General features: G+C 37.3%; 5 protein-coding genes and 4 long non-coding RNA genes across 17 annotated transcripts; 7 read left to right on the top strand and 2 right to left on the bottom strand.

The window, feature by feature from the left end:
- Window positions 1-3,147: 3,147 nt before the first annotated feature.
- On the top strand, window positions 3,148-19,242 carry SAMD8 (sterile alpha motif domain containing 8). Of its 3 annotated transcripts, none has more exons than XM_031602991.2 (6): window positions 3,148-3,294; window positions 9,047-9,651; window positions 11,154-11,249; window positions 11,904-12,021; window positions 12,831-12,981; window positions 13,921-19,242. In XM_031602991.2, the coding sequence occupies exons 2-6, from the start codon at window positions 9,074-9,076 to the stop codon at window positions 14,223-14,225; spliced, it is 1,248 nt and encodes a 415-aa protein (XP_031458851.1). In that variant the 5' UTR covers window positions 3,148-3,294; window positions 9,047-9,073; the 3' UTR covers window positions 14,226-19,242. The 3 variants fall into 3 exon arrangements, with proteins under 3 accessions (XP_031458851.1, XP_090001120.1, XP_090001121.1); XM_090144994.1 differs by lacking the exon at window positions 3,148-3,294 and adding an exon at window positions 3,530-6,307; XM_090144995.1 differs by lacking the exon at window positions 3,148-3,294 and adding an exon at window positions 7,221-7,751.
- Window positions 19,243-33,087: 13,845 nt separating this feature from the next.
- On the top strand, window positions 33,088-43,284 carry VDAC2 (voltage dependent anion channel 2). 3 transcript variants are annotated; one of them, XM_031602988.2, is made up of 10 exons: window positions 33,088-33,286; window positions 33,674-33,728; window positions 36,870-36,941; window positions 38,003-38,052; window positions 39,204-39,356; window positions 39,440-39,492; window positions 39,939-40,166; window positions 41,045-41,195; window positions 42,045-42,102; window positions 42,748-43,284. In XM_031602988.2, exons 2-10 carry the CDS (start codon window positions 33,695-33,697, stop codon window positions 42,837-42,839), a joined length of 891 nt encoding a protein of 296 aa, XP_031458848.1. In that variant the 5' UTR covers window positions 33,088-33,286; window positions 33,674-33,694; the 3' UTR covers window positions 42,840-43,284. The 3 variants fall into 3 exon arrangements, with proteins under 3 accessions (XP_031458848.1, XP_031458849.1, XP_031458850.1); XM_031602989.2 differs by lacking the exon at window positions 33,674-33,728 and having other exon boundaries at window positions 33,147-33,286; XM_031602990.2 differs by lacking the exons at window positions 33,088-33,286; window positions 33,674-33,728 and adding an exon at window positions 33,797-33,815.
- Window positions 43,285-57,390: 14,106 nt separating this feature from the next.
- COMTD1 (catechol-O-methyltransferase domain containing 1) lies at window positions 57,391-63,656 on the bottom strand. The gene is made up of 7 exons (XM_031602986.2): window positions 63,484-63,656; window positions 62,477-62,610; window positions 61,425-61,530; window positions 60,463-60,581; window positions 60,133-60,187; window positions 58,527-58,660; window positions 57,391-57,806 (listed from the first exon to the last, which is right to left on the bottom strand). The coding sequence occupies exons 1-7, from the start codon at window positions 63,563-63,565 to the stop codon at window positions 57,654-57,656; spliced, it is 783 nt and encodes a 260-aa protein (XP_031458846.1). The 5' UTR covers window positions 63,566-63,656; the 3' UTR covers window positions 57,391-57,653.
- Window positions 63,657-67,302: 3,646 nt separating this feature from the next.
- Window positions 67,303-206,896, top strand: LOC149917030 (uncharacterized). 4 transcript variants are annotated; one of them, XR_016468545.1, is made up of 6 exons: window positions 67,303-67,675; window positions 160,143-160,388; window positions 171,677-171,765; window positions 187,570-187,682; window positions 205,016-205,139; window positions 205,449-206,896. It is a non-coding gene; the product is annotated as an uncharacterized LOC149917030 (long non-coding RNA). The 4 variants fall into 4 exon arrangements; XR_016468542.1 differs by lacking the exons at window positions 187,570-187,682; window positions 205,016-205,139; window positions 205,449-206,896 and adding an exon at window positions 171,950-172,219; XR_016468543.1 differs by lacking the exons at window positions 67,303-67,675; window positions 187,570-187,682; window positions 205,016-205,139; window positions 205,449-206,896 and adding exons at window positions 144,243-144,340; window positions 171,950-172,219.
- A 540-nt stretch (window positions 206,897-207,436) lies between these two features.
- On the top strand, window positions 207,437-221,671 carry LOC149917029 (uncharacterized). Its single transcript, XR_016468541.1, has 4 exons — window positions 207,437-207,522; window positions 215,559-215,614; window positions 220,802-220,859; window positions 221,580-221,671. It is a non-coding gene; the product is annotated as an uncharacterized LOC149917029 (long non-coding RNA).
- Window positions 221,672-240,313: 18,642 nt separating this feature from the next.
- Window positions 240,314-243,290, top strand: LOC149917028 (uncharacterized). The gene is made up of 3 exons (XR_016468540.1): window positions 240,314-240,695; window positions 242,649-242,906; window positions 243,207-243,290. It is a non-coding gene; the product is annotated as an uncharacterized LOC149917028 (long non-coding RNA).
- A 73,835-nt stretch (window positions 243,291-317,125) lies between these two features.
- On the bottom strand, window positions 317,126-320,533 carry ZNF503 (zinc finger protein 503). The gene is made up of 2 exons (XM_031602985.2): window positions 320,060-320,533; window positions 317,126-318,959 (listed from the first exon to the last, which is right to left on the bottom strand). Exons 1-2 carry the CDS (start codon window positions 320,366-320,368, stop codon window positions 317,439-317,441), a joined length of 1,830 nt encoding a protein of 609 aa, XP_031458845.1. The 5' UTR covers window positions 320,369-320,533; the 3' UTR covers window positions 317,126-317,438.
- A 7,577-nt stretch (window positions 320,534-328,110) lies between these two features.
- LOC149917027 (uncharacterized) lies at window positions 328,111-337,917 on the top strand. 2 transcript variants are annotated; one of them, XR_016468539.1, is made up of 3 exons: window positions 328,111-328,196; window positions 328,620-328,761; window positions 337,263-337,917. It is a non-coding gene; the product is annotated as an uncharacterized LOC149917027 (long non-coding RNA). The 2 variants fall into 2 exon arrangements; XR_016468538.1 differs by having other exon boundaries at window positions 336,738-337,917.
- A 6,631-nt stretch (window positions 337,918-344,548) lies between these two features.
- On the top strand, window positions 344,549-988,125 carry LRMDA (leucine rich melanocyte differentiation associated). Its single transcript, XM_031602984.2, has 7 exons — window positions 344,549-344,756; window positions 348,567-348,667; window positions 692,420-692,546; window positions 702,335-702,474; window positions 713,255-713,381; window positions 880,231-880,315; window positions 985,699-988,125. The coding sequence occupies exons 1-7, from the start codon at window positions 344,727-344,729 to the stop codon at window positions 985,776-985,778; spliced, it is 690 nt and encodes a 229-aa protein (XP_031458844.2). The 5' UTR covers window positions 344,549-344,726; the 3' UTR covers window positions 985,779-988,125.
- Window positions 988,126-1,104,352: the final 116,227 nt, after the last annotated feature.

Genomic DNA, 1,104,352 nt, shown 5'->3' with positions numbered 1-1,104,352 from the left:
GTTAACTGTTGAAGAAGAATTCAACTAATTGAGTTCTGGTACATTTAGTTCAATTCTAAGCGAGACAGGATTTTCTGGCGTTCTACAACACTAATGTGCTCATAATCCATGGCACGATTTTGTCTGCTTTAGCACAGTGTTGGCTTTCTTGGCTTTTGCTCTGACAAATTCATCTTCTGCTTTAAAAAATAAGTTGATTAGTACTTAGCAATTCAGTCCATTTTTCTTCCATGGTGTGAATGAGAAAGTGAAAGAGAAAACAGATGCTTGAAAGTTCACACAACTGATTTGATGTGTTTCAACACACATACTGAGATCAGAAACATGATATGGCAAGACTAGGTCTGTAGAGAGAAGAGATCTCCAAAAAGAAAAAAAAAAAAGTGATGTAGATCAAGTAGCACTTCTAGCTAAAGGTCCTTCCTTACCATGCTGTATTCTTTGCTGGAGGAGAATTTTCATAAGCAGTTCATTCTCTCTTCATTTGAGGCCTTCATTTCCTGCGTATGGTCTTGACATTTATTGGAGATCGATTATTTCAAATTATTGAACGTGAACACTATTATTTAATGACAAAGACTGTTTAAAAAGAAAAACAGCATTACATTCACACATCTTTTTCCTTTCCTCATAATAAATTGCAAATGGAACTGGTTGGGAAATTTCAATAAAAATTTCCTTTCTTTTTGTGATTAAATATCATCCTGAATATTGGATCAATGTAACTGTGTAAATTGAATAAATAATTTTCAATCTGAAGATGAGCCCAGTGTAATCAAATATTCTAAAGATTTTATCTTGGCAGGAGTTCTAAAAATTTCAATAGCATGTCGTTTGTCATAAATTCTCAGACTGACATGTAGGCATTGGCACTGCCTGTCAAACTGAGATCAACATAGCATAGGGTGACATAACTCACAGTGATAGAATGAGGTTTAGTGGAAATTTCTGCTAAATAAAGCACATATCTAGATAGTTCACTCTTTAAAAAGCATCAAGCGCTAGCAAAGAAAAGTAATTATCAGTTTTGAAGTACAGTGGCTCAACAGCTATTACATATCCACTTCTGAGTCCTAAATTGTGCTCTTATCACTTTTGTGTGTAAGCTAATTTGGTCATTTTGGAAATATCTGTTAGGCAAGGAAACTCAGTGGAAGAAAAATGGCACTGGCAGTGACTATTTCAGATAGATGTGCAGGGCTCTCTCCTTTGCTGCAGATGCCACAGGGCTGATGCAGACCAGGCCAGCAGCCAAGCACAGGGTAATCCCTGCAAGGCAGGGCCAGGCTGCATACATCTCTCTCTTCAACTTTTATGGCTGACACAGCACACTTGACCAGGGACTTACTGCACGAACATCTGTTGCTGATATAACATACCTTGGGTCCCGTGTACTTAATATATATGTACACACAGAGATCATTTTCCGACTTTCAAACCTGGAGTCTGAATTCAGGGAGTTGCATGACTGTAGGTTCATGCTGGTCTTGCAATCAACAGTGTAGGGAACTGGGATAAGAAGCTTTTGGCTTCTAATTTTTCATTTCTTATTGTAAATGAGCTGGGTATGGAGTAAGCAAAATTGCTTATTAACAGATTATCTTCAGGTCTACTGCATTTTTGCTTATTTCTCAGATCATACCTTTATGCAGTACAGTTTGTCACTGGCATGTTTTGACTTGTCAGTTTTTCATCTGGTGCATGTGAAGGAAAAAAGGGGACCATTGTGAGGATTGAAACAGCCTTCATTCCTGTTGCTGCCTGCAGAGGCAATCAGATCTTGGCAAAGAAAGCGTGAGGTCACCTCTAACTCCAGCACTTATTTGGGAAGCTATGCTTTGTATGGTGTAAAATATAAAAGCTGGATGGAACAGACTGCTCAGATAGGCACCTTCAAACCAGCATTGGGGCACTGAATAATGAGCAGGATGGTTTCTATTCTGCCTGTCCAGTGTTTCATCTATGTAGAACAGATACATTCCGTTACAACTGAGTGTACAGTCCTGTACAGCTGCACCAAGCTGCCCACTGACTCGTCAACTTGATGTAGCTGTGAAGCATTTTGAAATGCAGCATTTCCTTTGTTTCACTGTAGTTGCACGTGCATCAGGATTGTGAAAGATCCCTTTTTCCTCTGAAGAAAGAGAACAAGACTAAATTCTCTGAAAGGCTTAGCTCATTAGCTTAATGGAGTGACACTGGCGCCGGTGTTTTTTATTTCAAAGGAAGCAACAATTCAGGAGACTTCTATGGGACTTCACTGTAATTACATCAATACAGAAATTTCTGAATGTTCTTCAGACTGCATGATGATGCTGCAAAAGGCTGAAAGCTAAATGTCAGCTGATAGACAAAATAAATGTATTTCTGCAGTCATTTGGGTCTAATTTGTCTGCCCCCTACGATCCCCTCCATTTGTATTATTTATAGGCTGTGGAGCACTGGAGTTGCCTGAAGGTTCATCAGTCACTTGTCCTGCTCGCCTCTGTGCTTGGGATCACCTTGGAGCTTGGGATGACTGAGTGCTATCAGCCTGCTGCTGGCATTCAGATTTGTTTCATTTTCTACAGCCATCAAAAAGAATAATGGCGCAACTGAAGAATGTTTTGTAATGCTTTGACATAGAAACATAGCTTTATAAGAGCCCTGTTGTTTTTTTTTCTACATGTATGCCTTTGAATGAGGGGCAGGGGTATCGTCATGGCAGTGCATGTTTTTGTTGTCGGTGGGTTTTTAAGTGATGTATGGTTAACTCTATGTCCATGAGTTTAATAATAAAATTAGAGACAATTCTGTTCAGCGTAGTGAGAAACTCCCTTCCCCCATCCAGGTCGTACCAAGGTACTCCAAATGATGGCCACGTAGCCTGTACTGGGAAAAACAAACGACGCTGTATTTCTATAGAGCACGCTGTGCCCCCACCACAGCTCAGACAGGCTCTGCTGTCATCTCCATGAGCAACAACCCCTGCTTCTCTGCGGCTGTTCTCTGATGGGGCTGTGAGGCGTCACCTGCGGCCCCTAGGAAACACACCACCAACCGCCCACGGTGGCCGACTCCGCACCTCGCCGGACTTAGGAACGGCCACTCGGAACCCCAACCCGACAGGATCAGCACGGAGAGCGCGAACGCGCAGCCCTCCGCCCCGCCCCTTCCGCCGCCTCGCGCGCCGCTTCCTGCCGGGGATGGGGTGGCTGCGGGGGCCGCCGCCGCCGCCGGAGGGAGGCAGGGCGGACAGGAGCCGCTGCCGCCCCGGCGCTGGGTGCTGCGGCACGGCCGCTCGGCGCTGCTGAGGTGAGGCGGGGCGGAGCGGAGCGGAGCGGAGTGCGGTGCGGTGCGGCAGTGGTGGTGGGGCCGCGGGAGAAGGGGGCTCCGCTGCGGTCTTCGCATCGCCTGCCCCGGGGCTCGCGTCGTCCGTGGGTGCCGGAGCCCGTCCGGCCGCGGGGGCGCGTCCCCGGCACCGGGCTGCCGGTGCGGCCCTGGGAGGCGGCGGGCAGCGCTCGCGGGCTGCGCGGCGGGCGGGCTGCTCCCGGCGGAGGCCTGCGGTACGGGGCTCCGAGGACGCGGGGCTCGGGAAGGTGTTGTGCTGGTGGAGCCCCTCGCGGAGTGGTGGGCGGCGGCGCTGGGAGGATTTTGGAGGGGTTAAGGCCGTGAGCTGAGAAAGTTGCGGCTGTGGTACCGTCATCCTTCCCGGGGAGCGCGTTGGGTGGCTGTCGCTGTTGAGGGAGGTATGCTGGGGCTGCTCATCTTTAAAAATCCAGTAAGCTTGGGACGCGAGAGCAGTGCTTACACGTGAAGAAGATGATCTGTAGGCTTGGAAGAAGCAAAAATGTGAAATCGCCTCAAAAATGTGAAACGTTTTACGTGGTGGTCTTTTTGCTGCGTGTTCCCCAGCAGCGCAGTTAGAAGCACAGCACGGCCTGGAGCTGCCGTCCCTCGGGCTCCGTACCGCCGCTGCTCCTCGCGCACAGCTCGGTGATGCACCCACCAGCGGCTGAGGGCTGTGAGCTGTGCTGCCTTATGCGTGACACTCACAGCTTCCCAAAGCTTCTGATCTCTTGCGTGTTTTAATGCATTTAAAGTGAGGAAGACTCCGATCTTCGTTGGACTAGGGAGATGAGTTTGTCAGTGGTTGTTGAGAGTAAGAGCAAACATGGCTCCATACAGATACTGTTCTGATGTTAATGCAGATGGCAGGGTTGTTTCTGTATTCCACTGTTTTCACACAAAAATGAGGTGTGAAAAGAAAATAAAAAGAAGTTAAAAAGGGGAAAGCAGCAAATCTGAATTGTTGTTCTCTGCGGAGCTGGATGCAGGATTTTTTGAAGTTGGTGAAAAAGATCCTTGATATCTGACATTTAGCATGTGAAATGTTCAAGGTCTTGTACAAATATCAACGAAATACTGTGCGTTACATTCTAAGATAATGAAGCGGGGGAGCATTCAGTCAGTTGCTTGAAAGTCACTTGTGTGTGCCATGAATGATTGTGGTAGGATACAAAACGTTTTGTGAGCTGGTTAGCAGATTAGGAGTGGAGATGCTCTCAGTGTTCGCTTGAGTGTAGTACAGCCCATTTGGTTTAATGAGGTGCGGCACTCGAGGAGCTGTTTGTATTCTATTCAGCTGCTGAGCTGTGTAATCGCACTTAGTGGTTCTCAAGACAAATGAATTTAGCTTCCAGGATTGTGTGTAATAGCTGCTGTCAGTTTTGCATGGAGGCATTCCATCAGAAGGGCTCTTTAAGCATATGGAGCTAATCTTTGCTTTTACTGTGTCAGTTCTTTATTTTCCACCATGCAGCGCTTTCACTGAACCATTCTTGAAAAGCAAATCTTCCTTGGTGATCTAAGGCTTACAGTAAGCCGGACAGGTGTTACTTTGTGAGACTTTGTGTCTTACCTTTGTAAGTTGCACTGAGACCTGTCAGAACAGTTGCAATGCTGACCATAAGGTCGCTTAGTAGAAATATTTATGGAGCATCTCTGACAGTGACATCACTCAGTAAAACTGAAAGCAGGATTTACGGGAGCATTTCTGCATGTGAAGTTACTGTCGGCTCACTTCAGGAAGTCTGTCCCATTTCTCAACCTCAGAGTGCTCAGGCTTTTCAAAAAGAGCCAGGGATGAGCAGCGGCCGCAGAGTGTGAGTGCTATTTATTGTGTGACAAGGGAGTGGTTCTTTTTCCAGCACAGCAGTCCTGAGTGAGTGTACAGGGCAGCAGGCTCACCATGCAGGCTGGCTCAGCACTCTCTATTGTGCATGGCTTTTCTGTGCAGCAGCAGAGTCCATGTCATGCCTGCATTGCATACCAGCAGACGTTGCATGGAAATCTTTTCTCCCAGAATGTGAGATGTGGTGCTCCTCAGCCAGCTGAGTCAGTGAGGGGGGCTGAGCTGGGATTACCTACATTCAAACTTCAGCTTGAAAACTATTGCAAAGAAATGTAGGTTATATCCCTTGAGAGCTGATTGTTCTTCAGTCACCTTTCTAGAATTCTTCTCAAGGATGGCAAGAATTGAAACTAGCTGGGGATAACAATCAAGAAATGCGACAGCAAGGGGTCACAGGCAGGGCAGCACAGTGATGGTGGCTTTGCACAGTGAACATTCAGCACCCTGCTGAGCCTGCTGTGGGCACTGCCAGCTTCTCACTTAGCCCTTCTGCTATAAAGCTGGTGTATGTGATCTCCATATCAGGTCTGTTGCCTCATGTTAGTGTAATGATACTGCTACTGTCTCTCAACTGTAGCAGGAACTTTCCACCTTTGTACCTCAATACAGTGACTCAGTGTCACAGTGTGCTGGAGAAGTTATGGGCTGGGTGGTTGACTAAAGGTAATTTAGTGAAGGACGACATGCTAGAACTGTGGGTAATAATTCTGAGAGGGATGAATTTTCTGTATCTGAATGTGCATCTATTGCTCCTACAGTAGTTCGCATTCAGTTGTGTTCATGCTGTTAAAGGCTGGAGAAGGAAAAGGAGAAATAGAACACATGATATGTGCTGCTGATGAGCTGACTAAATATAAAGTCAACAGTAACAGGAAAGTAATCAACCAGCTCACTGCAGACATTGCTGATGTCAGGAGAAAAGTATATTTTGCCCTCTGACACTTAAGTCTGCGCTTGCTTAATGTTATTCATGTGTTCCTTTATTTGTCTTTGGAGATAAAAACCAGTAATGTAGGAGGCTCTTGGTGTTGCTTTCTTCCAAAAGGTACATAAAGTCATCTGGGTGACTCTTCTGTTATGTTAGTTGGTCACACAGCCTGGGCTGCTGGTGTTGGACTTCAGTGCAGACTCCATGTATGTATGCTTCATAATATTTCCAAGTTAATAGTGGGATAAAAGAAACCACATAAAAGTTATAGGAAAAAAAATAAGGTTTTAAATTTTTTGTGTATATAGAATGTTTCTGCTTCTGTCTTTTAAGCTAGCATTTTTCTTAAGCCTAGTAAATGAACGTTTTGGCATAGAGATCTGTGCTGTGTTCCGAGTGCTAAGATTATTAGGAAAATGTGCTTTTTACTGTGTAAAATATGAAAGTGGCACTGAATGCATAGTTCAAAGGAGAGTACAGCTTCTAAGTTTAAGGAAAATATCTTGTCATCAAAAGTGGACTTAATTGCTGCTGTTCCGATGAAGTTAGCCATGAGTTGTGTGGGATGGTTAACTTGGTGTTTTAGTGCTATCTTTGTCTTTTCCAGCTGGCTAAATATCTTCTCTTTGGCAGCATTTGGAAACAGGAGCAAGTGCTATCAGGTGCATCATAAGTTGATGCAGACTTTCTCCCTGGTCTGTCCAGTCAGTAATGACCTTTGATGCTTTGGGGTATGCTTACTTAGTGTTGTGAGGTCACGTTTCTTGCATGCCGTGCAAGGACTGATTTCTATTAATTTATTTATTCATTCCTTTATTTAAATTTCTGAAATGCTATATGAAGAAATGCTGAGTGGGTGTTGAGATTCTTTTACCAAAGGAACAAAATTCTTGCTGGGGTGAAGAGAGCTTCCTGCACTTGCCCTCAGAAAGTACTTTGATTAGAAGACAGGTCAATAAGTTGTGTGTGTTTTTGGTGAGTCTAAATTCACCACTTTTGGAAAATGTGTGATGATTACAGTCTTGTAAAAGCACAGATTAACATGTGGGCGTACTTTATCTGTACTTCTGAATAAAGGAAGCTGGAAATTCCAATGAATTACTCTTTTTTTTAAGTATATAAAAAGATCAATTAACCATTCATTAATTACAGATTGTTACTTGTTTTATAATGGCTATGTTGATACAGCTGCTTTGAGCAAGATCTTCAATAGGTAACAAATGATCAACTCTACTCTTACATGGAGAAGGAAGATCACAGTAGATGTGGAGAAGAGTAATGGTTTGTGGATATTTTGGCAACTGTTTAAATCAAGATGTTAAAGGTTATATACGTATTGACTGTATGTGGCCTTCTGAGAAATAAAATCTGTGTGTAACGTGCTGTTCATACACCATCAACTCCACGGGGAGTATTTTAAGGAGTACCACTCCCTTGGGCCTTTAAAAGGGCAATGTTGAATTGTGCTCCCGTTTTTCAGCTGAACTACTTCTTTTGCACTACTGAGAAATGTTGATGGACAAATGGAGTCTTTTCTGCTACAGAAGAAAGTAGTGCACGATGCTGTTAGATTTGCAGTGGAAGAAATTGTGCTCAGTCATTACAGGCGCTGCTTCTGTGACAGGCATGGTGCCTTTTTAAAAAGAAAAGGTGAAGTAAAGCTTGTGTGTGTGGAAGAGCTGAAAACTCTGGAATGTCTGTGTTGAGTTCAGCGTCTATTTACTGTGTGCAGAAGCTTAATAATAGAAATGTTTTGTACTGTTATGTGTTTTCTGAGATTTGGTCGATGTGATTGAAGCATTCTTGTTAATTACACTGCTTTTTCTCACAGGAAAGGGCTGTGAAACCATATCTGTTTCTTAGACAGTAGCTGTACAAAAGCTACCGAGTATAAATTATGCACCAATCCATTCTGTACTGCTCTGGGTCTTAAATATTGAATAAGCTTTTTAATTCTTTTAAATCATTGGTAACATTATTTTTTTCATATATTCCACATAACATATTGGGATTATTATTATTATTATTATTAGTTTTTAACTGCACTAAATTATTTGTAGAGCAGTGAACTAACCCCCATAGTTTGAAGCTGTTATGGTATCTTGTTAGCCCTACATGAATAAAGTTGCTGCATTGAATTCCCTTCTTAAACAATATTCTAGAGTTAAGAAAAGGATTATTGAGAAATTTTAAGAAGAGAATACGTTTTTTTGATTTTTTGATATGATCTCTATCTATCATTACCACTTCTAAAGGTATTTTGAAATAAAAAATAGTGTTTGGTTTCCAATGCTTTTATTGTAAGAGCATAAAATCCTAAATTATTTGCAAGCATCTGTATTAATTACTTAGCTCATACATACATATCTAAGCTGGACAAGTGTACCATTAACATATAGCTGAGGTGGGCCGGGTCAGTATGACTGTAGATACCAAGCATTAGGTTTACTGGGTGGGAGCTCATGCTATCTAAGCTGTCATGTGTATTTTAAAGCAGTGGAGTATCTTGGACCTGTGATATACTATTTTAGCTATATTTCAGTTTTACATGGTTGCTGGTCTTACTTCCCTCCTTAGTTTTTGAAGTTCAAACAGTAGACAATAATAATGATTAAGCTACTATTTAAACAGGGTAGTCTTTATTTCTTGTTGCCTAGTATAATTCACAAACTCAGATTTTCATTTGTAATGAATAAAAGGCAAGTTAGATCTAGGAAATATTCTCATTCTGGGTGGCTTTACATTTCTCAAGTTAAACTTAATTTTACCGGACTGAAATTGTTTCAAAATATTTACTTACCTAATAAATTAAGCCTGGTTTTTGGCTGGCACTTACATAAAACATCTTTGGCTAATTAAGCATCTAAGAATGCATGAAAGACAGTGATGTTCCAATAATCTTCAGTAAACATTGAGATCTTGTCCCTTTCTCCAATGTAAAACAGGTCAGTTTTATTGGCGGAGAGAGGACGATGGCAGGCAATAACCAGCTTTGCATTCGACGTTGGACTACCAAGAATGTGGCCAAGTGGCTGAAGGAAGAAGGCTTCTGTGAATACGTGGATATTTTGTGCAATAGACACAGACTAGATGGAATTACGTTGCTGACACTCACGGAGTATGATTTACGATCTCCTCCATTGGAAATCAAAATCCTGGGGGATATCAAAAGGCTGATGCTGTCCATACGGAAGCTACAGAAGCAACATATTGATGTCCTAGAAGAGCTGGGATACAACAGTGATAGTCACATTGGCGCTGTGTGCGCTGCTGTTGGCTCGCTGCAGGGTGCAGATTGGTTTTGCAATGGTGAAGTTCCTCGGGACTATGATGGACCGGTTACTGACTTGAATGGTGATCAATATCAATATGCAAATGGAAAAAACAAACATTCGACAAGAAGACTGGACCCAGAGTACTGGAAGACAGTTTTAAGTTGTGTTTATGTTTTCATAGTGTTTGGCTTTACGTCATTTGTTATGGTTATAGTACATGAGCGAGTACCTGACATGCAGACATATCCACCTCTACCAGACATATTTCTAGATAGGTAAGAAATTTTCTTTTAAAACAAAGCAATAAGTTGATGTTTAAAGTGTGGGCTGCCTTTTTTTCCCTTCATTTTCAAAGTTTTGTGTGTTCTTGAAGATGGTTCTGCAAAATGTTGATGAGTGTAGTACATTCTCTCCAAACACTGAAATGTGCTTCTGTTAGATGTAGGGATTTGGTCATCACAGGGGAAAACAAATTGAACAGTTATTCTACCCTGTTTATATTTAATTCTGTGTCTTTAATTGCAACATGGGAATTAATTATTCGATCTTTTCATCTTAGTAAAAAGGATGATGGTCAGCTGTCATAGATAAGCAGCTGTTTGCTTATCCTGAAATCTGGATGCTGCTATGAAGCTTAATATGTCTTGCTATATGAAAACTTTTGATGAAGGAATGTTCTGGTCTTAATTTTCAAGTTCTTTCTCAGTTGTGGCAGCCCACTGATGGCTGACTTTCTGGAGAAGATATATGCTTTTTGCTTTGGGGTTGGTAAATGAAGACTGGAGATTTTCAAAAGACAAGTCAAACTTCCTAAAAGTCATGTCTTTGTGGCTTTATTCCTTCTAATGTCCATTTTCATTATCGGATTCAGTGAAGTCACTAGGGATCTCGTCCTGTGAGGCAGTTTACAGAATCTCCATGAATTATATATAACTTGGCCAGGATGGTCCTCATCAAACAAAGTGAAAAGAAATGAGAGCAGTGGCATTGCTGGATTTTGTTCCCAGGGCAAATTCCAAAGTATTCAGTGAGTGAGAGGATGGAGGAGGTCAGAAAGTAGCAGCTCACTGAACAAAAAGAGGATCACTGGATCACTACAAATCTAAGCATTTGAGCAGTGCTTTGCTACCTTTTTGTACCAAAGGGAACACATAGCTGAAAACTGGTAGTCTCTGTTTTGGTGAGGATGTGGAGTGGAAATCGTTGCTAGTGCAACATGTATGCAAGAATTGAATCTTTTGGTCAGCAAGGCTAGATGGTTTGCATACAGTGATTATCACTGAAATCTACCTTTGAAAGGAATTTATACTTTTCCTAATGCTTTCCCTTGTAGTTCTGTTTCATTACAAGTACTTACGGTTTTAAGCTCTGCAGGATTTCCTTAGTTGTGTTGACGTGGCATTTTACAAGCATAAGCAGCATAATTGGTGTGGTGCAAGTTTGTGTCAGAATGGTTTGTAGAGAAACGAAGGAACACATCCTGTTAATAAATCATGTAAACTAAATGAGTACAGTTGAGATTTTCTTTCATTTGGTGAATTCCATGTAAATGTTTCCTGAAAATGCAGGACTAGAAAGGGGACAATTGAATTACAAAATAATTGAAATTATATTTCACTCACTCTAACAATAATTTTGATTGTTGTTTATTGTGAGAGTAATGCAAGTTAGTTTTTTAGTTAGAACCTTACATGGTTTGTTGTTTTGTTTTAATACTGAGACTAGAAAGGTTTAATACAAAGCCTTAATTTTTCTTTCTTGCTTTGTCTCTTTTTAGTGTTCCAAGGATACCATGGGCGTTTGCTATGACTGAAGTATGTGGTGTAATTCTTTGCTACATTTGGCTGTTGGTTCTTCTGCTTCACAAACACAGGTACAGTGTATATATTCAAGGCAAGTAACTGGTAATGTGATGTAGAGGAAGGAGTGTTACTAGAATTTGAGGACTGTTTAAGACTTTACAATTAATAATACGTTGTTAGAATAGAGTGGATTTAATCAAGAATGTTGAGTTGTGAAAATTATGGAGCAATCTGAATTTATTTTTCTATCAGACTTGCAGATAATTTCCTGCAGAGCATGCATATTTCAGGGACTCACCATTATATATTCTCATGCTGTAACAGTGCTGTTCATTCTGAGAATGATATTCCACAGGATGACTGAGCCAGTCTAGCGGTTTGCTGTCACAGAAGGGTAGAAAACCCATTTGTGTGTGTGCCTATTATAAGTTAACTTTTCACTGTTTTGTTCATTTTTATCAGTTCATCAACAGAAGACATGAGTGCCAAAGCTAGTACAAGTGCAGCTAACATAAATGCAGAGGAGTGGGGCTGCAGGGCTTTTGTTGGCTTGCTCCACTGTCTCACACCGTCATGTGGAGTATTACCTTTATAGTACTGCTTACAAGTAAAATCCAGTGATTTGGAGCTTTGTGAGAATTAAGCTGAGGTGGGAGAAAATGTTACCAGCATAAAAATACAATACATTGGGATTCTTACTGTCAGTTTCTGTGTATTGTTCCCAGGTCTATACTTCTGCGAAGGCTTTGCAGCCTTATGGGGACAGTATTCTTACTACGTTGTGTTACAATGTTTGTTACCTCACTCTCTGTGCCAGGCCAGCACTTGCAGTGTACTGGAAAGGTAAAAGCATGAAATGCTTCAAGTTTTCTCCTGTTTACTTTTTAAAAAGGTTTTGAAAAAATATTATTTGAGTTATGATAAAGATGATAGTGGCTATCATGTTAGGTGTATATTGGTAAGATCAGCAGGTTTCTTTTCCTCTCTGCCCCTGTTCATTCGTTGCCATTCTGCAGGTATTGCACATGTAGGAGTCTTTAAAACTCTTGCTGTTTTGGAGGGAGGAGAGCCACTTCGTAAAGGGAGAAGGGGAACTTTTAAGAATATTTCACAACATAAACTGGAGAGAATCTTTCAGAGAAATATGCACTTAAGGCACTGACTTAGAAAAACTAGAAGGTGGAGTAATCACTACCTCATATTGTTGGGTGCATGGTTTGGAACAAAATATTAGCGTTCTAAGAAGAAATATTCTTTTTAATTTGGGATTTCATATTTTTATCCTAGTTTCTAGTTAGAAATTTGAGCTGAATGGTAGAAGATTGACAGTGATACAGTATGAGGTAGAATGTGCTCAGGGAAAAAAACAACATACACTTGGTATGTAACTGACTTGCAACAAAATACTTGCTCTACATGCTAGGATTAATCAGAGGCAGTAATTGACATTACTAATGGAGCTCATCACCACAATAAAAGACAGTGATGTGCTAACATGTACTTTAATAACAGACCCCAAAGAATCAATTCTACTAATCACACATAGTACTAGAGAGCTAACTTCTAGTTATCTGTGGTATAACTTGAAGGATGTATTGTTAGTGCGGGATAGGAAGTTACTAAAGGTTAATGTTATTGTCTTTTACATGTAGTTGTATGGCAATGTTTGGGCAAAACTCCAGCGGGCATTTGCAATATGGAGTGGCTTTGGAATGACTCTTACTGGAGTACATACATGTGGAGATTATATGTTCAGTGGCCACACTGTTGTCCTGACCATGCTTAACTTCTTTGTCACCGAATGTAAGTACACAGTGTCAATATTTAAATGTGCTGAAGTGTTAAGGATTTGTACTGCTTGCTGTCAACCAAAGGTGCACAAATGTAAATACTTAAATGTCCTTAAGTGTTCTTTGCTGCTTGTCCTCAGCCGAAGGCATGGAGAGTAACATTAAAATTAACGAATTCAGATCTCTGCTTTTTCTCTGGTTTGTGGTGGTTCAGTTGCAGACAGAAAAGAAACAGAACCACATCAATTTATGGAAGGATAAATAGGATATATCTGAAAAAAACAAGCAAGCCAAGAAATTATAGAAAGGTTTTGTAGCTTGCTGATGGGAGAATACTAGGGAAGTTATTAATGATTTTCTGTTCCTTATATACTTCCCTTGATATCTGTCAGCAACCTATCAGTAAAATCTTAGGCTAGGTGTACCTTTGGTATAGTCCACAAATATGAAATACAAAAGCTCACATAAGTAAGAATATATGAAAGAGTACTGTCTTGTAAATATGAACTGTGATTTAATGCAGTATATAGCAATCTAAGATAATTAGTCTGAGTTCATGTTTGAAGGAATGACTGGAATAACAGAAAAATCTATACTTCATGATATTTTTCTCCCTAATGCACAGAAGAGGCATTTTCGTTAACAGAAGCTGTTTGGACTAAGTTCTGCTTTATGCGATCCTAAAGCATTTTAGGATACTTGGTTAACTCAGAGAAGAATGACAGCTGTATTTGTAAAGAGTTAATGAAATGGTTGACATGTATAACATGTTCTCATTGAATTTATTTGACTTGTGAAACATAAACAAGATTTCTAGATGAAGACAATTTCTTTTTTAGATGAAAAAAAAAACAAAAAACCACCACATATAAACTTACTGGATCTAGGCCTGGATTGAATAGTGACCCAGGGTTTTGAGACACTTAAGGTCAGTTACTCTGTTTTCTCCTAGATACGCCAAGGAGCTGGAACTTCTTGCACACCTTGTCTTGGGTCCTCAACCTCTTTGGAATCTTCTTCATTTTGGCTGCACATGAACATTATTCTATAGATGTCTTCATTGCCTTTTACATCACTACAAGACTCTTTTTGTATTACCACACATTGGCTAATACTAGAGCATATCAACAGAGTAGAAGAGCAAGGATCTGGTTTCCAATGTTTTCTTTTTTTGAGTGCAACGTTAATGGTACTGTTCCCAATGAGTACTGCTGGCCATTTTCAAAACCTACAATAATGAAAAGACTGATTGGCTGAAGAGTGCAAGGGTCAATTCAGATTTTTATAAAGTGTTATGACTAAGACCCTACAAGACTAACTGGAGGGGTTATAAAGCAATGTTTTTTTCATTCCGTGGCCAACACCTCCTTGTCTTGTTTCTTAGATTCTTAGCCATAGAATGGGATTGCCACAATTCACAGGAATGTGTTTTGTTGTTGCTTTAAGAAAAAACAATGCAGGGTCTGGTAGAGAGGCAGTCAGCGAATCATGAATATGAACCAGAATACTGTTACCCTTAGTAAGGTTCTGTGTGAATGTTTAAGTAACTTTAACCTCAAATGTGTGCTTGTGCTGAATATGATAAACCCTTTACAGACTCGGTTAATCTCCATTCTCTGACATGCCATCCTTCCTGTATACTGACTAAAAATTTAGAACTTTATGATGACTTTCTTTTAAAACAGTCATAAATTTAATTATTAAAACAAACTGTGTATGCTTAAAGATTGAGGAGTACTGTGTCATAATGAGGAAAGCAATATAGTTCATGCTTAAAAGGGTCTCTTAACTGTTGTTATTTAATAACACGTCGTAAGGTGTAACTGACAATATAAATGGTCTCGTACAGATTGCCAAAAATGAAAGTCTACCTTGTGGCTATGCAGTGATGATGTCTGGTTTGGTTTTGTTTTTTTAATGAGAGCTTACTTAGTCTAGTCATCGGTCATCTGTATGGTTGTTCTAGCACAGGGAAATCTTCCCTTTTGTTTTAAATAAATGAGTGAAAGTGAATGCTACAGCCATTGAAAGCAAAGTTAATTTAGCTTTAGCACATTTAAAGCCACGCATAACTTTTCTGTGTGGTTTTAATTGCTTTTTATACTCAGACCAGTGCATGCTTTTTAGGAGCAGCTCTTTAACATTGGAAGAACAGAATAGTTTCACATATCTTATTGTCCCATAAATGGATGGGGAAAATGCATGTAGTAACTGTTTCAAGAGGAGTAATAATAGTGAGTTTAGGAAGTAGTGCTCATATTGATGTGCATTGTAGCATTCTGGTGTCAACAACATGATGAATATCTCTGAATATACAAACACCATACATTTTTTATATATACATATATATAAAGACATACACTTATATGTTCTCCTAACAAATATGAAAGAGACTAGTTGTTAATTAAGTTGCTCATTTGCTACTCTGAAAGATAAAAGTACCATAAGCAGTTGACTTTGGGTTGTTAAAAATAGCACACTCCATAGTGCAAAAGCAAGGATTACATAGTGATCTCTTATACAGTGGTTTTTGAGTGGACAACTCTAACACTGACTGTAGAAGCTTGAAACACATTTATTCTCAATGAAAACTGATAGGTAGAAGATGCAAGCCATAAAAATGATGGAGCCATTTTAATCTGTTGTTGCAATTTCAGAATAGGTGGCATGTCATGGCTTAAGTCAGACTTGGAAAGTAGCATGAATTAGTTCTGGCTTAGTTCAAGCTGTCTTGATGACCATTATGTCTGCATAGAGAAGAATCCTTTTGAAATTTTGCACTTCTCTGCAGTGCATTTCTTTCCCAAACCTGGATTACACCATCTTGACCATCATGCACTCTTTGTGATGTATTACTTTTGTAAATTAATTTAGTTCCTATTTCACAGAGAAATTGTGCATCTTGAAGTATCTCTGCCACCTGTAGTGAGTACACATACATCATACTATTTTGCAGACTTTATATTTGTAACATTCAGATTTTTAGTAAAATTTCAAGAATTCTGTGTTGTTCGGTTTGCCGTAGCCTAGTGGCTCTTGCCATCCAGATTGGTGAAAGATGCTTACACTTCAGGGGAAAAAAAAACAAAACTCTGAAAGACTATTCACTTGCTGTCCTTATCTTTCTGATTTCAGAAAGGCAGTTTGAACATTCCTCTTGAGACTTTATAATCAAAGAGCTCTGTTTGCTAACTTAAATTTATCTTTGCAATACACGTGCAGTTATGAATGCTGTTTTTTAAACTCTAGGAAAGGATCTGTTCTCAGGATGTGCAGGGTTGTATTCTGAATTCTGACGTGTGGTGGTGTATGCTATTAAACTTGCAAAGCCATTGATTCTGACAAGAAACATGTGCTAGCTGGCACAGCTGTGTCTAGACTGAAAAAAATATTTTGCAATTTAGGCATACAGGAGAATTTTCAAGTGCAGCCCCGTGTAACAATGTTTACATAAAGTAGAGCTATCATTTCAACGTTTTTTAAAATGAAGTTTGGATTCTTTGAAACGTAAGGCTTCTCTTTTTGTTCTAATTTAATTTTTCAAATTCTTTTAAGTAAATTTATGTTTTAAATCAACGTTGCCTATCAGTGTTCCTTAAAGGAAGTTGGTTCTTCTGTTCAAGCTGTTTTGCTTGCTGCTAATTATCTGAGATAAATAATAAACAGAGTGTAGTTTGGTGAGAACTGAAGCACAGTAAAACACTGCCAGGGTAACTGTGCTCTTCTGTCTTGGAAGTTAATTTTGTCTATCTGTAAACACAGAAGAGGAAAGCTTGAAATTGATAGAAGACAGAAATTCTGATTTAATGTACTAAAAGATCACAGTCAGTCTGAAGAGCTGGTGATGAAAGATTTATTGTTAATGAGGTGGAAACAAGTTGCAAATGACGGACAGGCTTAAAATTCTGTACCTCTTTTCTGCAGTCAGTGTGTTAGAAGCATTTTGCTGCTACTCTGCTGCTGACAAGCCTTTTTGAGGAAATGCAGTAAGAGCATCATTGAGACTTGGATTTAATGCTACGTATGTTGAGGGCTGTCTGTCCTCCCTTGCATTGGTGCACCAGTCTCTGCTCTCTTTCAGCTTGCTGCATCCCTTATGTGCCAAGTCATCTTCTGTTGTCTGTGAGTGTACCCCCTCGCTGCTTTTTTCTAGCAACTTTGGAAATCTAGTAATACTTGGAATTTGAAAATAGTCTTAAGATCTTCCTTGTTACCACTTTGGTGTTGTATGTGTAGGGTATGTCTGAAAATAAGTATATGTGTGCACAGACCTGAAGGTGATAGGCACGGCCACTCACGTAACTCATCTTCCATGTACCTCATGATATAGCTTCTTAGATTGGCCTTCTGGACTTCAGCTGTTCTTGAATAATGATATTAAAAACTTCCATATGTGTTAATTATTTTTACGTCCTTTAGCAAACAAGATAACACTAATGCAGAGCTTTGGTATGGAAATGTAGGTAGGCCTGAAGTTTTCAAATGCTCAAGACTAACAAGAATTGGATCCTGTAAGTATACTGCTCGTGGTGAAGCAAATGATAAGATTAAATGTGTAAGCAAGTCATAAAATATTCAGATTTTAGTGAGGGTTATCATTTTAGTTTAAGCATTTCCTTGGATTAGGCCAAGTGCATCCTGTGTATGATAGAGTAATGGGAGTAGGTAATGTCACTTTCTTTTTTGTTTTTCCTCTTTTCCCCCTTATCTGCTATCAAAGAAAACATTCCAGTAGAATTTCCAATAAATTTGTATCTAATTGTCTTGAGAGATCAACATTTAAAAAAAAAAAATTAAAAAAAAAAAATTCAGAACAGAAAAACATGTTAAATGTTATGAAGAAATACTTGAAATCCTCCAACAAGCGCTGAAGTGCAGGTTCCTATGATCTCATTTTCTGTATGAGGACACTTCATGTAGTTTCTCATGTAGTAGCAAAGAAAATATTTAAAGAAAAGATGGAAGGGCAGAACTCAGACATCAAAAGAAGTATTTTCAACAGTCAGTATCTCCTTGGTGGTGTTTTTTTGTTTGTTTGATTTTGTTTTTTTAGCAACACTTGCACATTTAGGTGCTCCACTTGTCCATTACCATTTAGCTAGGTTTTTTGGTTTACTAAAGTCCACAGAGGTTTTCAAGCATCAAAACTATTGTGGAGCTGAAATGTAATTACTAAGCATCCAATTGAAGAAATAGAAGGAAAAAAAAAATAGTAGTTTTTTTGGATGAGAAGCAAAAAAGTAGTAGTCTATAATAAGTGTCAAATAGTATTTCATCTGTCCAGTCCATGTAGTTTATCCTGTAAAGTTGGTGAGTTTGTTGGAATTTGCAGGTAGTATTACTTCTGTGGCTTTTTATTTTACTTTTTTAATAATCTAGGATTCTTTATAAAAACTTGACCTGTAACTATAGAAAACAGCAGAATCTTTAAGTAGGAAGTCAATTCAGCAGAACTCCTAGCAGTGAGCCAGCTTGTCCTCTGAATTATTTTGTGCATATAGGCTATGAAACAAGGATTGCTAGACCAGTGATGATTAATAGACTTCACTCTTTCTGATGCATCTTTGATGTTGCCACTTTTTAAATTGAAACTGTGTTTCTTGGGGGGGAGGGTGAGAGGGGTGGAAAAAAGGCCTTTGAAGTGATTGTGCAGATGTCTTGCTTGTTGTATTGAGAAAAGCATCCAAAAAAACCCTCACAGCCCTTTGAGCACTATGCTGTTGTGAACTCTGAACTTTGCTCATAGCAGTTTCCTGAATACTTACTGTTTGTATCTTGAGAAAGGTGCAGTGAGCATTATGTACATAATTCAGTAACGTGCATGTTCTTAAAGCCAGTTTGTAATAGGTGTAAGAACTTCAGATGATGAATGTGGAGGACCTGACATGTTAGCCCAGTGATTATGTAGTTGAAGATGTGTAAATTGGTATTGCTGTCTCTTTGAATCTGGTTTTGTCAAATATGAAAAACTTGTCACATGTGAGTAAGCACAAACTGCATCGTATATGTTCCATAACATAATAGGGATATAGGAAAATGAGTTTTCACACTGAGCAGTTACTTCAATTTGTCTGACGAAGAAAATAGTGTTATGTAATGGCTAGAAGGTATGCCAGTGAAGTTTGAAGCAAGTACTGTAAATAAGTAAATATTGTTTGATTATAAACTCAGATTGAATTAATATATTGTTTTATATCTTTGTTGTATTAAAACATATTTAAAAGTACTAAAATAAAATATTTGAAAGATGGCAAATGTTTGTTTTTACTTCGTGTGTAAAATGGTGGATCTGTTATCTCTGTGCTGTGACCATAGAAGTATACCTGAGCAGTCTGGGGTGTAGGGTTGCTTTTTCCCACAGCTAAATTTTACTGGTATAAAAACAGGTGGTGTATCGGTTTGCCTAAGATTTTTGCTTTGGCAAATCACTTCAATATTTTTGCTAATAACAAGTTAGAAAATGTCTTGTCAAGAACTCAGCTAGGTATGACAGGACAGCTTTCAACACCTTGTTTTTGTATACTGACTTGATTTACTGCATCGCTGCTCACTGCCACACCTGGAGACATTCAGTCATCTTCAGCTGAAAGGGTGAAATGAACTTCTGAAATTTGTACATGTGTTTTTGTGCGCTCAACCTGTTACTGCTTTCAGTTACTGATTTCAGCCACCTAATACTTGAAAGGATGTACAGGAAACTCATTCCTAAGGGGATATTTAAGGAGTATACCAGGTATGCTGCTGCCTTGGAATTGTATGATTATACTTGTAAATGGCAACTATAAAGTCTCTCTTGTGACCTTAACTCAGCTGAGACACTTCCATTAGTGTTGAGCCAGATGCACTTTTAGGTGTATTTAACTGCTTCTTTGTTTACCTCCTTCAAAATTATATAATCTCAATCAACCTGGTAATTTAGAAAGTCCTTAATAAGAAGCCCTTTGTCACTGTATTATTATGATAAGTTGTTCAATAGAAGATTCAAAAAGAGAAGTGGATGTGGCAGTACAGCTTTCTGGAAAAAAAAGCAAAACATTCATGGAGAAAGGGGAACTGGAGACAGTAAGGCCCAGTATACCGGTGGCAGTGCACTTACGGCACCTGTTGGCCTAACATTCTGAGAACCCATAAATTGTGTTTTGGAAGCCTTAAACAAGTGTATGCTTTGTGTGGTGTAAACACGGATTGGGAAAGCTTCCAGAGAACATGACTGCCTGCTTCCCAGAATGTTACAAGACTACTTAGAGATGTGAACTTGGAATAAAAATCTATTCCCTCCACCATAGCTTGCATTTCTCTGTGCAACTACTGAAAACAGAGCCAGAAAGGAAAAACAGATGTTGTAATGAGAAGAAATAAAACAGTTTATGCAGATGGGCTTTAGCCTGCTGTTAAAAATCAGATGAAACACTTCTTGCTGGTTTATGCTCTCATTAGAGAGAATTTGGAATCACCAGCTTCAGACTGTCCTTCTGAGATCATGATTATTTTTTGTTCAGGTTTACTTTCAAAATGCTTTCAAGGACACCTGATACAGAACAGAAACTACTCCCACAGTAAATTAAGCAAGGGACATTAAAATATCTCCAGTATCTGCAAACTGTTTACTACGTCATTGCATCCTGACTCTGTCTCTGGTGAGCTTCTTGTCTACTCCAAGGTAGCAGTTTATCTTTACCTGTTAAATGTGATGGACTGCTCATCATTTGAGATGTATATTGAATGGTTAATCTCCGACTTCCCTAGAGCTGTCAAAGTATTTCACAACAACTTTGCATGAAGAAAAAAGTTTTGGACTGTTTGAAATTGATTTCTTAAAGCACACATGTGAAAGAAAGATTGGTGTTATGAGCTTTTCCTCCAATAAGGAAAGAAGTAATGTTAACAAAAGGTAGTTGGTACACAGAACGTGAATTCAGTATAATAGTGTGCATACACTTCAAACTCTTTTGGGAGATGTAACTGCTCTGGGTGATATAATAATTAAAGATTACAGCTGCTGTCTCGTGTCTGTGGCTACATAGAATGGTGGTTGAATTTTGTTTTTGTGTTTTGTAGTTTGTAATTTTTCTTTTTTCTCTCATCTATATTCAAATATGACTGGTTCCACCTGGATTTCTAAGCAGCTGCCAAATACTAAAATAATTCAAATAATTTCTGTTTCTCTCAAACTGGAGTTTGATGCTGTGATAGGAAATTAGTGGACTCTTCACCGCAGTCACTTGACAAGCATAAAATTGTTGACCAGCCACCTAGATGAGTTTTTTCCCTGAATGTCATTAGTTTCTCAAATGGGTTTCTTCAAGCTCTAGAATGCCATGGCAAAGAAGATCCATTTTGGAAGGAGGTGTGTTTACTGGAAATGTTTGTTTTCAAAGAAGTGTTGATCAGTTTAAATATAAAAAGTGATTAGCTTTTTTTCTCCCATTCCTTTGCTCAGTGAACTCCCCAAAGCTCAATCTGCGTCTGCATTGCTGGCTGTAATTAGAGGCAATAACCCTGAAGAGAGGCAGAGCGGATGAGCAGCAGACAAGGTTGCTGTCTGTACTGTAGCCCTGAGAAGGGATTCTCAGTAAATGAAGGGGAAAGCAGTTTAGTTCACCAGTACTCTGAAGGAGAGTGGAGGATGAAGCTCGAGGGAATTACCACTAAGTGTTCAGAGATGCCTGAGCTGGCAGAGGCCCCTTTGGTGTGAGGCTGGAGGCAGTGGGGAGCCAGGAAGTTAACAGCACTGATGCCACTGTGTGAAGCTTCATCACAAGCCTTGTCCCAAAGATTCCTCTGGAGCTTAAGTAAAAGTTAAGAATTCTGTATCCTTATGGCACCTTTCAAAAGATTCCAGATATTAAGTGTGGAAAAAAAAAAGTGTAATTAAAATTTTTTTTAATGAGGAAAAGAGAATGCTTGCAAGCCTATTTTCATTAGGAGGGAATACCAGCATATCCTGAACAAGGTGGGGGGGGGGGGGGAAGTGTGATTTTTTTTTTTTCTCTTCATGCTTGTTTCCTAATTGTGTGTTACAATCTAAAGGGCTCTGCAAGTGTCACCACCACTGTGCTTCTGCAGGCATGAGATGAACTGTGTCCTCCCCCATCCTGCTGTGCTCCAAGATAAGCACCAGGACCATGAAGGGAGGTGGCTCCTGCTGAGGAGCGAGGCTGTGCTGGCTTTGCTCTAGGAGATATGCCTGAAGTGCCTGGCACCTTGACCTGCCAACAAGAGCAGAAGTTGGGGAGAGAAGGCAATATACACATATGCAAAGTATTATCACTTGATTTCTGCAAAACAATAACTGTTTTTCTGTACTAGATTACATTCAGGCCAAGCTAAAATGTATATGGTGTTCAAATTATGCTTAGGCAAGCTTCTTTTCTTTCTCAGCAATTTTCAGTGCATCTTAGCAAACTCCACTTTTCTTTTGAAAACATCATCTTGTGCTGTAGGGCTGTCCCATTGGTGAACATTGCACTGAAAGCCTCATGGATGGCATGGTGCTGTAGCCTGTGACACGTGGAATGGCTGCCTGGTACAAGTGCTTCTGAGGAGAGGAGCAAACACTTTGTGAGCCAAGTGCTTTAGCGAGGGTGCCAAAAAGTGACTCAATCGTGAATAACAGAAGTTGGAGTATGTGCACTGCCTCTCTATTACTTGCCTGCCTGCTAAGAATAGCCCCGGCTAAAGCAGCAGGGCACACTCCTTCTGCATGTGACAGTCGCAAGCCGTCAGTCATGTGGCTGGAAATACCTACACAAGGTTTTGCTCTGCTGCAGGTTGTACTGAACATGCAGAAGGCAGCAGAGAAGAAAAAACTGTAACAGACTCTGCTGAATGGTGACCAGGCAGAAGGTCTCTTAGATGTTTTTCTCGCAAAGGTGGTCTGGTGACTCTGGTTTGCTCTTCATGAAGCTGCTTGTGCAAGATCTGTGTCACCATAACTGAAACCATAGCTTCCATGGGAGGCTGGGCAGTGCGGAGATGTGGAGCTGCCACCTCTCTCGCAGCACTCAGATAGGCCTGGCTTTGCCTGGGGCACCAGGCTGCCCTGATGGTAGAGCCCAACTACTGCAACGTGCTGCTGGCAGCAGGTGTGTGCTGACTGAGAACAAACTGAAGGTCATGTGCCAGAATTAATGCATTTTCTTCAAGCAGTAGTACCTACACAGCAGAGGTAAGCCGGTAGCTAAATTCACATCGGGGTCCCATGTAAGCATCACTGTCACATCCAAAAACATGAGCTGAAGTCAAAGCTCTGCTAGCTGTTATGTATGGTTTGCAACTCCTGTCATTTTCATTGGGGCTTTTCAGTGAGGATGCAGACTATATCATTTGATTGCTATTGATTTGCCCTTGTTTTTCCACATACTATTTATGTGCACAAATCCCTCCAGTGCTTCCTCTGAGGCAAGGAACCACAGCTTGGCCCAGTTATCTGTAGTGCAGAGCAGCTCACAGCATCTCCCCTAGCAGCAGGTGCAGTGGTGAGTGCCTCAGCCATGAGATTACAGCGGTCTGAACCCACAGACAGCTGCTTACTGTGGACATTCACATCCAGCCTGGGGTTGTCCTGACCAATGCCGATTAATACAGCTCTGAGAGGTGCTATCACAACAGCTGCATTAAGGAACCTTAAGTAAACCAGCTCAGCTTGCTGAGTTAACCTTAAGAAATCTCCCAGATAAAACCAAATCATATATTCATTTCACAGAAGCGTAAGGTTGAAAAAGACCACTAAGATATCTAGTCTGACTATCAACCCATCCTCACTATGGGTTAATAGTCACTCACTAAAACACGTCCCTCAATGCCAGGGATGGTGATTCCACCACCTCCTCGGGAAACCTGTTCCAGTGCACTGCCACTCTTTCTGAGAAGAGACTTTTCTTAATACCCAACTCAAACCTCCTCTGGTGCAATTTAAGGCCATTACCTCTTGTCCTATTTCTGTTATTTCAGAAAAGGGACAGATCCCTTGTTCTTAGTTCAAGCTCTCAAGACGGAGCAGAGGTTTCAGCTTCCAAACGTGGAAGATGTGGAAAACCATCTGGACCTGGGACAGTGGGCTGGAGACCCCTGCTATCTCAAAGTGCAGTTCCACAGCAGAGCTGTTTCTTCTGGGGCAGCCAAAAAGGGTGCTGGCTTAGAAAGGCTTCCTTACCCCTTTTAAGAAGAGCACTGTGTTACCTCACTGGGGTTCCTAAGGGCACTTATCAGAAGCAGAATAAAGGTAATTTGGATTCCTTAATTGACTGTGCTTAAACATTTAATCTAAATTCTGAATAAAATCTAGTGTTCTTGAAACGTTCTCCTTTTTAGGTCACTAAGATAAATTTAGTTTTGTCTAAGAGTTTCTGCATATTAATATGTCCCAAAGTAGGGACTGAAGAGCAAGAAGGAAGAGATGAAGATAACTTGGGTTCACACCCATCTTTTCTGGATTCCTTTTTCTTCTTTCCCCTCAACCGCAGATGTTTTAAAAAGCTTGTTCCGTGTTATCCCTTTTAGTCATCACCCTGTGATTTTGTCTTGCCAGCTCTGCTAGGCAGGAACAAACTTGTCAGCTTAGTGCAAATGCAGGCAGGGTCACTGAGCACCAATGCCCTGTTTAGGAGGGGCTATGGCATGGGGGCTCATGGCAAGAAGATCAGGTTGGGCTGAAGATCCCTTTTGGCATAAGCTCTACGTGCTGCAACATCCTTTTGCTGCTCAAGTACAGGCCAAGGGTGAAAGACCTTCTGAAGGCCTTTTTTTTTTTCTTTTTTTTTTCTGTCAGAAGTTATTAAAAGGGAGCAGCTGGGCAGCAGCTCAGAACAGCAGCTGGAGTGCCAGTACCCAGCCAGGAGTGTGTTGAAATCACTGCGCACTGCATTTGTCTCCTGGATGTCTCTATCCTCCCCTGAAGATTTCAAAGCACATTCATCCTCCTGTGAAAATGAAAGCAAAGAAGTAGTCCTAGGCATGGCAAAGACTGCAATGGATTAATCAGCAGATATATAGCATCTGGCTTCTCAGACAGCTTACTTAAAACAGTTTCAATATCCTCAGATCATAAGTGCTGACATATAAATTCCCTGAGCTGCAAGAATTCAGTGCTGCAGTCAAAGAAATGAATGTGCTCCTGCTAAAACTGCATGCTTGTGCCTGCAATGAAAAGCTGAGTAAAACTACAGAAAAAAAAAAAAAAAAAAAAAAAGCAACATATACTCAATTGTTCTTGGTCTCACACACTCAGCAAGCTCACAAAAATCTTTAGAGCTGCTGGTAGTGGTAGTCATAGATGTATGGAGAAGGGAGGTTGTGTGCTGACTGGTGCAAGATGCGCAGAGTCCTGTGTGTCACTGACTCAGTTGGTCTGAATATACAGGCTGAAACTGCAGTTCTGTCAATTTTTAAGGTTTCTATTTTATGTAGGTGATTTGCTTCACTGCTTCTCGGTGAGCTTTCCGTGATGGCATAGCCCTGGGTGATGGTGTCATTGGGCTGAGGTGGGTCGTGCTGGATGCTGGATTTGAGCCCAGCAGAACAGAGCTCTCTGCACGTAAGCAGTTTACAAAAGTCGTCTTTGTGATCCTTTAAGTTCTTTTATAGTGTAGCATATAATACGTCTTTTATTATTATCTTCTGGTCTCATTTCAGCTTTCTCCTACCAACGTCTCATCTTGGTGGATGAATTCAATGTATGGAAATATATTTTTTAGGTACCAGAAACACGGGGCTGCAAGCACCAACCCCACATGGTTATGTCCCTGCTACTGCTATTAATTGTGACTTTGTACAGCATAATCTCTTTTTTTTTTTTTTTCATCTCTGGAGGAATTTGTATACCCCACTTGTAGGCATATATCTAAGTTATTCTAACTATTTCATTCATAAAAAGCTTTGCATATTATCCTATCGCCAGGGGAAATACAGACAGGCTGTAACTGTAGTTATACTGAGTTGGCTGAATCTCCAAGCCTACTTGCAAGAAAAATGAAAGTGTTGAGGTAAAACATGAGAAATTTTATTTAGCCTTTCTTAATAAATCTGGAGTGGGATAACTTAAAGCAGTTTGGCATTAATTTAATATGACATTTTTTTACAAAATTGTTTATAAACAAGGCTTTCACAATGCCATAAAAATGTGAAAACAAGAACACAAAATAAATAAGAACATTAAACCTTATCTATGGGACTAATTGTTAAACAGCAAAACTTCCTGTTCTTGTGATTTGCACAGGCAATTCTGAAACTCCTTGATTTCCTAAAATACATAATAATAATAGAAATAAAATATCACCTGTATATTCCATTAGGAATGGAAAAACTGTAAAAATTCATTCTGGTTCTAATGATGATTTATGCAAGAGGCATTGGTCTACAATGGGAACTTCTTCTGAATCCAGAGACTTCAGGGATGTCATGTTTATATCCTCATCCTCCGGTTTAAGAGAGGTGGAAGGAAGGAACAGAAAGAATTCATTTGTTATGGGTGAAGCAGTACTTCAGCCAGTTCCTTCAGCTACACACACTGCATATTGGGAGAGAGACATTTGACACCGTATAATTAGACACTGTTAAGTAGATTTAACTAACCATGCACTTCTACCTAATAGATTTCTTACTTCTAAACAGTATTAACCAAACATCTTTCCAAAGACATACTATCTTTGGAGTTTAATATTTATCTTAAAGTAAATACTAAATGATTAGTATCAGCCAAACATGCTCTATTTTGTTGTTCTTAATTATATTCTGTTTCCTAAAGCTCTATTTTCTCCCTGAATCATGTGAGTTATGTGGAAGCCTGGAGAATTAACCCATCCTTCTAGAAAACCTATTTCTATGTGATAAAAAGGAGCAATGGATCACTTCTTCTTTCTCTGAAAAGGGTATTTCCTTATGATCACTCCTCATGAGCACCGAACCACGTATTATTTCTCTGCATGTGTCCTAATTTAATGCTCAGGTCATGCAGACAATAACTCTGTGATCATTAAAACAGTTCTTGATATTTCCTTAGCTAGATGCATACAGCCTGGGCTAGTTTTGGAATTTATACACAGACACCCATGTCTCTTCCTGCTCCTCCATCATTTGCAAACAATGTCAAACTTTTTCTCTCCGAACCACAGCATGGGAGAAAATCTTGAAATGCCTGAACTGTAAGATTATGGTGACTGTTCTCAGAGTATGAAATAGGTAAGCTGAGACACATTTTCTTTCCAGACAGAAAGGGAACAGCTGAGAAGCTGCTCAGTTTCATTTCAAATAGTACATGATTTTTCCTGGTGATTTGGCTGCATTTATCATTTCTATCCTGCCACCTCTGAATGTGGAGGATTTCTGTCTGTATGGATTTTTGAGCAATATCTTGTCTGTCTTTATATTACATGCTCTGTTAGTTAGCCCAGGTGTGGAAGTGTTTCAATGTGACATTGAAAAACTTGCAGTTATGTAATGGCTGTAAAGAAAGACATATTTTTTTTCAACCTTCACCTTCTGTTGGGTTTTACAAAAGAGGTCAATACCATTATTCAAATTAAGGGAATTAATTGCTGCATGTAAATCTGCAATAACCCCAGATTTCTTCATTCCCAGCAGACACCTTTGCCTTTGTTCCTGTCACGCTTTGTGTTAGCCCTCCCTCATCCTTCTGGCTTCCTGCATTCCGTTTTCTTCTGATCTCTGTTCCTGTGTGTAAAAAACTGGGATTTGTTTGCTGGTTCCCTGTAGAGACTTCCTGTTCTGTTCAGAACTACAGTCAGGTGTAGCATCTCAGAGCTGCAGTCACATCAGAAATCTCATCCCACTTCTTCAGCGTTGGAATGAAGTATGCACAGTTGCTCCTGGGAGATGGTTTAGACCAACTACATTCACCTCAGAGACGGAGTGCTGTGTTGCACTGCCACTGGCACTGAGCAACCAGCAACTAGCCAGGGTGTGACCATACACACCCACAGTCACATTTCTGTAAAAGACAAAAATTCTACCATGGACAGAGAGTAGGAGCAGGTTGATGTTATTATTCTAATATCTTCTAACCAGGTGAAAACATGAACCCCACAGGACTGAAGGAAAACTGAGGTCCCACAGCAGGACCTACCCCACGCCCACCTGCCTTGCCAAAGCAGAGAGAACAGTGGCACTTATCTTCTGGGAGCACGTCAGGTCTGTGGCTGCTGCTTCCTTGAAGCCCAGAGTCTCAGGGCAGCAGCTCAGGTTGCAGCAGCTGTGCAACATTGCTCTGTGTCACCTGCTGTGCTTGTCCTTGGCTCCCGACAGGGCCCTGGAAAGAGAGGTGACCTGAGGAGAAGGTATATGTTTGGGGAGAAAAGTGTTGAAGTGCAGGCTGCCCTGGCAGCAGGTACTGAAAAAGAAAACTTGGTCCCTCAAAAATCAAACATAATTGCTAATGCTGTAGAGATGCCTTCAGGTTTGAGGCTGCACACTGGGAGTGGTTTATGGCCAATACTATTGCAGTACTTTGAACATAAAAAGCACAACCTGTAAATAATGTAACAGTATGATTGCAGGGAAGTACACCTTCCTTCTGAGGGAAGGGCTTGCCTGGGGGCACGCTGCTGCCACCCCCCTCCTAAGCACAGCATATGGCTGCACTGCTCTGCACACATCCGGCTGCACCTCGTTTTCTGCCCTCAGGATGGAATTTATAGCATCCAGGCTTCCCCTTGGCATGGCTGCAGTGAGAGACAAGGACTTTCAGGGAACACTACTCAGAAAATCCACCATTCAGCCTCCTGCACTCCCCTGCCTCTTGCTGGGACAAGGCTTGCACAGAGACAAGCCAGCTGTTGCATGCAGGCAAATAGATCTGTTTCACCTACACAAGGAAAATTTTGGAGGCCCGTTAACCTGTAGTGTAATTTCTTTGGTGCACTGAATTTTCTGAGGCATGTGATCTTCATTCAACTGCTTATGAAAAACTTGAGATGACTGAAAAAATGGTGACCTCTAAATCCCAGAACATGCCTCTGCCTGTTGCAGTAATTGTCCTGTTTTGCACCATGAATGCAGTGCTGGACTTCTGTGACATCTCCCCTTCTACTCATTGGGGACTTACAGAGATATAATCTGCTTCCAGATGCAAGTCTTTACTTGGCAGGTACAGGAATTGAAGGAATCATGTATACATAAGGGTGTGTGTGTGTTTGCAGGACTGGAGAATAAGATAGGAAAGATTACCTATTATTAGTTAAATATCTGCTGTTATACTTATGATCTGCTATAGGCTCCAAAGTGTATTTGTTAACTTAGTCTTTAATTCATGGCAATGTAAGAAAACAAATGAGATCACTTATGAATAACCATTATCTTGGATTAGCTTAAATTTCAGTGCTTTACAACACCTGCTGATACTGAAGCTCTTGCAGATATTTACCAAGGTTGCGGGAGTAATTTTGGTGTAATTTTTCTCACATGAGCATTGTCATGCCATAAATATTTTTCACATCAAAAATAGCCTACCTAGCCTTTCAAAAAGATACTTCTGTCAAATATCCCCCTTCCCTCCAACCCCCCCCTTTTTTTAATTAGGGGCACTTTCCAGTGTATAAATCAAACCTTGACCAAAATTCATCTGCAAATTCAGCCCTGTCTAACTGCTAATACAGGTAATAGAATATAGGCCTACAAAAAGTAAGATTCTTCCATAAAATGCAGATGATTTGAATGGCTAAGTGTAATAGCATGAGGGATATGGTCTAAATACAAGACTGATAACCAAAAAACTCCATGCTTTTGTCATTTTTGTGATTCCAGTCTTATCTGCAGTTATAAAATAGAGAAAAACACCTGAATGAAACACAAGGTCAGGGAATAGAAGCCTTGAGCAGAAATGAAAAGGAGAAACATCATTAACACAGCTGAAATGATCAGTCACTCTCCTGTTTACAGCAGGTGGGAACTATTGCACCAATCACTGAAATGTACTGCCTTACATAACTCATGTAGAAGCACTAGGCTGATCTCTTTGAGTTTCTCAGTGTGTTTTGCCTGCACGTTGCCATTTGATTATTTAATTGTCTCTCCCTTTTGGAAGGTGTTTCCTCCAGGAGAGAAATCCATTAGTTTATTTATTTTTTAAAGTTCTTTATGCCTTATTAGAGTTGAAAAAGAAAAAAAGTCCAGAGGGAATAGAAACTACAACAGAGGGAAAAAAAAGATGGAAAGGAGTTTATGATCAACCAAAGGAAAACCCAGAAAATGGAACAAGTGCAAGTTCTGTATGTTTTGTTTTTCATTTCAATTCCTCTTTGCACTTTACTAGTACCTCTTCACCATCCCTTTTACTGATTGTTTGGGGTTGGGTCAGCATAGCACTGCTCATTTGTTAGAAGAGTGTGTGGTTATCTCCGTAAGCTGTAACAAGGACTGGGTTCAAGTTTGCTTTGGGTGTAGGGCTGTGGGGATCCAGCTTTGGTTACCTAGGTAACTGCAAGGGGTTCTGTGTCTCTGTCAGCCTCGCTAGGGCCTGCAAACATTTGCTTCCTTATTGGTTTTCCTAAATTTGCCTTTGGTTTACCCTCTCATCTCTACAGTCACTGGCTTTTTGCTGTTCACTGGCACTTCCTTGAGGTTATCTGGATATCCATCTATATCAGCTTATTTAAATATGCTGGCTTCTGCGTGGGCCCATTGTTTTATGTGTATCCTAGAAGCTGATGTAAGTTACATTTTTTCCTAGCTGTTCAAGCCAAGTTATGGGAAGAACAACAACAACACTGCATAAAACTGCTGGAGGATGGAAATTAGAAGGTACTGACTTTAGCAATCTAAAGGATTCTAGCAGTATGGGCCTCAGCTGGTTGCCCTCTTAAATGCTAGGGTTTTTCAGGGACCTGGTTTGCATAAGGACGGTAGTGTATTAATAAACAAAAGGTACAACTAGCCAAATATTCCTGCCTCTCAGACAATAAATTAAGCAACTATTTAGGCAAGGAATGCCTTAAAAACAAACAAAAAACAACAAAAAACAAGGTGAGCTTAAACAGTGCCTCGAAATGTAGGCTGGGTATTTTCTGACTCTAAGAGGTCGTATAGCTATATGTAGGATTGATAATTAGTAATCCTCACCAGATTTGTCTTCCACAAACCTGTCTAATTTGCCTTAGAGCACATCAAAACCTTTAATGTCTTATGGTAAGGAATTTCACTGCGGTGGAAAAGACAAACCCTACTTTGCTGGTTCTGAACACAGTTCCTGCTAACTTCAACTATTTCCCACCTATTTTCTGCTGGTTATAATTTCATCATCTGTGCTGCATCCTATTGGTTAATTCCTTTTCAGGATGAGTCCTTGTGTAGGTAGTTAATTATTGTTAGGCTTTCCTTAAGGTTTCTTTTCCAATGTATTTTTAATCCTTGAAGGCTTGAATTTAGAGGGAAGGGCAGACAATGACTATGGGTTTGACCTAGAAGTGAATATAAACCTTTGATGGAAACTGATGAGCACTATAGCTCTCTTTTTATTGATCATATACATGTCTTATTCAAGTAATTGTGATTATAATGTATGAATAGATGGCAGGATTTGTATTGAAATAGTATGTTCTCATAGTAAACTTAGGAAACGTATTGTGTTTTTTTTTTTCCAAGTAATACAGTGAAGCACATGATTCACTGATGTTAGTCATGCATATGCATGGCTGTCTCGATGGAAAGCAGAGAGTTAAATGGCACTGCTGAGGAGTATGTAGGAGAGTGCTGGTCAGCTTGGAGCAGAAACCCACTTATTTAGAGTACACACCTGAGTGTGTGCTGGGTGCTGAGGGCATGGTGCAGGCCCAAGGAACAGCTCCAAGATAATGTTGATGAATCGCTGTGGCAGGCCCGAGGGCATTCCTTTTGTAGCGTGCTGGGGTTCTGCAGCTATGCTGTGGGGTACAAGGGAGGATTGTAGGAGAGTGTGGGAAATGGAGACAGGCTCTAACTGCAGAAGCCTGCAGCATTCACTGTAGAGTTTGTGTACTGCGGTCTCAGACAAAATTGTTTCATAAGGCAAGTGATTCAGAACTTCTTCCTTCAGGGTGGGGCAGTAAGTACTTCACTGGATTGCTTAAAATGATAAAGCCAAACCATGACTAATATAAAAAGAACTTCACTCTACCATTCTGATGTAAGTAACTGAAATTCTATTCAGAATGGACTTAAATTATGAACAACATATGCCATAGTCTATTTTTAGTTAACCAGACCTCTGTTGTTAACTATTGTTCCGTGTGTTTTTTCATCGAAACGTATCCCTCTGCAGACTGCCAGACTTTCTGCTTTAGAAATATCAAAATGAAATGCATTAACCTAGTGGGTCTTCAGACGGGAAAGCACTGGACTTAGACAAAAAACACCTGACTGCTCACCAGCTGATGGAACTAGGCACCGATGGGTGTTGTTGGGCCCTACTGCCAGGCTGCCTGTTGTATTAACACGGAAAACTGCTGTTGTACTCTGTGCTATGGGAAACCAGTAGTGCTTGTTAACGTGTTCTTCATGATTCAAACGTAATCTGCAGCTGGAAATCGCTTTCACTTTTCTGACGGGCTCTGACCACGACTAACACAAGCGAGTACTTGCATAGAGTGCCCGCGCTGCAGCGGCTGGGCCTGTTACGGCTTGGGCTGTGGCTGGGGAGCCCTGCCCGGGCTGCCGCAAGGCGATCGCTGCGCTCCTGGCGAGCGGAGTCGCAGCTTGCGGAGCCGTAAGGGTCACTGCTCGCCCACCGCGCGGGGCCCTCCCGTCAGCGGAGGCAGAGCGGCAGCGTCGCGGGGCGGAAGCGTCTCGGGCCTGCGAGCGGTGCGCGGGGCTCCCCACGCGAGCGCCGCTCGACTGGCCGAGATTCCCGCGGCGGCTCCGCCCGTCCCGCACCCTGCGGGGCCGCACCCGCTCCGCGCGGGGGGAGCGGCGGACGCGTCGCGAGTGCCGGGCGCGGCCGTTGCCGCCCTCCTCCGCGGGCCCCGCCCACCCGCGAGGACCCCTCTCCGCCGTCGGGCTGCCCGAATCGGCGCCTGCCGGCCCGCGCCTCCCCCGCCCGGCTCCGCGCCGAGGGCGCGGCGTTCCGCACTGCCGGCGCCGCGCGTTCCCCGTACTGGGGTCGCTCGGCGCGGGCGGACGGGCGCTCGAGGCGCCCCGTGGGGACGGGCACTTCGCGGGACGGCCCGGGCCGTCTGGGGTCCTACGAGGCGGCGGCGGGCGGGCGGATCGGTGTCTCCTTCACTTCGCCCTCCAGTGCCAGCGGCCGCAGCAGCGCGGCCTCCTCACGGCGAGACCCGCCCGCGCCCCCGGCCCCGCTCCGCCCGGCCCCGCCGCCCTCCCGCGCTAGCCAGGTGCCGGCCCGGGCTTCGGCTCGTCCCGCGGGGGAGGCGGGCGGGGCGCGGGCGAAGGGCGGCGAGCGGGGCCGGGGGCGCCTTCCCCGGCGTCAGGCTGGGGGCGGCCGGGAGGGACGGGGCGGCGGGGGGGCTGGGCGGGGGTCGGGGCGCTCCGCCGTCCGCGAGGGCCTCGGCCGCGCCCGGGCCGCGGTTACATAAGGGGCGGCGGCGGCGGGGGTCAGGCGCGAGGCCCAAGATGGCCGCGCGGAGCGTTCACCTTGCGGCGGCAGCGGGCGCCGCGCGGCCTGGGGCCCGGCCCGCTGCGAGAGGGGCCTCCGCGCTGCTTCGGCTTTCCGAGCACGTAGCGAACCTGCGGCTGTTTGACTCTCTCTCCCTTCTCCGTAGAGTCTGTGCGTTGGCCTAGCTATGGCTGTGTCGCTCGCGTGCCAGGCGCCGAGGAGTAAGTAGGGAGGCAGTTACAGCAAGGGTAGTGAGTAGCTCTCGGTTAGTAGCGCTGTGAGCGTAAAGGAGGGCAGCGTTAGAGCGGGTGTGTATTTAACGATATTTTCTGTATCTATTTATTGCTGTTTTCGATGATGGGATATAATTCCACTGTAGTTACTGCCGCTTAAAAAGTATATGTGAGCGCTTATGTATTTTCTTCCTAATTCTGTGCCCTCTAGGCTGATCCTCAATGTCCCGAGGTCTGGAAATGGTTATTGAAGTTCTTGGTGTACCTTAATTACTGGGTGTGGGGTTCCTTCCAAGTATTGCCTCGAAAGACAGCTGTGATGTAATAATTGTGACGGCCTTCACGCATCATCGTGGCATTTTTTTTCTTTTTACTTTGGAAGGAAGCATATTCAAATAGCAGATTTTCTTTTTTCTTTTCTTTTTAAGACTATATAGAAATGAAAAATCAGGGTAGGATGCCTACCTGATATAAGTACCTTCTGTGCTCCTTGAATGGGGATTATTTGATACCTGCTGTCACAACCAGCCTGTTGTCATTAAGTGGCTTTATTTTAGCTGCTTCTAATTAGTAGTTTAGATGAAAGACACTTCAAAACATGCTCGAAGAAAATGACTTCTAATTATAAGGATTTGCAGATCTAGTGAATTTATCAACACTGGAGGAAACAGGAATGATATTTTTTGGCCTTTCATGAGCTTTCTGATGATGACACCAGCTTACCGGGTGTTTTATGTACCCTCAAATAACTTGTGCTTTTTCCTCTCATGTCCCTGTCAGCATATGAATTATAATAGCAGTGTGAAGGTCATAAGCTGTTTTAACTTCTTATCAGGAAACCTGGGCCTGTGGGCTGGAGTGGCTGACAAGGATTAGTCAGTTTCCTGCAGCAGGGAGGATGCTTAACTTGGCTAGATAAAAACAGCAGTATCCTTTTACTGCAGTAATTCTATTAATTTAGGTATAGACACTTTAAAAATACTATTTTTTAAACTTTAGGGCCTTAGCATGAATCTCTTGTTTGTAATGAATGTCTAGTCAGCTTGGGAACATTAAAGATGAAAGAGAAGTTTGTTTATACAGTCGTTTATATTTATGTATAGTAGCCTTTAGCCCAGACATGCTTTTTGACACTTCTAAACTACTAATAATTATTCTTCTGGAGATGGTAGTTGGCCTTACTCAGAGGAAGAGTATATAGCTAAAACTTCCCAAAGCCCTTCTACGCTATTAATGAATTGAAACATGTCTCACTACTGGGACTCCTATCTATTTCTGCTATTGAATCTTCTTTTCCTTAGACTTACATTATTAATTATTTTCTTAAGAATTTACTCCATGCAGGAACGGATTTGTTTTATACTCTCTAGCACGTGCTGGATAGATTCCTTTACTGACCTGTATGTAGAGCTTAGCATTTCTTGCTGAAGAGGTTTTTGGTTTTTCTTTCAAACTAGGCTTAACATGGATGATTTGGCTACCATGTGGTTGAAGTTATCCTCTTGGGGTTTAGGAAGATGGAGAGAGGCATCTGGGAAAACTGCAGTAGATTGTAGAAGAATAATGTTAAGGCACAAGACTTTTTTGTACGATAAATGTTTTAAGAATAGTGGTTGTTCATACAATTAGGCTGTATGTGGCAGTTATAATCAGTGTATATTTTTTGTGGATGCTATAGTTAAACAGTCTGTTTTACTGGAATGATGCCCTATGGGAAATAATTCTGGGTCAGGTGTTTTCAGGCAAGTTTTCTTGTTTTGTAGGTAAGACCAGAAAAGACAGACTTCTAATTTAAAAATATGGGGGAGTATTGAGAGGGAAGAGCCTGCTTTGATCCCATGTGACTAATATACTTGTAGATATCTGCAGGAGGTGAACAATTCTATAGTCAGATGATGATAATTGAAATCTGGTTAAAAGTGCTTTATAAGAATAGAAAGTTTACAGTTGAAAATGAATATGTGAGATTATAGTGTTCATTATTTGTTTTAGATTCTGAAGATGTTTTTCTGTTTGAAACAAAATCCACACTGGAATGAGATAGACAGTGAATTATGTTCATCTGACTTCCAGAAAAACACGTGACCAATTAATTTTAAAATCAGACTTTTAATATTTTCTTCAGACAATTTTAAAAGGGAAGGCTTTTTATGATGCGTATCTAGCTAGTGTTAGTGTTTTCCCCTTTGTTCCTGTGACCCTGTTAGGGAAATTACCAAGTCTGTGAAATACATTCTGTTTTCTCTATTTTAAAACTCCAGAATAGGCTGCCTCTAGTAGTGGCCTTTTACTATTGAAATAGAAGGATAATAGTCACCAAGGGAAGGTAGAGATGGAGAGTATCCTCTCAGGGAGGAGGAGCATTGTGCAGACCTGTGTGGGACCTTAGACTGGCATCCAGCAGGCCAGGGAAGCTTGATCAGATCTGGACTTGAACGACAGGTTCTTTAACAGTGAGTTTGCTAGAAGCTCCCTGTCTGAGAAGAATTCTCCTTACAAGTCCATTTCCTTTTCTCACCTGTATGACTTGTTCCTTTTAACCTAACAAGGAGCTCACCCTTCCCACCCTTGCCCCTAGACTTAAACTCTTGCCCTGTGTAGGAGGAAAGATCTTCATCTGAATAATTGCTAGTTAACAGCCTTTGAAGATCCTTTCCAAATCTTGTCTTTACCATTTTAAATATTGGGCAAGTGATGTTGCAAAACAAATATGCACTTTCACATATTGAAAATGAAACATTCTGGGTCTTCACAGATAACTTCCATAAGCATCTGACTTTGTAAAACTTAAGGAAATATCTACCAACATTGTGGCTTTCCATGTTTCTCACTCTCTGGTTTTCAGTGAGCTTTCAGTTGGTTTGTAATAATTAAAGACGTAAGCAATAAATCAACTTGAAAAGTAAATATTTCTCTGGTGACCTCTTGACAGTAAGTGGTCTACCTGTGCTAAGAAAATATTCAGTGTTTGCGGTGAACATCAGAAAATCGGTAGATTTTTCACAAAATAGTTTGAACCATCTGTCAACTGGAATCTACCTTAAAGAAAGCATCATTAACCGTTGTGCTAGCTTTTTTGTATGAGTACATAGTAGAAGATTGAATTGTAATTATGCCATTACTTTTCAGCTCCAATGGCGATTCCTCCATCATATGCAGACCTTGGCAAATCTGCCAGAGATATCTTCAACAAAGGATATGGTGAGTCAATATAGTGTATTGAGTGTGCTGCAGGATTGAATTGACTGGTTTAGCATGTATGTGGATTTCAGTGGACGCTCAAATGCCTGTGCTTCTGGGGAATGTTTCATTTAAAGTGTTTCTATCAGCTAATGTGCCAGTGGAAGATTTTTTTGTGAGCTATTTTGATATGAGGTCTGCTAAACCTTACTGCATTAACCACATTAATGTTAAGCAAAGAGGTGTTGCAGCATGCAAGGCTAGAAGCATCCACTGTTGCACAGCTTAGGAGTACCTTTGCTCTTCCTTTACAGATCTTTGTGCCAAAGCATTTGTTGGTATATAAAGGCATATATACCACTGTAACATTTTGTTGTTGGGGATTTTTTTGTTTGTTTTTTGTTGTTTTTTTTTTTTGAAACAGCAAGGGGAAAGAGTGATCTGAAAGACAGTATCTGACATGAAGTAGACAGTTGCATGGTTTAAAAAAAGAAGTGTTTAGTTGCAGTGCTGTTTATTTCAGGTCTTTGGGAATTCATACAGGAGCTCATTCTCCAAGGTTAACTCTCAAGTTTGAGAAGTAAGAAGATAAAATTATTCTCCCATAGTCCTTCTTATGTTCTGGTGGCTGTGTATTTCCTAGTGACTCCCCATTCAGACTTTTTCTTTGAGATCTTTTTTCTTAGTGCTGGGGTGACGATTTAATGCAATAGGGTTACTCTTTAAATGGCATTGAGTACAGAGTAGATACCATTCAGGGAACAAGAGAATGTATTCTGTCTGTCAGTAAGTTTACTCTTGGAAGCCATCTTTTGTTAGTAATAAGTACAGTATTCAACAGAGAGCTATTCCTTGCTAATTCTTTAGTGATGACAGACCGAACTCCTAGTTTGTTCTTGACCTCCTCTACTGCCATAGCATCTGAAATTTGAGTGTAACAGAAGTCAGCCTATGCTGGATTTCTTGTGCATGCTTATATGTGTGTATATATACACGCAAATGTTGGAAAACCAACGTCGTGGAAAATCTGCATAGTCTTTAGTTAAAGCTTAACTTTTTAACTGTAACTTCTGTTTATTAAGGGTTTGGGCTGGTGAAACTGGATGTGAAGACAAAATCTGCAAGTGGAGTGGTGAGTTTAAATACTTACTCATTGTATTTCTATGGGCTGAATGTTTGGATGCTTATTTAATTATATATGAGCACTTTCCAGATGCCATTATGTAGCTTGTAGGTTATATTAATGTTATTAATGATAATTTCAGAAGCACCTAACGCTCTGACTTTATTCTGAATATAACGCTACTATTGCAGATATCACAAAAAACAATTAAAAAGCTGTCTTAATCTTTGTGAAATAAAAAGGTTTCTTAGCTGTCCCTCGTGTTAAGTCTAAACAAATATTTGACACATTTTTTGCTGTTTAGCATACAACTTTGTTTTGGTAAATTTTTTGACATCTTAATCCACGTGTGAAGTAGTTGGCAGTGAAACAGCACTGTGAATTCCCTTTAGAAGGTATTTAAGTGCTGCTGTTATGTTCCATGCTAGGTGTCTTGGTCATGGAAACAGTACCTCCTGCAACTTCCATCTGTTTCTAGAGCAGACATTGCAAGATATAAAGGTAGATTTTCCCTCCACCAAGAACAGGAAGTTTTAACTGTGTAACTGGCTTTTTAAAAACAAGGTGTGTGGGTTATGTGCTGTTTTTTTTTTGTAGAGGCCTGCATTCAAACAGGAACACTGTTTGCAAAGGCCCTGTTACAGGTGTAGTGCTGCTTCCATTTGTTTCTATCAAGGTCTAGTGGTTATCCTGCTAAAACTTGCTGCAAAATTCAAGCTCTCGTGTGAATCCCATTTCAGTTACAACACCTCCTTCCCAGGAGGAGAATGTGCATAAGCATATGTTGAGGACTCCTGGTTTGGTTTGATTTTTCTTTTATCCTTTCCCTCAATAGTACCAGACTTAGCCTTATTTCAGGAAGTTTTTTTTCTTCTTTTCTGATGGTAACAACTGTTTTCCTTTTGAGTTGCATTATAAACCTCTATTTTGTAATAGCGGTGCACGCTGCATTTGAGATGGAGGGTGAGAAGGGAGAAGTCTGTAATGTGAATGTGAGTCATCTAGTTCGTCTAGTCCATGGTATGTTGCTGTCCCCCACGTTATCTGATGTTATATAGAGCAAGATCTCCAGTGAAGAAAGGACTTTTCTCTTTTGTCGCTTTGTCAGGCTTTCGGGGTCACGTGTTTATTCAGTATAACATGGACACTGTCCTTTTTAGGAATTCACAACATCTGGTTCATCGAACACAGACACTGGAAAAGTGAATGGAAGCTTGGAGACCAAATACAAGTGGGCTGAGTATGGGCTGACTTTCACAGAAAAATGGAACACAGATAACACTCTGGGAACAGAAATTGCAATTGAAGATCAGGTAATAGACTAGCTGAGTATTCATGTCTTTTACTTAACTAGTGGAACTAAATTTATAGCTTTATTTTCTCATCCTTCAATTAGATTGCCAAAGGCTTGAAGTTGACGTTTGATACAACTTTCTCACCAAATACAGGGTATGTTTTTTTTGCCTTTTTACCTTGTGTATCATGCTACCAACATGTGGTTGGTAAATGTTTCATCTGCTGTGTCAAATCAGTAGATGTTTGTTATTGATCCAAATTAGCAAACCCCAATGCTAAAGGCTTCTGCTTTTCCGCATTGCATCTTATTCTAGTGGCTTAGTACTGGATACTTCACAACTATCTATTTCTCTTAATTTATGAGATAGAAATATTTAGTTGGACTATTACAGGAAGCAAGAAGGTGTTTCTACCTTCATCACAATGCATGTTTTTGTGATTTTTGTTTAGTTTCTTGATTAGTTACCTGTGCTTTAGGCCAGTCTGTTGGATGTATGTGCATGGCATTTAGGTGCGTTCTGTTGAGGCATATGGCTCAGATTTGTCTGCTCACTGAGAATGATCAAACTGTCTTAAGATTAATTGTTTCTCTGTTTCAGAAAGAAAAGTGGTAAAATTAAGTCAGCATATAAACGTGAATGCCTAAACCTAGGATGTGATGTTGACTTTGATTTTGCTGGGCCTGCAATCCATGGTTCAGCTGTCTTTGGTTATGAAGGATGGCTAGCGGGCTATCAAATGACTTTTGATAGTGCCAAATCAAAATTGACAAGGAATAACTTCTCTGTGGGTTACAAGACTGGAGACTTCCAGCTTCACACCAACGTGTAAGTACTGGAAATTGTGTCCTGTTCTACAGAAGCAGGCTTTTTTCTGCCTTCCTGCTATATGCGTACTTAAACTACTAAGATGTGCTTGAAAGGCACTTAAGCAGCGTGCGTTTTTTTAATATCAAACTTCGTAAATAAATAGTACTTCATCTCTTTTTCAAAATGCTAAATACACTAAGTAATGACTCGTTAACATTTATAGTATGATACATGCTATAGTTTACCAAATACTTGGAAGCGTGATAGGCTTGTTATGCAGAGCTGGTTGAAAGACTTTATCCAGCTTTCCCCGTGTGTTGAGCTGTATTTGCCTGTAATTCAGGAGGTAATCCATTTGTTAGAGGTAGCAATTAGTATTGCACTACCTATGTAGGCCAGAAGCAGTTTCTGGAGCAAAAATACTTTTCCTTATGGATGTTTCAAGTAGGTATATCTTCCTGTATTGATGGGATGAGTGCATAAAATGCTTAGAGTGCAACTAAAGCGTGAGGCATCTTTATTCTGAACTTTCTTCAAATTGCTGTAGTTTAAGACTCTGGGTGTTCTCCAGAGCAAGCTGACTAAAATCTCCCAAAGCTTCACTGTAATCTAATACATTGTTTTAGTATGTTTATTTAGGGCATAACTTGATTTTTTAGATGAACTTTCTTTTGAATGGGGACTGTTCTTTCTGGTTCCGTGGAAGGTGAGGTAGGGGAAGCTACAAAGCATGTTAGTCACAGTATAAGAATCCTATTTTATTTTGAAGCTTTTTTCCTCTCCTCTTATCCAGTGGGAAGCAAACTTTCTAAGTTCTTATTTAAATAGAAATTTGAACTGTTTCTTTTAAAAAAAGATGATATAGATATAAGAAGCTGACTTTGTCATCTATGCAGCAATGACGGTTCGGAATTTGGCGGTTCAATTTACCAGAAAGTGAGTGACAATCTTGAAACTGCCGTAAACCTGGCATGGACAGCTGGTAGCAACAGCACTCGCTTTGGAATTGCAGCTAAATACAAGTTGGATTCCACCGCTTCTATCTCTGTAAGTATGGTTCTAACGGAAAGGGTTATACTAAACTGAGAAGCTTTTTAGTTTCTGAGCATGTGTGTTAGCGCAAAAGAAGATGACTAATCAAAAAGTCTTGCAAGAGCTAGTCTTGGAATCCAAGTAATTATGAATAAAACAAGTAGTATTGAAATGTTGCCTACAGTGAAGTCTATTTTATAATCTGGCTCAAATGTTGTATTATGTACAGAACTATACATACTTGTATAATAAAAACAAAAACTCCTTCATATCTGGTTTTCTAAGCTTACAGATTGAAAAACTCATTTTTTTGGAAACATTTTAGTTCTCTTAGTAAGAACTGTAAGAGGTGCTGGTTGAATTCCGTGTTGCAGGAAAGTTTCCTTTGTTGTAAAGTTAGAATTGAACTTGAACTATTGGAATAATTTTACAGAGAAAGTGAGGCAAAGTGGAGAGAAAAGAATTTTGCTTGTTATGTTATGTTGGTTCTCTGAAATGTCTGCTACTTGTTTGGTTGGATATGCAAAGTATGAATTATTTTCTAATAATATGAATGTGGAGGATTTTTTCCAAAGCAGTTTGTTTTGGTGAGTTGCTCTTCTCAAAAGAGTGTGGACAAGTTCACCAGCCAAACTGCTTTCCAGTAACAATTAGTTCTTCCTGCCTCTGCAGTCCTGTCTGCGTTTAAATGGATTTATATTCTTTAGCATAGGTTGTGGGGCAAAGGCATAGCTAGGGAGACAATCTGGTAAGCACAGCGATAACAAAAGAACATGTAGCACGTTGCTAAATCCTGAATAATAACAAAGAACTCTTCAGTTAAAGCATTTCAATTGCTTCTGTGTTTTTACTTATTTTCTCCAGGCAAAAGTGAACAACTCTAGTCTAGTTGGAGTGGGTTACACCCAGACCCTGAGGCCAGGTAAGGGCTTTCACATCCATCTCTTTCATGCATGACACAAACACCTGAGTTCTATGTACCTATATGCAATTATTTTGAGTTTTCAGAATAATTTTGTCTTGAAGGCAAAGTAGATGTTTGACAGCAAGTTCTGTTGCACATAAAAACTTTACATAAGACAAATTAAGCTGTGTCTAATGGTATTTCTGCATCGTATTCCTCATTGATTTGCTTAACAGCTCTCACGTTGATAGCTTAGCTTTAAACTTGTTCTATTTAAACATGAAAACACCTGTTGATGCTACATCACTATTGGTTAGTTCTCTATCTGAAAAAACATTAAAAGTCATAGTTGCATTCCTTTACAAATCTGTCTTTCTGTGCATAGTTTTCCTTCCTAATGCACATCTTAAGGTAGAAGAATTCTTTGATGTATTTATCAAATGAAGTCTTCGGATATCCAGTTTGTAAAACGGTATTTTAAAGAAGAATCTAGTTTATTGGGTTCACATAACTAGCTTTCAGTAGATTTCATATGTAAATGAATGTAGATAACTTCGGAGCGAAGTAATAAGAAATACAACTGAGACTTGTAATGACAGAGGTTGAGTTGCATGAAGGCTACTCTGCTTACATGTTGTAAACATAATCTTTAAAATTTTACAGGTGTGAAGCTTACTTTGTCTGCCCTGATAGATGGAAAGAGCATCAATGCTGGTGGCCATAAACTTGGTCTTGGCCTGGAATTGGAGGCTTAAAAAGGTGAAGAAACTGCTGCAGAGAAGGGATATCAGAAGAATTTGGCCTTAAAACGTATTTCCAATGTGACCAGCAGGCTTTTTCCCAAAAAGAGTACAAGAGCTGTATTTGTATTTAGACAGTTACTTGTTAGCTGGTTTCTAGTTAAATTGGTTACCCGTCTAGTTACGAGTCTGCACTAGCGCAGTCACTTAAACATTATTTAAATGTATTTAACTGTTCAATGCGCTACCCACAAATAATGAAATAGACATCTGAGAAAACTGTACAATTGTGTGCATGTTTGTTTTATGTTCCTTTTAACATTCAATATTGCTGTTGAATGGAAAATCAATCAATGGATATCTTGAAATGAGGTCAACAGTTCTGTCAAATCACCTTAAGTAGAAATACATTTGGTATCCCAAGATGACTCAAATTATGAATAAAACAAGTACACACATACTTATGCCTCAGATATTTTAAGAGTTAAGATAATAGGGTAGTGCTCAGTTAAGTTTTAACTAATGCTAACTCAAGATGTAGTGCTCTGTATCTTTGTGCAATTAAGGACTCACCCCACCCATGAAAATGCTGAATATAGCTGGTTTTCACCGAACAGTTAGATTCCTCAAGCAAGTCATGTATTTGGTTTTGGTTTGTTTTGTTTTTGTTCAGGTAAGGTAAGATTTGTCATGTCACGATGGCTTAAGTCCTTTTTGTTTCGTGGGCAAGATTTACTGCATTACTAGTTGGCCTGCTCATGTAAAGAGTGCAGAGTGATTTCTATGCCATGTTAAGGCATTTAAAAACTGCTCCTTGATGCTTTTACACGAGGGAAGGGGGGGAGGGGGTGGGAGGGAAAGAAATCCCACAAACACTTATTTGCTTATATTTGTATGAAGTGAGACTTAACAACTGCAACTGAATGTAATGGTACAACAGCCTGCTTAGCCCAAATACTGTGAGAGGTTTCTGCTTAAACTGAATGAAATAAAGGCTTAATTTTAAGTGGAAATGGAGGAAAATATATCCAATTTTGCTTTCTCATTGACAGATAAATATTGGCAAATTTGTTAAGAAATGTGAAATAATAGAACAACTCAAATTTTCTGGAATTTCTAGAATTATGTGAGGGACAAATCTCTTAAGATTGCACTCCTAAGACCAAGCATAGCTAGCTGTGAATGTTTTTAATGTGGAATATTTTACATTCATGCACCTCTTCTTAGAAGAGGGACTTACTGTTTTCAGTGGGGTGCCTTGGGTCTGGTTCTTAGTATCTCATAGCTGACATAGGTGTGTGTCTCTCAACTTGATCTTGCGGCCTTTAGTTCACAGCAACTTCCTTTGTTGGGAAGGAGGCTACCTTATCAGGAAATTCTGTCTATAGCTTGCAGAATGGTTCATGTAGACTTAACTCATCTAAAAGTCTTCACAATTTACTTGAGATCTTGGCCCTTTCTGCATTATTGCTCTCACTAAGTTCTTAAGTGCAACAGTAAACTGCTTGTATTCAGCCTTCAGCTATGGAATTGTTAAGCCATCTTCTTGGTGTAAGCTCTTTTCTACCTTCTGAGAAGACTGTCTGCTCAGCCTTTTGAGCAGGCTTCGTGCAGTGTCTGACCAGTTCTGTTACCTGAAGAAAAGAAAGTTCAGCTGTGTGGGTCATTTTGGAATAGCTTGGGTGCCCAGTCAAAAGACGCTTTTAGGAGCACTTCCGCCATGTAGTGATGCAAGAAGCAGCACTTAAGATGCAATTTGTTACTCTGTTGCATGCACGCATTTGTAAACTGGTAGTTCGAAGTGTTCATATATGCTAGCACTTTTAAAACTAGAGACTGTGTGGCCAGACAATTGCACTTCAGTCCAGATTCTCTTCAGTGTTGCACAGTGTATCCAGGCTAGTCCTGGAAAAAAATAATGCTGTGTGCCTGCATGTACTTGGGCAGATAAAGGGCTGTGTTTTGCTCATGAGCCAAGCCTTGTTCATGTCCTTAAGCAGCATGGCTACAGCACTGAAGCTGCTCTCTGCAGTGTTTTGATAGGGCTCTTCGTGGTCTTGGCACCTGGTCTTGCACGAGCCAACTACCTTAGCCCTTTTCTTTACCATCTGTTTACCTCTAGTTGTCTTTCTCAAGGTTGTATAATAGGCAAGTGAAATAAAAGCAGGTACTTCATAGTTTCTCTTTGGCTCATCTACAAATCAGTGATGGGAAGCTTGAACCTATTATTTTATTCCATTGTCAGGTAATATGCTGAACAAGTCCTTGGCCTTTAAACCTTAAGCAGTTCTCTGTTATAATATCAATAGGCTGTAGGTAAAATACAAGTGAGTAACACAGTAGTTAATTGAAAATGTCATAAACCACTGCCTTGAGTAAGCAGAAGTAGTTCAGTGTCTTATCTCTTGACATCTCTCAAGTAGGGCTTATGGAAGGCTTTCAAACTTTCTTTCCAGGTGTGCTGCAGAAGCTAGTGGTGTGTCTAGAGTTCTGTGGTGAGGAATGTTAGTAGTGTTGATAAGCTCTATTTTGTTAGAAAATGTTAAAAGCCTTAATGATAAATTTTAGCACTACCCAGCCTTTCCTCAGTGATCATTCTGAACAAAATAAAGATGCTTGGGCTACTTAGTGATCTGAATGTGGTTGTGCATACATGGTGACGGAACTGTAGCACTACGTTCCTGCCTGGTGTAGCTGAGCAGGGGTTGTCTGTGTGCATACTGCAAGGAGGCTTAATCATACTTCCGTAAGTAAAACTTTGTATATGATGCTGATCCCCTCCCTTTATCTTGCAAGCTACTGGGTGACTCAAACATGTATTGTTCTTAGGCTGTAGAAATTCTCCAGATCTCATGAACTGACTCATAGTTCAGCATGATGTGCTATATTCTTAAATCTGCCTTTTGTGAACTGCTGTCTTAAGAAACCAGGAAACTTGTCTGGAGCTATTTTGGGCGTGGAAGCCTTTCACACCCAGCACTGGGGCTCGGGTTTGTAACTTTCCCTTGGGCGTTGCTGGGATACAGCCAGGTAGCACTGGAGTGTACGTGCTGCCCTCTGCCGTCCTGTTCTTGTGCTTGGCTTGCTGCTCTCTAGTGGGCACAGAGCTACTGCATTTGAATCTTTGGCAAAAGGTGTTTCTACAAAAAGCAAAACTGAGCAGATACTACAGTGCAAATGTGCAAATGATTTAGCCCTGTTGGTGTCAGAGATCCTTACTTCCTTAGAAGTGAAAGCACGAAGAACTCTGCAAGGTAAGCCACTAACTAACATAACAGCAGGCATAAATGTTTCCTGTGTCCTGCCAAAAAGGAAAACCCAAAGAAGAGTCAGGCTGGGTTCGTACATTACATGGAAGGGCTGTGTTTGTTGCAAGCTAAACTGATGTGCTGCTCAGCCTCTCTTTGTCACAGGACACTTCTATTCCTTATCTGTAATAGGAAAAATAACACATATCAGTTCCTGCAGTGTGTACATTGTGTTTTAGTGACACTTCTCATTACAAAGCTCCTGGGCCCGATTTGTGATTGTCAGTCTTTCCATGTGCTGTGGGGCCAAATAGAAAGCAATTTTTATTTATTTAGCTTAATGATGCAACTAGTTCTTGCTTCAGCTATGAGTATAATACTAATGCTCATGTAAAGAGAAGCAAAATGGACGTGCACAGCAATTTCTGAACAAAATAATGCATAATAAAAATCTAGAAATGCTGTTAGGAGGTGGGGTGTTACAGTGATTTGGTTCCAATCCACACTTCATCGTACACATGTTTAACTACTAGTGTTGGGAAAAGTGCTGACAATGTTAAAGGTGGCAAGCAAGAGTTTTGTGCAGTGCCAAATATTTGACCTTTACTATAGCACATGTTTCTACATGAGAGTTTTCTGCTGAATGCAGTGCCATGCAGGTACTTGCAGTAAGTTCCTGCTGGTTATCAGTAGCACACACACCAGAAATCTTTCAAGGCTCTGTGGGTGCTGTCGGGATATGCTTTGTCCTGGGCCCACGGGGGGAGGCCCTGATGTGATATTGCATATTGAACTCCATGTTTTTAGCGACTGTGAATCTTCTGTGTTTACTTATGCTCCTAGGAGGATTAAAACATGAATGGGTACTACCAAATCTTACTAATCTTGTTTGCTGTGCTCACTGGTGTGCCTTTGGGTGTGCTGTATGAGTCACAGCTACCCGTGCTCTATAACCACAGCCCATATTGGGTAGGAGAGCACAGGGAGCAGCTTACAAGGAAATAGTGAACTTTGGCCCTCGATATTTTAATTTATCCACGATTATGTTATTTAAAACACACCTTAACCAAATCTTTATAAGACATGCTTAGTTTCTTCATTTAGGATATCGAAAATCACGTTGTGTGAAAATCGGTGTTATCACCAAGGTGAGGATGTTGGGGAGAGGTATTTTTTTTCCTGCAGGGATGAGACGGGGATGTTTTCTCCCGCGGCTGCTGAAGCAGCGTTGTTACAGCCGCAGTGACCCAGCGGTACGAGCGGAGGCAGGACCTGCGATGTGCCGCAGCTCCGCTGCCCAGCGCGGCCCGTGGGTCTGCTCTGCCACCTGGCGGCCGCTGCCTGCCTCGTTCGTCTCTCTTGGGGAGCTAATAGAACCAGGCGGAGGTATCCTTTCTTTGCTGTTTCTTATGTACAGTGGGGAGCCCCGGGGGGTGGCGGGGATGAGGCGCCTGCTCGCGGTCCCTAGGTAAAGGCCGGTAGGTGTGTCAGCTGGTCAGCTGCCTCAGAGGACGTTTGGAGGACAGCAGCAAAACCTGCCTGTTCTAGCTCAGGATAAGCTGTTTTAGCATGACTGTGATTTCTAAGTTTTGTGATGCTATTGTGAAGACCAAAGTGACAGGTGTTCTTACCATTCCACAGTTACAGCCGATCATGAGGGTCACCTGGTGCTGTTATCGCTTCTCTAATTGATAGCAAGTGCTTCTGGGATGGAGAGGTTGGATGTGGGCTGTTGATTGCTGCACCTGTGTGTTCCTTTAGCGGGACTGGCTCTGTCTGGTGCCCTCATAGAGGAGTGGAGGGGTTCTTTCTGCCAGAAGACAGCACCAGGTGGGTGTGTGGTAACACCTGGTGTTTTGGAAATCTGTGTTTTATGAAAGGTACTGAAGTAAACTGCAGTTCATAAGCAACTAATTTGGATGCTGCTGCTTATCCTGGCTGCAAGCTTCTATTGCAGTCTTTGTAGCATAAGGTTGATTTCCCTCTCCCAGTGTTTGATAAATGTTTTATTTTTGTTTTGCTTTCTTGAAGTTTGTTGTGAGATGTGGTACAATGTTTAGTCTGACACAAAAGCCCTCCCTCTGTCCGGAATACTTAAGTACGTCATTGGAACTGTTTGCATTGCTCCTTCATGCTTCTTCCCTGCTGGGGACTGTCTAAACACTGACTCAAAATCCTTGTTTCCTACCCTTTCTTCTTTCTGCATTACACTTTTACATCCCTTTTGCTTCATGGCTTTTGAACTCCTTGGAGGAAAGGCAATAGGAGTCAGTCAAAATGATTTTGTGCTGCTGTAGCTGTTGTGGTGCAATTCCCTTGTATGGAGATGAAGCCAAACACAAGGTGGAAAGAAAGGATACTTAAACATAGAAAAGTGCTTGCAGCTTCTGCTGGTGAGCTTGACTCCCTAGTTTCCTCCATTTCTATTGGAGAACCAGGACCACAGCATGAGGCAGGCTGGGGATGTAGCCAACAGTTATCCAGAGCTGCCTAAAGTGACCTGTTTCCTTGTTTGGAGGTTCTCCACTCTTGAAGAAAAGAAGGTGAGCTCTAATTAGGTCAGGAAAAAGCAAGTCAGAGGTATAGTATGGAAACGCTTGATCATAAGATCAATATGTATATAATGCACAATTGTAATTGAGGTGGTGAAAATTAAGATTGCTTATGCACATTTAATTAGTCTTTTGTAAACTTCCAATGCTTAGTTTTACAGCCTTAACCATGTGTGTTTAATGCAGTTTGTGGGGCAGCCATGAAACTCTGTGAGCTCAGTGAACAGGCTCTGGCTGCATGTGCTTCGTTCTCATTAAGGGTGTATTATAGTCTGAATCTGGAGGTTTAAATTAACCCTTGGAGTTACGCTTGTGGTAAAGGGCACGATAGCATAGCTGGCATGTGAGTGACTGTGCTGTAAAGTAAGGAAGGAAATCACGGTGGTAGCCATACAAGTAACCATAGCTTGGGGAGAAAGAGAGGAGAGAGAAGTTCTTAATGGTACCTGGGCTACTTTCACTTTACACAGGGTTAAGTGGGGGCCCCAGATCTGTGTTTTGATTAAATGCACCTGTACTTTTGCCTCTGTCAAGTTTGTCTTCGTCAACAAGTCAAATTTGTGTCTTGGTGAAGTCCACTTCAACGAAGGCTGGATGGAGATTTTTTTCTAGCAATTGAGTCTGTCAGATAAGGCTTGGTGCTACACGACCCTCAAAGGGGTTGGGAAATATCAGATTTGGAATTGCAGCCTGGGCTCTCAGCAGGGCACTGCTCTGGCCTGTGTGTCCCTGAGATGAGGAACGGCTCTGCCTGGTGCATCGCTGGCTGCAAGCAGGCCCAGTGGCACAGCAAAGATGGCTCTGTGTGTTTGTAAAATCATAGAATTGTTAAGGCTGGAAAGACCACTGGAGTCACCTGGGCCAGACATCAGCCTCTACCTGTGACCTCTTTATGCTGTGTTCCTCGGTGTCATATCTGCCCTTTTCTTGAACACCTCTAGGGACAGTGACTCCACCACCTCCATGGGCAGCCCACTCCATGGGCAGTGCCTGACCACTCTTTCAAGAGAATTTTTTTCCTGATATCCAACCTGAACTCCCCTGGTGCAACTTGAGGCCATTCCCCTCTGTCCCACTGCTGTTAGCTGGAAGAAGAGGCCAACCCCACAACCTCTCAGATAGTTGTAGAGAGCGATAAGTTGTCCCCTGAGCCTCCTCCTCTGCAGACTGAATGATTCCAGTTCCCTCAGCCACTCTTCATAAATCTTGTGCTCCAGACTCTTCACAGCTTTGTTGCCCTTCTCTGGACACGCTCCAGGGTTTTGATGTCTTTCTTGTAGTGAGGGACTGGGGGGAAAACCTGCTGGTTTTTGTTCATGAACCATCTTGTCGAGGGTTTGATCTAGTGAGCATGGTTCTATCATTGCACTCTGATAGAGAATTAATGCTGTCCTGTGCTGGGGATGTTTTGGAGGCTCACTGGAAGCCTGTCTACCTCAGCTATTCAAAGGAAACAGAAGAAGGCCCTGTGATTTCTTTCAGGCTATATTAATCTCTTTGATATAATACATATGACAGCACAGTAGTTGCACAATTAACTGTGTCTTTCTGCTTTGGAACGACCCCACTAATTACTCTTCATTGAGAAGATGGATTAAGTAGCTTGGGAGAGTGTTTTATAGCAGCTGGCATTTAGGTGGCTGGAGGATGTGGAAGGTGACTGTGGGCAGAGATGGCACACCTGCTGACAGGAGGCTGAGGGACTGTGGGTGGAGGCCCCTTGCCCATCTCTGCACATGGGGCTGGAGGCAGATGCAGTCCCTGTGCGGGGTGGTGGGGAAATGCTGCTGCTGCCTTTGTACAGCTGTTGTGGCCTTGTGTGGAGTCTGCTCCAGAGTAAGCAATAATGGTCTTTAAAAAATCACCAGTTTGGATTGGTCTACCTATATATTCTTTTAAGTGATTCCTCTTTTAACTCTAAGCTACTCCAAGGAGAGATATTTTTTGCTGACCTTTAAAAGTAAACTCCTGATGTTTGCTTCCTAAAAAAAAAGAAGCATTTCAAATTGTAAACTTACATCATGAACAAGTGTGAGGTACCTTATGCACATCTCCAAATAAGTCTTTTGGCTTACATTTGTAAGAATGTAGTTTTGCAGGTTTCTCTTCACCTGTTCTTCAAGAAATCTGTCTGGTTTTGCTCTTAGTTGTTTGTGGGTTTTTTTTTCTCCATGCTCTCTGCTGGAGGTTTTTGCTGTCTCTTCGGTTTCTGCTACAAGCCAGAAATCCCTGAGGCCACATATGAAGTTCTGTGTCCAGTTCTGGGCTCCCCAGCTCAAGAAAGATTGGGATCTTGTAGAGAGAGTCCAGCAAAGGGTTACAAAGACGATCGGGGCCTGGAGCGTTTCCCGTGGAAGGAAAGGCTGAGAGACCTGGGACTGTTTAGCTTGAAGAAGACTGAGATCTTATCAGCACTTATAAAGAAAAGCCCTACAGAGGGATCTGTACAGACTGGAATGATGGGCTAAGACCAATGGTTTGAGCTTCGGCAAGACCAGATGCAGTGTCTGTTGTGACCTGCACTTTGGTCCCAACAACCTCATGCAGTGCTACAGGTTTGGGGCAGAGCGGCTGGAAAGCTGCATGATGAAAACTGATCTGGTGCTGCTATTCATTGTTTTGCTGAATATGAGTCAGTGGTGCAGCCAAGAGGGCCAGTAGCACCATGCCTCGTATTAGAAATAGTGCAGTCAACAGGACAAAGGCGATGGTCGTCCCTCTGTACTTGGCTCTGGTGAGGCTGCACCTTGAGTACTGTGTTCAGTTTTGGGCCCATAGCTACAAGAAAGACATCAAGACCTGTGGACGTGTCCAGAGACAGGCAACAAAGCTGTGAAGGATCTGAAACACAAGTCTTATAGGGAGCAGCTGAGGGAACTGGGATTATTTAGTCTGGAGGAAGCTCAGGGGAGACCCTATCACACCCTACAATTCACTGAAAGAAGGTTGTAGTGAAGTGGATGTCAGTCTCTTTTCCCAGGTAACAGTAATAGAACAAGAAGTAATGGCCTCAAATTGTGCCAGAGGATTATGTTGGATATTAGAAAAAACTTATTCTCTGAAAGAGTGGTCAAGCACTGGAACAGGCTGCCCGGGGAGGTGGTGGAGTCACTGTCCCTGTAGGTGTTCTAGAAAAATGGAGATGTGGCACCTGGCTTTATTGTGATGTGTTGATGTTGGACAAGGTGGTCCTAGTTTCCAACCTTAATGATTCTATGATTCTAAATATCTGAAGAGAGAGTGTCAAGAGGATGAAGTCAGGCTTTTACAGTGGTGTTCAGTGATGTGACAGTGGCAACAAACAGGAACGGAGAAAGTTCCATCTGAACATGAGGACAAACTCCTTTACTTTGAGGACTGTTCCAGAGCACTGAGAGTAGCTGCTTGGAGAGGTTGTGGGCTCTCCCTTCCTGAAAGCAGTCAAAACCTGCCAAGTTACCTTTCCTGTGCAACCTAGTGCTTTAGCAGAGGAGTTGGACTAGATGTCTCTGGGTGGCCTTTCTGATCCCTTCGATTCTGTGATTCTTTATATCAGTGACTCCTATGGCAGTGCTGTGCAGACACTGGGTGTTTTGTAAGCCCCTTCTCCCCTGGAAAGCAAACTCTTCTGTCAGTGTTTTAGATCTGGGGGGATTTGAATTCGGGGTATTTTGAATGTACAACTTGGTTTCATCCCATGTGCTCTACATGCATGCAGTAGCTGGGCATTGTATTTACTCGTGACAGTAGTAATAACACTCATTAACTCATTTGCAAATGTAATTTCACAGTGTCAGAAAGTTACTGCTTTCAGCTTACCAACAAACCCCATGTCCCTACCCCAGCATAATTCAAAAGGTTGCTGTAAAAATGCACAATCCCTTGTTTTTCAGTAGGCTGAATACTAGGATAAAATTATGAGCCTTTAAACTAAATAATATTTTTTTCCTTGTAGCTTGAGATCTGTTCAATCAATAATCTTTCTGCTAACTCTGGGGAGAATTTTAGTTGCCTCCATAAAATGTTTTAATTATTTAAAATCATAAAATATAAGTAGGCACAATTTGCTTGGAACTCATTAGGGAAATATATGAATAAGAAGAAAAGATAATGTTTGCTTCTGCATTAATTTAAACCAGTCTCTAAAATATGAAATCTAATCCTGGAAAGCGGTGACTTATCAGCAATGTTTACTTTTCCTATAATAGGAATAAATATTAAAGCAGCTAGTTATGTGCTTATCCCTACAGTATTGCACAGAGGCAGAAAGGATGACAAATAACTTGTCTGAAATCCCACATTAATTTCCCTCTTTTAAAGGTTTTATGTTTGTTCATTTCCTTTTCCAAAACATTGCCTTTAAAATTATTATTATAAACCAGGTGACTTAGAAGCTATGAGTAGTTGCAAATGCATGAGACCAATTTGTGCGTGATTAGATTTAGGCAGGGGTAATGCTTTATCCTGAGCATTGAACCTGGAGCAAACATGGGGCAGAACCTGCAGCAGTGGGCTTGATTGCTCCCTGCCCAGTACTTCTTGCTTTGTATCTGGTCAGAAATCTCTGCCTGGGAGGCCTCTCTGGTTATGGCTTTTCACATGTTGATTCTGGGAAGCATAAGAAAGTGGTGCTGCTGAAGTGAAAATGAAAGGAGCAGTAAAATAGAAACTGATGGGAAACACCTGGTAATCAGTCCAAAACCCACGTGTGGGGAGCTCAGAGGCTCCTTAAATGAGATGGCACATCCCTCATGTTGAAGAACATCTGGAGCTGTTCAGCATGGCCACACTGCAGCTGCAAGGTTCATCAACCACTGCTGTGCTGAGCATCAGCAAGGGTGCAGGGCCTGAGATGTGGTACGTGCCAGGTCCTTGCTTCTGAGCGGCTGGGGAGCTGCTCATGTATCAAAGGAGGGGACTTGGGTGAAGCTTAGTCATGTTCCTTTCCATATATCTTAAGGGCTTTATCACAAGAAGCACACCAATTGTCTTCAAGAAGCAGTTCACAGGAATTGCTGATCATGTGTAATGTGGTTAAACTCAAACTAAAAGCACTTCAACAGCTCAGTCCTGAGTGCTTCCCAAGCTGCAGGTAACTCCAGGATCCTGCCATCTTCCCTCTGGGTATAGTGGAAACAGCCAGCAGTGCTGCCATGCACTGCTTTATGCTGAGTGAATGTTGGCTGCTTATTAAATGAGTTACTAAAAGATTCTAATTCTGCTTTGCAAGTCTTTCATTTGGAAAATGATGAGCCTATACTGTGTGAGCAACAGGTGTGATGCTGGGAGTCAGGTTCAGGCCCGTAAGCTTCCATACATGATCTCGCCATTAGAGAGAGACAAAGACTCATGCTGTGTTGTCGTGTGGTCTGTTCTCACCACCTAATGAAAGCCTAAATTCCCGTGGTCCCCGCAGATTCCCCAAAGCTGATTCACCACTTGAATTAAACCATAATTATATATTATCAGCAGTCACTTTACAGTAAGGTTGAAGGATTAAATGCAGTTAGTAGTGATGAATTCCAGACGCATAGGGCAGGAGCTTGAAGAGAAGGCCAGCTTCTGAGTAACTACAAGATAAAGTGTAATGTATTCTAAATATTTGATTCAATTAAGCTTCCTTCTGCTCTTTGTTTCAGCTTACAGATGGCTCATCAATCTATAGTTTAGGGACACATTGCTATTCTTTCTAATGGTAATTACATGATCAGGATGGAGACAGGTCTGATTAAATGCTTGCAGTACACTCTGCATATTTGAAATGGAGCTGAGTCCATAGCAGAGGCGACGTGCTAGCCCTGCTGCATGCAGATTCAGACTCTGGCACTTAACAGTGCCATGTGAACAAAATCGGAGTCTTCTGCGAGACTTGGTGATGGGGGCTTGGACGGTTCCCACCATTCAAGGAGTGTTCATCAAGTCAAAAACTGGTTTTGAGTTTTGCTGAACTGTTACTTGACCATTTCTTCTCAAAAACTTTCTGGTGCTTGCTAACTTTTTAGATCAGCTTTACTGAGAAGGTAACTTGGATTTTGCTATTAACATAACTACAGAGACTGTGATAGTCATCCACTAACTTTTGCAAGTTTAGGAAAGGCCAGAACTTTTAGATCAGGGCATGTATTCTTACCAGCTTGTAGCTACCTTTGCAGCAGATCCACACTACAGTAGATGCAAAGAATAAATTCATAAGATTTGAAATCACACTTCACTTTCTGTCTCATCCTCCTTCTTAGAATAATCTAGCAGTAACAAAACCTGTTCTCCTATACAAGAAACCAGTATGTTTAACTGCTCTGTGCTCACTTTTATTGTGCAGTTGTTTGTGTCTGACTTCCACGAAGCAGCATCCAAAAATGATGAAAGTGACAAGCTGCTTGGTGTCTTAGCTTTACTCACTGAACTTTGTAAGCTCTAGCTCATTTCAGCTTGCCTTCATACTGAGTAAAATGGAATTGTCTGTTGAATGTTCTTTTATGGCAAATATATTATTAGGTGCATCTGCCTTTTCAGTAGATTGTCAGTGAAACTTGCCTGCACATCCCTGGCTTTGTGAAACACTTAATGTTGGTGTCTGTGAAGAACAGAATCCTTCTTTTCAGCAGAGATAATCTATTAAAACCTGCTTTTGATAGAGCTCAGATCTAAGTCCTTCAGGGACCTTTATCTATTTCATCTCTTGTCTATTATCTCTGCCTTCCCTATTAAACCAGGTACCACTTTTCTTTCCCACTCCCTGCCTTATATGGTGAGCTCACCAGATGTGTTCAGCCAGCTTGGTTTTAGTCTCCTGATACTGCAGAGGTTACAAACAATGCTATGATTTCTAGCAGGAGTTAAATACAGTCTTGGACACTGCTGAGGATAAGGTATGAGTGGATTTGTTTGTTTCCATCCTATTTGCTGGGGCAGAGCCTTCACTCTTACAGAACTTCAAAGAAATCAGAGGGACTTTGTGCCATTGCAGAGCTGGAGTTTGGCAGCTGTTAGCTTGGTTTGGAAGCTCAGTCAGGAAGGTACACAGCCCTTTGGGACCAAAACATGAAGAGTATGTACCCAGTTCAAGTATTGTTTGTAACCCTTACCTTTTTTGTTATCCACTTAAGTAAGATTGTAAGGTGGAACACAACCAGAAGCTTTGCATGAAAATATGATGACCTTGTATATTTCTTTAGCCACTCCATCTGAAAGCTGTTACAGTCATTAAGAGTTCAGTAAGGTGTTATTTCTTTCATATAGATAAGAATACTGAGGCACAAAGAGGTTGGCAGCTCTAAGGGTAAAACTATACCCTGAGAAATAAATTGGGCAAGTTTTTTATGCCCTACTTAAAATCTCATGTAAGGGCCATACAAACCTTGTCCTGGCCTCCTCCCATGGATTTTACATCACAGCAGCTAGTCCTCATTTCAGTAAAGTACTTAAGTACATCCTGACGTGCTGTGCTGAATCAGGGTTTTAACTGGAAGAGACAGAAATAGAACAGAGATCTCCTCGCTCTGACACCAGCAGGCACTTCTTTTCCTCACAACTTTCTCACTGCATTATTCTGCTATTAAGAGCAAGGTTCCTGAGTTCAACTACCATTGCCTGCTGTCCGGTGGTGCAGAAAACTCAGTCTCCAAGTGCTGTGAATGTCAGCTACATATGCCATTTTTTCTGCCTTAAAAAAAAAAAAAAAAGACTTCAGTTACCCATTTATCTTGAAGGAATAAAGGCCATGGTTCTTGGTGCTTCGTATCACCTAGCAAATATCTTAATAACAAGAGAATCTAGTCTTCTCCAGAGGGCGTGTAATTTTACTTAGTCTTATCACATTAAAAATGAGTCACCAAATTAAATTCTCATTTGGACTTTTTCAATTAAATAGTGTCCTCTAGAGATTTCATGGACAATGACCCCTTAACCTTCTGTTTATTTACACTGTCATTAAAAAATCAAAGTGTCTAAGCCAGTGACGGTAAATGGGGGGAAAAAAAAGGCATTTTATTGGCCCAGTTTTGTTAGAAACATGCAGGATGTGTGAAGTCCCAGTGAAACTGGCAGATTCACTCTTTTAGTTTGAGACAGATGTTCCCAACAGATGGGAACCCACAGAAACAGTATGATGAACATTTACCTGCATGGATTCTTAGCATGTAAAGTACTAAATAGCTCAAGTTTGATGCTGCTTTTAGAGACGAATGGCATGTGAGTTCCAAGTTCACTCTGTGGTATTTGCCCACCTCTCCAGTCCTTAAAACTGTGTCAGCAAAACATGTACCTTAGCTGCTTCTTTATCCATCTTGCTATGACTTCCACAGAAATAACAAAATGAACAGCAATAAGGCAACCAGAAAACAGATTTTTTTTTTCCAGCTGAACTCTGATCTCCTAGTAAAAGATTTTTTGCTTTATCCTTCTTAGTTATTAAAAAGTGTGACCCTTTTGCTCTTAATGCAAATTTGTGCTGAGTTGCATCAGCATTTTTTGTTTTCTTTCAACTTAACTAGTGCTTTATCTAGCTGCTACTTAAACCTTTCTTCCTGTCCAAATTCAGGACTTACCCCTCATCAGTGGAAGGTGCAATTAATGTCCCTTCTAATCAGTGAAAACATAGGGGAAGAATATTCTAGTGGTTAACATTTGTTTCAGAGCGTGATTTCGGTCTTCTCCATGGTCTTGCCCCAATTACTTAATATTTCCGTGTTTTAATTCCTTGTGTCCTTACCCTCCTTTTGTCTCAGACTCAGTACCCTCTTTCAGGACAGAGAATCTCCTTGTTGTACTGACACAGTTGGAAGTCAGTCATTCTACAAAAATTTATTATTTTTTTTCAATCACTGTTTTAAAAAGGCAATTTTCTAATATGTTTCTTTCATTATAATTAAATTGCCAAGCAAATCTCTCTCTTAGCTGCCCTTAGAGTCTTGCTGATTCTGAAGTCTACTTTCCCAGGCTGCGCTATGCTGTGGAGGTGTGGGTTAAATAATCATCTTTGACAGCATTCTGGCTACATTTTTCCTGGTGATCTGATGCTTGTGGTTTCCCATGTGCTGGGACTCCTCCATTTACAACTTGAACACTAATGTTACTCCATCCCCCATTGGGATCATGCTGATGTTGACTCGTGCATCTCTGACAAGCTTCTCATTGAGGTGGTGGATGCTCTGTGTTGCCAAGTCATCCTTTCTTGGTTTTAGCACCATTCCACACCGAAGAACCTATTGAAAAAAGCAATGTTATGCATCTCATTTGTTCTAGTAAGTTCCCTGGACTTACCAGAAGTTCTAGACAAAAATTATGTGCATTTTCTTGGAATTGATATCTTATTTCAGATTGCTAATGGTTTCCATCATAGAGTTGTTATAATGAAGTGGGACTGGGAGTTGGCAGAATTGCGTAACCATACTTCTACTGCAGATCAGAAGCCAAAACAAACAAAAAGTACAACAAATGTATTTCTAAAAACCCCTAAACGGCTGACAGCATAAGCCTGAAGGTCTCTGAAGTTTACCATTGTTCTTTTTTACTAGTAGAAGTCCTTAATTTATAACTTATAAGCAGTTACTGATTACAAATAGTACCTTTCTTCTTGTGTAAATAGTAGAAAACACTACAAGACAAAACAAACGAATACAGAGCATTATCTGTAATGAATAAACCTTTCATCTCAGGCTGTTTATGTACTGACATAAATTTAACAACTACTTATTTATGTAGGCAAGAAGTTCTAAATATAGTGTTGCGTAAAGCTTACTGTAATAGTTCTTGTTGAATTTTAAAGCCTCCTTTGTATAATATGGAACAAAGATGTTGCAACTCTCAATAGAGATGCAGGTGAGAAATCAAGTCATTAGAATCCCACTGTGACTTTATTTTCTCTTCTCAGAGGGGAAAGCATTAACTCCCTATGCTAGTACCACTACAACCACAGTACTTACATTATCAATAGCTATTATTCCCCCCTTCTTTATGAGGCGCAAACATTTTTCATAGTACTCATTGTAGGTTTCTTTATCCGCATCAATGAAAGCGAAGTCAAAGGTTTCTGCTTCTCCACCAGCCAACAGCTCATCTAGATGGGCAACAAAGTGAGTCGTTATGGCCTGGTTAATGCTGCGTAAAGGGAGGAAGTAATCAATTTCTGTCAACATTCTCATTAAATAATGTTTTTGGTGCTTTGACCAGGCAGCCTATTCCTCCACAGCTAATTACCAGTAAAGCTTAACACATAGAAACCAATCTGGATAAGATGTATATCATAATACACTGGGTCACTGAATGCTGCCAATGTGGAATAAGTTCAAGGAGCAGTTATGAAAACCCACACAATACAGCCGGGGCTGCTGAATGGTGCAGTAAAAGTAAGGAAAGCAGTCTGAAACTGGATGCGTTCTACACTTCTAGCTATGTTTTGAGCTGATAAAGAACTGTGTTCTGAAGTGGATTACTGTTTTTCTCTCATTTAGGAGCAGGTCCTATATGATAATTTCTAGTTGATGAATGCAGGTCATGAACAAACCCTGCCAAAAATCATCAGCACAGTGAAAGAGAGCTATAAGTAATTCCTCTCTGGGCCAGGGCAAGTGAAACTTAGATTTAAGTTCTTATAAATTGTCTTCTTGAAAATTCCAAAACTGCTGTTTCATAGGGGCTGATGCTCTCTTCCTAAGATTTGCTGCCTTTCTGTTCTCCCACCCTCATCCTCTGTCATAAGAATTTTTTTTCTGAAGCATTGCCTAGACAAAGCTGTCCATCAGACTTCAAGGACTGTGCATGCTGGCAGATTGCTAGTATTTTCCTCTTTAGAAAAGCAGGATGAATTTGGAAGTAATACAGAGTGATGGATGGGTCTATGGATCATCACAGAACCCTGCTGGAATCCTTCTATATTCTTCTAATACCTCTTGCATTCCTAACAAGTTTATTGCATTTCATAATATTTATTATTCCCTCTGCTCTACATCTTCTTTTCTTGACTGAGAAAAGCCACTGCTACTCTAATGGCCTTGCATGGTTTTACTGCACCCTAAGTCTCAACTTCTCTGAACCCAAGCCAACTACTACACCTTAAGTTTTATCTTGGCTTCTGTATTTTCTTTTTTTCTCACACTTCAGCTCTTTCAGAAGACCCTTCCTCTCTACAACAAAGTTATACTTACTTAGAATGGACACTGGATAAGAAAAATTGGGCTTTGTCTAATTAATCTGTTTTAATCAGCTTTTCCAGAAGCAGCTGACAACAGTACTTCATAGATTAAACAAGGCAATGGACAGGACAGCTGAGTGACCAGCGTAGCTTGCTACACAGGATAAGCATTTTCACCGCCCTGCTAACACATACAAAAACTGTAAACTTGTAAAGCTGTGCTTTTTTTGTTTGTTTGTTTGTTTGTTTTTAATTTTTAAGGAATTCTTTAGGTAAGAATATCTATTTCACTATTAGCAAAGTTATCAGATCCAATATTGTATTTCCTGGATTTCATCAGCATTATATTTGTCTTTGGTTTTTAAGGAAGGAAAGAAAGTATATTTCAGGTTACTTACCAAGTGTTTGAGTAGCTGGCTTAATCCGTAGGTCAATTTTATGATCTACTCCTGCCTAGGGTGAAAAAGAACATAGAGATTATGAAAGTGGTCAAGAAATAACCTCTTAATATCTTGCAGTGAGGGAGTGATTGGTGTTCAGATATCTTTTCCTATTATTTCTAGGATTTCTAGAAAGAAAGTGATTATTTGTCGTCTCAAAATAAGCTGTAGCAACTCCTGTTATAACAATACGAATGCTTGTGTGTGAATGTACAAGTCTAAGATACCAAAATTCCTGGTCATACAAAACAGATGTCCCAGACATGTAATAGTAAAGGTGCTACTTACTTCTTTCCACAGTGGCTTTCCAATTTTGGCATAATCTTCGTTTATGTCACAAGCAATAACTCTGCCATTATCTGGCAGGGCAAGTGCCATACTCAAGGCATTATATCCTGTGAGAACTCCTGGGAAAATCACAAAAGTCATCAACAATTACAATATTCTGCAAAACTGATAAATAGTGAAATAGAATGCTCCTTTCAGGGATAATAAGAATTAAAAAACAAAGAAAACACAACAACATTAGAATCAAGGATGGCAATTTGCTACTGGACTCAAGAGGCTTTCCACTCAATTTTAACATTATGGGAGTTGGGAAGATTATTTTAATCCATCTAGTAGCAAACATTTGTGTTGTGCCTCTTTATTTCTTCCCCCTAAGGGTTTCCTGGAACTGCTAGGCAAAGTTAGTTCTATATCTAAGGATTACCCACTTATTTAAAAGTGGAGCTCAATCCTGAGCCAAAGGGACTGGATCGACCCAGGAACAAAATGTCAGGGCTTCATAAGAGATGACAGGGGTAGAGGTGGTGGGACCTGTGCCTGGCTGCTCAGCAGCTTTGGGAGATCCTTCTAACATGGGTGTGTTAAGGGAAATGAATTGGATGTTGGGCCTGTGCAGCAAACCAATTCCTTCCAGCAAGACATTGATATGGAAAAGGAGAAATACACCATGTCCTGGAATTGCTGGCCAGCACTGCAGACCCATGTGACCTGTTAGCCTCATATTTCAGGTTGCCTCTGACTTGTTGAGACATACATGCCAATGCCATAAATATGGAATGCAAGTGGCAAGTATGTGCAAATCAGATGCTGCTTTTCACACTGTAGCTTGTCCACCTTAAAGCTGACACAAAGATGCAGTACCTTACTTGTATTTGAAAACCTTATCTTAAGTAAACATGTTTGGATTTGGACAGGCACAGCCAGGAGATTTTACTACAGAGAAGACAAAGTGACACCCTTACCTACTTCAATAACTTTCTTGGCTTTAATGAGTTTGATTAAATTTGCCATCAGCTGAGCCTGGTCACAGGACACCATCATTTTGCCCCAGGGATATTCTGCAGTGAGCTAAAAAGCGGAAAGAAAAAATACATCAAACAAACAAACAAAAAGAACCCAAACCAATATCCTCAAAGGGAGGGGGGAGGGAAAAAAAACAAACAAAAAAAACCAGCACCTCCAAACCAGAGAAAATATATACTCTTATTTTTCTCATTTTAGATGGTATTGTGCTTCATTTATGAGATAGAAATTGTTTTGAATTTAACAGTAACTAAGGTGGATGGGGGGAGGTCGTAAGCACTGGCTGGTTATTCAAAGCAGAGATATGCCCCAAAGTTACCCCATGGCTGTAGCAAACTCAGAAATGTAAATGATGAAGAACCTTAGCGGAATATTGACTGTAAATGTCCTTTATACATATACACAAGTGGGTATTTTTTATTTATTTTCTTAATAACAACCTTTGCTGCTCTTAAACCTCCAAGAAATGTAGGATGTGGATTTTGTGTTGGTTTTGTTCTTTTTGGTTGGTTGGTTCTTCCACTTTTAAACTATCAGGTCTAAGCCTGTATCTGAAGGTTGGTCTGTGTAGCTCTGGCTGCACAGCACAGAGCTGGAGAAGTCAGTGCAGGAGAGACCCAAGCATTGTGGAAGGGACAGCAGGAGAGCAGAGCTATGCCATAGCAGTTCAGTGGAAAGGAATTTCAATTTCCTTTCCTACAATTTCCTTTCTTCTCAAATGAGTCCCATTTGAACCAACTAGCCCCAGTATATAACATTTAGTTGCTCTTGTATGGGAGCATTACATCTGATTTGGTCAGACCAAGCTGTGAAGCAGGCTGGGGGCTATCACCTCTCTCAGATACAATTTCCTTATATGTCAACTAAAATTAACTTCTACAAGTCACGTGTTAAAGTCAACTGAGGTCCAAACACATGGATAAGATGGCATGTTGAAAATGTAAAGCAATACTATCAAATGAAAAACTATGCTGGGAGACAAAATACCGACCAGGCGCAGCTTCTTGAGAATCGGATGTTCCCTCAAGGAATGATCCAGTATATACTGCCACAGAGGGCTGCTCTTCCCAATAATACTCTTGTGTGGTTTGGATGTCCCAAACAATAGGGATGGATATCTTTTACCTACAATAAAATAAAATAGTAATAACAATTAAAAAAAAAGATAACTTGGAGCTCCACTAATGATGTTTTGCAACTGTCTGCTATAGGCTGCTTAAAGAAAGAAAGAACCGAAGTTAGAGTGCTTTGCTCTGAAAACTGGTGTGAATAATGGAGATGCAAAGCAGCTGGACAGCTCAGTGGACTTCATATGTATATATATATATATAGAAATATATATGTATACACTTTTAAACTGTGCAGCCCAAGGCTGCAAAGACTGAAAGGAAAAGGATTGGGCACGAGATGGTTAGATGTTCAGCAGCTGGAGGTGAAGGGCCCCGGGCAGCCTGACCTTACAGGACACGTACTTTCATGGGGCTACAAGGGGCAAGTGTTGCAAGTCCTGAGGCAAGCGTAGGGAGAGAAGCGTGACCGGGGCGTGACACATCGGATGGCCTTGGCACGGCAGCGCCGGTGCCGTTTCCTTAGCCTGGGGCCCTCGTTCTGCAGATGACAGCCGTCGGGCTCTGGGGCTGTCAGCTGATGCCTCTCCCCGGACTCCGCGCTGCGATCGAACCCAACTTCAGCCCTCCCGCCTCCTGCTGGCGGAACGCCGCTAAGGAGCGCTTTCGCCCCACGGCTTCCGCCGCCCGTCGCGGTCTGTGTCACGCGGGACGCGGCTGTTCGGCTCCGCGACCCACCCGAGAACGGGAGCGGCTGCCGCCCCGCAGCGCAGCGCACGGCGCTCCTGCCCGGCCGGGTCGCGGGGCCGGTAGCGGGCCGCTTCGGAGAGGACTTCGGCTCCGATCTCTCCAGCCGGGCTGCAGGGCGCGGCTCGGGCTCCGGCTCCGTTTGTCGCCGCGGCCCAGGAGGAAGAGAGAGCGCGCCGCTTACCTGCCAGCAGCCCCGTGGCGAAGGCGACCCCCAGCATGGCCGTGCCGACGGCCACCTCCTTGGGCACGCTGAAGAGCGGCATCTCGGGGCGCGGAGAGGCGGCTGCGAGCGGCGCGGCGCGGCCACGGCGGAGCGAAGTGGGGCGGAGCTGTCCGCCGCCTGATGCGGGGCGGCCCGGGCCCGCCTCCTCCGTGCTTACTGTATCACAGTCGTGCCACGTGCGGCGCGAGAGCGGGACCTTGAGGGATGCTGTGTCTTCCCTCGAGGGAAACGTGTGTCTGCTGGAGTACCTGTGGAGAAAGGGCTGCGGCCTGCTTTTTGTGAGCGTCGCATCTTACTGCTGCTTCTTCGTTTCACAGCGTGTCCTGGCGGTGTGTAGGCTGGCAGCACTGCGGCGGAGGAGCTCCTGGCAGAACTGTCCTCCCTCCGCCAGTGCTGGAGGTGCGCCTTCTCTTTCCTCAGCACCCATAGTGAGGTGCCAGCAGGCTCCTCGTCACAAAGTGCATCAGACTGTGCCCGAAAGCTGTGGGTTTCTGGGTGCAAGGAATCAAGCCAAGGATGGGGAACAGGTCCTCTGCTCTCATGTCAGCCCCTTCTAGTTGGTTAGAGGTCTCCCTCATCGCAAAATGCATGGATAAGTGCTGAAAAGACGGTGCAGTCCCATTTGCAGGGACCAAACCCTGGGGTTTGGTTGTCATTTTGTGAAGTATTGGCAATGCCAGGCAAAGCCCTTGCAAGATGCAGAGATCCATCTTTCTCTGGGGAAATGAAATTATCAATCCTGCATGCAGACCGGGACTGCAGGCATTGAATGGGCTGCATGTTGGCCTTGAGAGATGTAAGATGAAAGCAGGTAACGCTTCCCTTTTGGCACATAGCCTGTAGAAAGCCTGATGAACTATGCAGCAGTAGGTTAGGATGGTAACTTTTCAGCTATGTCCCTAAGCTAGCAAAGCTGTCCAGTGTCAGTGCAGTTAGCAGAAAAAGATTATCTTGTAAGTCGTCTTTAGTGCAGGATTAAGTATTTCACCCAAGGCAGAAGCTGTACTTATTTTTATGGGACACAGATTTGCCCATCACACATTTTTTCCTGTGTTAGGCCTTATTTATAAGGACTAGGGCTCAGAGCTCGTGTATTTCTCTTGCAGCAGCTCAGCTAATCATGTCAGGTGCTAAGGATTCTGCTGTGCTTTCTGACTTGCAGAACAAAGCAAGAAATCTGATCTATCTTGGCAGATAAAATATCTCTCAGTTTGCTTTTAAAATTTATTTGATTTTGAAGGCTGTGAATGTTGTTGGTTTCTTTTTTTTTTTTTCCCCTTCAGTATCTCATCAATTTCTCTGTGTACATTTTGCTTTTGTAAATGAAAGCATTTCATCCCCATCCCTCAGAAGATGAGTGAACAGGAAGCGCTGGGATCAGTTTAGGCCGAATAGAACTGTGCGAGGCAACAAACTCTTCTAGCGGCCATAAATCAGATTTGTGACTCTGTAGCTCCATCTAGTGATCATTTTCTATAACTGCAGCAGGAGGAAGGAGAGATCAGCTGTGGGATTCTCCGCCTTTTTTTTTTTTTTTTTTTTTTTTTTAATAAAACGCTCTCAGCTTCTGCTCTTTGTGCTCTGAGGACTGCGAGCCGTATTGACCTCCCGACTGACAACTGAACGAGATGCCTTGCTTGTACTCTCCAGGATCTTCAAGGTTTCTGAAATCACCCAGAGAACTAGTGAATAGAATTGCTAGCATCCAAAGCAAGATAAAACAGTTATTCTTTTGGTCTCAAAGTGGCAAAATAATCCAAGTTCTCCAACAAAATCAAAATGAGCTGGCTGCTTTTCTTTGAGCCATCACAGTTTTCATTTTCCATAGCTCTGTGATATATTACTAGAGAGTAAACTTTGGCTGTCACATTAATTCAGACACATGCTTGCAGCGTGTTGTGGCTACTTGAGCAGTGAAAGACTTCCTGAGCTGGGTAGGTGAAAGCTCCCTAGATATAGAAAGTGTGTGTGAAGTGGTTTGGGATATAAGCTCCACTGTCCCCTATTATCTGTAAGGTCAGTTCAGCTGCATAAATTTCACACAATATCGGAATCACAGAATTGTAGGGGTTGGAAGGGACCTCTGGAGGTCATCGTGGAAGGCTACCAGGCTGACCAAGTGTGATTTTCCCTTGGTGAATCTGTGTTGACTATTCCCAGTAACCTATTTCTACTTGCTCAGAAATGATGTTCCGAATAAGTTGTTCCATCACCTTCCCAGGGATGAAGGTGAGGCTGACTGGCCTGTAGTTTTCAGGGTCCTCCTTCTTATCCTTTCAGAGTACCGGAGTGACATTGGCCATCCTCTAGTCTTTAGGTACCTCTCTTGTTCTCCATGACCTTTCAAAGATTATGTGGAATGGTATGGCTGTTACTTCTGCCAGCTACTTCAGCACTCATGAGTGCATCCTATTGAGGCCCATGGATTTGTGCATGTTGAGTTTGCCTAGATAATCTCTAGCCTCATCTTTCTCTAAGAAGAGGAAGTCTTCCTTTCCTCAGACACTCTCTCCTACTTCCTGGATCTCAGATTCCTGAGGAGCAGTAAAGGCTGAAGAAAGAAGGCATTAAGTAAGTCTGTTTTTTCCATGTTCTCTGTTACCAGGGCATCTCTCTCATTCATCAGCAGACCCACATTTTCTCTAGTCTCCCTTTTGTTACTTACATACTTAAAGAATCCTTTCTTGTTGCCCTTGACCTCCCTCACCAGATTTAATTAGAATGGTCCTTAGCCTTCCTCACTGCATCCCTGCATGCCCTGATGACATTCTTGTATTCCTTCTAAGTGGCCAGAATTGGGAGAAATTTGGGATTTGGAACTGAGATTGTTTCCAGTGTTCTACTTGGCCAGCACATTTACTGTGCCAGGAAGCGCCTCCTACCTGCAACTGCATCCTGAAAGAGTGAGACTTTGACAGCTTCTTCACACTGGAGCCAGAACATGATCACTTTTGTGAAATGTAAGGAGTCAGATAGATAGGATTCAGACTGGCTAGTCAGCAGTTGACTTCAGGGTGTGCAAATCCTCATTTTATTCATACTGATAACCTGTCCCACAGCTTCTCTGTCACTGGGTGATTGATGTCTGCACTACCTTTTTTTTCAACCTGATACTGTCCTTCAAAGGGTGGGCTTTTTCTTGTTTTGTTTGTTTTGTACGTGGGAATGTGGTACACCATCCACTTTACTATCATCTGCTGTATATGCTGCTGGTGTAAGTAGGACTAGGGAAATATTAGCCTACTTATAAGGCTGTAATCTCACTTCTGGATTTCCACCTTTCATTTATAGTTATTGCTCAACCTCATTTTTCAGAAAGACCAGTAGTACTGAGCATAACGAGGTGGGAGTGGAAATGCTAAATGAATTGAGGTGACTTTAATGAGTTATTCCTTTCCACTGTCGTTATTTTTGTATATTTATTTGTGCGTGTGTTTCTTTCCCTCTTCACACTCCTGTGTATCAGCTACTGGAACTCAGCTTTGTGCCTTCTGATACATGGGTGTTGTTCTGTAGTCTGCTCTACAGTCTTGTTGAAGACCAAAATGTAATCATCTTAATTGTCTTCTTGATGAACTGTAGAGAAGTAAAATCTGATGGTGGCTGACCATGGGATTGCTCACACAGTGACTGACTACCTACCTGCAACACGTGCTCTAAGCCACATTTGCTACTGATTTGGTTTTACCAGACCTTTTGGCAACACAAGTCCTAAACCATCATGCTGCTAATATGACTCTACTAGATGAGGGTGGGTACAGATGACTCTTCTAAGAATGATATTTGCCCTGTGGTGGAAAATCACTGTATGCCACAAACAATCTGAGGGAAGTGTGCATAGACCTCTTGAACAGCAGAACTCAGTAGAAATAACGCCGGTACGCATGCTGAAGTTATACTGGCCTACGACGCTGTATGGTAACTGTTGGGTCATGGCCTGAACCACTGACTGAGCACCTGTGGAAAGGACCGGCTCAGCCCTGGGAGCACAGCTGAAGGCAATTCAGCTGTGAGACCAGCAGGTGTAGAGCCTGACTGCACCTCTCTAAGACCTCATTTAAGAGCTGATTGCCACTCTGGAAGGTTCTTTGGTTGGTGATCCCTTCTGTGTGGAGTTTCCCTTGTGAGCCTAGTTCTTCAGAGGCAGGTGGTGAGCACTTTTCCTTTGTAATGCTTTTCTATTGCGCTGGTTCCCTTGTCGTTACATTTCCTGTAACACCATTCCATTGTGTTGGAATGGTGTTTCTGTTAGTTACAGATGTTAAAAATAATATTGTGGAGCTATGTGTCGTGTCTGCTGGTGTGGCTTCTAGCATAATTTAAATAGTGCTTACCTCAAACCTGCATTACCCACACCTTTTTTTTCCCTGCATTCATGATGAAGATAACAGTCACACAGTTTTCTGAAATGCAGCAGCACTCATGTAAAATACATTCACTTTAGTGAGTAAAGTAGAGATGTGGTCAGAGCTTCTGTACAGAGAAAAAAAGTGAAGGCATGTGGTCTTTGCTCCCCTGTTGTTTAGAATGTGAATGTAACAAAAATGGTAACAGGAAGGGAGAGCATGGAGCTAAGAGTGTAGTGGTCAGATTGCTTGGCATGTTTCTCAAGAGAAATCAGAGCAAAGAAGCTGTAAGGAGAGTTCAGGAAGGAGAATGAGGTTTGAAGCTGGTTAGGAGGAGTTAACGTGAGTGTAGGAGTACAAGTCTCAACATAAAATAATTGCTGAAAGTGCTCTTTGAAGATGGCATTTTGGATGGATGGGACTTGAATGGGATTAAATCTGTGGAAAGAATTTACAGTAATCAAGATGATGAGAACTTGGACGTAAGTTTTTAGTTGTGATGGTGAACATAAATAAATCATCTTGGAAGTGTGTCAAAATCTTTCTGATTATTTTTGTACGGTTTGAATGTGAAGGTCTAGGGGGAAATCAGAGCTGAAAATGAAGTATTATGAGTTAAGTGATAGGCAAAATGTCACTTTCATCTGTATTGATGTAGGAGAAATATCGGAGAGCTGAGGCTGAGTTGATTTTAGACATCCTCAGAGAAGTGAGGGAAGTAGATTAGGATTTTAATCTGGTTGCAAGGAGATAGAAGGGAAGAGGGAGATCTGCAAGTTGTCAGCATTAACACGGCAGATGAATATGTGTATAGATAGGGACAGTTATCAGAAAAAATGTGCAGCTGTGACTTCACATGCCTTTTACAATATCCACAGAGAAACAAACCGGTAAATGTTCTATTATATGTATTTATTATTATTATTGTTTTGTGGGTTTTCTTAATCTCGTTGGTTAATACTGAAGGATAACTTTATTTTCTCGATTTTTGTGTTCTTTCACCTGTCATAGGTGTTGTAGATAAAAGCACATACATATGTTATAATTTTACACTCCACAGAGAGTATTCCCTTGGAAAACCTAGGTAAATCAATTTGTGGTGGCATATTTTAGAGAATGATATATGGAATTATTATTATTATTTTTATTTACAGTTGAGATTTCTTTTTTCTTCCAGTGGGATTTGCTTTTGTCTTGGTCTGTTCCATCCTAGTTAATTCTCTGATACACTAAGCATTTCATTTTACAGTTCTGTAATGCAGCATTTGCTATTTACTGGCAAAACCCCCTTGATCTTAGAGATACTCAAACTACATGTATCTTTTTGTAGCAATTTTTTGCTATGGCTGTTCATATGTCTTCTCAACTGAAAATCTTAAAGTAGTAAGAATAGTACAAAGCTGTTTTTTTAAAAAAATCTGTGATAAATGGAATTGCTCTCCAAAATTTTCTTCCAATAGTTGAATTCAGTAATTTGAAACAAGACTAATAGTTTCCCAAATACTCATCATTGCTTCTCAAGTCATCTGGATTTTTTATCAGACAAACTGTAAGTATCAAATCTCCGTTTAATATGATTCATCGTCCAACTGGAGGGTAATCTCTAGAATGGAACACAGACATGAACAATGACTTTAACTAAGTTGGTTTGGTTATTTTCATCTTGCTGAGCTACTTCTATTGCACTCAGTCTTCTGCGGAAGCTTTTAAAGTATGTCTTTCGATAACAGCTTGTAAAGGCTGTGGTACCTTCACATCTATTTCAAGGCTAAGGTATCAACATTTCAAATGCTGCTGCTGTGAAAGCTGGTGATTCATGAGCCCATAAGCCTTACGCCATTAAACTTGCAAACAGCGAATGGTTTAGAAACGGTTTTCAGCTAGAAGCATTTTGACATATTGGTAAATATTTTCAGGTCTTGCCGGCTCACAGGCCAACATTTTGAATATATATGACTACTTTTTGCCATCTCATTACAAGAGTAGGTTCAGCTTTGGACGTGCAGGTATCGTGAGGAGAGATAGCTCCTGCCAAGTGGCGTAATTCCCAGTGCAAAGTAAGTTAATGGCTTCTATGAAAATATCCCACAAGTATCAAGGACTGGGGGAGACCCAGTAAAATAGCTCGTTCAGTGGCTCAGCTTGACAGATCCAATGATAGAAGCAGTTCTTCTGACAAAGAGAGTTTGTCATTGAAGAATGTCATTCAGAGGCGCTTTGAATTTCTCAAAATAGGTGCCGGGCTGTTCTGAATGGTGTTCTAGGTCATGGCCCAGCCTCACCGTTGGAATGGTTGTGAGGACAGTGGTGCAATGGATGCTTGCTACTGAGGAATAAAATTTGTTAATTTTCTCCTGCAAATGATCCCCATGTAACTGAAATAGGTACAACTTTAGTTGTACTGCTTTACTCGTAAAATGTGCCGTAAGTCTCAGGATGCTATGACATGTAAGACTTAAGCTGTATAGTGCATAAACAAAATGTGAGAATTTTTGCTCCTTATCACCCTGCTGCATGTGATAAAATGTAACACGCAGTGAACAAATCAACCATAGCCATAACACCTCATCAACCGGGCTCTACTACAAATATATATTTGATATCTAAAGAAATTGTTGTCACAGGCTAGCTGACTGTGGTTTTTTTAAGCAATGTATGTGAATGGATGCTAAAGATAAAGGCTCATTTTAGAGGCCTGGTGTTTTTTTTCCTTCCCGTGAGGGCATTACCCCTGAAGTCTTCAGTGCACAAAAGCAACAGCATGACAACAGGAGAGGTGCAGGATTAGGGGTGTTCTTGTTATGATTTATACATTTATGCTCTTTACTGTTGATGTTCTTTAAATTTTCTTTACTGTTCTATTTATTTGACTTTCAGTGTTAGCAAAGGACTATTTTTTATTCTGTTCTGGCCTGATTTTATTAGAAATTTTAGTTTTAAAAAAAATCCCATATATATAAGCAATTGGAATGCTTTTGTTAAATCTAATAATTTTTTTTTAGCAGAATCCCAACTGAACTTTAATTTTTTTTCAGTGACCGTCATCCCTTTGATAAGAACAAGGCTTTCTCAGTACTGCATTTTGAAGTTATGTATTTTAGTGCTTTGAAGATCAGAAGACCCTTCTGCATTAATATACTGCTATGTAATAGTATGTTATAATATACTAATATATTACGTTTTCACTTTTTAGTCAAACTAAGTATCCATTTTGGAAGTCTTTCTTTTCATTCATGTGTATGGCCTGGGCTTGACTTCATAAGAATCTCTTACTGAACTATAAACTACCTTTATAAATATCCTTTTTCCTTGAAAGCTATATCTTACTGCAATGACCAAAGTTTTGTCATGTGTTAGATTAAGATGTCTGCCTAAAATCAATAATGCTGAGGTAACAACATTGGTTTCTGCTAGGCTCTCAATTACTTTCTCAGTTGTTTGTCATAGGAAGAATATATGATCAGTTGTTTTCCCTGCAGGCTATAAAACCAGCCTGTTCTCCTTTGATCACTTCTGCATACTTCACTTTTACTCTCCTAAGTGTAACACAGATTTTTAGAGCTTTGGACCCCTGAAGTAGCAAAATGATTCTTCTGTAGTCCATTCCAAGGGATAATAGCCTCTGTATGAAGCACCATAAATATCCCTGGACAACTCTTGGCTCTTTTGGGTTGCATTGCACAATCAGTAAGGAATCTTTTCCTGAATTTGCCAAGCTCTTTGAAGAAATTTCTGGGAGAGATTTACTTCAGTTTTTCCACTGCACCTTGCATTCCCTGATGCCATTTTGCTTTTGAAGTTGTTGCTGTTTGCCACAGAGGGGAAATGCAGTCATACTACATTCTTTCCAGGGAGCTTTGCTTTTGTTCTCTTTATCTCCTTTATCTGAAATAATTAGACTGTATCTTCACAATGTCAGCAAAGGCTCTCCTAAGCAAAGGAATGCTTGAAACAGTACAGTGTCTTATGAAAATGAGAGAAGCTGTAATAGGCTATTGAGTCAGCAACTGCTTATTATTGTAAGTATTTCTTCCTCAGAAAGAGGCAAGAGTATTTCTGAATGAGGCTTCAGAGGTAGCAGGCCACTTGGAAAAGCTAAAGCTTTGGTCCCATCGTACTGCTGAGGAGAAGCTGCCCTTTCTGCCTCTGGATTTTCACATACCCTGTTTTCTATAGGAAGAAGATAGTGCAGAGAATTGAACATACTATTCTGGTTAAAACAAAACAAAACCAAATAAGCAGCTGCCCTAATTCAGAAAGCAAGAAATTGTGTAGCAGTAACTTTTCATCCACATAGTATATGCAAGAGGTTGATAGGACTTGGTGATGTGAACATTTGGATTTCAGGGACACGCAAAATATGTGACAGCGCTGTATCCTGGCAAAGCCCTGCTGAAATAGTTCACAGTGTAGAGCAGCTTTATAGTCAGAGAACTGTTATGTTTCCTAACAGGGTATTTGTAGCATGTTGTAAACAGTAACTGTTGTAACTGAATCCTAGTCTGCAGTCCTTAAAACCCATAGCACTACCCAACTGGCAGGAACCTTGATGCGATTTGCCTTTGTCTTCTAATTCATGTAGGCAACAGTGGAAAATGCCAGAATGTTTGGGAGCTAGGCCAGGAGGAGGATAGGTATGCAGCTGGTCGTCTGTCTCGCTGCTTTTGAGAACATAGGTAATTACTGCATGCCATATACCTTCCTGATGAAATGCCTTTTGGAAAATCAAAGCTGTTTGGTTCCAAGGTAGAGGCAGTTTCTCTGACCAAATGGGATTTAGTAACTCTTCCAGCCTAGCTGCAGTGTCATTCATGAACTGTTTAGCTTCTTGATTTTTATGTACCCACAGAGTAGTTGTATGCTCAAAATAAGCTGTGAAGTGTGGACTTGGTGCTTATTGTGCATTCAGCTTGGAGTTAAAAAGGGCAAGCGGCATAATGGACTGAATGTGTATGTCCCATAATCACAGGAAATATGACTGCTCCTTCCCAATTCTGTGCCTTTTTCATGGGTTTCTTAATGTGTAGGTGCAATACAATAAGAGAAAACAAAAAGCAATTTAGACACTTAGAAGGTTTATGTTTTGTTCTGAGGACATGCATGTAGAGAGCTTTAAGGAGAATGCTATAAGGCCACGATGTGTGCGAGCATTGGAGAGCTGCTCTCTTTGTCACTGTGTGAAACCTGATGGTGTGTGGGGATCTAGGAGTTCCTGGAGGTTTGTTGAAGCCTTAGGAAATTTGGTTCCATGTGAAGGATGCTGAGAGCTCCTGTTAGGCATGAATACACTTAAAACACAGCTGACCTTACACATGTTGGATGTTCCTGAACCCTTGGCAAAACATACTGCTTCCTGATGTTGCAGACTAATGCCATACATTTTTTTCTACTTTTGTTCTCTAAAGTACATCAAACTTGAGCAAAGCTGCTCCTTTTCCTTTCTAGTGTTCAGTAGAATTACAGCCAGTCAGCCTTTGCTTCTGTTCTCTGAAGTGTAACCGAGATTATTTTTTTTTTTTAGAGCCTTGATTCCATGAAGTAACAAAATCATTCTCTGGGAGTGTGTTCTAAAGGACAGTAATTTCTCTGAGTGAAGTACTACATATATTCCCAGCACAAACCAGAACCCAAACAAAATGAGTACTAATAGTAGGAAGACAGTAGCAAGAAATGTTTCCCTTGGATATTTTCCTCCATTATAAAGGAATTTCATCATCTCTTAAGTCAGTGCACAGCATCAGCATAGTTTAGTTCCTCCTAGATGTTTATAAAATCAAAATGTTCACTTAAATAAGGATTTATGACTATCTACATATGATCTGTTGATTGTAGGGCTTACCTCTCTCTCCCTCATCTTCCCCTCACCCCCTTCCTTCTGAAGCTAAAAAAAAAAACCATTTAGAACATGGAGCTAAGATCCTTTTTCTCTATTCAAACATATTGAATAATATGTTCAATAACATGTTGAGTGATGGCTTACATCTCTGCCTTCCTAGGTTCATGTGGAATCTAATAGTTGCTGCAATTAACTCCCTCTTTTTACTGTTTTATGGTATGCTAGGATTGGTAAGATATTTTAATATTGTGTAAAGCAAGAAAGGCACTTTTTTGTCCTGTCTTCAATGGGGAATCTCATTTGAGAGAAGAACTGTTATGTACAGCTGCTTCCTTTGCCTGTTGGTGTCTAATTTCTCTGCAGCACTAATTCTAGTCAAGACATGAAGAGGCTGGTGGGTAGTGAGACTCATTCTTTCCTGCCTTCTCATTCAGTTATGCATGGTCACAGTGCTTTTCCTCCACACTTCATAGCTGAGTGGAACAACCTTTCCAGCTACCTAAGTACTTAGTATTAACCACTGAGTGTAAAGAACATGCATGCAGGTTTGGGTACCCAATTTTGCATGTTAGAGCTTCAATAGACATTGAGCAAGCAGGGTATTTGTAAGAGTGATTTGAGAAATTTCATCTAGGTTCATAGTACTGTGATGTCTCATTTTGATGTGTTCAGTGTTTCCATATGCTTTCAGTACAAGTCCTTCCCATTGCTATTAATTACTGTCTGTGTTCGATATGAATATCTTCAGTTCCATGGATTTTCTTACATGAATGATAAATATTAAGGGAGTGAAATGGAGTGAAATTTTTTTTGAGAAATTTCTGGTAGAAGAACACTATGTGAAAGTAGTGCCAAAAAGCGGAACTTATTTAAGAACAAACAAAAACTACAAAACCCTCCATCTTTGCTGATATCTGTTATTGCCTTCCCTGGAGCTGATTTTGCTGTCCTTGAGGAGGTCAGAGAAGGAAAAGGATGCCCATTGCACATCTGCTGCACTGACAAGCAACCAAATGTACCTTTTGGCTTGTGGCTGACGTTCTGGCAGCAGAAAGCTTCCAACTCCCACCCTTCTACAATCAGATGGGATGAGCAGCAGAGCTGTACTATATTGCATGTTGGCATACAGGTTAAGTACATATGAGTCTATTCGTCTGAAGTTATCCTTTCAGATCACTGCCCAGTTCTTGGCACATGTATCTCCTTTTATTTTGGCATGTCTTTTTTTTATTTTTCCCTAGCAATTTCCTGGTATGCAGTAGTCATCCTAGCAGTGGCGCTGCTATTGGAAAATGAATGGGCATATTGCAGTCTGGGGGAAATGTCGTGCCCTTCTGGTGTGGGTTCTGAGTAATACAAGCTGTGGAAGGGTGTGTGTAGTGGGCATGCAATAAATTAAACATTGCCTTTGCTGCAGGCGTGAATAGGAAGAGAGACACTCCCTCCTTCATTCTTTCTTTCTCATTCTTTTTAGACATCAGAGAATGGAACAAGCTGGTCATAAAAAGCAGGGCCAGGTCAGAGTAGATAAGTACCTTCACCTGTTGTAAAATTCAGAAGAGCATTTAAATCCCTGCCTCCTGTAACACTCCTCTAGAGAGTCACTTTATCACTTGTAATAGCTTGCTTGAAAATGCATTGGAACAGCTGAACTTGCCTGGATTAGGATAGCTTTATGCTATGTTCCTGCCCTCTTCTGGACCAAAAAAGCCCTTCAAACCTTGATTCATGGTTTCACTCTTTATGATGCATTGGTTGTAGGCAGCTAAGCTCTGTGCTCAAAAAAAAACCAAACAAAAAAAACCAAAAAACAAAACAAAAAAACAAAAACAGGAGGCAAGTAGAAACAGTCAGTGAAAGCACCTGTTCATGTAATAGGTTTTTCATTTTCTTATCCTGTACTGTGTATTAGTTTCACCCCTCTCATTACTTCTTGTTTTAAATTGTCTGTTTTTGGGTGCAGGAGCTGTTTCTTATTGTGCATGTGTGCTACATTTGGCATTGTGGAATCCTTTTCTGGTTGGAGCCATTACCACAGTAATACAAACACACATCTGCTCAGAGGGCAGGGTAAATGCATCCTTTAAAGCAGAGAGGTCTGAGAAGTTGTGTGACTTTGGCAGTGTCTTGGAATACAGGAATACATAATTGGTGCCAGTGGAATCGTCAGGAGGCTTATAGCTTCCCACAGTTCTTTACCTTGAATCATCCAGGAGTGGAAATTAAGCAGTCAGGAGAAAAGCAAAACAAAAACACTACAACTTGGGATCTGGGATCTTCTGGATGGCTTTCTACTGCTTGCTTAGGAAAGTGAAGAAGTTCAGAAGAAGGACAGCAGCCTCTGAGGCAGGGAATTGGAAAATCAAGGATAGTTTAAGAAGTTAAATAAAAATGTGTTCCCTTGGCAGTCAAACTGCTATCAAGGGAAATGTGAAAGTTAGACAACTACAGTGTTGAGGCTTGTTCCTCCTATTTTGCTCTCAGAGGGTTCCTTCTGTGATGCTGGTGCTGCTGGCCCCTTATTCCCTTGTTTGATGCTGATTAATGTCATGGAAGAGGAGGTAGAAATGCTTGTTTACTTTTTGTGGGCTTAGTTGTGTCATATGGTCACTTAATTCACTGAAGTTAGAAATAACAACTCACCTTCCTGACTCCTCCATTGAGTCTTAAGTACCCTGAGTCTATACCTTTGTCTGTATAGGTGCTATATCTGTAGCAGGGCTAATCAAAGCCTTCTGTAATACAAATAACAGAGTCTAAAGCATGTTGTCCAAACTTCTGGCTTGCTTGGGCTGCATGTAAAAAATATCATATATTTGCTGAATATAAACAACAAAACTTCTGTTATTTTTAATAATTTTTATTAAAACAAAGAATGAAAGAGGGCAAAAACCCCATAATACTATCAGGTTGGACACACATGGTCTAAAGTGTTTCAGTCTTCTCCCACTGCTTTGCTCACTTTTTTTTTTTTAACCAAAGGCTAAATCTGCTGTGGCAGATGCTGCTTCAGCTACAGGCTTTTCCATTTTGTCTTGTAGGCTGACACGCATGTGGTGAAGTTGCTCATCTGTTGAGATGTGAGTGGGTGAGAGAGCAGGGTGATTTTTCAGCAAATGGTGGGACTGACAGCTCTGATGTGTTTCCCTTTGGGAAGAGTTCTGCTCTGAAGGATGAAAGCCTGGTTTCTTTGGGATTTGGTGCAAGCAGTGCAACTCAAGGGTATACAAATGAGCGCAAGGAAACAACAGAGGGGCATTTTCCATGGATTATCTTGTTCTTAAAGCAGCTGAAATGTGAATGTGGTATGTAATGTAATAACCTGCATATTTCTCATTGGTGGAGATAGGAAGAAGGTGCTCTTAGTACAGAAGTATCCAATCTGATAGCTATTGCATATAAAAGCCTTGCCTCCAGTTGCCTTCTGTTGTGGAGGCGCTCCTAATCTGTTGACCCAGACAGATGTGGCTGTTAGCAAGTGGTGTTACTCCTCATTGCTGCATGTAGCTGGTGTTGTCTTCCATACCTGGCTGTTTTCCAGCCATGTTTATTATAGACTGTTTCCTATCTTTATAGTTTCCTTCAAAGTTAATTTTTTTTTTCTGTTTAAATATCTTCCATGTTTTGTTCCAGAGGGGGCTGCGTTTCAGTGGTGAAGGAAATAGTTCTTGTACAGTTTGTCCTCAAATGGAAGTTGTTCCATCCCTTGGATCATCTTTGTGTCCCTTCTCTGGACATGCTCTGACAGGTCTCTGTCTCTCCTGTGCTGAGGACTTCACATTTGGATGGAGGACTCCAGTTGAGATCTCACAAGTGCAGAGCAGAGGGGCAGGATCACCTGCCTCGACCTGCTGGCCATGCTTCTTTTGATGCAGCCCAGGGTATGGTTGGCTTTCTGGGTGCATTGCTGGCTGAAGTGAGAGTCCTCACTTTTTTTTTTTTTAAACATGAGAAAGATTAGAAAAGCTGAGAGTTGTTTTGCATAGCATGCTTGTGGCAAGATACGCCTTTTCTGAGGACAGATTTGTGGGTTTTAGCAAGTGAAAGAGCTGTTAGCTTATTCCAACAGCTTGTTCTGACTCATCTGACACCTCTTTTAATGTGGTACTACTTAATGCAGTTTAAGAAACATTGTGATCCATAGTTTAACAGAGGACCTGTACACTGGATTTCAACAAGAGTTATTCTGCTGACTTGGTTGAAAGCAGACTTTGGTCAATGTTCAGTGCTTTGGAAATCTTACCCAGCTAACTGCACTCTCCAAATGACTGGTGAAGCAGAGCTAACATTAGTCACTGCAGACTACACTACAGTGTGTTTAATATTGATCTACACGCACCTGCAGAACCAATATCTCAAGCCTGTGCTGACAAAGCATTTCAAGGGAAGGAGTGGAAAGATGGATGCAACACAGAGTCCACGGCTGATTTATACATGCTGATTTATTGAGTTACATGCATACTAGAAATTTGTAAAGTACAAAACACAATGTGTACATTACTGAAAGAGAAGCTAGCCTGAATATGAAAAAAGTCTCCAGTGTATAGTGTTTTAAATACTGTATATTTATATGATTAAATCACATGTCAGCCAAATGTTGTTGATCTCAATATGAGGGGTGAGGCTACAAGTTACTTGGCTTTAAATTTTATAACCAGGCATCCTAGCTACTCTGGAGCTTTACATTTGTAGGACTGTCACCTTGCAAGGACTGACTGACTGATGAAGTGTTATAGAAGCTGAAACAATCTAAGAGTGACTCACCATCGTCCTGTAGACCCTGCAGCGGATCTAACAGGACATGGAGAGGTGCCAGGTGTAGAGGACTTTTCTACTGCAATATTAAATATCACAAGTAATAGATGTCCTTAAAGATCATATGGCAAAGCTTAGTTATATGATCATAGAATGGTTTAAGTTGGAAGGAACCTTAAAGACTATGCATTTCCAACCCGTGCCCATGGTAGGGACACCTCCTTCCAAATCAGCTTGCCTAGAGTCCCATCCAGCCTGGCCTTGAACACCTCCAGGACATCCACAACTTCTCCAAGCAGCCTGATCGAGTGCCTCACTACTCTCTGAGTAGAGTTTGTTCCTGATGTTTAATCTAAATCTACCCTCTTTTAGTTTAAAGCCACTTGTCCTATTGCTATTCTCTCTGATAAAGAGCTTATCTCCAGTTATCTTGTGGGCCCCTTTAAGTGTGAAAAGGAGCCTTCTCTTTTCAAGATTGATCAACTACAACACTTAGCCCCTCTTCACAGGAAGGGTGCTCCTGCCCTCTTATTATCCCTGTGGTCCTCCTCCAGGCTTACTCTAACGGGTCCATGTTCTTATCCTGGGGGCCCCAGAGCTGAATGCAGTGTTCTAGGCGGGATCTCATGAGAGCAGAGGAGCAGGTTCCTTATTCCTTGCTTTACATTTTGAAATACTCTATCTTGGTAGAAAGAAAAGGACTGTGATGCTGTGACTTGTCTTCATACTTTGATTCTGTATCAGCAGTTCTGAGAGTTGTATAAGCCCTGACAGATTTTATTTCTTGTGTCACGTGAACATGAGTCATTACTGATGCTTTGATTCCAGGATCTCTAGTCTTTCTAGGCAGCACAGTTGTTACATTACAAATTCAATAGAAAACCCAAAGAGGGTTTTTTTCTGGGTAATCTGGGGTATCTATTCTATAATAAAGATCTCTGAAAGTAGAACAAGCCACTACTGTAGCTCTTTCTCCCTGCAAAGCACTGGAATGCTGGATGTTACCTCCTTTCTATTGCCCTCATCTATATCCCAAGTAATTAAACTTGGTGAAAAGCCATGTGCAAAGCAATTGTTGTTGGGCAACTCTTGTTATTCCTGATTGGAGTAAAAATATTCATTTAGCAGAAATGACTTAACAAGCTATGTAGTCTCCTGAAGCTTAGTCAGGCTTTGTCCATAATGTAGTTAAAGCCTTTCTCCTGTAGGACACTAGCAGATGACTACTTATTGCAGGGTGTAAAAATTGTAGTACAGGAACAGTGTTTGAATATCTCAGTATTAAACCTAAGGAAAGCTTTAAGCAAATAATAAGACTTGCTTATGCATAATCTCAGCGAGGGCTTTTTCTTTCATGTGTAAAATTTGGATGAGCTAGTGAGAAGAAAGTGAGTGTTCTTTAGGTAGAAAGCAACAGTCACTCAAATCCCAGGTGCAGAAAGGATGCTCAACCCTTGCCAGAAATACTGTGGTCTCTAATTGCGAAGCAGCTAGTCTGCAGCCAAGCTGGCTCTGGAGGAAAGATGGAAGTATTTGATCTCAGCTGTGTTACCACCTGTATCACGCCAGGGAAGTTAAATGGATTGAAAGAGCTCTGCCTACCATTGATTTTATTTCTTCCAAATGAAGAATATGTTGATAAATGGCTGATGAAATGAGGTAGCAGTGGGTAAATGGGCACCCTACCATAATCCTTTTTTTTGTGTGTGTGTCTGGAGCCACTAACCCTGGCACAATTAAAAGAGCTGCTACTTTACAGTAATGGCAATGCTATGAAGGTAAATGGTGGGCCAGTTCCTGCCATTTGAGATAATTTGATGAGAATCTGAAATATAATAAAATCATTTAAAACCGGGAGGAAAAATGCATTGCTTTGAGAGCTTCAGGCCTTGCTGTTATGGTCCTTCCCTGCCCTTGCTGGTGTTTGTTTCTAAGAGACCTCCTTAAAATAAAGTGGCATAGAACCACAGATATGGTTGTGTTGCATAGGCACAGTTGTAAAGGCATGAAGAAGCTTTCTATGCACACACCGCAGTGACAGGAGTATGTGTGGTGCCTCTAGGCTTCAAAGAGTGTCTTAAAAAAAAAAAAAAAACCATCAAAACTCCGAAAGATAGAGACAGGCAGAACTCTTCTTTGTCTGAATCTGCTGTCGCTGAACATAGCAACAACTTCCTGATGTGTCACTTTGCATCCTGGCATGCCAGTTATCCACTAGGATGGAGTCTTGGGAATGTCTTGCACTGGAGCTGTTTTCACTGAAGCTGCAGGGCCTCTATTCAAGAAGCGATTAAGTGGAGCCTTCTTTAACTGAGAAACTCAGGTTTATTGCAGATTTGCTGCTCTTGAGTTAATTCCCAGAAGTCTTTGACTATGAATATAGTATAGAGTTACCTGATCCATGAAAGAGGGCTAAAAAGGAAGAGACAGAAAACCAGCTAACTTAAGCTGGCAATTAAGAGTTCAAAGTAAGGAATGAGTGGCGTTAAATTAAATGGAGTTAATCAGATTGGGCTGTTCATTGGGATATTAAAATCTACAAGAATCAATAACTTCACAACTGTCACGTATCAGCTGAGATGATCTATGCTGACTGACCAGTTCATGTAATCTTTCATTGTTGAGGATGGTTGGCACCAAGATAAAAGGAAGTAACCAGAATGTTAAATGTGAGGAATAATATATCCAAATATTAAGCTGCAAAGTGAAACGTACATGGTAACAACTTGATTATGGCTAAGTTATGTGAACTGGCCTAGCAGGGTCTCTGTGGAAGACAGCACGCACAGATGGTTAAAGTGGCTTCTCTGGGTGATTTGGGAGCACTGGTAAAAGCCTGGAAACAGGCTGGCTACAAATGTCACGTCAGAGCAATGCTGCATCAGAAAATGGGCTTTTCAATTAAATGTAATTCTTCATTAAAAATGTAACTGTGAAATAATATACAATTCAGGAGAAAACCCTCAGGTAATCAGAGAGGAAACCAACAAGGCTGTATCTCTTTACAGGGATCTTTGAAGATATTTGAGTTATTTTTGTAATGTTGTCCTGGAGAGGTTAAGTACAAAAGTTATTATCTTGCTTGAATAATTCTAAAGTGACTATGTTTAATTTTTACCATAGTTTTAGTTCTGGTCGAATTGGTTTGAAGGGAGTGATGAACGATGCCCTGTCTAGTAGAGGCACCTTCCTGTGCACAATAGTGTTTTGTTTTACACATCTATCAAAGAAATAACTGAGGTGTTGGAAATGACACATGGATTTCTGTCTGGCAATAAAGGACCTGACTGGCTGTGTTACATTATAGTGATGGTTGCAATATAACAATCTTGATGGATAAAACAGTATCTAACCTTTGGGCTGGGCTGTTTAGGTCACCAGTTTAAGATTGGAGACCATCCGTATGAGTTTACATTTCCATCCTTATTGTCTGATGCTCTGCTTTTGTTCTGTATAGCTGCTGCCTGAATTTTCACATGCTATAGAAGTTTTGTTGTCTATTTACTCTACAAATGGCATTGTACTTTGTCTGATTTGCCACGCTTGCTTTGTACTTTTACTTGTAGTCATCTTCTCTTCCGAGAGTCCATATTTAATATTCTTAACTGCAGAGCAGATCAAATCCATCTCTGTGAAGATGAGCTTTTGAACTTGATGGTGAATGAATGATTGACAAGGTGCAAGAATTTTTCTGTCAAGGCTGTGACATGTCATTTGTTGAAAAAGCTATTCAGCTGAATGTTGTACTCATCTGAAAGCTAGGAGAGTGAGGAATATGCCAGATTATCAAAAGGATGCTGCTTGATGTCTAGTGGCACCATTAGTGACATTTTGATGCTAATGAACAAGGGAGCACTTTCTGCTTGGAAAATTATGCTTTTTAAGGTTAGAAGAGGATGCTTTATGAAGTCTGTGCTACACTTTTGCAACCCATATAAATGTCCGGTTTTGCAGCAAATAATGAAGTTATAGCTTGTGGATTGCCATAGTCTATAGAGTGTTTGCTGATCAGATGGTGTTAAAAACTGTGTGAAAGACAGCTGAAACAGCTTAAATGCTTTCCTGCTGATGCTTCTCTGTGTAAGCAATTGCTCTAGGTGCCATATGGATGTTAGAGGTGTGTTAATGGGAGAAGGGGAAAATGCTGGGGAGATGGTCTCTATTAAATTGTTCTCCAGTGTGAAAGAAGGCTTAAGAATTGCGGAGTTGGCTTGACAGAAGATAATGCTCTATTCCAAAGTGTTGATACCTAAAATCTAGCAAATATTGAGTGCAGTCACACAGCTGTCAGAAATATTATTAATTAGTAGCTGTTTCCTTGTTTTGTGACAACAGGCTGCAAATGAATAAGGGCTATTCAAAGAGCTGCATGGATGTGAACTTACTAGTTCAATGGCATAGCTTCTCTGTTGCAAGGAACTTGTCTTGGATTTTACTTCTGAATGAATTGGCTAGGTCAACTGACCCTTTACTGTAGTGTTATTGTTTGAGGAAATTAGTAGAAGCAAGAGATATAAAATACTTCCTACTTGCAGAATCTGCAGCTTCCCAACCTCAGCCTTCCAAATCTAGTATGGGCTTAATTATTGTTAAAAGGATCTCTTGCCTATGTTCTCTAGATATCTTTGGATTTGTTTGCTAATGTTGTATGGGAGTGACCACAGAAGTCCTAAGCAGCTTCTAAGAAAATCTTGATGTCCTTTAATTCATTCTGCTAGGACTAGGGTCATTTCTCCATAGGATTTTCTTTTTCTTTAACATTCTTATAAAAAATAATGAATTTTTAGTGGGTATAGAAGAGGTACAAAGGTTCTCTGGACACCAATCATTCCTAGCAGTGGAGGTGAGCTTCCCTGTGGCACTGATTATAGATTTCATTGTATGTCTTACAGATATTGTTGCCATATCTCTCCCTCTTCCATATTCTAGAGCCACAAGTGGTCTATCTAATGACAGCAGCACAGCCTAAAAGACCACAGTGTTGAGCGTGTACTGACCTGGCTATTGTTTCCTTTTGATAGAGGCACCATATGCTGGTTGCTTTGCTTTGAGGTTTTTTGTTTTTTTTTTTTTGAGAACAAAATTCATTAAAATCTCTTCACTGCTTTTTTTTTTTTTTCCTGAGACAAGGCTGGGTAGGGAGGTAGAGGAACACCCTCCTGCTATACCATCTCCCTGAAATTGTGGCCACAGATGCTGTCTTGGCTGCTGGTAACAACATTAGAATGGCAGCAGCCTTCTGCAAAAGTGGCTTAAAAATAGACCCTATTTGGTTATGCTTGTTCCCTTAAAGGGACACTGTCAGTTTGATTTAGTCCCAGCATTCTAGCTTGCTTAATCTCAGCTGTGCCATCTCTTCCAAGTTGCCAGCCAATTTGGCCAGCTTTGCAATGGGATTGATATTGTTTTACATACCGGCAAATATGCTTTGAATATAGTGAAATAAAGTTTTACTAAACCCAGTAAATTAACACTTATTTTTTTGTTGGTGTTGCCTGGATCTGTTACCATCAGTATGAGGCACATCTGGCATACTCAGGTATTGTCACGCTTGCAGTTCAGGTCCTTGTGCTGTCAGGTTACTGGCATTAAGTACAGTTAAATACATGCTTTGAAAATACATCTCTGTTCTTCACAATGCTGCCTCACTGCTCATTTTCTGAGTTGGAAATCACGTTCCTCACTTTCTCCCTTTCCTGCTGAAATTAATTTGGGTAATGTAGTGGGGTAAGATGGGGAACACTCAGTCACCATGTCCCAAGTACTTTCTATCCCCTTAAGGCCCAGAGTAGCTTGTGAGAGTGGTTTCTTAGAATTACTAAGCCTCTTGAGATTTTTGCCTTTTGTGACCTCCCTTCTTCAGAACAACGCAGTGCTGCTAAGTGTGTCAGCAGGCAAATAACAAGCTTGGCCTGCAGCACCTCAGACGAGACCTCTGTCATCTACCATTTTGGGAGAGTTGTCACATCCAAATGTCTTGACTCTGCCTAAAGTCAACACAGTTTGTATTATATTGTTTTGTAGCCCTGGGGGAGCAGGGCAGCCAGTTTCATGACTGTTGTGAACAGTAAGCAGACCCTGGGTTCAATCCTGAAGGTTTCTTACTTCATTTTCTCATTGCCTACATTTGTTCTCCTCTGTGCAGTGGTATGGAGATTGATAGTGCTTAGAAAAGACTGTGAAAGCTGATTGGAGCAGGCTGAGAGGGGATTGTAGAAATGTGATTTCATGCAACTACACCTGGCTTTGCAATGGTATTGTCAATTTAATTTCCTCCTCCTCCACTGTCTTCTCCATGTTAACTGCTTCTTTCCCTCCTGGTGCCTCACTGTCCTTCTGCAATGCCTCATTCTTTGACATGTCCCAATCTCTTATGTCATCTTATCACTTCCATCTAGGCCCTCTAGCCTCTTAGCCTGATTTCCACTTGTCTATTCTTTTTTCATTAGGAGTTAGATGTTTGCTGACACTTCTATACTTGTCTATTTCCTGACTTTGAGAGTTCAGCATTGATTTCAATCAGAATCTGCCTGGGAGAACTGAATGTGCAGGTGTTTCCTATCATGGTAATAAGTCTTTGTTACCACCCTCACAAATGTATTGGGTTGTGGTGGACTCTTGTGGTTACTCTAATTTGCCATCTGGGACCAAACTACTTAAACTGTGGCAGTGTTCTGTGGTCTTCTCTCTGTTCCTGTGGCATGGATGGGTCAGTGGACAACTGTGGAGGGGTTTTCTCAGGTGTCTTGCAACTCTAGCCTTCTTCACAGGGTGATTTAAGTCCTTAGAGGTGTGCTATATTGAAGTACATGCTAGCCAGTGTTTTTGACTCTTCTCTTGTTGCTTCTCAGGATTTGGTCCTGATTTAGTTGTGCTTAGGGGAGATGATTGAGGCATGTCTTTTGCTTGGTAAAATGGTGCTGGAGGCAGTTTGTCCCATACATGCATAAGTGGTTTGTTCAACACTGGCATGTCTGTCTCTTGGGGTCACTAATGCTTGTTCCTGGATCTATGGAGGATGTCCAGAAACCTGGAAGGAACTTAATTGTGTCAGTATATAAAAGGGGTAAATAAAGCAAACTCAGTAATTATAGCCCTGTCAACTTGACATTGATCCTGAGCAAAATAATGAAATGGCTGATAAGTGATTTGAATAGCAAAGAGTTAAAGAGAATAATGTAATTAATGTCACTCAAAATGAGTTTATGGAAAATAGATCTTGTCAAATTAATTTGATATCTCTTTTATGATAAACTTAATTGATAACAGAAAATACTATAGATATCTTTTAAAGCAGTTGACTTGCTACTCCAGGACATTTTGGGGAAAAAAAACCCAATACAGAATTAGCATGGCACACACTAATGGCATTGCTCACTGGCTGGTTGTGACAAGTTTCTAAATGAGATATTAAACTGGTAAACAAGGAATCAGTGTTTTCTGTAAGGTCCTACAGCAAAGGTTCATATCTCTGTTGTCTAATTTTTTTTAAATAGATGAATGTCAAGGAAAATAACAGATTGTTGGTGATTAAAGCCTGCAGATATGCTGTCCTCTAGTCTTGTGTCAACTGGGGGGAATGACATTTTGCAATACTGGATTTCCAAGCCAGAAGTACCATCTAGGAGAATGTAATAGGCAAGTGTGGAGCCTCTAATAGACCCAAATGTTAAATATGATATCTGGAAGCTAAAGAGGTCACTCTTGTAGAGTGGAAGACCCTCTGGGGAAGGGGAGAGCACTGAGAGGTACTTGAGATGCCTGCTTAATAATTTCTCAGGTTACTAGGAGGATTAGTGAGGTCTTTCAGTGTAAAAATGAAGAATTGTTAAGTGAGAGTCAGGAGGTAATTCTTTAGTCACTGGTGTAATTTCTTTTGTGATACTGTACCTCAGTCTTGTTTCAGCAGTGCTAGAAGGGTACTGACAAATTGGCGAAGTATCAGAGGCAATCTGTCAGAATGATTAAAAGGTCTGAAAAACATGTCCTTCAGTGACATGCTCTGAGAGCACAATCTTCTTAGTTTATTGAATTGAGGTTTAGAGGTGGCTTGACCAGTCTGTAAGTACCTATATTAGGACCAGAAGCATTCTTCCATTTAGCTGACAAGTGATTGTTGCTTGCTGCAAGCTGAAGCTACACAAATTTGGACTAGACGAAACAGCCCTATTTCAAAATAATGAGGGTAATTAACCACTGGAGTGTTTTCACAAGGGTGGTTGTGGATTTGTTATCGTTAGCAATCTCACTCTCTTGACAGTGTGCTCTGGTTGAAACAGGGAATTCATTTAGGGGCTGGTATGATCTGTGTTTTATAGGAGGTCAGACAGGATGATTGCTTTCGTGTCTTTGAGCTGTAGGATCTCTGAGCACATTACTCCAATGCTTGTCAGTACTGGCCTGTCCAGGATTGCTCCCAAATGTTAATACTTCAAGAGGAAATTCTCTCTTGTTTTAACTTGTGTAAAATGAATGCAATTTAACAAAATTAGACATTAGTTCACGTAATGAATAACCTTGATTTTATCAATTTGCAGCTCTATTTTCTGCAATTTGACAAGTTTAAATGGCATTCAAGTAGCTTTTCATATGAGGTGTCACTCTGTTTCCTTACTAATGCCTGAGCAAGTACCTTGCCTATTGTCAGGTTGTTAATTCTCTGTTATTAAGTACTCAGGTGCTTCTTCACTGAAAGGACTGTCAGCTGCCAATGTGGAATAGTTTAGATTAAGAATCCAGCCTGCTAAAGGCTCCTCTGCTTTATCTAGAACAGAATCTTACAGCATGTGTCTTCTTTCCAGTAAATTCTTCTCCCTTCCCTCTAGAAAAATTTCAATTACTAAAGAGAAATCCATGTCCCACATGTATGTATAACATAGATGTATGCGTGCAGTCTTTCCTTCTTCATTTAGTAAGAGACAGGTGATTTCCTGCTTCTGCATTAGCAGGATTCAGTTGCTTACCTGACTTTACCTCACAGTTGAGAGGCACTGCTTCAGGACCTGGGAGACCTGACATGATTTTTTTAAGCTGTCAAAGGACTCTGGTGTGATTCTAAATCTCAGTTTCCTGTACTCAGGAAAAATCTGAATAATGTCAGTGTTTTCCCTTTAGCTTTTGTCTTGCCTTGATAATGCTTAGAGACACTGGGTTACTAAAAGCTTCCTTGGCTTTTCCTGAGGGCCTGTCTGTGCAATACAGTGGACAGATCTGAGAATCTTGCCATTCTTTCTGTTTCTCAGTTCATAGAGCATATTGTAATTGCTCATCAACAAATCTTGATGCTTTTAGAGCTGCCTAGAAGCCAGGTAGAATGTACAGTGTCTGGGTAATGGATGCACATAACACAAAAGAGCTTTCTAGAGCCTGGTTGCCTTGCCCCATCTCTTGTCTCCCTAGCAGCATAGGTTGGACTCTGCCTGTACTGTGGTCATGTAACAGGATGGCCTGGGTTACATCAGAGGATATGGTAGATACACACGGAAGTGCAGTTGTGTACAAGACTTTTTCAGCTGTTTGCATCTTCATTATGGTGTGGGTATCTTTTTTTTTAAAAAAAAAAAAAAATTAGATGCCGAACAGGAACTGTGCTCCCTGTGTAACTTAGTGGTAGCCGAAACAAAAGAAAGTATTTGTGAAGGAGGCTCCTGTACTACGACAGTTGAGTGGTGTTAGAATAGAACCTGTGTTAGCACAAGTGGAGCTGTATCTCACTGCTTGGTTTTCATGAAGCATTCTTCTGAAACAGCCATGTGTTAAGCTGGGCCATGCTTACCTCTGACTTTATTGTGGTCACAGTATGATCAAACGTAATACCCTTCACTTCTGCTTCTTGCCTTACAATGCTTCTGCTGGTGGAAACTGCATGCCTTCAGTCTGAAGTGACACACATCCTTTAGCAGCTGAGAGAAATTTAGACATTTTAATTTCTTTACTGTTCATTTCCCTACTGTCATCTGGGAGCACGTTCCTTATGCTCTGTTTGGTTCCGTCTTTTGTCATCAGCAAGACTGTCTTTGTAAAGAGAGAACCCTCTGTCTGAATATGGAACAAGGAGGCAGGTGGGGAATCTATTGTTAATTATGCACTGTAGTGTCATTCAGCTGCTTGCATAGTGCCTAATTAAAGTGGTAATATTCTATTGTCTCTCAAGCTCTTTAATTGAGAAGTTAATCTCGTAAAAATGAGCTGCAGCTTTGAATCCCTGGCTGTTTGGCTTCATTCTTCACTTTTTGACCAGAAACTTCAAAAAAAAAAGTTGTTGTTAAAATGATTGTATATAAATAGTTTACCCAGTGGCTAATGAGAGGCTCCTATGCTTGTATCTTCAGAGTAATTTGAATGAGAAGTTGAACTTGATTGACAAACTCTTGATGTTTAACTGTGTGGCTAACTTTGGAGGTTAACTTCCTTGTGTTGTTGTTTAACTGTACTTGTTCACAGTCAGGGAAGTTCCCAGTGATTAGAAAAGTGGTGGTGAAACTATGTGGTCTTTTAAAGGTCTCTTTGAACCCAAGTCATTCCAGGATTTAAAACGGCAAGAAATAGAATTGTTGTTTGGGAGAACTGTAGCATTTAAGTCTATTCCCTAATCCTGCTATGAGATCTTAATTGGAACCTTTTTGCCCCGCATCAACTGTAGTTATTTTTTTAATGTAGAATGTGTATAAGCATAAGCTGCAAACTTCTGTCTTGGAAATTAATTGGCTAATATTCAGCACCAAATCTATATTTGGCCTTTGAAGTATATCGCTTTATCTGATTTGCTGAGGAAAGCTGGGCACAAAAGAATAGCTTGCACAGTTATGTAGAGCAGGGAAGACTTTGAGGTTACAGAGGTGTTGACAGGAAAATAATAAAAGTGGGAGAAAATAAGAAATTTATTTTGTTTTTTTCCCCAAAGTAGAAGGGAACTGATTGCAAAACCTGTATCAAATCTCTCTCAACTTAGGGAAGTCTGGATCTGAATGTAATGTTGATGTCTTAATTCTATTGATGATAAGCTTGTTTTCAGTCCAGTTACTTGATGAAATACTGATCTGTTCTCTGTGGTAACCAATGTGAATGTCCTCAGTAAGCAGCAGATAGGCAGGGCAGCTACTAGAATTTCGCACTGCAGCCTATTCTTTTTCAAGCATTTTATGTTGGAGGGTGTTGTCATTAAAAATGTAGTTTAATCGCAACTTACAGAAGAGAAGTATTACCCTGCCACAGAACTCATGTTCTATCTTGCTCTTCCCCCTCAAGTAGAAAATTGATCTTTCAGATGTAAAGCAGAGATCTGGAGAAAAATAAATAGAGAATATTTTGAGCTTCTCATTTTAGTGCAGGCAAGGGAAGGAGGTGGGGGGAAGAATGAAAGTTGGTTTATTCAGTTGAGTGAGGTCATTTGTAGGTGGTGTGTGGTTGGCATCTTTTTTTTTTTTTCATCTTGATGCAGTATTCAGGAAATGGTTGTCTTATGGCAGATCTTGTGTTGAACAGGATTTCTAATCCTTAAGTATGGATAATGTTTTAAAATACTGATTCTTGATTTACCTGGATCATTTAAAAATGAAAAGATAAAACTTTATTCTTGGGAATTCTGTTGGGTATTAATTGGGCTTCTGTAAAGCAGAAGCAAATAATGTATCTAAAGAAAATGCAAAGTAACCTGTAAGTGTGCTAAATATGAGAAGGCTGGTATATGTATGACAAGATATGTCAGTTCAAAATGGTGCTGGGAGAGCTGGATGTTCATGGTTCCAGGAACCTCGAAGTATGTTTTTCTTTCCCTCATTTAATTTTGGAGCAAATTGGTGTAGGATGTAGCTTTCAAACTTGCAAATCCCAATTACTCCAGTGATTTTGGAGCTATGAAAATACTACATGCTGCTGTTTTAAGTCCTTAATTTGTATTGAAGGAAACTAATTGACAGAGTAGATGTAACATGCAGAATGCTGAGTGGAATGGTTTGGACTCAGAAAAGACAGAATTGAATTCTTAAAGTTGATCATGGGACAGTCTAGAAATACCATATCCTAATGGTGGTCAGTAACTTCTAGAGGTCTTAAAAGGCTGACTCCATTGCCAGTGAAGTTATTCTGTGGGGAAGATGGCTCGGATGCTGTTTTTGGATGTTTCATGTGGTCAAGAGATTAGAGAAGACTTGCTGTCCTTGTTGTCTGTCTTTGATACTACTCCTGGTTTGCCAGGTAGCTGGGGGAAGCTGTTACTGTTTCTCATACCCAAGTGAGGTTTGTGTCTGGGGTTGAGGATTCTGGTTTCCTTTAAGATCCAAGGGAAACATCAGTATGTAAAGCCTTCTCAAGGAGCATTTGAGTGTGTGTAAAGTCAGATTAAAGCCTGTTACTTCAAATGCAGTAGAGCCTAGAAGATGGACTTTGCCTGTTAAACAGATAATTGTTTGTAGGAAAAAAAAAAAACAAACAAAAAAACACGGGGAATCTTTTGCATCATTTTATTTCTAAAACCAAGTTTCTGATTCTGAGGTCTTTTAGATTGGTCATCAACTAGTCATTTTTGTGGTTGTACAATCCTTTCCTTTTTTTTTGTTGTTGCACATGCTTAAGAGAAGCTGTGACTTGGAAAATGGTACAGGAAATATTTATGGAGGTGTTCAGGCAAAGATTTCCTGAAGCTACTTAATTTATCTTACGTGCTTATTCTTTTTGTAAACTTTGCTCTAATATGTGGAATACCAGCAGGTGGCAATCATGAATGTCCTGGCTGGTGCCTCTGAATTTTTTAGGACCATGTGGCTTCATGTGTATTACTGAGGATCAGCTCTTAAAAGGTGTGAAAAACTGGAATGTCTGGAATTAATGGAGACTTGTGCAAAGGTTGGCTTCAGCCTCTCTGCTTAGTCTGCAATTAATAGTATTTGCTTTCCCCAGGGAACAGATATAGGTTAGCTGTTCATAAAGTCCTTGAAGGTGTAGTACTTAGAATTAAAGCTACAAGCTTGTTCCAACTAACCTTTCCCCTTTTTGAGTTACTGAGAACAGTTCAAACGTGTAGTACAAGTCAGAGCAACCAGTGTGCATTGCAGGGGAGCTGTGCTCCCAGGCCTGCTCCATCTGATGAGGGGAGAAAGTATCTGTGCAGAGTGACATAAGGAGCCTGCATCAGTGCAGGCAGAAAAGAAATTGTATGTGACTTCAGAAGCATTATTGCTTGCAGAGCTTGTGCTGACATCAGAGGTCTCAAAAACTTCATTTTCAAAGCCATTCCAGTGCAGTAACCAGTGAAGTCACTCCAGGTGCATTAAATGTCATGAATTGAAAGCAACTATCCTGTTACTGAAATAAGGCAGGGATGTGATTTTTCTGACTTCCTTCCCCCTCTGTGGGATAGGAAAAAATTACTGTTCGCTAACAAAGGTAATGGTGGATAATTTGCTGGTAATTGGATGAGCAGGCTTATTTTTGGTGCAGTGGGGAAATCTTATTGCTATACTTAAAATTACCAATGAAACAGTTTGTAAAATCAAATTGCAACTGACAGTACAGCGTTTGCCTCTAACGTTTACCAGCGTAGCAAATGACTTTTTCCCACATCTGCCCTCAGCTTGATCTTTCTTTATGATAGGAAACTGTAATGAAAGGAAATGGAGAAAGGTGCAAGGATTCCTCTTTTTGGAGGCCTTTTTCTCTGCAATGAAATGGCAGTGGCATGAGGTCATTTGAAACACTGATTGCTTTGTACTGGTATTGTTAAAGCACTGTGACCCATATTGCTTGAGCACTGATCTGATCCAATTAATGGATCTTTGAGCGCTGATTAATTGTAAACCTGACAGCCACTTCTAGATGTAGTGGGTACTAGTGACCTCCAATCTGAAGAGGAAGATGCTGGCTTTCTTTGTGTGTCTGAGATAATCCAGCATGTATGAGTGATGCTCTGTAGAAATCATCCTTTTTAAGTAACAAATCCCATGTGTACAGTTTGAATTATTTTTAATTTTAGTTTCTCGGTACACTGGAAATCTGTAATGCCAAATTATTTTTGTCTCTGAAATTTGCCTCTAGTCCTGTGTTTTGCTCTATTTCAGGAGCATGCATCCATGTAATCATGCGGTGATGCTAATCTGTCAGTAACTTCATTGGTGAACCTTTCCTACAGTGACATTTTCATCTTAGTCATAAGAGCTATGACAAGAGTAACTCAGATTTTCTAGGCTGTAGCTGCTTACAGAGAAGAGAAGTTGGACCTTGCTCTTATTACAGCCAAATTTTTGTTGCTGACATTTCCTTAGGTATTATATCAAATAGTGGGCTGAGTGAGGTACTTAGTACACATCTCCCTTCATCAATTGCTTGGGACAGTTTAGTGAGTGATGAGACTGTCTTGTACAAGATGATAAACATACAATAAGAGTTTCTGCCCCCAAATGTTTGAACTTGTGCAGAGAAATAGGAGAGAGACCAACTGGTATACTGCTCTTCTGAATAGCAGATGTGCCTTCTGAGTGTACCTGGCCAGTATCCACCAAGCCAGTGCTCCTTTAGATTTTTGTTTCTTGACCTTCCTATGCTGCTTGGAAGTAGTCCTTTGTCCCCTGTTTTGTGTCCAGTGTGCTGTACCTCTGGCACATCATCTTTATCCACTTCCATCCTTGTACTTGTGCTCAGTTTTGGGAAACATTAACTTATATATATATTTGTGTGTATGTTTTCACTTCTGTTCAGGAGATAGTTTGACAGATACTGTAACATGCAGACGTGACTTGTCTGCAGGCCTTTGGATCGCTTGCTGCCTGTTGTTCAAAATGGCCATGAAATTTTCCCATTCTGGGGCTGTGTTGATGTTGCCAACAAGCTGACCTGAAGTATTCTCTGCCAGTTAAAATGCAGGGATTTGTTCATAGTTCCTAAGACTCCAATTGTTTTTTGGTTCTGTGCTATGAAATAACCAGTTGCATATGTGTTTATACATTCTAACCCTTAAGTTGTGATGCTGTCATTCAGTCTAGCCTTCGCATGTACTGAGTGTTTGTCTTCAGCAGAGCTCCCTAAGAGGGCTCAGATATTCCTGATAAGGCACAGATCTGAAGGAGCACATCACCTAGTCACCACAGAGGAGATGAGTATCATGCTCTCCTTATTTTTATTCTGTTCTCCCTTTGTCCTGCACATAAAAAGAATGGCTGTGGTGCTAAAAGTGAGCAGAGCTTGTCCTAACAGCCTCTGTAAAGGATATGACAGTTTTCATGCAGTGGAAATAAAGGATATTCTTTGAGTATTGTATCCCCCTTTGTGTGGGGGCAAAGAGCAGAGGCTGCTCTGTACCAGACAAAAATAATGTTTCTGGTTCCAATGTGGCCTCTTCTTGATTACGCTAATCGTCACAGATCTCCTTTGAATTTTTTGCTTTCTTCTCTGCCTTTCCAGGGGCAAGACTGAGCATAAGTATTGCAGATGACAATTTGATTCAGATGTCTATTTGAACATTGATTGTGTCTAAGTTTTGTTTAAAGGAGCCAAGAAAGAACTAAGTAATATGCTTTGGTAATTTCTGGATGAGAAGAGGACAGGAAACATTACTTTGATTTTTCAGGTTGATTCCTCTGCCATCGTTCTTCTGAGAGGCCTCATCAGCATACATGAGAAGTTAAGATTGTTTTGACAGTGTGCATTAGCTTAAATTCATATAAATCAAACTTCATCTGCCAGCATCTTGCCTAGCAGGTTTCAAACAACTGGAGAGTCTAGGGCTTCACAGCTCTCATCAGTTGAAACAACTGACTCTTGAAACTTTGCCTGCTCTGTCTACCTCTCTTCTGTGTTACACAAAGACCCAGGAAAAAATGGGGACTCAAAATCTGTCTCCAGCTTTCCCGAAGACCCAGGCAGCCATGGGAGAGGAATAGAACAAGAACATAACATTAATGGCATTTTACTGTGGGATGTTTCTGTATGGGGAAGGAATGTTCATACTGACATGTTCCCTTTTGACAGCTGGTCTTTAATATTTCATGAAACCAAACTAGTTCAGAAACATAAAGAAGCCTTTTACTAAAGTGATTTTTCTAGAACAGAGTTGGCATAATACACATAGGCCAGGTCCAGCCAGAAAACTGTCAAGCCTTTTCCTCTGTTTTCACTTCTTTAATAAGCTAAGACAAATCGCTTTTATGCTTCAAGGCAACCCAGGAAGCTGGAGATCCCATGTTTCTGAATTGGTATAACTACAGACATTTTCCCTAAGATTTATCTACTGAGTCATTCAACTGGTCTAGAAAAATTCCTGTGCTTCAGTGCACAGAAAGGAAATTGTCCAAAGCTGTTTAGAAATATCTATGTACTAGAACACTTTATTTGAATATTTGGATTAGCCTGAAATTGCACAATGGTCTGGTATAGAGCATAAGCACACTGCAGGCAATTTCTATTTCCCCTAGCAGGTAACTTCAGCCACTTTCTGTAGAACATGCCTGTTATATCTTTCTTACAAGACAATTTCTCTAAGTTCCTATATGTGCTGGGCACAAATATTCTTTCTGAGTTATAAGTGGGGAATTTTTAGGTGTATGCTAAAGATCTCGTGCATTTTCTTTGACATCTTCACTGTTTTTTTGGCCTTCCTGTAATCCAGATGATGCTATTTTCCTTGTGCTTATATTAGAGACTGCTGAGATCATGCTTCATCTGGAAAGCTTTTGTCCCATTCTTTACGTGCTGCTGAGCTAGACCGTACCTAAGGTTGAGCATGTCAGTAGCTTAAAACTGGGGGTGAAAACCTTATCCTCTTATATATGGGCTTCTGAATGGCTATGTTCAAATGAACATTCAAAGGTTCATGGATTCAGATGAAGCAGAAAGCTTGGATCAGTTGGTCTGTTTGCCTGAACGTATTGAACAAACACATCCAAGTATCTCATTTTTGATGCTGTTCCCTGACACATTTCGTATCAGTGTGTGTTACAATTTTTTAAACAGTGTACAACATCACCTGTTACAAGAAACCATCTGCAGCTTTCCACTGTGGGTAGGGGTAATCATAAATGATAATTATAGCACTATTAAAACAACCTGAAAAGTTCTGTTAAAGAGAACTGGTGACACAGAGCAAATTAGTAAAAGGAAGACATAGGCATTTAATGTTTTCTTTAAATTGACTGCCTTCTTTCCCAAATGTTATCAAGGACTGAATGTGGTATATGTGGCTGAAGAGTCAGTTAATATCCACAATGGCTATCGTAACGTGAAGGAAGCTGGTTGGCTTTGCACAGATGATTCTGCTTGTTTTACTACGTGAGGATTTTCCACTGATTCTCTATAGAACCGTGAACAAGATTTTCTTTTGTATCCTGTAAAAATGTCAATAGTACAGCAGGAACTGGTTGAAAGGAAACATATCCAGTCATATTACTTTGGATATGCTGTCACATTTGGATGTCTACCCGGTGTCTTTCCCTTGGGAGAAAACTTTGCCTTTTTCAGTTCCACGTCTGGCCTTCATTTAGACAGCCTTAGCCCTCTGTTTTTAGGATGAACTGCTTGAGTACTCTCTTTCCTTCTGGCAGGAGTATTCACCTCCTGCAGGTAGTGTTAGTTTTGACCCTTTTTTATAGCTCCCAGACTGGATACCGTGATTCAGGTTTTCAAAAATACAGCAGCAGATTCAAAAGTACATGGTTTTACTTATCCCAGAGAAATAAAATGAGTAGAGAGAAGTAGATTAAAAATAACAAAGCTTTATGTGCGTATGAACTGGCCTCACTTCTGGATTTCCTTGTTGGCTAAACAAGTTTTTCTTAACTAACAACTCTGAGCACTTCTGACTGTTGACACAAGCTGACCCAGCAACCCCACTTCCAATTATGCCATCCCTGTGCTGCATAGGCTGCTTTTAAAATTCTTCTCAGGTACTCAGAAGTTAATTTGACTTTCAGTCCTGCACTGGGGCAGGATATCTAGGGGAGGAACTTTCAGATGGTGGGCTCAGATGTTGCTCCTTCAAGGACTGGGCTGTTGAAGAAAAGATGCTTTCTGTGTTCTTCTTAAAGTGAAGAACTCAAACTGGATTTAACTTTTGGATTTCCTAGAACCAGCTGCTAGATAATCCCTAAATTCCTGAGTATGTATGCTATTGATAACAGCTACATTCTTCACTCCATCTCTAAAAGTAATTGCTTCTTCCCAGGAGTATAAAATTGCCTCTGATTCTCCAGGCTCTTTGCAGCAGGCGTACAGTTAGTGTTACTACTATTATCTGAGACTTGCTTTGCAACTTAAAAGAACCTATACAAGATTCTCTTTTCTTCCCCTTAAACTAGTGATGGACCAGAGCCTATACTCTTAGATGCAAACATATATGCCTTTTTTTAACATTTTAGTTTATTGTGGTATGTGGTGATGTGGCTGCTTTGCAAAGCTTACATTTGCAGGTGGCAGTGAAAGATGGTTACCTGAGAATTGTCTTTGCTGAAGGCGGTTCCCCAAGCAGTTTCAGATAGCTCTAACACAGAACATACAGTAACTGATGATGCATCCTCTGCTCTATCTTCTCTGGTGTTTCTGTAGCTTAGGAGATACCTCTTAACTAATTAGCTGTCTGTAATTAGGACAAGTCAACCAAGCTCTTGGTGACAGCACACTCAGTAAGGAAGCAAGCAGTGAAAGAGTGAGAGGTGTTCAATTCTTCTGCTTTCAGCAGTAGTGGAGGTCTGCATGAGAAGTTGTGGAACAGCTCTATTTGGAAAGCAGAGATGCTTCTGTGATGGAATGTGTTATGGTACCCCACTGCAGTCACCCTGGAGACTTGTAAGAACATTGCACGTTGTCCATTTTATAGTAAAACTCAACTAGATTTTTTCTCATTTAAACTACAAGGTTTTTGATAATGATCGTGATGATCTGAGGATCTCTTGGTTCTTCAGCTGCAAATTAGACACCAAGACTGTAAGGAGAGTTTCTCAGACCCCCACTCATCTTTTCTTGATGGGATGTCAAGAAGTGATTGATCTTGTTGGTTATTTATTATAGACATCATGTAAAACACTAGTTTTACCTTATATTACCTTGTTTACTTTATAGGCAATACTGTAGCCATTAAGATGACATGCTGCAGACTGTTCATGTCAGATGCAATGTACTGTGTAAAAATCTGGAGTACTCTTCTAAAACAGTGTTTCAGAAAAAATTGCTTGAGCAGTGAGTCAGAGCAAACTATTTTTAGTATTTCTGGACTGACAGAGGTCAGCAAGTCCAAATTTAGCTGCAGCCAGAATCTCTTCTTAGCTGCTGCTTAAGGGAGTAGTGGTCTTGTGAAGCATTTTAGTGTTGAAATTAATGCAAGGGGCTAAAAAGCTGCTTCTTTCAATGTTAGTCAGGGAGTAATGATGTTACACAGCACTTTCTTGTAAGAACTGGGAAAGTTCACTGTAAACAAGAGGAGGATGAATCTAGAAAAACTGTCAAAAACTTCCAGAAGTATCCAACTCTTCATTATATGATGGAAATCTCTGAACCGTTTACCCATGACTTATTCATAAGTAAAAGTTAAACAGTGATACTAGAATTGTATGACATGACATAGTTTCTGAAACAAGGCTGCTTTGGGTCTTTATGTAATTGTTAGGAAATTTTAGCTAAATAGATCTTGATCAAAATGTGCTGTAAAGGAAGTATAGAAGGGGGACCCCATGCTCCTATATTGTCTTTGTGTGGGCTTCTTGCTTTTTGTGATGTAGAATTTTGCTATGATTTCAGATGTTTTTGTCTTGGTGGCAGAAAGTGAGCCCTAAACAGACATGTCTCAGACACGTCTTGGTGTTTGTTACTAACCATGAACTTCATCAATAATTCACTAAAGTTAATGAGAAGACTCCTTGTCTCAGTGATCTTAAAAACAGTTTCTGTGAAAGGATATTTCTCCTATTTGTTAGGCCTGAGAATAAGGGAGTGAGTAATTCCTCCACTCAAAGAATGATCAAGTATTATATTTTTACACTGCAATAGATATTAAGTCAGGGCTATATGACTTGTATGTGATGTTCTGCTCCTATTATATGTGCATTTCTCCTCTGTAGGAAACATTATGTCCTAATCTATAGATGTGTCAATCATTCAGGAAGTCTTGATGGACACGATTCTTGACAGAAAGGAGCAACAGTAGGTGAGGTGAGTGAGGAGACCACAAGGACAAATCTTATTTTGAGCAACTTCATTTAGGGCTCTACTGGTAGACAATGGTCAGAGATGGATTTCTTGAAAAAGATCATTAAGGAATTGCTTAGTTAAACTTAGCTGTGGATTGTGAAATAAAAACTCGCATCATTTCAGCTGAAATGCACAGAAAACTATTTCAAATCTGGACAAAGTTGTGTTTTATGTGTATATTAAAAAAAAAAACAAGCAACAATTAAACCCATGAAAAATAATTTCAGATCATTTTGTGTTCTACTATTCATGAACACTTAAGTTTTCATGTAAAATTATAAGCTTTGTATCTAGCCATTTAGTTAAAAGAATACATGAATGATTCATGGTAGTCCTATACATAATGCATAATTAAATCATAGACTGATGGAGTGGAATTTATTAATTGTGAAGACACATGTGTTACCATGATACTAATTTATTTCTTTCAATTTTATTGGCATATTGCTCACTCATCTGTGATTGCCTGCTTTGTTGCATTACCCAAGAACAGTAACATGTTGTTAAAACAAATTATCTGGACGTTTGGGTAGGCTGTTTGTTCACTGATGGGAACAATATGTATTTAGCAAAAAGATTTAATGTAAATTATTATACATGGGGTATTATCTTAGTGCAGAACCATCACACTAAATCTGTTCTGATGAGCTGTTACTTTGTATGAAAAATACAAAAAAAAAAAAAAATCAGAAAAACCTGAAGGATTTCTTGCACAAGAGAAGGCAAAAGTTCACAGAAAATGATGCTTGGATAATTACATCATAACACAAACATTTTAAAGAATCATTGCAATATTAGACTGTAAAGCTCAAGATGTATTTTAGATCGTTCCGAGAATTTGTGCATCTGCCTAAGACTGATTTCTGTCACTTCTTGGAGGGAGCTTTGAGAAGAAATTATGAGTTGCATTAATACATTGCAGATCGTGCTTTTGCTAAAGAGAATTTTCATGTCTTAAGTGTGGAACATTCTCTGGAAGTGATCCTTAACTTTTGATTTCTGTTGTGTTTACTTACAGAGTAGCATTCGTTTGAAGGCTAGTACTTGAATGAAAATCAGGAAGTTCTCAGGAGTGGTTAGGCAACTGTCTCCTCTTGTCTTTTATGCTTGCCACATGTATATGAAAGTTACAGTCATAGCATTCAGAATGTGACTGAATGTTTATAGATTTGGGAAAGGACACAAATGTCATGTTTGGGCAATCGAATCAAGCTGCTTTGTCAGAAAATAGTCTGCAAGAAGCCATGGTGACTACTGAGTCTGCTGTGTAGTGAGAGCAGTGTCTTTAGAGAATCCTGTGTATTTCTGTAGCCAGAGGCTGCTACTACATTAAATATGGTTAACCAATTTTGTTTGTGAACTGAGTTGGGGTGAAGGGTCAGAAGGTAAGAGGGGCCTAAGTGACCCTCCTGCATATCACTGTTAAACTGCACTCTGTTATTCTGTATAGGATCTAGTAAATAGTGTTGACTAAAGTGTAATTTGCAGTTTTGCCAGGGAAGGGTATAAATATGTGGAGGATCTTCTACCTCTGGCATACTTTGATCACCCTTTGGGCTTTTGCATCTGCAGTGTTGGAGTTAGGAAGAAGGTGCTGCTTTTGTGCAAAAGGCATAGGAAGGTGATCTTCTAAAATCCCTTAAGATGGATGGGCCTGAGTTTGCTTAAGCACTGAAGTTATTCTGGCACTTGACTCTTCTGGCGTGTGGGTGTTGCCTCTGTTCTTTTCAGTGGGAGGTGGGATGGTGTTCCATGTTCGATGTGAGGCCTTCCCTTTGTGTTGTTGTACCATTTGCTGTGTTCCACTGCTTAACAGTTGTCCTAAAAGATACTAGAACAAAACAGGGGCTGGAAAAAAATGAATATATAACACAGTTGTATTTTTTTCCATAGTAGTGTTCTGTTTATTTATTAAGTTGTTATTGCTTTCTTTTCATTTGTGTACGTTTTTTTTTTTTTTGGACTGAGGTTGGTGTGGATTTATTTATTAAATTGTTATTACCTGCCTACTCAGGGCAATAAAATGCCAGGTGTTGTATGGACATATGTTGAGAATCGGTCCTTGCTCTACAGGTTTGCCATCTGGTTAGGCACGCAAAAGCAAGGCGTGGTGGGTACTACCACTGCTCTTTAGAGATGAGGAAATTGATTTGACAGATACAGAAGTAACAGAGCCTGACTCAAAAATGGTTAAATGACTGGCAAGGCCCCCCAGGACTTAATAAGTCTAGGTTCTAGCTTAGGATCTTGGATATCAAACTGCTCTTTTGAACAAGAAAATACATGAACTGAAGATGCAAGAACTGCAAAAACTCATTTTTGAGTACTGCTACTATCCTGGAAATCTAAAATTTTATGTACAGAGGCAGCTGAAGAAAAGTATATAAGGCAGCTGAACTTTCTTGACATGTCAAAATTATTGTTCTAATTCTGACTCTGACTTGTATAACATGAAACCAGACTCTGTAAGTATACTATTAAAATTTCAGTTTATCACAAAGTAGTTTATGCATAACATTTCTATATGTAGTTACTTAAGAGCTTTTCTTTTGTGTTTTGAGCAAGCTGATTTCGGATTTTCTTGGACTTTAGGACAAGATCATCTCCAGGCTTATCAACGTGCACCTCTTAATAATGCTACAAGGAGTAGATTTCACTGTATTGAGTCTGTATCCATCAGATAAAATATACTATCTCCAGTATATTAGTCATCCTGGACAATATGGGAAAAGCAACTTTTGCAGAACTATCAGAAGATTAATATTTTTTTCTTGTGAAATTAATCAGATAAGTTTCCCTCATGCTGTATCTTTTTTCCAATTAGGTAGGACAGTGGGGCTCCAGCACGTCAGGCCCAGAAGGAGCATTAACTCCATTGTGAGGTTGTGTGATTAATGGTGTATTCTGAATGACACTTAAGAATGTTTGTCTGTTAGCTTCTGAATCGGATGTTTTGTTTATTGTAACAATCTTGTTAAGAAATGGTGATGTAGTTAACAGTAATACTTTGGTAACTAAAATTAAACAAAATGTCTTTTCAGTTGCTGAATGTAATAATTCCTATAACTGCAGGAAGGACCTTGCTGTATCTGCAGTGATCTTTAAAACCAAACTTCTAAATTTAAGATACTAGCCTTTGAGGCCAGTAATTGGGATTCTGTAATCAAGATCTAACTGTATTTGTTCTGATTTTTACCTCTGGTTTTAGATACAAGATTGGACTGAGATCTATGTCCAAAGATCTATGAACCGCAGGCAGAGTTGCTTTGAAGCCATACTTCTTCAAACTCCGTATTTCTAGCTGATACTTCTAAATAATTGCAGATGGTCAGATGAAATAATCTAAGCTCAAGTTTCTCTCTGTGACCTGTTCTTTTGAGACAGGAGTTAAAAATCAGAATGGACCTCATCCAAACTGGTTGACTCTAGTTTATTTTTTTGTGCAGCTAGCCACAGCAGCTTCCTGAGGTATCTGAATGCAACTCATTTCTAATGAATGAGGAAGGTACTTGCTTTGACTACTAGTGCTAGAGATGGGTTTGCCTGAGGCAAACCTACAGGCTACAGATATTTCAGCTGGCAGAGTACAGGTCCAGAGCTGACTTGAAGCCATGCAAGATGATAGATCTTGGTCTCTAAATAGATATTTGCAAATGGTGCTGAAGTGAGTGTTAAAAAGAAAGGAGGCCGACAATGCATTATATTGATAATAATAGTTGAAAGGGTCACTGAGGGGAGTGGGAAAGGATGTTGTCCACTGAATCTTTTGCATACATAGTCTATATGAGGCAAGATGCTTCTTCAGACTACTTAATTTCATAGATACTGAACATACATGAGAATCAATCTCAGATTACATAGCAAAAGAAATCGTTACAAGAAAATAGTGCGATAGGAGATGGATCAAATTGTGTGATAATTAAAGCAGACGATGCAGGCTAGATGTGTGTGGATCCCGTTGAAGGCAAATCTTGCAGTGATTGAGGAGGACTGATAGCAGCAGTTTTTAGCCTTGCCCAAAGAAATCAATGCTGGGCAGGATTCCTGGTGGGATTATTTCCTGGAACTGAAGAGGATTTATTGGACAAGAGATTGGGAAGAGGGAATAACTAATTATACTTTCAAAGCAAATAAGAAAGGGAAAGCAAAAAGAAAAAACTAGCAGCTCAGAATACCTTTTGGTTTTCTTTTCCCTTCTTGCAGTGTGCAGACAGGATTGACTTTGGCTTTTGTTTGTTCTTGCTTTTCTTTTTCCATACCTTATAATACCAGTTGGAAGAAGATGAAAATGCTCCGACCTCTTTTAATAGAGATCTGTCTGATGAAGCTGCAGGAGAAGCTAGAGTGTTCTAATGGACAAAGCCTGGTTAGAGAAAGCCAAAATCATCAATTAAACCTCTCCACTGGGGCAGAATATTGGGATGCCTCTTCAAAATTCCGCCCTAGCAATTTCATTTTTAATTTATTATTTCATTATTATTTTTAAATGTTTGTTTTATGTTGACAGATATAAACATTGGCACTGGAAGATGAGGCTTTGGTCAGTGTTGTTTTGACCTTAGCTGTACTAGGTTGACAAGCTGCTGTCTCATGGTGGTTCTTGTCATGGAGATCTTCTCTCTGGTCAACTGAGATAACTGCTCATGTAATATGACATGGTTAAAATTGGTTAGTGTAGAAAGAATGTGTAAGCCAGACAAATCACTTTTTTGAAGTGGCTTAGGAAATGATTTCAGAAGCTATTATGCCAGTATGTCTGAGAGAAGGTGTCTGTGTGGGTGAGGATATATTGGTGACAGGCACCTGGGATGGGCTAAAAATGGTGACCTCAGAACAGGACACTTGACTCTTGGAAGGCTTGAGCAGAGGGAGCAATGATAAAAGTGCTTTATGGAAATCAAAACGTAAAGTTTGTAGGGAAGCTTTCTGGAGTGTGAGAAACTATCACCCATTTAAAATTCAGGATCCAATCAGTTGCATCTCTGAGCAATATTGATTTTTTTTTTCCAAGTGGAATGTGTCTTCCTTTGGGATTTCTTCACCAATTTAGGCTTCAATTGGTGTAATCTCAGAAAAAAAGTCTTGCTTCCCCTTATAAACTGTTCCCCCTGAATATCTTGTAAATCTTTTCTCTTTATTCTTTTGAAATGACTGGGCTTTGACCTTAGCTTTCTTAATGTTATTTAGCCTGCATGGAATATCTATAAAAAAAAAAAAAGAGCTACAAACTCTATTAAGAAAAGCACATATGACCTCCGCTTGTAATAACAGAATGCAATTAATGTCAGGCCCTTTTTGATGATAAATTGGGGGTAACAAATAGATTTTGCTTTTTCAAACAAACCAATATGAAGGGAAAAAGGAAAATGAGCTTTCAACTACTTATAAAGATTTTAAAAGATCTTCTCTACCCCCAACCTGAAAAGTAATCAATAAAGCTGAGGCTTTTACCAGATTTACAGATTCTTGAAAAAAAAAAACACCTAAGAAAAGCAAATAACAACAACAACAACAAAAACCAAACCAAAAAACCCTTCTACGGGCAAATTAAATGCAGGAGTGTAATTGAAGATAGGGATGTTTCTGTGTTGCAAAAAAAAAAAAAAAAAAAGGTGGGGGAAGGGGAAAAGTTCCATGTTTGAAGCCCCTTAGTAATTGTTTATAGGAGCTGTCACAGCAGTTGCCAGGGGATGGTTTTAAGGTCTTATTGGTCCAATGTCTTCAGGGGTGCCTAGAAAACCACTTTTGCTCCTTCAAGCATTTTGCTACATTGATGCATATAGCATTGTACCCTCACCTGGTGCTGTGTAGATGTTATGGCTTGTCTGTGTTTATATACAAAAGTGCTGGCAGCCACCAGCTAAAGAAGTCTTGCTATAGCTCCAGCTGTAAGATGTGTGTGTTTGAAGACAGTGAAGAGAGTTTTATTTCAGCTGTGCTGTTGCTCAAGGCAGCAACTTGTGTTATTAGTTAATAAAGTGTTTCAGAGAATCTAGGTGACGTAATCTGAAAAGCACAGACCAAGTTTGGTCCATAGGAGATGAAACGTGTCCAAAGAAAGATGAAGTGCAAGGGACACAGATAAAGAAGTATCAGTTGCCCAGGCAAGTCTGACCTCGCTTAAGTGCCTGCTTTCTAGATCTCTCTACTCCTTATTCTCATGGTTCAGGCCTGTAGGAAAGATTTAGTTTTGCAAGTCAAATTACATTGAGTCAGGTGGAGAGCTGTTTGTGGCGGGGCTTTGGAGCCAATAGCCAAATATCAATAATTCCCTGCTCTAACAACCTGTTGTCTCCTCCTTGCCCTGTCTCACTCACAATGAGAAGACTATAAGCTTTAGCACTCTGGTGTAAGTCTCAGGGCTGCTTTGTACAAGGGCCTTGTATTTTCTCATCCAAAGTGTGGGTGGAGATGGGCACTGCCATGTGTTTCTAGTGTGTGAGCTGCCTATGGCAGAGCAGTGCTTAGCAACTCTGCGTGTGCAAGTGACTGTGGTGTGAATGGTGCTCATTTCTTGGCTTGCTTAGGGCAGTGAGTTCCTGAGACTCAGATAAAGAAGCAAGGAGGGTGATCCATTTCCATGTTTGATGTAGTGACTTTGAGAATGTCTGGTGAAGCGAAGAGGGGAGCCACAATGAGAGATGCAGACTGCTGTTTGAGCATACAATAATTTAAGTGAGGAGAGACTCTGAGGTGCTACTGTAGTCTATGGAAGCGGTATGTATCTTGGAAGGAAGGCAGAGCACTGTTACAGCTATCACTGAAATGTTTTGTTAATGTATCAGAGTTAGGTTTTATATTTTGTTTCTTGACAAGAATCCCTGCACGAGGCAGGAATTTGCTCTAGGGATGAAGATGTGGCCTGTAAAATTGTTCATGAGGGAGTTGGCATCAAAGGCCATGTGATGGCATAGCTCAGTGTCAATCTCATTCCTCTTGCCAGAATGCTAGTCGGCTGAATATTGTATAGTGACATTTTTCCGTATTCCTAACTTCTATGAAGTTTGACAGAGCCGTACATTGGGTACAGTGGATTGTGAAGTTATTTCTTTCTCACAGAGACTACAGTTCAGCATAGTTCAGTATCTATGTCAACCTTTCCAAAACAGGAAGCTTTGATTTTTCTTTGAACCTGTTTCCATTCCTATAATGCAACTCAAAATCATAAAGAATAAATCAGTAAGATACGAACTTAATCATTTAAAAGATTGAAAACCTCCTGTATTTTAGTTTGAGAAGGGAAGGTTTCTCTTTCTGTTGCTGAATGAAGAATTTGAAGGTGTGAATCCTGATGTTTTGGAACATGGAGTTGCATTGCGTTTTAGACCACTGCTGCCACCAAGTGGAATGGTTTCCTCTCTTCTTGGAGTCTTAGAGAAGCTTGTGCTTGCCTTCACACCACCTGCTAATGAAGTGAAATGGCAGTAGCTATGATTTTTTTAAAATTATCAACTAATAAAATGGGCTGTTGGCTTAAGGTAATGTCATTGATGCCTAGAAGATTCCTGCATAGTGCCAAGTGGATTTGGGGAAGATATTTCCTTTGTGTGTGTTAAAATCTGGGGCAAAAGGAATTTCATGCAGTCTATCTGTAGTGACACATGAGGTTCAGGAGAAGCAGAAGCAATTGGCTAATTTTACTACAAGAACCTTGAAAATACAAAATAATGTACTTTGACTTGAGACAGTTGATTCAATTGCCCATAGTGTATGTTTTCATTTGCTTCTCTTTGACTTGTTATTGTAGGTGATGTTTATCCTTTGCATTTTTGTAAAGACACTTGTGCCAAGAAAGTGGCTGCTTTTCCCGGTCAGTAACACCTGAAGTTTTCTTGTGAAGTTGGGGTCTGCTAAATGAAGGTGTGTATTAATCAAAGGTAGCATCAGCATTCACATAAAGATGTGTGGTGTGGATTTCTTGAGAAATGATTTGTTTATCCCTTGACAGCTTGGTTTGTTATCTGACTGATCATGAATATAAGGGAGTTTCTTCAGTAGACAGTGATGGTCTTACTGTCTCCCGCAGCCTGTGCCACTGTGTCCCCAGGAAGGTGATTCACAGTCTTGTGGATCAGGAGAAGTATCATCAATGCCATCAATATTCTGCAGCTGACAGCATCGAAATTGAATTTCTATTTTCATAAAGCGCACATTAGCTGGCAACTGGACAGTGCATTTTCCTTTCCCAAGAGTTGTCTGCAACTGTATCTGAATACACATTTCTTAAGCAAGAGCCTCTCAATAAGTTTTGATGAAAGCTTATTTTCACTTGACTTTGAAAATGAACAAGCCAGAGATATTCAGTCACCTGAAATAGTCATTTATCTGCCTCCTCACAAGAATGTGTTAGTTGAGCTCTCAGTTTCTTAGAAGTCTTGGCTTCAAAAGGCTATGAAATAATAGTGAGGCTGAGAATTTTTTTCCTGGTGATTCCTAACTTCATCTGCTTGACAAATGGTAGTCACCATATGCACCTCTACACCTCATTCAAATGTGTTTTTGAGCTGTGCTTTTGAGCCTTAATGGTAAATCTGTGTTACTGTGTCAAAGACCGTCTTTGCTGAGGGTTGGAAGTTGTACACTGGCCAATGGCTTCGACAGAAGCACGGTGAAGATCTTTAATTTCCTCAGTTGACAAAATTATAACTGCTGCTTTGAATGTGTTGGCTCTCAGCATGTTTTGTCTGCAAAGGCCATTTCTTCCCTTATGCTCTTTAGAGCAGAGTTTGCTGTTGGAGAAAGTTGCTAAAGGCAAAAATCCTCTTTAGTCACAGAACACATCCTAAGTGACCCAGATAAATCATAATACTTCAGATTGGAAAGAAGTAGAATGTCACTTCATTTTCAGGTCCCTGATTCAGGAATTTGTGACTAGGGCATTGGGTATGTGGTATGCTTTCTGTCTGTGTTGTTGTTTTGTGGATGCCTCTTTATCAGGAGGTATCAAGCTAATACAGTCAATTGCTCTTTGTGAATATATGTAGTTGAGAAATGTATTTGCTGTCCTTGTGGGAAGATGTGATGTTTTGAATTTTTTCTTCATCTTTCCTCATTGGTTATGAAATTAAACGCAGCATAAGTCAGAAATACTTCATTTTGAAGATGTCAGAATGCTTTTATCTTGGAACATTCCAGTATTGCATAACATTATATATGCCAATATTATAATAAAAATGCAATACAAAATTAAAAGTCAGAATGAAATACAGCCAGAGAGCCAAAATCAAGCAAGTTAAATTAAATATTCCATTTAAACATTTCATCATTGAATTCAATATTTCAAAAGGTTGCAGTGTTGGCGAAATTATATTTGCCACCTGAAAATATTTTTTTCTCCTTGGTTGAAGTCTTTTTATACTTGGGTCTAATTCTGAATTCTTTAGTCAAGAGAGTGAACACATTTCAAGAAAAGCCACTTGACGAATCTTCATTGGTAATATACTGAACTGGATTTGAAATTCTGATTTGGAAGATTTTTTTTGTACCTTGTGTCACGTTTCTAACTTAAATCTGCTCTGGCTGAAGTTGTATTCTTCACTAGGACAAGGAAGTATAAATATCCTCAGGCTATAGTTGAGAATAGAATCGTTTCTATTTTTCTAATTAATTTTCTATACTTCTGTACACTTGCTAATTAGTGAAAGAAGCAGTGTCTTCTTCTTGGAAGACAAGAAACAAAACAAAATGACAGCCATGAGGCTGAGGTCTGCCACGCTGTGTCTTTGGGCAAGCTTGTCTCTGAGTTGAGCTCTTGTTTGTACTTTGCTCCTTGTGCACAATTGGTAGGGCTTCTTTACAATTGTGTAACTGTTCAGTAGGCCCGATTTGTAGAAACTTAGGCTTCTTTTGCTCTTGATTAAAAACCGCACTGCATCAATTCCTTTACGTAGTGAATTCGCTACGTTTTTCTTAAGTACTTAACTCACACAATTCAAATTCCAAATTGCTTCGCAAACTCTAAACAAACAAAGATTTTGGTGAAGATTGAGTACTGTTAAGAGCAGACATGGCTGTGTGGTTTGCATAGTGACCAGTTTGTTGTATGTGTGTGTGAAGGGGAGGTAATGTTAAAACAGTACCAGTTTCTGCTAATGGCATTTCAAAATATTTTGATGAACAGAATTACTTGGGAATTTGGCAGCTTGGAAAACATCCATTCCCTGTTGACAAATGAAAAAGATCTTGACTTCTTTGTTAGAGTTTAGCTATATTTTACTGAAGTTGTCAAATCAGTATTACTTTTTTTTTTTTCCCACTAACTCTGATCATGAGCTCCTGAGTTTCTCTGGCAGTAATGTGTGTCATGTTTGGAGTCCTTTCCAGTTAATTTTTTTTCTTCAGGGATAATGTTTCAAAGACAGTAAAGGGGACTGAATATCTAACTTCCAACTGCCTTTGTACTTTGGAAATCCTCCTTTAAACGTTCTTTGAAATTTTCCTTTGTTTTCTTGCTAGTTCCTTTCACTGTAATACTGTATGTTTCTTCCCGCAGTCTTTACTTAAGCCCATTTTCCACTGGAGTCAAATAGACCATTCAGTAGCTGAATATTTCATTCCCTGTGTGAGGGTTTTTAGTAGCTGTTGCAAAAATAATGGTAGTGACACTTAGCAGAACTTCTTGCCTATATGTGAGGTGAGGCATGTTACTCTAGGTCACAGAAACCACTACCAGTGTTCCAGTCATTATGGTGTAACTGATTATTTTCATACTTTTCAGTTCAGTGGATAGTGCGAGACATCTTTCTTTCAACTAGTTTTTGGTTAATTTGGTTGGAACTCCCCATGACTGCATGGCTTTTAACCAAAAGTAATGTTTTTTCTGGGTCTCAGTTCTGAATCCAATCCATTTAGATGACTGGTCTCATTAGAATCTTCCAATGCAAACAGTAGTTTTGGGTTTCATTCAAATAGTAATGTCCTGAAGTTGAATTTATTATAGGACCAGCATTTTGTACAAAGTCAGTCCTGAGAATAAAAATATTTATTCTTGGCAAAATTACCAAAACTTGTTTGCTTTACCTTGTCTTGTAGTGTTAGGTCAGTCACCATCTATTTTACAGCTTTGCACCAGCATACATTGTTTAATGAAAGAAAAACATTAACCTCTCAGGAACATTCAGCAATACTGGCTTCTTGCCTAAATAAAATGAATGAGGACCCATTATTAATGAACGTTTTACTAAACTGTCTAGTATAATGATACACAACTGTCTGCACATTTAAAATACTATCTTAGATGCTTTTGTAGGACCTACGTTAGCATCTGTGAAAGAACGACTAGTTCTATTGTTAAATTTCCCTATCAGCTCCTGCTGCAGTGAAATTCATAGTCTGCTTGGATGTCAGCTTGTCTGGGATAATTAGTCCTGAGAATCTGTGCTTAGCTGTATTTCACTTCCAAATATTTTGGGTGAGAACCAGTAATGTTTGTCTGCTGGGAAGTATTTATACTCATGAGATAAGAAAGCCACCTTTTAGGTTTTTATTTGAAGTTTCTCATTGATGTTTCTAACTGCATCTCTGCTGTGTCATTCATGTAGGCACAAATTATAGTATATGCCTCATTGCTCAAGTGTTCATGTTTACATCATGCAAGTAAAGACTTCAGTCTTCTGTATGTTTGAAAGTATTGCATTCCCTCACCACTGTTACTTGTAAGATACTACTCAGGAGCTAGAATGTGGATCTAATCAGCTACAAACAAGGTCCACTCTCCGTTCATATACATGAATTGCCATACTGAGGAGGATTGTGAAATTCCAGGCTGAAAGAAAAATTCTAAGTAGCTTTTGATCCATGAAAATTATTTCTCGCTACTGATAAGTTCCATGTCCTATAAGCTATGTACTTTTATATTCCTTTTCTATACTTCTACCTTTCTGCTGCTATTTATATTGACAGCATTTTGCAAATGTAATTAGTTATGTTTTAATATGTTAAATCTGAATTGCTAAATTTAATTTTTTTTGACTTTTTGACTTTTTGAATTTAATTTTAATTTTTGTTGACTTCACAGTACAAGAGATTTTTGTCACAGGAAGATGCAATAGAACTGTGTCAAACTAAGCTATCACTTGCAGTTCTCTCATCTGTAAATTTACTAAAACAGTCTTCTCTACTTGGTTCCAGCACTATCAAGGTATACCAGAAATCACATTGGGTAGTTAGTCTGGTTTTCTGCTCAAACTGGCCAGTGGAGCAGTTGTCTGGCAGTGACATACATTAAGGGATTTTGAACTATAAGCTAATGGGGTGTGAGGAGAGATGGTAACTCAGCTGGGTTGCTTGTGTACACTCAGAACAGGTTAGTGTCCCTGTTGTGGTTCTTTTCATCTGTGTCATCCAAGGGAGGACAATGCAAATATGCTGGAGCTTTACTGAGAGACATGGCTCACTCTGTGAGACCATTCTTAGTGAGCAAGAGGACTGGATGAGGGATGGGGGAAAGACTGAGTCAATTTGGGCTAAGTTTAGAGAGCTGGTGGCTAGGAAAAATTATTTTTCTTGTCTCTGTAAACTCATTACATATAATCTAATGTTACTGAAAGAGTTTACTTATGGAACTTCAGTAACATTGCAGAGCAGGCCCATGTGGCAAATTGTTAAAAGAAGCAGTGTTGTTCATATCCTATATAGAGCTTTAAAAATACACCAGTGGTAATAAATGGTTTCCTGAAGATAAATATTTTTCTGTTTAGATGGATTTATGGCTAAACAGCCAATATACTGAAGGGTGAATTCTAATCTAAGCTACACTAATGTAAATCCAGAGTAACACTTGAAATTGTGGGATTTCCTTCTGATGGCTCCTACATCTTTATCTGACTTTTAAATCATGTCTTTATGTTGTCTTGGTCATTTTTGAAGAAGAATTTAATGACTTTGCTATTTACTCTGTTTTCACCATGTGTATTGAATTGATTCGGACAAGTTTAATTTGTAGTCTTTGTTTGATGGATCAATTTCTTCCATAGCCTTCTGCTGTAAGTGGGGTTTTAGGTGGAAGGAAAATGCTTAAGTTATTATTTATGTTTTTTAAAAAAATAACTTGTTTAAATGTAGCTGCTACTCCTATGTGATACGCTCTACTCTAGTGACCTGGCAGGGCTGCTGAAATGAGAATTAACAACAAATGATCCATTAAAAATCCCATTAGCTTGACATTTTAATTTACTGCCCTACTGCAGCCTGTCTTTTCTTTTTTCCTCAATTTCTATTGTTTGGAACATCTCTCTCATGTGTGTATGCGTTGTGGTGGTGGTGTTTTCTTCTTTGTTTTTTGTTGGCTCCATGTGATAAACTCTTATTAAATCTGTGGATTTCTGTATATCCCAGTAGCATATTTCTCACCTAAAGCTGTTGGCATCTTTACCTGTGATTGTGAAGAAAAGTTAATTTGGGAGGCTTAGTAGAATTCATTTGTTTTGCTAATTTCTTCATGGCTATCTATGTTTGCAATGGTTTCACTATTTATCATGGTAAGCTATTTTATGTAAAGCTGATATGCCTTGTATCAGTTTTCTGTTTACAGTTTCTACTTCAGATAGAGTGGGTAGCTGGGCAAATGGAGGAGTAAGAAATATTAATTGTGCTCATTCACAAATACCTCCTACGCTCAGATTATTTTAGAGCCCCTCGGAGACACAGGGACTATTGGGGAACTGAATTTTTCAAGTCAAACTTAGAGTTCATCTTTTCAAGACAAGGGAAGAATTGCTATAAATGAAATCAATATCCCTTTGACAAATGTGACTCATAGGCATATTTGGTTCTCTGCATGCTGGAAGTGAGACCCTTTGAACAGCTGATGACACTTTCTAGAAAAACTTTGCTTTTGCGTTAGACAACAGCACAGTATAGTTCAGAATGGTTCTCTTTATTGCTAAGATGGCAGCTGTGTTAATATACAATTTTGTTTATTTTTTAATATTTATCTTGAATCTCTTTTATGCATTTGTATAATGGATCAAGATTCTTTTTTTCCTAAATCTTCTAATGGGCAGATATTCTTTGAATTTTGAAGTTCTGCACTAAATTCCTCTTTTACACCAAACTGAGAAGAGTCAAATGTTACTGCAGCCTCTTCCTGCATCCTGAATCCTCTCATCAGTGTCTGTCTTCTATGCTGAATCCTTTGAGTACCTCTTAGGAAGTTGCCATCACCTTTCAAATGTGGTGAGAGTAACAGTGAATGAAATCCAAATCCTTTGAGTGAGATCAATCATCGTGTTTGGCTCTGATGTCCAGAAACTTGATTTGGTACAACATTTATGTTTAGCCATCTTACTCATCATCTAATGCTTTCTTGGGAAATAGGAAAATCAATTGACTTGACTGGGATCATTCATCTAGGGTTATGTCAACTCGAAAGCAGCTTGCTACTTATTTTTCTTTGCTACAGTAAAAATCCAAGAGGTTTCTGACAGGATTAAGGATGACAACTCTATTAAATATAATGCAATTTGAATACTCAAAGCTTCAGATAAAATATTACACAATTCTTACTTTGAATGCGAATAATATTTCTGAGGTAGCTCAAAGGGAACAGCCGAACTGTCCAATAGATACCCTAGATAGCAGCACTGATGCTCTGGAGAGCCTATGTAGTGATAATGATGTCTTTCCTTGCCAGTCTCTCTCAGGCTGGAAGAGATGAATCCCTATTTCTCTTGATGTTGTAAAACCTGACTCTTAAGGGAAAACATGATCCTCTGTAAGAGGAACTTTAATACAGTCAGAAATGTTTTCCAGGACCTGATTTTCTGTTAATATTTTCTTCCCTCTAGGTTTCTCATTTGTCTATTCTATATTTTATATACCATCCTATGAGTGAAGCATTTCTCCCCAACATCTAATCTAAATCTCCCCTCTTTTGGTTTGAAACAATTCCTCCTTGTCCTGTCACTATCAGAGCGTGTAAAAAGTTGGTCTCCTGTTTATATGCTCCTTTCAAGTATTGGAAGGCTGTAATGAGGTCTTCCCAGAGCCTCCTCTTCTCCAAGCTGGGCAAGCACAACTCACTAAGCCATTTTTTATAGGAGAGATGCCCTCGGAGCATCTTTGTGGCCCTCTTCTGTGGACCTGCTCCAACATGGTTGTACTAATTCCAGGAGCCAATTTAAACTGAAAGCTATATAGAGAATCTGTGTTGTTTTGCAATATAAACATGACCTATTTGCTGATGAAAAAGCTAAATATGTGTTGATGGAAACAACAGGTGTGGTATATGTGCTATCAGTGCTTACCTTGACATGTATTAAGAGGAAGAAACCTGAATGGATGATGTCCTGAAAAATCTGAGCCCTGAAAAGTAATGGTGTTGCAAAGTAGGCACTTGAAATAAGATTTTCAAAAATTGTGCATTAATTAGAACTAGTAGGATTTGTGATGGCAAACAAATTTTATTAATGAGAAAGTGATAACATGTATTTATTTGTATTAAGGAGTGCATACGTATTAGAAGAATGGTTTGTGCACCAGTATACAATCTTTACAGCTGCCTGTCATTTTTTTCTAGCATTGATTATTCTCAACTCATCAGTTACTCTTCACCTTTTATATTACTTGTCATAAATTGAGAATGGAGACATTTCAGTGAAACAAGAAGAGATTTTTACAAATGGATTGTGAGATTTACTGATCTACAATGTGAAAAACTGCTCCAGTCTGATCTTTTAATAAATCTGACCAGATTTATATGTATGTATATGTATGTGCATATAATGTTAAATACTAAATTATGTGTTTTTAATAATTTAGGTATTTTCTAAGAGACTTAAACTATTTAAGGTCACTTTCAGTACTTGTTGCTTTTTAATTTTTTTGTGATTCACCTACTTCTGTCACTTCCTTATAGCCTGACATTTTTTTTCCTTCCACTCTGATCTTCATTTTTCTTTATCAGGCTTCTGTGGTTATCTAGTATGAATATTTTTATTTTTGTTAATCTTTGTTTCTTGCTTCTCAGGATCATTGCAGGAAAAAAGTTATGAATGAATTTAGCTATTAGTAACCAGTCTGGAGTTCAGGTTATAATTTTTATGCTGCTTCATACTACTGCTAAAGCTTTTTTTGAAAGCCTTATTGCTGTGGTTGGAGTCAGTAGGATTCCCCACAGGGCTCAGGCACTCAGTGTACAGTGGATGGCAGTTCAGATGATAACGCCTGATCAGTGCCTTTAATAGTCTCTATCTGTCTGCTGTTAATCCTGTGCAACTGGGAAGTTGCAGCCCGCTTTCTTTAGTGAATTCTGAAGTCAGTTGGATGCTAGTGTAACAAAATCAATTCACATAACAAAGGAATATGATGGTACTCAACTTCGTCAGTACAGAGTGTGGTGGGGTTGTGGGCTTTTCGTAGCAGGACTGCTATATGCCTCTCTAGTTGCACTGAGTCATGTGTCTTTAGAGTCTGTATCAGCTTGCTGTGAGTCCTGTCACAGAGGATTAGGAAAAAACCTTTCCAGGAGGGATTACATGCATTCCTGAGCCACTGCGCAGAGGAGTTAATTAGAGATGGGGGAAGAAAGGCGGGAATGAGACAAAGGCTGTATTAGCCATCTAATTTGGAAGAAAACTGTTCTATCAAATCATGATTATTGCAATCATTGCACCCTTGATGGACCTTCAGTAAGAGCCAAGTATTCATCACAGACTGCATGAATTAGAGAAACGAAAAAAAAAAAACCCTGTGAGGTCATCTAATCTGTCCCCTGGGGCCAGTCCCCTGTAGTACAGTTTCTAATGCTTGTCCAATCTATTTCTAAACACCTCACATGATGGGGCTTGTTTCTCCTTGGGTAGCTAGCTGCGAATAACGTGGGAGTGACTGGGAGAATAAGGCACTGTAGCACTGTTATAAAAGTGGCTGTGTGTGCTGTGAAGTGCTTGAGTTTGCCTCTTTATAAACCTGAGCAGACTGAGGAAAGTGCTGTACATCCACGTACAGCATGGAGCCTTCTCTGATTCCAGCTTCCTTGTTGCTCTGCGGGTTGCAGCTACCAGTCTTCCACGTGAGGCTGTGCTGCAGCCTGTTTCTTGCTCTGGAAACTTGTCCAAATGTTTATGTGAAGTGTTCTTCTGGTTTCTTCTCATTACTCTGTTACACTCCCTATTACTGGATTAAATAGTTATTCCGCCTTCCTGATTTTAACATCCATCCAGTATTTGTAGACCTTGATGGTGTGCCCACTGCCCCTGTTCCCTGCTTAATCTTCAGTAAACTAGGTTATTTATATTGGATTCTTTTAATCTTTACATATAAATTAGTCCACCCTGTCTCTTAGTCATTCCTGTGGCTCATACCTGATTTCTGTCCAATACATCAGTATTATTGCCTTAATGAGGAAATCCAAAGGTAACACAGATGCACGGATGTGCTGTAGTTGCAACAGAGTCATAAATTATCTTAGTGACCATCATTCAAAAGGATTCATGGAAGGAATGGAGAAAGATGAAAATGGCTAACTTAATTTGGATCCATCTCACTGTATTTGTGGTCTACATCCATGTCTTTGCAGATTTCTCATCATTTATTTGCTGTTCAAATTTATTTGCTTTAATAACACATTTAATTTCTGAATCAGGAATGAGTTATTGATTAGAGGCACATAAAGCTTGTGATCTCATATGGATTGTACTGAAATAAACTTCTGTTGCCAGTTACGAAGAAGTTTTCTCTCACCATATCTGCCAGTAGAACTCCATGGTGCAATTACTGGCAATTGATAAGAGCAAATGGAAACTGGTGAATTTGCTTCTAGTTTTAAGTACAACTGGGGAAGAATTGGTGGAAGTATTGGCAGATTTTAAAAAATATATATTGTCTCATGTTTAGAAACTTCATTCTAAGAATAAGCAGACTATCACAAGTGGGAGAGAAGATAAACTTGAGGGACAAGTATGTTCAGAAAGGTGGAAATTGGGGTTTAGCTGTCAGTGTTATGGTCTGTGAGATTTAGAAAAGATACAGTCATTTGATCCAATGAATGTACTGTTGAAACTTAGTTCATCAGATGTTTATTCCTCCAGATTGATGTCTGTGATTCAAACTCATGTGTGAACTTGTCTGTGGTGCAACAAACATCATTTGTTAATCTTTGCTTAATGGAGAGAATACATATAGTGTACAATATTTCTTATGCCAGAAGTGCAACTCTCTTAAAGCTTGCTGTTAATTTTGTATAATTTTTAATCAAACTTTTAGGTTTGTGAAATCCCATTCCTTGGCATTTTATTTTTTGCATTTTTTTCTTGATTTAGTGAGTTTACAGCTCCTGTATGTCCTATATTTAATTTGTTTTTATTTGTCTGATATATAGTGATCTCTCCCCCTTGATATGTTCTGATTATCTTAAATTATACTGACATAGCCAAATCTTCTCTTTTAACTAACTACATACATGTCACTGTATCCATAAAATCTCTCATTTGTCTATTTGCTGTTCGAGAATGCTATGCTTCAAGAGACATTTAAGGTTCTAAAAGTGTTGAAGACGTGAATTTCAGCTCCGTACAAAGAAAATCTTGTTCCTGTTTTATTACTGCTGAAGGCTAAATATTCTGTCAGCTGATCTTGAAACACAGGTGAATTTCACATGAGTAGGAGTGTTTTGATGGCTATAATTTTGCTCTTAGCTTTAATAGTAAAGTTGAGGCAATCTTAATGTTTTGGCTTGCTTGAAAAAGCAGGCTCATCAATGCGAGAAGACTGAGAAACTCTGCTTGTCTTCCTCATTTATACCTCTTTGTATTTTAAATCATTTAAATTCACTCCTTTGAATGCTACGCTGCCCTTTAGGAAATGTGCATGTTGTGGCTGGAACGCTGAATCATTGTGCTGTGTCATGTGAAACCAATGTGACATCTGCTGCAGCCCTAGCAGGTATAGCATCAGGTAATGCTGCGCAGAAATGATGGGCAGCTCATCCAGGGCTGCTGAGTTGAAACCTTCTCTAACAATTGGAGCCAAAAGAATAAGGCTATGAAACATACAAGGGATTATTATTATTTTTGTCAGACATGGCATGAATGCCTAAATAATGAAAAGCAGGCAGAGGATTTGCTGTTTCTGGGCATAAAATAATGAAATGATACAAATCCTTTAAATACACATCTTCACAGCTAAACCGAAGAATCACCTGTGCAGAAGACTAGGGCCAAGAGTTTTCTCACTGCCCACGTGATTGTCAGTTCTTCACAGTGAGGAATGCTTTATCACTGGCAATTCTATGCTTGCAATACTATTGCAGAGATTGCTGTAACTCAGCAACTTTCTTGTAGGGTGTTTCACATCAAGCTTAAGAAGTGGTGGGGCTGGAGAACAGCAGCCAAGGTGTCTGGAGGATCTGTCAGCATTTCAGACTGAAGACTTACTGGCAACTAAGAAAAGAGTCAAAGGACAAGAAATCATTCATAAGTTTTCTGTTAAATCATCAGGTCTTCTGGCTCACACAACCACATCTTTTTCATAAATGATACTTTTACTGCTCTTTTTTTTATACCAGAAGCCATTCAGCATAAGGTCCCGTGTTACATTTTTGGCTTTCTTTCTCTGTGCCATCTGTTATTATGGTGTATTGTTGAAAGGTTGGTGTTGCTATTGCACATGTGAGAGTAAAACAGGGCATACCGTGTCAATTCATGTTGCCAAAACATGGGCTGCGTTTTAAATTAATTTTCAGGAGGTTGAAGCTAATGGTCTTTATAAGGTTTCCAGATTTGAGCAGGCTGACAAAATGACATGTAATGACTGCCTTGCTGAGCAGAGCTGGCTTCTGAATGTCGTTCAGGAACTGGAGCAGCCTCTCACTTTTCATTTTCCCTCCATCCCTAGCTCCATCTTGCCTTTCTGAGGAGGCTGAAATTGCCTATCTCATGTTCTCATTCAGTGTCTTTAGTTGGTCTCTTCTCACCCTGCCTTTGTCCTATTTTTTTCTCTATGCTCGTGTAGTTTTGAGGTTCCTTGGTTCTGGATGTCCAACATTGGCTTGTAGAACATAAGCACTGCGGGAGGTTCAGACTTATATAGTGTATTCCTATATAGCATATGTAGTTGACCTTTCTTCGTAATTCATGAGTTGAGTTTCTTTAAGTTGTTTTTTCTTCTGTTTCTTTCTATCCAAGTAGTTTTGGTTGCTCTTCACCTTTCCTCTTAACCCACCTAATGAAGTTTTACTTAAAACCTGCTTAGTTTTTGTTCTTGCCTGTTCGACTTGCCTGCAGAAAGAATTAATGATGGCATACCGAATGAGTGAGGCCATACATAATAAAAGCATACACATTTGTTATATAAAAATTAATACTTGTACAGGAGGTGCTACATGTATGTAGAGGTATGCTGAGAATGGCTTGCTGTTTTGATGCAGCAGGATGCCTATCTAGAATGTTGTGCAATTTTACAATTTCCAGATACCTGAATGTCGATGGAAAGATGGTATTTAATGCATATTGCTAATAGACTAGAGGCTGAAGTATAGATCTTAATACTCCAAAAGATGCTGAGGAAAGATAGTTTGTTGTCTGCATTTAATACTGTGCAACTGTGAGAGCAGAGGATTGATGTATTGGATGTATAATTTTTGAAAAGAAACTGAGGTTTGTCTTGAAGGTTCTGGCTATCTTTTATTTCTCCTCCATGTTTTTCCCTCTCTTTCCCTTCCTTCCCAACACACGTGTATTGTTGTTCAATTCACCTTCATCTTTTCACTTGACTGCTGATTATGCCATTTTTCTTCATAAACTCCGAAACTCTTTTCAGAGTCAACCCACATAACTGTTACTGCTAACCTCTTCTCACCCATGTAAGAGAAAAAGCAGTCCTCTTTGGTAATCTAGAGGCCAAGTCCCTTACCTGCAGGAATTGGTGGTTTCAGTGAATCTAGCAGTGGGACACGTGCATTCCTCCCTGCTGTCTTTTTTATGGGGTATCAGGTATGTGTGGCTGGACAGGCTGAATTCTGGGGGGAATGGCCTCTGACCTGAAGGCAGATTACTGCTGCTTCACTGGGCCTCTTGCCTGTCTCTGCTTATACACAAAGAATGTGTCCTGCATATACAGCATCTGAACTGTCTTTAAACTCTATATTAGAATAAAATAGGTTTTCGGGAAGATGGGGGAAACACCTGAGGCTATAATTCAGAGGAGTCTTCATTCTAGTTTCATTGCCTAGCTCTGTCAATGGCTCTGCATGAGATGGGACAGTTGCTTTGGTGATATACAGGCAAAAGGAGAATGAAATATGAGATTGGAGTACTCATGTTGAATCCTAATTTGAAGTAACTTCAGTTAGTTATAAATATGGTAAGTCAACAGACTTTCCTGCAAGGATCTTCTGTTATCTTTTTGCTGTCCTTTGTCTTTCTTTTTGCCAGTATGTGGTAAAGACTTCAGAACAGAGATTAGGATTCATGGCCAGGAACTGCATTGGATATCATTATGCAAATAGTAATCCTTCTGATATATGTATGTGTGCGCATGTGTGTATATATATCATGTATAGTGATGTATATCATATATACTGAGACTTATTCAGAGAAATACAAACCAATTGAGATTGGAAGGGATCTCTCTGCTCAAACCAGGGACTGCTAAGGCAGATTTAATCATCTTCCTTGATATGCTCGTAGTTGTCCTCTGAATGCAGCCTGGGGTGCTCTTGACCTTACTTCCTGCAACCATATGTTTCTGGCTCATGGTCAGCTTGCTAACTGGACAATCTAGGGATTGTTCTCTAGAAAGCCGCTTTTTATCCAGCTCGACTCCCAGCCTGTGCTGGTGCATGGAGTTATTCTGAGATTCAGAACTTCCTATTTTCCATTGCTGAACGTGGTGGAATTCCCACTGACCAATTTTTTCAGCCTGTAAATGTTCCCCTGAATGGGACACAGTGAGCTCATGTGTCGACTACTCTTTTCATTCTGTTAACATCTACAAGAAATGCCAAGGATACATTCTGTGTTGTCACCAGACCATTAATGAGGATGTTACAGTCTGGCACAAGTACCAACCTCTAGGGTACACCAGTTGTGACTCGTTGCCGGCTGGGTTTCATATGCTGATCACAGCTCTTTGAACCTACCAATTCAGCCTGATTTCAGTTTACCTCGCTGTCCATCAGTTGCAGTGTCAAAAGTCTGGTGAAAGTCAAGAAACAACATTCTGTGACCTTTCCTCATCCTCCAAGTCAATCATCTTGTTGGAAAAAGTTACTGGGCTGGTCAAGCATTTCAAGACCTTTTTATCTAATCAACTTCTCATAATATCTTGATATATACATTTTCTTACACTTGATTTTAGCATCTTATTGCGAAAATACACGTTATTTTTAAAGACTATTGTAAACAAAAATAACTAACACCAGGAATGTGTTTTACAACACAAGACTGGTTGTCCAGACTTCTAAGCTCATGGCTGTTTTCTGATGTAACAGATGGCTCAGGGTACCATCTGTGTGTGTGTGTACATGTGTGTGTATGTTCATAGTAAATCTTATGAACACAGCAACTTTTAAACACTTTGTTTTATTTTCAGCTGAAGAAAATGCAAGTTAAGTGCAAAGTATTTTCTCTCCTTACAGGTTTTTCTTGTTAAAGCATAGGAACTACATGAGAAGACATTGTATGTTTAATGTCCATTGTGAGCTGTAGATATTTGCTGTCTGTCTCTTTATTATTGCTAATCAGAGCCGCATGGTTAATTTCCTCAAGTCACAATGAATATTTACCCTGGAATGTGTCATTGTCCTAAGTGAATTTAAGGCTGCTGTCTCTTGCCAACAGGACATGTTTCAAGAGCCATCTGTTTATCCTCAGAGTCTGGACAGTGGAAAAGAGAGTCCAAAGAAACTGTCCTGTGCTTATCCATTCTCATGCTGTATGCAAGCCTTAAGTTTTTACTACAGCCAGCTGCTTTTTTTTTTTTTTTTTTTTGCTACAACCAGTTCTTCAGGTTTTATTTTCTTTAAGGCTAGGTATCTCGGCTGTATAAGTGCCTGACTTCTAGTGCTGCCATTAATAGAGCTGCGCAGTGTGAGACAGTGATCAAAGCTGTCGGAGTGTACTATGGACAAAGTTTCACTGTCTTGTCAGAGCTGGACAAATATGTGAAAACATTCTTGTCTTTCTATTCTTAATTTTTTTAATTTATTTTTATTGTGGGTCATATTCATAATAATTCTGTACATACTTTGTATTCAAAAAGCAAAACAGTATTTGGAAGCATTTAAATTCTGACAGAATTGAGGTTTTAATGTCATTTCAATTCTTATGTTTATCTAGTTATGATTGAAAAGTAAATGGAATGATTGGGACAATCTATTTTACTCTGAACTCTCAGCACTTGTGATAGGCAACTTGCAATGATCATCTACAAATAATTTTGAGTCATTAACACTTAAGGAAATACATGTGCTCATAACACTTTATGAACAGAGTAGTCTTCTAATGCATTTAATTTAAGCTAGTTTTCCTGGCTCTACTTTCACCTCTTGCTTGATGAGGCTGCAGTTAGGATGGGACAGTGTGAATTAATTCTCCCTGACTGGTTCAGTATGCAGTGTCTCCCACGAGACAGCATAAAGGTGGTATAGGTGAGCACTATACTACTCAGGAAACTTCACCTGCCTGAACTCCACCTCAGATTTCTGTTGTGCAGTGCTCTTCTCTTGCTGGTCAGAGTTGTTGAAGACTAGCATCTTGTAATGAGAAATGGGTGCTGCATTCAACTATTTTAATGAGTATATTATCGCTACATCTGGCTTTCAGAGTCAGGAAACTGCACCTTGGGACCCCTTCAGATGAGAGGAATTCCATATGGACAATTATGATGACAGAATATGGCTATCTCACATTGAAACTACTAAATTGCATTTGGCTTCTAAAGATCAAGAAACAATACAGATCTACTCAGTGTGGAGATGTAGGGAGAGATTCTTGCCACAGTAATGCTGATAGATGATGATCTCAGGGGAGTTAAGTTTGTGCCCTCCATTGTCTTCTGGATATGAGTATGCTTTTTGCATGCATATGACTGATACATTCATAGGAAATGGGTGTTAGATAAACTAACTGCGGAAGGCAGAGTTCTGCTGTCATAGTAATTGAAAAGAAAACTGGTGCCTAGAAAGTGATGAATGCTTATTGCAGGAAGTTTTTCCTGTCCTTCCCAGCTTGGAATATTTTTCCTAAATGGAGCAACTATTTCTTTTAACCTGCAAAGCCTGTCTTACAGTATTAGGTTTTGCCTAGTTGCTCCCTCTCTTTCTTTCATCTACCCTCACACCAACATATTATTTATCCGTTTGAAGCATCCATGAAAAGAATACATCCATGCCCATTTATCCTGCCTCGCAGGAAAAAGCAATGAATGCATAAATGATGTTACTCTACATGCAAGCTCCATGAAGAATTGAAAAATGGCTTTTCAAGTGAATGCGCTGGGATTTGATTTAAAAATCTGTAAACTGAAAATGGAATTAACAAAAGTCTAATTCAAACCTGAGCTTAGACTTTTTAATGATAATTTAAAATGTCTTTCTTGGGATGCATGCCTGCGGGATTGGAACCTCAAACAGCACGATGGATGTGCTCAGGATGAACAGAGTGACAATGATTTCATCCATGTGGTGGCAAGTTTTGAGTTAGTAGGCCTTAATTGTATTGCTGTTGCTTTCAAGTTTGTTTAAAGACTTCTCATAAAGTGTGGGAGTTTAGTAATAATTTAAAAAGTACCACGCATCATGTGATAGAAAATGTAGAAGTGGTCTTTCAAAGTTTTTTTTTACACAAAGGATAAAAAGTAGGCAAGTAGGAGAAAGGGAGCAGATTACTATTTTTTCATTCACTATAAAGTTTTCTGTAATTACCTACAGTGCAAATTCAAGAAAATTATGGAATTTCAGTAGAATTAGAGAGTAAAGCTGAGCAAATTAAGAGGGAAAGATTTATCTAAAAAAATAAAAAGCGATGTCAAATAGTTTTTGTGTATCACTACAACTCTGTGGGTGAACACTTATTCTAGGTAACAGGTAGCCAGAAAACATCCCATTCCTGGGTTTTCAATTCACATGTAGCAATCTGTAGTGTGCTTTTCAAGATGGCCACCAGGAAGAGTGGGGAAGCATGCACCACAAGAAGAATAATACTGAGGGATGTTATAGATGTTGAAAGTGTAAAACAAGAACTTGTTGAACTCTTACGGCTTTACTGCATACAAAACATGGAAACTGGAAGACAACATTTGCAGATCACTTGAAATAATAATAATAAAAGAAAATACCAAAAGTGAAAGAGAATTTCTGTGCACAAGGACAGGGAACACAGTTTCAAAGCCTAATGTTATATCCTGAAGAGTAGACTGTCATTTCAGACAGCCTTGTAAAGCTTGTTTGGGGGCCTTGTATTTTGTCTTAATTCTAGCATGTGAAGTCTTTTTCTTAAACAGTATCTGGGATGTGAACTTTGAACATGTTTTTCTTGATTACTGTAGGACAGGTGTACAGATAAGGTTGAATAAATGCCGTGAAAATGTTGTAGTCACAAAACGGCTATAGATGTCCTAATTCCAGACACTCAGCATTATATATTAGACAGCAGCTCTGCTCAAACAGTAAAAGAACACGTCACTATATATCCCCGTCAGATTAAAAAACTAATTTGAAAAGATTAATGTATTCCATTCCTGTTAGCCTGAATCAGATACCGCTGTGCCTACAGCAGCACTGCCTCCTGATTATTGAATTTTTATGGCCTTGTAATTAATTGCAGATTCCCTGTTTTGTTCTATTTCTTTTTCTCTGACATTTTAATTTCAACAAAAAGCAGCGGTCTCCATGCAGCCTCTCTCAGGAGATCCTAATGGCCTATAAAACAAAATGACTTATAGATATGGCACCCACTTCAGTTGGCTAGCGATTGTTCGAAACCTTGCTGATCATGCGGAATTTAATTTTTTCCCTTCCTCTACTGTACTTATTTCTTGTCTATTAAATTGCAGCTCCAGTGTCCTGACTAACAAATGGATGTAACAGAGTGCCACCCTTCTGTAATACATTACTGTTGCCACATGCAAATTTTTTTCTTAAAAAATTGCAGTTCATTTTATCTAATTATAAATGAATAAATGACTCCTGCATATGAATAGAATATTGTCCTTGACTCTGCATGTGAGAATTTTATGTTCTGGTAAATCACTTGGATTTATTATAAATTTAAAGAATCAAATGTGTTTTAGATTCATTTTGCATTTCCTCCCTCCTTCTCCATCTCCCCAAAATACTGGAATGTGCAAAAGTGATTTATTTCTGTGCTGTGGAAAGGCATGTTAGCATGACTCACCATCTCCCAGTGAAACTCCTGGAGCTACTGAAGGCAAGTAGTAGTGAATTATTGTTATTTATATTACAGCAGTGTCTTGAGATCAGAACCCCATTTTTCTAGGCACTGTACCAACACATAATAAAAGATCATCTTTGCCTGAAAGAGTTTATAATCAGATGAAAGCATCAAAGAGAGGGCAGAATGTGGATTGTGTCTCGGAAGGGTGGAAAGGATGGTGAAGAGCAGCAGTGTTGGGGTGTAGGAAGACCATGGGTGAGGCTGAGACTGGGCTGGGGTTGTTCTGGCCTTGGGCAGGGGCAGGTTGTGTGGGAAGCAGGGATGGCAGGAACTCAGGATTGCCAGAAACCCAGGATTGCCAGAATGCATTCCACAAATAGTGCCACAGGCTGCTGCGTTTTCTGTAGTCTGCTCTGTCTGCATCTTGCCTGGGTGGAGCTGGGTCAGTAGGTCTTGGTCTTCTATTTTCTGGGTTATCATAGCTGTCCAGGAACACACCAATGAGAAAACATCTTCTCTGCAGAGAAGTGGCTGTCAAAATGGGGGGGGAGGAGGCTGAGATGGCTGCTGCAGTGTGAGGGCTAAGAGCTGTTGATGAAGAGATAGTTGCATTTGCTGGCTGAAGCACTGGTTGTTGAACCACAGCAACACCAACCTTGACACTGCATGTGAAATCAGCATGCAAATCACACTACAGTAGCCCTGCACTGCTAAAAGCAAGTCTGATTTTAGATCAGTTTAACTCTGTATTTCTGCAGACACACCTGCATTGTGACTACACCCAAGGGTTGCAATGGGGCAGCAATCTCTGAGATTGCTGCTTTGGGGGTAAAGGGCTGATGTATCCAGGCAGATGTATAGCACCTTCCTAGGCTTGGAAGCCAAAGGCAAGACCATGGAGGGCGACAAGAAGAGTGATGAGAAATCACTGATACAATTCAGTGTGCATTGTCTTACGTGCTTAACTAAATGGTAGCTCTTGGGATGTTGGTTGATGTTGGCTGTGCACTCCTGGTTCTCTTCCCACACTAGAAACACCTACAGGATACAATAATAAAAATGAATAGGTTTGGAGTCCTATTTGTTCTTTCTTTGAGCTTCCTACCTGTAAAATGCAGGCAGTAATTCTCTCATAGCTATTCTAAAGCTACGAAGAGCATTATTGGCAAGGCTGGAAGTTTTATGTATTTCTAAGAGCAACCAGGTGTTTTCAGCCATGTTTTCTTTCTTACAGTGTAAGAATAAACATCCCCAACCAAGAAGTCCCCAACTTTTAAAATGGACAATCAAGACAAAACAGTCTTTGCAAACAGTATAGTGATCTTTGCACTACTGCTGTGATTGCTCTTCACAATTGGCATGAGATACCTGAGTTGCAGGTACCATTCATTTTGCCAAGAAGAAATGCTGGTTCCATCTTTCTCTTATCCTGACCACACCTGCCTGCCCAGGTGTCCTTTATCTGGTGTGTCTCACCTGGGTTGCACAGATGCTGAGCAGTGTCAGGAGCTTTGCTGTTTGAGATGTCCCCCATTAGGGTGTGCATTAGAAAAATATATTCAAGAGATTGCCTGATCTGCCTCAGCAAGAACCCGAAGAAGCAGTTCTGTTTTGAATTTCATTGTGACCTAGGGTAATATCTTGTCCAGATAAGTGTTTTCTTTCTTGAGGGGTAGGGAGATGGAAGCTACTTTCATGGTATGCTTAAATGGATTCTAACCAGGGAACTGGAAAATGTGCTTGTACCAGCTGGAATATCCTTACTGTGTGCTGGCAGTCACTTGCCAGTGGGGACAGCACTCGCGGAGGGGGAGTCAGGCAGCTTTTGTTTTCAGGCTGGTATAGTGAAAAGTTAAAATCTGCTCCAATGACGTCAGTGGGGATAGTTTTTCAATGCAAGTTTTGTCCTTTTCTCCTTATGACTGATTGATTACAGAGGTTTTAGTGTCTGAAACTCCCAATAGAGCTTCATAGCATGGTATGGCCTCGAAGTAGCCTGGACTGCAGGGGACATCCTGGCAGTATTTTTGTCTTATACTGAGGGTGGAACGGTGTTCCAGGAGACTGAACTGATTCCACTCTGTTACTTATATCCTTTTTAGCTTTGTATTTCATTTTATCAATCTCTGTGGTATTGTAGTTTTTGTCTGTGTCATGTCTATCTTACTTCATCTTTCTTTTCCCAGGCCCCAAACTTCTGATTTTCTGTGAGTAGTCAGCTGAGCCTTTAGGGCAGAGTGAAGGCATCACCAGTGTCTGTGCGCATGCGACTCTGTGCGTTTACCCACTGAAGTTGTTTACAGAGCTGGATCTGGAGCAGTTGTGTTAAGAGGCTCCCAGTCTATGAGGGGAGGCAGCACCACGTGACACGAGTCACCAGTTGGGCTGTGTCAAATGCATGGCATCTGAGCCTTGGTATTTTCTACTTAATTTTTAGCACAAAGGCTACACGTAAAGTACTTGTTTTGAGTTTGTAGTTCTTTTTCTGTATTGAAAAGATTACCCTTAGAAGTCAGTTTGCTCAGACCTGGACACCAAGCTCAACTGAGTAGTTTAAATGAGATACTTCTCTATTTATGTATTGTCTCAAAGCCAGAGGCATAGAAATACTGTAGTTATGTTTGCTCCTGGCTGTTTGGATTTTAAGAAATGCTTTATCTTCTGTTGTCATTTTATCAGGCTTTGGTTTTGCTGTTTGGTACTAAGCGTGTGCAGAGTAGATTATAGCATCTGCAGAAAAGGAAAGATAGAAGGGCAGGCTGGTGGACTGGGAGCTCCCTGGCTGTGGCTGTGTGAGATGTTGCCAGAAGGCCTAAAGTAGGAATGTGCTGCAGAACAGCAGATGAAAAATGTTTCTGGATCTATAAAGCTTTCATCCCAGGGTGCACTTAAACATCAGTTATTTATCTGTGCGGTTCACAGTAGAAGTTTTAGCATACTGAGCTGTTTTAACCAGACCAGAATGGATACCTAAAGGATTGCATTGCATGGAAGACAACATGACCACTGATTATACTTGTGACTAGTGAAATCTAGGTTCTAGTGTTGACTCCTTCACTTTTTTTTTCTATTGAAAATAGGATTTTTTTCCAGTTGTTTTGATATTTCCTTCTCACGCTCTTTGCTTTTCAAGCAAGTTCAACAGCTATCATAAGAATCATAGTTAGGAGGTACTTCGGTGTCTGTTGATTTGTCTCTTGTTTTACCAAGAGTAATTGCTCCTCCTTTACTTTTCTCTTTAAAAATAAATACATTTTAAACCCATCATTTTAGTTCAAGATTTGGTATATTTTTAATCAGTTTTAGATAACTCAGCTAATCTTTGTTTATGAAAGCAAGAAATCCCAGTGCTGTTTCTGCAGTAAAGGTAATGGTGCAATTAAGTTCAGGAGAAAAGTGAGGCTAAAAAAGTGTTAGAAGAGAGCAATTTGGGGAAAATGAGGCATAACTTTGCTTAGCTGTTAATATCTGGACCAAATGCTCGGTGACTCTGAATTTAGGCGTTCTGAGAACACGTGTTTTGTTGTTTTTTGTCGTGGTATCCTACAGCATGTGCAGAATGCTTTTGCTTGCCGGAAAACTGACAGATGTGAAAGCCTTTAGAAGATGTTTCAATATGAACTTAGTGAGAGCAGAGTATTTCAAACACAGCAGACCGGCTGAAAGTGAAGTAGCTGTAGGATAAGTTTTCATGTGGGTTCTCAGCTGCTCTAAGAGCTGTAGCCCTACCTGACTCTTTAAAGTTGTGGATCTGCTCTGAACATGAAGCAGAGAACACAATATGTGACACACTATGAAAGATTAGACTGTCTAAGAAAGAATAGGGTGGTGGGAAGAACCCCTAAGGGAAGGACACAGGAATCAAAACTTCTGCCTTCAGATTTATTGCCTAAATGAAAAATTGAAATATATCTAAATTAAGGGTGGGAAAGCTTTTGAAACATTTCCTCCTAAATGCTGTAACTGAAAAGTGTACCGTTCTAAGTAGCTGATTTTGCACTTACTGGTAACAAACAAGTGTGTTGTGTAAGTTCCTTCCAAGTGGACACATGCTGGAGATAAGCTACAGAATTAGAAACAGTATTACAGTGAGTATGTCCTAAAGTTCACAGATTCCTAATGCCTGAGCAGGTGTTTCCTTTCTTGCAGCATGTTATGCTGTTGTTTAGATCCACGCAGATCTAGAACAGTAACTTCCAGGTCATGGCTGTTAACCTGGTATAAGCAAAAGCAAAGCTGGGTACTCCCTGTGAGAGCAGTTCTTAGTTCAAGCTAACCAGACTTGCCTTTGCATTGTTTTCTAGATGTGGAGAGTTTAAACTTCGGAAGTTGTTTTTAGCTTATGGTGGGGGTTAATGATGCTGAAAAAGACTGACTTTATTTAATTTGAGAATGTTACCTTAACACTTCATATAGAGCCTTTCATCTGACTAATTTTATTTCTGTATAAATTCTGGATGGTGCTATTTTTCGTAGTGTAAAGGGTATGCAAGTAAATTTTAAAAGATAAATGAGCCTTTGTACTCCAATATAATTTCTCTACAATCCTATGTCTTATTTATAAGTCTGGAAAATAGACAAAATGGTGATGTTTTGGCTCGCAGAGACTTCAGAGTGTATAAATAACATATATTATTGCATATAAATTATTTTGGAGTGCAGATGCTCATTCATCTTCTGAAATTTATCTGCATAGTTTAGTGTTTTCATCCACAAATGCCTGAAACCAATCTGGCACCCAGAAGAAATGCTATGTCTCCGTGCCATGCAAATGGCTCTAAGGGAAATGCCCCTTTGGGAGTTGACTAGAACATACGCTGTTAGCCACCACACCCACAAATGTGAATTTGTTCTGTCAAGAGACTGAGTGTAGGTTCTCTTGATATTTACTAATCTCTGCCTTACCTACCTGCCTTCCATTCATCAGAATCTCTTTAGACAGAAGATGCAAGCATCCTTTGGTGCTCCCTGATGGGTGAAAGGTGCAAGTTTGTGAACTATTCTGCTACTACTTTGCTGCTTGGGTTTGTTGCTCTCCTCTCCAGATAAGAGTTGGAGACTTGCAAAAAGCAGATTGAAGTCTCATAGTAGCTTTGCTGTGCCAAAATGTAGAAAGAGTGTGAATGCTTAGCACAGGGGTGGTACTGGAAGGTCCAGTAGGAAAAATGAAGATGGATGCAAGAAGCATAGACAGTGAGCGATATCTCTCCCTTCTGTTGACGGTTAGGAGCCCCTGATATGCATAAACTGTTGGAAAGACCAGTTCTGGCCTTATCAATACAGGTGGAGCATAGATATTGGGAAATCCCTCCAGGTAACAGGAACAGGACCAAAGTAATGTCTCATGTGGAAGATGGGAAAACTTAGAGCTGATGAGAGCAGTGGGTTCCTATATCCTTCTCTCCACCTAAATACTCCCATCCCTACTCACCCTACACAAGTTGCCTAAGAATCATGTTCTGCACTCTCTCATGGAGTTTGAGGGTGAGGCTCTTTCAAGAATCCCACAAGGTACTGTCTTTAGGCCCTTCTCTTTTCTTAAAAGTCTGGCTTAAAGTGACTTTCCAAGATCACATAGCTTATAAATAATGAGGATGGAACTTGAGGTCTTTGCTTTCAGCCTTAGTGTTTTCCAGCACATAGAAAACACTGCCTTGTGATTTCTGCTGTTTTTGCTATTGTATTCCATCAATACCAGTGATCCAAAACCTCCACATGAGGCAGAACAATGTAATTGCTCAGGAAATGCATCTCCCCAAGTAAACCCTGTGGACTATATATGCTCTATCTTGTTTTTAAATACTATAAGTGCAGATGTGAGAGAGTTTTATTGATTCTTATGCACTCCCCAGTACACAGCTCTATTAATAACAAATGCAGCAGTATGTTATAAATACTCAGAACACCAATGCGTTAGCATAAAAACAGCAATAAATTCTCATCCTTCGTAAAAAAAAAAAAAAAAAAAAAAGAAAAATCCCTAATAGCACATTCTGCAATTTGCCCACACAGAGAGCAATCAAGAACCATACCTAATATAAAGGTGCTACTGCGAATAGCCAGAACATACAGGATAATTTCAATTTGCTTTTTGAGGAACTGATCTTTGAAGAGGTCCCTAATGAGATTCTGCTTGGCTCAGAGAAACCTAAAAAACTGCAACAGCTTAGCGCTGCACTTCACCTGTACTGTTAGTGTACCAAGTAGGAACCAGTGGTTAGGGCTGTTTTAATAGGTTTATCCTGTTCTCCTTTTATGTTAAGATCTGGAAGTTATCCTGTAGGCACATAATAAGATGTCTATTAAAAAAAGAGAGACTTTTGCCTGAACATGAAATGCACAGTTTAACGCTAATTTCTGTAAGGGTCTGGTTTCAGACAATTGCATGTGGAAACATGAAATATATTTTAATGTAATGACAAAGTGACAAACAGGCTGGGAGTTTTGCACACTTTTGTCTGTCTATCCGTCTCATCACGTGCTTAATGTTTTCCAGTCTGAAATGCCAAAGCTTTCCCTGTGTCTCTTTGTGTGTCTAGGCATGACGCTGCTCTCGCTCAGGCCTGAAGTACAGCATTTTGGCTTTGATATGTACAGATTAATCCAGGTAAAGCAATCTAAGAGCTGAACCAAGCACATCTGCTGTGTGTCTCAGGATAATGTTCGCTGGGATGCTTGCTGGCAGAGTGGACACCGTGCGATGACTACAGCATCTGACTGATTCTCCTGGTGTTTCTGGAGTACTCCTTTCCATACCCGTTCTTCTGAAGGTGTGTGTTAACTTTGAAGTGCTCACTTGGATGCTATATGGTTTTCTTTGTGTACCCTGGCTTGTGATTGAGACTCTGGGGAATGGCCATTACACAATTAAAAAAACAGTTACATGTAGTTATTTGGACTTGGACTTAGTTCCTTTGAAATTGGTGACATGGAGATGACAGCAGCGTTAGGGATGCTGGTGTGATATATATTTTCTGTGTACTCTGAATTTAGCTTTCTCAGTGCCATACGCATATATTCTCCATCAAGATATGGTCTCACCAAGAAGAGATTTTGAGGTCTTTGGTATTCTTTATTGATTTATTAAACCCTTTTTCTATTTGTTAGATTAATTTCTTTATAGGGGAAAAAAAGCTGTTTATTAGAAGCTGTGTAACTGGATGGTAACACTATACCTTCACACTATGTCATGCCACTGTACCTAAAAATGCTGGAGATGCACAGCCAATTTCTGCAGTTACACGTCAAGGTGCAGGTACTAATGGAGCAGTTTTAATAAAAAACTGGGAACAGGCCCTGTCTGAGGTCCTCTGAATAAGCATTTAGATCAAAGAAGCAGGGAGGCAATTTTCTCCATTTTCTGGGTTTACTAAACAAGTGGAACAGATAGACTTGTGAGCTGTTCTTTAACCAATGGGAAGTTGCACCAAATGAGTCAAGGAAGGGGCTTTATTACTACTTTGCTGGCAATAGCACTCTATGTACTTAAAGTTATGTGAGTGGAAACCTAATTCCCACAGGGAAGTAATGTACTCTAAACTATAGTGTGTACTTGAATTGCCATTGTATAAAAATGTTGCACTAGGGTTACAGGAGCTGAGGTTCCCTTGTGCCATGAATGAAACCCAAGAGGAAATACATAAATACAAATAATTCCACCTGCAAGCATACTATTTAAATGGAAATCTGGGCTTAGTTTTATTTTGCGTCTTACTGACCACAATTACTACTACGGTAGTTTCTACAGCTCAAACAGTTGCATTTCTGGTACAACACACATTAGTCCTTAGTATGAAGTTCTTAAAGGGGCATAACGTTTTCTTTTTTAATAAGTATTTTAATGTAGAAATAGATTGATCAATATTTGTGTTAAGCCAATTTCTTTAGCACAGGTGTTAGCTTAAATTAGCATTTGACTTATACTATATCTGATGACATTCTGTGACATAAAAAGCACTCTGCTCAGGTTGAAACGACTACTTGGTAGTTTTTGGCAGATACCGTGGTGGAGACTGTAGATGTAAACAGGCAGTGTTGTGGAGGCATTTCTGGACATGCTTAATGTACACCAGCAGTTTAGTATGGTACCATGCAGAGTTGTCCATGGATACTTTAGTTTCAAGAGTTTATGTCCTGCTTCTTATAAGCCCACATTCCAAATTAATCAAAGTTTTCAAAAGAGACTTGTAAATAAAGGGTGTTAGAACTCAGCTAGGGATATCGTAAAGCACAGTCCTTTATTGCGTGTGGTAAAAGACTTTTAAAAACAGCTCTCGATTCACTGTTGTATTTCTAAGAAATTTTGCATGTTTCAAAAACCAGAGTACGTGAGACTAAAATTCACCAGTGACACAAATTGTGGGATTTTTCTGGATGTGTTACCAACCATGTAATATGGATGATAGCTAGGGGCAAGTCTCACATCCCTATTTCTACATATCAGTTGCATTTGTAAGTTTGACAGTGGATAGAGAAGGGGAAACCAGGTGTGAAATGACTAAAGGCATTGATTCACATTTGTAAAATATTGGCTACCCATAAGTAATTTCTGCATATGTGAATGCAAAATAAAAGATTTTGCAGAAGAGGTAAAAAGGTTTTTGACTGTAGCTGAAAAACATCTTTGCCTTTCCCTTTGTCTTCTCAGACCTTTCTGAGATTTTCGTAGAGACATTTTTACCACCCACTATCCAGCCTTTTATCAAGCAGAATTCAACAACTGTGCGGGTACCTAACTTGCTGCATTTTGTTGATGGTGCTTTGCTGTCTTGCTACAGTTAGGTGAACGTTTTCCATGGAGCTACTTGAATGTGGTTACAGATAGCAATCTTAAGTACAGCAGTTCGTTCATATAAAGCAAGCTTTATAAATGGCTTTATCAAGAGAAGACTGTACACAGACTGGTCTAGCTGGCCCATTGTACTCAAATGGGGTGGGAGGAGAAGTTGGTCTTACTTTTACTTATTTTTCAGCTTGTGTGTGTTGGAAGTTGTTGCCTAGTAGGGCTTTACTGAAAAAAGTCATCATGTAATTAATAACAGCATGTGAGAGAAGGTTGGATCACTTGGGTATCCGTGGAGATAGGGGAAATTATTCTGAGCTGGATCTCCACATGCCATTCATGGGATTGTACTGCACTGCTGTCACTAGTAAGTTTGTCATCTTTGTTTTTTCTCTTTACCTCCCAGTTTTTGTCATCTTTATTTGATAACATGAGTCTTTTATACATCTTGATAGAGGAAATCTTTATTCTTTGTATTTTCAACAGTAGAAGAGAAAGTGGCTTGCTGGCACATTGACTGTGCAGTCTCTCACCTCCTGGTTTATAACATACCTTTTGTCAGTTCGCTAGTCTTTGATTCTGCATCTGGGCAGAATCAGCATTCATTTTGCACTTCTGAATGAGGTGAGATGGTCTTTTTGGGTATGGCAGTGCTGTCAAAGGATCTGTAGCAAAGGGCCTTGGATTATCAGTCTTTAATTTGTTCTTATCAACCTGCTAGTGTGTCTTAGTGATAGTTATCGATGATTTTGACAAGCTAGCATCCATGACTCTTCAGGCTGCTTTTTAGGCGCTGTTGAAAAGCAATGAAATGTATATTTTTACCTTCCCTAGTCTAATTCAAATATCACTGCAAAATGTATATTGCAGCAAACTTTAGGCTATCAGACAGTCATTGCAGTGTTTAAGCCCTCTGGGTGAGTAAAAGAAATAGCAACAAAAGAGATTGAAACTCAGCAATAATATGTGACAATTGTTATGATGACTTTGCAATACAAATACTTTCCTCTTTTAAGGAGCTATAAACTGTATCAAGATAATGACTGTGTTGTCTCCTTACTCATCGTCTTGCACAGCTCAGATTAAAGGCCACACAAAAAAGCAGCACAGGATTAAAGCCAAAATACTGTTTTTAAAAAATAATCCTTCTCAAGTTTGCCTGAGTCTATATTCTATTAATTTAACAGTCCTAAAATGTTTTGTGGTATGCGCCATGCTTCTAAACCGTGTAAAGGGAGATGCTCCCCCAGGCTTTCATGGAAATTATGTTTATAGTACACGCTCCTGTTTTCTTCCCATTCCCTTAAGCAGAAAGGTCCGCACTGGTACATTTTCACTGGCAAAAATGTATACATCATTTAAGTCATTACAGGTCGACTGCTCATTTGTTACAATAAACTATATCATCCTCACTAGGAGGCCAAAGAGAGCCTGTAGCCATGAATATACATCTTCCGAGGGTAACTCAATTCAAAGCAGCAGCGTGCCATGGTAAAGTATTACTTAATTTATACTGCTAATGTTTAACATTGATTCTGTGTGGGAAAATAAAGCCCAACGCATTTTGAGAACCTACATCATTAAGGTTTAATAATTTAGACCTAGTTCGTGTGATAATGAATTTACTGACAACTAAAGTGCAGTTTCAGTACTTACATTTCTAGAAATACTGACTCCAAGACTAGGTTCTCTAGGCAGGAATTGTATATTATAGAATTGTTTGTATAATTTACCAGTCCTCACTCTCTTAAACCACCGTGAAAAATATATCCTTAAATATGTTTACTAACTGGCACAATGTGATGCTGCTTTTACTCCATACATCTGGTAAGCTATATGCTTTTAATACAATCTGACAGGGTGTTTGTATTTCAAAAAGCTTATTAATTGATGGAAGCTGCTTAGTATTTTTAAATTGCAGCAAAAAGCAAGACCATGTTGTGGTCCCAAGCACTGCACTCGGCTGCCATGAGCTCAGCAGCAGTGAGCTGGGAGGAGCCAGCTGTTAAGCGTCTGCTCCCTCTCCTGCCACCCCATCCTGCTCAGGGCTGCTATACAACTATTGTGTCTGCTGATATCACCGCAGAAACTATTTGACAAATGGCATGTAGGTCATTTCCGAAGCTCTGGGAGGGGGAGGGGTTATTTATTTTTTAAATCTGACATAGCGCAGTCCCTCTGCCTCCCTCTGACCTTCCTGTGTCACTGCTCAGGCTGCAGCCATCTTCTACTGCCCCTGTGGGTGCCTTATATCAATCAGGCTTCCTTTCAAATGGCTAAAATAATGGGTGTCCTCCACACGTCCGAATGTGTCAAGGCTCCTGCAGTATAACTTGAGGCAGGAGTCAGGGGCATGCTGCACCTTGTGGGAGGTACTTACTCAGCAGCTTGCTGGATTTGGCCTCGTTGCAGGATGTTTCTGAATATCCTTTGTGTAGTCCCCTTAATTGCTTTGTATGGTGCTGTTGTTTGAGAAATGAAGGGGACCTGGCTGTTCTGTAGCAGAGCTTTCCTAAACTTCCCTCTATTCTGGGTGTGCATGTCTGGGGGTGTGCGAGGGGATTGCTGCTGTTTCAAGCTTCAGTAAGGCTTGTATCTGTGGTAGTCCATCACCTCCTTGGAAGTTTATAGCTCAAAACCCATTATAGCCTGCAACCGTGAACTGGTGGCTATTGCCTGACAGTGTTTGGAATCAGATTGGAGAGAGAGTGCTGACATTGGGTTCCACAGAGAGGCAGTTATAATCTTCCATACTATTCAGAGAATTCAGCATCCAATGCCTAAGAATTTCCAGATGCTTAAAGAAGTTAGCGTTCATGTTTTCTGAGAGGTATAAATGTGACACTGAGTTAATGAAATACCTGACTGTTCCGGTGCTGTCCAGGAGAGGGCAGTTTGCAATTATACAGAATGGACAATTATCCTCAGTTCCTTAAGTTATCTCTATTAATATCAGCTAGCTGATCCATATTAGGAAAAATTCAGGTAATTTCATTGCACAGTTCTGCATTTCTTCAGAGATATTTCTGCTTAGGAGTAGAAGGTAGTGCAGGCATGTAGGTTTGTAGGCTGTAGAATTGTTTCTCTGCTTCTTCCTTTCATCTGGGCCCAGAACAAGTTAATTCATCTCCTAATGCATAAATTTCATCAGTATTCTTTTTATTTCTTGTGTAATTGCAATATTAAAGTTTTCAGCTCTTGGCTAGAGCACCGTCCCAGCATGTGTTTAGCTTGATGGGGTTTGAGCCATGGTTCTAACAGCAATATAAATTATTAAAATAAGAGTTTAAAAGAGCATCTCACAGTCTTGCAAAAAAAAAAAAAAAAAAAAAAAAAAAAGCCTGTTCACAGGAAACTTCTGTTCTTTATTTGTGGGTTGATCAATTCTTGATTCAGTTCTTGATCAGTCAAGAATTTAGAGACAAATGTTACCAAAGGTGAAATGCTCCCCTCCATGGCTTGCATGCCATTCATGCTAAAATGCCAGTTAACTGTATTTGAGCATTACTGCCCATACTTTGCCCATTAGAAAATGAAATGCTGTTATGGGAAACATATTTTTAATGCTAATAGATGCCCACAAATGAATTACTGTATCTATTGTTGTTTACTGAATTCTGTTTTTTTTAGCAGACAATATGGTCATTGCTGTTTAAGGTGAAGCAGTGATGTTCTGGTAGCCTGGAAAAAAGACATTTTTCTAGCCAAACACCATATGCTTTTCTCTGCTCTCCATGTGATGCAAGGAGTCAGTTATGCGCTGTTGTCCTGATCATTCAGGTTCTCTCTCTCTTTCTAAAAACAGGTTTTGTGCAACCTCTCTTCTCACCTCTCTTCTCACCTTGTGGAATTTTCTTTTCTTTTAAATTTCATTGAAATTCCCTTCTTCACTCCCATGCTATTACAAATTGTATTTTCTACTTAAATCTAAACTCTCTTAGAGCTTTTGTATCATTTTCTTGACTTGCCTGTTCCCATTCCCTTTGTAATGCAGTTTCTTAAGTCTAATATGTGCCTAGCATCAACGTAATGAAGAGTAGGTACCCTTGTGACTTTAGCTGCCTGCAGTGCCATGGCTGTACTTCCACTGCTAGGAGCTAGTGATTCAGGTAAGTCTTTTGTCCATATTAGCTTGCACAATAGTCATATGAATTTTCTGACTTCCGCCACTAAATATTGTTAGGTAAGTGATTAATATCTACTTTGTTTCATTTCCTAACATAAACTTGGCAATTCCAGTGTATCAGCTGTCTAGAAGAAGCATATTTCTTTCTGTGAACCCAAAAGATGAAATGACCTTGGAGCTGACTAGGAGCTGTGGTTGGATGAATGTTGCTGAATTTCCTTGGAATGCTTAAAAAGATTACTCTTTCCACAGTACGTAAGCCCTTAAATGCAATGGGCTTTCCAAGTGTCTGGGCCTCAGCTGCTGTCACTCATGGTTTGGTCCTTGCTGTAGAACATCAGGCTATCAACACTGTTGGGTGAAAAAGTAACAATGCATTTGCTTCTCCCATTTGGACTGCTCTGGGAAGGGCAATGCTCCCTGCTGCTACTTAGGTCACTGATATGCTTAGTCTGGTTCTGAAGGCACAGACAATATTAATGTCTCATTTTTAGTCAGTGTGTACTGGAATGTACTGGAAGCTGGTCCTCTGAATGTTAAGATAATTCATCTTTGGAGAAAGGTAGTGTGGGAGATGTGAGCTGTTAGGTTTCTCAGTGACTACCAGTGATTGTACCAGATGTTGCTGATGTGGGGATGAATGTTTTACCTTTCTTGCAGCATTTGCTTCCTGATACTGTTGGCAGCTGCTTTGTGACTAGTTAACAAGTGAGCCCTAGACATCTTGTTAGAAGTGATCAAGTATCATTACTAAGTACAGTATTTCAAAAGAGAAAAATCACACATTTATTTCAGCTAATCTTATACATGAAATGAATGTGCTTTCATAATGTTACACAATGTAACCATAATAACACAGCCAAGATGGTAAATTCATTTTAATTCCACAAAATTCATAATTGGTGACATCGCCAGTGGGAGCAATTGATCTCTGCTTTCCATTTGTTCTTGACTGTTTCCACTTCAGTGAATTAAAAGAATTGGGCTGTAGGGACCCCACCCTCTTCATGTTCATACAGCATATTATGCAAGAGCATCGCCTTCAGAAAATTGCTTGTAATAGACAATGCCTGCATTAAATAAAAAAGGCAATAGTCCCTGGCCTGACTCGATATTTTAATCCTTTTCATGTTTTTATTATACCTTATGCCTTTCTGTTCTGTGTTGGAGCTAAGGAACAGGTGTAATTCAGGGCAGCTAAATTGCATTATTTGAAATTAATGAGTTCTGTGTTTATTCTCGTAAATTAATACAGTTCCTAATAAATCAAAAGTGAATGTGCACTTCTGTGTGTTTGCCTGCGTATTGCCTCAGTGGGGATAATTAACATCTTGTGACAGTGAAGTCATATGTCAGATCTGAGATCTCATTGCCAGCCTAGCGCAAATGATGTTGCTAGTGACCTATATCGTGACTTTATTGATGCAGTACGAGTTCATTCATTCAAGATATTCAAATAACAGTCTCGACACTTGACAAAAAAACCTCAGAGGTAGTTAATAGCTTAGAATGTAACATAATGTGTTTTGGAGTATGTATGGCTACTGTCTACTTATTTTTCTTAATGTTGTCATTTTCCATTAAAAACAAACAAGTACCCAAACATTTCCTTTTTCTCATCCTCACTTTGGTGCTTGGACTTGGACTTTCTGTTCATATTGAACACAGACTTCTGTTCACTACTGAACTTTAAGTTTTCTTGATTAGGAATACTTGATATGGCATACCTGAAATCCATTTCTCTGGCTGTATACTTCTGCTTGCAAAAACTGTCACTTAAAAAATCTTCAAATATAATTTTATGCAGCTTAATGGCAGCAGGTTCTGACCAGCTTCTGGTCTCAGTTAGGCCAGATGAAATCAAGAGCAGTTTTGAAACCTATGAAGTTGAGCTTCCTCTACAGTTGTTCACCTGAATCTGAATGCTTTTAATGTAATACAGTGATATTTCTATCATAGTGATTTCTTAGGCATCTGCAGTCAGTCTCTCCTGTTTGTGGATGGAAACTGTATTTTCATTTTAAATTAGCTCATTCATTTTCTTCTTTCCCTTTCTGGAGTCTTTTTATGAGTAGTGTTGCTGCACTCATTACTGTGGACATCCATTGGCTTCTTTGCTTCCAAAGGCTTAATTTGTTTCTTCAAGTAAAATGAATAAAATCTGTTGGGTATCATCAGCTGTGCCCATGCACCAGGCTACAATTAGATCATGATCAAATATCCTAAAGCAGGTGGACTGTGGCTGGGATCCTTAGAAGTGGAAGTCTGCCAGCTTTTATCTTTCAGGTCTCTTTCCAGCTATTTGGGGGATGCAGAAATAATTGGTAATGCTCTTTGCTAGCTCTTTCCTTTTTAGAGAACTTTCCTCTTTAGAGAAAATAACCGCAAATAACTTTTGACAAAACCTAAGTTCCACGGTAACTCTTTGAATGATGTCCTGGCATGCAGACATTGTTGCCTTTGTAGTTCTAGTGCCAGAACAAAGTGCTGTTCTTTACTGGGAAAGTGTATAGCAGTGTGAACTTGGTTTCCTTTGGAAATCAGAAATAAGGATTCCTGCTGTTGGACTTGAGTAGTTTGATCTGGAAATAGTGTATTTTTTTGTTGCATCTCCATATGGTATATGTGAACCATCAGATTTATGGTAGTTTCTTGGACTGCGAAATCTGGCACTCAGATGATTGAGGTTGCCATGTGGAAGTCCTGCTGATGTGAAGCATGTCCTTCAGCGGCCTCATAGGGGTTTTCTCTCTTGAATCAGGACCTAATATTTTATTCAAAGCCAGAGACCATCATTGTCCAAGCATAAGACGGAACTGAAGTTCTGTGGCTCCTAATTGTCCTCTTCATTTTTTAAGCTGAACAAAACTGTTAGGTGTAATTCCTCTTCACTTCATAATGATTAATCCCTTCTAGGTTTCTAGTTTCACTCTATGGAAAATAATGTGGCAGGAGAAATCCCCACTCTTTCTTTTTCTCCCCTCTCCTTGCGGCCTTGGCAGCATTTTCTCCTTTCCAACCTGTGAAAATGAAGTGCCTGATGATTTCACATGAGGCTTTTTTGATGTTTATTCCTTCTAGGCCTTTCAGCTAGTATACTCTTTGCAAATGCTACCTGCTTCCAGGCTGTATCAGTTTAAGAAAGAAGAATTAGCACTTCCTAGCTGAAAAAGACAACTTTTGTAGTTTCAATTAAAGGAATTACGGGGATTAGGAAGACAAAGGCCCACTTTTGAAATCAGCTTTAGCAGTATTTATGAGGATCAAGTGATCACTTCAAGTTTCTCATTCTTTTCTAGCTGGCTGCCTCTCATGCTCTGAAAATGTGCTGTTTGTACTGAGACTGAAAAGTTACATTCAGGCTATAGAAGGTTGATGAAATGAATCTGATTGTACAGTTTGGGAAATGTATATGTGCCTGTTGTCCTTTGCAGCTGCCTCCAGTGGTGTTCTCAGAGTTTTGTATGGATTTTAAATGAACCATTATTATTTTTAAATGAAATGTAATGTGAGCGAATAACTTTGTAGAGCCAAGGCAACTTTTTCAGTGCCTGCATCCTTTGCTATAACAGCTCTCTTTACTTGCATTAGCAGTGTCAGCATCTGGTAGATGCGAAGTTAAAGAAAACAGTCTGGTTAGTGCATGGAACTGGGAAAATCCATTTCTCAGGCTAAAAGCTGGTTCCTGTAAGATGGGCGCACACCCTTCACGTGTTAAGAAGCTCCAGGGTAGACCTGCATCTTGCTTGTCTCTTCTGCACCATTTTATCTAATCCTCCAAGGAACAGGCTAAGTAGATATGACTTAAGAGTAGGTCTGTTCAGGCTTGCAACCCTGAAGAGGCTCATCTTGCATTTAAAAAGGTAGCGGAATCAACAAACACCCTCCTCCCTCCCTGCCAAGCTTCCTTCAGCCTGCCGTTGGTCACAGCTGGAAGACCCGATGTCAAGAAAGCAGTCTGACAGACTGATTCCTGGCTCTTCTTTGCTACGGTTTAAGGTGATGCTACCTCTGCCTACATGAGGGCTCATGGGCCCCCACAGCAGTTTTGGCAGGCTGTCATGTCTACTTGTGTTAGCGGTTTCATTTCACAGATAGTATTGCTAAACTCAAACACTACAGTGTGGTTTGGGCTGAGAGAATAGAAGGTAATGGGTTTGGCTGAGATGTGGACATGCTCCCCTCTGCTGACTTTTCCTCAGTGTCATAGAAGCTTGGGCAGCTGCCTGTGAACCTGGAGAAGTCAGTGCTGGGAGCAGCGGCTGGAGTCAGGTGTGACTGTATAGCCCTAACCTGGGATAAGGCAGCGGCATCTCCTCGGTGATGTGCCCATTCCTCTAGCCTCCTCAGGGAACATGGTCATCCTCAGATGGTCAGAGTGAATACACTAGTGTGGTGCTCAGAGTTACTAGTGCTCTGATTCAGTACTTAGCACTTTGCTGTCTTATTAAGGATCAGACTATATACAGTACGTGTTGCTGCTGCTTTCCTTCCAAAGGAAGTGCGTGTATGTTTTCTGTATACTTACATGCCTTGAAAATTTTTCTCTTTCCTGACAGAAAATAGTGAACACAGAATCTTTGCTTTTTTCTTTTAAGATTTTTTACTCTCTCACAGTTTCTACTGTAACGCATAACCATGAGCAACACTACTGCAAACAGAATTCCTGACTGTCCCAGTAAGCTGGCATTAAGTTATTAAGACTCATTGCTTGCACGACTAATCTAAGGTACTTCTTAATGGAGCATTTTTAAAAGGAGGGAAAGACAGGAATCATTAGTAGCCAGGAAATGCTAAAGCTTTCAAAAAAGAGCATGTGTATGTGCTCCCTGTGCACGTATTAAATGTTTTTCATACTGGAGGTGTCCTCATTTTTATATTAATATTTCTAAATGCCATTACAGAAAGAAAGTGCAAGGGTAAAATACCTCTGTTTTTCAAAATGATTTGCAACCTTAGGACCTCTTAAGCTGCAGGCTGATGGATCTTAACTTTGTGACACTTAACATGGCACTCCCAGGGAAATGTGTTGTGTAATGCTTCAATCATTAATTACCCTCGTTCATCATGCAGCCCTCCTTTTAATGTCCATTAGCATCATGTGCCACTCATGAATGCCTGTAAATGTATAAATGTGCTGGTAATCCCACTGAGTAGGTTTACATTAACTGTAAATTATCTTCTTGACCAGTTGGTTGGCCTTCCTGGCTGACGGAGTTGTCTTATTTTGTAGCACTAGCAATGAGTTTGGGAAATGAGATATGTAGAAAATATATGCAGGTCTGTCTTAAAAGCTAGGACTGGCTGGTGCCTGGGGATACGTTGTGAAGTGTTAGCTCAGTTGTGCCAGCAGGCATCAACATCTTTTTGAGACAAAAACCTGCAGTCTGTGATCCACATGGCAGCGATCTTGTAGAGATCGCCTAACACTTACCAGCTCTGCATACTTCAAGTCCATTTAACATCCCACAACTGTTTAAAAAAAGATCCAAACAAATCTAGACAAGCTGTTAGAAGAGAGGGGGGGAAAAAAAAAAGGAAAACAAATGAAAATAGTTAAATGCAAACAAGTAAAAAGGATCTTTGCCCACAGCAGCTTCTGAAAGCCAAGAGTATGCATGTGCCCGTTCTTTAGCTATGTGCTTCTCCTAGAGTGAGCATAATGTGGGCTCAATTTCTAGGAACTTAAAGTGGCTTTGGTGGGAACAACATTATGTTCTGTATTGTTGCATTAATGATTCATGTGAAACATGCAAATCAAAATATAACACTTGACTACATTCCATTAGGGAGCAGTTGAAAAACTCGGGGCAGAAACAAATACAGAAGCATCAGTGAATGTTTTATATGCAACATAAAATGTGAAACATTGGTCACTTCATACTGACAATCATTCTCTTACATTAGTGCAGTGAGTTTATCTGCTATACGGTTCAAAACTGAACAGCCTTAAAGTTCATCTCCCAACACGTACAGAAGTACTTTCATGTTGGGGAAGTCATGCAAGACACATTTTGCTGGTTGGAACTGGATTTGACAGCTCACCAAGCAGGGAGATGTTTTTGGTACAGTCCTTGCTGGCTGTCTTTGCTGGTTAGATGGAGTTTGGTCTCTCCAGGATGCACTGTGGGATGTAGTTGGTCACAAAAGTATAGATCTTGATTACTCATACAAACGTGAAAGGAATTTACAGGGCATTTTAAATTATTTTATTGACCGTGTTTACACGAGTGATGTTTCTGCGTTCTCTTTGTTTTCATCAGGAGTACTTGGTTTTGTTGATGGCCTTTAGGTGTGAGGCTGATCTACTGTGCAGCAGCAATTTTCTGTTGACATAGTTCCATTTTGGTATTTTGCTTGTTCAGCATGGGATTTCATGTGAAGATCCACTAACAGGCTGTCTCTTGGGAATCATCAAATCTGTTCCTGCTGAAGATGTTCACGAGACCTCTGATCAGTTAGAAGAACTGGGTAAGAGCTCTACTGAATGAGATATGGGTTTACTTAAAAACATTTGTTGCATTGGTTAGGTCTTCCATTCTTAGCAAGGTTCTTGCTAGTGGAGTCAATTTTTCTACATGGATAACACGAGAAGCAGGTTTCTTCACATGCAGCTTGGGGCACCAGTACTATAGAAGGAATCTGTTTGCTCAGGTGAGTTCCTAGGAGATTTGAAGTCCAAGCTCCACCATTATTTCTGTCCTTTTTGACAATCCCATTAGTGTGGCTGAGTGCTGGGGAAGGGAGAGAATTACTCTTTCATCAGGTACAGAAGGAAAGTTGTGCAAAATGACCTCTGCAAGAGCAGAAAGCTTAAATCTCCTGCTTCATTGATGTGGCAACTGTTACTATCATTAAGTTCACTCACAGGAGGGGAATGCACAGTTTTTATCTGGGCTGCAGAACAGCAACTGCTCTATTCACAGAAGGCAGCAATTTTCCTTTGAGATAGAACTGCTGAATTTGTTGTTTTCAGCACATGTGGGACACAGATGCACTCTTCCCTATCAGCTTTGTTAATGCTGAGATTTCTGTCACCTGTCGTGGTACATCCCTGCAGATGTATCCCATCCAGAACACAGAATCTGGAGCAGTAGCTGAAGTGGCCATGGCAAAACTGATGCTTGCTTATTTTTTTTCTCTGCAAGAACTGTGCAGTCTGGTGAACTAACGATCTTCCCACCCATGACATATGGTACAAATCCACTGTCTGCCTTGTGTCTAGTAGGCATGCTACAAGGGAATCACTTTTCTTGGTACAGATTAGAGACTTCAGTTCAAACCTGCACTGCCAAGAAGTGCAAACAATTTCCCAAGTGTCATGTTAGTAATCTAACCTAGGGATAGAAAGATCCAACAGTGAATTATGATGCTACCCAAATTATGGTTTTCCAGTTGAAAGCATAAGTAGGACCATGGGATTGGGTCAACAATTACCTTAAGAAAGGAAAAATACCTGGAGTGTTCAACAGATGTCCTGACTATCCCCTTCTGGGAAAGAGCAATCCTTCCGCTTCTCTTTAACAGACTCTGGCTATTTGTTCATGCTTCTCTGGGGGCTTATTTAGTAGTTCTGGAAATATTTTAAAAGACATTTAAAGGGAATTGACAAATGCTTGACCTGTTTGAGTGTCCATGAGCTGAGTTAAATTATGGTGGTATCCTTTACATGCAACCCAGAGGCCTGCATTTTAAAGCCAGGGAGGACTGTAGGAATGTTAAACCCCTTTGTGTTGGAGTCCAACACATGTTCTGTTTGCATGAAGCATAAGGGTGAGAGAGCAGTGGAGTTATGTAGAAGTTTTGGATAAACCCTTTTTGATGGAGAAGCTCAGGTACGAGCAAAGATTTGCAATAAATATAGTGTAGCCTGCCACTGGGTTCCTGCTGTTCGAGATGTCACCTTCCTTGCCACCTGAATGTGTCTGCTTGGAGAGGTTGCTGAAGGCAAGAGGGGCACTGCCTGTGCTTACATAGGAAAAACAGCGTTACTGTATTCTATACTGTTACTGATTAGGTTGAGGTATTTGGACTGTGTTTGTCTCCCTGCTCCTAGATCATATTTGACCCTATGTTATGCTGGCTTCTTCACATTTCTTTAGCTTATTTATTAAATATCCACTCTTCCTCCTTTATCTGCACGTATGTATCCTTGTGTATCTAAGAAGCTATCCTTTCTTCAGTGTTCTGTTTGCTCTACTATTGCCTTCTCTAGTTACAACAGCTCCTGAGCCTCTGTCTATTATTTCTTTGCTATTCCCATTCATTCTTCAGTTATCAGTATCAGTATCACCCCTTGTCAAGCTCTGGAGACATCTTAACTCTTTCTGGGCAGCAGGTCTCATTGCATTGGTGGACTTCCACGGGAGAGTTACAGCAGTATTTTCACATGGTTTCCATTTCTGTCCATTTCTGTAGCTTCTCTTTTTACTGTAGTTCATGGGAAAACCTAACTTACTGTAAAAACTAAACCTGACTTTGCCTGATAGCAGTCCTTTTCATCTTAGTTGAGCTATTTCTTCTGCATAAGTGGAAGAACAAACCTTGTGTTAGTTAGAGACTGGTGCATACTGCAGCCACTCCCTTAGAAGCGCAAGTTAAACTTGTCCAAGTGTGATTACCTGCAGTTAATGTGATAAGTTTAAACTCAAGGATCAAAGTTTCCTGATTTTTTTTTTTTTAGAAGATTTGAGCAATCCAAAGTGAATGGGAACTGTTCATCTCAGGAGATCAGGACACTTCCACTCATTTCTCCATGTAAGAACTGAAGCATTTACATTTCTAGGTTCTGTAAATGTTGACTGTTGTGTACAGTGCTCTGTCTCGGTTGATAACAACTGGAAAAAAAAAAAAAACCAACAAGATTCCCTCTCACCCCCATCCTCTTCTCTCCTGAAAACAAAAATCTCAAGTAACATTTCCCATGTCTGAACTGACTCAGCAGGAAGGGAAGAAGTTCAGCAATGCAAACAATGAGAGCCATGACTCTATCTCGTGATTTCACTCCATTAACTTCTGTGGTAGGCTACTTTAATTGATCAGTCACTAAGGTTCATACTGTTCAAGAGAGAGTATCATAGGATTATTATCTCAGACTGACCTAAGCTGTAAACTTCTCAGATATGCCCTCAGAATTTCAGTTCCTTTTCCTTCTTGAAGGCATTGAGCAGTACCTTTTATGAGATGTGCTCTTTTCCTCCTTAATACTTGACCCGAAGCTTTCTAATGTGAAAAATATTTGTCTTTTTTTTTCCTGCTACTTCAGCTGTAACAACACTGGATGTTTGCTTGGCTTGGGTGGGAAGGTGGAAAATTCTTCCAAAATTTAGAAACAGAGAGCTTTCTGATGTGTGCAGTAATCTTAAGGCAGTAAATTCTTTTTATTTGATTTTAAATGCATAATTTAGTATACAATATAAAAATGTATCCAAGGGGGAAATGAATTTTTTTTAATAACATGCTTCCCAAGGCGAGTGGCAAAACGTGCGTGTTGATGGGAAAGGGAGGGGAAAAATTTATATCCTCAAGGCATGACTTGTGGTTTTGAATAAAATTGAGATTGGTGCTGCTGTTGGCTTAGTTTATGCTAGGCAGAGATGGGTTATACTGTTCACTGGGAATTCAAACACAGGCAAATTAGGTTCACTTATAAGACTTGGATGGTGCATGTGTTTAGCCGTCAGCTCACACTGCAGGAGTTATTGACTTCTCTGCAGCCCAGAAAACATCTGTGTTTTGATGATAACTTTTTGCTTCTTCTGGAAATTGTGGGATCCTGTTCCTGCCTTTTACATTGTAAACCATCCTTCTAGCTCCAGTGAGGTTCCTTGTGTAATCTGGGTGTCATATAATAAGGGTGATAATTTCTCTATTTGAAAGTGTTTGCTAGACATATTAAAGCTCTCAGACATAGATCCAAATGGCAGTGATAAAGAATCACTTGTCTCTAACATCAAACGGATTTACTGAAAATAAATAATTAGTTTAAACCTGTGCTTGTACATCTTTTTTGAGGAGGAATCGATTTATGTTCTGTCCTGTCTAGTGTCTGCAAAAGAAAAAGTGAGTTTTACTGCACCAGGGTTCAATTCCCACTGATGTTTGTTTTTTTTTAATAGAGGCATTTTTAAACTCATCTGATGCAAACTCAGGTAATCAACTTGATTTCAGTTTGAGTTGTATTCATTTAATCTGAGTCAGTAAATAGAATATTATTTTGAAAGAGTGTTTGCAAGACATTTGTCCTGTAAAAAGTTGCACAAGAGTCTGCATTGTCTGAACTTCAGAAACTTGAAATCTGGATATGTCTAGAACTTGTGCGTTTCCATCAAGCAGCATCTATCTGTTGTCTAATGCTCCTCTAAAGATTGCTATAGTATATAGACCACAGAATAAAAAGAGTCTTAAACTTCCTGTTCATAGAACAAAAAAGGAGTTCAATTGCATTCTCTCTTGGAAACTGATGAGTATGGGGATGTTACAACGCCTGATTTCTGCAGTGCAACCTGTCTTAAATCTACAGTATTTTGGAGTTCCGTGAGGGCTGGAAATGTGTAGCTCATCTTCTGGTGCCTTCTCCATCTTGCACCACAGTTGGGGAAAATTGCAGCCTTTATGAACTTAAGAAGGAATTGTGTTGTGGGATGGTTCTTACCTAAACAAGTTAAAATGCAAAAGCCTATGATGTTATTGATCCTGTGTCTGAATGCAGGATTTCAAAATAAAAAGAACGAATGGTGAAAATCAGGGTTCCAGTCAAGGCCTGGGAGGTGTTGGGTCTGAAGAGCCAGTGAAACTGTGTCTGGTGTAAGGGTGATTTCTCCAGAGATTATAGCCCATACATAGATATGGGAAGAATGAAATGCAAGTGAGTCATACTGCCTTTTTGCTGCTCTTGACTGCTAAATGGTCTCACAGGACATCACAGTGGCTCTTCACGTTGCCTGGAGCTGCTCTGGTTTCTCTAGGGCCTCAATTGGTGCTGTGCTTGGAGTGAGGGACGGTGTAGGTGGCAGCCACCTCCTCCTGATCCACTGCCCACAGCAGGGCCCAGCTCATCCCAGCAGCAAAGCCCCTACAGCTAGCCCTGCCCCTCCACCCTGTGTCATGGGGTGCAAATGCCTGCTGCTCTTAATAGGAAGTGAATTAACCCATGGGCAAACGTTCTGTAATATTTAGGGTAATACTGATTTGCTTGCGAAATGTGGCTAAGGTAATAGTTTCAGTTTCTTCCCTGTTGCGTTATTGGACTTTCTTACAGGTTTTCTATATTGCTGCAGAGGTATTACAGGCCATATGCCAGATATGTAGCTTCAATCTGCAGTGCTGGGTAGCCCGATATTGCAAATACCACCTTCTAGGAATTACTTGAAGTAAGGATTGAATTCTCTGTTGTTTTCATTGGTTTGTGAAATGGCCCTTTTCCAAACAATTCCTCTTTTTAAAATAACTTACATTTACGTGAAGATTTGAAAACAAAAGGCAATTTGGGTTTAATCCTGGCTACATAGGATATTCAGAGCTTTCACAGGCTGCTGTAGTGAGTAAGGGGCATGCAAGACCAGATGCCTGGGTTATTTTATTTACCACACGTTGAATGTACATTTGCCATTTTGTTCCATCAGGTCAGTTGATCAGTTAATATTGAGATGTAATAAAATCTTGCAGGCTAAATGCTTTAAATTGTACATCAGATGATGTGCTTCAATCAAATAAAGCACCACCAGTCTTGCTTCTGCTCTGGTGCATTGTGGGAATTTCTGAGGATGCTGCCATACAAAATTCTTCTCACTGTGCCCAGCAGAGGGTGATATTGTACAGTAGGCTGTAAATCTATGAGGTATTGTACCTCAGACAATTATCTGCAGCCATTCCTTACTTTTTCTCATTTTAATCCACCCTTTAGAGCTATTACTTAAATGACATAGGCATGGGTGGTGTAATTAGAATGTGCTGTATCTGCCATTAATTTATAACATATGATAGGCTTATAGATGTCATAAAAATGTATATTGAGAATGCTGTGAACTCTGTTTAACCCTAATGTTTCAGAAAAGTTTGGCTTTTATGGCCAAACTGTTTCAACATGGCATCAAGATTCTTTTGTCTAGAAAAGATGCTTAAAGTGAAAAGAAGCATTTCTTCTCTGGTTTAGGCATTCACTTACTGCACTGGGATTAGTACATTGGAGAAAAAAAAAAAAAAAGTCATATTGTTTCAGTCCTGGCTTGGAGCTAAATTTCACTAGATCCAGGAACCCCTGAAATTTAATGCTTGGGATATTCATTTAAAAGATGGAACCCAAATTTGTGCCTTTTGACTGTTTTCCACAAAGTCTTTCTCCTGGTGAAATCTGAATGTAGTGTAAAATCCTTCGGTGTCTTTGTCTCCCTCTTGTGGCTGAATAGATTTTTCAGATCTGGTATTCAGAAACATCTGGTCTCACTCTAGGCTGAGGCTGTCGAAGCACTTGTTTCTATTCTCAGATGCTTCTTGTAGATAGTTTTTCTCATGTGATTTTAGTTGATGTGTGCAGCAGGCTGTGAGGTCTTAGCATCTGTTTTGCTGTATTCAGCCAAGATATTTTCATTCTCTAAAACAGTAATTGGACATTGCTGTTTCCACAAGAGCTGTGCTTCCTTCTAGAACTTTCCCTTGACTCAGGGATCACTCCCATGTACCCAGTAACTAAGAGTTTCTAATGTTATGATTCTGTGCCTACCCTGAAACGACAGCATGTGTCTGAAATTTCCCGAAGAGCTTTATCTCATGGATAATCTGGTGCAGGAAAAGGAGTGGGTGTAGTCTAAGTTTAGTGTTACGTGATGCCCTAAAACGCTGCCTACTGAAACATGAGCTGAAGGTACTATTGTATGTTTTTTGGGAGCAAGGAGTGCTGAGTTTCAGAAATATCAGGAATTTGAGGGGATGCACTGTGGTCCGAGGATGGCTGCAGTGGTATGGCATGCTTAAACAACTGGTTGGTGGATAAATTTAAAACAAAACAAAACAACCACAGTGCATGAATTGGCAGTCTATGAACCTGCGGGATGTATGTGTGTGGACTTCCTTCAGAGACTCTAGCCACTGAAAAGCTGCAGTCCCTGTAAAAATGGAAATAGTTCTAAATCTTCTGGGTGCCACCTGTGATGACTTGAAGACCTGATACTAACTCTAGGAGTTCTATAATTCTATACATTGAATAAAGAACTCTTTATGCTACAGAAGCCATTTCTGGCTTCCACCTTGAAATTAGTATGTTTGTCTTAAAAGAAGTCAAGAGGACTTGGTGCACCCACAGGACTGTCAGTGCAGTGGTAAGCCCCAGCCTAGACATGTGAGCACACCTTGCCGAGCACACATACGAGGTGTCCTTACACACCCTCACTCTTGTCAGTTGGCTGTGCTGCCTGTGGTTTCACCATGTGCACAGTCAGGTACCCACATGCACTGAGGTTAGACTCAAATCCTCAGTTTTGTAGGGAAAATTGGATCTGCTTCAGCTGCAGCTGGCTCTTGTGTAAATAAGGAATCATACCGAACCCCAGACAGCCGAGTGCCTCCGTGCTTCACACTGGTAAATTCCTGGCAGAGAAGTTCCTATTTCATTCAGTGAAATAGCTCATATCACTGCAGTTACTATGCCCTGCTGCTAATCTACTCTGGTTTTCCCTTCTACTCCGCAGCTCCTTTTAAACTACCTTATTACTCAAACTCTACAACAGGAGACAAGGCATCTAACAACAAATCTGTTTTTATTTGTCCTCCTCTATAATCCCCCTAAATCAGAGTGTGATCAGATGTGGAGTGGAAGTACCCCAACCTTTTACAGCACTCGCCCTGTGAGATAGGGAGGAGGTGAGCTCTGGCTCTAAATCTTCCTGGTGCCACCCTTAATGACAGGGAGAGCAGGGTGCCAAAGTCTATTATGTGCTGAAAGGCCCCTAAGTGTTATTGTAAAGGGCTTCTGCAGACCCACCATACATTTTCATCTGAAGGTTTTTAGGCTTCCACTGCATGGGAAGAAGCTGGTGGAGTATTTGTGGTGTGTGCCTGCCATATTTTATAGTAAAGAGCCCTTTCTGAACAGCTCTCCTTTTTAATTATACCTTAAAATGGTATTAAATGTTGGCTCTGTTCATGCCAATTGCTGTTTGGTTGTAATCACTGCAAGAGCTCTCGCTCGTTGGGACATCAATTTTCTTTTCATCGATGCTTTGCTTTTATGTTTGGAAGGGAATTTGAAAGCACATAGGAAGGAAATATTGCTGAGGTGCACAGAATGATAAATTTCCCTTCTGATACAGGAGAGTCCAAGGAGGAATATATGTTTTGTTCCTTTTTAAAAGTTTTCCTTGCTTAGACGATGCTTTGAGGAAGGTAGGGGGAGGACAAATTTGTACTTTATGAGGCAGGGGAGGGTGTGTGTGTGGGTTTGTTTTTTCTGCCTCTTAAAGTCTACCTTAAAGTGGATATTTTATTGCCTGCTTCTCTTGACTTACGTATATTGGTAATTGAAGGAGAGTGCTGAACTGCTGGCCTAGTGCATTATTTGTGTTTTCTGAGGCTCCAGGATCTTGAAGGAGGTGATTATCCCGACAGCTGCCTCTTGGGAAACGCGAGGGGAGAGGGGAAATTGCCTAGTTGGGTAGATGGGCTCACCTCTGAAAGGTCACAAGGAGAACAAAATGCTGATGTATTGATACCTTGTGCACCCTCTCTTTCCAGCTTGACACAAAAGGTAGCTTTAAATCCAGAGAAGGCTGTGCCATTGCGGGAAATAGTTCACATGTATTTCTGCTCTTCTCTCCAGCCAACCAGCGTTCTCCTCCATAAATCACCTCCTCCCTTTTCTGGTGTGGTTTTTCATCTTCTCCTACCATTGTTGAAGAGGAAAAGCCATTTACAGTAATCAGCTTATCGTGCTTAGCCTTTAAGAGTGTTAATTTTGCAATATTACATCTGAATATTTTACAAGGAGAACTCTTGCGGGTGACCTTTTGCCTTCTTGACTAACAAAGGCACTACAGAAACTGCAGCCCTGTAGCACGGGGACGCTGGCTTCCCATGGGGATTACGCACAAGCTAATGCACTTCTTGAGCTTTCTGGGGGAGAATCCTTCACAACACGTGATTTGCTGCCTAGTCTTACTTTCTGTCTTTCAGCTTGAATTATGTGATCATATTTTCCATGATAGAAAAGCCTCAGATCCTTAAAAAAAAAAAAAATATATATATATATATATTCATTTTCATTTTTCCTTTTTTTTCAGGTTTAGGCGGTCATGTATGTACTGAATTTCAGCAGACTTGGTAGATACTTGGTAACAAATTGTCCATCAGGATTTAGGTCTTTTATTTGTGAGGTTTCACAAATAAAGGTCTTTTATTTGCAGGGGTCCAATAGTATTAGATACGGAGGTGATGACCCTGCCTGCAGCAGTGGGATTGGAGCTTGATGATCCTTGAGGTCCCTTCCAACCCAAGCCATTCTGTGATACTATGATTATAATTTCGGTCAGTTCTGAAACTTACAGTCGTGCTTCACGCTCTCCTGTCACACTTGTGTGCCCTGGATACTGGTCTATAACACTATAACCTGCCTTAGTGTTTTTGTCATCTCCTGTATGCTAGGCTACACAGCAGCCCAGTGTCTGTAGGATGCGTGAACCTACTTAGGGCACTTCAGCAGCCTGGTGAGCAGAGCAGTGTCCCAGGGGTGTGATGTGTTCAAATTCTGGTTGCTAACTTCCTCAGTGAGTGCTTTAGCTGCCAGGCTATTCTATACATACTATTACGTGAGATTTTCCTGCATTTTCAAATTGTATCTCTAACCTTTGCTGAATTGATTGAGAAAACAGTGCCAGTCTTACATTGAGCAAAGTCCACATTCTTGCTTCAAAGTGGGTGAAGTTTTGATTCAAATAATTGACCCTGCACTGCTGGCTGGAGTTCAAATACAGCCCTGTGTGCTCAGTGCTTCCTCTTTGGTGCTTTTGGTCAGGGTGGAAGAAAAGCAGTGCCTAAGAACTTTAGAGATGAGAAGATTTGTTCTCTCTGAGACCCACTTCTCTTAAAGCTTGTTTCTGGACTGCGTACTCCAGTGCAATGCAGTTGCTGATATCTTAATTCAGTGTGTATGTGAGTGTTTTGTCTTGTGGTTTCCTCCTTGAGGTTTTGTTCCTCGAAGTCAGATGACAGTTTGCCTTCACAAAACCGAAGGCTAAAATAACTGAGTAAAAATGACTGGGGGAGGGAGGCAGAGAAAAGTCCTTTAAAAAGCCATGATATTTCTCTTTAATCAGGCAGAGGCAGGAGACATGTAGGCAAGCTGTAGAGAACACGATCTCTGTTAAAGTAGCACGGCCAGGGGCGGTCTCTAAAACCGCGTGTTCAGGAATAATTACAAAGTTCAATGTCAGCTGGAGGGAAAACTTGTTTTGACAAGCTGTGCATTCAAACCAATATAGATCAAACTTTTTTCCCCCCTCATGTATATTCTATTAGCAAAGAAATTTTAGAAAAGGGGAGCAAGGATGTGTGAAGTATGGTGAACCATAAAGTATCCTGGGATTCCAGTAATTTATGATGTAAACAGATGTGATGGATGGAGCTATGTGTCAACTGTAAGCAAGACCCTAAAGCCCCTACTGTAATTTGCTTGGAGACAGCCAGCTACAATGCACCTTGATCACATCTTGATAGCATGTGACCAAGAGTGAAGAAAACAGAAGGCTTCTTTTTTTCTTTTAAACAGCTCCCATTTACTCACAAATTTGTGCCTGAAACTCCTTTCATGTAAATCATTTCACTATTTATTTCTGTTCAGGTTGGTTAATAAGTTTACTTTTTACTGATTCAAAGAGCACAATTGACATTTTAGCTGCAAAAATATGAGAAGCATGTTAAGTGCTGGTTGCTTGTTTCCATTAGCCCTCAGGAATGATGTAGGGACCCTGATGGTTTTAGTGAGGTCAGTGTTTAGAGTGGACCACTTCCAGGAGATTAAATGCTGAGAAACTCTATAGGACAAGTTATTCTGCTGATGTATACCCATTTAATTCTAATAAAACCAGTGGAGGTCTATAGATTTCAGGTCGTTGAGGATTTGTCTGACATGCTACCAGCGGTCATGTCTACCTATCTGCCAGAAAAACAGATTAAACACTTCCTAGGGTCCAGTAGATTTCTGTCAAGCAGTGGAGTGGCAAAGATGCTTCAAGGAAAAAGGAATCCACTTTTCTCCCTTCAGCACCTCCAAATCAAATGAATAAATTTTCCTTCTCCATAAATGAAAACAAGTACTGCTGACTGTTATTACTTCAGCTGCTACAGGTTTTCAGTTTGTGGTATAACTTAGAACTTTCCAGTTCTCCTCTCCAGTTTCTGATGCACTGAGCTTAATGTCACCAAGAATTAGTGTTACCTACATAGTGCCTTTTGTGTTGTCATATACTTTTGTGAATAGGTTTTATTATGAGTGGTAATAAGTTCAAGGAAACACTGTGAGAACAGAGAAACTTCAAAAGTCTTCTGGACGTGCGAGACTTTAAGGTATCTTTTATGTCAATTTTTGCAGCCAACAGTTGAAATCTGTGAGGAAAGGAAGTTAATGAGGTAGAGAAGTGCTTTCCCCACTCCCCCACCCATGTGAATAATTTGCAAATTGTCATCCCCTGTCTTGTAGCAGTGAACTTCAGGTGGATTCGGGTGAGAACTGTGGGGTGCTTGCACTTGACCACTGAGGAGCCCTGGGGCAGCAGCAGGAGCTGCATGGGGATAAAGCTTTCTTTATCTTAATCCTCACCTTTTGTATGTTAAGGTATTATAATGTCCTTATGATTACCAGACTTTTCTTTCCCCTGATAAGACCTTTGCTTTGTATAATGTGTAGAGGTCAGCACACAACACGGGAGATTTCAATTTGCTGAAGTAACTGTGGAAGTGGTATCTCCTTGCCTCCAAGAGCTGATGTAGAAACTTAGGTAATGATTTCACATTCCTTACTCTGGGTTTTGTTTTTATTTTAATATTGTATAAAGGGTTCAGTTATAAATCAGAAAGAACTATAGAAGGCAGAAGTACTATGTTGATTTACATTGAGAACTGAGGTCCCAGGGCAAACCAGAGAGTAAATAGGCTATCGGCACCTCCCAGCAAATTCTGACAAGTGTGATAAGCAGTTTCCAAGGTGCAAGCATTGCAGCTTTTCCACTATACACTCCAAATTAGAATATACACAGGAGAGATTATTCATTTCACTCTAAAATAATTTACTAAATAGTTGAGGGTCTTTTCATTGACGTACAGCTCATAGAGAAATTGATTGTGAGTGCTTCAGGGTAAGGCTGCAAATACAGAGAGCCTTATAATTGTTCTCTCTTCATTACTTGCCTTTTTCCCTTTAAAATTCTCTCCTTGTGTGGGTTTGGGATTCCAGTTTTTCTGAGATGGTATTGAACTTACTCTGAGACTTTGCATATGGTATCATGTTTGGATTTGACAAAGGGTAAATTAAAGGCTTGACAAATTTGAGGGTGAGATGAGAGGCTGAGAAACTAGACAGACTTATCATAGATTGGATGCTTAGACTGGCTTTTCTGTGTGTAATATGACAAACTGTGAGATGGAACATTTTCTGCAGGTGTGTAATGGCTTTGACATAAAATGTGGTAAAGCTGAAGTATTATCTAATGCTAGGTTTTTACACACACGTTTATTTGCTGTAATCTTTCTAGATTTTATTCTTTCTGAAATTACATGAAGTTGGTTTTGACTTTCTTAGTCTTACTCTGTGGCTTCATATGCTTTCATTTTTCTTTGTTGTTTTTTTTATTTAAAAATTTGCAATGACTTTTACTCATCATAAATAACAGATAACATCCTTGTTCTCCTTCCATCCAGAAGTATTCTTTTCTAGAAAGCATTTACTAGAAACCAAGAAAGATTGATTATGATGACGGTTGAGCATAACTGCCAGAGGCTCTGGGTCTGATGATTTCAAACTGATGTTTAGGGAATACCAGCAGACCAGCAGATGTGGATCTAAATAAGTGACTTGGAGCATAAGGCAGCACAATGTCGGAAAAATATGGAGGGCCATGACTATTAATGGGCTCTCAATTTATGGGTATTTCAGACAAACCTTTTGTTATTATTATGTGCTTACCTGGATTTAGCTGATTACAGTCTTAGTTATTCCTGCAAGGTCACACCTTTCAAAGATGAAACTAAAGATATTTATCTTTTAGACTAATAAATGGCAAAATTCTGTCTGGGCTATGGCTCTGAAACCTGAGTGCACAGCTGTGGGGTACTGAGCCCCCAGACTTTCAACAAGCCAGGGCAGCCCTTCCTCTGCAAACAAGGCAGCTGTTTGAGAAGTGGCAGTAAGGACCAGCCTTATGAACTGCTTCTTGGCAGTCCCCCTCACTTAGGTGACTCTCCAGGCTTGCTATTGCAAGCCCATGCTGCTGGCTCACCTGAAGAAAGGGACAGGGGTCTTTCCATGGCCGCCCATCAGCAGGAGGAAGCTAAAGAGCTCTTTGTTTCTGCCTTTCAGCCTGGTGCTATGCAGCTCGTTCTCCTGCTATCCACAAAGTGTTTAAGTGGAAACTGTAGCTCTGTGGTAAAATGCAAAGTCTTTCATAGAGCTCAATCAATTAGGGATACTCTCATAGATAACCAGAGTGGCAGGGTCAGACCTGGTTTTAGAAGTAGATTTTGACAGCCAGATGATCTGGGCTCAAAAATTTGCAGTTCATTTGTGTGAAAAATAGCTATGCGGGGTAGAAAACATGTCTAGATTGTATAACGCCATACAATAATGGCCATACTGAACACTCAAATAAATAAAGTAGAGTGGGACTAAGTAAAAAATGGTCATACTTGGGTAGTTTTAAATTAGCATTTTAAATTAGGAAAAGCACCAAACTTTCTGTTCTGCTTCTGTGAGGACAGGTCTAAATTTCTGTCACTGCCACCCATAAATCAGTCTCTTTCCTGTGGAGGAAGCTTGCCCTTAGATATCTCATGTTTAAAGGCACACTAATATAATTCAGCATGGGCTTCTATCAGTTTAGCTATGGCACCATGTCTTTCTTGACCACAGCTGGTGGGCTGTGTCCTCTCTAGCTGGTTATCATCTGAATTTCCTAAATCTATACAAAAGTGAAAACACTGAAGTTCATGTCCCTGGGGTGTAGAACAGTGTAGTAGATCTTGCTGCAGAAGGTCTGGCCTTCTTTTTCTGTCTCATATCTGTGCCTGTATCTAGTCACAACACAGTATGCTTTATAGTATTATTTATTCACATATTGTGTTTTCAATATAAATATTTCTGCATTTCCTATTCAACTCTACTGTTGTTTGTGGTTTACTGTCCTTTGTGATGCCACTCAGCTGAAAAAGTTTTGTTCACTATATAATTTAATGTGGAACAGATCAATGGACCACATCTAGAACAAGTCAGCTGGTGTCTTTGTGGGACCTCTAATGTAAAGAAAGGGATTATGCAATAACTGGAAGTAGAAGAAACTGCAGTGAGGTTCTGTCTCCAGCATGGATGGTATTTAGCTTCCTGCTAAGTTAATAATCTGTCTGTGTACGAGACTTCAGCCATTCCTTTTTGTCCCATTGTTTTATCCCTTCTGTGTCATTTATTTTCCTCTCATTAAGTCACCGAGTTAAATTAAGGATTGGCTATCAAAGCCATTCATATTTCCCTTCCAGAGTCCGTTCTGTTAGCATGTCCTATGCCCTACAAATATAATCTAATGCTTCTTGGTGTGTACTTGCATACACACTCTGCAACTTCAATCATTTGTCCTTCTTGTGTCTACAACAGTTGCTTTATCAGAGATATCTGTCCTCAGCATGCTCCTTTGCCTCTTCCAAGGAAGAAGTATAGAGGCAATGCTTATGGGCCCTTGATGGTAATACGCTCATAGCATTGACCTCATCTTTCTTTTTAAATTCTACCTTGTGGAGTTTTGTGAGCGCCAAATATGGATTTTATTTTGGCAGCATTTGGCACTCTTTCTAATATGTCTCTTATGGATTCCTTTTTTTCTTCAAGTTTAATTCTGATCCTGTGCAATTATGGTAGGTAAATACTACATCTGTGGCATTTGGCTTTCCCTGTGCTATTCTTTACTCCGCTCCCTCTTGGTTTCACTCTGCATCGCTCTCCTGACTCCTACTCATCTCTCTATCCCTCTGGTTTTCATTTGTATTCCTGAGTTACCAAAGACAGGAGAAAACTATTTAGAGAGGTTAATGGAGCTATAAAAGGAAGGAGATCCTGTTGCATGGAAGGAAAGAAAGGGATTAAAACTGCCCTCCTGTAGGAAAGGCAGCTGGTGTAAGATGATGCACACTGTATTTCTTCTAAGTCCTCTGAGATTCTGTAGACTTCAGCTTGTATTTGAGCCCAGCTCTGCACCTTTCCTTTTCAAGCATCTTACTGTCATTGTCTGAATAAACTGCAAAGACCAAACAGTAGGTATCAGCCCTGCAGCCCTCCTAAAACCCTGTTCAGTTTTTCATACGCAGCATCTCCATAAGATTTCTGGGATTTTGGCATTGAAGCGATGTTTCATGAGTCCTCTCGTTCCAGATGGATCTGCTGAAGGAAGCTGCTTCTCGTGACTAAAGATTATTGCTCTTGAATATCAGGTGCTGCTTGAATCTGCACAAAAAGGATTGCTCTTTCTTTTTTTTCTCATTTACACATACTTCATTCTGGACTAGGTTACTTTATACGACATTAAAACTACTCAGTGGAAGAGATGTGCAGATTTCAACCATCTGTGTCTCTGACAGCAGCACACTGCTGTATCTTCCACTGGATTGACGGTGTCCTGAGGGCAGGAGAAATGGATGTTTATGATATAAGCTACACTATAGCCTTTGAAGTGATGTTTCAGAAAGCACTGCAGGAAAAAGAAGGTGGAAAGGGGAAGAGGACCCAAATGTAATACATAAAAAGAATTTGGGACTTTCAGAAAGTCCAGTTGCTTCCCTGCCACTCTTGCTCACTAATAATTAAAGTGTTTTGTCAGGTAGCTTCCCCTAAATGCTTTCAAATTTGAGCCTAAGGAAATCTCTACCTCTGATCTTCACCTGTAGTGCTCATTTTGGAGGATACATAAATCATAAAACAAACTTGAGAAAGAGAATCATGAAGGGATTGGCATCAAGCACCAGCTACATCTGATGGCTCAATCCTTTTTAAGGGAAAGCTTAAGTATTTTTTGTCCTTCTGTATTGCTAGGTGCACCTAATAAGCAACAGATGTGTTAATTATTTCTGGTTGGATGCTGTGCGTGGAACATAAGGAGTTTGCACCAGGCCCCATATGTACGGCAAGTACCAACACATCCCATTGGGAAACATGGAATTGTATGTGTGTGCAGCAATCTCTAAGGAAAGTGGTTTCAGCTTCCAGCAGAGTCATCATAGCTGCATGCTGCCTTATCAAAGGACAAGAAAAGATAAAGTGGATTTGGTTGATAATTGGGTAAGTTTTTTTCTTTCAAATATGATGTCTCTTCCTCTTCTCTCCCCAGTTCCTCTTTTCTTTCAGGAGAACAAAGTCCATCAGACCAGTTCCTCTGTTATAGAATTATAGAATTGCTCAGGTTGGAAAAGACCTTAAAGATCATCAAGTCCAAACGCAACCTAACCATACTACCCTAACTCTAACAACCCTCTGCTTAATCATGTCCCTGAGTACCACATCCGAATGGATTTTAAACACATGCAGGGATGGTGACCCAACCACCTTCCTGGGGAGCCTATTCCAGTGCTTAACAACCCTTTCTGTAAAGAAGCTTTTTCCTGATATCCAACCTAAACCTCTCTGGCACAACTTGAGGCCATTTCACCTTTGGCCTGCCACCAGTGAGAAGAGACCAACCCTAGTCTTGCTGTAAGCACCTTTCAGGTACTGGAAGAGGGCAGTAAGGTCTCCCCTCAGCCGCCTCTTCCCCAGATTAAACAGCCCCAGGTCCTTCAGTTGCTTATGAATTTTTAAAGTTATGTATGCCTTAGTATGTCCATATCTGTTGCTCTTTCATTCTGGGAGAGACTTGTTCTATTTGGAAACTAGGACTTGTTGCTTGCTTTCTACTTTTATTCCACCATACTGTTACTGTTCTCTCTTTGAATGCTTTCATTTAGCAACTCTTTCCAATAATGGCTTCTTTCTGATGCCTAATGACAGCTCTCACCTTTGTCCATGATCTCTAAATCATATTTTACAAGTAGATGAAAAAAACAAAACATATTACCAGGAAAATGCTGTTTAATTGCTTTTTGCTAGAGATGATGCAGTTCTGCTCTTTTCTCTGGGGAATTAAAGCACTTTCCAGCTCCTTACTGTCACCTCAAAACTATCAGGGACTCCTTTGCAGTCTGGCCTCACTTGCAGATCAGATATGGTTGTGCCTATGAGAGAGGCTGAGCCATTTTCATTACCTTTGGATTGGTCTAAGGTGAAAATTTCATCTCCATAAGAAAGCAAAAATACTATTTTCACTCAGAATATACTTTTTCCTTTTTTTTTTTTAGCCTTGATTTCTTTGAAGTTCCCTGCCAGTTTCTGTAAAAACCTGTTGCCCTCTAGAACAGATATTACTCCTATTTATGAGCTTAATTAAATTTCCTGGTGGTAGAGAAAATGATCAGAGGTTTACAGCCTTTTGTGTACCTGTGAATATTCTCTTTCTGCAACAAGGACAACAAAAGGATAACAAAATGTCCCAAGGAATTAATTCCTACTGGTAAAGGAGCAGTACAAGGCTGCAGATGAAAGCACACACTTGTCTAGTGGTACAGAAGGCAGTCAAAGAGAAAGGACAAGTCAGGTCAATTGTATGTTAAGAAACAAATGAGAAATTCTGAGACTAAAAGACCCATCTTGTATCCCAATTTCTTAGCAAGTCCTGGTCTGGAATTCAAATTCATCAAACTTTTGAAATACCTTATAAGACATTACACAAAAATGTGATGTTCTTGTGATGGAGGATGGTGTCACCTGATATTGCCTTGCAAGAGACTGCTCCACCTGTTAGGTATGCTGTAAACAATTTTTTCTTCAGAATGTATGTATTTCTCCGTATGGTGAAACTTATTGTCCCAAAGATCAGAGCTAAATGTACTAGGGCTGTGCCTTATGTGCATGCTTCTTTAGGCCTTGAGACAGCAGCACAATGCATCTCCCTCCTCTGATTTTAGTTGACTTTTCTTCTTAAGGCAAAAGATGCATTTTTCATCAATATTTGATTTCTCACAGTGGTGTCACCATAATTTTCTTCAACAGCAGTGTATGGATGCAGATTTATGTCTTGGTTTGTTGCTGTATGTGTGGAGATGTTTCCCAGTGTTATTCCATCTTTAATCCCCCAATCCTGATGAGAAAACATCACATTCATTTTATCTGTCAGAAATTTTCTACTCCAAAAATCTCCTGGGTTTCAATTTTAGAAGTAAAAGTATGAAGCAAAAACAAAGTGGGGTGGTAATCCAAGCCCTTTCTGGCTAGAGATTATCAGCTACCCAGTCAAGCCTTTGATAAAGTGATGTGTCTTTCATTGGTGGGATGGCTTTGCCAAAGCCTTTGATGCCAGAACAATTTATTTAGGTGCCAGAAGGATGAAACAATTCTTCCCCCCCCCCCCAAAATGACGCTCTGCCTCTAGTTATCCTGGCCTCTGATTTGCTTTTCAGATGCATTGTTGTGCTTTTGCAGCCACTTGACAGCATGAAAGCATTCCTCAGGAATGGTGAGCACTTCATTCGTAAGTGAAAGCACTCCAGCGCTTTCAAGAGTATTTGTAAACACCTGAAAATGTGAGCAGCTTAATTTTTATTCCTTTGACACTGTTGGAAGAGTAAACATTAAAAGAAATGGTAGCGTTGGGTCTTATTTTCTGCCAAACTGATAGAATATTGTAATAAATTGTCGGTGGATAGTAACACCAAGCAATTTCTAAATACCTTCAGTAGGATTCTTTTTCATCTTGGAAAGGTAGTATCAGCAACTAGATCCTGGGATCACTTCAGCTGATTGTTACAGTTGTTGGGTGAGATGCCTGCTCTTAAGGTGATGTACCTCCCTTAGCCAGCAAAGCTTCTCCTCTAACTCCACCCTTTTAAACACTAGTGCTTTATTTTGTTTTGCTCAAGTTTGGTGGAAATTTTTCTGGAAGAGGGAGATTGAACAAGTCAGATTCATACTTAGTTTCTTATGGTTTGCACTTTTAGCCTTCTGACCTGCTTACCATACAGAATTAAACATTTTGCTCAACTAATCGCCAGTGCTCTCATAAGTAATCCTTAGGGCTAAATGGTTCTCTAGAGACGGTGGGGATTGCATGTTTATAATTGGAAGCAGAATCAGATAATTGACTTCCTACAAGCAGTTGCAGTGACTGCATCAGCAGCATAGTCTTCCCGTAGTGATCCAGGAAAGGGACCTTTGTATTGTCCTACAAGTATAAGTCACATTTGATGTAGTCTTGTACAGTTATGTGAATAAAAAACAAAAATGTGGCTTAGGTTCTAGAGGGCAACAGTCAGTGATCTATTTTGAATCTGTATGATCCTGCCTTACATTTGACGTTTGTTACTGCTGGGATAAGAATACTCTGTTCAGGGCAAGCCCATAACTCAGGACCACTGCTCGTGCCATTGGGTTAGGTGCTGCCTGGGTGCTGAGCTCCTCTTCTAGAAAGCTGAGCATCCTTTGCTCTAACCAGCGCCTGCAGAACCTGAGGTCACTCAGCTCGTCTCTGGTCTTGCACACCACTGTGTGTAGTACTAGAAGACTAGAAGTTTCGTATGATAAATATGTACCTCATCTTCAAACTCCTCTCTTGTTTCCCAGTCTCATTTCTTTAAAATTAATTCCTCTTTTTAAGTGAGGAAATGAGAAATAAAAGCAGCAGCAGCAATTTTCTCTGTTGTAGCCTCCATCCTCAGCACTCAGCTTGGGCTTATAAGTTTGAAAGAACAAATAGATTTGGTGTTGAAGCAGGCTTGGAAGAATTTAGGCACGTGCTTTTCTGAATATGGCTATCCTGTATTGAATTCTCATTGTTCTTTGGAATTGTATCCCACTCCCAACTGCTAAGGAGTTTTGGATCCAGATACAGTTTTAAAACAGTTGATGTGGAAATTATTGTACAGAGCAACAGAAATGTGACATTTTTTGTTCTGCGATTAGGTGATATTTTTCAGGATGTTGGTCCTGTTTTCTTTCAAGATGTCATCTGGGGAACAAATTCTGTACCACATATACAGTAACAAAGTAATAAATATACCTTCTATGATGATTAAAATTGAATATGCTGTTTTACGGTCAAGAGCTTAACTTTGTTTACACTGTGAATGTTTTTGTATGTGAGAATAAATCGAGTTTAGTTCATATTCAATTATAACTTCATCTTCTTTCTGGTACTGATTTTTTTCTGTAGTTCCCAGGTTGGTGTATCCTCAGCCCCTCAGGCTTTCTTTATACCTGTTGAGCACCGTAGGTTTTTTTGCAAGGTATATATTCTTGAACCTGTCTGGAAATTCGTATCAGAGATACACTAGCTTTGCTTTGTTTGCTACTCAGTAATCATTAATTTTAAATCATTCTGAAGCCTTTACGCACACTAATAAGCTAAGCCTCATGACACATGATATAAATCAGGGTTTATAAAGTCATTCTGCAGAAATGGCCCTCGTACATTCTTGAGGTATAGAAATAGAAATTCCACTTTATTCTTTGCTGTGGATTCTTTGCTGATATCACTTGATTTGACTCCAAATAGCACTTTGTGATTGTGAAGTTTAACCAGGTCCTTTCACAACAGCTCCCTCACTGAAAACTGTTAGGAATCCTATTTTACTGTCTGAAAACATAAATAATTAAAGAAAAATCCAAAAGCTAATAGCAGTGAATCAAGTCTTATCAGTAATGGCAACGATTCAGTATCATTATAGATGCTACTATCTATGATTCTGGGTATTTTCTGGAACCTCAAGATCCTCTCACAGATAATTTTTGGGAGCATTCCTTTCACACTAAAACTTTCTACAGTTTTGCACTTAAAAAAGCATTTGGCTGAATATATAATGATGCTTAATAATTGTACAATTAATCCTCTTCTGTATGTTGAGATGACACCTCTATATAGAAGAGAATGTTGAAAAGTATAGTGATCATTCTTTTTAGTCAATTTCCTTTATCTTCAGTGTCATTTTCTTGGGACTCCAGAAATGGTACTATATAGTCAATACCCTGCTTAGACTACATAATTATGCTTGCAGAGACCTATTCAGAGTGGCTGTCTTTACATTACTGAGTCTGCACCAAAACAGGAATGCATCTGCACATAATTGTTCAGTTAAACAATAGCAAAGTAATACTGGGGAGTATTTAAATCAAATGTAGCAATCTTTATAGTGCATCAAAGCTTGATTTAGAGTAAAAGTTATTGTTGAAGCCTTTTGAAAGTAGTTAATACAAATTTACGTAAGTTTCATCAATTCCAGGACCTGTCTTTGTGGGAAAAGGCAATGGGAGTCATTCAGGGATAATCAGAGCTAGCTAAAAATTCAAGTATTTACAGTATTCCATCTTCCTTGTTCCTCTGCAAGTACAAGAGAAAATAGCAATACAACAATAAAATGTTGAAATAACAATAACATTAGAATCCTGGGAGTTACATTTCCAGCTGGGAACACTACCATGAATGCCACTGCAAGAGCACTGGAAGGAGAAAGAAAGAAATAACAAGAAAAACAGTGCCTGCTGGCTCCCAGTTGGCAGGACAGTTTGAAGAGCCCCCAGTCCTTGGCCTTTCCCAGAGGAGCAGGGTCTGCCTGACTGCAGAAACCTCTGTAGACCTGCAGACAGGCAAGCTTTCCCTCCTGAAGGATTCCTTTCTAAAGATTAGATGAAATGAATTCATGTGAAAAAGGCTGGGTTAATGTGTTAATTTGTTCTGGGTACCCCAATAACTGGCTGTTAGGACTTTGAGTCTGCTTGTCTGTATCAGTTTGTTGTCCTCTGAGTTGATCTCCTCTCTGGTTTGTCAGTTCTGTTGGATTTTGATGAACAAAGGCAAAAGAGTGAAATCAGCTAAGCCCAGAGCCTGAGTGTGATAAATGCAGAGGTATCTTTCCCTGTCCTGAAATTATTTGAAATATTCTTGCACATAATCAGTGGCCTCCTTACAGCTTTTTGCCCAAATCAGGAAGGTGCTTTAATATCTAATAACAGTTTGTCTGCTTTGAGACCCTTAGATGATAACCTTTCTGGTACCTGGTGGCTATCAGGAGTCCTGATGCTGACTGTGTCCTGATAATTGTATTATCAAAAATCTAACAATTTATTGTCTGAGTTTTGCATTCTGAGTATTTTGAATGAAGCAACCAAGTGCAAGCTTAGAAACTCACAACTATTTATATTTTTGACCGAACACGCAGAAGCAGAATCATACATAAGGCCAGGATTATGAATCAAGTTTTTGAATAAAAACGCAATGAGTGTTACATTGCCTTGGATGGCTGTTTTGGTTGATTCCCCTCTGCCTGATCCAGAATGGTTACTGAGAACCATCTGGATGGAGTTTGTGGTAGGAGAGTGGAATCAGGACACTTAATGTTTAGGACTCTTTGAGCTTCCCTGCTTAGTAAAAGAATAGCAATGTTGTTGGATCTACATTAAAAACTATTTCACAAAGTAGATTTTCTACATTTAAAGATTCAAATGTCTTCCCTAGCAAACAGGCTCTTTGCTAAAACCTGCGAAAACTGGAAAAAAAAAAAATCAATCTGCAGAAGTCCCGCAGCAGGATTTGAACTGTGTAGGGGATTTAGAGCCATTCCATTTCTGCTCATGACCTATTTGTGCTGATTGCTGACAGCTGTAATGCATTTCAGAAAGAGTAGCGGAAGAGCTGAAAATTGCTGAAAAAGTGGTTGAGTTTGTTGAGTTTACATTCACTCTGGGAATGAAATAGAAGTAACATAAACTCTGAACTCAAGAGTAAAATGTTTTGAAGGCAGAAAAATTAGCAGCAGCTTAAAAGTGTAAGCAAAAGTGCATCTTATAGACACTTTTGTACTTGGTTTCAATGAGAGAAGTCAATGGGGATGTGTGAAGTTTCTGTTGCTTTTGTGTAGTTTGCTGGTCTTTCTGGGCTGTGAATTGTGATTGCTTGTTGGCGGAATCATAAATTTCTGATAACTGGCTGTGAAAGAAATGGTGGGGTGAACTGATGTGGAGACAAGTGGAAATAAATTAATTGAAAAGAGCTCAGCAGTGACTGCCGTGCCTGTGGATGAGGGGAGTGGACAGGGGTATTTAGGCAGAGCTGAAGTGAAAATGTGCTTCTGATGCCATCTCTGATGTGTGCAAAACTACACTCAGTGTATCCCAGCTCCTAGCTCCTTCCTTTCACCCCTGCTACCATTACCCTGTATAACCCAGCATTGTCTTAACAGTTAAGGAAAAGTTACCTTTGACTTAGAGAGCTCTTCATACATCAGAGCTGGTTGGTATTGCTCAATTTTTGTTGTTTCTACCATGTTCTAGAGACCAGAGGTCACTCCAGTGCAAGTCTGGTGTCTTGGACAGTATTCAGGTGTCCCCTAGCAATACCCTCTATGTGATCCCTTGGCTTCTTCTACCTGTGTCTGAGAAGTTTCTTTGATTATCCAAGGCACAAGTTCTTAGTGGATGGAAGCTTTTTAGCTCTTGCTGACTGGGAACTTTACAACAAGGCAAAACATCAGTTTTACCAAGGCAGAATAGAAAGCTTATTACACTTCCAGCATTTGACAGCGTATGATTCCCTTCTTAGATATTCAACCCCTTTCTGAACTTGTGCTACCAAATCAGCAGTGTCAGTGAACGTAGTTTTTCCAAATTCAGCAGGCATGTAGCACATGTTTGGACAACCAGATGGAGAGTCTCAGCACAAATTAGGCCCTCTGCAGTTTCAGAAAATGTTATGACCAACTGAAAGAGAGAAGTTCATAGAAATGACAGGATTATTCCCTCTAAAGAAACTTAGTCTACATTTCAATTATTAGAGTAGCTTCTTATTTCTGCTCTAGTTTAAGCAAAATATTGCTTAAATTGATAGGTGTTTCTTCTTCACCTTGTTGATTCATGGCTATTTCTCCCCTTATTGGGTATGTTCTTAATAACAGGAATAAGCAGTAACAAATGTCAAAGAGAAAGTAAAAGCTAGCCAACTAACAAAGGTCCTTGTCTTTTTTGCATACAGGCTTCTCTGTTTTGCTGAAGTGTGATCTTGTTGGCATCATATCTGCAAAACCAAATTTCTGAAACAAAACCACTTATTTACAAATAAATTATGCTACTCATAAACCCTAACTTGCAGACTAAACACCCCCAAATAAATGTGTTGGTTGCATATGTGTGTCAGATTTCGGTCAATACTGAACTCTGGGATGATGCATCATCATCTTTATCTCAAGCTTTTCCACAGTGGTACTATTTTCTGACAGGAATTTCCCTTACATCTTGGCCAGCTGAAGATGGTTAGTAACATCTGTGCTATTACAAGGCAAAGGTTTTTTTAATCAACTTAAAGAAATACTATAGAACCTAGAGGATTTGATGCTTTAATTTGATAAAAAACGATAACTTACCTTTTCTTTGTTTACATCTTTTAATAACGGCATCCTTTAACTGTTGTAATTATTGTGAGAGAAAATCTTCATGTATGAGAAGCTCTGGGTTTTTGTTGTGCCTGTTCTTGCCAGGCATAAATGGGTATATTGTAATAGGAAATCTCATACAATTTTTCTGGTGTATGTTTTTCTGCACTTGAGGCATTTCACCTGTGCTGCACGCACTGCTGACTCACTTGAAGGTTGCGATCGTGATCTCTCATCAATCATTAGAACAAACAAGATTATGTATTTTTTTTTTAAGTTGGCAAAAACTTCTTCAGCAATCTCTTAATTTCAGAGATTGTGCTGTTTTGAGATAATGCATGCAAAGAATGCAGGGCAATTTCTAAAATTTAGAAATTATATCCTAGTTCAGGGTGCTGAATGAGCAGCGAAGGTGAAATGCAACTAGAAAAGGGAGCTCTGTAGGTGTGTAGCCATCAAGTGGATGCAGGTGTATGTGCATTCAGCTCTGTATCATTCTGTGGGCTGTCCTGGGGTGCTGTTACCCATGAGCAGTGCCACTCAGCTGAGCAGCGCTGTGCTGTGTTCTGGTTGGGGCTGCCCCAGCTCCTGTCTCTGCCTTCATTTCCTGTCTTCATTTAAAGTGGGGCTGCATCTGTTCCAGAAGTGACTAAAATAGTTCAGCAACCTTTTCTTTTCAAAACTCTGTAGATCTGAATCAATTGCCATGTAATTAAAGATTCAACAAATGAGAGCTGCAGCCCAGGGATGGAAACGTGTATGCTGCTAACTGCAGTGTATCTTCCACGCACTGCTCTCATTACTGTACAGAACAAATTGCAATAGAGATAGACTGAGTGTTGTGCTTGGCCATGGGAGAACAGGCTGAGAGCTGTGGATGTAGGCAGTAGCTGACCCCCTTTCCCTGTCATTGGGCACATATTGTAGTTGCAAAGCTCCAACTTGGAGAAATTCCCACTTGATATGCATGCCTGATCAATGTGTGACTGAGATTTAAATCTAGTTCTCTCATTCTTTGTAACAAGCAAATGTTATATACTATTAAACTTGGATGGAAGGCCTGGATCCTGACTCTTGAAATCATCTGATGAGAGGGAACTGATGTCAGTGTCAGGAAGAGCCCCTTTACACTTGACAGGGGCTAAGGTAGGCTGACAAGCATCCCCTTGCCATGACGTTGCTGGGTGGTGGCTGGAAGCATTTTGCTGCATCCACTGATGGTCAGGCCACCTCTGGTGGCTGAGAACACACTGAGCTTTTTCATCATTGCCTCAGATGTGCCTGTCCCTCACATTTTCCACATCTCACCCGCTCGTATCTCCTGCCCTGTCCTTCTACCTTTCCGTTTATTTCCTCCCAATTAGCATTCCCTTATTCAAACTGCAATTTCACACAAGAAAACCTTGAAGCTATTGTGAAATTTGAGGGCAGTTTAGTGCTTGATGTCACAGAAACTTCCTAAAGAGCTTCCTCCTGTATACTTTTTTATCTGTATTGTAAGTAGCTGGTGGAACCTGCTGCAAGGGTAGTAAGAAATAGCTTCCATTCTTCAATGCAAATGATTAGACTTTTGGCCTGTAAATAATGGAGTTGCATCAATTATTTCCAGATATGTTATGAAGGTGTGTTTTAATGAATTAGCATGTTGCAGTGGTTTTATTTGGGAGAATTACATTTATTTCAAAATAGTTACCTTTGTTTTCCTGATGTGTTCTCTGGAAAACAGTTTTTAAGCACCAGGCTTAGCTATTCCATAATAAGTATAACCTTAGATGTAAGCTGAAATCAGAAAGATTGAAATTCAAATTTGAGACGTGCTTGTTATCCAAAACTGCATGGTATTTTGTTTGCTACCCTGAGTCAGTTCTTCAAGAAATGCTTCATCTTCTGTAACTGGATTCCAGTTCCAGTCTTTCACTGAGAATGTGTATAAAAGCGTATGTTGGCCTGTTTGTCTGTAAATGGAGAGTCAAGATGCAAAACTGTAAACTGGAAGAATGCTACATATCTGCAAAGGTCTGCTTAATGTTTCATTATGTGAAGGCATTTCTTACTTTTTCATTTTTTTGAAATCTTTTGGTTCCATTCCAAAAAGCTTTTTTCTCTTCCACTCTGTGTGTATATGTAACACATAACATTGCAACCCGAAGTTTAGCCGCTTTGTTTCTTTTTACTTCATAACCTTTTATAAGGCTTTGCAAATTAAATTCAGTAATTGAAACAGACAAGTTTCTTTAACACAAATTATAGCCTATCTTAGAATGCATGATCTGTTTCATAGCCATTACGGTGACTAAGTGGGTTGTGTGGCAGGAGACTCAAGACTCTAGCTTAATAAATCATTGCCCGCTTGGTCAGTTTTCGGCATGAAAGAACAAAAGCATAATATAATTTCTGGTTCAAGTAGAGGATTATCAAGAAAGATTTGTGAGTTGTGTGCAACCCCCTAACCTTCTGGGAAAGAAGGCATTCTAAGACTCACTTATCTTCCCATGAATAAATAATACAGTCTTGCCAATTAAAAAATCCTTTATTGATGACATGCAGATTTATTTTGTGCCATACTGAGAATGCGCGTATCACAAGACAAAGTTTAATTCAATTGTGTAGATATCCCTGTGGGAAGGAAAAACCTTTTAAAAGAGCCCCTGCTTGCCTTGAGAATGTGGGGCAGAAGGAACTGCGCACAACTTCAGGCTAACCATGCTACGGACTGCAAAGCCATCTCATGGAGAAAACAAATGCCTGACTTACACAAATTACAATAGAAGTCCAGCTTAGTGATTTAGAGTTTCAAAAATACAAAAGGTATGGTAATATCAAATGGGAAGCTGTTTGGAGCTTAGCATCTTGAATGCATGCAGATGAATGAGGATGTTTTAATTGTAGATCGAATGAAGTTTAACTTATTCAAATGGTCCTCTATGTCTTCACTTCTAATTGTACCATATGGCATCACCTAATAAGAGCCAAGTGCAGATGCCAGCTATATCACAGTATGATATATTATAAAGCAATCAAATTTGAAGTGAAGATTTATGATGGAACTCTTCTTTGTTAAAATCGAGCAAACAAAAAAGCCATCTGATCTATTACAGGCACTGAACAGACCTCTATTTACAGCTCCTGTTCCAAGAACTTGTCCTTCAGCAAATGTCCTGCATCCCTACAAGTCTCAAAGGAGGTTAGGAACTGAGAGAAGGATGCTAGAGGTGAGACTTACCTTTATTTTGTTGCCAGCATACTTTGCTCAGTAAGGGTGAAGTGGCTGAGGGGCTACTCCCTGCTAGTGTGCAGCTGATTGAGCTGAATGCCTGTTTCCTCTTGTACACCTTAAGTGCATTTGGGAATCCCATTTTGGGTGGATCTCCAATTCTTTTTCCTCTCCCCTGACAGCCGTAGCTACACATTAAGGAGATGGAAGAGAACATTAGTTTTTATCCCTGCATAACCCATGCTACATCATTCTGTTGGTGTTGCTGGCACTAGGCTCGATCACATGTGACTGGGAATAGCTTTAAGGAGACAATCCCAAAGACTCGAAGTGCTGAAGGATCCTCTGAATTCATTCATTTTCCTATGGGTAAAAGCATATGGTTCTGGGAAACTAGAATAACTTGAACATTAAATTGGGTGCCGTGTGTTTATATCATCATTAAAAATGAATAAATCAATCAATAAGGCAGTATATTTTCTACACTGCCTTCTCATTATTTGCATCCAGAGTTCACATCAACTTCTCAGGAGCTGCAAAGCTGTCATTCATTTCCATGCTTTGTTACGGGGTGGTGAAATTCAGGTTGTTTACTTTTGCTTTTTTATGGAGCAAAAAATCAGCATATCTCTCTGTTTACTTCTTTTTTTAAGGCTCTCCAAATGATTTCTGATACCTTTAGGAATACCACAAATAACAGTGAGGAATTTGCTGTTGTTTCAGTGGTTAGAGAGGAAGGCATTGTAATTAATGCTGATTCGTTCAAGTTTGCCTAAAATTTAAAGTAGCTTGATAGCAGTCTTGAATTAAGGAAAGCTACTTGGAAATATTTGATTTTTTCCAATGAGTAAGTTGGAGTTTGAGTAATCTATTCTGTACCTATAAGAATACCTCTATAGAAAAGTTACTATTATATTATTAGAAACAAAATCTAATTTAATGTTGAAGCAAAAAGCAGAGGCTGAGCTATATCCCCCTGGGACACCAGGAGGACATCAGCATCCATCTGCAAACAGAAGGATTCAAACAGTGATTTCTGCCGTTGCCAGTTAGAGAAGTTTTAGAAAAACAGTCACCAGGAATAATCTGCAGGTGAAGAAATTGCAACACATGTGCATTCTGACTGTCATTTGACCTATGTACAAGCATGTAAATCTCCCATTATTCCCAAACTGAGTAATCCGTAGATAAAACCGAAGCCATCAAGCGGAAATAATAGTCAGAACTATGTAGCACTGACAGTATGCAGAGCTCGCTGCTCTCTTCTGGCCTTTGTTGCGCTGCTTGCTGAGCGAGGGCTGAAATAAAACAGTTGCACGAGAGTGTGTGAATCTTCAAGTACAACAGAATGATCTGTCCAGACTAAAAATACAAGAAAAGATGAAACAGGAGGAAGATTAGGGTTGATGTACAAGGCCTGAGACAAAGCAGTGACAACACGGAGATCTCCTCCTGCTGAAGAGGAGGTATGGGTTTGATCAGATGGGTCAGGCTCTGAGCTGAAGGAATCCTAGTTCTTCCTTGCATCTGCCTTCTGAGACCAGCATATTCGCAGAGCTATTTTGTTACAAAAGTGAAGAAGTGCCCTGGCAAACTTATGCCATACGTGACAAGAAGCAGATCCTCCCAAGTGGAGCAGAGCATGCGTTTTCCTTTCAGATTTACCCAAAAAGAATTTTCATTGTTCTTAATAATTTAATCCAGGTTTCTGCCTCTTTGTATATGTTATGTACTGAGAAGTTCAATGTATAAACTCATTTGTCTACTTTCTTTTGCTGTTAAGAGTTTGAAGGAAATAGCTGAAGATGGTTAACCATAATTAATGCTTTTTGGTCTGCCTTCTGCAACTGCCCTCTTGAGGCAAATTGTCATGATGATACCCCTGACACTTCAAAAGATTCCCTTTGGAGGAGAGTGTCTACTGTGACACTTCAGTTGCCTGATCTCTCCAGGCTTTTTATACAGTCAGTGAAGAGAAAGATGTTTTTCCTGAGAGTCTAAGCAATTCAGAGCATCTAAATGAGCCTCTCCTTTAAATCAACCTCTCAGGCAATTGATCTCTTTCAATGACTATAGGCAGCATATTAAACTTGTAATGAGAATAAAAACAAAACAAAACAAAACATAAACCCAGCACTGCTTCCCCCATGAAATTTTTGCAGATTCAATGCAACTTTTAGATTTGTTCCTATGTAAGTTGATTTAGCTGCATCTTTCTAGCTCTAGATGAGGAATATCTCTGGGAAGAAGAGTAAGTAGTCCCAAAAACACCCCAGGAAGTTCTGGTTGAAGGACAGTTGCATCAGACCTGAGCTGTATTTAGCAGTCCTGTTGAAGGCGCTAGCTCACCAAGAGTAAAAGCCTCAGGATTTGTCCTTAAGTAAGTGGAGAGCACTATTAGTTTTGTTATTTTTAACAGGAAGGGAGCTGCCAGATTCATGTTAGCAGATTCTGGTTAAATATCTCAGAGCTGATTTTCAAGGCAACTGGAGCAGACGTCCAAGTGTCACTGCAATCATGCAGCCTCCCAGACTATAACCAGTGCACAGTAGGCTGAGCTGTGGTTTGTGGTTCTTTCACCAGACTCCTGGATGTGCAGCTGGAGGGGGTTCAGGCAACTTGTGGCTATTGTGGGACTCTGGCTCCCTATGCAGCCTCCTATACTGTATATGTTTCAGCTGTCTGAATGCTGAATCCAGCCAGGAAAACAGTCCCCATGTCTGCAAAACCTGTCTAACGAGCATTGTTCTGACAGACTTTCTTCTCCTTTCCAGTTGATTTCCAGCATCTCTGGTAAAGTCATTTTCTTCTCATCACCCTTATGCTGTCACTTACACCCACAACCTAATTGGAGCAGCTTCCTATCATCCACCACATCACCCTTAGCACTGGAGTGATCTTCCATCTCTGCTCTCAGCCCTTTCCAGCCAGACTTTTCCCCATGCTTTGCTCTGTCCTCTCTCGCTGAATCTCCTGTCTGCATTCGTAGCTTAAAAATTTCTGCTGTTCTGCCACGGAACTTGAAACAGCCTCATGCAACTCTTTAAGATCCACTCAATAAATTCTGAAAGAGGAGAGGCTATTTAGACTTCGTAGGGAAGAAAATGCGAGATACGATCTCTGTGTTTTGGGTTAGTTTGGGAAGTTTTTACTGACAATGCTGAATGTTTCAGCTGACACTCATTCATGAACATCTCATTGTACTCAAAACTCAAGTTTTTGCCTATGTCTCCTATTTTGCTGCCATTTACAACCAGCAGGGAAGCACTGAAATCAACAGTGCTTGATTTTGCAGAGGAAAGTTTGTATCCAAATTTAAAGTGGCATTTTATACAAACTTTGTTCTCACACTAAGAGAACAAGGCAATGGCATTTAAAAAGTATCTTTCCTCCTAATAGATCTGCAGTAGGATTTTTGCTTAAATACTTCCTATTTCTCTTCAAATGCCTTTTCTTTCACACTTGCTCACCAATCCTCTCTCTACATACCACAGATCTAGAATGTGTAAATTAACTGTGGCATTTTCACTGGTGAAACAGAAAAGGTGATGAGATCTGTCTTTGAATTAATGTAAATTGTTCGAGAACTCTTCAAGAGATTTTTAAGGTTTTTTTAAGGAAACTTTCCCACTCTCTGGTCTGGTTTTGGTCAGTATTTTAGACATGGGTAAGTTTGTTTTATCTTCTTTAAACAGATGTTTTATCTGTCACATATAATGCCAATCAGGTTAGGTAATTCCAGGTGATCTGGTCAGTTTGTTCTGTGTAAGTCTTTACAGGACAGGCAACCCTTACTGAAACAGTTCAGGAAATTCATTTGTCTTCTGTTCGTTGTCATACTTTGCTGCCACAGAAAATCATTTCTCACAATACCATATGTGCTAGAAACTTTATTCTGCTCTATACTATATCGAATTTATTTTATGGTGACTTATGCTTGGTTTTCATGTTTTAGATCAAGAGGAGCACTTCTGTAATGAGTTCTGACAGTGTTTAGCAAATCTACAGCTCTTGCCATGCTGCATCCCACAGAAATGAAAGTAAATGCTGTCGGTGTGCAGGCTGAGGCCAGGCATCACCATTTTATACAGGTCTTGCAACAGTAGCTTGTTCATTTTTAGAAAAAAAGAATGTCTGTAAAGTGTGAAAGAAGTTGATCATCTGTATCTATTACGCAGGATAAGCTAAATTCTTCCGTTAAGAGAGAGATTGTCTGTAGTTTTCATTGACTTGAACTGCACATAGATGTCTAAGGACAGGACTTGACACACTTCCTATAGGAATGACAGGACGATTCTTAATATTACCTTTCATAGTGCATCAAATGCAAGTTTTTAAGTCCTAGAAAGTGGCATTCAGCCAGTGCAGTCTCTTTACACAGGCCTTAATGTGATGGGGTGACTTCTATGTGAATAATGCTTACAGATTACATGATTCAGTGTTAAAAGCTGTAGAACCAGAGCTTAAGGAGAGAAATGTTTTCAGCTGATACTTCAAATAGCGTAGTTGTCTCTATATCTTGTGTCAGTTCATCACTAAATCATTTCATCACCTTGAAATCAAACTTTTAAGAAAACCTCGATTCCTGAGAACTGTACAGGGCACAGGACATGGATAATAGCTAGGGCCACTACTTCAATTTTGCTATTGCAACAATAATTAAAAATAATTACTATGAAAAAAAAAATCTAAGTTTTAGTGTACTTTCTATTCCTGATTTTTAATGCTCACACTGGATGAGTTCTGTGCACTTGAGAGGAGCATGTTTTGCTTTGGTGTGTCTCTGTGGCAGCACCTGAGCAGGACAGCAGGGTCAGCACCATTGTGCCTCCTGCTACATCTGCTTTCCACAAGCTTTCATGTCCTCTCATCCCATTCTGTCCTTCGAGTCCCTTTGCACCCTCATCTGCCAGGTGCCGCAGGAACAGCTGATTTATAAATGCTCTGCAGGAATGAACTCCTGCGGAGTAGCAGTCAGGCAGATGGGTTTTGATGGGTTTTGATGATTTTGCAGCCCCTGTACTGGGCAGCAGCCTGCCCTGTTTCTTCCTCGCTTCTCAGGCTGTTACTTCCTGTGGCATCTGTCCCCACATGGCTGAAAGAGAAATTCATGTGAAGTGACCTGCAGATATGTGCTAGAGCAAGCTAAGTATGCTTAGCAAGGGCTCCTATGACTTAAGAAATCCTTTGAAACATAGTGTACTACGAGTTGGGTGAATATACAGTGGCTTACAGATTTATATTTGTGTGTGTGTACCTGCATGCCCATGCTTCTCTGGTGATTCTGCTCTTTCTCAGCCATAAGCAGTTGTCTCTTGTCAAAGAATTGCCTTGTGAGCTCAGCCAGGCCCTGGCTTGATGGCGCAACCATTCTCCTGTCTTCGTGTCTTATAGTAAGGGCTGTGATCAGGCTATCCTCTGAGCATTTCTCAGAGGAGGAACAAAGAGAAAGGGATCAAGTTCTGTGGCAAAACCTATTGAGACCCTGGTGTTTAACAGATCTGTTCTTGGGTTGTTTTTTTTTGTTTTGTTTTGTTTCACTGGCTCAGTGTCCTGTCAGCATGTAAGCTTGCAGAGGTAATCTGGGTATTCTTGAGTGGCTCAGGAAGCCATATTTCTTGCTCTTTTCCCCAGACGTGACCCATTTCTGTCTAGGATGATCATTCAATTCTGAATCTGAGCATAGGCTTTTGGCTGAGGTATATGTCAAACAGAACTGATTCCTTAAAGCCAAGAATAAATCCAAGAATTTATAAATATGCAAGGAGCCTTTCTGCCTGGTCTGCTCAGCCCTAGCAATTTGATTACCTTTTCAAGCCTCTCTTTGCAAGAAAAAAGATTGTTTTTTCTTTTCCACTCCTCCTTCAAAAGTAATATTCTTTATAGCATGAAAAGCTGTCATGTATAACGAAGGGCCCGTTTACATGCTATCAATACTGGGTGGACTTCTGCCAGGGAGAAGATGATATTGAGACCTGTTGCAGACAAAGGACCTGAACTTTTTTTTCTTTTAAGAGGAAGGATTCAAACAATTTACATTTAAAGACCTTGCCATCCATACTGGTGAAACAGAAATTTTATTCCACAGCATGGGAGTACAAGTATCATGTTAGCAAACTGACCACATCTCTAGTAAAATAGCAAGTGGTACAGATTACTGGAGATCTTGTGACTGGGTATTGCTTGGCAACGATACATGTTTAGGTCACAGACTTGGTAACATAACTCATGCTAGGTCACAGACTTGGTGACATGATTCCTGCTGGGATGAATAGGTAACATCTGACTGGGTAACACACAGTGTTCAAAACAACTAACCCTTTCACTGCTCTCTGGCAACACCTGTTGTAAAGAGAGGAACACAGAAAAATAAAGCAATATTGAAAGTGAGAAATCTACCTTTTTGGAATTTGGAGAATGGTAAATATTGTTCTACAAAAACTTCTCCAGATAGAATTTCTGCTCTTGTTTATCTGGCTAAAAATACTTGCCTCATTTTTTTCACATCCTAAATATATATATGTCTCAGTAAAGAGTTAGCATTGTGTCAAAACACTGACTTTTTCCTAATTCTTTTTGTTTGTGATTTAATCTTGTATTTTGCGTTACAATATGTAAATGTGGATGTTTTGATGTTATAGAAAAAAAATTAGATTTTTGTGTGGTGGTCTTACTGCTGCTAGCACTTTGAGTTCCTTTTCAAGTTAACAGGCCAGGTCTGCTCATGTTGCTCTTATATCACAAGATCATACCTTTGCAAGAGGAAGACATGCTTGTGGCAGATGTTTTCATACAATGCTTTTTTTTTCCTTTGGTCTGAAAATTGTTTTTCAGAATGTGTTAGTTTTTCAACTTCAAATAAGCATGTATTACATTACTTTATTATGCAGAAATCCTATGGAAGTTAACAAAGAATGTGCTGAGTGCATCTTTGGATGCTAATATAAGGATCTAATCGCATGCCAAGAAAGGCAAGTTGTGCAAGTCTGCAGTGAGTTCTGGAAGTGAATGCGGTCAAAGCGCTGTTTGAGTCCGCCTCTGACATAGGGCAGATGTGTATGTGTTTGTTCTTGAGAAAATAAGCAAGTAATGCAAAATAGGCTTGACCTCTGCACTGGTTTGGGTTTGCTCTTTTAAAGAAAGAACTTTTGAGGTAGCTCTTGCCAGAGAAGTAACAATATGTTTTTCAAACAAAATTGTACATTTTTTTTTCCAGATGAAGTGTGAGGTTACGAGGTTCATCATCTCTTTTAATATTTATAATGTAAATGTATAGGACATGTGACAGGCATCTTTGTTATCCTCTGCTTTGGAGGGTTTTGCAGGGCTGAGGTACTTCTGTGGGATGTTTGGGATTTTCTCATACAGTGGTTTCACTCATTACTCAGGAATAGGCCCGATATGTCTGTCATGACAGAAAAAAAAAATTGTGCGTTGTGGAACAGCTGATCTTAGCTGGAGACTGAGTACTCTTCCTCTTCCCTCTCTTTGCTGGGCAGCTGCTAAAAAGTGCATTTGGTTGACTGAAATGTTATTAAGAAGTTCTCAACTAGTCACAGGGCATAGCCCTCGCTTACCTATGAAATTGCAGCCATGATTTTGAAATGGCAAACTGGCCATTTTTTTGCTTCACACAGGTCAAAAACGACCACTGGGAGGTTTCAGGCTTTGTAAATCAGAAAATGGAAAGGGCAAACCCAATAATAACGTGTGCTATATAAAATCACAGAAGTCACACTTCATACCTGAAATCTGCAATTTTATTTCTAACTTTTAACTGCAGCAGCTAACAATTGTCTTTCCAGTTTGTATAGTGCATGAAGTATTAACTGTACTAGCTGTTCACATTTGTGTATATGTGAGTGAGCACTGTGGAAAATTAAAGATCTGTGGCCTGTTTGCTGTGTCCATTAGCTGTGCCCGTTGGCTGTGGCCAAACTCCAGCGTATCTCAACTCAGACTAGTATGTTGATGCCATTCCTAAGTCTAATCAACATGGCGGATCTCTGACAAAACAAGCTCAAAATATCTTGCTTATGAGAAGAAATTGCGTGTGTGAGGGAGAGAGAAACACATCCAAAGTTTGGATTATCTGCAACAATGGGGAGAGCGATACCTTGCTCTTTGTCCATCATTTCAGGATATTAATGTCTTCCCAAGTGGTGCAGTCTCAATCATCCTGTGACACCACTGGGGAAATAAAGAGAGAATGAAGGTCATTTATTCTGTGTCCTCTAGGAAATACACAGTAAAGCTAGAATGAAAACCTTCCTCTTGCTGAGTCCTGCTGCTTTGTCCTGATCAAGAGCTTGCTCTATCTCTCCATAGATGTCCAATGCATGTTTCGGCCAACCCTCCCTTTTGTGCGACAGCCTTTGTTTCTGATCTAAATTTAACTCTATTTCACATGTATCTTGGCTTTTCTTGTTGCTGTTATCATAAACTACAAATCCTGAAGGCTGATTCATCCAGTGGTAAAAACTGTTACTGTTACAGCTTGGGAACATGATTCTGTTTCAGAAACTGTGACTTGGTTTGTTTTAGTTCTGGAGAGCCTTAAACATTTTCCTCTGTGATAAATCCCAGCAGCTCTTGACCTGAATGGTTTTGTGTAACTGGACGAGTAACTACTACTAACCTGGCTTGCTGTCTAGAGGTTATAGAGTTTGGGTCATTTGAAATATTATATACAGATGTATCTCAAGATTTTGTCTCATTAGCATGAAAATATACATATGTACATAATGAACATATAATGTGTATATATATTTATATCTATGAAAATATATGTATGTACATATATTCATTTCAGAGGCGAGAAAGTAGATTATTAAGGGGTAGGAGCAGAAACCCACACCCAACAGTATAGATGGGGTTTGATGCTGGCCTAGATGCAAACTGAACAAGCAGACAATAGAACTTGTTTTTTGCTAGCCAGCAAGAGAGGCTTGGCATCCTCCCAAGGGTTTGAGCCTGCATAGCACCACTGGACAGCACAGAAATGGCTTTGTCAGAAGAGGGAGAAATCATCTGTGGAATGGATTTTCAGAAGCAGAGCTCCCATTTGTAACACCCACCGCAGTTCACAATCAGCAAGTGGCTCCAGGGGCCATGTGGCAGCTCTCAGTCCTCATTCAATCCCCGATTCCTTTCAGCATGCAAGCTGCATTTAGTTCAAAATGTGATTGGCTTAAGGGTTGCCATTTACCTGTTGGCCATCAAATCTCAGCTGTAGGAGCTGTTTTTAACTCAAAGGGAGCAAATAACATCAGATCTGATGCTGCTTCTTTCCATCATGAGGAATCTGTAGCCTTTAGAAGAGAGTCTTCCAGGACTCCAAAGGAGGATTTATAGCGCAGCCCCTGGAATGGGCTCCTTCAGCGCTTCTCTTGTTGTGGATGTTCTGGGGAGGAGTAAATAGAGGAAATTTTTTCCCTCATGTGGGCTTGCTGATGTTTTTCTGTTGGAAGAATGTTGATGCTGCTTGGTAGATCTCCTTGAAAATGTTGGACTGAACACCCTTAGCACCTGGGCCAATTTTAGAGTGCAGACTGGACTTCTGTGATATTCCATCAAGGTGTTTGGTAAGTCTAGTATTTAATCTCCGTTTCCTACTTTGTGCTGATTTCTTTATTTGATCTTGCTTTTGCAGGAAAAAAACTATTTATGTGACTAAAATAGTATTATGTCTCTAAAAGATGCCTATTGTTATTGCTATGTGCAGACATTCCAGACACTGGTATCATCCCTAATATAGAATGCTAGCAGAGAACTTCAAATAGTCCAGTGTTTGGATTGGTAAGAAATGGAGGGGGTTATCGTGTGACTTGATGTAAAACAAAGCATCATTGGGAAGCTAACAGAATGGATTGTGCTGGAGTCTGATACCTAGACCTCTCAGCCTCTTGGCTGATGACTATATGTCCCCAGTTTAGAGGTCTATTCTCTAGATATCTTCCATCTTCTCACGCTAGTAGCAATACACGTGAATTTAACTTAATCCTTTCCAGAAAACTTTCTTGAAAAGCCAGTTCACTTCTAGAAAGGGAATCAGCCAGAGACATTTTTGAAATTACACATTTGATCTGAACTCCCACCTAATGGAAAGGTCAGATGTAGACTGCATCTATTTCAAAATCTCCTGTTCTAACCTTGATCTGTCTTCACGTACAATTGCAGGGGAAATACCAAGTTAGGTTCAAATATGAAATTGTCATCCAAACTTCTAACACTGAGAAAGTTTGAATCCCATTTTACTGTTTCACTTAATTTCTAAAATCATGTTAGTTTCTCTGAGGCTGACAGCAGTGAAGTGCAGCATTTCCAGGGACAGCCCTTGCAGCGCAAGGGAACGTTTTCACATTTCTCCAATGTTCATCTTCATAAGGACATCAAAATCTTTTCCCAGCATCTCAATTGATGCCCACAAGTTTGGGATAGCTTGCTGTGTGACTTAAAAATCCAAAATCTGATGAAGCAGTCATCGTGACTTACCAGGAGGCACACTCTTCTAACTGCACCTCGTTTGCAACAACAACGGTAGAAAATGGAAGGAAGTGAAAGAAAGGTTCATTCAGTAAACTTCAGCTTGTCCAGCTGTTGTGTCAGAAATCAGTTTCAATTTAATTTAATCATTGGAGGAGGGATACATTGCCCTGTGAATTCAAAGTCTATTAGCAGTGGGGAAGCTGACTACTTCTGTTGCTCATATTCTGACTGCTATAAATAGCAGGAGTCAAAGTGATGGTTCAGGTGTGACAAGGTGTGACAAGGAGCAGGAAAAACAAAATGGTGAATCTGTGCGCCTTCTACTAAGGAGAATGTGAAGCATGTAGCTAGTACTGATGCCAATTGAGCTCAGAGCTTCAAAATACCTACAGTGCAGCAAACAAAAAATGATTGCACAAAAAAGTAATGGAAGGAAGCATAGAGAGGATGGTAGTACCTGAAGCTTGTTGGAGAAGATTAAATAACAAAGCAATTGCAATAAGTGACAAACAATTCAGATTCTCAAGAAAAAAACAAAACAAAACATAAAAAACATTTGTCTGCATTCCAGCCCTGACAACACATACAATTTATTTATATTAATGTTTTCAAAACTGAAAGTACCAAAAGTGCTGGTTGGCATTTACTTTATTGACCAGTTCTGGGGTTGCTTGTGTCTAAACTCACCCAAACTTGCAGGTTATGTGTTCATCTACCTATTCACTGTATTAATAATAATAGGCTTTCTCAGAACACAGATTCAAGATGGGACCTAAAACCTAGACTGTTGGGTTAGAAGGGAAAAGAGTATGTAGTTTTTCTAGAATGCACTGGAAAAGTTTGCAGCTCTTCTTTGTTTCTTAAAAATGGGATTCCAAGTCCAAGTTTCATGTTAAAGGCTGTGAGATTCAAACAGAAACTAGTGAAGTCAAGGGCTGGGAAGATAGCTTTTCTGAATTGCGGAGAAGAGTTGGACAGCAGAAGACATTCTCCTCTTCAGGGTGCTGATTGTAAGCATCCATTTTTTTGCCTATCTCTGTTTCAGTCCACATAACTATGAGCAGACATTGCAGCAAATGTTAGAATGCAAGATTTCTGCAAGGCAAGGTCTATCCTGCTGAGTGCTTTTGTGCTTGTCTTTCTTTCCAGCATAAACAGGGGGAACTCTACTCTTTTCAGCCGTGACTTTTCCTCTTAACACCATTAGCTCAATAGAATGCAAGTGATCTGGATATAAATGACAATCAGAATTGTTCTGTGCATGCAGAGGGTTTCTACCATCAGATGAATACAGAGATAAACATGTAGTTACTGTTTTAATTATTCACACTCTGGGAGCTTTGCCTATTGCATTCCCAAGATGAGAAGTGCACAAGCTGTAGCACTCTAAAGAAATTCCATCAAGTGACCTCTTACCAAAAGCATGGTTGAGGGAAAATTCTAATTTCCTTACTCGAATCACATGTCAGCACTTTGCCAGTTACATTCTTGAATGCTCTTCAGGCCTTTTTTGCCCACAGATGCTACACATAAACCTACCTATGGGGTGGCTCACAGCATTAGTCCGTGTCAAGCCTTTTTCTGAAAAGGCCGTACTGAAGTCATTTGATGATGTTTGCTAGTGCTCTGAAAGCCTGCGGGCAATCCTCAAGTCAGCTGGGTTTGTGCTGCCAAGGATAAGTGAGCTGGCACTTGGGCTGCATGCCAGTACAGCTGTGACTTCAGTCATAAAGTCATATCCCAATTTCTAAGGAAATTATACTTTGCTCACCAAATTTACGAAGCAGATCATGTTGTGGTCAGTATATCGCGGGTATCCCACGGCCAAATTTTGTTGTGCCTAGTTCAGAAGTTCCCTTTCACTTTGGTTCATCCTTGTTGGGATATTTACAAAAAGGAGTGTTTGCATTCATTTGGCAATTTACTTTGTTACAAATAGGCAAAAATACTAATTATTTCCAGGACTAGTTATCACCTAAGGGAAGAACTCTCATCTGTTTTCCTTTTTTTCCTCCTTCTTGTCCTCAACCCCTGGATTTCTGCCTTGTGCAGGAAGGTTCCTCAAAGAGATAAGGAAGTAGAAAAAACTAAGAGGTTCAGGGAAGAAACAGTTTCTGGACAGTGCATCCAGAGATGTTGGTTCTCAAAGCATTTATGTCTGTGTTAAAGCCTGAACTTTGCAGAGTGAGATTGTTTGCTTTTTCACCTACAGCTCCCTTTCTACTGTTGTTGATCATTGCTTCAAAGAAGCTCTGAACTTCAGAATCCAACTGTGGAGATAAGAGTTTGGGGTCCAAAGAGTGGATTCCCAGTAAGAATGTTAAAAGAAGTAGAGAGAGATCTGAACAAGTTTATTTGTGTAGGTTCTTTTAATCTCATGTCTGAAGGGATTAGCTCTGAAGGGATTGGTATTGCTTCTGTTTTCTGAGAAAGCTGCAGTGCTTTACATGTTCTAGTTGGCCATCCACATTCCAGAGGACTGTGGGATAGGTCTCAACAGTAGGAAACAGAATAAAATATTCCAGGGGAGCATGCTTGGCCATTCTCACTGTGATGGAAGGTGAAATTATTGCTATCTAGATTCTGTCCTACTTATGGATGCTAAGCATTCTCTGATAATTTCATGAAACTCAAGGTTAAAAAATTAATACTTACATGGATTCTGGCTAAAGAACATATTTAAACCATGATTCGTCATCTTTTTTTTTTTTTTTTTTTTTTTTTTAATCACAAAAACCTTGATATTCACTTTTTTTTTTTTTTTCCAGAGTGTTAGAAGTTTCATTAGAGAGTTAGGGCAGATACTTCCAGAGATGCTATTTAGGAGTGCATCTGAGGGGAGGTGGGACTTCTAGAACCCATAAATTTGAGCTCAGCAAGTGGCTTTTACTTAAGAAAGATTAAAATCTTCTCTGTGAAGGAGAAAAAGGAAAATATTTAACCTTTTTTTTTTTTTTTTTTCCTCTCAGTTCCTGTTTACAGTTGAGGGAGAGTAAAGACTGATCACTAGAATATATTTGTATATATGCAGAACTGGAAACAATTTAATAACTGTTCTCTATTGCCTGGTGGCCATACCAGCATCCATAGTGGCCTTTGTCATGTATATTTTAGTGCCATTTCATTTGTGCAATCCAGTCATCTTGTATGGATATTAGGCTGCAATGTCTGTTCTTTACGCTTTTCAGATGAAAAGAAAAATATTGTAGGAATGGAAGAGGAGCAGACAGCAAGAGCTCACCTTCCAGCCAGGAATCTACTCAGAATTGGAGTGAAATGGAACTGGGAAATATGGGAGGACACTGAAGGACATGGGAATGGTAGGAAGAGGGTAAAATTGCAACTGACATTGCTCAGCTGGAATAGCTACCACCTGCTTGAAAACCTGGTCATTCTTCTGAAGCCACATTAGGTCACTGCATGTAACGTCAGTAAAGGCAGTACAACCGAGTCAGTTAAATCCTCCATCAGATTAGGTTTCTATGCATTTCCCTTGGTGACATTGAAAGAATCCAAAGAGAGAGCTGACAGACCTATTATTGTACTGGCACAAGATATGGTTATAATCTTTCTGTGCTTCCAAAGTAAGCCTCATCTCTGAAACTGAGTTACTGCATATGTCATGACAAAAGGGCACATCTGTGAGCACCCAAAGTCCTGTGCAAGATGTATAGAATAAAAAAGCCATCAGAAGTCTCCCTTTTTCAGCTAGGGAGACTTAGTTCTGTTGGGAACCAGAACCCTACAATCTGTATAGGAAGAGAAGTCCCAGTTACTGAACCATTTTGAAAATGGTACAGTTACTAAGTGAGGCTTTGAGAGTGCCTGTGTCAAGTACATAAGGTTCCTGTGGTACATTTGGATCTGATATATTATGAGACATTTTGCTTTTTGTCTGTTTTCCTTATGCTTTTTAAAATGAGGCTGTTTCTGAGGTCATCAGAATTGGAAATCAGGATTTTCCAATAAAATATCTGTTTTATAAGCACGGACACAATTCACATGTGTCAGTGTCCTTGTGTCCATTCACAGACACATTTTGCACCTTGTATTTTCCTGTTTAAAAATACCTAAGTGCAAGCCATCAATGGTGCACAAGGAAGCTCTGCTATGCAGCTAACCAGCTAGCTTGGCACAGCATTAAGGTGCAGGAGAGAAGTGAATGTGGCTTGTTGTGGCTGATTGAAAGGGGCAAGGAAGGAGCATGAGGAACAATGAGTGCATGCTGTGTAGAGTGTGCTTACTCCTGAGAAGTAAGAGAGTGAAATGCTGCTGAAATATTGATAGGGAGGATAGGCTCTGGAATGATTGACAACATGTGTGTGTGTCTTGGCAAGTTTAATTGGATTTATTGGGGTAGAGGGTGGAAGAATGTGGTGCATTTCCTTTTATGGGTTTCTTTCTTTCAGACTTTTCTCTCCTGCAGAATTGTTGTTTGATGCATATCTTTTTCATTGTCTAAAGAGAAAACCTGGTGTCTGTTTCTCTCAATTTTAAGGTTAAGGAAGCTGCATAGAGGATGAAAAGAGATGTAAAACAAGTTTCATTACATTTTATTTACTACTTGTCTTCACTTTCACTAGGTGTGAATACTTACCGAAGAGTGGTAATTTGGAGGGGAAAAAGAATATATAATTGAATAGTGGCTAAGTGAATCTCAGTGTTATGATGCCAATCATAGTGGGAAATTTGCCTTGAAGGCTTATTGTCTTATACTGTACTCTAGAATTGATATGCTTCTCTTTTTGGCTTTTCCTTAGTAACCAGATTCCTTTCATCTTGCCATACAATTTGAACCTGGGTCACGTAAAAATGTTACAGTTTGCCAAAGTGGTGAAGTTCAGATCCTCCAAAATACTAACAAATTCAACACCTGTTAAGTCTCCTAACATTGAAATAAATTGATTTCTATGTGGAACTTCCTCAGTGTCTCTGCACCTGAATTCCTAGCCGTGGTGTGCATGTGTTTTTTTTTCAGTGACAGTGTTTCAGTCTTTCCCTTCTGCCTGTCCCTAGTGTGAGTGCCATGTGTTTTTAAGCAGAAGTACTGACTTGTCTATTCTGACCCCAAGACTGGTTTCTGCTCATTCTGGTGTAAATTAGGAGTTCCCTGATATCAAGGCCAGCAAGCAACTTTTTGTTTTTATTTGTTTTTGATAAAGCAAACTAGTTTTATCAGCTATTTGTTTGATGCTTGCATTGAATTTACTGTTAATGAAAAGTCCAGTGTAGAGACTACATGGACGGCATCTGCAAAAGGCTTTACTTGCTCTGCTGAACCTAAGTGGTGGACCTTTTTTTGGTTTTTGTTCAGGTTTCATCATTCAAGAACTGATTCTGAGGATGACAGCTTCTAAGATGTCTCAAAAAGAGACTACCAAACTCTGTTCTTGGGCCTACTGGGAGAAAATTCTGACCTCTGCAGAGGTGAGTAAAGAAAAACAGAGAATTGGGAAGAACTTTCTGTGGGGAAGATTGTGAACTGTTGATAGAGGACACTGTGCTTCATCAAAGTGTAAAAATTTTTATTTGTTCGTGCTCTGAGTTCAGCATGAATCACTAGCCAAAGACCTGGTTATCCTTCTCAAACATGCAAGCTTTCCAGGTCCTCAGGCACATAAATTAGAGCTGTTGGTGTTTCATCTCTTGCCTCTTCCCATCTTTTCACTTTACACTGCCCCACAATCAAACTTAAGTCTGTGAAAACCAATGGGAAGGTAGGTATAGAGACAGCTTTAATTAGGTGTTCAGTCATCTCTGCAGAGATGAAGCCAAACACGTCTCTGGTAGCAGAATATTTCTGAAACAGTTTGTCTGTTTTCAAATAACAAGCTTAATGTAATAATGTTTTTATGCAACACTAAACTTAAGGATGTGTTTTCACTGATGCACAATGGAATCTAAGCTATCAGCAAGATACTTCAATTTCATTTAAGCAACAGCCGGTTTCATTGGCAGAAGTATTTCTGAATTTACTGCTCTTTCTTACTTTAGGTTGGTTTTGGCATGAGACAAATGTATCCTCTTAAGACTGATTAAAAGAATTCTGGGGTTAAAAAAAAGGCATAGTATAGGAGAGCACTAGTTGTCGTCTTATTTGTTTGATATAGTTTGTTTTTAGAAATGTGTGCTAAATCTAATTTTTGAGAAAAAGTTATTGATGCAAGAAACCAAGGGTCATTTTTTCTGCTGTGGTGTTGTGCCTCCTTTCTTATGAAAAGCCTGAATTGAAAAAAAAAGTGACATAGCATTAAGGAAAAATCAAATGATGCCTTTGTAGTGTGACTAATGAACCAACTTCCATTTGCTATTTGCTGCAACACCAATGTTCATAAATCCATGGGACAATGGGATGCATCCATGGGTGCTGTTGGAGCTGGTGGAGGTGATTGCTGAACCGCTCTCTGTCATCTTTGAGAGGCCTTGGAGAATGGGGGAGGTGCCTAAAGACTAGAGGATAGCTAGTATCACTCCGGTCTTCAAAAAGGGCAAGAAGGAAGATTCAGGTAATTACAGGCCGGTCAGCCTCACCCGTGTCCCTGGAAAGGTGATGGAACAGCTTGTGCTGGAAGCCATTTCCAGACAACTGGAAGAAAAGGAGGTTATCAGGAGTAGTTAGCATGTGTTCACCAGGGGGAGGTCATGCTTGACCAACCTGATAGCCTTCTATGATGTTGTTACTGGCTGAGTGGATGGGGGGAGAGCAGTGGATGTAGTCTACCTTGATTTCAGCAAGGCATTTGATACTGTTTCCCACTACATCCTTATAACAAAGCTGAGGAAGTGTGGGATAGATGAGTGGACAGTGAGGTGGGTTGAGAACTGGCTGACTGGCAGAGCGCAGAGGGTCGTTGTTGGCAGTGCAGAGTCCAGTTGGAGACCTGTAACTAGCCGTGTTCCTCAGGGGTCGGTGCGGGGTCTGGTCTTGTTCAACATCTTCATCAATGACCTTGATGAGGTGGCCACCCTCAGCAAGCTTGCTGATGATACGAAGTTGGGAGGATTGACTGACACACCTGAAGGCTGTGCTGCCATTCAGCGAGACCTGGACAGGCTGGAGAGCTGGGCAGTAAGAAACCAGATGAGGTTTAACAAAAGCAAGTGTAGAGTCTTGCATCTAGGGAGGAATAATTGCATGCACCAGTACAGGTTGGGGGATGACCTGCTGGAGAGGAGCTCTGCAGAGAGGGACCTGGGTGTCCTGGTGGACGACAGGTTGGCCATGAGCCAGCAGTGTGCCCTTGTGGCCAAAAAGGCCAATGGCATTCTGGGGTACATTAAAAAGAGCGTGGCCAACAGGTCGAGGGAGGTGATCCTCCCCCTCTACTCTGCCCTGGTAAGGCCTCATCTGGAGTACTGTGTCCAATTCTGGGCTCCTCAGTACAAAAAAGACAGGGATCTCTTGGAAAGAGTCCAGCGGAGGGCCACAAAGATGGTGAAGGGCCTGGAGCTTCACCCCTATGAAGAAAGGCTGAGTGAACTGGGTCTGTTTAGCCTTGAGAAAAGAAGACTGAGAGGGGACCTGATCCAGGTCTATAAATATCTAAGATGTGGGGGGCAGACTGGCGAGGTCGGACTGTTTTCAACAGTGTGTGGAGACAGGACAAGGGGAAATGGCCAGAAACTGCAGCATAGGAAGTTCCACACGAATGTGCGCAAGAACTTCTTTACGGTGAGGGTGACAGAGCACTGGAACAGGCTGCCCAGGGGGGTTGTGGAGTCTCCTTCTCTGGAGATATTCAAGACCCGCCTGGACGCCTACTTGTGTGACCTGGTGTAGGGAACCTGCTTTGGCAGGGGGGTTGGACTCGATGATCTCTGGAGGTCCCTTCCAATCCCTATGATTCTGTGATTCTGTGAATCTGCTCCCTTTGCCCCAGATCTTAACTCTATGGTCAGTTCTCTTTAATCTTAGCACCCTCTGCTGTGGACATCTATAATAACATCTTATTTAATTAATCTCTATTTACAAGTTGTGTATCTGTATTTCTACCAAAGAATCTACAAATGTAACTCAGCTTGTGCCAATGGAGCTGCATCTAGTCTGAAAAATGTGTTCTATTCCCTGTCTCATTCCTGAAGATAGCCTTTTCCAAGTGCTTACTAAAGAAAAAATGTGCAGAATACAAATAAAGATGTTTTAAAATATGCTGTGTAAGAAAGAAGCCTAAATCAAAATCTAGTCTTTGCAGAAGAGGACTGTAAGTATGCAAATGTGCTTGAGTCCAGGGATAATTTTGAGTTTTGCACCAGGTAGTAATTTTTTTTTTTTCCAGTTTTTGTTTGCCACATTTAGTTCCTCTGGAACATGTACTGATCAAAGTACTACTGTCTCTGGTGTCAGATTTTCTATGTGAATAGGAATATGTGTCTTAAAGTCAATTTTGTTAGCTCACCTTTATCCTGAGTGTTCTTCTTGCAAGCACAGTCCATAGCTAGTTTTTCAGGTCAAGTTCTTATTTGTGTCGATAGGTCAGGGCCAGCATGTGACTCAGTATTTCAATAAAAATGTATATGTTAAAAAAACATACCACTTTGAAAGTGTCTATGAACACATCTGTCAATAAAGAATATTCTGCAGAAATTGTTCTTTAAAGTCAAACTTTGTTATCACATCTTCCCAGTAGCTAGTTCCATTTTTTAGTCCCTCAAAGACAGGAGAGGATTTGCATTTCATTAGAGATACAGCCTGTAAGACAAAGGAAGAAACCATTCTCACTTAGTGAGCTATGGTCAATTCCTCCATGCTTGTTTACTAACAGAAAAATCTCCTTTTCCCTCTTAGTGAAGGTACTGACATTCTTACCAAAGGTCCAGATGGGAACTCCATTTCCAGTGATCCTTTCTTCTCTAACTAATTTTCATCTCACATTTGGACCTTTTCTCCAATGCCTGTCAGACTTGAAGTCTAACACAAGTGGCTGCACTTCCAGAGATACTTTTAAAAACAACAGTAATGTCAGATACAACATGTTGTTCACTGTGTGCTTTCAGTATCTTCCTTTAAATGATTAAGTAATTTTTATTAACCTTCTCTTCATGTTTTCTGTTTTGTCTTTGAGACAGCAGGATGTGTAATAGCAATAACCATATGAATCAGTCATTTTCCTTTTCACTCCTCCAACTCCATCTGCTGATCGCTCATATGAGAGCTCTAACAGCAAAGCTGCTTCTGAGGATCACTGAAGATGTGGAACAGTGAGAGCCGCCTTGTCAAGCATCCAAGAACAAATAGCAGCAGCAATGAGATTTTGAATACATTAGTAATAATACTGTATTGATCTCAAAACACTTTACAAACATGAACTAATTAAGCTTCAAAACACTGAAGTAAGTTTGCAATGATAAAACCGATTTAGCAGATGAAGAAGTGGAGGTAAACAAAGGGCAAGCAAAGTGATCAGAGTCAAGTGGTAAGCGAGGATCAGAGGAAGATGTTCTGCTTTCTAATTGTTCTGATGTTCATGTGATCTCACTGAGAAAATTTTTGCAGGGAAACTTGCAGCCATTTCAAATTAATTATGCTGAAGCATTTTCTAACTAATCTGAGCACTTCTTACAAGAAACAAGATTGTACAAAATCTCACAAAACTAATAAATTCTTTTAGCCTTTCAGGTCCAGCTTTGATTGACAAGTCACTATTTTGGAAAGCAGAGGGGACAGCTATTGCCATGTTCTGAGCCTTTGTGTTCTCACCGTGTTTCCCTGGTAGTACTACTTGACTAGAAAACTGCCTTGACCTGCAAAATGGGAATTCATGTAGCCTTGACACTGATGTCATGCATCTATCCCACCCTTCCAATGGAGAAATAAAGCCTTCTCAAGGGATTGGTCTGGTCCAGCAGTCCTAGCCAGTCTGTGGAGTCTGAGAGGCTGCTATAGAGTGGAATGGTTTTAAGTCAGTAGAACAGCCCTGGCTTAAAACCAGCATAACAAGGTGGAGCATCAGGCACACAGTAAGTGAATCATGCAGAGCAGTGTTGACCCAAACGGAGGATGACGGCTTAGAACAGGTTCCTCAGAGACATTAAGTTATCCTTGGAAAGACAGGTCTCAAAGCCAAGGTTTATACTTTCTTAATGGGTTTCATTAGGAAGAAAGGAAAGGAACTGGAAAAAAACGTGGAGCTTAAAAGGGAACGACTTCATTGCAGTCAAAAATTTGTTCCATTTTTCATTAAAAGAAGCCAATCCTGCCTTGAAATTCGTGTCCCTTCAAAGTTCAAGGAGGCCTATATTGTTGGCCTGCTCAGTCAGAACGCTCCAGCCACTTATTGTATGTGGATTGCACTCCAGGGACTGCCTGAAAAAATATGATTTAGTGAAAGCTTGTACCCAAAACACATCATTGGCCTCTGATCTCTGAACATTTAAATATTTCAAGCTTACAAGCGGACGCTGTCACGAGGACAGACCCTGATCCCTAGCTGATTCTAGAACATCTGTTGAGGCATTTACCAAGTTAATAGATTAGCTATGAGAATCAGGCAGGTGTTTTTCACCAAAGCCAGAAAACATCAAAATCAGATTGCCCTCCAAGTCTTTCAGCACAGGCAATCGAGTTAGAATGACTCATAGAGTCTAACAGATAATAAAACACACATAACATTTGCTTTAAGGTACAGGTGGGGATATTTTGTACTGTGCTTAGGAGAAAGAAAAACTAACTCTATTTGGGAATAGAGTAATTGAATACAGATGGGAGGAGGCAAATGAAAGAATTTAGCAAATATCTCAGTGGAATAGCTAATGGGAACGAGACAGAATAGGAAATTAAAAATTATTCGAAGCAGATGGACCATTCTTTGAGTTTTTTAAAATTTATTAGGGCTGCGAAAAAAATGTGTCTGTTTATTTTCCACGGCCATGAAATTAATGACTTGGTGAGTTGTGCTTGTGCAATTTTATGACTGCCATGTCATTTGTCATAATTTGGGTGCTGTTTGATATGGATTTATGAATATTTCCTCCCCCCAACATGATTTATGGGTGTTGGTCATACGTGAATTAGACTGTCACCTTTAGTATGAAAAAGTACAAATGACAGATTATATATATATATATATATGTGTGTGTGTGTATATATATGTATAAAAGCAACAGTGCTCAAGTCTGTAGTGCAGGAAAGCAGAGTTCACAATCCTCTCCTCTGTTTCTTCATTGGAAGCTTTTGTTTAGAGATGACAATTAAATGTTTGAACTTGAGTCAAGCATATGGGAATATCGAGAGGGCTTGAATGTATCTGAACTCATCTGAACTTCACCTGTGAAACTCAGTTTGAGTCATCCTTTCCTTGTACTGTGCATTGAAAAATCGGTATATACGCTATTTGCCAAAGGACCAACTGATTTACTGTATAGGAGCAAGCTGGCCTAGCAGATTTGCTATCTTGCTTCCAGTAGTGGCTAACTGTGAGTGAAGCTTCCATGGAAAGTGAAAATAATTTCACATGATCTGTCCAGTTGTGCAGCATTGTATAGCTATAGGAGTGAAGTTAAAAGACACACCAAACCATCCGGATTTCTGCAATAATAATAGTATCCCAGCTTTAGGTCCAACTTACTTTTATACTGTTATCACTTCCACCGAAACATAAGTATATGCCATTTCTTTATAAGATGCAGCTATGGGATGAACCAGTTTAGGTTCACTACAGTTGCTCCTGGATTCCAGCAACCTGATTGTAAGCACATAACTGAGGCACCTGATACCTAATTGCCCAAGGCTCTGCTGTTGATGCTGGAAAGTGATATGCACCTCCAACATGCAGGTCAGCTCATGTGTCCCTATCTGTTGCTTGTGGGATCAGTCTAAACCAGTACCCCTTCCTCAGCTCCCCACCTTGCATGACACCAAAGCATTGCTGGTCATCTTTCATGCTTGCTAGCAGATGTTTCCTTTACAGGGGATGTGATTAGTTCAATCTACAGTTTGTAGACAACCACGTACTGTAGCTCATCTGCTGAGGTCCAGACAACACTAGTGGGAGGCTGATAGTTCTTAGCAAATATCTCTGCGCTTGTGAGGAAAGGATGGATTGCTTTCAGTCACAGCGAGCTGCCAGTGCAGTCTTTGCTGTTCTGGGTAGCACCTATTACTGCCAAGGATAATCGATCTCTTCTATAGGTGATCAAGCCAGAACCTGAGTTAGCAAACCAGAGTCAAACCTGCTTTGTGATGGCAGCTAAATTCTTTATGGTAGTGATTTGTGGCTTCACAGAACTGAAGTTTCTTGCAAAAATAAGCCAGGATCACCTATACTTAATTCAGGAGTGAGGTCCAGTGATCTCAGCTGAATCATCAAAAAACTTTTACAGCTACTGGAGAAAATTCCACTCGTCAACTGTGGTATGTTGATATATCTTAAATATTTCTTGGGGCAATGAGACTTTCTTCTAAATCTGGCAGCATGTCTAAGCAATCGATTCCCAGGCTCCCGAGTTACTTCTGTTATGCGAAAGTAGATGATTGTTATCTGTCAGTTCTAATAATAAATATGTATATATAACAATAATTTTGGGTTGATCTGCAGTTGACCTGAATTTTTTTTTTTTTCAGAATTCAGAAAATGGAACAAAATTCTGTTTCAGTTAAATAAAACTTTTCTCTTTAATGAAAACATAATGTTCTTCCTATAATGTGCATAAAGATTTTTTACTTCAAAAATATTTCCCAATAAGCTTCTTTTGAATTTTTTAGAAATCTTTTTTTTTTTTTTAATTACTAAACATGAATCATTTTAGTCATTTTCCAAGCATTTTAGATTTTGTTCCTTTTGGGAAATAAGTGATTGAAAATTAATTGAATTTACAGTACCTTTTTGTTTCACTAGATCTGCATTCATCCCCATAATCTTCTTGGTCAAAATATTGAGCACGGATTAGGTCTCCTAGTTACTTCTTCCAGCTACTTTTTCACATACTGGATGGACTAACTTGCAAGTCTTGCTTTGTGTTTTTTCATATTTTTTAATTGGTTAATCAAATGTGAGAGCCTTTTCTGTAAAAACAATTATACTAAATGTAGGGGTGGAGAAAGGGAAAAATACCTGCTGTTGGATAAGAGTTGTATTCTCACTGAGCTTACATCAAAGCTGTTTGACTGTATATGGCATTTAAAAGGCCAGCCTGCTCATACCCTGTTACCATAAAGAAATTTGCCAGGAAGGCAGGTGTCTAACTATACAGGCAATCAGATTACAGAGCAAAGTAATCATGATTTCCAATTGTGAGCGTAGCTTGCCACATTAGCAAGTGTACTTTGGAAGAGAAGGACAAGTAATCAGAGAAAGATAAGGACAAGGGTGGGGATCATTTGAGACTCTACCATTCCAACAAGCTAGTAAATTTTACGTGGATTTTATTAAAGGATTTCATTTCCTTTACATAAAAAAAAAAAAAAAAAAGAGAGAGAAGAAGTAAAAGATATCTGAAAATGAGAAAATCCTTGAATTTGCTCTCATTTGTTTTTAAGAGTTACTGAAACATAACAATCTGTTTCTTGGGAGTCACCGTTTGCACATACGTGTCTACAGCTCTGAGCAAGTCACAGCTGCAGAGTTTCTTTAAGGCATGCATGCTTGGCTTTGACATGCTGAGATTTATGGTGAGATTTAACTTCTTGTACCAATGGTGATGTTTCCTGAATGGTTTTCATCCAGATGGTCTCTGAGAGGATAAGGTTTAACAAGATTTATTCACTGAGAATGGGCAATGTGAATTAAAATTACAAGGAGTACTGTATATATACCACTTCTTTCCCATTCATTGCCTCATGAAATGTAGAAAATACTCCCTCTGCATTCCCTCCAAAAATGTTAAATGCAGTTTCTTCTTTCAGTGTATAGTTCCACTCTGACGAGATCAGGGCTCTGGCAAACAAATGCTATTGATTTTTGTTGAGTTGGAGGAAAGGGTACCCTCCATCCATCCCACTTTACCAGAGGTTTCCACCCTATTAGCAGAGGCAGGATGTGCGGACAAGTGCCAGTTTATCAACTCTCACAGTTTGTTGGCCATTTTCAGTTAAATTAATGTACTGGCTGTGAGCTGCGTGATGAGGGTTGGGCCATACTGTTTTCCAGTGGCTCTGTTTCAGCTGGTGAGGGACAGCTGCAGACAGCTGGGAAAGGTAACTCCTTAAACTGGTTCCACTAAATCCAGCATGACCTTTTTGATTCAGCTCCAAGTCATCAGTCTTTGAAAGCTTAGGACTAACAGCAATGTTTAGGGTCCCAAGGCTGTGACTTCAATGAGTTGTGGGCTCTGTTACAGTCAGTTGAGGACCAGTGGTTTCTGCAGGCTGAGAATCTAAGCTTCGTAATCCTTGTTGTGATTGTTGAACTTAGATTTTCTGGAAAATGAGAGTTGTTATCCAAATCAAAAGACTGATGTATAAGTTACCTTGTAGGTTTTTTATAAGGTTGTTCATACTCGGTGAAGCAATTAAGCTTACGCAGGACTGCTACAAGTGAGCATCATCAAAGAAAACTTTAAGGCATTGCTCCCATGCTTAAAGTTAAATGCTTTGTAAGCATTTTGATGGTCTGAGTCAGAAGATTTGTCATTTTTAGGAGTGGTCTTCTAAAACTATGATTAATTAAGTCACTATGCCATTTCTGTCACTACAGACTTTTTCAAGTGCTGCTTGCAAAATAAGTTAGTTAGTATTAAAAGATCAATGTCTTTACCCATTTATTGTCTACCTCACTTGCAGGCTGGGTGTTGTTTTGTTGTTTTTTTTTCCAGATCTCTGAAGAATCAAATGTGTCTCAGCTATTAATAACTTGGCTACTTCAGTAGCTTCAATACATTTTGGTGTGAATGGCTTTGAATCAGACTAAAACTCCAGTGAAAGAAGGCAAAAAGTTTGTCCTAGAGGAGCATCTAAAAAAATACACCGCCACGAGCGTCTTGCTTTTAGGAATTTAAGCGATGTTCAAGGTGTTTTTTGGTTTTTGTTCTATCTCGTACTATTTAGAAAAATAGCTCTCATGCATTGGCTGCTGCTAGTTGAACTCTAACAAAAGATTTTAATAATCAGTGACTAGTTTTGGGTCTTTCTGTTTCTGAATTGCTAACTTGTAATCTTTTTATTTTCAAAATGTGGCTACTCAGCATTTCATAATATCATCTGCACTTTATATTGTCAAAGTTTAATTAGCCTTAAGCATAGGTACTGAAAATCACTAATTGCGTTTGAAAACTTAGGCTGGGTGATCAACGCCTTCTTAAGACAATGAAAACCAACAAGTGAAAAGACTTTCTGATTGTTCTTCATGGTTAAGAATGGACAGTCTGAGTAAGATGTACAAGGGTTAATTATAGTAATGAAATAGGCCTCGTTGTGTTGTTGCAAGTTAAAAATATGTCTCTTGCTGCAGGGCTTGCATTAATAATGTTTGAGAGGAGTAGCATCAACATACTGTAATAGACTTTTATTAATAGACTAGTGCAGTCATCAGTCTCTGGGTCGGTGTGATGACTGAGTACAGTGAACGTGAGCATCTTGACAAGCAAGTATCAAAATCTATGTATCAATTTCAGCATGAAGATGCTGTGATAATTATGTTTACAGCAGTAATAAAATATGGGTAAATAAAGTGTTGAAATCCATGGAAATGTTAGGGTCCACAGTGAATATCCTAGGAAAAATATAAAGAGGATCTTCATGAATTTATCTAGTTGCAGGGACTGAAATAATTATTTTCTTGAACCATCTTGCTATTTTTAGAAAAAAAAAAAATCATGTGTTTTTTATCTAACATTTTTCAGTGGTCAAGTCACTTCAAGGCTAAGGGCCTAGGTTGCACTCCTTGCTTGCTGTAACCATATATATGGATATCTGGTGGCATTCCTGTTGATAGTGCTGATCGCCTCAGAACAGCAGCACAGTGGCATTTTACGATTTCAGTGCTAACAGTACCAGTCACATTTTCATTCCAGTATTGGCCTTACAAAGAATAGGGCATGTTCTGCTCTCTTTTAAGCTTTTCTGTGTGGGTGGTTGACTCCATTTATTTCAGTGGAATTACTCTAAGCTTATGGTAAAAGGAAAAACAAACTTCCTGGTCTAGTGGCTTGTGGTGTCAGTGAGTCAAAGTATCCTAGCCTGAGAAATGATCTGTCATGTGATTGCTGGAAAGAAAAAAGCTCTGATTTTTTTCTGTCCTAGGGCCATGGCCTTGGCAGGACAAAGAAGCCTTATGTAGTGGGAATATATTGCATTTACATCAAGTTTCAATCTCTTTACAATGGCAGGTTAATCTACACTTTCACGTAAGGAAGAATGTAGTCTGTTCCGAGTCACCAATCTATACCATGCAACGCAACATCTAAATCATTATTTTTATATTTTTTTCCCCTGGAAAATTAGTAACTTAACTTCCTGAAAAAGGTGTTAGTTTGACAGTCCATGATACTGATGTCTTTGTGCTAATCCATGGCACAACCCAGTTTAGGCAGCAGCAGAGAAGGCCTCTCCTGCCAACGTGCCTCCACCCTGGCCGGCAGTGGAGGAGAGGTAACTCTGCTTCTCATGCTTCATTTAATTCTTGGCTCTGTCTGCTGAGAATGGCAACGGAGTTGCCAGTTGTGGCATGCACATTTATTGCTGGGAACTGAGCCAGAACCACCAATCCATTTTGCATAGACACTGAGCAGCAATGGTAAATACTTCTTGTTCATTACTAACCCAAGCCGGATTTGAACTGAAGGCTTGGAGGTGAAAGACTCTGTCTCCCATTCCTTAATCCCCTTAACATTTCAGTCTGCCTCATAAAATTTTTAAAAACAAATGTAAACCTTGTATATAAATGAAAACCAGGAGAGAAAAGAAAATCTAGAGTGAAGTCTAAGTCTGTTTTCTTCTTCAGCAAGCCTCTTTGTAGTAGTGGCCCTGGAAAATTGTTCTCTGATTATTCTCTTGAGAGATTACTCTAATTTTTTTGCTGCTGTAGATGACTATATGATCAATTGTCATCAGTCAGTGCTTGATGATGGGTCATTACTTACTAGTGCATACTTAGGGGAAAAACACATGCGACTTCCATTAGGAGGCAGAGTGCACCTACATCAAATATGAAGTGTACAGTAAGTTCTCATAAATAACATTTCAGGACTGCTCTCCTAAAGTTCCTAGCACAGAAGCTGCCTTTACAGTGGAAGAATTGAAACTAAGAAAGATTTGCTGCGGAGAGTCAAGAAAATGAGTTTCACCATAAGTAAAATTTCAATTTTTACTAGTGCATTTCAGGAACAGAAATTATATTCAGAAAGCAAACTCATTCTATTCTGTCTCTTGCTTCAGCACCCCCTAGCTTCAGATAGCTTTTGCATTTTAATTCATTTAATTAAGTTTATTTTCAGCAAGCATAATTGTTCCCTTGTTGGTCCATTTCAAAGTTAAAAATGAATGTATAGCACCACAGAAAATGGTGCTTATCATGGATAATGTAGTGATCAGGAAGTCTGGATGTCTTCAAGAATGCGGAGAATTATTTTAGTGAAATTTTTAATTTTATTTTTTAAACATCTTAGCAGAAATTCGAATCAAACAGATGTTCAACTGAATAAACTACTGAGAATTGAAGAATGTAAAGCAAGCACAGTCCTATGTTGAATGGTTTCCTGAATGAATTCTGCTAGGATAGCCTCTTCCCAATAAAGGTGAAGATCATTTCTGTCTAAATGGCATGGATTTGTGTTTGAGCTTTCAAAATGTAATCTGGAAGACCAAAAGGAATAAGGTTAGAAAGAGATGAAACTGAACAATGCAATCCCTCTCACTGTAAGTGAAGATCAAGTTCGCGACCATTTGAAGAATCTGAACATCCAGAATTCTATGGGACCTTATGAGATGCATCCCAGAGTCTAGAGGGCATTGGCTGATGTAGTCACCAAGCCACTCTTGATGAAATTTGAAAAGTCCCAGCAGAAGTCCCTGGAGGCTGGAAAAAAAGCAATGTTGCACCCATTTTTAAGAAGACTGAAAAAAATGATCCAGGGACCTGTCAGCCTCACCTCAGTACTGGGGAAGATCATGGAGCAGATCCTCCTGGAAGCTATGGTAAGTCATGTGGAAGAGAAGGTGATATGAGACAACCAGCATGGCTTCATTAATGGCAAGTCCTGCCTGACTTAGTCCATGCCTAGTCCAACCTAGTGGACTTCTATGATGGTATAACTCCATCAATGGACAAAGGAAGAGCCACTGATGACATCTGGACTTTGGTAAGGCCTTTGACACAGTCTCCTACAATACCCTCCTTAAATTTGAAAGGTATGGATTTGATGGGTGGACTGTCCAATGGACAAGGAACTATCTGCAAGAACTATCTGCCTAGAGATTGGCAGTCGATGGATCAGTGTCTGGACGGAGATCCTTGACAAGTAGTGTCCCTCAAGGGTCATTAATAGGACTGATGCTCTTTAACATTTTCATCGACACTGGGATTGAGTGCCCCCTCAGCAAGTTTGCAGATGACACCAAACTTTGTGGTGCAGTCAACACATCTGAGGAATGGGATGCCATCCTGAGAGACCTAGACAAGCTTGAGAACTTCATGAGGTTCAACAAAGGCAAGTACAAGGTCTTGCACCTGGGTCATCAATACAAGATGGGAGATGAAGGGATAAAACATACCTTGCCAAAAAGGACTTGGGGGTACTGATGGATGGCAAGCTGGACATTAGCTAGCAAGGTGCCCTCATAGCCAAGAAAGCCAACCATATTCTGGCCAGATCAAAAGAAGCATGGCTAGCAGGGTAAGGGAGGTGATCCTGCCCCTCTACTCTGCAGTGGTGAGACCTCACTTGAGTACTGTGTCCAGATGTGGTGTCCTCAGTACAGAAGAGACATAGACCTGTGGGAGTGCATCCAGAGGAGGCCACAAAAGTAATCCAAGGGATGGAACGCCTCCCCTACAGGACAGACTGAGAGAGCTGGGCTGAGAGCCTGGAAAAGGCTCTGGGGAGACCTGATAGCTGCCTTTCAGTATCTAAATGGGGCTATAAGAAAGGAGAGGACAGACTCTTTAGAGGGATCTGTTGTGATAGAACAAGGGGAAATGTTTTCAAACTAAAAGAAGGGAGAGTTAGATCGGATAGAAGAAAAATGTTTTTTATTATAAGGGTGGTGAGGCACTGGAACAAGTTGCCCAAAGTGGCGGTGGTGCGTGGTGTTGAAGTAGTTATAGCAGGGAGCAATTAGCTGAGCCCTTCAGTTGTCATGTATGCAGGCAGGACCAAGCTTCATTGCAGAGAGAAGGCTGCTGTTCACAAGCTTTAATCTATCTATCCTTGACATGTTATTAAGTTGTGACAATCTAAGTCCTCACCCAAAATTCTGTAGGCAGTAGTGCTCTCAGTATGTGAGCTAGCTCATCTAAACTGCATGGAGTACCTTTCCACCTCTGGATTACAGTGGAAGTTATTGCAGTGAATCACAACTCCAAACAGTTTGCTTGGAGCATTTATCAGCTAAGCCTTGGCCTGCTTCCTGATCACAAATTGGCCTTGGATGGTTACTCATAATAAACTACAACACTGGAATGTACTCTCTGGACACATTTTGGAAAGGATCTCTTTGGGACAGATCATGGTCTCTACACCTTCCAGCTTAACATACTATGCTCACTCATCTATTTTTCTTAAGCTGTATGGTTATAGGGGAATTCTGTAGAAGATGATTGAGCCACAATCTAATTGAAGTGCAGGAAGAGCTCAGTACCTTTATGTTTATTATAAAATGGTAGGTAAAAGCCCTTTACAAATTGTTCAGTTTGAAGTTGTTTAAGGCTAAGTGGATGACAAATGGGGTTAGCAAGGATTCCTAAGATGGTTGGAGAGCTGACGTTCACTGAAAGTCAATAGGATTGACACTCTTTTTTGTTCTAGTCACTACATTGATTCTTTAAACAGTGAAGTATGTTTGTAAATTTCACTTCTAGTATTCGTGAAAATCTAGCTGGTGTGTCTCCACTATTTACCAACATAACCACCCCATTGCCCAATTATGACTAAAGCAACACTGAAGTGTTACCAATGCGTATACTCCTCCATCACCATCTCGTGACTCCAGAACCAGGTTTCCAACCATTGCTCTCTTCCCATTGGAAAACAAGATGTTTTCCTTTGGCAATAGCTTAAAATTCAGTTCAGTGTAGATATAGCTCTCATGAAATGAACTCACCTTAGAGCCATATTACAAAGCCTTTTAGGAGAAAGCTTTGTAATATGGCTCTTGTACTAACAGTTTAGATTTGTAATTCGAGGTGCAAAACTGCCAAAGCACATAAAAAATAATGTGAAGATCTTGTTATAGATATTTTGTTACAGTAAGGATCAAGCCTAGTTATGTGTGTCTGTGTCTGTTCTAAGACTGTCAGAGTCTTTGAGCATCTTTTCTAGTCCTAATAAAATAGCTGAGAATGAAATGAGCATACTTAAATTATAGAATGATTCAGGGCATCATGTTGTTAATAATGTAGAGACATGAGATATAAAAGCTTTTACTCAAGCATACCCTAAAGCAAATTTAAGTAGAGCACACAGCTATGATGCTGATTGTTTTCACAGGTGTTGGCACCATATGAATTAAATGAAGAAAAAAAATGGTGAAACATTTATGACTCATTAGAATTATGTGGTTTTCTATCCTGTCCTAACAACTGAAAAAAGGTGTAATTTACATTTGCAGCCAAATGGCGTGAAGTAACATTATACTTTACCGACATGAAAAGAAGAGACTTCCAGATGACTACTATTCTGAACTTCTTTAGTTTTTAAATCCTGGATTTTCAGTTTTTCATGTGGACTTTTGAGAGCTAAAATTATTGCCTCATATAAAAAGGAAAAAAAAAAAAAAACCCACAATAAAAAATTGAAAGAAAAAGGAATATGGTAACTTTGAATCTATTGAACATGTGGTTTCAAGGAGCTAAGTACTGCTCACTACATATAGCACCTTTACAATCAGAGTATTTCTCTTTTTCAACGAAGAATACACTTAATAGATCCAAAGAGAGACACATCTGTGTTTTTTTAATAGAAAAACTCTGCATCCTCCTTTTCTTGTCTCCTTTTCAGAGTTTTTTTTGGTTGGTTTTTTTTTTTTTTCCTATCCGAATTGTTTTGTTGTAGATTTTAAATATTTACATAAAGGAGGTATCCTGACAGGCTGATCTATAGCAGGAAAGCAACAAATAAACAAACCATGTCTACAGTATTTTAGATTCTGGTTTCCTGAGCTGCTAAGTGTTTATTTTTCCTATTGTTAAAACCTGCATTGAAATACATTCAAAATGGAGTTCACATGGCAGCTTTCATACAACGTCTAATGTTTTAGCAAAGCCATAATACAAGCCTAAGCTTCCCATACGCTGCATAGTTGGCTAAGAAAGAAAGCAGTTATTTATCAGAGTCTCTGTGCTGTAGATGAGTCTTCAGAAAAAGAACATGTCATACTTTGCAACTGAGACTTCTTTGCAAACACCTAATAAACCAGGAAAAGAAAGTTTTACTGGGCTTCGTGAGCACATTTTTCTCCTCTCACTAGAGCACCAAACCCAGTTTGTAATCCTACATTCATTTATTTCATCCTCCCCTGAAATTTCTCATAGCACAAACTCAGTCAGTTCTGGCTGGCTCATTTGCATCTCATGGCCTGCAGTATCTCTTTAGGAGGTGAACTATTAAAAATACATTAGCCTGGTGTGGATGGTAATGGGCCAAATGCTGCTGGTTTTGAAGGCAATCTGGGAAGCCTCATGCTCTCTCTGACTTGATAGCTGAGCAAGTAAGTTGTTTGTTTTCACTGTCCTTGGACTTTAAAAGTTTTAGCAGCAGATGTAGGTGAGATGATCGTTCTTCCTAAAATCTGGATTGAGAAAAGCACTTTTCTTCCTTTCCAAGCTTGCACTAATCTTTAATGTTACCCTTATTTCTGTTTTGCCAGAACTATGTCCTGTTAGCATCCAAAAATGTTACATATAACTTTGGCTTGCTTACAGAAGATGATCCAACCACTAACATTTGCCTTCTGTAGCTGAATGCTGAAAGAAAAAATAATCCACATTTGAAATGTGAGACTTTGCTGCTGTCAGTTTCTGGAGCTGATTATTAGGGCTGTGATTTTTATCTACTCACTTGTACAGTAATTAAAAGCAATTCCCTCATCAGTTATCATTCTACGAAGCCAGCTTTTAAGTAATGCTTGATGTACGGTTTATTAACCTAAGCCCACGTTGAAGGAAAGGTGACATAGTTTAAAAAGTAAGAACGAACACATCTGCTCGGAATCAAAGAACTGAATGCAAAATAGATACTTACTGTTAAACTAGCAAAATGACAATGTGAATTGGCAGAGTTGGAGTAATCACCTGGCTTGGGCTGGGTATGCACCTTCATTCTGTCTGCTCCCATCTGTGTCTTTTGTACATGGATTATTTTCTGTGGATGTATCCCATCATGATGGGTAGTTGGTTAAAGACTTAAGCAGAAAATCAGGGAATCGATTACTGTAGCATGCTGAAGAAGAAGAGCTGTTCAGCTGCCTGACAGCCTTTGCCGCACCTTTTAGCAGGTATCGATGAGCACAAAGGCCTACCAGTGTCGGCTCTGAAACCGGGATATTTAATGTTACCTGAGTACTGGGCCTCTAGCCACTAATGCTGTAACTGGGGACCTCTATATCGTGGGAAAGAGATGTCAAATGATAGGTAATTAAAGGTCATGATGTTTATCTGTGATGATTCTTCTAGGTGAGTGCTGGAGTTTTACCATGAGGCTGAATGGAGACAAACTGCAAGTCAGCCAAACTATGAATCTGTCATACTGGACATTTCTTGATCACTGAAAACGGTGTGGAAATGCACTGGAGCCAAGGTATGGGTAGGATGTTCAGTACTTTTTAATACATTACATATGTACAGGACTGGCAAAGTCCTGTAAGGAAATACTGCTGAGATGTGATCTTGTGAAAATGCTCAAAGGTGAGAAAAACGGGCATTTTGAGAAGAAGGTGGTCTGTGGAGCAGGCATTACAGGTCTGCAAAGAATCTGAAGCACTTATGCGATGGTGCTGGAGAAAGGGGACAAACATCTCTGGTGCAAATATGCAGACTGGAGCATTCACTGATGTATGAAGAACAGGGAGATGCAGGCTGAAAGTTATGACCAACTTTTCTCTTTCAGATAGAGCTATTTAAGGATGTCCAACAGAACAGCGTGGTGTGTGGCAGACAGTAGAGCAATTTGCAACTGATGTCCTTTCACAGAGTGAGGAGCAAGCACCACAGAAGCTTGTGCCCTCTCCCAGCCCCTCTAGGAAGTGAGCGAAGAACTGCATGGATTTTGTTTTAAATGGAACTGAATGATAATCCCAGGAGATTTAAGAGCTGAGATCATGCAGTGGATACATATTTCACACCTGGGGATAGAGACATGCCTGAGATGAGCCAGGAAATGTATCTGCAGGCCAGGCAAGAACACCCAGTTGCAGTCATACATGGAACAGTGCAAGCTGTGCAAAGAATATAGTGATTGACAAGAAATGCCTCATGAAATCCCAGTCCAGCTCTGGGAAAAGGTCAGAACAGAGTGGTTCATTTCTAATGAAAGAAACCTTATGGCCACAGCAGATTACTAATCCAGTTTCTGGAAGATGCACAGGCGAGAACAGTGATCAGAAAACTGAAGGCACAGGCTTCACTCACCGGGACCAAGTGAGAAGGTCCTCATACCCCTCATTTAGGAATTTGAATATTTTAGGGCAATTAAAAACTCAAGCCCAAGATTTATGTCCTTGAAAATACAGAGCATAGGCAGATGGCATTGGTATTAAAGGCAGCTGAAAAAACTGTGATAGTGTTAGACAGATAAGAAGGGGAGTTGGCCTGGTTATTTTGAACCTCATAAATGCTAAATACCCCCGTGCTTTAGACAGTGACATACACTTGGATACATGTCTTGGAGTCTAGGACAGCATGTCTGCTGATGTCTGGAGCAAATATTATTGATATCTTTTCTTTACAGGTATTAGGAAATGAAGCAAGCACCAACAGCCTGAGCCCCAGAGGCTACTGTAGATACCATAATAACCATAAAGTTATTAGGAGAGGTAACAGCACAGAAGTCATTGAGTGTAGGACATGAGTAGAACAAGCAGGAGCAGTGAAACTTAAGGCACCGTGCAGTGAATGGAATCCAATGTAGCAGCAGGCAATTATAGTCTGTTAGACTACTGCAGCCAAGACAAGAAGGATGTAAAGTGTGTGATCAACATAGAGGATCAACACAAGTGATCCTCTGAAGGGCCCTCAATAATAAAGGAAAACAGGGAAGTTAAACAGTGTGGGGAGAAGTTGTTTGCCTCATCACTGGTATCCAAAGTTGTTTTTTTCTAGGACAGCGAAGCCTGCCTGGCATCTGTTTGCCACCCTGGTGAAGTGTCAGTCTGCCTTAGGTCCTGCGTCATACCTGCTATTTCCATGCAGATGTTTTGGATACCTTAGGGCCTCTCAAATGGCACTGGGCGTCGAGCATGGGCAGAGGAATCTTATCCTTTGCTTCTGTAATATTGCTCTTGAAGGGCTACAACAGCATGGTAATGGCTGCAGCCAAGTGTGGCAGCAGTGAGCAAGTTGGAGAAATACTGAAATGGGTAAGCCTGTGTTACAATTATCTTCAGCTTGGGCTTTTTAAGGCCAGCTGTGGGCCCAGCCCTACAGCTTCCTGCTTTGGCCAAGAATGAATTGCTTGTGGAGAGCTGTAATTCCCAGAGCAGATGGGAGCTGTCAGGTTCACAGTCAGAGATGATGGAAAGGGATACAATGTGTAACAGCTCCCTCTGGGCAGGAGAGATTGGGGGGAGACAGGTGGGTCTCTCCAGCCCAGGAGAGGATATCACAGATAAAGATGCTTTAGGAAGATGCTTTAACAGGCAATCAGGTGTCTATGTAAAATACCCAGAGGAGAAAGCAATTAAAAGAACTGTAGTTGATTCAAAAAAAAAAAAAAAAAAAAGACTTGAAGAAGACTGAGTCTGAGAATGAACTTAATCACCAAGGTGCCCTTGAAGTTTATCAGACCACCTAGAGGTGTAATATCCTAGACAAGCAAGAAGTTCTAAGAAATACCCTTCATCTAATCTTTTTTTTATTATTTTCCCCTACATTAGAAAGATTGAAGTGTTTTGGTTTAGTTGGAGAACTGAACTAGTTTGCCAGAGGGAAAGTGGAGGAAACTAGAACATTTTCCCAAAGAGAAGGTAAGGCCCCACCACACCTTGCAACATCAAATCTTTAATCATGTACCTGCCTGTATAACAGCAGCAATATTCAGTGTTTCTGTAACATTATTCATGCAAGAATTTCAAAGCACTTCATAAGCACTAATTAATCAAACCTCACAAACACTCAGCAAGCAGCAACTTTGCCCACCAATGAAGTGTAATCACTTCTAAAATGGAACATGATGGCAGTTTGATATCGCATAACATGACGCAACAGGTCAAGGCAAGTAGAGCAGGAGCAACTGAGGGCACCTGGGAAGTACCCATTCTTAAAAAGTTTTGCAGATACAGTACCTCTGTTACCTTAGATATACTTTGTTGGAGCTATTAGGTAAAACTGTTCTTGTGAAAAAGCAGTTTTCGTGCTACACCCACTAGAACAATTTGAAATATTTATTAAAAATTCCTAGTGGAGTTCCTAATGCTAAAGGCAAATATCTGCACTTTGTAGGGACAATCCATCAGAATGCTTTCACTGCAGGCCCTGGTGTTTCCATCTCACTAGTCAGTGGCACCTGCAGTACTAGCCATCATGAAATAAAATATTCTTGCGTGGCTCTTGACCTCCAGGCTCCACCAGCTGAGGTTCCTTGGACAAAGAAGAAAGCTTTGTCGGCTATTGCAGGCCCTAGCTTCAGTTCTGCTAAATTTTGAGAGACCTACTGGCCCTGTTGCTTTTAGCTCTTTACCTCCTGAATGTGTTTCATAATACTGTGATCCCCAGCCACAAACCCTGGTCCAGTGCAGATGTCATAAGGTGTAAATTAAGGACTTCTCTAGGCTCAGTTAAAGCCATCAAGCATTCCAGTTGACTCCAATGAGAGAAAGACTGGGCCAACCTACTTTCTTTATAATTCCACCAATCCAATCTCGAGGGGTGGATTAATTCAGATGTGTATCTGTTGCTAACACGCTGAGCATATATCTTCCCAATTAAACATATTCTGATCAGCCTTGTGCTTTCCCTGTCTATAGGTAAAATATCCCTGTAGTTTAGGTCTCCTGTCCCATCACTACTTATCTCCTTTGGAAGTAAATGGGACGTGATTTTATTTGTTGACGTCTCACAATAAAACTATATTCTCCTTGTGTAAAACAATGTGCAAACCATTAAGTAGAATAATGAAATGCTGGAAGTTAAAACAATAAGCTTGGATGATTTAAACCTTGCTACATTTTAAAAGTGCAATATGTTTGCAAGAATGAATTGGTCTTTGGGGCTGAATAAATAGTACAGTTATCCAACCCCCTTTGGAAAGAGCTAGTAATACCTAGGAACATAATTTAAACCAGTGTTGTAATTAGCTGGTCATTTCACATTACTAGAGTTTTGGTCTTGTTTTTCAGCTTTATAAATGATCCATATAGTCATCTTCTAATTATACATGATATGTTTAAAAAAAAAAAAAAAAACACGCAAGAAACTGGATGAGAATCTTTTTTTTTGCAGAACAGTTAAGAGTAAATTATTTAGATGGATTATGTGGTACATTGTCCATTAATGCAAACTTATTTAAAACCTAAGAGGTTCTTAAACCATATCTTCAGGATATCATAATTCTCCCCGACTTTACTCCCTGAACATGAAACAAACACTGTATTTTAAGTTCCAAATTCATTTCACTGTACATCTAATTGATAAATAATGGGCATTACTGTGAAAGCAAAAAGGTGCTTTGTTCCTGCTTATGGTAGAAACTGTAGAAGTAGAAACTCTATAATAGCAATTCAAATTCTTGCAGGACTTCACTCAGAAGCTAGGAAGACTAGAGCTTTCCTTGGGAATTTTCTTGTCTGTAGCTTAGGGTATGAAAATTGTCCTGATTTTCATGCTGGGCCAACCTCATAACAGGCCAATATTGAGAAGGAAATTTGAGCTGTCTTAAGGCTGCTCCTGGTTGTCACTACCTTCTTAAAGTGCCCAGAAAATCATTTCCATTTCCAGGGATCAGGGAGAATTGTTCCCAACAACAGTTCTCTTAGAAGTTTGCAGGTAGTGGTTTAGTAAGCAATATATTGCAAAGGAAGGCATTGTAAAGTTGCAACATAGTTTTTGTTTGTTGGTTTGTTTTTGCTATTTTTTTCCAAATCCAGCATTCTCCTCACAGAGCATGAAGGTACAGTTACTTGGTTAGGATGACTTTTTGCCCATTTCATTCTAGCTGATTACAGTAAAGTAGTCGCAGTAGGAGGCCAGCATCTGGACCAGAATTTGACCTGCATGCAATAGAGAGGATTCCTTAGTTTTGATATTAATTAATATCATAATTAATATTAGCATGTCTTCAAATACAACAGCTGACTGAAATCACTTTTAGGAATGTTCTAGACTGAATTATGATAGTGTATTGTGAAATTTTGGCTAAAGTTGCTGTTGTATGAGAGGCTTTCTGAATGCATAGATTTTGGCTCTCTAATGAGCCTCTTTTTACCAACCTAAAAATTAAGACAGTACTTTTTCGTATATGGAATTATTCTTTATTCTTCCAGCTTTACATCTTCAATCAAAATCAACACTAATCATAGATTTGCTGTAATAATAATAATAAAAACTACAAACCTATTGTCTGTATTCACACACGTGCACTAAACATTAGAAGTTGGGGGTGAAGATTGAAAAATACAATCTTACATGTTGAGGAAGAGTCAGACCTGCTGTCTCCCCTTGAAGTCACCTAGGTGAGGCTTTTTGACATAATGGAAGCATCAATGAACTACTCTTGATTAAATGCTTGACAGGTTGACACTATCCCCATGAACAGGAAGACTGGGGTTGAAAGAAAATTTTAATACAAACAGAATTTCATTAATACCACAGTTTGCTGTAATGGCGGTCTTTTTTCCCCCTACTGTTATTTTTGCTTAGATGGTGTCATTACCTTTTAAAGGGGAAAGACGCTATGGTTAGGCTTTGTCTCAGAAAAAATGTCATAGTAATGGAGGGGGAGCTTTCAAGTAGAATCTGAAACAAGCATGGAGCAGTTCTGATTCTTCAGGCACAAACTAAACTAGTTTCAATAGGATGGTTTCTTTAAATGCAGGCTCTATTTATTGAGCCAATATTTATTTTGCAGAGAGAGTACTGAAATTCATTAAACAGTATAAAATAATCAATATAAACAGTATTGGAATGGTCTTACATCTCCCCAGCTCCAAAAATACAGCCTCACTTCACTTTATTTACCTTCTGAGAGCTCTTTTTTCTAATGTGGTAACTGTTAGACTCTATCTGCTCTGCTCAGTGTTAGAGCTGTCATGATGAAAGCGCATAAACAATATAAATAATAGTTGTTGGCACATGAAAGGAACTCGCAGTGGATTGTTCTTTTGGAATCTAACTGTCAGGGCTTTTGTTTGACTTTCTGGATTTTTTTTTTCTATTTTTCATGTTTAGTCCAAAAATTGTTATAATCTTAAATTGATTATTTGAAAAGCCATCATCTTTTAATATTTACATTGGAATTTAATATTTATAGCTTGATGCCAGGCAATTCTTATACAATTTAGTAAATATTTATTAAATCAGACTTGTTTTTTAAGACTTACAGTTTTGTAACTACTCTCTAGTGCTAATACTCTTTGAAGCACAATGTCAGCCTGCACAAGTCAGTTTCTATGTTGTCTTTCCATTCCTCATCTGCAGTGATCCTTTTGGACTTCTTTTCACTGATAAATAGCTAAATAGTCTCATCTGGATCCTTGATATTATCAGATTATATAACCTCCCATTCCATTTCTACCCATCACCTCTGAAATATCTGCATGTGGATTTTTAACTTGTCATTTGCGATTTGCCTTTAAAAAGTTGCTTGAACCCACAGTATCTCTCCTTGTGATGCATTTTTTAATTCTTCATTTGCAAGCAAGTAAATTGACTCACCATAAGTTTATAGTAAATATTTTCCTGATACCGTTTAATTGTGAATGTTCAATGCACAGCTTGAGATGTTTACCACCTTACTTGCAGACTCATTCTAACGCTTTTTTGAAGAGGATAAGTGCTGAAGTACTGACTCATGTACATCTTCTCAATTTGGAAATCTAAAACTGAGCCATCTAAATCAATGAACATGATACAATGCTATAAACAGCTTATCCAGTCACCAGCAGAGTCAGTAATAGAACTTGGGCATCTGCTTCACATTTTCTTGTTCTCCTGTTATGCCATTCCTCCCTCCTTAAAGCACCACTGACAAATAAAGTACAAGTAGATATTTGAAGGGCATGGGGAAGAGAATGTAGAAAACAAGGCAATTCAGAGGGTTTTATCCTTTCTATCCAAGTCAATGGCAGGTGTTCTACAACCTATTACAGCCCTGATAGTGCATTATGTTGCCTCATTCCAGCTCACTTGCTTTCAGACTAGATGACTAAATGTCAGTTCACATAGCAGATATCCAGTCCAAATGATCTGCAGTTGGATGGCAGCAGGTGAACAGAGGACTGACCTGTACAGGAGCTTACCCTACCACTCCATATATCAAGGGCTGCAGATATTCCAGGTCTTGGTAATGGGAAGAAGCAGATGTAAGCTAGGAAATATTTTCCTGTGATTTTACAGCTCTTTCATGATTGATTATGGGTCTATACATGATGGAGAAGAGAGCTTTTCAGAATAAATAAGAACAGTTCTGATTATCCATCTTCCCACTTATTGACACAAATGGGCAATAGACAACGTGCTATAAGCAAAAAACGTTTCACTACATTAGGAGCCATTTCTTTGCTAAAACACCCATGAAATCAGCCTCTTGACATATTCCCCAGCAAGTTAATCTGATTGTGATTGGCTCTGAGTGAAATGGAAATGAGAAAATTCCAATAAGCATGTGAACATACAAACTGATTTTCAACCCATTTTAAACACAGGTCGGCTGAAGACATTACTTGTATGGACGAGTAAGTGAAAGGATGAAGTGCATCTGAATGTAAAAGCCAAAATCAATTTGATTTTAAATGATTTTCAACTGATTTTAAAAAGCAATGGTGTGGAACTTATGTGTAAGGTTAACAGGCTTCAATTTTATTCCCTTCAGACTAAAGCAAGCTTATTTTTTTTCCTTTATTCAATTTGTTATTTTTTTATTCCACCACTGTTTTCAAGAGCCTGTATAGCACTTTACCAGTTTTAGTCAAAATTACTGGACCAACAATGCGAAGTATTTTTATACACAGAACTGAACACCAGATGGGACTCCATGAATATTATATTATTCATGGCCATTGAGTTAGAGACGCCCTAAAACCAAAATATCTAGTTTGCTGTGGTAGTGCCTCAGTGACAACCTTTTTTCTAGCTGCAGGTTTCTTTTAAATAAATTCTTTGAAAAACACAGTAGACTGATCAAAATCTGTGAAAATAGCAGGAGTTCTTCCTGCTGAACTCCAAAGCCTGCTGGCAGGCTGTGGTTGCTATTTACTGAGCAAAATCATTTTGTGATACAGGTTCCATAACGAATCTGAAGAAATCTGGTATCATTTTTTGTCCTTATTTTCCCTGGTCTTGGCAATCTTGGGCAAAACACTTGTTTCCTAAACTACAAAGTGAGATACGTAGATAGATAGATACCTTTTTTTTTTTTTTTTTTTTTTTTTTTTTAACCTGTCAACTCATACTTTACTGTTTTGGGCTAGATTTCTTTTTATTGCATGTGGATGTAGCAGCAGCCTCTGCTGTCCAATTTGAAAAGCAAGTTGTGCTTCCTACAGGACTTGGAATATTGTGGTGCTAACTAACCTGGAATTCCAGAAATATTTTAATGAGTGATGATGGAATGCAAAGTGTTACATTTCTTCAGACTGGATGGACAAACACTGACCAGAAAATTCAAATTGTTCTAAGATGTGCTGGCTATGCTTTAGAAGGTGCTTCTCAATGTGGGTATGATAATGACCCTGAATTGCAGTCAGACAGGCTTGAATTCTGTGGAGGTTTAAATTCCCCAGCAGAGCTGCTCAGGATTTAAAGAAAATTTAAATCAGAGCAACATAGAGCTTGCTGAAATCTTTGCACAAATATCTGTGATTAAGGATGGTGACAAATGTGTCTCTGCTATTAATTGTAGAATCCCAAGTCATAAAGGATTCAAAAACTATAATCCATTTGTCTGGCAGTATTTTAAATGAGGGGTAAACAAGCTAATTTCTGAGCTCCTTTACATCACTGTAAATTGAAGTACAATTTTCTGTAGAAATTAGACTGTGTAAATGCCATGAGATCATTTGTATCTTCTCTCTGCATTCCAGTCCTTATGGCTTCCCACCACGATTGTATTTATAAAATGGGTTTGTTGCTGATGTTTTCACACAGTGTAATTAAATAGCAGCTTCCTTACTTAATGTAAGAACTCTGAGTCAATTCCCAATATTTGATACAACCCTCATAAAACATAATTATAAGCCAAATATATAAAAAGAGTTTAAGGATAAGGCCTTCAAAAAGGAGACGCATTTAAATGTTAGACATATTTCCATATTTATATATTATTTTAGTGGAAGTGCTGAAGCAATTTGAACTGGCCTAGGTACTTGAGGGTCCAAAATCTCAGTCGATGCATTTATCCCTTCACTTCCATTTAAACATATTTTTTTTTGGTGCCATCTGCAAATTTACTTTCTGTGTCTCTATTAGTGTTGCTTCGAACTACTCATTTTTCAAAGCTTCTGTCTGTGCAACAGTAAAAACTTACTGATGTAAATAGGCAGCGTAAACTGTGGAACTCATTGCCACAGGATGACACACAAACCAAGATATAATTAGATTTTAAAAGCAATTATCAAGACTTTTGAAGGGTAAGCGTGTCCTTGTAACTGCAAAACAGAAACCTTACAATTCAAAACAAAGGTCTTGATACAGCCTCAGCTCAGGAAGTCTCAAATATCTGAGTTATAGGATACAAAGCAAAGAAAGGAGCCCTCTGTTTTATATAATGTTGAAGCACTGCTTTTGCAGAAGTTTTTGGGTTTGTGTTTTGTATTTCACAATGAAATTTCATGGAATGTAGAAAAATCTACAGCAGTGTAATGCTATCACAATTACTTTTACTAATTTAAACCTACCACATAGACACACTGCACCCTCAAATATAGCTTCTTTCATTTCCAGGAATGTTGATAATATACTCACTCTGGCATACAGCAGCAATTTTGTTTCTTGTTCACATTTTGTACACCAGAGAGTACCCTGCATATTCTGTAAAATAACTGTGGATAGTATAACACATACTAAAAGAAATGGATCTGTTCACCGGGGCAAATGAGGAAGATTTTGAACTTGACTCCCAGTAGTACATGCATGCCCCTACATGCAAATGTGAAATAAAGCAAGAATCCCTAACCTGAGGCCTCCAGACTCACTCCCAAAATACCAGAGTTCAGCCCTGGACAGTATTCATCTCAATAAAGGATTGAAATCTATGGGAAGACTTAACATCCCAGAATTCTACTCATCCATCTTAAGTTGAGAAGCGTGTTGAGACCAGTGATGATTTTTTCCCCCAAGAGCTAATCTGGTCTATAAAGGATGAGAACATTAAACTTTTTCTGCTTTTTATTGCAAAGTAGTAACTTTTTCAGCAGGACAGGAGTTGAGTCACTTTCAGAAGGATTGTGCTACCAACATATTTTGCGTGTTGCTATGTGGTATTGTTTCAAGAAAGCAGAGACTACTGTTATCCATTACTTTCTCTTCTCATGGAGCTGGTCTGGATGAGCCCAACAAGTGACAAGCCTCTTAGCATTGTGCATGCTACTGGCAGAAATTGTCCTTGCTAACAACTCACCTTGACAGACATAGCTGTGTATTTTTTGTGAAGTAGTTCTCATATTGGAAAGAGTTTAACTCTTCATTCTTTGAAAGTATTGACTGAGACCGTGGTTAGATGGTTTTGCAGCATGTTGCTTGTTATTTCAAGAAGGGTGGAGAACTTGGTTTCTTTTATTAATATCTATGCAAAATTTGTATTATCAGAACCAGTATGTGCTTCATGAACCAAAGACTTCCATTGTTCCAGGTAGCTGTGAGAGGAGTTGCTGCATGACAGAGAACGTGAATGATGCCATTCAATTGGTAAGTTCTCATACTGGATCTTCAAAATTAAAAAAAAAATCCTCAGCCTTTTCAGGCTGACTTCCCCTTCTCCAAGCCAGGGATCGCAACCACTGCAGTTAGCTCTACCACTCTACTGATAGAGTGCTTTCTACTAGCAATAGCAGCAATAATACATGAGCTGTCTTTGAGCTCGCATAACTTTATGGAGAGGATTGCTCGCACTGTAGAAGGTGAGCACCAGGCTGCCTTCTTGCTTCACCTCCGAGTGCCACTTTCCAGTAGGTGAGCACCTGTGGAGGCCAACGCCAGCTGCAAGTTTCTGGGCAGCCAGCTGTGGTGAGTTCAGGGGCTCTGAAAGGTGGGGGGCAGGGAAAGTTTGGGTGCATAAATAAGCTGAAAAAATCCTCACTGTCAAATGAAATGTTCCTCTGCTTTATCACCATTATTTTTAGTGAGATTTTGCATTATGGTACCTTGAGTTTTAAATTAAATGTCAAATATAATTTGGCACTACAAAGAATGAATTATGTGACTGCCCTCAGAGAAAATCAGAAGGCTTAGCTCTGTGAGTTAAATTGGTATCTGCCTTATACTGAGCTGATGTGGGCTAATTGATTGGGATCTGACAGGATACCATATTGCAAATTCAGCACAATCTCTCCCATTAAAAAAGAATAGATCTAAGGTACCGTTAGGGAAAAGCAAAAAATTTTCTGAGAAACAGTATGAGAGAGGAAAAGAGTATCTTCAAGGACTGTCTTTTGCACTGATGGTTTAGATTCCCCAGAAGCCCACATTTCTTAAGGGCACAGTACGGACGATAATGTGCCCCAGGTCACTTTGAAAACAGATTTGCAATCAGGTTTCAGATTCTCCTGGCCTAGTTTTAAAGAAGAGCAAAATATTTTCTCAGATAGCTGACTAAATCTATCTCCATGAGAACTCAAATGACAAAGTGCCACTTTAGATCATTAAAGGAGGGTAATATATTTTAATCAGCAATTATATGAGGAAGGACAAACCAAATGCTATAGCAAGCGGGTCATTTTATAAATTCAGTACTTGTGGCCCTCTCCCTTTCAGAACACATGATGCTATTTCTTGGAAACATTAGTCTTAAAAAACTATTGTCAAGTAAATAAGCCTTGTGTTTCTCACAGCCTTCATGTCTGTGTAGTCTGGGTTTAATTTTCTGTTAAGTACGGGCAGTGTTGGGGGGGAGGACTAAGTTTGAAGTTCTAATGTAGTCAGGCTGGAATCTGTCACTCAGCTTATTGCATGTTGATGACTCAGTGCAGTTTCAGCTGTAAGCAGACCATGATTTATGGACACCAAGTGAACTCCTGCGGCAAAAACCAGCCATGAGATCAGAGCAGCAATAGGGCCCTTTTTTGGCAGGAGACAGCGCCTGCATTTTTCTCATTCATGCCAAACTGCTTTGCACGGCAATTAGCTCTGTCCTCATTTAGTCTCCAGTCCCAAAGGGTAATGAAAGTCATATATCATCTTCAAGGCTGCTAATTATCCAGCTCAGTTACAGGTAGGCTTTGTAACTGTGAGAAGGGCCTGTCTGCTTGATATTTATTGCTCTTCCAATAAGCAAGCAAAGGAGAAGGGGGGAAAAACTTTCTTGAAAGCTTGCCCATACCCCTTGCCTCAGATCCTTGACATACCTTTTGCAAGTGTGCTAGTCAAAGGGGAAATGTCTTCATTCCACATATCCATTTTTCATGCTGTAACTAAACATTCAGCAAGAACAGAGAGCAAGTGCTTGAAACATGAGAGAACATACATTTGGGGTGAGCTTGTCTCCAGTTGTTTGCTTGTGGAAAGGCAATCCGCTGAGTATGCAGTCATGAAAACAGGAAGAGCCGTAAGAAAGAATGAAAAAATCTGTTCTTCTCCTCCTCGTCTTTTTCTTCCCAGCCCTTCAGTACACACCAGAGCTACACGTTTAGAAAGCAGTAGGGTTAGAGATCTGTGATAGTTCTCCTGAAGATGTGTTAGCAGAAGCCTAGAACTCCTTGTCTGAACCCTCTCACTGTTAGTCCTGACATAAAATTGATCTTTTTAACCAGAATTTGGGACCTGCCTAACTTTCTGTAACAGGCGGGCAATTTGAGCCACCTTTTGCTGTTATTAATATATTGGCTAAACCAATTGTCCAGGTGCCTGAGACCCTGTATTGCTGAGAAATGAGCTTCTTGGATGTCATGTAGAAAGGCAGCCACCACGGTAAGCATGTGGAAAGTGGGAGCTGGGGCAGAAGCAGTCAGCAAAGCTCAGCAAACAGAACTTCAGCTGGCACCTGCACCTGGAGGCACTGTGGGCAGGAGGCATGGAGCTGCTACTTGCATGTGTGCACTGGGAGCAGTATGGGACTGCTGGTAGAAGATACACAGACATGCTGAGCAGAGAGAATGCTGCCGGGCGCACAGCTTTCAGGTTGGGAGCTGCAGTGCAGCGTGGTGGGAGTTCTCCCATCCTCACAGCTTTGAACTGCAGTGTGGCATTGGGAGGGGCCCAGTGCTGCTCTAGTGCCTCTAGGCATCTGCTGGGTGCATCCAGGCCTCATCTTCACTTCTATCAGCGCTCAGAGGGCAGGGGTGTGAAAGAAGGAAGAAGTTCCTTATTCTTACAATTTCTTTTCCTGTGTGAAAATGGAGGATCAGTTTTCATGATCAGATGGGATTTTATTTTTCTTCATGGTGCAGATGGCTGAGTGCTTGCTGGCACTGCTTTCACATTCTCCTTGGCCTGGAGGAAGCACTAGAAAGCTGGTGGAGATCCAGGTTTCAGAGTACTGCAAAGAAGAAGGAGCTTACCTGTTTTGTATTGGCAAGTTCCCTTAGCTGAGTGCAGATTCACACAGGTCCAGGAGCTGCCATGTAAACCTTGGGTTATTTGCAGCGTCTTTCCTAAATTTCCAAACTTGCTAACTTAAACTTCCTGTAACTACATTTCAAGAGCTCTCACCTCAACCTTCTTGGAAATACATATCCATGCAGCTCCTGACAGTGGTGGGCACTGCCTCTGTACATTCTATTGCAGAACAGCACTGGTGCCTGCCTCCCACTTTTCTGCAGGGCCGAGAGTTCCTTGCTGGAGCTCTGATTGGGTAGGGCAGTGAGTTAGATAGAAGTTGCCATCCTGGACCAGAGTGGTGATCTATCTCATCTGATATCTTGGCACTTATAATGGATAGTGCTAACTGCTATAGAGGAAGCTGTCCCTTTTCCTCCTATAATTTAATTATTTCTTGAAAAAAGGTTTTAATTAGTCTTTTCTCTCAATAATAAGTATTTCGGTTTCTAAAAAAAGTTAGTTTAACACTTTCAATTCTGCAGTTCCATAGATTTTTCTTTTTACACTTAGTGTTTTTCTGCAGTCTTCCCTCTGGAATTAGCAGAATGAGAGATGCAAAGCAGGAACAAACAAATGTTAAAGTCTTAATCCAAATCCTGCTGAAGCCACTAGCGTATTGCTTGTTTCACCATTTGGTTTAGATCTGTCTCCTAAGCCAGCTTTTCATGTAGTACTAATTAGCATGACACCAAAATTAAATATTGTTTTGGAAGTAGTATTCTCTGAGAAGATGAGAAAGTAATGAAAAATGAATGTTCAAGCCTTACAGTTCTCTGTCTGCAAAACCTGCTCTTCAAATTTATTTCATTTAATTCTCCCATTTATTGTCTCATCTCTTGAAAAAAACATTTGTCTGACTTTTATCTGTTGCCATTTGTACTAACAAGGACCACATTATCACTAAGGTAGGTACCCCAAATACCCATTATCAGTAATATAATTTGTTGTTCTGCAGCAAATAACATGGAAACCTATTGGCTTTTTGCTTCTTTTTATGGCCAAAAATGGGTGATACCTGAGGGACAGTTTTGTATCAGCTAGACTATTTTTCTACACCAGTGAAAGGTGCTGAAATGGTAAGTGTCTGTACCCTGTCCTTGCTCTATGTCAGCAGCAGCAGCACCATCCAGCTGTGCAAGGAGCTGCACAGGGAAAGAATGTGGCACACAGCTGAAGTGTGGAGCCATGCATATTGCCACAAAGTGAGGAGGAGAGGCAGAGGAGGTGGAGGAAGGGTAGAAAAGATAGGAATCTGTCCATTCCAGTAGCTTTTCACAGTTCAACTAGATGAAGCTGACCATCAAAGACTATCCTTACTGTACATCCATATTCTTTTTGTTTAGGCCTCAGTTTGTTAAGTGGCTTCTTCAGCAGTTGAAATTATATCTATAGGCATGCATGGAAGTAATTAGCATTAAAAAAGGCACCTTTTTTTAACCCATCCAATTGAACAGTTACTTCTTCTGTGCAAATACCGCTGCTCTTTTACATTCCCAATGAGCCTGACTGATGCCGCTGCAAACAGAAACTGAGTCTGTCATTGGCATTGTGTGCTTTTGATCCAGTGTATATAGGGATGTTATGAAAAGGTATGCTGAAGGAGTATTTCTAAACAAGTTTCATTAGGAAATAGGTGTGGCTGAGAGGCAACATCAGCAGAGTCTGAGAAAGATACGAATATCAAAGTCTTAGATCAAGTTCTACCTCAAAGCCCTTAGCTTTGCTGCATGGATGCTACTCAAGATTCAGCTGCTACCTAATTAATGCAAAAAAAAAACACCAAAACAACCTAACTCACTGGAAAATACCCAAATGTTTTGAAAATCTTTAAATGCTGTCACTTATGAGATAGTTTTCTCTTTCAAATAAAGCTGAAAAAGAAGAAGATAGGGAAAAGTCCACTTGTTGCTGTTGAATTAGGGATCTTCAAAACAATTCAAGGATGTGAGTAGGTTAAAGTGTCTCAGGAACGTTGTTCTGCTCATTCTCTGTGGGAAGCAAGCCTATGTGAGCCACAGTTCATGTTACCTCCTTGCTGTAAGCCTCTGGTGGACTGCAGGGCAAACCCAAAGAGCTCCCAGGAAATTGCTTGATGTTGTATGAAAATTTGCTCAGGTCTTAAAAGCACTTAAAGTAAAAATTTTGTGTATAAAGTGGTCAGAAAGGTTACATTGTGATAAGGAAAAATCAAGACAGTAAGGGTCTTATGTGTGAAGTACAAGAAGGAGGAGGACATGATGGAATTCCTTCCTTCTTCTGACCAAGAGGATTTTTTTTCTTTCTGAACTTATATTTCTGTGCTCCCAATAAGCATATTGTTTCTCTTCCCTTTTGTAACAGAGAATCATTATGAATTTGGCCAGCTCCATCAGGAAAGTCATCAAACAGGTCTTGTCTGGTAAGTGTTATTATCATTGTCAGGAATCACCAAATCTTTGGCATACGTATGTGGGGAAGGGGTGAGGAGGGATGTTTTATTCAGTCTCTTCTTATATATATTCTGCTCTGTATATGTTCTTATAGCGGTCATTTTTCTAATTAATCATCTGCATGTCATTCTGTTTTATGCCAGAGCAAGCAAGGTCAAAGAGATTCACTATGTGCATAGAGCAAAAGCTGCTAAGATTTGCAGTGTTATTTAGCTCTTTAGGTTGTTTGTTCTTCATTTCATAATGAAGTCTTGAAAAGCATCTCGTACAGATAAACTGTAGCCTCATGACAGGCAGCATTGGAACAGAGGGCTGTAACTAATGATTGCTATTTTCATCTTCCCTCTATATGTAAGAAGTCTTGAAAAAGAAAAAACATTTAACTCAAGCTAAATTTTTTTCAAAAAGTCGTTGTAGGTAACACACAGGTAGATTGCTGACAGTGCTCCTGAGGAAACAGTCATGCCCTTTTGTGGAAAAAGCTAGCTGCTCTGCAAACTTCCATGAGACTCCAAGGAGCAATACACAGTAGCTGGCTAGAATCAGTGAATTAAACATGATTTCTTTAATGCTGATTCCACATTAGTGAGTCTTTAAGTCAATAATGGAAGACTTCTCCTTAAAATAATATTGTGCATCTCAGACGGGCTATGGTATCTGTTGTTTTGATTCTCTTTGTCCAAAAAAAGTCAGAATTGCCACCCCTGGACTCCTCAACTAGAACATATAGAACGTGCTGGTGCCTCTGTGTCTTTCCTGCTTTGGGAGTGCTGACAGACTCATGATGGTGAGTAAAGGCCAAATGTGTTTGAGTGTTTGAGAAAGCTTCCTGAGTATGAAAGATGTAGGTGGTTGTTTAACATGATTACTGTTCTGCTCAGACTGTTTGAGGCTATTCCTGTCAAGAGTCATACTGATTCTGTAGTTGGTAACACCAAGAAAGTAAGTGTGGCCATATGTAATTCTTACCTAATTGTGTCTGTAGGATATATTTCTACATGATTAATTAACCTGCTTATTGAGCAAGAAGTGTTTCATTTACTAATACAGTAAACAAATTGCTGACTTACCTGTGTTTAATGAAACATCAGTTATAGTGTTTGTTTTTAGATTCAAAAATTAATTATCACATTGAGTAAGTATATTCTATCTTGCTTCAAATATCTGGTCTCATATTTATATGGTTTTCAGTCTCCAAGCCAAGGCAACTATCCAGTTGTTCTCACTTGAAACAGAACACTATTTTATTATAACAAGTCCTAAGCTTATGCTTAATCTAGACTATTTCAGTATCTTGTTAAGAAACATAAAAGCAATGGAACACCTCTAGTTAATTCTTCAAGCAGTGCCATAATATTATATCATAGCTTTGGCCTGTCTATTAGGACCAGATATTGAAGAATTCACTTGTCCCTATGTATCTGCAGTAGAGAAATTATCACCTGAGTTGGGGTATGGCTTGCAGTAGGTGATTGTCCAAAAAGACTGAGAATCTTAGGAGCTCTTTGTTTCACTTGCACGACTTCTTCCGTGCACTCCTACCACAACGATTTCTGCTTTTTCTTCTCTAGACAACTCATGTGTCTGTACTGCAATTGAGACTCTTTGCAGAGGAATGCAATCAGAGATTGCCTTCAGCTTTCCACGTGCTTCCTGGAGGCCTCCGTGCCTTGCAGGCAAAATACCTTTTGTGCTTATTGCTGATACAGATATTTTCAGCCCATTTATGAGTATATCAACACTGTAAGTACTGAGACACCCAAGCTGGCTCAGCATGAATGGTCTGGAACTAGGAATGGTGAGAAAGACAGCAGACTTATCCACGCTCATTTTGCAGAATACTGCTCAGTCTGAGAAACAGCATGTTGTGCAAACACAGCAATATGACCTTTAGATCTGAGCTCTTATTTCTGCACATCATCACATGGTCCAGTCAACTATCCAGTATGCAATCTGGAGTCAGATCCTCAAGTGCTCAGTGAGGTAAATTCTCACTGAAGTCTGGCAGAAGGAGAGTGTAATTCTGTTCAAAGACTCTGAATATGCAGTAGCAGTTGTGGATTGTTAAATCCAGCATAGGATTATACCCCACATCATATGCTTCAGCACTTTTATACAGACTATGTCTAAGTTAATTTTTAATTAGCTCATTATACAGATAGAAGATCTGCTCATCTTAGGTTTCATGACCACAACTTTGCCTACAGGTCTCTTTATCAGACAGTTGGATGATGCCAGCACCAAACTGGAGATGGAAGTGCTCAGACCCTGCAGCAATGAGACTAATATTAAAAGCCCTGATAGTATCAGACACCACCCTCCATTATATCACAATTTCATTTCCATCTTCATGCTCAACTTTGTTATAATAAAGAGCTTGTGGAGGTTCCTGACTGCTGGAAAACCTAGATGCCAAAGAGAGCTGAAGCTATTCAGCTATGCATAATGGTACATAATACCCATAACCTCCTCACAGGTTTTGATGACTGAATGCAAATTCAGCCCACCCAAAGTGATTCTTAATGAATTGCTGGTCAAGAGGTTGCTAAACACAGATATTCTTCATCTTCTGGTTGAAGATTTTGTAGACATGCACGTATAATGAGACGTGACAGTGCTGGTTGCCTGTAATGGTATTACCTGCCCTGGAAATCCCTTCTCTCCTCTCTTAAAAATCTGTCTGCTGTTGTGAGACGCACTGCCTACATATGTAACTTGGAGCATGAATAGATAGGACTGAGGAATTAGTAGCTTTACAGACCTGGAATTAAGGTATATGCAAAATGATTTCTTTGGGTTTGTGCAGGACATGCGTGGCACAGTTAGGAACAGACCAACTCACTTAAGGTCTTAATCAGAGCCCATCCTTACCCGCATGTTACCTATATGTTAGTAGTCTTTGTAAGATCCTTTCAGTCCCATTGAGAAATTCTCCCTGGAGCTTCCAGTCCTCTCTAGTGTGACAAACTAATAACAGCTACAATTAGATTATTTAGAAACTTGGTTTTTTCCTTTCTGTTTCCTTCCATTTGCTCTCTGAAATATCAGAAAATTAATTTCCATGAGGTATGAATAGCTCTGGAAGTTTCGTATGTGTCAGTAGAACTTTTTAAGAATAGCTGCACCACAGGAGGCTAGTTGCTTCGGTCTGATCACATGGAATAACAGGCTGTCAACTTAGCTTGACACAAACTTGACTCAAAAATTCTTGTGAAAAAGTGTGTGGTTTGTTGTTTAAGGTACAGCAAATCTTTTTGGAGAGATACTCAATCCCAGTGTAATTGCTGTTAAATCCTGCTCTTGGCCTCTGTGCAACCATACCACAGCCTCAGTGACAGGAGGTAATCCAACTGAAAAGACTCCTTAAGTGATTGTCCAGCCGTTCGCACCTCTGGAATTTCATAATAAATTGAATCAACTGAGCATGGTGGGGAGGTGGAGGCTGGACAATGAACAGATCTGAATGAGTGGTGAAACCAATGACTCATCTCAGTGTCTCATTTCATTTCTGTTCAGATTGTTTATCTAGGAAGAAAAGGGTAGGGAATGTGTAAGGATATATGTGTTGTTTATTTAAATCTGTAGTTGGAAGCTAATTCTTAGGTTTTGCTGTGAAGCAGTGGAAGAGACTGATTTTCTGTAGGAACATTGTTTATTTTAATGATGTTTCTTGGTTTTTGTGTAACAGAGGAAAATAGTGACTTTTTTGAAGTCATCTGTCTGAAATCTTTCATTGCTATTGATTTCCATTCGACCCTTTCCAGCTTCTCAATGTGTTGATGGCATTCAAGGGCCAAAGCTTTGTGATATATTTGCTGTGGTTTCATCAGTGCTTCACCTCTTCTCTAGTTCCCCATTGCGATGAGCCTGAGGATGAAATAAAGCTGCACTGAAGCATTTCAATATCCTATTTTGCTACAGACTCACATTAAATTTGCTATTCTCTTTGAAATCAGCAGAAAAACCCTGACTGACATCAACTGAGAATCTGGTTCTGTGTTTCTGACAACATTACTCCTTTTCTGGTATACCGGTCCCTGCGGCCGCTAAAAGTGAAGAGAAGCTTTCTCTGAGGCAGTTTCTCTGAGGTCGTGAATGCTAAGAGCGCTGATAATTCACCCTCTCACCAGCCTGGTGTCCCCATCCCCTGCTCTTGTTGACTTGTTCTAGCCCGCTAGTGCCAATGCCACCATGTCACTGCAAAGCTAGTCTGTGCTGAATTGTCAGTAAGCATAAGAGCAGGCAGATAAAGGTAACTGTTGGGTGTGAAAAGGGAAGTAAGGAAATATTTTGCTTCCCAAGAATGCGAATGTTCTCTGAATGGATCTGGCTATTCCCTGAATATAGATGTTGCAGAAGATTTTCTGTAAGAGACAGGCCTCCTGTTCAGCATCCTGCCTCCAAAAATAACTTGTGCCTGATCTTTCAAAAACCTCTGTAGCCTACCTTGCCAGTTATACGTTGCTGAGTAGGAGGGTTGAGAGGATTATTTCAGCTGTGGCAATCAGTTTACACCTTGAACCACAAGATCGGATTACTTTTGGTATTTAATTTTGAAATATTTCCCCCAGATGCACTGTACCTTTGCATGTTTCCTGGATGAATTTCATTTATTTCCTGCTCTTATTTCTAAGCTTTCCTAGGTCCTCTGTATTATTTCTCTGTCTTCAGTTATGTTTGCAACACGTCCTAATTTCATATACTCTGCAAATTTAATTATTGTCTCAGCTCTTCATATTACCTGATCAGTGGTTTTAAAATATTACTGAAATATAAAAAATACCTGAGTTTCACACACAAATTTCCCAAGGAACGGTACCCTCAAAGCATATACTATAGGGCTGTTGGAGAAGTGTTATATGTTTAGTTTCTATGACACTATGGATGTGTGTAAGACCATTTGGGGAAAATGGGTGACATCAATTAATGCTTTCTTTGCTTTGAAAAACTTTCTCAGCGGAGCCATGGTTGTACAACTGAACATCTGAGTCTTTGTGGAAAGCCTCTAGCAAACGTGAATTCAAAGCTGTCATAAACATACTTTGTGACATAGGTGAAAAATAAAGACTACAGTAGGAAAACTCAGTCTAAACAAGCCTGATATTTCTTTTAAGGAGTGGCACTAGTGAAAGAAGTAATAAAGAAAGAGGTCCAAGGGCAGTGTTTCGCAGTGCTGTAAAATGGTGTTTTGAACTTGATTTATAATAATTGGAAATCAAGGAGCTGAGAAGGAAGAGTGTGGAAAGAGAAAAATATTTGAAATGGCCATTGAAACAAAGGGAGTAAGAAAGATGTGAGACAAAAAAAAAAGATAAGTCGATACAGCTGAGGCAGCAGATGACTAATGTATGAACTCTGAGAAACAGAATAAAGGAAAGGCTGAATTTTTAAAGTTTTTTAGACCCAGTTTTCCAGTCGCATCTAAATAAACATAGTTAAATATTTCAGATGACTTTTCATTAAATGATTTACTAACATGTAAATATCGTACATAAATTCAATTTTTATAAATTTATCCTCACAGTTTAGTAAGAAAATATATATTTTTTTTTCTTGGAAGTTCCTTATGCAACCTGTTACTGCTTCTTGTAAGCTCATAGTCTGTGAAGGTTTTTTCATTCTCTCCTTGACTTTGGTGGGGACTCATAACTCGGCTGACATGTCTATATGATTTTCTTGCTCTTTGTTATGCCTCTGATTGCCTATGTTGTTATTATGTATGAAAGAACAGGATTATATATTTTTCTTACTGTTTGTTGGGTTGTTGGTTTTTTTTTTTTTGTTTTGTTTCTTTGTTTGTTTTTACACTATACAAGCTGTATCTTGCATTCAGAGAGGAATTTTTGTTCTGTGGATTTTAGATTGTTTTTTCCAATAATGCAAAAGCTATATCCCCAGGATCATATTTTTCAATTACTTTTGCTTCATATTCTGGGTACTTTATTGGGCCTAATTATGAACCAGGTGCAGAGCACTGAGCAAGCATGAAGCTGTACTTAGGAATCAGGTTTATTGGAGGGGGAACAGAAGGGAAAGGAGGTCGGCTTACAGTTCACAAGGAAAGTGTGTGTGTTGGAGAAGGACAGAACAGGACCCCATCTGTAAATGAATGCCGTGCCCTCACTAGGCTACAGTCCAGTGAAAAAGAAATGGCTCAATGCAGTTGTCTGGGAACTTCACTTATTAGGCAATTTTAATATCGCTGTAACAAGCTCCCTTTAAGCCAGACCTTGGGTAAGGCCTTAGAAATGCTCAGCTGTGCCATGTGGCTTGTAACAAATATCACAAAGTATTGATTTATTCCATAACCACTCCCTGCCATGTGTTATGTAAATAACAGGGTTTGATAGAGTGTGTGGTTCTTCGTGCTGTAATGCATAGGTCCTGGGGAGGTCTCCAGCAAAAGATGAAAGGCCAAGTGCCTCCAGTTGTCCTCAGGATGTGTGCATGACACTGCAGCTGCACACCCGTTCACCAAGCCCTTCCCTTTTGAGTGCATTTTATGATGATGATTTTAATATTTTATCTTGTTCTGATCTGGGCGGGTAAAATCTTCTAATTACATAACTTTCAATTTTCTCAAGTCAAATTCGTGTTTAACTGCGTTAGTAAATTCTCCACTGGAAAAACTAAATTCACAGTGCTTTCATTGCATATGCTCATATCTCTGCAGATTTAACCTACAAAAATACACACAGTCTGAAAACACAACTAATTGTACTTCAGCTTGTAGGTTATGGAGCAGCCTTGTTCTGTTTTCCCACAGCCAGGAGAAGGCCTCAAGGCCAAAATGTCACCTCAGATTTCTTTTGATCTCAACTTATATTTTATTAACCCTTTTAACTTCATGGAGGGTATGCAAGGAAACATGTATATTCTCTTTCACATGAAACTAGCATTGTCCTTACATCTTGTGTGCAAATGTATGGACGGTTTTTCATACAAAGGATTATTTAGATGTAATCTATATGCCTTGTGAGTTACAGATAAGAAGGGGTAGGCAGCATTTATACTGTAGTGTTTATGATTTATTCCCCTTTTATTTTCTCTCTTTAACTCCATCCAAAATATTTCTGAGTCTTAGTGAAATATAATACTACAAGCCTTTAATGGCACTTTTTCATCTCACAATTGCAAAGTGCTTTTCAGGGCTTAATTAAATTTTACAGCACACCTCTCAGGTGAGCAGAATTTGAATGCATCCATTCCTGTCTGTGAGGAAACTGAGGCAGGGAGTGGTGATTAACTTGAGGCTATACACCAAATAAAATGTCAGAGTGAGAATTATGGGGTCCAGGAGATCTGATTAGTATCATATAAATCCAGTGTAAATTGGCTCTTAAAGATTTTACCAACAGACAATACAAATGATGGCTTCCTGATCTAACAGAGGAGCCAAATACTTTCTCTAGGTTCTTCCTTTCCACAGCCTTTGTGATAACTAACTGGTTTATGCCTCAGTCTGCTTTTAGGACTGCTCAGATCTTTGAGTATGCCAGTGTTTGTGCAGTCATTCCACATGATCATAAGAAAGCAAGATGGTTGCATTCTAATGCAGTCTTTTTCTCAGTATGGCATAAGTAATCTGTTCTGCCCACTGACAGTCTTGTTGGGATGGGATCTGAATGCATCCATCGACTCCTAAAGCCATAGTATCCCACAATATAAACTCTATAATAGTAGCTGCAAAAAACAAGGACTCCTTGCCTAGTTAAGGAGGCAGAGGAGGATGTTTTCATCCTTCTCTTCATTAAGAGGTATTGAAAGCAGCCTGTCCTCTTCTGAAGAAATGTGGGAGAAAGCTGCTGGGAGGTCTGAAGGCATGTATTCCCAAGATGCTTTATAGATTCAGTACCCAGCACACAGTAACCAAACACAGTTACTGGTGATGCTATAGGAGGCCATAAAGCATCATTCTGGAATGGGGTGGGAAAGTAGAAAGATACTTGCTGAACCTTCAGTGATCATGGTTGAAAATCATACCCACTTTCACAAGAGCCTGACTGTGACAAGACTGTAGCTCTGTAAGTGTCACATGGATTCTAACTCCCAAGTTTGTACTCCTGTCTGTGGGAGGGACAGCTGAGAGTGCCCTTGCGTTTGTGCTGGCCACTGTGGTGAGAAAAGATCTCTGGCTGCAAGACAGACTCACAATAAGCAAAGCAGTATTTTTAATGAGTTGGGGAATGCAACTTAGGGATATCATCGATGTGAATTAACTTAGGGTTCTCTCAGCAAAGAAACCAGAGTTTGAGTGATATCCCTCTGTAGCAAGAAACTGGCCTTAGACCGGAGGAGAGAACGAGAAGACTCCTGCTGATGAATGCAGTCCTTCTCTGTCTGGCTCTGCTGGATCCTCAGCTCACACCAAGCAAGCATGACTGTGTTTGAGCTTTCCAGAGCCTTAGCAGGATTTAGTAGTCACAGTGTCTGACTCCAGTCCCTCCAGGTAGCCTACACAATGTGTTAACACACAATACTATCGGTGTGCTGTAAGAAAGTCAGTCAGTAGCCACTAGGCAAGTAAACAGGGGCAAAGAGAAATTTTCTTTTATGGCACTGCCAAACTGGTCTCTTAAAAAGAACTTGTTTGAAAGTGAAATGGCTCCTCACAGTCCTGCAGAGACTGATCTTCTGCTGCTATTTTTATGAAACTGGCACTGCATTGTTTAACTCTTCATCAGAATAACATAATCAGAGTGCAAATGAGGCCATGCAATTGCTGAACAGTGTTTTCTACTTGCTGTTGATCATCTTTCTAATACCTTTCTTTTCTCCTTCACACTGACCTAACGGTGAATTCAGCAGCTGTGGCCACGTGCACAGGACATAGTTTGACAGCAGCAGGAGTCAGCTGACAGATTCTGGAATGCATTATTCCAGCACTGTTGTCTGGGTCTGTAGCTGGCTCTCCTATCACTGCATTGAAGGCCTAGGTTCTGTCAACTTTTCACTGTCTTTTCCCTATAGTAACACTGCAGAGGGACCTTAAAGTATGTGTAGAAAAATCAGTCTTGAGAACAGGCTTTACCTCAGGGTTAGAAACCCAGCTTTTTTTAATTTACAAGTGCTTGGTTGTGTGTAAATCTGTTTTGCTGCCCTAACTTCACATCAAAGCGTTTGAGCTGTGCTGTGCTTGAGAACAAGAGTGCATATTTGTCATTGCATAAGTAAAGCAGATCTACCTTAGGGAATATGGAGACAAAGACCTGAACATGGCACACCTCAAACAATTTGCTACTAATTTCAATGACAGAAGGTCTTTTCAGATTATTAGCATTCCTCCAGATTAAACCACTGCAATAAATACCATTTGCAAACTCACTTATGTCTGAGGCTATTTCACAAGGATGCTCACGCTCCTTTGAGTCTTCTGTGTGTGGCTCCAAGTAATGGCTTGGGAGACTCAAACCCAGAAGGAAGGAGAACAGAAAGTGCCCAGGAGCCTAATTCACCTCTTATGGAAAACAGACAATGCCTATTGACCCAACTCCATAAAGCCCTCAGCCATCAGGAGAGCCGTGGCAAGGAGCCGTGTACTGGGATAAATTCTTGCCAATTCCAGGCTGAACAGCAAGCAAGGGGAAGTGCCCATGAGTGGAGAGAGCATCCTCAAGATTAGAATGTATTGCCACACTGCTGTGAGAATTATTCCAGAGGGGTGTTTAGTTTTCAGGAGGATTAGCTGCACCTTTCATTTGTCCTTTTAAGGTTATTTTTGCCCCGTAAAAGAATTTAAGAAATGGCAAACCAAGGCACAGGAACATGCTAAAAGAAGAAAGCAGAAGGTTATAGAAAGAAAAGAGATTCTATCTGTTTTATTGAATGATCCTAGAATACTATAACAAGGGGATGGTCTCATGCTTAATCATCTCACTCTTACAAGTGAAAAAGATTCTTGACAACAGAATGCACTGATATGAATATGAGTTGGGGAAGGAAAAACCTAAGGAACAAAATAAGCATAAAACGTAAACAGAATTCTACTAAGAGTATTTGTAGTGACAGATGCTTTTGTAGATAGGGCAAAAAATATATTCCTTTCTCCTAAAGGGAAATAGGTGGAAGTCCATCAAATAAACTTTGTCCTGGCATATTTTATTTTTGCATGGAGGAAAAGGAAAAGATCTTTTTTTGATGTAGGTGGTTGGTTTTGTTTTTTGTTTCCCTTTTTTTCTGTATTTTTGCCTCCCATACACTTTTTTTTTTTTTTTTCCTTTCTGCTAAGCCAGAAAGAAAGACCATGGAAGATTAGCCAGGCAAAAGAAGGGGAAAAAAAAAAAAAGAAGAAGAAGAGGGGGGTGGGAAGGGTGGGGAAAAAAAAAAAAAGGTTACTCTGAGTATCAGAGAGGGGGCTAATTGTCAAGGTTATATCTCCAAAGATGATTGATGTGAGGCTTGGTTTTTCTGTCAGCCTGTCACAAAGCAGGAATGTTTAATGTTCTCATTATTGGTTACGCTGTTGTGTATATTTCTCTGTCAGCACTGCGGACCCATCTGAACTGCCAAGGCACTTCAAAGCCCTGCAGGTCATTTATCATCCTCCTGACGCTGCGAATGTTCAGCCTCAGCTGAGTGCCAGGGATTTGTTATGACTTGAGAGCCAGCTGACAGACAGGTCTGCTGCAAAAAGGATTCCTTTTTGTCACACTGCGAAAACATCAATGTTCCTATAATGGCCTACAACTGTCAAAGGGGACTGCCACCTGACAGTTGTGTGGTCTCACTAATTTGCAGCCCGGTGACTTGTTTCCTTGAGTTTAGATTCAGTTACGGTGTCACATGCAAACAGGTCACCATCTGTCGTCCTGTGCCAGGGGGCACATGGTAGGGGGTGGAGAGAGAGGAGGGAGGGAGAGATGAGGAAAAGATGAAGTGGCAAACTGGGGGGAGGGAGATGCAAGGGAAAAATAAAAATGGCTATGCAAATCAAAGCCACGTCTTTATTTCAGATTCCCGTTTCCTGAACATTTCTAGCCTAACGCAATGTGAATCTCTGAAAGTTGTGATGAAAATCAAGGCAGGGAAAGAAAAGACCTTGCAAACAGCCAGAGCTAGTGAGAGAGAGGGGGAGAGAGAGAAATATCAGGGCTTTGTTTCCTTTCCCAGGCCATGACATGATTAATCGTTTTCTTCTGATCTAATTTTGGAACATGAAAAACAGCACATTTGTCTTGAAGAAAAATGATGTGCCGTACTGCGCAGATGGAAATTTCGAGCAATGAAAAAGATTAAAGTGAAATTCCACTCCTTAGACCTAATCATGAGTTGTAGATTATTCTGTCGTTCTAACCAGATGGTAGGCTTGATTCCACAACCCCCTTCTTATATTAATGAATACTAGACTGTTATATTTGACTTAGGTAAGTGAAATGTCTATCAAGCCTAATGGACTGCCAGCCAGCATAACACATGTTGTACCACTGAGGGTCCTTGCTGCATTTTTCATGTTTTATACTAATGTAGAACATTTTGTTTCCTACTGTTTTTCATCATTGTCACTGTTTGCTAAATATTTTCACATGTAGGGGGAAAAAAGTAAAAAACTTGTGTCCAGAGCTAATTTCCTCACGTTGGTCGCAGCTATAATTCTACAAGTAAAACAGTCACCCGAAGCAATGCATACAAGAACTCAATAGTAACTTGATTAAGTTCCCAGTCAACAAGACTGCACTAGGCTGTATGTTAACAAACCTAATTATAGGCAGCATGGTGATAAATTGTGCAGGGTGCGTGTAGCACATCTCTGAGGTCATGTCTCGAAAAGAAGTTTTGCCCCAGGGGACAGGGATGGGGTGTCATTTCTAAATAAAGTAAACACAGGTTCACTGATGTTTCCCATTGGGTTACCTTCCGCTTTCTGACAAATGTTATTCTCACAGGGGTGTCCCAGGAGATCCTCACGGGAACATAAGAATGAAGGAACAGAGGAGTGAGAGGCTGGGGGATTCTCATTAACCTTTCCAACTGTGTAGTCCTGTGACTGTCATGGCATTTCTACCAAGTCTGGGCTTGCCAGAGTCATGGGTGTGGATAATCATACACTAGGATGGATGCCACCACTTGTGCTCAGAAACCCTGTTATCATTTTAAGCATTTAGCTGAACAAAGTAATACTTGTCATGTGTGCTGAATGTGAGAGCGGCCTGGGATTTCTTCCCTGAACATAAAGTACAAGGTAAAAATCTCCTTCAAAAAAGCGACAGCTGGGAGGTTGTTGCATCCAGCATGTGTGTGAGTGCTTGCAGCCTGTTCCGTCAGGGAGAGCACCGACAGGTAGAGGAAGTGTATGTGCACAGACCAAATTTTAGACATTGAAAGAATCAACAGGATGTGTGGATCAAGTTACTCTTTGCCTAGGAAAAAGTAAGTCCAGAAACTTGAGTAAGCAGGCAAGAGTTGTCCAAATCTGGACTTACTAAACGTTGTAAGTGTGACACCTAGTTAGGCTGAAGAAATCCCAAAGAAGAAAAGTAAAGCACCAAAATGCACCCCTGAATCAGTAACTAGGATATTTAAGTTTGAAGAGAAATATCTCTTTGATAATGAAATGAATTTAAAGCTTTACATCACTGCTTTAATGACTTTGTTCTCAATTTATTAAAATTGTTTCTTCAGGTTTAAGTCCTGAACTCCCTGAGGCAGTCCCTCCTCAGCAAAACTACAATTGATGTTGCTGCTGAATAAGGACTTCAGGATTGCATCATAGAATAAACTCCAAATAGCCCTCCAGCATGAGTACCTTGCAGTTTGAATCCTCACTGTTGACAATTTTCCCTTATTTTCATACGCATAAAGTGTTCTGAAAGGATAAGATGAGGATGTTCTGAACAGAATGCCTGTTTTTCTTATTATGTATACTGCCTATGCTGACACCAAACAAACTGGAAGGTTCAAATTAAGATGGCTCAAAGCATTTTTATTTGTAATTAATGTTAATTACAAAAAGTATTTTTTGTATTTGTACTAATCAGATCTGACCAAGAATACAAGCTGAACTACCAAGGCTCTTTCACCACATTTCTGATATGGGCTCTGTTTTAATAATTCTTTAATCTGCTCCCCAGGGGTTCAAATTTTTCATCAGTGAGAGTTGCTACGCAAAAAAATAGTTGCATGACAAATTTTTCCAGTTCATTTAGGAATAAACTCCCTCTTTCTCTTTATTTACTTCCAGCAGTGTAGAGTACTGTTACCCTTTTATATTATCAGTGCAGATTACCAGTCTATGTAGCTCATATCCTCTGGGGAAAACTGGCTTCTTGCAGCGTTGCTTCTCCACTATACAGGGCATGTGGAGCTGAGCTGGCATTGAAGGGAAAATAATTTGTTCCTGACAAGGGCCAGTAGCAGACTATTTCTTCACTGGAAGAAAGTGACAATCAAGCAGGAAATTGTGACTGCAGTTCCTTATTTGAACTGATCCTTCTTAGGAGCTGGTAGACATAACTTAGCCGTTAGCTTGTTTTCTTCAGTCTCACGGTTTTGCTTTCTGTGAAAATGTCAAGGACCTTGAATTCCTGCAGTGTTTAAGTTTAGTTTGGCCTATGGAATTCATGGTCTGCTCTCAGAGTGTCACAACTTTACACTTTTATCATGAAAGTAACATGGGAAAGATTGACTTTGCTCTTTCTTGGTAGGATTTCCTGAGGATGACCGCTGCATTGAGAGAGGACTTTGACCCAGTGGGGAAGAGAGTCAAACATCTGAAAGGGAGAGCAAACTGCCTTTTGTTGTTGAATCTTTACTATTCCAACTTGTTTCCATACACAGGGATGGATGGATGACTGCTGTAGCTATCCCCAACCCTCGTAAAGAACTTGTCTTCCTGGAATAGTGTATTACAGCCTTTCTGATCTGTGATGGAACAGCTACTCTGCTGTAACTTTGACCGATGGCAAGTGATGTGGCTGGGAAATTAAAGCCTGCTGTCTGCACTCAGTAACACTACCCAGGAGGGCAGGACATTGACCACAGGGAACCTCCACTCAGGTTTGGAAAATGGTGACCTACAGCAGACTCAGCAAGATGTTTATCAGTTTGCACACATCCAAGTGCCACATGAGTGCTCAGAACTGGGGTACTTACGCTCATGTTTCAAATCAGTATTCCCAGGTTGCTGGGAATACAGCCTGATGTTTACTTTCTAAAAACAAGAATCTGTAGTTTCCAGCATTTTTAATGATTGCCTTACCTGTGTGATGGATTCCCTTTAAAGTCCTAGGCCATCTGTAGAAGGCTCTTGCAGACTAGCTTCATGCACTCTTCTTGGTTGACCACCACGACCTGGGGCTCTTTTCTTTGGGCACCAGAGCCATCCCTAGCTGGGCAAAGTGACTGCTCCTGGTGAGGCTGGGAGCGAGAAAGGAAGGAAGGAGCACATATTTATCTGAACTACAGAACCATCTCTTAGAATAGTTTTCATGAGAAGGATGACAAGTTTCTTTTTTCAAAATGTTTATTTATATTTTACACATACTCCCAACTTCCCATCCTCCATATGCTTTTCTCGCTTTTGTACCTTGTAACTTTCATCAGTTTGTTTCTTTCCTCTCAGATGTGCTCAAGGCGCAGCAAGAGTTGATACAATCTAATACAAACTTCCCTGTTTGCTGTATCATAAAATGTAGTGCCTGGTGTGTTCATTCCCCTCCTGTCATCAAGTGCCAGCTTCAGCAGTGCTTAGTACCTCCAGGTTCTTCCTGCTGTCATTTTCACTTCCCCCCAAGGACTAAACATTTAAAAACCAAGAAATCCTAACTGAGATCCTAAGTAACACTTGAACCACGCTGATCTTAGGTAAACAGTTCCCAGAGTGTTACCATTCCTGATGTTGAAAGAGCAGACCAGTGAAAGAAAAGAATGTGCATACAAATGCTCAGTAATCAGGCAGCCAGCTAATTTCTCAATATTGAAAGATTCCTTCAGGAGCCATTAATTTTGTTTACATTTAAACTGACACAAAAGCTAACAAGCCTACCATTTACTCATGAAAAGCTTTTACCTAATTTTTAATAGAAATTAACAGTTTAAGCCTTAATTCGGTGAAAGTGACAAAAAGAATGTAAAACTGGGATATTTTTTGTTGTTGTTCATTTTGCACATATATTTACATATTTAAAACTTACTTCCTAAGACTGCTTTTTTTTTTTTTTTTTTTTTTTTTTTTTTTTTTTTTCAGTTTAACCAGTAGACAAGTAAGAGGAGAAGCTACCCCACATCTCCTGAGCAAAACTACTTTTGCCCCAACATGTGCCTGTGTGGAAAGGAATGCCAGATACTGAATATCTGATCTCCTTTTGGCAGGAAGCTAACCAGTGTAAGAGTGGGTGAATATTTTTATTCAAAGGTAAAACACGGGTCTTCAGTAATCCCCACCATCTCTTGCATAAATAGGGCTTCAGACTCTAATTTTCTTTCAAGGTATGGGTTAGGTTATGTCAGGACCCTGAGTGGCCTTAATGACCCACAGAATCACAGAATTGCCAGGGTTGGAAGGGACCTCAAGGATCATGAATCTCCAACCCCCCTGCCATACGCAGGGCCACCAACCATCCCACCTAATGCTAGACCAGACTGCCCAGGGCCCCATCCAATCTGACCCTGAAGAGGCTCACTTGGGACCACCACCTTGCCCGCAGGTCCAGGAGTCTCATTTCAGCTAAGTCTCAGGAATCAACTGGTCTCTAAATCAAGTTACTGGTGCCATCTTCTCGCTGTCCTGGCTTGCTGACTGCTTTTTTGGGTGGATTGCACATCTCCCCTTCAAGATAACTTTGCCTTCTGCCCTGTGTCCTGAATGGACCTTGGGCTTGTGTCACATCTTCTACCCTTTCTCCTGGTAGGGTTCTTGGGTGGATCCTATGCTTGACTACATGTACCCTTGTCTGAGACTTATCAATGGAACCCTCACAACAACCAGTCCAAATCCATTCAGATGATGTAGGGCTGCACATGGCTTACTCTCATTTCCTGGCTTCTTCTCCCTTTGGAGAAGCCTTGCTCTTACTGCACCCCTGAGGAGTCCCTTTTTCAGGATTCAACATCACTGAGCAAGCTGTGCAGCTTCCAGCCAGCCTTCCTTTTGTCAGAATCTGGCCTCTTGCGGCCTTCTTACAAGTTCCTTGCTCAAGAGAAACGGGATCTGCTTGAACTTCTCATTGTTTGTAGTCAGCGCTACCACAAGTGCTATACAACTCTGCTCAGGGCTCTTGCAGCAAAGTTGATAATTTCCTCTCAGGCATATGAGCATGGGCTAGCAAGTGACTGGGGATAAGTCCCATGATGATTCTGTTTGTTTTTTGCACCTGTGTAAGCAGTGGCTGCTTCAACATGGAATCTTTTTTAAAAAATTTATTTAGGTACAGAACTCATTTCACCTGCTCTGTGAATTTGTGCTGATCAAAATGGCCTCCCTGTCCCCATTTGTTAGTGGAAGGGGTAGAGTTTCCCTGGTACACTGCCAAATTTATTCAGAACTTGAAATTTCCTTCAGTATGAGACGCTGTGTTCTGTAATTCTCAAGGAAAGCCTAATTACTTTGGGGATATATAAATACCCTGACATCTGAGAAAACAGTACTTCTAAATGAAACAGTTAGTCATTTAGCTTGTATCTCAGATTCTGTTGTTGTTATTGATTTTCAGAAGCATATATTTGTGGTAAAAAAATCCAAAATCTCCTAAAATTTGACAGATGGGGACTTGAAGATAGAGTTCAGTACTACTAGTAACTAGCTAATATAAGCTGACAATAGGAGATGACAGTGGTGAAATATTGGCATTTCCTTAGTCCTGCCCCTTCCTCTTTCTGGGGTGTTGGGTTTGAGAACACCTATTAGCGAATGATTTTACCATGTTGCTAAATTTAATCTCCATATTGATGTAAAATTAATCACAGAATTCTACTTTTAACAAAAATAATAGCCACCGGAAATAGGGAAACCATATATGCCTCTATCCTGTGACATGAACGTTAATAAAAGACTAACTCAGAATGGTGTCAAGGGCAAGGAAAAATAGGTCAGAACTGTGATTTATATGATCAACTACTGGATTTAAACACCAACTTCCTGTTAATCTCAATGACAATTATTTAGCTAAATCCCTGTATCCTTTCAAAAAAAAATGCTAGTGTTTTACTACTCATTTTACTAATTTTTTCATGTTCATACACTGTAACAGATTTTGTAGTACTTCTTTCATAAATGAACAAAGCCCAGTCGTATCATACTGGTGAATGCCAGCAAAAAGTTAGAAGACAACCTGATTAGAATTCCTGTAGTAGAAGTATATTATCAAGCAAAATATGGTTTTTGAAATGCAACACCCCAAAAGAAATACAGTAGGCTGAAAATTCCCATAATGAGAAATCCATGAGCCTAAATATTTAGCGTTTCTGATTTGCTCACTTCCTCAGGTTAATGTTTCTTCAACATGTTTCCAATTCTGTTTTTCAGTTGAATTGGTAGTTGTACTTTCAAAGGTGATGATTTGCAAATGATGATTTCCAGCCTACTGTATTCTGTGTAAGACAAAATGTCCATCAAGATGCCTGTAGGTGACATTAGTAGTGCAATCATTCAAAATGCAGCCTGACAGCATTTCAATCAATTCACTTTTCAACACTAGACATCAAATATACATTGCAAACCCAGCACCTGCTCTACTTGTAGTGTGACATCAAATAAGTTAGCCCCAGGTCCTAAGACAGAGGCTGTCTCTCTTGCACTGCTGGATTAAGAAGTGACTTTGGCAACCATACCGTCGGAGATTAACACTCTACCAAGCCTGGCTCTGAACCTACAATACAATCTAATCCTTTTACTCCTTATGTGTTTCTCTCTCAGCACAGACCACAGGAGCACTGTGTCTAGTGGATGAGTCAGCCAAAATCCAGATCTTAGCCTCATACTGCAGAGATTCACATTTGCAGCAAAGGTGTGAGCAGAATGGCAGATTTACATCTCTAAAAATTTGCCCCTGGTCTGAGCTGCTTGGGAACAGCTTCCTCCCTTTCGTGACAGCTGCATTGCAGAACCTTGAGAAGCACCTTGAGAGGCAGATTTTGCAACTGCTCATGCTGCCTGGGTGAGGGTGTCAAGACCTGCCTTTTTAAAACAGCGGGTGAAGCTCTAGGCTAGCATCGAGCTCCTGTCACACTTGAGGTGAAGAGTTCCAGCTCTTGCCAACTCCATGTGTCTCCATGCCATCCCACAAGGCAAGGTAGCAGTACCTAGACTACCATAACACACAGCAAGACTGTTCAAGGGTTCTCTCACATACGTAGGAATGCCACTGCCACACAAGGGACACTACAGCCTGCCTGAAGGAAGGATACTTCTCAGTAACACAGGGAAATAAAGAATGAGACTTTCTACTTGGAAAGATCTTTATTGTGGGTTTACTAGAGCCCACATCCCTCCTGCTTTAAAAAGTGATAGTTTCAAGGACTAAGAGGAAGCCATGGATACTGCTAAGGGTTGAGGGTTGAAGGTTTTTGCTTGGAAACTGCTGAGTTCATGGAGTCTAGAACTTGCAGACATATGGCTGAGAAAGACCTTTGATGGTATTTCTGAGCATAACTTCCCTAGAGCCTAGTCCTACAAGTTAAGATCTTAAAAGCTTGAAGCACACGCTAGGCTATAACAGATCATTCAAGGATACAAGGGAGGACTTTGGTGCTCCATTTCAGTTTTTGATTTTTCCTTTTTGGAGGATGATTGTCTTGTGATGTTCTGTCCCAGTGAGACAGCTGAGTTCTGAAATCCAGGCTCCATCTGGAGACAAGCCAAGGTGATGAGAGCAAGAGTGCCTATAGGGCAGTTCCTGACTGCCTAAGGCCAAACACTGACAAAGGAGTAAAAGTGGTTCTAGAAGTTTCTGTGTAAGGCTGTGACTAGACACCACTATGAGCAGAAGACACGGAAGTGCTTGAGAAGGCAGGTACTGGGTATACTAGGATTTCATGTTCAGAGGAACAAAAAGAACATGTCAGCATTCAAAAGCCTTAGAAGGACAGTGTGAATCCCCCTCCTGTTTGCTTTAAGGCTTTAGCGCTGATAATGTAAGTCAGGAGGATTAGAAGCTGGGAGGTGAAACAGGTAAAAGTACCAGCCAGGAAATGTGAACTGGTCATAATGGTGGTGAAACAAAGAGCATCCAGTCCACTGTGCAGTACAGGTGTGGTCTGGGCCTTCAGAGGAGACCATATGAGCAGTGCGTGGGGTGCAGGTTGGAGCAGGTTTATAAGGAGAAAACATCAATATGGTCTGTTTACCACATGCCTCACCATCACCTATGGTAGTGCTGTAAAAGATGTGATTTCCCATGACTACAACACCAAGTTCAATTCTGATTCAGCCCCAAGCACTAGGCGGAATGGTGGTAATCACATTAGCGCACCGAACCTACAATCAGGGGTTGCAAGTTTCTTATACGGGGCGGTCTTCCACGCAACATAGTAAGTGGAAAGGGAAACATCTGGTCTTGTCATTAGCTTTGGGCCAATTGTTACCTCACCCTGCAGGAGCCACTTGCCATGGATTTCCCCCTGCTCTGTTGAGGGCACTACCACAGTTATTGCCTCTACTCTTGCCAAGACTCTCCAAAGCATGACTGGGAGTTACACTTCCTGTGTGGCATGATGGAGGTTAATGCAGGCTTCAAACCTTCATGCATGAATCAAACAGCTGAGCAGAAAAAGCTGACATAAATATTTGCAGTCCTAGCAGAGTTTGTGTGGGAAGAGGAATGTGTACAAGATGATGCAGTAGAAACAATATATGGACAAAGACTTCAAGGAAGGTAAGAAACCGTATGGGGGTGGAGAAGTTATTCAGAGCTGCTTAACTTGGTATTTCAGGGCTAGGGAGAGGCTCTTCTCTCTGAGGAGTGACTGAATCTCTTCCTCATAGACATGTTGGGCTCTAGAGAGAGACAGGCTGAATGCCAGTAAACCCCAGGTGGGGGTAAGGTCCCGCTTGCCTGCTCAGTCTGCTCTTTGGGATGTTAATCTGGCAGGTGCACTGTCAGCAGGCAGGCTCACAGATGGTAAAAGGACTCACAAGCCAGGCCTGAATGCTTGCTGTGGACACAGATGTGCTGTGAAGATTGCTTTGGTATTTATGTGAAACAACTGCTTTTTATTAAGAAGTGTTGAAACTAATATAAATATTTATAAATGACTTTAGCATATTAAATTGTTGACATAACACAAATACAAATATTTCATAGAAAAGTGAATAAAAATAAAGCTACACTACTTTGTAAATGAATTAATTAGTATTTATTATGGGAAATTACAATCAATTATTAAGCATTATGATGACTTGCTTGCAGAATGGTATATTATTTTCACTATAATTAATAAATTCAATTATCAACTTTAAGTACTGGTGATTTCCCCTCACATCCCAAGGTACTAATTTTTATAAAGCATCTAAAATACACTAAGTGTTTTTGTTCTGGGAAGCTTTGTAGTACAAAATAAACAATTGAAATCAAGTTAATTTCCTAATTGCTAAGTGGAGAGAGAAGCTCTGGTTGTCTTTTGACCGGTTATGACCTAGCTTGGGACAGCTGGTTTGTATTGTGCAATAAAAATGTATTTCTCCAGTGTTTTCTGCATCACAACCAAAAAGCCAAGAAGCCAGGTTTCACCCTGCTACTGTTGTTTATGTTATTTTTGTCATCAAACAAGAGTTCGTATGCTCTAAACTCTCCCTTCCTTTCCTGTCCCCTTACACCTACTGTATTAAATTGGTCTAAAAACCAATATTGCCTCACAGTTGTCTATAGGTTATGATGGTGTCACTGTTGCTAATCTGATGCTAACCTGTTCATCTCTACTACTACTTTGTGGATATCCAGTGATAACAACTACTACACAATACGCAGACAATCTGTTCTTAGTATTTTCATTTGTCAAACAGATGTATATCCCAAATGTACTCTTTTGGCCTGTTGCCATAGATCTTCAGTTCCCCAAGTCTGTACTCTACTTCCCTTCCTTCATTTGCCTCCTGTAGCACCTGTGAGCCCTGGGATCTCTTGGGTTACTGTTTCTGACATCTTACCACCTGTCTGCTGTGCTTAAGACACAGAGTCTCTTGTGCAGAGATAAGCATTTTCACTTTTCCTTTGCCAAAATTAACTTTGCACCCAATACATTAGTAGAAATGGGAATACTGGGCCGAACTGTACCTCTAAGCAATCCTTATCCTCTCCTATGGAATCACAGCTGTCCTTAAAGTATCCTATAGGTACTTGCTGATAGGAGTAATGACAGCTGCAAGCTGTTGCTACCCCTCCCATGCCCTAACAATCAGCATCCAGTTCATGGCCAAAGTAGATGATGGAGCTAATGAGAACATCTGCATTCATTTGGTGATGATTGTCAGCTGTCACAGGCAGGCCAATCACAAACTATGAAGTGGATTAGCAAAGCATTTTTCTTAACACTGAGAAGCAAAGACATTGTCTATGGATGGTAGGGTGCTTTATGGTTTCTCACAAAGTGCTTTGTGCTAGAACAAAATATAGTTATTCTGCTTTTACTAGAAGTGGGATTTAAAAATACGTGTAAACAAACTTTTACATTTTCTGTGAATTCCTAAATAACTTTTGTACTAATGAATGAGTAGGCTGTGCCTGTTGTGAGTAGGTTTGGCTACTTGGGATGGGAAGAGGAGCATTATTAAGAGCTCTTTTTAGATTTTTTTTTAACTTTTTCAATTAATTTCTTTATTTTCTTTACAGAAAACAACAAGTACTTTGTTGAAGTTGCTGGATGGATATTCCTTTTTATCTTCACAAGTGCTGGAGGAACAGCAGTGGATTCCCAGCCTTACTTCATCTCCTAGTCTGGTCTATTATGTCTATCTTATGTATTAGAAGCAGCTCTGTTTCATCGCTACCATCCTTTTCTTTTGAAATTCTACAACATTAGGAGTGTTTAGCCATCGAGTGGGATGTACAGCTGGTTGATACAGATTTGAGAACACTGATCAGGTGTTAGTAAGTCATATTACCAATAACTGTTCAACTTTAATAATTACCTAATTATTTTGTATCAAAATATTTTCAAAGTAGTAACTTAAATCAAGTTGCCTCGAATGTGCTATAGAAGATTATGTGATGATTATGCCTTGACTCAGCAAAACAGTTATTTTACAAAATCAGCTATTGTCATGCCTTTAGTTTTGCATGTCGATGCAGTTACAATAATGTTTTCCCTCTTGGAGAAAGTGATTAAAATGGAGTCCTTAGCAATAATTAAATATTTATTTTGATTTTTTTTTTCTATTTCTTGAACAGTATCTACTTGCTGCAAAGCACTTGAATATGCTATGAAGACATAGAAAAATCCTGCTGTGAGACTGGAGTGAAAACTACAAAAATGTAAGTGGTAATACAAATTTAGAAATAATTTCACTGAAGCTGGATTTCTGCTGTTGTTGCTCACTGCAGTGGTGTTTGAAAGTCTTACAAGTTGGAAATCTGTTGTGCTGTTGAAACTGGATGGAAAGGTAGCTGCTGCCTTCAAGTGTGTGTTTAAGTAACCAGGTTGGAGGTTCCATTTGTTTGCTTGCTTTAGTGCTTTCCTTGCTTTTTTTCTTGTTTCTTGAGTGGTGATTTAAACTTATGTTGAAAGCACATATTGTATTACTCATCTAGAATACACTTAGATGTTGTTATTTGAGCCCTCATTCACTGAAGCTATGGAAAATTCTTCCTTTCTCTGCTCTGTTATGAAGCAAGTTCTCTGTTCTTTGACCATCTTCCTTCCTGTTCTTAAGCATATTCAAAAACCATGGTAAATCCAAGTGAGGGCTAGCACCATCGACCAATGACTAGAGGAAGTCATATTTAAGAGATGTAGCCTTACCTCCAAAACAGAATGGCAGAATGTGCCTTCTCAAAAAAACATTAAAAAAAAAAATTGTGGCTGTTTCACTGTAAGTGCTTAGTTTGTGCATGTAATTGCTCTGTCACATTAGAAGCAAAAATAGAAAACCAGGGTTATTAGTGGTATTCCAGAAGTGACTGAGCCTACTGTACTTGTACTGTTCAGCTTCACTAAAATACTTTATTCCCAGGATTCATCTGCTAGACATTGTCTGAAGGTCATTTAAGTTCTGGGTCTGATAGAAGTTTTTTTTTATCTGCCTTGGAGCAGAACTGGGTTTTAAATGATCGAAGGCCTTCCTTTCTGCAGTATGGGGCCTTAGTTCCTTGCCCAAATACTTTGTGTGGATTATATTTAAACTCTGTAGCCAGCTAATAAATTATAAAAAGTTTCATTAGCTTTTCATAGCAACATTACTTTAGCCAAGGCCTGTGAGAAAGGGGGATGTGTGATTGTGTGTCATTACATACATGTACGGTGTGGGAATGTGTACAGATACTGGTAAAACTTGTAATTTGGACTGCTCTTGCTATTAATTTTTTATCAATGTATCGATACTAATATAAATAACTCCACAGGATTTTTTCATAATGCATAGATGAGGGAAAAGCTTGTTTGCAGACATGTTTTATGCAGTGAAAAAGTTAAACTATTTAGAACTTCAGAAATTGTTTTTTCTATTTCTTCAGAATCTGAATGGCAAAGGTCAAAGGCATTAAAGCTGTATGCTTTTGTTTATCTCATTACAACTCTAAATACTGTCAAAATAACCAAGCGAATTATTGTATTTAAGTATACACTCAGCACTAATTATTCTGTGTTGTAGTTCAGTGAATTCAGGAAATGATTTTCATTGAACAGATCTCTACTGGTAAAAGGTTTCTGTTTCATCAGGTGATGCTGTACGTCCTTTATAATGTGAAAATTACCCAGGGTTAGTTGATGTTTCATTCTCCCAATAAGTATTTTTTTACTGGCTTATCTACATGTTTCTTTCCCCCCTCCCCCCCCATTAAAGCAATAAAGATTTTATCTACTCTGTTGGTAACATATAGGTACATCTAGATGGTCATGAAAGCTTCTGGTGTTTTGTAATTAAAATGGTTTGGGTTTAGTGTCTTGAAAGTAGTTGTAGCAATCCTAAGCATGTGAAGAAGGCACAGAAAATGAAGCACTAGGATGGTAGGGGGAATTCAATAATCTAACGAATTAGAGAAAAAAGGCAAGGAAAATTAATATTAGTAGTGTCAGTTGTATTACAGTTACTATGTATAGTTCACTTTAGTTGGTACAATATCTGATACAATCAGGGTCACATCTGTGCGTGGAGTCACAGACGCAAAACTGTGTGTGCTGTAACCTGAGGAATTTGCGCTACAACGCTGACAGTAAGGAAAGGAAAAGGAGATAATGCTGCTTATGATCTACTTCTCTCTTAATCACATATGCATCTGTGAGAGCAGCTTTGAAAAATACTGAGAATTAGCAGAGGAGGCTTAAAGGTGCCTACAGACTAGGAAGAAGATGCAACAGCTGTGACTTACACTTGCATAAAAATTAGTACTATCCATGTGTAATACAAAAGGGCCAAATTAAGGCAGAAGGGCAGTTCCATGGGTAAGCTAGCACAGCTTGTTGATTTCAGTGAAACTGAGTTGCTTGCCACCAGTTAAGGCCCCACATGCCACTCAAGTATTAGGACAATGTGTTTTATGTGTCCTTTGATTAAGTCTGAGTGTGTGAGTCATTATTCAGAGTACAGATGAAATTTGTTGTAGTTTCAAAAATCGCTTCCCCGTGAAAGTTCATTGAAACACTTGCCCTAAGAGATCTTAAATTAAGAAACAAGAAGCCACAAACATCCTCCTGAAGAAACTTAGAAGAGGTCAGAGGGAACTGATACACAAGACTGACCATATTCATGATGTTAGAATCAATCCTGCTCACTTTGTCTTAGCTCAAGCTATGTTTCCATCTGCTGCTTTTTATGCCTAAGAATTCCTTCAAACCAACTAAGTATAAACCAAATAAAATGGCAAGCAGTATTTCAGCCTTGTAGAGTTGGGGATACTTGCTCTACTTATTAATTTTGTGCTTTAGGTTACTTCATACAGATGGTGATATAGAGCAAAAAGATTTATGTTTAGATTTATTGGGGGATCTATTTTTTCCCCTCCTGGCTGACATCAATAGGGCTGTGTGTTGCATTCACTCTAACCCAAAGCGTGTCCTGAGAAAGTATGGAAAGAGCCCCAATTGCAGCCCTTCATTCTAACAGGTCACAACTGTATTGTTCCTGAACAATAAAGGTTTTATAAACAAAGTCTGACTAGAAAGACGATGAATTGTTGTACTAAAAAAGAGCTTTGCTGAAAGCAAAACAAGGCAAGAGAAACAGTGTACAGCCTAGAAAATGCTTATAAACATAAAGTTAAATACCAGGTCTTGAGCAAGACATTGATCAATTGATGTCAGAGGAACTGTGCCGCTTTACAGCAATGCTAAATTTGTACTATTAGTGTTTATACCACATAGTGTATAAGCTTTATAGTTAAAGCGAAAAATAAACCTACAGACACAGAAGGAACTTAAAAACCTGATTACTACTGACTTCAAAGGGATTGCTCGAATGCTTCAAGATAGGCATATACTTAGGCTTCTTGTTGAGGACTTGACAGAGGCTGTGAATGATGTCCTTCTGCTTGCATTGCCTATCATAGTCATCTCACGTTTCCTTAAGTTACTATTTCCAATGACCATCTGTTGCCATTCATCATAAATTTAGCACCGTTCCTGGAAACTTCCCCTGGCAAGGCCTACTTCAGATATTCGAGTATTAATCTGTATAGAAATGTTTTAGCAAATACTGGAACTTGTTCTTTTGAAGCGTGACCATCTTTTCATTACATGACACGCAGTATTTAGTGCAATGGATGCCCAGGTGCCATGTGGGTTTAAAGGAGTACGAGTGAGTAATGAGTGCCACTGCTGATTGAGGGATACAAAGGGATGGTTCTCTGGGAAATGCAGAGCATGACAGGAAGCCTCTTAAATTGTGACGGCTGACACTTTGGAGTTGTTCAGACACGTATATGTAATAGAAATTAAAAACAATGCCACCAAAGTAATCCTGCTAGTTTATCCTTTGTACACAGATTTTTATATGATCTCTTTATCTGTGTAGATACTAATCAGTAGGGGGAAAAGTGTTTCTGTTTGTCCATTCCCTCTTCAGAAGTGTTCTACAAACGTATGTTGTTTTCCTCTCTTTTGCAGCTATAGGTCTCTGAAAAAGAAGGCTCATATTACTGTATTACATTGTTATATGAGCTGCTAAAGTTTTTAATTTTGGTTGCTGGTGCCCAGAGGATAAGTAATCAGTTATTAAGCTAATCAGCCTTATGCTGTAGTGCATCAGTTTGATAAAGTTAGTGTTAAAAATCTGGTGCAAGTATATTTGCAGCCTTCCCATGCTAGCAGAATGTAATGCTTTTCCATGAGAAGATCAGTTTAACAAGGAGATTTAATCTGATGCTGGGCGGGGGATGGTCAAGAAGGAGGGCAGAAGGGAGTGAAACTTTTCATGCTCACCTCTGCCTCTGAATAGCTACAGCAAGAAGCTGTTACCAAACAAAAGTTTCAGTAAAGCAGGTGGTCAAAAGTCTGTAACAATGGAGAAATTACCGCTTTTTTTTTGTGTGTGTGTATTTATTCTTTTTGAAGCATTATGAAGCACACCTAAGAAGACTGTGAACAATTATTTAGAAATACTATAATTAACTGCCTCTCATTAACATATGGATAACAGAAGATTAAAAGTACCCACAAGCTATTTTGTTTTGGTTTTAGACTAAACCTTGGATGGAGCCTGAAAAAGAGTTGTTAGTGTGTCAAGTCAGTTTTAGTCAAAAACTGGGAAACTTGGATAGGTCTGAAAAATAATTATTGCACTGTATAGCTCAAGCTTGTAGTTTGGTGAAGCTGAAGTCCAGAATCGCTTGAGATTATGTTAGTTCCTACTGACAGTGTTTGGTGTATTTCTCAAGAAACAAGATGCCAGAGTTTCTGCATCAGGATTGCTTGGGGTGGAGACTGGTGCCATCCAGGTTTATCAAGTTGAATTTTGCATTCTGCGGCCTTAATCAGTCTGAAGCTAATTGGCAGCTTCTACACAATAACGCCACAAGTCATTAATCATAGCAGATGAGAGCAGTGAACCCCCATCCTCAACATTTCAAGAAAAGTTTACTTACTTTTTTTTACTTTGCGTGTTTGTGCGTGTGTGTGTGTTGGGCTTCAGAAGTCGCAAGATTGCTTTTTGTGGTCAGTAGTGTGTGAAGTATAAGCCGTGTCTTGACGTGACAGACAAGGGACCACTGTTCAAGGACCCATTGGACTTTTTTTTTTTTTGAATGCTGTCCTCTAACAGAATGGAGTCAAGTGATGACTTTATTTGCTTTGAGTTGAAGCATAGTTCAGCTGGGAATAAAAAAAAAAAAAAAAAAAAAAAAGTTTAACAAGTATGATTTCTGTTAAAGGGAAGTTTGAGTTTTTTACAAAGCTGCTTAGTTCTTTTAAAAAGTTACAATCCTTTCTTATGCACAGCTAATGAGGAATGAAAGTCCTTTCACATGCCTAATACAGTTTAGTACACTGTGTCTTGAAATCTAATGCTAACAGCCACAGGCTAAGCACTGGGAAACCATTGCAGAGAAAAAATAAAATTTCTTCAGGCTATTGACCGAACTTCTTCCAAGCAATTTGGAGTAGTACATCTAAGTAACAAGCTTGTTCTCGTAAATAGCAATGTGAATTATACATAATATTTCATTCTGTTTTGTCTGTGCATAGATATGTGTTACTACCACAGTAAAAGGGAAGCATCTCAAGTAGCTAGATGTTCATGGAAACATTTTCTATGAAGGAAATACTGCTTCTTGTGTCTTTCTTACTCTGATTGTCTTTTTTTGTGTGTGTGGTGTGACTGATACCCATATGCTTGAAGCACATTTATGGCAGGTCCATCATCCACAGCATGTCCCTACACCAGTGGATAGCATCACTGTTTTAGACTGAGAAAATTATTAGCCTTACAGCCATTTAGAGCTGCTGGCTGGGAGAGTGAGAGAGAAAAGTGATTTTATAAGATGCTTATACAGACTCCTTTTATTAATCAATGAATTTTCAGTGTAAGCAAAACTATTTCTTTGTAGCACAGGTTTAAGATGTCTTGAAGGCATAAGTGTGTCTCCCTAGATACATACTGGCCTGTATGGACCTTGTTATGTATTACAGCAACACTCAGAACACCTTAATGGTCTTTCTCTACTCAGTTGAAGTCCAAGAGCAACTTGTTCAAGCAAGTACAGTACCAAACTCTACACCCATCCCTATGCCTGGAGTCACCCACTGCACACGAGTGATTGCTTTTAGCAGGTGTTAGCTAGAGCAGCAGAGCTATGTGGTGAGAGAGCACTGCACAGCACTAGCAGCAGCCTAGACACACAGTGATCTATTGCTCCTCCATAAACAGCTCCAGTTTGCCTATTTCTCGTTTGGAGAGACAACTCATGTTGAAAGCCTGTTTGGTCTGGGGTGAGAGGGAGGGGATTAATTAATTAATTTTCCCTCCTCCTGTAATCAGTCTTTGAGATAAAGATGGTGAAAGTGAAGAAAGAACGATTTTAATTAGGAGCTAAAACAAATGAAAGCAGCGCTCTGTCTCTAGAAGCTCAGCAGGCAGCCATCTATATCTGTAATGTGTATGTATGTTGTATGTGTAGGTCTGCATCACTGATGGATTTTGTCTTTGGACCATTGTTCTAATTAATTAGGAATACTGTCTAAAAGCTGTTTAACATCTTCCACTTATTCTAGGATTTAGGAGAAAGGGATCATGAGATAATCGCTTTGGATCACTGCAGGGTGGAGATTATCCTTATCATAAAAGTGTGGTTGAAACGATATTTATAGATATGACTTCAGGGTGAGAAAGCCTGGAGTTTGGTGCCCGAGTGGTATGCCTTTGTTCTGATGCATTTTTTTACTGCTTGAGAAAGGCTGGGAAGCAGTGCTAAATACCTTTATGGTGTGTCCCCACCTTACACACACTTATAGTCACTCCCTGCTTTCGAGTTCTTAGTTCTTGGAATGTGCACCCAGCAACCCTCCTGTTTGACCTTTCTGTATTGGCCTGGATGAGCCTGGCAATTAGGCACAAAGTACTCGTATATCCTTAACAAAAAATCTCCCCATGCGGAAACTTCAGCAAAACATCCTTAGGAGCACTGACAGTGCTGTTACAGTCCTCCTGTCTTATCAGGCAATAGTACATATTTTATAAAGTTCCTCCCGTATATCTTTAAACCACAGCGCTGGTAATGATTGATTTTATTAACTCATAATTCCAATGAGGAAGTATTTTCTTTCTTTTCCTCTCTTTGTACTACAAGGTGGAAAAATACGACGTGCATCCATACAAAAACAACAACAACAAAAACAACTTGTAATGAAATGATATCAAGAGTTTGACTGAGCCCACACAAACAGATAGTTAGGACTAATATTCTGTCATTACCTCAGCTCATTACATCTTTTCTGTTTGTAACTTGTACAGCCCTTAAGATCACCCTTCTGTCTGGACAATCCTTTACTACCTTGAAACAAAGGAAAATGTTATGCTGTAGCTTCATCTCTGAAATTTCCCTGCTTTGCCAACTTTTCTTAGTGTTACCATAAAGCAGTTTTTGGTGGCTTATATGTATTAATGGCATTAATTAAACTATCAGCACAGCTGAATGGGAGAAAATGTGTCTTCTGAACTTGTTTCTTGAATAGGAGAAAATGCCTCATTAATCTTAAGCATCAACCCAAGAACACTGTGTTTGTTAGATAGAATAATAAATGACTTTACAGGAAATACACAATAGCAGATGCTGGAATGCATCCATTCATTAGTCACTGTGCATAAATATCCCCTTATTTCCATGAAGAGACATTTAGTGGAGGGCCAGCCTGACAAACATGCAAGCTTTCATTCACTCACTGAGAAAACGAAAGGGAGAAAATGTCATACAAATTTGTCTGCTGAACGCAAAGCATCACATACCTTATCATATGTGCCTTTTCTGCTTCTTGACTTTCCTTCATCAGATTGAAATGTAGCAGAGAGAAAACTGTTGGACAGGTTTCAGAAGCCTATAAAGCATTCTAGTTATTTCTGCCTCTTGGTTACAAAGTCTGTTTCATTAGTATGTCATCCTGGAGACAGTCACTGATTTCACTCGTATTAACAGAGCCTCAAAGCCCAGTTCAGTGCCTGGTAAAAGTCAAATGAAAGCTATTTGCTGAAAAACATTACAGAAAAATAGTGTTGGTTGGTTTTGTCTGTTTGCTTAAAATCAGCACTTCTCAGGCCAGTAAGAAATGAGCATGTTTCAGTGAAGAGAAATGATAAAATAAATAAATAAAACGTTGTTCCCCACCCTCCCATTCCTGTTTTCTGACAACTTTTGCAAACTTGCATTTATTCTCTGGTGTAATGTGACAAAGCCAGTGAAATATCTCTGGCAAATGGGTACGATCTACAATTGTTTTAAAAAGGTAAAACCCATATAATAATTGTGCAGAGGGAAAAGCAAGACAGTTTGTCAGAAGTCCTGTTTGTCCTCTGTTGATTCAACATACAAGAATGTTAGATCTGTTACAGGGGTACCTAAATAATTTTCTTAGTAAGCTCCCTCGTTTTGCAATCCATGCCTTAATGAAACTTGACAAAAGTTGTGTTTTAGCATAATAGTTCTTAGAAAATGTTTACCGAGTGTTTATATGTCCTTTTGTGTTGGAAGTCTATCTAGTTTCTGTGGCTAAATTGATCAGAAAGACAAGGAAACCTTGATTTATGAAACAAATTTTTAAGCTGGCTATTACAGTGTGTAGCAAAGGTATCTGTGTGCTGTAATAGCACCCATCCCACTTGAGAACACAAACATCTTCCATCTAAGCATGCAGGTGCCTTTTGTCCCTGTGCTCTTGCTGGTGTTGTGTTTCAACCTACATTGCTAACCAGGGTGCCTGGCTTTTAGCCTGCATAGGCTCAGCTACGTAATATAAGAGAGCACGAAGTTTAATTTCCTATAGTTGAACTTACTGAGTGAGAGCACACTGGAAAAACTGTTAAGTGGCCTCACCAGTCACAGGGATGTCAGGAGGTATGTGGGGACTTGGCGTATGATTTGGTGACTCTTCTCATCTGAACGGAGAGCTTGTCAACTTTCTGTGGCATTGTCAAAACAAGAATGGAGGGTAAAAAAATCAAGCTGAGTACTCTGGTAACTTGCTAGACGGCACTTTCCTTTTCTGCTGGCCTAAAGCTGCAGCCCTACTTGCATGAACAAGCATTAGTTTGCTTACAGCATTAGAGCAATAGGTCAGCAGTTAGTGATTAACAAAGTCAAGGGAGGGAAAGTTTTGTTTCAAAGGTGATACGTAGTCATGATAGCAGCCTAAGTTTTCGCAAGAGAACAGTGATATTTTTATGATTACTTAAAAATACCAGACTCCCTGTTAGGACAGGTCACCTTTTTTCTGCATTATGTTTCTGGTATGGATCTGTGTGTGCAGACAAACCAGTGCTGCGTTTTCAGCATTCTGTGAGAAGCTGTCTAGGTAGCTGTCATTCTTCAAAATCTGTCCTATTTGTGCTTTTCTGCCCCAGAAGCAATTGCATTCCTGTAACTATCTGACACTCTTTAGATAAATATAACTTTAGACATTAGACAAACACAGAATCTTAGCACTGACTATTGCTCCTTTCTCCAAAGGGATCAGGCTGCACAATGCAGTGGGTCACTTCCACTATTGGTCCCAACAGTTGTAGTTAGAGATAGAAAATTACTTCTGGAAGAGAAGGGCAGAGTCATTCTTTAGAACTTGAATGCCGGGTGGGAATCCTCTGGACTCCATCTGGAACAGCTTTGACCAAACAAAGGCCCCCAATCTGCTTGCACTACAGTTGGTGGGAATAGTGCCACAGAATTCCTTGGGAGCAACATTAGGCTTCGATTATGGTCACAGCAAGAGAGTAGTACGTGTACAACTGCCAAAATAATATTAACAAATAATTCTAGAAATATTTGTCTCCTCTCTCCTTTCTCTATATTTTTTTCCTTAAGGAAACTAGCAGAAAAAGTTTTTGCCTGTTGGGAATGAGGTGTATAAAACTTAAAATCAAAATGTAAGACCCAGATTCCCCCTGCTTCCCAGAACAGACAGGTCAAGAAAGGTATGGCTTGCCAAGCATGCTGAGCCATGCTCCCCTTGCAGAGGCAGGGCTGTGAGGGGAGCCGTGATAGACGTGGTGCAGCCTAGCCCTCTCTGGAAGCACAGTGTTGTGTAGTGCTGCCTGCTTTGGCCTTTCCCCCTCCTGGCATGAGGTTCTTCATGGAGGCTGCTCAGGTTCATTTCTTTTATGGCCAGGTATACTGCTGGAGTCAGCTCAGCAAAATAGCTTGTAAGATGTAAATGGCAGGAGCCGGAGAGCTGTGGCACCTCTCAGCTGGCCCTTTCTCATCAAGTGCATCTCATCAAGTACTTGATGCATCTGCTCCCCATTCTGTGCCTTAGCTCTGCCTGTGCCTTTTGCTATGAGGATTTCACAGCATGTGTGTTCAGAACGGCTTTCTTAAGCTATGATCTTAAAGCACTGGCTGTTTAAATTGGAATACCCTTAACAACAGGGAGAAGAGTATAAAGCAGAGTTGGCGGGTGCTGAAGACTTCACTGCTTGAAACAATTAAATGTTTGGGTGGAGCCTAGACCTTTTGGATGCTAATTGGAATAGAAATTGAACAATATATAGTACAGCAGGGAGAGCTAACTGCAGAAAACTTTCCTGAAAACACAGTGTGGACAGATTTAATTCCATGAGATTAATTCAAAAGGAAAAATTGCATCAACTATATTGTATAACTTCCTTCAATTTTATGTTGGTTACAAATGTGAAGTGTTATGCTCCTGAGGTCAGCAGGATTTTTACCATTCACTTCAACGCAAGTACAATAGGACTTTTAAAATACTTTGTCAAGAGACCTCTATAATTATTCCTTTCCTGTGAGGCCCTTTCAGAAAAGGACTATAACATAGATTTTTCTTGTTTCATAAGAATTAATTCAAGACAGTCAAAGATGCTTCTTTCTTTGTAAGTTTTGTAGCTGTGTAATCCAGCCTTTAATGCTGACCACAGTGTGAGAGCTGGTCTCAAGTCTAGAGTGCTTTGTATTTTGCCCCATAGTGTTTCTTCCATAAACTACAAAGGAAAGGCTTTTCCCAAGGTGAAAAACTTCAAGTGGGGTCCTCCTTGTCCAAAGGCAGGTCAAACAATCAATAAGGTGGGAGAAGAAAAAAGCCAAAAGCCAAAATGAATGCCATCTCTTCTTATTTTGACAGAAAACATTTTACGTAAGCATGCATATAAATAGCTGTTGATGCTGGGGAGTTCTTTGGAACTCAATTACATTGCTTTCTTTTCTATTTCTATAGTGACCATTCAGACTAATGTAGAAATTAGTGAATAATTCTTGAATGCTCAGTATCTTTGCATCACCTCAGCCCAGGGAAAGTGAATGTAAAACCAAATCATTTTTACTTACTGGAATTTAGTTTCATTTTGTCTTCAATTTGCTGTTGCAAAAAGTGGCAGGAGCTTCAGAGCAAATCAGAAGATAGTTACAGCTCCCTTAGAACCAAGATCACAGTCCAGCGACTAAAAGTTAGCAATAGATTGCTTTGGATGTATAAACTAATGATTTTTTTTGTTTATTTTGGAAATATACTCTTCCCCACTTTGCGGGGTTTGAAAGGTATGTTTACTCATTCATTCCTCCTGTGCTTATAGAGGCTGTTTCTTAAATTATCAATTGTCTTTGTAAATTTAGGGTGCTATGTAGCACAGTACTGCAGGTATATGCTTGTGGGATAATGGAGATCTGCAGCCAAGCTCTTAGTCTAGCCTAGGTGCTGTAGAATATAAGGACTGTCTATGGTTTCTGAGGACATCAAAGTGAACACAGATATGCAATCCTATTTGTTCAGCTTTGTATCAAGTAGATGAGAGAGATTTGTGTGTGTGTGCTTATTTGGATGCACTTGCAGAGGACTCCTACTTTTCACTCATGATCCTTCTCTGACTCATTATGTGACTCAAAAATTGTATTACGCTATTTTTTATCTTGCATATATGCAAATGTGCATTCCATTTGCAAATCTGTTTTACCTAGGCAATTGGCAAGCTATTTTAGCTGTTGTATGCACTCACAGACAGAGAATTTCTGCAGGTGTGCATCGTATGATATCAGTTTCAGGCACTACCTGTACGCCTGCATGCAGTGTTGAGACTCTCTTTCTCAGTGCACCATGAGCACACATCTGCTTCTAACTACATGCCTGTTGATCCTGTTAGAATCTTATTCCTTATGCTTGCTCCTCAGGACTGAATCCTCCTGTGCTTTTTCTAGGAATTAAAGGACTGACACAAAGTGTATTCCTGATGCACAGTCACGAAAGATGATGTGCTTTGGTTCAGTACCTTTTTTTTCCTGCTAGAGCAGACGCACAGCGAAGCCTGTGACTATAAGTGTCATTTCAACTTGAATTCAGCGAAGTGCTCATTCAGGCTTAATCTTAAGCATATGGATTTTCCATTGCTATTGAGCAACTTAAATACACCGTCTTTAGGGGGACTAAGTATGTGCTTGGATGCTGAAATAAAATCAGTTTTTTCTTTCCCCAAATAAATTCATGCTTAGCTGTAAGCACAAACAAATGCTAGCATACATGGTTAATGACGCTTTAGCCAGAATTGCTCATCCTTGCAGCTGTACATCAGAGGGTAATTTTAATTAGAGTTTAATTATCTTTTCATTTATTTTCTTCAGCAAGTAAATTTATACCTTGCTGTAAGTTTTCCTGTGAGTATAAATTAAAGCAGCATTAATAACATTATATTTGTCCTAATTTGTGTATCTGCACTTATTTATCTGTTTTTTATTAGTCATAATTAAGTATGTTGGAGAAATCAGGCAACTAATCTATGTATAGAAGAAAATAATGCTAAGCAATATCATTATAATAATAATAATAAGAGAATGTTTCTGATTTACTGAATAGGAATAAAAATATCATAAATTGATGAAGAGATTTCTTAAAATATTGAAAATATTAATTTGAGGAAAAAGCTATCTGTCTAATAAGGACTTAAATAGGAAAAAAAACCTTAAAAACGTTATTGGAGAATGGAAATGAAATTGTTCAAAAATGAACTTGAGAATATTTTTTTGTTCAAAAGTCACCCAGTATTGTAACTTTGAGCCGACTTAATTTACAAATATTTAATACTTAATTATGAAAACTCATCTCTTCTGAAAAATACTTGTAGAAAAAAGGTTTGATTTGAGCATTTTTACCAACTTCTCTAAGTTCAAATACTCCAGTTTTCTGTTGGATTATTTCTTAGACATGTTGCCACATACTAATTAATTGAAGAATTTGTGATTCTGCTGACACGTCTCCTTCAATCCAGATGACTTAAAATCATTCATTGATATATCAGAAGAGTAGAATAATATTATGAACCTTGTTAAGTATACAGGAAATCTCAGGCATAGGAAAAACAAGGTACAGTGAGTTTAAATAAATTGACCAATAACTTGAATGATCAATTTTTCATAAGCTTTACATAAAATGTCTTAAGAAGTAGCTTATCTGCACTGGACATGTATAAACTGCTTCTTTTGTCTTTCTACGGTCTGTGGATCATTTCAAAGCATTGCTTAGCCAGCATCCAGATTAGGGATGGGCGGCTCTATTGTGTTACTTCTGTTCTGTAGTTCTGAGTTACTTCTCTCTGCATGCCTGAGTCAGCTGGCCTCACTTCTCTGAGGCGTCAAAAAGTTCACAAGACATTTTCTTCTTTTGTTCTTTTCTTCAAACTTCATAGATTTTGGATGGCTGCTAATGTAGGAGGGCTGAGAGTCTTCTCAGATGCACATCACTGAGAGAATGATAAGTATAACTGTTCTCCATCAACATATACACCCTTTGGTTTCCATATTATGAAAAATAATCACTGATTGTACCCTTCCCCCTTTAATTCTAGCCTCTCTCAGGTAGCGAGATGTGCTGTGGAGCTAGCAATCTTATTTCCCATACAGGAAATTGCCTTAGACTGGGATGCAATATTTAGTTACAGATTTCCTCTGCAGAAGGCATAAGGTTGCTGTTTTGGACTTTTGGTTTGTAGGTGTCTGGAGGACAGGGAAGGAACTGGGTGGATGGAGGGACTGAGTGGTGCCAGAGACTGAGGGTAATTGTTACAGCTGGGTTTCTGAGGCTGTTCAGAGACTACAGGATGTCAGTGAGTAATGTGGCTAGGAATTGTGAAGATATTTTTTTATAAAGTTTAAAACCAGCCCAGTAAAATGCACAGCTGATATTTACAGGGATTATGTTGTCTGTTCTGCATGGCCAGAAAGCAATAGTAGGATGGGTGATAAAGCTCTGCCTTGTAACTTTAGAGCTGTAACAGAGTGCCTCTTTTACTGAATTCCACATTATGTTTCTCCAGACAGTCATGAAGTTGACTATGAAATAAATATATTGCAATGATAACCCTAGAGTTAACAACAGCCTGTGTCTCTTATAAGTGACAGGGTATGCTTTCTATTTCCCAATTTGATGGAGCTATTAAGCTTTGAGTTTCTTCAGAGCAGCGTAACACAGCAGAAACTGGGCAAACCAGGTTTACAGAACTTTTGCAAATGTTTTAAACATTTTCCTTTCTAAGCCACACAAGTCTTGCCTGAGGCACCGTTCCTAAAATAAAATTAAGCTTCTGAAAGATTTATTGGCTGCTTTTGGAATTCAGTGCAGTCGTCTTTTTGCTCATTCACATAATGAGGCAGTTGTGAAACCCTGACTCAGGGGTGAACTAGCCCTCTTCAAAATGGGGACAAATGGGAATGTGTGGTCACACACATGCTCCTTCATCATAGAACTGAGGCTCTGTATGCAGCACAGACTGTACTAGAGAAGGGCTTCACAAAGCACCATAGCTCCCTGCTGTACCCTCTCCTGCTAGATACACTGTGAGGGCTGCTGTAGTCCACAGGTATTCTTGAAACAACTGATGCTATGTACGGAATGAGGAGCCGCAAAGGCATGTGAAAGCAGATCTGTGTGGTCCCTGGTGACTACCCTGTCTCCTAACACAGCTTGTTCTTGCCTATAGTGACATTCTGATCTTTCTCATTTAATTGCCTCTGTGTTGGCTCTGGCTCGAGGTAGGGGGTGATTAGAGAACCATGTTCCCCTGCTGTGTTAAATAGTCATGTCTTAAGTGAAGTGTACCAAGTGCATTACATTTAGTGTTGTGTACTTCACATAGGAAAAGAGTGCAACAGCATTTGAAGTTGTTACAGTTGATTGGAGCTAAAAGACCAGAACTTCCTGCTGCTGCTGCTGCCACTCCCAACCCCATGCCATTTCAATGGCCTGTTTTGCTGAAATCAGCCCCCCTCCAGGTTGTTTACTCATCAAAACTGGTTTTGCAATAGATAAGATACCTAATGCTTTACAAAACATGGAATAATTTTCAAACCACATCCAGCAAAGGGTGTGTATTTGCACACACAGTTTTTATACATAAGATGCATTTCCATCAAAATTTTTCAATACATGCTCTGAAAAGTGGGGGGAGGGGAGAGGGAGTTGTGTTTTTTTCTCAGCATGGCCTACCATAAGATTGATTAGATTCAGGTGACTTAAAGGAAGTAAAACTGTTCCTACTCTGCACCTAATTCTTTCCCTTTTGTCTTCCTGTTCAAATACAAATAACTAATGCAGACAAACAGTAAATTGCAGTGAACAGTGGAAGTGCTAAATGGTAGCAACACTTAAAACATTGCTGAAATTCAAAAGAGCAGCTGTTAGACATTTAAACCTATCATTCTCTTCTGAACATACATCAAATTTACTTCATAGCACTGTCATAAAAATGTATGAGAATGTAAATGCTTGAGTGACCCATTAATCTTTTGAGTAGTAAACATAAAATCTTCTTAACCCCAGTGATGATATAACCATACTTTATTTTGAATGAAGGCTTTATCATAGAAGTGAAGATGTTCTCTGTCTTTCCATGGTGTATAAATAAGAACAAATTAATATTAAAGCATGATGTCTATGAAAAGTGTACCATTATATTGATTGCAATATGAAGATATATGTAGTGAACAAAGCTACTCTCAACTTCTGATGAGCACAGAAATCTAATAATAAATACACAAAGAGCATTAGCTCATTATTTATTGACAGCAATCACCAGTCTGATGTTATACTTATTATTTACTAACTAACTCAATAATTAGTGTTTGCTCTTACAGAATTGTCCATAAAACAATCTTTTTAGTGTGTAAAATGATAAACTTGCCCTTTTAAGCTGTGGTTTGTTTTTTTTTTTTTTTTGGTGAAAAGGCACCTTTAAATATTCAGATTGTTGATTGTTCAATCAACATGTTCAACTCTATACATAGGCCACATTCAGCTTGTTTCTTGCCAGGAAAAACTCACATTTATATAAAAATTAAGTTTGCTTCTTTAAATATTAGAATATAGAAAACAATATCCTTGGGCTCCAGTTTTATTTGTGTCTTTGAACATTGCTTTTCTTTTCTTTTTTCCTGGCTCCTCTCCTTTTGTGTAACTTGCAGTGTATGTGAAGACTTGTTTGAAAGACATCATGACATCTTGACTAGGCTTTAAAGGTGAAGGGCATTGCTCGTGAGCAACCGCCTACTTTCTTTTTTTTTGTAGAGCTAGATTTAGCCTTGATAAATAGGAGAAATTCCATTAAACATCTAAAGTTGTCCAGTTCAAAGCATTGTGCCCACAGGGTAAAGAACTGGGAAGGTTTCATCCTCCCATCCAAGAAAGATTTTTTCCAGCAGTACTCTGAGATTTCTTAAGCAATAGGACTTGATGTGTGAGGAATTTAATTTATTCATTAAACACTTAAACATGGAAAAATTACATCGATCATTTTGGAGGCGATTTCAATAAACAAAACAAAAAGAAAGTTGTTAAAAATTATAATCCAAATAGTCCACCAGGCTGAGGTGAACTGCGTTAGTTTAGCTCTAGATGTAAACTAGCAATCTGACTACATACTCCATGATAGATCAAAAACATAAAATAAAATCCCATTTGACATTTTTGCTCTCTTTCCACTGTTCCTTGAAACTGTCTTTGAAATATAACATCATGTTATACTAACTCACCTGTAAGGAAGTGTGCCAGAGTGAACAACAAACTACAAGGTGTAAAGGTGTTGATGATAAGTCAAGATGACTGAATCTGAATAGTTTACCTTACCTTGAAAGGCAGGTTGCAAAAATCAAGCCGTGGAACAGAAACAAAACATGAAAGAAGAATCAGTCCAGACTTCCACATGATTCAAGTATTCCCTCTGTAAATGGCATGGAAGTCAAGCCAAAGTATCATTGACATGATGAGTACAAGGTAGTTTGTTTGTTTATTTATTTATTATATTTGTATTGATAGTACCCTGTTAATGCTGCATACCTTTGGAACCAAGAGCTAACTTTCGCCAGTATCCTAAAATGAAGGGAAATCTTTGAGGAGAGTTGATGTTGAGGGCTATAGGCTGGAAGATCCCCTTCAGCAGAGAGACCAGAGTCCAAGTTATCCCTACGTGCACTTGTATACTGTAGCATAAAGCCCTAGAAAATCAAGTTCTAGCAAATTAATTTAGGTGATGAGGGTAAAAGGTGGTTTAGGGAAGTAGTGGAAGGGAAAGGGAAGGGAGCAAGGTAGTTTTTTTGGGCTATGATCCTTAGTTCTTCCTGCATCCTAGTTTTCTATTTACATTTCACAGTCTAAGAGGAAGGGGAAAAAAATCTTCCTCCAAAACCCACTGCACTCTTGCTGCAGCATGGAGTGTGTTACTCCCAGCAAGGAGATCCTTGTCTGTGGGCAGAATAGTCATTTTTGCCAACAGAACTGTAGTAAAAATTTCATTCTTCAATATTATATTTAGTATTTTCATAAAGTTTGTGTTAAGATATTTTTGAGTTTACTCACTCTTTTCCAAGTGGCCATCCTCTTATCCGACTGCTTTGTCACCACGTGATCAGTCTGGAAAAGAAATGAAGGTCCAAACAGTAATATGTTGTGCTGAGTGTACATATAAAAGTATGTGGAGTGTTGGACAAATGGCATTGATGTAGATGTATTTAAAAACAAACAGAAACAACAACAACACACAACTATTCATTTTTACTTTCTCTTTCCAAAGATTTCCAAGTGTTTTTGATAGCATTGCAGTGTTCATAGTGAATCTGCCTACATTCTGCATTCCTGGGGAAATTCCCACAGACTTTTAACTTTTTGAATAAGTTCATATGACTCATAACACCTGCAGGTTACGGGTGAGAGATGTTAGGATGCCTGCCAGTGAGGTTAGTGACAGTTTGAACATACTTGATGAGGTCTTATGAGGTCTAAACCAGAATTCTGAATAGAACATCCCTGAGATAAGAACCTTTCGGTACACAAAGAAAATGCCTCGTAATGGGGTCTGGAGGTAGCAACATTGATTTATCTGGCTGAAAGCCCTTTTGCAGTCCTTGAGAGCATACTGGAAACATACTCATGAGTTCAACAGAATGCACGTAAAGCAAAAGTAAAGAACTGCAGATAATAAAATAGATCTGAGTCACCAAGCCTTTACTGAGAACATATTAATAAATGACACAGCTGTTGAATTTTGATATCAATCTTTCACACACACTGTAATTAAGACTGAGGTTTTGTATCCAATGTATTCATGAGCCTTCGCCAGAGCATGTCAGAGCTTGCATGATCTTTCATGCAGACCTCTGTGATACGTATATATTGAAGGCATGCACATCTCTTGTTGCCCATCTAAACAAGAACTCTTAATTTAAAAATGAGAAACTGCAACTCTACAGATAAATGCATTTAGTAGACGATTGTGTCATGCTGTAGAGTGCCCTCTCAGCAGTACTGCACAGGAGTGTAGAGATGTATGCGTGATGCTTATAGCTGGAGCCAGGCTGATGTCATTGCACATTAGTTCCTCAAGCAGTGCCTGGCAAATGGCTCCATGGCTTTCTCTTCAGCCCACTGCATGAAGAAAAACTTCCCTTCAAGAGCTAAAAATTGCCTCCTTTTTACTTTGTAAAATTAAACAGTTCTCCCACATTTAGGAATATGTGAATGCTGCATCAGCTAAAGTGTTCTGCAGTTAGAATACATATCTACATGTGTATGTATGAGTGTATATATATATATATATATATATATATATATATATATATATATGCAGAAGTGATGTTCCCCAGGGATCTGTGTTAGCGCCTGTCCTGTTTAATATCTTTATTGATGATCTGGATGAGGGAATTGAGTGCACAATCAGTACATTTGTAGATGACACCAAGATGGGAGGAAGTGTGGATCTCCATGAGGTAGAAAGGCCCTTTAGAAGGATCTGGATAGACGCATTGTTGGGCTGAGGCCAGTGGGATGAAGTTCAACAAGACCAAGTGCCTGGTCTCAACAACCCCAGGCAGCACTACAGGCTGAGGGCAGAGTGACTGGAAAGCTGCGTGGAGGAAAAGGACCTGGACTGATGGTCAGCTGAACATGAGCCAGCAATGTGTCCAAGTGGCCAAGAAGGCCAATGGCATCCTGGCTTGTATAAGAAATAGTGTTGCCAGCAGGAGAAGGGAAGTGATCATCCCCTTGTAATCAGCTCTTACAAGGTCGTGTGTTGAGTGTTGTGTTCAGCTTTGGGCTGTCAAACAGCATTGCAATTTTGCAAAAGGCTATCCTTCTCATCTCAGAGACTTTACTCAGGATGCCACCGGTTGAGAAGATAGATTTATGGTACCCTGTTTCTTGCAGAATCTTCAGAGTTAGCATTCCAAAGATGAGCCTAGTGCAAAGTCCATATCTAAAATTGTCACTGTAGTCATCCTGCCTCACATCTTAGTGAATAGGGAAAGTGAGTATGACAGAGCTTTTCACAGAATCATGGAATAGCTTGGACTGGATTTCATCAAAATTAAGTTTATATTAGTCCTCAAAATGCTTGACCTCCTTCACATGAACATACCGCCTTTTACTTTCTTGTATCTGTGGAAGTTCTAGTCTTTCTCTTAGTTCTGTGTTTCCAGTGTAATTCTGATATTTTTGTATTTATTGGATTACCCCAGGTGGGCCATATCAGTGCAAAAAAACCCTGAATGATCCTTAATAGTGGAAAGAAGAATATAAAAGCAAACATTCTATCCACTTGTACATACATTTTTTCACTCAAATATAGAAGAATGGACTAGACTTTTTTTGTCCTTATTTTTTTACTAGCTAATGTAGTAAGCTATTGAATGCATTGACTCAAGCCTGTCTTGAAGCTTTGATAAATGCTACTTCACTGCGTACTTAAAGGCTGCGTGATTCACAGCTGAGTATCAATTTCATTTTTTTTTTTAGACAGTTCAGTTTGCTTGTGGTTTTTTATTGCTACTTTTCTAGTTATCTTCTAGACTTGCTCAAGGCAGTGCACTTTCTAGTGAGAGTTTTTAGGAGCAGAGTATTTTAATCTGACGTTGGAAGTGTTCCTTGAAAGTAAAGAAGAAATCAGTACATGAGAAAATTTAGATCAGAAAGCTGAATCTTAAGAGTTACTTTCGAGTAAGGGGACAAAAGCTTAACTAATGCCCAGTCAAAATTGTCCAAACCCAACTTTTGTCTTTTACCATGGAATACTTTGCAACAAACTATCTAAGTCCAATAACTTTTTGCAGAAAGTACTTAGTTGGAAAATATGAATTACGAGTAAATTAAAGAAAATCACTATCTGCTGGTGTGCAATTTGCTAGAATAAAAAAGAGAGGAAATATATTGAATGTGTTACTTGTTATGAATTATTTGCCCATTACAAATTGATGCCCTGCTCTTCTCGTGGATTTGAGCCATATAGTATTTCTCATTTTCTCTTCATGTGCAGTTTATTAATATTCATTTTTTTCCAGTTTCTCCTTACTTGTAAATCTTTCTTTTGCAAATGAAACAACATCTGCAGCTAGCTATATATTTATCACTTGAGAACAGTCATGACATAAAGACATCTGAGATGTGAGATTGGAGGACAGTTGGTGACTGTGGGTCACTGATAATGCAAAATTTAGAAATGCTAAATCTAAAGTGTAAATTTATAAGAATCTGTAATGTAAAGCCAAAATAATAAAGTTTCTCAGACCTACTACACACCTGAAGAAATAAAATCATGCTTATGAGTGGGTACACATTTTTAAATTCACCTTTCCTCTCATTGTGTGTGAGCAATGTTACCTATACATGCTACAGTAGACTATTTCCATCTTGGCAATTCCTGTTTTCTCTGTAGGAGAAAATACTTTTGTGTGGACTACAAAATATTTTCAGAGCAAATATGCTCAGAAACAAATCAATTCTATAGGTTTAGTCTTATCAAGAAATGGCTATAAAGAAGGATAGTGACCTTCACCCAAATGTATCCTGCAGGATTCAGGTTTAAGAAATCTTTCAAATGTTGTCTTTAAAATGAGCAGATATAGTTAATTTGATCAGCCAATCCAAACAGAAACTTGCTGCAAATAAAGAATGGCAACAAATATACACTGGAGAGTGGAAAAAATGAGTGCTACCCACATTTATCTAACCACACAGCCTTTCTTTGCAGAGCAATTGCATTGGTGTTACAGCTTGTTAGGTTCATTTCCAGATTCTCCTAGAGGATGCTGATGCACCAATTTCCATGGTAATTGCATGCTAGTATTAAGCAGTTTTTGTGCTAGTAAAGAATCCTCGGTCTTTTTTACCCCCTATGGTTATTAATGGAAAGCAGATGTTGGAATCAGTCTGTAAAACAAAGATGTACTGACAGCATTTTCAAACCATGAGGACTCGTTTTTCATTGTTGTCCTCTGAGTGCTTAGATACCCTTTTCCTGTAAAGCCACTGCGCAATCTCAATGAATTCAGGGAAAATGAGGCAAGTTTTAAAGGCCTATTTCATCTGTTGTATACCCAGCATGTGGAAATACTGGAAAATCATTTGCAAGGTAGGACCTGAGCCATCAGCTGACTTCACTTAGATAATACTTCTTTATTTTGTGATGTATGCACAGATTAAAGTCCTGCCATGAACAGTTGTTTCCAGGGGTAAGAGCGTATGAGTGAATCATTTCTTGCAGTTATGACAAAATGCAGCTCCTAGTGAGCCAGTTAGCCTTTAAATGCTCACTGTATGAAGTGTCATTTTTTTTTCAACTGAAATTTGAAGTGGAGTTTAGGGTACATGCAGTGTAGTTCCTCAGACTGGAATTTGCTCCGAACTTCTTGCAGAAGCACAATGGAATTTGCAGTGCTCACATTTATCAGAATGTCAGCCATACAAGACAGCATCTCTCTAACAGGTAGTAGTTAATTTAGTAGGCACATTTATTGCTTTTTTATTCGTGGTTCAGAAGGGAAAAATCATGCTGAATTAATCGCTTTAATCTCTTCTTGCTATAGCATGCACTTTCCTTAGAAACTCCCCAGTCAAACAGTTTAACTCAATTCCCACTAGGTGTAACTTCTCAGTTCCCAGGGAAATACCTCAGAGAGCATTATTTTTTGAGATTTGGCTAATGATTGAGGTTTGACTTGTATTTGTCAGGGCAGTGCCTCAGTGTACCATAGCTAGAAATGAACGAATATAAATATTTGGGTACCCCAAAGAAGCTTGCCTATGATGCTGGTTATTTGAAGAAACGTATATAACAAGGAGATGTGTACAGGGTGATAGAATCATAGAATGACTGATAGAATTTCTCTCTTGTCTGTGGTCAAGCCACAGCCTTCCAATTATTTAAAGTATTGAAAACTTTGAAAACTACTCGCTGAAAGCGCTGAAAGCACAGAATTCTTCTGGAGGTAATGGCAACAGAAATGAGGGTTTGCCTAATTTGATTTGGTTCTTTGTTTTTATGTTGTTGTCTTGGCTTGTTTTTTGTTTTTCCCGCCCACCAATACTGCATGAGGATCTTTGAGATTCAAGTGCTTGGGACTAGTAATCCAGAACATATTCAGAAACATCACAAAGTTGTCAAACTAATGGGATTCACACCTTGTGATCTGGTGACTTACGCTCTCAGTCAAGTTAATGAGTAAATATAGGTTTACTAGGACTGCTAGAACATCTCAGATAGCATTTGTAACCAAATGGTGACCTGTCAAGAACTTTCTCTTTTTTTTTGCCCATCCTTATCATATTGTTGACAACTTCATTGATGATTTACTGTAATCACGGACTTGTATGGTACATCAGGAAACTGATGCTATAGATAACAAAATCATCCTATGCTCTCCTGCATTCCCTTTTCCCTTGTCTCTTTTTTGTATCTCTGCTAAATATCTAAGTCTGATCATTCAGTTGTTGCTTAAATGTGGAAGGGCAGCTCTTTCCTGGGATGGTACAGAGAAATGAATTGGCTTGAAAAATAGATCTTAACCTTCTTACTTTCAGTGGTATAAGTGAAAGGTGAGCTACCACTGTCCACATCAGGCTATTCTACCAGACAGATTTTAAACTGTAACTGTAATTTCTGGTTTAGTCTTTTCGTGAATAGATGACTATGATGATAAAAAAAAAAAAAATTAAGAAAAAATCCCAAGGCTGTAAGCAAGTCTGTAAAAAATGTTCCTAACCAGCCAAGAGAAAAATGGAGAGAAATCTGGCAAAATGAAAGCATTTAAAATGTTTGGAACCACTTGAATTTCTCTATCGTCTATACAGAATCACAGAATGTGCTGAATCACTCCCTGTCCCTTAATACCCTACTGTAGCCCAGACTCAGAGGTGTCTTCATTTTACAGCAAGCAATTAGCTGAAGGGAAAACTCTAAAGCATGTCATTCCCATTCCACCTTTGTGTGTTTCTGTATATTCAGCTTGATAGAAAGAACCTGACTCAGAACAATTCATTAGTATTTTAAGCATATTCATACTGTTAACAAATGAAGAAATCAATGCATAAAGTAATTCTAAACCGTAGTTCTTTTTTTTATATAGTTCTTTGCCATAATGTTTTTTCTTCTAAGATCCTAACCCCAATAAATTCTGCCATGTTACACTACTTCACTGTGAATGCAAATTAATTCACTTTCTTCAATAAACCAGTAAAAATAACATCTCCACCCTACTGATTTTCCATTAGTAACAGTGTCCTTCCTTAGTGTGGTGCAATTTCACTGTTCTGGCTTAACGTTACCACCTCAACAACTGTGCTGGCTGTCCTGTGCTGGGAGGAGTGGGGAAAGTGGAAGTGGTACAACAAACACATGGAAAAACACTGTTGATCGTTATTGCCTCTAGTTTCAGCAGCTATATACAATATGAGAAAATGCTACTATCCTAATAAACTGTGGATTGTTTGTGGTGGCAAATGAGAGAAGGATTTGGCTAAGCTTATATCTCTGTTTCTAAATGAACAGGGGGAGGGAGGCTTGTACCAGAGAGCCTTATTCCAAACTACAGCAGCAAAAGGATGTTACTATTTATTTCACTGGAAACTGGTTCAAAATTTTAGGGAGTTGCTCTGATTTTAATAATTAATTAATGATTCTGGTTGGCTAACTGGAGACATCTTGGAACAGAAACTGCTGAACTGCTTTTCTTTCTCCCAAGCTCATAGCTGATTTTTCAGATCTTACCTACGCCTTGGGGTAGCACAAATGTGTGCATTTAGACTTCTTTATAAACTATTGCTGTGAGTGTGTAAGATGTGTGTTGTAGGTTATTCATGAGTACCTTGCTCTTTTTCCAAGATCCATACTACCAGTAAAAATGATCTAAAGTCAAACTGGAAATGTTTGCAGTAACAGCGTACAGAAGTTAATTAACCTTTATAGGTTTCAAGTGTAAAATGGAATAAACTTCTTGTCGTCTGGAGAAATGCATAAACTTCTGTACATTTTCATTTTACCTCTTAAGCTCTTTAATATCTGCTTAAGAATTAAATATTAACTTTAAAAAAGTTCACTTTAATTATTCATAAGGAAATAGAAAATGAAAGATCTCTCATCCCTAGAATAAAAGGGGGAGGGTGATCCAACAAGTGAACTACATTTCAGTCTTAACACTTAGAAAACTGCACGTTTAGCATGTCACTTAGCAGAGGTTAATGCTAGCTGTCATTGGAACAAGCTGATGAAGTAATGATTAATGTAGTCAATGTCTGCTAGTGAAATAACCTGGCAAAATACAAATAAACTAAAGGACTTCTTGAGGTGATTGCATTTGAATTTCTTAGTAAAACCCAGGAAAAGTTGGGAGGAGAGTTCTTAATTTTTTTTTTTTCTAGTATTGCCCAAACTTTCACTTTTTTTTCCTTTTGTTACAAATAAAAACCCTGAGGCAATAGAGATTGTTTCAATCTGCTTCACATTTTTAAGTGAAACACTCTATTCGAAAGAAATAAAAATGGACTTCTTTCACTGATAGACCAGTGAGATTCTACCACTCCATTAATTTATATGGTAAACAAGTATATAACAGCTAGGTTAGCATTGAATTTTACAACTATTTTTAAAAGTCTTACAAAAGTCTTACAAAAATCAACAGTAAATTTAAGCAATTTCTAGCATCTGTCTTCAAAGGCCAACATCCTGCATCAGATGTTCAGTAACAAAGTTCCTTTGTTGTGATACATTGTGCTGAAGACTATTTTAATTGTTCAATTTGAATATTTATTTTACGTTATTCTTTATTATAGCTTTTATGCTTTATTATGGAATTTTCTAGCCAAAATTCAGCTTACTGATGCTCATGAAATACGTCTAAGTCTTGTTCCTTCGGTCCTGTTCTCAGGAAAAGTAAAGCCAAAGTTGCTGCTCAGTTACATAAAGTAGAGCATCTATACTAGCATTTGTAGTTTTGGAATATTAAGCAATTACTCTGCATAATTTTGTGACTAAAGTAGAAAGTAGAATCAAAATCCTGCCAAGTCATAGAGATCATTGCAGACAGAAATGTTTGGTAGCCCCTGATGCTCAGTGAAAGCTCTGTGAAGCAATCCTGTAAGAACCACCGCATTGCTTCGAACCCCAGCCCACACAAGCCCTGTAGGAGCAGTGAGCAGGCTGTGCTTCCTAGCAGTCAGGTACTGCAGGTAATCTCCTAGCTTACTGGCCCTGAGATTTGATCTCGGAGATAAGACCCAAACATAATTTAAGAGGGTTTCTATGTTTACTAAACTCATAAAGAAACATTAAAGTAATACTGAGTTGGTTCAGTGGCTGCTATCATGGTTGGCAACTAGTAGGTCTAGTATATTTTATCTTTGTGAAAAGAAATATATTCTTTCTTTCCTGCACTTCCCAGAGTTAAGTACAACTACTCTTTCTGGGGCATATTTATCACAATTAAGTAAGAGATATGTACTATAGTGCATGCCTTTTCTTCCTCATTTTGGCTTCCTTCTCTACTGGAAAGTAATAAGTCTGAATGCCTAGTGTGCTAAAAGAGTCATATTTCAGCAACACCCCAGGCTGTGTGTCTGAACAGCAGGTTTTTCCTCTGTTGTTCTATTGAAATTAAGTGCAATGGTTTGCTTTGTTCAGAATATTTTCTGTCTGGTTTTGCCTGTCTTTGTTTTCATCACTCCACACTCGAACTTCTGGGCCATAAAGCCTAAATAAGAGCACTACCACCTCTGTGAGATCCCGTCACCCACAGCAGGAACCACAGTGCAGCAGCTAATTGTGCTTTCTCAATTAGAACTAGTGTTACTCAAGGATCCCTTTAAACTGATGTTCTCTTTCTTCCCCTTTGGCAGAAGACGTTTCCCCTCACCTGGAAATACTCAGTCACCACAAAAGCAGCTCTTGCATGCCCTAGCCATTAGGAGTACTGAAATGTAAAGTGACTGCTTCCAGACACTGAGACTCCCAGATGCCAGGTTTAGCTATGGGTAGCTCCAGTGAATTTGGGAATGAACTTGTCCTGGTGACTTATTCTCTTCTAAACTTATTCTCAAGGATAGAAAGCGCGACCAGAGACACATTAAATACTGTGTTTCCATAAAAGACCTAATACAAAGACCAGCAGGATCGGTGGGAATCTCTCCAATCTATTCTGTATGCTTTGGATCAGACTATAAATGTTTTCAGTTAGGAATGTGACTCAGAAGCAGGTCCCGCAAATATTGTGCCCAAGGTCAGTGAGACAGCTTGCTCCAGTGAAAAATGATGTGAGGGGCTAGAATACTTTGATGTCCTTGTCGTTAACTTTTATGCTGCATAGACAAAGCTTTCGCCTTATGAATGGAATGAGAAAGATGTGGCCTTGGGGAATAAAGTTTGAGAGAGGAGAATTCGAGTGGTTTTGCTTTCCTGTGATAGGTTATTGCACTGTAGTGGCTGCGTGTGATGCAGACAGACCATGGTGTCCAGCAGTCACTGAGAAACTCTCTCTGTCCATTCTCCTTAGTTAGTTATGAGCGTTTCTATAGTCTTTGAACTTACTTATCAGTCCTGAGTGTGTACCTGGGCTATGGTCTGTAATACAATTTACTCTCTCGGTTACTGTATTTCTATCTGAGAAACACAGCAATGAATGAACATTAAACTGTCTATTAGGTGGGATCAAAAGCACTGTGCGTTATCAGGAAATAAGGTAAGAATGAAATGAAAACATTTCTTAGGGGCAGATAAAATGGCTTACAGAGGTTTCACACACTAATCCAGTCAGCCAGCACTATGATTACAGGAGCCTTTACAGTGGAGTTTGACAGGTTAAAGTAGCAAGAACACTGACATGTATTTATATAATTATTTAGGTTACTTAAACTGCAGTACCTGAGGAATAATTCCTAATCTATCAGATTCTGAATACAGTGTAAGAAAGCATAACTTAAGTTCTGCTGGGAAAACGTCTTTCCTGATACCTATTAAAATCTCACATATTAATATTCTCATGTATTTCAAAGGCAAATATAAGCAAAATAATCCATTAGTATTCAAAGAGGGAAATGTAATTAGAAATAAAAATGTAAGATAACCACATCCACCTTCCCAAAAAGAGATTTACATTAAAGGATAAGATGAAAGTGTTTGCTCTTAAAACTATTTTACTGGTTAATTTCTAAGAGAATAGACTTCTTATTACTCTTGTTTCACATGGCTGTCCCAAATCAAGTCAGGGTTATTCTCATCTTCAATTCTCAATCTCTGAACTTGTGCTGTTTTTCAGCAGCTCTCCTTAGATAAAATACATCATCATTTACTCTATTAGAAAATAAATGTATGGATGTATTATGGAATTTGCATTCCATTACCTTGGTTTGCATGCCATAAAACATTTATTACACCCTTGGGCTACAGTCTTAATAATGACTGGGTGAAATGCACTAATGTGGTCTTGGCCTTGCTATAGAACAAAAGATTAATGCTCTTTGATGTCACCCAGCTAATAGTTGTGCTCACCAATTTGTCCCTTCAAAAGAAATTACAGTCACACAGACAACCCCTGTAAGAATAAAGTGAATGAAAAATATTTAAACCAAACCACAAGCTGAAGCCCAGTTAACCAAATAAGCATTACATTAGATTTTCATCTCTAAAAATAGAGGTATGTAAGTTCCCTTCAGTGAGGGAAGAAAGATTTTCCACGCTTTATTCTCTTCTCTCCTTTTCTGATTATAGCCCACTGACATCAAGCTTAAAAAAAGCCATCAATATTTTCTTATGCTTTATGGCAGATACAAAATAACATTTTACTTAAGCTCCTGGAAGACATATATCAATAGAGTCTACAATCCCAAGCCTCTCAGGTCCTTCTCATATAATAAATTTCACTTGCCTCTGATAAAGCTATTGAATTTTTCTTATCTACTTTTTTTTTTTTTTTTTTTTTTTTTTTGAGAGGAAGGAGTTGTCCCTTTATTCTTAAGAGACAACTTTGAATTTTGTAAACTTCTGTGGAAAATGTATAGTTAATGTTGCTGGAGCTTATAAAAAATGTAATGTGATTAAACCATCCTGTCATACCAGCAAAAGTTGCAATCCTGTCAGACTTCATTGCCTGAGCAGTGATCAATATTTGGATGACAGACATCAGGGAAGAAATCTGAGGAGGAGCCTTGTGGTGCAGGAGGATGGCATCTCCTGGAGCCAGCATCCCAGAAATGTAAAAGGGGATGTCTGTACTGTTGGATGTGCCAACTTTCTAATGATCCTAAATTGAGGCAGAAGGCCCAGTTCATCGTGTGATGTAAATCAGCATTGCTATTTTGAAAATAGTGGAGTGACGGTGACTTACACCAGCTGAGTATTTTGACAAGACCGTGCTATTTGTCACACTGTGCTGAGTTCCAGTTTGGCGATATGGCATTAAGCCCATTTGAATTTACCAAGTAGTTTCAACAGAGTATTTTCCTGCTGCTGCTGCAATTTCATATTTTGACCAAAACGGTTTTGCAATGTCCTTTCAAATTGAAAACCAGCTGCTGGTATTTCCAGCTAGCGGTGGCTCTTCTGGGATGAAGGAAGTCTGTATCTGTTTGAAGAGAAGCTGTTTGTAATTACGTAATGGAAAGCACCAGATATATAATCAGCACGTACAAGATTAAAATAGTTTCAAAGTGCCAGTGCATTTTCTGACAGACTATCCAAAAGCTCACTTATATAGCATATAGAAATTCATAAAACTTTCAAAAATACTAACGTCCTGGTCATAAGGCAATGCTTTGCAAACAGCTTAATTAACACAGCAGATGGGCCAAAGTGAAAATCTTTTTTTTTTCCTTTTTTTCCTCCCATATCACAAGAGAAAGCACAGTTTGTTTAAAAGTCCCACTGACAGAGAAAATGGAAACACAGAAGGGAAACCACGGTTTTCTGATATCTTTTGATAACGAGATTATAAAAATGAGTGAGAAATGAATGTTGAATAGCAGATTTAAATTGTCTTTTTATAAGTAAAGCACAGCCCCTCAAAAGTAGCAAATACAGTGCACCTAACACTGACCTGAAAATGAGATGACAGAGAGATAATCCAGACCGTGTTCTTTTTTCCAGTATTTCCTTTGATGTAAATGTTTTTAACACTTCTCTAACAACATAGCAGTGCTTATGTTGCTGTTTGCATGCATTACATGCATCAGACATCTGATGTGGGGAACACCAACATTAACAGTAAGGATAGATACCAGTAGATTTATTTAGATTAGTATTTTTAAAGGGAAGTCTTTACAAACTTCCAAAAGCCTGTGTAAAATGTTAATCTTTACACTACTATAAGAACATTTACATTATTAACATACATGTCCTACATTACAAAAACTGTATTTTTGCTGAAAACTCCAAAACTTGAAGTAAAATGTAATAGGACCAGGCATGCATATTTGGGTACCTGGTATGGAAAATACAAGAATGTTTAATTAATCAGAAGGGATATTAACCATCTAAATGCCAGAGCTTTTTGATGGGTGGTATAGAATCACCTTTGTTAGTCTTTTTCAAAGTGCCAGATTATCTCTAATGATCATAATGGGACTGCAACCTTACAAACCTCTATTAACTCTGGTATATTGAGCAGTGTGAATCTGCACAGTGCTTTATGGCATTTTGTATAAAAACCTATTTAAAATGAATTGCAAATACCCCTTCTTCTGCCTGGTCAGATTTGTGACTTAGGTCTCATACAAGCTGTAGCTAAGCCTGCCTCTCCACAACTTGAGTTTTGGTGAATGCAGAGTGTGGTGTCTTTGTGCTTGGAAGCTGCTGAAGTGTCTCTGTCTGCCAGACAGCTGTTGTAGGGGAAGAATAAAGATCTTCAGTTTCCATCTGTAAAGTAGGCCAATTTCTTCCTATTTCTCCTCCCATATGAGTAGCACATCTCTATTGGCAAGAGAATTCATGCCGGCTTCTACCTGTGTTCCTATTTTCTCATCTTCTGGTTTGCAGTTATGCCAGCAATACCTGATGGCAGAGCTCTGAAGAGAGCCTAGACCTGTTCTACTCCTCCCCACAAATCCTTCCTAGCATGGCAGCCAGGTGCAGCTACTGCATGTGTGAGTTTGCTATAACCCCTTGAGAGTGACAAAATATCTGCCCCACAAAAAGCTGATTACTGTTTCTGTTCCAGAGTTTGGTGGGTTACGCACCTTAATCACACTGATTGGTTGGGAGCTCTGACCTCCTGAACACTTCTGTGTGCTTCCCTCTAGAGGTGTTCTCCCTAGGCTTTGTTTTTCTAACTCTGCTGCTTATCGGGCAACCTGAGCAACCTAAAATGCTCCTCTTTACTTCCTCAACAACCTAAAACTATTTATTAAGTCCTTAATGTGATCCCATGTTATTTCCATCAGGTTCCCGCCTCACTCAGTTAGAAAGACATTTGTTTACCTCTCTAACTTTGTGTTCAGCGTATGGTGACAGACTTGGTTTCAGAAATTGCACTAAATCATCATTTTCACCCTTCTCATCTGCTTTCTTGTTTTACATACGCACGGTTCTTGCACAGATAAAAAGAAAGCCAGAATTGTATGAGGTGTCTATGTTGAGACATCTACAGGTTTGATTTCCCTCAGTATTTTGCTTCTTACAAAAATGATATTAAGTTCAAAGTGAGGTTCCAGTCAATACCAAGTATGGTGTGAACTGGCCGTTGCATCTGCCTCAGTGTTTGTAGATTGCTTGACGCTTAAGGAATACATAGCTAGGGACTCCTTTTAAATCCTTGAAGTGGTTTGTTCAGCATCATATAAAATTCTTGGGAAGAATGAAGAAAGATAAGCTCAAATTCTTTTCACTTCCTTTAACCATATCTGCTTCTTTCATGTGTTTTAGTTAGTGGAGCAGATATGCAATCCTCCATGTACCGGCTTCATTGACTGCACTGTCCTGGGCACATGCAGAGCAGCACCCAAAGTGTAGCCTGAATAAGACAGTAGTTTTATGGAACAAATAGAATGCTTTGGTGCTGTATGTGCAAAGGAACCAAAATAAGGTTATGTGGTCAGTTTCATTCTCATCCCTTAAATCTTGATTGGCAGACTTGGAAAGACTAAAAAGATGACTCTTTCTGTTGTTCCACATTTAAAACAAACATTGCTTATAGCATAACTGCTAGTTTGTCCTCAACACATTTTAGATTATTAGATCAAAGCACAGACTTCTAGCACTTAAATTAATGAGTAAGTAGCTGGTGAAGAAGAGCTGTTATTCTCTGCATATATTAGTCTTCAGAAAGAAGTTAGACACAAACAGAGTTTCACAGGAAAAGAGATGAAATCCAGAACTAGGCTCAATTTCCAAGACATGAACCACAGCTATAACCTTCTCCGCCCCAGTGAAACTAGCTTCTTGGCTAGATTTTAAACCTGTGTTCCTCCCATAGTCCCATCTCCTCGATCTCATCTTCCACCTGTCCTCCTGAGCAGAGAAAACTGGTCAGCTCTTCTGGCAAAGAAGGCATAAAAGGGATATCCCAGTGGGGAAAAAAATATGTTTCTTGTAAGAGGGCTTCTGTTAGACCACTGTAGGATCTAATAAGATGTGCAAAATGGCACAGTAAAGTTTTCAGATTTAAACTATTACCCATGACTTTGTATAGAGCCTACTTCTATTTCCCAGCCAGCTTGGAATTTCCTAGTCTTAAAATTCTCTCCTCTCCCACTTCCTCACTCATGTGCTGTCACCAAACTTTAGTGTTTTAAGTCTCTTCCTTCGGCCTTACTAACTGTAATGACTTTGGTAAGTAATGATGTTTAAAATCCTGCATTAAATGAAAAAGCATTTTGCTTCACATACTGCCATGACTAGTAGTCTCAAACAATTGTTGTGCTGTTGATATTGTGTTACCTTCCTTTTCTGCCATGTGTTATAATGCCTTTCAGGTTAACAATATAAATGAGTTATTCAAACTTAAAGAAATCATATTCCTGTTATAGGATTTATTGTATCCTAAAACAGAATCTTTCTTCATGCGAGAAAACATCTGTCTAACACACATTCATAGCTTGAAAACAGGAAATTCTAAAAGAAGGATGGCTTACTGAACTTTTTCTGCTTAGGCTATCCACAGAAAGTACTTCAGTGCTTACGGCATAGCTCCATCTAAGAATAGTAATCTACTATCTATTCATAGCCAGTAAAGATCATCTGTTAGCACAGATGATAAACCTTGCTTTTCTGTACAATGAGTGCTGACTTGGCCACAGCCCAGTATGTTAATAGTAGCATCACTGTTAAACTGGGGAAAAAAAATCTGTTCATGGAGTGTCTGTGTTTGAGACAGCCTTTGGTTTAGTAACCATTAAGTTCATGGAGCTCCTGCATGTTGAAAAAGTTGGGAAGCGGTAAATAAAACCACTTGCTACATGGCTGCCTTCTACTAATAAGTTCCTGGATACTGGAATCACTGCTGGTAGGTCAGTGAGCAGCTTGCTTGCAGACATGTAGACAGTCCGCTTTTCCATGTGGTACATAATTTTCAATGTACTTCACAGATTTTCAGATTTAACAGGCAGATTTTGAAAAAGTAGGACTGTTTATAGAGGAGGCATTTGTCGTCAGTGGTGGTTTTTTTATTTTATTTTCTTCTTAAACATGAAATTTGGAGATACCTCTCAATTAGTTTGTTCTGTAGACAGAAAGTTGCTTGCTCAGTGGTTCACTGTCTGAGTTTCCAGCATTTTCTGTAGACAGATAAGGCATTGGTTACCTCTAGTATGTCATCGGAACTTGTTTCAAAAATCCATCTCTTGCAGTGAGTAACATCTTGTCCTAACCCTGACAGAGATCAAACTTGGAAACCAGGGAAGAAGGGCTTTGCCTGCAAGACTTAAGTGCATACAGTTCATTTAATTATTTCAGGAAGTTATGTATACTTTGTTCTGTTCAGACCTAAATGCATACGGGTTGTATCTTTCAATTAATTTTTGTACAACTAATTGCAAGATGTTTTTGGCTGGTCTGGGTTTCTGGTAAAAATGATATAGTTGATCTTTGCTGAATCAGTTATTTTCTTTTCTATATATCTTAAAGAATGTTACAGGATGATACTTTTAGTAGACTCTTTGTTATGGGAAACTCTACAGGATGCCATTCTGGCCAAACCTTTTATTTGATATGTATATGAGGACATTTGAGACCGTAAGTGGACTTCTTAATGTGCAGATGGCACTCAGCTGTCTCTCTCCTGTCATTCCAAAAGGTTTAATCTCTTTGCTTTCATAGAATTAGATCACTTGGGAAACTAATAGGCAAGTTGGACCAACATCAATTCAGATAAAATGGAATTTGGACGGGTTGGGGAGAAGTTCCTGGAGATGGTTGCTGAATGGGTGAATGTTCTCTGCGTTCTAATGAAGTATGACTACATTTTTATTTTTCTCCAGCAAAACCAGTATGGTGCTGTGACTTTCTGTACCTTTTTCAGAACTACTAACTTCCCTGTCCTATCTATTGAAAGAAAAACAGAATACTGCTGCCTCAGATTGAAAGATGCAGTGACCAATAGACAACTGGAATAAATGCCATATCCCCAGATTCTCATTTCTATTCTAAATTATGTGCAGAGGAGAGCATCCAGAGAAATGCAGAAGTTGTCACAGTGGCCATGACTTTCTTAACATGTCCTAAAGTGCCAGCAACTAAGGCAAAAGTGAAGTAACTGAACATAAAAGATGTTAGTAAATGGCGTTTGTATTGCAATGAAAAAGACTGAAAACTGCAGGAAGCATGGCATTGTTGCAGGAAGCATTGAAGCATTGTTAAACATACCTCAGTTCTCAAACTGAGATGACTCTCATTTGGGATATCTAATCAATCTGGAAAAAGAAAAACTTTGACTTAATCTTCAGCTATATGAATCACCATTTTAGTCTGTGAAGGGTCGGTGATTTAGAAGAGGTAGTGTACCTCTCTGCTTTTACAGATGCAAACATACCAACAGCCAATAAGAAATACATTTATATGTATATTAATAATCCAGAAAGGAATAAACAGAGTTCAAAGAAAAGCATGATAGAGCAGATCTTTCTGGCCCATTCCTCCATTGCAGGTAAACAGTTGATAATATGTGCAATGAAGAAAGAATCACTGCATGAAAAACTGCAGCCTCCCACAGTTATTGCTTTCCTCACGCTTCCTCCCAGAACAAGGGAATAGAAGGCTTTCAATTTGAAGTTGACATTATTTCCTTGAATGGTTTTGTTAAAGTGCTGAACGTACAGTTTGTTTGCTAGCTACCTTTGGATTTACGAGTTGCCAGTCCTGGAGACATTACTGTTTGTCATGCATTTTCCTCCTGATTTCCCTTCTTTATCCTCCTGCCTTCAAACCTTTTTAAGGTCTTTCCATTACTGATATGTGCTCTGATGCTAACTGGTAGTAATAGAAAGCTGTGCAGCTGTGGTGCTATAGCTTCCCTCTGGATAATGCTGACCACAGACTCAGCAGTGTGTGCCAGCTCAGCACATCTTGATAACTCATAATCCCTACCATAGGTTTTTATAGTTTGTCTGGTCTACTGTAAATCTCTTACCCACTGTCATCGACAGAACTCTTGACCTGATTCATAGGCACCAGGAATTAAGCTCCTGTCACGCTCCACTAAAAGACAATGCCATTTATGGTGTGATATTTTACAAACAAAAATAGATGCTCCTGAATATAGTGAATGATAGAACAGCATCAAAGATCATGTTATTATTTTGAATCTTGGTAATTAAGTCAAGTAACTAAAAAGAAGGAAAAACACACACAAAACACACCATGCACTAGTCCGCACTTAGAAATATGGGCAAGTTATCTTATCTTTGCTACTAACACATTTGTTATTTTTGGGCAATCTACTGTGTAATAAGAAAAGCATGTATATTACAAAGAAGAAATAGTTCAGCAGGTTTTTTTCCCCCTCCATGTCTTGCTGTGAATGTGTTTGTTATGTTCTATCAACAGATAGATCTCAGTCTTATTGCAGTTTGCATTTGTTCTCAGCTATGGATGATTCTATCCCTGTAAGGAAAAAAAAGGACCTTGAACATATTAAAAGAAAGAAAATAAATCATTGTTCATGTTTTGATGAGGCAGAAAGTAGATAGGTTGTGCTGTAAGAAAGAACTTCTTCCAAATCTCTCTAATTTCTCATTAAACATCAACTTGTCCGGTAGTGAGGAGCCTGGATTAGTGTATCAAGACGTCAGAATTTTATTTGAAACCAAACCCTGACTTTTCTTGGGCTTTCTGTCCTGTGGCTTCATTTCGCTGTGCTTTTATTTTTCACTATATTGTTTGCTAGTCCTGCCCAATCCAAACTTAAGATCCCAGGAGTCTGCAGCTGTCCTGGTGAAAGCTCTGATTGCAGGTGGAGAAGCAAGATGCTGTAATAAAACAAACTTGATCTTCGGGGGCCCTGACATAAGACAGAAACATTGAGCTTCTTTGACTAAATCATATTTTATAAATGTATGAGCTAACTTTATTCAATCATTCCAAACATTTTGCCTTTGTTACATGAACAAATATAGACGTTTTCAATTAAGATGGTAACGTGTTTTAGATAGATTAGTTGATCTTTATGGAAGTCTTTCTATTTTTAGCTATTGTTTTGCCAGCATAAAATCGTAAAATAATTAGTAGATTTCTTGAATTTCTAAGACTAATGAAACATTCCCATTATAAAAACATGACTGAGTAACAGAGTTTTTGTTTGACGGAGGGCAAGTTTCTTTTTGAGAATTACACAGGTTCCTATTTTGCACTGTTTGATTAATGGAACTATAACTTGCATTCTCCTGAAAAATATACCTTGACTGACCCACCTATGTTTGTGCTTAGAAAAGTACTGTTTCTATTTCAGGTGGTTCCTAGTCCGTCTAACTCTGTTATCTTCATTATTAAATTCCCAAACTGTAAAAATCTGGCAAGTAAAAATACGTGAAATTGCTAATCATAGAGATGGAATAACATGGTGTTTGTAAGAGAGAACTGTACCCAGGGACCAAATTGCACAACTTCTCTGCTGTATGTAACTGGTTTGACTGTATCAGTAGCTATCATCTGAAAAATGTTTTGTGAAGCAAGTTATATTTGTCTTGGTTCATGTGCAGAGGAACTGACAGATAAGGAGATGAGAGTACCTCTCAATACCACCTGATCTTATTCTGGCAAATTCAGTTCAATTAGTAAGAACTAAATGGACACACACCATCTCCTCAGAAAATCTTTTCCCATTTGGCTATGATGGAAGCACAGTGGCAAACAGAATACTTAGTGTTCTGTCTTCTCCAGTCTATTGTGTTGTCAGTCCAGGATTTGAGTTTCTGCAGATGGTGATTTAGCTTCTTTCATTTGCATTAAGTTCATTTGAGAACATTTGTTTTGCACTATGAATTGCAAGAGGTGTATCTTGTCATAAAAATAACTTTATTGAAAATTTGGCCCCATTTAACCTCATAGACATATTTTGTCTCTAGGTGTCAAGATTAGATGATGTAGCATTTTAATTTGTCATAGATATGGCCTGACAATATCTACAAAATCGAAACACTTAACGGCATAATTCAGTATTCTAAATTCAGTGACCTATCGCTGGTATGATACATTTGATATATAGCACTTCTGTCTGTATCTGTAAGGCACGCTGCTGCCAATTGATCCTAGCAAAGGACACACTGAGGGAAAGGCAGCCATTCTCTGGTATGTATTTCTTCTAGCCTTAGGATACGGCAAACCTCTGTGTGAACTCTTGAGTGCTCTGACTTCATGGATTGGAAAGAAGATCCAGAAGTTCCTCACCTCAAGCTTTGCTAAATAGGTAAAGTTTACCCACCTAAGGGCAGGCAGGGATAGGGCAACTGCTGCAAGGCTAGTATTGCCTGGGGGCTTGAGTGGTCATAGGTAGTTTCATGTCTTGGTAGCAAAATCCCTCCATTTGGATGCATTTAGCACCAACAAAGGCAGGATTTCCAACGTGCCTTCACAGGAGGGTAAATCTTGGGTTCTTTTGAACTCTGCTGATAAGGACTGTCTTTCAACATTTGAGCCTCCTGCAGGAATAACCATCCCACTGGGACAAAAATGTAGATAATTAGTAGCCTGTTACATTGTCTCCAGAACCCTTATTTTAGCCATAACAGAACAACCATTAGAACAGATAGATATTAATCTCTTCAACAGAAAAAGGCTATGGACTACTTTTAGCCTGATGTGTGTCAGCTGGTTGAGTGCTGAAGTTCTGTCACTGCCTTGGAAGCATCATTGCGTGTCTTATCTTTATGATAAAAAAAAAATTAAAAAAAAAATACGGAATTAAGGCAGGTAATATTCAGATCTGTTTCTCTTCTGTATGAGAGAAGCTATCTAACAATGATCATTTCTAAATTCCAGTGTGTTTTTCTGTGATTTCTGATTTGATATTTCAGTGTGCTGTCACTTGAAATTAATTGCAACTAATTAAAAATGATCCAGTTAGGACAATTGGACAATAGAGCTTTGGAGATTGCTTCATTCCCAGAGGTTTTAGTGGCTTGCTGCTGCACTGGTTCAAATCTTCAGAAGGGTGCTATACATCATAATGTCATTTTACATTGTTATTTTTCTGAAAGCAGCAATTTAAAAGTCTCCACTGAACCTTGAGCAACTTTGCACTAAAAAGAAAAATGTTACTGTTCGAGATCTGTAAAATATAAAATATAGATTCAAAGAAATCACTTGACATGAACAGTAGCATTAAATTTGTGCCATTATTTGCATGTAATATGTAATGTTGTAGTAAAAGGCTAACAAAGCATTTAGGCTGCTCTGCAGCTCATTGGTTTTCTGCACCTTTGTTGAAACTAGGTCAAAAACAACATTGGTCTTATTTTATCACATACGTTTTTCTCATGTTTGAGACTTATGTCTTAAAGTGGTCTAGCATAGTTAGAGCCCGCAGCATATTGTGGGTCTATTACACCTATTTAGAGAGAAACAATTGGCTCATTTTGTTTTAAATTACCCTAACCAAGCAGCTGGCTAATGTGAACTAAACTTCAGAATATACAGAGAGCACATTTTTTTGTAACTTGGGTGAACTGAGGGCTTAATGGAATAAGGTTTGCTTTCATGTTAGGGTGAAGGCCAGTCATTTAAAGAATTATGAAAATGAACCTTGTAACCAGTGCAAACATGTGGCTCTAGCACCACTAAACAGCTCATTTGATACTCTGCCTCACCACTATAAGCAGGAACATAGAGCCTTCTAAAATTAGATTTTGTCCCAAGTCCCAAAGCAACAAATCTTACTCGCTGTGCAACCCATACTTAGCAAACTTTATTCTGTGAAGAAATAGAGATGTAGAATTGAAGATCAGCATATTTCTCAAAGAGGATAAACACAATCTTGAGGCTATTTTTAGACAGTGGTGAGGCTTTTAAGCAAATCATATATAGTCCTGACATTTCACATCATTTCTCCACTGAGAAACATGTGTTTTATCACTGGAACCAGCTTATTTGTTATACTGTGTGATCCTTCCTCCCACTACAGCACAGCTGGAACATCACCTCCTCTCAGTGTATTTTGCTTTCCTTAATTCATCTGATTTCTGAACAGGACCATCAGTCAGTCTTTGAATAGGTTTGTTTCAGCGCTGTGTTATTTCATTTTTACACTGCTGTAATAGCATGAAAATCAATGAAGTTGCACTGACATACAAATGGAGAAACACATTGGCAGATCAGACCCATCAAGTCTATTTTGCTCAGAAGACCATTAATAATGGTTTTTAAAAAACTTCAGCAGTGACATAAGCCATACTTTTGTGCATATAATCCATCCTGTGTTTTAATGCATGTGCTCGTATTAATGGAGAATGAGTGGATTTTTTACTGTCTTGTCAGGAAACTTTTGGGGAAAGTTATATTAAGAAATGTGTTTATTACTTTGTATAGCACTAATCTCCATGTCTCTTACATGGACAGAGAACTGATCGCATACAGAAGTGCTACCATTAGCAAATTAAAAAAAAAAAGAGAGAGACAGACAAAATGCTACTTTCACCAAAGCCGTTCACAGTTTTATCTCTGACTTTGCTGGCATTAGAAATTTATTGTAGGGATCTCCTTTCTCTATTTACCCCAACTCAGCCACCCTAAGCAATGCACACAAATATATGCTTCCACATATGCATGGCATTATCATATTCTGCATTAGCTCAACACACATTTCTCAGCATTTTTCTAGGACTATCCCAATATCCTTTTGCTAAACGCAAAGTGAGATTAAGCAGACTTTACTTCCAGTGTGTTCTGTGCACGCAGAAATTCAGGCTTTGGCAGGGTTCAAGAGGGAGAGAGAGATTTCCAGAGAAAGTCAGTAGGAATGTTTTGTCCATCAAGATGTTTGAACCAGACAATAAAAGCACTCCAGGCAGTTGTAAGTTATAACCACTAGAAGATACAGAGAAAAAGACAGCCTCAGAGATAACTGAATCCTAGGCAATGTACTTTGGTTGGAAGATAACTCATGTCAGCGCTGCTGCAGTTGGTTTTTAAAAAGTAATCTTTTTCTATTCAAGGCAGAGAAGAAAATCACTAAAACAAATAAATGACTGGGTGAAACTTAAAGAAGCCTCACATGCATTAGCCTTTATATTGTTGGTAGACAGATATGTTTTGCTCAGAGGGCTGGTAACAGATCATGGAGGGAAATAGTATTCTCTCCCCTCTCTGTTTGTTTCTCCCCCTCTCCCTTTTCTCTCTCCTCTCCCTCGCCCACCCCATCCCATCCCTCCCTCCACACACCTTCTTTATCTCTTTCCACCCCCCACCTCTCTGCCAGTTTTGAACCTGATGCAGGCTGCAGTCTGACATTCACTGCAGAAATTGCTTTACTAGTTTAAGACAAAACTCCTGCTGTTTTCACCTCTTCCACTGCCAAAGGTTATTGCCCCCACAGCAGTGCAAAGTTAAGTGGATTACTTCAAACAGTCTTCTATGCTAGGTTATGCAGCCTTGGCTGACTTTGTAATGAAGTGGGTGAGGATCACTCATCTGACCCGTTCTGCTGGCTCTGCAGGGTGCTTTGGAAAGCAGCACAAACAGCTGGTGACCCAGCCACCACTGCAGTGAATGTGCAAAAACAATCTCAATATGGTCCATAAGTACCAGTTCACATCCTTACGTATCATTTGTGCTAGGTCCTTTTTACTAAGCTTTTTCTGTGGCACTGAAGCTGTGTACTTTCACGCCCATTTTAAAAAAATAGCTCAGGATTTCCATGTCTTTAACCCACCATATTAGCCACCTCTGATGGAAGAGGTTGCTGGGGGGAGTCTTGACAGAGTAGATCTCTTGGATCTGACTGCTGTTTACTGAACTTAATGGAAGTTCAGTTAAATGAAGATAGCATTGTTTCATTTCTACTGAAATACCATACAACAGTACTGTTGTATGGTATTTCACAATCACTAGTATCAGTTAAATAATTTGACATAATTATATATACTGTAGGCTCTCCCACAGAAGCAGAAACACAGAGACTGGATAGACACTGTCACGTGTAGTGCTGTTACTTTAATTAATAAAAATGATAGGAAAATAGTAGCACAGAGTTCCATTGCTTTAACTTTTCATTTTAAATCCTCTGGCTTTGTATTCTAGCAAACTAGTAAACAGAAATCTGGTTTTTGCAAACACTTTAAGGGCTCTACTCGATGGTCTACAACACCTGGTGTATCTCAGCTCTTGGCTTAATTTAAACAAACAGGCCATGTAACACATCTCTCTCTCAGTCAAATAAAGCAGACTTGGTGTTCTGCCAATTCTGCTCTCATTTATTTGCTAACCCTGGCTTTTATTTATTCCCTGAATCATCAAACACATTGCAGAGAGTGACAGGAGCAGACAATATTACATCTAATCATTATAGAATAACGTAAATAAAATATGGTAAATCATCAGGTACAGAATGTGTGTGTTTTTAACTATCCCACTTCATTCTGTGTACTTGAACTGAAAGTTTAGCAAATTAAAAAGCTTTTTGCACAGAGCAGAGTCAGAATATACCCATTGGATACTGTCATCTACATTAACTGAAAAATACCTTTTACATATAAATACACCTGGATATAATACAAAATCTGCTGCGTGGGCCTCATCCTGTGCTCAATGGAGTCTGTGATGAAGTCTTTTCTGACTTCAATGACTGGGGCATCAGCCCAGTGTTGTCCAACTGAGGACTACAGTACTGTAAACAATAACTGATGTGAGGATCTGTTGAACACTGAAATGCTTTCCGGTGTTGAATAAGAGTTACTGAGAGAATTCTTATGATCAGAGAGAGCGTGGAATTAAGAAAAAAAGAAGGGAAAAAAGGAATGTTTTGAAGTTAAGTGCAAAGGGATTGGTCTCAGTTCTCGCAGGGGAGAAGAGTTCATGGTCAACAGTCCATTGTATGGATAAGATAGACAGAACAAATGTGTAGGTGACAGTGAAGCCTTACGTTTGCTCAAGGTTTGTGCTTTGATGAGATTTGTCTAGCTACAGTCTAGCTTAACTTTACAGCAGATTGCTTTCCACTAGAGAGCCCTCACCAGATGAAGGACTGAAGCTGACAAGTCAGTTACATGGCACTTCTAACTTTAACTATTGAAGAAATTCTAATTCTTATATCTGCAGTATTGCTATTGAAATATGTTTCTGAAAGCTGACTCTGTGAAGATCCTTCAAGAATAGCACGCAAATAATGAGGGGAAATTGACTGCCTGAAGACTTTTGTGTACAGTTTCTGACTATAATATTCACCAAACACTTACTTTCTTCTGTTTATTAGTTGGCTATTCCTGCTAAGTTAATATGGGAAGAGAAGGCTCTGCAGTACTTGGGGTTGTGCCTTGACCACGTAATTGGAAAAGTAAATGGTTTCCCTATGATCAGAGATGGAATCTGTGCCAAAATGACTGAGCTCCATTCAAAAACCCCTTCTCGTGAGTCATTTTGTGGCAATGCATGCTAAAAGAGATGGCAAAACACCAGGAGTAAAATAATCAGCACACCTCAGGCTGCTAACAATAACAAAATAAGCTTTTCCTACTGTGAAGCAGCCTCCTCTGTAAAGTCTTCAGACTTGCATGAGCTTCCTGTGTAAGAGTCTGTCTGAATCAGGCCCCTACTTTATTCTTCTTTATAACCATACCTCAAGAGCCCACTTCATCTCCTGCCCTAAAATGTAAAGAAGCAGTACTTAAATTTCCCGTTGTTAGCTAGTCGCAGTGTCTTTTAGCAAGCGTCCCTTACGGAAGGAATGTCTGCAGTAGTTTGCATCTGACAAAAAATTGAATGACAATGCACGGCTGCAGAGGCTGGAATTCAAGAATCATTGGCTTCACTACTGAAAGCTGTAAATCACTGATTTGACTGTTCCAGGTCCAGCTCTGGACCCCTCTGTCCTCTAAACCCATCACAATATATTAATTTGTACTGAAGCTACTCATGCATTGTGCAATACATTCATTTCTGCTCTCTTCTACTCATGCATTGTGCTCAAAAGTCACGGCTGATTTTTTTCTTGCTTTTCTAAAAAGCAGCAGAGAGCTGCGAGCCCTCAGAGATATTAATGGAGTACATGCTAAAGAAAACAACTATTTCTCAACTTCAGCTTATCAGTTAGTCTCCAAGATTTCAATAGCCACACTGAGAAGTAGAGCATACCCCTTTATTTTGAGGATTTAGTTCCTTCCTCTATTATGTGGGCTGGGCAAAGAGCAAGGCCCTAAGTATTCTTCATGTGATTTATTCTACATTGACAACCACTTAAGTAGAGGCAGAGTTAGACCCAAAAGGCACAAAGTGATGAAAGCTGGAACTGAAAAATAGCATGACAGTCAAAATTGCTGAGTTTCACACAGCCCCTGCTCTGACAGTGTTAGAAAACTCTTGGTCTAAAAGAATCCCAAAGAGCCCTCTGGAAACCCAATCCCATGACTCATATGCTATCCTTGAAGGCTTTTTTCTTTCTCTCTACCAAATGACACTGAAAACAGCCTTGTGGACTTCACTATATGTTTTAGACAACATATTTTCCTTTTATGAGAGAAAGACTCTGTATGACAGCCCAAGATAAATGTACTTTCATCTGCAAGTCAAACCAGACTTCTGGTTGGGCCGTAGGCTGGATGGTCCCATATGCTGTGCCTCCTTGGTGGGGATGGGAAGAGAAGCAGAGGCCTTGTGCTATTGCAGGAACTTCAGGAAGATTAAAGCCCATGAAAAGTAAAGCCCAGTGGCTTAGGCACTGATTCCCAAGGATTCCTAAGAGCTCAGTTGTTGCTGACTGAATTAACACTTTTGTGTTTACCTACTTGCTAGATTGGTTGAAAGATTGACAAGCCCTCACTACTGTGTTAACTGCTGCAGGAGAAGTTAGGAGGAAGTGATTATGGTCTCTAGGTAGCTTATGATTATTCCCATGCAAAAGTAAATGGGAACAAAGCACTACCCTTCCCTTCGCAGCACCCACACTGTGTTGATTCATAAAGGGCAGATGCTATCTGATCTTACCACTGGAATTCAGTTAAGAATGCAGTCACAATCTCAGAGGCTGAATACTCAAGCTCCCTCTGAGTATTATATTAACTGAAAGTGAACTGAGCTACTGAAAGGAGCGTGCATTACACACATAAATATAGCGTATTTGAGGACAAAGCTGTTGCTTTGATGATTGCTTTTCAGAGTAGAACTTCACATTAAAATGAAGACCTTGGGAATTTCCTATCTGAACACTGAAAAGTTTTTAAGACAGCTGTGGCTCATCCATTGAAGCCTTCTAAGTTAAATGTGTTCCTTTATAATCCAAACTGTATTAAAAGTGTTTCTAGTGTTTCCAACTCCACCCTCAACAGCTAAGAAATGGTCTATCATGCATGTGCTTTGGTCTTCTTCTGTATATTTGCAGCTGTAACAGTGAGCTGATTTTTCTACTCTGTCTTCAGAAATGACATTTGAAAGGAAGAGGGAAAAAAAAGAAGGAACCAAAGAGCATAGGTAGGCCTGTAATTTTTTTTCTAGAATAAAATTTCAAAAAAATCAAAATTCCCTGTGCTTGCATGGTGGATTTCCTGCTACTTTGTAGGACAGTGGAAACTCTTTCAAGCCGAGAGTGCAATAACAAACTTTTGTGTGGTTGAACATGTTGTTATAATATATGTTTATCAGAGGGTGTTCAGTCAATTTTCTGTTCAGTCTGGATTTCCCTCTTTTGCAACATAAAAAAAAAAAAAAAAGCTGGAAGACTATATATGGAAATTTGTGTTTATGCCGCTGTTAAGTTTGTAGATGAGAAAATGGGAGAGGCTAATTTTGCTCACTGACAATTAATGTATATTTTGTGCATTTAGGAGATCCTCTGTGTTTTCTCATTTTCTTAGACGCGAGTTTGCAGATCTGTTACTCCTCCCTTCACTACTGTGCATAATAATTTTTGTTTCTCTAAATTAGAGGCTATGTAGTCAGCTGAAATACAAACAAAGGTTGAAGAAGCTGCAACATTAAGTTTTTCTTCTAGGCGATTCAAACAGTGGCAATGTAAAATATTCCTCGGGTAAAGCTGATGTGAAGAAGTGATGTAAATCACAAAGCAAGCACCAGTTTCTCCCTGCACAGGTACAAAAACCTGCTATACTTTACATGCCAAATGGCAAAAAGTAAAATCAGTTACCAGTTTTTAGCTATGTTAAGAAGGCCTCTGCTGCATTGGTGCCTTTACTGAACTCACTTCATATATATGTTTGAGGCACATTTCATTGCTTCCTTTTCAGTGTTACAGAATGAACTCCACATATCTTATGTTAATTCCCGTCACTTCTGAGTGCTTTTTGGTAGTAACATAAACTCTTTGTGTAGTCTAATTATTGCTTCCCCCTATATCTTTTAGGTTGACTTTTAAAGGCATTCTGGATTTCAAATACAACCTTACAGCTACAAAGGAATAACCAACAACTTCTTCCACACTAGCAAATATAATAATTTTTTTCAATAGTCATTACAAATTTGAGCCAAATTCAGTCTGACAACATACAGGTGAGAAACACAGGGCCTGAATTTCCAGCACTGCATATTCCACCAGTGTTTCACGAGCGTACAGTGCTGGCAAAATAATAAAATGACTCTACTGTATGTTGTTTTGAATATCCTTTGGTATAAATTCACATGCAGGAGAACCCAGCCTTGTAAGTATGAAAAAAGGTTGAGCGAACTGGGCTTGTTTAGCTTGGAAAAGAGAAGGCTCTGGGGAGACCTCATTGTGACCCTCCAATACTTGAAGGGAGCATATAAACAGGAGGGGAAATGGCTGTTTAGAAGGGCAGATGGTGATAGGACAAGGGGTAATGGTTTTAAAATGAAACAGGAGAGGTTTAGGTTAGATATTAGAAGGAAGTTTTTCACACAGAAGGTGGTGACACACTGGAACAGGTTGTCTGAGGAGGTTGTGGATGCCCCATCCCTAGAGGCGTTCAAGGCCAGGCTGGTGGTGGTTGGTGACTGCACATAGCAGGGGGGTTGAAACTCGATGATCACTGTGATCCTTTTCAACCCAGGCCATATTGTTATTGTTAGCAGCCTGAGGTGTGCTGATTCGATGGTACCAGTGCTGGATGTCCTCATCTGCTAGTTGCCTTTATTGTTCTGTTATGTAACAGTCATTTCCTCAGTAATCACTTGTACATTCCTTCAGATCAATTACTAAAATGTAACTAGCAATGTTACTAGCATTAAAACTTTGTTTTGCAGTATCTTGCTTAGTAGATTGATATATAAAGTTGCAGTGAATATAAAATAGCAAAAAGCATATAAAAATTAAGATACTTTCTATTATTAAACATTTTTACAGGTTTTCAAAGGAGGTTTTCAGCTTTTCTCTTTTCAAGTAGCTTCTAAATAATATAGTTTATTTTGGATGATTGATTGTAGGAATCGTCTGCATGGAAGTAGAATGCAGTATTTTAAGTCATGTCGTCTTTTCATTTTTAAGGAATGAGATGATCTTTATATCTTGACACATTTTATCATTTTGAGAACAAACCAGTTATCTGTATGAGTTCAACTGATAGAATATTATCATGACTTATTAAAAACAAACAGGGCTTCCTATTACAGCTGTATGTCAAAAGGGGAACAAATAGAATAACTAGTTCTCTGTCATGTTATCGTTAGCTAATTGTATTTATAATAGGTCTTCAGCTAAAATAAATTACAGATGATGTGGTATTTTAGTACAATAATGGCTTCTCTGTGAGTCCCGCTGCCACAGACCTTATGCAAAAATTCAGAGAGGTTTTTTACCATTTATTGATTAAAACCTGTGCTCTGGAAGGAACAAATAATAATAATAATAATGTGTCATTTTACTCTTAAGTATCAGTTAGTCCCCTGGGATGGTCTTTATCCTTTTTAGCCTCTTCTTCTCCTAACCCATTTACGTACAGCAGGCATAAGAGACAAAGTGAGCTATTAGAGTTATTTCTTCTATGTCTTTTTTTTCCTGCTATATGATATTTAACCTACCACTTTTGATATTTTTAGTCATCTCAATGAAAGGAAAAATATATTTCCGTGTAATTTCCCTTTGAAAAGTACATGTGGATGACAATATTTGTAGTACTATGTGCTACTGAAGCAAGGCCCTGAGACAGCTGACCAGCAGCCTGGGTGTGCTGCCTGGTAAGACCTAGGGACTGTTCTGAAGTACCTAAGCCATATAATGTCCAAAAGGTAACTTAGGTGAGCAGTAAAATAGCACTTAATTATCTGTAAGCCCATGGATAAGTATCTGTCTTGATATGTGACCATATCCTCAGTGAGGTTGTGATTTCCATAAAATTTTCTCTAACAATTCATACAAAAAGTAATATTTAGATGTTAAAAAGGTATTGGGTGTTAACTATTATCAAATTTTTAAATTGTGTTCTAGTAAACTGATACATTGTCTTTCCTCAGATTTCTCATGTGTGTTTGGACAGATAATAGTATGGTTTTGTTTACTTGTTTCTTTGCAGATAAAAGGTGAGACAAACCATCCTTTACCTTTTTTACCTTTTTTTTTTTTTAATTTTAATTATTTTTTGCCTAAGTTCTATTTCTTACTCATCCTACACAGAGAAATTTTGGTGGCACAACTATATGAGAGATCATTAGTTTCCTCTACCCAGTTTCAACACACCTATGCTTACAGTACTGACACATATATTGGTTTTGCCAGTTCCACTTGTTTAGCTTGAGAACCTTTTGCCTTGTTCCTTTTGCCTTCTTAAAGCATACCCTTTATTGGACATATTGCTTTCTTTGTCAGTAAGCCTCTGTAAAAACAGATACATTTAGGAGGCACTAGGACATGGATTTGGAGGAGGTGTCACTCAATGACACCATGACCTCACTAAGACATTATGCAACAGCACAAAATTCTAAGAGAAAGATGATTTTTTGTTGTTGTTGTTCCTCATCAGTGACTTTTGTAGCCCTCTAATGACCATCCCTGATTAGCTCCATAGAAGCCTTCAACCTATCGACAGTTAAGAAGCCTGTTATAGAGAGCTTCAAGTATTGTAGTATTGAGAGTAAAAAGGACATGGACAGAACAGGCAAAGTCTACACAACCCCAAGGTCACAAATGCAGCGTAGATAAAAACAGCAGATTCTTAAAGTTTCTTGGTAAGTAATGTGGCAATCCAAGTCATAAAATCTTTAAAAGCTCTTCAAAGGTCAGTGGATTCCAGTAAATTTGACATTAGTACTTTGAGGTTTTGAATTTAATGCACTTACTGAAACATTTCATTAACATTTTTTACTCTAGTCAATAGATGTGATTTTACAAAAAGTCGATCTTTGTGGTCTACTTCTTCAAGCTGCCATTATGTCAATCAAAAATAGGTCCAGCTGATAAATTATTTTGGCAAATAAATGAAATGTTTTTGTGGTTAGTTTAGTGTTTTTCTAAAGTCCCAGCACAGGCCAGGAAGCACTTCTGCCTTCTCTCTTTCCAGACTTACTGATTGCCATGTGTCAGGCACAGGCACTCTAATACTGTTTTTTCCTTGCCCTTATTATCTTACTGAGATGCATCTTAACCCACGCTGGCTTTAAAAAAATGCAAGAGGCGGTGGTTACTTTTAAAATTATTACCCCAAACATTTCCCTGGTGAAATATAAACACATATTAAATAACATGACACTAATAATTGCATAAAAGGAATGTTAAAAAAACAGTTTCAGAAGAGAGAATAAACCATTAATGAATTACTACATTAGTGAAGTAGTTTGGATAATAGTTGAGATGTTTGTACTAAGTTGATAAATGCTGCGCTAGTAAATCACTTGCATATATCTTCTTTTCTAGCCTTACTTCAGGCTCCTTTAGATCTACAAAGGTTGTAGATAATTTTTGCACCCACTCAGTCAATGACTGGCAATGCTGCATGTAGCCGCAGTCATTCATTCTGTCAGTCAGCAGCCCTTGATAATGTGCCTGTCAATATAATTCAGTGCCTGTTCAAGGAAAGTGACACTTTGAATAGTGGACACTTTTCAAAAGCATTCATACAGGGTCAGCCTCATGATAAATAAATATATTTTGTGTTTGGAACGAATAGGCAATACACAGGAGCTAGAGTCTGAGCAGAAAACACGACCATTCTGCAGGACACAATAAACTGCAATGAAGAGTGAAAATCATAAATGCACCTTGTTTTTCATGTTGTATTAATTACGAGATAATGGATAATGAAGTCTTTGAGGTCCTGCTTGGCTCAGTGGAGCCCTGATCCATGACCAGGGGCACAATGCACTACTGCACTACAAATGAGATACTAGAATAATACTATCAATAGTTCTTTAAACCTTACAAAAAAAGGACGTATATTTTCATTGCTGAATGAAAAACACAGGCAGAAATCTTTAATTACCACTAACAACATGCTAAAGAAAGCATTTATATGGCATACAGCGTGTAGTTTCTAGTTTCTATTAATACAGGCTGAGAACAGGGGGAAGAAATATGTGATAGTGACAGGATTTTTAATAGTACCTCACCTTAAATGCATTTTAAAATATGTAAATCAATAAAAAAATTATTTGTAATAGCAGACTAAGAGTGCTGGTTAGCCTTACTGCTGAATGAAATGTATGCTACAAGCCCTATTACCATACATCGTGGGAGCTGTAGTTAGGATTAATCTGTCAAAAGGGATGGTTTAGTGTTGATGAATATGACATGTGACCATTAATGATGTTGATTTTATCTCCTGAGATTAGCATGATTTACTTCAGATGGATAATAATGTCATTTGCTTGATGCAGTAGATCTGTTTACGAGCTGATTAAATTGTAAGGCCTTGCTTCATTTCATGCTATTTGGTTTACAGCTTCATTACTGCAATCACAAAAGCTGTGGAAATGTCCCACATCCCATGTCACAATAAATCATTGTTTAAGATTGCAGCTATGTATTTTAGCATTTCAGTTTTGCATGGACCATGCATTCCTTAACAAATATGTGATTGGGAATACATTAACAAGATATTCTAGAACATACTGCTGCAGAAATGTAGAAAATCAGCCTGAATCTTTTAATTGAGATTAAGGAAGCACTTGAGTAATTAGCTGTAACAAATTACCTTATTATTTAGACAGTGAAGTAAACGTTTTTGTTGCAAAAATGATTATCATAAATCTGCAGAAAAGTGACAGCCGAACAACCATAAAGGAAACTTGTAAGCAAACTACATTTTCTGCTTATTACTTTTCACATTTAAATAAAATTTATCAGGGGCATACTCTAAAAAGAATGCATTTGTTCTTTCGGGATAGTAAGTGTGTTACAAGACATACCATCTGTAACGGCTGCGCCGGGAAGAGTATATGTATGTAAATCACAAAGGAAAAAAAAAAAAAGAATCTGTTAATTATAATGGCAAATGCTAATGTTGTCATAGTTAAGGCTGTGTCAACGTTTTCATTATAGACCCAGTTAAAAAGGAAGGAGAGAAGGAGGGTGGTAATCAGCCATCCGAGATTGCCGTCTGCTAAAATTTTGTATACAAAAGGGCACACTGAGCTCTCTCACCGTGCAAATTAGAGGTAGCTGTGAAACCATACTTGCAGTCTCAGTGAGAGAAGGACTGGGGCCAAGCTTTCGGCCTAGGAGGAAGGGTGACTTTTTGTTATTGTTCAGTGATTTTTTTTTAACATTTTGCATAAATTGTTATTACTACTTTTATTGTAGAAATTAAACAAAAAAAAAAATAAATTGCACTTATCAGTTAAATGGGGCTTTTCGGAGCTTGTGGCTTGCCACTGTCTGAATCTGATAACTACAGCTGATTAGGTCTTGGTTCACATACTTAATTTTAATGAAAATATTTATAAGTTCCAAGAGCATGCTTAAATAATTAACTTAAGATGCAAATATTACAGGGTGGAATTTCTTTTACTACTTTTACTTCTAATATCCCCAAGTTGGTTCCCAATGGACTTAGAGGAAAAATCTCAACTTACTGTATATGTGAGTTCAGCTGGATTAGAGTATGTTCAAATGTGGACTAGTTTATATTGTATCCATGATTTTTTTTTCTTCTTTTTTTGTCCTTAGCTTTTACCTACTGAAACTCAACTCTCCATCTCAGAACTTTTCCAGTTGATGAAACTGGTAATCCCAAGAGGAACCACACGTGCATAGTTGTATACATGCACTGTAATCCTAGAATCCTAGGACAATCCTAGAATTTTCCAGCTTTTCCAAATGTCTCGCAGCAGTGACCACAGTTACGATTTTATGGATGATTCATGAGTTGGCTGTTCTGGGCATTCAATCTGAGACATTTTGAAAAGCCTGGTTTTTTGCTTGCTTGCTTGTTTATTTTTAATGGCTGATTGCATTATGCATTCTGGAAAGCAGATTCTTTCAGAAGTGTTCTTGCCGAGGATTTGGAAAGAGGGGATAACTGTAATGCTTGCAATTCAGCTCTATCTGGTGCTTTGGGGACAGATTTACTGAGATGATTTAGTTTTCCAATATACTGGGGCTCCTGGGCATAGATCTCCCACCTTTGACTTTTTGCAGAGCCAGTCCCTGCTAACTTTAATGAAGCTAATGAAAATATTTACATGTTGAAATATTGATATTTCTAGCCACATTTCAACTGACTAAAAGAAAACAGTGATAAACATTTTCTCTGGCTTTCCAAACAGTTCTAGGCCTAAATTAAGGAAAAAATATCCTTGAAAGTAACAGGATGAGTAGGTTTCTTCTTATTGCCTTTTCTTTTTTGGAATATAGATATATATACACACACACATACACACACATAAGGGGAAAACCTCTCTCCATCTCTCCCTCTTTCTATGTATATAGAAAACAGCTGGAGCAGAAAGAAAAGGCAATAAGAAGAAACCACACTTTGAGTCTTCATTACTTTGAGAAACATTTAGTAATATATTGCAACTCTGCTTAAGTTGGATGAAATGCTATTACCACAGTTTGATGTTTTATAACTTAGAAATTTAACAAAACAAAGGCTTCCTTTCTTGATGAGCAGCACCTTTTGACAGCAATTTGGTTTTTGGCCAAAAAGAAAATGCAGACTTATCAGAGTGCACATTCTTTCAGTGATGTTCCTATTGAAACTAAATAAGAATGCCCTCGAAAATCCCAACTGCTGGCTTCCCTATAAATATATATTTTCATCACCCACCTGCCAGTGATGGTTAATTTAATGCAATTTATGCATAGAAGAAAATCCCTTCCTAGAACTATGAGGTGGAGAGGCTATTAGCCAGGTTGATAGAGAAATGGTAGTTTTGTGAAGTGACCTTTAGCCTGATAGCTGAAGTCATCTCCACAAACTTGATTAACCCCTATTCTCATTAACAGGAAGAAGACAACTAACAATATATAATTTCTTAGTTCACTTACAAGCAATCACCTCTCTATTCTCTACCGTTCCTAAGACACAATGAGGTTTAGGGAATCTATGTGAATACAGCTAATTAATTTTGGCTGATGTTTTGAAGTTGCTTTTTTGAAAATGGTGGCAGTGTGTGATGCCCATGTCTACCTTACTGATAAAGCTACTATCAGGATATAAGTGAATTGATTATTGAGCCCTAAGTGAACAATTTATGCATTCAAGAAGTTGACAGTTGCTGGGAGATGCTTCATCAGTCTTCGGTGCAGGTGCCTTCCGGCAGAAACAGGACGGAAAGACTGGAGTAACAAAGATGGGTTTAAAATTATCTGTTGTAATTAATGGACAGAATTTGAAATTCTGAGCAGAGTATGGGAAAATATACCCAAGTTTTTTCAACAGGAGAATTGACGTAGCTGTAGGTCTGTTCACTGGTGAAGGAAGAAAGCTAGTCTGAAGAAAAAAAATGAAAAAAGGAAGAAGTTGTGGTCTAGAGTGGAAGCATTCTGGACAGCTTTAGACCAAAGAATTTTCCAGTCTGGTTTTGAAAGACAGACAGGAGAATATATTTCTTGTACGGCTTTCGATTTTTGTGCTTCTAAATAGATATTGTTTAAATCTGAGGCAAGATCTGCAGATGTTACAACCACTGCATGCACCTGAAGATCTAAGTTATATGTCCTAGGTGTATTTCTTACATGCAGTTATGTGCAAAGCTGTGGTATTGTGGAAGACAGCGCTGCTTATGCCTATTGATGAAAGCTGGATTGCAGATTTCCAGACAGAAAGCTGAGTTCAGCAACGTAGTAGCACAGTTTTCTTTTTGAAAACTAATCCCGAATAGGAGTGTTCTCACAAATCTAGGGCACAGGAGAAAGCACTAGATTTGCCTCCAGCAACCAATTTTATGTTCTTCCCAAAGCTTGTGGATGTCAGCAGAGTTGGGTAAGCATGTACTGGAGCAAGATTTCTTTAAGAGATTCTCAAGTAGTCGGTCGATTCTAAGTCTTTGACTGTTCTAGAAGTGAATCCACATGGCTGTTGAGGAGGGTGAAAATTGTAAGCAAAGAGAATCTGTAAGACATCATGTGCATATGTTGAAATTATGTCCAATGGGAACCTCGTTACAATATATAAAGGCTGCTTGATGGCACTTACAGCAGTGAAATCTGTGCAGCTTTAGGAATCACATTCATATGTCTTTGGAAGAAAGAAAGATTCCCAAAATTGGGAATTGTGTTTTGGGATAAGAAAAATCTCTATGGTATTACAGTCCAATTTTCTGTATTACCATGGCCACAGAATTTCATTGAAGAGCTTCTGCATTAAGTGCAGCTATGTTTGATTGAGTTAGCTAAAGAATATGAAGAGAAATTGGGGCAGACAATTTGTTATTTTCTGCCTTCATAGAGTTCAAAATAGGATTTGCAAAAAGCAATTGTGCCTCCTTCAATTACTGCATTACCTCTAGCACAGAGACTGCTGTAGACAAGCCTTTTAATGAACGATTTTTGTAGAATTTAGGGTCTCTGAAGTGCAAAGCCACAACAGAGTGTGGCTCTTAATGTGGCATATGAGCATTATGTTGCTTGCTTTTTCTGTCAAAGCTGGCATGTATCAGGATGCAATAAAAGAAAAACTATTTCATTCAAAATTAAATGAAGACTTTCAATTAAAGAAAAGACTCAAGTCTGAAACCGTAAAATCTATTGAAACTTTCTGTTTTAGAGGAAATGTACCAATTGCTAATGGAAGAGTTACTCTAAACAGCTGGCTACTAGTTAACTATTATGTATTCTAGTAGGATTTGTGGTTGGATTTTTTTTTTTTTTTTTTTTTTTTTGTCATTCCTTCTCCTCAGAAGATCTGGAGAAAAGAACAGAAAACTATTGAAAAGATTTGCCTTTTATCTTTTGAATCAGTGTCATACTAACAAAAAGATGTTTTGAAGCCTTAAACCATTAATTGACAAACTGGTTTTCTTTTGACATGAAACTTGTCAAGGCCTTGATTGTTGTGAAGCCCTCGTGATAGATTCTGGCTGGCTGCCTAAGTACAAGGTCTCCAAAAACTAGGATAACACTTTCTGAAACAATTTGGCCTTATCCTCCATAATGTCATTTAAACAAACTTAATTGACTAAAACATTTTTCTATATTCTGTATGTGATATTTATTTGGGAGAAGAGGCTTTTTAGGAACGGAACCTAAATGGTAAAATCTGACCTCTACTCAGCCTTAGATTTCTCAACTCTTGTTTATTTACACAAAATAAGCCAATATTAACTGTATTAAAAATCACCGTAAGCAGAAAACCCGTTTTATGCTCCCATTTTCCTTTAGTGAAGAACCTTTAGAATAGGTCCAAACAAAGACTCTCTGAATAGCAAAAAATCCACACACTTCTGCAGTAAGAGTAATCATTATCTTGAGGTAATTGCCCATGCATGTCAGTCAATAAACTTGTTCCATACAAAAAGAAAAAAAAGTTTTAGATTGAAACTTGATGGTTTTTTTGTTGCAGTGAAACTACACTGCAGATGATTTTCTTAAACTGATAATTCTGGGCATACTCAAAGTTACACATCTACAGAATAACAATTTACATTTTCTGTTTCTCATTAATGGTAAGCAGCCTTGGTTTTGAGTAGATGTGGTGTGTCAAATTAAAAAACGCATATATGAAAGTGACGAAACTGTTCTCTAGCACTTTTTCCAATGAATATGACAACTCTGGAATGACAGTTTCATCTCTAGAAAGTCTTTGTACATCAGATGGTAAAAAGGTTCTTAACACCTAATGAGTTTTGAATGGCCCACAGGACATGAGTTAGTGATAGTACCTCTGTTTTGGTGTCAGTTTGAAGCGGAAGGCCCTTGGGGCTCTGACAGGCTTTAATGGCCCTGACCTTCACCTGCCTCTCTCCCTCTCCCAGTCCTTGCCAAGAGACCCAGATGATCTGCTTTTCCATTGTCTCCATCAGTAGCACTTATGCAGATAGTACCTAAGTATTATTTCATTATTATGCAGCACTTATTTGACGCTCAGTAGGAATGTGCAGGCTACATTTTTACTTTTTTGGATAGGATGCTGACTAAGAGTGTGTCTTGTCATTCCATTGTGCTGCAGAATCAAAACTATGGAGAGCTCATGGCAAAGAGAAGTAAGAGAAAGCTTCTATGAAGGAAAAATGGTGCTGCCAGTGATGCTGTTAGGATGCTGAAGTACCTGGTGATTTTTATGTTCTTTTGATGTGCTTCATCTATATAAATAAATTAGAAGCAGAGGGAAAATTACCACTGAGAAAAGGCTCAAGGCTTAGTACCAACAGGAAGAAAGCATCTGCCATCACTGAGAAAAGGGATATACAATCTTTTTAGGGCTGTTCTAGCTATAATGGCAGAACAGAGTGTGATGGTTTTGTGTACCGTTTATTTAGTGATTCTTTTTTCCTAATATTATTAAATGGTTTAAACATTATGAAAGGTTTCTGATATAACCCCTCCTTTTTACCCAAGAATTTTAATATATTTTATAATTAAATCTATTTTTTAACAAATTTTAAAAGCATTCAAATACCAAATACACTAATGAAAAACGTTACAGAAATTCTTGCTGCCAATAGTAAACAACAATATTGAAACGGTCCGTGTTAAAAGAATATTAATGTCTGGTAAGATAGTCACAGTGGTAGTGAAAAGCTCGGTTGTATGGGAATTAGTGAAAGCCAGGAATAGCTGCTCACTGCACAAGCTCATGGTCTTGTTCCTCATCTGCCAGTCACTGCAGGGTTGTGAGAGTGAAGGACGATCTGCTGGTACTCATGTATGTTAAAGTAGGTGTCAGCAATGTAGTCAGTAGGACAGTATGGTAATTCTCTGGCTGTCCTCAGTTCTGATCCTTCATTTCTGGCTGCAAATCAGAATGAAAGGACTATATTTCTATCCCTGTTTTCTCACTGCTTCCCTCTCTTTTACCCTTTCCATTTCCTCCAAGATTAAGAGGTGCTGGTTTAATCTATATTATAGGTCTTTATGCATCTCAAGTCATCCAAGAAAAAAGTTTTATGTTGGATCGCCATCAGCTCTACAGCAATTTGGATGTTTGTAGACATATCTAAGGGAGAAGGTCCTACCACAGCAAGGAAAGAACTAATATTTTTTATCTCCTAGAAAGACAAAAATAAAAAACACTTTCCTTCTACACCAAGCACCTTGCAATGCGAGAAGTTGAAAATTGTATATAATTTATATGCCTTTATTTTATCTCTACTCATTTATAAGCTGTTTAAAACCATTTTACTAACTTACGGACAGGCTAGTAATTATAGATTTAATACACCCATAAACAAAAATTGTCAGACCTGACTGTGGCGCAAGGGGATCAGACTAAAAGGCTGACACATTGCTACTTTTTCAGATTAGGGAAGCCTGGATACAGGTTTCCTTCCATCATTCCTAAAATGATGCTAATCCCTATTTTGAACAGACCTAAGGTTTTGCAATTCTGTTGCAGGACAGCACCTATACTAAACGGATTTTCCATTCCTGCTCTCTGCTTAGCAGATTAGTTATAGGAGAGCACTCTATAGAACAGTCCATGCTTGACCTCCACAGAATCTTCAGCTGTCTTGAGTTTTTCCAGTAAAGAAATTTCTCAAACATTAACGACTAGCAGCGGAGAAAAATTAAAGCCATGCCTGTGTTTTACTAACCATGTGTTCATTTCTCCCTTCTGAAAAGGGAGATACGAGTGGCCCAATACAGTTGTGACAAAGGAACGTCTTAATGTAACCCTTAGTTTAATCCACTGTGATGCAGAATGAAAATGACATAAAACTAGTAATAGTAAACTATATTTAAAGGTATAGCAGTAATATGGAGTTGCTATATAGTGAAAGAGCATCAAGATGTCTCCTGGAATATTAACTTTGATTTTTTTTTTCCTTTATTTAGTAATCAGTCCAGCAAGAAATCATTAGCTAACTTTAAAAACATTTACCTCACTTTAAAGCCATCCTGGCTCACTTTAACTTGGTGAGCTAGAGATTATGATGGAAGAAGAGCAGTGCTGAGGAAGTACCATGCCTTTTCCCCTCAGAGAGTTTAAGATATTTCATGGTGTGGTACGTTATCCATAAACAATGACTCTGTGAGTCATGCACTGGAAAACCTTCCCATGTATAGTGCATTTGGCCTAGGATAATTGTAAATATGACAGCTTCTCACCAACTATAAGCCTTCCGTGGCTTCTCTACCTCTTGCCTGAGCAGACCCTTGGTATCGAGTCTAAAACCATTTTCTTAATATTGAGTTCTATGATACCATCTTACTGAGTCCTATGATGTCATCAGGTTTTTTTTCTCCGTTTGCAACATAAGATACCCTAGTTCTTCCTCTTACCATACTTCTTACATCTTAAAACTCACATTGTGATGTTTTAAAGACTTTCCTTGTGAGACTGTAATCTCTGTGCTGAGTCATGGATGAAGAAGGAAAAGGTAGGACATTCTTAGTCCTTTCAAGAGAGGAAGGAAGTAGATCATTTTTAGAACCGCTTTAGCCTCTTTATTATGCAGGATTTAATACTGAAATTTTTTGGTTTTCTCAAGGTAAAGGCTGATCATTTGCTCTATCACCTGTGCGCAGCTTTTTGGACAAGCTTTTGCACAGAGCCCAGTTTTGGATGTTCTTGCCAAAATTGCACTTTTTTTTTAATTTATACCAGAGGATGATCAGAACTCACATGTGATCTTCCATCTGACAATCAGTTTATAGGGACATATGACCAGAGACTTGGTACACAGCCAGCTGGAAGAAGTAGTATCTTACACAGTGTAGGAATGTGGGAATAAATAAACGGAAGGGCCAAAAAATCCTCACCCTGGGGAACTGTGGAACTGGCACTGCGAGACTGCTGAGTTAATACATCCTCAGAATGAAAGGACGTGGGCTCAAGCCACACGTAAATACAGATTGAGATCAGCTAAGAGTTTTGATTGCATTAAATCTACTAAGCAATGTCCATGAAAGCTGCTGTAATTTCATATATTTAAAAATCTGTTCTCAGTCAAACTAAGAAAATTAATTTCAATAGAGATGCATATATATGTATATACACACGTATATAATTCCTTGAAGGAATTCCCACAATTTTGAATGATTTTTAAAATCCCTATTTAAGATATTGCTGTACTGGAAAATTATTTCTGTTTGCGACAGGGTGGGAATTTAGTGGTAACAGCATTACATAAATATTCTACATATATAAGCTTATCATATAACATGATTACCTTACTCTAGTTTGTATTCTAGAACAAGCATGTCTGCACAAGAAGTTATTCGGTAAGAATGCTGCTTTATTCTTCAAAAATTCCATGCTCAGTCAAGCCTTCAGTCAAATCAGTGCAACTCTGTGTGTAGATAAATTGTCAGTCTATTCCTGCTTACATTTACAGGAAGTCTATGTGTTCCCAAATGCAGCTGATAGATCTGAAAAAGGTCACCTTTGTTTGTAGAATAAGCATGGGTCTTACAATTCCCTCACCATATGAACCTATTATTTTCTGTTTCCTTTGAAGGCCTTATGAACTGCATATCCTTCATATTTTGTGTTCAGTGTTGTTAGCAAATTAATAAGTATGATGCAGAGATGGAAAACCTTTTTCTTTCCTTGTTTGCTGAATAGCCAAGAGGGAGAGTTTGAGTCTGACAATGTTCCATCAACTTGAAATAAAAGTTCATGAGAGAAAAACAAACCTGTTTTTCTTTTGGAAAAAAAAATAAATAGATCTTTGCACTAGTTCATTTTTCCTCGTTTAAAAGAGTGTTAGCCCTTCTAAATATAAAGCTTTTCATTTCTTCACGTGGTCTAAGTATTTTCATTTGTCACTTGTATTTTTCCTTTCATGACTGCTGCCTTTAAAAAAACAATAATGTCCAAGCTCCAGAACTTCCACTGTTAATTTCTATCATTTATCTCCATTACCAATTTAGCTGTGGTTATTTTTAAAAAAGTAAATAGCAATTTTTGCATTTAAAGTGAGACGTAAGACTAATTGAGTGTGTGTAACTAAGACCTACTGCCCGTCATTTAAAATATCATTAGTAGTTCATATGTAGTTAAATTTATTCCTTTTCTACTTTGTGTAGTTTTTGTACCCCCCACTTTAATATTCCTCTCCAATATCAAGTTTAGCACTTCAAGAACAGACCGGGTGGTCTGATTAGCATTTTTCTCTGAACAAACAAGTATATCTTTTTATTCAGTTAATTCAATTGAGCCTAAAAGTTGCCACCACCAAATGGCTACTTTCTTGTCCTAGGAAATTATGCGGTGCTGGTGGTTCTGGCATGTTTAACATGAACTTGCCCTGGCAAGTTGTCAGAGAGCAATTCTCGGAGAGTCTGTGAAGACTGATCTGCCTGTTTTCCTGCTGTAGTTACACCCCTAGCACCAGTGCTTTCCCAAACAAGGTTGAACAAAGAGGTCAGTAATATTATCACTCTGACTGTTGTCATGCTGTGGGTATGAGTCCACATCACTACTCGAAGTCACAACAGACTATAGGTATCAGGCATTTTGCAAGTATTCAATGATAAAGTTTTTCAAAAATGTGCAAGCACCAGACCAATTGGTTTTCTTGCCTGGGAAGTCATGCCAGATTTACAAAAGAGGATTGATGAATAACGTAATTCATACATTTCAGATACGTGCTCTTTCTTTAAGCATGTATCATCAGCCTTACCAATCATTGGTTGTTCTGATCTATGACATGATAAAAATAAAGATATATTTAGGAATGAAACAGTCTGTAATTGTGTCACTCTGCCTGCCCAAGCTCAGTATAAATTTTGCAGAGCATCAGCTCCATGGCATTCAAGGCAGAAGCTGCCTAAGAAAAGATCATTCCTAAGGCCTGACTGTCTCTCCTTTGCAGATGTGGGATGTTCAGAACCAGCACAGTCCAAAGCACCTCACCCTAGTAAGCACACCATCTCTCAGAAGACTGTAGCAACGGGGCAAGACAGCAAATGATACGCTAAGATCTAGAGATTTCCTCAGGGCTGTCATGCTGGCAGCACCTTGACTCAGAATATAAAATACCCATTCCTTTCTTCCTCTAGTGTCCCTTTTTAAAATCTATAAAGCTAAAGAAAATTCTTTCACAAATCACCATCTATCTGAGTCTTGTTTGGTTCAAATGTTATTCCCTTTGCTTTTGAGTTTTCTTTACAAAGAGTTGTTTTCCTTTAAATCAGCAGATTTTATGTTTGATATCAAAATAGCCATTTTGGTTGTTCACTGTGCATGTACATTGCAGCATGGTGTTTCATTTTAAGGAGGAATTATCTTTGGCAGGCTTCTTCTCTTCAGAAATATAAAAGTTGATTTGTTTTACTTAAGATTCTGTGGGTTTTGCTAATAATTCATTTTCCAAAGGAAAAAAAAGTAATGGTTTGTTGGGATGGCCTTTCTCGTCAAAAGGAAGTTTTTACTTGTGATGTGGTTGGCTTATACTGGTTGTTTTGTGATTTACCTCTAGTTTAAAAAAAACAATTTTGGGATTTTAAAGAGTTGGAAGGAAAAATGCATACTTTTTTTGTCTAATGTTTGTCTAACTATTAATGCCAATCACATTCCTTCTGTTACAATGCTGTTACTTATGCTGCATTTTGGCCCTGTCTACCAACTCCCCCATTTCAAGGCTTTTCAATGGGATGGTGCTAGTTGGGTTACCGGCTCCTTCCCATCACAGCTATTGGGATGTGTAGCTCACTTCTGAAATATATTGTCCTCCATCTTAAGAACAGTTGTGTTATATTCCCGTTGTTCCCAGAGGGGCAGAATTTGATTACTTTACAGCACTGCTGGTGAGTCCTTTGCCATTGGCAGTGACTTGAGACAGAGTGAAAAACAATGAACTACCACTATACACTTTAAAACAAGCAAACAAACAAAAGACTTTCACCTGCCATCAGAAAAGCTCATCAGTAGTGCTCCGTTACAAACCTTCTTCTGATTTTGCTCTTAGTTTATTCATAGCCAGCTATAATCCATCTACTCTTGTGCTAAAATTCTTTTAATTTAAATAGTCCTTCTTTTTCTCCTCCTAGCTTTTTAAGTAACACAGTTAGACAGCAATCCTATCCTCTAAGCTTTTGTTATAGTAGACTAAACAAATCAAGCTTGTTTAATCTCATTTCATAAAATAAGCTTTCCATTGCACTGATCTTCCTAGTAGTCCTAATGCTCTACTTACTCTACTTCCAGTTAATCTCTCCTGAATGCAGGTAAGTAGACTGTGTGTGGTATTTCAGGTGAGCTCTTCCCTGCACTTTCCACAGTGCTGTTAATTTTCCATGTCTCTATTGGAGGTTACTCCAGTTGCCTGACACCTGCGATCTATAATCATATCGAATTTCAGAAGAGCCTTATTAATACTGAGAAATAATACTTCTGCTGCCATGTTAGCTTAGAATATTAGCTATGTTTTTATCAAGGTCTTTTAGTGTAGTATGATCTACCTTGAATAATCCCAGACCGTGTCTTAAAAATATCCTTTGAATTCACCTTGAATAACTCCTTACTGAATTTTAAAATATTTTGCTCTACTGTCCCTTCTTGCTTCCAACTAGTTGTTGCAAAATGTTGGCTATTACTGGGATCAGAATGATGAGCATAAAAATCTCAGATTTTCTACCACCCCCCCCCTTAGAGTAGTTTGTTCATTCTTTTTGTGGCAGTCTTGTTCTGGTTAAATTTGGTAGATACTCCTTGATACTGACACTGATATGATCTCTCGTATTCCGGAATTCTGAGCTGTGGTGAAGATTAACTAGTCTCCCATAATTCAGAGCTATAACAGATGTAATTTTCTTTCTACTTCACTTGATTTTCATTTTCTAACATCATTCCTGTTAGCTACGTACCTTTCACCCCATACTCTGTATTTAAATTAATGCAACATATCAGTTTGAGGTTGGGAACATGCCTGCGTTATCCTTAATCTGTGCTACATTCCTTTCTTTCTTTGATTTTATGTATGTAACTGAAAAATATTTTCATCCATTTTAATATCTTTTGCAGAGCCTAACACAGTTTCTCTTCTGGCAGTTCTTGCTTCACCTCCACGCTTCTTAGATAAGGACTGATTAGCAAAGAAAAGGGATTTTTCACACATTATTTTTGTTTTTATGTAATCTGTTTATTGAGGTGATAGGACATCCAGTTATGTCTGTGTTATATTTCAGGTTTCTTTTTCTTTCCATTTCTTCTCTGTGTTTGGAATAAAGATTCTTGGCCATCTTAACACGCTTGGCTTTAAGTAACAAGTCTCCATACTCAATATATTAGGTCCTCAGTTTAGCTGACCTGGCCACACCAGTTTGCCCTTCTGAAATTGAAACTTTTAGTTAAAGACTTATTTCTGTTTGACGTAAATCAGTTTTGTCTGACTTGAGCTAACTTTTGTCTAACCAGACAAATGGCGTATTTCTAATATTCTCATTACATATTAGCAATAGAATATAAAACATCTTATTGTCTCTTTTTGTTTCAGTGAGGATTTGATGAAGTGCATTTAACATTGCATCCAAAATTAATGGGATGTTGCTGTTAAGAGTAAGATCTGTGGTCCAATCTAGGTCTAGATTTGCAGCTATAAGCAAATGCCCTTCGCCACTACTCCAGGGGAAAAAAAATAGCCATGTCATGTTGCACACAATGGGCCCTGCCACAAAGAATGTCAGAATCTAAGGTATTTTCCATGCTTTCCTATACTGTAGTGAGCGCTGATAATACTACCACTAGAGTTAAGCTGAGCTTTAAATAAATAAATAAATAATAAGAGAGAGAGAGGAATAGCACCTGCAGTTCAGCTCCTCTGAAAATCATTTTCTTAGGCTATAAAATGGATTAGTCTCTAGCCAATCTTTAACTTGCTTTTGAGTAGGTATGTATATATAGCCCACTGTTCACTCTGCTCTGCCTCCCATTCCATGTCTACATCTGGCCAACAGCGGATATGAGTATGCTACAGCTGCTAGCTATAGTATTTAACTTGAGGTGTAAAGGTTTGTGATTTAGCCCTGGAGGTCCAGGTAATGAGCAAGATGATGATTATTACACTTCCAGAATTGTATGTACTCACATTCCTAAGGAGAGCTTGTGATGGGGGTGTGGAGAGCATAGTTTCCTTTTATCTGTTCTAAAGCACACAATTAATTTCTTTCCAGAATTGAACTATTACAAAATACATCAAAAGAGACTTCACAGAAATATGTCTGTCCACACTTTAGTGTTTGCAACAAAAAGACTGGGGTAATGTTGCACAAATGAGTTTAACATTTAATAGATGATGAAATAACATGGTTATGCAATGATTGTTTTCAAGATGAAGATATAAAACTCACCACTTGGTTCTGCTACTTCTCAAGTCAGTGTGTAAATGAGTCACTGTGTAAACGAGTCACTGTATCCATCCATACACAAACTGGGCTAAATACTAACCTAAAGCTGTTATTTGTTTCAGCCAGGTTGATTAGCTATCAGAACAGATGTAGGTGTTTTTCAAGGTGCTCTGTACTAAAATAATAATAATAATAATGCTGTTCTTTACATATAAAGTCCTCTTTTTTTCTCTCTCTCTCTTTATTACTTGCTCCCTAATTTAAAGGATTTTTAATTCTCGTTGTTGTAGTTTATTTTTAGAATTATTATTCCATTATTTTCTTGGAAGAGTGCCTGGTCAAGTCTTCTCAGTATAAATTATACATACAAGCTAAAAATGCACACATTTCACCCATCACTTGAATGCAGCAATCTTTTAGCTAAAACATTGAAAGAGGTCTGATGGGGCAGATGTGACCATTAAATTCCCTGCATTCTTACTACCTTGGGAGATATCAGCTCAGAGTTGACTGCACCTGTGTTACAATGGCCAAAACCCACTTGTGTGTTCTCCTTTCCATCTAAAAGCATGTGTGTTTGTGTCTCTGTGTGTGTGTGTGTGTGTTCGAGGTCATTTTTTTTACCTGTTTACTTCTGATCCACCTTGGATGATCTCTTCAGATTTTTGGAACCTTCTTGTCACAGCTGGAAAAGCAAAATTCCCACAACTTCCTCCATGGAAATCCCAAGTTCCTTCACAGATTGTCATGAAAAATAGAACTGTGTGGGGCATACTTAATTCTCATTAATATGGAACTTGAATTTGTAAGATTTAGGACTTTCTTTTATTGTTATTACTATTATTATTATTATTATTATTATTATTATTATTATTATTATTATTATTATTATTATTATCTTTTTGTTCCAGGAGAATTGTTAGAAAACTTTTTCTGATGTCAGGTTGACCAGAATTTCACACCAGGTTTTGAATTTAGCATATGTGTATGTTTAACAGCTTAAAAGGATAAATGTGAAGTGACACGATCCCATTAAACAGCAAGCACAATTAACCATGTGGAACATCATGTTTATACAAGTCTAACTGTTTTTGTTAGAAGAGTAAATATTTTCTTCTGTAGAGAATTATTTTTTTATTCCCTTATCTGTGATCTGGTACATAGGCAGCTATAATGATACACAGGTATCTTCTCTAATAGGGATAAGCTATAATGGTAACATTTGTCACTAATGGTATTTAGCATTATTCTTGTGTACTTTGAGAATATCTACATATAGGGAACTGTACCCTTCTAACTCAGCCTGTAAATAGTGTAAAAAAATGTGCTGTCAATTGAGGAGGTAAGACGTGCTCTAACGCTTCCACAACTCATTTAACTCTAGAACAAGATGGTGACACTCCTGGTAGTCAGTTTGTTCAAAATTTGTCAGTACCTGATTTGTAGATACATCAACAACTATTTGTTTCTCCACCTAATGATACAGTTAATAAACTTTTCTTTCATTTTCTCCATCTGGTCTAAATTCCATTCTCAGTCTTTTTATAAACCCATTGATGTAAGTAGGATATCTGCTTTTGATCAAGAATAGCTTTTTACCCTAACTCTGTAAAGTCAGTATGAAGACGTAATTAAAAATGTGATTAGTTCTCTTCATAAAATCTCTTTGACACCTCTACTGGAATGCATTTAGCAGCTGATCCTTCTGAAAAAGAACTTATTTCTGCTCATCTGTTTTATCTGGAACACATTCCCCCAGCCTGCTGGTGCAATATATATTTAAGGAAATCATAATCTTGCAAAGGGAGGGGAATTAGGAGGGTAGGGAGAAGGATATAAAAAAAAAAAAAAAAGAATCTGAACATTTTGAGTCATAGGCTGAAGTATTTTGTTGTGGCAAATAGCTGTATTATTATGGTTTTTTGTTTGTTTTTAATGGAGTATCAGAAAAAAAAAAAAATCAGAAAAATGCCAGTTGGGACAACTAACATTTTTGACTGCCTTTGCCTCTGTCTGTTGGTGGCTTCTTGTGGAGTGTGACATTGGTGGGGTGAGCAGCAGAAGGATGGGATGGTCTCTCGTTCTTCCATATGGAGTGAAGCAAAGTGACAAATACCAAAAAGGAGAACTGCATTACCATGCAATGCCAACTCTTCTACAAGAACCTCATTACCCCTTTTTATTTGCTGTAATCAATGCAGGCGGTGTGAAAATTTTTGTCAGGCCTTGCTAGGCAAAGGTTGCTGTCCCCTAACATGCAGTGGTGGCTTGGACTTGCTTTAAAAAGGGATTACTGGAAGGTCTCTGTTATTTATCTAAGAAGTTAGTGGATACAGATCAGTGTTGCACCGCTGTTTTACCTGAATAGGTGAGTATCCAATTCTGTAATTATCATCTAGGATGCAAAGGGGTAGTTGAAAGTGTTACCTCTTTTTCGTGTAGAACGTTTTTCTCTTGGATGAAGGAAGACTTGGTGGGAACCTGATTAAATCTCCTTCTGAGCGCTGACTGGGAAACCAGAGCTCCAGGCTTTGGCAAGCTCCGTAACCAGTAGACTTAATAGTCTCGTTCCTTCCTTCTCCTTCCCCCGGCCTAGTGCATTTTTATGCAAAGTGAAATGCCTTCAAAGGAGGGGTGGGGATTTTTCCCACATGAGAATAGCCCAGTGATTGAGAATAGCCCTAATAAGCGAGAACTGTGGGCTTAAGACTTCCAGATCTGGGAACTGATGTGTTCTGCGTTGAGATGAGCACTTAAGGCATGGAGAAAAAGCAGCAGGTGATGTTGGCAGTTCATCCTTGCTGGTAGGAGAGAACGTCTCCTCCAGAAAGGATTAAGGACTTTGAGCTGCGCAAGACGGGAGATGGGTTTCCTGCAAATGTCAGCTGGATCGCGGTTTGAGAATCTGGTCCTAAGATTACTGACCTGAGTGAAACCACATTATACTGCAGCTGCAAGTGTGTGTCTTGTGATGGCTGGAAGGGTGTCAGGAATGGGATCACTTCCACAGTGTGTTCCAATCCCAGCTCAATGGATCCCTCTAAAGCTGTGATAGTGGGATATACTGTACCAGAGGCCTTTCCCAGCCAAGGGGGCTTTGCCTTGGAAAGAGCTGAGCAGTTGGGAATCCCTGGTTCTGCTGGGCTTGCCAAAAACGGCAAGGAGTGACTTCTCCCCAGGGCCGGGCCACCCCAGTCAGTGCTCCCTCCCCGGGAAGGGGGGGGAGTGCAGATGTGCCCCGACAAGCGGTGTGGGCTGGGCTGGGAACCTCGGGGCTGGGCTGCAGCCTGGTAACCGATTGCTACTTCTGCTCAGCGTCTCGGTCAGTGGGTAGCAGCGAGTGTGAGAGGGAAGGAAGGCTGGACAGGCAAGGGTGGGGCACGAACGCCGAACCTGCAATGGGAAGGGTAGGTTCGATTTTAGCGGCAGGTCTGCTGTCCTACCTGAAACCTGCACGTGTCTTCGGTCACCTCCAGTAGTTATCCCCATCCATTTAACAAGGCTCTCGCATCACCCCCGTGCCTTCAAGTACATCTGTGTGGGGCGGACGGAGCCCGGCTGGGTCCGGCCCGTGGGCAGCGCCGGAGCCGCGGGGCTGGAGCTGCCCGGTGCGAGGTGCGGGGCGGCTTCGGCTCGGGGCGGGGTGCAGCCGGAGAGCACAGGGCGATCTCTGGTATTAAGGTCCGCCGGGTGAAGGCTGGTTGGGTGCAGTACTCCTAAGGAGACTAAGAGGGAATGGGAGAAGGGTTTGTGAAACCTGGAGCATGTGTACTTCTAAGGAGAATTAAACTTGCAGTTATACATCGAAAATCCTTTCCTAAAAATAACTGCTGTCCGTCCAGTAGCGGTAATGACTCACTCCATAAGCGTTCTTCGGTCTGTTTGATCTCGGTCGCTCAGTAGCGTTTTACCCCTCCGCCCCACCCCCGGTTTAGAAACAATGGGGAAACGCGTTGCTGGGATTCGTGGTAATTTCTCACCGGCGATACAGGGGCTGTGTTCTGTAACAGCGCGGATTATTAGAAACTTGTAATTTGCAGTTCGCATTTGCCATCAAGATCACAGCAGGGAAAAAAAGGAGACTCGAGGCTGTGGTGGCTTCAGTAATTCCCCTTCCTCGCTTTCATGCGACGATGGAAAGAGCAACGCTTTCAGAGCAAACTTGCTTGAGCGTAATATACAGTGACTTCAGAAAGTGCAATAAAATCAATTAATGTTGCAAAAGCATTGGCCAAAAAGAAGGCGGCGAGAGAATTTATGGAAATGGAATGGATTTACAAGCATTTATCCTGCGACTTGATAAACAGCAGTGGGAAGCTGAGATGGGGAGAATAATTAGTCCCCAGCCTCGGTGAATTTTGGCAATTTATTGTTATAATTTTATTCTTTCGGCGGTTATTCAAATTTATATTTTAATTTTGTGATGTGAAGCGCGGGGGGATTAATCTGAACTTTGGTCTCGGCTTCCTCGGGAGCTGCGTTCCTCTGACATTTTCTGCGCTCGCGAAGTGAAGCGTGATCTGTCACTTGCCAGGGCTGCTCCACACAGAGAGCTCATTCTTCGCCGCTCTGCGTGTCTTTTAAGGGCCGTGATCATTGGCCTTGGTAAATAACGTCGCCGACGGGGGCAGGATCAGCTGTTCGCCTCCCTGGGCGCCAGCAGTTTCTCTCCCTTTGATTTCCGAGGGTGTTTTCAGCAAAACTTTGGGAGAGCGCTGGCGGCGCGGTGGCCGCAGGATGTGGGGCTGCTGAGTTGCGCCAGCGCCGAAACTTTTCTGCTCGCTCGCAGAAGTTTGCAGCGCTGTTATTACAGCAGAAACGAGACAACATCTACGGTGGAGCAAAGATTACAATTTCCAGAAGTCAGAATTTATTACAGTTAAACTGTGATAAGATCCCATCTGTTATGAACACATGTAGCGCCAATTGTTTTTCATACAACTGCAATTTATTTACCCTTCAGACTGAATGAGATTACAAGAGTGATTTAAAAAAAAAAATCACCAATGCCACATTCCCCCCACTCTTTCCCCCCTCCCCCCTTAGTCCGGCCTATCTGCTTCCATCTCGCTAAATCCATTTACGCTGCGATTCTTCCCTTCGGATGGGCCCCGCGATCCCTGCCGCCCCCGCACGCGCAATCTCGCTGGGGCCGGGCCGCCGCCGCTCTGCCCGGGGCCGCGGGGCTCGGCCTGGCCGTGGGGAGCCGCGCCCGGCGCCCTGAGCGGAGCGAAGCGGAGAGGGCGCGCTCATCCGCAGCGCCCCGCGGGGGCGGGCCCGGCAGCGCCGCCTGGCGGGCGGGACCCCACGGCCGTCCCGCTGCCGACACGGCCCCGCCGGGCCGCAGACAAAGGGAGCCGCCTCCTGCCCGCCGCCGCACCGGGGGGCTCGGGGCCCTCACCTCGGGGAAGCGGCCGCTGGGCGAAGCGAGAGCCCGAGGGCACGGAGGGGGAGGGCGGCGCGTTCGCGTTCCCATTTGGTCGTAGTAGTTGGGGAACAGGAGGTGCGGCCGCCCGTCCTCCTGCCCCTTCCCGCAGAGGTGGTGAGGACCGAGGAGCGCGCGCCTCGCAGAGTAGAGGGGGAAATGTGAGGCTGTTGCTTAAATATAAATCGTTGTTTGACGTTTTCACCGCGATGGCCTAAGAACAGCGATCTAATTTTGTTCTTTCGAACTGTTCTGAGGAGTATATATATATGCGTGTGTATGTATGCGTATATATATCCTCCAGGTTTCAGTAGGCGTCCTTCTGCTGCTCTGTTATCATTACTGCTTGCCTTGATGTGACGTTGAAGACAGATGACAGCATTGTCAGGTTGTCTTTAATTCATCTGAAGACTTAAAAAAAATAAAAAATAATAAAACACACACGAGGCTTCTTACAATATCCAAAGCCTGAACGGCTTCGCTTTGTTCCACGCAGGGGACAGACGGGATGGCTGCGAGGGGAGCGGGGATGGATTTCAGACATGAGGGCAGGAGGGACCCCGCGCAGCGCTGAGCGGGCGCTTCCCGGCCCGCGGCCAGAGGGGTCCGCACCGCAGCACCTGGCGGGCCCGGCTGGGAGCGCCGGCACCGGGACGGCCTCTCCGTGTTTATGCACAACCCGAGTGCGCAACGCGCTCAAATTTCAGCCCCGTCTCTGCTGCCTAAGCAGCGTACCTCCGGAGAGGTGAGAGCTTTCGGTGCTAGGGTCCGTCTTTTTTTTTCTTTTGACGCCTTTATACTTCTTCGCAACATTTTATTTTTATTTGAATGTTTTAATGTGAAAAGGGAATCTGCCCCCAGCTGCCACGCAGCGAGTTGTGGGAGAGCCCCAGTGGGGATCCACCATCTCCGCCCGGGGCTGTGCGACCGTCGGGCAGTGTGTGAGCTCGGGGCTGGAAGTGAACGGGGCAATTCTCGTGGCCCGGATGGAAAGGAGAGCTGGTGATGCCGCCTCCAGATCTTTTCCAACTTCAGATTCGCTCTTTTTAGGAAGGAAAAAAAAAAACAACAAAACAACAACACCAAAAGGCGTCCTACCGAAAGCCTGCAGTGAAAGCCAATAATATAAAAGAAAGGCAGTATTTCTCTCTGTCTTTTCTAAATGTTAAAGAGTGCAGTTTGGTCTGTATTTCAGAGAACAGGAATGCACGTGTGCCCCTTTTCGGACCAGCCTGGGCCTTTCCAGGCTGTGCTTGCCTGGGCCATCTCGCTCGCAGCCCGCACGGCTCAGCAAAGCCCCGGCGCAGGGAAGCGGGGCCGCAGCGTTCAGGGCGGATTTGGAGGTGGTGGGGAACGACTTTCCCATCCCACAAAACGGGGCCTCCTACCGCCGAATAAATGCCCCCGTCGCAGAGGCATCCCCGTGCTCAGCTCCGCCGTCCGCTCGGAAATCAGGAAGGCAAACATGTATGTGTGTGTTTGGTATCGACCTGCGCGCACAAGCCAAGATACATATGCCCATATAGGCCGAGATATACTGCAGGAACTCCTTTGCTGTCTGTGGAGTCTGTGTTTTATTGTTTCATAAAACCAGCTTAATTACATTTCCCCATAGATAAGATAAACAGAACCCTTCTTTTCTAAGCGTCGCTTATCAGAAGTATTTTGTCGAAGCGGCACCCAGAGCGAGCCTCGCACAGCGCCGGGAAAGTCATTAATTTTTATTTTGGTTCTTCGGTTGCACTTAGCATCTGACAGGAGTTGATTTAAATATTACATGAGTTTATCTTTAGTGTTCAAAAAAGATTTGTGAGGAAGATGAAACTGTTTAATTCAAACTAATGTATGCCTGACTCCGGTCAGATCGATCTGAGTTTGGGGTTGTGATGGGTTTTGCCCTTCTGTTGCTTGTCCTCCCGAGCTGGTTTTTCACTGTGAAATTACTTTAGTTCGGTGGCATGGACCAGCGGCTGCTGTCAGCTCCTCGAGCCATCCAGCTAGTCGGAACGGGAGAACGAAATAACAAACGCGGCCCTTTTACCTAAAAACATTAATGTCCATAAGTCAATCTCCATTAGAAAAAATAGCGAATTTCCTAGATTAATATCAAAATCCTCCGTGACACTTGCCAGGTCAAATATTTAACAAGCCGGGGAGAGAGCCCTCCTTAGCACCGCTCTCCATATAAAATAAGCCGTTTCCATTTGTCATTAATGTCGCTGACAGTATCTGAGCAGAACGGCAATAATAACGTTAAGCGCTCATTTTATCACTCGCATCAGAACCCCTCGCGCACAACTTTCAGAGCTGGGAGCCGCAGCGCTGCAATTAAGGCTCCGGCGCACGGAACTCCCCCGCTCTCCCTCCGACAGACCCGAACACCTGGCTGCTGACGGATTGCAGCGAGCGGAGTCGGAGGTGCAGCTGTTAGAAATCTCTAATTGTGGAGTACGTGCGGAGAAGCGGCGGTGCTTTTTGATCGCCGTAACGGCACCGGGCTCGCACGCCCCGCTGGAGCCGCAGTGGCCCTTTCCCCGACTCGCGGGTGGCGGAGGGCCCGGGCCGGGCTGCGGCTGGGCTGTGGCTGTGGCTGGGTTGGGGCCGCGCCGCTCGGCTGCCCGCCGACTCCTGCCGCCTCCCGGCCCCGCTCGCGGCCGATGCGTTTTATCAGTGAAGTTTGCTCGGTGCGGTTAACGGCGCTGCCCTTCTCTCCTTTCCCCGAACTCATCAGTTCACAACGAGAGCTCGTTTTACATTCCCCAAACCGGCGCTACGCGCTGCTCCTTTTCCCATTTAAGGGGGGGGAGGGAACCACCGCTTGGTGAAAGCGCCGAGCCGCTCCGTGCCGATGGCGGAGCAGTGTCCCCAAAGAGCCGCTCAGCACCCGCCGAGCCCGGTGCGGCCCCGCTCCGAGCCGGGCCGAGAGAACGCCGGCCCTTCGTTAGCCGCCCGCTCCTCTCCGCTCTGCACGTTAACGCTAACTCGCACCAATTATCTGGAGTAAATGTATTAGACTAATTAGCATCTGGGCACCGCGGGAAACTTTGAACAGTAATTGTATCGCGGGGATGCGGGAGGAGGGAGGCAGGCCAACTCCTCGCCGAGCCCGGCCGCCGCTCGCCTTGCGCCGGGCCGGCAGCGGGCAGGGCGCGGAGCCGCTCTTCCCATCGGCGCGGTGCAACGCGGTGTCGGCGGCTGCTCCTGGCCGCGGCGGGGCTGTGCCGGGCGGGCAGCAACGCGGCCGGGGCGGCCCTCGGCATCGCTGCCGGCTGCGGGCGGTTTGCTGGGATCCTTCGTCCCCGGCCCTTCCCTTCTTCTTAAAAGAAAAGCAGCTCCCAGAGCAGTCCGATTTTTTTATTATTATTATTATTATGTTTCTTTTTTTTTGTTTTTGGTTTTGGTTTTTTTTTGCACTGCGGTACGAACTGAAGAAAGAAAGAAATTGAAAATAACCGGGTGAGATCAAATAGCGCTTCCCAATTACTTCGGAACTTCTCACTTAGAAAAGGAGATGAATGGTTACGCGTTACACTGTAAAAAGCTTTCGGATAATCTTCTTACTCTTTTACCAACAGTGCTGCCTTCCCCGCGTCTCTTCCTAAAGAAAGAACGCCGCCAGTTAATTGAAGCTCGCATCGAAAAGAAAACGGTTTTCACAGTAAAATGCTCTTTTGAGGAAAAAGAAAAAAAAAAAAAAAGAAAAGTTCATTTTCCTCGGGAAAGGGGCAGAGACGGGAGCGAACCTCATCCTGCCCGCTCCGTGCCCACCAACTCTACTGAAGGGGGGGGGGTGAAGATTTAAAAAAAAAAAAAATCCTTTTCGTCTTTTTTTTTTTTTTTTTTTTTTTTTAAGAGAGCCCTGGGGTAGCAATAATAATAATAAAAAAACTCTATTTTTCTTTCTTTCTTTCTTTCTTTTTTTAAAATTTTTAATTAAAATTGAATAAACGCTGAAGGAGAAAGTAGCAACCGCCTTCATCCAAGACCTACTCAGGTTTATAACAGAATCCAAGCGTATGAAAAAAAAAAAAAAAAAAAAAAAAAAAAAGTAAAACCTTTTAATACATCAAATATACGGAATTTTAATCTTTAAAGCGATACATTGTCTATTTTAGTACATGACGTAAACCTTACTTAACCCTCGTTACAGGGTGGACTTAAAAATTAAAAATAGTTAAGTGTTCCTTTTAAAGAACAAAATAAGGCAAATGAGGTTTTTGGAATAGAATTGTTTTTGTTTTTCTTCCAGAATACATACAAAAAAATACCAATTCTCTTTCAAGGGTATACACCTTAAAAATAATTGCAATTTGAAATTATAACTGACAAATTGCGAGTTGTTTTTTTAGTAACAAACATGCATGTAAATTTTTTTTTGTTGTTTCAATGAGACATTAAATAAGAACGTACGATACAATCATAGCAATTTTAAAGTAACATTAAAGAGAAGACCTCTATCTTTTTATTTATATTCTACAATGGGTGTTCCACTTTTACCTATTGAGCTCAGTTAAGTAATGCACTTTATGATTCGTTGTCCCGCTTGAAGCTAACATAAATAAATACAGTGCTCACGGATCCAGTCCTCAGATGAACACTATCGTATAAAAAGTCCCATTTCTGTTTTGTGGGGGGGGGGATGTTTGTTGTCGTTTTTTTTGTTTTTTCCTTGCCGACTTCCACCGAATTCGGAGGGCTCCATCCCTCCCCTCCCTCCCTCCCCCTCCCGCCCGCGCCGCTCACTGGTAGCCCAGCGCCGAGGCTGTGGTGAGTCTCTGCCCGTACAGTGCGTAAGGGGAGTAGTAGGGTCCCGTGGCGGCGGGCACGGGCACGGGCGCGCCGGGGGTGGGCAGCGGGCTCTTGGAGTACGGGTGGTAGCGGCTGCCGAGTCCCAGAGCGTGGTGCGGGCTGCGCAGCGCCAGCGTGCCCGGACTGCCCGGGGCGCCCGTGGTGGGGATGTGCATGTGGCACGCCATGGCCGCGGCCGCCGCGCTGGCCAGCGACGAGGAGCTGGGGTAGCTGGAGAGGAGTTTATCGGTGCCCGGGAAGGCAGTATGGGTCCGCAAGTGGCTAAGCAGCTCCTCCGAGGTGGCGAAGCGCTTGTCGCAGGGTCCGTTGGCCGACACCCAGTTGCAGATGTGCGGCTGGGGGTCGTTGGGGAGCATGAAGCCGTAGGGGTACAGGGGGTGGCCAGCCAGCGAGGGCGGCGTGGCGCCGGTCAGCGAGGAGTGCACGCCGTGCAGGGGGTGCGTGGGGTACACCAGGGGGTATCCGGACTTGAGGGCCTGGTCGTGGGCGCAGGAGGCGCCGGCGGCGCCGGCCAGGTGGCTGGCGCAGTGATAACTCAGGCAGTACGGGTCTCGGCACAGGCTGGCCGTCATCACCGACGGCGGCGACGCGCCCGCCAGCGGGCTGGAGCCGGCCGGCTTGCTGCAGCCCAGGCTGCCCGCGGCCGCCAGCTGGGCCCCCACCAGGCTGGAGGATTTGGTGGGGTCGAGCGCCACGCCGTGCGGCAGGAACTGCGGCGGGTAGCCCGCGTACGCCCCGGCCAGCGTCCCCGGGTAGCTCATGCCCGCCGGAGGCAGCGGGAAGACGGTCTGGCCCGGCTTGTAGGGGGAGACGGGGGCCACGAGGCCGGAGCCCAGCACGGAGGCGGAGGAGGTGGCGGTGGTGCTGCTGCAGGAGGAGGCGGAGTCCGAAGCGATGGGCTTGGAGCCCGGCGCGCTCTCCTGGTGCTGGTTGACCTCCACGTTAATCCCGGCGCAGCTCACACTAATCCGGCCGTGGCCGATGCCGGCGGAGCCCGGGCCGCCCTCCGTGCCGGAGCCGCCGCTCTTGCCGCAGCTCTCCGAGTCCTTCTTGTCCTCCCCGCCTTTGCCCTCGGCCGGCAGCAGCCCGGGCGAGCAGGCGGAGGCGCTGGAGTTGGGGCTGCCTGTCCTTGGGGTGAACGGCTGGCAGGTGGCGCTCGGCACCCGGAATCCCGACTTCTCTCCGGCCGCGACCCCCGCCGCGGGGGTGCCCGCGCAGCCCGCCGCCCCCGGCTCCTTCTTCTCCGCGCCCGGTTTGGAGTAGGGCTTGAAGCTCGACTTGTCCTCCACGCCGATGTCGCTGAGCTTCAGGGGGCCCGACTTGGAGTCCTTGTCGCCTCCGGAGCCATTGGAGGTGACCGAGGAGAGTTTGGAGGAAGGGGACGGGTCCGGCTTTCCTATCTGCGAGCAAGTTTGTGCCAAAAGGGCCAGGGGGCTTTTCTTCGCATCCAGCTGCAGGAATTAGACACACAACGACAGAGGTTTAATGGGGGAGTCCGCTCAAAGAAAAAAAAAAATAAAATGAAAAAAAGAAAAAACAAGAAGCCCGGAGCGTACCTAGTAGGTCTCTTGTCCCGCACGTTTTTGCAGGGGCCAGCCTGGAAGCGATGAACGATTTCGTGCACATTCATCACCCTGACAGCCCCCTCCCCTGCATGCACCATTTTCCACAAAGCCTTTAAAGAGGGCTAGGGCTCGCTGGAGCCGTGCGAGCACCCCCTCGGCCGCCCAGCGCCCACCGGGCAGCGCCCACCCCGCGCCGACCCCCGCCTCTGGCGTGAGGGAGCCCTCGGGCCGCGTCGGCTGCCGCATTTCTGCGCCCTGACCGCGGCCGCTATTTATAATCAGAGCCCGGACGATCCGGGCTCCAGGGGGGAGCCGCGCTTCGCTCCGCAGAGACCTCAGTGAAATCATTCATTCCCACGGACACACCCTTCCCACCACCCTCTCCATTTCGAGGTTCGCTTCCTAAAACAGCGAGGGGCCCCGACAGCGTGGAGAAAGGGAGAGCGGGGCCCCGAAGCCCCCAAAAGACGGCGAAGGCGGAGGGCCGAGCGCCGCCATAACCGCCCCGCGCCGCGCCGAGCCCGTGTTCGAGCACCCCCCGCAACGCCCGGCAGCTGCGAGAGCGGCGTGGCCGGATCGTGACCCCGGAGCGGGGCGCTTCCTTCCACCCACCGCTCCTCTCTCTCTCTCTCTCTCTCTCAAAAAAAAAAAAAAAAGAAAAAAAAAAAAGTATATATATATATATATATATATATATATATATATATATATATATATATATATATATAAAATACACAACACATATATATAATAAAACATTTAAAAAATCAAAAGGAGTAAAAAAAAGATCAAAAGAGCAAAAATGAAAGTTTATTCAAAAAGGAATCGCCAGGCAGCCGAGTAAACACGGAAACGACGACCACGCGCAGCTCCTCGCACTAAGATCAAAGGCGCCCGTCCCCGGTGCGACCGCGACCCGCAGCGGAACGGGCGCGGGGCAGCCGCCATGCGGGGCGGCCAGGGCACGGAGGGGCCGGGCTGCTTACCTCGATGGGGCTGACGGGCGTGGAGGGGAGAGGCTGCAGGTACTCGGGGTGTAGGATGTGGCCGGTCCGCGCCGTGAGCATTTTCAGCACCTTGATGGGCAGGCGGTTGGCTTGGCGCAGCGGGTCCGAGGGGGGGACGGCGTGGAAGCAGGGCTTGGCGGCGGCGCTGCCGGGGCTCCCAGCGTGCCCGGTCGGCCCGGCACTGAGGTCGGCGGCGCTGCGGCTGCGGCGGGGGCTGCCTCCGGGCTCGCTCAGGCTGCTGCTGCGCTTACTACTTCTGAGAGCAGAAAGCGAGGGCGATGTGATCATGACCCAAAACCTCGCATGAAAACTGGGGCAAGTCGCGCCGCTCGCACTCGGAAACGCTCACTCGCTTTCTGCGGGCGAGAAGGGAAAAAATCCACACGCCCCCCGAGGAGGAAAACAAACATAAAATGTCCCGCGGCTCTCGCTGGCGGGGAGGGCGTGGGTGGGGAGGGGGGGGGGGAAGGGGGAGCCGGCCGGAGAGAAAGAGGAGGAAAAAAAGCCGAGTAATCCGTGCGCTGCGAGGGGCGGGGGGCGCGGGCGGCTGCGCCGTGCCCGGCCGCTCTCGGCTCCCGGCTGCGGCGCGGCGCGGGGCGGGCGGGCGGAGCGCTCGGCTCCGCGCTCAGTTGTGCTGCGAGCCGCTGCCCATCCAGCCCGGGGTCTGGCGGAGAAACTCACTTCAAAAGCAGCTGAATTAGTCTGAGATTAAAGCCTTTGCCGCCTTCCAATCAAATGGGACCCCGAGGTGATTGGAGGGTCAAGGGGATGTGACGTTCCCTTTTCTGGGGCTTTTTTTCTCTGTTTTTAATGGGCTCTCGCTCTTTTTTTTTTTTCCCTTTCTCGTCCGCCTCCCCTCTCCCCTCCCCTCCTTCCTTGTTTGCGCTCCCAGGACGGGCTGGGCGTTAATTCTGTGTTTCACATCACGCGCCGCGAACGTTTTTCTTCCTCCGCGGCCAGCGCGGCTCCCCGGGCGGCGGCGGAGGCGGCCGCGGGCCGACGGGCGCCGGCCGGGAAGGAGGCTGCCGCGGGGCCTCTCCGACCCTGAGAACCGCCCCGACGCGGCAGCCACCCGATCGCGGCCCTCCGCCGTCCATTCGCGCCGCGCTGCGCCCGGGCCCGGCCTTCGCCCCACTCCCCACCGCGGCGCGGCTCCGCCGCCCCCGCCGGGCCCCGGGGAAGGGCGCGGGCCGCTCTCCGCCCCTCCCGGCCGACGGCGCGGGGACGGGCGCGGACGAGAACCTGCAGAGTGGCGGCCCTGCCCGCAGGAGCCGGGGGATGCGGCGCGGCCTGCGGCGGCGCGGAAAACGCGGCGGCGGCGGCGGCGTCGCGCGCTGTCACGCAGCGCCCGGCGCGCCGCGCCGCGCGGGTCCCCGCCCCGCCGTCAGCTGTCAGCGCTCCCCGCCGCCATCCGTCAGTGGCTTGTCAGCCCTGCCAATCCGCCCTGATTTATGTCAGCTTTTGTTGCTGATTACAAGCCTGGTGTGACTCCAGGGGGAGAGAGAGGGAGGAAGGAAAACAGAGAGGGAGCGAGCGGCTCTGCGGCGTAGAGCCGGAACTCGTCTTTCTGCGGGAACGGGCGGCGGGGCCGCTCTCCCCTTCCCACCTCCGCAGCGGCCGTTTCGGCCCCGACGCCGCACCCGGGAGCGGGCGGCTCCGCGCCCCGACCTCGCTGGGGGCCGCCTGCGCCGTTCCGGGGGCGCAGCGTGAGGCTGCCCGCGGCCCTTCTGCCGCTCCCCGCGCCGCCCGCTGCTCTCCCCTTTGTACTTCCCGTCCCGCTCTTCCCCACCTCCTCATCCCGTAACATTTTTTTTTTTTTTTCCACAGGCAAAACGTGTTAATCAATCTTTTACTTTTGTTTCCGGATCTGACATGGTGGCCCACACAATCTACAACATTAACAAAAAGGTCACTTAGAGATAAAACACGTTTGACAAGTGAAGAACAAGGCAAGTGCTTCAGGGGTCGCGGCCAATTCCTGACCTGGACTCCAACCAGAACAGGCGCCGCTCGGGGAGGGGTGGGCGTGGGGAAGGACTTTCCCTGCTCGCTCTCGGCCCCGCCGAGCACCGTCCTTCGCCTTTGCCTTCGTCTTCTCCTTCCCCGCACCGCCACCCCGTGCCGGGCAGCCCCCAGCGGCCCTCTCCCTACGGGCCGCCTTTCTCCGACGCCCTCCCTGCCCCCAGAGCGGTGCTCCGTCGGTCCCTCAGCCGGGTCAGCATCTCGGGTGGCTTTTACTGAACCGCTGCGCTCTTTGGCACGTTGAATAGAACGGGGCGATACGCGGAACTGCCCTCGCCTCCTAGAAAGATGATTTTAACAAACTTTTTAATTTCTGTGTGTTCTCTGGAATCGTGGAGCGTGTCGCCGGAACGTGTCGGTGCAAGGCAGAGCCGGGCTTCCATGTCACCGTGCCCGCTGTGTTCTTCTGAGGCCGTGACAGTTAAAGGATCGGGGGGCAGAGGGAGAAGCATCGCACAAAAGCTGCTGCTGCTGCAGCGGGACTGACAGCCCGCACCGTGCCCGTAAGGAACTCCCCCTTCCTTCATACAGAGTGGAAGTGACTTGAATCTGCCCCAGGTTTTCCCCCCGTTCTTTCTTTTGTTGTCAAGTCCAATTGATAAATGGAGTGCAGTAAAACTCTGGAAGAAAAAAAAAAAAAAAAAGGAAGAAAAAAAAAAAAAGCTGAAACCTTCATTTGTGTTCATTTGCATTAAAGTGCTTGGAACAGCTGTTTTCCTTACAGGACCAGAGAGACTCCTATCTGTTTTCTCGTTGTATTTATCCTGCCTCCCAGGGTGAAAGCCTAAAGATTAATTGTCCTAAGGCAGAGTCAGCTGCGGGCAGCCCCCCTCCCCTCTCCCTTCCCTCCCGGCCCGGCGGAGGTGCGGGGACTTCGGAGGGCCCTCGGACTCGAGGCGATCGCTGTGCCCGCTCCGTGCGCACGGCACCGCGCACCGAGGGGAGCAGGGACGGGCGGGGAGCAGCGCGAACCCGAAGCTCTCTGGCTGAGGTAGAAGCATCGGAGGGTACTTTCATTAGTAACTTCAGAGAACAGCTTTTCTTTTTTCTCTCTCTTTTTTTTTTTTTTTTTTTCCGCCGAGCCTTTGAAATGAGGATTAAATCACACTCAGCACTGTAAACTTTTTATGTAGACGGTTGTAAAAAAATATATAATAATAATAAACCTAACAAATGCCAAGCCATCCCCTCCCCTCCCAAAAGCCTTTCTTAGCCGCGGCAGCTCTGCCCGTTCCCAAGGCGCGCAGTGCGCGGCTAGAAGCGGAGTCCCGCCGCCGGGCTGCCCCGCGGAGCGCTGCGGAGCAGTGCGGGGCTGGCGGCTCTCTCCGCTCCCGACTGAGGAAGACGGACTCCGTCCTGCTCGTTACCTTGCGAGGGATCCTCGTTTAATGAATCCGCGCAGCCGGGTTGCTGCTTGGTGCTTACTTGTGTAGTCTTGTTGAAGTTTGGGTGGCGGTAGCTTTTATTCTTCTTTTAAAAAATAAAAAATAAAAATAAACAACAACAACAACAACAACAAAACCTGAGGGTTGAAACCCGTCTTCCTGCTCTTACAAAGGAAAATTGTAACTAAAAAAAAAAAAAAAAAAAAAAAAAGAGAGAGCAAAGGAGGAATTAATTAACAAGTGCCAGTCCACACTTTCCTTTACCTACCAGCTATTGGCAAGCATGTCAAGTCGATTTTATTTGCACACAATGGAAATGATTTATTTTCTCTTAAAAAGGAGTGGGCTGGCAGATATTTGAGGAGGAGAAGAGAGCGAGACCGAGAGAGGAAAAAAAGTTTGAAAATGCCTTGAACTATTCACTGTCGAGATGGCTAATCAGTATTGAGGCTCGAGGGCACTCGGGCAGCTTTTCAATGCGGTTTTCCTTTCATCTCAAGCTGGATGGAGGCGCTCAATTAAAAGCCTATCAGTTTGTAAGTAAATCAACGCCTATCAAAGTTGTCACATCAAACAAAACGATTATTATTGCAGCCCGCCTCCCCTATTAATCTCCCTCTAAAATAATCCGCTTGACAGGTCAGGCTGGCGAGCTGCAAAGCCTGGTCGGGATCACCCAAAAACCCGGAGCGAGCCTTCCCCCGGGAGAGGGAACTGCAGCAGCTCGGCACCAGCCCTGCTGGCTCTCTCCCTTGCCATTTCAGCGTCAGGTTCTGTACATCACGCTGGGAAAGGGCGTTCGGTCTTCTAAACTAAACAGCGACTGCCCTACAGGCCCTTGAGATTTTTTTGTCTTCCTTTCCACCCCCTTCTCCTTTCTATCGCTTATGAACAAGGTTCAACTTTCAATTAACAGAAACCCGGTTGCTGAGTTGTCCTTGTGCTGTATTTCTGTGCACAGCACAGCTACCTGTCTGTCCTGGGCGGCAGTTTCCTTTGCTGTGGCAGCGCTGGCGTATCACCACCCGCCCCACGGCTCCTACAGAGGTACCATACATTGCAGTGGCTTTTTGTGAACGATGCGTCTCCTTCCATTATTTTTTTTCCCCTTTCAAAAATGATAATACTTCTGATAAGGAACATTCTGGTGTATTGGAAATACCGCACCACGAATTCACACATTTGGGAAGGACAGCTTGTTTTTCTTCTTATTTTTTCTTTCATTTTTTTTTTCCTCCCCAGGTGAGCGTGGGGGCACCCAGATAACAACTGACACATCAGCCCAGGTACCCGGCCGAGGCGCGGGGCATTTCTTGTTGTCAAAGCGCTGCCCTGAATGCCTGCCAACAGAAAAGAGGATTTCCAAACCTCTCCTCTGTTTGCATAGCGCTTGAAAATATTTACCCTTATGATTGTAATTACTTTCCTAATATATATGAGGAAGATATATTTTGCTCTGCATGACATGTAGGTAATCGTCTTATAAGCGGGGATAAATTTGGAGCCATCTTCAAAATAACAGTCACGTTTAAGTGCTCAAGACTTCCTCCCCCCTGTCCCCCAATGATATTTTTGCAAAACGAGCAGAAAATCGCTTTTCTGTTTGTTTGTTTGCTTCTTCCTTCCGGAAGCGGACCTTTTCTTAAATGCTTTCAAAGGAATGCGCCCGGTTTTCTTCCCTTTGTCACGTCAAGAGAGAAGGAAGCGACGAACACACCCAATAAAGCCCCTTTCCTTTTAAGCCATTTGATAGATTCCTTTATTGACGTTGGGAGTTTCGTGTATGAGTGTGAAGGTTTTAATCCCCGTGCTGAAGCCCTTTCGCCAAGGGTGTTTTGCAGAAGTGCCCTCTGTTATGTTCCAGGTGTTGTCTGGGCGAACAGCTCTCGTTTCAAACCCGCCCTGAGGGAACTTTCTGGAGGGAGCGGGCGAAAGCAGAGCCAGGCGGCTCCGGCGGCGCGGCACGGGCAGGGCACGGCTCCTGCCAGGCGCATCGACATCCTCGGTTGCATTTCACGTTGTGCAATGTGCTGCGATTTAAACCAGCAGCCGAAAGCGAGCGATCACGTTCCCTAATCCGTGCACGTGTAGTTGAGCTGGCGCTCGCTGCCTGGCTTGTGGGAGCGAAGCTTTAGCTTCTGCGGCACCTTGCTCTGACCCTTCAGTCCCACACCTCGTCCGCACGCCTTTGTGCTCATCCACGCCAAGGCTCCGGGAAAGGCTGACCCGAGCAGCGCCCGGCGCCGGTTGGCGCAGCGCCGCAGAGCGCAGCGCGCAGTGGAGGCGATCCCGAGCTTCCTCCCCCAGGCTCCCAGACGTGCGGAGTGTTTATTGACAACTTTGTTATGGAAACTGTGCAGATCGGCCAGATGCGGCGGCGTTAGGAGCAGCGCCTTTTTCTGCGCGCCGCGAAGTTGGAGGGCTGTGGCTGGAAAAGGCACGGGCACCCCAATAATTAACCTCATCCGACAGCCCGAGTGACAAATGAACGATAATCCTCGAAGTAATTCCGAGATGGGCACGGCCGGGCGGGGGAGGGGGGAAGCGAGCGAGCGGTGCGTCTTTGCCACCTTCTTGAAACTGCCGAGGTCCCCGATCCGAAAAGGTTAAAATAATCTCAATTTTAATAGCTGTTAGCTTGTTTTCGGTCATCCCTAATGATGCATTTAGGGCTCTTCTAATCCCAACCGCTTTCATCTTTAGCTTTTTACACCTGAAAATTAATTCCACCTAAAGTACATTTTTCATTTGGTACTGTACTAGCGACGTGCAAATAATTTACATCAGCGTTCATCAGGACTGTCCCGGAGTGATGGATCATTTTGTTGAGTTGCAGTAAAAGTGCAGAATGATCTATAATGATGTAATATATACATTAAAAGGGTGTCTGGATGATCAGAGTTTTGCTAAAAATGTAAAAGGGCTTTTTGATTGATAACAGGGTTGCTGTTTTTCTGCAAAGGCTGTCACGGGCTGACACAATGCTTGAGTTATTAGGGCAGAGAAGGGCAACCATAAATTTCCAACGTCAGGCAAAAACTCTCTTTATTGTCTATATGATGGATGGGCCTCCGTACTAGACACCAAATACTTCGTATCACCCTTAAATGGGAACACATTTTTCGTGGCCATAATTCATGTTTTTTAAATAGAAAGTTTGAAATGCCTGCCTATATTTCACAACCCTGACATATTTATGAATCACTCCCTGCATGCAAATATAATTATTTAAAGCACCGAGGTGACATATGGGTTAGAAATGTACCGAATGCTGTTAGCGGAGTGATTTTTTTTAATTCCCTAAATTGAACACCATAGAAAACTCTGCCTGTCTGCTCGGATCAATAAAGTCGAAGGTGAAGTTTTACTGATTTTGTCAGTGCCACATACAGATTCTCGCTTTTGATTAGGTGCGGCAGGCAAAAAGAGAGTCTTTCGGCAATTACTGCTAGGTTAATGAAAGAAACACTCGTCTTCGGCTGGCACCCCGCGCAGACGCACGCATTTCCCCCCATCCACCCCCCACTTCGGGTGCGGAGCTACCCACGGGTGCACCCCCCGAGTGTTATGTGCAGGACGCATTTCCCGGCCGGCAGCGCTCAGTCTTGCGGGAGCGGAGCTCCCCGAGCGTCTGCCGAGGCTGCCGGGGGCCCCGGAGGTGCCGGACCCGGGGAGCCTCCTCCGGCAGCACGGAGAAGGGACGCGGCGTTGATCCGTCGCCCCGAGCCTCCGGGCAGCCCCGCGGCCGCCGCCACTTCCGCCGGGGCGGGCGGAGCCCCGGCCTCATCCCGCGCCCCGCCCGCCGCCTGCCCCCGCCCCCAGCCGGGCCGGCAGCCGTGGGGAGCAGCGCCTGGCAGCGGGAGGCGCCTCCACGGGTCCCCGTCTCCGTGCGAGCGCTGCCGCAGCCGCTCCGCTGCGCTCTGCCCGGGGCTCCTTCGGCTTCAGCCGCGTCCGCCCTCCGGAGCCCGCAGCTCAGCCTGAGCGCTCGTCCCGGGGCGTGCAGCACCTCTGCATGTGCTTCATTGGGACCTCTGTTGTTTTCGACGGAGCTCAAGCGAAGCGGGCATCAACATCACTTAGTAGCTTGAATATTTTCTCCCGTGGACTCGCGTGTAAACGTGTAAAATGTTCGCGGCAGTCCAAACTTACTATAGCAGGCTGACTCTTTGCCCATAAAATGTTAAATCAACCATGACCAGACTCATTTTCCCATGTCAGCCGAGAGGACTCCGTAAATCAACACATTAGGGCTTCGCAGGGCAGGAGCTGCGTGTGCCTCATGCAAAGCGGCCCTGACAGCCGCTCTCCCGGTGTCGGGGCTGTCAGCCCGCGTGCTGCATTGCGTTGGGAGAGGGCCCAGGAACGGGTGCTCCGGGGGGGGGGGGGGAGCGGCTCCGGGTGATTCGCCTTCCGACGTGGTTGCGCTTCTGTCTTACAGGTGTTCTGCAAAGCCCATCCCAGCAGCTTGAAGAGCTTTGATGAGCCCATGCCTGCGCTGAAGGCCAGGTGTAGGCGCTTCTCGGCACCTCCAGGAGGAGCCCAGTTGGAGGCTGTTATAGATAGCTCGTGCTGGGGATGCGGAGGGCTGCGATAGCCTTACTTGGAAGGAAGTGAGCGCTCTGGGCAAATAAAGCTGGGAAAGAATAGCCTTGTCTGTAGGATGCTGCCCAGGAGCACCTAGGATAGCCCTCTCTTTGTTCAAGAAACAAGCAAGTATTTTAGAGTTGTTGTTGTTGGTGGTGTGTGTGGCTTTCTTTCCTCCTTTATCTCTAAGTAATGTGTTATGTTCAGTAAAAAGCCCCAGCCAACCAGTCCTTATCTAACCCACTATCTCTGGGTAAGAGTTCAGATATTGGAAAGCTCGTATCTGGATGTGAGTAGGTTTGAAGGAAAAGGAGACATAGCACAGCATATAGCGAAATGATATAACCCCTTACTGGTCCTGATAGTTACACACATTGAATCAGATTAGATTCAGATATCGAGGTAGAGCCTTGTGCTATATTTCATGAAATGGGCCTCAGCATAGAGAAATCATTATCCTGTGCTCCTTGCTGGATTGCCTCCCACTTGAAGAGGTGACCCAGCTGTGACCCAGACTCTGAACAGTTGTGTGTAAATTTAATTTTCAGCATTACATCATTCTAACTGGAATCTCACCTCCTTGCTTGCTGTTGTCTGCGTGGCTTACCTGTGTGGTGGGGAGAGAAAAGGAAAGGGAGAAAAACAATGCTGCATGTTAGGAAACATGAGACAAAACGATTTAGCCAGAAGGTGAGTTTAAAAGCCTACAAAATGTCTGAAGGATGAGGACTTTCATGATGTTACTAAATCTGCTTACGAAGTTTCCCACGTTTAAAAAAAAAAAAAAACAAAGGTCACGAGACAGCAGTCAAGTGTCTGTAGCAGCTTTTATTTTTGGTCAGAGCTCTCACTGCCCAAGGAAGGGCTGCACTGTGACAAATTGTTCTTTGAAGTTCCATGTATTTGTGTGGTTTTTGCATACGCTGTGTTTTCTCTGGCAGGTTTTTGGAATATGAGAGAGCGAGTGAACTTTGCATTGTAAAAGGGGACTAGAAGTAGCCCTCTTTGTGAAGGCTGCTTGTTTCCCCAAAAGTTAAAAGATTTGAAGGAGATTAAGAGGAAAAAGCACAAAGGCCACAGCCAGCTTCATCTAATTGCTTTTTTGTTTTTCTTTAGCTGATCAGAGGGTTACCCTTCAAGTCATTTATTTCCCATCTGAAATGTATTTTTTTTTTCTTTTTTTCCTTGTTTCTTTTTCATTCATGGAAAGTTCAAATGCTCAATGGATGACAAAGCAAGGTTGAAGTATGGGAGTGTGAAGAGTTTGTTTCCTGACCAGCTTCATTCAGGTACTCCCAGCTCTGATAAATGTACCTTTAGTGTCAGGAGCAGAGATTAAAGGCAACAGGAGCCTGGCCAAGGTCACAAGTCCTTACAGTAAATAAGTGGTCTGTTCAAGTAAACTTATTAAATTGTGGCCACGGAAGAACAGAGACCAGACAGAGTTAGCAACTCTTACATTCCAATTCTAGGCTTACCATTAAGTGTGCAGCTTTATTGTGTGGCTTTTTGTTTAATCTGAAAAGTGGAGTCCTGCTATTTAGTTATCAATCACTATGAGTTTTAATGAGGATAAAATAGTAAATGCTTTAACATATTACCACGGCATAACAAAGCTTAGAGCTTAACTTCATATTCCCTATGGAAATACTGCAACGTAATGTGCCATGTCTTGCTGCGTAACAGAGTGGTCGAATCAAGGGGATCATTTAGAGTGCCGTGCTCTCTTGTCAGAATTAAATAATGGTATTTCATGTAAGGCTAGCAGCAGCACTGCCATGTTTTGTGCTACTCACTGACCAGGAAAAAACCTCCTCCCAGGTTTCTCAGTCCTTCATCAATTTTTCAAATTCATGGAATGATGTAATATAACCAACATATGCATGTGATGATGGTGTGTCTTTGGTCCTTTGAGTGCTAAATGCCCCACATTTCTATAATATTTGAGTTCTTGTGGTTTTCTGTTAGATTTATGTGTTGATGTTTTTTTTTTTTTTAACCTGTGACCTTGAAATCATGAACAATCCCCATGTTAGTACGACAGAGGTACAAATGGCATTATTATATAGCTTTGGTGGTCTTGTTTGAATGTTATTAATATACAAGGGTAAAATCAATTAGTGAAACACCATTTTTGAAATGTAATTTATTAACACTGTGTAAGAGTATTCTTCGGTTGACTAGCTTTAAGACAGAGATAATATAATAGCATTGTGGCTACTTCAGTTAGGGCTTGCTTCTTCTCTCCTTGGACTAAAAGGCAACATTTTCTCATTAACTACTACATGAACAGAATTGGACTGTGGTAAGCAGCTGTTTTGGTTCAGTAATCTCCCATTGTTTCATTCCCACGTTTTTATCACCATCTCAGTGGGAAGACCAAATTTAAGTAGGATGCTTTTATAGGTAGTTTAGGTTTTTAATATCAAAGTACGTTAATGAGAAAGAAGAGTGGCTGGACCCAAATTATGGCATCTAAGGAGTACAGTAAACGCTATGGCCCAATTTAAAATATCACAGAGACGATTCAGTTTTCCTGGTCTATTAGCATCTATTTGTGTCTGTTATCATTAATAATGAATTGTATTACTAACCCAGAGGAGAAAAAAAATAAGAATCCAAGCCTGTTTTTCCTTCATCATGAAAGCTAGCAGGAGTAGATGGGATTTTTTTAAAGACTATATTAATAACTACAGCATTCATATAAACAACTGTGGATCTCTGACAGGCTCTTTACAGTGGAAGTAGAAGCTATTCTTGGCCAGAACTATCTGCTTCTTTCAAGGTACCACTTAAAATTGCTTGTGGAACAAGAATGATGAAAAATGGTTGGCTTGAGGCTCAGCTGTGGTTATGAAAATTAGCTGACCTTGATTTTTTTTTTTTTGGTCCAATATTTTAAATTTTTGTGATTCAGATGGTGTGAAAAATCCCAGTTACTTGCGGTAGTAAAGGACAAGATTAGTTCAGGTGGCTTCTGGGTGTGCAATCTAGTGTAACCAAGGAGAAGAGTGCTGAAAGGAAATATGGTTCTCTCCTGTGGCAATATTGTAGTTTTATTTATATATTTATGCTGGTGTAATGAAAGCAATAACATTTTTACTGTGAACAGTAACTTGGGATGCCAAGATATCCTAACCTGGGTTGGTTATATTTATGTTTATAATATATAGACTGAAAAAAAAGAAAGTTTAAAAAAAAAAAAAAAAAAAAGTATTACCTTTTGGAATAATGTTTGGCTTATAGGTGGTTTGGTATCTTTTACACAATCTTGCCTGCGTGTCTCTCCAGACAGATCAAATGTTTATCTCTAATACTCCTACATCTTCCTAGAAGGCCTAGGTACTCTTTCTTGTGGAATATAATGGGGGAGAAAAAAAGGATAAGGCAGTCTCCACAGATTCATCCAACTATCTGTCCTCAGCATAAGCACTAAGATATCAACATGGATCTGTTGCACTGGGACCTTTTTCAGACCTTGTAAGGCAGGGTGAATTTCATCCTTGCAAGATTAAGAACCGAAACAGACTCCTGAGGTAGTGAAAATTAATTTAATGGTTATAAAGACGTCAGACTGATGACACCAGAGAATGAAGTGCAGAATGTCCTCCCCTGCCTTGCCAGAATAATTAGAGAACAGTTCATTCACATCCTCTCTGTTGATTCTGCAGAAATACCAGTTGTGTGACTGGATTTCCGTAACAGAGACGCCCACTAATTCTTCACGCAGGTTACCTGAAAGCCAGTGTGTGGTAACACTGTCAATACAGGTTTGTTTGACATCCAGCCAAAGAAGATACTAGCTACCTGCTGCATGTTTCATTTCCTAAATAGGAAGTGCTAGGAAATTTTTATGCCTGCTTTCTTTTTTTTTGCTGCTTTTGATTCTTTGCCCTTTGCTGCTAAAGATTTTTAGTTCACCTTTAGTGACAAGTTCAGATATGAATGTCTTGACTTTTATCAGTTTAGGTCAAATCATGAGCAGATTTTTTTTTTTGATTAAAAATGTTTAGTTTTCCATCCTTCCACTCCGCATAAATAAAATTGCCTGAAGATATCTACCACAATCTAATCTATGATATTCTGATAGCTATGGTATGTGCTATCAGCTTTAACATTTCTAAACCTTAAATGAATGTCTGCTATCACTGTTTAGTACAAATAGTTCTGAATTATTATAAAAATATTTAATGCATAATGCATATCACTCAGGTATTTCTGTCAGTAATGGATGGGAAACAACGTTTGGATAATTTATAAAAGTAGACAAAAACATTTTTCAGTAGGTATTGTTTTCAAAGCGTTGGTTTCTAATAATAACATTTTGGTCATAATACCTTTTTAATATAATTTAATCTACTTTACTTATGCAAATTGGTGAACTAACTTAAGTGCTTTTATTCTACCTGAAATGCTGAAAGTATCTTATGTTACAGAAATGTGCATAAAAACAGTTTAACTCTTTTGCATGCTTCAAGTTAAGCAGCCTGGTGTGGGAGCTTTGTTTTGGGCAGGTGAAGGTCTTCATGAACTTAGGAACCTGTAGCAGGTAGAGAGAATGCAGGGGTAAAAGTCTGATGCTACAGACCTCCTCTATGCCAAACCAGTTTTCCATCTTGAAGAAGCTGGAACTACCAGACACCACCATGGTTTATGATCATCCTCTAAGTGTCCTCTAGTGGGCTGCTGGAACATGGGGATCTGCCACTAAGCAATTAACTGATTACGTTGGGTACACACTGCTTTTACAGCGTGTAAGGCTTTCGCCTCGCTAGGCATGAAGCATTGGTTAACTGATTATGGCATATATGCAGAGCACTAGGGTATCCTCTGGCTGGAGATAGGAAAGGATGGTTTTGGAGACAGTCTGGAGATCAGCCCATCTGACATACACATAGGACTTGCAGCTAGGGTTTTCTCCCTGGTAGAAGGGCGTTATAGATGTACTCAAAGTATCTGGCTCAGAACCTCAATGACAATTATAGTGACTGTAAATGAAAAGAACATTAAGCATGCTAAGTCAGGCATGGAAAAATGAGGAAGTGCCAGAACAGAGGTTGCCTCTGCAATCTTGATTCACTCTGTTTAGCGCATAGACGTGGTGACAGTCTTGATGATGATAGAACATCAAGATCAAACAGTATCACCTCTGTGTGATCCCTGTCTCATTTGGTGCAAAGTCTGCAACAGAGAGAATGCCAAAGGACAGTGATTTGTCACTGAGCACTCTGAGAGGAGTGGCAGTACAAAACCAAGCACAGTATAACAAAGCAGAACGTTTCTCCTTCATGTGTAAAAAACACATGTAGTCTGATAAAAACTAAGAATCCTGTAGTGTGTATTTTTTAAAAAATCAAATTGAAGAATTCAAAGAAATAAAGGATTATAATTCAAGGTAAAAATAAAAATGCACGTTTAAACAAGCCAATTTTGAATTCATTGTCTTAGTCTTGAAAACATATAGGAAAGTTACCTAGTAGTGATTACTAGTATATTTGGGACATGAACCTGGAAATACATCGGTTTTATTTTTTAATCAGTGACAGTCTACAATAATTCAGAAACAGGGTAAGCAGGATGATTTTTCTCCAACTTTCATATTAAATCTAGCATAGAAAATTGAAAAAAAAAAAAATTCTAGTAGCAATGGACCAACAGGTTTGCCAGAATCAACATGACATGGTACTGTACAGCTACGTCATTGAATAGCTTCATTTTTAGTACTTAAGCAAGCATAAGGTGGCCTCAGCGTGTTCTGAGGTAGCCAGCTGAAGAAACTTCTCCAAAACTGAAGTTCGCTTGATCTTTCTTGGATGGTGAGGTGGGTACAGAGTACATTTCTATACAACTACTTTTCCCTTGGTCTAGGGGAGTACAGCCTGGGGAACTTCTCATAGGAACCTCTCAAACGTATACGTATTCTTATATCTTCAACAGGTTTGTAACAAAATATTTTGTTTAACAAGAAGAGGTAAAAATTCTGTAAAAGCTTGAACTTCTCTCTATTAATTTTGCCTTTCCCACTCTTCAAGAGGGAAAAGGCATTTCACTTTTTATTATACGTGGAACAGCAATTGCAATTCCTAGGTTTTATCCCCCTTCTTGAGTATTAGCAAGACAGCTAACCTTTTGAGCTATTTTCAGTGTAACTAGCTGTAAAATTGGAATATTCATGCCTAGCTGAGATAGGTATAGTAAGGCTTAATTGATTAATAGATGTAAAATGTCGTGAAATTTTCAGGCAAATGACACTTCAGAAATGTTAGGTATGACTTCCTTTATACTTTAAAATAACCAATATAAATAACACTAAGAACCAATCATTATGAACAATTTCTACAAACACATTTACTTATAATCTTTCCACTGAAAGACAAATTATGATACTGAATAGTGAATACTTTGAATTTTCAGAATTCAAAACAGGCAGTAAAAGAAGAAGGAAATTAATGTGCATTTCCATTCACAAGAAGCAAAAGATGAACACCAATAAAATTTCCCTCTAGATTAAACTTTGAAAATGTTATTTTCAGTGTGTGAGTTTATGGGCCTGTATGAAGAAAATGTGTATATTCCTGTACGCTTAAAATTGAATCTCTAAAATCTTTCAGTAGACTTGTCAAAGTCTTCTTACTGTTCACTTACTTATTTAGTTCTCAGTGAATGTTTTGCTGTTTGCTTCTCTGCTTAAACAAAACTATTTTTAATAAGCACTATATAACGGATAACCTCGAACTTCTCAGTAACAAAATATTTTCCAATGTGTGATTCTCTTATAATCCGAACTTCTTTCAGTTTGTGACAGTATGGACAGTTCTGTAGTTTCGTTAACATTTCGCATTTTTTCAAAGCGAAAAATTAAGGAAGAACTGAACTTAAGCTTTTATTAACTTTTAAATTCAATTTAACATACGGAATAATGCCATATTGCTGCACCCATTAAGTAAGTTATTTCATTAGCGGTATTTTTTTTTTCTTCACTTCATGAGGAGTTCAATGTGATTTTTTTTTTTTTTTTCCAACCCAATATCTAAGTTAGGTTTAAGTAGAAGATCAAGGAAAAAGGAGAAAAGGATCCAGGTTAGCCATTAGATCCCAGATAGTCAGGATTTTGCACAAGAGGTCCACTTCCTGTGTCCTGGCTACTCTACCTAAAGGGCAAGTGAGACTGCAAGTGAGTTTACGTGGCTGCAGTGGCATGCCTGTTGTGCCAGAGAGCCATCAGGCTGGGGGAAACCTCTACCCACTGGATATTGCCAGTAGCATGTGGGCCAGAGGGTATGTACTTGAGGAAAGGAAATTAAAATAGGTTAAAACTGAGGTTTTAATTCCTAAAATGGTTGGTAAATTATCCATATATATTTTAATAGGTGGTTAATGAATTGACATAAGGTTAAGCAAGCCATTAGGCACAACTTATGGCTATCCATGATTGCTACTGCTTAACTTCATCTTTAGCACGTGGTTCTCAAGCCTGTGAAATTTTGTAGATTCTGTAACTCACTGGTTAGTGGTTTGAAAAATATTTATAAATAGTCATCTTCAAGTAGAAGGTATAAAGTTACAGTCTAATAGCTGTTTTTCTGTTTTGGTAGGGAATTCTAAGGCAGATGACAAACTGGGAAAAAATGCCAGAAACTTGGCTGGTGACTCTGTATGTTTTTATCCCTTCATCGTAAGAATTAGCTGCGCATATTTCTCAAGAGTTTTGAACTGAGAATAAAGTGGTTTTTGTTGGTTAGCGCCAGTTCTCTAACAGCTCATTCTTTTGCAAGCTGTTTTATTCCTCTGTCCTGCGGTTCTGATCCATGACGATATTCATGACAGCTTCCCTTTTCCTGGGTTCAGTCACATAAATCGAGCGACTCCACCAAAAACAAACAAATTTTTCATTTGTTTTTCTTGGGGGGGTTGGCAGGGAAGGGGGAAGCAATTAATTTACAAAAGTTTTGTGGATAATAATATTTTAACTTGAAATATTTTGTTTGACTCGGTATTAAGATTTTTGTAGTATTACTGTGACCAAATATTTAAGATGGCGTCATCCACGACTAGATCCCTTTTAGCCTTCACTTTTTCTAACAGAATTCACTCAGTGTTGTCCTAACAAGGTACAGAATCTTTAGTAAGTGAGCCAAAAGTAGCACAGTAATTTAACTCACTGGATAATCACATGAGCTATTATGTCACCCAGATGCACTAGAAAAACCTTTATTAAAATGAACAACCACAAAACAGAACCATATGCTGTTTTTTTTTTTTTTCTGTTGTAAGTTCATGGTATTAAAATATTTAATTATCAACTTTGAAACTGAAGCCCTTGTAGTATAACTTTCTCCAGATCAAGGTCTGATCTGGAGAAAAAGCCTGAGAGAATTTCAAGCGGTTTTACTCTTTATGACCATAAAATCAACTATGTAAATTCTGCTATATGTTTCTATGCGGATTTTGTTATATGGACATCTCTCTGCTGGGACTGAAATACTTTGTTCCTAATTAGTATTATGCTATCCAAAATCATCAGCTGATTGTAACTTTTAAGCTTTACTCATCTGATTGGGATTCCAGCAAGAAACCTAAGCAAGAAAAGCTTTTTATTATATTATTAACAGTCCACCAAAAGCAATAGTAATTTGCAGCTCTATGTTCTCCTCTTGTGATTGCAGGGAGGATGCCAGCACTGTGACCAAATATCAACGTGTTTTCAGATACTTTTGTAAGAATGGAGTCCAAGTTATAATCTGACTGGTCTCTGTTGTACTTCTACTAGCTTATACATGACTTTCTGGTTCTAGAGGGACTGAATATTGTTAGATTGAATTGTGCTAGACACAGGACCAGAGAACTTGGGACAAAAATATTCTGGAGAACCAGACAGAATCCACAGGCTACAGTTAAGTTATCTTTCTACTTCGTATCTCCTAGGAAAAGGGATTATGCATGTTATGGGATTTGAAGAATGACTGTGTTAGTGTATTTGCATGCAGCGTGTAGAAGAAGAGAGTAAAAGACACCAGCAAGAAGGTTCAAGAAGAGGCAATTAAACTAAACCGTCCAAATTTCCCTTGCATTTTCTTTTATTTCCAAGAGATAAAAAGCCTGCTTTCTTGCCAGATTTATAAGTATCTCTCTATATTATTTGACAGTATACTGCTTGTGGAAAACATGCTTCTGTAATTTTCAATTTTCAGCTCCTCCATCTTGCATCATGCATCAGCATGTTCTCTTCCCTGTGACGTCTCCAGATGATGCAGAATTAACGTTAACTGAGCTGTACTTAACCCTCCTCACCCAGAAGGAAGGGTGGATGAAAGTAATGAGTAATGGGAAAAGTTGCTGCTTAACAAACTGCAGAAGATATTGTTGATGACTTTTGTGTTGTTTGATGACTGCCTTTTGTGTGAGTTCTGTTCTTTTGTAGTCATCCACATTGTTAGCAACTTCCATACATTTCTTTGGAAATATCTTGTACTCAAGATATAAAGAACAATAGCAACTGGTTTCGGAATTGGACAAAATAGAGGTAAAACCTTTGTTCTTTCATATATAGAAGCTATTCCATACTGATCTGTTCTGTGTTGACTTCTGATTGGACAACATACCTGCTTTGTGGTCTCTTTTCAGTAGTAGAATCACACATCTGTTATCTATGTGGAAAGCTGTGGTTTCCACACAGTGAATTGTTAGAAAAAGTGAAGGGTAAAAGAGTTCTAGTCATTAGCTTTGTCAATATAACCAGCTCAAAAATGTGTTTAAAAAAATAATAATAAACAGAGACATGTACATAGATGCAAAGCGGGAAAGAAGCCTGCTTCCTAACATTGGGAACTTTCACACCTTGGCTCAAGATCCTTCCTGGCCACACAACATTTTTTTTTTTTTTTTTTTTTTTCCAGGGTAAAACAGGCATAGAACCTCTTCCAACATGTCTTTTGAATAGTAGATGCCCTTTTATATCCAGGTTTCTCTTATTATATAGTGATGTTGGCAAAATAAGTTGAGATCTTGTCTCTGTAGGATCAGATGAAAAATAATAACAAAAGCAAAAATCCCAGCTCTCCTGAAGGCTTGGTATGTCAGCTCCACAGTGAACTACCAGGACCCTAGAACAAGAGAGGTCATCCCAGCTCCAACCTCCTCCAGCCTCTACAACCACTTCCTTTGTTCTTTAATTTTTGTCTACAAGCATTTCTGGAAATAATTTTGTCTTTGTACGGCAGGCAGTCTCTGCCCCAGATATTGTGTTGAAGGTCTGGAACACAAAGACACCTCAAGTAACTTTTAAAACTTCAAATCTGTGATTTATAATGCGACTGCAATGTACAGTGGCCTCAAGTTAGTCTTTATCATAGCTTTAGTCCTCTTTCTTGCTCATCTCTGATTGTTGCTTTCTTATAAGCAAGCAAAAACTGATGTACAAGTATGGACAATTGCTTCTGTATTACAGTTTGCTTCCCCATCACAGCGTAGCCAGAGATTCTGAATTCATGTGCACATAATAGACTGTAGTGAAGAACAGCACTTCGTGTTTGCTGGGAGTCAATCATCTTGAGCTTTGAAAAATTCACCTCTGTGTGTGTGTGCAACATACAATTACAGGAGAAGCAGTAGCAATAACTTCCAAATGAACATTACCAAATAATTCCAGTAGGAAAATGCTTATGATCTTTTGTGAAGTGTTCTGTGCCTCCATAGCTAACAGCAGGCCTTTGAAACTTGACAGGAAGATAATCCTGGCACCCCTTTGTTGGCTTTATGAAACCAAAAGAAAAAAACCAAAACCAAACATTCAGACTGTATGAATTACAAGCCATTAAAAAACCTTATTTCTTGTCTTTGGTTCTCATATGTATCTAGTTTTGGCAATATATCAAAATCCTGCAATAATCCACAGAGCTTGTCGTTGTCCCTTGTCAGCGTTTGCTCTTGGTGTGCTATATACTCCAGGTGGGACACATAGAGAATAACTACCCTTCAACCTGGAATGTCCTTTTGCTTGCAAGTACTGTCCACTGGGAGCAACAGAATGATGGTGCTACACTTCTTTTCCTGTCCAGGAATAATATTTTTTATCTTATAATAGCACTGTACCTTTACACTGAACAGGCCAAACCGAGACAGGGTATTGTATACAGCTGGGGCATCAACCTCCATCTTTGGACATGTAAATCAAGTTCTAGCTGACCACAGATAACACAGATTCTTATACAAATAAATCAGCCTTTCTTTGCCTTGTTCTCCTTGTTCCTTTCCTTTCTTTCTGTAGGATAGAAAGAAGGGAGAATTGTGCAATTAATTGTTGCTTTGTTTTAGTTGTTCAACATGTACTTATTGGATGAAATTCTAGCCTAAAAACTACACTGTGATATATAATGTGACATAATGGATTTTAATTATATTTGGGCTGTACCATGGCAGACGAAACTGCTATTATCCTCATTGGAAACCAGATTAATAGGTAAAAATTTTCATGAATGTTTTTTTTTTCCATCTGTGTTCAAAGCTTTTAGGTTGTTCTGTGTTTTGAAAATTCTTACCTTATAGTATAGTGAATTATAATGCCTACATGCAAATTTACCTTTCAAGAATACTAATTAGGTTACAAAGTGAAGCTCTCTAAAGAAGTCAGGAGATGCCGAACTTCAAGGTATCTTTGCAATAAAATAGTGAGCAAACTCCTGTCAGAGCTGTGTTTGTTCACGGTCACTGTTTCCTCACTGTGCTCATACCACACTGCTGCTGTAAGATAGCACATGTCTGAAACTCCTATGGATATTCACTTCTGAGAGAGAGAAGAAAAAAAAAAAACCACACACTCTTATTTCTCTATCATCATCATTTTAATTCAGTGACAGAGGAAAAAAAAAAAAAAAAGAATGTGGATGTACTTATCTTTGAGTTTTATGGAACTGCGTCATACTGTTATACTAATATAGTTCAAGCTAAGTTGCATGCATGTATTGAGTGTATGTGCACGTGTAACTTTCTCTTCAAATCCTTTTAAGTTATCATTACCTGTTAAATGGCTTTAAGTGTGAATATAAGAATAGGCTGGAGATAGGAAAAGAAAAACCTAATTTCCAGCACTTCAGAATAGAAGTAGAAAATGAAGTCATCACTACTGTTTTTCTTCTTGTCTCTGTCAATGAGATTAATCTATGTTCTTTGTCATGTTTTGTCTTTGTTCCATCATGTTCATTTTTTCCTTGTTTGTTTCATAGCAGTGTGTGCTAATAATGCTCTTTCCTGGGTGACATCTCAATCTATTAGTTTGAACATTAAACATCCCCTTTAACTATTTGGCATTAAAAACAGTTCTAAGTAAAGATATGTGTGAATAAAACGTTCCCCTTCCTTTGGTAACATGGATAAAAATGTCTGCAGTACAGTTAATCTCTTCAAGTTAAATTGATCCATTTTGTATTAAGCATTGTATTCCTTTGGAAACATACTAACAAGTTTTTTTGAGCCAACATTTTCTTTGCAAATGTCAACAAATGAGTTATATGGGCAAAGACCGAGTCAAGATTTCTGATGGTCAGAGGGGGAGAATTCTGTGAGTTGGCTAAGTTGTTGTTGTTGTTGTTGTTGAAATGAAAAAGCAACAAGAAAATGTAGAATGTTCACAGTGTGCCATATTGTTTGGTGAAATTCTAGGCTGTTTTAGAAGACAGTGGGTTGTTGACTTTGAAATACAAGATGACTGTGTACATGGATATGCAGGCATACATAATGTGCTGTAAGATAGAAAACAGTTCTGCTGGGTTAGCTTGATCTGAAAAGCTTTAGGAACTTTTAGGCTCATAAAGCCTTTGACATACTTTTTTAGATGAAAAACTTTTATGTGTAGGCTTTATATAAAAATAGTATGATTTGTTTGATTCTGGGTGCAATGCTAAATTTACTGGTATATATTAGCTAATTATTTTAACCAAATGAAATTTCAAAACCATTCCTTATATGCAGTTTAGGTTCACAACTGCTAAAATTTAAGTTCTGTCACTGTGTGAAGAACATAGAAAAGCATCTGTTAGGTATGTACCATGCTGCCAATACACTGTTTCCCAGTTGTTTAGGGGCTAGATTTTATAATATTGGCATGATTTTATTCTTTTATTTTATCCAGTGCTCTTTTGTCAAGGAATAGGTCTGCTCAAAGTTTAATTTACATATGTGAAATTATATATAGAAGAAAAATGACATTAAAAAAAAGAGATAATATTATTTTTTTTTTCCTGTATTAACTCATGTTGAGCGCTACTGAAGTTTTAGGCAATACATTTCTGAAAAAGTAGGCAAACCATATTTGAACAGCCCATACATAACTGCCTGTTTCTGCTTCTAACTGTGTGGTGAAACCCTGATAGTTTAAATAAAAAGTGATTTTTTAAAAATATTTTGTGTATATATAAACTGCAAAAAAAAAAAAAAAAAAAAAAAAAATCAAAGGTCAGCAAAGCTCCACTGCTATAAATTATTTCAATCTGAACAAAGATTCCACACAAAACTTTCAGCTTCTAAGCAACCACCAATAAAAATATATTCTCTAAGTGTAAATTTAGTCCTTTAAAGCCTTACTCATGTAGGCAGCTCTATCAAAGCTAAAGAAAACATTCCGATGACTCAGGTTGTACAGGGCCTGGACTGATGAAGTTAGCTTTCTGTGATGCTCAAACGAATAAATACAGATTGTATGGTGAAAAAATACACTGTAAAATGAGAGGCAGCTTCTTAATGATCTGGAATCTTTGATGTAAAATGACGTTGATGATCAGCATTTGATCCATCAGCATTGTGACTGATATAGTGGAGAGTTGTGTGGAATCCACACAATGCCAGGAATGAACTGGAAAGATAATGAAAGAGACTGATGGTGGATAAGTGGCTAGCCTACTTTGACTATATAAGACTATATGTCTATTTTCCTCTCTGTGGGCCTGTATCTCAGCTGTGGAGAAACTGGTTCAGTGGTTTGAAGAAAAAGAAACTGGTTCAATGGCTCCTCCACCTGTAAAAACCAGTATTTCATCCATTAGAGGTGTGTGTTCCTCTGCTCAAGAGAGGATACAGTGAGTACACACCATGTATCACACTGTGGTTTTACCTGCATGACCATGGAGAGGTTATGAGGAACTGGGATAGAGAAATCACCTTGGCCCAATAGGCATTCTAAAACCAGAGGCCATTTCTTAGTGATCCAGAATCCATGCTAAAAAATGAGGCTGATGATCAGCAGGCTCAGCAACTAAAAATACCCACTGTGTTTATGTAACAGTGTAATGTATTTTAGATTCATAATAACATGAGGCAGCAACTAATAAGCACATTGACTGCTGTACTTGAAACCTAAGATGATGTTATAACTTAGTTGCAATTTCAGATTATATGTTACAAAGTACTTCTCCAGTGGTAGACAGCTGCAGCTGCGAGTTTTCCTTCTGAAAATGAGGTGCTGGTGGTAGAAATTACAGAACACAACTACGATCTCCAAACAAACTAACAAACAAACAAACAGAGAAATTTGCCCGTTGTCATTTAGGAAGTTGGCAGCAGAGTTAGCACGTTCGAGACGTAAGTTTTCAAAGTCTAGGGTCACAACAAGGCAGTAATCTGCCTCCTCTGCTGTACAGTTTGTATTTTTCCCTTCCTGTACAGTAGAAGAGGCTAGTAGCACCCCTTGTTTGTTACACACCATAGGATCTGAATATGTTATTTTATCCATAACAGATAATAATCTAGGCCATGTCTATACAAGAAAATGTTTAACTGGTTTTAAAAAGAATGATTATAAGCCAGGTGCACTTAAAACAGTTTGCCACCTCCTTAAATTGTTTTTGTAATTTACAAAATTCAGCTAAACTGATTGAAAAGATGATAAAGTCAATTTAAGTCACCTAGTTTAGGGAGCGGGACCTGCAACTTCTCCCTGTAGACAAGGTCTTGCCTAGTAAGTAGGAGGATCAATGGCAGGTTAATGCAATTGGCAATGTAAGAAGGTGGAAAAAACAGACTTATTATTTGTCTGTGCTATGCAGTAAACTACTCAGGCAGGGTTTTTTTCTTCAGAGATCTCTCTACAGTGACAGCTAGCACTCTACTAAAATTAATACTAATAATATGGATAATGATGTGCTAAATTGTTTTCAGTATAGTTATTCCAATTTTACAGGAGTGTGGTATTGAACTGAATTTACTCCATTAAGACAAATACAGCTGCCTATAGCAGGAGGCCACTTTGTGCTTTGAGTTATGTGGGATTCTGATGGGAATCACATGCTTGTAACTAAAGAAGAGATAAAAAGAGGTAGATAGAGAAGAAGAGTAGACTGTATTGCTTTGTTTAAATTTACAGTTCACATAGCACTTGTTTTCCTTGGCATGTGTTATTTGCTACATGATCTAATAAATAAACACAGGCATTGATTGTTTGAAGCATGCTGAGTGATGACCTGAACTAGTAAGTATGCCTTGATGGAAAACTCTTACATAGAGAAACAGAACTTTTATTCATCAGTGTACTATCTGATTATTTGCTGTGGATGAAGGGTTTGATTCTTCCGTTTCTTGGACTATTTAAGGAAAATTAGATTTATACAAAGTAATGGAGTGGTTTGTTCACTGATTGTGTTTTGATTTTCTGCATGTTGGCCCATTTCTCATTTTAATGTATGCATTAAAATAACAGAGTGTGCAATGTCTTTTTTTTTTGTTTGTTTGTTTGTTTGTTTTTTTCCTTCCCCTGGGGTCTTTGCTCATTGTTTTCTGTCCAATGGTCAGTGCAAAGGGGGAAATGGCTTTAGGAAAAGGGTGATGCCACAGTTGTAGCAGGAATGTATTCTGTTGATATGATGAGGCAGAGCAGCAAGTACAGTATTAGTTTCTGCTGTGTTGGTGAATAAACCGTAGAAAGTGGTTTGCAGTGTAGAATACATATCCTCCTGCAACTTATTTCCCCTCTCAGCATGCTTCTACTTTTCAGCAAGAGTGAGTTATACTCTATTAGCAATAAAGAGCCAGATTTTTAAAGGTGCTTAGGCAGCTAAAGAGGTAGGTAGGTGACTAATAGGATTTGGGAGCCAAGCTTGAGAAAACTAAGTGTCTTCAGAAGTCTAAGAATTCTTACAGAAAGCCTTGGATTTCCCCATTCTACCCAATCAACCGCAGCCTGCCATCGTTTCTCTATTTTATTGAGCAAACTCTCATGCCTTGGGAGAACCTCTTTGATGCGTATTCCTGGTAATTCCAGAGGCAGTTCTGTTCTCCACGCAAATTTCCCTGTGTTCTGTGGGCATAAAGACAGCACCGTGGACGTGTCTGCATGCACATGCTTTACCAGCAGCACACATCTCTTCCAAGGCGAGTTCGTGCTCCAAATTAACGCGTTGCTCTGCATGCGGAAAGCAAGTCCAGGTCGTCAAAGGGAAGGGAATCCAAAGTGTCGCTGCAGACGGTAGCTCTTTACAGAGACGGTGCTCAGGGCAAGGCGGAGGGGCCTCAGGTGGCGGCGGGAGCCGGCTCGGCCACCGCCCCCTCCCGCGGCCCGGTCGCGCTTCCGCCCGCGTCAGCTGACTGCCGCGAGGAAGCGGCGGCGAGAAGCCCCAGCCCAGCCCCGACCCGCCGCCGTCTGCGGAGCACCGTCCCGACCCCCCTCCGCCATGGCAGGGCTAGTAGTGAGCGGAGCCCAAGTAAGTGTCCGCGTCCCGCCGCGCACCGCACCACCTGCAGCCGGCGCTTCTCCGCCCCGCCCCTCCATCTCTGCGGGGGGTCGGCTGCTGCCGCTGGGAGCCCCGCGGAGGCATCGCCGCCTCCCGTCCGCCCGTGCGGGAGTTCGGAGCGCCGAGCGCTGCGCGTGGAGCCCGGCGCGATCGTGCTGCTGCCCCTCGGCCCGGCACAGGGCGCTGTGTGCCTCCGCACCGGGCGCTTGGGTGCAGGGGGTTCTCGTTCTGTCCCTGTTGCAGCTCCTGCAGGCCCGCCAGGTGCAAAGAGCTCGTTCCTGAAGCTTTGCTGGGGAGCACCGCTGTTTGCATAGCGATCTCCAGTCCGAGTTCTGCATCTGGCGGTCGGGCCGGGCGTGGGGTCTGCTGGCCTAGCGGTGACCCAAAAGCACCCCGGTTGCTCCAGCGCTCAGCCAGCCTGTGGACCCTGTGGGTTGTGGAAAGAAAGGAATGAAGCTTTGGTTCTTGCAGAAAATGGTATGCCATTGACTGGAGTGCTGCCCCTCGGGTTGTTCCTTTACTCTGGTTTCTGTTTCGGTGTGGAATTCCTGTAAGCATACATGTGATAGGGAGGCAAGTGGCTAATTGCGCAGCTGCCGCAGGAAATGGTTCCTGTGGTCTCTGCAGTGCACTGTGGCCCTGAGGAGCGTTGTGTGTTCCCTTGGGCCTGGAGCAAATCCCTCCAAGTGAAACGTAGCTTTCATTTGGCTTTGTGCCTAACATCATCCCACCTGCTAGCAGGTTATGGTGTTGTACCGTGCCCATCTGACTGGAAATGTTCTTCAGATGTAATGCCCTTCAGTGGAAGGTGATATGTTTTTGAAAAGAATCCAAAAGAGAGCCACAAATATGGTCAGAGGGCTGGAGCACATCAGCTGCCAAGACAGTCTGAGGGAGCTGGGCTTCCTCTTAGCCTCTGAATGTAAAGCCAAAATGAGGTGTGACTACTATTGACTGATGTTAATTTGTTATGTTTTAAATATTTTGTAAAAGTGTGTTTTTTTCCTGAATTGTGTACAGTGTATTGAAGAGTCTGCAAGAAGTTCTGAGCTGCCCACAGCCAATCTGATGCTGGGATCCGAGCATTTCTTTGGGATCCTGAGCTGGGTACCAGTAATAAAGAGTGTTTGATGATGACCACCTGCATTCAGTTTCAGGTGGAGAATTAGGGAATAGAGACATCTATATCTAGTTCTCATCCCATGGGGTGTTCTGTGCTGGGTATAGAGAATCAGAGAAACCAGCTGTTGCTAGTGTGCCCTGTACCAAAGGAGTCGAATGTCTTGGGAAAGGTGTATTTGCTCTCATCTCTCAGTGATGACATTTCTAGATATGCACTTGAAAGCTCATATTTTTTTTTAAGGATATTTGAGATGGATGCAAAAGGAAGAATACCGGATTGTATATATTTGATTGTTTTCCTGAGCAAACTATTTTGAACTGAATGGCTAAAAATGAAGAAACATTGTTTTTTGCTTGTCCAGACTATTGAAGACTTGCTTCATATCAGCACTGTTCGAGCAGCAGAAGAGTGAACAAATAATGCTCTCCAAAACTTATTGAAGAAGTCTTATTGTGTATTGCATAGCTGGTGATCTGACAGCTGCTGCTGTCGTTACAGTCAAGAGGGCTCTTGAGTATCCAAGCAAGTTTATATAAAAGGGGTAGAGATCTGAAGTGAGTGTACTTTGTAGGAAAATAAATCTGTTGGCTTTAATTCAAAAAGGTGCTTGTAACAGTGAATGAGCTGAAGTGGACTTTGTGAAATACCTTTCACAAGGCCTCAGTATAATAACTGTATGCCATCTACAAATACAACTGTGTCTAATCTGTTTGTACCGCTTGTGCAAGTGTATTTGTACAGTACAGCAGTTCAAAGGCTGAAGCTTTACAACATGTTATGTATTTTGCCTCTTGCATACTTCAAAAACTGTTTAAATGAACTTTTTTTCTTCAACTCCTGTTCTTGTGGAACTAGAACAGCTGAGGGTAGGTAAGTTTCTGGAGCAGTGGGAATGCAGGTTGGAATTGCTTGCTCTATCTCCACCCCTGTGGGGGGGAGATGGTGGTTGGTGCTCTTGCTATGGCTGTACTTGCACAAGATTGTCTTACACTCCTAATGTTCGTGGACATCAAATTTTAGTTGCATCCATTACATGTTACACTGATTTACTGCTTCGTCCAAAATATTCTGCTGCTAAAATGGTGTCTCTCCAAGGGTTTGCAAGCATCTATTTATTGTAATCTATCTTTCTGTGAAGAATGAAGTGATTCTTGTTTGTGTACTTCATGTATACTGTAAAATGTGTTGTGGTTTTCTCGGATGAAAACTGAAGGGAAAATAAATAAATATACATACATGTTTAATTCAATGGAATGTGGAAAATCGTGTCTGTTATGTCCAAACTATTAGGATGTAAACTAGCCAAAACTTTTCCTGGGCCCTCTGCAGTGAGGTTTGTTTGCTTAAGGTATGGAACAAAGTAAATTAAATTGAATGTGATACTATATGATCAGATTGCAGACATTGTTAGTGTGTAAGAAATGGGGATGATTTGCACAAGTACATGCCATCAGTCTGATCTGCACTGGAGTCTCTATTTACCAAAAAGTGAAGTTCTATTAAAGCAAAATTAGACCTTTTTGCATATTTTTCATCTAACATCCTGTAGGCCAGTGGGACATGATCTTGAAATTGTATCAGATATCTAGATAACAGCTTATCTTATAGAGAGTGATCTAACACAGTGATGAAATCCACTTAAATAGCAAGTTGCCATTTAAAGGCAACTAACATTTATTTAGCAAAATATTTGAAATGTCAATTTTGGATGAGTCAATACAGACATGAAGAGTTCATGACAATATGTTTGGCAGACTTTGTGGGGATTCTCTGAAGAAATCAAAGCAGACCTCCAAGACAACAGAGCTGACAGAATACATGAAGTGTAGTCATTTTACTGTTGGTGCTTTTCTGGAAATATCATCACTTAATTCATCATGGCTAAAGAGAAATAAAAATAGACTATTTTTACTGCCATTAATTCTTCCTTTGTTTGTTGAAGGTGGTTTAGATAGGTAGGTATTGAAAGAAAGAAAAGCATACATAAGTATTTAGGGTACAAAGGGGAATGAAACAGCAGTTGTGTTGAAGCCAAACCTCCTTAAGACTTAAATCACTGCGTAAACAAACCTGTGTTTTTGGTTTCTCTTATCTTGAGTGACCTTCTTGCTCTGTCTCTAGCATATCACTGGAAATAATAATCTCCCCAAAGAAGGGGTATGAGAATGGTTTGACTTTGTACTGACTTTGTTTTGTCCAAAGATTTTGTAATGCTTCTGCACTGAATGATTTCTGCACTGAAAAGCAAACTAGAAAGTCCTTTGAAAGACTTCCAATCCTACAAAATATTTTCCTTTGGAGTATTCAGAAGGGTAATCTGAAGTAATGCTAAATTCAAGTATTAACAGTGGAACAGAATATAATATACTACTAAAAGAAATAAATGCAATGTGTTTGATCAAATTATTGTTACCTGAAATGAGAAAAATATGCTACATTGTAAATAGGACCAAGCATGTGTTAAGAATTAAGCTGATTGCATTGATAGAAAAATGAGATTGTGATAGATTCTGCAGCAGTAAAAACTGATGTAGCTTGAAGTTGTAATGAATGTTCATTATACCGTATGTTGTCATTGGATCAATGAGACAGAATCTGGACAGGAAACTGTAAATAATCTACTTATGACATGCTTCCTTTTTGCTTTCAATTCTCAGGTGTCCTACATTAGTCAAGACTGTGAAGAAATTCCTGAATTCCTGGGAAGAAAATATGGACATATGGCAAAAAGACTAGATCTTAGCTTCAACTTGTTAAGGTATGCCATAGCGTTTAGGTTTTTCAAGTGCACTATGGGACAACCCACTCCAATCCCAGAATGTTTTTTTTTTTTTCCTCTAAATAGAAACATACATATATGTGAGTTACATTCAGTTATTATTGTATGAGAGATACTGTTTTATCCATGTTTGTCTTCTCTCCTTGCACTTTTGGAACACAAGCAACCAGGTGAGTCTGTAAATATCTGGTGTAAATGTAAAAGCTGCTCAGTGTGATTAATTCTCTTCAAAATGGAAAATAAGTAATATTACCTGAAGAAGCAAAGAATGGGATGAAATGTGAATTATTCTTAACCTAAAAACAAGTAAGTGTGTACTACTCTGTTTCCTTTTTTATTTGTGAATCTCGTGTTATTGTAAATGATTTGTAATGCTCTTTTCCTAGGCTGCGTGTAAGATCAATAAGCATACAGATATCAGGCTTGTAAGATTATCACGTTAAAAAAGATAATCAGAGATAAATGGAAAGCGCTCACTGATGTTGTAAGCTCACAAGAAAATCTATGAGGAAAGATCTCCAGAGAGACATCCTTCCTAGTGGAAGTCAGCCCTTAAATGGGGTCTAGGAGAGGTGGAGGCAGGCTCCACCCCTTTCAATCACATAGATGAATTGCCTTCACTTGTGCTCCCGCAGCTGACTCAGTGCTTGCCTCAGGTGGTCAATCAGAGGTTCAGGCTGTGATCCAACAGTTCCCCTACACTGTGTATGATTTTATTTTGTGGAGTTATATAGATAAGCGTTAAAGCTAAATGCAGTTAGAATTTATAAATAAATTCTAAATTATTTTAACATACGGATTGATTAATAATTTTATAGTATTCCTATTAATCATTAAGGAAATACTAAACAATTCCCATTTTCATTTAATCGTGTGAAAAGCCTGGTGGGGTTCAGTATTGTATCTTTCAGGTTTGGAACTCTGTAGGTATGTAGGGAAAAAAAAGTGGCACATAGTTATCTATTTAAGAAAGTAAAGTTTTTTAGTGATAGAACTGAACATTCTTTTTCCTTATGTTTCACTGGAAGGTAAGCTTAGAGTCTACCTATGAGGAGTGAGTCATGTAGATGTCACATGTTAGTTCTCCTAGGGAGAGCAGTCATGGGTTTTATCTTATGTAACGCTAATAAATGTTATCTTGAGCTGCCATAAACTGAAAGACTGATTCCTGTATGCAAGAGGTAGCAGAGCAAAGGAGACACTTAATCTGTGGATTGCCATTATCTTAAACTTACCATATATCTGACTTGTGACTGTATACCTATGGAAACTAATCAGAAGAGAGATTATTGTATTCCTAGGGGGAGAAACTTTAAACTTGAAATATATCTTTAAAAAGTAGTTTGGCTATCTACAACAAATTTCTGTCAGCATATGTGTAAGTTGAATGAAGAGGACCGAGGGTTTTCATTCCTGCCATGGATAAAAATGTGATTTGCTAGCATTAATAATATGCTAATATAAGGCACTTAGCTAGTCATCCTTTAAATAGGCACATAGTGTACAGTAGCTTTTCATGTCTACCACTGGATTGCTATGGTATGGGAAGAAAGTGTATGATGATGACTGAACTGCCAGATTGTTAGGATATACTAGGTGGGAAATTGAAGCAGTTCTAAAAATTAGTGTATCAGTTCTATTGTTTGGACACAGCAAGTAAAAGCTAGGAAGAAGAGAGGAAATTGATTTGTTACTTGAGATACTTGTGATAGTATTTTAATCTTTGACTAAGCTATTTTCAATGAACTTTGCTGGATGTAACTTAATTTGAATCAGACCTGTAAGATCAGATGATCTGTAAGACATAAATATCTTCAATTCCAGCTGAAGTCAGTGGTATTCTATAGGGTCTTCCTGTGTTTGATACTTATCTTTTTGACTTGGATACTCCAATGTAGTGGAAATACTGAGTCATGGCCTGAAGCATTGATTGAGCACCTGGTGGGAAGGCAGGGCCAACCCAGGGGAGCTCAGGTGCATGCAATGTTCCTGAGTGACTGGAAGGAGTAAAGCCAGGATCCATCCGTTTCAGACCTCATTTCAGGGTTGGCCATGGAAGTGAGGGTATCTTGCTGGAGATCCCTGTCTACTTAAGGCTCATTAAAGGTAAGCACTTTTTTCCTTTATTTCTGTGCCTGTGGCTGTTGTGTTGAGCAAGTCCTCACTTGCTACAGCCTTGGATTTTGCTGTTTCACTGTTATTGCTGTGCTTTCCATTACATTCTCTAACAAATGTAATTGTTATGTTCTCTAACAAAAAGAGAAATATACAGTGCTGCACTTGTTAAAATCAGCATTGATCAACAGGATGCATGTGCTCAGTCTCTTGAGGCTCTTTCTGATGGTACATGACCCTGAGGAGTGTCTCTTATAAAACTGTGACTGCTTAGTGTTCTTTGAATTTGGACTGCAATATCTAGCTAGCAAACAAGGGGATTTATAGGTTGTTTGGGTATAGACACCAAATTCAATTCATGATTCTGCTCTACTGTTCTTGGAGAAGTAAATTAATCTGAACTGGGTAATTATAGATTGACTGAACGGAGAAGTTAGTAGTAAATAAATTAGTTTTCATTATATGATTCATACTAAATCAGCATGTGTGTGTTCCTTGAAAGAAAACAAGTATAGCGGTCACTAATTTTCTACAAGTAGTATCTAAGTCATAGAAATGCTGAAGAGTTTATTGCTTGTTCTCGATGTCAGGTAGGAAATAAGTACTTACCAACTTCTTCTGTGTTTTTTTTTTCATGTAGGATTTTTCCTATTCTCCTTAAGCAAGGGTACTACTGTATTTTAAAGGGAACCACCCTCGTGTACTAACTAGGCAATATACTGTGCTCCATAAGTATTAGTAGAAATTCTGAAAGCTTAACAAATTAATAATTGAGCATAGGAGGAAGCTTTTTTCATTTTGTGGGCACCAGTCACTTAATGTTGCTGTTATAAGTGTTGTTGCATGCGGAGTGAGAGAGAGAGAGATCCTGTGTTATAACGTGTTCACTTTCTGATCAGTTGGCAGCAGACAGTTCTTTCAAGGTGATGCTGTCCTTCCAAATCCAGAAATCCTGTGTGGTTGTTGTCTTCCAATCTTTATTGTACAGTGTACACTTAAAAGATTCTTCTCAGAAAGACAGATTTCTGCTCCACGATACATGTGCCAGAATTCTTCCTTACGCAAGAAATATGCGTAATATTAGACTTGATTAAAAAATTACTGTAGTGAATTTCACTGATGTTTACACCATGGTAATGCAGATTACTTGGTTGCAAAGGTTAGGATAGCACTAAGTAAGTAATTTTGCCATTTAAGGCTTTTCACAAAAAATGTGTGTTTTCAGAGGCTTCTCCAGGTATGCTGGTAGAAGGGTGGGAAGATCTGCTGGCACCATGTAGTAAAATGGGCAAGAATTACTCAATCACACCATTTTATGACTTGTTTTATGCTCAAAGAACTTTTGCTGAATTTGTTTCCTAATTTCGTATTTCAGTAGATAATGTTGTGTATTTCTGGAAAATATTTTCTTGCTGTTATAACAAAGCAAGGAATTTATTCTTTACTACCATGCAACTTTTTAAAGTTGTTGAGCTAATACGTATTTAGATAATGATTTTTAAGAATTTAGGGATATTGTCTAATTTGTTATTGGTTGTGATGCTCTTCTGGCTCTAGTCTTTGCTTCTGTGATTTAAGAGTAATTATATGGATTCAGTGTTCTCATTTTTGGTGGTTTTCTTACTCGGATTTCTCCTGTCTTGCTTTTATTAAATAAAAACTTGGGCCAATACAAGCACTTCATTCTTTGCATCAGATGTTATAAGTCTAACAATGTTAGATAAATACAAACAGTTGCTCTTTAAAAGAGCTCTCACTTTTTATTTTGCCTTTTTCTAAGAACTGCTCTCTATCCTACATTACCCAGTGTGTTGTGGTGATCCAACTCTTTTGGCAGCTGTATGGGAACTGCTGAATCATGGCCTGAATTTCTGATTGATCACCTGGGGTGAGCAATGAGTCAGCTATGGGAGCACAGGTGAAGGCAATTCACCTGTGCTGCTGGAAGTGGTGGAGCCTGGCTCCACCTTTGCTAGACCCATTTAAGAGCTGCCTACCAGTGGGAAAGGATCTCTTCTGGAGATCGCTCCTCTGGAGTTTTGCAGTGAGCCCAGGATGTGGGTAAGCATTCTATCTATTCTCCTTTTGTTACTATAGCCTGCTTAGCCAAACTCTCGCTTATTTCATAATTATAACATCTTTATATTTGTTGATTATGCAGCAGCCAAAGCAAAGTGACCACTGTCTCTCTTGCCCAGGAGAGGGGAGGAAAATAGGAGAGGTGAAAGGCAGAAAGGGTGGGAAAGAGGAAGAGTAGCAGCAATTTGTATCAAACAAAGGGAAAATGTGGTGTGTATTTGAAGGCATGGTGGTTGTAACTGACAAGATACAGTACAGTCCTATTCTGTCTCCTGTTTTTACCAGTGGTAGACTAAATTCCTTCAACTCCAGATCACTGTAGTCTTCTTGCCAATTATTTCTTCTCATGCTGTTTTCTTTACAAGTTTTGTTTAAACAGTTTCTAATGTGTTTTGTTGGACTACGACTGGGAGGGTTGTGAAGAAGATGAAGCTGAACTTTTGTCAGAAATGTACACCAAAAGGACTAGAGTTAGTCATTGCAGGCTGCAGCAAGGGAACTTCCAACTGTATGTAAGGAAAAACTTCACAGTGAGAAGGATTGTGTGGAAGAGGTATTCAGATAGGCTATGGAATCTTCATCCTGGGTGCTATTCAAAGTGCAACTGAACAGAGTTCCAGTCAACCTGATCTAGTCTAAAGTTGCCCTGATTTGAGCAGTGGATTAGATGGCCTCTATATGCCCCTTCCAACCTAAATTAGACTGTGATTCTGCAGCTCTGTTGGTGTGGTTATCAGTAGTAAAATGGCCAGAATTAAAGCAGTTGTTTGGAGTTGTTAGTGATTTTCGGCTATTTTAGAAATGAACTAATACTGCATATTTTAAATCAGGTATATTTCAGTTGCAGAGTTGTTTTGCTTTGGAATGCTACTTCTGAGTCTCTTGTAGCAACTGTATTCGATAGTCTTCAATGGTAATAGAGCGCTGTAAGGGCCACCATGTTGTTCTGTAATATGTGGAATGCTATTCCCCAGTTTCCATTTAATGAAAGAATGGAGCATGTGATGGAAGGTCACTGATTGCCTGTGCCGATGTTGCTGGGATGCTTTGCTGAAAATAGTTTCAACAGTGAATGTGAAACTGTTGACCATTAGAAGTTCAAGATTTCATTGGAGGAAGGTAAATAATAATTATTGGTGAAGGAAAGAAAGGAACAAATAAGCAGAAATAACTTAAGTAGGAAGGAGAGTCTTGGATAAAATAGAGTTTTTATTTTTTGTTGGATACATCTTACTGTTTTGCAAAGAGAGAGAGACTATTTGAAGGTTCTTATAAGTGTTCTAGATAGCCTTCTTTGTGCCAAAAGTCTCCTTTCCCATTAAAAGCTAAACGCACTCAAGTGCCTAAATAACAGATATCTGTGTTGTAAAAATAGGTGCTTTGCTTTTATAAACAACATCTACTTTTGGCCATCTTAGAAGTTCATCCTCTAATTTTGTGTTTTTAAATGTGAGCTATTTTTCTTTTTCTTACAGAGACTTCTTCAGGCTCTAAACTGTGAGGCGGAAGGGAGAGTGAATCTTTTATCTTAGCCAATGAGGGAGGATTAATCCAATAATTGTGCTCAGGGAGATACAGATATCTCTTCCCTCTCTCTGGGGTGCAGATTATTTCTGCTAGGAGCATGAATAATTTGCGCAGTGTGTGCTTGTGCATATTTTCCACTGTCCGATTAAGGAGGTCTGTATATGAGAACATCCCCTTGAACTTCAATCCTAGTCTGGAATGTTCCTCCACCACTTTTGTGAGGCTGAGGCTTTGCAGTATCCTCTCTGTGGACTACAGATTGTTTATTTCTATCTTCTGCCTACTGTTTCCTTGCCTGGGGAAAATAGGCAAGTGGTGGCTTGTGACTGGGCTTCAGTTTTGCAGGGTATGTTCCTCTTGGTAAGTTGAGGATGCATAGGAGAGGCTTTTTTTTTTCTTGCCACCTTCTCAGTCTGTGCAGCAATAAGAGATGCTGAGATCAGGCAGATGAACAACAAAAGGGAGATGGAAATAAAAGCCAGAATTCAAAACAAAGCATGGCATATATTTTTAAAAGCTTTTAGATTGATCTTTGTAGCATTTTAAAGTGTTGAAGAAAATGGACTATTGTTAAAACTTTTTGATGGTTTTATTTATAAGGTAGAAAAATATTTTCACCGTAATTGGATAACTCTTAATCGTAGCAATTGCATATTTATCAGTGTGAGGGGCTGTTATTAATGTAGCTGTCATGCACAAACACATTTCTGCATTAAATCCATTTAGTATGTGCATTATTCGGTCTAGAATGTCACCAGGACATCAAAGCCCCCTTAGGCATAAGAGCACAGTGCCCTGCTGTGGCTGCAGAAAGGGCTTGATCAATAAATGTAACATGTTAATGCAGAGCAAATAGAATAAAAGATTTCTTTGACAAGACATGAAAAATCACCTTGTGGCAGCTGGCATGGTGATGCCATTTCAGCGGAGACACTAGCAAAGTTGATCTGACAAGTAAAGAGGAGAGATGATGGTTATAAGGTGCTTTTGTTTCAAACTTCTTTCTTGACCTGTCAGGTTTTGAAGGAGCCTGAATGGCCCTTTTTTGTCATGTGAAAATTGTAGTCTTAAGCAGTTATGAAGCAGTTATCTCTTCTCAAATTGTGAATGCTGCTGTTTAATTGATTCACTTAGCATTTGAAACTGTCACGCATTAATAATTGCTAAATCCTGTAGATACTGCTCCAGTGTGTCATGCTTAAATGTGTAGTTATCAGAAAATTAATATCCTTAATGAACCGATGCTTTCAAACTAGCATTGCATGAAATCTCTTTTGCCCTTTCATTTGCTGAAGGTGTATTAGCCAGTTTTCAGAGCAACCCCTTCTGACAGTGGTGTGGTTTTATTTATTTATTTTTTTTGATGCCCCACAAATGCCAGCTTTGCTTTGGGTACATAGTGTGCTCAATGACAATAAATATAGTAATTATGCTGGAGTTAGTAATTAACATAATTATAGTCAATTACGACAAATACAGTGCAGAGCTAAATAAACGAGGGTGAGAAATTAGCAAGCGAATTGATTTACCTTACTTAGTGCTTTTTCTTGCAACTAGCAGTTGCCGATTTTCTGCAGATGAAAGCGTTTTGTTTACAAATAGCTGATTGTGTTTTGAAATGATTCTGTCTTATGGCTCTCGCTCCTCTTTCCTTTACAGTGAGGTGAAGAGGACTGAAGTGTGGCATTGTGTTTAGGTGGAAGGAGCTGCTCTTCCCACTGAATGCATTGTTAGAAAATACATGTACTTTATTTTAGATAATTCTTACAGTATTGAGGAGCAAAAGTAGTTATTTTTCTTCACAAACAAAATATGTTGCTGTGGATGTTTTGGGAATATATTTGAACTCAATTGTGGTGAGAATTATCTAAGAGACATCTATATATATGTTTGTTTGTTTATTTATTGACAGTGGAGAGGTCTGCATAGCACTGGATAGCTACAGAAAGAATTGAAATAGTTAAAGTAATCCAAGTGTGTTGAAACAATATGCCCTTGTTCAGCCATCACTTTCAATAATTTAGAACCGTTGGACCAGCATAGAGGCATAGTATCATAACATTTGTGCACACTATAATTGCCTGTTTTGTTTCAAGATGATTTATAGTATGTTGTCTGAAATAAGAGTATTGAAGCTATGCAGTTAATCTGTTTCACTTTCCTTGTTTTGTTGTGGTTTTTCTTTCAAGCGTGACCACAGTTTACTATAGGAAAAGAAAATTAATATGTATAAGTACTGAGGATCTTATATTTTATTTTTAAAGCTGAGCTTCTTCTCTTGCTCTAAGAATAAACGGGATATGTTTTACAAATGTGCATAAGTCCTGTATTTGAAATAGTTTACTGTTTCAAGGTAAATAGAATTGTATCTAGAGACTTAAAGAGAGCAGTTGTTGCAGATAAGCAGTCTGAAATATATACTTTCTTGATAATTTTTTCTCTTGCCGGTGTGGTAATGTATCAAAATGTAATGAGTAGATTTGTAGTTCATGAGGTGGGTGCTTAAAAGTTTACCCTTATGGGATCTCCCATGGTAAAGCGCAAGATGCTCATTGTTTTTGTTTTTTTAATAATGTTGAAATGATATGAATGTCTGATAAATAAAATGTACACTAACGCTGCTAAGAGTAGTTGCTTTTAGAATCGATCCATTTGGAAATCAATTCACTAAATGAAATATTTATATACAAGGAGTCATTTAAATTATTTAAAATTTACAGAGATAATAGTTTTCCAGATGAAATCTTAAATGTGTATTAATCATTATGGACTACATGATGTGTAATTATCTTTCTATAAAAATAATTATAAAATAGTTGTATCCCGTTAGGCTGAAGATGAGCATGATGATATCCTTCATATATGGATAACACCCTGGGAGTTGTATAAGAGAAAGTTCTGGAGGTGTATGTCTATTGAAAAAATGGAAGGCGAGTATTACCAATAACAAGAAGGATTTTTTTACTCCAAATATTCTACTTTGGAGATGGATCAAACTATAACCAAAATTAATGAAGTCCTTGCTGTTTTTTCCCCCTCCTTTACCTTCTTCCTATGCCGCCTCCTTTTGAAAAGTGATGTATCAGCAGGAACCAGATGTGATCTGAGTAATGTATAAGGAAAACTTTTATATTTTCTTTAGAAAACTTTGAATAACAATAAAAAGTACTATTAAGTGTTACTATGTCTCACGTGTAGCAGCATTGCCTATGTTTTGTTATTTTGTCAGCTTAAAATCTGCTTGTGGAATATCTGCAGTTTCAGAATATTTTCTGTGTATGTTTTTTGTTGCTTGTATGTTTTTCTACTGTCTTCCTTATAGTTGTTGCTTTATTGTTGATGTGAAGGAGACCAGGGAATGAACTAATTTTAAAAATATCAAGTCCGTGGCTTATGGTATGTATTTAAATATTGCACTTTCATCTCGTCATACTGCGCAAAGGACCAAAGTGGGTTTTTTGATGGCTAAGTTAATTTTCCAGTCTTGCTGATATGTAAAGGCACGCAGAATATAGAATAAATTGTCTTATTTCAACTTTGTACTTGTAGCTTTTATCTTCTGTAGTTCCAATAGCCTCTCTTTCTGTCCATTGATCCTTGCTTGACTTTTTATGGCCACAGTCACTAACAGACTGTGAAAACTCTGTAATATATATACCTCTGACCCCCAGTGCTAGACATTATCCATTGATTTACTGTATCTGACAGATCAGAACATAACATTGTATTCTTCTGCTTTTCTCAAGAAGACTTAACGTTGTAGAAAGAGTTGTTTTGAGAATACATCACGTGGCAAAATTGGGCAAAAACTTGTTACACTGACATGCCCTCAAAGGTTCACGTGTCTCTGCGTTTTGTAGTAGAGAATTCCTGGCAGGATTGCTGGAGCTTTTAAATTAGGTAAAAGTAAATACAGAATATGATTTGCCATTAAATAGAGTCAGTCAGTGAGCTTGAACTATTATATCCTTAAATGTAGCTAGTGAATGCTAGCATGATGTACTGAAAGTTTTCTTGGTGATATCCATCTTCATGGAACTGTTGCAATCATGAGTAAAGGTGAAATCTGTACTTCTTGACAAAGGTGAGTAATAAAGTTCCTCGGACTTGAGCAGAGATGAGATGTCACATTAGGCATCTATTGAGTCAAGGCTGTTCACTGCATTTCTCAGGGAACTGATGATCGTATCACATAATTTCCTTTGTATTTGAGTAAATGGGGAGTGAACTGCTTTTTCTTGGTCTGGTTTCCTGCATGAAATTTAAGTGGGTTTTGGAAGAGACATTGCAGGCTCAATCCATGTTTCTGTGCTTACTCGCTGGATATCTGGAGGGCTTTATTCATTGGAACAGTTGTGTCAGTTCCTCTTGCGAGACCAGTAACCACTCATAAACAACAACGAAGAAGTTGTCTGGCAGAAATCTGTATTGGATTTAGAGAAAATCAGTTATTCAGCGAATGGAAGAGTACCACAATAAGTAGGAAAAATATTGACATTTGGAGAAGTAGCTTAATGCATTTGCCTCTGCTTTCAAAGAAAGTTTGTCTATACGGTGCAGGTAATGATTTGGGGACTTCCTTTTGTATGGTTTATAATTATCTGGATTTGAGGCAAGGAACTGTGTTTTTTTTTTAAATTGCATTGGGGGTTAAATAAAGGGGCGTATGAAGAGCATGTTATAGGTATAATAATCAGATGGCCCATTCTTTCTTTCTGACTTTACTAATCTCTCTTACTCTAAAACAGTATTTCCTCATGATCGCTGTTATGAAACAAGAGTGAAGGCCTGCAGAAATAACTCTTATCTGAGGACGAGAAGCTTGACTGAAAGGAAGAACCTGCATTAACTCTGAAGCTACTGTCTCTTTTGCTCTCTGTTTTGTTGGAAGGTATCTTCTCTGTTTGACTAAGAAGGCAAGATTCTCAACACCTAACTTCATCTGTTAAGAACTTGATTATTCTTGCTTACCATCACTGAGTGAAAAGGGCTTCTGTCTTCCAGTATTCAACAAGCCTGCTGAGTGATCATGTTACAAATAGCTAGCTTGGACTTGGCATAAATCTATCAGGTGCTTCTGATCATTTATTGCTTGTTTACTATATTTTGTTTTCTGTGGCTTATGCCATTTTTGAAGTCTTACATTTTATGTAAATCAACTTTATGTTATTTGAAGATGGTTTTTTAGTTGAAAAAAGCAACCCCAAGACCCTTAGTGCAAGTGTAAAGAATGAGTATCACAGAAGTGCAAAAGGGCTGTGCATTGTACTCGGGCTAATAAGCCAGGCTGTCAAATCAGACATGTTAAACAATAATTATACTGTCTTTAAGGTCATAGCTGATGCAGTGCTGTAGCTCAGTTCCAGGCTTTTACCATGAACTGAAGCTGGCAGTCATGTGGAGTTTAGTGGTTTTGTTTTGTTTCTTATTGTCTGTCGTCTTGATCATGCTTGCGTCATGATGAGTGAGTTGCTCCCTGGAAGAGCTAGAAGATCTGCTGGCTGTCATTTTTTTTCTTTACAACTTGTTCTCCATTTTTATCTTCATTTGCCTACTGAGTGCAGTAATGGGAGCAGTGAAATATTCTTCATATAGTATAGCTATAAAAGTTTGTTTTTTTTTTTTGAAGCCATCTAGTAGCTCACATTTGTGTGAACTTTTGCTATGCTGAAAATTTATAGTAATCACTTTTAAAAGAAAAGAGACAGATTGGAGATGCAAAAATGAGTCATACTATAAGATAGCTTATAATCTATCCAAAACTCAGGGAAGCTGGTAATTCTTGCTCACTGGATGGAGTACCACTGAACTGTAGAATAGATGCTCTTCAAGTGCTAAAGTCTAATGTTTTCTCCTGCACTGTTGGTATCCAAGCTGCACTGATAATAGTATCTGAATGCATACACACCTCCAGTTCATTTCTTCATTGAAAGAATAGTGTGTGGGGAATGCTGCTCTCAGAGATAGTTTGCTGGCATCACATACATACACACATCTTAATGTCTTTATATATATAGTGTGTATATTAAATGTGTGTATTTTTTTAGTACATAAAAATTTGGGGGGTAATCTAGTATTTGGTCTACTTTGATTTAATAGTTGAAATAGGGCTTTGTCACTGATAACTTTCTTGTACTCAACATAGGAAGAAATAATGTATTACTTAAGGATTACTAACAAAAAGAACACATCAGAGATGGGTGTTGTGAGAAAGAACTGACCTGATAGATTAAAATAAAAGTGGTCTCAGAATGAAAAAATGCTGAAATAACTCAAGCAATATAAGATAATGAAAGAAGAACTCGGACAAATATCTGTCTCCCTTGCGATTGCTTTATCCAAACCTACCTACATAATTGCAAGGCTTTGTTATTTTTAAACTCCTTTCTCCACAGACTTCAGAAGTACTCTGTATTGGTCTTGGCATCGGCTGTTATTGAGGCTGATAGGTGGAAAGCTACATCAATGTGATGTTTTTACTTCAGTGGTAATTGATGCATATCTCATATTATGGACTGTTTGGCATAGGTACAACATCACTGTTTGATCTTAGTAAAAGTAAGGCTCTTTGTCAATATTGCTGTTGTGAAGACTAGAGCAAGAATATTCGGCTTATTACTTGTCAACACTTTTTTTTTCTTTTAGTAAAATTAACAAAGGAGTTAGAATAGGTGGTCGTCTTTTCTAAATCAATATGAAGCTCAAGTGCTTCATTCTCTTTTGTTTTTTGTATTATGTTGTTAGTGTACTGATATAACATGAACGTTCAGTCCTTAATTTCTGCGTTTGCATTAAGCATCTGTTTTTAGGGATTGCTTTGCTGAATGTTAAAAGATGTGGATTGTGTAGTTAAAATGCACTCAATGATATTGAAAATGTGATTCACATTTTATAAACCAACTGCTTTTGCTACTTGGCTGCTGTTAGTTCCTTGTGAATACTTGGAAAGACATTGTAGTACTTAACGTTTTTAAACTGCTTTTAGAAATTTGAGCTGCCTTTCCCTTAGAATATTAATCTATGATCAGATATGCCAACAGGGAACTCTATGAATTTTACAGAAAAGCTACGTATTACCTACGCTTCATAATTTCATGAATCGTATTTTCCAGCTGTTGGCTTGAAGATCACAGTTAGCATTTCTGTTCTTCGTAAGAGAAGCTTATACTTGTAGAGAATTACACCACTTCTTCAGTATCAACGTAGATATTTACTAATCATTAGTATGTATTTTTTCTGCATGATTTCAAAACCAGTTTTTAATCGTTTAAAGCATCCAATTGTGTATTTGGAGCAACAGAACAGCTTTTTATGACCAGGGTATGGCTAAATTGAAGTTTTATTTTGGTGACTGTGGTTTGGTCATGTGCTAAGTGCTAAAAATGTGTTTCTGCAATTGAGTGTAAAATCTCTTAAAGCACATGGAAATCATGTAGCAAAAGTGTATTCAAAACATCTTGCATATGAAGGGGCCATCATCTGATGCAGTGCCACGACTCTACAAGGCCACGTGGCTACATCAACTCTGGGTAAGGATGTTGTGTTTTAGGCTTCTGCACTTTGACCTTTTTGCTGGAGGAAAAATGAAAACTTGACCTTGTTACATAAGTGATAAAAGGTACTCATTATTATGAAGTGCTTAAAGGCAGAGGGAACAGGCATTCTAGAAGTGCCAGGGATTAGCAGTATAAATGAATGTTCAGAAAACTCTGGTTCCAACACAATTAGATCAAGATTATTTGACAGTCTAGTGTCTGGATGGTAAAATTACGGCTGCTCAAGAATCTGAATGCTTTCTTTTTCAACCGATTAACTTGCATTTAATACATTTTCTATCTTGGGCAGTGAAGTACTTTGGAATAGCAGAGAAACAGTCATGTGTGAATGTGATTAAGTTGGAGTGACTTTGGGGGGAGGAAACATGGACAAATATGGTTTTCGAAGAAATGGAAACTAGCCAGTTAAATTAGAGAGTTGTGTGTGCCTGGTTTACTTCTTTCCCTCTTGCTTTTCCTACTTTTCTTCTTCCCCACTTCAGCTCCTTTAATCAGAGGCAGGCTGCTGAAGGAGTTGTAGGCTAGCTATGTTTTATTGCTGTCTGGGAGATGTGGGTGCAGGTGCAACATGAGGTTCTCCTTTCCTTCAAGAACCTCCAAATACTCTCTTCTGTTCACTCTGTTCACTGTTTTGTTTGTACTCAAGAACCAGGCATTAAGTAGCTCAGCTGTTCCTGTACAGTGTTAGTTCCAGTTTTACCAGGTGCACAACTACTTAATTGTTTCTAGCCTAAGTGGGGGGAGTGTCAGAGGATTGTACTTTTACTGCTAATTCTTTGGCTTCCTTTAAAGAAGTCATATCAATAAATGGTCTGTTACTACTGCTGATAATAAGGCTTTTCAAATGTCGACATATCTCTAATGAGAATCTATTTCAACCCATTTAATATAGGCCTCTACTTAGTCACCAAATGAGAGACTCTGGCCACTGCAACCTCAGGTGTTTTGAAACAAGAGCTTCGCCCAAGCACTGGGAAAAGAATTTTCTTAGGTTGAGCCAGGGACTAATGTGTTACTCTGGATTTTTTTTTTTGGCCATCATTTGTCTCACTTTTTACTAATTGGTAAATGGAGGAAGAGCAGATACTTGACTGTACCAAGCTAAATGGGCAAGTATTTCTTTGCATGTTATAGTACAGCAGACAAAATAATCTTGGTTACTCTAACTCTAGTGTTTAAGGCCAAAGTGAAAGGGTGAAGTCAGCTTTAAGGTACTGTCCTGCACTTTGTTTCCATTGTGCTTTCTGTGTGGAAGCAGAAGTGCACTGGAAGCAATTAAGACTAATGTGGGAAGGAAGAGTAGAGCTAGAAACCCATCAGCATAGCTGGTGATGATTAAGTTGATACATCTAAAGCATAGCTTGTTGCTATTATTTGCCCCAGAATGAATAAATAACTCTGTATTAGATGCATGTTACTAGTAGGCAGAGTAGTGTCAGAATTATTCAGTAAGTTTAATTGTATTCACAGAAGCATCAAGTGTTTCAGGCCTATACCTTTTGTTTAATGTGGTATCAGGAATTCTGATTTCCATACAAGTCTCATTCTTAAATGATAATTCTTAGTGTGTTCTCAACCTTTTTTTTCCTAGTGAAAATGCACAAGTCTGCCAAAAAAAAAAAAAAAAAAAAGATACGTAGGTACAGATTTATGGTAAGGATTTATATGTAAATTCCTGAAAACCAAATAAAATCTGAACTTACCTGTGTAAAAGAGATTTGATTTCTTAAATTTTTTCTGCTGCTTTTTCAAGCCTTTTACTCCTTGCAGAAGAAAAAAGTTTCCTTATAGAGTTTCTATGCTGAGCTCAAGAGAAATCATTGTTGTTTGGATCTATCTAGTTGAATAGAACTAACCTTGTTCATATTATAGTCTGTTCACATTGGTGCATACATGTAGAAAGCAAGGTGTTATTCATTTCAATCCTGTGCAGGTCTGTTTTTCTGCAATGTTTATAAATCCCTTTGTGTGCTACAGAGCCTTTTATTTATTTATATTAAGGGCTTCTTGTCTCCTTAAATGATCATTGAACAGAGAAAGTAAATTGCTGTTGAAATCCTCTCACTGATGATTTCAGCTAGGCCAACCGGTAGTCTATTAAAAACAAACACCTTCCTTCCCTTTTTACTGTCTAACTGACAGAGTGTATAAGAGTGGAAAGCTTTGACCCCAGAAGGCTTTGAATGATAGACTCTTTTCAGATTCTTGTGTAAATCATGCTAAGACCCAATGTGTAGGCTTGACAGTTCTTCTCTGAGTTTGACACTGCAACTTAAAGCTTTTATGTTATTTAAATGTACTAAAATGCACCCTGAATAAAACTACAGGTGCTGCTACACTTCTATTAGAGCATAGTAATACTTGGCTTGGAAAAACTTGGATGCTGGTGAAAGAGTTAAGCAAGGCAGGCAGAAACCATTTTCAGCTTTTACTTTGCAGATACAACCTTTTAAGCATACCTACATTTACCTGCAATGGCAATCGTTTTGCATTTTAATGACAAATCAAGTACGCTAACTTGCATTTGAAACGAAAGTGCCTTAAATGTCTCTGGCTGTCAGAATGAGATGTTAGGAGCTTGATGAAAAGAGAACAAAGAAGACAAAGTATGAAGCCTAGATACAGTGCAAAATGAAATAAAACCTTGTATGGCCTGTCAGGGGTGTCAGTTGATATTCCTATCTAAAGCACATTATAGTATTACTTTGCAGCTCATAGCTTACTCATCTGTCTTTTTTAATTCATCACATTCTAGCCCACATCTTTTAAGTCCCATGTGTCAACAATGGAAGAAATCTGTTAATTGACAAATGAGTGTCACAAATGTGAATTGGTGCCTTTACATCAGAGGCAGGTAGTCTCTGTTGTTTTTTGTCGGCTCTATTATTGGCATAAGCCAGTGTAAGACATCTGTCTTTGCCAGAATGAGAGATGACAGCCAAAGAAGGGCTGTCATTGTTTTAGTGCATGTTCATTCTGCTGAGATACTGTATAAAGATAAAATGTCAGTTAAAAGAATATGAAAAACTATTGGGAGGAAGTCCTTAAATTACTTGGGAAGGGGATCCGGGAATTGGTGCCAGAAATGAAATCGAACGTTCCAGTTTGCATCTATCACATCAATTTAAAAATAATACTTTCTGAGTAACTGGGTCAGTTTATAAGGCGTTTAGGAAAACGTTAGGCTGTGTTGGCATAATTAGCTCATAAGATGGAAGGAAAAAACACACCTCCACAGGATATGAGTTTATTTATTACAAGTTCATTTTTTCAGACATCTATAGAATTGTCTCAATAAAAATACGCTCTGTAGCATCTCTGGCGTTGATTTGCATCTGTTTTGAAATACTGAAATTGCTCTTTTCCAATTGCTTTTTCTGTTATATTTCTATTTTAGATTGATGAATAACATAATGAAATAAAAAGCATAGCCAGCTGTGAGTTGATGAGACATTTAATAGGAAGAAAATTATTAACGTAGTTCTGGGGTGTCTAGAGGGTGTAAACTACACAAGTTACTCCCAAATCACTAAATTTCTTTATTGCAATAAATGATTTTTTAATACTGGATAGTAAAAAAGAGAGGAGGAGGGTATTTTAATGGAGGAGGTGAAAAAGAGGAATGGAACAAAAAATATTATGAGCGACCATCATCCTCCTTTCTATTTCATGTAAAAACAATCATAAGATACATCAGTGTTAATCTACTTTAACAAGAATATGATCCAGGTGCTGCAAGACACTGCTGCTGTGCCCCTGCTCATTCTAAAATGGCCTGTGACTTGGGCTTCAGAATGACCTACTCTCAGCTTTTGTTTTTGTGGATTGACAGAATCCAGTGGAAGACTAAATCTTGAACTGTACTGAGGTAGTACGTGTTGAAATTTCGTGATGTTACTTTTAGTGAGACCTACATAATTTATTATTTAGAAACATACTTCATTCTCATATTTATTTCCATTAACTACAGCAGATACAAATAGTACAGTAATGCTATTTGATCGAGCAAATTCTCTGCCACTCCTTTCAAGGTAGTCACCATTATTAGCTGATTCGCATGGATGAGCTGATAGACATACTCTTTATTTTGTGGTGTGGCAGCTGTGCATTGCTGTCTGGAATGTGACTTGTCTTTCATGTTGCTGTCACTACTGCTAGAATACATCACCCATTGCCTTACTGTGCTGATAGCCACTGTTTGGTCTCCATAAATGTTCAGCAAGTGTCAATGAATGTTAATAGGTGCCGTTTTTTTCTGCACGGAGGAATTCAGTGACACACCTTGGCTTCATCTGTGCTTGTGTTGAATGCCATTGTCAGTCTGCCCATCTGCTGCCATCTGTCACATGGCAACAACATGTAATGGAATATTGACGAGATGGTTCAGCCTCTACTGTCATACCACTAACATTTGCCTCTGATATTCTGGGTCAACATAATAAAATAGGATGCATTTCTTTTGGAGCAGCCTATATATTAAGTGTCTTAGTTTCAGAATTAGTTGTTCTTGCATTTTAAATAAAGCTCTTGGTGTAGTAGATTGTAGAAGATCTGAGCTTTGATGCAATGTAGGTAGAACTGTCATTCATAACTTCGTTGGATTTGTCTGTTTGTTTTTTGCTTTTTTCAACTTCCAGCAAATATTTGAGAGGTAGAAAATGTCTAATTGATGTTTTTCCCTCCCCACTGTCTAACCTTGAGTTCTCTGTTCTATTTGCTTTTGGTATAACTTATCTCTAAAGGTGCATCCTACCTGTTTTACTGCAGACTGTACTTAAATTTGACTGCAAGATCAAGAGAATAAAAGTAAAGTTAAATGATGGGTGCTAGTAATTTTGGAGGTCTTTGGTCTCTTATGGTGTAAAGCCAAGGATGAGTTGCAGACAACTTCTAGTTCTCATTTTAACTTGTTGGATTGAAATACTATGGCTTCGTAAATAGATATTCCTTTAAATGTAATGCTAAGGGAGAAGGTGGTTTATGTTGCTAAAATCTACTTTAAAAAACAAAAATCCTTCAGGTTTAAAAAGTACAATTTGTGAAACTTAAGGATTATTTCCTTCTTTATACACAAAGATTAACGTGCCTTAATTGAATAACAGTATTTTCATTAGTGGGAACTCTATTCTTCCATTTACAGCCTTGTAAGGTAGTAATCATTACACCTTCCAGCTAGGTGTTCTAATTTCCAGTCAAAAGTGGTGTTATGTAAAGTGCCAGGCATAACTTCTCAGGAATTGTTTTTAGTAATCACTTTGCAAATTTAGCTCCCTTTGAGAAATGGGGAGATATCTCAATTTTACAGAGGACACAGCTGAAAGGTGAGGAAGCCTTGCTGATTAACTGTAGAAGCCAAGGGTAGCTTTCAGCCCTTCATATCAATTTGCATAAACCATTTACACGTGTTGTCAACAATGATGGTTGGCACCTCCCACCCTCTGGCTCTGTAGTGCTCCTGAAAATACTTTGTTCTAATGTGTTATGAAGCTACATTTCATGTTACTTGATAGCAAGCACATCAACAATATTGATGATCCATCTGAGAGAATGGAAAGAAAGTAAAAAATTTGAATGTATTGCAGACATGGAAGAACACTTTTTACCTTCAAGTGGACCAGGATTTTCTCATATTTAGTCTCTGATAACATCATATTATTAAAAAAAACCCAAACAAACAAAATCTAGGTAAACTGAGCCTATTTCTTCCCTTGTTAAATTTTTATTTTTTGGTTAGGAAAGGAGTTGTTCGGTAAGAATAACTGAAGAAAAGATCTAATCTCTATAAAAAAAAAAAAGTAAATGAACTTCTTTGTGAAAATTCACATGTGGGAAAAACAATTGTAGTGCATTAATATTCTATCCTGTCACATACTTAGTGTTTACTGCAACAACTTAAAGGAAAATTTAAATATATTAAATATAAAAATGTTGTACATGTGTGCGTGTACTGTCTTGGCCATATCCCCCTCCCAACTGCCAGCTGTCATACAGAATCTGAAACAGACAAAAATTTATTGGGTAGTATTTAGAAACATGTCAGTGGTAACGACTAGATCTCTGATTTCAATTATCACCTACTAAATTTAGGCTAATGTAATGCATTTGTAGACCTGTTGAATGCACTTGACATCATGTTTAAAATATTCGAAACTGCACTGTTTTTTAATATCATATGTTGACCACTTTCTTTTTCCTACACACATCTGGTGCATGGCAGCAGGCATCCCATGTGACCCATAAAAACTTCAGTTACACTACTTTGAATGTTTCTTTTTTTTCTTCAGATAATATTTCAGCAAAGGAGAAGAAAGTAGTCTGAGGTTACAACACAAAAATTTTCTTAATGAAATACTACTCTGATATTCTGTAAAATGACTGGGTCATGTGGCAGCCATGATTTTGTACTTCCTTTGTTTTGTTACGTTAATGGAGATTAAAGTCTGAATTCAAGTTAGTTTGTGTTCTGCTTTATTTGCTCTGTAAATATTTTATATGTTATTATTTTAGTATTTAGTATTTATTAGTATATATTCATTTAGTATATATATTTAGTATTGATGGGGGATCTTTCAAAAAAATTTTTTTCCAAATATTGTAGTAATTCATAGTACTGCAAGATGTTTTTTTTTCTTTCAGTCTTTTATGCTTTCCCTGCACATCATTCTCATGCATACTTATTAACTCTATCTGCTGATGTTTGCAGCCCTGAGCGTGCCTTTCAACCATCAGGATAGTGACCTTTGAAGTTGTGTCCTTTCAAAGTTGTCTCCACACCTATGCACAAGTAATGTAAGAAACGTTGTCTTTAGCTATGTTTAGGCTACTTTAAACAAGATCATTGTCCCCATCTTGGAGCTGTATGGGGCAAGTGTGGGGAATTCTGGAGGAATAAACATCATCCTTTTTTTTTTTTTTTTTAAAAGCAAGTTCCCAGCTTGCTTATACTAATTTTGCTTTTTGTTTTTTCTTCTTAGAATCTATTTTTCGTTAATAATCTTGTCTGGTTGTTTGAATATTTTTTTTCACTTTCTACATGTTGCTTCCAGACATTCTTTAAGCGTTCAATCCTTAAAAATCTAAAAAATGTTTTTAACTGACTTTGTAAAAAAAAAAAAAAAAAAAAAAAAAAAAAGAGTGCCTTACCTATTTCTGAAATACAAGGCAGAATAGCAGAAGAATTTCAAAAGGGAATTAGAAGCATGTCTTCTGGAGAAGGAAACAAATCCTGAATATGAAATTTCAATAGCTGTATGCATTTCTTCTGAAATGGCGAAATGGTGAAATGGTTAAGGATTTAGGCTTACTGTTCATCATTTTCAGAATTGCTAGAAGTGTTTTGAATGGCAAGGTTCAGGAACAGTCTTTCCTGACCCTTATTTTCTGAAGTTTTTCTTTAGTTTTCATATGGGAAGAGTCTATGATTCCTTAGAAATCTTCCAAGTTGAGCATGGATGCAGATAGCATTCAATAATTGCAATGGATCTGCATACTAGCTTCGTGATGTACTTGAAGTTACTGCAGAAAAGCAGCAATATTTCCTGTTTAGACTTAAGATTGGCTACTACAAATCTAAAGGTCATAATTGATCGAAACAAGTCACAGAATATTTATACATAACTTTATTTTATCCATGCTGTATAGATCATCTTTTCATAGAGATTCATTTTTATGACTAGAAGATCTGTTAAAATGAGTATCTCAACTTTCCTTAGGTAAGTTTTTAACTTTCATTAGATATTTAAAAAACAAGAACTAAGGCTTCAAAATACAGATTTTGAACACAAAGAGCAAACTGAAGTTTAAGAAGTTTGCAAAACTTGCTTTGTTCTGTTTTTTTTTTTTTTCTATATATATTTGTATTTATATGTATGTTAGTTTGGGACTACTTTTAAGTGGATTCTGTTCTCACTGTTGGTTCTAGCACACTTTATTGTCTCTATCAGAATGCTGAGATTTTGAAAAAGTGCAAGATTGGTACTTAATTTGTCTGTTTTGATATGTTCTAATATTTTATGCTGACTTGCAGCTCAATAGAGAGCTCCTCTGCTGCTCCACTTTGTGAATTTTTCTGATTGCTCAGTTTTTCAGTCCTCAGACTACTCCTGTACTGCCTGACTGCCATCTTGCATGACTTTCTTTTGGACAGTTTTGCTGGCTTCCACTTTATTTCCACAAATTGTTCTGTTCTGTGTGGCTGCTAAAAATGTTCTGTCTGCTTCCAGGTGTCTTGTCTCACTTGATAGCACGGTACCTGCCAACTTCGTTTCTACAGCACCTAACTCTGCCTTTGGTTTTCCTTTAATCAAAAAGACAATTACTGCTTTCAGTACGCCTTGTGAAACATCTTCTCAAATATGCAGGTCTACTGCAAAGCCATTGTACGTGGTGCATCTGCTGTCCACTTGCTTTATTAGAAGGCGATGTTGAGGAAATGTGTATGTGTGCGTATGTATATACACACATAAAGAGTGGAGAGGGATTAAAAATTAGTATGTTGTTGTTCTCTCCTTGTTAAAGCTGTTAGATCTATTATTTAGAAAAGAAACCTGCATGCTACAGCAATGAACTCTAAAATAACAAGGCTCAACAGTTTTTATGTTGCGTAAGCAGCCAAGCGAAGTATATTTTATGTTTTTGTGGATCAGAAAAGTAAATACTATGTTATTTACCTTAGTTTCTGTGTTGATAAGCTCTATCAGTAATAAAAGACTGAAAGTTAATTAAACTTGGGCTTCATGTTTAAGATATTGTCCTATTTTTTGTTACTTCTCAAAAATGCTTCATCAACCATCATTATCCTATAAAATGTTTTCTGTGCGGTAATCAAAGAGGCTGTTGTGGGGAACTTTAATTAAATAGAAGCCCGTTTCACTTTGTGAACCAATAATAATTAGTTTTAAGAAGCAGCAAAATGCCTTACATGCTTTCATGAAAGCTAGAAAGGGACAAAAAATAGAATGCTCATCTGTGCTATTAATATATGGTTTACTTTCAGTTCATGATTTTGGACACACAGTGCTATGCTTCTGATCAGTGGTCTGAATGTCTTTCTGGAATAGATCGGATTAATCTGTTTTAAATGTGAAGAAACATGTTTGAACAAACATATTTTAAAATGGGAAAAATATATTTACTCTGCCGTAGAGGAAATGACAACTGGAGAAATTAATGCTTGGAAAGAGTAAAGAAGAGTTTTATACTGGTATTTGCTTTGCATTTTTTTAATGAATTGTGAGGCTTTGTTGCTGCAAGACTCTTATGGGAGGGTGGTGGTGCACTATGTGAAGACAAATGTCTTGGGAAAGAAAGGGCCCTTTTCTGCTAAAGCTGGAAGATGGTTCTGGCTCTTCATTTTTTCCCACCTTCAAAGAAGTCCAAGAAAACTGCTGACACTTACAGAAGTGGAAAATATGATTTATGGTGACATCATGTATTACCCAAGCAAATCTGTTTCAAGGAAGATTGTTTTTTTTTATGATATGTTGTAATAAAGGAATAGTGAATCATTCTTGAAGGAGTACTGGTTCAGATTCTTCTCCCTTCTGTTGCCTCTACCCCACCCCCACTTTTCCCTTTCTACTTTGTCAATCTTTAGGGGTTTCAGTATTGATTTGAGTTACAGAAGAAAGTTCCTAAGTTATTTTCAATTCTTCTACATAACTACTTCATGTAGAATGATGTTATGCAACAGTAACTTCTGCCATGTGGCTGGAGGCCATACCCAGCTGCTATTGAGTAACTTGGGTTCTTATTTAGTGGCCCTAACAATATTTCATTACAAACTTTTTTTTAGAGCCAGTAAGTTTCTTTTACTGAAGAACTGTAGCAGCCTTATCTGCTAATGGAAGTTGGTTGTTTTCAAACAGTACTCCTTACTTAAAGTAGTTAAACTGGCTTTTAAATGTCTTTGTGTATAAAGTGCCACGAATAGGACTGGCCTCAGTATTTGTTCAGGTGGTGATGATGTTGGTAAAAGAGTGAAAAAGCAGATAAATAGAGATGATACTCCAGCACTGAATAGGCTGAAAAGAAAGGCTGGTAAGGCTTAGTAAATGACAGTACTTTTACAAGTAATGCCAGGCAATAAGGCTAAGAAGGAGTTGAGGTTAATTAGACAAGTGACAGGAAGGATATGATGACTCAGTGCAAGTCTTAGACTGCAACTGGAGCAAAAATTCTATGACTATCAGTATCTGGGCTGTGATGCTGGGGAAGATGAGAGGCTGTTGTTGGCTGTGGGGGTACAACTGATTCCAGCAAGGGAGATGCCACAAGCCTTGTAAAAGCCTTTTTTTCTTTATAGTTATATCAGGAACTGATATTTATATCTAGTTTATGAAGTTCTTGTAGTTTTGAACTTTTTACTCCAAGGAAATATAAAATGTATAGAAGCAACTGTGGAGATATCCAAAATTGGGATACAATAAATGTAAGTGGATCTTCCATACTGAATTTTAGTTTGCCAGTCATGATTTTTCTCCTGCTCTTTTAGTAAAAAGGATGCACAGGGCATAAGTGTGGATTTCAGTAGTTGTTTACACAACAACATATATCTGTAGTTTAAAGTTAGGAATAAAAAAAATATATATATCCTTCAGTGGTACAGCCAGATTCAAGCTATTTCTAATGCTTGTACTCATACTGAGCAATACCTCTTCTGGGATTTTTTTTAATATTGTTTTTTTCTTTCTGTAGACTGGGACTTCAGTCTGAAATACCTAATCTTTGTTTCCTATTACGAACCATTCTGAATGGGCTGTGTGTACATTTATCCCTCTAAGCAATACTGCTTTAAGAGGGCAGCAGGGTTTATGCTGGGACGTGGTCCTCTCAGAAAATGGTTCTAAACATGAGAGTTCTGTGTTGTCTCTGGAAAGATGCTTTGGCTCAGTCTATTAGAAGTGTTTTACCACTGCAGAAATGCAGAAGAGGAAGGTGCAGCAGTCTTCACAAAAACTGGAGCCTCATATTGATAAGCTGAAATATTGCCTCTAAGCAAGGCAGGAGCTTCATCTCATGAATTCTGGACTTGTTTAAGTGGGGGCACTGACTCTCATCTCAACTTTTAGTCGGTTCTTTGCATGGAGCTAAGAGTTAATGTATGGTACTGTGTTTCTATACAAAGCAAGTGCTGCCACACAATTGGAAGTTCTGTTTGTCATTTCCCCTCATTTTGAGCTATGGTATGATATATCTTTGTAGTTTCTGAGAAATAAGCTTGATTGATTCTTCTTATTTGATACATGTTAGGCCTAAACCTTTCCCCAGTCTCCTTTTAACCTTGTCAGATTTTTGTCTGTCATTCCTCTCTCTTTTGAAACAAATTCTTATAATTCAAATTGATTTATACCTCGACTGTAAGTTGAGAAACTGATGCTTGCTGAAAACCTTGGGCTTTTCTTGAGGAAACCCTACAACTTATGGAAGGAACTATGAAGACTGGGTCCTTGTAGACTTTCAGTTATCCCATAACTTATTTGACAGAACAAGGACTACAGCAATACAGTAAAGTTGGTAAGAATTTTTCACTATTCATAGTACATATGTATAGACATAGCAGTAGTATAGCATGTCTGTAATATGAAGTATGTGTGTATCCTTTTTTGCATCTGAAGACAAGACTGCTTTATCTCCTGATTAAATGGTAGACATGTAGGATATACTTAATGATGATCTTAATTGTTTCGTAATACAAGAGTGGAATTAATGTCCTTATGCTCTTTGCTGAGTCAGGATCTTTGCGAATTCCTGTAGTCATGTTTCATGGTGTTAGCTCCCTACCCCTGTTCATTCTTTCTGTTAATACAGATAAAGTCACAGAGCAATTATACTCCCACAAGCTGTCCTTTAGTAACCTTTGTCATTTGTCAGAGTGCATTAGGCCCTTGCAAATTTTTACAGACAAGCTAGTGGACTTCATGAGCTAATAGAGTTCTCTGATGTGCCAGCTCATCTGACTTGCCAAATTGCTGGTGGTTCAGAGGGGAACTCACTTCAGTTAAAGAAAGATTTTACAGCTTTTTCTGTTGGAGTGAGGGATTTTCAAACAGAATTAAAATCAACAAATAATACTTATTTGAACTGTCTCTTCCTTCCTGTTCTGCAAGACTTATATTTTAAGCTTTTCCATTGCTTTTTAGATGTGAATGTAACTTACATTAAGGTAGGATATGCGTAGGGATGGTTATGTGCTAAATTGTGATGGTTTTACTACAAGCATGTGTTTGTGATGCTACACCTTTGTGAATGTTTGGGATTTCAGATGCTGGTTATACTACAAAAATATAATTTAGTGCGATGCTGTCTTCTCCAATTATTCTGTTTCTTAAATTAGTCTCTTAACTCTAAGCAGCTAGTATGTATTCCTCCTGATAATTTACTAGCATGAAATGGATATCTGGGGACTTCATGTTTTTTAAGTTGCCTGCTATGAAGGAAAAGGAAAAGTATGTGAAAATGAGAAGAAAGGAACTATTTGTAGAATCATTTAGTGTTAAGGATGTTTTTCAGGCAACATATCACATGGAATCTTAAAGAAGTGGTAATTCAATTACAGTCATGGTTCTGTAAGTGTATTTCCCTTTGCTTCTGACACTTTCAACACATAGACAGCTCTAATGCTTAACGTACCTACTGCATTTATATTTCACAGATATTGCCTTCTCCTAGGCTAGATTATGCTGAAGCCTGATGGGTCCCTATTACTTTGTAGTTGCATACATTCCAGTATTCAGTTTTGGGTACACAAGGAGACAGATTATAGAAACCAGTTAAATAGAAGTGCTTTTCTGTCTCCTGACTAGAGCTAGGATATAGTAAAAAATAATTAGACTAGTGTCTATGTATATCAATAATGAACAATATCGTTCACAAGGAATCTGTTTAAATTAGGAGGTAGACAACTTTTGCAAAGAGTTATTGACTTTGGCAGTAATCTTTTATATTGTAGTCTCCGGTATTTTCTTTGAAATAACTTTTCTTTCTTTCTTTTTAATTGTTTATCCTGCTTCATTATTTTAACAAACTGGGCAAACCCTCCAGCAGAGAAATTGAGTTGTTAGGTTGATTCTGCTTCTGTTGTGTCTTTGCTTTCTGTCTTTCCTTGTGTGCGCATACATATTTATTCTGTGGAATTCTGTTCCACCTCTGAGTTTAGTCTCAATATAACATGTATGGCTTTTATTTTTATTTTACAAATATCCAACTGGCCACTGAAGTCAAATATTTTCTTGATAGACTAGAAAGGTTCAAGGTTCTTGAAGTTTGCATATCCTGTGAAAAAGACAGGTCAATTTTTTCACTCTGGGCATCTGTCTGTCATAAGCTCATAAATTGCTCTTGAAGCCAGATAGAAAAAATACTAAAGGCAACATCATATTTAAGAGTTTAAATGTGCTGATTGGAGTGTCTGAGAGTCTAACCTCAGGCAAAAGGTCTCCAGTTCAGTCTTTTTGACTGATGTGGAGTGGTCCACTGTTAATAATTTAGTTTTGAGACCTACTAAATGAAAAATAGGAGGCTCATAGCATCAGTATCATTGTTGATCTTCCCTAGAAAATATAAACTAATTGTATTTTGATGTATGTGTCCACTCTTTATACACTTAGTTGCTCCCTACTGTAGCCACTGCATCTGATTTTTTTTTTTAAGGAGCAATGATTTTTTTTATCTACAGAGCACATAGCTTGCCCTGCAGCATCTTATGTTCATTTTTAGTGTGCTTTATTTGTGTATTAAATCAAAAATCTGCCACTGGCCATTATATATGCATCACTCCTACTATGCTTGTGAGTAGTCTGCTAAAGAGCATGTGCATTTCTACAGTTTGTAGCAAAATAGATCCTGGTATAATTTCACACATTCTACTGACCTTTTAAAGGAAACGCGGTGTTACTCTGGGAGAGCCAGCACAGTAGTCTCATTTGTCTGGCAATGCATTGCCAAAAGTGGTTTGTACTAATCACTGTGGAGGAAGAAATTGGGTAAGGATCAGTGGAGAAAGAATTTAATCACAGCAAACTTCCTCTTTCTCCAAAAATGTTTTGGATGTTTATGAATCTTTTTTTTTTTAACAAGGTTTTGATGGTTTTATAAAATTGACACATCACAGGTTTAGGTCCAGTCCTTGTTAAATGTGAGTGTGTAATATGTCAGCATCCCATTTTAGCAGTAAGAAGAGAATCATCTCTAGCTTGTCTCCTGGAATTGTAAAGCTTGAGTGTTTAGTAAAAATCTTTCATTTTGCTTTAACACGAGAATCATATTTTGCATTTTAGAACTTCAAGGGCAACTTGATACATGGAGCAGAATAGTCTGCCATGTTTCTTGTATGCCAGTGACAGTTCGAGTGGGAAGGCTTGTTTAGTTAACAAAACATGACATCAGATATGTACAGAGAGAAGTTGAAATAAGTTATTTTTCTCTGAAAACATGTGTTTTCTGAAATATTATAGAGTTTTTAGAGTTTTTACAGGTGAGTGCTAATTCTTGTGAAAGTAGATTTAATTATGTATGTTGTCATTAGCTTATTGAAGGCCTTCTTTTTAAGTGATTACAAATATAAGAAAGTTGAACAGCTGCTAAGACGTATAGATCATCCAGGGTTCTAAAGGTGCAGAAGCTGTAGAGAGAAAGCAAACTTTTCTTCCCTTGAGGTTTAAGTTATTAGTTTCTAAAACTTATCTGGGTTGGAATTCTATGTTATTTTCATACTTTGTTTCCCTCACAGTAAGCATAAAGGGAGGCCCTGGGTACAGTGTTGAGATTTTATAAATTACTTCAAATAAGATAGACTCTTTTGAAAAGAACAGTCAAAATCAAAAACTTGAAAATCTCTCTTAATACCCAACTTATAGGTAGGTTATGGATTTAGAAAAAACTCTAAAGGTGAGGTCTTAGGTTCTAGGTTCACGAGGAAAATAATGAAAGTGTTAGTGATGATCAGAACAGGTTTTAAGCTCTTACGCATTTAATATATCGTTAGAAATGGAATTAATTTTGGTAGCAGCTATTGTCTTGCTTGCAGTTCAGATAATATTCACAAAAAGAAAGGTTTATAGAACTGAGCATTTAAAAGTTGTTCTTAAGCCTTCTCAGATCATGATAGCCTAGTTCAGCTCTACTATTCTGAAACTGATGCTCAAACAGAAGAGGAGGTAAGGATAATGGTTCAGTTGTTGCATACTGTTTTTATGCTTGTTAAATGGGCTGTTTTCCCTTCTAATTGCCGCAGAAGTGTTACTGTCTGGGCTTGGCATGGGCACTTATTGATCTACTACATATATTTTAACATTTTTCTCAGAAGCACGTAAATGATGATTTTTTAAAATATTATATTTTTTCGTACTATAGCCTCTGGAAGCTCACTTCAGTCTTTTTAGGACATCTATTCAATGTGATAATACATATGTATTTTTTTTGTATGAAACTGTAAGTTACAAAACAATCCCAGGAAACTGCGTTCTTTCTATTTTAGTTGAATCATCATAGCCCTATTAGATTTTTTTGTTGCTGTCCACTCCTGTTGACTTTTTTCATCTGTAACTTGTATGCTTTCTACCTCATTAAAATGTACTTAAAAATAATTGTGATATATCTATGTAAAAACAATAAACGTTGTTTCTTTGCCACTGTATCAAGCTTTCTCATTAATGAAAAGTGTGTTTGCAGCTTGGGAGAAGGAATAAGGCTTTCTTCATGGAATAGGAAGGGAAATATATTTGTTCACAGTTGAAGATAATTAGCTTGCTTTAGTTAAGTTAGACTACTATATCAGCTGTTTAAATGTGTATCAGGAAAGTGCTGAGTGTGCTTTGCCGTTTCTTAATTTTCTTAGATGGTAACAGGGAAAAGAATGTGTGGAACAGTATTGTCTCATCTCATTTGTTACTTAAATACTTAAAATTTGAGCATGGTTACCAGGACTCCCAGTATGGGTGGTGAGAAACTAGTGGTGTTTCTTTTCTTGAATTTGGAGATTATATTTTTATGCATGGATGTGAATTTTTCTAAGGTATTTGTTTTTCAACTTTGCTATCTTGGCGTATAAAGCATGTTCTAAAACTGGAGAAATGAAATCCAGGTTTGGTTAACTGGGTTGCTTCAAAGCATTTGTGCTGCTTCTGAAGTAGCTTCTTTAGCATCTTGGCTGAAGAGAGCAATGGATTTCAGGCTGTCTTCTGCTTTTGCTTTCTATGTGGCCTTCTGGGAGAAAAATTCACGATATCTATGTAAAAACCTCATTGTAAGTGGTTTGAATATTCCTATGAATTAGGAAAAAAAAAACCAACAGCAAACTGTTTTCACAAACAGATCTATTGAAATTCAGAACTCAAATGTCTAAGGAACAACAAAATATCAATATACTTATTTTTATCTTGTTGATATCTCTGATTGTTACTTCCATGCATATCTGTTTGTATTGTGCTGATAAATTGGAAAGGCTATATCTATAGTACAAAGAATTTGTGAGCTACTTAGAACTTGTAAGCTCCATGCTCTCAAACTAAAGAACAGAACTTAATTCCTCCTTAAGAAAATGAGCTATTTATCTATATTCCCATTTTTAACTTTTTCTTTTCACTTAACAAAACCAAAAAAGTACTGGTTGCTAGAAGGAATTGTATTTGATTATATCTTAAAGTCAGATCCTGAAATCTAGTTGTGGTGTTATTTCATCTGCTTTCTTTCTCTCTTTTTTTCCTGTGTTGTTCTTCCCTAATGAGATTGGTTTGAGTATAATGTTGCTGAATGTTATGGGAAGTGGCTCTCCATCCTGTGCTGCTGAATTTATGGGTCAGCATGTCATTTTTCAGCTGTGATGGTCTTATAAAAGTCTAAGGTTGGTAGGTGTCTGTGTTTTGATGGCATTGATGTAGCATTTTATTATTGATCAAAGACAAAAACATTTCTAGTTCAGGAGTTACAAAGAAGGATATGTACTTGCTATATGGAGTTAAAAATCTCTTCCCTTATTCCCCAAGTAAATTGCAAATTAACACTAATAAATCATATTGCAGCAGTTGGTAAGAAGTGAAAGTACTTTAATAATTAAACAGTTCTTTTCAGTTCCCCTTTTTTCATGTGATGATTTTCTAGACTCAAAATCAGCATGTCTCACGCAGGCTACATATAATATATAGTTGTTTCAAATGAGCTTTACTTACTGAGCTTTTTCTAGTAATGGAACTCTGTCAGCAAAAAGCATATGCACCAGCAAATGATGAACGATGGACTTGTGTCAAATGGAAGCTTGAAAGGTGCTTCTGTTGTTAGATGGATTAGTCTGAACCAGGAGTTCAAAACTCCTTGACTGTAATTGTTTCAGAGAGAAGGTATCCCTGGATTGATACCAGAGGGTAAGCATGGAGTCAGCGGATGAACTGCTTTATCAGATGAAAGTGAGGGTTTACTAATCCACAAGGAGTAGTTTTATTATCGTGAAATGGCTTGCTTCATGTTTTTGTGATTTTTTTTTTTTCTTTCAACGTGAAATTTGTAAAGCTTTGACATACTGCTATCTTGGAACTCTTCTTACAAAAATATCAAGCTTAATTCCAATTATCTCTATTGGCACCAGTAATTTTAAAGTAATCTGCTGTATTTTTCACACACTTTCTTAAAATGTTGGTCTTTCAGTAGTCACTGTGCTAGCTATGAAACCTCTTTAATCTGCACTAGGTGTTTTGTCAATTACAGATTGATTAAGATAATGAGGGGTAAGTATTTCAAAGCAAGACATTTTTGTGCAAACTGTCTGAAAATTGTGAGTTTGTGTAAATAGTATTCTAATACTATTTCTTTGTATTTCTCTGTTAAATGCTTTTGTGCTTTCATTTTGCTGTTGTGTATGGGAAGAAAAAATTACAGGAGAAGCAATTTACATTAGGAATTAAGCTTTTGAAATAATTTTCCTGTTTTGTTTATTTATCCTCTCGGTTGTTCTTGAAATGGGTGTGCCGAAAGAGCATTCAACAAAAGAATAACTATAAGCAGGGAGGCTTTCACTGTTCCTCAGTCTTTCCGTTGTGCCAGTTTTTCCTTCTCTTTTGCTTCTTTGCAATTGTTAGCCTTCATGTGAACTGAAGGGTACTTCAAAACACTGGAAGAAAATAGTCTGAAAGCTTCATGCGTATTTGCTTCATAGTAAAGAGGAATGAAGAAGTTGAAGACTTTTTCCACTGACAGGTGTTTGTGTGTCAGAGCACTGAATGCTTTTGATGGCAAACCCACTTTTCTTCATTGTACCCTTCTTTCTAAATATAATAGGAGAAAAAGGGAAATTCTGACAACAAAAACAAAAACTCTCAAAACTGTATAATGGAAAGCTTGCTTTATTTATTTATTTTTAAAGAAGAAATTTAAATGATTTCAATGGCTATTCACTTTCTTTCTGTATGAGGAAAAAAGACGGCGTCTGAGGAATGCCTGGGAAAGGTGAAAGCATTTGTGAGTTGTATACCTCATTATGTTACAAAAATATTGTCATCTGATGATTGGTTGATGCAAAATTACATCGTGCTACAAACTGCAGATCCTCTTTCTTTAAAAAAAAATCAATGTTTGGAGCCCTATTTTAGCACAGAAATATATTCTAAATTGCTATTTGATTTTTAAAATTTTGTTAACTTTTAAATCATCTTTTGCAAGTGAATTAATATGGCGTATATCTGTCTTCTGTCTTTGCTTAGTCTGTTGCCTGACTAGACACGGTAACTGATGATTTTACAGGTGTTAAATGTTCTGGTCTTTGGTTGCTTTCATATGCTAAGCCATGCAATACAATTGCATCATATGGAATTAGAGATGCATCAATAGTAGTCAAATAGAGCAAGTGGAAGATATTAAATACAAAAGATGAGGAAAGTATGGCTTAGGAAGGATGTCTTTTGTTTCAAACATTTAAAACAAACAAAGAAAAAACCAACAAAACCCCCCTACCTCCTATTAAATGTGAGAGCAGAGAAATGCTAAAAACAAAATAAAAAGTGAAAAACCAAACCAAGCAACTAAATCCAACCAAACAAACCGAAGCAAATCTATTGCCTGGATAACTCTGGTTGTACGTAAGTTTGTTTCTTCTTTCTTAACTTTGAACAATGTGAGTGATTTCATGATGATAAAAAGGGTAACAAAACAAAGTCCAAACTCACATAGGCAAATATTTGACGTAAGTGCTCACATGTTCATCCCTTCAGGATGCAGAATCAGATGCTATGTAAACTGTGTGGCAGATGAAGCTGGTGGCATACAAGAGCCTTCTTCAGGAGTAAACAGGCAGGAAAAGTAAACGTATAATTGTAGATTATTGGGTTGATGTTCTTGTGGGTGGGAAGTGAGTAAAAAGTAGACTTAATCAAAGGCACTTGTCCTATATTATCTCAAAGCAATTTCAGTAAAAACAGTTTTTAACAATTGAGCTTTCGTGGATGATTGAAAAATGTTGTCATGTTTCTGACAAAAAAAATGAAGTGTTATTCCACAGTTTCTGGGACTTTGCTTTTCTGTACAGGATGGCTACAAGGCTATTTTGTAATACTTTTCCTTCACAGCTTGGTAAAAGCTTTCTAAAGGCCAAGACTTTTTTATATTCATCTTTTTAATTTTATTAGTTTATGTTTAAAAAATAAAATTAGTTTATTAGTTATGTGCAGTTCCCTAATACCTCTTTTGAAATAGGTAGTCAGGGGGCTACCTAGTTTGGGCTTCTGCCTCACTGCTGCGCACTTGAAAAGTGGCAAGCTTTCAGGTGGTCTCAACATGCCGCACGGTGACCGTGAGGCCCTGTGGGCACAGGGGAACTCCTGGCTTTGGGCAGGACAGCGAGCTGTCCCATCCCTCGCTGCAGTGCTGCAAGCCCACTTGCTTTGCCTACTGTCTTGGAGGTCTGAGGATAGGCTGGAAGCTGAGGGAGCGTGCAACCTCAAGAGTTTGGGAGAACGGCCTGAGAGGACTAATTAGATGTCAAGACACACAAACAGAGGGTATATTGCATGATGAGAAGGTACAGAGCAATGCCATGAGACCTGTTGTAATAAGGAAGGTGAGTTAGGGATCTCAATGGAAGGTGCTACGTTGACAGAAACAAGATTGTCCTCTTCATAGTACTGCATGATTGCTCACAATTGTAACTTTTAGAACTTTTAAAAAGTATGTGATTTTGAAGTTGTGCGTAAATGTAAATTTTGGTCTGCCTCTAGCAAGATAACGGTGTCGTTCTGACTGCTGCCTGTGTTGCGCTGTATCTGTAAGTCTGGGAGTGCTGCTGGGATGCTAAGGCAGCCAAACAGCAGGAACTGTGGTGTAAAAGTGGAACCTTTGAGAAAGGATGGCACAACAGACGTGCAGAGAGAGTACTGCAACCCTGTGTCAGCAAAGTGGAAGATTCCTGCCAGTGCTGTCTTTTCAGTGCCCTCTTTTTAAAGGACAAGTGACCTGAAGTCATGCTCCCCGTGTCTCCTGTGAAAATGTACTTTGCACTATTTCATATCTTTTTGGAAGTAGACTCTTTTCAGCCTTCCCCCTCAGCTTCCTCTTTATTTTAAAGGTATAAAAAAGTGATATGCCTGAACAGAGCTAGTCACAGATGCTCTGCCAGCATGTGACTGGTGTGCCTGAGCTTTGTCATTCCTGCTAACTGACCCTTTTACTAAAAGTTTAATAGGGGATAAATTCACATGTGAATTCATAATCCTCTCAGTTGTGCCAGAAGGATTCCTTAACAAGCAGGCAACAAAGAGAATCTTATATAGCTAGACTTTTTCATTCCTCTTCCTCTTCATTCTTTTTCCAAATTTATTGGGTAGGCAACTTCAAGGATGTGTCTTTAACTGTCATTGCGATTTTTATTTGTGCATAACCTAAACAAACAAAGGCAATGTATTCAATGTGCGTTTCAGAGCTGCTCTCTGTGTGGAATTGAATACATTTCTGAGCTTTTGAGTGTGATAGATGGAAGTATTATTTCTTAAAAATATATTTTTTAGCATCTTTACTTATTCACTATAGCTTAAAAATATGCTTTTATAACATGAATCTCTTGATACTTAACTGTGTGATTTTAGCAGAAGGGAGCTTTTTTTATTTCACAATTTCGTGCCCTGTTAGATGTTCTTACCTAGTGAAGAATCTAAAGAGATACTGCAAGTGTTTTTAGTAAGATATGTTTTTAATCAACTTTGTTACCATTATTTTGAGCTCACAAAAAGAAAACTTTGTGTTAATGTTCCAGTGAAGTGCCTCTGAAGTGATGATATCATCACTCTAATACACTGAAAAGCATCAGGATTGCAAGAGTTACTGAGCAGCGGTCACTGAAAAAATATTGTGGATGTCTTGAGAATCCGCTTTTATAAGGAGGTCATATATTTTGTGTCCTCAAAAACAATACTTTTTTTTTTTTTTAATTACATACTCTGTTTCTGGCATTGAAGACAAGGAAATTCTGAACCACTAGTAAATGAGTAATCTTTTTGCAGTACTTTTTCTTAAGCAAAATAAGCTGGGATATGCTAGCCTGAATCGAAAGTCCTTGAAAGCTCTCATTGCAGAGCCCCAGCTTGCTGTAATTGCACTGTACGTGCAACCAAGGTGTTGCAAAGATACTCTTCTTCTGGTTAAATCCTCCCTTTCCTATCAGTAGGCAACTTCTTTTGAAGAATAATTTTTTCCTGTCAGAACTGTCACATTCTAGAGGTCTCTGTAACTTTAGAACTCATCATTTTCTCAATGGAATCAGTAAAAGGCGGTTTTGTTTTCTTAAACTTTAATGGAAGTAGGATGCAGCTGACTTTGGCAGGCGGAAATTCAGTGTGAGTATAAAATCCTAACAAGACTCTGTGTGTGTGTGAGAGAGAGAGACACTGTGCACTGAAATATTTTAATGTCTTGGCAGACTTCTGACAAGCAGTGGATGCATTATCATTCAGAAAACGATCAGCTACCCTCTTTTGTCTTCTCTCTGCTGCTCCTTTTCTCTCCCTCCCCACAGCCCCCCAGGTTACGCTATTTTAAGGACTGAGGATAAACTAAAATAGTTTTCCCAGTTCCCATAGTTCTTTAGCGTTACAATGTCCTTGATCTGGAAAGAGCACTTCTGTACTTTGTGGTGACGGTTCTGAAGTCTGAAAGAAACTGTTGTTAAATTAATCAAATTTGAGCAATTAACATGAGAACTTTTTAGTGGCTACCATTAATGTCTTTGAACACTTGTAGGATCACAGGGTATGTTCTCCAGCTCCTAAGTACTTGAATTTCAAACAAGTCACTGTGCAGAAGTGACTGTGCAGCCAGCTTCTGGTTGAAGATGGTGAAAAGAATACTGAATTGAAAGGTATAACAAGGCTGGTTGTTTTATTGTTAGCTCTGCTATTACTTCTTTGTAATCATTCAGTATTTGAGATCAAGTGAGATGTTCTCAATTTGTGTTAGGAAAGAGAGAGAGCCTTGGGATAGCTTTGAATTCTCTTCCATCTCTGCTTGATTCCTTTTCTTTTTTTTGTTTAGGAAAAATCAATATCAGAAATACTACCAGAGATCTGCATGTCCCAAAATATTGCATTTTAGTTTACTGAGGAATTGCTGCTTCAGAAAAACAGCCTTAGCAAACTTGGAATTTGGACTTTCAAAGGGCAGAATTAGGCAGAAATCTTGACTGTATTGTCTTGGCAGTTGCTGCAAAAATACATAGATGTTCATGTTGCTGAATCTTAATTTAGAGTCCTGTACACTCTAAATTATTGATCCCAAAATACTTATTCAATTTTATGGTTGGTACAGAGGTATTTCATGTTGATGCTTTGGCAGCATCTTTCTTATATATAGTATTGTAATGGAAAACCCACTACGTATATCTTACTTTAAAGGTATGATTTACATGTTAAGATTTTAAATAATGTGTTTTTAGTATATGTTTTAGTATATGAAGTAAGAAGGATAGTTTGCATGGCAATTTATGAAAATGATTGTTATAATAGCAGTTTATACAGGCTTCTTAAATAATAAGCATTTCTACTTTACGTAAGACTTCAGTGCAGAATGCATAGCTGGGTCTTAAGCTGCTCAATTGAGATGATAAAATCTTCCCCCCAGAAATTAATACCACTGTATTTTCCATAGTATCTCTAAAGCTCACAGTGGTTTGTGTTGATGAGTAGGAGAACTATCAGTCCTACAAATACCACTGAAACTGTAGACTTTTGAGAAAGTTAATTATTAATTCATTTTATAAATCAAAGAAAGATTATTATATTAGGAATATGCAGTATTAGAACAAACCATGTGTGACTTTTCATATTGTAAAATTGGGTGCAGTTAATGGGTATTTTAAGTGTTCTTGGGATTGTTTGCCTGCTTGAATAAGAATGGGCCTAATGTGTTGTAATCGCACATACACTGCTGGAAGAGAATACTGGAGTATGTGAAAGAGCTTCATTTGGAAGGAAAGGTGTGGGATTCACCAAGAACAGGAGCTGTGGGGTCTGGTTTGTATCTGTAAACACGGCCTGTATGGTTTAGGTGGTAAAAAATTTCACCACATGTTGTTTTAGCAGGCCATCCTGCTGCCTCCTGTGATGTGCTGGAACTGCTATTGCTTATTGTCCCTTGGGTAGATCAGACATAACTGAGACTGTATCTGCGTTAGTGTTTCTGTTTGGATCAGAAGTGCAATTTTTAAGTGAATCTGTCAGAACTCTCCGCTTACTGAAAGCTGGCTTGTTCCACAAACTGATTTAGGGACATGCAAGCTAGATTTGGAGAAAATTAGACTAAACCAAAAGCTGTCTTTGCAGCGAACAAGCTTTAACCTCCAGTGAAGGCATTGTGATTGAGGCCTTTGGACATCTTCAGGCCAGGTGGCTAGTGAGCTTTGGGAAGGTGATATAGCTGGAGACACATCTGTCTTGACAGGTTATTGGAAACATGAGGGTAACAACAGCTTTTTGTTCTGGGCAGTGCATCCCAACTTGCAGTTCAATAATAAGTACAACTGTACATGTAAGTCGATTGTTTGGTGCATGATTTATTACAATGATGAATACAATCACAGAAAATCATGCAAGAAATTTCTGATATATACTGTGCTTTTTGCAATGAGAGCATCTTTTATTGGCCTTTTTCCAACTCTTTGCTCCTCAAGGCAAGTAAGTCATTAATTGTGAATTGCATACAGGTTACAGTTTTGGAAGTACCTTTTATGCCAGAGGATATTGAAGCTCTTTTAACAAGCAATCACTTCATCTCTATTCATTTCATCCACCTCTGAAAAGTAACAAAGCAATTTCAAATTTTACGCAACCAGTTAGAAAAGATGCCAAATTAACTTCAGAAAATTTCTCCATCAGTCATGAAATGGCTTGCAATTTTTACGAAGTTAAAAGTTTTTCAAATGTAAATCTCTGTCATTGCCATCTGTGTGTTTTAGGGTGTGTTAAAACCCCTTTCTGCACCATGTCACAGGCTTTTTATAGGCCCCTTGTTTCTCTGGGTGTATGGCACATTGCCAAAGGCTAACTATATTGCCAATAAAATAGTGCTTTACAGAACTTTTGTGGAAATTGCACTTCCTCTCTGACTCGTTTTTGTTTCTTTGGTCCATTTTATTTATGCTTTCATTGTTGTTAGTGCATACTATATACTCCGTACAACAAAAATGTAATGTAATACTCAAATCCTGATAAATGGGGGTAGAACTTATGGTATACCTTTTATTTATCAAACTGCAAAGCTTTCCAAAGGATTCTCTTTCATGTTTCTAATACCAGATTATTTTTTTAACCTATATGAAATAGGTATAGATTAATTTTTGCTTATTTCTTTTTTCTTCCATATACACTCTTTGCAATAGGAGTATGTTAGAGGTAGCTTTGTAGTTTAAAGAGTTTTGCTCTATCACATCTTTGGTACTGATCTGAAAGCATTGCCCAAATCATGCTATTCTGCACTGATGTCATTGGTTTTGATATTTAAGTTAAGTCTGTGTATTTCTTAGCATTCTGGTTCTAGCTCTGTAAATGCATTTGCAAGCGGCATGAATAGACAATAAAGTGGCTGTGAAATAGAGTCAAACCATGCAAGCATCAATGTGTATTTTACAGTCTGCATTTAGATGGTATCTGTGAAAACAGGCTATATGCTGCTAGTTAATGGTTTGTCCTCTGACATAGCTACTAGCATGCTATTCTTCATGAAAAATGTAAGCAAGTAGAAGTGATGTGGGTAGTCATATTGGTCCAGCTACACAGAGTCAGAGCAGAAGTCTTGTTTCTCTTAGTGATGCTGCTTGTTCAATCTGACCTGCTAATAATATGCTGCCTATTTGTCTTGACTTTTTCTTGTTTATCTGATTTTTCTGTGTCTGATGGTAAAACTGCAAGAAAGTGTATGCTGAGAAGATATACATATTTTGCTGTGGCAAGCGGCTGGCTTTTCTTTCTGCATTGTATTCCAAATTCTCTAATACCATTGTGCTAACCTGTAATTGTTTGGATGTCTGGTATGCATTATTTCTAGCCATTTTAATGAAATATTACAGTTATTAACTATGACTACTGGTTTATAGTGGCTGTAATCCTTGAATGTTTTCTGTTATTGTAGTTTAGGGCCACTTTGTTAGAGCATTAGCCACCTTCTGGTTTGTATCAAGGTGGCTGTCTAATGGATCATTAACTGCTAGTGAGGCCTAGATCCTTGGGGACTTGCCTGGTACAGTAGTTGTGATGTGAGAAGTGAAGCTCACAGAGCAAGCAGTCTCAACACAGTGAACCCTGTAGTGGTATAAAATAGAATGGTTTTGTGCTCTTTTTTTTTTTTTCTTGCTATGATACATTCTTGTCATAACTGTATTGTGTTTTAGATGCCCTGAATGGGCAGATGTTGAAGTAAAGGCTCCTGAAGCAAGCATGGCAGAGAGTCTTTCCTATGTCCCCCGAATAATGTGTAGAACTAGCACAATATGAAGAAAAATGGATGAACCAAACTTCTCAGGAGATAGAGTTTGTCTTTGTGTCTTACTTTCTGGGTAATCTACATTTTTCTGAGGTCTTTTGGTGTTCTTGCCCTTCTGACAGTATAGGTAGCATCTAGCGTTTCATTCCATTTGGAGATGCTCTGTGATAAGATCAGTTCCAAGCCTTTGTTCTCAGCCCAAATATGATAGAGGCAACATAGAGAATGCTCCTTAGACTCCTAATTTAGACTATCCTTGTTGGTTCATTAGGACTTCCACTGGACCATTCAGAGATTGGTGAGGGCTAGCGTCAGGGGTCAAAGAAAGTGTTTGCATCTTTGGAGATACCTAAATATTCTGTCCATCTTTGACCTTGTTGATGGGATTGTATTGGACTTGACAGTTCTGTGTGTTTTTCACTGATGATGGTTTTAGATATCTTTACCTGTATTTTAAAATTCAGCTGAGGCTTCTTCTGTGGTTCTGACCTTGCTGAAATTCTCATGCAAGCTGATATACAGTAAATGTCGCAGTTAAGGATAAAAGAGTGTTTTTTTTTTTTTACTGGGAAGTGCTGCCATGGTTTGCCAAGTATTAAATTAGCGCATTTGCTTAAGTTGGGATTTCAATTAGCTGCCTTTTAATTTCAAAATGACAGTGTGTACTGAAAAGCACTGCTTTAGCCCTTCGAAATATGAACGTATGGATTCTGAAAGAATAATTACAGAGTTAAATCTTTCTTGCAGTGATATCAAAATATTAAAGCTTTAATACCCATGCAGCAAAGATGTATCAGCGTTGAGCAAATACTCAACCTCCCAACACCTTTCTCATGTAGAGAAATACTCCTTCAAGCAATGTATATGAGATATAGATCAGTCCAGGAGGCTGTAGCTGCTATTGGGTTAATCTGTTCAAAATTGAGACGGATATGTGTGTGTTGTTTTGATTGACATAAGAAAGCATATAAACAGTTTATATACTGTGACTCTATTATTTCACTGATTCTCTTGCCTGGACATGCCAATAGCTTATTCGTAATTTAGAACTGACATATTTATCCCACATAAATTAGGAAGATAATGCAAATGTCAATATATTTGGGGGGTTGGAAGAAGAGAGGAAAGAAAAGAAACAGGAACTAAAGTGATGTTTAGAAATGTCAGATTTTTTTCAGAGGTGGAGGGCTGTGGAAAAGGGAAGTTGTATTTAATTAGCTGTAACTGCCTGCCCACATTTTCCTGAGCATATGGGAGTATGTTCCTGAACAAATCACACAGTTCTCAACTGCACCCTGTTGATGCACAGTTTTAATTGTGTCAAGATGTAGTTACCAGACTGACACACACAGCTATGCTTTAAAAATTCAGGATTTATATCTCTTTCATTATCTGCTACTATTGAATTATGAATATATTCTGTTGCTGTTAGATTTTCCTAATCTGTAAAACTGCTTCAGTGAAAAAATTGATGTTATGGTTAATGTGTTTGGATGATAATTACAAAATTGATAAAATAAGCATTTGTACTTGACTTCAAGGAGTTTATTTGGCCCTTTTGATGCAAGCCCTTGGCTCCAAAAAGCAAATTAAGCTGTTGTTGTTGGCTTTTTTTTCCTTTTTTTTTTTTTCCCACCCTCCATTAGCAGTCATTCTGTTGCACACGGTACGTGATAAATCAACCGCAGAGCTTTAGAGTTGCCATAACATGACATTACCTATCAGCTTGTCAAGTCTGTGTTGACTCTGCGCCTTTTAGGCTGTATATTTCTTCAAAGTCTAGCGCCAGTTACTTAGTCAGCTCTAACTAATTTCAGAGTGGAAGGGAAACTTTACTGGAGTGCTGTTTGGGATCTGCTTTTTAATCCTGGTCTGTTTAATGTTTGCCTCCTGACATTCTAGGCCAGACATCATTTTAATGGTATGTGTGGTGATAAAGCCAATAAACTGTCAAGATGATTGATAATCTAAGCATTATAGCAATATGACTTTCCTGTTCTCCTCTGTGCTTTAGATGATGGTTTCCAAATTGAATTCTTACAGTGTGCTGTATGCTTGTTGGAGAGTCTCTGAGCAAGCGGTTGGAAGGAAGTAGACCTTGCTAATGTAGGCTTTTAGATTTCTATTATTATTGGAAGGACTTTTAATTTGGGAAATGTTAAGTGGGAATTTAACCACTGAAATAATCTGGACCTCTAAATTTTTTGAAATTCTGTTATTTTTATGGCCACTTGGAATGAATCTTAAATTTTCATGTGGCTGATTGCTTTATCTGTAATGTCTTTCGTCTAGAGATAGCAGTGCACAGCGGAGTGTGTGCATGGCTTCCGGGTTCACTTATGCAAATTCAGCAGCTATTTTTCATCACCTTAATTGAAAGTCATTGGTCAGACTTGTTCACTTTTTATTTGGGGAAGTTGGAGGCAACTGATTTTTTTATTTTTGCACGATGCCTAAAATTAATCGTTTTCATCTTGTAGTTTTGTGCTGATTCCTGATCAGTGACCGGACAAGGACAAACAAATGACAGACATTAGTGTTTTGGAACTGTTCTGCATGTGTTTTTTTTTTTTTAGTAAATATGCTAAGTTTTCCAGTATGTCAATTTCATATTTATGTTCTCAATTTTTATTTAAACCAGAAGTCAGTACTCCTGCTCTGCCTGAAGAAATTTTACACCAGTAAACCCTCATTAATGTGCATTGATTGACAAACACAGTTCTGAGCACTTTCAGGGATCCATAGTGTAGCGAGGACAGAGCCACATCATATTTTTATTAAACAGCGCACAAGTATTTTTTTCTGAAGTTCTAGTGCGAAACACATCTGAATTATTTTTTTAAACTTTTAGCAATACCACTGTTTCTTTTTCTTTTTTTATTTTTTTTGCTGTAAGCATTTTCCATTTGGAAATTGTTATTTGTGATATATGAGTGAATATAAAGTTCTGATGCACTAGAAGAACAACCCTTTCTGCAGTAGGTTTTCACTGTAGGGCCAAACTGGATGACTGGATTAGCCTGGCTTTGGTGAGAACAACCAAATGAAGAAGTCAGGTATGCATTGCTGAGCCTTCCCTGGTGAAACGCTGCTCCCTTCTTGTGCTGAAAGATGCAGCCCCAGCCCAGTGTGAGCCATGGGAGTGCAGTCCCCAAATGCTTTTGTTCCAGTAAAACTGCTGGAGAACTGTTCTTCTAGGCATTTGGTGGGAAGCTGTGGGAAGGGCCTAGAAGCCTTCTAGAAACCTTTTAAGAGCCTTTGTTGCATCTGGAAGCTGAGTGAGTTAAATAGTCCAGTGAAAAGCTTTTTCTTTTTTTTCTGTGTGTGTGTTAATAGGAGCTAGATTAGAGCTGGTAGCTCAAGAGCTTTATTAAATCTGCAGTGAAGGTGCATCTCTTAGGGCAATCACAGCTGAGAAAACAGTTTGTGCCTGTGTTTTCCACTAGGGTAAACCCTTCTGCAGTTGAGAGCCACTTTCCAAAAGAAGTCTTTTGCTTTCAGCTTTGTCTTTGTTCCTTTACCTTCTCTCTTCTTCCTACAGCACACCCATCTTTTTTCTTCTGACAGTTCACTGGTTCAAGTTGTGCTTCTTCATGTTGCCAGGATGATCTAGTGCGTTGCTGAGTTTGTAAAATTGCACAAAAGCACTCCGTTGAATAAAGGGGATAGACCAGAAATGACTTTGGGAGGTGTTCCAGAAAATGGATTGGTAGGGCACTTGGGGCTTATTGCATTCCCTTTGGAGTGAGAAACTGCAGAATTTAATCCAAACTTAAGAACAGACCTGATGTATGGTGAATTTTTCAGCTGCCTTTGCTTATACTAAAGGAGAATTCTGTCTGGGATTTAGGGATTTTTCTCACTGTGGTGTCTTGTTCTGCTTCTCTGCTTCTTGGAGTGCTTGCTTTTTACTCAAGGAAGAACTATTATGCATCAATAGTGTTTGCTGGAACTGAAGCCTTTTGTCTTGTAGAGAACTACCAGGCTCAATCCTTGGCCAGAGTAAATTAACAATCCTATTAAAATTCAGGCTGATGGAGAATGGGCACTGACAGATACAGTGACCAGAGTAGATTTGACTGAATCTCTTTGAAATCATGTTTTTCTGAATTGCTGGGTCAAATTCTCTGTTGTGTAGCTTACCTGAAAAGACAAAAAGTAATCAAGCTAAGCTGGCTTTTTCCATCTTGTCAAACTAAAGACTTCACAAAGTAACATTAATCTGGTTCTCACCTACCGGAATGAGGCTACAAAGGCTAAAACTTAATTTGCTTCTGAAAAATCAGAGCTTGCGTTTTTGCAGAAGTACTGCTATGGTTTGCTATTACAATTTCGTTTGGTCAACTTCTTGAAGGCCCTTACATTCAATTTAACCACAGTGCTATATGAAAGAAATAACTGTTTTAGGGTCAAATTCTTTACACTTGTATGATTTCCTGTGGCCTCTTTTTTATTTTTCTTTTTTTCCTTTTCTTAAAAATGGCTATTTGAAGTAAAAATTAATAATGGCTTTTATACTGAGGCAAGATGATTATTTCTTTACCTGGACAAATTTGGGTGCTTTTGAATAGGTTTCTCTTCTTCCCAGGTATTCTGGGGTAGCTTGGATTATTATATATTTTTTCTCAAAATTATCTTTCCCCAAGAAGAGTGATCAAGGTCAACTTTAAAGTGGAGTTCTTAATAGATTTTAAAAAATGAATTAATAACGTGAGCAAAAGATCTTATACATGTGGAGGAAGATACACTAATGGAGAAAGGTACACCTCTCCTTTCCTGCATCACCTGAGGTGATATACTTGGCTTTGCGGTTTCTACACAGCTTTTGTCTTTTTTTTTTTTTTTTTAAAGCTGACTTTTTATTTTCCTGGTGTTTTATGTATTGAGGAGAAAGAAAAATTTGTAGTAATTATTTGCTGTTGTTCATCTGTTGTTTCTCTGTTGTAATTACATAGATGTGTTTACTTAGTACTTATGCACTTATATACGTACTGCAGAGAAGGATTGGTGGATGAAAAGCTGGAGGAGCCAGCAGTGTGCTATTGCTGTCCAGAAGGTCAACTGTATCCTGGCCAGCGGGGCAAGGGATGTGATTGTCCCTCGCTGCTCTGCCCTTGTGAAGCCCCTTCTGCAGTATTGCATCCTGGCCTAGGTCTTCCAGCAGGGGAGGGGTATGGAGCTGCTGGAATGGGTACAGAGGAGGGCCCCAAAGATGCTTTGAGGGCTGGAGAATCTCTTCTACAAAGAAGGGCTGAGGAAGCTGGATTTGTTCCATGTGGAGAAGGGTCTATGGAGTATCTCATTGCAGCCTTCCTGTACTTGATCAGGGCTTGCAGGAAAGAAAGGGAGTGACTTTTCACGTGGTCTAATAGTGATAGGACAAGGGGGAGTGTCATTAAACTAAAAGAGAGGAAATTTAGGTTTGATATTAGGCAGGAATTCTTTAGTCAGATAGAGGTGAGGCTACAGGCTACTGCCCAGAGAAGTTGTGAATGTCTCATCCCTGGAGGTGTTCAAGGCTGGGTTGGATAGGACTCTGGGCAGCCTGGACTGATAGGTGGCCAACCTGCCCATGGCAGGGGGTTGGGACTGGATGGGCTTTTAAGTCCCTTTCAATCCAAGTTATTCTATGATTCCGTATGCATGGGTTTAATGATTAGGAAGTACCATTATTATTTATTAGCTTTCAAATATCTAGCTCTTTGGCTGAATATGTCTGCTGTAATCAAATGGTTTCTCGAGTCAATTAATGGTATTAATTTTGCACAGTAGCTGATTTTGCATTTCCTATAATATGTGAAAAACAAGGCATCCCTTGAGATCTTGTGATGTAACTGGACGTCACTTTATATGAAAGAAAAATATAACAAATTTTAAAACGCAGCCATACATCATGTTCTTATTTTACTTGAGTACCTGTAAAGTAGGCAGTCACTTTGTAACTCTTCTTTTCTAGCAGGTAGGTTGTTAAGTATTCAACTTTGCAGCTAATGATGATTGTGCAGAACTGAACATTGCTTGTATATTCATTGCTAATAGCTCCCTCTCCTTGAGTCAATTTGTACTTTTTTTTCCCCTTCAAATGACAGGAATATGATTTGGTATATATATTATTTCAGCCGTTTTGCCCCAGGAGACACAATTACAATTAGTAATTTATAAATAAAATACACATAAAAATAAGAGAAGTCAAATGTAGTTCTTCTGCAACAAAGGCACTACTCATTTCAATACTGTGATTTGAAATTGAAACAGATTTAGTTACTGATTTATAAGCTGTTTATTTTAGAGCTAGGGAAGTCAGTTAAATCTGTGAGACTTGTGTAGAAGAAAAGTCCTGGCGTGAATAGTCTATAGTCTATAGATCTACAGAAAGAGGAGCAAGAAATATCTTGTTTTCTGCTCCTTTGGTTACATCTTCAAGAGATACTACACAGCCAGCTATTGGAGCATAGTCTTTGTGCCAAGTGTAGCTTCATATAACTGTGTGGATATGAGAGCCTGAAGAAAACTGATCAGTACTGTTTCTTTTTAACTTGGATTTTTCATAACTGTTAATCAGAAATTAGCAGTGAAGTTCTCATGCAACTCAGCCTCAACCTCAATATTTAGTTTGCCTCAAAAAGCAACAAAGCATTTCTGAATTTCTGAGAATTTAAGAATAAAACTCAGAGAGGAAGGAGGAAAGCGCTTTCCAAATTTTTTGCTTTAGAGTTTTGCCTTCGGAATGTGAGTTTTGTTTTATCACCTTCACAAAGAAATCTGTGCACCACAAATTTAATTTGAATCTATAGGCCTGGCAGAGACATGGTTGGGGACAGGCAGTATGGGGGAGTAGAGCAGAGACATTATAGACAGATCATGCCAACCCAAACCTTGTGCTGACTCTTCTGAGTAAATTAGTTAATTTCTGGATGTGACAGAGCTGTGAAGTAGATATTAAAAAATGAAAGACTGCTTTGTGGTTCTATATTTCTGCTATAGCATTCCTCCACACTCTTTAACAACAACTGTTTGAGTATTGATCTGCTGATGCCTAATAGCTTAGAAACACTGTGAATGCAATATGAGGATTAGAAAACTATGCCCCTAAACTCCAAAGCATTGAATACGTATGCATTCATCTTGGTGTGATTTAGTTCTGAATGAAATTTATGATATTGGACCTGTGTGTAAAATACAGGATGGTGACTGAGTGCTTTTTATATGCCTAGAAAAGCATATGGGACACACAATAGTGATTAAGTGAACTATGTTAAATGGCTTACATTGCAAAATTGTTCACGAGTTATTAAGATAGACTGTTTATACATAGAAAGAAAACTGGATATGGTTCAAAGTAAACAAAAATGCTTTATTTTGCCAAACTGATCAATGGAAAAGAACAAATCTATTTGGTTTTGCTTTACATTTGAAAGAAAAAAGTCTAACCACAAATTGTTGTTTTTTTGTGTGTGTCAATCAAAATAATTTTTCAACAGAGCACGAAAATGGAAGACAGAATCTGACTGGTTCTGCTTTGGAACCACACTGAAAGTTTTTTTTTTTTGTTTTATGTAAATAGAGATTGATGGAACATTTTACACAGAGTGCAGGTTTTTGACAAAAAGTATTGATGGTTGCTTTCAGTAAGTGTTACCGGAGATGACAGAACATTGCATTTTAAGATGAATTACAGTAGAAACTCCCTCTTTGGGAATGTCATACATTTTATTTCATCTGTTGTTTTGAGAAAGAGTGACTAAAGTCATAAATACCACAGACTGATCTCCCTTTCCTTAACATCTTATAGATCTTGCATTAGTTCTCTGTGCTTAGTAGAAGTTATATTAAAATGTAATTAGATGCATGTTTTTTGCTAAGATCTGCTTATTGTACTTTGTAGGTTTGTAAGTGTCAACTGTTAGGTTGACTTTAAGGTTGATGTTAATCTTAAAGGAATGGTCATTCTGATTTTTATATTGTCCTGTATTTAAACTCTTGGAAATACAGAATGCTTAGTGTGTTGCTTTTGAAGGTAAACTAAATATTGAGGATGGAACTGAGGTGGTTAAAATAGTCATAGCATAATTAAGAGATCTATTCTCTGTTTTGTTTATATTTATTATTTTCATATTCTTTGGAATTTGTCCCTCCCACACTTTCTTTCACCATTCAAGAAAAAGACAGAAGGGAAGTTTGAGAATACAATGAAAAGCAGAGGGAGCAAGAATTGAGGAAGTTTTGAGGGAGGATACAAGTTGAATGTGGACTCTTCTGCAGGTCTTATGGCTATTAATGTTGTTAAAGACAGTTTGAAAAGGAAGATTAGACTTCTCCTTGGAAGAGTGGTAGTTTTAACATGGATCAGCTCCTGGGTGTGTTTTTGAGCCTTTTAAAGAGTGCTTTTTTTTTTTAATGATAGCAATAGTGACATTTCAATGATAACTATATTTGTAAAAGGGAATGTAGCCTAAATTATATTGTCACACTAAAAATGAAAGTTTCTATGAAGGCTTATGCACTAAAAACAAACATGGAGAAAGTTACAAATAAAATAAAACCAAGTTCCTTTCAGTTTGCCAGTTTGCAGTTTCCATGTTAGCCTTCCTATACCACCTCAGAGCTTGTTGAAAATCAGGTCGGACTTGCCTACAATTGTTATCAACAGAGAAGAGTTGATCTTTTCTTAATTATTCTTAGGCTCTTGTAAATGATACCTTGAACAGGAAAGTTATTTTGGTTTATCTTTCTTATTATCCTTCTTATATCTTATTGCTGTTTCAATGCAAAATCATTATTAATTTTTTTCCTTAAATATATTCATTTTTCCTTGTCTTTCAAAATTATATTGCCCGAAATTATTCTGAAACTTAGATATGAATCTATTTCATATATTGATTATCTTCTTTCACCACTTAATGGCTTCTTTTACCAACCAGATGATAGCTTGGCTTGGATCCATGCCCTTAGCTGGGCTGAGGAATGTGTAAATGAACTCTGACTCTTCAGTGTAACGGAGGCGAAGCCCACTGCACTCAGAAATTGCACGTGATATTTCATATCTGACCAATGAAAAACAGTTGGCTAATGATTGGATGCCATTGCATGGATGTCTTTGCAACCAATCAGTGAACTGATTAATTACACGGCAGATTAGTTGTGGAATTTATTTCTTATGTTTGACTGAAGTTGTTAGTCAGTGTCTCACAGTATTCAGTAACTTATCCTCTTGTTTGGTTTATAGATCCTCAGTTGAGTTCTTGATATTCCCTGCAGGCTGCTGAACTGAGCTGGAGCGCGTGGGGAAACTGCTCCCTGGCTGCTTTGCTCAGGGGCTGTTTTTGTTGCTACTTTAGTGCCCAGCAGCTGGGCTGGAGCACATCCCTTTTCCACAGTTAGTGCAGCAGCCTGCTGGCTCTGGAGCTGAGCTGTGGCTTTCTGCAGAAGGGAACGGATTGCAGCAGCCTGCTGCTCCATAGCAGTGTGTTGCATAGCAGGCAGAGAAATAGTGTTTTTTTTTTTTTTATATAAAATCCTCAATTTATGAATGTCTGGGTAGTTATTCGTAGTTGGAGAAAATGAACTAATAATCAGCTGCTGTATGGAGAGAATTATCCTGTTTGTTTTATGCTCTTTTACAGCTATCAGGCTTGAGGAAAATATAACTTGTGGGAGAAAAAGGCTTTTTCCTACCTGTAAACGTCCTTAAAATTTCCAAGTGTGGTGTAGTCAACTCCAGGGCAAGATTTAAACAGATGCTTCAAGGGGACCTTAACCCATGAAATCATCCTGTACTGAAGCCAAAGCCCCACCTTCTAACTCCTGAATAAATAGATTCTCATGACAGAATAATTCATCTCTAGTCATGAAAGCTTCAGCTTTAAACGACAGCTTGTAGAGACCCTGTGCTTGTTAGGGCCAGATCAGCAGCCTAGATGCCTTGGATGTAAACTCATGAAGGGAAGATTAATTTATCTGTCATCCTATGCTTTGACAGTTGTTGTAAATCTGTTTTAGCTCTGAGCAGAAGTAGGGGAACCTTTGAATTTAGAAGGGTGACACTAAGAAAACCTAACCCAGACTCTTTGAGCCCTGAAGAAATTACACGAGGTCTCTACTAGTCTCTAGGCAAACAAAATAAAAATTTGGTGGTGGAACAGCATGGGCAAGGCCCTCCTTCCCCAGGCAAGGCCTGCCTTGGTGCATCCACATGGCATGCCCACTGTAAGCCTTGTTGAGGAATGGGAGCAGAAGCAAAGTGTTTTGGTTATTGATTAATGGCAGTGAGCTGCTCTGTGAGCCAAGTGTGCGTGCCTTTTGAAAATAGCGTTCTTAGAGTTTTCACTTTTCTGACATTTTGAACCCTATAACAGGTGATTAAAAAACCTGAAATCTGAAACTATCAGATGGATTTATCATGGAATGTTACTGCACGGATTTCAAATGTCTATGCAGTATGCTTATACATTCTAAATGAAAACTCTAATAGTTGTTACCTCATTGGAGATGAACTGTAGTCATATAATAGGAATATTTGCCAGTGAAAGCAACAGGTGCTTAAAGCTAGGAAAGTTTTTCTTATTAGTGCTACTCTGCCAATGTTCTGTGCACTATGAGAACTGTACAGCTGCATGTCTTATCTTCTTCCATCCCCATGCACTACAAATTAAACACGAATAATAGCCATGGAAAGGTCACTTTCATTTGTGAGTTGAAAGTGAATTTTCACTTTCACAAAATGAAATCTATTCAATTTCTATTTTCAAAGAATTGAAAATAAAATCTGTAACAAAGGGTGTAAAACAGAACCATTTTTGTTAGGGAAGAACACCTGCTTGTACTGTGGCATCTCCTGTATATATATAGAGAGAGAGAGAGAGCAAAGAAGGCTTCAGTCCTTATGGAGGTGAGTTATTGTTGATTTATGCTAAATTCAGACTATATAAAAGTTCTGGGACCTAACTTGTACCATGTTACCTTATATGCAGCTCAGGTCTCTAAATGCATGTCATTAGTGCACAGGACTAGATTGCAGGGAAGTACATAATTTTTTTTTCAGTTGAGTTGGAAACTATGCCTTTCTTTGGTGTTGAGGAGCTGACCTGCTTGCTAACTTAACCGCTTCTGTATTGGACTAGAAGTGAACCACAGTGAAAAATCACTGCCCTTTCTGGAGAGGGTAGCTCATACTCTGCTATACTCTGCTATGAGCTCCGCTCCTACTCCTTTATTTCCAGTCTGCTTCACCTGATAGTTAGGGAATTGACTTCTGATTTTCTAAAGCTAGCGGTGAGTCTGGGACCTCACCCCACAGTAAACTTTAGGTGGGTTCTGTTGTAACACCCTGCAAATTGTAGAGGCTGTTGGCTCAGATCAGAGCTGCTGAAAGGGAGCAGATCCCTGTTTTAGCATGGCCCTTTTCTTTCTGAGGAGTGTACAGCAAGCACTGCAGTGGAGAGACACCCCAAACGGCTTAAATTTGCTTGAAGAGTACAGATTTTCAGCTACAGAGTCAGAGTAACTGTTGAGAAGAATCAAACCTAGGTGGATTTTATGACAAGTTTTTTGAACTCTGGGTTCTGAATGGCTTAACATTACACTGAAGGTTCCCAAAAACTTCATTTGAAAAAATGTTTTTTTAAAATATATATTCCAATAATAATAATGAGAATAAAGCAAAGTTACTAAGTACAATGCATGAGGTTTGTAAGGTTTTATTACAACTGCTGAAATAAAGATGAGGTCAACTTAAAGTGGCCTTGTTCAACTGGAGCTAGCATCTGAGACAGAAATCTTGGGAGGTCAGTTTTTATTTGAATACTTCAGCCTGATTTGCTAAATAACTGATTTAAATTTAGGGTTAGAGTGAACTAGACTTTCAGAAAGCAAAATGGCACAATTTCAAATTCTCTTAAAATCATTTCTGCACTTAATCTGGGAGTGTGTAAAGTTGTCAGTGTTGCAGCAGGACATTGTTTTGACAGTCTCTTGTACAACTCAGAACAAAAAAAATCTGTCACTGCTGCAAAGAGTTTGCAATCTAAGTAGTAATGCTGTACATCCTTGCTAGCTCCCTAACCAAACAATACTTTAAAATCCTCTATAACTATTATGTTAAGAACTGAGACATTCACAGTAACATAGAAAAATGTTTGTTTATAACTGTAGCTCTGATTATTTGTATTTATTCTCATCTGGCCTCTCGTGAGAATAACAGCTTTCCTAAAATGAGTGTCCTTGCCTACTGCAGTCTTCACTTTTTTTTTTGGTGTTAAACTTGGTATGGAGGGATTTCAGTGTTAGCATTAGTCAGTTGTGACAACTTGTATTTGAGTATATGGTTTATTTAGGAATGTACTGGTGGTGAACTACATAACATTAAATAAGTAACCTACTTCTTGGCAGTGATCTTCTCCAAAAAAAGTTCTTCAAAGTTCTCTTACACTGTGATGTAAGCAAGGATTTGCTGAATTGTGCATAGCTATCTATGTACTACATTTGCCAGAATGTCCAGGGTGAAACTTTGTATGTGCATAGTACTTGGATAAATTGAATGTATGGTATTGTGACAGCTTGGCCCAGAGTATTCATTTTACTTAAAGCAGGCGGTCAGATTAGGCACTTTGCTCAGACAGGTATGTGGTTATGGTGTAGTGAGATCTGAACGTTTGAAGGAGAAGGATCAGTTGTGAAGGCATTTCAAAATTTTATATTCTTGTTCCATTGCAGCTAGAATCAACCATACAACCAAGATGCATATGGAGAGGCTGTGGGTTTGTGCTCCAGATCTCTTGTAGAGACTTGAGTTCTGGATGGTGTAGGATAATGTGACGCAGTTTGAAATTCACTTAATTTGCATTGGTAAAATGAATGAATTTTGGTAAAAGATGGAATCTCATTAGGGACTTCTCTAATTCAAATGTTTAATGTATCTAAATATCTAATCTCTAAGACATCCACTGGTCTCTCTCTTCTTCATCTCTTGCCTGTAAAAGTGTCTGCATTATGTCTCAGATATCACATTTCAAATGCAATGAGAAGAGCAAAGTTATTTTCAAAGTTGCTGAGGATGGTCTGGTTCACTGCTCTAGAGGTGACTGCATCAAAGAGAAGCTGTTCTGGGGACCTGAAAGAAATCGGTAGCAGGTGTTACAGCTATTGAGCACTGCTCCAGAAACCTGTAAAGAAGGGAGTTGTGTGAATTGACTGTGTGATGCATGGAACTTTTCTAAGAATTAGATCCTATAAAATCTTTGGCTCTGGTTTCTTTAACACTCTGCAGAGTTCTTTGTCACTGTACATACTAACTGAACCATGGAAATGTTTCTCCAGTTTTCACAAAAGTTTATGCTATTTATGCTATTTTTATTTTTAGCATGATTTGGATGGGTCAAGACAACACTTTCTTATGTAAGGGTAGATATTCTCTGTTCTGTGGTGCTTCAGACATTATTTCAGTGAAGTGTGGCTTCATGTGCTTAATGGTGTAGGATTTTTCAAAAGCAGATTTTTTTTTTTTAGAGGACAATATACGCTAGGCAAAATATTTACTTAAAATGCTTTTCCTTTCTGGATAATTTAAGCTATTTTAATCAGGAGATAATTAAAAAAAAAGTTTGCACCATATTTCTTTCTTTCACTTTTAAAGGCACAGTAGGGAGCCATGGGAAATGTATTTTCATCTGGGGTTGTAGGAGGAATACATATTGTTTGTTTAAGGCATCAGGTATTGAGAAATGGCAGGGTGAAAAGTTTGACCTGAACTGCCAGATCTGATCTGCAAGGGGGTAATTGAGTTGCCATGTTTTTTTTCTCCTCGGTTTAAATCAAGTTTTGCTATAGCCCATTTAGGTGTCAGACTGGTAGCAAAACTTGACAACTTCAGGGTGCAAGCTTGCTTTTGATCAGGATTTACATGCAAATCATTTTTGCCTTGAACTGTCAGCTCAGGTTTTGATGCTGGGAGGGGAGGTGCCCTCGCTTCTTGCAGTCTTTGCTTTTCAAGCCATGGGGATGGTGGTCAATGCTGTTAGTTGGCGTGTGGAAAAAAGATATTGTGGTAATATGGTGGTTAAACTTTATATCTGTTTTTTTTTTTTCTTCCACCTCCTTTCCTGTCTGTCAGCTGTTGCAGCTGGGTGTCTAATCTCCTTTTTGCTTAGGAGAAAATCTAACAATAATCCTGAGTTTGATGTCAGAGGGAAACTAGAGAACTGGGGTAGAGGGTCACCAGCGTACTGGGGAATGGGCTTAAGCTGCAAAACAGCACAAAGGGTGCTGACAGTCCACATTTTCCTGGGCTTTAAACAAAGTCTTTGGTAAGTTTAAAGAATCTTCTCCTTGCATGACTAAACCTATTGATGGTTTAGAGAAAAAGCTTAGAAGGCTTAAGACTGAACCTTTCCAATTTTGTTGAAAACCGTAAGGTGTTAGATTTTTTTTTTTGCATTGTATAACTGAAGAAAAATTATAGAGAGGACCATAAACTGTAAGTTAACTGAATGAGCAGTACGTTGTCTTTTTGATGCCGTATCTAGTGAAATTTGTATGTAATATACCTTTTAGGTTCATTTAATTTCCATTTACATTTTACATCTGGAGTTAATCTTTCAAGAGAATCCCACCCAGGAAAGTAAATTAATAAAACAGTAAATGTCATTTAATACTTGAGTTTCTAAAAATAAAATTCACTTCAGAAATAAGCCAACGAGATTTAAAATAAAATTCATAGATTTGCTATTATTCTAAACAAATTATGCAAGAAGTTACATCTCGCAAGTGATGTTGTGACTCTGTCTTCCAGTTAAACAAGTTTTTCTTTGTACTATTAGTGGAGTAGGGACATCAAACATACTGTTTCACAGAGGTGGCAGGCAGTGTCATGTTTGATAATCTCCATATGAAAGCATAACTTTAAAGTCAAGATTTTGAGACTGAATCTGCTTTATCTGTCTTGGGCCTTATTTTAGCAGACAAAAACCTGAATATGCTAACATGTGCTGTGAAATTTTAATTGAATTGTTAATGACACTTAGGAGTGACATAACATGTGAGAAACTTCCAAGAACCGATCATGGGAAGCCCTTTTTCTTACTGTTACAAAACAGAAGACACTGGGAACTTGACAAGTCCAAGTGTCTGAGGCCAGGGGAATAATTGATAGCAGGCTGCCTGTATCCAAGGTCCTTTAGCAGTAATTGCAAGCAGAATCCGACTCTCTGATCTCACCAGTGGTATTCACCATGCCAAAACGACCAGGCTTTGACAGATTGCTTTCCTACAGTAATAACTTAGGCATGTTCTCTTTCTCACATGAGGCCACACATCCCTCCCACTGGAGAAAATGAGTTGAAAATGAGTTGCTTCTTTTTTTAACTGGGCACTGTTAAAATAACTCTTCTATTATATAAGCCCAGTAGTGCCAGGGGACTAAATTTATATGGTTGTAAGTAAGAGATATTACTTTAGAATACCACAATGTAATGTTTTGCTATTTCTATAGGATTTCAAATGTTTTGAAAATTGTGATTTTTTTTTCTCTACTCCTTTCTCTTGAAAGACACACAAAATGAAACATTTTGTTTAATTGCTTTCATCTCTGTCTGATTTTTAGAAACTGAGTGCTGACTTGTACTGAAATTTATTTCTTTGATAGATCCAGGACCCTAAAGGGAGATTTAGAGCTGTTATTTATTCTGCATAGGATGAAATGATATCTATTTTATTTGAGTCTTTTAAAATTACCAGTTGGTTTTGATCTCTGTTACATTTTGAAACTTCTGTGCTCCTGTCTCTCTTTTTTAAAATTTAATTTTTTTTTCATGGAATGCAGTTTTCTGTAAGCTACATTTGGAAGATGTAATGTCCTGGATAATGTATAGCAGTTCTGGATTTACAGTCCCTTTAGTGACAGGGTTTTACTAATTCTGATATAAGGACCCCTGTGTGCTACTCTATGGTGGTCTGTGTTCTCTGGCATAGTTAAGATCCTGGCAGCTCCATGCTATAGCTGTCTAAACAAGGTTTCTCACCAGGCACTAACATCAAAAGAAATACAGTGAGCTATGGTTATGGGAAATGGTAACCACAATATTAGGTTTATTTAAAAAAAAAAAAAAAAAAAAAGAATATCTACTACTATAATGTTAGTCATTAATGCATGCAAACCTCTAATAAGATTAAGGTATTTTAACTGTGAAGGTTGGATGGTTTCATAACTTTCAAATACAAATAAAAAGTGGTAAGGATGCAAGGTTCTTAGCAATGAAAATAAATTGTGTGCACATGGTAAAATATTTGGCATCTACTTAGTTATCACGCTTTATTTTGGAACAATAAATTCTCAAGTTAGAGTCTCCTTCTTTGGGAAAGGTAAGAAAATCAGAGGAATAGAGGCTGTTGTTCATGGTTCCAAAATCTGAGAGACTACAGGCTAATTCAGGTGGTTTACTGTGGGACCAATGAAGAAGTTCTTGCACGTAGTCACGGTGATATTAGGAATCTACTTCTGTGGTCCTGTTTTTGAATCTACAGGTCTAAATTTTATTAACTAATTAATTTCATTTATTTTTTTACGTAAGCGGTGAGCTATATGCACATTTATATTTCTTTAATCCCTTTGTGTTCCTGGAGGAACCATAAAATATTGATGGTATTCCTGCATTTTCTGTAACTGTTGAGAATAACTCGAAAGTTCTTAAAGGAAAGCTTAAATCTGTGAACAGACAGTTGCATACAGCCATAGATGCTACAGAAAACTTTCTTTGCTATTTGAGGTATATAGCTCTAAAGTAAGAAGAATTGTTCACTGTATACATGATCGGGCATGTTGCTTAAGCATAAGCTTCTCTAAACGTTAGGGATCATGTGAATGCTTTTAGAGGATTTTCCTATTGCTCTGACTGTAGTAAATTTCCTATTGCTTTGATTGTAGTAAATAAATCTGTAATCGTAATAGGGTAATAAAAAACAAAACAAAACAAAAATGAAGCTGGGGAATTAAAAATGACCAATTTTGGGGGTCAACCCGATTCATTAAAATGAGAAAAGCAGAGTGTAGAGTACAGCTTGGCAGTGGTTTTACAATAATAATTTATCCACACCTTGAGCCCATCCTTTGGACAGACCTTTGTTTGAACTGCAGCTGACTTGGCTTATGTATGACCTGCTGGGAGCTGAGGTTGTAATGAAAAACAGTTATTCTTTCAAATTACTCACAAGAAGCAGTGCCTATTTTATCAAGTGCTCGTCTTAATTTGGCACATGCGAAGATTTTTAATATTTATTTTTTCCCCATTAATCACACTGTATCTTATGAGAAGTCTAAAACACAATGATGAAATACTGTATGTTTTCCTTAAAGCATTCTGCAGACAAACGCTTCTCTAGAGAGTGGCTGTCAGGAACTCTTACTGTTAATTAATGAAAATATTTGTTGAGTTTTTTGGCATCTATTGCCATGTTGCAAACTTCTCAAAATTCTTCTTGGATCAGCACTGTTTCATAGTTTTGCAGACTAGCTAGAGGTTGGTTTACAGAACAATAAAGAATAAGGAAAGATCACAGATTTAATGAAAACAGAAATGCCAATCTTGCCATCTTTCCATTGACTAAAAGAAATTTAAGAAGATAATTTACTTATGAAATGGTGACTGATCTAGAGTTATCCTGCTTTCGTTTGTTTTGGATATAAACCTTCTTCCTGTTAATGTCAACTGTATGCTCAGAAGTGTACAAGATAAACATAATTGCTGTTCTTGTCAATCTGAACAGTTGAAGATTAAATACTTGTAATACCAGTAAAACCTGAAGATGATGATAGCTTAAATGGCATCTTTGTATACCTGCTATTAAATAGCAGATGTTCAAGCAAAATGAGAGTGCTAAATTAAGATGAATTCACATATATACATTTTCTTCATTTCTATGGTTTGTGATATCCTGAGATAGTTGAAGAAAATGCTTCTGTTCCTTAGGCAGCAATAACCTGCCCTTTGAAGTCATACGCCTGCTAATCCTGCAAGATTGTAGACATAGTGCATCAGCCATCAATTCTAGTAGCAGATTGCTTGTAATCTCTAAACATTTGTGGAGTTGTTATAAGCAGAGATGTGGATTCATACAGAGCTTGCTGAAAGAGTCAGGAGTCAAGTTTTTGAGAATTTGAACAAGTATTAAAGCAGTGGTTTTTTCATGCATTACATTAACCTTGTGATGTTAGTCCTGAACTCTAAGTTAAATTCTCTGGCATTATTTCTATTTCTATTGAGCTTGCAATTGTTGTTTATAAATCTAATTAATGTATTCTCTCTTTTTCTGAGATATTTAAAAACAAACACCAAAATGACTAACAATTTAGGACTGACATACTGATAATATTTTCAGTATTTATCGAAGATAACTTTTTACAAATGTAATTTGGGCATTCTTTCATTTCAGATATTTAAAACAAGGGCAGATTAGAAGATGAGTACTGGAAATATTCTCTTCAAAGAATGAGGGAGTGGTAGAGTTTTTACAGATAGATACTTTCAGAGAGCTGGATGAGCTGTTACTTGGAAGACAAGGGAATGGATGTGTAATGAGTAACTCTTTTTCCTACTGTTATTACAGAGTAGCACTGACAATGCCATCTTCAACATCTTTCTCTAATATATTTTTGTCCTTATACAAGCGTAGCACTGGTCTATTTACTCTATCTTATCTCATGTCTTTAATCTAAAATTAAATAATTCTGTTTATAATAACCTTTTGCCACTAAATAAAGAAATGGAATCTGCTGCTGAAGAAGATGTTGGAATAGCAGGTATCATTTTTCCTTTCTGTTTTGTGTAAGCTGGAAAATTTGGCTAAGTAGGATATGAAGCTGAAATCTAATTTTATTAGATGTTGGCTAATGTTACATTTTGTCTTATACAGTAAAAACTTTGAAGACTCAGTGCTGCTGCAATCTCCTTTCTTTCCTGTGCCAACGGATGGGCTTTGGCCCCACAGCACTGATCTTGTGTCTGACTTAGTCTTGGTTGCTCAATTGGCTTTTCTAAAATATTGCACTGGAAAAATGTAGTGGTGTGTTTCTTTTAGATAAGGATAAAAATGATTGTTGGAATTGTGTCTATAGTCTCATATTTTAACCTAACTTTAAGGGTGTATGGGAGCATACTCTGTGACTTCAGGTCAGCAGTGGTGGAGAATAACCTTTCCAGTGAGAGGTGGGAGTGGAGTAGCTGGGTCAGCTGCTTCTGAGAGCTCTCACTATGGCTCTGGAGCAGATTTGGCCAAGCACGGGGACTCTGTTTAGTACTGAATTGAGTTCTATTTTATTTTCACTGTATTAAAAACATTACCTTTATGGATGTAATATGTTCTTTGATACATGGAATGTTGGCAGCGCTTGCAGGCATCATATATTTTTTGGCTTCATTTGTTGGTGTTTTTTTTTCCCTCTAAATTCTGTAATATTTCTTCAGGGTGGCTTAACTTCCTCCCTGTTTTATTTGTGTGTTAAAATTTCACAGTTGTGTTCATTTTTAAGCAAGTTATTTATATGTTAGTGTACTTTTATTGGGTTGGACTAATTACACATTTTGTGCTGTTTTATCATGTATTTCATAAGCTATCATTACACACACAATGTGCATCTCTATTAGGTATACACATCCAGGTTGTATTGCAGGTACTACAAAGCACCAAGAAGAAATCATAATAAAAAGAATTTACTGTGGGCATATGAGACAGAGAAAATTAGGCAAAACTGGTTGTAAACTAATAACCAGTTCTAAAAAGTGCTAGTCACAGCTTTATGGACTGTACTTCTCATGCTAGAAACAATTGAGCTGTTCTTTGTCCATCTTTGGGAGAAAAGATATTTTCATCTAAGGAAAGCAACAATATAACTGCAAGGTGACTTCCAAAATAGAGTTAATTGTTCTTCAGTTTGGATTCTGTAACTTTCGAATTTGATACTAAATCTCAGTATTTCCATTCCTTTCAGTGGTATACGCAGACCATCACAATTTGTTTTTAATGTCTCTGTTTGTTAGGAGGTGTTTCTAAAAAGTGTGTGTTGATCTAAATTATCTGTATGGTGATACGTTAATCAACAAATGATTTACCTTATTAGTATTTTAGTAAGGAACACTAGAAATATTAGTTGCCTTATGTCTACATAATTATTTGTTTCTCAAGATGTTTTTGAATGGTATTGACTTAACGTGCTTTAAAGTATAATTATCAGTTTCCTTTTTCTTGTGTTAGGGATGCCTCTGCAATTTTTGGCATAGATAATTTTTCAGTGTTGTTCTTTCATAATGTCCATCACACAGCACCTAATAATAAAAAAAAAAAGACATGCTTTGAGTTGGGATTTCTAGGACTATTTGTCTCCCGAATCACAATTGTAATTGAAGTAACTGGCATTACTTCAGCTTCATAGTACACTCCATTTTTCAGTTTCGGCTATCTCAGTAGAATTACCAAGGAGTTCTGAAGACTAGGTTCATTGTTTGCATTGGATATTGTTGTTTTAAGGCTTTCTCACTGCATGAATACTGCATTTGGTTTTTCTTGTATTGTCTTCTGTCTTGGTAGAATTTGTGAGAAGGTAATGCTTAGAGAATAAGCCGTATGATTTAAATACAAAGCTGCTTTTTTTGTTTGTTTTGTGTTTGTCTGTCTGAGAAGTGAGAGCAGAGCAGTATAGTCTTTCATTTGGTGAGGGTGTGATGGTTAGAGTATATTTTGCATTAATTCATGGAGGGACACTTGCCTAAATTGCTTTCTGTATCTTGTGAATGTCTTTGATCCTGGTGACAGTTTGACTGCATTAGTGAGAGTGTCTTGGTTAATCCTTTGCTTAACTTGTTCTTTTTGGCGCAGCCAGGGGCCTTTCCAAAGATAATCTGTCAGTATAGGCTAAATCCTAATCAAACAGGCCAAAAGAGGATCTGGTGATATGTAGGCTGGAGAATGCCTTATGGGACTAGATGTGTTTCGATAAGTTTTTTCTTATTATGTAGTTATGTGTTTAATCATGCATATATTCTCTATGTAGTCATAAGGGCTTTTGTATCCTCTTTAAACATGTTGGTTAAAGGGTAAATTCCAGATACTAAAATGTTGTACATCTGCTTTGCTAACAGGAGTTGGTTTTGTTAGGGATCTGGATGTTTTCAGTCTCTCTGCAGTCTTTTTGTTGAGTAACACGCAAGTTGCTATTTTCATATGGTCAAAAATTGAAGACAAAAATGTTTCAGGTGAAAAATGTAATCTCTGAAAAATGTTGTTGCATATAGATGCTGAGTTTCTAAGGCAAAAAACCTTATTTCTTGCTAAAAGTGACCAAAATCACCCAAACTAGAGATGTTTAGGTTACTTTCAATGCAGTCAAGAGCAGCTTTAAATTGCCAGTGGTAAAGCCGAGTTTCTGCACTTCACAAAAAAGTCATTTAATTACACTAGGTTTGAAATAACAATCAGTATCCTTGGCTGCCCAGCATAACATCAACAGGTGTATGTATATCTACCTTTACAAAATAAATTGGAATAATAAAAGATCAGGAGAAGTCTTTTCTTTCTTTAAAATACAAGTATATCTTGATATTATTCACGATTAACAGAGATAGAACGTTTCTTTCAGAATTTAAGTGTTTCAATTTCTTTGCAGAATGGTGCTTAAAAAGTGCTTATTAATGTACAAGTAGATGGAAACCTGAGATACATTTTCCCCCTTGTCAATTCAGCAATCAACTGTAATAAGAGCTGATGTAAAATTTTCATACACTTTAAGGCATTCTCTAATGTCTTTATGCTACTTGAAACGCTTTCCATTTTCATTTCACTTAACAAGCATATTGGGATATTCTTTATGCAGATAAAACAAGCTTAAATAAAGTTGTTAAAAGTGCCTGCAAGTAAATTGCTTGTATATTCCTTTTACCCTACTTCTCCCTCCCCCTACACTTAACATGATTAAACTGAATATTATAATATAGCTCATACTAAATGGTTCTATGATTCATATCAACCTTATTACTGTCAGCTCAGCCAAAACAATTTCACTTTCACAATCTTCTGCTGTTCAACTATGTAGTGGTATTATGGCAAACATGGGATGCCTGGATTGAGATGCAAATGATTCCTGTTTCTAAATAGCATGTCTTCCTCTGTTTCCACTCATTTTATCTCATTTTTTTTCACTTTCTTCCATGTTTTCCACGTAAATTTGGTGGGTGCTTTAGGACTGTCTTAGCAGTCTTCCATGGAAATTCACTAGAAAAATTGTAAGCTGGTAAGCTACTATTTTATCTGATTATCCTGTACGTCTAAAGTTGGGAAACAAACAAAAACCAAACTCATAACTAAATAGCTTTTGGATACTTTAACAGAGGTTATGCTGATTATCTTTGTTAAACTAATAGAAGGAGAGGGGAAAGGGATGGAGGTCACATCACTATCTGAGGTTCTGATAATGAGGGGTTTGTAGATTAGAGGTAAATTGGCACTTTGTGATTCAACGGGGGGATTTGAATCTGCCTCTGTGTGGCCATACTCTTTGTATGTATTTTGGGTTGGGAATAGCAAAAGCTATTTAGGATACTCATTTGAGAGCCTTTCCCATGGATCATATTTCAGGAAATGCTTACAATTCTATTGGCTTTCAGAGAAATTCAGAGCCAACGTCACAAATGGCAGCTGTATCTGTACTTCTCTTTACAGAGGTTTCTTGTTTTACATGTGTGCTTGAGCTGATGTGCTCTGGGTGGTAGAGATGTCCCCAACATTGTAAATCAGATGGACATGAAGTGTCCTTTTGCAAAGTGCATGACAGAATTGGGTAAGATCAGATCACAGAGGTGCAGTTATGTAGACATAGATGCTTTCTTCTTTTAAAACAAACAAACAAAAAAACACAAAAAAAACCACAAAAAAAAAAACAACAAAAAACCAACCAAACAAACTTGAGCATAGCTTCTAAAGCCAGCTTTGAATCTCAGCACTAGTTGAGAAATGTAATACCTCCCTTCTTTCGCAAAAACCACATCTCAAGTCTGTTTTATGGATTTTTATATCTGTGTATTTATGAGAAGTGCAGTATATGGTTTGGAGAAAAAGAGTTTCTATTTCTTGTGAATAGATGAAAATAATGACTGACTTGTTTTTTTTGAATGCTTGTTTTGGATTGCTTCATCCCCCACCCTGCCACTTTATTTTCCGAGGGTGGGGAGAAAATTTTGGTCTCCAAGGTTTAGTTTTTGTATTTCCAAGTCTTTAGGACAGTAGCTGTAGGGCCTTTGGATGATTCTCTTTGGAGTTCATAGAACTCTGTATGGATTTTGTTGGGTGGCAGCAGAAGGATACTCTGTATTTTCTGTCCTGGTTGTAACCTGGTGAGTGACCTGTGCATGATCTACTGAACAGATGTTAAACACTTGAATTTGAAAACTATAGTATATAAACAATCCTAAAGAGACAGGAATATGTTTGACAGGTGTAGTTTTCTATTTTGGCATGCTGCTTTGATTGTTCCTCCCACTTATTTTATTTGTATTTTTTTCTTTAATTTTTCTTGCATTATGCTGTTTAGTGTTTATCTTCTTTTTCACAAATTGGAACTAATCTAATTAACTGGAAGTTCACATATTGGCCTGTTTCTAAGGTTTGAGAAATAATTAGAAGTTTAAAATCCACCTGTCTGAGAGAAGTTTTGGATAATATTGAATATCTGTCTCTGTTAGCACATAGTGAGAGAATAGTTTTGGGATACATAAGTTCTGAGCTAGATTTGTGGTGTGTATCATTGAGTAAATTATGCCTACTATTTGAAGCAGGAATAAATATGCAGTGTTCAGTTTAAACAGTCACTGGCAGTTCTCTTCCTGGGCATACGAATTCTCTAGGGGTTTTTGTATGGTGGCAGTTATTTCCGTGCCTGTGTTAGCATGACTGTGAAGTAAGCCAGGTAATAAATTAGGAAGATGGAACTCAAGACTTAGAGACTCAGCCTAGCTAAGCTGCTTCAAATCATGCAATCATATCTGTGATGCTATACTGGAAGGTAAATAATTGTTTCTATAATGTGATGCTAGTCAATATAGCATGAGGTGACACTTGGGTTAGCTTCCGTTTTAACAGGTATGAAGAATAAACATGTTGGGAGAGCACATGGCAGGATCCTGATTGACTGCAGCAGCAGGCGATTAATGGGCAACAACACTCTGACAGGAACTGCTGACAAGGCGATAATGAGATTAGCACCTTCTGATTCTTTTATTAACAAGTAGCCAAAGAATCATTTGGGCATGTCAGTAGATAATGATGGGAATTAAGGGACAGTCTGGAACCTTTGGGAAGCATATCATACACCTAATGCTCTGAAGGATAACTTGCAGATTAGCTGAATCATCTTTTCTTGCATGTGTAATCACAGAATATGATAGTGTTAATTAAAGATAAGAGTGGATGCGTTATTGCATTTATTTATGAAAGTTAAGTGATTCAGGCATATTGCACTGCAGCAGTTCATTTTATATTTAAGCATTTCCTCAGCTGGAAAAAGTATGTTCATCAGTAGTTGTATCAATATTAAGAGTTTCTTTTTTTCATGGAACTTTATGCTAGGATTGATTTTGTGTTATTGCTTCTCAGTTAGCATCTATTCCTTATGTCATTACTTTTCTTCATATCTGTGACTGAAAACAGATGCTTTGGGCCTAAAAGAGTGGGAATGAGCATGAATGAAAGGTGTATGAGGGCTGCAGAGAGGCCTGGGAATGAGAATGGAGGAGGCTAGAGGTAACTTCAGTATGTGGTTCTGGGAGAACTAGAGAAAGGCAAAAATAAAAGACTTGTAAGGCTCAGTTGTGAAGGTGAAAATCATACTAAAGAGTTTACTTTGGGATGGGGAGAAAGAGCATTTATTTGAGCAGTACCTCAATGACAAAGACACCTGTTATAGCAGAGAGCCCAGTATGTGTGATTCTGGTAGAAAAGTAAGAGAGAGAAGACCTAAAGAGAACAAAAATGGAGGAAGGAAGGGGATAAATGTGATTAAAGAGTCTGTTTTGCTTTGTCTTGGGGAGGATTTTTTTTCCTTATTTCATAGTTGCTCTGGCAAAGATTACTGCATAGAAGTCTAATTTTCTTAATGGTATTTTGAAGTGTAGGTGGGAGAAGGAAATGAGGTTTTATTTTCAATAGTTTTCAAATATTAATAGCTACAAAGATACTTTATGAATGCATTTAATTGACTGTTTCATTGATATTAATCCCATTTGACAAGGAAACCTGATGAGAATGTTGCCATGATCTTGCATTTGACCAAGTTAAAGCATCTTAGTATTTATCGTTATGCTCTAAATTGGCTTGGAGCCTTTTTTCTAGGGGCTTACATTGATGCAATGACTCTGGCTGTATGAATGCAGAATCATTGCTGAACAGAAGAATGGATGTGCAGATTGGCATGATTTAACCCTCCTTTAGATCAAAATAATTTTAGATATAAATGATAGGAGTGCTTTTAATGCCTCCTTACAGCTAGGATAGCTGTTCTCTACAGAACGCAGGTATTACGTTTTAGGTTCTCAGGTCAAGAAAGTAGCTATGAAAAAACAAAAACAAACTTCTGTGGAATCAGAAATGGTTCTATAAGTTTGGAACCCTCATACCCTGAGGTAGCAGAAGTGCTCCAAGTGCTGGGACCCAGAATTTCTTTCTTGTTCTTTGGATGCAACATGGGCTTTAAATGGCTTCCTGTGCTTGCTAAAGATCAGCGGCAAAGGCCACAATCAGCCTCTTAAGATCCTTTTCTGTGTGTGTGGCTTTGTGTTTCACAGTCCTCTGCTCAAACTTATAATAGTCTTGAAATCTCCATTATTTGGCTGTTGCTGTTTTCTTGAGGAGCTGATAGCTCAGTGCTAGAAGGAAATGAGCTGTGCCAGCATAGCAGGGAGAACACTGTCTGCTTACCTTTATGTTAATATACCTCTAATCATTAAGAAAATGAAAAGAGGAAAAAAAGGGAGCCAATCTGAAGTCAGGAATAATGGCTTGCTTTACAGCAGTGTTTTCTTGACATGGCAGAGCTTGCTCATTTGTGTCTCAGACTTTCCTGTTATTCAACCAAGTAAAATGGTTGTCAATCTGTTTTAAGCAAAGAAAATTGAACTGGGTTTTTCAGGAGTATTGGTTGGCTTAGTTATGCCAAGCTGTTTCTTTGGATGGTAATAACAGATTTGAGCTTCAGCAGTATCTCTGACACGGTTGAGTAGATTTTAAGTTTGCTTTCCCTCTCTCCCACCCCCTCCTCCTCTGGAAAGCAAGTTGCCACCTGTACCTGGAATGCAAAGATGCAATACAATTGTTCCTCTTGAAAAAACAGTTTTTAGAGAGAACATATCTGATTTGGAAGAGTTGATTTATGTTCCGTTTCTGTCTTTCTTTCCTAATTTTTCTCTTGGAGGCATATTAGAGTAGTTTGAAATATTTTATCTGTAACAATATGTTAACAGGGAAAATGATCAACCTGGGGCACTGGTACTCATAATTCCTTTTTAGATCACTTTTTTTTTTTTAAACCAGTTTTTACAAACCAAATGTTAATGCATATGCTTGATTGCTAACCACCTCTGGGCATCAAACCTGTTTTTTCTTGAGTGCAGTGATTATCCAACTCATGCTGCTCAGAAAAAGAGGTTTTGTTTTAATAAGCAGTTTGCAGTTTGGCACACAATGCTGAGGAAAGCAACATTATCTCCAGCAGTAAACTCTGCAGTCATTGCAAAGCTTGACAAGAAAATGATTGAGTCTGTTTGTTATACCTTTGTGGGGCTGCCACTGCTGCTGATGGAAATGTTGCTGTTTATTCAGCAATGCAATAACACTTTCTGTAATTTATGGATGCACATTCCCCAGATTACTAAAGGTAATATTGTTGACTAAAGGAAAGTATACGAATGGATAGTTTCAGTTGTTCCTGTCCTTATAAAAGTGATTGACTGTTCACTTTGCACTGGGAAGAATTTGCACAGGCTCTTTCCCTCTTAACAATTACAAATTTCCCTTCCACTGACAGTTACAAATAACGCAGAGGATCCTAAGTGCAAAAATGTACTGACTTCCACGAGTCCAAGGAACAAGGTCCTAGGAATGCTAGAACTTGCTCCTCACGGGTTGTATCTGTAGCATGTAGTAGCCCTTTTCTGCCAGTAATGAGTTGTGTCCCTGTATGCAAGAGAATTGAGACCTCTGTTTTGTTGTTTGCTACGTGTAGAAAAGATTGATATGTTGAGGACAGCGTATGTATATCTGTTTCTCGCCTCCTCTCTATCCCAACTCATTTTCTGAGAAATAAGGCCCCCAGGAGAATCCTTATTATGGTGACCACCTATTTTAAGCAAGGCCTGTGTATGCTGTTAAGTCAGCTTTGGAAAAAATAAATGTTGTAGTAATGGTCGCCAAAGCTGGGAAGCATGCAACTCCAGCAATACTAAACTCCAAGCTGTTGCTCTTGCATTGTAAGAAGCTGGCGGTCTGCCTCCTACACACAAGTTCTGTTTTATTTCTTCCTCAGTGGTAGCTCAGCTGTTGCCGAGTTGTGTTTTAGTTGATTTAAAAATAGAAAAAGGAGGGTGGAATCCCTCTCCCGGTGGTTGTCAGTTTATGAGAAGTTTTCTAAGCCCGCTTACTATTTGTATTATTTCATATTCTAGTATAAAGGTGAGGTTGTCTCCCACTTAAAAATGTTAGGAGTAAAGATTTATAGATAGGAAGACAGAAAAAAGATTCCCATGATTGGAAAAGGAGAATACCCATATATTGCTGCAAGATATCCAGCTAAGATGGTTGAAGAAGAATACTAAATTTTTGTCTGTAACATGCAGTTGGTCATCTTCAGATAACTGCATTAGTCCTTTGGCATGAAAGGTAATGGTTGCTAAGGGAGCTATGGAAGTGGCTTGCCTTTTCCTTCTTCATAAGTCTAGGCATTTTGGTGAACAGGTCAGTGCAAGTAGTCCTGAGAGGTACATGCTTTGCTGTAAGCAGTTTGTCTTGGCTGATGTTTTCAAGAAACAACGTAGGTAGTCTTGTTACCTGTTTTGAAGATCCTGTGCTATGTGATAATTTATCTTATAGATTATTATTATATTATAAATTTTATATAGTTTGCTCCTGTGCCTAAATGGGATGTCTTTAGCAATCTGCTTACGCTTTAATTCTTAACACTTCACACTACTGAGGCAGTTGAGAGAAACAGCAACATGAGTTATAACTCTGCTGGAAAGATAAATGAAGATAGGTTCTTAGGGTTTGCTTGGAAAGTTTCCTGTTAGAAAATATTTGTGTAAAATATTAGTTTTTGGTGCAAATCCTTTCTGTGCAACTATGAATTTCTCATGTGACTGTTGTGTATTCGTTTTATCTATTTGTAAGCTGATGCTTGCTTTTCTTTCTTTCCTTCTCTGAAGAAAAGCTAATGCAACTCTTAAATGTCTGCGAGTGGTGAGAGAACATAGGGGTGTGCAGATGTAGTTTCCATGCTACCCTTTTTTTGTTGTTAGAAAAATTTTGTGTAATAATGTTCCTACATTCTGCACAGAATCATCACAGGAAGGAAGCCAGGGGACATGTCAGGGAAGTATGGGAAATGCTCTCATTTTCAATATCTTAGATTATGTAGTGAATGTAGAAAGCACATGTGACTCCTACAAATGTGAAGTTGCAGTTAACCTGCGCTGTTATAATCTGTCAGCTTGCTGTATCATGCAAGTGATGTAAACAATTAAAATTTCTAGTAATACCTGAGTTAAATGAAAATGATTTTTTTTGAGTCTTGTGGACTGATTTTGTAATTTATATAAATTCTACATGTATTATTAATTGCTTTTATTATCTAGCAGCTTAGTAAAAAGCTGTTCTTTTGCATCTTTATGAACTATGACTGCTGAACACTTTTTTCTTTTTAAAAAAAACACCACAAATAACTTTTTGTGTTCCTAATGACAGGTATTGTTTAATTAACACGATTTTTTTCAGGTTAAAGGAAAGCTAACTTTGGTACTTCCTATGGCATTTTGTGTGGACTTGGAAGGTAGTCTCACAGGGAGTTCTTCAAATTTTACAACGTTATCATTTTAAACATTGTATGTGTTTCATTGCCTTTGGGGTCCTATGGCAGGAATTCAAAACTTAGTATAAAATCCTTCCAGAAAGACCTTTTCAGAATTATGTTGTTGCCTTTATAAAGGAATACCTTTGTAAGGCCCAGCATTAAATGCTTTCCTTTTTCTCTTGAATACTATTACCCACAAAAGTATCAAACTCTTAGGATTTCAACTAATGTCTGCAAGGATTTCCACCAGAGCTGGACAGCAAAATGTACCTTGAAAAACCTTACTCGTATCTGAAATTGCAGTTTTGCTTTTTTAACAGCTTGTCAAGAATAAAACCAAAACAACCCTTGGCAAGAATAAAACCCTAACAACCTCCCAAAGTGAAAAACTCTTGAACTTCTATCGGGGGAAGAGTGGCATTGACTAACAGCTCCAGTGTAATGGATTCATAACAGCATTGCAATCTGGGATATTGTTTAAATACCGTAAAAAGTCTTGCTCATTTACTCTGTCTGAGCACTGTAGAGAAAAATGGTGTGGTAATCCTGCCATAGCAGGTGGTACTACTTTCATATCAGTATAAAATGAAATTCTCTGGATGGCTTTTTTTTTCTTGTTCACTCTTTTTAATCTTTAAATAAGACGATTGGTAGCCTGTTGGCAAGAAAATGGGCCCTGAATTTTTATTCAAAGTTATACAAGGATGATAGTTGGAATTTTTGGCAGGAGGCAAGCCATTGCTTTTCAGAAAATGCTGTCAGGGGAAGCTTTTTCTGAGTTACCTGCTGGGTCCAAGCTCTTTTATGTTGTTGTTGTGACAGGTAGATTTATAAGGCTTGAAATTTGTACAAATCAGTTGTCATTCAGTGCAAGCTGTCAATGTGTCAAGCTGTCATGCCTGCTGTGAGGGGATGCCTGAGGGGGTGTACAAGGGGGCAACCATGGAGAAAGGAAATGAGTTCAAACAGACCTGAAATGGAGCTCACTTCTCTGGGTTTTCTGCCCCTGTAGAGCTGGCATTGATTTTTCTTGATGTTGAGCAACAGCAAACCTTAAATGACATGTTGTTAGCAATCTAAAGTTGCTGTTTATTGTCTTTTAAATGGCAGCAAATCATGCAGAAGAGAATATAGTGTGTTTTTGAATTGTAGATGTTTAGCAGCATCCTGTTCATGTCACTTTCCTGGCTTGGCTGGTTTCAACTGGGAGAATGGCTGCTGTTGAACTGCTGAACATAACTTTATCCATTATTTTGCACACATGATGGAAAAAGAAACTTTGCAGTCTTCTTTCTCAGGATTGAAGGTCATTAATGAACAGGCAGTTAAAATGAGAGAGAAGCAGAGATGTTTAAGCAGAAAAAATGGGTGTTTGACACATTTCTATGTATTATAAATTACAATTTGTTAGGTTTATCAGTCACATTCTCTGGTTCTTCGACCCAATAAGAAGATGCTCGGTATTGCTTCATAGGCAGAAACAATTGTTAAATTAAAACCAGCCTATTCTACTCGATGACTGCTGAGCAGTACTGATTTGTTCTTAATGTCAGCTACAAATCATTGCCAGAGTAAAATGGCATAAAATCTGAGTTTCTTAATAATTTGATAATATCTGTGTAGCTCCTACATATGAAATGTTTTCATTTGATCAGGATGGCTGGCTTGCTCTGCTGTAGGCTGTGAACGTGAAGCCTTACAAAAATTAACTCCTGTTCTGTCACCTCATTGTTCAGGGAGACAATATCAGCATATGTTAGCTCCAGCCTAGTAAATGTCATTAAGAGCTCCTTCTCTCGAACAATCAAGCATTTCATGTGTGTGACCTGGCCCCTCTCCAGTCTCTGTTCTCTTCACATCTGGGCCAGCTATATTGGCTTTAATTAGTCATAAGATTTTTGGCCCATTCAGTTGATTCTTCATCCATCAAGCTGTATGGGGAGGGAGAAAAATACTGGCTAGGGATGGAAGCTGGGAAGGTGACATTTGAGCAACAGTCAGCGTCTAGAGGTAAAAAAATTAATCAAAGATTTCCATATAGCCGTTACCAGCTGGCATTCATGGCCTCTGAGCCGTTGAGCTAAAAAGTCTACAGAGAGGTGCATGGCGCAGCTGAGTTTGTCTTGCAAAAGCGCAGCTGTCCAAAACATGACAGCTACAGCATTAGCAGAGCCATTAAGAGGTGTAGAACATTTCCAGGGAAATGATTTGAAAAATGACAATGCTGGCTCCTGTGTGATATTAATTATACCCTGTGCTCGTGGCAAATAAGCTAAAATAGTTGGCAAGAAAGACAAAATGAGGTGTCTTGTTTCTGATAGTCATTTTGATCAGTCATAGTACAAACTGGTATAGGTTTTTAAAGAAACAATAGCTGTAATGGACAAGGAACATTTCTAGATTACTTCTTTTTTGAGCTCTTCAAAATAAAAAGGCAAAGCTGCAGTCTGTAGGAAAAGGGGATATATGATCTCTACATGCCAAAATAATGACAACATTAACTTAGCTCTGGATCACGTGTTAGAGAATGCTTCCTGCACAGCTCATAAAAAGTTACTGAGAAATGGCGTAAGGCCCACAGTGAGAGACAGTCATAACAGGAAGTTTTGATAACTCATGGATTATATCTTGAGCTGTCTTACAGTGGAGAACAAAAGATATTGTGGCAGCAGGTGAATAGCGCTAAGATGAAAAACTGCTTTGTGCGAATATGGACTGAGATCCACCTATAAGCAAGATGTATTTATAATGGTCCTATGGGAGACAATATTATTTTTCTTCCTGGTAAAATGTATTTATTTACATCCTCTGCCCATGTACTTGTGGGTAGAAAAAGTAAGATAACATAAAACATAAGTTAATTAGTCAAGTCTTCGTATTATACATGATCTTAGTATGTACTTTTAAAATTAATTCCTTTGAAGGCATACATCCTTCTTGTAGAAGAAGACATACATCTCCGACTGCCTTGATTTAATCTGGAAATCATTTTCAAGGTTTTATTTCTGTATGAGTAGTACATGTCTGCTAGTGGTTTTTTATGATATTAGGCTCATATGAGTGACCAAACATGATGCCAAGTCCATGACCGTCAAACAGTTCAACTTTCTCTGCTTCCTTTAGTACCTGTTCTGCTTCCTGTTCTGGAAGAGGTTAGGGGCAGGTTATTAGAGAGGAACATTCTCTTATAGAGTTCTTATAGAGGAGTGTGTCTGTGGAGAAGGATGGAAGAGAAGCATTGTGATCTGAAGTGTGTACAGGCTGCGTTGATCCAGTTCTTCTGCTTGCACTTTTGTGAAGGGTCAGTACTGTGGTATGGGAGAACCTAACTAAAGAGAATGCTGTAACTGAAAGCTGTTTCTATTTGTTTATTAGCAGTTTTAGTTTCCTGCTGGATCATTTACCCTATACTAGTTTTCCATGCTGTGTGCTGGGCAGAAGCTTCAGCAAGTGTGTGTGTGTGTGTGTTCTAGCAGTGTTTACAGTGAAGCTTGGTGCCTTGCTTGGCTGGTGCTCTGAGGTCAGACAGCTTTCCTTTATCCACAGTTTGCTGATGTGTCAAGCTTTTAAACTTTTTACTGGAACTGGATAATGCTATCCACTGTTAGTTCCAAGGAAAGATGAACCCAATGTGGAAGTGACCATCTCTTAATGCAAAATGCAATGTTCAGCACAGTTATTCAGCTGGGGCAATAGGAGAGCCAAGCTGCTTGGATTCACCAGCTTTACTACTAAGCTTACTTGGTAGAAGAAATAAGTATTTTAACTCATTCCTCTGTCTATGCTATCAGTGTCTGCATTTAGAATTGGAATCCTATTGCTATTGGATGAATCTGAAACAGATGAGACGTCACATAGGAGCATCTAATGATAATGGTAGGAAATCTTTGTATTTTTAGACTTTCTTGAACTGTTAAAGCTAAGTTTAAATTCTAAATCTGTGTGAGGGTTTAAAACAATATCTTCTGAGAGAGTTCACTGTGCTGTCTTATTGTGCTTTTTCACTGCTGTGAAACTAGCTGCTGCCAGTCAACGTGTAAACTTTAGGTGGTCCTCAGGTCTGACTGATCCTGTTAAATTAATCTCATAAACAGGTCCATAATAAATTACAGTTTGCAAGTAGCCTGTCATAAATGAAAACACAACTGTAATGATGATAAACTAAGAATAGTTGGTCATTCTAAATTCTTTGTATTAGAAGAGATTTCCTCCTGTGTAGCAAATTCTATTGAATAATGTTGAATTTATGTAAATAAGCACTCCCTTTTTCCCCCAGTATAATGGAACTCTAAAACTTCAGAATTGCAGCAGGCCAGTGCTTTAACACCCTGTGGAGACAGAGACCCAAGATCATTCTTGAATTCATTTTTTTCTATGCCTATACATGAAAAGAACCCCAATTTGCTGGCTTGCCCCAGGAAAACTATTCAATAGGCTTTTCTCTAGCACTGGTGAGCAGTGCTTTTTTTTCTTGGTCTGTGGATCAAATACATCACACTGCTCCCTGCACTGATCCTGTAGTTAAATTATCCTATATAAACAACTCTTTGTTATTCCTGCCTGTGAAAAATGTTGTGTTCTTTTGGTAAAGAAGAAAATAGACCTGGAAATAGGAGGTCACAGGCAGGTCAAAGTGTTTAGCTGAAAGGCTGGCAGAGTTTCAAGCAGAGAAGTTTTGAGCTCTAAGATTGAGATTTAGTTGAGATGGAGGTTAAGTTTTGGTTTTTTTTTTAAGTGTCTGGCCACAAGATTAAGGCAGAAAAATCTACTAAGGTCAACCTAGACTATCTGAAGAGATGTTTAAATGTTTTGGCTCTGTTATCTGTTAATCCTTCCATAAATGCGTTGAACATGAGAAATAATACATAGTGTTAAACCACCAAGTGCAGAGAAAATGTCTTAAAATTACAGTGTAGCAAATTAGAGACTACTTGCTCTTTCCTTTTTTTCTGAGCCGAGGCAGACTGTTTGTCTTTTACCTTGTTTACCTTGAAAACATGCTTTAATGCCTGTGGTGTTTCTGTTAACCTCCTTGAACTCTTGTGATTTCATTCATGTGATTTGTTATTGAATGACCTTTCCAGGATTTTACAAAACATGACCTTTTCTTGTCAAACATTCAAAGGTTTGTAAAGAAAGGCTGTCATAAGGACAATACTTATTTTGCTAATTATAACTAATGTTTCCAAACATCCTTGAAAATGCAAATTCATATTTCTGAAGCCATTTATTGTAGCTTTTTTTAAATAGTAATGACTATTTAAAAGAACTAATACATGCTATTTCTGACTTGGAACTTTTGTTTGAGTACAGAGTACAATTATTAAATTTTTCACATGTCTGATGCTGGGATGAGAAATGATGTTACTACAGAGAAGTATAGTATAGCACCTTTTCAATTATAAAAAGTATTTTTCTGAGTAAATCGCCAACCCAACCTGTTCTAGAAATAACTGATAACCATTGTACTTTGATTACAGACATGGTCAAGTGGGGGTAAATGTAATGAAGATAATACTACAGCTTTGAACCCTTACACCTGCTTTTGAATAAGTTGGAGTTGTTTTTATCAAATTTCTCAATTCGTGAATGCTGGCATTCTGGGGCTGACTCTGTACAGCAGTTTTTCCCCTCAAGTAACACGCTTAGTTATGGTGTAGGAAAGTCATCTCTTGTCTAATAGTAATTGAAAAGCATAAGAACTCTTAAAATTATTTCCACTGTGAATGTAGGTAAAAGTATTTAAGCACTGGATGCAAATTGCTTTATAACACTTGAAAAGCAATTTGTGTTGATACATTTAAAGCATATTAGTAAAATTAATGCAATTAATGCAAAAAAAAAAAAAAGTGTTAATACATATTAATGGAATTAAAACTGTAGATTTTTATTTATAAAAGAAGGATTTTTCTTTTAATGAAGACATGATGTGATTGGAAAGATTACAAAAGAGAAAAGTGAGAGGGAGATCTGCAGATATTTTGCTGTTGGATGTGTAAATATTTCACCAATGGAATGCATGGTGTTTTTATGATTCTATTGATTATAATACTGCAAGCATGTATTTTGTCAGATGTCAACCTACTGTTGTAATGACCTGATGTCAGAGTTTAAGTCTGAAGATAAAGCCTTTATAAATTTATCTTTGTAAAAATGAATGCAACACACCCTGAGGGAAAAAAGTAGGATAACCCGTAAATGAAAAGTGGATTTGTTTGTATTTTGTTGAGGAACATGCACTGTTTTGTTATAACATCGAAGGGAAACATCCGTCAGCTGCCATCTACAAATTTCTTCAGTTTGTTGAGTGTATAATTCAATCTAATTTTATGTTTTCTGAGGATTTCACCAGTAGAAGAGAAGCCACTCCTTTTCTATGAAAAAGGTTTGCTGTTCGTTCTTTTTTTTCTACTTACCTTGCCCTACTGGAGAAATTTGAGGTGTTGTTGTTGTTGTTTTGTTCTCTTCAGACATTAGGAACAACATTGCTCAGGATTACCAGTATTCAAAATGAGGTGCAGTGTCAATGACACACAATTAAGACTGTTGTGTAGCCCTGATATTTAGTGCTTATTTTGTTCTGGGTTGTTTGGTCTGTGAAAAGCAGGAAATGGTCAGCAAATAACACAGCAAGCAGGAAAGCAAGCATAAAACCCACTCCTACAGGAGCTTCTAATGAAGCCTTTTTTTCAGACTTGCTGACTTGCCTTTAACAGAGATACATATGCACCCATGCAGTTCAATTTTATTGAAATTGTCATAAATGTGTCTTTCTAGTGGTATATATTCTGCACCTTCCTAGTCCAAGGAAGTTTAAGAATTCCCTAAGCTGAGGGAAGGATGTGACTCCAATAGAAATTCATTTCTGTATCACTTATGCAAGGAGTTATAGTAAAAAAAAAAAAAAAAAAAAAAAAATAGGGCTGTGATCTTAATGGTTCCTGCATTGTGACTTGCAGCTTTAAAAAAAATCTGAACTTGTGTCTTACTGGTTTTGTCTTGCCCAATGCTTTAGGGACCTGAAGATATATGTTGCTCTACTTATATGACAGAAGAGTATGTTAGGGTTCGGCCTCTAGAAAAAAACCATGGAAATCTAGATTGATGCCTTTGGATCTCTTAGTGTTGTTTTATTTTTTTCCCCTGTTGCACATTGCAAGAGACTATTTCTCCTCCTGCCCCATCCTTCTTTTCTTTACAAGAAGTCAAGTAAGAGAGAGGAGAGAGAAAAGATCAATCCCAGCAAACTTTCCTGTGAAATATAGGGAAGTTGATGGCATAGTTCCCATCTGAGAAGCTGGAAAGTGGAACAAGTTGTAGCTAAAGGCAATACAAATGTTTGTGGAATCTATTAGCAAATATACTAAGGAAGAACAGGGCAAAAAATTTGAATCCTGTGAATAACAATATTTACCTCTTCGGGTTTTAGTGGTTGTGTATTCTGATAGCTGAAAATCAGAAATATGTCTGAAGTCCCTGACATTTGCAATCGGGTCATTCTTGATGGTTAGTTTCAGTTTGTCATATTGATTTCAAGAACAATTGATACTATAGCTTATTTCTGAGGTGTTGCAGCCAATTCTTTGAAGAGAGTTCTGCTCTTTCACTTTGTTTTAACTTGATTAAATTATTATTTATTAATTGATAATTAATTGATAAATTATTAATTATAACTTGAATTTTCTGAAACAATGTTGCACTGTCCCTTTCTGCCAGCCTCTCTCAGTGGCCTCTTTTCCACTTTTTGGTGTTGTATGGTCTTCAATTTGGGATATTTTAAGTTAAATCTCATGTATGCTACCACAAGCAAATGTTAGATGGAGTGTTTTTGTAGGATCCAATGCAGCACAACATTCTACCTCAGCTGAGAGGAAGAAGGGTTTTTGTGATCTTGCTGTCTATGCATCAGTCTATTTTCCTGTATTTTTCCAGGCTCCTGCGTAAGGCAACTTATCCTAAAGAGACCACTGGCTCATCTGCCTCACACTCTGTTGTTTTTCAAGAAACAAAACTCTTTCCCAAGTAGTGTGGAACTAGTAATGACTCTGCACTGTCTTCCACAGTACAGTGACTTGGTCACAGAGACTCAGAGAAGCTATATTTTCACTTTGTATTGGGCAAAAGACTTTTTGTAAGCATCGCAGATGTCGTCTTTGTAAGTTCTTTCTCTCTCTCATCATACATACCACGAGAGAGAGAGATTCGTTTCTTCTTCAATGTTTCTTGGTACAAAGATTTTTCTTCGGTATTAGTTCTTGTGATGCATGCATTTTCCTTTGAATTGAATTGTGGAACCAAAGGAGATAAAACTGTTCCTCTTTCTTTTTCTTCTCCTTTTATGCTGCTCGTCCCAGAATGCAACCTTGTCAGTGGTCTGAGCTGTGCTGGGAAGTGCATTGCCACAGGTCAACAGCAGAAAGCTCTCTGAAGGCCTTCCCGGCCAACAGACCACCACAATGATGTAATAGTGGTAGTGATGAAAGTTGTCACTAGTTTTAAAGGTTAAGCATGGACCTCCTTTATTCTGGCTAGCTGCCTTTTCTTTGTGTAATTGAAATTCTGTTAAACATAGAAGGTAATTGATAACGACAAAAGCAACTTTATTTCACTTCCCAGAGGTCACTACAGTTTTGCCTGTATAACATCCAGGATTTTAGTCTTTTATAGAACTGACTCCATCTGGAAAGTTTACTTATTGGAAATTTTTTTGTTTATCTGAACGATCAAAATCGAAGGAAAATGTCTCTTTCAAATAATTATCTTCTATTTGTTCCTATGCTGTCATTGACTACTTCGTATAAATATATGTATGAGATAAACTTAGGCCAGTACTGCTCTTAAAATTCTAGAAGTGTTTGATTTTCAAGTTTCAAAAGTGTTTACAACTTAAAAAAAAAAAAAAAAAAAAAGTGTGTGTGTATATCTAGAAGGCTTGGGATAGAAAAGTGCTTTCTGCCCTTTTTATGGGACTGTTCTTGAGAGCCAGGCAATTTGTTGTAAAAAAACAAAAAACAAACAAACAAACAAAAAAAACCAAACAAAAAAAAACCAAACCCAAAAAACAAACAAACAAAAAACCCCCCAAAACCCCAAACCAAAACATAAGAAATATTGAGAATGAGGAAAGTTATTCATTTCATAAAACATGTACCTCTTAATACTTACCCACTACAGCCTTTGATCTTTCATAAATCAGCCTGACATGTCAATGTGTGAACAACGTTGTCCACTAGGCTATTTCAAACATTTTGAAGGTGTTTATGATGGGTAGTTGGATTTCAACTATATAGTAGTCTAGCTTTATATGGAAGAGAATTGTATGTCATAGAGCTTAGCAGCAAGTTTATGTAGCCAAAGTTTGTACAATTCCTGATGTGCTCAAACTGACCTTCGGAATCCTTCAAAAAGACATTTTAAATCAAATATTTTTTTCCATTCTTAATTAAAATTATTATAGCTATTGAAGAAGTTCTAAAGATATGTTTTGCCATGTGTTGCTATTGATTTTAAATGATTATAAAGTAGTAGAAAGTGATTTCAATTCAAGTGATTATAAAGTAGTATTCTGTGTATTATAATATCTCATCTGTGTAAACTTTGATGCCAGATATTTGTACAGAAATGTCTTCATACTTAGGTTTTATCATTTCAGATCCTAAATATGCAGGTAAGTGGAACTACATTGAAAGGACTTGTGTTGAAAAAATGATACAGTTTAAGTGAACAGGAAGAGAATTTGAACAGTCAGAAGCTCAAAAGTTAATTAGAACAGTCAATGTTCACTTTGTTTCCTCATTATCTTGTACTTTTCCACGTTTTGAGTAATGCAGTAAATACCATGTACTGGTTATGGAAAATTATGTCATTTACTGCTCTGCAACAAATTTTTTTCCATTCCATCCCATCTCTTCTTTCTAGTCTTGCTCTGTGCTGCCCTGCAGTTTCTTCTTCTCCAGGCAGAATCTCCATTGTACATTATGTTTATTGGGCAGTTGACTTACCAAAATACCAGAGCCAAAATCATAGTCTTTGTGTAGAGATCTTTTCATGACTGTAATATTTTTGGGTATATCTGTAGTCAAGTGTATTATGTTGAGGATGAAGGGGAGAAAGAGTATTACATGCTCTAAGCAAGTATAAACAGTTAGGAAAAGTGTATTTTGTATTTATAGTTCAGCTGTGGGGAAATAACCACTGAATGAAAAATGTGAAGAACTTTGTGCACTTATTGGCTAATGGTTGTCAGGCAGCACAGTGGTTTGCCTGCTTTATGGTTATTGAAAAATAATATACAGTGATTATGCAGATTTGACACCCAAACAGTCTGTGGGGAATAGCATAAATGTGTGCAGGGGGAGAAAGCTATAATTCAGTTTCAGCATACTCCTGATTCAAAGTTGAGCTGAAGTGAGCTGTGCTCTCGCAGCAGGGGAAGGGCCCGCTTGCAGCCTTGGCATTGTGCTCTGTGCTCTTCCACCTCATTTTACAAAATAGACTCAGATAAGATTGCAGACCTTATAAGATACATGATGGGATGCACAGTTGTTGCAATATGCTCACTTGCTCTGAAAACGCCTCTGCTGCTGTATCTCTTGGCAGAATGTTTTGAAAACGTTCATGATTACATGTGCATCTGCGTAAAGGTGCTGTTCAATTGGTTACTGGTTTATTTATGGTAACTTAAAGGAACTGGGGCATATGTCTAAACTGGGCAAGTACTATGTGAGAGACAAATTTAATCAAAACCTAAAGTGTGGGCACCCACCAAGTGGCTTCCATTTTCAGAGTCTGTTCTCCCTTTCCCCCTTGTCTCTATCTGCTGAATTAAAAAAGGAGATGTACTGCTAGCGTTGGGGTGGTGTAGAGGAATTTCTGACTAGGGTTGCAGACCTCTTTCTGTGCATAGACATATAGTAAAAATACTGTTTCTACTCCTAAAGAGTGCTCAGTGTTAACAGAGGATAAGAGACACTTTTCACCCTTAACTACAGAACTATCAAGGTTCCAGAGGATTATTACCGTGCAGCTCAGTAGAGGGTTTATTTCTGGAGGGAGTGAAGATGGTGTGCATGGACACACTGCTGGTGGGTTACTATCCTGGCACCAATTTGTAACCAGCAGTCTGGCATGTATTTTCACCTCTGATACTTTCAGGGATCATCTAGAATATCTCTGAGGAAAGCCAAATAAAAGTGATTGTTGCCCATTTCTTAATCCGTAAAACTGACTTAGGAATAAACCGTGAAGAGGTTATGTCATTCACAAGCAAATCTGCTCCTAGGGCCCGTTTCTTCAGCTGGTGGGAGCTGTGTGCCACGGGAATAAGGCACAGGCTCAGCTGTAGGGACCTACCTGGAGAAAAGATAGGTGCGCTAAGACTTCTGTGTGAGTGGGATATGGATGAAGATGGCTGACTGGTTTGCACCATGCATGAAATCTCTGGAATTCAGAGCTAAGCTATAGAGATGGATAGACTATAGAACACATCAGTTTTCACTGTGAGCCTCTATTACTTCACATTGGTGTACATTATGAACAATTTTCTACTAGTCAGGTAGAACAGTAGAGCTGAACCCTCTGTTTGGGGGAGAAAAAATACAGAAGGACCTGTGTAAAGACTATGCAGGATGGATTATTTTAATACTGAGATGTCAGATCCTTTCTTACTCACCCCATTCTCTACTTAAAAATGAAGTCAAAAATAATTTTTTCTTCTTCCTACCTGTCTTCTGTGAAGGAGAAGGGAGGGAGGAATGGGAATGCCCTGTCTACAGTAATCTAATGCATGTTACGGTTTCTATCAGGGATTTCAGAGTGCACAGTTTGGCTTCTGCTGAGGTGTTAAATTGAGGAAAAATAGTCTGTAGTAATTTGGGCATGCTTTTCTTATGGGATATTTTAGTTGCAAGAAAGAATATGCTTGGTAATTCAGAAAATGATTAATTATCTGGCACTCTGTCCTTGATGCTCTGCACATTGGTCACGACAGTGTTCTGTCCCCTCAGGTCAGGCTTTCTCACAGAGGCTGACCAGGCTGTTGTGGCTCTCTGCTCTGTGCTAGGACCTTGGCATTCATTTACTCATACAGAAAGCTGTATTTGGGCAACACTAATCAAAGGTTAAAAACCCATGTAGAAAGTCTTTTAACTGCCCAGTTCCTTAAACCCAGCATGACCTGTGCCCCCAAGGTCTAGAATTGGGTGTTTGTGGTTGGATTTCTGCCAAGAACTATTCATCGATAGTATAGCTTTATAGTTATAATAAAAAAGACGTGTGTACCGATAACGTGTTATGTATCTGAGTTAAAGGTGGATGGTAAGGGCAAGGTTTTCAGTAGTTTGCTATCTGGAAGCTACCTGTGAAGCTTCTAGGTGTAGATAAGGCTTTTTGAAATACACAGTGACAGCAAGGCACTTCTTGGTTCAATCTAGAGCATGTTTACAAGTGCCACAGTAATGAAATCTAACTTAATTATTAGCATATGCTTTTGCATATCTTTCCTTTGTAGGAAAAATAGAATACTCAGTGGTTGGAGCCAAAACCTCACCACTTGTGTTTATGCTAATCTTGGTATTCATACCAAACCATGCAGGAGTGTGTGTCTGACTTGGTTTGCTGGTTGTTTTTAAGAGGGGATAAGATGGGGCACATGTGTGAGCAAGAGAAACAAGCAGTGCCGTTGATCTTGATCAGGTCTGCATAGTTGATGATTTTAATGTAGGATGGATAACAAAGTATTTCAGTTTGCATTTCAAATAATGCATGTAAGTAGTAAGAAGCACCAGCTATCTTCTGCAATTTTTGAGGGCATGTAAAATACCTTGGGCTTGTGGGAAGAAGACATAAGTAATGTGTGAAATAGAACAACTGCAGTATGCTCTTTGGACCAAAAAAAAAAAAAAAAAAAAAAAGAAAAACAAAACCCTAAGAAATTTCAATAGTCATATGTTTTTTTATTTAAGGCCAGTGTATCAAATTGTTAATCCTCTGAAATCTTTAATGGGAACAGTAGGCACTGGTTTTTGGATCTATGAGAAGTTTCCTTTTTTTTTTTTTTTTTTAAGATTGTCTGAAGTGATGCTATAGAAACCACAGAAATAATAATTCCTGTTTTTGATGGACTTCAGTTTCATCTTGCACTAAGAAAGTTAACACTGCATAATGTTTCTGTAGATGTGCAAGTTGTCTCCAGTGTGGGTTTTTTTTGTTACGTTTTAAAACTTAGAGCCTTTTTTACATTAGAAAAAATACTCATTAAATGGAAACTGTTTATCTGGATACAAGCCCTCAGTGTGCAGGAGACATGTTAGTAAGTCACTGACATATGGATGTGATCGCCGTTTCTTTGACCAGATTTGGTTTCTGCAGAGTGCGTGAGAAGGGAAGATAAATTTTGTCCTAGTAATACTGTAGTGACTCATAAATAAATGGTTACCCTTTGGTGCTTACAGTTTTCATTAAAGCGGCCTGAGCTTTGTTATTGACACCATAGGTTGCCTATTCAGGGAAATGCAGTAAAATTTATCAGTGTGCTTTCTACACCTAATAAATCATCCAAACAGGGAACCATATGGCAGATAAGACCTTGAAAATGTGGCTTCAGCATGTGAAGAGTCAAGTTGCTGAAATCTTGAATGATTACAGCTCGTGCATTTTCCCCTGGAATATCTTATAGTTATTTTACATGCCATTTTCTTGTTCACCCTATTGCCTCTTTGTCTCTCTCTCTCTCTCTCTCTCTCTTTTCCCCCCTTCTTTTTCAGCAGTGCTGTGATTTCAGAAAAAAGTCGAAAGCAGATAAGACATTTTTATAATGCCTTGCTGGTAGTAGGAAGAGGGGCAGGGAGGAGCAGAGACTGATGGGAGCGGATGATATATGTGGCGGCTGTGTCCCAGCTCTCCTCTAGCCCATTGTCATTAATCATGGCTATTAGTTTTTTCAGAGCTGCCTTGTCTGCACAGAGCCTCAGAAAAGCCATTGTTTTTTCATACCACAGTCCAGGGAAAGCAGCGGGGGGATGTGGGGGGAGGCCTGGACAGGACTTACTATAGTACTCCTTTCTCCTGTCTGCCAGAATCCTTTTCTTTTTTTCTTTCTTCCCTATCCCCCTCCCTCTACCCTCCCCCCCTTTTTTTCCCCTTTCTTGAAGGGAAGATCTCAGTTGGCTGTTTGTACCTTAGTGTAAGCACTTATCTGGTGACATAAACACAGGTCAGACAGTTGTAATACATATTCACTGACTATAGCTTTGTTATTTGCTCTACCTTTAAGGTGATTTTTTAAAAATAATGCTGCAGATGACTGGACTTGGACTGGACCTTATAATCATGGGGCATCAGCAGGAGATGAAGATCTATCTATGATATGTTTTAAAAGAAGCATTTAAAAATCTTGGTGCTCTTCCTTCTCCAGTTAGAGAAGAGAGCTTTTGTGGGAACCTGGTATGTTTCTGCAGCGGCTGTGTCCTTGACTGCTTCTTGGATAAGCACAGGCTAAAATGAAAATTTTCCCTTTAAAAGTACCCTCCTAATAAAAACAAAAGCAAATAGAAAAGAAAATAAAAGAAACCTTCAAGGTGGCTAGAAAGAGTAAAATGTAGGCAGTCAAGCAGCTGTCAAAAGTTTTCAGCGAAAAGGCTATAATTGTGTGTTTTTTAAATATATATTCTATGTAAAATATGCAAACAATGGTCCTGATAACGGAATTTAAACATTCATGTGTTTGCAGTCCACAATCAGCAAGGATTTATGCTTGGAAAACTTAAGTGTGTTACTTGTAATGGCCAAGGAAAACTTGCAAAGATAGGAATTTTAATTGAATTTTGCCACAGTAAAAAACAGCAGGTATCACATTCTGTCTTTTAGAATACTATAGTATAAATATATGCATACAATCTAAGTATATTTCTGCAGTTTAAAAGAGACAAAGCATTTAAGCTTTCAATGCTGAATCAAACAAGTGGATTTGGTATTTATAATTTCACCTATTTAGTAAAGTAGTAATAGCTTGAAACTTGAGATTATGGCAGTCAGTTAGTAGTGACTGGTGAAGAAGGTATGGATTGCTTACAATATCCAGTATTGCCAGTATCTGTCTCTTTGCATCAATTTCCATGGTGATCCTTATGACTATCAACATGCCAGTGCTCTGATGACAGTTCTGTTCAGAAAATGAATTAAGGAAATTCATTCAGGAAATTAATTAAAAACAAACAAACAACAACTCAAACATATTTTTTCATCACTGTTTTAGAAAACATCAGAGTCTGAATCTTTGAACCAAGCACTTGTGAGCAGCAGGTGAAGGTGAAGCTACTGCTATGGGATAACAATCCTGTACTGTGCTGTGTAAGAAACCACAGTTCTTACTATCATAATGACAATCCACTTTCAGTACAATATATTTTTTTCTATTTGCACTGCTGTTTTTATTAGAAAGAGCCTCAATTTTTCTGAGCTCGTATGCTTCTTACAGACCTCCTCCATAGCACGCTGGGCTACAGTTTCTTGTGAAGTGTTTGCTGTACATAAATGATTTGATTCTTCCCATCCCTCCCCCTTTTGCTATGTCTTCAGAAATATGATTGCTGCTCCAAATGTAATGACTCCTATTTTATGATGTCCCACAGTGTCAGAGGTGGATGTTGGTGATATGAGAGTAGAGGTAGAACCTTCCTGCCCATCTCCCATTAAATTTTGTTGCTGTGTGACAGACGGCAGCAGAAGGGCAGTCTGACAAAATGGCCATGTGAATGTCTGAAAGGCGATTGAAGCAAGAATGGGGTTGGTCTCTTCTCACTGGTGACAGGAGAAGGGGAAATGGCCTCAAGTTGTGCCAAGAGAGGTTTAGGTTGGATATCAGGAAAAACTTTTCACAGAAAGGGTTGTTAAGCACTGGAGTAGGCTCCACACAGTGATTGTTGAGTTACCACCCCCAAGTGTGTTTAAAATCTGTTTGGATGTGGTGTTCAGAGACATGATTTAGCAGGGGTTGTTAGAGTTAGGGCAGTATGGCTAAGTCACAATTGGACTTGATGATCTTTAAGGTCTTTTCCATCCTGAGCAATTCTATGATTCTAACTGGGAATATAAAGACATTCCCCCATGGCTGGACACAACTCATTCTTATTTCTATTGTTTTCTGGTGTTTGATTTGTCTAGTTAACTAATGCCTACTTTAACTAACTCTTTAATCAGTATTAATATTGAATTTTGAGAAGAAGATTGGGAACTCTATTTAGGGTTTAATGGTAGAATGCATGTTTCAGCTATCCATCAGTACCTGAAAGATGGCTTGGGGAGTGAGTTGAACTGACCTACCTATATTTGTACTCTCAAAATAAGTTTTCCTTTCCTGAAATTGTGTGGAGTGAGCAAGTAGTTGATAACTTTTCAGCATGTTGAGTGTTTTTCTGTGATGCATTTGGATTCAGTGTTTCTGTAGATGAGAAGTACAAGTTCTGTAGATGTGTTAGATATTCTTGGGGAAAATCTCTACTTACACTCTCTACTACATCTTAAAAATAAGTCCACAAATTGTACTGAGTGTCCAGATTTGCCACATCTCTTGAATGGCACGTTTTTTTTCCCAAACTCCACTCTTATGTGCTGTCACACACTTCGTAATCATCTCAGCTTTATTCTGTTACTTTTCTCCTCCAAACCTGTTTTTTTCCTCTATTTTTTACTCCTGTTGTCATTTCCAGAGTCTTGTCTCTTGCTTCTCATATCATAAGGAGATTACCCCAGATACAATACCATGTATTCTGTACTTTTAGTCTTTGCTGCAGTTAATCTTGTTTTCAGCATCAGGAAGGAAAAATCCCTGAAACATGACTGTTGCCAGATTTGCTTCTATTCTCATGACTATCAGTAAGAATCAGTCAGCTGGCATGGAAGATACATTCTTGTAAATATCAAGGCTGGTTTATCAGAGATTTTCCAAAAGAAAACCGTGTACGTACACCCTGAATTCCTTATTCCAATCTTGGCCGTCCTCCTTCTTAACTCTGGTGCACTTGTTTCATTTCAAGGAAAAGAATTAAGGGTTTATTTTAGATTGACTTAACATCATCATAAAATTTTGTGTGGGAAAAATAAACATTCTTTTCCCTTTAGAAGGAAATAGTTTTATGTACGTGTGATGAAAGAAATGCATGTGCATGGCAGTATAAAAGACAGTAATCAAAATAGTGCAAGAAAATATAGGTGACTGTAATTTATAATGAATTTGACTTAATAGATCACCAGTTTGAAAACATTCCATTCACTGAATTAGGAAGTGTATATTTCAATAGAGTGAAGGAAAGCTGCGTAAGGAGAAATCACAGTGATAGTGGTTTATGTGAAGCACCATATAACTTGCAAATTATTATTTCATTGGCTTAACTAACATTTTATTTCTTTTTTTCATAAAATGGATGATGAGCAGTAGTGAAATTATTAGTACTATTTCCGCATTAAATCAAGAAAAGAAAATCAAGTAAAAAAGATTCATTTTGGCACATCTGAGAAAGTGGAAGCCTGAAACAGCATTATAGCAAATAAATTTTATTCTGCAGTATATATACAGCACTGTGTGTAGTTTTTTTCTACAGTTTTTATTTTCTGCAAAGTCATATGTTTTTAGCTGTGATTGTGGTTTGTGCCAAATGGTTCACCTTGTCTTGTGTAATGAGTATAAACAACTGGTCACTGCACTGACCAATGAAACTAATAAAGATATATGGCACTGTGCTTGCTTAGGGAGTCACATACACAGCCTTAAACTATATGTGACATTTATACCAAAGTAACATGGCTCCAAACTCCCTCACTCTCTGCTTACAAATTCTGAGGAAGAGCAAACTATTTGACTGATGGTTTGCTAAATTTAATATGCTTAGCAAGTGAAATTATTGCCTACTCTAATGCTGTGTAATTATTAAGATACACTGCTTTTAAAAATACCAAGTGAATAATATTGATTTAGTGAACTGCTATTTAGAAAAATGCCAGCAAAGGAGGAATATTTTATTTTAGCTGCCTTAGAGCTGTAATGGGTCTGTACTGAGATATGCATGTGGAAATAAATTATGCACAAGGTAAACTATTTTGTTATACAGTACCCATAATATTAATTAAGCTGTAATTTTACCAACAAAGCTTTAATTTAACAAATAAACAGGAATCGTCTGTACTGTTCTTTGAAATATACAACTTTGGGGCTGTAATAAAACATTCAGGAGCACCTGCAATTAATTTTAAAGCAAATAGTGTGACTAGCAACTTTAAAGGGTAATTGTAATTTATAATTTATTTATTTGACTTATAGTGGATATAATTACAGTTATAATGCATTATTATTTTCACACAAATGTGAGATCTATCTAGTTCACATTTAAAGTGGGTAGATTGGTGCAATAATAGTATATCTATTTTCTACCCTTAACAGCAATGTGCAAAGTAATAGATACAGATGGACCATTGTCAGCCAGAGCAGTTCCAAAGACAATTTAGCTTACATTAAAATAGATGTGTGGATTTTCCCTTAATTAAGACATCTATGCTCTGTTCAGAAGTTCTGTGGATGCCACGTTATGCAGTAAATCTCCCAACCTTTTGGTATGACTGGCTGATTTTGCAGCAGGACAGCATTTTGTGATAGGAATGTTAACAGTATGTGTCTGTGGCTGTCCTATTTGTCATTTAAAAAAAAAAATACAAAAATTTTCAAGACTATTACGCTTCCCAAATTCCATTTATGATATTTATTTTTGTTGAGAGAAATAGAGCTGAGAGAAATACCACTGCAGAGAAAAGGAAGCAATTATACAGGCCTGTTTTGTTTGTGGCTAACAGAATGCTGAAGTGGCAGATTTGCAAATTTGTAAGCGAGAAAAGCTTAGTGTTCATCTTTATCAGCCAAAGTGGTTTCTTGTTAGCTGAGCAGCAAGCTAGAAAGCGACCGATTTTGACAACATAATTTACATCTTTGTATAAAACTATTGCTGGCAGCCGAACTAATTTGTGCTGGATTAGGTTGTTTGTCTCTGCTGCTGACTAACCATGCAATCTATCAGGGACCGTTTTCAAATATCACTTTTCAACTGTGCCCTTGAGAGGAGGAATTGATCGGGAATATACAGAGCAAAATTACTCCAATAACTTCATAGAAAAAACAATTACCGAATCATACAGATGTGAATAATTCTGAAAAGCTGAAATAAATGTAATGAATTTAGCTCTGTGTCTGTCTTCAATGTACACGCCCAATTTATTAGCATAGAACACATTTTGTTTCTATTTTCCCCTATTGCTTTGAACCTGAAGGGAGGCATACAGGACATAGATACTTATTTAAGTATACTTTCTAAAATATTTATGTTTGTAAGATTTCTCTTCTGCAGAATCTTGCATTACCTTTCTATAGAACACATAGGAAACTCTCTGCTGTGAAAGTGCAGGATAAGTTTGCTAACTTTTCTCCCAGAGTTCTTCATTTGGGTTTGATAATAAAAGGAAACATCAGCAACATAAATCCATGCATACTTTATTATATATTGTACATACAAACATATCACTGATTCTTATAGTGAGGAAAAAAAAACACTGATTTTTTGTTATGAATGTGGCATCCTTCCTCTCCTCTAATATAACAGATGATAGAATAATATAAGGCAAGAAAAACTGGTTTTGCAACTGATAACCAATCCTCAGTCGTTTATAAGATGCTCTAGATTAGCTAGCAAACAAAAAACCATTAAGTACCTATTATTTTAAAGCAGTGGGTACATTTTTCATCACATTTCTCTGATGAATTTTCACTTGTGCATCCTGCTGGAGGTAATTAATTGCTTTCAGTTCAGAGGAGTAATAATGCAATAAATTATGCTGGTATTTCTTGTCAGGGAAGAATCATATTGCTGCTTCCTTACTAAAGCAGGACTAATAATAATCTAGCTGGAGTCACAGACTCCAAAAAGTGCCTGCACCATTAAAATTTATGTAAGGAATCAGAAGACTAACTACTCCCTGGAATTACATTAAAAATTGGATTCTTCTTTGTAAAAATGGTCTCTTGTGATGACAGCGCAAGAAATGGGAGTGTGATGCTGTGTCTTCCTTTTTATTTATTTATTTTTGACCTTGGGCATGTCACTTAACCTACCTATGCTTCATTTCCCTAGGATGACAGTACTGGCATTCACAGTGACCTTTAGGCTTTACATTTGTTACAAATGTTACTACATTAACATTTCAGCTGCTTGATAATGTAATGAATAGAAGTATAGGTAAATTTACTGTTATAATTATTGATGAGTGCTTCTGCTAATGTTGTTTCCCTGGATTCAGTACTATAAAGACAATTATTTTATGTAATGTTGTCATATTAAACTGGTCAAAAAGAATGAAGTTAAATAACGTCTTGGATAGTGCTTTACTTGAGGAAAAATGTAGAAATGCATTAATGCCTACAGAAAAAAATGTATCAAATGCTGCAGAAGTTCAACAAAACAAAATCCAAGTCTTACATAAAGGATGGAATAGCCCATACAGAAATACTGTCAGAGATTTGATTGCGTAGAAAGCTGTCCTGAAGAAGTGAGTCTGGGAGTCCTGATGGCCAACAGGCTGAAAAGACATGTTTTGATGTCCAGGATGCCTTTCAGGCAGCTTTCAGCCATGTTGGGGTTCTTAGCTTTACATGTGTGGTGGGCAGGTAATCAAGTGATGGGGCACCTCTCAGAAAGCTGCCTGGAACAGGCATCCCCGAATGAAAATAAGCCTCATTCTGCTGTTTATCATAATGGTAAAAAATTGCTGAGTTAAGCAGTTAAAAGTACAGAAATTTTAAACTTGTACACCTGTAGATGCTGCATAGACTGATCCTTTTAACTTCTTTTACAGTTCTTCTACGCTAGTGGAAATCTTTCCTGTGGCTTAGCCAAAATCCTGTGGTCTTAACTTTATGGCCCTGATTGCAAAGACATGTGTGTGTAACTAAATACTCTTTGTCTTTCTGTGTCTCTGTCTCAAAGAAAACGGGAAATTGAAGATTGCATCATTGCATGCTGTGAGTTTGAATCTGCGCAATGGATGTATCACCTGAGCTACTGTAGAATGGCATGTATGACTTATCATGCTTGCTTTGGGTGGGCATAGGGAAAAGATCTTAAGGGGATATCCACAAATTGGCTTGTGGTACATTTGTTAACAGCAGACAAAAAAAAAAATTTCATTGTTCTCTCTGAAACAATGAATCTGAAATGAAGATTGATGTTGTAGACAAAGTGAGCAGGAAGATTTTCTTTCTGCCTTCATAATTAGCCACTCTACCTTTCTACATTCTACCTTTTCATATCTAACCATTCTGCACTGTGCATATTTCTCGATTCCTTGCTGAAGTTGTCCTGGATCTCACCTCCACGTCAAGTTAGTTTCTACTGTCTCCTGGCTTTCTTTTCAGTTCTGGTCATTGGCTTACACATGAATAAAGTTTTGGTTTCTTTACTCAACTAATTGTGTCCTTATTCCTCGTTCCTTAGACAGACTTACTGAAAGGTCACTGCTTTGCTTGAGTAAGGGAAGCAGAGTTTTCTTGTCAAAGAGGATACGATTTGGGAAGTTAATTGTTGAAGGATTTTAAGATTTCAGGAGAGTATGTGTGACTTTGATTTCATCTAGAAGCTTTGATTAGTTGAGACTTTAATCAGGATGGCAGGTATGCTAAATGCATTTGAAATTTAGTGAAGTTTTCAAAAACACCCACAAATATTGATGGAATCCAATGTCTTTATTTAAAATGACTTGCACAAATTTTAGGAGTGCGAAAGTAATACCTTAGTCCTTTGAGAAGTTGACGGACTAATAGATACTCTCCCTTTTTGAGTTATCCTCCTCCTAGTAATTCTGTTTTTCATTTTACAAGAATGATCATTACAGCATCTGGTAACAGGGCATTGAGTGTTTGAAAAAGTGTTATTTCAGTTTTAGCTAATGTTATGGAGCTGGGTACTATTTTACGCTACTTTGAGTAGCTTGCAAGCATTACAGTTTTTAAATTGGTAGATACACTACGGAGGACGTGTTGTTTCTTAGGTGTTTAAGGCATCTGGCATTTTCTGGCCACCAGAAAAGGTACTAGAAGAGAAAAGTGATCTAAAATATCTTCTCTGTAACCTCAGTTACAGGTTTTCTTTTCTTTTTTTTTGTTTTGTTAGGAAGTTGCAAAATTTTTTGCTTTGTACATCTGTCTTTCTCCCTGCTCTTCAATTCTGCATTACGGTTTTGGATTGGAGGGGAGAGAGTGAGAAAAAGGCTGTGGGACTCATTTTGGAGTGGAGGAGGATGATTTTTGTTTCTGTTGTTCCTGCCCAGTGAATATATATAGTGTTCGTGTGTGTGGGGGGGAAAAAAAGACTTAGCATGAAAGCAACCTAGATCATAGGTATTGGGAAATTATTGGAAATGTTAAGTTCAGCTCTTTCAATAGTTTCAGTCTTGGCGAAGACATACTCTGATTTGTTCCAGTTTGGGGCCTTTTTTTCCCAAGCATTACCAGATATGCACTGAAGGAGCAGTAGTGCTATAACGCAACCTGAATGATAGGAAGAGATCTGGCATTTCACTGTCCTTTTTGACCCAAGCAGGGTTTCAGCCTGACCTTCTAGTTTATAGGAGCTTTTGTTCTGAAACACTCTTTCACTTCTTTTCAATCTACAGTTGTGTGCAGAAGTGATAGCTGTTTCAATGGGATTCTTAGGAGCTGAAAGGCACAGCACAGTGAATTTTGCTTGCTTATTTTTTGCTTAAAAAAAAAAAAAAAGGAAGTTATTACTTCTTCAGTGCCAGTGATGCTTCTATTTATACAGCTATTACCCTATTTGATTGTTGACTGGGCAGGACATCATGACTGCAACCAAAATTCTGTGTTTTTGCTGCTGCTGTGTGTGCTCCATCTGCCATCTTTCCATGCAAAGTTCAGCTCCTTTCTTCCCTAAGATTATTGCGTGCTGGTTTTATTTTAATAGTAGGAACTTTTGCAAAATGAAAATTTTTAGAATTAAAACTGTAAGTTTTCAGCCCATGTGGAGAAATACCACATTTTTTCTGCCAGCTTTCTGTGAGAAAATCCTGAAGAGAAGCAAGAAGTGAGCCCAGAGAAAATCACTTCCTCTTTTCACTGGTGTGTAGGTGGGAGAAGTAAACAGTTACAGTAAGATTATTACAACGAGTCTTGGTAATTCACTGCAATTACCCATTCCTGCAGAACCTTCTTCACCTTTTTTTTTTTTTTTTTTTTTTGTCTGTTAAAGGAAATATCACTTTGAAATAGAACACAAAGTTTCAAGGAAGATTTTCCCCATACTTACCAAGGTTCTTCCCTCCTTCTCACTCAGATTTTCGTATAGATGCTCAAGCAAAGACCCTTCAATCCTGCTGCACCCTTCTGGGTTAGGTGCAGCAAAAAGCGTGGGCAGCATGAGTTCAGTCTTACTGCAAGTCAGTCTTCAAACCTCATTCTGTTTTTTGTTTGAGTTTAGATATGTGTGTGTGTATACACACACACACACACACACATATATATTTTCATCCTTATTTCCTGGTCTCTACGTATAACTGTACCAGTGCTTTGTTATGGTGGATGGAATTTACTAAGTGATTGGATAGTCAGAACAGCTGATTTGATTTGTTCCTCACTTTGAGAAAAGGGCTTTATTTGGTGCCTGTTCTGTTTAGCATTATCCCCATGTTCCAGGTACTGAAAAAATTCTTAGGTCTCAACCTGCAAAGTCTATTTATGTCATCCTTGTGTACACCAAGCTGATCTTCTGGCCCTGATTTATCCTGCCTCTTTTTGTGGTTTGTGGTAATGCTTAACACAATGCTGAGCAGAACACTGTGGTGCATATTATCAACCTTTCTGGTGACAAAGCTGTTCCCTCCTCTTGAGCTGCTACGTGACATTAGAGAGCTGAGGGCAATAGACTTAGAATATTTGTCACAAAGGTGCTATCACTTGAGTGTCAGTTACAGGATTGATGGGATTTTTAACGGCAGCTAAGATTTTGCCCAGCTGTTCCAGTTCCCTGTATGGTGCAAAGCTTTCCTCTTTCACTACATCCTTATTGAGCAGCTGTTAATAATTTTAACTTCTGAGATAATTATAACCCTATTCCCAGAGTGGGTGATGAGATGTGGATTTTGAAGAAGTAGTTTTTTCTTTTCCGTAACAGTTATGAACACGGCAAATATTTATACTAGTCTTTCTGGATGCTCTAGCAGGTGTAAGAGTGCCTTTAGGAAATGCCTTGGTAAGAAGATCTAATCTAAGACAAATAATTTTGTAAACCCAGGTCAATGGCAAGTAAAATACTCCAACTGCACACTGTAAAAAATGGATGTTGTCTAGACTTCCTTGTATGCTCAAAGCTAGGTTGCTTCCTTCTCCTTCTGTGTGTAGTGCACTCTTCACCTGATAACTGATCCTATCAGACAGTTTGACTAACGTTTGACAGACTTACCACACTGCAGTGTTGTTCAGCAAGGAAAAAGTTCTTTGACCCCGTATTTACGCTTGTGAGTATGCTTTAGGCATGGAATTCGGATCCTTATTTCGTGCATAATATAAATGTTTCGAGGCAGAGTGGAAAAGTGATTTATCACAGGATGACATATTCTCTTTTTGTAGTACTGACAGTGCAAAAAGAGGAAATTTTTTCTTCCACTAGATTTGAAAGTTAGTGATTTGGCCAGCTACAAAATTCTGTGCCATGTCAGCCACAGTGAGCCCCTCTGTGAAGAGTGTGAGCTCAGCTGTCTTCAGTTCATAGGTTTACATTATTCTCAGCTATTAGCCAGGCTTCTTTCTGATCGTAAAATGAGCTACGAAGGAATGTGGAGACCAGACTTAACTGCACCTTTACCTTTGACAGAACATGGTTGCTCTTACTTTATTCACTGACTGCCAGACAATTTAGCTTACCTATTTTCACCTACATATTGAGTAAACGAATGTAATTCTAGGAGTCTTAAATGATGCTCTTTTTTTGGTCATTTTTTAAAATTCCAAACTTTTTGCTTGTACACATGGTTGCTTTTACATTTGTAGTTCATACTTTGAACAATAAGAGCAGTTACCTTTTCTGTACTTGCAGACTGATGCCTTTCTGATCCAGTCTTTTAGCCTCATGAAAAGCTCTTCTCATTCTTTAAGCCCTGCTTTTCCACAGTGAGCAAAAGTTGCATTTTTTTCCAGCAAATGGATCTCTGTGGCTGTTCATTTTGAGAACCAGGCGGAGCACTGTCCCTGGAGTACAAAGCGTACTGAATGTGGAAACCTTCCTGCTTGCCAAAGCTTTCCTTTTGTGAACATGATAAAATTAGACACTGTTTTAAGTGAGAAGACTGTCACTTCCCCTCCTCTCCCTCAGTCTCACTAAATTCCATGTTAAACTTCAAGCCTAATGCAGTGTTGTGAAAGTCAGTCAGGTGTGCCGTTAGCTAAGCTATGAGAGGCTTGACATCTGAGGGAAAAATCTAGGTAAAGATTCTGTAATCATTTTGAAAAATGTCATGGTTTGATGGATATTTGCAGTGAATAGGCAAAACCCAGTCTTTTTCAGTCTCATCTGCCCTGCAAACTGTGCAGAATTGTTGAGATCCTGAGCTGCTGGGATTCCCGTTAAACTCACCTGTGAATAAAATGAAGGATGATATGTCACACCTGCAAAATGGCGGCTGCACACAGCACTTTGAGGCTCCGTGCACTTCTCTTTCCTGGCTCTTTTTCCTGTCGTCTTTATCAGTTGCCCTCAGATCATAAAATTGCTCAGGTTGGAAAAGACCTTAAAGATCATCAAGTCCAACCGCAACCTAACCATACTACCCTAACTCTAACAACCCTCCACTAAACCATGTCCCTGAGCACCACATCCAAATGCTTTTTAAATACATCCAGGGATGGTGACTCAACCGTCTCCCTGGGGAGCCTATTCCAGTGCTTCCACTTCTTTCAGTAAAGAAGTTTTTCCTGATGTCCCACCTAAACTTACCCTGGTGCAACTTCAGGCCATTTCCCCTCTTCCTGTCACCAATGAGAAGAGACCAACCCTGCTCTCGCCGTAAGCACCTTTCAAATATTGGAAGGGAGCAATGAGGTCTCCCCTCAGCCTCCTTTTCCCCAGACTAAACAGCCCCAGTTCCTTCAGTTGCTCCTCGTAGGGCATATTCTCCAAGCCCTTCACAAGCCTTGTTGCCGAAAGATGGCCTTGTGATGAGAGCTCCTCAGTGCTGGATGGAGTGACCAGGCCCTGATATGCCTTGGCCACTGTGGCTAGACAGGGCTTGTCATTGCTAGCCAGTGTGGTCTCAGCTCAGAGCTCACTGGTGGCACATCCACCTACCAGGCTGCCACCCCCAGTGGCACCCAGTAGGAGCCCTTTGCCAGGTTGGCTGCTACTGACTGTCTGACAAAGAAGATTCTAACATTGTTGTTTATGTCGACAAATAGCTAAAATTTTACATCTGAAAGATTAAATACTGTAATTGCATAATTAGAAAAAATGTTGCATGATTTAACGTAGCATTTTTCTATTTATATAAGTGACAACTAATGGTTTCTTTTTTCTGCTAGCTTTAGGAAGGATTCTTCAACTTTGTAATTTTAAAACATTTTCTCCTACACGTCATTGTTCTTTTTAATAGGATCTGCCAGAACAACTCTGAGCAAAAGCTCTGCATTTTCACATTATTATCTCATTGTCTATCCCTAGTGTTATAGCCTTACTGTGACTTCCTAACTAATCAGCTATTTCAACTTTCATTCCATAAGCTTTATGTCTGAGTGTAATTAAATGAGCATTAAGTCCTTTTTTTACTAGCAAAGCCTGAAAGTTCTGATATTACAGTAATAAGTGTGAAGTGAATTTTGAATGGCATTTATATCCTTTCATGGGCTCTAAATGTTTGATTTGCATAACTAGTTAAAATGATATCAGAGTAGCATATTGATTTAATTCCATCTCAGAAAACTGTTAATTAATAATGATAATAAATGTGTCAGTCCTTTATTATCTGCTTTGAATTGGTGATGATGTCTATATTAATACTACTTCAGTAATAGACCTCTGCTGGCTATTGTTGGCAAAGCTTTGACAGCTTGAATAACCAGCAATCAGAATTTATAAAATTTATTACAGATCAGATTTTAAAAGAATAGTCATTTTATCACATGTGTAATTTTATTAACACCTACTACTTAACATTTTATTTAAATAAATCACTAAGAACAGAAACTGGCAAGGCTTTTGAACAAAGAAGAGGTTTTAATTTCTTGAACTTTTTTTTGTCCTTGCAAGTTAAATTTTAATGTGCGAGCACTCTCTTTGTGTAAAGGAGATAATTGGATGAACTGCGTACCTTTCAGTTTCCCCTAACACTTCAAAAGGATTACCTTGAAAAAGACTAAATACATGAAGGGGTTTTTAGTGTAAAAGAGGTACTTGCTCAATAGATATTTTCTTTGTGTTGCTATTATTTTGCTAATCTTTTTTTTTTTTTTTTTTGAGTTGCGTATTTTGTCTGATTTCTTATTTCCAAATGAAATTAGATTATCTCCTATTCATTTTCTGCTACCACTGTTTGGTGTTAACACAGAATTTATTTGAGGTCTTTATTTTCTCCTTCCCTTTCTGAGACTGTCAAAAGAGTCCTTTATGCATACTTCATAAGACTGCATTTCTGGTTCCTTTTTCAACAAGGAACGTCATCTTCTGCCAAAAGCTGAGTACATTCCTTTCTAGTCACTTGTAGCACAGTAAGTGCAGAATGCTGGGTTAGTTAATGTTCAGCACTTTCTTTTTCAGATGAGGAAGTATTTAGGAAGCCTACTTTCAGAAGAGGCAATGGATTTGGTTTATGTGTGCCTCGAATGTATGTCCTGAAGCAACTTTTTTAAGAAGTATATTCTCAATTAATGTTGATTACTTTCCCTGCAGCTGAATCCTTGGGCTCTTGAATTTTTATATCTGTGTTAGTTTGTACTAAAAGTTGTTTAATCTGAAAGGAGTGGAGCTAATAACTACAGCGGCAATTCTGCTGCTGATTAAAACTTAATGTTAACAGTACCCAATTAAAGTCTTTCATGCCAGATTTAATACCCTGATCACAATTTTAAATACAAAAATTTAAGTTTTATGTATCTGTAATGTTTGATTTCATACAACACCTTTGAAAAAACAGGGATTAATAAAATTTTCTTGTAAAGAGCTGTAACTGATTAATATGAGTAGCCCTAAGGAAAGAAAAGTAAGCAGGGTGCTACAGATATATCGTGGGCTGCTTCTAGTTTTCTAGTCACTGAACTTCGCTGAGTTACATTCACAGTGTTGTGTAGGCAGCAGCAAATTTGCCCAGTTGTGTTTGGGAACCATGTGAAAATGGTTGTTGTAGCACCAAACGTGAGATACTAAATTTTGTTGAGGGGAGTTAGGAGAACTGTGTTGAAAACAAAACTTGGATTACAAGTTGCGTCAGATTTCTGGAGAATTATGGTTTTCTTTGCACAACTATGATAGCTGTGTCAGCAAAACTGTCTTTTTGTTTGTTTCCTGGTAGTGATAGTGTACTGCAATTGGAAGATACACATTTAAAAAAAGTTTCTTTAATATTAAAATTTTAAGTTTAGTCAGTGAAATTCTTTGGTTCTGGGAAAACAGCTGGAAGTGCATTGCTTTCTGAGAATTCTTGCTTACCAATTGAGTGAGATTCTGGAAAGAGCTGATCTGATTTTGCGTAATGGTAGAAAAATGTCTTAACCAGGCTTCACAGCTGATGTTTAATCAGACTAGTGTGTGGTGATGCACTATATTTCTCTTTAAAAAGGTACTCAGGAAAGCATGATTTGAATGGTGGGTGCGCTAAGAGCCTACTAACAAGTACAGATTAGAGAAAAGGTCTGTTAATCTCTTGCACACTGTTCCAACTATTGAGATCCAAAGCTATCCCCTTGTCCCTGCAGGTAGGCAATGAGAATGTCTCACACTGATGTCTTCCTCTCTGTCTTAAGAAGCTCTAGCCTGGAAGGTAACATCACACATCCAGCTTTGTCATACCAAATTCATTCACCCCCTGATCCACCTCTGATTTAACATTCCTTACGCCTGAATAAAGGAAATTGAGTTTGCATCTACCAAGTGTTTTGCCCACCTGGTTTGCATTGGGTTAATAATTTTAACTTATTTAACTTTTCTGTAAGCCTTGCTTAAAAATTTATTGGCCTTTGAAGCTGGGAGAAAGACAGTGTGGAAATCTAAGAATAGAGGCGAAATTTTGCGTTGTTTCCTTTGTCAGTGGGTTGCCCTTTTATGTATTTTCTTAAGTTTCTGACAAGATGATATATTTGGAGATGAATAGCCATCAGTTGCATTTAAAAATGCCTTTTCTCTTTCCGTAGTGCTTTTATAAATGACAGTGATCTTAAACAGTATGAGTGGGCGTCCAGATGCTCTTTATAGAAATTTTGTTAATAATTTTACAGAATTCATCTTTGCTATGTTTGTTTGAGGCAATGTTAAACAGATACCACTGCAGCAGCCTGTTATAATGAGAAACAGAGAACATGACTGGCAATTGAACTTCATAAAGGTAATAGGATTTAACATTTATCCAGAACTTTGGAGTTAAAACCCCTAGATTCTTTTTAATGCCAGTATTAGACACTCAATAACTGCAAGTATCAAGAATCTTGATTTGTTGAATTATTTTATTTCCAATAACTTTAATAACTACACATCAGTAAAATTGCAATTATTTTTAAAAATAAATTAAAAATAGATTAAAAAAGAAAAAAGGAAACTAAGTAGCAGATACCCTCTAGACTTCATGAGCACTTTGAAATATATTTGTGGTTTTCTCCACTGGCATAAATCAGCTGTAGGTGACAATATATCCAAATAACCTCTTTGATGCATGGTTTTTGTTAATAATTATGTGCTGCTAATAATTAACAGGTGTGTGAAAAAATGAATTAGTAATGAGAAGAGAGTTTGTAAGCCGTCTGTTATCATCCCTTGACAAATGCAAGCAAGGGCATAAGCTGAATACAAAGGCTCTTGATTATAGTTTAATGGGATTTGATAAGTTAACCCCTTTTGTCCTTTAGTGATGCTCAGCTCTTACTGTGGGAGATATCTGGGACTTAAAATTTGAAAGCCTGTTATCAATGTGAATTTTGAAATTTCTGTGTAGTACTAAACTTACTGAAACAGAAGCTTTTGTGGACTGCTCCTCACATTATGGGAACAAGCCGATCTGTGAACTTTTTTAGAAATTCCCGAATTTCAGCTCTTTAGCCAATGAACGTTTGAAGTCAAGCTGTGAAAAAGACCATTGTGCCAGGATAGCATGAGGTTTCACCGGTGACTTTTGGTCTCTTGAGCATGTAAACCCTCAAAGGAAGTGAAATCTTGATTCTGGGTGATCTCCTAAGAACGCTCAGAAAATTAAACTTACACTGGAAGAATATCTGAAAAACATAATCTTATGCACATGACAGTGGCCTGGATTGAAAAATATCTAGAGTTACAAATCTGGGTGACTGCAGGCACTTCATTTTGTTATTTAAAACACTTTCACTCTCTGCTGAGAGGCAATCAACTAAAGCTGCTGCATTGCTGCTGCTATTCCTATATCATCCTTAAGGCTCTTCTTAGAAGCATGGAGAGCCTTGCTAGCTAATGAAATGTCCAGGTCTAGCACCTACCCATCCTGACTTAAAGACAGGCTTTTGGATGTTCATGTAATGTGGAAGTTGTTTTCTGCTATATACTGTGTTATCATTCCCCCATTTTTTTGGAAATAGATTAATTTCCTGAGAAGTAAGTGTTCTTAAGTACTGCAGATTTGTGAGGATTTTCATTTTACTAATCAATGACTGGATCTGACTCTCTGCCTACCAGGCGGTTGCAGTTGGCGTCTGCACGTGCGTGTTGAGCAACACAAGGAGTTCCACATAACTTAGCTTGCAGCTCTTGTGTGTTTGTCCTCTTTCTTCCTTTTTTGGAGTCATTAGAACAATGTTCTGTGATTCTTATGGAAAAGAGGAATTTGACCAATGTTTTTGCTTCCCAGAATTGAGACTCTTTAGTTTGCACAAAACGGCACTGTGCTCCAGTGCTGTTGGTGTTTTTTCACTCAAGAGACACAGTCTCCAAAAAGTGACTAACAGCTTATACTCAGCTTTGGTGAGACTACAGAACTGCCCTGCGCTTTGGAAGTTTTGATCAGAGCTTCCACAGTGGCTGGTTGCATAGACTGGGTGTTATGTTTTGTGCATCTATCTGTAAGTCAGGGTGATTTGAATGTAGTCAAGTAGCAGTTATAGCATACAGTCACCTCACGGACCTGTTACGCATAATTCTGAATTTTCAAAGTTATTTGAGAAGGTATGTTTTGGTATGCAAGCCTACTTGACATAAGTGTGAATATTTGTATCAACGCTTGCTAGTTCGCGTGTTTCTTTAATATGTATACAAAGCTGCTGCTCTTCAGCATTTTATTAACATTGCTTTTGTGGGGTGTACTAAAATATCCTTCTCCCGATCTTCAGTTCTGCCTTCCCCCTTTTTTATAAGCAAATTCCCAAAGGAGAGCCTTGCATTTGTTAACTGGTGTTCAGTGACTGGTGTGTCAGCTCAGCTGTGCAACATGCCAACAGTAACTGCTCCTAAATAACGTCTATTTGCATAGAGCATTGAGAGCTGTGAACTCTCCTCTCATTAAGTGTGGGAGAACTCTTGCTCAACCAGAAACACTAAAAATTGAGCTGCGCTCCTGTGGGGTTTTTATACCGTGAGCCCTTTCATTGTATTATACTGTTTGACACTTTTGGGGGTGACTGATTATTATAATAATAAAGTTGTGATGAAGGAAAGAAATAATCTAAAGGGGATCGGATGCTTTGGTTTCCCATCTAGACTATTTCATATGATCATCTCCTTTACTCTGTAGTCCTGCACATTTCTCTATGTGGGAATGTAATTTCTTGGTGATATTTCAACAACAATCAGTTAACAGTGAAGTAAGGAGGAAATGAATAATCTATTGAAAACACCCCATTGCCAAATTCAGCACTCTTGAACTTTGGTTTTGCATTTCTTTGTGTGAAATTATGTAGTGATGTCCAGCAGTATTTTATTGCAAGTTATGTTTTGTAATACTTGAGCAATATATAACTGTGATCAATGTTGTGACCTCAGGGAAATTGCTTATATAATTATAGAAAGTTTACAGTAGTAAGACAAGGAATGGGGGAAAATATATCACTGTAAAATATAAATATGTTTAAATTACATTTAGGATTTGGAATAGTTCCTTGCTTGTGTTTTACAGAGTAATCTGCGATTTAAATCAGGTTTAGTCGTGGGGTTTTTTCTAAATTGGGTATTATAAATCAAGAGTAGTTGCAGCATATAGCACACAAGAGGATTTCTTATACATTTTAATGTTGCATAAGTAAGAAATACCAGTAGTTCAGCAGTAAAATTGCAAATGTAAGCAAAAGTGAAGATTTTTCTAAATTTAACTAGGTTGCATTTGTTTAGTAAACTCTAGCTATAATTTACTGTTTTATTGCATTTGCCATTGAGAACTTGCTAGCTTTAAAAAAGAGGGGAGAAGGAACAGCTATGTTATAATTGCTCCGGAACTAGTGGGAGCAGGTAGAAGAGAGAAAAACACTAACTGCTCTGCACACAATAGGTTAAAGTAGAGAAAATAAATCTCGGTAAGATAATATGTTTCTGCAGAGGTGTGTGGTTTGAGAACTAAGGAACTTCTAGATGTGTGTGTTTTGTATTTGTAGGATAGCACAATTCCAAATAAAACATCAAGCTCAAGATGTAGAGCATATGCCTTTTTAAGACTTTTGAGGCATGAAAGATAAGAATCTTATTAGCTAGTTCCAGTGTATAAGAATAGAAACTCAGGTAGTTATCCTTTAAAGCACAGTAAAGATGTTTGTAAGTAAGGAGGTTTAAAACTTGGCTTGAATTTGCTCAGCAGGTCTGTGTGCGTACTTTAGCTAGATTTCTATATCTCTCTGGCCGTTAATATAAAACCTGGCTAGTTTAACTGTGGTTTGAAAGAAGTGAACACTGGGATTGGGCTGGATGATGTTGATTAATAGGTGTGCGAGGGTGAAAGACTCCAGGGCCAAGCAGTAGGTCCATCTTGGTGGCATCTGATGTTGATTGGCTTTGTCCTGCGCGGCTGCGCTGGAAGAGCGGACATTAAGATTAAGTGATGCTGTCGTGTTGAGGAGCGCTGCACTGCATCATTCTGGGAAGAGACAGCTGTGGTGGTTAATCCTTCATCACCAAGGGAGTGCTGCCAGCAGAAAGATATACAGCCAAAGATAACCCTCCATAACTTGTGCTAAAGATCAGAAAACTTTGAATTCACATCCATCTGCTTAGTCTGGGGTGAAGATGAAAGATAGGCAGAATAGGAAATAAAAAAACTCCTGTGGGATTAATCTTAGCCACAGTATGCAGCACACACTGAAAAGACAGGAGCTCGATTTTTACGTGTGTCTTAAAAGAACTGAATCATTGAGTATCCAGAAATTTAATTTTATTTCTATTGCTGTAAGGTTCATAGTCATGATGCTCATTTAATATGTATGCCACATCTTTCCTGGAAGGAGTTCAAAAATGCTGTGTTCTTAGTGTAAGGTTTAAAAAAGACAGTGTCTATTAATACTGCACTTCTAACAAGCTGGCACACAGGAATGGATGACAATGGAGCTTTTAGCATAATCTGTGGAAGAGAACTTTGTTATTTACTTCTGTAGTTAGCAGGTCAATTCTAAATTATTATACATCAAATGACAATATATTCTGCCTTGGATGGTTCTGAACAGAAACAACTATATTGTTATGCACAAGTTATTCATACAAAGTCAGAACGATTACAAAGACTAGCTCAAGTTGTCATCTTTGGAAATTAATTGATATGAAAGACTAAAATAGCCAAAAGGAAAAAAAAAAAATATACAAATGTATTGCTTTGGACAATATCTTCTCAGTAACAACCAAAGTAACAAAATGCAGTTCACTGGCAGCAGTTAGGAATAATAATTTGAGACATTTATCCATTATTTTAATATATAATGTCTTTTTAACAGGCATTTCTAACCTTAAAGTAGTATTTAAGAAAGTTCTGTATAAATGGTGGAGAAAAGGGGGCAATGCACTTTTTCTTACTACGATGCTGATAGTTATTGCTGTGAAATATAGATTTTTTTTCTTTCAGCAGATTGGTGGCTGGGTGGGGATGGAAGTAGCAAAACTTAGTTCCAGCTTTTGTGTGCAAAGGATGGAACGTCAGTGACGGGTGAGAACTGTGTGCAATGAGCCGGACCTCAGGTCTGCTCCTGCTTTAGCTGATGATTGGCAATGAGTGGTTTGGTGAACCTTGTGGGTCTATTAACATGTGCATGCTTTAGGCTGCCTATAGAAACAGCTGCAAAAGAAGGTAGTTACTCACGTGGTACAAAGGTTTAGTTCTTCTTAATACCATCTTTTAGTTGAACTCCTTCACACTTAGACTTACTGTTCCAGTGATTCAGGTTTCTCTTCTGCCTTGGTGCTATGAAAATACAGGACGGCCTTCTAATTTTGGTGTATAAGTAGTTAAGATCTGGGGCAGATTATATGCCCTGATCAAACTGAAATGTCAATGATCATGTAAGTTAGGCACCCAAACGCTTGAAAAGTTGGTTCCAGAGGGGTCAGTACTCTTGTAAGCCAATATATCAGATTTTGCAATTGCTACTGCATCACACTTGAAGAGACTGGGATCTGCTAGTGCTGCTGGAATACTGATAAAGAGCGTATTTTTCTACATGCTTTTGAAAATTCTTCCCTTATTCAATATGTCAGATCCTTCTTTTCTAGAGTTGTAGATGCTTAAAATAGAGCAACTGCATTTTATCAAATCTGAACTATTTTCAGTCTAACTATAAAATATATCCTGATTCTTTCTTAAAGCATTCAATATTGATGTTGTTGAGCTGTGGTAGTGGATGAAGTTGTCTTATCAGTATCTGCTGAAGTTTTTGAGGTGAATAATTCTACAGATAATAGGCTTTCCTGGACTGAGGTCTGAAGTGGTAAATCCATTGCTGTCTTCACAACTGTGTAAAGAGATAGTGTTTTAGTGGTGTGTGGTTTTTTTTTTTTTTTTGAGTTTATTCACTTTCCTGTAGCCATGAAAATACCAATTAAAACAGAATAAAGTTTCATTGTTCTCAGAAAAAGAGCTTTATTTATATAGCTCGATTGCTTATGAAATATGGTATGGATGAGGTGTTATTTGATCTTTTTGAAATCAGTTTTTAGTCTTGCTTTCCTCTGATTTTAAGTTTGATAATGTCTTAACATGGCCTTTTAAAAAGTTCTGGAAGTTCAGAGGTTAAAGAAAGTTAACCACTGTGTGTAAATTTATGTATTTGTCTGAATTCAAATGTTGAATAGAACACAGTTTGAAGTGAGCAAATTTGTTCATGATGAACATTAAAATGCCAACGATTGGAATGGAATGGGTTAATACATTGATTAATGTTGTAGGTTTATAAGAAGTGGCCCTTCTCTTTGTTCATTTTTATCATATACATTTATCATTTTCAACCTGGCAACTGAACCAAATAGCTATTTGAGTTGTAAAAAATGAATCACAGTGCAATTTCATGAACTGTATGATAAAACCAAGCCTAATAATATACAACAGAATTTTTAAGCCTTGGGATAGTTTATCCCACTTTTAAAATAAATATCATTTAAATGACCTATGAGCATTTGCTACTATCTGTGTGGAAAACCAAAGAGCATTCAGATGTGTTTAATAAAGCTGTAATTTCCTGTCCAAACTGGTAAGGACTAGTGCTGAGTTCTTACCTTCTACTGCTGCATAAAAACCTGAACATTCGGAAGTGGCTGAACTGATGGATTATGTGAAGATTTAGGATGCAGCCTCTTTGACTTAAAAGCTTTAAAAGTACATCAGAAACAAAAGTTTGAGCTTTTTCTTTATATAAAATAAAGGTACTCTGGGAAGAACATTCTGGCTACTGTATGATGTACACCAAAATGTAAAAACTAATATGTATTTGTTGTATCAGCATCTTTTCACACTGCTGGATATTGCATGTTTACAGCTGGCTGTGAAGCAGCTGTCGGTTTATAATTGATGAGCATCATCATTTAAAGTGTAAAAGAAAATGTATTGGCATAGAGGAACGTGATAAACTGCCATCTATCAGGCACTGTGGACATACGTGGTCACCATTTTCTTTTATTCCTCTGTCTTTGCCTTTCTTTGCTGCCCTTGCCAGAATCTACAAAAGTCACTGGGAGCAGCTAAGCCCAGCCTCTAGCCTTCTAATATCGCTTTGGTAGTTGTCAGATCATATGAAATGTCAAAATTCATGTGGCCTTCGTGAAGAGATATATTTAGTACAGCTGCTGCATACCTACGTAGTACCTCTGACATTGACATATTAGTTATGCTGTCTTTTGCAATCTGATATCTTTAAATTTGCCACCTTGTTAAGTTTTGATTAATGTGATTCCATTTCACTAAAGTAATTGGCTTGGCCTGTTGTAGAAAATAATCAGCCTTTCTACGGAACAAATGCTAGAACATGCTAATGAGGGACTGAGTTCGTTAAATTGATGGCGTGGAGTGACAGTTATTAATGATTGTTATGATAAACAGACGAGTGCGAATTGGGATGAGTTGGGCAAAAGTGACAGTTTAAAAATAACGTATATTGGAAAGTACTAACGAAGTAATATACTGTTAGGAAAACAATCATGCAAGTTGTCAAGGGAAGAAGTGTAATTATACAGCTGTACGAGCTGCCTGGGAGGACAGGGACCTGGCTGATAATGGACACGTTTTTTGTTGGCAAGGGGAAAATATGTTATGGCAGAGAGGAGTACAGATTGATAAATTAATTGGCCTTTCTCATTGTTCCAAGAGCAAACTTTGCCAGCAATAGCCAAGCAGATTAGGTAAATAAATGAAGTGACCAGCTCTTCCTTCTCAATCTGACCCATTCACTGCCCTTTCTCTTTAATCCACCTACACATGAACCACAGTCCCACTGCCTAAGGTGGCAGTGTTTGTATAAAAGTAGCATCTCTGGAAATATTTACAGCTTTTTATAATGAAATGCTTAGTATTATGAAGAGTTTTGTATTAAGATGAAGTACAGTAAGCCATCAGAGGTCATCAGCCTTATGCAAAGAATTATGAAAGCAATTTGGAGGGTGCAAGTGTACTGATTTTTTGTGCACTGACATCTTTTCTTCTTTTGAAGTAAAATCTAGACAGAACTGTCCATCTGAAGGCTTGCAAGAAAATGAGAGAAAATATTCATTCTTAGTAGGATAAATAGTTTGAGATGCAGAAGTATAGGACTACAACTGCTTATTGTTGCATAAATTTATGCTGAAGGGCTTGAGATTCTTGGCTGTTGAAGTAGGATGTTCGTGTATCCATTGATTGAGACCGACAGCAGTGTCATAATTCAGCTATTGGACTGCATGTGCGGTGACTTAGTGTAAAAGCAAGGGATAAATATGGAGTGTTATCCTAGTAAGTATGGCGAGATGCAAAGGAAGTAGGCCGTTTTTAAAAAACACCATAAAATTAACTTAAAAACGTCAGCATAGACACTGATAGTCCAACTCCATATGAAGGCTCACATTAGTAGGAGTACTAGGGGTAGTACACTGTGGATTATGTAAATCTCTGTTTTAATGCACTGGATTGTGGAGTACATTGCAGGCAGGGGACTGGGTAGTCAGTGCTGCTCCACTTCTTGCACCTGCTTGTTTAATACTGTCTTGCATTTACATATCAACTTTTCTCCATGGAAATATGAACAAATTATCATACTCTTCATAAAGATGGGAGAAATTATTTTGAATAAGTTGGCTAAGAGGAAGCAGTGTCATCACTGTCAAATTCCAGCTGCTCAGGACACACCACCGAATGGAAGATGGAGAACAGTTTAGATTTTATATGACAGGATACAGCCATATCAGCACTGAGCGGAGCCTGTAAAATTCTTGCTTACCATTTTGCTAGCTGTTTTACTGGATTCAGCTTGGTCTTGGTCTTGCATAGGTTCCAATCATCATGTAACCAATTCTTTGTGACAGCCCTCAGGAACATGATCTATTCTATAATCTTGCCATCTTTCCTTTGCCACCCTAATTTCCTATCCTAAATCCTAGTTTTTAAAATCTCAACACTGTGAACACTCATGCACCAGATACAATTACATGACAACAGTGATAAAAGATGATTCTCCTCTTTATTTAATAATTAAGTCCAAATCTTTCTTTTAATACATTCTTATCGTTATCCCACTGTTAGTGTAAAAAAGTAAATATAATTTCCACAGAAACTGTAATTTTTTAATAATGTCTTAGAGTCAATGTGTATATAGTTTAAGAAACTGATAATTAGTACAATTTATTATGTGTAGACTCTACTGAACTTTATTGTCCCATTCAGAATTAGACATCACTGACTAAACTTCCTTTTCTTAAACAAAAATGTACAAATTTCAAAATTTATTTGTGACAGAGAAGAACAGACATGAAGTTCCAAACTATTCTGGACTTCTCTGGATGATGAAGTCTTGTTTTATCATCTGATATATTTCTTGAATGTCTTTATATATGAAACCATGGCTTGAGCCTTCTCTTTTTAAACCACATTGTAAATTCCACTTTTTTTCCTTCATTGGTGTTTAACTGCACTGCTTATTTCTATCTAGTGCAGGACATCGTTACTATTTTATTTTCAGACGAGAAGCTGGCCAAAGGGATCTCAGAGATCACCTCTTGGTTACAAAATTTACTTCTGCTTTTGTACTGTTTTCCAGTATGCGTCTTGAGTTTGATGATATCATTGTATAATAAGAATTCTTATCTTGTTGAGACTACCTCAAAAAGATTTGCCTTTTTAATATTTAATGCATCATATTGTCTCCTCTGTTAACCTCATAGGTGAGGATCTTTTCAATTAAAGTCTAGAAATTACATTACCTAGTCAGTTAGGACTTGAGTTTGGAGGAACTCCCAGTTAACATTTTTGATGGAATCAGTGTTCACACAGCAAAAATGCTGTCAGAAGTAAGACCTTCTCATTTCCATGTGGTAATAACAAGTCAAGCTAACCGTGTGTGCAGAAATACTTATTCTACAAGACCAAAAATTTGAGTGAGAGTAGGTGAGTGGAAGTGAGCTACATCATTAACATACAATAAAACATGATATTTGCTTTGTATAGATGGATGCTTTAACTTCCATGGATTATCATTATAAACAAAGGAGGTGCTGTGGTAGAAATCTGACATCTGAATGGGTAGTGAAACTGTTCCAATGTTGTCATTCTCATGAGTTTTTCATAGAAAAGACCACAGCAGTATGAAACAGTAATGAGAACAAAGATACATAACAAGTGCTTTCTGCTTTTTCAAACTCAGAGGTGCAAAAATTCCTACATTTTAGAAGTAAATATCATATTAGGATTTCCATTGGTCTTTTGTTTTGTTTGTTGTTGCAATCGTTCATCCCTTTTGAGAAATCTGAGTGGCAGTCCTTTGGTAAACCTGATTTGTCTTGTTCTTGTTTGAGATGGTATTATTAACAGCTGTTTCCCTTATAGATATGTTAAAAGAAAAGAATTTACAGCTGAGATTGTTGTGAGGAGAAGGATTTATTTTGCCCTTACTCTGAACTGTTTAACAGTAGAGAAGACTTGCTTTTTGTTTGTCTATCATGGTACCAGGATGTAGATAGTGGGAGGTTGTTTTGAGTTGTAGAAGGAAACATGAGGTGACATATGGCACATAAGGTGAATCCATACTTTGTCCAAACAGTAAGTATAAATAAATTACATGAGTATTAGCAACAGTCACAGATCTTTAAAGAACAGCATGTTACCTCTATGTACAGATTTCTGCTTCTGACAATAGCTTTGCTTCATGAACATAGACACCTATTGTGCTAATTCTTTTGAGATAATTATGGTGTACTTCTCTGAGGCTTTTCTTTTTTTTTCTTATGAGGAAATACAGCATGTATTTTTAGGTTGTTACCTATGGAAACTGAATGCCATTGCCAGTGCAATCTCCCCAAATAACTTTTGCACTCAAGAGTCAGCTTTGGCTTGAGGAGCATCCCAAGGCTGTGAAGGCCATCAAATCCCTTTCACCTTACCCAGGTATTGGCTATGGTGAGAGGAGAGTGCTGTGCCAGCATCTTGGCTATTGAAGGACTGCTGTGTACCCTCAGGCCCACCTGATCAGACAACCTGCTCAAATAAGACTGTTAAATAGTCACAAATATTTAGCTGATAGAATTTATAATTGTTGAACTGAATCAATTTTTCACAAACAAGCATTATGGATTTCCTGCATGTCTTAAAAAAGTGAAGTATAAATTGTAAATTTAAGTTGTTTACTACTTTCTACCTCTACACTTGTTATTGAAACTTGTATGTAAATAAGAGGCAAATGTGAAACAGCATGCAGGCACTTAGAATTTTTCGGGAATATCCCTATAAGGCTGACTAATATTCTTTAATTTAGCTTAAGAAAGAATGGAAAGCTGCATGCATTATTCAAACTATTTATGTTAATAGTAAATCCAAGCAGTAGTAAGGGATGAGGTTTTTTTTTTTTTTTTCTTATTTGCTGTCTCAGCAATTTAAAAGATGCAAGTAATCCCTCTCTTCCAGCTTGCAAGGGATTTAGATGAGATGTAGTAGAGCCATTTTTTGCTAATAATGGTAATCCAGTAGTGTAGAGTAATCCTTTCAGAAGTTTGTTTTGTTTGCTTTTTTACCCTAACGTTAGCTCAAGTGAGTTACATTAAATGGAGAATACAAATATGATTTATTCTTTCTGTGTGTATGTGCATTTTTCTGTATACCTATAGATATTAGGTTACACACAAATGGTTTTAAAGTAAGGAATACAACTGCTTTACAACACAGAGGAACTAAATTTTTTGCATTCACAGGAAAAAAAATTCTATGCCAACTTGAAACTAAAGAGACAAAATTAATGTAGTATTGTTAAAGAACACACATGCTCATGGAAAAAAGCTATACGATATACTTAAAGTTCATCATGCTTGCAACATTAATATGTTAATATTCACTTGACAACTTTTAGTATTAAGAACTTTGCATACAGACATTTTCGCTTTGAGAATCTAGGTACTTCAGCAGGTACATGTAACTGATAAATCTTTTTGTAGTTGTCAAAACAACTTTGTACTTCTTCCTTTACAACTAAAAGCACTTTGACAGTCTGAAACTTGGTATATCAATAGGGAAAGCAAACAGACTATTCATTTTAGAACCACATTTCACTGAGGGTTTTGACATTTTTGAAATATATCGCTTGAAAACACTGAGACACAGATGATTAAAGGTTGTTACAGGCAAAAACGTTGTTGGTTATTGATGTTGTCGATGCCACTGTGTGACATCTTTGCATATCGTTAGTTTTGTTTGGAAACCAGGGTAGTTTGACCATATGGGCTCTATCTGCATGTCTCACTGTAATCTGTGCACTAGTTTCTATGCCTGTAGGGCCCTGAAAAATAAATAAATAACAATGTTAACCTAGTTGCTGCCTGGTGATTGTCATTGTTTGTAGTCTACCTGTCAGGTTTCAGTTCTGTTGATGTGTAAAACACCATTGTCCTGATGCCTGAAGTCATTCACAATTAATTCAAGCTAGAGATACTGCCAGGATAGGACTGGTTTAGAAAAATAAAATAGACTACAGTGACCTGATATTTTACGTTTCAATCTGGCAAATTTATGGTGTGTTTCACCACTGTTTGCGGTGTAGTTGGGAATAGGACTTCACACCATAGCACGATGCACTCATATGGCTTTTGGTTTGTGGATGTTTCTCAGTTTAACTGGATAATATTTTTTCCCTTTAAATTGTTGAGAAATCACAGATGTTATTGGGAATGTCTTGCCAAACACCAAAAGTAAGTATAAATATGCTGTTGTCCCTCTCTTGCAGAATTTCACAGCTGCTGAAAGAGCACTCTGTGATATGCTCTTGAAAAAGAAGTAGTAGCGGAGACATTTTTTGTAGCACTGTTAATATGGAGCTCAATCTATTTAGATAATATTAATACTCAGCTTGTTGTGTTGGGGAAAGAAGCAAGTCAACCCAAATAAGTGTAAGATTTGTCTAGCTGGCATTGGAGGTGCCACCATTGAGACGTGAACTGTGTGCAGCATGGAATGGAGTCTAGGTGCTCAGTCTTTTGCAGAAGCAACTTCTTAACTTGCACATATAATATTGTTCTGCTCAGTATTTATGTTCAGAATAGTTATTCTGGGACAGTTTATAACATTCTCAAGTTTCCCTTGAAAGATGAGCCTTCTAAATTTTCTTAGGCTAAAGTTCAGGTTTAGTGTTGATATACATCTATTCAGATATGAATCTGTGTAAGAACTTTAAGTTTAATGAGAATATCATTATGTTGCTTTGCATTTGTAAAGGATTGTTTAATTTTGATATTATTTTGTATGTCCGTAAAACCGTGGCACCTTGGACATGTTATGAAACAGTAGAGTCTGGCTGTCTGTCTCACTTCAGTTTTCAGTTTTTGTATTTCTAAGTCTGCAGAGTATATCAACTATTCATCCCACCATGGGGTTTAAAATAAGGAAAAAAAAAGAAAAAAATAATGGGGAAAATTACCTATCAGTGTTGAATGTGTATATTTGTTCTAAGAGAACTGTAATCAAAGATGCTCTGTGGAGAGGTAAGAAATCACTATGAGCTGAAGCTCTCAATATGTAGAATATATATCACACAGAATTATTTATCCTGCTTTCTTTTGGCATGGGTGAGTAACATCCATGCTGATTTGTCTATTTACTCATTTTTGTTGTTTCTATTGACAGGAAACAGAAACATAATATAAGAATGATTGATGGTAGGGTAGAGCCATAGACTGACTCATCCATATAAACTAATAAAGCAAATATTAATGGAAGCACATTTTACAGGAGCTTGTTTTTTCAACAGAGTTGTTTAGACTCCTGAGACTTATCCTGAACAATAGTTCTTGACACAATCAATAATAATTTTAATTGCTTTTACAAAGTGAATTTGAAAACTCTGTGAGAGTAGGATATCTGGAGATGAGTTGCTTTACTCATTCCACTGCCAAACTCTTGGCAGCACAATTATCTGGTTTTAAATTAAACCCATGTCTGAACTATGGATACTTACAAGAAGAGAACTGTCCACAGTGGTGCAAGCCTATCCAGGGTCATTCCTAATGTACTAAAATTATTATTTGCCTACTTCAAAGCTGCAGTATGCCAGCAAACTATGTGTTGAGTTTGTTACAGAATTTCATAACTATCTGTCCAGGAAGATTTATTTAATGGGTGATGGTAAAAATCAGGATTGACACAGGCTTATCTTAATAGAAATGGAAAGATTGTTCTTTGTGAAAAAGGGAATGCGGTTTATGTACCATGATGCTTTTCAGATGCCAGAATTACTTTCATGGAACTAAACAATATTTTTCCTCTGCCTGTCTCTGTTGGTAGGAAGTTCAAACACTTTTATCTCTAGATGGGTGACCATCCTCCTGCTACAAACACCATTTAGATATTAGGAAAGCTTCTGAATCTATTAACACTTCAGTTGCGTAGCGACTCTAACAGAAACATGCATTAGAATCTGTGACTTCCTCATATAAAATTTTTTCTATATTTAAGTTGCTGAACAGTACTGATGAGCAACAGAATGGTTTTACAGTATATTCCTGATGTAGGGCCTTTATCGTTTTCTTTACCAAATACTAATTTTCTCTATGAAAGTTCTTAAAGGATTGTTCATTTATATGGAAGAAAAGGATTATTTGCAAAACAGGTGCTGTGTGTTTATGTCTTCCTGTGGAGGTGAAAATGAAGTGCTTAAGAAATGCATACTTTTTCTGAAAATATGTTTGAGTTTAAAATGTCTCCTAACATTATATAACACAAAAGCAAATTTCCCAATGTTGGAGTCAGTAACGCTATAACTAATGAAGATTAGCTGAGGCTTTACTAGATTATATACTCAAACTTTTAAGAGGATTTGTCAGTAGGGAATGTAGAAGGTTATTTCTGTTCTTTTTTTTTTTTTTTAAATGCAGATGAAGCGAAATTTAGATTTAGAGAATAAATATGTTGAACTTAGAAAAATCTAAAACACAAAACGTTTATTTTGTAATTCTTTTATGATTATGGCTTAGATCCAAGTCCTATGCTTGCTCACACTTCTTCACACTCAGTACTGATTTTGTTGTTCTCGCTGTTGCCTTAATATCCATTCCTTTGATGTTGCAATGAGATTTTTCTGTTTATTTTGCTTCTCTCAGCAAAGTCATTTGTATGTACCAGATTCAGCTCAAGAGACAACCAATATTTCTCTATCGCACGAGGACGTAACTCTACATTTAAATTTATTGTAAAACATTATGCTCATCTGTAATTATATTACTTTAAAATAAAGCCTTCATCCACTCTAAGATCTTTTGATGTCCCTTCCCTGCTGACTCTTTTTTTCTTGTAACCACTTACGTTAATGTGAAGAGACAGTTGAGTAAATGCACAATGAACTTCAAAACCTAGTAATTGTTTTTCAGAAAGAATGAAACTTGTGAATTAGATATGGATTGTAAAAGAACACCAGAGCTGATTAGTGTTCGTTCGGTTTGCCTGCTGGACCGTTCTGACACCTGTCTTCCAGCCTTCCCCATAAATGCCACGGCTGATCCCTCTGTACTGCCAGTCACATGGCAGCCGGGGAGAGCTTGTGGGTGGGAGTTAAAAGACTCCCAGTGAACCTTGTCAGGCTCAGCAATTCATGAAACCCGACATAAAAGGCAACGTTAAACAAAGATGAGTTGAATCCATTTACATGCAAACTGTAGTTATCTGTATGAAAAAAGCCAGGAATGGGTGAATGTTGAGGGGGTTACTATTTCTTTCTTTCCTTTAGGATGTGTAGATAATGAGTTGTGTAAGACTGTGAGGGGGGAAAATAAGCCAACTTTGAAGGCATTGAAAAATTGCTTTTTAGGAAAAATCCTTTTCATCCTAACCATCTGGTTGCATCTTGTTTACAGCACAGTGTGCCAGTTTGTGCTTATTAATCATGCTTACACAAGTATCTTAATTACTCCCCGTGTAGCTGCTCTGTTTTGAACTCAGAAGTTGACCTTTCTCTTTTTATTCCTTTAAACCATTAATCATACATAATCAACGCCAACGGGGCAGAGCCATGGAGAAGGCTACCCAGATTCCAAAAGCACATGCTAGTCCTGAGAAACCGTGTAGACAAGAGTGACTGCATTGCTATCACTCAGGCATATCTTAATTAATGACAGCTTTGTGTGCAGGCATACTTATGCACTCTAGCACAGTTCTGTTCTCTTTTTCTTCCATCTATCAAGGTAACGGTTGCTTCCTTAATTCATAAATGCCATTCTTTAAAAAAAAAAAAAAAAAAGTATCTGTTTGCAAAAACTTCAGACGTATTGTAACTGGAAAGGATCTAGTTCTTTTAGCTATATTCTATGATTACTTCTGCAATCAAAAGTTTGGGAGTGTGCTGCGTGGCCAAAGAAGTTCCTAGGCTTTGGATTCCTCACTGTTATTTAGCAGACATGGAAGAGGATGAATTTTTCAAAAATTACTAGAATAACAAACTAATCCCAATTCTTCCCTGCTTTCCTCATTAAAAAAAAAAAAAGTCTGAAAGTAGTGTATAAGACTGAAAGGGTGGGCCTGCTATTTCAGAAATGGCATTCTGCTTTCTAGTACACAAGGTGCATCATAGTACACACAAGTAATTTTGTCTGCCCTGAAATTTTTCAGCATGATGAAAATTTCATTAGTGTTCCAAAAACAGGGAACAATCCAGCCTGCTCAGTTAGTCAGCTTGCATGTTTGTATACAGCAAAGATTTGCAGGTATGACTTGTGTTTTCTCTCCGCTCCTGATGGATTTTTGTTGTTTTTGCCATAAATACTGTATTTAGAATTCATGCTATCTAATCTCTGTTGTGCTTACTGGAGATGTGATTTCACTTAGAGAAGCTTTAACTACAGTTAAGGCTCTCTTAAAAGCCTTATGATTATGCTATCATAATAAACAGTCGGTTTATTTTTATTGCTACTATGAAAAAAAATATTTCCAAACAAAGCACAACGGGAACAGAGAAAGATGAAAAATTGGTATCAGAAAATTTACATCAGAAGAATTATTAATATTTAATTCAGGTAAAAGCTTTGCCATTCCACATGTGAGAAAAAATGCATAGTTGTCTCTTTTTATGTTAAAATCTGCTTGTTCATAAACTGACTCTACTATGTAGGATATGAACTGTTACTTTCAGTCGAGTGCATGCATAGCCCTTTCCATCTGAATTTTTACTTGATTTGAGATGCATATTTTTCTTTAGCTTTTGTGAGGAGCTCCATGTAGACTTGGAACATGGTTTGGGTTTTGTCTTGGTGTGCTTGCTCTTTTGATGTTTTTGAGTACCTGAAGGTTCTTGAATGTGGCAAAACACTTTAAGCACAAATAAGCAACATTTTCTGTTTCATCTGACAAAATTTAAACTGAAGCATAAGATTGTGTAGTGGAATCTTTGCTGGTGGCAAATCGAATTCAGCTCAGTCAGAATGAGCACATGCCCATGACTTTTCTTTCCTTGCACAGAACCTGAAGGTGAAAGGTGGCTCACCAGACTGGCCAAGAAAGGCTATCCAGTCCAGAAGGCATAAATACATCAGGGAGTTAGCAATCCATGCAGCAGTTAGTGCATGCAGGGCAGGCCTGTGTTGTTGTGCTGTGCTGCACGTCCTACAAAGCCATCAGCCCATGCTGCACACACTTGCTGTGGACGCAGCCTAAGCTCCGCCAGTGCCTTGTGGCAATGAGGCTGCCATCAGCTCCTGCTCGGTGCCAGCCATGCTGCCTCTTGCATGGTCTCACCTTTGCCTGTAGCTGCAGCAGTGAATTGCAATGTGGACGTCCTGTTTATTTGTAAGGAGACGCAATATTTATTTATGTTTGTTTATTTTTTGAAGAAAACCCTACAGGAGCTCAAGGGAACAAAATAGAGTAACCTTTCTAGGTGTGCAGTGCTCAGAAGCCTGCTGCATACTGCGTGGCTCAAGTTTCTCTGCATCTCAAGGAACAAGGGTTAGCTATATTTTCCTACTTTTTAAAATTGTTTTCTGGGTAAAAGCTGCCTTTCAGAATTTGCAGTTGGTTGATCTGCCAGCTGATAGCTTTTAATTTTTATGTAAGCTGTAAGGATGATGATGATGTTACACAGAAGAATTTGTGATTGTAATAAATGAAGAAAAAGTAAAAACAATTGTTCCCATCAGTGCTTATTAATATGTTGTGATCTCCAGTACCTTTCCTTTTACATCTTCATTCCCTCTCATACTTTTGCTGTGTAGATAACTTTTTTACTTTATCTTCATGTACTTTGCTACTTTCGCTCTGGATTATTTTTTAGCCTAATATTATGACTTTATCTTCGTAATCAGGAGTAAGATTGTTTCCTGAATAAAATGATGCAATTTTCATCGTGCATGCTTCTAGTTGAAATTTCTTTTTTCTAGTAGTCATATCATTAATAACAATGTGTTTTATTGCCTTCTTTAATCTTCACTGTGTTTTAATCTTTTTGTTAACCTAATGTTCACAGTTTCACAGTTGAATTTCCATCCACGTGGTTCCTTCTCCTTCATTCTAATGACAAACTGAAATGTAACGCTTACTTATTATGTATTCTGCCTTACTGAAGTTGAAATACATGACTATCTCAAATGAATCTTGAGCAGTTTCTGTGAAGCTCTTCTTTGGTCTGTTCATTGATGTCACTTTATGAGACCACAGCAGATCCAGAACAGGGGAATGCCTGTGTGAAATCAGTGCTAGATAATTTCAGTTAGTCATGGGAGCACTTTGCTCAAGAAATAAAAATATCTGGAGAAGTACTATTTATTGGAAAAGAAGCTGCTGTAAATTTGGAATACATGTTCAATGTTTTTAAACCTCGGCCTGTGTTGACTGTATAGATGTAGTGACATGCCAACGTGTAGTTGTTGTTAGCTTCTATAAAAGGACATTAAAAAAAAAAAAAAAGTGCTCCCCAACATTATGCCAAATGTTAATTTTGTTGTTGTTTTGGTGGAGGAAGGGTGAAGAGAACTGTTTCTCTATTAATGCTTAAATATCTCCTACAGGTTTAGTGGCTATATAAACTAGCATCTTCTATATCAAATTTTAAGGTTGATATAAAAATGGAGCTAGCTATGGAAGCTGGATTGACTGTGTGTCCTGTTGCTTCTCTGAAGAGAAGCATAAGCCTAGATTCTATAAAACTCTCAGATACGAAGTTGGGAAGTGATGTTTTATATATCATTTTCTTGGCAGCAGTGTTCATTGAAAATATTCCCTCTATCATCACTGACTGCTTGTTTCCACTTCTGTGTCACCTCCTCAGCTGCCCTAGCATATCTGACAGGCAGTGTGCTGTGCATGCAGGCCTGAAAAAAATGTTGGAAGGATGGTGAAAAAACCGTAACATCTTAAACTGGTGTCATCACTGAAGACAGCATGCCCTCGAGCTGCTGCCTTACTTCTGGAGGTTTTCTTGGTCTGCTGGTGGGGTAGAAATACAGAGCTGTGCTACTTATTTTGGTTTTAATTCCTTCAGAGTTTTGGGGCTCTGTGCTAGAAGTAGCCTTTGGATAGCTCAGTCCTGTTTGTTTATGGGTTTCCCACGTCATTCAGAGCCCCTCAATACCAGTTTCATCTGCTTATCCATCGGTGTGAAATATCTGTAGTACAGGATGGATGAAGGGAGAGCAGATTAAAATACAATAAGAAAAATGTTTTTCTGTATGTTCATGTTAGGACATGCTTGTAAAAGTCTTTTTCTACAGCGTTCTTGTTTAAAAACTTGAATACTAACATAAGAAATTATTAATGAATAAAACAGAATGAATGAAAAACTTTTAATTAACATATAACCAGTTTTATTATAGCTAGCATTTTGTAGTTTACATTGAAATAAAGATTGATTTTAAATGGATTCCTAATTCGCTATAATTAAAATGCTCTGTTAATAAAAAGGCAAGTTTGCTAGTTGTTTCTATTCCTACATTGCTTTTCATCACTGAATTCAGTAAATGCTTTGGGAGTGGGAAGAAGTCCGTTGTAGCCTGACTAAATATTTGTGTCTTTTAAGTGATTGGGATTATGATAAAAGTGATATTTTAATAGGTAGTTAGATGAGTTTTTCTTACATTTCTTTCTTTACATCATTTTCTGCTAGTACATGCATTAACTTGTTCATAATATGTATTTTGTATTTTTGACTATCATTTGACTATCATGTTTATATGCTGCTTGAATATAAAAATTAGTCTCTTGAGAAATAAGCAAATGAAGCCAATCCCCTCAAAAGCAAACAAACATTCTCCTCTATTCTCTGAGTCCTAGATTAGGACTGACCAATATTTAGCAATGCCTTTTTCTGCAAAGCCCCTGACACTGTGCTATGGTGTAGATTTGTATCACCTGAGTTTCTTACTCTAGTTGCATTGAGGTGATGTTTGTAAGGATCCTATGTTTTTCTTTGAGATCATATCATTAGGAAAAAAACCAACTGTATATCATTTTAAATAAATTAATAATGCTAAAAAATGGGATTAACAGAAGTGGTCAAATTAGTGCCATCCTTTACACAATGTTGGACTGAACTGTAAATCAGCCAGTTACACCTGTTTATGTACTCTGAATCATTTTGTGGATTATGTCAGATGTTGATGTGCCCTTGACATCACTTTGGTGCCTGAGCTAAACCCTTGGAGATGATAGCATTAGCACAGTGTCAGTTTTGTCATTTGGAAGCCTTCCTCAGTCAAATTGCAGTCTGAATAGAGTCCAATACTACATAGATGTCTTTAAAACTTAGGTTTAACCTTCAAAGATTATGGGAGGATAACAGAATAATTTTGTTTCATTCAAAAATCAATTTAAATATTGATAATTTTTTTAAGGACAGCTTGAAGGTATTTGGAGCAAAGTGCTGCTATAGTTAGCAATCTCAGCATGGTTCTTGATATATCTTGTGCTTATCTCCTCATATTATGGTAGCTAATTTAAAATATGAAAAATATCTTGGTAGGACTCATTTTGCAGCAGCTTTAAGCAGCATTAAGAAAAAATAAATTATAATCACTTTTTTGCACTTAAGATCTCTAAACATCAACATTTTCATTGTGTTGGTTAAAATCATTATCTGCTTCTTAAATTAGGAAAATATTCTTTTCTTGATAAAATAGTGTTTTTCTATAACTTTCTGTTCTCTTGTAATGGAAAAATTATAACGTTTCAGTTAAAGGAAGAAGCTGAAAGATTTGTGTGTGGGTTTTTTTTTTTGTGTGTCCAATAAGCTTTTTTTTTTTTTTTTTTTTAAGACTAAATGATCATAGATATTTGCGGTACAACCAGACCTATTACTGGAAATTAATGATACAGTTTTTGCTGTGGTACATGCACTGAAGTCAAGTGCAGTGGAGATGCTTTCATTCCTGTCACCTCTTCCTCCTGCTTCCATGTAGAGTACTGGTTTTTGTTAGAGGTACTGTGACGATGAGTATGTTAATGGAAATGCACTTTGGATTTGTTTAAATATACTTCATTGATAAGAGTATGCATTTAATTTAATGGCTGACACCGAATGGACACCTTTTCTGTTTCTGGTTGTACTGAACAATATTTTCATGCTAAGTGGCTGTGAAAGCTCTGTAAGTAATACTTTCTGAAGTCTTGGAAGAAATTCTGCCATACTTTGTAATCTATTTTTTGTCTTTAGCAAAACAGGCTCATCTGATTCTCGCTCTCAAAGGTATCTGCATTAAATAGAGGAATAGTGATGGGGAGGAAGGGGCAGGAAAGAGGAAGACTATTTAGCATGTGAACATGTTATTTCAGATGAAAAGTCTCATAGAAAACTCTTCTTGTTTAAGTTCTTGCTAAAATGAGAGATCTCAGTGCATTAAATTAGCAAATGTTCCAACATGGCTTGCAAAAAAATATCCCCCATCTTGGAGTAGTTGGTTAGCATTTAACTGCCCGTTTGCAGCATCTTTGACACTTGCCAAATAAGCTTCATGAGAAGAGCCTGACAGAGTTGCAGTGTACCATGGCATCAGTTCTTGGTTTTATTCCATCCAACAACAGAGTTAAAAAGGCCACGCATATTAATCTAGAAGGTGATTAATATAATCATTCACAATTGATGCTTTGTTGGCTCTGCAAAATCTGTGAGCAGTTATAACATGCACACAGCATGAATGACTTAAGGTCATTCATATGCTTCAACTTGCCTTTTTGCTCAATATAGCCTTTATGAAATTCCTTCATTTGTGATGACTAGAGCTTATTACTGGCTCTAAATTCTGCCTCTATGAGCTTTTCAGTTAAATTTATGTTAAGTTTGATTAAGAGGCAGAGGTACTGTTTGGTATCGTCTGTTGTCAATATCTGTTCTTGCCTCCTATCATCCACAGAGTAAAGGAAGACCATGTCATTAAGGGCTGACTGCGTCACACAGTGGGAAAAAAGCAAGTAGAGGGAGAAGGCAGAATGGTGGTGCAAATGTCAAGCTGGCTATTTTATTGGGAATTTTTACATTTCTTTACCATATTGTTTCTGTAGTTTGACTTCTTTGTTGTGCTGAGTGTTTAGCCATACTTCTATAGATTTACATTTGAAAATAAGAACCAGTAAAGAAAGAAACCTCCAATTAAACTAGTCTTTTTTTTTCTTCCAGAAAACTTCTTTCTGCTGTGGTAATGTTTTTTTTTTTTAATTATTATTTTATTCTTAAAGGTGTAAATATTTAGGTTAGTTTAGAATAAGTTTTGATAATACAAAATGTTGAACTGTGTCCTGGAAAAATACACTAGTTGGAGAAACTAGTAGTTTCAGTTTTTACTGAAAGTCAGAGGTAACAACAGATGATTAAGAGCACCGAAATAATGGGTTACAGAGCCTTTTTACTTTTAGAGCTTTTTTTACCTTTAGGCACTCTTCTCTAATAAATATATCTATAGAACTGTAGTAATTAAAAGCTCTTTATACTTTATGATCTCAGTTCCAAGAGTAGAGCTTTAGCCTAATTGCTCGATGAACAGATGGAAAGTTTTCTTGATCTTAAATGATTACTGTAGCCAGGTCATGTTCTGAGTCTTAGCAAAAAGACCAGTGCATATTCTGTTTTGTGTAGTCAGTACTTAAGAAGTGTGTGACAGACATATGTGGTGCATACTGGGTTGCCCCATCACTGATACGGCTGCCCTGAGAACAGAAAGCAGTAAAATTCAGGTTGCTGAGTGGTTTCCATATAATAAGAACCCAACTCTTTCTCTCATTTCAGTAGGAGTGCACCTATATTTAGTTGATGGTGTTTCTTCATCTCTTGCTTGAAGCAGCCAACTACTCTCATTCAAGGAAAAAAGTACTGGAACGGAAACAAACTCAAGTAGAACTTAAATAAATAAAAGCATGTCAATTTTGAGACTGTTTTTTTCATGATGTGAGTTGACACGTTTTCAATGAATTGCATGCAAAATTCTGAAATATCAGTTCTGTAGCAAGTATTGACCTTTTCTGAAGAATAACTTTGAACATCTTCAAGTAAAGTATTGTTAAAAATGTGTTGTTGTGAATGAAAATATTTAATGACATAGGCTTCTGTTACAAAAATTGGAATTTCTTCTTTTGTTGTTAATATTTTGCATGGTATATCCATAAACTTTCTGCTTTTCCCTTCTGTCATTCTAGTAATACATTATTTGAGACATAGCTTAGTGCATAGTCTTTGTAACTGAGATGACTTCAGGGTATCAAAGTACTGACTCAATTTTAAATTGGTTTGGTAATTCTTTTTAATTGGGGGTACTTGTGATTTTGTAATGCTTCCTATTTGTCTGTGCCAACCTAGTTCTTTGCTTCTTAGGAAGCAATTTTCTGCTTTGAAGTGCTACCCTAATCTTGTAGGCAACCATACTAAGTATGCTTCTGCTTGTGGGCCAGGTCTTACGGAAGCATAAGTGGTTCTGTAAGTGCTGAATAAGATATAATCCTCCTCATCCTCTTTATAAGGCTCTGGTACTGCAAATTGACAGCCCAACTTCCTTCTTGGATTTGCCTCAAGGTAGAACCTTGTGGAGTGGTGCCCAACCTTCTCCTAAGTTCTCTTTTTTGCCTTTGGGAGACAGGTGTGGATTTTATCTATACAAAGGCACAGCAAGTTAAAGAAGGTGAACCTACCCCTATCTAAGCCAGTCCTGGAATACAAGTAATTTTTTTAAATGAAAAATAAATGTAAATAAAGATAAATCTTTATAAAGATGCAGTTCTTCTAATAGTACTTGTCTTCATGAAAATCTATCATAACTTAAAATATAAAGTTATATATACTAATATATATATATATATATATATATATATATAACATTATATATGTAAAAACACACAAGATCCTTGTATGGTGATCCACATTCTACGAAGTAATAGAACTCAAGTTAACTAAGCCCTAGTTGAGTGTTTGGATTCTTCGCTTGGGTATATGTAGTGAGGCTATGTGTGTGTTGCTTCATACAGAATGTAGATGTATAAAGTGTATACATGGAATAAAATATAGAAAATAAGTTTTCTTTCAGAAGTTCATTCATTTGCTTTATTCTCTTAAGATGAGCTTCCCAAACCTCGTGGTTGCTTAGCTAAATTATATAACAAAGAATAGTGAAACTTTGAAATGATCATGCATGCTTTTACTGTAATGGGAAGATTGTTATTAATGTTTTCTTTTCTATAATTCAGTTGTTTGGAATACCTTTGATTTACAAGGACTCTCCCATAATTATCCTTTGAAGTACAGATGTAAGTATATTTTTCTAGAAGTATTAATAAATATTTGCTTGATGTTTCATCCCACTGATCTTTAATCAGTTCTCAGTATTTGTGATAATTGAAGTTATAAAGTTGAAGAAACTTCCTTTTTGTATAAGACGTGAATAGAGTTTTATTTTATTTGTATGTGTTAAAGATTCTTTGCCGTGTCATTTATTTCATTTGACTTAACCATTAGAGAAGATTAAAGGTGGCTTATTTCTTAGACATATGCTTAACAAAGAATGATTTTACAAACATCTGTGCAAAAACATACATCTTCCTGCTTTCTTATCAGTAAATGCAGCTGTTCCTGTTTTTAAAAATCAGATGAGTGTGATAACACAGAGTAGCAATGTTTGAAGGCTTCATTTTCTGATATCTAAGACGTTTCTTTTTGCTGAACTTGACAGGCTAAATAAGAAAAATAAATTTACATTTAAGGCTGATTTTTATTTTTATTTTTTTTCTCTGAACAGTATCAAAACTTGTTACCAATGCGATCTGCTAAGTGAACTGCAGTTTCTCATCACATTTGCTGGGATAAGGAGGACAAATTCTTTTATAATTTTAGTAGTGTTAAGTTGTATATAATTCAGCTGCTTATATGATTTAAAATCTCTACTAAATTTATAAACCTAAAAAAATATATAAATAATATAAATTACTGGTAGAAGACAAATAGCTTCTACTTTTGACAAGAAAGATGCAACCAAAAAATCTAAGCACAAACTGTCTTTTTTAGTGCTTTTATTCATCAGTGTTTGTATTGACATATCTGTGCAAGTGAAACAGGAATCATCCTTGTTGACAAAAATAATGTTTAAATCTGTTTGTAAAATGTTATTACTATTTTAAGTAGCTACAGTAGAGGTTTGCCCTGCCCTTTTTGCAGTTCATTTCAGTTTTGCCTGGTTCCTTTGTTTTTGAGCCAAATGATGTGATGTGGACATTAGTCTTTTAGAATGGATAAACACATTTAAGCAGAGGAGCCACAAATCCTTGTCTCATGGGAATCTCTTTCTGGCCAAAACCACATAAACTAATGACGGTGTACGCCTTTTCATCTAGAAGCCTTCTCAAATGGTCATAACATGTTATGGATAAAATACAGCCATCTTATTAATAGTAGGGTAAAGTCTTATTGGCCTGGTCATGTATATTTCATCACCATAGCACATAAACATAACTTCTGTTGTAGTGTCAGTATTGGTCAGTATTGTTTGTTTGTTTTTTTTTTTTTAAAGGTAGTGCTTCTTTAAATGTTGCAGGATTATGGATGATTGCAAGGCTACTGCTTCATGGAACCATTCCAGTGTTATTTTTACTTGGTTTTTTTTCCATTAGTGACTGTATAGAGCAACCTGCATGGTTTCTTTATTCCTTCATTTGCTCACTGCTTAGGCCCCTCACTGAAGTTTCAAACGAACTTGATCATGCTTTGTGCAAGTTTGTTTCTCTTTTCTAGATGACTCTCATATGTTTCAGTCAGATGGTGCTGTAACGAAATCTGAGGACTCAACTTGAAAACTGAGAAAGAGACAAGTAAAGCAGATGCATGCTTACAACCCAAATATTATACACTTCTATTTTTTTCCAAACAAATAGTATGGGTTGTTAAAAAATATTAACCAAACCAACAGGTGTCTAAGATGGTGCTGACCATATGCACACATGCATGTGCACATAAACTAAAAACCCTAAGTGTTAATTATAGCACTCTTTTTGTGAGGAAACTAAAGTGCTATACAGGTTTAGTTTCAGTAGTTAGTAAGCCCTTCAGCTGTTGCAAAAGCATAAATAGATAATCTTGGATGTGGCAAATGTTCAACTTAAGTTAGAATGGTTTGCATTGCCCTTAAATGAAATAAGAAGTCTCTATTGCAATTGCAGGAAGTCTGTTTCACAAATATAGTGGTATTAATCACAAGATATAACATATTCTTCTCACTTCTTTCCAGACTCCTTTATATTATCTCCTTTATTGTTTCTTGTAGGAGCTCATTTTTTGATTTAGTACTTCAGAAAAAACCTATGTCTTACTCAGGTGGTTCACCTTGAGATTTGATGAGAAGCAGGCTGGCTGCTTTGTTTCTATCACCCATAAATTCTTGCTTCGCAAAATCTGCCTCATACAATGGGGCTAAAATCAGGGGCAAAATCAAAATGCTATTTTCAAATGTACAGATTTTTTATTTTAGCAACTGTAAGATATCTCTTCTTGACTGCTGTGTCAGATTCCATCGCTATTAAAGTTATTACTGAAAGATTGGATTTATGTCCCAACTTCCCAAACAGACTTAACTCTTGGTTGTACAGATGGAGTTCAGCATACGAAAGGCCTGTGAGGAAAATATTTCTTCTAGTGTTCATATTTGCTTTAATCAGGTTTTTCACAGCATCTATTATTTGTTTTAGTGAAAAAAAGAAAAGAGGAATTTATTTGCTATGGTGTAAGATGTATTTTTTTCACTGTTTTGTCATGCTACTAAAGGTCCTCTCTCCCAGGTCAGGTTCCCACAGACCTAGATGCAGAACTTGAAATCTTTACTCTGAAAAATGCATTATTCCAAAGAATGATTAGTATGCTTATATATAGTCATTTGCTTCCTAGAAACGTTAGCTTGATGTGGTGATTTTTCTGCCTAAATGAGAACAAGTTAGAGAAATAAGAGTGGCAGAAGGTTTATGTGAAAGTGTTTAGTAGCAGGAGATCTCTTGGGAGGGATGGAAGAAGATAAAACTGTACTCCTGTACAAGCGATATGAAACAACTTTTACCATTATTTACCTGTTATGAATGTGGTGTTGAATATTCATCTTTATTGGGATTGGATAGGAAATATAGAATTGTTAATTTACAATATTTTATCTCTATTTTAATGTCACATAAATTGTGTGTATGTGTGTTAAAACCTTGTATTTCCTTTAGAGCAGAATGTTCTATGCAAAACTTGTAAAACCAGATATAAAATGGATAAGTCATGCTAAAACTCTAAACAAACACTTTTTCTCCTGAGGGGTGAAAAGAGGAAGGCAGAAACTTTTGTCAACACCTGAAAACTGACAGCTAAATACAAACAGATTGACGCATGTGTGCAAGAAAGATGAGAAAAAATGCTTAAGTTAAAATGCCTTTACTGACAGTCTTTAAAATGCCTTTTTAGAAAAAGTATGTAACATTGCATACTTTATGAGCTGAAATGGTTTAGGGTATTGCTGTATCACAAAAATATGCTACGATAAAAATAATTAAAGAAAAACTATGTATTGAAATATGAGTCCAAATATTTGTCCAATCTCTTCAATTGTGCTTTCTAAGATTTCCTGTGGTGTTGGTGCTTAAATAGTAGTTCCTAATTAAAGAAATGCTGGATATTACGGTATGATAATTACTGTGTTATGAAAGATGTACATTCCATTTTTAGCAGCGTTTTCTACAGCTGTCTTCCAGTGCTAATATGTTTACCTGTATCAGTTTATTCTAGAAGTCTTTGTTATTTATCTTATTTTTATGAAGTAATTTTATTTTTATTAATATAAGTAATAGAAGACTTTGGCAACTAAATTCACAACAGACATGCTGTCTATTTTCTCTTCTTCGTTTATTTTCCTCTTGTTAAAGTCATCAAAATGTTGACAGCTGCATAACTCTTTTTAAAGCTTTCATATCTTGACAGATATTACAGATATTTGTCATTTTACTTACAGTAAGTGACAGCTAAATTAGCTTTATGCTGTATTGGAGGATATCTCAGATGTAGTGAGTCCAGTCAAATTTATATTGCATTTCTTTAATGTGCAGCTGATTTTCGAGTGGTTATTAAGGAATGAACAGCAAAGAGATACATGAAGAATGTGAAAGTCTTGAGCTAGCAGATATTCAAGGTTAACAGATGAGAAATATGTTCCCCTTTTATTACTTCTATCATGTTGGATAGTCTAGTTTTTCCTTCATTTTCACTTCTTATTTCAGTTAGATGTGGGGTTGAAGATCTATACATTAATCCTTCTTTAATAGATAGCTACTTCCCAGCTGAGCTTTTAAGGCTGCCAGCAGAGTGTAGGTGTTTGTAGGTCACACCAGAAGCTGCTGAGTGGATCACTGCTGGTACTGGCAGTACTGTGCCTACCTATCATATATATAGTAAAATATAGTATCTCTTGACTGATTGTAGTATATATGTTTTTCAGAACATGTACATTTCTGTTTCAAAAGCTCAAGACAAATTAAGAATGGGAAGGGAACAAACAGAACAGAATGGGAAAAAAAAATCTTTTTTCCTGTCAAGTAAATTATTCAATAATGTCTCTACTTTTTTGTGCATAAACACATAAATACAAAGTACAATTAAAAATATTGTGGTGTATCTTTAGAGTATTACACTAGGGGTGTCTGCAAAAAGAGTCGCTTTCTTTGGCAGGAGGGAGAGAATGGGGAGAAGGGAAAAAAAAAAAGTAAAGAAAGAACTTGTTGCTATTTATCTAGATACCTTAATTACACAGTTAAGTGTTTCTTACAATTGTCTGTTGAAATTGCTGTCAGAAGTGGAAGTTTTGTAGTATGATATTTTCACATTTTAGTATGTTCAATGTAGTGCTAATGATAGCAAGACTTTCAAATTACTGTTAATGTATCAAAGATGAATTATACGTGTTCAGTGTGTTAACCTTCTCTTTTCTGTTACTGCTGCCTTACTCTTGGGAATCCCATCACTGTTTGGAACAAGCCACTTCAGAGTCAACCTTACCTTAGATCAAAGTAGAGGAAAGTGAAACAAAACACCAGAATCATAAGTGAGTAAATGATTTAATGGTGTAATATATTTTAAATACCATTTCTTACTAACTTCAGAAAATTTTGGAAGTGAAAAGTAGTAAAGTAGTATCATCTGATTTTTTTTTTTTTTTTTTTTTTTCCTTTAAGTGAGGATTTTCCTAGCTTTTCTTGTAAGTGTTGTGTTTTCTGTAAAGTAGTCATGCTTAGGTGGGCTGAAGTTTAAGTTAAGCAATATAGTTTCTGTTCTAGGACCACCAAAGCAGGGGCTGTGTGTATTTATGCACCACTTCAAATGCTGAGGGTAGCAAAAGAAAGAGAGTTGAGTGAAAATTTATTTGCTGTGATTATGTTGGATACTGGCCTGCTTCAAATACTGAGTTAAATCTGTTCTGCCTGGAGCTGATGGTGAAGCTCCTACTGACCTCTTAGAGAACAGAGGGAGGTTTACGGCATTGTTGTATGGAATAGTATCTTAAATAGAATATTGCTTTATGTTCTCTTTAAAGATATTTTCTTTCATTATTACAGTGTGTGTCAGGGAGTAATATTTATTGGTGTAGAATTTCTTGAGTAACTAATGGACGCTTGTAATAGGTTTCTCCATCTGAAAAAAGGTTTGCTTTATAAAAAATAGGGATGGTCCTATGCTAAAATCATTATCTGCTTTACTTTAATGAATGTAGACATTTCACGCTATTCTGAATGCTGAATCACTACCAGTGATCAGCCAGTGATCCTAACTATCAGTAAATATTAGTATTTGCTGCATTTCACGCCAGTGTTTCCTTTCTTGTTCTTGAACGGGATCCACTTTCTGTAGTCCACAGAAATTATATTGCTTATTTAGCTCTTTCTGAAAACAATAATAGGCCTATTCAGATTTTATCTGTAACTTTACTTCGTGTTGGGCTGTATTTGCAATACTGTCATAAACTACACTAAAGTACTGTTTCCTTGGCTGTAGAGATAGAGTAAATACTCAGCAGGAATACGCAAGCAGAACATGCAGACTGTTTAGCGCGGGTTAAATGTGCACCTATCTGGAACATAACTATATTAATATTACATCTTACAGATTTGGCAGGAGCCTTAAGAGTGCAGTATTTCAACGTAGGTTTTATAGAAACTTGCTGCAGAACTGGATGGGATTAATAATGGATGAGATATATCACACTTAGTACAGTATTAAATTCTAGCAATGGAAGGATGCAAACCAGTTCATAACCTTACAAGAACATTGTGTGCTACAGTAATCTTGGTAATACTGTACAGTCAAATTAACAATGAATAAATGTTGAACTCTGCTTTCTGTCAGAAAGCACTCTTGTCAGTCTTTATGCATGTTGTCCTGAGCAGGTCACTGGTAAAGTCATAATATAAAAAGATGTAGTGGATTATTCAGGCTGCATAACACACTGTAAATACAGAGCTATGGGCCTTAAACAGGCAATTTTGCTTGTTTCAGTTCTTGGGTGAGCAACTTGAGAACGTAGGTGTGTGTGTGTAAGAGTGCGGGAGTGCCTCCCTCTTGAATAGCTCTGTTTATCAAAATTATATTAGAATGGAAGGCTGAAATAAATATCATTCTTAGCCAGCGGGCCATTGATTCAGTAAAGGCTTTTTATTCCAGATGTGACAGAAAGAGGAGGGAAGACACCAGGCATATACCTTGCACGGCTACAGCTTTTACCATAAAGCACATCTGGGATCTATCAATCAGTAGCTTTCCTTGTGCAGATTGTGCTTCCTTTGTACTGTTACACTACTTTACTGAAGATTTCTGTCACCATTTGTCAGTTGGGAGGATACTGTCAGTCCCCACCTTCTCTCGTTCCAAGGGATACCAAGCATCTGTTCTTAGGAACCTTATCACCTTCCTTTGAGGTGTTTGGTGATGGATTGGGAAGAAATGGTTTTCCTCTCTCTGTATAAGCTAATAGGTCTTCTGTCACTTCCAATTTGAACTACCAGGGCATCAGAAACTGTTACTTTATGTTTTCTCCTCTGGAAAGCAAAACAGAAATGAATTAGACTCTTTCAAGGTGCAGCAGAATGAATTTTGAAATGTAAAACACTCTTCTCTGAATAGAACAGTTATTACAAAAGACTTTGCCGTGGCCAATCAAACTACTGCTCTTTGGAGATGAGGGTAAAATACTTTGTGGTTATTGTAATATCTGTATCTGTAGAGAACTTCATCTTGTACAGTGGTGGGTTTTTGTTGTTTTTTTTTTTTGCTTTATGAAGAGCTGTGTAAGCACAATGAACCTGCATTTTTTTTTGTACACGTGCAGATGTCGGTAACTTGTGTGGCCTACTTTTGTGTGGCAACTCAAAATCTTCTTCATAAGCCCACAGAACCAAAGGCCTCTTCTTGAGCTTCTGTAAGCTGGCTGGTGTAAGGACAAGATTTGTCTTTTTGGAAATCTAAACTAAGGACAAATTAGAATGAACCATGTGCTTTGAAGAACTTAGTGTCCACTCACACAGTTATTCAAATCACTTATTTCCACAGCAAAATGCACTTGGTTTTGAAAAGTAGATCACCCATTTGGAGTGGAAAAAATGTTTGAATGATATAATGACTCTCAAAAATTGTATTTATTGTTTATTGCTGAGCAAAGAATGAGGTTTTGTGCTCCAGATTCCTAGTGCTGGAGCTTTGTGATAGGGACAAGTGAGTAGGACTCAGAACTGGATAACCGCCTGTAGAGTATTTGAAGGAATTTGTTACTGTTTCCTTTTTTAAGCAGACATCTGAAACTCTGAGAAGAAAGTTGTAACGTATCAATGCCCACAAGTTTATATTAAGAGGTAAAAAAGTAAATGTTGGAGTAAAGGTTTTAGCTCTCTGCATTTGCTCCATAATCAAAATACAATCCAAGGTAGTAAATGCCTGAAATGTGATTCTTATAGGCTCCTCTGAATTTTTATTAGGCATTATGAAATATTTGTTTTGACTTTGAAGAGTGCATCAATTAAAAAGTGATGGTACCTTGGAGAAATATTTACAATAAATGCTAAGTGACTGAACTGGCCTCTTGTTATTTGAAGAGTTAGTTCTGAGGTGGGATTATAAAGTATGTTGATGAGGAAGCGTGGAAGAAATTTATTAAATTCTTGCTATCTTCACAGGTAAAGGCTTTTATCTCCAGGACTCTTATACTTGTTAGGACCATACTTGCAGATCTCAGTCAAAGTCAGAGTAAAGTTTTAGGCAGCACTGAATGATAAAACTATATATTTCACAGAGTAATACATAATCCGAATGACAGTTAAAATCTGGAGAAATTACTGCCATCTTCACTATACATAGGGAAATTCAGACATCTGTGGATTATTGAGTTATTCCTAGTCATTTAAAATGCTGCCTAGTCTCTGAATTATGTTACCAACTACCTCTCAGGAGACAAAGAATAATGCATTTCTTTCTTAAAACATGTAAAAGTTCTGGAAAAAAAAAGAATTTTTTTGTTTGTCCCAATTCAAGATGGCTCTTGCATGGATATACAGTTTGAAAACTTATACTTTAACGAATGGTACTACTTGGAAAAGGAAAAAGAGTTAAAATTTCTTTCTGCCAGGCTTTCATGTTGTGATTGTTACAACACAATAAAATCAAGAAACTGCTGAGAATGGTCTTATATCCTGCAGTCCAAAAATTCTGTTTTGTTTTTAAAGCTACAGTTGCTTAGGAAGCAAAGATGCTAAAAGATGTATTATTATTCTGAAATAGTTTTTACTCAGTCTAAATACATATTTTATACATATATTTAATGCTAGTTGATGATATTTTGTTCTGAAATCAGTAAACAATAGTCTATAACCTTGTAAATATTCACATGGGATAATTGTACTTCATCTTCAAAGTAGATCTTAAATATAATTCATGAAATCTTTACACTTCTTCATATCTCCTTTGCAGTCACATTTAGAGTTTTATTGTATTTTTAAATATAACTTCTCCTTTTGCCTTAGGTTTTTATTAGTTTATCTTCTTTTCTACTAGTTACACCAGTCACTTACATTTCATTCTTTATATTGTACTAGAGTCAAAAATAATGCATTTGTCAGACCTAAAAACTAGTTGAGCCCTGCCCTGTTTCTGTGATCATTACAGTACATATAGTAATACCCATAAATATAAAGAAATCCTTAGACGCTTTGCTGGGCGAATCTGCATGAAAGCATTTCTACCGTCAATATATTTTTCTTGTTATAGATGTAAAACCTTTCATATTTGCTAGTTGGTTTGTGTAATGGGAGAGTCCCTTAGCCCTCCATGATTTAAGTGATTTCTTTTGTCCTGACATCCGAAGGTGTTAAGACAAATCCTGGGTTTACTCTCCAGATGCTTGCTTCTGTTTGAGCATGCTGGCAAAGCCTTCTTAGCAATTGAGAGTGTGAATGTAACCGGGTGATATTGGAGCTGGGATTGGAATTTCCTGGAGATTGTTTCTCTACTGTCTGTATAAATAGGAATATTCATGCATAAATTCTGCACAAGTGATTAAAAGAGGAAAAAATATAGGTAGTTGGCAGAAAAGGAACTGTGAAAAAAAAACGATTTGCTACTATTTTTAGAAATCAAAAGGAGGAAAGAGTTTCTTAAGGGATGCTTCCTGTTGCTGACCTACTCTGTTGCTCATATTCAATATATTAATCACAGATATCATGTCCTTTATCAAGATATGGAATACTTGTATCTTCCACTAGATCCCTATCTGAACTTTTGATGTCTTGAGCTGTTCCAGAGCTGTATGTAGTACGTTTTTATGACTATTGTATGTAGCAGTTATCTCAGCTATCTTTTCATTCTTCTTCAATTGTATGTCTTTATTTCAGTTTTCAGATCAAATCTTTGTTTTCTTACAGACTCTGAAGTATCTTTTTTTTGGGGTGTAGGGAGGAGAGGGAGATATAGGTTGTTTTCTCGATTTAACTTGTTTAAATTTAACTTAATTTTATAATAATTCTAGGGTAGCTGCACCTTCAGTGGTGTGGGTTGGCAGCTTTTCCCCATTCCCTCTCAAATTCAAAGCTAGAGGTGAAACCTCACAGACAACTGCTCTGAAGCAATAATTCTATGCAAGAATCAGTGTGACACACTAGCTCACTGTCAAGCTAGACTGAAGAATTTTGGACATCTTAACTCTTTCTCCAGAACTGCTGTTCTGCTCTTTTTGTCTTTGTACACTTGTCAGAGTTCTTTTGATGCCTTGTCTTCGGCCTTTTTGTGTTTTCATTGTCTCAAGAATACTTGTTGTCAAGTGGCAGCTTATCTTCAGCTCTTCTCTGTTTTGTTGGTATTTTATTCTCAACAGCCTGCAATTAAACTTATCCTGTACAGTCAAATAGTGACTCACAGAAGAGTGTAGTAGCAGTATTTGCAAATTCTGACAAGGCACTCCTGAAGTGGAGAAGGTGGATCACAAAATAGGATCAAATACAGTCTGTGCTGCTGGTGTCCTTGATGCTTGCTATGGAATGTCAGGCCAGAGATGTCTTCTGAAATAGCACTCCGCATTCTGTTGCAGAGGAGGAAGACCAAGGTAGAAAACAATGATGTAGGGAAATTGGCATGCAATATCATAATATTGGTACTTCTGTCTAACCAAATAGTTGAAAAAATAAATTGTGAGAACTTGGCAAATAATTGCCTGTGAAAATTCATGTACCTCCAACTACCATACTTCACAGTCACATAAAAACCCATGTTGATCCAAAGGAATGGTATTGTCTGCTTCAACAGTCTGTTTCCTTCTCGATTATAAAATCTAGCATTTCCAGTCTTTAAAGAAGTGGCCATGCCTATAATCTCTTTTCTTCTTATTTTTTTTTTTACATGTATGGTGCCATTTTAAATTTCTGTATAGTCCTTAGACCACAGGTCTTTCTGTGGCTAATGAATAGTCTGGTCTTGATGTCAAGACTGTCCATGAAGTAAATCTGTATATACTTTATGTGGGCTTTAAGGACTAGATTAAAGTACTTGATAGGAAATGGTAGTGAAATTGTACTTTGGGCTGATTTTATTCTCTGAGACACCGCTTTGGAAGGCAATTTAATGGCCACAGATGTTTTGATAACTTAAAATTCTGTGCATTTTTCATGAACATTGCTTAGTGAATCAGAATTACAGTACCTGTTCATGTTTTCTCTACATGGGCAGTGTCTTATCCTAGTTCTCTTAGTTCTTCTGGAGGCATATAACGTAGCTGAAAATATTTATTAGACAAATTCACATTGAGTCTTGTGATAGTTGACTATAGGTGTGGTCTAGATTTCCACTTGCTTGGTTGTTGGTCAAAAGTTTCATGCAGAACATTGTGCGTTCTGAGCACAGTATGCACAGTTGATGATGTTATGTTCTGAGTGTGCTATAAAAGCAATATGTCAATGCTTCCAGAAATCAAATAAGAACAATACCCACACTCTTTACCTTCCTGCATTAAAAAGAATGCGGGGGAAATATCCAAATTAGAAGGCCCCTTGTTCCAATTATGTGTATGGAAAAATGGGTCAGAAATGGAGCACCTCTCTCGCAAAGTCATCGTGGAAGTAAACAAATTATCTGTTTGGAGAACTGTATTACATTACCTTACATTTTTGCATTCTGTATTGCATTCATTAGGAAGACATAGCGTCATATTGAAAGCCTCTAAAGTTATAAAGCATAGCAAATATTTCATTTTTTGGGAAGTACAAATAAACAATGTAGTCGTTACAGATTATGTTGTGTTTAACAATTCATTTTTTAGAAATTTTCCAAGTTAAAAATGATTGCATGAAGTATTTGCTGATTATCATAACTCGGAGCAAGTGGGTTGGTTATGTTTTGATGAGTATTTTGTTCCCCAGGTGGCTTTATTCTCCTTTCAGAGGAAGTGTGAAATTTGCTGAGAATTTCAGAAATCCATTTCAGATCTTGTTTTGACTCAGTTGTTTTGTTGGCCCCATATGAAAGAATAATTGGCTTTTTCTTTCAGTGCCAGTGCAGGTATACAGCTTACTTTTTGGATTAGCTATAGTTCATCTTGTATTTGAAGTTGGGAGGACTCTTTCCTATGTTTCTTCCAGTTAGAGCAACCCAGTGATTAAAAAAACCAAACGTGGATGGGTAAGTTTGGAGTTGCTCCTTGCAAAACCACCAGGATAGAAGCAAAAGAATTTTTCCAACCTTTCTAAGGAAAGGTACCATTGTATCTGTAGAAGTATCTTTTGTCTTTAAAGTCTGTTTCTTATGATCAGAAAATTGTCTCGGGATTTTTAATGTGAATGCAGTGTGTAGAATTTTGATGACTAATTGTTTTTTTGTTTGTTTGTTTTTCCTTTTGCATCATCGCATTGAAGCTGACTATCTGGGCACCACTCAAAAAGAACTGAAAAGGAAAAGTCAGACTAAACCAAGCTGAGTTAAATATTTCTCTTAGGCTGTGCATTTAAATTGCAGCTCCCAACTATATAGAAATATCTTACCATTGTTGCATCCAACTTGCATTTCACATGCTCTTCCTAATAACAGTACTACTGACCATCTTAAATTCCAGGATGACAAATAAGGATTATCTCTATTGTTACAATCATAACTGTTGTTTTGTAGTTCGTTTGTAATGGTACATACAACCATATGCTGCTTTAATGCAAAACTTGCCAGCCACAAAAATCATTTTTCTGTGCCTATGAAAAACATTACTCATATCATATCTCTGGGGCTTGTTTGTAAATTTCTTTAAATTGATTAGGAATTTTATTTTTTTTAATTTTTGGGTAGAAATACAGATTTTAATCATAATGATGTATCAGTGTAAGGGTGATTATAACCACGATTTACTTTTGTAAGTTATAGAGATCTCTTGTGATTGCTCTTTCTCTACAGATCTGTATTATCTGCTGTTTTGTCAGTCTGGCTATTTCCATATGAATATCTAAACTCATTAGAATAACATTCAAAGCATGGTATGCTGCATTACTGTGCAGTTTAATCATCGCCACAAGTGCTCCTCTCAGCGATGCTATAGGCTGATTTTCTGGTTTTTGCAGATCACTGCCATTGTTTGCTGAGTGCCCATGTGGGAGCACTTTTTGTGATCTAGTGCTTTGCCTTGCATAATACTGATCCAGAAAAACAGCATGGTTGCAGAGAAACATTAATTAAGTGCAAAGAACGAGTTATTCCTTGCTTCAGGGGTGGGGGGCGGGAAGTACAGCAAATAAATTATCTCCTATTTGTGCAATGTTTTATGGTTGTCAGCTGTCTGTTGCCAAAGAAGCACCATGGAGTTAAATGCTTGTGACACCTTGCCCAGTCAAGGTACAGCAAAAGCCTGTTATGGAGCTCGCTTTGTGACAACCTGTGCTAGTTTATATTAGCTTAACCAATCACTTTTTTCTGTGCTTGGCAAAATTTGTTAAATTAATTCAGTTGCAATTAGCAGATTTATGGGAAAGTACCCTGTTATCCTTTAATTGGAGAGCATAAAACTACAAACTGAATCTGCTGGTTCTATTTGTGTAATAGGCAATCTATCTACGACAAGGTTTGATCGATGGAGTCGTATGATGCCCTTGCCTTGTTTTATATTGGCTGTCAGCTCTTAACTGGGACTGAAGTATCTGGGTAACAAAAATTGATATAATGACTTAATGCGCCTTATTCTCTTTGAGCTACATCAGTTTAGAGCACTTCTGAGAGAAAAATGTCTGGAAAATATCAGGGAGTCATTTATCAACCTGTTTTCATTAGCATACTGCCTAGCACTGGCAAGGATTTGAATAAAAAAAAAAAAAGCAGGACGGTACAATTTATTTCAGGTCTCATATTTCTTGGATGAAAGGAGACTTCTAATAAATGGAAAATATAGAAAGATGCATTTCTTTCTGTTTTTTTTTTTTTTTTTCCTAAATAAAAGCCATGCAAAAACATATCTGCAGCGTGATTTGATAATAATGCAGGAAGCGTATATGTGTGAAGATAATCAGAATATTAGCAAGAGTATCTTTACTACTAACTTTGTTAATTTATTTGAGGTACTTTGCTGAAAAACCACTTGTCTTCTATGTGTATGTATGAAAATTTGCGTGTGGGAGCGCTGGGGGTTTGTCACCACAGAGGGCTTTACAAAACTTAGAATGTGATCTCTTTAAAGATAAAGCTGTTCAGCAATTCAAGCATCTGGTGAGAGGGAAGTGAAATAGGTACTGATCAAAATGTTTGTGTAGTGGGCAAAATGTGTGCAGTGTATCAAGTCATTTGTCCTACCTACTCTTACGATGCTACCCAGAAGAGGTAATAATAACTGAAAAGCAGTTGTGTGCAAGCAAGTCCTTTTTTGCATGAAATTTTTATGCATCAGTCAGACTGCATACAGTGTGCCTAATGTATAAAATAAATTGGTGCATAAATCAGATTATGAGCAGCATGTAGGCAAGCCTGCATGTGCACACAGGAATCAAATCCAAGCATGGGAAATTCCCATTTTTCCTCTAGCACAAGGATTTATCAGGTGTGAGCTGCGTGCTTGATTTAATAATAATAAAAAAATAATTTAAAAAATACTCCCCACACATCCTGAAAACACTGGAATACAGAAAGAACCTGAAAATAGGAGGAGTTGTGGACATGCACAGCATTATATTGTGACTCTTTCTATAGCTTTTAATTATGGCAAGGGTTTGGAATGCCAATAAATAGAATGTGATTTATGATTGGTATAAGCAATTGCACATGGCTTCACATTGATCAGTATGCAGATTCCCTGACATAAGAAGTTATTATCTATGACAGATACTTGTCTAACTGCTAATTGAATCACACATTTTTCTATCAGTGTTATCAAACTACCACCAAATATAGGCCGTAACTTTGTTTCTCTTAGAATGTAAAAATAAAACTATGATGAACAGCAAGTGTCAGAATATAGGTTGTCTGACAGTAACCACTACTTATTGATGCAACTTGTGCTTTCTATAAGATGACAATATCACCCAGCGTTGCCATGACTATCAAAATGAGTGTTAGGTACTTGCTATTTTTCTACAACTCGGTAGAAAATGTCTTAAATCTAAATATTAATGAATGCTAACCAAAATATTATTTATTTATTTATTTATAGGTTTTCTTAGAGAAGATATTTGAGCAGGAACAGCACAATACTGAGCTTAGCAAAGCTTTGTCTTTAGGTTGGTACTCACAGCAGCATGTGCTTCACACTTGCTTTCTGTTTTCTTTTGTCACATCTATAGTAACTTCACCCTGAACGAAGAAGTGTTGTAGTTTTGTTTATGTACTCTAAGCTGTTGAGTACATGCAGGCTCCATTCCGCAGTATGTCTGAACCTGTCCAGCAATTCCACTTTCTTTGAAAAGTACATAGTACCCTTAATGAGAAACAGTAGAACTTTGCATGACCCGACCCTGAATAAGTGTGTAATACCTTGTAATACCTGTATTTGTTGGTGATAGAACAGTGTAGAACCTATCAAAGCTACATAAAAGAGATTTACAATTAAATAATACAAGTATACCATAGAATAAGATGACTGAGAAGCAGGAGGCCTGCTTTGGATTATAATCTATAGGGTCCTAGTTCTCCTTCCAGCCACTTGCAGGAGATGGAGTAACTGCCAGTTGTGAGAAGTTGATGCTCCAGCTGGATGTAGAACAAAATAGAGCCCTATTTTGTCAGTGTGGCAAGCAAATTTCCTTATGCCCCTATGCATTGCTTGCATTGTATTATGGATGCTATCTTATGTGGTACTCACAAAAAATTCTCATTTTAAACTTTAGAATTCTTCCAAATTAGTTCAATACAGATTTACAGATATTTTCAGTATATTTTTCTGAGTTTTTTTAATAGCTTTTAAGAAATTTTGCCAGGTTCTGAAACTTGCCTCCCCCCTGTTTTAAGCAAGTTTGTAATGGCTTGAAGGATGACACTGCAAATTAAATGTAGCATTGCATGTAAAATTTCAGTCATTTTCTATGCAGTTGAGCAATCTTTTTCTGTCTCTAAATATATAATTTACATGAAATAAGCAGATGTTACATCTATTGTATCATGTTTCATTAAAAAAAAAAAAAAAAAAAAAAACTTATTACATCCAGTTTCTGGATAATATGACAACAAATAAATAATGAAAACTTTTTGGGCATTGCAGCATGACAGCAATTAGAATTCCAGTTTTTGTGTACTTGGTATTTTCACACGTATACAACTAATTAAACAAGGGAGACTAGCCTTGGCCTTTAATTTGCAGTAAAATGTATCCCTGTGCATATTCTGAGTGGAAGTCACCGTGATATACTTTATATGTCACTTAGGACATGTTCAAGTACACAGTGTGCAAAAAATTTATTTTTTAAATTATTTTTAGACATCACTTTCCATTAATAGATTACAGACAGTACTTTTTCTCCTGTCTGGCTGTATCTCAGTGGTAGGTTCAATGGAGAGAACTGTATATCTTAAAATCATACAATTTCTGAGTGAAAGTTATGAAGAGCATAAGGATGGGACAAGATGTGAGAGGCATACATAGAACAATTGCCCTTCAGATTTAATGAAGCGCTTCTTATTTGAAATGATGGATTAAGCTTTCAGACCAAACGTACAAGTTAGTGGAAATTATTATTACACCAATCCTTCTGTATACGGAACAAACTGAGGTACTGAAAAGCTGAGAGCAGAAATAAAATACAGAAGGGATATAGTTCATAGGTTAGGTATCATTTCGGGGAGTAATATATATTGTCATGGTTTCTGTTTTTAAATTCAAACTTCTGTGCACAGTTACAGAGTAGTCAGTCCTTAATCTTTTATAAGAATGTGTTCTTTAGTTTGTGTGTGTGACTTTTTTGGATGGAAAGAAACTCTTCTTAAGAAATACAGAGAGACTTGTTTATACCTATCCTCCTGTTGGGCATTGAAAAGAGGAATTCAAGTACTCACTGTACAGGCTAGGCCTTTCTCTCTCTGGATCTGGTCTGATGTAGGCTAAAACAGCTGGAAAAATAGCTTTACAAACATTCCTAAAGGATATCTGTAATTTAAAATAAAAGGGCTAATTTTTGTTCCCTCAGTGTGCTGTACAAACTGGGGACATAAAAAGCTCTTGCTGGAAGAATATTTTAGTTGGATATAGATGCCTGCAATAAAGTCACTTGGAATGCTACTATATACCACCCTTTCACCAACCCCTTTTCTAATTTACCATTAATCTCCAAAGCATGAATAACTTAAGAACTGCTTTAAGCTCTGATTATTGTTTCTGATCAAGATGTTCTTTTGCATCTTTAGTAAGTGGAAAATAACATATTCTACAGCCTCTCTTAATTTTTTCCCTGCTTACCTTCTTAACATCTTCCTTGTTGAAGGATGTCAGGGCTACATCCAGCATTGTGTAAGGCTGGTGCTGTCATGTTCGGGGACTGGGGAGCCCATGATTTCCAAGAGTAATGACTTCGCTGGGTTTCCCACCATCTGAAACAATGTAGAAAAACATTTTTTAGAACACTTTTATCTAGCCAAATTTTTCAAAAGGACTACGCTGTTGTAGGCTCTCAAAATGTGCCGTCTCAAAATACAATTTCTGTGGGTGTATATGAAAACATTTATTGGACTTTTGATCAAAGACATTCAGTCTCTGTTTCTATGGTGTAACTTCCCTTTATATTTTGCACATCTTGATAACCAAAAACCATAGGAGTGTTGAGAAATGCATATATGTGAATGTAGAATTGGTAAATAACTCAGATAAACACGATCTGGTTGGATCAGAAATTGTTTTTATCTTTTGTGATGAAGAAAATGCTCGTGTATTTTAAAGGTGGGTCTTGTGAAGTTCACATGGGTTCAATGCAGTGTAATCTTGACACCTTAATCCACAAGAAGTACGTAGCCTGTTAATGCCAGCTATTATGGATGATCAGGGTGGGTTCAAAAGCCATAACTGCAGTTTTGCAGTCTCCATAACTGCAGGGAAGGAGCATCATTTGTTAGTCTTCAGATCCTTGAAATGCGTTTGCGAAGGGATCGTGTTTTGTGCATTGAGGATGTAATGGAAGAGTCAACCCATCAGTTGTCTTTTCAGGGAGTGGAGTAACTAGAGGGTTGGGATAGCAGACAATAGATATATTAGGGCAAAGCTGATTTAAAGAGCATCTTAATGCATCTCAGGTAAGTGTGAGGGAAAAAAAGTTGATTGCAATTACTGTTGGAATTGAAAACTGGGGGAACAAGAAAGAGTGACATTGCACAAAGATGTAGATACTAGTTGCATGGAGTTATAATGGAGCTGTTTTGAATGTTTTCTATTAATAAATATATTTTAAAATATGTTCAACTGAGCAGTGTGTACTAGAACACATAATGGTGTTTCACTGTAAAACAAAATTTCAAAATAGTTTGCGTTAAAGCACTTGAAACATAAAGATGTAAGGACTGAAACAGTTTTTATATCTATTAAGACATCTCACTTGTTAGTGTCTAGCTACATAATCTGTGTAGCACTCTGCAAATCTTCAAAGCATTTTGAAAAAACATATGATGAATAGTATAGAAGAATTTCCAGTGCTGTGATGCTCAACAGTTTATAAAAAAAAAAAGTGTGTGTGTGGAGGGGGGGCTACTGAAATTATGAAATGAATATTAGTGGTTTAGCAATTACTGTAAGTAACTCTTTTTTTTCACTTTTCCTTTCTTGTCAGACTTCATCTGCACAAAATCTCTTATCTTTCTGAAAAATATATATACACTCATGAGAATATAAACACATCATTACACTTTCACGACAGATAAGCTTGCTCTGTTGGAGTGTAAACTCATTTTTCTTTAGGTGACCTTTAAATAGTATTGTGCTATTGGATGGGATTTAAATCAATAATTTTGTCAAAACAAAATGCAGAGTTGTTTTTTTCTTTATCATTTAACCAGTTCTTTAAACTATAGAAGAATAATGGATTTTCATGTCTTATGATCTATGAAAAAATGCTCTAAAATTCACTTAACTAGTCTGAAAAGATATTGTCTGTCTCTGTTGTTGCTAGCACTTAGTTTTCTTTGAAAAACGTTGAAACGGCAGGATAACATACAGTGTAACTGTAATTAGTGACTTAATGCCTTTTCTGCATTCACATTGTAAAACAACAGTGTCCCAGGTGTGAGAAGGTTAAAATGAGAAGTACCCAGTAGTTATGAAGCAGCAATAATGAGTTTCCTTCTACTTACCATGGATTTGTGTGATATACAACTTGCAATTAAGCATGGCTTGGTGATTCAGTGATTAATGTATATACGACTCCTAAAGGAGCAGCACAGGCCTCCTGTCACATCCTTCATGATGTTTACAGCTGGGTACCTATTAACAGGAAGATGGAAAGGGCCATTTACAATTCAGTAACCTTTATGACAGTGAACTCTTTAATCAGCATTTTATTTCCTTTGTAACACTTTAGTCATCTACAAATGTCAGAATAAAATAGGGCTATGAAATATTTAGGATCGGCATGTGGAAATTGACTTCCTTGATTTAAGCTGCTGTGTCTTTTCATTTTGTTGTTTTGGGAGCTTTTAGTTTTATTGAAAGACAATTTATAACTAAATGCTCCCAATAGTGACTGGCATTAGGGCCAGAGAAATTACAGAAATCTGTGTTCTTGTTCTGTAAAACGTTGATGGTTGCTGTGCTGGGTAGTAATTATTTAAATAAAACCATCAGCAGTGGGGTTCGGTGTTCAGAATGCTATTTCAGTGCATGCACAGAAGAGTGGGTAAGTTGATGACAAAATATCCCAATGTGCTCATAGAAGTAATTAAGTATAAAAAATATCCTAAAATGATTTGTCGTTTATGTGTACCTGTGTACATAAAATGTGCTTAGTGTTTTATTATTTTCTTAAAACAATCCTGGGGCTCTTATACTTTCACAGTAATTGTCTTGCACTTTGTTTGATGACAATCATCACTCCTTAGCATGAGGAAGAAGTATTCTCCCTGCCTCAGTGAACTGCAGTAGAAATGCAAGTCCTTCTAACCAAGTATTTCTTTTCATGCATATGTGAGCAGTTTGTGTATGGGCTATAAACTGGCATTTATCAAAATCATGTCTTAATACATTAATTCCTTATATCTAGACTATTTTAATATGTAGTGTGACTTTCTAATTTTAACATAGCATTACTAGAATCAGCAAACTGGAAGGAGTTTGCTTTGTCCTGAAGGGCAGGGCTTAGCCCTGTTGGGAATTTTTGGAACTTTTGATCTGGTCCTAAATTTCAATTAAGACATTACAGTTATATTACTTGGGCTTGCAGCGTTTAGCCCAGCATGGTGTTAGTTCAGTTGCCTGCTGCTATGTTGTAAAATACTGACCCTGTTGACTGGAAGTGTGCTTTCAGGGTTATTTGTAATTTCATATCACAGTGGCAGATCAGTAACAATGAAGGTAACTTCCCGTTCTGTAGGTGTTAATGAGGTTTATTGCGATGGGGAGATGAAGATTTCATCTGCTGATCTGTGAGTGGAAGCATTGTCCTCATCAAACTAAACTGCTTTATCTCTGCATAGGTAGTGATTTTGTGCGTTGGTGTTTATTTTCAAAAAATGAAAGGAAAATATGCTCTTAAAGATATTCAAGATTTGAAAGGCTTAACAGAACAATATTTAGCACAATTTTAAATCCAGAGCTTTTCTCGCTGAAATTTTTGTTGCTTGGCAGAAGTATTTGATCAAAGAAAGTATTTGGACTTGCAAGCCCCAAAGCTTTTAACTCTTTTCTCATTGGTGCATACTGATTTATTAAAAAACACTGCCTTTAACAAGCCTACTTATCCCTCAGATGTGCATCAAAACTCCAGACAGGTTGGGCAAACTATAAATGTTTCCTGTTTTTCAGGAACTCTCTATTTGGCTCCTTTACTTGAAGTTGATGTTGGAATTGCGTAAGCTTGTAGACCTAATTCTGAAATATGGTGATGTTTAGGCTCAGCTGATATATCTTGATCATGATTATCCTTTCTTAATATCAGTATGATTATGTAATGTGGAAACTGAGCCAAATGAGTATTTCATGAATTTTAGAACTGTGAAGACTAAAGGAAATGACCAGTTTTGTCCCAGAAGTTGTGTATGGGAGGCAGTATATCTAAGAGATGCATGAGATTAGAAAAGATGGAAATTTGAGTGACTACAGTTGTGAGAATGAGTAAAAAAATCACTGTATGATTTTCAGCCAATCTGATGCAAAATGGAGGCATACTGTTGATATAAAAGCATACTTTATCACACTGAAGCTTTGAATTTTTGTCAGGTCAGTGAGTAGCTGAGTGGCGATTGTTGGGACCTTTGGCGAGTGGTGGTGGACAGACTGTGTGTTTGTTATCCGTGGCTACCCTGTTAAATAGGAATACACCTGGCGAAGTAAAGATAGTGATGGTCAGGGAAAAGATGTAGAATAGCTCATGTAGTTCCAAGGTGGATACTTCACTCAGTGTACGAATCCATGTAAGGGCATCATTTTTGATGATGTATTGTTCAACTTGTACTGCTGTAATGTTGTATACCACATACCACATGATGTATATTATTTCTTTAAATAAGGAGTGAGAAGTGAGCAAAGGATGTAACTCAAGAGAAATAATAATATATATTTAGTGACAATGAGCCTGAAACACTTGGATTAATTCGGTGCCATTCCTATTGCTTGAAAATAAAACTGAAAGTTTAAAGGATAAAATTGATAAAGTAGGTGCAAATGCAGCGTATTCTGTTGGCATTAGTACTCTAAAATAAGTAGGTTTCTTTTACAGTTGTATCATCCTCAAAAACAAAATCCTAAATATTGAAAACATTGTAAGATATGGGAAAATAGGCATAATTTTATTTTCTGAGGTTTTATGTTGGTCTTTAGGGGGAGGTAAGTGTTGGTGTTTTCCCCAGTGGTTTGCAACCCTGCCTGTAGCAGGGGAGTTGAGATTAGATGATCTTTGAGGTTTTTTTCAACCCAGGCCATTCTATGATTCTATGAATTTCACTGCCTGACATCCCACTTCCAGGGTACAGATGTCCTGTTCAGAGATAATAGAGGATGCAAGTGTACGTGCAGGTAAGTGCCCCAGTGTGTATTGTGAGAAGGGAAGCTATGGGAGTCGATGCTACCAGGTCTCAATTGCTGGGAACCTTTCCTTGGGACTTCAGAGGCTTAGTGTTTTTACAGGTCTCTTGCAGTTTCACAGCTGCGAACCATTGTCATCTTTTTGCAAAGATTATTTAAATATTTATCCTTTCTTGCTACTTGACCTTTCCTGCGTGGTTCTGGTTCCTGTGGCCAGCTTGCTTTGTGTTTCATGAGCTCAGTAAACCGTGGCCTTCAATTCCCTTGTTCTAGTATTTTCACTTAAGACCAGGAGTGATGAGCAAAAGGTTTCAGGCTCAATCCTTGAGCAAAGGGCCGCTGTGACAGGGATTATTATTTATTTGTCATCTTGGATGTAATAAGCTGTAGGTACAGCATCGAGAGCCCTTGATTTATTGCGCTGTCGACTGCCACTAGCAGGACGTCTGCTGTACCATGCAGGATGAATACCACACTGTCAGCTCTGTCGATCTGTCTCTGCCACTGCGCTCTCTCTCATAACACATTCCCATTTCATGCCAGAATACATAAACAATCTTTCATTATTTTGATGCCTTTTTCATATTTGTTCTTTACAGAACATAAAGTTTGAATTTATGGGTTTCCTTTACATTATTTCAACACACTCCACCATTTTCCGGGTTTGTGGTTTAACTCTCAGAAATTGGCTGCCAGGTGATTTAGTTATTTTGGCTTTCTAGTTTTATAGTTATTTAATATCACAGTGCCAGATACTGAGAAAATGTAGTGTATAGTAGGTGTGGGATTTGCAGTCAGACTCGTCATCAGCAAAACATGGCCATGGGGACGCAATGTGGAAATTAAAAGCTAGGCATGCAGAGCAGGAAATACTCCCTCCAACTCTCTTTTTTAATTTATTTAAATACTTTTCTGAAGTATTTCTCCTTAGGTGCTGTTATGAACGTAAGGGAGACCTGTTTAATTGGAAAAGAACATGTGGATAGAGAGCAAGCCATTTCCCTTGAATAATTGCAATTAAGGGAATTTCTAACATGGTGGCAGAAACATCAGTTCTTCCCTTATGCTTATTGTATCTGGGGGAAGGGAAGGAAATGCTGTCCAGAAAATTGTCTGCTTTGTACTGTGTGTTCTTCATACTTCACATTAGTGATCTGCATTTGTTTCCATCCTCTAATTTTGTTTACCTAAGGCTTATTTTTCCTCTAATGCTCCTAAGCATATTACTTGTCAAACTCTCAGAACTGAAAGTCATTGCTCAAATGAGTGAACTTAAATGTCACTATAAATACAGCAAGTCAAATATGAATATATGTCAAAATAGTTAAAAATGTGTTATAAAAAAAGGCTTATGAGTGGTATTAAAAAAATTATTGCAAACTGTGAAGAGCATGAACCAGAAAATGTAATGTGTTCCTGCCAATGTAACAGGCATACATAACTGGGGTCATGTGAACATGATTTTAGTCCACGGACACCAAATTAGACCATAATGTCTTTGGGGAGTGCATGGAGGGAGGAAGGAAGGTGTTGTCTAATGTGCTCTGTACAGGGTGCTAGGCAATAAAGATGTGGTTCTGAGTGAAGCTGAGATGCTACAATTGATTTACTATGATTAGTACCATTTCTTCAAGTTCCTCCTGTACACAAACATTTGCAAGGTAGTAATGCATAACTATTTCATCGTATCACCCTTTGTTTTCTAGTTGATGTGTATTAACAATAAAGACTTATTCATAGCTAAGTTTGTGTGCAAAGCTTGCTAAATTTGTGTTCAAGAGGAATGTGAATAATGGCTCTTAAATGTTCTTCTGTTGAGTAAAAGTAGGGCTACTTTTTTTTTTCCTTTGGTCAAAACATTCCAGGGTACTTTATAGATGCAAGTATTTTTTTCTTAAAAGGAGAGAGAAAGCATGGCTGTCCCACTGAAACTGTATCTATTCACAAGTAACATGTTTTAATTGGCTGTGAAAATAGGCATGTTTCTCTAGGATGTTAACAAATGTGGATTTCACTGTATAAATGGAAGATAATAATTGTCAGTTCTTCCTCCTCAATACAGCCTTCATTAGGACAGCTGGGAATATGCTTAGCTCACATTACATAGCAAAGATTTGTTCTCGCTGCAAAGAAACCGGAGTTAATTAATATGAGAAATTTGTTTTGTGTTCCTGGTAAAAAAAAAAAAAAAAGCTGTGCAGGTTGGTGTTGTCAGCAAAAGCTGCTTGTCACTTTGACCTGCTCTGTTAAGTGTTTGATGTGTTTTCTCAGAGTAATCTGTGAATAACATTACATCCAACCAGCAGAGAAACAGAGGGAGCGATAGCAGAATTAATATCTGAAAGCGTTGATAATTATATATCAGAATCTAATTTTTAGCACAGAAAATGTGTTAATGACAGAGAAGAAAACAAAAACCACTAGCTTCTCCCAGCAGGATCCAAAGTGTCATTTATTATTTCTCAGCTGGATATCTATCAAGTTTATGGGTTAATTTTTCTGTAGACTGTTATTTATGGGTTTTTGTTTGTTTTCAGCCATCATTACTAACAATACGGTTAATAGCAATCATTTGTTATCCGGCACCAGCGGTGATGCTTCAGATGCGAGCAGTGAACTGAGAATACTCATTTGGTAGCTGAATAAGGCTTTGACAGGGCCCATTTATAACAAGCTCATTCCATAATGTCCAGCCTATTAATAAAATTTTGTTGCTGTCTAATTAGAGATGTCTGATGTGTATAGTAGCACAGCAAAGAAGACTTTCTTCTGCTGCTCTTCTACTGTGTTGTATGTACAATGTATTTGAAACCAGTTGTTCAGGAATTATAAGTAGGGTGTTACTCTTGGGTTCTGTCTTTCATAACAAGTGAAATGGAATATGAATTGTATGGCACCAAAGTCCTGGTCAGAACAGAAATGTGTTGGGAGAAAGTCATCTGTTTAATTAGTGAAGATCATCTACAAGTCTTTTCTTTCTCCTCTTTTGTACGTTTTCTTTTATTGTTTTAATGTTCAACTAAAAATAACAAAGTAAAATTACACATGAGATATAGCAATTATATGAATGTGGAAATGTATGCAGACAGCATGTGATTCTTGGGTGTGTCAGCATGTCTTTGAGAAAGGAACGGTTTGATGCCTGAGGGAAGGGGTTCTGATGAGAGAAAAAGGCTTGGGTTAGGTTGTCGGATTTTTTTCTTTGTTCAACAGCTTTGAGATGTAGGGAAGCAGCAGCATGCCTTGCACTTAGCACTAAGGGAAACCTGGGGCTTTAACTTGGTCTGCAAACAGACTTCTGTAACCAAGTAACTCCCAGAGTGTTTGGAGCACCTTGTACAGCTCATGTAGGATCATGTGGTTGTGTTTGTATTGATAGGATCTTTCATTCAAACTTTTTTGAAATACATCTTTAGCAGTGAATCAAACAGTGAGTTCACAGAACTGTTGTGGTTTGTAAGCTGAGACACAATTAGGTGAAAAGATTTCCTCAAGGCCACAGAAGTTGTGGACAAGGACTGCAAAGGCTTGGTTCCTCAGTGAATTATTTCCTGCCAGCTTTGTGTTTCTGTTCCTAAAATAACCCATCAAGAACATTCTTGTTCTGGTTTATTTTTACAGGTAGAGTCAAGTATATGATAATGATGCAAATGAGTTAATTTCCATTTGAGAAAATACTTTTGCTTGCTCAGCCATTGAAGTAGTGATAGCATATACTCTACCATGCTGTTTTTTCTCTGCCGTACACATTTGTTTGAAGAACTTTCTCATCTGTAACAGTTGAGGTGATTTTAAAGCAGCACCAGGCTTAAGCAAGTATTTCAATACTAATTAAGAAAGAACAACTAATAGAAGTTTTTCATGCTTAAGATATTGCACTTCTGAACCAAGAAAAGGCAGCGGGCAAACACTGAAGAATAATTTAATATCATTTCATTGCTAGGTAACAATTTGTTTCCTTAGTCATCTTTTGTTTTTTCAGTTGAAATTTAAATCTTTGTAAATTACTTTTAGCATAAAGCCACAACTGTTTTCGGTGTGCTATTTTTGCCGAATGTTGCTTTTAAGGCAACGTGTATAATGCAAGAAAATTATGTGAGGCTTTAACTTTAAGCTGCCATGAAACTGCTCTGTGGACTTCAGCTGGCAGAGAATCTGTATGTGTTGGTGAGGTTTTTTCCCCCTAAACTGCTCTTGACGTAGAGCTTATCAACCCTTAATTAGTGATACATTTTCTCCTTGTGATTTCTATTGATGTTTTGTAGAGCTGAAGATGAATTGAGCCTCAACCTGACCAGAGTACGAATTGTTTTAGAAAATTCAGCAAACATCTCTCTCTCCCTTTCTCTGTCTGTCTCTCTCTTTCTCTATTCCTCCCGATAGGAAAGGTGAAAAGCTGCACGATAGAAATCAGGTTCAGTATTAGTGGTTTTGCTTGCCTGTGCAATAGAAAACGACAAGCGTCAGGGCCTCAGTCAGCAGATCGGGGAGACGCAGATGGGAGGTGAAAAGCTCCCTCGTGGCAGCAGCGGGGCTGGGATGTGATTGTGAGCGCCAGGATGAAGTCAGCACTGACAAAGTGTGCGGATTGATGGATGGACAAAGCTGGGAACTGGATGTGAGAATGGATGAGGGCAGAGGGGGAATTTAACACAGACAAACAGAATGAAAGACAGAGAGGAATTGCCTGCTAAAGTATTCCAGCACTCAGAGCCCACAGCAATTTACTTACTGCTAACCGAACACAGGAGGATTCTTTGCATCTTTGCAGATTTTCTTAAAATATATGAAGAAACTGAGCAGCAGAAGGAGCTAACAAATTTCTGTTAGTGCTTTTTATTGCCATCTCTCTCTCCATTTTTTTTTGAGACTCACTCACACTCAGTTAATTCAAACTGAGCACTTGATTATTTTCAATAAGTTCACACAGTATGCTAGAGCAGGATAAATTTTATTTCCACAGCCGTTATTTTAATGTTTCCACTAAATTTACTTTAATCAGTTATTGTTGCTTTTACTATTATAAATAAAAATATTTATTTCCCTTCCAACCAAGCTCCTGCTAGGAGGCACACCTTTGGTACTGCATTCAGATGCATGAGGATAATAAACCCATTATGTGCATTTTCTTTTAAAAGAAGAAAAATCAGTTGTTTTCCCACTTATGTAGATTCTCAGTGCTGCAGTACCATTGTCTATTTTTCTAAGAGAAATAGACTCATAGCTTCAGACTAATACCAAATTTTATTTACAAGAGAAGATCACAAAGTGCTTTTTATTTATTTCACTGGCTATGTAGAAATGGAAGAATTCGAATTACTGTGTTGGAACAAATCAGTGGGTCTTAATGTTATTGACTGCTTTAGTTTTTTAAACGTAAATATTTCAACAAACAAAAACAAAGGTTTAGGTATAACTCCATGGACAAAAATTTTGTCTGCTGGCAACTCTGGGAGACTGCATGGGCCTCAGTAGAATTCCTTCAGATTCAGATAAACAGTAAGAGGACTATGGCTTGGCCCCACCCTCTGCCTCCTCCCCACCTTCCACAGCTGAAGGAGAAACTGAATGCAGTGTGATAACAAGACATTTCCATGTAGTGCCCTAATGTGCTTTCAACTGGGAGAAAACAATTGATCAGAATAAAGAGAAACTATTCTTCAATTGTTGGCTTCAGTAGTATGTTGGAAACAGCTATTTACACAGTAATATAATGTGTTTAATTGAATTTTAACAAAGGCAATTTTGTTCTCTGCATGTCAATGTATAAATTGTTATTAAGATAATTATAGTATATTGTTTTTACTGATGAGTTTTCCAGGGCGTCCATCAAACACATTACCAGCCTTAAACTGGAGAATATGTCTTTATTATTAGACATATTAGAGCCTCCAGGCATCTCCAGGGAAGTATTTTGGACATGGAGAGGGGCATGGAAGTTATGTGGGGGAAAATTAGTATGGTTCATGTTGGATAGTATATTTGCTAATCGGTTGTGGAGGCCTGTGGACATGTGTGGTGGGTTCAGGATGTGGATACTGGGAGCACTGAACTTGTTGCCAGTATCTTTGGAAGTTGGCAGTGTCTTTGGAAGGCTCAGGATTTGCTGATGTGAGCTGTTTCTACCATCTTCTGTTTTACCCTGCACTCTCTCTTTGAGGAATCGTTGCACCAGGTGGGGTAATTTAGGTCACACTGATGGAAGAGAGAGGGATAGCGTATCTCTTGGACAGCTATAATTTATCTCTTTAAAAATTATTTCTAAGAGAAGCAAATGGATGTTTTCAAATTTTTAGCACTTTTTGTTTAGCAAAGGTATGATTAGTGGGGAAATATTGGTGGTAGGTGGACAGTTGGGCTAGATGATCTTGGAGGTCTTTTCCAACCTTCATGATGCTGTGATTATCACACATGTCAAATGTGAATGCTCTTAATGAAACTAGTCAGTGTTTTCTTAGAGGATAAAAGATTTTAGCTTAGATTACATAATTTACATTTATTTAATTTATTTTTAAGAGTGATTTGGCTAACCTCAGCATATAATGTGCTGCATCCACTGCTTTTTTAAGGAAGCAACAATGTGGTAAGTTCCCCTGGAAAAGTAAGTTTGATCTTGTGTTGAGGAGTTGAGTGCTTTGAAAGGAAAAAAAAAAAAACAAAAAAAAAAAAAACAAAAAAAATGATATGCAATTTCTCCACTTTTGTTCTTCCATTTCTCTTAAGATTTTGTGTAAGAAACTATAGCGAAAATTAAGATCCTATAAATCCATGTTGTGCATCCTGCGTGTTTAGAGGTGTGATTTATTTATTTACTATGAAATAAGACAGTAGGGTACTTACTGCTCTAGGCAAGTTCTATTGGGAGTGTGTCAGATCAGATATTACTGTACATGAAACGCTGATATAAGCCCCTTATGCCTTGTCATGAGCAGGCCCCTCTGATACGATATGAGAAGAGAATATTAATTGCTCATTTGCCACATACCCTTTCTGCTAAGCATCTAAAGAAGTACTGTTGGTCATTTACATAGGCAAGTGTAATTCGAGGCCAGTTCTTCTCAGTGTAACTGGATATTCTGTGACCTGACTTGGTTGTTTTGTTCAGATGGATTTTGTCATGACTCTTCAATATAGACTGAAGAGTCAATATGTTCTAAGTTGAAGATGTATAAAATACATCTGTAGGTTGCAGTAATTCTTTTGTTTCCTTCACATTTTGCTTTATATTTGTTTCCATTTTTCTATGAATAGAGGCATTTGTTTGCTTGTACTACAAGGGCAAAGTACTAAATACAGTATGGCTTCATGTTCATTGTACTTTTCCATAATCTTTTTTGTAGTCATCTCATTCAGACATCAGTATTAACTGTTAGAGCTAAACTAATGGCACAAACTGATCATTCTGATGAGGAGGCACCAAGAAAAATGTCCTGTCTTTCAGGATTAAGTACTGAAGCATGTGGTTTACGTGATAAAGAGCTGTTAAGTACATTCTAATAAACTTTTCTTTAGTAAATCAGTATACTTTTAGAACACTAGTGAAGTAAGTACTATTGTCTTTCATAGACAATGTGAAAATCTGTTTATTTTACTCTCTTCTTTACTGTCCCACATAATCTTCTATTTCCATGCCAGGAAATGGGTCTTGAGTGTCCTCAAGTTAAGCTTCTCCAATTGGATAATGAAAGATACTTGACTGCCTTTATGACAAATTACTATCTACTTTGTAGGTAACTCATTAATTCATCACCAAGTTAGTTCCTGATTTAAAACAGTGGAATAGCACTCTGCTTTCTAAGGAGAAACATACTGATGACTAGATCATTTGGTTTTGTTGGTGAACATACTGCAAATCTTCCCTTGTTGTTAATGGGTTACTTTTTGGCCTGGTCTTCTGAGTGTGCATTCATTCAGAATTGTTACATACATAAATTCAAGGAGACTTTGCTTTTTAAAATCTGATTGAAGTGGAATTTATGCCCCAGGTTTGATATTTAAATTAAAGTATTAAGCAGGAAAAAAAAAAAAAAGACATGCTAGTACTAGACTTCTGTAGCAGTATAATTTTCATATTATATGTGGGACATTTTTATTAGCTTGTTGATTTAAAAAAAAAAAAAACAAAACAGGTAATACAAACAAGTAGAGACAAATGACTCCATTTTTACTGATTTTTTTTTTTTTTTTTTTTTACCTTTATTATATAGCCTTTTCAGCTTACCTTAATTTTTATAAACAATAATGTCAGTAACATATTTCCTCCACGTAAGAAGAAAGCAAATCTGTTTATAATAAATCTTAGTGTGGTATGTGTGCTATCATTTCCTTCATTTGACCTTGGTGGAGCAGGCTGATGGGGCAGTGAAAAGTATGATATGAAAAATGAGTGAACAGAGCGAGGTGAGCAGTGAATCAGTCTTGTGTGTGATTAGCTGTGAAAATCTCACAAACATGACTCTGAGTCACTTTTCTTTTTTCTTTCTCTCCTGTTTTTCTCTCAGAAGTGTTTCTTTTCTCTGTGTATTAGTCATTTAGAAGTTAACTAACAGAACAGGGGTACTGTTTTAGGACAAGTTGTGGTTTAATGGTTTTAGGTGATGAGAACGGTAAGGGCAGTGTGACTGAGGGTTTGCTACAGAAAACCACAGTCCATTTAGATTTGTATAGATCTATTGCTAAACAGCAATACTCACTGCATCATGCTTAGAGACATGAACGTGATGCTGATTTCAACATAGTGCTGCAAATCTGCAATTGTAACTGCAGATTCAGTGGCTCGTCATTAAGATCTTATTTCACCATGTCAAACACTGTAAAAATATACTTGCATAGCAATAAAACAGATCTTGTTTGAAATATGCATATAGGGTGTGCACGCCCTTGAGTTATTCCAGGAACATTTTATTTTCTTAAGTTATTCTAATTTGTGCATCTTTTCTTGGGTAACGTGTTTAAAATCTGGCTGGTCATGATTAATTTGCCAAACTACAACAGAGATGATTTTAAATTTGGAGGTCATTTTGTCCATAAGGAGATTGTAAACCTACAAAGATGGCTAAATTGTGCATTCCTGAATAGTGTGTAATTGCACTGAATATTGCAGCAATTTCAAACTGATTCTGTGACTAAACAATAGTGTAAGGTACTTCAGGGTTATTCCTTGTGAACTGTTTGTTACTTTTGCAGTGAGTTTTTGTAAATGTAGGTGAATTCTTGTCTTGCTTAGATTTTAAATGAAGCTTGTAAAACGTTGCTTTTGCTTGGATTTTTGGCCCTGGTCTTAGGGCATTTTTGTGCTCTGTGTCAAGATCAGATCAGCTGCTCACCTGGTGCTGCTGCAGCTTCTTTGTGCCTCAGCCCCGCTAGCTCCAGCTGTGCCCTGATGAATCTCTCTCTGGAGCATGCACCTGCACACTGTGCCTGTGGCTCTTCAAGGTGAGGGGACCACTGTGGCTTTTCTTTATAAATCCTGGAGCAGATATTAAGAGGCCTTCCGAGCTTGCTTACACACGTTTGCTTCTACCTGATTCTGCTGGCATGGATTTGGGATTCCTGGGCATCTCGTGATTCTCAGCTGCCTATTTCTGGAGATGCGATAGCAGTACAAATAAAGCAGCCCTTTATGCTCAAGCCTTTGAACTGCTTGTGGGATTGTTTTTTTCCAGGCAGTTTGCTAGACGGAACTCCAATTTAGAGAAACTCATCCTCTTAACCCATCTCTGCCCTGCTTTCTGTGTAGTTTGCAAACATGGACACATGTACCAGGTAGTGTGAGTGTTACCCTGATTGATAAAATCACACTAGTAATTGCGCTAATGTACTTAAGATTAATATTATGCCATTTGAGGAACTGGTTACACATAGAACCATCAAAAGACCTTCTTTCAATGCAAATTGATGTGTTTCCAACTTACTCAGGTGTGAGGCTAGGACCTTGTTCTTTGTGTATTTTGGATAACTTTTGATAGATGGTGATCCATACCATAAAAAAAATCTATTTTTATTCTAAGGTGTCATGCCCTTTCAATGAAAGGGCTGAGACAAACCATAGGAGAGGATGACTTTATGAAGGGCGGTATATACTGTAAATGTTAGCTGGCTTCATTTTGTAACACTTAGTGGCCAATTATCAAACCTATTTAGTGAATAGAAATATTTTGGCTTCTAGTATCATTATAACACAACTGTGTGCTTTAAAAAAAGAAATCCTGCCATTTCATTAGTTTGGTTGCTCTGAGTTGTGTGCAGTTATATCCAGAAAACATCGTATCTCTCTAATCTCATAAAATTTGAAGAGTTGCTCATGGAACTTTTTACCATTCAAGTGCTTGAATGTATACAATTGACCTGGAGGCCTGAGGTTTTTATTCTTGTACCTGTTCTGTGTAACATCTTCCTTGTTCAGGTATTAGTGCACTATGCTTTTTCCTTTTGAAAAACAACTTTTTTAGATTGTGTTTATGCACAGTGAGCATGAATACATTTTTTATATTGGCTTGAATTTCAGCCTGATGTATCACCTCATTAGTAGCTCCTGCTTTTAGAAAATATTGAAAGACCTGTCTTGGGGGGCACAGAAACTCATTTTTCAGCCATTAACCTGCATTTTTAACAGTCTCAAATAGGTATAGAAGTGAAGGTGTTTATAAATTATACTTTGATTGAAATATAACAGTTTTTGCTCTTCTGACACAATTCAACTGTAATAGTAGATATCATTTATTATTTCCTGGTAACTTCAATAAATGGACGTGTACTTGAGGAAAGAGGAGGGTATTTTCACCCTATACTGAGCTAATCCCCTTTTTCCTTATCATCTTTCCCTTTACCTCTCTACCCTCCTCCCACCTAAAATCCCACCTGTCCCTCATGAAGGCTTTTTGGCATCTCTGCTAATGAGCTGTTGCTGTCAAATTCATCTTTTTTTAAAGAGATTCTGAATCTGTTCTCCTGAGGTGAAATATCATGGCTTTCAGACTGTATTCTTCTTGTAAAATATAGCCCAGATCCTTTATGATGAAATAGGCACTTTAGAGGCACCTGGGCTTATCTTTCAGTTTTTCTGCTCAGCTCTGTTATGCACAAAGGTCTTTTTCTAGGTGACATATCATGTTGTATTCCAAAGTACACTTTCTTTTAATTTACAACTTAATTTTCAACCTAATTCAGAAGATTGATACTATAATGCTATTTGCAGAAGTATTGAAATGTCAGTAAGTTTTATTGTAGTAATAAAGAGAATTCCATATATCACACACTCTATAGGGATCCTTGCTTTTTGCATAGATCTTCATAGCAACAACCAGTGGCTAAATGCTGGCAATCATTAATTTTTAAAGAAGACATGGTTATGATGAGTTGAGAAATTAAGTCCATAGTGAAGAATGAACTTTAATTTTTGACACTTTTTGTTAGAGTCTTAGGGGAGACAGAGGTAGACTGGGGGTGGGGGAAAGGCATGGGAAGGAAGGAAGGAAGGAAGAAAAAAAATGGCCCAAATCCCAGGTTCCTAATACTTAAAATGCTGTCTGCTCATAAAAGATTTCAGTCAGGGAGAGGCCATCTTCGAGCTTCTCTTAACAAATGGGTATCAGTGGTCCATGAAATAATCAATGTCGATAATCCATCCTAGGGTCTGCCAATATGTTAATGGCTCTGCCGCATCGTTATTGCTACAAGGCCATAAATCATTTCTGTACCAGAATGCTTAGCAGTCGAGGACTCAAACCCCTAGCCTGGAATAAAATGCTGTCTCTTAACAATTAATGTCTAAACATTTTGCAGCTTTGTGCCTTGATTGTTTTCAGATGCTAAAAAAGTAAGTAGGACAGATTGTAAATCAATAAAACAATAAGACAAAGTGTTTTAATAATAGAAAGTATTGAAGTAAATCATAGTTCTGTGTTTATTATTGCTTTGGAGGTTATAAATAAATAGTACCAACTGGTAAAGGTTTAGTTAACAAGGAAAAATAAGTCTACTATCGACATTTTGGGCATATGTTACATTTTCACTTCAGAAGATGAGGTAGAAGGAGGTTAGCTTCATTATTTCTGTTTTTAAAATGGGAGAATTGGAGCTAAGAAATGCTTGTATCGTTGAATTGCTATCCAATAGGAAGAAGGCCTGTTCTCTGCCTAGCAGTGCATCAGCAAGCTGGGCTGCATCTGGAGGACGCAGCACCTGGCCACCACTGCAAAGCACTGGGCTGGGCTGCGGGCAGTCCAAGGGACTCCTCTTAGATAACAGAGTTGGATCAAACTGATCGGATGTTGGTTAGTTTGTTTCAATTTAGTTCACTATTAAAGGCAAGGTAAAATGTGATAAGTCATTAATTCTATATTGTATAGACTCAGCTTATTTGTGCCAATTGCTCTCTCTTTCTCTGCAGCTGAGCACTGAGCTGTGCTTTGGTAGGGTGGTTGCCGCAGAATAAACCAATGTCAGAGTGTGAATGTTTATGTGTGGAGGAAGGGTGCATGTGCCTGCACTTATTTCCACTTCATTCTGTGTTCAAACAAGGAATTATAGATGTCTTTTTTATTTCAAACATTCATATTGTCTTTGATGTTTTTTAACTAATGAGAGAGGAGCTTAATGTACAGTTACGTAACTAAAATGTATTAATTATCACAAGGAGTCTGAGTTTATGTAGCATAACGTTAATGACCACCTATTGGGGATGAACAGTTTTCAATAGCAGATAAATATTTGTTGTTTGGTTTTTCTTCTAATTTTGGTCTATTTGTATCCTAATGTTTCATCTCACATGATAAAAAGCAAGTCCTGGGTATGTCTATACACAGTTGACACCTCATCTTCGTGTTAGGATAAGAATGACTAAAGTAATGTGCTTTTTTTTTTGTTTTGTTTTTTTTTTTTCCAGGTATTGTAAGAGCCTAACTTGTCAGCTTCATTAAGGTCTTCTATTTGCTGTGCTTTTACTTTTTCTTTTGTAATTTTTTATTTTGAAGCTTGCTTTGCCAGGAATAATGTTTTCTCTGAGATAAAGGATTTGAAGTTAACATTTTAAATGGTAATAGTGATCAACCGACCCTATGTGTTGCATTTAAATAGTGCCCTGTTCACGAGTGAGATCACAGCAAGTTTCTTAACTCAAAAATGAGAAACAACCTCCTCCTCCTCCCTGCAATGTTGTATAAGAGAACACAGGGAATGTGGCTAGTAGTGGTGGATATGACAAGTGAGCTCACGAGTTATTTATTTATTTTCAGTGCATTGCCTTGCCTAGCATTAAGCAATTTGATATGGTCATAGTTTATTTTGGTGTTCAGGATGTAAGGGCAGGAAGGAGCCAGAAAAACAGTGGCTCCGTATAGACAAAAAGACAATTAAAACTGATGTGACTCTTAACAGAAGTGGCAACAGCAGCCAGGATGGAAGTAATTTATTCAAAAAATTGTCCAAATGCATAAACTGCACTGATGTATGGTACGGTGGTGGGACAGTGGAAAATGTGATAGTTGTTTCCGTTGTGTGAATTACTCAGGCAGGATGCCTTTGTGAAGTATGGGGGTTTGTTTAATGTTCTGACAACAATTTAGATCCTGTTATGGTTATTGCAGTGTAATGCAGTAGTAAAAATTGAACATGACACACCAGCAATTTATTATTTGTGTGTTTTTTAACCTTGAGTATCGGATTGTTTGTCCAAGCATATCCTTTGATTTGCTATGAAATTTATTGTTGATAAAAACAATCAGATTTCCATTAGAAGCAAAAAATTCTTTTTTTTTTCTTTTTTTTTTTTTTTGCCACGAACCAGAGATTTAGAAAAAATTCAAGCTCGGCTGCAGGACTTATGACAGGTAGGCTTATGACATTATATGGTAATTCAGCATGAAAGAATAATTGTGACACTCTACTTGGTGCTGGAGTATAATCGTGCTGTGAGGTTCAATTCACTGAAAGGCCAAATTATCTTCAACTACATTAGTCTGACAACCTATAATGCTTTGCAGAGGCAATTTGTAGATGTTTCACAGAATGCCAGCAAACATGGCTTACCATTATGTTACCCATTAACAAATTTGTGTTGAGGAAAAAAAAAAAGTAACTTTTCCATTTTCTTAACTGTTTTTGAACTCCAGCATACGATAAATGTGTACTGGGTAATAATGGTGTATGCTTTGCTATTTGGTGTTGATTTTTAAACCTACGAGGGACATTACAGGATAGATTAATTTTTGAAGGGTACTTTTTCAGAAGTACTTATATTTCTTTTACACTTGAAAAGCAATGGCCTAGCTTCTGTTGAAAGAGTAACAGGGAATCCAAGTGAAGGTTAAAAAGCATGACATATTTTTGCCATAAAGAGTAAGCAGTAGTGAACTTCTTGGAAATATTGCTGTGCTGTAGCTTACAGAGGCTGAGTATATGTCAGTGATTTTTCTCTCTTGATCAAGTGGGACTCCTGGCTGTTAGAAAATGGCATGGCCTTGACTGCCTTACATGCACGTTATCTATCTTTTCCATTCTGAACTTCTAAGCAGCTGTAGAAAGGCATCTTGTGTTTCTCTGAGAACGGAATTTTTGTTTCCTTTTAAGTCACCATATTTCCTAACTTCTTGATGAAGCTGATTTCAATTTGAGTGCTGCTGTAGTTCAACATAGTGGAATCAATATTCATTTGTCAGTGCAACACATAGTTAGGTCAAGATGAAGATCCCTTTAAGATCATGTGTTTTGTGGTCCCAATCCATACAAGAATTTCAAGAATTTACACCACTGCAAAAGTGGATTATCCCTTTCATGATAGACACGTGGAAAAGGCTTGTGCCTCAAAATTAATATTAGATGGTATTTTAGAATGCTTGGAGTTTGCCATCTGTATCTTGCAGTAGAACGATCTCCCATGTGGATTGCTCAGGTGCCAATGCAGTTGGTGAGTTTCTAGTCCAAGATGGGTATGATTTCCCTTGGGCTTCTTGCCTGCTGGGATAGTGGTTGCTCTGCAACTTAGTGACTATTTTCAATACAGTGCAATCATTTCTCTCTGCTTTTTGAAATAGAATTTAGTGAATTGACTTAACAGCACTTTCTTAAAAGCTATGTGAAGAAGTTGATATGAGCTGCATTAATGCTTGATGCTGAGTTGCTCTCTTGATATCATCTCCTATTTGCTCTCTTAGGATTGGCTCCAGTGATGTCTTTAAGATCTTCCAGTTATTTTACTAAATTGTGGGTCAAGGTGGCTTTTCTTTTTTAGTGGAAAAATGAAATAATTATTACAGCAGAAGAGTACCTTACCAGTGTTCAAGCTGAGAATAGACAGAAGGGTTTTATTGGTTCTTTGTATCATTGAAGTTAACCTCATTGTAAAATACCAACTGCCTACATGAGCTGTCCTGGAGAAATATTTATTGAACTCCACACACCAATATTTTTTTTCCTCTTTGTCAACCCTAAAGTAAAATATAGAAACAAATCTGCCTCTATCACCTGCAGTAGAACCAAAGGGAATGGCCTCAAGTTATGCCAGAGAAGATTGAGTTTGGATATTAGGAAACTATTCTCTGAAAGAGTTGTCAGGCACTGGAACGGACTGCCCAGGGGGGAGGTGTTTGAGTCAATATGGAGATGTTGTAAACCACTAAGAGATGTGGTTTAGTGCAGAAATATTGGTGGTGGGTGGATGGTTGGACTTAGATGATCTTGGAAGTCTTGGTGATTCTATGATTCTATGACCTGCAGACCATATTGGAAACTCATTTGACAGTTTTAGTAATTGCAGACTTGCAATTACTTGCAAAACTTTCTGAGTTTTAGAATTGCTCATAATTAAGTTCACAGACATATGAGTTCAGCTATTGCATCCGGTGATGACAAAATCCTGTTCTGCATTGTTTACTAAATCCACTGGGCACTTATCTCATTAACATTTTCGGTAAAGGAATTAATCTTGGAAAGTTGTGGAAAGAATCATTTGGTCTTTGATTTTTTATTTCAGAGCAGTGTCAGACAATTGTGCATCTTGGAGTTTCTGAGAAAGTGACACATGCTCTTTCCCCTCCTTGTAGTTAATAGCAGAGAGCATTCAGCACTGCAATACCCAAAGGGAAGGTTTGAGTGACTGCACAGGGAATGTGGATTGTTATCATTCCAGTCACAGGGCATTGCATGAAATCACAGACTCTCTGCTCTTCAGTACTGCCACTTCAACGTTGCAGCCCCAGTTACTCCTACTCTTCTTTTATAGTATATCTAATAACATTTTATTTGATAGTGGTGGTCCCCTTCGTGTGTGAGGGTTGGGTTTTTGTTTTTTTTTTTAATATATTAACCCCTAAATCTTCAGTTCAGGCATTGGAAGAAGTCAGGTGAATATACAGAATGCCAATAAATTTTCACAGAAAAGTGGATCTTGATAGGAAGACCAACTGTATAAATGTCTGATTGTTTTCAAATATTTTGAAAATTAAATATGTATTTTATTTAACTTCAGTATATGATATTGCAATATCATTACCACAGTCAAACAGCTGGAAGAAAGGTAAAAATGATCCTGATTAAATACTGGGGTGGCAAAACTTCATACTGGAAGCATTTGAGTAAGTTTTGTTTCTCCTTCAGGTGAAAATTTGTATATCTCCTTGCACTGAAAACTCTTGTCAGAGAAACTGATATGGGTTAATTTTCCTTGCTTAGAGGAGTGCATGACTGTGGACAATATGATTAAACAAGAAATTTTTATCCGAAGAAAAATACTTATTAGCCATATTTGGATAACTATACCTTTTCAGTTCGAGTGGAGAACAGTTATGTTTTATAGTCAGTGGTGTCAGTGTGTTAGGACAGTAGATGTCTCAAAGAGGGACTCTGCTAATAGAGAAGGAATCGATCCCAAACTGGAGCAAGTTGCTTTTAATTTTAATGGGAAAATCTTGAAGGAAAGACTCAAACATCAGGTAAGAGGGGCATTGGATAATTTTAGAATAGGAAATGTCTTCTAAAGGAGAAAAAAAATCATATCAAGTAAGATTATTTTGCAGACTGTAGAGTCCCAGTTGTATAGTTAAGGACATGCTGCAGCATTAATGTTTACGCATAATGCTTCCCCAAGTAATTTAGGCTGAACTGCCACTGACTTACTTAACATTTATAGGTCAACCACCTGCAGAAAGGGCATGTAGGTAGATTATTGTTGACTTTATGGTTATGGAAGCTAGCTAATCAGTGAGCATGCTGGGAAATAACTTGTTATGCCTGAATGGCTCTAACACCAGGCCCTACGGTTTCTTATGGGCATGAGGCAGCTGAGCCATTTCTCATGGCCAAGGCCCATGCTGAGAGGGGAGGTGGCATGTGGTGGGGATAACAGGTTTCCAAAAGGGGAGGGGAGCTGTGAGATTTCAGAAGGGCATTGCAAGTGCAAAATCAAATAATTTAATCATTCTTTGCTAAACACATCATAGTGTTTGCAGTGAAGCTGTTGATTCAATAAGCAAATTTATGGACTGTTTATTAAGGGAAACTGAACATTCTAGTTCTGGCTGTTGCATGCTTTGCAGAGCTACTCACTAGACCCTTGTGTGATATCAATTCTTGCCTGTACTGACATAATTTTTTTCCTTGATCATGAAGTGCAGAATAACAGCTTTAAAAAAAAATATTGTAGCAAAAGTATTTGAAGACTGATCATTTTCCCGCTTTACTCCTGTTTTTCTCTCCATTACATGTCTCCACAGAGGTACATGTACTCCCTTGTGTGCTAATTGACAACTTTTACCTTTTAAAGTTCACTGTAAAAGTCACAGACTAGAATGCATAATGAATCAATTTGCTTAATTTGTTTTAGGGTTGTAGTGCAGGCATCATTTCTAATATTCACATAGCTATCTCAATTCTGATGTTCCTCTTATGCTAGCTGAAAAAAAAACAAACAAACAAAAAAAACAGGTACTTTGTTTATTTAAGAACATCCATATGCATCAGTTCCCATTTAGTCCTGTATAGGAAACCTACATGGATTTCGTCTCTCAAAGATGCTAAAATCTAGAAACCTTCAGTTATTGTTGACCACTAATAACTTTTTTCCAGCTACTATTCTCTGCTTTTCAGACTTATATGTGTGCTTATGTGTTATTCATATATAAACAAAGAACACATTTAAAAAAGGTAAAGCTGTACATATTAAAAAAGTATTGAGTTTTAAGTTCATTTGAAGCCATAATGCATTCCTTTCATCTTTTCCTCTCTTCAGCTATGTCCACACGCAATATTTTGTGCATACATCTGTGCATATGTGTGCTAATAAATGTAGTATATCTTTTACAACAAAAAGGTGCTTTTTCAGCATAACAGTAGAGGAATAAATATAAAAGAGGATTGCAGTGATCTATTTACATATCAAAGAGTGGTAAACTGTCGGAGATATAACTTTTGCAGTTAGTTTCTTTCATGTTTGTACTATATTGACTTTGAAAAAAGATACCTAGATAGGTCATGTAAAGCAATATAATTAAATGATTTTTTCTTTTTTCCAAAATGCTAACATCTCCTAGCTGGTTGTGTCACATTATCAGAAACATCTTGTGAGTATTTTAATGAACAAATTAGTTTTCTAGAATTTCAGATTCTTATTTTCTCTATAGAGATGAATGCATGCTGTTATTTATGATGATAAAGTGCCAACATATAACTTTTCGAGTGTCAAACTGCAAAAAGCAGAATAAATGGGTTGATCAGATGTAAGATGATTGACACAAAAGGTAGAAGACAAAACTTGGCAGTCTTAGGGTTGCTGGCCATTGGAAACTTTTAAGTTTAACTAAATACAACTGTTATTGAGTAAAACTGCAGTGAGACTGCTAAGTGGACTGCAAATGTTTTTGAATAATTTAAGCAGCAAGTACAGTTCTGAAATTAATGTTATCCGTCATTTGAAGTTTTATTTTTTTCAAGAGAAGAACTAAGTTCTCATGAGCAATGGTAAGAGCATCCTGGTTGGAGTCTTGCCTATGTAGTTAAGTTACCCTTATTTTTTTCATTTGGCTAACCAGGATGATGTGTATTTCATTCATGTCTATTATGTTAAAAATGCTGGATATGTGCAAACTAAAGTTAAATTTATCAGGTTGTTATCAGCATGGTTTTTGGGGTGGAATTAAAAAATCAGATTTCATTTGTTAATGAAATGGAAGAGAGAAATTAACTAGCTGTTCTGGTTCTCAATAATTCATTCTAGAGTTTGAGTAGTCATTGATGAGAACATGCTTGTTATAACTTTTTAAGCCATACCAAATAGAAAAAAGTGTTTTTGTCATTACATGAGAGTCTGTCAAAAGCTGTTTTGGCTTTCTAACAAATTTTTCTTTTAGCACCTAAGCTGGTGACTTCCTTCCATTGGGTCATTTGACTCAAGGAATTGAGTAGCAAATGAGCTGTTAAAATTTTAGATTTGTTAATTTCAAATTATTTTGAGACTGTGGGAAATGTAGACTTTATAATATTAAGGCAGTAAGTTGAATTTCTTTAAATTTTATACATTGTTTTTTAAGACAGAATATTAAGCTGATAAAGTAAGAAATCTGTTTTCTGGGTACAGATTGTGTTCGTGTATTAGTTTTCAGTCTAAACTGATGATGCTGCCATATTTCAAGGTAACCTTATTGCAGCAGAATGCATTGGTGCTGTTACTGGTGTGTCCAAGTAACTCATAGTAGATATGTGTTAGCAGGGTGCAGTAGGCCTTGGAATAGGAATGCTATCAAAATATAGAATATAGAATACGGAAGTGTGGCCCAGATCACACAGTAAGAATCAAGTGGGGATATTATTTAGAATACTGGGAACCTGGTAAGGTGAGCTATAACAACCATGCTTGTTCAAGTTTTTCATTGCTGTTTTTTTTTTTTTCTTTTCTATTAATATGTCTATAATACAATAATAATAACAAATAAAGACATTAGCTTCATGTGGTTGTGTTTGTTAGCTAGGCTACCCAAAGGCATGCTGCTCTTTGTTTTGCTGTTGCTGTTTCTAATTTTTGGTTTAGTTTTCTCTTAGATACTAATGAAAAGGTCTTTTGCTTATTCTCAGTTTTCCTTTTGATAATATAAAAGGTTGATTTGTGACCTGGTTAGAAGGGAAAAGAAAATCCAAACCTAAAATACTGACCTCTGTTCATGCTAATCTATATTTTTAACTGTTATTTCTGAGGGAGTGATTTATTTACAGTGACAGCTTGTTACTTATGGTAGCTGCTGCCAGCTTCTGAAGTAATCTGATAACGTCAAATTGTGAAGGGAAGCTATAGGCTTTGCCTTGAATGACTTGCCATAAATCATGCTCATAGCTGGTGTGTAAGGAAGCTTGGGTTGATACTGATAGAAATACAAATCAAATACAACACATGGTAACCCAGTTCTGAGCCAGAGATTCTGGATTAAGCCTATTGGGTTCATATTTTTAAACAAAATGAATCAGACATCCCCGCTTGTATATCAAAACTTCAAAACTAGGGATGATACACCATCTTAAAGGCCAAAAAAGAAAGATGAGAATATACAAAAAAAGAGTTAACACTGAGTGACAGGCAGGTTTTGAACATTCAGGAGAAAGGAACCCATAGGAAGTAATGGACAAAGCTGCCTGGAGAGCTCATCAACAATCAAACATTGTGACAGCCGAGAAGAAGTTCAAAGTCACCAATGCAGCAGCATGTTACAGCTTCCATGGAGACAAGTGTCAGTGTAGAATAAAAATTGCACTGATATTGTCATCTGGCTGGTATGGCTTTCGTATCTACAGCTAATAATAAAATTAGTTATGTGATTTGGGGCTTTGTGAGGTGTAAATTTGTTTGATTTATGCACTTCCTGAATAGAGAAAACCAGAGAGTCTTAGAGCGGAAATGATCACTAGCCATTTGTCAGCAATTGTTTTATGTCGGGTAAACCCTTTGTGTCGTTTTAAATTGCAATAGTTGTGCTAACTGTATGGCGTATTCTGTGATTGCCAAAGTGATGTGCCAGGCACCATACATTAAGCAAGGTAGTAGTATTTGAAACCTCCATTTTCCCCTCTTCTCATATATTTGTGCTGCTTTTATGCCTTAAATTTATGATGTGGATACAAGATGTTTTATTCTGTGGAAAGATTTAATTAGTTTAGAAAGCTAGAATGCTACAGAGGCATTCAGGAAAAATTCATTCTCCACAGAACTGACCGAAGGCTCCAGGTTTCTGAAGTGTATCTGTTGAGAAAGAAGCGTTACCTTTGCACTACCCTCATTCTGCATTTATTAACACGACCTATTGGGGAGAAAAAGAGCTTGGTATTAGCCTGTCATAATATTTCATGTTTACCCCTGCCTAGCCAAAACCTATGGAATTTCTTGCTGCCGTTTGATGCATCTCCCATTCCACTGGCATAGCCATGGTCTTTGTGTGAGAAACACTGCTTTTTCCTTCAAAGACTTCCAGCATCTTGGATCACAGTGGTACTATCATGTAACTTGTTCCCTCCTGTTTCCTCATGCACTTTTTCTGTCTGTCTCTAGCTTTCCCATCTCCTCCTTGCCACACATTGGTCGTTGCATCCAGATTTGTAGAATGTGGTAGTTTTTCAAGTGTGATCTTTAAATGTATAATCAGTGCATCAGAAATGGATGCAAATTACTGCAGAAGAATTTTGGACATATCCTTATTTTTTTATTATGGGAATTAATGAACAAATCTTCTATTTGTTTGAAGATGAACAATAATGCCATATTTTGTTAGAGGTAGTGTAATTGGTAATTAATGCCATAGTGTTTTATATCTCTCTTGATAACTGGGTAAATTAAAATTACTTTCTGACTACCAGGTAAAACTTAAATGGTACTGGCACTGACAAACTGTGAAAGGAAGGAAGAAGTCCCCTGTGAGAAGATGAGTTTATTATACAGATAAGATTTCCATAATAAGGGATAGTGATGATGGGGAAAGACTGAATCTCCATTAACTGAAACAAATTACTATGACGAAGCCAGAGGGAGTGCTTTGCCAAACTCACAACTCCTTTCAATAATATTCAGATGTCTGTTGGTGTGTGCTAACCAGCGTATTGACCTACTAGTCACTTTTTGGGCTCCTCTGAGCCCCATCCCTGACATGGGTAGGGTTTTATATGTGAAATGAGTCCATTCATCTGAGCTTATGGAGGATGCACCTTGTTAATGTAACAGTAAGACATCAGGAATTTTCCCTAGAGAAAAAAAGTTATCCCTGTAGTGGCACTGTTTCATTATTAAGTGAATCTTAATTGTCAGAGAAATGTGTCAGACTGAAATATGTAAGCTGTAAGGAAACACAGTGAACTTTGAATATACCTGCCCATCACAAGGGAATTTTCTGACTGGGATTTAAGTTTGTTTCTTTGACTAAAAAGCAAAACTAAAATGCTGATTGCAATTCAGCGTGTATGACTGTGTGCTTGTCTTTCTAGACGTGAGTTGCATATTTTGCATGCATGAACGCAGGCAAAACTGTTGTTGGTGATCTCTGATTGCTCTGTGTATGTATACCTGCAATGCATTTAAAAAGGTGCTTATTGTTTTCCTACTTGTATTGTTTGTGTAAAACATAGTAAAGGAAGTAATTTACGTATAAATGCTGTCATATTTGTACTAATTTTTGTGTAAAAAATACTGTATTTAATGTTTTTGCATAAAAATTGTTAGAGTTTGCAGTTATAGCTCTGGTACGAACAGCAGGCAGGACTATAAGCTTTAATTTATGTTGTGCTTTGGACATTTTTCAGGAACTATTTACCCATTACCTCTTAGGTCAGTGGCCTAATAATGCAACAAAGCACTTTTTGAAATTGCAGATAATTTTCCGTACTCGGATCTCTGTGTAGTATTGATGGGGAGGAAAGCTGATTAGAATCTTGGGAATTGTGCTTGATGGGAACAATCTGGAAGGAGTGAAAAATTATTAAACACACACAGCGGGAGTTGTAGGATTTACCATTGTCGTGCAGTGCTATTAATTCTCATTGCATCGTACAGCAGCTTGATTGCACACTGTGAATACTGTTTATTGGAGAACGGGTACAATTTTGCTGCAGTTGTTGTAATGTAATACTAAATGCTAATTAGACTTCTAACAATAATTAGAACCTCTTGCTAGACTTAGAAATAGAAACACTCAATTGAATTTACAGAAACAAAGACCTCTAAGCTACATCAGAAACAGTATCTATAGTAGTGGTATCAACTTTGTAGAGGTTTTTTGTTGTTTGTTTGTTTGTTTCTTCTGGTTTATGCATTTCATTTACAAAATTGCAAACGTATATTTATGGTGAGCATAAGTGGTTCATTGCATTCTTAATAAAGTTATTTTTTTAATGGAAGGATAGAAAACCCAAGTAAATACCAGAAGGATGACTGCAGATAATTTGACAAACTATTGAGATACAGTCATTGAATAGCTAATATTACTAAGTGCAATGCACAATTTTAACTATTTAGTAATATGAAAAGAAAATAACAAAGCCCCAATACCTCAGTTACCACAGCTCCAGAAAGTACTACACAGCAATTCAACTGTTTTTGCTGAATTAGACTTCAAAGCTCTAGTTTTTAACATTGCAATAGAGATGTGCTGTAGTTCTGAATAATGCAGTACTTTTCAATAAAGTATTTCTTTATATTTTGGAGGCAAAGGAAATTTTTAGTTAATTTTTAGTGGGTGTTTTGTTGGAATCAATACTACGTTGTCAACAAACACAATTTACAGAGCAAATGCACACTTGTACCTATTTGCTGTTTCTTACTGATAATTTTGTTGTGAATATATGGGTATCTAAATAACAAAGCTAAACAGACAGGAAATAAGAGCCTTTAAATCCTATCACTGCTTTAGATATACTTATTAAAAAAATCAAGACTTTTTACTAGCTATATTTTGTACCAGTACATATGTTAAGAAAATATTGAGTTGGGGTTCCCATTTTGAAAACCTCATTTTCATTAAGGAAAAACTGAACATGGGATCCTTGTTCAAGGTTAGTTTTTAAAGTCTTAATGTAGATATACTAAGCTTTGGTGTAAAAGCCGCCTTATTTTTCTACCTGCTCAGACAAGGGAAGTCAGGAGACTTTGAAAAAGGAACGGTAATGGTTTTCTCATGGCAATAATAGAAGAGTAGTACGTGTAGTGCTACTAGCCCAGTCATCTTGCAAGCAGTTCAGTATACAATCCAAAGGCTGTAGTTATATGGAGCATTTTTACCACATTTGTGGCGGTTTTTATACTTCCGTCTGTTCCTTGCTTAATGTGTCATTGTAACATAATAAAAAATGGTCACAGTGCTTCCTGCTTTCATCATCTTACTATTCTTTGCTGGACTTCTGCCCTTGAAAACTTATCCAGTGCTGCTGATAATAGTAAGAAAATCTGATGGAGCAGCTTTATGGCACAACTGTTAAACCTGGAGAGGTTTAACTAATAAAATAAATCTTCCTAAAACATTTCAAGAATGGAAAGAGTACTGGAAAACAAACTTGTTGCTTAGTATTTTCAGTGACATGCCTTTAGCATCTGCATAGTCCCTTTTAAATGTATGGATATGTTCCCTATGTGTAGTTTGTCCACAACCCCCAAGCCATGTAAGAGCATTGCTTAGTGCTTAGTTAGGTGTGCTTTTATTTTTAAATAAAAAAATCCAATCTTAATGTTATTGATCATGTGCTGTTCTAAATAAATAATGAGTGTTTTATACTTCATTAAAATTATTATAATGAATGCTTTGAACTGTGGTTATTTGCCTATATAATTCTGGCCCCAGTTCAAGGTTGTAAATTCTATTCTGCAACTTATAAGAATAGCTGCAAAAATTTGAAGTACAGTAAATGAGATTTTTTTAAAACGTACCTTCTTTATGACATCTTGCTATCTTTTAAGTGGCCTGTTTTTGTTTAAGGCTTCAGCAATCATCTGGAAAAGATTTAACTTGAGCAAGACAGATTATTCTGTTTAATTTTCCATTAGCAGTTTTCCTTACACAAGTCAATGTCACCTGGAAAGAGAAGGTTTGCTGAGGCAGGACACCCTGCTGATCAGTAAGTTTTACTCTCCTGCTCAAACACTGACCGTTACCTTCCATTGCATTATAGGTATGTTCATGCTCTAGAGGCAATCGAGGTCAATGCGGTGTGGGTGACATGTTATATGTTTTTCTTGTTGCGTGTCGCATGTAACCCACTGCAAGAACTGTGACAAACTGCTGCTATATGACCTGGTGGTCTTGGGTCAAAGTGAGAGAAATTGGTGTTGTACTAAGATGTATGTTAATACATATATTATTTATATAGGCATTAGTGAATGCTATTGTTGTCTCAGCACAAATCAAGGTCCAGGCCATGGCCTTGGGGCTTTCAGGGGCTCACTTTATCATGTGTTGTGGTTTGTTTTTTTTTTTTTTTTTTTTTCACTCTTGCTTATGAATAATTAAAAACTTAAATTACTTGCCGTGTTCAAAATTCATATGCTGGGGAAAATAGCTACATGAAAATTAATTTTCTGTTCTGTGAGACTGACGGGAAATCAATTAATCTTGATGTATTATTTTATGCAGAACAGGGTGCGGGAACCAGCAGAGAGAATGGCTACAGCTGTTCTTGTTGGTTGGGCCATATATTATTGTTGGCGGGTTTGACAGCTTCTGAAGGAAATGGCTGAAGGGTATCAGGCAGGTGAATCAACTGTAAAAATTTATTGGAGGATACAAACTGTTTCCAGGGGACTGATATAAAACTCACACTTGAGAACTGAAGTATTGAATGTTTTTGTGACTGAAGCAGCTTGTTGTCAATATTTATAGCTTTTCTCTTTGTTACATGTCCTATTTGTTTGATTAACTAGTCAGATGTTAGTGTCTGTTTCTAATTTATTTGTTGTGCCTTCTGTAGCATTTTTGATACATAAAGATTTACCACTAGGTAAATAAAGCAACTCGTGCAATGCAATATGCTAAATAAAATGACAGAGCGGTTTACAGCATGTTACAAGTTTTATAACTTACCGTGTAGATCGGTAAGTTTTGTTTACCAGTGTCGCCGTTAAGTTGAAACATGTCACCATGCATTAAGTGCTGTGGGGAAAACAGGTTTCCTTTTAAGTAACTAGAGATTATAATCAATGTATACCTTAACAGTAAGTCATTTAAGAGAGTCTATAAAGCCCTTTATGTAAACCCATACATAATGCAGACATTTCTAAAACAAAATGAAGTACATTCATTTTGTCTAGAATGAGCTTTCTGTTCACCCTCCTCTCCATTGTATTTGCACTAGTGCTATTTATAAATAGTAAAAGGGAGAAACAGCAACTTGCAAGCTGCGTGTTCGATGCTGGTCCCTGTCTGGATTTGCAGGATCCAGGCTCCTGTAGCAAAACTGAGCATTGAAGCAGCCTCTGTGTCATGCTTCTTACCTGTCAGGGATTAAGGCTGGCTTTCCGCAGCACCACCATGTAGTTTGGGAGCGCCTCCTCCTACTACCATTCTGAGGGCAGTGGGGCAAAGCCCTCCCTTGATTTTAGAGCAGCATCTCTGTGCAACTTCTAGGCATGGGAAAGAGCTGTTAGTTCCTTTTTCAGTGCTTTGAAACAGGAGTGTAGAGCTTCATACTAATAAAATGGACCATCTAGACTTACAGTACAGTGAATTCCTGATGTGGTGGGAGAAAGAGATTGGAGTTTGGGCTTTTCATAGGGATAATCAGTGCTTGTTCAGTGTTGAGATGACTGTTGTCTTCTCTCAATGCTCCCCTTCTCTTTTGGATTGCTGGTTTTCTTTGTTCTTCAAAATAGATTGTGTATTTTGTTCTTTTAGTTACTGTCTCCTCTATTTGTACTACTCCTAAAGATGCTTTCTTTTCTTTTTCCCATGGGTTAGGCCCATTTAGGAGTTATGTAGTTGTCTCCTATACAATGCTGAGCCAGCACTGAAATCTGTTCCCTTGAGCTCCAGCAAGCCCGAATCCCATGGGGCTCTGGCCTATGGGCTTCCACGGAAGTGTCAGCCACACAGGGGAGCTCTTTCTTTTAGAAGTCTTCAACAAGTCAAGCCTTGCCATTAAGAATACGCTATGGTTATGAATGTGGTAGAAAAATTCACAACTCTGAATAGATTTTTTCAAGATGTAATGGTTCATGATTATAGAATTGTCAGCAGCAAGAAGTATCCAGGCCATTAAGGAGTTTTGCAAATTAATCATAAATCTGGTGTGAATAATGTAGATGGGCGACAAAAAGTAGGAAATGAAAGTTTAAGAAAAAAAGAAAAAGAGAGCTGGAAGATTCTGATGCTGACAGAATTCTTAAGAATTAATTAGAAGTGTTATCTTAAAGAGCTGGAGGGATTAAACAAAATCCAAGTTCTGGGAGAAGGAAAAGAACATTTTAAAAGTTTATAAATATTCTAAAGATTAATATTATATTAGTTTGGAATAAACTTAGCAATTTAATGAAGGTGAACTTTGCGTGTCCTTCCTGAATTATAAAGCTATAAAGAAAACTGAAGTTTAAAGTAGTTGTTAATGAAAGCCGGCCGGCATGACCTCCTGAAAATATGAGCATTTGTTGGTCCAACTTTCACAGATGTTAAACATTTGGTGATGTTACTTGGGGCTGCTTGAACCACATTAAAGCCCAGCCACTAGAGTGTTGAAACAGTTGGACGCTATAATAAAATATACATAAAAAGAAATTGTGAGACATTAGGTGTTGTTTGGTGATGACATTTAGGAAATTACAATTTTTCCATACATCGTATTCACATCTACATAAGTTGTTTAGTTATTTAAAGTAAAAGTGCTGTATGTATTGTTTGTAATTGTGACTACAGCTCTGGCAGGTGCACGTAATTTAACAATATGTCACATATGACAAATTATTGTTGAGTTACAATATAGCCTTAATAAGAGCACATCTGTTTCCACACTACAGTATGGAGGATGCCTGATTTAAAGAGTTTACTTACTGATATTGTATTGTTTAAATATTTAACAGGATCTTAGACACGAATCATAAAAAATACACAGTAGTGTATAAAAATGAAGAATCTTACTTGCAGTAATGTTTTTGCAGTTGTTCAATCTATTCAGAAGGATAGGAAGGCTTCTGCACACTTTAAATAGTCTCATCTGCACATGCATATATATTCACACAGAGAGAAAGCGAGATACAAAAAACAGTTCGTTTATCATAGAGACACAGACCCGCTTGGGTAAAATATGAAACTGTTACACTGTAGAGGAGCGCTTGGGATAAAAGCAGAGATTACTATAGCTGTTTCAACCTTTAGACGAATATAAATAGGTGGAGCAGACACTTAGGATGGTTAGAATGACAGGAAGGCATCTTGACACCTGAAGAACTTTATGGTTTTTCTGCTTTTTTGTCTTGGAATATTCTTCTGCAGTATCAGGTCTACAAGCAGAGAAGTATTGGCTCTGGTGTTTTTGTTCAAGATCCTAGAACCACTTACTCCTGTTAATTTCACATCTTTTGGTTTTCTATGTTTGCCTGTTGGTCTGGCAAATGGGGAATTTTGTGATGTTTCTTCTTGAGCTGAAATGATGGCTACTTGCTTTTTCTGCTCGTGATAAAGCTCTGTCTCTTTTTTCCCTGGGCATAGTCCTATGGTGGCGTTAAGCAATGCAAATAGAGCAGTTTACTCAGGGAATGATAAGGGCCTTGAAATAATAGCAGAAGGATTTCCATTGTTTATATTCCTTCAACAGAAAGGGACAGCATAGTCTTTGTTCATCAAAGGGTGGAGAAAACAATATTTTTGGCATGGTTTTTAAAGAGGATGTTGCAAACCTATAGTTGTGATAAAAACAAATGAGTTTACAAAAGGTGAGTGATGTTGTGAGGGATGAACATCTCCACATCGTTGTTAGTGGTTTTAGCTCTGGAGTTCAAGTAAGACCCAGTGCACATGCCAAATAAGCTCTCTGTTATCAGTGCAAGCTAGCTCCTCTTAATTGTTCTTAAGTGCCTAGAACAAATACACATTCATGCTAGGAGGCAGAATTTGGGTTTTTCTCAAGTAAAAAAATGTTGGGATACTTTTTTTTTTTTTCCATGTATTTTTTATCCTTAATAGAAGAGGTAAAAAAAGAAAAAGAAAAAAAAAAGAAAAAAAATAATTTTGATATTGTTTAGTGAGTTGTTAAACTATGTCGACAGTAAAATCATTGGAGCATTAATAGCTGCCAAAGTGAAGTGGTTTTTTACTCACTTAATTGTCAATTGTTGAAGGGCCTAGATGACAGGGAAGATATATTTGCAATAATTATTTTAAGTATTTTAGAAATCACTAAGGGAAAGATGATTGTGCTTGCTTGCACGACTGATAAATTTATAGCTTTGTCTCATTTCTTGAGAAGTAATAGTATTTTAAAAATTCATTTAAAAAAAATGTGCTTGTTAATTGTTTGCAGAATAGTATCTTAATTTTTTGGCACGGTATTCTTAAGATTTTCATCGAACATAAGTCAGTACTTGCTTTTCTCAGGGGCATGATCTCATAACTCTATGCCCTTCATGCTTTATTATGCAATTTAGTTTTTCATGTCTTTCATTTATTAGCAGTAAAATGACTTCAGAAAAAAATAATTTGATTAAGAGGCTAAAATTACTATTAAGATTAAAATTGTAGTTAATTAAAGAGAATTTCCTGTTTTTTTTTGTGAAATAGATGTAGTGATAGTATTGAGTACATTTTGAACACTTAAAAGAAACTTCTCTGTTTTCCCCACAGCATTACACCCCTTAGCAAAGGTAAATTTGTTTGGTGCCTTTTTTTGAATCACTCCTTCAAATACATAGTGATCTTAGAAGAATTTCTCTGTGGGTTATCATCTAGTATATTCTATAATGATCTCCAGATTTTTTTCACCAGATAATATATCCATTTGCTTATTATTTCAGATGTAATGATTTTGAAGATTTCATATATAAAACAAGAACAAAGCTAAAATGGTTTGATTGAAGATGTGCTTTGCATAACACTTTGTAGCTTTATCAGATAAGCCTCAATCTTATGCTTATAGGACAAAAGGTGACATTTCTGAATGGGAAAATCATAGCACTGTGTAATATTCATAAACTTATGCCACTGGAATTGCACTGGAAAAAGCATTCAAAATGTACTGAAAACCTTCTTAGGCAAACAAATGAGTAATAGGCTCAAATACTAATCAAGTAAAATTAGCTAAAAACATGTTGTAGTTAATTGGAAACTTTTTTCCCTCTTACTTTAACTGTGAGTTAACACAAGTATCAGTGGATTCTACTCTAGTCATTGATTTAAAAGCTGAAACAGTTTTATATAACATCTTTTTTTTGTGGTCACGTTTTGTTTTTCATGCAAGAAAAAAAAAATCTTCCGGGTGGGTTTATTCGTGTTTTATTCATTTTTTACACTTGGCTTCGTTTGAAACGTTATCCTGTATCCAACTATGGTGGAGGAATTGAAGGATGTGACAATATCTAGGATTCTTAATATCGAATGCCGAGAAAACATGAAATGCAAATAAGTCTTTAATTACTTTAATTATATTTTCATGTGAATTGAATCTTTTTTTTTTTTTTTTTTTTTCAGGTCTGATTGAGTGTTCTAAAATATTAGTAATAAATCTTGTGTTAAGACATAGCAGGTGTAGTTTTAGTAGCATTACCTAGCTAATTTATGTCTGTTTGATGGTTTATATTTGTAGGGAATATCCTACTAGGGGTAAAACCTATGCATTTTTTTTACATGAAAAAACCAAATAGTAAAGCAGCTTAATGGTATCCTTCTTCTGAGTTCCATGACTCTGGACTGCATTACCTTCACAAAGATTGAAATGCTTGAGAGAAGATCAGACATGGATAATGTGCTATAGAAAATCTGAATTTGGGAATGTGCTTTATATTAAGAAGACACGAGGCATGCTTTAAGTTATCTCAAATGTTGTAGTATTGGAACATTAATATATTTGTTTGAAAGATCACATTCATTATGATATCTGTGGGTATCAGTCAAACCATTAAATGAGTTTCTGTGACTTTAATTCATGCTTTTCAGATGATACTTTTCTCTATTGACTCTAAAGGTTGAGGATGAGTTCTTGATATGTTTCATTTCCCAACACTTACTGGATGCTGTTATAGCAGACTGTAAGCCTTAAATGCTTTTTCATCTAAAACATTGAATGTTTCTCTTTTAGTTGAACTGCAGAGAACAACTTTTTTGTGTGTTTTTATGGTCTTTGATGGTTTTTCTTGTCACAGTGTTATTAATTCATTAGTAAATTAAAATTATGACTTTTCTTTATTAAGCGAGACAGATGACTTATTATTTGTCATGGACCATTCACAACCATTTTAAACTCATATTTTTGATGCCAGCTTTCCCTTTGATATCTTTTGCACATCCATTGATAAAAATTTCCCAAATAGAAAAGTCCCATAGATTGCTTCATTCATCAACTGTGGTTTGATTCTGAAAACTTAGATATCTTTTAATTTTCTTTCCTTTCCCTCCAAAACTACTTTGACCAGTTTGAATGCAAGGCCACCTGCACTGCACGGAAATATAAGTTGCACACAAAGATGCTGTATTGAAGTTATTGAACCTTGTGTTGCAGCTGGTTTTGGAAATGTGATGTAGGCTATTTCTGGATGTTTCTCAGTAAAAATTGAATGCCACAGCCCTCAGTGATATCTCAGTACTGTCATCAGCTTCCTATTTCAAAGTATGCAGACCAGCACTATCCCTACTGGGTTCATGTGCAAAAAAAGCAAATGAGATGCCTTCTGCATCAGGGTACAAAGCATTAGTCACTGAATGGATAACAATCCATTATACCAACTGGTTATACAGTCCTGTAGATTACATGATAAATAATGCACATACTGCTTATCTATAATACTTTCTAACAGCTTCTAATAATTTATTAATGCTTTATGTATTATATCTAATATTTTGTCTTTGTACATGTCTAAAAGGAGCGATATCGATGATTTTGAAACCCTACATCTTGCTCTCTATTCTGATTTCATTCACAGGTTTCAGGAGTTCCCAGAAATGAGGGCAACTGTTACACTAATTGAACTAATTATGACTTTTGTAGCTTTCAGGGGTATTTTGTTTCCTGAATCTTTATAAAATGAACATTCTTAAAACATGTTACTAATCACCTAAACCACTGCTGATGCTTTAACTATTTATGTACTTGTAATCACTGATATCTCCATTTTCCCCAGAAAAAAGAATGCCAAGCCTTGCCACGTATCCTGGTTTTATATGTGGTTAGGTTTTGTTATGGCTTCAGGGAAAGCGTATGCCTCTGTAGGCTGGTCAGGCTGGGCTGGTAAAGGTGGGACAGAAAATACTATCTAGGAGTTTTGCAGAGGGTCTCATGTGTTGTGTCTTATGACCTCAGATGGCTCTTTAGTGACTGAAGGAACTGGGGCTGTTTAGTCTGGGGAAAAGGAGGCTGAGGGGAGACCTTATTGCTCTCTTCCAATATCTGAAAGGTGCTTATGGCGAGAATGGGGTTGGTCTCTCCTCGCTGGTGACAGGTGACAGGAAGAGGGGAAATGGCCTCAAGTTGTGCCAGGGTAAGTTTAGGTGGGATATCAGGAAAAACTTTACTGAAAGGGTTGTTAAGCACTGGAATAGGCTGCCCAGGGAGGTGGTTTAGTCATCATTCCTGGATGTGTTTAAAAGCCATTTGGATGTGGTGCTCAGGGACATAATTTAGCAGAGGGTTGTTATTACAGTTAGGTTATGGTTATGTTGTGGTTGGACTTGATGATCTTTAAGGTCTTTTCCAACCTGAGCAGTTCTATGATTCTATAGACTCTGAGATTAAATATGAACATGAAAATGATTGCAAATTGCAGTGTATGGTTTATCTAATTGATCAGTTTGAAAAACAATGATTTATGAGAGCCTGAAAAACCTATCTAGTTTCATAGACATATACTGTTCTGTTGCATCTTTTCCACAACTCTGTCCTTGCAACCTAAATGTTTTGGTAGAGTTTTCCATATTGCATCCTATACGTGAAATCAGCAAAAATGGAGAAAAATATCAAGTCAAGGCTGATGCTTGTAAAGATGCATTTTTTCAAGATGGGGACAGAAACATTCTGCAAAAAGGTGTTAATGAATAATATGTTAATATAATACCATAGACATGTACTTGATAGTTGATGGTGAGTTTAGCAGTTGCTAATGTTTAATTGTATGTTTCCATAGTACCACCTCACTGAAAGCTACTGGCTTTTTGATACATGCTAGCAAGAAGAAACTTTTGCGATAAAATCACTGTGCTGTCACATATTGTTATCTTAAAGTGGTGTTGGGGCTGAAACATTAGCATGACTTAATTTGAGGTATGTCTTCTTCTGAACTCCTGATATATTTATATTTTATTTTTAAATGAACTTAAGCTTAAATTCATTCCAAAGCTACATACCATCAAGTCTCATCACCAGTCACTTAGATTCCTAATTAACTTATACTCCATAGACCCATTTCTTTGCTTATATTTCTTTCAAATTTCTCTAATGTGCTGTGAGTTACACTGGAAGGAACAATAAGATTTAAAGGAAGAATTAATTTAGAAAGTTGAGAATAGAACAGATAAGGGAAAATGAGAAAAAGCAGCTTAGTATTTTGTCTTATAAATGGCCTTGCTCTGGTAGACCAAAGAACCCATTTATTCAAAGAAAGGAGGAGTGTTAATGAAATAGATCATGAGCATAGCTATTACGGTAATGAATTTTAACACTCACTTTGTTATATGATATTTTATTTATGAGCTTCCTGATTATTCAGATAAAGACAAGAAGTTTATAGCACTAGATTATGTCTTGTTTTCATAAACATATTCAGTAGTTTAATAAACATAATTTATTTTTTCTCCTTAAAAATCAGCAAAATTTATGAGAGATTATCTTAGGGTTAATGAAGTCTAACATTAAGGAAATATTACGCTATAACATTGGAGCCTTCAGTGCTAGAGTTGTAATTGCTTAATGCTTTTTTCTACAGGCTATTTTTATATAGTACATGCTTTGTACCATTAATCCTATTTTTACACATTACTCTTAGGCCAATTCATTGGAAACTATATATCAATGTTTCTATTTTTCAGTCACAGCTTTCATTAGAGATATAATATAATTTTGATAAAAGAAAAAAAATCTCAATTTTTTCATTATGAAAGGTGCAGCACTTGTTTTATAGAGCTCTGTTTTGTTATATGGAAATTCTCTTTCCCATCTTGAAATGCTGAAGTATTTAGGAACTTGTGTATTTAAATTTCTCTAAGACCATGTCAATAATCTGTTACAAATGTGAATCAATTAATAATCTACAGTGAAAAAAATTCTCAAGCAGAAAAAATGTCCGAGAGGCTAGTGCATGGATCTTGCTAATTAGCAGCATAGCAGTTACCTAATTGGCATCTTTAAAATGTGAGACTGAAGGTATATGCAGAAGGGATGCATTTATTGCCTATTTTTTCTTAAAAGTACACAACTACAGAAAACAAAAGAGTACAATGGAATTTTAATTTCATGCATTAAAATTCCCTTGTGAACATTTCAAGCAGTGTGGGGAGAGTCAACATTTTAAGATACTAGTGCTTTTGGAATATAGAAATATATTTTAAATTATAAGAAAAAACAGACTATACAAACTGTTTCTATATTGACGGCATTGCAGAGTTACTTATGAAGCTGTGTCAGCAATGCATTACATGAGTTGTGGCTATTATATATGACTCAGAACAATCATGTGGGGTGATCTGAACAGATATTTCATCCTCTGATTTCCAAATACGTATTTTTGGAGTACTAATATGGCTAACAAGGTATTTTACTTTTGGAATCAGTTACAATGGTGAATATTAAGTATTTCAATAAATATTCAAATAAATTATGTCAGTGCCCAGTCAGTAACAACGTAATTTTGTGTGTCTCATAACCTTGTTCTTGTGTGCCTTGTGTGTGGCATGTAAGGAAAGAGGTACACAAAGGAATAGTGAAAAGTTGGGAAGCAACTGGCAGGTAGGTTTGCATTTTTTCAGGTTAATTCACTTGATGAAAAGCTGCTGTATGTGATGTGTCATATATCAAAGGCAGGGCATCAGTAATCTTTGCTCAAGGGCACGGGTAACAGACAGAAAGACATGTGAATGAGATGGAAAAAAGCAACTCATCCTTTTCTGCTAACACCACGAAGGAGATAAAGGAAGATTTATGAGTCATCTTGGACCACATACCAGCAAGAAGCATACAGTATTTTTCACATGTTCCAAAAATTGGTGGTAGAAGGTAATCAGACTGTCACGATGTCCATCAGGTACTTTATGAAGAAATTGGGTCCTTTGGGCTTTTGATTGCATAGTCAGCTTTTTCTTTATGCTATAGGATTTCTATATTTTTTTTTTTTTCAAAGTAAATAATTTGTAAGTTAAGGAAAGCTACCTGCATGTTTAAATGTTTTTAGTTGTTAGAGTTAGTAATGTCAACTAAAATAAATAACAAGCCAGCTATTTGCAATAGACTGATTCTTTGTTCTGTTTTCAGACTTTCCGGTAACTTATTTAACAGAATCTTGATAGAAACCCTTCTTTGGTCTTTTCCAATGTACAAAAGTACATACAGAAGTAGTTACATGGAGGAAGTAGTTAATAGGAAGAAAATATTTTTGAGATGATAGAAAGTAAACTCACAGCTTTCTATAAGGCTGTGTATTGATATGTGTTATTTTACTCTGAATGAATGTAATCTAAGAGTGGAAATGGGGGAAAAGGCATTGTTTTACCTCCAAGGCTGCTTACCACTAGATCAGTGGGAAAAGCAGACCACTGTAAGTCTCACTGTAAATGACAGGAGTGGAAATTAATTTAGATCTGAAAAACGTGACAAAATTAAATAAAAAAAAAATTCTAATTAACCTAGGGTTTTTTTGTTTGCTTGTTTAAGGGCCGTAAGGTGTTTGGTACATAATACTTGTCCATCAGAACTATGTGGCCTTGCTGTCAGGACTTGATGGCTAGGAATGTAAATATGTTCAAGCTGATAGCAAACTTCCTTGATTAGCAGTCCTAAATGGTGCATGGATCCAGACATCCAACTGGACTATTTATGCAGTAAGTGAATAGGAAGTAGGACTAGTATGACAAACTAACACCTAGTATGTGCAGGTTTTAAAATGTAGTTATTCTTTTGTGTTCGCCTTTCAATTAAGCAACATTTTCAGAATATTTCATTTTTGCTTGATGACTTTTCCATCCTTCTGTGTTGTATTTTTCCACTTCTGATTGATGAATTTGTCGTTTCTGGGTAACTGTTAGTATTCTTTCCATATTCATGCACTTCATGTTTCAGTTCAATTCACTGATTCATGTACTCAAATATTTACCCACTTGGCACAGTTTAGGGGTGTTGTGAATGCCTGCAGACACCGTGCTTTCTGCCCACTCATGACATGGGATGCTCTGTAGGTTTCCCAAAAGATCTGCCCCGTTCCCACCTGGGTCCAGCTGGTGAAAACTGAGCAGATCTCAGAGCCTTACAATCTCATGGGGGTGCACAACCTCGCTGGCCTAACAACTGACCTCTGGGACCACTGCCAACCCTTCCTGTTCTCCTGCAGTTTTAACATGGCCTCTCCAAAACTGCGGCTGCTGTTGATGCTCTGGATCAGCAGTTTAGCTCTTCAGAGGTAGATGTTAATAGAAACAAGCAGACAAACGTTGCATGGTCCTGTGAAACATGATTGCTCCCTACTTAGTGATGTTGGATGTGTGTTTTCCAAACAGCCAAGTAAGACTTATTTGACTCAATCTCTTAAGTGTTCTTTTGGTTCAGAACACTGACTCCTGACAAACTAGATTTCTTGCACAGTTTTCCTTGAGCTTTTTGACATTCATCTGGTCCCATAATTTCACCAGACAGTTGTACCTTGACAAAAAGCTATTGTGTGTGTTGATTTTTTTTTTTTTTAATTCTGTTTTTCAAAAAAGTTGTTTTTACCTTTCTTTTTTAAATTATTTCACTCATTTTTTGAAGGAGTTCGCTGTGTTCATGTCCTTGTGATAAAGGAGCCAGGTATGGACTTCTTCCATTTTTATCCACCTTTCTTTTCTTCCTTTTTATTTTGTCATAGTACAGTCGTGGTCTACGAGGTGTTCTCAGTAAAAAAGAATTCCCCAGATATTCAGGAAATAAAGTTTCATAACAATCTTCACAAATTGTATGTAAGCTCCCTAATGATCAGAACTTACCGTAATGTTACCATTTCTCCAGTCAGTTGAATTTTTGTTTTTAATTGAAGTTCTTTTTTTTTTTTTTTTTTTTTTTTTTTTCAATTAGAATCTTGTATCAAAAATGAGGATTGTCTTCTTAAAAGAAAATTGTGTGCTCTCTTTCTTCAGGCAGCTGCTTAAAATACATGGGGTTGGAAAGAACTGAAATTGCTCTAAAACAATGTGGGAAAGTTAAATTGCCAGGAAAGTGGCTTAGTAGAGTGCTGTTTATTTTATGAAACTTTTTTGCTGTTAGGTGTCATTAAGATATGAAGGAGGTTTTCCTAGTGGGATATTTGCATGCCTTTGATTTATGTTACAATAACACATTGGCAACATTGTGCTCCTTGTGCTAAGTTTTGTTTTGCCATATATTGGTTAAAGAAATGGTAAAAATGCAATTGATGAATCAGCTTGTGTTTCAACTGTTAACAACTTTGGCTTTACTGAATTTTTGCACGTATGCCAAAAGTAAAAGAAAGTTTCTGAAAATCTTCTGATGGACTCCTAAAACTCAGTTTGGCAGTAGGTCAAAAACTGTCAAATGTTTTGCAATGCCAGAAGTAGTGATTTACCGGACACTCTAATTGTTCATTATCTCAAGAGCAAAGGAGTAAACATCATAGATGAAGTATTCAGTCTGTGTGCAATTTGTGATAGACACAAAATGTGTGCTTATGAAACATGGCTCATCTTTCCTTCCCCCCCCCCCTCCCCCCATACCTTTTCTATTTTCCTTCCTCCTTGTTTTGGACCACATGCCAGAAAGGAATATCCTTCACAACTTGTTGGTATGCTGGGAAAGGCTGCATCAACTATGTATAAAAACAATTGAAAATCAATTAGAAAAACTGTGACTGAACAGCTTAAAGCAAGGATTTTGTATAAGCAAACTTGTTGAACAGGAGTATAGTGAATGACAGACAATGCATGCTGATCATTAACATTACTTGGCAGGTAATTATGTCGCTGAGATTTTTTTTGTTGCTCTCCAGTTGGCTACTATTTATGTGACCTTTCTGCAAAGCATTTCAACAGTGCGTACTCTAGAATCTCTGAAGCACTTGATAGTCAATGATATCTTCAGGGACTCAAGTATAAATGGGTAATCTTCAGGTTCTGAATTGGTCAGTGATACTGACACAGCTAAGAGACCAGTGCTTTCTCTATGGTCATTGAAAGATGTTTTGTCAAACATTTAAATAAAACCCCAAACATATTAGCAGTTTATTGAGAACTGCTTTCCTTTTATAGACTAATTTGCCTACCACTACCAATTACAGCTAAGTTTTTATTATCTTGATGGACAGCAAATCTCTTCAGAGACCAAAGATTTAGAAAGAGTCTGACTCTTAATGATGTACCTATTATTTTAGTGTTGCATTTTCATTGTTTGAATTAGCAACAGTCTGATTTGTTATAATGGTGGTACAGCTGTTTTCAAGTACATCTCATGCTAGCCTTTCTGAGGGTCAGAGTTCGTGGAGTTGTTCTGTGGTTAGTTTTTTCATCTCCTTTTCTGTTCTGCATCCATTTGAGAGTGCGGACTTATCAAAATATCGTCTCTGGATTGATCAAAGTTCAATAGTACTTCAGGTTAGATTCCTGTTTTTAGGGCTGAAGCTTCTGAGCTAAACATGAAAAGGAATAACTTGTTTGATAGAAGCTGAGAGACAGGTCTATGTTTTCCCCTTAAAGGTGTAGTGAAGGAGATGAGACTGTAATTGTTTAATCAGTGTAAGCTGTTTTGTTTATAGAGTGAAGGTTGATAAAGTATAATGTTTAAGTAGGATAATTTTTTATTACTCCCTCATGCTAGTGGATAGAAATAATTTAAGAATATTTTTTGGTCTGCTAAACTAAATTAGGGAGATTGCAGACTGGTATCACGTTATAAATAAGTACTGTACTGAAGCATAACAGTATTTCTCTGCAACCTGGTAGTGGTCACTCTTGCCTTATGAGTTAGAAGGGCTGCAATGCAGATGCCAGTTTTGTGTCAGGTATTTGGAAGATGGGTGAATGTGGACTGTAGAACCTACTGGTGGTCCTGAATTGGTTCAGTACCCAGGTACCACTATAGGTAAACATATGAGATATATTTTCAAAATCTGTGATCACTTAAGAAGAATTAAAATGTGCAAAACATGCAGAACTATAAAATGGAACATGTACTTTTTTATATGAGCAAGTCATGTATATATAGTCAGTGAGATTGTTCTACAAAATGGCATTTGTTCTGCTTGCTAGATCATTTTTCTTTTGAGGGATGTTCCCTTATCTTCTACCTTGAAATGTAGCTCTCAGGTGCTGGGGATTGGGCTGTAAATTTCCCTGCTACACACCTTTTGTGGTCAAGGAACATCTTCTCAGATACTAGGAGGTATGCTAGCTTAGATTTGATGAGCCCTGTGAAGGAAAACCTTTAGGGAAAGCTGATGTTCCTGAAGGCAGCACAGCTTGTGATTATGTAGGTGAGGTCTTCTCTTGGAAGTTTCAGAGGAAAATAGTGGCAGTATTTTATGTGCTGTTCACTCTTCAAAAACTTTTTTTTTTTTTTTTAAAGGATGCTTTGATTAAATAACCTGAGCAATTCATCATTACCTGCTTAAACACTTTCTGTACAGTCACTTTTAATATGCTTAATCTCCCATTTCATTCTCCATGTGTGCTACCATGCTAGAATGTGCACTGTACCAACCTTAATCTTGTAGCACCTTCTAATAGGAAATTGAATTTTTTTGTTCCTTTGGAAATAAGTAATATATTTTGAGATACCATAGAGTGAAAGAAGCTGAGTAAATGTAATGATGGCATCGTCCTGTGATTGAGTGTGCTTGTCTTACTGAAGAGAACTTTTAGAATATCAGAGGTTTACTGTTTTTATACTGGTCAAGATCTAGTTGTTTTTTGCTTTAGATATTTTATTCTAGAAATGGAACAGTTTGAGGAAGAAAAATCATAGCATATCATTTTAGATAGCATAGCCTGCAATTTTAAATATGTGTCGGAAGGTAGTGAGGCACCACTGTGCCATAAAGCATACCATTAAAACGACTGCCTGCAAATAGCTTGTGAGATTTGCTGTGGCTGTTTGCTGTCAGACACACTGTCAGCAACACAAACACAGAAAGTACCTTTGGAAAGGTGCTGACCTTGGTTACCAACTGGGAATAGGTTTGGTGGTTCCAGTAGGATCTGTGGGCAGCAAAATATTATAATTATTTACGCAGTCAAATTTTGAAGAATGCATGGTGATCCACAGAATTATAAAGAAGTCAGAAAATCCCTTAATTGCAACAAGTTCCCCAGTGCATAGAGAGGACTGTCTGGCAGAGAAAATTGGCAGTGTGCTGGTGATCAGATGTAACAGCTGGAACACTTCTATTCAAACTACTTTAGAAGTAATAAACCTGATAATTTATCCACAAACTGCTGTGATAGCTGTAGTTCTGTTTTGAAAAAAAAAAAAAAAAAAAAAGCCTTTTCTCTATACTTGTGTATACATGTATTATTATATATGTATACTTATATACTTATGTAAATATGCTTATTTACATTCCTAGTGTGGCCTACATCTATTATGAGTATGAAAGAGGTTAATGCTATTTTTCTTACATGTTACAGGCTTCAGCGTCAAAATATTTTCTCCAAAGTTTATGATTAGAGCTTTGTAATGATATTAAAGGTTTCTTTATGGGCTGATGTTTGCTGCTAGTTGGTTTCCTGGTTGTTGCGCTTTTTTTTTTTTTTTTTTTTTTTTTTGTCTTCTGATCATTATTACTTACTATGTTGCTGGGTATGGTCTTAGAAGGGATGGAGTATGCAAGCAAACTTCCCTGAAAAAGCGAAAAAATAAAAACAAATTAATAACAATATTGATGATGAAATTTGCTTGTTGAGATTAGTTGGGCATTATTCACCAGAACAATCTCTTAGAACAATGTGTACAAATAAATACTTCTGAAAATTTTGCCACCTGGGAAAGAATCTTGGTTCCCAAGCTCATATGTAGAGTAAATGTTAACGTGTACTGATTTAATACATATCTGATAACTAAAAGGCAGGGGAAGAAAAAAGATTCTGTACCGCTGAGACTTTGTTAACAGCGGATTAAGCTTCAAAAGAGAGCAGAAACAATTACAAAAACGTTATAAGGGACTGTTGCTTGTAGACCTCCTGTGTTGCAGGGTGACTGTATATGTGTATACATTTCAGTTTGGGTGGTGTTTTTTTTGTTTTTTAGTGGTTTTTGTTACAGTTCCTCAGTCTGACTATGATTTAATTTTTCTAGCTATAATTTAGTTTCTGTTCTATTTTTTTTTGTTATATTATGAAATAAAACATATTTTACCAGATGCTTGGTGTTTTCCTGAATATGCAGGAATATAAAATATAAAAGGGATCAGTCTGAAATTAAGCAAAGCCTGTTGATGATGGTATGTTTGTGTCTATACATATAGTATATCAGTCTGAAAATGGCTAATAATTAAATGCTGAGTTTTTGTTAGAATGCATTCTTTTAAAGCAACAATACCTCAAAAAAAACAAAACAAAACAAAAAAACAACAACAAACAAAACAAAACACCAACTAAACAAAACCCCCCAAAAAACAAAAACCAGAACAGCCCCACAAAGATTATTTACATTTATTTATCTTACCTTTTATTATTTACCTTTCAAACAGCTGTCAGGTTAGGACCAAATACGACTTTGTATGTGAATACCAGTGCTATATATGTATCTATTATTCTTTTTTTTTTTTTTTTTTCTTCTCTGCTTCAGAGTAACAAAGTAAGAAAATGACAAATGATTTTTCAGTACTTTTATGCTGATGTGTTAACTTTGCATCAGTTTTTCATTGTCACTGGAAAGGGTCTCCTTGCTTACCCCCAGCTGTTTGTTCTTATTCTTTCCCTTGGATTTCTTCAGAGTCAGATGGGGATGTCCCACAGTATGCCAACACAGGCACAAATGTGGGAAAAATATGGGGTGGTGAAGAATGTGTGGAGATGAATTAGGGAGTTGGAGGAAGGAAACTCTTTTTGGCTGCAGTCTGTAGATATTTTGCATCAAACTTTATTTCGACCCAAAGCAAATTGTTACCAATTGCAAAGTTTTTTGCAGATGTTTTCTGTGTCACATGAAGCATTACTAATGTTCCGTGCTCTAAATATCTCTTGTGAGTCTTGATTTTTGAGTGAAATGGTGAAAATCCTTTTCATAATGTAAAGCTACAGCTGGATTTCAGGCACTTAATAGGTATCTGAACTACCAAGGCTGCAAAGTCTCACCTTAAAAGCAGTCAAAAGTGTGCTCAGATGCAGCATATCCTATATTTGCGATGCCACGATGTGGCATCACCTGAAATCAATTGCAACTTTTGGGTGTCTTTCTGACACCAAAACAAAAGATAAGCAACTTTGAGACCCAAAACATTATCTCGCCTAATTAATCATATAAAAATCAACCAAATGCGGTCACTGGAAATATTTTGAAAATATTTTGCAGAACTGGCATTTGTGAGCAAGGAGTGTGTAATTGATTTCCAATGACAAGCCACTAATGTACTGCTTATTCTCAAGGAGCAGGTTTTAAAATGTGTGTAGTGAGGAAAAAATAGAGCCACTATAGCTTATCTGTTTAAAAGCAGCATTAAGGACATTATTATTGTGACCACTTAAGTTTATATTTCAGTATAAGCTTGTTACCCCAATGCTATAATTTTGAATGAGTTAAATTTCAGACTTCCAAAGAAGTCTGCTTTGATTCAGCAGCACTTTTTGGGACAGAATCTTCATTTACTTTGTGCTGATACAGATATGTTAAAAAGCATGGACTTGTTCTGAGTATCTTTAACATTTACATAAGTTTTTTGAACAGCACGCATGTTGGTTGCTTATGCTACTGTATAACCAGATATGCTCAGCAGAATGCAAATGTACAATTTGTTTAGCTTTTGTGTTTTGTCTATCTTTTCAGTGTTAAATTCAAGTTTTGTTGTTGTTATTGTTTTTTCCTGTTATAGAAAAACAGGTATATCACCCTTTTAGGGGGAGACAATATTGTAAATTATACAAGTCAGAAGGACTTTTTATTCCTGATAGAGTACTGGAACAAACTTGAACTTTCTTCAGTTAAAGCTTCAATAATAACACTGCGCAAGTAAAAGTCTTAATTTTCAGCTCTAAACCATATTGTTTATTTTAGCCATGAGATTGAAGTATTTGTCGTATACATAAATTATGCATCAAACTATCCACCTGTCAACATTATATTGATTATGTAACAATAATAAATGTGGATGTGATTTTTTTTCTTCATCTTTATTTGGAGATGACACCTACAGTGCATTGCTTACATTTTTACAGTATCCAGCATATAATCTCAAACACTCTAGTAAGGAGCAGGAACCTCTCAGCATTACTTACCAAATTATATAGAAGTTCATTTCTCTTTGTGCCAATCTCTCATGAAAACAACCCAAACTGTTCCTTTTTAGACCTCTTAGTGAAATAGTTTTAATTTTAAGTGGTTGATCTTGGAGAGCATTATAGGTTACTATTGTTCAGCATGGCAGTTTATTGACAGTAGTCTTTAATTATGCCCATGGTGTCAATCTCTGCAGTTCCTTATTGCTTTGTTGTAGATCAGATAGGAAGTGTAGATGTGATTTTTTCAAAGCTGTAGAGATGAAAGAGTAAACATATTCATACAGTTCATTCAAATATGTTTAAGAAAAAAAGAAAGATACTACTAGAACATGCAGGGAAGCCAATGAAAACCCAAAGGAACTTTTTTTTGATTACAATGACAGCCTTAGCTATCACAAATTATTCTTTGTTTAAAATACTATATTGTGTTTGAGTATTTTGTTCAATAATGCTAAACCTTCCTGTGCTTTATGTTATATATGAACAAACCCATATTTTTTCATAACCAATTATATGTGAAATTTAAGAGATTTCATATGTTATTCCTTTTTTTTTTTTTTTTTTTTTTTCTTCAGCATGAGCAACAGTTTCAAACTGCTTTAGCTTTTCATGTGACTGAGGTTGTGATGCCACTGGAGCACTTTCTAAGGGAGGGAGGGGGCCATAGGTTTCTTGTTTACTCATTGCTTTTACCTGTGTAGTCATAATCAAGGGAGCTGTGATGGCCAGAGCATATTCTCTGACAGGCACCCAGTATACTGCTAACGGATTGATAACTATGGTCTTCCTCAATCGTATTTTTGTTGCATGTATTGTCACAGTCATTTTATAAAGAATTAGAATAATTGTTGTGGAAGCTAGATGTTTGCCCTATTTGAAGATGGGATTAGGCAAAAGCAAAGTTTTTCACAAAAGTCTATTGAGTTATTAATACGTGCAAACCATACTGGACAATAACATCACCATGTGCAGTGTTGCTTCTAACACAGAAGTCAGAGAACTCAAAAGGTATTTGCTAATTAATATGCATCTGAGATATTGAGATATACAGAAGACATAATTATTTAGTTGTGATGAATTTATTTCTGAAAATTAGTATTGAAAGCTGTGACTGTGGTGCACATCTACATTATTTCCCAATATTTAGAGCATTTTAATGTAAATTGTATAATTGCTTAGGTTGGAAAAGATTTTAAAGATCATCAGGTCTGAAGTCCATCCATTTGGAAACACATTTAAAACCTCTTTTTTCTAGTACATCTAGAAATGTAAATTATCATCAAAACAGGAGCTGAGCATTCACTATCTTTTACACGTTATCTAGTTTCTTTGGCCACATTTCATTTTCTCTTTTCTTTTCTCCCTCAGTTTTTTTTTTTTTTTATTTATAAAGTAATAAAGTAGAAAGTGACAGCAGGATCAGCTTAAAGCAACAAACATATTCACTTTGATTCTGTATGTGATATTGCAAATGCAACTTCCATTTTACATTACTGTCAACAGAAATCACATTAGTATAGAAGCAGCAGCCCTTGCTTTGGGATTTCACTGACTAGTGTTTGGGGATATTGTGTAAGGGAGGACGCCCCTCTCAAGCAAGAGGTCACTTCACTGCTGAATTCTCTTTATTTTTAGTAATAACATCCAATACAATTGAAAGTGGGGTCAAGGTGAGGCTAGGATACTTTCAAGAAGAGGACCAGGGAGAAACAACAAACAGATGTTCTTTGATGATAAGTGTTGAAGGGAGAGGATTTGGCTGAGAGATCTGTAGCTTTCACTTGTTGAGAGCCTTTAACTTGAGCCAGTGGTGCTGTTTTTCACCCCCTAGAGTAGTAGTGTACCTGCTGTTGCTATCAAGCCACTTGCCAACAGTGGCATCTGCTCAGTGTAGACATCAAGAATTTGAATGTCAATATCTTTTCCTTGAAATGAATGGAAAAGTATTTGTCACTCAGCAGCAATCATTCTTCAAATAAAAGGTTAGCCAGACAGAGCCCTTAATCAAAGAGTCGGTCTTTTCTGTCAGTAGTGCCTTTCAAATAGCAATGATGAAGGCTGGCTGTCACTGAATGACTTGATGAGCTAGGTGATTGATCTGCATAAATCATTTGCTTTTAACATTGTCACTGAAAAGTAAATTGGCGGGATTTTGGGGGGGTATTAGCTGTATTGAAATTAATATATAATATTTTAGATGTGTCCTTAGTCTCACAGTTTCCATTAAGGAGTAAAAATTGCATAGGATCTTAGCCTATGTTATTCTAATGATGAAGTATTATTGTTATTGCAATTACCATGCAAATTAAATTCAAAAGTTGAGCATGTAACGGATTTCATGAGCTGTGAGAGAAATACTGTTAGTAAAGGAATTAGGAGGAAGCTACATCATTTAGTTGTATTTGTAGAATCTTTTTCATTTGAAAGACAGAAATCAGCAGTGGAGTTTAAAAGTATAGCCTCAAGATTTTAATCATGTTATCTGCTTCAAAAATAACGGTAGAGATAATTTCCCCAATTATTGGTAAATCTATGTACATGGGGATTTTTTTGTCACAGTAAAGTGCATTCTCTGTCAGTTTTTCTGTCTTAATTTCAAGGCTTTTTGTGTAGAATCTCTTTTTCCTTTTGTTTTCAAGGATATTTAGGACGTACATTACTAGATGTCTGTGGCATTGCATAGCACATTCTGCTGCCACTGATAGTAGCAGAAGTTCATCACATATCTGAACTATTGGTTTGAATTAAAGATATGGAGTGAGGGGGACTTTCAAAGATGTGAATCACACTCAGCTACTTTTTGATCTTTAGAAATCTCCTTAAAAATAACACTTTGGGTCACTAAGACAAATTGTTCTTTTTGAGGCTGGGAAACCTTGCTTGTTCTAGAGACAGCGCAGAACATCACGTACTTGCTTCTCCCCTGCCCCCAGGTTAGTTTTAACTTTGAAAATGGATATTTGAAAGCCTGTAATGTCCACACGCGCACCTCCTCGCTCTCCACTCCACTGTGTCCCCACAGGCCTGTAGTGATCAGCTGGATGACATTCCTGTGTGAGCACCTGTGCAGTAAAAGTTTATATACTTTACATATATACACATATGTGTATGTATATACGCACAGTGCAGAAGACCTATTTCAGAGAAATCCACATCTGTGGGGCTCACTGATCAGTTTTCGTCTGTTTAATCTTTATGTTTAAAAAGGACTGAAAAATGCAATCAAAACAACAATGGTAACAAAATTCTCCTCGCCCCTCTCTCCTCTGGCCCCCACATTTGAAAATTTGATTTTATTGATTAGGCATCAAAGTGTTAGAAAATGTGCTTTGTGTTTTCATGAGCTGCTTGTCTACCTGATATATCAAATAAATGGTTTAAAAGGACATCGTTGACCTATTTAAATTGTAACATTTACATTTCTCAGATGCAATTCCCAGCCAGCTTTCCTGAATAACTAGATGTATATCTGGTTAGCAGTGTGGATGTGAATGATTGCCTCATTCTTGGCATTCTAATTATCTGAACAGTTCAGACAATATACAGTAGTAATGAAATCAGGTGTTCCTGTGTTGCAAAGTACATGTGTGTCCATCACTTGCAGTCGTAAACCTTTATCAAGCACATTCTTTGAGACTTTCTCAATCATCCGTGTGCATCTGGATTGTTCTGCAGTATTGCAGTTTCTGCATTGGTGTTGGATATTGCAGTAGACAAGGGCTTTTGTTAGCCATTCAGGAATGAACTCTAGATCTTTCAATTTTTGGTCATAGATACATGTGACTGTGGGATTTGCTGACGTAAACTTGGCAGGAATAATCCATTTTGTCTGTGATGTTGTTACATTTAGATAGTGTTGGTTTTTTGGCTAGCAAGGGTGATATATTTAAAATGCTGCTTGAAGTAGTTGCCACTGAATGTAAGCAACTCAATATATGATTGAAAATGATTACTGAACCTTATTTCCTGTGTTCTTAGTTTAATTGTATTTCTTTTTGGGCGATATAGCACTTATGACAAAAGCTTGGTTTTCTTGGTTCTATTCAAGCTAGTAAAATTGTTGTCCTCTTCCTGTTCTTGATGTTTTAAGTTAGGAACAGACAGTTTGACTGTAGATGATGCTGTTGATGATCCAAAAGACAGCAGTAATTTTACAATGCTGCAGGTGGGCTTTGTTTGCACACCCACAGTGGTCTTCTGATATTCTAAACTTAATCTGTGTTTTGTTTCCATTTCAGAAAACAATGTGATAGCTGCTGTATTACTTAATTAAATTTCATAGCCTTTGTTTATAGTCTATCAGTTACTGTATTTGCCCTTTTAATAGTAGCTGTTCTTGCCAGCACCCTTCTAAGCTTTCCTCAAGCTTTTAATCCTATCACCTCTCTCTTATCTGTTATTATTGAGCCGATGTCATTATGTAGAATCAGTGGAGAGCACCATGACAGAATCTAAAACTTAAGGCTTCTTGGTATTAATGCAAGATTTTCCGTGGCTTCTTTCTTCCAGTGCTGCTCCTGCAAGTCTGTCTACATAATTTAAAAAAGATCATAGAGGTAAAAATCCTGCCTTGATGCTATTACTCTCTTGAACATTTCAGTTCAGTTTTGGTGGTGGAATTTCTGCCCCTGTGAGAAGTTTGATATTATTCTTTGGGGGTGTGTTGCCACTAGCTACTGTATTTCATCAGTTATTTAAAGCAGCAAAGTTGCTGAAATAGTATCTTACAAGTGAAGTGCTTAAAAAAGAAAAAAAAAAAAGTTTCAAAATGAATGAGGGAGACTATTGCATAGTAACACCCTATTCCACGCTGCAGAAGCAAGAATACTAGCCTGAATGAATGGAGGGGTAGAGGGTGTAATGTGAAATCTTAACATTCCCATTTCTTAATTGCTTAGAACATGAACATGTGCACATGTATCTGAGTGTCTGTGGACTAAGGCAAAAGTTTGGCATGATGGATATGCCAGATGTTGATGATATATCTTCTGGACATACATAATGATGGATCACAGGATCATCAAATTGTAGGTGCTAGAAGGGACCTCCAAAGATCATTGAGTCCAGCCCCCCTGCAAAGCATGGATATATCTTGTGCCATGGTAGTCTTTAAAAAAATATTTTTATATTTTGAATCAATATTATATTTATTGATATCTGAGTGATGATGGGTTAAATTTGGTGGGAATATGCTTACATCAGTGCCTTCTCTGAATCCTTTTTAACATAGTAAATGTAGGTATATGTATTCACATACAAGATAGTTCTGCATGTGAGTGTATATGGTATCTTTGTCATCGTCCGTTTGTTAACTTAAAATCATATATTCTTTGGAAAGAATAGAGAGCAGTTTTCAATACAAGTTAACCTGATCATCTTTTCGATTAGTAGTACATGTGACACTAAATTTGAATACTTCATTTTTTGTCTGATGAATTATACACAATAGACTGTAGCACCTCATCAGAATTCCTGCTCAGCAGTCATCCTCTGATTTTAAGGCAGTCCCTGGCCTAGCAATCTGGTCACTTCAATCAGTAATTAATCACTTGATTTCTTATAAACTGTTTAAAATGAGGTTGAAAGCTAACTGAGAAGCTTGCTCTCATTCAGCTCAACAAAGGCTGAGTGAGTGTTTGCTGGAAGTTGGCAGAGTCCTCTTAAGAGATCACTTTCTACCAAAAAACCTAAAGAGTTGCACAGATGTGTAGTTAAGTATTCATTATGAACATGCAAATAATACTGTCCCAAAGGAACATTCTTTGATTTTTTTGAAACTGCTGTTGCTTTATTTGGTAACTGTCATGAAACATGCCTCTGCATTGATAAAGTGTCTTTCAGCAGCTCTCTCACAGAAAAGGAGAGGAAGCAGTAGGAACAACCGTTTTTTCCCTCTTTGTGTAGACATGACGTCAGCTTTAGACAAAATTATAAGCATCTCAGAAAATAAATAAAATTAAAGAATCTTTATTCTGTTTGAGTTGAGAATGCTTAAAATGCTGAATTACCTACTTGTTTATACCATGCCTTTAATTTTTATTTCTACTGACATAAAGTAGTAAGAGAAACATAAAAAATAACAGGACCCATAATAAAGGACGCTAGTTTCACAGGCTTGTTTTCCCAAGACATGGTACTGGTCTGTAGTTAATCAAGGTAATGGGGGAGTTTTCTCTCCGAGGGCTATTTTAAGAAAAAGATGGTGACTCTGTGCAACAGTTCTCAAGCTGCAAAGCTGGGGTTATTTGGTTCAGTTTTGTTTTTGAGGTGGAGGGAGGAAGAAGCTGCATTGTTTTCTGAGCCATGGACCTACCACTGCAAAATGCTGAATTTTGTTCAGCTGAAGTAATTATATTATTCAAGAACAAAAGGCTTTGTAGCACCTGGGTCACTTCAGCATTTCAGTTTAAAATTCACTTCTGCAGAATGTTGTATTGGGGTAACTGAGAACTTCAAGTGAGGTGTGAGACTGGGAATGAATAGCTGGAGAAGAGCTGGAGGAAATTCATATGAATGCTTGCCAACAAAAATGCTATATCCTTGTAAATGTTCTCCAAATTCTGATAGCTTTTAGCACCTTTCTGATCTTGCTTCTACAGCAGGTGCTCTTTCTAGTGTATTAATCACCAATTACTCATTTTCTATGATTTTGGCAATTATATATGTTATCATAAAAACAATGTCTGTATTGGTAATTGTAGAAGAACTACCTGGAAGTAGTTCTTCATTTAGGGCTTTAAATTTTTTTTTTTTTTTTAAAGTATGGCTTTTTAAATCCATGAAAATGGATTTCATGACATACAGTGTCCTGGAAGAGTGTTTAAAAAATACACATGGTTCTTCCTATGTGATGCAGTTGTGGCTTTTGGTTTGTCTGTGGGGTTGGTGCTTTTTTTGTTTTGTTTTGTTTGTTTGTTATTTTTGTTTGCTTGCTTGCTTGTTTTGAGTTTGAATATTCTCTACCTTCTTTGGAATATTTTTCAACATTTAAATAATGTTAATTATACTGAGTGTTTGAGGATTCCACCTAGTTTGTCCTCTTCCTTTGTTAATGTTTTTAGGGAGTACTGTGAACATTTAAAAAAAGAAATAAATTGAATCTTTTAGCTGTATCTCTATAAGGTGCATAGCTATGTATTATGAAAATGATTTCAGATTTTGATTAAATTTGTGTGAGAATTCGAGGGTATAGTCTATAAATTATCCACACTAAGGAGAAATCTCATCCTTTTATTCTTGATAATAGTATTTTGCATGAAATTTCATTCTCTCAGAAGTGTCAGTGCTAAGCTGCACTTTTCCAGTTCCTAGGGTAGTTGTGCTTTCTAGTTTGATGCTATAAGGAAGGCTGGTTAGCCTGCTAGAGTGAAGTAATATATCCCAATCCATAGTAAGTGATGCAAAGGGCTTACACGTAAAGTTGTATTTTCACCAGATGAGTGGTGGTTGTATGTTGTCTGTGGCAAGATCTCTAAAATACTGTGTCATGTAAAAGAACAATTCTAACCTTTTTCCTGTCTGTGAAGTATAATTGCTGCCATTGGTAGCTTTCTCTCTCTCTACTGCTAGCACTTCTGGGATGAGACACTTCATCAGATATTGTGCCCCGATTTCCCACATAACAGTTTGTTGGAGCAAATGTTAGTCTTTTATTCGGCGCTAGAACTTCCAAATCAAGACATGCAGAAAAAGACCTACTCTGTTAGTTCTGTTACCAGGAGATAAGATTTATTTTAATTATGGCTTTCTATTTTGTGTGCTTCTGTATAAGATGCTGAAAGCAACTCACTGATGTCTAAGAAACAGTTTCTTAGTGACTGTAAAAATGGTAGCTTCTTGTTCAACAGATCTGTCCCTCTGTGTTGTGAATGTGCCCCTTTTATGGCTTTTATAGGGAGATACTTTGCCTTCTTCCAATTCCTTTTAGTTGTGTGGAACTCATAAACCAACAAAAGTGTGAGTTAGTTTAAGCTAAATTACAGGTTATTTTATTCTTCAGCTTCTGTGGGAGCAGAAAAGAATTATGCTTGACTTTTAGATCACAGGATATAGTTTCTGTGGTGGCCAGTTGCCCAAGAAAGTGACCTGGTAACTTTTGAAGTCCTGAGAAGTGTTGAATACCATAGTACTGTTTAGCTACTTCCATAAAAAGGCTTCCTTGAGTAAACACTCTATTGGATGTTCAAACATAGATACCATGAAAAATTAAGGTTTTGCAACTACTAAACATCTACTTTAAAAAAAAAAAGAAGAAGAAGCAAAAAAAAAAAAAAAAAAAAATACTTTCAAGTCTAAAATAAAAATACCAGAATTTGTAGCAACTTGGAAACTTTTCACCGAGTTGGTTCTGTTCTCATTCTCTCCCATTTCCTGTCACTGCTGTAGTTCCTGTGAGCTTGTAGTCTCATTTCCAGCCACATCACCTAACTGTCATACAGAGGCTATGGTTTCTTCACAGCTGCTTCTGGAAACCAGGATTTGTAAGAGACCTTCAGGCTGCCAGAGCAGGCTTTGTGTCATTTACCACTGGAATCCTTTGTCTCCCTCTACCAATTAAAACCTTTAGTTCAATGAGTTCAAAGTAAATGGAAATGACATCCTATCACCACTCCTTGAGAATTTTGAACTGTACTCAACTGTGGATCTATGTTCTCTCTTTTGGCTTAAGAATATATGGTAAGTGGTATGCTAGGACCAGTTTAATTCCAATACAGTTTTTGGTAGCAATATGCCAGCATACATTTATATATCAGAAATATCTGCTTTATGTCTTCCTTGGTCTTCAGCTAAAAGATATGTGTTTATTTGAAAAAAAAAAAAAAGAAAAAAGAAAAAAGAAAAACAAGGACTGTCTGGTTTAAAATTCTGTTGTGAGGGAAGGAGGTATACTATACACATAATCATATCCTTGCGCCCCTACATACATATTTGATATGAACAGGCAGTCATATTTTCTTCCACACAGATCAATCATTGTCTTTCAATTCCTGTCTTGTCTGGCATCTGCTGACCCATGCTTTAATTCTGTCAGGTCAGAGATATACAGGCCTTTGTAGTGTGCTTGTACTTCATGTCATGTCCCAGCGTTGTTGTACATCTTGTTTCAGAGATATTTTGCTGTAATGTTCTGTGACCTTTTCCATTGAGTGAGGCAGTTGGAGAGCCACTCAGTGAGGGAAAATTGAGCTGTTTTATTCCTCCCTAAGGAGCCTCATGTTTCCTTTCCACCATTCATTTGAAAGCTATCATTTTCTTGATTTTATAGCTGAAAAACACCATTGATTCACTGGATGCTGGATGCTAAGAGTCCTCATATTGACATGCCTATTGACAGTTTTCAGTATATTCAGCGTCTAATTATCACTCTTGGCTAAATGATACACCTTGTGGACTTGAGAGATGGAGTCAATAGCTCTCACTGTATTGTTCTAGCAGCCCCTATTGAGGTTGATGTCAAAGCAGTGTGATTTATGCAATCAGAAAGAGAATTTCTGTTGGTGTACTGCATAATTAAATGAAGTACAGAGTGACTGGTGACAAAACCAGGTCTGCCAAAATCATCTGCAAATGAGAAAAGATCTCTACAGTAAATGGCTGAGACATTGAAGAATCTCTTTTGGCATCTTGCATTTTTCAATTTTCAGGTGTTCGATTTTTCTTCCTAGTATGTGGAAGAGGTTTTTTCTCCTTTCAATCTCTTCCACTAGATAATATTAAAAGCTAAGCATATTAATTATGTCTACATTAGTAAAATTTGTGCTGCTAATGCTATTGCAAATGGGACTATTTTTCATATTTTTCATGATCACATTTAAATAAAGAACTTAATTATGTGTCTTGCACACTGAAAAAAAAGGAAACGAAATTACTACACGGATTTTGTGAAGAGAAACCATTGGTGTTTCTCTGCAGCTAGCTCTTGTTCATGAGTGTTCATAAATGCTGTTTTTATTTAGATATCCACCTTTAAAAATATGTATGTTTTGGTTTGATACAATGTGTTGATTAGCTCATTAATGCTCTTTCAGAGATAGAATATTAAGCAATCATATTTTATAAGGTGTTCCTTTTACATATGTACAGATTTTCATAAAATATAGGTATATTTGTATTTATATATGTGCTCAGTGAATGAATACATTGAAACTTAAGAACAGATTTTTTTTTCAGAAATGCTACCAAATAATATGGCTTAACATAATAATGTTATGATTTACCTTGGAATTTAAGCATATTTTGTTGTTGCTATTTTTATGTGTCTTCATAGGTGCCGTTTTTTTTTAGCGTGTGTGATGAGGTGTTTTGGCAAATGGAAAAATTGTGTCAAACATCTATAACAAAACTTTCTTTTCATGATATTTCATAACTGGTGGCTGGCAGAAATCATTTGAAGCATAAAGGGTCTTAATGTGTCAACAGTCAAATTGCTGACTCCAGAATCACAGAATCACAGAATCACAGAATGACCTGGGTTGGAGGGGACCTCAAGGATCATGTAGTTCCAACCCCCCTGCCTAGCAGGGCCACCAAACATACACCTTTACTAGATCAGGTTGCCCAGAGCCTCGTCCAACCTGGTCTTGAACACCTCCAAGGACGGGGCATCCACAACATCCCTGGGCAGCCTGTTCCAGGACCTAACCACCCTCCTAGTAAAAAACTTCCCCCTAACATCCAACCTAAATCTTCCCTCTTTTAACTTAAAACCATTTCCCCGTGTCCTGCTATTATCAGCCCTTATGAAGAGTTTACTCCCCTCCTGGGAGTAAGTTCCCTTCAGATATTGAAAGGCTGCAATGAGGTCGCCCCGCAACCTTCTCTTCTCCAGGCTGAACAAACCCAACTCCCTCAGCCTGTCCTCATAGGGGAGGTGCTCCAGCCCCCTGATCATCTTCGTGGCCCTCCTCTGGACCCTTTCCAAAATCTCCATGTCTTTTTTGTACTGAGGGCTCCACACCTGAACACAGTACTCCAGATGGGGCCTCACAAGAGCAGAGTAGAGAGGGACAATCACCTCCCTATCCCTGCTGACCACCCCTCTCCTGATGGAGCCCAGGATCCCATTTGCTTTCCGGGCTGCCAGAGCGCACTGCTGGCTCATGTTAAGTTTCTCATCTATCAGGACCCCTAGGTCTTTCTCTGCCGAGCTGCTCTCAAGGACAACTCCCCCCAGCCTGTACAGGTGCCTGGGGTTCTTCCGGCCCAAGTGCAAAACCTTGCACTTTGCCTTATTGAACCTCATTAGGTTCACCCGAGCCCAGCTTTCAAGCCTGTCAAGGTCCCTCTGAATGGCCTCCATTCCCTCCACCGTATCGACTGCAGAAGAAAGAAGAAAGTGTTGGCAATTGTTTTCCCCTGTTTTCTAAGCAACTTCTTGTGTACTCTTGGGTCAATGAAGAATCTCATTCAAGGTTTCCCACTGAATATAAATACATATATAGTTGGCAATTCCTTCCTTGGTACCATTGCATGTCCCCCTAATATTCACTGTGGAGCAAGGAATCTGAAAGCTGGTAGGTGATTGGGCCAAGAAATGAGAGGACATCCCTGGAACTTTCAGAGATGAGTTCTGATGTTGGCTTTCCTCCCCTTCGCGGAAGTGAAATATTTACTTATCACCCAGGAATGGCTGAGTAAACAGTAGGGGGAAAAAATAAATAAAAAAGCATAAAGCTCAAAATAGCATTGACATAATTTTTTTTTTTCAGTATCCACAAATGTTACTTTCATTATAATCATAGTAGAAGACACAAGTGAAATATGCCAAGAGAATGCTCTAGAAATGCCCTGTCTAAAGTTATTAAGAACATGAAGATAAGAATGTCCAATTATACACTCGGCGGAGTGGTACGGACAAAGCACCTAAGGGCTACTGCTTTCTTTTTTTGTTGCTGTTGAGCATGTGAATCCCCACTGAATTGCATAGCACAAGATCAAACTGCTGCTTGATTCTGTATGTAGTCAATGTATTTTTAGCAAGATTAAAATAGATATTTACTCCAGACAAGCCTTCATTTTTGTTAGCACCTATTCTGTAATAGACTTGTATCACTGTTAACTCCTTTAGAATGTTTATTCTTCCTCAGCAGATCTGAGTAGGAATGAGTTGAAACAATGCTTTGGTTCTACAGTTGCTGTCCTGTGACTTTTGACTCTTACCCATCAAAGTTTGTCTCTTGACTAGTAGTATCACAACGTAGATATTAATTATATTTAGTTCTCTTTAAAATAGCATGGCCACATACAAAACTGTGGCTGCATTCTAATTCTTACTGTATGTGTTAAGATCACACAGAAGTAATATTGTTTCTATCATTCTCATTTGTCATGTAATCTTGGTATATTTTCTTTTTCTTTTTTTTTTTAAATCCAATTCACAACTTCAGCTGAAGAATCCTGCAGCTGTCGTTATTATACAAACGAGCTTGTGGAAAAGCAGTGCAAGGCTGAACTAGCAGCAAGCATATGGAGTGCTCGTTTTGGAGCGGTACATGGGAAAGAATGCAGTGCTGCGTTTTCCCTCTGGGATTGTCAAGAAAGGTAGAGCCCTCAGAGAGAGAATCCAAAAGCACAGCAGATCAAAGTGTGTTTGTGACTGGAATGCCCTAGGGTTAGTGCAGTGTGAGGTGTAGCTTGGCAAATCACCATGCTTACAAACAAAAGAGTGTACTATATTCAAATCTTCCTCCAAGCAGTTCAGCATTTCAAAATGACAAATTATTGTTTTTGTTATTTCTGCATTTGGAATTGTTTATGCATTTCAAATGATCTGTAAAGTGAATTGTATGCACTCAACAAACTTTTTCTTTAAAGTAGGCGGGTTGGAAAAAGCAATGCAGTCACACTGAATGCCAACTATTCTGTTCTTCATTCGGTTAGACAAACAGTAGCCTAAAAAATGGCAGTGGCTTAAATTGATATAATGACAAGAATTCATATAGTATACTGTAGATGGGAAGTGGAGTAATGCAGTGTCTTTGAAGTAATGTAATGCACTTTGATCTACTATACATGAAAAATCTAATATACCTGTATTTCTGATGATTCCAAACAGTCTCTCAGTATGGTAAATGCAGTTTTTACAACCAGCCGTTTAATTTTAAAGACTGATCTATTTTATCTAGGAAACATTTCTTAAAAATATATATAAAAATGCGTTTATTTGTTTGAATTGGACTTCTACTGAAGATTTCACAACAACATCTCATTGCTAATATGTGTATTGAACAAAAAGATTAATGGGAATATATGATGACTTGAGGGTTTTAAATTATTCATTTGATGAAGACTTTCTCTTTTGTGGAGAGGGAAAACCTACTTTTTATATATTTTTTAAAAAATCCACATTTAAAAATCTGTAGCAATTTACATGTATATCTGGCACATGGGAATCATTTTGGAAGAAAGACGATAAAATTCTGCAATGTGTTATACATAAGAACTACTTTTCCAAGAGTGCTGATGAGTTAACAGGATTCTGTTAATTCATTTTTTCAGAGTCAGGTAATCCAGGATTTTTAGAGAGATCTTTCCCTCTCAAAATTTTCCAAATTGTGTTATTGTTAGGATTGAATTCCAATATCTTCATATTTGTAATTATTTTCACAAGTGTTTTTGTTTGAAATAAGCAACGCTAAATGGGGACAAATGCTCCATGGATTGAAGTTTATTCACTTTAGAGTAACAATATAGTTAGTACTGGCTTAATCCCCTGATACCCCCACCCACTAACACCTTTTTCTCTTTTGTTTTTTTGAACTGTTATTGTTCTAGTCCCTAATTGGACCTCTAAGTGATCCTTACCATAATGTGTGAGGAAAAAAAATGATAGTGCAAGGAATTACCCTCAAAAAGGAGGGTAGGAAAACAATAACACTAACACTTCACAGTGCCTGGTATCACATTAAGACTGTTAAAATTAATGTGGTGCAGTACATCACCTCACGGTACTTTTCATTTGCACTAAACTTAGAAATAAACTACTTATATTTTGCGCATTACTTTTACTACAAAGTTAGTAACTATTCATTTTGGTAAGTTTTATGTTATTATTTGAGTTCACTGTTAAAATGGGAAGCAGTAAGAAATATATGAAATAGATAGCAAGAGTTCTTAAGCAAAAGCCTATTGTGTCCTTAGGTATCTTGAATTGCTTCTTTTTTTCCCCCCACAACAAACTATAGTGTGATCTCTGTACTTCAAACTTACCAGATAGTGATACAACTATTATTTGTGAAATCTCCGACTTTTTGCAACTTTTCCTCAGATACCCTAAGATGTTGTATGCACTTAGTGCAAGAGGACATGGCTGGTTTGTGTTCAACTTGATGATGACTGGGACCTCCTACTCCTGCTCTGCAAAGCCACTTTCCAGGCAGCCAACCCCCGATATGCACAGATCTTTCTGCCTAGAATGAAATGTGATACTCTGCAATGATTGTATGTATTTGTTGGGGCAAATTGTTGTGGTTTTGTTGTAGATGAGATTGGCTCAGACCAAAGTCATAATGTACCAGTGATGAAGAAAGACAAAGCTATTTGATCCCATCCCCTGTGCTTCTTGTAGTTATGTTATATCTGTTTGTGATCTGTAGTCTTAAAATCCCTCTGTATCCCTTTTCTCTCAGTATATACATATATATCCTTTTTTATTAGTTACTTTAATTTCACAAAAAATTCAGTCATTACAACAGAGAACGCTAACCTGTGGCAAGACAGTGAGCAACTGGGGAATGGGAAAGTGAGAAATGATTTCATAAAAGCTAATCCTGAGTCCATCCTTTCCTCATTTTTCCACATCATTAGCTTAAGCAATAGCACACTGGTCATTCAGTTCCATCATTCCTTGCATAGCAGGGACAAGGGATTTTTGGTGCTTGTACTGCAGGTGCTGGGAACTCTTGGAGAGCTGTCCTTTAAACTCAGATGTTTAAGATATCCTTTTGTGAAAGCCTGCTGCAACCTCATTGTGTGGGAAATATTTATATTTAAAACTAGTTGACTTTCTTAGTAGGTTTACCCGATCCCTCTAAGAGCCTTCCAGTGGTGAAAAAGTGTAAATTTTAATGGAAATTTGTGATGGCAGATCCCATTTTTGTGCATCTAGAAAGGAAGAATAAATCTTGTCCCTTTGGAGATATACTTGGGAATATATGGTGATGTGTAGGGAATGCTGTGGCAAAAGTGAGAGAAGTAAATTTGATGGTGCTGGTGATTGGCAGCACCCTGTAATGAATGCAGATGTTTGATTTCCTCAGAGCTTCCAAAGATTAATGAATTCAGAAACCCAACTTTCATCTTGTTGTATGGATTCTTTCTTGTTAATTATTAGGCTTTAGATGGGAGGTCTTCTACCGTACATGATTTCATTGAAACTATGATCTAATGCCAGTGGGAAAGACCAGTGGGTTTACCAGTGTTTTATGAACTTTATATATATGATGTCTGGAATAGCCTAGCAACAGTAACTCATTGGTGGATTTGGTTTGTCATCAGAACAAACAGCCTGGCACATTTAGATGCACAGAGTACCACCTTTTACATGGAGTCTTGAATACTGCAGCCCACTAGCTTGTCTTCTGCTCCATTTGAGACAGTTCGGCATGCATGTGAGAGACCCCCATCGTGTCAGCAATCTGCTGTTTTGTTATGAACAAAACTGTTAGCTAGTTTAGCTTTAAGTCTTTCTTATTTTCCTTGATTAAAGGGAGCATGACTCTTATACTGCTGATTCTCACACATTAGGCTGCAGACAACTTGTTGTCCATATGCATCTGGCAATCCTGGCTTCATCATTTTGCTGCCTACTGCTTCTACAGATGTCTGGTGCTTTCACTGCAAAAAGGAATCTAGATGTCTGTAATAACAGTTAGAAATGAGGAGGAGCTGCCAGCCTGCTTGCCTTTGCTGTTAGACACTGGTATTATAGCAAACGAAAATGGAAGTAGAAGCTACTAATAGAATATGTAAAAATAGTTGAATAATTTCACAAGTTGACTTATCTTTTTCAGTAATTTTGTATTCAGTAGGAAATGTCAGAAATGTGGTTTAGTATTGATTTTGGCCCCACTTTGTGTGGGATTTGTTCTAGGTGACCATCCCTTACAACCTCAAATGTTCTCTGACTTGTGACTGGGAAACACTTCCAAAATGCTGTTTATTTAAGGTAACTAACTATCTATTGAAGAAAAAGTTGGGGAGTTACTAGTATCTTTCGGGAGAGACAAGCCAGAGAGCAGCAGCCCGTATTACCCACAAATGAATACCTATTTGCTAATTACTAATACCCCTTGCTTCTACTTGTCCTAGTACTTAATGGATATTTGTTTAATCAAATAGACTGTGCTTTGTCTCTTTAGAACTGGACATTATTATAAATTTTCTAAATGTAAATTGAAATGTTTGGGCAAGTTCCTGGCAGGTAGTATGGCAAAGCAACAGCAGCTAGGTGTTTTTATTTGTTTATTTATCTCCTACTCCTGGAGGCAGTGATACTCAGAAAGCCACCACCCTGAGCAAATATAGTCATATTTTGACTGAAATGATATTACCAACTGAGAACACAGAGCATTTTGACAGAACCAGATCAAAATGCTTTGAATTTTGGAGATGATTTTTCTCCTGCTCTTGAGTAACTGATGAAAGAGGAATAGTTGTCATTTTGAAAGCAGTGTTCTGTACATGGCAAGGATTTCTAATTAGCGCGTTTTAAGACTTGTATAAGATATGATGCTTAAAAATGGGACATTACAAAATGAAATTATGTCATGGCACTTTCTAATAGAATTCTGAGAAAGTAATTGTATGGCAGTGCAGTTCACATGCTTGTCTTAGGCAGTGACTCATTTTCCCATTCCAGTTATGGAAAACCTTTCATAATTAACAAAAAAACTGCATGTAAAGAATATTGCAGATCGCATGATGTTGTAAGGGCATATTGTAAGCTCTATAATGTGTATATGTCAAAACTCCACTGAATTAGAAATGTTATGGAATAGTAGTCAGAAAATAAATATTCCATACTTGCTCTTCTATAAAGTAATGACGGGCATGTGTGTGAAAATAGAGTCAGTCCTACTAAAGTGGTGGCAGATGAACAGAAGCAAAAATTTAAGGATGAGACGGTGAATAAAATTAAAGCTATATCATGACAAATCCATAGTTGATTGTCAACCGACTGGCTACTAGGCATGAGGAATGTCAGCTCACAGAGCTGGACCTCACTTGTTTAATGCCCAAAGTGTGGCTGGCCATCCTGACAGGGAATTGCTGCGCTTTAGCCCCCAGGTAATATCATGGGGAATCACAGAGAACATAATCATGTAGCTCAGACTCACTTTGGTGTACAATTGTAGAAGCAGATCTCCTGGACTTCAGTGGGATTATTTCAGTGAATAGCCTTCCAAACAGTGATTTCAGTGTTCCATTAAAGTGCTCAGATATAAAACAGTTTTCTATTATAAATCATCTTTCTCAGCTGAAAACAGTCAAAAACGGTATTCATTCTAAATCCAGTATGGTGGATAAGTGTAAATGAGATTTTATAACTAGTTGTCACTATTGTGCACGCTAAGTTTATCAGAAAAAAATATCATTTATGATATTTAAAGCAAAGGTTAAGAACATGAAGTACTTTATTATGCAAACAATGACATTTTAAGAACAGGATGCATCCTGAAGAGAGCAGTTTTTTACCTGAGACCAGCTGTATTTGCTGGTCTCAGACAAGCCACCTTTGAGCAGATAGTATTAGATAGTAAAGTATACAAAGCCAGATTCTTCTTCTGATTAGACCTTAATAAAGCTGTTTAAATTTATGAATGCATTGTACAAATTTAAGTGTGAGAAGTAAGGAATGTCTTCTCATCTTAAACATATTTTAAAGCATATTGTATTTAGCAAAAAAAAAAATTAGTAACATAAACACAACTTGAACTGCAAGTCTGACATAAATGCATATGGCATATTTAATTAAAAAACAAACAAACAACTTTTTTATTAATTGTGCCTTGCTTTTCAGTTTCTCGAACAGCAGCAATACATGATGCAACAATCTCCGTTAAGACATCATGTGTTTTTGAGGGCTGGCTTTAGCTGGAGTTGAGGAAGTGGTTATGCACACCATCAGTTCAACAGGTCCACTGTTTGACTTGCAATGCCTTAAGCTGCCTATTTATGCTGAAGCATGAGGAACTTTCCTGTAGTTCCTGTTAGACCACCCACTGCAGCCAAACAGGCTCCTGTGCAGAGCAGCTGGAGTCTGCAATTTCTGCCCCCAAAAAGGCAGCTTGGCAGTGTGCGAGCATGGACTGCTGTATGCCAATTGCATCAGGATTCATTCCCAGCAGTAGCGAGTGGCTAAGAAAGTTTGCAATGTAAATAAGATAGAGTTTATCAAGCTGGAGGTGGTGGAATAATATCAGAGCACAGTGGTGTGTTCACAGTAATTGTGGTTTAGTTGTTCAAAAGAAGCTAGCTAGTTCTCTGTTTTTCTCTGGCTCACAAGTGTAACTGGTATGCGTACCTCTGTATGCATACCCATGAACATGAAGTATGATTGAAGCGTTTCTACCCTAATTCTTACTGATGTGGTGAATGACTTTTAAGAGTTAATTTGTTTTGACCACTATTTGGGCATAGAATGATCCAATTTCTTGGGAAATTAGATCTGTTGTGTTTTCAAAAGGCTCCTTGGCAAGTTGTATACCCACAGGAGCTTGAAGGAATAATCCTGCCCTGCCCTGTTTATTTGAGATATTTTCCTTACATCTGCTCTGATGTTGGCTTTTCTGTTTTGATTCTGAATACAAAGGAAGAGATTCTGTCTTAACCAGTCTTAGACTTTGATCACGCTGTTGTTTCCCTGTGAAAGAAGGAAGGAGGCCGAACCAACAGGTGTGCTTGCAGAATCAGGGTGATTGATTGGATTCCAGATCTTTGCTTTAAAAATTTGTTCTCTTCTTTCCCACTCTGTTTGTGTGCTCTGCTCTTTTCCTTTTGGGATCCTCATGTTGACTCCAAATACTTTGAGTTCTAATGTTGCAAGAATCACACCCGGAAGTTAAAAAGCAAATACAGAAATACTGATGGACCCTTCCAGAATTAAATAAAGATGACTGGAAGTCTGGATGTTGAAGTGTACTTCTTTTGCCCAGCACTTGTTGGTTTTGTTTTATGACATTTTGGTTTTTGTTTTGTATTTAGGATAGGAATAAGGTAGAAGAATGCGGGGATGTTTTTCCTGCTTCTAACAGTGGCAGTGTGCAATTTAGAACTCACATCTAGCAGAAAATGTCCTGCTTGTGTCCCTGTCGTGTTCTCTCTCACAACTGGAATAGGTTACTAACTAGTTTTTTCTGTATCCTTGTATTTATGTTGTAAAAAAAAAATGCTGCAAAAGGATATGTAATGTAATTTTTGACAGGTTTTAAAAAAAGCACATCTGATCTTTACCCTAGGGATGAGTTGTCTGTTTTGTGTTTGTGTGTGTTAGGGCTGTGGTGGTTTTATAGCAAGCCAAGCTCATTATACAAGGTAGCTCTATGCATATTTCTGTCCACATCTGACAGTTTGCTCGTTTTTCAAACCTGTTGAACCATCTCTCTCCATATCAGGAGATCTTTCTGCCTTTAATCTTTTTTCTTCCTTTTTGTCCTTTACCACATTAGGAATTGTCCGGACCTTTGTTTCCGTTTTAAAAGAGGGTTAAGGTAAATTTGAAAATATATTAATTATGGAGGAAAACATTCACAGCAAAATTAATGAAGAATATAACTATATGACTACTTAAACATTGCATTTAGCTATTTTCAAAAGTTGAGTTTTTTGTTATCCTGTTCTCTTCCCCATGTCAGTGATTTCCCCTGCATTAATTTTTGAAGTCCTATCTTACCCCTACCTTGTGTCCTCCCATTCTGGTCGGTTGCTTGCTTGCTTGTTTGTTTGTTTGTTTGTTTATTGTTGTCTATATCCTTTCATATGCAGTCCACAAAGCCCAAATGAGCATTGGGGCTGACTAAAGAGAGCCAAGAGCAAGCAAGTTCTGTTACCTCTGAGAAGGACCTTGATATAGAATAGCGTGTTTGTAGCTTCCATTAAGAATAATATTTCCTTCATGCATAGCTATTTTTGTCTGGGAGTCCTGATTGCCTTACAAATATTAATACAGTCAAGCAACACCTCTTTGGGGCAGATGATAACGTGTCCTTCTGATTTTCTGTTTCTGTAATTTAATTTTCTTAACTCCTTATGATTTATGAGATTGAAAGCTGCTTGCAATGCTGGGAGCAAATGAGATGAGTTAATCTTTCTCCTCTGAGAAGTTTGACTAGAATAAATAGTTGTGTTGATTCAAAAAGAATTACTAAGAGATATTTAGTCAGAATTTGAGTCTTTTAAGAGGCTGGCACAGGAACCCTTTTACACTGGAATTGTTTGTTTACTATAGAGCTCTGCTACACAAAATTTATTTTGAAAGTAGCTAAATGCAGTGTTTAAGTAGTCATATAGTTATATTCTTCATTAATTTTGCTGTGAATGTTTTGCTCCATAATTAATGTATTTTCAAATTTACATTAACCCACTTTTAAAACTCTTTGGAAAAAATGTATTAAATTGACTTAAGCAGGAAGGTATTACAAAATAATGTTGTTAGCCTATTAGAGGTGCAGATCAGGCCTGTGTCACATCTAAGCAGCCAGGAGTTGACGAAGCCTATATTAATTAAAGGTTTCTACTGAGGTCTGGAATTTCTCAGAGAAAAATGTGTATCTACTCTGTATAGAGCATTAGAAAGCACCTGCTTACTTGGAGAATAATACAACTTGGGGAAAACAAAACAAACAAACAAAAACATTAAGACCCAGTTTATATATATCTGGAAGGCAAAGTATGAGAAAGTGATGATGGAGAGGTTTTTATTCTGAGGAAAACTATCAAACAGTCTTTTGTGTTAAATCTCAAGAGGAAGTGTTGTACTGTATATCCTCAGAAGATGGATGTAACTTTGCCAGGGTTTAGGTGTCATACTCTAGAAATGATCCTAGAGTAAAGCTGTGCTATATAACTCTTCACACAGGGCGGCAGTAAAACGGAAAAATCATAAAGTCTTGTGAATTCGTGATGCTGTCACTCATTTATTGCAGTGACAAAAACCATTTGCAGTCTGTGTTGGAATAAAAAGAAGTATAAAATTATAGCAGAAAAACACCACATTTTCTGTATTAATTTTATCAGATTCTCTTAAACTTATTTTATCACCTCAGACTAATAAAATTACCTCTTTATAAGAGAGGGGCCAATAAAGGCAAAGTGTCTTCTAAACTTCATTGTATGTGTGTAATTTTTTTCCTGGCAGATAATTGCATTTCTGGCTGAAGTTCTGAACACGTCATGTCTCTTGCCCAGTTAAGTCAATGACAGGTGTGTGGTCTGTCTGATTTCGTAAAGATACACAGTGCTGACACGTCCTGTTTAAAATATGTGAACTCAGGTGTGTCTAAAGCAGATCCTGGTTTAGCACACACAGTATTTATTCTTTGTATGTCAACCTTTTATTAGTCAGTGTGAAATATTTATATCTGTCACTTTAGGTTCATGTGGTGACTTTTTAAAAAAGCGATGGTTGTACAAGATTGTATGAAAAAGTTTTTCAGAATGGCTTTTTTTTTTTTTTCTTTTAGGATATCACAATGTACTAAAGATTTTGAGCACTTAGTTTGTCCTATTTCTTTTGAGACTCTTCTGAAGGAATGGAGAGTATCATTTTTGTGAGGAAGTATTGCTAGGCCCTCTCAAATTTCTTGTAAATTTCTACATCACCTGAAAAGATTGAACATATGGAGCAAAATATAAATTTCAAAGATCTACTTGAGACACATTAGAAATTTTGCTTGTTTCTTGAGCAAAACAAAATAAAAGACTAAGATTCTCATCAAACAATGGGGTATGGCAGGTAGTGAAAATATGCCATTTCAATATAAATTGTTAGAAATATATAGATATATATTAATATATAATCACATACATACCCATATATATTCATATTCATATGAAGAGATAGTGATTCAAGATGACATCACTCTTTTGTGATGCGTTTTTTTCATCTTCTCTTGTTCGAGTACCAGAGGCTGTTACAGAGCCATACTCCCAAATGTTGTGCCTAGGCAACAAGGCTGACTTAAGGAAAAATAATACCTAAATTCAGGATTGGTAGTGGGTATATTTCTATGGATGTTTTTTTGTGGTTATATATCAACAATAAAATGAAAATTATAATTGCTTTTATCTTTAGCTGACCGAAGTAAGACTGGTATCCTTAGTTTTATCATGCCAATAGAGACATGCTATTATCTAACTTTTATCTTGTTAAACTGGATGGAACAGATATGCATATACCTTGTGACATGCAATTTTTCACCATTGATGATGGGCGTCCTGGTCTCAGGTGGTCCTTGTGTAAGAGTTCTGAGCAAAGTAACAGCATACTGCTGATTGACTCTGGGCTCAATTTTAGCTTCATTTTATGTCCTAGGCTATGTTTATTTTATTATCACAAGCTAATCAGACCTCTGGTGTTTTCTGTCAAATGTGATCAGAGAGTCTGAAAGATGACAGCTCATCTGGAAAATTGGTCACGTGCCTGCTTGTACACTCAGATTTTATGGAGATGATAGGATCAAAACTTTTGGGAATAACAGGCAACCAAGTTTTCTCTATCACATTCCCACACATCTCTGACTTTACTCTTTGCTCCAAAATGTTAGCTGTATGATATGAGATCTTTCTCAGAAGCAAATGTGATTGTGTGATTGCAATGTGTTGAATATATGCTAGGAATATGCTTTTAAAATTGCACAGGACTATCCTAATTCAGCACTTCCTAAATTGTAATAATGTTCCTTAGCAAAAGGATTTGTATTGTCAGCATTTCTCCAGATCAGTGGGGAGCACAGCAGCTTTAGGAGGAAGGCAATAAATGAATACTGACTGGTAAAACCCTTCATGTAGACAGCTTTGTCATTAGGACAAAATATTTGAACTGATTCTCAGAGTATCTGAGTATTTGATGGACGCACTTTGATTTTTTTCTGAACCAGACAAAACTCATTTGCTATAAATCTTCCTCTTAAGAGTGCTTTATTTTTTTTTGAAGATTTTAATATTATTTTTTTTTTCACAGTTGTAAGTAAATGGATTTTATCCAGACTCTTTTCTGGAGGCCTTTAACAAAGTTGCATATATTTCTTTGTGTGGAAGGAAGCAGCACACTAACTGTATCTATAAGATAAACAATTGGGAAAATTGTGGTCCCTTGTGGAGGCAAGGAAGTGGTAAGCAGAAATTGGCAAAAATTTAAACGAGTGTAGAAAATGCAAGACTTTTGCATGGTGAAATTTCTGTTATCACACCGGAGAGATAGGACTCCAAAAAAGGATCTACAGCATGGTCAGTTTCTTTCTATAGAGATAAACTAGGAAGCAGTTTTGTGGATAAATGTACCGGTTATTGGTAACAGACATGCAATTAGATGAAACGTGGTATGAACAATGAAATTTTGGGGCTAATATTTAGATACATTGTTAATGTTAGCTTCTGTTGCACCAGGCCAAATACCAAATACCAGGCATGGTATTACTTTGTTTGTGAGATACATAGTGAGAGGACAAGGAGGAATAGTTTTAAACTGAGACGGGAGATTTAGGTTTCATATTAGGAGGAAGACATTCACAAAGGGGGTAGTGACACGCTGGAACAGGTTGCCCAAGGAGGTAGTGGATGCCCCATTCTTGGAGGCATTCAAGGCCAAGCTGGATGTGGCTCTGGGCAGCCTGGTCTAGTGATTGGCGACCCTGCACATAGCACGGGGTTGTTGAAACTAGATGATCATTGTGGTCCTTTTCAACCCAGGCCATTCTATGATATATTGCTAGAAAGTAAGCTGAAGAGTTTTTGAGGGACAGAGGGGAAGTGCTGTTTCAAGTGTGGGCTAGGAACGCCTTAAGAAGACAAAGCAAAAATGTGAAGAACAGAGGAGAAAAATCTAAAATTTAAATAATCTCTTAAAAAAAAAAAAAAAAAAAAAAGATGCCTTCATTACCAGACATGATCGTACATAGGAGGAGAATAAGAAAACAACTTGTACAGAATCTCTAATTCAGTCCATAAGAAAACTGACGCAATGCTTAAGACAAGACCTTGTCATAGAGCTCCAGGCTTGTCCTACATGCTGCTTTTTATTATTTTATGAATGATTTAGTCGGGTTTTCAGCTGAGATCATCACATTAACCCTTTTGACTCCATCAGGAAAGAAATGACATACAGCCCTCATAGCTCACAGGTGTTGTTATTCCATGCAAAGATATAAACTCAACCTGCAATAGATGGAGAAATTTTGTGATGATCACTGCAGTTAGAAACAGTGCTTTTCAGATGCTTTGAATTGTATCATTTACATCTGTTTGATTTTTTGATGCTTTTCATAATTTTGTAAAATATACTGCACTTGGCTCTATTGAGAAGAAATAAAATTTATGTAAGGTGAAAAGAGATGCTTTACTGCGAGTGTGCAGCTTTTAGCTTTGATTTGTTGTATAAGTAAGAGACAATTTAATGTTCGGGATGGGGAGAGAAGGAGGATTACCAAAGGGATACTGTTGTTGAGGAGAGTGTAATTTTACTGTCAGATAAGCTTGGACTTATTTTTGTCAGAGTAATTTGTAGTAATTTGAGGGTTACTCATGCTCTGCTTTTCTCAAGAGTATCATGATGTGTTTCTTGAGACCTGTTGTATGGTTTGAGTGTGTCTTAGTTGCCAGTTTGCAGCTGCTGTGCCAGTAAGAGATGAGCAGGCTGCCAGTCAGCTTCTGCTCTTCTGGGTTTTGATGGAAGGGATGCTCAGTGCTCCCTTTTGTTCTAGCAGCACTGTTGCCCTGGGTTTCAGTTTTCTTGTTTATGTAGGTGCGGAAATGCATATCACCTGCAATTTTTTTTCCTGTTATTTATTATTTATTTATTTTCAAACAGTTAATTGTACCTAGAGATTTATTTAGAGAGGTCCAAATAGTTGTACTCAATGGATGTGTAAATCATGAGAGTGAATGTGAGCATGTGATGGCTTTGTATCTATGCAGTATCAAATGCACTACCAATTTTAGTATCACTCTAAGTTTTAAAATAGCAAATTGTTCTTGCCCCCTTCGAAAACTATACTGTGTAGTTTAATCAGTTTGTCACTTAAATAAGGATACCATTTAAATTACTGTGGTTATATTACTTCTCCTTCATTTGTATGTTTTGTTTATTTTGTAGCCATATTGTTTTAAACATCTGTGACAAATGCACTTCACAGTTCTACTAGAAAATGACTCACTGTAATGATCCCTTGAGGTTATTTTTTCCATAAATCCTTTCTTCTGTTTTCACATATAGATCTGTTTTACAGTAGAGAAAAAACAATGTCGTGAAAAATGTAATTTTTCTTAATATATTAAAAAAAATCCTCTGTGGGACCTACTTTCTGAAATGTGATGATCAAAGCACTCTTTAAAAAAAATGTAGTAGTAATTTGTATTTTTATTATAATTACAGATTTTTTTTTTTATAACAAAATATGTAACTGGTATCAGTTTTACAGTGTTCATTGTAGATATTGGAAAAGGAATATGTTCCATATAGCTTATAAATTTGTGATGGACAATTTTCTGTTATGCATGATAATGGATTCCTTGAGTAGGTATATTTCTGAGAAGCCTGAAGAGACATTTGCTGCAATTTCTGTTAAATCATTGTGCTTCTGTTTTTATGTATTTCATTTTACTCAGTATGCACAGTTTCCCCCTCTCCCCTTCTCTTCATCAATGTTGAGACATCACAGGAAGTTCTTACTAAACTTCTGCAAAAAAAAAGAAAAAAATGATTCTTGAAATTTGGGAGCTTCAGGACTTAGCAGGACTCAGCTTTGCAAAGCAGAGTTGCCTGTCCCCATGCTGCCAGCTTGGAGCAGAAGTCTGAATTCAGATAACTGTCCCTTTTGCTCACTGCCTCGTTAAACCTAGCTCTGTGTTTAAGGAATTCAGATCCACAAGGTTGTGCTGGTTTTCTTTTGTAGTTTTGGGGGCAAGAATGCTGTTGTCCGTGGCTTTTAAGTTAGTCTATGCCAGCATTAATTTGAAGAGAGAGGTTTCCATAGAGAATGTTCATCTGCTTGAGTAAGAAATTCTGTCTCTTGTTATATGTGTTGGCTTACTTTTGGATAAAAGAATTATAGATGCTGCAGATTTTAAGTAGTTGTAGTGTGTGAGAATTTGTGCGTGTTTGATTCTAGATTCCAGTACTACTGAATGAAATAAACTTCCTAGCTTTCGTTTCTCTCACCCCCTTTCCTTTTGTTGGGACATAATGATTTTTGGATATATATTTATATGTATATTTGAGGACTGAGACCTCTTTTATGGAAAATAAGTTAATGTTTCCTCTCTTCTTTCTTTTGGTCCATAATTATTTCATTCTGACCTATCCCACAGTAGGAGGGCAACCTGTGGCAAACTTGCTAAGATCCTTTTACAGGATCCACGTTTGTCCTAACCTACTTATTAAAAACAAAAACAAAAACAACATCAAAACAGTAGCCACAAAATTTTCCTGTATCTTAGGTGCTCATCTTGGAATAAATGTTCTTAACATATTCATTAGATGTGTGAGTGCAGACTTCATATGTTGCAATGTAATGTGCTTCATTCAATGCACCCTCTGGCCTCTTGGATTGAACTAATGCAGATGAACCCAGACAACCAGTACAAACCAGAAGGAGCTGACAGAGGATCAGCTAGTAAAGCACAGAAATACCATTGCGCAGTAATAGAATGTCTTCACAAAGGTTTCGTTACTTCTGTGCAGTTTTTGGAAACTGAATTTTTGGAATGTAAATTACTTTCTGCAGATGAGCCTGAGAATGTTCCACTATGTATTGCATCACTAACCTCATGAAGATGTATTGAGTAAAATTAGTGTTGGTATGAATGCTTGCACAAAAACTCAAATGAAAATTGTGAGTTGCTTTAAGTTCTGAAAGTTAACTTGAGAAGATGTGCCTTACTTTAAATTTTCTGAGCATTTTCTTTTTATTAGATTTGATTTTTTACCTCTGATTATTCATTAATATCCTTTATAGTCCCTTTTTCAAATTGATACAAATATCATGCATTGGACATCCATTCTTATTCATTGTTGAATTTCTTTTGGATTGACATTTATGTCACAAATATTTTCTGGGAAATTTGTCTTCCCTTTGAAGTACTGTTGTGCTTTAAAAGTAGTAAGCTGGAAAATGGAAGGTGTATGCCTGCTCTGATATATTGCTGGCCTGGTACCAAAAGATGCTATGTCTTGTGTCAGGGCATTGTGAGCACTGCAGAATCAGTCCTCTAACTGACTGTAGTGAGACATAATATATCACTTTCATGAGAAGATTGAACTGCTCCTGGTTGCATAGGATAGAATGTTTTTCAAATATGGTGTATTCTGCTGCATAGTGTTTTGAAAATACTGTATGTCTATACACGCCATTTAGATTTGTGCAGGTGAACCTGTATAGAGTTTAAATGCATGTGGTATTCCATTTTCTAGCAAAGTTACCAGAGGAGTAAAAGAAAAATTTGCTGGACCTATTCTTCACTTAGCTTTTTATTTTTAACAAATGAAAAATACGTAGAGCAGTTGTCATTTGTTAAAGTGTAGCAGAAAGAGCGAAACAGGCCAGTGGATGCTTCATCAAGAACGCTCATTCAGAATGATGAATGTGGCTAAACACACATTTGTTCGTAAAACTTGCAGAGTGGATGAGCATCATTAAGCATGAGGAATAGGTGCAGCACGCTGAGAAGAGAGTGGAGCAAACAGATGTTGTGAATTTTCGCAGACATCCTTCATCCACCAGTCCATCATTAATATGGTTGAAGGTGATCCTTTCTTTTTATTTAATAAGCACAAACAAAGTGTGTGCGCTACAGTCTAGCTGAACATGCTTTCTTTTCAGAGGGAGTAGTGTTTAGATAAAGGGCTAACAAAGTGCAGATAAATTTACACATGGTGATAGCATGTAAACTTCATGGGCTGGACATATGCTTTGACATGGCTACTTCCTTTCTTCTTCAAATGCCATTATTTGACAAGCTTCCCAATATGAATGTCTGAATCTGCAAAGGATGCCCCAGAAATCCATTTGATCTGTGGAATTAACCTTTTTGATGGTTTAGGTGCTAACGCTGTTTTGTTCTGCTGCTCATGTGAGATTTTTTATATATTCTAATCTTTCCAGAAATTTTCTAAGTTTTCAGTCTTGAATATTAATTGAAATGAGTATTTTTGTGTCATTTTTTAATTCCTAATATTCAGGAAGTCTGCATTTAATCTTTACCACATTCTTTTAAAGTTCTGATCTTTTTTATGCCTTTGCAATGATGAACCATTACATTCAAGTGTCTTTAAAACTACTTTTACAAGTATTTAATAATCTCCTTTTTGTGATTAAGAGCTGCTTCTGCAATGGTCCTACATAGAGGTACATGAGCTTCTCTACTGCTTGAGTTCTCTTTAGGCTACTGGGATCTTTCCTCTGTGTGCTTAGCCTTGCACAAGTGTGCTCAAACTAGTCATGTGTGAATTTATGCAACTATAGAAAACTGTTAACAGGACTGAAGATTGAGTGAGAATTACATGAAAATGACCGTAGAACAAAAGGAAAGGAGAGAAAAAGATGTTGGGTAAATATAATTTTGAAGTACCAGAACTATGAGAGGTGATACCCTGGTCATTCATATGTTTCTTTCCCCCTCTTTGGCTTGTCCTGAAATAGAAAAGATTCTCTTTAATGTATTTTGCACCAGCATATTAACAATCCTAAATTAAAGTAAAGCAATCCTAATTAACTGTCCACAGAGGAGAATGAGAGGAGGAGAAAAACGATAACTCAGTGGTGCCACTTACTCCAATTTGTTAATCTCTGTGTTTTGTGATATTAATTATCATTTTCTTTGTTAAATTTTGAATGACTTTTGAGACCTTAGTGAAGATGTTGCAAAAAATATTATTATGGAATGTTATGCCAAACATGTCAAATTCTTCTTACTAAGGAGAAATTGATCAATCTTTCACATCTTTTCTGAGGTTAATACAAATAGGTGGTTTGTACCAGAGGCAAGGTCTTTAGCAAGAAATCACAAGAGCCCTTTTCAATTCTGAAGACTTCTGAATTTTGCAATATAGAATTTCTGAAATTACTTTCACTTCTTTTTTTTCCTATGTTTTAATTTTTCAAACTTTGTCTTCTGCAAGCTAAAGGAGATTTGAATTTTCATTACTTAGTTATGCAAAAAACTTTATTCTTTTTACCTGACTTTTTTTTGTTGTTAGAGATCAGCTGCTGTCTCTAGCATATTACATTTCCATGCTTCGATTTTAAGGAACTAACTGCTCAGACCGCTTGACAATGTCAGTTGTTGTGTTTAACTGCTTTCCTAAAAAGATACTTTTACTGTAGTATTGTATGTGCTCGTGGACACTTCTCCTACCATATTTCAGTCTCCTGGTGGGGTAGGGTGTACAGGATGATCTTTTATATCTGGAGAGAAGGAATATATGTAGGCTTGGGTGCTGGATGTTCTTGAATACTGGCCTGTGTCAGTGACCTGAGTAAAATGTCATGGGTTTTGAAATATGTCCCATTTCTAAAAGTTTGTTTTAATAGGCAGAACCTTTGGCAAGTAGAGAACACAGACCTGTTTTTGTAAGCTGCACATGAGTATGAACTTGGGGCTATAGAATGAGCCCAAGAGGCTAAGTAGAGGCAATATTGATTCACTTAAAGTAGTAATTTTTTTCACTAACAGAGTGGTAATATGCATGATTGTTTTTTATTCTGTGTATGTTTTAGGAGACTTAAGCAAAGAATATTTTCAAGGTTAAAAGGCAGGGGGTGAGAATTTATTCAGGATGGCATTGATATTTGTGTTAGATTTCTCAGACTATAAGTGACTTGAAGGAACTGAAGTGCAGTGGCACAGGTTAATAAATTTACATTGGTTTTGAATATTGGTTGACCAATTTTGCAAATCATTTATCCTATCAGTGATGGATGCCCAGCTATGGGGAACCGCTCTTCTTAGAAATTCCTCTGATTCCCCATGCCTTTAAATACTCTACATGAAGTATATTTCTTTTAGATAGTTAAAAATGGCTGGATCAGTATTTTTTACTAGATCTTCTCCTCTGAAAACATGTCCCTGTAAATTCAGTACTATATATGTAATTGTATCCTTTAGACAAATGTTTAAAAGATGGAATATATTCTTTCTGCTGTACTGCCTCTTGTGCTTTTTCAAATGCATACAGAAACCTACTGCATTTTTACCTCCTAAAATTCCCTTTTGAAATTCTACTGATATACGTGCCACTGTTGAGATGTACTATCACTATAGTATCGCACAACTTCCATTTGCTCTGCCATCTTCCTTTGCTCAGGATTTTTCTTCTTTCATAGCTGCACTTGTGTGCTCTTTAATTCGCATGAAATATTTGTATGTGTGTTTTGAAACTGGATGTGGTTGAGCAGTAATGTGATGAGCAGTGCCACCTTATGTACTTATTACCATTCTTTCCTATACTTGTACTGAGTGTGGGATCCTTCAGTTGTGTTGGTCTTTTCAGCACTGTAACTGTTCGGACTGAATGGTGGACTAGATCAGAAAATGATCTATGTCAAGTATGATCTAAGAAGTAAAAGATTCTTGGTTGGCTCATTTCCCTGTTGCTCTTCGTTGCCCAACTCCACAGTAAGTTGGGAAGGGTTAGTGTGGAGGAATAAATGAGCAGCTCAGGCTGACATTATTGAGTTGGCAAGTCTTCCTTGATCCACAATATAACCTCCTACACAGAACTGTCTAAACGCTACTTCTGCAAAACAATATAATATTGAAAATATGCATTTGGGGAATAGTAATTTGTTACAGATATTCCAAAGGTGAACAGTTTTTCATAGACAATGTAAAAGATTTAGCAAAGTTGTTTTATTTGTTATGGCATTTCCAAGTAAACCAATTTTTTTTTTAAAAAAAGTACATTACGTGCAATACTGAATTTCCCTTTTCAGTGTTAATCAAATGTAACTCTTACCATATTGTGACTGTTGGTCTATCCAATGCTAAACTGTATGGAAAGGAGAGGACAGTTAGTTAAATTTCAAGAAACATTGTCATTTGCTGATCTTTTCAGTTATACAGTCACTGTAAACATAGTTTGTATTTTGTTCTTTGTTAAGAAAAGTGCATCAGAATCTTAGTAAACTGAAAAACCTATGGAGAAGTAAAATTGTTAATGTGGGCAATAATTTTAGATAATTTGAGTTAATGCAATATTGAATAGAATTTACTAGTAGAACTTGAATGGCACTTTCTGTTTTAAATTGGAATGTTTTCTGAGATTGCATTCTATATTACCTTAATGTTTATCAATTTCTTTCCTAATACTTGCCGTGTATTCCTTTTTTGAAGCTTAAACTTAGAGTGAAATTAATTTTGATTGGCTTTAGAGTTTGTGATACAAACAGGGAGAAGAATACAATTATTGAATTCCAAATTTAATGCCAATCTGCCAATCTGAAAGAGTTATTAAATTTTAAGAACCAGTATAACATAAATAAAAGGATTCTTGGATACTATGAGGAGTATGTATGTCTGTCAAGACTAAATCCTTTCACTGGTAAATTAACTGCTTCCCCAGTAACCTGAATCTTTATCAGGAATGAGCAAATTTACAATGGAATGATTGGATCAGTAGCCTTTATAGATTGACACCAGTCTGAGCATTGCATGCCAGCTCTAACAGTTGTGATACATATGATGTGTGTGCATGTGTGGAGATAATCCTTCCATGTCTGTTCCAGCAACATTCTCTTTAGTTAATGGAGGAGAGTTGACATGCACTGATACTACACTGGGGAAATTTTATGCAAATACTGGTTGGTCTGGTGGATCACTTCGGTTCCAGTCTGGAACCTTCAGCTCTTAATTCTAAGCCTTTGAACCCTACAGGGAAAGTATCTATTTATACAGGATGTCAGGATGTTTTTTCTTTTTGTTAGGAAGGGAATAATGATACTGTCTGTCTTGCCAAGAGGTGAGACCAGATACGTTAACTAATCTTAACTAACAGTGGTCCACAAAACATTGTGTTAGTGCAGGAGAGAGTGTTTAGTAGTAAGAAAACCTTTCAAATTATAGGAAAGGCAATTCAGGATATGCACTGTTTCTCTTTCAAAATCAGTATCAGGATATTTGGAGGACAGGCTATCACTATTATGTTAAATTGTGCTACCTACAACATAAGCTTCTGTCTTTGCTAAAGCTGCCAGTTCTTATAAACAGCTGAAGACAGAAAAGGTTTACTAAGAATAATGTTGAAGCCCAAAAGAATCCTGCAGCCTATAAATCTTAATAGAGGTTCTGAGATTCCAATGGGCTGCATGTGTCTCTTTTACCCAACCTCACTCCATCTTGGCTCCCCTGTGATGACTGCAATTTTCTTGAAACAGAGGCACGGTGACTTGAATTTACTCAGGCACTATTTGCCTACAAACAGGAATACATGCATATAACCTATGCAAATCAATAAAAGCATGTCAAGACCCCTTAGATCGCAGTACTCTGCTAAAATGCAATTTATCATGCTGCAAATGAGAGTAAGAGACTAGGTAACAAATAGTGTCTGATCATTTAACTAGCACCTGTTGTCATGCATTTGAAAACTGCATTTTTCATTTGACGTACAGTAAATTGCATTTTCATATATATTGAATGGAAGGGGGGACTTGGGGATATACATATGCAGGATTTTATGAACAATGGGAGTTCTACAGCTGCTTGCTTGAAGAGGTCATATCAGAGTCTAAAAATCTATTTGTTCAGTTGTTGGGAATGCAAAATGTCTCCTACCTATTTGGAGAGAAATATAAAACAGAAAAGTTTCAAAGATCATTCACAGCATTGAAAAATATATAATTATTGAAAATCATTTTTCAAAGATAAATACCTAAATCAGCAGGTGTTTTTTTTTTTTTTTTTAATCTAAGAATGTACCAAGCTGAGCAGAAACCCTTTTTTTTTTTTTTTTTCTTGAGCACACATTCCTTCCCACTGCAACTCCTTTTAAGAATTTTTTAATTTTTTTTTGATGATTTATTCTAAACAGTAACTTTAGATATGTGTGCAAAAGGGAGTGTGCAAAGGCTAGAGAAAGATTTTGGTCATGAAAAGTATCCTTTTGAAGAATACCTGGGAAATTTGTTAGCTAGCATAAAACTTGTTGCTTTTGCTGAGATTAATCCAAATATGGTTTGTGGTTTAAATAACACAAAATCAGAGAGTGACTTGGGTTGGAAAGGACCTCAAAGATCATCGAGTTCCAGGCCCTCTGTTCTGGGCAGAGTTGCCAACAACTAAGCCAGTCACGAGATCAGGTTATGAGGACATGGTTTTGGGACACAGAGAAAGTATATTTGCAATTCCAGGGTGATGAAGGTAATTTCCCCTTGGCTAAGGTCCTTGCAAATGTTCATGGACTAGTTTACTGCCACACTTGAAGTAAAATCTTTTGAGCATTTTCCCTATATATCTCGATGTTTTTAATTTTATATGGTTTGGCTTTTAGAATTAGTGAATATTTTGTGTAGGTATCACGTATTGTGTAGGTATTTGTGTGACACAGAAAAAAAACCAACCTATTTCTCTTACCTTTGTTATTCTCTGTACATTAAGAAATTCAGTTTCTTGGAAATCAACAGCCATTTTTTTATTTTTATTCTTAAGGTTCATGTGACTTATTTGGATCTGCTTGTGAGTTTAACTCAGATTTTCATAAATTATAAATTACCTTTCTATAGATTCTTCCTAATGAGAGATTCAGGAGACTTCACTCATTCAATATTTGTAACAGATTAATTCAACTTCTTTTATGTAGTAAACATCAGATGCTACTGAGATTCTAAATTTGATTATTCTGCCATTTTCACATTAATACTAGTTCCACTGTACTAAATAATTCCTGTAGACTAAAGTTTTTTAATTCAATCTGAAGGCTGAGCTCATGCTAGCTACAGAAATAGGTTTATGGAATATATGAACAGTTTTGCATGTTCTAGAACATTTGTGACTGAAAATTTGAAAGTTTTTCATTCTGTATGCATACATACGTGAGCAAATATCTTCTGTAAAAATATACTGGCATATTTCCTTGATTTTATAGAAAGGCATTTGTTTTTTTTTTTAAAAAGACATCTTTACTGACACAAATATACAAATACATAAATTTGAAGTTGTAGGAGGTTTTAATGTTCAGATGTTTTTAGGAACATAAGAAGAAGTGACTGAGTTTTATTAATTTATGTGTAAATGCTTATGTGGGAAAAACCTTTTTGATGCTTATTAACAGCAAAGAAAATTCAAGCAGTGTGAAGATGAACTGATTTGCAGTATTTCAGCTTGATTTTACTAGCAATGAAATGTAAATTGTGTTATGGTGCAGAAAACTATGCCAAGTCATGGGTTTTATTTCAGATCATTAGTATGATGAGCATGTTGTGTTTATGTGAACAAAACTCTTATGAACACTAATCTGAATGGCTACTTAGTCATTTCAATCAGTTTATAATTACTGTTTGGCAACAAAAATACCATTTTCATCCAATAAAACTCTTAGGCTTATATAATTATTTTCCTAATTCTTCTCCTCTATGCTCCTGTTTTGGTATCATGTGGCAGTGCAGTTATTTGGTTTTCACTTCTCTGATTTTAATAACCCAATAAGTTAATCTCTCATATGATGAGCAAACATATATAGAGACTACTCTTCCCTTGCACATGTATGCTTGAAATAGTGGACAATTCAGATCATGTGGTTCCAGAAATTAACACCTCTTTATTTGAGAATACAAGATTGTTAAATAGCCTACATATGTATGTGGAAGTCTGTAAGGAGAAGAAAGTCTTTTAAATAAGTGTAAAAGACATATTTTGTATTTGTATGTTAATATGTGATTATATTTTATGGTTTTTTGAGGGGGAAGGAAGGGTTTACACAAACCACTGCTTTCTGAAGATACAGAGGCCTCAGTTAAACCCACCATGCTTCAGGAAGGTAACACAATGCTCTCAGGAGCTATGTACACAGATGGATGTTTTGGGGATGTTTTTGGGTTGGTTATTTTCTGCTGCCTTCCCACACCTGCCAGGTTAGTGGCCCTGCCACTTGCCATGGTCTTTCCCCTCAGGTGCAGCCTGGACGAGGGTTGAGGGCAGCCTGGCTGGGAGGCAACTAATTTTAGATGTTGTATTGGCCTTGGCTGGGACTTTATTTCCTTCATGGCAGCTTGTCTGTTGCTGTCTTCTAGACCTGTGAGCAAAATATTGTGTATAACACACCTGTGTTTGAATTGTGGCTGAGTGAGCTAGCCAGGTGTTGAGTCTTGCTCTGATCCCACTGCCCCCCTTTGAACAGGGTGGGGCTAGGAGAGGACACATCTGGGCAGATGACCTGGGCTAACTGCACTGCATAACACTGTGCTCAGCAAGAAAATGAGAGAAGTAGGGGCTTGGGGAGATGAGCAATCTTCAACCAGGAGCTGGCTGGGCATCACTTAACCCACTGGAGGTGATGAATAAGTGCCTTTGCCTTGCTTTATTTTCTTCCTTTCTCTCACTTCTCTTTCACTTATGAAACAATTTTTATCTCATCCTGTAAGTTTTCGTGTTTTTACTTTTCCTCTTTGCCTGTCCCACTGTGTGGTTAAACTGAAGGGAGCAGTCAGCTGTGTGGTGCTTAGCTGCCTGCCAGAGTTCACCCACAACAGATGCATTGGCAACTTTCTGATGGCAGTACAACTTCAGTGATAGCGGAAGCAATTTTTCTGCAGATATGTATATTTTCAGGACTTGCCTGCAAGCTGTCTCTGACAGGTTGACTTTTTCCTCCTTCCCAGGGAAAAGCTGCATACCAGAACTGTTGCAGGAGAGAAAGAGGCAGGTGGCATGCCTGCTCTGGGACGAAAGAGAAGGTAGCATCTCAGAGTTGTTCTGAATTCCTTAATGCTCAAGGAGGAAAAAAAAAATAAATCAATTTCTGCTAAAGGCTCATGATTTCCTATCTTTTGATATTGTGACTACATGCAGGGGAAAAAAAAAAAATAGGAATGGAAAACACTAAAGTTGGTGTACTCCTTTGGCTTAAGAGGTGGCATTTTTTCTTCTTGCCCCCGTGCTGGGATACGAAGAACCTTCAGCTTCTCTGTAGAAATATTTGAAACTTAGTTTTTGTAAAAGAATATGAGTTGTTTTGTTAGTTTTTTTTTTTTTTTAACAGTTATGTACATTGAAGGCTGAAGCACTTCCTCAGCATTGAGTCATAGATGTAGAAAAAATTCCTTTTCATTTTGTACATTTGAACTTTAGGTTTGATTAAGAAGAAATAGGCGATATTTTCAGGAAGGCTTCCCCAAGGGCTTGGAGGATCCAAAGAATTTGTTTTCTATACTTCCATACTGTAACTTATGCTTTTCCCTCACCTATTTTCAGCATTTGAAACTTGGACAGTTGGCAGTTTGCACTGCTGTCTGATGGAATAGATACTACCATGCTGTTTGGAGGTGTTATAGTACTATTACTTGATACTATTACTTGATAGTGGCAGTCTGATTTTGTTAAATTACTGGTTGTATACTTCACCTGAGTTTTATAAAGGTCAAGTTTACCAAGTTTATTCCATGAAAGGATTGGAATGCTATTTGAAGGAATATGCACTTGATTAGTGGCACAGAATCCTCTCCAGGAAATCAAAGGATAAACACATGTCAAAATGCAAAGGTGTAAAAATATTGAAATGTTTTGTTCTCTGTTCACCAAGAGCAAAAGATGACTTTTTTTTTGTCTTTGGGAGAAGTGTTTTTTCCCCAAAATAATTGAATATGATTTTTTATTATCACTTGCTGATAAAACTCCATTTTTATATGCTTAAGTTTCAACCTGATCTATTTATTTGTCTACTGTACAGTCAAATATCTTTTAAATGGGAAACATTAGGATTGTTCTGGTGCAAAGATTTCCATTTAGTTAGCATAGGGAAAGAGAGTGAAATATTTTTAAATAAAGGATCTTTGAGTTGCCTACACAGAGAACAGAGAACACATATTTTAAATATTTTGACATAGGAGGTCAGACAGAAAGTGTTTCATTTTATTGTTTTTATGTTTCATATTTATTTTGTATGATCTGCCCCATTTTAAAACTTCTGTAAACAGAAGTTGTTCTTAAAACTAGCCACTATGACATTTATTTCTAATACGAAGAGAATGCTGTGACTTTGCCAGCTGTGCTTCTTTTTAGTGTAGAAGGCCCAAACTATTCATGATACTTGTTCTGAAGATAAATTAGTGGCTTCTAAATAATGCAGTGAACCCTAATTCTCTTTGATTAGTAGTGAGTTAGATGATAGCGACCCATTGAAATTGGTCATCAGCATAAATAATGAGTGAATGAACTGATAAAATGCAAAGTCACTGGCCATCATAAATCAAATGAAATCCACTTTCTCTGGAAGTCACTGAAATTAGAAGTCCATGCTCCTATTAATTATTTTGCCTTCTGAAGACGACAGTGTTATAAATCAGCCTTGAAAGGCACTTCACTTAGGAAGCTGAAAGAGTAAGACTGCCTGCAAATTGTTTTGTATACGCACCTAATTGTTTCTTAAGTAACCCACCTTTTGTAGTATGACTGCTGAAAAGCAGAAAGTGCACCCAAAAGTGTAGATTAATGAAAGAAACAGATAGTGCTATAAGAAAATTATTTGGTCAGAATAATAGCCATAGCTACTGCATTGGTCAATCTGAAACCAAACTGACTGTTCTTGTTAGGCAGGGTTCCTCCAGTCCATTTAGAATTGAAGTGATTCTCATTTATTAGCCAGATATAATTACATTGCAGTCGGAAACTTGTTAATAATAATTTTAAAAAAGTCTGGAGAAATGGAAAACAATCATGCAGACTGGGTTAATTTAAAGTTGCACTGTGCATTTGCTTAACCAGCATATTGTAAGAATTTGCAATGTCAAATTAACAGGTTTTTTTGCAAAAAATATTTTACTTCTACTTCATAGACTACTTTTGTAGTTTTTATCTGTCTATGCCTCTTCCTTTATGTATGTATAATTATATATGGAGACGTATGATTTTTTTAAAGGAGTCCTTGCTCTTTCTGTAATTGCAAAAATTCTTGTAAAATATTTTATTCTTCAGGCTTTTTTTTTTTTCTTTTTTTTTTTTTCTTCCTTGTGTTAGAGCTTCCATACATACATCATTTGATTATACCAAAAATTTGCCTTCATTCATACTGCCAGCCATTTAATGAAATGCAAGTAGACCTGCTGGGAATTGGAGAAAAGGTGAATAGTCTCAGAACTTTAATAGGAAAATATAGAACAATAGCATTACTGTCTAAGATGTTAGTTTATAGTTCCAGTTTTTCATGTCTTCTCTAATCTAAACTGTAGATGATTGCTAACATCGTGCTGAAAACACCTTGTAATAGGTAGGTGTGAGAAACTTAAAGGAAAAGGTTAATAAACCCACATTCTATCAAGAACAAATAGGGAGAAAAGCATGTGTGTATTCAAGAAAATACGTACAAAAATGTAGTAGATTAAAAGGTTAGATTTGATACTAAGCTCTTACCTAATGTAAGGTCATCTGATTTTATGTCAGTACATCATTTGTGTACTAGACAACCAATTATGAAGAGAGTAAGATATATAAGTATGTATTCTTCAGGAATTCCATTTATTTGCTTAAAAGATATGGCTCGGGGTTGTTTTCATAGTAATCTTCTGCATGAAGATCATAGAATATGTACTATGCCAGTAACTTTGTCCAAATGAAACTAGAGTTCTTGTAGACTGGATGGGATTGCCTAATAGGGAAGACTGTCTTATGAATTTACAAATGCTTATTTAACATAAGATCAAAATGTGTTTCAGAGTTTATTTGTAATATGGTAACACTTTCATTTCTGAAGCCATGTAACTTGTACTCCTGTTAAGACCTACACATTCAATACTATTCTTATTTTATGCACGGACTAAATGAAAAGTTCTGTATTTCCACTCCCTTAAATACACTGGACTTGTTTTTAAATGTATCTTGTTTGGAGTGTTTGGTAATTGATATTTAATAGGCAAAAATAAGTGTATTTTGCTTTGAATAGTCCATCTCACTGATGCCAAAATAAAATATAGCAAGAATAATATGCTGTTCAAGTAGTAATTTTGGTCATCACTTAGTTCAAGAACTGTTTTCAAAAAGAGAGTTCATCAGATTTTTTGCTTTATACCATGCGCTAATCTCTTCAGTGGATAGAGTGGTGAAGGGGTCAGGCCATTTGAGGTATTAGAGGTGTGGGGTGCAACAGAACAGCATTGATAGTCTCCAAATTGCAGGAGATTAAAACATGCAGGTACAACTGTTGGAATCAGCAATGTCACTGAACTATGGGCACAAAGTAAATAACACAATCTTTCCAAAAGTTTTGATCTATGTGAGCTGATGAGATCCTGAAAAGACTATGCCTTTTTTTTTTTTTTTTTCTTTTGTTAAAAATGTGAAGGAAAACAAACATAATGAAGATTTTTCAAAAGACTTCTATCTCCTGTGGAAATTAGAAACAGTTTTTACTATTTGAAATCAAAATAAAATAGATCGGGTGAAATATGGAGGAATGATATTTTTAATGGATATAATAAAAACTTGCTCACTTTCTGACACAGAATAACTATTTTTAATGGTTTTGAATGCAGTATTTGCTTAAGTACGTTGTGCATTGCTAAATAAAAGGATGGTTTTAGAAGCTGGATCGGTTAAAATTCATGTTCATGAATTTGTTGGCAAACTGTGTTGGTGAGATTTTAGCTTTCAATTTTATATTCTAATATGTTCCTAGGATGATTATTTATAATCTCGTGATGATGAGAGGATGTTAAAACATGTAAATTTCTTTTCTTGAGAAGGCACAAGCAATTGTACATAGGCAGCTACATTGGTAATTGAGTTGGTTATTTTAAAAATAAACTTATATAACATTAGATTTGGTTGTACTAAGGTATTTGATTTGTATGTCAGTACTAATTAGCAATGGGCGAATGGAGTCCAGTAGTTTCTGCAGAAAATGTTGATCCTAAGATATCATTGTAGGTATCCCATTTATGAATTCTCAGAACTGGTCTGGAATCAGTGTTTCTTATTTTTGATTGTCAGTGTCATTAGTTCTGAATTTGTTGGCCTGCTGTGAAGGATATATTTCTTTCTTTAGGTGTACTTTAGATGAACTTATGTTCCTGTTTTACAGACTTGTAGACATTTTAACAATCAAAAGCAGCAAAGTTGTCTCTAATGAAAAAGCATTAGTCCTCGTACTGCTTAAAAAGATACCTTATTTTAACTGCATTGATCATTTAGTGAGTGAGACGTTATTTAATAGAGGGTGCTTCTGAAAAGTCTCTGTTGCTTCTGTCATTTCCACTTAGGAAAGAGATGATCCTTGGAAGTAAATTACTGTCTTATGCTTTCATACAAGATGATGAATTTGGTTCTCTTACTAACTTCAAGTACAGTTACTTAATCTATGCAGTGGTTTTCACTGCATGGCAAATTTGATAAATGTTTAAGTGGTTCCATTTTGTTCTCTGTGAGAGAAAGGCAATGTATAGAACATCTAAGAGATGGCAAAGACCTGCACAGCTCTTCATGTTAACAAGAGTAAATGTTGACTGAGAAAGGAAAATGTGCGCTTTTTTTTTTTTTCTTACTATAGGAGTAAGCTTAAGTGAATACTTAAGTTCCAAACAATAGTAGTCACTGTAACACTTCCTAGAAAACACTGACAAGTAAATAAAGCAGAATCTACTGGAACATTTTCATTTGTTGCATTGAAAAGGTACCATCTTTTTCATGGCAACCTTAGCCACTAACTGCTAACAATACTAATCCTGTTTACGTGGCAGTGGTAAGTGACTGGACCACTGGGTAGTTGGAGAAACAAGCTCATGTTATGGCAGAAATGCCTATAGGGGTAATGAAGCAGGCAGTCCTTTTTTTTTTTTTTTTTTTTTTAAATTAATATTTAATTCTGACCATAATAACTAATCTCTAGATAAAATGTCTACTTTTACTTTTTCAGTGTGTCTGTAATATGGAAGCGAGGTCTTCCCTGCTCAGCTTTTTGACCTGCCTAGTTTTAAGCGTATAGATACTTTTGTTTATTTACCCAGGATACAATTTGTTTCAGGGAGGCAGGCTTAAGTGTCCCTGGATTACAGAAGAAAAACCTACAGCCAGTGGCTACCCTATCATGGTGTGTATTTTTTTGCACAGCTGTGTTGTATCCCTATAAATAGTACCTAATTTTGGTAATCAGTGGACATACCCATTTTAAGACTGGTACCCAAGCAGATGAAGAGGCTGCTACTTCTGTATTGATGATAACCATACGCAATGGAAGTGAACCAAAGATAGAACTATTGACCTGCCTGCTTCCTTCAGCTGTTCTAATGCCATCTTGTGTCTGTTAATGGAATTACCAATACTTGTTTCCACCATGGCGCCATGGGTGGTGGAACAATATGGAAAGGAAATGCAAAGATAGAGTAAAAATCCATTTTGAGTCTTGATGTTTTAAGAATAGCAACTGAAATAGATTTAGCATTGCAGCAAAGGAAATTTACCTGTGTAACTTACTGCTAAATACTTGATATTTATTCTCTGAAAATGAGCTTCCTCATTAATTGCTTTTTAAAAAGTCTGTGTTTTTGCAAAATTTGTATTTCATACAAGATTTTCCACTGTCTCTTCCACCAGAGATATTTTTCCAAACACTGTCTTCAGATTGTATCAGAGCATTGAATGCATTTTACATTATATAGTTGTTACTAATGCTATTTGATTTATTTTATGAGGAAAAAAAAAAAAAAAGGGATACCCGCTATAGTTCTGTAGGGAAAAAAATAAAAAAATAAAAAAATAAAAATAGCACAAAACTTTGAATAATGAAGTGAATAAGGGGTTAAGTTTCTTATTTTTATTTGATCCTTAGTTTAAAAAAAATAAAAAATGAAAAAAGCTGCAAGTAAATATATTTTTATGTATGCTAAGCGTAAAGATAGCTGTGTCCTACCATATTGATTTATTAGATTCTCTGACATTTTAGTTGTGGTCGTTATGTTATATTTATGAGATGAATGTTGGATTCCCTCATTATGTTATCCTCATTTATTTTACATACTTTTATGGCTGGTTGTGCTCAGCTTTACATTTAAAGCTTTATTGCAGCTGTTAGTGTTGGGGGGAGGGGGAGGCAAGTACTTATTGATCAGAATTTTCATGTTTACTGTTGTAATCATGATTTATTTGATCTCTTTCTACATATAAGTATAAGGCCTTTCTTTGAAATAAAGTAGTGTATTTTAGTAGGTCTCCTCATCTGAAGGAGGGTTTTGCTTAGGAAACTGGTAGTGACCACACTTTCCTAGAGGAAAATGTTGAACTATTCATAACACTAATGCTGATATTTTTCTTTATATAAAAAGATGCAGGTGATCTTCAGAATTTCATATATATATATATTATATATATTTTACATTCTTTGGGCATTTGAGATTAGGCAATACTAACATTTGAAATGAGTATTTGTTGCAGGCTGTCTTTCGTCATGTGACTACTCAAAGCTTACTATATTTGGTTTTCAGTAGTGCTTTTGTGTGTGCTTTTTACAGCAAGGGAAATGGAAGTCCTAATATTTGACAAACGCCACTGCAATTTGGGTGTCCTTCATGAAGAGCAGTAGGAGAACCCAAGCTAAGACTGTACTGAATGTTTAACTGCTGAAAATAAGGCTGTTCTGGGAGTTTCTGAAGTGTGCAGTGAAAGTGATCCCTGCCAGGGGGTAACATCCCTTTGAAAACCTGTGCTCAAGTCACAGAGTGAAACAGTGGGATGCTGGTGGTAGGAACAATGATGAAGCTGAGAGCTTCTGTTGTAGGCTCTCGGGTGAAAGATATGTGTTTCTTCGTCATATGTTGAGATCTGGACCTTAGTTTATAAATAGCTACTTCTGTAGATAGAAATAATTGATGTCAATATTAGTAGTTACTTTCATGTAAAGTAGATTTGTTACTGTAGTATCATTACTCTGTATTTGATAGTGTACTTAAAATTTGGCAGTGATCCTAGGAAATAATTTCTTATTTAGTCTATACCTTCCTTTTGATTTTCCAGGCATAATTTATTTGAAATTGCAGTGTGCTATATAAATTCGTCATTGTTTTTACAGACTCAGAGTGTACCGAACAAATTATTTCTAATCAGGATTTCTAGGTTATTGTTCATAATTAAGCTTAGCATTGGGTATAATTCACTATACTACATTTTGCAGTGACAGCCATGTAAATTAGGTATCATCACAAGGGTTCTGGAGATTTATATTGTTATAAGGGTACATTGTAGCCTTTTCCCATAAACTCAAGTGTATTTTCAGAGCATGCAGAAATTCTGTAAAAACCTGCATTCTTGCATTTTGTCATGCAGCTTTTTTGAGTTGACGTCTATCTGCTTTGTAGTTTGCAGACAAGTTTTATGGCTCTTCTGTACTCAGTGGTTCTTTTCCCACCAAATGTTCTTTAAGTAACGTGAGTAAATAGACACAAATGGCAGGAATTTATATCTTGTAATGCTAAGTATAAATTATTTTGATTAATACATCTTAATATCATTCTTCTGTAAAACTATGCACAAATACAGGGTGTACTCAGATGGTAAGTCTCTTATTGTGAAGTGTTATTCATCTCCAAGCTGTTCTTTTGGCATTTAATTTTCATTGGTATGATTTCTCCTTTTTTTTTTTTTTTTTCTTTTTAAATGCATACTTCTGAAGTACAAATTAGTTTTTTTTCTAATGAATCATTATCATGTGCTATCATCAAAGGTTATTCACTGATGACTTGAGAAAAAGGCAATGAAAACTAATTTTGGTTGTTAATGGAAATGTATTTTTAGTCTTAAACAGCTTCCCTGAGCAATAATTATGGTTATGCCTCTTGGGTGTTTTTGGACTTTTAAATTTACATCTAGCAGTTCTTTTTCATTTAGTAGTTAATCTTTTACGGAACACTACCAGTTCATACTTCAGCCTAATATTAGGAGAGTCGAGAGAATATATTCATCTGTCTATCCTTCTAAAACATGGATATGTGTTTTTTTTTTTTTTTTTTCCCTGTGTTACTAAGAGATGACTTTGCAGATAATGCATATGAGCACAAGTATTTGCATTATAGCACTGTTCAGTTCTAGATTTCAAAAGTATGAATTCAATCAGGTCACATAATTTATAGATATTAACAGCAAGGTATTTAGATATCGTTGTGGAAATACATTTCTGCTATTCAGCCATGAAGATACCATTTCTGTAGGAAAGCAGAAGCATAAAGGGGCATTAATTTGGGATTTAGAATTTAACATGAGGTGCAGGTCATAGCAATAAATAAAGACTGAATTAGTAAAGCAATATTTCATTACTAAAGTTGATATTAAAAGATGAAGCTTTTTTTCCACCTCCAGTATTTTCTTGTTCAGTTGATAATTGCATTCCTGCATAAACCATTGAGATATAAATCCTGCCCTACTGGAAGAGAGTTCATTTTGAAAAAGGATTAATGTATGCTTTTCATCCAACTTCCAGCAAAATCTTGACTGCATGTTTAAGGCCTTGTGAGTAAAACTCCGGTCCTGTAATTACAAGTGGAATTAGGCAAGTAATGCTAATTTAGGTGTCTGAACCTTATTTACTTTAAGTATACAGTTCTTCACAGTTTAAGAAGTGGTTAAAATTAATCCTGTGTGTGGTTACTGAGAAAAGAAGCAGGAACAAATGTCAATAAATCTAGATCTGTTTGAAGCTAACGTCTCTAAATCTTAGTCTTGACTGCTCACTGGTAGTGTCAAGAGCTGCCCTGTAAGATGAATTTGAGGGGAGGATGAAAAAGGTACCATATTAAACCACAGAACTGATAAGTTTAGTTAAGAGGCAGAAGATGTGTCCTTGCAGTGACATTCAGTGGCCGATATTTGTTTCCCTTTAAATAATATGCTGTACATCTATGAGAATGATGGCTTGGTGTTTGTGACATTGCATCCTCACCAAGGTTACTGGCTCCAGGACAGGCAGTCTCTCCTCTCTTTCCCTCTCACACCCTGTCAATAAATATCCACTTGTCTGAGGAAGTGAGATACAGATTTTACAGCTGACACCAGAGCATCTTCATTTCCAGAAGCAATGAGTTTCAACACATGTGAACGTGAAGTAGGGAAAAAAAAATAAAATTAAAGGGATATATCTTTCAAGTCTTTGTCATAGAAAGCAGTTACCTGCTCCAAATAAAAAAAATAAAAAATCCAAGGTTTGGAAATAGCGTTACGCTTTACGTCTTCAAGTTAAACAAAAAATTTCTATTGTATCAATAATATGTAAAATTCTTGCACAGCTTTGCCTTAAAAACAGATAAATATATTTCTCTTCCCATGTGTGGATATTAATATATATATTTGCAAATTAAAGGGGGAACTAATTCAAGAATAAGGATCAGTTTGAGAACATAAACTGTTTTATTTTTTTTAAGGGTGTTTGCAGTAAGATAACCAACCCTTTTCACTGCCCTTTTTCAGCCCAACACACAACTTTCCCAGCTCTCAGCTAATGAGGGTGGAGATAATTCCTACGTACAAATGCATATGCACATAATAAACCAGGGGTATGCAACATAGGTATTTCTATAACGCATGGAGCTGTAGAGTGAAATGTTATGATGTTATGTAGCTAAATTTACAAATCTCAGTCAAATGGAAAGTGTCTTTAATTTTCTTTAATTTGTAGCCTATTCTTTTCATGGAGGGGAAAAAAAAACACAGTTCAGGCGGTGGGGGTGTGTGTGGATTTATTCATCTACAGTTTACTTGATCTTTAATTCTAATTTGTCATTTTAACATCTGTGAATAAAAAACATTTTTGTTTTATTGGTTCATTTTAATTATTATTTTACTTTGAAACTCAAATGCATTAGCAGTTGTAATCAACAAGTTGAATTTATCTGGTACCAAGTTGTACCAAGATCTTTCTTCCTCTGCTTCCCCTCCTCCCTGCTCCTTCTACTCCCACAGCTGTCCCCTGCCAACAGTTGAGCAAAGTTGATGGACCAAGCCCCCATTTCTTGCCATTCTTCAGTACCAATGAAAGAGGCATAGTCATTGTTGGTTTTTTTTTAGCTCCTTCATGGCCATTTGCATCAGTCCAAGAGCTGGAGACACCAGAGGTCCATCAGGCTATACTGTACAGATGTGCTGCTATGAACGAGACTGAGGCATGCTGTCCTCAGTATTGTGTCCAGCCTGCTAAACATACATTGTAAATGCCCTTGATATTCAGAAGTGTGGATAAACTGAGAGCTGGTATTTCTAGTGAGAATCAAATCATGGAATCTTTCTATGGAGCTGGTAAATAAATCCTTTGCAGGAGTGTACTGTGCTATTGCAGGAACAGTTCTGTAATACCAACTTTAATTTCTTACTACCATAGATGAGTTTATGTAGATCAAAAATACAAATACATGATTAAGATGTATTTAAATATTTCAAGTGCATAGATAGCATATGTAAAGGTGGTATTTAGGGGGAAGCTGTCTGTGTCTTCAGGAATCTCTTAAATTCCACTGTTAATACATCACATACTTGAAGAAAATTTATGTCTAAATAAATAGAATCATTTAGGTTCTGCTATTTCTAAAAAAAACCTTGTTAATAGATTCTCTCATGGAAATTGTCTTCAGAGTTCTCTACAAAGCAAAACATTTTCAATCTTTCAAGATATGTTTCCAGAAATTTTATTTTATTTACAAACGTATAATAAGGGAGCTGTTTTTATATGTTCGGTTACAATAAAACCTTAAAGGCATTTATTTCCTCCTAATGTTTCTAGATGATCTAAGTTATGTCTTTTGTTTCATTGTTTCTTCATGAGATGCCTGAATGCTCTTTGCAGCCTTCTATGTGAGGCTTGTGAGACTGACGTAAGATTGATAGGCATCAGTTTGATTGTGCAAGGTAAAGCTTCTCAAAACCTGCTAGGATATATGAAATGCTGCTCTAAGATGAGGTTATGGGCTAGTCTCATTCACATATAGTACGTTAAATGGGTGAGGAGATTATAGATAGGTGGATCTCATCAGCAGCACTTGTTTGAGACTTGTTTTGAATTAGAATCTATATGATGAAATTGTGTGAATCTGAATATTTGTATCTGTACAAAACTGTGATGATTCTCCTAGAAGGTGTGACTCAGTAGCTTTCTGCCTTGGGTGCTCAAATATCGCATGAAAAAGATGCAGTTGGGAATGAAACAAATAAGGATTAACAACTGTAGTAGTTGATAGTTTGCCTTTTTTTTTTTTTTTAATTTGTTAAGTAAGGCTCTAGCATAGCCCCGCCACATTAAAAGCTGTGACTGTGTGAAATTGCTTTCAAAATATTTATCATAGCAAAACAGGTTAATTCAGTTATGAAATTTATGATGTTTTTGGTCAAGGTCACTGAACCTGTTGATTACTAACTGTTAATTAATTGGGATATCAATCTCTTTCAATTTTATTTTATTGCTTGTTGCTTTGTGATCTTGTGGTAGGCGAGAACTGGTAAAAAGCCTGCTAAGAACCTTTCTGCGGCCTTACTATGTGACTCCCGTGTGAGTGAAGTTGTGAGGAATTTATCTTCTTTCTGAACTTTTCAGAGCTGTAAGATTTCAATAATTAATTTGCCAAAGTAAAAGACTCTTGCTTTATTGTTTTTAATTAATTTTTTACTCTTTTTTAGTTTCTATTAATACTGTATCATTTAGTGGGTGATTATTAAGTTGTGTTTTTTGTGTTGCAAAGAGAACTTAGTCTACTGCTTCAGGGTCAGATTTTAGTCTCGTCTTGCAATTTTGTAATCCTAAATTAAAGAACTCCTTCCAATGTTTTGCAGCTTGTCTGGTATGTTAAATCTGGGTTTAAGTTCCCAGCCTGGGTTTCAAAGTTGTTTGCGCATACAAAACTACATATTACTAGTGAGAAGAATAAGTGGAAGAAAAAAACAGACAAATATTTACTCCTTGCCAAAACTTCTGATCAAACTCAGAAAAACTTTTTTTTTTTTTTTTTTTTTAATTTTAATCTGCTTATCCAGCGCATAACCCCATAACCCTGTCTGTTTCTGATGTTTCCTGCATCTGTGACTTTTTTAGCAGGAATAGTTCTGTCTGAGATGGTATTGCAGTCTTAGCCTTAGCTAAGCATTCCCTGCTGTGTTAGATTTTAATTCCCTAATTCCTAGCAGTAGTTAATTTCAGATACATCTATGTTAAAAAAAAAAATTCCAAAACCCGTCCACACAAATAAACAAAAATTGGACTGGGATATCAGCGACAACTAATTTAGAACTAAATCTCAGTGCCTGCACTGTCCCAAGCAGCTTCTAAAAGTGCTTTGCATGTATGCTGAGGGAGATGAATGTTGTTATTTTCAAAAATGCTTGCACAAGGCCAACAAACTATTATGATTATTGGCTCTCGACCAGTAATTAACATTTCTGGAGGCTACTGCTCTGTCTCTAGTGAAAGTAATTATTCATTTTCAAGGATCCTTTTACAGACATGTTCAAGTTTGTTGGAAATGTTTCTCATTAATTTACCAATGTATATTTTATTTCAACAGACAAAGGGAAAGTGAGGAAAGGTCCTCTATTGAATTGAGCACGCTTTCTTTTGACAAATGGGGAATTTTCCCAGTGGTTCCCAGGGAGTTCTGTTTGGTTACCACTTACAGGAACACATGTTGCTCCTTTTCCTTCTGCCACATTGCATTCCTGCTTTGTCTACGGCCCTCAGTTACTCACCTGTTTAGGGGTGTGAAACTAAATACATAATTTGCAAAAGAGATGTGATTCTGTAATAGTTGCTGTATTTCTTGAAACAGATAGGAAGTATTAGCTGTGTCTTTAACCCACTATCTCTTCACTAAAGTTTTTTAGAAATGTGTTTATCAGGAGATATAACAATGCCATGGGAGCAAAATATACCTTATGTTTACACTATAACTGAATTATTCTTTCTAATTATACTAAGTATTTTTAGTCATTGATACATGCAGCCACTAAAACACTGCATTTATCAGCCAAGTTTTTTTTTTTTTTTCCCCTCCTTGGTTTTGATGTTGCCAGTGTATATTTAATCTCAATTTATTTCTACTAGTCATTGTTATATAAAACCTAATGCATGGGAACACAATATTTATCCCAGCAGCTGTTAAAAATCTGTGGATATGGATTAATGTCAGCTTTTAAATGTGTAGTGCTTTAGTTAATTCCATCCAAGGACAGATGATATCATCCAGTAGGAAAGAATATATTAAAAGCTGTCAGCCAGAAGGTAGTAAAAGTAGGTGATATGTTATAAGGGGGACTAAAAGGTCATTCAAAGAAGAGATATTGCTAGTAAGTCAATTAAAATTTTCAAGCTGACATTTTACAAATTTCTGTGTAGCCCCTAAAACGTTTTCAAAGCTAGCAAAATTCACCTCCAAGACTGGGAAAACAGGGGTCATGCAGAACTTGCACAGTTCCTTCTGAAACGAGCAAATTGGGATCTTACTACTTTGGGTTAAGCCATTGAGCAAATCAGGCCTTTTAAGGCCAAATTTTATCTAGCACATGTTGGTGTTCTCTGAGCTGTATTCATAAGAATGCTATGTTAGTATTTTGTATGTATAACTGCAAATTTATTTCAGCAGGTACCTTCTACACTGTCCTGCAGTCCTTTCCAAGGCTCACTTGCATTACGTGCAAGTGGCTCAATCTGTGTGGGTAGATAGGGATTGTGTACAAACACTTATTTAGATTTCATTTAGATGTGTTTGTAAATTATTTAAAATTCACAGCTTATGGACAGTCATTGTATAATAAGCATTGCAGGATATGTTTTGATGCTATCTAACTGTAGGATATGAATACTCAAAATGAAATTAAATACAAGTGGAGGTGGGGACACACTATGTGTGACAGTATGAAGCCCTCACTTTCAACTTGTATTTTTCTTCCCTCATTTTGAGTCTTACTTAACGTTAATCAAACTTTGGGGAAAAAAAGACTCAATCCCAGAGAAGATATATATATATATGTCTGTTCACCTCAGTGAAAGAAAAAAATTCTCATGTATCTTTCAGTACCAGGCACAAAGTTAAGACAATCTGGCATTAAGTTTACTAATGTTTTGTGTTCAAGGACAAGCAAAAATACATTTGATGAAAACTCAAAACATATTTTCTTTTACTTAGCATTATCTAAATCCCAACGGTAATGTTTTTCTCTCAGACATACAGAACACATTGCAAATGTCAAATGCACGTTTTGATTTAGCGTTGTTTATGGTCCAGTGTCAAAATAAATAAATAAATAAATTTTCATAACTTGAAGCATTTCTAGTAAAAGTTTGTTTTTGTCAATTTCTGCATGTTTTTTGTTGTGAACTCTGTAGCCATAAAGTGACAAAGGGCAATGTATTTATTGGAATTTGGAAATAGGCTCTAAAGGATACAGAAAGCATTCTGTCATCCATAGCCTTAGGCATGAGATCTCAGTTACCTCTTACCAGGTGAAATGTAGTTTAGACAAGTTTTTTTTTTGTTATGCTTTTATGCACAGGTTAGTTCAAGTTTGTAAGGGATGAGATGAGGGGAACTCTAAGGGATAGGGTAAGTGACAGTTTGAGGTTTTTGGTTTTTGCTTTTTTTCTGTGTCTACCTAATACTTTTCTCATGCGATAGTAAAATATCTTGATTCTTAACTATGAGGATACATTTTTCTCAGCTAATCTGAAACCTGGCCTATCTGCATCAGTTTTGGTAGTGAGGAGATGTTTCTTATTGATTCTTTTACTTATCAGTCAGGAGGGTATCAACCAAGCGTTTCAGTGATGAATGATCAGACAGTAGTCAGATTCTAGTTTCATGTCTGAAATAGACTTTTTCTTGTTTTGCACACTCTGGCTGATAAGATTTCTCTGTGACCTTCATACAGAAGATTTGTTGTCTTCAGATATTCTCACTTTTAAAAAATCTATTTAGCTTATTATCAGAAGATACTCTGCATTACTTGGTATTTCAATCTGCATGTTTATTGTCTAGAAAAGGTGGCATCAATTTCACTTCAGATTTATTCTTTATATTACCTAGTACAGTTCAGTCATGCAAAAAATAAATTAATGAATTGAGCCTCCAGAAAATATGCAGAAGGTCTGCTGTGAACTTTTGAAAATGCATCATTTACTTACATATGAGTAAAAGAAAAAAAAACTCACATGCGTTGTCTAAGAGTTTGGTAATAACACACTTTTTCTCATACGTACTCATATTATGTGAAAGATATATTTGTATGCTAGTGATTCTGTGCATGCACGTTCCACATGCATATCTATAACACAAAAATATTATATCATGTCTGTATCCACTAATCTAACATGATTAGGTTGGCCCTGCTTGTTTCACTTGACAGGCAGGCAGTGACATCAATCAAAATTTCTGCCATTCATGTTGCTTTTCACTGTGCCAGTGAGAATCCTGACAGGTTTCTTTCCAGTGGGATAGAAGCATCAGGATTTTGGCTTTTGCAATGTTGGGAGTATATTGATTCACGTATACAGATCCTTTCAGTATTTTTAATCTGTGTTCACTTAAGCTTTTGTCTAAATGACATGGTGGTTTATACTACCAAGAACCAGCTGGATATCTCTTAATCTCAAATGCTTTTTGTTCTGTCCCAAAAGACAATTTGCAGAGCGTTGGAGCACCTCCCCTGAGAAGACAGCTGAGGGAGCCGGGCTTGTTCAGCCTGGACAAGAGAAGCTGCAGGATGACTTCAATGCAGCCTTTGAGTACCTAAAAGGAGCCTGTAACAGGAGGGGAGTCAACTCTTTGAAAGGGTAGATAATGGCAGGACCATGGGAGATGTTTTTCAGTTGAAGGAGGGAAGATTTGGGTTGGATGTCAGAGGGAAGTTCTTTACCAAGAGAGTGGTAAGGTACTGGAACAGGCTGCCCAGAGAGGTTGTGGATGCCCCATCCCTCGAGATGTTCAAGACCAGGTTGAATGGGGCACTGGGCAGTCTGGTCTAGTATTAAATGGGGAGGTTGGTGGCCCTGCCTGCGGCAGGGGATTTGGAACTTGATGATCCTTGAGGTCCCTTCTAACTCAAGCCATTCTATAATTCTTTGATTTTTTTGCAGGTGACTAGAATGTGTTGTGGAAAACACTTATTTTGTTTTACCAAGTAGCATTTGGATTTTTTTTTGTTATTATTTTTTAATTTGAAAAGGAGTGAAATATTAAGAAATTTTGTGTTTAAATTTGGTTATCTTCCTGAAAAATTGTAGTTCAAAAATATGAACAGTAGACTTTATTTTTTATTGTTCTCTGGCTCATATTCATACTGAGGTTACTGCAAAATAATAAATCTACTGTGATTATTAAATCCAGTGAAACAAAAACAAGGAATTAATCTTAATTACATAAGCTGTTGTCTTGAAACTATTCCAAATACACCTGACAACGTAGAGCTTTGGTTCTGGTCCATATATATATTTATATATTTTTCTGTCCTTTCCTAGAGCTGCAAGACAGGGTAAATTTTGCATCTACTGTACTTGAAAACACATTTCTATAGAGCTGAAGTAGTGATACTTTCTTGTGTAAGAGGTGAAGAAATGCCAAGGAGATAGATTCCCAGAGAACTTTCTGCACTGCACCAAAAATTACTGTTGGAGACCAATGGTGGACAAAACAAGGAATCTAGATGAAGCCATAGTTACACGGGTACTCTGTGTTCAGTCTTTAGATCCCATAGGTCATTGCAACACAATTCTGTTATCTCCCTTCTTGAAGTACAAGCACAATGGGAGGAGGAAAAAGAAGGAAATTAAAATGTTGAGGGTAAAATGCAACTGACCCCTGATTTCCTGTGAAATTACTTTCTCTGTTATGCCACTTCTGCTGACTCTCAGTTCATAAAGGTAAGAGACTGGCTTGGCTGAGAGACAAATCTGTTCTCCCTCAGGTGGTCTTTCATGTGTGTGTGACTGCAGCTCATCTGGGAAAATGCTTTCTGCTTTCATGTCATCTTCACAGCACTGTAGGGCCAAAATAACAAACTAGGAGTCGTAACTTTTGGAGCACCCTCACAGTTTTTCTATAGAGAGACTCCTAGTATGCTGAATACAAATTTGGTGGTTAGAAAACATTTAACATACTTTGCAGAGCCTTCACATGCAATTGGAAAAATATTTGTGCAGTTTATATCGTATATCTTGCATAGTAATTACATCATCACAGTTTATCTTGAAGTTTTTTATTTGCTTAAAGGAGTTGTATCTGAAGTTATGAATGTCAGGTCACACCAAAATATTTAGCAGATATCTTCTGATGGATATTGATGCATTGCGAGTTCAGCAAGCATTTTGGTTCAGTGGATTGATGAGCTAAGAATTTTATTTATTTATTTTTGCTGATGATGCAATTGATGGAGTTTGCTATTCAGTTGGAAAACTCTCTGATTTAACTGAAAATGCTATTTACAAAAGTGTCCAGTCTTCACTGGTAGTTTTTAGAATCCTGTATGCCCTACCATGAGACATGTTTTTACACAGAATGAATAAAGTAGAGTTTACTTCAGATACTTCGTTTGTGGAGCGTGCAAATACAGTGAATGAACATTCACAACATTCCTTTAAATGAAAAAGCTTTTGGAGTAGCCATTAAATAGTGGATACAATGCTGTGACTGAAATACCTACTTTTAAAGTGCCAAATCTGCCTGTGTAGAACGAAATGCTGTTTTAGGTGCCAAATGGAAATTCCCTCTACCCTGTAACAGATGAATTAAACATTTCAAAATGGAATCATAAACAGCTGGCAAAGTGGAAATGATGTAAGATTAGTCCACGTTCAAAATAAGATGCTGCAGGCGCATATATGGTATGTGAAATATCATTTAATCCACATTTCTCCTTTTGCGTTCTTTCTTTCACAAACAATCATAGCTGATAGAGCTAGACTATCTATTTTATGGGTGGTATACCTTTTTCAATTAATAATGAATTTTGAGATGCCACTAACATTTTTGCAAATTATTTGTGTTAAAATATCATTATGTTTATCATTACTTGCTCTGTTTGCTTTGTGGCATTTAGTTTCAAAGGCCTGTATGAATCTGTTTCCTATCTGAACTGTGCAAGTGGAAGCCTCACTCAACTACAGATGTGAACTGACACATAAAAAATGCAAGCGTCTCATCATGCATAGAGTGATTTGCCCAAATTTAAATGTGAAATCAATAATATAATAGTACCTAATGGTCTGTATTTCTGGCTGCCTGCATCAATCAGTAATTGTGTTCCAAATAGTTCACCATTTCTGTAAATCAGTGAAGATCTTAGTTATTGACATAGTGATGACATTTACATGTAAACAAGAAAAAAATTGTCTCAGCACAAACTAATTCAATTCTCCTTAAATCAAGCAAACTTTGAGATGAAGTTGGGAATGAATTTGCGATGTTTTTCTGGGAATAATTTGTAACAGCTGCACCCAGAACTTGTTTTCCTAATCTAGTGTGCTACCTTTTGCATGTTTTGGTATGTCGAGTCATTCCAGTTCTTACAATGAAGGAAAGATTATTTTGTTATAGAAGTAGTAAACTTAATTGTAACTGTATTTAAGTGTTGTAATGAATTCTAATTCATACATTGCTTAAGTAATAGTCTTGAAAAACTACTGAAAAATGCCCCCTTTCACCACAAAAATTATTTATTGTTTTTTATTTTTCATTTTTGCTCTAATAGAATCATAAATAAGGTTGACTACTCTGGTTTCTATTACTATGTAAAATCTATTTTAAAACATCTAACCATCTGCTTAATGGCTGGTAATACGTTTCTAATGGTCACTCTTGATAAGATACTTTCAATTTACTACGGTAATAGTAATCAAACAGTCAAGCACATTCTACAGTGATGCAGCTGAGATTGTTCACCAGTTTCATATCAGCAAAGCGTTGTTATGTTCTTTGATGGAAAAAGAACAGTAACTTTGCAAGTTTTTCTGTTTAAACAGTATCTTTTTCCGGGTGAGAAATATGGGTATGAGATGTGAACTTCTGAGATGTTATATAAATGGAAGGTTTTCAGTACTTATGGAGCCAGGTGTGGTTACTGTGGTTGTAACAGGTCAGTTTAATTAATAACTGTCCTTTTTTTCTTGGATGATGTATACTGAATTGCTGTCATCTAGGGCCTTGCATTCTTTTGTGTGATCCTGGCAGCTGGTGACGGCTCTGCAAATTATGAGTTTCTTGGCTTAAAACAGACTAAATTGCAGACAAAACAAGCTATCAGCTGAGTAAATACTGCACCTCTGTTTGGCTTCAGTGAGAAGAAGGAGATTAGCGTGAGTACTTAGTGTTCATAATTACTAGTAAGAGGCAAATAGTAGGCTCAGGCTGACTGGAGATTGTTCCATTATATCCAATTAACACCCACTTGATTATTGTTAATTACTTGTGTTGGATGACAGAGGAATAAAGATGTCATACTTCAAACATACAAATACCATCTGGGTCATCAATATGCTGACACTGATAATATTGTGCTCCGTCTCAGATGCTGTTACTTATTTTCTCTGTACAGTTTTTAGACTTCGCTGTATTTATTGCTTCTAAAAATTCTCCTTAAACAATGTTTCTTTTCCTGAAACAAACAAACAAAAAAGCCCAACCACCATATAATGTGTTGGGATACTCAACTTCTTTTGACTTAGAGATTCCAACATGAAAAGTACAAATATAGTGATATATATAAATATTATGGTCACTTTTTTTTTTGCATACTGATAATGCACTGTGATAAATGACTGAAACTAATACCACAAAAAGGTGAGTTCCCCAAGTGCAATGAGTTAATGAAGATTTTCTCATTTTATGTTGTAATATATATTTAAACAGTAAAGGAACAGACATTAGAAAGTCTATTGAAATAAGGAATTCCTAAGTATATTTAAAGATTTAAACAGGGAATTGAATATCTTGACTAGTCATTTGGAATCTGTAATGTTCAAATAGTCTCTTTTTAAAGGGCATTCACAGCATTAAAGATCACCTTCCAAATACTGTAAATATATATATTTTATAATGAGCAGATATCTGTGGAATGGAATATTGTCATAGGATAATAGGCTCTTGCTGATGAATGCTGAAGCAGAGCCAAAAAGCTTAATTTTAAGGCATGTGACATTGATCCTGTGACAATCTTTTATTACAATTTACTTTAATTTTTATTATGCCACCTGGCCAATATGGATACCATCACCTTGTCAGAATGGGATGCTTAGAATCGTAGCAGGGAGAAATCTCTTCCTACCTAGCAGCTTCATGTTATATTGTGCTGTTACTCAGAGCATCACAAGTGCAACAGTTGTCAGACTTGCTTTCTAGTTATACAAAATAGTTTCTACCACTCAAGATGAGGAAATGTGCTATCACGGTTGAGACTGTGAAGCACTGGAGAATGATTCAGCATGCCTCCAATATGCAGCGTTTAAATGTTATCCAGTCTTGTAATGTAGCAGAAGCAGATAGGAGAGTGTATTTCTGGTTTTGTTCTTTTGTGTCAGTGCTGTACTGCCCTTTGTGAAATTCTTATATAGATAGATAGATAGATAAATAGATTTGTTTTTGTCTTTCATATTATGTCAGTGTCAACCACTCCTTTATTCTAAGTATACTGTAGCTGGACAGATCTCACTTGTAGTTTGTCCTTACTATAAATTGTCAGATGTAAAATTCTTTAATTGCCCTTTGTTCTCTATTGTGTTTATACAATGCTCAGCAGAGGCTGTTCCTGACTCTTGGTTGTACTGATGTCTAATATGACTTATACATGCTAACTTGAATGCTCACTTCAGAGGTTAGGTAGAACCAAACCATATTTATCTATATTTTAGTATAGGAATAGACTGAATAGGAATAGACTGAATTTAAGACAGGAAAGATAATGTCAAAGGCTCCAGAAATTCAGTTTTTAACAGAACAAGGCATGATAAATTAGGCAGTTCCTCCTGTTATTTTCAGGTATTCTTTAAGGGAGTGCTTAGGAAGTTTTACTTGATTTAACTTAGATGTAAGTAATATTCTCAATTCAGAGCAATGGTTTAGAACTTGACTGAATGTCCTTTTTGTGAAGTAATTATCCTGATTTCCTTACTAAATGTTATTTTATGCATTACATTTAATAGCCTCTTTTTCTTTGGCATGGTAGAATAGTGATAGTGTCTTTTATCACTTTGGGACAGAATATATTCTCTGTTTGGTTCATTCACAGCTTATCATTCAGGCATTAGAGCATTTTTTCCTCTACCTGTTCACAATTGATTTATTAGAAAAAATTATGTGCAGGATTTTAAGTGATTTTTTTGTTGTTGTTGTTGCTTTCCTGCTTTCTGGCTACCTTATTTTAAGTGACAAGATACATTTTGTGTCTCTTCGGATGATTATGTGCACATTGCCTGTATGGTAATATTGTGGACTTGGTGAATAATTAAAGTCACTTCTGTGTATGTGATTATCGTTGCATGCCAACATGGGACATTTTTCACACTAACTATATTTTTTCCAAAAATTTTACTTTTTTTTTTTTTTTTTTTTTAATATTATATGTAGTTTTCAAAAGTTGAGCCATCCTGTTTTGGTTAAATTGTATTCCTTTACTTGCCATACAGAAGAGGCACTAAGCTTGTTATAGTTATCTTAGAAGCATTCACATCCAAGAATGAGCTTCTTGAGCCTTGCTATGAAAGAAGTGTGCCTACACGGAAGCTTTGATGGCAGCAGCTCACCTGTGCAGGTAGCACAGTGCAGGTACCAGATCTATGAGCCCCTGCACAACGCAAGTGTTTGTGTTCAGGTTGTTTCTATGGGTATGGCCAAAGACTAAGGGTGCAGATCAAGTCCATTATCCTAAGAACTGTGAGCAGAGAGGCAGCTTTTATCTGTTTTGGAAAATCCCTGGTCACACCACAAGGGACAGAAGCTGAAAAAACTACACTTTACCTCCTAGCTTCTGCATTTAAAGATCAGGAGAACTCTCTGTATTAAGTCCTACCTTGTAAATAGAATATCATAACAAACCCTGAAGTACAAAACTTCTGCTTTTTTTTTTTTTTTTTAATAAGCAAAAATAATACTTTACTAACCTATATAATACAAGTTATTTGTATGTATTTAGTTCTGCGTGCATTACTTCAGTTTATTTTGAGCAATGCTTATATTAGGGCTTCTTGATTTGGGGAAAGATGACATGGGTGTAACATTGTCACATCTTCCACCATTATTGCTTTTTTCTTAAATAATATGATTTGTGACAAATGTGAACATTAATTACAGTTAACAAAGCAATGTAATGTGAAGTGTTCATATTTTAAAAAGTATCCAATCAGTGAGATTACATCTTACACCAAGCTTTAAGTCAAAGTTCAAAAGTCAGAAATCAAATATCATCAGTTATCAAATTATGTTAATGGTTCTAATGAAAGCTTCTGGTATTTTGCTCAGCACTGTGTTGCTATTATGGTAACTAATAGGACAAGAAAAGCTGATGGCCATGAAAAAATTAAAACTGACTGCTAGAGTTTCTTTCTTTCTTTTTTTTTTTTTATAATATATTTGACAATCTGTTTAGTCACCCAGAGTTTTCATGTGGTATGCTCAGCTTTTCCATCAGGCTTCAGAAAGGCATAAACTATTTACTTGAATTGTTTTAGCACGCTATACTTCCCCCTCCCCAAAGACACTTTCATGTATTAAATGTGATTTGCACACTGTCGAAAAAAGAAAATAAGAAAATCAAATGTTGACTTTTTTTCTCAGTTTTTACATGACTTTGTGCCACATTTACTAGATATATTGACTTGGAATCTGTATTGTTTTCAGCGTTGACATATGAATGATTTATCATAACTTGTATTTACTTTGTAATTAGACCATTCATGAGTTTTAATTGAAGGGAACTAGTACAGCTAGCTTGCCAGGTAGTGACTGCAAGTTAAGTCACTAAGCTCAATGAATTCCAAGTCTGAACCAATGACTGCCATGTTTAAAACTTTTTTTAATATTAAATGGGTGGGCATAAATCCTGTTCATTTTGGAGATGGTGTAGAGAACAGCTGTTTAATGTATTTATGTTTCAATTGTTTTAAATTGTTTTTAACATGAATCAATTGCTGGGACATTCGATTTTTGTTCGTGAAACATAATTTAGGACCTACATAAAATCTTATTTCTAGTTAAGTCAAAGTTCAAGCCCAAAGAAGGTAGATTTAGGTTAGATATAAGGAAAAAATCTTTTGCAATAAGAGTGGTGAGGCACTGGAATGGGTTACTTAGTGTTGTGATTGATGCCCCGTTCCTGGAGACTTTCGAGGTGAGGCTTTGTAATGCTCTGAGCAACCTGATCGAGCTTTGGTGTACCTGTTTATTGCAGGGGAGTTGGACTAGATGGCCTTCAGAGGTCCCTTCTCACTCTAAGGAGTATATGGAGTCAGTGCTAAGGAATGCAGCACTTTTTCAAGAGGTTGTGCAGACAGTTCCAAATATCACTCCCATTATGGTCTGGCACTACTGAAAGGTGTCAATAAGCATGAAAAGACATCCATTCTTGACATTACTTGCATCCAGTATTTGTTGTTCTCACTGTGATATTCTCTCTTTGAAACAGCTGGGAAAATGTCTACATTCCAACCAGGAATGTTCAGCTATAGGCAACACCTCTTCAGTATGAAGCTAAAGAGAACTGAAATTTCTCTTTTCAGAATTATTTTTGTAGTTTCTTTGCTGCTGTGTTAGCAAACAAACAAAAAAGATGCGAATATCTTGATATACTTGATAAATGGAGTAAATTGTAAAGTAGTTACATTGAGAATTTCTGTAACAGATGGTAGCTTAGTGGATAGAGCTTAATCTGTGGAAAAGATCAGACTGATTCTTCCATTGTTCAATATCTAGGCTTTCTCTAGTAGTACACTTTTTCCATTAGAGTATTTCAGCTAGTTTTCATATAAGTGGTGCTATAAAGAAAAGAAAATTGTATTTGATTTGCTGAGAAGGAAAACTATACAAAAGATCACTGGATTAATTTAGGAAGGGCAAGTTTTTTACTCGCAGTCTGCACAGTAGCAGCACAGCCAATTGTGCTTAGAATGGTGATTATCTGAATAATGGAAGAGTTTGGGATTTTGGGGGTTTGAGATTGTTGGGAGGCAAATTTTGTTGCTGTACTATTTCCTTGATGAGTGGAATGCTTCAGTAGAGAAACGCAGCTACTTCTGAATCATATCATATATTAACATGGATCAATGTTAGCTGAAATTTCCCCAAGTTTCCTTAGAGATTTGAAGGATTAATTTTATTAAAATAGGATTCCTTTTTTTTTTTTTTTTTTAAGATAACTTTCACAAATCGAGTCTTAATTTCCCTGCAATTGCAAGGACTAGATTGCATGAATTTCCTTTTATGGGAGAGTCTACATACATATATACATACATGTATTTGTATCTGTTATGAAAGGACAGTGTGCTCTTTTGACACTTCTTTCCAAGATTACATCATTTTTAATTAAAAGAGTTGCAATAAATACTTTAAAAACACAAAAGGAGGAGTCTGCTGGCAAAAAAAAAAAAAAAAAAAGAGAGAGAGAGAGAAAAGGAGATTAGGTATGTTTATTTTATTTGCCTAGAATCAAAACTGATGAAGTAATCTTACCTTATTTTATTTCTGTAGCAGACAAGAGGTGCTTTTGAAATTAGAAGCAAAGAAATCTCTCTTGATAATTTTGACTCTGAAAGCTAAAATAGAAGCAAAAATTTGATCAGTATAGAAAGCATATACAGAAACCTTTTTGTGTGTGCAGTATAGATGTTATAGAAATAAAGTTTGATTTCTCTGTGGTGATGATTAGGAAAAATTTATTCTCCAAAAGAGTGGACAGCTGAACTAGATGATTTTGGAAGTCTTTTCCAACCTTGGTGATTCTGTGACTCTATCATCTGTGAATTTACTTATTGCAGTTAAGAATGGTATTCTTGTATGTGTGCAGATGGTAAAAGCTGCTGTTAATTAACAAGCTCCTTAAAGTTGATGAATAAAGTTCACAATACAATAAGGACAACAAAGACTACCTGGAAAAGTAGAAAGAAAAAATATCTTCACCTCTCAAAAAGTGATGAAAATGATTCTTGAAGGTGGAGTGTGCTGCTTATTGGAGCGAACCTTCTGAAATTCTGTTTAAAAACAAGCAGGAGGCCAGTTAGGCTGTGTGCTCTTAGACCTTCATATCCAGTGTGCAATGTGCTGTACTTTTCTATGAACATAGTGCAAGCAAAGCTATGTTCTTAATCTCTGTTGACTACTAGTTTTTTTTTGGGGGGGTTGCCTGTTAAAAATCATTGCAAAACTATGGACACAAATTGTAGGGACATTTTCAAGTGCATCAACCTTTTTTGTTTGTTTCTAATATATTTAATAGATGTAGGGAGAATGCGTGCCTATCTGAATACAAAAATATACCAAATTTATTTTATCCACTGTTTACTCAAACGGCGACTGATAAATAATACTTTCACATTTTGGTTGTGTTTTATTTCTCCCACACCAGGGGCTCAAAAAAATGAATGTGTCAGTAAAGGATTTGACAGTGTGTTACGACAGTCATCAATCCAGCAAGCCCTGTAGCCATAAATAAGCTTCATACAGTGCCACACTAAAGAGGACAGTTTTTCTTCTGCAGGACATTGAAAATGTCACGGCAAGGGAATTGTTTGTCCCTGTCGCCACGACAACGCCACCAGCACTTATCATTAACTTTCACACCAAGATTTTAATCAGCAGTCTTTGTGGCATAAGACTGAGTCAACATCAGCCCAAATTTTCGAAGCCGTTATTCTAATTATGACGAGAAGCTATAGATTGATGAGCTTAGTTTTCTGCAAGGACTGGTGGCAGTTAATTCCTGTGACCTGTGTGCCTCCAGTAGTCTCTTTTCGAGATGGAGTCTTGAAAGTTCGATTATTAGTGACAGGTTGTAAGTGAGAAGAAGCTTATCTCTCCAGAGAGTGTTGATAACTTGAGACAAGGTTTAACTAGGAAGTAGTGAGACAGTAGATGGCAAAAAAAAAAAAAAAAAAAAAAAAGGAGGAAAAAAAAGAAAGAGTGCCTTCTCTATCTCTGGCAAGCACACTGTAATGAGAAAATACAGGCAGCCACAATTTCAGAAGTTGTAAATTCTGGTAGCCTTCAGTTGTAAATTCTAGTGGAGCCTGTTTCACTCAGCTATCTGATAATGTGTGAAAATATTTGTCCTGCTGCTTCTCCTGCATGAACACACAGTGCTTTTCAGTAAAAGCATTAAACATTCAGAGCCTTGGAATATGTGATTCCATCAGGTTTATATGTCCCTGAAAAATGAGAAGAAATATGATATTTTGTTATGTTTAAAAAAAAACAAAAAACAAAAAAACCACTTACTGCATCATCTTCATGTGTATTGAGACTGGCCAAACCAGTATTATCATTGCTGTTAATATTATTTATGTGCAAACAGCGTGCTCAGAGCTGTACAAGTCAAACAAGACAACGTGTCCTTGCTCTGAGGGGCTTGTAATCTAAGTAGACAGACAATGCAAAATGCGCTAGGAAAACCCAGAGGAGAATTATGTCCAAGTTTATTTCATTTATTTGTTCCTGGAGATGGGTAGGCAATGTTGTTTTTGCTGACTAGTATCTGTATTTGTGGAAGGAGTGATGTTGGAAAGGTGAGGGCTCAACATGTGAGTGGAGAAGTATAGGAACAAAAATGTGCAAGTGGTCTGCAGGAGTATCTATTAGTGGAGGGAAAAAAAAAAACAACAGGTAAGTTAAACATCAGTATACTTATTTCCAAAAGAGATAAGGGAGAAAGCTGCTGACGTGCACTTAGGCGCTGGCAGTTCTGCAATAGTCTCTGTATTTAACAAACTAAACAGGTGTGGGTCTTACTCTACCAATTAATCCTTTTGTCTCTAATTTTTGTTAGGCATTACGTAACTTAGGTGAATTACTAATTCTGCAAATAAAAAAAAAAGGATCCCTGACTCCTTTCTCTGTTATTTCTTTTGCATTTCTGAAATCATTTTTGGGAAATGAATGCACAGGAGTGAAATCCTCCTGAGCTGTGTAAGAGAGGTTTTCTTTCAAGTATTCTGAAGACTCCTGAGTTATTTCTAGGCCCACTAGAACTAAGTTAATCAGTAAGGCCATTGTGGATAGGTTCATTCTTAAATGTATTCCAAAAAGCATGAGCCTAGCCAGATACTACATTGCCCAGGAGAACAAGAAACACAGTGAAGAAAAATAAAGCAAGGGTTCATAGGTGGCTTAAGAAAAAAGCAGTGACTGCAAAAACCACTCAAATATGTTTACCATAATTAAAAGCAGTAATAGAAATTGTCTGTTGTGTCCCTGATTCTCTTGCTCATTAAATCTGAGATGTCACTCCTAAGTGCTGAGTCCTGTAAATATGAAAACTGTTGATCTCATTTGCTGTGGGAATGAATAAACTACTTCAGCTGAATTTCAGAAGCTGATTTCTAGAGAGCTTTTAGTTTACTTTTTGTGTTTTTTTCCTCATTGTTGTCAATGAATTGTTTCATTGCTATGGTCCATTGCTAAGGAAGCTAATGGAAAAAGACACCAGAATATAGCCTCGTGCCTTGCAGGTTCAGCAAACTGCACTAAAAAGACTGTTCTTTTGAATAAGGGTTTTGAAAGATCCATCTGCTTCTGAAGGATGAAGCGTTAGCAAACCAAATGAAGGGAAGTTTTAAAACATTGCTGTTTTATGGCATTAAGTATTCTGAAAGTACAGATTGCTCTCTCTAATCTGCTGTATTTGACTATCTTGAGCTTTCAATGAGACTTTTGTCTGAAAGCACTCAAGATTTCCTTGTGGACAGATTGAAAATTTCAGTGTGGGTGCCATGTGGGTGTGCAACTCCTGTCCTGCCTGAGGGCTCACCTCTGGCTGTGCAGTGCCTTGCACTTACGCTGATGGAACTCTGGGCAGAGCAAGGCCTTTCAAGAGGGGGCACGTTTTCATCTAGTTTTGTTGAACATTTCCTTGAAGAAACACACCATCACGCTGTCCTGGCCACGTCTATAGCACAGGTTTCATTGGCATGGCTGTTATGTTTTCTTTTCTCCCACTTGTCTATCTCAGCTGTGCTAGCAAAACTTTGCAAATGCTTATAGAAGTCTGCACTTCAAACTGCTGAAGGATTCAGGTTTTACCAGTGGCCCACATTTTTCTGTTTAGAAATTGATAGAAACTGAGTTAATAACAAACAAACAAAAAAAATGTAATGGGGCACATGACTATTAGGAAATGAGGAAACTACCACTATTTACTGGAAATAAGTATGAGGGGCTATATAATTAATGTTAAACTAGATAATGAATAAGATATCATTTCCTCAAGAAGCAGCACTTGTAGGGTGATATCTCTAGCCCACAACAGTGATAGAATTAAAGAAACTACAAGTCCAATTAGATGTAGAATTTCAAAGTTAAAGCTTAAAATTTGTTCATAATCTACTGCTTAATTTAGGCATAGTTATTGCTACAGCCCTGTTTTCTTCCAGCTGCATGGTATTTAGACGATGTGTTTGAAATTCAGTATATTTTGTAAAAGCAGTCAATTGCTTTTCTGCTGTAAGTTTTTGGGCCCTGATTTTAATCTCTTGAAAGTTGTTGTAACCAGTGGAGCTATTCAGCAGGTTTTTTTAAATGCCTGTCTGTCCTTGTTAATTAGAAGCGTACATATTGGGAAATTAACTATGAAATACTAAAAATGATAAATTATTTCTTATTTGAAAGTATAAATTAAAGGTTTAGTGTATATAAAATTTGTCATGTTTAATTGCAAGTTCAATTAAAATTCAGGATAATGATGATTTATACAGGTTTCTGTGTAATTTGATATTCATTAGCTTAGCCAGACACATGCTGATATTAGCTCGTTAATTATGTTTCCTTTTGTTGAAAGCAGCCTTGTGAAAGCAATCTGCTCAAAGTTTTTTAAACTCATTCTGCTAAATGAATATTTGGCAGCTGTTCATGTTATTGAGATGGTCACTGTGGCTTCACTTCACTCATACAGCATCAATCATACCCACTGTATGACAAACAAGGGTTTCTCGTTACAAACCCATTTATGAAGGTTATGGCTGACGTTAAAGAACTACTGCATGGCAGTATGATGTTGCTTTATAGTAACATTAGAGTACAGCCATGGCTAGGAGTAGCTTTTCCCTCACAAGTGAAACAGAAAGGAAAGGGAGGAGGGAAGGAAGCAATCTGAAATGTGAGTAATTCAGCCGGCATTTGAAGTTCTGAGGTGCTTTCACATCTTTGGAATGAAGAAGGCAAGTTACCCGACACTAGAAGTCGTGAGACGGTCGTGTATAAAAGACAACATGTGTAGCCTTCTGTGGTGTCAGTGTGGTGCTCTGCAGGTGTTTTTAACACTCTGTGAAGTGGGACTGACCTGAATAATTTTAGGGAGAGAAGCCAGATAGAGCTGCCTCCCAACTGGCCCTCATTTCCTGGGGAGGAAACGAGCCCCGCTCTGAGGCCTCCAGCCTCTGCATTAAGTGATTTTGTGGAGTTCGCCAGGCTGTGGGGGTTTGAGCTGCTTAATGTTTCAAGATCACTAGAGATTTTTATCTGAAAATATTTGAAGTAAATGCATTTACTGCTTAATGAAAACACAAGTATAACTTTGAAGGATTGATGGCTTGAAGTGTAATCCTTTTGTTTCTACTAGGAAGAAAATGCAACAAATGCATTTTCTCAAAAGAAGTGAATGTTTCCTTTGGTGTTTGCTGTAAGAGTGTATACGTACCTTTTTCTCACAGCACTGTCTAGCCTCTGTGCTTTTCATTGGTGTGCTGGACCTGTTCAGTTTCTGCTTCTCAAGTCAGAGGAGAAGACCTGGAGTTTATAAGTCACTTTTTCTCTGAAGTGGGGAGAGCTCTTGAACTTCAGGAAGAAAGTGTGAGAAGTGCTGAATTGACATTTGTGTAAGAATTTTATCACCCAAGGAAATCAATGTTGAAATTCAGGTTCATAGTTCCCATTTTTTTCTGCCCCTTCCAAAACTTGTTCTTATATTGCGCTCTTCCTTTTTTGCATGTTTTCACACTGCACAGCAATGATAAATCAATAGATGCTCCTCTCTCCCTCCAAGAGCCCCACAAATTTTTTTTTGTGGGAACTTCTAACCATGATCTCACTTTAAAACTCCTCTTAAAGGGGGGTTTAACTTACTAAGTCCATTGGAAACTTGTTATTCTGCCTTAGCTTAGACCAAGACATTGATATTTATATTGTAATGTTGGTGAGTAGATAAATCTTATTTACCAGCTAGAGGAGCTTCATTCCTCTTAGATTACTTTTCTTACAGCAACTCAACTTGGTTAGCATAAAAGTCACTTTACATCTGTCTCTCAGGTTTCTTGTTTAGTGGTGTGGTGCTAGAAAAGGGTTATTGACAAGACAGTTTATCACTGTGTGCTCTCTTGGAGGTCCAGTCTGAGGTAAGAGAGCCAGGTGGTGTGGCTCAATGTGCTAGTAGCTTCTGTTTGAAAGGACTTTATGTGAGAAGTAGATGTTATAGAATGGGTTTACAAATTAAGTAATTTAAATACTTTCCAATTCCTTGAATGAGGTTACAATTTTGAAGAGACTATAGAAATTTGTTAAGGTTCTGTCAAATGCCTTGCTTCAGTTTGTTAGTTTTTATCTTCAGATATGAAACAGCTGCTTTGAAAATGAAAGTAATTTGGGTTTGCTAATTGTTCTGTGTTCTTTTACTAATTGTTTCATGTCTTCTGTTGGGTAAGTATCCATTAAATATGTGTAGGGCATGAACTCACACAGCTGACAGTATAGAAATGAACACATGCAGATGTCTGAGGGTTTCTGATTTTTGGGTGTGCACAGTGTGTTTTCTCCTCTCCTGTTCAGTTCTAGAAGCGAGTGTTTTAATTAAAATGTTATCTAATAAGAATATGATTAAATTATAAATATTTTTTCTATATTTCACTGTGGAAAGAGCTGTTACCTCCATTATGAATTGCTACACAGAGATCCTCTAAATCTCATATCCTTTGTGAGGAAGGGCTACATGCATTTGCTTTGTTCATCCTTTAGTGTAGTGTTTCTCATGCAAATAACCATAAGGCAACAAGAAGACAAATTTTAAGCAAGTATGGACAGAAGATCTGTTGGCTGTACCTACCATTTTCAACCTAGATATTCTGAGTAGACTTACTTAAACATCTGTTTGATATCACCGTGATTAGACAGATAGAATTTCCCAATCAAGTAGCGCATAATGTGTTAGGAAATTTAGTTTTGAATGCTTTTTATTATTATTGTTTAAATAAATAAGTTTACTTTGTAGGAAAAGCAGGATTTTGTAGGAAAACCTCAGATTTTTGGTGTGATTTTTTCTGATATTTGAGTAAGTTTAGTTTTAAGTTGGGCCTATATGGGGAATTTTTTTTTTTTTTTTTTTGGTCAAGGACCAATTAGAAATTCAAATTATTATTTTTTTCTTTTTTTTCAATGGCTCATAAAGCCCTTTTGTGAGTGTGTTTGTATTGTGTTTAAGTGAAACAAGCAAACTTCCATTGCAGAATCATACTTTTATAAAACATGGAATAGTCTGTTGTTTGTTGTTAATTCTCAGTATTTTATTTTAGCATATAACAAAAAGAGGTATCTGACTGATTAAAAGTGTTAGCAGTGTTTTATAGAAACACCTGAAAAATCACCGCAGGCCTTTAAGAAAACTTCTTTCTCAGGTGCAAAACTGTCCCAGTACCTGCTTGTTGAGCAAGACTTCATCAGCTTTTTATCCCAATACATTGTTGGGTAATAGTTTTAAAATTGTTTATGGAATGGAATCCCAGCTGTACTGAAAATACCATCGTTTAATATGTTGTCTGTGATTCTCATTAGCTTCTTTTGCCTAAGGGTTATGAAGAGAACAAAAGTTTGACTGTATGCCTAAGATTGAGCACTACATGAAGTTTTTGTCGGGGGACTTGTTGACCTTATGTAAAGTTACCTCTTGGAGAAGCTCTTTATTTTAGGGCTGCAGTTGCTATGGAAGTTGCACAAACCTAGCAACAGCCAATGTGTCCTGGCGCAATGCACTTCAGAAGTTTGGCCTCCAAATGGGTCTATTTATTACTGCAAAATTTACATCCAGAACAGGACAGAACTGATGAACAGACAAGAAATTGTCATGCATTTGAAAAACAGAAGATGCATTTTTCACATCTGTAATGTGTGCCTGCATGTATGAAGTGTGGCATTGTACTTTCTATACTGTTTGCCTTGAAATAACTTTATTTCTCCTGTAACATTTACAATTTCTCTGTAATTTGGCAGTACCTTGTATCTTTATACTTGTTTTGACTTTTATATTTTTTTCCTTTTGGTATCTGTTCTCTTCTTGTGCAGTATACTCTCCTTCAACTGTAACACTCAGATATGAAAAAATTGGGCTGATCTAATATGTTCAAACTAGAACACCATTCTGGTGACATTGCCTGGCATTTTGCATGTGGAAAAAGCAAACTTGGGCAACAGCGAGTTATGATTGCTGTCTGCTTGTGTGCTTGGCTGACTCAGCAGTATGTGGTTAGTCTGACTTAAAGCAAAATCCTACTATTACCCTTCTCCTCAGGGACAGCTGCCCTTCTCCATCAAGAAGACAACCATTCAGCCAGAAAGATTGACTTCCAGAAATTCACCACAATCACTTTAGTAGTTTAAATTTCAGGTGGGACTGGAATTGATGGTGTTGAGGGCAGCTCAGAGCCTTGAATCTTTATGCTTAAGTGAGTTGAGCAAAACTACTGGCTCTGAAGAAGTCTCTGTATTTCTTTTTAACAGCTAGAAACTACAATAAATGAGGAATGGAAAATGATGTTTGGAAGTGGAGGAAAAGATATTTAAAATCTTTTAATGATGAGAAACTGGTTTCTATGTTATTCAGTCTTGTATGTGTTCTATTTGTGTGTTTATTGTAGGAATGTGATTGATTTAAAAATTAAGTTTTCCAGAGCCATAAGTCTAAAGTTTAATCTACTGTCTTCTGGAGATTATATATCAATATACTCATGTATAGTAATCTGAAGTTGCACCTTTTCGTATTAAAAATATATATATACACAAGATTAAAAGAAATAAAGCAAAATCAACTGGAGCTTTCTCATGATGGGAACTGAAGCTCGTTTTTACTTCAGAAACCATACCCACTGAGTTGGACAGCCTGCAGTTCCACAGAATCTTCCTTTAGCTGTGTACATTTGCACAAGAGACCAGTGGAGCTTTCCTAATGCTGTAATAATGTTCTTTGAGATGTGTGTCTGTCTTTGGGACACTGAGTACTCTTCACATTTTTAAATCGCAGCAGCATTTTATTAATATTTTACAAGCAAAACAAAATTGACAATGGAATAATATCACTAACATCTTTGTGTTTTAATTTCTATTATTGAATAATTTTAATAAAAATCAGTATTAAGTTCCAATATTTTATCAGACTACTATAGGAACACATTCTCATTTCTGCTCCTTCCCCAGCAAGTGTTTTGTCTGAATACAAGAAAAGCTAATAAGTCAATGCAAGTCAAAAGAAGAAACAAACACTGTCATGCAACAGTTGGATTGTTTTTGTGTTGTGTTTTTGTTTGTTTGTTTTTTGAGTGATATGTTTAGAAAACTGTGGCAAGTTTCAAAGAGAGTATTAGTGTAACTGGAGCTCCCTGCATACACTTGGTTGGCGGTTCTGTGTTCTTTAAAGCATTTTAAAGTAGAGCATGGCTTTTGCTTAATAGTACCAACTTTTCTTTTCAATAAAGGGAAGAAGATATTTGTTGTTTAGAGTGCTACTGTGACCTGCAGTTATAGACCATCATGAAATTTGGAAGATTTCTGGTAGCGAGAAAGTATCAGCATTTTTCATCAGCATGTTGAAAGTACATTTTTCTCTGTCACCATCTTACTGGTTAGATGAGTGAATTTAATCTCTAAAATAAGTGGCAGGAACGTAAAAGGACATTAGTCTTTGTAATTCCAACTTGTTGTTTACTCCACTTTTAGAGCATCTCTACTGATGAAAAGGGTGCAGTCTTATGGACACAACTCTTTCTAGCACTCTGAGGGATAGCTGCTGTTCATTTTCTTTAATCTGAAAATGGGTTAAAATCATGCGAAGTGTAAATGGATGTTTCTCTCACAATAGGAATTCATACCTTTTTTTCTAATACTTCCATACGCATTCTCTGCTTCATGTTAGAGAAGTTTGCCTCCTCCTTTTGAGATAGACAGGAATCTAAACCATTGTTAAATATTAGATTATTGCAGCCATGGTGCATGCACAAAATACCTCTCCTTCAGGACAGAAGAAGATGGGCACTCAGAGGTTTAAAGTTCTATGAAAGAACTGAGACATTTTTCTCCAAGTCACTTTCATCGTACTGTGGTATCATGAGGTAGAAATCACTTAAGGATAAAAAAAAATAATAAAAAAAAAGATGGAGAGAAGATGTAGAAAGTGTGGTGGTTGGAATTTCATATTGTTTCAGATTGTGATGGAAAAACCTGCAAATGGTTACTTGGGTATTTGCTTTAGCTTGCATTTAGTATTGAACGTATTGCTTTCTCTTTGGTCCAAATACTTGAAGAACTGTAAACAAACAAAACACAAAGAAAAAAAAATCCCACCCTCTATGTGAAATAGGTGATAGAACTATTAGTTCTCATAGTAGTTGGAAAAATGTATTTAGCAGAGGAAATGGCAAAATATTCTAAACATTGCTAAAAAAATATGTTTAGTATCTAAATGGGCTCTTTACATTGGGAATGTGTGTAAGGTGGGTTTCAAGGAGGTGGGTTTCAAGGAGGTGCCTTTAAGAGCTGTGTTGTTATGAAGCTGGTCTTCAATGATGCCATGCTAGCTAATTGTAGTCTGAGTATATTCATATAAGATGATGTGATATTAAAAAAAAAAAAAAAAAAGAAGAAGAAAAGGCAGATTTCTTACTGATGGTGTCTGTTATAGTTATTAGTTAGAAAATACCCAACTTTAATATCCTTCCTGGGGAAGTGATGCAAAGGAGTTTCAGAAATGGTATCTGTGTCTCAACCCACAGATGGGCTGGAAGATTTCTGTTTCTTTCTGAAAGTGGTATCGTATTGTCCTGTGTGAGATCCAACTGGTCATCACAGTGAAAGTCTGAAAAGCCAAATTGAACACCAATTGGGCACCATAGCATTGCTTTCATCAAAGCTGGATACCTAAATTTTAGTGTTGTTGAAAATCTCTTTATTTTTTGTTGATGACTTCTTCAGTTACTAGCTTTGGATAGAAGTTGAAATTATACTTCTGAATAACAAATTTAAGCTAAGTTTTTCTGGTTGTTTTTAATTCCCTGCGAAACTATTTCACTCTCCAAAGTCAGTAGAGTCTCTCTCTTATTGGTTTCTTTATTCTTTTTAAACAAAGCAAAACTTCATGTGAAATAAGTTAGTATATTTTGTTTACCTGAAAGTTCTTCTTATATTTCAGAAAATTTGTTCAATATTTTCATTGGAAGGGAAAGAAAGGATGGGGTGATTTTGGCAGAGCAGCTGAGCAATACATGATAGAATTGGGCACATAACTCACACTCTGTGTGCTTTCCAGTGGTCATGTTTCTCCTAAATACTGCAGCCAAAATCAATGATGTATTAATATGTAGTGAGTGGGACCAAGGTAATATTATCAGTTTGCAGGTAATGTAATATTTGACTGCAACTGGTGACAAAAGGGAAAGAGGTTCAGGGATTTTGGAGGCCTGTAATAATCATGATAGGGAGCTTGGAAGTGGAAATTGAAGGCATACTATTCAAAATGTGGAAGGAACTACTACTCAGGGAAATATGATTAGGAGAACTGAGCAGTTTTAAAGGAACTTGGTATCGGATAGCACAAGGAATAATTTCTGCTTTTATGTAATGTCGCTGTAGTATGGGAAAACTATTCAGACTAAGTTCATCTTAAACAGATCTGCAGCACATAAATCATGATAATCCATAATCAGATTAACATTCCTAAATGAGCAGCTCTTTTTCATTCATTGCTTTTGTTGGGGATTATCAGATATTGTTTCATTGTAAGTCATCTGTATTGAAGCTATTGACTGACCAGCTGTTGCTGGCTTCATTCAGTGTTGGCATTACCTCCTTGCTTTTAAATAAGTTCCAGAAGTCTGGAGTGTTATACTCTACCTCTTATAATGCGTTTATAGAAATGGCAGAGTGAGTCTGAGAAGATTTTACCTGAGGGTAAGAGGTTAGATATACCAAACGGATTTTTCTTTCTTATGATTTTTAACTTCACTGAGACTCCTCGAGCTATGTAAAATGTTTGCATACTTACCGTGGGTTTTGATTGTCAGAAATACATGAGGATAACAAAGGTCACTGAATGATCTTTGCAGGAGCATTGTTTGTCACTGACCATTGCCTTTCCTTTTGCTTCAAGGAGGATCTAAGTTACTCACTGCTAAGGGTTGGATTTAAAATCTGCGAGTTACCATTGTGAAAAATGCCAATCCAAAACATCCCAGTGTTTTGGCAACTTGATGACCTTTATGTTAAGAACTCTCTATTTGTACTGATTTCTCTTTGTGCATGTAAGAACGCGAGCCTTTGTGTATAAAACATTACATGGGAGCACAGTGGTGGTTGGTGATCACTGAATATGTCTCCTGATAGTATATTAGCAAATTGTTTCATTTGCCCTTTTATGTCGATGTGAGGGAGAGAGACTAATTCTTTCCTTGGGTTTTAAGTGTGTCTGTCTGAAATTGGTTGAGTCTTACATGAAATATATTCTTCAAGAGAATGTTACTACTGTAGGGATTTTTTAGTCCACAGAGAGAGACTCATTGTGGCATAGGACCAAGATGTAGGCCAAGTGGAAATACAGCAAAGTGATTTAATAGAAAAGGTAATTCCTATTCAAACTGGATGGTCCCTTATTCATTTCCTCGGATTATCATCAAATTTATGTCACCAGCAAAGGAGCTTTATTGAGTTTCACAGATATATTCCTTTTGCTTTCATTGTCATTAGTTGGCACACTGACATTTTCATATGTGTCTCAGCTAATGCCTCAAAATTACTCCATCTACAAATGTAACAATTGAACAGATAATTTTAATAAGATTCAGCTTGACTTCAGACTGCACTCCTTCCTTTCTTTATAGAATGCAAATTGTAACCTGTTTTTAAAGCCGTGCAATGCAGTGAACTTTAATGGGATTTGACAACATCATATTAAGCACAACAACTACGCATAATGTACCGAAAAATTGGACGTGAAATTGGAAACATAGCTGAGAACAAAGTAAATTTACATGGTTTGGTAGTTTGAATGTCTGATATCATATTCTCTCATGCAAGCTCCATAAAAAGCAAGGGATTTAACAATGGATATCAGCGGAAAGTGCTTTTAAAGTTAAAGCTGATGGATGGCTTGTCAAAAAAAATAATTGCATTGGTTGGAAAGTCGGGATGCGTGCTGAGGGGGAGAGAACAGGATATACAGAGAGGATGATGGGAAGTGACAGTGGTCTGTCAAGAAGCAGTGGCTGCCCAGAGAAGTGTGAAGCCAGAGCTATAAGGTGGCAGAGTAGAACAGGCTGTCAGAGCGGGAAAGTGGCTTTAATACCCTGAAAAGCAAAGGAATCCGCCTGTCAGCCTTGCTCAGCCGTGCTGAAAGAGGAAAAGAACATGGCATAAAGTTAGAGACATTAAACGGGGAAAAAAAGAGAGGCCAATGAAAGCCAGTGAGGAGGGGTGGCGAGCTGTTATGTTTTTAAATAGACAAATGACACATTTCTAGGTGCAGCAAGAAAGCAAACTGTCGAAGAAATTTAGAACTGATTAGAGGCTTTTTGAAAAAGAAATACAAGATGATCAGCATCTATTTCTGGTGTTTTTAAATGTACCACATAGCCCTGTGACCTTCCCTTCACTTCCATCTTGTGTAACTGTACTGGCCCATCACTGCTCTGAGAGGCAGAAATGGGTTTGTTATGAGAGCGGCATGTCTGTATTTGTCCCTGTAAGCATTTGTAGAACTTGGTGTTTGAGCCCAAATTCATCATCTCAGAGGCATATTTTAGCCATTCTTAAGGTATTAGTTTATATATTTGATTATCAATCTAATCAAAGAGCTTTTCCTTCTTTCTATTTTTTTTTTTTTTTATGGTATTATATTTTGCTGTACATCATTGCCATTTGTTCCTAGTATTTTTTCAGTCCCACACTAGCAGCAGACCCTATTAATTTAAAAGCTTTTCCACAAATGCTGGAAAATTTAAGTCTTAAATATTGTAGAGAAAGGAAAAATTAAGCATCTGTCAATACAGATTTTTACATATAACATTAGTCTTTTTCAAATGCAGTTCCTTGTGGCCATCTGTAACAAATATTTTAAGAAGAAATGAAAACAAAAAGTGATTAGAAATTATGTAGTATTTATATGATATATATTTGCTATAGGGCAAGACATTAAAATACACTATGCTGTGATATAAGAAAGGCATTAGCAACACAATTCATACTATACTTTTTCAGTGTATTGCCTTCTGAAGAAATAGTGTCCAAGAAACAGTGTCCACCAGAAAAATGAAAAAAAAAAAAAAAAAAAAAAGGCAAGATACAGCATGTACCCAGGCATTCAGTACATATTAAAGAATTTCTGGAATGCACCCAGATTTTGAAACATACTGACTGCATTGAAAGCTGTAGGAAAATGTTAGGTTGATTTCAGCACTTCTCAGAATTTGACTCAATATATAATTGTGCTAGGAGTTATTAAATACAATTAAGTTTCTGAGTGTTGCTTTACAGAGTTTTGTTCAGAATGCTGCTAAAGGCTAAAGATGTGTTTGAAACAAAGTAAAGTCATAGATTTTGATTACAAACACTTTTGGATTTTGGCTTATGTCTCAGTTATAGTGACAAGCTAATTCAAGATAAGGACTTGTTAATGCTTCAGTCCATACATGTATTTGTATTTTATTTCTCTCACAATATGTGGAATGAGAAAATTCATTTTCCATCATATAATTAATAGAAAACAATTATGTAAAGCAGAGGCTAAAATTCCATATAATTGGTTACTCTCATAGGATGCTGACTCTTTCTGTTGGTTTTAATATTATGTGTCCAAAAAGGTATTAAATCTTGAAGTAGAAAGCCAGCAATTTTAAAAAAGCTATATTGTAAGCTTTGTTACATGTTTGTTGTTGAAACAGCTGTAGATAGAATATTGAGACTATATTAGCATGAGGGAAAAATTTAGAGAATCACTAAGCATTTTAATCATATTTTAAAATATATATATATTGAAACATATCATTGTTTTATTTTGAAAATCAGCGTGCATGTTATTTAAAACTTTGGGATTGAGTGATGGCCCCAACTCTTAAGGTTTTTAATGCTGAACCTGTGTTTTTCTTTTTTTTGTGTTTTTCTTTTTTTCTTTTTTTAGGCTGAAATTTCAAATTACATGAGAAGAATCCAAAAGGAATCTTCACTTTTCCCATCTCACATTAGTACCTAATATAAAATTGAAAAACTAAATGAATGAGGAAATAACAGTAATCCATGCCTTTTTTCATCTAGATATTTTGAGAACTTTCAAATTGGAGATGGTCTAACCAATTACACTCTTTACTGCAAGGCAATTTTCCTATGGTATTTTATGCTGGTGTATTTGAATACATTACAGTATGTATAGTCTAAGCAAATGCAGGAATGATAAAGCTCTCTACCTGGATAAAATGCAAAAATAAACATGCCAGTAGACTTTGAATAGCAACGTTTACCCACCAAACAGGATACCTGCTTTCTGCCTTTCTTTAGTCAACGGGAGTCCTAGCTAGAAATGAAAAAATGCAATAGAATATGCCTTATTTACAAAGCACAAAACAGCGATGTTAGAGCTGCTACCTCTGCTTGTTTTTCCTTTCTCCTTTAGATTCAAAAAATCTGCACTGTTGTTTGGAATATGGTGTTTTGTGTATTAATAGCTCTTTTGGTTTGCAAATAACACCTCTTTGTGTCACTCTGTGGTTCCAGAAGGGTCACTGGTTTTTCACACTTTAAGGAGATTGCTGCTGTTATCTGTAAATCTATTGCTTGGACAAGAATGAGATTGCATGATATGATTTAAAACAGTATCTGCTGAATTTTATTCTTTTCACAAGGAAATGACCCCTTACCTTGTACAGATTAAATAAATAAATAAAATTTGTATTACGCACAGCAGTAAAGCTTCTGCATTTGTTACCTCAGGAGTATCTGAATAAAATGTCTTATTAAGTGAGACATAAGGGAATCAAGAGAAGTTTAAATCATACCATTTGACATCTCAAGTTTGGAGCAGCATATGTACTGCTAGTAATTATCTTTTAGTAAAATAGATTTAATGATAAATGTACATGCAGATACTTAGGTGGCTATATCTTGGTAACTTGGATTTTGACTTCCAAAATTGTGTAATAATGCAATATTCCAAACTTTCAAAGTGCAGCAGAAACTGTTAAAATAACTTTTGTGTCTCTGCTGCAAGGGTATGATTAAAAATGTTATGGGCCTTAGAGAAAAGGAGCAAATGCTGAACTGTCTTTTGCAATGTTGTATCCCAAACCCAAAAGGAATTGGCTTATCTCATAATAGAATGGAGTTTGCATATTATTAACTACATATCCCGAGGTATTCAGCCACTGCTATGTGCTCCCCTAGAAGACTTGAATGTACAAATCAGTTGTTATGCTGGACGCTGAGAAGCCATGAAATATACATAATTTTGATGTAAATGTTACTTATTTTTTGTTATTTTCTGTGAGAATATTGCTTATTTCTAGGCAAAATTATTTTGTCTAAATAATTATTTATATTGCCATATATATTTAATTGACAGCATAAAATTTGTATCTTGGGATGGATATCTTCTTGTTTACTGGGAATCAATTTTCCAGATACTGGATCAATATTGGTATTGAAAATGCCCTGAGCCTCTATTTCATAAGGCGTTGCTTCTCATGTGCCTACTGAAGATCCTCATGTGACTTCTGCCAAAGTAATTTTGGAAAAATTATTTCTGTGATAACATTTTCTGTTTGGATGACTCCAGATCAAAACAACGCACATGAGATGCAGCAAGTAAGTCAAACCACACATCTCAAAGATCACACCTCATATTTCTCACTTTGAAGTTCCTGTATACTTTAGCTTCTTTTGCTGCACCAAATATATGAGTGGTGACTGCCTGTTTTGGGAAATGGCCAGGCATATTAGCCATCCTAGAGAAAACATACAAAAGCCAGTAACATGGCAGCAAACGGTGTATTAACCTGATTTGTATTTATTTTATGAATTTGCTAGAGAGCCAGATACCGTACAGAAGATACCACTTACAGTGAGCGGGAAGGCAGTAGAATTTTGAAGGTTTCTGAGAATGTTTTTGGAGAGATCTGTGAAGAAAATAGTTGCATAGTTTGCCTGCCTTAAGATTTTCATGTATTAAAAATAAAGGGTGGGAGGGGATGGAACCAAACTAATTGTCTGTAGCTGGGTTAAAGGATCAGGGTAAGAGATGCATTGAAAATTAACAGCCAGATCTGCACAATGCTTGAACTTTTATCAGTTGTCTTTGGAGCCTCAGGTGCTCTAGCCTGTAAGTTCCCATCTTGCTAGTTGTTCCTGATTATGATTTTAGCCAGACTTACAGATGTGACCTTGTATAAAATGTTTTGTCAAGTTGTCACAGTAGTAGGATATTGCTTGCATTTTTATTTTTATACTTTCTGAAATAAATCACCTTTGCATTATTTGCAATGCCTTCTTCTCCCATTTGAATTATTGAATAGGAAGTATTTGGAGCAGTGTTTTTATGTTTGAAGGATTTGGGGATCGGGATATGTGGTCCACTTTGCTATAGCAAAGGTTGTCTTCTAGACATCTGGTGTGTAGTTGCTTCTTCTCTCTCCATGCCCCTAAAAATCTGGGTATGGGTGTGCCTTACGGCTGAGTGTGAGCTATTGACTCATCTCTAACCTGCAACAGCAAATGATAATAATAGGCTGTAGAAAAGCTAGTTGCTACTAGTTAGTAGTAGTTCTAATAAACTTCAGACATTTTTTACCTAGTACCCAGCAATGACAAAAGCAGCTTAATAACATTGTTTGCAGGTCTGTTTGAAATATTAGTAGAGGGGATCGAAGCTGTGTGAATTTGTTCAACGAAACGTGACTGTAGCCGCATAAATAACAGATACTAACTTCCTTTTCTTTATTGAACAAGTCATGTCCTGAAGGCTTCTGTAAGTCACTATGAACCAATATTCTCCTTAGAAACTGGTTTTATTGTAATATAACTTTATATGACTGAAACCTTGTCAAAAAGGTCATGCGATCCATTACTGTTTCTGTTCCACTTAGATTTCTTAGTTTTTTTTAGTATAGAAGCAGTTCTTTTAAGACTTCCTTTGTAACAGAATGAATTTGTTATGCTAGATGCTTCTCCCACATTTATTTTTTCTTTATTCTTTATACAGCAGAATGTTTTATTGCCATGAGCATGTTCTCTCTCCCCTTGCCCCACTGGATGTTGCTTTTTGTTTTTTCCCTGAAAATCTGGAGTTTGCTTCAAACAAGTATGAACCCTAAGATACAAGAGCATTGAAAAATAGAAAACTGGTCAAGATGGATGGCAAAAAGCACCATGCATAAATAAAGTACCCCCTTCTTTCTCCCTTTCACCCCCCTCCAAAATGAACAATGATTGTGTGGTTGAAGACCTGGCTGAATAAGTGTGTCAGGTACTGATTGGAAGAATGATAAATGGAGTGACCTAACAAAGGATTGACTTCTCCAAAAGACAGGCCTTTTTTAATGGATGGAAAGGGAGGAAGCCTCATTTAGAAGGGAAAGGCTGTTGGCAGTGCAGATATGACAAAGGGAAAGTCGACAACCATTGATTTACGTTCGGGAATGACAGTTGAAAAATTCAACAATAATCATGACAAATGAGAAGCGATGCAGTCAGAGGAAAAAATGCCAATACGTTAAGCCTGAGAAGAAATGCCAAGGTCACAAGGAAAGGTTCCCAAACTTCTGCTTTTGACAACCTTAATGGAAATATTGGAAAAGATGGGGTACAGGTTAAAAGGTATGGTTTGGAATGAGAAATTGTAGGCAAAGCTAATTAGAGTTTGTTCTTTTGAAGGAGATTGTGCATGTTGCCTATGGTAGTGTTGAGGCAAACTGACCATTAACAGACTGTTATCCTCCAGAGTATCATTTTTATTCTTGAGGAACTGCAGAAATAAATTAATAGCAACAGGCAAACAAGCACGTTCACTTTAAAATATCCCTTTGTTGCTCACTGAGTTAAAAAGATCTGTAGGTTTTTACCTGGGTCTCATGCATATTATATAAATTATTTTAAAAAATAATTTGGAGTATCATAGTAAATCAGATTATAGAGGATTTAGACTGTTAGGTCAGATCTGGATAAACAAGTCTGGTTTCTTAAAGCTCTTGCTTTAATAAATGCAAATCTAAACACAGTAGCATAATCCTATAGCAAAGAGATTTTAAAATAAAGTGCTCTGTTTCTTTATTTTTTTCGGTTTATTGAAGCAGTGTTTATGAAATGGGCTGACCATGTATATAAAATATAACTTACTTGCAGAATATTAAGTTTGCATTGCATTATTTAGTAACGTATAAAATTGAATATTTAAATAGTCACAAGTGTGATGAAATGACCAGGTCTCTGTTTACTTGGAAATCTGAGAAAATAACAGTACAAGAAATATGCCTACCCAGTGTATCCTGTGGAAATGAGTAGGAAGGCAGTGGATGTCAGAGCTGTTTAATTTGTGTGGTATTAAGTAGCATGAATTCCTTTCACATGTATCTTAATTTGCAAATATTTCATGTTATTGATTAAAAAAAAATCAGAAAAATAATAGATTTAATCTTTAACCAGCAGAACTACTTTTAGTTTGGGTAAAAAGAGAAATTTCTTAATTAGAAGGAATGATCAGCTGTATAATAGCTCATTATTATTATAGCTCTTTCAAGTTAAACTCATTTCAAATTCCTGACTTGTAAACGGTAAAGCCCTCACACACAGGTACTAATTTAGCATGCACCGGTCATTTTAATCTTACATGTGCTGAAGAAGGTTATACATTTAAAACAAATCAGAAATAGTCTGGGCAAATAACAAGTAAGCTTGTTTGTGTGTGCGGGAAACAAACAAACAAACAAAAACAACAGAAGGGTTATAAATTGCTGGGATCTGTTATTTGAGTTAAATCTGGATCTATAATGGATTTTTACTAGCCCGCTTATACCTGGGGCTGCCATGTGGAATATAAGGAAACTAGCCTCTTTAGATTAAACATTTTCTAATCAGCTTTATCACTCATATCTGAATTTATCTTATTTGAGGAAAATGCCAATATATTAGCAAGCATATATGATACACAAGGTGACCCTACCAACTTAATGACATAATACATTATCCTTAATGAAGTCAATATCTTGTCTTTTAGCTGTCTGTCTATTGGGGCGATTAATTGCAGTGTCATTAAAGTTAGCTCTCTTTTCATTTGAGCTTGACAAGTCGCATAAAACTAATGTTCTTAGTTATCAGCCACTGGAATAGGATGGAGGATGGAGGAAATTGTAGGACAAATAAGGGGGTACTGCAACAGCTAACTTGAAGGAATTTTTCCAATGACTGTTTTCCAAGCCTTCTATTGCCAACTCTGCACGAATAGTTAAAATGTTTGAAACAGAATTATCCAGTCTGGCATTTTGCTTCTGTGTACTGAGCTTGAATGAGATTGTAATGAGCAGCAAACTATCAGGGGCCACTGTGTTATTAAGACATTCGGGCTGAAAAATTTACAGAAATAGCCCCATGAGTAAAGTTAAATGAGATTACATATCCTAAGCTAATGCAATAAACAATATAAAAATATGTATTTTTCTTTTACTGTAGAGTTTCTCATTTATCAAAGTCTGAAATAAATATACAGCAATTTAAGAAAGAAGTTTGTATGAAATAATGGGCTTGCATCCTTGATAAGCAAGATTCAGTCACTAGTGATGATAGCAGTAAAGTGCTGGTGCCCAGTGCTAATTGTAGCACAAAAGCATCACTCCCTGCCTTCCCCCTACCTCTGAAACTACAAGACAGGATGGCTGTAATTTACAGTGTGTTATCTTTGTCTATAGCGGCAAGATGATATGAAGTAAATCAAGGTACGAGTAATGAAAGACTGAAAATTTATTCCTTGGAGCACACTTTAAAGTGTAGTATCTGTTATAGTGGCACTGCCTGAAGACCCTGAAATGAGACTTGGATGAAGGGCAATAAAGAAGCATAGAGGCTCATGTTAATGTTGTTTGTCTGAGGTTAGTAATTGGGTTCCACTGATGAGTTGTGTGAAGACAAAGTGAGAATCCTAGCAAGTATTGTAAATCTTACATTGTTGGAACAAGAAGCAATCCTAACAAATATTGATCCTTCCTGTGCCCGGAGGCGAGGAAGAAAGCAGCATGCTGCTGAGCCAGTGTTGTTTCAATAGCACCAATTACCTTAGTGAGGCCAGTGCTCTGCATGAAATCCCACCAGGCTCACAAATTGTGAATTATCAATGATTAGGCTTTTTAGATATATCCCCTAAAATCATGCCAGTTTAGCTTTCTGTATCAATTCTCCTTTCAGCCCCCAAAATGTATTTCTCAAAAGCCTTTATTTTCAGCTTTTAAAATGCTCTGGATATGTTTCAAGTATCTCTTAGGTACCTAATCCTTTCCCTCCTGCATACCACAACTCTTGTCCTCAGCCTCAATCCTGGGGGGTGGGGAGAAGGAGAAAAGGACAGATCTCACAACACTTCAAAATATTAAAATATTCCTGGCAATATTTAGCAAGGATTTGTTTATTTCTTGCTTCTAATTTACATTAAATACATTAAGATGGGCTTAAAGGATTATTTTAGTAAAAGCTCACATTCTGCATCTGAAACTTCTGTGTTCTTTTGACTATAAATTCAGTTTTTTTTGTAGAGAATGCTCTCAGTATTAAGTAATTTACAGAATTATACTGTGCTAAAAAATGGATGCTTGACTCTAAATTCAAATGTAGTTAAGCGCCTCTGCTTCCTCACTTGCTTTCTGTCCTATCTCATTTGAAGTTATCTGTCCATATAGAGTGAGGTTGATAAAATGCTGTATGATATATATGCTTCTGGAGACAGCCGATAGCTGTCTGGAGGCTGAAACCAGTGATGTAGCATTGTGACAGTTTCCTGTCCTGGTGTGCCCACAGCCACATGCACTCTGGGGCAGAGAAAGAGAGAGTCAGAGGTTGGTAATGGGCACAGAATGAGATCCTTATGCCATTTTCTGGTCTCATGCTCTATCTACTGGATTATGCTTATGCCTTTTATAGTATTTGTGATTAATTATGATTTTATGGCCAATAGAAGACATACTGAGTATACTGAGTGAAAAGCGAGGCTTAGTTAAGGCAGTGCATTAAAACACGTATTTGATGCTGCTTTGTTTCTTGATGTAAAGCAGATCTTGATCTTAGCTTCTACCCCAGACTGTCTTGCGGAGGGATACTTCGTAGTGTGACTGACCTTCTGGCAGTACTTCTCCACAGGCAGGACATGTCAATCTCTTACCCAGTGCAGTGGTGTACCTCTGTTACTTTCTCCGCTCCGACAGATTTTACCTCTATCTTCTTACACATTACCTCTTCTATTCTTATACTTTGAAGTTCTCCTCATATTTTTGCTTTGTTGCATGCTGGCTGATTCTCAGCTGAATCAGTTCAGACAGTGGCAGGATAGCCCTTGTGTCCAAACACAATTTCGCGTTATTCAGTAATAGCAATATATTTTTATGCATGCATTTCTTTTGATACGGATTATCATCAGATTTGTAGAGAAAGTGCTGAGAAGTAAGGAGGATCAAAATACAAGATGCGTTACAGAAATTTAAGCAACAAAGTAATGTATTAGAAACAACATTGCGCTAAAAATAATTGCAAAAGAGCTTTGGAAAATTCGTGTTTCCAAGGATTTTTAAACCAATCGTTCTGTTATTTGAAATAGAAACATCTGAATTGAAGATATTTATTTTTCTGTGTTTTAAATGTACTTTTTACCATATGCACTTGAAAAGAATGCTTATTGCACTTTCTTACAAGTAATTATACCACTGCACTGGAAAGATGATTCTGGATTAAGTCATACTTGAATTATTTACATCTGTAATGTTTCTGGAAAGTAAGTAAAGGTTTCTTACTTCTCCCCCATACATGTGCATGCAACAACTGTATCTATCACCCACAAGCATTTGGAACTGGAACTTAAAGACACTGCATACAAACCCTCTGTTTTATTGCAGGGATAGAGTGACATTTTAATTGTTTTATGGCACAGATATGTGGTGAGCATTCCTTTTTGTCACCTAGCTCCAGATGCCCATCATAAGAGCCTAACTGTTAATCACAGACTGATCTCTTTTCCTAAGCCTCAACAAGAAACTAGGGACCACTAAAAACATGCTCCTTTTCATTAAAGAGGAAATTATTACCATATATTTTTGTAATAACCAATAACATTTCAAATTACTCACGTTTATAGCTTGTAATCAAGTTTATGTTTAACCTCTAATCCTCATGAATAAGGTAATGACTGGTTTGTTAGTTAACCACTCATGGGAAGTTAAGGGCAGTTAACAATCTACCAAAACCAGTCATTAACTACAGTAGTATCTGATTTCTCAGGTGTTATTGGCATTATAAACTTCCTTCAATGGTTTGTAGCAGAAACACTAATTTGTAAAGCAAAATAGCGTATTTCAGTTACTACACTGTGGCAAGCTGAAAAGTTTGAGTTTCAGTTTATTTCCTTTCCCTTGTTGCCCACAACCCCATGTGTGAACCGATCAGTACGTAAAGCAAGATAAATACTGACTGTAATCTTAAACTACATTAATAGGTCCTTTCATAAAAGAAGTGGCAAGTGCAGTCATAGGATGAGTTTAGACAAATATGGACAGCTAGGGTTTGAAGCACTCTTCATTGAGATTTCCTGCTTGTAGGTAAATATGTCCTCCCTCTTGTAGCATTTGAAGCCTGTAGCAACAGTGTCATGGCACTGGTGTATTGTGATATAAACGAAGATGATTTAGCATGACATGTGCTTTAATTATGTGTTTCATTTAAATAAGCTTTGTTCCATATTATAATTAAAAGGCAGTGTTTCATAAGTATCATTTTAAGGCAGAACAAATAAGAGTAGCCTGATTATTTAGATAATTTAGCTATCTCATGTTAAATGTAGAGTTGAGCGTCAAGCTAAGAATTTTCATCTCTTATCTCGTTTAACATTTTTATTGGTTGGTTTGAATACTTCTTTTAATAATGAATTAACTAGCTGTTTAATAGCTAAATTCTCCAGATGAATACTCTCTGGATTTTCTGTTTCTAAAATTGTGCAGCAGTCTGGGTTCGTGGAACTATCAGAATCTTGATTGTGCTAATACTTTTAAACCATTAAGAATGGAAATACCTCAGATCAGATTTCGTGTATGCTTCATGTTTTAATTAATCTGAAGCCCACACTGAAGAGGATCCCTTTTTAGATCTGGGCTTTAAAAGGTATTTGGTACTTCATCTCATGAGCTCTAAAACTACAGAAAAGTAGACTTTTAGAGTTTTAGGAACTTTCATACTGCTATATCCATGTTTGGTGTACTCTTTGTTTTAGAGTAAAGAATGCTTTTTATTGTTTATGTAGTAGCGATAAAAAAAAAAAAAAGGAAAGGAAAAAAGTAGTAGGTATTTTTCCTCATGCTATACCACCCCTAGATTCCCATATGGGAATGCTGGAATTATGTTTAAGCTCTCTAGGAGAACTCCTATTGATCCTCAGTCTTCCAAAAAGGAGAAAAATCCCTTATATTTAGAACAAAATGTGCTGTGTGAAACAGTTAAAATGCTCTTTTGTTTCTCTTTATTGCACTGTTTCTTACCTAACTCTAGGTCTTGGCCTTGTTCCCCCATTCTTCTGTTTTACGTAAAAATCTAATTTGGTGGAGTACCTGGAAAAAAACAAAACAAAAAACAAACAAACAAACAAAAAAACAACAACAAAGAAACAAACTGTAGTCTTTTAGATTGAGTCTTGTTTTAATGTACTATTTTCTACATGTGAACTATAAATATTTGTGGTACAATACAATCTGGAGCTGGAAATTTAATTATCACATTTCACAGTGCGTTCTGTGGGTTTTTGTTTATAATTTAAGATAATTTCTAGCTATAGTTGTTTTGCGGGAGATCAGTCTCACAGGTCTAAACTCTTCCAGTGCTGTGAAGTATAAGAAGCATATATATGTAGTCTTTAGCAAGGCGAAATAATGTAATGTAAGTTGTAGCAGCCTCTATGTGGAGTTAGTGCCTCTGGAAATCATGTCCGTACAGGCCGTGTAGTTCCTCAAGCTGCTGGAAGATCCTCAGATGATTCCAAACAAGGAGGATGATTGATGCCTACCACAACTACATGTTCCTTGTGGAATGGACATCTCCCTGATAGGTACTGGTCTGAATCTGCTTATTTCATATAGGTCATTGAACAGCTGTCAAATAGTAACAGCTTTAGAGCACAACCATCTTGGCCCACATTTGAACCAATGACCTAGGGGTGAAAGGCATTTTGTGGCACTATCAATCCCCTCAGACATCAAGTCCCCATCATAGGCTTTCCACTGGAACTTTCACCAGATAAATTGTACCAGTGATTTCATTTAATATGACACCAGGTCTTGTATGAAAAATATCTCACTGACATGTCAATGAAAGTTCTTTGGTTTGTATTAAACAATATATAGCACCACTTTACAAAACATCACATTTTTTTTGCTGTGCGTATTACATGGGTTAAAGATGGCCATACTCAAACTGTAGTTTTGCAGTTACAGGCTGATCTACCGTACTGTATGTCCCTTTGGGGAAAAAAAATGTGAGATCCAGCCACAGATTATCAGCAAATTCCATCCAAGCTGCAATTGCATTGTGATAATGCAGTACTTTGTTACTGTGCAGGTTAAGAACTGATATCCCTATTACATAGCATATCATGAAATGAACGTTATTGTTAAGTGTAAGGGCAAGACATATTAGAGGTATCTTTTATTACACAGTCTTCATTACAAAAGAACAGCTAGTGCTAAAATGTTATCCATATGATAGGCAGAGGTACATTGCTCTTGTGCTGCTGTCTCTGATTAAGACTAGGGATAATGCCGAGTCTCTGCCTTTTATGTCCATCAGGAAACAAGACAGACCAAGGTAAAATAGATGAGCATATGCTGGCAAAAGATTAAAAACACAAGTAGTAAAGTCCATTAATAATTCTCATATTTAGGATTTGCTTGGTACTGTACTTACAGAATCTACATTTAATCTCTTTTCTGAAAGACCAGCTGAGAGAACCTTTTTCCTCCTCTGAGTGATAGGCCTAGATTTTCGGAGGCAGCACATTTGTCTGTCAGAGCTCTTGGCTTGTGTCATGATTTAGTTTCCGTCAAATGATGCTGGTGTCCGGTTGATGATATAGCCTTGCTGGATATGGGGAAATTTGTTACCTTTAGCTTTGACAGGAAGATAATTGCTGATGGTTAACAGAACTGTGCAGAATCCATTGGTTTCGCAGCAACACAAGTAGTGGAATTTGCTTTAAGAAGTCATTCTCTTCACATAAACTTATGTAGTCTGCTTCTTCATAAGACAAACTTTTTTTTTTTTTTTTGCTCCAAAGAATATCTGAATATTTGTAGCTTTGGAAGCTTAGTGACCTGAAAAAACTGCATCTTAAAAAAAAAAAAAAAAAAAAAGACGACTTGGTGAAGTAATGGTTTTTGTTTGTTTGTTTGTTTATTTATTTTTAATCACAGCACTTAGGCTTGTTTGATTTTTTTAAAACAAAAGTAAGAGAGATCAGTTACTCAGTTTTCCTTTCCTACATGAAAGTGTTTCCTAGGTATTTAACTAGTTAAATGTAAATGGTATAAATACTAAAAATAAGTCTCAAAATTGGAAATGAATTTTTAAAAAAATTAAGATAAAGTGAAATATTGAGTTAATACTGAGGAGATTTTAAAATCCACCTAAAATGTTAGATTTCAAGGAGTTACCATAAGGTATGGTCTCTGGTAATAGTTTGTGATCTCTTTCACAATTTTCAGTGTTATGTGGCCAAAGACTTCATTAGATAATTGCCAAGAATACTCTAATTTTTTGCAGGGTTTAATCACTATATCAGCATGCCTTTTTCAAATTGTCTTGTGGTGGAAGAAGCATCCTTCCTGTTTCCCAGTGTTTCTTTGCCAGGTCTAGGATGTAAGATACAGAATACCCTGATAATCTTCTCCCACATTTCCTCCTGCATTTAGTAGTGAAAAATAATTTGTTTTTTATTAGCAGGAGAACAAAATTTCTAATGGGTTGACTAGTAACATCACATTACTGGTAATGTGTTCTAATAATACTGGTCTTCGCTGTAATAACTCCTATTTCTTTCCATAGAAACAAGAAGACACAAGGAACACAATAATACTATTTGATAGAGCAATTTCTCGGCTACAAAACACCATTTTTTAATTTAATCATGTTAATTAGTTCTGCACTTCCACCAGTGATGAACAAGAGCCTGCATGCTGCACCTGTGAAAATCTGCACCACCAGGTGACCCTCTAGTCCACAGCTGCTATGATGGCACTACTGCAAGGAATATGTTGCCCATGCAGTCCATCTTTCATCAGTCTGAACAGGGGAAGTCAGATGGTGCTAAATCTGGACTACATGCTGAGTGTGGTAGGACAGTCCAGCTGAGATGGGGAAGGTGCTCCACTGTATTTAAACTGGTATGGAGCCTGGCATTATCGTGTTGCAAGTGGAAGGTTGTAACCTTCTCTGTCCTGACTCTGGAAGTTTGAGCCTTCAGCTTAGGCAGCGTCATGATGCTGCAGTCAGAGCTGACGGTTTTTCTGGGTTTGAGGAAAAGTAGAAGGATTGCCCCTTTCCCATCCCAAAATACAATACATACCAGTTTACCCACTGGGGTTGTGTCCTTACCTGTTAATTCAACTGGAAATTCACATCACCACTCCGTGATCTGCCATTTTGACTCTGACTTGTGCTGATGGCACCACTTCTCATTACTGATAATGATGCTATCCAGGAAATTGTTACCTTCAGCCTTATACTGGTTCAATAGGTCCCAGTAAACTTGCATACAGTGTTCTTTCTTTTACTGTGTGAGCATTTATGGGACCCACGTGGCACAAACTGCAATGTTCCAACGTTTCCACTATTGTTTCCAACTCACTGAAGCCAATATTCAGTTCCATACACAGTTCCCTGGTTGCAGTGTGTCTATTCCTGTGGATAAGCTGATCAAGATGCTCTTTATTTCCTGGTGTGACAGCTGTGCATGGCCATCTGGAACATGGCTTGTCTTTCACATCACTGTCACTGGTACTGAAACGCACCACCCACCATCTCACTGTGCCCACATCTGCTGTTTGGTGTCCATAAACATTCAACAATGTTGATGAATGTCAATGGATTGAGAACTGGCTAACTTGAATGGAATTTGGGTGAGTCAACCTGCTGAAATCACATGTAAATATAAGAGCACATTGGGGAAAAAGTGCAGGTCCATCCCTGTACATTCTTTCTAAGAAATATTAATAAGCTGTTTTATTTTTCCATTGCATTAAGGAAAAGGGAAATTCATGAAGTAGTCTCAGTTTCTTGCTCATTTAGTTAATGTACAGTTTTATACTCTGACTTGCTACTGTTTTGTGGCCACTCTGGATTGATTTCTAAACAGGGCTGAAAGGCGAGTTTGTAATCTAATATGCAGGAAGTGTTTCTTATTCCTTCAGTGTGGTAGAAACATTTGAAACTACAGCTTGTTTTCTACTAAAAAGCTGGGCCTAAGAGGGCTCTGACTTAAGAATCAGATTTTAAAATTTCTTAATTGACCTACAAGCCTTTTGAATTGCATCTATCTAACTTGTATAGGGCTGGTTTAGTGATTAAGAACACGTGGGTTATGTTCTGAAGCGATGGAATGAAGAGGATGATTTCACTAAAAGTACCATGTGGCAGTAGCTCAAGTTTAATGACTTTTTAAATAGCTTATGGGAAGAAAGAAAAACGTGTTGTATTCTCAGCGAGATGTCACTAAGATCTAAAATTAGAGAAGTTATTCTGAAATACCTAACCTTTCCCTTAGAATACAAAGAGTGTTTAAATTGCATGTTGCACCTCAAACTTTCAGTCCCCTCCCAGTGCCCCCTCCCCCACAACTCTGCATCATTTTATTTTCTTTCCTTGGTTTTACCACTGTATGACCTCGTGTTGTATTTTTTCTGAATGACAATGAAAGTAATTGAAAATATTGATTGGCAGTACAGTTAAGTTGTCAACACAACCATTTAATTTGTCAGGAGGACTTGTTAAATTGTCAAAAATCATATAAAAAAAACTCCTTCAGTCAGTGATGATATACATTAGAGATGTTCACGAATCAAATGGGCCATTTTTGAGATAAGTGTTGAAGAAAAATTCTGAAATGAGTTTCTCAAGATTTTTTTTAAGGTCAGATTAAAAAAGAGTATCCAACAAATGCATGGATGGTAAATGTGTTCAGTAGAATACCTGGACAAGGTATTACCTATTTTCCAACAGCTCCCTTGCATTCTAGCTGTCTCGGTTGAAGTTCAGAGTTAGTTCTGCAGCAAGAGTGTTTATTTTAGTGGTTTGTTCTAACATTTTGTTTCTTTGATCTCAGGATTTATATGTAGACTATGCCATAAAAGATAATGTTATTAGTGTTTTATGGATCTTATCTTTGTTTTAGGATGAATATTTCATTTTGTCAATGTGAAGATATGCAAAAATATTCTTTTACTTTATTTGAATCTGTGCACTTAATCTTGAATAGTGGTGCAGGTTAAGGTGTGAGGTGTGCTACTGTTCATATAAAACCATATCAACTTGTCTGTGGTGTCTTGTTTTTTCTTGCTAACGCAGTGGTAATTTGAACGGGAGGTAAGATTTTCAAGGCTGCCTCAGGCAGTCACTTGCACAGTTTCAGTTGCCCTCATAAATCCAATCAAAGTGTAATGCAGTTCAGAAGGAAGTGTTCCTACTGACCCAGGGCATTTCTACAATTCTTCCTGTAGTTTTCCATTTCTGATGGTACTCCAGAAGATGTTGAGTATTCTCATTTTGCTTTGGTTTTGAAAACCCAACTGGTAGAATTGGAAAGTGAGTTACTCTACACACCACCATTGTTTTCTGTGGAATTTACCTTCTTTAGGACTTTTGTTAAGAAATGTTCTTAGATTTTAGTTCTGCAGGTTCACAAAACAATGGACTTTGTTTAAATGTACTACAGATTTTTTTTCTTTTAAAGTAACTTGAAAAAGGTTCATAAGTTACTCCTATACCTTGACATTTCAGCCATAGTATTTCAGGGTCTTGAATTAAGAGAAAAAGATGTTAAATGATTTGCAGATTATTGTTAGGAAAGGAATAACGTTTTAAGATCTGAATCTGTACAGTGTAAACCAGATTATCAGGACTTTCTGAAGATGTTGGGTGATCTTGTGGTTTCAGTTGAAGACAGTTGTAGTACATGCAGAGGTTGCTTTTCTTTCTTGATCAGAGTACTAAATAGAAAGTCTTAAACATATTTCAGACTGTCAATATTTCTATATTTCTATTCGGCCAATATAGAAGCAACATGTACATCTTTTTTTTTTCTTTTTTTTTTTTTCCCCTCTGACAAGCTTGTGTCCTTTCATTTCTGCCTAAAGGGTTTTTACTTACCTGGCAAAAAGTCAAGTAGTTGCTGGTATTTGGAGTTTTGCAAATTTGTTCTATTTGTAAACAATTGGGATGTAAGGCATTGAATATAAATACATACAATTAATTTTACTTCTTTTTTTTTTTTTTTTTTTTTTTTAAGTAAAAGTTTTCCTTTTTTAATTTTAGCCTTAAATCTATCAGGTAGTTTGTGAATACTAGTATGTAGTTACTCCAAAAGTAATGCCTCTTGTTTATTTCCATTGAAACTGCAATGGATACAAGGAGCACAATAACACTATTTGATAGAGCAAATTCTCAGCTACAAAATGATATTTTTCAATATCATCACCACCATTAGCTATACACTTTTGCCAGCAACAAACAAGAGCCTGCATGACACACTCATAAAAATCTGTGCCACCAGAGGTGACCCACTGTTGCTGTCACCACTGCAGAAACACACCACTGACCACCTTACTGTGCTCACATTCACTGTTTGATCTCCATAAATGTTCAACAAGTGTCAATAACTGTCAGTGAGTGCTACTTTTTCCTCACTGAGTAATTCATTTAAATACTTTTCCTTCATAGCGCTTCCATATCAGGTGCTGTTGTGTCAGATTGCCTCTCTGCTACCATCAGTCTCATGGCAACAACATGTCATAGAATATTGGCAGGAGATTAAAATTCTACTGCCATACTACCACCATCTGCCTCTGATGTCATGGGCCTACATATTAAAGTAGGAGGCATTTCTTTCAGAGCAGCCCTCAGCTGCATTTACAGCTGCAGTTTGTGTTTTACTATATCAGGTTGCTCAAAACTGTAACCCATTTCTCAAAGTAATTGTTCTTCAAAATGTAGAGCCATTAAGAACAAAGCAGAGGTCGGATGTTCTGCATCTGAGTTTTGGGAAGTGGAAGACTGATAAATAAATAAATAAACAAGCCCAAAGCACAGTGGTGGGGTTTAGGGAGTAGTCAGCATTAATAGCTTGTCTTAGGTCAGAGAATTTCAACCTTATCACATCATTGTGTTAAATAACATTTTCTGAAATATGATTTTGCCTTTTGAGGTTACAAAAAGTCTCCTTCTGCGTTTTCCCAGTGTAGGGAACCAGATCATCTTCACTATGATAGTCCATGCCCCTTCTGCCCCCAGAACATACATATAAAAAACCTACAGTATTGTAAATACAATTGTCAATGTAGCTTAATTTATCAAAAGATCATTTAAGAAAAACTTGCATGTTTTATAAGCATGTTAAATTAGCCATACGTTCATTATATTGGTGATTTTACATTTTAATTACAATTTTTGATGACCAAATTATAGGTCAGTGTATATGCATTTGTTGCAGTGGCTTTTTCTCATCTATCAGCTCATTTAAGCTGTAATATTACTTTCTTCTAATAAAAATTTTAAGCTCATCAAGTTAGGACAGGAAAATTGTCCATGGATTGGTCTCCTACTGAGCTCCAAGCATTAAGAGGGGGTTGGGTGTCTTCAAAATTGCTCATTCTGCTTGCAGGCTGCAGAGAAGCCAGTCCTGACATAACTGAAAGCAGCAGCTCTAACCTGAATGTTGGAGAATCCTGACCTTAATTGTTCAGGACAGGGACAATGAATCTTGTTCCTTGGAACAGTCTTAGCTATTCTGGGAAATGTAGTCATCTCAAAGTATGACAGTTTGGTTATTACTGATTAGACATGTTTCAGATGAGATTTCTAGGGATCGGTGATTAACATACACCATCTACAAGTAATATTTTTTTCAGGGTCAGATTCTGCAGGGAGCTTGGTTACCTCAAATCCTTCTTAAGTCACTGGTTTCTTGTTTAACTATAGATTGTTAGTACAAAAGCCTGCAAATTGTTTTTGTGTTTTCTTTTTCTTCTCCAAATGGATAGGCGTACCAAATTACTTATGAAAAAGCTAATACAGCTAAAGAAATTATATAGTAGAGTATGCTGACTAACATTCTCATGAGAAATGCTTTTGATGCAATATGCCATAAAATCTGTTATTTATGAAAGGAAGTCTTAGTCTCTCTGAAGGTCTAATTTGTTTACAATTGCAAAAAAAAAAAAGAAAAAGAAAAATTCAGCAGTCCTTATTTCTGTAAATATTTTAGAATAGATAGATTCTAAATTTGAAGTGCTTCAAAGAAGAATGATATAAAACTTTTACTTGACATAATAGTGTGAGAGAGTTTTGAAAAGTACCAAAAGGTGTGCAAATCCCAAAAATGATATGGAGGCTTTCTATTAGAAGTTAAGCTAAGATGAAGTTTGGACATCAGAATAGAGTTCCTGTGGTTATAGGAGATGTGAATAGCATGGAAAGTGCCATGGTGGTGTGAATGCTGCTCTTGTGCAAGAAATGTGCAGTTTTCTGATAAGTGATCTAGCATCTTGCAGGTAGGTACTCAGTGCTTGACACAATCTGCCTCTGTTTAAGGGATGTGGAGGAAAAGTGATCTCAATAGTGCCTGAACTTCAAAATTGTTGGTAATGAGACTACATGCATTTGCTTTTTGGACTTTACTCCCATTTTGCTTTTTTTTTTTTTCCCTGTTCTTTTTTTTTTTTTTTTTTTTTTCCTTTCCAGAATATTTGCCATGATTTAATAGTGTTTAGTTGAATCGCCTCTCACTCTTGAGTATACACCTACTGAAAACAGGCCAGATAATAATTGTATGCTAAACTGAGAAGCATAGCCATTCACACTACTGCAAATGCAGGTGGTAGCATGAATCTCAGGTTATTCTCCTGAATGCTTTTCTACTAGCCAAAGAAGCTTATATTTCTCAGAAGAGTGTATTATATTAAAAGTATATTCTGCATTTTTTTTTCTCACTAGGTTTTAGAGGACAAGCAAAAAGAATCATTGTGTCTTTGTCCTTGATATGCTGCATAAAGCACATTGTAAGCATTTTATGAGTACATGCATAAACTTCAGCTGTTTTATTAAGTACTTTACATTTGAGGATCATAACTAACAATCCTGTTATCTGGGTCTGGCATTTTCTACTTAGTGTAAAGATGAAGACAGAAGGATAAACTCTTGCAAAAGAAAACTGGCCTGGAATTTGTCCTGGCATTGGTTTCTAGCATTGTGTTTGGATTTCATGTCATCTTGGGCCAGTATTCCAGTTTCCAGTGGTTTTTAATTTCCTTATACTGTCCACTGTCCATAAAAGAGAACTGAAACTTTTTTGTTGACTTCTTTTCTTTAATTGTGCTGATATTTATGTAGGTCAGAGCCTTGTACTTACAGTCTGAATTTGTCCTATTAGAAGGACAATGGAGATCCTTGCACTCAGATCGTCATGCAAATGACAAGATGCCTACAAAGGCTTTATCTTTGAGACACATAGGGAGTCTCCACAGTAGGTAAATAAGTCTGGTGAAATAGCAAATTAGTATTTATTCACCTGTTTATATCTATGGTTAAATAATTCATTAAAAGTTTTGCATAGTTGTTTGAAAGCCTCATTCTAACAAAGTCTTAAACCAATGTCACTCATGTACAAGAGACCTTGCACTGGTAGGTTTGCTTATTGGTGAATGAGTGATTCATTGTGCTATCAAAAACAATAGTTAACTGTTAAGTGAAATGGTGCAGTAAATTTTGAACTCTTATCAAATTACTGTTTCATTCATTGACTGCTCTTTATTTATTTTACATTGGTTACTGTTTGTATTGTCATTTTTTTATAGTTATGTCAATGTGATAAAATCATACATTCATCTCTTGTTCTTCTTATAAAATCTACACTAAATTTCTCATGTTGCCCTGTATTTTTTATAGCAACTCCTCACCGAGTTCTTCCATTTGATGGGACGTATTTTTTTTCTGAAGTGTTCAACTGTATCTTCCTTACTTATGACTGTCATTTTCTGAAGAACAGGCTCTAATGTGAGTTTGTTTCAGTGTGAAATATCTGGCATCTATTAGCTTGTAACAGGAAAAAAGTGATGAATTATGCTTGGTTCTCTAATTCTGATCTACACCTGAAAGTGAATTTAAAAGCTATTTCGTCTCCTTTTGGTATGATCTTCAACCAAATCCAGATAAAAAAAGATGTCTCTCACACACACTTTTAACTCTCTAGTCTTTGAATGTGGGACTTAATGATAAAACAATATTGCATTAGTTCCTGGACCATTTAGAGTCCTTATCTACAATAGCACAGGCTTATTCTTTGTAACTAACAACAATGAAGGGTGCCTTTAAGAAATCTCCAGTGAGCATCGAGGCATTACAGATTAGGTCAGTAGAACTGCTGCTGGGTTGAGCATGATGGATGAGTGGGAGAATGAGTTTCTGCCGCACGGTATTGTGAAATCTTTTCATTGTCACCAACGGGCCTATGAGGGGCTGATGAATGAGGGAGCAAGTGTCAGAAACGCCCTTCCTTGCCCTGGTACACTTTTAATATCTCCCAGAGCTACAGGATGAGTATTGATAAAAGTAAAGTTTAAAAATAACCATGGAGTGATAGGTAGCAATGATTTAAAGAGAAAACGGCAATGGGGTTAGAGAGGGTTCATTTTCTAAAAGTGCACAGAAGAAAGTAACCTGAATTGTGTGGATCAGAGGAGCAGGAGGCTTTTTATAAGAAGCTAATGTGATGAGGATGACGAGTTCCTTGATGGATGAGTTACTTCCATCTGGTTGCAGTACATGTAATAAATAGCTCTGCTCATGTTTGACCTCTCCCACTTACCAGGCACATCTTTCTCTTTTGGGATATCCAGGAGAGAACTGTCCATTATAATCAAGGAGGAAGGAGAAGTAGGGAAAGGAGAAAGAGTGACCAACTTACAGAGATTGGGAGGCTTACGGATTTGCACACAGGGCAAGGGAAAATGATGTCAAAGTTGTATAAAGTTAACAAGAGAAATCATTTCAAAGCTTGAGGTATAATGCCGTTCAGAATAGGAAACATATTTTAAAACTGTTTTCTACATAAAAAATCTTGCAAAGCCTGATTGTTTGTTGTTGAAAATATTTGGACTTGGACTTCATATCTCATCAAGAGAAAATTAGAATTGTGTTGCTTAATGTAAACATTTAGCTGGAGGATAGCAAGTCCTTGCTTGGAATATACCTCTGCCTCTGGAATGTTTTATCAAAACAGGCAGGAATGACTGAAAGATTTCTTTTCCTTGTGGAGAGCTTCATACTGGAAAGAAACATTTTATAATTGCTTCAAGAAGTGTGTTCAGAAACCAAAATGTGGTGCTAGATGTTTCACTGTCAAAGACTTCAAAAGTAATCTGAATTCCAATTTTTCTATTGAGTTAGAAATGATATGCCAGTGCAAACATCAGGTAAAGATGCTGACTGAATTTAGTGAATTGTGTGCATTGAAACATTAAAACTAATTTCCCCCCGCCTTTCCTTTGAAACACTTTTTTTTCTTTTTAATTCTTAGAGCAGGTTGCTGTCTTCTCTGATTTGTACAAAGTGGATGAGTCCTGGAGTACTGATTAAAAAAAGACTTAAAGACCTAGTGTTTGTTTGTATGTGTAGCAGATGTAACCCTCTTTTTAGGAAACTTATGGTCGTATATATTTTAGAGCTCTCTCTCTTTTTTTTTTTTTTTTTTTAACTTAGACAATTATTTGTCACAACACATTTGAATTCAGCAGCGCATGTTTCAATGGTTCCCATGAAATCACTGTGATGGCTGCTGTGTAGGGATGTAAAGTACATATCTGCATGTTCTGTGATGGTTCCATAATTACAGTTCAGTACTTTATAAAGGCACAGAGGGTTACATTATAATTTACATTTTGGATTAGTGTTTAAATCTGCTAATTCACAGCAAAATATTTGGTAACATTTATTTTCAAGTTACGTGATAGAAATTAGTAGCCTTAGAAATGTGCACGCTTTTGCACAAATGTGTATATTGTGTATAGATAAATGCTTTAAATGCTTAGTAGTGGTCTTGGAATCCCAGTTTTACAAGTGACAGTAGGCTGGATTTCAGTGGATGACATATAGATGTTAAAAATCTATTTTCTCCTGAATGTTAAAAATCTATTTTCTCCTGATTCTCCAACATCCAATGTTTACCTGGCAGGTTTATTCTGTGCGGTTGGTTTCCTAGTTCATTCTTACAACATCTTTAAAACAAACAAACAAGAAAACCAAAAGCCAACGATGTGACAGTTGGTTGTGGAACAATCAGATTTTTTCATTTTCTAATCACCTACAATCACAATATCACAGAATGGCCAGGGTTAGAAGGGGCCTCAAGGATCATGAATCTCCAACCTCCCTGCCACATGTAGGGTCACCAACCTCCACATCTAATACTAGACCAGGTTGCCCAGGGCCCTATCCAATTTGGCCTTGAATGCCTCTAGGGATGGGGTATCCACAACCTCTCTGGACAGCCTGTTCCAGCACCTCACCACTCTTATAGTAAACTGAATCATCAGCTCAAATGACCTGTTTTCTGTCTTAGCATTCTACCAGTCCATTTAATTTCTTTCCCATTTTTAAGATCTTTCCCACCTAGCAACTGTTTTTTCAAAAAATAGTGGTAATTACTTAAGTAGTATTACTTAGGTATGCAACATTTGTAAAACTACTTAATAGTTAACTATAGTGGTATTACTTGATCAGCTGGAGACACCCAAGAATACTGTCATCCCATGGAGGTGGTGTGGCAGGAACATGCAGGTGTTTTGTTGCAGTTGAAACAAGTTGTGGACTTGAGATGATAGGAAGGTGAGAGTCTGCTCATGGCATCTTTAAGTCAGATAGTTTGTCTGGATTCTTTTTGTGGTCAATGGGCACTGACAGGCTCCTTGAGTTCAGAATACAGATTCAGCTTAGGCCCTGTGATTCTCCTCCCTGCATCGCTGGCAGAGCCTATTGCTAATAAGTGTTTAAGAGGCTTGGGGAAATTACTTGGGTATTCTTTGTCTCACCTGCAAGGGAAGAAGCTTCTGAATTCTTTCAATACCAGTTGCCCAGGCTTTGCACAGACAAGCGCTACTATGCATGTGTGTTTTGGAAGGGCACTGGAGAGCAAAAGATCATGCACAGAGTACCAGTTCCCTGTCTGATTTTCATGACCTGCTAGAAGGGCATGTGAAGGTTTATTAACTTCAGAGTCTCACTGTCATTGGAGAGGATATAAGTTTCTTAGTAAGTATCTAGCTGTGTTCTTGCTGTTTTTAGCAGACGTAAGTTCACTTGTAAACTTGGAGAGGAATTAAGATCTTCAGAAGAACTCACCATTTCTGTGAGTAGATCTGTGATGCATGTTTTTCTCCTCCACCTTGAAGCAGTTCTTGTTCCCCAGTCTTTTAGAAGATTTAGAGAGGCAGCCTGGTAATTTTTGTGGCTTTATTATCTTCAAAATATTTTTGCTTGAGCAAGGCTCTAATTCTCTGTGAACAGACATACACTTTGAAAATTCAGCAACTAAATTCAAATTAAATCCAACTGTTGTGACTGTATCCCTTTTAATTAAATTTGTTTGCACAGCAAATATGCTAATTAATTTAATAGCTACTGGTTTGCTTTCATCATTTAAGTCTTTGGTATATTGCATGTAATTTCCCAGTAATGTAGGTCTGCGTAATGATTAGCACTGATATTTACCCCATTTTATTAATGTTAGTTTTATGACAGTGCTGGAGATAATTAGCGTTGCATTTTTATTTTTCTGCAATTCTGCATTGTTGAATTGAATTCTAATGTCTTTCTCCCACCCCCTTTTTTCAGCCTCCCTTCTTCTCTGTCTCTCTGATAGGTGGTATAGTTGGAACTTGAAAGTTTAGAAATAAATGTTGGAAAAAATACAGATTAAGTAATAACTTCAGCTCTAACCTTGGTCTGCTTGTTTAAGAGGACAAAAGCTAATAGCATCTAGATTCTTATTTATCTACCCAATAAGAATTGAAAAACAAATTTCTACATTTTCAGTAGCTACTGTAAAATATTTTATTTTATACCTGCCGAACTACTCAAAGATATATTTCTCTTATTATGAAGACTAAGTGTAGTAAACAGAGATCTGAATTGTTCCTTCAGATGGAAAAGTATTTATTTTGTTTCTTATAGTATTAATATGAAATATTTAATAATAATCAAGCTGCTTTTTATCAAGCTAATTATTTCAATTTTGTATGCAAACTAATTTCCTCCTGGCCAAACCATCACTCACTCATTTTATTGAACTTTTCTGTCTTGTGAAATGTATATATATTTGTTTTATAGAGGATAGTTCATGTGCTTGGAGCTGGAGGTTATTATTTTGTTTTAGCAGCTAAAAGTGTAGAAGCAGTTTTATAGATAACCTCTTTTGACACAGCTTTGACATGGTAAGATTTTAACGAACATTTAAAATTCTTCATGTCTTAGATTTATAATAAGTCATATTTCATAGTATTTTTCTTAAGTATTTTATAGTATTTGTTTTTAATACTATGAAAGCCAGTAGTATGACCCAAAACAGATGTCAAGAAATGGTTAACTGTGTGTTTTGATTAATATATAAATGTCACATATAACTGCACAGATTTAGAAGAGCTGAGTAAATATATTAGTTCCTCCACATTTTCTCCTTTACATCCTCTTTTTATACCTCAACCTTTGAGTTTCAGCTGCAGTCTTTTGCAGGTATGTCTAATTCACTTGTTCCGTTGTTGAACCCCCAATTAAATTACTGTATTCTTTAATTACAGAGCATCTTAAACTGTAGCTTTGAATTTAATTGAACTTTTTCATGCTCCTTGCTCCCTAGCCAAACAATTTGTACAAAAAAAAAATTGAATTAACAATCTGACTTTTTTTGCATTGATTATTATAACATTAAGAGAGTCCCAGGAGTTTCCAGGCTGTAAAAAACTAAATTGTATAACATTACTCACAATAACGCATATGTTATAATCTCAAAGAACTTACTTAAAATTCAATCCACTTTGGCATCATTATCATGTATCAACATAATAAATGAGTCCTTCAGAGCATGGTAATTATAATTTGATAAATCATCAGCAGAAAATTAACTGGATGTCAAAACATTCATTGGAAAGGGTGATGAATCGAGGATGATTGTGGTGATGAATTGTGTTAATCTGCACAGTATGAAGCCAGCGAAATGGCTAAGCAGCCCAAGATGGATGGGGCATAGAACCAGCAAGGTCAGGACACAGAGCTGCAGAAAGGAGGGGAGAAGGAATGAGAGAGACAAGAAGGAAAAGAGAATTGTTTAACAGGGACACAGGAAAATTAACCCTTTTCCTTAATGGTTTAAAGACTGTACAAAGGATGTTAAGATAGTCTGGTGAAGTAAATATAAATACTGTCCACAATATCTTTAATTGAGAGGAATGTTCATTTCATTAAAAATAAACTGTCCAGTAGAAAATTGGGTGTGCTACCACCTTCCATACTGTGCTTATGTAGGAAAATGGCTGTGACTTATGCATGTGAATTGCACACAATAATGCATAAAGTGTCTTTTGGCATTCACCCACTCTAAACATGTGTGTGTGTGTGCACGTGTGTGTGTGTGTACACAGTTGAATGCAAGTCAGTAACATTACTTTTAGTATGATGTACCAGAACAGCTGGAGAGCAGCTTTCTCATGTTACATTAAGAGGGATGGTCAAAATACCCTGAGGGTTAAACATGGCCTGTTCCTCCCTGCATATTCCTGTAATTCAGGGCAAAGGACAATTAGCCATTTCCTACAAGTCCATCAGTGAGAATGCATCTACAAGACCTTGTCCTGCTTTTTTTTTTTTTTCTTTTCTCTTAATTTAAAAATGCTGTTAAGTTCTTCTATATAAGAAGAAAGCTTTGAAAGAAAATGGTATGGTTGTAAATCTTACCGACCTTTTTAATGTAAACTTTGAAAAAGCTTTGAAAAACCCTCTATCAGTTGTCTAAAAGAAACAAAGTAATCATGTAGCTTTCATTTTTCACTGAAGGATCACCTGTGTTTTTCTGTAAATACAGAGACACACAAAAGCAAACAGCAATTTGAGAAATTCTTCTACCAAAAACAAAACCAAAACAAACCAAAAAGAAGTACATGTGGAGAAGCAGTGTCTGGACATCTCTCATGGAGAAATTGATGCCTCTAATTAGATAATAAGAGCAGTTAAATTCTAAGCATACAAAGCATACATAAACATTATATTCAAAAACAGATTACACAATGATTGCTGATTTACCTAAAAAAAAACAAACAACAACCACAAAAAAACAAAATAAATGATAATAGTTGGTAGCAGATTTGATGGTGATGTTGACCCTTCAAAGAATTAGCCGTACCAAATCCTTAGTGATCCTAACCACATTCCTTGCCATAGTTCGTCAGTTATGTATTATATGAATGAAAAGGTTTCACATGGAATAGCTCAAGGATTTACTTTCAATTATCTGATTTTAATTATTACTGCTAATCAGTTTTCTGTTTGTTTCCATAAGGCAGTTTCACCAGCATTTTAAAAGGGCAAAAATACTGTGGAAAGTCATTGTGGTAAATGATCTTACATGATTTGTTCTGATTGCAATATAAAGTTATTGGCATCAAGCAGTTGCCTGCTGATGAAGAAGAGTAAAACCAATAGATGTGCATGCTTGTGCTAGTTTGATTCATCCTCATATTATACATTATGAAGAAGTCCATTCAAATGCCTAATTTATCTGCTGACTTCAAAAAATAGGTTATCAGGGTTAACCAGAGAAGTTGTTAGTACCAAGTAGCATACTTTCTAGTGCTATGTTGCTTCCCCCTGCTATCTACTGTAGTTTTTTCTCGAATATTTTCACCCGTTTATTAATTCTGGTGCCATCACACAGCAAATGATGAAGTGGAGTGAATACAGAGACTGCTAGCAGAGATTCAAAATACAGTTTTAAACAATGCTTTGATGACTGTCAGTGGTTCATGGGTTTATTTTGACCTTTTCAGAGCGCATGTAGAAAATTGTGAGAACTGGTATTTAAAAGTGCCAACTACTTGGAACTCCTTTGTAGACCACAATATTCAAGCACTGTGTCTCTGAAAACTGAGGTTTGTTGTAGTCAAAACTAGCAGTGACTGATCAGAACTTTGCATTAAGCAATGCATTCACTGCGCTCTTTGATGCTGTACATGCTGCTAAAGGGGCAGGTGTTTTTTTTTCTCTATAAAAAGGCAACGTGAACACAGCCAGAAAGAACCACAAGATGTGCTTGGCTGTTTCCTTTCTCTTGTTAGCAGAGTTGTGCTAACCATGAGGCTGTGGTGATAACTATATGCTGTATTTGAGGAAGAACGGAAAACCTCTTTTTATTTTTAATGTTAAGAATTATCTCCAGGTCTTTAAATTAGAATGTGGAAGGGCTACCCTTAGCTTTGTAAGATACAACACAATGTAAGTAATAAACTTAACTTGGTATTTGGCCTTTTTAGTCAGCCTGTCTCAGAGCAAGGGCCATATCATGACATGACGTATTTAGAGATATGTACACTTTAATTATGCATATAAATAATGATTTTCATTTAAAGTTGAAAATTACATTTTTAATTACATATATAAGTATTTATGAATGCACATATACTTGTGTATTTATACACATACAAGTAAAATAAGCCTAGTTACCAGAACTGGTTACTATATTTAAAACAGAAAAGCAAATCTGTGATTGTTAATACTTTCTTTCAGGCATGTTTCAGTTTTCAGGGTGACAATTGCTATATTCAGAAGTTTCCCAGTTACTCTGACCTCATATGATTTATCAGAACTGATATCCAAGCTGTGCTGCACAGCATAGTACAGGCATTTTGACATCTTGACCCTATCTCTGAATTATGACATTTGATTCCTGATAGATTCAATTTCAATTCCAGTAGAGGAAGCCTCCAGTTTGGCAAAAGCAGTAAGGAGTTGTTTCATGCTCAGTACCAAAACAAGTTAACCTTTAAACTTCAAAAATTAGTTCTCAAAAAATGTGAAAGGTACTAATAAAGATGGATTTAAGGCATCAAAATGCATGGAATGTGAAACTGGGTTCATTTATTAAATATCTGTAACAATGATTAAGAGAAAACAACCTGGTTTTCACCCCAGTCCCCTGGTTCCACATACCAGCATATTTACAGGAAGAGATATCAGCAAATACAAAAGGAAACAGTAATTCTTTTTTGTGTTCTAACACAATTAAATGTATACAGGAGAGTATCTACTACAAAGGCTGTTCCCCAAGGAGGGAGAGCAATATAGAGTAAGAGCAGTAAAAGCCTGTATTATGTATTCATCTGAATAATGCTATGTTAGGAAAGTAGATTTAAGTTTTCTTTCTGATTATGATAAAAGATGCTACAGATGTACCTTACAACAAATAAAAAACCCTTGTTTTACGGCCCTAAAATAAGGGGATTAAAGGGTATGTGTTTTCCTCTTATTTATTTAATTATTTATTTATGGATTCTTTTTGCCCTATGGCTTGTGCTACTGTGTACAGCTTTATAAAGTCTGATCCTTCCAGCTCCTCCTGGGTGCTTCAGTTGACTTTGCAGGGAGAATGCCATGTTAGTCTCTTTCTTGGTAAACAGCCATTACCAGCACTGCAATTAACACAGAGTAAAACCACTGAATTGATGATTGGCCTAAGTGAGAGCAATCTCTTTAAAGTCAACATAAATTAAACTTCCATTTTTAGTGTCTTATCCAGGAGTCCCGTGCAATAAACAGTATAGTAGATTAGTTGTCTTTCAGAATTAAGATCTGAATGAACTCCTAATTAGTTTTGAATGTGACCCAACAAAAACAGTAATTATAGCTACTGTTATTTTGACCTGTATGACATATCCTACATTAAAGCTGAAAAACCAGTTGTCATCGCTATACCTTTTCCTCTCATCTGGGGAACAATGCTGATTCCAAATGAATTTCCCCTAACTAGGTTCGGATGATGATACCTGTTATGATGGCTCTGATGTACGCCTATCATTCAGTGGATTTTTATCTGTCCCCTCACATACCATAGAAGTGCGAACAGAATGGAATATTTGGAATCTACCTGAACAGGAATTCACAGTCCAGGAAGAAATTGAAATAAACATTATCTGTCCAAGATGGGAAAAAAGATTTGACAAAAAAAGGAAGGAGCAATCAACAGAGCTGCAACTGAGGTGGCTGTCAAGATCCCAAAGATAATTCCATGTCTGCCTGTGCTCCAACTGCAGCTTTAGAATTACTACTTTGACATTAATGATTACATTATATACTTTTTCTCAAGGTACTTGCAATTTTGAAGATATTAATTTTTACCTTGTTCAAAATCAACATTGTTCATGATGAACTGGATCATCATGAGCAGTGAAGGCTTACAAGTAAATCATTAATCTTTCAAAAAAAACCCACTAAATTTAATCCTCAATAGTCCTTCATCTTAAAACCAAAAACAAAGAAAAAGCAAAAGGAGTTATTTCTTCCTCTAGGAATACTAAGATTCATTTATTCACATACATTGTTTGTCCATATCAGAGAATAGAAAACAGTTACTTCTATGCTGGAAAGAGTTCTTAATTATAACTGTACTGTGCTGGTGTTTTGTCACAGTATCTCATAATTTTTAAGATTCTAGAAGCATCCTTTATTTATGAGATCCTGGCAGTGACACATGGGTACTAACAAACTCCTTTTTTCCAGTCATAGAAAGATTTTATTTTTATCTTCTTTTACTTCCTTCCACCCACCACCATTTTTGACCTTTTTTTTCTCTTTAATGATGTAGAATTTTTTTTTCCTTTTCCTGTGTGTGCCATTGGCATCTATGTGTGAAGGGTGAAAGTGGGAGAGGGATCAGTTTCATTGCAGAGATGCTCTGAGCTGCTTGAGAGGAAATTTCTGTCTTGTTTCTATCTACAAATGTCCTCTGATCTTCATCAAGATCTGTGTTGGGGCAGGTTTTATAGTGTTGGTTGGATGATGATGTAGCGTCTTAGAAGAGGCGTTAAGGGTTTATTTAGTGCATCTAGACGGATGGCTAAGAGGCTTTGCTGGGCTGTTTAAATGGAAGTTTCCCACAGTCTGATAATAAAATAGAGGCTTTCAGTGGAGTTTTTATTACTCTTTCACCAGTCTCATCAAGAATTTCCGTTTCCTCACTGGTATTTAATGCTTTGTATTTCTAATCCAAGTGTTACATCAGTCAATAATCTAGCAGAATTTTGTGGTTCTAACAAAAAGAACATTTTATGTGCTGTTAAGTGGTTTCTTAATCTGGTGTTTTGGTCTATCCTAGACCCTATGGAATCTACTGAAATGAGACTTTGCCTTCAATTTTCTATGCCTAACTTTTACAACTTCGTATCAATTTTCACAGGTAGTCCTTGGTGCCTTTCTCTTAATTAAACAGATCATATGCAAGATGTTTGACAAGTGGGTAGCATCCAATGTCCATATTCCTCCTTAGCTTTAAATGTCAGTGTAAACAAATCAGCCAGAAGTGCAATCAGCAACCCCAGCAAAAAGGAAGACAGGTATGTTGTACTGCACTTCTGTATTGTCAGCAAATCTCAGTGCACTTGGCTGGAAAGCCCCTGCCTATTTTAAATACGTGGAAAATGAAGTACTGAGCGCTGAGTTGTCTTAATATAACTGGCTGCAATAACAAACCAGTTTGTGTGTGTTTGGCATAATGATGGACAATGTTGTTTCCTGTAGTACTTTATGAAGAAGTAGTAGTAAGTTCAATTCTTATGTCAATTCTAGGAAAAACAGTAGTGTTCATTCTGATTCTTAGCCAAATTCCAAGGTTCACAATCTCTTTCTATTTGAAAACTCAGATTAAAATGCAGTTTTTTGATATTAATCTACTAGGTGCCACTGGGAAGTGGCAGCTGCATTTCAGTGGTGGCCCAAAAAACAGGAATTTTGCCAAGACACCAGACCAACTCATATCTATCTTGCTGATGGACCAAAATTGAACAATATTCTTGAATAGACTTAGTAAAAAATTTGAAGGTGTAATGGACAAGAAAGATTTTGTGATGTGTCTGCTCATAGTATACTGCACCTATTTCGTTTTAAAGATCCTTGGTGGTTTGGTTTGATAATTAAAGAAATTGTAACTATACAGAATGACAAATATTGGAAAGTTATTATGAAAAAGCCTAGTTTTTTTCCATCCTATGGGAAAAATTGTCATATGTCATATATCTTATTCAGCATTTAGCCATGACTTAGGCTTTACAGGATAAAGTGTAATACTTTCTTGTTTGCTTTGTTTTTTGTTTTTATTTTAGTTTTATTTTTTTAAGCGAAGCTGTGAAAATATGAGAATTCATTTTATTCACATAAATATATTTTGAGTATAGAATGTAGGAGTGAACTTAATATTTAATGTACAACACTGACCTGCAGAGCTGATGTGCTAATTCATGTATATGAGGTGGTCAGTGTTCTTAATTTCAGTGTGACTTGTAATGTTTTTCAGGGTCAGTTCACAGATCAAGCAATGCAGCCCCACTGCAGCATTATAGTGGTTTTAAAATGGAAATAGAAAGAAACGAAAAAACACTTTATAAAACATTATGAGGTTTTGTCAATAGTAGAAAGCAAAGTTTTGAACAACATTTTCTTTCCCCTTGAGCTTTTAGCAGTCCCTGCCTCATGTGCTGACCAGGACATCAGTGCTGTCTGCATTTTCCCCCAGAAGTTTTATTTCTCCTTCCTTAAGAAGAGCAATTTTTGAGGCAGCCATGACAGCTCTGTCATTTCACTCACACCTCTACATTTCTCCTTCTGTTGTCAGTCAGCAGACAGCAGTCACAGTATCTTGATGATCATGATTGATGGCAAAATATATGAGAATTGTAAAAAGGGGGCATTGAACATTGTCTAAAACAATCATTTTAAGCTTTTATTTTTATAAGTACAGTAAGAAAGTAGAAAGGCACCTGCTTACCTGTTGATCTTGCATTTATTTTTTTGCGCTATACAGATTGTATAGGTATAAATAGCTATATATATTTTTTAGAACATAAACCTAAATACAGAAAGTTGTACAGACATGTAGTCTCAGTTCAGTTTTTACAGTACACAGTGGATGTTTTACTCTTCTTTCAAATTTCCTTTTAACTGTCTAATTTTCCATCAAACCCTGAGGCTTATATGACAAGGAAGGAACTGAGAGCAATAGCAAAAAGAAGAAGTCATGTTTTCCTTGAAAGAGGTTTATGTGTTCTTGGAAAGGAAAAAACATATCAATTATATGGTAAGTAAATAAAACATCTATTTGGAGAGAGAGAAATAGATACCGGGCTTTCATACTGGCAGAATTTCTGTACTGGAAGTGATAGAAAATATGAAAAAGAAAGTATTTCCACTTTGGTCCTGTGTATGAAATTTATTACAAATTACTTTCAGAAAAAAAGAAACCAAGTTGTATAAGCTTGAATGCTGTACAGTCGCTGTTGGATTTTCTGTTTGTATCATGTAATCACCTTTTGAGCTTTGAAAATCAGCATATTCTAGTAGCTGGCATGCTTGCCTGTTGAAGCAGTAATATTTGAGGCTGAATAATCACATCACTTGCACTCTATTACTAATCTGATGAGTAAAACCTAGCTTGTTTACACACATCAATATACAGTACCTATCTTTTAAGTTTTTTTGGCAGCTAAATGAACTGTACAAGGTAAAGGGTTATATTTGGTATGTATGATGATGAGTGTTGTGAGATTTCAGTTGTTTTTTAAATCCTTGCAAGTGGCATAACTATGTTGGTGAACTGTTGGATGTGTTGAATGTGAGTACAGTCATGCCATAAGGGGTACATAACTTATTCTGAGCAGATAACTGGGCGTATAACTCATTCTAAGTAGGAAACTGATAAAAGTTGTACACACAAAAGATCTCTTAATGATATGAGCTGCATGTCCAGGAAAGAAGCGGATTCTAGGGAGAATATTCTGGCAGCTATACTGGCAAACCCTTTTATATCTGGGTCATGTATCAGGAGAGCTGTCACATTACCTACTGGTGTGCAGTAATTATTAAATGTGGGTCCTGTGGAGACTGGTGTTGTGAAGGGAAGCACCTTCAAGATGATATCTGGCAACAGTTAGAGCCTAGGATTTTCAGAGGGCAGAGGGATACTTAGCTTCCATATTCTCCTTTAGGGATGAGAAGTGATGATACCGGGGAAAAGCCAACAGATTCCAGTAAAGTTTTAAAATAATGCTGCTGAACATAAGAATGAAGTTTCATCTTTTCCTTTCTGAATAGGTCTCTAAAATATCTCTGACCAGCCACAGTCTTGACACAGGCTCTAGAGTTATCCAGAAATAACTTGAAAAACTCGTCTTTGCTGTTTTTTTGAAATGAGCATGGGACAGCTTCAGCATGTGGGCATATATTCCATGCCTCTGCTGTAATAAGAATGGCTCATAGCAGTCCCTTTGTCTCGTGTCAAAATCTTGCTCAGATCTTTCTCTAGTTTCATTTCCACTTCAGGATGAAAATTGAGGAGTTGGTGAATCTCATGTTATAAGGTTTAGTAAAATGTTTACTTGCAAGATAATCTCAGTGCGTATTCTACATTTGATAGCACATATGCATCCCATCTGGATCGGTCTGTGCTACAGTGGAGGCCATCCATTCCAGGCTAAAAACTTGTGGCTAGAAAAAAGAACTCTTCAAAGAACCATGTTGTTTTTAGAAATAACTCTTCTATTACATAGGAAACTGCAAGGTAGCATTTTTCTTCAAAATAAAGTAGTCAAATTCAAGAAATGTTAACATTTCAAATGACACATACAGTTGAAAAAATGAATATTAAATAAGTGAATACAAAAGGTGAATCTAAGACATATGAATCACTGAAAGTTCTTTGGCACTAAAATTCCTCACAAAGTTGTTTAAAGGCATGAACAGAAGGGATGGGGGGAAGGAGGTTTGTTTTATATCACTGTTCATTTTTATATTCAAATTGTAGAAATCTGGTCTGATGATCATTTTTTTTTAACATGGAATCATGGGAAGTATTCTGTTTTCCCTGTGAGCCAAGGCAATGTATTTATTTCAAGTTTTATTAAATGAGTTATAAATTTTCCTAGCAATTTACTCATAGCTCAAGAGGTTTAATTTGCATGTGTTGCTTTTTACAATATGCTTTTCGTAATGTTGCAGATGCTTCTTCCCTAGCTTCAGTAAACAACAGGCAGTTGGCCAGGTTTTTGACTGAACGTTTGCCAACTCCGGGAAATATTAGTTAACTCTCTAGTGGCCACTGAATGATGTTTTTAGCTGACTTCATCCAAAATAATCTATAAAGATTAAAAATAATATGAAGTAAAAAAGCAAGATATAAAACCAGTAATGTGCTTGACTATATGCAGGAATAGGGAATTCTTTCTGCAGTATAATTTTTTCATATTTCCTTTTCTCTCTCCCTCTCTCTCTCCTTCTCCCTCTCTCTCTCCTTCTCCCTCTCTCTCTCCTTCTCCCTCTCTCTCTCCTTCTCCCTCTCTCTCTCCTTCTCCCTCTCTCTCTCCTTCTCCCTCTCCCTCTCCTTCTCCCTCTCTCTCTCCTTCTCCCTCTCTCTCTCCTTCTCCCTCTCCCTCTCCTTCTCCCTCTCCCTCTCCTTCTCCCTCTCCCTCTCCTTCTCCCTCTCCCTCTCCTTCTCCCTCTCTCTCTCCTTCTCCCTCTCTCTCTCCTTCTCCCTCTCCCTCTCCTTCTCCCTCTCCCTCTCCTTCTCCCTCTCCCTCTCCTTCTCCCTCTCTCTCTCCTTCTCCCTCTCTCTCTCCTTCTCCCTCTCTCTCTCCTTCTCCCTCTCTCTCTCCTTCTCCCTCTCTCTCTCCTTCTCCCTCTCTCTCTCCTTCTCCCTCTCTCTCTCCTTCTCCCTTCCTTTCTTCTCCTTTTCTTTCTAGCATTTATTTCCCAAATAGGTTATTTTCAGAAATTTATTTGAATATTGATATGTAATATGCATTTCAAGGAGGTTTACCCCTGATATTGTGCTCTAATTTTGAATAGCCCATAAGGGTATTTTGCAGATGAGATAGGAGATTGCTTTGCAAGCAGCAGAAGTATCCACTGCCTGCTTGTCCTACAGATTTATTCCTTATAGCCTACAATACAAAAAAAGTAGTGCTCGACTCTTATCTCTGTATCCCTATGGTGCTCAACTTTCTCCAGGATTCTTGCACAGTTCTGTACAAGTACAGATGTACTTGTATGATGTACAGCAAGTAACATCATAATCTTTCCTAATCAGGAGCTACCTGTTTATGGATTGTTCAGCTGCTGCCTTCATAATTTGGGGAGGCAAAGTTTAGGACTGGGCCTGGTAGTGAGAGGTTCAGCAGTGTTACCTTCTCATTCAACTTATCATGGAATTTCTAGAACTGCAACATGATTTCCAAGTTGGTTGAAGTTGGTGAATTGCTCCTGAAATTATGGTTCAGATGACATATGCAAGGATGGCTTGTCAGTATGCTTGCATAAGAAAATGAGGCCAATCATGAATAAAAGAGAAATGTCAAACATCTTCAGCATCTTGCATGATGTGCACTTGGTAATAATTACAGGCAAGCCTGTGATAAAATGCTATCAGTGTAACTAGGGCAAGAGGACAGGCTTGAAGGGATGGCATGGTTTTGAGTTGCCTGATTTGACATTCACTACTCTTGAAAAACTTGTATCTGTGGGTTTCTGAGCATATTTTGGTTAACTATTATGAGCAGTTGATCATAAATGAAGCATGACGTGACATCACTTGAAAAATGATGAGACTGAAGTAGTGAAAAAATCTGAATCCTTTTGATACTACTCAAGGCTTTTTATCTGGGCATCTCAGTATGTTTGCATTTCTATTGGCATTACTTTTTGCTCTACGAGTGCTCTGATGATCACGTGGCTAGCTTTGGGCTGAAATTAAATAAAATTAAATAATATAAAGATAATGCATCAGCTAATGATTCTTCATGACTAATCCAGTGTTATGTCCCTAATTTAATCACATTACCTGTTCTGTAGAGTTTCCCACTTGTGCACAGGTTTTGCCTCTGTACATTAAGACTAGCAGATTGGGTAAAGTGAGATGCTTTGGTGAGCAGAAGACTGCTCTACATGCACTTCTCGACTTCTTTCAAGTGGTAAGGCAACGTAGCATCTATTAAAAAAAAAAAAAAAAGATTTTTTTTTTTAAAGTTTAACATTAGAGAAGTTCCATTTTAGTTTCTCAAGTGAGGCTCTAGTGGTATCCCTGTTAGAATACAGAGAAGATGAATATCAGATGATTTGTTCTGTCCTCTGTGCCAGAAGCATGGGATATTGCTGTAGTGATGTCATAAACTGATGTCCTAGTCAGGCTGGCAAGAATTATATGCCCTTTTACTTCTCTAACAAATAGCGTATATGACCCATTGGATTTCACTCAGGCTGGATGAATTTGTTTTCTCCAGCATTTCTCATTTTCATCTTCCTGCTCCTTTTCCCTGGCACCATATGGGGTGGGAGGCATGTTGCCTGGCAACCGGCATGAAACACTCTGAATGATGGGCCTCGACCAACCATGCAGGGCTGGAGCATGGACACCTGGGGCCAAGTGGTGATGTCAATCCCTTCTGATGGTTACGACAAACTTAGGACCTTGGTTTCTTTCTAAGTTTGACTCCTGTACATTTCTTCCTCTGACAACTCTGTGCAAAGAGCCACATATACCTCCAGTGTTGTATTTTGTTGGTGTTTCCTAAGTAAACTTGTATTAAGCTCGTGTTTGTAGGCTTGGCAGATGGTACTAGCATTCATGTATGAATCCTTGGTGTACTGATGGACAGTTGGCTGAATATGAGTCAGCAGTGAGCCCAGGTGGCCAAGACAGCCAATGGCATCCTGGTTTGTATTAGGAATGATATGCTGAGCAGGACTAGGGGAGTAATCCTGCCCCTGTACTCAGCACTAGTGAGGCCTCAACAAGTACTGTGTTCAGTTTTGGGCACCTCAATACAGAAAGGACATCAAAGTGCTGGAGCAGGTCCAAAGAAGGGCAACAAAATTTGTGAAGGGCTTGGAGAATATGCCCTACAAGGAGCGACTGAAGGAACTGAAGCTGTTTAGTATGGGGAAGAAGAGGCTGAGGGAAGACCTTATTGTTCTCTTACAATATCTGAAAGGTGATTACAGTGAGAGTGGGGTTGGTCTCTTCTCACAGGATGAGGGGAAATGACCTCAAGTTGCTCCAGGGAAGGTTTAAATTGGATATCAGGAAAAACTTCTTTACAGAAGGGGTGGTTAAGCACTGGAATAGGCTACCCAGGGAGGTGGTTGAGTCACCATCCCTGAATGTGTTTAGAAACCATTTAGATATGGTGCTCAGGGACATGATTTAGCGGACAGTTGTTAGAGTTAGATAGTATGGTTAGGTTGTGGTTGGACTTGATGCTCTTTAAGGTCTTTTTCAACCTGAGCATTTCTATGATTCTCTTCTGGGATTCATGCGTCACTTATCTCTTCATACTGAAGAAATAAAGTGATTGTTTTCTTTAAATGGTTTTAAATGGTTTCTTTATGATATTTAGACTGAGCTAAGTAGAAACACAGTACATGGCTATATATTACCTACTGCAGAAATTCTCTAAGAACAGAAAACTCCAATAATATGTGGCAATTCTACTGCTGAAGAGGAGTAAAATAAGTGCCATTGCACATGGTTTGAAAATGTTTGTGTGTATGTTTTGTATTATGAGGGCTGCTCTGAAAGTAATGCCCTTGTTTTATTATGTTGGCCTATGATGTCAGAGGCAGATGTTGGTGGTATGGCAGTAGAAGTTAAACCTTCCCGCCTATAATCCGTTACATATTGTTGCCATGTGGCAGATGGCAGCAGATGGACAGTCTGACTCAATGGTGTCTGACATGGAAGTGCGAATGAAGCAAAGGTGTGTCATTGAATTCCTGCACTCAGAAAAATAAGGCACCAAATGTTTGTGGAGACCAAACAGTGGATGTGAGCACAGTGAGGTGGTAGGTGGTGTGTTTCAACAGTGATGACAGGAATGAGAAACACAAGCAATGTTGCAGATGGCAGTGCAGATTTATACAAGCACGGCATGTAGATTCTTGCTCATCTCTGGTGAAAATGCATAGCTAATGAAGATGACTGTTGCAAAAAATAGTGTTTTGTACCTGAGAGTTTACTCTATCAAATAGTATTATTATGTTCTTTGTATCTGTTGTAGTTTCCGAGGAAATAAATTGGAGGTGTTACTTTCAGAGTGACCTACATATATTAAGCAAACACCTGATTTCAGTAAGGCATTTCCACTACAGTACTCATGAAGTCCAGTCAGAAGTGAAGTAGAGGTATGTGAAAGCTGAGGTGACTGCTGTGACCTGCTCAGAGCAAGTGTCCCTCAGTATGCATGTATGAGGTCAGAGTACTGTGACAGTGGCTAGGGGACTCAGTCAAAACCAAGGCCTCTGTTTACCCAGGCTCCAAACATTTTGCATCCCATAAGGTGATTGTGTGAGAAGTAAAATCATTTATTAGGCATTTAATTACGGTGATAGAAGCCATGCCTCTGTCAGTTAGTGTCCCAGGCATCCAGCCCGCACTTCTCCTTTTGGGCTGTGTGGTACCATTCAGGGCTTCCTCTCCCTGGGTGTGCACAGGTTGTTGCTCACAGGTGTTACCAATCGCTCACAAGTGTAATCTGTGAACTATATAGGAAAAAAGGTTGGTCTGCCAGCTTCAAATCCGTCTGAAAGTTGTTCCTGCAATACAGTGCTGATGGAAATGATGCATGCAATCAGACTCCAATCATGGGGAGACGGGAGTATTTAAGATTTTGTAGTAGTATCTGCAGTCTGTGAATTTTGATTGATGTGGCACTTCAGAACTATAACTGAAATCATACTTGTTGTAGAAGAATGATCACTAAATCAATTTATGTAGTACATATTTTTTTACACTTACATTATAATTATTCAAATAACATCTTTTCCATTGTGCTGCAGGTTGCATGTCCATTTGCTTTCATATTATTAAATGACTTTTTTTTCTATTGAAAACCGAAAATGAAGCAGTATTGTGCTGCATAGAACTGTAGCAAGATGCAGTCTGGTACTCCTCTATTTCCAATGCAATAAATATATCAATAAAAAAAACAAAGATAGGAGGCAGAACTTTTCTTTGATTTCCACAGATGCAACATGCCTTTTTTATAACAGAGATGTAGTAGGGAGATAAAAATGTGCTTGTATTTGCCAGCTGTTTAATGCAGTAACTAGTGTAGCCTGTATTATTTCTATGACAATCAGAAGATGCATAAACTCTTCTTAATTCAAAATTAATATATATCTCCTTGTTTTAGAAATAAATTGCATTGTACTGCATAAAACTTATGCTTCTAAAGAAATTTTCTGTATATAACAGTCCAGGGGTTTGGCTCAGGCTGTATGTTTTTTTTTTTGCAAGTCTAGTTACAACTGTCAATGCTTTTCTAAAATAACATTTTGCAGTTTTGAATTCCCTTCTGCTTTTGTCCCGCAGTCATGCATATTTAACTGGATCTACACAGGTCACTCTGAAAGTAATGCCTCCTTATTATTTTCATGAAAACAGGTCCAAAGAGCACAGAAACACCATTTAATAGAGCAAATTCTCAGCTACAAAACACTATTTTTCAACATAGTTACTACCCTTAGCCAATTTGTGTGGATAAGCTGATGAAGACACTCTTCTCTTATTTTTGTGTTGTGAGAGCTGCGAATGCAATCCAGAACATAGCTTATCATTCATGTCACTCATACCACTGTTGAAATGCACCACCCGCTGCCTCACTATGCTCACATGCACTGTTTTTCTCCATAAATGTTCAGCAAGTGTTGATAAATGTCAATGAGTGCCATTTTTTTCTTGTATAGAGAAATTCAGTGACACACCTTTGCTTCACAAGCATTTCTGTGTTAGACACCATTGTGTCATACTGCCCGTCTGCTGCCATATTTCACATGGCAACAACATGCAACAGAATATTAGTGGGAATATTCTCCTTCTAGTACCATGCCACCAACATTCACCTCTGATGTCGTGGGCCAATAAAATCATAATAAAATAGGAGGCATTACTTTCCAAGTAGCCTCTGTATCGCAGAATCACAGAATGGCCTGGGTTGGAAGGGACCTCAAAGATAATCAATCTCCATCCCTCCTGCTGCGGGCAGGACCACCAACCTCCCCATTTAACACTAGACCAGGTTGCCCAGGGCCCCATCCCATCTGGCATCCACAACTTCTCTGGGCAGCCTGTTCCAGCATCCTACCACTCTCATATTAAAAAAGTTTATGTGACTGATCTCCGAGTCAATTGTGAATTGCTGTAATAAGTAGAAGTTTGGAATGCACATCTTTTATTGTGGTTTCGTTTATTTAAAATGTTTAATAGTTTCACTTAAGAAAACATCATGGGCAGCCTCAATTCTACTTAGGAGTCCATTTACAGTGTTTCAGTTTGTCTGTTTCTGTTCAGAATGAAATTGTCAAAAGGAATTGCAACCCCTGGAAGCTTAAGCTTTCTGAATATGGTTGTTGCCTCTGTGGAAAACTGTCAGGGTATTGTTCTGAAGTGGAAATTCCATGCCTTCCTCTAGTTTTTAATTGAATTAAGATTAATATTTCTCTGTACATCTTAAATTAGAAAATACTTTATTGATATGTGTGAGATGCCAGTGCTGAAATCATGACATAGTTTCAAACTAAAAAAATGAATTTTCATTTTCCTTCTACCTTCCCATAATGGTCTTGTGAGTCATCATGTTATATTTTTAGTGTCATTTGCAACATAGCTGTACTGAAAGAAAGCCTTTTGTTATTATTTTATTTAAAACTAGGGAAACCTGCAGGGGGGAAGAGTTAGTTTGACCACTCATTTTTTAGTAAGAATTTGATTGAAAAACAGAATTTTCAAAAAACAAGTGTGGTTTTTTTTTGTTTGTTTGTTTGTCTGTTTTTAAAGTGTATCATTACAAAACTAGCTATCATTTTATTCTCATGCTTCAGTCTGGGAAAACCTAAATTTGTACGTATACTATAATAAATTTCAGCAAAGTGTTGAATGTGATAAAAGTTCAGTATTGTTCGTCTTTACAAATAAATTAGTTACCTATAGGTCTTCATGACTTTTAATTCCCTCTGCCCTTTTTTTCACCTTTTTTTTCATAAGTATTTTAGACTTTAAATAGTTTGCTTACATGATAATATAAACCAGTGGTGGTGTTGAAAATTGTGTCAGCATTATCAATACCTTGTTTTAATCTATTTTAGGATGTGTTTTCTGTTTTTATTTTAAATTTTTATCTTTTCTTGTGTAATAGTATCTCTTTAGTTCTTTGAATTAGAAGTGATAGTTTAGAGAATCAATCTGTACTACTACGGGGCCAACAGTGAGAGAAAAATGCTGTCTTGATTTTTATGTATTTCCTACACTGATTAGTGGTGATTAGTAGTGAGTTGCTGTTGAGATCTCAGTCCTTTGCAAGCATGTCTTGCGGCAGGAGATGAGATCACGCAAGCTCACCATCCCTGTACTACCGATACGTGTTTGTTTTTTTTAAGTCTCTCAATGGTTGACTAATAGATTTGTATGCTCAATGCAAAGCTGCCTTGAATGTTATTCTGAAACCATTGCATCAAATCATGTAGGCAAGCATTTAATTCTTCTGATAATTTCTGAATCCAAACCAACAGGTTGTGAAACAGCTAGAAGTGCAAGAAAGCCTTGCTAGGCTGAACTGCCTTGGCAGTGGAGGCTTTGCTCATGGTGAGAAGTAAAAAGAGAGATGTAGATCCTGTCAGTATGTACTTCATAAGGCCTATCCCACTTGCAATGAGGTGGTGAGAACCTGATGGTCCTGCTGCTTTGGCAAGTACTGTCATTTGTCACTGTCTTGACATACACATTTCTGCATAGGAGACACAAAGAGAAAGAAGTAATTCACATCCTTCATGCAGCAAAGAGCATTGTTGTTTTTCACACATTGGGAAGCATAAATGTATATATTTTTTCCCAATGAACAAAACTATTCCTGTTAATTCAGCAAACATCATTTAAAAGAAATCTGAGAAATGATCTATTTGTTGCAGCAAATTCTCAGCTACAAAACAGTTTTTCAACATAGTTGCCACCATTAGTTATGCATTTTTGCCAGCAATGATCAAGAGCCTGCATGCTCATAAAAATATGCACAGCTATCCAGAAGGTGTCTTTCACATCACTATTTCTACTGCTGAAATGCACCGCCCACTGCCTCACTGTGCTTACATTCACTGTTTGGTCTCCTTAAACATTCAGCAAGCGTCAGTGAATGTCAGTGGGTGCCATTTTATCCACATGGAGGAATTCAATTCCACAACTTTTCTTCATGTGACCTTCCATGTCAGAGGCCATATTGTCAGACTGCCCCTCTGCTGCCATCTCTTGCAGTAAAATATAATTAAATATTGGTGGGAAGATTCAGCATCTACTGACATCCCATCAGCATCCACCTCTGGTGTGATGGGCCAATATGATAAAACAGGAGGCATTACTTTCAGAGCAGCTCTCATACTTCATTTCAAAAGAGATTAGATGAGTATGTTCAATGGCAGTTAACAATGTGATCTTGGATTCCTCTGTGCTGCCATGCTTGAAAAATTATAGTGAGCTTAAACACTACTGAGCATCAGCTAAGGCATGGTAACTGTGTGCGTGGCTTTAAGTTTATCCTAGTTGTAACAATACAAAACCAAGCTATAACTTCTAGCTCTCTTTTTTACTGAGGTTTAAGCTAAGTTGCATATCTTAGCTCATCCCAATCGCTCAGTGAATGCAAAAATACAGTAGTTATGTTTCAGTTCATGAAAGGTAATTTTCAAGTTGCCATAAATTTCCCCTGTCCTTACTAAGGGGGGGTGTACATACCAGGAGAATGAAGAGACTGAAGCCCTGTCTATAACACTGGCCTATTAAAAGGCAAGTATTATCCATTAAATAATGCAGCTGTATCTGCACAGACATACTTCAGCTAAGGCGGTGTCATTCCACTCCTCCTATCCAAAAACTATGATTTTAAGGCTCCTCACGTGAGATGCAGCTGATAAACATTTATTTTGTTTTGGTGTTTTCTCATTTCATATACGAAGAAGGATTGCAGACTGAAAAATACTGAGGATAGAAAAAAATATTGTAGTGAAAGGAAAAGAAAAAGAATGCATGAAATATCAAGTAAATTTGCTGGGAAAAAAAAAGTAAAAATGGAGAAAAGAGAAACAAAATGGCAGCTAGATATGTGAGAAAAAAAACACTGATATCTTCAAAGTTAGTGCAAAGCATGTAACTAATCATAGGGAAAAAAAGAACACTTTTTTTTTATTGGCATTCCTTCCAATATATGTATCATTTTATATTTTAAAAACAAACACAATTAAATTTAGATTATGTTGAATATATTAGGGCACCTTTCTACCTCTTCTCATTTCCCACCAGCCTCATGCCTTTCAGTAATATTACTATGCTTCTCTGACTTTGACTTATACTGCATGCACTGGTGAATGACCAAGGTTTAAACATTCATTCAACATTAGCATGTATAAGAAATGTAGGATACTTTCATTAATTGGATTAAGGTTATATGTGTTTCATTTAAAAGCTGCAGTGATCACTAATGGAATGACCTTGAAGTCATTATCTGTTAAGAAGCAGAAGAAAAGATTGTTCTTCATGTTCAGTTGTATTTGTCACTACTTGTGATTATAATTTTCAGTTAACTACCTTTTTTTTTTTTTTAAGCTAAGATTGGCTAAGTTATTTGAGCTAACATTTTATAATGTTATACTAATTCTAAAAAATGCATTTATTTTTATTTTTTTTTTCCAGTAAGCTTTCAGATTAAATTGTAAGCTGTGATTTATACCAAGTACACTGAATACTGTTCAGAATTTCCTTTTTATTTGGAGAATCTTTTTGAATTTTTGTTTCATAGCCTTTCAAAATACAGCATCACCAGGAAGGTTATATATTTCAGATACAAATTTACTTAGAGATAAATTTTGTGATTAATCCAACATGGGTCAATCCAACGTGATGCAGCATGGCCAGAACCAGCTCTGTTTGCTTGGGAAGAAGCAGAGTGTTTAATGAAGTGACTGTGAGGTTCTTTCAGGGAGTGTGTTGCATTAGCAGTGAAGAAGCCAAATCTCTTTCCCTTCATAACTCTCTGATTCTTCTGGATTATAATGAGGTGGTTCTAAGAGCTCAGAATTGAAATACAGCCATGCTTTATGATATGCCATATTTCTCTTGGTCAGAGCTTTCATTCATCTTACATAATGTATTAAATATTAGGAAAATTAGATGACTTTTAAAGAAACAAAAAAGAGCAGAAAACAACACTATTCCGCTGTTCTTGTAGGTTCTACAGGAATCATTAAGATTCTAGAAAACACAGTACATTCTCCCTTGGGTGAACCTCATGTTTTTTCTTATTATAATTGTTTTCGGTTCTTAACTAATATTTATATTTCCCTCTTTTCACCATACCATTAATTCCTCTACCCGGAAATTAATTACTGGTATTCAGTGAAGGTGGAGGACGGAAGAAATATTTCAGGTGAATCATTTGATCTAATTTGCAAAGGTTTCTGTGAGAAAAGAACAGCTTTTGATTTATAAGGGAAGATTGTCTGCTATCAGGATATACATGTTGGAATTTATTATCAAGAATCTGTTTTTAATTTTAGAGATTGTTTACTTAAACTACTGTATGTCAGAGCTCAGGAAAAATTTCTACTTAGCATTTAATTTTAGATACTTGCCATAGTGGACAATAAAAAATGGGTCCCCAGAATTCGTGGCATCATTATGAATCTTACCTTCTGGCAGCCCCTGCCCACAGTTCGTCTTTGAAATCTCCTTGTTGCTTGTTAACCCTGCTCTAACATGTAAGAGCTCCCTTTTATTTATTGGACTTTGCTCATTTATGAAAAAGTACAGGAATTATTAATGCATTACTTGGGTGGAATTCAAATTCCAGTATTTATGGTAAACCTCTTTATAATGAAATGAGCATAAGAAGCAGGAATGCTGATTCTTAAAGTCAAGTGTCTTTTGCTCTCAGAACAATAAAATATGTAAAATATGATTGTACAGCTTTCTATTTATAGCTATAAATAAGAAATAAGCGCTTCATATGTGAAGGAAAATTATGAAGAATATTTGTGTAGATGATTACAAAAATAAACAAACTGATTTATTGAACAGTGTATTGGGTACACTGTCATGGACTCAAGTTTTCTGCAGAAAGCTGATACTCTTCTCCAACAGTGAATTCCCGTCAAATGACTGGACTTATGGTTTGCCAGGCAGGTAGCAGATGTATGTTCTGTGTCAGATCTGAACGTCCAAAGCTGAAGTAATATAGGGAAATGCCATTCTAACATGGTTTTGGTTTTGACTTAAAGGGCTTTATTTTTATTTTTTATTTTTATTTCATTTTTATTTTTTCTTACCCTAGTATAGCATGGAAATTTATAGTCTTGCACTGTACCATAAAAACATCCTTTTTACTTTCTCCTGATCTTTCATTTTGATCATTAGCATTATGGTATAGAAGATAATGACAGTTGGTTCAAAGCAGGAGTCCATACAGCCCAATATTCGGTCTTTCACAAATGTCAGTAGTGGAAGAGTACAAAACCAGGGAGACCTATAATGATGCTTAATATATTTTCAATGATCTACAAAGAATGGATGAAAGAGAGAAGCGTTAGTGCCTTTAAAAGTCATCCTATTCATATGGGTACTGTACAAAAAAAATAAGCCACGAACAATTGTTCGTGGTATGTTCGGGTATGTAATATAGGATAAGACAGGAGAAGAAAGAGGTAGCTGTGTGAATCAGTGGGGATGGATATTGTAGAATCTATAAATCAAGAAGTGATACAAATAGGGGAAAAATTGTGTGTAACATAGTACTACAGCTTTTGTTCATTTGTTGAACATTTCATGCTGTATGGAACATGCAAAAAAAGTTCTTTAAAGGTAATGGCATTTCTGTATTTTTTATATCTCTTTTTAGTAGTGCATTATTCAATGAAATCTTAATCATGAAAATATTCATCATCAATGCTAAGTATGAACAATAATAATCAAATTCTGTGTCTCCATATAAAAGCTGAGACCATCCATCATGAAGCATGCCCTATGGCAATATATCAATTTTAAGCATTAAAGTTACACAGTATTATCTTAGCATTAGGTTAACTGTCAAATAAAAATAAAAATTAATAAGCTGGAAAAAAGAAAGAAGAAGAGACATTCCTCATTTAAAATCCTTAACTGATCTGTCATAATTGAAATGTCTTTTAGTGGAAGTGTTAGCTTTAATTCAGATAAGATGCAGCTCTCAACACAGTTTTTATGATAGGCCAATAATTTGTGAAGTACAAAATTATAAAGGTATAAATGCTGATAAAGTCCAGTCCTCCTCCTCCTATCTCATTGACAAGAAGCATAAGTTTGGAATTGAAGATGATCCAGGCAAGCTTTCAACCTTGATATCTTTGTCTCTTTGCTCAAACGTGTTGGTGAGGTTTAAAATTCCACAAAGGTGCCATTTCATTTCTTCTCTCTTAGAGACACTGGGACAGCTGGCTGCAACATTTAAAAAGATTGCGCAGAAGAGCTGAGCACTGTTTTTTGATTTACAATTTAATATCTGTTATAGGCAACTGTGATAGATTTTTGCCTAGGATTAAGTGGATACCAGATAAAGTATTTACACTCTTTCCACGTTCTCATTTATTTGGTGTTGGTGAAGCATAGTATAGGAAATACTATTTTAATGTCTTTTCCTAAAATTAAGCACATCTAAAGATAGAAATTTTGTAAATTAATTCCCTGTTTTTCTTTTTTCTTTTTTCTTTTTTTCATTTGAAGTTCTGGTAATGTGTGCATTTTTCACCTGACTTATCTTAGCAAGAATCCAACTTCTCACTAGTACAAGGAAATATTTTTCATCAGACAGTCCTTTAATTTTTTGAGACTTTTAGAGAGACAGCTCTGTCTGTCTGTTTGTCTGTGAGTGAATGAAAAATAGGAATTTACAAAAATTAAAATAACTTCCTATCTCTAATTTAGAATTTATAGAGCAAACATAAACATTTTTCTTAATGCTCTGGAAGCTTGAACAGCAAGCAAATAGTGTTATTCTGGTATTGACCGAAGAATAAGCACTAAAAATATTTTGTCTAATGATTACTGGGGTATGAATTGGACCGGAATGATATTATATCACATTTTAAAAAATAAAGAAAAGCGGTAGCTGCTAGTTTGGAAAGATCTATAAAATGAGTATCACTGATAAATAAGTTATTTAACTTTGTGCTATGAATGCTAAAATTTTGTTCTTTTCAAGTATGATGACAAAAGACCAGAAACACTTTTAATGGATATGTCTAATGCATTTCTGTCATAAATGTTCTTTCTATGTGTATATATAGAAAGAGAACAATGGGCTGCAATGTACTGCGTATTCTGATAAAATTTACTTAACAGCTGAATAAGCAATCTTAAAAGCACCTGTTTCAGGCCTCTACTTTAGCCAACAAGTGAACAAATAATTATATTGCATAGTCTCAGATTTGTTATTGTCCTGCTGTTTATATTTCCTGTGTGAATGTTTTATATTGGCACAGATCTTTAATAAGAGGTTACTGACTCCCTCTCTCCTAAGTATGAATTGTATAGAGAGTATAATTTGACATGATAAAAAATTGGCAAATCACCATAAAGCAAAGTATTGAAATAAATGGCTAATTTTCTTACTATTCTAAAAGATGATAGGATAATTCACAGTTCTGTCACCCTGTACTGGTAAGGGTAAGCAATAAGACAACTTTGTTGCTGATAATAGTTACTTAGGTTAGTTAAGACCCTTTCTCAGGTATAATTAGGATAGATGAGTAGGCAACATGACAACACATAAAATTCATCATTAATGTTAATAATGTATATTAATTTAAAAAAAAAGAGAAGGTATTGTTCAGATGTCTGACAATTCTAATATAAGTGTTCAGTTATGGTGATTGACCCACATTTTGCTTCATATGAAAAATATGAGAAGGAAAGAAAAAAAATTTGATTAAAAAAAAACAACAAACTTTATAGTGGAATAGCTTACCTAAAAGTATGTATTGAATCCTGTTATCTTATCTAGATTTATAAATGTACACAATTATTGCTTGGTTTGACTTTGAGTGTAGAAGATGATAAAACTTTCCAAAATTACTTCTGATGTAAGTAAAAGCAAGCAAACAAACAAGCAAAAAAACCTAGCCAAACCAAATAACAACAACAACAAAAACCCACCCAACAGCCACAGTACTGATGAGATCTCCAGACTCAGACCTGTTTAAAAAGTACAAACAAAACTGAAGGTTTCTGCTCTTTATACACATTTGTCAACTGCCCCCACTTTCTTATATCTCACAAGAGTTTAAATAGATTGATATACTTGAGCTATTGATATAGGAGATGCTATCTACTATTCTAAATTTTTTTGCAGTTCTTCTGTAAACTCTTCAAAGTTTATCAATTGTCTCTAACTGAGGATTCTACAGTGGAAATTGGCATTTGCAACTTATTTGCTCCAGTTCCCATTATAAGACAGTTTCCTTACTCCTCCTTAAAATTCATATAAATGCACATTCATTCATTTTCTTATTATTTAACCACATAATTTTGTTATGTAACTCAGAGAGAGATGATGGTCCATCATTGCATTGAGATCTCCTCAGAGGCTTGGAGGGCTCCATGTGGCAACATGTTTGCTTGTATTCTGTGCTTCCACAAAAATAGCTTTAACTTCAGACATATTATAAGGTATGTTTCTTGCTTTTCAAAAGAGATATTGCAGAATGGGAAAGAGTTCACGCGAGAATGATAATAAGTAGTGTGAGAAGTGGAAAAACTCATGAATGGAGCAACAAAACATATGATAGCTTTATGTTAGAATAGGCAGAAATAGGAAAAGGTGAAACAGTGCTTTGTCTTCATAATAGCAGTTTAAAAAAGTTGTGTGTGGGAGAGTTAGTTAAACAAAAAAGCATATTTGCAGTGGGTAAACATATGATGCTTTCATTTGAAGGGTGACTAGATTATTTTGGTACGAAGTGTCACTAGTGTCAGAAAACAGAAAAAAAACCATAAAGTCAATGTTGATAAGATTTTGTGAACAACTGTCGACACAAGGGTGTTTAGAAATGTTGAAGAAACTTGTTTCAGAGTTAGAACGAAATCCTAATTTCTGCATAGTCTAATTTGAAGCACAGTAAGGCAGTGGTCAAGACAGAATGGGGAACTCTGAATTTTGATGATGCTAATGTAGTTTTGACCCATTAGATTAAGCCAACCTAGCCTCATAAAGGGATGTCAGCATTTAGTATTCCTGTGATTAGGCCTGATGATTTTAGATACGGAGAACACTGGATGGAATGGGAGAAATGAAACATGAAAATGTTTGGAGCCTTCCTAGCCATGCTATTTCAGAATGGAATTGATTTTTGCCAGTCTCTGAGTAGCTAGTTAGGTCAATTTTCTCTTTGGGAAAGATTTAAATATGAATTTACTTTTTTGGGGTAAAATTAGAAGTATTTTAGGCGATTATATATAGAAAATGACTAGCTAGTTCTTGGCTCTGTACATCAGAGTACTTCCAAATATGAAGAATAAAATTTGTAGAACAAATGAACAAACAAAACATGTAATAGTAATTTTAGTCATGTTGTGAATTTATCCCATTTATCTATAGTATCTAACATGAATTCTACTTGGAAGGGTGTTGTACCTGTGAGGCAGTTTCATAAAGGCACTATGTTTTTTATATAACATTTTGTCCCTTTAGAAATTATCATGACGCATGTCAGGAGCTTTCACACTGAAAAAAATATGTCACATTAGCTTCCAAGTTTCTGATTGTCTAAATAACACAGTAACTCAACATACAGCTGTCTGGCATTTTGACAGTACAATAACCCATAATTCTTTCTGCCACTCAACACTTCAAGGTTAGCATTTTGTAGTTTGCTCTCAAGGAGTATTCATTTAAATTTTCAAGAGGCAAAGAGTTGAATGCTGTCTTATGCCGTTATTTTGATTTATTTTTTATTTACTTTTCTATTGTATTCTATTTTGTGGGTTTTTTTAAATCCACATATATGTGTGTGTATTTTTTTTAACCTACATCTTTCCAGGAGATCATATGTTCATCTACATCTCAGTTTTTCAGAAAATTGCAGGCAGTGAGTATTTATTAGGAGACCTTCTTATAGCAGGAGTTTATTATGCGGTATTGGAAGCCTCACCTCCTCTAGTATATTGCAAGGAACCACAAACATGCTTGCTTAGTTGTTAGCAAGTTCTTCACAGAAAACTGTGGAGTGAATCAGTGCCTTTGTGAAGCATTGTTGTCCCTCAGTTTTATTAGATCTCAGATACAGAGACTGACTACCCTTGAATTTTTAATAGAATTTTTTCATACTCATTGATGACAAACAAACAAGAACAGCAACAACGAAAAAAATAAGCCCTGTTTTTCTTATAACAGGGGTCTTCTATTGGGAAAATAGGGATAGTGAGTAATGAGAATATCCAAACTGGAAATAATGTTAATCTTGTAGATTCTGTTGCAAGTAACACATTTTGAAATTGGTGCAAGTTATTCCTTATGTAACATTTCTGGCCTGCATTGATGCATATCAAATGACCTCCTACTGACTCTAAATGAATTTTTTGGCAAAGAAATCTTTGATAAGAGATTCTGAACCTCTCTCTCTCTTGATCTCACTCTCTTTAAAGAGAAAAAATAAAATAATAGTAGTTAATGGAATTGTCCATTAAAATAGAGCATGCACTTCTATATTTCCCTACTGTATATGTACAGATTCATGCATGACTCACTGAAGACATTCAAGCATAATGTGAAGCACTGTGTTGCTTTTGCAAAGAGCAACATATTAAAACCTGATGTAAACATATCAGAACCTCAGAAGCAGCAGTGCTGCAGGCACTAAATCTCTGGCTAATTTGAGCTTAGATTTGCAAACCACACTATGGATATTTATGATCACACTGATTGGCTTCATTATTAGAAAATAATTAGATTTTGTAAATTGCAAGTGAATGCGATGCAATACAAATATACCATAATTTCAGAATACATGGAAACCTGTATTTTTGTTATAAAAATTCCTATGTATATATTTCCATACTTCTTCCCCAAAACTAGTTCTCTGCTTGTAAAGAATTAGTTACAGCTTTTAAAGAATAATAATTATAGTAATAATAAAAGCAACCATGTATTACTAGCATGTGTGTGCAGAGCATAAATATGTCCTAGAATTGCACAAGAATTCATAAAGTGGATTTTTTTTCTTTACTGCAATTGCTTTTCATATGGTTTTGAGAGGAATATAATTCAACCTTTGGAAACCTGGGTAGTTTTTGAGTGCTTTAAAGCAGATGTCGGCAGCATATCTGAATAAACTGGGGTGAAATTAAGAACTGTTTAAAATTCACTGTTGAGAAACAAAGCAGCCTCTATGTTTCTGCCAAATTCCTCCTGAACACACTTAAAACTTTTACATGATCACTCCTTTTTTCTCTTCTGATATTTTTTCTTTTCATTTCTTGAGCAGAGCTGCAGACTAGAAAACAGAAGTCTTAACAGGACTTAAGATTTAACAGTATAAGTTAATAAATAAAGCCTTACCTAGTATTACAAGTAACTGAAAATTAATACCATTAGAAAATGTGCCTGAATAACTATCTACGTGAACACATACTGCTTATAGAAGCAAAAGGTGTCTAGGGGATTCTTCCAGAGTTCAAGCTGAAGTGCTGTGTTACAACCTCTCCAGGCATAAGGCTGTGCCTGTGGCTAGTTCTTTCTTCAGGGGTAAAACCCAGTGGTGCAGGTGAAACACAGCTTAACAGCACTTTGTGGCGGTCCCTTTCCTTGTACACCTTTGCTTCATCTGTTTCTATCTCTCACTGAACTCTTTTACTGCTCTTCTCAGAAGTTTTGATTCCTCTTTCTGTTGTTACCCTTTTGAACAGGATTCCTTTCCTTCTACATATCCTCTTTATCTTCTGGGGTGCATCCTTTCTGCTTCAGGGTTTCCTGTCCTTTGAGCAAGATTTATGCATGATGGTTAAGATGCTGGTCCTCAGAATTATGTTAGTGGTTGAGACATGCTTGTACATGTAATTTCATGGTAAACAATAAGCTGGATATTAGGGCACATCTTAAGGGGGTGTGGAAGTACTACTTTGCAGATAAAGGATGTGCTCCTTATCAGCATGGCAGTAGAAAGTATGCAGATCCTAGCTTGAGAGCAAGCCCTGCTGTGGAGGATATAGGTAGTCTGTAGGTGAAGCCACTGGGGCTGTGCCTGGCTTCTGAAATAATGGGCAGAGAGCAGCCATACCCATTCACTGAAATCCATAAGGAACTGGTATGAGTATCACAAAAAGTATCATAGGTCTCTTTAGAGGCCACTTGGCTTTTGGGTTTCTTATAAGAGTCTTAGACATCTGTAAAATCTCCTGGAAAAAGTCAGCTTTTCTTTCTGTTTTTTTTTTTTATTATTTATTTTTTTAATCTGAAATCTTTTCTTTACTCTGGTGTTTTACATAAACTACTCCTGTCTTTGACTGTCTTGTGAAATACTTCTCAACCTATATGACCTCTTTTAAATTGAAGAATTAAATAAATTTGTTCCCAATAATATTGGGAATGGGCAAACTGGCAGCTGCACTTTTTTGTCTGCTTTTGGGACTGTAGTTTGCAAATCTACAAGAATACTTTTGTTTGAAATTGTTTGGATGAGTAATGGCATGTTCCAAAGGGTAAAGCTGATGCATTTATTCAGCTCACCTGGCAAAACCTCCTATCCCATCAATATGTCATCACCGCTTTGATTTCCAATACCTTTCAGGTGTTTAAAAAACCTTTGCCTACTATTCTCATACTGAGCCCATATATTAGTTAACTCTGTGAACCTGTCACATCATGTCTTGGAAAATTGATTATGAAGGCAGTGACTTAGTGTTTTGTGATGCTCTTGGCTACCAAAAATAAGCTTTAAGAAATAGATGCCAAAAGGACAAGAAAAATTAAAAAGGAAAACATTGTAGAGTGTGGATTTTAAAACATATATAATAATATGTTTCTTGGATGCCTTTTCACTGATTAAAAATAAAAATAAGATGGAACAAAGCAAACCTTTAAATGTGTGCCTGCAGTTGCTTTTCTCAAAGTAATTTAATACAGGATTTCTTCTCTAACCCTGTTCCAGCAAGAATACGCACTGCTTAGGTATTCATTTCAGTGGCATTGACAATACTGACAATATAATTGACCTAAAAAGTTCTGGATTTCCTGTTAATGCACTTTAGAAATGTACATCAACTACAAAAAAAAAAATCATTTCTATCTACATTTCACTTGATTTCCATTTTCAAGAAAGGAGGTTTCATCATTATTATTCTATTTGAATAGCACTGATATCTTGAGAGATGGAAGGAGACTTCTATTGTATGCAGGAGTACTTTATTTCGATATTTTCTTTGTCTGATTATACATGATAAACACACATTAGTGACATTCCGTGCATGTTTTGAAGATAAATGGGATATCTCTTTAAACCATTCCTGACACTTCCTAACCTGTGGGCTTAATGGCATATTCTTTCTTTGATTCAATAATTTGTCTGTCAAAAAAGCTGTGCTGACATTCTCGTTGTTGTGGGACTGAAATGGAAAGAAATCTCTTATCTTTAAGATAATTTTTGAAAAATCGAAGAGAACATTTTAGGATAAAAATGTTTTAAAAATGATTTCAGTTGGAAAAAAAGATGTAAGTGTTGACATTATACCAACTGCTAGATGGCAAGTGATAAAAGGAAGAATGTTATCTAAAACTGTAAGTCCCCTTGAATTAATTAGGGAATGTGTGAAATCTTAGAAATGAAGACAGTTTCTACTACTATGCCTTGCATAAGTATTTGTCCTGTCAAATAACTGGTAACTTTTAAAATAATGGACTATAGATGCAGCTAGGAGAATCTGGTTTATCTAACCTATGTCTGTACATATAAGAATGTCTGTTCTCTATGTAAGACACATACAAACATACATCCATACAAGAACATGCACTTGTATGTTTGTATATGTATTGATAACTGTGTGAACATACTAGCGTGCTGTCTATCTAAAATAAAAGACGTTATACTATGTAATTTTCAGAACTTATGTAAGCACACTCACTTCTAGGATGCCTGTATAATGTAGAAAACAAAGGGCATAAACTCTGCATGAAACAAAAATGGTCTCCCTAACCCCCACCACTCTGATTTTCGTGTAATTGAATAAAACAGGACAATATTGGAGGCAAAAGGATGAACCAGTGTAATAAGACTGTGGAAGCTGCCTTTATTTTTGAAAGTTTTCACTCGAACCTCATGAGCTATCTGTGAGTGCTGTCAGCTGTGCGTGTCAGTTTGGGTTTCCATTTTCTGGACACAACAGACCTTATAATAATAGTTTTACACTTGCAATTCTATGCTTTTATGAAAGGTATTTTAGACAACAGTTTACACAGGAAAGTTAACTACCAGGCAGGATTTTCTTTTTTGTTGTTGTTTTTGAGGTCCATTTTTGGCAGTGAGCACTCTTTAGTACTTTTTCCAGAGCTCAGTATTCCTCAGAGCTTATGTCAAATGTGCCTCCGGCTGGATGGCTGGCTAACATGGATTGATCTTGCCCAGGGTGTCTGCCTTAATTTGTCTTTCCTGATGATTAGGCTTGTCCCGTTTATGTTATAATTGTGAAAGGCTGACCTGCTGACTGTAGCCTATAAGTTACGATTTGAGGCAGAAGCTCCTTGGATCACTGTGCTTGCAAGGGCTGGAGAGCTACAATGTGTTTTGAGATGCTTGTCACTGTGGTAGAGCATCAGAAAACCAGGTGGTTTAAATATATCAGCCAACCAGCAGACCTGCTGGTGTAATATGTGAAATTGATAGAGTAGGAGCAAAAGTGATGCAAACCTGTTGTGAATTAGAAAAAGAATAACAGAATTTTCTGAAGTCCTCGTTCTGAAGATTCATGACAGATGGGGTAGTCAGTCTCTTATCTAACTATGCTCAAAGGCAAAGAGACAATGTGGTTTCAGTGAAGGAGATAAATAAGACACAAAAAAGCTCGACTTCAAATGATTTTTACTCTCCAAAGCACAAAAGAAAACAAAAAAATCCCCCCTCCCACCAAAATTAAAAAAGATGCAGGGGCAATGTTTGTCTAGACGAAAACAGGGAATTAGAAATCAGAACACTGAACTGAACTTTATTCACTCAGAGTTTGAAACCTGTCTACCCCGTGGCTGCCACTATTGTAAATTCTAGTTACAACACCTTCTAGATCATCTCTGACATCTATCGAGTGAGCTCTTTTGGTCAGTCTCAAAAGAAAGATATTTCTTCTTTCTATGTTTTTACAGGTAAACAGCTGTTCTACAGATGGGGTTAGGTCTCGGTTCTAATCAAACAGTTTGTGCTATTGCTGTATTTGGAAGTAATGAGATTTGTATTGCCAATCTGATGAGATTCTTAGCTTTATAAAAATGGTCCTCAACTGTTTAGTAGCATTGTGAAGTTGTAAGGTGTACCAACCTGCTCACAATTAGTCCCTTTATTGTACTCCATGTTTAAAATAGAACAGTATATTTAGGATAGATGTTTGTAGACATCTTACCTTTAAAGGTTAGAGACAGGTTTTTCTAGTGGCAGCAAAGAATCTGAAAGCTCTGGTCATGTTATGAGGTTTCATTGACAAATTCTGAATTTATTCAGACTTTAGGAAGCACAGTGGCATATTTTACATATGCTGTGACTTTTCCTTCACAGTTCTTTTTCATCCAAATTGAATAATATCTGAAATATGAAAAGTTTGCGAAAGTGTATTACAAATATGGTACCTAGGAAAAAGGTGTAGCTTTCTTGACAGTGGTGAAAACCGAAACATCTAATTCAGAGTGCTATCATGTTCAATAAGCAAATGTTTACTTTTCCAAAGTCTGACACGTACTTAAAATAATACTTAAAAATACACTTCAGAGTTGAGCAGAAAAATTTACTTGTAGTTTGATATTTTGCTGAGAATTTTTTTTTAATGATAGTAACCAAGGTTAGTATCAATGTAAATGTTATTTTAAGCTCATCTATTTTGATTTTATTCAGGCTGAACTAGCGTTGATGTATAGTTACCATCGATATGAAATAGTAGGAGTTTGTATATTGAAGTGTTCTGGAATGGGACAAAAGCTGTTGAAGTGATTCTGTATTAAACCTTGGACTATTATTGCAAAAGCGTTAACAGATTCCACTGATGTGAAATAGCTTGCATAAGGTTGACTGATCTGTCTATGCAGTAGCTAACTGATGAAGTATTCAAATAAAATGATCACTTCATAGATCCCTCAAAGGAGGATTGGAGAAAGCAGGAGGGGGAGCTCTACACAATAAACAAAACAAAAGCACTCAATGCTGTTTGAAGACTTATAAATATTTAATAATCATCTGTCTACGGCCAATGTAGAAAAAGAAATCTTTAAATAGACTGTTCTAAAGGCCAAAACCTGAATTTTAATTGAAGTAGTTTGGAATGCACATTAGTCAGTATATTTTTTCCTTGGATGTAAAGGCAATTTCTTCCTGGGGAAGGTTGTGAATCTTTCAGAATGCAGCTATAGTAAATGTAGGCAGATGGTTGTTTGTTTTTTTTGTTTGTTTGTTTTTGTTTTAAATTACGTCGGTGGTACTGGAAAAATACTTTCAGCATCATCTCTTGGTTTTGACTGAAGGCAAATATTGGCTATTGTAATCATGTATGGAAATTATATGTGTATATATTGTGTGAAATGGTGTAATCTTTAACAACATTAACAAGTTTTTATGAACTGCCTTTATTATTCACATCCTTTCTCCTAGGTCATATTACTGAAGCCACCTGATTCAAGTGTCCTCTTGGATGAACCTCTCGTATCTCACACTAGCCAATTTCGACAGTCTAAGTGCTCAAATTGAGCCATTTTGTTCTCTGTAAAATAAACCCAGACCCATTATGCGTGATTTTTCATTCGCGCACCCCTCCCCTTCTCTTCATTTTCTTCCTTCTCTTCTTACTACAGCCTCTGTGAATGTAGAGTGGCAACATTGTGAGGACCAATGTTTTCACTCCAGGCATGTCAACTTCAATCTGCTGCGATTTGGTGTGAAATCTGTGCCATGGTGTGGGGCAGAAAGGTCAACCCCCCCATAATTGATGTTGCTTATTCATCTGCTTCCCGTGTATTTTTCTCTCCACACACTGGCCTTTGTTTGGATAAATTGTTTGAAGATTTACTGTAGTTCTTAAAGCCTGAGAAGCGACTCCTGCTGTACAACTTCAATGTCCCCGCTAGGCAGGAGGCTCAGCTAGGGATGACACATAATGGCATTTAGACAGAAAGATCTTTTCTCCCGAGACAAAACATAGAGGACATCTTCTAGCGTAACAATTAAGGCAATTTTCAGACTAATTTACTATGGAATCGCTTTGTACACTTATATGCTGATATTTAATATGTTAATCGCTATTAAAACTTAAAATATTAAAGAATGTATAGACTTCAGCAAGTCAATGTCTACAAGGAGAGTGTGACAAGGCAGGGATAGCAAAAAGAGAAGCTTTTAATAAATGTGATTATTTAAATTCCACTTATGCACTGTTCGGATTACTGAGGAAAACCTTCAAAGATTGTAAAGAATCTGAATGCAGTAGTTTATTGCATTTTGGGTGATCACCCTTTGTTCTGCTTATGTTAGCAAATGGTTTCGTTTCAGGAAGGAAAAAGAAAAGATGTTTAAACGCTTCCTGGGGGGGGGGGGGGGGGAGGAGCTTACTGGAGATTTGAAAACCAGTTTTATTAAGTGCAATATTATTAAAATTCCTTGCAACTTCAGATTTCCTGAGATATATGCAAATACTGTTTTGCCCTGTAGTGATACATACAAGGACATACAGCTACAAACTTTGAAGAACATTTGTGTCCTTGTGGCTGTAGACCTGAAGAGGGTGCATAATTTACTGAAAGAAATGCTTAAAAATAGAAGAAACGTTTGCTTCTTTAGTAAAGCAGGAAAAGACTTTATCACCTAGTAATCCCGCCTGTAGATTGAATAAAATAGTTTGAAATCATTGTTTTGATTTCCATTCTCTGAAGGCTAGAGTAGCTTTATTGGTTAAGCTGTTAAATCTGCTGTGGTTTAAACACTTTTTTTTTCCTGAATCATCCTTGTTTCGATTGACCTTGAAATGTATTATCTCATCCTTTTTCATTTTTCAGAAGAAAATATCTGTTGCATCAGATCATTTGAAGCTGTCTTAAATCACTGAATAAATATACTTTACTACTATTCTTCTAATCTTTTCAAGGATAATATGGAAGTATAATCCATGAGTATTTCTTTTGCAATCTACTAGATGATGCTGACTCCTCTTTGTGATTCACTAAGGAGATTTTATCTGCAAGTAGTAAGCAGAGTATAAGAGGTGGAAGACACTCTGAATACTTTTTTGATTTAGTTGTAGAATACAAATAAACTGCGCCTGAAAAAACCACCCAACATTTTCTTACCTAACATGGCCAATAACAGGGCAATTGTAAGGTGTTAGAATTCTATAACATCATTACCTTCATGAAGAATAATGGATTAAAGAAAATCCTTTTAGAATTGAAAGCAATTGACAGTAAAATTCAAATAACTTAAGTTTTATGGAATGGCCATTTCTTAAAGCACGTTTATGGTAGTGTGTGTGCCTAAAAGCAAAGCTCTCATGAAATCATACTTGTTTCATCCTGTGTGTAACTCACTTCATGGACTGAAAAATCTTGCTAGCTTCTTTTTCAAGTTCAAATAATGTTGCTACGATATATTTGTATGAATAACTTGCTTTTGCAGTATCTTGTTATATGTCTGTCATAATGAGTTTATGTGAAAAGTGTTTGCAAAGATTCTTGTTATATAATTTGTGCATATCTTAGTATCAGCAGTGGCATTTATTTTATGGATTTGGCACTTCTGTATATTCTTATTAGTCAGCCTTCATTTATACTCATTCTTTAATTTAAAAATGCCTGTCATTACTTGAAATCTTCTAAAATATTGCATGTAATCTGTCATTTTAAAAACCACCAATGTGCATCAATAATTGAAACTTCACTTCCTTTTTATTCATTTTAAATAATACAAATGCAGTCTTGGATGTAGGTGAAATTGCATTTGGAGCAACAATGAATCTGAGATTCAAACATCAGTAAGAAAATAATTAAATGTTTCACACATTCCCCCAGTTTATTAGACAATATAATGATTAAAATATTGGTGTAAAGAGTCTGTATTACTGAAAAAAAAACAGGAATACATATCTAATGTATTTTTATCTATATTCAATTTTGAAATTGAGAAAGAATCATATGATAACTTTGAGTTAAATAAACCACTGCAGAAATTAACCTTAATTTAGCTTCCTAGCTACTGCAATATGTACTGTCTCATTCCTTATAACAGACAAAAAAAAGCTTAAATTTATTCACATTATTCTTCCTGCTAAGCTTGGAATATAACCTTACTGCGTAAAGTTAATTACCTCTCCTTTCTTCATTTAGAATTGGTTGGAAAACCTAAAAACATAGTAATTCTTTGCAGGGAAGTATGCTTTTCCTGTTGGGTGAAGGAGCGATATTAGAATTTACTTAGGATTTACTTTTAGTGGAATGGCAGCTATAATGTAGGAACAACTGCTTCTTGAACACTTTTAGAGATATATTATAGGGGAGCTAAGCTATCTGATGGCCTAGATAGATCTTTTGCCAGGGCTTTGTTTGCTCATAAGTATTTTGGAGCAGACTGGATTAATGGGAGAATTAGAAATATAAAGCATATTAAAGTTTGGATGACTGCTTTTTCTTGTGAGCAGCTTTGCCAAAACCCTGTGCTGTTCCAGGACTAAAAAGAACATATTTCATGCTCATTTGTATGCTTTGTTATTACATGTTTGTACCTGCCTTTTCTCTGTGCAGCAAATGGACATGAATGTATTGAACATATTTATTTGATTTAGATCTATCAAGTGTTGTAAAGAAAGATTCTGATTTTGTGACAACGTTTTTTAGTGATATGAGACATACATTTAGCAGCTTTTTAATTAAAAAAAAAAAAATATATATATATAATTATAGGGACTAGAAGCTTGCCTTGTAGTTAGAACACAGAGCAAATGTGGAGATTAGCTGTAGTCCTAGATTGTGAGGTTTTAACACTCGCAATAGTAAATATACTTCTGACATAGTTATTAATGTTTATCTATTAGTGGTTCAAACCATGTTTGCTCCTGTAGTCTTTTTAATTCCTATCCATTTTTCAGTGTTAGATTAATTCACATTGAGATGATTTGCTGCCTTACATGCATCTGTGTCCATTTCGTATTGCTAGTAGCAAGACATATGTATGACTCTTTTGTAGTAGGATTAGTTATGTTTGTTTAAGTGGAGTTGAATTTGGTGTTGAAAAGTGCCAGACTGCTCATGAAGATGAGCTCCTGAGTCTTTAGAAAGCAGGGAACAGGCTTGTTTTGCTTTACTGCTGGATCCCAGCCCTGATATTGGACCTGTCATTCCAATTGTTCAGACTCCAAGTTCATTTTGAATGACTTTTACTTTGAATCTGATGGCAAAAGTACCAGATGAGTTTGCTTAAAATGATCCTTCTCACTGGCAGCTGGACCAAGGCTACAAAACAGGTGTTCACTTTGTCCATCGCTCTTCACTAGCAACTAGCCACTAACACTTGGCACTTAAGCTTGCTTCACTTCTCCTGCTTCCTACCTTCCCTTCCATGGCAGTTTTGAGTAGATTGTATCCTTGAAGTGCTTAACCATGAGGCTTCATGAGAATCAGTGTGCAGCAGAGGACAAGTGGTGAGGTCAGACAGTAAAAACAAAGAAGAGGAATTTAAGATTGTGTCAGTCTGTATTTGTATTGGCTTAATTATCATGACACTGTAAAATTGGAAATTAGTTTTCTGAGCTTTGTTTAAATCAATAATTTGTGGCAAAAATTTCTAGCATTGAAATTCAATTGTAACCTCAGCTCAGCTAAAAAGTATACATCTCCAAACAAAGCCTTACAGATTCCTACCAAAATGAAAAAGAAAAAAGAAAAAAAAAAGAAAAATAATAATAAAAAAACTTCTAGCCTTTTCATCTTATGTTAAAACTCATACAATACTGAATTATGACAAAGACTCTTGAATTATTTTGTATGTGTGATGTAGTTATATTGATTGTGTTGTATTAATCTTGGCTGCTGTAGTCCCACTGTGTTTTCAGAAGGTAGCGTCCGTGTGTGTCTGTTTGTTAGCTTTTTTTTTTCCCTTTAAAAATCTCACCATGAATGAGTTTTGTAAATATTCAGTCTTGACTTCAACTTGCATTGCAGTGTCATCAATTATGACAGACTGCTGCCTCTTCTCTCTACTCTTCATCTTTTCCCTGTCAAAATGCACCCTTTGGCAGAATATTTTTCAAGGGCTAAATGTGAGTCTAAGGGAGTCACTGTCAAGGTATTTTTCATAATTTCAAAAATATTTTTCTCTCCCTCTTGTTTATAATTACCCCTTGGAAACTTCAAATTGAAATGTTTCCTTACTGGTTTTCATCACATGCACGGTGTACTCAGGTGTCAGGGAAGATTTAAGGGTTAAGATAAATACATTTTTTTTTACCCTTTGGGGTGGGGGAGAACAAGGTAGAAGACTTATGGTGCGATGTATATAATGTATTCTCCCCTCACACCACCATCTCCATAAACACTAAAGATTTTACGGGTACCAAAAACTAGTTTGATATACCTTATGTGGGAAGGCTTTTCCTCCCATCCTCCTCATATCTGTTGAAAGAATCCTCATGTATGATAGATGAATAATGAAACCAAAGGCCCCAGCAACTGTTTACAGTCTGGAAAGAGTCACAACTGAATACCTAAGGAAGACAGTAATATTCTTTGTCCTTTTTCCTTGTTTATCTGATGCCTTGGGATCTAAATGCATTCCCGATTATCTAAAAAACTTGTAAGGTAGCCAAAACTTTTACTCACCAAGAAATCTATCAAATGTTTTCATTTTACTTTTTTGATCTATTTAGTAAATATTGAGATAGCTTCATTTCCTCAGACTCTTAAGCATTACACATGGCATTCATATTTCTTCTTTTGCTATAATATGTATGTTAACATTGCCTCCTGTGCTGCCAGCATGTCATTTTATTGTGAGCTTCATGATTATGGATTTTCTTTTCCATAAAGTTTCATCTCTAATTTTTTTGCTTATGAGAAAATTTCATCTATTGAAAAAAAGGTATCAGTGATGAACAGGGAAGTAGTTTGCACATGCAAAACTAAGAATAAACAAGAAAAGCTCGAATGAAAAATTTGGAACTTATAATTTTAATGGTAGTCTAATTATTTTGTACACTGTGGTGATTCTCCAACTTTGACTCTGTTAAAGATTGCTCTCCCTTCTGTATAGCTATCTTCTCTTAGATCATTATTATTTTTTTCCTTTTCAAGTGAAATCTCATCCCTCATAGAATACTAATTTAATAAGATAAGGGGCCCAAACACTCTCTCATGATTCTGTTGGTAATGTTGATCTTGCCTTAAAGTCACTAGTTATTTTGATACTAGGTGAGAATATGGCAAGTTGTTTCTATCAAATTCTATCAATTAACATCACCTTCTCTGTAATTATGTAAAATGTTGTTATGGGGTATGGAAATATACATATAAACACGTATAATCACTGCTGTTTTATTAGATACAATTTTCCCCTGTGGTTTGGTCCAAATTTCAATTTCTTATAAATTTAAGAATTTGTAAAGTAATTGTAATATAAGAATTTAATATTTGCTAAACATGAAAACCTGTATTAAGATATATTGAATGTAGAAATAGCTGTGCTGTTTCTAAAGGCTTCTCTGCTGGAAGAGACTACATGAATGTGTTTTCCTGACTTATACAACTGCCCAGATTGGGCAAAGGGCTCCACATGATGTGTTTTACCTGTGTGTGCTTGGGAACCATGGTATGGAATTCCCTTAACTCATGTTATTTCAGGACGAATAGCCTGATGTTTTAAGCAATAGGTATCCAACATTTTGGTTTGGCTAGGCTGCACTGAATGAAGAGGGCCCACATTAAAAAAGTATTGTAGCTAATGTACATAAGCAGCAAAACTTTTTATTTATTTATTTACTGTTGAAACATTGTATGTCTGCTTAATAACAAAAAATATGTCTTCAAAAGCATGAAAGTGTAGGTAGGTCTTGTTGTTAGTAATCATGGCATTTTACTCGCCAAGTGGCACAAGTGCATTCAATGTGTAATGCACATGAGTTTTGCTTCAAATGAGTGTGTCTGGTGGGCCCGTGTAGTGGAGTTAGCCGTGTACTGTACCCTCTCCTCCACAGCATTCCATTGTCTCTTACTCAGTCTGTGCTTGAGCTGCGTACAGTCAAATCATGGGAAATGTCACTGAAAATCATATAATAATGTTAAAAGTAGGTGAGCATTAATAGCATCTAGGGCTGTAGTTTGGACTTACCTGTTTTAAGACAATGGTGACCATGCACTAAGATGAGAAGAGTGGAACAATCACATTAGATGATTCTGAAACTAATACAACAAACTGTTGTAGGGTTTTGTTTGTTTGCTTGGTTGCTTTTTGTTTTCTTCATGTAGAGTTTTGAATCTATACAAAATTATTTGATAGACTTATATTACGGCATTTCCATGCCTGAAAGAATTATCCAAGTTTCTGCTTCTAGGACTGCTGGATATTGTGCATGCATAGAGGAGGAGTATGGCCTGCTGGTTAAAACAGGGAACTACCAGGATACCAATGTGTGCAATTTCTGGCCCTGCCATGTAATTTCCATACGACCTTGGGCAAGATATGTCAGATGAAACTTACTTCACAGGGGCATAATAGAACTGAATTGATGAGATTGTAGGGCTTTTAGATCCCCTTGCGGAAAGTTACACAAAAAGAAATTACTACCATAGCAGAATACTTGTGAAAGTGAAGTAGAAGAACTGGCATGATTAGGAGACAATTTATTGACTTACCTTTCTGGCTATTTAAAAACTTTTCTAACTTACTTTAGGTAAGAAAAGTTGAGGCTCTGTCAGTTTGTTTCTATCCTTGATATGCATGTGCAGCTCCCATTAGTGCCAGCAGGAGCCTTGTGCTTGCATCACGAGAGGAGAATAGACCCCTGTGCATTTAATGATAACTTAGATAGCCTCTTGTGGCTCTGTGTATGATTTCTGATCTATTGTGCCAGAGATACTACAGCATGAGAGAGAACTGCTGTCATTTTCAATAGGAAGTGAGAACTTTAAGAGCTTGAGAACTGTCCTCTTTTTTGAATAGCACTTTTGCTGGAAGAAGTGTAATTTATTTTTATCACAGCAGGCATAAAGCTTCCAGGTTTTCATAAAGAAAAATGATCCGTATAGTGCCCATGTTGATTGAACGATCATTCGAAAACCTGTAAATTCAAAACATAGCCTTTTCTCAGTGCAAGGCATTGTTCCTTTTTGCTGCTGCTTTTGAGTTTTTTTAAATCTTGGACTTTCATTAGTACTTCAGACATACTATAAAACCATGTTTTAATCTCTGTAATTGTTTTTCCAGCCTGTAACAGGACACATTATTTAATTATAGTAGCAAAACTTCTTCAGACAGGACTTCCTGTGCTTTTGAAATCTTTAAAGGAAGTACTCCCTAAACTATATTTTTAAAGTAGCAAATGTAAATGAATGATTAAAATCAGGTAAGAAAGAGGAGGGAAGGGTGGGAGAAGGGGGGATGAGAAAGAAATTATTTGTATCTTGTCCAATACACAAACACTGAAAAAGAAAAGAAAACAAAGCAAGAGCTCTTATTAGTCCTACAAGTTGTCAGTTTGATTAGTGAACGGTTGCCTCTCCCTCTTCTGAGAAAACACTACATCTTTAAATGAAGTCCATTCTTAAATGTAGAAACCCCCGCATTGTGTCCGATCGTGCATAATTGGACTGTCTTTTAATACAAGCAGAGGCACTTGTTTTTGAATATAAACCCTGCACCTCAACAGGTCAGGGAGATAGTAAAAACCTGTTGTTTGGCTTTGTCTTGGGGAATAATGGAGTCACTAATCTACTTGATCTCTGGGAGTCAGATAAAGAAGAAAGTGAACGATGCATACATTTCAAAGATGGAAGGCACTTGTAAAAGCAATTTCTTTGGAGGAAAAAAGTAGAGCAAAGGCTGTTGGAAACCTTTTAATTAGTACTAATTACCTCAGCAGAAAACGTTGGAGGCTTGAAAGGATTTGTGTCAGCAAGTGAAAGATCAAAGATTGCGGCGCTCGCATTTTAATCTGTTGGCTATAAAAACGAATAAGGGGGTGGTAATGGGGCCCATGAGAATGACAACCCAGGTGGTGCGGGCCTTAATCCCTTCTTTACTGCAAGTGCCCGAGGCCTAGTTCCAATTACATAATAAGATGATTTAATTTTTGCTTTAATTTTAACAAAAATTAAGTTTATTTTAACCTTTAGTAAGGACAAGACAAGGTTTCCAGACAAAATCCTGTCAATTTATTTCTTTTAATGCCTGAAGTCCAAGCCTTTACTTAGCCATTTTTCCTAGATGCCTGAAGTTCCTGTGTACCAGGCTTTGGGCAGCCAAGGTGCTTTGATGTGGTCTCTGCAAACAGGGAGGTACTGGTGATTGGTGTCCCCTGTGATGTCTTGGAGGTACAGGAATCTGAGGACTGAAACTCACTGCTTTTATTTATTTTGTGTTTTGTTGTTGCTGTTTTTTAAACAAGCTGCCCAATTGCGTCAGTAAAAATGAGTTTACACGCATGTGAGCTCTGATGCTGCACTTCTCTGTTTTCTTTCAGAACACTCTGGCTATGTTCACATTAGCATGTGTGAGGTAAATTTCTGCATCTTTATTTCTGTAGCTTGAGCAAATTATGTGCACCTCAGAAATCTAATTGTCATTGGATTCCTCCATGGGCAAAGAGTGAGCATATGGCTTAGTCTGAAGATATACTGATGACTACAGTGTAGATTTCAAATGGATAAATTCAGGAATCTCCAGTGTTTCCGCAAGGCAAGGCCATCCGTTCCTTTGAGGGAAAGGGAGATGCATTTCGAAGTAGCATCAGGTTTACAATTCAATTCATGCAGAGAGATTGTGTCTATATGCTGAGAAAAGGTAGAGGTTGTTTGTTTATTTATTTATTTGATTTGTACTATTGCTTACTCTCTGAGGATTCGAGTACAGTAAGTTGCAGTCACTTGTGCGTTTGTTTTTATAGGCAATAGGACTGAAAATCTGAAGACAGTGGCAACATAAATAACCAGGGCTCTCTTCTGTGTCACATTAAAATTTTTTTTACTTGGCACTTACTCAGCAACTAAAGCTTGAAATAAACTGCTTTTATCTATAGACTTTGAGTTTTATGTTGTTTTATATTCAAAATATGTTAACTTAGATGTGTATAGGAATTAGATAATTGCTTGATAATGTATATAATAGTTCATACTCAGCCATTAGCCTATTCTGCCTGCAATTCAGCCTTTGGCTTCTGTTTCTTACAGTCTTCATTTTTATTCTAATATGACAGAAACTGCTGTTGATTTTAAAATAATGTTATTTAGAATGAACACTTCTGCTTTCTCAATTGTCTCAGTACATGTTGGCATGACATTAAAACATGAAAGAAAGCGGATTTCAAATTTCAGTTTTGTCTTCCTTTTGCTTGTCTTTTAAGTATGTTGTGTCTCTTCATTGGAATGGGAAAGTAACGACTAACCCTGGGTTTGAACCTCTTACAAGGCAGTAGAGATGGTTAACACTAGCTTATTTCAGCATGTCTCTTTTCTATCCAAGCACTCCATCACCCTGTGAAGCTGCTCAGAAGGACCCAAGCAAAGTGCTGCTGGTTCTTCTGCTGCTTCAGGAGATTTTAGGATGGTCTCCATGCTCTGTAAGGTGATTGTGGGACATGTTATATTGCTCTCTGGTGTGAAGCATGCTTGAATACAAGTACAGGCAACTGTGACAACTCAGTGTAGTCATAAAATCTGTTTTGATCACCTGTCACCTTCTAGCAAATATCCAGTTCTGTGCCTTTTAAAGGTGGTACTTTTGCTGGATTGCACTTTCCCATTCAGATTTTTTGCAATCTTAGTGATTTGGGAAGGAGAAAAATAAATCTAAAAAACCCTGTCTTAGATTCTTTAGTTTGTTCTCTTGGACTGTAAGACTTTCCTGCTGCCTTTCCCTGCCAATGATTTATTTGATTCAGTTTTAAATATACTTGATGTGTGTCAATGCAATGCCAGTACAATGACAAGAGGATGAAATCTCGTATTTTTTTGTGATGTTCATGTTCCTATCTCTTTACGACGTATGGATTGAAAGTATTGTTGATTGTCCACTGTGTACATTTCTAAGAAATGTTATTTGTTCACATTACAGAGAGTGACAATCTTTGTCTTCTCAGAGGCTGAATTCTAGTGTGATGTTTTGACCAAATCTGCTTAACTATTAAATAGTTTATGCTCCCATTCCTGAAGTAATGTGTAAATACTACTCAATATATTGCTTAGTATGCACAATGGGAAAATAATCAAAATAAAAAATAAAATGAACGTTAAAAATAAACTAACGTTCATTGTTTTGACTGTGCTTTTGCTGTTTACTGATGTAAACACTTACTTGTGTAAACAGTTTTAATGCACATTACAGTTGCTGTTTAACTGAAGTGCTAAACCAAAAAAATTCCAACAACTTGTCTAGAGAGAATTAATGATCAGTTTATATTAAAGCATTATTAAAAAATTAAGATGAGACAAAGATATAAGCACATGATTATCTCTGAGTTTGAACTTTTATGTAAATCTTTGCAAGACTGCCATAAGGCCCAGTTGCACGAAAAGTTCTAGAAAGAGTCCTGAGCACTAATCATACAACAGAGTTTGATTGAGTCCAGTGTGTGGTAATGATTCCCAAAAGTCATGGAGTGTTTCCTTGCTTTCTGCTCTTTGCAAGAGTGATTTATGAGTTTACAAGTTCCTTCCCAAACTCCATAATTGCCTCGACAGTTCCCCAGATGGACTGTGTCCAAGTTGGTATAAAACAGTACTCCTTGCAGCTGGGCCTTCAAATTCATCTTGAGTTAGATACAGGACTCCTTGTTCTTATTGTCTTTATTTAGATTTGCTACGTCTCTAGTAACACTGTACCCTGTTAAATTGTACTACCTTCCCCTCAAACACCAGATATGCCTGAGAGGAAAACAAACGTATTGGTGAGACTTAAACACAAGGTTTTAGTGTTAGGAGAGGAAACAAGGATAGATACAAAACTCAATCTTAGGATATACTTAGCACCTTTCCAATTGCTCACTCAGTCTTTTCTCAGATTCCTGAAATGGTATTCAGAAGGTTCTGCTTCAGGTCCAGATATTTCAGCAATGCATCTCCTCAGTCCTATTCTCGGTTCTGATTTAGTGCTCACTTACGGTCCTTGGAGTTTAAAGCAGAACCTTTGGTGATCATACTTGGAAACTGCCAGTGATTCTATTTTTGTTTTGCATCTACTGAGCAGCAACTCGTTGTCCTTAAAAAAAACTATTTTCTCTTTCTTTCCAAGAATGTCAAAATGACTAGACTCATCCCACCCCAGCTAGGCTTATTCATTTGAATGGGATTCATACCTTCCTGCTAACTATTACATAAGACAAATACAGCAATTTCACAAATGATCTCTGTTAAGCTGCTTGCTTTCTAGAAAGAGATGAAACAGGATATAATGTTAACACAGATGATGTACCCTGTAACAAAGTTATTTTGTTTAAACAGGCCCATGAAAATGTTTCCCTTCTTATTGCTTGGCAAGTGGAAGCTTGCAACACTGGAATAGTGTACCTTGAACAGACATCAGGAAAAAGATAAAACAGTCACTAGCTTTTGTATACTTGTGCTTTAGAATAAGGCACATCTGTATGGAAGATGTGCAGCTTAACAGTTAGGTAGTCTACTTGAAAGGATTCTAGGTACTCTTATTTGGTTCAGTCATGCACATATATTCTATGCTTTTATCCTAAGTTTTATGGATCTAATAATCTGTTTACTACCTTTTGGGGCTTAAGTGCTAGTTACAGTAAGGAAATCTGTTACAAATAATGCTTTGAATGCAAAAAGAAACAGAGAAGATTAAAGATGAAAATTTGCATTACACTTGGAGATCACTAAAAGATTGTTAACTCTGCACTGGAAGTTAAATTACCTAAGTAAATTACGTAAGTGATTTGATCTTTTTTGAGGCGTTAGTCTCACAACTTTTTATTTTAAGGTCTGTAAGAACTGTTGTTTGTTCCATCAGTGCATTTAATGATAGTAGTCTTCTAATTTCAAAGCCAGAAGCATAGTTTTCCAGTGCAAACACCTGTTCTAACATTCAGTCTAAACCTCAAATGGTGAACAGTGACCCTTTTTGCCACTCGTGGACATTTTTTGGACTGATAATTTATCATAAACTTGTAAAATATGCTGTGAACTTAGTATTTATTATTATTATTATTTTTAATGCATTAAGAATGCTGATGAATGGAGCATCTAGAGAATATTAGAAGTTGTTTTGTGATTCAAATAATTTCGTTGGTGTAATTGATTTTTTTTTTTTTTTTTTTTTTTTTTTTCAGTTTTCACCGATGTGATTTTAGTAATTTTGAGTGCTTCAGGTATTAACTGAATTACTGATTTTTGTTCAAACAAGTGTGTGGTTGAAGTAAATTGTTAAAAAAAAAAAAAAGGAAAAAAAAAAAAGCAATAAATGTATCTCATGTCAGTACTTTAAATATGCATGAAAATATTTCATACATATCAACTTAAGGATACCTGGGATTTTTCCTGGTCAGCAAATCCCTGTAAGCTGGAACATATATTTGCTTTTAACAGTTTTTTTTATTATTCTTACCTGCAGTTAACATTTAGAAATCTTTGTTAAATATTGACAGCTTCAATATTTTCAGTGTTCTTTTCCTCCTTCTCCCTTCTTACAAATTTCTTGAAAAAATTAAAAAGAAAAATGAATTCAGCTACTTTATCTTATTTTGCTGTACAGCCCTAGAGTATTCTGATGATCCTGGATAAGCTGGTGTGGCCTTTAGGGGGACACACATCAAATGTAGGCAGACAGCTCCTGTGTCTGGTAACAAAGACTGAGGAGGTCAAAACTATCCCAACAGGCCTGAGCAGGTCAGTTAGAGGCAAATGTTGGAAATAAAATTTGGTGGGGAGGGGAGTAAGAGGCCTGGGTCAAGTCCTGTTCAAAAAGTCAGCTTTGTCAAAAGCTTCAGTCACATTCTTACCTACAGGCAACCTCTGCTGATCCCAACTCATTAATCGAACTGGAGAGCCGTCTTGACCCTGGCTCCTTCCCTTTGAAGTGTGGTGTCCTCTGCAGCATGAGGAAATAATTTGCTGCCTGATTCAATGAGCCATCAGTAGAGCCAGCAGACCTAATGACATGTGAGAATATTAACCTCCTACCACGAAGAGCTGTGAATCTTGAGAGGCAGTCTATAATTCACCCAGCACTCCTGAGCCTTCCCTTTCTGTCTTGTTCTTGCACTCACTTTCTCACTCACAGGGAGAGGGAAGAGAGACCCTCTTGTCATAAAACTTTATTTTCTTCAGTAGTGGGAGCCTTACTGTGTGCTGCTTGATAATGAGTTACTTTCCTTTTGCAGCTGGATAAAATTTATATTGAAAACTAGACATCCATCTTACATATTGTAATTTCTGTTTAAATTATGACACAAGCTATGTAAGTGACATTGATAAGGGGGGTTATCTGAATACTTAAAAAAAAAAAAAAAAGTAGTAAAGAATTTGTGTTACCTTATTTATTTTTCATCATCAGAGGAAAATAGTAAAAACAGGCAAACCTAACAAGGATGTGTACCATTGACAGTTTATCCTGTGTAACATATTTTCTAGCTGCTCTTAATCAAGAGGACCTTTCTGCAATTTCCCCCTTTTTTCTTACTTTTTCTTTTCCCTTCCTGTTTAAAAGGAAAAACAGTTCTGCCTGGTCAAGTACTGTGTTATATGCATATTAAAGGGTGTATTCTTGCTCTTTGCATCCTTAACGAAGAAATAGATTGTTGGCATAATCCTGCTGCTTCAGAAATCAGGAGTGTTTTGCCTCTTGTTAACTCCTTCAGCTTTTTTAGTCACAAGTTCGAGTATAATTGTCTGGTAAGCTTCAGGAAGGAGTCACCGCTGTTCATGTGGTGTCTCCCTAAAGGCCACACATAATGAGAAAGGAAAAGCAAAAATGGCCCTATGTGTAAATGCTTCTCCCCATGAAAATGATGGTGATTAGCAGACTATTGTATATCCATAGGTGTACACATAAAGAGTAAAATATCACTGTCGAATGTTGTTGATTTTTTGTTCAGTTTTGTTTTGTTTTAAAGCTCTTTATTTCTTTTTGTAGTGCTTGTTGGTAACACAGAAGGTCAGGTTGTGGGTACAAAGGGGAATTGTATCAGCTGGAATCTTGTCTCCAGCCTAGCAAATACTGGACCGAAAGGACTAAACTGGCAACTTAGTATTGCCTGTGCTAGAAAGGATTGTAGTTTGCTTGTTTATTTGTTTTGCTGTAGCCATACTGGCAATTTTTTATAATTGATAGAAACTTAGCTTGCAAAATCAAATGAAATTATACTGTGAACAATTCTTTGTGGTAAAAGATGTTTCTCCTTGGGGAGTGAACATGAGTAGTGTAGTTGTAAAGCCAGAATCTGTCAGAAACTGGGTCTGAATTTTATTGGGTTACAATGAGAAGAGTTATTTTGAGTCTGGGGAGTTGTTGGTAAAATTATTGTTTTTTGTGTGCATCTGGTTAAGGAATAAGTTATCGTGCAGAAGGGATAAAGGAAGTAAAGGAGACCTGGTAAGTAGTAGAAGAGAAGAAAAAATAAATGGCAGTTATATGCTATATAAGAACTGCTAGTGTCTGGGGTACATGCATATGCAGATCTCTATGGTTTTCAGTTGTTGTAAAGATGTTTTTTTAACATCAGGAGGTTCAGTGTTATGTCCATTAACAATTTTCTGCTATCATGCTTAAGCAGTCTATTAGTCGTTCTCACCTCTTAGAGCTGGTCACAAAGGCCAGTCCCCTTGCCTCCCTCTGCTTCATCTTTTTTATTAAGTTTATTAAAACTAGTCAGATTATACTTTCTTATGGCACAGGCTGTGCTTGGTCCATTCATTATGGTTTCTTATCTTGGCAGGCAATCTGAATTGAACGGCAGCTAGTCCATTATGCACATATGAAGCCCATCACTCCTCCAGCAATGGCCAATTCATCAAACATTTATCTTTTGCCCTCTGAGCAGTGCGTCAATTTGCTTGTCAATCCTCAGCCTTGGTTGTTGTGGAAGATGGGAGAAAAATTACTTTTCTTTCCCCCCTTCTCACTAAACACAAGTAGTTGAAATGGGCTTTACTCTATTCACTCTACAGGCTTGTTACTCCCCCTCTCTGTGCAAAAAGGGGAGCGGTCAGGTTACTGTCTGAATTGCAGAGTGACAGATTGATCCAAGATACAGTACAGCTTTCATTATGGCACTGCCTTTGCACTTGAATTTGCTCATATTTCCATGATAATACTGTTTTTATAAGATTCTCAACTTAATATATGGAGTTAAGAAGAGCTTTTAAAAATAAATATGTTTTTAGCGTTTTATTTATTTTTCTGGCAGGTAAGTTCATATTTTGTAAATTCGGATTTGTTCTTTTGCTGTTTCCAGTCATTAATGCTTGTTTGAATTCTTCTGAATTCAGGAAATGGAAGTGCTTGAATTTTTTTTATTTTTTTGTTAATTCAGTTTTGAAGCCACTTGTTTTATTATGACTGAATTCCAAGTTAAAACTGGGGGAAAAGGTGCAGCAAGAAAGGCGTTCACATCCAAAGCTTTTCTTCTAACTCCTCTGACCTTGTTGTTCATCGTTAATACTTCCAGGAAATTTTAGCAGGATGTGCTTATTGTATACCTGTATGTTTAAGTTCATATTTAAGACTTGCCCAGTGAGACTGTGAATTCCCCCTCCCTGGGAGTATTCAAGGCCAAGCTGGATGGGGCTTTGAGCAACATGGTCTAGAGGATAGTGACCCTGCCTATAGCAGGGGGGTTGCAATGAGATGATCTTAAATGTCCCTTCCAGCCTAAACCATTCTATGATTCTAGTATTGCTGAAGGGACATACACTGAAGTACAGGGGGCTTACCTTCCAGAATGCCTTTTGATAAAATGTGAATGCGCACTGTCACTAGCTCTATGCTGGATAATTTTCGGTTGTGTTTCGCAGACTGTATTTTGTATTTTGTTACCTGATACATGCTCAATTATTAGATGACTAAGACCTCATTTTTTGATCCATTTTGTATTATTTTTTGAAATATTTTGTATACCTTATGTGAAAACTGTCTTGCCACAGGCTATATTTTCACATTGATTGTCATTTTATTTAAATTTACTCAAAATTGTAGCAGTAATATCCTGTAAAATCTTAGTTTAATCCTGAAGATGAATTATAAAATAGTTGAGCAGAAAGAAGCCTGACATAAAAGATATAGCTTGAACTCTATTATTCAGATATCCTCTTGAGTAGAGCTGTATTAAATACACAGTGAAATCTGAGACTTTAATTAGCAGAGAAAGTGAATCTCACCCCAGTAAGTGTGGTTGTTTAGATAGACCAGAAAAATATATGTATATTCTATTTTTTAACTGGAGTCTTCATAGGAGCGAATGGTGTTAGTGTTAAAATGGTTGACTTCATGGTTTTGAGAGCTACTGAAATCTGTAATTAGGGCTTGTAGCTTATTTCACTATAAAATGCAACTTCATGGGACATAGCTTTGGTGGCTTATTTTACCTTAATGTTGTAAATTTTTCTAATTACATTGCAAGACTTTACACAAATAGGCAATGCTCATCCCTCCTCAGTGTATGTACTTCACCGAGTCTTACCTGAAGACCTGCATCATCACCTTTTGGAAATGCCCATTTTTATTGCTGGCTCTTAGGGGTTTACAAATAACTAGACCTCTACAGATGTGCATCACTATTTTTCAATAATTCCTTTGTTTGAGGACATGCTGCTTAATAACAAAATTTCTCCTTTTCTTTAAAAAAAAAACTAGATTCTGTATTTCTGTTTTAGAATTGGTAAAAAAAAAAAAAAAAAAAAAAGTGAAAATGAAATTTGTAAAACTCAATATTTAGAATTCAGAAAGTCCGAATATGTATTTTTGTCCATCTATTTATTGACTCTTCTGTTTGTGTATTCTTTGAGGTTTGAGGATGGGTTGTAGATTGTGAGAGTTGAGGGGTTTTTGTTTGGTCTTTTTTTTTTTTTTTTTTTTTAAGCAACAAAATTTGCTGCATAAGACTCAAAGCAAGATGATAAAAACAGTTGAGGATTCTGGACTTATGTTAATCCCTATCATTTGTATGTGTTTACATAGCTTTAGTTTGATTGTTCTGCAAGATGTTTTCATGACTATCTTTTTTCTAATAAGATATCTCAGATAGTTTCATGATATCAGCATATAAAGAAAGGGGAAGAATGAGGGATGGATATTCATTTCATTGTACATTTGAGAGTTGAATATGACCTTTAGTATGAAAAGACTCAGAGACTAATTGTAGATCTGGTTAATCATCTTTTCTTATTGAGATCTTCTTTTGTCAGAATGCTGGAAATTGATTGACTGAAAGTGATGCAAAATGCTACTTCTAAATGTCTTGTGAAATGCTAACTTTCCCTCTGATATTAAACAACTAGATATTTCATGTTTTGGTAACATTGGGAAGCTGTTTCTCCATTGAACAGAATTGTGTGATTTATATAGTCCAAATTTGCTCTTGGCTCACACTAGAAGGCCAGCATGCAGGTACTGATATTTCAACACATTGGCCTGATGACAAGCTGATGTATACAAGAGAAAAAATGTTTGCTCTCTGAAACCAGAAAACTAGACCGACAAAATCAATCTTTGGTACTTTAATGCTGGAGTTTTGGGGTTCTTTACTTTCTCTATTTTTTAAAAATCTTCTCCTTTCCCTTTGGTCCAGAAATCATGTAAGAACTCCGTTACATCATCCTTTCTGTTTTCTATTTGAATGTATTATCCATCTGCTTTGTTTTCTTTAAAATGCATTATTTAGTTTTCTGTACTTGCATGGGAGAAGTGTGTTTAGAACTGAACCTCTGAAAGAGATTTGAGAGTAGAGAGTTGAGTCAGAGACCTCAGTCCAAGTCAATTTGCATGGGAGATTCACCGAACTCCTTCTATCATCAGAATAAAATAGCTTCCTCTCCCTTCCCCCCCCTTATTTGTGTGTTATGATTCAGATTAAAGGGAAGATAAATTTGAACAGAAATCAGAACAAGTAAAACTGAAATTATATTTTGCATTCTCAAGGAATTAAGAAAAATGTTTATTATTTATTATTATATATACATATATATGTATATATATAAAACCAACAGCCTTTGTCATCTTTGGCTGGCAGGTGCTAAGGAATAGAAATTAGATTTATAGTCTTAAAATGCTGAAATTATCCAGTAATAGGGTTTTCATGTTGATGCTGCTCTCCTGTAATCTGTTAAAACATAAAAGGCAAGGAAAAAGACATATTAAAAAGCTCTTGTAATATAGCAGCTCTGTCTTTAACTTCTGGTAGTGGCTATCTCTTGTCAACAGAGTACAAATCAATTTAAAGGCAAAAGCCAAACTCTCTCATTTACATACTGTTAACTGCTCTCACTTTTCCTGTTAAACAGGAGAAAAAAGTCATTAGATAGGAGTCAGCTGTCTTATTAGAACTGGAGTGAGGTAGAATGTGAGAAACACCTTTTTAGAATATACTTTTGAAGTTTTTCAGGACAGGGACAACAGCATTGTACCAAGGTTTGTCCATCACTTCAGGTGCTTCTGCTTTTCTTTTCGTTGATGAATTTTCACGTTTTCATTGTCAAATATTACCAAAATGAAGAGCTGCTCTTTAGTTTAATTGTAACCAAATCCCATCAGGCCAGGGGGAGTCTATGAAGTAGCGTAGCTGGCAATTGCCATGCATGCACATAGAGGGAAAAATCCCTGCCGTGACATTCCTTTATGATTAAAACTTTGTAAGAAATCATGAATGAATTATGGAAAAGAAAGCTGGAAGAAATCAGGCTGATTAGTTGAAGGACTTGGATAAAATGACATTTCTGAGACCTTTGTATTCTAAAGGATTATTTACTGTCTGCTTACAGAACATCTTAAGTCGTTTTGCAGAGGGAATCACTTTCCTGTTTAGTGCAGTGGCTTTGTAAGCTAATGAGGGCAGAGCGTGAGCCACAGGCAATGATGCTGCAATATTAGCTGTGACAGGGAGCTTGATCATAATTATCTTAATGAGGATAGGGTTAATTACAGTGGAAACTTAAAGTTTTTTCTGTTTGAATGAGGTGGCACTGAATACGTTGTGATGTTTTGTCGGTTTGATGTGACTTTGGAAATTGCAATGGAAATCTCTTGGCAGCACTTGCTCTCCTCTGGGAGCATTGTGAGCCCTGTGATGAGGTAACTGAGATGGTACCTGTAGGTGAGATAATGGGTGGATTTTCTGTCATTGCAGCAGGGAAAACCTGCAGTACACCTTAGTGATGCTGATTAGCTTTCTGAAGCTAGGGAAAACAGCTACTTGCCACTGCCCTTCAGCACTGGTTCTGTTGTGGTGGTAGGGTCATGTGCTTGTTTTAATAAGCCAAGAAGTGGAGACGTTTCCTCTGCTGTGAACTATGAGAAAGCAGGCCAGATTTAATTTTAGGCTGGTTCTTTTTCTCAGGGGAATTCCCTTATTCAATACTTTTCATCTGCAGTGTTTCTGTGCTTCTTACTATGCCATGTGGATGGGTACACGGTCCTATCCTATTTTATAATGGACTCATAAGAAGATACAGTACATTAATGTAACTATCATACTCTAAAGATAAATGCTGGTGTTTTCTACTAACTTCTACCTCAGCTTCTCTGAATGCTTTCTATGTACTAAGTCACAACTGTAATTCTTTCTTACGTAGGTGGTGTTATCCTTCATCTGCAAATGGGAAATCGAGGCACGTAGAAATTATGGAATAAATTTCAGCAACTCACCTTAAACTTATTGCACAGATTGTACTTACAATGTTTTTTTTTTGTTTTGTTTTGTTTTGTTTTTTTAATCTCAGAGTGAAACTGCTTGGCAATATTTACTTATATGTTATGATGATAGATGTTTTTGCCCTGGATTTTAATTTTAAAAATCAGTTTAAGGAGCAAAAACCAGAATTCTATGAATACTGGTCTAAAATATGGATGTAAATTTATGTTAATATTTACACCTTCTCTCTGTACTGTGTCAGCCCCTCTCATCTCTCTAGGAGCTGAATTTAGCTGATTAAATCACCAAGTGCACACTACCCCGATGACATGAAAACAACAATTAATAAGCAACCCTCTGTGTAACACAGCTCCTTTTTAACTGAACAGCTAATAACATTACATGGCAAAAATTATCAAAACTAGACAGGTGTAAGGAGATTTGTGCACAATTTCCTCTGCCTATCGATGAAACCAGTACCCTTGTATTCAGCCTAGGCTTGTGAAAGAAAGGCTGTTTCAATAGGCAACTCCCTCTAGTGTTTCAGGGCCTTTTGTCCCACTTCATGGCTTGTCATTTTGTTTTATGCCTTCCCTGCAGCAGTTTTGGATGTGTGCTTTCTTCTCTTTGCCCGTTGCCAACCGTTTGCCGATTCTTATGATAAGAGTATTATATTTGCATAACATAACTCAGGAACAATGTGTATTTTGATGCTGACATTGACCAGAGCCCAAACAATGCTTTTTCACAAAGGACCTATTAACATCCCATAAGGCTCTGTGGTGTTGACAAGGAGGTGGCCTTCTCTGAACTCCTTTGGCAAGTCAAAGTCTTACACTAAAATGTGAGGTTTGGAAATAATCCACTATTTATATAATAAAGATTATTTAAAGGGAATTTACTGAACTAGGTTTGTCAAATAAACTGAAATGAAAAACTCATAACAGCTTGATAAACTCGCAGCTGCTTCCTCTAGATTATTTTGCCTTTTAAAGGTACTTGGGGGAAAGCACTGTCTGAAATGTTCACTGATCTCTCTTCTGATCTTGACTTTGGCAAAACAAAGTTTGTTATGACCCCTTCACTGAAATAGCTACTCAGTCCAGCAGCTCTCATCTATGGATGGGTTATGCAGGCCGAATTGAGCTTTTCCAGAAGAGTTTTTTAAGTGCAAGTGCAAAAATATGACTGCTACTCTGATGGTTGTTCTGGTGTGTTTAGAATGGAGGCTTTTGCTCTTGCAGCTTCGGAAACTAGTCTCAATATATCATATAGATATGCCATAGGGTGTAGGCTTAGTGAATTGTCTTCAGGTTTGGCTGTCCAGCACCAAAATTGCATTAATAATAGTGGCAACTCCCTTCCAGAATGCCAAGTCAACTAGGTCTGAAGTACTCTGGAGTCCTTAGATTGGAATATACTTTTCTTGTGTTGTGATAAGAGTCACTGAAATGTTTATAATTTAGTGTATAATAGTTCAAAGGTTCCAAACTTGATTTTCCAGAAAAAAAAAAAAAAAAAAAAGGAAAAAAAAAAGCATTGTCTGAATGCTCTGTGATTTATGTGATCAGGATGTTGCATCTACAAAAACAGTATTTTTATTATTGCGACAACAGATGAATGCTATGTTGTCTAATTAGGAACACATAATATTTGTATTTTCCTCCAGTTATAGTGTCTGTAGAACTCTTTAACAGGGACCTTAGCTGGATTTTGATCTTTGCCAAAAACTAGGGAGAGTGAGGAAATCCCTTTGGTATAAATGTCACTGGAAAGTGAATAAATAGTATAGACCTTATTCCCTTATTCATCACATGTTATAAAACAGCCAAGAGATACAGTGATGATCTTCCCAGTGGTAGGCATAGTAGATCAGCTGTCAAGCCATGCAATCTCCGCATATCTTTAGGTGTCTGGTAGGTGAATGAGCTGTGAATGTGTCTGTGCCTATGATCTGTATACCATGCCTCTTACTTGATTAATGTGTGGGTTTTTTTCTTGCTGGAATGTGCAAGCATTAAGAATTGAGTTTGGAATAGATGCTTTAACAAAGTGCCTAAGTGTTCTTTTAGATTTTTGTTTTTTTTTTTTTTCCTCCTTATACTGTATTATCAGGGGAATGAATACCTCCAGAATCCTGTTTATTTACAATCCATCATTTCACTTCCATGTTGTGAAATGCTCCTTTTTAAAGCTGCTTTCTGCAGTCTGACCTGTGGCTTGATAGTGGGACAGAAAGTTCCAAGAAGAAAGTAAATGCCTTTTCTGTCTGGAGTAATTCTGCATTTTATTTTGTAGAGAACATTTTATGTTGTTTGCAGAGACTCAAGGAGAAGCAAATTAAGTGGTTAATAAAAAGGAAAAAAAAATCCTTTTTCCATTTCCTATTATTGCATGTAGGGTAACTGCTAAGAAATGATACTTGAAGTTGTATTTATTATTGTTAGCGGGGTATGATATTTCTTGGCAGAAATGATGGATGACAACTTAAATTTGTGTCCAGGGAATGAAGGTGAACTGTGACAGAGTTATTTATCTTGGGAATGGAGGTTAGGGTCAGGCGAGGCTGGGTGCCTGAAGGCACAAGACATTGACAAATTCATCCTGCAGGCCCCATATCTGAAGCCTTTTGTTTTGGATCCTGGCTACTCACTAAGTGACCCCCATCCTTCATCCTGCCAGCATGTGAAGGATGTGTTGCAGTGCCAGCACTCCCTTTGCCACTAATGCTTGTCATTCACTCTTCTGACAGGCCCAAACCAAAACTATTCCCACTCCTGAAAGGGAAGGTTAAAATATTTATTTCAGCTCATAATGGCCTCCCTGATTTAGTGGAGTATCATTTTTCCTGTTGCCTTTGTCATTTGCAGGTCACTAGAAGGACTGAAAACATTCAGTTACTTGGAAGAGCTGATCTTGGACAACAATCTACTCGGAAATGACCTTCTGCTACCCAGGTTACCCCACCTCCACACCTTAACGCTCAACAAGAACCAAATATCCTTTCAAAGAAATACCTGCAAAATGTCAAATGAGTTTTATGTGTCAGCCAAATTAAAGTATGTGAAATATAGTTCATGTGCAGACAAAGCATTCTCTCGCTTGGCACCTGGAATACTTCATAGTAATTTATTATAGGTCATTCATAAATGAAATGCACCATTATATCTTCCTGTTGCTCCATTTTAGTGAGAGATCTAAGTTATGGCTCTGAAGAAATCTTTTTTAATAGATAAAATAGAGAAAGAAAATAATGTCAGTGCTACCGGTGTGCTGCAGTTCTTGTGTTTGCTTGGGGTTCTGTTGCAGGCTGACCTCTAGTGGAATAGAGGGTGCAATGAAATGATATCAAGTTTTTGTACCTCAATAGCTCTTAAAAGTAAATAATAATAAAATAAAATAAAATAAAATAATAATAATAATAATAATAATAATAATAATAAATTTTAAAAAAAATGAAAAAGCAATCAAAAATGAAGTTGGTATTAGGCACAATTTGGTAACTGCAACCATTAAATTTTGTCACTATATTCTTGGTGTTCCGGCTCTGTATAATTCATATGAAGTGCTACTCAAACCATATATTTAAATATTTAGATGCATGGTTAAATCCATTCATAACCAGTCAGGCACTTCTCCATATATCTGAAGTTAGTGCATGCCTACTTAAGTTTATTCAGAATAAATATTTCAGCATTTGCCTGAATACTATGCTGATTCAGAGACCCCAATCGGTAGGCTTATATGTAATGGTCTGTAAAAGCTAATTATCTACAAGGACTGGACATGGACTTGATTATTAAATCATTTCTCATGTTTTGACCCTTCTGGAGATTTGAAGATGTGTAATTTATGATTTTACAAAAGTGAAGGGCAATCAAATTTTGTCCAAAAGGCCAACTGAGGCCTACAGAGCACAGGCTGTGAAAACATTCTCCTAATTGCAGAGTGAGGACAAGGCTGCTCAACTGCAGGCTTTTGTTTCAGACAGTGTAAACAGAGAGCAATTTACCTCCTACTAAAGCAAAATCCTCTTACTGAGGAGAGAAGTAATAACTACAGGTTCTATGATTTCTGCACTTATTTTTGACTTTATAAATAAATAAAAATCACCAGAGCAGTTTATATACTCAGTGGCACTACTGGAAATTTGTCAAGTGTCTCTTGAACCATAAGAGTCACCACTGTTCAAGGTAAGTGATAGATTTCTGGTTAATACCAGGACGCTTCTGGTCACTTTGAATAATTCGGTATTATTATTTGCTGCCACATGTAAAATCTGAGTTGGTCATGCTTTGGTAAAGTATGTATAATAACATTTTTGATGATGCTGTGGATGTCTGATGTGGCATATTTCCATCTACAAAGCAGGATGTGTGAATTTGGTGGTAGGATCCCTGAGTGTGTATATGCAAGTGTGTGGGATAGGAAGCATCAAGAAAAAACTTTGCAATTATCAAAAGGAGGGCAGGCATATTAAATAAGAATTAGTTGAACAAATCAGGAGAAAAAATTTACTGTTAGCAGTAAGCTTTGAAGAGGTTCTGTTGGGTTTCACAGGCATACTTAAAATCAAGTCAGTAAACTCTCAATGTCAGTGATAGAATGATAAGCAGGGTTTGACCTATCCAGATATTTTTAAAATTCAGACTAAAAACTATAAAATTGGAAATTTGGGAGTATGGAGCTACCCACATTATAGATACAGTGTATATACTTTTTGTAGCATGTTGCCAATAATTTAAGAGAGGAGTTGCAGAAGTGCTTGTTTGATGGCAGTGGTTGCAATTCTCAGTGATCTCTCAAGGTGTTAATCAGAGATCTTTGATGAAGTTTTGCTCTTTCTGCACTTCATCCTTGAAAACAGTTGTTCACAAACGTAACTACTGCCAAAAAGCGATGGCACGATTAAGGTGTGACTGTGAAGAGAAGGAATATTTCTCTCTGGTAAGAGAGAGCTTATAAAAGTCTGGTAAAGATATATGATCACTTTTTTATTGCAGGTCTATACATTCCATTTGAAAAGTCACAAGCAATATGTTTATGTCAACTGAAAGTAGAGTCGCAAATAAACCAAGAAATTGATGGGCAATCATAGAATCATAGAATGGCCTGGGTTGAAAAAAAACATAATGATGATCTAGTTTCAATCCCCCTGCTACGTGCAGGGTTGCCAACCACCAGACCAGGCTGCCCAGAGCCACATCCAACCCAGCCTTGAATGCTTACAGGGATGGGGCATCCACAACCTCCTTGGGCAGCCTGTTCCAGTGTGTCACCACCCTCTGTGTGAAAACTTCCTCCTAACATCTAACCTAAACTTCCCCTGCCTTAGATTAAAATCATTCTTCTTTGTCCTATCACTGTCCGCCCTTGTAAACAGTCATTCCCTCATAGAATCATAGAATGGCCTGGGTTGAAAAAGACCGTAATGATCAATCTTGAAACCTATTCTCAAATTCCAGTATCACAATGGAAAGCATGGCTGCACATTTATCCGTGTTCACAGGACTGTGTTTAGCCAATGTATTAAGAGCCATAAACTTATTTGCCATAACTTAAGCTTGCTCTGCACTACACCCTGATGTCAGCCCAGATGGGGTTAATAACGCACCAGTGTTTGGTTAGTGCTGAAGGACTGAGTGGGGCCATTTGGCGGGAAGAGCCTCCATGATGGCGCTGAGCAGGGGGTAGCCGCACTGTGATCTGTGCTGGGCTGCAGATTGATCATGCCTGAGAGAAAAACAAAAATATTTCACAAGTGGGAAATGCAGAGCTGAGGCTGAACGGTACTAATGATAAATGCATTGCTTATGGCAAAGGTGCTAAATGTGCTTCAGATTTAGGGATGATAGGTTTCTGAATATTTGAACATGGCATGGATTGAGTATCTGAACTAAAGGATGTCCCGGTAAGTATTTCTGATTATCATCTATCTACACAAAGTTTTTGTCCTAATGCATAATTACAAACCATAGATTATAAATTATTGTGCCTGTGCTTGTTCCTATGTTGTCCTAAAGTGCTTGAAGACCTAGAAGTCCCAATCTGTGACCAAAATCTCATTGTGTTAAGTGCAGAGGACTTGATGTTTAGATTGAGTGAATACATTAAAGACAAAATTGTCTCCCATTATCTATAGATCTCTATCTCCACTAAACAAAGATATGAGCTGAAATGGTACAGCAGTATTCCTGTATTTGGTCCTGAGAACTCTCTATGTGACACTGACAAATATGGCTGATTTTGAGTGTGGCATACGAGAGAGCTACAATACCTGATGAAACAAAAACCTCAATGAATTCTGCAAAATGTTTTAAATTTACTTGAGTCTTGAGCCTTTTTTTTTTTCCACTCTTCACCATCCTCAAGACCACCTTTTTTCTTGCACAATGTACCTGAAACAAAAAGTAAGTAATGTGAATGTATGATGCTAAATGTCTGCAAAAGGAGGAGGTAGTACAGGCAATTCATTCTCCTCTTCTAGAGCAGCAATTGGACAAATTTAACTCCAGTTGTCAGAACTTTTAAAAATGATGAGCCACTGCATTTTTTTTAATTATCTTTGTGTTTTCTTGGGAATCTTGAGCAAAAACTGGAAGCAACAGTGTTAAAAGAAAATCTTTGAAGTAAATGATGTTTTTTGAATTGATGTATCTCTCTAGAGAACAGAAAAATAATTTGCTTGTAGAAATAGAAGCATTCTAATGTTCTCAACTTAGAATAGAACAGTTCAGCTGGAAGGAAACATCACAGATATCTAGCCTAACTGTGTGACAACTATGGGGAAAACCAAAAGTTAGAATCTAACATTGATGGTACTATCTAAATGCCTCTAATTGTATAACTAATGACATTGAAATATGTTCTTAAAACTTGCCACCTAGGAACCCTGGGCTTGCAGAAAAATTTGGAAATTTGCAAAGAAATCTAATGCTACTCCACTAGACAGAATATCCTCAGTATTCAGCAGATAAGAAGCTCACCATAAGATGTATGGACTTAATTAATTACCACCTGTGCTGCAACTTTTCCTTCTTGAGTGAGGTGGTTTTAAAATCAGTGAGCAAGGCCCTATCTCAGGGCTCTGACTGCCTATCAGACAGGGCTCAAGCTAGAATGTGGCATATAAATGACTGTATGTGGCATCCTGTTGCAGAAGAGGAAGACTTGCATAATGCAAGCTATTTCTGTGGTTATCCAACCATGAAGACCTAGCACATTCTAATGGAAAAGCGTTCAGGTGGCAAAGATCTTTTCATACTGCATTCAGAGGAGAATTGGTAACTTCTGCTTCAAGGCTATTTGCCTGTAGAATCACTTGTAATTGCTGCAACATATTTGTGATAAAGTTAATTAAAGCAAAAGATGTTTCAAATTTGAAAAAATACAGGTATCTTGCTTGTTTAAGACCGGTAGAATGGCTATCCAGCTGTTTTAATTTCATATTGATTACAGAACCTGCATGACATGGTTGACAAAAGACTTCTGAGTGACAGTTTTTGGTCTTCCTCTACGGTGGTCTAAAATGTTATGTTTACCTAGAGAACATTAGAAATATCACATTTCATAAATATTTTGAACATAAAAGTGATTGCTCTTTGCTTTATCTCTTTGCTTCCAAGAACTTCTGAAAGCTGTAATCATCGAAGGTCATAAATGCAGATAGCTTTTCCTCAACTATCTGGGCAAAAAAATTGGCAAGGCAAAATACAAGCTTTTTCAAAGAAAATAGTCGTACAACTTGCAAAGCATTGAGTATGAAGAGTTATTAGTTTCCTTAGAAGGTCAATTAATTTGAGTGTGTGACTGTTTAAAAAAAAAAAAATATGCTAGCAGTAAAAAAAAAGTTTACAGAAAAAAATTGCAGTTTTCTTAATGATCTTTGACCTATATTCATGGAAAAGAAAACCAGGTGGTGAGATATGAAATGCATATTGGCTAGTTTATTTGCACAGGTCTATGTAGAACAGCATTTTAATGCAGTTATATTTAACTTAAAAACTGTTACCAGAGGTTGTTTCTGTTACCAAAGGTTTGACCAGCAAGTCATATTGCTCATACTGTTCAAAATTATTGAAAAAGTAATTTTATGAACCAAAAATAAGAGAGTGAGAGAAAATAGTACGGAGTATGGGGGATGTTCAGCATCATTCCTGAGTTCTTATAACAGCTAGACAGTTACAAACCAAGTTAATTCTTAGCCAAAGAAGGGAGGTGCATTATTTGCCTTGAGCATTTGGCTTGCTCTTTTTGCTTTCTGAAAAACTTCAAAACTATGTTATTGAGTAGAAGTCAGTGAAAGTGAACAACACAGATCATGCTTATTTGTAGGATATTTTTGATTGCATAAATTTTGCACCTAGAGTTTTATTATACTGCTTAGCAGGTTAACTGGGCCAACTATAGCACTAGATTTTTCAAGTAACACTATTGATAATGTTTTGGTGCTACTGTAGCATTTATTTTATTTTTTTTTAACAGAAAGTAAGCTAATCAGTTGTGTGTGCTTGTGCATATGTTTGCTGTGAACAGTCTACTATAAATATATAAGCATGTTTGTGTGCATACATGTAAATAATTAGGAGGTTTTAAAAAGTTGATCTGAGTATGGAAGAACCAGTTCTCTTAAGTATTTTCCTAATATAAAATGAAAACAGCACAAGAAATCATAATCTTCTGATGAGGATGGAAATTTAAAATACATTTAGTAGATTTATGTTAATTGTTCATGGAGGCCAGGTTGTATTTTTGGAGGGGATTATCACTGTATCATTGCTAAGAATTAACTTGTTATCTGAAGGGTAGGCAAGCTTAGAAAAAAAAGAAAACTTACACATTTTTATTTTGATCAGTGTTCTTCGGAAAGAAAGGCATTTATAGACTGGTAATGACAACAGTTGAATGAAGGTGGTATGCCAAGACATTTTAATTATTTTAACAGAGACAATTTTGAATATTTTTCGAACAACAGAGACTACAGTATAAATATTTCCATCACTGCTACGTATTTACCTGGTGATCAATGATACTGCCTTCAGAAGAATGAGTTCAGGGTTTCTGTCATTGAACTTTAAATAAAGAAAATTCCCCTTGCACTGTGCATGGATTTAATTGTGGCATTCATTTTTGGAGAGAGTAGAGATGAGGTTGATCTTAGCAATTACACAGCAGAGTTTTGCAGTTCTTTGGCTCTGGTTGCATCATGATGGCAACAGTGAATCATGAACAGGAAAAAGAAAATTAAATTTGCAACTTGCTTTTGATTTTCTTCCTCTGTATTTTTAGCATTGTTTTAGAAACACTTTATAGTTTTGGTGGCCTTCCACAATTTCTAAAGGAAAACAAATATATGACCTAATTAACTAAATGCTGCATTAGAAGTACTCTATGACTTATGTCTCATCTCTGAAAAATACTTAGTCATGAGAATTTGAACAGTTCTTCAGTTATTTTTTCTCCTACCTGCTTGTGAGGAGTAGCTGTGATGGCAGGTAAATGGGACTCCTTGGAAAAATATTCTGTACCTTCAATTGTCTTTTTTTTTTTTTTTAAAGGAGGAAGGAAAAAGAGTTGAAATCCCACATAACAGAAGTTTTAATTAATGAGTGCAATTATGTTAGTTGTTATATGATGGCCTATTCTGGCAACTAAAAGTTGACTATCACAACCCACAGGTTGATTGGTGGACAAGTGTTCTTATTATTCTGTGATTCTGGGGCTGTTCCAAGTTTGCAAATCTTTAACTTTTACATGAATTAATGACCTTCTGTGTTTCAGATGATTATGTGTGATTCTTGGGTTTTCTCATGTTTCTGCTCCTGTTGCAGCTGAAATCAAAATAATGCTAGGGTGCTAAGTATCTATCTAATTCTACAGAGGAAAATGAGTAAATGATAAGAAAGAAAATGTCTGGAGGGCAACTACTACATGGTAAGATGTTGATGTGTGCTACTTGTCATCTTGTTTGAGAGAATTTTTATAGGAGAGTATCTGTATCAAAAAGCAATGTGATTTGGATGTGAAATATTAGAATCTAGACACTAATATCCATCTTTGGGGTGGATTTACATATTCAATATGCAGGTTATTAACTACTATTTAACCAAGAGCCTTAGTGAGTATGGTATGTCTCCCCTTTGCTTTCTGCAGGACTAGGATTTGTGGTGTTAATCTAAGTTGTTATATATTAAATATCCAAAAGCATTTTGATGTTTTCCTGTAACTCTGTGTGGTCAAATGTGAGTTAGAAGACATCTGTCTTAATCAGTAATCACTAACTTTGAGGAGAAAAAATTCTAACCCAGAAAAAGCTCTACTGAATTGCAATCGAAAATCCTAAATTTTTACTTCATAAAAGAATCAAAAAAGTGTCTTTGTTTTTTTGTTTGTTTGTTTGTTTGTTTGTTTTTAATAGGGAATGGACAGATAAGATGTAAGCTTTGCAACAGCTAACCCCCTTTGTGTCATTGCTGTAATTGAAATAACTGCTTTTCTGCTTTTTGTAACAATAAATTACTTATCTAATGAAACCTTTGTGCAATTTAATCAGTCCTGAAAGAAATTGTTTCTCCTGGCTGAGGGAGGGTTCTAGATGCAAGCACTCCTCTAACAGTCCTTGAAAATTTAAAAAATCTTTAGTTGAACATGTGTGGAAAAAGAGTTTGTGACATTGCAGCAGGGTGAGGGAGGTAATCCTGCCCTTCTACTCTGTGCTGGTGAGACCTCACCTGGAGTACTGCATCCAGATGTGGGGTCTTCTGTACATGGACCTGTTGGAGCATGTCCAGAGAATGGCTACAGAAATGATCCAAGGGATGGAGCACCTCCTCTACAAGGTCAGGCTAAAAGAGCTGGGGCTGTTCAGCCTAGTGAAGGGAATGCTCCAGGAGACCTGATAGCAACCTTTCAGTATCTAAAGGGGGGACTATAAGAGAGAAGGGGGCAGACTCTTGAGCAGGATCTGTTGTGTCAGGACAAGGGGAAACAGTTTCAGACTAAAGGAGAGAAGATTTAGGATTGGTTAGAAGAAAAATGTTTCTTACAGTACAGGTGGTAAAGCACTGGAACAGTTTGCCCAGAGAGGTGTTAGGTGCCTTGGAGACCCTCAAGGTCAGGCTGGACAGGGCCACAAGCAACTTCATCAAGCTGTAGGTATCCCTGTTCATTGAAGGGGAGTTAGGCTAGATGACTGCTAAAGGTCTTCCAACATTCCAACTCGCAAATGATTCTACGATTCCATAGCCTTCCCATCAAATTTGCTTCCTTCCCAAAAGAGCCATGAAAATAATTTGTTTTAAAAGTTTATGTGTGGCTAGAGGTCTAGAAATGAAGATGAGAATTTTGGTGGTGTCTTTATCATGGCTAAGATGTGTTGTATTATGTGATGCTTCATGATTCAGTTTTTCTTATGGTCTAGTTGATGATTTGATGCAAAATATTTAAGTGTAATTTCCGCAGATATTTTGGTAGAGAACATAGCTTTGAGTATGACTGTGCTGTTTTTTAATATGCTAAAATTAATAATTGTCAACATGATCTTATGATTGGAAATAAAATGAAATTTCAGAACAAAAAGAAGACAACGTTTTTAACAGTGAAGCTGCTCTTTTCATTCTGTATTGCTTCTGTTGCCCTTAAGATATTGAGGTGAAGAAATAAAGTAAATTCCATCACCTAAAAATAGCAAAGATAACAGAAACACATAAATCAAGTATAAATAATAGCAACACAAGTGAACTGAGGATTTAAAATAATAGTTGTGGTCTGTAACAGCAGGAGTGGATAAAAACAAAACAATGAAATACCCTTAATGGTTTTGAATAATTACTACTATTGTCTAAACCAGTCAGGTTTTAAGCTCCGAAAACTACATACACGTATGTATGGCCTCTTTTTTTTTTTAGAATTTCAAGTTTTGCATGTAAATTGAACCAAACAAGAATGTGTAGCGTGATACTCTGAGACTGCACTTCAACAAAAATTTACTCTAGTTGTTCAATCAGTATATTTCAGTATAGTTGAATATTGTTATGCTTAAACCTAAGCAGTGATATCCAATATTGCAGTGGTTGAAAGATTAATTTCTGCTTGTTTGTTTGTTTTAGTATATTTTACAATATCAAAGATGTGTCATCATTTATGTTCTGAGGAACATACTTGAGTTGAAATGTCTCATAACACCAAAGTATAAGGCTATTTTAATGAAAGATATGCTTTATGGACTTCTAAACTTCACGTATAAAATACATATTGAATTCTTTAAGTTGCTTTTCTAGAATCATTTATTTGCATGTACTAATTGAGTAATTACAAATGTGTTGCTGTGGCACTAAAAGTATTTATATTCTGACAGTGAAAGCGGGTTGTTGTGGTTTGACTTAAAAAAAAAAAAAACAAACTCGTTTTCCAATGGACTGAATATATTAGTGATGAATGTTCTGTGAAACTGTTTGTTTCCATGCTGGAAAAGTTTCATGGCAATAGCAATTGCTAGCCATTTTACCACACAGCATCCATCATTTTGTCAAAGTTTTAATGTTCTGTAGTGAACCACCTAGGAAAGAAAAGACTGACAAAACAGCCAAATTCTTTCATTCCATGCCAACAAACTGACTAAAGTTTATCCCTGTTTGCCCTTGGAACAATTAATGTGACATTTCTCCGAATGCCATACTAAATTTGATTGTCAGTTATTGAAATGTATGTTTAAATCAGCAGTGATGCAACTCTAAATGCTTTTCTTCAGACATATCATTGAATCCTTAACACACAACCTTTGACACATAACAGAATTAGAAAGCCTTTTGGATCATTTGGCTGAAGTTGTGCCCTCACTACAGTATCTCAGTTTGCTTGGAAATGTTGCCTGCCCAAATGAATTGGTCTGCAAAGAAAAGGATGAAGATGACTACCAGAGGTACAGGTTAGTGTCTTTGATTATAAATACAAAGTATGTCAGCTTTGTTTTTAATACTGAAGAAATACTGAACTAAATCCAACTCATAGTCCAGAACAAATAATTTACTCTCTCTTCTGAAGGCAGTGTGCCATGTTCTGCCATGAAACACCTATGAATTTTAGTAACCCAGTTTCAATGCGATCCCTCTTAGAAAACATTTAGGGAACTATTTCAGTAATGTTTAGACTAAGCTGAGCAGGTTTACACAGGCTTTCCTGAATGAGGGTGCTCGTATGTATTTACCTATGTCCTTTAAGGCCAAGGTAAGGCAGCAGTTATATATACTAGTGGTAACAGCTAATAATAAAAAAAAATAATAAAAAAGTCACTGTACTCAGTCTGATTATGGTGAGGCATTTCTTCTATTAGAGGTATCAAGACACTATTAAAGAATAAAGAAGAAAGCACTACTGTATTGTGGTTTTTTACTCAGAACTGCTGGTGTTTAGAATCAAATCAAATAGGCTAGCCATCTCTATAATGTAATTTTAATGAGCTAGATTACACATAAGGTGGTTGTGAGCATAGGTCCAAAATTATGGAATTTCTGCTGAAGTGACAATTTTTCATAGCTGTAATTGTTAGACAAGTAAGACATTGATTATTATTTTTACAAATAATTTTTTCTTGTTCACATCTGATTCAAGCTTCCAGTCTTTGTGTACTTGCACTTGAGCTGAAAATGGCTCTCTGTGAGGCAAGTTGCAGCCACGAAGTACTGGTCAGTGTGCTGACGACCTTAGACAGAGACTAAGCTCACTTCTTGTTAGCAGATCACTTGGAATGTTGAGAGTTACAAAACTCCTGAAAATGTGTTCATGTAATCCAAAGTATTCTGTAGGAGCTAGTATAAAAACAGCACAAAGTGGAGGAGACCAAAAGCAGATTTATTAGGAAGCTGCATGAATTGGATACAGCAGGTTATTGCTCATAAATACTGTAGATTAAAACAGCAGCAGAGTTTTTCTGGGTGCAGATACATTTTTTTACTTTGTTCCACATTTTTGAAAAGGATTTCTTGGTTATCATTAATCTAAAGATTTTTACCTCCTAACAAGTCTACTTTTAAATCTAACATATCTAGAGTATTTTAGTTTTCAACAAGTAGAGCAGCTAAAATTTAATAACATATTTTCCCATTGCTTTTGCATTTATGTGGAAGCTATGTCTACTATCCAGCTTACAGGAGTCTAACAATGCTGTCTCTGTATAAATTTATGTGACATTTGCAGTGGAGAATTGCTTAAAAATGAATGATATTTCTTCAGTTTACTGTTTTTCACTTTAAGTATGTTTTCTGACAATGTCTCCTATTAATCATTTAAGCAAAAATAGTACCTTAAAGGAGCCATTCAGAGGCAAGAACCTATGGTTCATTTAGTGCTGTCTGAAAAAATTTTTTATTGATTGACATCCTCTGTGGTTATGTGATGTAATATTTATAATATGTCATGCAGCCATACATCAAAACAAGCGTGTCTGTTGTTTCATTTCAATGCAAAATGTTGATTTCAGGGAGGTCAAGGTAGTTTTAGGTCATATCATGGCAAACCACCGTGTCAAAAGTGTGAAATGATTGTATTTATGCATCTGCTGGAAACTGCAACATTGCCTCCATTTTCTTTCCTCTCAACTTTTCAAAAACTTGGGTATTTTTTCCATATAAACTGTGTTAATTAAAGCTTGTTCAAGAAAGATGAATGGACTTCCAATTTGTTGAATGATTTATGGTTCTGCTGCTGTAATTAATGCTTCCTGATAATTTTCCATGATTTTGTTATATTATATAACTTGTATTTGCAAGACAGCATTACATTCAAAAGCAAACAAACAAAAATGTTCATGTGAACACACATGTATAAATACTCATTTTGTATGCATATAATGTGTGTGTGTGTGTATGTATATATAATTTGTCTTTACAGCAGTATATTTACGTAATGAATAATGATGAAACAGATTAAAAGAAGTCTACTAGTTATTCAGTTCTTAATACGTGTTCAGCAGAAACTTAGGCATTTTCTTCCTTTCCCAAAATTTACAAATTTAACTCTACAGAATAGATGTATTGCTACTAATCTTAAAAGCAAATAATTGTATGGTTCGATTTGGCATTTTTTTTCAGGTTCTGAAGTAACTTTTTTTTTAAAGCTTTTAGAGAAATTTTGTCACATTGAAAACATCAAAACAGTGTATTTCAATGAACCTCAATGAAATAAACATTTTATCAAAAACTTTAACTCTTTTTTGCAGTGACCATTGGAACCACAGCTTCATTTCTCATTGAGCTTTAATTTCATTCCTACTGAGTTCAATTAGAGTTCAGGCTATTTAATTCCTCAACCAGAATGAGAAAGGTGCTGGAAATCAAAGCTTTACTTAATCTTTACATTCCAGCAAACTGAAAAGTCCTCTAAAACCTAAAAAATTTCAACTGTAAAAATTATGCAAAATTAAGTTTTTAAAACTTCATTAATTTACAAATATGTTAGGAACAGAAATAAAAGGATTATTGTATCTTAAAAAAAAAAAGAAGAAATAATTAGAGTTTATCAGAAATAGTTAGATAACATGGAAAACTATGTTTTTTGTTGAGGTGTAAGGATCTGGATCATCAAATAATTCACCATTTCAATGAGCAGTTCAGTGCTATAGCTCTTGTCTGTTTTTGTTTTTTTTTCATTGCATATAGGTTTTATCCAAAAACACTGTGACTTTCTTTCAAAACAATTGCTTTTTTTTCTTAGAAACATAGTAACATTTGAGTAAGTTATTTTTTGGGAAAAAATAATAAAAAAGAAACAGTAAAGTGTTCTGTTTTGTTTTCCATGCCCTGTTATTTCTCCTTACCTTCAAATGCGTAAGAGAAAAAATTGATGACATTCCTGTTTGTTAATGAAATTTTTTTTGGAGGGGGAACGAAAATGGAAAGCTTCATTCAGTGGTATTTTTTTAACCAAACCTGTTTGGTTCCTTTTTAAAAGTGTTGGGTTGTTTGTTTGCTTGTTTTTCCACCATTATAAAAGTGCTTTAATTTATTTCTGTAAGAAAATATTGTGCTATCACTCCTACTTGTTTGTATTTTTTTTTTTTTTCCAAGCTTTCCAGTTTTGAGAGATAATATTTTGCGCAAGTTTATCTTGGGGTTGAGAGTAAAGGAAAATTTCAGGAATTTCTCCTCACTGCTGGAATTAAAATCAGAAAATACAATGGCAATAGGAAAGACTGAAAATCTTTTGCCTTAAACGGGAAGCAACAAATACACAGAAAAACCACTTGCAAAACAGTACATGTTCTAAAATAACCTATTCTACAATCTCTACTTTGAAGATTGGGTGAAAGCACAGGTCACGACCTGGAGATCAAAGTAACAGAAGTCAACACAGTAATTGCTGGTTGCTTCTCTTGTACCCGCACTTGGTCAGTCCTGTGGGTGTATTGTTTGCTGTGAAAACTTCAAACAGGGTGTTACTGAACTGTGAAAAATCATCTGGGTCAGAATGTATTACAAAGCATTTGCTAATGCTGCAGGTGACCTCACCTATTTTCATTAAAATGATATGATTGTGAAGGATGTATACCATGTGTGAAGTTTTCAGTGCTTGTTCATTCTTTGCTCCTTATTGACATTTCCTGGAATGATGCATTCATTAAGTGCTGTTGACATGGAAACAAGGGCAAGGGGAAACAAATGCCTGAGTTCATTTTAAATTAGCTTAAAAGTGCCTATATGAGATATGCTATCTTTGGCAAGGGGAGCAAATGATGATAACCTTATGAAGTTCTCTTAAGATACAGCAGAAGAAGGGAAGAACAAGCATTTTGAATGGATTACCTTTTCAAATTCAGCTATTCCTATCCCAAAGGTTTGATTCTGTGAAATGCTAGGACATATTATAGATTTTTCAGCTTCCTTGACATTTATAAATATACATAGCATATTTATAACCTTCTCATTGCTTTTAAATAGTCTTTTTAAAAATTTTAAGGGTAATAAAAATACATTTTCAAGAAGAGATAGGAGGCTTCATGTGTCAGTTCAACTGTCAATGAACTGAGTAATGCAGTTACCTTTTGGAAAGAGAAATTGCAATTTGTAGTATTGTGATGTATATTTTATGTACTTCTTGGTATGTTTAGGGGATTTCCTTCTGTCTGTATAATCTATGAATTTATGCTACTTTACTATTTACACAAGACCTTATAATTTCTACAGTTCTTGGAAGAAAACTGTATTTAACAGGTATCAAATAGCTACACAACCTCCATCTAAGACTAGCCATTGTAAAGATTTAGGAGCAAAAGCTACTATAATTTGTTTTTATCAGATAGGTAAATTGATGTCCAGAATGCTCCAATTTGTCCACGCTCACACAATAAGTCAAAACATAACCATGGTTGTTACATATATATCGGTAGAATGTTCTAATTCATAGAGATTCCTGTACTGAAGTAGAGCAGAGCAGACAGTAGAGCAGATTATAATATGTGGAGGATTACATGACTGTCATCAGGTAGTGCTAAGTTTGTATTGAGGCAGTAATCCTGTAGCATCGTGCTCACTGTTCTGAAAGATGTTGGTTTAATGTCACAGAATCACAGAATTTGTAGGGGCTGGAAGATCTAGAGATCATCTAGTCCAACCTACTGCCAAAATAGGCTTCCTAGACCAGGTTGCACAGGTAGGCGTCATGATCAGACTTCCTTAATTCTGTGCTGGGAGACGTTTTGTCACAGACGGAAATGCTGCAGCCAACAATATTCTGCCTGGTGTAGGTTTTGAAACTTTTGCTGTTGGTGGTGGTGGTGGTTTTTTTGTTGTTTTTTTTGGTGGTGCACAAAAAAGAGTTATTGAAAAATCTAGTTGTTTCCTGAACTTGTTTGATCATAATCTACCTCTCCCCATTTGAATGCTGATGCAGCTTTGCCTCTTTAGGTTATTTATTATTGCTAATTTACAAGAGTGTAACTGAGAGCATAACCAGCTCTTCAAAGTTGGAAATAGATATATTATTTTCAAATTCTACAATCATCAATAAGAAGGAATGAAGTAACACAAGTATTGTATGGTTCCCTAGATGTTAGTTATGATACCAATAGAGCTAGACATTTCTGCATTCTTCTGGGCAAATGCTTCTATATTTTTTCAGTTCTAGATTAATTCTGAGTTTTAGATTTAAAGCATATAGTTCCCTTTTTATTCCAGATTTTATTAATGCAAGTGCAAAATGAAGGGCTAGACAAATTCTAATTCTTATCATAGTCATCCACTGAAGCACAAAGGACCAGTTTATTTTATCTAAAACTATAATATATCAAAAATTTCTGTTCTTTTCCTATAATATTAGGAGAAAATACAGTATTCCTTTCCAAATTACCTTATTGCCACTTTAAGGATTTTCTTGTAGTGTGGGTTACGGGTGATGCCAGTATCTTTCAGCATCAGGAGACCAGCCATATTCTGTAACTTGTCTGCTGTACCTGAGGAGGTAATAAATGAATCTAGGCCTTTTGATGCTATGACGTTATATGATTTTTCTTATTATGGTGTTCACAGCATAGATTAGAAATTTCCTGGAATTATTGGATACTAGGAAAGAATAGAGTATAGAAACTGTTTAATATTTTTTTTATGCCTCGACCTACAGGTCTGATTATTAAAAAAAAAAAAAAAAAAAAAAAAGTCTGAAGCTATTTAACAAAATAGAGTTGATATTTGATCAGGATTGATACATTTCTTACATATTTTTAAAATAAACTTGTTAATTTCTTCCTCTTGCTTCTTTAAAGAACACTTGCTGGTCTATTTTTCTTGATCTGTGAAATTATCTCCAAAGATTGTGTGAATCATGGCTGGTTTTCGGGAGTGAAGGAATAACAAAAAGATTATTTTTAAAGTATTGACAGTAAAGAAATACAAACATAACCAGAATATGCTTGGTTAAGACTTAGGTAAGTTTTCTGTTTGTATGGCAGAGTTGAGAATACAAACTTGTGGTTTATTAAAGACTGTAAATTGAGCCTGTATCAGATATGTTATTTCTTCACATAAAATAAACTAGAATTGTGTGTTAATAAATAGCAATAATTAATCTGAAAGTTCTTTTTTCATGTTCCTTTCTGAATTCCATTTTGTTTGGAAGAAGAAAGGTTTTGCCCCACTGAGCTTTTGCAAATATCAATAGCAGCTGTATCCCAAACTCACAGTATCCCTTTGCAAATGCTCCCTGAGTTCCATCCCTCTTCTCCAATATCTTGACAAGCCTGTATAAAAGTTATCAAAAAGAATACTGATCACATGCAACACTTACAAAATTGGCAAATTAATTGTTAATGTTCATTGTCATTTTCACTTAACTAAGACTGAAAAACATGAAATGTTATATATTTTCTTTCCTATCCCTGAGTGTTCCCATTTCTTATGATAGGTACGTATTGTTAATTTATTTTCACAGAACTCTTTGCACAGGTTGGTTATGGTGTGGGGTGATGATTCTGGACAAATGAACATGCAAATTTCTTATGTAGTTCATTTTCTTAATCTGCTGTGAACCAGAACATCAGATTACAGGCAGTGATAGATGGATCTAAGCACCTTCTCTTCAGAGCTCATCTTTATCCTCATCACCAAAGATGATTACTTTCTTTCATAACCCTGCAAAATGTTAAGCCCAGTAACAGTAGTCTCAGAGCACATGGAGCAGTGCTATGTTTCAAAGTGATCTAAAAAAGAATGGAGGTGAGGGGAAATGCTGCCTGTCAATCTCTAATCTAAAATAAATCTTCCTAAACTTAGAATATAAAAAGTAGATGGATCTTTCCTCATTAAACAGCATTCTCTTAACTAGTGATTTTACAGTCCAAAACAGGTGCAATGTGTCATGAAATTTATGGATCCTAGCACATGCCATAAAGTATTTTATGATGGCTGCATTCTGTGTTATTAGTAGCTGTCTTTTTCTGCAGCCATCAGTGTTTGATAATACTCTTAAAACACCCAAAATTACTTACCTGCAAGCAACATTCCAGATAGTCCCTGTTGACAGTTTGAATAAGTTTAGTGCCCTTTTGTTGTACTTTACCTTCAAAACAGACTGATTGAACCATCAATAGCTCCTGAAAGCTGACAGAGGCATGTCATCTGGTCTAACCCTCTGATAGTAGGTTATCTGTGGGAGTTAACCTCCCTGCATTGTTAACTGAAATGTTTTATGTACTATGCAACTTTAGGATACTGCTGTGATAACCTTAGTAACTAAGTCATACATCACAGTAAAGAGATTTTGTGCAACAAATAACCCTGGATTAAATTTACAAGGGTTGAATTGATATTGTAAAGTGTTCATTCCAGGGATTTGGTAATCCTTTTCTCTACTTTTATGGCAAACTTTTGTTCCATTTAGATTGAAACTGCATCTTCATATTTCTAGCTAAAATATAACCAAGAAATCCAACAATTTTCTTCAGCCATTTAAGGAAAAACCACCCTAACCTTTCCACATAATTCAGATTACTTTTATACCTTATTTAGTAAGAGAAATCTGAATAAGTGGAATTGTATTTCAAATCAATTTTTAAAAGGATCCATCACTGGCAATATCTTTTAGTCTTGGTATAAATGACTTAACCTCAATACTGTCCTTTAATATTTGTACTAAATTTAACTTAAAAAAAAAAACAAAAAAACAAAAAAAAAAAACAACTCTGGCTTGTCATGTAGTTTGTTGCTTAGTTTCTGTGGGTGGGTTTTTTTTGTGTTGTTTTTGGAATTAGCTGGTGCTAATTCTGTTTTTGAAATGCAGTCAAGATGCACTTAAAAATACAGAAATACATTTGTATCAAGGAATGCTATTATAATTCTAAGCTCTTTTGAAATGATTGAGAGACTGACATTAGGGCTGTGATCCAAAGTCAGCAAAGATGACAGTGCTGTCTTAGTCTGTTGTCATTTTTGTTACAGCCTGCTTTTCAGTGGCATATTTCATTCCATCATTAAACATTTGCTGATTTTCCAATACTGATGTTTTCTTCACCTGAATATTCATCTTTTCTCACCCTACACTTAGTGGGTGTCTTTATTCGTTTTTAGCTTCACTCTTCTTCCATCCTGACATATTGTTTCCTTCTGTACATGTCTTCATCTCAAAGAATCTGTTGTCATCAGAGCTTTTCTGCTGGTAACACAAGATGGGTAGATTTTCCTCTACTGAAAGATAAGAGCAAGCAAAATGCCAGAGAGGACTGGAAGGGCAGCCAGGAGAGCTGGGAGGAGCATAACAATGTGCCTGTCTCCTAGATCAGTAGTATATTGCTTAAGAAATGACCTCAGAACATGATGTGTTTTCAAGGTGATTCTCCTCCATATTCTTCTTATACTATCACACAAAGTCATCTGTCTTAGGCAGAGCTGACCACAAAATGGTAGAGTTCTCTGTTCTTGGTGAAGTCAGGAGGGAGATCAGTGGAAGTGCAGCTAAGGACTTCTGGAGGCCCCACTTTGAACTATTCAGGCACTGGTAGGGAGAATCCTTTGGGAGTCTGCCCTGAAGGTTAAGGAGGTCCAGGAAGGCTGGATGTTCCTTAAGAAGGAAATCTTAAAGGTGCAGGAGGAGGCTGTTCCCATGTATTGTAAGGTGAGCTGGAGGGGAAGAAGTCTGGCATGGATGAACAGAGAACTTTTGCTGAGACTCTGGGAGAAAAAGAGCTTACCTCCTGTGGAAGAAGGGATGGGCAACTCAGAGAGAGTGCAAAGAAGTTGCTAGGATATGCAGACAATATTAGAAAGGCAAAAGCATGAACTCATCCTGGCCACTTAGTAAAAAACAACAAACATTTTGTTAGCAAATGTATTAAAAGTAAGACGAGGGCTGAGGAGAACCTCTATCCTTTCCTAGATGTGGAGAAGCATGATCACTGAGGATAAGAAGGCGGCTGAAGTTCTCTGTGCTTTCTTTACATCTGTCTTTAACAGTCAGACCAGTTATCCTCAGGGTAATCTATCTCCTGAACTGAAAGTCTCAGATGGGGAGCAGGATAAACACACCATGATCCAGGTGGAGGATGTTGGAAACCTACTCCATCTAGACTGTCACAAGTCCATGGAGCCAGATGGCTGAGAGAACTGGCAAAGATGGTTTCCAAGCTGCTTTCCACCATCTATCAGCATTCCTGGTCAGCCAGATAGTTCCCAGATAGGTGAACAGTTGGATTAGATGATCTTAAACATCTTTTTCAACTTTAATTATTCTGTGATTCTATTCTATGATTCTATAGTCAGGATTCTCATTTAAATGGTCTGAGCTTTTCAGCACTGAGCATTCACTTCACTCATTAACAATTTTATGAGGCTGTTGCTTTAAAGGAAAGTTGTATTTGGCTGAATTATTTCTTTACAGCATTGCATTTTGCTTGGTTGTAGGTGGAGAAACTAGACTTACAGTCTTTTTCAAGTGCCCATCTGGCCTTGAGGACGGAATTATAAGATAACTCTTACCTTTTAAAAGAATTTATTTTCTAGAGAAATTCTGTTTCAAAATACTGTTTTATGCATATTTTCTGCTACAATTTGTTCCTTCCACTGCCAGGAGGGGTTGTATGATGAGGAGTTTCTGACTGACTAGATGTTTATGAAAAGCAGCTATGCATGTAGGACATTATCAAGGACATTATCAAGGGGACCTTTTTATCCCCATCAGGAAGCTGGGCACTTTCCCACTTTGCAATGGCTGCTTCACATTTGATTGACTAAAATATAATGTGTACGTGAGGTGGTTTGGTATTTTGATTTGCTACAGTCATGTGTTTTACTTTGTTTCTGACCTACTGAGTTCTCTGCCTCTCCATACAAGGAATTGATGGTACTTTTTGCAACTAAAATGTTGCTGCCCTTGAGTAAAAAGGATATATAGGATACTGATGAACACTAATGGAAACTTTGAATTACGAGAATATTTTTTGAAAAATGGTCTCTCCCTGAGTGCTTCCACATTCAGTCTTGAGCTGGAATCCATGCCTTATGAATACCTTGTTTCCTGGCAGGATGAAATTGAAATTCTGCTTCCAAATGTGCCAAAATTTAGTTCTAGAGAGCAGACTCTTGGAAAAACTCTCCATGTCTTCTTTTGACAAATTCTTGTTTTGATGCTAAGAGAACGCTGACACACACTCCTGTCAAGACAAAGGAATGTATTTCAGAATGTATGGAAGAAGAAAAATCACATTTCCCCCTGATGTACTATTCACATGAGGCTCTGATGTTGCCGATCATTTAGTTTTTAGGAAAATGTAATATAAATGTGAAGAAGTGTTTGCAAGTGGTTGTTAGCTGGAAACTCTCTAATGAGAAGATAGCTGACAGTTCTAGTCCCTCAGATCAGTTTTTTCCATGGAATGGAATTCTTAAAATTACTCAGAAGTCTACACCAGCAATCTAAAAATAATTTCCCATTTATATTATTCCTGACTATGCCTTATACCTCAGTAATATCTTTAGATTACATACATGTTCATGGTGACAATATTCTGACCTATTTGATCTACACATTATTACATTGTTATGACAACATATAAAAAGTTTCATTTGAGACAAAGTATAGTAACTTTTCACATGCCCATGGAAAGGGCCTGAGAGAGGACAGAGAGAAGAAATAAAGACTCTTTGCTATTTATTGCTGTTGTAGTCGTTTAATTTGTGAATATATCTTTATCACTGAATTTTAACTCTGTGCTTGTTGCTATCTGCCAGGTACTTTGTTCTGCACAAATTGAAAAACCTGAAATTTCTTGATACTCGACAAGTAACAAGGAAAGAGAGAGAGGAAGCTCTGGTTAGAGGTGCCTTCATGAAAGTGGTTAAACCCAAGGATGCTAAGGTAGGAAAGTGAAAGAAAAAAGCAACAATGTATTATTCATTAATACTGTTTTAATACAGCTCCAAAAACTAATATGTGTCATTGAGCTTAAAAGAATGTTTTGTTTTGTTGTTGTTTTTTTTTTTGTCTTGTCTAAATATATGTAAGAACGATATGATATGCTATTGTAAAAGAATGCAGTTTTATGACAAGTTGTTCCCTGCCTCTGTGTTATGCACAAATGTCTGTTGCAGGGCTCACACCTACAACGTTTATTAACTTTTAGTGGAACAGATTATTTAAATTTTCTATGATATTTCTTAATGTGGTGTCCTGCTAATAAGCACTGACAACATCAGAGAAAGTTTAAGTAATCTGAGCTTTTGATACCACTTGTGTAAACTGAGCACATACTGCTGAGGCAAATAATGTAAATGTGATTTCTCCACTTTACCTCTTTTTGCTTTTTGTTGATCAATACAAGATAACAACACTGAGTTTGAGTGTTGCAATGCTGTAGATCTTTCTTAAAACTTCACTCAAGTTTTTGGTCTACCTGTTATCTGTGTACTGTTTTGTACCATTAGTAATTTATTGCAGATTTCCAGTAATGCTGAATAATAACACAGTAGTTGTGGAAACGCGCTGTTCAGTAGCATAACAGTGTCACTGGATAAATACATTATCACAAGTAAAATTGCCGTGCATAACAAATCAATTCAGGTTGATTCGTAGGTAACTATTAAAATGCTAATACTTCAGATAGAAGCATAGCTTTGGAGCACTGTTTATTTCTGCCTTCAGCTATCATATATGTGCTAAAGGAAATAATGCATGTTTAAGTTGTTGTGGATATCTTCTTCAGAGCAAACCATCTTTACTGAATCTGGCGAAATGCAAGAGTTGAAATGTATTAAGTATGGCATGTGTATGCTGTGTGCTTTTATAATTCTTCCATCCCTATTTTATATCAGATGTAGTACTCTCTTAACTTTATTGCCAATTAGATTTTTCACTCAAGAGTCTGCTGTTTGAATTTTAACCAATTCAATAGTATAAGACCTTTTCTGGATGAAACCTCTTTCCAAGTCAGTAGCTGAGAGTAAATTAATTCACAAAAGTAGGGGTAGCACCTATATGTGTAACTGAATCCTTTGTATTGTTTTGAATTATTTGCCCACTGTCATGGTTAAACCGACATTTATTTCATCAAACTTGTGAAAGACACAAATTTATTGTTATTGTTGTTTCATTAAGTTTTTTTTTTCCTTCTGAATAAATGGTTTGGTATAAATTGCTGATGGTAAAATCACTGTAAATGCTTTTCATTACATGAAATAATGCTTTTTAAGGAACTACCAAATTATCCTCATCATACGAAATTATACACATATTACAGAATTGGCTAATTTAAAACAAAATTTAAATTGGGTGCAGAACCCAATCTGAGATATTATAAACATCTAAAAACTGTTTTGAATTCATGCTCATTTCCTAGGATATTCATGCTCTGTGTGCAAACTCTGTGAGAACACTGAAAATGTCCTTTGTGCAAAGATATTTTCAGATGTTGATATGTTTGCATGCAGTTGCTTATAGCTATCTCAAAGACAGTGAGAAGCAGCATTCACCTATATGTTACAAAGATGATGTGCACAATAACTGTGCTTTCAACTTCCATCATATGCTATATATTGGATATATAATTATTTTTGTTCTCTAGCCTTCAGGTTTCCTTCTGAAATTAATCTGGTGTATCAGCACGTTCATTGATCCCTCTGCTATGTAATTGTTGAGAATTTTGACCGGCTTCAGCCTAATTTAGCAGACAGATACTGGTAATATACTCTAAGCTTTCTGAAACTAGCTAGAGGATAGTACACTGCAGCAGAGTCTGCATTAGTCTTCAGAAAAACTCCATAAAGTGTTTACCTAGTGATGCAAGAGCCAGCTGTTAACAAGTTTCCTCAGTAGATCTTTTTCTGTCTTCCTAAGTTAGTATCTACGATGTCAGATTATGTTTGCCAGGAGTGGAGTTAGAATCATTAGCATTTGTTATTAGTGGATGCTGCATGGAAATACGTGATAGTGTAATATGAAATAGTGTAATATCAACAGTGAACCAATCAGACTTACTTTTTCTAGAGAAAAAACAACAACAACAACAACAAAAAAACCCTAAACTAAATCTAAGTCCCTCCCTCCATTACGGTAAGCAGGAGATGCTGTGGCTTATTCAGCATAAAAAGCAGAGTCTGTGATGTGGGGAGTTGTTTTCCTCTTACTCTTGACACAAAATACGTGAGAGAGCAAAATACCCCCTGAAGAAAAAATATACAAAATGAGAATAAAAGCAAGAAATTTTCATCTGACTAACTTGCGTTTACTGAAATACAAAAGTATCTAGCATTTACCAGTCATTGATCATAAATACTGTATTTTGTATAAATTTTTGGAGTTTCATTTTTCCCTCTTTTTTTCATATTTTTAACAGAACACTATTCTTTCACTTTGTTCTTTTCATCCTTTGTTTAAAATGCATCTGTTTGTGATATGGCTGTCTTATAGAAAGATGCAGTCATTTATTAGAAAACAGTTTAATATTACAGTGCACTGTTCCATCTCTTTATGTAAGTGAGCTGAACTTCATTTTTCTGTGATGCTTGTGTTTTCCTTTGTCAAAATATTGAACATAGTATCATGTCTGATTTTAATAAGGATTGGGTAAGCCTAGCTGGAGAAGAGGCATTGAGCCAGATGAGGTAGCTTCATTTAATGACCAGACCATGACCCCATTTCACTGACATAAGTGTAGATCAGAGTGGAAGATGCCTGTCCAGTGTGAAGTGTGTTTCTGGGCTTGACAGCACTTCACATCAGAATGACAGCTTAAGAATACGACAGTCAAAATTGCTTAATTATGTCCCAGCTTTGTAATTATTCATCCTGCTCTTATGAGTACAGTTGTCATTTCTTTGACATAATTATTTAAAACTGTACTCTCCCTTATTTCATAGGTTGTATATGAATTGTGCTTCCAAATGTTTAATCTCAAAAATTTAGAAACGTGAAACAGAATATCATTTGAAAATCCATTTTAAGATGCCATATTTTTATACTGTATATGATATATATAAACAAAATGAAGTGATGAAGTATTAAAGGGATCATAATTTCATTTTTTCAAAGGTCTGTATCCATGATCATTTAATCTAGATGATAAAATGTGGGTATATTCATTATATATAAAATGTGTTTCTGTGCTTACATACTGTTTTAGTTCTCTTTAAATTTCATTGCTTAGTACTGAGTAAGAATACTTGCTTTTAAAAAATGTGTTTCCCTGTATTTTGCAACCCCTCTGCCCAGCAGCTTTTTTTTTTTACTGTATTTTCAAGGTTAAGATTTTTATCAGTCATATTTATAGTGGCAAAAGCAAGCGGTGTATACTTGGTCAGATATAACAGTCTCAAAGGTCATAGGACCAAATCGTTAGCAGGAATATGTGGGTATACTTCCAAATTGTTTTGCTTTATAGCATCTTTACCAGGAACATCTTGTCCAGTGAATATGAAGGAAATTCTGTACAACAAAATATGGCAGTATAAGTGTTTTGATTTATTTTTTCCTCTTGGATGTATTATTTTCTTCACAAATTATAATCATTTGTAATTCCTTTTTTCCAAGGAATAAATGAAGACACTTAAGTAGAAGAAAAGTCTAATATCTGTATTTCGTGTCATTAACAGTATGTGATTCTTGCTCATGCTGTGATCTGGAGGATAGAGAATGTTTGTTTTATTATGATAGTTAGACTAAATATTTAATGGTGCAGCTAAAGAACTAAGAAAATCTAAAATCTATAGTTCTGGTTTTGGTTCGTCAGTTTTCTTTGGTTTAAGATCATAGGAAGTTCTATTACATAAAAGTGACTGATGCTTTTTTAAAAATTCCATTACAATCAGATAATTGTAGAGGGGCTCTAGGGATTTTTGTCCATAACTATTTTAAAAAGTCATGATTTTCTTAAATATATATCCTGTCTCTTCCTAAAATGTACACCAGGCCTTTTTACTAACATGTCTCATGGATTTTCAAGGAAAGACTGGATGTGGTGTTGAGGGACATGGTTTAATGGGAGCTATTGGTAATAGGTAAACGGTTGGACTGGATGATCTTTTAGGTCTTTTCCAACCTTGTGATTCTATGATTCTATGACTGCTATTTACCTCTCTCTAAATTAAGAAAATGGTGACTAAATAAAGACTAAATAAAAGGTGACAGATAAGACTTTGTCAGCTCATAGTTCTTATTCTTTTACCATCACTGTGTAGAAATCGGGGCTTATGTGCTTAAAGCATTTGAAGCTGATGTAGAACCAAGGACTTTTAAAGTGTAAAGATCCATTTTGTCAGTGAATTGCTAGATAGTAAGGTACCTCTTTGAGATAGCTTCTACAAAATAGATCTCCTTATGGTCCACTGTGTCAAAGTTTCATGTAGTAAAAAAGAACAAAACCGTGAATTTAAGATTCCAAGGTAGACTATGATGCAGTAACATTGACTTCAAGACACTGTAACTGTGATGTTATTCTTTGACGTGCTGAGCTGTCCATTTTGCTCTTGGAAAGTTTAAGCATTTTAAGGAACAGTCCATAATGGTTGTCTGTTTGCCAAATGTATGTGAACTCAGCACTTAACACCATGAGTCCAGAAACAGAATTTGAACAGTCATATTCAGAAAAAGAGCAAGACTACTCTGTTCAGAAGACTTTTTACAGTCAGTAAAACTATCCTCAATGTGTACAGTAACAAAAAATGAGTTCTCAAAATATGGATATGATTGTTGAGAGAAAAAATCTGTTGTGAGATCTGATGGTGCTTATAGGGTAAATTATGATATGAGATTTTAAGAAATGGGAAATCTAATTCTGACTTTGCACACCCTGAATAAAGGGATTAAGAGTATAACTGAAAAGTTATATATTAGACTAATAAACAGAAAGCTGGTATTTCTTCAATGACTGGTCTATAGAAGATACCCATGAGGATGAGGAGAATTGTATGTGGACTTAAGAACATTCACTTAAAGTACAGGACCTTACTGGGCAATAAGTGGGGTAACAATGGATTTATCTTGCCTGATATGAAATCTATGGATAAAACAATTCAGTAATGAGTGATATGCGGTAGCTCCTTTTACATTTCCTACTGTTACACATCAAATTAAATGTGCACAGGAAGGAGAGCTGTAGGAGAAATAGATCATTCTGTCTTTGTGTATGATGGACAGCAGATCAGAGTAGCGCTTGCTAGGTAACATGTCCTAGTGAAGAAGCTTAATGATAAATTTAGTCTGTCTTTGAATTTGTGCATCATGTGGGAGAACTTTTGCTCCTGGAATTAGTAACGGGACCTGCAACTGTCTTTTAAGGCCAGCAGATAAAAAGTTGCCTTCCAAAGTTGCATAAGGGCAACAATGATAAAGTGCTCAGAAAGCCAGCTTGGGAAAAGGCAGTGAAAGGAGAGAAAAGCACAGGTTAATATCCAAAGGAGAATAGAAGAAAAATATGATAGTAAAGTTGAAGATGAAAATTTTAGTTAGGAAGAGTTTGAAGAGTAAGCACCATGCATGCAGCATTGAAGACTGCAAGCTAAGAAATTTTAAGGGAAAAAATTTTTTTTTTCTTCTGTATTTTGTGTCTTGGCATATGACAGATCACAAGATTAGAGAGAGAGCTTTAGTCTGTGAAGTTTGAGAAGAGCAATGAGTTGAAAATGTGAGGACTAAGCTGAAAGCGCACAGCTATTGAAATAGTAAAAGAATGTATTCTCCTTGCCTAACTGGCTGTAATTCTGTCTGTCATGAATGAAAAATAGATATGTGGGTCATAGGTGTGTTAGGGTAAAAGGAGAAAAGACTTTTTCTCAATTGTTTGTTCTCAGGGTAATATTTCTTGAAAAAATGATATATATTTAGTTCTCTGGGAGGGTAGTATGCAGACTACATTTCAGTATCTCATTGTATTGAAGATACAGTATGTAAAGGGTGATATCTCTTTCCTAAAATAATTCCTTCAAAAAATTTTTATGATTTTCATGAAGCCAGTGTCCTTTTAGCCAATGATTCTGATGCACTTTTCACATAGAAGGTGTGTTAGTCTTGGAGTTGTGGCCTGGTTCCAATTCAGGTAATTACATTTTGCCTCCATGGATTTCTCTGCAGTCTCAATTTACTAAGACATTCTTCTCCACTTTCTGCCCTAAAATATTATGTACAGTCACAGAGTGCTAGTTAACCAGCTGCTACTTTGCACCTGAAAGGTGTCTATCTTTCAGTTGTAGTGTGAAAATTGATCCCTTTGTAAGACTTACCTAATCATTCTAAAGCACCTGGAAGTTCTCTGATGAATGGCAGTAGGCACTGTGCATCCTTAATGCATCTGTTTAATTAAAGAAGCTAGCATGACAGTTTGCTTACCACCTCTGTTTTATACATGCTCTGAAACTAATGCCTCCTATTTTATTGTACTGCCCCATGACATCAGAGGCAAATGTTGGTGAGATGGCAGTAGAGGTTGAAGTTTCCCACCAATATTCTGTTACATTTTGTTGCCATGTGACAGATGACAGCAGAAGGGCAATCTGACAAAATGGTGTCTGACATGGAAGCATGAAGGTGTGTCATTGAATTCATCCATGCAGAAAAAATGGCAACCTTTGACATAAAAGCTTACTGAATGTTTCTGGAGACCAAACACTGGATGTTAGCAAAGTTAGTACAGTGAAGAGGTGCTTTTCAACAGTGGTGACATTGACAGTGGGCAACCCTCCACTGGTGCAGGGTTTTACATGCACAGCATGCAGGGTCTTGTTCATCACTTGAGAAAAAGTATAGCTAATCATGGAAACTCTGTTAAAAAAGAATGTTTTCTAGCTGAGAATTTGTTCTTTCAAAAATTCTTATTATTCTCTTTGTATCTGTTACAATTTCCATGGAAATAAAGAGGGGATGTTACTTTTGGAGCTACTTATATTTAAGTGTGTGTGTGTGTATGTATATATATATATATATGTATATACAATATATATACACATATATAGTGTCATGCTTCATTCACCATGACCCCCAAGTATCTCTTGGTAGGGCTGCTTTTAGTGAGTTTTTCTCCCAGACTGTACGCATACCTGGGATTGTCCTGACCCAATTACAATGCTACAACACATCACACTTGGTCTTGTTGAAACTCATTTGGTTAACATAAGCTCATTTTCTAAGCTCGTCCAGATCCCTTTGAATGGCATCCCTTCCTTCTCTCATATCAGCTTCTCTACTCAGCTTGGCTTTGTCCACAAACTTGCTGAGAGTGCACTTGATCCCACTGTCTGTGTCACTGATAAAGATATTAAAGCTCCCAAGATGGACCTTGGGGTGACACCACTCATGTATTTGGATATGCTTGAAAAATGGGCTCTCATGAACCTAATGAGGTTTAACAAGACTAAGTGCAAGGTGCTGCACTTGAGTTGAGGCAATCTCAAATATGTGTACAGACCAAGAGAACTCATTGAGAGCAGCCCTGCAGAGAAGGGCTTGGTCGTCCTGGTGAATAAAAAGCTGGATGTGAGCCAGCAGTGTGTGCTTGCAGTCCAGAAGACCAACTGTATCCTGCATGTATGAGGCTCCATCTAGAGTACTGCATCCAGGCCTGGGGTCCCCAACACAACTGAGAAGTGGAGCTGCTGGAGCAGGTCCAGAGGAGGCCACAAAGATTCTCAGGGGACTGGAGCTCCTCTTCTGTGAAGAAAGGCTAAGGGAGCTGGGTTTATTCAGCTTGGAGAATAGAAGGCTCTGGGGAGACCTCCTTGTGACCTTCCAGTACTTGAGGGGAACTTATAAACAGGAAGAAGACTGACTTTTTGCATAGTGATAGGACAAGGGAGAAATGGTCTTAAACCTAAAAAAAGAAGATTTAGGTTAGATGTTAAGCAGAAATTCTTTACTCAGAGGGTGGTGAGGCACTGGCACAGGATGTCTAGAGAAGTTATGGATGCCCCATCCTTGGAGGTGTTCAAGAATAGGTTGGGTGGGGCCCTGGGCAGCCCGATCTGGTGGTTGGCAACTCTGCCCACGGTAGGAGGTTTGAAACTAGATGATATTTAGAGTTCGTTCCAACCCAAGTCATTCTAAGACTCTGTGATTTGTGGGTTCAGAACTATGGAAATTTCAGTTATTGGATTCTGCAAGCATGTGATCTGGCTTTTGGCTTATTGCAGTGGAATTGCCAGGTCACAGCTTGAACTATTGGTTGAGCACCAAGTAAAAAGGTGTTGCTAACTGAGAGAGCTCAAGTGCAAGCAATACACCTGAGTGACCAGAAGGTGTGGAACTTGACCATCATTTAAGGGTTAGCAGCTGAGGGAGTACTATCTCTCTGGATAGGGATTGCACTCCTCTTGAGCTGTTACTGATCACCAGAAAGGGTGAGTAAAATTATTTATTTATTTAAAAAAAACCTTGTTTTTCTCTGGGGTTTATATCTCCTTCTTTTGCTATACGGCTTATAATCAACTGATTTATTCCAGTTAATGAATTGTTATTCAGTAGGATGTAATGTTAGGATATCAGACATTAGGGCAAGAATCATGATTTGTTTTCTATTCCCTATGGATCAATGTGGCTCGAATTTTTTTCTGTAAGTTTTTGTTCGTTTGTTTGTTTTTGTGAAAATGGAAATGATGCCATTATACAAGTAGCACTGCACTCCTCTATGTTTCCTTCTTTCAAAAATCTTACTATCAGATGGCAGCATTTTTGGGAATAGGAGATGATACTATGTTGTACTTTGTTCCCCTTTTTCCCACAAAAAAAGGATATAGTACTGCTTGCGCCAGATTCTGGGCTGGCCTGTATCTCTTCTTTTGTTTCTATAGATGGTGATCTTTTTTTTCTTAGAGGCACTGTATGTGTCTTGTGTTCTCAGTCATGATGATGAGTCACTGTCATTGAAATAGACGTTGAATTGAGTGTAATGGTTAGAATATATGTTAATTCCTAGCCATAAAATAAAGATTCAATTTATATATATATATTTTTTTTTTTCCTGAGAGGTAGTATAATGTAAAGATTTCTCGGACAGAAAATCAGAAGCCAACTACCACTACTGCTGTGGCTTTATGCTTTGTTATTTATATTCCCCATCATAACATCCTGTAGTGCACTATGAGTTAAAGAGTTATGCTGCAGCTCTGGTCTCAGAAGAGAAGCGTGAACAACAGATCCCTTCTGTGACTTCATTTTTCCATTTCTGTTTTCCATTCAGAGGGAAAGATAAAACTGACTGGGAGTCATGAGGCTGTTTTCTGCTCATCTGTGCTCCCTAGCTGTCTTCCTACAGCATTAATGTGAGGTCATTGGTTTTGGACACTCTCTTTCTCATTTTGTTTGATTTATTAGCTTCAATTCCAATTATATTGTATTACATTGTGCTATCTTGCATTCTGATATCATATTTAGTAAATTAGTTTTCTTCCTCAGCTTGTTGTTGCTGTTTTTCTTTCCTTGGGCCCATCTCCCTGTCTTCCCTCTTTCTTGGGCTGAGTCTATGGGTCCCTCTGCCTCATTAGTCACAGAACTAGGCCAGGCTGGAACTGTGACACACTACTGAAGACTTTAGTTATAATTTAGTAAATGTGAAGCAGCTGGTCCAAAAGTTGGAAATAGATGTCACAGCTGACTTAGTATTTTTTGCTTGTTTTGAGCATGATTAGATGTGAAATAGTTTTCATGGCAAATTCTACAGTGCATACTTGTGCTGTGGTATTAAACTGCCTCTGCTGTTTTAGTAACCAGTCAGGAAGGTCACCAATTGTTGGAGATAAACATGGTCACAAGGGCCACTGCAAATGAAAGCAAAAATAATTTATGATCATCCTGGTAGCATGCCTTCTAGGAAGGGACACCATGCTCTCGGGAAGATTATGATGTAAACCGAGCTGTGTGTGATGTTATCCAAGTTATTTGGCATTCTCATTTATAGAGCTTATATTCAGTGCTTGAGTTTTTTTGTTTGTTTGTTTGTTTTGTTTTTTGTTTTGTTTTTTAGAAAGGTATGATAGCTTAGATATGAAGCTGAATAGTATGAACTTCTGAATAATGTTCTCAGAATTATAACTTATTCTTTCAAATCAATGAATCTATCATTGCCATAGATCTAGGTTGGTGATGTTTTGAAGAAGGAAAGCAAAAAGATAGGTGTATAGAGCTTTAGATAATAATATTTGTTTTCTAGAACATTCATGTTCAATTCAATATCATGAAATGAATAATTGTGAGAAATATATATTATTGATTAAAGATGATACATTATAAGACTTCTTGTCTTTACATCTCTATATTCTCTTCTGTTTCTGTAGTCCTTTTTCCTGTTATAAATCCAAGGATTTCTATTACTGGAAGTTTCTTCCAGTGTTTGCAGGTAATATCTCTGTTTCATGGTACTCTTATTTCTCTGCTGTAAATTTCACCTTACTCTTACTTCCTTCTTCCCCACTACTTGATTATTGAGGAACATAGATGCTGAAGAGAAAGTAGTTACTTGGAAGTAGTTACATTTTACTAGCTCTTTGATGTTATGATACGGAATACCAATAACCAACAATCATAAAACCATAACAGTCTTCCTATGCGATTTGAATGACCACATTTTCTTTCTTTTTTTCTATGTCACTAATATAATTCTTTCAAGAAATTTTCTCTTATGATGTAGTTAATTTCTTGTAGTAGTGAAGTTTCTATATTCCATCTCAAGAAATTAAAAAATACAAAACAGAGTTTGTGTCATTCTCTGCAAATTGTTATTCCTTCCTTCAATTTTTGTTTTTGTCTGCCATTAGTAAAATATTTTCGGTTGCTCAGTGGCATTTTTAAAGATCTCTTTGATAATGCTATAGGCTCTGATTCCACAGAGGTGGATTTTATCTTACATAATTTCTTTTGACATCAGTGGAATTGTAGTTTACAAAAATCATGTTAACACATTTGGGTGTAAAGATCTGGGGATAAAGAACCATGACTCTGCCATATACAAAGTGGTGCAAGCACAAAATTTAGCATTCTGCTGTGAGATTAACGTAGCATTTTTAGTGTTGACATAGTCAAATTAGATGGGTGGAAAAAGAGAACAGGAACAAAAAGGAAAGTAAGATAAATGTATCTGATGTTGGTTAATATTTCTAGTTCCCTTGGAAATAATGTGCAGGAATAAAAATACCAGTCTAGTGCCATACTGTATGAAGCAGGTGCCTCTTGGGATGGTAGGTAAAGTGCCTGGAAGAAACAAGCCTTTCTGGAGTCACCAAGGAAGGCCAGGCCTAGATACCATAAGGTGGCTGAATCCCTTCTTTCCTGTTGCTCTAAAAGAGTTACTGTATACTGCAAAATATTGCCAGTTCAAGAACCCTAGAGCATTATAATAATAATCCTCCCTTACACTGATATCATCAGCCAAAATGTGTCCAAGAGGCACAGAGGACTGGTTATGATGAGGTCATCTCCTAAAAGCTCAAATACATCAGTCACTCTCTCTTCATTAATGAATAAAAATATGATCAATCTATAGCTGGTTTCTGAGTTGTTTCAAGAAAGAAATACTAATAAAATGTTTTAAGAGAAGGACTGATATTTCTCCTTCTTGTCACTCTTACTAGAAATATATAGTCCAAAAGTATATTATGTGAGAAATACTAAACTTCTTTGCTTCACATGTTTTTAAAACTGCTCCCTCTGTAAAAGAAAAAGGATGTAGCACAGTTGCATGTGCTCCCTTAAATCATACTGAGCTTATAGATTCTGGTTCTTGGATGTTATCTGAGACTAAAGTTAACTTTGTGTTGTTGAAATACAAGGAAAATAGTTTTATTAAATTCTGTGTCTGGTTGGAGAACATAGTGTTAATTATAGCTCATCATAATGAGGCTGGTCATTGAAAACATTGCTTGGTTTTGTACAAAGCAACAGATTTTCAAATGATTTTAGGAGCTGCAGAACAGTCCTTGTGCACTCAGCTTGCACACTTGAAATCTTTACTGATCTATGTGGAATGCATGCGTAAGCTCACACTGATCTAAACATCCTTTACAGCTCTTAAAATGCTTCCACCAACTTTAATTTTTATTTCTTTAAATTTCAAATTTTCATCCCTGCCACTTTACAGATCAATGTTGTGCCTTTCTTGAAAACCTTGACTGAAGACCATTTGACTGGTTTTGCAAACAATTTCAGTGACATAAAACATGGAAGATCTGCTGACTTTTGTTACGCATCCGCATTTCAGGAGAAAATAAGAGCTTCAGCATGTGGGAAAAAAGAGTTCGAAATTGTGTGTGACTAATGACTAGCATCCTTTTTGAAGAAATTAGAGTATAAAGCTTCTACAAGAAGTTGTCCCAGCTTATTATTCACGGAGTACAGGAACAAAGTATTCATAGGAAAACACACACATTGTAATCAGCTCTGCTATTAGAAGTTTTTTAAGAAATAAAGTTTCAATCACATTTCAAAAAAAGCACTTTTTTGAATCCTGTTCTGAGAGTGATCTGTTTTGGAGCCAGGGTTTTGTATGGCTTTAGCAGGCAGTGAATCTATCCTTAGGTTATTTGAATTTAATTTTTATGTTTATTTAAGGTATGGTTCATTTTTAGTGTATCAAACGGCATTATATCGAAGTGCCTAGTAAATACATGAGACTTTATGTGCTGTCTCAAAGCTGATTTATTTCTCTTCAGTCTTGGTAGGGCTTGAAAACCTTAGGCATTCTTTCTCATCAAAGAACCTGTGGGCTATTTGCTTAATGATTAACTTACAGTTACCATTGTGTTTCTAATTTATGAGCTTGAAGCAAAAGGAGATTTCTTTTACGTCAATAAAGCAAACCATCCTGCATATCTTAATCTGGCAAGTTTCATTAGGAAATGAACCATTTGGGTTAAAATAAGAAGTATATCCATGTTTGGAAAATTAAGACTTTCTTCCTTCCCACACTGTAAGGCTAAATATACAACTTTTGTTCATATAACGGTTACAAACAGTTCACTGTGTAGGCCAAATTCTCTCTAATGCAGTAAAATTAAGAAATAATATGCTTTGAAAGTGATTTATGAGTGTGGTTAAACTGCCAGATTTACAAAGAAATAGTTCAGATCTTGGGAAGCCTCAGGAGTCACGTCAAAAATGAATTTGACCATGATTTAAACTGCTACTTTTCTTACATGACATTTAATATGTGTACTTTGGAGGCCCATATGTCTTTAATAAAATAGCATTAAGTTTTAAAAATGATATGAATGCAGTCAGTTTCTAAATTCATAACCTTTTCCACAACTCCAAAATGCTAACCAATAAGGGAGTCATACATGCAATAAAACATAAACCTTAGAAAATAGTTTTTTATTAGAATGGTTAGACAGTTGGCAGCTGTGCCGTAATGTAATAAATACATGCAGCCAATGTGGGTTTATCAGCCTTTGTTTACACTGTAATCAACTGGGACCAAACAAATAATTATAACTGACGACCAAGGGTCATGAAAAGTGTGTTTTGTCCAGTGAATATGTACTTGCTAGGTGAACCTTATCATGTTAAGAAAAGTAATTTATTAAATAAGAAATGCTGTAATATGCTTCCAGCTGTATTTGTCTGAAGATATAACATTTATTAGACAGTCATAGACTTTAAGACTGTTCTGAAGAACTAACTACTTCAAAAAATATGGAAAGACATAGTTTACTATGGATATCAGTACTTAGCAAATGGTGGCCAAAAGAAACATAAAAAGAAAAATAAGGATTTTAGTTTATATTGAAGTTTAGACTCAATAGCAGAAGAACATTAGTACGTTTTGAGGGGCATTTATTTGCAATGTGAGGTATTTCATTAATTTTAGCAAAATAATATTTGTTAAGATTATTTTCTGAAACTAAATCTAGCCTAGCTTTCTAGGTAGCTTCAACTTTTATTCAGAACAGCATATTCTGCTTTGCTTTCTGAGATACATTACTCAGCATGTATAGAATAGTACCATAGGCCTAATCACAAATTCTAGGTATTCTGATCTTCTAATGAAAGCTATTGAAATGATGTTGGAGTCAGGAAAACACAGATTTTCTGTATACTCTTAGGAGTGTGTGGAAATGGGGGATAAAAACTTGATTGTGGTATACGTTTTTCCTCCAAAATGGTTTCACAGATTTGATTTCTCGTTAGTGTTGTTTTAGAAAAGCGGCAAAAACTAAATTAAAGAAATCTGCTTTGAGATATATTAGCATTTGAATATATGCTTTCTAATCTTTAGTCGTCCAGAATTATGTGTTCCTTAGAGCATCCAGAAAATTATTAACAGCATGTAATCCAGCTCAGTGTGAATGCATCTTTACTCTGTTAGCCAAATCTTTATATAATACAAATCATTCTACCTATAAAAGCACAAATATGTTATTGTTCTCAACAGGCAATTTAATGCAGCTATAGGGAGGAGAATAAGAGAAAAGAAGATTACAAGCTAGCTGATCATGCTTTTATTTCTCTTAAATCTCTCAGCATTTCTCTGTGGTTGTACTTGTTTAAAGATTGTATGCAACTGTGCTGTCTATACGACTTGGAAGGCAAATCGGCCTAAATACCGAATTTCAATGGGTGTAGTTTTTAGGGGATTTGATGCATTTATTACAAATATACATTTTCCCTGAAGAGGAAACCTATAATCTTTTTTATAATCTTTTTTTTTTTTCTTGTAATTCTTCTGAAGACTTAAGTTTTGCTTTACAAAACTCATTTATATTTGCACCAAGTTGTGAAGCTTTATTTGCAGAAGAGCTATTAAAGTTAATTATTTTCTGAAGGGTTTTATCAAAAGGACTATTAGTGTGAATATGTAAGAGAAGTATGTGAACGAGGAAGAAAAACATTTTATTGAAATAATACATGACTATCTCTAGTCATGCTGTGGGGTCAGGATCTTCCTCTGGTGGTGTTATTTCAACATGACTGAGTTTAACTGGTAATTCTGTAAGCAAGAAAGTGGATTCATCCTAGCATAACAGTGCAGTTTTGGTTTTCTTTTGTTATTGCATTCTGCTATTTTTTTCCTCTGTTGTTATTTTGCCAACAGACTGGTGCTTGTGACTCAGCCTGTAAAATTTCATCTATGTAAAGATAATAATCTTGTTCTGTATGTTTTTCTGTTTTCTAGTAAACAAATGTCATTATAGGTACTGCTTATATCATACATATCTAATTGCTAGTGATTAGATTTTCCTATAAAATGCTTGGTATAGGTAACTAGGCAGCCTAATATTATTGGTTGTGAGCAGAAAATGTATACTAAATGTTTTTTTTAAAGTAAGATTAGGAGGTATTGGCACCGGAGTAGTCTCTCTTGGGGGCAGGGGGAGAAGGGGGGGAAATAAGGTATAGGGAGTGAAACTGCGGGATTCTGTGGAAAGATAACATGCTTGAGTTTGAAACTGTGTCACTTACATGCTTTGCAGTTAGTTACAGGTCAAGTCCATTGGATTGTTGTACAGAAAGCATGAAATATTTGTACTGCTGAGTCTTAGAGCTATTCTCGGAGAGCTTCAGTGAGTAAGGAAAGGGAGAAAACAACAAAACAGAATGGATTTTACTTTCCTGATTTATTTTTGAACATGAAGCTGGAGATATTATTTTGTCATAGCCACTTGTTGATTGCGGGTCTATAGCAACAAAAATTTTGGATCTTTTTCTCTCCCATATGTTTACCAGTTTCTCTTGAGAAGGACTGTCATTTATATGAAGAGCTCTTTTTCTCCTTTCTCTCCTCCACCTCCCTCCAAGTATAAATGAATAGATATGTTGTTGGTGGAGAGTTTGCTTTGTCTTTTTGAGGTCATATTTTGGCATGTGGGAAGTCATGTTTTTTCTTTTTTTTTTCTCGTATGATAAACCTCTAGTGGAATATGGTTTGGCTTGTAAAATCTGCACACAGAGCCAATGGTTGTCTTGTCCCTTACAGCCTTGCCTTCTACCTCCTTCCTAGAACTTAGGAAAAACCAAAGATCACTGATTGATGCATTATCATAGTGGGATTACTCAAAATTCATGGAGTTCTAATTAAATTAAAAATGCTTCAGTGAAGGCCCTATAAATCTTTAGGAAGGTTAGTGTGGTCTAGAGGAACAACACACATGACTAAATAGTTTTTGCAGTTCTGCAGCTGGGAAACAGTTATGTTGCAATCTAGACTGTCCAGCAGTCTCAAAGAAGGTCACTGGAAGTAAATTTCAAATCTTTTTTTTGGTCACAGAATGTTGAAACACTTTATTTAGATGATAGCTCAAGTATTTTTTTTTTCTTTTGCTTTTATGTGATGAAAAGTCTCAGCTGAAATTTTTTGCATGTAGTCTGGCTACCTGAATATCTGAGTAGTTTCTTTTGGTCCCTATATTGGTAATAATGATGAAAACACTGCATCATCAGGGTGAAGTTTAGCTAGAAACATTGATGCATCTCTTCAAGGATATCGAAAATATTCTTTCATTTGCTCTCATATAGATTCATCAAATGCTAATATATCAGATATGTAAAAAATAGTAGCTACTTAAGAAGTACTTAAATTGCTGATGTATCATTTTCTCATCTATAATGTAATGGTGGAATGTTTTCAGTTGGTAGAAGCTTGCTATATTGGAAATAAATCTTGTGGCTGAATTTTTAGGCTTAGGCTGAAGGGTGCCTAGACTGGGTTTCTTGTAGGCTTTCTGTGCTGGTCCTCCTCCACTCAGAAATAAGGAAAAAACAAGACCAGCAAAATTGTGTTTTCCCATGTTAGTGGCTTTGAAAAACTATCCAGAAGAACAGCTGGGGAAGGTAAGAAACAAAGGTAGTCAGAGTGCGTGAGATACTATTATTAGAAGGATGATAGCATGGTTCTGATGTGATTTTTGTGTGCGGATTGTTTGTGTTGTATTACCATCCCTCCTGGACTTAAGAGGGTGTTTTTTTGAGTTCTAGGAGCGGCATTGTTTTTACAAAACCTCTTCCTTCTCCAGGTTCTGTATATGAGAAGTCTTTTAAAGCCTGTGTCAAATCTGTTCTTTGTGTAAAGTCTTTATAAATATTTATATAGCCCTAGTAAGGAAGAGTCAATCCATTAGAATGCTTTAGGCTACGATTAGGACTTGTGAAGCCTATTTAGCTAGATTGGAGTTTGTTTTATTTAATAACATTAAAGCAGTAGTAAAAGATATCTTCTTTATCAGATAGTGGTAAGATCCATGAAACAGGTTTATTAATGTCTAACTATCAAATTATATTTGCCACAGAATTCATGGAAATAGCAGAGTAATTGCCTGTTTGATTTGAGGTAGATTAACATGTTAGTTGATATCAAAGCTGCTTCCTCTGTGTGCAGACCCTTGAGGTCAGCAGTAGCCAACCCTGTTTTTTTCCCCCATGCCTAATAGAGTAACGTTGGTCTAAGGCTGTATGGTAGCTATCTTTCTCCCTTCTCAAATACACACTACTCCTGGTTTTATGGCTTTCATTCAAAAGTATCCTGTGATTGGAAGTTGACTCATGTAGATATTTGTGACTAATTGAATATTTACCTAAGACATAACCTGCACGTCAGCAACCAGGTAGTGATGTTAGTCCGTTAGGTTTTGAAGCTGAATCCATTAAAACTGCATCCTAATCCTGTATACTGACACCTTGTTATTTAGAATTTACATAATTCATGTGTAAGATACTTCATTAAAGTGCCAGAATATAAATCTCGTAGTAACTTCTTAGTCTGAACAATTTTAATAGAACACTGAAGTTTCATTGAACTTACTAGCAGTTCTAGCACTACTTTCGATGAGGTTAGAGTTAATAGGAAATTTTGAAAGTACTACTCTTAAATAGATCCTTGGGGGGGGAAGGTTTGAATATACTCTTCTCTCTCTCTCTCTCTCTCTTTTTTTTTTTTTTTTAAGAAGATTTCAGTGTTGGTTGTTTTTGTTTGTTTGTTTGTTTGTTTGTTTTATGTGTGTGTGGCTCCGTAATTTTTATAAAGTAATCACTGAAAATGGCTGAAATACACCTTGACTTAGTATATTAGTAATGAAGTAATGTTTTGCTGGAAATAACATTTGAGGGATTGAGGGAAAAGCTACCTTTTAATAGAATGGTAAGCAATTTTAAAACTAAGAAACCATTATTTTTTAATGCAATGCTTATTACCTCTATAATCGTTTTCCAAACATAGCTGCGAATCTCTTTGAACTGAGTGAGGATTACTAGCATGACTAGGTTTCCTGAAGAATGACTGCGTTTCTGCAAATTTCTTTCCTGTCTGCTTATATCTCCTTTTCTGTATGTCTTTGCAAAGGTGCAGAAAAGAGTTTTGAAACTGTGGCCTCCATAAAAGAGAGAGAAACCAAGAAGTCTAATCTGTGTGAAAATCCTTTACTTTAAACTCATTCTCTCGTGACGGCATAGTAATTACAATATTTATACTGCTTGTGTGTTAATTAGTCCTCCAGTGACGTCAGTAGTCTAGATTTAACAGCCTGTAAGAATTTCTTTGTTTTAGTCAGTTGTTTAATATAATCAAAAGCTTAAGAACCATGTTGAATTATATATGATTATATCCTTTCTCTGATATTGGGAACTATTGATATGGTACTAGTCCGACACTGCTAGAAGCCTTAGGATCTCTTATGTTACTGTTAGCCATTTGGATAAATAAATAAAAAAAGAGTAATGTACTTTTGCATAATACAGGCCTCTGGTAGCACTGGAAACAGATCTACCAAACAGAAGCTTAACTTTATGGTTGTTCTTGCAGACGTACATAAAGGGTGAGTATACTTCAGGTTCAGCCGCATATGCTACTTAAGGGATACCAGCCACTGATGTGTGGATGTCTATTTCCAGTAAGCATTCAACCAGAGACCTTTGAAACAAGCATTTTCTTTAATGTTAGGTATATTTATTATCCTCTGGATCTCTGGTATTTCTTTCAGAATCTTACAGTATTCTCTTGGCAGCAATATATGTGAGAATCAAGGTTGTAGCTCTTGAACCCATTGTCATACTTTAAGTATACTCTTGAGTTGAGGATTATACAATCTAGAAAACAGTTCTTGCTATTCTTGTAATATTTTTTCCTGTGTATCTAGAACATATTGGTCCCAAATTAACAGATGTGTGAATTCTTATCAGAAGCCGATAATCTATTTTGCTGAAGAGCTAAAAGCACATTACTTAGGAAAAATAGCAATTTATGACAGTAAGTGGCAGTAAGCAAGCGATTTTCCTGAAAGATTTGGGAATCATTGGAAAGGGGGAAGTGGCAAGGAAATAAACAATGAAAAATCCTGGAAGTGGAAGACATGGAGATTACCTGAAGCAGCAGAATATTTGAGCCAGATAAAATTTTGCAACTGAACCATGTGGCTTAGATTCATTTTGGAGGGACTCTCTAGAGTGGCGAACATCAAATTGACTCACCAGTTTAAAAAAAAATAATAATAATAATCCAAAATTTCCTAAGTTCAGAGCTACTCCCACTACATTTTTTTGGCTTTTTTGTTTTCTTTTTTTTTAAAATTTGAAACAAAGATAATCACATCCCTCTTTTGTTTTCCAAAGTAGGGAAGAATGACTCATATAAATGGTAAATTTTGGAATAATCCTAAAGATGATGTCAGAAGGACATAATTGAAGTACTTCTGGAGACCATAAAAATACATAATGAAACATTAACCTGAACTTCTGTGACTGCAGAGAAGTCTTCTGCTGTACCTCCCTTTGCCATTGCCATTAAGATGAAATGTAGACTCCATTAGAAAGAGTTGTATTTTGAAGAATAATTGATTCTCTCTTTAATGTGCTTGTTGCAGCTATAGGAATATAAATGTTCTTCCAGATGCAAAAAGTTATTTTTCTAATTCTTTTTTTTTTTTTTTTAACAACTTTGTTTGGAAAGAGGACATCTGCTGGCTTTGTCACTCTTGATTGGCATTTTGTTAGATATTGGGTACGCTGGACTCAACTCTTACAGCTGCCCATGAGAAGTGAAACCAGCTCATAGCTATGGAGATGACTGAGGAAATTTTGAAGCCCACAGTCCCTTTTTCTAAAAATAACATGTCTATATGTTGCTTTGAGCAACAATGATTAAAAAAAAAAAAAAAGTTGCAACCCCCCCCACAAATCTATAATAAAAACACTGAAAAGATGAGTCACTGTTAACTGGGTGGGAGGAAGCTAGGAGAGTGAAGCAACTTACATTTATTTATCTTGTGACATCAGAAAAGTGCTCATCTGGAGTGATGCTAAGGAAATTTAAGACAATGAAAATGTTTCCATTGCTAAGAAGCTGCACAGAAATAAAACCCTGTCTGGAACCTCATTAGCACAATTCAGTGAGGCCTCATTGTATTTCCCAGCCACTGAAACACAAAAATTAATATATGCTTATCAAAGCCAGGGACTTTTGTTAGCTGCTTTTCAGCAGATGTCACATTGCTTCTGCCTTTCTGAGAAATGCACCTCCAGATCCAGAGATCTAATGATAATAAATGCTTATACTCATTTTAGAATATGTCTGTGTGAGTTTAATGCTTTCAAGTATAATACAGCATTTTCTATGTAAGTTTCATTCATCAAAAGTGAACACTCACTTTTCATTTTTAATAGAAACTCCATGAATGTTGTTTCATCACTGCTTTTGTCTGAAAGATTGCCAAAACCCTTTAAGTTTTACATATCACTTCAAAGATAGGAAGAGGTCACACAGCGAATCTTGCATCCAAAGATTAGCTGTGTTTGAAGAGCTGAGTCATGTTTTTCATATAAATCATATGGAATGGCTCATTATGAACACCTTGTAAAACTCAAAAGGCTTTATGATTGTTAATAGCAACTGCAATAGTGATTTACTGGCTAATTTGAGACGAAATATGTTGCAGTGTGGGCTTGGAGAATGTGTTACCCTATCTGCATAAATATTAGTATATTATTGGTTGTTCACTACAGAAGCAAATGGAATGTCTATTACCTTATATCTTCCAAGTAGATTTGACATTTCAACTTTTACTTAGGACTTAAATCAACCTGGTTAGTGACAAACTGTAAAGTTGAATCATGCATTAATTTTTTTCCATCCATGTTATCCATCACTGTACTAACTTGTGAACTAAATGTAAGTTGAAACAGTGGTAATCATTCTGTAATTGCAATTTATTCATTTGAAGACCGTCTTATTAGTGTAAAAATTTTTAATAATGATTGTGATAAAACTTTGATGTAGCCTAAAGGTGTGCAATGTAAGACATTTAAAATGGCCCCAAGTGCAATATTAACGCAGCCTTTTAATCCATGTGAAAGGAGATCAGTCAGTTTTGATTATATTACCTAATATAGGTTAGATTCTCTTCTGGAGTTAAAGCTATACTTCCTGGTTCTAAATGTCTGAATTTGTGGCAGATAATGCAGTATATTCAAATTTGTTAAGGGATACTGGGCAGGCAGCATTGCAAAGAGGAGTTAGATATTCAATCCTTAAACGTGATGGGCAATGTCCATTCATGCTTGCACTGTACAAGTGTGCTCTGCTAGGGTACTTTGTCCTCTGTCTATCAGAACCTAAAAAGGTGAACTCCCATGACAGCTCAGTTCTCAGATTTTCTGCTGGACGTCTTAAAAAATATACTCTTCAGAAACAAAAGTCATCAAGAAAGATATTGAACAGGACAGGCCCCAGTGCTGACCCCTGGGGAACTCCTCCTGTGGCCAGTTACCAGCTCTATTTATCTCCTTTGTCTACCATTCTCTGGGCCCAAACCTCCAGCCAATTCTTTACCCAGCAAAGAATGTATCTGTCCAAGTTGCAGGCTGTCAGCTTGCCCAGGAGAATACTGGGGGAGGCAGTGTCCAAGGCTTTGCTGAAGTTTAGGTAGACTGCATCAATTGCCTTTCATTCATCTACTAGGTGAGTTACCTGGTCATAGAAGGAGATGAGGTTGGTCAGGCAGGACCTGCCTTTCACGAACCCATGCTGAATGGACCTGAGCCCCTAACTGTCTCATACATGCTGTGTGATCTCCCTCAAGTTGACCTGTTCTGTAACCTTCCCTGGCACCGTGGTCAGGTTGATGAGTCTGCAGTTCCCTGGATCCTTCTTGTGATCCCTGTAGGTGTGAGTCACATTGGCAAGCCTTCAGTCCTCTTATTACTTTAATGTTTCTTTCTTATCCTTTAAATCTGCCACTTTTTCTTAGTATTTCTTCAGTAAACTTCTCCCACAAATTCACCTTTTTTTTCAAAGAACTACCCTCATTTTCATTTTTTTACATTTCCTATGATTGCTTTGTTGAAGTAGAACAAATTCTTTGTGCTTCCAGGAAATCCATCTGGTTTTGCTAAGCCAGTAATTTCAGCTTATTTTTACTTCTGTGTAAGGTGATGAAATAATTAATCATACTTAACAGCTTGAACTATTGTTAGATTTTGGACTTGGTATCCTTTAGTTAAATGATGCTGCTTTTAGAGCACTTGCATAAGAACTTTATTGAGTGTGTATGTTTTCAGTAGCCTATAGGATAGGTGTGTCAAAAAAAAAAAGAAAAAAGAACATTAATCAAAGACAAAAACAGTTTGCTGAGAAATAGTAATTGTTTAAATGTACACTGCTTAAAGATATGTCCCAAAGTCTATGTTTGCCTTAAATATTGAAGGTTTCTTGAATTCACCTTATTGTCGTGTGACTCTGTAAGAGTATATTTTTCAATATTTTTTCTGTCACAGTAAAGTTCCTAATAGTGTAGTTGCATTCAAACAACAGAATGAGTTAATCTTTTCAGAGTGGTTAGGTTATGGGTGACAACTGTAGAATGCCAAATGAAACAAACATTTTGGTATTACACAAAATGTACTATCATTATCATTTTTACTGACATATGCTCTTTAGGCGTACGTTCTTCATTTTCTTTACATTTCATGAAGAATATTTTGAGCAGTTCATTTAAAAATATTAATGCTATCACAGACTAAATAGTTGAATAATATGTATATCATTCTAAAAGTAATACCTCCTATCTATTTCCATGGAAATGACATCAGATACAAAAAGAACGATAACACTATTTGATAGAGCAAATTCTCTGCTACGAAACAGTATTTTTCAATACAATCATCACAACTAGTTGATTTGTGCAGATGAGCTCTTCAGGATGCTCTTTTTTTCACGCTGTGACTGCTGTCCGTGGCTGTCTGGAACCTGGCTTGTCTTTTACGTCGCTGTCAGTACTGCTAAAATGCACTACCCACCGCCTCACTGTTCTCATATCTATTGTTTGGTCTCCATAAGTGTTCAGTAAATATCAATGAATGTCAATGGGTGCCATTTTTTTTTTCTGCGTGGAGGGATTCAGTGACACATATTTGCTTTATACTCACTTCCATATCAGCTTCCATTCTGTCACAGCGCCCCTCTGCTGCCGTCTATTGCACAGCAACAAAATGTAATAGAATAATTGTGGGAAGACTCAAGTTCTACTGCCATTCCACCAACAACCACCTCTGATATCTTGGGCAAACATAATAAAGTAGACGGCATTACTTTTGTGTTTTTGTGAAGCGAGCAGGATATCTGGTGATGGTGGTTCTGATTTGAAGAGCTATTGTTCATCTGAAGACAGATTCTAGGATAATTCTACTAAAAAATCATTCCCCTGAAGGTGTATAAATCACCTCAGTAAAACTCGATGTGCTTATTACAGGCAGTGTCTTATCTGGTGATGATCTTAGTAAGCTGTAATGGGTCACTGACAACATGTGGAGGTTCTATTGAATTCAACTTCTAGAATTAATATTCTGCTTTCGTATTGCTGGATATGTGAGTAGTCTGAATTCCATCTTGGGAGAGAAATAATTAAATTTATTTTCCTAATTAAGATCAGATTGCAGTGTAGCAATTGGCTGTAGAAAATAGCCTACTATTATTCAACCTAGGAATTACTCTCAGAGGTCAGGTCTTGGCAGGTAGTTGGATATTAGTATTATTAGAGGGACATGTTGCCCCAACCTATGGAAAGTTTCATACCTAATTTAACAAACTTGTAGTTAGGCTTGTTGGGATTTCGGTTATGTCCCTGGTTTGAAAGCTTTAAATTTGACAATAAGAAATAATTTTGAGCTGAAACACCTTTTTTTTTTTTTCTTTTTTTTTTTTCTTCTTTTCCTGGAACCTCTGCCCAAGACATTACTGAGAAATAAATACAAAAGACTTACTGATTTATTTGGACAGAGACAGCTACATAGAAAACTCCTGTGATTTTAGGATTGCTGGAAGAATTAACTGTTATAAACCACAAAAGCATGCACATATAGTGGAAAAAAGTAGCTCAAAAATAATGTAAAATCTGACAAAGAATATGTGCAAACACAGGTACTTATTAATTAAAAATATAAACTAAGGAATATAATTAAAATATGCTTGTATTGAGAAGAAAACCAGTATCATTATACTGTTTCTCAAAGTTTATAGGCAAGTAGAAATTAAAATGTAACTTTTAGGACGATGCAGAAGTTTTGTTGTCTTTTTTAATCAGAAGATTTGTATGAGCTTCCCACTTCATCACAATTTAAAAAAAAAAGTCATTCTGTAAGTAAAAAAAAAAAAAAAACAAAAACCACTGCTTACCTTCCCAGACTTTCATCAGTTTAATAAAATAGGTAGCTCATAGTTAAGAGCATAAGAAAAGAAACATAACATAAATTATAAATACACACATATGAGAAGTTAAATTGTAAGTGCATCTTTCTAACCACAGATAGAACACTAATATGTATTTTGCATTAACTTCATGCTAAACAACATGAAGAGTGAAGCATTAGTTAATATCTACACACTGATAGGCATTTTTTCCTCTTTTCTCAGGCAAAGAGGGGACATAATATCTGTCTTTTGAATGCAGTGAAAAGAAAACAGAGTTTCACAATTTCATTAATGAATCCTAGTTCCATATATACTGCAGAAAAGGTCATAATTTCACAATGGTTCAACTTCCATTACTTTTAAGTTATCTTTTATCTCAGGAATCTTTCTGTGCTCTGTCCTCATAATGTTCAGAGGGAGCTGAATTCCATTCCCAGTTTAGTTTCCTGGTAGATCAGCTTCCAGTGAATTATTTTTGTGGATAACTGTGAGCTTTTCAAACTTTTATTCAAATAAAGTAGATTTTACTAAGTAGTGGAAAGGTCGGCATCTATTGTGCCTATTAAATGATCTTGCATTTAATCCATTCAACAAACTTGAATGCTATGAATACCATCAAATTTCTACATTTTTCCAATAAATGGTAATTTTCACGTAATTTGATTTTTTGAGCTTTGATGTGTTCCAGATTGAAATGTGGACTACAGTTAATGTTTCTACCTTGAAATAGCAGCCACGCTTCTGTGACAAAACACAGTATACTTTTGAGCTTCTTCCTCCCATTTCAGTGAGCCAGAGCGTTATGTTATTGTTGAAATGCCTACAGACATCTTTAGAGATTCCCAAGTAAGAACAGCCTGAAACTTTCTCTCGACGTAGCTGACAAGTTCCGTGATCTATGAAGTGTGTAGGATGAGAAATAAAAAAAGTATAAGAAAATTTTCCCTTTTACACACTTACCTTATCAGACATAATTTTTGCATATAGTAATAAAGTAACATAGTTACTTTATTAATTAAATCTCTGAAGCTTGTTGGAGATTTAAAACTTTTAAGTATAGGTATATAGTAGAGAGAGAGATGTGCTTTGTAAAGTATAATTTCTTTCCTTTTTTTTTTTTTTTTTTTCAAATTTTTGTATTTTTAATATATGTTATTCCCTCTTCAAAAAATAACAAAATAACCTCTGACTGAAAAGGCAAGACAAGTATTACTGAATATCTGCTTCAAGTGGAAGTCTCAACTTCTGTGGGAATTTTTTTTTTTTTTTTTTTTTTTTTGGTACATTTGAGACTGCTACTTCTGGAAAGCTTGATAATTTCTATGTACATACACAATTTATTTTGTATTTCTACTTTCATTCAACTAATGCATTAGCATTATTGGAAATGTGCAATGGTTACTGAGAATTCCTACAACTGTGAATCCGTGAGAGAAGACCTGAAATGCACTTAGCTATTCAGATCTGGTTTTTATGTTTTGCACACCACCTTTCTGGTGTGCAAGATCTTTATCTTGAGAATCAGCTGTAAGGCAGAATCACGATACCTCAACCTACTATATCTGCAGCAGTGAAGTTCTTGCTATGCTTACACTATATTTTTTATTTGGGCTTAATTTGGGCTTTGATTTTAAATTTTGGCCATGTAAGTTTAGCCTCTGTGCTTTTCCTTGAAAATGGTTTCTCTCTGCACCCATGCCTCTTGTGCTATACTTTGTCCTCAGTTAAATCGCTTTATAAGTCCTGGTAAAAAAGAGCAGAATCAACATTCCAGTGACTATTTAGGGTGCAGGAAAAGCATTGCTCTTTTGTACGTGAGTTCAGAGGCCAATTGCATAAGCACAGTGAGTTTTCTACTGGGAAGAGCCGCATCTTAATCTAAAGCTTGTACCTTTAGTTTCATCTTCCCATAAATGTAGCACAGGAAGAGTATGCTTGCAGACAGGTTCTGGTTTCATCTAAGCAGAAACAGCTAGATCTTTCTCAGCCGCCATGGTTAAGTCTTACTACTTGGCAGTAACACCAAAAGTCCCAGGTTCAGACAGCTTGAAGTGGTGTGGGGGTTGATATATCATGGAGTTTTACGATATAGAGGTATGCAGAAAGTGGCACAGTCTGTGATCAGAACAGTGGAAAGTATAAAATACAGGAAAAAGTACCTTGCACAATCTCCCAAGTAAAAAGGAAAAAAAAACAACAACAAAACTAGTAAGCTATTTTTCCTGTTTTTTTGTGTTTTTTTTTTCTTTTTAACCCTTAGCAATTTGCTTATTAATAGCTACTTCTTCGATGCAGCTAATATAAGGCAGTTCTTAGAAAAGCACAGTACTATAAAGGAATTATTTGTAAAATGAAGACCTCAGAGACATAGAATTAAGTCTAAGTTAATTCTGACTTGGTCATATCTTAATAGAAAAGCATTTAGTTCCTGTGATGTGGATCTAAGAAAGAGATCAAAACTAAAAAATCAAAGCAACAAAAATGTGTCTTCCTGTTCTTTTGATTGTTGGTTTTTTTTCTTTCCCAAATTCGTGGAACAAATCTAAGTGTTCTCAAAAAGCAATTAGATTACTTGGTCTTAATGAATTCATTGTTGGAATTATTTTTTTGTGATCTCTGCCACATTTCTTGTGCGTTCCATTCATTTTTTCAGAAAGGTGTGTTTAGTATAATCTGTATTTATTTCACATATTTCTTCAGTTGGAATTCAGCCACATAAAATAAGTGCTATGTTTATTATCCCCTTTGACTGCAGTATTTGAAGAACATTCCCTCTTGGACTTTCTCTTAAAGGCTTCTTTTCCAAGGGTTCTTTATGTCCAGGCCTGTTACTCTTAACAAGCTGAGATGAAAAGATATGTGTCTGACTTGCATTACTTGAATGCATGCTCCCTTGTTTCTGATCTAAAAATGTAGACTTTAGAACTGTTTTGTTACAGTAAGATTCTAAGGAGGCTGTGTACAAAATGGACAAAGAGAAAAGCTCTTTGGAAAGTAAGTTTGCCACTAAAATTTATACGTATATAAAATGTATTTCTGTATTGCTGAAATTGTTATGCATTATCATATAATAGTATGACTAATGAATTTTGAAACTGATCTTTTTCTATCCTAAACTGAAAAACAGTTTTATAGAAAAATATCATTTTCAGGAAATCATTTTTTTTCATTGCATTTTGCAAAGACAGTGGAATTTCTAATTGGGAACTTGTGCATAGCTCCACAGGGCTTCCTTTGTTTTAGAATGGCAACTCCACTGGGTACTGAGGAAATAGCCACACAAAACTGTTTAGAAGAGAGGTGTAAGCTGAGCTGCTGAGCTTCTTCTGTTGGTGTAACCATGACGGTAGTATGCTGATCTATTGCTAAATTTGGAATTCAAGTTTTAGGAGACTTAGCTTGCATTTACTTTTTTTAACTGCTTACAGACTGGACTTTGGCATTTCAAACAGCACTCTTGTTTCAGAAAAGAGGGGATGTGACTATTTCTTGGGATAAGATTACTTCTACATGCAATTAAAAGGCTAGGATTAAGTATTCACTTTATGAGAAACTGCTCAGTGAGTAACTGCTCTTTCTTCCTAGTGCTTTGCAGTCCTGCTGCAAAATTTACTGGATACAATTAAAGTCACTTTTCTGCATTTTGATGTTCTGCCTGTAAACCTGAATTAACTGCATCTGAATTTACTTTTCAGTAATACAGAGGAAAGTGACATGGAATGCAACTACAAAAACATACAAATATGGGAAAGGATCAGTTTTTGTTATATAGAAACATATAGTTAATGAGAGCCCAAATTTTGAAAAAAGCCATAGTTTAAAAGGCTTTTGGTAAAATTTGGAGGAAATGGGGAAAAAAAAAAAAAGAAAAAAAAAACAACCCATGATTGAAGTTCCCCCTCAGATTCATAATGCCTTATGCTCTCCCCAAAAAGTCAGGTAGGTCTCAAAACTGAATGTGACTTCTAAGTTCATATCAAGTTTTGGAACATCAGAATATACAGAGCTGTTGATATATTGTTGGAAGCATGGAATAGCTTAAACTTGTAAATCAATCAGGAGTGTACTTTCTCACAGCTCACACTGTGTACTGAAGAGAAAAGCACAAAGTTCAGTGACAGTGAAATAAAAATCTTGCTTCTAATGCAATGGCCTTTCATTACGGTGGCCAGGACTGTATTCACAGGGGCTTGAGGCAGATTATCAGAAGTATCTTGATAGCTCTGGTTTCTGAATAACCACTCAAGTCAGTGAGAGTTGTTTCTATCTGCCTGAGAAGTTATTAAAAATATTGACTGGCCCTTGTCTCAATATCTGCAAGAATGTAGGTCTTAACAAATCAGCCTATTCTCCTACCTGTGGAGTGATAATCATGATTAATGTTATCCTCTACCAAGATTGCAAGTGGAGCAAATAGTTTGAAAAACGCTATATAAAGCTGGAAAAGTACTGATTTTTAGTAGGAGTGCTTTCATGGCTATGGTTAAATAAATCAATGTTGACTCTTAAAAACTGTTTGGCTTGTATTGTTCTAGATGATCCAGAGGTTCATTTATTTCCACTTTTATTCCCAACAAGGATGGACCGTACAGTCCTTTGAGAACCTAAGCTTTTTAGGCTGAGAACTTAAGCTTTTTTAGACATGAAGTTCTTGTTCCCAATACCTTGGGCATGTGATGTGTTGGTGCCCAAAGTTATTCCAACAGAACTAGTGAATGCACGGGAATGCGTGGTATGTAATTTGCTGAAACCTCATATAAGTGTGGCGTCATGTCTACTAGAAAGATGTAGTCTTTTAAAAGGAAAAAAAAAATCAGTACATTTGATGGTTCAGATATTACTGCAGTGTGCCATCATATCATCTTATAGGAGACAGCATGGATTTATTAAGGGTTATTTTGCATTCAATCTTTGATGCTTTAGAATGATGAAATCTTAATTTAAATGTCATTTATTGAACCTACTAAAATAAACTTAAGAGCAGAATAGCAGCATAAAGGAATTACTTTTCCTAATCTTAATTTGGAGATTGTTATTTTCTTGACAAAGTGCTGCACCTGACAAGAAAGTCAAATCAGTACTTGATAGATGTAGCCTGTTTGAAGGTATTAATGAACAATTTGAAATTACAGTCATTATTTGCTTTATTGAAAACCTCATAGAGAATTTGATTTACACCAGCAACAAGCTTTTTGGTGAAGTGTAAGAATCTAGAACTGCAGGCTACAGACTAGAGAGCTTCGCTGCAGAAGGTTCATTTAAAAGTCATGTTTCCAATACAAATTATATGCAGTTGTGCAAACATGTCAAAGTTTGGTAAATTGGATTTGTTTAATGTAAACAACATTTAACTAAAATAACAACACAAATTCAGAAAAAGTCATTATGCTCCCACTTTCAAAAAGTTTGTATAACTTAACACAAAAAAGAACTCAACTGTAATTGTGTGGAGATGGATCAAAAAATTGTCAAATCTCTGGAAAGCCAGTTTATAAATAACCTTTCATTTATTTTACTGGTCAAACTGGTCAATGTTCTAGAGACACTGCTAAGATGCTGGAACGCAGATACATTATATTTCATTGATTCAAGTTGCCTGGACATAAGGGTTAGAATATGTGAGATAAGAACAAACTTATTAAAGAATTATTTTCTGCACGTGACAGTTGAAAGAGTGGAAAGAAATGATCTCCCAGGCACAAAAACAATGTTACTTTTAAAAAGGCATATCACAAAAAAGGATTGATACAGCTGTAGCATCAGTAAGCACTACTTCTGTAGATACCAATATTACTGCCCTTCCCCAGACTTCTGTGTGCTATTAGGAGCTGTACAGACAGATGTAGTGATTTCTTTCCTCAAAATTTAGCATTTAATATATTGTCTCCAGGAGAATCACAAAACCTGGAATTAGTATTTGCATGTAGACCTCCCAGAAAAAAATAAATACAAATCTAATGAGTACTATAAAGTGTGAATAAATTTTGTAACCTTAATTTCTGACAATTAGAGGCTTTTGTAGAATCCCATGAAGTACTGAATATTCTTGCCCTAATCCAGGATGTTATTTGGGCATGTAACTAGGTTCTGTTGGTGTCTTCAGAAGCTAACTTATCCTCAATTCCTCATCTGAATTTCAAGATAAACTGAGATGAGATACTGAGATACTTATGATTATTGTGGAATTAAGGAAGAATTCTCTGTGTCAGCCTGATTTGGAACAGTAGAATCCAAAACTGTGGGCAAAGAACAACAGGTTCTTTCCAAAGAAGTCTCTGCACTGCCACAGTTCGACAGGAGTCTGCCAAGGGGCTTAAAGGTCAGTACATACCAAGGTAATGAGTCTAATCTAATGCCTAGGAGAAATAGGCTTTCCAGCTAGAACTGGAATGTTTAATTGCATTTTGAATTATGCAGATTCATGAGATATATTTTGCCATTAACTAGGAAAGGAATGGGCTGCACGGAGAAAAATCAGATGAAGTTTGTTGTTACTGATCTTGGGAAGAAAGCAGAGCTTCACCAGCTGGGAGATATCTGAAGCATCTGCACTGTCTTATACTAACACTAGCTAAAATGTTTGCACTGAATTTATCAAGATTTTTCAAAGCAGAAAAAAGATTGTAAATTCACATTGACTTAACTCTCCCCCAAAGCAATGTTAAAACTCACCATCACAACCCCATTATTAGTTAATGAGTAATTTGCCCGTGAACCTGTGTTCAGCTGTGACATGGGGCCTACCTTCTACTTTCCTTTTTCAAAGAGGGCTAAAATGTATATGGCTGTTTCAGTTTATCAGGAGTTGAAATAGCTAACTGGTATGTACTGAAGCATGGAAAACTGAAAGGGTTCAAAGTCAGTTTTTCTGTCCTCATTTATAGGTCAAATTACATGCAAATGTACTTGTTTTGCAGTTGCAACTACCACTTGTCTGTAGATTCTCTGGAGAAAGCTTTGGTTTAAAAGAAGGAGAAAATGCTGCCCTACTGTTGGTGCTGGTGTAGCTACTGGAGGCATTTTGCCTTTCGTGGAGGTCAGAAGTTGTTGCCGATTCCCGGTGTTAGCAAGGAAATGTCTGGTTTTCATAGCATCACTATTTGTTTTCATTTGGTCTCCTGTGCAGATTATAGGCCAGTAAACCCTTTGTACACTGACAAGTGTGGAATGTTCCAGGTTCTCATAGAGCTTAAATTAGTCTTAACTCCTCAATGTTGCCTTTTGGATATTAAATTTCTCAGTGTTTTGCTGTGTCGTTAGCCTGAGGGTTCTATTGACAGAAAGCAGTGTTTTTATTGCCCGATTGCTGTCTCTCTATAATTTTTGGTGTTGCATTTTTCTGCATTAGTGGAGGTATCTGTGTTTGAAAAAGGATTATATTAGTCAAAACTTAAACAGATGATTTACCCCCTTTCCTTACTAACTGACAGAAGCCTAAGCTGTACGTAATCTTTTGTAAAATACAGTCCTTTTGCAGCATATTGGAAATTTCAGAATCAGAAGATTTAGCCTCTTAATACATCTAATTGAAAAGCTGTTGATTTTTGACAGTGGCAGCCAGTAGTGGTATAAGCTGCCTGAGATTTACTGATTCTTTGTTTATTTAACTAAACAGAAAATTTTCCCTTATATTTCCCTTACTTAATGATGATGTTTACTGCAGTGAGGACAAAAATGAGCATTCCTTAAAGAGTTGTCTTGAAGGCAAAGAGAAATCATTGCCTTAAACCTGAATTTTGAACACTGTAATTTTGGATAGCAGAGTTAAGCAGATAACCAGTGTTCTATTGAGTATTTCCTGTAACACTGATATATCGAAGGCACAGCATGTCTGTGTATCCTTCAAATACTCAAAGACAGTCTTTCAAGTATTTTTCCAATACTCTGAAGGATGAGTTATCAAATCTGAGCATATTGTAGTCAGATATAAAACTATTTTCAGTACAAAATACTAGAGCTGCCCCACAGTGAAGATGCTTGTGTCACATTTTGTTTCAAACAATAGCTTCCATAATTTTTACAGTCCTACCAGCATGAACAGTAATGAAAAACTGGCACAGACTTTCTAGAGAGATGTTCCCAAAGGCCTTTGTTGATAACGTATTGAAGTTGGGTGCATTCTGCATTCCAGTCAGAAGAATTTTTGTCCTGTGGTAGTTCACAAGTTCACAGGTAAAGTTAAAAGTTACTTGCCGCTTCTCTTCTAAAGCGAGCTGTCTGTATGTCTGCCATGGAAACCTTTCCTGAGATTTCCTAGTTGTCAAGGATGGGGTTCAGAGTTCATAGAGCTTTTTATTGTGTCTTTTTTAAGGGATAGAGGCTGATTTGCAGCACTATTTAAAGCAAAGATGCCAAATGAAAGTTCCTCGTTTTAAGTTTGTGCTTACACAAAGCTTCTTTGTGGTTTTTTAGGCCTGTCAGACTTGTCAGGCGTGGTAAGAAAAAGTATATTGTTTCCAGCACTTGGATTCCTTTCCTTCTGACATCTGCCACTCTGTAAAGATGATAAATTCCTGCCTCATTAGCCAGGGGTGTGGGATTACAGGCTGACAACACATTAATCACCAGCTTCTGTGGCAGGCTGACTAGCAATAGGCATTGTTAACAAAACTTTTCTAATATGTCACTCTTCTCTATGACAGCCTGTAATCAATCATCTTGATTGACAGTGCTGATAGATTACACTATTTATACTTTGTGTAATGAAAGATAGCGTTTCCACCTACTGTCATTTCTAGGCTAGCAATGGAGGATCACTGAATAGAAACAAACACAACAAAAAATCCCAGACCTCAGCTTGGCATTGTGAAGTTAAGTCAGACAGCATTGTAGGTCTTTTGTGGTAGCTTTCAGATGAGGTGTATTGTTGGGGAACCTGGTATGCACAAGCCTTGAAGTGACTTGAACTGAGTGTTGCTTTGCTGACATGGTTGCGATAAACTGTCAGGTCAAGTTCAGGCAGGTAGGAGACTGTGTTAATCTGGCGGCTATAGCTTCCTTTTCCCATCCTGCCTGTCTTCTCCAGCTGCACCCCAGTCCAGTCAAGACGAGAGATTATTTAAATGTTGATGAAGTATGTGTACTTCACGACTTAGAAGGCAAAATTATATGTGTTTCCTGTAATTGTATGGTGCAAGGAAAGTAAACACAGGGAGGAAGTGCAAAGCCAACTTGCCAAGAGCAGAATCTATGTTGAAGCTTGTTAGCCTGTTAAACTTAGAAAACTAGAAATAAAATCAAGATTGAAGTACATAATGAAATAACTTTCTAGTTGTAGAATCACTTGATTATGGCCTTTAATTGCTCTAAATACTCTGAAATAAATTGTGGTGAGTTGTATTGAAAAATTTAGGATTGGTTATCAAATAAGAACTAAAGTTTACTGTAAAAAGTCTTACTATAGGTTTTGTTTTCAGTCTACTTTAGTTTCATTTGACATTAAGTAAAAATAAATGCTTCTTGAATGTTAATATAGAAGCAGTTATCTTTATAAATCTTCATTTGTATGTGCTCCCTGGGATTTTTTGTTATTATTTGTATCTGTAATTGTATTTCTTTATTTGTCTACTGATGTGTCCTTATGTGCTGGATTTTGGAGTTTGTTTTTTTTTTTTTTTTTTGCCCCCTCATTTGAAAGGTTCATGTGCTCACTCACAGTAAGAAGCTTAAAATCAACCTTTTGATAAGGAAATAGGAGCTAGAGCTTAAATTACAGTACTAGGGAGTTGAGCTAAATTTAGGCAGTTGGACAGGAACAGGGGTGAAGTTCATCTAAACTTTAATCTCCCTGAGAAGAGTTTCATTGTGAGGCCACAATGATTAATGAGAAACCTGACCATCTGATTAAGTCCCTCTGTGTCACAAGACATGATTAGTAGGTGACAGAGACTGTAACAGTATCCAGCCAAGCCTTGTTTCTTTCACAGCTCAGACTGTTATATGATTAATGTCCCCAAGGGCTATCTCCAGGTCAGGCAGGGAGAACCTGTCAGAACAGGTGGAAGTGACAAATTCTGTAGAAGCTTCTTTTGCAAGAGCAGCAGCACGCAAGAATGGATGAATGGGGAGGATTCCAGATGGGCTGGTTGACCTTTCTGTACTCTGAACAGACACCAAGAGCATCATGGGAATGAAACATAGTAAGTATCAAAAAACTGCAGATGTTCCATCGTTATTGAAGAATTATAGCATTGCCAAGGTGGGTTGGTAAAATGCACCACACATCATACAAGTTATCGCCAGCGGTTTATGCTTTCTGATATGCTACAGGAGACTGTAGATCTAGCGCGTGTGTGTATAGACTAGATAAAATACCACACACTGTGTTTTATGGCATGAAAGGAAGATTCTTTGCTTCAGTACAGATAAGACTTGATAGAGTTGATGCTTTAGTATAGCATTTTCCTGTGCTAGTATATATAATCTATCTCGTTCTCATCAATACTGCTCCATTTAGGGCAAGACAATCTTGGAAGTTAAAATAGTTTATAAAAAATCCTCATTCCTTTTTATTAGGTGGTGGTGATCTAGTAAGATATTTTATATCTTCCAGAGTACTTTCACCTCATAGGTCATAGGTTAAAATCCCAGCTCAAGTATCTTGATGTGCTCTACCTTGCATTATCACACAACACAGGATTAACAAAGGAGATTGTTAATAATGTCATCTTTCAAAGAAACACAGCTTTTCATGTTATCATACAAATGGTATAATATATCTTTGTTGTGCTGTAGAGGCAAAGGGAGAGATGTTAATACTGGCATCCTTAGGAAATTCTATCAGCATGAAGTTAATATTTGAAAGAAAACCAAAAACTGAAAGCGGAAAATAGGATCTTTTTTTCCCAAATGAAGAGTTTTCTTCTGTTCAAGTTTTATTTCTGTTATATGACTGCTGTTGATGTTTTGTACTATTTTTAGCCATTTGTAATCTTTGTTTCTTTTGCTTGTTATAGCATATGCAGAGTAACTTCCTCAGTTTAATGTTTCATGTCAATTTTCTCTTACATTATAAGTGTTTTTTTCTCATTCTTACCTTAGAGAACAATGGTTTATTTCCATTTTAGAGATAGAAATGTGCAGTTCACGAATCAGACATAGCATCCACAAGCTAATTTATTGCGAGCCAATATTAGGCTTTTACATTCAATCCATCAACTTTAGTCTGTGCTTTCACCACTTCAAGAGGAGCCATTCTGAATAAGGGCTCTAATTCCTGTGGCTCTAGGATTTTCTGCTTTTTGCCACCGTTTGAACTGTCAGAGCCAGGCTTAGGTATGGTAAATGCCATGCTTCCCTGAGCAAATCAGCTGCCATATGCCATAATTTACACTTTCTGAGTCATTATTGGCTAAGCAAAAGGTCATTTTTCAGGGTGGTTTTTGCAGTATAGAATTAATAAAGGAAACAGACACACTTCAGTGAACCAGTGACCAGAGATGGTAAAACTCTTCTATGTGCACAGTCACAAAGTGGCAAATAGAAAATGGATAAGAAAATAAGCTCTAAAAGTTACACAAGTACTGGACCAAAATCCCTCCAGAGCTTGAAGTCCAGGACTATTTGATTTCTATTTTCTATTTTTGCTGAAAAATCCACAAACTCAGAAATCTGTAGTAGAATAAAGATTTTAATAGCTATTTCAAGCAACATCTCTTACTATGTTCCCATAAAAAAGATGATAAATTGTGATAACTTATCTTGTAAATAGTTTGCCTAGCTATTGTTTGTTTCAAACTTTACTATAGTTGTAGTTTTTTTTCAAACTCTTGTCACTGTATATCCTTTCCTGTATGTTGTTCTGTAAATCAGAATGTGAGCCTGGATATGAATTGCTTGTCAAATGCAGGAGGAAACAAGACTGACTTTTTAACCCTCTGTGCAACCCAGGGGGAAAATGAAAGCTGTATGAGCAATTAAAAAGCATATAGTTTTATACCTAAGAGAGGCTAAACAAGAGTGTGTTAATTTTAAGGGTAATTTGCTAAACCAGATGCAGAAAATCAGTGTCCAGTGGGATATTCTGAAGTTACCCAAGTCCTTCTATGAGGTTTGAAATCAGTTTTTCAATGTGACTGCACTAGCAAATTATGCTATTTGTCTCGTATAGTCTGGTGCCTGAAGTACCTGAGTTGAATTTAGAATCATAGAATCTTTTGAGTTGGAAGGGACCCTTAAAGGCCATCTAGTCCAACTCCCCTGCAATGAACATGAATACATACAGCTTGATCAGATTGCTCAAGACCCTTTCCAGCCTGAACTTGAATGTCTGCAAGAATGAGGCATCCACCACCGCTCTGGACAACATATTCCAGTGCTTTACACTCATATAAAAAATACCTTTTTCCTTATATCCCATCTAAATCTCCTTTTTTTAGTTTGGAACATTTTCTCTTATCCCATCACAATAGAACCTGCTAAAGAGCATTTCTTATATATTCTTATATATATATTATATATATATATTATTATATATATTTCTTATATATTCTTTCTTATATTCTCTTAAGATACTTAAAGGCCACTATCAGGTCTACCCAGAGCCGCCTTTTTTTTTGGTTGAACAGCCCCTGCTCTCTTAACACTCACAGGGAAGTGTTCTATCCCTTGGATCATTTTTGTGGCCCTTCTCTGGACATGCTCCAACAGGTCCATGTTTCTCCTGTATGTAGTATTCCATATCTGGATGCAGTACTCCAGGTGAAGCCTCAACAGCACAGAGTAGAAGGGCAGGATTTTCTTCCTCAACTTGCTGATCATGCTTCTTTTGATGCAGCCCAGGATGTGATTGGCTTTCTGGGTTGCAAGAGCGCGCTACTGGCTCACGTCCAACTTGCCATCCAACAGTATCCTATGTCCTCTTTGGCATAGCTATGCTCAATCCTTCTGTACCCCAGCTTGTATTGATAGTGGGAGTTTCAGTGACTCAGGTGCAAGACCTTGCACTTGGCTTTGCTGAACCTCATGAAGATGTCATGGGCTCACTCCTCAAGGCTGTCTAGATCTCTTTGAATAACATTGCATTCCTCAGCTGTGTTGACTGCACCCCACAGCTGGTGTCATCTGCAAACTTGCTGAGGCTGTCATTGATGAAGATATTAAAGAGCACTGGTCCCAGTACTGACCCCTGGGGTACACCACTTGTCACCAATCTCCATCCAAACATTGAGCCTTTGGCCACTCTCCAGGTACAATCTCACAACTAGTTCCATGTCCATTGAATGGTCCACCCAACAAATTCATATTTTTCTGATTTGGAGAGAAGAATATTTTGAGGAACTGTGTCAAAAGCTTTACTAAAGTCCAGATACATGATAACAGTGGCTCTTTTCTTGTCCACTCATGCAGTTATACCCTCATAGAAGGCCACTAGGTTGGTCAGGCAAGACTTGCCCTCAGTGAAGACATGCTGGTTGTTTGATATAACTTCCTTGTCTTCAATATGCCTTAGCATAGCTTGCAGTAGGATCTGCTCCATAATCTTCACCAGCACAGTGGTGAGGCTGACAGATTGGTAGTTTCCTGGGTCATTCTTTCTACCTTTCTTAAAAACGGATGTGATAGTTTAGAATTACCCCAATGATTATTAGGTTGTGTATTTGCTTCATAATGTACCTAGGTGAATTTCTGTTCTTATCAGTAAAAATAATGAAATCTTAATGTGGTTTTTGATAGAGTTTGCAAGCACATATCTGTTTCCCTGTCAAGTAGAACATGTACTTGTACTGCGTAAGCATCTTGTGAAATAGCTGTAATTGAGACATATGATTTCAAGATCAGTGAAATGTTCCTGTGGAAGAGCACCTGCAATAAAATTGACATGATCATCCAAAGGAAATGCAAAATGGAGCTTTATTTAATCTATGTCTCTTTAAAAACAATGCATAAAAATATGCCAGTGGCTACAGTATATGACATAATAAGTTATCCATGATGTGCATACCAGTTGCACAGTGAAATTTTTCTTCAAACCTGTTTTGAGCCTTAAAGAAAATTGCTACTATGTTGCCTAATGAAGGTGCAGGGGTACATCTGGTTTTCATCTGAGATATTTACTAATACAAGGAATGAGAGGAAGCAGTGCAACAGCACTCTTCACAAGTGTAATTGTGCCCACAGTGACCTTAATGTGAACCTCTGCTTTTTCAGAAAAGCCTATTTCATCAAGAACTAGCTGAAACTATGCAAGAAAGACAGTTCTTTGGGCTGACAGAATTATAGTGGGAGGACTTCTGGATAGAGCTGTCATAGCTGTACCTGTAAATTCTTTCTACTATACACAGCCACAACTTTTGACAAAGTCTGTGTGCGTGGACAGCAGACCTAAAGGTACAATTGGATCTGTCTTGCCACTGCTGTGTTGCCACAGGAGATCTTGGCTGTTCTTTGCCAAAAAAGAATATGAACTGAAAATGAGTTGACATTTTCATCGTATTAAAGCTTGCAGAGACAGTGTAGTACACTATCAGCAAGACTGCACTGCTTGACTTTTCTGTAAGCACAGGTTTGAGTACTGGTTGAGATGAGGCTGTGGAAAAAAATTTCTAGTTTCATGCAGTTTAATCCAGGTGGGTACTTCTAATACATCTGCTCTTTCCTGTCATCTTTACATAGACAATAAAGATGAATTTGTCCTTGTATTCCTGGCCAAATTTGGAGTAATGATCATTATCAGCTTGTGGATCTGGGCAAAAAGATGACCACTTAAAATTTTGTATGTAATTAAACTATGTAATTTCAACTATGTAATAGGTAGAAGTGCTCTTGATCATCAGCTTATTCTTGTTACAGGAAAAAGCTGAACGGAAGAAAAAGTACTGTAACATTTCAGGATTTTCTGTAGATTGGCAGGTTGGTTTTTTTGTTTGTTTTGATTTGTTTTTTAACATACACGTTTACTGTGTGAATTCTGTTCTGCTTTATTTCTACCTGAAATTTTACTGTGCTGATTACTATGTATAATTTTCTTGGCATAATCCGTTGTAAAATTTGTATCAGAACTGTACAAAAGAGAATCTTCCTCATACTGTATTATTCCCATACCACTTTTTATTAGATTCTCAAAGAACACAAGGCAATATGCCAATAATGAGCTTAGAAAGTATGTATGAAGTTTCTGATTATGTGACATAATTTTTTTTCTTACTTTTACTCTTCATGTCATCTTAATTAGTCCCAGTAGGAAATATTGATTTTTTTTTTTCTTTTAAAGCCTTGTAGCTAACATCTGTTGGTATTCCTGGGGTCATTTTTGCACTGTCCTATATTTGACATTTCTTGTAAAAGAAGAGGCATTTGTTCATATTGACATTAGCTGCCTGTGTATCTCTCAGTGGTGCAGATGGCCTGTGAATGAAGACATCAAGCTAATAGGCAAGATGACAAGCCTCTATAGTAGTGGTGCTCCTCACGCTTAAGTGGCATGGCAGTATAGATTGCTTTTGCTGGAAAGGTGCTTGGTCTGCTGGCACTAAAGCATATGTTTAGTTAAAAATGCAGCAAGATCCTGAGAAAAGAGTAGTACTGTGAAAATCCCTAGATGGCTACAATCATTTCTTCAGTGTAGTATTTTCTATTTCCTTGAGTGGCAACACTTAAAGCAAAGTATATGCAAATGGAAGAGAGATACCTAATTTACTCTAGATAGTGAGTGGGACTGCTTAAAGTGTTAGGATAATGCATTGCTGAAAGGCTTCTTCATTGCATTGTTTGCTTGTGTGATGTTGTTAGAAGGAAACAGTAAGTCTCTTGTGGAACAGGAAAGATGAAAACAGAAATAAATCTATATGAAGATGTACAAGATACACTGTAAGTGCAGGTTAAAATACTGTCATGGGAAAATGCCATGGAGTCTCAAATGTGAAATGTCTGTGTTGACCTGCAGCAGTCATTTACACTGTTCTGTAGAGAAGACACACTAGAAAAACTTGGAAATTTAAAATCTAAAAAACATGAAAGAGAAAGATAATTAAGCTATATATATTTATATATAAAAAAGTAAAATTAATAAGTTGATAAAGTTTTGATGTGGCAGTTATTTGGAAGAGTTAGTGGCTTAGGGATCCTAAGTCTGTGGTGCTTTTTTTTTTACAGCTCATGTGGGATAAAATCAAGCTTAGATAAGTTCAGAAAAATCAGATGGATTTTTCTTAGTAAGGGCAGCTTCCAGATGCAGGCTTTTTATACAAAACATTTACAAAGACTGATTTTCAATATTATTGTAATGGTATTAAAACTGGGAAAGAAGGAATAAAGCTTCTCCTTCCCGGTACTTTTAATGGAAATTGCTTTACTTTAAGTAGAGAGGCAACATTCTCTTCTTCAAGTTTTGACATCCACTGTAAAGTTAGTAAGCTCTAAAACCTAAGTGAGCAACACAATCAAGAACAATCATGTATACCGTTGTGGAATGTTTCAGTCTACCATACCTAGGAATTGCTGTAATTTTCAGGAGTTTAGTATCATCTGTTCTCACTTGCTCTGGACACTTTTTGAACTTCTAAAGATGAAAATTATTTTCAATTACTTTAATAAGGGATTTCAACAGTTTTACTTCCCACTTAATAGAGCTTTGAAGGGAGATACTTGCATCAAGATACATTTACACCAGTGAGGATTTGGGAGTGTTTTTATCTGTAATGTATAATGATATGAATATTGATGTCATGAGACAGTTATTGTACTTCTCCTTTGCCTTCTATCCTCACCTCAATTTTAAGAATTCATTACGAAGCAGTCAGGTAATAGCTTTTATATGAGGTTCTCAGAATTTTCAAATATGTGTTAGTTTTATTTATTTGTGTATCTCTTTGAAGGAGAGGAAAAATGAGCAAATTACACTTGCATGATTTGTTGAGATTATGTCACGTATATTAGATGCATGAAGTGACATGGAGGCAAAAGTTCAAAGCTGACCTGGAAATTTCAAAGTTTAAGATTTGAAGTTCCAGAATTGCTTATTTTAAAAAGTGACTTGTGAAAGAGCTGCTTGGTGACCAAAGAATTCTTTAAGGAGAAAGTGATCCAAAGGGTCTTGGAAGTAGTTGTAGCTTCTGAGAGGAGTGTATGAAGCTTTACCTGTGAAGATTTTGATTCACGCATTTGGTTTAAGAGGCTGCAAGTCCGAGAATGCTGACAGAAATAGTGTCTTATTGTATAGCTATCAGATTTTAGGCCACTTACCATACTTGAAAACCAGCAGTGACTAGGGCTTGTTAGTGTTCAGTTTTTTGAATTGAAGGGCAGTTTTTGGATAAGTGGTCTTGAGTATCCACAGCTCTTATCATCTTAAATACTTTATGCCCAGTTAAACAGAATTGCTCTTTCGTGGCTTCTCTGTCAGACCTGTTGTCCTTTGTGCACCTGTTAAGATCTTTTCTTCCTGTTTTTCATCTAAGTGTCTCATCAGTACACTGTATGCCCTGTACCATGCAGTCTCCAAAATATGGGCTGCCACTGGAGAAAACCTGCTTTGCTCTGTGTGACTTCTTCCAAATTTAATTTGTTGTGTTCCTTCCCCTATTAACATTAACTGTCAAGGAAACTCTAGACCTATTAGGATGTTCTCTGATAGTCTTTGTATAGTGACTTTGTTTATGCATGGCTAAATTGGCTATTGATAATTTATTCATATAAGTCTTATTGTAACATATTATGAAGCCTCGTGATTTTAATAGGGAAATTGTGTTGTTCATGCCTGTTTCTTGAAAGTGCTGGTAATTGTACTGCCTTAAAATAAATAAATAAAATAAATAAATATAAAAATTGACAGCCACAAAGATGATGCTTGAAGACCATGTGTCAAATTAATCCTGCAAGTGAGAGAAACCTTCAGTTTAATACTTGTATAGTAGGCTGTCTTTCACTATAAGTATGATCTGTTTTACACAAAGGAATCTTTAAAAACTATGTAATCATTTGTAACAAATGGTTTTAAACATCCCTCAAGGAATTCTCTTTTCAAAGTCTTTCTAGTGCTAAAAAGACAGAGTATAGCAGAAGACATGAGAACCTGAAGAGAGACTAATTTTTGTACAAATATGACAAACTTTTTATCTTCAGTTTTCACTATATACAAGTTCAACATTTCTGGAAAATACAGACCCAGTTTTATTTATGCTGATGAATTTGGGAAGCTGGGAGAACATGTAGGGAAATGTATTGCTAGTTCTTGGTTCTAGCCAGTAGCACTCACAGATGCTTGCAAGCATACTGGAGCAGTGTTTGTGTGTACAGGCTTACATAATCAGTGCATATGTGTATATTATCTTGATGTGAAATCAATTTTGAAAAGCTAGCTGAAGAATAACTGATCCAGATATTACTGAGCAGTACTTTCATTGTAAGACTGAGAGGTTGGATCACTCACTTTTCTTAGCATAGAGCTCTAACCTTTTTTGTACCTTCATCTAAATGCAGGAGAAAAAAAGTGTTGTGAATCAAATATGGTTTTTCACTTGTGGCTTTACACTCTTTTAATTCCTACTTTGATTTATTTTAATGACTTTTTGTATTATTTCATTGGTATTTATAAGCAAGAATTTTCTGTGTAGGTTGCATTTGTCCCCTTCTCCTTCAATTAGACATTCCTTTATAACTTGATATGCCCCATGGAATTCTCTCTTTTGAGAGAAGTCTTTCTGATTTAAAGTGACTTCTACATGTCAGTGGCTTTTACTTAAAAGCACTTTAAAATTATTTGTTGTTTTGAAAATAAACTAAGGTACTGTTTAATAGAATCATTAAGGTTGGAAAAGACCTCTAAATCATCAAGTTCAATTGTCCACCTACTAAGAGTATTGCTCGCTAAACTATATCCCTCAATCTCACATCTCTGTAGTTCTTGAACACTTCCAGGGACAGTGAGCCCATCCTGGGCAGCCTGCTCCAGTGCTTGATCACTCTTGTGGAGAAGAACTTTTTCCTAATATCCAACTTGAACCTTCCTTGGCACAACTTGAGGCCATTCCCTCTTGTCCTATTTCTAGTCACTTGGGAGAAGAGGCCGATCCCCACCTTGCCACAACCTCATTCAGGTAGTTGTATAGAGCTGTAGAGAGGTGTCTCTTGAACCTCCTCTTCTTCAGACTGAACAATCCCAGTTTCCTCAGTGGCTCCCCATAAGACTTGTGCTCCAGACCCTTAATAGCTTCACTGTCCTTGTCTGGATATGCTCCAGGGCCTCAGCATCTTTCTTGTATGCTGCTTACTGTAATGATTGGCAGTGTGCTGCTATCTTATCATCTCATGAGACACTGGAAAACTTTTACTGATCATGTTATGATTAGTTTTGATTCTTCAGTATGTGAGCCTTGAGTTCTTAATGTGATCCTGTCATTGTAAAAAATAATAAAATAAAATCTTCCAAGGTACCAAAAAGTGTTGCATGATGGGAAAGCAGATTAACTGTAGTGTTTCTAAAACCCCTTTTGAATTATCTTAACGTGAAGCAATAAGAAGTGTAGTTTGTATTACTTATTTGCATTAGATCTGGACTGTCACATACCAATTTCCCTTTATAATAAGTATTTTTTGATAATGACTTTTTAAAAATGAATCAGTCTTTGTCTCTAGAATGTCTTAATTTTATAGTGCATTGCTTCTGAGCTGTGTGTTTGCACTGTTTTGCAGGACCTTGTGATATTCCAAAGGGAATATATGACACCCCAGTGACAATCAGCTTGACAAGGTCTTGTGGGTGGAGGCCTGCTTCAGTTTGATACTGCTTATACTGCTTTGCTGAGCTGAAGTGTTCTGAGGCAAATCTGACATGATAGGTGCAAAGTGAACACTAGGAGAGGTTTTTGGATGGACTTTCAGTTATGACTGGTGGATAACTTTGCCATAAGATATGGTAGATGCTGCAAGTTTTAGGGGTTTCAGAATATGAGTGGCAGTATTATAGAGGGAAAGCAAACAAACAAGCACTGATTCACATAAGCACACAGAAAAGGGCCTGCATTCGTTTAAAAAAATGGAAAAAAAAAATTAAGGAAATCTGTCGCTCTTAAATATCCTCTGTCATATAGAGACAGCATAGAGATGTGTGGAAGCCATAGGAAGAAAGAACTTGCATTTGTTGTTTGATGTCTCATCCACAAAATCTTTAGAGGCAGTGTGTAGGGCAAATGTGATATGCCACTTGTATTTTAACATTTTCAGCAGTATTTCTTTAGTGGTTTATACTACAGAATGCAAGTACATTGTAGCTGAGTGTACATTGATCCTGTGAGTGTATGTGAAACTAAAATGTTTATATCAAGCTGAATCTCTACAGTGTACATACTGCTGTTTAAGTATCATAGCTGTTGAGCAGTGAGGTAATGTTAGAAGGCAGCTAGCATTATGTCTGTTTAAATTTTTTGAAATGCATCTATTTAGTAGACTACACTTCATTGAATTCTAGTTTTATTACTTCTAATTTCTGGTTACTATTTCTTTCCAGCACTCATTATGCCTATTATTATGTTTACCATGTAATTTAATTTTCTCAACATTTTTACTACAGTGGAACTTTTGTATACGTTAAAACCTGTATGTCCACAAAGCTCACAAGAAACAATCTTTGTTCCCTTGAATTTTCATTGGTGATACAGATTTTTTAGGAATCTTTTTATTCTCAGAGGTAGCTATGTTAATTTCTTAGAATTTGTCTTTATTTGAGTAAAGAAATGTAAGTTAAAAAGGGCTTATCTGGTACAAATCATTGCATGATTTTTTAAATTGATTGTGATGTGCCAAGTAATCCAAGTGGCAGATGAAATTTATGTTGGGTGTTAGTAAAACTTTTTAATACAGTTAAAGGAATTTAGAGACAGTGTGACAAGCCTTGGGCAGTAATTACTTGAAGCAACCAATCTGCTTGTATTGCTGAATGAATTGCCAATACAGTTACAGCCTGTGTTGCATCCTGGAAAATCCGGGCCTTTTGCATTACTAGCTTTTGTTAGTTACTGTGAATAGTCTCTTTTGCTTCAGACAGTTATCTCATAACCTTACTGTTCATTTCAAGTAAAGATTACCTTTCTTGTTAGCAGAGTCCTTTGAAAGAATTAAAACTAAGCTTTTGATCTACATTGTATACGTTGAAACTGTTTTTGAAACTAGTGTACTATCTTCAAAAAAATTTAAAATGGGTTTAAACCACTGCAAATCTTTTAAAAACTTTTTAAGGTCTGTGAGCAATACAGGCAAGTTCAAACAAATCCTCAGCTTTAATAAAGCAGAACCTGAAAGTGTCTATTGATGCTTAATCCCTTCATTTAATGAGTAAAATGCTTAGTTCTCACATCAGGAGTTTTACAGGTTTTACCTCAAGGTACATGGTATGTATGTGCTGCATTTTATAGAAAAGGCGTAAGAATGCTGGAGCAAAACTATTGCAATATATAGCTGATGCATGTTTAGAGGGTCATATCTCCAGTTTGGGTCCTAAACTGCATTTATGTTTTAACCATGGTAAACTGGCACTCCTGTGGAATGTGAACAAAGTTTTAAATCTTAATATACCATAGGTTTTGAAATTTCCACATCAAGTAAGTATCAGGAGCATACTTCTTTGTTCCACTTCTGTCAATCAATTGAAGAGAAATATATCCACTGATTTTTTTCTTGATTTTAGTTTTTGGCTAGGAGTTTTGGAATTGAACAGGTTAATATAAATGTGGGAGCCTGTGACAATATTGTATATTGCTGACCTCAAAATGTATGTTTATAGCTACTGGATTTTTTTCTCCATTTGTTTAATGGTCTTCAAATATATGTCTACTGCAGCTTGGATATGTTTGTTTCAATTGGTGAGTTAGTTTTTACTGTTTCTGCTGTTCTGGCTCTGGAAACAAGTGTTGCCTGCATTTTGTACTAATAAGTGCAATAATAAATGAAGATGGACCCATCAAACAATTATTTTTCTGAGCTTGCTGTCACAAGTTGATTGTCTCGAAAGGTAAATATTGATTGAGAGGTGTAGCGTCTTATGGTAACATTTGAAGAACCTAATGCACTATGATACTCAGGTACACAGTAATAAAATTTCTCACAAGTGAATATCTAACTGGAAAAAAGTCTCTTAGAGATTAGAATTAGATAAAAAACAACATGTTTGGGCTTATTATGTGATTATTACATTGGATATCTGTATTGTTTTTAACTATAATTAATATCAGTGTGATACAGAAAGAATCACAGTGTTTTGAATGTGAGAACTGCCATTCAGATAGTCAGTAGAGGTAATAGTTCTTAATTCAGAGCTCAGTCAGGTTAGTTATTTGGTTTACGTGTTTCTTATCAAACGACATAGATTAAGTTTGTAACGGAGTAGAGAATTTAACACTCTTGAGATGATGACACTTTTTCAGGGGCCCAAGGATATGAAATTTTCATGGATCTTTCTAAAAATCCATTGAAGTGCTTCCTAAATGTCCTATTCATTAAGCATATGTGTAGTTCAGGGGACAACACTTAGAATGAATGACTAAAGCTCTGCTCATTATATATGATGTGTATATGAGCAAACATTCATTGTGAGATTTTAAACTCATACCTGTAACTGGTAACAGTTACAATAAAATCATAGACTTTACACAAAAGGTTAGATCTCACTGGTAGTAGATCTCAGTTGGACTGTAGCTTGGTACTGTGGAGTCAGCTCTAGCCCTTATTACTTGTTTCTCAAACATGGAGTCTTTCAACAAAACTTTCCTTCCCAGAATCTGCCTGACAATTAGCTTCTCTGCTTATAATTGGCCTCTTTCCTGCCATCTGTCATTATATGAAAACCTATTATTTTCTTCTGTCCTAACTTCTAAGGAAAATGGTGGTTGGTTTTTTTTCCCCCCCAAAATCTGTGTGCCAAATGAGAGGTTTTTCTGATATATGTGCTTCCATTTTTAAAAACCTGGCTTCTTGCCTTTTGCAAAATGTAGTTCTCGACTTCTTCAAACACTGCTCTCTGCCATCTTGAACAAGGCCAAATTGTTTTCCCTATTCTTCAGTCCATTAGTTCCAATCTAATTCCATCTCACTTAGTGATCACTTAAGAAGTACTGATAGCCTGTTGCCTCTGCTGTCAGAAACATATAGCAGAAGTCTTCAGAGATAAATTATTATGTTGGGAGAAAAGCATTCCATAATACTCTGATACATTCAATACACATGCAAAATGAGAGCCCTCAAAATTTTCCAGATACATACATGCTGCTTCATTGCACTAATTTGTAAAATTTCTGATGTAAAATGACATTTGTTGCTCAGTGACACCTAGGAAGAATGAATCCAGAATGCTGAAGGAGAGGTGCTAGCACAAGGCACCCTGCTTTCTTTCAGCGCAACCCATCTGCACCAACAGACCCAATTTTATCAGAGACTGTGTATGGAATCTTGGCTGGTCTTTTGTCTTATCTGTAATGTTGGAATGATCATTCCAGTGTATTTTGGTGAAGTAACTCATTGAGTGCAGTCACTGTACATTTTTAAAAGAAGACAAGTTTCTTAGGATTGTTATTTTTTTTTTTTTTTACGTTTAATCTGTTCCTAGTCTTGTTTGTTTGTTTTTGCCATTTAGTAGATAGATATATTCTTCAGTCGTTGTCCATCTACAGAATAATTTAGGACTTCACTTCTCATGTTTTTGGAAACATTTTCATATAATCTTAAAACCCTAGTAGGCCCAAGAGCAACACAAAAATAATAGAAGCAATTTTATAAAATATTTTATAAAATATTTAATAAAATAGGTGTCATGCTGGCTTTTTATTTGAGATGATTACAAATAAATTTCTGCAACAAATGTCCTGTAAGTATCGCTGAAGCTGCTGCAATCTATGTCTTCTGAACAAAACATCTATTGAGAAATACAGATTCCTATACTTTACATAGGATAGCTACTTAATGCTCTACAATGCCAGACAATGTGATAATCTTTTTGGATCTCATTCAAGGAAAAAAAAAAAAATTGTGTCCCAGCTCTGAAGTTCAGGGTGTGTGGTGAAGAGTGTTGGCATGACATGGATTCTTTTTCTATTAAGTTGTCTTGCTTCTTCCTATTCACTAAACTTGAAGCAATTTTAACGAAGTTGTAATCTTCATAGAAATTCATATGTTTGGGGAGGGTCAAAGAATACTCTTTTCCTCTGCTTATGTTGAGTTTTATTCTTTAGAATAATTTCATTGTTGAATAATTCACAGGAAAAACTGATTTAAATAATAGTTGGCAAGAGATATACCTCTCTGTATTAAAATGTTGCTTTTTTAATTATTATTCTGGTGTCTTTTAACCTAAATAAAACTATGCATGTTTAAACTTCCTCGCACCAAAAGAAAAAAAAAAATGCAGCTGTATTTATCTTCTGGACAAGTCCCATTACTTTTATCTTTAATCTTGTTGTATGAATGCTAATAGCTCTACTACAGTTTCTAATAAGCATCTATTGAAATAGCAGTTGGTTACATTTTAGCATAAGAATATATGCTGAAACACTAATGGAATATGAAGTGACTGTTATGCCCCCACCAAATCTAGAAATCAGTGTTGAGGAACAGCTTAAATCTTGGCCTCCATAAACTGTATCAATTCATAAAAACACAAGAAAGCAATATTACTGGTGATATCCGGCGCATTTTTGCCAATGTGGTATTAAATCATTTGCATGAGTAAATAAGTGGTAAACTTCAGATGATGATTCTTTTTTTTATTTGCAGCTAGTTGCATGGCAATTAAAAGCATGCTTGCCTCTCTTGGGTACTTCACTTAAGATATTTCATTATTTGTTCTCAACATTTCTATAAGATTTTGCCAAATACATCATAGTCTGATAAGTTTGTTCTGTGTATATTGTTACATGCATGAAGTATATACTCTGTAAGTAAAAACCAGTACATTTCACCATCTTTGTTTCAGCAAGCAATCACTTTGTGTTCATCAACACAAAGTTATAATAAAACGTTCCCTTATTTCTTTACAGACCACAAAGCTTAATTTAATTAGTAAGCTCATGTGGTTTGAAAATTGCCAACAAGGGTTATGATGCCCAAAACAGATGTCTACAAAGTACGTTAAGTAGTCAAATGCTCAATAAATTTAGAAATTAATTAATGGTGTGGAATCCTACTTAATGAACTATAACAATTAATATTAAATGAAAGTCTTATTCTTTGGTTCACTGCATGTAATGCTGCCTTGTAATAAGGTTGAGGATCTGACCAGCTCAGGAACAAGTTCATAGTTGGAACTGCTTCTAGGTGAGTCACCAGAGCTCTGCTCTTCCGTGTTTCAGTGCCAGCAAAAGCTATAGAGATAATTACTGCCTACTCAAACTTTAAAAGTGGTAGTCAGTGAGAGGAGACATGGGAATGCATAGAGCATTGAGTCATTTACACTGGTAGCAAGCAAAAATGATTTTCTTGGAAGAATGAATTACACCAAGTTGAACTTCAAGGCAGTAGGAGACAAGTTGAGATGATTAATGTAATTTCGATAGTTTGCAATTTTTATCATAATCATGTTTGCATATATGTTTATTCTTGAGACTGTATATTTATGGTGGTTTTAGCTGGAGATCAAGGTTACTCTTAATCTGAATGTGAGGGATTACTGATCTTGAATCAGCAAACTGGTGAAAACAATAAAACTGCTAGTAAAAACCTGTCTGTGCTATGAGCTCAATTTATCTGTTTAATACCAGTCAAGTTAGAAATCAAGAAAAGTAGAGTTATATGTGGAATCTTTGACATTTGCCAACTTTGAAGCCTTGCTGTCAGAAAAAGAGTTGCCAGTTGGAATAAACAAAAAGCCTTTTTCAAGGCTGATAAAATGTGTTGGAAGTGGCAGCTAGATTAAAGCCTCCACATCAAAATGAATATAGAAAAAGCTCTTTTCAGGACTAAAGAGGAGATTCAAGTTGTCAGCAGCCAGTCTGAGTCTGGCAAACAACGTAAAACACTTAGAGCTAGAGAACTTTAATTAGAGCTCTCTTCAGGCTAAACAAAAGTTCTTAGTCTTCATCCTTGATAACTTGCTGATTGGTTTCTGTTTTAGCAACAAATATTGATATTAACTTTGACAAGAGTTCATGTGCATGTGCTGTGTAATGAAGCCCGATATTGTTATATAAGCAAGAAGTTCAGTCTTGTTGGATGCAATGGATAATGAAGGTGATGCATAGCAGCAGTGGCTCTGAAAGAAGATTGTTGGGTTTTTTGTTGGTTTTTTTTTGATACTATGTGGGTTCTGTTTTACCATCAAAGAGCCTTCTAGTAATAAATTCCTTCGTGTTTAATCTTTTCCTCACAGCAAAATCACTGTATGTAATTTTTACTAGAGTTTATTACTACTTATGAAGTGAACTTGGCAAGGTTTGTAGATGGATCAGGAGTGTTATTATATACTATTAGTTTCAGTGTCAGAAGAGGTTTTAAAAAGATAATTTGGTTCAGAAGCATGCACTTGCAAATTGAAAAATTAACTAGAAATATATGTCAACCAATAGGATACTATAAAATGAGGCATATTATTTATGAAATGCATTAGAATTTGATCAGGAATGTTTTAGAAACAATATTTTTGTACTTTGATCAAAGTGTGATTATTTTGACCTTGTGTGAAATTACTCATTAACTCTTTCTTAGATTTTAAGGAAAGATCCCTGTTTTCCTTGTAATGACTTGGATTATTTTCCAGATTTTATCTTAAATCTTTCTCATCCAGAGTTTGTAATGTATACATGATGGTGAGTCTATAATTCAACATTCAGTACATTCTTCTTTAATTTAAGAAGCACATATTTTCTTTTGAGAATAAGAAGATAGATGAAGCTGTTGAATTGTTATCATATCTACTGAGTATGCAATTAATACTTTCAGTAGAAGCAAGATGCATCACACTTGACTAAGTGAGGTGATTCAGTATAGCAAATCTGTACTATTACAAATGCCATCTAAATTTCTCCAAATGTTTCTTTGAAATCAGAGCTATAGAAATCTAAATTCAAGTAACTTAGTTTTAAGGGGAAACTAATTAATGTATTTGCCATATTTATTAAAAAAATGGGTCATACATTTGTGCATGAAGCAAAATGGGTCGGTCTTAGAAGGTCTGTTTGCCAGTGATCTTTGCTATCTTAGTCCTCTTATTGAAACTATGCAAGTTTCTCAAATATGGAGAAAGCTCTTACCACCTAAAAAATATAAATACCACTTTTGTAAGAAAATTTCTTCCTTAAAATCCTTATACATTTTATATGCATGTTTTCATTTCTTTGACTAGAAAAGTATAAAAAAATTAGGACTAACAAGGCAGCTTCAGGAAATATTTGATATGCTTAAAGCCATTTAGGCAAGTAGCAACAGTAGCCCTTATTACATTTCTGGTGTTCTTTGAATACACATTTGTGGTAGTCATTTAGACTAAGATGCAAAAAAAAAAAAAAAAAAAAAAAAAGAATTCTTAATGGAATTATTTTAAAGATTGCATTTTTTTTCATAACATGCAAAATGATTTCTATGCATTTATTTATACCCAGTGCACTTCTTAAACTCTGGTATTTTATATTGTTTATTTCTTAAAGATAATCCCTTTAGAAACTGCCAGGAGTAGTTTCTTAATGTATTTATTTTTCTGCGTTACTCTTCTTAGCTTTTTCTCTAGCTTCCTTTTCTTCCAGCATTTCAGAAAGGAAGTAACAGTAACTCCTAGATGTGCCTTCCTCTTTTTTGCTGCTCAGATTAGCCTAAAAGTATACCAAAGTTATTTTAAATAATGGTTCATTCAAAAAATCACTATGGTTATAGTTATGTGATAGGTAGTACCTAATTTGTTGTTGCTGGGTATCTTTAATATTGTTTTTGAAGCTAATGGAGGCCACTAAACTTTTGACCAGGTCTTTTGTTTTTTTTTGTCGTGATTGACAAATAAAGTGAAGGCTTTTTTTCCTTCACAGCCCATCTTTAGCATGTTTAGAAGCGTTGTGTTTAGTAAGCCAAGGATTTGGAGATCTTTGATTTGGAAATATTGAGTAAGTCATAGAGAAATCTCCTCTGTGTCAATGTTGATTTTAGCCGTCAGGTGCTATTTGCTTATCTTTGCACTAAATATTTTCAGTCTAGCTGGGAAAATAAATATAATGGGGATACTGAGCATCATATACACAAACATCTCTTAACACTTTCAGTTCCACCCATAACAGAACAATGAGAGTTGAGGCATCCTTCAAATAGCACTCTCTCAATTCTTGTGTCTCAGCACATTGTCAGAGAAACACTTTCAATTCTTGTGGTGGCAAGGCTTAGCTTCAGACTAAGTAGAATGTTAAATTACATTAAGGATGGCATCTAAAGCTTTGGGATCCCACATCAACCAGGATTTAGCAGACTTCTGTTTTCCAATGGATTTCCAGAGTAGCTAAGATAGATTACAAATAACTGATCTTGTGTGATGAACTTCAACAGAGTTTATTCTGAAATTATCTGAATTTCTGAATATTTTTATGGCACTGCATAAAATTCACTGTAGTCAGCTAGTCTTAAACTGACAGAGAAGAGAGAAAGATCTTGTAACAAACTGTGTTAATGGAAGAACTTCACAGGATCTGATTTTCAAGGGCTGTCTCTAAACTTTCAGTCATTGATCTTTTTTGAGGGTTAACTGTGGCAAGCAGCTAAGCATCCCATAGCTGCTCACCCACTTCCCTCATCCCCTGGGATGAGGAAAGAGAAAAGGAAGGGGATGCAAGGAAACTCAAGTGTCAGGAAAGAAACACTTTATTAAGCAAAGAAGTGGAAGAAAGAAAACAAAACAGATCAATCATCATCTCATATGAGTAGACTGAAGTCTTCCCCTTTCTGCTTTATTGCAGATGATGATTTTCTATGGCACATAGCAATCTTTTTGGTTAATTTGGATTATCTGCATAGCTGTTTCCACTTCCCAAATTCTTGCGCATAACCAATCTGTTCTCTGGCAGGGTAGTGATATACACCTTCCCAGTCTGAGATGGGAATATTCATTGCAAGGCTATGCAAATAGTGTCTGAAATGTTCAATAGCATTGATAAAGAGGAGAATTCTCTTTGAATTATTACTCAATATTTCCAACTAAAATGTCTTCTAAATCACTGGCTTACTAGCACAACAATCCCAAAAGCAGGGAATCCCTTGACACTAGGCAAATACAGTTCAGCAATAACTAAAACATGGATGTGTTGTCAGCATTGTTTGGGTAAGAAATCTAGATGAGATCACCACAGGAGCTACAATGAAAAAAGATACCTCCATACCAACTAGACCCAGCGCAATCGTACTTCTTACTTCTCTGCCTCTGCCCCAAGTTTTGAATCTTGGCTCTTGTCAAAGCCAAGAAATATAAACAGGTTACATAGTTATATTATAGTTATATAGTTACCTATAATAAAGATAAGGCAAAAATATATCACCTCCCTAATCTATATTAATTGTTAATGCCTTTAACCATCTTTGAGGTTAAGCTTCAGTGAAGTAGAAAGTAAGTTTCAGCTTCTCTGCAGCAGTGTTTGGGTGGCCTTTTGCTGTCCACTACTGGGGAAACCTCTCACCCTAAAGGAATTTTTTGTTCATTCACATTGAATGCAGACAGTTACACACTACTTTCTACGTGAGGTCTTCGGGAGAGAGAGAAAGAAAGAAAGAGGATGGGAGGGAGCCAAATACAGTTTAAAATAAACAACTTCTAAATTAAAAAAAAAAAAAAAAGTTAAATACAGATCATCGGCTCAAACCATGACAGCAGATTTAATTCCTTCCTCCTTTTACCTGATGGAGATGCGCCTGCAGGGCTCGCATCAATTACCTGTCGACATGTGGAAAATGATTGATGAGCTGCCTCAGGCACTGGAGTATACTTTGTCAACCACTCATAATTTATACATCTTATCTCTGCCAGAACAAAAGACAGGACAGCATGCACACTGGAAGGAAAAAAAAAAAAAAAAAAAAAAAAAAGAATAAAAAACCTGACTGTTTAGGTTCTAGTATGTAGCATGAGTTGATAACATTGATGGCTATCTACTTGCTCCCTCATCAGACATCTCCTGCCACTTTCTACTATGGCTGCTTGGTTTTGCTAGGCTATCTGACCATTCCCTGCTGGAAAGCTGCTGACATAGAAATCATGGAGCAGTCTAGAGTTACATTTTAATTACACTACTATCTACAAGAGTCTCTGGAGCAGTGATGTTTGCTCTGACCTTTTGTTTTAATCAGCACTCTCAAGGCATGCTGTTAACCACCACTGACAGAGATTGATAATTTATACAGTGGGGTCTTCTTAAAAGCTTTCATTTAGAATCATTACAGAAATCAGATATCTTTTCTTTTGCATCCAGACATCATTTTTGAATATATTTCAGCTAGGTGAGTTTTATGGCAACACAGAAACCCAATTTGAACCTTAACCTCAAATTGGAATTGAACCCAAAATAATATTTTTAATTTTTTTAATAATCTTATGCTTTTTAAGAACTTGTGGAAAACTCTCAATTTAAATGTCCCATATTCTAGTGGAATGCTTAAGGAATAGCGGTTAATTTAGGGGGAGGATGGTGTGGTGTTTGAATGCCAACCTGAGACAATACACACAAGGCTAATTTCCAAAACATTTGATATTTAGCATCTTTCAAGTGCCCCAAACTGAAAAGCAATTATCTCTTGTGACTTCTGAAAATTTTATTTTCTAGTTAAATAATCAAATTTAATGTGATTGTTATTCCAATCTATTAAGTTATTATGATATTATATTTTCTCCTCACTGTCTATTGTATTTGGAAAAAGCTTTTTAGGGATGTTACCCTGTGTTTGCTTTGAAAATTGCACTGAAGTTGTCGACAAATCCAATTTATTGTAGAGTGGGATTATAAGTATCTGTGCTGCTCTTGCTGCTCTGAATCTACAGATAGTAATAGTGAAGGGTTAAAAAAATGGGGGAAGGGGTGGATAGTACAAATGTAATCTGAGTTGAAAATTTCATAATAGAATGTTTAAGAATTTCAGAAGTCTTACTAAACACAACACGTTGTGCGGTCTTGCGGTATATAAAGTGCAGTGCTCATATACTGCTAAGCTTTGTTTGTATAAACATGTTATCATACATTCCTCTTGACCACTGTTGTCACCTTACTATTTTTAGAGATAATTGCCCTGACATGTCTGGAGCTTTTCAAGACTTCTGAAAAATATTCCATTTCTTTAAGTAAATGCATTTGGCACTGCTTTTTACCATGTCTGGATTGAATGAGGTTATGAGGTATCCTAATAACAGCTTTAGTATATAAACTTCTGGTCTGTAGCTCAATATCTAAAAAATAAGATGATGTAACAAAGAACACTCCTGATGAAAGCAAAATTTTCTCTTTCATAGCTTTTCTCAGTGAATGCAAGAGAATAGCTTTCAACCAAGCAGATCTATTTTGTCTATTTTTTGTTTTTTTTTTTTAAAAAACTGTGCTCCAGCACAGTTTTCTTGCTTCTGCCATGTGATCCATCCAGCAGTGGATCAGATTACCAAGTGGCAAGAAATTAAATTAATTACCACAAGCCCAAACCTGCAGTCATGCATAGACTTCAATAACAATCAAGTATATACAATGGCTACTGGTTGTTTAATTCCCAAGCGATTATCCACATAATGCTCAAAATGCTACTTAGCTTTCTCAATAAAGCTGCTGGAAATATGACTATTTGTATCCTACGTCAGGGGAAGATTTCATTTTCCTGATAGCATTATATATGTATTTGTACTTCTTTATTACTAAAACAGACCAAAAAATACAGAACTGGTAAATACAGAAGCAATCAAGAAAGAGTCTGTACTTTAAGATATGCACTGGGACGTTACTTAAGTGTGAAAGTAAAAACATGTTTAGCTGGTGAATATGATAAACAGGAACTGAAGAAAACAAAATGTTTTGGACAGGCGGGTACTTTTTATGGTTATAAGCAGCTTGTAAGAATGCTGCAGCCCTTTTAGTAAAAACAAAATGGAAATTGTTTACTGTACTTATTAAACCCATGAGACTCATAAGTGGTGAGCTAGAAACTTACTTTTGCTCAAGTTCTGAGCAGATATAACCTTGCATTGCTTGTACTTCAAGCTGAGAAAAAGCTAATAAACGTAGAGACTGCTGAGTCTCAGCCTGTGAATCCAAGTGCTCAGCAGGGTTTATTAGCTTCAGGATAGCACAGGACTTAAGCAGGTACATGGCATTTGACTGGTTTGATGTGGACAGTGTAAGCACCTTTCTGTCTGTAACACTGTGCGTAAGCACAGTAATCTCTTTTTCAGCAGGTTTCCCTCATAAACACAATGAGCACTAACATGCATTGATCAATATGAAAAAGATTTTCATACAATATTACTTTGACAAAAGGATCTATATTACAAAAGCCGCTTTAAAGAGATGCATATTTTTAGCCAGCAGGGGCAAAATATTTTGGTGTGGGAGAAACAATTTTGTTTTTCCTTTGCTATCAATGTGCTACATGATCCTGAAGACATTTCTATATTCATGATATATATGTATTTTTTGTCTGTCTTGTTAAGTCAACTTGTATATTGCTCAAGACAGGGCCTGCATGCCGCTCTGTGATTGTGAAGAATCTGTTCTGGTGGTGGTGGGCATTGGTAGGACATTGATAGTGCAGCTAGTGCTGCTATATTGTGAGCGACGACTGCAGTGTCTGTGGGTAACAGAAACTGTTAGGTTTGACAGATCATCAGTAATCATTTAAAGAACAAAAAAAGTCAGCCAGCTTTGTTAAAATCTTGCCTAATTTCCAAGGGCATATAACTACTAAACTATGAAAATAGCACATTTGTTTAATTTCTGTGAAGCAGTCATATGTTTTGGAGTAGTGTGACTAATCTAAGCTAATATTGCCCGCCAAATACCACTCTTATGATTTTTTACGTTCTTATTCAGCTTCTGTGAATTATGTTTTAGAGATGTGCAGTACAAACATACCGACTCTGTGGTGTGATAATCCTTGTATCTGGCTGAAATGGACTGAAGAAAAAAAACGAGAAAAGAAGTCTGTAGTTTGTTTTTAAGTATTTTATTTCTTCCCAGTGCTGAGCTGCTTGTTGTTGTTGTTGTTTTGTTTGACAGGCTCCTTGTGGATGGAACAGTTTTCCATAAGGAATTGAAATCATACATCAAATGTATTGTTTTATATGTAAGCCACTTGAGAACAATGAAAGCAGTTGCTGGAACCCAAATACCATTACAAATAGATTTATTACAGTATGTTTTCTCCCACCTTTTTCTAGAAGTTATTACTTTAATCTTAAGAATTTATGTAAGTAGGCTTATAGCTTTTATATGCTTTATGCATTCACTTTTGAGACTTTTTAGCTATTTAGTGGCATGGTGTTTAAAACAAGTGTTATCAAGGAAATAATTTCAGCTTTACATCATTTTTTTTTTTTTATATTTCTCTCTGAATGCTACATATAAAATAGCCAGATGGTAATATAAAGGAATTATTGCAAATGTCATGAAAACTTATCTTCAAAATGCCCTTTAGCTTTGTGTGTTCATCTCAACCTGCAAACATCAAGAAGAGATAAAGATGTAATATCCCTTTGTCACAAAATTATATAAAATTTCAGTGTCTTCAAACTTTAAATGCATCTAAGAAAAAACTTACTAGAAATACATGCAATTAAAGTAATTCTAGCATTTGTTAAAGAGTGGAAATGCTTTTAAACTGCTCTCCCTTCCACAGTAAGAACAAAGCAGTTCTGAAGAGAAAATAATTCCCAAACCATAATTATGACAAACTGGATCAGATGTTCCTAAGAGAATACATCTTTATTTTTCTGTCATTTTAATATTGAGCCTAAATTGGATCTCAAAGGAGGAGAAATTTATTTACATATTATTCACCTGGAACTTAATACATTCAATAAGCATCAATATGGAACAACATCTTTCATTTACAACAATATCTAAAATATTTTAGTCATCATACTGGATGAACTAGAGTCTTGAAATTTGTTTTGGACTCCTGATTTCATAGGATACAAGATTGCCAGTTACTCAGAAAGGAAATATATTTGAAGTTTACTATTGCAATAGATGGAAACAAACAAACAAACAAACCCAAATAAAAAAACTGATTAGATTGCTGCTATAAAAGATTTTGTGTTTCCTCAGAATTTCTCAGTTTTCTGGTTCCCATGGCCATGGGCTCTTAATGTACTTTAGGTGAGCTATCAGATGAAATCTAGTACTGATAAAGTTGGTGAAACAATAGAAATACATCATTCTTGCTGAATATTCAACTGATGTCCAAAAATACTGGAGGTGGTATAAATGGTAGGTTGTGAAGCCATGCTCATCACTGTTAACAGACACGAGATTATTAAGCCCCTCAGAGTTGCCACCCAGAGGAGGTGGTTGTGTTCTAGAGATTGACATGAAGAAATTAGAGAAGTAGATATCTCAGTGAAAAAATAACAGTAATGATCAAATGAAGACAAAAACCATGAAAACAAATTAAGGAGGCTAAAAGAGCCAAAATTGTAGCTGTGTTGAACCAGACTGGTAATCAAAATGTTGTGATTGAGCAGCGAGCAATTTCCTGCTGTATAGGGCAATCCTTGCCTTCTCTGTGAGAGTGGCACAGAATTAATTGTTATATTTCAAAAATGCATTTATTCAGGAAAAGATAAAGGCTATTTTACTTTATAGATCTTCTTGTCATGCAGCATCATTGAAGTCTGATGAAATTATGTCAGCAGGATCTCAATTTTGCTGTTAAGTAACCCTCTGTCTTGAAATCTGTGGCATATATTTTAGTTAGAATTTGGAAGAAAACAAGGCATAAAGTTAAGGTGCCAGTGGAGTATCTTTAAAAAAAAATATAATAAAAAAAAAAATCATTGATACTTGATTTTGTTGAATTTCTTAGATTGAGCCTGACATCAAATGACAGAATGGACTTTTGTTTGTTTGCTGACAGCTCATCTTAACTTTTTTATTGCAAAAAGAAATCAGAATGGTCCTTAACTGTACCTAAGTGATTCTACTGCCTTATACTTCAAGATAGATATATAGATCTATGATTTTACATACTTGCTTTTTACTTCTTGAATAATTTCCTCTGTGCAATTGCTACTGAAACAGTTTTGGTAAGAGCAGCTTTGTTATTGAAGGGACGCTTTCTATTAAGTGGATGCTTCAGCAAACCAAGTCCAGGCTACTTCCATGACTAACAAGTCTGGAGGGAGGATGGCCTGAGATAACTGTGTGCCTTGCTACAAATACCAGGATCTTATGGCATTTTCTCTCTTTTCCTTCATTAAGATTTTATGGTAAGAAAAATCCTCTCTTTCTGTATGTTCCATCAGTTTTCCACCCAAAACCTTTATTTTAAAGACTAAGGTTTCCATGGCCCTTCTAACTTCCTTGTCTTCCTCAATATTAAAGAAATGTAAAGCTACCTTCCTTAATATTAATGCCAGCTTTCTTACCATTCTCTTTGGAGAGACGAAAACATTCATGCATTCAAATGCAGATACAAATAATAATTGAACTTTTCATGAAACATGGGATTGTTGATGTCAGATCCTTGTAGGAATGTGATTGCCCTGAGTTAAGTTTTTAAGGATTATTGGAATTCTGGGGTTGTGCGGTATTATATCCTGTCTTACATAAACTTTGTTGATTGGATTTATCCTTCTTCCTTTAAAAATAAGTTCATTTTTTTTTCCCCATAAGTCATAACTACAGACTTAGAAAACAGCACATCATCTAGACTGAGCCTATTATATAGAGAATTGAAGAATAATCTTCCCTTTTTCTTTTTAATGTTGGCACAGTATGAAAGCAAATGGTGGACACAGCAATTCAGAACCTGTGCTGTCATTTATTTCCCAATATGTAACAGAATTTGAAATGTAGCTTCCAGATCCATGCCAAGAACCTCAACTAGTGCCCCATGGTCACAGAATACTCTTAAAAAATTGAAGTCACCAGATTACAGTATACTTCTGGAAGTGGCCGGTAGGAAAAAAAAAAAAAAAAAAATGCAGGAGCAAATCAGACCTGATACTCTGCTTGTCTATGTTGTAACAAACAGATTTTTGAAATGTGTGTAATGTAAATATATAAAAATAATCCTACTTCACTATATAGCTTTAGAGGCAAATGTATTATCATTTTTGTGTGCATATCAATGAGTTAAAAAATAGAAAAGAAATCTGAATGAATAGCGCACAAGAAAACTGAAAATGTAAACATAATTTTGTGAGCTTTTTGAATATTAATACAAATATATATAGACTGCTGTTCTCTGTTAACTGGTGAGAAGAGACATTTTTCTCTGTTCTTTAAAGAAAATCTGAATTGAACATATTTAGCATGATCATTTTCATGGATCATGATAGCTTTGTATGTCTGTTGGTAGAGTAGCTCCTTCACTTGATTCTCAGCTCCTCTAGTTCCTTCTTTAGAGAGTTGCAGAACCCAATGTCCTAAATCCATTGTCATTTTACTGCAGTGCATGCAGAGAGAGCAGTTTTAGCCTTCCAATCTAAAGTATAAAAAATTGGATTGCACGTTTGGAGTGGAATGAAAATGGTGCATAGAGAAGTAGATCATTTTATAGGCTACTGTTCTACTTTATGGAATGATAAATAATGATGTAAAATATGTTTTCCTTTGCATATTTAAACTCTTCAGTGTATATAAATGAATTTAAATTCAAAAATGAGTGCTTAGCCTTGCTGAAGGACTTGGAGAAGTGCTTTCTTCCTACTGTCTTTTTTAATAAATACACTACTCTGAATACAGCTTCTTGTTTAGATCTTAAATTTTAACTGGACTTTGACAGATTTGAATTTAGTCTGGGCACTGTAAGAGTCTATACTGTCACTGTTTGTCTGCTGAGTTTAAAGTGACTTGATATTTTTCATTCCCTACCCTCCTCCCATCACCTGGGAGTTTTGTATGTTTCTTTCAAGAGCAAGGTATGCAACACAAATTGACAGACTAATTTCTTTAAGTGTATAAACTTGTACTTGGTCTGACTGAGATGGAGTTAGTTTTCTTCTTAGTAGCCTGTGTTGTGCTGCACTTTGAATTTATGACTGAAGCAGTGTTGATAGCATACCAGCATTTTTGTTAAGGCTGAACAGTGCTTGCACAGCGTCAAGACTGTCTATCTTTGCCCGATAAGGGCTTGGAGGGGATGTAGCTGGGATTAGACTTTATTATGAATTAAGTAACATTGATTAATCTAATCTAATTAAAAACTGTGGAGAGACTTAACATGACTTTCCTAGGGGAGTTGTCGTAACAATACATTCTTCTTGCACCTTTCTCTAAGTATGTACTGCTGTTTTCAATTAAATTCTTTCTAAATAAATGTTCATTTTACAAGTGGTGCATCAGATGTAAGACAATTTCAGTATTTTTGTTTCAGCTTAAGGAACTCAGATCAAGTTATTTTAATTATGCTATTTTGCCTTAGTTATTTTGTTTGTTTATTTCTCCCTTGGAATGAATCAGGTCAACACAAATGGCTTATTCGGAGGTTTGCAGATTCAAAATAAAGGTTTCAGATCAACTGAGAGCATTAAAGGATTCCCAAACGAACAGATTTCTATTCATTTTTCCTGTTATTTTCAACTACTACTCCATATAATGAAGAACTGTTTTAAGTACTTGAGATTGATGCTTGTATTCATTCTTTGATGGCTGTATTATCTAGCTGTTTAAAAAGGTAATTATTTGGTTTATGTGTGGTTCTAAACATATATACATATATATCAGCAGTAAATTAGCTGTAAATATCAGTAATAAATTAGCAGTAGCATCCTTAAAAACTAGACAACTCCATTGATTTGATATGCTGACTCTTCTCACAAGATCTTTCACCCTTGAGACTTGCCATTTGAGATGCATGTTTGAGTTAACAAGAAATCATAGATAAATAAAAAACATTTGGTTGTTTCAGACATGTGAATGTTTGACAGTTAAGTTGTAGTATAAATATTTTGATTTCTACTTAATTTTATTTGCTATTAGAGTATGTGTCATACTTGGTTATCATTTTCAAAGCTTCATCTCTCAAAGACAATACTGATTTGAGAATGATGTCACAGCATGAAAATTCCAGTCTTTTCTGGACATTATTCACTTAAGTACATCTCGCCCACTGGCAGAGATGTGCTCTAAATGATCTAATATGTCTCCTCTGTCTCTAACTTATGTTATTCTATGAGTGATAGTGCAGCGCAAGAGATCAACTGTAAGTTTATTGAAGAAAGACAAGGTACTAAAAATGCCTCCATGTCTTAGATGTGGATATACGATTGTATGTGGCAGTTACCTGCACAGATGACACCTGAACATTGGGAGATTACTTATATTCCTTCCTCTTCTGGTCTCTCAGGAAAATGCTTTCACTGTTGAAGCTGATACCTCTTAGCTACACAGATGATCAGTTTTCATTGCATTCCTAAAGTAAAAACTGTGTGTTGGCATGTGTGAAAACTGATACAGAACACTTCCTTATGCTGTCTCTTACCTTTTAGGATGTCAGGAGAAGAATAGCACTTAACTTTTTTTTTCTTTTCTTTCCTACATTTCAAATTTCATATTAAAGCTTTGGAAAGGAACTGCAAAGGGCAAGAGTAGAAACTATTTTTAAAAGGTATTTCACATTATAATTAGACCTGCCCTGCTTTGATACTCAATCTGAATTGGGTTGTGAATTCAAATTTTGAAAAACTTAGGCAAATTCTACCGTGTTTCTGTTTTATGTAGGACATTTTGTGTAGAGTTGCATATGGACAGAGGTTTAGCTTGGAATATATGCAGTCCATCTGGACCTTTCAAAAGAATCAAGAGAAATTGTTTACTGAAGTTCAGTTGGAGATTTGACGTGGCATTGGAATTAAAAGTTCTAAAAATATAACATGCATGCATGTATATATTCTGATCAACTATCTGAAATGTACTTGCAAGTTTCTTTTCTTATACAGGTAATAAAATGAAACAGTGTTGAAACTTGGATAAATCTGTGTTTGTAAGAGAGAGTTCTGTATAGTCTCCTTTTAATGTCTTCAGAAAACTCAGGAAATTTTGTAATGTACATACTGGTCCAGATAGCATCAACATATAATCTAAACTCATCTGAGCATATTTAGTTGCTATCAGATGGATTTGTTTCTTTTCCTCCAAAAAAACAAATATCTGAAGATTATTATGTTTTTTATTGTTTGTTGTTTTTATTGCTTTTTTTAAACATTTTCTGCTGTATGTCCAGTTTTGTTAGAGATTCAATAATTCTCCTGTGAAAGTTATCTTTATACTAAAAACAAAAAAAAAAATTAACAAAAGAAATACAAGAGAGCTCATTTTAAAGAATGTATTTACTTTGTCTGTGTTAAACTACCAGATTTAAAGTTGCCCAAATAATTAAGGTACTGAACTATATGGTGTTTATCAACTTCATTGCAAGGTTTTTGATTCAGAAACTAGAGATGTATATATAGGGTGTTAGATTTCTGGAGTAATCTGTGAAGAGTATCTGGGAATGTTTGTTAGCTCATTTAAAGGGGAAAAAAAAACAACGAAAAACAACTAAGTATGAGTTGCATTAAATTTAAAAGCTGTCACAATTTTTTTTCATCTGAAAGGCATCTGCCTGAACTGCAGCCATTTGAAGACAAGGATAAGGCCTGTCAAGCTCCTTCTCCTGGGCCGTTTGTGTTACTGCTTCATCTGCTTTGTTTGACATCTCTAAACAACTCTTTAAAAATGTCGATTTTGGCACGCTCCACAAAGGAGAACTGAAGGGTGTTGTTTAAGTTATTTGGGCCTTCTCTGTTTTTCTTCTCGTGGCACTAAAATGTGCATTTCTCCTCTGCCTTCCCCCAACAAATGTGTGTTTTAGCCTCAAATGACCCTGGAATTTTAACATGTCAGAGTGTTAATAAAGCACTGAGGCTGTCATAATGTGGGGTTAAATAAAGTCTTCATGAGCTGTCTATTAGGCTGATTTTTTGTTTGTCACTTTCTGTAGTTTCTTTATGGATGCAGCTTGTCTTGGTTTGTGGGCAGCCAAGCAAGCGGGCTTTGTCTTTGTTCACTGCTCTGTTTAATTCTCCCTCTCATTCATTAATCATTCCTTTGACTATTTATACCAGTGGCAAGTATAGCTAACACACTTAATGTTTTCCTTTGTCTCAGTGGCACTCTTTGTGCAGGCCAGAGGAGGGCTAATTATTAACTGTAAAGTGACATTAAAAACACATAGATAAGCATACAAATGCTGCATCCAATGAAATGCAGCTTTTTTTTTTTTTTTTTCTTTAACCTTCAAATTCTTGAGGCCAAATTAATTTTTCTTGCTCTGTATAGTTGGGAGTTCACAGTAGCAGTGCCAATGTCTAGATAATTAATGAAGAAGCTCTGTAAAACTCAGTGAGTCTGCCAGTGTCAGGTTTTTTAGTTTCGTTTCTGGACAGCTTAGCTGGATAGCTTATACCTTACTAGGCAAAAGCAGGGATTAAAATTGCTGCTATTTAGTTGGAAGCAGTTCTCTTTAAAGGTCCCATTCCCATGTTTGTAATTATTCTATATATGCAAGGATCGAAATGTGTTTTTTCCTTTGTTTTCTTATGATGTGAAAAGTTTTAGAAGGAAGCAGGAAAGAAAATGCTATCTGTGAGGTTGTCCTGAAATTGGAATTTTGATCTTTGTTTTTTTTTGAAATGGTAGCACTGATTTTCTTTCTTGTTTTCGCAAAAGTCTTTGTGGCCCTCTTCTTTCTTACTTATGATTTTGTGTCACATTAATTGTGGAATAAAAAATGAAAATTGTGATATCTAGATGAGTTCCAAAGCTGAGGGACCTCATACTTTCAGTAGGCAAAGTGACCTTGTCCACCAGTGACCCACAGAATGGATCTGAAGTCATTGCTATATCATATTTTTAGCTGTCAGCATGGGCAAGGTCCTGTTGAATGAGAAAGGAAGAAGTTGTGCTCTTATTTAAGCCTGGGTATAAATGAGTAAACCTTCATTCTATTGTTACTGTCAAATTATATGTCTTTCAAAACGTTTTGTATTGGCAATAATGCTGAATGTATGACAGTGCACTGTTTCTGGCTAACTCAGGCATCCAGCTCCAGCTAAAGCAATAGATCATTAGTTACTGATTACTTTATGCATGTTTCACTTAGGACACTGATATTGTGAATACAGAGAAGACTTTCTTTGCAATGAAATTGTGAGCGGTGGGAAAAAAATTTCATTTTAGAAAGGTACAGTGACATAGGGGATTTAATGTTACTTAGATATCTTTGTTTTCTCTGCAATGTGCCTGAACAGGCTTTTCCATTGAAAAACAAACGACTCAGAATGCTATGTCATGTTATGTTGTGTTGTGTTATGTTTTGAAAGAACAAAGATTGCTTTTGTACCACATGGTACTTTCTTGTCTTCACGTGTGCCTAGTACAACTCAACCTCACCATTAATAGTCATATTGAATAAGCTAAACTAAATAAATCTTGCCATAGTATTATGGAAGAACTTTTTGGTTTTTTTTTTCTGGAGTAAATTTCTAGTACTTAAATTAATAATATTTTACTAGCCTGGATATTGATATTTTTCATATCCCATTTTAATTGTGAGGTTCGTAAAGAGGGGATCTTCTTTAAGGAAGTTTTCCTGGAATCACAAATGAAATTGTTCTCCCATTAGGCAAGTCTGCTGAAAGACAGCAAAGCTTTTATATTTTTCATTAAGGTTTTGACTGTGAAGCATATACAAGACTTGGCCTGTCTTTTAGGTTGAATGTCATCAGCCCAATAACAAAAATGAGGTTAGAGGCTTTGATATTTCTATGTACTAAAAGTAAGAGATAAAATCTCTGGAGAAAAGAGGTAAATAAAATTAATTCATTTAAACTGAATATATAAAAATGCAGTACCTCAGTGTATGGCATGCACAGGCGATTTGTTGGATGAGATGAGATCAACTTTGTGATAAGTTGATTCATTAAATAGAGCTATTACTTCTATCAGAGTAGCAGTTTAAAATAATCTTAGAATTTTTTTTTCTGTATGTCGGTTTCCAGGACATTCTTGCTGATAGCAACTCTAGTTAGCTTACAGTATTTTAACAACTTGAAGATTCTAGTGAAATCCTGATGAACTTCTGGAATCAGAAGATGTTGGGCTTTGATTGCAAAAAATGTAGAGAAAATCAAATGCAAATCTGATCTTCTTGGGTGCAGAAAAGCTGTAATGATATAATAGATGGAACTGACCATAAACTTTAGGTTGAAGGAGCAGTGTTTGATACTGATTTTATTTTTTACTCATTGTTCTGTGATACTGACTTTTCTACTGGGCCTACTCTTGAGTCAAGGTAGCTGAAATCTGTGGTCACAGATTTATTATGCTTATTCATTTAAATGTGCTGTGCAGTTATGGATCCTTTCATTTCTTCCAGTCTACATTTTCTTAGTTGTGTTTATTGCATCAACACTACACAATATCATCATTTTTGTACACTGAGAAAGTTGTATGAAGACAGAGATGAGTCCATAACTCAAGTTACATCACACTGAATACTCTGCTGTGGTGAATAAATTTAAAACAAAAAAATTCAATCATTCCAATATGTCACATTTTCCTGAAGCGTTTCTCTCATAGAGAACATTTTTCATGTTGAAATTATTTATGAAGTGTCTGTTAAAAATAAATAACAGTGATTTACACTGTGTCAGCAGATGCACCCTGAACATCCTCTGGCATAATCCAGAGTGTTGACTCGTGTGACCCAAGGGTGACAGTTTTGATCAGCTTTTCTTTACAGTTCTCTTGTCCTGTGGAAGTGTGAGGGAACAATCATGATTAGCTGAGAGGCACCAGATTACAGATACATGTGCATACATGTACATGTAAAGTATTTAAAATAATTTAAAAGTACTATGATTAGGATTTCCATGGATTTTTTGGCAAAGCAATGAATGTTTGTTGTTTTTTTTCTTTATTAGAGCGTTTTTTAATAACAGACTTAAAAACATAGGATAACTAGATATTAAGAAATTGTGTTGGAGTGGGAGGGGAGTTGTACCCAGTTCATATTTCTGCCTTTGACCTGTTATGTAGCCTTAGGCAAATGGTTTAATCACTGTCTGCTGCTGTTTTCTTCTCTCCCTTTTTTTTCTTTGCCTTGCCTACTCATCTCATAATTTTTGGAAATCTAGAACCGTTTTCTTTTTTTTATTATGCTACTGCATTCCACTAAGGAATCATTAATATGAATAGACAGTAATTTTATGCTAAAGATTAGAATCTCCCAATTCAGCAAATGCACTTGGGACAGACCTTTATAGAATAACAAAGTTGAGGGTTTTCAGAGATTTGCTAAAAGTTGATGATTCTCAGATACTAGATAGGATACATTATATTTGTGTATAGTAGAAAATACAGATATTTATACATAATTTAAAAAAAGATTAGGAGAGATACAATTAGTAACTCTAGGTGATATCCAAGGCAGTTTTGAGAGAATGGTAAACAGCTGCCTGGAAGAGGAAATAATATTTGTTTTAAGTGTTCTCTATTCAAGTATCTTCAGAAATGAATACTATATCCCCAGGGAAAATAAATAAAACCAGAACATATTTGGATAACAATTTGTCCAATTTGTCTTATCTCTGTTCTCAGAATATGCAGTCTGCCTCTGAGATCGTATTATAGTAACACAGTTATTTTTCTCTTGAAAATTAGATAGAGAAAAACAGATTGATTATCAGTAATACAGAAAAAGAAATCAATTCATACGACTATCTGTGTTACTAGTAATGGCTTCAGGATTTCCTTCAGAATGTCTTTACTGTTTGTAACAGTCTCTCTGACCTTCATCATGCACAGTCTATGAAGTAATAGAACTTAGGACAATTATACTAATTTTAGAGTAAATAGTGTAATTACTTTTTTTCTTTGCTTCAGTATGTGTTGGAGCATGTTAAGAGAAACTGAATTGTTATGGGTTAAATACACAGTAACTGAACATCATGGCAGGCTGCACCTGAGGTTTTTCAGACCTCTTGTAAACAATTTTGATTAAGGATTTTATGTTGTCATTATGAATAGCATTGACAGCTGCTTTTTCTGTAAATATTTTTCAATTTTTGAAAAGGTTACAAAAGTTAAAAATGCTCTAGTGCTCTAAACTTACTGAAAAGTGCATCCAGACATTTTTTGTGTCTTAAACACTCTAGATAGGTGCAGATTATCAAGAAAATGGAAGTCAGTCTTGCAGTCCTGAGGAAAGAGTGGGCTAGAAACAAAGACATTTTTGCATGATGTGGGGGAAATGGGAAAATCCAGTCACTTGTCAAACGTTTGGCTGCAAGAAGAGAGTATGTATTGGAAGATTAATTGGAGAGATATGCGAGAGAAACTGTCCAAGTCTCAGGCATTTCCATTTGTATGAATAAACAATGACAGAGAAATGAAAAGCTTTGCTTTCTTACAAAAGTTTATTCCTCTTGAGATAGCTTCTAGTTGTCACTGAGTCTAATTTTCTTCCATAAGGTAGGAAGGCTTTAAGCATTGATCTTTTTTGAGAATGTCCTTTCCTTTTCTGTGTAGTAATAATTATTATTAAAGTTACACTGTTTTCTACATTTGCATGACTGCTCAGAGTGAATTGTAAGTGTGCATAAAGATTGTCAGCTGGGATATTGTGTTTATTCCATATAAGTAATGCATTACTTTTTTATATTTTTTTTTTTGCAATTTGTGCAGCCACAAAGATTGTTACTGTGATGTTGTCTTTATGGTATGCATCTTGATTTTTATGTTTTTCATTTTATATGGCTTTTTATCCCAGTTATCCTTGTCAATGCTGGGAATAAGTATGAATAAAAATTAACAGGACAGAATTTGTATCCTATGGGAGTGACAAAGAAGTAAAGAAGCAAAAAATCTGTAAGGTAATTTTAGACTTAAGATTTCTTGTGAGACAAGATTTGCTTTCTTTCGTGTCTCACACCCAATTATGATTATTCATTACTGTTAGCAGTATATGGATGCTGTTGAGTTTAATTTGGTATCTTGAAAAGATTAAAACCAGACAAGGACTGTGTGACTGTCCTTGAGATTCATTTTCTGTATTCAGTCATGCAAATATTCCTTGTTTGTGAATAATCTTGCATTCCAGTATTTTGAGAGTCGTCATCTGTGAGGAGTTTGTATAGTAACTCTCCTATGCTCAAGGAGGAATAAGCTAGACATCAGTATGCAGAGGACATTTAATTTTTCACGTGTCCTTAGTGAATGCCAATAGCATCTGTTAGCCTAATAATGTCTGTACTTTTGTGTCTTTAAACTATCATCTTTAGGTCTTATTTTTTAGATCTTCCAAGAAGGTGAAAATGTTTGAGTGTCTTTTCTTGTTTGCTTTTAAGTAGGACTTGTTAATAGAAAGTATTAGAATGTAAGTGTTTAATCCTCTTCTCATTTTCCTTCCACTCAATATTTTAGATCTTACTAAGCATTTTCGTATTTGTTAATAAGGATGGACTGAATTCTGGCGTTTGCATAATTTGCTGCTATCTATATTTCTTGATGCCGAAGAAGCACTGTATCTGGGTGTGGATGTATCTCCTTGGGAGCTATGTGTACACTGTCTGGGAACAGCAGTGCTTTTTGTTGACTCTGTCCAGAAATCACTGCTTAGTTGTTTTAACAAACAAATGGAAACCATCTAGTACGAAAATTGACTGATACACTACTTCTCTGAGTGGCTCTACAAGCTTTCCTTTGTGATTTTGAATATCTCCTCTCTTCTCTTCAAAAATTGCATGAAGTATATGAATTGTTGTGATTCCCTTTCCATTACTATAGAAATTTTTATTTAACATGAGCTGGTCTTGAAATTCATGTACTTCTGTGTAGAAATGGATAACAGGAAGGCAGAACCATAGTGTGTTTCATGTATTACTGAGCAGGTCTACAACAGGGATATTTAGAGCAGAACCTGCTATGTGAGATGAAAGAGTCTGTGTAGTATATATTAAAAAATAAATAAAAAAGGAAAACAGGGAAAATCAGAAAATCATAAAGATAATTGCATTAAGCTATTTCCTATAATGATGATAAAGCAAATTGTGTTGCTTTCCAGTCATTTTCCAAATATATCTATAGTAAAGATAAAATTATATTTTTATGTATGCATGGGTTTCACTTCACTAAACAAAAGAGGTAGCTGGGTGGAAAAGTTAATAATTGTATTGAGATGCACTGCAGAAGAATCTACTTTTAGCTAAGCTTACATCTGTATATTTTTATGTTTAGTGTTTCAGAACAAAGTGTTGGCTTAACTTGCATGATCTGCTTTCAGTTACCAGAGATAAAGGCAAATGTCTAGATCCAAACCTGGGACAGAGTAATAACTCCTGACAGGATTCCTATTTTTATAGTGCACACATGGAAAGAAGCAGGTATTGGCTTATTCAGTCTCTGGTGTAAGGTACCTGTTTTTTGAGATGGAAAGTTCTAGATGGTCATCAGCAAGCTAGCAACTTATTAGGTTTTTTAGCATGATATTATCATGATCACTATGATATACAATTGTGATTATTTATTTATTTATTTTTACTTTGAGATCTAGGCCTAACTTTCCTAATAACAGAAATTAGCGCTTAAGATTTCCTTTCTTTAGTACTCCCTTCTCATTCCTGGTGTTTTTTGTGGTTCTTTTTTATTTTTATTTTTATTTTTTTTGGTTGGTTGGTTTGTTGTTTTTTTTAGCCAGGTCAGTATGCAAATAATATACCTTGTAGGGGAGAATAAAGCCTCACGTTTTGTCCTGAACAATTAAACTACACAATATCTTATTTTTACTACTGCTACTAATGATAACTCTAATGGCACTAATGTTACACTGTTCTTCTAAATCTTGATCTCATAGAATATGTTTGTTTATGTATTTTTTCACATTCTACATAGTGATAGTGCAGATGACCCCTAATTATAAATGCTTCTTTCCCAGTGCTTCTTGATGCACATGTAGATATTAAAATGTGAATTGCAAAGGAATCTAAAACAATGATTATTGCTGTTTGACTATCAGTGAGTATTACCCTCCCTGGCTATATGAGGTACATATATAAAAAATTATCTAACATTATAAACCTTCTTATAGTTGTAGCCTTTTTTTTTTTTTTCAGCAAGCAGAATATAGCTTTCATCAATACTCTGATGGCAGTGTTAAATAGGAAAAATCACCTTAGTTATAAAAATGCAGAGTTTGTAATACAAAGAGGAAGGAAATTACTTTGATGTTGTATCGTATCAACCTTTTCAGTTTTGCTGCTTAATTGCCTGCCCTCATGCTGAAGTTGAGAATGGAAAAGAGCTCTCATTCACATGGCTGTGTTTTGCCATTTCAAGGGATGGCAGAGGCTAGGAATTGCAGAGTAAAGGACTGGCCACTGATAATTCTTACCCAAACTATGGTGAGAAATATTCTTTTCCAGCAGCCAGCAGACTTCACCTGGTGTCTGTTTTCATAAACCCCAAAAGACACATCTTTAAGGGAGAATGCTATTAGCCAGTACAGATTGAACACCTTGATCAGCAGTGTGAATGGAGGCCCAGACTGTAATTGAGACGCATGTGGCTCTGTCAGCAGGTGATGGCAGACAGACACACCTGAATGACAGTGTGACAGGGAGCAGAGACAGGGGGCCCCATTTAGCCACTCTTACTGCTGGAGTGATGAGCGCACAGGAACACAGTCTGTGAATTATCAGCAGGCCAGAATGAGATGTGGCTTAGGGAGGGCTGCCAGACAGTTTGCGATGTGCTACACATTTCTTTCAGCAGTTACTATTTTGCTATGCATAGCCCTTTGCTATTAAGCAGACAGAACAGCTCATATCCTGTGGACGGATTATAGATATGTCATATCACTGAAAAATTGTTTGTCTTCTGCAGGTGTATGGGATGCCTTCTAAAGCAGGCAGAGCACATGACACTTTTCAACACTCTTTTCGATACTGATTTGGCATTCAGGGTCTATCAAAGGAGAAATCTTTCACATGCAATTATGACAGAAAATAAAGGTGATGAAGTGTTGTATACAAAGAATGGAGAGAGATCAAAGGATTGTAATGAAAACTGATTACAATAAAAGAGCTGCTTCAACCCTGAGAACTCCACAGAACTGCTTGGGGCATGACAACACACACACTTGCATGCACAAAGAAGTTGCAGATAAAATCACAGGCACTAATTCATAGGAATAAATGAAGAAAAGAATACATAGCTATTTGCTTGGATGTTTTTTAGCATATTAAGGCACAAAAAGGAGATGAAGACGGGTCTGATTTGGAAAATTTTGATTTCATACTTCTGTAAAGGCTTCTATATGAAACATAATGTGGAAGTTTTTAAAATTTATAACTGCTCTTCTGATAAGATTGCTTATAGGATAGAGGAATGTTTTCAATTCTTCTATTGTTTTCTTGAATAATCTCCTAGGGGTCACACACAGAATAAGTCACTTATCTAAGTTTAAATATTAGCAAAGAGACTGTTTAGTACTGTTAGTTGCATAGTGCTGAAGAAATTGATCAAATTTAACCCTCTATGCTCTTGACTCCTGTTCTGGTTTAGACTATTCAAATGAATTTTCATTGACTTTGAAGTTTCTTTCCCAAATTCCTGAGTTGAGTACAGCAACCGGTCATTCTGCAGTTTCAGTCAGCAATTTTATATCTTCTCAAACTTAGGGCTGTGGTTTATGCTAAGCTCCTTTCACATGGTTCAAAGTTTTGTGGAATTGAGTTCTTCTATTAACATATGTATTTAATAACTTGCCTATGTATTTGCAGTGAAACAACTATCGTTTTGCACAAGGTAAGGAATTGTCACTCTTTAAAACTGTGTGATAGAACTAAGTTCTGCCAAGATTTCTCATAAGTAGTGAGCTTAGCTTCAAAGTCAGAAGGAAGAAGCATTTTCTGAAGATTCTGCAGAGCTTACTTTTTTTTTTCCCTCAATTATATTCTGAATGAGAATTTTTATTTCCAGTCTCAACCCAGAAAGTTTTACCTGAAGCAACACTGACTCAAAACTGTTTTGCTAAATGATTTAGCTCCTTGCTTTGTGTGAAACAAATACGATTCAGTATTTGAAACCTCAACTACAAAACTAGAAACACTGATGTAATTTTAGCAAAAGCCTGAAAAGCAACTTCCCAGCCCTAATAAGATGTCTGTCTTCTCCGAATTCAATTCTGTCCCCGTGAACGTAAGGCTTACTAGTACTTAAACCAACATATTTTGCCCCACCAACTAATATTTTAAAAATACTGTATCTCATAAGAACCCAAAATGCTACTTAATATCAACTGTTATGTCATTCAAAGTAAGAACTTTGTAAGAGATACCGTATGTCTAAGAATGAATGTCCAATATGTGAATGTCCAATCCAATTGAAATGTGGTTGTGTAAAGTGCTCAAATTTTCTACAAAATTTCTGTTTCATTAGACAGCTAACTGGTGTTCTAATGAGTGCTGCTACATTTCAGGTTGCTTATTTATGTTATTGCATACAGCTGGTAGAATACCACACCAGGGCTGGTAGTCCAAGACCACTTTATAAGGCTGAGTGAACAAGTTTACAGGGCCAAATAGCATGCATCCCAGGGTTCTGAAGGAACTGATTATTGTGGTTGCTAAGTCACTCTCCATCATATTTAAAAAGTATTTTCTGTCAGGCTAAGTCCTTGGTGACTGGAAAAAGGGAAACATCAATTACCATTTTTAAGAAATGGAGAAAAGAAGACCTGAGGAATTACAGGCCAGTGAGCCTCACCTCTGTTTGGAGACAAAGAGGTGATCTGAGACAGTCAGCATGGCTTCACCAAGGGCAAGTCACTCCTCAGAAATCTGCTGGACTTCTGGAGTGATGGCATTGATGGACAAAGGAAATGTAACTGATGTTGTATACCTGCAGTTATTCAAGGCCTGTGACACGGTTCTGCAGCATATCCTTATCTCTAAATTGGAGAGATATAGATTTGAAAGACGGGTCTCTTGGTAGATAAAGTGGGACTGATACTCTTCAACATCTCCATCATTACATAGACAAGTAAAAGGTGTTGCATTTGGGTCAGGGCAATATTAGACGTCAGTACACACTGGCAGAAAGATCCATTGAGAGCAGCCCTGCAGAGAAGGGAATTCTTGTGAATGAAAAGCTTGACATGAGCCAACATTATGTGTTTGCAGCCCAGAACTGCCAACTGTATACTGGGCTGCTTCAAATGAGGATGGCCAACAGGGATAGGGAGATGACTATCCCCCTCCACTTTGCACTTGTAGGGCCCCATATGGAGTACTGTGTCCACCCCTTGGGCCCCTAGCACAAGAAAGATGTTGAATTGTAGTAGTAGGTGCAGAGGAGGCCACAAAGATGATCAGAGGGCTGTAGTGCCTCTCCTATGAAGAAAGACTGAGGAAGCTGGTCTTGTTCAGCTTGTAGAAGAGAAAGATCTGGGGAGAGCTCACTGCAGCCTTCCAGTATTTGAAAGGAGCTTATGAACAGGAGGGAGTCCAAATTTTTATATGGGCAGATAGTGATACGACAAGGGAGGGTAGTTTAAAACTAAAAGCGAGAGATATAGGTTAAATGTTAGGAGCAAATTCTTTTTTCAGAGGTTGATGAGACACTGGAACAGGTTGCCCAGAGAAGCTGTGGAAGCTCTATTCCTGAGATGTTCAAGGACAAGTTGAGCAGCCTGATCTGATGTTTGGAAGGCCTGCCCGTGGTAGGGGGGTTTAGAGCTTGATCGTTAAGGTCTCTTCAACTCAAACCATTTCATGATTTAACTCCGATTGTGCTATGATTTGTTTCTTTCACTTTAAAGCACTGATTCTTTGTATCACAGTCGAAGGCAAGAAAACCTCTCTAGAAAGGTCAGTGTTCAGAGAGTTTACCACTGATAACAAGAGTGTCTTTAAAAGTGATGGCAAGAAAAACAACGACGACTTTATCTATGTTGTCTGTTTGCCCAATTTCCTCTAATGATGGTTATGCCACTGAATACCACCAGTCCATATATCAGTGGCTGTAGAAGATGTCTGGGTCTTTAGCATTAGGCATTTTATGTTCATATGTTGAAGGGTCGAATTTGATGTTCTCCAAAGGTTCCTTCCTAACCCTACAATTCTGTGTTTGTTTTTTTTTTTTTTCACTCTGCTTTCAATACCATTTAGAGTCATGTTCTTAACTTCAAATAAGGAAAATAAACATGATTAGATAATGGCCTGGGTTGAGCGTGAAGAGTTTTAAGGCATTTGATTTGATGAAATGACCACTCTCTTTTAAAGACAGTTATTTAAAATCACTGAAACCATAGCAACAACTTGTGCTCTAAAGAAAAGGGCACAGCAAGCTACATTTGCTTAATTTTTGTTGCCCTTTTCATGACCACGAGATTAATATTTCAGACAAAGTATCATTTGGTTATTGAGAGATTTACAGTACCAACTGTCAGAAAGTGAAGCTAGTAGAGATTTAAACAAATTTACCTCAGAAAAATTAACTAGTTGAGCTTTGACTCAACCTTCTGAGAATCAACTTCTTTTGCATTTGAATAGCAATTTTTTATTTGTATAACCTGGATCTGCAAATGTAGGTGTTACAGAGCTTTCAGGATGAAATGAATTAGAACAGATTTCAAAGTGTTGAATGCAGTAAGAAAACAGTGTAAATCATGTAAACAAAAGTACACTGGAATAATCTGGGTTGTATGTGTATTTCTCTCCATTTAAACTGCATAAATTACTCCTAAAATTGTCCAGTGCTGTTGATCTGAAGAAGACATTTTATCACCTGTAAGTGCAGTGAAAGCTTTGGAAACCAATTGATGTTGTTCACTAAGAATGTAGATCACATTTCTTGCAGTTAAGAAACTGTTTCTACTGCTTAACACACTTGAGCTTGCATTGCTATCAAAAGTTGGCATTCAAAGTATTTAGTCTGTTCTATATCTTTAAAATATATATTTTTAAGTTATGAAAAAAGAATGTTAAATGCAACTTAAGGTTCTTCTTGAGAAGGGAGTCTATTGATGGTTGTTTTTTTTTTTTATAACTCTATGTATTGAATCAAGACAATAAATAATAGGAAAAAAAATGAGATTTAATTATGGTGTTTGAAAGTCTTGAATGTTCCTGACAAGTTATAGGGCTTGAACTGAAATTTAATTTCCGTAATAATTAAAATGGAACAATAATTAATTATTGGATCTCTGTCCTCTGAGAAAAGATCTTGAATTTCTTGTATTATGTAGTGCACATTTCAAAATTAGTGAGTTGTCCAATCAAGTCTCTAAAGAAGCCTGTACAGATATATTCCAAAGTGAACAGCTTACAACTTAATATACATTGTTCAATCCTTATATATATTGTTCTATAGCTACAGAAATCTTTTATGTGGAAAATAAAACATGCTCAGAAGATAGTGTAATTACAAGAATGTTATGTACTAAGTTTCTTTTATATTAGTGAATTGAGAATAATATTATAGACAGCTTATTTTAGAAAGATGATTTGTGAAATTAGTGTTAATGATTTTTTAGCAGTGGGTAAGAGATGAAGTAATTCTAAGTAAGATTTTCGTCTGTAGTTTAGAACTGCTAAAGCATGTTTCAAATTTTGAGGGCTGCTCTGAAAGTCATGCCTTCTATTTTATTATATTGTCGCACAACATCAGAGATGAATGTTGGTAGCATGGCTGCTGAGGTTGAACCTTCCTACCAATATCCCATTGCATTTTGTTGTTATGTGACAGAGGGAAGCAGTAAAGGGGCAGTCTGACAGAATGGTGTCTGACAAATATTGTTATTTGTGGTCTTTGTCTCTCCTGTAGTTTCTATGGAAATATAAAGGCATTGTGTCTGCATAAACTTACTTCTGCTTCTAGGTATTGGCAGAAGTAGGTACCTAAAAGTCTTTCTTCAGCCCTCCATGCCCACTACACTTTTTATTTTTTTCTTTTTTTAAGCTTGTAACTGTGCTAATTCTGTGGTGCCATAGTGCTTTCAGGTAGCCTAGTGAGCTACCTGGGGGTATCTTTTCAACTCACAGCAGGGATGTGACACACAATGTTCAAACTTCTAGAATCGAGGCCTTGGAAACAAACTTTTGGTAAATTTTGTTCTTATTACTGCTTATAGCTTTGCTACAACCCATTTGTATTTTTCTAACAAATTTCCTTCAGTTAAAATTTTCCGGTTTTGCATGTTTATTTTTTTGACATGTGAAGATAAAATGTGTCTTTTTTTGCTATAAGGTCATTAAAGACCGCTTTTGCAATTATACTTTTCCAAATTATCAGAATGAATATCTGAAGTTCACAAGCTAAGTGTTCCTCATGCTGTTTCTCAAAATATTTTTGTTTGTAGTAGTTTTAGAGAAGACCACTATGAGGAATATATATATATACACATATATACATGCAGAGTATGAAATCTTGTCAAAGTATTTTTATACAGAATGCTAATTTTATTGTTATTATATGTTGTCAGCTTGTAAAGATCTAATTTATTGTCTTCTGCAGCCTTCTGCAATATTGCATGTTTTTGAGTCTGCCAAAGTGTAATTGTAAGCAATTTAAATCATACTTGACCTGTATAAAACATTCAGAAAAACGTCGAGTGTAAGAGTCCAGTAGACCTATGCTTTAGAAGTACTTGTATCTTAGGAAATATTAACCTTCATCTGTTGTAGATAATGCCATTCGTGGATGTTTGTAGATATGCCAAAAATTCCTTCCCAACCACATGCCTGTAGTTGATTTGGCTCTTCTGCTAAAGCAGCAGTGTGAGGGTTGCTGAAGTGAAGGAAAAGTGCGGTAGTGCAAAAGGCAGCCTAGCCTGAGAAACTGAGATCAAAGGATCCCCTGTGGCTTCTAATCCTGTCTCTGACTTCAACTTCCATTTAATTAGAGTCAAATCACTGAGGCCTACATTCTAAAGTGTCTGCTAATTTTTAGCTACCTGACTTTGGGATATATTGGGCTATTTTTCTCACTCTGTGCATCTGCATCTTTTAGGAGTTACATGGAATTATGGATATTCAATACCCTTAAAAATCCTGTAATATCTTATTTAATTTTTCACTAAGGAATGAAGAGCTCTAAACCTGCAGATTTGTTAATGTCAGCCTGCTCTCTTCACTGGGTTAATTTGCCAAAATTCACCTGCAGATCTCACAAGACTGTGTTAATACCTGTAAAGTAGTAGAAAAATTGCTGAAATTCAGAGGAATCCATAAATGATCATGTGATGGAACAGTTTTCAAAGGTTTTGGTGCTCTATTTTTTTTTGTTTTGTTTTGTTTAAAAGAAAACAAAACAACAACGACCAGTAGGTTTAAAAAAATAAAAATAAAAATGCACCAAACAGTCTGTAGGGCCAGTACCAAGGGCCAAAGTTTTCATGGAAATAGTATTTTTGTAGTTGCAGCTTACAAAACAATTGACTTTTACAAAAGTCCCCTCTGCCTTTATAGTGTAATCACAATTAGTTATGCTAAGAGGGAGAACTTTTGTTTTGTTTTAGAGAGTAATCAATCATGACAATGCTAATCTTGTCTGGATATGTTTTATTGTACCATAAAACAATGACATACTATATTGTTGTATATTTGAATGCTGTGTGTCCGTGTCTAACAATGTTGGAGCATTCAACTATAATAAATTTAACTCCTCAAGGGTATTTGTCTGAGGGTGAGTCAGATCCTAACTATCCACACTAAGAAGGTAGGAAATCTGTAATTTTCATTTATTCTGAATTTTGAATAACGAGTTTATATTCATAATAATAACAGTTTTGGCAGGAGAAAGGGGATAAAAATGTATAAATACATCAAGCTGTTCCTGCTTTCTTTCTGTATTTGTTGAGACCTCCTTTTGTGCATGGTATCTGCAAATGTTTGCACACACCTTGGATGTATTTCTTAAGCCTTATAATTAAATTTGTTTATACTTCTCTCCCCTCCCCCCAACAAACAAACAAACAAAAAACAAACAAACAAACTAAAAACCCCCAATGAATAAAACGGAAAAAAGAGCTTATTGCTTTTGCACTGCCAGGAATACTAAAATATTGCAGCTCAGTAATACCAATCCAGTCATTCCAATCACTCCTATGTAACGTGACTTATTAAAATAGGATTTATTGTCAATTTAACAAAATACATTGTTTAATCAAATGCTCAGTATAGCTGTTACAAACACAATGTGAATCTTGCTAAAAATAACTGCAGATAACATGATTTTTATTAAACAGATCTCATATAATTTGTACTATGAGATGCTAGTATTGTTTCATTTTCCATTCTTCTCATTTGAGGAAAATTTTTATAAGTCAAAAATCATCTATTGCCTGAGGTAAGGTACGTTAACTATCTACTGCACTAAGGCTGCTTTTACAGTAACATGCATAAGATAGGTAGTTGCCATCAATAGCCACTAAATAGGTGTTGTAAGAGTTTTCAGTCACACATAACTCAGTGCACATCTGGAGGAGGGATGCTTTATTAATTGTCTATGGATTAGGCCTCATACTTGTCCTGAGAATGCAGTATCCCTTTGTTTCTTTATTGGGTGCTTCCATGTATCCCCATTTTAAAGTTTTTTGCTTGTTTAAATGTAACTCCAAAAGAAAGAAGGCTGATCTCTTGTTGGATTAAGTCAAAATAAGATTTTTTTTTTTTTTTTTTTAATAAGATCTAGCTATGCCAGAAAACCCCACTGACAAATATCAAAACTTGCAAAACAAAACAAAACAAAACAAAACAAAACAAAAAAACCAACAACACAACAGAAAATCTAAGTATTTTGTGAAGTGGAAAAAAAATTACAGCAGCATTGCTAAAGTACAGGTGGCAGGAATTTTCAGTCATCTCAGAAGTACTTAATTTTCACAAGTGCAGCCCAGCAGCACTGCTTACTTTATTTCTGTCTTGGGTATAGCAATCTACATTTATAGGGAAACAAAGTGGTAGTTTTCACTTTTTGTCGCAGCATGGCTGATTCATTGAGGCATTAGAAGTGGTTAATGACTATCAAGGTACCAACATTTTGTGGCTGGAACGTAGAAGTAAGCAGTCAGCAATGAGTAGCTCAAATGTTTTATTGCAACCTGTCTAGTTTAAATGGAATCACCTGTTTCTGTCAAGTAAACACCAGCCATCCTATTTAACTCAAATACAGAACTCCGGATCAGTACAAAAGTTACTTTCCTATATAAACAAGGCATGAAAGATTTCTCAAATTTTATTTTCAGTTGCCCACTGCATCTTTTCTAGGTTCAGTTGCAATGAGAATCAAAAGTAGAAGCATATTTGAAGAGCATCCTGGGAAGGAACTGTACTGATCTCTTTCAGATCAAAAAAGAAAAAGTGAAACAGAACAAGGAAACCCAATAAAAATCTTTAAGGCCTGTGTAGAGTATAGAGTTGGGTTTCTGGCACAGCCCTGTTAAGGGCTGGAGTGCATCTTTTTGCAACTTTTTAGCAAATTGACTGATTAAAAGAGCTTCATACATGGTAGAGCTCTGGCTCTAAAACTGTTAGCAATTCTATAGTAAAACTGGTGCATAGGATTTGCTGTGGATTAGTCTTAGTGTATGTACATTCTCAGTTTGTACTTCTGTTCTTAAGAAGTGACAGGTGCCTTATATTCAATGCTATCTTGTGTTCGGATTGATTAAACTCTGCCTGTACCTGTCGTTTACTTTTCTGACAGGGAGAGGCCATCTAACTGAGTTTTCAGTGCAGTGCTAATTGCTAGCACTTGACTGATTCTTTATTATCCAGGAGATAGCAGAGACCTGATGTTTCAAAATTGGCTTTCTGGGTAACCTTCTCATGTGGTTTCTAAAACATGCTTGTGCAGCCTATTATCTTGGCAGGATGTCTAATAACTACTGTGTGCTTACTGAATCCATGGCTTTGGCTTGCTCCTACTCTGGTGGATGAAAACTGTGCTGCTGATAATGGGTCTCCACACTGTACTTGCTTGTGCTCCAAGATGTAGCTGCTTTGAGATTTCTTCAGAAAAACAACAAATACCCTTCCATGCTGATATGCTTCTGCTGGGCTTCTAGTGGACTTCTGAAGGGCACAACTCTCACTTTATAAGTTGTATATGGAAGTGCTGCATTTCTGCACCTAGTATACACTCACTTTCACTTCTTATAGATGCTCTAATAAATCCTTTTGTCTCAGAGTAAATGTCTTCGCATCATTAACTTATGTGAGTCTTCACAGTATTTGTAGGAACACAGTGAAAGATAGTTTGAAGTTGAGAAATTACCATAGTGAATGCCATGGGTTTTTTTGTTTGTTTGTTTGTTTGTTTGTTTGGTATAGTTTTCCTGGCAGTACAAAACTGAATCTTGAAAGACTTTCTGGGAATTTAAAAAATATGCTTCTGATAATGAAAGTCCAGTAACTTTACCATGATGGCATAAAGAATCTTTTCTGGTTTTAGTTTAGCTGTAGTTATTCACATAGAGCCATAGACAAAGAAGAAAGGTAAAATCTTGGTTTTGGCATGTATGAGCCAGGCACCCTTTCCTTCTTAAGAGTCCTCTTTGTGTCATAAATATTAAATAATATTTATCTCAGATTATGTCACAAATTAACATAAAATCTAGTTAAATTCAGAGCAGTTTTTCTCAGCTAATATTTAGCTCCAATGCTGCTCGTCTTCTTTCAGATGTGAAAAATGATTCACACATCAAAATCTCTGTCCACTATTCATAAGCACTTATACATTATTACCTTTAATGTTCTTTGCCTTCCTTGCAGTGCATTCGTGCCGGTTGTGTATTTCTGAGTTTATAACAACTCAATTACTTGCTTTCTGATATAATAGCAACCTTGAATATATAAGGTCCATCTTTTTCATTGGATTGATTTAATTTGCTGCTGTCTATTTGAAAGCAGTTTCTTAGTTTTTAGGTTTGCTGGGAAAGCTTTGCTACCCAGTAGTTTTTACCTGCTAGGGAATGCCACAACAGAATTTTTAACATTCTTAAATCAAAGCTTGGTGCCCTTGGGCATAAGGTGCTTTGTTGGAGTAATTAAAAACAAAAGTAAATTTTACTAGGGCTTTGTGTCTAGCTAACAACTGCATTGTCTGGTTGAATTACAAACTACAGTCTCTAGCTTCCTGGATTTACACTGCTGAGACTTTTGTATTTCAAGAGCTTCACATTTGCTGTTATGACTTTATATATATATATAGATATAGATATATCTTGTTGCAACTTTGAGTGTGTATCTACACAGTGGTTTTCATAAAATTTCTCCTTGGTGAAGCACTGCTCTGGAGTAGCACTGATGAGAGTTCTGAAGAGGAATCGGCGTTTTTACCACTATGTCATCTACCCTCTCTGACTGACCCCACAGCATTAATATTCTGACAGCTGATAGTATCTTATCTTTTATGGTATTCATACAGTTCTCTATGTTGGAAGTGGTGCACAGATGGCAAATTACAAAGGAAAGGCTGACGTGAACAAGCTAGAAAAATATTGTGTCAATCATCAGTGAGCCTTCAGAATAGCAAAGACTATGTCACTAAAAATAATGACTCTCTAGATAACCTGCTTAAACCAGGAGGATTGGATTACATGATTTCTGGAGGTCCCTTCCAACCCCTATGATTCTGTGATAATGTGACTTCTTGTTTTAAGGACAGTACAACCAGCTGATATCCATAAAAAAAGGAAATGGCAATTTAAATGCCTATATTCTCTGAGTGTTTGCCAGAGCAAACCATGGACTACAGACCAACTGTTCCTGCCATGCGTTCACACTAGTAGCAGCCTACTTGAGCAGTTAAAATCAGCTCTGCCTTTTTTGAGGTGTGCCGTAGAGATAGAAGATAAGTATTTTTTCACTTTGGCAAGCGACCTTTTTGTCAAAAAATATTAGCAGGACTTTTAGTATCTAGAAGCCTAAATGTGAGGGACTGGCTGCTTGAAGTGATTCTTGAGTGTTCATAAGTATTGGTGGGACTTTCAAAGGATGGCAAAAGTTGTGGTTAATTGGTAATCATTAACGCTGTCTGAAACCTTATTCCTTGAGTTTTCAGAATGCATAATTGTTCTATGTAATCCAGAGCGGCATTACTCTTTCATCTATATGAAGAGATCAGAAAAGAGAGATTTACAGCTTAGGTTGCCCCGAGCCACACATAGCTAACTTAATTTTCCTTTCCAAGGGAATTTAAAGATTGTTGTTGTGACTGGCTCTTGGTGGATTATGTGTTATTTTGAGGTCACCTGTGAGTTTTTGTTAAATGATTGATTGACTGAAATTAATTATTCTGTCAGGACTGTAATGGAGGTAAGATTGAGAACACTGATAAATACAAAAGCTCAAGAAATTCTTATAAATGCACTTATGTCTTTTTCAATTTAAATAAATTGGGCATAAAACATGTATCTTTTATGTTTTTTTCTGTCCACGTGTTTTTCCATGCATAACCAGAGTTTTTTTCTATGGGGATCCCAACCTTTGAAGAGAAAATTCAGTCTTGGTATGGAGCATTACTTAGCAGTCAGGTGTGTTCTCTGACATATTCTAAAAATATGAACTCAAATTCTTTTTCTGTTTTTCCCCTCAGATAAGCAGCTCTTTTGTTCTCTTTCACAGACTAATTTCAATTAAAATTATGGATGAAGTGGACAAACTGCAGGCAAAACACACAAGATTAACAATTGATTTAACACTGGAAGTGATACTAGAAAGGTGGAAACCTTTTATGAGTTATATCTGTGAGACTGATCTTAATTTAAAAAGGGGAAAGGGGAGAAAGTCAAGGAATGACCTTTTCAGTTCCTTATCCTTGTCTAAAATATGCCTGGTCAATTGACCTCTTAAGTGTGTGGCAAGGTGAACATATTTTTGTTGGCCCTTAAAGGAGATGGGAGTTAGTAGTATATGGCAGTATACTCTGTGTTTTGTAGGTATAGAGCTCTGAGGTTGTGTGACAAGTGTAGAGGGGTTGGCTGCTATGAATTTTTGTTCTTTTATCATGTCAGAGGCACCTAGGCATATGAACGAGAATCAGTTTTACTTTCCTTGTAAACTGCGATGCAGTGATATAGAGGCAAAATGGAGTTGTTCACCAAAGTCCTTTAGGTTATTGTGGACATTCTGGTTAATGAAAATATAGTTGTATTCTTCTAGAAATCATTATCTTCTTGGAAAGTAAAGTCTCATTTGAATGATGGTGCTATCTATTTCACTTTTATTAAAGATTCTTTAAAAATGAGTAGGTCTTTTCAAGAAGAATGACATTAAAATCTATATGACTGAGAGTTTGGGTTCTCTGAATAGCTCATAGTTAACCTTATTAAATCTTCCTATTTTGTACAGAATTTCCTGCCTGCAGTGAAGATTAAACATACCAAAATCCTTTAAGATGCTGTATATTCCTTGGGAAGGGTTAAATTGTTAGTGAATCATTGAGTTCATCAGACGTACAAATTTCACTGATTACTGAAAATTCCCTTTTGACTATTAGTGCGCAATTTGTGGTCCCTAGAAGTGTCTATCCATTTTAGAAACATATCTTCAAAAGGAGCTGTGTTAACAATGTATACGGGAAATGTTGAGTCATGGCCTGAACCACTGATTGATCACCTGAGGCAAGGAACTGAGTCAGCCATGGGATCACAGGTGAAGGCAATTCAGCTGTGTGACCAGAAAGGGTGGAGCCTGGCTGCACCTCTCCTGGACCCCCATTTAATGGCTGACTGCCCCCATAGATCCCTCCTTTTGGAGTTTTCTACTATGAGCTTAGGACACAGGTGAGCATTTCATTTTTTTGATTGTCTATTTTCACCATGATAATCTTTCTAACTATAAACCTGTAGAATACTATCCTAACTATGCCACTCTTCTAACAGTACATTTGTTAATTGCACAAATGTAATACTGCACAGACACTACCACAACCGCAGATGATCACCTACGTGTTATCTTTCCTAATTTAGCTGTTTTGCAGCTGCAAAAACAAAAGTTAAAAGGGTAATAAAATGTTTTCTTGTACAAGTCAGTGTGTTTTTATGATTAGAGTGTGACCTACTTTCCCCTTGAGAGTATCAATATATGTGTGGGCAAAGGTTCACTGAATGTAGTAGCAATCTTTCTCATATTTGTGTGTAGATGCCAGACTTTTCTTCAGTTTATATTCCAGCAGTAGGTGAAACGTGTTGATTCATATATTGGTTCTTGAAGACTGAGAAGCCAATTCATTTTTGTGGGTTTTTTTTAGCCCATTGATTTCGTATTTACAGAATCTTTTTTATGTTCATGAAGTTATAATTTAAATGGTGTATAGGAAGGCAAGTTCTAATGTATTGAACAGATCAATTTCCTGAGATCTTGAAGATCTGAGGTCTTTGTGTCAGATCTGCAAACAGTGATACTTTCTAAAATGTAATAAATTCTTTTGTGAAAGCCACAATTATTTTACTGCTCTCTTACTGAACTATTGTGTACGTTCTGGCTATATTACTGTAACCTATTCGTTGTTGTATATTCCTTAAATCTGTTTCATTTAAAAGATAGAAAGCAACTTTATTATACGAATTGAATCTTATATGCTTCAATGGTAGGTAATTGTGGTCCGAAAACCTCCAAAATTTATTTCTGCAACTTGCATTAATCAATGAAATCATAAATGGAGTAATAATTTGATTGAATGTAAGCTTGACCTAAATTGAAATGGCTATGTAATTTGTACAGAACTTAGGTTTGCTTTTGTGTGTGTTTTTATGAAAAGAGGCTGTTTATTTTGAAAGAAAAGCATGAAAGCTGCGTGTGAATGCTCTATCATTTGTGACTGTCAGTACTGAAGCCTAGTTTTAAGAGAATTTACTTTGCTTTTAAATATGAGTTTTATTCTTGCGCGCTTAATGCTGCATTTATAAAAAGCCTTGTAGGCTGCTTGTTGTCGGTCTTAGATACATTGCATAAATATTTGATGTAGATAAGGCTGTGTTTCTTGAAATTTGGTGTATTTCTGGGTTACTTGAGAATTATTTCACTTGCTTTTATACAGATATATAGATAGATACGCATACATTTGCTTTAAATATATATGGTGGAGTTTTAAGCGCAGAAAAATATTTTATTTTTTAAATACATTATGTTTTTGGTGATAGGTATAAGTGTTGGTCTTGTTTGCAATTTCAGCAGCTATTTATTTGCACAGCATTATTTGTGCCAGATTGTTTATTCTCATACATGCTTTCTTAACTACTGTCCTGTCTAAAACTTCAATATATATTCAGTGAATTTGACATGAGAAAATTTGGAAATTTGTCAGTCATTGGAGGTAGATCTATGGTTAATGCAACTTGTGCCCTAGCCAAAAAGTGGTTGTTTGCCTTGCGCAGTCCTTGTACGTTATCAGATCCCAGCGATTTACAGAAGAGAGACTCAAAGAAACTCCACAGAGGACAGTTATGGAAATTGTTTGCCCCCGGGTAAAGTTTCTACTTAACCTCATCAGTTAGTTGTTGACTGATGCATAAAAGCCTATGTGTCCTTGGAGGCTGATCTAACTGCGCGTATGTTCATGTCTGTTGGGATAGCTGGAAATGAATGATGGACTCCACATTGGGATCCGTAAATGAGACCATAGGTTAAAAGTAATTTGATGGAAGTTAACTAAACTTTGTGAGTCCTTTCTAAAACTAATATCTTAGTTAGAGAATCAAATTACACATTTTCAGAGTTTTGCATAAAAAGGCATTCTGAGGCATCGCTATGGTATTTGGTGGTATTAGACAAACTTCAGAAACTAACTGTATCATCTTTCAGGGAATTAATTGGAAGTTATTTTGATGCAATTTCTTCACTTGTGCAGGTAAGTATGAACTATCTGGGACAAGTCACTGCTGATGTGACTGAATGTACTGCTTGATATAGCACGTCCCTCAGCTGAAGCTCTGGGGTTTGTTGTAACTGGTCAGTTCCCCTTAGGAACTTAAGGGTATTCTTATGCCTTGTAAATTCCAGTGATGTTACTTTTTTGAACTGTTGAGCCACTGAAACTAGAACTTGAAGCATAATGTATGTTTATCAAAAGACTCCCTTCTTATTTTTTGCCTGTTTCCTCAGTTCTATTGCCTGCAATGTTTACAGTGGATTTTCAGTCTGAACTATAAGTCTATCATTCTCTAAAATAAGACCAAGATGGTCTTATAAACAAAAAATAACAGGGAAAAACAACAACAGGAAAAAGTTATGAACTTTTGATGCAAGAGAAAACATTTTAATGTTCATTAATTTAAAATACTAATCTATTGAAAATACAGAATCGAAATGGTACAGAATTTGAAAAATAAGCATAGAAGTTAAGGGACTGTTTGTGAACCAGCCACCCCCTTTAATGCCTATTTGGTAGATCTATCAGACCCATCTGCTGTAGAGCTTAATATAAATTTCTGCAAGATGTCACTAAGTAAACTGGGATAGGAAATTCACTTCAATATTTCTGTCAGTGTTTCACTGCAGAAAAAAAAAATATACTATTCAGCACTAATTAGAAAATACTAAACATGATTGACATCATGTGATATCAATTAGTGGTTTGCAGAGGAAATCTTGTGAACGATGCCCTGAGGTGTAAATTACAAGAGTTACTCAAGTGGTAGATGTGGTCAAGAGTGTTAACAAAGTGGGCCTTGAGGGTGAGTAGAGCTGTTGCAGCAGCCTGTTACCTGTTGCAAAGATCTGCATGTTGTCTCTGTGGATTATTTGCTATTCTGGATTCTCTCGCCCTCTCTGCAAAATGCATATTTTCATAATGCCTTCAGAATTTTTCTTACTGTTCATCTTTAGTTTGAGTTGAAAATTACAGCAAACTGTTAAAAGCTTACAAGTAAAGAAGTGTCATGAAGTTGTCTATCCAGGCACTGATACAGTACACAAAAGTACTGCTGATGACCTCCATACACCTGATTAGGATCTTCATCTGCTTGCTTCTGAAAACTTTTTTTCTGGATTTTCTGTCATCATAAATATTTTGTTGGATTTTTCTGCCACATTTATTTGTGTGTGTGTGTGTGTACGCTTGTGTTTGAGCTTCAGTTAATGAAGTTAAAGAACCATAATTTTGTCTGTGCTATTTGACCTTTTTTTATATAAGTGTTTCATAACATGGAACAGAGATTTAAAAAAAAAAAAAAAAAAAGATGGTTTTCACATATGATATAAAGGCTTTTTCTGATAAAGATCATCACATTGTGTTTAGCCTAGAGAAATGTTTAAGTTGCTGATCTTGAGAATAAGAAAGGAGAGGGATCTCCATGATGGCAGAATGGATCCAGGACAAATAAATCAGTGACTGGAGGTTGGGAACTTCTTTAATATTGAATTTAGGTGTTATTTTTGAACACTCTGTTTATAAGGTACTGTTTAGTATTGTGACTCATTAACAAACTTATTGTTTTTTCATGCTGAATTATGCAAGGTTACTGAAAAATAGAAAAAGCACAACAATAAGTTTAGATAATTAACCCTGCAAAAAAAAACTAGTTATCCCTTTTAGAAATATTTGCACACTATTAAGTAACACTTGAAATGTTACTTGTCCTCCACAGTAGAGATATGACTGTTCCATCATGGGCAGAAATGAACAGGTTGATAAAAATGTTTATGGTTATTAAAAAAAATAAATGTATCTTGCTAAAAAGAATGATAGTGGATGATAGTGGCTCAGTCGTTGAAATTTTATCTCTAGACTGGAGATCATCTGCCTTTAGGGACTAAGATGGTGTATCTGTAACTTCAGGAAAAGTAGGAGGGAAGTGATGATCTGAGTATCTTACTGTGTGCAGAGAATGCTCTTTTTCTCCACTCCCTAGGGGGACTTCTCTACACAGGATAAGCATGCTTCTCTTCTGCTGCATTCTGATTTGTTTAGGTAGCTGCTGGAAGCACTACAGCCTCTATAAAATGTGACATTATTTGCTATGATGTTTAAAATTCTGCAGCCCTTAAGACTTGCATGTTTTAATTATAAAAACTAAGGGAACTGTGGCCACCAGTCTAAGCCTCTCTGTTTCAAGGGATTGCAGGCATGATGTTCTGCCTGAGCAGTCAGCTCCATAGCAGCTCCACTCCAGTGCTGGGAATGACAAGACATGCACTTAGAGAATTAGTGCAAAAGGTCAATGATTCAAATAACTGTTTCCTTGGCAAACATCATAAGTTCATTTTGACATCTAGACAAAGGTAGATGAACAGCCTGCTGATTTATATTGTCTATTGTTACGCATAGATGTTGTAGACTCCACCAGTATTTTCTATTTCTACCATGTAGAGCTACAATGGTATCTAGCGTAACTCTCTGTAAAATTTAAATTGTTACAAGTAGCCACCATATGGATATGTGGTAGAGATCATGCAGTATAATGCGTGCGTATTTTACTCTATTACTGGTATACAGATGTTTATTCAGTATTGCATTTCTAATGTAACAAAATATGCAGAGATATAGCAGGACAAATGTTCTTTTATATGTTGAGCTTGAATGTTGGGCATCTCTAGTTTTGCACATTTCACTTTATCCTATAAACAGGTCTGTTTTGATAGCTGTGTTTTCCTGAAGCTCAGCCTTCTGGTCTGTGTTGGTTCTGACCTGGAAGTTTTCCTTCTGAGATGATGACAAGGCCAGTCAGAAATCACAGTCTCTTGCTCTTTTCTCCTGGCATTGATGGTCATCCTTCTGGCTGTATTTTTACTGGGGAAAGGAGGACATTGGATTGAATGTACTGAACGTCTGTTTCTCAAGAGAAACTTGAGAAGTATAGGGGCAACAGCTTTTGAGCTGTGTCTCTGTCAGTAGCAATTATCCAGCTTTTGGTTTAGACGTCCCAGTGACTTAAAGGAATAGGAGAACGGATCTTTGAACTGACAGGTTAACTAGTTTCACAACGGTAAAAAGAAGAATTAATTCAAGGATTTTAGAGTCTCTCATTCTGTTCTGTTATGACTTCTGTTCCAACAACGTTCTCTCCTTTTCCTTGTTCCCTCTGTCTTTTTCCTCTATTCACTTTCATATTATCTATGTGAATAAGAAATCATTGGAAACACAATTTGAAATTAGAATTTAGATTTTTGTGGTCACTGACCACATCTAGGCTAACTATATTCCTTGGCTAGGGAGAGATATTTGCAACTAGAACTGGTTGGGTTTTTTTTCCCTCCAGATTTAGCTGGAAGCATTAATAAGAACTAGTAACAATACTGTTACTATATTATAATAAAAGCCTACATAAATAATTCCTACAGAAGAAGTTACTTTCACATGGTTTGCAACCCTCTCTATAATTTTTAGTATCTTGCTTTTGTCACTTGTCATATTTCAAAGGGCGCTTCTTTACAATGACAGAAGTCTGCAAAGTTAAGTTCAAGAACATGTAAATTGAAAATGGCTTTTTTCATCAAAATTTAATAACCTTTTAAATCCAAATTTTATTTTCTGTTTTTGAAGAAAAAAATGGCTGAACTTTTAAAAGATTTTTTTAGGGTTAAGTGGTGCTTCTCTAAATGAACTGAATTTGGAGATAAATTGCTTCTGAAATTCTAGTGTGGGACTCCGTTGATATTCATGAGTGTTTCCGTCATTACCAAGTAGAGATTTGCATTTGTCAGCTTTCTGTGTGAAGGCACTGATATCTTACTGCAAAAAGGAATGTTCTGCAGTAAGATGGAGCAACTGAAAAATGAGCTGCTGACAAAAATAATAATTAAAATGGGCTCAGATGTAAGCACGGGATAAACTGAATCCCAGTGAAGGAGTTCAAATTTTGAATGGTGGTTGAACTGATGAGGAAACTTCTTGAAGAGCTTGGAAAAGAGAACCTAAAAACCTGGAATTTATGGCAGTGGGAGATCCATCTCTTTCACAGGAGAGGATGTCAGCTGTGCTTGAGTTGGATCTTGGGAGCAGCATCATGAGGTGAGTTCTAGTCTCTCCACAAAGTGCAAAGTTGGCGTTGTGATTGGTTTCATTAAGTTCTTCCCATAGCCATGTTCCCATGAAGACTACTGCCTATTTCTCAATTTAAAGCTTGACTTGGTTGCTGGAATTTAACTTCTGATCCCTGTCAAAGTGGTGTAAGAGGAAATAACTGTTGTGAAAGGTGCAAGGTCATCTTGTTGTCACCTTGATTGTCACATGGGCTTTATCTGTCCTGCAAATAACTTGTCTTCCAGGACCATTTGTCTGAGCTGGATGATTTATTCATTACTATCATAGAGAACTGATTTTGACATAGAGTTTTTCCAACACTCTATCAGTAGAGTACAGACAGAATCTACTCCTGTAGCTTTTGAGGTTATTTATGAGTAACTAAAACAGCATAAAGAAGCAATGCTTATGATGTTGTCTTTTACTTGTATTAAAGAAAAAGACTGGGGAAGATTTTTATATCTACCTGCCCCTTCTGTGTGATGGAGGCATAGTGGTAACTTGTATATACAGTTCTGTTATAAATTTCAATATGAAAAATTTTTGATTTCTTAGATGTGTACTGGCCTGTAAATTAAATAAGGATTTCTACTTCTGATCCAAGTTGAAAGCTAGGAAATGAATTTTTTCTTTTTCAGTAGTTAGCTGAAATATTTTTAAACACATACTCTTTTTTTTCTGGGAAATGTATTTTGGGCAAAATATATACCTCCATCATTCGCTTCCAGCTTCAGACTATTTTTTATCTTAAATGTTCTTCAAACTCTTTTTTAAAAGTTACTTTTCTAATATCACAACAAAGAAAGATATATATGTATATATGTGTGTGTATATATATATGTGTATGTATATATTTAAAGACATAATGCCTCTGATTTGTATTGCTGTCACAATAACCTTTAAGTCATGAGTCATGGGGCATTAACATGGATAGTCATGTATGCATTAGTGCAACCAAAGACATGCAGCCCCTAATGGAGTGGTATAATGATGCACAGGCACGGCATCACACAGTTGTCAGACCATTTTACATAATTATAATGTAGTACTTGAAAATTAGGAAAGAAATACACTGATTTCTGTGTGGAAACTTGAACTGGAAAGCAACATTTCTTTAATGAAAACTAAAGGAAAATCACCTAATCAGAAGGAAACTAGTGCAATTTTCATTTCTTTGTTTTTATATATGGTATATCCTTTATGGGTATTAATAAATTATTCTTGGTGTTGATTTTATAAATATTGACTATAGATTTATCATATGCTGGATATAGCAGGTTTAACATCCTTCTGCCCCCTTCCCATTATAAATTTCTTGGATGAGGCAATAAGTTTTTGTCTCAAAACTGTATCAAAGCTGTTTAATGAATTCTTTGAGTTAGTGAAACCACTTGTTCTATTCTTTTATATATATGTATGCTTTTATTTATTATTTGTATATATGTCACCATTGATTAAAATCGATCTTTTGGTCTAAAATGTATTAAGTTAACCATTATAAATGTAAAAACATGATCAAATACATCATGAATCTTGGACCTTATGGAAAAGAGAAATGGAGGGTTGAAGGAGTATGGAGGTGATTGCCGTTGTCTCATTTTGTAATGATGAGTACTTTGCTGATGTTTGTGGATTTTACGTAAAGTTTTTTCTTGTTCTGTTTTGTGCTGTTTGTGTTTGTTGGTTTTTTTTTTTTTTTTGGCTTGTCTGGCAGCAGGGATGCTTTTTGTTGTTGCTGTTTTTTAAAAAACCTTTTTTGAGTAAAGCTTCCTGACTATAGAACCTGGGAGAGAACTTTGCTATAAAGGTATTGGCAACTGAACTTGCATTTATTTTATTTTTTAAGCCAAGAAAAACAGTAGCTTGAAAATTAAAATATATGCCTTAGAAAAAAAAGCAACCAAACAAAAAAAACCACCTTGTCCAGATATTATGCTGTATATTTAATGAATTATTAATATCCTAGTGCTTGCATCAGTTTTGCTAGATTTTATCAGGTTAATCTTTTGCTGAGAATGTGAATATGCTAAATTTCTTACAAAATTTCAGAGACAGAGAAAGTTTGCAGAGTAGAGCTGAGTATATTTTATGAAAATCATATTTCCACTGCAAATAATTCAATCTCTTTCTTTGTGTGTGTGTTGGTATATTTTTCATAGATCCCACAGGCACCAGTCTATGGTGTAAACATCCTCCTTGTAAATACATAGGCTTTTTTTGGCTGTTTTTGTGTCTGTAGGAAATGAAAGTCTGACGCTGAGAAATAGTCTTTATTTTCTCTTATAATTTCCTATTTTCACCTCTTTGATATATCTTTCTCCTTTCAGGTTCATTAGCTCAACTAAAGTGATTAAAAAATGAGAGTTCATCTAAGAATGTTCTGTATCTTTACTTTTAAAATTAGTGCTGAAAAATGTTGTGAGTGTTCAGAGACAGGACAGTATCAGGAGCTATGTGACCAAGGCCAGTGTTGCATTCTGTGGGAATACGTGTTAAGAAAAGCAGCCAGCAGTGTACCAGGACTGTAGCAGTCTGAGTAAATTGCTGACCTACGTTTCTGTGTTGAGATTTTTAAGTGGAGATGAGATTCAGACTTCACATTTAAAAATACTGCCTAAGTCCCAGTGAAAATTAGAAAGAGAATATCTGTGTGTGACTAAAATGAGGGTACACTGTCCTAAAACGTGTAGGGTTTTGAACAAATTTTATTGAATTTGCTGATTACAAATTTATAGATCTGTTTCTTCTAACTCATCATGTATTTGTGGTATTTCACACTGTTAAGATTATGTATGTATTAACATAAAATTAGTTCACATGAAATTACAAAGAAAGGGAAAATCCTTACAGAACTGAACAGAATATATTTATTAAAAGTGTAGTCCCAGAGCAAGTAATTTTAGTTAATTCATTTGAATTAATAATATAATTTTTATTGCATTTTTTTTCATAGTGTTCCTTGCAATAGTGTAGTCATTTCCTTTAGAAATGTGTTATGTCAGATGAGGAAACAAGGAGACAAAAGGTACAGGTTTCTTTATTGGATGTGTTTTTTATTAAAAACAAAGCAAAAACAAAAGGGAAAGCTAGATTGAAGCCAAAATCACTAAAAACTATAGTTAAGCCCACTTAATGACTTTTTCATTCTTCTTTGAAGCCTGTATTGGGGGTTTAGTCTTATAGAAGACAACTGTTGATTATATGAAATCTCGAAAATGAGTGATTTGTGTCACTGACTGTTCATTAACAGATGAAAAAGAATACTTAAAGTTCCTCAGATGCATGTGAATTTTTTTAGACGATGCTAATGAATAGCAGCTATAATCTTTAATACCTAAGGGAAATAGTTAACTTCATCAGTTAATTATGCTAGGTATTTTTGCCATGTTTTTGCAAAACTAAGAGCAAATTTTTAACGACCAAGGATACAATTTTTACTCCTTTCTAAATTGTTACCATTTACAAATGATGGTATTGTTCAGGCATAGGTAACCAGGGATTGGATTTGGAGCAGATGATTATTTTTCAACAGTGCTAAATTTGCATTGTGAAGTGCACTAAGAGCTATCTATTGCAAATGATCAAGAAAGGCTTTGGAAAATTATTTATCAGTCCATCCTATATTTTATATATATGGCAACTCACATGCCCTGCCCTCCTGCAGACAGCCCTCGTGTGAGTTTGTGAGTTCTGCACTCAGTTTTTTCAGTGGAGAACTAATGCCATTAGATGGAATGCATAATGGAACAACTGTTTTAGATGACTCACCAACAGCCTTGATGGTTTTCATTTTTCAGGTTGTATGTCACGTGGAGCAATGGGCATCCTATCATCTCATTGTCTGCATTCTGGTATAAGTACATAGTGAAGGAATTTGTGTTTGTGTATACCCAAAATGTTACCCCTTTTTTTAGGGGTTAATGTGAGTCAGAATTCTAAGTACGTTTTCATATCTGGAAAATATCTAGGTTGCTTAATTTAACTTTGAAGAAATATTCCTTACATTTAGGTGTAGAGAAAATCTGCTGCGTAACAATACTGTAGAGATTGTTTGCCATAGGACTGTTTTGATACTTCAGTGAAAAATCTGCATAATTGTATTTTCTGTTGTATTGGTTTGAAATGTATTATAATTGCATTGGAGATGTTGCCCAATGGAGGGGTGTCATTCACTCAGCATTTTGTCTTGTTCAAAAAAAAAAAAAAGCAGCTGCAATTTGGCTTTCATGATGTCCCTGCTGATTCTGCATATCAAGTACAGATCACCAGAATTAATTTTTGACCTCTGCAAGATAGTTGTTATTGCATTTTTTCTTTATTTAACCATGAAAACAATATATACTGAAGAATCTTCTAGGTGATGTGCCTTATGTACAATATTAGAAATAGTTTCCTTTAATTTTTTTCCTTCTTGGGTACATTGCATGTTATGTTAATTTTATAGTTGTACAACTACACTCTTCTCTTGTTAGGACTGAGCACGCTGATTTGAAAATAGGAAGTAAAAAGAACAGATTCTACAGAATTGAGGAGAATATTGTCTTGCTTTTCAGGTATTAATCCAGGATAAAATGATTTATATTCTATGCTCTGCTATTAGATTTGTGAATATTGCTGTCTTATAAGAATAGCTGTACAAAGAAGATTTCAATTATACTTGCAAAAACAACATTAATCCTTGCATTTCTAATTGCTGATTTTATTTTATTTTGTTTTCCTGCCTCTGGTAGAATGTCTCTTTATGCATTCTATCTTTATGTATTACATGGATGGATTGATACAGGTAAAGTTAATAAATACAGTTATAAACATTAATAATTCACTTTGATGACAGTTCTAGCAGGGTATAATTCAAATTCTTTTTCACCAAGCAGTTATTTAAAACTGAGGGCTAATGTTTTCTCTGAAAACAAAGTCTTCAATAACCATCATAAGATCTTAAAGAAAATCACATGGGATATTGCTGCAGGGCAGAAATGAAATTCAAACACGACACCGATGTATGACATGTAACAGAACTGTAAAGTAACTAAAGGAATCAAAACAAGCTCTCTGTCTTGGGAGTAATTATTAAATAATTTTTGATAGCTTGAGGAAGATATGTGATTGTTTGTTAGTGTGGCATTCAGCAAATATCAGGCAAAACACAGTTTCTAAAAGAACTTGTGAGATGAACAGACTTGTGATGAAATAAGCATTGCATGTGATCTTCTGACTGAAGATTTTTTTCAACTTAAATACATGCTTCCTAAGGTTTTGGAGAGACAGCATCATAGCTAATACATAAGAAATATTCTCAGATTTATTAATCAAAAGATTTGAGGGTGCAAATGATTGTTTTGATTTATTATTTGTTTTATTTAAATAATGGTGATTCCTTAAGACTCTTTCCATACTCTAATCCTTTATGCAGTATTTTATTTCTATTAGTTCAGTGCGTAATACTACTAATCATCTTGTTATCAAGATATTAATGATTCTCCTGTAATATCAGTAGTGCTTTTGTCTTAAAAGTAAAGAATGAATGAACTAAGCTACCACAGAAGGCATGTTTGGTAGGCATATTGGACAAAGTATGACTAATAGAAATTTGGATTATCTCTTGCCTTTCAAATCCATTGCTCCAAATTACTGAAATACACTATTTGGCACATTGCAATTTTTTCTTAAACTACATGGATGTCTGCAGTGTATGTAACCTTCTAGTAGGAAAGAAACACTGATTTTGCCTTTTGGTAGCTCTTTATCATGAAGTTTAATTTTGCTAATTTGGAACTCTTCCTTTAATTCCTCGTGTCACTGAATTATACGAGATGTTCCAGGGCCAAGCCATCTGGATTCCATAAAAGCTGCAGAGAGATCAAGGACATTTCCAACTGCTTTTATTGACCAGAGCACCTCATGAGTCTTTAATGGGAATAGTGGGGGTGGGCAGAAAGTTTGGTTTTCACAGCTCAAAGTGGGCTTACTGATGGCCCTTAGAAGTAAAGTTAGCTTTCTATCCTCTGTTTCATAAACCTTTTATGAAAGTAATAGTGTAAACAAGGTAAAGGTCCTCTTTGTTTCTTACTGAATTAAAAGGATATTCTGAAAATTTGGAATTTAGTACTTTAGATCTTCACAAGCTCTGTATGATACTTGTAAAACAGTCACATCAAATTGAAATGCCCCAGCCTGTAAGGACTTGAAACAGAAAGATTCTGTCTAGGAGTTGCTATAAAAATGGTGGTTGGATAGGACTTCTCTTCACGCATTTATTTATACCTTCTGTCTGTCACGGTATGTTTAAGTAGAAAATGCTCCTTATATTTATGAAAGGAAAAGTCTGTCAAGAAGTTTTAGCAGTTTAGGGAACCAGTTGCAATCATCAGTATTTGTGTTTGTATTCATTAATTTATTTCAGGTCTATTGTACGTGCATAAATTATTCTGAGTTTCAATTTCAAGATCCTTTAGTGTAGAATAGTTGCATGTTGATGGCTGTTTCTTGTCCATAACTTGCAACCACAGAAAATTTTCACTTGCAGTTTGAAAAATTACTTGTAATGTTGCAGCAGTTAAAAACGCTATAAATAGAAGAATAGGAATAATAAAATTCTTTGTTATGATTTTCAAGTTGCCCAAGATAGCAATCTCAGCTTTAGGACCTTCTTTGTCTTTTGACTAGATGAAGGCTTGTTCCTTTAAGTAAACGACTTATGAGAATTTAATTATAAATCAGGAGGAAAATAACTTAAATCTTCAATTGCCTCATTTATGCCCCTTGCTTTCGTACTTTCAATTTCTATATGCCCTATTTGCCCCATGACATCTTGATACAGCTGATAAACATATAGAGCTTTATGACCCTGAATCTGTCTGGAACTTATGTCCTAATGTCAGGTTCTCTCAGGGCTCAGTTGCTGTACATATATCTTAAATAATGTTAAGATCTGATTGCCTTGTAAATGATTACTGACTTGATCCATGTTTCTATTGGCTGCTTTGCTTCAGGTAGTTTTGGAATAATACTAAGGTGAAAAAAGGGAAAAGACAAACCAAAAAATTCTGCTACAATCCATGAGATATGACAAGATATTACAGTCAAATATCTGCATTCCTAATTACTTGGGAACCTAAAATTCAGGCCTGCTGAAATCAGTCAAAGCTATTAATAAATATAGCATGTTTTGTGTGTGAGCTGCTGGTGTGGACCACTGCTGGTGACATTGTGGAGCATGCATGCAGACCACAGTAGTAATCTCCAAGCAGAAAAATAGATGCAAGCCTTAACAGGAGGTCTTAGCTTAGGTGTTGTGCCCCGGCTGAAATGTAATCTGGGATGCTCAGGTAGGTTTGACATCCCAGATTGAGTGCAGAACCAATAATGCTAATGTCTTCCAGGTACTATGTGCTTCAGTGTAGTATCTGCCTTGAACAAGAGAAAGACAAATGCACTTTTTTTTTTTTTTTTTTGGGTAGCTGTGCATAACTGGTGTGTGTATGGGTGTGAATGAAGTAGAGCAATGCAAGAGCAAGTAGTTTTGCACTGGTGCACTGTTTGCCACAGCAATAAGCTATCAAAGAATTGCACAAGGACAAGAGTTGATCCATTTTGTTATTAGAGTATTATATTTCTGTAGCATGACCATTTATTCTGCATTAAAAACTAATAAATTCAAAGTATGATGCTCTGAAACATGCAGTACATGAATAAGACGTAAAAGGAAAATATAACAAATAAAAAAGAGTGGGCAGATTTACCACCCATTGCCCAGAACTATGAAAATCTCCATCATTGTTGCTGGTTAAGAGAGGCAGATCTCTGCTTTGGCTTAATTACACATAATTTGGCTGACAGTTGAAATACAAACCTAAACATCCAGCCAGATAAAGATACACAAAATTAAGTATTTCATGCAGTGTCCAACCCCTTCAATCTTTATTAATAACTTAATTACATTAATTACAGCATGGTTTAGAGTATTGGTAGTACAAGAGGGGGAAGAATGATAGACTCCCTTAAGTAATGAGCTACATAGCCATTCTGTTAGAATTAAGACTATTAACAAAATGCAAAATAGCATAGTGATTTGTAAATACACCAGTTTAAAGTTCCTTTTCTTTCTAATTTTCTTTATCAAAATCCAGCAGACATCATTTCAGAGATCAATCCAAATGTGCCACATTATGAATCATAGAATATTCTCAGGCTGAGAAGATATTTGGGTATTTTGGTATTTTTACTAATTTTTCACTCCTTAAGATTTGTTGCTATTTTTGTTTACTGGGTTGTATTTCTTCCCCTCCACTCCCCTGCCATCTGAAGCAGTAAACTGTAGAGGTAGAAAAAGCTGAAGTTTCTTCTCTTCTGTTCCGTTCCATGATGCAGCAAAACTTTTTTTTCCTTTAATTCACATTTTGAAGCTTTTATATGTCAAGTAAAATCTAAAAATCACATAGAAGATGCACGCAGTGGATCTGGTTTACTGGCTTGTAGCCTCCTTTTTTTTCAGATAATGCACACTTTAAGCACCATAAAATGTATGGAAAATACCTTGGCAGTTCTTGAGAGTAGTTCTTGCTAACCTGTTTGACCAAGTACAACTGTATAAAATGGGAATTTGTATGTACTGCATGGGTGTTTGGAATTCTAAGAACCATTTAGTGGTAATTAGATCTATGTTGTACCTTATGGAAGTAGTCTGAGTAGAGCCTTATAACCTATAATAGTCATCACTACAAGACGTTTTATAAATATAATTTTTCTACTTTGACTCTTACAGAACACATCAGACAATACTGGTTTGCAAGGGTGTCAGCTTTCTTTATCATTTAACTAAAGAGCTTATTGGAATACTTGTAATAAATTTGGAGTATATTTTATTAGGAAAAATAATTATTTTTGAGGTGAAATCTTAAATTCAAAGGAATGGCACCTTCTTAACAGCCAAGTTATAGCGGCTATATTTAGTTAAGAATATTTTATATTCAAATCAAAATTTGCTTCTTAAGCTTATTTTAAACATAATTTTAAAATTATGTTAGAAGGCTCTTTCTGTGGGGCTGTACCTTTGGGAAGAGTGGATATCTGGTGATTCTTGCACAATGTATTATTCTTCAACAGATGGCTACAAATACACATTCATCTAAGAATATTCCTGTAAAGTTTCATAAATTGTTTAAAGACATAAAATTGAAATTATTTCAACTGTCTCCAGAATAAGATTTACCCTTATTAAGATTTAAAACTATTTACAGGGAAAATATTACCACTCCTCTTGGGTAGAACCGACAGGAACAAATAGAGAGCCTGCTAACAATAACATTTTAAAATGCAGATATGGAAGAAAATGGAAAGGTATTCAAAGCATTCCTATTTGGGCTTGCATGAGTAGTCATTCAAAGTTAAGGAGTTGGTTTTCAAGGATTCCAGTGCTTTGTCATTTCTACGCTACTTCACTGAATGTCACTGTCTGCCTGAGAGACATCAGTAACTAAATCACTGGAGTGCCTGTCTAAAATGTTTGACTGTAGTTCTACTTACTGTCTAAAGAAACTGAATAGCTCTATGGTGTAGACTGCAGGTGCTACAGAAAAATGCTTTTCTTATTCTTGCCATGATAAATTATGGATTTGCCCATTGTACTCCCTTTATTACCATTCTTTCTTTTACTACAGTCACCTGTCGTCTGCCTTTATAATTCAGTGATTTGATGCTTATTCTTTGAAGATTCCCCAGATGTGATCTCTCTATACTTCTTAATACTTCTGAACTTTTGAATGCCTAGTTAAAAAGCTGTCAACAGTGATAAATATCCACCTAAATGTCTCCATATTGTCACAATGATGGTACTAAATACTTTAAGAACTATAATGATAATATTTTTCATGGTAGTACTCTTAGATTAAAACATGCCAACCAAGGTTGCAAGTCTGGAGTATAACAAATCAAAGGCATGCTATGTAGGCTGTTTATTAGTCTACCAGTAATTTAGCGGTGATAGAAGTGAAGGAATATTCTTCACAAATTTACTCTTTAATCCCAAGTCTCTCTAGATCTCCTTTTCTTAGATTTTAATTAAAGTATTGTTTTTAAATTTAGTTTGAAACTGAAAAATTAAAGATATTGACACATGCGCACACAAAGAGATCTTAAATAGGCAAAATCATAGCAGCTAGAAGGTGTGACTGTGGTCCTGAACAATTCATTATCTTCGTAGTTCTTTTATTAAGTCTTGATTAATACAAATACAAGTCTTTTATTATTATTATTATTATTATTATTTTATTTTTTTTATTTTAAAAGATCTTTTCTCAGTTTCCTGTAAATCCAGTCTTTGTACTGAATACAATTGTGAGATTTGTTACTTGTTTGGACTAGTGACAGGTGCTATGATACATACTGTAAGCACAGCAGGAATTATCTTTGCTATTAATGGTAGATCCTTAAAATTCACTTAGGTTACTTTAGTATGTTTTGGTTTTGGAATGTTTGGGGCATTCTGAGGCTGTTCAAATCTAATTGATAACTGTAATCTGAAGCTTAATGCTTGGTTTAGAACTCTAGGCATAGAGTTTTAAAAGACATTTTTTATGAAATGTTTTTACTGAACTCCATTCTTCTTTGTCTCTTTTAATCAATGGTTACCAAAGTAGTGTTTCCTGAAGAGTATTTCATGAGAACAATTTGTACTGAATTATGGGATTGAGAACGTATAAATTATTCTGTGATTATTTTCATTCCTTTTTGTATGATTGTCTTGATGATATGGGGAAATAGATATGGGTAAATAAATATAAAATGCAGCAGAATGTATCCATTATTTTATTAAAGAATGTTCGGTTTCTTGCTCTGAAGTTTTATTTCACTGCACAGGTATCTAATTTTGAACTTGCTAAAATGTTCAAAATGTACTTAGGCTGCTGTTTGGTGTTTCAATGGATTTGTGAATCTGTATAAATTATGCCATAAAGTAAAAGGCACTATATTTATCTGCATTATGGCTAGATGTAGAAATAAGGTAGTACGAAACTAGTATACTGAGAAAGCGTTATGGCAGTATTAGCTTTCTCAGTTACTTCTGAACTTGTTCCTTCTCTGAACCTGCTGAGAATTTTTCTCTAACACTGATGAATAACTGAGCAGTGAATGTTCAGGTGTGTCTGTGGGTAGATCAGAGCTTTATGTCCAGCTTGAATAAGTACCTATATTTGAAGTGAATTCTACTATTGTAATATTTGGTGAACAGGATTTCACTGGGAACTGATCTGCGTGCAGTGAGAAATAGGTCCTTTTGCACTCTGTTTGTAATGGAGTGGAAAATTACATTTGCCATTGCAAGAACAGCCCCATTAGTGGAAAAGCAGATTTTGTTGCAGAGAGCTGGAATGCACCTCGGGCAGTGTCAGGGTGACAGTCCAAATAATGGCAGTTTGGAATGAATTTGAAGATACTGAAATGAAAAAAATGTTTTTCTTCATACATTGTGGTTCCTTTATAAACTTATTGCTACATAAGGAACAGTTTGATCTAAAAGAGCGCTTGAAAGAAACATGCACTAATTCCTGAACAACTGTTTTTAACTTGTTTTGAGGCTGCAGCCTACTGTTATGCAAAGGAAGTGCAGTGTATTATGCCAGATTTTTGTTTTGTATCAGAAATGCTATTACTAACAATTTCCACAAAGTCCACTACAAAAAGCTGTGAGGTTATAATGTGAAGAAGTAGTAGTTCTATCTGATGTACCAGGAATTTAGGGAGAATTAAATGATCTTCAGTTTCATTTCTGTTCAAACAGTCCACTCACCCACTGAGTATACAGTCAATAACTTTTGAAGGAACTGATCTAAGTGGTAGTGTTCAGATCAACATTAGTAAAATATTTGCTCTTGAAGACTACTGAAAATACATAAGCATGTGAGCCTTGATGATCTGCAGATCCCAACCTACTGAGACTAAAATATCTGGGTTTTATTAACTCTCCCTTATTTTGCATGTAGACCATTTTACTGACATAGTAATTTCTGGTTGAATTTTTCTTCAGTTTTATGCCTGTTGTAGGAATGACCTGTTTTATTTCATTGCTCACCTGCAACATACCTCTGACTCCTCTTTTTCTTAGGATTACCAGCTTATATTTTGAATAGAATACATGTGACAGTTTCCACACTGTGGTAGTTACTATGTGTGGTCAACTTAGCATCCCTCCTTCCTTCTCCTCTTTTTTTTTGTTTTTAACCCCTCATATGTGTTGTCTGCCATTCTCAAGCGTTGGGCTCTTGAGGACTAGTGTCAGGCCAGTTAGTGAGTTGCTTTTATCATTACCTCTGTGTTAGGTTTCTACTGGATTATTTTTTTTTCTGGCACTTGTTCTAAGGCCTAGTTTATGTAGTAGAATCTGTAATTGTGCTGAAAAAAGTTTTCATCAATTGAGGGAAGAGTGAGATTTTCCATATTCAGATTGGTTTCTTTATTTGAAAAAAGTTTTTATCACACAAAACCACAGTAAATTAACAGGCCGTAATATCCATGCTTGAGGAAAAGGAAAGTATTGAATCTTTTGATTGTTACAAGGGAATTTAAAAGAACGAATGCCAGGTAATGTCTTCTAGAAATCTTAACATTGTTTCAGTGGGTCAAGATATGTGGGCAGCTTACATAAATTTTAGTTTTTCTTGAAATGTAATCAATTTTTGAGCTAAGAAAATCTAATCAAAGAGGAATGTCTACAGCTGTATGATGCAAGTCCCATGTACTGTAAGGTTTTCAGAGTATAACTATAATCAAAATATTTCATCTCATTAGCAATTTTTTTCCCCAATTTATCTTCCAAAAACTAAAAAGCCTGAAAACTTAGAACTGAAGTGATATATCCTGGTTTTATTTTATCTGTTAAGAAGGTGCAAACAATGTGGGATGAAATAAATACAAGTTTCTGGATGACACCATCTTGGCATTTCTGCACGTTCTTTTCTAAATATATTCTTTATCTTAGCTGTCTTGAAATACTTTTAATATAATTAAAAGCACAGAATGAGTGCCAGACTTGTCAATTCCAACAACAAAGTGCTGAAATTTTTCAGTGAAACTGAGAGATCTATCTCCCACACGTTGTAATGAATAGGTTCATAAAAGGAAAATAGTTTAATTACATTTTAGTTCGTGGATTGTTAATAGGCTGGAGTATCTAAATTGAATAATGTGATTCTGGTAATAATTATGTGTAAATGAACTTGTTTAAATGATATTTTACAGCTTCTTTATAAAATTACAGCTAGAGGCAATCCAGTGATAGACAGACAAAGGCCATGCAAAAATTATCATAAACTATTAGCTTGTTTGCAAAGGGTTTTATGTTAATCTTTTAGTACTTAAAGCACTCTGCAATTAACATATCACGGGGAGCTGCCTTGCAGCAAAGGCATGCAAATTAAAGTGCTCAGATAAAAAGCTATCCACATAAAAAAATCAAAGAAAGGATGGCATAGCACTCGAAGGGTACTGGTTTTATATTTGAGATTAAGGAGGTGTAATGATTGTGTTATCTAACTAGGGTTGTAATTAAAGCTTTTCTCCTACAGACATGACAATAGATACAGCATTGATTTCGGTGTTTTAATTGTGAAAGTCATTTTATTTCAGGGCAGAAGATATGAATAGCCTAAATCAAAGGGCTAGAAGATTGCTTTGTTGATAGTACTTGTTCAACAGCTGCCTTGTTACTTAATACACAAATGGGGAGAATGGTGAAAGAGATCCTGGGAGGTGCTCTGTATTGTAATTCTCCTGCTGGTTTCCTTTCCTTTTATGAAAAAGGCAAGGAGCTATGTACTGATTATAAACAAGTAATCTTTTCATACATCACCAATGTTTTTTCCCCCTTAATTTTTTTTCTGAACAAAAGAAGTCATAAAAGCCTTGAACTAACTTTTACAACTGCTCTTTCAAACTACAAAAGTTTTTGTAATAAAACCATCGTCTGCTCTCAGAGATATCACACTTTCAGTGGGGAACAAAAAGTCTCCATGTGGCTATAATTCCTGTTACCAGAAATGCCACCATAACAAAAGGGATGTTCTTAAGAGAATTGGGTGTTAGATTTTATTTACACTATGTTTGTGGCTATACAGTCTCTGCAGTGTTAGGCGAGGAAGAGGTGAGTTTGTTTTCATCACCGTAGTAACTTGGTAGAAAGTGAATGTTCAAAATAAATATATCTGGCTGGCTTCGTGACTGACATGTAACTGTTAGTATGCTAGACGGGAGTAGGAGCTCTTCTCAGCTGCTTGTGCCAGTAGGCAGCTGCACACCTAAATGGACAAGGCCTGGGTGCATTGGGCTGAAATGAAATTAAATGAGGCTGAATCTAGAATGGATGCAGTTGTTCAATATGGGAAAAGACTTATATCAATAAAGCTTATTTCCTCACTGGTGAGAAAAAAAGTTAACTCAGTATGCAACTACAAGCATATTGGAGGAATTGCATGCTTCATTTTATATAATCATTTTATATATATATATATATATATATATATATATATATATATTCATTACACATGAAGAGCCTGCTATTTTTTTTTTTTTTACTATTATAGAGAAGAGGCAAGTAATTTAATGAGAGAATTCTTTTTTCCTAACTAAAGCAAAACAGGGATTAAAATAGTGTAGAGTCTCACAGAATAGGAACTATCTCAAATTCCCTTAGTGCCTTTCTATGAGACTCAAATATACAGAAATAAGCCTGGCTTTCTGCCAGCAGACCTACACATTTCCTAATTTGAGTTTAAAGTAGAAGACAGTATGTCATGAGGGAAACCATTCCCTTGTAATTTTAAGCAATAAGGACTGGTGACATTGGGATTAGACTCCACTAATGGTCCCCACCCTTATTTTTGCTGGAATATTGGGTTAAATTCACAGTTTCTTTCCCATAATCTTCAAAGCCCTCCATGGAACTGGCTCAAACTACCTAAGAAATAGCTTTTCTCCAGCTGCAGTGACAGATTCCCTTGACAGCTACGTTTCAGAGGAACTATGAAACTGTCAACTGTGAGGATGATGCTCATGAGAGCAGCAGACAGAGCTTTCTCAGCAGCTGGCTCAAGGCTGTGCAGCTTAATTCTGGAGGAGAATAGAATGACCACAAATCTCATTGCTTCCAAATGTGTGTAAAACTTGCTCATTCAGCTGTTATCCACAGCCAGAGAAGAAATGGTGATGATTAAAGTAAAAGGTGGAAGAGACTGCAGACAGTAAAATTTCTTGGGGGAAGTGAAGAGACAAGACCATCTGTCAACTTGTGTAGAAGGACGGTTAAAACCTTTGTACAAAGAAGACATGCTCAGGAGCATGGCTTGCGAAGTGTGGAAGCAGTGCAAACAGAAACTTTGTATAGATGGGCTACAATTTTTAGCCTGACTTTTAAGCAAAGGGTTTGAGTAGAATCTGTATGTGGTGCAATACCTAGGAAACTTAAATTGACAAATATTAAGGAAGACACTGTGTTCACTGTTTGTTTATATTTGTGTGCATATATGGACTACTGTCATTCATCTACCAATGATGCCATTAATGTGGAAAGATTTTAGGTTTTGAGATTAGTCATACTCCTTTAAGTCCAGCTCTAGGTAAATCAGTGAATGGAAGAATCACAGAGCTAAGTTTGTATAACCTCAGTTACTACAACAAAACCCCTCATTTTCCAAATGCAGTGCAGTAGCAGCTTTTTGCCTGAAATACTTAGAAAAACAGTGAGGAGATATAAAAAGATCTTGTGAGTGTTTTGCAACAGGTTGTGTAGGAATTTTCACTATGGGTTGCGCGGTTGGTTTTCTTGTTTTTTGTTGTGTGTAAAGAGCTTTTTTTAAACTTTATTGAACTAAGCTGAAGTTTTTCCTTTACTCTTATGAGAGCCTTTATTTGTAGGCTTCTACCTCTTTACTGAGAACTTGAAGGTAGGATACTCTCTCACCCAATCTGGTTCTTAATTCATTGTGGAAAGTCAGAGTGAAGATAAAGATTATGTCTAGATAGGTGGTGGCAGATTTACTTATAGTCCTATGTGGACGTTTTCAAGATTTACTTTTAAAGGGCAGAAGCCCTCCCCAAGAAAGTGAATCAGATAGTGCAAAAATATTTTAGGAAATGTTGAGTGCTCAAAGAATTTATAATTTTATAGATTTATAAAGAAGGAAATTATTTCTAAAAGTATACCTTTATTCTTCGGGGGGGAGGGGTAAGGAAGGAAAGCATTTCAAGAGCTCTTAACTGTCTTTCAAATATTTGGCAATGCAGAGAAAACTGTACCAACGAGACCTCTAAAACATCTTCAGAGGTTTCTGACAATGTAAACAATCTGTGTATATCTTCTATGGAGAAAAACAACTCTTGGAAGTCAAATGCCTTACAGTTTCAAGACCTATATTGATCACTAGAAGCTTACCAGTATCTTAAGTCTATCTAAGGGCTTGATCTCTGAGGAAAAAATGGATTTACAGCACCTCTCATTAGCATTATATCTACACGCTCCTTGACGCTAGCAGATGCACATTTTGAAGGCATTCCGAGAGTAATCTACTTTGGCCTAAATGATAACATTCTACTTAATACTATCTACCTGTAACTTCCGGATTTGGATTTCTCCCAGTCTTTAATGATCTTTGAATTTAAGCAAACTCAAACCCATCTATGACAGTTCCTCTATTATACTCTCCTGATGAAATTTCCTGTGTTTTTGTTAGCTTCTTTGACCTGTAGGATATACTGAGTTCATTCCCAAAATGTTTCAGGCTTGGTATTTTTCTCAACTGTAGCATCAATTTTTTCTTCAGCTTTTTAATGATGAATTCTGCTGCTGAGGTCACCATTGCTTCACTAGGGCTGAAGTTGCTTTGCTGTATTTTCTTTCTTCCTGATAACTGATTGAAAGAGTTTGTATTCAGTGTTTCGGTCAAGGGCCATCTGTGCTAGTGCTTAATGCTTGCTTATTATTGTTATGTCAATGCTCTGTCTTAAGCTCAGTTATTAATATATGGACTTTGTAACTGTATACTTAGTAATAATTCTCTTCCAAGTTAATGTAGAGAAAAAAAACTAATGAATGAATAAAATGATGACTACCATGTTTAGCAGTTGTTAAAGATGTAAGATAAGGCAGGAGAATATTAGTATAATTTCAGTTCATTCAGTGTTGCAGAAAGAATATGAATTCCTTGAAGGTTATGAAATTCCTGCATCATTGAACATCTCAGTTTATGTGGAATAAGTCATATAACATATATATCCTGTATCAGGGATGATGGAAGGTCACAATCCCTAAATGACTACTATTTCACTGGACATCCTATGGAAATCAATACAGCAAAGAACTAATGTTAGAATACCTTTATATTCAGAAAGCTGTATATATATATATATATATATATATATATATATATATATGTGTGTGTGTGTGTATATGTGTGTATATATATATATATATGTATATATATATATGTATATATGTGTGTATATATATATAATATAGAAATAAAGGATTGTGATTTTAAGAGCAGTATTGAATCATTAAATTCAAGGAAACATTTTGTTTGTATGTACATGCTCAAGTTTAGACTTTTATTCATGAAACTGTCTTGAAATTGACTGTTTCTAGAATATATCAGATACGCCTCTTTTGCAGGATCTGGTCTTACGAATTACTCTTGCTGAGAATTTCCACCTTTTAGCTCCCTATGCAGTATAGCATCCTATGGAAGGAATTCTTCAGTGGGACTGAACTCTTAATTGTTGAGAATTGTGATTTTGGAAGGTTTACAGCACTAGATACTGAATCAATGGGCCTTTTGGTTTTCTGCCCATTTTGCTTTACTTTTTTGAACATTACATAATATCATCTTGGAAGCATGTTTAAAAACATTTTCTATTGCTGTCATTACTGTGGACTTATATAGTATATTTTGCAAGAGGTTAAAATTTCCAAAATATAGGATCATTTAGGATTACTAATGAACATGCTGACATGTGTAATATGTTTTATGGTAGGTGGGTGGAAGTTAATGCCTTTTATCTGATTCAGGCTGTCTGCACTTGCTGTGTTTTCACCAGTGGATACAGAACCACAAATTTATGTAGCCTTCTAGGCAGTAGTTATTGTCTCAAATGTATACACAGCACTTAAGAGAAATGAGAAAACTTAACATGCAAATTTAGCAAAAGCATTATAGAAGAAATGGAGATGGGGAGCAGTGGATAGACATGAGGCAGTAGGGTGGAAGTTCTTCAGTTCCTGTCTGGGCCTGACTATGGTTGTTGAAATGGCTTGATTTCCTTGAGCCTATTTGATGATTCAGTTGTCATCATTACTCTAAAAGACAAAATTTGAAACAAAGAAAGGGGAATAGCAATTGAGCTTGTCCTTTAAATGTCAGCAGGTTTTGAGGTTTAACCTGACAGGTAGCTAAGTAGCACACAGTCATTTTTTCACTCCCCCTTCCTAGTTGGATGGGGTAGAGAATTGGAAGAAAAAAAACAAAAACACAAAAACAAAAACCAAAAACATAGAAATTGTGGGTTAATAAATAAATAAAACTATTTACTAAGATAGAGAAAAATAATATATATGTGAATGTATATAACATGTGATGCACAAGCAATTGCTCCTACCCCCTGACCAATTCCCAGCCAGCCCCTGAGCAGCAGAAGGGGGAGAGATGAAACTCCCACTCCCTTCAAAACTCCTTCCACTTGAAGTCATGTGTTATGGAATGTCCGTTTGGCCAGTTTAAGTCAGCTGTCCTAATTCCGTTTCCTCCCAGCTCCTTGAACCCCTCCATGAGAATGGCATTGGCTCTGTGCAACACTGCTTAGCAATATCTATAAACATCAGTGAATTATCAACCTTGCTTTTCTCCTGGAACCAAAACATAGCATTATACCAGACATGCTGAAGAAAACAGTTCCATCCCAGCTTGAAACTAAGATAGTAGGCAAGCAGAGGAGAAGTTTTCCCTGCTTTTCAGTGCATCTTTCTTCACCTTCAATCTATTCACTTGTAGTCTGTGCACCTGCACTATGAGGAGAAAAAAAAAAAAAATGAGGAAAAATGAATTAAAAAGTAAAATTATGATCTCACATTGGACTTAAAGAATGATCCAAGTGCTCTAGAAAGTAAAAAGCTTACTAAGCAAATCTAATGAGAAACAAACAGTTCTATATGTTCGCTTCACCTTGTGTTTAGTCTGAAAGGAACAAAGCAATCCTTAGCAACGACAGACAATATCCTCCCCTACACTTAGCAGCACAAAAGATGGGTGGGAAACCTGCTCAGTTCATGTAACACGTTCCATTTAATCTGTGCAGAACAGAAATCTCTGAATATACGGGAATGCTCATTTGAGTTAAGTAGCAAAGCTGTGCTGAATCTTTCAGTAGTCGCATTTATAACTGAAATAGCCTGCAGACTCAACTGTTTATTTATCAGTTGTTAATTGAGTTGATGTTTACTCATGATTGCAAACAGATGATTAATTTATAGCTGAGTTTTATTACTATGATAGTGAAAAGATCATTAGAAAGAAAGATTATAATAGGGTTCTCTGCACTTGTGAGGCTAGTAATAAAGATTGACTAATATAATTAGATAAAGCTTTGTTACAAATACTGTTAAATTGAATCTGGACTTTATTTAAATGCACTGGCCTGTTATCTAAAATGTATTAGCAGGGTGTGTGGGTTAAGTAGAACCCCTGCCTACACCATTTGCTGTCTTCTTTAAATGGCTCTATACTTGCTGGTTAAATTGCAATATTATGCTGTGTACATGAGTATTATTTTATTGGAAACTCTAAAGATATTATACTAAAAAAAAAGCTTTCAATTTTAATGAGATGCTGTCTGATGTTTTTTGCTGATGATGACTTGGTCAAACAATTCAAGAAGATGGTGTTAGGCTTCTGAGTAAGGTAACGCTTTTGCATAATTCTATGCAAAAGAAGCCAGAGAAAGATTTCTGTAAAAATCCAATGACATTCTTATGGTGGGTTTTTTTGTTTGTTTGTTTTTAATTTTGTAGAAGCATAGAAGGCACCAACAGAGGCTGAAGTGAGATAGCATGAAACATCTCAGAACGTAGATCTATTCCCTGCACTTTTCCCCTCCCCTTCCCGAATCTAGAGGTTTTACAAGATTTGTATAAATCTTTATTTAAACTTATGTTGTTACATTATGAGCATTTCTTCTGATATTGTTTGGCTACTATGTTTCGTTCCTGTATGACATTACCATGGAGAGGCTTTTGTATGCTCATTTAGAGATGTTGGTACATATGTAATCTGAGTCTAGTGGGAACAAGAATACGTGAATGTTTTAATTGAAGGTGGAGTGAGATATAGGCAGAACCTGTAGCTGTAACGTAGCAGTGGTCTTTACAAGTTGTTTGGAAACAGAATGGTGTCATAAAAATACTGCAGTGATTATATGGGGACTATAAAAACAAGCATATTTCTGAGAACCATGAAAGTTACGCTTGGATCACTTTGTAGTTTCATGAAAATTGAATTTTGGGGGGCCTTGCAAAAATTTCACCCTTTTATTGACAGATTCTCTATGATAGAAAAAAGTTTTTTTTTTTTACCTTCTCTGGCCTGATGATTGAAGACTTAGCATCTTCTCAAGGTACTTCAGCTACAGATTGCCAGATCGTGAACCCTTAAGCTAGGGAAAAATGGTCTCATGCTGAAAGGTGCTAAGTTCCAAATGAAGCATCTTTAGCTCAGAGCTGGCTAAGCACCTATCAATGTCTGTTTCCAAATTACCACAAAGCATTTATGTGATCAACTGAGACTTGAAACCATTATAATATTTATTATGGGAAGTGAAAAGTTCTTGCCCTGTGGTTAGAAGGGGTTCCCACAGGGATGTGCAGTCACTGTTGTGCTGCTCTGCTAGCTCTGAGCTCTGTTTCCTGGTATGTGATACTCTTCGCAGTTAGCAAGGCCTACAGGCTGATGTTCAAATTTTTATGCCATCTAAAAATTACTCAAGGATTTTACTAGTGAAAAAAATCTTTGTTTCTTTTTGGTGGCATTTTCTGTTAGAGGAAGAGATTTGGAATAGACTATGTTATACATTATTTTATTACTAAATAGACATTTATGAGAAATCACTTGAAATACCGAGATCCAAAATACAACAAACTGGACATATATTTGAGCTAAAGGTTTCTTACACGAAATACTGTCACTATACTCTGGAAGAGGTTCTGGACACTGGAAACTTTCCACAGAAATTTTCTGCTAATTTCAGCCTTGTAGCAAGTGAATAGAACTTCATCTTGTCTGACTTGATGGGACACGAGATGAGATTTTTATCGTAAGTGATTGATAAATTGCTTCAAAAATATGATTTGTCTTTCCTAGAGAAACATTTCTTTTTCTTAACTCTGTGAGGAAAATAGAATCTTTCCATGCATTCTGTAAATCTATTGACAAGTTTATCATTATTAGTTTATACCCCAGCACTTGGTCCCAGAGCTGTCAGTTTCACAATACTGAATAGTAAGTTGTCATTCTCCAAGCACTCTTGTCACTGGCTTGGCTTCTGAAATAGAAGGGATATATTAATAAATAAATAAATAATAGAGAGGGGAAAAAAAATGAAAAAAAGTAAGAAAAATGAGTGTCATGAGAAGTAAAGAAGGAATCGTCTGATAATGGAGGAAAGGTAGAGAAATGTAGAAAAATAAAGAATTTGAGAAACCTACATGGTAGAAATGTATTTGAGGAAAGAGGAATGCAGGTTAGCAGAGACTGTATTGCTCTATTGCAGTTTTGTTTTCTATGAGAATTAAATGTTTTATATTCCTTATGAAGAATGTGCAGTCCAAATCCCAGCATGCAGATGGTTCTGAATAGGTCTCAGTGAAGAAAAATAGCCTCTTGTAGGTGATGCAGAGAATTCCAGCATTAACTGAGGGAGAAACTTTCGGTTTCAAAACCAAATTATATGGAACAAGCCCAAGGATTTTTTCTGAGTGGCTGGAATTGGCTAAACGCAGAGTGTGTTGCATTAAATTCTGTTACATGTGAACTCATGAAGGCATAACTATATATTAAATGTTGGTGGAGCAATTTCCATAGAGATTTTAATTTTCATTGTAGAATTTGTATCTTCTTCCAAGAACCTGTTATAGCAATGCTTAGAATCAGAATTCCGGTTGTAATGTCTCTGTAATTCAGGCATTACATTATTTTAATTCTTAGGAATCCGTGCAAAGCTAGAATTGAAATGACTCCAGATTTTTCTGCTATAATAATGTAGAGTTGAACTTGTAAAAATAAGTCATTTGTTATTGCTTTATTCAACATTTTTCTATTCCTTTGGATTTAGCTCCTTTAGTTTTTGTTATATACTCTAGAGACAATAAACATGGGGACAAAAAGAGTAGGTATTTCTTATAAAAGTTTATGAAAGCTGGCACATAGCTGGCATGTGAGAAGCTGTCATGATAATAAAATGTTTGATAGATTTGACAATGGTATACTTGCATAGATAAATCCATGCAGTCCCAAAAGACATCAAATGGGTACTTAAATCCTCTCAAATACGCAGACCATTTTGTTCAGTTGTTGAACATTAAGCACGGAGGCATTAAATAATTTTAGCTAGTGTATATAAAGAACTACAGGTTGACTTGTTTTCTTTTCTTCTAATCTTCTTCAAAGTTTCCAAGTCAGCCTTTCGCTGAAGAGTATATAATATTTTAGTTGTTTGATAAGTCTTACAGCAAGAAAAGAAGAAAAGGCGGCATAGTACAGCTGGTTTTTTAAAGTAAGTCGTTGTTTGACAACCGTAGAGATATTATAATTGTAATTCATTGAACAAAGCTCTATGTGGAAGCAGAAGTCCCTGTTGGAAGTACTCCATAATTTTCCAGCTGTTATCTGTTTTCTTCACACAAGAAGGCCTTGAATTGCATCTTAAGCCTTCAGGAATGCATGGTGTGCTGGATATAGCCTGTATTTAATTCGGAACAAGAAAATGAAGCCAATGTAAACTCCAGTTATTGCTGGGCCTTTTCATTTCTCTGACATCAGACACAAAAGGTCATGACTGCTTATATCCCATTTAAAACACCAATAAAATTGAGAAAACTAAAAAATGACAGTGTCTCAATTAAATACTTTCAAAGAAGCAGTCTGTTCTCAAGTGCTACCTATAGCTCTTTTTATATTCATATGCTATTTCTTAGCAATGATGAGATTAGGAGCTACGTTGAAGAAAATGTTCATCTTCAAAGCCTGAGAATAGTTGAGCAGTGTTCATCCCACCGTGCAGTGCAACAGACTTGTTTGTTCTCTCTCTTACTGAGTGGAATCATGTGACTGAAATTTTCATGAAAGGGTGGAGCAGAAGTAATCAAAACCCCTAAATTCACAATGGGGTTGTTATCCATCATGCCCAAGTTAGCCTGCTATATTTTTAACAAATCAGAAAAGCTAGCTTAGGGTCATTCAATCTACAACAGAACTGCAGAGCAAAGGATTAGTTCAGCTGATGTTTGTTCTTTCTAATGCTTTCTGTTTATATTCTTGAAAGGAGGTTATCATTTATATTATAGTCATTAGAAGTGTGTGGGATTGAAACAAGATGGGTTTAAACAAAACAACCCAGCAGATTTCAAATTGGTTTGCAAAAGAAAATCAGTAAAAGAATATTGCTAAGGAGAGAGCAGTTCAAATATAGAATAAGTAAACTGATTAGCAGAAAAGCAAAACATGTCTTCAATTTGAAAGTTATAGTGATATGTATCCTGGAAGCTAGTCACTGCTGGTACTGAATGTTCTCATTTCTTATTGCGAGTTTATCAGCTTCTGTTATCTAATTCAAACATTGGGACTGCTAAAGGAATCCTCGTTGACAGGTTCTTTAAGTGTAATTGTAAAAGTGATCTTAAGGCTATTAAATGAAAATGTTTGTATGAGATTTGTTTTTAAAAATCCCTTGAATTTTTTTTTTTCACTAAATATTTGTCCTACAGTATCTTCAGTAATTAAGTGTTGTTGACTTTAGATTTATTAAGTGTATATAATAGCTATATGAGCTGCTGTTATCTGTTTTCCCAGAAAGTAATGAAAATGTAGTTCAGGTGATAATTTTTCACTTATATGAAAATAGTATTTCCCTTAGGAAAATATGTGATATGCCTTGATGTTAGCTTTTAATTAATATGTTTGAATTTGTTTGAAAACCAGACAGAAGACCTGTATACTAGAAGTGTAAGTAGATACTCTGTTATTTCTCTTCCTTTTGTTTCTCTTCTCTCCTAACAAAGGACAAGAAAGAGCAATAAACATGAGTTTAGAAAATCCAGGTGCTTTATAAATTACTGTAATTTGTGATATTTCCTAGGATAATGTTTAATATATCATCACTTTATGCTGACAAATTTTAAGACTTGTTTAATACGAAAAGTTGGACAAATCCTTTCAAATTCTATGCATGTGACCAGCTATAGTGAAAGGGCTTTTTTAGGGAATGTGATGTTGGGGTCTACATCAACTGGAACCAAATGAAATTCACATTTTTCAAGAATTTGATCAAATTTGTGTGTTTTGATGTCTAACATTGTCTTAAACTTATTTAATTAATTTGAAAAATACTCTGATTTTTTTCTGATGTTCACCTTTGAATGTCTCAAAACAGCACTGAAAACAAGGAATTCCAAAAGAGAGTGAGTGGATAAACTATTCACCTTGTGTTTATTTTCAGGGAAATATGGCTGTTCAGCTCCCATCTTAAAAAATTCTCATCAAAGTGCATCCATAAGAAGAAAATAGCCAACAACTTTCAGATGACTATGGTCACATTTGAGTTTAGGAGGTCACGTTGTGGGAAAGACACAGGACTCTGTTCTGTGTATATAAAGCACGCTTTACTCGATTTCTGAGTGCTTAGCTAGTGATGGATGATTTGGTCCCAATGTTAGCTCTGTGTACTGACAGTCTGTCTCTCTGATGTACTTTGAACTATGGATGAATTTTTATATGGCTTTACATGACTACTCGTGAAAACAGGAACAAGCTATTTCATTGCCAAATCTCAGATGGCCAACCTGGTGCAACTGCTATAATTTTTGTAGGTGACTTGAGAAACGTAGTTATTATCCAGCAGTGGGGAACAATGAACGTGTTAATGGCAGGACTGACAGGGCTGCACTTGAGGTTTTCAGAGCAAACGCCTTAGTCAGCAGTCATAGGTGGAAAAAAATACCTTTGACTGTGAAAAATATCACAGATGCTTGATTCAGTTTTTACAGTACTTTGCCAAATAACTTTACCTCAGGCTTAGTCCCTTGCAGCTGCAAGGCGGTTTGTTAAGAAAAAGCTGATCTGCTGTAGCGGGCAGAAGGGAAGGTTTTATTGAAGCTTTGAACATGGCTTTCAAATGCTTTTCTTTGTATGAAGTTGTTCTTGATCATCCTCTTGATCAGAGACTTTATCCTTCATTCTTAAGGCCTGGTGTTTGCAGGATCTGTGCTTTTGTGGACTTAAGCAGATGTATTTGTACAGTATCTTTACTGGAGGTTTATTTTTAAAAGAGTGGCCGAAGTTTTAAAGTGGCCAGTTAATTTTTTAACTGGTGTATAGGCCTGTATGTTGAATCAAATCCTGGGCTACGTAAAAGAAAATTATGATACAAGGCATCATAGGCACATGATTTCTAGCAAAGCAGCTATGAGTAAAGAAGCTCTCTATAGTCCTGGAATCTTTACACAGCTCTGTTCTGCATAACACCGCCCTTCTGTTCCTCACTTGATGTGTGGTGAAAGAGAGACTCTTTACCTTTTAAGTAATTAAAAAAAAAAAAAAGTGAAATGCAATAGTGCAAGATGAGTCTGAATGAAAGAACTGCAAATGAAAAGCATAACGAAGAGGAACAGTATGGTGATTGATGCAAACACATTTAAATTCCTTATAGTCTTTGTGTTTTTAATCCTGTTATCTATGAATTTAGTTAATTTTTTTTAAATGTAATTCAAAATTTAGGCAGTTTTGTTCAGATCACAGTAGTTACAAGCAGGAGAAAATTTTGAGGTGTACTTTTTAAATGTTATTGAAGGGAAAATATCAAAATATCAGTACTGCTTTAAATATATGGGATTAACAGATGAAAGGAAAGTGGTCTCTAGGTAGGTTACTTTAAGATAAAATATTTGGTTTTATTAAACTAAGTCTAACATATGCCTTTCTGAGTTTTTAAGGTATGTGAACAGGATCTGATTCAATGCAAATTAAGACTTTTGAAGGTTTAGGCAATGTGTTATGCCACGTGATCCTGTGAAATACCATTTGTGATTTTCAAGTCCATGCTGAAATGAATGTTAAAATAACATTTGTATATTGTGCAGATTAATGGAATTTGAAATACTTTTAACTGTCATGAACATGTTTTAAAATCTAATGTAAACTGCATTCATAGATAAAAAGCTAGATCAAAGGTTGATGAGATGATGATAGCACTGTATGTGGTAAGAGTAAGTGAAGTCAGATTTTCCCAACAAGCCTTTTCTGTATTGTAAGTCTCTGGTATTAGATTTAAGAATGTAAAATTACTGAAAGTTTTTTAAATTACTGTTTTCTAATAATTTTAGTTTGTTTTACACTTACTATTGATAACAAAGCTTATGCAACTAAAGTTGTTGGGTTTAATACCAAACCTTTAAAATAGTTTTTAGCAGTGTCAGGTTTGCAGTAAATGCTCATATGGTTGATTCTCTTTGAAGATGCCCTATAGGCTTCTTTCAGATCAAATCACACCTCACAAAACCCCCCTAATTGAGTCCAAGTTCCTCTTTTGTTGGTCTTTGAAAGCTTTAAAAATAGTCACTGAAAATAAGCCATCCTTTTAGAGGAGATACAGTGTGAATTGGGTCTCTGTGAAGCTGTTTAGAAAACATGCTTCCTATTTAAGGTTATCTTCACACATTTCTTTCAGTATCATGTGAACATTTAGCAAAAAAGCTGACATTCCTATCATAGTGCTGTGTGTATTCTTCTCCTGTCCCACTCAGCTATTTCCCACATTTGTCAAGGCAAAGGTTGAAGGGGGTATGGACAAGGGAAATAGGTCGCCCATTCATTCCTATCTGTCAGGAGTTCACTTTGTCATGATAACATTCAAGGAGTATATTTATCTATCCAGCTACTGGAGGTTAAAGCAAGGGTAAAAAAAAAAAAAAAAGAAAAGAAAAAAATAAAAAAAAGGAGAAGGGAAGAAATCATGTTTAAAAAAGTTTACAAATTCTACTGCAAAGTCTGTAAACAGAGAGAGGCTTGCTTTGGAATGTGTAAAATACTGCTGCATTGATAGTGATGGGGCTGTTAGCTGCTACAAATCCACTCATATAAACAGAGGAACTCTTGCTGCAGATTGGATCTGTTTTGGCTTAAAGTCTGAGGAACACATTGCTTTCAAAGTGAATTCTTAGGTGTCACTTCCCATAACTTATAGCAGAAGATTACAAAGCTACTGATATAACATATTAGTTTGATGGACAGAATTATACCCCAACGCTTCCTGCTCTCCCCAATGACGCACACTAACTTAGTGTGCTGTGACAGCTGCCTTGATTTACCACCAGGCTGGGAGGCCAAGTGGGAGAGGGAACATTCACATGAACGCAGGGGCTGATACTGGCCCACAGCCTAGTTTATAAAGCTGCCCTGTAATTCACCACAAATGTGTCACCATTAAAAGGGAAAAAAGGATTGCAGATAATAAATACTCTTTAATTTATTAGCTAACAACAAAGAGATCAGAGCCAGTTGTGATGTGATTGTTTGACATAATATTGTCAAGGAAAAAAGCTAAGTTGACCAAAGATGTATATTACACATTCAAGCAGATGCATCAACTCTTGGCTTGTCACAAGCGGAGCTAAACAAAACGCCAAACAGAGGAGAGAACTGGCAAACAGCACAGTCATTTATCTCTGAAAGAGACATATTCAAGAGCAAGTGAAATAAGACATAGTTCTTTGGGTTTGGTCAAGGGCCAAGTTCTAACTATTATAAATTAAATGTTTTGTGTATCGTATTTGGCAACTGCAGCAGCTCTTACCATCTTGGTCATGGTTAGGAGAGTGCTAGATTTTCCTGTCTCCTTTTGCCAGAATGATGGCTTTTGTTGTGGTGGACAATATTAGAATGTGTCCATGCATACCAATAGCCACAATGCATGCTATAAATAAGGCATATAGGTTTTTCAAATACAAAAAAGAGCTGTACATGCTCTACAAAATCTGATTTTTCCAAAGAAAACTTTTAAAAGTCATGACTCAAAAATTTTCCCTCTCTGGCTTTTTTGGGTTTACAGAACATAGTCATCAATAAAATTATTTCAGGTTCATATGCTTTTAATCTGAGTTTTGAAGTTCATGTAGTTTATTTTGAGGAACCTTTGCTTTTTGTTTTATGTGAACATTGTTCATGCCACCACAGTTAGCTCTGTGTCAGCATTTCCATTATAAATTATGCTCAAGTGGTTTGTATGTCAGCTATAAAAAAAAGTTTAGCCCTAGTTTGAAAACTGGTGCACAGAACCAGAGCATGCGGATTATATGTTTATGCAAGCACATTTACACACATTAAAAAAAAAAAAAAGAAAGAAAAAGAAAAGATTATTTAAAGTTAGATTCATTGGTGTTATCCCAGAATATGGAAATTGTGTTGTACAGTGCCAAATGTGTCTCATCAGCGCTGCACAGGGTATTCTCATTTTGGAGGCAGGAAAATAAAATGGATGGTTCAAGCTTCTGTCTGTTCTTCATTCAATGCAAAACTGAAGTAAATTTAGAGGAGTATCTCCAGATGTGTTATACTATAACTGAATGCCAACATTTAAGAATGGTGTAATATAATCTGTCTTCTGTGTAATACTCTGGTGCACGTACTTACAACAAGTTAAACATGTAAATCTGTAGCTGAAAAATATTTTGATTGAGCAGGAACAGCATTTTTTCCTGTGCTATTAGAATAAATATCAAGGTGGTCAAGTCTTATTCAGGGTGCTCTTGTGTACGTCAGGCGTAAGAGGAATATTGTTCTGTTCCTTCACTTTTCAATTTTCCAGAAAAATGAGAAGTTAAAAGGTGTCACCTATTACCTCTGTTAATTAGAGGTTAATATCAAGGGTAAGATGTAGACATCACTGAAATTATGAAGCCAAACAATTTTTTTTATATCACATGTTCCCCATGCTAAGACTTTGCACAGACACAGTGAATTGTTGGAATTTTGACTACTTATAGTACACTGACATTGTCTTACAACTTTCACAGACTAAGTTTAGAATCAAAACTGAAACTGTACGCATATTTTTAAGCACTTGCCTTTTCTTCATTTAGTCATAGTAAAGTAGTAATTTCTCTTGACTACTAAATCACGCAGCAGCTAGCAGCTCTGAAGGTGAATGTACTTGCTACAGCAGCATACAAGAGTGCGTGCTCTCTGTGGCAATGTGGCTTTTCTGATGTTGAACAGACAGGAGTCTCTGTGGAGCTGTGAATGGAGCAGCCATTTCTAGTACATCTAATCATCTCTGTCCTTGGGGCAAAATGTGTCGTGTTTCATGCGCATATCAGTGACGAGTAATTAAACTAAACTTTATGAATTATATTATAAATTAAAAAGAGAGGATGGACTGTGCCAAAGTTGGGAACTTAATCACTCTACTTTTGATGAGTAGGGCAGTCAGTTCCCTGGAAGAGGGAACCAGAATGTGCTAAATTTAGAAAAGGAAGATTTAGGAAAGAGAGCAGTGTGGAATCCACTTTGTGGCACCGTAGAAGATTAGTGGCAATACAGATGGATTTGTAGCAGGAAATCCTCTATGATTTCTTATAGGTATTACCTGGAAGTGGTTTTTTATTTTTTTATTTTATGCATTTTAATGCAAAGACAGGAAAAACTGGTTTGGAAGAGTCTGGTGATCTTGCAGTGCATGTCTCCATTCCCAGCGTTAGGAAAATAGCTGCAGCTAAGGGCAAGGATCGTCTTAGATGGCAGAATAATTTTGATTTTTTGCTTATTTTCAATAATAACATCACAGTTTTTATAATCATTTTGAAAAATAATAATTTCTTAGTGCCCTGCCTTGAGTCAAATTTTTATAAGAATCTCAAGTGCTATTTAAGGAAAAAGAGGCAGAAATTTAAAATTTCTTCTTCTCAAGTGTGCAAAAAAAAATCCAATAAATATCCTAATTTTCCTCAAAAAACAAATATATAAAAAAGAGGATTAATCAATATTTCACTAGTAGTTAATACTTTAAGGTTAACAACTGTAGAGCTGTTGTAAAACAATACCCTCTGATTTTCAGGGATTTGAGTTATGCTCTTGAAATCAGCCAACTTCTTATGAAATGGGATTCATCATCTTATTCCTAAAATTCATGAAAGAGAAGAGCGTAGATACTATGAAGGTGAAATAAGATATATAAGAGACTATTCTAGTCTGCTATAGTTTTAAAAAGAAGCTTTATGGTCTTAATTTCCCCTGAAATAGGACATTTAGAAATTCAGACACACTTCAAATGAACTTAGCGGCATACCATGATGTCTTCTTGGAATCATTCTTTATAAAGTTAAAGACGAAATTGTATGTATGCATACTTATTAACAATAAAACCATTATATTTTACTTCACCGACATCTAAGCATGAGATGGCTTAAGAAAAATTAATGCAAGATGAAAAATAAATTGTATCAATCCTATATAAATGCTGTAAAAACTTAGAAATGGAATGCAGAAGTGTAGCAAAGCTGATGTGTGGTAGAACACATGACAAGATGGATGTAACAAATACGAAAAAATGGATGCAGCATTGAGGGCTTAATGTAACTTTTAGCAAAGTCAACATAATTCATACAGAAATAAATAAAATATAGCAAAATAAATATATATTGTAATGAATTGAGTAAAGCAGATAACAGAATAGATTAGGAAGTATGCCGAACTGAATAAAACATAAATGTCATGTACTGAATCAAATAAAAAACCATGAAATTAAACCATATTGAATTTATTAAAGAAAAAAAAAATCTAAACCATGCTGAGTGGAAGTAAAGACAATATGTAATGTGTGATGATCAAGAAAATTCTGAGTACTACTAGTCCGTTACATGTCACATGAGTAATTTCATCTTTTTGGCTGCATACAGTAAGCAGAGAATATAATTTAGGGGCTGGATTTTGGAGAAAGAAAATGTGCATTTCTTGTTTGGCTCTACCATGCAAAGCTAGTTTCGTGTTATGAACATCTTTCTCAGTTGCTTTCTATCACTCCCTCTCACTTCCTTCCCTTACTCTTTCACCCCTATCTTGTTCCCCACATTTCTTCTCTTCACATACACTCTCCGTCTCCCCTCACACACCTCTTTCTCTACCTTGTGTTCTCTCTTTCTTGCTATATGCTGTCTGGGTAACAATAATTTCTTCATCCTATTTTTCCATTTCTCCTTTATGAATTTATCAGGTTCTGAACCTGTTTGTGTGCAGCCATGCCATCTTGGAGCTTACCTTCAAAAGAAACAAAAATGATATATGAATTTTAAATGACTAATCAGAGAAACGGAGAAAAGCTCGGGTGAAATGTAACTTTGTGGTTCTTTTAGCCTTCTTTAATTCCAGATTTTTTTCTCCTGTAGAAACAGTATCAAACCTTATATTCCACATAATCTGTTTCGCAATTCTGTGTTTGTTGTAGATGATTTTCAAGAGACTTGTTTGCATTTGAGTGACTTCAAGCTTTGCCAAGACAGACTTCAAAATTTAGGTTCTCTTTTCTTTCAGTACTTTTTTCTTTTTTTGAAATTCAGCTCATCAAAACCCAAAATGTTGGAAGGCCAACAAGCTTCTAACTTTGTAGTTCCATTTCTAAACTATTAATCTTAGACTTTAAAAGAAAGCTGTTCGTGCTAAGGCTGTCTTTGACAGTTTGCCTTGTTTAGTTCATTTTATTATAATATATATTCTAAATGAAGTGTTCATTCTGGTTTAACCACAGCCGATGATGATGTGATAGTTTCCTAGTGAAGCAATACTCGATATAGGAAGTCCTCAATTAAAGAAAGAATGACAGAAGTAAATTGGTTTGTGTGGTAGATAGTTAACATTTGTAGTTGTGTAGTAACAAGCCATTAAAAGGAAAACAATGTTCATAGGTTTTTATATTCAAAGTACGTCAAGATCATATCAGAGCTAGACTACCTTAGTCTCTTCCACTAATGAAGTTGACGTACTGTGCTCATGCTGCTAAAAATCACAGTGTAACAGGATATGTACAGCAAAACAATTGGTGATGAAGACTCATTATTTCTGTTGTAGATATTGCAGTAATTGAGCAGTGGAGGACTTTGTTTGTTTGTTCTGTTTTAATACATTTTTTTTTTTTATTTTCTAATCTAAGTATACAAGGGGAGAGAATGCATTGTATTGAATGGGAAGGAGGAGTCATTGGGTATGTATAAATAAACTACATATTAAAAAAAGACAAAAAATCAACAGTCTTTTAGCCTTAATAAAATAAAGAATCTCACTTCTTTATTTAACAGTAACACTCTATTTGAATTTGAAATGTTGGTGTTGAGCAGTATAGAGTGCTAGTCAATATATCACTAACTTCAACTGATGAAATGTAATGGTTGCTGCATAAAGAAACCTGAATAATATTTGCTATATGCAGTAAACTTTACCAACTCAGATTTTGTTTTAATTCTTAACCTCTTAAAAAAAATGTCTGTAGGAGCTGAGGTGAGGTGAAGCACCAAGAATTTTTTAAGCTGTGAACTCCAGTTGCACCACTGCCATTTTTTTTCCTGCTTGTATGTCTTTTGTGTTTTTTTTCTTTTGCATTCTATTTTACTTATTTTACTTTGTTATTATGTCCTGTTAATTGTATATTTAAAAGTTCTCATCTTGTTACTCTTTACCGTACTTTCTGAGGGTTAGCATTGGCAACATGTGCATAATGGAAGAGAGAGTACACTGCTCCTGACTTAACCTCTTGTGCTTGTACCTCTGACACTTGTTGGCCATTCCAATCCATTAAACAAGCATTAGTCAAACTGTATACTGAAACTGCCACAGCTCTCCATCAACTGGAAAGACATTAAACTTTCACAGCGGGAATCAGACAGCCTTCAAAATATAAAGGAATATCTTGCAATTTTTAAACATTCAAACCATATTAATTCTGGTGACAGTTATCCCTTAAGTAATTTCAGGCAGTTGCACACTTCTCTACTTTCACAGCTTTCATGTGCAGATCATGATTTTTTCTGATTGAAATATTTCCCCCATTTGTTATACTTGTATTCGTACTGGGAATGTTTTGAATCAGAAGAAAATATTTTATAAGCTCCCAGGTAATGGATTTAACAACAACTTGTGCCTTTAAATGGCACTTTAATGTGACTTTTATGATATTCTAATCTTCATGGTTTAAATAGATTTCTTGGTTGAAATCAACTAACTTTGAAGGGCAGGCCTGTCATCTCTTAGTTTCAGTGTAAGTTTATTGGATATCTTTTTAGTAAGTTACTGAGGAAACCTAAGTTATTTAAACAAGAATATCAAAAGTAAGTTTTTTCTGGCTAGTTTAGTCTCTTCCATGTACTTCTAGTAAATTCTTATTCAGAAGCCATTAATTCACATAGATAAATTTTAAAAAGTTGTCTGCTCTGTGTTTGGAAGCCAAATTTGAGCAGTGCATTGTTAACATCCTAATCTAACTTTTATTTCCTGGAAAATTCAATGGAGTAAATGAAAATTTACACTGGTTAAAGGAAACAGAAACAGAAGGCATATGCATAACTTCAGTGTAAGGCATCCGTTGTAATAGTTTTTGTGAGCCAATCTTATAGTGGCTTTAATTTGACTGGTGACCTCTGGAAACTTAACTGTTACATATTACAGCTCTTGAATTTACTTCTGCAAAGAGTATAATCTTGGCTTGCCATACGAATCATCTTTTTTTGTTTGCCCTTTTTCCCACTGGGCTAAATTATCAAGGTGTATTTAATCATTTTCATTTTTGTTCATAGTTTTCAATTTTGATGCTGAGTGTGCATCAAGGACATCACTAAACTTCATTTCAAACTATGGCCACAATGAGTATGTCCATTCCCAACTACCATAAAACATTCATAAATCAAGAAAAAGTGCTGTCTTGTTTAAAACTACTGAAATGAGCTTTTGAGCATTATGCTTACAAGAATGTCAACCTGTCACAGAGTAAATCAGCAAAGTGTCCTTAAACCTTTGTTACATCAGGGAAATCTCTAACTTCGTGGCTTGAAGCCTGTTATTCATTTACTGCCCCATTTCCTCTCACTGCAATACACAGACATGATTATTATTCTGTTTGGACAATGCATCATTCTTAATTCTATTTTATTTATGGCTAATAATTATAGGTTTTATTGCTTAATCCTCTTTAGATTTTGTCAGAAAATAGTAAATGAAACTTCTAGTGACTCCGAGGCTCTGAAATGCTACAAATATGCATTACTGCACTAGGAACAGAGTTTGTTTAACAGTATCAGTAGATGCTAATTTACAGAATTTTAGTGTTCCTGTCTTGCTTGTGATGTTTTAATTCTGCTCTCTAAGGTCAAGGTTCACATGTTGAAAACAATCATTCCCAGAGAGTGGAACTTGATACTAATTCTCAGTTGTAGTGCACCCTACACATCAGATTTGGTACTTATATTTGCTGGTTTGGGGCATCTCATTTATCTCTGAGATACTTTTGTCAGATTGAAATTTGCCCAAACCTGAATGGGTGTAAATGGATGGGTCAAAAATCTTGGAAGGTATTTCCATTGCAAGGGAACATTTCATTCCTGTTATTCCTGAACTCCAAGGAGATGGGAGAAAGGCAATTGTGGATTCAAATCCTGGCTTCAGGTGTAAATTTTGATTTATCCTTAAATGTGATGCTGTAAATTCTACTTTAGTAGAATATTTCTCTACATGGAGAGAGAAGGAAATGATCCTGGATATGATGGTATTCTGAATTACTACTGCAGAATGTTAGTTAAATCTGAATTTGATAACTGCAAATTATTCTTCCAAGAGGACTACAAGTCAATCTTGTCTTTTTGTATGTCATCTTTTTACAGTCTTTTGCTGGCTTACTTATATTTATCAATTGTCTTTGTTCAGGCAGATAAGACTGTCATACCGGGTGCATAACTGACAAAGTAAATCAAGTGTTAAGTAGGCTATGTTAATTTGCATAATCCTTTTGCAAATCCTTCTAGGTGCATCTTTGTAAATGAATTTGATATAACGTTAGGAGAATATGGTAGAAAGAGAATATTGATGACAGCCTAATATTTCAACTATTTATTTTGTTCACAGCTCATTTTCCTTGTTTTATTTAGAGGTTGATTAGCAAATGTTATATTGATAAACACATTTTTAAAACCTGATAGCTTAATGTTATCACATGAAATATATATAATAAATACAATGTTACTAACAATAAAATTTTAGACCGTACTATTTAACATAGTTAATAAACTATATCTTAATGACACAGAGGACAGGTATATACCTCCTTTACGTCCTTTTCTACCTTTATAAGTTTTATTCCTCTATCTCTGTCTCAACATATAGACAGTTCCTCTTGATTCACGTTACTGAACTTGAGTAGGAAAATTACACCATTGCTTAAGTTTGGAAGGGTCTTTTCATTCTACCTCCTCCTCCCAAAAATGATTTTTGTTTTCTGTAATGGTATCTTTTTCTAGGGAACTGAATTGTAACTTTTTTTCTGAAACAGTTATTGAAAGAACATATGACCTATTGCTTCCTCAGTATGTGTCATTATGAAAAATAGGAGTATATGTGCAGAACCCAGTTGTGCTGCCTGTAAGCACGCCATGTTACATGTCAGTCCTAAAGGACATTAGCTGCCCAGTCATATAGATTCAGGAAAAAAAAAAAAAAACACCATAAAAATGTGCCTGTGATAGTGCTAAACACAAATTACAACAAGCATGAACTCTATGGAAAGAAAATGAATGTAGATATTGAATATTACCATGAAATTTACCGAAACAGTCTAAATTATTATTTCTCTATTAGTTCAAGTGGTGAAAGGAATTTCTTCATGGTGGTATATCCCCCTTCATATCTCTCTCCCCAGAAATATAATGCTATTTTTTGATTTGTGTTTATTTGGGGTTTTGAATTCATCCACTCAAATGGAAAAAGATTGGATACTGCTTCTTAATTAAGTAAATTTACACCTGAAATGAATTATTTTTATGTATGAAAAACAAGTAAAGTATTCTGAAAGACAGCTTACACTTCTTTAAACGGGCTATAATTTTATTGAACTAAATAATTAATCAAAACAAGATTGTTCTGCTCAGAACAGTAATAGTGCTTTGTGTTATGCTACTTTGCCTCAAAATTGTGCTCTTCAGTGGAATGCAGTTACTGTCTAGAAATAAGCATGCGGCTATTTCTATCAAATAATTGTTTTAATTCTTTATAAAGATGATCACTGCTTATGGTATTTCCAATTAATCTCTAGCATATTTAAAATGAGGCATTGGAACATTAAGGAATCTTAAGAGACCTTCAGGAATTTTGATCCAGTAATAGTTCTTAGTTTCTCATTCAGTGTTTATCTTGTTTTCTGTGACAACATTTTTCATTATTATTGCATAATTTGTTATCATATACTCTAATCTGGTGACTCCTGCATAGGTAGACTTCTGTAATACAAAAAGAGATTTAGCTTCTAAAGTTTCTGGTCTTCCCTTCTGCTTGTGTCTAACACTTATCTAGCAAAGGCATTGAATGTTTTCTGGTACTTGTAGATGATCTCACAATTTAAGTGACAATGGTCATACAATCTCATTGTATGAGTGCCTTGTTAAAATTAACTTATTGGAATGGAAAAATATGTCTCTGATGCTTTTATCTAGTTTGTTCATAATTAATCAAATGTAGTTTTAATTACACTTTCATAAAATTGCTAAAACCTGGAAAGTAGACAATGTTTTTTCATGTAATATCTAGAACAAATGTATTTTCAACTCATGAGAATGAGAACTTTCCAAAACCCCACAGAAGAATAATATGGTCATATTTCTTGTTTGTTGCTCCTCCATCCATTGTCTCCTAAAGGAAAAAATCTGGCTGAGGGAAAGATACAGCTTCTTTGGCTTTCGTACGACTCAGCGTTGTACAACCTAAACTTTCAAAACTGAAAAAACTGCTCTAAACAAATACTAAAAGGAAATATTTATTTACTTTTCTAATGTTCTCTGTCATTTTCTTGTTGCAAGTAGTTACGTGAGATGACTTGATGGGCTTAGGCATGTGCTGAAGTAGTTCCACTTTGGAAGATACCTAAGTATCTGGATGTCTTTAACAAATTTGGGCCCACTTTCTGTCTTATTACGTGAGTTCTCCATGTATGGAAATTGAACCTTTTCTACATACAGCTTAAGTAAAAATTTCTTGTCAGAACTAGTGTTGCTTTCATATTGAAACAAGTAGATGCAGACAAATGAGGAGATCGGAAGATGATAATTCTTAGGAGTGATAAAAGGCAGAAATTCTTAACAGGATGAATAGATTGTGGATGTTACCTTAGAGACCCAGCCTTGTATCTTTACCGCATTTTTCAGGAGCAGTGGTAGCATGAATCCTGTTGTCTGTTGGTTTGAAAATGAGTACTGCTAGTCAAAACTGGGATGCTTTTAGTATAGTATAAATAGTAACTAAAAGCTGTAATATAGAATTTAATGTTTTTATTATTTTGTATGAACTTACGTATGGCATCATTTCATATAGATTTTCCCCAAGTTGGTTATTCCAAATTCTTCTTCTCTAACTTAAGGAGTGGAGGGAATGGGTTAGGTGACCTTGGTGTTCATTTTCTTCTTTGTCTTTAAATTTTATCTTTGTTAGTGGAAAAAATAGTGATGTTAGTAGGAGATCATTTGGTGTGATTTGAAATTTATGTTGTGGCTTGGGAAGTACAATAGTTTTTGATGACTCCCATGACTATAGGGTAAAGGGAAAACACATTTAAGTTAATAGACTTTTTTTTTTAAATGATATTTTGGAAAAATAGTGTTAAGCCAAGTTATACACACATTCTGGCATGTTAAGGGATCCCATAAGTAAGCAGAATATGAAAATGTCCTCTTTTTTTTTTTCCCCCTTCCCAAGGAGAGGATGTAGTAATAAACCTTTTTTTTTTAATAATCACCTCAGAATTATGTTTTTTTTTTTCTTTCTAAAGTATTTAAATAACTTAATTTAGTTCACTTAATTTAATTTCCCAAATTTCCTTTAAGAATTTCACTTTTTTTTTTTTTCCAGAAACCTAAAATGGCCAATCATTTTCTGTATTTTTGGATATCCAAAACTTGCCGAGTAATGCTGTATCAAGCTGCAACTTGATATGTGAAATAATAGTAAAATAATTCATCCACTGTATAGAATATGTATAGAACTAATGTAGCTAGTTTGGATCTAGAATAAAAAAGCTTATCCAGATTTTCAAGTTTTTCCCATGATGCAATGTCCTTGATGCTGAAGTAACTGATTATTTGTTAGCAAACTGAAGTAAAGCATAACTTCTTTTGCATCCTTCTAAAAATTTGAGATTATTCACATAACATTATTGAAGAGCCTTCAAAACGTGTTCAGAAAGGCACCAGAGTTTGCTTGTTTTTTAACAAGTTCCGAAGGCTCGCTCTCTTTCAAACAAACATCTGTCTGCTTTAGAAATAGGGACAGTGAGAGGTATTTAAGTGTTTTATTATTCTTATATTATTCTTTGAGAAATGTGTAATATTTTGAAATGTTTTTCTCATATACTATTTGATGATTGTTCCAAACACTGTGAACCATCTATGTCCTAGACCGTTTGTTTTTCTTTTGTATTGTTTCTCTTTTCAGAAAGAAAAAATGTCTTGAATCAGTCATTAGAAGAGTTCACAACTCATGTCAGACTGGCGTAACTCTCAGAAAAAGGTCTAAAATAAACCAAGCTGACTCTTCTTCAAAAGAAAATGAAAACAGCAGCCCTTAAAACAAAAACAACTGTCCTTCTGACTTCATATCCTCCACATATTGTCTTTGATCAGAACCATTAGACCTCCAGTCAAGGTTAAAAGTGTAATTTTGTTTAAAAAAAAAAAAACACACAAAACAACACAAAAAAAGCCCACCCGAACTGTAGTTGTTTTCTAGATAGTCAGTTGCCCATAGCTGTAATGATCATCTTCCCTCCTGAGGGTCCCATGTTGTTTTCCAGTGGACTAAAGGAAAGGCAAAGAGCCTTCTTCACTTGTTCTGTTTGACCTTGAAGCTATGTATGTTTGTAATATAAGATAAACAATGAAAACACAAATGTTCAAGTAAAGAGGACATGAATTGATCAGTAAACCTCATTTCTTATTTTGCTGACCTAGTCATGGCATGGTAGGGAGATACAGGTCAGGAACTTGTCTGAAGCTGAGTAAGGTAGCAAGAGAGGGACAAGAGAGATGTAATAATAAATAGAGATTAAAAAAAAAATCATTGGATCTATTGTTCAGATCTTGTAGTAGAGGTCTGGGGCAAAGAAAAATAATAATCTGACCATTTAGTAAGTTAATTAATTAATTAATTTGATGAGGGTGATGAGTATTTACTAGAGCTTGAGTATTGTGTCCATACCTGCAGTGAGATTTTTTTTTATGTACTAGGTTTCTCCTTTATCAAGGAAGTTAAAGTATTGTATGCTTTCTCGTAGTACACTGCATATGCCAGGAGCAAAGAACATGACTGCCAATAACTGCCTCTAATTTCTCCATTAAAAAGAATTCTTTGTCTTCTAAGTTCTCCAAATCATTTTTATGTTATTCTTTAGTGATGAAACTTTTTCAGATAATTTTCAACGTAGTTTCCAGTTCCAGTATAGATTTTAGTGTTAGAATTCCCTAGGAGCACTTTTTTTTATCTCCTCTCCTCTCCTCTCCTCTCCTCTCCTCTCCTCTCCTCTCCTCTCCTCTCCTCTCCTCTCCTCTCCTCTCCTCTCCTCTCCTCTCCTCTCCTCTCCTCTCCTCTCCTCTCCTCTCCTCTCCTCTCCTCTCCTCTCCTCTCCTCTCCTCTCCTCTCCTCTCCTCTCCTCTCCTCTCCTCTCCTCTCCTCTCCTCTCCTCTCCTCTCCTCTCCTCTCCTCTCCTCTCCTCTCCTCTCCTCTCCTCTCCTCTCCTCTCCTCTCCTCTCCTCTCCTCTCCTCTCCTCTCCTCTCCTCTCCTCTCCTCTTTTTTTTTTTCTGAAGTGGTCTACCATAACTATACTGCAGGTTATAAGGCCTATCCGTTTACTCAAACTCTTTGCAAAGAAGAGGACAATGAGGAAGTTGTATTTGCAGATCAGTTATTTGACTCTACTTTCCTAGGCATTTTTTCACACTTGGAAAACTGTGATGAGGATTTTTTTTTTCATGTGTGTTGATTCCATCATTAATTGTTAACACTGCAAAGATTTACAGAGCTGTTTATATTAATGAAATTTATAATATTTACAACTTAATTTTAATGGAGACAGATTAACAGAAATGAACATGAATTAAGCAATAATAATGTAACCACCACTGTCAAACCATTTTCTCCATGCTGTTACCTGTGGTCTTGCCTACCTCTGACAAAACTGAACCATGTAAATAGTGGCAAAAACCACACCGTATTTTAATTAATACTCTAATTTTATCTGCTGGAAAAGGCTATTTCATCTTGTAGTCAACTATAACTAGGATATATTTTCTTTTACTTCAGGAAGAGGGTGTGCACAGGGGAAGGGGGTTGGAAGAAGGTTAAAATAAAAATTATGAAGTACTTACAAATGTGCATGTTCTCATGCAGGCCAGTTTTATGTCTATAATAACCTGAAGTAAGTAGCTGTATTCATGCCTCTGTCAATCTATCCACTTCGATTCGTATGGAGGTCATATTTCTATATTTTCTTCTGCACTGCACTGCTGAAAATGTTTTTAACTGATATGAAGGCACTTTGGAAAGTGCCTTATTCATTGCTGGTGTTGAGAAAATGTCCCAGTTATCTCCACCCATTGAATATGACTACCTGATATATTTTTGTCTGTGTGATAAATATGTATGCAAAATGTACTTTAAGAAACCTGAAATTAAAGTCATTTTGAATGCATGCCTGATCAACACTGTTTACTTATTATACTTGTTATAGTTCTCAGCTTTGATAATGAACCATTTTTTCCCTTGGAATGGTACAGTATCCTTTCAAGCATTGTTAACATTAAAAGCAGAGTTTTGGAGGAGAAGAACTTGCATATTTTCAGGAGAAAAATTGATATTCCTAAGAAGTTTCTGTAATTGTATGAAGTTTATTTCTGTCCCCAGATGTCAGAAATCAAAATCTGCATAAATATATTCTGTGTAAATCCGTTGGCAGCTGCTTTCCAGTCAGGTTCTTTAAGATATTAGCCTGTCTTTGAGTTTATGACAAAGTTAAAAATTATTCATTAAACTGACCTGCAGTATATTCAGTAACTGTAAAATTGCCTTGCAGTTCTATTTGGTTTGTAGATGTGATCACGAGTAAATTTTTAACTTAATTAATTGGCCGTTTCTGTTGACAAGAAATTTATGTGGTAATAATTTGCTCGAAATAGATGCCGACTGTAGGAAATGAGATATCCATCATAGGCTTGTGTTCCACCAGCTGCACAGTGGCTATTATGAAAGTATTTCAGGCTGCGACGACCCCACTGTTTGTGCAGTCAGGATTATATATACCCACGATCCATTGCCTGCCTGAGAGGCGCTCATGGAGGTCTATGATAACAAAGACTTTGTGATTTATGGCTTGCTGTGAAAGCAGAGCTTGATGAGATTAAACAATTTCATAGCACAAGTGTTTCTTAAGACCTGATTTGTAGTTGCAAGCTGATGGTAAATCACATTTATATATCTGAAAGCATGCTCAGCAGAGGAGTGCAATTACAGTTTAAGACAGCTACTTTTTATTTAATTTTTATCCTGGTTTTGTCTCTTTTATATCCCCTTCGTCTGCAAACCATTCACCTTCACAAGTCCTTCCTTGGTTAGAAGGCCTGGGAATGAAGTCTCTGATGCTCTTCTTGCTTGTATGTGCTATTAATAATAATAATAATAAAATCTTAGAGGTATTTCATTGTAGCGTTTACTGTTTGTCCTGGCTGAACTGGGCTACTCGGTTCAGCTACAGTTCTACATTTGGTATTCTGTTCAAAATCCAGCATACTCTTAGGCAATTTCTAATCTCACAAATATTTTTAAATACTAGTTTTACTGTCTTGCATGCTGTATCTTATGCTTTACAATTTTTAATTACTTTTTTTCCAATTTTCCTTTACTTTTCATACAGAAGACAATTATTTCTAGTTACATTAATTTGCTTTGAGTTTGAATGGATATAGCTTTCTCAGAGACATTTTTGCCGTGCTTCATAAGCAGCTCCTGCTAAGTATTGCAGCAAAGCTGTTTGCATCAATATTAAACCATGATTTGTGGATCTGAGAGGTTCAAAAACAAAATCACAAATGCTTATAGTACACTTGGCTTAGATGGATATGCTTATTACTCTTCTGACTCAATACCAGATTGAAGTTCAACATGAAATCCCCAATAAAACTGAATGGTTTCAGCTGTTGCTACAAAGACATTTTCATGCTAAAAGGAGAAAATACGCATGTGTTAAAAGGAGAAAAGTAGTATAAGCCATGGAGTTACCATTCAAACTCTTTTTGCTGTTATAATAAGTAAACCTAGGTTCTCAGTGTGCCAAGTATTTCTAGTTATGGTTATACTCTATGAGTAGCTCCTTGCTTCCTATCTGCTCTCTCAAAGGATCTCATCACCTGTAGTCTGTTTTTCAAGGTTAGTTTTATATTGGAAAGGGTGGTAAGGATAAGTTATGCGCAATGCAGATTCTGTATTGAAATTGAAATCTTTTGGTTATGTATCACATTACTTGAAATAATGATTGAAATAACTTCTGTGTCACAAATAAAAATAGTAATTCTATTACAGAATCAGTGGGAGAAGACTGAATTTGAGCAGGATATTATTGGTTAAATTGCTTTATAATAAGTCATTATTAAAAGCATATAAGGCACTTTTGAGATATATGTTGGCTTTTACTAGTGTTTGTATGTTAGAAAGGTGAATGCTCAAAAATTTAAGTTTACCAGGCATATTCTTTTTGGAATCAGTTTTTTTATGTACATTTCTCATCACAAACAATTCACTTAGCTAATGAATCATAGATGTTGAGAGGTCTTTTCTACAGGCTCTAGGATAATTTCAGATGGTGGCTTACAAGTAATTTTACTGTTACTTTGGTTGGTACTTGGGCCTGTCCTGTTTGAGATTGTGAACAAGGAAATAGAACAGTAGGAGCAGGGAAGTGATCGTCCCTCTGTAGTTAGCACTGATGAGGCAGCTCCTTGAGTATGGTGTTCAGTTTTGGGCTCCTCTCTAGACATCAAGGCCCCTGGAGCATGTCCAGAGAAGGGTAATGAGGGTGGTAAGGAGTCCTTAGCACAAGGCTTATGAGGAGTGGCTGAGGGAGCTGGGATTATTTAGTCTGGAGAAGAGGAGGCTCAGGGGTAACTTTATTGTTCTCTACAACTACCAGAAGGGAGGTTATGGTGAGGAGGAAGTTGGCCTCTTCTCCCACATAACTAGTGCTAGGACTAGAGTGAAAGAAACTCAAGTTGCAGTAGGGGAGATTCTGATTGGTGTTAGAAAAAAATTCTGCTCTGAGAGAGTGTAATAGACACTGTAATAGGCTGTCCAGGGAGGTGGTGGAGTCACCATCCCTGGAGGTGTTCAAGAAATGTTTAGATGTTATACTAAGGGGCATGGTCTAGTGCGGAAATATTGGTGGTAGGTGGATAGCTGGACTGGATGATCTTGGAAGGTCTTTTCCAAACTTGATGATTCTAATGATTCTAATTTTCAACTTAAAAAATTGAGTCAGGCAGTAAATAAGTCACTAGAAAATGCACAAAAATAGAATGGATAATTTTCATAGTTAAAGCTTCTGTTCCATTAAAAACAACAACAGCAACCCATTAATTATGAAAAAATAGAGTGGAAAACCATGCTGATAGAATACTTTTCACATGATATTGATGAGGTTTTGAGAGTACAGGGATCTTATCTGAATTTTTTTAAGTAAGAAGTTCATCTTGCTTGTTGTGACTTTTGGATAAGTCCTATCATTTTTATCCAAAGATTTAAATCACAATTTAAGCATCTGAAAAAATAAAACCCCCTTAGATAATTGCATCCCTCTTAGACAGATACATGTAATGACTCAGAAACTGATCTGTTTTGCCCCAGATTACAGTGGTTTCTGCTAAATGAGAGAACATAGTTGGCAAAATAACATTTACACTAAACTATCCATTCGAGTTATGGATAAAAATGGTTTCATAGAGAAAAAGATGTGCAGTTCAATACCACTGCTGGTTTTTTTATTAGGTATCAAGTACAAGATTCTAGCTTCTCTCTTTAATCAATGGGAGACAGATGAGGAAAGATATTTCCCTTGCTTTTAATAAATGAGGCCATGTAATGGAATACCTTATGGGATGTTTGGTATTCTTCCATGTGATGAACAGTTGCTGAAGAATGATCAAGATTAGCTCCTCAGGTAAAATGCCTCTTACAACTGAAGTGAATTACCAGTCCTCTTACTAGTTGCCCTGCCAAGGCCCCAGGGTTATTTTCCTTGCAAAGGCCAATGTATCAGAATGAGCTACAAGGGCTAGAAGAGCTGATGAAAATGATACTGTGTGAGGTGGAGTTAAAGAAAGGAAATGGAATGTTCGACTTTTGATAACAGTAGGTGGATGCGTTTAGTTCATTCCAGCTGTATAGCATCTTATATATAAATGGTCTCTATCTGGTCTGACTAATTTCATTTTAAATTTACATGCTGTGAAAAGGATGTTCAATGATTCACAAACTTTTACCTATTAGAAAGAAGTTGAAGCTATTTTGTCCTCTTACATTTAGTCTAATCCACTTCTTGTTATCCTTTTCAAAGGATCTGATATAATAAAAAATATGCTTAGCATGCATTCAGTCATATGTGAGCTAAATTTTGGCAAGAATTTCATGGCTTAGGACAGTGGAATTTTATATTTTTTTGGATATATGCATAATGTATCTTTGATTAGAATTCTAACTTGTCAGATCAAGGAACTGCACTTGCTCTCAGAGATACGGTGTTTGGTGCATATGGGAGTGTTTTGAGTCTCTTTTGCTTTTGTGTGTGTTTTTGTTGTTAATATATCTGCCAAGCAGTATAGCCAATAGTAACAGTGGTTTGTTTGGATCTTCCTCCAGTGATTGGCAATTTTCCTTTTTAGCATCTCTGAATTTCTTGCTTGTGTAGTTTTTAAAGCTCCACCTACACTGTTATTCTCTGTCACCAGGATTATTTCAGAAAGTTGCATGTGAACTGCCTCAAGCTGGTTCACAGTCATAGATGATACTGTAAAAATAAATTTTTCCAAGATCATATTGGGGAGCTCTAATATGAACACAATTTGCAGACCAGACTGTAATAGTATGGCTTCAGTATAATTTTGAAACCTATTACATTTGGCAAAGTTCATCACTTTCTCGTGTTTCATTATCTTTTACTCTAAGATAGGCTAAATAAATTTTTATTTCTGTAAAAATATGTTTTTATTTTTTTGAGCCCCTCTACTGGATGAAAGATTTTTTTACACCCCCTGCCCATTCTTTTCATCTTTATTTTCCTTTTTCTTTCTCATTTCCTCTTATCTCATTTCATTGTCTCTTTCATTTTTTCTTTTCTTTTTGCTTTCCTTTTTTTGCTTTTCTTTTATTCTTCCTCCTTTTTTCTTCTTTCTTCTCCACTCTTATCTTTATAATTATGATTATTATTATATTCATATATTATGTATATAAGTATACATTCAATATTAGATATGACTTGTTATCTTTCTTTTCAATAGTCTTTAGACAGCACTGTGTTCAGGTGGACTATATTGCAACTTGTGTTCTCTGAAATGATTAGCAGCCTTGAACTACTGCATCCCAGCAAATAAAACATTAAAACAACATGATAGAGCCTTGAGTGAAATGGGAACCTAGAAACACCTGAAGACCAGATGGCCAAAATGGGTGTTCGGCAAAAGCTGTGTAGATTTCCGGTCTTTTGAAGTCAACCTAATTCTGACATTCCTCGAGAGCAAGCTAATATGTTTGACCAGACATGCTAGAATGGATCAGTTCTCATCCTCAAGCGCAAGAGAAAGGAAATCTGCTTTTTCAGGTGCTTTCCTGCCCGTCATGTAAATAAAATCTTGTGTTGTATAACTAAAAATTAGGATGTATATATATACTAAAAAGGATGTGGTCAGGCTACTTTTGACATTTTTTTCTCATTGTTTACTAATCCTTTTGAAACCTAAAACAGTAATGTTTGCAGCATGGTGATGCTTTGCTCTTTCCTAATTTGTTACTGTAGAGCTGTTTGTGGGTTATTAACTCTAGTGACAGCATTTGACATAGTTTATATTTAGTTAGTCTTGAAGAACATTAAAAACACTGAAGAATGAAATCTGTTACCATTGGAGTCAAACAAACAAAAAAAAAAAAAAAGGGAACAATAAAGCTGGGAAAAAGGTGTGCCTGGAAATGTGGTGGATCAAAGAGATAAGTTGCTAGAGTTTTGCATGCCTGGAGACTGTGGTACTATTTCAAAATATATATTTGTATGCCTCATATATAGACAGTATATTTGCGCACAGTGAAGAGCAATCCAGTACAGAATTAATAATTCACAAGACAGGGCTGACAAATGCTGTAATGGGGAACTGGTATGCAGCGAGCTGAAACCTTAGTGTGAGGTTAATGGTAATGGCTGAAGTAGAGCTGAGTAACCACATCCAGTCCGCAGTGTGTCTTAGTGTACTGCTCGGCAACACAGTGTCATGCCTTGTCTTTTTCTTCAGAGAGTAGTTCAATTTGTTGGATGCTCTAAGACTGTACTGGTCCTAGAACATAGGAACAGCCCTCTTAGGAACAGTACTCTTCTCTACTCATGCTTTTTGGGTGATGATTGTACAGTGAGTCAATTTAGTATGTTGAAAATTAATCTTATTTCTGTTTTTTTTTTCTTTGGCAACTTTCAGATAAATCAGACAGGTTATATGACATGCACTGTGGATGCAAGTGTCAGATCATGGGAGAGATGGAGATGCATAACACATTTCAGATGGGAAAGGATGGGAAAGCTTTCTCTTTTTTTTTTTTTTTTTTTTTGTAGGGGTGCATTTTAATTATGTAGTTTAATCCAATTGTCAAATTGCATTTTTAGTACATTCTTGTGTATCACTAGCATGATGGTAAGTGACTATGGTACAAACTCTTAGTTTATAGCAACAAGGTAATTAGAATCAGATCTTCTATCTTCCAATCAAGATTGAACTCAATAGCTTCATACTGAATGTGAGATAAAAGCTTGCCCTCTGACAGTTGTGGTAGTGCTATTAATACACACTAAGTTGTAAACTCAGAAGTTAGATCACATAACAAATCCAAAGTGAGTAGGGAGGTAAATAAAGCTTACATACTAATGACAAAATTAACATCTAATTTGATGCTATAGATAAAGACAAAATAAGCACAGAAATTATGTACTTAGAGAACTAAATTTGTAGACTAAACAGTACATCACTAGAGAGATTATGATTTGAGAAGTCCATCTCTGTGTTCTGCTATTAAAGATGAGATGACTGCAGTGTTTGATGTTCATTAAACGTATTATTTGCAAAACAGTATTTTACAAAAGAAGTTCAAGAAATCTGTGGTGTCTTTTACTATTTCACATTTATCATAGTAAGGCTGTGTTAAAAGTTGTGATAAAAGGAAACAGTACCTCATTTTTGATTATATAATATTAAATGAGCATTGCTAGAAATAAGTTAGAAGTTCTCTCTGGTCTCGAGATCGATGTTACATTTACAGCATTTGGTTTTTGCTTTCTTTTCCTCAAGTTCTTAGAACAAATAATACAGTTACTTTATCTTTAACTTCAGATACTCAGTTGCAGACACCTGGGATCATGTGATGAGCAACGTACATTTTATACACATACAGTCGTAAGATTTTAGAATGTCATCCTAATCTATATATGATAGTGTAATGACTGAAGTGTTTTACCATTGTGTGGGATATTTTATAAGTGAAGTTTTAATGGGTGAATCAGTAACACCTGGCTGTCTGGAATGTTTTTTTTTTTCCCTCGTTAGACATTTAAATACATCTCTGGAAGGCCCAAGGGGTGTGATGTGACATATAAGCTCTTAAAAGGAGGAAAATTAGTTCTTGATACCATAATGATCAGTGGGATGAACGTTTGCATACTTAGCATTAATGCTGTTAAATGTAAGAGTTTGATTAAGACTCTTAAGGTTTTTCTTTCTTTCTTTTTTAATGCCCTTTCTAGTTTCACTTTGTGAAATTAGAAAAGGAGCTGATGTTTTTGCTTCTGTCTCTGGAGGAAACTTGAATCTTTTTATAGCCTTCTTTCTTCTTACTGCTATTGTCTATGTTTTCTTCTCAAATAATCTGTAACACCGGCAGAGCCTCTTAGCATGTAAGTATATTATACACCTAAGTACTAACCATACAGGAATGCAAATTCAGTGAGATACTGCTCCTAACAGAATATCTACTGTTACATTCTTTAATCCAGTAGAAAATCGTTTTCCATTATTGTATGAAAGTGATGTATTTCTAACTTTTTTCCTTGTTTTTTTTTTTTTTTTAAGTTTTAATTTTATCCATCTTTTTGATTTTGTATTCTGTCAATTGTTTCAAGAATATAAAACATGAGATTAGTAAAATTGCTATAATTGGAGCTTCCTGCCATAAGTGCATAATTTTGTCTTGATAGTTGCACACGTGCACATGGGACCTTAAGATCCTCTTGTGATGCGTCCTGTTGCTGTCATCTTTAGTGTTCATATATACACCACTTAATTTTAAGGTTCAACATATGTTATAAACAAAATAGATGGGGATCCAGTGTATTGATTTCTAATGGTCAGCAAAGAAAGTTAAACTTTTATTCTTTTCTGCAAAGTAATGGAAATAAAATTTCTTCTTCTACTTACTTCTCATTGGAAGCTATACTTTTGATAAGTGCAAATAGTAGATTTCCATCTTAAGTTGAATGGCAAGAAAAATAGAACACCTCACAATTGTATGCAAGGCCAACATACTATGTATCTGCGATGCATAACACTTGTGTAGCCCTTTTCTTAATAGATTTCAATGCACTTTCCAAGGTTGATTAGGAATCCAGAAACACCGCAACCAGGTGTAAGCCTTAGAATTCTCAATTTTCAAAAAGAATAAAGAATGAGACAATGATTTAGAAACAAGCTAGAGAGAGAAACCAGACTTTTTTTTTATTCTGAGGCTCCTGCTAATCAATGGACATTCCCATTCTGGAGAGAGGCTAGAACACTAGTATTCCATTTTACATAGCAAACTTATGCCTGCAAATGTTTCTTCTCAGGTCCTCACAATTCAATATCAGACCACAAGCACATTTAAGGGAATAATTTGTTCCTTTTCCAAATCAAACACAACATGCATTTTAATATGCTTAATAGTGTAATAGTGAAAATAGCTATACAGATGTTGTTTTTCAGTCTTTTTTATTATTGACTTAGGCTTTGTTTCTGAACTTCACTTCAAGTTGTAAACCAATTATTTTTGCATATGGATCAATGTAAATTTAATAAACTTTGTAAAAAATTTATATTAGAACCAAGATATTTTTTTCTGCATCACAGTATATTCTTGCTACATTAGAATGATGAATATATTTCAAATACAAGGTTATTTTTTACCATCAATATTTTAAATATTAAAAACTGGATGACATCATAAAGCAAGTAGTGTTTACTAATTTTGATTAGGGAGTAATTTACATAAATACATTAAAATAAATGTATACTTTTAAAACGTATTTCATTTCTGATTCTTTAATATTATTTCAAAACCTTTATTTTTTTAAGATAAAATTTGTATTTTGGAATATCTTTTGTATTCTAAGTGTATTTGAATAGTTTACAGTTAATTAGAAAATAAATTATAGAATGACTCAACAAAGCAATCAAAGTTGTATTCAGATTTCAGTATATTCTCTTGATGTGAAATATTTCCATCAAATTTTATATTTTATGTCTGTTACTGTTTCAGTTGTTTATCCTGTACAATGCTTTTTGATTCTCGTGGTGGAAACTCCCTCCATCTCTTGGTTCTTGGCAAAACATCTCCCTGCAGAGAACCTTTTCAATTTTGCAGAAGCGTTTCCCTGGTTCTTAGGCACCCCTACACATATCTTCAAGTGTACATTCCCCATGATTGCCTGCAACACTGCTTTTGTTAAATCTCTGTTTGATTTTGATTTCTTCCTTCCCTGAAGGTATCATGAGTTTGACAATTGTGCTCTGATTCATTTATTCCCAAACATCAGACTTTCTTGCTAGTAAGATGAAGATCTATGCTAAGAATTAAGGCTAAATATTTAGGTACCATGCTGGAAATGAAGTTTACCAGTACAGCCTTTCTTTTCTCCTTCATCAGCTTCTCTCCTTAGCTACTAAGCACTGTTCTCATTACTACTGGCAAGTTCCCAGGTGAATCAAACCAAGGCTTTGGCTCAAAGTTTCAGGTATTCATTCATCTTCTGAGTGCTGTCATCTGCCTTGTCACTAAAGCTAGACTTTCCAAATTCTTCCCATCTTTATCTTTCATCCTAGTCATTCTTTCTGCTTCGTGTTGCAGCCTTGACAACTCATATTTCTTGTGTATTTCAAAGGTTAGACTTTAATCAGAGGTGTAGTTGATTTCAACATCTCTTAGTAAAACAAAATTGTTTTATTTTGGATACTTTATAAATTCTTTGTTCATAACTTTATTATTGCATCATTTGTCTCACAACACAGTCTTCCAGGCCCAGTTGAAACCTGCCAGCATACTCCTATTTAATCTAAGTCAGGACATCAGTTAAGCAAATACTTTTGTCATGTTCTAGATGCCTATACAGACAGATTCTAATGCACACAGATAACAAATGTAGCAGTGAGTTGCTTTGCCTGGGCATGCTTCTGCAATACAGGTAGATCCTCCTTTCCCATGCATTTCCTGAGCTTTCAGGTTTGCAGTGCTCATAAAGCACGCACGTAAATGTCAGTGAGGAACAGTATCCAAACAATCTAATTTATGACAGTATTTTAACAGAACGCTTATTTTTAGGTGGATGGACAAAATTTTAAAGATTCTAACCACCCTTGCAAATAAATTTAATTTAACTTTGGTGCAACTGACATGCTTATGTAAAATTTTGACCTGTATACTGGTGTTCTCATCCAGTTGAAATATGGCTGAGAATTCTTTATTTTTTTACCCTATCAAAAGTGCACTAGTGGTGTAGAGTAGTTTTAAATGATTCAAGATAAACTTTTCAAACAGTTACTGTATCTTACACAAATTTTAAAGTTCTTATATAAATTCTAATTGGAACATGCCTTCCCTAATTTGATACAAGGATCTCTTCACTTGCCTTTAATTATTGTATTAAAGGAAACTTTATTTACATTACTGGTTTTCAGTTTGCAGTTTTGTTAAATGTAGATAATTAGACTTTCCCAAGAATGGATTCTTCCCTTTGGAGATTTAATTTCTAGCAGACATGAGACATGCAAAATCAAAGAAGGGGAAGGGACTGTTTCTGCTCCAAGTCAAATATAGATGCATGAAGTATAGCTTTGTTGTCTTTCAGTTAAAGAGATAGTTGTTTACAGTAGATTTTAAAAATAATTAGTGAAAGTTCTGTGCTCTTCTTAGGTTAAGAAGTTAGTCCATGTTACTGGCTGGTTTATGATAGGACATGGAGGAATCTTGTTGCTTTTAGGATGGATTCAGGGACTGAGAAATGAATAAAGACGATCTTAAAATTTAGGGTTTAGTGCCTGTGCTGAGAGTGATGAGAAGGCTTCAAAATAGATATTAGGAGGCCATCAACTGTCAAATCCTAGAATTCCAAACAGAAAATAACAGACAGTGGTGAAATGAAGTGCATTTTTCTACCACATCGCTCAACCAAGATAATATATGCCTGTGTAATAGATGAAGGCTACCTCTACCTGGGCATTTCCTAACCTCCTCCAACATATATTTAAAACGTATATTATAAATATATCTGTGCATGAGAAAATTATTAGGCATAAATTTGATTCTTAGAAGTTAGAAATAATGTTGCTCTAACTTTAGAATATGATGCTAGGAGAGCTTTTAGAACTGAAGAATATTTGATTATATGTTTTGCATGTATGAAGTGAAATTTTAAAGGAGATAGAAGCTATGGAAGTGTTGGTATGGTTCTTCTGTTGTCTAGAAAACAAATAAAATGCAAATTGCAAGGAAAATCAAGAGAACAATAGGGATCCTAAAAAACTTTTTACTTAGGTTAGTATGCTAATATTTATGTAGGAACAGTCTGTAAAGTCAATATGAAGTCTTTAGCCCAAAAGTTGATTCTCAACCTTAAAAAAAAAAAAAAAAAAAAAAAAAGTCAAACAGTGATTTCTGTGTAGAAAAAAAAATTCAGCTTGTGATAGCAGTTTGATATGCATCTAGATAAGTTAGAAGAGAGAATTCAGCTGTTGAATTATGTTTATGGATCAGGCCTGTGATGTAACATCCTTCCTCACATAACCAGTGCAAGTTCTTCACACTTCGAATAGACAAAATTGACAAAGGAATTATTTCTTTATTAATTTCAAGAGCAGTACTAAGAAAAGTATTGAACACTGAAATCAAAGCATGGCGCTGGGGACCACTGCCTCATAGAATCTCTTACATTTGGACATCACTTGCATTTTGCACAACATGAATGATGAACCTTTTTTCTGGTTACAAGCTATATAGCTATATGGCTAGGAGTTCACCAATCTCTTTTTGTCTCCATCTCATCTCCATGTGAGATAAACCTTTCTGACCTATTTTGTTTATTATATATATATATATAATATTTATTAATATATATATATTTTGTATGGACTGGTTTTTGCCTATTGTTCATAAAATTCAGAATTTTCTTAATGGTCAAAGCGCTCATTAGAAATGAAGAGTAAAGCAACATTAAGTTTAAAATTAATTGAATCATTTATTGCAGTTCTACCTTTGTGTTACGTGAAGCAGAGAATATTTTGTTTTGTTTTGTTTTCAGTTCTTTCATCCACAGAGAAATAGAGATTAGCCTTTGGCTAAAGCAGTGCTTTCATACCCTTTTAGCATTCAGTAACTGTTTACTTATCCAGGACTAAATGGTTAAAAACACAGTTAAAGGTTCCAGCTGCAAAGTCAGCTACCTTTTTAAAATTCAACCTCATGAGCTCCATTCAGTTGAGGGCTTGCTGGTATCAGCCGTTAACTGCCTGTTGTATGTAACCTCCCCTTGTCTTACACAGCGCTACACACGAACCTCTGGTACTACACAACAGACCCTCAGTTCATGCCATGTGAGAAACAAAAGCAGTTTAACTTGTGATCAGTGATCATATGATCCTTTTACAGGGCACAAACTCAGTCAAGTAGAACTAGTAAATCATTAAATATTCACTCAACACCATTCCTGCTGAGCAGAACAACACAATGATTTTTTTTTTTTTTTCTCTAAGTTGCCAGACCAACATTACTAGCAGCCTGGATTTGTATAGCTGAGATTACTTCAAATACTGAATTAATTAAAAAAAATATAAAACTAATTCCAGAGCACAGGATATTAGTTAAAAGCAATAATGTGTTGCAAAAAAAATAATATATTGCATTAAAATTGTCTCTGTGGAAGTGCACTATGAAATAGCAATAGCTATTCTGATAGATGCATTTGGTCTACTTCAGGAAAACACTTCAACTCACCTCAGTTCAGAACATTGTGTAAGAATAGACTTAAATTCTGGTCTGAACAAAATAAAGCTATATAGATATCTCCTGCTCTGACAGAATATTTTCTGTAAATTTTACCTTTACAATTTATTATGCAAAGTTTATTGCCTTTTTTTCCCCAAATGAATTTAATCCAACATCTGGAATCAGCATTTTTTCTTGGTTTTATTAGCTCCGTTAATTTTTCTTTAAGTGTGACTATTTCAGAAAACAGCTGCTGCACATGAAATATAGTTCTTTTTCATCAGTTTTCTGATTTGAAATTAGAGTAGCTCACCTAGAAGGGAACTTCGAAGATCGTTGAGATAAACTGCCAGACTGGTTAGCAGGGCCATCAAGAAGTTAAAGTGTATCACTGAGGATGTTGTCTAAATGCCTCCTGAATGCTGACAGGCATTGGGCATCACCTCCTCCTGAGGAAGCCTGTTCCAGTGTTTGACCACCCACATAGTGAAGCAATTTTTGCTAATGCTGCGTCTGAGCGTTTCCTGGTTTGACCGTTGCTTCCATGGCTTTGTGCTATTTGCAAGAGCAGAGCCCAACAACGTGCTCTGCTTCCTCTTCTCAGGGAGCTGCAGGGAGCAGTGAGGCTGCCTCTGAACTCCTCCAGATTAGGCAACTTGAGTGTCCTCCGCCCCTCCTCAAACCACATGACTCCTAGCCCTGTTACTGGCTTTGCTGGCCTCCTCAGGCACTTTTGACCGCTGATTTTAGGAGAATGTATTTTGGAGCCATATTAAGTGACTATAGACAGGCTCTGTTTTAATTCTTGTTAGATGAATATCTGACATTTAGAAAAGTTCCCAGAGCTGCCTATTTTGTGAAGCTGTAAAAGTCTTCCTTTAAGATTGTTTCATTGTAAAACTGTAAACATTTTTAAAGAAAAACTTCCTTCCTCTTTTGAATGAAAACAGAGAGGAAAGAAATGCATAAGGTAATATTGTAGAATTAAAAATAGAAACAAAAAGTCAAATTTATTCTAAAAGATGAGAAATCTATAGATGTCTCACTGAAAAGTCTGTCGCTTACTTGAGCTTCATTTTTTGCTTTTCTCAATGAATTTGAGGCTGGTATAGTGCAAGTAGCAGTGGTGGTTGGTGATGTTGTAATTGACTTTTATTTCAAGTAGCTGAGCTGGAAAAGATATTTTTTTCTATGCATTTTCTATGCATTTTCTATATTTGTGACTGCTCATTTCAGGTTGTGTGCAGATAAAATAGAATATAATTTTGAAACTATGTTAAAATAGGTAATTATTTTTCCCTCAGATTAGAATTGAGGTTAAATTGTTCATACATTAAATATCATGTTTACAGTAATCATGACTTAAACGATTGTTTCTTTTCTCAGTATTATAACCATAAATTAAGAAATTGTAAAAGGATCTATATTAACTTCTTTTTAATAATGCAGAAAAAACATTTGGCAGTTCTGTTTCCAACATGATTTATAGAGGAAAAAAATTAGTATCCACACAGCCTTTTAAAAAACAGACGTTTAAGATGCAGAAGAATTTTACGTACATGATGTATTTTAGAGATCAAACCAATACTGAGACATCTTAACCAAGCCAATCTCTTAACCAACACAAGACATGCGTATGTGCTTGCTGTTCCTTTAAGTAAAAATGATTAAATCTCTGTAGGTGCATGTGTCTGTAATTTGCTAAGCAATACAACTGCTTAGGGATCACAAAAAATAGGAATAAACCTGATTCCTTTGTTGTCACGAAGGGAAATTAATGAAGTAATGCTAGTCTACAGGTGTCTACCTGCAGGTATGCCTCCTCTAATCTTCTCTAGCTGAAATGCACAGAAGTGAGAATGCTAAAAAGTGACCATTTGTTGGGTGCTCCTCTTTAGGAGGAACATGAAGTAATGAAAGTTGGGTGTTTTATTTGATACATAACTGGGAGCTTCTCAAGTACTATTTGTGATAATGGTACTGTAAGAAATAAAATCACATTAAAATCAGAATTTTAGCATATGTAACTGTGTAAACTGATGGGGACTTTTTTTTTTTTTTTTTTTTTTGGTATATTATTCTGCCCTATTAACATGTAATCTTGTGCATGTGAAATCAACAGAAGATTTGACTACAGTTTTTTGTTTTAAAATTCAGTATTAGATGATACAGTTCTTGAAGCCCAATTTAATAATACCTATTTTTAGTAGAAAGTGCTGTTTTATTGCAGTAATACAGTATTTGAGCAATATAATCATATTGTAGCTCGAGAGCTGGATTCAATTGCCAAAAAAAATTAAAAATGCATTGTTTAGCACAAAGGTGCTTCAATGAGAGAAAACATGGAATCCAGATGCAACAGTTATATTTGTACTTCAGGAATTGAGAGGTTTCAGTTTTTTAAATAGTGCAGTTGGAACAATTGTTTTGCCAAGTCTATAACATTTAGTGCATCAATCTGTTTCTAATAATTTGATCAATAGGTATGAGCTACAGAATATGAGTTCTAACATGAATAGTCAAAATATGTCATTTCCTTTTTAACTTTGGTAGTCTATGCCTCTTATAATAATAACAAGAGTCATGCCAGGTGGTAAGTAGGTGCTGAGACCCAGTTCCATTCTGGAAACCACACAGTGTTATGAAAAGCCTTTTTCTGCACCTTTTCCAAATGTTTCGCAATCATCGTAAATGAAAATCAGCCTTTCATTTAAATCACGGTGTCTGAGGATTGAGGATATTTACCATGATATTTATTTCTGTTCTTCCACACATGAAACAGGATAACTGGAACAGAGGAGTCAGAGATATGTAGGCCAGCGCTGTTATTAACTCTCTGTTCTAAAGTGTAGATGTATGGACATCAGATTTGCTACCATGATCTCCATCTTCCATTTCTGTATTAAGTATGGAACTGAGGGTACCAGTTCTGCTTTCATGCTGGTACGCAAGTTTTTTCTGCTAAATTCTTTTCTGCTACATAAGCAGGAAAAACAAACAAACAAACAACAACAAAAAAACAATCAATCAAACCAAAAGCATTGATTCCAATGATGTTGCTTTTTGGAAAGCTAACACAATGGAGGAATTGTAAATTCTAAGGAGTACATGTAATGTTCAGACAATGGCAAAGAACTTCTCTTAGAAATCATCATATTTGAAAAGTCGTGGCTGTCAGGTGAGGTCCTGGATGACTGGAGGAAGGGTCACGTCACTCCCATCTACAAGAAAGGGAAGCAAGAAGGAACAGATCATCCTGGATGACATGCTTGATCACATGAGGAAAGGGCGTGTGATCCGTGAGAGCCAGCACGGCTTCACAAGAGGAAGGTCATGCTTGACCAATCTGGTAGCCTTTTATGATGGAGTGACAGCATTGGTGGACAAGGGAAAGGCGACCGATGTCATTTACCTGGACTTGAGCAAGGCCTTTGACATGGGTCCCCCACCACATCCTTCTCTCCAAATTGAAGGGATGTGGATTTGATGGGTGGACCGCTCGATTGGTAAGAAACTTGTTGAAAGGCGGCAGACAGAGGGTGGTCATCAATGTCTCTATGTCCAGGTGGAGGCCGGTAACGAGTGGCGTCCCCCAGGGGTCTGTCTTGGGACCGGTGCTCTTTAACATCTTTATCAATGACATTGATGACGGAATCGAGTGCACCCTCAGCAAGTTTGCTGACGACACCAAGCTGAGTGGTGCGGTTGACATGGTTGAAGGAAGAGATGCCAGAGGGACCTCTGAATAAAAAGGTGGGCCCAGGTGAACCTGATGAGGTTCATCACGGCAAAGTGCAGAGTTTTGCACTTGGGCTGGAGGAATCCCAGGCATCCCTGCAGACTGGAAGGAGCGGTCCTTGAGAGCAACCCTGTGAAGAAGGACCTGGGGGTCTTGATAGATGAAAAACTTAATATGAGCCAGCAGTGTGCCCTTGCGGCTTGGAAGGCAAATGGTATCCTGGGCTCCATCAAAAGAGGGGTGGCATGCAGGGACAGGGAGGTGATTGTTCCCCTCTACTCTGCTCTTGTGAGGCCCCATTTGGAGTACTGCGTCCAAGTGTGGAGCCCCCAGTACAAAAAAGACAGGGAGCTGTTGGAGAGGGTCCAGAGGAGGGCCATGAAGATGATCAGGGGGTTGGAGCACCTCCCCTATGAAGACAGGCTGAGGGAGCTGGGCTTGTTCAGCCTGGAGAAGAGAAGGCTGCAGGGTGACCTCAGTGCAGCATTTCAGTACCTAAAGGGAGCTTACAGAGGGGAGGGGAATCAACTCTTTGAAAGGGTAGATAACTGCAGGAAATGGTTTTAAGTTGAGGGAGAGGAGATTTAGGTTGGATGTCAGGGGGAAGTTCTTTACAGAGAGAGTGGTGAGGTACTGGAACAGGCTGCCCAGGGAGGTTGTGGATGCCCCGTCCCTGGAGGTGTTCAAGGCCAGATTGGATGGAGCCCTGGGCAACCTGGTGTATCATTAAATGAGGAGGTAGGTGGCCCTGCGTGTGGCAGGGGGGTTAGAGATTCATGATCCTTGAGGTCCTTTCCAACCCTGGCCATTCTGTGATTCTGTGAAATGCTACAGTGCTTTGATAAATTACTTTCACTTCAGAGTGTCACTTAGAGAGTGACAGATCTTTTTATTTGATGTGTTCATGGAATCACACAGAATCACAGAATTGCAGGGGTTGGAAGGGACCTCTAGAAATCAAGTCCAACCTTACTGCTAAAGCAAATTCCCTGCAATAGGTCACACAAGTAGGCATCCAGATGGGTCTTGAACTATAGAAGGAGGCTTTACAACCTCTCTGGTAAGCCTGTTCCAGTATTCCATCACTCTTACCACAATGAAATTCTTCCACATGTTAGTACAGAACTTCCTATGTTCAAGTTCTAGGCCATTGCTCCTTGTCCTATCTTTCACAGTATCTCAGCTGATCATGAAGTAACAATAGGTAATGAAAAAAAAACAAAAAAAACCAACATATTTTTTAAAAAAGTGTAGAATTTCAGATCATATTGATTTATTCTGTTGCTTTGTGCGCTTTTACTCCTAATACAAATTCAAGCACCTGTTGATAGAATTTGCTGTATACCCCATGTTTATTTTCTTTTCCTATTTGGTTGCTGAGTTATTCTCTCATCTATAGTAATTCTGAGTTGTCTGCTTGTAGCATTGGTACTGATTCTACACAGTTTTTGTGTGCTAAGTATAAGAAAAGGGAAATATTCATGCCACTCCCCCACCAGTTTAGTGATCCATCCTTATTACCATAATTCCCTTTGAAGTTCCTACTATTCCACAATAAGCATAACACCAACTTATGTGAACAGTCTTAAAATTCACAAAGCATTTGTTACACTATGTAAAATGTGTATGCTTTTTCTGAAAGTGTCATCTTACTAGAAACTGCAACCAATTCTGGTTTAACTGTTGGTTTAAGGAAACAGGATAGATGACACCACGAATAATAAAGGATCTCCTGTTCATTTTGTCCTTTGTCTGCTTGCTCAGTGCAAGCCAAGGGCTTCAGTATTGACTTTCTTTTGGTTTTGTAATAATGTTTAACAAATATTGCACTTATTTATTATTTTATTATGAAGATAGAGTAGTACAAATTAATCATGGCATACATCTAGTAAATTAAGCACCAGTGAACAGGTTTCATGTTGATAAAGTATACATGCTCTGATGGAAAAGATTTCTGTTTGTTCTGTGCTGTATAATGTTTTCTATTGATGAGATAAAACAAAATCATTAGAGGTAAGGTTTCCATATTTGGACAGAAATATTGGAAAACCAGTAAATAACGAGACACTCAGAGTGGATACTGGCAAGCAGTATTCATTTCTACAAAGCCAGGTGAAAACACTGTGTTTGCAAGCTATGATTATAGACCAGGGACTTTATCCTGGAAATCAATAACTCTGAAAAGGACTTGTGGTTACTCAGCTGAATGAGCTCTCCCAGCACACACATCTGATACAGTACTTTAAGATATGAAGTATGAGGGGGAATTTTGACTCCATCCCTGTGTTTGTTTGTGGTGCAACTACTATGAGAATACAGTGTTTAGTTTTGGAGAAACTTGTGGTTCTAGAAAGGCACTGGGGGACTAAAAAAGACAACTGATTTGTGGGGAGCAGGCAAAGAGATTTCTTAAAAGAACAGATGACATAAGTTATGGTGAGAAATTCCAGGAAATTCTACCTTGGGTAAATAAGGGAGTCTAAAAAAGTATCATCTCAGGTGCCCATCTCATGGACATGAAAAGAACCAACTTGTTCACCTGAAATTCTACACAATCAGCACAGGAAAAATGAATTTTAATGGCAAGGCTAATTTGTTGGAAAAAGTGTCTTAGAGTTGAGATAGGCTGTACATAGCAGGTTTTTAGCTGAAACTGGAAGTGCTCAGTACTTGGTAAGCCTTGTGAGGAAGTTGAGTAACAGCTGAAACAAAGAAAAAAAAATCCACAGACATCTAAATGAAGAGTGACTCCTATGTTTTACCAAAAAATAAAATAATCGACCTCTCATCCCTGAACTATATTATGTCCTGAAGATAAGCACATTTGCAAGGAGTGGTTTCTAAAGCTGAGGGATAGACTTTGTCAAGTACTTTCTTCATTTTACAGGTAAAAAACACTAGTTAGAAGTTTTGCTCATCTAGGAACAGAACCCCTCAGAGAGGCAGAATCCATTGTGTTTTTGTGAGGAACAATGTTCATTACGTCCATTATCTCAAGAAATAAAAAGTTCCCATCAGTGACCACACTCCAAAGCCAACTTTTGAGAAACTCATTGTTTCTTTGGAACATTGTTCCTTTCTGAACTCCTCACCACTACATAAAATTTAAAAATGAATGTAATTTCTTAATAAGTTCAAGAAATATTATTATAATAATTGATTATGTAATGATGTTCACCCTGCTCTAATCACGTTTACTGAAACACAAATAAAAACAAGAAGTCTCAGATAGCTCAGCACTGCTTTATATAGGACATTATTTTAGATGGGTTTATGTAAATTAAATTCTGAAAGCATCATATCTTAACAGTTTTTTTATTTGTGTGCAGAGAGTTTGCTTTTGAGAGTTTTTCATACATTTTTATTACATTTTCCATAGCTATTTTTGATTCTCTCTCTCTCCTGTAGTGTCTAGTGCCTCCCAACATCTTTAGTTTGACTCAGTAAAAGGCAGGTAAACACACTAATTTGATACTGCTCACGTGGCACTATAATTTATTGCTTTTGTATCTTTCATCTTTAATTTGTGAAGATCTCAATATTATTTCCTGTTCCTTTGTTTAATCATTCCCATTGGCATTTCTGTTTTCTAAGCAAGTACTTTACAAGTTAATGATACATCAGTTAGCCATATGATTAATGTTTCCCAATTTTCCTGTACTTGTATTATGCTATGTCACGTAAGTCTTAAAGCCTAAATGCACTTTACATGACGGCTCAGCTTTAAAATTGGCTATGACATTGCCTTCTTCTGGCTATCCACTCTGGAAACTAATCTGAACATAGACTTTTAAAATCATCTGCTTTGAAGAAGGTTTTACATATTGGCAGGTGGTAGCTGAGAAGCCAAATGGAAGATACAAAGCAAGTCCTGTTGTACACGCTGAGCTTTCTGTCTGGGAAAGAAAAAACAAAGTCATAAAGAGAGAAATCTCACTTTATAAACACATGAACAGTTCATCCCGCCAGCTGCCAGGACATAACAGGGAGTCCATTTCTAATTGGGATCCAGATGTGAGACCCTTCAGAAGATATTTTGTCTGACTGTTGTCTCCTCCTCCCTCAAACCTTGCAAAGTTATTTGCAGGCAGGTCATTAACTCTATAAAGAGAAAAAACAGAAATCTTTTTTTTTCTTTTTTTTTTCTTCTTACTGTAAAGTTGGTGAGCATTTCTTACGGGAACAACACCAGTGTCATCTGCCTCCATTCTGGTTCCTGTTAGCATATTCAATTAAATAATATTTTTCATGTAGCTAAAAAAAATTCCTTTAAAAGTTGCTATTGTAAAACAGTGCTCTTTTTCCTGTTGTATTGCTGTACTGCTTTGATGCGGTGGACATATTCTCATATTATCATGATGATATACCACAAAGCTTCGAGTTTGTATGTCTTTTTTCACATATCTATTAGTTTGTGTTTGTTGATTGTTGTTTTTCCCATTTGCTGATGACTAAAAGTGCTTTAAAAGAACATTCCCACATTTGACAAAGCTATTTCTGTAAAACTGTCCCTAGAAGTATCAGAATGAATGTCATATTTGAGTTATTGATAGAACATTTTCTATCTGCAGTTGTATGTTTTTTGCTAAATATTGTTTCATACCTTATTGTATGTTCTGAAGGAAATAATATTTTTGTATCTTAGCCCATATTGCAAGCAATATCCTCACTGGATTTCAAAATCAAAATTTTCATTAAACGACCTTTTCCACTGGCAGCTTTCCCTACATTCTGAAATCCTTCAAAAGGCACTGTACAACATGAAGCTATCATATAAACTTGATTTTATGTTTGCCCAGAGTCAAGCTACTTAGTGCAAATAAAATTTTGTGCCAGTCAGCTGGAGATGTGTTACAGCCGTGTTAAAGCCTGGCCTGTTAATTACAAATAGTTTGCCTGATGCACAGACTCCATGGAAGAACGTTTGCTTTGGCACTATGTAGTTTTTCAGTGCAGTCACCAAAATGTTGCACAATAGTAATTACAGGAATAAAGAGAATGCCTAGGCTGTTGAACACTTTAATGCTGATACTTTTTTTTTTTTTCTCCTGATAAAAGCAACTCAGTTAAGAGGATATTCAAGTTATTGTAGCAATTAGTTTTTCTAAGATGTCTATCTATGTGAAATGTTTCATGGCACAGGAAAAAAAGCCAACAACTCTGTGGTAGAATTCAAAGTTTATTACATTTCTAGGCTACATTATCCTTGTCAGCTAGATTAAAGCATTCTCCTAGTTTCTGTCCTATATTACCATAACAAGTGAGGAAATAATGTAGTGTTGTTACACAGAGCAGCTTATAAATTTTGACATAAGTGTGAGAGAAATCAGTTGAAATGTGAAGCAACCAAGAGGAATAATTAGGAACAGCAGAATGATCTCAGTAATATGACAACAGTTTCTAAAGCACCCCACAGGATTGAAATCATCAGGTTTGCTTGACCTATATCTTTAATAATACAGCTCATTGCCCTTGTATTGAAGCTAGAGGGTAGGACAAAGTATAAGCTTTATCATGTTTTAGGAGAAATTGCAAAAAGTTTATTTATTAACATAGCACAAAATGGCCCATTTCTTTGATTACCAAACAGGAAAGCATGTTGGGCCACAGTTCACCACACAGAACGCTTCACAGTCAGGCTTGGCTGGCAAAAAATATTATGTAACACTCACATAAGATAAATGGCTGCACTGGTAGTGGAAATAACCTTCTGTTTAATTAGAAAATAAGAGCTATATGGGACAATAAAAATGGTTACTGCTGCCCTCAGTCACTGTTTAATAAATATGATAGTGCTGAAGATAATGCTAAGTGTTATTTATTTGTGCAATATCACAGGTTCAGTAATTGTTCATGTTCTTGATAGTTACCCTGCATGTAGAATGAGTCCCTTTCACATTTTCTTTGTTTAATTCTTAAAAAAGCAGGAGGATTTTATAAACCTTTTAACTGGTTTTAAAAGACATAGTTGGATGATAGAAGTTTGTTCACCTCTGTAACTAAACCGTGGGTTTTCCTAGCTGACCCTGATAATTAAGCTTGAAAAATAATAGTTTTATACTTTTCTGTCTGGATTGTGTACCTGTCTTGAATGTTTTTGTGTCTATGAGAGTGGAGCATAATTTGAACTTTTTTTGCTATCCATTTCATCATGACTATGTCTGTAATTAGTGCAGTTGTATGGTCTTGCCTTTAGCATGGTTTTGCTTCCTTTTGAGTTGTGAGTACTGAATGTTCTCTGGGGTACAGTGCTGAAAACAGATGATTTCAGTGAAGTGTTCTCTCTAAAGGGAATGTTTTTACTAGTAAATCGAGCATCAAATTGTGTTGTGTGCATAGGTATCAAAACTTTCCCTGTGTAGCGTGTTTATGAGATATGGGCTTTATTACCAGTTTCATGTACTTAGGAGTGCACAAATATTTATCAAATGCTTGATAGAAAAGCAGGGTAGGGAATGCATTTCACAATATATTTTTACAGGCTTGGTATCCCAGACCTAATGAGTTTTTTTCTCAGCCTTTCTATTTTGAATCTACAGTAAGTAAGGGATTTGGAAAAGGATATCAAAGACGTTGCCTGTATTTATCCAAGGGGAAATTTCAGAAAATGTTTCATCAACAAGTTTTAGCCCCTCCTTCCTTGCTTACTTCCCCTCCCCGAAACATAGGCTGTATGTCAAGAAGCAAAACAAAACAAAACCCCTTTTCTTCACACAATTCACTTTAAGCTTCAAAATCCTCCAAAATCCCCAATCTCCCTTTGCAGTCTGGTTCCCACTCTCCAGCTTTCCTCATCTCCCTCTGAAAGAAAAAAGCTCTTCTTTAAGGGACTGATAGGTTGTAGAGCGATGCTTAGCAACAACATTCCTGTGCCTTAAGTAGCTGCAAGCCCCTAGCTGAACCCTTTGATGTGACTGTCAGGGCAGATTTATTTTGTTTTAGCACATTGTCTACTTGTCCAGATGTATCAGGAGATAAAAAGGAGTCATGTTTACAGTCTTTTTGGTGAGTGGGAGGAGGAGGAGGAGATGTAATTAAATCGCATTTTTGATGAATCTCTGAGAGATCAAGATGAGGAAAACAGGAATTGGCTTGCATAGAGAGGGGAAACACACACTTGCCAGTCCCAACACCTGACACTGTCAGAAAACGAAGTGTAAAGCTGTAGCACAATGTGTTGATTTGTTTCTGCTGAAGCTTTTGACTTTTTTCCTGTGCTGGCGGCTCACAAGAGTCCAAAAAGGCCCATTAGATAGAAGAGGTAGTGCACTACAGGCCTCTTTTCTACGTGTCTTATTTAATACGTTTATTTGTCCAGGTGGAAAATAAGTGTGTTTTTCTTTACAATGTTGATGTTATATATTACATATTCCTAGACTTCTGGCTGTGGTAAGTGGATGTCAGTCAAATCCAAAAAATAAAAATAAAAATAAAAAACTGAACCTCAGTGATCTTGGATATACAAATGTGCTGTGTAAGGCAGGCCTTGCTGAATTCTCCCGTGAAACAAATGGATAAATCCATTTCTGTTTATTTGCTTTTTAACTTGCACATTTAGCAACACCACTCTGAGCTCTATTAATAACCTGCAGTGTGCACTGACAAGTCTGATTCCAGCATTCGGTATGCTGTGGGTATGCCAAGTGAATAAAGTGCTAGTTTTAATCTGCTGTTACAAAAGTTACTGTTTTTGCATTTTAAATAGATTACACTATAGCACCCCCTTCTGCTGACTCAGTAGTGTGACAAGAAGTTTTAGCTGCAGTTCAGTTTTATTCCCATACGGCAGAATGAAAGTACCTTAAAAACTTTCCATTTTCTCCATTTTTGTGCCTGTTAGGCAAGGTAATTATCAGTGTAACTCAACAACAGTTATTGGGCTGCTGTTATCGTTTAGTTTTTGGACCTTTCTTTCATTTTTGTAATATTGTCTGTACATCTGGAAAAAAAAAAAAAAGTAGAGCTGCCCAGAGGCAGCTGAATGAACAGCAAAGCAAAGCTAACCTTCTAACATCACAAACAATTATGTTTGGTCAGTGAGACATACGTGCAGTTCTGCATTCTTCTCATTGTTGTTGACTTGAATTTGTTTGAAAGTGATGGCATTATGTTACTGATTTAATTTATGAAACAGAGCTTCCAATCCAAAAAAAAAAAATTTACCTGACTGGTTCCTCCTTGGCTTTTGGAGAATCTGTGGATATCAGGTTTGCAAAAACAAGAGTAGAAGTTCTGAGTCATTTATATTTCAAAATAACATTCCATGAAAAATAATATACCACAATGCTATTGATAAAGTGCTTTGGAAGTTTTTGTTTTTCTTTTGGCATAACATGTGTGAAATTCACGTAGAATTCTTCGCAGTGTACTTTTACGTTCAAGATAACACATTCTAGAGTTTGTAATATTTGACAGAACGTAGAGCGTTTCAGAACAGTCTGCTTGAAAGAAGGCATTTAAGTCTTCTCTCATTCAGGAGGATTTAGACAAGAATGTTTAAGGAAACTGCTGTCTTTTGTAGTTGTGATATCATAAGTTGAGAAATATGTAGAATGATTAGAGGAGAGTGACAATCTAACAGGTTATCAATGTATTTCCCGTCCCATAAGTAACTTACCTAGCCTTTGGCACCTTCTGTTGTAGAACTCAATCCTGTTCCCTCTCTCATTCAGAGCCACTGTGCAGTGAGTGAAACACGGGGAATAACCATGCTTGAGCACTGGGGAGGGGGAATCTTTGAAGAATGTTAGCATTTGCTTACATCTTTTGGCTTATCTGTGGTTTGCTCTACCAGACACCTCAAAGAATATTTGTGTGTGACTTTTCAGAAATTTCTGGCAAGATTGTTTTCTGTTTCAGAAATGGCATGTCCATATGGCAGGATTGTCTGTTTATTCATTTATTTTTTTTCATTTGATTTTACCAGAATGTGCACCCAGTGAATGCTTCTGCATGCTGCAAATGCAAAGAATGTAGCATGTATGTTACCTGAAGATTAACTCATAAAGATGCTGGTAAAGAAATTTTTAAAAAGTAAATTTCTTGGCTGAGTTCATGTTCCCAAACTCAGTACAAGAGTGAGGCAGTGACTTTTCCCTTATTCTTTTATCCTTTTTTGAGTCATATGTCAATAAGGATTCAGAAATCTATTTCAGAGGACAGTAATTAGCAACTTCGAATTTATTTTGTGGTGTAATTTCAAATTATTTTTTTTCTCCTTTTAAAACTAGGCGTTAAGTTTCACATAAATAGATTTCTTGTTAGGTTATATTAATTGTACTTGTTTCATTCACTGTTGTGTTGCTGGCATCGGTAAGTGGTCCTTTAGGGACAAATTCCATTATCTAGTATAATGAAAAATACTGAGCCACTTGAGGTGTAAAACTTTTGTATATACAAGATATACAAAAGAAAATATGACAGTCTGGGCTGTGATTAGTGAGAAGTTTCCTACGGCTTGTAAACCAAATGAGCAGCAGAATCTCTTGCAACCTTTTTGCTGCTAAACACAGGTAGCTAAGATATAATTTTTAAACAGATAAAATGCAAATATCTTGCAATAAGAAGCTACTTTTTTTTTTTTTTTTTTTTTTTATGCTGTACTTTAAAATAAATAGCATTAGGAAGATGCTGAAATACTTGGCTTTGGGAGACAGAAGTTGAAAATACTTGATCTTCGAAGTCAGAAAGCCTAATGGGTGTTTTTGTATGCTATATGTTACAGTAGAACAAATCAATTCAGGCTTCTTAGATGCAGTCATTGCCTTGTGATTACATTTGTGTAAAGTCTTTGAGCCTTTGATCAAAGGCATTTGTGACTAGGTCTAATCCAAACTCTTTAAGGTGTTTAACTTGCCAGGGGTGGGGGTGGGCGGGTGGGGGCTGATAACAGCTGGGATTAAAATTTAGTTTTGCTGAACTTTTGTATTGAAAGGATTTCTATTATACACTGCTTCCTTTTCCATACAGAAGATGGATCGTTGAGTAAACCTAAAAGGGAAAGAGGATATGGGAGGAAATGGGTGGGGACTTTGAATTAATCTTCTGAAGAAAAATGTTTGATCAGCGAGTAGGAGAGGATGAAAACCTCTGATGTTGACAGCAGGCAACTTTCTGACTAGTGTCTGATTGACAACTTTGATGCTCCAGTGGGGAGCTAGACTCCAGCCGTGCTCAGGCATCCTCTGTCTGTGGGTGGTAGTGTTAATAATGTGGCAACTGGAAAGATTAATTGTGGACAAGCAGCAGGATTACGAGGAGGGTTTCACAGGTCTAAAAGGAACAGTGGTAGGAAGGCCTCTGATCTGTCAGCCCAAAAGGAAATTAGTTAGGGCAGGCTGGAGCAGGCTTTTAAAAAGAGGAGGGGGGAAAAGGGGGAGTTGGAGTAATGGAAGAAGGGAAACATTTTAGATATTAATGCAAAATAAAAAGGATATTGAAGTAGGTTGTAATGGGATGGAGGCAGTGCTCTTGAAAGACCTTAATAAACTACATCCTTTTACAGTAAGTTCTGAGTTCAGATTGTTTTGCAGTGAACTGCTAAGAGAGTTTTGTTTTCAATATGAACCTAAGATAAACTCAAATTTTGAATTTTCAAAGACTTCTTAAAAGCAAAATACACAGGAGAGAGTTTACTTAAACTGTTCCTGCAAGTAACTGTCTGCTGCATGTTTTACTTCCTCCTCTTTTTGGTAGAAGTAGGGATTTTGCCAATAAATTCTGTGTTACCATTAAAGAGGCCATTCATCATGCTTACTAATGTTATTAATCAAGATACACCACAGTACCCTTAAAATGAGATCATTTTGATAAATCATGTATGACATGAAAAGACTTTATTCCTTTTAAGTGCAATTTAGTCTGTAATTTTTTTTCCCTCATTTATGATTCATGGGAGAAACATGGATAAAATTCCCTTGCACATTTACACCTTATCTTCAGTAATAATTCAAAACTGCTCTTAGATGAAAATTCAAGGTCTGATTCACCAAAGCTGAATGCCAGGTCATTATTTTCTGGCATTCAGTAGTCCAAAAATAATGTCCATACATTAGGTGCTTTTCACAATAGTTGAATTTGGCTGCACACCAGACGTATCGATTACACTCAATTAAGCTTAAATGCATAAGAATTATCTTATGTTCATTTACATCTTTGATCCAACTGCACCCTGCTTTCAACCTTGCAATTTAATATGAAATACAAACCAAAAGTTAAAGTAAATTCAAGTGAGAAGCGATAATCTCTTTCATGAGAATGAGAGAAATATTTTCTGAAATGCTTTGCATCTTCTTGAGCTCCACTACTTCTGTTAAATAAGCAAAATCCTCTTTCCTTTTCTTGTTAAAGGTCATGGAATTGGAAGGTCAACCAAAATATAAGATCACTCTTCTCCTTGTCTTCCTGGTCCTACAATAATTTGGTCTATTCCATTACCAGCATCAGAGATGAAAATAGCAAGGCAGAATGTCTTTAATGAATATTTGCTTAGTTCAAAGTCACACTCTCAATTATAGCTGAAACACTTGTGATATTTATTAAACTCAGAAACGTCAGAAATGAGTTGCAGCATTTTTTGCTAACACAGGTATGGATTTATTGGATAAATGCTGGTTTATTCTGACATTTAGAAATATAAAAGGGAAATGACTAGTAGAGAAATTTAATTTGGAAAGAGTCTCATTTAAGTTTTGCTGTTTCTTAACCCATGACTCAAAAAGGATTGGCTTATCTGAAATTCAGTCCCCCCTTTATTTTCTTCAGCATTTGAAAGTACTTGAAAGAATGTGTGTGGTTGCCAAAAATAGCAGTCCATTTGTATTTTTTGAACCATTGGTCTCTACAAATTTATTTCGATGCAGCAGATGTATAGTATATCCTGATATTACACAAAATGTTAGTAGTACCAACAAAATATTGTCTTTTTATTCTTTATAAAGAATAGTAGAATGATTATAAATGAATAGTAGAATTCAGGCATTGAACTAATATACTTTTTCTTTAGTTCCCAGACTCTTGAGAGTCAGTTGTCTCTGTGGGACTGATTTCAATTTCCTCTGAAATTCAGAAAGTATTACCGTATTCATTTTTTTCCCTTCATGCTTACCTTTATGTTTGCATACTAGAAAAACATTTTTCATTTTCACATCATACTAAAAGTTTTGCATGACAGACTTAAGAGTTCAGATTCCTGATTGTTATTTTACAATTAAGGTTATTCGACTGCTGGCAGACAAAGAAGAAAGCCAATAAATCCTTTAACCCTACCTATACCTGCCCTTTCATTCCCTTCTTTTCTTATGAATTTTCTTCATTGTTGATAAGAAAAAAGCTTTTTTCTCTATAGCTCACAAAAAAAGAAAAAATCTTTGTAATGAGATGCATTTGTAATAGTAAATTAAAATGATGTATTAGATTGCAGTAGTCAGATTGTATTTGTCTTCTTTATTAGAACTGGCTAAATTACTTATTTTTATTTTTTCAATGGTTACTAATAAATGAAAGTCATTCAGATCTTTGTGATCTTCATCAAAACATGATATTTAGATGAACAAAGTAGTACCCTTTCCTTCCACACAACACTTGTTTGCTGTTCTCCTGTTTTATTTCAGTACTATGATCTGGTATCTAAAATCAGATTTTGAAGTAAATTACTGATTCTATACAGAGGAAGGAGGTCATCTTGAGTAAGCTTATAGAGATCAGGCAAGCTGTGGCAAAACCATGCCTCCTTCCCCTCTTCTTCCTCTTCTTTATTAAAGTGCCTTTAATTTATGCTTTAAGTTTAGTAGATGCAAGTGCTAATCTGTTGTTAGCTGGGTTTGGTTGTGGAGCAGGGGAACCGGGAAATCCCATTTCATCAGGGAAAACTGTGTCTCCTGTGTATTGTGCCATGTCATTTGTTTGTAATTCTAAGTGTAGCAGCATATAGTGATTGGTTACGGAAGCACTGGCTTGTTGGAAACCTGCATCCTAATTCACAAAAGGGGAAAGAAAAGCAAGACTTTTTGCTTTTGTAGCCCGCTGTATTCTCGTTGTCTGCCTTTACTTAAATTTCTAGTTTCATTCTTTATCCCTTTTTTTCAAACTCTGTCTCTTTCTTTTAACTAGCAACTCTTTTGTATGGTTTCTGAGTTCATGAAAAAGCAGATACGTTATAAATAAATTTCTTCATTCCTAGAACAGAGTGTTCAAAGACTTGGTATACTGTTGCTTTTTGTAATATCTTCTGCTAACATGAGGTTCTCAAAGACCTCATAGTGAAATTAAAGCCTCATTGTGCTTGGTGCTGTGCAAATTTATGGGAAGAAACATTCCCTCTGGAATAGTGTTTTGATACTCTCTACAAGCATGTAATAAATTCAACCCACAATGAATACATTTTTTTTCTGTTAATAGTCAGGCTATGTGTCTCATCACATGTGAATACATGATTAATGTACATAAATTAATATATTTCATCCATAAATGAGTTTCTAGTTATATCTACTTTATTTATCTATTTATTTATTTTTATATTTATAATGCTGAGCAGGTCTGTGGAATATATCTATATGTTTTATCTCAGTTGAGAACAAATCTACATGGTCTTATACACTGAAAGCCTGGAAATGTGAGCTTCTGTAGCCAATGTTAGGGAGTGAATTGACAAGCTGCTGTCCTATTGGTAGAAATACTCTTAGGTAAAGTTTTAAGCCACATAGGAATTACTGAAGGCTGTTGCCATTGTGTTTCTGGGTAAGATACATGTCCCCACACGATTCAGGATTAGTCCTTAAACTAAACAGAAGATTATGCAAACTTTTATATAATTTCCTAGAATTATAATAATCAAGTTCAAATATAGTTAAGCCTTGACTATAGGTGCATTTAGTAATCGTAAGCAAAAATTTCACTTGGTGGCTTTGTATTTGAATTAAATATATTTAGCTAAGGAAATCTCCCTCCATGTGTGTTCACTGAAACAATTTTACTTACCATGTCACTTACCATAAGTGTTTTGCATATCTGTAAAACTCTTCTCAGGAAGCTGCTAAAATGCTGCTATTTTCCCTGTATTGTAAAATTTGTCACAATAATATATTGATGACTACTACTGTTACTGCTATGTATAGGTGTGTAAAGAATTGTCACGTGTCATAGAAATAACAATGATCTCTCACATATCAAGGAGAAATATTACTAGAGAAATATCTGGATCCAAATACAAGTTATGTTATGTGACAAAAATAGAAGAATATAAACTATTAACAAGTGTTGAGGATATTCCATTATAGACAATATAGCATAATATCAAGCTATATCTTATTCTTCAAGAGAATGTATAATTTCCTAATTCCTACTAAATCTACAGGCTAATGTTAAGACAGATAGACACTTCACTTTAGCAAATGTTTGGCTATATGCATAACTAAGGCTGCGAGTAATTTTATTGGCCTTGTAACTTCTATGCTTTGTACTACGATATACTACAACATTTGGATGGCTAGAATGCTTGCAGAAATAAATGCTTCTAGTAATAACACTTTCAGAATTTATTCACTAAGCTACTTGGTGACCTGTACATATAACACTGAAACTACTTATTTTAACCAGCTTTTTGTAATTACCTTCTGCATTGCAACATGAACTTCTGATGCATATGTCACCAATACTCGAAGACACAACTGTCCCATGCCAGTTCAATCACTGTCAAAATATTCTTGTGAATATCAAGAGTAATGTAATCTATACAAATCTGTTTGGAAAATATTTTGGGCCAAATGTCATCCTGCAGTAGGGAAAACAAATTGTCATTCTGCTGGTGCACAGGTTTAATCAGAAATGTGATTCAGAGTTCCAGACAATGTTTGTACAAAACAATCCTAACCCTGGATGATATTCCATAGAATTAAAGTTGCTCTAACTGAATATTTAGCTCAAAGGTAATGAAACTGTTCCATATTTGACAGGGAATTATATACTGTATGTAAAATTGCAGCAAAACACCAATAAACAAACCTTTCCATTCTTGCTTTTCTTAAAATTTGAAATAAAGCTAAATTGCCCCTTCACTCCAATTCGCTTTTTAGAAGCTCTTGAATTTTGCTCAGTCAGTGGTTTATTGCTGAAAAGGCAAAGTGTCTTCCAGTAATTTTAGGAAAAGCTATCATCAAGCTGTCAACAGTCTAAATTGAGATTAAAAGTATCAAAGAGAAACCTTCACTATTATCAAAGTCCTAGCTAAGCACACTTGAATAGGCAGATAACATCTAGGGTGTACAGTATGTGACCACTTATTCCTCCAGTTTTTGAAATGATTTACAGGGATGAAGTCTTATGTTAAATAGGTAGTGACATTTTTATTCTTGTCTTACCCAGAATTTCCAGACCAAAAGAAAACAGATAGCTGTGAACACATACCTGCTCCTGGAACTTATTTCAGATGTCATATTGCTGGATGTTAGAGGCATCCATCTTATCCTGTGAGGTATTAGATATCCTCAGATCATATTGGTCGTCAGAGATAAGATCTCCAATCCCTTGTTTGTTCAGTGTAGGTAGGGCTGCAAGTTTACTGTTCACTAAAATCAAGAGATTATTCACTTTGTCTGAAAGCAAAAGTTGTATTTACGGTATTAACTCACTGAAAAGGAGGATGCACAGTCACTGGTAAGAAAGTGAACAGAGGATTTTGTAGAGCACTCTTCATACCTCATATATAGCATCACTGCTGTTTTGGCAAACCTGTCTGTTTTAACACATAATGTGTTTTCCTATTATGTCCTGATTTTTGCTAAGGACTAAAATGGGACTGTATGGTCTGACAAACCTGTATAAAATTCAAAGCTGCCCTTTGAAAACAAAAGCTTAGTATACTAATCTACTCAGTCATTTACCCTTGCACATCTTAATGTACTGTACAATCTGTACAGTTATAACAGAGATTTCTAAGTTCTTTAACAAAATATTGGAGATTTTCATTGTTGTGGATTTCTGCGTGTTCTTCTCAAGTTTTGTTTGGTTATAAGCTTTTTTTTTTTTTCCAAAGACATTTTAGCTCTATCTTATGCTTTCATCTTAACTAGCCTCTGTAAATCTGTAAATCTTCATATATATGATTAATTAAAAATAATAAGAAATTATGTGACTTTGCAATTTGTAAGCCAAAATATCATATGGGAATAACAGGAATAGAAGATAACTATTTTAAAATTTTTCTTAAAAATCATTATGAAATTCAGGACTTTAGTTTTTGTGTGTGTTTTTTTTTTCTCTCTATTTCCTTTATCTTTTCTATCAGAAATTATTATACAACTTTTAGTAGACACTATTGTTTCTGACTGAAACTGGGCATGACACTACCATGCTATCTATACAACTCAAAGTAAATTCTTAAAACACTATAATGATGATTCCTATTCACCAACAAGATCCGTTATTTTCATATCATGAGATCCCACAGCTCAATAACTAAAAAGCAAGATGGTAAACACAGCTTTCCTTGGCTTTATGTAGCTCTTTCCTTCAGACAAAATGTTCTTCAACCAGATTAAGACTGGTTTACAGAAAACAATAACTTTGTGGTTTAATGTTTTCAATTCAGAATCATAGGATCTTGAAATTTTTCTTTATTATGGGGAAAAAAATGAGTTTCCTTTCTTCTTTCTTAACATTTTCTTTTAAGGATTCTCAGTAAGTCTTCCTGATACTTTAAAAGTTTTAGAAATCTGACGTGGGTTTTAACTCTTCATTATTAATGTAGATAGTTGAACAACTTTTGAACATTATATGCATCATTCTTAAGAGATCCAATTGCTTAGCTTACAGTACAGTGGAATTTTGAAATCTGTTTTTTTCTTTGTTTTAAAAAGTATAGCATCTTATCCCAGCTTTCTATTTTCTAATTTCTTGTGGACATGTAAATTCCTTCAGGTAAATATTTTTCTATTTCACTAAAAGGAATGTGTTTAATGCATTCCAAAGTTCTCCTGGTTAAGTTGGTAATTCTTTAAAGCTGTGAACTGTATGGCAATATTTTCTAGCAATGAAATTTAATATAATAGTGCACACTTCTGAGTGCAGCTTCCTTGCAAGATTGAAAGCGGTTTTAATGAAAACAAATTAAATTTTCTTTCAGTTCTCAGTAGTCTTCCATGATTGGTGATTTTGTGCACCTGTATGCACATCAGAATACTCATTTACAGGTGCATTGTCTCTGTTTACTCAATGACCTTTGCTCGAAACACTGATAGTATTTGTTTTATCACACAGGCCTCCAGCGATGCTGCTTCTATCTCTCCAGAGATGAGCTATACACCTCTACCTTCAGGATCCAGAGACCTCACCAATCACAGAGGTAAAAGCTAAGCTTTTATTGGCATGGATTCCTGCAAGGTGGTAAACTTCACAGTGAGGACCTCTATGTGTTAGTTAGTGCTGTATTGGTACTTTACTTGAAAGGCACTGTGTTCTCTGTAATACATGAGAAAACCATACGTGTCAAGATTAGAGATTTTTAACTCATTAAAGAGGAGTTAAAGGTAGTCTACTGGGAAAACAAATCTATAGATAATAACACTCAGTGTTTTTTTTGTGTGTGTGAGAAAAAACATAAAAAACATCAAGAGGTTGAAGTACTTACATATCACTAAGTAGATGATGACATACAGAGTTGGTAATTTTGAAAGAATTTGTAAAGTTTCTAATATTTGTAAAGAGACAGCTTTTTGGCATTTTAACAATTCGGGGCTATAATTTTGAAATGTTAACATGTTTTCATTGCAATAAAATGGGATTCATTCTTCTCTGTTTTTAAGCAATAAGGGCAGATCAGTGTTCAATTTCCTTTTTCACCAATAATTAGAGCTTAAAAAGCACCTTGGACAAACTCTTGAATTCCTTCTGCATACCTATGGAGCAGAAAGTTCAGGGAGCTGGTTAAAAACTGGAGCAGTCAGGAAGAGCACATTCACGTTTGTTCTGAAAAAGAAGAAATGTATATAGCTTGAAATCAGAGCAACAAAACTCAGCGTTTTCCACATTGCACATTTGATTTCATGGAGACTTTAATATTTCAAGTGTTTTTCAAATTGGAGTCAATAGAAAAATATCTAAGAAAAAGTGAAATACTTAACTGCTATTTTAGGTTGTGTTCTGAATACCTTTGATTTTTTTTTTTTTTTTTTCTTCAACTGCTTTCAGTGTTATAAAAAGTGATTGAATCAGTTGCTGCACATGTTAAGTATTGGCTATTTTTGACCCAAAATGAAAAGAAGCATGCTGTATGTTTGTATGTGCTCTTATTTGTCCCCAGAGAAACTTGTTTACCAAAATCTGAAAGGCTGGCAAATGGTTTGGTACAGATGTGAATTGATTTTGGGGGTTTCGGAGGGAGATCAGAAACAAACTGAATGTATCTGAATGGCAGAGTTTTACTTGGACAATTTTCTATATGTTAACTATATGTTACTGTGAATTTTGCTAGGGGAACAAAATCATGTTCTGGTTGTGTTGCAGCATGCAACTCAAACCTTCTGTATTCATATATTCAGCATGTTATTTCCAGATGGATTCTGGACTTTTGGAGTTGACAGTTTTAACAAATAAAATTCAGGAATTTAAAAAAATCTCTTTCTCACTGTCAGAACCCACAGAAACGGCATATAATAATGCTATATTGGTGTTGGAATAATGTCAGGGAATAATCGCTATAAGTATTGCATCAAATGTTATGATGCTTGAGTTTCTCAGTACATGAAGAAAGCAACAAATATTGAATTTGTACGCCTTAAAAAATTTCTCCCTATTGTGGAAAAAATTGTTCTCCTTATCTTCCATGTGCTGAATATTTACTCAATTCAACTTACGTTTCCTAGAAGAAAATGTATTGACTGTCTATGCATGTTCTGGGCACTTGAGAGCAATATGACTTGATTCTTTATGAGACCTAATTAATGTCCTTCTAGGCAAGTCTTCCAAAGTAGTAATTTTACAGCTAGCTTTATTTTTATTTTCAAAATAATGATGGCAAACTTCTAGGGGCCATTTTTAAATTAGTATTTTATATTTAATGCAATATTTATTTTTATTTGATTTTAGACATTAGTGATGTAGTTGTGTGAAATTTGTACATTTATCTTACCCAGATTAAAAATAAAAAAGGTAAGTTTATAAACACCTCCCCATGCTCCCTTAAAAAAAAAAAAAAAAAAAAAAAAAAAAAAGAAATGATTTCTGTTATACTAGTTTTGAAATTTACTAATGAACGAAAATAAAATGGGCCTCGCTTTTCTTCTTACTTGTCCAAATGATCTAACAAATTGTCTAAAAGGAAAACCATTTCTTTTTGTTGTAGAAATTTTTGTCGTTTTTGGTTTGTATGCCCCTGGTACTCTCATCAACATCAATGTATTGAGTATATACTAAATCTTCAAATAATGCTTTAAAATACTTAATATAGTTACAATTGATGGAAAATAAAATTGTAGCATTATAATTTTGAGGATTACATTCTTAACATGCAGAAAAATGCTGCTTTTCTCTTCCCCTAAGCTATGTTGTATATTCATTTTACATAATTGCTATGGTAAGGAAGTTTCTTTGTTACATTCAAGCATTCAGACTCAAGTTCCCTTCCTAAAAGGGCAGTGCTTTCCATTTGCTGGTGAAAATAGTAATTTATTGTGTTACCTCTTGAGAAGTAAAATTATGAAATAATAAAAATAATGAAAAATTGTGCTGAATGCGCTTTGTGCAAACAATATTTTATAACATTGTCTAGAAGGCTTCATATAACATTGTCTAGAACCTGATTTACTTGAAAACCCATTCGTTTGCCAAAGGTATTTGGTTCCCAGTAACATTTTACAAATGGTCTTATTTTCTGAGATCTTGCTTCTGGGAACAACTAGTGGTAAGTCTGCCCCGTGGGTTACTGGTAGAAGGAAGAAGAAGCAGTCTCCATTAAGAGCTAAGCCTGTATTTATGTATGTAGTTTTTACAGCCTTGGATTGGATTTATGCCAAGTTTTAATAGTTGCAGTCTATTTTGGCTCTTAAGAACTTCCTGAACAAATCCACTGTCCTATTTTTTTAAATACTTGGTTAATTATCTAAGCATTCCAATATGCACAGAAATTACCTTTTCTCTTTTATTTTCTCACTTGGAATTATGTGTACCGATATGGAAAAAAAAAAAAAGTTATTTACTCTAAGAATATGTTCAAATCACCTCAACGAAACGTGTTCTTACTTTCTCAAATGGTCCAATTTCAGACTGAAAGTCTGAAACTGCATTCAGAAGCAGTGCCTAAGAATTCAGGGATGGAATATTTCCTATTAGCCTTCTGAAGGTAATCTTATAAAACAGGGGTGTTTTTTTTTGTTGTTTTGTTTTGAGAAAAAATGAAAGGAAAAGAAAAGGTATCTTCCTGCTCTCAGTTTCTCTTTTCTTCTGATGAGTGCGGTGAAGAATTGTTATGGAATGAAGACTTTTTGAAACTTTAGCGTTCATGGACAAGCAATAGCATGTAGGCGTGCAATCTATTCTAGAGACTCCTGAACTTGGCACTCCAGTTTCTTTTGTTTGACTGTTTGTTTGCTTTGCTATTGTACGCAGTGGATTTGAGTTATTCAATTTTTAGTGATGGTTTGGCTATACAGAATGCTTTCTGGCTGATTTTTACGGTATGCCATACACACAATCCAGTCACTAGCTTTGTAAGAGTTATGTGCTGGGCCAAGACAGAAGTGTACTTTTTTCAAATGCATAATGAGCATCATGTGATCCAGATTTCCTGGAAGTTACAATCCAATAGGCATCTAAAGAGACCTACCACTTTTAGTGAATGGTGATGAAGATAGGAAGGTAGAAATTTTGGAGAAACAGAAGGAGTAATTGTTCATGCGAAGTGTGAAAGTTCCAAACTGTCCTCCAGGGCTTTACCTGTTCTACCAGTGTTTTCTCTGCATGATCAGATTTTAAACAAATATATTCTCTAGTTCATCTAAACTAATCACATATATTTGTCCTTCAAAGATGAGGTCTAAATTTTTTTAATGATGCTTCAGATTTTCAAGTTAAATTATAAAAATGATGTATGTATTTTAATAATAAATATTAATAAACTAAGTCCATATTTTTGAAGGCCTTCAACTTAATATCCTTGCATTCTGAAAAGCTGTTCTATCTTTAAATCACAGGCATAAAAAGAAAAGGAAATTGGTTAGCATAAAAACTTACTTCCAGAAAGATAATTATCCTGTTTATATTATCATTGCAATCTTCTCTGTTGTTAATATTGACACAGTTGTTAGGTACTCATTGTGTTTTCAAGCCAGAGGCTTATTTAGAGTTTGAAATTGATTGCTGGGAAAGTCACAAAGCAATTTACGTAGCAACTTATCATAATTAGTTAGTTTTTTTAATGTGAACTGCACTTTATGCTTGTCAATTGATTTTTCTCTATATCTACATAAAGCAGCTCATTGTGTGCTGTCCAAAAAGAGAATAATAATCATAAAATAACTGTGGATAGTGTTTTATCATTCCGTTAATCTGACAAATTTTAAAATAAATTTTAACAAAAGTTGTATATGTATGCATATAAAAATATTTACATTAATTCATGTAATAATTCAGACTAGGATGAATAAGAGAACTGCATGTAATCAGGATGCATGCTATCAGGAAGAGATGCTGTGAATAGTGGCAATTTTTCCATGGCTTACATGAGGAATAGCCATATTTGTAGTTTTTAAGCTGCCTTATTTTAGATAGACTCTGTACCTCTTAAGACAGGATCTTCAGGATCTTCTGACCATGAGATGACTGACTAAAAAAAAAAAAAGTTTGCATTAATGGACAAATATTTCCTGGGGGCATGAACACTCAAAAATAATTTGTGACATTTCCTATAAATGCCAGGAAATATATCCCAACTGTGAGTTTTGCTGGAAATCCTCTTCTTTTGTAATTGTGGAAGAGGACTAAAACATATGTATGTTATGAAAAAATCAAATCTTATTTGGCTTGCTTGCTTGAAATGAGAAATTGTGTTCTACTAGTACCTTGTTTAATTCTTTGGTTTGGAAAATCAGCATTAATGGAAGCACGAGGTACATTACAGAAGAATGGAAAGTGAAGTATCAGTAAACATGAGTGCCAATGTGAGGGGAAACTTTGTTAAGGCAATATTTGCTTTTTGTCTTTTGGTTTTCTTCAATTAAAGTAATTGAAAAGAGAAAATCTGTCAGTGGTTGTTGGAGTCCTCAAAATTTGGAAGTGTAAGAAGGTAATACAGACTGTGTTGTGAGTTGATTACTTCCGGTGTTGATGAGAGAAAGGGAAGACCTTCTTATGGCCACTGCTAGATGTCCCCTGCTTGAGCATGTAGGCATGCCAAAGCATGTACTTGGACCTGATGTGAAAGATACAGTTCTCTTTTTATTTCTTCAGTGATGAAGGTAATTTAATATCTCTGTTTTTTCCTTTCAAGTTACTCTGGAGTTTATTTTGTTCTCAGTTGTTTTTTTTTTTGTTTTTTTTTTTTCTGATGCAGTTGCTCTGCGGGGATGGAGGAGAGTAGGTAGGTAGATTGGTGAAACTATCTAGGTGGGGAAAAATGCCAGAAGACATGTTTCCTTGAAATGCTTCCATCTGATTGGAAGCCCACATATATTGATATTTGCCTTGAGTCTGCAAATGCAGTATACAGCTTTCCTCCCTGCTACACATAGTTACAGATGTTGTCTTTCAAAGGAATTGAGAGGTCCAGTGCACATTATTAATTCACTCTCAATCTCAGAGTGCCTTCTTTCTGGGCAGTAATGAAAAAGCAGATTAAGGAGTATCTCATGTAGTACCTCTCCTGAGCCTTAATCTGGTTTTTGATGGACCAGAACCACCACAACAGCAGTGGTGTTCTGTGGATCAGTTTTCCCCACTTGCTCAGTAGTGATTGTCTCTGCCAGAGACATGCTTTCATGTTTGTCTGTAAAGCACAAAGACTTTCCCAAATGTGGAATAAATTGTGGATGAATTTGAGTGTGACCTTGGCTAATATGGTTCAAAAGATGCATTTTCTGGATCATTGAATTCATGTATTTGTCACTTACAGGGTAAACAATTTCTTGTCTGTGTACTAAAGGAATGCTGGAATCAAATCAGGATACTGGGGATTATTAAAACTTCAATATAAAAACATATCATTGTAATATACAAAATAATGATGAGATCAACCAACCGTGTGTAACTAGGGTGGAGTTAAAGAGTAGAGAATGATATATAAGGTACCTTACAGTTTTGTGCAGTCTTTCCTAATGGTCAGAAAAGTTAAGATTTGTTTTTAAATGACATTATAGTTTTAATTTGTGAGTGTTCTCTGTGTTCTGAGTTCTGGAAGTGAACTCAGGGGGTGTGATCAAGCTGACCAGAAGTACATGCTAGGAAGATCACTTCTTGGAGTGCTACTTTTCTGGGGGAATGAAATACTGGTATTCCTTTTTAAGGCAAGGGTTTAAAAGATAAAATAGAGAAATTAAGTGGCTTATCAAGTTTGGGTTAAAATTTTATTCAACATTTAACCAGTTCAGCACAAAACTCCTGTTTTGCATCCAGTGAGAATTAGAAGTATAAGATTCAGGGAGTCTTTCAAAATTACCATCCTTCTTTTTTTCTAGATACTGTTTACAATTTCATTTTTCCACAGTGCATATTTTTAAACTGACTTTTAAAACCCTAACTACTTTCTCTCTCTTTCTCCCTCTCTCTCCCTTTTCTGTTCAGTATTCCTCACATTTCTGAGATTACAACATTCTCCATATTTGCTGAAACTAACCTAGTAGCCTGGGCCTTAGTCACCAATTTAAATATCACATCAAACTGAATATAAATAATGAGGAAAAAATGTGGATTTTTGGGCAGATTGGAAAGAGTGATGTTTCACAACATGTCTCCTTTTGTCAGCTATAAGAAACCATGAGCATGCTCAAGCTTCAAGCAACCATGGCTATAAGTTGGCAGAAAAACAGAAAACATTGCTTCCTTATTGGAAATTGGATCCAAAATCATAAACCTATCTAAAATCTTCTGTTGTTATGCAGATCAATTAAAGATGCAAAGAGTGTGCAACTGTTAATTTAAATGTATATATATATATATATAGTCTAGTAGGTTTCCCACTTGGCTTTATAATAAATAATCCTTTATTATAAAGAAGACCAGTTGCAGGCACTGTGAAATTACAGCCCTTCCAAAGGAAACATTCAAAACACATAGTGCTGTGAGCACATATAGTCTCCTGAGAGATCCCCATGTTTGGTTAGTACTCCAGCCTAGCCTGTTTTTTTGCAGGAGTCCTCCAATTTTATCACTAAAGCATTTTTACAGCCTCATTGGAACAAATAAACAAACATCTGGAATCATGTGGTATATTTAATTAAAAACTTTTTGTTTGGCCAGAAATAGTAAAATCATGAAAAATTGCCTGTCTCCAGGCTCAAAAAGGCCAAATGATAAAGCTGTTGGCTACAGACAGTTTTACAATGTATTGAAATTCATAGATATGCACACCTGCTAAAAGCCCCCACCCCCCTTTATATTGATTCATAACCATTAATGAGTGTTTAGTGCACAGATCGTAACCTTTGTTTAAATAGGAATTTACTGTTTTTAATAATGTATAGACATGTGTTACTGTACTGCATACAGCCTATACCATTCTCCAATACAGAAACAGAATAAAGCTTTATGCTCTTGGTTAAAAATGTGTGTGTGTGTGTATATATATATATATATATATATATATAAAATCTTTACTGTACATGTTTCATTTGAATATTCTGATATTCTGTCAGGTGATAGTGTTTTAATTCCAGAGGCAGTAAATATCTTCCTCATGCTAGCATTGCATATATCAAATGTTGAATATAATGAAGATGGTATTTTGGTGTGCAGAAGGAAACAGTAATTTTTGATCAATTCATTTAATGCTTTTTTTGAGGAATATTTCAGGAGATTCTCGACATTTTCATAGATAAAACTGCTATGATCCTGAGGTATTTTGAACTGCACATACCAAATGGTCATAAAATATTCTGTAGTCTGGGATTATTATTTATGAAAACTAATTAGCCTAATGGACTGTTAATCATTTTGCGTGCACTGTAGGCCTTTGAACATGCAGCACATAGTCTTATTTTTCACAGAATAATGGAATCATAGAATGGCTTAAGTTGGTAGGGACTTTAAAGATCATCGAGCTCCAACCCCCATGCCATGGACAGGTTGCCACCCACTAGATCAACCTGCTCAGAGACTCACCTAGCCTGGCCTTGAACACCTCCAGGGATAGGATATCCACCACCTCTCTGGGCAACTTGTTCAAGTGCCTCACCACCTTTTGAGTAAATAATTTCTGCCTAATCTAAATCTCTCCTCTTTTAGTTTAAAGCCATTCCCCATTGTCCTGTCACTTTCCTACTTACAGTCTCCTGTGACCCAGCTAGAAGAGGAAGAGCAGATAGCCCTCTGGCTTTGTCATACCTGCCAGTTTCTTCTGTCATGGGCTCCCAACATGCAGCAAAACTCTCTAGAGAGATTATCTGGGCAGCAAATAGGTGCCTCAGTGCTCTTCAATGTGGAGTCTCCAATAACTAAGACTCTCTACCTTATTTTGGTAGCACTAGTTTTTAGTTGGACAGTCTTAGTGTGGTCGTCCTTTCTGGTTCTTAACTCTTGTCTATACAATCTTTCCAACCCCAGAGCTTTATGTTTGCTGGCTAGGGGGACTCCAGGAGTAATGGGGTGTCTCCTCCTTTTGCTCAAGCAGAGACAAGGGTTCAATCTCCTTCATTTTGCATGTTTTTTGTCATCTCTCTCCTCAGGACTGGAAGCTTACTTATCTTTCTCCCCTTGCAGGGACTTAATACAGTTGGTCTGCCCGTGTCACTGCACGGTACCACATATCAATCTCTTTCTGATTGCTGGATACTTCACAGTCTTGTGATTTTCTCTCTCAACCTGGCCACCTGTTCAGAAAGTTTCTCAAGCTGGGTACACTTGCATTCATTATACTCCTTTCTTCCCTCAAGCCCTTTGGGGACTTCAAGTTTTGAACTTGTACATCTCAGTTTCTATATAGGTGAACCCTGCACTGAGAAAATGATATGCACACAGGAAGTACTGCTGCAACTGAATATTGTTCACATTTCTAGGTACTGCTTATGATGAAAATAATTTGAACGTTCCATTTGGAGATACATTTCTCCAAAGGTTTAGGTCTCTTAGCAGGAGAGGATGCGTACATGGCCTTGGTAGCTCTCCTGAAGTTAGTGTTACTGAACTGAATGAAGGGGATGTAAGTGTCATCAGAAACAAAATACTAATTCCCGCATTGTGTAGAAACTTACTTAGGAAAAAAAGGAAGGTTTGGACAAATACATTTCCTACATAATCAGAAGAGCAACCATCTGCTTAACAGGAATGAAACTGTTTATTCCCTTGTGCGTCAGTTCTTTATGGTGCCCACATCATGCTGTAACACGTGCATTTATTCCAAACTTTGAACAGCCAAAAAGATGTGATGTATTTTGCATTTCTTTGTTCAGTGTGTGCGGTGTGTAAGGAAGCTGCGGATGAAGTTTCTTTTCTATAATTTTGCCTTCAGCAAAGAAAAGGATATCTTTATATTATTTCACTGTGTCCCCTCATGCAAGAAGAGAAAGCTGTCAACATTTTGTAGGATATGAATATCTGTATTCATGATCTAATGATGTGTTTGCTGATCAAAGTTCCTTTCAGAGTACTGAAAGCAAATGTTAAGTAGTTTGACAACTTCCCCTTTTTCTCCTATTTTGTGATGTTTTTGTGGTCCTTTACTAGCCTCAGTACTGGAAAAGTAAATGATAGGCATGACATCCTTCGTTAGCTTTGCATATCCTTAAGCAGAAAGTTTACACCTGTGGAGAAAAGGGGGAAAGAAAGGAGAAAAGAGGTAAACAATGTGTGTAACAAGGGAAAAAAAAATATGCCCTTACCCAACAGAGGATGATTGATTTTTTTTTTTTTTGCTGTTACCCATTGCCTTGCTGTTTGCAGTGTGAGAGATTTTGAAAGTTATTTCTGTTTACAGAGGAGGAAATTCTTTTACTGAATGATTGACAACATTGGTGTGTTTTGTAAGACCCTTTTAAGAAAGCTTGTCTATGACTCTAAAGTGCCTAGTAAAGCTAAGCAATCACCTGAAAGACCCCCCACCTGTGGCTACATAAAACTGAAGTAAAGAATGGAGAATAATCCATTGTGTATGCACTTTCCCACCTGCTGAGAGCAAAATGCAATGCAATTTTAGTACTTGCATGCCACTGGGGAAAATAGACTCCTAAAATCACATAGCGAAGCACTGGAAAAATTCAGTGAATTCGTACTAAGCATTGTGTTATAAAACCTAAGGAATCACAGTCTCTACTTTTCAAGTGAAACAGATTTGTATTGCAGTTCTGTTGGAATGCCTACCAAACATAATGATGATATTTAGAACAGTAGGCTGTAAAAACTGTGAGCCTGGTGAATAAGAGTCCTTTTGCAGGAGTGCAGTGCAGAGGGGGATGCAAGCAACCCTTGTGTTGTCTACGCGAAGACCAAACAAGACTGCAAACTCTCAATTTTTCTTTTTATTTCTAATTAAGTGTTGGGGAGGGGGTAACGTACAGTGAGGTGGAATGTGAATGCAGCCTGAGTTAGCACTTTCCAAACCATTTGTGATAGTAGATGTGATTTCTCACAATTATCAGAGAACTAAATTAGTGTTCATGCCTGGTCTGTATGCTGCATTTCCCTGCATTAGCTTAGATTCCTCAGTACCGACTGCTGGTGCTGAGACACTGTACGCAGTCAGAGATGTGCTTAGATAAACTACATCTGTCTCATCTATACTACTTCTTGATAGGAGGGGAGGCAATTCTCAGTTAGTGTTTTTGCTGAACTGTGAGGGGGAGCAGCCTGTCTTAACAGTCATTTTTGTTCCCATGAAATAAATGAAGCAGACTCAATGGAAATCATCCCTTGGGACCTGCTGGGAGAGCTGGAATCTATCTGAGAGCAAAATTGGCAATCAATCCCCCCCACCAAATAAAACCCACCCAATTAATTCAGTCAGAAGATCGTTTATGTCTATGTAAAGGCAGTGAATGATAAATTCATCAGAGGAAAGAAAGAGAGCAACTTTATAATAAATAGATTAAATATAAGGTATTAGATCATTCAGAAGCTATTTGTGCTAATGACAACTATTATTGATGTTAAGTACATATGTTAAGAAAAAAAATACTGGACGAAAATGACAGTAAGGTAAAGTGAGATATGTAAACATCTACTCAGCCTCTAATTGTACATTCAGAGTTTGCCTCCTCCTTATAGTACAGTTCTAGGTAACAATGACGGTGGAAGTGTAGAGGATGGTTGAAGGAGTCCCTCTCCTAACTGTTAATCATTGCACGGGGATTTTCATTTTTGTTCCACTCTGTCATGGTAAAAAAGTAATCTCTTTAGCAAGATAAGTTTAATAATAAGTTAAACGGGATCTATCTGATGTATTTTTGACATTATTGACATTTTGATTTGACATTAATTGATTGATTGACATTTTGACATTAATTTGAGAGGTACAGGAAACATCATTCAGGCAGAAAAAGTTCCTATGAGAAGTTAAAATATGAATCACGTTTTGATTAAAAAAAGAGAGAGAAAAGGTATGTTCTGTAGAGTACAAAGAAAGTTTGAATTAGTTGTAGAGCGGGGCTTGTTCAGTGAAAACACACTGGGTGGCAAAATCCGTGTATGAAAAGTTTCGAGTAGGAATGCACTTGCAATGCCAAATTATCAGGGAATCAAATCTTGTTATCTTTTTTTTTTTTTTTTTTTTTTTTTCACTGTCACAGGCAGAAAAGGAAGATTTAATATTGTTTCTGTGAAGCTACAGTGGTTCTGGATTTTTTCTTGAGCTCAAATGTAGAACTTTAGTGCAGAAACTTTGGAGGGCTATTGCTATATTAGTTTACAAACTTGTGCAAGTTGACCCCAAGTTGACATCTTGGGAGGGCAAACAGCATCTGATTCCTAAAGCGAGATCTTGAGAGTAATCAGCTCTGTTCTTAAATTTGTATAAGTATTTTGGTTTGTATTGTATCAATTATTTAAAATTCAAAAAGAATCATTCTGATAGCGCAAAATTTTATCTGGTTCCTTCTTCAGAAGGTATTTTTAAATAAAGGTGCAAGAGCAAGTTCTAATTGTTTTGTGTTATGGAAGTCAAACTCTCATTTCATTATGAGTATTTTGTAATTATGGAGATGAAGCAAAGACTGAAATGCAAAGCCAAAACCAAACTACAATTGTACAAACTAACATTTATATATTTTAAGTGGGATAACTAATACATCCTTAAGTTTTGGCTTGTTTTATAGTTGTTTTTCTCTTTAGGGGTTTTAAAGATATATATTTTCCTGTAAGTTCCAAAGTAAGCTTTTTAACAGCAGTTCACAGGTATTTTGAAATGTCTTAATTATGAATCTTGAGGTATATCTTTTTTTATTATTTTCAAATTCAGTTCTGGTATTTCTTAATAAAATAGACATCTGACTTTTGTTTCTTGCCCGTTCTTACATTTGATAAACTTAATACAAAAGATTTTTCTATCATTTGATGGAATGGTTTCTCTGATCGGTAGGTTAGAAGTATTGTCTTGAAAGAAAATATTTTAGTAAAAGAAGGGAATCTCTAGACTGATTTCTCTCTCTGGCTGCAGTTAGACGAGCACAGACAATGGGGAGGAAATCTGTACACATGCTGGGCACCTCTTTCAGCAACTAGCTGCAGGTGTTTTAGCCATGTAGCTGGATATATGATGAGACTTCTCAGATTTTCAGCTTTTCAGTCTTTACTTTTAGGGTAGTGAAATGTTGAAGGAGAGGGGAAATAAGATAGATATACGTGTTGAGGTTATAGTGTGTGTAATACATTATTATTCATCTATTGCCTGCTGAACTTGTGCTCAAAAGAGCTTCAACTCTATAGACCTTTACTCCTTTTCCATAATAGCTGCATGTGTATTCCTTACTACTAAATTAAGGTATCTTGGGAATAAATTTATGTCAGTGTGGAAACTTCTAAACATTCCTTTCCCTATGAGTGAAATGTAGTCTTCAGAGTTGGCTGCAGATTGTCAGTTTCATACGATATCCTAAAGTGTCACATCAAGTAGGCTAAAATTTGTTGGATATTATGGGAGTAACTCAGGGTGGAGAATTCTTCCTGTAATGTCTAGATAGATGCAAGGAAGCCTTCATCCAAATGTTGGTCATGAAATTTTTTTCATGTTTTTTGCCAAACTCAATATGGCAACAGAATTCTATCCAAGATGCATACGAACTTTCTGCTCCTTTTTAAATGTATCTTAAATATTTTGGTTAATTCATCATCATTGGTATGCATTTTTTGGTGATTTTTGATTTGGGATTAGACTTGGAGATGACTGAGAATGGTTTGATGAGATTTAACCTCTGTATAGAGAGCTTTATAGATAAAATGTTTAAGTTAGAAGGGGGGAGGGGGACAGTGAAATAGATCATAGTGTAATTTCAGTAATCAAATGCACTGAAATATGTCATCAAAAAGATACTTATGAATCTTAAATCTTAGGATGACTGTCAGATTTCTTTTTATCTATGAACAATGACAATCAATTTGAAGATGAAATATACGGTCAGAGCTTCTGTCTTTTTGACAGTCACTCCAATATTTAGACAAAAAATTGCTCTCTCACAGACTCATTAGTCAACTCATGCTTTTTACCTTTTCCCTCTTGTAACTCCTAATATCCTTTGAGAAGCCAAGACAAGTAGAATTGAGTGTTATCTCACATAAACATAAAAGAAATTACATGTGAGTATGTAAAGTCAGAGGAACTTTAGAAACAATCCCACAGATTGCTTGAATGAATAATAAGACTGCATTTGATGATTTTGGATGCACTTTTGAGCAAATGCACAACCTTCTCTAACTGATTTAAAGCCTCCTCCTACATTTACCCGTGCCTATAGCTGAATGAAGGTTTTAAAATTATTTGTTTTATTCATATGCAGTTACCATGATGTTTAATAATAATTAAAAAAAAAAAGAAGAAGAAGAAGAAGAAGAAAGAGAAAAATAACAGCACCTAAGACAGCCTTGAAGAGCCATTTTGGCTAACAAGCCAGAGAGAATGAAGAGATTCTGATTAACAAGGTGCTCTGCTTTTATGAAGTATCTTTTATATAGTGTCTCTGGGCACTATATAAAGTGCAATAATCTGTAGAGCTTGCCTAGGCAAAGCGAAAGACTCAAAAGAAATGAAATTTTGAAAATGAGGAAAGATTAGCTTGATCTAATGTCTTAAGGCAGAAAGCTTTGGGGCACAGTTCACAAAGAATCTGGCACCTACTGTCTTCAGTCTCTATGTCAGTTTGTGGAAAGGTATAGATATCTGCTCATGGGATGTAGTTCTTTCCTTGTCTTGACTTCAACCCACTCAGGCTCAGCATTTATCTGAACACCTGTGTGGCTATATTATGTCATATGCATCCTTGACTCATGCAAGAGTGATAGAGAAAGGTTACTTACTGAAGTTCAGAATAATTTTACCTTTTTTTTGTTTGTTTGTTTTCTCTCTAAAAAGAAAAAAAAAAAAAAAAAAAAGCAAAAAACCAGAAATCTTATAAAAGTCATGACTACTGGAAAGTTAATGCTGGACACTGCAATTTCTTCCTGAAACACAGGAAGAATTCTGTTGGTATACAAGTTACACTAGAAAGAATATGAGGGGGTTTAGGTCCTAATATTTTTCAGTTACTGTTGTCAAGGATGTCGTGCTTTCTCTTTTTGAATATATAAACAAAAGTTTTTTTCATAAGAACTTCTATGTCAGATGTCATTGTGTCAGATTGTCCTTCTACTGCCATGTGTTGCACAGCAACAAAATCCCTTGTAATGTGGCCAACAGGACTAGAGAAGGGATTGTCCCTTTATATACAGCACTGGTGAGACCATACCTTGAGTGTTTTTTGGTTTTCAGGCATCTCATTAAAAGAAGGGCACTGAGTTGCTGGAATGCATTCAGAGAAGAGCGGTGAAGCTGCTGAAGGGACTAAAAAGAAGTACACATGAGAGATGGGTGAGAGAATTTAAATTGGAGAAAAGGAGGGGAGACATCATTACTCTCTACACCTATTTGAAAGGAAATTTTAGCCAGGTCAGACTCTCTCACAAATGATAGGACTCAAATAAATGGACTCAAGTTATGCCAGGGAAAATTTAAATTACATATTAGGAAGAATTTCCTCGTGGGAAGGATGGTTAGGTATTTGAGAATGGGCTGCCCAGGGAAATCGCGGAGTTGCCATCACTGAAGATATTTAAGAGACATGTTTAATGTAGCACTTATAGATATAGTTTAGTGGTGGACTTGATAGTTAGAAGATGGTTGAACTTAATGAAGTCCGGGATCTTTTCCAGCCTAAAAGATTCTGTGATTCTATCTCATTTGTAGTGATTTTTTCCCCTTTGGTGTTGTACAATTTGATAAATTGATACAATTTTGATAAATGGTTTTCATTTACAAATGTGATATGGTGCCCTTAGAAAGATTTTTTATTTCTTTTTGTAGTTTTTGTAGAAGCAATTGCAAAACATGATTTAAGGAAAAGAGCAATACCGTATCATTTAGTCTATTCAAACCCACTATTCTCTAAAGAGTATTGTGAAGAGAGTGACAGCATTCTAGCTCAGCTTTAATGTGCAGGTGATGAGCAAGCCAAGGGCTTTTTCATCAAAGCACAAGTTTTTTCCTGTCCAGTAAACCCAAATATCAAAATGATCCACACTATACTTTTCTGAGTTGTTCACAAAAATAATTAAGCGTTATGTGATCACTTCTGATTCTGTGTCATTTCATTGCTGAAGCTGATGTTATTATGGCTATAAAGTACTATAGCATAACAGCTGTTTATCAAAATATTCATGAAAATTTTCTGTGACGGGAGAAATGGGCATACTTGTAATACTGTTTTCAGGGAAAAAGATGCATGTGCTTAGATTTAGCCAAAATTATGGCATACAGTTCTGAACTTGACAGAACTAGTTCAGCATATAATCCATACTAAAATAGGAACAGAGATATTTAAACACTAATTCAGTCCATATCAGTTTGAATGCAAAGACTATATTTAAGATATTTCAAAACAGGTTTTTATAGAAATGCTACCCAAACTATGGCATATATCCCAGTAATGGGATATGAGTAAAGTCTTTATCTAGGGTCTAAGCTGTGGTTCCATGATTTGCTCTCTCTGCCTAGTAAAAAAACTGTGGATGTTACATGCATTTTTGATTGATGAGGTATTGAGGAGGATTTGGGAGACTAAAAAACATCATATTATAATAAAGCCTAGAGAACAGAGGGAAATGGTGCCAGGAATGTATCTACAATTTAGGGTAAAGAAAAATAATGAGTGCCCATAAAAATAAATAACCATGATGTTAAATAGACTGCAGATCATTTGCACCTTGAGGATTTTCTCAGATTTCATGCCAGTGAAGAAATGTGGTAATAAGCCCTATAGTTTTTAGCCAAAAGAGTTTCTTGTGCACAAATTTTATTTAAGTCATTTGAATAGTCCAAGAAATATTTATAAGTGTGAAGGGGAGTAGAGGAGGAAGATTAAGAGAAAAATCTCACAAAGATTTCCCTACTTTGAAGAAATGCTTTACATCCAGATTGTCCTTGTTCATATATATATATATATATATATATATATATATATATATATATATATAATATTGTCTCTGAATCTTTCATAGCTGATAATGCCATTCTGAAATCCGTTTTGAGCACTTGTAATTATTTCGGTTCTATTCAATAAGAATTCATTTTTGATCACTCTAGACGTGCGAAATGAATCAGTGTGATTTCTGCCCAATTCTTACAGCAATCTTGAAATTTCTCTCCCATCTTGTTCTTCAGTGTGCCAGTCAAAAAGAAAAATGCTTTGTGTCTTTCTTAACTTAGAAGCTATTGCCTGTAGGTACTTCAGGCTACAGAGTGAAAGTTAGCTTTTCCTATACTCCTCTGTGTAGGATGAAGAGACGGATCAGCTTTCACAGTTAAGGAAATAAATGCGCCTGCCCAGTGTGTGGCCTTGCTTAGTTCTTCTGCTTTATTACAGAAGAATCTAGTTAATAAAAAAAAAAAATAATAATAAATTACCACATCTGCTGATTTCTAAATACCGTTCATCTATGTCAGTATTTATTCACAGCCCGTGTTATAATCTGATTTGTATATAATACAGTAATATCCACGTGTGCTAATCAACATCCCACAGCTTTCTCTTCTGTTCGTTCTTGAGCTTTCATTGAATTTGTTAGATGATTGTGCAGATCAGTGATTTCCATCTTCTGTGCAGATTCAGGCAGTTTGCAAATCATTTGGTTGTCATACTGTTCTGTAAGAATTTTTACGGATATACTCTTTCTCTCTGACTAAATTTGCTGAATCATACTGAAAGGAAATTTGAAAGCAGTGGATTTTTTAGTAAAACTTTATTAGTTCAGTGAAAGGTGGAACAGTCAACAACGTTCTCCATACTTAAGTTCCCAAAGCAAGAACGAAATTTATTGTCTCCATTGAGACATAAGCTAGTTTATTTTCCATCATTTATCTGAAAAGTTGATGTTCACCATGGTAATTCATCAAATGTTTTTCATGAAGTGTATCTGGCAGGACTTCTTGGCTTCAGTCTTTGAAATTCTGAGTTTCTTCATCCTTTGGGAACAGTGACTCTTCTTATTGCACATCTGAAAGGAATGATGTTGCTTTACTCTTGGATTGTGGTTCCACTTCTCTGAGCTGTGTGTATCTTCAAATTTTTGTAGATAGGAGAGGAAAAATGATACTATTTATAAATATCTTTGTATTGAAGTTTCTGTTTCAAACTATAAAATAATCATTGATACATAAGAATAGCAATGAAAGCGGAAGACACAATAGTGGGAAATTTTATTAAGTGTTACCAGTAAATTAAAGATTTCATTAGCAATATGGTTACTTTACTAGACCTTTCATGAGGGGTGAGGGGATAAATTATATGGGATTATTTATTTAACATACTATGTGTTAACTGTACTGTGTTATTTAACCTCATCAAATGCCTGGTTAAATGAAACATCGATTTTTAGTTCTATTGAATATTGTTCTTTTTAATAACAGCGTAATAACATTTCGGACATAAAAATTATTTCATTGCAAATTTAAGGGGTTTTCAACAGTGAATTTAGATACTACGGAGAGTTCTCACCTTGCATTCACTTCTGCAGCATTAAATAAATAACAAGAAAATCCCAATTCCTTATTGAAATAAAAAAAAAGTTGTAAATGCTTATGCTTAATTATTGAAATTGTTTATTCAAATAAAGATCTTTCAGTTCAGCTTACTAATGCAGAGGTAGTTATCTAATAGGTGATCTTTCCTATTGTCAAGTTATTATTTTTAGTTACTTGTAATAATTATTATTTAATAGCATTAATTAAATTACCTACACTTGGGGGGGGGAGGGGGAGAAACACAAGCATTTTAGCAATCCTCTTAACTGCATTGTGTGCCTTTTCCTGTATATGGATGGTTTTAAGCATGTATGTAAAAGACTTATTGAATGAAAGACTGTTTATTGGAACATAGGTTAATGCTATTTGCAAGCTTTATGTTGCTAAAAATCTAGGAAAGATTGAATTTGGTTTAATATTTCAATGAAAAATGTTGTAAGGCTGAATGCCAACAGGAGATGCATTAATAATCTATGAACCTGTGGTAGCCAACTAATTTGGGACATTATAGGAAATCTTGGCTTTATGTTGGCCAATATTTCTAATATGAGTTTCCATCAATAAGTGCAGGAAATACTAAACAGGGTTATTAATCTGCACGGAAGAAACTAAAATTCAGAGATCTGATTTGTCTTTAGGAAGAAGTTATAGGCATTAAATTTTAATCCCCTGCGTTATAAAAGGAATCATACATTGTTTCTGTGGACTTCAGAGGAAAGGTTTCTCATTACTAATTAGTAGCAAAGTCTCACTAGTTTTCATATGTGATACTTCTTTTCCTCCCATTTCTGATTCAGTCTCCCACATCTCTGACTGAATGAAAACCTTTGAATTATGATTTAATAATCAGTTTTACTGCAACAATTAATAATGATCATGTGGATGTACGCATTTTTGTCAGTTTTTCTTCTTGCCTCTGTACTTTTATAATTGTTCTCTGGTACAAGGAATTATCCACTTGAAAGTTAAATATTTTCAACAATATTCTGAGAAGCATTATAGAAATGTAGATCAATTACAAGTGTTAGTGGACATTCACGATCTCGGAATGTTCACTGTCCTTGCCAGATCTACTTGCTTCCTTGTGGCTTGCCAAGAGTCCTTCCTTTATGGGCTAATAAATTTGGATATGATGAAGGCTCTCATGTGGCTGATATTTGGGATTGTGATTAAGCAAACACAAGGAAATTTTAGATTAAAAAATGGTTTTGATTTGATTTCAAAATTCCATTAATTGTTTTCCCTGAAATTTACTCCTGTGTGTAATCTCACCATTCCATTTAATAGAAACTTCTTAGTTTCTCCTGTCTCACGAAATTTCCACGAGCTTTCACCACATTGTCATATAGACAACTGTTCCCATGTTATATGAATTGTTATAAAGTTTTCCTCCAATTGTTCCACTTAATCAGGTGAATTAGTTTATTCCTCTAGATCCACTTTTTTTCCTCCTTTTTTTGTTAGAGTTTAATGCTCCTTTTGTGTTCTTACACTGTGTCTTGGACTTTCCTTACCTATTTCACTTGCATTTTAATACCAGTTCTTCCTGATGTGAACTGACATTGTTTTTCATCTAGGAAGATTTTTGAAACAAAACCACTGTGCTATGCAGTATGATTTGACAGTCGTCAGAAGCTGTCCCTATGGAAGTGTATCTCTTTGACCATCCCACTGAGACTTGCAGTCCCAGGTCTTTAGTTCCTCTCTGAATATTTTGTCTGAGCTGATTCATCTGGAATAACTTCTGAAGAACTTAGTAATTGTCTTCAAGATCAGTTTACTACCAGTGCATCAATATAAAACATATAGCCAAAGTTCTGAGAAGAACATGAAAGCATTAGTGTGTTACAGTCCTTTTAGTCTGCAAGTTCTTATATAGCTGTCTAGTCATTATGTATTCTATAACTGCTAATCTCTTACAGGAAACTATATAATGTTTTAGCTCTATTCCATATGCCTGCCCCAGTAACATTGAGATTTCCATTGAGTTAGAAAACTTCTGGTACAAATTCCTTTATCATCTGTGTCTGTTCACTAGAAGTTTCATGATAGGAAATACACAGGAGTAAAAATTAATGATTCCATAAATTATTTTTATATTTTAATAATTTTATAGTTCAGCTTCCCTCTTGCTTGAGAAGTTTACTTTTATTGGATTCTACAGTGTTAATCTCCTTGGAATTTAGTGAATATCATACCCAAAATAGACAACAAGTGCTGTATTCCAAGAGGGATTATCACCTTTCTACCAGCAAAGCATGAGCTATGGCTTGCACTTTTTTGAAGAGAAAATGAACAAACAAGGAATTTCTAGTTTCAAATCATAATATGTCCACCAGCACTAGAAAATGAATAGAAACTTCCTGCAAACATTCACAGGTAGTAGAACAGAGATACCTGCAGGGGAGGATTGTACTTTTTCTAGCACTTATAAGAAAAAAAGTGAAAAACAGTGTGATTAAGGATAATGATGATTGTAAATTAATGTTCTTGGTCTATATATAACATGTCAAAGGAATTACGTACCTTTCTCTGATTCATCTGGAATAGGTGATAACTTCTCAGGTAAAGTTACGATATTCCTCTGTGAAAATAATAGCCCTTATCCCATGAAAGCAGACAGAGGTTTATGATTTCAATCAAGAGCACCAAACAATGTCTCTGGCCATATGTGGCCTGCTAGACCAGTTTGTCCATCCTGTGTTCTTTTATTGACTGTTGCCTCTCTCAGGAACCCCTTCAGTGCTGGCATGGAGTACTCAGTAGTTCTGATGAATTGTTCAGTCAGTGACAGCCTGTTCCTGACTTTTTCCCGTGAGTCCTTCAGGAGTAGGCAAATACTTAGTTGTGTAAATGTACTATAAATTTAACACTTAAAGTCTGAACCTGCTGCTTATGTACAGATCACCTTACCATACTGTGTATGTGCTGTAGGTCTGGTCACTTGACAGAGAATTTGATCAAACTGGGGCTAACTTCTCCCACAGAAAAGCTAGATAAGTTTTACTGGTTTAGGGAGTGAATTAAAGCTGAACTTTCTAGGAAAAAAATGATTGTCCTCATTTGCCACATCTTACTATTAAAATTCTGACCTATTTGTTTGAAATCTGAAAATTTATTTAAGATTTAGCTACTGCAAGTAGCTTTAAATTTTTAAAACATTAAGTGTAATTATAATAAAATCTAGTAACATTTTAAAAAGGTAAATATTGAAGGTGCAAAACAATGAAATTAATAAGTGGTGGAAATTGTATTTACAATAAAACGTTTAAAAACTGATAAGGAACATTTTGAGACATTCACTTGCTAATATTTTCTTAAAAAAATGCCAGGATTACCTTTAAAGTTTCAAGAAAGGATCTTTCTCAATCTCAAATGTATCCTGAGTGTGTAAGAGATGTATTATGCCCAGGCATAATTTGAATCAAGTGGAAACATTTTCCTGTTACTTTTACATAATTACCACAGCTGCATATATGTAGGTCACTCTGAAAATAATGCCTCCTATTTATTTCCATGGAAACTACAACAGATACAAAGAGCACAATAACACTAACTTATAGAGCAAATTCTCTGAGCAAATTCTCAGCTACAAAACACAATTTTTCAACATATTCACCACCATTAGCTATGCGTTGTTGTCAGTTATGAACATGAGTCTGCATGCTGCACCATCTGGAACCTGGAATGTCTTTCACATCACTGTCACTGCTGCTGAAAGGCACCATTCATGGCTTCACTGTGTTCACATCCACTGTTTGGTTTCATAAATGTTCAGTAAGCATTAATGATTGTCAGTGGGTCCCATTTTTTTCCTCATGGAGGAATTTAACCACAGACCTTTGCTACATATGCATTTTCATGTCAGACATCACTGTGTCAGACTGCCCTTCTGTGGCCATCTGTCACACAGCAAGAAAACATAATGGGATATTGGCAGGAAGGTTCAGCCTTCACTGCCATACCACCAATATCCACCTCTGATGTCATGGGCCAACATCATAGAATAGGAGGCATTACTTTCAGGGTAGCCTGCGTATGTGTGTTGGTTTTGTGTTTTGGGGGGAATGGTGGACTTTTTGTTGGCTTTTAGCACCACTAAGACTCTGTGAAACTAAGGATTTTCAAGTAATCTTAAGCTGTTTACCATGATTATTTATTTATTTATTTAACCATAGGATAAGAAAGGTTTAAACATGAAAGCAAGTTATTCACCAAAACCTATTTAGCCATCTTAGTTTCTGCTAATTGATATTTGCATCATGTTTGTGTGGTTATATGACATACCTAGTATTGATGATGAAGGAAGTTCATCAAGTAAAAAGTTGAGTACTGGGATTCACTCCTTTGTTTCAGAGACAAGTTCACGCTCTGTCTACCAATATTCAGAAGAAATTCTTCCTTATTATATTCTCAGGGTTCAAACCTTTTCCCACTTTTTAATAACATAATTATTACACACTTCTAACATACCAGAAAGGGTGACTTCATTCTTCAGTAGCATCTATGTGTTTCTTTTTCTCAAACTACTCATCATAACCTGTATAATACAGCTCTTAGATAGTCAGTAATCCATCACTCACAATATCTTGATATAATGTATTTCGAAAGACATGTTAGTCTGAGTGAATTATAGATTTCTGTAGAAGAAATCTTCAAGACTATAAATACTTCTTAAAATGTTTCTCCTACATATGTATCATGCCTAAATATCTATACACCTTTTAAATTGCCAATAATGTATGAAGGGAAAGGATATTCATATTGGATATTTTAAATAGATGATAAGCATAAATATGTTTAGAACAGTCAAGAAAGAATTAAGTACTACGTTAGTGTGCTTTGTACTCAGAGAAGTGTTGGTTTTACCTAGCATAGCTGTTTCAGCCACTGTACTTAATTGTACTCTAGCAAAGGCTTGAGTAAAGAATTTATAGTTCTTGGTGAAACAAAAAGGTAAAAAGTAACCTACAGCACTCTATGCAGAGGAGTTTTTTTGTCTTTTTTTTTTCCCCTTAGGGATTTACCAAATCTGGTGGTTTTTTTTTTTTTTTTTTTTTTTTTTTAATTATTTGTTTTGTTTTTGATGTTTTCTACTCTATTATCATGGTTTTGTTGTGTAATTAATTCTGTCATTCATTCTTCTGGATTTTTAGAGAACTGTTAGAAGTATTAATTGAACATTAAGTGATCCAGTGGTAGTGAAAATCTTATAGTAGTTATTTCTGTGAATGGAACTTGTTAGGTGCAAGTAGAAAAAACAGTTTTATATATCACTAATGTTTTACTTTCAAGTAAAGATGCCTATGAAAGATGAAATGTATTGAGTATTTCATAAGATACTCAGATATCTATTTATACAGTGTATCATAGTTGGGATACTGAAAGTTGAACTAGATTCTGAAGCAGATGAAAAAGCACAGGTCTTTACAATAAGATAAAAATGTAAATTTTACAAAAGAGCATCAATACAGACATTGATCTTCTGTCTCTTTGTGGTCTAGTAATTGCTGAGGAAAAAGTGTCTTCTCATTTGGATTACAGCTTTCACAAGCATGCTGTAATCACTGGAACGAGGTAATGACTTCATCTCCCTGAAGAGTTTATCCCATTGTAGTTTTCTGAGAGATGTTAGATATTTACTCTCACGGCATGCAGCATGAAATTCAAATTGAGTAATGAAAACGGTGTGATTTAATTCTTTTCTAACTTCTGCTAGACACAATTCCCAGAACTCCAGTACATGTAAAGAAATAAGTAAGATAATATTAGTTTGACTGAGGTTATATGCTTCCTGCTGCAATGCTTATACATGGTTATGAACATGAATAGAATGTGAATTGTGTGTTGACCTCTTCACTTGGATCCAAAAGAAAAATAGAAATGATGGGAACATTAATGGGTCATGTTCTTAATTCTCAGGTGATGACTAAATTTTTCTCACTTTTATGTCTGCCAAAGTAGTGCAGATTACACTCTTTAAGTAATGGGGCCTTAGAGTTTGTCCTGCATTCTGTTATCATGATGATATTTGCTTAGCTCTCCTTTTTTGTCCATCCCAGATCCTGTTTTACTTCTCTCCTTTAGCATCATAATCCCTAACTCAATATTTGACTGTTACTAGTAGCCTCTTACAGTTTTTCTTTGATAATGTGGAAAAATGTTTGTGAGGACAGGGAAATAACACAGGAGAATGAAATAAGCTGAAAATATAATCACTGTGAAGATAATGAAAGCTAATCTTTTAGGGGAAAGTTAGTGGATTAAGTAGATTCACGGAGTCGGGGCTAGAAAGTATATATGTGTGTGTCATGATATCCACTGATACATGACAGCAAAGAAGAGAGTTTGCAACATAATAGGACTGGAAAAGAAAAGCCGGAGATCGAACATGTTACCCTCCCTAAGACTGTCTGATGAGAGAGCCTAATATTGAGTAACCAGTAAATTTTTGGAAAGATATTTGTAGATTATTAGGACTTAACTATGTGTCAGTGAAAGTGGTCAGATGTCTACGCAAAACTTGCCTTTGCACACACACTCAAAAAGGTTACATGCAAGTTATTTGACTAAGCAAAAGGAAGAACACTAGTTGAGTAGGGAGGAGTACATTTGTGAGTACTGCATATATGTCAGGCACAGAAGAATCGTTAATATCCTTCAGAGCTAATGAATAGCTGAACAGTAGAATAGAGCATGGAAAATATAGTTAATTTACAGAAACAGATAGGGAACAAGGAGAGAGAAAAAAAAGAAAAGAATGCAAAATCTACCAGAAGGAATTGAAGCTGAATGTAATTTGTATAACTGGAGAAAAAAAAAAAAAATCTAATGTTCTGTCTGGTGAAGAGCTGTGAAAGTTTTCACTGTCTATTGAAAAGTGCCTAGTGAAAGGAGACAGAAATGTCATGGATTGTTGTCCATGTTACGCACAATGAGGAAAGAGAATGAAATTTACTGAAATAGAAACAGAAACTTGGTACTGGGAAAAGCTGCAGAATGGACTTTTAAAATTGGTAACTAGACCCTTATTTTGAAAATGGACTTTAGCCATCAAAGATCAGTATGTAAGAGAGGGGGAACTTAGAGTTGACCACATAAATGCCTGAAACATAGAATCATATAATCATAGAATGGCCTGGGCTAAAAAGGACCACAATGATCATCTAGTTTCAACCCCCTTGCTATGGCACAAATATACCCTATGCAAGCCATAGGAATATAGTGAAAGTTAGTTGAAATGTTGAAAGATTTATTCACCTTTGCTACGGGTTAGTAAGCTTTGGATCATGAGCACAGAAGATTTGTCGTTTTTTATTTCCTAGTGTCAGTAAAGTCACCCTCACCTTGTTTGATCTTTTTGACTTCTTTTTTTGTGTGTCATTAGCTGGACAAATGAAGGGTTCACTATTATTTCTTTTCTTTATTAAAAGCACTGACATGACAAAATAAATACTAATTTTGTATCAACACCTGTTTTCTTAGCTTTGGGTAAGAGCGGAAGTTTTATGCTCAGATAGGGTGAAGTTTATGTGAATTTTTGACCTGCATGAAATTATAGCTATTCTTAATGTTATTTTGCCATAACTACTCAGTTTTTCTGGTCTAATTGAATCTCTTTAAAATTGAGAAAATATTATTTGAATTTTCAAATGATGCCCTAATTTCAGTGAAGTCGATTCAGGTTTTCTGCTTTGGATGAAGATGAAATTATGGACAGAAAAATACAAAGCAACAACAACAAAAATAAACAATACAAAACAAACAAACAAAAAATCCAGTGTCCAGAGGTTTCTTTGGAAAAACGAGGACTTCTAAATGTACTTCAAGAAACAGTCTGAAGCTTTGTGTCTGGTAAAATATGCCTCATCTCTAGAGAGAAGTTCTGATAAGTCCAAACATTTTGTTTGGTTGGTTGGTTGGTTTTTTGTTTGTTTGTTTGTTTTCTTGTTTCTGTTTTTGAAATTGCAACCAGGTTACTTCTAATTATATTATGCCCTGTAGATCAAAATAACTTACTTCTAAATATGTTGGACATTTGAATTCTATTCTACTGTTGCCAGTGTGTTTTCAGCTGTTCCAAAACCAAGCAAGTCTGTGATTCCTTTGTAACGTCAGAACGAGGACAGTTGTCATTGAGATTTATTATGGGACAGCCAGCCAGATGGTTTGGTATTTTAAAGGTGAACTGCTGAGTCTTAATTGGCTTGTGATCTTTTAGTCAAAGAAAACTATATCAGCTGCTCACTGGAAAATATATATATATATATATATTTTTTTTTAGTAATGTAGAAAGCACTAATATAATAGCAGATATAACATAAATTGTCGTTTTAGAAATGAAACCAAGTCACAACCAGTTCTACTGATCAGATTATAATTATAATGTGATCTTGTTTAGCTTTGTTCTGAAACATGCTGATAAACAACGTGCACAATAAATGACCCTTTAGAGGGGCAGTTTTAAGATTAAAGTTCATAATATTTACTCATACCAAAGATATTTATTTTGCCAAGCTTATTGTATTAGACCACAATGAATGGTACTTTGCATTCTGATCTTTGCCTAACTAAATAAAGCAAAAACAAAGGGAGAAGGAATAGATTCCAGAGTATAAATTAAGGAAAGAAAAGAAGTCCCAACTGATTTCTAAGATGAGCTGTAGACACACCACTCACTGCCTTACTGTGCTCACATCCACTGTTTGGTCTCCTTAAATGTGCATCAGTGAATGTTAATTGGTGCCATTTTTCCTGCATGGAGGAATTCAGTGACACACCTTTGCTTCATGCACTCTTCCATGTCAGATGCCAGTCCATCAGACTGTCCCTCTGCTGCCATGTGCTGCATGGAAACAAAACATAATGGGATATTGGTAGGAAGGTTCACCCTTTACCACCATTGTGCCAACACTGACATCTGACTTTGTGGGCCAACATAATAATTAATTTCAGAGTGACACTCATACATTTATGAAAGTATTAAGTAATATCTTCAGGGCCACTTTATTATATTGCAACAAGCAGCCACAAAGTTATGTGTGTATATAAATTTTAAAAAGGCAGAAAATAAGTTAGAAGAGATGGAAAACTAATGATTCAAGACATCACATAGTATTAGATATTTCTATGTTGAAATCCCAAAAGTAGCATCTGGAGGCATACACTTCCTGAATGTTTGTAAAACACCCCTTTTATCCAGTGCTACAGAAGCCCAAAGACACTCTTTTCCATTAGTACCTAATGTTTCCTGAAATAAATATTTAGCAAACATTTATAGATATATATACCTGTATAATTTTATAATCTGGGTTCTTTGACAATTATTTGCAGATGATTCAACTTACTACTCAGCTTTAATGATTAGCATTATCTTTACAGATTTAAGTATTTCAGGATTCTCTAGAAGATTGGAATGTGTTATTTAGGCAGGCAGTTTTTTGTCCTGCTTTTAAGACTGTCTTTTACCTTCACATTTCCATGCATCTTTTAAAGTAGTCTTTTCTGATCTGCTAAATAATATGGCCCCGTGTAGACTGAAAGCTTAGGAAGCCTTTATCCACAATTTTCTCTGTCATGGCATTTATGCAGAAATGTGTAGTCTGGGATTGTTGTTTAGGAATGCAGTCTGTCTTATGGGTCTTAGCTTCATAGCATTCTTCTCCCAGTGAAGAAGTGGAGAGACAAATTGAATGGACAGCCATCACTAAGCTACTCCTTTTGAAGGCAAGGCTATTGCTCCAAATGAATTGTACAATCCTCTAACTTAGCTCCAAATAAGCTTCATATGTATAACCTGTCTGTATAGGAAAACCTTTTTTCAGATGTGATACATGAGTGTATGCTTTCATTCTAGTGAAGTGAGACATAAGCACAGTTTACTGACAGACCAATGGGGAGTTGGGATCTCACATTTCCAAAAAGTTTTGTTTGGAATAGGCTTACTGTACTGGAGAGATTTTGGGAAGGGATCAGTGTGTGGGTATGTCATTCTTCTTACCATAAAATCTTCATCAAAGCAAGAGTTTGAAGCACTTTTCCTTAATGACAGAATTTATTACTCTTAAGTTGAATATCTGAGTATGACTGGCAACAAGGGGAGAAAAGGAGGAGCTGCAAGGAGAGTGATGCCTGAGGTTTCTGAAATTGGCATGAGTTCCTCTTTGTTTCCCATCTGGTTAAAAATGAAGATATCTTAAAACAGAATTGAAATATTCTCACCTACTTTGTCATCCTTTCAAATTGTGTCTATTCATCAAAGTAAATGTCAATTATATGCCCCCTTCCCTCCTGTCTTTTAGTAGATGAAGGGATAAATACTTTGACTGTGATAAAATGATGAAGTTGGTCCTGACGGAAAAGCACAATGCAAAATTTGTATTGAAAAGTGTGGGTGAAATATCATTTTAATTTGAGAGGACAAGGCAGTTCAATTTAAGAATTTGATTGGCTGATGAGTTTTGACAAGCAATGTCACTTCAAGAAGATTCAAATGAATGAATTCCAGAGGTCAGATCTAACATCTGACTCCCAAATACTGTAACTTTGTCCTGTAGTGGTCTGATTTGAACCAGGAAAAAGAAAAAAAGAACTGTGTGTAATTATGTGGTTAACCCTAGCACTTAGGTTTTCTTCTGTCTTTGTAAAGCTTGTAATTTAAGAAGGTGATCAGAACAACCAAAAGCCTCAAATTTTCCTTCTTCATCCTTATAAAAAAAAAATCCATCTGATTAATAATGGAACTCAATAAATTGGAAAATAAAAAATTGAGCTGGTAGATTTAGTTTAAAGTATAATGCGTTATTTTAAAATTGGATAGCACTAGAAGATGTCTGGCTCTACAGGTTACGGAAATATTGGTGGATGTTTCAGAAAAGATAGAGTTGCAAAATCATATAATTCTTTCTATTGATGTTATATTGAAAAGGAGAAAGTAGTGCTATGTGGTTGCAACTCTAGGCTGGATAGGTGTGAAAACATAGACATTCAAGTGCCGCAGTATTTCTCTATCAGCCTTCAGATTTGTCGATGTGACTGCATGCATACTTTTGTGCGGTATCTGTTCATTCAAGCTTGGCATTTGTGGAAGACTGTGATAAATGGTTCTCTAGGTCTCATCTCCAGTCATGTTTAGATTTGGCTTTGAATCTGCTGTGCTCAGTCTATGACAGGGTAAGAAGGAACATTTCATGGCATTCTGAGGAACTATCCATGCTGTCCTTGTCTCCCTTGGAGGCAATCTACATTTCAAGATTTTGGCAACAAAATATATTATCAGTTTAATTCCCAATGTGTTATTTTATACTGTTTGAATATTCATTTTTAAGATCAATTTCATTTTCTGACATGTTTATATTTGAATTTTATTGCAGTTGTAAGTAGTTTGTGTATATCTAAGTCTTGTAGTATGCACATGCCTCCCTGAATCTATGACAAAAGGGATTATTAGAGTCCAATTGACTGGATTTGCTGGACAATTTTTTAATAGACAACAAGTCATTAAAACCATTATTCTATTTATTAATTATGTCTTCTGGCTTTTGGTTTCACTGCTATTTTCCCCCAAAATTACATCCTCATTTGACATTCTCTCTATCTAGCTCTGACCTGGGAAATGGTTTGAAGGGAGAAGTTACTAGTAGGATTCCAAAACTACAAACTGGTGGGGCTTTTTGCAGAAATCATCTAAGCTTAAAGCTTTAATTTTCCTTCTGTAGTGCTTTTGAGCTGGAATCTGCTGTCTTTGAAGTCAATGAATAGTTTTGCTATTGGCCTTATTGATCAATCAATTGGTCTGAGTTTCCAAGAATTAGGAATAGAAAAAATGCTATTGTTTCTAACCGTAGAATTACTAAGATCAATACAATTTTCAATTTGATTTATTTGCAAGTTTCCTGCCAAGCTACAGTTGGCATCACTGATTAACATAGTAATTTTTCTTCTCCCATTTTCAGGCAACAACTTCATGCCATTGTCAGGCCTTCAACAGAGGCTTTTGTTGCTCTTCTCTCCCCTGCCATATCATTTTTGTCCATAGAAATCTACATTTCCAGCAGCATGTCCATCTGGCAGGCAAACTTTAGGTGAGATTTGGCTGAGGAAAAAAAAAATAGGCCGAAAATTATCTTCAAGAATTGATAACTCTTAATGAAAATTATGTGCTTTCTACAATTATGGTTTTAATATTTGGATGCACATGCATATGTGTGTTTGTGTATGTGATGGGATAGACCAAAATATATAAATTAATGTCTGCTGGAAAAGTGCCACATGGAAATTGCAATTTGATTACCTCAGATCCTCATTCTCTTTGATGGTCTACGAGTCTCAGCTGGACTAGAAATCTATTTTATAGACACATTTCTCTCCTTTAGAGGCCGGTAATGTGTCAATAAAGTAACATAGTACCTTTTCAATTCATTGGCAGCTAAGAATAATTGAAAAACCTGAGAATCACAGAATCACAGAATCACTAAGGTTGGAAAAGACCTATAAGATCATCCAGTCCAACCATCCACCTGTCACCAATGGTTCTCATTAAACCATATCCCTCAACACAACATCCAAACGTTCTTTGAACACCTCCAGGGTCGGTGACTCCACCACCTCCCTGGGCAGCCCATTCCAGTGCCTGACCACCCTTTCAGAGAAGTAGTATTTCCTAATATCCAGCCTGAATCTTCCCTGGCGAAGCTTGAAACCATTCCCTCTAGTCCTATCACCAGTTACACGAGAGAAGAGGCCGACCCCCAGCTCGTTACAACCTCCCTTCAGGTAGTTATAGAGAGCAATAAGGTCTCCCCTGAGCCTCCTCTTCTCCAGACTGAACAATCCCAGCTCCCTCAGCCGCTCCTCATAAGGCCTGTGCTCCAGACCCCTCACCAGCTTTGTTGCCCTTCTTTGAACACGCTCCAGGGCCTCAATGTCTTTCTTGCAGTGAGGGGCCCAGAACTGGACACAATACTCAAGGTGCGGCCTCACCAGAGCTGAGTACAGGGGAACAATTACTTCCCTACTCCTGCTGGTCACACTGCTTCTGATACAAGCCAGAATGCCATTGGCCTTCTTGGCCACCCGGGCACACTGCTGGCTCATGTTTAGCCGAGCGTCAACCAACACCCCCAGGTCCATTTCCTCTACACAGTCTTCAAGCCATTCCACCCCAAGCCTGTAGCGTTGCTTGGGGTTGCTGTGGCCAAAGTGTAGAACCCGGCATTTGGTCTTATTAAACCTCATCCCATTGGCTTCAGCCCAGCTCTCCAGCCTGTCCAGATCTCTCTGTAGGGCCTCGCTACCCCCAGGCAGATCGACACTTCCAGCCAACTTGGTGTCATCTGCAAACTTACTGAGGGTGCACTCAATGCCCTCATCCAGGTCATCAATAAAAATATTGAAAAGGACAGGCCCCAGCACCGACCCCTGGGGAACACCACTCGTGACCGGTCGCCAGCTGGATTTAGCTCCATTGACCACCACTCTCTGGGCTCGACCCTCCAGCCAGTTCCTTACCCAGCCAAGAGTGTACCTGTCCAAGCCACGGGCTGCCAGCTTCTGCAGGAGAATACTGTGGGAGACAGTGTCAAAGGCCTTGCTGAAGTCTAGGTAGACTACATCAACAGCCTTTCCCTCATCCACCAGGCGGGTCACTAGATCATAGAAGGAGATCAGGTTGGTCAAGCAGGACCTACCCTTCGTGAACCCATGCTGGCTAGACCTGATGCTCCAGTTGTCCCGCACTTGCCGCGTGATCTCCCTCAAGACAATCTGCTCCATAACCTTCCCTGGCACCGAGGTCAGGCTAACAGGCCTGTAGTTCCCCGGGTCCTCCTTACAGCCCTTCTTGTAGATGGGAGTCACATTGGCAAGCCTCCAGTCTTCTGGTACCTCACCAGTCAACAAGGAGCGCTGATAGATGATGGAAAGCGGCTCGGCTATCACCTCCGCCAGTTCCCTCAGCACTCTCGGGTGAATCTCATCCGGCCCCATGGACTTGTGACAGTCCAGTTGGAGTAGAAGGTCTCTGACCGTTTCCTTCTGAATCATGGGTGGTTTAGTCTGGTCTCCAGCCGAGACCACCTGGTCGAAAAGTGGAATATCCTGAGGATAACTGGTCTGACCTTTAAAGACAGACGTAAAGAAGGCATTCAGGACCTCTGCCTTTTCTTTATCCTCAGTAGTCACATTCCCGGCTTCATCCAGTAAAGAATGGAGATTCTCCTTAGTCCTCCTCTTACTGTTGATATATTTGTAAAAGGATTTCTTGTTTCTTTTTATTCCAGTGGCCAGGTCGAGCTCGAGCTGGGCTTTCGCCTTTCTGATTTTCTCCCTGCATATCTTAACAACTTCTCTGTATTCTTTCTGAGTTGCCCGTCCCTTCTTCCACAGGAGGTAGATTCTCTTTTTCTCCCGGAGCTTCAAGAATAGTTGCTTATTCATCCACACCGGTCTCCTTCCCCGCCGGCTCATTTTGCAGCTCAGGGGGACAGCCCGCTCCTGCGCCTGTAAGACTACCTTCTTGAAGAGCAACCAGTTGTCTTGGACCCCTTTACCCTCTAAGACTGAATCCCAGGGGACTCCCCCTACTAGTCTTCTAAACAGTTCAAAGTCCGCCCTCCGGAAGTCCAAGGTAACAGTTCTGCTGTTACCTTTAGCTATTCGTGAGAAATATCAGAACTACTTTAAACCAGCAGTGAGAAGAAAAAGTATGACGTAAAATATTGCTTTCTTTTATTTTTTCCCTAGATATATCTTATGTAGTGGGTTTTTTTCTTCTCGGCAAATTAAAATCAAAAAAATTCTCAAAACGCTTTATTGTCACCAAGTCTCCATTTTGGATTTTCACATCAAGAGTTATGTTTGGTTGTAAGCAGTATATCCTAGTGACTCCTACAGAAATTATCAAAAAGATATACCAGGAAACCTATTGAAATATGCCATGCATTATTCATCTCTTCGTTTGTTTTTAGTTGAAAAGAAGATCAAAATACCAACTTTTTTTTTTAAGTACAATTATGTCATTTTTTCACCACCTGTGGTCTGTTGACCTTCAGTTCATTGCTGATATCACAGAGGAGTCTCATGTCATATGCTGAATGTTACTATCACCAAATTTCACATACCTCAGAGGCATGCTGAAAATTTATTTGAATGAAAAAGTGGAAAGTTGTTGTTTTTTTTCCCTGGCCTTTTGCTTAAAGAAAAGTTTATAGTGTATTTTGTATTCTCTAACTATGCATTGAAGAAAATACTTTATTTTGCATAATATCTTTGCATGTTCAGATAATCAAGAAGCTATTAACTTGGTTCTTTTTTGCAACATAAATCAAAATGTTTTTATTTTTTTGTAACTGACGTAGGCTAATCCATTCTGTACCTAAGCAGCATTCCCGGTTTGTTTCTTGCTGACATGTTTTTGCCATCTTCCAAAACTTCCTTCTAAAGAGTATTTGTGTTACTGGAACATGATGAAGAGCTACTGCTGCATATTTCATTCAGTATTCAATGCTAAATATTTTATTCACAAATAGTATTTTATATTATGTGCTAAAAATTAATGCGCTAAATGGGAATCACGTGGGAGCAATTGCTTTCCTCCCCCCCCCCCCCCCCTTCTTATTTTTCAGGTCACCCCCTTTGTATTGGTTCTTTGTCTTAAATATTGGATATGCAATATGTGGATTTCATTTCCCCTTTTGGCTACTATTCTTCTTGTCATTCGTTTTTCTATTGTTTTTTCTGGAGAATGTCCCAGTTCCATTTCTTCTGTGGTTGATATTATCAATGTCATGTTGTCCACATTAATTACTGCTAGGTGGAAAACACCTAGCCAAGTATACCTCACATTTCTTACTTGAATGAAGTGTCTTGCAATCCATAGCTCTGAGATCAAGTGAGCTGATTTCATGTGCCTTGCCCTGTTAGTTTCAAAGCAGTTTTGGCAATAAAAATGTTTTGTGGTTTTGGGCATGACATTAACATTTGTTTTCTCTTAGTTCTTTTTCCATTTCCTTGATAAAAAGTCTTTGATGCCCAAGGGAGCAACCTTTTCTTTCATATTTCCATGAATTGCGTATTCGCTTAGTTTTTTAAGATACTACATGTGTAGCCCTCCTGTTCACAATCTGCATTTTGATCTCTGTGCTTATGCTTACTTCTGGTGGCCCTGTTTTCCATGTATGCATGTTAGGGTGTGTCTATGTCAGTTATATCTCAGTTATCAAGTGGGAGTTTTAAGTTAACAACTCATTTTAGGAGGCAGGATTTTACAGCTGTCACACAAACTATTTTGCTTCTCTTTCCTAGTTTAATGGCTCACTACCAGACTGGTATCTCATCAGCATAATAGCTGTCTATCAGTTACTGCTATACTATTCTAGGGTGATTTTTTCTTTTTCTTTTTCTTTTCTTATTCTTTTTTCTTTCTTTCTTTCTTCTCTGGATCTTCATTATTTCACTGTCTCCTTTATGCTGCTGGAATCTAACTAGATGTTTGTTTAAAATCAAAGATATTTCCTTTCTCCATTACAAATATATTGTAGAATTTACTCCAGGCTTTAGCATCATATACTGCAATTCTGAAGCTACTGAAAGAGAGCAGTTTGTGTTTCCCACTTGAAAGATAGGCATGAATAAACTTAACAAAATGTTAAAATCAATTTTTAAACCAACATTTTAAACCAACCAATATTCCCAAACATAAGGAGAAATTTAGAAAAGAAACAGACTTACTACTAGTTGAGTGTAAGTTATTTAGTAATTTATACTGATGAGTTATCTGAGGAATCACAGACTTTTATTTTATTTTATACCAGCCACTCTAGGACAAGAAATAGATTGTGTCTGAGTGTGTGGTGATGGAGTATTGGTAGTCTTTTTGTAGAGCAGGAAAGTATATTGGGGAAAGGAAATTGCCACAGAGAAAAGCCAGATGAAAATGCGCTTCTTTTGCAAAATGAGATGCTTGAGATACTATTCTAATGTGCTTTGCACAGCATTTCACTAGAGATTCCCATGTTTTTGAATGCAGAGAAAATAATGTGGCAGTATGTATTAGCTGTGTTCAAACTTTGGGCTGTATTTCATTTTGCATGTTTATGGGTATATATCTGCCTATGGCAAGGAATTTTTGGAGCTAGAAGAACTTTAAGGTCCTTTCAACCCAAACCTTTCTATGATTCTTTGGTGTACACCTTTTAGGGGTGCTGGAAGGGAAAGGGACTTGTGATTTAAACCTCGGACTTTAAAAAAAAAAAAAAAAAAAAAAAAAAGCATCTTTATGGGTTAGCTTTTAGTTTCTTCAACAGCTAAGTACTTCCACATGGAAACAAAGTTGAATTTAGAAATTCTCGTTGCTTACTTGCTTATGAGGAGTGCATGAATATATGTATAAAACATCAAACAATAAAAGTAATAGCCTCTATGGGAAAGAGAATTATTTTCTTTTGAAACCATGATGTCATGGTCTTACCTCACCTTCAGCCAAGCAAATAATGTGTACTGAGCTCTCTATCATGTACCATTATAATTAGCTCTGTCAGGTCTTAGCCCTGCAACCCTCATGCAGATAATATGATAATATGTCTTCATAACCAAGTGACCTTACATGCACAATATTTCTCCCCTTATGAAGATTGCATGTCAATAAAGTAATTGAGTCTCAGAGGCTGCAGCGAGTGAAGATTTAGATGATTGGACTTTCAGGGCAGTGATGTATGACTGTTATTATTCTACTTGTCAGAGAGCTGCGTACGAGCGAGGATGGTCAGAAGATGACAGGGATGAAAGGTTGCGTTTCATTAAAAAAAATATTGCTGTTAATCACCACTCTATTCTTTTCAAAGTCATAGAGGAAAGAAACTCCTTTTTCATTTTAGCTCTGTTTAAGAATTTAAACATGAACATGTAGTAGTCTTTCAGAGCCAGTTATCCAGCTTCATTATTGCTTAATTAGGGAAATAAATTATTATTTCAGTTAATAAAATACAACACAATGATAGACACACAGAGACCACCTGTATACTTTTATCGCATCATTTTAAATTAAATGCATCATGTTAAGTGTTAAAGCACATTTTGCCTACAGCTTTAAGTAATTATAACAAGTGCTATGAAGCTAGTACAAAATCAAACCATACTCAATTCAACTATTTTTGCTTGTAATAATCTGTTTGGACAGTTGCAGTGTTTGAAACATTTATATTTTCATACTTTGTAAAAGCAAATATTTTTTTTCTCACCAAGCCATTTTGTAGTTGTAAATTTATCTTATGATATCATAACAGCTGGAAACTTGTAGCTTGACAAGGTTTTGTTTCATATTTAAACAGCTTAGAAATTATGCTTGAAACATAGTGTATTTCTTTCTGTGAAACTTTTCTTTGTTGTGCATTATCTTGGAAGTATCTGCAATACATTTTAAAACAGATAGTGTATGTAATCACTTACTTAATAATAGTTCCTAATGATTTGTATATAGTAGACCTTTCCTATATGCATAAAAAAGACCAAAACAGGCCTCAAGTAGCATTTATTCATTAGTGCTATATAATGAATTTGGAAGGCTGATAAGCAAAGAAGCTTGACAGTGCTTTTAGTGGTGGAAAATCCTAATGAAAGCACATATATGCTGAAGAACTGGTTTCAGAAGTTTTTAAATCTTCATGGTTAGGAAATTGACTGATGTATAGCAGTTCTGATGGAGAAAGAGCTTATTAGATGATTTGGGGCTATATACGGTAAACCAATAATGTTTGTTTTCAGGATTGAATCCCATAAGGACAATTTTCTAAGCACAAGCAGTAGAAAACAAGAATGAAGTTTCTGTGTGAAAAGTGAAAATGATTAGCTCTTTTACACTTCTTCCAGAACACATTTTTAACCTAGCATGTAAATTGTAAAGGTGCAGACTCATGATTGTTTGCAGACTCATCTTCACTACTGTTAATGATTTTTTTCAAAAGTAATGTTCTATGTGATTAAGGCCCCTCTTGTTCTATTTGCTGTAGGAACATATAGTAAAATCTCTGTAAAAATGGGTAATTGAGTAAGAGCATACAATGCTTCCAAATTACAGGTATTTAATTCCATATTACCTGTGAAAGTCAGGAGCACAGGACTCTTGACTTCTTTGTTAAATAGTCTGATCATTATTACTTCTTTCCGCCCATACACAAGGTTAGGAATACAACAGTTGTTAGATCAAGAAAATTCATATTTCTTAAAGATAGTGTCTCTTGACATAAGTTTTCTTGAGTCAAATCACAGCTGTTAAGTCAGCCACAGTGTCAACAGGAACACTGATTGCTTTCTCTCCTGCAGCTGTAGAAGAAAATCTTAGGCCCTGAAAGTCCTGGAGAGTTCAAAATGTGCAAGGGTCACTAAGGAGCTGGAAGGGAAGGAAGAAATTACAAAACTATCTTGAATAGCAATGCAAAAAGAAAAGCTAATAGCCCATTATATTTTTATATGTCCTTTTAGATAAGGGAAGAAGATTGAAACCTTCTAGTCAAATGTCTGATGCGAGTGATCTGTATCCCCTATCAATGTGACATCTGATTTGCTGCTAACAGTTATTGATGTTGATAGGCACACCCCACACAGAGAGCCAAATGCAGTTGTTTGGATCCCTCATTCTTTTATTTCTATCCTTTCCCCATGTTTTCTGCCACAATGTCATGTTAAATCATTGTTCGGTGGCACATGCGGAACCTCTCAAGTACTGAGATACCAGGCTTCAAGAACAGCATTGAAATGAATATAATAATGAGAACCAGAAAGCCACACAGAACCTCTTCTCAGGAAAGGAGGCAACTAATAAGTGTTGTTAGTGGATGCTGGGGAGGAAGAACCAGAGGTGAATCCTGTGGACAAGCAGGTGTAGGATAGCTTGTCTCAGAGCCCAGTTACTGGCACACTGAGAAGATCAGTGCTGATGTCTGTCACTTTGTACACATCAAGATGCTTATTTGAGAAAACAGAGTAGTCAGTGATTCTCTGGTGATCAACCCCAATATGAAGAGCAGTGTTGTTCAAAATAAAGTGCTGTATTTTTCTGTTTTCCTCTGTATATCATGCTAGCCCATCTTTCTGTATTCTCTTTGAAGAGAGTGGATACCTTTCCTCTATTGCTTTGCCTAAGCTTATTATCTCATGTTCTAGAGCTGTCTAGATCTCTACATATATATTCAACATACAAGCATCATGTGCGCTCTCTTCTCACACTATTCAGGCAGTTAGTTGAGACACAGTCTTCAGATTAATTAATGTTGCCTTTTATATATGGCTGTTTGGAGGGCAAATCTTTTCGTAAACTTGTAACTGAAACTTTGGATATTTGTTGCATTCTATCTGAGATAAGGAGTTTGAATAATACTCCAGCTAGAGCCTATCTTTGTATGTTTTTTGTTTGTTTTTTTTTTGTATAAATACAAGCTTGAATGACAATAATTCTATTTACAGCAATAGCAAGAACAAGGATTGATGTAGCTTAACTGTTTCCATTTGTCTAGAATTGTCTGAAATTTTTAGCTATCTGAGATAATTTAGTGCCTTATTTCTGTCCAGAGAAAAAGATTCATTGGCTGTTTTTCTTGTTTTGTTTGTTTTATTTTTCAAGTATTTTCTCAGGTAATCTCATTGCTTTTCATATGTTTATATGTTTATTCATGCAGTACAAAGCCATTCAGACTGTCTGTTCTATACCTCACAGATCTTATATTTCATATAGTAATCTCTTAACTGTGGTCAGTAAATTGTGTTAGCTAATGTTAACTGATTTACCCAATGATGTGTTCAAACTGTTAATCAATATAAGGTAAATAATAATAATAATCATCATCATCCTTTCTGGCTTCTACTTTCAGTCTTATGAACTATTTTTTAATATTAATACAGAATATTAGCCCCTTCATATTCAGTATTTAGTTCTTGCTAAAGAACTAAATAGAGAGTAGTTATGTAATTAAATGGACTCCCTCCAAGGTACTTCCTCCAATACTTATGTATTGGTGGAAATATCTCAGAGCCTGTAGCTCTTTTCATCACCCTTTCCAGTTTTTCAATGTGCTTTATAAAACATGATCATCAAAACTACTAATCTAGTCTCATGAATGAAAAGCAAAATCATTTACCAATGCTATTTTGTGTTCTCATACAGAATAATTTCTTAAAGTCACCTTGCTTTAACATTACATTAGCAAATTTTGTTGAAGTACTTGTCCATGGTGTTCCTTAACTTAATTCAGAGGCTCTGTTAGTGTTATGCAGTCTTTATGAATATAGCCAGTCATTCCTGAATTCCTGACAAACACACATAGACAATGATGACACACCGATAACCGGCATTTCTGTTATAAACTTTGATTTTATTGGCACCTCGTGGTACTAATTCATTAATAGATGTTTGTTGCATAGTGAATTTGTACCTGCTTCTTGTCTTTTCATCAGAAACTATACCATTTGTTATTAGAGTGTCTGGAAAAGACTCACTCCTGTTTGTGTCAGTCTCTACCAGATGTTTCCATCACCACCAAAACTTTGGATGTTTTCTTTGTCCAGACAAAAGTAGGAAAAGGTGAGATGCTGGCATAGTGCAATTATACTGCACATTACCTCATCTTCCAGAAGTGACCAAAGTTTCTGCCAGAAGGCTCAATAGACTGTAACTGGGCAGAAAGAAACACTGGCCTTAAAGAAGTTTGTAGTTCTTATCTCCTCTTTGTTCTGAGAATCTGAATTGTTTTGTTTCTAGCAGCATGTATATCTTCATATAAGTATACACTGTAAAATTTCTGCTTAAATAAATTATGAATATATGTAGGTCACTCTGAAAGTAATGCCTCCTATTTAGTTTGATGCAAACAGATATGAAGAGCACAACAGCACTAGTTGATAAGAGCAAATTCTCTGCTACAAAATGCTATTTTTCAACAGTCACCACTATTAGCTATACATTTTCACTAGCTATGAACAAGAGCCTGCATGTCATCTTTGTGAAAATCTACACCAGCAGAAGTGACCACTGTCACTATCATCACTGTTGAAATGCATCACCCACCACCTTACTGTGCTCACGTCCACTGTTTGATTTCCATAAACTTTCAGCAAAGGTTATGAATGTTAATGGGTGCCATTTATTTTGCATGGAGGAATTCAGTGACACACCTTTGCTTCATATGCACTCCAAATCAGACACCTTTGTGTCAGACTGCCCCTCTGCTGCCATCTGTCACAGCAACAAAATGTAATGTGATATTGGTGGGAAGGTTCAACCTCCACTGCCATACCACAACATCTACCTCTGATGTCACAGGCCAACATCACAAAAGTAGAAGGCATAACTTTTGGAGCAGCCCTCTTATTTGTCTGGCTTCGCTTCAATAAATAGTGATGTCTTCCAACCCTTTCTTTTTACTGTGATCTTGCAGGCTGCCTTGGGTTTAGTCTTTAATGTAATTAGTTTGTAACAGAAAAGTGATTGGTGGTTTACCAATGTTTTCTTCACACCTGTGTTTTCTTTTCTACTTCTTAGTACTGTGAAAAGAATCCACACTTTCATTAAATGTAGCACAACTTAAAGGTCATTTCTAATTTGCATTCTGTGAAAGTAGCTGCATAAAAATTACTCACATATTCTTGGTGTTGTCACAACACCCTCGACAAGTCTAGGGACAGAATATCTTTTTTGTTTACCTTTTTGAGATGCAATCAATTTACCCCCAAATGTCCTTGTTTTGTAAATCAAATTTCAGTGACACTGTATTTCACATTTCAACATTTATAATTACACAAAATTATCCGTAGTTTTCATGATATATGGAGTTTCAATTTGCAGTTACTTATTACAGAAGGAACTGGAGCTATTTAGTCTGGGGAAGAGGAGGCTGAGGGGAGACGTTATTGCTCTCTTGCAATACCCGAAAGGTGCTTACGGCAAGAGTGGGATGGTCTCTTCTCACTGTTGATAGGCTGAGGGGAAATGGCCTCAAGTTGTGCCAGGGTAAGTTTAGGTTGGATATCAGGTAAAACTTCTTTACAGAAAGGGTTGCTAAGCACTGGAATAGGCTCCCCAGGGAGGTAGTTGAGTCATCATCCCTGAATCTGTTTAAAAAACACTTGAATGTAGTGCTCAGAAACATGATTTAGCAGAGAGTTGTTAGAGTTAGGGTTGTGGTTGGTCTTGATGATCTTTAAGGTCTTTTCCAATCTGAGCTATTCTATGATTCTGTGATTACAGAGAAATGGTCTAGAAGTGTTTTACTTAGAGATGTCTGTTAGCATGGAGGCTTAAGAGACAACAGAGACCTTGCCACACTGAAGAATTTATATGTAGTGATGATCTAGATTGTAAAAAGACAATTTGGGGAAGGTATTTACGTTTCTGTACATATTTCTTTCCCAAAAAGTTTTGCTAGTTCTATCAATGTTTTTATTTTGAAATCTCTTTATGACTATCACAGAGATTACCAAAAGGACAGTTTTCTCACGTGTTCGAATTAGTGATGTTGTAGTAATAATGTAGTTAATCAGTCTGAGCATCAGAAAGACATTACCAGGGAAAGACTGGACATGGAACAATTCGTTCTTCAGCAAGATGATGTTAGCTACCAAATATTTCTCTAGATTTTTATTTGCATGTCCTTTATTTAAATATCCTCTTCCAACCACTTCTTAATACTTCCAAAAAAACCCCAACAATAACAACAACAAAACAAAAACAAGCAAACAAAAAAATCAACCTGTTTGTAATGATCATGACAGACTGATCATCGTGGCAGTATACACAGAAAAACTGTAGTTTTTATCAAAGAAAACCTGCAGAGTTGTTGAGGTGTGTCAACTTCACACATGGCCAATTGCAGTCTTTGTGTGACTTGGCATTAGAAGTCAGCTTTTGACCACGAGCATTCTTCAGCGTCTGAGTTATTTTGGCAATCAAGGTACCCTTGTGTAGTAACAGCTGCTGACTGAAATTTAGCATTTTCTTTACCAACCTAACTGGTACATTTCAAGTATTTAACACAGTTCTAGTAGGTACTAAATGGTGTTTTTAACCATTTAACAGTGGAGATATAATCTGTTTTATTTAAGAAGTTATTTTTATGTCTCTCCATGTATTCCTTGTACCTTACTCTCAAGCACTGCTGTGCCTCAGACAGACATAAAACATGTATATTCCAACTCTATTACTTTCATTTAGATCTTTGTTCTTAACCTGTTTTTCACAGGTGGTCTTTGATACCTGCCTGGGTATAGAATACATTCTTCCTCTGAAGAGTGAATTTTATGAATATGCAATTTAATGAAAGCATATGTTATAAATGTTAACTAATGTACATGCAAGCCACTACATTATTGAGTTCTTACTGATATGTTTGCATTGTCAGATTCTTTGACAGTAGTGTTCCTTCACTCATAAAGATATGAAGAGCACCCAAAACTGCTTTAGGTGTTAGTCAGCTGAAACTAAAATTGGGGTTGATGAAAATTTGTCTTGAGTTGATGAATATTTTAAAACCTGAAATGTGCTTATCCTGCAACTGGCCAAAAATACACCCTCCAAGTTTTCTCTCTTGCACGTTGTTCAGGAAAGTGCTGGTGAGGTGGATGTCCTCTGAGGACTCATACAGAAAGGCCATTCTGTCTGTCTGTATCACAGTTAGAGAAAAGTAGATGTTCATTGCAACTCCAGCCTTTAAGAGCTGTTGTTCTTAGAGGTGAGCTGGAGAAACTTAGGCAAATATGCATAATGAAGTAGTTGTTCAATATCTGTTTGACCAGAGCAGTCCTGCTGACATTTACAGATAAATAATCAGAAACTACTGAAGTCTTTTAAGGTAACACATTTTCCTAGAATACACATCTGACAAATCTGGGTGGCTTCTTATTATTACATAATTTAATATGCATGAATATTACTAATTCAGAATAGACTAGTAGCAACTTCTTTCACTATTTTTTTTTTTAAGGACATGTGTTGGCTCCTTTGTTATTATTTGCAAATATTTTTTTTTTTATTTTTAAGGCTCTTTTTTGGGGATTCTCAGCATACTTGTACAATGTACAGATAATGCATCTAGATTTGAGGTTAATTGGCATTGCTTCTGGTAATTTTGCGAAGTATATAGTGTATCAGGTCTGGGTTTATGTAAACTAAGCATGAATACCATGGATCTTCATCAGAAGGTAGTGAGGTTATAGGAGTAACAGATCTTGTTATTTATGGAATAGAACTAACCATTGAATCATCGTGCTGTAATATGCATGCAATGAAGTAGAAAATCCCTGCAGTTTATGGGGTAGAGCTCTTATCTCTTTTCAGTGGAGTTCTGTTGTAACTATGACTATCAGGAAGAATTTTTCAAAAGTGATTTAAGAAAGGGCAGTGCTTAAACTTCACAACTTGAGCTAAAACTCTTTCAGTTGTTGTTTCATCAGCACGTACCCCATTATACTACACAGTGAGGACCTTCTAAACCACCCCATCAGAATTATTTTCTGTTTAGCAGCAACTGCCTCAGAAAGAAAAGTGATTCTATTCTTCCAGCACATCTCAACAAAACGCAAGTACAGTGGCGTTTTGATGTCCAAGTGCATGTATCTTCTACATCAAATCAGAGGTGAGTGCTCAAGCCAAAGCAAGTGTGGAAAGGTTGGGAGGGCAGAGAGAGAGTGTCTCTTCCCACAGCCAATTTTATTTACAAGAATAGCTTGTTTCTTCCTTAAGCCTAGAGAATTGAACAAAATTGCTACTAATTAAATAGAGTGTCACATCAGAGTTACTTTATGAAGATTGTGGGTTTAGTTTCATTTGTCAATACCAAAGGACAGTGCAAGTAAGCACAGGAAGAGGATTAATATGACATTAAATAGCATGTTTTAGGCAAATTAATTGCAAGTGAGAACAAGGAATAAAAAAAAAATTTTTGTATGGTAATATTTTAAAATGCAGTCAAGAACATTAAAACACAAGGTTTTGGAATGATAATTCAGAACTATGTGTCAGCCATCACTGTTTTCTCATTGAATTTATGATATTTTTATTGTTCTTTATGACAACAAATGTACGAAAATATTAAAGAAAATACTACTATATTTTCACTTAATCGTATATGTAAAAAGAAAAAAACAATCTAAGATGTGCTAAATTCAGTTCTGGTTTACATGACAATAAAAAATGCAATGTTACCAATTCCTGAAAGCAGCTGAAATTCTGAATATGACCAAAAGCTTATAGCAAGTATTTTTGAAATGCGTAATATTTTATTAATTGTTGAAAAGCTATTTTGGAAACAGAAGAAAAGGGCTTACAGGAGAACGTGAATAAGTATACTCTGTTAGGGAAATTGTAGGGTATTAGCTTATAGGGGGAAATGGAGAAGAATGGTTCCGTTACGCTCAGTAAATCAGAGAGAATTAAAGCCTCAGCTCAGCAGTCTGTAATTAGTTAATCATGTACATGTATGTAACACACTAATGTCCCATTGGCTGTGGTAGGATGGTTGCAGTATCAGCAGCATCTTTGCTTGTGTTCTTCACTGACAATGTGCTCTGAAATATCACTACACTGTAAGTCTCTGAAGAACAGACTGAATGTGAAGGGCAGATGTGGCCATCATGGTGAAGTCAGCATAGGCACAGCTTAAAGCTGGTAGACGTTTAGGACATGATGCCATGTCTAAGTGCTCTGACTCTTCAGAAGATTTATTGTTAGGTTTCTTCTGTGCTTCAGTAACTGCATATTTATCTATGTTTGTTCTATGTTTGTCTATCTTGGTTTTGTTTCTTTCTTTTTCCTGTTTGGAACTAGAATGCTTTCAATGTGAGGGCTTTTGTTGTTGTTTTTTTAATATATATTCTGTGATCTAGGTGAATAATCCTGAAGAAAATCTGAGATCTCAGATTCTGAGCCTTTGTGCTTTTATATGCTAGCATGAGAAAACAAGGATTCAGACAGACAGATCACATCTTTTACTGATGACTGTCCACAGAGTTAGAGATGAGTCAGGATCTAGAAGGGGGCAGAATTTGACCAAGAAATTCAAATATAGTTTCAGTTGCATTGACATTACATGGAGATGGTGCAGCAAAAAACTTTTAGCTAACCTTCTGATACTAAAATTAAATGAGAGGAAATACTTATTCCTTTAAAGTCATCTATGTGATTTGCATCAGGAGATGACAATTTTCCCTCTTTCTAATTAGGCTAGTTGATTTTTTTTATTATTATTTTCTTGGATTTCCAAAATATAACATTCTATAGTCCTTTATTCTAACTTCTTGCCCAACTTTTTTTTTCCCCCCATCATATTTCACTTGAAAAGTCATTACTGGGAATGATTTCCAACCAGAGTGGAATAGACAGTCTTCTCAGACTGTATTCAATCCTATGCTATTGATTGTGATACATGGTGTACACTGTGTTTGATTGTCCATATTATAGCACATTAAGCTCTATCGTAAATCTATCTGTTGTTGTATAAACAGAATGAAATACGGCAACTCATCTATCAGGTCTTCTAATTCACCTCTGAATGAATGCAGTATTTTTTGATGATATGGCTATATTTGTTATTGGAAAACTGTTAAAATCATAATTCTGAGCGAGGAGAATATTTGGGAACTATATTTTGGAATTTTAGTTCTCAAATAAATGTCATGCTATATTCTATGATTGTTTTCATATATTTGTATAATACAAATAGAAAAAACACAAATATATATATATATACTAGGCAGAAGAGGTGAAAAATAAAGCACTCTGTACTGTCAAAACAATCTACCTCAAAGATGACTGCTAGGAAACTTCTTAGATGTTTTCACTTCTTTTTCATAAAAAACTGTTTTGGATGAGAAGGCTTAACTTTATCATCTTGCTGTCATAAATTGAAAATCATGTCACATTCTTCTTCTTACTATTATTATTATTAATCCCTGCTGTTTAAAGAAGTCATAAAAGTTAAGAGGCAAAGGATTCTCACAAGACGGAAGTACTGTATTGTAACTGGTATTGTTTACTGTTCTGTAGCCACTGACAGGATTCTACCCTAACAAAGAATTATTTTAATGTTTTCAACAAGGAAATTCAGCTGGAAACAGCAAACTGAGAGGGACTGGAGTAAGGAGGAATATGAAGCAGGGTTATCATCTAGAATTCAGAACAGGAAAGAGAGAAGTAAAATGACCTGACATACCTCTCAAAGAGGAGCTGTATCACTCAAGGGCTGCAACCTCGGTGCCACACACACGTCTTTGCCCCACCTGCCAGGGATACAGACAGGTCTGTTCACAGAACCAGTCAGAGCATGACAAATGTTCCTTACCTTTAGATGGCTAATGGGTCTGATGCCTCATGGACTACTGCTATTCTTGTGTTTCAGATAAGTCGGTCTGCATTCAGATGCACATCATTGTAGATTGCTGTCATTCAGGATTTTAAAGTACAATACCTTTTATAGCGTTTTTTTTCACTAGCAGTCAAGCACTGTTTTTTGGGACCTATTTTCAGCAGCCTAAGGCTAGAAAGCTCAATTTTTCAACAAGGTTGTTTACTGGAAAGAAAAGGCTGCATGATCTTGGTGACAACTTGAAGACTGTTGTCTCAATAACTAGTGATAGGACTCTGTTATAGTGACAGGACTGTGCTATAGAGAATCAGCTCTTCTTCTTCTTCTTCTTCTTCTTCTTCTTTTTTTTTCTTTCTTCATTTTTTTTTTTTAATTTTTTTTTTTTTTTTTTTAGTTAGATGCTGTGATAACAAACTTGTAAAGCCAGGGTAACACTAAAGAATAATAAAGTGCATTAAAAGGATTATGAAGTCCACTCTTGTGTGCTACACTCTTTGATATTAGAATTTTATTTTTATTTTTGGGAATGCAAGAATGTTATCTGTGATTTACACTATGTGACTTTTAATGAGTTCTGGCCCTGTTTTTGCCATCCTGATGTACGACAATCACTCCGAGCTATTTTTACTTTTTAAAGCAGGGTTAAAAGCTTCACATGGGAGATTTGAATTGTACATTTGATTAGTAAATATCTGTGAAATATTTGAGAGAGAGTTCTGGCAAATGATAGATCATTACAGCATTCTAGCACTTTAGATGTTGAGGAAAGCTGAATGGTATTCAGAGATATCTGTTATCTAACTGGGTTTCATTAAAAATACTGACAGAAAATGCATGCTGAAATAAACTTTTATTAATTTTTATGTAAACATAATTCTATCATCCACTAAAAATTTGAACATTCGGACATACATTTTATTATTCCATTGAGCCATAGAAGGACTTGAGTTGGAAGGGACCTTAAAGATCCTAAAGCCTTGAGCAGGTAGCCATCCACCAGACAGGTGCCTGGGGCCCCATCTAACCTGGCCTTGAACACTTCCATGGATGTGGAGCATCCACAGATGTTCTTGGCATTCTGTGCTAGTGCCATCTCATTAGTGAATTTCTGCCTAACATCCAACCTGACTCTCCCCTCTTTTACTTTAAAGCCTCCTTATCCCATCACTGTCAGACTGTGTAAAAAATTGGTGCCCCTACTGCTTGTAAGCTCCCCTCAAGGTACTGAAATGTGATGATGAGGTCTGCCCAGAGCCATCTCTTCTCAAAGCCAAATAAGCCCATCTTCTTCAATCTTTCGTCATAGATGAATATATACTATACTTCTGACCTTCCAGGCTGCAAGCACTCTTGCCGCTGTTGCCTGTATCACTGCACAGTACCAGACATCTCTCTCTCTTTCATTGCTGGATACTTCTTAGCCCAGTGATTTCCTCCCCAACCTGACTACCTGCGCAAAAAGTTTTCCAAATTAGGCACACTTGCACTCATGACACCCCCCTCTTCCCTCAGGCCCTTGGAGCACTTTCTCATTCTGGAATTCCTCATAAGCAAGGTTCTGGGCAACTCCGTCACTCCTCAGGAGGTCTGTCTGGTTGCCTGTTTGTTACTAACTGATCTTGACTATTTATTCATAATTGATCTTGACTGATTGGAACTACAGTATCTTTAGCCAAAGAAAACAATATTCTATAAAATGCATTTTATACTAGTGAGGTCAATAGCTCCTGCTGGTGTTTTATTTACTTCAGAGCACTGATTACTTCAGCAACTTTGGGATATATTTGTCTGATCCAGGACTTCCCTATGTTCAATTGTCTGTGGTTATTTTCACTCTTTCAGTGTTTCTTTGCTCAAGAAAAATGTTAATTCAGAGATTCTCTTCTCATACATGCTTTCAGGACAGTTGCAGCCGAGATTAGTAGTACTGTCCTTCATATAGAAATAATATGGTGGTCATCATAATTATTGATATTTTTCTTTGTTATATGAATCTTTCCAATTCTTGTGTTGTTGGCTTTCTCTACTCCTTTCCTCTCATCCTGTCTCAAAGTCACATAGACAGATGACCATAATGCCTGCCTTTACTTCAACACTGTTTTTTCTTATTTTGCTCTTCTGATATATTGCTCATGGTGCCTCTAGAGACTGTCTTTAATCTTTCATGGCCAGTGGCCATATAGCTTCAGAGATGAGCAAAACACTGATGTTAGTCAAATCAGTAACTGCACTGTGTTATGTCAATTACTTGTTTAAAATACGCTCCTGAATCAGAGAGAAAAATAACAATGTGTGCAAATGGTGTATATTATTTATATTATTCACGTATAGTAATAAGAGAAGTCTTCTAAAATTCTATTATAATTCCTCAAGCTAAATTGCTGCATGCATCATGTGATACAGAAGTAGTTTTAACAAGTATCATTATAGAACCCATGGTAAACTTTGTCTTCTTTTACCATTGAATTGTTGTCACATTAGTCTGGTCTAGATAATTTTAATTCATTCAAACTTTTCATTTCCAAACTGCTGGAAAACAGTAGAATTTACAGTGCAACCATTTCAGATGTACAGCCATATTACTGATTTAGGAATGTTAATGTTTAGGTTTGTTAACACATCTTGTATACTTTTCTTATATAGATATTAGGAAAAAAAGCAACGTGCTGCTGGGAGCATCTCACTTCATTGTATATTTTACTCAATATTGTAGTCTATGAGACTTCCTGAGACAGGTATCTGCTGTCCCTGCCTTTTGCTTTCACAGTCATAAATCCCTGTCTTTTTTCCCCTGGGGATTTATCAAGTTTCTGGTGACAGCAACAGGGCCAGAAGGAGCGGCATGGAGCTACATCAAGGAAGGGTCAGGCTGGATAGCAAGAAAGCATTCTGCTCCAGAGGGTGGTATGAATGGAACAGGCTGCCCAGGGTGGTGATCAAGCAGGACTCGGACAACACTCTCAGATATAGGGTTTGGATTTTTGTTGGTGCTGTGTGGAGCCAGGGGTTGGACTTTGATGATCCTTGTGAGTCCTTTCCAACTTGGGTTATTCTAAGATTCTATGAATGCCTTGTTTGTGTAAATAAGAAAGGGCTTTCTACTTGCCACAGTAGTGTGAGCTTAAATTAATGCACACACGCAACTTCTGAAATTATAGTAATAAATTTGGAATTCTGAAATCCGGAGGTATCACAATAATTAATTATATGCTTAAACAGTAATCTTTGCCTTTTATCCTTAGATGAACTTTCATAAGCAACTTATTTTCATGGGAAACTAAAATCCCATCAACAGCCAATAAGTCTTAGGATTTAGCACTGACAAATGTGACCAATGAAAAAAATGCCTTGATATTTTGAAATATTTTTTTTCTCATACTCTCATAATTATTGACTGAGTTTTCATTTAATTTGTGTGTATATGGTCAGTGATACTTTAGGATGCATTAACAGAAGAGTAATGCAATTCTACTAGATATAACATTAGAGCTGCTTTATTTTTAACTCCAAAAATAAGCATGCCAAGATCAGGAATTCCATGATACTGCTACTTTTTTTTTTTTCTCCTGTGTAAGCAAACAGCTGCAGAATTGAAATGTTGCAAAGAAATTTACTTGTGCAAGTATTTTAAGAGATACTGACATCTCTACCAGCTCTGAGGTTCAGATAGACAAGCTCTTCTTATGCTGTCGAATACCAGACGATTACCTGGCAGCTGACGATCATTTTAGGTTATGGCAGGAGGAGATTAGCTCAAATTTATAACAGCTCACATTTTCCATTTTTTCTCAGTTTTCAGAGAGGCATGGAAATTATATTTGTGAATCCCTAGGGACTCTCACATTGGTGTCAGCTTTCAGATTTTGCCAGATACATCTAAATGTGGACATAAAATGTAATGGAAAGAAATTGAAAAAAATATCAGTTTCTTGATTCTTTATTACTGCAGAGTTAAGAAAGCAATTCCTCAGTCTATTACACAAATCTTAAACGTAGAATAAATGTTAGGATGAAATCAGACTCCTTACGATTCCTTTTGCCTGTACATATTTTTCAGAGACTCACGTCCGGAATAGAGTAGCCACAAGTGCTTTGAACATTTTCTGGCAAGGCTGTACCTCAATTAGAATTTGGGAAAAGCATTTGTTTGAAGATCAATTTTATGACAAAAGCTAAGTGTGTGATACACGTGCTGCCAAAGAATTGCCACTTCATTTCCATATTCACCAAATCTTTATCGACCTCAGTATTAAAAGCTAATAAACAAAATATCAGAAAATGTTTCTATTTATTCCTTAGAAAATATTCATTTGAAATTGACAGTGTACAGGAATATATGGCATTATGAATTAAGCAACTAAATTACATAAAGTCTTTTCTCTAGAATGTTGCATATAAAAATTGTATGATGCTGTATGATTAAACAGGGCTGGTTAACCACCTTGTGAAATGCTCTGTCAGTATACTATCAGTACATAATGCAAAACACATTTGGTGCTTTCTCATGGTCTGTCCCTGTAGATGCTAATATTGTAAAGAACATAGATGAAGTTGCTGTCTAGGAACTGAAGTGACTGAAAGGATTTCAAATGTTCAAAGTTTAGACTCAGTCTTCATTTTTCCAGTGTTTGAAATCACTTAGAATGGAGAACTCAGTTTTACAAATACTGCTGATTTTTATTTTGACCTTGATGTGATCATATAAACTCCTGAACATTGGAAAGCATATATTCAGATACTAATTCATGGCTTTTTGTTTGTTTGTTTTGCTTTGTTTTGTTTTCCTAGAAATATTATCATCTATTTGAATCCATTAAAAATTGGTGCTTTTATAATTATTAAAATTATGGTTGGAATTTAAAGTAAGCTGAGAATATGTTGGATAAGCCAGAGTGAAGGAAAAGGATTTTTTATAATTTCAGTGGCATTCCATTTGATTCAGACTGGCCAAAATTTTGAAAAATCTGCACTTCTCCAGAACATAAGTAAAATAAACAAATTAAGGAAATCTTTTGTCACATGTGAATCTATTCAAAAACACTATAAACCTGCTAAACTGGAGTTTAAACATACCAACTGGATAATTGCAGAATTATTTATGCATCTTTTCAGTGACAAAGAGTGAAAATGTATTTCCTATATACAATTTCTGAGAAAATCGTTTGGAGGAATGGCCATATCACACTGTTAGAAAGATAAGACATATGGTGTATAGATGATGTCACGTGGGGAGGATCTGGTTGACCAATTTAATGCATGTTAGAACCTCTCTTCTATCCTTTGTTTTCCTTGAACTGCCATTCAATCAAAAATTCCCTTTGTCCATCATGGAGGGAAACTTTATGGAAACAACTTCCTTCCCCCAGCCTGCCTTGCGTACTCCTGCAGTAGTGATCATGATTCGTCCATGTATGTGTATGTATTCTCTGTTTGATTTTGTAGTGTATTAAGCTGGGTAGTAAGTGATTGATTGTTCATGGATAATGCTGTGTACACAGTTACTGGGAAGTCTGAACTAATATTTGACATTTGTAGCTTGGAAATGTGCCTGAACTTGCTGGTTTGTGCTGCAGCTTAAGTGTGATTTATTGCATTTGTTCTTTGAAAGGTGCTACAAGAAATGATTTGACAGATAGCTGCTCATAAAAGCATAATTAACAGGAGATACTTTTAAATTCTACTAGATAGTGATATCGCTATTGTAATTATATTGTAAATATTGTATGGAGACTTTTTTCTTACCTATATATGCCCTTTAGTGCCTTTTTTTATTTGATATACATAAGATAATATGTCAAATATTAAATTTCCATCAATAGACAGGTGTGTGTTCTTTGCAGACTTCAAACTGTAAGAGCCACAACTGACAAATTCAACAATTCAATCTTTACAACATTCTGAAATGTGGAATGAGCCTGTTCACTGAAAGCTTAGGTGTTACTTTATTTTAAATAAATTTTAAAAACCCCACCATAATTTAATTAACAAAATGTACTTAAATTTCATGTTTTATAATTATGGCACCATGCTCAGATTGGTTTCTGTGATCTTCTGCACAGAGATTCTTTTCTGAAATGGGCTAAAAAAATATTTGTTTGTTTGTTTATTTAATAGTCTATAACTCAATTTGAGTGGATGAATAGTAATGAAATTTTATTATAATGATGTTTCCTCTCTAAATGAATAACTTTTGTTTATTTCTTAAGATCATAATCTGCATGGACAATAATGGTGAGACAGTATTAACTCACTACTTTCTCTACGTAGTGTTTAAAGAAGCCATTATTACTTTTCACTAAGAAAAAAATATATGAAATAGTGAGTAGCAAACATATTAAATAATAAGTATTAAAACATTAAATGCTAAGTAACTCATTCATGTTTTGGAATGGGCTGCCCATAGAAATAGTGGAGTCTCCAGTCTTGGTACTATTTACTAGACATCTGGATGTGGCATTAAGAGACATGTTTAATGATGAAAATCAGTAGGTATTCAAATGAAAATATTTACTAATATTAAATATTATTTAATATATTAAGTAATAAAATTATGTGAAATAGCTGGATAGTAACTTAATAGTGATGTACAGTATTATCAGAGAGATAGTATGGAATAATTTTACCAAGATGTATGGAATCATCTGAGAATACAGACCAGTGCTAAGGTTTCAGTTGGCAGCACTATTTAGTTATATACCTTTTGCTTGTACTTCTGTTTTGAAGATTTTCAGTGCGATCACCATTTATGCGAACTAGCCATACTTTGTGCAACTATCCAGCATGAAGTGTAAATCTCCAGAAACTCTTGTTAGGAATTGATTTCAATTTTCTTTACATTTCAACAGCTTTGTAATTTTAAGCCAAGAGCTGAGAAAATTACAGTATCTGCATGAGAAACTCATAATACTATGTAGTTTTTTGGTATTTTGAAGATTTTTAGGTGTGCAGTTGCTAATTATGTAACTTGGAGTAAATCAGTATTAATATGAAAATGGGGCCCACAAATATTGATGGACAAAGCTATTTTAAATTTCTGAAAGTAAGTTTTTACATCTAAAAGTGATTTTAAACATCTAAAAGTTAGTTAAGTTTTAGGAGTATATTGTCTAATTTACTATTGCTTATATCCCTGTTTTCCCATGCCAATAATAGCAAGGGCATAAAATAATGTGTTTCAAATTAACATTTTGCCTGTTTAAGCAAGCTTTTCATATAGCTTCACTGTAAGTTTTCTGCTCATGTTTCATGTTCACAGTAAACTATCTCATCACAGCTAGTTTTATTTATCCACTTTATATCAATCCTTCTCCTTTTATCTTTTCTTCTTTTAAATCTTGTTTTGCTTTATATAATGACATTTCTTTTCCTTACATAATGTTGCCAAGGCTCTGACGTAATTTTGTATAGTACTCATTATATGCAGTTTCAATTACTTCCAAAACTATTTAATGCTCTGTTTTCTAGTATCCATCAGAGATACTTTCAGCTAGGACTATTGCATTCAGGATCTTGCTGCCTCAGCTATTCAAAGAAGCAGAGAATACTACACACTATATATCATCTTTATTATCAGTTATCTGCTTGTCTCTTCATTGTAGAACTGAATCAGAAGTGTTATTACTTCTGCTTATTCCTAAGTCTTTTGCATTTTGTTGTTTAGCTGAGTTGGTGCTTCCTCTCTCCCTGCCAGTTCTACTGTTTTTATCTTGTTCTCTCCTGGGTATCTGAAATTGGTCAGTTTCAATGCACCAAGAAGGTGATTTTGAAAATCTGTGTTGGACACTTCTATTTTGATATTTTTATGTGTATTTTAGCTATCTCTACTATGCAGCATTGACTTTGTATTTAAAAAGTATATGTAGGCTTGGATCTTGAAAACTAACAATAACTTACACAGTTGACTGTAATTGTGTGAGTACTATAGCACAACTCATGCTCACTAAAAACTGAGAGCTGCACTCATGCAGCTGAGGGTTAATGTGGACTTTAATGATTAATCTGCTACATGTTCTAACTGTAGTGTTTATAACTTATTTCTGAGACTATCTTTTATGGTGCTGTAGATATTTCCATTCCTTCTTTCAATTAGGTAGCATGCTTTTGGTTGATGGAGGTGGGTTTTGTATTGAAGGAGTGAAAATCAAAGCCATGCATTATCACCTCATCATCATCTGTGCTACAATCATTAGAATCCTGTACAACTGCCACAGTAGTTTTTGCCACTGGACTGGAATGACAACAGAGCCAGTTTGTGCCCATCTTTATTTCAGCTCCAGACTTCTTTTCTCTACAACACCCAAACAAAACCTGGAACTTCAGTGAATTCTGTGATTATTTATTGGTAAATACACAAGTCCCTCTGATTTTGAAAATACAGCATCTCACGTGTTTTATAGCTATGTTAGGAGCAACAGAAATAATCCTGTTTAATTAGTTTCATACTTAGTGTTCATTTTGAAAAAAATAGTTGATTTAGTTATATCTTCTGTGCCTGTTTCTTGAAGCTTACCCACAGTCTTACTGCTAGAAGAGCTCATGGTGTTGTTTTTTTTTTTTTTTTCCCCTTTTTCACTGCTAAACGTTTCAAAAAACTATATCAGGGAAGTGCTTTTTTCCCCTTTCTCTGTCAGGTCATCTTCATCTACTGTGGTCATGTTAGAAAACCTTTGCTGTCTCAAAGGACAATTACTTCTTTTCTCTTTATTTCAAGTCCTTTATCCAGTCAGACTGGTAAATTAGTACAAAGTGCTTGCTCAGAACAAAACTGGAATGATGTGATTTTATTAAATGAGGTTTGCAAAGGCTACCGTAAAAGTGAGGAATGATTTTCAGTCACTTCTTCTGAACCGTGTTCAAGTTCATGTCCCTGAGAGAGCTTAAAAGATCTGCAAGCACTAATTGTTTGCTTAATGATTTGTCCACCTTTATAAAAAAAATGCTAAACTAAGTTTTTCTTTACTGCTTTGAGTCATTGCTCTAAAATCTCTATGTTTAACAGTTAATCATAAACCCGAAGTCATTATTTTTGATAGCTTTTTGGTATTTCCAAATATTTTCACAGCATTCCACTCCTGTCATTAAAATAACGATTGCACTTGTAGAGATGCAGGCCAAGAATAAAATATAACTGATGTGTGATTGCAATGATTAGCTTTATCATCTTTGTTTTTATTAAAACTGCATTGTTTCACATAATGCTAGCAAATATTCAAACTATTACCTACTGTGAATTGAAGTTTTTTAACCTGTATCCCAGGGATTTCAATAGTAGAACATCTGTTTTATTTTGAGAAAAATATGATAAGCATCTGTTTGTATGGAAAATGTGAATGGAACCAGAGCACATTTGTTTGCAGTGTTATGGATTATCTGGTCTTATATTGTTTATGAATAAATCATGCAGGATGGATAGCTCTGGTAACCACCATAGTATGTTTTATACTTCGTTTAAAGCATAAATTTATGTATTTGTGATTTTTCCAGTAGACAATCAGAAATTTATGTTCTAAATAAAGAAGCAGCCGGTTGCATTTCTAGGCCAGTATTTAAGCTCATGGATACCATAAATTCTTTTAAGCCAAGCCATACTCACTGTATAAAAATATAGGATAATAGTTGCTAAGAAAATTAAAAACTTAGCCTAAGCTCAGGATAAACAATATATGTTTATTTGAGAAATAATGTTGTGTCATGTAACTGTATTGTGGTATAACATGGATGGAGTTAACTTTGCATGTGTAGCTTAAAAAACACATCTTGCAAGCATTCATGACTATCTGTGGTACTTATTGCAATAAATTGTTAGTATAGACATCAAAATATTTTGTATTCAGGGGAATCTGTAGATGTATAAACATTTTTGTGTTCAAGGCAATGGGAAGAGCTCAGGTTGGAACAAGACAGTTTCTGCAAGCGTTTGAGTTGTGTCCATTTGTTCTATAGTGTCTGGACTATTACATTTAAAAAATTTGATCTGCATTTGGTTGTGGCTGAATGTATGAATCTAACATAGTCTTTTGGTTCTGCAACACAGAGAGATGTATTCTGCTGGACAGTTTATGGGTTGATTTTATACTTAGGATCTTGCTAATGTTATATGGTTGCTCTGGGACTGCTGTTGCTTTATCGCTTTTTGATATTCCTTGGAGCCAGTATTGCTGGGCTCATTGAGTTGAAGATAACTAATGAAGGCAACCCAGTGAAGCCTTAAAATACCTTGTAAGAGTATGTAAACCTTTCAGTGGATTTGTATGCTGAAGTCAGCATGCAAAAAGATTGTGTTGGAGCAAGCAGATTAGGACTCCAGACGTAGTACTTTGCCTAATACTAACCACAGGCTTTGTGAAAAGTAGGCATCTAGTTCAATGCCTGATTACTGAGGTGATCTAAATCAACTGCTCGCTCTCAGCATCGAGGGTCCTCTCTCTGTCTCTTGTGACATGCTGCATATGGCTTTGTATGTGTGACATGCTATGTATTAAGTTTTAAAATGTTAGTACAAATTCGGTTTGTTATCATGAGTGCTAGAAGGAGTTTGGGATTGAGTGAGATCTTCTAGCCGTGCATGCACATTCCTCATCTCAGCCAGTGATTTATCTGTTCGGCTGCTTAACTAGAACTGGAGATGGAACATATATTTCAATTAGGCAAGTGTCTCTATATTATGGTTTAGTTAATTAAGTTTCTCTGTCCTGCAGGAGTCATTCTTTCTGGTAAGTTGAATCTTTCATCTTTCACCTTGTTTTGGGGATATTTTAGGTATCTTTCATGTTATGGTTGTGGCTTTGGGGCCTTTTTTATTCTCTCCATTTCTCAAAGTTTATCTCCACAATAAATTCATCTGCAAAACAGACTGAGAAGAAATCTAGGGCAATATTCCTCTAACACTGTAAGTAGGATACAAATTTCTTCATCCACTGTTTGAGTGCCCTAAAAATATGTTGATTTTTGTAATGTGTTCCAGGTCAGCTAAAAAGGAAAGCCAAATGAAATACCTTTTATGCACATATAAGAGATGGAAAAAATATTTCTGAATGGAAAATTGGTAGGAAGAGACAACTTTATATTGTGCTTTCTGTTGATTTTTTTAATCAGGAATAAAACAAAGGAAGCCTTTTTTCCCCCACATCTCCAGCTGTTAAAAGCAGCTGAATCTTTGCTAGAAGGGGTCAGTGAAGTGACCTGATGGCAGCACTTGTTGATGTAAAGTGTCTGGGCTTGGTGTTAAGGGTGGCAGGATCTTTCCTTGCTCTACCATGGCTTTCTCATAGCAGAATGAAGGCAAGTAAGGTAGAATTCTGTTCTCTGTCAATTCACAATTGATTTAAGGTTCCTAGAGGAACGTGTTAGGGAAACACTGTAGAAAATACTTATGTTCTGACAGCTTCTACAGGAGCAGAATAAAAGTGCTCCATGCTGCATCTTTCTTGTGGAACGGCCCAGCTTATTTGCACAAAGAATTGAGCCAACCATTGGGAGATTGTTTTTTAAAAGCTGCTGATTGGGTATAAATGGCTGCTTAAATTATATCAATCTAGATAACACACAGTAGTTTCTGTAAAGTGTGGATATTTATAAAGATACCAAATATCTGTGCTTTATATCATGTTCTTTTTTAAAATGTTCTTGCGTATCTATTACTTGGGAATAGGGGTAAGAGTAAATAAATTAGAACAAATTCTAGAAATAATCTAAGGAACAGTTCTGGACTATTTCATTAATTGTGTACATCACATAGTTTAGAAATATATATATATAAATATGATTTTATTACTGTTTTGTACTTACTATTTTGACTGTACTGTCTCCTTTTAGCTTAGACAACTAGGGGCTATATAATGGAGGGGGTGTTGTAGATTACATCATGGTTGACACAGGAGTTAATCACCAGTAAGCTTCAAAATATTTTAATCAGGCTCTTGAAAATAGTGGCTTTAAAATCCTGAGACAGTTAAAATCAGTTCATTTTGAGTTTATTTTATTTGTTAAGTGTTTTGAACTTTTGCATTCACCATCCAAAAAAACTTTTGTCTTAAAGCATTTCTTTGTGGAAGCAATTCCTTGCTACTGCATGGTTCTAAAATTGCATTTTTCATGGGCAGCGCATAGGCTGAACAAGAATTGACCACATTAGAGGATGCTAGAGGATGAAGAACATGCCAGAGGATGAAGAACAGAGGCTGTATTACGACTTTATTACCTTAAACTCTTGAAGTATATCTGCTTAAACAATTATAGAGCAATATTAACATGGCAAGAAAGATCCAGCCTTGGTGAGGCCTATTTGGATAAATTGATAAGAGTAAGAAAATTCCAATCACAACGTAATTAAAATGGTGATCAATATTTGAGTTTTAGCTCTGTGTTTTTTGTATGATTTCTATTTATGAAAATAGAAATATTGAGGAAAATAACCTCAATTCAAGAAAGGATTTTTATTAACAGAATGAGTTTTAATGAGGTTATGTTACAGTTGCAGATGAATGGTGAGATATGATTGAGATTTAGTAAAAGAAGCACACACAGAGAAAATTGAGTCTTTCTTATAATACTTCTTGTCAGTAATATTGGGATGTATTTTCCTGTCAAGATCTTCTGTTGTTATTGTAACTGATGACAGTTTTCTCTCTCTCTGTATCTGTTCTTGAACTTGAGATGTTCACATGAAGATGTTTGCTCAGTGCCCTATGGGATGCTAGAATTTTGATGCTGTGAAAGGTGCCTTTTTGTCTCTTTTCAGAGTCTGTCTGTCTTCATTCTTCCCACTCCTGCAGTAGTTTTGTGATGGAAAAAGTTCACTTATCTCTCTTGTGTAAGCCTAGCTTTCCTACCTGGTACATATGTGAGATATAATGGAGTGATGACAAGAATTGTGTGTTATAACAGTGCTGCTACACCTAGTTTCTAATTCTTCCCTTCAGGTCTCTCTGGCAAATGTGCTGGAGTAGAGTAGTCCAGGCAGAAAACCAGACTATGGTTTTTGAGTGCTTGAAAATGTTTATTCACGTGCTGGACTGGGAGTCTGACAGCTTATACGTCTGTAGTGACTTAATTGCCTGTGTTTCTATGGGCCCTTACCCATAAAAAAAAAAGACAGCACCATATTAATCATAGACTTGCAAGTGTGGAGATGCTTAGGCCATACAGAGATGGTAATGGTTGTATTAGTAATATCCTCTTTGGTAGCATTAATCTGTACCATGAGGCATGCTCTGATGAGGGCTCTTTCCTTAGAGAAGATATGCAGCCTAATTGTTTCTTCCACCTATTCAATATACGGTGCTGTCCTTCAGAGCATCTTCAGTGAGAGACGAGGGTTCTGGCTCAGGGCAGGGCACAAGGAGCTGCTGAAAGCTGCATGCTATTGGCAATAGAGCGGATCAATGTCCCATTTTGTGGATGTATTGAAGAAAGGGGTGGTGGAAAACTATGTGCATGTACACAATACAGTTTTCATGAAACTAGAAGGCAATGGATGCAGAAATATAGGAGTGGCATGATTTTGGTGCAACTGAAGGACTGCAGAACAGAGATGTGCTGAGATCCTGTTTTGAGTGGTAAATAGTAAGATACTGGTACATATCACATCTATTATGTGCCTGGCCAAGAACTAAAAAATGTCATTGCTCCAACTTATTATCTGTACTGCCACTGGTGACAGGATGAGTCTTGTGAGACATCTTTACTACAATTTCATTTGCTTCCTAAGTCAGACTTATGTACTTTATTTCTAACATGATATTCTTGTCTCATTGTGGACAGCTGCATGTCTCAAAACCAATCTTCAGCTGATTTTAGCATGTAATATATTGTTTCAGCCTTTTCTCCCTTTCCTACAGGCAATCTAGTGTAATGCAGAGGAAACAAGGCAAGTGAAGTTAGTAAAGGCCAAGGCAGTCCCTTGCAAAAAGGAGAAAAATTTTCCAATTAAGAAAAAAGTTCTCAGAATGAGGGAGAATTTTATATAATCAGTACTGCTTCTCTTTTATTTAGCTTATTGTGTTGCTTCCAGGTAGGATTACTGTTCATGTTGAACACCCCGGACCACATTCAGAATCTATTTGAAACCTGATTGCCAGGAAAAGTTGTAAGAAGATAATATGGATTTTAGTGAGTTCCATATTAAGGTTCTGATGGCTAAAATAAATCTCAAGAGTCAAAGCCATATTATCTAATATTCAGTACTCTCTATATTTCCAATACTATCAGTCTTGAGATTTTACTTACATGTAAACGTTTAGATGAACTTTAAAGTGCTTATTGATTGGCTATACACAGCATGATTTATTGGTACTTTTCTCAGATTTCATAATATTAATTTTCTAATTGCTCCATTGATTTGTTTTCAGCAGAGAAGCCCCCAAACCAAAAACACCAACACCTGGGGAAACTGAAGACTTTTTTTTTTTTTTTTTCTGTAGTAGTAGTAGTAGTATAGCCATGTGTAGAAACATGTATGTAAAGATAATAGGAACATATAGCAATTGTAAACCAATGTAATTGATTCTGAATATGAAACCACAATCTCTACTAAGTGCATTCCTGCCAGGAATCTGTGCTGTACGGTTTGTAGCATTATGATAGACTGCAATGGTGGTTTTGGGTTTTGCAATTTAATTGTTCATATGTGAAGGAACATTAATCTCCTTAGGGACTGAAAGCTTAAAGCAGACCAATAAAAAGATTTTTCTTTTTTTTTTTCTTTTTTTTTTTTTTTCTGTAGGCAGGCTCACGTGCCTGTGCAGAGCTTTTTTAATATCTATGGCATTTGGGGCAAGTTCTGCCATTCTCTTTCTATAACAGCTTGCAGCATCTTGCATTAAATATTCCCCAATTTTAAGCTGGCTGCCTCAATCTCATTAAGTATATGAAAGTTTAAGCATCCCAACTTTATTTCATCTTTCCCTGAACATCCCATTTTAAAACATTTTCATTCTGCATAAAGGACATGATTGGCTTGTTACCTGAATCAGCAGAAAGGTAGTCCATTACAGTGTGTAAGGATGCTTTATTTACATATTTAACACTTTCATATTAACATTACCTAGTGTTAAATTCAGTGTTTCTAAACTTCCCTTTTTGTATTTACTTTGTAGACAAAATAATAAAAGCATTAAACATACTTTGAATTCCCTTGTGTTGCAGTCTTAAAAGAATGAAAGAGACACTTAGAAAAGCTGCAAGCTTCAAATGATTATAAAATTTTTTAACCTCTGTTAGCTTGTCAGTATTCACAAAATGCAGTGAGTTCAAGGAGATGCAAAGCTGACTGTGTACTTCTGATTTTCATAATTAAGACTGAAGTAGTGTGGGTCCTTTAAAGGTAAAACACTGGAGAATAGAGGTTCCAATGGCTAAGTTCCTGCAAGTCAGTGTTTTGTTTTTAATATTAAAAAGAGGATAAATATTTTAGTAGTAGGAACAAAACAGTAGTGAAAACCTCATTGCAGTCTCTTGCAGTTGTACTAGTTTCTTTTATTTTGTATCATGTGAGCAGGAGTAGTATGGAATTTAACTAAGTGGAGCATTTTGCCCTTAATACTGTATCACTTTGTCCCACCGTATAAAACCTAATTACTGTATCCAAAGAAGCGTTAAATAGATTTCATGCTGTTTAATAAAGGCCCTATGTGTTTTTGTCTATTGAAGAACATTAGAGGGAATGTTCATAGTGCATGTTTCTACTGCCTCTTTCACAATTAAGGTGCAGTTTTACATTGCATCTGCCTCAGGAAGACTCGGTAACTTTTTTGCTCATCACATCTTTCCTTTCATTGTTATGCTCTATTTGTTTTGGTGTTATTGCATAATTGTGTTGAAATAGATTCTTAATGTATATCTTTACTGCTCACTTCAAATCATGAGGGACAGCTATTAGCATCAACATGTATCAGGCCGTTGTGACCTGGGATTCAGCAATTCTTTTTCCTGCTGATCTGTAACTAGTAACTAAGAAGAAGGAGTTTACTTTGTGACATCTGTAGCCTGAACCTTTCCATTCTTGTGAGTTCTCATTAAAATGTGAGATTTCTTCCCAAGGGTCGCCATTACTGTCAGATCTACACAGCCATAATGGTGACATTTTGTTTCTTATTTCATCCTCTAGCTGGCCTTTTCTGGCCTAAAGTGTATGAAGTACAGACCTTCTAGGCTACATACGCTGAAGTTCAAAAAAAGAAAAATATCACCTTAGAGAAGGGCAGAAGAGCTTGAATTCTGCCCAATTTTGCACTCTTACACATGAAACTATAAAATTTTCTAAGGAACTCATTAAGGAATACCTCACTGTGTCTAGTTAATCTATTGTCTGCCCATGGACAAGATCTCCATTTTATTTTTTGGTTAGGCTTATCTTTGGCTTTAGATCAGTACTTTCAGATGCTTTTAAGTGATTTGAGGGTTTGAATATTTTTAAAATGGGTTTATGTGAAACGTTATACATTATTCTCATTTAATATTTTGTCAAACATTTATAAAATTTGCAAACTGTACTGAAGTAATCTTCATAACCTGTGCATTTTATAGGTTCATGGCAGTGTGAACTGATGTAGAGAACATTGGTGACAAAGCTGTGAATCAGCCATGGAGCTTTGTTTTCCCTTAAGATAATGTAGTTTGATCAAGACTTAGTGATACAATGTTTTGATGTTTGCTAATTGGAAATTATAAAATGAATAAAGACATAAAACTTTTAAGTAGTAGTGATATCCAAGTGTTTGTCCATAGATCACTCTAAAAGTCATGTCTCCTGTTTATCCGTGGAAACTGCAACAGATGCAAAAAGCACAACAGCACTACTTGATACAGCAAATTCTCAGCTGCAAAACACTATTTTTCAATATAGTGACCACCACTATTTATGCATTTTTACCTGCATAGCAAGAGCCTGCATGCCGTGCTTGTAAAAATCTACACCAGCGGACCCACTGTTTCACAGCTGATATGACAGTATTATTGCTAGGAACATATTACACAGGCAGTCCATTTTTTGTTCAGCCTGAATAGATGGAAGTCAGAAGGAATCCAATCCAGCCTAAATATTGGGTGTGGTAGGACTGTCCAGCCAAGATTGGCAATGTGCTCCCTGGTCTCCAAACTGGTATGGGGCCTGGCATTATCGAGTTGCAGTAGAAAGGTTGTCCTCTTCTCTGGCTTGATTCTGGATGCTGGAGCCTTCAGGTTAGACAGTGTCGTGACATAGGGGTCAGAGTTGATGGTTTATTTAGGTTCCAGGAAATCTGGAAGGACTACCTGTTACCTATCTCAGAAGGCATTACACATCACTTTACCTGCAGAGGGCTGCATCTTGAACTTTTTCTTTGATGAGGAATTCACATGTTGCCATTCCACAGACTTACATTTTAGATCCAGCTCATAGTGGTGACATCACATCTCATCACTAGTAATGATGTGACCCAGGAAACTGTCACCTTATATTGGTTCAATAAATTCTGTCAAACTGGTACACAGTGTTTTTTCCTTTCCTGTTTGAGCATTCATGGGACCTACCTGGCATAAATTTTACTACATTTTATTAAAATTGTGTTGAACTGTGAAGATGAAGTCAGCATCTATACTTGCCTGTATGAAACACATGCTTGTACGCACTGCATTCTGCAACCATTTCACGTGTGAAACCTCATTAATTACACAGACAGCATACTTCCTTGCTGTCTGAAGTTTGTAGTAGGTCCTCATAACTAGCTCCTGAAGTTTGAAAGTTAGATATGACTGTGGTAAGCTCTGAGGGAATAATCCTTCAGCCAAAGATAAAGGCATAAAAAGCTTATTGGACGTCTAGTAGAATTAAAAATAAGAGCTCAAGGAATCTAGCGCTGCTTGTCCATAGCCATATGCAAATTAGAATTTTTTTTACACTAGAACAATCAGTGTACTTCCTCTTCTTTCCACATTTAGTCAGATCCTCTGATGTGCTACTTGTCCAATTATTTGTTTTATATAAGCAAGGAAGAAGGGCTATTGGGGTCTGTGATGCCTTTTACCTATTCTAAATTTTTCTCAAAATCTGTATCTTCCCTGACCATCACTTTATGGGTACTAACTTATCCTTGCTTTTGAGTTTCGAGTCATCTCAAATATAGATGTTCTCACCCAGTGTTATGTTCTATAGGAATATGATGTTCTTTTTTTTTTTTTTTTTTTCTTTTTTTCCTGGAAACAAGCTTCTATTAACCTACCAAAGGTGCAAAGGTGTTTAAATATACATCAAAGGGTTAGCTGCAACATGGATACGTAATGGGTATGTTTTATCAATTCAGGATTTACCTCATGTCGTCTTCCTGTGGCTTTGTCCTCAAAAAGAGTCGTCTTCTAGCCTACACTTTCCAATCAAGACATGGGTGTTTTATTGTAACCAGAGCATGGTTTAAATCAGCATGATGCCTTTTTTCTTTTTGAATACTAGATGCTTTGTGACCATTTTGAAATATTACCACTTTTCCAGGTAAAGTGGAACCTAATCTGTAAAGACACGGAAAAGATGAAGAAAGCAATTATTTATTTTTTTCTATTGATGTAGTATAAAAAGAGCTTTTTTCCAAAACTAAGTTGTTTGATATTCAGGCATCATTGTGTCTGTCTAGTCTATCTCAAAACTCTTCTATTAGTGACTTCCTAGGTGATAGAGAAAAAGGTAACTCCGCAGGATTCTGCTCAGTTTCATTTAGAAGGCAGTTAGTCCCCCCTTTCCACAAAGCATTTGTTACTGTCCTACACGTTGTGCTTGTCATTCTACATACAGTTCAGTCAGGGAGAAATGCCTTCCTTCCACATTGAACTGAATAGCACAACCTCTCTGATCTGCTGAGCTTTCTGCCATTCTGCATGATGGAATCTGACAAATTAGGTTGGATCATATGTGTACTGATGTGATTGTCTTCAAGCTACATAACCAAATCCATATGTGCTGTGGGTTGAGACAGCTCATTAAAAATAAGTCCATAGTTTTCCTTTTATCTTCACTAAATCAGGACCTAAAGGTTGAAGCAGCAGCATTTGTAAATAAAGTAGGTTGTTACAGTCATACTCATTTAGAAGGAGCTTTGTATATTAGTTAAAGAAATCCTGATAAGTGTCTTTATTCCAGACAGTTAAGTATTTCCAAGGTCTCAGTGCTTTGTGAAATTGTTTCATGTAAATTTAATTGCAGAATGAGATGTTTAAATCTTCTATTTTTGCATACTTTAGAAGCTAACTTTTAAAATATTTTCTTAAGTGAAGCTTTGATTTTGACTTCTTTAACTGAATATTACAATAATAAATTAAGAAAGACGAAATTTAGAGAAGACATTTTAACTGAATGCAAACAGATTTATTTTGGAATTTTCTGTCACGGAAGACATCATTCTTTATAGATTATGTTCTCAGGTGGACTGAACTTAGGATATTTAGATCCTTTCTGAAGCAAATTTTTTTGTCTTGTGCATATTAAGAAGTTAACAAGTGCCAACACATGCTGTTCAAGAACAGAGAAATTATTTCTGGGTGTTGCAGGGTGATTAAATGCTTCTGTACTTTAATTCAGCAACATTTAACATCTGCTGTTAACAATCCCTAAATCTTCTTGTGTTTTTGTTTGTTTGTTTGTTTGTTTGTTTGTTTGTTTTCTTTTTGGACACCTATCTCAAATGTGAGATAATCAGCAGTACTCAATAGTTTAGCCAAGTCATTAAAAGCTGAACAACACCTAGGATTAAATAGCACTCAGCTTTGTAATGTTGACATAGGTGTTCGGAATTTTTTTACTAAAAAGAGTAAACAAAATAGTTGCTCATCAAAAAGCAAGCAGACTTGGAGTACATCAGGAATAACTGAGTTGGACACTTCACCAAAATGAATATGGTTGTCAGTGTTTAACAGCGCTCAAAGCAGTATCTGCAAAAACATTGTTTCTGCTGTAGTTGAAATAGGAAGTGATTATGTGATGCGTTATATACCTTTATGTCATAGCTATGGGTGAATGTTGACTCTTAAATGGAGATCACTGTATCTACCCCATCAGCTTCATTGCAACAATATTGCTCTTTTCTGCCCAGTAAGTGAATAGCTCTGGGCTTTGCACAGTGAATTAATACATTTGACGCAGGTTCTGCAGTGTTGTAAAATGGATCCTGGATCCTGAAGTTTCTGAAGTTTTACGCTGAGTGTATTTCTTAATTATATACTTGCTGTATGGAGAACAAGTAAGACTTATGACATTAGTGTTGCTTTATGCTTTTGGCTGAAGCACAGTGTCTTGTTGAAAGAAAACATTAGATGCTACATTTTTGAACCAAGCACAGAAAATGTATGCTGCCCCACAAAGAAACCCAGACCTCTCTGATGTACAGTCATGGGCAAAAAAATGGTATATGCACATAAATGCCAGTGTTATAGAAATCAGAATGTTGAGGCCACATGGAAAACTATTTTTAATACCCTATAAATTGTTAAAGACTGCTTTGTTTTCTTCTCCATTATTAGTTAAAAATCCATGTGATAAAACAATACACCTTACTTGGTGTATTGGTGCATATCAAGTGTTTTGACACACATTCAGCAACTTGTGTGTCAAGAATAACATGTTTATAAAGACTGCTTTCCATCTACTCTAATTGAAGTTAGTAGATAAAAATTTGCATAGATCTTAAGATGGTCTACATTTCTTCTCAGGCTGTTTCTCACTGTTTCTTTGCTTTTATTTATTAATTTGAAAAGTAATACTACAGTAACTTTGCATATTTTGCATTCTGTTTCAGATGATAGTGATAGGTTTTTTATCCAACTAAATAAATTGAGAAGTACAGCTGATTCAGAGTGTTTACATAATCTTTCCAATGTCAACAGTCATTTAAATTATCCTAACTTTATACTGAATCTCCAAAATCCAATTATCAGCTAATAATAAGTGTCAGTTTTACTCTAAACCTTTAATGATAGGTCACAAGGGATGTTGTACCAGAAGGATTAAATCGTTGTAGACTCTAGCTATGCCCAGCCTTAAATTACTAGCCTCTTATCTCATGGTAACAGAGCTACTATATGTTTTGTCACCATTTTTGCTAAATAGAATAAATGTCACCAAAATTAATTTCATCTTTCTTAAATTAGCTTCTTAGTGTGATTTCTCTCTTCAGTCAAAATTTATTTCCTGAAGAATTTAATTTCCATCTTAATCTATTTTCTTTGAGAAAAAGGAGGGTGAACCCTCAGGAAGAAATGCCTTCTAAATCATTCTGTGGTTAATTTTGAAATTTGCCCATTATTAATAATTGCTGACCCCTGTAGGATAGAGTGTTTTAAGTCACTGTATACTTAAAATTATACTGGTTCTGCCTAGTTCACACTGGCTATATTCAAGGCAATAAAACCTGAAAAGGGGGAAAATCCTTCTTGTAAGGAAACATAGTGCTCAATCATGTGAATACAAGCTTTCCCATTTGATGGATGATTCAAGGGAATGCTGTAATTAACTGATTTCATTTAGTTGCATTTATTAGTTTTTAATCATATTAAGGACACATTCAAGTGAAGAAAAATATACTTATTGTAAGGAATAGTGTAGAGAGAAGAAATGCTGCCTTGAAAACCAGACATTGAGAGATGGCAATGTTGTACAGTATAGTGATAGCAATTTTGAACTAAATTGCTCTTGTCCGTAAAAATACTTCAATTGAAATGAGAATTTAAAAATCATTAAATATGCAACTATTGGCAGACTGCTTTCTATTACATTATCCTTTCTTACGGTTTTGATGATCTCAGTTCAATTTTTTTGTAAAGTTACAATGCAATATTTATCTTAAAAACAAACAAAACCCGTAAATTGAAAGAAGAGGGTAATCTGAAAAGGGACGATTTGAAAGATACACCCAAAGTGATGGGCTCTTTCTGAAATTATCATTCAGTTATTTTTAAGCAAAACAAAGAGTATATGGTAAAATCAGAAAGAAGAAGAAGAAAAAAAAAAGATCTTTAATGCTCATAAATAAAATCTATTTGAAAATATTGAAATCTAGAGGGAATATATTGGCTGGAATAGTAAAATATATTAAGTGCCTATGATTTCCTGTTTGGAAATATGTTCCTCTTTAAGAATTTTTAGCATGAAGTACAGGGGTGACTAGAAAGAAAAGAGCTTCTGCCAGCTGCACATGATTATCAAGGTTTTGTAAACTCAATTAGTAGAGAAGAATATATCCAAAATCTGATTAAATATTAGTGCTAACAGGGCAGAAAATTAAACAGAGCATACACATTAATAATCTATTAAATGTTCTATCAACTTTGAACAGCTGTAACAGTTGTAATCAGGCATTTCTTTGTGGCATCCTACAGATTTGTATTGGAGTAGAAAGTTGCTACTAGATTACTGCCATGGGTGGAAAGTCAGAAGTGTCTGTCAGTCTTCTGACTGGAAAGGGGATCTGTGTATAGGAAAACATTGCTTTTGTGTTTAGCAGAGCTGTCAGCTCCACTTTTATTTGAGGTGTTAATATATTGAGGCACTGTATTTGTATCATGGTATTTATCTGGAACATGGCTGAAATGTGACCTCGGAGAGAACCTATGCAGGTATATATGGCTACCCTTGCTGCCTTGTCACTACTGAAAAAGAAAACATACCAGTCACATAGGATAAATGGAATGTTGCTTTGCAAACAGAATTTGATTATATAATTAATTTATTATATTTTGAGGTCTTGAGCTTTAAATTCTTTCATGAGGGAGATGTGATACATACTAGCCAAAATAAGTAAAATGAAAATATGAATGATCTCAAGAAAAAAATAGAATAGTGACTTCTTGAGATAAAAGTAGGAAACCAAATATGATGGACAAATTCAATCATATAAAGAAAGCATTGTAGGGACTATTAGATGTGTTCATATTGGTAATCAATTCCATGCATGACAGAGGAAAGCACCAAGAAAATGGAGTAAGCTGGTTATGACTAAATTAACCTGATGATCACATTCTTCCCAAAGCATGACAGAATAACACACAGTGTTCTGGCCCAGTGTTTTCTCTTGAGTGTGGCCAGAAACAGATGTCTGGAGAAGAAATGAACAAGGTAATATGATACTTTGCTGCAGTACTCTTTAGTTTACTGACCTACAGTGGATCTCCAGTCTCCCCTGGAGTTACTGTAAGTGTCTTCTAGGCCCAAAAGCCTTTGGAGCAGAATTTCACATTTAATTTTTGATGTGTAAAGAGCCACATTTGTCTGTTTATTTTGAACCTGATTTCTGTGGCTTTCTTTTGATAAGTCCAAGATCTTGAACTAGAAAAGACAATTGAAACTTAATCCATCCTAATCTTTCCAAGGCATGTACGATTCTGTAGGATTTGAGTAATTTTAATTCTAAATGTAGTGATGCCAGATTTCTGAGCATTAGTCATTAAGCAAAGCAGAACACATGCAATTGCCACTGGTACTAGGAGAAGTAGAAACGTGGATTCTCTCTTTAGTCAATCACTACTTGCTCTCAAGTCCTACTTCCCCGTCCTTAATATAAAAACAAAGATGTGATAACAATCATCTTTCTGAAAGAGAAGGTTCTCCCTCTGTGAATGCCTTGGTTTTTTGGTTTTGTTTGTTTGCTTGTTTTAATTCCCTCTTGGGAATATTGGTTTAATGTTCTCTTGGAGAATGCTTGTTTCTCTCTTCTGCATTTTTTGTTTTATGTTTTTTGTTTTTTTGTTTGTTTTAATGACTTATTTTGCATACTTTCCACTTAATGGAAATGGAACAAGGCAGCATAAGCGTGGAAAAACTGAAATCTTTGCTATATTGAAACTACAGAAGACTGTGAAGAAGTGGGAACTTAGAAGAGCTACAAAAACAGATTTAGAGATGAAACTTCAGTTTAAAGTTCTGGTTCAAATTTACTCTTGAGAGCTAAAGTATAGCAACATTCTGCAGACAGTTAATAATAATATGTTCTTTATGTGTTCTAAAACGTACTCAAAAGATATTTTTTTCCAAAATATATTTCTGGTCTTGCTAAGTGGTACGTTTTGATTTGTTAGATAATGTTTACAGTCTTTCATGGTTGTAAATAATCATACTAATTTGGGCAATGCTAAATGTTTTCTTTCAAATTCTAATTTTATTTAAGTTTAGTCAGATTTACATCCAGTTAAAAATCATTTTGATAAGATTTAAGGACATATTTCTAACCTGGATTAGAAATGTTCTGGATTGAGTTATGCAGCATCTTTTCTAATAATAGCTTTTAAAGTGATCATTAAGTGATCGTTATTACATTAGTCATCTCTCTTCTGTTCCTTTTTAGTGTTTCCTTTGAGTTTTCTCTGTTCATCTTCATACAGGCTAGATTAAATATATAAAGGAGAAATAGCATTCTGTTTTGTCCTTAAGAATCCAAGTGCAAGTATTTCTTTTGCTCTTCTTTTCAGTTAGCAGGAGTACAATTTACTGCACAATGGCACAATCCCAAATGTCCTTGCTGTGCAGTGAACTCAAATTAGGATTAAAGATTGTCAATTTTATTCTGAAAAGCAATGCTCAGATAATATTGGCCATCTACCAAAGCTGCACAAGCTTGAAAAGTTTTGCTGAATGTGCACAGAACTCCATTCAAGCATGGGCAGTTCACACTGGCAAAGGTCAGCTCTCTTTCTCATTCTATAGGGCCCCTAATTTTTCATCGTTAGTTCCTGTAAAGATTGTCATAGGGTTTCATAAGAGATAAGGAGTGAACACTAGTTTATAGTATGATGGCACAAGGGCTACTCAAGAGTTACATGCCAGGGAATGTTTGGAGGTGGAGGAGGATGTGGAGAAAAAATAAGCATTTCTTTCCATTTTATAGAAAACTGGGCTTTTCATAAAGCAACACTTGTCCAGTCCATGCTGGGGTGATCATACAAGTGCATTTCCCCTTGGTTTCCTCTAAGTGAACAACATGCAACAAACAAGTGGGATTTATTCAGTTTAGGGGTGGGAAAGAAGAGAAATCAGTTGCACTATACTAAGACAATAAATTACGTAGTTGAACTAAGTGAACAGAACTAAAATCAAATACCCTAAGAGTACATTTTGCATTGCGTATTGTCATATACTACATGTATTTTAGCAAATAGCAATAACTGACTTTTTACTGCAAGTTTGCTATTTTTCCACCTCGCAGCTGAGAAAGTATTATACTGTACTGAGATGCTTTCTTGCTTTCAGATGAGGGTTATTTTCTGTCACACTGAGTTATGTTCTATTTGAGTTCTTGACCTTTTTGTGGCAAGGCTGTAATGGAAGCCTTCCCTACGTTATCTTTTATAGTAATATGGCTATGCAAACATGGGTATATCAGGTTATCCCTCTAGTGAAGAGGCAGTCTATGACAACAACAGAGGGCTTTTTTTTTCCTAAATCTAGACACAGAATTTCCTTGAAAAATACAAGCCAATTCTGTGGTCTGATGGTCACTACAGAAACATCTGCACTTGTTTGCAATGTTAAAAATTATGGGCAAAGTCATAAGGTTAAATTGGGTCATAGCTAAGCTGGAAGATGTTAGCCTAGCTCACCATTAAAGGTATTGTGAACTCAGTCTGCTGCCTTTGCAGTGGAGTAAGTGATGGGGCTTGCACAGGCTATTCCACTAGCTCAGATGTAATGATAGTGGCCCTCAGCAAAATATGTCAAAAGCAGTTAGAAACTGAAATGAAGATTAGCATCCTAAATAGACACAAGCATTTCTATAACGGCCATTTGTCATGGCTTGAAGAATAGATTCAGCATCAATGCTACACTGTAAAATTCAAGCTTATCCTACATGTGGAGTATCATCAAATAGTCTGCTTCTGTATTCTTTTATTATCCTTGCCACATGTGCAAGGAAGGCTATGAGAATTTGCTTTTAAAAATATGAAAAATGTGAGATACTGGAAGAAGGAGCTTTTAGAGGGGTGTGTCAGTTGAACCACTCTCCAGTTTTCTCTAATACTAATCTCAAATCTGGATTTCCCCAGCCCATTACCTTTGTTTATACACAGTGCTATCCTATGTCTGTTTCTTCTCAAGTTTTGACAGTACTTTAGTTGCATGTGTATGAAACAACACAAAAAGTAGAAGTTTTTTTCACTGACAGGCTGACTAGTTTACGTTCATGTTAGAACTGCTGCTCTTTTTGTGATAGCTTAAAGACCTGGATCTTCCCTTACAGTCTGTTGCAAGATGTAGATAACAGGTGATTTTTTTTTAAACTTATTCCATCAGATAACTTGTTGTTTGTTTGATTTCCTCTTAAATGGTACTTGCAGCTACTCCAAAGGCAGTAAAGGAAATGCGAAACAAGTTGGTCTTTTTTTTGAGTCTGCATTTGCATCATTCATCAGAATGTATTTCCTTCTAACCCTGAGTACATTTAGGGATGCACTGGGGCTTGGTGACTGCAGGTGATTCCTCACTTTCTCAGATTGACTTCACATCTTATTTCCAAACATAATGAAAGAAACATGATATTTTGTGGTACACTCCTTTTCTTCTATTGGATGTAGATGTGTAGACTATGGGCAAAGTCTTTTCTTCCTTCCCTGCCTTTTATTTCCATTAGAGCAGTAATGTGCAAACTGAAAGGCAGAAGGGCATGGTGTCTGCCCACCCTAGCAAGTGATAAAGGGAAGGCTTGGTGTCATGGTTTTGTGATTTTTGGTTTTCCGTATTCCACATCATAACATCATGTGGGGCAGTGGGAGTTTAACTGTTAATGCTCAAGCTCTGGGTACCTGCCTGGAAGAGAAGAAGAACTACATTCCCCAGGGGACTTTGCGGTCACAGAGAGTCTCGAGATACAACTCCTGGCAAGGTCACCTGATGTGCTCTTCTTCTTAGCCTGCTCTTCGTCGGCTCTCCTCCCTTTTCTCCCTGCTGCTCAACTGGACTGCGCTTCTCACCTCAGCTGCGTTGTGGTGAGGCCTATCCACCTTTCGGACATTCTCTCTCTCATTATATTTGATTTATTAGCTTCAAATTTAATTATATTGTATTATAGTGTGTTATCTTGCATTCTGATAGTATATTTAGTAAATTAGTTTGTTTCTCCTCACATCATTGCCGCTGTTTTTAATTATTTTGGGGTCCCCTGCTCCCTTTTTCTGGAGGCACGGATCTGCGGATCCCTCCGCCCCTCTAGTCACGGAACTGGGCCGAACCAGCCCGTAAACCGTTGACACTTGGCTGTATACCAGCCATCCCTTGCCTGTGTTAATAAAATAGTTTCTATTGCTTTTGTATCATCTCAAGAGGAATCCAAGTAAAATTGTGCCTCTATTCTTTGTAAGCCTCTACACCTCACATAAATTCTTATGCGAGTCCTTAGCCACCTATAGTGTGGTTTCAGCCCACCCATAGTTTTGACCAGAGCAAGATCACTTAGCTCAGTGAATACATGGGTCTCTACTGAATGAAAAATGAGAATGCATGTGACAATAGACATCTCTTTATTGCAGTGGTGAAAGGTTTTATTTGGCTTACAGAATTTTGAATTGAATTTTAACAGATTTAAGGTGGGTAGGGTATGTGTGTAGCTTAATTGGATGCAGTAATTAAAGGCAATACTGACTGGCTGCTGAATTTGAAGAGGCTTAGATAATATGATGGTATCTTTTCAGTTCTTACGTGGATGAGATTTACTATGCATGTATTATAAATCTGAAATTTATAAACCTCATTGACTTCTTTAGTACCCAGAGTCTTAATTCTTGTTCACCCTAGAAATCTCTGATACTTTATTTATTTGTTTGTTTGTTTGTTTATTTATTTATTTAAATTACTACCTCATTAAAGCCAAAGCATGGCTCCAGATCCTGCCTAGTGTAAATTAGCCAAGTCTTGTGACTAACCCACACTGAGTATCCAGGCTGCAACTTGAAAGACTGTCCTTTCTAGTTGCCTCCTCAAATATATTCCAAATTCTGACACTGGTGTTAGAAACATTCCCATACTAACACAATAAGGAATTTCATTTACTTGTTTTTTGTGACTTCTGGTTAGTTCAGTAGTCTCTCAATGTGTCTAAGACTTGCGTGGACACACGTACAAGATGTAATGCAATAAATTTCTTCATCGAAGGAATTATAAAAAAGGTGTTTGCAAATAATCAGAAGTGATGGAGGCTGGGTTTTACAAAAACTGTGAATGCCAGATGAGCTTAGGTTTCAGTTGTTTTTTGGAGTTTTTTTGTCTGTTTAATTTTTTGAGTGGTAAGAAGTTCTTAATTTTTAAAGTTTTCTAAAGTACTGCAGTTTATCTGAAGAGCATCTCATAAAAGCAATTCAAAGTAAAACAGAAAAATGGCTTCACTGAAGATTTCAGACTCCAATTAACGAGTTATCTTTTTTTCCTTAATGTTTTGTAATTCAAATTCAAACCCACCTTGGGATTATTGTGAACTGTATCAATTTCACAACTTGTTGTAGGGTTTACTTTTTGTAACAAGTTTGGTTTTTTTCCCCAATTTTAACATATTGGAAAGCCCTGGTACCTAATCTTTTATACTTAATCCAAAACAGTTTATTTATAGTTGCCAGAAGTAAGTTCCTAATGTCCTCTTAATTAGAAACATGTGGTGAAAAACAGGCAACTTTTAAGCTGACACTATTTTTGAGTTAAAATCTGGCATCCCCTTTCTACTGACAAGCCTGACAACTGCAGCAGCAATCACCTCATCAAATCTCTCCGTTGTGTCTCTCCTGGTTTTTGGCATCCTTCCTGTCTAAATTTTTATCAGATGAGTGCTTTTTTCTTGGCAAGTATCTTAAATACCTTCTTGTAGCTTTATCTCTGCACCGTCACCCTTTGCCCTTAATGTCATTTCTCACATGTAAGACTGTGGCAGAATTCGAAACAAATTAGTTAAGAATGTAGATTCAAAGACCAGCTTTTCCCCTTGACTCAACCACTCTCTTCCTCCCCTGCTTTCTAAACACCAACGTGTCAGAGATACCACAGGAGTGCTCAGTTTTTAAGATGCATTTCTGATACTTTAAAAGCTGTATTGCTTTTCTTTGTCTTGCTTCTTCATGCCATTGAAAGAATGTCAGCCTGTGTTATCTAAACTTTTACGTTTCTGAAATACTTGATAGGTTGTGTTAGGATAAGAGTGGAGGGTCTGGTAAGGATGTTTTAGAACACAGCCAAACTAGATATCACTTCTGCAGCTTTTCTGAAAGCTGGACTGGAATAAACTTCCCTGCAAGAATTCTGGTATTTCCTCTTCCTGTTGCTTTTGACTGCAAAGTTAATTCCGAACCTTGAAATTCAGATAGACACATGCACACACACACACACACAAAAAAAAAAAAAAAAAAAAAAAAAAAAAAAAAAAGTTTCCTGAGAAAGTTATCCAACTTAATTTGTTTCTTCAAGTAAATACTTAAATTATGAATGACACTTGCAATCTAAATTCTTATGAATAATGATAATCTTAGCATGTGTCCTCAGAAAAGTCTTGTTTATCCTACATGACATCAGTTATATGTCTTTGCTTAAGATCAGAAATGTGTTCAATCTCAGCTGACATTTGTAAGTAAGTAAAGGAATAGAAAAGAAGAGTTCTGTCTTCCCCTTTATATATTGTTTAAAAATGAAAAATAAGTTTCATGGAAGCAGAATCCTATTTGGTCTTTTATTCTTCAGCTGGGTGTACAGTTTGTCAAACTCCTAGAATTTATAGGTCAGTGCTCAGCCTAAGACTCTTTTTTGTAGCTTCAATGGAAAAAAGAAAAGAAAGTTTTAAAAAAAAAGACAGAAAGAAAAGAGAGGAAAACATCCTGTCATAGGATGTTTTAGAAATAGAAATAGATTTTAGAAATAGAAATTAGATTCATTTTAATTGGGAAAAAAAAAAAAAGACGGGAAAGAAAGGAAAAAATTGGAGACAATTTTTGAGCCTTAAACAAATCAATGGGCCCCAAAGCAGTGCTATGTAGGCAGTTGTATTTTGTGATTTAATAATTTTATAGCGTACCTATCAGCAAAGTAACTATAAGGAAATTGACAAGCGATGTGGGCTTTTCTGGTCTAAGCCTTAGATTCAAATGTGTGGTGTGCAATGTAGATAACTCATCCTTCGTGAGAAATATAATACTTGGACACAACTAGCAATCATTTTTCACAAATACTTTGGACAGGACTCTTTAGAAAGAAAAAGCTTCCTGGTAGGATCTTTTTTCAATATTACAGGGATGTTAAAAAGGTTTTTGACACCTCTATCATGTAACTTTTCTGTGAGACTGTGGTATTAATATAGAAAGCCGATACAATTGCCTTGAGTTTTAATCCTAAAGAAATTACAGACAGTGTAAGCAGCTCCAAATGCCAACAGCACTGTCAAGGACAGCTTCTGTGGGCAAGACGCCATGTCCAGTAATTTCTGCCTAGTAGCGAGAGTTGTACCATCGGCTGCTGATGTGTATGCAAAACTGAATCTATTTATGACAGAAACTGTATCAATGTTGCATATTCCTATTTACAAGTTGCTAGAGTGCCACTAGGTTTTAATGTACTTATTTTTTACATTACTAAAGAAGATATAATTAAGCAGTTAATTCAGTAATGAAGGGTGCTGACTCCAATTCTCAACTATTTTTGTATTGTTTAAATGCTTTCTCTTATGCATAGTTGTTTAGGGAAAAATATTTCTTCTGTTTCAAATGATACATTGCAATTGAAATTTTTATGCCAAAGAGAAAATTTATTTTATCAAATTCCATTTTGTTTGATACTTCATTATCTTTTAGGAATACAGGAAATAATTGTAATGTTGAGTAGGGTTGTCTTGTTTGTTTCTGTTTTGAAAATAATTTTTTTAAAGACGTTGTTACAATAGAAATTAGATTCATTTTAATTGGGAAAAAAAAAAAGACGTTTCAATCAGAAAAAAAAAAAATAAAAAAAAATTGAAGCTCTTCAGGTACTTTTCAAAAGGACAGTCCATAAAATTAAGCAGTAGCATTCTAGGTGTACTTTCAGAGGGCACAGTACATCATACCACCGCTTAGTAATTTGGAATCTGTACTGCAACCTGGCTATTTTATAGATATTCTTCAAGTGTGCAAATTGCTGTCTAAGAATGTGTCTGTCCAGATCTCAGGCACTCGGTTCCCTCTCTACCTGCGGAAGGAGTGCAGGAGTCTGATTCAACTTTAAGTTGTAATATATTCTATCAGAGTAAAGTGTTCCCGCTGCATATTATGTTTCTGACCTACTTCATACTTGAAATACAAGATTTTCAAAATGTGAGCACAAAATGAATCTTGCAGAATTGTATTTTTAAAAGTAATTTATACAGTAGCTCTTACTGAGAACATTGCAAGCTGCTGAATGCTCAGCAAATAAAACCCCTCTTCAGGGTGCCATGAGCAAGCAATAAACTTCAATGGTTTTGAATTTGAGTAATGGAGCATTAAGGAAACATACTAATTAAGGTAAATTTGGCAATTTTATTGGATCCAGTTTTCTAGTTTCTTTAGTCAATGAGGGTCAACGTAAGCTGCTGGACACAGAGTGTTTTGAGATGCTGGCTGCTTCTTTTCATTGCCTAATGGGAGTTAAGCTCTTCTGAATATCCAGTTGTACTGCTAAGTTCTTTTGAAAACTCCAGTTGTAAATCCTAACTTAAGCAACTAATGAATTGGGCTCATTTTCCAGTACTCAACACCGACTCTCCCCTTAAAAAGTAGAAGCAGCTGGGTGTGCTGGGTTTATTTCTATTAATAGCCATCTTAAAACACCTGGCCCAGGGGTTCAAAGTGGCTAAGAGCTAGTCTCTGAGGAGATCAATGTGTTTCAAGCTTTTAAGAGCAAGAAATGCACAAAATGCTGATCAAGGGCATGAGTCAGAAAATCTCTAGCTGTATGTCTTTTCATTAGTAAAACTGCCTAAGCATGCAATACTCTGTGGCTACACGTGTTAGGAGAGGCAGCCATCTTGGCCATGCTGTAGCTTTGATGGCTCAGTCCTTTCCCAGCTTAGTGATTTGCAAATCCTAAATCACTTGGGAGTAACAATGCACTTGGCAGTGGGCAGCATGCACTCCAGCACAGGTCACAGCAATCACAGGTACATTCACTCCAAAACACCAGACAGAAGAATAACAACATGCTAATGAGGGTTGGATGGTATTGTAGAAGTCTGAGGGAGGAACAGGATTTTTCTCTACCTTCCCAGTGCAATTTTTACCTCTCTCACCAGTCACCTCTAAGGAGAACCTCTTATTAGCTCTCTCTTATGCTGTGACTCACAGTGCTCAGTGGTATGCCTTATTGACCCAGTTTTGGCAAGTGTTCCCAAGCATCATCTCAGTTGGAGACTGTATTCCCTATGGAGCACCACTGAGCTCAGTTTGGCTCACCAGTGCCTGTGCAGCAGCTTCTCACCCAGATAGTCCAGGACATGGAGCAGAGCCTTGTTTATTTCCAGTACAGAGATGTATGGAATGAGCTTTGCAGTATTTTGCTGAATGTGAGTTTAGACTTTGGAAATGTGTTTTTCCTTACAAAATCATTGTAGTGATCTGAGGTGCTAGCTGTAAACTCAGAAAACATTACAGTTATCTTTTTTACCAGTTTAATATTTTTTGTGGGTTTAGGTCCACATGTGAATTCTTCTCAAGTATATAAATTAGTCAAGAATAATATTTAGTGACATCTGCAAATTTAATCCTATAATACATTAAATTAATTTGGAAATCATATCAAATTAACTTACAATTTTAGTCACTGATGTAGACTGTCAAGACTTCAGTGAGGCTTTACACGTGGTGCCCCACAACGTCCTTCTCTCTAAATTAGAAAGATTTGGATTTGATGGACAGACTGTTTGATGGACAAGGAACTGGTTGCAATATTATACCCAGAGAGTGATGGTCAGTGGTTCAATATCCGGATGGAGGTCAGTGACACATGGTGCCCCTCAGGAGTCAATACTGGGACAGATGCTCTTTGATATCTTCATCAATGCACTCCCAGCAAATTTGAGGATGACTCCTAGTTGTGTGGTACAGTTGACATGCCTGAAGAGAGGATGCCATTCAGAGAGACCCAGACAGGCTCAGTCAGTGGGCCGAGGAGAAACTCATGCTGTTCAGCAAAGCCAAATGCAAGGTCTTACACCTGGGTCATGGCAACCCCCACTATCAATACAAGCTGGGGGATGAAAGGATAGAGCACACCCCTGCCAAAAAGTTTATGGGGTGCTATTGGATGGAAAGGTGGACATGAGCAGCAATGGGCCCTTGCATCCCAGAAAGCCAACTGTATCCTGAGCTGCATCAAAAGGAGCACAGGCAGTAGGGCGAGGGAGGTGATCATGCCCTTCTACAATCCTGCTTTGTAGTGTAACCTCCTTTCCTATGACTACTGTTAAAGGCTGATTCAGTCACCACTTTGCACTGCAATTCCATGTTGTTACTTAACCAAAAAAAAAAGCATTTTTGTGTTAGGATACAGGACAGACAACACCTTAACTGACTTGACACATTAAAATGAATATGAACGGTAACTCTTTAGTTTATCCAAATGTATTGTTAGTTGTTTTCCAGGCTCACATAGAACATGTGCTGCAAGACATAGGCCATGGCACAAATGGACTATCAGCCTGTTTTTGAATTTTTAATTCTGTGTCATTTGAAGGATCAGTCTTGATGTTACTTAACACATAACTATGTGCAAAAGTTGAAGTTACAATCTTATGTGTTGATAGAAGAAAGTATTAAGATTTGAGATGCTGATTTATTAAAAGATCTTGTGGAATACCAAACCAAAGATCTTAAGACTTTTATTCAAAGATAATGTTTAACACAAGGATTTAAGACCAAGTGCCTTCCTCAGTATATGTAATGCCAATTTGTAGAATCCATGCAGGGAAAAGAGTTATAACAATAATGTTAGAAAAAAGTTAAGTACATCTTTATGAAAAAACAATATTGCACAATCTCATTCCTGTTATTCACTTATTGCACTGTAGCATGTGCAGCATCCAGGTCACTGCCAGTGCAAACCAGACAAGCTTAAGCTGCGATGAGTGATACTGAAGGGGGGGCAAGGAGAGGGGGTTGTGTGTGTGGATCTGGATTGTCTCAAGCTCGGACCCCAGCAGAGATCCAGTGCTGGCAAATACAGTGAGAGTCTGTGGGGGAACTCTGCAACTGAAATCTTCAGGGAATGGAAAGAGTACTTCCAGATAGGCCACCTTGACAAAGGTATTAGGTGTAGCAGGACATACTGGTGTTCTGAACACACTGACAGTTATGAGCTTTTTAAGCAAATGTTTCTCATTTCTTTTTTCTCTTTGTTAGTTAAGTTGGATTGGGTGGCTGGTGCTGAAACAATTTAATCCTTGTCTACAAAGCAATTTATTGCAAGTTATTGCATCCTATTTCAATTGATTGCTTTATTGTTGTTGGCGTGTTCTGTGCTTTTTCTCTTACAAATTTCATTTTGCAAATGTAGTAATAATATTTTACATGTGTGGAGAGCCTTTCATCACAAAATGCTTCACAAACTAGACAGAGGTTTTGCTGTCAGTTGTTTGAAAGAGAGTGATGCTGGCACAAGGACTTGCAGTTGTTTTTGCCCATGTAGTCTGGCCAGGCTGAAGCTTTATCATGCTATCTACTTTCTTGTAACCTATATTGTCACCTGAGTAATAAATAGCCAACTTCCATTCCTGGCTCGGATGCATTTACTGCTCTGGCTTAAAAACTGAAGTACTTGCTGGGTAAGAAAACACTTTCAATTATATCAGCTGCCAGCCTCTTTGTCTGACTGGCCAAAAGGAAAAAAAAAAAAAGAGAAGAGAAGAAATAAACTTCAGACATAAGCAAATGTATTTTTAAGTCTTGTTATTTTCTCTTTTTTTCTGCATTGCTTCAGGAGAGTGTGATTTTAAAAACTGTCACTGATCCAGATCCTCTATTTCATCAATCTCTGTTGGTTTTAAAATTTGCATTTGTCTTATATTTGTTATACTGTGTGCCAGATCCTAAAGATGAGACATTATTAATAAACTTGACCAGTTAGAGGTAAGGGCATAAGATTTGGTTCTCTATAATAAGCTGGCCCTAAATTTCAAAGCACTTGCTAGAAACTCTGTGGCATTCAGTGAAAGAACTGAATTAATTTGAACTGAACTGCACACAACCTTTTAAAAAATAAATCTACTACCAATATGTATAGTAGTACTCTCTTAAATATTCAGTCTCAGTTACTTACTTTAATTCAGTGGATTTTTCACTGTCTCCACATAACTTCTGTGTAAAAGGAAAAGATAATCTACTGTTCAGACAAAAGGGTTAAGCTCAGCTGATCTGTCTTCTGTTTCCTTTGTATCATATTCTTGCATTTTTACGCCATCTCTAAAAAGGAGATGACAGGACTTCAGTGCTTCATGATTGTGTAAGGATAAATACATTTATAGTGAGCTGTTCAAAATGATTGAGCCCAGCATATAATTAGGTTCAATACAGACAAATGCTTTCGTATTAGAAGTTGGGTCTTGGAGGAACAGATTAATGATCTTGTTCAAAGTACTTAGAAGTGAAATGGTTAATAAAATACATATACAGGCAATATTTAGGTTTCAGAGTTAACACCCTATTGAGATGATTGAAAATAGTTCACATCTTGCTGAACTGTCATTTTGAGCTGTCTGCCAATTTAAGAACATATTGCTGCCTCAGTTAACATATGGTTTGAGTTGATACAGTTTTCTGCACAACCATGAGAGCTAGACACATCATTATATGAAAATGAAAACAAATGGCTGAGTCCTGGGCTCTGCCGCTTTTGGCCCCCCTGGTGCAAGCATGAGTTCAAAGCCAGCTCCTCTTCCCTTTTGAAGATTCCTGCAGCATGACAGAGTTCCCGTGTACCCGCTCCTGTGCCATGGGGCTGTGGCACACACAGCCTGTGAGGTTCAACAGCTGGATCCCAAGCTCTGCTGCATCTTAACTGCATCATATTGTAAGTTAGTGCTAGCAATAGAAAAATAAACATTCTAAGGAAACACTCTTTGGTGAGCACAGTGAAGAAGATTTTGATATCCACAGAAGTAAGGCTGAAAATGCTTCCACCATATATAAAATGGCTCTCTCCTTGGACACCTGCAAATGTTTTGCAAATTACATTAGATATATATATGTGTATATATATATATATATATATATATATTTGTTGTGATAGAGATTCCATGGTTGTTCTATAGGTTTGCTTTGCTCTAAGATATAGTTTTACCATTGCATCCTTTTTCTACTTAAGCTAGGTAAATTTTGCAATATTTCCATCCCACATTTTATCAGGGTGTTTTCATTGCTGAAACTCCTGGCATGTCTCTTGTCGTAACAGGAAATTATTTCACTGCAAACAGATTACATTTAAATTATTTTGAAGGTCTTACTAAAGCTGATAAAACCAAAATAAAATAAAAAACATGAAGTTGAAATTCATCTTTTCCTTACAGAGTGAGGCAAAATGCAGACCAGAGTGATTTGAGTTACATGTACAGCATAAAACTATCCAGATTTGGATAAATAGACTTTGTTTTCCTTGTCCATATGACTTTGTAACTGGCTCATTTCCCAACATTCTTTTTGACTCAACTTTCAAATTCAAAGGAATCCAAATATCTGACCAAAACACATTTAATTTTCTCCTGCCTATTAGAAGTAAGTATTTGTGCAAAACGAAACCACAAATCAGCTCAGGCTTGCTTGTGAGATTGATGAACCACAATGAATCTTTTGGTGAACTCAGTCTAAATTTCACAGAATCACAGAATCACAGAATCGTAGGGGTTGGAAGGGACCTCCAGAGATCATCGAGTCCAACCCCCCTGCCAAAGCAGGATCCCTACACCAGGTCGCACAGGTAGGCGTCCAGGCGGGTCTTGAATATCTCCAGAGAAGGAGACTCCACAACCTCCCTGGGCAGCCTGTTCCAGTGCTCCGTCACCCTCACTGTAAAGAAGTTCTTGCGCACATTGGTGCGGAACTTCCTATGCTCCAGCTTCTGGCCATTTCCCCTTGTCCTGTCTCCGCACACTGCTGAAAAGAGTCTGGCCTCGCCACTTTGCCCCCCACACCTTAGATATTTATAGACCTGGATCAGGTCCCCTCTCAGTCTTCTCTTCTCAAGGCTAAACAGACCCAGCTCACTTAGCCTTTCCTCATAGGGGAGATGCTCCAGGCCCTTCACCATCTTTGTGGCTCTCCGCTGGACTCTTTCCAAGAGATCCCTGTCTTTTTTGTACTGGGGAGCCCAGAACTGGACACAGTACTCCAGATGAGGCCTTACCAGGGCAGAGTAGAGGGGGAGGATCACCTCCCTCGACCTGCTGGCCACGCTCCTTTTAATGCACCCCAGAATGCCATTGGCCTTTTTGGCCACAAGGGCACACTGCTGGCTCATGGCCAACCTGTCGTCCACCAGGACACCCAGGTCCCTCTCTGCAGAGCTCCTCTCCAGCAGGTCATCCCCCAACCTGTACCGGTGCATGGAATTATTCCTCCCTAGGTGCAAGACTCTACACTTGCTTTTGTTAAACTTCATCTGGTTCCTTACTGCCCAGCTCTCCAGCCTGTCCAGGTCTCGCTGAATGGCAGCACAGCCTTCGGGCGTGTCAGCCAATCCTCCCAACTTCGTATCATCAGCAAACTTGCTGAGGGTGGCCACTACCCCCTCATCAAGGTCATTGATGAAGATGTTGAACAGGACCGGTCCCAGCACCGACCCCTGGGGAACACCGCTGGTTACAGGTCTCCAACCAGACTCTGCACCGCCAATGACAACCCTCTGTGCTCTGCCAGTCAGCCAGTTCTCAACCCACCTCACTGTCCACTCATCTATCCCGCACTTCCTCAGCTTCGTTATAAGGATGTCGTGGGAGACAGTGTCAAATGCCTTGCTGAAATCAAGGTAGACTACATCCACTGCTCTCCCCCCATCCACCCAGCCAGTGACAACATCATAGAAGGCTACCAGGTTGGTCAAGCACGACCTCCCCCTGGTGAACCCGTGCTGACTACTCCTGATAACCTCCTTTTCTTCCAGTTGTCTGGAGATGGCATCCAGCACAATCTGTTCCATCACCTTTCCAGGGACAGAGGTGAGGCTGACTGGCCTGTAATTACCTGGATCTTCCTTCTTGCCCTTTTTGAAGACCGGAGTGACATTGGCTATCCTCCAGTCTTCAGGCACCTCCCCCATTCTCCAAGACCTCTCAAAGATGATAGAGAGCGGTTCAGCAATCACCTCTGCCAGCTCCCTCAGCACCCGTGGATGCACCCCATCGGGTCCCATGGATTTATGAACATTGGTGTTGCCTAGGCGCTCTCGGACCGCCTCTTCCCTGACTAAAGGGAAGTCTTCCATTCCCCAGACCTTCTCACTAACCACCAGGGCCTGGGATTCCCGAGGGGGAGCTTTTTCACTGAAGACAGAAGCAAAGAAGGCGTTCAGTATCTCCGCCTTCTCAGCATCCCCCGTTACCAGAACACCCCCCTCACTTAGTAGGGGACCTACATTCTCCCTAGTCTTCCTTTTACTGTTAACATACTTAAAAAAACCTTTTTTATTATCCTTTACCACCTTTGCTAGATTCAATTCCAGGTGGGCTTTAGCCTTCCTCGTCGCATCCCTGCAGGCCCTGACAACATTTCTATATTCTTCCCGAGTGGTCAGACCCTTTTTCCACATTTCATGGACCTTCTTTTTCCCTTTGAGTTTGTGCATGAGCTCCTTGCTCATCCACACAGGTCTCCTGCCACCCTTTCCTGATTTCTTGCTCACAGGGACGCACCGATCCTGGGCTTGGAAGAAGAGCTGTTTAAATGCCAACCAGCTCTCACAGGCCCCCTTACCTTCTAACACCCTAGCCCACGGGATAGCTCCAAGTAGGTCCCGGAAGAGATCAAAGTTGGCTCTCCTAAAGTCCAGGGTAGCAATCCTACTTTTTGCTTTGCTCCTTCCACTCAAGATCTTGAACTCCACCATCTCGTGGTCACTACAACCCAAGCTACCCCCAACTTTTACTTCCTTAACAAACCCGTCCTTATTTGTGAGAATAAGGTCCAGTAACACCCCTCCCCTCGTTGGTTCCTCCACCATCTGCATCAGAAAGTTGTCTTCGACACATTGCAGGAACCGTCTGGACTGCGCATGCCTGGCCACGTTGCTTTTCCAGCAAATATCTGGATAATTGAAGTCCCCCATAAGCACCAGCGCCTGGGATTGCGACGCTACTTTCAGTTGCTTGTGGAAGGCCTCGTCAACCTCCTCCTCCTGATCAGGGGGCCTGTAGTACACACCCACAACGGTGTCACCCATACCAGCCTGCCCCTTGATTCTCACCCACAAGCTCTCCACTGCTACATCACCCTCCCCCAGGTGGAGTTCAATACATTCTAGCTGCTCTCTCACATAAAGAGCAACTCCACCACCCCGCCTCGCCAGCCGATCTTTCCTAAAAAGCACATAGCCCTCCATGACAACATTCCAGTCATGCGAGCTGTCCCACCACGTCTCCGTGATCGCAATGAGATCATGGCCTTGCGACCGCACACAGATCTCCAACTCTTCCTGTTTATTTCCCATGCTGCGCGCATTAGTGTATAGACACTTTAGGGAAGCAGCACCCCCCTGCCTCTCTCCATCCCTTTGAACTCCACCCTTTTCACCCATCGAACTCCATTTTGAGCCACGAACTACCCGCTCAACCCCAGTGGCCCTCATTCTGTCCCCTTCCCCCTTCATACCTAGTTTAAACACCTTTCAATGAGCCCTGCCAGTTCCTGGGCTAGGATCCTCTTACCCCTTGGAGACAGGCTACTTCCATCCGCAGCCATCATGCCAGGCGCAGAGTAAATTGCCCCGTGGTCAAAAAAACCGAAGTTCCTGTGCTTGCACCAACTTCTTTCAAGCATGTAATAAAACACAAAATTTTATCCTGCATTCACTTTGAGTGTATCCCTGCCTGTCTGGTAATTTATTTTTAGGTCACTTAGTTTTGGGCACTTACAAAACAGTCAACTGACAGAAACGTTTCTTAGCAATGCCACCTGCAGATTGCCTATATATATATCTATATAGTGGTGTGCAATCTGCCACGCCATGTACCAAATGGCATTTTTTGTCTGGTTATATAACTGCAGGGAAGCACTTATTTCTTTGAAGCTCTGCTACTAGAGGATATAGGCTAAAATCTTGTGCTGCTTCACAAAGGAAGCTGTTTGGGCCCAACATCACCTCCTCTGCTCCCCTTGAACTTTGTTAGAGTTTGTTCCCCCTTGTGCCTCAGAGAGCATCCTGTGACGGGTTCATGGCTCGTGAGCTGTGAGGAACCCAGGCAAGGCTGCGTGAGCAGGTTGAGCGTCACATCAGCTTTGCACTAGCAAGGAGTTCATCAGGAATTGCAACACCTTCACAGCGGATGTTTTGTCATTCACATGCAGGTGTGCTATACTTTTGATTGTCCACTTCTCCAGACTTTCTGAAGCTACATTCTTATGCAGCTTACTGTGTGGCCTCTTTTGCAGCTTTGCCATGGGTTATACCATGCTAGGGTTAATGCCAGTTTCAGGTGCTCTCTCCATGTTTCTCCTCACCTGGGTTGATATCCAATAGTAGGTTAATCACTGATACCAGGAGCAAATTGTTTCATACTTCCTTTCTTTCATATATATGCATAAATCCATGTTTTAAGATGGCTGCATAGAGACTGTTGCTGTAGGCAGATATCCTAGATGATGTATTAAGCCCACCTGGAGATTTTATTGTTACAGGGTGCAACAGGGAACCAGTTAACTTTGTCTTACATGAGATCTTTGGGTTTTTTTGGATCTAAATTACTGCCAAGGACTCTAATGTCATACCCCTATGAGTTTAGATTACATTGTGACACTATTTTATGTATAGGTGGAAAAGAGGAAGGAAACCAGGATGCATTTCATTGATCTTTCTGTGTTGTAATTGTAAAATTCATGTGCATTTTTTTGTTGTTGTTGTTGTTTTGTTTTATAGCTGTTCTCTTTCCTTTTCCTTATTTAATATGCACTTCATACTGTGCCAAGGGGTCAGCAGGGCAAATCAAGGAGCCAGATGGCTTACCTCTACCCTAAGGAAACATACCAATATTTAGCTGGGCATTTTACCAAATAAATGCAGGACTGGAATCCACAATAAATGTGAGAGTTGGTTAAAACCGTATCCTTTTCCTAGATTCACAGCTACAACCTCCTTAAGGCATGAGCTTTTTATACTTCACTGCCACTTTTGAGCTTTCTCTGAGTAACTGCATCTTAGAAGATATTAGAAGGGGGTGCAACTCATTTTATTTATGGCCTTTGCACAGAAACAAGTTTCAGTTATTTTAATCTGACTGAAATAAGAAACCATAATCCATGGATGAAAAGACAGTGGACAAACTCAGTTAAATCCCTTGTACCCTGAGGACATATATTTTGTCCATTTCTGGTTTTTTATGTTCCTTTTTTTTTTCCCGCTATTATTCCCAACTTTAACTTTTGAAAAACCAAGCAGTTTAAGTGGCCGGGCCTGGGGAGCTTATTTGTATGCAGCACAAATTTCAGGATCTGTTCCCAAGCCTGTGCAGAGTGAAAAATGGCCTGCATTTTCTTGATAGCCCATGTGGTTGTAAAGAATAAATGGCTAATGAATTACAGATGAACATTGACGCAAATTAATCTTCCTGATGTCCCTGGGTTATATGGCAGCCATTTAAAAGTTTAATCAATACACTAAAGTTGAAAACATGCAGGCACTGCAGTTGTTTGGATGTAATAAACATCAGAGGGAAACGGGAGGCTTGTACCCAGTCCATGTATCATAATGACAGGTATTTATGTTTAATGGACTAAATATTTTTTATTGGAAGAGAGCAAATGTCAGCTTAACTTTGTAAGCCCCGCATTCAACTTTCCTTTGAGGTTGGTGAGAGACGGCTGACATGTCATTGAAAATGAAATGTAAAAAAACCAATTGAGACAAAGCGAGGATAAGGAGCTGTTTTGCCGACGAGATGTTGCTTTAATGCTCTGCAACTATTCATTAAATAAAATGTAAACTCTACCATTTCAAACGTTGCAGTAAAATGGTTTACTAGGGCAGACTTTTAATGGTTATTAGGGAAAACAAGAGCCAACCACTGCCAAATATTCTTTTCTGGGAAACGTTTTATTTGAAAAGTCTTTTCCTGAGTTACAATTTCAGAAGATTTATAATTACAAAGTCGTCCCCCCCTCGTCCCCCCCCCCCCCCACACACACTTCTTTCTTTTTGAGACAAAGAAAAACAGAAAAAATAACTTTCAGAACAACCATTTGATGATTTTTTTTTCCCCCTCCTTTGAACAGACTAATAGCTTTATACAAGCTTCCCAGAGGCTTGGATATTAATTGCACTTGAAGTCAATAAATCTTAGAGCCATGTGTGTCCAGGACTTACCCATCATTGCTATAAATGGGGAAGGATGCTATCCAAGACTGCCAGATTCACCAAGCTTACACAGTTGCTTGGCTATGCAAAAGCCCACAGGAATTTTTCTGCAGATATTTAAAGGCAAAAAAAAAAAAAAAAAAAATCATTGTCATCATTTGGTCCTATAAGAAGACAACCTTCTTCCAAATTAAACAAAATCCTAGTAAGTGGAAGAAAAAGAGAAGATCTTTTTTTAGCATCTTTATGTAATCTTTTTTTATTGTCCTCTTAGCTAATCTTACCTGAGTGGACCCTTGAGTGTCTAGAATGATCTCCTGAAACTTCTGGCAGTGTGTGCTGTAGAAGCATTTCAGAAAAGGAGAATAGTCTCAAGTCTGTGGGTTTGTTTCTCTTGTGACTAGTTAAGCTGATCATCTCTTAAGCTTACCATCTCTTTCAAATATTCTTTTAAATCATTGCTCTTAATAGTACAGTGAGCCATCTGCTAGAGGTTTGATGCCTGGCATCCCACTCCATGATACATCTTCAAACATACTGTATTGACTTCACCAATGACTGCATAAGGCAGACAGATGTATTAGGGGAGTGGCAGAAATTTCATATTTCTACAGATGTACCTCACTTCTGTTTGTCAGGTAGGTAATTTTATTTTAACAGTAGTGTTAGTCTCAGCATCAGCTTGTTATGTTGGCATCAGGTTCTACTTCAGATAAGATGGCTACTGACACTGAATAAAGCCAGATCCTGTTAAATAATGTTATAGAGTGATGGTGTCATATTTATAAGGCATTATACACTGCTTCCTGATGATAAAATAATTGTTAAAGAAGCATCTGGAAATGTTAATCTTGTCTACTCCATGGAAGATGAACTATTTGCATTTTTAAGCAAACTCATAAATAAATATGTTTACAACATGTAAAGCAAAAGAATGAAAAGAAAACGTTGGCCAGACAGTCTGCAAAGGCAAAAGAACTCAGTGTGGCACTGAATAGAAATCTCCTTTCTCTGACCCATGTCACTTGCCCCAATCTGAGTAGCTTCCCAATCTCAAGGAACCAGTGTGGCCAAATCTGATGATGTTTAATCTTTCTCATAATCATACATCCTGTTGTAGGCAGTGTGTTGCTCCTTCCATTACACTGCCACACCACAGTATGGCTAGGATTTACCTGGAATGCAATGCAAGGCAGATGAACCAATGTATACTGTTTACTGCCCATTGGAAATGGTCTATTGCATAGATCTGAGCTGACTTTGATAAGACTGCTGAAAAGGAAAGTTGGAACCTGGTAATTGTTATAATGAAGCATCAAAGACCAAGAAGCAGGATTGCAATGTCCTAATGTATTATACTAAAGTTTGGTTCAGTTTCAAAAATTGTCTTCAGTTTCATAAAGCTCAAAAGCAGTGTTGCAGGTAATCTTCAGTGATGTGTGAAATAAAACAGCAGGTATCTATAGCAAAATATTAACAAGATAGCATTGGACAGAAGTGGTGCTAGCAGAAATTTACAGGTAAAGAGTGGGTAACATTAGTTTGATTCTCACTGTCAGACAGAACACTCCCTTTTCAGTAACTATTCACAACAAATATGAATCTTTTGTAAAATGGTATGTTGATTAGTACAAGCACCCTACTCCTACAGCAGAAGACACTCTATTTTCTTGGTCAATCCATTGTATGATCTAAGTAAACTGCTCCTAGATTTTTATAAGAAATTTAAATTTCAGACAAATAAATTGTTTTTATTGTGATTTCTCTGTATTTAACTTCTACAGAGAAGCTGCTGCAATGTATTATAGGCTTAATGAATAAAATAGTGGAATAAAAAAAATCTGAAAAAAAGATTATTTTTTTTTTTGTAATGCAAAAATATTGAGAACTCTAAAATTTCACATTAGAGATGAGGTTCAACTTAATTGAAAGAAACTATATGAGGATGTGTGAAAAAATGGCCCAATGATAGAATTATTGGTTATTAAAAGTGGCATTTTTAGAGCATGTTTCTTTCAGTTCAAAGTTACGTGGCTGCATCTACATACCTAAATACAGTGGCCTCCCACAAGTGTCTTGAAGATTTACCAGTTCAGGAACACAAATCTGCCTGCTCACCCTTTGCCTTAAATAAATGATGATGAAAAAATGTAATGGTGCTTTATCTGTTCACCAAAAAAAAAAAAAGAAAAGCCTAAGACTGGCTGGATAATGCTTTGCAAAGCTGATGTGTTTTGCACGTTTATGTAAATACTGGTGTTTAACTTTTTCATAACACTGATGCAAAAAAGATGCACGATCTGTCTGTTATATAGTTATACATATTTTTGAAATTATATAAAACTGTTGATCTAAAATGACTTGAATCTAAATGAAAAAGAAGTTAGGGAGACATAGATTGGCAGTTTGCCTTTTTCTATATCATGTTCATGCTGAATTCCTGAGAAATATGAATGTGGTGTTTGAGGGTGATGCCAGTCACAACCCTCTCGAACTGGGATCTACAGCACTGACAGCTATTCAAAAATGAAATATATTTTGGTTTTGGTTCTGTGTAATGAGTCTATGACAAAAAAAAAAAAAAAATGGTTTACTTGTAAGTTCTCCTGCAGGTGTAACTCTGCTGTCTGTCAGTTCATCCTGTATTTTATTTTGATGGAGAGCATTAGGGAGGGGAAAAAAATCTCTTAAAAAAGGAGCTTAACAGGAAAGAAAAAAGTCTCAAGACAATGTCATGTATTGCTGGTTATTTGTGATGGTTAAGAGAATTATGTGAAAACAAAGAAGTCTTTCACAATGAATCTAAAACACAAAAGCTTTAATAACATTTACATCTGTGTATCATCCATGTCTCCAAATGCAAGTCATGAATAACGCATAAACTAGAGTATATAGGGAACAGAAGTGCTAGCACATCATTTAAAATCCAACACACCCCATCATCAGTGGAATCAAATACACAGCAGGAGTGGTTCCAGTTGATAGACACACAATGAAGTCATTGAAAATGAAAACATATTAATTATGTTCCTTAAGGTTAAAATAGTAATGGTTGAATTCTCTAATCGTGGAATAATACTAATGCCCCAAACCTATGCAGAAAAAGTGTGTAAGGTTTCAAAAACTGTGCAAGATTTAGTTTCAAATTCATGTATTTGTGTCTCACCCATGACTGACTCCACAGCATGGGAGGCAGCAAGGAGGAGAGCAGGAAGTGCAAAACAAAGACAAAACCAGAGAGAATTTAAATTTAAAAAAAAAAAAAAAAAAAAAAAAAATCTTGGTCCAAATAAGCCTCTTGCACTATGTGAGCTAAGTGTAAGAATAGACCATTTGTAAACTGCAGCTGTTATGCGCTTAAGCAAATCCTGCTGGGAGAACTGCTTTGTAGAACACCTCTGCTAACACAGTCACAGAGATTCCTTTAATGGAGGAATTCAAAGTGCAGTGTGTAAGGGAAACCTCTTCCTTTTCTGAATTTTCCGGAGCTTACTGCAGGATGTGATCCTAGCTTGTCATTGCCATAGATTTCCTTTTCCTTAAATGTTTTTTTCTAGTTTCATTATCTTTTTTCTGTGTTGAATCAAAACAACGGAGGCTTGAGGCAGAGTATGTGTGTGTTGAGAAATGAATAAGGGGGGCTGTGAGGGGATGCTCAGGTTGTGTGATAGAAAATGATAGGTGTCAAAAAAAATATCAGCAACAATAAAAAAAACCACCTCGTGTGGTCGCATTTTCTTTGTATAGAAGCATTTTTTGTTTGACCCTGGGGACTGGCAAGATAACTCTATGGTAGTTGATTTTAGGTATATTCTTTCTCTACTTTTCTTCCTTCTCCTGCAAATCCTTATCTATGCAGCTCTGACACATGACTATTGTACCTCGGCTCCTAACTGTATTAACTCCATTGTGTTGGTGTGCTGAGTGCTCTGATCCTTAAACATCTTTATGCAAAAAGACAAATCCTCCCAGCAGCAAGGGGTTAATTGTCTTCCTTCAATGCACTTTAAAACTCTCAGCTCTTGGGAATGATGTTTCCATGAGGGTTAAATGTAATTACAAAATAATATGGGTACTCTGTCTTATTTTCAGTGAGTGATACTTCAGTCCTCACTGTTGTTACTGCATTTGTTTATTTTGGGGCTCTTCCTTCAGCATACTTGATGCAAGGTATTTGCAAATATGAGCCTTTGGGCTTTAAATGTGCTGCTTCTTCTGTTTCTTATTCACTACAGATTATGTATAATTGATGACCCGCATTTACAGACATGGGTGGTATACAGATGTAAATGTTATTATAGCTTTTATATTTTATGTTCTCTTTGAAAGATCATTTTGTCTTTGAATAATACTCCTGTTCAGATTTTGGGGGGTTTATCTCTAAAAGAGAATATGAAATGGATATTGCACATCGTATATTTCTTAAAAGTAATTCGGAATTTTAGGGTATGGGATTGGTGGTGACTGATACACTGCCTGGATGAGATATATCCCTTTGAAAATAACAGCGCCAGTACATGCCTGCATCTGTCTAACCTCATAATTCACTTTCACATTGGGTTATGGATGTCTGCATTCAGTGAGTCTATCTTCCCTTTAGGTATTATTTCAGCCCTTTGAGATAATAAGGAAAGTTTAATTGCGTTGTTAATTGATTTTTTGCACAACATTATTACCTTGATTGATTGCAGAGTTGATGAAAATGTTAGACACAGGCAGTGTAAAGTATCAGCCCAGTAAGGAGTGGGAGCCTTGTGGAGAATAGATAACCTTGATGTTAAGAGCTATATCCTTCAGATATGTCTTCCCTTGACATATTGATGGCCCTTGAAAAGGGAAAAGCTGATTGTATGCAGAATGCAATCATTAAACCCACTTCAGCTGGCTGTTGATTAATTTGTTTTTTCCTGAAGGATCTAGTTAAAGAGAAGGCCTCACTAGTATCAACAGCAACCATTTTCCAGCTTCAGATTATTCTTAACCCTCTCCTAGAAGAAAGAAAAATGATACTGTCTTGGTTTAGACAGGCAAATTGTCTGAAAACGTTCAGTCCAACTGCAATTTGGGGATTATAACACTCACTTTGCCCTGTTAACTACTGCTTCCTTGACGACCTCTCCTCCTCTTGCCTTCAGTATTCAGCTGCACTCCAGCCGTGGCTAGCAGGAAGCCACATTTGATGTTTTCTGAGTAGGGTGAGCGTCTGTCTTCAGCAGAGATGCCAACAGGGAAGTCAAGCATTTTTTTAACGCAAAGACTGAAGTATTTCAGTAGCATGTAGCTGCTTCCCAGGAGGAAAGGACCAGGGGGGTTTGCTGCACACACGTAAGTGGTTAAACTTCCCTTATCCTTGAAAAAGATCTTTCTTGAATCATTTTTTGTTATTGTTCTGAGATCTTTGAGGTCTTCAGCTGAGCAGTTGTGTTGTGCATTGCTGCTGTCAGAGAGTACAAAGGTTGTGATGGAAGTTACTGTGACTAATAGCACAGCTTTTAGCATTACCTCTTCCAGGACAAAACCAGCTCAGGGCTGCCCCAGGTTTGACAGCAGCAATGTCGTACCCTGTTCTTGGATGTGTTTAACCACACGGGCTGTATGCGACCAGCTCTCTAGCTCATCCATGGGATGGCTATTGAAGGACTGATACCTGCAGAGCACTTTCTGGTTCTGTGTTTCAGTGGAAGCCATTGTGAGAGCAAAGGTGAAGAGCATTACCCGTGAAAGCTATTGACTAAGTGGCCTTCCTGTGACAGATGGGGCTTCCTTGGCAGAAAACCCTTCTCTGGATTGGGGGACGGCTTCTGTTCAGAGCATTTTTTCCTCTTGTATCAGTAAAAGACCCAGGCAATCTAAAACGTTTATGTAGCTTTAACCAAGCAATTGAATGTCTTGGAAACAGAATGCTGTAGAGTCTTTATCTTTTCAGTTAACCATTTAAAGGGCATTTGGTACAGAAGTGGCAGCAGGTTATTGCTTCCTGTTTACCTTGGTAGTCTCAGAGACAGTTGCTGTTAATTTGTGCTTGTGAGTGATACAGTGATCAGTGTTGCTTGATTGTTTGGCCAGATGTGTTTTATTAGGTCCAATGTGCACATTTGCCAGTTGGCTCCTTTTTAACACGGGGACATGTTAACTTACAACATAGTCAAGTCTGACAAATTTGAACCAGCCAAATAAGTGAGTAATATTTCAAGCTGTCAAAGTGGGTGAATACTGATTAACTGACACACTCCAAAAGCTCTCACCAATATCCGTGCTCCAGTGGAAAACGTTTACTAAGCATAATACTTGTTAGAAAGTCTTTGGTGCTTTGACTAAACTTTAATGACTCTGACCCTAATGGAGAGGTTTTAATGTGCCTCACTTGAGCTATTCCTTAGCCTCCTATCTTTTATCTTTAGCAAAAGCTTCCATAGAGGCTAAAAGTACTCTTGTAAACTGCATTCTGCTGTCCTTTGTGATTTAAACTTCAGCCCCTTTCTCATTAGCATGTTTTGAAAAGGAAGCTAAGGAAGGGGGGGGGGGGAAGAATTGGAGGTAAGAAACAATGACAATATTTTGGCATTCAGTACTAGGGGCGGCCAGTGTTCGTGAATTAGACTATGACCAGCAAGTATTTGGCGTAGCAGATGGTGGTGTACATATGATATTGCAGAGAACTAAATTATATTAAGAGACAAGATGAGGCTTGGTCCGTAGAACTAGGTATTTGCTGAACATTTTGGCTGCTTGCATCCAGATGCATTTTTGATTTCATTTGATGGTACAGAGCAACAGCAACAGAAGAGAGAAAAGATTTCACTGGCCGTGTGGGGTCTGAATGTATCTCACAGAATGCTAAATGCCTTCAGCTTGCGCTGCAAATCAAGGGAATCAGGTCCTTGTAGTATCAGCTCCTTAAGAATGCTTAGTTCTCCTTTAGAAAGAATCATAGCAATCCTATCATTAGCGATTTGTTAAATGTTTCCTTTGTTTCCGGGGAAGGAGTTATGGAAGGACCAAGTGATGGCATGCAAAGAAGTTTCCCTTAACTGTATCATAATGTGACAGCAGCACTATTTCATTAACCTCTTTAATTTTATTTGAGAGACTTTCTTTCCCAGCTTTTAAAATGAAAAGCAACTTGTCTTTATTTCACACGACTCTCTTGAGAAATTTTGAACCAGTTGAGCCAGACTGAATTTTGTATGGCTTTTTTTTTTTTTTTTTTTTTTTTTCCCCTAATGTGAACTTCTCCAGCAGGAACACATTTGAGGTCCAAAAGCAAGTTTTACTCATGAGATGAGCCAAATTCGTGTCTAAACTCTCCAGAAGAGCTCTACTACTCAATTTTTTTTTTCATATATGAATTTGTAATTTTATTGGAATGCTTGCAGGCTTTCCAAACAATTATTCCAAATGTTTGCTTTCTGTCCCATAAATCATGGTACATTTGTTTAATTCTATCATAGTTACTGAAAGAACTTGCTTCCTTTTTTTTTTTTTTTTTTTTTTTCCTTCCTATTTTTCCCCTCACATTTTATTCCTAACACAATCTATGCATGGTTAAAGTTTGTGAAGTACAATATAATTATACTCACTTTTTGTTTTCTTAATGACTCTGTCATTCTTTATGGTTTAATTCCATTGCTGATTAATGTGCATATTATTAGTAGAATGTAACCCAAAGTATAGAGCAGCCTACAGAAATGCCATTTTTGCATATGTTAGCCAAATTAACTGAAAATATTCTGTTAGTGTGGTGAATGTATGCTGAACAGCTGAACTTTAATATACAGTAGAGATAGGATTTTACAACCTCCTTGCCCACCATTCCAAATATAATAAAAGTGTCTCTTAGCATCATTTCAATGGTCACACTGGTGCATTATTGAAAGCAATAGAAAGATGGTTCCAAAGAGCCCTGACATTTATGTTTCGCGAGGCCAACAAGTGTCACCCCATGCTCTGGGAACTTGAGGTGTGCTCGGCCATCACCTCCCTCCCATACAGTTTGAGTCTTTTGTTCAGACCACTACATGGTGACATCCTCTTTGCAGCCATCTGTGTACACAATCTGATGCTCGCCGAGTTTAGTCCACCAGCAGTCAGACTCCTGGGCGAGAGTCTGAAAGCATGAACACAAGCTTTGATCGTGACAGAACAAGAAATTGGCTGCAAAACCAACAAACAGTATTGCTTTAATTGCCACAGTGGAGTATTTCGCTAGCTGGCGCGGTCCGTTCGTTAGACAAATGCATGCTGCCCTCTAGTGCTGCTGCTGCCAGCTGCTGGCTGGGGCCGCTGCTGGTCCTCGGCGGGTACTTGCCGTCAGCAGGGAGCGATGGAGCTGCTCCGACACAGCTTGAAAGACGAGGGGGATATTTAGCAGTCGCAGTCCGGTTGGTATTGGGTCCTTACAGTTTTTTGGTCAGCCTTCTACTGCTTTTATTTAGACTAACATATAAGCAAATGGGATCTATGAGGAAATGTTCAAAAGACGAAAAGAACTGTTAACCCACCTGTCTTTTCCTCCATCCCCCTCAAGAGCGGAATTCCCTATATATGAATTTAAGTATGATTTTACCTGTTATATTGGGTGTGCTTGTAGGATATTTCCTGTGTATTTGCGTTTCCTTAAAATTGCATATACAATTTATGTGCCTGAGGATTTAGAAACATCTGCTTAAAAATTTCAGGACATTCAGTAAGAAATATTTTGTTGTAAAGCCTGCATTAAAGTCAATCCCTGTCACTATCTCAAAGAGTGAGCATGGTAAGGACAGAGAGAGAGAGAAAAAAAAAAAAAAAAACCACACACAAGAAAAACATTCAGTTTTTACATTTGGTACTTCTTGCTTCATTTTCTTCAGAGTGAGACCCCTCCACCCCACCCCCAGCATATTTCTCTGATGATGGTTACAATAAGCATGGAAAGATTCCAAAGAAATCCCAAGTGTGGGACCTTAAAGTGTAACAGTGATACCCAGAGGAGTATGGGACTGGTTAATGATTTAAAGTAATATGCCCTAAATGCTCCTATTTTAGCCAACAGTAAAGATTCTGTAGACAGCACATGGCCAGATCAAAGCTGATCATGTCAATGTCATTCAAGGAGGGAGAGATACCCTCCTTTCCCCCTTTTCTCCCCCCTACCCTTTTTTAAACAAAGTATGACATCTGAGGAACAGTGTGTTGATTGTTCCACTGCCAGGATACGCATAATGGAAACATTAGCTCCAAGATAACTTTTAATCTGTCAGCCTAATGGCTCCTTAATGTGTAGAGGGCTTTAAATGTATGTCAGCCAGGGCTGTATAAAGTAATATAGTTTGTGGCCTGAATGGATCTAGATGACTCCGCACCATGACACAATATGGTTTATTATTAAGTATCAGCTCATCAGCTTATTCCCACGGACTTGGACAAGCTTCTCAATTTTCCAGTAACAGATTATGTGAGAAAAAGCTTGCAGTGCATTTTTTTTTTTTCTTTTCTCTTTTTTCTTTTACTCCCTCCCATCTTCCAAATTACAAGTTTCATCCCAGCTGCTTTGAGAGCCCTGAAGTGTATTTACAGCAGGCTGCACTTTATCACACATCAGCTTGACTGCTAGTTTACACTGAACATTTATGCAGCTCCCTTGGCCTGGGATGCAAACTTCACATCTTTGTATTCCTATCACCTTCACTGCAAATTTTTCCAACATCCTCTCCCTGTTGACTGCTTTCCTTCCCCTCCTCTACTCTCACTTCTCCACATACTCCCCCTTCTCCCACCTTCCTACCAACACGCCAGTGAGACTTGACATGTCGCAGCACTTGTCTGTGCAGGATACTTGCAATAATTCAGTCTTAGTTTCCCTGCTCTGATTCTTCTCGGCTCTAGAATAGGTGTGTAATTCCAACACCATTGCCACAGACTGGATGTGGATTTAATTTTGTGCTGTTCAGTAATTTCATTCAGTCTGAGGGACCACTTCATGCTCTGGGTGTCCAGAGGAAAATATCATCATTTTTTGGAATCCCTGTGCAGGGAGCAGAGCAAAGAGGTAATTCATCTCCCTGAATGCAAAGGCTACCTTTCTTTTAGCAGTGCTACCCACAAAGGGAGGGTGATGATCAGGGCAAATTGCTTTTTCCGTCAGGGGAACTTATAGAGAGGTACAGTCTTCCCATTAGGTGCTCAGAAACATATAGGTCAAAATAAGCAAGACAAAAGAAATGGATACAGGATAGTGATACAGACATGGAGCGAGACAAGACTGTAACAGATGCCTGCCGTACTCATCTCTCCTTCGAATTCTTATAATGGAGAAAATAGACCAGCAGGAATTGCCATAGAAAAGGATGAGAATGGAAAGGAGGGGTTTCAGAGTGTGAGGACCCTGGGAAATTGGCTGTCAGAGGGCCTGAGCATACTGACACGAGAGTGGGAATTTGTGTTCTGTCACCACTGGAATGACGCTTCATGTGTGCACCTATTGCTAGAACTGGCTGAAAGGGGGTTAGCCTGTGTGAGGACCGGACATGTCTCAGTCTCTTGCAGCTGTAGCACAACTAAAGTTTTCTTGTTTATCTGTTGGCTGTATGAGCCTCTTTCTATTGTTCCCACTGCACTGGTTTAAGGAGTCTTGACCTTTTGCCTTGAATCCCACCTGTAGTCGGGCTTTCTGGGAGCTGCAGCCACAACAAGCAGATTGAATGGTAGTAGGCACGGATTCCTCCATGTTGACATTAACAGCTGCAGCTCTTCAGTTCTTCTGCATCACGTTGCATTTTTTAGCTTGAGCTCTTCCATACTGACAGCGATTTGTTTGCTGCATGGCACTGGGTTTTATGTTGGAAGGACACGGTGAAAGCTCAAGTAGATCTCTTGGAGTTACATACTTTGCTGCTCCGGGAGAACTTAGTGACTTAGATGGTCCCTTACACTTATCTTCCAGCTGATCTTCTCTGATTCCTGTGTCAGAAACTTCACAGGCTGGAGCATATTCAGTAGAAACAATTGTTCCGTTTCACCAAAAGCAAGCGTGAAGAACAAAAAGTCTATCTATAACTCCCACCATTCCTGTCCTTCATTAAGCTTATCATTATAAAATTGTAACTAAATTTAGTTTATAATGGGTCACAAAACCCTCAAATGCATTCTTTTCTGCTTTTGGCTTTAACAGTTCACAAAAGGTAAATGATTTATTGTTCCTAATTCCTCATACTATCATTCTTGTTTCTACATACTTACAAAAACAACTGGAAGGCCTGACAGCAAATAAATGAATGCCTAGAATGTCTAAAAGTTAAAGCAGGTGAATGACCTTTGAAGATTGAGTGACTTGGAAAAGCATTCAATGTTTTTGAGAAAAAGAAATCAAATTCATTTTTTGCATTTGTAAAGTATCTCCCTTGTGTTACAGCCACAGGGCTCAGTAAAACTAAAAGCTTGCTGCTTGGGCCCAAGTCAACTTTCTGTTCATTCTCTATTTTTTTCTATCACTGTGGGGTACTTAGCATTTTCCCTTCCTCTCACATTCTCCTCAGGTCTGACCTTGTGTTCTGTGAAGCTTTGCATGAATCTGTGCTGCACAAATATTGGGCTGATTTGCCTGAATTTCAGGCATTTTTTAAAAAAGTTTTGTTTTCTTGTTTTAAAATAATTAGATGGTCCATTTCAATTAATTTGTGTCAGAACATATTTCTTGAGGATAAAAAAGCAATTATTTTGAAAATGTGTTTGAAAATATTTTGATTCTTTTTACAGCATTTAGTTGCTTTCATGTTCTTAATGATGATTATAGAATAAATAGCTCAGGTATAATTAGAATGATTTTTCATTTATCTTTTTTAAAAAGCACAACACTAGAATGACTGCGAGAGTATATGCGTAATGCTGATTTAACAGAATGAAATAGCCTATATGTTACCAAATATATGTTACTGAAAGTCTGAGACAATTAGTTTTCTAGTTTCTTGACAAACCATAGTGCTTCCCTTAATTTAAAATAAAAGAAATTATCAAGTAGATGTAAAGTTTTTAATATTCCATGAAGACAAACATAAAAAGAAAAATTCTTGAACTCCTGAGCAAAAGGATTGTTTTTTGTTTCAAAACAGCTTTGCTTATACTTTAGATAAAAGGATTTTAGACTTGGAAATTACTGCAACTGATTTGCCTAAATCAGTAGCATTGTAGATGTGAAATTATTTGTAGATAAGTATTTATTCTCCTCTGAATGTTGTAGGTAGGGAATTATTTCCTGTGAAGGAAGTTCATATTAATATTTAAGGGAATTTTGCAACTTCTGTTCATTAATTGTAGAAAATGCCCAAGTGCCTGTGGAGGAAAAAAAAAAAAAAGATAATGGTATTGATATTTCATCCTGACGGTCTCAAAACAATTTGCAGATTGGTAGTATAACCACAGTGAAATGCACCCAGCTTCTTGGTGGAACATGGCAGCTGTTTAATAGCCCATAGCAAAACTATACAACAGCAGGTTGTGGAAAGAGAGATGAATATGGATCAAATACAAATTGGCAGTGGAGGATTTAGGTACTGTACTCAAATTAAACTTAGGCAAAGTGAAATCCCATTAGAATATCGAGTCTGTGTATGAACAATCTTCGCACTCTGTCTGACCACAGTGGGCTAACCACAGGTTAACCCACGTGATAGGTAGGCAGGGACTGTATGCTGGAATGTGGTACCTGCTGTACGCTGTAAACCAGTGTGTTTTACAAACAATTTTAATTGTGAATACTTTGTTGTTTGCAGTTGCAGAAGGGTTTGTTAAAAACATTTGATGTTAAAATGGGTGCCTGAGGGGCATCTTGAGTAGATGTGACAATAGTTTTGAGTGGGAGAAGCTGAGGTTTTGACTCAACTATTTAGTTTTAGCCATTGCTTTTTAAAAAAAGATGAATGCTGTCAGAGAAGGCTGTGCTGCTAGCAGATGCCCCTCACAATGATGGCAGAAAGGTGTTTCAAATTTATTAGAAAAAAAGTGTGACCTAAGAGAGACCATGAGATACTACCACATAACCTTTCCCCTAGGTTTCTGTTGGTTTGAGCTGAATTTGGACCTATAGCTGAGGCTGTGATCTATAAGTCTAGCACATCTCACTGCAAATTCTTTTTACTATTTTCTACATAATATGTGAAGATCTACAAACTTTTCTTACTCTGGGAAAGTGTCCGGAGACCCAATTGCACAGTAGCTCTCTGAAACACATGCCCAATTTAAAAGGAGCAAACATGACTTGAACAATTTTTCATGTGCTTTAGTATGCATGTATGTATTTATTTATTTATTTGGATAATTGGGTTTTCCCTCAGCTAGGGAAAAGCTGGTGTTGCTGACATTACAATGTGTTTGTGAAGAAAGACTGATACCAAAACACATGCAAGCAACTGCAAGGTCATTACTTACCAGCATAATTAGAACATCCATTCTGAAGAGGAAAAACATTTAAAAGATAAAGAGTGAATTAAAAAATGATTTTTTCCAATGCATTTTTTTCATAATTGTAGTTTTAACAGCTTGTAGTGATGGTAGAAGCAGCTACTTAAGAAAAATTAGAAGCCTCATTTGGGGGAAGATGATCCCTCAAGAGACCTCGTGTTGTCATTTCTCAAGAACTGTGAGCAGAAACCTCATTCAGGATGCTGTATGTTGTTTTGATGCATAGGAGGTAGACTTAGCTTATTATGGCCAATGCTGGATATTTTAATTAAAAAACAACACAAAAGTCAGAGATGTATTGTCTCCCCCTTGTTCCTCCCCCTGTCTGTGTGCAAAATCACAAGTGTGCTCATGCCACTGAACTGCAAGAAGAGAGTAGAATTGCAGATGGGCAGGAGGGCAAACTGCAGAATACTGAAATTCATGTATGACATATCTTAGCATCAGACTCCTTACTGCAGCTTTTTGTAGTTTTTGGTTTTCTGCAGATGTCTAAGGGAGGTTGGAGAAGGAGAGAGAAAACAAAACAAAACCCAACCAGTCACTGCATTTAATTTATGAGCCAGATTATTGTTTTACAAATAACCTTCATGATAAATAGAGTCTCATGGCAACATTTTCAACTGTGCTTTTATCAAGACTCTCTGAGCAGTGTGTATAATATGCCTGGCAATCGAATCACAGCTGTACGCCTTGGTAGGGAATCTCTGTGGAGACAACACTTCCTTAATTTAAACAATTGTAGGCTGCAGGAGTTCAAAAATTTCAGCTGACTTTAACTGTCACTAGCCCAAGCACCTTTATCCCCAGGCGAGCAGCAGCAGCTGGATTTCATTTCCTGCTGCCAGACTGTCCGACATCTTTGCTGAACATCCCAGGAACCGAGCGTCTTTACTTTGAGGATTTTATTCAAGGTGACAGCTCCTCACACTTTAGCGTTCAGATCACCTCAAGTAGCTGAGATATCAGTGAAAATGAGAGCACTTCTCCAGCAAGCTCCAAATTTAGATTGACTGAGGTTATCCTTAGGCCTCTAGACCCAACCTCCGTGACAGAACAGGCCTGCCAGTAACTTTAAAACTACACTGGAGTTTGTAATGATGTCTGGGGAGAAATATTCTGCTGGAGCAGAGGAGAATACTATAAGCGATAGGAAATGATGTCAGATTTAGTTAGGGCTGAAGACAGCGCAGGAATATACTTGGCATAATATGGCACTGGTATCTCTGTCAGCATCTCTGTTTTCTGTCACCGCACACAATTCGGGGCCTGTCTGTAGTCCTGACAGTGTCTTTTCAGATCAGGTTATTGCCAACTCGGAGACTCGCTCAGTGCAGCACCATACAGCCCTCTTTGTTTGAAGTCTGCCCTTTTGTCATTAATGCACTTGATGTCTATTTAAATCTGACGGTGAATGCAGTATCTGTTTTCCTGTCAAGAGATCATTGACAATATTAATACCTCATGTCCTTGCCTCATTTTCTAAGCGCTGACACCTAGCTACAGTCTCCAGCATTCATCAAACAGCTCTCTCTCACCAGCATCTCTATAAACAGTCTCTCTTCCAGTCCTCAAGAAATGCGGCAGACCTCAAACAACACTTCTATCAATGCCAGGGAAAAAGCAGTCTGAAGAATACCATTAATAAACTGATCATATCCTTTACATTTAGAGCTCCAAACGGCCTTGTTACCAACCTAATGCCTGCTGCAGTTTGACTTGGAATACCATCTGTTTAGGGGAAAATATTTGCTTTTTGCTAGATGCTTGTTTAGGAATGAAAACATCACACTTTAAATGTGGAAACTGCTTTACTATTGAAATGATGGAAATTGAAATGGTGAAAGCTCTGTGGAGAAGGGGAGTGGGATCAAGCTTTGCACTATATTGTCTCCACTTCTGCTTTCCTGAGATGTTTTTTTCACAGTGAGTGACAGGACAATCCATTTTTTTTCCCTATAAGAATGTGTTACTGTCCTGTCTTAGAAGGGAAGAAGAGCATGGGTTACATGCCCACAGCCCATGCCTTTCAAGACTTTAAGTTCTTATCTGGTGCACATTACACTGGAAAAATAGATGCAGAATATAAAAACTTGCATACTTTATTGATACTGCAGGTGGCTACAATACCTGCTGTGTGAGTTGTGGAAAGCCAGAACTACAGGGAGTTGAGGGTCAGCTCCTCCCCCATCTTTACCCTTTACATACGGCAGTGACTGTCTCCTTTTGGCGAGGTTATATGTGCCCTTATGGGGATGAGCTAGGTACATCAGTACTTGCTGTGCTAGACATTCCCAAGATAGAGGAGACTCTTTCACCTTACTTCTGTGTGTGAGAGGTGACTTTAATTTGACTGTCTGTGCCTGGGGGAACAAAGAATAACTCTGCTAGTAAAATTTAGCATCTTTGAGGATGTTCACAGGTGGGATGTGACTGTGAACTTACGCTTTTGCATACCACTTAGTACCACCAGAGGGGATGCTTTTGAATAAAGTCGTGAGATCTGCAGTTATGTATGTCTCACCCACAGCAGTTAAAGCTTCCTCAGGCATCTTACCTCCTGCATGCACAGAGAATAATGTGCCTATTCTCCCAAAAGTAGTGTTCTGGCTGATTTTTGAAAGCATTCTCCATGTGCACAGATATTTAGCATAGTTAACTATTGGAGTTGTTTATTATTCACTGGGAAAACCATTTTAACAGATAGTATGGAGACTGCAGACAGTACAAAATGTGAGTCCAATCCGTGCTCTCTGTTATTCAAAAGCTGCAGAGGTTTACTGTGATTTAAAATACAACATATGATGTACCAATGTGATTCAGTTTTTGAAGACATTTGTGGATATTTGTTGAACAAGATAGCTCACACAGGTATCTGAGCACACATTTTCCCTGTGGGTTACAAACTGCTGATTGAAATGGTAATAATGGATATTTCCAATGAACAAACTTTTTTTTACAAGACAAGAGAACTGTTCTCTTCCCTCTTTCAAATTTTTCAATTGTTTTTGTGCTTCTGCATCACTTTCCTAATTGTAATTTCCTAATTATAATTCATTTCCTTTTTCTTGTAGGCATCTTGGGAAAATGCCGCTACATTTACTATGGAAAACATTCTGAAGGCAACAGATTCATCCGAGACGACCAGCTATAAAACACTGCACTCTTTCATGCCACTTCAGTCCCTCCACATGAGAAGCACGAATTGAATCTAAATTTTAAGCCTGTAACTAAAGTCCTCTAGTGCCTTCTGCTGACTTTGCCAGGCCTGTCAAGATCATCCTTCCATCTCAGTCTGAGTAGTCACATAGAGATTGACATGATTGCCTTTAAGCAGGTCCCATCCACCAGCGTGACAGACAGCTGTGGCAGAGCACCCGGCCTGACAGGAGGAGCCCAGTGATGGATTGCCCAGTCCAGCTGCTGCACGCAGGAGAGCTGGGGTCACACCTGGGCCTTCACTGAGCATGCTCCATTGGCTGGCGCCACACAAAAGCAGCATGTTTATCTCCTCCTCGCCTGTTGAGTGAGAGTGCTGGTGATATCAAAGTGTTTATAAAAGAGTAGGGCTGTAATTTCAGATGAAAAAGCCCCTTATCTGCTCTAAGTTTTTTTTTTTTTTTTTTTCCTTGTGAATTAAGTGCTTTTGTTTCTATCATCTCCTATATGCTCACACAAATCCTCTTCATAGGGTGTTCTTGGTTTTTCCACAGATGAGCCTGTATGGATTATTCTTTCTTTCAACAGGAAAAGATATATCCAGAAAATATTTCATCAGTGCAAATTACAATCAATTTATATTTTTGCTTATAAGGAAAGGAAAAAGGTTTGAACAGCTTTACAGACAAACAAAATTTTCTAATTATTAAATAACATCTCAAATTTATTTACCTTGATCTTCAGAAGAGGGGTCATTTTTAATACTGCAGTAGTAGCATAGGTTCTCTCTGTAGTCGGAAAAGTACTCGATTATAATATTGACAATGTATATTATTCCTGGCTTATTATGCAATATATACTTTATTTGTGTAGAGAGTACATGTAGAATTAAACACTTAAATTTGGAAGGAAAAAAGGGCTTAAAAAGTGGGATGTAAAATAAAATTGCCACCAGATGGATATGATTACTCAGCAGGGAAAAATGTCAATAAAAGTAACTGGCGGAATTAACATAATTAACAGCTTTACTAATATGTTCTGGAGAAAAGTTCTGTTTAATCCCATTTGAAGTCTACATAAGAAAGGCTACTGTAAGGTTTTCAGTGAAAAACCAACAATGCATAGCCTATTTCTTGCTTCTCTAAAAAATGGATTGAGATACTTAGAATCATGAGCATCTTTCTGTGAAAAATGATCCTGATAATTAACAAATATATCATGTTAAGTGCTACTAGTTACAGTGTGATTGGCATAGGAATACGCAAAAATACTGTCCTCTGGGCTGTTCATAACACATGCATATTGTTCCTGGCTGAGTGTCATCACTCTCTGGCTGCATTTGGCTTGACTGTAATTAGATGGTGCTCTTAGTTTACTTTCCTAAAGGATAAATGTTAACTTTTAGAAGTTGTCCACTGTTTTTGGCTATTGTCAGCTGTTCTTGTGGGTAGAAGGAAACTGGATGTTGAAGCCAATCACAAAATTTGATCTGTGTAAAATAGTGAGACTGATGGAGTGACAAAGGAAAGCTTGCTGCTACTGAGGGTTTGAGGCCTTGCACAGTAACTGGAAGACTTCATTCACTCAAGAAGTCTGTAGTAAATGAAGCAGATACTTAAAATTTGTGATGAACAATATAGAGTGATCTAGTTCATACCACCTGCGGAGCGTGTCTTGTATTCTGAGTTTAAATTGAACACTGAGCTGCTTGCTATATAAACTGGTGTCTGGAAAGTAGGCTTTGGTCACTTGTAATGACTCTGCTAATTTCCTGCATAGTTACAGTGTCCTGCCAGTTATCCTAGGAGATACTAGAGAAAGGAAAACTACAGGGCTTTTTTTTTTTTTTTTTTTTTTTCCCCAGAAAGAGTCCTCAGAAGTATTTAGGGCACTTGTCTTCTCTCTTGGCTACTGAAATAACAGCAATTCTTGTTTGTTCATATTGTATTGTTCTTTTTGAAGTCTACACATGTTTTGGCCATGGCATATTATAGGCAGCAGGTTTTGAATACGGGTGTTTAGAATAACCTAATGTCACTTTCAGTCTGGTTGCATATATGTTCTTGTCTTTATAAAAGGCTTTAACCCTGCCTCAAACAATAAACAGCACTTGCAAACTGACCGCATGATTTTTCCATCTTTATTTTGCTTGTTTACTTTGCCTAATGTCAAAACTATTTGTATCATTTTCAGAAGTGTTTTCTTCCATGCAAAGCTTTGGAGGCAGAAAAATATTTTTGGAATGAGAGATCTGATCGCAGTACCATCCATTTTAGTTTCTGTTTTGACTTGAGGGATTATATACCTATAGTTAAATATGATAAAGCCCTAATTACAACTTACTTAAAGGGAATTCAAATTAAATATCACTGATTATGGAAAATCAAAAAGATAATATATGAATAACAAATAAATGTTAGAATATTGTTTAAAATCTAGTATACATGCTTATTGCTGTTTATATAAACATCAATCTTTTTTAATATGTGTAACATTTTATTTTCAGATGTTTTTGCTTCTTCTGTGTGGTGTCTTTAACCCACTGGTTTAGCCAAAATGGGTTTAGCTAATGAAGATAATTGGGCACTAAGAAGAATTGAAGATATCTTCAAACATCTGCCTCTTGAATGCCGAAGTAGAAGTCCATAAGAAAAACAACAAGGAAAACCCTGAAACAAACCTGCCTTTCCATACATGTATTTAGCAGTTGTAAAGCTCTTCAACCTTTTTTTTTTTTTTCCCACGTTTTCCACTTTGTCAGAAGTTGCATGTGTTCTGTATGGATGGACTATGAAGGAAGCTTGAGCAAAAGTCTGCCAGCTCTTAAAAACTGCACAGTCAATAAATGGTACACAGACACATGCAAGAGCACTCACAAAGAAAGGAAAAAAAGGTAAAAATAAAATGTTTGTTGGCATGGAAAGACTTTTAGCTTTAGTAGTATATTCGACCTTTGCAGTGGAGATAGAAGTTTTCGAATTTTCTGAACTTCTCTGAGTACAACTGCTATTAAGATAATTAAGGCAAGTTACAGGTTTATTTGGTAGCATAATAACAAACATTATTGTGCAAACTGTGCTTATGATGTTGAACTAGTTCTCCTTTCTTTAACACAATTACTTGTTTAGAAAACTCATTGAATTTCAGCAGAATGCACTGACTTTGTTGAGCCCTGCAAAGTTACTGTAACAGTGTGGTTTCTTTGAGTCTTCAGTGTAACTTATATGATATGGAAAGGAAGACTTTCCTTCATGTCATGTTTCAGCATTACCTGAAATGCTGAAATCCGGAAGAGTACTTGGATTTTAGGAGGGGACACCTGTGTGAGAGGCAGCAACACATGCAGGTGTCCTGCCAGTAATATTACCCTGGAGTGTCCTCCTATTAAAAAACAACTTTTGCATGCTCTTTTGTAATTGAGGTGTTTCTTAGAAAAGAACACCTTCTGTTCTTGCTATCCATTCCCAAATCTTTCTTAAAACTGTCTCTGGCAATAATTCTTTCTGTTGGTCAGTTCCCATCTGTTGTTTCTTCTTGAGATTGAAGTTCTGTGCTGATGAAAACATGTACGTGAGGACACGGCAAATGGTAGCCTCAGCAGTGCTGGGGCACAGCTCTCTTTCCTCTCTCCTCAGAGGAACCTTCTCCCCAAGAAAAGGATGGCTAAGTGGCTGTAAATTGTAGCAAATATAATGCAGAGGAGTCATCCAGCATGTATGGCCGTCCAAAAAAGATGACCACCTGTACTGTGTAGGCTTTAAAGCTGTTATGTCTTGACAAGATGAAAGTCAGGATTATGATCCTTTTCTCCTCCTCTGCCCTGAGGGTGAGGTGGCAGCTACCACCACGTTTCTGAGTCTTCAGAGAAAGAAAATGTGCTGCACAAACCAACCCCGAAGCCCCTTAGTTAACACCTCTTGGTATTGCTGTGGATACAGTTGCTGCCTTTGTGGCTCCTGGGTCCCAAAATACCTTAGTGCTCTTATCTCGAAACAAAAATGTTAACATGTGCTTGACCAGCCCTGCTAAACAAATAGTGTAGGTTCATCCCTACTGTCTTATTTCAGGTAAGCCTCATGCCAACATCCCAGTATTTGTTTTTATTCCAATAAGAGGTGTATGGTGAAGGCTAGTGGGACAGACAGAGGGAAAATGACACAGAATTGTCTAAATCACTGGATATTGGTCTTATGCTGCTCCTGTTTAAGTCTGAAGAAAGAAGCAAATCTACCTGTGCTCACGACATTTATTTCTACAAATTACAGGGTTCACTTGCTGCTGATGAGTATGTTATTTTTTTTTCCTGTCAACTATATATGCATCTTGGGAAAAGTTTACCTCCAGCAGAGCTTTGCTAGATGTAGCATTTGTGGTGAGGTTTTGAATCAATGCATTTTGTATAGACTCAGACTGAGCCTCAGCACTTATTTCTACTTTATGTGGTGTGATAGCCTTCAGCCTTCACTGCTTCCCCATTTTGGGAAAGATTATTATTTTTTCTGTTCATCCATCTGTCTGTCTGCTTTGTTAAAGAGTTGGCATATGTGAAAGATAGAGAGAAATTTAAACTTTCCTGGAATATAGCTATTTGCAGGATCATCTGGGGAAACCACAGTGACTCAGGTGATATCAAGTCAGGGCTCTTGCATGCTCTTCTAGCTATTGTCCTCTCTTTTTGTCCTGCCCTGTCTTTATGTCTGCCTCAGTTGTCATATCAGTGTTCTGCAAGCAAGTGATGACATGAAGTAGCTAAGTGCTCCCATTTTGTTTTTCAGATGAAATTTCTGCTTCTCTGTTTGTGATATAAATATTGAAATGCATAGTTTGCTTTTTATAGTGTTTTTATATATATACCTGGTAAACATTACCTCTCACTGCATAGTCTTCTTCTGGTACTCAGTTAAAACCTTTCTTTGGGAATCCTTTCTACTCCTTATAATAGGAATAAAACAAAACAAACAAGATATGACTGTGAGAAAACAACCATACACTGTAGGACTGTGACCGTTCTGTGACACAGATGGGCACTGTTATACACAAGCAAGTCTAAATCTCTTGAAGGGCCAAGCTGGCTTATGCCATCTTGTCTGGGACCTCTATTGAGTTAGCCTGTAATTGTGAGTAACTGATATGGCCTTTGATTTCCTTATTCCACTTTGGCAGTATTAGGCAGTTAGAGACTATTGTCTCACCAACAGTTAATACTCATTTTACTTCTAATATTATTAGAAAAGTCTACAAAGATCTCAGATAATGAGACTGGTCCACGAAAAAAATGGCTTCTTGCAATCATTTTTAACTTGTTCTTAAAAAATCTTATATTTTATTTGGCATTTGTTATGTGAGAATGGGCAGGATACACCCACCACTTCTATTTCATCAAATCTATTTGAATTAATATCTTTTCCATGCATGGTACTAAATAACTGAATCTTTCTAAAAGTTACCTTTTAGGTTAGGTGACTCTTATGGACTTGCCTCTGGTAGTGTTGTCAACCTGAAGCTGACCCTTTCTTAGAGTTGCTGACAATTAGATTAAGGTTTCAGATCAGGATTTTCACAAGCCTTCAAGGAGCAGATATTTTTAAGGACAAACTAAGTCATGGTCATGGCACATTCACAAAATATCATCATCATCTCAACATCCTTAGCATTTTAAGGGAACAGCATGTTGGAAAATATATTTAGTTCCAAGTTGCTTGTGTTCATAGATTATAATGTAAAAGTATATTCTATCTTATCGCATTCCATGCAACGTTACTGCTGTGAGAGCAAGTTTCTAAATATGTTCTAAACATCCTCCCAGTGCAAGTTTAAGATTTCTTGGAAATACTTTACATTCTAATTGAATGTTTTGCTGCCAATGTAAAACCAAGTTTTATATTAATTTTAAATTTGTGTAGAGAAAAATAATTAAAAAAAAAGAATATCAAACTGAAATTGACATAGCTGGTATAACTTTTATCTGCAATTGTACTGTTACTTTTAAATTAACATTATTTTTTGCAGTCCAGTATTTAAGGTTAAATACAGGAAAAACAAAGAAAGGTTAATATATCTGAATACAAGCTGCTTATACATTTTATAGGCTTCTCGGATTTTAAAAGACCTTTGCAACAATGTGTGCATCCAGTTATTCAGCATTTAGTGTATATATCAAGTAAGAGGACAGTTGTGGACTTCAGGGAATTTTCAAACACACATGCTGTTCAACCTTAGTAATTTTCTTTTTACCTAGGAATTGTTTTCAGAAATTCCCATATAATGAAATTTCTGTTTAAGTTGATAGCTGTAAATGAGGGCACAGTTGCTTCATTTCCTTTTGACAATAAGCCAAATTCATCCCTGGTGGCACTCCATTGACTTAACTCTACTTGAGCTAAGCTACACTGGGGATGAATTTGGCCCAGCTTGAGGGTTTTTTTATTCATCTTTTCTTTAATTTCCTTTAGCTTAGTAGTCTATTTAGGGTTGGTCAGAGGATTACAATGCAGGAGAGGGGAAAAGAAAAACTTCTCTGCTCAAGATCATTTCCTTTTTAATACTCTACTGATTTAGCCATGACTTGTAATGTGTTTCAGGTAGCCAAATTTCAACATCAATTTTGGAAGAAAGTTCACTATAGTTGGAGTCTGTTTCCTTGGCTACATCCCAAACCACCAAATCACCACCTACTATACAATGTGGATATTACAAAAGGCAATTGAATTGTTAGTGAGCTTGGAAATATAGATAAACTAAAGTTATCAAGTGGTGCCTGATGTGTTTAGCTTGAGTTCCTCTAATTACACACCTCTTTGGCCATTATTTCACATGAAGGTTTAGCTGCAACATCTGTAATATCTAACATACCTTCCCCCCAGCTACTGCTCGTTGCACTTGGGTTTCTCAGAGTTGGGTGGTTTCTGTTCATGTGATGCTCATGCCAGTCTTTTAACTTTTATTTCTTTTTTAAATAAGTTTTGGTTATTGTGGGTTCACACCCAGTAAGTTTCAATTTTGAGCGAAAGCTGAAAGTGTTGTTCAGCCAAAACCACTACTGAGCTGTAAGTGGTTTTCACCTGAAACTGTAAATCAGCTACATTCACTAAGGAGTTAGCAAACCTGGCCTGAATGTCAAACCTCTAGCAAGTCTCCCAGATCTGGCTAGTTCTGGCTTTCATTATGAAAGCTTTGCACAGATCTAGCTAAGCCCTCATTTTCCACTTTCAGATAAATGCTTTTTCAGCTGTATTTATGAGGCTTAGGAGTAAAAAAAACCTACCAGCTGTTAATGTTAATCACAAGTTTACAGTATAAGCACATTCTGAGTCTTATCCTCTTCCCTTTCATGTCGGGAGCGAAGCTCTCAGTATCAATGGCAATAAGAGCAAATATCACAAAACACAGGAATATACACCCAGTTTAAAAAGAAAAAAACAGAGGTCTGCTTTGAGCTAACAAAGCCAAGAAAAGGATGCAGTACTCTTGCATATTTTGCGCTGTGTATGCACTCACTCTCATCAAGGAGCACTCAGTGGCAGTATGGAAGCAAGCACAAGTTTCAGCTTAATGCTGGAATTATTCGCATTTTCTAATGAGACATCAAAAAAAAAAAAGAAAGAAAGAAAGAAAGAAAGAAAGAAAAAAAAAAGGAAAATCATGCTCTTTGACATAAAGAACCAGAATATGCAGTATAAAAATATGAATGTCTATCACCAGTTGTAAGAATAAAGCCCAGATTTTTAGTTTTGAGGCAGCAGCTGGCTGATAAATTCCTGGAGGGTTTGCCAGTGGAAACACTGTTATCTATCAGAATGGAAATTAATATTATTTTACAGAAGTTTAGTCTATTCCAAAAGTAATTATTCTTAAGCATTTAGTTAGATCTGATGTTTTTGGTTTGTGGATTTTACTCCAATGAAAGCATGGTGGATTTGGTCTATAAGACATTCTGCTACATTTGTCACTTGGTTTTTAAAACTGCAGTTCTCATTTCACTGAATTGAAAAAACAGACACGCTTTCTGAAAACTGAACAAACCTTCCAGACCTTCAGACTTTTCTAACATATGTATTTATTTTATTTATTTTTTTACAAGTAGGTAAAAGTCTAGATTTGAAGACTATTCAACAGGAGAGGTGGTTTCAGTTTGTGCTTGTCCCAGTGGTTTACTTTTAAAAGCTACTAAAATAAAAAATACATGATTCTGTTTCCATATTGGAAAAGTATAGATGGTAACATGCCCTTATCTGATAGGATGTTGAGACTCAGTTAACTAAAACATTCTTATCATCTCTGTTGCAATAAGATATCACAATCATTTCATTTTCACTCTGTTTTTATTTTGTACAAAACTTTCTACTTTAACCCCCCTTAAAAAATAATAATAATTAAATTGCAAATAAATGCCATTGTTAATGTCATAGTTATAATTCATCCCTAAGGGTATTGCAACATAAATAATAATGATAACAGTTACAAATTTTTTGAGCAATTTGAGTTTGAGGCCATATTTTCAGAATATTATTCTCATCCTTCTATCCAATGTGCTTGAAAATATGTCTACAAAAACAAAAAAAAACAAAAAAAAAACAAAACAAAACAAAAAAAACTGTGGTTTTGTCTGCTTTCAGAATCAGGCCTGTGTCATGATTCCATAAATTGAAGTAGCTCTTGGCTAGTGCAGAATGCTATCTTTTATAAGAAGTCTCCTATCCTGATGACTGCATCTCTCCTTATACCCTCGGAGAAGAAAGGAAGCATCATAATAGGTCTGGGAATCTTATTTCTCCTTACTTAACCATTGATGCACAATTGAAAATAGCAAGTATATTCTGGTCCTTTACACCTTTGTCTCTCACTCACCAGTTCTTCACTTATGTTGAATACTAAAGAAAATTCTTGACTCTATGCAGGTTATTTGTTTAATATCAACTTTTTTTAATTTGGACTTCAGTGCATCGAGGCAGCATTTGCTTCTAAAAGTACTTATTTGGAGTTTAGTAGAAGTTAAAGAAATTTTGTTTGCAATGATGGTCTTTCATCTAGTAAAGAAATAAATGGTGATTCAATGCCTCAGATTTAAAAACAAAACCAAACAAAAAAATCTGAATGTCAGGGTTGAATGCACACTGTGGTGTGTACCCAGCAAATGCTGTGCACAACTGAGGAGTGAATCACTCACCTATCCCAGAGCAAGAGTAGATAGATTTTTTTAGGTTTGGCAATGTTCTCTACAATGTCTGAGGTTACCCTCTGCTAAATGTCCATATCACATCTGAGTCCAGCTTTCTTTGCTGTCAAATGTAAATGGGCAGAATGGTTCCCCTATAAAGCAATCACTATCCCTCTAGAGGATTTCTCTAGTACTAGTGGGAATCTTTGCCTTTATGATATGTTTTCAAAAAAGATGATTAAATTGCACATATGTTCTAGCTCATGTGCCACCACTGCATCTCTCTTCTTGATTTTTTTTTTTAATAAGAAACTTAACTAGGAGCCCAAATAAATATTTTAATAAGCTAAAATTTTTGTATGTCCAACTGCTAGTCAAATTTGGCTGAAACACTGCCAGATGAAATGGGCAAAGAGAGCCCCAGAGTAAAATTACACAGTGCTTAACTGTGTGAAACATGTCTGGCTGCCCATACACAGTTACAAATAACTCCAGGAGAATCTGAAGAACTCACGCTGCCAGGGAAAAGGAAGAAAAGTGACTGTAGGTATACCAATTAAACCCAAAAGGAAAATGTCATAATGAAAGTCTAGTTTTAGTCTTTCAGTTTGTTTTAATTTTAAAAGACAAAGAAACCCCAATGTGATATTACAAAATTACATATATGTAATTGATTATTATGTAAGACTGTTCTGATCTTCTGAACTGGGTTTTCAACTCCTGGAGTCCCGCCCTGTTACCCCTTATTATCCATTAGCAGATCAATTTTCTACCTTTACAGTTTATATTCTTATCAAAATATTAATTCTACCAAGCCTTGAAAAAAGCACCCTATTGTACTGTGTATTTTATATGCCAAATTATTCCACTTTAATGGAAAAAGAACAGAAACATTAAGGAATTCATGTGTATCTGAGTTGTGCACATCAATCTTCTAAGGCGGCACATAACAAAGGTCAGAAATAGCCTAGCGCTGTGTTTTGTGTAGCGCATCATTCTATGAGAAAATGTGCCCAAGTTCCTCCTAAAACATTGTTTTCAAGCATGGTTACTACCGAATATATTTCTAAATGACAAGGTTTATTTGCCTGCATTTTGATATGTTTAGGGGAAACTCAGGCTGACAGTTAGAGGAGGCAGGAAGAGGGAGCTACAACAAGTTCCACCCAAACACAAAATGTCATCTCTTCCCCAGCTAGGATACAGAAGCATCCTGATGAAAAAAGAGCAGACATTTAAAAGTTTCTGACATGTGTCACAGATGCAGCCATTGAGCCACTGCTCCTGATGTAGCTCGAAATGACAGCATCCGAGCCATTGGAACTGGCTGCGGGACATTCAAAGTTTGGTGTGTGTCGCATTTAATACTTGTCATGGCACATCTAGAGAATAAAAAAGACAAATGGACACAGGCAGTAGCGATAGTTCAGAAAACTTAAAATAAAGCTTCCCAGTCTAATTGATATTATCAAGCTGTGCTAACATTTACCAGCCACCAAGTAGGCAGACAGGAGGTCAGCACCCTTTTTTCCAGAAATCTTCCCCCAAGTCAGAAGGATAAGTCTTTCAAGCTTTCTGTAAGGGTGACCCAAACACATGAACTGTGTACTCAGAAATAGTATTGACTTGCCAAAGAAACTCCTTAATAATCAAAACGTATAAATACAACAAAGCTTCAGACGCTGATGAAGCAACTGTCATGCATGCCTCCATGTTATTTATTAACACTAGCTGAGAATTGAGCCAATAATTATGATTATTGTACCAAAGAGTGAAATTTATTGATTTATTGATTCTACAACCTCTGGATATTTTACAACCTGCTTTTTTGATTGCATCCTTGTAAAGGTGCAGACAACTGAAAATAACATTCCTTTCAAGGTATAATCATGTTAAGCTATCAAGATTACTTTCTTTGAAGTAGTGCATCTTTTAATGCTGGCCCCAAAATTTTCTGTAAATAAAACTGATTGTTTGAAATGGCTCAAGGATTGCAGCAAAGATCACTTGAATCAAGAGCTTCATGTCAAGTTTTCCAGAGAATTTATGGTCAGCAGCCCATTAGCTTGTCACTGATTGCAGTAGATGACTGCCTACTCCTCATCTAGCTTCCAGTTTAACATAGGGGCTACTTTTCTCTTTAACAGCCTGGGAGGTGAGTACAGAGGATTCAATTTTAGCATTTTCCAAATACAATCAGGCTCTGATAATGCGAATCCTCTGGCAAGTTGAAGTGGAAAAAAAAACTCTTTTATATTAAAAAGTCAGTGGTACCTACAGGCTATAGGAATGGTTTCTACTTAAATCTTTTGGCTACCTAGGCACAGTGATAAATCAAGCATGGGTTTAACAATATTTCCTTCTGTATATTAAAACGGACATTATAGATGTTACGGTGGAGGAAGAGAAGTTTCAATGAATGAATGTGTTTACACATTTTTTGTTCAGCTTAATGAGAGGATTGGCAGATAAATTTGTTTGTTGCCTTAAATCTATCCATTTTTTTAATTTAGAGGAATGCTGTTTTGTTGTCTGAGATTAAAAAACATTTTTTAAACAATCTTCTTCACTTTCCCCCCAAAAATACAGCTAAAAGTGGAAAACATAAAAACAAACAAACATTACCATATTTCTATCTTGAGTTGGAAACATGAAAGCGATAAATCATTAAAGATCTCTCTTTTTTTAACCTCACATGAAAAAATAGCTTTAGGAGAAGTCAAGTTGGCATGCTAACTTAGACCTGGACTCTGAATGTTTCTCTCTATGACAGCTGTAATATCAGCTACACTGACATTCAAACTTGGTTGACTTGGGTGCCCTCTGGAAGAAAAGGATGCTCAGAATTGGACTCCTCCATTTCATGATTTCTTATGCCTTGAAGGGTGTATTTATGAGGGATTGGCTTGGTGAACCTCTTCTTATGTCTAAACTAAAGGAAAGGTTAGGCACATAGTTCAGTGGTGAGGTTGCAGCAGGTACCAGTATTGCTGACGGACAAAGCAGGTGGATGGAGCCCATAGGGACTCTGTACAGAAGATAGTCTGCCTCAATACTAGTGCAGGGGAAAAGATGAGCTTTGAGTCTGTCTTTTTGCGTAAGACAGGTAAAGGGGAGATCCCATGGAAGACTGAATTTGCCTCCAAAATTCTACTCTTCAGAGATGCGCAGTTAAGAACTATGGAGATAACAAAGATGAGGAAGATAGATGAGTGGATAGTGAGGTGGGTAGAGAACTGGCTGACTGGCAGAATACAGAGAGCCATAACTGGCAGTGCAGAGTCCGGTTGGAGACCTGTAACTAGCCGTGTTCCTCAGGGGTCGCTGCTGGGCCTGGACTTGTTCAACATCTTCATCAATGACCTTGATGAGGGGGTAGTGGCCACCCTCAGCAAGTTTGCTGATTATACGAAGTTGGGAAGATTGGCTGACATGCCTGAAGGCTGTGCTGCCATTCAGTGAGACCTGGACAGGCTGGAGAGCTGGGCAGTAAGAAACCAGACGAGGTTTAACAAAAGCAAGTGTAGAGTCTTGCACCTAGGGAGGAATAATTGCATGCACCGGTACAGGTTGGGGGATGACCTGCTGGAGAGGAGCTCTGCAGAGAGGGACCTGGGTGTCCTGGTGGACGACAGGTTGACCATGAGCCAGCAGTGTGCCCTTGTGGCCAAAAAGGCCAATGGCATGCTGGGGTGCATTAAAAAGAGTGTGGCCAGCAGGTCGAGGGAGGTGATCCTCCCCCTCTACTCTGCCCTGGTAAGGCCTCATCTGGAGTACTGTTGTCCAGTTCTGGGCTCCCAGTATAAAAAAGACAGGAATCTCTTGGAAAGAGTCCAGCGGAGGGCCACAAAGATGGTGAAAGGCCTGGAGCATCTCCCCTGTGAAGAAAGGCTGAGTGAACTGGGTCTGTTTAGCCTTGAGAAAACAAGACTGAGAGGGGACCTGATCCCAGTCTATAAATATCTAAGGTGTGAGGGCAGAGTGGTGAGGCCAGACTCTTTTAAGCAGTGTGTGGAGACTGGACAAGGAGAAACGGCCAGAAACTGCAGCACAGGAAGTTCCACACAAATGTGCGCAAGAACTTCTTTACAGTGAGGGTGACGGAGCACTGGAACAGGCTGCCCAGGGAGGTTGTGGAGTCTCCTTCTCTAGACGTGTTCAAGACCCACCTGGACACCTACTTGTGTGACCTGGTGTAGGGAACCTGCTTTGGCAGGGGGGTTGGACTCGATGATCTCTGGAGGTCCCTTCCAACCCCTACGATTCTGTGATTCTGTGATTCTATGAGATACTAAGACAAATGCCAGAAAATATACTTTCCTTAATACGTCACAAAGAAAATAAGCCCAGGTCAACTTTCAGCTGGTTTTGACTATTAACACAAATATAAATTGGTACTGTTCTGAGTGGTTGTGCACCACAGTTGATTCAGAAAAGAGTTAGAATGGGAGACTGAAATTTTAGGTTCTCTTCGCTTTTGGATAATATCTTCCTGCTAAGCTGCTTAAACTCTGGAAATATCTACTTCTGACAAGGTTTTTGTATGTGTTACATTCTTACACACATTTAAATTATAAAGTAAAAACAGACACGTAAATTAGTAAGAAGAATATTGTAGGGGTTAAAACATGGGGAATGCCTTATGCTCTTATAGTAATGATAATGATGAGCAGTAAGAAATAGTGGTTGGAAAATATATTTTTAAAACAGTTTTTAAAATATTTGTGACAATAGTTGGCAATCTTCATAAATCACATATAAGTGTTTCATGATCATTGTTAGTCACTGTGTTCCATGGAGCAGAGTTGAGGTTGTGGTAGGAGGTTCATTCCTAAGTATCACTTAATATTGAATACAGGGTTTGGTTATTCTTTATCATAATTGAGGAATTAGTTCGAAGAAACTAGAAGAAAGTGCAGAACATCTTCATTTGAATGACTGTGTTAGGCTTCATCCATTTGTTTTTTTGTCTTGTGCAGAACTATTTTTGCTGTCAATTATGCAAACAAATTTCATTATTTCTCCCCATAACAGAAACTCCTTTTGCTGATGGTGGTGTTTCTTTTTGTCTTGTTTTTTGTTTGTTTGTTTGTTTGTTTTGCAGGATAATTTCAGAGCATTTATGTAAGCTAGAGTTTTCCCATTTGCCTTAATGGGAGTTACCCCACACTGTACAATGGATCACTGGCACTGCAAAGGAAGATAAGTCAAAAGACCCCTAGAGAGCAATGTTGATTTTAGATATTTCTCTTCTGTTATAACTTGAATAGCATTCGCCTGATTGAGTTCATTTGCTACATTGTAAAATAAAGCCATAATTATCATTATTAAGTGTAATTAACTCTACATCTGATCACTGTGCATAATAGAAGAAGACAAATATAGCATAAAAACACTTCAATATCATAATTACTGGTCCATTTGTAGTGCTCTTTTTAAATATGCAAATGCAAAGTAATTTGATTGAATGTGTTGAGCAATGTTGCTTTTTACATATCCTATGCCAATTACAATCCAAGATCCAGTCCTTTCTAGGAACATTTTTGGCTTCAGATGTTCTTTTAATGGCAAACTCTGAGAAGGAATGAAAATAAACAGCCCCATAAAGTGTGCCAGGGCCACTCCATAATGCCATTTCCTAGACTTGTACATTCTATTTCTATTTCTAAGAATAATTTGAAAATTTTTATTTATTTAATCTGTAGAGGCAAAACTTGAAGTATTAAACCTAGTTATGCAGAAATTCAGTTGGAAAATAGTCTTTGTTAGTGAAGTGGAAGGAAAAGAATTTTATACTGTACAGTAGAAATTCACAACATTTTGGACCAGATTCTGCCTTAACTGCAGGTCTAAAATGGACTGAATTAGTTTTCCTGGTCTGTTGAAGACCCTTGATTCTAGTGCTGGTTAGTTGCCTGGCTGGTGAAGAGAAGAACAGTTCCAAAGTTTTTATGGCCTTCAAGATGTCAGTCTTAGAAAAATCTTTTGCCTCATAAATGAAGATGTGCAAAAGGCTGAAAGCTTTCCTAAAAGCAGATAAAGCAGCCTGGATCTTTTCTTCTTTTGGGAATTGGCCATTTTTGTCTGCATTGATTAAAAAATCTAAATTCAATGAGATTGCTTGGGAAATGAGCTAATTAATGAGAAAAAAGATTTCAGGATTTGGCACTTGGATAGGAATGTCATGGACTTTAATGGGATTATTGACCAAGGGAAGAGGTTGCAGGACCTCAAGAAAGGCAGTTTATGTAAAAGAATCTATTTAACTTGCCTCTGAAATGAAACCACTGTAATGATTAGCCTTTCTGAGATCTGCCTCTTTATGCTCAGGTGCTACCTCTTTTTCTGCACTGTTTTTCTAGTGCTTATAGCAGCATTACTCCAAGTGCTGCTTCACTCAGGGTGCCACTGATTTTCAGAAGAAACAAATTTCCACATTCCTTTAAGATATGGTAGTGAGGTTTGGGGTACTTTGTTTTGGTTTATTTCTGTAATGATCACTCCAGTAAAGCAAAATAGCAGTTACAAAAAGGTATTAGGAGGAGCAGGAATGTAGGGGCAATGGTGGAAAATTTGCCCATGGATGGGAAAACAACTTGCTGCAGTGCTGTACTTTCTCCTGTACTCCCTCACAGAGATTGGTTACCGTTTTTAATATAATAAAGGATGAAATGGTTAAATACATCACAGTTTTGCCAATAATAGGTGTTGGCGTATAAGTCTAACTGGCAGTCAGACTGCCCAGGTTATTGATTTTACTGTCTAATAGCTGAAAGAGATGTTATCTTGATTAATTAGAAGTCAAAAAGAAATGCATCTTGCTTCTATTAGATCTTCTGGCATTTGCTTTCTTTTTTTCCTCCCTCTCCAATGTTGTTGTACATGTACCTTTAAAATGTTTAAACAGAAAAGCTATCAAGGTCAGCAGTATACAAGCCCTACTGACTTTATTTCAGCTGTCAGTGAGTCCTTAAAGCATACACTGATTTTGGTTGTGGAAGGCATTCTTTTAAAGCATAATGCTATTCATTTAACCTCTACAAATGAAAATCCAGTGGGCTACTACTCTTTGTGCTCTTGAAATAACTTATTACCTCATTATACTATTGGGCAGAAATGCTGACATGCTGTCTGAGTATTACTTCATATATTTACTGATGGTTTTGCAGGAAAAAATATTTTCCTGTTTTGGATTACTTAGTGTTCTACAGACTTGCTTAATGCTTACTGTGAATAAGCTTTATAAAGACTATTTCAACACCAACATAAAAATGTAGACAACTTCGTATCAGCTACCTGAATTATGGTCAGTAAGATGAAAGGAAAGAATGATACATGTTAGATGATAGGAAAAAAAAAAAGTCCAGGTTTATTCAGGGAAAAAAAAATCAACGACTTGTAGTGATATAATATATCACATTAATATATCACATTAATAATCATTTCCTGGTGGCTGGTGGTTTATATGCTCTCAGAAAGCCAGCACACACACACGCACACACACAGACACACAAAAAAAGAAAAAAAAGAAAAAAAAAGTCTTGCTGCATTTATAAGCAATTTACATCTCACATACAGAGTTCACCTCAATCTCATGAGTAATCATTTGTTTTTACCATAGTTTTTCTCTGTGTTAAATAAGAGTATGATATATTTTACACTGAGTGTGATAAAAGTGAAATAACTGTGTTTGTATTTCATAACATTAGAAGAGATCCTTAGTGCTACAATTGGTCTGATTTCAAAAAGTTATAAAAATGCAAAGAACACATTTCATATCTTTTTGAAATCTTGGGAACCCCATAAATACAGTAGCTTTCTGCTCATAACAGTATGTGCATTAGAACAGAAAATGCAAAGCACTGAGACAAACTTTGCTGCTTTACCTACTGAGCAGATGTTTATATGACTTCCTTTTTTCTTACTTTGTCCAAAATATTTTAGCATATAGTTACTCTGTTTATAAAATGCTGAATTCTTTCCACTAGGTCTTGTTGTCATGAAAGAATAGTGACTAAAGAAGAATGGCCTCCAGCACTGCACAATTTATACGTGTGGAGTGGTTTAAATATCCAATTTGTAAAGCTTCAGACTCAATTTATGTACTGTTTTTCTGGTGGAGTTTACCTAGACAAAGTGTAAAATGCACAAGACTTCTAGTTAACTACTGCCCCCTCTTTGCTTGGCAACTTGCTGTTCACAAAAAAACCCCTGGGAGCTGGTTCAGTCCAAGCAAGTGTTTTCTGAAATAAGGATTTCAGATATGCTCTGAAAAGGACAGGATGTAAATCAAGGCAGCCCTTGCTCACTGAAATCAGCTTTCTTACCATTTATGCAGATCCATATCATTTTTTGCAGATAAACAAAATGAAGAGTTCACACTGCAACTGCAAACGTCCACAGTCATTTTTGACTGTAGGCCTGTTGAAATACTGACATCAATTTTATTTAGTTGAAATTCACATTACAATTTCAGTCACTTTTGTGCTTCTGATTGTTGTCATATGGAATGAGTTGAAAAGCAGGTTTAGGTGGTGGTCAGGGCAGCCATCTTGCATTGCACTGCCACCTTCTGTTCTGAAAGTTCTTCCTCTATGCTGGGGTATAATTCAGAATTTAGCTTTTATTTGGAGACTGTATGTGAGAGGGTGCCTGCTAGTAATCATTGTAGTGCTGAATCTTGTTCTGTAAAAACTTGACTGAAATTCACTCTATATCAGCTCTATCATATATCTGGTATGTATATGGTTGTTTCCATCTGGAATAGACAGTGAATCTTTGTCCAGCTACAAGCTACCACATTTATTTTGAATTCTTACACAGAAATGGAAGTGAACTGGGGGGCAAAACAATAGATACTGAGGAGTGCAGGCCTAGGTCAATGTTGTTATTATAATTATTTTTATTACCCATCCCTCTGTATGAGTGATACCCAAATTTGTTAAGAACTGACAAATTTTTTAAATATGTAGGTGTTTCAAAGCCTAATCATTAAAATAACAGAAAAAAAAAAAAAAATCACAGCTGTTTTAAATCTTTGTGGTTACAACCACAGTATTGAAAAAAAGACTGAGCAACAGTCCAAGCCACTTGCGTTGGACTTGGTGGTGTGTGGGAATTGTTGCTAGCTTACATATGGCACAATAACAAAGAGACCCTGCACATGTTCAAGGCACTGGGCTACACAGTCCTGAATTCCGATGCAGGGGAGCTGACCAGGTCCTCTCTTTTCCTCTGGTATTTCCCCTCTTTTTTATCCTCGCAACAGTGCTTCTGATCCATTCTTTTTCCCCAAAGAAACATTTCTTCTTAGTAATGTCACCCTCCCTTTGTGAAATAAAGGAAAATAAAAACTGTAAAATATTGATTCTGGAAGCTTACATAAAGAAAATACAAAGTCTTTCTTCCGAGTTTTGGAATTGCTGTCAGAGGGCTGCCTCAGCTGTTAAGAAGGGCCCAGCTAATGGAGTCAGGTTTGCTCCATCTGCCACAGCTTTGAGTGACAGGTATGGCCCAGTGCACATCCACTGAAAACTAGCATCAGGGAATGACATACAGTTTGATAACATAAGATGCTTAGGTTTTTTGGCTCAAGTGAGATGTTCAGAGCTAATAGCCCTGTGAGCAGAGTTTCAGCTGTGATCTGTACCTTGAGATATCGGTTGTGTCTGGCTCAGGAAAAAGGAGAAAGAATGAAAGCTTATTTCTAGAAAGGTTTCCGATGAGCAGCATTTGTCATTGAAGGGGAAGATGGGTATAATTAGCTTGTCAGTCTAGTTTGGGCTGAGCTAGCTTTCTGTGGTAAGAAAGATGGACTAACTGCCAGAAGAGCTGACAGGCAGTCGATAATGCAGCAATTAATGTCATAAATAATTCTGGAACCAATTATATCAAAATGGACTCCAAGCTTTAAAAAGGAACAGAATTCCCTTATTCTTCCTGCTAACAGCAAGAAGCAGCTTTCATTTTTCTCTGTAATTACTTTTCGTTGTATATAGCAATAAAGTAGGGCTTTTCTGTCCATATTTAAAACTTGTCTTTCTTGCCTTCCGCCTCTTCCTAAACCCTCTTTACCTCACAGGACAAGGTTGTTACAGCAAATCTCCACTTAGGTGAATGTATAATCTTTTCACATGGTTGTTACATGGTAATTTCAGCTGCAGCTATGACTAGGAGCCAAGTTTTCTCAAATGTCATGGTCAATGACAGCAGAAAGCACTAAACAATGGCATTTGGAAATAAAGACATTTGAGAAATAAATTGATTTGTCTTATTATTTTAAAGGTTGCTCTGACTTTGCTTACACTGAACTTATTGATTTTTTTCCTCCCTTCTTCCTGTACGGTTACAACTACAGAATCCAAGCCAAACTATTCCCTTTATGCTGCAAACACAGCTCAGAGCAGCCCTGAGAGTTAATGGGCATTCTCTTACAAAAGACAGAGTTAGAAGTACTCTCTCGAGTGATATTCTCCTTAGCTGTCTTCCCATGTTCTGTAACACATATGTAGATAACACAAAGTCTGTGCTGGAAAAAACCCATACAGTACTGCTATTGCTAATGGTCTTTTCTGTAGTCTCATCTGCTGTTTAAAAATAATAATTTAAAAAAAAAAAAAAAACAATAAAAAACTGTAGAAGAAGTAAATTACTGTAGGATTCGTTCACAGCTTTGTTCAGAGCCTGACAAACGTTTCCAACTTTTCAACTATGGTGGCATTTGCTCCTGGGAGGTTGGGGAAAACAGTTCATGAAGTTCCCACTGTTTTAAAACCAGAAACATCTGTTGGTGTCAAATGCAGTTTGTTGGCGGGATCCAGGACTAAAGAAATCCTGCAGCTGATCAGCTCGCTCCTTAGCAGTAGGTGTCAGTATGGTGAGTGGTAATTACAACAGAGAGTTTTAGAGGACACATGATAATTAGGCCAGCTAACAAAAGCATAAACACTGACATGTACCATACCTAAAATGAGCAATGCTTCTGCTGTTTCTGTACATTTTTTCAGACCGCAACAATAGAAGTGTAACTAGTTTAATCGAGCCCTGAAAAAGGAACAAAGGCTTTCAGATTTGGGAAATGCAGCTCACTGTTTCAGTAGGAAGAGGGAGGGACAGAGTGAGAGTATTGTGTGGTGCGCAAAGCCCAAGTATTCAGCAATAGAGACTCAGCTTCCCTTCCAGCCCTACTACACGGATGATGCTGAGTTACTGTGGGGCTGCCATGTGCCTATCATTGCTGATTCCCCATATGAGAAGTGCAGAAAGGGCTCTCCTTGCAAAGGCAGTATGCACATTAGTGTTTATAAAGCTTTCTTAAGCAGCTGGAGAACCTCCACAGGAAAGGGCATGGAAATTCAGTATGATAAAAAGAGAAAAGACTATCTATTACACATCTTATTTCCACTTGCGGTCCAGTAAGGCATGAAAACAAGGGACTGTGTTTAAATAACACTACCTCGGTTAAACTACAGCGCATATAAATTAAACTCAGTTTTAATCCAAATGACCCACTTCACCTGCAGATTACGAGAATTGTTAGAAAAGATAGAATCTTTGAGGGATGGCTCTGCAGTCTTTCAGTGGTTGTGCTCTCAACATTCTCTTTGCTCTGTTTCTATATTTCTGGTAATAGTACTTCACTACTCTCAAGCCCCAAGTCATTCAATGTACACTTTTTCTTCTAAGAAGATTTTGATGCTTTTCTTGTATTCATAATAATGATTTCAAGTGCAAAGTAAAATTGGTTGGCTGCAGTCTGAAGAGTGATCTAGCAAGTGGTATCACTGTTTTGTCTGCAGGGCACCTTTTCACTTCTTTTCTGGGAAAATTTAGTTCATTGGTCAAGTAGACTGTACAAATAAGACAAGCAACAGCACAAAGTGGCAAATTAAATGAGACTAATTTAGCCACCACCCCGTGACGCTCTTCATTTCCCTGATAATTCAGCTTTTCTAGTTTAACTGTCAGTGTCATCAATGGTACTGTAGAAAACATGGCTAATTGAATAACTACGATACTTAAGTAACGGATTTCCTGTTGTTCAGTATGGTGAGCTGTCAATGAGAAATTAGTATTAGCTAAAGCTTCTAATAACGTTACATGTAGTTCTAATCAAAATATGGAATGAGTTATTTTATATACACATATGCACATATATAAGCAATTTTAAATTATCTGTATTACTACTCATGTTTTAATGATTCCTAAGGATATATCCTATCAGATATTTCATAGTCCTGAAAAGCAAACACATTATAAATAAATGGCATGACTTAGAGATTACTGTTCCCTTATTCTCTAAATGCCTAAAAATAACTCTTTGTAGAGGTGAAGTACAGAATCCAAACACTTCAGCACTTTTGTTTAGCTCAAGATGAGAGATATTATCCAGTTTTACTCAATGTGTGTCAGTGTGTTATGTGTTTTTATCTGTTGCTTAAAGTTGAATGTGAAATATCCAAGCTCTTATGACTATTTAATATGGAGACCATTGAAATCATGCATAGTAGTTATATTACATTTGAATAATAATAAAATATTGATTAGATTTTCATAATTAACTATTGCAGGCATCCTTTTGGATTAACCCTAAGATGCTCTAAAATACAGTGCCCCATGTTTAAAACAAAAAAAGCAGCAGAAGTGGAATTAATGGAATAACACAACATAGAGACACAGGAATTTGGTGAAGACGTCTGAATTCAGCTTCAGTATGGAGATGAAAGAGAGTCACAAGCCAATATAATTGATATGATTTTCAGATTTTTTTTTTCAATGGCTGACTAATCTACATAATCATTTAAATTTCTAAACATACTCCTGCTTTTTTCTTTAGGTATGATTAGTTGCCATTTACATCAGAGTTGAGTCTTCTCTGCCTTTTACCTCAAAACTTCTTTTGTTGCACCACTGTTTGCACTGCTTGTTATGATCTGGCTTGTCATAAAGGTCCAGTATGACCAAACCATGACAGATTTTTCTGAAGTTGAATTCTCTATCATGCAACCAATTAAGAAGCCAATCTGATGGTGGATGGGGAACAAAAGGGAAAGGGGAGGGTGGAAAAGAAACCAGCATATCTAGATCTTTGAAATATGATTGTACACATCACAGACATTGATTCCAGTGGTTTGAAAATCTGACCTTCATTAGGTGCCCAAATGAGAATTGAGGAACTCTAATATTGTTGTCTTTAGACCATGAGCTCTGAGGGCAGTATGATTTTATGTGAATTTGTGCAGTGCTGTTTCAAAAGGGATTTTCTGAATGACTTTAATAGAAACAGTAAATAATAAAGCATGAGTGCACAGGATATGAGTTTCTTCCTAGTACATTTGTTGTTGAAAGAAGTGTTTTATCTTCTGCAGTGTCTCCAGCAAACAGACTAACATACATTTATTTTTAAAGCATATATCATATTTTACGATTTGGCAGATAGGTGTGCTTAGAAATGTTTTGGTTCATGGTATGTGTGTGTATATATATCTATATATCTATATATACATACATCTTTCCTGAATCTTTCTAGCTCAAGTTTTGAAATTGCAGGGAATAGATCAAGGTAAAAAGGGGAACAGGACAAAACAGGTTAATATATGTAATAGTATGTATGTAATGGTATGCTAGCTACTAATAATAGTAAAATCTACTACGCACCATAATGTGAACAGGTCTATGAATCTATACGTGGCTAAAAAAAGGGGGAAAGTAAATCTTGCTAAGGAAAAGGAAGAAAAGCGTGTCAGGGATGTGGAGTGCTGACTACCGTATTATACACAAACTGTTATTTACTAAGCTACCAGACTTTGTATCAACTAAGTTATGGATACTAATGCTAGCACTTCTGTTGATGTTGATGATGTAGGTTTAGCGAAGACCTGAAAGTTTCATATTATGCAATACTGCAGTTTGCTTTTGCTTACACAATTCTTGAGTAAAGAGGAAGGACAAATAAGTTAGTCTTATTATGATATTACAAACGCTCACAAAAAATTTTGATCTTGGAGTTAATTTTTAGTTTGTAATGGCTTTGTTGAAGGAGAGATTAAAAATTAACCAATCCTATGTCCCTCCATAAGATTGCCTTCAAATGCACCTATAGAAATTATATATTTTTAATGTTTTGAGTTTTGAAGAGGATTAGCTCAACATCACTTGAATTCTTGAAATCAGCAGTCCTACTTTTCTTTGAATAAGAAATAATGTCAGGTGTGTTTTTGGACAAGTCTTGAATCTGTGTATGGAGGGGGAATCTGCTATCCAGAGGCAAGACCCAAATGTGAATCTACACTGTGACTCAGAGATATCATATCTTCTAGAACTGAATGAATATAATTAGCACAGTCAAAAGATGCACAGAGTCCAAGAGAGTGATGTTGAGAAGGTCTTTTCTCATAAAAAACAGAATCTGATAATAATATAGGGCTGTCTATTTCTCTCTCAGCAAATGTAAAGCATATATGCTGTTCCTTTAAATGGATGAACACTAAAACTACCAAAAGAATTAGGACACCTTCCAGTTCCTCTTTAGAGTGGAGGGTAGAAGAGTGTTAAATTACTACTGAGATTATTTAATCATTTTCCTTTCAGAGACTTTTGCAGGATTAATGCTGATATCCAGTAATAAATTTTAATTTCACCCATGCTTTCTCCTGAGATGCCTTTTTTTTGTTGACTGATTCCAGATAGGGTTAGTTGCTCTTGATTCAGCATTAACAAGATTATTGTTTCTTGTCCTCTCCTTCTGCTTATGGGATTCAGTTTCTTTCCTTTGGTTAATGTGTCAGACACTTCCCTCTCCCCCCACCACCGCTTTTGCTTCCCAAGTAACTAACTTTGTTGAAATACATAAGACAATAAAAGAATACACTGTGTAATCAAGAATGAAAAATAATACTGTCTACCACAGTAAATCATAGCCAAACAACACAGGTATAATAGAAATACCTTTCCTATGTCTGATCCACTAACACATACTTAGTCAGATAACAAATAACATATTCTTGGAGAGAGTGCCCTGGATTTGATTTATTTCTGAGTGTAAGTAAATATGAAAAGACTGCCAAATCTGCCTATATAAATCTCAACTATCTGAAAATGTTGTGTATGAGGGAAGTGAAAAATTAAGAAGGTGTCTCTATCCTAATAGGGTACGGAGGCAAAAGGTTCTGCTTTTAATTCATTTTGGAGATGCTATTTCTCTGCTTGGTACCTGGGAAGAATTAAAGCAGAGCTGGAAAAAAATACACATATATGCTATGCCAAATTCTGGTTTTATTTTTTGCTGATGTAAATCTGGAGTAGATCCACTAAAGACGTCAGAATTATTCTGACTTTGTGCTAGTGTATCTGACAGTGAACTGAGAACATTTTAAATTAAATAACGGTTAAATCTCACATTGTTGGGATTCTACATTTTGGTTATAGTGGCCATTGTTTGAATAAATGGATCTAAAAGAAATTATCTGAAGATACTTGTATATCACTGAAGAAGTGAGAATAGAAAGTCGAGGTCAATATGAAAATCAAGAGTAAGACAATAATTTGTGTAACTATTGTTTCAAAATGTATATTCTTGTCTAGCAATACCAGACCTCATTTAAAGTGTCCATTTAAACAGTAGAGAAAGAGGAGACATACGTGGCTTATTATTGCACTTTAACTCAAGTGTAAAGTACTACCATAATCCAGGCATAAATCCTTTCTGTTTGTAAACTCTTCCCTGTGGATTTTTATTTCTCTCACTTAATTCAGTGAGCATCACTGGAGTTACTCCTAGCTTGTACCAGGAGAATTAGGCACTCTGTCTCCTGAGTGGTTTGGTGAACAAGACGCTCTGTGTGACAAAGTGTGTCAATTAGACTGAAGTACTTGCAGAGCCTCAGTTCATCTGGGATTTCAAGGTAGTTTGTTACCTCCAAGGTGGGGGGCTTTACTTGAATGTGTCATCCTACTCAAATTCATTAGATGAAAAGTGAGTATCATCTTACATTACATAGGTTCAGCTGGAATGTATACAATGTCAGCAGTATGGGAGAAGAAAACATGTGTTGAATACATCTAGTGTGTCTTGGGTCTCTGAAGGTCACTCCACTAAAGTAATATATAGTGCTAGTGCTAGTGGCTCAAGGTCAAGTCAGCTTGCTTTTCATAATGCATAAACCTGAAGCTTGCTCAGACACCAATCATCTGACCTAAACCTTGGAACAAATATTTTACTAAGTAAATCAGTGAGCATGCTGGCATTTCTATTAACCTTCAATGCACTGGTGACAGAAAATGAATAATGATAAATAATAACTCAGGCCTGTAAATCATGCTTAGCATCAGAGGCAAAAGAAAAAAAAAAAGAAAAAAAAAAAAAAGAGGAAAAAGAAGGAAAAAAATAAGGAGTCTGGTGTACTACCATCTGCTAAGCAGGATAAGCCTGTAAGAAGAAACCCACAACAAAGGGAAAAGTGCTCTCTCCCTCTCCCTCCCACAACTGTTCATGGGCTTGAAACTTGGGGGTGGAATACAGAGGGCTTTTCAGAAGGGAGCACTTGAAAGTGAAAAGCAGAGTATATACAAATTGCAGGAAGTCAGAGTAAGAAGTGCTCAGTGACACAAGTTGGTAGTATTGTTTGGCAAGCCTTGAAATGGGTGAAGTCTTTTCTCCTTCTCTTCTCCCCTGTATGACCATTAGCAGCTGTCTGGTGGTGAGGAGAAGATAGTAGACTTACAATAATTTACTGGGGTTGAGAAGCTGTTTGGTTTTTTTTTTTTTTCCTCCGATACTCTTTAATTTCCTTTTTTTCTGTTTTTCCTTCTAGCTCTTTTGGTAATGATTACGGTCATTATATCCACAAAATTTGCCTGAAGAAATCATCAATCAAGAAGTACAAACTGAAAATCATTTAGCTATTGCTCTTTTGCTATGATACCTGCAAATGTTTCTGCTTCATTCAGAAGTGCCCTGCTACTTGTATCCTCTAGATTTTGACTAATATAATTTGAGATAAGAAAAATATTAATATTCATATGTTATAATGTTTTTATAAGCTATTTGTTTAAAATACCATTTGCACGTTCCAACTTTTCTGATTTTTATTATTATGATATTCTTCTGAAATATTTTTGATAGAAAAAAAATTTTTTTCTATGAATAAATGGTTTAAACCATTTATGTTTATTTCAGTGCTGTAGCTGAGAATACATTTGTAATGAATTGTCAAGTCAGAGAACTTGAGAGTGTTTTTTGCTAAAAGGAGGGAATATTATATGCATTTTATTAGGTTGTTCCTGACAAGAAAATACTGGACACCCATTGAGCAGTCTCATCCCTTTGTGGAAGAATGTGCTATGACCCTTGCATAATAATAAAGTTAGAGAATAGGAGCACAAACTGATGTTTGCTGTTCATGGAATAACAACAGGAAGTATATTCAGGGCCATTTATGAGCTGATAGGAAAAATGTAACCATTTGTTGCTAGGCTCATATTGGTATTATGCTTTAGATTGTTGGAGGGTCACAAAAATCAAACCATCATTTCTAAGTAAATATCTGAAGAAGAGTAAGGTCTAGGAGGAGAAGATAATTCCTAGGAGGAGAAGATAAACAGAGTTAGGTGCTATATTTAGTGTTTTTAATTAATTTACTTTTTTCAAAAAAGAATGTCAAACAGAGTTTGAACTTTTCAAAATTAAAAGGAATTCTTTCTTTCTATTGAGTGCAGTCCAAAAATTCAGGCAAGATCCATGCATAAAGTTTAGGGTCGTGTCTGAGTTTAGATTCCAGGCTAGTCTTTGTCAGAAAAAATTCCAAGTCCCTGACCACAGTGTGCATCTAGTCAATTTCTTTCCTTTGACCAAAATACAAATAAATGCATTTGTTTACAAGCACTGAACGTCTGTTACTTCAAATGATTGTTTTTGAACAATATTCCAATTAGATTACATGATAATATCATGTACATTATGGTCACAATCTGACATTCAAAACAAAAACAAACAAACGAAAAAAGAATGAGTCTACATGGTTCTAAAATTATTTTGTATGTACAGATAAAATCATATCTTGGATGCAGCTCCTATTGATTAGGGAAGATTTTTCTCCATATATAATTTTTCGTATAGACCTGACATTAGCATCTCACCTCCTGAAGTCTCCTTACTCAAAAATAAATACTAATTAATAATATCTGTGACAATCCTAATGCAGGAAATCTCTTGGTTCCAAATCAATTTTTGTTATATCTGTTGCATTCTTAAATGTGCCTAAGACCCTTTCTTGACTTGGTGCTATGAATAAATTAAATGTAGATACAAATACATATCTGACTCATTCTCAACTAGTAGAAATTATAAGGTTGAGTTCTTTGTGGACTCTGCAGATTCTTCTCTCTCTTTGGATATTAGCCAGTTCTCATTTGAAGTCAGACATTTAAAAAAATGCAAGAACTACTGACTGTGTATGGGAATTGTTAACAAATGAAAGAAGGAAGGGTAATCTGTTCTGTCAGTATGTAGGACTATGTATCATCAAAGCAAAATTCAAAAATGGTACAAGATGGTTCAGTTAAGAAAGACAGCCTTGAGATATTAAACCACCAAAGGAAAGCCTTTTGAACTGAGTAAGTAAAACTTCTCATCTGTCTTTCTGGTATAGTGTAGGTATGGTGCAGTTCTGTGTTTGCAGTCTTGCCAACAGTGCTGCAAAATATTCTTCATGTTGAGTGGTGAGAAGTTTTACATCAGGCCCCAGAAATATGAAATATAATATTGTAAAGCTGAGACATGACAAATAAACACTCCTACCACTTTACATTATGGGTGCTAGCTAGAAAATGTTGCAGCAAAGGAAAACATTCACACACTAGATGCCAGTATTCTCACCAACAAGGATGGACATCATAAGTAGCGACTACCACATGATTCCTTGCATGACTGGTAAAATACTTTGTAGATCAGGACGTACGCTGTACAGATCCATTTACATGCAGAGCTGCATCAGGTACTGAGCATGCTACATGTGAAAAGATATAACTTTAAAAAACCTTTGTGGAACCAAGTGGAATTGGTTTTGAAGCAGGTATTGTAAGTGTCATATTGGCTATTTTTAATTTAGTACATTAGTTAGTTTATCTCCATCAGCATATCTAAAGCCATAGTTTTGTGGCTTACATGCTGTGGAATACAAGGGAAGTTACGGAAAGTCTAGCATTTCTGTCACTGCCAAAGTACTGTGTGTTTAAAATCAGCTTGGGAACTAAAGAAAATTGTAAGTGAAGAATACTGCCATAAGCAAAACTACTCATACCAAATTCCAAACAAGTACAACAAATAATTGCAGCTTTATAAACTTTGGCTAAATTCTGTTTTATTAAAGAACTATGTCACAATCTTGGAAAAAGACATCAACAAATTACTTCACTAAAATGGATGAATGGAAACCACACCTAAAGAGTAAACTTGTTATCCTCAGAAATTAGGCACAGTTAGCTGCTGCATTATACATGAATTTTGCAGATCTCTTTAGGAAAAATCAGCCTTGTCCAAAAAGGACCATCATAAACATAATTTATTCTGACCTTTTCTACACCCTGACTTGCCCTTGAGAAGGCAAAAGTAAGCCTAACTTGTATGTGTTAGGTATTTGATGTTGACCATTCCCAGCAAAAGACCAAAAAAGAATTTCTAGGTTGTAATCTTTTATAACTGGATTGGTAATATAAATTTTATACATCAGTGCTAAGATTTTTCCTGAAAAAAAAAAAAAAAAAAAGAAATAATTTGAGCAAGACTGAATAAATTTTAAAATAAGTCAAAAAAAGAAAGAAACAAAAAACAAACAAACAAACAAAAAAAAGAAACCAAAAGGCAATTGAAAATATGGCTGTGAATAAGAGTTTATATTATTTTCTTTGTATGTTATTAAGCTGTCTCAGTGCCTGAGGTTTCTCATAGGTTGATCACAACTTTTAAGATTTTCTTTTTGTGTGTGTGTACTTGAAATGAACTATGGATTAAAATAATAATTCAATTAGTATATAATGAACAATAAATAGATTAATATTAGCCTAAATAGTAATGGAAATAATGATAATGTATATAAATAGGCCTGTCCTTACTGAAGATGCACTCACATGATGACCTTGAATATTCTTCAAGAAACTGGAAGAGGAACGGAAAAAAATTGAAGTTTTCAGTAATAATTGAACTCAAGGACAAAAAGATATATTTTTTTCCTCTTGTGTCAGCTGTTCATAAAAATTTATATTCTGAAAAGAATTGCATGAGCGAAGAAGGTTCCAAGTAAAGGAAATCTGTTTTCCTTTGAAAATTGCCCTCTTGGTTAATTGACCTAAATTTGGCTATATTACAACAGAAGGGTTTTGGTTTATTTTTATTTTTGTAATGGTTCTTTAAGGTCCAATTTGAACTGCTTTCTTGTGTATTAAACTGTTCAAAATACAGTACGTTTAAAAGGAAAGGGCAGGTATCAAGTGAATGGGGCCAGGGTCTTTTCAGTGGTGCTCTGTGACAGGACAAGGGCCAACAGGCACAAAATGGAACACAGAAAGTTCCATCTGAACATAAAGAAAAATTTCTTTACTTCGAGGGTGACAGAGCACTGGAACAGGCTGTCCAGAGAGGTTGGGGAGTATCCTTCTCTGAAGATATTCAAAACTTACCTGGGCTCTTCCCTGTACAAACTAGGGAATCTGCTTTAGGAGAGGATTGGACTAGCTGATCTCCAGAGGTCCCTCTCAACCCCTAAGATTCTGTTCTTCTGTAAAGGCAAATATTTGTTTCATGACAGATTTTATAGGCAGCTGACAGTACATTTACCTCATGATTTATATACTGAAAAATGTCTTTCATATGATACATGTGCACCTAGCTCTTTAAAGAGAATACAGTAGTGTTTAGACAATTGTTGTGTATGGTGTCTGTTTCTGCATCCAAAAATTTGATATTTCCAAGTACAATAATCATGGATTGGCTTTAATATTAGGACAGAAGAGAGAATAAGTGCCTCATGACATTGTGTATTATCTAGCTTACATGTTTGAAAATCCCCAGGTTAATAATATTCATTTTATCTTTTAGAACTTCTATGTGCCCTCTGAATTCTTCACATGTCAAATACCCAAAGATAAATAAGCCATTATCCACATAAATAATAGCTAGAATTTTTGAAAATTACTTACATTCAAATTAAACAGCAGCTTCTTACGCATCAGTGTGTCTATAACTGATAGCTCTGGAATTCCTTTCACAAATGAATTATTGGCCCTTCAACAATTTCACGTGTATTTACAGGCAAATGAGATATATGGCCTCTACAGACATCTCAATGAACACAATCATGATATCACAATAGATCATTTTACACTAGTGTATGTTCAGCTCACATAATTTACCATTGGTAGGGCTAGGATTAGCAGGGCTAGATTTTATGGATGCTGCATAGGACAGGTTTGGTGCATTATGCTGATGCTTTGGACTTTAAAATGTTAATATTGCAAATGAAAGGTACATTTTGTATATCATAAATCTAAATGTCTGTTCTTCCTATGTGCCCAATAAATACACTTCTCATCAACTTTTAATTATGCTATTTGCATTATTCTGTCCTGAAGAGGATAACACTCTCTAAATCATCCACTTCTAAAGTACACTACAGCATAAGTTTAGTTAATTAAACCATATATTTTATTAGTACTTACACTTCCATCTTTTAAAACTATACACACTGACAGAAAAAATAATATAGAGAGGTTTGTTATTTATTTATTATTAAGATTTATTTTATTTATTACCATGACGATATTAGAAAATTTTAGCAGGGTTAGATGTGCATATTGCCTAGTAGCTTTTTTAATAAGAATATTCAGCCTGAAAAACTGGGACTATTTGCTGATGTTCTCTAGTCAACAAGCACCTACAGCTCTGTCTACAGAGGGTGTGCGTGTTAGGTCCTATAATCTTAATGTGGTCTACATGGTAGTTGTGGTCTGAGGGAAACTGAGTGTATTGGAAGGGAATGAGCCTGTGCCAAGCAGCTCCTCTTGTACTTTCCTCACTTTTTACAGGCATCCTTCTATCTTCAGGGGTATTTTAAATGTGTTTTAAATGTATTTTCTTCCTACAGACTGTTATTAATTGAAAAGCTTGAAGCAAAGTGTCTTCTTCTCACTAAGTGACTGGGATTTCTCAGGATGTCAGAGTTTCAGTCTTTGAGGGGACAAGCAGCAGCATTTGCCAGGGCCTGGCTCATGGTGAGGGGCACAATTACCCCCACAGCTCCACCACTGGGGAGAGCCGCACTGCACCCAAATGTGTGTGTTTAGGGTTATAGATTAAACACCAAGATTTTCCCTCTGTCTGTCACATGCAAACATATGAGTACATTCATTATTTGTATTTGGAGAGCTAAGGAAAGTGAGACTGAGGAGTTAAATCCTAACGGGGATTGCAGGGCCTCAGCTGGAGCATCTCCACAAGCTTGGAGCAATCAAATACAGCTGAGGCCAATTTAAAATAAAACAACAACAAAAAATCTGCCTGGTCTCATAGCAGGGAGGAAGGGGGATTTGCAGGGTTGTTCTCAGAACAATGGCTTTAGAGGTATACATAAGGCATGTGTGCATTAAGGCATGTGTCAAGTAGGATGTTTTTGTATGTGAGTTTGTATGAGGAAAGGCAGGGTATTTGTTTGATTAAGAAACCTGAAAATAAATATGTAACATCAGAGGAGCTTTTCATTGTTTAGTCAGGGCACTCTGTGATCTTTCTTATGTGGCTTTGTTTTGTTTTGTTTTGTTTTTTTGTTTGTTTGTTTTTTGTTTGTTTTTTTCTCTCTGGCCCTGCTGTAAAACATGGAAGTTGGGAAAAAGAGAAAAAGAGCAAGTGTATTTTTATTTATTTATTTTCTCCTAAAATATGTAATTCATCTCACCAGTAAAAGCTCCCTTGCTCTATAGTAGGCTTGTTCAGGATGTTGAAATTTAGGCTATTTGTTAGTATGCAACTTGATACTGGAATTTCTTGTAAAACTTTGCAAGTAATTCAGAATTGCATTTTGTGGATTTCTTATGAGCAGTTATTATACTTAGGTTTTAAGGATATGTAGGTTAAAAACTGGAATGTGAATCAACATAGGTGCACCGTATCTTTTTCCCCAGAACTAGCATATTGATATGTCATTAAGATTTATAACCTTTTCATTCTTAGTTCAATAGTTACAGTTTGCCTTTTTTTTTTTTTTTTTTTTTTTTTGCACAAATGCCAATAGACTGTATTGTTCAATTTGTGAAGAGGGTGTAGTAAATGTTAACAATAAACTGGCTATTTTAGGATTTTGGATGGGAAGCTTTGGAGAAAAAAAAAAATAGCTGAGGGGAAGGGGCTTCGGGTATATTTTTACACTTGCTTGATTTTTTTTCTCGGCTTCCAGGTTGTATGGGAGTTGCCAAGTCACAGCCTGAATCAATGGCTGAATGCCAGGTGGCAAGTGGCTAACCTAGGGAGTTCAGGTGCAAGCAATGAACCTGAGTAACCAAAAGGGATAGACCCTAAGTCCACCCCTCCTCACCTTCATTTAAGATTTAGCAGCTAAGGGAGCAGTATCTCTCTAGAGACTGTGTTATTTTTGAGCTGTCACCAGTCATGGAAAGAGGTAAGTTAATTTTTCTTTGTTATTTTCTATTGTTCCATAGTGTTTATATCCTCGTAGAAAGTGCTGCTCTCATCTTTTGCCCTGTGTGGGTAGGATAAGGTGAAGCTCAACTGATCGTATAACCAATGGTGTCACACTGCCTTAAAATGCCGTGCACATACCTGATGCTATTGTAGAACAAATATCAAATTTGACTAGCATGGTAATTGCACTCAACCAAAATGTATGTCGGTGATAAGTTCACAATTTGAATTATATCTTTTTTTCTTTTATTTTTAAAAGGAAAATCTCACGCTATATTCATTCAAAGGGTTCTGAAGCTTTGTTTTTTTTTCCTAGAAGATGTCCTAGATTTTATTCTTTAATGTTGTTCCTGATTTATTAGATGTCCATGTTTCCCTGGATAGTACCATCTTTAGAGTTATACATCATCAGAGTGACTCATTCCAATGATGTATTGCATTAATACATCATCAAAGCGCCTTGCTCTGCTGTTGCACTAATGATATGTTAGTATAATACATCATCAGAGTGAACTGCACTGATGATGTATTACTTAGGTGGTGATGGCATTCTGTGAAGAAAAGGTTGAGGAGCAGGTTCAATACAGTCACAGGAGAAAAATTAGTCAATATAGAGTATAACTGTTTCTCTGGTAGTGATGCTGATGGTAAATTAGCACTATAGCCCCTGATCTGTACCCTTGCAGAAACACTGAGACATGCATTATCCCCAAAAGAGGAATGAATTCAGAACACTCAACTAAAGGATTTTTACAGAAGAACGGAGAGGTGTAACTATACATATCACTGGAAAGCTAAAGGTTATACATATAGCTATAATTACTGGCTACTGAGAGATTGAATGAATCAAACAGGGCCAGAAAAGGACACAAGTCTGCATATGTTCAGAAGCTACCTCTCTGGAGAATGAGACACGTTTAGAAGACTGAGATATAAGGGCTGTAAGTGAACTGAGTTGAAATAGCTGCTGCTTAAAAGCATCTAACAGGGGTATTAAAATGTTGCAAATTATCTAGGAATGCTATGCCATGATATATTCTTAACTTTTTATTATATTTTTGTCTTAAACATGTTATGTCAGGCTGAAGAGCAGAATATGTTGTTGCCTTGGTTCAGTGAACTTCTTACACGCTCAGTAATTGACAAAATTTCCAAGTTAAGTGTGCATAGACAAGTAGAAGATGATAAAAGGCAGTAATATCTGGTCGCAGAAGTCACAGAATGGCCAGGGTTGGAGGGGACCTCAAGGATCATGAATCTCTAATCCTCCTGCCACATGCAGGGCCACCAACCTCCACATTTAATACTAGACCAGGGTGTCCAGGTCCCCATCCAACCTGTCCTTGAACATCTCTAGAGATGGGGCATACACTTGTCTGGGCAGCCTGTTCCAGTACCTCACCACTCTCTCTGTAAAGAACTTTCCCCTGACATCCAGCGTAAGTCTTCCCTCCTTCAATTTAAAACCATTTCCCCTTACCCCGCAGTTATCTACCCTTTCAAAGAGTTGATTCCCCTCCTGTCTGTAGGCTCCCTTTAGGTACTGAAAGGCTGCAATGAGGTCACCCTGCAAGCCTTCTTTTCTCCAGGCTGTGCAAGCCCAGCTCCCTCAGCCTGTCTTCATAGGGGAGGTGCTCTAGTTCCCTGATCATCTTCGTGGCCCTCCTCCTCTCCAACAGCTCTCTGTCTTTCTTGTTCTAGGGGCCCTATACCTGGACACAGTACTCCAGATGGGGCCTCACAAGAGCAGAGTAGAGGGGGACAATCACTTCCCTGTCCCTGCTGGCCACCTTTCTTCTGATGGATGTACCATTTGGTCTTCAAATTGTTTTAAAATGTCTTTGTGAAAGATTAGAAGGACAAAACTGTATGCATTATGTATTCATAAATAGCTGGAAATTCTGATGAATATTATGACTGAACTACATTGGTATATTTCTAGAAGTGATGTGTTATAAATGTCACTTGTATAAATTACACTTATTTGTCTTTATGTGCACCTCTCTCTCTTCAATTTCTTAGTATAGAATTGCAAGTTCTCTTCAAGCTTAATTAAAAAGACTAAATTCTAGGCCTTCTCACCACTGAGATTGCCCAGCTTTCCTGGAGGTGGGTCCTTTTCTCTTAATTGTACTGGTATTTAAGTACTCCCAGAGTGATCTCCAAAGTAAGGTGTTGGAGCTGCTAAACTGTGAGTTTGCTTTCCAGAGATATGAAAGTGAAAATGTTAAAATGAAAACCATCAGAATTGTAGAGTGCAGAAAGAAGTTGTTACATATGGATTTATTTATTGAATGTAATAGGCAGGCTGTGACATGTATTTTGTTTTCATTTGGTAAAGAAAAATAATACAGGCATGAAAACAGTTGTCAGTCTGCTCATGTTCACTCTGAGCTGGCCCTCTTGTTTTCTCCTTCATTTTTGTGCTGCTTAACTTTCTTCCTCCAGTTTTTTGCACTCTTCTGCATGTAAGCCTGGTTTAATGTCTTTCTTACAGCTACTGTCTCTGGGCTGCACAGGTTCTGCAATTCTGTCCTATTTCCCATTCCTGGGTATGCTCTCACCTGGTGTTGCCTGGTGAGACTTTGTTTGGCATGTCAGAAATTATACAGGACCTATGGGTATGAGCACCCTATGCAAGAGAGCCTGTGCACAGCATGGTGCTGCTCTCCCTGTCGTAGAACCGTACTCTGGCTGTGTAGACAACATATCAACTCCCAGGCAGGTTGCCTTTTAACTTTGAAACTGAGAGAAATTCTCTTTGTGCTCTGTACCTTCATTTGAGTGCTTCCTATACTTAACATCAGCCTCACAGTTGCATTCTCGATGGCAAACATAAAATGAATAAATAAAGCAGCCTCTGCTTTTGTCTGTCTGGACTTATTTGGATGGTAGGAATGTTGTAAGGGAGGACAAGTATGCCATCCAGGTACCTTAAATATGAATTAGCTTTTTAAAATGAACCATGTTGTACCAGTTCTTAAAAAGTCACTATGTTTTGTGGTAGTATTCCCGATACAGCAAATCATTGCTTATCATTGCTTTCTTAAATTGCTAGATTCTACTCCCAGGGACTGAAACTGCTGTTTCAAGTTTTTTTTGGAAATTAATGCTTCAGAGTTGCTCAATTATTTGTATTACTACTGTAGGTATCTTCAAAATAGCTCTCTTCTGATCCTTTATGACTTCCCCCATGAGAAACAGAACAGTATAAAATATTTTAAAAGATATGAAAATATCAAACTTATTTTAGGTCCACAGACTACTGACGTATGTATTGGGCAAAATTAACGTGATAACATTCCAGAAAATGCAGCAGAAACAGATGAAGAATTTCTTAAGTGATATTAAAAAAATACTGAAAATGATAACTTTGATCACTGAAATATTGAAAATAATATTTTTCTCATTATCCATTTGGGAATTTGTAATGTTGTCAGGTAATATTGCAAAGAAGGCATAATGAAGGAAGCTGTAAATATCATGAGAAGTACTAAGGTTTCTGTTGGGTGTGTATGAAATAATGTGAACTTTTTTTTGCTTGACTTCTGTACTTTATTGGCAGTAATGGCTTTTAATAGTGTAAGAACTGGAATGTACCCTTTTGGGGCTGGACAAACCAAAGCTGTTTTTACATGGCTGGTGCGTACGTGTTTTATATCACCTGAGACAATCTGCCATAACAAAGGACAAAATGTGATGTTCTATTTTTTTTTTATAAGTAAAGCTTTTGTTAAGATAGAAATTGCCAATTGCAGAAATACAGACATTCATGACTTATAAACAATAAACACTCCTTTTGGCAGCCTGCCATTCAGGTTCTTTTCTAAACTGTGAATGAGAAATGATGTGAAAGTTACAAACAGTACAGCCAACAGACCTGATAGGGTTTGAAGCAATATTGGTGCCAACCCAAATGCATGTTAGATGCTGTTAGGATTGGATAGTTCAGAGATATAATACAAGTACCTGGAGGTGTCTTTATCAATGAAATGTAAAATGAAATATAGTCTTACAGCTGTGTGGTAAATGCAGTACATCTTCTGAGACTTTTTGTCTTTTCAGTCTTTGATGTAATGTGAGGATGCAGATGAACAATTAGTTACCTGCACATCTGGATTTCAGATGACTGAAACTTTAATAAGCTTTATGTTTAAGTGCAATTTTGCATAATTTTTTTGCAGAAATTTAAGTGAAAAACTGTGGGAAGTTTAGGCCTCAGACAAGCCATGTCTGGCAAACAGTTGGACCACTCACTACTCTGATTCAGCCATCTAGCTCTAACAAAGCAATTTGTTCTTTTTCTTCTGGCCTCTCCTGACTCGGCTTACTTGCTTGGATTCACCTAGTGATGTTCCCTTCCTCTTGTGGTTGCCCTGCCAGTGAGTGAAAAGAAGATATCCAGCTTGAAATGGGTAACAGTTGCCCAATATCATGTTCATATACTGCTCAGGTTTTTTGAGTGAGTAGTGGGTTGTTTTTTTCCAAGAATACCAACACCCATTTCCTAAATGGGGGGAAGAATGTGGGAAGGGGTGTGTATGGGAACTGCTGAGTCAAGGCGTGAATCTCTGATTAGTCACCTGAGGTGAGCAATGAGTCAGTCCAGGGAGCACAGGTGAAAGCAATTCACCTGTGCTGCAGGAAGGGGTGGAGCCTGGCTCCACCTCTCCTAGACCCATTTAAGAGCTGACTACCAGTGGGGAAGGATCTCTCTCTCTCTCTTCAGAAGATCCACTCCACTGGAGTTTCCTGAGCGAGCCCACAACACGGGTAAGCCTCCTATTTATTCTCTTTGTCTTGCTGTGCCTAACTCTCTTGCTTATTTCATTATTATAACATCTTAATATTATTAAATTATATAATATTCCTTTATGTAATTTTCATTGATTATACAAGGTGCTAACCATTCAGGCTTTTCCATTTGAATTTATGTATGTAAAACTTAATCAGATTTGATTTGGAGGAAAAAGCCATTTTTCAAAAGTGTTTGTACTTCTATCTGGATGCCACAAACTGCTCTCAAAGCATTCCTGAATTTGGGTACTTGCATGACTGTACTGGTAGCAGATCAGTGCTCTCCAATTGCTTTGAGATATTTGGGTTTGATTATGCTCTAGCATTTTCTTGTCTACTCTGTCAGTTTTCCTGTGTAAATACCTATTGCCGCTTTATAGCAGTATTTTTGTTTGACTTGGTTTACTGACGCTGCACGAAATACATATATATAATCTCTGAAGAAGTGAGCTGTTGACTGAAGTTCAAATATTTATTGAATTCAGTCTTGAGTTTTGAGAGGAAGCTAAGAAGCTAAAGACTTCTAATCAGTTCTATTATTTTTTTAGATAATTTGTGTTTTATCTTCTCTATTTAGAGTTGTACTCATTCCTCAGTCCTGATTCTAAATAGCGATGGTACATCTTTTAGATGCACAGTAAGCTACTCTCTCTCCTCTTTAACCTAATCTTCTCTTCTTGCATAATCTACGTACTGGAATTGCAATTCTCCATCGATTAAAAATCAAAAAAGCCCATTGATTTTTGTCCTTCTAGTGTTTCAGATATGGTTTGCTACATTGACTAAAGGCCTGAGCAGAAGCTCACTGAAGTCAATGGAAGTCTTTCAGCTGACTCTTATCAAACATTGGATCAAATTCTAAAATGCACCTCTTTCTACTGAAGAACAGCGAAACCTTTACAATGTTATCAATAATGGAATGCTTAAGGAGAAGAACAAATTCATTTGTATAGATACATTTTTTTTGCTCATGAACGTTCCCTTAGCATAGAGGACAGTGTAATAGTGTAGCAAGTAGTGCAATAAATCAATTATTAAATTTAAAAACAAAATAATATGCAATTATGACATGTCAGGTCCATTAATAGGTAAATATTGATAAAACAGATTTGATCTTGCAGATTTGCAATTTTTAATCTTTAAATACAATGATCTCTCCGCTGAATATAAGGATATGAAGTTCCTAATTTGGCTGGAGTAAAGAGGAAAAGTAATTTTGCTTTCATTTATTGAATACACATTCCCAAAAGTGAATAATGAGCTGTGATGTGTATAAATAAAGTCTATCTCAGTACTCCAAGAGTTAGAATGTTTACCTAAAATTGGCAACACTAACATAAATCTCAGTCATTCTAGCTATGATAATGTCAATTTACATATGTAGTCATTCAGTAAAGAGATTGCAGAACCTTACTTCACTAACAAGTTTCACTATTTAATCATTCATTAATTAGCAAACCGGGTTAATTAGTAGTCTGACATTAATGATGATTTTTTTCATTAACTGACTTCGTTGAATTGCTAGTTCATTGCATATTAGCCTCTCATAACCAAATTTAGCTACTCTGAGGGTAACTTACATAGGTTCCTTTCTTCTCTGAATTATTACTTCAGTCCCTTGGTAATGATTCCCTAGTTGTGTCTATTTCATTATTTTCTACATCACAATCATGATGTAGTCTCCTGTTAATAATTGAATAAACTCTTATCTTTCTTGATTTTTTTAACTAGATATCCCTTATTTAATAACCCCATAATTAGTATATCTGTTCCAAACCTCAGTTTATATGTCTGACCCAGTCTTATTGTCATGCTAAGTAAATTAACTCTGCTTGACAACTGTGTTGAATGTAACATAGGCCAATGTCTCTTTACTTTGAGGGTGGCAGAACACTGAAACAGGCTGCCCAGGGAGGTTGTAGAGTCTCCTTCTCTGGAAACATTCAAAATACACCACGACACTTTCCTGTGAAACCTCTCTAGGGAACCTAATTTAGGTGATGAACTAGATGATGTTCAGAGGTCCCTTCCAACCCCTATGATTGTGGTTTTTTTCTTTTCCCCATACAACTGAAAACTGAGATGTTCCTATAATATCTATAGCCATTTTGATATCAAAAGGAACTATTGTAGAAAGGGGAAGAAAAAGTATCTCATCATATTTCTTATAGGCTGCGACTTTCTTGTTTCCTTTGGGAAGTAGGTGATGCCATTTGTGTCAGAATATATGTTCAAATGTAGAATATGTTGGAAAGGTTTCATTCTTTGGGTGTATTTAAGTGTAATAGTATAATAAGATTTTAGACTTGTAAATGGTTGGTTTTGCAAATTAGTAATTTCGTTCCAGTGTTTGTGTTTATATTAATGTCTAAATGATGATGTCAGCCAGGTTTGAGTCTCTTTCACATTAGCTAATGTAATAAGGAGTATCCTGCTTCATTCAATAATATTACCCTCCCAGACACACACAAAAGGAAACACGGGGTATACAATATTATTTTCAAAAGGAGAAAGCCAATTTGTTTAAAAAGAACTTCTTGAATTAGAAGGGATGCTATATATAAGCTCAGTGAACTGATGTGAATAAAATTATGACCAAAATTCTTTCTGTTGCTAGTTGAGAATGAGTTCTTGACTATAATTCACATAGCAAAGGGATAACAGCAAATCAGGATTTCCTTGCCCTTCTTATTTTCTGTCTGAGAGTTCAGAGTAGCTATCTAGGTATCTGAGAAAGGAAATCTTTAGCAGTTCTTGACATGGAAATAATTTGAAACTGCTTCTGGAAAGGGTTGGGATGATGTTGCTTTGCTTCAGTTTGATTTAATAAAGTACTTCTTATTTGCTTTACTTTTGATTACTTCAGCCTTTTCCTAAATCATAGAATGGTTTGGGTTGGAAGGGACCTGGGCAGCCTGATTCAACACCTCACCACCTCTCTGTAAAGAACTTCCTTCTAATAACTGAGTATGTGGGCTGCAGAAGTTTCATCCAAAGAAAGCTTTTAAAAGCCTTTATCTAAGAGACTAAAAACAAAATATTCCTGGATAATCAAGTTACTTCCAAAATTTCTTTTATCATGTTTACATATTACAGAATAGTGTTTTTTAAGCCTGAAATCTTGTTTTATACAGCAGTTTATCTGGTACTGGCCTTTCATTCCTTAACAACTTGCTCAACTAAGTATGAAGCACTGAAAATTTCTTCCATGTCCTGTATCAGCCTCTGTCACTTAATCTCAGTATTGCTACCTTCAGTTCTTAAATATTCGGGAGATAAGTGCCCGCATGTTTCTATGTTCAGTATGACTTCAGCTTGACATCAGACATTTCTGTCAACAGTAAAGAAAAACTGTTACAGAAGTTCTAAACCGTGCATACAGCTAAGAGCAAATGTAATGTCTATATGATAAATTACTTTCCTGGGCTTCAAGATGCCTCTTATTGAAGACAAAGTAAACCACAAAATAAAATGATAACAAAGTAACAAGATTGAGACTTGAGGGAGATGAGTTCCATTAGTGGCCAAAGGCATCAGAACTCAGATTGAAAACAATTTGTTAAAATTAGAACTGGTTTAATAGGTTTAAAATGAATATTTTATTGCATTCATTATCCTGTCATCAGTAAATTGTCTGTAAGTAGCTAGTTCCTTTAATCTCTTATCATGCTTTTCTTTTTTGAAAGCAGAATTTTGATTTTTATAGTGAGCTGAGTTTTTCTTAAACTCTTGTTTCATATGTTTGTGACACATTTTTTGATATTGTCAAGTTATCTGACGCCATGGTAGAAGCTTAGCTCTTAGACAAGAGAACTGTGGTGTATCTGCATGTCGTGAAAGAAAATACTATGAAATTTTGTTCAAAGGGAACAGGAGCAATTCAGTGTTTAGATAAGAACTTGTTACTAGCTTAGTCTGGCTGATGTTTCAGGATGAACCTTTACGCACTATTTCTTTAGAACTCATACTTATTTGCCACTCTTTCAGTATCTTTCATCAAGTAATAAATATCCTTACTCTATCTTAGAAGTCTATGCTTTTTACTAAACTGTGGCTTTTTCAACTAATCAAATCTCATCACAACTATGATGCCAAAGGCTGAGTACCGTACCATGTTATTCTCTTGTTACAGGCTCTTTTCTCTTTTATGATGGAAAGCTATGTGGGAGTTTCCCCTGTACGTATTGGAATACGTATGTCGGTGTTCCTTTCCACATTGACAGATGTGGATAAAATGGTGGCTCAGTATTGTCATGGGAGAGGATGATTACTACATAAGGATTTAGGCTTATTGAAGTTTGTATGATTCATAAACTCCTGTGATTGTTTCTGTGAAGTTTTCCTTAGAATACTACTGTGCTTAGTATATAACCATCTGCTGTTAAAATATCTACTAGTAAGTTCAGTTCATTTTAGTGTTATCTCCTAGGATTTATATATAGCTTAGGAACCGACAATTTGTTTATCTCTCTATTTATTGCTTCATTTAATAGTTGACAAAAGAAATATCATGTTACCTGTCACATCTTTTCAAATAATTTCTGAGTTGACAATATCATCAGATTTTAGTACTAAGCATTGTTCTTCCTGGCAATACAGAACTTCCATTATTGATACCCTTACTGATTGCGGAATGCTTTTCATGAGCATTAAGATATTTGCATTGTGGCTTTTGAGTGCTTTATTTGTACATTTGATATTACTGAAGAGTGTAACTTACATGGTATGTTCCTGTTTAAAAAAAAAAAAAGTAAATAAATATATATTGTGCACATATTATAAGCACAGGGTTAATTTACTTAGCATGAAAATAAAAACCAACTCTGGGCTTTACTTAGTTTTTTATATTCCTGTAATTTCAAGGAAAGTAAGGGAAATATTGCTTATTTTGTTCTCTCTGATACTTTAGGAATTACAGAGGAAGATTATAATATTTATATTATGTTTTTCATGTACATTTCTGTCAGTTATACACTCTGAAACATGTTCAAAATCATACAATTAAACTGAATATTAAAAAGTGTTATAGCAGTAATGAAATAAAGAGCACTATGCTTTGAGTGATGTAACCTATTATGCATTTCCTCGTTAATCAGTTGCATCTATAATAGAGGACTTCATGAAACTGAACACATACGGCTGTCTTTCACAAGTCTGAAAATATACAACTTCTAAAATATATTAATTCAGTAAGGGTAAGAGAAGTAGGCATGAATTAAAGCCAGAAAATTTTCGTATTTCAAGTAGTGGATAGAGGGGTAAAGTCCAGGAACCAGAAGACAGACGTGAAAATCTGAAATAAAAGCCAATGTAAATAATTATTCTTATTGAAGTGTGTTGCAATGAAAATGTAGAAATTTTTTTTATTATTAAGTGGAATTATTTTGATCACTAGGCCACTATTTACTTTTGGTTTTTGGGAGTGTAATTAGGAAGCTAATTAGACAAATACTGTTGATAATTTGTTTAATAATTTTCAAAAAACTCAGAAACAAACTCAGTTCTCAGTACATGTCTGTGAACTGCGTTTGTTTTTAAAAAAAAAAAATACTAACACTATTTTATTATGGAACACGGAGGTGGGGGGGAAGGTAAAGTGATCCACTTTGGCTTGCAATTCTGATAAGCAGGCTTGAGATAAAGAATGTTGTTGGTTAATTCAATAGTTAGTAGCTATCTGATTTCTTTGACCTGGGTGTTCAAGGCAGTCAGATGGGATGTGCACTTCCTACAGCCTTTGTTCAGAAGGCAAGACTTTAAAAGTTCTAAGAAATACTGAAATGACTAGCCAGTTGAAATTACATAAATTCCTCAAATGTTTCCTTAAAAATGTTTGAGGGGGGAAAGAAGGGGTGAAATAAGTTTAACTTATGTTTTCATTTTATTTTTCTTAATTTAAAACTCTGATCTACTGATTTGGAAAGTGGCAATTTTCTAGAGGCAAGTCTTAAAAAAAAAAAAAAAAAAAAGCAAAATTCCAAATTCCATCTTTTTTTTTCCTTAAAACATATAACGCTGAAAATTTCATTAAAGTTAAAGGATTTTTAAAACTTTCCAAGTTCTTCCTGTATGTTCTGTCTCTTTTATTTGTAGGGGGAAAATTGTGTGTAATTTCAAACAGATTGTTTTGTCTGTATAGGATCTTGTGTAGATTTGATTAACACTACACTGTCGAGTCTTTAGGTTCGGGACAGATTGTATTAGAAGCATGACAAGTAGTTAATGAATTTGCATTGACTAATCCATACAAAGCTAAAGATTTTTCTGTCAGGATTAATGTCCAAAAAGAGTAGGACACACTATTTGATACATTATCTTGCACTGAATCACATTGTTATTGGACATAAGATTAAAGAACTATGTTATTTTGTTTCCTTCTGTAGATATACAACTGTTATTTGCTATGATGCTTATGTATAGTCGTTAACTTAAGAATTCATTTAATCATCAGTAATGTTCTGTTGTAACTTCTCAATATAAGGCACGTATACTTGCAGTAATGGGATAAATAGAGTCTGGCACATGTCCATATTCTGATAGCTACTGCTGTGTAGCCATTCAGAATCTTAGAAATTTTGGTATATGCCTTCTATTTGAACAGAGCTGTCAGAAGACATGGTAATGAAACATTTTGTGCTTTCAGATGTTGCCTAGATATGTCATGACCAAGAAGAGCTGCTGTTTCTTAAGAATCTAGCGATCTAAATGAAATAAATACTCTGCAGTCCTGTGTTATTTCAGGAGTCAGAATTTGGTGGAAAATATTGTTCTGATTCTTTTTCTAGGGAAATAAGATGTTGCTAGTATTTTCTCAAAATGGTGAGAGGAGATAATATAGGCCCCTGGTACTGAGGAAGAGAAAGAGATTGAGAAAGATATATTATCAGACTCAGAACAAAACTTTGTAGTCTATGCAAAATAAACCAGTGGAAAAAATCTAGTATCATTGTCATAAGGGCTGTCAATTAAAATCCTAATAAAGAAATTACAGTCCACACAGCGTGAGAATGTAGAGTTAGGGCAAGACATTCTCCCTGCAAGTTTTTTTTTTAAAAAAAAAAGGTGATTGCTTTGTTTAGGACTAAGTCACGTAACAGAGTGGAAAAACTCAGTTAACCACGTCTAATGCTGCACCTTTAAATAGAGCAGTTTGTGCTAGTTACATAGAATCACTCAGGTTAAAAAAGACCTTAAAATCGAGACCCACCACGACCATACTACCCTAACTAACAACCCTCCGCTAACTCATCCCTGAGCAATTCTAAGAGGATACTGAAAAAAATGTATTTTCAACACTTATTTGATATCTTCAGTAGATCTCATTGTCTATTATATACAGAAGTAGATATGTTTAAATAAATAAATAATTTAAAAAAAAAAAAACACAAAAACAACCTTACAAAATTTCCAAACAACAAATCACTGATTACTGTGTTCCAGACAACATTCAAACTAAATATCACGGCAAGATATTAATAGGAGACAAAATAGCAAAATACTTTCCTTTCAATATTTTAATTGCTTAGGGATTGTTGTTTGTTTGGTTTTGGGTTTGTTGTTTTTTTGTTGTGGTTGTTTGATATAAGCTAACATCTTGATAATTGTAAAAGAATACATACTCTGGATCAATATGATTTAGGCATTTTAAGAAGAATCTAGACTTTGGTATTGTGATAGATAAATGACGAAAATGGCATTTCTGTTCCCAGTGATGCTGAAGAAAAAAAAGAATAGAATATTAGGATTATGGAAAGATTAAAAAGCTAAAGGTGCTGTTCTACAAATCTATGGTTTGTCTGTATCTTTAACATTTTCACATTTTGGTGTGCAAGCTGAATATTCCAACTTGGAAAAAAAAAAAACAAGGAATAGAAAAAACTTCAGAAAATTGAAGTCAGTGTGAATGTTCTAAGGAACAGAAATGAAAACTACAGTTAATAAGACTTTTCAGTCTGGAAAAAAAGAACTGAAAAGATATTGGGGGGGAAGAAATAAATCCATTAAGGTGAGAAACTCTCACCAAATCAAATGCTATCAAGTCCATTACTAGAAGCTGTGTGGATATAGTGAAAAGATTTTTTTTTATGTATTTGAATTATTTTTTGAGGACTGGTGGTAGATGGAACTTATTTGGTTATGAGTCCAGTAATCTCTTCCTCTGACATACAAGAGATGTTCATATCCTGAACAAAAGGATCTATAATTGAGTTCTTTTGTTTTATTTTCTAATTTCAGAAGACAGCTCCATCTTTTCTTTCCCCTATATCAGTTGGTCTTTGGGAAATGGTTTGTTGTCTGGGGCCCAAATATAGTTTAATGTGAAATCGTTATGGGGGACATATTTGGCAACATCTAAAAAAGCTTGAGTATGCTCAGTGCTACTGAAATAGTATCCAGAAGAATAACATGATAATATAAAGGCTAAAAATTAGTTCATGAATAATACTAATATAAGATAAAGCCTATAAGATAAGAGCAATGGGATGTTGTAAATTAATACTTAGTGCACATCCTTCAAAAGTGGGAAATACTGAATGTGATTTACCTTGCTAGTAAAGCTGTTGGCTGTATAGATTACATTCATCATTATCACTTATAACATCCATCTCAAGATTAATGTCACTGGCTGACATCAACCATTTAGTTCCTGAGGTGAATATGATCGTACAGTTCTTGTAAATAGTACTCATTCTTGTCTCCAGCCTTCTCATTTTTGATCAACTCTCTGCTGTAAATGCTCGCCACCTACTTGCATACCACATGGTACATCACAATGCATTTATGTATTGCGTTTAAGTACTTTCTCAGGTGGTGTAGCTCTTTTATCTGTGGACAGATCTCTGTAACTTAGATAAATCATATGGCAAATAACACTTCTGGGCAAACTTCAGCACTCCCAGGGTCTAAGAACCTGCTCAGGTTCTTATCCCTGCTTGGTCTGCAGTTTCCCATTTGTGACCATGCAACTCGTCCATGACAAATATTCTCTTTCAATAGGATCTAAATTTTAATTATTTTTATTGTGTATTCCCCAATTGCTTATATGGTTAGTGAAATCATTCCTGAATAAAGATTCTTAGTGAAATCATAATTATTCCGTTGTTTTCCCTGTGGCTTTTTAGGCTTGGTAGTTTTGAGAGTCAATTAAAATAACACTGTTTGCAACTGTGATATATGAGCTGTTACAGTGTATTCATTTCAAACTTATAAAAATAATCTTAGAGAACATGCATTTGTGGTGGAGTACAAGAAGAATTAATTTTAACTTATTCAGAAGAAATCATTTGGTATCATGGGATATTAAAAAAAAAAAAAAACAACTGGGTAATTCTTTCTTTGCCAGGATACCCTTTTCAAGATGCTGTTGCTGTTTCTTTGAAGAGAACAGAAATGATATCAGAAGTATACAGATAATGTTGCTGTTAACATTCTATTATGCTATATATAAAATTGAGGCAAATGAGGTAGTGATATTGATGCCCCCTTAACTCTTTGGAGCTGTAAGAGGAAGAAACACTCAAAAGTGTAATGATGGCAACAGTTTTAAGTGCTTCATTAAGGAAATGAATCAGTGCTTTGCCATTAGATTCAGAAAAAATCTGTTTAATCTATGGATTAAGCAATTTATTTTTGACATAAATTTGTGTAGTAGTTAAATATCTTTTGAATGTATTTGATTTCCAGCTAAAGAAAAGGATTTCTCTGTGGCTGAAGAACAATTATGTAAATGAGAGATCATATCCACAGCTTAGTCTATTTTAGTATGACATCCTGCATACTGGAATACAGGGAGAAGAATTTTGGAGCATTATGCAATTATGCTTTGTACTGTGTCAGGCCAAAGAGTTATGTGAATTTTGTGGTTGTAATTTTGATGGCCTCACTTGTTCCCTCCATGCTTGCCTTGCCCAATGCTCCCAGTAGTTTGAGATGTTCACTCTGTCGGTCAGTGTCTACTGGCACTGTTACTTTGCAACTGGAAGATAGATAGTAAATCTCTACATTAAAGAGGAAATACTTTAATGTTGTGATGAATGATCTGGGGGGAGGGTGGGAGGCTCTTTAGAGCATGGGATAATATAGCTACTAAAAATCAAAGTTATGAAATGTTCTTGATTCAAAATAGGGATGGTGAAGGACTAATTTTTACACATTATTTTCTTTGAATTATGGTTGCCAAGTTGTTTTCATAGCTCATGTGAAGCACTTGTTTTGCAACTAAATAGCACTATTGTTGGTACTAGTTCATCCTACCATCAAAGAATAGGCAACTTTCTTTCGATTCAGACTCCATGCTAAGAAGGATTTAAAATAAATAAATAAATAATCATGTTTTCTTATTTATTTTGCTTTGCTTCTAATGAGTTCTATTTCCAGTATATATAATGATTTACTGAAGACCTCTGGGTATATACTATGGATCTACTGGCTGTGTAGCATAGCTTGGCAAAAAGGAGGATGCACACAAAGATTTTACTTAATTATTTTCCAGTAATATTCATTGCTTGACATCAAGCTATAACGTATCTAGCAAAAGCTCTGTTACAGATCTTAAATCTGATGGCTTACATTGTTGAGAAAATAAGAGTATTTCATGGCAATGCTGTAAGATGAGACTGTTTTTAAGTGAATATTTTTGTGGGCATGGATCTGTATTTTACTGTCTAAATCTAAATTTCTTTCAGAGTTGGCACAGTGTTCTGACTTGCACCATGTTTTATTTGTGTTATGTTTCCTCTTACACTTTGTGAAAAATTCATTTTTGCTCATCTAGGCTGAGATTTTTGGCTCTATATAAACTGCAGTAGTTAATGTGAATATCTCAATATGAAAAAACTGCTATTTTAATTGCACATTCCATTCAATAAAAATATCAAAGTCAGAATCCAAAGTACTCAAATTCACTCCGGGCTTTTAATATTCTTTCATCATGCAGCTAGGAAAAGATGATTAAATTTTATTTTGGTTAGTCTAAAGTTTTTAAACTAATTGATTTTGGAGGACGTTTGTAGGGATAGATACGGACTTAAACCGGAAGTGGGGAACAAAGTTTCCCTAGTGGAACTCTGTATTACCTATTTATATGCCAATTTACAATTTGGCATACAGACATAGTGAACTTGTAACTCAGGTTGATTGTTATTGTACTGTGTACATTGTGAATTGAAAGGGGAATGCTTGGTCCATCTAGGGAGTTTGCTGCTGCTGCTGTTCATCAGTTCACACAAACTGCCAAAATCAATGTCTGCCTTGCCCTCCTTATGTCTAATGCACTTTCTCTATAATCTCTGGGGATTACATCAAGCTTTTATAACTGGCAGCTTGGTATAGCAAGAGAGGAAGGCAAGGTGGATGAAAAAAAGTTACTAAAGTTTCTTACTAGGACACTAGGACCATTGGTCTTCATCAGAGCCACCTTTGTGAAACAGTGATCTTTCCAGCAGCCTTCAGAAAGTCATACTTTGCCACTAAGTGGAAAACCACAATTATGCTCTGATGGATGTTCAAGATTACAGTATTTCTTATTTTCACTTTTTACAGTTTCAAATAAATATCTCCCCTGTTTCCCGCTGCCTTACTGCTCCCACAGAGTACATTCACATGAGTGAAAAAGTCCTTATGAATGCTCACAGGATTGCTAGGCTATCTGTTTTTGTTACATCTTTTTCTACTGTCTTCTGAAGTCAATAATTCATCTACATCTCTTTCCTCTGATATTCCAATCTCCTATCTGCCTGTCTGTCTGTTCAGTTTCTGAGTTTTAGGATCAGGGTGTTTGTTTCTTACTAGCTTGCTTATTTACCTTTTAATTACTTCCTCTGTCTTGTTTTACTGCTTTTTTTTTCCATTGAAAGTTTCAGTCCTGATTATAACACAAAATTAACAATTCTGCTCATTTCATTACTATTACCTTCCTAGAAAAAGGAACAACTCCAGGCACCTTGCTCATAGAAACCAATTACTGCAATTACTTCCTGCCTCATGCACAGAGTGTTCTATTCTTCAGACTATTCTATTTCTTTGACATTTTTCTATTTATAATAATTTACTGACAAAAAAAAAAGTAGACATTTGAATGTTAGGCTTAGTTTTCAGGCTATTAAGAGACTAGACTAAAAATAAAAATATAAGCTGTATATGCATTACTGATTAATCTTCAGGAGCCTCCTTCTAAAGCTGATACTGAAAACCTTAAGTGAGACCTCTAAATTCTGTATTCCACGCATGGGAAGACTTAGGAATCTCACAACAGCAGATATAGCTGGTATCCCACTGACTGGGGAATGACTGCGCAGGAAAGGCTGGCTGAATTTGCTGCTCTTCAGACTGCACTGTGACAGAATCTGAGCACAAGTTAATAAGAACTCAATTTTCTTCAACGAGAGGTAATTTTTAATGTCAGTTCTGTAGTAAACTTGTATAAGTCTGGAGTTCATTGTGATGGTTTTATTCATTCATCAGTTTTGCACCAAAGCAACCAGATTGGTTTTAATAGGGTATTTCATGGTTTGCATTACTGGAGGACAGAAAACTCATTTCTTACATAAATTTCATAAGGTCATTTACACTTTCCTGTTATTGATGTTCCTTATGGGTTGTATATTATCTTTTTCAGTAATCTTTTATTTTCTTTCTTTTATCCTTAGCCACGTATTTACCAATAACTGTCTTATTTGTTCATTGACATTGTGATAATAGTCAGAAGACTTCTATTCTTTCAGATTCCCTTTCCTGCAGAAAACAGTACGCTAGCAAAGAATGAGTAAGAATAAAATGTTAAGATAAATATCTATAAATGAATCTATATAATGTCTCAATAGTTGCAAGATAACGAAGCTGTTAGATCCACATCAGATTGTGCTTCCTGATGAATAGCCGACACAGTCTGTCTGCTACCATGTGAACAGGTATGAGGAAAGAAATTAGTTTTTCTGTAAGTGGCCTTACTTACATAGCTGTTATCTACTCTGCTAGTATCAGAGATGGGAGAGTTCATTTAATGAACAAGCTTTTAATAACTCTGCGTTGCTACTCAGATTTCTATTTCTTTTTGACCAATAAGCAGCATTCATTTCTCCTTATATTGCATATCCTTTTCCCTTATTTTATTGACTTCATGCTTTTATCAGAATCAGCACAGCTTTTAATGTAACTAGTAAACCTGTCATTAGGGACTTGATGGAAGCCTTCCTCAAATTGTAAATAAATTATACTTTATGTACAGCCATTATCATCCTTCTCTGGGGGTTTCAATGGCTCCATGCTTTTGTGGTATAGGCCATATCCCTTTAGGCAAGATATCCCTTCAGGATATTTCCCTTCAGGCATGTTATGCTCGTTGTAGTCATTACAATATTACTTTGATTATTCTCCAAATTACCCCTCGTTACTGTACATTTTCTTTGCTTTCCTCATTACAGATGTAAACATCGAGTGTCTGTTGTGTTTTCAGTCAGCCTTCCTTTCAATTCTGTAAAATACAACTTCTCTCAGTAATTTTTAATGGATAAAAAAAAAAAAAAAGGCTAAATAACCAATGTGTATTTCTCACCATATGTATTAAGTTTAAAATACAAGGAATTGGAGTACAGTTTATTTAATTTACTGTGTTTAAGCAACTGATTAGCTGCAACAGCATAGTAAAAGGCATAGGCATCTTTATGGCTCTGTTACGAAGTATTATGAAATAGGCCTTGTTCTACACCTTAACTGTCTACTGACCTGGGCTCTTTCATATTTATAATAAGAGAAATGAATTCCAGAGGTGAAGAGCCTTTGCTAGGAATTTCCTGCCGACGTTCCCTGACATTTATATTTAGGGACTAAAACATTGTAGCTGACCTCAGTTGTCATAGTAGAATACAAGGGAAGAAATAGGTTACTTAATTACAGTCATTCAAAACCTTGCCAATGCTTAACAAGTACTCTGTTACGATTCCCATTGGGTTACACAGTTTTGTGGACATCAATGCTATTGTCTGTTACATCACCTCCTATGGGAACTTATGAGGATTTATTATTGAAAAAAAATTTTATGACAGCGTCTTGAGTTGACATATTCAGAAAAGTTTTGCAACCTCAATAACTTCCTTTTTAGTTCTTTTTAATACTAAAGTTATACCCTCAGCATTATACACATAATAGATACAATAAACTTTCATCAGCATCAATCTGATTATTTCACTCTTTTTGAAAGAATGATTGAAGATTCACAGAAAGTTGAGTCTCCACTTAAAAAACATTTCTTTCTTCAGTGCTCACCATGAAATACTGCTTATGAATGTCAAGTGTTCCTCTTGTCATTGCCTTTCATAAGCTTATCAGTTAATCTTAATTTTCATCAATCTTTTAATTCACTGTCCTTGTATAATGTAGTTTTTATTCTACTTCCATAGAAGACATTATCATTCTATCTTGGGTAAATTTCCCTTTTCTGTGCAGGTCTTCGGTTTTACAAAATCTCTGGAACTACAATTTCTCTCTGAAATCTTGTTAACCAAAGAGTTGGTCTTTTACAGGTTTGTTGGTTTATTTATGTTATATTGTTGAAACTTCTTAGGAGTGTTTAGTCATACTTTCAGGAAGAAGTTTGGCATCAAGTGAAACCTCAGCTTTGTTCTTCTGAAATTGACTGTGTTCCATTTTGTATCGTGATTGGACTGCACAACTCATAAAATTCTCATAGTAACTGTTAATTTTTAAATTATATTTCCTATTGCATGGGTGGTAAAAGAGCAGGAGTAGTGATCTTGAAAAACAGTGCATGGTAGTAATGAAAATAGTCTGTATTCACGTATGAGTTAGTACCACTGCTATCTTTGAACAATTTAAATAGCTGACGACAAGATAAACCTAAGCCAGAAACTATGAAGGATGAAGACACACTTTAATTATCACTGAAGATTTATGTGTGCTATTCTTTTCTCTTTTATAATTAATTTACATTACCTTTATGTCGCCACATCTAGGAAGTTAACAGGCTAAGTTATGTCATGCTGGGAAAGTTAGAATAGATTGGGTTTGGCTTTTCAGTCCTCTTTCAGTAAAGAAACAAGTATTTCTTTTTGCAACTGAAGGTAAAGTGCATTCTGCCAAGGCAGAGACAATGCTTATTTTAAGAGCTTTGTTTCTTAAAGATCAATTTTTGTGGTATCTGACAGTAATATCTCGCTATATTTTATTTTTTGCTATGTAGTTGATATGTTATTTAGGTTGAGTGTCTATCTAAGGAGATTCTTTAATTTGTCTGGTGTTATCACTACCATTTCAAAAAAAATTTGGTTGCCATGTGGACACATGCTTGATGGGAAAGGAAAATTAATTACCGTGGATTTTATGTAGTTGGTATAGTTCTTCAGTTCTGCTCCTCTTTCACCCCACTGTTAGTCTCTGTGTGCTGCAGGAGCACAGAGCTCCAAATTGAGAGATAACTGACAAAAAGTAAATAATATTAAGGCAAAGGCTCTTACTGTTTTTCTGTGGAACTTAAAAGGCAAATAAATGTTGAATTCTAAAGGATGCCGTTAGCTTTAAAAGTAAGCCTTTGATTCTCTTTGAGTAATGAATTTCACAGAACTAGCAAGAAAATAAATTGTTTGTGAGGTCTCTGAAATATAATTTATGGGGCCAAAAAGCTTGGATGTTCTTCTTGAGGGACACAAGCCTTGTGCACAGAAAGAACCTGCCCTGGGGATCTGTTTATCAATTAGAATACCTCAAAGAGGCTGAAATTGGTAATACAAGATAAGCGGATGTTTTCTGTAAAAAACAAAGAAACAAACAAACAACAACAACAACAAAAACACCAAACAACAACAACAACAAAACCCAGGAAAATACGATAAGTGAATTCTCTTCCTTTCAGTTTTCTGATTAGTCTCTTCTGTATTTCATGGTAGTCCTTTTACATTTGTTAATTTCAATTCCTGAAATCTTTTGAATCTATGACAGTGTTCAGTGATCTCTTTGGATTTGTCTCAAATAGCAGATGCTTGGCTGTGGCTTTACCTTGTCACAAATGGATTACTATGCTAATAATTTTTGGTTACTTGTTTTTCTTGTTAGCTTTCTCATTTTGCAAGCCTTCTGGAAGGATATTCTACCAAAAATTAAAAAATAAATAAAAAATGCAGCTACTTGTTGCTAAAATCTATTTGCTTATGTGATAGGTGATCCTTGCTATGAGAGGATGTCTCTCCTAAGATTTTGTGCTGCTGGAATAATCATATACTATAGTTAAAAAAAAAAAAAAAAAAAAAAATTAGTACTACCTGAAATTTAATTAGGCATATATAAAGTAGGATGCCGAAAGATTCATTGTTGAAAAGGTTCTTATCCAATAAGCATTATTCAAAGCCTCCTTTGTATTTCAGTTTGTTTGATCTGGGATGGGAAAGTTTAGTAATAATCTTAACTTTTATTTATATACAAGTGTCAGGAAATGTATGTTTATTTTCTCACTATTCCTTCTGGTTGGTGAGGGCACCATTCATATGAAAATTAAAATATTATCTCTTGATAGAGACAGTAACTGTCATCACTGTTAATTATGAAGTACCCAGAGGAATTCTTGCCTGGCAATCAGGAAATGACTTAATTTTGATGTTATCTGTGCTTGTTAGAAACTGAAAGAAATGCCTTATATACTGTCTTTTAAGATCTGTGTGGTATCACAAACACAAATGTCATTCTTCTCAGGGCTAATGTTTAATGAAAATCAAGTCACTGAATTTTAAGAAAATGATTTTTTTTCCCCCAGTTATTGGAATATTACTTTGCTTTTTTTGTTGATGTTTTTCTTTCCTTTAGAATATTCTGCTATTGTGTAAGCTTTAATATGAATTTAGAAATAGATAGTATTACCTCATTATTTTTTGCTAACTTGAAGTGGAGTTTCAATCATCATATAAAAAGGGAGAAGTGTTAGTTGTGTTTCAGAATTAACATATAATATCTTGCCTTTTCCCAGTGTTCTATGCCTTCATATACTATTAGAGTAGAAAGTAATTCAAGATTACTGAAATGTGATCAGGTTAATTAAAACAAGTGATTAAATCATTTCCCAGTGAAAATCATTAATATTTTTGAATTCTTCCTATTGGGTTGTACAGGTCTAGTACCTATTAAAAAAGCTGCCATGAGAGTTGTGGAGGGTATTGTTAACTGTACTTCATCAAACTACAGCAGAGCATACTGGAACATCATGTATATACCATATTTGTCTAAGATTTTATCTAGAGTATATTTTGAAAAACATTTAAGTAAAAAAGATCAAAAGAATAATGTAGGTTTTTTTATATTGAAGGAAATTTCACACTGCAATGTTACATTTGTGCTCAAAATTTTTCTAGTTTAAATGAAAACACAAATGAATTGCACAAGTTTACTAATGTGTATATGCTCTACCCAGATATTCAAAACAATGAGCACTGATGTGAACATTTTCTGCAACATAAGCTAATAAAAATAAGAATAGAACTGTCAGTTGGTGAAGAGAAATGAACATCATAAAACCTAATGTTGAAGAATTAAAGTAAGCGCGGCTCATATGACTGGATGACATTAGTAAAGTGTTTAGAATACAGACTGAGAATTTGCGAAGAAAGTCCAAGATTCTCTAAACTTTGTCTAAGACTTCTTACCACAAATATAATTAGGAATTCATTGCTAAAATGTTATCTTTTCCTATTTTTAGATTGAGTGACAAACACGATGTGAGTGACAAACTGTTTAAAATTTTAATTGCCAGTTGAATAAAACTAGAGTCAAATTCTGAGATATTTAAATGTATTCTATATTTTCTAGCTTGTCTGGTTACAGTTCAAAGCTTGTTAGATCTGAGATGCAGAAATGAAAGTCCTCTTGTCATATACAGCATGGCCAGCATTGTGGCAGTGCTGCAAACTTTCCCTGTCTGATCTATCAACTTCTGGAGGGCATGACACTCAGCAGCTGATAAAGTGCTCTATGCTGAAACCAAAATTGTGTTCTAAGGAACCTCAGAAATGCTCCTGTCTTTGAAATGTGACTCCCTGTCCAGTGAGAAGTGGACTGTTTTCACAGTATTGAACAGCCACTAGATGATAATGACCTTCAATAGCTACAGCTTGGGGCTAGATTTCAGTTTGATACTAAGAGGTGAAAAGCTTTCAGACTCCATACCAGTCCCTCGAGCTATTTAGTCCTCTCAATGACTTATTTCTTGGTAAACATAAATCCCCTTTGTCCTCATCATGATTGTTACTCTGCAGCAGGTTTTGTACAGGCTTTCTATTGTATCTTTATGGTAGATTTCCTTTCAGTTTGAACCCTAGTCTATTTTCATTCATATCATCTGAAGAAAAAAAAAAAAGTGCCTCTTGGTAAGAGAATTTGTTGTTTACTAACATCAATTAGCTCCACCATTGCTAGGCTTTGAATCTTCACTGTAAAGATTTTGGGCATCTGTGTATTTCTTCTTTATCCTCAATGCAATCCACAGCTCAAGCTCAGCAGTGCAGTGCATTTCTCCACAATCTAACTGGCAAAATTCAATTCAAACCTTTTACAAATGTTGTGGGTAAAAGTACATCTTTAAAACAATATATGCTTGAGGTTGGAACAAATAATCTCTTGGTGTTACTAAGAGATTGGATTTTCTCATTTACATGCATAAAACATTCTGCCTGGAATTCTTTCCTTCTTGTAACTTCTGTCTTTCCTTTGATTGAGTAGGTCAATAATGTAAACTGATAAACTGCAGAGAAACATGATACAGACATGAAGACTTTCATCATACTGATCATTTTTGAATGGCTTCAGGTGAAAACCTTTTAGACGTACATGCTTACACATCTTTGTTTTATTCTGAGTATCTGATAAACATTTTCATGATAGCCTCTATATATTGTGGGACATAGTGTAACACTGTGTATTTGTACTGGAAGCAACAGATCTAAAGCCTCTTTAATGTTTGTATCGACTATTCTTTACACAACTGGCTTAGGACCCCCTTGTGTAGGCTGGTAGATATCTAATAGTTCCATTTAATTCACTTTTTTTTTTTTTGTGGTGAAACCACTGGCTGATTACTGCTGTATTTAAAGTACTTTTTTGCATCTGCACGTTTACTCAGAAGTTGTTAAATACTGTTACAAATATAAATTAATTGAAATCCTTACAAGCATAGCTTGGAATGTATATTTAATATATTTAAAATGAATTGTATTTGACTCTAAAGAATCAAGTAGATTGCAAACATGATCAAAATAAGAATATAAACCATAAAACCTTGTGTGCCTTTGTTGTTGTACTTTAATTCTGTTAATCGCCCTAGGTAAAGATTAGCTGCTGTTGTCAATTTAATTCAGCCTCAAACAAAGCAACAAGGTCACTTTTTTCCTTTCTTTTTCTTTTTTTTAAGCAAACAGGATTGAGTTGTCATGTAGTTCTAATAGGCAGCACAGGGAATCATTAGTCCACCTCAACTCCTTGACTGATGGGCATTTCACTTCAGTCATCTGACTGAGCACTAGTGGCCCAGTACTATTGACACTATGTCAGAGCTGAGAGAAGATGCCTTAATCGGCTCAGACACTCTCTGCATTGATTTGACAAGTCGCTGTAATGACCTTCTTGTTTTTCTGAAGGATTACTGTTTACCCAGGGAGGTGCTGCTGAGTGCAAATACTACATTGTCATGGAAACAATTATTGTTGCATCTTGATCCTATTAATGCTGTTGTGTGTGACACAGATATGAGATGCTGAATATTCCAATGAAGTACAGTGCACCTCAATAATACTGATCATTAAGCATTAACCAGTTTTTCAAAATTTATGGCTAGTCCTGCACAGCTTGGTGAACACAAATTAAATTGCTGTAATGACTTAAGGTTTTGTCCTGCCTTGTCTGAGCATTTTGTGAGGCCAAGGTAGCATCTTTTAAGGATCAACTTGTCTCTGCTGCTTATGTCTTGCATGTTTGTTTGTTTGTTTTTATAATTTTTTTGTTCTCTGATGTAAATTCCTGATAGAACTTTATTGAGCTCAATGCTGAAGAAGAATATATGCAAAATAGGGTAAGAAGAACTCCACGTATGAAATATGAATACCTATCAATAAAACCTTTCTGTTTTGTTTGTTTTGTGGTAATATTATATGGTGTATGGAACATTTTCTGGATTACATCAGAAGTGTGGCAGACTATAACTAATACTATATTGTTTTTTTTCTATTTTACTGTGGCTTTAAGATAATAACTATTTAAAACATATCATACATCTTACAACTTTTAATTCTTTCTTTTTCAGTATAAGCGTAATTTCCTTAGTGGTTTTCTTCTGGCATTCGTTATACTAGTGTGCATTAGTCTGGTCTTGCTTTCTCCAGAAATTAGTTTCTTAGTACAGTATGTTTGGGAACAGGCTGAAACAACCTTGGTTATACCAGTGATTTCAACAAAAAAAGAGTGAAAGAGAGCACTGATACAGAGTAAAGCATTCTAGAAGATTAGTTTGTTAGACCTGGTAGCTGATTTCCTGGAAAAGGCAGAAGCAGGCTCTCTTTCAGGCTAGATCTAACGATTAAGCAGCAACAGATGTGGTTGTTCTGACAAATTTGAGCAATTTCCTGTACATTGATTTTTGATGAGAAGAAAAGAAAATCCCTGATGTTTTTTATGTGAAGAATCATATTTCATATATGGCTTAGTAAGTGAGAAATATTGTTGAAAAGCATGTCGATAGAAGGCAAGCTCTTAGCCAGTGATCATGAGTTGCAAACGAAAGAATGATACTATTGAAGTAGCACTCTAGGAAGAGGGCCTTTCATTTGAAGATGAAGAATTATCTCCATTTTATTCACCATTTTTTATCTTACATGTTGCAAGAATGTACAGGCTTAGAACCACCTATGTCATAAGTTGTCTAACTGAACAAGATGGTGAGATCGGCTCCTAACTGTAGTAACTCTCACTGTTTTTTCTCCATTCAGACTTACATCTAGTCATCAACTAATAGTTTGGGATATGAACAATAGGTTATTTAACTTAACAAATAATTAAATGACTTTCACGGTATTTGAAAAGTACTGAGAAATATTTCCTCCACCATGACATCAGTTTGGGTCTGATTGCGTAATTGTTAATGTTTCTACTCTAAGTTCTCTTGATGAGATATTGTCATAAAGTTCCTTGTCACTTCATTGCATGATGCAGTGTGCTAACTGCTCTTTGTAGCATTCCTTGAGAAAGATGTGTAAAAATCACAGATCTTGAAATATTTACTTCTTAGCTCACAAGACAGGAATGTTTTATCTATTAATGTCATCTGGACCACAAATGCAAGTGTCTAATGGTTTTTCCACTGATTAACTATTTCAAATGTTGTCTAAAGAGCAAAGATGGTTATGATTACATTTCCTTTTTTTTTTTTTTTTTGGAGAAGAATAAACCCTTTACAAATACAGAATGACTGGAAATCTTATAAAATGTAGAATATGTTTTCACAGAATCACAGAATTGCCAGGGTTGGAAGGGACCTCAAGGATCATGAATCTCCAACCCCCCTGCCATGTGCAGGGCCACCAACCATTCCACCTAATGCTAGACCAGACAGCCCAGGGCCCCATCCAATCTGGCTTTGAACACCTCCAGGGACGGGGCATCCACAACCTCCCTGGGCAGCCTGTTCCAGTACCTCACCACTCTCTCTGTAAAGAACTTCCCCCTGACATCCAACCTATATCTCCCTTCCCTCAGCTTAAAACCATTTCCCCTTGTCCTGCTGTCACTCACCCTTTCAAAGAGTTGATTCCCCTCCTCTTTGTAGGCTCTGAAAGGTGCTGAAAGGCTCTTTGTAGGTACTGAAAGGCTGCAATGAGGTCACCCCACAGCCTTCTTTTCTCCAGGCTGAACAAGCCCAGCTCCCTCAGCCTGTCCTCATAGGGGAGGTGCTCCAGTCCCCTGATCATCTTCGTGGCCCTCCTCTGGACCCTCTCCAACAGCTCCCTGTTTTTCTTGTACTGGGGGCTCCAGACCTGGACGCAGTATTCCAGATGGGGCCTCACAAGAGCAGAGTAGAGGGGAACAATCACCTCTCTGTCCCTGCTGGCCACCCCTCTTCTGATGGAGCCCAGGATCCCATTTGCCTTCCGAGCCGCAAGGGCACACTGCTGGCTCATGTTAAGTTTTTCGTCTACCAAGACCCCCAAGTCCTTCTCCACAGGGCTTCTCTCAAGGACCTCTCCTTCCAGTCTGTAGGGATGCTTGGGATTCCTCCGGCCCAAGTGCAAAGCTCTGCACTTTGCCGTGTTGAACCTCATCAGGTTCACCCAGGCCCACCTTTCTAGCCTCTCGAGGTCCCTCTGAATGGCATCCCGTTCTTCAACTGTGTCAACCACACCACTCAGCTTGGTGTCATCAGCAATCTTGCTGAGGGTACACTCAGTTCCGTCATCAATGTCATTGATAAAGATGTTAAAGAGCACCGGTCCCAAGACAGATCCCTGGGGGACGCCGCTCGTTACCAGCCTCCACCTGGACATAGAGCCATTGATGACCACCCTCTGTCTGCGGCCTTTCAACCAGTTTCTTATCCATCGAGTGGTCCACCCATCAAATCCACATCCCTCCAGTTTGGAGAGAAGGACGTGGTGGGGGACCATGTCAAAGGCCTTGCTCAAGTCCAGGTAAATGACATCGGTCGCCTTTCCCTTGTCCACCAATGCCGTCACTCCATCATAAAAGGCCACCAGATTGGTCAAGCATGACCTTCACATTCACATTTAAAGCTATTTCTGGTGTCATTTTCAGTATGGGAAGTGTTCTCTTTGAGCTAAGGAAATTGTTTGCATGAGGGTTTACTTGAGCTATAAGTAAACTTATAAAATGACTTCTGCCTTGGGAAATAGTTGTCAAATTGAGATTCTGAGCTTTTGTTTGCTTGGAATTTCCTAATACCCTGTTGTGATCATGAAAATTATGGTTAGCGCTGAGTAAACTCTGGAACTGGAAAGGCTCAGAATCTAAGTGCTATATCATTTGCTTGAATTTTATATATACTAAAACGTGCTTGGTTTCATTAGTTAGAAAAAAAATGTTTAATTGGGACAAAAAATGATTATTTTTCAACATATATCAGTTGCTAATTACATGCAACAGGAAATAGAATCTAGGAATTTCCTTCCCTGACTGAAATGAACTTATGTTACACACAGCTTCTTACTCATTGAAAATACAGCCTTGGGTTGTCAATTTTAAATAACCAAGCATAAGCAAACAAAATTAGTAGCATTCTATCTTTTAAAATTCCCTACGGATTAATCTTATGCATTTGTAAATGTGCTTATGTGTGAGATGTATATTTAGTTCATGCATTAAATAAAATATGCTTCTATATGTAAAGGAATAGAATATGAGCCTGTTGTAAAGTATATTTTATGGATCTTGGGTAAATAAATATTAAAAGGATGAACTTCAGAAGAGATTAACTGAAAGTCTACTGTTGGAAAGTATGCTCTCTGTTGTATCCATATCTTATTACCCATGATCCCTAGTAGAAGAGTGAGTTAATGTGGAATTATTGTGAAACATGTATGAAACATACTTAAAACTGATACCTTGGGATTAGGAAAGAATACTTAAATGGCGTGAAAATATTGATTTAGGCAAAAGTTGTATTGCACGCAACTTAACATATATAACAAAGTATCTCATGACATTAAAAGTAGAAAATATAATCAGTTGTTGGTTTTTTGTATGTTTGCTTGTTTGTTTTTCCCCCAAAGTATTACTGAATGAGCCCCTTAAGCCTAGATATTCTATCTTAGTCTGAACTTTTTTTGATTGCCTGTTGACTAACAGTTGCTTTGGCTTTGTTTGAAAGTTGAAACATACTTTTATATTTGGAAGAAAACTTTTCTGAGTTCTAGTTTTGTGGGTCTTCAGAAGTGAAAGCATTCTTGAGGCCTTTTCTGTCTGTGGAAGTAAAGCAGCCTCCCATAATATGTTGTTTCATTTTAATAAACCTATAAAATCTAACAGACATCAATACTTCAGATGCATTCATTTGAGAATTGCTTTTAAATGCAAAGCATTTGCTGTCATCTAAAAGACTCCTCCCTGATCAAATCAAGAACTTAATTTCACATGTCCAAAGTGATATCTTTTTTTTTCCCCAAGAACACTGACTTTTCTCTTACCCTTCCTAAGAATTTCTCTTCATTTTTTTTTTTTTTTTAACCAAAATCCACAACTGTTGGGAACTTAGGCAGAATTGATTTATATAGAGATGGATTTCAGCATCCAGATATACGAATCAATACAGCTACATTCTATATCTTTAAAACTTCTTCAGCCTTTTCCTGGTAGGCTTTAATGGGGATCCTCATTAGAGCTTGATATACAGAGAGGCAAGGAAAGGAGGGGGTATCTTTACCATGTAAACCAGCCAGTACAGCAGGGACACGTTTCTGCTAGACTTTGAACCCCACTCGGAAGTGTTGCTTTCTTTGTTTGAGTAGAACTTGTATATGGAACTACCAGGACTGGATTTCTGTTTTGTTTTGTTTTTGTTTTTAAGCAACTAGTTTTATAAATGGTGTGAGGAAAGACTAGGTCATGACAGCTTAGCGCTAATCTTTTAGAACTCCATACTTCATGAATTATCTCTGAGAGCTAAGAACTGAAACTTTGGGTTGGGCCTGCTAAGAGGCAAGGTCAGGGAAAACAACAAGACAAAGTTGTCCATTAAACTTTCATATTCTATTGTATTATTTCTGCCCTTCATACAATCTTGCTATTACTACAGTTAAAAATGATATTAAAAAAGTGAACCATTTGATATTATTAAGTACAAAGTGTGAACTTTAAGGCTAGGCTGACAAAAAGATAGCTTGACATTATGTGCAAAGTAAGAAAAACTGTAAGTAGACCAGCTGCAGCCTTGCATCTGAATGAGTCTGGAAGTTAGACAGATGATTCTTTCTACATACAGACCATGAATTTGTCTCAGCATGAAACTAACCACAAACTGCAAATTTTTTTTCCATCCCAAAATATATAGAAAGAATTAGTGTAGGTGGGGAGGGGGGAAGCAAAAGGTTGGTTTTGGTATTTGAGGCATGAATCGGCTCTTGCATTGATTGGGTACTTCACTTGCTATTGTCTTAGCTGTCATGAAGACATCTTGATACCTATCTTAGAGCCTTGTAATGCCAAGTATTTGTGGGAATGTTGCGTCTCTTCTGGTACTTTTAATATGATGAGCCATTTGATGCGCTGGTTTTTGTGCCACTATGACAATAGAAAATCCTGTCTACAGCCAGGATGCTAACAACTAAGTTTACATGATTAACAGATTGGACAAAACTTGTAAGCAAAGAAGGATGAATAAGTTTTTACTGGCAGATGTAGGGCTACATATTGTAAACTCAGTGGATATTTGAGATGATTACTTTTTGTTTGTAATATGTAATTTCATAGGTCCAGAATATTCAGTATGAAGCCACAGAAAATACGAAAGAGGTTCTCTAAAATAAATCCATCTTGTGGCATACCAAAATTTTCATGAACCGTAATTATTAGTCCTAGTTTGAACAACAGCTTGTTGCTTGCTGTCCAACTACAAAATTTTTTTTTTCAGCTGAGACCTCAATATTTGCTAGATATTCATTTTTCCTAGAGGAGAATAAAAGTACTTGTTGAAACCAGTATCTTTACATTTTCAAGTAGAAGTTCCAATTTCTAGTCCAGTAGCAATAAAAGATTATTTATGCCAGGATTAAAGTTTTAAGAAATATTTAACAGTATATGATACAGAAAGATTTCAGGTGTGTGTCACACAATGTATCTACTTTGGTTCTGAATTTTCTTATAATGTTTCTTCTTGCTTTCTATAGCAGAGTACCCAATTTTCTCAAAACTGAAATCTTATCAATTTTCACGTTGCTGTTTGCAATCAAGTATTGTATAGCTATTCAATTTTTTCAAGTTGAATAACTATGAGTTTTGCTAGTTTTCAATAAATGTATGCTCCATCAGCCTTCTCCAAAGCTTTTATTTCCCTTTTATCGGTCTTCTCAATTCCAGTTAATTGTAATTCTGTTTGGGCAAAAAACATAATATTTTGTTTAATGACATCCCACTGTGCAGCACAAAGAAGCCTCATCTCTTCTAAATAATTTTTTTGGTTTTTTAATTATTGTATATGAATTGCACTTCATTTAGTAGTCATAGAAAATAAGAATTTCCCAAAGATAACTGTGTTGAAGGCAGTTGGGAAAGCATAAATCTGTTGGCAGTTGGGTGGAACTCCTGGAGACTAAGAATATGAGCAAGTATTCATCTGATTTTTTTACTGAAAATGTTACATTTCTGGCAAAAACAACACAACAACGCTTGTTTAGTTAAGAGGAGCTGGATAGTGTGGGTTTTTTTGTTTGTTTTCTTTTCTTTTTTTTAAGGAAAGGATATAAATAAATGATGCTTAGCAGATTTTCCTTAATTAATGTTGCAGTGAGAAACTGTTTTATGCAGCTATCAAGTACAGACCTAGATCTCCCTATGTCTTTTAGGAGAGAACAGTATCATTGTGTAGCAGTAAATACCAATATTTTAATGATACCGAGCATTATTTTTGTCACTTCATTCAAAATATTATTCTGTTTTGTTCCCTAAGTTTTTGGATTTCTTCAGCACATTTTCTCCAGTTACATTTTTTTCCCTTATTTAAAGAGACAGTACAAGCTGTATTTAATTACAAAATTTAAAGTACAATTTTGCACTTGTAATCTTGACCTTAGTCTAGTTTGTCTTAACACTTCTCAAGGTAATTTTTATATGTCATTGTGGTGAAAAAACTGTCTTTCATTAAGACACATCATGCACTCTTCATTCTTTTCTGCATTTGGTTATTTAAATCTCAAGCCATGATCAAATCTCATGCCATCTGTCTGCCAGAAAGTAAGGAGGACTGCACACATGAAACAGCAGTTGTGCTCTGGTAGCTGCCAGAATATATCTTCATAGAAGTGATGTAGCATAGAGCCATGGTAGATGAGTGCAGATGACATTGCATTTGGGTGTTACATGAATGACTACAAAGTAGGGAAGTACATGAGCTTCTTCACCTTATGATGGCTCGTACCAAAGTTTTGCTTTGTTAGAGCAGAATGTTTGGAATTATTTTGGTAGAATAACCTTTGAGGTTGCTAAGGGTTTGTAGCAACTGCTTTTTAAAACCCAGAGTTGATATAACTGCTGTGGCAGCTTTCCTGTCTTGATTTTCCTCTCTCTTGTGCCAGCATGTGAATAGTAATAGGTCCATCAAACTAACTGGAAGGAGTGAAACAATCCAAACTTGATTTTAATCCATATTTGTATTACTTCCTATGCTTACACACTTTTGAGAAATAGAAAAAAATGTTTCTTGTTCTATCTGTTTTCAAGAACTTTTCTGAAGTTCTTAAGCCATACCCTATATATTGCGAATGCTATGGATGCTGCTTTTTATTTTGTTAACTTCAGTTGTATATCTAAAAAACACTATTTTATTTATTTATCTAAATTCTCATTAGTACTTCAATCTGTTTCTGTTATTATTCCATTTTGTCTGCTGTTCTAATTGGTATTAAATTGCCTAATTTTCAGAAGTTATTTTTGAGCAAAGGTGTATGGTGACCTCTCGTTTGAAGTTTCTTTTTGAAAATGCTTTCAATACCTTTCAATTTCAATACTTTCTATCTAGATTTCTTATGACCGGTTTGGAGGAGGTACTTGTAGATTTACTGAAGTATTTCAGTAGCTCTGTGAGGCTTTTTGAGTGCATGAGTTGAGCCTATTTTGTGGATTTTCTTTTGATTTTCTACATAACCTACCATGTAAAGAACAGACGTTTTCAAATAATTTTGTGATAGACCTTTCACATCTTCCACTGAGACCTAGCAACCTTTTCTACTATATAACAATGAGCGGCATATCTGTCAGAAAGGGAAGGAAAGGAAAAAATCATTTTGATATTACAGCTTTCAGTTCACTGTATTGTGTAACTGAATATGTTTCTTATTGTTTATGCTGACCAAAACAGTAAATAGAGCTAAGGCTGTTGTGTATTGATGATGAGAATATGTATCTCTTAATGCTCCAAATCACTTTTCTCCTCCTTTCCCCATTTAAACCAACCAAATGTTTTTCTATGTCATTATATAAACATGAATTACTACAGAGAGGAAATATTGTAAGTCATTTTTCTACATTTTTGGATATGCAACTCTTTTTTGACTTCTTATTATAAATTAACAGCTATAAATTCCCTTCATCTGTGAACAGTTAGATTGTATTATTCACCCAATTGACTGTAGCAGTTAAGACAATTACCATCAGTGATCTAAATACATGTTTCTGTTGGAATGCAGAAAATATTTCATTATTAACATGTTCTTATAAATCCACCTCTTGTTGAGATGACAGTCAGTTCACTTTTTTGTCAACCGGGGTGTGTTCCAATTCGTTCTTTTATTTGATCACTGTGTGCAAGTTGCAAACTCATTGAAAACGTCTTTGAATAAGGCATGCAGGTGTGCATTAATCTTGCATTTTCCTAGATAGATCACCTGTTCATAGCTGTAAAATCATATGCTAAAATATTCATGGCAAGTTTATCTAAAAGGCTGTGAAATATTGTATTTTAATCAAGAGAAATAAAGCGTTTATTTTGCAGTAGTGGGAGTTTTTGACTGAGATTTGTCAAAGCTGTGGAGAACCCAGAGTCATTTATTTAAACAAATATTCAAACAGAATTATTGAGGTTCTTTTGATACACAAGAACCAATAAGTGTAACTGGTGTAAACTGTTTCAACTTCACTTTTAGTCAAATTTCAAAAGTCTCCTCAAGGTGAAATGGATTTTATACCATTTCCAAATGTTTGCCATGCTGATATGTCATTTTTGAAAATAAATTAAAAAGTAATGCTGGAATTTTCTGGCAGAAGCAAGTATCAGAATTGAAAAGCAAGCTGTTTTAGAAGTTTGGTATTGTACTTCCATTACTTGAGGAAGTTTACTACTACTATAATTAATAAATTCATTTTTATGATTCTCAGATTCGCTGTTTCTGTCATCATTAAAGCTCTAGAGGTTGTTCATGTTCAGAAAGACATTGAAACTTATGTTCAATATTATGTGTTCTGTAGCGGGAAAGCCTACTTCCCCTGTCCCTCTAGTGAAAACCAGAATTATCACAAAGATATGCCACATGAATAAGGCATGCAAGCCAGTTGAATAAACTGCCGGTCTAGTTCTTACATGATATGTATGGTGACAAATTGAATCTTGTAGGCAGTGATGGTCTGTTTTCACACCTGAATCCAGACCACATATTACTACTTGTAACATTTTGAGTCCTATGAGTTTGTTTTCAATCAAAATATGGTTATTACAATTTTGAAGTGTGAGCACCTGAATTTCACAGAATCACTGAATCACAGAATTGTAGGGGTTCGAAAAGACCTCCAGAGGTCACTAAATCCAACCCCCATGCATAGCAGGCTCCCTACAGCAGGCTGCACTGGTAGGTGTCCAGATACATCTTGATCATGTCCAGAGAAGACTTGACAACTGCCCTGGGCAGCCTGTTACTGTGCTCCATTACCCTCAACATGAAGGAATTCTTTCACATGTGGGAGTGGAATTTTCTATGCTCCATTTTACAGATCTTTCCCCTTGTCCTGTCCCCACAGACCACAGAAAAGCAGTTGGCTATGTCTCCTTGTCTCCCACACTTAAGATATTTATGAACATTAATGGGATCCCCTCTAAGTTGTCTTTTCTCAAGGCTAAACAGACCCAGCTCACCCAGCATTTCCTCACAGGGGAGATGCTTCAGGCCTTTCATTGTCTTTGTGGCCCTCTGCTGGACTCTTTCAATGAGATCCCTGTATTTTTTTGTACCAGGGAGCCCAGAACTGGATACAGTACTTCAAATGAGGCCTGCCCAGGCCGGAATAGAGGGACAGGATCTCTTCCCTTAACCTGCTGGTCACATTCCTTTTAAGACACCCTAGGATCCCACTGGCCTTCTTGGCCACCAGGGCACACTGCTGGCTCATGGCCAGCACTTAAATGAGTTGCTGGGTTGTTCTCATCCTTTTAAGAAAAAGGAAATGGAAAGAGTTCAGGTGCAGAAGAACTGTATTGATTCTTTCTTGAAAAGCCACAGAGACTGTAATAGCTAAGAGCTTAAAACTTTTTATTTTCAAGTTAATGAATTGCTATCACTGTGCAGCTACTCTGTTGAATTCATCTGATTGTTATGGTTTTGGTGTGGTTAAACTTGCATCACTTTTCCCCTCAGTTCTCTTTACTGGCAAGCACTGCACAGAAGGGTGGTTATATATGTAGATTGGTCTGAAAGTAATGCCTCCTATTTATTCCCATGGGAACACATACTTTGTATCTGTTGCAGTAACACTCTTTTGTAGAGAAAGTTCTCTGGTGCTTTTCAATACAGTCACCACCATTTGCTATGAATAGTGATCCAGCAGTGAAAATTGTGTAAGCTGTGCTTGTAGAAATCTGCATGGCATTTTGGGATGTGGCTTATCTTTCACATCACTGTCACCACTGCTGAAATGCACCACACACCATCTTGCCATTCTTGTAGCCAAACTGTTTGGTCTCCATAAAATTTCAATGAATCTCAGTGAATGGTGTGTAGAAGAATTCAGTTTGACACTCTTTTTTAATCCTTGCTTTCATGTCAGCTGCCATTGTGTCAGACTACTCCTCTGCTGCCATCTTTCACATGGCAACATACTGTACTGGAATACTGACAGGGAGGTTCAACCTCTATTGCCATACCACCAACATCCACCTCTGACACTGTGGACCAACGTAACAATCTAGAAGGCATTATTTTCAGTGTAGCCCTTGTATGTTTGTTTGTCAGCATTCAAATTATAGCTCAAGAAGGATATACATTCAAGCAAAAAGCACACACTTGAATCTATCAACTACATTGTTGTGCTGCATACAATCACAATAGCACGTGTGCTGGCACCTTTATTCTTGTTTGTTTGTGTTTTTTTTTTTTTTAAGTGTACTTTTGTTTTATGTTGACAATACAATTCATGCTCCATTTTGTCTAGAATTTCATACTGCTTTAAGTCTGCCTATAGTCTTTTGTTACTGATGTTGCAGCTTTTCTTATCAGTTTATTTTCCACCAGTTAACTTTTTTCAGAACTCAGAAAAGACAAATACAGTAATTACATGTAATAATTAGAAAAAACTTCTATAATGAGGTAAGATTTTCTAGATTAATAAGTGAGCCCGATAATCTGCTTAATTAATCACTAAATTGTGGAACCGCTGCTATTCATATGTCAATCTAGGCTCTTTTATGGAAGTGATTTGAATCAATTGCTAATGAAACTGTGAAATTTAGAAGTAGCTTTTTGACTTTCAAGTGACAGGGCTCATATTTAAGTCAAGAAATGTGACAGTTAATGACAACACAAAAGTACTATGAATTATTTACCAGATCATGTGAGAATTATGGCGTCACCCTATTGTAATAGTTCATAGATGAGCGTGAAAATAAACAGTAGTAATTACACATTTAGATATCTAGGATGCCACTTAAAATATAAGACGCTCTGTCTGAAATAACCCAAGGATATAATCCTAGAAGTGTAGCAATATTAAATAAAGAATTCTTCAACCTTGCCACATAGATGGATTTACATTTCCTATTGTTAAAACTGTAATTTTTTAGAAATTATAATTTGATGTCTTTATTAAGTATTGTAATCTGCTAATGTAATTTAATGGATATTCTTTTTTTTTTTTTAATGCAATTAACATGCTTTCTATTACTTAATTCTTTGAAGTTACGCTATTTTTTCTATTGAGCTTGTTTTCATAACTTTGCATTTCCAGCCACACTTTAATGAAAACTTTATCCAGATACAATGGGAGTTATTATGTGTTAATGAAATATCAGTTTAAGTGCACTAATCAATAATTAATTTATTTAAGGTATATATGAGACAATACTGCTATATAATAAACTGAAAACTGCATATATAACACATGCATATTTAAGTTTCATTTATAAGTTTATTAGGAATTTTTAGATCATGCTGTTTTAGGGATTTACGTGACATAAATAAATAGTTAGTCAGAGACATTCTGAAATAGACATTAAGTGCACTCCTGAATCATTTTGGCAATCACATAGAAAATTTAAGCAATTATTTCTGCAATCAGAATAAAAGTATGTTTTCATGGAAATGAAATAAAAATCTGCCAGGAGACTTATTGTAACCGTTGTTGTTCAAAACTCTAAGAAATACTATGAGATGAAGTTATATATGAGAAAACATTATATACTTGAAAAATTTTCCTTAAAAGAGATTGTGTGTTATGGAAGTACTTTTGTAATTCCCTTCTAAAGCCGGATCATTTTATAAACATGCTCTTAAGAGACCTTACTTATTAAGGACCATGTTCTACTAATAATGATGAAGTTACCTCATTTGCAGTGAGTGAAAAATACGTGATGTATTTTGTTAAGTGTAGCTTGTATTTTGGATCCATGTGAAAATTTTTAGTTTGTTTAATGTGCATACTTTGTCTATGCAGAGCACATTGAGAACTGTTCCGTTGTTTTTTTCATGCCATTTTTATCATGAGGCTTTCAGCAACTTCAGGAGCATGCTGTCCTCCTCATGCATAAGTGAGCATTTATTTATTTATTTCAAGATTAATAGGAAGGAATCTAGTCAGTTCAAGCTGTTGGTGATTGGTTTGGGCTATGTGTCCTATGAAGAGCTATGAATGAAAAAGTCCAAGCTTCCTATTGGAATAGATTTTGGATGTCAATATGCTGTGTTATTTCAAGAGAGAGTGTTTCTGAATGGGCATAGGCAGTCTGTGTCTTATGCTTCTACGTATTTTGTCTCAGCTGCATGAGCTGCAATACTTCCATCTGGATTAATATTAAAATGATTAAAGTAAAGTGATTCTGCTGTAAATTTCAAGGTTGGTTGGTTTTTTTGTTGTTTGTTTTTTATTTTTATTTTTTTTCCATTTTGGAGCATACATTCCAGCACGGATTTTGATTTAAAAAATCATGTTTTCATGTTTTTATGGCAAATTACATTTAATATTAATAATTTCAGTAAACTTTTTTTTTTCCAAATAATAATTAAAACATGTCAGAAATTACCTCAGTCAGTTCTGGGAATAATGTGACATTCTTAAAAAAAAAAAAAAAAAACAAACACCCTGAAATACATTTCAACATGCACAACTAACAGAGAAGTCCACACTGATAAACAAATGAGATGCAGCAATTCTTAAAGAGGCATGTAGAAGTAACTTATGCAGTTCTTCCCAGAATTACCTCAATTTTGCTTTCTAAAGAAGTATGCTGTGCAATGTTATATTTATAGTGCCAAATCAAGGTAGAATAACTTTTTAAATAGTTTCAATCAGTGCAGAGTAAAGGTGAAGTTCATCCTCATGCCTAATGGATTATGTTCATTTCCTCATCAAAAATATGAAAAATTAAAATTAAAAAATAATTTTCAATGTCATAGGAGTTTTAAAGGAAATTTTAAGGATACATGCTTGGTATTATGGAATAAGCAGATGATACCTTTGTTCCCTTATTCTATGGATAAAGTGCTCTATTTAGCTGAGTTCAGTTTTTAATTGTGAGAAGGGAGAATTTTCAAAAAATGAATTTTGTTAAAAAAAAAAAAAGTGTTTAAATTGTAAGTCCTCAGTATCTCTCTTTGTATCTCAGTTTTGGAATGAATCTTGACAATTAGCTTATAGTCTCTAGCTAACTTAAAATGGCTTATATTAAGGGAGATGAATTGCCATCTTTATGGAGTAAATACTCAGTATATGGTTAGAAGTAGTACAAGTTAATAGCAGTTGGGATTTGTAAAATTTTATTTAATTATTTCATGTTGTTACAGTAGCTTGAATTAACTTTAAAAAGCACTTGCTTTCATTCTCTGGACAACTGCCATGAATCATTATAAACAGTAATTATATGATTAATTAAAAAAAAAAACAACGCATTTAGCAGTGCAGCTAGGTTTAAATTGCAGTTGTAAGGCAGTATTCTATATGAGCGCTAGCAAATAATTGCTACAATATTTAAAAGAAATGCTATTCATAGATAAATTTTGTATAGCTTATACAGTGAAATGAATTGTAGGCCTTCTCTTTTACACATAGTATTTGGAAATGTTGCATTCTCTGTTTTAAAACTATGTTTATTATACATTATATATATCAAAAAATAATTCTCTACATCCTCATATCTTCTTTATTAAATCACAAGTTTTAAATGCTGGTCGGTATTTTTCCAGGAAACTATACAGAGTACCAGATTGATTTCTAAATATGTTTTCACAATCACAGGTTTTGCTCTTGTGCCTTCTTTCGCCAGCACGCCTAAGATCACTTTTTCATTCCGTTCTCTTATGATTAGAACAAATGAAAATACCTACAAAGATCAAATTTCCTCTGATAGGATCTTAATCTTATCAACACGCTGGGTAGACATAAGCTGGTTATACTTAAAAAAAAAAAAAAAAAAACAACCAAGAAACACACACACACACACAAAGAGTTAAGAAGAAAACCCAAAAACTTTTTTTTTTTTTTGCAGAACACAAACTTATTCACAACTGAAGCCTCAGTAATAAACATAACGCAAGCAATATTTTAAAAATTAAAATAAAATCCTCTTTTGCTAGAAAAATAACCCCCACAAGTTATGTTAGAAAATCTCTTGGAATACTTGCAAGATTTTTTTTTCCATGCGTATTTTGCTGTAGGTGCTAGAGTTTTATGCAGACTTTTTCCTTGGAATCTAATGTTGGAATAATTTCTGTGAAGAGGCAAATGTTTTTCTGTTCATTCATTGCTGATCTTGGACATTGGCATAACTTTTCTGCCATACAAAGTAAACTCAGTCTTCTCTGTGATAAAACAAGGCAGCAAATCTAAGGCAGCTTTTTTATTAACTGGAGTGCTACAAAGTGACAAGATGTTCTTGTTGACCCAAGTCAAAAAAAGACGGATTTCACCTCTTTTGCACCACTCTTAAGATCAGTATGCCTTTATTTTTTTCTCATGCAACTCATATGGTATAACTCAAGTGCTACAAAAAACAGTAATGCATAGATGTTGTTTCCTGTTCTTATTTAAGAGCAGCACCATTGTTCATTACTACCTATGTTCCAGACTTCATAATCTACCTAGGCCTCCTTGCAAATTGTTCTCAAAATTTCACAGGTTCTATTATATTTATCTTTTCAAATTGTAAGTATTTTCTTATAAAAACTGTAAATTACTATGCCATGGGCAAATTATTTAATGGCTAGCGACAAAACACAAAAGGGCTTTCTCAGTGAGTCTGGCTTTTGGTTCACACAAATAGAAACATACATTTTTAGAACTAGTATGTGAGAATTTGATGTGTCTGACTGCTGAAATTCCAATTTAAAGCCCCAATTCTTTTTATGCCCCAGGTAGTTCTGAGAAGGAGGCATACTCTTTCCTCATGCCCCAAAAATATACCTTAACTACTCTATTATCATACTGTTTATAGTAAATGTAGTATCAAACATAAATTACTGCCCAGAAAAGATATAACTACCTCAGTTCTGCAGGACTGTTTGGTGGAGGGAAAGAATTGCATCAGTTTTCTTACTTTTCAAGCTTAAGGATTGTGACATGACATTAGTCCAACTTACTGAGTATAAAACTATATTAAATCAATGTATTACACACACCTTGAATATGCCTCAAATTCAGTTCATCTACCATTATTGAAAAGTATCACATTTAAGTCTTAATAATTCTTTACACTAGAGTGCTATTAATGTCATCATTATTATTATACTTCCCTATCTTCAATATATGATAGCTGTTAGAATTCAAGCAATAAAAATCATTGGAAAATTTGCATTTGATATAAAATATTCTAATCTATCACAATTAATTTTCTTTCCTGAATTATGTTAATTATCCTCTTTCCCACGTGGGAAGAAACCCCTATTGCATTCTTGACTAGATTTAGATCTAAAGCTGGTTCCCTGCAGTGCAAATCTTTGATAAAAATTCCATACTTACTCTCTCTTTGCTTCTGTCTTTTGTACACGAAGCACAGTAAGAAATATTAAATGAAAGGTTTGGTTTGACCAACAGTTTTTGCATACAGAAGACATCTGGTTTTCATTTAAATAGGGGGGAAAAACAACAACAACAAAAAAAAAAAAAACAACAAAACAAATCCCTAAGCTCTTGCCCATGGGCAAATAGGCTATGCACACGCAATTTTGAGATTAAAACCCATTGACTGCTCAAGTTCATATGCATCTAAAGATATTTCTTTGACAAGCAGTTATCTATCAGTTGTTTCAGAGGTTAACATATCTCCTCAATCTCAAAATTCCTATAAATCCTTTATTATGAAATTTGTGGATGACCCCTCCCTGGAGGTGTTCAAGACCAATCTAGATGGGGCTTTGAGCAATCTGGTCTTGTGGGAGGAGTCCCTGCCTATAACAGAGGGTTTGGACCTAGATGATCTTAAAGATCCCTTCCAACTCAAACTATTCAATGAAATTATTCTATTAAAATGTTCATCGTTACTGAGGACCTACTCTTCTTATATGAAAAAATTTAATGTCTGATTTATCAGAAGGATAATTCCTTTAATCTGTTGACAACCACCATCATACTGGCTTTTCCAGTCCATTCTTCAATGGATGAGAAGCCGAGTTTGCAAGTTATTACCATTTGCACTATTTTATGTAAGTCTTAGTTATCTAGTTTATATTTTCTTCTATGAGTTCTATTTTCTTCTATGAGTTTTGCTGAAGCTGTAAAACTGTCCTCCTTTCCACTCTGTTTCAGTTTAAAACACATTTCCATATTTCCAATTTCAACTAAGTCCTCAAGACAATAAATTTTCTCTCCTTTAGTTTTTGCTCATACTTACAGTGCATGGTCATGAGCCCTGGCTTATCTGGGACCTTGAAAGTGACATTTATACCAAAGAGAAGTAATTCATTGGGAGAGTGGGAGGAACCAGGACAGTGCTGGGTCTGTAAGAACAAAGCTTTAATGTAATGGCTTCAGCTTCTTGTCTATCTCCCTCTTTGCTCATTTGTCACAGCTTATATTCTGGATAAATTATAAATTTATCAACACACACACGCACACACAAAAGGTATTGCTAATGCTGACATCTTCTCAAATGCTAAGTTTCTTCTGAATTAATAGCCAGGAAGTGCATGTTATTTGATGCTTTTTCCTATTGCCTTGCAGTTAGTATATGAAAATTTGCAAGTACATATATGTAATTTCCAAGTTCCCCTTTGTACACTTGATCTGGGGAAATTTTATAAAAGGTTAGTGAAATGTCACCACATCTCTCAATTCAGAATTTTATTTCCAGTTTGATTGATGCTGTGAAGTCAAACTGCAGGACAGAGGAAAGGATGAAATGTTGCTTGATTGCAACAACAGTTCTCTAACAGTTCTCTAGACAGAAATGTTTGCTGGAATCTGTTTCCTTGATATTTTTACTTTAGTAAAATTATCATTTACAGAGAACACAGCAGGCTCAGAGGTTGTTGACACAGGAACTAGTTTAGCAAGAATGATTCTGCTAGGTGTAAAATGTCCCAGTCTTCTATAAGGACTTAATTAGATTATAAATTAAAGTGATTGTGTTTTTGTTCATTTCTCCAAACTCTTAGTTATTCTTAGCAAATTGATAACTACAGTATAATTAATATTCCTCTGGAAATCCTATCATATTTTGGAAGAAGGGAAACCACAGCAATTAACCTACAGGGAACAGATATATACTAATTACAATGAAATTTCTATGTTCTGGAAGACAAAGTATTAAACTATAAGCAAAAATATTGGGCTTTATGCTAAGAGGATTTCAGTGAGTATCCTTGCATATGTTTGAAGGTCATTAAAATAAACGATTCTCCTGGTATCAGCTTGATACATTTTGAACAGTGCTGGAGTAGGTCAATGATAAAAGGACTGGAGGTTTCATCCTAAATTTGCATAAAATGAAACATCTTTTGAGGACTTTTCCTTGAGCAGAAAGCCACAACTTCACTTACACAGAGTGCAACAGTGTTTTTCTCACAGTTCCACATACATGTGCTTGCAGAATGCTTAGCTCTCTCAGGGTTATCCTTTGAGTGTATAAATCACAATAGAATATATTCAAACAGTCATGATTCAAGAAAAAAAATGATTTAGAGAAGTCACATTAAAAGATCATATTGTATTTCCTGATTTGCAGTTGCTGTGAGAATTTGTTGATCTCACCAGTATCCAGAAGATGTAATGGTATAAGGAAACTGATGCTGACAGTATGGACTAGCTCAGTTTGGATTTGCTAAAGCTCTCAGCTAAATCTGGGATGAAATTTCTTGTGCCTTGGAGTTTTTTCCTTCTCATCTCACTGTTTCTCATTGCTTGATTAGTTGCTAAGTCATTTATTGAGTTTTCCACTATATTTTATGTATGTATCTGAACACTAATAATATCAGATACTCATGCAGCAGCAGTTTGAATGAAGTTTGTCTGTTTGACTGTGACATTCTTGTGAAGAAAATTCTATGTGATATCTCATGTTCAATGCTTGTGCTTGGTTGTCTTTGAATTGCCAGTCTTATCTTGAAGAAACATGTCTTGCTCAGCTCTGAACCAGGTAGCTTATCTCACCTCTGAGGCTACACATCAACCTGAGGTCTGGAGCGAAATGACTTCTGTGCTATCAGATCGATTTACTGTGAGCATCCCACATCACAATACTAGCACTCATAATTCAGCTGGCTCTAGCAGTTTATTCGGGAGAATGCTAGGCCTACATCTGTGAGAGAACTGAATTATTTCTTCTTTCTGGAGACTGAGAGTCAGAAAATATCCCTTTCGGTCAGGACTGAGGTCTCAGAGTGAGGCCAGCAGTGAGGCAGCTAAATTTTACTTCAGCATGTTGAGTATCCAACACTTTCCAAGACTAAAAGAGTGAAGGTTAAGAGGCTAATCTTCTCAAGAACAGATGATCATAGAAACTAATGAGACATACACAGATTGCATATGGTTTCCTGATTATCCTACTTAATAACTGCTTTCTCTGAAATTAGGACCTTTACTCCGTTTAGCAAATAGTAGCATTTATTCTGTGAGCATCCAGAGATGCATTTGATCAGATGAAAAGATTATTTTTTATTTCCCTTCTTAGAAACAGTTGCATTGTCCTTCACAAGCTTATTTCATGATGAAGGTATGTTCAACAAATTTGACTCTTAACATGCATGTAACAACTCATATTATGCACTGTTTTCTTTTATTGCTGATAATCAGGGTTATTTTTGTAGAAAAAAGAGGTAGTGCAGTAGTACATCTGTCAAAATATTTAACTCTTTGGCCACCAATCTTGAAGTTGATGTCTGATTACTATTTTTATTTCTGTTACAAATTTCTGAAGAAAAGCAAATGATGGTGTGATAATACATTATGCTTCTAACAAGTTACAATAAAATAACAGTTTAGATTCAGGGCACTTCTTGGGATATCTACTTAAATGTGTGAGATAATGTGCCAAGATGATAGTGATCTTAATACCTACAGGACTGATTTATTTATGTGCTATCATTACTTAAGTTAAAAAAATGGGTGTTAGCAAAGAACTTTTTAATGACTACTTTTAATTTGAATCAATGTGGTAACTATTAACATTTGTCACGTAAGGTTTTCTTTTTGTTTTGCTTTTGACTCTAGCTATTGAACATGTGGTTTACTCTCAGAATTTAAACATACACAAAAAATGTACCTCAAGTATTGCTAAAAGCAGAGAGATTAGAGACTGAACAGGTTCAGAGAAACAAAATATTTCTTTTTTCTATTTTTTTCTATTCCACTGCTTCCTGAAAAGGCTGTTAAAGCAGATCTTGTCTAGTACGTTGGCCAAAATTCATTTGCTAGCAACAGCATCTGTACCCCTTGCTGTGAACAAGATGAGAACTGCTGCTCGCACTAGGACATACTTGGTGTTTTTCTGTAGCTTTAAATGTAATTAAAATAGGAGGTACACCTGTGACAAATGGAGGAGGAAGTATAAAGAAAATCAGAGAGATTTCAAATGTTAGAGAAGTGAAGGAAACATTATGGATGAGAGATAGTTATAATTATTTTGCTAGACCTTTACCTTACTGATGCCCCTACACTTGTTATCAGCTCAGAAGCTGGGAGGATCCATCCTCCTATCACCTACACACATTTTCTCTGACACCTTTCACCTACACATATACGTTGTGCTCCCCATGGAGTTTTTAATCTTGATGTAAAAATGACACTTTCAGGGATATAACTGTAGAGGCTGAAATGTTGATTACCAGTATTAATCATTTCTGGAAATACCAGTCCGTAAAGATGCTACCCCTCTGGTGTACATATAATATATGCAGAGAGGAACAGACACACAGGGTTTGTGGGACAGGGGAGGAAGAAAAATGTTTACTTTTGGCCATTTTGGCAATGATTTATCATTCTGTGGTCACATTTTAAAAATACTGTTGAATTCCCAAACCAGTTAATTGAGTCTTCCTCATTTGGTAGTGCTCTGTACTGGCTTCATGAATATGTAATGAAATTTCCCCTTGTGCCTTCATTGTCAGTGTTTGAAAGCACGTCTGCAGGGAAGTCTTTAGACATCACTCCGGAATCCCACTTCCCTCTCAGCTGCTTCTCTCCATATTGATGGCATACAGGATAAACAGAACAAGTTAATTTGTAATGTTAGATAGAAAATGATAGCTGCGCTGTTTCTGTCATTGAGCACACTGCCAGTTTAAACAGCTGATTAGTCAGCTTCTGTGGAATCGATCTGAATCAGTTCCACCTGCATGCACCCACCAGGAGCCACTTTATTGTAAATCAATCATTCTGAAAACATCTCACAAAGGGGCCAGTCCTCACTAACAAGCCATCAATTTAAACTGTCTGTCTGGAGCACTCAAGAAATTAGAAGTGCAACAAACATTTATTCTAAAATTATGGAGAAGTCATTTCTTTAAGCCACAATCTGTAACTGTTTGGCTGTGGTGATGATTTTCTTGCTTTAATAATAATTATAGTAATAATAATAATATGCATCAAGTTACTTTTCAGACATCCTGAAAGCACATGTACTATTTTATGGGAAAAAAAACACAATATGTTGGGAATTTTAACAACAATGGATAGCCTTTATTACTGGAAGGCAGCATTAACAGTAACTCAGAGACTTTATATCCTGCCCTTGTGCCCCTTGGGTGTTAAGATCGATCCCTAGAGTCAGAGAATTTCTCTTTATTCTTTGACGTGATGAATTAGTAAATTTTGCTTGTGCAGAGAGTGGGTCTTCCAGCTGGCAGTAGTTGGAGAAGTTGCCCCAGAGGGGAGATACAGATATATGTCTTGGTCTCCAAACTCTTCTTTTAAGACATTTCATACTACCCTAAATAAAAGAGAGTGAAGAAGGCATATCCTACCTTCCTCCCCCCCACCCCCCTTTTATTGACCTGTCTGGGCATTTCACTTATGTCAACAAAAAAGCTGTGAGAATCATGTTTTCAGGTTGAGTGCATTGTTTGAAATCTCTGGAGTCTTATTCAGCTTGAGAAAAATATGGCAGCACTTAGCTTGCAAGGTGCAGTGCAAAATACAGTGTGCAATGTTAAGCTGTATAATTACATGTTGCCACATGATTGCATTGTCAACACTCTGTCTGATTACAAGGTAATTGCTTAGTTACTGGCTTTGATGCAAAACCTCTCTGAGAGCTGTGTATTACACAAGTGTCCCATTCTTGGAAATATAGTCAAAATAAAAGTTCACTGAAGTTTATGTGATAGTGCAGAAGGTAATTTTATACTCTCAGATGATGTTGAGCCTGATCTACTCCTGAATAACCTCAGATGAAATCTTCTTATTTATCATAGGCTGGTTTGGTGAGATATCTGTTATATGATTGTATAGTATTCACAGTAAATTTGAATCTTTGGATTATCCCTCTGGCATAGTTGGAGTTTGAGTGGGTTTCGCACATTTAATGACTGCAGGTCATACATGAGACAGTCATTCAAACAGCCCTACTGAAAAGTCATAGATATGAACAAGACAATGCCAGATGATAATCCACTTTACCATTTGATTTTTTGATTATGTGGTTAAAAAAATATCATGTATATGCCCTCCAAAAAAATAGGGCATCAGGAGCTTGGGAAGCCTCTTCCTTCTCCAGTGCAGGAAATCTCTTTTAGAAACCTGTTCAGAATTGAGGATAAGTGAAGATCTGTTTACATCTCTGGTTTGTAAGGCAATGACAGTGAGACACCGAGAAAAAAAAATTGCAGTAATCACATCCTTGGACATAGCATGTCAGATGCTCTGTGGCAGGATTGATATCACTTACATAGGGAGAAGTGCCAGAGCTAGTTGATTTCTAACCCAAGACACTGAAGAAGAGAAGATCCTTTGGCAGTCAGTAAGATGTCTCTGGGATGAAGGAAAACAAGTTTTTGGGAGGATCCTCTTTCCTCTATGGAAAATTCCTATGCAACTTTTCTGTTAGAACTTTCTAATCTTTCCTCAAAGGAACTTCATCTGCCTTCCTGAACTTTTGAATGCGACTCATGCTACTCAGTCTTCAGGTAGATCTGGACCAGCTGCTTCCCATGTCTGCTGCCTGGTTTTTCTGTCTAAATGACTTCCTCTAGTATGAGAAGCCTATACAAGGAGACCATTTTTTGGTGTTATCAGTCAACTCACATTTTGACACAGAAAGTATTTATGTCAGCATTAGTCATGATTTCTATTTAATTAAATTTCTGCTAATCTGATCTTCAGCAAAATCCTTTTACTCATTTGTCATCATAGTTCTAACTGTAGGTTTTGAGTTGAGCATGGATAGCTTATAGGAACTGAATAATGGTATTATAGTTTCCTGAAAGAAGAATGAACTCAATCCAGAGATAAAAACATAGGAAAAATATTCCCTTAAACCTAGCTGGAAATCAATTACTGCGCTTGTGTTATTTACTCTCTGCCCACCCAATTTGAATTAAGCTGTATATTCTTAGAATCATAGAATCATAGAATGAGCTGGGTTGAAAAGGACCACATAATTATAGTTTCACCCCCCTGCTATGTGCAGCGTTACCAACCACTAGACTAGGCTGCCCACAGCCACTTCCAGCCTGGCCTTGCATGCCTTCAGGAATGGGGCATCCATAACCTCCTTGTGCAACCTATTCCAGTGTGCTACCATCCTCTGTGTGAAAAACTTCCTCCTAATTTCTAACTTAAACCTTCCCTGTCTCAGTTTAAGACCATTCCGCCTTGTCCTATCACTGTCCACCCTCATAGACAGCTGTTCTACGTCCTGTTTATGTGCTCCCTTCAAGTACTGGAAGGCTGCAATGAGGTCTTCCCGGAGCCTTCTCTTCTCCAAGCTAAACAATCTCAGTTCCCTCAAACTTTCCTCATAGGTGAGGTGCTCCAGTCCTCTAACCATCTTGCTAGCCCTCCTCTGGACCTGCTCTAAGAGCTCCACAACCTTCCTGTACTGGGGGCCCCAGGCCTGGATGCGGTACTCCAGATGGGGCCTCACAAGAGCCAAGTAGAGGGTACAGTCACCTCCCTCTCCCTGCTGACCACCCCTTTTTTAATGCAGCCCAGAACACAGTTCGCCTTTTGGGCTGCAAGTGCACACTGCTGGCTCATGTCCAGCTTCTCATCCACCAGAACCTCCAAGTCCTTCTTCACAGGGCTGCTCTCAAAGAGATCTTCCCCCAGTTTGTATAAATACCTGGGATTGCTCCAGTCCAAGTGCATCACCCTGTACTTGGCCTTATTGAACCTCATTAAGTTTTCATGGGCCCACTTCTCCAGCCTGTCCAGGTTCCTCTGGATTGTTTCCCTTCTTTCCAATGTTTCGACTGCACTGCTCAGCTTGATGTCACCCGTGAACTTGCTGAGGGTGCACTCAATACCATCATCTATGTCATTGATAAAGATGTTGAAGAGCACCGGTCCCAAGACTGACCCAAGAGGGACACAGTTTGTGACCAGACTCCACCCTGACACAGAACCATTAAACACAATCCTTTGGCAGCATCCAGCCAGCCAATTCTAAATCCATCAAACAGTCCATCATTCAAATCCATACCTCTCCAATTTAGAGAAAAGGATGTGGTGAGGGACCATGTCAAAGGCCATGTAGAAGTCCAGGTAGATGACATCCAACGCCCTTCCCCCATCTACTGATGCTGTCACTCTATCATAGAAGGCCACCAGATTGGTCAGGCAAGATCTGCCCTTGGTGAAGCCATGCTGACTATCTCGAATCATCTCTATCTCATATGTGCCTTAACATAGCTTCCAGGAGGATCTGCTCCATGATCTTCCTGGGCATAGAGGTGAGGTTCACCGGCCTGTAGTTCCCCATGTCTTCTTTTCTCCCTTTCTTAAAAATGGGAGTAATCCAGTAATTATGGATGCAGTCAAAGTATGCCTACATGATCATTGAAGTGGATTTCACCACCTCAGTATCATGCACTGCCATTGCCCAGAAGACAGTTTGTGTTACCAGTGAAACAAATATGCTTGCAGAAACCATGTTACCTCTGATATGCACCACAGCGATTTTACATTAAAAAATAGGTACTTTTAATTAATAGAAACTTTTCAATAACAGAGATGAGATTTTTTTAATAATTGTTTATGCTATACTGATTCTTTACAAAAATATATATTCAGAAGAAAAATCTAAAGATTAAAATGAATACTGTATTTGGTTACTAAAAATATGACTACATTGTATGGTGTCACTATTTTCTGGCTCCTGAGAAGATACCATCTTACAGATATATGATCCATGACAAGGAATGTCAGGACCTACAGTAACAGAATAATACAGTTAAAAACAGATATGTGGTTAAGGTTTTTTGCAGCTCACAGAAGTAGTACTGCCAATAATCTTTCTATTCCCTGTTCTTTTTCCCTGAGTTCTGTGTCCTCTCTGTGCAGGAGAATATGGCTTTAATTACCAATTTAGTTTATCATTTCTATTTTAATATGGTAATGCTGATGATTTTCTAGTGTGTACTCATGGGATCCTACATAAGATACTGCTTATTGTGGGTGCATGATGATTGCTATGAGACCTTGTCTCTGGACAAAAGTAAGGAGTTGTCTGGTTGAACTGAACATTAGATTAAAGAAATAAATGTGAAAAAATGGTAGACTAGAACAGTTATGCATCTCAAACAGCAAAGATGGCTGCAAAGCAACTTTGGTGCATTTCTAATTTAGAAATTACAGTAAAGGTTAAGGAAGGTGAAGTTATGTACATAAGTAATGGTTTAACAAGGTGATGGCATAAAAGAAACACTGTCATAGACTAGTTTGTTCACCTCTGATATCCTAGTGGTATCAACTATCAACCAACTTATTAATGGACTCATTGATGGTTCTGCAAATTACCTTTGTCGCATTTCATGAGTTATTTGGTGACTTCTCAGTGCTTAGAAGTCTTTTGTGTTTCTGCTCTACACAAGAAGGTAAATGCTTAAATGAACAATAAATTTTAGTATCTCTTTCCTGAGCTTTATTTTTTGGCTAATTAGGTCTCCTTTCCTTCGTGTTCTTTATTTCTTGGGGCTGAGTACTTAGCACTACTTCGTAATTGTTAGTGTATTTTTTTTCTAATGTCTTGGTGCTAGCTGGCAAGAATGTTATGTATAGATATTACTGGACTGAATGCTGAGGAGGCACAGTAGGTAGGAATATTGCTCTCTGTTAATGTCATCAATTGCTAAAATGTTTAACCTAAAATATAAAAATTAAAAAAAAAAGTACATAGTTACTTCAATATTATTTTGTTATTATGAGATCCTGAGTTATCGTAAATTAGAGTTTAAATGTCCACTTTAAACTGATACTGTATACTGTTTCCCCACTACTGTGTGGTGAAAAAAAATATTTTTAAAGAAAAGAGATCTTGTTATCTTGGTGAGAGAGATGATATCTGTAGACATTCAGTTCATTGTAGTTACTTCTGAAAATTTAATTTCTCAATTTCTGCCTAGACTCTAGACTGGTGGCTTTCTTACTGACCATATTTTAGTGCATTTTCACAGAATCACAGAATGGCCAGGGTTGGAAGGGACCTCAAGGATCATGAATCTCCAACCCCCCTGCCACATGCAGGGCCACCAGCCTCCTTATTTAATGCTACACGAGGCTGCCCAGGGCCCCAGCCAATCTGGCCTTGAACACTTCCAGGGACAGGGCATCCACAACTTCTCTGGGCAGCCTGTTCCAGTACCTCACCATTCTCTCTGTAAAGAACTTCCCCCTGACGTCCAACCTAAATCTTCCCTCCCTCAACTTAAAACCATTTCCCCTTGTCCTGCTGTTATCTACCCTTTCAAAGAGTTGATTCCCCTCCTGTTTGTAGGCTCCCTTTAGGTATTGAAATGCTGCAATGAGGTCACCCCGCAGCCTTCCTATCTTCAGGCTGAACAAGCCCAGCTCCCTCAGCCTGTCTTCATAGGGGAGGTGTTCCAGTCCCCTAATCATCTTTGTGGCCTTCCTCTGGACCCTCTCCAACCCTCTCCAAAAAGCTTCCTGTCTTTTTTGTACTGGGGGCTCCACACTTGGACGCAGTATTCCAGATGGGGCCTCACGAGCAGAGTAGAGGGGAACAATCACCTCTCTGTCCCTGCTGGCCACCCCTCTTTTGATGGAGCCCAGGATACCATTTGCCTTCTGAGCCACAAGAGTACCCTGCTGGCTCACATTAAGTTTTTCATCTATCAAGACCCCCAGATCCTTCTCCACAGGGCTTCTCAAGGACCACTTCTTCCAGTCTGTATGGATGCCTGGGATTCCTCCGGCCCAAGTGCAAAACTCTGCACTTTTCCATATTGAACCTCATCAGGTTCACCCGGGCCCACCTTTCTAGCCTCTTGAGGTCCCTCTGAATGGCATCCCTTCCTTCAACTGTGTTGACCACACCACTCAGCTTGGTGTCATCACCAAACTTGCTGAGGGTGCACTCGATTCCGTCATCGATGTCATTGATAAAGATGTTAAAGAGCACTTTAGGGTGAAGTGGAATAACTGTACACTCTGTTGTATGCAGAGCCATCTATCTTTTCTTTTCTGTCAAGTTGTTGATGTATTATGGATTTTTTTCCATGCTTTTGCTTAGGAACCAGGTAAGGAGGTGACTAGCCAAGACAGAATAATGTGATGGGACAATGCAGTTTCATTGAGTACAAGTTTCATTTTCTTTAGGGCTCTGATGTGAAAGATCCTACAGAAGAATGTATATGCTGTCAGTCAGTGAAACTGTGCATTTCTCTACTGATATGTCAGAGCTCCCTGGCATGAGGTGTTGACATCATAGTATAAGGTAAAGCCATGTCATTCCAACATTTACCAGAGTCTAGAAGAGCAGCGTTAACTATAAAAAAAATAATAAATTCTCAGAAATGCAAGAAGCTGTACTGCAGGTATTATTAGCATGATGCTAGCTTGTGCATGAAGTATTGAAAGGCTGAAAAATGAAAACAGTTCCATCTGTTCTTGCCAAAACAAATTAAAGTAGAAAACCATACCTTTCTAACTGTCTTCAGTACAGAAGGCATATGTAGTCTTAGTCATACAATGCAAGCGCTGCTCCAGAAGTGATGCTTCCTAGTTTCTTATGTTGTCTATGATGTCAGAGGTGGCTGTCGGTGGTATAGCAGCAGAGGCTGAACTTTCCGGCCTATATTCCATTACATTCTGTTGCTGTGTGACAGATGGCAGCAGACAGGCAGTATGACAGAATGGTGACGTGGAAGTGAGTATGAAGCAAAGATGTATCAGTTAATTCCTCCATGCAGAAAAAAAAAAAAAATGGCACCCATTGACATTCATCAACACTTGCTGAATGTTTAAGCAGGCCAAATAGTAGATGTGAGCACAGTGAGGCAGTGGGTGGTGCATTTCAGCAATGGTAAAAGTGATGTGAAAGACAAGCCACCAGACAGCCATGCTGAGTTTTACAAGTATGACATGCAGGCTCTTTGTTTCACTGTAAAAATGCATAACTAATGGTGAAGACTGTGTTGAAAAATAGTGTTTTGTGGCTGAGAATTTGCTCTATCAAATGGTGTTTACTGTGCCTTTTGTATCTGATGTAGTTTCCATGGAACTAAATAAGAGCCATTGCTTTCCGAGTGACCTACATATAAAAAAGGTGCTTTAGCAAAACAGTGAAAAATTGCCATAATTTCAATCCATGTTTATGCATATTTTTTTCCTAAACCACTGATGGTTAGAATACCTTCTTCAGGAGGCCACTCATACTCTAAGCTGCATGTCTAGTACCACACTGAAAGCAGTTCTATTATACATCATTTGGGGCTTTTCTATTTATTATTACTCAGTATTAGTTGTGCTTATTTTGCAAGCTACATAAACTACGTTTACATTTACATGCCAGTTCTGCAAACGTAACTTGGGAATGGGAATAACAGTTTGTTTTTGTATTTTTACCTTGACCCTGGCTACAGAAGTTGAGAATTGGCAGATGTTTCCATAGCTCAGTTGAAGCAATTCTTCAGTCCAAAGTCTAAAGTACATATTTCAAAATAGCATGGATTATGCGTGAGCTAAAATGGATTGTGCTCCAGCCATTGCAACATTTCAGAGCCAGTTGAGCTACAATAATATAAAGTGATAAAATGTATTTGTATCTGTCAAGTGAGCAGATCTAATTTAAGATACATGTGCAAGAAGAGATAAGCAAATTCCGTTCTGTTACTTTGGTTTAAGTCTTCTATTATTCCATTGATTCAAACTGAATTTCTGTGGACTTATTCCAGTGCAATTGTGATCACATTCAAGTCTGTGAAGCAAAACTCAGCATTGACATGAATGATGGTCTAAATTACACTACCTGTTCTTTTACAATTTATTTCTGATCAGCTGACACTTCATGTACTTCTTATTCACATTCTTATTCATGTCAACCCAGCCTATTGTCTAGCACTCGTAACCACTTATTCCAGGCTGTATTTTACTAAACTGACTTCAGGTGAGCCACTTCAGTATCTTTTTTTATTCCGTATCATATGGTTCCACAGAATTTGTACTTCTGGCTGTAGAACAGCAAGAATTAAGTGAGAGTTAACAACATAGAGAATAATATATAAAAAAACTGTGAGGTCTGTTTCTTTTTAAAAAGGCATACACTGTGTCTTTAGAAACTATTTTGTCATATCCTTTGTTTAGATTAGATATCCAATTGTAATATTTATTCCTAATGAAGAATATCATTGAAGCACTTTAATAGTTTCTTTGAGAAGTGTTGTTTTTTGTGAGCTTTCAGCCAGTAGTTTTTTGGACGGTATGGATTGCTTGCTGTATTTAAAAGCAAAGAAATGGAACTGCTCTTGGGAAGCTTTGGATTCATGACATTTACCATAATTATTATTATTATCAGATTAAATGCAGAGCTGTATGTAACGATTAACTCTGCCTTGGCACCCTGTCCAACATAGTACTCTACAGAAGGCTATTCTATTAATTACAAAATACACTGATCTCACTAGTAAGAGGAACAGGACCAATCAATCCTCCTCAGCAGTGAAAAATCAGGCAGTCTAAAATGCTAGTATGACAACAATGTATAGTTTGGGACCTAATAAATGCAATGACAATAAAAATTCCCATTTACGGAGCACTTTGTGAAACAAACATCACAAGATACTACACAATAAAAACATAAGAAAATGAAATCAAACAGAGCCATAGCTTGATTGAAGGGAAATCATTGATCTTTATTCCTAAAAGTACAATGAAAAAAAAACCCACCTGCATCTCTGAGGTGAGGCATAAGAGTTAGGAAGCTTTAGAGTCCTACAAAGAATGTACTGGAGACAATTTTTTTTCTTGTCCATTCTAGACTTGTTCTGGCACTACACAGAATTAAGTACATGAAACAGTAGATCAAAACTGATTCAGAGGGCACAGCTATCACCTTCTAGTCCAAAGGGTAATTCACAATTACAGAAATGATTTTCTAAAATATTTCTAGAAGTATTATCTGCCTTAAATTTGAGAAATGGTGCAAGAACTTAGTGGAGATCTGATCCTTTATCTGATGTCTTTCCTTTTCTGCAGCCCTCTGTTTCAGATTTATGCAGGCAAGTCTAATAAATTAACTTTGTATCAGTCACAGTACAGTTCCTCCTTTTTCTGCTCTCCTAGTTCCATGCCCCCTTCTATTGATGCCAGTACTCCTGTCTTGCATCCAGCTGCATGACATTTGATTATAACTCAAGTGCAATCTCAAGTAATCTCAAGTGCAAAATGTTTTGTCCATTCTTCAAATGTAAATGTAGCCACCCCCAAAACTGTTAATTTTCTAGTTAGGTATGTTAGGTAAAGAGAGTGAAATATAAAAAAATAAAAATCATTATTAATGCTTCATTCCTTATGTTTGGGATGGGAGAAAGTTTTGCTCTTGTTTGTTACAGTTTACAATTATGTACGTTACTTCCATGGGACTATACAGCTACTCATATACGTCAAACGTTTATGCTTACATTTTTGACCACTCCTCCATAAATCCAATGAGATAATAATAGTAAGGAAAATGACTGTGAGAATAACTGCTTTTTTTCCTAATCCTTAATTTTCAGTTAATTTTTATTTTCAAGTTGAAAGCTCAACAGCTTATGCAAGTGAACTAACAGATATGGATCTCAGATTCAGATATTAGCACTGCTTTTAATAGTAGTCTGAGACACTGGAACACTGCTATGAATTCCCTACTCTAATTGCTAGAACGTGTATGCAACATCTTTTGGGAAAAAGAGCCCTGAATGAATTTCATTGTAATAATTTTATTATTTAGAGTTTGAAGTCTTGAATAATGAATCTTCACTGAATGTGGAATATGCTCTTTTTCGTGTTTTTAAATGTGTAATTCTTTGCACTGTTTTTACTTGTTCTGCTACCAAGGAAATAATTGGGCCATAATGTCCTGAAAAGAGTGTCAGAAACAAAAACTGATAGTACTTCTGAATGTAAGTTTATATTTTATTGCCAATAATCCCTGGTGGCTAGCATGAACTGTTATGTCTTCAGACTAAAACCAGTTTCTGGACATCTAAGTCTCAGTATCATTAATATATCTAGACAGCCTGGATACTGTTTTTCAAGTAGACACAGTGGGAACTCCAACCATATCCTGTATCTGTGGTTCAGAGCACTGAAATAGATACGTTGTAAGAAAAAGAGCTAGAATTAAGCTTTGAGGAAGATCTCTGGAGTGATAACAACCTGTTATCAAGCTTCCTACAATATCAAATAGAGACTATTAAGAAAACAGACACTGGCAGCTGAATTCATTCAAGTCCTTATATTTTATAAGAATACTATATAGAGTGTTGCAGTGACCTCAAAGAATTATTTTCCTCTCAGATAACAAAAAGCATGGTTTGCTAACATAGAAATTGCTGAAATAGAAATCAAAGATTTCTTGGTTCAAGGCATGTGTATGGCTTCATGAGCTTGAGCATTGCAAAGCACAAGGAATGGGCCAGGCAAAATGGGCAGCCCACTGCATCTAGACACTGTCACAGGTCACACACAGGTTCTGATCATACAAAAACTTGTCAAAACAAAAACTGAATCAAGTGGTTCCTGAGGCTGAAGGTCAGATATTGCTTTACATCTCATCTGTAATGCCAGTGCAGCTGGAGATGCCTATATACAATTGAGCTGCAAGATTTCTCTAAGTCTGTCCCTCAAACGTAGCATGAGCAGATGACTTCCTGTATGACCACTCCAACCCTGTAGAACTTTCATGTGACTGTTTCAACTCTGAAATGATTGAAAAATAAGTTGAGGGAGTCCCTGCTCATTACCTAACAAAAAAATGTCAACCTTCCTTTCCGTATCCATATCTATGTCAATCATCAGATGCAATGAATAAGCAATAAGCTCAGGACAGCCACAAAAAAAACCATTTTCCTCAGTTTCAGCTCTAATTAACTTTAGTCATGTATGTTTGAACATTTTATTATCTTTAGACATTTTTACTTATATGAACCCAAACGCTGCATGGTAAAGATGCATGTGGAAGAAGCCATCTGCAAAGTCATCACCGTTGATGAGTTTCATCAAACTGATCAATGTAAGTTGGAATAACCTTACTTTTGTAAATTCTACATTAGCAGCAGTTTGATCCTACAAATTGTTCTCTAGAAACAGAAGACAAAACATAGTCCAGAAATGGTAGGCAGTAATCTAGAAAAAAAGATCTTACCTCAATCAGGAGTGCATTTTAAATGTTCCCCAGGGTAGAGACAGATCTGAAGTTAAAACCTTTTGTTCAGCAATACAAAGCAAATGTTCATATAGAGAAGCATATTAATAGGTTTATTTTCTCCAAATTTAAAAATGTATTTCATTTCTATAGGCATTTAATGGAGATCCACGTAAAAGAGCAAATCAGATTTACTAAAGGTCATGATTAAGCATTTTTCTCTCCTTATCAGGAAAGTTTAATCCTTAGCAATTAATTTGTAAAAGAAACTTTATTTATTTTTTTGTTTGTTTTAATCAAAGTATATTGCAAAATACTAATCACTGTGGCTTTGGACAAGTTAGTAATAAGCTTCTGAATAAAAGTGTTTACATTTTATCTACTTTTGAAGTCAGTTGGAAAACAGAGAGAACAAAGTTTGTGAATGAATTTTTCAGAAGCTGCAGTCACTGAATTCATTTCATGTTCATTAACATTCATTAAATAACCCTGCTTAGTCACCATCAAGAAGTACTGTGCTGACCATGTGTACTGATAATTGATAATTTTATCTCAGATATATTATAGAAATTATATCAGATCTTTCTTACATCTAATTCATATGTACTGATATGAACAAAGACTTCCATTAACTTCAGTTATTTGTTACATTTCAGATCTCTGGAATCTAGAGATTCTGCATTATTGCAAGAGTTTCAGTTTGATTAGGCTAACTGATAGGGCATACTTGGTATCAAACGTAATATGACAGTGTGCTGTCAGATTTCTGCAGAAGCAAGAAGATCAAGACGTCCATCTTGACATCTTGGTTTTTTTAGCAATACTGGATCCAAAATATTGAGAGCAGTAGCCATGCTGTGTAAGTACAAGCCTTTTTTAAATTTACACTGGAAAAAACAATGCTTCACTAGGGATAATCTTGCATAGTATAATATACTTTGTCAAAGTTCATCTTGGGGCAGCATCTCTAAATTTTCAGTCCTACTTCACTTCTTTTCATATAGATCTACAATTAATATAACTCCCTGTGGCTCACAGGTGGTCCCTATAGGATCATCAAGAAAACAAGTCAATTATGCCCCATTGAGTTTGATGTAGTGTTTCTTTATACTGTCATTCATTTCCTACTGTAGTAGTAATAAATTGGTGAAACATCAGAAAACCATCTCTCTCTCCAGAAATGAAAAAAATAACAGATCTCATGTTGCTCACATTTAGTGATAACAGTATCAGTCTTCTAGTTTTGGACTCAAGATAGAGCATGTGCTATACTGTACATGTAATGGCTGTCTCGCTCCGATTTATAGGAAGGAGAGAAGGTTCTTTTAATATCTATATCCCCGGCATGAGATTAAGAAACAACGGTTCAAATGTTGGTCCGACCAGTTTATTACAGGTGTTAATTAGGGAGATGGTGAAGGGGAGGACGGACGCTATTATGAATTAGGGTAATGGGGAAGGGAAGGAGGGCGATAGAAAAGGTAAGAAAGAAGAAGCAAGGAGTCTTTATAGGAAGCAAGAGGGACATAGTCACCACCATGGATCCAGCGAGGTTCCTAGTTCAGTCATTGATCTTCAATAGCGGTGGGTCATCGGGCATTGTTGTTCTGTTGACAACGACGATGGCTGCGACCATGGTGATGATGGCCCCTTTTCAATGCTTTCAAAGTGGTCGAGTCAGCTGTCTTTGGAGTGACAGCTCAAATCCAAAGTGGTTGAGTCAGCTCTCCTTGGAGTGGCAGCTTCTGGCTCTGGGATCTTAGCGGAAACTCCTTTGTTCCTATCTTCCCGGTCTTGCCAGGAAATAAGAGGGAGCAGGGAGGCGCCAACTTGTATCTTGCCTTCACAGGACACAATGGCATCATCCCCCAATTTCCCATAGCAAGCTGGAGTTATTTAGTCACAGGCCAGATCTTCCACCAGTAAACACTCCTGAGCACTATCTTCTGGAGGCAAACAGCTAGAATTGTCCACACAGCAACACCCATCACTCATCTCCTAGACAAGTCAGTCTTATCACAAGAAATATCTCAGAAAGCAAGCTTTGAGCCAAAAAACAAGGAAGGATTCTCACAATGGCTTAATCACAAGTGTTCTCCATTAATGACAGCTTAAATGTAAGAGTCCATAACTTTCCGCCCTGACAGACAGAGAGCTTGCATAGGTAGAATCTGAGATATCTTCATCTCATTTTGTAACGTAAATATCCTTCACTAATTTTAATAAGGGAAAAAAAAAAATCCTTCTGCTTTTAACTTCATTAATGTGCTCTTTTAGCACACCTCTTTTTGCAGAATAAGATATCTTTAACAACAGTGAAATGTATATATTCAGTGTTTATTACTAGATTTAATACTGTTTTTAAATGAGAAAGTTATTAAACATCAATCATATTGCAGCTAATAAATAAGAAGAATCATGGGAGCAAAAGCCCATGTGACTCTTTAATACAAAAATATTTATTATGTGATGCTATTAAATGATTTACAGGAACTAAACCTTCAGTTCATTACTAAGGTCCATATGGGAATAATGAGATTGACAATAGATGCATATTGTACATGAGACTCTGCATTTAGATTTGAGTCTCACATGAAAATTATATCTCAAAATGATTTGAGGAATTGAATAAAAGTCAACAAATTGATTACAATGTAATGAATGAGTTAAAAATTAATAAACTGTCATTTTATTGTACAGTTGGATAGAACATTTAAAGAGAGGATATTAAAGCAGTAGATGCTGTGAAATACACACACTTATGAGAATAACTACATCTAATTTGGGTTTTGAAGCCTGTGAGGACAGATTCTGCGGCACAGAGGTGGAGCAAGGGGAGGGTAAGTGTGAAGAAGTAGTCAAGAGAACTTTGAATTTACTCATAACTTTTGTAGCTTTAGCTAATGCCAGAAGGTGTCACCATTGACACCAGTACAGGAGGACCAATAAGAGGAAAGCAAGCTGTAGAAAAGAGGAGGGCTGTGTGTAGAGAGGGAAAATGATTTTTTATTTTTTTATGCTTAGGTCCATCAAAACCTAGCAGCCTGCAGGGATGGGAAAGAGACATAATATGATAAAGCTTGGTAACTAGCATGTGTGATTGAAGAAACCAATGAAGAGATAACATTTGAAAGCTTTACAGCTTGGAAAGCTGTTAGCAAGCTGGTGTCCCCTTCATCATTTTTAATTTTACTTTTACTGCCCTTCATTTGCTTTGACGGGTTGATGTTGCAATGGTGCAGTTGAAATTCTCATAAAAGTGCTGTTACCCTTTCAAGATGGCTATTTTTTTCCTAGGGTTTATACCACATTTTATAGTTATGTCAGAAGGTTTACTTGGTTTATGAATTCTCTGAGCTCTGACATTGCTCTGAAAACTCTGGGTTGCAATTCAGCTTTTGCCTTTTAATTTGTGAGATTTAACAACTACTACACTAGTTTGTTACATCCCTACGTAATTACAAAGCTCATTTAAAATATATCCTTTTGTTAATGAGGATAAAATTTAAGCTTGTCCCTCACCTCTTTGATCTCCAGTTTCTTTGAGGAAATAGAAACAAACACTTTCTCACTACAACTACAAGGCTCCTTTTTGTACTTATTTTCCAACTTTCAAAAAGTTTATCTAATATAGGAAAATAATTTTAAAAGATAGTTTTTCTCCTTAGGAAATACAATACCGTGTGGTCATAGAGATGCTTTTATGCATGTAGTGGAAGTTGATTCATGTCAAATGTGATTTGGTCCCACGGTGCCTGTGTAATCAACTAACTTCCCTTTTGCCTACTCTGTAGCAATTCAGATTAGGGATCTATGAAGTGAAATGCTTGTCAGTGATGCTGTGAGTTAAACTTTTTGCAAGATGTGTTATAAAACCAATGTACATGTTTTGGTAAATCTGAAAGGCTGTTAGTCATTAAAAACTGTATTATATGACCCTTATTCAATGTGAACAATAGCCTCACTTCATAATTTGTGTGGGACTTAGGGGAGGAAGAGGTTAGAAAGGGCAAGAGAGGAGTGAAATACAGCTCAGTATGATGAATGATTTCAGAGCTGGGCCCTGCTACATTAAAGTTTAGAAAAATAGTTCATGAAAATAAGTCCTGTAAGGGAAGCTTGTGTGATTCATCCATTCACTACTATTTTTGCTATTGTTTTGAAAGAAAATGTGAATTTAGTAAGTGAACTGTAGCTGACTTTCATAGCAATACTGGTGTTAAGGAAAGGAAGGAAAGTTCCAGACACAGCTCTATTGACTTCATATTTATTTTATTCTGCAGAGTTACAAACAAAAATTTAAAACTCCATCTTTGCTATCATCTCTTCCAAAAAGTCCTCTAGTAAGGTTCTGGAAAAGACACTAAACTGTGTGATTAAATGCAGCTCAAACTAATCCAGAAATGAACTCATGTTCATCCAAACATAGCTTTTGAATAATCAAAACTTTAGGCCTGCTCAGACTTTTCTTGTTCTAACTTCCAGAACTAAAGTAAAATTAAAAGAGCAAACAGCATTTAAATGTCAAATAGCAGCCAATAAGCAAATAGAACAATACCTAGGATCCTCCCTACAAGTATTATCACATGCATGGATTTCTTTAAGTACTTTGGTGAAACAATGTATTGAATGACAACAGTCAGATACTTTGGAGAAAGTATACAGAAAATCTCAGATATCTAGACTTCAGGAGATCTACATAATAGATCTCTATACACATAATATGTAGTCTAGATCTTCCAAAAACAGCTATTATGACTGCCTTCCACAGCTTTGCTTTTATTTTCCCCCACTTGACTATTTTGTGCTATAGTATACCAGCCAGTACAGTCATCTATATGCATAGCACAAGCCCTTTTTCCTCACATATAACTGAGTTATATCCTGTAAGTGATACAAGAATTCAGGTAGTTTTTCTGGATTTGTTATATACTAAATAAGTTTGTAATTTGATTGACACTTTTAAACATTTGTCATTTAGAAGAAATATGAAAGATTAGAAAATTGCATCCGTGTATATCAGTCATGTAACTATAGATCTGATCAGGTCATTTGAATAAGGAATATTCATTTGCTCCTATTTACATTTGTAATTTAGGGATAAGTGAAAGGGAAGTGAAAAACAAACACTTTTGATTCAAAAGTGTAATGACAGTATCAGTTGTTGTATTTTTACTCTTTTTCCTAAGTTAATGGGTTGGTTTCCATCACTCTTAGCACAGTACTAAATAGCTCAATAATATTATTTTATTTGACTTGAATAACAATATAAATGTCATCATAATCCTGATCTGTCCTTAAAACAGTATCATTTTGTTTTGGTGTCTCGTAAAATATTTTCCTCCTTAATTGCCTTTCCATTCCATGAGAAGACTTACAATGGCTACCATGGCACAGCTGTAAAACAATTCATTGTATCAGTCACAGACTCTCATAATAAAGCACCTTAATAAGACCAAGTTCTGTACTTCTTGAAGGCACAAGATAAAGTGAGTTCATAGTCCATTATTTGAACAAGGGTATCTGACTTATGGCAAATCTATCTGAAAGAGTATTGTAGAATTGTATTTTATCTTTAAGAAATGTGTTTTCTAAAAGTAAGATATTTACTTCAGTTGCAGTAAAGGATTTAAACAGAAGAAATCTTTCTAATGTTTGCTGAATCATGTGAGAATGATGAGATAGTAGAGAGCCATACATCAAACAACTTAATATTTTATTTCAAGAGGAAAGGCTGAGTATAGAATGCCCAATGGTTTTGCCAAGAGTACACTCTCTCTTCCTTATTTACCAAGCTATATATCCCATTATGAAAGTGGCAGATTCTCTTAAACTTTTTCTACTGCTGAAATTTACAGATGTGCACATTTACTTTTTTTGTAAGGAACATCAGAATGTCAGTGCCAGAGACTGCATTTTTCCAGTCCTGTTGAGCAGCTATTGTGTAAAGGAAAGGAAGACAGCTATATTTTTTCTGTAGCTACCTTATCAATTCATCCTCTTTATGTAGTGGAGAGCTAGAAATGTGTGTAAAAAGAAGTCTGGCTTTCTTCCTAAGCTTGTTTTTTGTTTCCTTGCTCTGTAATATAGGTAGGATTTATTTTGGTAGGCATTTTCTAATTAAGGGTCTTCTAAATCAGGCATTAAACAAACCAATACCAAGAACTCATTCTCGGTGTGCCTATGCAGCATCATATCAGGCAATTACTGAGTTTTACCGGAGGAGATTCAGATTTACAGTTTTACATCTGAAAAAATGCTATACTGCACTGAGATTTCCTACACAAGTTCGTTTGGCTTTGGCTCAAATAGCACAATCATATTTAATCTTCCCATGTAAACACTTGCTCCTAATCTTAACCAGAAGCATCAAAATGTTTATGCGTCAGCCAATGCTTTATTGATAGTTCCTGATCCACATATAAGATACAGATAAGATTTGAGCTGGCCAGAGTTTCTCTTTATATAAAGTTTCTTAAGAGATCTTAAGAAATGAGATATTTTTGCTCCTACCTTACCATTTCCTTCATTTCAGTGCCTCAGGGTCTGTGCTTGTAATTTTAAACTTCTGTTTTATGAATAGAGCTTTTTCACTTAGAAATAACAGATTAGGTAAGTTGAGTGGGAAAAAAAAAAAAAAAAAAAAGGTTATTATAAGACTGTGGCTCTCTATTCTTGCTATGTTTTCTACTACTCTATTTCTGTGTATGATTTTACTTTCTCTGTACAAAGCAAATGAACTGTGTGCTCAGTCATTCACAATCTCTTCAATACTAGTGAACAGGCAGCCTGTAGAATCACTGGAGAGTCATTGAAGTGAGGTTGAGACTGAGGAACAAGAGCAAGGTGAGCCATTAAACCGTACTTGCAAATGTAGGGTTCTGTAACCATCAGGATGTTAACAGCAGCTGAGTTCAGTGGTACAGGTCTCCTTGTCATGGATAAAGACTGTCTACATAGCCAGGTGGAGATAATGGACCGCTGAAGTCCTTCTGGTTAAAGCAGCTTAACAGGTGAGATGTAGGCAGTTAAGGTGATTATTAGAAAACCTGCACCAGAAGTGAGAGATGACAAAGTAAGGAGACCAAGAAAAGTGTTTATAGATGCTTGTCTGAGCAGTTAATATTACGACTGGATGTCTCTCTCCTCTTTCTTGCTTGAATAAGGAATAGTTCAATTCTTTTTGAAATACTAGAAAATACGTTGTGCTGCTAGCACACCAGCAAAATTTTGTGGCTCTGTGATTGACATGACATTACTACTGCAACTATTTTACAATAATAAAAGTTTTGCTGATACCCAAAATCAAGGGTATGATTAAACACAAAATAAAATATATGCTATCATGATGAGAATATCATCATTCATGAGATATCATCATGAATATCATGATGAGAGGGAATATTATCTCTGGAAAAAATATTCTTGGGAAAAAAAAAAACACACTGGTGTTGATTTTCCAACAAAAAATTAAAAATATATATATTTACCATATTTATAATACAGATCTCATCTTATGCTTAAAAAGCATCCTGCTGACTTCACTTATATTGACAGAATGACTAACATAAATGTCAAGATCAATAATCACAGCAACAATTGAACATAGATTCAGCTCTGCTAGAGCTATCCTTCTGTTCTATGTGCATGTGGGTATTCATATAGTGGGCCTCTAGTCTAGAGGCTTAAAAGCTGAAAATAATACTACTAGATAGACTTTATTTGTTTGTTTATCTAAGATACATGTTTCCCTGGGATAAGGCAGTGATAGAAATTTGGGGAATGATCAGTATTCAGAGATCAGAATGATTGTATTTCATTATTTTACTACACTGTTCCGAATTGCAGTTGGGCCTGCCCAAACAGTAAATACAAAGAAACTGTACTGTTTCTTTTTTGAATCCAAAGTTGTCAGATTTCTGGGCCCTGAGATTGTAATTTTTTGTCTCAGCTTTTCTTCCCTAACCTTAATTGTATTTTGAATTTTCCACGCCTGGCTTAACATTCAAGGTTTCCTAATATTGGAAGTTTGGGGATCTTGGGAGTGTGTTTCTGTTGAGGACCTTTTCTTGAAAGAAATTTATCACGCATAGCTGGGTGGACTCTGGTGCAGCTGAAGTGTCTGATACTAAGGCAAATGACATTGCTTGAAAATGATGGCTGTGAAATGTAAGTACACTGCAAATCACTCAGCTGCAAAGTCTTGGAATAAAAGCACTGCACAACTGATGTATGGACTGATGCTGCCATTTAATGTGGTTTCCCAGCAAACCTTTCATAAAATTCATGACTGTAGCTGACCTCTGTTACTGTGTTCCTCTTAAGGGAAAAAAAAAATAGGCTATAATACAGCTCTCTAAGGCAGTGCACTGAAAAGTGATGCGAAGCAAGGTGAAAGGAATCATGTTCACTTCACCACAGACAGTAGAGGTGTGCCTGTAGTAAAACAGTTGATTAAATGTCACAGCATATTCGACAGCCTTCCAGGTTGACAAGGTTCTCTTCTGACTGGCTTCAAAGTAGGAGGCTGATTCAAATCCCATTACCTGTGAGAGGTCCAAAATTGCTTTACACTTATGAAAGTAAAAGCAAAATCTGCAGTCAGTTGCCACCAGCAAAAATACAGCTTCTTTATGTTTACAGCTTCTTTACAGTATTATTACTATAACATATGAAACGTGATGTTGCTTATACTGTTTTGCTCTTTTATTAGATACAGCTATTTGGCTTCTGGCTTTTGTGTGGCTGTGAGTGCTGATGTTTCCTGAAAGCAGCAGTTCTGGTCCATCCTAGAAAGTCTTAGCTTCTTGAGCTTCTGCATTATTTTTCATGTTCATTGTAGCTTATAGACAATGAACAGTTGCTGATGTTATATATTAAGTTAAAGAATGCCACAACAAGCTGAATCAGAGAGGCTAAAGAACTGATGGTCATGTCTGAGTCATTTCCAAAGAGAGAGGAGAGGAGAGCAGTGGGGGCAAACATAAGAGCTAGAGGGACTCTGGTAGCATGATAATATGGAAAGAAGAAAATTATATCTAAACAGAAAGATGTATCTAGACAGCACATTTAAAAGAGGAGACATGAGATGAAGATGTCCTTGTTTCCCTCCTGTCTCTGTATAAAATGGTAAATGCAAATCCAACTCCTATTCCTACTTTCCCATCTTTCAACTTTCTGCCTTCCTCAAAGGAAGTTCCTTTAAAATATGAGAGCTAAGAAGACATAATCTTTAATGTTGTAAGATGATTTGCTTATTTTATAAAAAGCAACTTGCCTCAAAGGAAAGTTATCAGTTACTAGTACACACTTTTCTTGTTATCACCAACTAAAAATAATTTAGCTCTTCCATTCCCTTAGATTGTTTTGGTAAACAAATATGTGCATAATGATTTTGTCCACATGTTAATCTATACCAACCTGATGAAAGTATCTTGTGAATACAAACTGAGGAGACTGTGTCACTCTCAATCACCTGTGTGATTTTGATACCCACACTATCAGTAGAGCACGCCACAGTGTATTTGTTTGTCTAGGAGGTGATGAATTAGTCCCCAACATCTGTGGCAAAGTTGGGAGCAATTGCTTTCTTCTTCTTACCTCCGCATTCTCTCTCTTATTGCATATGCGTATGTGTGTATATAATGAGGGCAGGAAGAAGATGCAGGGAAGAGCAAGTTTCCTGAAAGGTAATGAATGCATTTTCTTTTAGGGCAGTAGGGTTTGCCTACTGAACAAAGTGCGTGCACAATTTTTGCAGATCAGCTACTAAAATTGCTTTCCCTGTTAATGATGTAGTAATGCACAATGGATGCTGCAAGTCAGAGCTTCCACTGTTCCATCCCATTCCTAGCCCAAACAAGTTGTATGTACACTAATACAGTGCAATATTGTAAAAAAAAATTACAATATAATTACTTTATTTTATTCCTGTTTTCTCTGTGATTCTATTTTGTCCTTGGCTGCTGCTTTATTTACTCCGTAGTATTCTCATTTTGTAGTTATTTTCTTTAACTTCTAGCTCTAAGGTCAGTCTAAGTACAAGATGTTCCTTCCGGAGACAAATTGTGAATAGTAACAACTAGATAGCGTAAATGCTGTTTTTCTTCTTTACTATTCTAAAAATCCAGCATATAGAGATTCAGCTTAATCTCCCTAAATTCAGATTTTGAGTTTCATGTCATTACTTCAATGTCTGAGTAAATTACAACAGAATAGTTGCAAGATGAAGCAAAGCCATGCTCAAGTTCTAATTCTCCAGGATTTTTTTTTTTTTTTTTTGTAGCCACTAAAATGCAAGGAATAAGATTGTTTATTTTTAATTTTGTGAGATTATTTTTCAATAATTTAATATATTGCTTCTATTTAAAAATAATGTTTTGATTTATAAACAATGTTAGGGATTGTGCATCATGCTGGCATAATCTGTACTGTACCAGGGCATTAATCAAAGTGTAGAAGTTACAGCTACTGTTCTAAATATTTGTTTCATGAAGAGAGAGGGTTTTAACATCCATTCAGCACAAGTGATTAATAGAAATTGAAACAGAGAAGTACCACAATCAGCAGATCCTCTTTCTTTTCCTTCTTCTGGACAATATAAATGTGCTGGTGGTGCTAAATGCCTTCATACATAAGTAAGTACAAAAAGATTAGTCTTTAATTATTTCTGGCATATGTCCTTTAAATTCAAAGCCTGAAAATTGCAATGGGCAAAGGGTAATATGTCTTAACAGGTTACACCTCCCAAAGGATTTGTTGATTGACATCAAAATTGTTTCCCCTCCCTCTTTTCTGACTGACAGAATGGCAGGTGTGAAGTGATGGCAGTGTGCTGTAATAATGTGTCAAAAGACCTTAAATCAAGACTAATGTGGCTTCAGTGATAAGCTTCCAAACGTTTGTATGGCAGAAAAGGGGACTGTAGGGCAGATTCATCTTGGGACTATTATATCTTTGCATTCTCTGAAAGTGCTTTTTAGTTTGGGTCCTTGAAAGGTTATGGGGTAGAAGTTTTATAAAAGTGTTTTTTCTTACAAAGTCATAATCAGGAAACAAACATTTCTATGCTTGCTACTCTAACATGAAGAACTTAATTGTGTTAATAGTGTTTTCTTTGCACAGCAATCTTTTAATAGCAATGTAATCCCGAACTTGGAACAGAAGAAATATACTTGTTTCAGCAACAGTCCTGCCTTAGAACAAAACCCAACATTTAATACTTGAAGAAACACTAGAAAGGCAGTAAGCATAAACAAGGGTGAATACTGCAGAGATTCATATACCACCTGTGAGGTGTAGTTTGTACAGTATTTCTCAAGATACAGTGAAAAAGAATTCTGAGTTGAAAGGATCATGAGCCCAATTTACTCTAAATGAGTGGATCTTTGCAAAAATATACATTTAAAAAAAAAGAAAAAGAAAGTATCACAGCAGCTGCTGTACTCCAGTAAAAAACAAAACAAAACAAACAAACTAACTAACAAAAAAGACAAGAAACCCAGAGACCACATACAGAGCCCAACAATGGTCTGAATTCTGCATAAGGGCAGAGAGATTTTCTCTGATCTTCCCAAAGATCCAGATCTGTTTCTAATTATGAGGGTACTTGCAAGGAGTAGTTGGGAGTACCAAATGCATATTTTTGTGTGCAGAATTCAAAATGCTTTTACACATTTCTACAGTATCTCTCAAGACAAGAGATCTTGCATTCCTTATTCAGGTTTAGCCAGAATGTTATGTATTTTAGTGAGGAAAAAATGGCAGTCCTGTTGATTATTTCTCTTCTTTGGAAAGCAATTTTTGTACATTAAAACTGTAGGGCATTTTAAGATAATCATTATCTAGACATTTTCATGTTAAAAAATTATAGTAAACATGAAATAGGTTATTTGTATTGTCTACTTAAGTAAAAGCTTTTCCATATTAATAAATGCAAATATATATAAATTATATTTATCTGCATAAGCAAACAGGAAAGTCATTTCATGATAGGTACAAGGTGGTAAGAAAGAGATTTTTCCCTTTAAGTTTTCTGGAGTCCATTGATGATAACTTCCTGATCAGACCAACCAGAGATGTGTTACTGGACCTGGTGCTCTCCAATGCAGAGGAGATCATCAAAGGGGTTAAGATTAGAGGCAGTCAAGGCTAGAGTGACCGTGCCCTGGTTGAGTTCACGATCTCAAGGAATATGGGCCTGGCAAAGAAGAGAATCAGGACACCGAACTTGAGGAGAGCAAATTTCTGGCTGCTGAAGGGATAATTGGATGAGATTCAGGTTGGATATTAAGAACTATTTGTTCTCAGAAAGAATATGAAGGCATTGGAATGTACTGCCCAGGGAAATGGTGGAATCACCTGGAATCACCAGGTGTTCAAGAAAATGGTTAAGTGTACCGCATAGGGACATCTTAGTGGTCTTCTCCAAACTATATAATTCTGAGATCACCTAATAAACTATCCTTAGGGACAGAAGAATGAAACAGAGCTAGCAGCCCTCTAAGGACTCCTTTCTGAGAACACAGTAGCTCTCCATCCCCTGACATAAGAACTCAAGCAGCAGAGGCAGGAAACCAACATAACTGAGCAAGGACCTGTTGGTAAAACCAAGGAAAAGAAGGAAATTTACAAGCAGTGGAAGCAGGAATAGGTGGCATGGGAAGAATATAGGGATGTTGTCCAGACATGCAGAGATGGGATCAGGAAAATCAAAGTGACAATGGAACTAAACTTGGTGAGGAATGTGAAAAATAGCAAAAAGAGATTTTACAGATACACTGGCTCAGAAGAGAAAGACAAAGGAGAGTGCACTCCTGATATTTGAGAAGGGAGAACTGATTTCAACGGACTCAAAGAACACTGAGGTACTCAGTGAGTTCTTTGATTTGATCTTCACTAGCAATCAAGCTTCTCATGCCTCTCACCTCCTTGAACCACTATATGGGGCACTAAGGGAACAAAAATCCCTTCCACTCTAAGAGCAGACCAAGTCCAAGACCACATGGGTACAAGCCTATGGGGCCAAATAACATTTATTCCAGTTTCCTGAAGGAACTGGTGGATGTGATTGCCAAGAAATTCTCCATCATATTTGTAAAGTTATGGCTATCAAGTGAAATCTCTGGTGAGTGGAAAAAGGAAAACATAACTTCAATTATCTACAGTGGATTGATGGGATCAGTAGACAAAGGAAAAACAACTGACATCATCTACCTGGACATGTGCTTTGAAATGGTCCTGTACCACATCCTTGTCTCTAAATTGGGGAGATGAAGATTTGAAGGCTGGGCTATTTAGTGGATAAAGAATTGGTTAGATGGTCACAGGCAAAGGGCCAAGATGATCAAGGCCTCTACATCCAGGTGGAGGCCAATGGTGAGAGGTGTCCATCTTGAGACTGACGCTTTTCCAAATCTTTATCAAAGACTTCAACAGTTAGATCTAGTGCATCATCAGCAAATTTTCTGATGACACAAAGCTGAGTGGGGAGTTTGACATGTTAACATAAAAGAAGGAAGGGATGCCATCCAGAGGGAACTGGACAGGCTTGAAAAGGTGTTGCCAGGAGTGTGTGCTTGGGCTGCATCATAAGAGGCCAGCAGAGCAAGGAAGGTGATTGTCCCCCACTGCTGGGCTCTTGTGAGGCCCCATCCGGAGTATTATGTACAAGCCTGGAGTGCCCAGCTCAAGAAAAAAGCAGAGCTGTTGCAGTAGATGCAGAGGAGGGCCGCTAAGATGATCAATGGGCTGGAGAACCTCTCCTATGAAGAAAGGCTGAGGCAGCTGGGCTTATTTAACTTAGAGAAGGCTCTGGAGAGACTTCATTGCAACTTTCCAGTACTTGAGGGGAGTTTATAAACAGGAAAGAGGCTGATTTTCACATGGCCTGATAATGATAGGAAAAAGGAGAATGACTTCTAAGTAAAAGACAGGAGACTTAGGTTAAATGTGAGATGGAAATTTTTCTGTCAGAGATTCATGAGGCACTGGAATATTTGGCCCAGAGAAGGCAAGGTTGGATGCCTTGGGCCCTGGGCAGCCTGAGCTGGTGGGTGGCAGTCCTGCCCATGCCAGGATGTTTGGAAATATATGGTGTCTAAAATTCCTTTTACCATAAGCCATCCTATGATTTGCACAAGATGAAAAGGATGGATGGAAAAGATTGGTGTTTCACAAATGATGTGATTGTTAACACTGATCTAGTTGGTGGCCAGCACGATCTAGTTGGTGCTGATTAAACATAGTAATACTTTGCCAGCATGGAGAGTGTACAAAAGTTAAATTAAAAACTCTGAATACAAACAGCAACAAAGGCTAATTATTTCTTTGGCCTTAGACAACATCGCTGTGGATAAAAGGTGAACCAACTTGGCAGGACAGGTGGAAGATACTTCCAATATTTACTAGTATACAACTCCTGACCTTTGAGGAAATAGAGGTTTTAGGTTATCAGGACTCTTCAGATAAATTAAACTGAAAATAAAATAAGTTAAGAGCTTTATTTAACACTTGTATGTGCAATATCTTGTTTCAGGCTCAAACCAGACAGTGACAATGAACTAGGGCAAGAGATACCAGAGGGCAGGTCTTTACAGTGAATTCCAAGGAATTTTGTACTTCCACCTATATATGTAGTACTCCTTAGGGACACTTCCCAAAATGTGTGTATGGAAATCTTCTAGTCTTCAACAATATGTAATATTTGATAACAGGTAGTGGAAAGGATTGTATGATACTTCACTGTGGGTCAAGAAAAAAAACTTGCTACACAACAGTGTGGTTTCTGGACAAGTTCAATTGTACCTACAACTCCAACTGCTTGCTTTGGTATTTTTATTTGGTAATAAAATTAAAAAAGAAGGCAAGGTAATTCAGGCAGGCAATAAAGTAAACCATTACATAAAACTAAAGTTAACTAGAAGTAAAATAATAAATGAAATAAATTATTTCTATCTGACCGACAACAGCTTTGGAGAACTCTACCAATTTTTCAGTGCAAAACTAGAAGTTTGTTTATGTCTGAAAAATACAGCATCCCAGCAACCCACCTTTACAGAAGCATTATAATCCCCTGGCCCATTATTGTGGCTTGAGATCAAGTCCATGTAATTGTAGTACAAATTTTTCAAGTCACGCATCTCAGATGTGCCTATATTAAAGGCAAGGCCACCAGCACTTAAAACAAAGCACTCACTCACACTAAGTCAGATGCTTGCATTACATGCTATTCAAATGAAAATACACCACTAATTGTGGTGGATAACATTTCATTTTTTTGCCATTCAAACACTTAAATTGAGAGATTGATTTTGAATTTTTTTTTTTCTTGGGTTAGGAACAATAATAGAGAAAATGTCTGTTGAAAATAATTGGTCCTTCTTAGTGTCCAGAGTAGCATATTTTTGTTAATGTGTTATTGCTGTACAATGTGAGCTTATTAATTGTTAGATTGTTTGTTTTTTTTAGTTAAAGTACTGCAGAAATGCACCATGGTAAAGTTTTAACTTCCACCTAAGCAGCCTTTTCAGGAACTTGTTCTTTGAGAGAGGTTGGTAAAATTTGAAAATAATCTTAAAACTCATTTATCCCTCTGAAGCTTTAGTTAATCCCCATAAAGTAAATTTAATTACTGAGCTGAGAAGCTGAGCCTTTAAATATGGTTTTTAACTACACATGTTGAAACTTAAGCATCACTTCCACTGTATTGGTTGCATGCGTGTTTATGTATATTAAGAAAGCAAAAGAAATATTTCTCATGTTTAGATATTTCTTTTTCTATACTTATTTCAAAATAGGGCTGGCATATAAGCAGACTTTTTTTTTGTTTTTTTTCCATTATGAGAACTACAGTTTGCAGGCTTTATTATTTGGATGACTACTGACCAAACTAAGAGGGTTCTCACAGTAGTAAAGGTCATTTCTGAAGCCAGAAAATACTTGTTTCTGCTTACAGAAGTAAGACAGTGCGTGCCTCTTAAGGTGTATTTATTTGAATTGTTTCTTTCTTTAAAGACAATTTACATCTCTGACTCGTGACACAGTCTAACCATTGCTGTGGGCTGTGGCAACAGAAATTTCCCAAATCTAGGCATTCATTTGCATTAATTAAATCTCTATGTGTTACTCTCAGCTCCCCTCTCTTCTAATCCTAGTAATTTTTGTGCTTTCTAAAATCAAGCTGTTTCAAATATGAATAAATCTGTATGTCAAACCCACCCTCTTCCCCACAAATACACATTTGAATATGAATGTCAGGGCCTGTGCACATGCTTAGTTTCTGTATGAGAGCATTCTTCCTATCTAGAGAAGTGATTTGACTTCTCTGTATTGCATTAGACCACTGTCATTAATGACAGAGGTGTCATTTTGATGTGATCTGTGAGGCAGTAGAAGCTTTGAAGTTGAAAGATAGAATAGACGTGGATAAATTGTGCTCTGAGTATGCTGCTATTGCACTATTATTGCTGGCAATTATTTCACCGAGTGACACATCTGATAAAAAGTCATCCGCCTTGCTATGGAAAGAAATCACAGTTTGCTGAAGCACATGGTAGATCTGTCGATTTTAAAGCCTGACAAAAAGCTCATTAGTTTTGGCCTGATCATTCTGTACCAATCTTGAACTCCTTTACAATTGTTCTCCCTGTTCCCTTTGTTTTCAGTTGGTTTTCTTTGCTGAGATAACACTTTCTCTTTTGTATTTTAATGTTTCACCATTTGCTATCTATCTTCTCCTCCATACTACTTTCCCCAGCACAAGCCTTGCTAATGACATTCCTCACCCCTCCCTTAAATGTCTTGAGCAATGTTTATTTCTTCGTTGGTCTCATGAAGTGGTATATTTTTTCAACTTTTTTTTTTTTTTTTTTTTTTAATTCACAGAGCATGTGAAGTCTGTGCATAAATAGCAGCAAATCCCAGGTAATTACATTTTATATTTTATATTACTTTTAAGTTAGACAAGATACAGATGTGTTCCCTCAGCTGTGCATCAGAGAATTGTGTGTAGAGAACTGTGTTGTAGCATATCGGTATTGTGAGGCTCCACCTAAAGTAAATGCTTCAAATAATGGGGAGCCTGTAGAGCTACTGGCAAAATTCTGACTGGAACTTATTTATATTTAATCATTTCCTTGGATGTCAGTGTGTCCGTGAAGGAGGAAGAGGGGACAACTGAATGCAAGCAGGAATCCCTTTAAGTCTACTCTGTGATCAAGTAAAACAAATGAAAATACATGTTTAAGAACTTAGGGTAACGGGACAAAATAAAAGTTTCATAATTCATAATCAGATATTTATTTTTCTGACTAGACAAAGAAACCAACAAATAAATAAGGCCAGATGTTTTATGACAAGAAAACAATTACATTGATCAATATTTTGAAGATATGAAAATAAGATATAATGGAATGAGATGGCCATAGTACTCATGAAAAGTAAACACAGCTTTGGAGTATGCTCTGTGAGATTCAAACACAACAATATGTCAGTCTCTAATAGCATGAGATTTACCAGAATTGTACTATTCAGTCTGGGGGATTTAAATATTGAAAGTCTTATAGACAGTATTATTTTTGCTCTAAATTAATGGTCTTAGTCAAGCTCTTACAATTATGCTTCCACAGCACTTATCACCAAGGGACAGATGATTTAACTGACCAGAGAATATCAGTCCCAGTAGAAGCAGGCCTGTAGGTCAGAGGTGTATTGATAAAACAATTGCTGGAGGATGATGAACTAATCCTGCAGCCTCTAACAACACTAAATTGATTACAAGAGACATACTAGTAAAAATATTAATCAGCTACCTATGCAAATCGTACTGTAGATATAGTTATCATTGTGATTGCAAGTACTTTTTTTTGAGGAAGGGAGAAGGAGAGGGGAAGGGATTTCATCATAGCTGAGGTCATATATAAACTCTTCTGTGGTCACTGTGCAGCACATCACAATGTCTTAGAAGGACAATAAGAATAAAGTTTGTATCCATCTCTTCCAAGACTCATATATACTGTCAGCTTGAGGTATAAAAGACACTGTTTTGTAGAGGACTTCTGATGTGTATTCTTCAGGTGTATTTCAACAATAGAAAGAAGTAATATAAGTATTAATGTAAGCAATATAAGTGTTAACATAAAACTTATGGTTACGCATTATAGGAGGTAAAAGCAAGAATGTATTGCTGATAGAATAGCTCTCTGATTTCCCTACAAAATGCCCTGCAGGCATTCTAGCATCCAGTAGGAGGGCTATTTTTTGAAAGTCCAGCTACAACAAATTGAATCAAATTACTGTAAAAAAAGTTTCAGTGCTTGGCACTACAATCTTCCCTGCAAATTCTTTGGACAGATTTTAAGCCCAAGAAAGCATCTGCAAAATGTACAGTGATGAATTGATATATCCTTGCAGAAACTGATCCAACGCTGCAAGGAAACAATGAATGCTGAAGCAATTAGTGAATATAAAAGGATTTCTTTGTCATGCTTACCATCCATAGAAATGTCTGAGTTACTTAGCTACCAAAAATCTCTACCTAGCTTCAAATTCCCTCTTATATTAAACCTTCTTAGCCATCATTATCTCCACACTTAAGTATCTCTTTTCCTTCACCTCCCAGGCTCATGTTCAGTCCACGTGTTTTGTAATAATTTGATCTGATTTTCTAAAATGCTGTTTCTCAGAACATCATTCAAAAGTGTGAGGCTAGGTAGCCTAACCTTATGACTTTCTGGGTTTCTCTGAGTTTTTCACCATTTTTCACACTCTTTATTTCTCCTTTGCAAATACAATGAAAGACTGGAAGATTATATTAACCTATTAAAATAGTGCAGAAGCACTGAACATCTTGCATTATGAAAATACAGAACAGAGATGGCTGATCATGGGTGGTGTGGAATTGGAAATTAATTTTAGAGCACACTTCAATAAGTGTATCTTAAGGAAAAGTTATCTTTGAAACAATCTCTTAGCAGGAAATGTTATGTATTTCCTTTCTTATCTTTAGCTGATAGTACAAAGTTATCTTTAAAGTAAAGAACCAGTACTGTTTCCATCAATTTCAGACATTGAAGTACCATGATCCTGGCTTTTAAGAAATATTTGCATACAAGCTGTATTCTGGGAGGGAGGGAGAGGAGAGGATGCATAACTCAGCCTCCACACACGGATTATGCATTCTACATTTAAAGACTTCGATCTATGCTTAAACTAACACTTATTGGTTTGTTTTTCACTGTACCATGAGGTAATGCATTTCAAAATATATATTGTGTCTAATGTTTACAAGTAGTTAAAAGTGTGCTGGATAACATTTGAATGAATACAATGAGAAAAAAAAATGTTTACAGTTCCTCAATAGTAAGAAATTTCAAGTGCAGAAGGTTATTTTACAAATCTTTACTGTGATTTGATTTGCAGTCCTCTGTGGAGAGTCTAAGATGACAAAAAAATGTTAGAAATAAGAGTTTCTTCTTCCAAGCAGGAAGAGAAAGTGGGAACTGAATAAAGTCATAAAAAGTGCTCTGGAGTCTTCATCTCTCTCCAATACATCCACTGGGACACTCTGAACTCACTCTCCCACTGATCATAAGATCTTTTGACAGAGACGGAGAGTGTCTGGTTACAGGACACTAGTGTCTAGTTGCTGGAAATAAATGAGAAAGTAGAAACAGGCAAACTGCACCCAAAGGTAGATGAAAATTTTGGCATAATGGATGTTCCAAAAAGAAGTTATAATAATATATATATATTTAGGCCCTTTAATGGGTGGGAGCTGAGAAAGGTGAGAAGGGGTGTTTTTAAAGAGGTTGATCATGTATTAGAGCCAGAAATAATTCTCAGGAACTGGCTTAGCTGCAGCAACAATACATACTTTAAATCCTCAAGGATATATAATTAAAGTCTTTTCTAATGTATCCATGACTGCATAAAATCCTTGCTGATGAAATCTGCCTATGTTATTTCCAATTGTGTTATGTTTGGATATCATTTGATATCATTTAGTTGTTTTTTCCATCCTCCCCCATCCTCTCTCCCTCTCTCCCATTTTCTTTCATAGTCAGAGGTTATTAAATACATAATGCCTCTTTGAAAGGTCTTCCAAAACCTTTCAAACTTACTTGCTATGTGAAAGATAACATGAAACCATTACATGATACAAATAAGTTCTGAATACTAATTCAGAATAATGGACTCCATGAATCCTTAGAAAGGCCAGTGTAAGGCGGCACAGTTACATTTGAAAAATAAGCAGTGGTGCCAGGTCTGGAGTCCCTTTCTAGAAGAAAGAGAGACAGCTAAGTGACAGAGGATAGACAGGAAAATATTACCTTATAGATTAGTTTTTCCTCTTGATCCTGTGGGGACAGTAACAGCTTTTAACCCCTCATCAGTCACCATTCTTTCAGAGGATGAGGAGGGAAGCAGGAAAAGAGAAGAACTAGGATAAAAACATGAGTACACTAATCCTTTCTTCTGGTACACTGTAGAGATTCTCTCACTTGATTTCACTGGCTCATATTTGTAACTCATCTATATCTCTGTAGGATGCAATTACATGGTAAGTTCTCTCTCCAGTAACAAATCCAATCTAAGAAGTTACAGGTCCCAGCTGTGCAGCCTCTGCAGATTTCTACACTAGAGAGCTAGCGGAGTAAGGCAACCAGTAGGCCCAGCAAATGGACCTGAGTGAGAATCCATATACTGTTGATTTGGGCTCGAAGTTTCCCTCCACCCATGCCATGCCCCAAGCAAGGTTCACAAGCACATCCTAGCTTGCTTAGCTCAGCTCTAGGGATGGCCAGGGGTAACATATCTCTTCCAGTGTAGGACAACAGAAGTCCCACTGACTAAAAGCAGCAGGATTGACTTGTGCCCTTTGTCTATCTTGATCACAGTTTTGAGGCAATTACACGTTAAGCTTTCTGAGGCTATTCAGATGCTTTGTTGCATATACACATACAAAAGAATAAGCTCACTTCTCTCTTCCTCTTTTTTTCCCCACCTGCTTTTTGTTTATCTGTTTTTAGAGCAGCTTCATATTCCTGTTTGGACTAGGCTCACCTTGCAGCAAAATACTGTGGCACAGGCAGTCAATCCTCAAGTCTCAAATCATCTGAGCTCCTCACATTTATCAGTCACCCTGCTTCAGGCTCCTCAGATCCATCGTTTGTTATAGGTGTGGGATCTGGGGTAGGCTCTGCATTTCAACAAGATAGCTGCATGCCAAAATAGGTACCACCATTGGTTTGTACCGCTAGCTAGGTGGCAGAACTTATGCTGTTACAGTGAAGTTCCCTCCAGCTTTTTTTTTTTTCCTAAGGGGAAAAAAATTAGCCAAGTTACAGGTATGGTAAGCAGCTGTTTATTTGAAAGCTACATCCATGTATATGTAAAAACTTCTTGATATAAAAAGCTCACTCCTATGAGTCCTAGAGTGTAAAAAAAAAAGCTTGCTCCAATGAGCCCTACAGTATAGGTCCTCATGATGAGGCTTAACTTTTAACTAGGAGGGAACATGCTGTTTCCTGATGATGCAGACTATAGTCTACAGTGCAGTGGGATTACCAGCTTATAGTAAAATGTTTTATATTATTATTTTTATGTTCTCTGCCTCCAGAAGTTGTAATGACTTTATGTTTAGAGCTCAAGGCTACAGGATTAGCTGATTGATTTATGAATTAGTATATTTTTCAAAGAAGTTAAGAACTACATAGCTTATTTAGGCCATATTAATTCATACTGATTAGAAACAGTCCAATGCCAAACTGTCTGACATACAGCTATTCCTGTGATAGACTCGTACAAAGAATCAGATGATACATAGCTTTTCCTAATCAAGAACATCCCACCGCCAGCAAGCAATACTGCAATGGAATGATGTTACAGCATTTATACCTGTAGCTGTAAGGGATGTAATCCTGGCACATGTGCTGCCCACACCTGTTCCATTGTCACTGTCTGGTGGTAAGATTTGCTTTTTTATTTTTTTTTTAAATGTTAACTGTGACTAAGGCTTCTAGTGCTCAGGGAGAGAGTGATCAGTGTTAGCCATCATTATTGTTTTTAACCTTTATCATATAAGATCAGGGAAGGGAGCACAGTTGGTCTACCAAACAATAATATTGGTAGATTTCTGAAAGAACGGCATCATGTCACAAAATTTTCATCACTGCTCCTGTCATTAAATGAATCTTGTTTCACTGTTGCTGTCAAAACTGGTGAGCTTGCACAGATAACAACAGGGACTGCTGGAAGGTGCAACAGCTATTATTTGCCTAAAGACTCACTTAATAGGATCTCTGATCACTGTACTTAGAAATAGGCCTGAACATCCTCTACCTTTGAAGAAAGATGGTGAAAAAGGTGAGACTGTGGTGAGGAACAACAGGAAAACAAACAAACAAACAAACAAACAGCTTTTTATTTGTTTGCTTTGTTTCCTATTCCTGTAAGAAAATTGTAGCAACTTTTTTAACTCCCCTTCGAGCTATGAAGCAGTAATTTCATTCATGTTCCTCAGTCCTAAAATCTAGCTGTTGGTCAGAGCTGTTATTTATGTCCCACACTTCTGAGACATAAAATAACCCACAAAAACACCAACCAGCAAACAAACAAGGAAACAAAATCAAGCTTATCTAGAAAGAAAGAAAGAAAGAAAGAAAGAAAGAAAGAAAGAAAGAAAGAAAGAAAGAAAGAAAGAAAGAAAGAAAGAAAGAAAGAAAGAAAGAAAGAAAGAAAATGCAGCTTTATACCCTCTATATGTTCTAGACAATACACATTTTCTAATCTCAAAAATATGCCTTGATCATGCAAATCTCTACTTATGAAATGACTTCTTCATCTTGAATCATTTGTTTATCATTACGTACTAGAAAATGCAAATGTATCGTAGTTAAGGTATGTGAAAGCATAGCAGGCTTCCCTCGTAATCTGTAAAAGGTATCAGCAGCCTGCCCGGTCACTGAAGCCACGTGCTCATTAGGACTATGTCATTTTTGGGAGGAGCTGCAATATGTTTCTCAATTTAACCTTTGTATCAATGAGTAATAGAATTGTAGATACAACAAAACAGTTTTGTACCTTAGCTGTTCTTTGGTCAGCTTTGGTTCTCTATTTTTTCCCTCTGTATTTTGGTAGCAAACAAATCTATGATGAATTAAAAATGTGATGCTCCTGTACTGAAAATTAATGGCGTTGACTTTAACAAGGCTTCTTTGAATTACAGAATCTCAAACACATGTATATAATCTGATAGATCTCAAAGAGTCTGGCTTTTTTATAAAATAAAAGAACATACATCTGCATATACAGTTATACTTGCTTCCCCATCTGAAATAAAAGAAGTATAGTTAAAATTTGGCAAATAAATTTAATATATATCTATAATGCTATAATGTGTTGGAAAGTACAGCAACAATAGCTGAATGGCATAATCCTAGGCTACAGCAAATGAGAACAAGCCCAAATGCAGGAGCTATGGACACAGAAACAAAGGAAGAAAAACTTCTTACCTTTGGAAGGCCTTCAGTAGGCAGGGATCTCCAGCAAAATACCCTTACCCTCACTGTCAACTCTTCAATGAGGCCTGGAAGGGGTGGATCCTAGCTCTACCCCTTCTGGTCACTCAGGTGTGTTGCATGCACCTGAGCTCCCCTGAGTTGACCCTCCCTTCCCACCAGGTTCTCCATCACTTGTTTGGGCCATGACAGCATTTTCACTAAACTATTGACCATGAGAAATCAAAAAACTCTGTAGCAAAGTTATCAGTCCATCATAACCTGAGCTGTTGGAGCTGAAGTTGTTGAGAGATGCTGTGTTCAGCCTAAAAGCAGCTAAATTGTACCACATTGCAAAAGTGATTGCATAACTAATGCAAGGATGATATTTGTTACTACAGCAGAACTATTCACTTATAGCTCTCACAGATTCCTTAACAGCAGCTGATATTAATTATTTTTAGAAAAGGGCTGGTATTGGAGAGCAAGTAAGACAGTTTGGCAGCTGGGTCATTCTTAGTTCAAAGTATTAATAATACTGGGTTTGTGAACAAAGTACTACTGACTTGGTGATGCATATCACATTACTTTTCAGGTCACAATTTCAAAGAGGGAAAAAAAACACAGAGATATCTCCTTGTTTTAGAACACAAATACATAAATTTTAATCTGAGAAAAATACAAAATGAAACCATGTACAAGTTATGTACAAACCTTTTTTACAGGACAATATATTTATCACTGGATATTTATTACATATGACAAAGTCAGGTAGATCATTTCTGAGCACCAGCATTTGTTCTCTCTCATAACTCCATAATGACAAAAAGTAAAATGATGAAGTCATACTCCTTTTTCTTGATGAACTTCCTTGTAAATTGATAGCTGGTTCACAGAGTACTCCCCCCATGCCCACCCCCAAACTATAACTAAACAGATGCAGCATTAAAATATATTGTATGCGTAAGTTTGTGTATTTATTTTCTGAAAGAAGAAAAAGAATCAGCCTTGAATTCTGTGGAAATGCAAAAGTTATGGTTACATCAGCTATTTTTGACTGAGTTTAGATTATTTGCATTGGTTAAGCATGTATGTCCCAAGCAAAACCGTAGCAGAAGCAACATTTTTGAACTTCTGCTTGAGACAACTTCTGCTGACATTTTTGTGTTATTCCTTATAGCTATTGTCCAGTTAACAAAATGCTCATATGCCCAATTTTTAATATCTCGAAAAGATATTTTTCTATTATACGCACTCAACTGCCTATGTATCATGTTGTTTACTGTTTTGTTTTGTTTTGTTTTTTTAAGTTATAATGCTCTCCTCTAAAATACATTGATTGAAGCAGTAAGAAGCTTTCTTTTCACCTCAGTGAGGCTCTAATTAGATACAGCGTTACTCTTTTTAGATTCTTATGTTAGATATTACTGTTAATTAGATCCAAAGTGATAAAAATATGTATTTCCTTTCTCCCCCCAACTCATTTCTCCATCCCTTCTCATTTGACAGTTAACAGTAGTACACCATTAGATAAAGCAGAGACATTAGACCAGCAGTCCTATCTATTAATTTCAGTGGAACTTACTTGGTTATATAGACTACTGAACATCATAGGCTATATAGTTTCAATGTGGCCATATGTTCTATAGTAGAGAAGATCTATCTGTGCAGGATAGCTGCATTAGTTATATAAATGTAGCTTTGATAAATGCTGGGGTAGAATTGTCCACACTGTAGGCCCATGTAGGTTCCTAGGCAGTGGCCACAGCTGAACAACTCCATTCCTTTCTTCATTTCAAATGGGCTGTACCCACACCTACTAATATTGCTCAGTAGAAAAATTCTAGATTTTATGCCTTCTAACTGGATATTAAAAGACCTAGAAATGAAGCATGCATTTATAACAATTTTTAAAATTCTTGCTAAGCCTGGGATTGATAAAACAATTTCATAAAAAATAAAAAGTATGTTCAAATGCTGGGGAGAATGATGGTTCACATGGCAGAGAGAGGCGAACAAAAGAATGAATATCAAGATCTCTCCTTTCACCTGACATGGGTTGTGTTTTTTCTTTTTTTTTCATGTGTCTGACATTGTCACTGACAGATATTTCCAGGCCATTATAACTCAGGGAAAGGATTTCTTTTTTCACTTTGTCCAGCTCTTCCCATTTCACACACACAGTTGCTTTAAGCATATTTTAAACTTGAAATGAAAATTGGAACACAAATCCATTATTGATTCTGAAGAAATTCACAATGATAACACCCTTAAAAATGAAATCCACCACACCTCAACTTTGTTATTTCCTCATTTCAAACACATTGCTATTCAAGAGCCATTATGAACATGCTTCATGGTGAGAGCATGTGTTTACTCTGTTTTCAGAGTCCATGTGAGTAGGCTGTAAGAGGGAAGTTGTTTACAAGTTTATGAATTAAATGGTGAGTGAACAGATAGTGAAAACAGACATGCAGAATTACCTATTTTTTAAGTTATTGCTTTTATCATGCATTAGTTTATGCATCCAGTTATTGCAGTACTGGCTAGACACAGTTCACAGATGCACACACATACAAAACCCAACAAAAACAGTCCCTGTGAATGAGAACACGTTCTTACACTTTCCCTTCCTTTTCCTTCCCTATAAGGACTTCAAGAAATGAAAATACTCCTTTTACTCTGGCAAAAGAAAAACTACCTCACCAATAGCAGCTACCTCTCCTTACTATCCATCAAACTGTAAAAAAACTTTAAATGCTCTTGTTGCAGTATCTCATTGCGTATTACATACAAACTACATTTGCTCATTTCTGTGTTTGGCCAATTACAGTTGCACTTTTTTTCCCATGCATATTTTAGTGATTGTGTTGCTTCTTTTTTTTTTTTTTTTTTTTTTTAATAAGTGAAAAATGGGGGAAAAATGTACAGCCAGAGCTACTGCAGCAGCCTATAAACTGGTGAATGCTCGGAACCTTTTTTGAGAAATCTGTGGGGCTCAAGAAGGCTGAACAGGGGCTTCATCACCATTAATTTTATGGTATTCACCTTGAATAAGCAATGTTTCTTTTCTCATCAAACATAAACAGGGAATAGCTATATGAGCTAGGGATGCCTTGGGTTTCACTGACACACTCTCACTCCTTATCCCCATGCTCCTGTCTTTTGGACTAGCAGGGCTTGCAGAGTCTCTTTGTACCATAGACAGAATAATGATCTTGTCCATGTACTTGTAGTACATGACGATACCCTGGACAAAGAAGCTTGTACTTTGAGCCACATGATCAGAGCTGTTAAGTTGAAAAAACAAGAACTGCCAACACAGGGGTGACATTTTTGCAAAATCTTTGTAACATTCAAGGAAATGGTTGAATCATTTCTTCTATAATTGAATTCTCTACATTTTCTATAGGCATTTTATTTTTCTTTTTTTCAATAAATATATTGTATACCCATCACCTTACAAGCAACAGTAAAACAGACACATTGAGGCCTTTAACATCACATTTAAGCTCTGAACATCTTTTTTCCACATTCACGTTTGCTGTGCTTGGATGTTGGAGGATGTGCATGATGCTTCGCTCAAAGCTTTGGGGGCCGAATTAAAACAACAGACACTAGACAGAACCCTGTAGGCTTGCAGGCCATATGCAAGCAGGTAAGCATGTGCATACGTGAGGAGGGGCCAGCACTGTGCTGTCACTGCAACACCAGAGAACCAACCAACATACCAGATTGCCAACCAACATACAGCTTTTCTTTGCTCTAACCAGGCAAGACTGGTAGGTACAAGCTCTCCATACGCTAGCCCACAAATAACATATTTCCTTTCACTTTGTTTATGTCTTCACCTCACCTCTCCATAAAACATAATGCCATGCTTCTAATGATAGTTCTGGCAGGTATCAAAGGCTAGGACAAACCCCAAATTTGTGTGCATGTATCCATACTTGGATATATATGTCAACACATATATGTCAATACATATGCGAACACACACTCACATATGCACACAGAATCCAATACCTGATTTACGAAAAATTGTTTAGCCTGGATTGATCATGCATGCAACTAATGAGAAAGTTAAAATCCAATTTTTTCTCTTCTCATTTGACAGAAGGTAAGAAATATTTAAGAGGTTCAAAAATTTATTTATCAATCATCACGTTTCCTGTCACCTATCACTTAGGCCACTTTTCCAGCCACTTGCCTTGATGTAATATAATATTTCGAAGCATTGGTGCTGACCTTATTGTGGTGTTTAATGGCTCTAAGCAAAAGATTTCCACTGGGCTTCCTACTTACTCCTCCATCTAATTCCCAGAAACCAGTCCTGAGTCTCTGATCACCAAGAAAAGGAGAAAATAAAGATCAATGATTACTCTTAGGTTTTCCACAAATGGGAAGTGCAAAAAGCGTACTTATACCTGTGTTTCTCTGTTTCTTGCTCTTTGTTTATTGATCTGTCTTCCTACCTTTACACATAGAGTGATCAGACCTTGTCCTTTAGTTGTGTACAGATGGCAGCATGGCATTTTGATGTATGACAGTTAAACTGGACAGACGCACAAACCTTAGTGATGTAGGACTATTGTGTTTGATTCATTAGTGCATATTATAATTTGAGTACTCACTTCTGAAGGAAGGATATTCAGAAATGGCACCATCTATGATAATGTACACATACAATTAAACAGCAGTCTTCTAAAGAAGATAATTTGTATGCAGATGTGAAGCCAAACATAAATTTCAGAAATTCTCCTGTATGGAGGACCAGCTTTTTTCACTGTGGTTAGTATGGATGCAGTTCATAAATGAAAAAGGAGCACTGACTTCAAAGTAAAGGCTTAATGTGACCCAACACAGAAACTGGATGCAGATTATAGCATGTTAATAGCTCAAGTGGCAGAGATTGGAAGAACTCACCAGAATTGTCTTTTGTTTTGGGAATGTGAAATATGATAACCACAGTCTAAATCATTGTAACGAAAAATTGCTTAAATTGTTTTGTTTCTTT

This window comes from Phasianus colchicus, chromosome 8, assembly GCF_987193195.1.
Source record: "Phasianus colchicus chromosome 8, bPhaCol1.hap1.1, whole genome shotgun sequence".
Lineage (NCBI taxonomy): Eukaryota > Metazoa > Chordata > Aves > Galliformes > Phasianidae > Phasianus > Phasianus colchicus.
The sequence above is the reverse complement of the archived record's forward strand: the minus strand, read 5'-3'. Positions and strand labels throughout refer to the sequence as shown.

Coding starts and splice junctions, on each gene's coding strand:
- SAMD8 (XM_090144994.1), top strand. CDS start 6,251: ATGTTAGTTGGTCACACAGCCTGGGCTGCTGGTGTTGGACTTCAGTGC. Junction 6,308..9,046: donor GACTTCAGTGCAGACTCCAT/GTATGTATGCTT, acceptor AATGTAAAACAG/GTCAGTTTTATTGGCGGAGA. Junction 11,250..11,903: donor CTTCTGCTTCACAAACACAG/GTACAGTGTATA, acceptor TATTGTTCCCAG/GTCTATACTTCTGCGAAGGC.
- VDAC2 (XM_031602988.2), top strand. CDS start 33,695: ATGGCTGTGTCGCTCGCGTGCCAGGCGCCGAGGA. Junction 39,493..39,938: donor ACTTTCTCACCAAATACAGG/GTATGTTTTTTT, acceptor TCTCTGTTTCAG/AAAGAAAAGTGGTAAAATTA. Junction 40,167..41,044: donor TTCCAGCTTCACACCAACGT/GTAAGTACTGGA, acceptor TCATCTATGCAG/CAATGACGGTTCGGAATTTG.
- COMTD1 (XM_031602986.2), bottom strand. CDS start 63,565: ATGCCGCTCTTCAGCGTGCCCAAGGAGGTGGCCGTCGGCACGGCCATG. Junction 62,611..63,483: donor CGCCACGGGGCTGCTGGCAG/GTAAGCGGCGCG, acceptor ATTTTATTGTAG/GTAAAAGATATCCATCCCTA. Junction 58,661..60,132: donor GCCAGCTACTCAAACACTTG/GTAAGTAACCTG, acceptor TTGCCCATCTAG/ATGAGCTGTTGGCTGGTGGA.
- ZNF503 (XM_031602985.2), bottom strand. CDS start 320,368: ATGATCACATCGCCCTCGCTTTCTGCTCTCAGAAGTAGTAAGCGCAGC. Junction 318,960..320,059: donor CGCCCGTCAGCCCCATCGAG/GTAAGCAGCCCG, acceptor TAATTCCTGCAG/CTGGATGCGAAGAAAAGCCC.
- LRMDA (XM_031602984.2), top strand. CDS start 344,727: ATGGCAGGGCTAGTAGTGAGCGGAGCCCAA. Junction 344,757..348,566: donor TAGTAGTGAGCGGAGCCCAA/GTAAGTGTCCGC, acceptor TTCAATTCTCAG/GTGTCCTACATTAGTCAAGA. Junction 692,547..702,334: donor TAACGCTCAACAAGAACCAA/ATATCCTTTCAA, acceptor AACCTTTGACAC/ATAACAGAATTAGAAAGCCT.